Raw genomic sequence first — 1,013,177 nt, 5'->3', positions numbered from 1 at the left:
GCAGGAGGTGGGGCAGGTGACAAAGAAAGTAGAAAAGAACTGGCGACTTAAATGGTGGTCACTGTGGATGAATTCATTAATACTGATACAACTCTCCTCTAGGATGACTTTCTGTATGTCAGAGAAAGCTTTAAAATGGACATTTCCTAGACTGCCCTAGAGGTAGATTTCATCATCGTTTAGAATCCACCCAAATATACTCATGCCAGATTTTGAATCAGAACCCAATTACATGAGGGTAGAGGCAGGGTATGGAGTGTCTTTTTTGCTGCTTCAGAGGCAGTGCATGGTAGAGCGAGCACCTCCCTTGCCAAGGGCTGGAGTGTGGTTTGGGGAGTTGTTCCTGAAATTCAGTCCTCACTCTTCTTCAGCAATCCAAATGACTCTGAGTTATTTATCCTTCTTAATACCTTCCTTTCATTTATGTTAGCTAGAAGAGATTCTGTTTTGAAAGGCATTGACACATCTTAAGGTTCTATAATCTCTAGGAACTTTAAATTAGTCATTTTACTAGCAGTTATAATTACAATAAAAAGCTATAAATCAAAGGGAAGAGATGAGTAACTGTATTTTTTAATTATCCATGGCATTTGCTTGATATTATTCCTCTCCTTTGTAAACTTGGATACTCTGGGGTGGAGGCAGGGAAGCAAAATTATATTTAAAAGGAAAAAGAAGGAGGAGGAGGAGGCAGAGATTCAATAAACTTCTTTGAGAATTTTGCAAGACAAGAAAAAATCTTTTCAGCTACCTAAACACAGACGTAGGGATTTTAAATTATAAAAAAAAAACAACAAAGAATGAGATTGTTTATAGATAGCAAGAGACAGTTCAGAAGGGAAACAAAACAAGTTACAGCTAAGAATGATTAAAATTGCAAAGGATATAACTAATCTTTCAGTATCCCACTCCAGATTAAACACATAAATTGCATATTTGTATCTACTTCTAATAGGTTACAATATAGAATAACTTAGAGGAATTTAAATTATAATAGATATGTTTATTTTATATGTTGTGATCATATAAAATTTGGAAAACAAAAATAGAAACAAATTCAAATGACGATTTGTAGTTTTTTAAGGTGCTTCTATATACATTGTCTTTTTAATGAATACATTTTTGGTTTTTAACCCGCTATCTTTTGATGCTGAGTGCATTGAAAATTTATGATATTCAAAAGAAGTGATAAATCTTTGAGGTGATGGATATCTCAATTACCCTGGTTTGATGATTATATAGTGTATGCATGAACCAAAATGTTACCCATACCCCATAAATATATACAAGTATTTTATATCAATTTTTAAAATTAATAGACTTCAATCCTAATTCCTCGTATCCATCATCTTCCTCAAAAGAAACAAACAAATAAAAAGACTGAGTTATCCTGGGAATGGTACCTAAATGATGATGGTCTTAGCCAATGCATTCAGCTAAGGGAATTCAAGGTTGGCTATCCTTTTTCCTTTGCCTGAAATCTACCATGGGAGAAGGACAGCTATCTTAGTCTATTTGAAGTTATTATAAAGGAATACCTGAGTCTGGGTAATTTATAAAGAAAATAGGTTTATTTGGTTCATGGGTATGCAGGGTGCCCAAGAAACATGGCACCAGCATCTACCTAGCTCCTGGTGAGGGCTTTTGTGCTGCGTCAAAACATAGAAGAGAAGGTCAAAGAAGACATAAACACAGGCAAAGAGTGTCCAAACCCAGACGGCGGTCCTGGCTTTGCAAATACCCACTCTTGCAGAAACAGATCTATTCCCTTGAGAACCAATTCAGTCTTGCAAGAGTAAGAACTCAGTACCTGGCGAACAACACTAAGACGTTCATGAGGGAATCTACCCCCAAGACCCAAACACCTTCCACTAAGCCCCACCTCCCAACGCCACTGGAAATCAGGTTTCCACATGAGATTCGGTGAGGAAAAACAATCCATATCCAAACCACAGCAACACCCTGTAACCCTGTAACTATGTCTTCATCACTTTCAATAAGAAAAAAAAAAAAATCTCCTTTAGTCTAGGCACTAATTTAAAGACTTTGTAGGCAGCATAAAAGAGATAAAACTTTTTTTGCTTATTTCTAACTTGTTTATATAACATTTTTAACAGTCACAGTTTGTCTGCTCCAAGATATTTAAGCTTTAGATATTTAACTCCTTTTTTAAGATAAAAAAGTTTGAAATATAATTTTGCTCTTTGGAGTGACTACCATAAGTACTACAATTAAAAAGATTTTTTATATTTTGGAGGCCTTGTGTTTCTCATGGAAACCACTTGATTAGTGCATATCCAACTTTATTTTAACAGCACATATGGCACATAGATTATCTATCCCAGTTTTCTTGGGAAGTTCTTTGCAAGGAGCAGTAGGAAAGTTGTCAATCCCCAAATGGCCAATGGGTTTCATATGTAGCAAATTTGGCTAGCAAAAATACCAACGTAAGTTCAACAATACTGGACCACAAGTGCCTGAGGATATTTTTTAAAGATTAGTTAATCAGGGGTTTGCTTTTGACCCTGATCTTTATGCAGAGTTAACACTTCTTCATCAAACAAAAGTATCTTTAATTTGAAGAAAATCATTTTTTACAAATTTTAAAAATTTATTAATCATTTAATGCCTGCTCTCTGCAAAGCACTGATCTGTGCTTTTGGGAATATACAAAGTCTAGCAAGTGAGATATCATAGTTGGATCTTCTAGTTACTGAGCTAAGCTACATTTTAAAATAACCATAATACCAAGATTGAAATGATATGATGGAATGCAGTAGAAATTCTCAAGAGGGAGAAATCACTTATAGTTGGAGAAATAAGGGTTTATGAAGGACAGGGAATTTAATATGCATCTTGAAGGATGGGTCATGATTTTAAGATTATCACAGGTGAAGGAAAGAAAACACCCTAGAAAGAAAAAGCATAACAACTTCCATCTGAGGATGGGAGTTGAAAGGATGGCATCATTATTTGGGATAGGTAAAAGAGCACGAATATTTTTTTAAAAAGGTGCACCCCTTTGATTACCTTCTCACCTCTCTACAGTTAATAATAGTATTACCTGCTTCATAGTCTTACTATTGTTTTAATCATGTATTTTATTATGCTTTTTCCTGTATATTGCCATCATACACTTAACAAGCAGCATGACAACATATTACCTTAAAGTTAACCTAAAGACACCTCTTATGTAAACTATACTTGGAGAAACACCAGTCTTCCCACATCCTCCTCCAGCCCCATCCCAGGGAACAGAAGCATAGAGCAGTGAATGTACAGAGTACCTAATGAGCACAAACAGAACCTGAATTTCAGTGGAGCCCTGAGTATGTGAAGGGTGAAATAGAAAATAAAACTGACAGACCTGGATAAGGCCCAATCTGTAGGAGCCTGTAGGTCAATCCTGCCTACCACCTGTTTTTGAAAGAAAAAAAAACCAGATTTATTATTGGACATAACCATGCCCATTTGTTCATGTATGGTCTGTGGCCACTTTTGTGCTACAGTAGCAGAGCTGGATAGTTGAGGCAGAAACCATGTGGCCCACAAGCCTGAAATATTTACTAGGTAGCCTTTAATTTAAAAGTTTACCAACGTCTACCTTAGCTAAAAACCTTTTAGTGTGCAAACATTTTTGTGTAGACAAAATAGATAGAATAATAAATTTAAGTGGCAGAGGGGTTTGATCAGAGCTGTTCTTTTAGAAGAATCATCAGGTTGCTGTGGCAAGACAAATTAAAGACGAAAGACGAGGAGGAGCTGAGAGCACTGAAAATTATTTTTTAAACATGTAAAATTTACTATTATTGTATTGCTTTTTATTTTGTGCTCAGTGAAATATGAAAACATAGAAGGATCCAAAATTGTACATTTAAAAGCAGAATCAGAAGAATGACACTGAGGGTGGGAAGGCAAGGGGCTTTCCATGCCTCAGAGAAGTGTGCGTAGTCTGAAGGTCAGCTGTGCCAGGAAAAGCAGTGGAGACTGGGCGGTGGTTGCACATGAGACTGTGGATGGGAAGGTTGAGACAGAAGAGCACTGGGGGAATCTCATTGTTGGAACAGTGTCCCACAAGGTCATGACAGCAAATAATGAGGCTGCCACTTCTAAACCAAAGTTTTCAATTCAATTCATAGGTTTTACCCTCAAGAAAGAAAGAAATTTGATTTTAGTAACATACCAGTGTAAACTAGATAAATACAAAAGGAAACATTACTAAGCTAAAAGGGTCCCATGGAAGCCACAGAGGGGTTCATAAAGTACTTGTGGATGAGACTGGAGTCTAATGCAAGACCCCACACCTGACACTGAGAGGACATTTCCTAAAGATGATATGCTGGGAAAATTCCTCAAAAGGTGTCTTCCACAAGAAGAGGGGCCCTTTGTTTATGAAGAGTAAGTCTGGGAGAACAAGATTTGCTTTCCAAAAATTCTACTTACAAGCCAGTTTTTGGGACATTTCAGTTCCATATACTACAATATTTGCATTGTTTATGCTGATCATATTCCCATCTCCTCTCTGTCCAAAAGATTTTGCTCTCACATTAACCACAATTAGACTAAGAAAAGGCTGAAAATGACTGTAATTATTTAAAAATTATAGTAAACTTTTTGATTGATAATCTAATGAAATAATAAAGAGAAATAAAATGCAGTGCATGGTCCAACCAACCGGCTGCTGTTTGTGAAATTCTGACCTTGACGAATTTGCATTTTAAAGGTGTTCATTAATGATTTCTCTTTTGTGGTACAAATATTAAATATAAACCCAAGGAGCCAAGTAGACCCAAGCATCAATATGTAGAGTCTATTGCAGATAAATTCAATGTACCTTGAAGCGATTAGTTTAAAACTCATTGAATTTCTGATCTTTGAATTAATGCCTTTTTTGCTCATACATGATGTAGTACAAGAAGAATCGTGTGGTAGTCAAAACAATTAGCTAACCAACTTGATATCTTCACCATTCGTCATTTCCTTGACACTTCTATCAAAATGGTTTTCCACCCTGAATTGACAGTCAAAACAGAAGGACTTCACATAGAATTTTAAACTGCATTCATATTAGATGGTATCATAACACAATACCAAACTCATGAGATCAAACAAATAATTTATCTTTTCCCTGATGCAGACTTAAGACATGTATTGTCCCTTTTAACTGATAATTTTTTTACATGAGTAACTTGTAGGAGATAAAGTATATTGACATTCTTTGTACATAACTCTATGCTGGGATTTAAACTGAAACCTTGTTCCATTGGGAAACAAGGCAAAAAATGTTTTTAAGTCTTGTGGCTTAGTAAGAAATTCAACAGTGTAGACAAAAAAATTATGTGTCTAAAATAAATTTCTGAAGAAATACAATAAAATATTTGCAAACACTCCCTGCTAAAAGCTGGGAGCTATTCCATTCACAGTTTATGAGGAGGGTGGACCCTGTAATTGTGTCTAATATTTAATATTTAATATTCTTGATTCTAATGATTTGGGCAAAAGCTTTAGAGTTATTTTTTGACATTTTTTCTCTCCCTTTCTATCACCCAATCTTTCTAATTTTGCTGACTTCACACCAGATTTATACACATGTATCTCTAAAACATCTGTTTGTGATCACATATATGCAGATTAATCACCTTCCATGGAACAATAGACACTGGTGTCTACTTGATGGGGAGAGTGGGGATTGAAAAACTACCTATTGGGTACTGTGCTCCCTACCTGGGTGATCAAATCATTTGTACACCAAATCCTAGTCTCACACGATCTACCCATGAAACAAACCTGCACACGTACCCACTGAACCTAAAATAAAATATAAAAGAAGAAAACAAAAATCACGTCCCATGCATTAGCCATAGGATGTGGCTTTAGAAAAAAAAAAAAAAAAAATTTGCATCCTCTTCAGATTAAACATTTCTTTAGACATCCTTCAACCTGAAGCTCTGTACCTGGAGCTTCTATAGAAATGAGGTCATCTGATTCTCAAAATTACTTCCTGAAAAAGGTATAATATCTTCTGGCTGAGAGAACTGAGTCCCAGAGAATCAAATGACTTGTACAAGCGTTAGCAAGAACACTGCAAAGCAGGAATTTCAGTGCAAATCTCTTGATGGACGCTGCACGTAGTTTTGTGTGTTTTGGTTTGGTTTGTTTTTAGGTCTTCCTTGGCCCTTGCTTTACAGGGTGTTCCCAGACTGGCTGTCACATCACACTGTCAAAGGCACAGCTTCTATCAGGAAGCCCTCTTTACACAGCTCTCTGCTTCTACGATCTACTCATTTCTGACCTATTCCCACCCCATTCTTTAAATCACCTTTCCATTAAATTATCCAATTTAAATATTTTCCAACTGTTTCCTGTTGGGAACATGACTGGAATAGCCCACTCCTGAACAACAATATTCAACACTCTAATTCCCAATCCTATGTCACATTTCTACCATGCTCCTTCTCACCTCCTCTCTCCCCTGCTTCCACGAAAGCACCCATTCCTTTGTTTCTTGCTCATAAAGAGAAAACAATCTGACGAAAAATACATTCACACTAATATATGCATGATGTAAATATTTAAGGTATTACCTTTCCTTCTATGCCATCTCTAAAATGACCAACAATATTTGAATGTATGCTCTCATCACAAATGATATCTAATGGCAGAATACCAGACACCTGTTGTAGGTGCCTTAGGGTCAGATATTTTTGCTATGTAGGTTCAAAGGTCTGTAGTTAAGGTGAGGGATTGTTGGCTATGGCTGAATTTCAAAGCTACTTTTATAGCACCTAACTCAGTCTCTCCCTACTTTGAGTCTGGTTGGTGATATAAAAACTTCTACTAGACACAAACTGAGAAGTAATATGTCAATATTAAACAAGAATTAAAAGGGCATGTTTTGGATGGAAAGCTTCAGGAGGACAGAACTTTCTGTGTAAAATTTTTATATGTGATCTCCAAATCTAAGCACATGGGAAATTTACTAAATTAAAAAATGCAATAACATAATATAGTCAAATATTTTTCAATAAACATATTATTTATCATTTTATGTAATTATGCTCCTCCTATGTAATATAAATGATGTCATATGTGCATTAATAGAATCTTTAAGATGTAATCTCATAAAAAATTTCCTGTGGACTTTTTTTTACTAGGCACATTGGAGGATTGAAGACTGAATTGTCTGTACATTATCAAATAATAACCCAAATAAAAATATGCTTTCAGACATGTACAGATGGCTGTTTTATAATCACTGAAACTTAAGAAATGATGAAATATGGTTGGCCTTTAGGTTTCCTGGATGAAGTCTATTACAGGATGATTTAGCATCTGAAGATCCAGAGGATGTATAACAAGTGTTATCACCAAAATAATGTTGGATAAAGTCTTCAGAGCAGAAGTAAGAAAGCAGCCTGGGGCCTTGGGAACCTTCTGTCTGGCCTGTGGCACCGTTATCTGCCACAGTATCTAGTCTGTACAGAAACCTTATTTTAATTTCACTTGGGATCCATATGTTTCTGCCGACCTTTCCTTGCAAAGATGACTTTTTTCCCACATTTTGCTATTTTCTGCTTTCTAAGCATGTGGGTAATTTTTTTAAATTCTTTGGGTTTTGTTGAAGTGACATTTCACTAGCTAAGACAAACAAAGCTTCTACCATAAGGGTAGTGATTAAAAGAGTTTGGTAGTATCTTAAATGTATATACAATATCATAAAGAATGTCACAGACTGTGTATTCTATATTCTGACACTAGCACCTATGCTCCTGATGCCATATTTGTTTAATCCAATAGATCAATCGTCTTTAGCTTCATTCTTATCAAAATGAAGTCAAGTTCATTTTAGTCAATTATTGGGTGTTTTTTAATGTACTTATGAAAATATTAGAAAACCATATGGACACATTACTCATTTTTAATCCTTGCAGAAATTGAGTTTTCAGAATTTCATTTAAAATGTGTAATGTTTATCAAGAAGGCATGCTTGGAATGTGATTTGATATAAAAGAAGGCTTTAACCTCACCAACTGTGTTGAAATATAGCTGGAGAATAAGTGTCAGCAGATGGTCTGCATGAAGTCAAAGGGCACACTTCTGTCCGTGCAGTTTCAGCACCACCCAGGGATAAAGGTGCCTTAACCAGCTGACATGGGTATTCTGGTTAGTTGGCAAATACAGCCTCAGAGCTTGCTCGGGGACATCATGCACCATAATTTAATGACAGTGGCCATTAAGGTCATCCCATAACTGTGCTCTGATTGCATTTCTACTAACCAATTTTAATTTCCCTGGAAACTTTTTTTAACAAGGGAGAGAATGTAAAAACCAGGTGACATCAGTATTGCAGTTTATCTGGCAGTTACACTTCTCACTGAATATTAATAAAAATTTCTCACACTGAGTTATAAAAATAGTTGCTCATAACTAAATTATTGTCTTTGTCTTGCTTCCTTAGCTATGCTAATGTTTAGGCAATTTCTTTAGTTTTCTTTCTTTTTTACCACTCCTCTCCATTTCTTTCTTCTATTTTTTCTCCTTTACTTAGTCCAGGGTAAAACTGAGTCTTCCTCATATCTTACCTTCTAACAAAGGCAACTATAAAGAATTATCCGACCTATTCTACAGGACAATTATGAAAATCAAGTGAAAGATTGTAAGTGAAGTATTTGTATTAAATGTAATAGCCATACAATTCTACAATTAAAACTAGCACCTAACGAGGAACATTGTAGATAATTAATCTTTTGAATTTATTTATATGACTCCTTGTTCCACAGAGGAGTTAAGGCAAGTCAACAAAAGATTACTTCCTAAATGTATCTCTCTTCTTTCTTGCTAGAATTGGCATTGCTTCTCTTAGGGTTTAAGACAAATAGAGAATATAAAGGACAAATGTAACTGCCCTTAGAAGCTTTACTGTTCTTACCCCTCCCCTTCCAAGTATATAGTGTGTGTGTGTGTGTGTGCATGCGCTCGCGTGTGTGTGTGTGAACTCAGAGTCAAATACTCATTCCTCCCCTTACTCTGAGTTAATTTTTCTTCTCATCTTTCACAAAGCATTCTCATAATAGTATTAATTAAACTTACTTTAGTACTGTATGTACTTAAATACATTATTTCACTTAATATAACCCTAAAGGCTTCATTTGTTTTTAGTACTTTCTGTGTGTTTGATCTTATTTTTCCATTTACCAAGGTGAGAAAACTTAAGCAACATGACCAAAGTTATAAAACTCATAGGTCAAGAAGCTGAACATTGAACCTAAATATGTTTGACTCAATGGTACTATACTGATTTCTTCTTTTATTGTCAAATTTTTATAATGTAACACATGTTTATCATTTTTCTACTCCACCCCAATCTTTGATAAGAGGAAGAAAATGGATAAAGCTATTTTCAAGTATTTTAGGAGCATCTTATATCATCTCTTTATTTCAAATAATATGTAATACCAAATAACATGTTTATTGTGACATTTCCTGATTTTTCACTAAAGACTACATGCTATGAAAGATGGAAATTTAACTCATTAATAACATTTTTCCTCCCCCATCTTCCCAGAAGATCTATATTACTAGCAATAGTTGTAAGTCTTTTTCATAGACTTTTATTTGCCCAGAGAACAATTCTACAATCTCCTGCCTTAGGAATATAAATTTGCCCCTAAGTGTTGTGGACGTTAAGTACACCAAAGGGTTCTGAGAGTCTCATACTTCAGAATGTAAACTGTCATATTTTTCCCTTTTGTATTATTGAAATCAGAACCCCTCCTTATAACACTATCCACCTATCCTCCTGCTTTCATCCACACCCTGCTTTCTCACCTTCAGAAACGCCTAGTACTTTCCATTCATGAGCATTTCCAGAGCCCAGCAATTTTAACTAGCTTATTGGTAGGTTGTGTTTCAGCTTTCCTAGATCTGTAAAGTCAGTTACCATTCATCCATCTTCTTGGCAGCTTCCAAAATTATCAGTCATTCCTAAAATGTACTGGAATGTTAAGTGAGTAATTGAGAAGTGAGGTCATATACTTTGAATTAGCAAGCCAGATCAACCAATGAAAACACACTTGCCCACAGTGTTCTGGGTGTGTTGGCCCCATCCAAAGCTTTTTAGGGAATGAGAACGTTGGTTGAGAGAGGAAATTACAGATTATCCCATTTCCATTTGTCTATAATTAAATAACCTTATGCAAAAAATCATTTGTAAGAACTATGCTCCCATCACTCTTATTTCACATAGAATCTTAGCTTGCCTTCTTGCAAGCAATTCCTTTCCCTAAATCACATATTCTCCTTGTCAGCATATTCCCAGTACCTGGCATGCTGCCTGACCTATAATTGGTGTTCAGCAAATGTTTGTGAAATGAATGAGTACTAAGACCTATCCCTCAGTTAGAGGTTTAATTCAGTTTAGCAAGAAAGATCTGGGGGTTATTGTCATTGTTGTTTTCAAACAGAGCTTTGTTGCACTGCATCAATATTAGCAGTACAATTATAGAGAACAGGAATGAAAACCTCATGAAAAAATTCCCTGTACTTCCTTGTTTACAAGTATCACAAAACATGAATCTTTCTTAAGATATTTTACATGACTTTTACTTTAGATGGTGTCTCAGTCCATTTGGGCTGCCATAACAGAATACTATAGACTAAGTAGCTTATAAACAACACAAATGTGTTTCTTATCATTATAAAGGCTGAGAAGGCCAAGATCAAGACACCAGCAGATTCAGTGTCTGGTGAGGGCTCACTTCCAGGTTCATAGATGGCTACTCTCTCACTGTGTCCTCATATAGTAAGAGGAGTGAGGGAGCTCTCTGGGGTTTTTTTTTGTAATGGTACTAATCCAATCTAATCACCCCCTGCCAAAAGTCCCACCTTTCAAATGCCATCACTTTGGGGTTTGGAATTTCAACACTGAATTTTAAGTGGACACAACATTCAGTCTATAGGAGACAGAATCTGGAAATTCAAGACAAGAAGAAAAATACATGTAATGTGTAAGTGTTTCATATTTGAACCTTATCCTCAAACTCAGATATTCAAGAATTTCATATTATTTATTTTGTTCTAACTAGTGAATTTCTACTGCAGCAGAAAGTCCCTGGAGTGATAAAACCATTTCAGTTAATCCTGTGACTCCCCCATTCCCTTTTCTAATATTTATCTACAATTATAGGGGTTTCCTCAGTGACCGGGCATGTATATATATGTATCTGGAACCAGTGGAGGGAGAACAAGCAGAATCTGGTCTTCAGTGTCATCTGTTCATATGCCACATGCCAACCAGCATTATTCTGAAAGAAGGGAGGGAGTGGAGGATTAATTTAGGAGAAAGGATGGTGGGAAGGAAAAAAGAATACAAAGAAAAACTTGATTAATATCTCAGAAATATTATCTCACTCTTTTTCATTAGAATGCCTTATTCCAGTTTTTATTTTATCACATCCCTACCCAAACTTCTTTCTTGTTCTTATTCGTCTTTCCACAAGCTCTCTGCACCCCATTTCCACTTTCCCCAGGGGCTGATTTCACCTCGCTCAGGCTGTCTGTTTCTGTCTCACAGTTGTCCTGCTGCCAATAGGGTGGGATGACCAGGCTGGGCCAAGCTATCCGGATAATGTCATTCCTGGCAGGAAGAGAGATTTGCAACAGTAACACACATTGCGACTTCCTCACATTCCAGACACTCCCAGGAATCATGCAGGGCCCACTTATACAAATTTGGCTCTCCAGTTCATTCATCTGGCAGCCAAGACCCATAAACTAAATCTGGTTTCCAGCAACAGCAGTGGTAACATCAATATCAAAACTGGTTTGGTGCATTCTGCAAATATAAAAATTTGCTTTTTTTGGCTTTGACAAGTACTCCTGCAAGCAGTGTTTCTGGAAACCACCTCCAACCATTATTTTTACTGACAATTTAACTTTTTATGAATCATAACAATAATAACAACTGACATACAGTAAGCACTTTTCTAGGCTTAGGCTAAATATTTTACATACCCTCTCTCTCTAAATTCTCATTACAATCTCATCTCCATTTTACCAATAAAGAAATAGGATTTGGATGGGCGCAGTGGCTCATGCCTGTAATCCCAGCACTTTGGGAGGCCGAGGTGGGTGGATCACCTGAAGTTGGGAGTTCGAGACCAGCCTGACCAACATGGAGAAACATCATCTCTACTAAAAATACAAAATTACCTGGGTGTGGTGGCGCATGCCTGTTATCCCAGCTACTCGGGAGGCTGAGGCAGGAGAATCGCTTGAACCCGGGAGGCGGAGGTTGCAGTGAACGGAAATCACACACTGCACTCCAGCCTGGGCAACAAGAGCAAAACTCCATCTCGAAGGAAGGAAGGAGGAAGGGAGGGAGGGAGGGAGGAAGGAAGAAAGGAGAGAGAGAGAGAGAGAGAGAAAGGAAGGGAGGAAGGAAAGAAGGAAGGAAGGAAGGAAGGAAGGAAGGAAGGAAGGAAGGAAGGAAGGAAGGAAGGAAGGAAGGAAGGAAGGAAGGAAGGAAGGAAGGAAGGAAAAGAGAGAGGGAAAGGAAGGAAGGAAGGAAGGAAGGAAGGAAAGAAGGAAGGAGAAAGGATTATAGAGAATAGTTTAGCTACTTGCTTAAGGTCACACGACCTGCAAATACTGAGTCGAGAATTAACCCAGAATTATGCCAGACCCTGAACTCATATATAGATGAGGTACAGGTGTACAGGTGTCTTTTTGATATAATGACTTCTTTTCCTTTGGATAACTACCCAGTAGTGGGATTGCTGGATGGAATGGTAGATCTATTTTTAATTCTTGAGAACTCTCCATACTATTTTTCACATAGGTCATACAAATTTATATTCCCACCAGCAGTGTATAAGCATTTCCTTTTCACCACATTCGTGCCAAAATTGTTTTTTGTTTGTTTGTTTGTTTGTTTTTGCTTTTTTTTTCAGCTTCTTAATAATGACTATTAGGGACCAGGAGCAATGCTGTAATCCCAGCACTTTGGGAGGTCCAGGTGGGTGGATTGCTTGAGTCCAGGAGTTCAAGACCAGCTTGGACAACAGGTGAAACCCCAGCTCTACTGTGGTTCCAGCTAGTCGGGGGGCTGATGAGGGAGGACCTCTTGAGCTCAGGAGGTGGAGGTTGCAGTGAGTCAGGATCACACCACTGCACTCCAGCCTGGGTGATGGAGCAGGACCTTGTCTCCAAAATAAAAAAAAAAAGGCCGTTGTAGTTGGGGTAAGGTGGCATCTTATTGTGGCTTTAATTTGCATTTACCTGATGATTAGGGATGTTGAACATTTTTTTATTATGTTTGTTGGCCATTTGTATATCTTCTTTTGAGAAGTGTCTATTGATGTAATTTGTCCATTTTTTGAGGGGATTACTTGTTTTTTTGTTTTTTTTTTTTTTTTTTTTTTTCCTGGTTGGCTTGAGCTCCTCATAGATTCTGGATATTAGTCCTCTTTTGTATGCATAGTTTGCAAAGTTTTCTCTCATTCTGTGGGTTATCTGTTTACTCTAATGATTATTTCTTTCACTGTGCAGAAGCTTTTTAGTTTAAGTAGATTTCATTTGTTTATTTTTGCTTTTGTTGTATTTGCTTTGGGGTCTTAGTTATAAATTCTTTGCCTAGGCCAATGTTCAAAAGTGTTTTCTTTGGTTTTCTTCTAAAGTTTTTATGGTTTCAGGTCTTAAATTTAAGTCTTTAATCCCTCTTTAGTTGATTGTGTCTATACAGACCCTGAACTCTTAACCACATCATATTGGCTAACTAAATTGATACAGAATTTGTGAAATAATTTGTAACCTAAAAGATAATATCAGCAAAATCAACGTACTAAGAAAAAGAGAAAATTAGATTTGTATCAATTGCTCCGGTTTAAAAAAACATTTATTTATCAATGAAAATACTAGCATAGATTTATAAATAACACTGAAACATATCCTAAAGATTTATAACTGTCACGATGATGAAACTAGTAACCAGAAAACCAAAAACAAAACAAAATAAACAAAAAACCTATTTCATTATATTTCCACCTTTACTCCTTTTTATAATTTTCTCCTCTTGGTACTTAGGGAAAAATACTATGGATATGTTCTTACCGTCAGTTAAATTTTAAAAATAGTAAAATAACTGTGGAATGTGCATTTTTTAATCCTCAGGCTATGAAAAGAAACCCTGAGGTAGCTGAACCACCACTAAGCCAGGAATTAGAAACTACATTTAGTGAAAACTCAACCACTAACTGACTATGAAAACTTAGTAGACACATTGCTTAATCTCTCATAACTAAAAAAACATTCTGCAAAATCAGAGGGCTGGACTGAACAAGTTTGCCAGTTCCTTCAAGCTTGAAAATTCTATTACTTCAATTATGTAGCTTAAATTACCAACATCCCTTTTCTGAACTAACAGGCCCAGAGGGAGTTCTTAAAGAAGAGAGACATACCAAGAAATTAAAAATAATTAAGAATATCATTAGAGATTAAGACCAAAGTTCTACATTTCTAAAAGATCGGTAATTCTACTCTCTCAGTTGTTGATGTCCTATAAATTCAGCTGAAATGATCCAATAATAGAAGTTTTATATAATCAGGTGACATTTATCTTAAATATCCCTCCACCTCCTTTATAGTACTGTCTTATTTGTTCTCATATTGAACATAATTTACTCCAAAAGTTTTCTCTGACATCCTCTGGAAAAAAGATAAATGTATCCCTTATGCACCCTAGTACTCTGTGCATTCCCTGATACAGATTTTTAATGATTTATTGTGATATGAATTGACTCTTCTTCCAATAATATCATAAACTCCATCTGAGAATCTTTCTCTTTTTCTCACCAACACTTACAACAGTTCCTGTCACATTATTGTTCAATAAATTTTGACTAAAATTTTCTGTAGTATAATTTCCTCATTTTACAAATGAGAAACTGGGACTCCTGGACATGAATGCTAAACGCTAGTAAAGAGCTCTTTCCAACACACACCACTGCCTCTCAAACTTTGAAGTATATATTATATATTTTCAGAGTAACTTTAAGTAGAAATAGGCATGATAATAATCATAAGATGCAAATATGATAAGATATATGTGGAGTTTAAAAATCTTGCTGTAAATAAATACAAGCAGAAAAGTTTTTGAATTGTTAGCTGTGATATATAGATATAATCAAATAAGTTGGTGACAATTACTCAGCTTTTAAATTAGATCATAACCATAACCACTTAACATAACATAGATGTTTACCTCCAGGTCATGGCAACAAGATGAGAAAAAACTCAGAATTATTGGACTTAGAAGGAAAGAGAAAGTTGGAAACTTTTAACATCTAGTTAATAGATGGAAAGCAATAATTTGTAAGCGCAAACACACACACACACACTACACCACACCACACATACACACATATACAACGCTTTTAAAAATATTCACAGGTATACATGTGCATTATACAAAAAAATTCTGCCTAGATAAACTCTATAAAGTTATAAAAGATTAGATAAGTCATCAATATAGGTCTACTGTGACTCAAACACTATACACATGATTTTATTCCTAAATCTGACTCTGACTCATTGAATCATTTTGAGTACTTAAGTTCCCCGAGTCCTCCACAGGCAAAGTGTAAAAAGCCAGTGCCCATTTACTGATATAGAGCCATCAGCCCACCTCCAAAACTGAAGGGAGAAGAAGCCTGGAGTGGAGGATAAGGAAGATAAGATAGATATTAGGTTGGTGCAAAAGTAATCACGGTTTTTGCCATTAAAAGTAATGGCAAAACCCAGGATTTTTTTGCCATTTTCTTGACAACCCAATGTCAAGAGAAAGGAGACTAAAAGAAAGCAGAAATGGGTCCTCAAACAGAGCCCAATTCCACAGTAGCCACCTGGGGCACATAAGAAAGTGCTGTGGGAACAAAAGCCAATGTTTTAAGGATGGCAGAGTAAAAGAGGAAAAAAGGGTTTTGACTATCACTTGAAAATATTCTTATGATTCAGTATAGTTTACTATTACAGAAAAATTCATTGAAGAGAAGTGATTTATATTCTAAAATCAAACTATGTAAATCTCACTAAAAAGTTTTAAATAAGCACCTCACACAGATAGCTCATTTACAATCTAGCATTCATATATACTTATAATTAAGAACATCTAACTGGTAATTACCAATACTTAGTAATTTGTATATTAATTAAAGTATATTAATCTTTGTTTTTGTTGCATTTGCTTTGGGGTCTTAGTCATAAAGGGAAACTTCTTTCCTATTTCTTTTTAGAATCCTTCCTTTCTTCTTATTTGCAAATCATTGAAAAGTTGTCTCTTTCAAAAGCTTTTGGAAGGAGAACAAACATACCTCTCCCCATGTAAACAATCCAATAATTTGGTTATAAAAATGTATCCCACGCTACCCTGAAATTCACAAGTGCCGAGGTCACTAGGATATGTAACCAAGTGTCTGCATCAAAGGCAAAGGGTTTAAATTAAGATAGGAAAAAATGCCTTCCACACTGGAGATTTCTTATAAATATTTAGAATATGATGAAATAGTGTATCTGCTTTGATTTAGATGGTATAAATCAACTTATAATAATAAAAATAGGACAACGGTGTATTTGTATGCAAAACAATGCTTGAAAAATAAAGACTAATTTTTTTTTAAGAGGCAGAGCCTCGCTATATTGTCCAAGCTGGTTTCCAAGTCCTGGCCTCAAGCAATCCTCTCTGCTCAGCCTCCTGAGTAGCTGAGATTACAGGCATGTGCCACCATGCCCAGCTATAGATGCTAGATTCTTTAAATTGCATTTTTTAAAGTATAAAATATGTATCACTTTAAAATATGCTTCAGTTTCAGCAAGGTAAAATAAACCATCAAAACTTGAGAGATCCTTTAGATCACTTTATAAAAGGAAAACTAGCAGATTATGTGACTAAAAGTGAAAGAACTCCTCAATTAATGTTTATGTAGAAGATTTTGTAACTTTAATCACTAAAGCAAATGGCATGGCCTAAGTTCAGGTTATTGCTTCTTTAAGGCCATGCTATCCACCTCACCTAATTTGACTTTCTGTGCTTATTAATCTCAAACCTTGAGTGGATTCTTACTCAAACTCTGTCTCTGCTTCTCTGCTCTGTCTTCCCCACAGCTGGGCTGGGTGTATTTTTTGTTGTTGTTTTTGCATTTTTAGAAAAATGTACCAAATGAAAAGTACTGCTTCCTTCTCATAGCCGTTTTATGAAATTTTCAGGTTATAAGATTTTCCTCTAAACTTCTGTTGAAGAAAGAGGAATCCTTAAAAAAAGGAAGTGATCACTCCTTCACCAGGAGTAGGGATGGCCAGAAATAATAACCCAAGGGAGAAAAAGTGATAAAAAACAACTGCTTATAGTGGTGTTTGGAGAAAATTATGTAAATATTTATGCAAAGACAGCTTTGCAGAACACATCGAGCTGCATTAGAACTGCTTGTGCCAGTGTGCACAGGCAGCCTCACAGTTGGATCAACAGCCTGAAAAGCAGATGTGCCAATTTCCTGTATTTGATTATGATGATTCCTAATTATGCCAAAGCTGTGGCAATGTCCTTCCCTAGAATGACTCTTAATTTTGTTTTGCTAAACCACACACACAACCTGTTTTGGATGTGTAATTCATTGTCACGTTAAGTCTATGAAATACTCATTTGTTTGCTTAATAGTTCTGAGGACAATAATTCACAGGGATGCTTTTTGTTAATTTTTGTATTCTCAAGCACACAGAGGAAAAAAGAAAGAAAATATGCATAGTGATATAGTCATGCTGTTTAAAATCAGTGAGGCACAGACTTTCCCACCACTGTCTACAAATTAAGGGAATACTGTTTTATGGTTGTTCTTCAAAGGCCAGTTTTCTCATTTCACTTGTTTACATTAACAATGTCATTATCAATGACAAAAAGAAAACCTCAGCATTGGCCAGGCACAGTGGTTCACACCTGTAATCCCAGCACTTTGGGAGGCCAAGGAGGGTGGATCACCTGAGGTCAGGAGTTCGAGACCAGCCTCAACATGGAGAAAACCTGTCTCTACTAAAAATACAAAATTAGTTGGGTGTGATGGTGCATGCCTGTAATCCCAGCTACTCGGGAAGCTGGGGCAGGAGAATTGCTTGAACCTGGGAGGCGGAGGTTGCGGTGAGCTGAGATTGTACCATTGCACTCTAGCCTGGGCAACAAGAGGGAAACTCAGTCTAAAAAAAAAAGAAAAAGAAAAAGGAAACCTCAGCATTGTTCCTGATTAGGCATGAACTGTAAGTTACAGAAAACTGGTAAGAACCATATCAGATGTCAAAATTAACGAATAGCTTGATCATTTAGGTACTTAGAACTTAATAGTATGATAGCTGAAGGGGAAAAAAGCAAAATGTGATTAATTAATAGAGCCATAAAACCTTCCATAAGAGCCATGTATGCTTATAGGAACATTTGCTAACCAAGACTTTAACAGATACATTATTTTGCAGCTCTGATCCCACAATATTCATATTTGCAAATATTCATATTTGCTTTATAATTTAACATGTGCTTTTCACTTATAATTCCTTTTCACTCTGTACAACAATCCTATAAATTCAATATTGTTGATATTTTTATTTATAGATGTAGAAATGATTTCAAAGAGGTTATATTACGTGTTCAAAGTAAACAGTAGAACAAGGACTTAAGCTTTGACCTGTATGTAGATCATCAATTATTTATTAAGTACGTATTTATTAACTAGGCTTGATCTATATGAAAGTTAGTGACGGGACAAAGCTTAAGTTTGGCACCCTCCCATTTCAAACTTTTAATGAACTGCAGTGGCATGTCTCTCTCTTCCAGGGCTCTAGTGCCTTCCTGCTGCTCCATGTATGAGGAAGAAACTTAGGCCATTCTAAATCGGGGAGTGACCCGTGCTTTAGATATTTCTCTCCAATTTTCTCTAAATTCCATCTACTTTTCCTATTCATAAGCCTAATCCAGATTTCCTCATTATGGAGAAACTTAGAGAACTTGATTGTGATTTGCACTCAAATGTAAGCTTGATGAAGAAAAATGCTTCCTTTTCTTTTATCTTACATTTCCAACAGAACCTCTAATGTGGACCTGGAGATATTGTAGGCTTAGTACATTTTTGTTAAATAAATGTAGTTATAGTCCATCCTTAAACTCACAAAGCTGGCTACCTGCCTGTCTTAATTTTTATTTTTAAACAAAGTACATTTAGAAGAAAGAATATAATATACAAAATTAAGAACTTAATGTAAGAGTTGAGAATATATAAAAAACCAAAAGAGGCTGAGACAAGGGCCTAGATAGAGGTAGTTTACACGAAAAATGTTCTCTAGAAGCAGGAATGAGGAAGTGTGTGGAGAAAAAAAAAACACCCAATGTAGAGTTTTATAAGCAAGATTGCCATTGTAGGTGATAGGACCTTGACTCTCTCAAAATATCTTAACAATGTACAGAACACATTCCAGACTGTCCAGTGACAAACAAAAGGTTGAAGGATTCATCTGTGAGCTCCAATGATGGAGGGCCACCATCACGGTGTTAATATCCCTACACTTCTAATAGCACAAACAGGTTCCCAAAGCTTTGTAGAAGCCCCTGACAAGGAAAGTAGAAAGACAGGATAGTGGATACTATTAACACAAAATGAGTCTGAACTTACATAGAACTAAACGTGGCAGCCGCAGCTAAAATTTAAGGTTGGTGGAGAGGATGTGACACAAAGAAAAAAGGCATCTGCTCCACCAATACAAAAGAAAATCAAAAGATATTAGTGGTATAATTCTTCTAGTTACTGAAACTAGAAGAAATTTCCAGAATTCTTGGAATTCACGAAGAAGATTTTCTTCTGATCACTGAATTAACCAAATATCTCAAGCATTGTTACTTCTCTTTTCAGCTATTCGCCAAAGTTGAATGGCTCCTAAAAATCAGTTCAAACTTAGAGAAATGCTACAAGCTTACCAACAGGATTCTTAAACCATATGTTCAAGCAGAAAAGAGAAATCCAGGATATATTGTCAAATTAACTTCCACCTGAAGACTGAAACATAAATTTAGGAATAAATAAGATGCAAAATCTAAAATAGTACTTTGCGGGCATGCAATCAACTATAGCATTTTATGAAGGATTGAGAGTGTGTAACATTTGGATACTAAACTAGAATTTATTTTAAACATAGTACATTTAGAAGAAAAACTACAACATATAAAATTAAGAACTTAATGTAGGACTTGAGAGCACATTATATAAAAAAGGAAAATAATCTTTTTCATTTAGAAGGAATCCCCACATTACTTAAACCTGAGAAAGGTTAACTTAGGCTGTAATATGTACCCTGGACCAATTTCCCTACCAGTTTTTAAGAAAACCATGAAGGTTTAGGGTAGATTTACATGGTTCAGGTAACTATTACATACAAAACCATTACATGCAAAATTTCTGGATGCTGCAGAAATGATAAGGTGAATAAGTCAAAGTATCTGACATAAGAAACCTACACTTAGTTTGGAAAATAAATTTCTTGCTTTTGTACTAGTAGTACAGTCAATGCTTTATACTTGCTAAGTAAAAGATGAGGGAATAATCCGTAGGAAGCAGATAATGCTATGAACTTGGTTGCAAAACATAGCTTCACAAACAAAATTAAATTTGGACTAGGTATAGAAGAATGAAAAGAATGAAGATTTGGAAGACAGAGGAGAGCTTTTCAGGCAGAAGAAACCTAAATATTACTGTTGAACAAAAACCTTAAAAATAAAATAAAAGTTTAAAATAAATAAGTGAGTAGAAGTGCATCCCTGGAGCATTAGATAAATTTTTCTCACAAAATGAAAATATATTTTGAGGAAAAAGAGAACATAAGATTGGAAAGCTAGATAGGAGTCATATTTAAGAGAATTGTGAATGCCAGCACTGAAATTTAAAGTTTAGACTCTGGACAATAGTCATTGAAGATTTGGGGCAGGTGGTGGAGCGAGAGGAAAAATATTGTTTTCAGAATATTGGAACAATGTCAGTGATGGCTGAAGGGAAAAAGATCTTTTGTAGTCCAACTTCAAATGATCCCAAAATCTCCAACTGAATTAAAGGCATAGCAAAATGTCTTTAATTTGAAAAACAAACGTAAATCCTCTCTAGAGAAAGATACTCTTTCTCAGGCCTCAAATTATGTCTACAACGTTTCATATACAATGGCAGACATGCAATTTAAATTAATAAGAAAAAAGCTACAACCTAATCAAAAGAAAGCAAAACAAAAACATGAAAAAAATAAAAAGAGAGCTATGGGATGCCAATAGAAGCTTTAAAAAACTATGTTTGATAAGTTAAAGAGAATAAAAGTATTTTGACAGAGAACTAGAATTTATTCTAAACAAAATAACATTTTAAAAAGAAAAAATGTAGTAAACAAAATTGAGAACTCAATGTAGAGTTTAGAGCAGATTATATAAGTTGAAGAGAAAACTAATGAGCTAGAAGGTAGATCAGAGGAAAAGATTCAGAGAGAGTATAAAGAGACAAAAGTGTTTAAAAAAGAGAAAGAAAAACATATTAAAATCATAGAAGAGTAACAAACAAATATCTAACATATGTATAATTGGAGAACCAAGAAGGAAAGAAGAGAGATAATCAGGAAGATGAACAGAAATGTTGGAAGCCAGAAGAACATAAGATGACTTCAAGCTGCTGAAAGAGTTTGACACTAAGGAAAAGTATCTTCCAGAAACTGAGGAGAAATAAAATTATTTTAAGACAAATATAAACAGAGGATGTGTTAATTTCAAACCCATATCGAATTTTAGGAAATTCTAAGGAGTTTTCTTTACACTGGGAAAATATCATCCCAGATAGAAATTCAAAAATGCAATGTGAAAATAACACAAAGTGGCAAATGTATGAGTAACTCTAAGTAAATATGAACTGTTCAAACAATAATAATAATAATGCCTTCTGAAGTTTAAAATTTACCAAGAATGTAAATAGATGGCAATATAGCATAAAAATTGTGAGGGAGATAAATGGAATTAAAGTGTTCTAAGATCCTTCTATTATCAAGAAAAAGAAGAGTACTAATTTATATTTATTTGATAATTTAAGGATGCACAATAATTTCTAGGATAATCACCAAGAGATAATAAAACAATGCATGACTTTTAAGATAAGGCAGGCGGAAAAATAGAAAAATTGGAAAATCCTGAATGAATCCAAAGAAGAAAAGAAAAAAAAAAGACAAAAAGGAAAACTAGACCAGTTGAGATGAATAGAAAACACACAACAATATGGTAGATGTAAACAAAAATATATCAAAATTGAATTAAATGTGGCTAGGTTAAATGTTCCAGTTAAAAGATAAGGATTATTAGAATAGAATTTGTAAAACAAAACTCAACTACCCACCTACTACAATAGATAATGCAAATATAAGGACAGATAAAAATGGGGGAAGGGAGAGCATCAGGATAAATAGCTAATGCATGCGGGGCTTAAGGCCTATGTGATGGGTTGATAGGTGTAGCAAACTACCACGGCACAAGTTTATCTATGTAACAAATCTGCATGTCCTGCATATGTGTCTTGGAACTTAAAATTAAATTAAATTAAAGTTTAAAATCGAAAAAATTGAATATAAGAATAAAGTAAAATGAGGTATATATTGCAAATACTAATCAAAAGAAAGCTGATATCCCCATATTAATATCAAACCAAGTAGGTTTTAGGGCAAAAAGCAATATTAGAACTCAAGAAAACATAATAATAGAAAAAGCTTAATTCACCAGGAAGATCTAGTTCTAAACATGATAAGCAAAAATTGAGAGAACTAAGAGAAGAAGTAAGTAAATCTATACTCATAGTCTGATATTACATCATACTTCTCTCCAAAAGTAATAGAATATGCAAATAGAACATCAGTAAAGATATGAAAGACTTATCAACATGAATGACAAAATAATCTAATTTTGTCATGTAGTAGATGCTGCATGCAGCAATAGCAAACTACATATTCTTTTCAGATACCCAGAGAACACCGACAAAAAAGGACCATATGCTGGGACATAAATTGACATTGTGTACAAAGTGTGTTCTTAGGCCACAATGAAAATAAACTAAAAACCTATAATATTAATTAAAAATGATTACTGGAAAAATGTTTATGTGTTAGAAAACTAATAAATAAACTTCTAAATAGTCAAAGGGTTACAGAAGAAATTAAATTTTGAAATTAGAAAATATTTTAAATGCATAATAGTGAAAGTACTGCTTGTCAAAATTGTGAGATACAGCTAAAGCTAAGTTTATTATCTTAAATGGCTATTTTTTAAAACCATAGTTGAAATTCAATGAGATACACATTCATTTCAAGAGAAGAAAAAGACCAGCCCAAAGAAAGTGAAACATAAAATTGATGAAATAGCAAACAAACACACCATAATGAGGATCAGCCAAACCAAAAGTTGATTCTTTAAAAACAAGGCACAGCATATTGAAAGGGCATGTGAGGAAAGGGGAAAAAATAACAGTAGTCACAGATTTGGCTAGCAGGAAAATGAGAAAATTGATATCAATGTTTCATTTTTAAATGTCAGTTCTATAACACTGACAAAATAAAGATTTTGATCAGTACATGTTTAATCTTAAAATTTGGTACTCTTGCTTCTGGTCTAAGCTCCTCCAGTCTCTCTCTCTGTCCATCTCATTACTGTCAGTGGGATAATCTGAAATTCCTCAGTGATGCACTTTGCCTTAGCGTGGTTTATGAAGCCCTTAATGGTATAGTCCTTATCTATCCAGTATCATTTTCCACTACCCTCTATCCTGCACTTCATATCTCAGAAATAACTACTGTAGTTTCTGAAACACGTTCATGCTTAATTCTACTTGCAATTTCATGTGACATTAATGGGAAATAAATGACATTCCCATTTAACCAACTTGTATTAGTAGCTACCCTTCAAGAAGGTATTAAGTATTCTCATTGTGGTCTTTCCTGACGTCCCACCTACACCTAAGTAAATACACTTTCCTTTGTGTTCCCATATACTCCTTGTTCACACGCCAACTATAACACATATCCTACCATTTTATAACTATTTAAACTTTGACTTTCTCAAGTATTTGTGAGAAGCCTCAAATTTTAAAACTCCATCTCTAGGACTTTAATAATTGTGAACACAAATAATTGAAAAAATATGCACATCTACTGAAAACCTTCTTACAAAAGACAGACCACTATCCTCTATGTGATCCCTCATAGAATGCCTGATTTTTTTTAACTACTGCCATGCAAGCTTCAGAAGGTAGGATGTTTTTAAATTAGAGGCCATTACATTATAATCCATCTGCCAGCACTATTTTTTAAAATTAATTTAGCCCTTTCTTTCCTTATGTGATCTTATGTCCAACATCCACTGCTGATCAAGGCACTTAAATAAACTTTAAAGTAGCAACCAGGTTGTCCTGCTAAGTTCTGAAGCTATAACTCCACAGGCACACAGGTAATTACCCTCAAATTACTTAAAGTCTAGCGTGAAGGCATGCCATGATGAGAACCACACTAATTAATAGACCATGTATCTGCAGGACCTATGCATCTTGGTTTTGGGGGAATAGTCTTGGTTTCAGTTAGTCTCTTCTATTACCCCATAAGTACATAACAATCTGTTAAAATATGTGTTTCTTTATGTGTGTTTGTGTGTGTATACATACATATATAATATATACACACACACACATAAATATAGTCATCCATCTCCTACCTGTTATCTGTCTATCCTTCCCCAAATGTTTCAAAAAAAGATGTTAAGATGAATTGTGAGAATAAATATAAAATATTTTCAACGAAAAGTGCTGGAACAACTGAATATTCACATGCAAAAAAAATGAATCTCGACACAGATCTTATACCCCTCACAAAAATTCACCCAAAATAGATTATAGACCTAATTGTAAAACACAAAACTATAAAATTTATTGAAGATAACATAGGAGAAAATCTAGATGATCTTTGGTTTGGTGATGACATTTTAGATTCAACACCAAAGACATAATCCATAAAAGAAAGAATTGAAAAGCTGGACTGCATTAGAATAAAATAATTTCTGCTCTGTGAAAGACACTGTCAAGAGTATAAAAAGAAAAGCCAGAAACTGGAATTTGCAAAAGGCAAATCTGATAAAAGACCATTATCCAAAATATATAAAGAACTCTTAAAACTTAGCAATAAGAGATCACTCAATTACAAAATGAACCAAAGGCTTAACAGACACCTCACCGAACAAGACATATAGATGGCAAATAAACATATGAAGGAACATCAACTCTACATCATGTCATCAGAAAAATCCAAATAAAAACAACAGTGAGATACCATTACACATCTATTAGAATGACCAAAATCCAGAACACTGACACTACCAAACGCTGGCAAGAATGTGGAGAAACAGGAACTCTACTTCATTGCTAGGGGGAATGCAAAATATTGTCACCACTGTGGAGGACAGTTAGGCAGTTTTTTACAAAACTAACTAACATACTCTTACCATACAACCCAGCAATCACACTTCTTGGTATTTTCTCAAAGCAGTCGAAAACTTATGCCTACACCAAAATCTGTAAGAGATGGTTACAGCAGCTTTATATATAATTGTCAAAACTTGGAAGCAACCAAGATGTCCTTCAGTAGGAAAACTGCCAAATAAATTGTGGTACACCAAGCAAATGGAATTCTACTGAGCACTCAAAAAGAATTGAACTATCAAGCCATGAAAAGATATGGAGGAAACTTAAATGCATATTACTAAGTGAAAGAAGCCAATCGAAAAAGGCTGCCTACTGTATGATTCCAAGTATATGACATTTTGGAAAAGGAAAAACTGTGAAGACAGTGAAAAGATCAGTGGTTTCCAGGGGTTAGGAGGGATGAATAGGCAGAGCACAGAGGACCTGTAAGGCTGTGAGAATATTTTGCATGATACTATAATGGTAGATACATGTCATTACACATTTGTCCAAACCCATGCAACTTACTACAACAAGTATGAACCCAAATGTAAACAATAGGGAATAATGATGTGCCAATGTGGGTTCATGAAATGTAACAAATACACCAGTCTGGTGGGGGATGTCAAGGCTATGGACATATGGAGGCAGGGTGTACAGGAAAACTCTCTGTACCTTCCTTTCAATTTTGCTATGAATCTAAAACTGCTCTAAAAACAGTCTTTAAATTAATTAATTAATTTAATATAATACAAAGAGGTAAAATTTTAAACCGAATCTAACTTCACATGCCTGTAATCCCAGCATTTTGGAAGGCCAAGGCTGGAATATTGCTTAAGGCCAGGAGTTTGAGATCACTCTGGGCAACATGATAAAAATTCATCTCTACCAAAAAGAAAAAAAAAATTAGACGTGGTCGCATGCCTGTGAGGTGGGAGGATCCCTTGAGCCCAGAGGTTTAAAGTTATTGTGAGCCATGATTGGGCCACCACACTCCAGCCTGGATCACAGACAGAGGCTCTGTCTCTAAAAAAATTTAAATGAAAGTAAATAAATAAACCTAACTATAGCCAGCTGTATTAGATTCTCTGGAAACAAAGAATCCAAAAAAATGTTTAAAACTCTACAACAATCATAATACATTTTTAATGATTTATAAATAAAATAAGGTATTTTAGAATTACTTCATTTGGGAAAATTTCTTCCCAAGTCTTTTAGACTTAGATAAAATAAAGGCAAATAACCTGTTACAAGTCCAAGGATGGTGAAGTACTCAGAAAAGCCTATCTCCAAAGCGCATATTGAATAGGTTCACTTTTCTCCATCCTCACAGCCACCCCAATAGGGTCCAAGCCACTATTATCTCTCCCTTGGAAAATTAAATTATTTTCTATCTGGTTTCTCCTTTTCCACTCTTGGCAGACTTTAATGCACATTTTACATATCAGCTAAATGGATATTATAAAACCACAAACCTGATAATGATACTTTCCTGTCTACAGGGAAGGGCTTCAGTGCACTTAGGATGAAATCCAGATTCTTAGCATCATGGCCCCTGCCCACATCCCCAGCCATCTTGGGTTATACTCCCCTCATGTTTTATGCTCCAGGCATATCAGCGTTCTTCCCACTCTTTCCTTCCTTGAGGTCTTTAAACACGCTACCAACTCTTCCTGTAGTGTTCTTTCCCCCACCCATAACCTGGCTAATTCTTAAACATCAGTTCTTCGAGTTGACTTCCATTTCCTCTTTCCCCACAAATCTAGGTGAAGTCTGTTGTTGGTTTGGGTTCTCTGGGAACCAGATTCTGAGATGGCATTAGGAGTGTGAATGGTTTTTGAAGGACAACGCCTGAACAGGAAAGCCGAGAAAGCAAGATTGAGCAAGAGATAGCTTCAGACAATGATGCTGAAGACACATTCTCTGCCAAACCAGCCAACACACCTGGAGCAAAGATTGTCCATTGCAAGGGTCTCACATTGGATAGCAATGGCTAATCCCTTACATCACTGCTTTTTTCAGCCACTGACTAGAGCCACCTCTTCAAAGCAGAAGCTAATCCTTATGAAGCTTAAAGCTGAAGATTACCAGTTAGCCACCCACCTTGAGTCTTGGCAGGAAGTTATTTCTTTTTTATTTTATAATTTTTTAGAAAACAGAGATGGGTTTTTGCTACGTTGACCAGGCTGGTCTTAAACTCCCGATCTCAAGTGATTCTCTCATCTCAGCATCCCATAGTGTTGGGATTACAGGTGTGGGTCACCACAACTGGCCAGCAAATTATTTCTTTATTTTAAAATTTTTTGAGGTAAAATATCCATATAAAATGTACCATGTTTGCTACTTTTAAGTGTACAGTTCAATGGTGTTCTAAAAACAGTCTTTAAATGTAAGAACACATTTATATTCTTTCCTTTTCCCTTCATCCCCCTTCCTGCTACCCTTCCCACGCTCTGGTAACCAGAAGTCTACTTTCTATCTTAAAGAGATCCACTTTTTAAGCTCCCACATGTAAGTGACAACATGTGATATTTGTCTTTCTGTACCTGGCTTATTTCATTTAACAAAATGACATCCAGTTCTATCTATGTAGCTGCAAGTGACAGAATTTTATTTTTTATGGCTAAATAATATTCCATTGTGTATATATAATTTTCTTTATCCATTCACTCACTAATGAGCACTTAGGTTGATTTCATATCTGGATTACTGTGAATAGTGTTGCAGTAAACATAAAGGTGCAGATATCTCTTTGATATATTGATTTCCTCTCCTTTGGATATATATCAAGTGGTAGAATTGCAGGATCATATGGTAGCTCTATATTTAGTTTTTTGGAGGAAACACCACACTGTTCTCCATAGTGGTTGTACTAATTTACATTCCCATCAACAGTATATATGAGGGTTCAACTTTCTCTACATCCTCTCCAGCATCTGTTGTCACCTGTCTTTGATACAAGCCATTTTAATTCTAAAGAGATGATATCATTGTGGCTTTGATTTGCACTTTTCTGATGATTAGTGATGTTGAGCATTTTTCATATATCTATTGGCCAATTTTATGTGTTCTTTTCAAAAATGTCCATTCAGATCTTTTGCCCTTTGTTTAATTGGATTATTTGGTTTTTTGCTACTGAATTGTTTGAACTCCTTATAAATTCTGCTTATTGAATTTGCTTTATTGAAATGACTGTCCTTTACCTACTGCATGTTCTTGGCACCTTTGTTGCAAATGAGTTGGCTGCGATGCATGAATTCATATCTGGTTTCTCTATTATGTTCTATTGGTCTATGTATCTGTTTATATAATATTACCATGCTATTTTGGTTACTACAGATTTGAAGTAGTATTTTGGATGTCAGGTAGTGTCATATTTTCATATTTCCAGCTCAATTCTCTTTCTGCAAGGTTGCCTTGGCTATTCAGTCTTGTAGTTCCATACAAAGTTTAGGATTTTGAGGGGCCAAGATGAGATCTCCAACAAACGTGCCTACAACGTAGGCAAGGCAGAAGGTCTGCACATACCCCTTGGAAGGGGGCCAGAATCCAGGGAGCCAAGCAGCATTGTTCTGCAGGCCCCACTTCCACAGCACTTCAAAAGATAAGACACACAGGCTTGGAATTCCAACCAGCCACCAGCAATAGGGTGGAGCCTGCCTGAAACCTAACAGAGTCACTGTGGGGAGGGGCAGGCACCATCTCTGCTGTTTGGTCAACTCAGCTGTTTCAGCCTGTAGGCTTTAGAAAGTCCAAATAGTCCAGACAAGGAAGGGTGCCGTAGCAGTGCAGTGCAGCACAGCAGCTTTGCCAGATTTTGGCCAGACTGTGTCTTTAAGCAGGCCCAATCCATTCTTCCTCACTGGACAGGGCCTCCCAGCCAGGCCCTCCAGCCACCACCACCCACACATATTACAGATAGAGCTCTGATCTCTCCCTGGGATGGAGTGCCCAGGAGAGGGGGAAGGGCCACTACCTGGATTGGTTGTACGATTACAACTCAGCCATTCCAACCTACAGGCTTTGGAGAGTCCAAGCCAACAGGGGCAGAGGCGGATCTCCAGCATGACACAGTTGTTGTGTCAAGGTGTGGTCAGAATGCTTCTTTAAGGAGGACCCTAATCTGCTACTCCTTGTGGCAGGTCCTCCCAGCTGGGTCTTCCCAGCTAGGGCCTCTGGCCACCACTGCCTGTGTTCTAGGGGACCGAAAAAGCTCTAATTTCTCCCTGGGACAGAGTACCTGAGAAGCAAGGCAGGCCACCAACTTGGCTGTTCAGGCTTCTCAGCCCATTCAGCCTGTGGGCCCTGGAGAGCTCAAACCAATTGAGGGCTGAAAGTTATCCTCAACACAGTGCAGCTGCTTTACCAAAAAGCAGTCAGATTGCTTCTTTAAATGAATCCCTGATCTCGTTCCTCCTGAATGGATAAGACCTCCCAACTGAGGTCTCCAGACACCTCCTACAGGAGCATTGAGGCAGGAAATAGGTCAGTAACCCCTGGCACAGAGCTCTTATAGGAAGGAGCAGGCTGCCATCTTTGCTGTTTCACAGCCTTCACTGGTGATAACTCCAGGTACAGGAAAAACTGAGGCAGCTATGGTCTAGAGCAGATTCCCAGCAAACTACAGCAGCCCTATGGGAGAGTGGATTGACTATAAAAAGAAAAACAAACAAACAGAAAACAACAACAACAACAAAACCCAAAAGAAACACCATCCAAAGGTCAGCAACTTCAAAGATCAAAGGTAAATAAACCCACAAAGATGACAGAGAATTAATGCAAAAGTGCTAGAATACAAAAAGCCAGAGTGCCCCTTTTCCTCCAAATGACCACAACACCTCTCCAACATGTGCTCAGAACTGGGGTAAGGCTGAGATGACCAAATTGAGAGAAGTAGGCTTCAGAAGGCAGGTAATAACAAACTTCACTGAGTTAAAGAAGCATGTTATAACCCAATGCAAGAAAGCTAAAAATCATGATAAAACAATACAGGAGCTGACAGCCAAAATGGCCAGTTTACAAAGGAATATAATCAACCCGTTAGAGCTGAAAAACACTCTACAAGAACTTCACAATAAAATCACAGGTATTAATAGCATAAGAAAACGAGCAGAAGAAAGAATTTCAGGTCTTGAAGACTAGCTCTCTGAAATAAGAGAGGCAGTTAAGAATAGAGAAAAGAGAATGAAAAGGAATGAACAAAACTTCTGAGAAATATGGGATTATGTAAAGAGACCAAATCTAAGACTGATTGGGGTACCTGAAAGAAATGGGGAGAATGGAACCAAGTTGGAAAACATACTTGAGGATATCATCCAGCAGAACTTCTCCAACCTAGCAAGAGGGCCAATATTCAAATTCAGGAAATCCGGAGAACCCCAATAAGATAATCCATGAGAAGATCAACCCCAAGACACATAATCGTCAGATTCTCCAAGGTCAAAATGAAAGAAACAATGTTAAGAGCAGCCAGAGAGAAAGGCCAGGTCACCTACAAAGGGAAGTTCATCAGATTAACAGTGGAAACCCTACAAGCTAGAAGAGATTAGAGGCCAATATTCAACATTCCTAAAGAAAAGAATTTTCAAAACCAAATTTTATATCCAACCAAAGTAAGCTTCACAAGCAAAGGAGAAATAAGATTCTTTTCAGACAAGCAAATGCTGAGGGAATTTGTTACCACCAGACCTGACTTGCAAGAGGTCCTAAAGGAAGCACTAAATATGGAAAGGAAAAACCATTAACAACCATTACAAAAACATGCTGAAATACACAGACCATTGACACTATAAAGCAACAACATAAAGAAGTCTGCAAAATAACCAGTTAGTCTCATGATGACAGAATCAAATTCACACATAACAATACTAACCTTAAATATAAATGGGTTAAATGACCCAATTAAAAGACATAGAATGGCAAGTTGAATAAAGAACCAAGACCCATTGATATGATGTCTTCAAGAGACCCATCTCACATGCAAAGACATACGTAGGGTCAAAATAAAGAGATGGAGGAAAATTTGTCAGGCAAATGAGAAACAGAAAAAAAGCAGGGCTGTCATCCTAGTTTCTGACAAAACAGATTTTAGACCAACAAAGTTCAAAAAATTCAAAGAAAGGCATTACATAATAGTAAAGGGTTCCATTCAACAAGAAGAGCTAACTAACCTAAATATATATGCACCCAATACAGAAGCACCCAGATTCACATCACAAGTCCTTAGAGACCCTCAAGGAAACTTAGACTCCCACACAATAATAGTGTGAGACTTTAACACCCTACTGACAGCATTAGACAGATTATCAAGAGAGAAAGTTAACAAAGATATTCAGGACCTGAACTCAGCTTTGGATCAAGTGGACCTGTTAGATATTTACAGAATTCTGTACCCAAAAACAACAGAATATACATTCTTCTTATCACTACACAGCACTTGCTCTAAAACTGATCACATAGTTGAAAGTAAAACACCCCTCAGCAATGCAAAAGGACTGAAATCATAACAAACAGTCTCTCAGACCGCAGCACAATTAAATGAGAACTCAGTATTAAGAAATTCACTCAAAATTACACAACAAAATGGAAATTGAGCAACCTACGCCTGAGTGACTCTTGAGTAAATAATGAAATTAAGGCAGAAATCAATAATTTCTTTGAAACTAATGAGAACAGAGACAATGTACCAAAATCTCTGGGATGCAGTTAAAGCAGTGTTAAGAGGGAAATTTATAGTACTAAATGCCTGTATCCAAAGGCTAGAATGATCTCAAGTTAAAAACTTAACATCACGAGTAAAAGAACTAGGGAAACAAGAGCAACAAACTCCAAAGAAGTCTGCAAAATAACCAGTTAGTCTCATGATGACAGAATCAAATTCACACATAACAATACTAACCTTAAATATAAATGGGTTAAATGACCATTTAACAGAAGAAGACAAGAAATAACAAAGATCAGAGCTAAACTGAGGGAAACAGAGACAGAAAAAAACCTTCAAAAAACCAACAAATCCAGGAACTGGCTGTTTAAAAACATTAATAAAATAGACCGCTAGCTAGACTAATAAAGAAGAAAATAGAGAATGTTCAAATAAACACAATCAGAAATGATTAGGGGGATATCACCACTGATCTCACAGGAATACAAACAATTATCAGAGAATATTACAAGCACTCTATGAACATAAAATGGAAAATCTAGAAGAAATAGATAAATTCCTGGACACACACACCCTCCCAAGAGTGAACCAGGAAGAAATTGACTCCTTGAATAGATCAATAATGAGTTCTGAAATTGAGACAGTAATAAATACCCTACCAAACAAAAAAGCCCAGGACCAGACAGACTCACAGATGAATTCTACCAGAAGTAAAAAGAAAAGCTGGTACCATTTCTACTGAAAATATTCCAAAACATTGAAAAGGAGGGACTCCTCCCCAACTCATTCTATGTGGCCAGCATCATCCTGATACCAAAACCTGGCAGAGATACAACAAAAAAAAGAAAACTTGAGGCCAATATCCCCGATAAACATCGATGCAAAAATCATCAATAAAATACTAGCAAGTCAAATCAAGCAGCACATCAAAAACATGGTGCGTCGAGATGAAGTCAGTTTCATCCCTGGGATGCAAGGTTGATTCACCATATGCAAATCAATAAATGTAACTCATCACATAAACAGAGCGAAAGACAAAAACTACATGATTATCTCATTAGACACAGAAAAGACCTTTGATAAAAGTAAATATTCCTTCGTGTTAAAAACTCTCAATCAATTAGGTATTAAAGGAACATACCTCAAAATAATAAAAGCCATATATGACAAACCCACAGCCAATATCATACTGAATGGCAAAAGATGGAAGAATTCCCCTTGAAAAGTGATACAAGACAAGGATGCCCTCTCTAGCCACTATTATTCAACACAGTATTGCAAGTTCTGGCCAGGGTTATCAGGCAAGAGAAAGAAATAAAGGTATTCAAATAGGAAGAGAGGAAGGCAAAACATCTTTGTTTGCAGATGACATGATCCTGTATCAAAAAAAAAAAAAAAAAAAAACCGTTGTCTCAGCCCAAAAGCTTCTTGAACTGATAAACAACTTCAGCAAAGTCTCAGGATACAAAATCAATGTACAAAAATTGCTAACATTCCTATATAAAAACACCAGGCAAGCCAAGAGTCAAATCATGAATGAACTCCCACTCATAATTGCTACAAAGAGAATAAAATACCTAGGAATACAGCTAACAAGGGAGGTGAAGGACCTCTTCAAGGAGAACTACAAACCACTGCTCAAGGAAATCAGAGAGGACACAAGCAAATGGAAAATCATTTCATCCTCATGGATAGGAAGAATCAGTATCATAAAAATGACCATACTGCCCAAAGCAATTTACAGATTCAATGCTATTCCCATTAAACTATCACTGACATTTTTCACAGAATTAGAAGAAACTTTTAAAATACATATGAAACCAAAAAAGAGCTCATATAGTCAGGATAATCCTAAGTAAAAGGAACAAAGCTGGCGGCATCACAGGAACAAAGCTGGAGGCATCACAGTACCTCACTTCACACTATAAGGCTATAGTAACCAAAACAGCATGGTACTGGTATAAAAACCGACACATAGACCAATGAAATAGAATAGACAACTCAGAAATAAAATAACACAGCTACAACCATCGTATCTTTGACAAACCTGACAAAAGCAAGCAATGGGGAAATGATTCCCTATTTAATAAATGGTGCTGGGAGAACTGGCTAGCCATGTGCAGAAAATTGAAACTTCACCCCTTCCTTACACCACATACAAAAATTAACTCAAGATGGATTAAAGACTTAAATGTAAAACCCAAAGCTATAAAATCTCTTGAAAAATATCTACACAATACCATTCAGGACATAGGCACGGGTAAATATTTCATGACAAAGATGCCAAAAGCAATTGCTACAAAAGCAAAACTTGACAAATGGAATCTAATTAAACTAAAGAGCTTCCACACAGCAAAAGAAAATATCATCAGAGTGAAAAGACAGCCTACAGAATGTGAGAAAATGTTTGCAGTTTATCCATTTGACAAAGGACTAATATTCAGACTCTACAAGGAATTTGTATTCAGAGTCTACAAGAAACAAATTTATAAGAAAATAACAAACAACCCCATTAAAAAGTGGGTAAAGTCTGGGTGTGGTGGCTCATGCCTATAATCCCAGCACTTTGGGAGGCAGGGGTGGGTGGATCATAAGGTCAAGAGATTGAGGCCATCCTGGCCAACATGGTGAAATCCCAATTGTATGAAAAATACAAAAAACTAGCTGGGTATAGTGGCACACACCTGTAGTCCCAGCTGCTACTCAGGAGGCTGAGGCAGGAGAATCACTTGAACCTGGGAGGCAGAGGTTGCAGTGAGTGAAGATCACGCCACTGCACTACAACCTGGCGACAAAGCGAGACACCGTCTAAAAAAAAAAAAAAAAAGGTGAGTGGATCACTTGAAGTCAGGAGTTCAAGACAAGCCTGGCAAATATGGTGAAACCCCGTCTCTACTAAAAATGCAAAATTAGCCGGGCATGGTGGCAGGTACCTGTAACCCCAGCTACTCATGAGGCTGAGACAGGAGAATCACTTGAACCTGGGAGACGGAGGTTGCCGTGAGCCGAGATCATGCCACTGCACTCCAGCCTTGGCAACAGAGTGAGATGCCATCTCAAAACAAAACAAACAACAGCAACAACAAAAAGACATATTTTAAAAGCTCAACATCACTGATCATTAGAGAAATGCAAATCAAAACCACAATGAAATACCATCTCATGGCAGTCAGAATGGCTATTACTGAAAAATCAAAAACAACAGATACTGATGAGGTTGTGGAGAAAAAGGAATGCTTTTACACTGTTGGTGGGAGTGTAAATTAGTTCAACCATTGTGGAAGACAGTGTGGTGATTCCTCAAAGACCTAGAGGCAGAAAAACCACTTGACTCAGCAACCCCATTACTGGGTATATACCTAAAGGAATATAAATCATTCTGTTACAAAGATATATGCGCATGTATGTTCCTTGCAACATTATCTGCAATAGCAAAGACGTGGAATCAACCTGAATGCCCATCAGTGATAGACTGGATAAAGTAAATGTGGTACATATATAACATGGAATACTATGCAGCCATTAAAAGGAACTTGCAGGACATGGAGCTGTAAGTTATTACCCTCAGCAAGCTAACACAGAAACAGAAAACCAAATACCACATGTTATCACTTATAAGTGGGAGCTGAATGATGAGAACACATGGACACATGCAGAAGAATAATACACACTGGGGCCTGTCAGAGGGTAGGGTGTGGGAGGAAGGAGGACATCAAGAATAGCTAATGGATGCTGGGCTTAATACCTAGGAGACGGGATGATCTGTGCAGCAAACTACCATGGTGCACATTTACCTATGTAACAAACCAGCACATCTAGCACATGTACCCCTGTACTTAAAAGTTGGAAATCAAATAAATTAATAAATAAATTATAGGATTTTTTTCTATTTCTGTGAAGAATGTCATTGGTATTTTGATAGGGATTGCTTTGTGTTGTCTTGTCATCTTAACAATATTAATTCTGGCCGGGCACGGTGGCTCAAGCCTGTAATCCCAGCACTTTGGGAGGCCGAGACGGGCGGATCACGAGGTCAGGAGATCGAGACCATCCTGGCTAACACGGTGAAACCCCGTCTCTACTAAAAAAAACAAAAAACTAGCCGGGCAAGGTGGCGGGCGCCTGTAGTCCCAGCTACTCCGGAGGCTGAGGCAGGAGAATGGCGTAAACCCGGGAGGCGGAGCTTGCAGTGAGCTGAGATCCGGCCACTGCACTCCAGCCTGGGTGACAGAGCAAGACTCCGTCTCAAAAAAAAAAAAAAAAACCACAATATTAATTCTTCCAACCCATGCACATGGAACATTTTTTCATTTTTGTGTGTCTTCTTCAATGTCTTTTATCAGTGTTTTATAGTGTTCCTTGTTTAGCTCTTTTAATTCTTTGGTTATATTGAGTTCAATGTATGTTACATTATTTGTAGCTATCGTAAGTGGAATTGCTTCCTTGATTAATTTTTCAGATTGCTTTGAAATAATAGAAATAGATACTTGAAATACAAATTATATTAAGTATCTTAGTTGGTGTATATAAACGCTATTGATTTTTGTATGCTGGTTTTGTACCCAGAAACTACTGAATTTGTTAACAAGTTATGACAGTTTTTTGATGAAGTCTTCAGTTTTTTCCAAATATAAGATCATATTAAAGAAACAAGGCTAATTTTACTTACTATTTTGCAATTTGGATGCCCTTTATTTATTTCTTTTGCCTAACTGCTCTTGCTGGAACTTTCAGTACTATGTTGAGTAAAACTGGTATAAGTAGGCATCCTTAGCTTGTTCCAGATTTTAGTAGAAAGTCTTCAACTCTTTTCCACTTAGTACAATGTTAGCTGTGGGTTTGTCGTATATGGCCTGTATTATTTTGAGGTATGTTCCTTTTATTCCCATTCTGATGAGGTTTTTTGCCATGAAGATACGTTTAATTTTATCAAATGCTTTTTTGGCATTTATTGAAATAATCATATGGTTTTTGTCATTGATTATCTTAATGTGATGTATCACGTTTATTGATTTGCATATGTTGACCTATTTTTGCATCCCAGGAATGAATCCAACTTAATCAAGGCAAATAACCTTTTTAATACACTGTTTTGTTTTATTATGTTTTGTTTTGTTTTGTTTTTTTGAGATAGAGTCTCACTCTGTCGCCCAGGCTGGAGTGCAGTGGCATGATCTTGGCCCACTGCAAGCTCCTCCTCCCGGGTTCACACCATTCTCCTGCCTCAGCCTCCTGAGTAGCTGGGACTACAGGCGCCCACCACCAGGCCTGGCTAATTTTTTGTATTTTTAGTAGAGACAGGGTTTCACCATGTTAGCTAGGATGGTATCAATCTCCTGACCTCGTGATCCACCTGCCTCGGCCTCTCAAAGGGCCTGGATTACAGGCGTGAGTCACCGCGCCCAGCCTTTAATACATTGTTGAATTCAGTTTGCTAGTATTTGTGTGTGTGTGTGTGTGCACGCGCGTGCTTTTGTTTGTTTCTATTACTTTATTTGTGATCCAAATATCTCTGTAAATAACTTGCTATATCTTTAAGATGTTTTTCATAAGCCTCATGATAGCCACAGTGCAAAAACCTATAACAGATACATTAAACATAAAAAGTAACAAATTAAAACATCTTACCAGATAAGCCACTTCAACACAAAGGAATATAGTAAGAAAGAAAAAGTCTGAAAACAATCAGAAAATAGGCAATAAAGTGGTTGTAATAAGTCCTTACTCATCAACAATAACATAGAATGTAAATGGTCTGAAATCTCCATTTAAAATGCATAGATTGACTGAATATAAAAAAATCAAGACCCAACTATATGGTGCCTTCAAGAAACCCACTTTACCTACAAAAATGCACATAGTTTGAAAGTGAGGGAGTAGGAAAATATATTCCATGCAACTGAAAACCAAAAATGATCAAGAGTAGCTATGTTTCTATCAGATAAAACAGACTACAAATCTAAGAATGTAAAAAGAGACAAGAAAGGTCACTATATAATGATAAAGGGGTCAATTCAGCAAGAGAATATAACAATTATAAATATATATTCACCCAACACCAGAGCTCCCAGGTATATAAAGCAAGCATTAAAAGATCTAAAGGGAAAGATAGAATTCAATACAATAATAGTAAGGGACTTTTACACCACACTCTCAGTAATGGGGAGATCATCCAGACAGAAAATCAACAAAGAACCAGTGGAGCTATACTGCACAATAGGTCTAATAGACCCAACTGATATTTACATAACATTTTATTCAACTGCTGAAAAAATATACATCCTTTTCACTAGTGCAAGTATCTTTACTACCACAATAGAATAAAACTAGAAATTAATAACAAGAGAAACCTTGGAAAATGCACAAACATGTACAAATTAAACAACATGCTCCCCAATGATCAATGGATCAATGAAGAAATTAAGAATGAAACAAATGAAAATGAAAATACAACATACCAAAATCTATGGGGTACAGCAAAAGCAGTACTAAGAGAAGTTTAGAGCAATAAACACCTGTATCGTAAAAGGAGAAGTAAACAACCTAAAAACACATCTCAAGGAACTAGAAAAAAGCAAGAACAAACCAAACCCAAAATTAGTAGAAAGAAAGAAATAATGAGGGTCAGAGTAGAAATAAGTAAAATTGAGACAAGGAAATATAGAATATCAACAAAACAAAATGTTGTTTTTTTGTAAAGATTAACAAAATCAACAAATTTTTGGTTACATTGAGAAAAAGAGAGAAGATTCAAATAAATACATAAAAACAGAAATAAAAAAGGAGAGAGAACAACTGAGACCTCAGAAATACAAAGAATAATTCAAGACTAGTGTGAGCAACTAACTATATGCCAACAAATTGGAAAACCTAGAAGAAATGGATAAATTCCTAAACACATAAAACCTACCAAGATCGAAATATGAAGCAACAGAAAACCTCAACAAACCAGCAATGAGTAATATAATAAAAGCCATAAGTCTCCTATCCAAGAAAAGTTGAGGACCTGATGGTTTAGTGCTGAATTCTACCAAACATTTGAATAATCAATCTTAATCAAACTCTCAAAAAAATTAAAGAGGAAGGAATACTTTCACAAATTCATTCTATGTACATTACCCTGATAACAAAACCAGACAATAACTCAACAGAAAAAGAAACTTACAGGCCAGTATTACTAATAAATATAGATGCAAAAATTCTCAGTGAGTCTTTTCTTGAAGGAAGATCTGAATAGCTCATCTCTGTGTTCAGTACAATGTCCCTGCCTTTCTTCTCCTCAAAGCACTTTTTACTTTTCCTTCATTTCTCTATAATTTGAAACTTGTTTTTGTGTATTTATCTGTTCAATTGCTGGCTTCTCCACCAGATGGCAAACTTCATGAGAGCAGAGGTTACGTTTGTTTCATTTTCTACTATATACCCAGCACCTAGCACCATGGCTGGCATGTTGCAAGAACATGAATGCTTGATGAACAAATTAATAAATGTTCCTGACACCTGAGGATAATTTGCCTTGAAAATATTTGTAACTGGGATCCTGAGTGGTTATCAGATGCAAACCACTGCACATGACCCAAGCCTCTACAAGATTCAGATAATTCTGCTTTTCCCTGCTAGGGGTATTGCTTTTTCCTTTTTTTTTTTTTAATTTATTTATTTTTTTCATCATTATACTTTAAGTTCTAGGGTACATGTGCATAACGTGCAGGTTTGTTACATATGTATACTTGTGCCATGTTGGTGTGCTGCACCCATCAACTCGTCAGCACCCATCAACTCGTCATTTACATCAGGTATAACTCCCAGTGCAATCCCTCCCTTCTCCCCTCTCCCCCTAATAGGCCCCGGTGTGTGATGTTCCCCTTCCCGAGTCCAGGTGATCTCATTGTTCAGTTCCCACCTATGAGTGAGAACATGCGGTGTTTGGTTTTCTGTTCTTGTGATACTTTGCTGAGAATGATGGTTTCCAGCTGCAGCCATGTCCCTACAAAGGACTCAAACTCATCCTTTTTTATGGCTGCATGGTATTCCATGGTGTACATGTGCCACATTTTCTTAATCCAGTCTGTCACTGATGGACATTTGGGTTGATTCCAAGTCTTTGCTATTGTGAATAGTGCCGCAATAAACATATGTGTGCATGTGTCTTTATAGCAGCATGATTTATAATCCTTTGGGTATATACCCAGTAATGGGATGGCTGGGTCAAATGGTACTTCCAGTTCTAGACCCTTGAGGAATCGCCATACTGTTTTCCATAATGGTTGAACTAGTTTACAATCCCACCAACAGTGTAAAATCCTTTGCCCACTTTTTGATGGGGTTGCTTGTTTTTTTTTTTTTGTTGTTGCTTTTTCAACTAACAGGCCTTAGTCTAGCCTGTGAAGTTTGGTCTCAGACCCTTGTAGTCTGATCTATCTTTTTTCCATATCCAGCTTAGAATAAAATAGTGCCTTTGGCTTCTAATCCTGAGTCTTTGATAATCTAATTTCCTTTCATCTATGGCACTAGGTAAAGTCATGAAGAGCTAATTTGAGTGAAGTCCTGGTGACGTCATAACCACATCTAATGTCAGCTACTGTTTCCTGCCCCCCCAAAAATCTAAATTTTCTTCTCTCTAGGCTTTGAAGCTTGTATGTTTCCAACATCTCTTTTCCCCCAAAACTATTTTCATGCTGTGTTACACTGGGTCTTATTGCCCACTCTCCAGCTGAGCAGTCCTCCTGACTCTTAGCTTGCAGTTCTCATTCAGGAATTTCTGCTACCCACTCATGGGGCAGAAGGAAGGGGAGAACAGCCATTAAGGCTATCAAATATTACAAAATTGAAGACCCCACTGCTGAAATTTTAACAGCTGCTCTCCATACTGTCTCCTAATCTAAGCTTGACCATGTGGTTCTCAATAACAATTTAGGGAGGAGGGGTTCAGATCATCTAGACTACAATTACTAAATGGGGAGAAAAAATTGGAGACCCCAACAGTGATCAATTTGGTGCCTTTACAGAGGACTAGCCTTACCCCAGTCACCATTAGGATTTTATTTTCAATCTGCTCAGTAATGTGGTTGAGGAAAAGGATCCCTGGGCCTGAGTTCAAAGCCCAGCTCTGTCATATATTAGCTGCATAATGTTGGGCAAGTTACTTAACTTTCCATGCCAACATCTTCATAAATATAAGGAGGTAAAATAAAAGCATCCACATAAAAGTGTTTGTAGTGATTAATAAAGTAATGTATACAGTTGCCTAACAAAGTTTCTGGAACAGAAACAGAAGAAACACATAAAAATGTTATTGATTGTTGTTATTTTCTGTATCATCACTCTTTTCTTTTGTTCAACTGTCACTCTCTCTCACCTTCCTCCCTCCTCCTTTCTAGTTGCTCTCTCTCATTCTTTCTCTTAGCTTCTCTATAACTGACGGGAAAAAAGAGTCTTGTCTACTCATGCCTTCACTAAGAAATTAGTCATTTATCAATAACGGGAGGCAATCTTGCAAAGTGGTTGGTCTGGTAGACTCTGGAGCCTGATATCTTGTTTAATATTGCATCTGCCACATCCTTGCTGTGTATTCTTGGCCAAGAAATTTAACTTCTCAGTTTTTCTATCTGGAAAATACAGATAATATTTGTGTCTGCTTCACAGAGTTATTTTTTTTTTTTTTTTTTTTTTTTTTTTTTTTTTTTTTTTTTTTTTTTTTTTTGAGACGGAGTCTCGCTCTGTCCCCCAGGCTGGAGTGCAGTGGTCGGATCTCAGCTCACTGCAAGCTCCGCCTCCCGGGTTTACGCCATTCTCGCTCACAATGTATTTTTAGATAACTGATTATGTATGAAGTACGTAGTGCATAGGACTTCTGGATAAATATTAACTTTATTTCTTATAGCTTATTTTTATTTTAAAATAAAGAAAAGAATTACTAAAAATAATAAATAAATAAATACTAAAAAAAAAAAACCCTCTGGTATAAACAAGTGAGCTATCAGGGAGCAGATAGCCTCTCCCTGTTATCTCCCATCAAACCTCCAAGGTACTGTGTCTTCTGAAGACCTTACTTTAATAATTATCCCAACAGTCAACTCTCTTTCAACTAACTTTTCTCTTCATTCTTGGGAAGTTTCCCCTGGGTTGCCTGTTAGTGAGTCACTTCCTACTGTCAGTCTTGTTCACACTTTAAACTTCCTGACAGTTAGTGAATCACTTCTATATCCTGCCTTGTTATTTATTTATTTTTGCTTCTCCTTACCTGCCCCTACCCCCACCCCACACCAGCCACCTAATTCTCCTGGAGAAATCAAACAGGGAAGAGAAAAGACATTAGCGGCCACAACATTGGATATCCATGGAAACTCAATGCCTTAAATACCTCTGGATGAAGCTTCAACTCAAATGTTGGTAAAATGTCTCCTCCCTCATTTCTCTTAATGTTAGAACCTACGGTCTCGCAATTCTAACCTGTTCTTTTCTTCAAAGCCTTTGATTAAAACCTCAGGTACAAAAACTTGTATTTGTTTAGCGAAATATTTTTTACATGAAGAAGACTTTGGAAGATGAAATTCTAGACAGAAGAGGTAGTGTGATGAGAAAGAAAGAGAGGATGAGAAGGGGAGGATGAACAGCAAGGGATACCCTTAAAAAGAATGGGGATGGTCATAATATAGGTAAAGAGAGAGGATAAGCAAGAAAGAGAATTTGGAGAGGCTAATAAAAAAACAGAAAATAAAAAATAAAAACTGAAGAAAGTAGAATATAATTAGCCTGGTGATTAAGAGTACTGGTTGTAGAGTCAGAGTAACTGTTCACATTACAGCTTTAATGCTCACTAGCCATGTAACCCAGAGCAAGGTAGTTAACATTTCAGTACCTCAGTTTTCTTATCTTTAAAATGGGAGTAATAGTAGTGCCTACCTCTTAGGGTTGTTGTGATTAATGAGGTAATGCATGGAAAGCGTTGTGAACAATGCCTAGAACATAATAAGTGCTCAATAAATGTAACAGTGGTTATTACTAGTAGGAATATTTATTCTTATAACTAAGGTCATCAGAGCAATGATTGCTTTCTTAAATTATCAGTATCTATAGCTATGACAACTTCTGAATGTCTACAAATCCAAATAATTAGAAAAACTTACTAGAGATGCCCAATATATTTGTCAGTGATATTAAATATTACTATCTCACTAAGAATGTGCTAAAGAAAATTCAGCAAAACAATTTTTCTTACAACTTGCACAAATGTGCTACAAACACCCAGAAGAAAAGTTTAACAGCATTTTTGTACTCTATTTAATGTATCTATTTTAGAATATCAAGGCATTTTTCTAAAGCCAGGACATCCCGTTTGAAAATACTAGGGTCGGTGTGGAGGGAAGACTCAAAAGCTTATGTGTTAAATGTGTTTCCATACATTTCACAGGGAGCTGACCCCAAGTCCCAGCATGTGTATATAACTGCCTCAGATACCTGAAAGTAAACAAAGCGGATAACTAGTCCTGCCTATTGAACCAACATAAAAGCTCTGATCAAAAAGGTCTTTTCATGAGATGTTCATATATTCAAAAGTTTACCGCATCCCATAATGTGTTGACATGTTTACTGTGATTTGCTAAGAAGCAGGAGAGACTTTTTTCCACTTAACAGGAGGCTTCTTCAATCAGGCTCCTGAAGAGTGTTAGCAGTTCAAGGAGGTGAATGACAAATGTGATTACAATCAACAGGAAATAGAAGCTAGATCTTCTGCATATTCTCTTACCCACCCCTCCCCTATAAAATATCTCACATTAAACTGCCAACATGATGAACTTCAGAAAATATTCACAGCCCAGTGACACTCACATATTCAAGCTGCTATTAACAACTACTCAGACACCTAATACTGCCTTGTTTTGTGTGACTTAAAGACTGATGAACCTGAATTCTTTCCTTTTCACTGTTATCTGATACTATCATTTTATAATAGTTGGGGCAGAAAAGGAAAATTTGTCTCGAGGAAATGGAAGACAATGTTTATGATATTATAGAAAAAGAAATGAAATACAGTTTACAGACCCTGTTTTTGCCACTAATCATGCCTTTGCCAATTAAAAAATGAAAACAATGGTGTTTTACATGTAGTACTTTCCACTAACTTTTCATACATACAACCTCTTACAATCTTCTCAATGATCTTGAGAAGACTTAACCTCTAAGATTAATCTCTTGGAATATCCTAGGACTAAATTTCCTGACCTATGAACAAAAAGTCTAAAATCTTGAGGAAAGAATGTTTATAGCAAAATAGTCTTTTTCAAGCCTAGTAACTGCGTAACTTTTTTTTATTGAGTTTTTTTTTTTTTTCCTTCTCTCCCTAGAAGAAGTATGAAGCTCTCAGGCAACAAAAGTAAGATTTTCTAAAATGCATTTTTTATTGTTTTTTCTATAAATGATTTATTTATTTCTCAAGTTTGTTCTAATTGAAAAATTAACCTTGCTAATTCAAGGTGACTCAGTTGCTTTCAGATATATCTCAGTCTCTTTCAGTTTAAAACTGTTTCATGTTTTTCCTCTTTCCCTTCCCCTTAAGGATAATCTGAATTCTAGGAGACTCACTTTTTGTCTCCAGGATCAGAACTGGAATGTCTATAAAGTACGCCATCATCCTCCATCCACACTGGCCAAAGTTGAGTGTTTTGTTCATTCAGGCTTTGGGTACCATTTTGTCCCTTGATGCTTGTCCTAGCTTGGACAGTGTATCCTGTCATATACCAGCCTACATTTAGCCCTTGCTTCTAGGGCACACAGGGCTCTGAGAGGCTGTCTTTGGACCTATGATCAGACACCTCCTTCAGTCATGGTCAATTGTCACTCAGGCATGATGTTGGACTTGGGACGTCTTTTACTTTGTGGTTTGGGAGCTGCACCCTCTGAAGCTCCATCTGCTATGGATCCATACCATTAGCCAGACTTTCTTTTGCCCTCCCTATGAGGTTTAGACTACACAGAATGGAATTAAGCAGGACCTTTCCTGGCACCCATTAAAGCCCTAATAAGGTCTTCTGAGATTTTTCTTTCCCCACCAGCTGATCAGAATTTCATCTCCTTTGAGTGACCCAAAAAGGCCCTGATCCTACATCATCCTGCATTTTTGTCAACTCTATAATGTACAGGACAAATTACATATCCTGCATCCTCTTTATGTTCAAAACCTACCTCTTGAAATGTTAAGGAAAAATATATCAAGAAGACTTATGTATATCAAAAGCACTGGCTTTTGGATTGCTGACAGTTTCTGATGTAGAGTAGTAATAGTCTATTTAGTCTACTCTTTTTTTTTGTTTTGTTTTGTTTTGTTTTTTGTTTTTTTTGTTTTGAGACGGAGTCTTGCTCTGTCGCCAGGGCTGGAGTGCAGTGGCCGGACCTCAGCTCACTGCAAGCTCCGCCTCCTGGGTTTACGCCATTCTCCTGGCTCAGCCTCTGAAGTAGCTGGGACTACAGGCGCCCGCCACCTCGCCCGGCTAGTTTTTTGTATTTTTAGTAGAGACGGGGTTTCACCACGTTAGCCAGGATGGTCTCGATCTCCTGACCTCGTGATCCACCCGTCTCGGCCTCCCAAAGTGCTGGGATTACAGGCTTGAGCCACCGCGCCCGGCCTATTTAGTCTACTCTTAGAGTCAGTAATATGCAATGATTAGGCACTTGGTTTCAAGGGCCAGAATGCCCAGGTTCAAATCTCTGTGTAAATGTTTGCTAGCTATCTGACATTACATAAATCAACCCCTGTCTAGTTTTTTCATCTGGAAAAATGAGCATCATAAAGGTTCCTGTCTCAAAGGATTGTTGTGATTAAATAAGCTAAGCACTTAGTACAGTGTCTGGAATATATATATAGTGTTTAGGACTGTATGTGGCATATGGTAAGCAGTTTTTAGGAGCTGAAAAGTCAAGAATTTGACTTAGGTCTTGCTGAGTTCTCTTGTGTTTCTCATCTTATGGCAATAGTCTACAACCTAAATAGGGAAATATTTACAGATATTATTCTGCTATAAATAATTAAATCCAGTAGCTTTCTAACTACTGTATACCAACCACTTAGATTGTATTGAACACAAACAAGTTGTTATGATGGCTAAAATGGACCCAGTAAAAGATAGCAGTTTATACCTTTTTCAAGTATATCTAGATTTATCTAAATTCAGATTCAATGAATCTAAAAAAAAAATCTCATAATTGTATGTACTCTGTGAGGCCTTTCTTGATGAGTACCCTCTGCCTTCCCATAGATTCCTAATACTCCTCCTCCACCAACCCCATATAAAACTAAATGTGATTTCTCTACTTTGAAGTCTCAGAACTCTGTTTCTGTCTCTTATGTGTACTTTTACTAAATATTGCATTGCTGTAATTTTTATACTTTATACTTGTTCACTCTCCCAATTTGCTTACATCAATTCCTTTTTCTTTACTAACAGTGTCTGCTGTAATGCTTCATACTAAGAGGGTTACAAATAAATGCTATTGATACGAGTCTTTGAAAACATGTCTATGAGATGAAGCTAAGTCGTAAAGGAAAAAGATTGTAAGAAACACAGAATGAGATAAATGGAATAAATCATAGTAGTTAACAGTATAGACTTTATGTAAAGCTGTAATTGGTTTCAATCCTAGCTCTGTTATGCTGTGACCTCGTACAAAAGTCTTCACAGTATTTTCATCTTAAGCTGGGGACATTTAAAACCATATGACAGGATAGTTGTGTGAATTAAGATTATGTGCAAAGTACTCAGCACAGCATTTGGCATGTGGTAACCATCAATTAATAGTAGCTATTAAGCCTGAGGAGGTGATACCAAAAACTTTGTATGTACCTCAGAGTTTTGACTAAATGGGTATTCTGATTAAAACTATTTAATTAGAAAGTCAGAGCCTGTGGTAGGCTGAAAAATGGCCCACTCACATCCACATCCTATTCCGCAGAACCCGTAACTATCACCTTATATGCCAAAAGGAACTTTGTAGATGTGATTAAGTTAAGAATCTTGAGATAAGGGAATATCCTGGATTATCTTCTCAGGCTTAAGGTAATCACAGAGATTCTTCCACAAAAGAAGGAGTTCAGAGACGAAAGAGACAGTAGGAAATTCGAAGACAGAAGCAACATGCTGTAGTGATCGTGAGCCAAGACATGCAGGTAGCCATTAGAAACTAAAAAAGACGAGAAAATGGATTCTATCCTCAGAGCCTCCATAAGGAACAAGCCCTAAGATTAATTTTGTACTTCTGACTTTCAGGACTGTAAGATAATTAAAACAGGTTGTTTAAAAGCACTAAATTTATGATAATTTGTCATAATGGCAACAAGAAAATGAATCCACAGATTATGGAATAAAAATCAAGGTATCACTCCTTTGAAAAATAATTTGATAATTTATTATAAAGTTAAACATACATTTACTCTATAACCAAGCAATTCCACTTCTAAGTACATTCCTAAGAGAAATGGACACAAAGTCTTACACACAGTTATTCATGGCAGCTTTATTCATAATAACCCCATACTGGTAAGAACCTATATGTCCATCTGAAGGTGAATGGATAAACAAATAACAATACATTCACGCAATGGAATGCTACAGCATTGCATACAAAGAAACTACTGATACAATAACATGGATAAATCTAAAATACTTTGCTGGTCGAAAGCAGAAACAAAAGCATACATACTATATCATCTCACTTTTATATGTTCTAGACAAGGCGAAATTAATCCATAGGGATAGCAATCAGATCAGTGGTTGCCTCTGGGTATGGGGGCATTGGCTGCAAAGGAACAGAAGGTAGGGCGGAGAAAACATTTTACATTTTGATTGTGATGGTGGATACGTGGATGTGTAAATGTACTAAAACTCATTAAATTGTCCTGGCAAACCAATGGCTGTATTCAAGACCTTAAAAACATTGAGGACATTAGTCTAAACTAGAGCCTTAAATCCATATGGATTCCAAATATTTCATTCTAATTTGCACAAAGCCGCCTGGGAAATTGCCTGAACAAATGCATATCTAATAAATTATAAGTAGTAAAATTTAAAACTTTATGCTATTCAAAATATGTGAAGCATAAAAGAGTTGCTCTTTTTTTTTTTTTTTTTTTTTTTTTTTTTTTTTGAGGCAGCATCTTGTTCTGTCACCCAGGCTGCAGTGCAATGGCATGATCTCTGCTCACCATAACCTCCACTGGTTATGGAGAACCTTCCTGGGGTTCAACCTCCACTGGTTACTTGAACCTTCCTGGGGTTCAAGTGATTCTCATGCTTCAGCCTACCAAGTAGCTGGGATTACAGGTGCATGCCACCATGCCTGACTAGGTTTTGTATTTTCAGTAGAGACAAGGTTTCACCATGTTGGCCAGGCTGGTCTTGAACTTCTGGCCTCAAGCCATCAGGCTGCTTCAGGCTCCCAAAATGCTGAGATTACAGATGTGAGTCACCACACCTGCTAAGAGTTGTGATTTTTTTAAAGTATTCTTTCTGGGGGGGAACATGTCTCTTTGAAGAAGACATGTTTTAGATTGAGCTACATGAAATTATCCTCTGTGTGATTTAAAAAATCAAATATCAATGATTTTGTATTATTTGATTTAAAGAGAAGTCAATTTTTCAACTAGCTTCATTTCTTAGTCAAATACTAAAACGTAACTAAAATATTGACATTTTTCTTACAAGGCAAAAAATTATATCCTTGAGTGAATATCCCCTTATAATATACACTTTAGAAATTAGAATAGAATGATTGTTATTGTTTTATTCTGTCAATTGCATTTCAAAGATAGTATATATGTTTTAAAGTATTTTTTTCATACAAAATGCTGTCAGTTTAAAACACCCTGCATATATTTACATTCCAAATCAGTGTCACTTTCATCATATGTTACCATAGAAGAATGTTTCTTCTGTAGTGAATTTTAAAAAAGAGCAAAAACAGGGTATTCTTAAGCAGCAGACTTTGACAAGCTGCTCTGCAAAGCTTAAGCGCATGTTTTTGATTAATTCAGGTATCTATAATTATCTAAAAAGCAATCTAGAGAAAACCAATTTCAATCCAATTCAGGTCATTCCATGCTTCTAGTCTCAGGTTAAAATAGTGATCTTGGTATGTTTGGAAACTGCTGTCTTATGTGTGACGTGGGGCAGTAGAGATAAGATGAGAACCTATTGTAATCATAAAATAAAAAGGTCAAGGCGTATACCTGTGCTATCTACTTCTATTTGGTGGTAGCAACCATAACTGACCTGGAGTGAGGAGAGTTTTGGGGAAACCTGTAACACTTATGTCTCTCTCCTTTCTTGCTTTTTCTTTCTATTGGGTTAAAAATAGAGGACATTAGATAGACTATTTAAGTCCTTTGAAAGTATACCTACTCAAAGCATAGTTCTAGGAATCTTTTTTTCTTTGACCAGAAGGTGCTTCAGTGAGTTTTCAATTCAGAAACAAAAAATAGAAGTTCTGTAAAAGAAGAATACAAAGAAATTTATCTGATTAGGATAGGAGATTTGGGTCCTGGGAGCAGTATCTAATAAATTCCACTTTTCATTATAGAATAATACCTGAACTGCTGAAAATAAAGCAAGGAGAGGTGGTACTACCACCAGAATATATATTTTTCCCCTAGATATTTAGGAAGTATCCAAAACACATTACCTTCTATTCTTAAACTTAGAAAATAATATATATATAAGTATTAATATTTTGCTTTTAATTTTTTTCTGAAAAGCCCTCCCTTTGGATGCTACAGAAAGTGTTTCATAAAATTTTTAGTGTTTCTTTCCAGGGCGATCAATTCTTTTCTCTTGTCAAACCACTCCTGATCTACTTTTTCCCCAGATCTAACTCTCCTTCCTTTCTCAGTTAAGTCCAAACTTCCATATCCACTAAAATTGCAAATTAACAAAAGATATAATTTTTTTTTTTTTTTTTTTTTTTTTTTTTTTTTTTTTTTTTTGAGACAGAGTCTCGCTCTGACCCCCAGGCTGGAGTGCAGTGGCGCGATCTCGGCTCACTGCAAGCTCCGCCTCCCGGGTTCACACCATTCTCCTGCCTCAGCCTCCCAAGTAGCTGGGACTACAGGCGCCCGCCACCTTGCCCAGCTAATTTTTTTGTATTTTTAGTAGAGACAGGGTTTCACCGTGGTCTCGATCTCCTGACCTCGTGATCCACCCACTTCGGCCTCCCAAAGTGCTGGGATTACAGGCGTGAGCCACCGCACCCGGCCAAAAGATATAATTCTTAAGTGCGTTTTATATTTTTGCTGGTATAGCCAAGTCCACATATAATTCAGTGACTGAAAATAACTATGTTTGGGGGTAAGGAGACATATTTTAAATACCTCCTTTTGAGATGAAAATAAAACCCTCTTGTTTGTTTCTCCTTAAGCAATCATACTTTTAACCTTCTGTTTGTCAGATGGTGGAACTGAATATCCACTAAACATGAGCGTGGTACCTAGGTAGGATAGCATGAGTCACAACAGGAAGAAAAATAGGAATGTTTATTTCTCTATGACTTTTTAAAGTATGCTTTTTATTTTCTCCTCATTTGCCTGACTCTGAGGCACGGAATACTGATTATAAAAGACACATTGGTGCACCCAACTTCAGTCCGTTTTATCCATCTGGGTAGAGAAAGTTTGACAGGCGTGCGTGGGAGTGGATGTGTGTTGTGAGAATGTATAAGCAGGAATACAGGCTTGAGAGAGCGAGAAAGTGAGAGTGAGAAAATGGACTGTGAAAATTTAAGTCTATCCCAAATCCTGATTAACAAGTCTGTTATTTAATCTTCATTTATCTTCACTCATTTTGTAGTCAGGGCACACGGGCATGATTTTTGTCAAGGAAGTTTTCTCTGATTAGAAATGCAGAGCCAATAGACCCGAGGGCTGTTATCTGAAATGCTTCCCTGGACCTTATCTTTGGATATCTGTCAGTAAATACAGAGACAAATGGGACGGTCTCAAGTGTAATAACTAAAGCAAAATGTAGGAGATTAAGATGGTCTCCCTGGTAATGGGAACAGACACATTCAGGCCTGCAAGCTTCCTATTCAGTTCATTGCCTGTAGGCTCTAATATCTACCTTCAACTAGACCTACTTTCATTAACTTTGCCTTATTATTTTTCTCCTACACTCCCGTTATTGGCTCTATTTTAGTTTTGCCTCTTATCTTTCATCTTCCACTTCTTTCATTTTCTCTAATTTCTCATCCTTTTCCTCTTAAATTCCTATTATCATTTATGTCAGCTACTACAACTTCAATTTTCTCTTTTTACGTATTTTAGAATTTTTTTCCTGTATAAACATGCATTTCATAAAATCTTAAAGTTATCAGATAATTTAAATCTTTTTTAGTAAAGTGGATTATATCAGATCCTCCTTGGACTTACTTCTCACTTAGGGGAAGTACACGAAGTTAATAAGCGAATAGGGTTGTTCACAAAGGGGAAAATGGCACGTGTTAACCAATGACCCAGAGTAGCGATAGCAGTGACTAGTATTTGTAGAATATTTCTATAAAATCCTTCTCAATAATATTATTTAATTCTCACAATTAATGATGTTAGAATGAAAAAATCAAGACTTAGAAAAGTTAAGCCTCTTCCTCAGAGTCATAGGGTTAGCAAATAGAACAGTCATGAACACAGGCCCTCTGACTGTACATATTATTATCTTTTAAACACATAATCCTCAGCAGAGAATTGGTCTTAAAAGTAAAAGCCGACTGTATACACAGGTTGAGACGAAGGTGCTTCCTGTGAAATATAAGCTTTAACTTAATGTATTTACTATTGGTTGACCTGTGCCTGCTTTTGTAAATAAAGTTCTATTGGAGCAAACAGCCACACCTAATTGTTAATGTATTGCCTCTGGCTGCTTCCACATTATAATGGCATAACTGAAGAGTTACAACAGGGACCACATGGTACAAAAAGCCTAAAGTTTTTATTGTGGGACCATTTCAAAAGTATTTGCTGACTCCCCACACTAGATACATTTTCACTATGGTTCATTCATAAAAATCAAGTAAAGGAGTAAGAATAGATTATAACCAGCAAAGTATTATTTCCTTAGAAGTGGACTGTGTCTATACATAGCTGCCAAATTAACTATTTTAAGATTGTTTTTGAATAACATCAAGTACCAGTTGACTAATTCTACCCTGGGGTACTATTAATAAGTTATTGAAAATCAGTAGTACTGAAACAATTAGGTAGTATTCCAGTTACTTTAAACACATGAACTCAAATCGTAAAGAAATTCCTGAGTTTCCAAAGGGTTTTAAGCAGAGTTTTTTCTGATATTAGCTAATCTCCCTGAGATGATAATTAACTGATTTGCTTAAGAGAAAAAAATATTGAGAAATGTTTCTGTGTTTTACAGAGATTAAATCTGTTGGATGTTCACTGCCTTGTCTCAATAATAACTAAACAATATGATGTAACAGATGTTTCAGAAACTCATGCAATAATTATACATCTCCATTTTTAACTTCTCAATTCATGAAGCTATTGGCCCTGAGGAGATGCTTTTTACCTCTGTTTCTGGTGAACACCAAAGGATAGTAAATGAGAATTTATTAATATCCAGCTTAAAAAGCTAGAGATAAATCCAATAAACATTATTTTTTCTTGAATAACAACTTAATTGCATACTATAAGAGTTCATTAAATTCTTTTTGGAAATTCTACTTTTATCGGGTACTATCTCTCTAAGAAATGAGTTTCATACATCTACTCTATGCTGAATCTTTCAAATAAAAATTCTTTCTTTTGCCTCTTTTACAATAATTACCTGGTTTTTACATACAAAACAAAATCTTTAACGATTTTGAAGATTTGGTCTTTATTTTCTCTCAAACTTCGCCATTCCATTTTGGAGCTTAAATCTTTTTAGTCTACACTTAATGTGGCAGCATGGCCCTTCTTCCTGGTTGTTTCAGATGTCTTACCCCTATTGCTTTCCTTTTCATCATATTCTTGAATATAGTGATCAGAACTGTAAATAACAGACACATGTGCACCTTGATTTTCTGTAAGAGGACATTGTGCACTATTTGGTTTCCTTTCCCTTTCTTGTGATTGTCAGAATTCCATCAACCTTTAATGGACTCCTCCCTGTCCTCAGAGAGGAGTTCACAATGATCCCCGTATTGTAATAGATAGCTCCAAGCCCATTACTCTGCAAGTATAGTTTGGATTTTTTTTTTCTGAGTGCATTGGCTCATTATTTTATCTTTGTCCCTTCTGTGGCTCATATATCAATTTTTGAAGTCTTTCTGTAGTTTATTTCCATCAGCTTGGCATTTTCATCAACCAGAAGAGCTTAGGGTCACTGGCAAATTTGGGAATTCCAATGTGAACATTTTCTTTTCCACAGTGTATGAAGTTGTTAATAAGACCAGTTTCTGAACCCATCCCTGATACTAAATTATTAAATAGATCACTAAAATAAAACAATTTATGGGGAAAAATTAAACCTTACATGTATTATTTCAGGATATAACACAGTTTTGAATTAATGTGATTTAGAAAATGGATGAACTAAATCAACTCTTGTAGAAGGTGAAACAATATTTAAAGACCTTTAACTATTCATGGTGAGACCCTGTAGAAAACTGCTACCTTTCTCAAAAAGAGACAAAAAAAGGACCATCTCCACAGTAGTGAATCTGAGATTTCTCTTGCAGATTCCCTTACTCTTAAACTACTATCAGGACACACCATGTAAGTGCTATGGTCCCTTAAAATTACAAACCAATTGTGAACATCAAATCTATTACTTAAATCCATGAGCACAATAGAGAACAAACTAGAATATTTCAGTGAGATTTTATTTAATGCCAGAGGATAACAAAAGAAAAATATGCACAGAAAAACTTGGACTTAGAGAATCTGGCTCACAAATAATGACTTTTTTCTCTAGAGCTTTAGTTGCTCATCCCATCCAAATTCTGACTGGCCTCCAAGAAAGAGGTTCTTGTTAGCATCCACCCCTAAATAACCTAAGTTTTCACATTCAGTTTCCTCCCTGGGGACTGCCCTCAAAGTTAGCGCAATATAAAGAAAGTTTTGACTGGGTCAGTGGAGAGGTGGATACATAAATAGACACATGCATACATATATAGATACATAGATAAATAGATTTTAAAAAATTAGATATCTAAAAATAGATATAGACTAAAATAAAAATACAGACGTACAGATATATCTGACAGTTCTGGAATTTGAAAGCATTGCAAATGATTGTTTAGTTATACCAGGCCAACAGTTAAGCCACATATTGATGGGATGAATGTGGCAAATGTTTTTCTTCTTTTTAATATTTTCTGAATCATACTTGGAGCAGATGCTTTGTAAGCCTTGTACCACATCCTGTCAGTTCACCTGTGGGTTTCAGCTGCAGCTGTGGTGGAAAGACAGATCCTGTGCAAGCTGCAAGCATCTTTACCTGTCTCAAGCTTCTGCTCTTGCCACCCACCTTTCTTCATTATGCTGCCACAGGAGGCAGCCCAGAAGTTGGAGGAAGTTAACCCTCCACCAATTGAGGACAGTCAATAGAAAAAGGACCCTGTCCCCTGTCCTCCCAGTCTCCTGGTCCTTTGGAGTGATAATTGTGAGTGCATTTTACATGGCTCCTCAGAGGATCCCCAGTAGGATCAAGCTCCAGCTATACATACCAACACAATAATATACCACTTATCAACTTTCCATCATTTCTTGCCTCATTCTCCTCATTTTTAGCCATGATTCCCACCCACCGCTACCAAATAAACTGACATAATTCAAAGTTATGTCTCAGACTCTGCTTAAGGAAACTCAAACTAATACAGTATCTGTATATCAGATTTAACAACACACTTCTCATTCAACAGTATATTTTACTACCTAAAAAAAATACAAATTATCATAATAGCATTTAGCGATGATAACCATGGGTATCATGAACGCCATTAACAAATAAAAGAAAAACAGCATTCATCCATTAAGAATGATATTGTAAGGAGCTGAAATCATAGAACAATGAAAAGTATAACACAGTTCTGCCAAAGTTGTGAAAATATGTGCTTGTTGTGGTGGAAAAAAATGCAAATCTAACTCTAGATGTGAAACTGTGGAAGAGGAACTACAATCATGACGAGAACTTACATAACATCACAATAGTCATTTGTGAGTAACTGCATTCAAATCAGAAAAACCTTGTAAATTTTAAGCTATGTTCTTATGGTTTAAACATGCAACAATGTTAGGATGGGAGTAACAAATAGCACCTTCTTTCATAGCCTCATTTTGGACTAATTAAGAAGAATCAAGCAGACAGAAATTTAAATATCCCCTTTATTGCTTTGAATGTCCCACAGGTCAGGGCCTTTTCTCACATTTACTCATTCAGTCACAGAAAAAAACTGGCCACCATAAGCCTCCCGAAATGGAAGGTTTGCCCTGTAAAACTTATGCCAGCAGGAGCCAAACTGCTATGTGCAGCTAGATGGCAAAATAAATAAGAGATGAGAGGGCTAAAATACACCTTCCTAGTTCCTCCTTCCAAACTCAGCTTTCAGATAAGTCACTCTTTCTTCTGTAGCAGAGGAGTAAGGAAGAGGATCATGAATGTCACCATGGGAAGAGGCCATGAATGTCATACTAGTTAGTACTCTCCATGTAGAATGAGACTCAGGCCTGGGGAAAGAGCAAGCTGTCAGCCCCCAGCACACTGGACAGTGGTTGCTATGGATCTGTCACCAGATGAATTATCCCGCAATCTCCTACAACTCTCAGCATTTTCTACTTCTAGTTTCTCTACAGAAAATAAAGTATTTGTTTCTTAAAGTGGGTTTGGTCGGGCACAGTGGCGTTCACCTGTGGCCCCAGCTACTCTGAAGGCTAAGGCTGAAGGATTATTTGAGCCCAGGAGTTAAAGGTTATAGTACACTATGATTGTGCCTGTCAATAGCTACTGAACTCCAGCCTGGGCAACATAGCAAGATTTTGTCTTTAAAAGTAAACAAACAAATAAATAAAATCTGTATTTTAAAAGTGGATTGAGCCTGTACAACATAGGGATGTCCAAGGAGATTTAATGTATCAATAAGAGTATCCTTAATGTCCAGTTTACTTGTCTAATGAAAACATTGAACATGTAATAGTCTTTCAAGCATTAAAAATTATCATTCCTGTAAATATCTACACTGTATTTGCATAATTAATAAATCAACATTTATCCAAATATTTGAACATTGACTACAAACTTATTTGCTTGTATTACTGCAAAATTCAGTTTAAGACAAATCTACTATATTATAATCTCCTGATGCTCTAACGCTTTAAACTCCTTAAGAAATAGACAAAGCACATGCTCACAATAACAATAATTTGAATTCATTATTGCACTTATACAAAAACCAAAAAAATTAAAGCATTTTAAATTTTTTCTGGAATTTAAAATCCACATATTTACATTTTATTTCTTTATTAGCTCTCTTCTTATTCTATTGCTTGTTCTTATTTTTATCTATGGGTTACAGTGAGGTTAGCAGACAAAACGTCCTAGCACAAATCTTAACAGACACAAATGAAAAAGAGTTCTATTTCTAGCCTAAGCAGCAAATTCTGTATTATCTGTCAACAGATTCCTGATTGGGACATGGGACAAAGATACACCTAAACTTCATTTCCCTAACATTATCATTCTTGGTGTACTAATTATTGTTGCTACATAACAAATTATTCTTGAAACTTAATGGCGTAAAACAAAACTACTATCTCACAGTTTCTGTGGGTCAGAAATCTGGGGACAGCTTAGCTGGGTCCAAGATATCACTAAATTTCCAATTATATCTCACTATAATTAGTAGAGTCATCAGAAAGTCTTACGTCCTAGGAGATAAAGGGTAAATCATGTGAAGATGAAGTTCCTCTGTAAGACACTTACCTCAGCATATGCAATTAAACCCTCTTTCTATGTGGTTGTTGAGAATTTGACTAGTGGTGTTGATTATGGGTAGCCAACAGTACTTTCTGTTTATTCCTATTTTTCTGGGACCATTGTTTTACACATTGTTCTCTGTATTACTCGTATTTACCCAGAGAAAAAAAATATATCACTATAATTTGTAAAATTCATACGTTTAATGGAAGGAACAAAACTGTTCTCTACTTATTAAAATTATTTTTGAAACATAATCCTATTCTGCTATATTCTCTTGCTTTGTTGTTTTCAAATTTTTCACACTTACAACTTTTTTTGATATGTTATGAATTCATAGGCTTTCACACAATGTATGTCAATTACTAATTATTGTTGTGATTTGATGCTCAATTTTTAATAACTTAAACAGATTTTTCATTACATAGCTCCTTTATCCTTTCAGGCTTCACCCCCTGACATTTGTAAAAACATCTTTTCTCCCTGGCAAAAACTGTATGTTTTAGACATATTGCTTCAAATCCTAACTTCTTCCTGCTTCAAGTCATTGAAACAGCTACCCTCTAAGGAGTCATGATTCTCTTCAGTGAAAAATAGCATCAGAAAAAAAATTCTGGACATTAGTGGTACACACATTTATGCTGTTATAAGAGAGAGGGCCAATAATTGTTAAATTTTAGAAAAAGATACAGAAAGAGTTTACCTTTTTAAAGCCAAGTTTCAAGTTGATTTTTGTAATCTAATATGTTTAGTATTATGTTGTTTTATTTTACTTTTTTTAAAATGAGTTTTTGTAGACTACTAACAATTTCTAGTACACAAAAGGCAATCAGGTGAGTAAAGGTCACAATTCATAGTTTCTGTCATGCATGTCCGTGTGATGAGACCACCAAACAGGCTTTGTGTGAGCAACATGGCTGTTTATTTCACCTGGGTGCAGGCGGGCTGAGTCCGAAAATAGAGTCAGCGAAGGGAGATAAGGGTGGGGCCGTTTTGTAGGATTTGGGTAGGTAAAGGAAAATTACAGTCAAAGGGGGGTTGTTCTCTGGTGGGCAGGAGTGGGGGTCACAAGGTGCTCAGTGGGGGAGCTTTTTGAGCCAGGATGAGCCAGGAAAAGGAATTTCACAAGATAATATCATCGCTTAAGGCAAGGACCGGCCATTTTCACTTCTTTTGTGGTGGAATGTCATCTGTTAAGGAGAGGCAGGACATTTGCACTTCTTTTGTGATTCTTCAGTTACTTCAGGCCATCTGGACGTATATACGTGCAAGTCATACATATGGGATGCGATGGCTTGGCTTGGGCTCAGAGGCCTGACAGTTTCCTAATGAGGAAATGAAGAACTTCCTGATTTAGTCCAAGCAACTCACGTCAACAGAATTGTAAAACTCATTTCAATTCAGTAAACATTATTGAGCAATCTTTGTGTGCACCCTCACTATTTCTCAAAATGTGCATTCCTGTGATTTTTTTCTCTACAATTTAGCAGCTTTTCACTGATGCCTGTTTAAAACTGCTTTTAGGTAAAGAAAGAAAAATCTATATGGAACGTCTCCAAAGTCATCAACCATTGTTAGTATATGGGAAGCACATCCACCATCTCTAACACTTCTCCTAAATACAGACATATATCTCTTTACTTTTATAATTTCTGCCATCTCTTCTACCAACCACTATTCCCCTACTCTTTCTACATTTTAAGGGGTAAACATTGTTATATACACAGAAGATAAATAAATCACATATGCAGTGACATGCATGTGTGAGTGTGTGTATTTATATGTATAGTTGGGTAATGTTTTTTACATACCTTCTGTGTCAAACATTGCTATTTGGCTGAGCCAATATTCACTCCTATCCTCATTGTCTCTTGCTGCTTCACATGGTAGCAGGTAAGAAAACTAAATTCTCACTTGAATGATCACCGGCACAATTAGGCCATGTGACACCATCTGGACAATGAGATAAGAGTTGCTAAATCTACTTGCAATTGAATCTTTATTTTAGAATATTTTTCTAGAAGAAACCAAAGTAAGGCAACAACAGAAAGGTGATAGTTTTTATAGTACTCCAGCAACACAAAAAGCCTTACTTATGGTGAATTGGGATTGACTACAGGTAAAAGAGGATATGTGGTATGTGCAATATCTCAAGGGTTTGAGAGAGATAAGGAAACAGTAAGATCTGTGGAGGTGTTTGTGTGTTCTCGGGCCATAAAAGTGGCAAAGGAAGATAAGAGTAAATCACACAGTCAGATCACTCAACTGTCAACTCAGAACACAGTGTGGAAGCCATTGGTCTGGTGTGACAGTACTTAAAGAGACCCTTATCTCCAGCAGCCAGAGGACAGACTCTGCTAAAGTTAGGCTATGGATTTTACTGGGAAAGTAAAAGTTACAAATAAGGCTAACTGTACAATCCATTAGCATTCCCTATGTTATAGTCCTGGCCCTGATAGGAAAAATAGAAAACTAAAGTTTAAAATAAGAATATCTGAATGTATGAATATACTGAACCACTAACTCTCCTGAAACTTTTTACTTAGGAGAAGCAACTTTCTGCTCTTGGGCAGAGGACAGCCTTTCCTTACCTGGAGACCATGAAAAGGTCTCATCTGAGGCAGGTGCCCCATAAGATGATATCTGACCTTCTGAAGATCTGCTCCCATTTCTGGTCTTGGCTTCTAGATAAGTGTTTCTCAAACTTTAACGTGTATCTGTAGCACCTGGAGGGGTTGTTAAATCATGGATTACTGAGTCCCCATCTCTAGATTTTCTGATTCAGTAGGCTTGGGATGGGACTTGAAATTTGCATTTCTAAAAATTCCCAGGCATTACTGCTGGTCCAGAGACTATGCTTTGAGAACCACAGACTTAGATCAACAATCAGGAATAACTTTCAACCTAACCCTGACTAGGGAGGTACTATATCTGGTATAAAAGAAAAAGATTATTTACCCCCAAAACCACACAAGCTGAAGGCGGGTGTGGTGGCTCACACCTGTAATCTCAGCACTTTGGGAGGCTGAGATGGGTGGATCACGAGGTCAGGAGTTCGAGACCTGTCTGGCCAACATGGTGAAACCCCATGTCTACTAAAAATACAAAAAATTAGCCGGGTGTGATGGTGTACACCTCTAATCCCAGCTACTTGGGAGGCTGAGGCAGGAGAATTGCATGAACCCAGGAGGTGAAGGTTGCAATGAGCAAGATTGTGCCACTACACTCCAGCCCAGGTGACAGTGTGAGACTTTGTCTCAAAAAATCAAAACAAAACAAAACAATAGCAGCTGACGCACTTGTATTCAGATCATGACCAAATGTGGATCTGTGGGCCTAGAGTAGCAAGGGGCAGATATAAAGCTGTTTAAGAGAACGTGTTGATCTGCAGACACTCTTCCACGATCAGGACCCTGGGAGCAAAGATGTTTTGAGTCAATCTTATCTTGCTGCTGGGATAGTCCTTGAAGCATGAAGATGACAATGGCCTATAATAAATGAGGCAAAATTGTTAGAATTGCCTTGGTAGAGTATTGATGACGGGGCCAAAGTCTCACATTATTACGTATGACAAGAGAACCCACCAGTCATATTCCATAGGAGGGCTAAGAGGATACTTCCTTTATTAAAGCACATCATAATTTGCACAACACTCTCTGTTGGCTTTCTTTCCTTCCTCCTCTCACTTCCCCACTCCCTTACCAGTGTTTCCACAGATTATCTCCCAGATAAGCTAATTGCACTCAAGTGTTTGTTTGAAGGGAGGAATGCATACTAAGATATACAAGTAAGCAGAGAGGAAAATAAAAAGTTTCTTTCCTTTCTCATTTAGGATTCTGGCATGATCATCACCTACATTGCCTGTCATTAACAAAGGATGTCCAGGAGATTAGAATCTGTCATGCACCCATTAGGCACAAAGAAAAGACCAGGAATAGCACCCGCTGAATCTTTTTCTTGTGAGGTTTGTAAGAGATTTAGAAATTCTCATGTGAAGTAAATGAGTTAAGAGCCAGAAGGCCAGCTAAGGGGGATGAGAAACGTGGTGGCATCATTGTTGAAACTGCTGAGGATTGGTAATGCTGCCAAGGGTTAAGGGGGAGGCAGTTCTGTAAGTGGAGGATCCCTGTTCCCTGGCCATGCCAAGAGCCCCCACCACAAGTTTCATCAGATGCAGACTTTGGCGGGTGATTCCAGAAGGGTGCCTAGTTGACTATGAGGGACAAAGAACATTTCCCAGAAGCCAGGGAGAAACTAAAGCCCATTCGAAATCAACCCCACTGCTCCTATGACCATGAAGACCTATACGTCCTCTTGAATTCAGATGTCATCTTTCAAGCAGAATAGAAGAAGGAATTCTCAAAGAAAGTTGAACTGTGAGATGTCTGAGTAGTTATATTCGATAGGACTGTTTTAAGGCAGAAATGAGTGAGATAATTTTAACTAGTAGTTTAAATTCTGCCACTGCACAATCCATACCAGCCAGCACAGGGGACTCCAGAGGAAGTTTTCACATGAATATCACCTCCACTATGTGTAGATTTAATGTGTTCAAAGAAATAACTGTATCCATGCTTTTCTTTGCTTGTTACGGGAAAAATGCTTTTGATAAGTAATTTATTTTAAAATGTAGCCTATGAGTACACCAAGAAGTGCATGTGTACACAGAGACTTTCCAGAGATGTAGGGGCCATGAGCTAGAGAATTCCAAACCTCAGGAAACCTGAAAGCAGGCCAAAAACGGATAACAACCTTCTCTGTCCCTTTTCCTCTTTCTGGGAACTCTTGTCCTCCCACTCACTTCTCCTGTATCTATCCTATGCCTTCTCTTACCAATTCAGCCACTCTGAACCAAAATATTACTAAGAAAGATAATCCCACATAAAAGGGAACTCTAGATACTTTAGGCCTAAAGAAATTTGTTTAAGGGAAAAAACCGTATATTGAAATCATTAAAATATATTGAATTAAATGTTACAAAATGGGTCCTGATACAGAAACCAGAAAAAGCAATGTGAGGATCTCAGAGGTTAACTTGCTCACACAACTGTGAATAGCTTCAAATCCATGTCAGTGTTACAATGCCTTGAATCACAACTCTATAGAGGACTTTACAAAGCATATATAAAAAATTGTATTGTTATCAGAAATCTAAAACAGAAAAGACAGTACCATACATACAATTTCCTTTACAGGCGCAATCTGATAATTAGTATGGGGAAAGGAAGAATGAGGATTAGGCCATCCATATGAATGGGAAGTAGAGGAAACGTTGATAATGAGGGAATCAAGGGGTATCACTAAATACTCTGTCAAGGAAAGTAGCAAAGTAAAGTAATTAAAGCCTGACTTTGATACCAGATAGTTTGGATTTTAATCTTTGCTCTGTCACCTGCTACCTGTGCAAACTTGAGCAATTTATTTAATCTTTCTGAGAATTAACTGAATGTTGTACAGATTAACTGAGATCATATAAAGTTTCAGGAACATCATAGATACCCAATAATTACTAATCTTTTCACTCCATTCAAACCAGTCCTCTCATCTAAGAGAGGAAGAAGTGGAACATAAGGTAAATTAGACTAAATATACAGGGGAAAACCTAGAAATCCAGCAAAAAGCACAGAGGAAGATAGAAAGTCAAAACACTTTGCAGAAGGTGCCTTGATTTTCTAGCACATACATTCTGATAAATCAGAATATTTTTATATTTGTATATTTTTATTTCTAATCTAAGCATCTAGGTATTTACATCATTATGACCCCTGTCAGGTCATTCCCAACCTCCTCAAAATCCTCTGGAGTGTCCAGGCATGGTGGCTCATGCCTGTAATCCCAGCACTTTGGGAGGCTGAGGCAGGCAGATCACCTGAGGTCAGGAGTTCGAGACCAGCCTGGACAACATAATGAAACCCCGTCTCTACTAAAAATACAAACATTTGCTGGATGTGGTGGTGGGTGCTTATAGTCCCAGCTACTTGGGAGGCTGGGACAGGAGAATCGCTTGAACCCGGAAGACAGAGGTTTCGGTGAGCCGAAATCGCACCACTGCACTCCAGCCTGGGTGACAAGAGCGAGACTCCGTAAAAAAAAAAAAAAAAAAAAAAAAAAAAATTTCCTGTAGGGTCCATCTGAGATCAGGACCAAACTGAAAAATTTGCTAAAATGATTATCCCAGACCCCATGCCCAGAGGTTCTCATTCAAAATATCTTACTGCATGTTTGCAAAAGAGGCTAATATTTTGAGATAACGGGTTTCTCTCTTCATTTCTCACCCCTATTACCTAGTTTTCCTGTTGCTCTTCCCCTATTCAGTCAGAAGCAGCATTACTTTGAGGTACAAAAAGAACAAGAACCTAATTATTACTTTTTAATATACGTTTAAATTCCACAAAGTCTACAGCTTTGAAAGGAGGGAAAATGTTTATTTTGAACAATAAAACCAACGATTATTCATAAAGAATAGGTTCAGGATAGGCTAGATAATCCCCCCTTCTCCATCTCCACCTACCCTTAGCCCTGACAAGGAAAAGGAGGCTAACAGAGAGAGAATAGAATTCCATGTGATTGTAGAATTCCTGAGAAGTAAAGATGAAAAAAAAAAAAAAAAAAAAAAAAAAAAAACCTCCAGAGCTTAGATACAACCTCAGTAAACAAGGATGGAGTAGAAGTTTGAATCTGAATTGAGAATAATCCTTAATTTCTAGGTTTAACTTAATATGAGTAGATTAATTTTTCTGTCATCAATTGGGAACACTGGCTCTAGGCAGAAATTAAATCAATTACATGACAACTTAATAAAAGTTATACTTTTCCACATATTTAAGAAAAGGTCCTATCTACTATAATTTAAAAGTTTCCTAAGTACTTTTGATAAAGTGGTGTGTAAGACACACTGAGAAGTACTGTGAACTTCACTGAGTAGTTCCAGATTCCCTCAGTACAGACCTTAAGGCTTCCTATAAAATAAGAATAATGGTATCTACTTCATAGGATTAAGGTAAAGATTTAATGAAATTATGTGCATTACTTGGTACATAGTAAGTTATCAATAACTATTATTATTAGCAGGAAAACATTTCTTATCCCTTCCTGATATTTTCTTTCATATTGAGAGACCTTAATTAGCACAACTGCTGGCATCTTTTACACAACTACCATCTGTCCCGGGAAGTGGAATGACTTATCTGATTGGTAGAGTTTGGAAAAATAAACAAGAGTTTTGTCAGCTCAGTTTTTCCCTCCTTCCTACTAGGAAACTATTGCTAGTGGCCTTTTATTGGGAGTTTCAGACAGTAAACTCTGTCTCTGGAGGAGTAATTAATATGATGAAGCTTCTCCTGGTCCAGGATTATCTGTCCTTGGGCAACTCTACTTACCCTGTGTTCAGTTGGCAGGCTTCTTTAGCCCTCACACCCCCTAACTTACCTTGTCTAGGCAACAAAGGTGCCATTTTGGCTTACAGCTGGCATTCCTTTTTATTATGTATCAGTTTGCTTTAAAATTATGTAGTCAGGAAGACTATTATTTAGTTAGTTCCTAAGGCATCCCAGCACTTATTTTAGATGGGTAAGTAATATCTATATAATTTACAAAAGAAAAAAAAAAACTTGGTTTTTATGTACTCTTAGACCGGAAATTTTATGTAAAGAAATATTTGAAAGCATATAGAAATATATCTGCATAATATTTTCATAATATTTATACAAAACAAGTTTTGTTATTAAAAAATGTAAATATCCAATAATAGGTCACTAGTTTAAATATGGCACATCTATAAAATGGAATACTATGCAGAAATTAAAAATAATATTGTAGATTTCCAATGTTGACCAGATGAAATAATGCAAATCAGATTTACCCTCCCACTTTAAACATGAAAAACATGAATAAATAGATGAAATATATGAAAAAAATACTTTTCAGACAGGAGACAGCAGGCCAAACAGGACTATGATCTCTGAAACTTGGGAAAAAAACAAACCGAACCCTACATTTGTACTAGCTTACAGCCTGCAGAAAGTTTACAGTCCACAGTCAAGGAAGAGCCAGAGACCAGTAGCATTGCTGAGCTGAGGAAACAGAGATTGGAATTCATACGAATTCATGTATCTGAAAGGCACAAATTTGAGGAGTACTACAAATAGTAAGTATGACTATGAAATCATAGATGATGTTCTATGCATCTAACCTGTCAAAAATAAAAAGTAATTTCAATTAGCTATGATAAATAAATATTCTATTCTCTTTATTAAAAACAATCCTACAACTTTTTTGTCACAAGAGAGGCAATCAAAATGTATGCAACCAAGGCTGAGGCAGGAGAACCTCTTGAATCTGGGAGGCTGAGGTTGCAGTGAGCCAAGATCCTGCCACTGCACTCCAGACTGGGTGATAGAGTGAGACTCTGTCTCAAAAAGAAAAACAAAAGTGTGCAACAAAAAAGCACAAAGAAAATATTATAGAGATGCCAGCCATTGATTTAAAACTCATGTTACTTATATTTTTCTGGATTTAATAATGTTTGTAATAATTGCCAACTTTTCCATTTCTTTAGTTTTTATAGTTTACTTTATCCTTATAAATAAATATTTACTTATTCTGCCTAAATTTCTATTCCTCATTTTGTATGCTTGTTCTTAATGAAAGTCTCCAAAATTCTATAAACTTCAGGTCCCATAAAACCTGGATCCTCCCTAAACATAAATGTTGAGGTCTACTTAAAGAATATCTTATTGTGTACCACTGAAATATGAAGCACACTTAGGAGATAATTAAATTTATTAATGCAACAGTCCATGTGCTTCCTTCCAACAGAATAGTTCTGAATTATCAATGAGATCATCGATGGGAAAGCATTCTGAAAATTATGAAGTGCTGTATCAACGCAAACTATTATCTTTATTATCCTTTTAAATACAACCATCTGAAATTCTCAACATTTGTTTGATAATTCTTTAGTGATCTTCCACTAAGTGGATGGCACTTCAGGGGCTGTGGAGGGTATAAAGATGAAATACATCCAATACTTGCCTTCAGGGAGTTCATTGTTTCCAGGAGGAAAATACTGTGCTGAACACAGAATTAAAAGAGACACTGTATGCCAGTGAATTTCAAACTTTTTAAAATTACAATTCAGATTTTAAAGTGGAGATCATCGCCCAATAAAAACACATACATGCACACTTACAAACATACATATTCATATACACACTAGAAGTTTCACACAAAAAGATTACATTTACTATATATATATAAAATACCTTTCTGTTTTCTGTTCTATTATACTTCAATCTTTAAAATGCTGATCACAACTTTTTAAATAGATTTTATAACCTCCTAATCAATCACAACCTACCATTTGAGAAATACTGTTCTATACGATAATTTTGTCCTGCTGGGTATATGGACTTAAAAATCCATGAACATAAACTCAATGAAAATCTCCTATTAGCTCTAATAAAATTTGAAGTCTACTGGGTGAAAAACTAAAGACATTGAAGTCCTACAGACCCCTTTGCCAATTATTCATATATATTTTATTAGATTAGAGACATCAGCTGTCCTTCTATATACATACATACACACATATGTGAGAGCACACACACATATGCTCTCACACGCCTTCTTTCCCTGTATCTATATGTTAAATTTGATTGCTTTTGCACAGTGACAACTGCAGCGAAATCTCCCTGCAGGGAATCACAGGAGTCTGAGTGAAAGGGTTATTTTAGTGGTTCTTCACTATTGGAGAATTACATTGAGGCACAAGAGCTTTCTGACAGGACTTGGCAAGCTTTGCATTGTAGACAAGATTGTTTATTCTGTTGGCAGATTTGTCATAAAGGGGTTTGGTTCTTTTCTAAAGTGTGTTGTGTGTGAGCACATATATGTATTTATAAGTATTCCATAAAATATTTTATATTTATTTTATAGAATGGATATATAGAAATGCTTTCTTAAGTCCTTATTGGCAACATTTGTACCTGAGTTTTTATGTATGTGCCATTATAATGGTAAACATTTACTTAGCAAATGCATCGCGTTGATGGAATAATGTTGAGCTCCTACCTCCTCACCACAGAACTTACCTGTATTTAAAATTTACTTCCCATCATCAACTCTATGTGTATTCAGAAGATGATTTACAAGAAAAGATACAATCACAATAAAATAAAATGTGATTTAAAATAAAATTTAATAATTTTGTATTCTAGTTGATGAACAAAATGTTTACTCAATGTATTTCTCTCTTTGCATATGAATGAGTGATGATACCATTGCCCTTCTTTGTATTTTGCTCTTCATCAGAATTCACCAGAAGATTCACTCTCTTTGGCCATTTCAAGAATGGGCAAAACTAGGCTGGAGTAAGGACCATGACCTAACAACTTTGGGGCATCCAAGAAACGTCCCTGGTATAACTCCCGGAGTCATGCACAGTAGCTTGTGCTAGTTGCTTATAAACCCTCAGCTGGTTTAGCCATGCTACAGTGCCTTGGAGACTAGCTACAGAAACATTTAGTGAGGTGGTCATCAGGAGGTGAATAGGATGAAGAGATAAGGAGGTAGGGAAAGTTAGAAATATATGATAACCTGTTGTTGGTTGAACAATAATTCTCTTGCTCTTAAATTAGTAATACTGCACTTCCCAATCTCCAAAATTTCTATTGCTTTAGTTCATCGGCCAAGTTCATTTTTGCTGTAGCCCACTGTTTCCGTAAGTTCTGATTTTCTGTGTCCTGCTCTTTCTGATATAACTCTTTCAGATCTTCTGCTTTTTTTTTTTTTAATTTTTTTTTTTCTTATACTTCTAGGGTACATGTGCATACCGTGCAGGTTTGTTACATATGTATACTTGTGCCATGTTGGTGTGCTGCACCCATCAACTCGTCGCACCCATCAATTCATCATTTATATCAGGTATAACTCCCAATGCAATCCCTCCCCCCTCCCCCCTCCCCATGATAGGCCCCGGTGTGTGATGTTCCCCTTCCCGAGTCCAAGTGATCTCATTGTTCAGTTCCCACCTATGAGTGAGAACATGCGGTGTTTGGTTTTCTGTTCTTGTGATCTTCTAAGTCTGCTAAATGCTGTTCCCTCTAATTGGAATGTCTTCCCTTCCTCTCCAAAAAAACAGACTCCTATTCATCTCTCAAGATCAAACTTAGATATGTGTCCCTCTGTGAAGTCTCCTCTGACCAAGTCCAGTAGAATGAATCACTCTTTTTCTCATACCATGATTAAAATGAGTCTTGCATAGTATTTCAGTCTTTTCTTCCTCTTCTACTAGAATACAAGCTTCTCGAAAGTTGATTCTGTGTTATGTTTTTATTCTATCCTCAGTGCCTCTTATAGAAGCTGGTTCTAGGGTACTGAATTGATTTGTTGATTAATTAATCTATTGATTAATGTGCCTGTCTTGGGTTCTCTGCTGTTCTTGATAGCCCTACTTTATTCTGAAGCACTTTTCTCTACCCTTTCTGAATTTTCAAAAATGTATTTATTAGAAGTTCATGAGAGTAGCTTGTACCTATTTTGAAGTCTGTCTTCTTTACCAAAAATTTAAGCTATATCATGATCCAGTCTCACTTGAGAATTGTTACTATCAATGGTGGATGATGCCACTCTCTGGAGTTTGTCTGTATTACTTTGTTTCTTTCTAATGATCAGAGATAACCTATTTTGAAAGCTTTTGTCATGACTATTACTTTTTTTCTTACTGAAGGATTTCACAATTAGAACAGATAATCTAAAACTGACATGGGTTTATAAATAAAATCAGGACAGTAATTTGTTGCTGTTTCTGCTGAATTTGAGACTGCTTTCCCCTCTAAGCCAGACATATTCTCTGTCTGAAGATGAAAAATTTTAATTGTTAATAGTCCCTGAGTTGTCATCATGATTTCTCAGTAATTGCTAATTCTCTGTAGGTTTTTTCCTATCTACTATACCTGGGAGAAAAGTATTCTTCACTTATTATTACTTACTATTTTTTCCAGGAAGCATTTGGAACTATTCCACTTGGGATGAAACTCTATTGTCACTTCCTTTTGTCTTGCCTAGAATTCAGAGACATGATTTTTTCCTATTTTATGTGTAGATCTAAACATAACAAAAGACTAATAGGATATAATTTCAAAACAAAAGGAGCTTTTATAAAGGAATTTTTTTTTCAATTTAGTGACAGAACATTACAGAAAAGAGATCAGCAAACTTAGGCCATCTTGTTTAAGAAAAACAGTTGGATTTATCAGTCTTGTTGTACCTATGGGAAGGAAATTATTATTACATGATAGCATTCCAGAGATCTCAGGCCCCATTTGGGGATTTTTTCATAAGCTCCCCTATAACATAGCTCCATCTACTTTTCCCATATAAAGGTCAAACCATAGAATCACTCCTTCCAGACAATTGTCACCTATAGGTAAGAAGAGGTTTATCCCCCAACCCCAGTTACTGACAATGAGACTATAGGGCAGGCAACTTTAATAGTTGTTCTAATGCAAGTTTCATTACTCTCTCTCTCTCTCTATATATATATATATATGTGTGTGTGTGTGTGTGTGTGTGTGTGTGTATGTATATATACGTGTGTGTGTATTTATTTATTTATTTTAGAGGTGAAGTTTCGCTCTGTTGACCAGGCTGGAGTGCAGTAGTGCGATCTCGGCTCTGCAGCCTCCACCTCACAGGTTCAAGCATTTCTCCTGCCTCAGCCTCTCAAGTAGCTGGGATTACAGGCGAGAGCCACCACAACCGGCCAATTTTTGCGTTTTTAGTAGAGATGGGGTTTCACCGTGTTGCCCAGGCTGGTCTCAAACTCCTGACCTCAGGTGATCCACTCACCTCGGCCTCCCAAAGTGCTGGGATTATGGGCATGAACCACTGCACCCAGCCTCGTTACCTTATATTAGAGTTTCCTGATTCTTGATCTTATTTTCCTCTTTAGAACAACTCTTAGTACCCTCTTCATAAGTATTCAGTTCCTCCTCCCAACATTCTGTTATTGTCTTTAACATCTGTTTATAATTGTATCTTGGATCTCAGACTAAACCTGGAGATAATTTGCTGACCTTGCCAACTATATTCCTACTCCTCTTCCCAGTCCTTCAAATTATGATTGTTGCTGCCACAGAGAATTATTAGGTTCAATATTAGATGGAGAATATTTCAACAATCTTAGCAAGAAATAGTTGGACCGTGGCAGTGGGAGTGGACATAAAAAGTTCACATTTGAGAACCATTTCAGAGTTATAATCAAATACTTTAATAATGAGGTGATGAAAAGGGAAGAAGCTGGTAAACAGAAATGGAAATCAGACTGCTCTTCTGGTTAATAGTTACTGCAGAAACTTGAAAGGAAAAGGTGAGCATGTGTGTGTGCGATATCGTGGGAATCCATCAAAACAGCCAAGGATGACCAAATAGTTTGTCTTACATTAGATCATTTATGACCTATATAAATGGCAATTTAATTTGCTCCAGCCTAAAAGAATTAAACCCAAAAGGAGTCATTCTCATCATTGACCATCTCACTGGTACATTCACCATTTTCCATCTCCAACATTCCTTCCATATTTTTGTGCATCCTGAGAAATAGTGGTGAGTAGTACAAGCCTCCTTAGATCTCTAAACTACCAGTAAATCCACAGATGCTTTCTTTTTAATAATAAAAATGCTAGATAAGTGCACTTTCACAAAGATTATAGCATATTATCCTCATAGTAATATCCCCAGGGAAGATATTATCCTCATCATACATATGGAAACAAGCTCAAAGAGGTTAAACGGCTTGTCTGATGACAAGTGGAACATAACGACCTCTAAGTGCTCTCGCTATTCTTTCCACTATGTGTCAACTGCCCATCTATGAAACAGAAAGGAGGAGCTTATTTTCCATCAGCTATGTGCAGTTAGCAGGGAAAACAAAGCAAAATAAGACTGACATTTATTTCTTACATAATGATTATCTCAAAATTGTGATTTTTTTTTTACATGGACTTGAATGCTTGTAGCAGCCTAAAAGTTACTAAAATTCTCATTGTTTAGCTTTTTTAAAGTAATTATATCCGTAGACCTCCTCTTACATTACATCCTATGGAACTTCAGTGTGGGGAAGACCACAGGACACCCCGTGGTAAAGGAACTTCTGTTCTTCTGCCAAAATTTGCCTTTCCTGGTGTTATCTGCTTTCGCCTCGTGACTGCATGTTGTCTAGAGAACATACCCAGTGCATTTTCTTTGTTTCACAGAGAAGCCTGCAAAAGACTTTGGATTTTAATTTGAAAAATAAATAAATGCCCTTGAAAAAGGATGAATGTGTTCCCCTAGGCCTCTTTCATTAATATGAGCTTCCTGAAATATAGAGTTCAGTAGTGAGACTGAAGGTTAGAGTCAGAAGACCATACAGACTTGGAGAAGCCTTAAAAAATAAGAGAGAAAAACGTGGTTTATTAGTTATACTAGTTACAGAATGAACAGCATATTGTATGTGCTGTGTTAGAGGTATGTTATGAATAACAAAAGCCCTGGAGCATTTACATATTTGTTTTCAGCAATCCTGGCAGTTGGATTTCACCATTCTATGCCTCTTTGCCAGAATCACTAAACACTGGTACATATGGCATCTGAAGTACCATATGCCATAGAAAATGTTAGCTGATGCCTATACTTCTATATTATATTTTTATTTCAGATTTTTGCAGTTTGAACAAAGAATAGTAGAAAAAACAAAATATTGGACAAGCAGTAAACAGTAAAGTGAAAAAAATGCCTTCAGAGAAAGCAAATAAAGGAAATGAATCTACCACGAGTTAACATGGCTATATGGTAATGAGTCAAATATGGGAAGTAAGTGTTTTGCATGAACGAATTTCCATAACCTTTCATTCTATTATTTTGGAGCTAAAGGCTGCAGCATGAAGAGTGAAGTTTGACATATTATTTTTACCTTATTCTTTCTGACATTCCTTGCTAGAATCAGAGTCTTCATTTGATTGAAGTTAATTAGCATGAAGGCTATAGTCAGCAATGTATAATATCCTGTTTAAAACAGAAAAATACAAATATAAGAAATTATTTTGCAACATTTATTCAGGTTATTAACTGGGATTTTCAGTTAATATCTAGGGTTTTTGTTTTTGTTCTTAAACACAGGGAAACTATAACATTAAAATCAATAATAATTGAATAGCTAGGTTTCTCAAATCAAGCAAAAATTTCATGGCCAACCTTTTATCAATAATAAAATTATCAAAATAGCTAGATAGCTTGATATGTAACAGGTAAGTGATGGCCCACTGGGAATGACTTGATAAATATATTAATTTCAGAAAAAAAATGCTCATTCACAATATTCCAAACATTGTTATAATAGCCTCAAAAACTAGAGGCAAACTTCCTAATCTGAATTTGGATGATGGTGTGGAATAGGCAAGTGATCCAAAACTGTGGAAACTGATAAGATGTCAAGATAAATGACTCAGTGTTCGAATTAATTTAATGAAATAGGAATGGGGGAGAAAACATGTTAGCATAAAGTGTAAATGTTGTAATATTTCAACTTAAAATCATCTAGCAATATCAATAGTTTTAGAGTACATTTGTGTGGTGTGTTATAGCTTAAAAAGCATGTTCACATTCCTTCTCATTTAAAATAAACAATGATACAAGTTAGATCCAAATGCTTTCTTATTTCACGGATAAGAAAACGAGCTCAGAAAGGTTGCCTTCTTGACCTTGTGTCCTAACTATATACTGAAATGACCTCCCATTGTAGAAGTAATTCTGCTACGAATTGGAAGGAGATTAAAAACAACATACCTTTTCAGTAGAATCCTATTCTGCCCAATGAGACCCCAGATTGGATGTGCATAGAATCTTATGCTTTCTTAAGAGTTGCTCTTCATGGGGCTATTAAGAAGTCTGTGTAAACTTAGGGCTGTATTTTCTGTCACGATCATTTCAAAAACAAGAATCCCAGACTCCCAAACTTACACAAAGAAACCAAATGTACATGAGGGTTCTTCTATAATACCAGTGTGATCTTCACTTAAAAGAGCTCTAAATCTAAAAATGTAACAAAGTAGATGTATTTGTTTCCTAGGGCTGCCATAACAAGTTACCACAAACCATGATTGAAAACAACCAAAATGGGTTATCTCATAGTTCTGGACACCAGAAGTCCAAAATCAAGGTGTCATTCTCTTTGAAGGCTTTAGGGGGAAATTCTTCCTTGCCTCTTCCCTGATGGCTCTAGGTTATTTCCTGGCTTGTGGCTGCATAACTCCCATCTCTACCTCTGTCTTCTTATGATATTCTCATCTGTGTTGCTCTCCTGTGTATCTCTTAAAAGGATAATTGTCATTGGATTTATAACTCATTTACATAATCCAGCTTGATTTCATATTGAGATGTTTAACTGCATCAGCAAAGACCCTTTCTCCAAATAAAGTCACATTCTCAGGTTCTGGGGGTAAGGATATAGACATATCTTCTGAGAATGGCATCATTCAAACTCCTACAGTTCACCCTCTGGCCCCCCAAAATTCACACCTGTCCCACATAAAAAATACACTCGGCCGGGCGCGGTGGCTCAAGCCTGTAATCCCAGCACTTTGGGAGGCCGAGACGGGCAGATCACGAGGTCAGGAGATGGAGACCATCCTCGCTAACACTGTGAAACCCCGTCTCTACTAAAAAAATACAAAAAACTAGCCGGGCGAGGTGGCGGGCGCCTGTAGTCCCAGCTACTCGGGAGACTGAGGCAGGAGAATGGCGTGAACCCGGGAGGCGGAGCTTGCAGTGAGCTGAGATCCGGCCACTGCACTCCAGCCCGGGCGACAGAGCGAGACTCCATCTCAAAAAAAAAAAAAAAAAAAAAAATACACTCATACCACTCATCTCCTCCAAAGTCTCAACTCATTACATCATCCATTCTAAGTACAAAGTCCCGTCTAAATATTATCAGCTCGAAAGTCCCAATCTCATCAACTAAATCAGGTACAAATTAGTCTCTGAGTGTATTATTTCATTCTCATACTGCTATAAAGAACTACCTGATACTGGATAATTTATTAAGAAAAGAGGTTTAATTGACTCACGGTTCCACAGACTGTACATGAGGTGTGGCTGGGGAGGCCTCAGGTAACTTCTAATCATGGTGTAAGGGTGAAGTGGAAGCAAGTACCTTCTTCACATGGCAGACCAGGAGGACGAGAGAGAGCAGAGGGGAAAGTGCTACACATTTTTAAACAACTAGATCTCGTGAAAAGTGTACCACGAGATCTCGTGAAAAGTGTACCACGAGATAGCACTGGGGTGATGCTGCTAAACCGTTAGAAACTACCCCCATGATCTAATCACCTGCCACCACTCCTGACCGCCAACAGTCAGGATCACAATTCAACATGAGATTTGGGTGGGAACATAAAGCCAAACGTGTCACTAGGTATGATCCATTCTAGGGAAAAAAACTATTCTTTATCTGTGGACATGTAAAACAAGAAAACAATTTATCTGAATCCAAAATATAGTGGTGAGACAGGCATAGACATTAAATATAGACAGTATAAACTTTCTCATTCCAAAAGGGAAAAATTGGAAGGGATAGGGAGTCACCAGTTCCAATACGGTTTGAAATGGGACAATTTTGTTAGGTTTCAAGGCCTGTGAATAATGCTCTGTGCCTTGATGCTGCGCCATCTGAAATTGTGGCAGCTCCACAGGCCTCTGTCCCACCTGCAGGGTCTCCTCTAAAGGAATAATAAAGAGAGTTATTATTCCTTTTTCTTTCTTTTTTTTTTTTTTTTTTTTTTTTGAGACGGAGTCTCGCTCTGTCGCCCAGGCTGGAGTGCAGTGGCCGGATCTCAGCTCACTGCAAGCTCCGCCTCCCGGGTTCCCGCCATTCTCCTGCCTCAGCCTCCCGAGTAGCTGGGACTACAGGCGCCCACCACCTCGCCCGGCTAGTTTTTTGTATGTTTTAGTAGAGACGGGGTTTCACTGTGTTAGCCAGGATGGTCTCGATCTCTTGACCTCGTGATCCGCCCGTCTCGGCCTCTCAAAGTGCTGGGATTACAGGCTTGAGCCACCGCGCCCGGCCTATTAGTCCTTTTTCTTAAGTGGGAGCACATGTTTGCAGTTGCAGGTTCCTGCCTGTGTAGTTTTGGAAGCCCAATATCTTTTTCTCATGTTGTCCTTTCTCTCTTCCTTTCAGTCTAAGCTAGGAGTGTTCCTGCTGATATGACATTCTCAATAATTTCGTGGATCTCCTGTGTATGTTACAAGGGTCTATGGCATTAGACAAGACAGTCCTCCATAGATCTTTCCTGGATAACCCCATCTCTATCCCTGGCTTCCACTGAAATGGCTGAGTGGATCCAATAATCACACACCTAAGTGCATCAATAAAAGTTTATCCAACCATATCCTTGCCCTCTTCTCCACTGCACACTTTCCTGACAGTGACTTTCCTCATTTTAGCATGCTTTACAATCTGGATAGACCAATAACCTCCCAATTTATCAAGTGCAAATTCCCTTTTGCTTAACTTTCTTACTTTGTCTATTTCCTAGTGTTTTTTACTAAGCAGGAAAAAAAAAAAAAAAATAGGCCACATCGTCAATGCTTTACTTGGAAATCATTTTAGCTACCCATTCAATTTTATTGTTTCTAATCTCTGTTTTCTCCTCAACTATAGAGCACAACACAGCCAAGTTTTCTGCCACTATGTAACAATTCCTCAGTTATATATAAAATGTTTTCAATCTTGATAACATGTTCCTCATTTCCTGACTCCTTAACAGAATTGACTGTGACATCCCAATTTCTACCCACAGTCTCTTCAAGGCAATCTAGTGTGTTTTGTTTTGTTTTTTATTATGTACCCTAATTTCCTCCAGCTTCTACCCATTAACCAATTGTTAAATAATCACACTAATTGTCACCTCTAAATATCGGCCCCTCCGTTGTTTATTTCTTCACAGCAGGCAAGGATCCATTAATTTATAAGCATACTAGGGCCAAACTCAAATTTTCATGTATCTCATTGTTTTAAATATTCCACAAATCAGCATATTTTAGACATTTAGAGCCTGTTCGCTTTGCATGCCCCATGAAAGTGCACACAGCATCTGCTAGTCATAGGATAAACTCCAAATCTGTAAAGATCCCAGAATGCTGCTATGCTCTGGAACCCTCTCACCTGGAGAATCCCTACTGGGCTACTGAGTGACATTATCTAGACACATAAGTTCTGTCTCCTAAGCCCTCTCCCACAGAAGTACCCTGCCTTCTTTCCCTTCAGAGTGGTGGCCTCCACACCATAGCCTCTGAACAGTCTCATGCAGTGAGAGACTTCTCCTAATATACAAATCTCTCAAGGCATTGTCCTGAAAAAGCCTGCATGTGGTACTACCACCCTATGTCCATATCTTTTCTTTATCACCCCAAAAGTATCTTGAATCTCCCAACAAGTGGCAATGAGAATAGAGCATCCACTTCCATATTTTTAGATGTTTGTTGCCACCTTCCAGTACTACAGTGTTTTGTTTGGAATGTTGCTTTAAATAAAAACAACAGTGTGTAACTTCTTCAGATTATCTTCTTTCACTCAGCTTAATTCCTGTGAGATGCATCCAACTATTGTATACATCACCAGTGTATTTATTTTCCTTGCTGAGTAGAAAGTATTCCATTATATATATATGCCAAAGTGGTTTATCAAATCATCCACTGAGGACATTATGCTTGTTTTCAGTTTGTAGAAATTACAAATACAGCTGCTGTGAATGTTAGGTAATAAGATTTTGTGAATATGTTTCATATCTCTAGGGTAAATACCCAAAATATGGAATTGCTTGGTTATGTAAGTGTATGTTTAACTTTTTTTTGTAATCGCTAAACTATTCCAGACTGCCTGAACCATGATCTAATCACCTCCCACCAGTCCTGACCTCCAACAGTCAGGATCACAATTCAACATGAGATCTGGGTGGGAACACAGAGCCAAATCATATCACTAGGTATGATTCATTCTGGGAAAAAATAGTTGTCTTTCTGTGGACATGTAAAACAAGAAAGCAAGTTATCTGAATCCAAAATACAATGGCGAGACAGGCACAGACATTAAATATAGACAGTATAAAGTTTTTCATTCCCAAAGGGAAAAATTGGAAGGGATAAAGAGTCACCAGTTCCAATTAATTTTGAAGTACATAGGGGACAACTTTGTTCAGTTTCAAGGTCCGTGTAACTCCCGTAAAGAATGTATGAGAGTTCAAATTTCTCTGCATCATCATCAGCAATAGGTATTTTCAATATTTTTAAATGTAACTATTCTAATATTGAAAATTGTGTAGTTTTAATTTTCATATCTATAGTGATATATTATATATCATTTTATGGGGTTATTTGTATCCATATATCCTCATTGTTGAGTATCTGCTCAAATCATTTACCTATATTTTAATTGAGCTTTTTATTTTCTTACTGTTGAGTTTTGAGAGATTTTTTTTCTATTTTGGACAGAAGTCATTTGTTGGATATATATGTTGAAAATATTTTATCCTAGTACATAGCTTATCTTTTCATTTTCTTAACAGTGTCCTTCTGAGAGCAAAAAGTTTAAATTTTTATTAAAATCCAATTTATCTTTTTTATAAAAGAATCGTTTTTGATATCATGTCTGATAACTCTTTGATATCTTGCCTAACCCTAACTCATGTGTTCTTCTAAAAGCTTTATAGTTTTAGGTTTTACATTTAGAACTATGATCTACTTTGCATTAATAGTGATACAGCCTTTCCGCGCTACCTACTGAAGGGTCCATACAGCCTAGTAGTGGATTGCCGTCATAACTTAAAAGGAAACTTTCACAATGTCTGGAGCCCTTGATGGTCTGCAAATAAAGGAGGATGTTCTTAAGTTCCTTGCAGCAGGAACCCACTTAGTTGGTGCCAATCTTGACTCCCAAATGGAACGGTACATCTGTAAAAGGAAAAGTGATGCCATCTACATCGTAAATCTGAAGAGGACCTGGGAGACTTCTGTTGGCAGCTCGTGCCATTGTTGCCATTGAAAATCCTGCTAATTTCAGTGTTTTATCCTCTAGGAATACTGGCCAGAGGGCCGTGCTGAAGTTTGCTGCTGCCACTGGAGCCACTCCAATTGCTGACTGCTTCACTCCTGGAACCTTCACTAACCAGATCCAGGCAGCCTTCCGGGAGCTATGGCTTCTTGTGGTTACTGAGCCCAGGGCTGACCACCAGCCTCTCACAGAGGCATCTTATGTTAACCTACTTACCATTGCTCTATGTAACACAGATACTCCTCTGCACTATGTGGACGTTGCCATTCCATGCAACAACAAGGGAGCTCACTCAGTGGGTTTGATGTGATGGATACCCATCTGGGAAGTTCTGCCCATGCGTGGCACCAATTTCCATACACACCCGTGGGAGGTCATGCCTGATCTCTACTTCTACAGAGATTCTGAAGAGATTGAAAAAGAAGAGCAGGCTGCTGCTGAAAAAGCTGTGACCAAGGAGGATTTTCCATGTGAATAGACTGCTCCAGCTCCTGAGTTCACTGCTACTCAGTCTGATGTTGCAGACTGGTCTAAAGATGTGCAGGTGCCCTCTGTGCCTATTCAGCAGTTCCCTGCTGAAGACTGGAGCACTCAGCCTACCATGGAAGACTGATCTGCAGCTCCCACCACTCAGGCCACTGAATGGGTAGGAGCAACCACCGAATGGTCTTAAGCTGTTCTTGCACAGACTCTTAAGCAACATGGAAATAAGGTTGATGAAAAATAAAAATCAGTTTCTAAAAAAAAAAAAAAGATATAGGTGTAAATTACATCTATATATATATATAATTATATATATATATAAAAGAATAGGTGTAAAAAATTGGATGTTCAATTCAATTGTTCCAACATCATTTATTTTTTTAAAGAAACCAAACCTATTCTTTCTCTATTTACTTATTTTGCAAGTTTGCCAAAAATCAAATAGTTATACCTCTACGGGTTTATTTCTGGATTGTCTATCCTGTTCCAAGACTACTGTAGACTGACTTATGAGTCTGTTTCTTTGCTAATACCCATTTTCTTGATTACTGTAGTTTTTTAGTATATCTAAAAGTCAGGTGCTATTAATTCTCTAATTTTTAAGACTGCTTTAGTCATTTTGATTTATTTGGCTCTCTAGATAAATTTTAGAATCAGTTTGTCTACATCTACAAAAAAACCCACAAAAATTTCGTTAGAATTTTGCATAACATTATAATTTTACCAGAATTAACAGCTTTCCTCTGTTTAATATTCTAATCCACGAGCAAGCCATATCTTTCCATTATTCAGATTTTCTTTGATTTCCTTCATCAGTATTTTGTAGTTTTCAGCACACAGATATTGCAGTTTGGTTAGGTTTATTACTACATATTTCTTCTCTGTAGGGAGTTTTGTAATTTTTTAAAAAAAGTTGTGTTATCAAATTGTTCATTGCTGGTGTGCATAATAATGATTGTTTTGAGTTTTGACCTTGTAAACAACAAGGTCTGTGTTCTGTGTTCTGTAACCCTGCTTAACTTACATTTCATCCTTGGATTTAAAAAATAAATTCTTGGGAATTTTTATGTTGGAAATCATATCATATACAAATAAGGACGTTATTTCTTCCTTCTCATCTCATACATCTTTTACTTTATTGTTTTTCTTGATTTATTGCAATGGCTAGGTTTTCCAGGATGATGTTCAGTAATTTTGGTGAGAATGAACATTCTTGCCTTTTTTAGGAGAAAAACGTTTTTAGGAGAGAAGCTTTCATCCTATTACCAGTAAATAAAATGTTAGCATAGATTATGGTAGAAATTCTTTATCAGATTGAAGAAGTCACCCTCTATTCCTAGCTTGCTGAATTTTTTTTTTTTTTTTTTTTTTTCCTGAAATGCAGTGGCATGATCTCTGCTCACTGCAACCTTCACCTCCTGGGTTCAAGCGATTCTCTTGCCTCAGCCTCCCAAGTAGCTGGGACTACAGGTGTGTGCCACCCCGCCCAGCTAGTTATTGTATTTTTAGTAGAGACAGGGTTTCACCATGTTGGCCAGAATGGTCTCTATCTCTTGACCTCATGATCTGCCCGCCTCAGCCTCCCAAAGTGTTGGGATTACAGACGTGAGCCACCGCACCCAGCCTGAAATTCTTTATCAAGAATGGGATATGGACCATATGCAGAATAATAAAATTAGACCCTTATATCACTCCATATACATACATCACCTGAAATTACAAAACTACTAGAATAAAACATAGAGGAAAAAGCTTCTTGACATGGGTCTTGGCAAAGACTTCTTGAACATGACCCCAAAAGCACTGACAATAAAAACAAAAATAGACAAACTGGATTTTATAAAACTAAAGAGGGTCTGTACAGCAAAGAAAACAACTAACAGAGTGAAGAGACAACCTATGAAACAAGATAAGATACTTGCAAACTATACGTCTAATGAGAGGATAATATCCAAGATATGTAAGGAACTCAAACAACTCAATAACAAGAAAACAAATAACCTGAGTTTTAAATGGGCAAAGGACCCAAATAGACATTTCTCAAAAGACATTCAAAGGGCTAACAGGCCGACATAGGTTTATGAAACTAATCACCAGGAAAAATGCAAATTAAAGTCACAATGATGTATCACTTCACATCTATTATAATGCCTTTTATGTTTAAAAAAAGATAGAAGATGTTGGTGAAGATGCAGAGAAAAAGGAATTATTGTACATTGCTGGTGAGAATGTAAATTAGCATAGCAATTATGGAAAACAATATGGAGGTTTTTCAAAAAATTAAAAATAGAACTACCATATGATCCAGCAATTCCACTTCTGGGTATATATCCAAACGAAATGAAATCAGTGTGTGGAAGAGGTATCTGCACTCTTGTGTTTATTGCAGCATTATTCACAATAGCCAAGACACGGAATAAACTTAAGTGTGCATCAGCAGATGAATAAATAAAATGTGGCACATATGCACAATGGAATACTATTCAGCCTTTAAAAAGAAGAAAATTCTGTGATTTGCAACAACATGAATGGAACTCGAAGACATTATTCTAAGTAAAATTAGACCAGCACAGAAAGACAAATGCTGTACGATCTCACTTATATGTGGAATCTTTAAAAGTTTAAGTAAAAGATGTAGAGAGTAGAATGGTAGTTACTAGGGGCTGGGTGGGGACAGAGAGAGTATGGGAAGATGCTGGCCAAAAGGTTTAAAGTTTCAATTAGACAGCAGAAAGAAGTTCTGAAGATCTATTGTATAGAATGGCAACTATAGTTAATAATAATGTACTGTGTACTTGAGAATTGCTAAGAGAGTAGATTTTAAATATTCTCACCACAAAAAATAAGTATTTTAGTTGATGTACATGCTAAGTATCTTGATTTAATTATTCCAAATGTATACATATATCAAAGCATTATGTTGCATTGCATACATGTAAACAATACAACTTTTTAAAAATATAAACCAGTGCAGTAGCTCATGCCTATAATCCAAGCACTTTGGGAGGCTAAAGCAAGAGGATGGCTTGAGCTGAGCTGTTCAAGACCAGCCCTGGCAACATAGTGAGACCCTGTCACTACAAAACATAAAATAAAAAACAGGCATGGTGGCACACACTTGTAGTTCCACCTACTCAGGAGGCTGATGTGGGAGGATCAATTGAGCCTGGGAGGTGGAGGCTGCGGTGAGTCGTAGTCACACCACTGCACTCCAGCCTGGGTAACAGAGCAAGATTGTCTGAAAAAAATTGCATATCTATTTCTGTATCAAATGTACATCAATTATTGCCAAATGCTATTTCAGGATCACTTGATATAATGCGGGCTTTTCTTCTTTAGATTGTCATTATGATGAGTTACACAGATTACTTTTCAATTATTGAACCAACCTTGCATTATTTGAGTAAATTGCATTTTTCATTAGTGTTGTTTTCCTGTTTTCCTTTTATATAATGCTGTGTCCAATTTACTAATATTTCACCAGGGACTTTGTGTCTATGTTTAGGAGGAATATATTGGTCTTTGGAATTTTTTTCCTGTATCATCTTTGTTTGAATTCTATTCCTGGCTTCATAAAATAGATTATGAAACATCTCCTTTCTTCCATTTTCTGGAAGAAAATATGTAGCATTAGTGTTATATCTCCTTTAAACATTTAGTAGAATTTAACTAGCATTAGTGTTATATGTCCTTCAAAAATTTAGTAGAATTTAACTAGCATTAGTGTAATATCTCCTTTAAACATTTAGTGAAATTTAACAGTTAAGACACTTAAGCATAAAGATTTCTTTTTCGGAAAGATTTTTTTGTTTAACTTTGAATTCAAGTTTTTAATAGCTGTAGCACTGCTCAGCTATGTATTTCATCTTGGGTAAGTATTGGTAATTTGAGATTTTTCAAGGAATTTGATTTCCCATAATATGTCAGATTTGTTGCATTTATCATAGTATTAACTTAGTATCCTCTTAAAGCCTGCAAAGTCAGTCATGATGTCCCTTCTTTTATTCCTGATACTGGAAATTTGTGTCTTGTTTCTTTTTTCTTTGTAAATCTTGCTAGAGCTTTCTAAATTGTATCAATCTTTTAAAGGAATCAGCTTGTGTTTGCATTGATTATTGTGTTTCTGCTTTTTATTCATTTAATTCATGTGGTTATTTTTACTATTTCTTTCTTTCTGTTTTTTTTGTTTTTTGTTTTTTTTTTTTTTTTTTCTTGTTTCTAGTTTAAGGTGGGAGCTTAGATTTTTTTTTTTTTTTTTGAGAATGTCCTTTTTTCTCCTCTTTCTCTCTCTCTCTCTGTCCTTCTTTCTTTCTCTTTCTTTTTCTTTCTTTCTTTTGGAGAGTCTCACTTTGTCATCCAGGCTGGGAGTGTGGCACAAACAGGACTCACTGCACCCTCCATCTCCCAAGCTCAAGCAATCCTCCTGCCTTGGCCCCCAAGTAGCTGGGAATACAGGCACACATAACCATGTGCAGCTAATTTTGTATTTTTCTTGAGATGGGGTTTAGTCATGTTGCCAAGACCGATCTTGAACTTCTGAACGCTAGCCATCTGCCCAGTGTGGCCTCCCAAAGTGCTCAGATTATAGGCATGGGCCGCTGCACCTGACCTCTTCTTTTCTGATATATGTATCTTGTTATACATTTTGATTCAACCACTGACTTAGCTGCATCAAAAACAATTTATGTATTTTCATTTTTCTTCATTTCAAAATATTCTCTAATTTCTCTCGAGATTTCTGCTTTGATACATGGGTTATTTCAATGTGTGTTATTTAACTTCCAAGGGTCTAGAGATTTTCCTGTTAGTTTTCTGATATTTGTTTCTTGTTTAATAACCACTGTGGTCAGAGAACATCTTCATATATTTCAAATATTTTAAATTTGTTAATTTTTTTTTATGTTCCAGGACATGCTGTATCTTGGTAAATGTTCCATATACATGTGGAAAAATGTATATTTTGCTGTTGTTTGGGGGAGTGTTCTACAAATACCAATTAGATCCAGTTGCTCAATAGTGATACTTTTTTCTTCCATATCCTGCTTGGTTTTTTGGTCTACTAGTTATTATATTACTGAGAAAATAGTATTTTAGTTTTCAATTATAATTGTATATTAGTCTATTTACCTTTTAACTTCCGTCCATTTTGGTTTTGTGTAAGTCAATGTACTATTACTAGGTGCAAACTGATTGAAGATGGTTTTATCTTATTGATAATTTGACTCTTTCAACATTATATACTGTTCCCTTTATCCCTGGTATATTGGTATCAATATAGCCACTGCAGCTCTCTATTGATTAATGTTTCCAGGTATTCATTTTTATCATTCTACTATTGATCTACATCAAATTATATTTGAACATACTATTTTGTAGACAGCATAAATTTGCTTTGTAGTGGTTTTTTTTTCCCTGCCTTTTCTATTGGTGTGTTTAGAACATTTGCATTTAATATAATTATTGATATGTTTGCATTTAGAGCTACCATTTTATGATTTGTTTCTGTTCACTGTATCTCATTTCTGTTCTTCTGTTTTCTCTTTCCTATTTTAGGTTAAGCATTTTTAGTATTACGGATTATATGGTAACTTTGTGTTTAACTTTTTGAGGAACTACCTACCATATCTTTGCCAATACTTATTTTTATTTTTTTCTTACAACCATTCTAGTGTTGTGAAGTGTTAGCTCATGATTTAGGTTTATCCACTGTTTTTTATTGTATCTTTTTGTATAGCTTTTAAGCAAATGCAGTAGGGTTTATAAGATAGCATGTTAGTTTTGCACAGTCTACTTAGAGTAAGTATTTCACTACTTTAGATAGACTATAGATATATTATGTCTTTTTACCCCATCAAAAAATATTCTCTCACCTATAATGTGCGCAGTTGTGATACAATATACGTACATAAAATTTACCATTTTAACACTTTTCCTTAAGTGTACAGTTCAGTGGCATTAACTACATTCACACTGTTGTGCAACCTTCACCACTAGCCATCTCCAGAACTTTTTCATTGTTTCAAACAGAAACTCTGTACCCACTAAACCATAACTCTCCTTTCCTCCTCACCCCACTGTTCTACTTTTGGCCTCTATGAATTTGACTAATCTAGGTACTTCATACAAGTAGAATTATAAAATATTTGTCAGTTTGTGTCTGGCTTATTTTCCTTAGTATAATGTTTTCAAGGTTCATTCTTGTCACAGCATGTGGTGGTATATCATTAGGTTTTATGGGTAAATATTATTCCGTTGCATACTTATAAGATATTCTGTTTATTCCTTCATTGGTTGATGGCTATTTGGGTCGTTTCCACTTTTTAGTTATGAATAGTGATCCTATGAGCATGGGCATACAAGTTTTTGTGTGAACATATCTTTTCAATTCCCTTGAATATGTTATCTAAGGATAGAATTTCTGGATCATAAGATAACTTAACCTTCTGAAGAACTGCCACATCCTTGTCAATACTTGTTATTATCTGTCCTTTTTATTATAACCAACCTAGTATGTGTGAAATGGTACCTCATTGTGGTTTTGATTTGAATTTCCCTCATTACTAATAATGTTGAGCATCTTTTCAAGTGCCTATTAGTCACTTTTAAATCTTCTTTAGAGAAATGTCTATTTAAATTATTTTGCTCTTTCTTTAATTGCATCTTTTTTATTATAGAGTAGCAAGGGCTCTTTCTATACTGTAGCTATAAGACTCTTCTGAAATATATGATTTGCAAGTTCTCAGTGTTTTTTGTTGCTTTTTATTTGAATGTCATATTATAGAATTCTTTACAAAATCCAAAATCATGAAGATTTTACCTCTATGTTGTTTTCTAAGAACATTCAGTTTGTAGAACTTTGATCCACTTTGAGTTACTTTTTGTGTATGATATGAGGTAAGGGTTTAGTTTCATTCTTTTGCCTGTGGATATCCAACTGTCCCAGAACAATTTGTGGAGATTATTCTTTCCCTATTAGTGGTTTAGGACCCTGTTCACAAAATGAGTTGGCCATGGAGATATGGGTTTAATTCTGGATTCTCAATTCTGTTGCATTGTGTTATGTACTGAATTGTGTTTCCTGCCCCCCATATACATGTATGGAAGCCCTAGCCCATCTATATTTAGAGATACAGCCTTTAAGAAGGTAATGAAGATTAAATGAGGTCATAAAAGTAGGATCCGAATCCAATAGGACAGGTATCCTTATAAGAAGAGGAAGAAACACCACAAGTGCATGCTCACACAGGAGAAGAGAGTGAAAAGGCAGCCATCTGCAACCCAGGAAGAAAGTTCATACCAGAAACCATCCCTGATGACACCCTGATGTTGGACTTTCAGCCTCAAGAAATGTGAGAGAATACATTTCTGTTGCTTAAGCCATCCAGTCTGTGATATTCTGCTATGGCACCTATGCAAATAAACAAAAATGTTTGTCTTGTTCCAGTATCACTCTGTCATTATTACAATTGCTTTGTAGTAGGTTTCGAAATGAAGATATATAAGCTCTCCTTATTTATTATTTTTCAGGTTTGTTTTGATATTCAGAGTTCCTTGCAATTTCATATTAAGTTTAGAGTCAGCCATCAATGTCAGCAAAGTCAGCTGGGATTCCAATGAAAATTGTGTTGAATCTGTAGATCAGATGGGCTATATTGCCATTTTAACAATATTAAGTCTTACTATCCATGACCATGGTATGTTTTTCCCCTTATTTAATCCTCTGTAATTTCTTTTAACGATATTTTGTAGTAACTCAGGGTGTAAATTTTGCACTTCCTTTGTTAAATATTTTCCTGTGTATTTTATTCTTTTTGATGCTAATATGAATGAAATTGTTTACTTATTTTCATATTATTTATTGTAAGTGTATAGACATACAAATTATTCTTGCAGAGTGATTTTGTATCCTGCAAAACTGTTTAACTTAGTTATTACAGCCATTCCAGCTTTCCTGTGGTTGTTGTTTGCTTGAATTTTTTTTTTTTTTTTTTTTTTTTTTTTTTGGTAGGATCTCACTCAGTCACCCAGTTTGGAGTGCAGTGGCGCCATCATGGCTCACTGCAACCTCCACCTCCCAGTTTCAAGCGATTCTCATGCCCCAGCTTCCTAAGTAGCTGTGACTGCAGATGTGTGCCACCATGCCTGGCTAATTTTTGTACTTTTAGTACAGATGGGGTTTCACATGTTGGTCAAGCTGGTCTCAAAGTCTCGACCTCAAGTGATCTGCCCACCTCAACCTCCAAAGTGCTGGAATTAGAGGCATGAGCCACTGCACCTGGTCTTTGATGTTTTCAAATCCTTTTATTTTCAATCTCTTTATGTCTTTGAATATAAAATTTCTCCGGCAGACAACATATAGTTAGAGCATGTTTTTAAATCAAGTCTGATGATCTCTTCTTTTGGATTTAATTTACTCTGATAAGTAGCTTCTGTTGCATGTATTTCATACAGTATACAATTCATACTTTTCCATTCTTTTGCATGTTCATAATTTGTTGTTAGAAACTGGACATTTTAGATAATATGTCATAGCAACTCTGGAAACTGGTACCCTGCCCCCTCTAAGATTACTATTATTATTTTCTTGTTTATTTGTTTAGTGAGGGCTTTGTTATTTTAGTTGAAGTCTATTCCCCGGCTTCCATTCCCTCAGTTCTCAACATACACACCATTGTAAGCTTCTGATGCTCTCTGATCAGGGAGGCACAGTTCTGAGTGTATCCAGCAATTATCCTGGGATGATAGTGGTACTGGTAAGACTCCCTCCCACCCTTTCCCTGATTACTCCTAGCTGTTAAACTCTATAATTTCTGGCCTATTGCTTAATTGTTTCCAACACTGCCTTGGAACATAATTTTTTCTTTACAAATAAATCTAATTGTCCAGGCATGGTGGCTTATGTCTGTAATCCCAGCACTTTGGGGGGTCAAGGCGGGTGGATCACCTGAGGTCAGGTGTTCAAGACCAGCCTGGCCGGCATGGTGAAACCCCGTCTCTAATAAAAATACGAAAATTAGCTGGGCATGGTGGCAGGCACCTGTAATCCCAGCTACTCAGGAGGCTGAGGCAGGAGAATCACTTGAACCCATGAGGCAGAGTTTGCAGTGAGCTGAGATTGCACCATTGCACTCCAACCTGGGAGACAGAGTAAGACTCCATCTCAAAAAAAAAAAAAAAAAAAAAAAGATATACAAATAAATCTAATCATATTGTGACACTTTATATGAGAAAGTTTCTGAGATCAGTGTTTGCTATTTGTATTAACCCCAAGAGAGCTCCTCTCAGCTATCTTATTTCCCAGTTCTCTCTTACTAACTAGCTGGCATACAGTCTAGGCTATATTTTCATTTGGTCCCCAAATTTCTTCTCAATTGCTTTTCACCACACTTCTACTGTTCTTCAGACTGCCCTTAAGTTTAAAATTATCTACACTTTGTTTGGAATAAAGTAGGCTCCCTTGGGAAGAGATAAGGAGTTGCCTGTTTTATGGCCTGATTCTCTAGGCAAAATTTCTGAGCTAGAGCTCCTGAGTTGGGGGTGGAAACAATGACAAGCTTCTCTCTGAGTGATACCATGGCTCTAAAAGCTGAATGCTTGGTGGATGGGGTGAGAGAGGAGTGTGGAGAAGCAGCAGTTTGCAGGTCTTTTAACTTGCCACTCACAGTGTGGAACTTTACTTCAAAGGCCAAGGAAAAGCCTCCCAGGGATCTAGTATTCCTATAACAGCCCAGTGGGTTCATTTGCCCACTGCCCAGAAAAGCCAATTCCCTGAAAACAGCAGATACTGGAGCAAAGAGTTTAAGTATTGAAAGCTCAGAAGCTAAGAATAATTTGGTAGGCAGGGGGTGAGGAATTAGGTCCTGCTGATTGGTTCAGGATGAAATCATAGGTGTATCCAAAATGGTCTTCATGTGCTGAGTCAGTCTCAGGGTAGGGGGTCACAGGACTGGTTAAGCCAGTTCCCTGGTATGAGTCACAGATCCAGGTGGCATCAAGTGGTCTGCCAAAATGCAAAAGTCTGAAAAGTACGTCAAAGACCAATATTGAGTTTTGACAATACTGTTGTTATCTATAAGAGCAATTAGAGAACTTACAAATCTTGTCACCTTCGGAACTGTGGCTGGTTATCATTTAACTACATCTACATCTTAGCTTAATTCATTCCCCACTCATAATCCTAAGCTTTTGGTCTTTCATTAGTCTTACAAAGGTGGTTTCAGTCCCCAGAGGGGGTCAAATTTTTGGAGAGAATATTATCCTTTCTTCAAAGTTAAACTATAAACTAAATTCCTTCCACAATTAGCTCCACCTATGCCCAGGAATGAGTAAACAGTTAGTTTTTTAAGTTAGAAGCATGACAGTGTCAGCTAGGTTACATTTATCTCACTGTCATAATTTTTGCAAAGGTTCTTTCATTCTCAATGCACCACACCCAGGGTAGAACTTCCTTTCTACAAGAAAGGGTTGTGTGGGAGAAGGAAGCTTCCTCCTCCCAATTGTATTCACCTAAGACTTAGCCTTAGCAACAGGCAGCCAGGGGCAGAACCAAAAAAGCGCAAGTTATGTCCTATTGCAGCGAAAGCCCTGCAGCTGTCACCTGGGGAATATAGAGAGTCATATTCTTGCCTGCAGCGGTCTAGAGTAGAGTCTCTGGCTCACTGAGCTGGGAGGAACAAGTAGTTTCAATTCAAATGTCACAGACTCACCTCTCTTGCCAGATATTCATAGATTTCCTTGAGTAGATATTTCTTTATTTGCCGTTTGCCCTTAGGACCATTTCCAGAGCATTTAAATGGTTGTTTCTTTATACGCAATTTTCACCAGTTTCACTGAGGAGTGGCTCAGCAGAGTTTCCCACACTGCCATTCTAGAAGTCAATCTATTTCACTTGTATTTATTGTTTAGCTATATATGTTACTTACAAGACTCATCTTTGCTTTCCGTTCCTAATTTTCAGTTTTCCTATAGTTAACTCTGTCTCTCTCCATTAAAACAGTGACTTCCAACTTTATTATCAGTCCTCTCAAGTTTCAACACTCTTAGTTTCTAGGACATTTAGAAATCAGGCTTTTGTTTGGGCTGTTTACAGTGAATACTCAAGACTCTGATATTGGCTATAATTTTCTTTTTAGAGTTAGGGCCTTGCTTTTTTGCCCAAGCTGGAGTGCAGTGGCACAATTTTAACTTACTGCAGTCTTGAACTCCCAGGCTCATGCAATCCTCCAACCTCAGCTTCCTAAGTATCTGGGACTACGGGCACATGCCACCACAATCAGATAATTTTATTTATTTATTTATTTATTTATTATTTATTTATTTATTTACTTACTTACTTACTTACTTACTTACTTATTGTAGAGACAGAATATTGCTATGTTGCCCAGCCTGATCCTGAGCTCTTGGTTGCAAGTTATCCTCCCAACTCAGTCTCCCAAAGCACTGAGATTGCAGGCATGAACCATAACAACTGGCCTTGAGTATAATTTTAATCTAAGGCTTCAAGGAAGAGAGCATGCTTCTCCACCACTGTCCTCTTCCATTATTTGGTCTATGGGTTAGCTCAGGTTCACGAGGAAGAGATAAGGATGGCAAAGTTGGAAAGAGAAAATGTTACTTCAATCTAAAATCTACACAGTCTGTGAATTCAAGGGAAGCCATTAGTAGGAGTTCTTACTGCTGTGTGGCTGATTTGTTATGAGGTAGTCACCCTTTGTTGAAGCCTGGCTGGCTTCCTTGAAAACAATCAGCAAGTGACTAACCAGGCATAGCAAGACTGGTGCTGACACAGGAAACCACCAAATGATGAGATACCTGGGGATGCCCAAAGGAAGTCAATAAAAGCATACTCTCAAATTCTTCCAGATTTTGGCTTGCAAAGCCTCCCAAGACTTCTGGAAACCCTTTGTAAATGCTACTAGGAATGTTCCAGCCAGAGGGCTCTGAGAAATGATTCTTTAAAAGTTTGGATGCTTAAGTTTACAAAGCCCATTAAGTTTTTACTTCCAGTTGAAATTGCGCATGAAAAAGATGTTTTCAGAAAGAGTTCTCAGATAATTCTATTTGTGAATAATAATAGTAATGTGATGGTTATTCTCCATGTCTCTCCAAAATTCAGTCTCTATCCTTCTCTCCTGGCTCTATATTGCCAGAGGCTGACCCAAGCAGATTTGTTAGCATGCTCCAGAACCTTGCTGGTTAGTTAGTTTCCAGTTGGGTTAGGCCATTGGAAGGCATCAACATGAAATCGGAGCATGTGAGAAGAGAAAAGATGAGTTATTTCTTCCCTGTTCTCTCCTTGCTATACCGTTGCCTCTGTGGCAGTAGCTGTTTCTCTAGATCTCTCAGTGGGCCCTTCTTCCAAGGTTCCGGTCCTTAGCAGACTGTAGAAACACTAATTCCTCTCCTAAGAGCTTCTTGTTATGCTAGTTCTTGTGTCCCTCACTCTCTCATTTGTTCTCATCACCTGGTCTACATCTTTGTAGCACTCCCTTACCTGAGGAAGAGGCAATTATTTCCAAGACTACCAGTGGATGCCTAAAATCACAGATAATACCAAATGCTGTATATACTATGTTTTCTCTGATATGTACATACCTCTGAAAAGAACTGATTTATAAGTTAGGCACCACAAGAGATGAACAATAACTAAGATAAAATAGAACACGTATAACAATATACTGTGAACTCCCATATATATATACACACATATGCATATACGTAATATGAGAATTTATTAAGTATTAACTTACACAAACACAAGGTCTCACAATAGGCTGTCTGCAAGCTGAGGAGGAAGGAGAGATAGTCGGAGTCACAAAACTGAAGAATTTGGAGTCCGATGATAGAGGGCAGGAAGCATCCAGCACGGGAGAAACATGTGGGCTGGGAGGCTGGGCCAGTCTCTCCTTTTCACATTTTTCTACCTGCTTTACATTTTCTGGCAGCTGATTAGATTGTGCCCACCAGATTAAGGGTGGATCTGCCTTCCCCAGTCCACTGACTCAAATGTTAATCTCTTTTGGCAACACCCTCACAGACACACCCAGGATCAATACTTTGTATCCTTCAATCCAATCAGGCTGACACTCAGTATTAACCATCACAAGTCCACCCCTTGTCAACTTGAACCCACATAGATCTCCTGAGCTCACACATAATCTTCAAATAAAGACAATAATAAGGTCATAGTTACGTGTAAAATAATACAACTGTCTTGTACAACTGGAAATGCACCAATAACCTCATCCAAATACTATTAGATAAAGTTAACAATATTTAAATGCTGATATGAAGTCAATTATTCTTATGTCACATGATAAAGGAAAAGGAAATAAAATGAAGATTTTATTTCACATTGCAGATTCCACGAAAAGAGTGTTAGCAAACTGCTTCCTGGGAACTAAGCTGTAACTCTGTGAGAGGAATTCACAGATCACAAAGAAGTTTCCCAGAAAGCTTCTTTCACGTTTTGAACTGATGATATTTCCTTCTCAGTATAAGTGTATACATGCACAAACATATTTTTAACAAAAGAAGGAGGAAATACTCATGACAGTTACAGTCCTCGTTTCTGCAGTTGGTCAAGTGGTCATAGCTAGTATTTATAACTACCTTCTCCTACTACCCATTGTGTATTCCCTTTACCTTCAGCAAGCACCTCAGCAGGTCATGTTTTTTCTCCTGGTGGAGTGACCCAAACCTTCATTCCTGAGGGGTCTGGACCATTTGTAGTTCTGCCTGGATTGGGCTGTTGTACTTTCCCACTGACCTTAAACACAAGGCATGGTAATACTAAGAGACACCCTAATGGATCTCCTGTATTCCATGAATATTCTTTCCTTACCTCTGTTGTGGAGTAGTAGACTGATTTCATCATGATAGTCTGGGTCAATAACCCCAGCCAACACTGTAACTCCCTTCTTATTCTGCTGACTTAAAGGTAGGAAGACCCAAAAGTGTCCAGATGGAAATCTTAACTTCTAGTTTAATGGAATTGTTGTTGTGTCTCCTGGTGGCAGCATTCCTCCCTCTGAAACTCAGACCTCTAGGTCAGCAGAACACCAGGTTATGGGAACAGGAAGCAAAACTTTTGCTAGTGGATCACTAGGGTGATGGTGAGTGGTGCTACTTCCATTTACACCCCTTGATTCCTGGACCTGTGAATCCTGGCTATGGGGGTAACAGAACCACATATTGGACACTGATTCAGAGCATACATGGCCTTCTAGAGAACTCTGTCCTAGCCCTGCAAAGTATTGTCACCTAGTTGGCATTGTAATTGTGATTTCAAAAGGCCATTACACCATTCTATCAATCTAGCTGCTTCAGGATGATGGGTAACATGCTAAGACCAGTGAATTCCATGAGCATGAGCCCACTGTGACACTTTTTTAGTTGTAAAGTGAGTGCCTTCATCAGAGGCAATGCTGTGTGGCATATTGTGATGGCAGATAAGGCATTCTGTTAGTCCACAGATGATAGCCTTGGCAGAAGCATTGCATGCAGTATAGGCAAACCCAGATCCAGATTAAGTGCCTATTCCTGTGAGGACAAACCTCTGCTCTTTCCATGATGGAAGAGGTACAATATAATCAACCTTCCACCAGGTAGCTGGCTGATCACCCTGAGGAATGGTGCCATATTGAGGGCTCAGTGTTGGTCTCTGCTGCTGGCAAATTGGGCATTCAGCAGTGCCCACAGTCAGGTCAGTCTTGGTGAGTGGAAGTCCACGTTGCTGAGCCCACGCATAACCTCCATTCCTGCCACCATGGAAACTTTCTTCATGGGCCCAATAGGGCGATGACAGGGGTGACTGGGGAAAAGGTTGAATGGTGTCCACAGAACAGGTAATCATATCCACTCGGTTATTAAAATCTTCCTCTGCTGGGGTCACTCGTTGCTGAGTACTTACATGGGATACAAATATCTTCATGGTTTTTGACCACTCAGAGAGGTCCTTCCACATACCTCTTCCCCAAATTTCTTTATCACCAGTTTTCCAATCATGCTTCTTGCAAGTCCCTGACCATCCAGCCAAACCATTGGCTACATTCCATGAATCAGTATGTAATTGCATATCTAGCCATTTTTCCTTTCATGCAAAGTGCACAGCCAGGTGGGCTGCTCAAAGTTCTGCCTACTGGGAAGATTTCCCTTCACCCACTGTCCTTCAGGGATGTCCTAGAAAGGGCCATAGTGCTGCAGTTGTCCACCTTCGGGTGGTGCCTGCATATTGTGCAGAACCATCTGTGAACCAGACCCTTGTCTTCTCTTCCTCTGTCACCTGCTCATAGGGAACTTTCTATGAGGCCATCGGTGCAGGCTGGGGAAGAGAAGGCAGGATGGCAGGAGTGGAGACCATGGGCATTTAAGCTACTTCCTCATGTAACTTGCTTGTGTCTTCAGGACCCGCTCAAGGCTGATCAGATATATACCACTTCCATTTGATGATGGAATGCTGCTGTGCACAACCCACTTTGTGGCTAGATGGGTCAGAAAGCACCCAGTTCATGAAAGGCTGTTCAGGTTGCATGGTGACTTGATGACCCATAGTCAAACATTCAGTTTCCACCAAAGCCCAGTAACAGGCCAAGAGCCATCTCTCAAAAGGAGAGTAGTTATCTCCAGAAGATGACAGGGCATTGCTCCAAAATCCTAGAGGCCTCCACTGTGATTCACCTACAGGGGCCTGCCAAAGGCTCCAAATAGCATCCCTATCTGCCAGACACCTCAAGCACTATTGGATCTGCTGGGTCATGTGGGTCAAATGGCAGAGCAGCTTGCACAGCAGCCTGGACCTATTGCAGAGCCTTCTCCTGTTCTGGACCTCACTCAAAACTGGTAGCCTTTTGGGTCACTCAATAAGTGGGCTGGAATAACACACCCAAATGAAGAATGTGTTACCTCAAAAATCCAAATAGACCCATTAAGCATTGTGTCCCTTTTCGGTTGTAGGAGGGGCCAAATGCACCAACTTATCCTTCACCTTAGAAGGAATATCTCAACAGAGCCCACACCACTGGACGCCTAGAAATTTTACAGAGGTAAAAGTTCCCTGAATTTTAGTTGGATTTATTTCCTATCCTCTGGCACACAAGCGTCACACCATTAAGTCCAGTGTGTTTGCTACTTCTTGCTCACTGGATCTAATCACCATAATGTCATCAATATAATGGACCAGTGTGATATCCTGTGGAAGTGAAAAGCAATCAAGATCTCTCCAAATGAGATTGTGACGCAAAGCTGGAGAGTTGATACACCCCTGAGGTAGGACAGTAAAGGTATATTGCTGGCCTTGCCAGCTGAAGGCAAATTGCTTCTGGTGAGCCTTGTGGACAGGAATGGAGAAAAGGCATTTACCAGGTCAATGGCTGTATATCAGGTATCAGGAGATGTGTTAATTTGCTTAAGTAATGAAACCACATCTGGTACAGCAGCCGCAATTGGAGTCACCACTTGGTTACGATTACAACAATCTACTGTTTTTCTCCAAGGTCCATCTGTCTTCTGCACAGGCCAAATGGGAGAGTCAAATGGGGATATGGTGGGAATCATCACCCCTGTGTCTTTCAAGTCCTTGATGGTGGCACTAATCTCCACAAGCCCTCCAGGGTTGCAATATTTTTTGTTTGTTTGTTTACTAGTTTTCTAGGTAGAGGCAGCTCTAATGGATTCCATTTGGCCTTTCCCAACAAAACTGCCCTCACTCTACCAGTCAGGGAGCCAATGTGGGGGTTCTGCCAGCTGCTAAGTATATCTATGCCAATTATGCATTCTGGCACTGGGGAAATGACCACAGGATGAGTCCGGGAACCCATTGGACCCATTGTAAGTCAGACCTGAGCTAAAACTCCATTAATTACCTGACCTCCATAAGCTCCTACTTTAACTGGAGGACCACAATGACATTTTGGGGCCCCTGGAATCAACGTCAGCTGAGAGCTAGTGTCCAATAGTCCCTAACATGTCTGATCATTACCCTTTCCCCAGTGCACAGTTATGCTGGTAAAAGGCTGGAGGTCTCCTTGGGGAAGGATGGGAGAAAGATTCACTGCATAAACTGTTGGTAATGCAGTGGGGTCCTTCCTCAAGGATACCTGGCCTCCTCTTCATTCAAGGAGTTCTGGCTCTGTAAACTGGCCCAAGTCTTGAAATTGACTGAGGGGTCATGATTCTCTGTTTTTATAATTCAAATTAGTCTTTTGTCCACTCGACCTAGAAGATTTCTGCTTGCATAAATTAAATAGGAACACAGTAGGCTTCCTATCAATTTCACTTCTAGGAACACTGTGATTAATTAGCTCAGAGCTCTACACAAGTCAGACTATTCTGATTGCTGCTTTGCCTCTGCCATCCATAGCAGTAGCTATATCCACCTTGCCTTTGACAATTGAGGGCTACCACTTGGCCCCTGCCACCTTGGGATTCAATTATTCCCATTGTATTTAAATTTTGCAGTTGAGTTACTGCGTTTCCCACTGTCAGATCTGACATATAAAGAAGAGCAATTACTGGGCTTATCAAAGATGCAGGTGCCGCCCTCACAAATCTATTTCACAAGGCATTGGTCAAGGGTATACCTTCTGGACCCTCCCAGCTGGGATGAGTAGATCAAAAGTGACTAACCCACTCCATCATCCCAATCTCCCTAAGCCTTTGGATCCCTTCCTCTATGTCAAACCAATGGAGATTAGGCATTTCCAGCTCACTAGCAGTGGGCTGGAATCCCACTTTTAATCCATATTTCAGCTACCCAAGCAAATAAACTATTGAAACTTTTTAACTCCCCAAGCTGCAATATTAAATGCAGAGTCCCTACTTAGTGGGCCAAATCAATAAATTCAGCCTGATCCAACTCTATGTTTCTTCCACCATCATCCCATACCCTTAATATCCATGCCTGTTCTCCAGATTTCTGTTTATATAAATTAGAGAACTCAAACTGTTCTTTTTCGAGTATAATGTCCCTCCTCATGGGTCACACTCTCAACCTCACCTCTAGGGGCCCTCCAGGACGTCAGTCTAGTTATAGGTCTAGAAGCAAACAAAAGAGTTGGGAGGGGCTGCTGAGGAGAATCAACATTATCTTGCCTGATAACTGCCTCAGGGGAGGCCATCACTGTTGCCTCAGGCAGCACAGGATTTATCTCCTCAGACAAAAGTGGAAAAGTTGATAGCTGCCTGGGTTGGGGAGGGGATGTTGCCACTACTGTGGATAGGGAATCTGTTTCTTCTGGCAAAAAGGTTCATCAGAGTTTACAAACTCAGTGTCCCCAGCTTCATCAGGGTCCTCCCACACATCCCCATTCCAAGTTCCGGGGGCCCATTATTTTCCAATCAATGCCCTCACTTTAACAGTAGACACCTGGCAAGGCTGTGCATGCATTTTTCATTGCAGGTCAGCCACTCGCATGATAAGAGCTTGCATCTGTTTTTTCACAATTTTAGCTCTTTCTCTACAGGAGATAAGATTCTCACTTAGTGCAAGCTTAGCAGATTTGAAACTCAGTATCTGCTTCTGAAGCCAGGAGACAGAATCCCTGAGTTCATCATTTCTTTCGTCATTTTGTCCACTGAACTTAGGAGCAACCAACCACCTTCATTATGTTCCTTGTTCACATATGGTCATAGGTATTATGTATAGAGTCAGTAAACTCCTTGCCTCATACACACACACACACACACACACACACACGGGTTTATTAAGTTTTTTTTTTTTTTTTTTTTGAGACGGAGTCTCGCTCTGTCGCCCGGACTGGAGTGCAGTGGCCGGATCTCAGCTTACTGCAAGCTCCGCCTCCCGGGTTTACGCCATTCTCCTGCCTCAGCCTCCGGAGTAGCTGGGACTACAGGTGCCCGCCACCTCACCCAGCTAGTTTTTTTTTTTTTTTTTTTTTTTCAGTAGAGACGGGGTTTCACCGTGTTAGCCAGGATGGTCTCAATCTCCTGACCTCGTGATTCGCCCATCTCGGCCTCCCAAAGTGCTGGGATTACAGGCTTGAGCCACCGCGCCCGGCCGTTTATTAAGTATTAACTTACACAATCACATGTCCCACAAAAGGCTGTCTGCAAGCTGAGGAGCAAGGAGACCCCAGTCCAGTCCCAAAACTGAAGAATTTGGAGTCTGATGTTCAAGGGCAGGAAGTATCCAGCACAGGAGAAAGATGTAGGCTTGGAGGCTCCGTCAGTCTCTCCTCTTCACGTTTTTCCTGCCTGCTTTATATTTGCTGGCAGCTGATTAGATTGTGCCCACCAGATTAAGGCCGGATCTGCCTTCCCCAGCCCACTGACTCAAATGTTAATTTCTTTTGGCAACACCCTCACAGACACACCCAGGATCGATATTTTGTATCCTTTAATCCAATCAAGTTGACAGTATTAACCATCACACACTGTAATAAAAGTTATGAAAATGTGGTCTTCCTTTCTCTCTCACTCTCAGAATATCTTATCATACTGTACTCACCTATTTTCCAACTGCAGAAAGCAGAACTACAGGTACAGGGAGACTACTCATCTCTTAATATGATTCATTTAGGCTGAAATCTGTTTCCTCTTGGGTCTCTGAGAATTGCCATATTTTAAAACCTTCTATGTGTATCATGACTTCCAAACCTCATGAAACCCCTCAAGGCATCAACATTAACCCATTTTATAAATGGGGAAATATTACTTAGATAAATAAAATACCCAAAGTCACACACCCAATGAGTCGTAGAATGGGAATTCAAATCCCAGGCCTTGTAACACCATGAGTCATTTTCTTTGTTTCACTTAAATTTGTAAGTACATTCTAATTATATTACTAATGCAAATACTAATTTCATCTAAATATAAGATAAATTTTACATCAGCCGTCTTCTGAACATATTAAGACCAAGCCCTTATTTTGAAATATTTGATAAAATTCACAAAGAAACTGCTAAACTCAAGAACAGTATCCCTTTAATCACTATAATGAAAACAGAAAACTTCTATTTAAAGCGATGACAAAACTTGATAAGCTATAGTCTTGTTTGATGTTAACATGAACTCTTCTTTGATCTTCAGTTTCTTTGTCTGACACCCTTGATTGCAACCCAACAACCATCCCCAGTCCCTTATCCCTATCTTTTTATACTTTAAAGGCTAATTTTCCCAGACTCTTTTGCATGTATATGTGGCCAGGTGATCCAGGTCTGCCTAATGAAAGTGAGAGTATTCCTTTCATTGATTAAGCAAACCACAGCTCTTTGCCCCTGTTCCTTTCTTCATGTTTAAAACAATGGTTTGATGCTTGGAATTACAGCAGCTATATTGTAACCATAAGCCAACATATCCACGGTTGCTAGATTTAGCAAATAAATATATGTAATGGCCCACTAAAGTTTCAATTTTAGATTAAGTATGAATAAATTTGTAGTATATGTCCCAAATAATTTATAACATATACTAAAAAGAGTGTAATTGTGTAGGTAATACACACAAACATGTATTATATATATAAACTGAAGAGCTTAAGTTAGAGTCAACTTAAACACCAAATTCCACAAACTGTCAAAACCTTGAGTTTTGTTGTTGTTTTATTAAATTGTGAAAGGATAAAAGGAATGTAAAATATGTGTATGGCACAAAGAAAAACAATACATTGAACACTTTGTTAATTGCCACCTAGCCTAAGAAAAAGACCAACCTCAAAGGCAATCTCTATCCTGGATTTTGTGTTTAATCATCCTTTGCCATTTTAATAATTTCCTTGCTTTCCTTTGTTCATCTTTATCCCCTCTGAAAAGCTAAGAATGGAAATAAGACCTTTGCCTTTTACGATGCACTGAAGATAGCCTGACAATCTTCCTCCCCTTAGCCCCCAAATTACCAGGCTAACGAGAATTATGCAAAATTTAAAACAGGAAGGTGCTCTTCATCTTGATCCTCAGAAAAAAAACATGACAAAGGTTGACCTTTACAGAGATAGTTAGGTTTTTAGATAAAAAGAGATACAAGTGACAAACCAAAGACAGAGGGAAATCCTAAACTTAGGGGGTTGAGGTTTTGGTCTTTGTGTGTTTTTAGAGAAGCAACCTCAACTTTCAGGTTTCTGAAAGGGCTCCCTGCTTTTCCTTCAGCTCAGTCCTAGGCAAGAAGACCCCCTGCCCAAGCCTCCCTCCTGAGATCCTGCATATGCTTTCTTGCTAAATGACTCTTAGCACCGTTATCTCCTCACGGGATACATCTGTTGGGTGCCTCGCATCCTCAGCTCCACTTTGATCTCTTCTATCTCAACACATTGTTTCCTCCACTCCTGGTGCCAGGGTGGAAGGAAGCCATCCCGCCAGGCCGCGCTTGGGGATTGGCAGCCAATGAATGATTGGCAGCGGGCATCTCTGTCAGAGCTTTGGCATGCTGCAGAGTAGAAGCCCCGTGCTAATGAATGCCATCTACACCTACCAGATGTGCCACTGGGTGACATGCCAGATCTTTTACATAATGCCATTCTGCCGGACACAAGACAGCTGGGGGGTAGGGAGGGGTGTCTTTTAATGCTTTGGGATGGGAGTAGATCTGGCTTTCCTTATTTTACTTCTTATTCAGACCACCCGCCACCACCCATACACCCAATCAGCTCCCTTTATATTGGGCCAAGGCTCAGGGCATCTCTCTCGGAGACAGTGGCGAAGCAGGAGAGTTTGAGTTCCCAGGACATATCCCCTGTCCTCTGGCTCTCCTCCATGCTCATCATTTCCTTGAGTTCGCTCCCTGACTGCATCCAGATTCAGGAAAGGGAAATAGCTTTCAAAATTAAAGAAATAAAAGCACTAATGGGATCTGAAATGAAAGGAAGAAAGGGGAAAAACTACACTTCCCATTCCCGTCCCTAATATTCTCTTCTTTCCTAGTCTGAATGTGCAAGGATGAACTTCCCACACCCCACCCCTTTGGCAGCTTCTGTTCTTTCCTCTTCCACCGTACACAGGAAACGGGAGAGTGTTTATCCCCAAGGGTGATATCCTGTTAGTGCCTGTCCCACGTTCTGGCTGAAGTAGCTGTCTTAAGGTGGAGTAGTCCAAAAATCCGTACCGTTTGGGGAGGAATGTTTCCTGGAGTGGGATGGACAAAGTGGGAAGAGAGGAAAATGAGCAAACCACTTCTGACGGACAGCGTGTGCGTGAGCGTGTAGGAGTGCTTAGGTTGTCCTCGCCCACCCAGCTCTCCATCCCCAGAGGGAGAATGACTGGAGGAGGCTGGTGGTTGCCAGGATGGTCCTCTCTCTTTCGCTAAACCTGCGGATACCGGGCTGCCCCGTAATCCGTGGGACTTGAGAAGGGCAGGCCTCCGCTCCTCCTCCCCAGGGGCCATGACCCTCACACACCCCCACCCCCACCCGCCACACCACCCCTCTGGCGACACACACGCAGTACTTGGGGCGACTGGGCGCCACTCCCACGCCAGAGCCCTGCACTGCGCCCTCCTGGGGCCGAGCCGCCTGGCCCCTTCTCTTGTACCCCCACCCCCGCCCGCTGCCTAGGCTCCAGATGGCGGCTCCTTGCGCTCGGCTCGCGGCCCCCAGACGCCGCCCGGCAGCAGCCGGCGGTCGCTCCCTCCCTCTCAGCTGCTGCAGCAGAGACCGGGGCCATTTCGCGAGGCGGATGGGCTCCTCGGCAGGCTTGGATTGGGGTGGGAGCGCGGCCGCCGAGGGGCCCGCAGTAGCTGCGCTCACGGGGAAGGAGCCCCACAATCCCCAGGTAAGGAAGCCACGGGGCAGACGCAGGGTGGGGAAGGAGGAGCCTGAGCGTGCCGGCACCCAACCCTCTCTCTTTATTGACCTTCCTCCCCCCTGCCCCTTCATCTGGGCGCGGAGGGCGCAACAGTTTCTGGACCAGAGCACCCGCGAGAAGCAGGGAGCGGCCGCACAGCAGCCAGAAGGGGGCGCCAGCACCCAGGGGCCGGTGCTACCGGGTTGGCTTTGCCGGGGCGTTCCGCCCCCGCCCCGGGGAACGGTCCCTCGGCCGCAAAGATGCCCCCTTCCGCTGGAAAGCGGTAATGCCCTCCGCCCACCGCTGCCACCCCTTCCTCATTTTTCTCAGTTCTAACTGTATTCCTCTCTCGTTTCCTTTTTGCTTCTCTCTCTCTCCCTCTCCCTCTCCCTCTCTTCGTCTATCTTTATCTCTGACCTTGTTGTCTTACTTCCCCCTCCCTCCCCGCTTGCACCCCGACACTTTTCCTTCTCTTTTCTGATCACTGGCGTGGGGGAAGGGTTTGTCGCCCGCCGGGAGGTAGTGTGGAGGGGATGGACGTGTTTCAAGCTCAGACTCTGGCTCTGGCTCCTCTCCTTAGGTGCCTCCCTGGGTGCTCGCGAAAGCAGCCCTGAGAATGGCAGCTCTCAGAGGTAGAAGTCATTCTTTTCGAGGGACAGGGCACGGCGACTGTTTGACTGGGGGGTGAGTTATGCATTTGGAGCAGCGCTTCCCTGGAATGCAGAGCTGGGGATTTCCCTTGCAAGACGGATGCTTGAAGTTCACTGGCTTAGTACTGAGCCCCTTTCTCCCACCGAAAAGTCATGACAGTCAAGAGTCTCTCTCTCTCTCTCTCTCTCTCTCTCTCTCTCTCTCTCTCTCTCTCTCTCTCTCCACCCCCCTTTCTCTCCCTCTCTACCGCTCTCCAGAACCCTAAAGACAGCCTCCCTGAACAGCCTTCACCGTTTTTTTTCAGAAGCAGTTGCGCTGGGGGTGGGGAAGGGGAGGGAAGGCACATTGAAAGGCCGCAGTGGCTGGCATCTCCGGGCCCGTCCGATGTCCTCTCTAATCCCCCAGTGTTCTGGCGCGTGCCCACAGTGCCCCCAGACCCTCCGCTCGCCCGTGCGCCGAGGTCGTCGGGTTTTAGACCCAGAGAGCACGTTCCGTAAGCTCCCGGCCCAAATCCCCTCGGAAAAATTAATCACAACGACCAGCGGATGCAAAATGTGTGCCTGTGTTGAGTCTGTCTTTTAATCCCGAACGTAATTCTAAAAAGCAGCATCAGACAAGAGCTTTATTAATCCCTTACACGAGCAAATGCGATCTCTGACCTACTAGACTTGTTTTCCTGCAATTTCACAGAGTTAGCCTCGCTAGAGGAATGTGCAAGGACAGAAGGGAAACTGAGGAGACCCGCGGCTCATTAGCGAAATACTAGGGAACACTTCAATAAAAATGCGGTCCTGAGGTGGAGTGGACTCACCGGCAAGGAGCCCGGAAAGTCGACAGGGGCGGCGGCAGAGTGAGTGATGGGGATTGAGAAAGGGGTAGGATTGGAGGAAGGGCCTCAGGCACAGTGTAGTTGGGAGCTGGAGTGGGAACCCAGTTCTGTCTCTTCCGAAGGCTTAGGACCCATGTGACTTAATTTAGGGGCTGTCCCCTTGCGAGGGCACTAGGACAACTGGAGGGGCTCACCTGCCATACGGATGAGTTCAGAGTTTGATCTCTTGGGGCCTGTTTCTCGCACTTGAGATTTCACTATCATGTCGTTCAATTAATCATATTTCCCCTCTCCCATTTTATTCAAAACCATCTTCCAGTTCCCTCATAATCGTAATTTGCGTCATTGCCTTTTATCGTTGATTAATTAGGAAGCCGAAAGTGATAATGGAGGGTCCGGCCAATAAATTAGCTTTAGGAACAGACAGACGGACGTCCGAGGCTGCTGCATGGGTGGGCACTGTGGCCGGGGCCACCGTCGCTGCGGCGCTGCGCAGGAACGGGTTAAGGAAAAGGCGCTTGGTACTGGCTGAATGGAGAGATCCACTCTGAAATAAACCCGGTGGGCACAAGGGAAAACTTCTCACTGCACTAAGTGGAGAGACTCCTGTGACGCTTAGCTTTTCCCGTTTGGTATAGAAAAGGAAGGACTGGTTTGGTATAATAATGGAGAAAAGGAAGGCTGGGGTAGGATAAGAGTCAGACTCCTGTTTCTTTCAGAGGCCTCCCTACTAGTGGGTAAACAGGTTTAAAGTCTGGGCCTTATTAGGAGCCTGTTTTTTTTCCAGAATTGGAATGTTAGATTTACTTTTGCATCCTTTCCTTCCTCTTTCCACTTACCTACTGGTCTGAAAGAGGGAAGAAAGAAGGGAAGAAATGAGGGAGGAAGGAAGAGAGGGGAGAGAGAGAAGTGGGGGTGGGGGGGGAGAGAGAGAGAGAGAGACTGTTAAGATCAGATCAGTTAACTCTCTGGCCAAAAAGGAAAGTTACTAATGTGGAGTTGCTCCCTGCCCTCAAAGAAGCAGCAGCTCTGGGCGGGTAGGGTCTCCTCTTTTCTCCGCTCATGAAATCGATCACGCCTCCAGAGGGCTGAAGGAGAGCACTTTGCCACTCTTCACAGCTACACCCTGGCCTCTTTAGCTTTCAATTGAAAACCAATTAAAGGTTTCTATAAATCTGTTAGTGCCCTTTTATCTGAGGACCCCTGATGCATGCGATATTGCCCTTTAGATGCCTCTTCCATGTTTTGTTTTACAATTGTTGTATCAATATAATGCAGCCTTTCTTCTCCTGTCTCTATAGATACAGATACACAAGGAAAACCAAAGCTATTCAGGCTCCTCATTTGTCCAGCAGCCTAACAGTGGTGCCCTTTCTCTGCTGCTGCTTTCCCTGCTTCGGGAGCAGCAGTTATGGTAGAAGCAGATGGCTACTGATTGGGGGAGCTTTGTGGCTCTAATACTGAATACTTTATGGAAAAGGACTTTATCATGCTTCGTTGGGCAGAGGAACAAGGGATGAGATTTATGGCCAGGAAAAATAAATCTTTTTCCAAGTTGTGGCACCTTCTCACCAATGTCTCCTTTGCCCCCAGGGTAGAATACTGAGGAATTGGTTTTATTTTATTCTCCTTTTTGCTAATGGAACCTTTTACTCAGGATAGCGGACTAAGAGCTAGACCTTTACGAAATACCCCAGGTTGCTGCTGTATCAGCATTCTCTGCCCTCAGGGGAAAAAAAAGCAGAAGAACATCATTTTGAATGCTGTTTCAGGCCATGTTTTCTTGGATGTCCTCTTAGTTGATGGGTAAAATATCATTGTCCATTATTTTATTATCTATGAAGAACAGAAAAGAAGGATGATACTGTGTTGAAGGAGAGGGGAAAATGATGGGGCATTTGGTGATGCAGGTATGCTTCTCTACTTTGAGAGGGTCTAAGATGTGAAGATAATTAGGAGATGTCTGCAAATTTAGGGTTTGGGGCTCCAAATTGAATTTCCAAGGTTTGAGGGATATACAGAGTCCAACCCTATACTGGAGGCCTAGTTTGCCCCAAGATAGTCCATATCGTTTCTCTTTTCTTCTCTTCACCTGAGTTTTACTTCTCTAACTTCTCTTGAGTCAGGTTTACTCCGTGTCTGTTGTTGGGTTGTGCTCTTCCTCTATACGCAAGGGGATGCAACCTCTGGCTCCTCCTGTCCTCAGAGTCTTTTCTTCTAGAGTAATGTCACCCCCCCTTCCTGAGATCTATAACATAAAGTCACACAGAAATGCTCCTATAGAGCCCCAAATGCCTACTAGCAACCTGGCACCAAGAGATGGCAGTCAATCCCAACTCTGGGTCTCCATTCCCATTTCAGACAGACTCTCTGTCTCCTTGATTTTTGAAATGTCATTTTCTGTTCAAGAAACATTCGTTGAGTGTCTTCCATGTTCCAAGTCCCTTTTCTCTGCCTTTTCAACTATTTTACCTTGTAACTAAACGCTAAAGAGAAAAGGCCAGGAGGACAGGCATTCAACTTCCACAAGGGTCCGCTAACTTTCTGCCACAAGCTACTTCCTTCCAACTCTCCAGGCACTACCACCCCACACACTGACATACATCTTTGCATCTTGTTTCTCTCCAAAGAGGAAAAAAAGTGGGAGGAGAGAGCTGAGATTTTTAAAATTCTATTTACCCAGCATTCCAAAGCAGAGGACACTGAGATGCTTTAAACTTTGGGCATTTATTTCATGCTAGGCTGAATGCTCTGCCAGCCTCATCACACTTAATTCGTATGCTGACCCTTTAAGTATGATGTTATTGATGTTAAATATTATAATATCCCTATTTCACAGATCCCCCTGCTTCACAGGAAACAAAAGCATAGAGATGCTAACTAACTCAAGCAAGTGGCCTAGCTGGGATCTGAACCCAGGCTTGACCTGCAATGTTCATAGCCACTCTGTGAAATAGATGTTGTCTTTACTATTTTACAAATGAAGATACTAAAGTTCAGAGAGGTTAAGTGATTTGCTCAAACACACAGGTAGGAGATTATAGACCCAGGGTTGAGACCTGAGTGTTCAAAATCCCAAACATCAAACTCTTAACCACTGCCTCTTGGATCCTTCAGAAGGAAGAGCAACTGGGAACCCACAACTGACCGCTATTACCTGATCCCCAGTCCTAGACTGGGCGGAAAGTTTCATATAACGTGAGACGGTGGGCATGGGGAAAACGTAAAATCTCCCGTTCAGGGCTGCGCCTGCGCGGAAGCGGCGTGGGTTAGGAGATGGAGGTTCCGCTGGGCTTCGCGAGCCAGACAGGGGGCTCCGTCTGTCATGCAGCCCACAGTGCTCCGCTTGAAGCCAGCGTGCGGGCGCTGGAACAAGGAGTGAGGGCAGCCACGGGGGGAACCCGCCCTGCACGAAGCTCCAGTGCCAATGGTGTAGCTGCTGCCTCCGGGCACTAGTTACCTCGTCCTGCCAAGCTCCTGTACTTGGGCGTGTAGGGGAGGGCTGGAGCCATCCACCCGGTCCGCATCTGAGCCACAGCCCTTCACAGGAGTGGGGAGGTCACGCGCACTGTAGGAGGCCCAGAGCCCTGGTCAGCGCTGGGAGGCCCGGTGCTCCAGGTTTCTCTGCTCACTCTCAGACCTCGGCTTTTGGCCGCGGCGCTGGAGTTTACTATTAACGTGTTCACATGCTTCTCATCCCACGGAGTCGCCCGGATGAGCCTTTAACAGCCTGACGTACCCGCGTTTCTAACGTGGCACAGCGACCCTGACCCTTCGCACCTCCACCAGGCCTAAAGAAAGAACTCGCAAGATGGGCATGGGAGGATGGAAGTCAAATATCAATCTACCAGGCCAGCCTTCCGCAGCAAACTGATTGCTCTTCCATTAAACCTGGGGTGGGGGTAGGAGGTCACTTGGAAAGTGGGTGCACAATACAGTTCCCAGTTTTCTAATGAGGAAGCAAAGGCAGTGTTAGTAACAATAGGCAGCTCTGAAATGGGCATTTAGTATGTACCAAGCCTTGTTCTCTGCTTGCTAAGTATCAACTCAGCCCTAACTTTATGAAAAGGGTCCCTTTTATGCCCTCAGTTCACAAATGAAGGACTGAAGTACAGACCGGTTAAATTACCTGAGGGGGGGGGGGGGCTGGGATTCGAACCCATGCAGTACTGGTGCCCCTATGGAGTTGTGGACTTTCCTGAGCCTGAATTGTTGGTCCTTCTTCTTGGGTCAGTTCTCCAGACTTCTAAGGAGAATGTTCATTAATGAAAGCATTGAGACCATCTAGTGTCCAAGACTGAAATGAAACTAGCCCTGGCTTTTGGAAGTGATCCCTTACCATCTGCTCAGCAACTGGCTTTCCAAAGCGCTTTCGCCCTCGTTCCCTTAGAGTCCTCACTGCGATCCGGGAGGCAGCTCTTGCCAGCTTTAGTTCAACCGGAGGAAAATCAAGGCTGAGGTAGGTCACCGGCAGCCCAGCTAGTAAAAAATGGGAACACAGGCTCCTGCCCCGCGAGGAGATCAGGCGACCAGCTGCTCGAGGTCGTGCACAGAGGCAGGGAGACAGGGTGGTGGAAAAAGTGTTAGGTTCTCGGAGACCCCGCCCTTGGGACGCCTTTCCGCAGGTAAAGTGGTCACCTAGCGGGAAGCAAGTGATGGCATTAATTGCCGATGGAAGGCTAAAGAACAAGGGAAATGTGGTGGGCCCTTGGGAACTGCATTTCCTCCCTACTTCGCCCAGGGTTCATCTGGAGCGTACCAAGCGCGCAGCTTGGCCCTACACTGCCCCACATTCACGGTTTGTGCACTGTGCCCCTACAAGGGCGACGCTGGGCAGATGATGGCTTGTTTTGTTCTGCCCTGGTCGCCTCCTGTGTCAGGGCTCTGCACTCTTTGGTGAATCAGCTCAAATGATGTGATCTGTGTCTGCGCCTCCTGACACTGTGGGGGCGTTGCCCTCCTTGGATCTCTCCCAGGGAAACCTGGTTTGCCCACATTGAAGTCTGTCATTTGACCTTCTCTGCACTCTTAGTTCTGTCGCTGTACCTTTCACTAAGACATGGGCATCGGACAATGTAGACATCAAGAAGTGTTCGAGTCTAGCAGGCACTTCTGTGCCTTGTCTTGCTTCCCAAACTCAGGACTCAAACTCAGCTGTGTGGGGCCTTGAGGAGGAGCCGCTAATTCAGTCCCGCAGGTTAAAAATAAAACTCGTTGCACTCAGTGCATTGGCATTGGCTTTCTCGAGGATATTTTCAAAAGTTCAGGAGAACCCCACTTATTTGGAACACAGATATCTTAGGACTTCAGTTTTAAACTGACTTTAGAATATAGATAATGCTGTGGGGTAGCTGATCACACACACAAGATATTAGATAGTAACATTATACTCAGGAAATATATTCTTTATAACTCTATTCAATTTGCTCCCTTGGGACCAATTGCTGTCCTGAATGATTTCACACAAACTATTTTCTCAATATCATCTTACATGAAAACATCCAAAAAAGAGAACTGGCTACTTAATGGACAAGCATCCAAGTAAAATGACAGTCCTGCAACTTATTTTTAATTGATGCCTTTGACGACATTCACCCCAACCTTCTTAAACACACACCCATACCCATATATGCATAGAGGACCATTTCTGCTCAGGTATAAAGTTATTCAAGCCTAAGTTAAATTCTAGGCCTAGCAAATCTCAACATCTAGGTCATTATATTCAACATGTTTATTCTTAGGAATTTATGAGTGTTTTATTTAGCAATTCTGGGTATTATTTCTCTTAAAAATAAGAGTTTTCATTTAAACTTCCTTAAAAGGAGATGATGAATAATATCATGGTTACTACATTACATTACAGATACTATCAAATCAGCCTGGGAGGCAGCTTTTCACTCAGCAAGTTCAAGAGAACACGTATGTTGCAATCCTTGCCTATTCTTGCCTCCACTTCACAATGTAAGTCCAGAAGTGTTTATAGTAGTCATGATGTTGCTGCATTTGTGACATGTTGATTTCTGAATTTTTTTTAGGAGACCACGTTTCCAAGTATTAGCAGTGAGGAAAGACTTACATTGGTAGCTTTCAGGTGTTTGTGAAAATCTTCTGAGAACTAACAGCTTTTCTTATAATGTTTTGGGAGACATCCCCCATTGATGCTAAATTAATATCCCTGGATTAAATCATAGAACACCTGGGATTAATTGAACTGAAATCATACAGTTTTCACTCAGAGTTCAGTTGGCAATATGATCAAGGGAGCAGTTCGGGAGGATAATTTGTGAAGAAATTGAACCATATTTCCAAGACTTTTTAATACAATGTGAATCATCACTATTGTGGCTCCTAACTGGTATATACTTCTCAAATCCTCTCTGTCTCTCTCCTTCTTCCTTTCTTTTTGCTTTCTTTCTCTTGCTTCTCTCTTCCTTGAGAAAATGAAACGTCTCTCTCTTTGGGCCTCAGGAAAGTGTACCATGGGTTTATTCCAAGTACTGGACATTTGTGTCCCCTGCCTAGACCCCTTTCCCAGAAGAGCCATGCTTTCTGTTGCTTTTCCCCCAGCAGCCCAAATTCTCACAGTTCATGCCTCAGAAAGCTAACTGGGATTAGATGCCAAGAAGTGTAGTCTGCCCAGGATATATATGCTGTGTGTCTATCGTTGCCTCTTTATTTAACTCAGAAATTACAATCCACCTAAAACAGAGAGGAAAAGGGTGGCACAGAGTTACTGAATCTTGGGATGATGTCCATTCTCCTGGCTGTGTGAAGAAATTTGATGTAGAGCCTCTCAATATCGTCACATTCCCAAGGCCTAGAGTTAGAATTCTCAAATTCTCATTTGAGATTGCTGGACACCAATTTGAGACTGCTAGACATCCACTGATCCCCAGTCTGCCTAAAAAGCCAGACCCAGAGGGTAAGGAGGTTCAGAGTGACTGATGGAGACCTGGCTACAACCAGCCAACCCCCCTCACACTGAGATGCATTCAAAGGGTGTGGTGTCTGAGTCTAGGAAGGACTTTGGAACCTATGGATTTGACAAAAATCCAGGCCTTTTCTTGCCAGATCGTTACATACTCATCTTGGGAGGAATATAAAAGTTAGGAGAATCCAGGGGGTCAAAATAGTGGATATTGGATTTGGTTCAGAGGTCAGACTCACACAGATGAGTATGAGGCACTTATTTCATATCTGTTGGTAGTTTTGCACAGTGTCACTTCGGTTTGCTAGCCCATCTAAAAGTCATACTCAGAGGCCATTAAGCCAGTTGACTAAAACCCAGATCCAGGAGAGGAAGATAGTAACACATAGCTTTTAAAGACTATCCCATTCTCAGCTGAACTCCAACAGAAGTGTAAGTAAAACTTGGGAACACTCAGAGAGAAAGTTTTAAACTTGAGAAAGGTAGATTATCATTGTAATGATAATGATGGTAGTAGTAGCTACAGGAGCAGCAGGATTTAAAGCTGGACTGTTTATGAGGAAAAGCCCAAGAGAGAAAAGTGTGAGTCAGGAGTAATGATCCCTACAGTTGGGATCCTGAAGTCCTTCCTCACAGGCTACAAAATTACCCAACTCTAAGTCTCTGGCTTTCCCAGGGTCAGCCTGGAAAACATTTGCTTATGTAATACCCAGTGAGCCAACTACAATACTTAGTGTGAGGAACAGACCCAAACTGGGTTTGCAGTGTATACTTACAAAAAACAAGTACCCCTCCCCACACCCTACTCCTTCACATCATTGTTTATCCAACTCAGCAAGCATGCCTCTTCTCACCAAGATGTAAAACAAACAAACAAACAAACCCCTCTGGGTCTTTTTAAAAAACCCACCATGTATCATTCTCTTGAGAAAAGCAAAGTGGTAAAAAGTGAGTTAACAACCCTCTGAACAACATTTTTGGCACAGGCCTGGTGTTTTTCTTAATTGACCAACCCATCATTTCTGTTTCTCTTTCATTTACAAGTAGTCAATAAGGTTTATTCCCTAAAAAGTTCCTTATTTTGAATGGTGAGACGAGGTAATGCAATTCTCCTCCTTGAATATCTATTCTCTGCCTCCCTCAACCCTCACAGCCCCTTCCAGAGACCTCCCTGTGGGAAATTAATAAGCTTAGGAAGGAGCTGCCACTGTCTGCTCCATTGGCATCCTCTTATCTTCCAGTGTGTGGGTTTTTTCCCCGCTTTCACCATGAATTGCCATACTCTTTTGACAATCAAGCCTTTGCTGGCGTAGTGCTTTGGCAATAGAGTTAGAGGTGGGTAAGCCAGAATCTAGAAAGATATAGAAAAAGAAAATCAGTGTGTTTTCATTCTCATAGGATAATAATCTTTATGTGAATTATTCTTGAAGATGTTACCTGCCTCTTATCAAAGAAGTTGAAATATTTTGGTCTCCATTTTTCAACCCTGGGAAGAGAAAGGGTATTCCCATTCTAATACTAAGAATTAAAATTCCCTTTCTTACCCTTTCTCCACCCTCTCACTTAGGTCATAAAAGGCACCTCGGGTATCATTTATCAACCTCTCTCCAGCCCACTCTTCCAAAATAACACTACAGTTTCCTACATGTGTATTTTTGCCAGGACTCCAAAGAGCCTTGCTAAAGTGGAACAAGGTGAGCATGCCCAGTCTTCATTGTCATTCTTCTAATTACTTAATTGGAAATAAAATCCTAGGGAAGAGAGCTCCAAATATATGCATAAACCCATTGTTCCATGTGAATTACATAAAACTATTGACTAGGTACATTTTTATAGTACTGTCTGAGGCTGAATAAATGCCTCAACCCTCCATTTAGTATCAGTGAATTCCAGTAGGTATTAATGCAGAGTGATTTCAAAGTAGTTTATGTACCATTTTAGCCCATACATTTCTACAGAAATAAAAATAATTTGTAGATTTTCTTTATCCCCTATTAATGATTGTCATTTAGGACATTTATATTACCAAGCAAAATGTGTACCACTTAAATTACTGGAAAACTCTCCAAGTAAGAACTTTGATTTAATCTTACTTATATTGTTTTGTTATGTCACTTATTTAACTCATAATAAGAAGGGTAGGTCAGATTCATAAAATGTGAGAAATTCTGATATTTAAGGATCTTTACCTGAAAGCAGTAGGAAAAACATTAATTAGAGGGCAAAAAAGTAAAACTGAAATGAAGCATCTGTTGGCCCGATTCTCAATAAATCACTCCCTTCTCAGATGTATAAAATCTTCGCTGTTTTCTAGCTTGAGACCTAAAAAGGTCAAGCTGTTCCACCCTGAACTTAAGTATCAAAAACATTATTTTATGCAAACTGGAGTCAAGGTTTTAGTATCTCAAAAGAAACATAGTTTAAATGGTCTCTATATTTAATAAGAGAAAGGCCAGGCACAAGAAAAATGCCTTCCATTTAGAGTTTATTTTCTAAAGTCCACATTCCGGAGTAGAGGCTTATATATTTACAATATGTAAGATAATTTTTTAATGCTTTGCATGGACAGATGACTTTTCCTGAAAGATAAACTTCCAATGCTCTAAATAACAGCAAAAGAAAGCACTAAGGAGTGTTCTGTTCAACAGATTAATGAAATTATGTTCTTAAACACCACTCCTCACACACCATATTGCATTTATCAGTCTGTAGTTTCTAAGGGACTACATGACTCTCTTATGGCTACTTTTCTTCATTAACTTGAAGTTGTTCACAACCATGCCTCTTCTGCCCTTTACTTTTCTTCTTTCTTCTACTTGGAATTAACTTATGTTTCTGGCCACTATTCTTCAAACCTGAGGTTTGTTTTCCAGATGTTTGAGACATTATTTTCACATTTCTAATTCTTCCACCCATTCTTTAAAGAAGTATTAGGGGACAATGTGTCCATGCTTGTGTGTGTGTGTGTGTGTGTGTGTGTGTGTGTGTGTGTGTGTGTGTGTGGAGAGAGAGAGAGAGAGAAGTGAATCTAGTATTCAATGGAGCAATCAGTTATAAGACAATTGGTACCTCAGTACAGCTGCAGATTCTTATATACAGACATGTGAGAGAGCCCTCACTGCACTAAGCCTTGATCATTAGGAGTCACCCTTAGCCGAAGTACATAAAATTGCACATAGCCAAAGTACCTACAACTGCACTTCAAGAAGCTTTCTTTGAAAAGTCAGTAGCTAACCTGAAAACTAAGGAATTCCCCACTTTCTCTCAAAATATGGGGATTTGACAGCCCTTCCTTCTGTGAATTTCAGTTTAGTTCTAGGCAGCAATTTGCAACTTGCCTGGGGTACTGACCAGAAAAGAGAAGGAAATACACACACACACACACACAGAGAGAGAGAGAGAGAGAGAGAGAGAGAGAGAGAGAGAGAGAGAGAACAAGGAAGAAAATGAGCTTCATGGGAAAGTTCTTGCACTTGTTTCTCCTCAGGAAAATCCTCCCCTGGCCTCCTAGGACTGCAGTCACCAGGCTGTCAAAGCCTCCATACTCCACCGAGTTCCAGAGAAGGGTCTCAAAGCTGGGAGAGGATCAAACTAACATGATAAGCTGCTTTTTGCCAACCCCCCAAATACATTATTTCAACAACAACAACAACAAGGAAAAACAACAAGGAGGCTGTCTCCTTAAGTTGTGGTTCTACCTCCTCCACTTTAGCCAGCTGCACAATCCGATTTATCCTAATGCTGACAGATTGCCCACTTCAAAGTAGTGGTGGTGTGGGTGGGGCTGAAGAAGTTGAGAAACTATCTATACCACTCAAAGGCCTTTCTTCCCTTAGGAGTAGAGAACTGAACTGTGAAAAAGAAGCCCGAGATCCCCCAGCGAAATGGTGTTGCAGCCCTGTTGAAGGAGTCAACTTGCAGGCTGTTAAAGACCTCAAGTCATTAGCATCAGCTGCTGTACTAAAGGGGCAAGTCAGCGCCTCTAAGTGGCTTAGCGCACAAACGAGGCTCCCGAGACGGCCTTGGCAACTCCATCCCCTCCTCCACCACCGGCTGGATGCGAAAAGCTTTCCAGAGCCCATCTTGGCAATCATTTTTATTTTGAATCACCCTTGCCTCGCAACCCCAAGGCCTCGGAGTGCCAACAGCACCCATTATAGGACTCCCTCTGGGGCTGTGCAGATTCTGCACGAAGCAGAGGGCAAAAAAAATACAAACAAAAAAAACCAGGAACTGTTTGAGTCCACTAACCTGCTCTCTTCCCACCAACCTCCGGCACCCCACCTCCGCCCACGTACCCGTGTCCTGGGACTAGGAGGTACCGTTATGTCCCCTTCCGAGGTCTGGTGACATTCTCACTCCAACCTCATCTCCCGAGCCATGGGAAGGCTGAGCCAAGTTCTCACCAAAGCGCATCCTTTCTGAATTTTGCAGGGGGAAGCTTGGTAATGTTGGCGCTCCTGAAGAGAGACGACGCCCGTTTATCAACCCCAGGCAACTAGCGGCGCAAATCAGCGGTGGCTCCAGGGCTAGAGAATCCCTGGGGCTAACCGCACCTCTCTCCCTTTCACGCAACGCGGACTACGGGGAAATACGCTCGGGGTCCGCACGCGCTGGGTGTCCAACTCTCTGTCATAGCTTCTCCAAGTGCCTAGTGAAACGGGGAAAGGCCCTCTCCAATCCTTTTGGTACCTTCCTTTCCAATCCTGAAACGATTTTCCCCTCCTAGCCGTCCCAGAGGGCCCGAGCTTTAGGAAGAGGCGGGCCGGGACGCTCTCTGAGAGGCGTTGCCACCCGGGGTAGGCGCTCATGATCTGCGGGGCGCGGGCAGGCCGGGGGGAAAAAGCTGCGAGGCAGGCGGCGCCGGAGGGAGCTCCTGGCCCAGCAAAGAGTTAAAGGGAGGGGACGTGGGCTGTCACGCGTCATTGGGCAGATTATGTGCAGCAAACAAAAAGTGTGTGTCTGCGTGCCAGTCAGTCACTGCATCGGGTCCATCTGTACAACTCTCTCCGTTTCTCCGTCTCCCTCTCTCTCTCTCTCTCTCCCTCCCTCCCTCCACCCCCCAATCTTTTTCTCCCCATCTCTCCATCTCTCTCTTATCTCTTTAGGAAGAGCCTAAAAGACAGCAACACCAACACCTCTTGACATGGAAATACACTGATACAATAGGCAAAAAGAAACACTCGATTGCATCTTCCGGGTTCCAGGTGGCCTTATTTGGTAGAGTCTATACTGACCTTATTCCTGGTAAGTCTATTTGCATTGATGTGGGAGGGGGATGGGAGGAAGGCAGTTTGGTGGAAAGAGTAGAAAATTTTGTCTTCCGTCTCCTTATTATCCAGAAGAGAGAGAAAAATAATTCTTGAGGGGCTCTCTACTGCCAGTAGTATTGTACAAAAGGAGGAGCGGGTGGGGAGCACTTTGCAGGAGAAGCCGGGGACTGGGGAGCGCGCGGCCGCCAGACAATGCCTGCCTAGAGGGACGGACTAGCGGCGGGCAGCAGCGACCGGCTTTCAGAAAGCCCCACCGGCTCTGGGGTATATTCCCAGGGCAGGCGGATAAGAACCTGGGCCCAGAGCGGGGCACGGAGCTGTGAAACGTTGGGTGGCAAAGGCGACCGCACGCGGGCTGGCGCTCCTAGACTCTTGCCCAGCGGTTATTGTGATGGGCTTGAGGCTCGTGGTCGGCTGGCGCGGCGACTCTGACCGCTATTAGCGCGGCGGAGTGAGGACCTTTTCACCGTATTGTTAGGTAGAACTGCATTTTAATGACTGTGTCCCTGCTGTTGCCCGAAGTGACGGGGGCGACCTCCCAGCACAATGAAATGCTTGTGTGAAAGAGATTTTTAAAAGGAAGAGAGAAATTGGGGCATAAAACGCTGAATTGAAGGAAATTGAAAAGAGGAGAATAGGATTCCGTTGAAAATGAGATGAGAGGTTATGGGTTTTTTAAAATGTATTTTAATTTGAAATGAAAAATCAGGATGTCTACCTTGTATGGGGTAAAAATGTCCAGGGATAGATGATGTAGAATAATAAAGTTTCTTCTTTATGGATATTTTCCCTTATTTCTGCTGTCTGGTAGATACAGCCCAACACTTAACATTTGGAGGATGCAAGAGGATGAATGGAAAATGAGACGAACCAAAGTTTTAGACTATGTTAGCTGGAATGGGGGGAAAAAAGCACACCTTGTAGTCACACGTGTAAGGTTAATTGGTTAATATAAATTAAAATAAAAACAGACGTCGCTGATATTACTCCATAATGAACAGCTTTGCAGGAAAAGAATTAGATCTACTCTTTCCTGTTACTTTAATTATACAAAACATACATAAATAATTGCCAACGGTGACATTATCAGGGAACAACAAACTTGGAGGAATCTTTTGATTAGTTTGAAATACTAAGCAATGCAGCTAGTTCAAAGCTAGTTAAAAAATTTAAACACCTTTTTGTTTTGTTTTGTTTTGTTTTTTAATAATAAGTCTTGTATGGGGTGTCCAGAGGAAGGAAAATGTCCCTTTATGACAGCTTAATAGAGAACCCTCCATTGGGGCATTACTTTCTAAATTGCTGTGGATTAAACAGCTGGAGAGCCCACTGAGGACTGCTCAAGGAGGGCTGCCCCCTCTTGCCCAAAAAGGGTCATGTGGGGTAGGGGGAGTGAAAATTTACCAGTTATTACACACAGTATTTCAGACTGGGGACACTTTAGGCCTGTCCTGTACCTGCTCACTTCATGAGCTACATGTGACTCAATCCACCCCCTTGTATAACAAGGTAACCGGGATTCACTCTCATCCATAAATAAGCATGTCCAGAAAAAAAATTACCTCTGCTTGCTGCTTTTAATTAAAGCCTCAGAGGAACAGTGTTGGATTATGGTAATGAGCAGACATACGTCCCTTCTTGTAGGCTGCAGAGAAAGGTTAGCTGACACAGAATTAGTGGCCCTGACACTCCACTTGAAATCCATTCGCCATGCTCCGCTGTCTCCGCCTGCTCACTAACGCTGCTTCCCTCTTTGGAAGAAAAGGAAAAAATCAGCTCCCGGGCACCCAGTTCAATACATAGGCAGAGGTACTTTTCCCCAAGGGTTAGAAGTTTCTTTCAGTAAGGGAAGTCTATAGGCTGGTTAAAATGTGTGTGTGGTGTGTGTGTAATATAAAATAATATATATAATATATATAAATATAAATAGAATAAAAGATATATAAATAGAATATAATAAATATAATATATATAAATAATAATATAATAATATATAATATATATATATAATATATATAAATATAAATATATAAATATATATATAATATATATATAATATATATAAATATATATAATATATAATATAATATATATATAATATATATAATATATAAATATATATATATATATATATATAATATATAATATAATATTATATAATATATTCTGCCTTGAACTTCACCTCCAAAATCTACCCAATCCAACATCAAGGTAATGCAAAAATGATCTAGTCTTTCCCAGCCCTTTCTTTTCTTTCTTCCAAGCAGTCAGCTCCAGATTTCCCACTATTCTAATTATTTTAACAAGTATCTCTTAGTTTTCATCTTTAAAATATGCCATGTTTATCTCCTATAATTTTGAAATAAGAGCTATGCAAAAATCAGGCAGGTGCAAGGAAAATCTGCCTAGTATTTGAACAGTTCTGCCTGGGTTAATGGCAGTAAAAGCAGTATTGTAACTCACTTTCTTTTGCTGTGTGTCTATCTCCAGTGATGGAGGATACAGGCATCCAGCGAGGCATCTGGGATGGAGATGCCAAGGCTGTCCAACAATGTCTGACAGATATTTTTACCAGCGTTTACACCACCTGCGACATCCCTGAGAATGCTATATTTGGTCCCTGTGTCCTGAGCCATACTTCCCTATATGACAGCATTGCTTTCATAGCTCTCAAGTCTACTGACAAGAGAACAGTACCTTATATCTTTCGGGTAAGTCTCCGCTGGAGCTGTGTAGGTGTATGAGGGTAATGTCCTGTTGGAAATGGACTAAAAATAATTCTAATGACAAGTGGAGATAGGTTTTGCCTGTGGAAAATGCAATAAAGCAAGCAATCAATTTCACACATCAAAAATTAGAAAAGGAAAATTAAACTCAAATTATTGTCAACTGATTTTTTGGAATAAATGACAAAATTTGATTTGGAATGTTAGAAATATCTAAATCAGTGCTTCAGTTCTGGTTTATCCTGGTGATGAACACGACTTCCTAAACTCTGGGAGATTTCACTGGGGTGGAGGCTATTTGCATACTAACTAGTTTCTGCAAGTTCTTTGACAAGTATTGGGTACATTTGCCTTCCATTTGAGGAGGCTTCTTCATCCCCTAAATATTAGTTTCTTTGGTAATATTAGCTAGTGCCCAGAGTTTGTATTTAAGTAAAAATGTTAATGGTTTTGATAGTAAAGCATCATTAAATTCATATGTCTGAATTGGAAGATAAAAGGCCTCTCATTTCCTATTCTTCTTTACAAAGAAAAGCTATTAATTGTTTGAGCCAGGATTTGGAACATGATTGCCATAGCGTCATTTCTAAGATTTAAGCTTGCTTTATTTCTGAAACAAACAAAATTCTCCATACCTTTGTAATGTGGGATAACTTAGAAGTAAACTCTCAAGAGGTTAACACTAAATTCTAAGAAGAAATTTCCTCAATTAGTATTCAACCAATATATAAAAACGGTGACTTAAATAATCTATATGATTCATGCAGTGTTTCAAAGGATGGTTATCTTGCCTACTGGTTACAAACATGAGGACAGGTCCCAGCTTGGGCCAAATTTTTGGAAGCGTGGTCTCAGATAATTTTTGGAAAAGAATAACATAGAAGAAATGGTCTTGATTCTTCTGATTTCATTCTCTCATGAGGGTCCCTCTCCCCTTTCCTTCTTGTCTTTTTTCATCTATTTCAAACCGCAGGTAGACACCTCAGCAGCAAATGGTTCCTCAGAAGGTCTCATGTGGCTGCGGTTGGTCCAGTCGGCCAGAGATAAGGAAGAGCAGAACCTTGAAGCCTATATAAAAAACGGACAGCTGTTTTACCGCTCTCTTCGCAGGATTGCCAAAGATGAGGAGTTACTAGTTTGGTACGGGAAAGAACTGACTGAGTTACTCTTGCTCTGCCCCTCTAGATCCCACAACAAAATGAATGGTAGGTTGGCTCGCGACCGGCGTGTGGGCCCTTAACCAGCGGGGGAGAGACGCAGGGAGCGGCAGGGGCTCATCCGGCGCGTTGGCGCGCCTTTCTTCCCTTTGGGTGTCTCATAGGAAGATTCTGAGATATAGTTCGGAATGAAGCTAAACAGATAGGTGAAGATAAAGCAAGGAAACTTGACTTGTTTGCTGTATTCCCCCCAAATCAGGAGGGAAAGTTAGATCAGGTTGGTCATTCTTTTCTCAGGCACTCAGGCCCTGAGAAATGAAGGTGGATTTGTCAAGGGGATGGTGGCAAACTGGCTTGGGGGCGATGCTGAGTAATCATGTGGTGTGTGTGTGTGTGTGTGTGCGCGTGCGTGTGTGTGTGGTGTTTGCTCACTAAGCAGGGTCGTCCCCTTACACATGCCTGGAATGCAGCCAACGTTTCCAGTTTGAGTTCCCCTATGTGGCGCATCTGCGTTTCCGCTGCCCCAAGAGACTTCACAGCGCTGATATAAGTCCCCAAGACGAGCAAGGCGGCGGCGTGGGCACCAAGGACCACGGGGGCGGCGGCGGCGGTGGTGGCAAAGACCAGCAGCAGCAGCAGCAGGAGGCACCTTTAGGCCCGGGTCCCAAGTTTTGCAAAGCCGGTCCCCTCCACCACTACCCAGCCCCCTCCCCCGAAAGCAGCAACCCACCCTCTGCCGCCGGCGGCAGCAGCGCAAAACCATCCACAGACTTCCACAACCTGGCCAGAGAGCTGGAAAACTCCCGGGGAGGCAGCAGCTGCTCCCCAGCACAGAGCCTCAGCACTGGCAGCGGCAGCGGCGGCGGCGGCGGCCACCAGGAGGCGGAGCTGAGTCCCGACGGCATCGCTACGGGCGGCGGCAAAGGAAAGAGGAAATTCCCGGAGGAGGCGGCGGAGGGCGGCGGTGGCGCGGGTCTGGTAGGCAGCCGGGGCCGCTTCGCAGAGCGGCCCCTCCCGGCCTCCAAGGAGGATCTGGTGTGCACACCGCAGCAGTACCGAGCCTCGGGCAGCTACTTCGGCCTGGAAGAGAACGGCCGCCTCTTCGCGCCGCCCAGTCCCGAGACGGGAGAGGCGAAGCGCAGCGCCTTCGTGGAGGTGAAGAAGGCGACCCGCGCGGCAGGCCTGCAGGAGGAGGGGACCGCCGACGGCGGAGGCGTCGCCTCCGAAGACCAGGACGCTGGCGGCGGCGGCGGCTCCTCCACACCCGCGGCCGCATCGCCGGTAGGGGCCGAGAAGATGCTGGCCCCGCGGCCCGGGGGCCCGCTGCCCAGCCGGCTCGAGGGCGGCAGTCCTGCGAGGAGCAGCGCCTTCACTTCGGTGCCGCAGCTGGGCAGCGCGGGCAGCACCGGCGGTGGGGGCGGCACGGGCGCCGGGGCCGCAGGCGGCGCGGGCGGGGGACAGGGCGCCGCGTCGGACGAGCGCAAAAGCGCCTTCTCGCAGCCAGCACGCTCCTTCTCGCAGCTGTCCCCGCTGGTGCTGGGCCAGAAGCTGGGCGCGCTCGAGCCATGCCACCCCGCCGACGGCGTGGGCCCCACCAGACTCTACCCCGCCGCCGCGGACCCTCTAGCGGTGAAGCTCCAGGGGGCCGCGGACCTGAACGGAGGTTGCGGGTCCCTGCCTAGCGGCGGCGGGGGCCTACCTAAGCAGAGCCCCTTCCTGTACGCCACCGCGTTCTGGCCCAAGAGTTCCGCTGCCGCTGCAGCCGCAGCTGCTGCGGCGGCCGCGGGGCCTTTGCAGCTGCAGCTGCCCTCGGCGCTGACGCTGCTGCCGCCCTCCTTCACCTCGCTGTGTCTGCCCGCGCAGAACTGGTGTGCCAAGTGCAACGCCTCCTTCCGCATGACCTCCGACCTGGTGTACCACATGAGGTCGCACCACAAAAAGGAGTATGCGATGGAGCCCTTGGTGAAGCGTCGGCGAGAGGAGAAACTCAAGTGCCCCATCTGCAATGAGTCCTTCAGGGAGCGCCACCACCTCTCCAGGCACATGACCTCTCATAATTGACTCGGAAAGGACCCCAGCTTTCCGCGCGCGCGCACGCACAGTCAAGCCACCTGCAGGAATAAACACGCGAGAACATCCACCGCTTCCTTGCACCCCGAAACACTGCACAAAGATACGTACATTCACCACTCCCCTCAACGCGCACACACGTCCTCCCCTTCCGGGAGCTTCATTCAAATATTTACCCGGGACACACACACCCACCCACCCACACACACACACACAGACACACACACACAAGAGCCAGGATGGTGGATTTTTGATTGGGTGGGTTGTTTGAGGGGATTTTCTTTTGAATGCACGCATTTTCACTTTCCCCAAAACAAAGGTACATTTTTAAAAATGTCATATATTGCAACATATTGATGCATTTGTCATACGTTTCTACTTAAATTATTAAGCACTTACGATTTAGATGTAATAATTATATGTAAGGGCAAAATTTATTTTAGATATAAAGTAAAGGAGGAGGGTGAGATGCTTTCTGCATTTCTTGATGATAGTTTGTGTTCTTACAAAAATAAACAAAATGAATAAAAAGGGGTCGCCATTCAATTTGAGTTTCCAGGGGGAAGTGCATGTATAATGAAATGATTATGGACTTCAATGAAGAATGTCATCAATTATGTAAATATGTATTTCATTTTAATACAAAGTGTAATTTTGTGCCAGTGAAATGGAGTCTGAATAGTTATGTGTTTCTTTTATCCCTGGAAATATTTATTAAACTTTATAGTTTATCGGAGTATGTTGGATGCTTTGACAATAAATGACTATTTTCTTCAAAGCAAATATTTGGAAAGTTTTTAAATTTTATTGTTGTAACTAAGGACTATACTTTGAGTAAATGTCATTTATTTTCACTGAATTCCTGAAAAGAAGGGAAGAAACAGCATAAGAGAGGAATGATAAACCTGACACCATTTGCATTTATTTACTCTAAGCCAATTTTGAGCCTAAAAGAAGGTAAGTTTTTATTATCACTTTGAAAATATTTAGCTGGAAAGTGTTGCACCTCTTGATCGAAGACAAATCATTTAGACAAAGATGCCTGCCATGCAGCTAACCTGTCACTGGGACACCAGCATTCTTTTCAGCAGCAGGATAATTAGCATCTTCACAAATGGCCCGAGACAAACAATGTTCAGGCTGGGATCTGTGAGACCAGATTAAAAGCCCACTTTAGGTTCTGCTAGTGATGGCTACATAGAAGGGTATCTTGTACTCTAATGTCATTACAATGGCATTCTGTCATAATCTGTTTAGGGATCCTGTGGGGGAGTTTCCCTAAAAACCAAGGTGAAATGACTGTAGTTTGATCATGGTCTATGTATTGCAAGGCCCAGCTTTCCTTATAAAGGCATTGACAACTGCATAGCCTCTGCAAAAAAAGTGTCCTGTACAATACAGAAAAACCTGACAATTTGCCTCCTCTTTCTACTCTTCCCTTTATGAAAAGTACTTCTGTACTCTTTACATACTGATAATAATTCTTAGTTAAATATTGAGTGTACAAAGTCTAGGTGTATGTGATACAACCAGTAACCATTAGACATAAAACCAAATGAACAATGATCCTTTAGGCCTTAGGATAGCATGCACTTAATCCATAGGCATCTTCATAGTCACTCTGGAAACAGGCACTACACTGGTTTAGCTATCACAGGAGTTGTGTCATTTTTTTTTCCCCTTTCTTCACATCCTGAAGACTCTCCCCTATACAGGAAGATGGATACTTGTGAAAAGGTCTGACATGGGAAGTTGTATACAAGGTCTCATTATAGACTCTGCAATGGTTTTCCCTAATAGGATATTAAAGCCTTCATTATTTTAGGACCTCTACAAAGCAAGTTATGATTAGGGCAGGGAGCAGGTTAAGAGTAGGTATAGAGCAAAATGATGTACCTATTGGGAATGTGACCTAGATTGCTAAAAAAGCAGTTGGGGTTCTTTAAGATCATGCATTTTTTTTTTTTTTTTTTTTTGCTATGTTTCTTTGAGGCCTGCTCTCAGTTTTCCTAGGCAACATGTGGATGATCAGAAACACTAATTCCCAGCAAGATGTGGTGAGAATCGTCCAAAATTCTAATTCTATCTCTGCTATTCACAACTAGTGTGACCCTGCATCTTTGTTGACATAATTTGATTTATTTGCAGCTTGGTTTCCTCATCTGTAAAATAAGCAAAGCAGGTTCTACTATTTTTTGAAAGTACTTCTAGCACTTGGAAATATTTTTTTCCTTGATGAGTTAATCAGGCTCCAATTGAACACAAAGAGGTCTTTATAGAGAAGGGTCAAGATTGTGAAGGAAATTTGATGACAAGAAGTAAGGAAGCAAATTGAAGGCAAATTTGGAGGCAAATTGAATCAACAGATCCTTAAATCGCAATGGCTGATAGGCAGACTAAATTGTCCATGTCTGGGATACTAGATCTCTGGAGCAAAAATCTCTCAAAAACAAACAAACAAGCAAACAAACACAGCTTATCCTAGGCCTTTCAAAAAAAAAAAAAAATCTTGAATGCCCTTTTCCTTTCTATCTGATCCTTCTGGAATCTCCTTTTCAGGAAAGCAGCTTTACTTTCCACTGAGGATTCAGACAGGGATGAAATGAGGTCTAGAAAAAGTTAAATATTGCTTTTTGAAATTGACTTAGTTACAGGCTGGAATCATATTTTCTCAAGAGTACATGTAGATGCTTTGCCATGAGTAGGCACTCAGTGAGCCTCCCCTGTTTTCGTTTGTACGGTCATTAACTTAATCACAGGATCAGGAAGAAAGCCGAGCCTTGGCTGAGCTACTGTCCAGGCGATCCAGGTAGGTGTGTTAGTGGCAGACACTTTCAGGCTGGGTAGCTATGCTGTTCAATCTGCCCACAAGACCATTTTGGCGGGATGTAGTAGAGGAAGGGTGCCCAAAGCTACTTTTGCCTTCAGCCAAGGCAAACTCAGAAATGTTTTATTTTAATGCTGCATTTTCAAGCTTTCAGAGGTATATCATAACCCTCTCCTGTGTCTGAACCTTCTCAGAGGGGAGTTTCTAGGATTTTATAACTCCACATGTCTGCCATACTATTTGAGGTCACTCACAACTGAGGAGAAAATGAGGTCACAGGGTCATGCAGACTTCATGAAGCCAAGTTGGTCCCACGATGTCCAGGCAGGTGGCCAGGCTTCCAGTGCCAGAATCGTAGGTCCTAAAGACGGGACATTGAAAGCCAAGCGGTTGCTGCACCAGTATTTGTTGCATCCCAATCAGGGGAAGAATGTCCAGGACTGACTCTGCGCTTGGGGTCAGAGAACTCCAGGCGTGTCTGCCTAGAAGATTCCGAGTCCCTGGTCTCATTTGCCTCTCTACTTCTCCGAGGCCTTTGTGGGTGGGGGCCACCTGTACATCCCAAGATGTGCTTGCAGGGTACCCCCGACGCCCACAGGCATGTGGAAACCGGAAGATCCGGGAAGGGACACACACATCTTTCTTTCCAGGCCTTGGTGAGCCAAGATGGAAACCGGACGCTCTTCGGGAAAGTTCCCAAAGTCCCAGCGACCCACTCATAAGCTCTGCGGCCGTGCGACGCCCAAAGTCCCGCGTGTTGCAGCCTCAGTCGTGAGCGGGCTAGTTGTAAGCACAGGTGCGCGGTGTGGGAGAGGGGGGTCTCTCTCCTGCGGTCCTCACTGCCGGGCTCCCAGCCCCCGGCCCGCGCTGCCTGTTCTTTAAGTTTGTTTTCTTAGGCACCCTGCCCAGGGAACATGACCCTGATTGGGGAAACCTTGAACACCCAGGGCTAGTCACACTGAGAAAAGGGCTGGGAAATGCAGTTCTCCTCCTCCACTCCCATTCCGAGGGCAGGATCTCCGAGGCAGCCTCTCCGCGCGGTCCGGCGCTTGCCATCTCTCTCCCCATCGCGGGTCAGCCCGGACTTTCCTCCGCCCTTCTAGGGCGGTGCAGCCTGCTCAGGTGCAGGAGACAGTGCGCCACTCAAGAGCTGGAACCAGAAGAGAGATGCAGCCAGGACGCGGAGCGCCGCGGAGGCTTGGAGTGCGACGAACATCCTTAGGAAGGTGTTAAATTTTCTCTTTTCTTCTCCCTTTGCCCAATCCCATGTCCTGGAATCAATTCTGCTCATTCTATGGCAGCTCCCATTTCTTCTTCCCTCAGCTCCTCCGCACCTCCACACTTTTCTGTCTCTGAAGCACTTCTGGAGCTTTTCGTCACCAAAGGAACTTTCTGGAAAAAAGTTCCTTTGGTGACTCTTCACCATCCACTAGGCAACTGACTGCTAAGGTTGCGGTACCAGTCCAGAGGGAGACTGCACTGCTGCGCCGTCAATTAGCTGAGCACTAGGATGACCCCAGCACCCAGGGACTGAAAGAGATGGGCAGGCGCCGACGCTCTCCCGCCCTCAAATGCACACACACACTCCACACACCACACATAACACACGACGTACCACACACCACACACTGACACACCCACACACACCACATACATCACGCACACACTCCACACACCACACATACACACCACACACACACCACACACACCACATACACACACCACACACACTCCACACACCACACACACTCCCCACCACACACACACCACACCACACACACACCACAAACACACACTCCACACACCACACACTCCACACCACACACGCACTACACCACACACATACCACACATACACCACACATACCACACATACCACACACACCACACACCCCACACTCACCACACACCCCATACTCACCACATATACACACACACAACACACATACCACATACACCACACCACCACACATACACACCACACCACACACATACACACCACATACACACACCACACACGCAGCACACATACCACACACACCATGCATCACACCACACGTAGACACACATCACACATACACACCACACATACCACACATACACACACACCACACACATAGACACACCACACACACCACACCACACACACAGTACATACACACACCACACACTACACACATACACACAAAGCCACACACACCACACATACACCGCCCCCCAATACACACACACACACACACACACACACACAACCCAGCTGCCTCCTGAACACTTTCTCCCAGCTTGGAAATTTCATTTTCTTCTCGAAGGTGAAATATGACCTCAAAGGGGTGTGGAAAATTTAGCCTGCGCAAGAGCTAAACTAGGAGTGGGGTGAGAAGGTAGGCCACTCTCTTTTCCTCCTCCAAATGCATTTTATTTGACAGAAGGCCCAGAATGTTGAGGCAGAAACATATGCCTCAGGCTGGTGGGCCTGAATGATTGCCTTCTGGCTTTGTAACCTGACGGGGCAGGAGCCGTGGAGCTCTTTGCCTCTCTGCTTCATGGATCATACTCCTAAGGCAACCTCTGCTTTTCCCACTTTAGATATGGAACTTAGAACTTTTTAGAAACCTGTATTCTCCAGGACTAGTGAATAAAGAAACTGAAAAAAAAATTTAATTCTTTTATTTTAATCTTTAGGATTAGAGGGCTGGTACAGGTGTTCTACTTGAATAGCTAACCTGGTTATGCTGATTATTATTTACTAACTCTTTTCAAGTTGTGTGTGAGCACTAGAATATAAATCTATGCATATGTGCAGTCATGTGCATATGTGTTCAAATATGTAAGTATATATTACAAACTGATACACATATTTATATACACAAACATACGTATACATTTTAATCCACACTCAGGCACATAACTGGCAGGCATTATTCTATGTGCTTTTCATGTGTTGACTTGCCTTAATTCTCACAGCCTACCCAAGGGCCACTGAGAATCCCACTCCATCATGTTTCAGCATTGGATAGTTGGTATGGTTGTCACCCTGAAACAGAAAGATGAGAATGTAATAATGTAATGAAAAAATAGTGGCTCTTATGTCAGGAGACCTGTTCCACATTTTGTGGCCTTTCCGTTATTTATCTTAGCTTCCTTTACTTGAGCATGTGAATAATACCACCTGTGGGCTTATCACATAGCGGTGTCTTGAAAAGCAAATATAATTCTACATGTAGCAGCTTTTTATACTATTGAATATGATTGACTCCCATGTTGGTGAAAGAGATACGCTTTTAGCCTCAACTTATCAAAATGATAGCCTCAGGTGATCAAAATGCTCTCGTACCTCTGTAAGAAGTCTTTTATGACCTTGACTTACTTTAATGATCTTTGCTCGTTTTTAACCAGAGGTAGGAGTAATCGCTGGCTTCATTTTGTGGTTGTTCATGTAATTACTCAGGACTTTTCTCTGTGCCTCAAGCTTACAGGAGAGTCACTGAAAAAATGTTTGATACATAACATCATGTAAGCCTATAGGTTCATTCATTTTGTATATATATATATACACCCGCATATACACACCACACACACACACATGCACCTCACATAAAACTATATATATATATATACAGTTATATGTATATAGCTATATATATATATTTTAGTTGGCTTAGCAGTAATAATCTTAAATTATAAATACAGTGTGTTCCTAGTGCTTAAAAATTGTAAGTCAGCCTAATGCTAAGGATGAAAAAGGCTATAAAATGAATTCTAGATATAATTTGCCATGCTGTAGAAAGTATGGTTACAATGCAGGAGAGAAGCTTATCCCTTTTCCTAGTTACTATGTAACAAATGGCACCTTGCTTAGAAAGCTACACTGTGCTCAGTGCTTAATGAAGACAATGTTTCCTCTACAGATCAAAACGGATCCCTTACTCCAGTTCAAGCTTTTTCCTGTTTTTAAATGGATCTTTAAAAATAATTCATGACTTTAAAAATCATAAAGAACTCTAATGCTGCTAAAACATGGAGACTTGAAGAATGCATACAATATCTTGTTTTCCCAAATTATTTAGAGAATAAATTATTTAGGTAAAAAAGAAACAAGGAAGGAAGGAAGGAAGGAAGGAAGGAAGGAAGGAAGGAAGGAAGGAAGGAAGGAAGGAAGGAAGGAAGGAAGGAAGGAAGGAAGGAAGGGAAGGAAGGGAAGGAAGGAAGGAGGGAGGGAGGAAGGAGAATAGAAGAGAAGAGAAGAGGAGGGAGGTGGTAAAGTAAAGGGAAGGAAGGAGAGAAAGAAGGAAGAGAGAGATTGGGAAGAAAAATAATCATGGGATGAATTTTTCTAACTTTTTGTACCTTTACTTCTTTTCCCACAAATATCCAGCCACCAATTCCAAATTCCGCTCACACACTTTTTTTTTTCTTTTTTTTGGCATTTTCTTTGGAGAAGAGCCTTACTGTGGGTTTCAGAGTAGATATCCATAAATCAGTCCCACCATTGACTAAGATCTCTTGTGCACACCTGCTTCTAGGGTTAAAATCTGGACAGGCATACCATGATTGCACTTTTCTCTGAGGATTCATCTCTGGGTGGGTATGCTGGTGTTATACTATTGCCTGTGCAACTCTTTTTGTGTTTTGTTATTTTTTTGTGAAGTGTGAAACTTTTTTTTTTAAAGCCATTTTTTTCTCTCCCAAACAAATGAATAAAGACCTGTTTTATACTCTGGCAAAATTTCACTGGGTCTTTGAGAAAGACAAACATAGCCAAACAGTGACACCCACCTCCCAAATGGATGCAAATCATGTAATTAGAAAAATTTTAGTATCCATAATGTTCAGTTCTTCTTTAGGCTCAGAGGTCTAGTGTCAGGGCTAAGCGAAGGTGGAGGAAAGAAAACAAAGGAAATATTCCTGCAAGGTCCTTCCTGGAAAGATAAAAGTCAGCCTTCAGGGAGGTGTAAATTGGCTTTTTCATTAAAATGCTTTTGTAGACAGTGCCAGTTTACCTATTTGCTTTAGCAGGGCTAGGTGGATAAATGGTGAATGCCATGAAACTTATTTTCATGGACATTCGATCTGCTCTCTAAATTCCATCTCAGAACCTCCCATTTTCAATGATCTCTTACCTTTAGGCTCTCTTAGATTACCTTGAGTTCTATCCCCTCCAACAAAGAGGTGATATCCAAAAGTGCCACCTGTGTGAATAAACAACCAAAAAAAAAAAAAAAAAAAAAAACTTTGAATTTACATGAAGGTATTTTTTTCTGCATTTGCTTTTTAAAGCTTAATTTCTAATTTTGGAGCAGTCTAAGTAAAGATGAAGCATCGATATGCAGAGGTACTTCTCCACCAGGGTAATAATGCCTAAAATTCCTTCCAAATCAGAGGTATTTGACTTTGAGGCTGCATCTGAAAGTATTTATTAAACCTCCAAACATGTCTAAACTTAAAACCAGGGAGATATTTAGGAAACCTAACACTCAAAAATCTAATTCCATGCATAGTAAAGCTAATAGCATGGTAAAACAAGTCTCATCAAGTTATATGATTGCCAGCAGCTCACATTTGAATTTCTTAAATCCTTTAAATATTCAAAATGCATTTATTTATAACAACTCAGAAATAGAAACTTGGAATTTTAGATATATATATTTTTCATATATATATTTCAGATATATATATTCACAAGTTACTCTCTTCTCTGGGATGGGGGCTTTCCTTTGAATACATTTCAGAAGAAATTTAAAGTTTAATGTACAATTTCTGAGTGCCTGTCATACTGGCTCTTTACAGCAGCTTGCTCCAAGACCCAGGCGCGTGGCCAAATAGAACATCAGATAGGGATGCTAAAAAGAGGGGACCTCCGGCAATGACTTCACCATGTTATTGACTCCATAAAGAAAAGACTCAAAAAGAAGATAATTTCCCCCAATACTTCCATCCTCAGAAAATTTTATTATAAACCATAGATAATAAGAGCTCACAAAGGAAAGAAAAAGTAATACTATCCATAGGACACTATGGAGATAGATCACACACACATACCTTTCTAAATCACCAATGTAGCTGTTAAAAATGCAGTTTCCCATTGGCACCCTCAGAGACTTGATGAATCTTATGTGGGACCTAGAATCTTGCATTTCAGCAACCAGCACCAGATGATTTTAGAGTAGGTGGTTCTTGATCCTCACTTTTTGAAACACTGAAGAGAGGTTAGAACTAGCCCTATGATGACTTAAATTAAAATGTAAGAGTACATCAGTCTAGAAAATAGCTATGTTCCAGAGATGTTGAGAGTATACTGAATTATGTTGTTTGTAAATACAGACTTTTTTAAAAACTTCATTTACATTCTCTTTGTTTCAGATGGATTTTCACATTTTACTCCTCCTTGCCCACTCAAGTTAGGGTCATTAGTAAGAATAAGGAAAATGTAATTGCATGAGCAAGTACCTATTTAAGAAAACGTTTAAGCTAACTCTGGAAAATTTAGAGTTTTCATCTGTCATCACCCTCTGAGGAATTTTTTTATTATTATTTTTTTTATTTTTTGAGATGCAGTTTCATTTTTGTCACCCAGGCTGGAGTGCAATGGTGCGATCTCAGCTCACTGCAACCTCCACCTCCCAGGTTCAAGCGATTCTCCTGCCTCAGCCTCCCAAGTAGCTGGAATTACAGGCGCCTGCCAAAACGCTGGGGTAATTTTTTGTATTTTTAGTAGAGACGGGGTTTCACCGTGTTGGCCAGGCTGGTCTTGAACTCCTAACCTCAGATTATCCACTCACTTTAGCCTCCAAAAGTGCTGGGATTTTTTTGGATTTTTATACATTCATTTTCTAAAATTGTTTCACAACTTATTTGTATGTATGTGTTCACGAACTTCAGCAATTCAGGCTCTGACATCAAGCTCCTAAGAGCTGTCTGAAGCTATGTTTTTCAAATGAATAGTAACAGCAGAATTGAAAACTCTTGAGCTACCATTTTGCTCTCAACTCCAGCCTGCTAGTCAACTACTGCTGCTTCTCTGACAGCTGATGACCGCACGGAGGATGCCACTTTCAGATGGTGAGTGATTCTAGGCCTCAAGTGATTCAGACACCACTGACTCTTGCTGTAGAAACTTCTGGTACTAGGGAAATAGACTCTCCCATTCACTTCATGTCACTTAACTTTCTACTGCAGTGTCCATTCACCTAGGACTCAGGCCTGAGTCTGAGGAGGTGGGGCCAAAGGAGCACCAGGTATAATGCAGTATTCACAGTCACCCGTCAGTTCTGATGTTGCTTATTATCTCCAAACACAATAAGGGCTCTTGGAATGCAACCCTTATATAAACATAGCTGTGATAATCCTGCCCTCGAGATGTGTCAGCACATGCCTGAAAGAAAGAGTAGGTGCTCTCTAATTCTGGGGCCACAGTACACAGTTGCTAAATAAAGTCTCAAGTTCACACAGTTGCTTATAAGCACAGAGAATCCTGCTAAGAAATTAGATTAGATATCAGATTGAACATCTATTCTCATTCTGCCTCCACCATTCCCTAGCTGTGTAACCTTGGATGAACTAACTTCTCTAAACTCCAATCTTCTCATCTGTAAATAAGAGGGTTAGATGAGATCAGAGATTCTCTGACTTCAGAATTTGTAATAATTACTAGGGAGAGTGGTAAATAGGCTTGGCTCTAATTTCTGGAGATTCAGATTGAGAGCAGCAGTGGCTAGGATACTGAATTTGTTTTTTTTTTTTTTTGTTTGTTTTTTTTTTTTCTGAGACGGAGTCTCGCTCTTTCGCCCAGGCTGGAGTGCAGTGGCATGATCTTGACTCACTGCAAGCTCGGCCTTCTGGTTTCACACCATTCCCCTGCCTCAGCCTCCCAAGTAGCTGGGACTACAGATGCTCGCCACTACACCCGGCTAATTTTTTGTGTATTTAGTACAGACAAGGTTTCACCGTGTTAGCCACGATGGTCTCAATCCCCTGACCTCGTGATCCACCTGCCTCAGCCTCCCAAAGTGCTGGGATTACAGGCGTGAGCCAACGTGCCCGGCTGCCCCCCTCTTTTTTTTTTTTTTTTTGATAGGGTCTCACTCTGTCACCTAGGCTAGAGGGCAGTGGTATGATTACAGCTCAATGCAGCCTCCAACTCCTGGGCTCAAGCAGTCCTCTGTCTCAGCCTCCCAAGTAGCTGGGACTACAAATGCATGTCACTGTGCCTGGATAATTTTATTTTAAATTTGTAGAGATGGGGTCTTGCTTTGTTACCTAGGCTGGTCTTGAGCTCCTGGTTTCAAGCAGTCTTCCTGCCTTGGCCGCCAGAAGTTCTGGGAATTACAGGAAAGAGCCACACTGCATCTGGCCTGAGATTTGCATTTTAATAAACCCTCTGGGTGATTCTCTAACCACCTCTGGGAAATATTTGTCTAAATCAATGATTATGCTTTGTGGTCCTATTAGAAACATTTAGAAAGTATTAACAATATGCTAATGACTGGTCCCTCTCCAAATTAATTCATCATAATGTCTGGGTATTTTGTCAGGGCATTGCTAGTGCCTCAAAAAAATCTTTGTGCATCAAGGGTCAAGAATCAGTGGATTGGCCGGGCGCGGTGGCTCAAGTCTGTAATCCCAGCACTTTGGGAGGCCGAGACGGGCGGATCATGAGGTCAGGAGATCGAGACCATCCTGGCTAACATGGTGAAACCCCGTCTCCACTTAAAAAATACAAAAAACTAGCCGGGCGTTGTCGTGGGCACCTGTAGTCCCAGCTACTCGGGAGGCTGAGGCAGGAGAATGGCGTAAACCCGGGAGGCGGAGCTTGCAGTGAGCTGAGATCGCGCCACTGCACTCCAGCCTGGGCGACAGAGCGAGACTCCGTCTCAAAAAAAAAAAAAAAAAAAAAAAAAAAAAAGGAATCAGTGGATTGAATAATCTATAAGAACTTTTCTCAGCTTTTGAATTCTAATTTCCAACCTAGCGTTCTTGGTTCTATATCACAATACCTCGGTTATAAATGTGGAGTGTGCTGTGTATGCAGACTTGCAAGTTATTATGAGCTGAATTATGCCCCTCCCCTTATCCAAGTTCATATGTTGAGGTCTTAACCCTCAATATCTTGGAATGTGACTGTTTTGGAGTTAGGGTCTTTAAAATTAGGCTATTGGTTGGTCCAATAGGGCTGATGTCCTTATAAAAAGAGTAGGTTAGGACACAGATGATACAGAGGGGCGACTATGTGAGGATACAGCAAGAAGGTGACCGTTTGCAAGCCAAGGAGAGAGACCTCAGAAGAAACCAAACTTGCCAACACTTTGGTCTTGGCCTTCTAGCCTCCAGAATTGTGAGGAAATGAATTTCTGTTGTTTAAGCTCCTGAATACGTGGTATTTTGTTATGGCAGCCCTGAGAAACTGATACACTAGTCAAATAGTTGACTGAAACCTATCTTACTTTGAAGAAAATAATGTTCATCTAATTAGTTCAGAAACAACATATCTCTAAGTATGGACACAAATACACTAAAATAAAGGCTTAACTGTACAGAAATAAGTGATTTTGTAGTTTTTTTCCCCCAAAGTCATGACGGAAAACAGGTTATGGAAATAACTAATGCCTTGTAAAATACCATGACCTAATCTTGAGCATGATGTTTTAAATAAAAGGATTAAGAAGGAGCAGGACTAGAAATAATTTCAGTGCTTTTTGCTACCAATAATGAATAGCAAACTCAATTTCAATTAAATCAACAAAAAACTACCAAATGTTTAACGTTATCTTGTAAGATATAATGTAAATTTTAGTTATGAGCATATATGAAGTGGAATCTATTATTTTAGTTTTGATGCCAGGCTTTTATAAAATCACCCTGTCTATTCTCCTCATATTTTCCAATTTCTTAGGTGTCTTCCTTAAGGTTTCCTCAATCTTAACTTTCATCATATCTATTCGAAGTAAAAATACTCAGATAAATTTAAAATCAGACCCTGGGAAAGAACAGACTATTAAAGAAAAAGATATATTGCCACCTAGTGGAAGACAGGCAGAATCATCTGCTTATAATTCAAGTTTTAAACCACAGAGTGGTTAGCACAAGCAATGTTTTTAAATGGTTTTAGATAGTGTGTAATTACACTTTGTTATTTAAAATATATCTTTCCTGTTTAGCTGCTAAATCACTTTTAGCTTTTGAGTTACATATTTAGCAATCACTTAAAGGTATATGCTGCTGCTATATATATATATATTGAGCCATAAAGTTGAACAGAGTCTTTCTCAAAAACATTGAGCTAGTATGATAAAAGCACTTACAGGTAAATCTAAAAAATATTTACCACCCACAGAATGTCAGTAGTATGGTAAACAGCCAATGTAAACATAGCTGACCAAACATTGGCAAGTCACATCTCTGGACCTGTTTCCTCATCTAAAACAATGGGGTTACACTATACGATTTATAAAATATTTTCAATTCTAATATAATTAGATTATGTAGTTATAATATACACTGATATTTGTTACATTTTAGGTCTCTGTAGTTAGGTGAGTGATCAAACTTGGTTTAGAAAGTAGTACTGGTGAATTATTCGGTGTACTTCCTTGAAGTAACACTTCAGCACAGAACTAAAAAGAAGTTTATTAATGGGAAAGAACTTCCTATCTATTTATTTGGTTGCCAGGTTTCCAGAGTTTTTTTTTTTTTTTTTCCATGAGAGTAAGGTGACCTGGCTAATTTTAACTTCAGCAATTATACTCTATCCAGCTAAGTTATCCTTGCAACTTTTATTTGGATATAGCATCCTTTATTGTTTCCTGTCCTAAACTTTTAGGAAGTTGTTATTAACTGATTTACTCCTGTTGACCTTTAGCAAATATAGAGGATGATATTAGCTACTGGTAATTCTATAAGAGCCTTTCTTACTATAGGCCAGGAAAGGAAAGGGGAGTTTAAAGATACTTCCCTTTTAGTAGCCCTTGGTATGTCCCAAGAATGTCACAATCCTTAATTAGTTAACCATATGATGTGCATGTCCTCTGAAAAGGTTTTATTTCAGATGGTGTAACACAGAGAGCTTAAGTTTCAAATTGTTCTCGCTCCAATTGTTGGATACAATTTCCTTCTGTACAGTATTAAGATAGAAGTGTCACCAAATGACTTCCCTTTCAAACAGAATGAACTTAATGTGAAAATGTCAATAAGTCTAATAAAAATAAGCAAGTATGGTAAATTAGTAGGTATCTTGACATACTACCGAGAGGAAGTTTGCTATCAGCACTCAACTTTTAAATGATTAGTTGTGAGAAACTGCATATTATAATACATGATCATTAATAAAATAGAGTACTTAGAAAAAATTGATATCAGACTTCTGTTTGAGGCTTTGTCCAGAGATAAGGCACACAGGGAGGCTAATTGTAATATTTCTAATAACTTTTCTCACTTTTTCCTTCTATCCCATCACCACAAAAAAAAAAAAAAAGGAAAAAGAGAAAAAAAGGTTAATTTTTCAGTTTACATTTATTCCGAATAAAGTTTGGAAAAATAAGGTTTGGAATAGAGTCCCAAATATGAAGCTGGAAACTACCTGCCTTGTTAGAATATTTAACTGTTTCTCTCAATTGCATTTTCCATGCAAATTATATGGTCATCAGATTCAACTGGTTTCAGAAGTAAAAGTTTCGGTTTATAATGTGAAATACTCTTTCTTCTATCAGCTTGTATAGCTGCCTCACATCACTTTCCTTATCTGTGGCACCAGCCTTTTATATATTGTATTCAAAGTACTCAAGTAGGTAGCTTCAGCAATTTATATATTTTTTGTATATATATTATATATTTATATATTTATAAATATATATAAATAAATATATATAATATATATATTTAAAAGAGGTACTACATACCTGAAACAACAGTTGGATGTGACAAGAGCAAATTGAAAGTCATCACACATGTCATTAGAGAAACAATTCCTATACGTTTGAAAAACCTCTTAGATTAACCTATGTCTTAAATTTCAACATAATTTAGTGTATCTGTTCCTTGAACAGATACATATATCAACTGATTACCATTATTATTCTCTTTAAGATAGCATTATTTCCTTAAATTTTAGTGGAGCAGTACCAAATAACAAGCATAATGATGAGATGATGTCCTACCTAGTAATCTGTGTTGGTCTATTTACTGTTGTTTATACCATAGTACCTGAAACTAGGTCATTTGTAAAGTAAAGGAACTTATTTCTTACAGTTGTGGAGTCCGGGAAGTCCAAGGTGGATGAGGCACATCTGGTGAGAGCCTTCTTGCTGGTGGGGACTCTCTTTGGTGGGGCGTCACATGGTGAAGGGACTGAGCATGTTGACGTCCTTGCTCAGGTCTCTCTTTCTTTTCTTATAAACCACCAGTTTCCCTATCATGTTAACCCATCAATCCATTAATCCATGACTAGATAAATCAATTCATGAAGGTAGAACCCTCATAAGCCAGTCACCGCCTAAAAGACCCACCTCTCAATACTGCCACATTGAAGATTGAGTCTCAACATGAGTTTTGAAGGGAACATTCAAACCATAGTATAGCCTATAATTAAAATATTCCATTTCAGTTAAAGAAGGCATTCTAAGTGGAGACCTGTGGAATGGATACTTTAAAAGGTAACTTTGTTCTGACTTTATTTTTTTTTTTCATTTTATTACTCAAATGCACATTCATTTGATACATATTTCAGGGAAGGTGAATTTAGAAAGTTAAAGGATCTTTGTCATAGTAAATGAGAAGAGATTTCTGAAGTTATACATGTTAAATTTCATGTATTTTCTGTGGCTTATAATAGTAAGAAGCTGTAGTGTAATGAAGTACTTTGGAAATGCTGCTGCTACTCAGAATTTGGAAAGTGTTAAGAAGAAAAATGTGTAAGAAACATAGGCATACTAAAATGCTTTTTTCTCCTGGTAAAATATCAGTCTGCTTAGGTGTAAAATGTTTCATTAATCCTCAATTGTATTGTATGCACTTATAAACATGCATGATAATAAGCTTATTTATATTCAACCAAACATTTATTTGGCAAGCAGTTGAGGATATTCTAGTGTTCTAAATTCAAACAAATGCCTCAGAGATTCAAAGCCTTTTGTTTCTTTTTCAATATCCCAAAGCATAACAATTCTTTGTCTTTTTGTTGCATTCTAAAAGTATATTAATCGACAACCTACACAAGCCTCTTGAAAGCTTTCTATATCTACATTAAAGGCAGAGTTTTCATTTGGGAACTATATTTGATATCTTTAATATCTTTGTGTATTTGAGTGGATGTATTTGACTTCTAGGTAGACTGACAAAAGTCACAAGTGGTAAGTTTTTGTTTGGTTTGGTTTGTTTTCTTTTAAGTATAATACATTGGTGGGACAGAACTTGTTAAGTCAGGGTTCAGAAGTATTGGTTAGACAGCTAATAAAAATGATTATTCAGATATTGAGAGTCCTGATGCCTTCAGAAGTGACCACTTCCCTTCTTTGCCCCTCTAGACTGTCTTGGGAAGTAGAGCAAAAACAGGTACAGTGAAGTCAGAAAGACCGTGGCACTCCTTGTACCATTCAGTGGTTGTGCTCTGTTGGAATGAGTGCTGTTGACAAGCCACCTTACTTATCTGAATCTCAGTTTTCTTCCCTGTAAACTGGAATATTGACAACTATATATGGTTGTAGTAAAGACTAGTGATAAAATATGAAAGTCCAAGTCACATGATAGGCTGATAGGCACTAGATATATTAAAGGTATTATTTTCATAATCCCCCTCTGTAGGCCTTTGTGAATTTTCTATTGCCTTGCGGTTTCTCAACTTTAGGGCTATAAACCCTTTTGTTTCTTTTGTGAATAAAAAAAGAGGTGTTTCCTGTGTTCTTTCTGTTCAGTAAAGAGGATGTTGTTGGGAAACTATGAAAGGAGATGTCCTGGGATACAGCTTGTTCATTTTCATGAAAATGGTAGACGGAAAATTAACTAAGACAAATAAACTTGGGGTGTGAACCATAGACTCCTCTACTTCTCAGAATAGAGTCCTTATTTTCCCCAAACATCTTGAGTAAAAACCCATTCCCCCAGACTCGTTTGGCATCTCAGCACTCAGGAGTTCCCTTCCCTGGTGGTCTGGTGGAGCCCAGGAATGCTGGCCTATAGGGCACACAGCCAGACCCGTTTGCTCACTCATGCTTGGAGTGAGCAGCATGGGAGGTCCTGATAAGCTGGCTACTAAAGGATGCAAGATGCATTCTGAGCGGTTGTATACACTAGTGAGACAAGTCGTCAAATGGTCACTAAGGAATCTGTATTCTAAAAGAATAAAGACATATTATCCTATGAAAGCCCTAAAAATGATTCTATGTAAAATATTTTCAAATATCTGTATGACTTTGGAAAATAACCAGCTAATCCCTGAAAGTAATCTTTCAGATCTCCTCTTTTCTAAAGGACCTAGAATAATCAAAATCTAAGTAGCTATTAATAATGACCAAAAAAAAAAACCTCCTGGTTTTGCAGTTTCTATCTTACAACAGAGTGAAGTAAAATAAATCATGCAGAATAGCGTAAATTTTAATCCTTGTTTGATTCAATCTCTGTCTGAATGAAGTTTGAAGTATATATGAAAAATAGATCTAAGTAATACTAAGCTTACACACCCCCATTTCATATTCATATTTCTTCAAATAAGAATGGAGCTGAACTAGCAGAAGTTTTCAACAGTTACTGAAATCTCGTTAATACCACAAAATGGCAATATTTAGTTGAGGAAGACCTATAAAGTTCTGCTTCTAAAAAATTCCCTAACCTTATGACAATTTTCCTATGTTAGGCAGAGAATAAAATGATAGTTCAGGATGTTTCAGCATATTTCCATATGCTCTTTAGAACTTGTATGGGATTTTTATGTTTAAATGAAAACGTAGTTTGTGAATATATTTCTCTTTTTATTTAATAAATATCATCTTGTTTTTTATTCTTTGGAAAAGACTGCTATCTTCTTTTTTTTAAAAAAAAAAACATAATTTATGATGCCTTTTAAGAGAAATTGCATCTTTATCTTAATGAAGATCTCTTCTATTTTTACTATTTCATTACACTACCATAAATCAAAGTCTTGTTTTCAACGTGAGCTTTGTAAATAGATTTCCTTTAAGATCCTGAAGTGAGGAAGCAACTGGTGCTGGTTTATGACACTTGTTCAGCAGCAGAGGATCTGGACTGCTGCAGAGGATTAATCTTATTTTAGAATTCGGGAAGCCAGCATGTGCTGTCTGGTCAGTCTTGGAGAGGTGTGCCACAGACCAGCTATATGAAAGGCAAAAGAAATGAAATATCAGTCCCAGAAATGCATGTGCTGATGAGATTCCATCATTCATTTCTCAGAAATCTAATTTGTATCTGTCATAGGCCAATTGGAAATGCATTTTTGACCAATAAATATCATGCCATGTGTGAAAAGTAGTTTTTAAAGTTTATCTTATTTTAAATATATTAGATCGTATTAAGATAATTTGTGAAATCCTTTCGAAGCAATGATTTTAAAATTTGGAAAGCAATCAAAATAAACACGTTATGTTACTAAGAGTGTTTTTAAAATATGTTATCCAGATTCTATTCCCTTAGCCATTTATATTTATAATAAAAACTTATATTTATTCAAAAACTAAAAGAGCCTACTCTATCAGTGAAGCTAAGAGCCCACTAGAGGTCACTTTTTCAACTTATTTTCCTTAATAAGTGAAAAATTCAACCTCGATTCTCATCATTGAGTCTTTCTTATATGTCCTTGTTCCCAGAGTTAGAACTTTTGTTTCCTTCCAGAAAGAAAAATTCTGCTATTTCTCAAACTTTTCTACTCTAAAATCCTTCTAATAGTACTCCTAAGAACTCTTTCTTATTTCCTGAGGTCACATTTTATTTTATTTTATTTTTTCCATTTTTTTTCAAAACGGGGGTCTCGTTATATTGTCCAGGCTAGAACACATATAGGTATGATCATAGCACACTGCAGGCTTGAACGGGGGCTCGAGATCCTCCTGCTTCAGCCTCTGGAGTAGCTGGGGCTACAGGTGCGCACCACCTCACTTAGCTTCTTGAAGTCACATATTCTTACTTTTAAGTATAATTTCTATTGTCACATTTTAAATGACCTTCTTAAGTACCTAATGAAATCTACATTATTTTTGCTTACTTAAATGTTATTATTTGAATACTAGCAACGTCTATTTCCTAAAGTTTTAATGGACTTTACAATGTTGTACTAGTATGAAATAACCAGAGGATGTGCAGCCTTCTTAAGACTTAGAAGTATCATTTTAATTTCTATTTCTTGCTGCAAATACCAGTACTGCTGAAAAATGCCCAGCATGAACACCTGTTGAATTGAATATCTATTTTCATCATCCTAATTTAATTTCCCTGGTGATCCATTAGAGCTATGTTTTGAACCACATTTTAAAAAGCAATAGTTCTAAAGTGTGAATGTCTGATGTACTTTACATAAGTAAAGGACATTTTATCATTTTTTCCTTACATTTGAGGTTTTGACTAGTATGAAAATGTTCATAAGCTGCTATTACGTTGTTAGTTTCACTATTCGTGCATAAAAGGTAGCATTTCAAACACAGTCTTGCGTGTAAACTATTAAGCCATCTGGAATAAGGTTACGGTGTCCTGGCTTCCTAAATGCCCACATATATTTCCTGTATTCATAACCACATTGATTCTAAAGTATTTTCTCAGTAATTTAAAAAATTTAACAAAATTCTCATTTTAAAACTCAGAAATAGTATGATATCTCATTTACCTATACAGTAGGGACATTAATAGGAAAATCACCTACAGAGGCTTATTCTTACCTTCCAAGGAATATCTATCGCTTTATGTCATTCATCTATCACTCATCTATCTAAATACACTATAACAGAGGCTACTTTAACATAATTTATACCACTTTTGGAAAGACCTTATTGAAGAATATATTTAATATCTGAAAAAAAGAGTTAAAACATCAGATGGGCTTTAAATTGTTATACAAATAATAACTAATTTTAACAGTGTTACCTGTTCAGACCTTGTGATAAACATTTACATTCAAATGTGTGTTCACTTAGAATATAATCCTAGTATTTTGTTGTTTTGTGTACACAGGTATTTTAAATAAATGTTACCTAACACTGAACAAATTCTCCTACGTGTTTGGTTTTATTCAATAATAGATAGTGGAGATATCTACATGTTGTTTCCTATAAATCTCTCCCATTTTGTTTGAACTACACATACTGTCCTTGAGAACGGATGTACCCATAGTTAACCAATTTTTCTAGTGAAGAACATTTAGTTTGTTTCTACTTTTTCCCTCTTACAAACAATGTGGCTGTGTATATCCTTGTATATGTGATCAAGCATTTCTCTACGGTACATACAGTGATACAATTGCTAGATTATAAAGAAGAGGCATTTATTTTATTGATTCTGTCAGATAGCTCTCTCAAGTGGTTGCACCTAACAGTTCTTGTAGAATACCAGACAACCTACACCCTTACCAGCATTCAGCATAAAACTTTAAATGTTTTATTTTCATGCTATTCACATTTGAAATTGCATTTTCCTAGTTATTAGTACTAGTTAATTTTATCTTCTTTTCATATGTTTATTGGATATATGTATTTCTTCTGTGAACTGCTTATTCATATTTTTGCCTACTTTTTTCTATTGCAACATTTGCTTTTTCTTACTAATCCCTAATTTTAAAAGATTTTGAATATTGAAGACATTTGTTATATTCATGCAAATATTTTTCCAATCCATCTCTTGAGCTTTAATTTTGTTATGACTTCTCTGCTCTAAAGAAGTTTTTATTTTGATAATGCCAGACATATAAATTCTTTCTCCTGTAATTTCAGTTTTGACATCTTGCTAAAGAAGGCTATCCCTATCTTCAAAACACATGTACCTCTGACAGTTTCCTCTAATTATTTTACAGTTGTATTGTTATTGTTGTTTAGATCTTTAGATTTTCTAAGATGTATTTTCATGTGTGAGGTATGAACGTAACTTTATTCTTTTTCCCAAATGAATATCAGATATTCCTGACACCATTTGATGAATAGTCCACATTTTATTACTAATTTAAAATTCCACCTTTATCATCATGTGAACTTTCCTTATGTGCATAGAATCATTCCTGGGCATTTCACTATTAATTATTATTGTTCTATTTATAGTAGATATACTATTATTACTGTTGTTTTTGTATTTCTGTGTAACCCTGTATTAAATAAGTAATACCTGTTTTGGTAACTAGCAGATCAAACCCTTTCTTTTTCATTCTTATCCAAATTATCTTTACTACTCTTTCTCATGTACTCTTCCAAGCAATTTTAGAATCAGCTTGTTAAATTATATTGAAAGTGAGAATTACACTGTATTCATGTATTAATCTTAGGGAGAAATTGCGTGCTGAGTCTTCTTACAAACAAATATAATGTATCTCTGAACTTATATGTCATATGTGTTCTTCAGTTAACATATTTTTCTGAGTCAGGCCTGGTCAGGTTTATTCCCAGTCATGCTACAGTTTTGTTGTTGTTGTTGTTTGTTGTTGTTTTTATAAATAGAACCTTTTATTCTTTTTCCATTTCTTATGGTTGCTTGCATAAAGGAAAGCTACAGATTTTTAAACACTGACCTTTCATCTGTCTACCTGATTGGATTAATTCTAATCGTTAATTCCAATAGTTTGATGGGTGATTCTCTTAGATAGTTCTTTTATCTCAGTGATCATATCATCAAATAATGACAGTTTTGTTTATTTATTCTTCAAATATAAGCCTCCTATTTAAACTTTCTGATTTATTGCATTAGGTAGGACCTTAAAAATGTTGAATAGAAGAAGTATTGGGCATCTGTGTCTTTTAATGATTTTAATGGGAAAATATTAATATCTTATTAAGATTTTGCTGAACTGTTGTGACAACCACTGTTTATTAAGTTAGAGAACACTGTATTAACTTTAAATTTGCATATAACAATAAAATATCATTCTTGTCAAATAGGATAATTACTATTTTGAAAGTGTTCAGCTATAATGGATTATTTTGTTGCCTGGAACTCCAAATAAATTACATACAATATGAATTAGTCTATTAGATATCTAATGTGAGTAAAGCTGGGACTAATCCTAAAAAAAATTCAGATGCAGCTGAAACAGCTAACCCCTTTAGATCTTTTCTTAATTGAAATTAATTTTTCTAAGATTGCTTGTCAATGAATTATATTGCAACAGATGTAAAGAATATACCACCGGTGTTGATTAAAATATCAAATAAAATGCACTTTTAAACTACATAATACTTTGTCTAATTTCCCCTGAGAAGACTAATGCTTAAGATTTACTAACTAATAGGTAGTCCAATATTGATCTTGACATTGCTATAATGAATACTTCTAACCAGTGACAATATAGGGATTCTGTAATTTATTAAACAAACATTTACAGAATGCTCATTTTGTGCCAGGAATAGAAAATAAATAGTCACGAGTTGCTTAATGATGGGGATAAATTCTGAGAAATGCATTATTAAGCCATTTCATCATTGCTGCAACATCCCAGGGTATACGTTCATCAACCTATATGGTACTACGCACCTAAGCTATGTGTTATAGCCTATTGTTCCTAGGCTATAAACCCGTACAGCATGTTACTGTTCTGAATAGTGCAAGCAACTGTAACCCAATGGTGTTTGTGTGTCTAAACATAGAAAAGCTAACATATACATTCTAAACATAGAAAAACTAATGTAACATTATATGACATTACAATGGCTATGTCATCGCTAGATGATAGGAATTTTTCAGCTGTATTATAATCTTATGGGACCACCATCATATACGCAGTCCATTGCTGATGTAAACGTTGTTATGTCGGGCACGACTATATTGAATGTCAGAGGAAAATTATGCTTCTGAAAAGCTGAGGCGTTGATTCAACAGTCATTTCCATGTTCTAGAATTGAAATAGGCATTTGTTTTACTCACCAGGCAAAATCTTAACCCAGGTTAAATCCAACTCCCCACTTATTACATGCCAGCACAAGCACAACCAAACATGTTTGGAAAAAAATATGCAACCATGATGACTGGTCTCACTGTAACTTCAGGACTATCAATCTCCTGTGGCTTAAGTGCTGCCCAGCAATCCTGTTATGTTTCTGTGTTTGATTCATATGCACATTGTCTAAAATAAACCATCTGCATCTGTGGTCATATATCCTGCTTTGTAGCTGTTCCTTTTGATGAATTATCTCTGCATCTCTCCAAGGCCAAGCTCTCTAGATGTGTCCTCCTATCATTCCCTTTTACTGACACAAGGACTTGCCACTGAAATTGTTCTATTGCTCTTTAATCATCACATTTTCTCTCACTCTTAGATTATTTCCATCAGCAAACAAAAATGTGACAATATCTCCCTTCAAAAGTAAAAATTTTTAAAAATATTCCTTTGGCCCATATCCCCTTTTAATTACTGTCCCATATCCCTGCTTTCTTTTACAACAAAACTCATTGAAATACTAGTTTTTACTTACTTCGTCTTCCCACGTGTTTTCTTGACTCCGTTGCATAAGACTTTCTTCCACACCACTTCTCTGACACAGCTCTTGGCAAGGACAGTATTGAATACCACATTGCAAAATCCACTGCTTTTTTCTCAGCTTTTAATTAACTTAAACTACTGACATTGCTATATACTCTTTCTTCATGAAGGATTTTCATTTTATTTCTTTTTTTTTAGCTGACAAGTAATGAGGTTTTCTTCCTCATGTTTTTGTGACATAAATGAACAAATCCACAAGGCATTCAAACCTTCTTGCTGTTTCCTTAGGTTAAATTCCTAGCCGTGTATGGGTGCCTATCACAAGCGGCACTTAGAAGGTCATTTCCCACATATGAGTTGTGTTTCTTTTTCTATTAAAGAAAGATTCCTTCATGAGACATGTTCTTCTTTTGCCTTCCGGAACACCCCTCTCTGAGTATTCCTCTAACTTCACTCAAAATTTTTCCATGTCCTTTGTTGTTTTACTAATATTTTTATCTCCCTGAATTCTTAAGTGTTCCAGGGTTCCGTCCTGCATCACACGTCCCCTATATCTCCATTTACTCATCTAACCCCATTTTTTAAAACATGTCCACAGATGGACAAATCCAGTTTGGATCTCTTCCCCAAAGTCCAGACACATGTGTATCCAACTCTTATTTGACATCTCACTCGGTTGTCTAATAGACAACTAAATTTGACATGATGCAAACATAATTCTTAAATTGCAGCTTTCTCTATCAAGTACACTCTGCCACTAGTTCTCCTCATCAAAATAAACATAAATTCTGTTCTCACAATTTCTTACGTCAAAACCTTGAAATTGCTCTGGATTCTACTATTTCTTTCCAACTCCACGTATAATCCATCAATAAATTCTGTTGATTCTGCTTCAAAATATATCAGAATATGATTCACATCTCACTGTCTTTGCCATTACCAACCTGTCTGGTCTAAGCCATGATGATCTCAAGCTTTCATTATTAAAATAAACTTCTAATGTTTCTTCCTGCTGCCACCCTATTCTGCCTTCAGTGACTTGATCTGATTTAAATTTAAAATAGTTACTCTGGCAGTTGTTCTGAGAATACGCTATAGAAGGGGACAAGAATGAAATCAGTGTGATCAATTGCAATAATTCAGGTGAGAGATAATTGTAGCTCCACCTGGGCTAGTGATAGTGAAAGTAGTGTCAATAGATGATTAAATTCTGGAAACTTTTTATAATGGGAAATTTCAAACATATACAAAAATACAAAGAATAGAATAATAAACCCACATGCACCCACCTTCCAACTTTAATAATGATTTACTTATGACCAATTCTTTTTTTTAATCCATGACTTCCCACTCCTTGCTTTACAAGATTGTTTTGAAGCAAGTTCCAGACAGCAAATCATTTCAATCATAAATATTTCAGTATGTAATCTTAAAAGATAAGGAACATTTTTAAAACAAAAATAGACTACCACATTTTTCAAGTAAGATTAAATTCTTAACATCATCAAGTATTAAATCAGTATTCAAATTTTCTTTATTGCCTTATATTGTACTAACTTTTTAATTAGATTGAATTAAGAACTAAATTGTAACTGATTTGTAAGTCTCTTAAATCTTCAAAAATCTACAAATCTCTTCTTAGTTTTTTCCTTGCAATTTATTTTATAAAGAAACTGGGCTATTTATCCTATGAAATTTCCTATATCCTGAATTTCTTCTGATTACTTTATTACAGTGTCATTAAATCATGTTTCTCTGCTAACTTTAGTTCCTGTTAATTGGCTGTTAAATATCTAAAGACTTGACCAGAATTCTTCATAGGTGGTTTTTGTGAACACCTATCAACAGTCACATGTTTGATTATCTCTTTTAGGAATAGTAATGACCATTTCAGGTCACTGCCTTGACTCAGTATTTCATTAGATATTTTTAAAGTGGGAATTTTCTTCCTCTAACATTTTTTCTTTGATTATTAGCTGGAATATTTTTATTTTTTCCTCGTTTACTCCAGAAAGTAGAGCCTGAGACAAAGACTTGGATGCTGATAATTTATTATAAAAGGTGATTCCAGGAAACAAGATTGGGAAGAACAAAGGAGGGAAGGAAAGCCAACAGAGTGGTATGCTGTTGAGTTGGCCACCACTGTGGGCAGCTGAGATACAATCTTACTGGATTTCCTGAGTCTCTGTGTAGAATGTATTTCACACATTTCTTTTCAAGGACAGAATAGGCAAATTTATCCTCTGACTCTGGTCCTCCATTAGCCAGTAGCCAATTTATGCAGTATTAACTTTTTTTCTTCTAGGTTGTGTATGTACTGAGTGCCAGAAAGATTTCAGCAAGTGTTCCACACTGAAGTGACTGAGTCTCTCCAGAGCAAACAGAAAGAGACTAATGGTGCAGCTGAGGCAATGTGTTTTTAGGTTACAGCTACCTGAAGCAGTCCTGAGTAATGGCCAGAACAGAAAGTAAAGCAAGAGGTTATGAGACAGTACAAAAAACTTGCGTGAGAAGAAAATTTCCCCAATTAACTATTTGATTATTTTGAGGTACAGGAAAATAAAACGTGATCTCACATTCTTGTTTTTACCAGCTTTCAAAATAATGAGTTGGTTTGCTAGCATCCTCTACAGATGACTGGCCAAGGTGTGTTACCATGTGTGTGTGCTTTTTTGAGGTAATATAAACTGGTAATATAAACATATTTGGTAGGTTTCAGTCCACTGTGTATATAATTCTTATTGATGAGAAGTTACTGTGAGTTTTGTCAATAGTTATGCCTTCAAGTTAGCTTCTAAGTCTTTAATGGTCTTTGACAGCTTCCTTGCACTCTGGTTTAACAAGATAGCAGAATTTCTGCTCCAGACCTTCAATCAGCCATGTCTCTAAGGAGCTCTGGTTCTTTTAATAAGGAATGGTATTTAGAGATTACTTTCTGAACGCTAAAGATGGATATATTTTAAAATCCATCTTTTAAAAACTCCAAAGTTTTTAGTTTGTTCAACTGGAAGAATAGAGCCGCCATCGAGTGAGAAGGGGCAGTTTTCAGGTCAAGCAAGTTTGGGAAGTGAAACTGGAGGTAAAATTTTTACATGGTGAGTTTATAATTCTATTAAAAATTCAAGTGTGGATATGCAATTGGATATAGGAGCATGGATTGGATTCATGGGCATATAGGTAAATGTTGGGAACCATGAGAGTTGTTGAATTCATTAACAAAGAATAATTAGAGACAAGATGAGGACCAATGATTAAGCCTTCAGATAGTCCTTATGACAAAAGTAAGAGGTTGGTGAAATAAGTTGGTGCCAGAAAAGATAACTGGAAAGGAGTGTCTAGTGACTTATGAAGCAAACCAATGTGTTATCCTGGAAGCCAAGTGAAGAAGGTGCTTCCATGTGTAGGTCATGATCAATTGTGTCAATGCTGCTGAAAAGGGAAGAAAAACAAGGACTGAGAATTGTTCATTATATTTAGCAAGTTGACATCATTAAGGATCTTACAAGTAGTTTCAGTGGTATTTTACGAATGAAAGTAGAATTGGATTGAGCATAAGCTAAATATGCATATGCGCTGCTGGTCTCTCTGTTCTGTTTCACTGATTCATTTATCTATGCCTGGGCTAGTACTGCACAGTCTTAATTACTATGACTTAACAGTAAATCTCACTATCTAATAGAGCAAATTCCTCTTCCTTATTCTTCAGAAGTATCTTAACTATTCTTAATCTATTAGTCAGCTATAGATATGTACATAGAGAATCCAAAAGAGTCCACAAATAAATGACTAGAACGAATAGAAGAGTTTATCAAAATGACTGGATTTCAGAGCAATATATAGAAAGTCAATTGTATTCCTACATACAAGCAGCAAAAGCTAGAAAATACAATGAACAAAAAGACACTTTTATAAGAATCAAAGTGAACATCAAGGAATATAAAATATCTGGAAATAAAAGTATTTATGCAAGACCTCTAATAGGAAAATTATAAAACATTATCAAGAAATATAAGAGAAAGCCTAAACAAATAAAGAAATATATCATCCTTATAGAGAGGAAAATTTAGTGTTATACAGAAGCCAGTTCTTCTCACTATATTATACCAAGATTAATGGAGGAGAGAAGAGGACTAAGGTAGAGTTTCAGAGAAAAATTGCACTTGGAGGTGGTAAGAAGCAGAGGAGTCAAGCAAGAATTTCTGGAAGATGTAAACAGCCTTCTTCAAGGAGTGTTATGAGAGAGTGTCTTGGCAAACAAGGATGAAGAACATTCCAGAAAGATTGAATAGTTAATAAAACTTGATTATATCAAGGCTGGATTTAAAATGTTCAGATTTGGCAATTAGGAAGTTATCACTGTGTTTTGAGAGAAGAGTTGCAAGGAGAGAAGTGAATGGGTAGGAGGGAAGTGGAGACAGTGGACTCAGAAGATGAAAGAAGGGACAGAAAGAGATGTTAGCCTGATGAGATACAATAGTCAATAGAAGACTTCAAAATTAAACTTTATTTCTGGATAGAAAGATTTTAGCTTAAATACACATAGAAAAGCACAGCAGACCAATAGTGACTATTTGTTGACCACAGGAAATAGTACAATAGGATGTTTTTAAGCTTATTTTTCTTAAAACTGTCAGAAAATATCAATTTTTACTTCATCCCTATAAACCAATGAAATATATAAACTTTATAGTTTCTAGAAAGCTTATAATTTTAAATATAACTGTAAGCTATGCAATTTTGTTGGCTTTCCATGACATTGCTTAGTGTTAAAATGCTTCTTTTAGAGTTTACAAATGCCTTCCTCACATACTATCTCATTCAAATGTCAGAACAACACAGTGAGTTAGTTTGGTTAAGTAACAATGCTGTATATTACAAATAAGAAAGTCTAATTTTTTTTATTTCAAAGTTTTAAAAAAGTTAACTTTCATGAAGTATTATAGCAGCAAACTAAGACTGAGTAACTTAGCCATAAATAACTATTGCGTTGCCAGTGTTCACAGTTATGTTGCTGAGGACACAGGGAATATGGATAAGTCAAAGGATAAGTATATGCAGCATCACTTGGCTAACTTGGCTTACCTGAATATTCTGATTGTCAACCAGACAGGACTGGGCCACAGGATATATAGCTGGGATTTGAATGAGCAAGCAGAAATAATTATCAGTGTAACACAAGAAACACCAAATTTAGAAATCTGTTCCTGACTCAGTTCGAGAATTTAGGCAAGCAGTTCCCTCTGCCTTATTTTTCCACTTGACCATAAATGAAGAAATTATGGATGTTCTTAAAAATTATAGATGTTTTAACTTTTCCAGTTATATTTTGCATTGATTATAGGATTGAAAGGCTAGAAGGAAACCCAACTAACCAATGTTCTTAAGAAATTAGCATAATTGTTTGGGCTCGTTTACAAAGAACAGATTTTAGAAATAGAAATGAACACATTGCAGGATGAGATAGTTTCTTCAATTAAAAAAAAAATAACAAAATGATCAGGCTATTTTAATATCATTCAATGAATTCAAAATGAGTATAGCTATTATTCTAATTAATACTAAGTTTTAAAACATTTCTGAGGTAACATGAATATACACCCAAAATGAGTATTGTAAAATGAGTATTGTAAAATACCAAAAAGTATATACAGATTTTACATTTTCTTTTGACTTTGATTTTTATATATTTTCATTTCAATTGTTATTCAAAACATTTAAAATTATATAATTGTATCATCAATAATGCAGTTAACCTGTAGTTTTGTGACTCCTAATTTATCACCTAAGAAAGCTAAAACAGAATGAGCGTATGAGTTTCCTTCTCCATGTTACTTGTGCACTTAACTTCTGAACTTTTTATTTCTTATATTTTCATTCAGTCTCTCTAAAAAAGATTTTTTTTCTCTATTATAGTGGAAATAATATAATCTTTGCTGGCACCTGAACTGAGATTCAAAATCCTGCCACTTTACTGACAATGTGACTTCAGGAAATTTACTTAATCTGTAAGCTTCATTTTTCTTGTTCTTAAAATGACAATTATTACATATACCTTATGAACTGGTTGTGAGAAATTAGAGGAATAACATGAACAGTGTCCAGTACTCAGCAGGTGTTTAATACACAGTAGTGCTTTCTATCCTCCATTTACTTCTTCCCTAAACTTTTACTTGAGGATTTTAATTGTAGAACTGGTCCTGTGAAAAAGTGAAACAATTCATCTCCTCCAGCCTCAATTCTTTTCCCTTTCAGATATCAAGAGTCTTTTTCTCTAATAATCTCAAAATCTCTAAAGAGTTCTATAATTTAGTCATTTTTATGTGCTTAATACATATTTAGTTTCAGATTCCATTGAGCTTGTGGGGGACTTACAGATAGACAATTTAGCCCATTTTACAGTTGAGGCAGTGAAGGGCTAGGAAATGTAAATAATTTTCCCAGATACATGTGGTGACAGTGCTAGAACTTGATCACTCGTTTCAATATCAATTCCATTACTATTTGTATTACATCTCTTTTAGCATTTTCAGCTTCTTGGTAATTATTGAATGATAAGCTTTGTGTTATCTTAACAGAGTTTGAGGTCCCTGTAAGTGAACGGGTATTTTAGGTTACAGCTGAGAAGTGGTACAGACATCTCAGTCTGGTCTGGTTACATAATTTTCAGGGCCCAGTGCGAAAATAAAAGTGTGAGATCTCTTTTTAAAAAAAAAAAAAATAGAAAAAGGGTACCATTAAAGGTATTCAAATATGAAGTTTTTTCTTCTATTTCTGCTTCTTTTTCAACTTATACTGTTTTTCATTAGCATTTAATTTTGTTCTAAGTAGAAAATCTTTTAAATTTAAAATCATTAGCACAAATTTTACAGCTTATCTTCATATTGTGCAATGCCAGTTTTAGATGTACATATAAGACCATTTGACCTGTATGCAGAATCACCAAAATTTTACAGTTCTATTTTGTATTTTGTATGTATTCTATTGTTACCAGAACAGTAGAAATCCGTGCAAAGCTAACATGTTTTTTCTTTCCTTTCTTAAAGAATACGCATTCTACCAATACATTCTACTTTTGGCTTACTGATAAGTAAGGAAGGAAAGCAAAAGGAATTGTGGGCTGTCCTATCTTTCCCTTTTCTTCTGTCCTTATTTTCAACATAAGTGGTTGGCTAATATGAAAAAAGCAGCCCAAAACCATTGCCTTCTTTCTGCGTTCCAAACAAGTTCTAGTTGAAACTGAAAGGGTGGCCTCCCAGGGACCTCAGCGAGTCCCCCCTTACAACCCCACCCCACCCTTAGTCAATCTTAGATGTAACAAACTGACCTCATACTACCTTTATGTCTCACTGAACTACTTACTACACATTTTGAGTCCACTGGAATTCTATGCTCATGGGACATCACAAATGCTATATATAAATGTGGCAGCAAGGAATAGTGGTGTACACTCATAATGAGGTATCTCCTGTGCACACTCCTAGGCTCCATTGTCCCATTAGGTTTCATTTCCAAAACATAAGTTAGAGATAAATTTATTTAAAATTTCAAGATGGCAACGGCAGAGCTTTAAACCTAACATGAGGTCTTTGTGAGCCTAGGACCCTGTGACGCTGCACAGATAGCATGCTCATGAAATTGACCCTACTTCAAAGGTTCTTGAAATCAAAGAATTAGGGCAATATTTGACTTGCCTATGCAGCAGGACAAACCTGTTCTGCTTTGTGTTACCTCTTCTCTTTTTCCCTTTTTCTTTCAAGAAGCTTTTATCCAGAAACTCTTCCTTCACACCTGACACTAACTTTCTACTGCTAGTTTCCACTGCTTACTGACCTTTTATTTTATATTGCTGTGTTTTAATTTTACTTAATTTCTCTTTAGCATTATTATTCACCAGTCATATGAACTGTATGAAGCAGTCTATCACACTTTCCAATCTTTTCAAAAGTATTTAACATTGTACATTACAACAAAACTATTGCTTGTCTATTTTTATTATTCTTTCTGAAATATGTACTACAAATACAAGTTATTTCTGCACAAGTTTTTATCCAGAGTAAACTAATACCTTTTCATGTTTGGTGGGTGATTGTCTCCTTATAAAAGTAACAGTAGTAAACATTTTGCCTTTTGAAACTTTGATAAACATTTCTTTGCTTTCCCTTTTATAGTGCTTTCACAGTGTTTACTAAACTTCATATTTTTTCCTAAATGTGCAGGAACTGAATTGTCTTTCTTCAGTTGTATTTTATCATTTAACGTTCTTCTTTAGTTGAATATCAGTAATGAACATCTACAATGACTCATTTCAGGAGAAATATGAATAATAATACAGTTTAAATTTCTTTAGTGTTTTTATAGTTACCAAAACATTTCACATATATTTTAAAATTTGATCTTCATGGCAACCCTGGGACTGATCTACAAATATTTTTTGTCTTAAAATTAATAAATAATACATTAAATAGCATATTAAGCTGTTCATTTCTTCCATCTTAAGGTTTAAACTTTTATTAGAATTTCTTTGAAAATTATACATTAGTCTACCCTCTAAAAGCCTCTAAAGGGGAATATCAAACCTTCATGGTAAAGAAATAAAATAGTCATTTCAGAGTCATTACAGCCAGTTGAGTTGGTAGCCAACTGCAGCTAGTCACAATCTATAATTACAATTAAATAACTTTAAAATAAATGATTCTTTATTACAATATATTTTTAATTTGCCCTGTGTTATATACTAGTTTAATGCAGAGCACAGGAAAAGAGGAGGCTGAGTAATTAGGTTCAGTCCTTTTGTAGAGGCCTCTGGTGCTAAGCAAACTTAGCATTTTGATGTTATAAAACACAAAACCAAAAATATCATAAAACCAAACCCAAGCCCCACTTTTTTTTTGAGACAGGGTGGAGTACAGTGGCATGATCATGGCTCACTGCAGCTTTGACATCCCGGGCTCAAGCAATCCTCTTGCCTCAGCCTTCCAAATAGCTGGGACCACAGGCGCATACCACCATGTCCGGCTAACTATTTTTTAAATTTTTTTTTGTGGAAACGGGGTCTCTCTTATGTTGCCCAGGCTAGTCTCAAACTCCTGGACTCAAGTAATCATCCTGCCTCAGCATCCCAAAGTGCTGGAATTACAGATGTAATTCCAGATGTATAGTCAGCCCCAATTTTCTTGAAAATATTTTATATATTACCTTCCTTCAAAATTTAAATTACATGTACTCATTCTTGAAATCAGAATTGCTGTAAAATATTTTTTCTCACTATGGTAAAATCCAAGGAGAACTTGGAGAACAGTTCAACCTTAACTTCTAATCAAGTGAATCAACATTCCCTGTTTACATAGTAGAATAGCTCACAGAATTCTAAACATAGTTTTATTCTGACTGTGTCCCCTGTTGAACTTTCTTGGAAATTATTTTTGTATAACATATCATATCTATAATTACATGATACACAATATATAAATATATCTTTATACTTAAATAATTTGTTAGAGTCTCAGCTATCTATTCTTAGGTAAATTTCAACAAACACTTCACTGCTTGCTGCCTTCTTTAAATTTTATTCTGATGACCAATTTCTATTTTAAATTCCTATTTCTTTTCCTTCTGCTAACTTTCCATAACTTTAGCTAGGACACACCAATAGCTGGAATACTTTTTAACACCCATCTTCCTCTCTCTGTGGTTTCACTTTCCTTCCTTTCCCTCTCTCAGGTGTTCAATTTCTCTACTCTCAGGTCCTTCCATACCCTCTCCCTTCCTGCTCCTTCCTTCCGGTTGGTATAGCTGACTGGGAGTCATCAGTTCCCAAAGAGAAGAGGGAGAAAGCACGTTCATACCCTATACTTTTTTGACAACTCTCCTGTTGTTACTCCTTTTCCACTTCTCTCCACCCTGTCAACCCCATCTTTTTTCCACCTCCAAACCCCCTACCTTCCTCTCTGTGACTGTTAACTTCTTTTCCAGCACGTTCTTCCCATTATTAATTTCTCATAACTGCTGCTGGAATTCTTTTAATCATTATCTAGTTATTTTTCCATGTGGTACTCTTAATGTTACAGCTGAAGAATAAAGGCTACAAGATTCAACTATTGTTAAAAAAGAAGAAACATCAGATATTAAACTCACTGAGTAAAAGTCACACTGACCATTAATACTGGGGCTTAGGCAAGAGACTGGCAACCTCAGCCCCAGGCAGTTCCAAAACTTTTTTTTTTTTTTTTTTTTTTGAGACGGAGTCTCGCTCTGTCGCCCAGGCTGGAGTGCAGTGGCCGGATCTCAGCTCACTGCAAGCTCCGCCTCCCGGGTTTACGCCATTCTCCTGCCTCAGCCTCCCGAGTAGCTGGGACTACAGGCGCCCGCCACCTCGCCCGGCTAGTTTTTTGTATTTTTTAGTAGAGACGGGGTTTCACTGTGTTAGCCAGGATGGTCTCGATCTCCTGACCTCGTGATCCGCCCGTCTCGGCCTCCCAAAGAGCCTGTAATTCCAAAACTTTTATACTTCTTGAATATAAAGAGTCATGATGGTGGATTCTGGCTTTCTACTGCCAAAATGCAAACTAGAAGGAAGTGCTCTGCTTTTGGTGTGACGCCAATAACGTATAAGATAACTATGCATTGGCCGGGCGCGGGGGCTCATGCCTGTAAGCCCAGCACTTTGGGAGGCCCAGGAGGGCAGACCATGAGGTCAGGAGCTTGAGACCGGCCTGGCCAACATAGTGAAACCTTGTCTCTACCAAAAATATTTTAAAAATTAGCCAGATGTGGTGGTGCACACCTATAATCCCAGCTACATGGGAGGCTGAGGCAGGAGAATCACTTGAACCCAGGAGGCAAATGTTGCAGTGAGCCGAGATAGTGCCACTACACTTCAGCCTGGATGACGGAACAAGACTCCGTCTCAAAACAAACAAACAAAACAAACAAACAAAAAACTATACATTCATGGAAGAAACAATTCTTCTTCTGGTCTATCCAATATTTGTGGAAATTGTTAATGTCTTAAGAAGCATGTCTGTTGCAAGCCTAAAGATGCCTTCAGGATGTATATTCTTGCTTTGACTCATACAGAGATAAAGACATCTTATACTTTATTCTCCTGGGCTCCTATGAAAATTATTCTCAAGAAAAATTCACTAGTATGTCATTAAAAATGATTAATTCAAAAAGAAGAAGAACTTGAAGGACATGTCTTCAAGTAGTTGAAGTGTTATGAAATGGAGTAGCAATTAAATAAATAATTAAACTTATTTCCAGAGGATAGCAATAGGACCAAAAGTAAAAGAATATATTTACTGCTATAAGGAAAATGGGGGAGAATTTTGCCTAGTTGTACATGTTTCCCTATCTTTAGGTTATATCCTTTTTTCTATGGCTTAGCTACTCTAAGGGAAAGGAGTCTTTTCTCTGTTCTAGGGAAGATCCTATCATAAAGTCCTTCAGATCTGGCCTGATAGCTTAAATAGAACTTAAAGAAATTTATCAAACCTTCTATCACAGTGGTTTTTAACTAGGTAATTTTGTTCACAGAAGACATTTGGCAGTTTCTGGAAACATTTTTGGTAGTCACAATTTGGGGTGCAGTGCTACTAGGCAGAAGTCAGAGATGCTGCTAAACATCCTGCAAGGCACAGGATGGTACTCCACAACAAAAAATATTCATTTCTAAATGTCAGTAGTGCTGAGGATGAGATACCCTGGTTTATCAAGACTATATCCTGGTTAATTAGTCCTGCTGCCTAATCCCATTTTGCATGTTAGAAACCAAATACAGTGGTCTCTATTTATCCATGGGCGATATGTTCCAAGATCCCCAGTGGATGCCTGACACTGCTGATAATACTTAACCTTGTATATACTACATTGTTTTTTCCTATACAAATATACCTATGATAAAGTTTAATTTATAAATGAAGCACAGTAAGAGATTAACAACTTCTGTTTGGCATATACTTGGCTTCTCTTTGATATATTTGAATTGCTAGCATCACTACTCTCATGCTTTGTTGCCTTTATTAAATAAAATAAGAGTTGCTCAAACACAAGCACTAAGTGACTAAGGGCAGGTAGCATGCACAGAGTGCATGCTGAACAAAATGATGATTCACGTCCCGGGCAGGATGGAGCAGGATGGCATGGGATTCATCACACTACTTGGAATGGCATACAATAGAAAACTTATGAATTACTTATTCTGGAATTTTCCTTTTACTATTTTTGGACCAGGACTGACCATGAGTAACTGAAACTGGGGAAAGCAAAACCATGGATGAGGCAGAGGGTACTGCTGTATTACTTCATTCTTTCTCTCATCCTTTCTATAAATCCTTACCATTGCTTCCCATACCCAGGCAGTTGAATATTTTGGACAAGCTCAATGAACGGCTCATAGAAAGAAATGAGAAAAGTGTATTTACAATTTTCCAAATATGGTCCTTGTTAGAAATGTCTCACCATTAGAAATTAGTGACAAATAGGTTGTTAATATGACTGAATAAGAGCTTGAGCTATTAATTTAAATTCCTTTAGCCCTATATTTCCTCTTTCTATGACCTCCATACAAGCAAGTGGCTGATTCTTCACTTTATTGAGTTAGAGAAACTATATGATTGTGTAGAAACAAGAGCAGCATACAATATTTGGAATTTGTAGTTAAAACCCTAACACTTAGAAGAGGTTAAAGGGTTTGTGGATGAAGACAAAGGGACAAGGGGATTCACAGATATCAGCTGGGTGTCTTAAAGACTCAACAGCAGAAACTAAAAAAACAACCCACAAACTAACTTCCACCCACAAACTGAAAGAACAACCTCTGACATTGTAGAATAATTCAGTCAGGAGGCAAATATATGAAGAAAGAAATATCTTGGGGCTGTAAAACTCTGGTAGCTTTGTCCAAGAGGAAAAAGACAGAGAACAGTGTCTGGCAGATTCCTACTGCAGATACAGTACACACATAGCAGAGGTTTAATAATTGTTAAGGAATAGTTTAGGACAATAACCATTCCACTGGCAATCAATGTTAACAAATGGCTAATAATTGAGGTCCCCTAAATTACCTTAAGCTTGCCCCAAACCTGGAGGGAGGGATGGAAAACCCAAGAAAGACTCACTGATATCTGGTCAATCTGACATAATTTCTCAACTGGGAGTGATTTTATCCCCCAAAGGGCAAATGTCTAGACACATTTTTGGTTGTTACAACTCAATGATGGGGAGCAGGTGATTCTGGCATTTAGTAGGTAGAGGGCAGAGATACTGCTAAACATCCTGCAATATAGAGAAGAGCCCCCACAACAAAGAATTGTCTGGTCGAGTGTCCAGGAAGTCAGTAGTGCCATGGCAAAGGAACCCTGTCTAATGATAATGCACTGAAACCTGCCCCTCCACAGCACCTCTCCCCTTCCTCTTTTATATCCCCAAGTTTTCTTCTTATTGGATCATTTCTACCTTCATACAAACATACTGTTGATATTTCCTATTTTAAAAAGATTTTTCTCATTGCATATTTCCTTCTAGCTACTCCCCCTTTCTCTGATCCCAATAAACAACAAAATTCATGAATGAGAGAATTTTCTGCTCAATAAATTACCAAATCTTTTCTTTCTGCTCTCTCTTGAGCTCAGAGAGTTCAACCAAACTTTCTCATCACTCACAATAACAGTATATTATTGTCAAATTTAATGGTCAGTTCTTCTCATCTGACAACTATTAACATTTAGCATGGTTGATCACTTCTTGCTTCTTGAAATAATTTTTTCTCTTGGTTGCTGGCCACCTCTCTCAGTTTGTCTTTTTTTTGTTTTTGTTTTTGTTTTTTTTTGTTTTGTTGTTGTTGTTGTTGTTGTTTCTTTTGATGAGTCTTTTTTTTATTTTTTATTTTTATTTATTTTTATTTTTATTATACTTTAAGTTCTAGGGTACATGTGCATAACGTGCAGGTTTGTTACGTATGTATATTTGTGCCATGTTGGTGTGCTGCACCCATCAACTCGTCAGCACCCATCAATTCATCATTTATATCATGTATAACTCCCCAATGCAATCCCTCCCCCCTCCCCCCTCCCCATGATAGGCCCCGATGTGTGATGTTCCCCTTCCCGAGTCCAAGTGATCTTATTGTTCAGTTCCCACCTATGAGTGAGAACATGCGGTGTTTGGTTTTCTGTTCTTGTGATAGTTTGCTAAGAATGATGGTTTCCAGCTGCATCCATGTCCCTACAAAGGACGCAAACTCATCCTTTTTTATGGCTGCATAGTATTCCATGGTGTATATGTGCCACATTTTCTTAGTCCAGTCTGTCACAGATGGACATTTGGGTTGATTCCAAGTCTTTGCTATTGTGAATAGTGCCTCAATAAACATATGTGTGCATGTGTCTTTGTAGTAGAATAATTTGTAATCCTTTGGGTATATACCCAGTAGTGGGATGGCTGGGTCATATGGTACATCTAGTTCTAGATCCTTGAGGAATTGCCATACTGTTTTCCATAATGGTTGAACTAGTTTACAATCCCACCAATAGTGTAAAAGTGTTCCTATTTCTCCACATCCTCTCCAACAACTGTTGTTTCCTGATTTTTTAATGATTGCCATTCTAGCTGGTGTGAGATGGTATCTCATTGTGGTTTTGATTTGCATTTCTCTGATGGCCAGTGATGATGAGCATTTTTTCATGTGTCTGTTGGCTGTATGAATGTCTTCTTTTGAGAAATGTCTGTTCATATCCTTTGCCCACATTTTGATGGGTTTTTTTTTTCCTTGTATATTTGTTTGAGTTTTTTGTAGATTCTGGATATTAGCCCTTTGTCAGATGAGTAGATTGCAAAAGTTTTCTCCCATTCTGTAGGTTGCCTGTTCACTCTGATGGTAGTTTCTTTTGCTGTGCAGAAGCTCTTTAGTTTAATTAGATCCCATTTGTCAATTTAACTTTTGCTGCCGTTGCTTTTGGTGTTTTAGACATGAAGTCCTTGCCCATGCCTATGTCCTGAATGGTACTACCTAGATTTTCTTCTAGGGTTTTTATGGTACTAGGTCTAACATTTAAGTTTCTAATCCATCTTGAATTAATCTTCGTATAAGGGGTAAGGAAAGGATCCAGTTTCAGCTTTCTACTTATGGCTAGCCAATTTTCCCAGCACCAATGGGGGAATCCTTTCCCCATTTCTTGTTTCTCTCAGGTTTGTCAAAGATCAGATGGCTGTAGATGTGTGGTATTATTTCTGAGGACTCTGTTCTGTTCCATTGGTCTATAGCTCTGTTTTGGTACCAGTACCATGCTGTTTTGGTTACTGTAGCCTTGCAGTATAGTTTGAAGTCAGGTAGCGTGACGCCTCCAGCTTTGTCCTTTTGACTTAGGATTGTCTTGGCAATGAGGGCTGTTTTTTGGTTCCATATGAACTTTAAAGCCGTTTTTTCCAATTCTGTGAAGAAACTCATCAGTAGCTTGATGGGGACGGCATTGAATCTATAAATAACCTTGGGCAGTATGGCCATTTTCACGATATTGATTCTTCCTATCCATGAGCATGGTATGTTCTTCCATTTGTTTGTGTCCTCTTTGATTTCACTGAGCAGTGGTTTGTAGTTCTCCTTGAAGAAGTCCTTTACATCCCTTGTAAGCTGGATTCCTAGGTATTTTATTCTCTTTGAAGCAATTGTGAATGGAAGTTCATTCCTGATTTGGCTCTCTGCTTGTCTGTTACTGGTGTATAAGAATGCTTGTGATTTTTGCACATTAATTGTGTATTCTGAGACTTTGCTGAAGTTGCTTATCAGCTTAAGGAGATTTTGGGCTGAGACCATGGGGTTTTCTAAATATACAATCATGTCATCTGCAAACAGGGACAATTTGACTTCTTCTTTTCCTAACTGAATACCCTTGATTTCTTTCTCTTGCCTGATTGCCCTAGCCAGAACTTCCAACACTATGTTGAATAGGAGTGGTGAGAGATGGCATCCCTGTCTTGTGCCAGTTTTCAAAGGGAATTTTTCCAGTTTTTGCCCATTCAGTATGATATTCGCTGTGGGTTTGTCATAAATAGCTCTTATTATTTTGAGGTACGTTCCATCAATACCGAATTTATTGAGCGTTTTTAGCATGAAGGGCTGTTGAATTTTGTCAAAAGCCTTTTCTGCATCTATTGAGATAATCATGTGGTTCTTGACTTTGGTTCTGTTTATATGCTGGATTATGTTTATTGATTTGCGAATGTTGAACCAGCCTTGCATCCCAGGGATGAAGCCCACTTGATCATGGTGGATAAGCTTTTTGATGTGCTGCTGAATCCGGTTTGCCAGTATTTTATTGAGGATTTTTGCATCGATGTTCATCAGGGATATTGGTCTAAAATTCTCTTTTTTTGTTGTGTCTCTGCCAGGCTTTGGTATCAGGATGATGTTGGCCTCATAAAATGAGTTAGGGAGGATTCCCTCTTTTTCTATTGATTGGAATAGTATCAGAAGGAATGGTACCAGCTCCTCCTTGTACCTCTGGTAGAATTCAGCTGTGAATCCATATGGTCCTGGACTTTTTTTGGTGGGTAGGCTATTAATTGTTGCCTCAATTTCAGAGCCTGCTATTGGTCTATTCAGGGATTCAACTTCTTCCTGGTTTAGTCTTGGGAGAGTGTAAGTGTCCAGGAAATTATCCATTTCTTCTAGATTTTCTAGTTTATTTGCGTAGAGGTGTTTATAGTATTCTCTGATGGTAGTTTGTATTTCTGTGGGGTCGGTGGTGATATCCTCTTTATCATTTTTTATTGCGTCTATTTGATTCCTCTCTCTTTTCTTCTTTATTAGTCTTGCTAGCGGTCTGTCAATTTTGTTGATCTTTTCAAAAAACCAACTCCTGGATTCATTGATTTTTGGGAGGGTTTTTTGTGTCTCTATCTCCTTCAGTTCTGCTCTGATCTTAGTTATTTCTTGCCTTCTGCTAGCTTTTGAATGTGTTTGCTCTTGCCTCTCTAGTTCTTTTAATTGTGATGTTAGAGTGTCAATTTTAGATCTTTCCTGCTTTCTCTTGTGGACATTTAGTGCTATAAATTTCCCTCTACACACTGCTTTGAATGTGTCCCAGAGATTCTGGTATGTTGTATCTTTGTTCTCATTAGTTTCAAAGAACATCTTTATTTCTGCCTTCATTTCATTATGTACCCAGTAGTCATTCAGGAGCAGGTTGTTCAGTTTCCATGTAGTTGAGTGGTTTTGATTGAGTTTCTTAGTCCTGAGTTCTAGTTTGATTGCACTGTGGTCTGAGAGACAGTTTCTCATAATTTCTGTTCTTGTACATTTGCTGAGGAGTGCTTTACTTCCAATTACGCGGTCAATTTTGGAATAAGTGCAATGTGGTGCTGAGAAGAATGTATATTCTGTTGATTTGGGGTGGAGAGTTCTATAGATGTCGATTAGGTCCGCTTGGTGCAGAGATGAGTTCAATTCCTGGATATCCTTGTTAACTTGCTGTCTCGTTGATCTGTCTAATGTTGACAGTGGAGTGTTGAAGTCTCCCATTATTATTGTATGGGATTCTAAGTCTCTTTGTAAGTCTCTAAGGACTTGCTTTATGAATCTGGGTGCTCCTGTATTGGGTGCCTATATATTTAGGATAGTTAGCTCTTCCTGTTGAATTGATCCCTTTACCATTATGTAATGGCTTTCTTTGTCTCTTTTGATCTTTGATGGTTTAAAGTCTGTTTTATCAGAGACTAGGATTGCAACCCCTGCTTTTTTTTGTTCTCCATTTGCTTGGTAGATCTTCCTCCATCCCTTTATTTTGAGCCTATGTATGTCTCTGCATGTGAGATGGGTCTCCTGAATACAGCAGACTGATGGGTCTTGACACTTTATCCAGTTTGCCAGTCTGTGTCTTTTAATTGGAGCATTTAGTCCATTTACATTTAAGGTTAATATTGTTATGTGTGAACTTGATCCTGCCATTATGATATTAACTGGTTATTTTGCTCGTTAGTTGATGCAGTTTCTTCCTAGCCTCGATGGTCTTTACATTTTGGCATGTTTTTGCAATGGCTGGTACCGGTTGTTCCTTTCCATGTTTAGGGCTTCCTTCAGGGTCTCTTGTAAGGCAGGCCTGGTGGTGACAAAATCTCTAAGCATTTGCTTATCTGTAAAGGATTTTATTTCTCCTTCACTTATGAAACTTAGTTTGGCTGGATATGAAATTCTGGGTTGAAAATTCTTTTCTTTAAGAACGTTGAATATTGGCCCCCACTCTCTTCTGGCTTGTAGAGTTTCTGCCGAGAGATCTGCTGTTAGTCTGATGGGCTTCCCTTTGTGGGTAACCCGACCTTTCTCTCTGGCTGCCCTTTAGATTTTTTTCCTTCATTTCAACTTTGGTGAATCTGGCAATTCTGTGTCTTGGAGTTGCTCTTCTCGAGGAGTATCTTTGTGGCGTTCTCTGTATTTCCTGAATTTGAATGTTGGCCTGCCCTACTAGGTTGGGGAAGTTCTCCTGGATGATATCCTGAAGAGTGTTTTCCAACTTGGTTCCATTTTCCCCCTCACTTTCAGGCACCCCAATCAGACGTAGATTTGGTCTTTTTACATAATCCCATACTTCTTGTAGGCTTTGTTCATTTCTTTTTCTTCTTTATTCTTTTGGTTTCTCTTCTCGCTTCATTTCATTCATTTGATCCTCAATCGCTGATACTCTTTCTTCCAGTTGATCGAGTCAGTTACTGAAGCTTGTGCATTTGTCACGTATTTCTCGTGTCATGGTTTTCATCTCTGTCATTTCGTTTATGACCTTCTCTGCATTAATTAGTCTAGCTGTCAATTCTTCCACTCTTTTTTCAAGATTTTTAGTTTCTTTGCGCTGGGTACGTAATTCCTCCTTTAGCTCTGAGAAGTTTGATGGACTGAAGCCTTCTTCTCTCATCTCGTCAAAGTCATTCTCTGACCAGCTTTGATCCGTTGCTGGTGATGGGCTGCGCTCCTTTGCAGGGGGAGATGCGCTCTTAATTTTTGAATTTCCAGCTTTTCTGCCCTGCTTTTTCCCCATCTTTGTGGTTTTATCTGTCTCTGGTCTTTGATGATGGTGACGTACTGATGGGGTTTTGGTATAGGTGTCCTTCCTGTTTGATAGTTTTCCTTCTGACAGTCAGGACCCTCAGCTATAGGTCTGTTGGAGATTGCTTGAGGTCCCCTCCAGACCTTGTTTGCCTGGGTATCAGCAGCAGAGGTTGCAGATGATAGAATATTGCTGAACAGCAAGTGTACCTGTCTGATTCTTATTTTGGAAGCTTCCTCTCAGGGGTGTACTCTACCCTGTGAGGTGTGGGGTGTCAGACTGCCCCTAGTGGGGGATGTCTCCCAGTTAGGCTACTCAGGGGTCAGTGACCCACTTGAGCAGGCAGTCTGTCCATTCTCAGATCTCAACCTCCGTGTTGGGAGATCCACTGCTCTCTTCAAAGCTGTCAGACAGAGTTGTTTGCGTCTGCTCAGGCCTCTGTTGCTTCCCCTGTTGTTTTTTTAGCTGAGCCCTGCCCCCAGAGGTGGAGTCTACAGAGACAGGCAGGTTTCCTTGAGCTGCTGTGAGCTCCACCCAGTTCGAGCTTCCCAGCGGCTTTGTTTACCTACTTAAGCCTCAGCAATGGCGGGCGCCCCTCCCCCAGGCTCGCTGTTGCCTCGCGGCTAGATCGCCGTAGACTGCTGTGTTAACAATGAGGGAGGCTCCGTGGGTGTGGGACCCTCCCGGCCAGGTGAGGGATATATTCTTCTTGTGTGCCCATTTGCTTAGAGCATGGTATTGGGGTGGGAGTTACCCGATTTTCCAGGTGTTGTGTGTCTCAGTTCCCTTGGCTAGGAAAAGGGATACCCTTCCCCCTTGCGCTTCCCCGGTGAGGCGAGGCGATGCCTCGCCCTGCTTCAGCTCTCGCTGGTCAGGCTGCAGCAACTGACCAGCACCGATTGTCTGGCACTCCCTAGTGAGATGACCCCAGTACCTCAGTTGAAGATGCAGAAATCACCGGTCTTCTGTGTCGCTCGCGCTGGGAGTTGGAGACTGGAGCTGTTCCTATTGGGCCATCTTGCTCCGCCCCCTCAGTTTGTCTTTTACCTCACTGACTGGGAATTTTCAGTGTCTTGCTTTCATTTTATTCATGGCTTAACTTTAAAATCTTTTGATCTCTTTTCTAACTGTACTAGTTTCCTGAATGACCTCATCTAGTCTCATGACTTTAAATTTCATCAATATGCTGATGGCTTCTGAATTTATATCTCTAGGATCAATTTCTCTCTAACTCCAGACTTTTGTAATCAACACCTATTTAACATTGTCATGGATTTACCTAATAGGTAGCCATAACAGAACTCCTAATTTTATCCCCTAGACCTATGCTTCCAGCAATCTGACCTTTCTAAGTTAATGGACTCATTCTGCAAAATAGCTTGGTGCCATTCCTATCTTCCTGTTTCCTCTGTACTGTACACTTTCTATCAGTCACTCCTGCTGCTCTATCTTCAAAATGTATCCAACATCCAACCTTTCAATCGACTCCAATGCAAATACATCAGTCAAAGCTGCATTCTCTTAGGACTGGATTATTTCAAGAGTCTCCTAATAGAACTTCCGGCTTTCACCCTTGTGTCCGGTACAGTCTATCCTCTACCCAACTCCAGAGAGATCATTTTGAAAATTAATTCAGACCATGTAAGTTTGCTCAGAACCCTTCATTGGTGTCCCTTATCTTTCAGAATAAAACTTGCAATCCTTGCCATTATCTGTAAGGTCACACATGATAGTGATCACTTTTTCCTTTGACCTCTTCTTTTACCAGTCTTGTTCTCTCTCACTCTTTGTCAGTCACATTGACTTCTTTGTTCTTCCTGGACTACATCAAGCATTTTATCTTTTCCCAGAACATTTTTTTCTCTCCATGGCTGTGCAACTTGCTTCCTCACTTTCCATGTTTCTCTTCAATGGCAATTTGTTAAAAATGGCTCCCTTGACCACCAGTTGTTATTTAACAACACTTCCTCCTCCCACCTGATATCTCCATCCTGTTTACTATGAAAAATATTTTGTTCTATTCTATTCTATTCTATTCTATTCTATTCTATTCTATTCTATTGACAGGGTCTTGCTATGTCACCCAGGCTGAGTTCAGGGGCACAGTCACAGCTCACTGCAGCCTCAACCTTCTGGGTTCAAGCAACCTTCCCACTTCAGTCTCTCAAGTAGCTGAGACTACAGGCATGTGCCACCATGCCTGGCTAATTTTTTTATTTTTTGTAGATACGGGATCATGCTACGTTGCCCAGCTGGTCTTGAACTCCTGGATACAAGCAATCCTCCTGCCTGGGCCTCACAAAAGGCTGGGATTACAGACATGAGCCACTGTACCAGGCCAGATTTTTTTTAAAAGTGATTTATTTATCATTTGCCTCGCTCTGTTGGCATTTAGTTCATAAAGGTCATAGTTGTTTTGTTGTTATTGTTATTTATTATCATATCTCCAGCCCCCAGAATCATACCTGGGTACTATTATTTTAATAAACACTTCTAGTACATTTAAAAATTTTTGTCATTACAAGTTGACATTTTAAAAACAACAGCTTTCAAATTATTATTGTCTCAGAAAACATATTGTAAGATAATGAAATTAAACTCTGCTTTGTAACTCAACCTTTCCCTGAGCAGGACTGACGCTTTTGGAATACTATTCTCCTTGAGGACTACCTTCTTGTGTGAGACAATTTGTCAAGGCAAACATAATAAAATATTGATGGAATTCCATCACATTGAATTAAAATGTCTGCACATTGTACTGTTACGTAGTGTCAGGGCAGGACCCAAACCCAGCATTGCAGGAGTCCTCAGTGACTTGCTATTTTGTTAGAAGTTTAATGCACCAATCTGGCATCGGTAAATATTTACTCAATTGAATCATATGACATAAGTACTTTACAATCATTTGTAATTAATCATCTTGATATATGATCTCAACATAGCTATAGAATTGGGGCTCTAACAACATGTTCAATCTCTGATTTCTAGGCTAAGAACTCTGGGTTCTTAGAGTATTTGTGGATACACAAGGGGTCCTTTTGGATTATTGTCCCCTGAGTGGAAAAAGACCAAAGCATCAACAATAAATAAAAAATAAAATATCGCTAAGATTCATTTCTCTTTGTTTTCCACTCTCCATGGTGACTGCAGTGTATCACCTGCCTTCTGGCATATAAGCTCTAGGTGACTCTCGGGTCTGCTGGAGTACTGCAGGCTTCCCTGTCATCATGGTGTGATCCTCCCAAGCCAATTTGGGGCTGCAGGCCACCACTTCCACTCTCATCACGTTCCCTGTTTGTGCTTGTTTGGGGGGTACCTATCATCCTGCTATGACAGTCTGTTCTGCCCTGCTTCTTTATCCCCATGCCACCGTCTCTGCAATTTCTCTGCTATCACTAGTTCCTGAACTCTGGTTACCGACAGCTTGCCAACAGCACACTCTGTGCCCTTGTCATCTCTAGCCTATCACACCTGCTGCTGCCACCTGCTCCAGTACCTTGCCAACATCTCCCCTACTGCCTTCAATGCCGGCCCTGCTCCTTCAGGAGGAGAAAGGACTTTTTCTAATCAGTGGCTGCTGCTGGACAGTGACACACTAAACAGTGACATCTGGGAAATATCAAGTCATCTGTCCTTGAGATGGTGTATACTCTTATTGTTGCCAAGATATTTTGCCATCAAATTCTGGCGTCTGTGGTGTGTACTGTTCTAATACCTTCTTTTCCTGGCTAAGACCTGCAGCCTCTATTAAAGTAAATTCTAACCATTAAACTATTCTATTGTCTTGTTTTCAAAGTCTTCTCCTTTGATTGTCATACTAAAATTTAGTTATGGGGGAGGGAGGGAGGAATATGCAGTGGTTAAAAGTTTGGTTCCAACATCACTGACATTATCTAGGATAATAGAAATGTATCAAAACAAAGAGCTCTCTTTTATGTTTACAGGTATGCCTGAATTAAACATTTACATGTTAGCATGAATATTCAGTCGGTAAATGATCTGTAAAAGATAACTAATTAGAATATTGGTAACTGTATCATATACTTCTAGATAAATAATGTGTACCATAATATTCTATGTTTCCGAAGTGCCAAGGACAAGACTTGAGATGTGTACGTGAAAGAGAGAGAAAGAAAATGGGAGAATACTTTGGGATTAATATAAATTTTCTGTTTATATCAATATAAATTAAAATTGTTTTTAAAATGTCTATCTATAAAATAACAGATTAGTGGGGATCCGTAGATAAATAGAAATCAAGAGATATTAATGTTCTATATAAACAATAAATTATAGTGTAAATATGAAGATGATTAATAGGTTGTTTCCAAAGCACAGTCTCCAAAATAGTAAAATAACTTCTTAATAAGGCAGTCTATGTCATTAATGAGTGGCTCTAATGCTAGAAAAATTATACTAAAGCCAAAAGCTACTTTCCTTTATACTAGTTCTGCGTACTGAGTGACACAAAATAGTCTAATCTCATTTGCAAAGCTCGTTAAATGTTGAAGACACTTTTATGAAACTGTAAAATCTAGAAGAGCCATGTTCCTTTAGAAGTGAGGAGTCAAGAGTTTCATGCATTGCTCAAGGGGTTTGTGGAGAGCTTTTTGAAAAGTAATCTGACAATATATAGTGTAATATAAAACACACATAAACTTTGACCCAGCTATCCCAGTTTTAGGAATCTATGTCACAGAAATACAATCATTGGTACATTTGAATGTACCAATGTATATTAATGCATTGTAAACAAATGGTAAAAAAATATTGGAAACAACTTGAATGATTATAAAATGTAGATATATTTATTCTATGTAACTCTATTGAACATAAAGCAAATATTTAAGAAAGAGAACTGTATCCATATGTATTGATCTAGTTTGCCCTTAGTATATTTTTATGTGAGGAAAGCATAACTACGTGTATTATAAAATCCAGTTTCTTAAAACTAACAATCCAAATATATATTTGGGGATAATAGCATAGAAAAGACATGGAAGAGGATAGTACACACTGCTAACTGTTCATTATGTTTTTAAAAATATACATCTCTTTTGTTTGAATAAGTTTGCATTTCTTTTAAAACTAAATTATCTAATACTTAAAATGTAAATCATTTTAAAAATAAAGCTCAATCTATGCTGTTTCATAACTACATGAAAATATATTTGCTTCTAAAATTTCTTGTGGTTTGAAAATTGTTTGCTCATTTTCTAGTCGCAGACAAACTTATACCCAAGAAACCCTTGGTTTCCGTACATTAATCACTAAAGATCTTGTTAATAGTTATTCAACTTTAATAAAGTTATGGCAATAAATCCTCTGTTATTTTAGAAGTACACACTTTTATATTTGGATCATAAGTGAGAATACATCTAAGCAAATGTCAAAAAGTTATATCTGCAGGAAAAGGTAAGGTCCCCCCAAATATTTTATTTTCTAGGCTAAACATCTTTCGAACAAACAAAACATTCTCAGATCCTTTACATCGTGTTGATTGTCATTCTCTGGTTCCAGTTTAAGATATGTTATTCTGCTTTGGAGACATTTATCTATATCTTTCTTAAAGTATGCCAATATTGCAACTGATTTTTAGAAGCCTTATCTCACTGAAATTTACACTAAAAGTATAGCAAATGTTTGTTGTATTGTAACTGTGAATGTTTTAATACAGCCTTGTTGAGTCCTCTATTATCTATTTTGTGTTTGAGCAACTTGTGTTTTTTTAGCCTAAATGCAGGACTTTAACATTATCCATTTTCAATTTGATGATGTTCACTATGTTAAAATTAGAAAGGAACTATATTGTACATACAGTATGGTTACCGCTACATGAAAAATATACCTACCTGTTAAAGTAAATCATGCTTACAGTGGTGCTATTCACAATAGCAAAGAGGTAGAAGCAATCCAAATGTCCATCAATGGATATACAGTAGAATATTATTGGACTTTAAATAGAAAGGAAATCCTGTCATATGCCATAGCATGGATAAACCTTGAAGACATTATGCTAAATGCAATAAACGACTCACAAAAAGACAAATATGATTCTACTTGTATACGAGATCTAAAATAGTCAAATTCACAAAAACAGAAAGTAGAATGGTGGTTACCAGAAACTGAGGAAAGGGGAGGATAGGAGTTGTTTAACAGGTATAAATTTTCAGTTTTGCGAGATCAAAAAGCTCTGGATATCCATTTCACAACAATCTGAATGTACTTAACACTACTGAACTATACACTTAAAAGTAGATTATATGAGAAATTTTATGTTAAGTGTTATTTACTACAATTTAAAAAGCAGAAGGAGCAAAACGTATTGATATAGATGTGAAGGATTGAGGGATGTGGATATACACAATAACTCAAAGCATTCTGCCTTGGGCAACTTGGTAATGGTGATTGCATTAATAGAGAAGTGAGGCCGGGCATGGTGACTCATGTTTGTAATCCCTGTACTTTGTGAGACTCAGGTGGGAAGATCATTTGAGGCCAGGAGTTTGAGACCAGCTTGGCCAACATGGTGAAAAACTCTCTCAAAATACAAAAATTAGCCAGGTGTGGTGGCATGCCCCTGTAATCCCAGCTACTCAGGAGGCTGAGGCAGTAGAATAACTTGAACCCAGAAGGCAGAAGTTGCAGTGAGCTGAGATTGCACCACTGCACTCTAGCCTGAGTGACAGAGTGCGAAACTCCATCTCAACAACAACAACAACAAACACACAGAAAACAAAATGTGAATATATATGAGGAGGAGCAATCTGAAGTAAAGGTTATAACAGACACTGTGGTGCTTTGCACCATCTCTTCTTTGCCCAAGTGATTTCAGCACTGCTCTGGTAAGCAGTTCCATGCACATTGCTAGGGTCCCACCTTAGTAAGAAGATGTGCATCATTGCTTTCCTATTTCAGGGCTTTCTTCTAAGACGCACATATTCCAAACCAACACACAGATGCAGGCTGGAAGTGGGAGGAAGAGGAATTAATGGATCATTGCTCCTACTTCCCCATCCTACTGGGGTAATGCTTTCAGGCAATTTCTACAGAGTGCCCAATATGTCCCAGTGGATCTGAGCCCCAGTTGCTGTTGCTGGTAACCAGTTTAAAAATGTAGCCCACTCTTGCCTTTTTTGTCTTTTTTTTTCCATTTCTGGTTTCATTCTCTGAAAATTCTTTTTTCTGTCCTGATTCTTAGAGTAATCTTCCAAACAAAATATATATTAATACACCCAATCTTTGTCTCAGGTTTTCATCAAAAGTACAGACAGTTTTCAAAAGAAGACATACATGTGGCCAACAAGCATATGAAGAAAAAGTTCAACATCACTTATCATTAGAGAAATGCAAATCAAAATCACAATGAGATACCATCTCACAGCAGTCAGAATGGCTATTACTAGAAAGTTGAAAAATAACAGATGCTGGCAAAGTTGTGGAAGAAAAGGAATGCTTATACACTGTTGGTGGGAGTGTAAATTAGTTCAACTATTGTGAAAGACAATGTGACAATTCCTCAAAAACCCAAAGACAGAACTACCATTCAATCAAGCAATCCCATTACTGGATATATACCCAAAGGGATATAAATCATCATATTATATGGACACACACACACATTTATTTGTTCATTGCAGCACTATTCACAATAGTAAAGACAGGAATGCCAACCCAAATGCCCATCAACCCAAACGCCCATCAATGATGGACTGGATAAAGAAAATGTGGTACACATACACCATAGAACACTATGCAGCCCTGAAAAAGAATGAGGTCAAGTCCTTTGCAGGGACATGGATGGAGCACGAGGCCATTATCCTTAAAAAACTAATGCAGGAACAGAAAGCCAAATACCCTACTTTCTCACTTATGAGTAGGAACTAAATGATGAGAACACATGGACACAGAGGGAAACAACACACACTGGGGCCTATTGGAGAGTGGAGGGTGGGAGGAAGGAGAGGATTATGAAAAATAACTATTGGGTACTACGCTTAATACCTGGGTGATGAAATAATCTGTACAACAAACCCCCACGACATAAACCTATGTAACAAATCTGCACAAATACCCCTGAATTTAAAATAAAACTTAAAAAAAGGAAAATATATGGAATATTTAGGACATGCAAAGTTTTAGGAATCTTTGGGAAATTTAGTTGAAGATGTTCATTAGAAAGTAAAAATTGGCTGGGTATGGTGGCTCATGCCTGAAATCCCAGCACTTTGGGAAGCCAAGGCAGGAGGTTCACTTGAGCCCAGGAGTTCTAGACTAGCCCCAACAAGAAAACGAGACCCTGTTTCTATATCTATCTATATCTATATCTATATCTATATCTATATCTATCTATATCTATATCTGTAAAATTAATTAACTAGGGTGGTGTCTCACATTTGTAGTTCCAGCTACTTGAGAGTCCGAAGCAGGAGGATAACTTGAGCTCAGGAGTTCGAGGCCTACAGGACCTATAAACCAGCTACTGCACTCCAGCCTGGGTGACACAGCAAGACCCTGTCTCAAAAAATAAAAAAGAAATTAAAAACAGAAAGTTAGAAATCATTTAGTGTCACCTCAAAAGTAGTTGTCTTTTCCATTTGTTGGTCCATTCTGCTCTTCATCTTCCAGAAACTGCTTTCTGCCACTCATTTACATTTGTCATTGTTTCTGTGCTTTTTCTCCTATTTCACTAGTTTTTTTTTTTAAGTCAGAAAGCTTAAGAAATTTCACTGAATAGAAAGTTTGTCTAAAATGCCTCACCTTTCTCTTTCTCAAATGGATCATTTGTGACTATATAAAGCTCTAGTTTTCTCTCAGTGACTCTTCTGTCCTTCATGAGTTTCTGGCCCTAGGGCCATACCTAATTTGCTTCTCAATAGAATTGCTCTGAATAATGGTATGTTCTCTACCTTCTCTGAAACTTTATTTCATCAAATAAAAAAAAAAAAAAACCAATATCCTTTAAATAGAATATGAAAAAACTTAAAGATATTTTGGCTCAGCCTGGTCTTGTCAGCTAAGAGAGGTTTACTCTTACAACAAAGAGGTAGGTTTTCTTTTCTTTTCTTTTCTTTTTTTTTTTTTTTTAATACCTCTAGGAACCCATTCTGTCCATGTGTCATATCTTATTTGATGCACAATGTCAGAAATGTGGTTGAAATCTGGAAAACATCCTGGATCTTTGGCATTTTTCCAAAGGCTAAAAGAAATCTCTGCAGAACTGAAAGCTGTCATTCGTGTCCGGGGAGAAGTAAAATTGTTCTACTTAAATCCAAAATTGTTGTTTCAAAGAGAACAAAAATGAAAAGTTCGGAAGATAAAACGATGACTAATCCACTCTTGTAAGTTAGAGTACTCTTCTTCTTTTTGTTTTAGTAGATGCTGTGATCGTGTTTCCTTATACTAATCCTCCTGCAAGCACAACGATCCCCATCTCCTGGGATATCATTTGCCCCCTATGCTTTGTTTCTCCCAGTTTCATACCTACCTCTATTGTATTTTTCAGAAACATTTTTTTCTATGAAAATGTTTCTGAAAAATACATCTTCATCTCATGGAAATTTATCTTCATCATAAAGTTTAGAGGACTTATTAATTTCACTTAAGTTTAAAAAGGATCACTAGAAATTGGACAGTTAAAAGACATTCATTCAAGGATTTTCTTTCTTTTTTTTTTTAGATGGGGTCTGACTCTTGCCCAGGTTGGAGTGAAATGGCATGATCTCAGCTCACTGCAACCTCTGCCTCTTGGGTTCAAGCAGTCCTCACACCTCAGCCTCCCAAGGAGCTGGGATTACAAGCTTGCACCACCACACTTGGCTAATTTTTGTACTTTCAGTAGAGACAGGGTTTTGCCATGTTAGCCAGGCTGGTCTCAAACTCCTGACCTCAAGTGATCCATCTGCCTTGGCTTCCCAAAGTGCTGGGACTACAGGCACCATGCCTGGCCTAATTAAATAATTTTCATAGTTTTAAATAAAACCTGTAAAAGAAACTGGAATAATCTGATGTTGATGTTGAAAAGTATCAGAAATATCTTCATTATTCTCCTAGGTTTATATATAAGAAAATGAAGGTCCATGCAATTTAAATAATATGTCCAAAGCCATATATCAATAATCAGCATTACTAGAACTAAAACACACTCTTTCTGTCATTTAATACAGTTTAATTTAATTGAACCAATTTAATATGATCAGTAAACCCTGAGATTAAGAGGAGGCATAAGTGACTTTTTCTTGTTGATCCTGTTTATGACTTTTTTGTTTGTTTGTTTTAGATGGAGTCTCACTCTGTTGCCCAGGCTGGAGTGTAGTGGTGCTATTTTGTAGTAAAACAAAATCAAAGAAACCTTTGCTATTCATGTGATGCATGCTCTTTACTTATTTGTGAGTTCTGTAGTAAAGTCTAGAGTGAGACTAGAGGCAGATGTTGTGTCATTTGTTAGTTGGGCAATAAGTTGATATAAAGAAGGTTCCACATTTAACTTCATTTACATGCTTTATAAATCACACTGTTGATTTGCAGTTATACACTCTGACTCTTACTTCTCACAGCTTTTATCTAATTACCATAGAAGTGGGTGGGTGGTTAATTTAAAATTTAATGAAAATAATTAGGCTTTTTTTGACCTAGTACCTTAAAAGAATTGTTAAAACAAATGGTGTTCTTTAGAGAGAATAGAGGACCAATGAACATTCAACTCCTTTATTAGCTGAGTCAGTGTGGGAGACAGACATGAGACAAATTGTCCAACAAAAGCTATATATATACATATATACACACATATACATATCTATGCAGATAGAATTGTGGTAATAAGGGATACTTTAAAAAGAAGAGAATACTTAGAAACACATCATGGAAGAACTTAGGTGTAGATTCATCTAGATTTGGGGTAGGGGATGAGTCAGGGAAGGCTGTTGTGAGAAAATGGCTTTTAAGCTGAGATATTAGAAAAATAAATAAAAGAGAAGAAATCAATAAAAAAATTGTGAGAAGTGGATGCTTCATTGCAGAAGACAGAAGCATATCTCAGAAGACAGGACTTTCCTCTGATATTTTTCCCCATTCTTCATGTTTTCCATTTGAAGGACTGAGCCAGGCACACTTTATCATTCAAATTATGTTACATATTTCTTAGCGCTAATGGAAACCAGATAAAGATCTTGATTGTGGTGATAGCTACATGACTAAGTATTTGTCCCAACTCAGATCCACACACCAGAAGAATGACCTTTACATATACATTTTGAAAAGAAATAAAACCAAAATAAAAGAAAATACAAATTAAGTTTACACCATTGACTACTGTTGTTCAGTTGCTCTTTCAGCTTCATACTGAAAAGCAACAAGTAAAATATAAGTGTGCCCAGGATTATGTGTGTTTCACGGAAACTCTAATCTCCCTTTTGCTATTAAAATGTTTGCTCTTGTCTGATTTTTTCCATTTCAAACACAAAAGGGACTCTTTAATATGGCTTTAATATGTAGACAGGCTAGGGAAATTCCCAAAAGAAAAATGTGTTTTGTAACATGCTGATTTGACAAATGGAGTGTCATTTTAAGGCTTTATTCTGGCACTACCTGACAGGCACCTTTGTTATCTAGAAGAGATATGGCTACACTTGCTGGTAGAACATATAATGGAGGTACCAGAAAGTCATCACTCCAGTAATGACAAGACGCCAGAGATCATTATTTCCGAGCCTGAAAAAACTGTGTACCATTGTTGTTAAATTGGAGGCTTGTCATTTTACTGTATGTCATCTGATGACATTATCTCTGATATTTATGACAAAGGAAACACCTTGTGATTTTTTACCACTCAAATTAAACAGCATTTTTAAATCTTTCACTGGATTGAAGCAATCTGACTTAGGAAGGGAAAGCCCATTTGGATACATTTGTTGACTTACATTGAAATGTGAATCCCTCTCTCCTCCAGAATCTCCAAGGGGGAGAAAGAGGGATTCTGTTTTGACAGTGAGGCTTACAAGGTCCCAGAAATTGACAGTACTGGTTTGTTTATGGGCATTAGCTCCTTAATTTTCACAACAATTGTTGAAACAGTACTCCCCGAGGCAGAGTTTATTGGTGTTTCAATTTTGCAAAAGAGGAAATTAAAGTCCAGAGAGGTCAAGAAACTTGCTCCAGGTGGCAGAGCCAGGAAGTGTTCTGAGAGTTGTGCATGTCACAGAGGCTCGCGTGCTTTATCTTCTAGGGTCTGGTGTGCTGCTGGAGAGGGATTATGCTGCATAGCTCACCCAAGCAGCTGCCAGTGCTGATGCTTAGATGTGTGCTGATTTCTTCCTGTCAGATGCTTGAATCTTGTGTCAATTCATATTAGGACCTTAGTATTTCCTGCTTCTCAGCATTAACATTCCCTGTAATAAGCTTTTTGTGATTCCCTTTAAGGAGCTCCAACTGAAGAGTCCCCAGAGTTTTGCTTAGTTAACAATCCTGTTTTCAATGGCAGTATATTAACTATGAGACAATTGCAAGGGAACAGTGTAAAAGTTTCCCTCTGCCTTATTAATAAATAAAAAGGTAATATTAATACAATTTTTTTTTCTTTTTGTGAGAAAGGGTGTTGCTTTTTTGCCTAGGCTGGAGCTGGAGTGCAGTAGGTGCAATCACAGCTTACTGCAGTCTTGAACTCCTGGGCTCAAATGATCCTCCCACCTCAGCATCCTGGGTAGTTGGGACTGCAGGCTCATGCCACCAGACCTGGATAATTTTCTTAAAAAAAATCTTTGGTAGAGATAGGGGTCTCACTATGTTGCCCAGGCTGGTCTCTAACTCCTGGGTTCACATGATCCTCTTGCCTCTGCCTCCCAAAGTGCCGGGATTACAGGCATGAGCCACCACATCCAGCCACAAATTCTTAATAACAATTTCAAATGTTAGTAACAAACCAATGGTGATCTTTCACATTGATATAGACTTTTTTTTTTTTTTTTTTTTTTGAGACAGAGTGTCACTCTTTTGCCCAGTCTGGAGTGCAGTGGTGTGATTTCAGCTCACTGCAACCTCTGCAGTAGCTTGGATTACAGGTGCTTGCCACCACACCCAGCTAATATTTATATTTTTAGTAGAGACGGGGTTTCACCATGTTGGCCAGGCTGGTCTCGAACTCCTGACCTCAGGTGATCCGCCTGCCTTGGCCTCCCAAAGTGCTGCGATTGCAGGCACAAGCCACTGTGCCCGGCCTGATATAGACTCTTTATGATTCTTCTGTTTCTTAAAGCATGTAATCTTTTTAATTTTTAATCTTAGCCACGCTCAAAACTTTTACTAATATGACTTGTTATAGTAAACATACAGTCCTGTTGCTTATCTTTCTCCAACAAATCAAAGTACATAGTAGATGAAGAGGCCTGAAAGTACTTTTTAAAACTTTAAAAAGTAATCATATATGAGGAAAACAAAGTTAAGAAGGTTGTATCTTGGTTTTACTAATGGAGAAACAGAGGTGAAAATGGGTTAAAGTTTGTTGCAGCTTAGCCACTGCAAAGTTTAACTCAATCAATGTGAGGTTGTTTTGAGACACATAGCTTTAACTACCGTGGCATGAAGGTATCTACTACAAAGGTATTCTGACATGGAAACCTGAAGTGAACTCCCTTTCTTTTAGAGAGTTTACAGCTTATCAATATGGATCAGAGTCAAAAGAGATGACAGGTTGGTGACACTTGCCACCTTTGTATGGCTCTGGCAACAACAACAAAAATACTACTATTTGAAGAAGATGGTTGAAAATGCAGATGGACTTCTTTAATTATCTTCCTTTCCTTTACTGCTGTCCTTTAAAATAAGGTAGATAAATTTCATTCATTCTATAATCCACAAATGTTCACTGGAACTGACGTTCAGCTGCTGAAATGCCAATAGAGAATCACATCAACCTTGTAAAAAGTTACTGGACCAAGCTCTTCTGCCACAAAAAAACAAAGAACATGATGAATTTGATTTGCTTTACTGTTTGCATTTCCCTAAGACAAAATGAACTGATTAAATGACTTTTATACTCATTCATTAGGCTTTTTCGTAGATTAAGGTGCATTATTTTGACATACCACATAATTATATTTACGTAATGATTTCACATTCATAGTCACACGTGTGTTATTTTCTTCTCACAACAAAGAATACCAGAGTAAAAGTTATAACTCCCATTTTTACAGAGAACAAAAATAAGGCTTTGGAGTTTGACCATGGCTATGCAGCTACTTTGTGTGTGTGTGTATGTTTATATGTGGGAGTGGGCTATAGAATTAGACTTCATGTATATTGGTTTATACTAGCACTTTCTGTATTGCCCATGCTGTCTTTACAAAATGAGCTAAGTTTTGAAGCACCACAGGCTTCTACTAGACCCTGCTGGCATTTTCAGGAGATGTAGATGACAAGGTTTTCTTTGTTCTGTTTTCAATTGTGGGTACCTCAAAGAACCAGTGGCATTTCTGGCAAACGGTCCGATTTTCTGATTCAAAATCTCTCTCTCTATCTGATGTTGTTACTAGGAAATTCAAGTAGAAAATGATGTTAAAAGGTTAAGTGGTTTTGGTGTGTATAAGAACAAGGTTGAACACCCTACTACTTCTCTTTTTTTCCTGGATCACATTTACCTACTTCATTTATGGAGTAGAGAGGGATGGGTGGAGTTGTAAAAGAAACAATAAAATCAGAGGGAAATAAGAGCAGCACCTCTGAGGAAATTTCCTGCATTCAAAAATTATAGGCTGAAATAAAACATCCGGATTAGAATGCTGTTTCTCCTCATTCTACTCTGCCTGAAGCCACATGGAGTAAAGCTGAGGTTCCTAAGAAGTGAAAGTGCTGGACAATGAACCTGAACAATGTATCTCAAGATGGAGAGCAAAAGCTCAATCTTGAAGCTTATTATTTACTCAAAGACTAATTATTGGGTACCAACAATGTGTCAAGCATCATTCTCTGTGTTTGGTAAATACTTGTGAACAAAAGAAAGATTTCTATCCTCAGGAAGCTTACATGCTAGCAGGGAGAAACAGACAATAAGCAATAAATGTAATACAGAAGAATGCTCCCTTGTGGGTTAGTAGGTGATAAATGCAGCAAAACAAAGTTATAAAAGCATTACTCCTACAGCCAGACTGTCTGAATTCAAGCCTTAGCCCCACCGCTTCCTAACTGTGTGACTTGGGTAAGTTATTTACCCTCTCTGTGCCTTGTATTCTTGTGACCTATAAAATAGACAAGACAATAGTGCTGGAATATCTGGCTTATAGTAAGAACTCTGTAACTGCTTGTTCAAAAGTAATTGCTGTGGAAAAATTTAAAAGATAAGCAGTATGGATATGAGGGACTGTATAGAGGGTGTAGGCATCGTTTGAGGAGAAAACATGTGAGCAAAGACTTAAGGAGGAGAAGGAGTTAGCCAGACAAATATATCGGGGATGAGCGGTCCCAACAGAGGACATGGCCTTTGTGAATGTGGAAAGATGAGAGCCTAGCTGCTGAGTTTGAAGAATGCAAGGAAGCAAGCATGGTTTGAAAGGAGTGAGCCAGGGGAGCAGGTAGGGGTTTCATAATCACTGAAAGACTTTAGCTTTAGAATAGCATAAGAATTGATTGGCTGGGAGTGGTGGCTCATGCCTGGGATCCCAACACTTTGGAAGGCTGAGGTGGGTGGATCACCTGAGGTCCAGAGTTTGAGATCAGACTGACCAACAAGAAGAAACCCCATCTCTACTAAAAATATAAAAATTAGCAGGGCATGGTGGCACATGCCTATAATCCAAGCTACTCGGGAGGCTGAGGCAGGAGAATCGCTTGAATCCGGGAGGTGGAGGTTGCAGTGAGCTGAGATCATGCCACTGCACTCCAACCTAGGCAACAAGAATGAAACTCCATCTCAATAAAGAAAGAAAGAAGAAGAATTGATTGATGGTTTTAAGAAGAAGAGTGGGAGCATGTAGTCCCAGCTACACAGGAGCCTGAGGTGCAAGGATCACTTGCTTGAACTTGGGAAGTTGAGGCTGTATTGATCTGTGATTCCATCACTGCACTCTAGCCTGGGTGACGGAGGGAGACAGTTGCAAAAAAAAAAAAAAAAAAAAAAAGGAAAAGAACAAAGAGGAGTGACAGAAACTGAAACTGACTTTTATTTTTTTTAAGGATTATTTTGATTTCTGCATTAAGAATACATTTTAAGGGCCCAATGCCAAAAGCAAGGAGACCAATTATTGCAGTCATCCATGTGAGAGGTGATGAGGGTTGCAGTGGAGATGGTAGAAAGTATTTGGATTCTGGATATATTTGGAAGATAAAGCCAAAGGAGTGTCTAATGGATTACATACAGAGAGTGCAGGAAAAAGAAAAATCAAGGATGAATCCAAGATTAGAAGTTCTCTTAATGATTTCTCCTGCCTGTCCTCCTTCCTGCCTACAGGTTTTTTCATCCACCCACAATTTCCCTTTGTATTTAATGCTAAGAGACCCCCCAAGACTAGGAAAATAATAATATAAGGAAAGGAGAGTGGCTTTATGAGAGACAATGGGGCAGAGGAGAAAAGCAATCTCCGTCTGGAGGAAGAATTCAGGCTGACAGCTCCTCCCACAGAATATTGTGGAGAGTAATTCCAACTGGAAAGAGATACAGATGGAAAAGCTCAAGTGCCCGATCCTTGTAACATCCAGCTCTGTGGGTAATCTTTCACAGGATCAGGGAGGTTCAGGAAATTTCCCTGAGCTATACCCCATAAATATATGCACCTACTATGTACCCACAAAAATTGACAAAAAAAATAAATTTAAAAAAGGAAAATTTTCCTGAGCCAATATGGATTTCTATGTATCTTAAGCATGAGCAACAAAAGACTAGGATTTCTAAAGATAAACACTGGTCTAAAATTTATCTTTGAAAAAATGTGAGCTTTTTAATTTTCTCTTTCTCTTTTCTTCCCGAAGGTTTTTTTTTTTTTTTTTTTTTTTTTTTTCCATTTTGTTTTCCTCCATTTCCACGTGTAGGCATAAGCCGCATTTAAGTATCTAACCTGTCAAGGGAATTGATAAAGACTTTTCCAGGGGCGTCTATTTTACTGGATCTATGTCTATACACAGAACTAGCCCAGTACCACTAATGCACTCAAAATTGTCACTTTCTGAAAGAAATGATCACATAGAAAAAAATCATCTTTGTCCCTTTTTTCATGTCAATATTTCTTTGTTTCCTCTCCCATTTCTTATTACTTCCCTCTTTCACTCTTATCAGGTGGATATTCTCCTATAAAAGGCATTTAGATTTTGATGCCTCAAAGCCCTCATGTCTCTTAAACTATTTCCTTTAAAAAGCGATTTTCCTCAAATTTGGCCACATTCAATCATTCGTTAACAGATGTTGTGGCCACAGGCTGCATTTCTCAGAAGCAGGCAGAGGAAATGGAATGTATTCATAGACATCTTCGGTCAGAAGTCAATAAGCTATCATTTGACCCTCCTGGGCCCTAAGCAGGTGCTCCTTCCTTTCTTCTGACAATTGCAAAGTTTCCCTAGACCCCCATGACAGCTCCTGAGTTAGTACTTAGTGGCTTCACTGACAGGTGTTTCTCTGTTTAACCAGACAACAGGTGTTTGCCCAATGCAGCCTGCCAAAAGCCGGGGATTCAGAGTAGAAAACAAAGTCTATTTGCAAAAATGATTACTGTAATTAAGAGCCATGGTGATGTAAACGATGAAAACACTTGTACGTACACCCCCCCACACACACATACACACTCACACTCACACTCTTTCAAATCCTCACTCCCCTAGAAAAAGGAAACAGCAGGCAGAAAAAAAAAAAAACATTCACCATTACAATATACTTTAAAATACTGTGGAGTCTCACTTCTTTGGGGGAGAAAATTTAAATAATTATTAAGTCATCTTTTGAAGCCACTCCTTATAAGGATCTTCATTTAGGATTTCAGTTAATTGTGCATTTGGGGGATTAAAGGGCAGTGTAAACTGACAGATTTCCTTTGAGGAGCTTATGATTTACTTGAGACCACATATATCATAAGAAAAGTGAAACAGCTAAGCAAAATCAAATCACAATATGTTTGATGGTGGCCCTGGTTACAACATGGAGTTCTGCTGTGTGCTCCTCTAGCTCCCAGAAGAAAATTGCCTTCTTCACAACGAAGAAAAGTTGTATTGCAATATGCTATATACTCCTAAATCCCTCCCTTAAGGATTACACAGGAGCTTCAAAGATAGGGTAGACAGCAGGGTGATTTGCATGAAGTAAATTCTTTTTTTTTTTTAAAAGAAAATCTGTGAATGTAAGATTAGTCACTTTTTTTTTCTTTTTTTTAGGAGCTAAGCTAGGACCTTCTCATTGCTCTGACCTGGGCCAGCTACTGAAATGAAAAGCAAATGGACCAAGGGTGTGGACACAGTAGATATATGAGAAGTCATAGAATTTATCAGCATGATTGTCATAATATGAGCAAATGATCACAACATTAAAGCTAAGTTGTATGTGTCATGTCTTTCTACTCCATTTTAAATCTCATTTTGTGTGTGACTGCATGGGAGCTAAAGTGGGGACCTGTAGTAAGTTTGATTTTAGTTGTTATATACCATGATTATCAAATGCTCCCATACTGTGCTTATTGAATAAATGGTCCAAGATTGTTGGGCTAGTTAATTTGCAATTTGAAAAAAAATGATTAAAGGTGACAAAAAGTGCAGTTTACAAATAATTCCCTTTTAGGAGGCGACAGGAAAAGGAATTCTTTTCTTTACTTCTCTTCTCTCTTTTTCTTTCTCTCTCTCTCTCTCTCTCTTTTTTTTTTTTTTTTTTTTGTTAACAGCTTTTGCTTAAGTCAAAATCATTTTTTTGACTTCACACAAAGTGTCTGGTTTCAGAAAAAGTATGCAAGGAATATTTCTCTAGAATGTGATGCCTGTACTTTTCCTCAAAGAAAACAGCAACAAAACACACCAAAAACTAAACTGAAGCAAATTATCCACTTGCTATTGTTGAGGACATCTTTCAGATTTGGTACAATCCCACCACAACAGTTGCATCTCCAAGTATTGTCCCCCTGAAGAAAACTAAGCACTTAATTTTGAAAAACAAATAAATAAAACATAGTCTATGTGTTCTGACTCTCAGACTTAGTCTGAAAAGTCACATTTGATCAAATTATTTTCTGAACAAACAGCCTTTGAATGGGTTGGTGAATGAATAGCAGGTGCATCATAGTTCCAGCAGCTTCCTACCTGTTTTCTTGCTGGTACCAGGCTTGGTCTCACTTCTGTTCTCTTCCTGCCCTTCCCATTTTGCACAGGAAAGATGTTCTAGAAGAGGACACACCTTTTCCCCCCATCCTCTACTCCCACTTTTCTTGAATGAGTACTCATTTGCTTATGGTCTGTCTCTGTATACAAACCAAATGCTAGAGCTATTCAAATAGCAGCTATGCTAATTTATCTTTTTTTTTGTTTTTTCTTTTCTCATAGATAAGAAAAGTCTGATTTCCACCCAAGGCACTCCTTTAGAGGAATTAAGACTGGAAGTATAGGCAGGGCTTGGTGGCTCATGCCAGTAATCCCAGCACTTTGGGATGCCGAGGCAGGCAAATCATTTGAGTGCAGGACTTTAAGACCAGCCTGGGCAACATAGTGAGACTGCCCCCACAAACCCCCATCTCTATGAAAAATACAAAAACTAGCCAGGTGTGGTGGTGTGTGCCTGTAGTTCCAGCTACTCAGCAGGCTAAGGTGGGAGGATCACTTGAGCATAGGAGATGGAGGCTTCAGTGAACTCTGACTGTGCCACTGCACTTTAGCCTGGGAGACACAGTAAGACCCTGTTTCACTTAAAAAAAAAAAATGACTGGAAGTACTGCACCCATCCACATATGTTTAGAATTTCCCCTTTGGCATTATTAGATACAGACTGTGCCAGTAAGAAAACCCATTACAAAGAGCAGAGAGGACTTTATTTGGGGGGCAGGGAATGGTGGTATGATTTTAAATCGTGATTTTCATATGCATGCGTAAGGAGTACAGGGAATTTTATCCTTCATCTTCTATGACTGGCCATAGATAGGATAAAAGGCTTCCAGTTCTCAAGAGCAAGTATTTCCCTACAACTGGATAATGCATGCTAAGATAACTAGGGGTCTATAGTGCTTTGGGACTTAGTGGATGGATGTACCAGAAGCTAAAACAAAAATAGTCACTGGGATAATTGGAAAGCACAGGAGTTGGGCTTTAGGAGAAAAACTGATTGCATTGAGTTCACTTAGGTCACAAAGTACCTCTCTTTAGTAGCAAATGCTGCTTTACTTTCTGACTTCACAGATATAATGCCCAGTGGCTATTGGCCATTTGCAAACAGGCCTCTCCTCAGAGAAAAGGACTGGACCCTTGAGGAAGGAGAAATCTAACCTCAGGACTTGCACAATTTCTAACTATACCTTCATCACCCCAAAAGTAGACACTGCACACATTCTTCTGTCTCTCTTGGTCTTTGGTTCTTCCTCACACAGCCGGCCCTTCCCAGCTCAGTGCTCCTTTATCTGCAGGCTATTTGTTGCTGTAGTTGCTGCCAACTTGGCTGGTGAGAAGCCAGGCCTGGAGGAAATAGAGGGTCCTGGCAAGAACATGGACTGAGGGCCCCCACCAGGTTAGCTTCCGAGTCCTGCAATGCACTGTGCTTCTGTCTTAGTTGGCTTGGGCTGCTATAGCAAGACAACCATAGACTGAATGGTTTAAACAACAAACATATTTCTCATCGTTTTGGAGGTTGGGAAGTCTGCCATCAGGGTGCCAGTATGGAGGGAACCCTTCCTTGTTTCCTCATTTGAGGGATGGGGTTGTGAGAGGAAGCAAGCTCTCTCCTCTTTCTATAAGGGGAAGCGAGAGAGGCATGCAATAATCCAACCTCATGACCTAATTACTTTCCAAATCCCCATATCTAAATAGTATCACATAAAAGAACAGAGTTTTAACATGAATTTTGGGTACCCAAACATTCAGTCCATAGCAGTCTGTATTAAAAAGTGTATGCAATTAGAGGTCATTGTGGGGCTCCCAGGACCTGATTAACAAAAGATGGTACTATCTGGGTATAGCCTGAGAATATGAAAGGGTGATAGGAATAGAGTTGGGTAGGGGTGAGGTGCAGAGGCCTTTAGGGCCACGTTTGAAACAGCTCTCCCAGGAAAGCATTCTAAAAAATCCTTGGGCTTTCTTTGGATCAAAAAAAGAAAACTTGGCCTTGCCTTCAAACTGTACAGGCATCTTAAAGCTCAGAACAGGCAAATTTCTCATAGCACTTGCACCTCCAGGAGTAGAGATTTTGGGGTGACTGAAGCTCTTGGAACAGAAATCTGTGTAAGATTGGCCTGGCACAGTGGCAGCCTGGTTCCTGAGTCAGACAGCTTCCCAGAACAGTGGCTTGCATTGCCAGGGTTGTTCATCCTACTCCATCATCTGTCTCTGGTCATTCCTTCCACCGCAGCATGGGACGTTGTAGGATGAACAGTCTTGCCTTCAGGACTCTTGTCTCAGTGAGGCCTGGCCTCAGTTTAAACCCAGGAGAATGTTGTAAATATTGAATTGTCTCTAGAGTGAAGGAAATATTGGGCTTATACACTGACTTGACTTATACACCATGACTCCTCTTTTCTTAGGCTTCTGGGTTCCAAACGGAGGTTGCCGGTAACTTTATCTTCTTTTGCATTGATTTCTGTCTCTAATAACCAGATCACACTTCTAGTTACAAAAGGGATAGAGGAAATTCACCACCAGTTTTCCACACAGAAATAGGGGAGGCCTGGAAAGAAAGTTCAGATGCTGGGGTCCAGGAAAATTGAGCCTGAGGGGGTTGGTCTAGGAAATGTGAGGCCTAGCGGGTGAGAAGCTGCTGAAAGGGAACCCAAGAAGAGGGAGTGGGGACCTAAGCCGAGGCCGGCGCACTCACGGCCCCGCGCCTTGATGACTGGTGGAATCTGCTTTTCTGTTGGGTAGTTGTTCTGTCCTCTGTCAGGTGGCCATGAGTGGAAATTAATCTTCGGGGCCCTTTGTCTTACCTCTGCAGGAAGCACAGCGCATGCACCTTCTCCCAAACTTGCTTTCTTAGCTGGGAGAACCGAGCTGTGGGCTCGAATCCGCTCATGCTCTGGAGATCTGGACCAAGCTCCGACCGAGGCTTAATGGGGAAAGCTGAGATGTACCCAGCAGGGGACTTTGGGTGACAAACTTTTCGGAAAGTCGCCAGATGAAAGTGTGGTGCAGGCTTGTGCTCTTTTGGGTGGAGTTCACAGGACTAGGGCTCGAGGTAGCTAAAACAGTGAATTGAGATTCCTCCCCACCCCACACTCTCCACTGAAGATTTGCTGTGGACACAGGCTCTGGAAGACCCGCTGCTCGGCGTGGTAGCAGGATGTAGACCAGGGCGGGAGCGACCCTGGCGCATAGCGCCACCCTTTCCTCTCTCAGCGGAGCTATGGAGGAAGGGGGTTTGGCAACTCAGCTCACGGAACAAGCGCAGTGATGTCTTTCATGTCGCACTGTTGAGTTTTTGCAGCTTTTTAAAATGGCCCGATAAGTAACCCTCTTTTAAAAAAAAATTAAAAGTTTAATAGCATCCACCCTACACGCTTATGAGCACCAATGGAGATTTTAAGCCCCGCGCATGTGGGCACATTCCTCTGCCAGCCCAACCCCCAATCCTCCCGCCCCAGTATGGAAGACAGTTGGGCGTTCAGGACTGGTTTGCCAAATTCAATCACTGTCTACAACAGCTGGCCACTTGTCTCCTGTTGGTAGCCCTTGGCTCTTTCTAAGTTCTTGGAATCCAGAAGAGTGTATCTCGCCATCCTCCAGGTTGAGGTAGACTAAAGTCTGAGCAGGTGTCTTTGACTTCCTGGGTCATCCCTAGGCAAGGATTTGATCCCCAGTTTGTCTACTGCAGGAGTCAAGAGGGAAACAAGGATGGTTATTTCAGTGCAGGCTGGGCTGCAGAAACTGAGAGAAGGGAGCAAAGTCAGGAGGCTGATATCAGCTCCAGAAACTGGGCCCCAGAGTCCTCTTGACCTCCTGGGTTTAGACAGGGGGCTGATAATGCAGCTGGGGCAGGAACCACTCTTGTCCTCTTTCAGCAGACTCCTAGGGAAAAGGAAAGGGAGAAACAAGCAACTGAATTTGCTTTGAAGAATCTTCATCACTTGAGGAATGGGCTGTGTATTTGCATGGCATGGGGAAACTTACAAATGGCATTCAGCAGCAGCAATGTAGCGTAAACCCTGACAGCTTTGCCACAGACTGAAGAAGGAACAGCACCTAGGTTCAGAACCATCCTACAATCATCCACCCCAGAAGAAGGTGATTTCAGTCAAGTAGACCATTCTGACAGATACTGTGACTGTTCTCAATGTCTACTTTTAGGGTTGCCTTGTAAGGATCTGCCTACCCACCCTAGTTAAGGGAGAAGTACATAACTTGAGCCTAGAACAGTGGGGAGGGGATGTGTTCAGCCCTGGACAGTATCTCATAAAGTGTGCCCATGTAGTGTGCACATCTATGTGTGATGTCCTCTTTATCACAGTGGTTTTACTACACTGTCCAGGTAACTTTCTGTTTTACAAGTTCTTTGATGTTAAGTACTCTGGCAGTGGAAGATTACAAACCTGAAAATTCTACATTCGTTTTATATGTTTTTCATTATTGAGACGGAAAACCTTAAGCAGGTACTCAATAATGCATAAGGCTGTTTCTTAGCATCAACCTTGGCTCATTTGAATTGACCTTATCAGTCAATAACACGGGCCGTTTCATAAACCAATGAATAATGTATCATAACTTAGTTTAAAGTTTCAAATATGTTTTTAGACAGAAACATTCCAAGAATGCAAGTCAGGTGTATTTCCCAGATAAATAACAGTCTGTGTACAGGGAAATTCTCCGTTCTCAAGGAAATTCTCCGTTCTCAGGTTTCCTGAAGTTGAAATCCAGCGCGCACATCATTAATTATTCGTTGGGGTCGGTCCCTCAGTCAATGGCAGGTCTGAGTAAGCTAAAGCGAGCAGTTAACTAATCCTTCCTGCCACGGGGATCCTGGGGCGAAAGAGGACAACTGGGCGGTCAGTCACATGTGCTGGCGGCCAGCCCCTGCCCCTCTTTCCCCGGTCTGGGCGCAGTGGTGCGTGTGCCTTCACTCTCACGAACACAGACGGAGAGCTTCCCAGAAGGAAAAATAAATTCGTCATAATGTTCAGCGCAGCCGAGAGTTTCCAACGAGAAAGCAGCTCCAGTCGTGGCCTGATGACCCAGGGTGGCGTTTTAAACGCCGAATAAACCCATTCCTTAGCTCTTTAATAAATCGGTAACAACAACAACAACAACAACAACAACAACAACAACAACAACAACAGCCTTCTCCCCCAACCGCGCCACACCAAAGGCTTCCCAAGTTGGGCTGCGAATCCCTCTTTGGTTTTCCAACGCCGAAAGCCTTAGAAGCAGTGCGATCTCCTGGCGGGACGCGGTTGTCGAAGGGCTCCCGGGGAGAGGACAAGATAGCAGGGTTTACAGGGCAAAGAGAGGAGAACCCGAAAATCGTGTCCTGGGGGGCAAGAGTGCGTCGCCCAGTCACAAGTGTGCTGTAGAGGTGGGAGAGGACGAGGATCCATTTCCACATTTCAACACCCCCATTTCTGTAGCTGCCCCTGGAGGACTCAGCTGCTCACTCCGAACTCCTTTCCACGCGGCTCTGGCCCTAATAGGGGAAGCCGGGTGGCCGCGCGACCCGTGAGAAATGCTGGGACGCGTGGCCCTGGTATGGGCGCACCCAGCGTCCGGGGCGCAGGTTCTCTCAGTCCAGCTTCTCCTCCCACTCACTTGCTCGGATCTCCTCCCTCCTTCACATCCCCCGCCCCCGAGACCGCGAGGCTCCCTCCCCGCATCGGCCAGTGAGTACACAAAGCCGCGGGTGAGGGGAAGCTTCGCAGGCGTGCATGGAGCAGTGAGATCACTGGCGTTATAAATATCCCGGTGCCAGCGCGGAGATCCGCTCCGGTGGCCTCTCTCTCCCCCTCTCCCCTTCTCTTCCCAGAGGCTATGTCCACCCGGTGCGGCGAGGCGAGCAGCGCCAGAGGCACGCAGCCGCAGAGGGGCCACAGAGCCCAGAATCAGCCCTGCAAGATGCACTTAGGACCTCCGCGGCTGGAAGAATGAGCTTGTCCTTCCTCCTCCTCCTCTTCTTCAGCCACCTAATCCTCAACGCCTGGGCTCACGGGGAGAAGCGTCTCGTCCCCAAAGGGCAACTCGGACCCGCTGCCACTGATAGGAACCCTAGAGGCTCTAGCAGCAGACAGAGCAGCAGTAGCGCTATGTCTTCCTCTTCTGCCTCCTCCTCCCCCGCAGCTTCTCTGGGCAGCCAAGGAAGTGGCTTGGAGCAGAGCAGTTTCCAGTGGAGCCCCTCCGGGCGCCGGACCGGCAGCCTCTACTGCAGAGTAGGCATCGGTTTCCATCTGCAGATCTACCCGGATGGCAAAGTCAACGGCTCCCACGAAGCCAATATGTTAAGTAAGTTACTCGCTCTCCTACAAAACCCGTCCTAGGCGGGCAGCGGAAGATTCAGGAGGGACAGCAGATATTCCCCCGGGCCACAGGCGCACCTTCCTGAGCACAGGCCACTGGGACCAGCTGATACTCAGAAACAGCTGGGCGGGTTGGGTGGAGATGCATCTGTATGGCGTTCGCACACGCACCCCTCTCCTGGTCATGAGGAATTGCGATTTCTGAGGTGTATGTTACCTAGAGGCTGGTGCCCAGACGGGTACCTTGTTTCCAGTTTGCCCTAGCCTCAAAGACGAGTCTCCAGCCATGACGAGAGAACAAAAAATCTCATTTCTTCTAGTTCAATTTGTTTACCTTCTGCTTATGAACTAGCCTGGCATTTTTCATTAGGCACAAAGTGCAGCCCTTCTCCCTATCCGTAACTGAAGTTATTTTTTAAAAAGAAGAATCAAATCCCAAATACTTGCCTCTTCCAACCGCTACCATAAACCTCAAATTAATATTGTATATGTATATGCATATATGTATATATGTGTATGTATACAATGTATACACATAGGTATATAGAAACACAAGATAGACAGATATAGATAGATAGATAGATAGATAGATAGATAGATAGATAGATAGACAGATAGATAGACAGACAGATAGATAACTAGGGGACACCAGACAGACATTCCTGCTTAGAAGAAGATTGTGCTTTGGAAAACTGGACACGTTTAGAGAGGGAGACGTGATGAACATTGAAATTACTAACTCCAGAGTTGGATTTAACAACGTTTAGTATCTTGAGACCATGACTACACCGTGTTAGGAGAGTGGCCAGCCTTTGGTTCCCAAGAACAGTTAGGGGAAAGTTCTTTATTTTAGAAGAAACGCAGAGGTTAAATTTGGTAGGGGTGCAAATTTTGTAGGACTTTTGATAAACAAAGTTTTAAATTTTCCCTCTGAGTTTTTTTTCTTTTAGCATGCGCTCTTTTCTCCTTTCTCATCTCCTCTTCCCTTCCACCCCATCTATGTTTCCAGACCATCGCAGCCACTCCTCTGGTTTCTCTTCACTGCCTCTAGGCAGCTGGGGGCAGAGGCGATTTGGGGCTGTGTGTAGGAGTGGAGAGATCTCTGTGGGGCTTTTGTTCAGTAGGGCCAGATCGCTCTTCCAGCGCGGGTTGGTCCACCAGGCAGAGCCCCAGCCAGGGCCTGTTAGGTACCCAGGGAGAGCGGAAATGTAGCCAGGAGACAGCAGCGCGCACAGTCACCTGTCTTTCAGTGTCAGCCTGGTTGCTCCTAGATGTTCCTAACTTGCTCCATCTCAGACCAACGACTCCACGGGCCACTGGGCTCCTTCTTACTACACAGGCTCCAGAGGAGCGTGGACGCCACCAGAGGGCTGAACATTTGGCAGCCAGCAGTCTCCAGGGCGGGGTCGGAGGCGCGCAAGTGGGTAAGGCGGTAGGCTGGCTAGCCTCCTCCCGTGGGTTAAGGGGGCCTAATGTGGAAGACCTGATGGTTCATGCTGAGAGAAAAGCAGGTCTATGCCCGCCCCCCTGCGCCTGTCTAGTCTATCTGGTCTCGCTGATTCAGCAGCCTGCTGCGCACGTGGTGAGGGGGCCTGGAGCGCCCAGCTGACGAGAGGGCCCTCCGCGCACGCACCACGGAGTCCCAGGGCCCCCCTCACACTCCCGAGAGGAACCTATTTTCATATTTTAGAGTTTATTTCGCTCATCGAATAACTGCTCATTTGAGGGATAAAGGGCAAGATCTGTTGGGGTGAAGGGGAATTTTCTGAGATTTGAGGAATAACCAGGAACATCTATTTATTTCTATTTGTCTCTCTCACTTTGTCTCAACCATCTCTTGACTCCATTAACCATTACAGCTTATTCCCACTTCCGGCAACCTTTCCTTCTCTCTTACAAGAAAACTTTCTCTCTTCTGTTCTTCTTGTGATTTATCCAGGAATCAGCACCAACAGAGGATAACTTTTGTGAGCTCAAGGGAGGACCCCAAACTACCATGCAGCAAGCAGCAGCTTGGAGCCCAGGGAGCTCAGATAATGCTTCTGGGGAGGCTTTAGGTGTGCTAGAGATCTCGGAAAGCAAGGCTCATTCCCAGGATATTAACCATCTTCTCTAAGAAGACACGACATGAGACAAAGATAGTTTTACAGCTTAGGCCTTGCTAGAGGGGATGTTGTAGAAAAGCAAAGGGGGGAAAACAAGAGCAGATCGAAAAGAATGCACCCAGATAAACAAGACATTGACCACTACCTAGTATGTAAAATGTACATTTTCTTTTAAAATCCATGTTGAAAGATATCTACAAGAGAACAGGGATGTGTCCTAAAACAGCGCCAACAAAAAACTTAATTTAAACTTTTTCCTAGTTTATTCCTGTTGACAATAACCTTTCAGAGTTTAGTTTCTGTGTCTTTCACATGACTTGCTTTCATTCATGCCATAAATCATGTACCCAATATAAGATACCTATCTCATTAAGCACGATATTTTGGTTACTTTTGTGTTTATCTCCCATAGAGTTTTTTTTTTTTTCCTAGAAGAAAGCATAACAAATATTCAAATCATAGTGATTTTCTGCTTTGTGACAGTTGAAGTGTCTAATACTACTTCATAAAATTTTTACTATCATTGATCAATGCAGAATTTGCATGTACTTTGGGAATTTAACATGGATCTCTGCCATTATCTAGCTGTAAAAGAGAAACAGAAGCTAGCTAATTACAATCGGTCATTTACCTCTTTGAAGGCAGCATTTGGTGTTTCCTCACATTCATGTAAACTAAGGTGTTGGCCATGACCTTTCTTAGAGTATGTGAGGAAATGTGTTTAAATCTCCTAAGAGAGGCTGAAAGGGCTGGATCAAGGGCCATAGAGGATACCTCAGTTTGTTCTCATCCTCTAATTCTACTGTCTGTGAGTCAGCGATGACAGAAAACATATTCTTTTTGTTACAAACCTGATACTTCAGAAAAGTCAAAGCTTTGCCGTGAAACTGCATGCTAACAAGTTATTTTAAACCTAATAATATTCTGTAGCATTTGTCTGATAGAACAGATAATCATATGTGTTTCACAACTATTATTTGACAGTAAGCTTTTTTTGTTTTTTTGCAAATTGCAAATGTTTTCTGGTTTCACCATGAGAAGTACACCATGGCCATGGACTTTTAAATATAACTTGTTTAGTTTACATGGACCAATTAATATATTCTTAGCTTCTCTTATACAATAGTTATCCCAAGTTTTGAAGACAGAAAATGAAATTAAGCTCATTGTATATAAATCCTTATTATGAGGAAATACTGTGGAAAAATGAAGAAATATGAACAAGAAAAGATAGATGACCCAACTATTGCATGGAATAAAGGGTTTGCATTAATTTATATGCCTTCAAGTTTAATTTCAGTACAGTGCTTCTGTTGACTTACCTTGGGCCACTGAAGAATAGGCAATTAAATAGTTGTCAGTTTAGGGAAGAAAAGTTTAAGGCTTTGGCTATACAGACTCAAAGCATTTACATAAAATATGAAAATTCCAAGCACATATTTTGGCTAATAGAATCATCAATGTTACTACTTTTAAAAAAAAAATCTAAATTCACTACCAATTTTGGGGTCATGTGGAGTCATTAGACAGTCCCCCAAGCCTAGACAAATCAGAATCTATATCTACTATGCAGAAAAATCAAGTGGAAAATTTCAGTTGCTAATTTAATCAGTGAAGACTGCTAAACTGAATATTTCAAGATTCAGATTTGATAACTTGGCACAGCATATCTGTTACTTTGTGGATGCAAGTAGAGAAACTTCAGTTTTAAAATATTTTTCTCTGGGGATTTTCAGATGGGTTGTTGAAAGCTTCTGAATACATTGAATATCTGTGCTTTTCTATATTTTATTCATTAACAAAAGAGAGAAAAAGGAAAAATTTGTATAATTGTATCAACCACTATCAATAAAGCCCTATTATGTTAAGAAATCTGCAGAGGACTAAGTCAAAAATCTAGAAATTTTTTTTATGGAAGTAAACTTACATCATAATGCATAAGTGGAATTGACTGTGTGCATAAGCTGAGAGACACCAAGACATTCTTGCCTTCTTCAGCTTAGGTGTCAATGCTGAAATTCCACAAAGAGAGAATAATTCCTTCTGTTAAGCATTCTCCTCTTCCTTTGACCCTCTTAAATGGGAATGCCTTAAGAAAAATAACACACTGTCAGTAGCACTTTAATGTGAATTTATTTACACTGAGCCACCCCTCCACCACATGCCTTCTTGAGCAGGAGAAGGCCACAGTAGCGGGAGAGTACTAAGACACCTGTCCATACTTGTGTATGCATAGGGTGTCCTGATGAGAGAAAAGAGAGGTAGTGAGAGGATAAAAGAAGGCAGTCAAATTTAGCAAACAGTCATTGACTATATACTATCCATGAGACAAGCTTGGCCTTCCACAATTTTCCTTAGAAATACTGCCTTGGCATCCATAAGGAGAATCGTAAGTTTCCATCAAATTTAATATATGTGACTCCCGATGATAAAGGTCAGAAAATTGCTGAAATTAAAAAAAAAAAATCAGTGTCAGAGAAATGTTTTCTGAAACTTATATATTTGTGATTTAAGGCACATGAGTTTAAAAAATTACGTAGAATTCCTGAATGAGTTACTGAGATTTGTCATAGTAAAATCAATAGGCCTGTGATATTTTGGGGAGAAGGGCAGGAAACTGAACTGTGAGACTCGTTGAATCTGCTCCAGAAAATAAGGCATTGTGAAATCACTGCTGACTGTGGAAATTATGATCATAACAGTGTTCTTAATATGAGGTCATAATTATAGTAAGATTTAGAAGATCAATACCAAAGTCACCCATGTGAAAAATCATTCATTCATCTAATCTCATCTCTTATATCTCCTTCATTCTTTATAATATTAAATAGAATGATACATGTAAAGTGTATTTTTAAGCTTTCAGTTAAAGATAATTTTCTTAAAGTTGTAAAATCCTTTAATTCTCAGGCAATATGTCATTTTTATCCTGGAACTTTTAAGAAGAAACCCTGCAATATGTAACACAATAATAACACTTTCACATATATTATTTCATCTTCTCCGTATTTAAAATACATTGCCTGCAAATTGTATATAATATTTACACACAGAGTGTACACTGTATTGAAATACAAGTTAAATGCATCTAAATGGATATTTGTTTAAAAAGAGAATAAGCTAATTATCAGAAACTATTTATTTAAGCAAAGCAGTAGTATTTCTATTAAAACAAATATTTATAAAGCCTTTTTATCTCAACATCTTAAAAGTTAGCATACAAACACATACACTTATGAGACTTTTATCTTTTACTCTACCATGTATTTTTTCATTAATATACAATATATCTGCATGTTCAAAACCAGATAATTTTCCAAAGAATGGAATTAAAAGCCTCTAACAATTTAGCACCATGAGTAAATTGGAGTAAATATATAACCAAATCTCTCCTCTATCAACTCCGTGTTGTCCCTTTTGTATCTATCATTCCACACATATACAATTTCTTTCTTTCTTTCCCATTTTTGAATGTACATGTTTACGTAAATACTCACAATCACATCCCCATCTCCCAAATATCTAAAATCATTAATGCTATTCTCAATATCATTCCATAATTCTGATAGAAATTTAACTTGGTATCACTGTTATAGTCATGCTTTAGTAATAATATTATTATAACATATTACATCTGTGTAGAGTATTTAACTTCACAAAGCATTTGGTGTGTTTTGTTAATATTTGATAAAATGATACTTCTTCTAAACGTTTAGAAGCACACTCAAATAATGTTTATAATAAACTCTATTATAAATATCATTTAAAAAACATTTTGAAGGAAAGGATTTATACGACACTAGTGGTTTTGTTTTTCTTTTTTTTTTTCAGTTTCCTTCTAACAGCAAAATTAGCTTCCAATAGTTTTTGGTTTTTGTTTTTCAATTTAAAGAAACACCTATTAATGAACTGGTACCTGCAGTTTGCCTAAGGTGTATTTTATTTACTTTGGGTTAAAAACATTTATTTTTTAAAAAGTTGTTCAGTTATCCCCTTTTTCACATAAACTTTCTAATCAAGTTTTTTAAGAAACCAAGTTGAATAAATAAACAGCAATGCTTGCTAGAATTATAGATGTTAGCTCACATTGCACAATATAAATGCTCAATTTTATAAAATATTTCTTGTTTTTGGTAAGCAGAATAATTTTATATGTGCCTCAAAGACTGCAAGGAGAGTTTGCTATTTCAAGAAAATCTGATGAATTTCTCTATTTGGCAGAGTCCTATTGAGATATCCTAATTAGTATATATGCTCAGAATATTATAGATGGAAATATTGAGATGTGCTTTTTTCCTTCCCCTCTCTTCTTTATTTCCTTCTTTTCTTTCTTCCTTCCTTCTTTTCCTTTTTAAAAGTAGAGATGCAGTGTCACTATTTTGACCAGGATGGTCTTGAACTCCTGGTATCAGGAGATCCTTCAGCCTCAGCCTCCCAAAGTGCTGGAATTACAGGCGTGAGGTACTGCACCTGACTTCCCTTTTTCCTTTCTAAGACAGGTCCCTTTTTAGCTCTATTGAGCTAAAAATCTCTTTTTAAAAATTTTGAAATAGACAACTAATAAAAAAAATTGTGCTCTTTTCATGTTCATATAAAATACATAATTTATGTTAAATAAGCAGGCTTTCTAATTAAGTGCAGACTATGTTTTATCTTATTAAACTACTCTATGAACTTTGGTGTGTAATTCTCTTGATCCAGTGGATGTGAACTTTGAAATTACTGTAGGAGACAGAGGAACATTGACTTCAGAATGCTAACTATGAAATACAAAATATAAACAATAATGTAATAAATTATCTCATTAATTTTTTTCTAGGAAATGATTCAAAATGCAAGATGTCTCAAAGCATAATCCATTAAACATTTCATTGAACCAATAATTTTAAGTTATTTATAATGCTTTCAGTATCTTACATGTAGTCTTTAAATGCAGTCACTAAAAGACTGAGTGTGGTATATGTTTATTTGTAACTACCATTATAACCATGATAATTAGAGTAGAGGAATTTATTTAATGTAAATAAGTATTATTTTCCAGACTTTCAAAGAGTTATACTAGTCTTGAGCACAGATTTGTGCTTTAATATTCAAAGTAGTGTATTACCTTTGATGAAGAAATAATGGAGAAGAATTATTTTGCAAAACATTTTTAAAATGTCTTTTTAATTTCTTTAAAACCTGAAAAAACTTCATGCTCATTGTTTACTAAAAGCGACTTATTTGTCCAAATAATTACTGATGAAGTAGAATCAAATTTTTGAGTCTTGAAATTATTTTAAATGAACACTTGAATCCTAGCCTTCTTTGTTTTTAACATAGTAAATGTCATGAAAAATAAGGATGTTAAATACTAAGTTCTTTTTTTAAATCACAATAATAAAGAATGGAAAGAATCTACGTAGAAATTTAATTCTTCACAATGATATAAAGAAGAGCCTGTGTTTTATTTTGGGATTTCTGTCATCCTAGGTATTTTGGAAATATTTGCTGTGTCTCAGGGGATTGTAGGAATACGAGGAGTTTTCAGCAACAAATTTTTAGCGATGTCAAAAAAAGGAAAACTCCATGCAAGTGTAAGTAGAACCACTTTATATTTGTTAAAGGTGCTATAAAGATTTTACATTTGTAAAACAGAATAATTTTCCAAGTTGGTAGGTAAGACAATTTGCCCAAAGAACTTAATTATTTAAAAAGCATATTTACATTTAACCAAGAGAATTTTGTGTACTTCTAGAAGTAATAATTTAAATATTTAATTTACTTAAAAAGATATTATAGAGTCTACAAAAAGTTTAAGCCTAAGTGTATTTGAAAATAGCGTTCTCAAAGGGGTAGCCATCCACTTATTTCTTAGAAGCGGCCCACATAAGAAGAAACGTGGCAATAATATATTTCACCACATTTTAAACTTACAAGTTTATAGTGATTGCGTTTGTGCTAAGTAGATGAGGTTCTTACTTAATTTTACAAGCTACTCATAATACCAAAAATCGGGTCTCAGTAATGTAAAGTATTTTCATATTAACAAGTAGGGAGGGAAGAAACCAATAATTAGAAGACTGTGACTTTCATAGACAAATTTTATTTAATTAATTTGAAGAATTTTTATCTTGTATTTTTGTCACATCAAAAATGATGACTTCTTGATACTATGAAAACTAATTTTGCATTCTCAAAAATTTATTCAGACCAGTTTTATATATTGTGATCAGTTCACAAACTATTTATTTGCTTTGTTATGAAAGTTTCCATTACCTGGGAAGTATTAAAACATTTTAAAGATAATAAAATATGTTCAGCTTAGTTTTCCCATTCACAGATTCTATTTATTTGTGTTAGTATATACACATGGCACTTAAAGGTGCTTTATGCTTTTTCTCTGGCATACTTATTTTCTTCACATTAAAACATTTTGAAAGCAATTATTCTTTAAAGTTAGTCATTTAATCCTGATTCTTTATAGTCTTTATTAAAGAAATTATTAGAATATCATTTTTTCAATTTTCAAAGTTATAGAAAGTTTCAACTGATAGCAATCAATTGCAACTTACTATATATAATTTTATGTTATAGATCTTTAAAAACTTCAATGAAAACGCCACTTGGTTTAATGTGTAAGACTTTTATAATTTTACTTTTCTTAACATCTAAAGTGATTTGTTAATATCTTTTGGAAGAGACAGAATTTGAGCAATTTCTGTAGTTACTTGAGGATTCGATGAGATAATACATGCAATGTGTTAAGAATACTATTTGGTGTGTTATAAGTGCTCAATAAGTGTTGCCTATTATTATAGGGTAACAATCTAAATATAATCTAAATATAATAAATTGCTAAAATATCAGTTTAGCAACATAAATGGAAATCCTTTGTTAAACTCTTAAATCGCCTATTGCAAGAACTATTAAACCATTTACCATTTCATTTTTTGAGCTGGTTACTATGCTCTAGCAAGCTGTAATATAGTATTCATGGAAATATATTTTTAAAATTTTTTCATTTATTTAAGGGACAACATTCTGCATCACTGTGAAAAAAGTAGGGTATTACATTTTTTAATTTTATTTTTTATTTCAATAGGATTTTGAGGAGCAGGTGGTATTTGGTTACATGAAAAAGTTCTTTAGTGGTGATTTCTGAGATTTAGGTGCACCCATCACCCCAGTAGTGTACACTGTACCCGATGTGTAGTCTTTTATCTCCAACCCCCTCCCCTTTCCCCCTGAGTCACCAAAGTCCAATAGTCCAATGTATTGGGCATTTAATTTTATTTTAAAATATTATTTAAAATTCACATACAGATGAGTTCTCACGACAGCTGGATAAAAGCAAAAAAAAAAAAAAAAATCCACATACAGAATAGAAAACAATGATCAAACACATCTGAACGGAATAACTTTTTCTCAGTTTACTTTAAGTTTATAAAAGATTAAAACACCTTCAAAATCTAACCTCATAATAATACACAGTGCATGCAAAGAAACTTTCTCTTACTGGTTTGCTTTGAGTGAAAATCTTAACTTTTAATATATTCTGATTTATGCCATAGTACTTGCAAAAAATAGACTAAACTTGGAACAGCTTAAGGATAATTGCCACAGAAAGTAACATATTACAAATGGAAGCCAATTAGAAAGGTCAAACTGAGAGGTTAAGATACATGATTCCTCTGTCAAATACAAGTAACAAATTTCTGGAAATTTGACCCAAATGTCTAAGGATGGCTGGTTGAAATAATGCAGATAATGCAAAAACAGCATCTGTTATTCTTTCTCATCTTGGCAGGCTAAAGTTATTTCATAGAATAATGACTTTTAAACAGTACAAAGCAAGTCTTGCTCTTGTCACTCTCTGAAGCTCTTTGATATAAAAGTCATTCTGATGACTTTGAGCTAAATTGTAGATAAAAATATTAAGCCCTATGATTATGTGGATTCTTTTTAAACCAATTATCCAAGCCCACTTTCTCTTATCTGAGCTTTTATTAGCACTTTTCCTTTAGGTGAAAACCTAATTAAATTATAAAGTGATTTATTTTTTAAAGACATTGAATTTAGAAATAGTATTAATGCTAGCAATTACCAGTTTTATGCCCACTTGGTTTCTTTCCTGTTTTCACATTCTAGTTAAACATGTTGGGAAATTGTTCTTGTAACTCTAAATATGACTATTTGATTTAGTTAATAGTTTTGATTTTTACAGCTTTACATCATCTCCAAAAAGGTTAAAAACTCATAGACTTTTAGGATTAAACTTGTAATTTGTGAGTTGCTTTAATTTAAAAATTTTTCAGAGGCATTTAAAGAGTACTTTTAGGGTTCTATCTACAAAGCAAATGTAAACTAAAAATATAAAATATTAATAGAATTCTGGGAAAAGTAATCCCCCATTGTACTGAGAAATATTCATTGATACTTGTAGATATTCAACTCAGTTTTTGTAATAATAATTAGAGTACTAAAAATTAGCTACTAGGCAGAGATAATGTACTTCCACAGTTCTTTAAAAGCTCTTTTGCTCACATTATCTCATTAGATAATGAGGTGATAAAGAGTCTCATAGATGTTAAATTATTTTCCCAAGGTTACACAGTTAACAAGTGATTGAACCAGAACTATATCCTCCTAGAATTTTCTCTTTCTCTTTAAATGCTATAGTGCTTGGTAAATAAAAGTTAGCTTCAAAGAAGATACTAAGTTTTGTTTGGAACCAATTACATTGTTTTCACCTCTTAGTGTATAGAAATTAATATGTGCATGAAAATATTTTTGTATTACATATAAAAACGAATACTGTGGCACATCATTAGAATATTTATAGCACTCTATTTAATAGGCAAATAAACAGGCAATTTGAGATTTATAGTTAAAGTTGCAAATTTCCTCATTCTAGGTACATGTTTTTCTCTTTGATTCATATCTCTTTTTTGAACTGGCATTTCCCCCATCTCCTGTGTCTCCGGTACTTCACTTTAGAATCTAGAGAAGAGGGGATGTGTCGCCACAGAATTTTACAAATGTTGGTTATTCATTGTCAATGACAGTTGCATAGGGAACCCCTGCCTCCCAAGATAAACTTTCAAAACAGAAAAGAGACTTGTTTTGCTCACAGAAATCTTCATTTAGTAAATATTTTACTGTTCATAGACACAAATATGACACACTGAAAGGGTAGCCCAGAACAGATTCAGGCAGCACTGATGCTGATTCCATTTTTGTGCTAAATTTGTTAATCCCATCAGAGAAGTTTTATTTGAGCTTCAGTGATCTAAATGTGTGGGGCTCCCTGGACTCATTCAAGCCCCTGGAGCCCGGCACATTTAGATGTAACAAACCTGTACATTGTGCACATGTACCCTAGAACTTAAAGTATAATAAAAAAATAAAAAAAATTTTAAAAAAGTATGTGTGGCTCCCTGGACTCATTCAAGCCCCTGATCTACAGGCAGCTCTCCTTCAAACTTTTATTGGCATACTCTAAATAGGCAGTGCAACTAAATTCCTATCATGCAGGTTTTTCAGCATTCTTCACAAGGATGAAGATGTATGGTCTTCTCTTCGTCCAAATGTATCAAAAATCATCAAGAGCAGGAGGAGATAATTGCTTTCCAAAGATCCATGAGGGCTACTCCAAGCCACAGCTGTGGCCTGTACCCTCTTTCTCAACACATTCCCATGCTAAGGTACCTTCTGAGACTGAGCACTCTTTCTGCCTTAACCGTCTGTCTGTCCCTGCTCCCTCCTCAGGTTGGCATCCTTACTGAAAGTCCCACAGAGAGCCTTTCTGGACTTATCTGAGGTGGGTCCAGACTAGGAGTCAAAGGCCTTGAGTGTGATGGTAAAGACACAGTTAGATTGCCCCAGGCTGAATCCTACTCTACCACTTCCTAACCGTGTCATTTTACTTCACCTTTCTACTCCTTGGTTTATCAACTACAAAAGAAGGAAAATTGGAGTCACAATCTATTGGGATAGTTAAGTGTTTTAAACAAGATAATGCATATAAAACAGTTAGAGTACTGCCTGAAAAGTGTTCCACACTTAATGTTTAAACAGATTTTCCTGAATTTGCTCTCAGGCAGCTGTTTGACAATCCTTAATCTCTTTCTTTCTGATTTTGGGGTCAGGCAGCTGTGACCCTTAAATCATTCAGACCAGTCCCAACTCCTATTTATCACTGATCTTTTCTTCCTCACATCCAAACTTTGTGTGCTTATAGGTGTCCCTTATCTACTAGGTTTTCCTTTCTCCCAGGAACCTAATTTCAAAGCAAAATTTCCAAGCTCAACCTCTTAAAAAGGCATGGATTTCCTATGGTCATAATCTTGTGATTTTTTTTGTAGCTCTGTTGTCCATCTTGATTTTTCCCTAAAAACATAAATCTTGGAAAAGGTGATTATCATGTATTCTTCAGTATACTTCAGCATACTTCATAAAGTATGCAGAAAGCTCGCTGCTTATTGGGGAAAAACATGTTAGCTTATTTTAAAGATCCAGAGAGAAGTATGTGGTGGAATTATTTTTGTTTCTCAGGGTTTTAGGGGATCATGTTTGAAAGGAAAGCTAATTGTAGAGTTTACGAAACAGGCATGGAATGTGTGCTTGATCAGTCCTAAGCAAGGACTAGAACATCCTCCTTTCCTGGTTTCAGAGTGTGCCAGCTGGCTTGCCTGGGATGAGACTCCAGACTGGACTTCCTGAACTGCAGGCAGAGTGAAGAGGAGTCGGCAGCCCCTAAAGCTGAGCATATTTACTGAAAGGGGAAATGGAGGCTTGAGTAATACTTATCCTCATTAAAAAATAACTTACCAAGCACTCCACTCTGCCAGTCAAGACCATGCATGAGCTTGATCAAGGCATTTGAAAAGAATTTTTTTCTTTTTTTGCCCTCTAAGGACTTTCAATATACAGTAAAATTGAATGTCTAGCTACTGAGGCACAAAAATGGGTTCAAACTCTGCCTTTGCAGTAAATGCCAGTTTCCTCTCAATTTTGCACTGTGGAAGTCATTAGAAGACATGTTTTACGGAGGAAATCTGGGTGTGATGAATTGCCTTGTAGATTCAGAAATCCATTTTAGCAGAAAGTGAGAGATAGTAATATATTTCTTTGATGATTTGAAGAGTGACACTTGTCATTCATCAATATTTTAACAGGAAGCAACTTCAGAGCAAGTAAGACTGTATAAGAAAAGCCTAGGAGATAGCTTTGGTTTGTATAGTGTTATGGGGAGACCCTTAGTCTAGGAATCAGAAGACGCAATTTAAATCACAGGTCTATTCTGGCACTTGATAAATGCAGGGTGATAGATGGATCATATTCTTTACTTCGCTGGCTGAAAAAATCAGATAATACTATCCTAATAGCAGCCATGGAATTACTGTGAGTTAAATTATATATGTAACCAACTGACACACAGTAGTCTCCAATAGTCCAGCTTTGTGGAGTTATTAAGGTCCTCAGAAAGAAAGTCATGCTATTCCATGTTTTGCCTGGTGTGGTCCTTACTTCATAGGTGTCAAAATCACATAGGATGCTGGTTAATGATACATCAAGCCCAGGGTCTCAGCTCAGACTTACAAAAACACAGCCTCTGGAAATAGGGCTTGGGGAGCTGTATTTGAGTCTGAGCAATTTTAAGGGAAATTATATAAGTGAAGAAAAGAGATCCTATAGTTGATGTTCTTTACTACATTATCTCAGCTTGGGTAATATTAAAACCAACTTGTATATTTTGTTTGTTGCTCAGTATGAGGAACTGAGATATAGAAGGAATGAATGTTCGGTACCAAGCAGGAGATATGGCTGTGCCTGGGAGATAGCATGGCAGGGCTACAACTGGCCATTACACAGCTTATATAGTAAAGAGTAAGAAGTAGCCCTCTGGGTGCGTGCTTCCCTGTACCAGGGCACAAGTATAATAAATGAGCTGAGTTTAGGGCACCTGTCCCAGGCAGCTCCATTGGTGGAGGGAAGGGATGAGAATTAAGCAGCTCTAAAAGGAGGCAGGGGAACTAGAAGTGATGAATGTGGCAAGGAAACTTAGTTTGTAGCAAAATTTGGTCTATAGTTGTTTTTATTACAGTCTATGATAACCTTTTTGTTATTTAATAATATTAGTCTATAACAGCATTTTAATTATTTAGATTTGGCTTTTTTCCCCCTACTTTATAAGGTTTTTCAGGAGAAAGAGGCAAATCAAAGAAAACAGCTGAAATAAATAATTAAAATTGATTAAATACACACAAATTCCAAGGTTTATACTGGTGTCGGTTCAAATTCACTCCTATTTCCATATCTCATATACTACATATTTACTTCTATAGTTGCACACGAGAATCGGTAATTGCACAGCTTTAATTTATACTACACAAGGTACGCAATCATCATAGATCGTGATATTTACTAAGAAACAAAACTACAAGAAGAGATTTTAGAGAGCTTTTTTAAAAACAATATCATTTGGGAGATAATTTATTTGGTTTAACTGACCTGTTTAATTTCGGTTTGGCAGAATTAGTCATTTCTGGAATATTGTAGTTAATTGGAGTTGTGCTTTCTTTGAATTCAATTTGACCTTTTAAAAAATATCTGTTCTTCAAAATGGATCCTTCACTGTGAGAAGGGATGAGTAGAGCCACGACAGTTTACTTCTAGTGAAAATGCTCTTTTTTTTTTTTGGAGATGCTCTTTTTTTTGTTTTGCTCTTATTGCCCAGGTTGGAGTGCAATGGTAGGATCCCAGCTCACTGCAACCTCCGCCTCCCAGGTTCAAGCGATTTTCCTGCCTCAGCCTCCCCAGTAGCTGGGACTACAGGTGCCCACCACCACACCTGGTTGACTTTGTATGTTTAGCACAGACAGGGTTTTACCATGTTGGTCAAGCTAGTCTCGAACTCCTGACCTCAAATGATCCGCCCGCCTCAGCCTCCCAAAGTGTTGGGATTACAGGTGTGAGCCACCATGCCCAGCAAAAAGTTCTTAATTCTCTTAATAGCAGTGTGTTTCCTCTCCTTGTAATAATTTAGATATTCAAGAAAAAATAGTTCAATTTGTTTAAAGCTTTTTTTTTTTTTTTTTTTTGTCAATTAGGAGTATATACTAAACTACAAAAAATGATGATTTTAAACATTTCATTTTAATTTTGCGATTATGGTTTATGGAATGTAACCTGTTTTTATTCTTGCCAGATCAAGGAGAAATTAAAGAGATTTTAATGTAATTTAAGTCAACGAAAACATGGGCAGGACTATGTCAATATTGTTTTCCACTGTTAAAGTGGTTCCTAGCACAGTGCCTAGCATGTGATATCTGTGGAATAAATTAATGAAAAATGAATATGAAACATTTTTTAAACAAATATTTAAACAATTGCTTTCACTGTAGTGGCTGATAGTGGTAAGGCAATTAAATGAAGGAGTCTTGATTTCAGCAACTTATCTGAAATTTGATTCACCCCTCTACATCATACTCTTAACTATAGAAAAAGTCTGTTTGTTAGTTTCAGGTTTTTTTTTTCTAGAAAAATAATAGAGTTCTATTATTTTAAAAGTGTATATTTTATTAGAGAACTTCTTATAATTTTAAAAAAAGATTTAAAAAATAAAAATCAGCCTGGAAAATTTATTGTCCAAAATTTTCTAATGGTAAATGTATGTATTTTAGTACCTCTAGCTAAGACCTATGACTCTTTACTATGAAGATGGTCTATGCACAACACTATGTACAGAGATGTACTGCTTAGGGTCACCATCTTGTCTGAGCCAGACTGGGAAGACTAACAGGAAGAGTTGATCCTTCAGGATGAATAAATTCACTGAAATGTTTGCTTCAAATGAGTCTGTGTTCCATCACAGCTGGAAGAATTTTGCAGACAAAACATTAAATTAAAACTCAATTAAGAAAGTCAAAACAGTCTAACTGCGTTTACTCCTGTATTAATGTAAAATGTAGGATTTGAACAGCTGAGGGGCTGTGTGGAGTGTGTGGGTCCTTAGGACTCTGCACATTTTTACCCTGTGTAACAGTTAGGTGACCTCTGAAAAATCTGAAGTCCGAATAGCCATCTCCTTAAAGGGGCTCCTCTTAAGAAAGAACTTTAGAATATGAATCTGGAGGAAAAGAGGAGGAAAACAGAAAGATTTTAGATGAAACAATTGTAGCGGGTGGGGCAGGTGGGTTTCACTCATATGAAAGACCCTAAAATGGAAATGATATAGATTTCTGTTTTTTAAAAAAAGAAATGCTGTGGTGTGTGTTCTGCACATGCACCTGTGCATGCGTATGTGTGCCTGTCATCTACATCAATTAAAAATGGACGTGTTCTTTCTTTATTTTCTTGGGCACTGTTGGGGGAAAATATTAAATAATGAGGTATATTTTAACAACCTAACTCTGTCAAAATTGAGTAAAGCAATCACCGCTATTTTTGTGAAACAGAGGTAGAAGTCAGGTCAAGGCATAATGTATTACACATTTTCAAAAATGTCATTCAACTGCATTTTAAGAAAAAAAAAAAACCTGAGACAAGGTAAATATACCAGATACTCTTTTTAATGCAATGTTTCACACCTTTCTAAACTTCTTATTATCTGTTTATAGAGCCAGAAACATTCTAGATGTCTATAGCTTTTATTTTGAAATAAAATATTGGGATTATCTAATTAAATGGGAAAGCCATTTTAAGAGCTAAGCAGCTGTAGATAAATCTACAATGAATTTGTAAGCAAGTCTTTCTAATAAAAAAATAGGAATAGTCAATGTGTGATCTTTGAAAGTGGTGTCAGCATTGCAGTCCTGGCCTAAATGTAGGCTGGCAAGGTGTGTATCATAAGACAGGGTGAGAGGGATGCCATACATAGGTGGTGACTCTTTAAAATACCTGCTTTCGGCTGGGCGTGGTGGCTCACACCTGTAATCCCAGCCCTTTGGGAGGCGGGCAGATTACCTGGAGTCAGGAGTTCGAGACCAGTCTGGCCAATATGGTGAAACCCCCACCTCTACTAAAAATACAAAAATTAGCTGGGCATGGTGGCACACACCAGTAATCCCAGCTGCTCGGGAGGCTGAAGCAGGAGAATTGCATGAGCCTGGGAGATGGAGGTTGCAGTGAGCCGAGTTCATGCCACTGCACTCTTGCCTGGCCAATAGAGCAAGAACAACAATAACAACAAAAAACAAAACAAAACAAAACAAAAAACACCTGCCTTCAGTCCGCTTGAGATCATATCCAAAGATTCGCCAGTAAACTTGTGAAAGATCTATATATATGGCTTCATAACCCCCAAACAGAACTTTGTTGATTGAACTACACTGAAATATAAGTAACTCCAGTAAACTGTCGTACATAAAGTTAATGTGCTCTTGTAAATGCTCTGATATTGGTTGGCTTCTAATACTGTCAGTATCTTGCCAAATTCCATGTGGATTTCAACAGTGGATCTATGTAGATTGCCTTGCAATATTCAGATTTTTAGATTTCAGTGTTATGATCAGTATTCCAAAGAAAAGTTTGGCATTATTAGAAAAAACAAGGAAAAAAGGCCATTTTATTCTCATATGAAACTTCTTGATTTGATATAGAAGTATGTAGCTTTTAGTGTTGTTATACATAGTAGACAAAATAGTTGGTATTCTCAAGCACAGGAATTCTGTGTAAATAGTACTCCTTGAAATTATGAAACCTGGTAGTCTGAACTAGTACAGGAATTCTTAATTCTTTGGGCGTTATGGACACTTTCAAGTTTGATGAAAGTTACAGAATCCTCCTTTGGATTCTCATAAAAGCCCTGTTGTTGTAAGTGTTATGGATAAGGAGGCTAAGGCTAAGAGCTTAATTGGCATCACTGGCTTTTGATTGTATGTCTGATTCCAAGTTCACACTCTTCCCCCATTCTCCCACATATTCCTTCAAATTTCACAACATGGCAAACTAAGTCCTTTCAGAGCTGGTGCTGACCTACATTGTCAGGCTCATCTCCTTATTTCCCAGGTGCATCCTAGGTAGAGGTCACGCTGAACTACTCACAGGTATTTGAAAGTGTCATGTTGACCTTTCAACACCCTGTTCCCTCTCCCTGAAAATCCTTTCTTATTTTGTCTGCCTCTCTAATGCTACTTAGAGTACATTCCTAGTTGTACTTAAGACTCAGCTCAAATGTCACCTTTTATAGGAAGACTTTTCTGCCCTCTTCTTGGCCACCTCCACCCTCTTAGATGCCCTTCCTCTATGCTGTCATTGTACCCTCTGCATACCACTGTCATAATTCCATTTATCAAGCTGCACCATGACGGATGTCTACTTGTCTGTTTTCCCACTATTCTGTAAGTATTTCAAGGGCAGATATTCTGTGTGTGTGTAAGATCTGGCCAAAGCATAGTAATTCCAGTGACTTTTTTCTTCTTGGAGTCAAATATACTTTCCTGTAATGCCTGAGTAAAGAGACATTTTTTGTTTTTCCTAAAGAACTCTAACACCTGCAATATTAATGGGGGCCATATGCTATGTCTCTCTCAGCAGCCTCAATCACACTGATAACATTGAAAAAATGCATGCTTGTTTCGAAGGAATAATTTTGACCCCATTTCTATGAACAGGAATTTATATTTTACCAGGGAATTATTTCTTAGTAATATAGTTCTATTTATTTTCTTGGTGAGTTAGGAGGAAAAATAGTATGTTAAAAGATTTGTAACTATACATTTCAAAGTATTTAAACAATAGTAACAAGGTTTAAATGTACCAAGAGTTCCGGTTACTTTTATATTCATCGATACTATGTCACCAAGTAGGTAGTGAACAGAAATGTATTACAAAGATAAATGAAGAGAAACATAAAAAGAAAAACAGTAATTTTAAAGCAACTTTAAAATAAGCAAACATGTCTTTATAAAAAGGAATGGAGTAGGAAGAACAGAGATCAACAAAATTATTATTATTTTTTTCCTACAAGAACTTATACTTTATTACATGCTGAAAAGATTGTCACAACTTACATTTCCTCTTTTTTTCTCCTCCCTAGGCCAAGTTCACAGATGACTGCAAGTTCAGGGAGCGTTTTCAAGAAAACAGCTATAATACCTATGCCTCAGCAATACATAGAACTGAAAAAACAGGGCGGGAGTGGTATGTGGCCCTGAATAAAAGAGGAAAAGCCAAACGAGGGTGCAGCCCCCGAGTTAAACCCCAGCACATCTCTACCCATTTTCTCCCAAGATTCAAGCAGTCAGAGCAGCCAGAACTTTCTTTCACGGTTACTGTTCCTGAAAAGAAAAAGCCACCTAGCCCTATCAAGCCAAAGGTTCCCCTTTCTGCACCTCGGAAAAATACCAACACGGTGAAATACAGACTCAAGTTTCGCTTTGGATAATATTCCTCTTGGCCTTGTGAGAAACCATTCTTTCCCCTCAGGAGTTTCTATAGGTGTCTTCAGAGTTCTGAAGAAAAATTTTTGGACACAGCTTCAGCTATACTTACCCTGTATTGAAGTCACGTCATTTGTTTCAGTGTGACTGAAACAAAATGTTTTTTGATAGGAAGGAAACTGGAATTCTTTGTAGTAATACAGGGAGCACACTGCTTCAGGTCAGCAAGACATAAAGCCTTTTGCTTTATGCTTGAGGGAGATTTAGAACTTTGTATTTTCGGAAAGTTAAACAACATGGACTATGTATTTTTCTGACTTTTACAGATCAACCTGAAAGAACATACATGATACCTTTTTATTTTTGGTTTCCAAAGAATATTTTGATGCAGATAAAATATTTTGTTAACTTTTGTTTTTTTGTTTGTTTTCTTAAAAGTACCTCTGCATTGAGCATATTTTCTTACTTTTATTATTTTAATTAATATGACATAAGCAATCATTTTATGCTGTTTATGAATTATAAATGTGTTTATATCTCATTTGTAATGTGGAAATCTTTTAAATTTTTCCTATTCACTGCACTTTTTTATTGTTTTTATTTCTAGCCATACCTCAGATAATATGTTTAGTTTTACATTTTAAAATGTTTAAATTCTCTTTCACAGCACCAAAGGCTCAGCTTGGATTTGTGCGTATGTGTATGTAAATTCATGACTTTATGTGGAATCCTACACCCTTGGTGGCTGGGATATGATGGGTTATAAGCAAGGAGAAAATATAAGGACTTTTTAATAGAATTAAATGTGGGAGGTAAGGAAAAGGATTTAGAGGTAAACGTACACTAAGTTTGCAACATTGATTGAGATCTAAGTCTGTCTTCATTTCTCTTTTTATCTCCCCCTTGCCCTCATTCTTTAACAGCTGGAGGAATACATTTTATTCTGTCCGTGAAGCACACACTATGAAATTGGAGTGCTTAAAAATACTTCTATGATTCTCTGCTATCCCACTGTATAGATCCACAGGGAGCAAACACTTAGAAACGATAGAGAACTGAAGGAGATGAATGGTTTAACAGTTATCCATGCCAAGTCCCGTTGTCAGAAATATTCTTATTACTCAGGCAAACACTCTTTGAGCTTCCCTTCCTAAAGGTAACCATTCCAGTGAATAGATGTGCACTTTTATAAGGAAACTTCTGATGTTTATTTAAAAAACTGGCCTTTTGATAGAGGTAGATTAATATGGGAATTCAATGTGTTGAAAGTGGCATTTAATTTCAACTTAAATACTGACTGCTGGACATAAATCACAGAAAATTTAACTTAAGAAAATTTACGAAATTTATTATCAGATAATCATTTTAATAAAGTTCTGCAAAATAAAAGTGTTTAATTACATTCAGAAATGTGGCAAAAAAGATATAGCTAATGGTTAAAAGTATGACTTCTGTAGTAACAGAAGGTTCATAGAAATTTCATGGTTTGTATTTAAACATGTTTAAAGTATACTTATAAACTATTTTTTCCTTAAAGCAAACTATGATTTATTTTGGTGCACAAATACAAAATGGAAACTTATCAAAATTGAGCTAGCTACCATATAAGCAGATTGCTTTAATTTGATGGGAAAACAGTACACACATATATATAACAAATAATATATCTAAAAACCCATCCATCAACTAAAATATTATACGTATACATTAGTATAGTGTTTTATTATAAAGCCAATTATCTGATTAAACATTCTTTCCGCTTAATGCATAATTTTTAAATAGCATAAAATGAAATGCTACAAATAATTGAACTAATTTATACTTTAAAGTATTTCTGGGTTAAATGGAACAATGAAATTTTTTAAACAAAGATATGCCCAACTCTCAATCAAACGGCATATCACCGTGTTTACACAGTATAAAGCTAAAAATATTACTCTAGTTTATTCTAATCTATTGTTAAGTATTGTGCGCTGTATACCAAGTTCTTAGGGCACATGAAAAATTTTAGTTGCCAAACAGAAACTAGTAAACATACGTTCCTAATTAGTGAACGGAAAGATAATAATGATGGTCAACAACAGGCCACGTTAATGAATAAGTTGTATAGGCTAAATATTGCTTGCAGGCTACATTAAACTCAAATGTAATAGTTTATCTTATACTCCTGGTTTGATTTGATTAGCATATGAACATGAAAGTAGGATAACTACCAAATATATATTATGCAAGTCAGGAATCATTAATTTCAAAATTTAAAGCTATGCTAAAATTAAAAAGAAAATATTAAATTACACAATTACACTTCTCTTCACTGGCCATACACAATGATTTTTTTTTTTTTTTTTTTTTTTTGAGACAGTCTTGCTCTGTCACCAGGCTGGAGTGCAGTGGCATGATCTCGGCTCACTGCAACCTCCGACTCCCTGGTTCAAGCGATTCTCCTGTCTCAGCCTCCCAGGTAGCTGGGATTACAGGTGCGTGCCATCACGCCAGTTCATTTTTGTATTTTTGATAGAGACTGAGGTTTCACCATGTTGACCAGGATGGTCTCAATCCTGGCCTCTTGATAGTCCTGACCTCATAATCCACCTGCCTCAGCCTCCCCAAATTGCTGGGATTACAGGTACAATGATGCTTAATGAATGTTTAGTGAAGCATAAAGTTACCTACATCAATTAATTAAATGAACCTATGTACAGAAAACGTGTATAAATATAAGTCCATACTAATGCTTACAACTTTCTAAGAGGGTTCTTACTTACATAGCTTTTTATTATTTTAAGTAACCAGAACCACCAAATATCAAAATTATTGGATTATGGTTATGTTCATCTAAACACAACAATAAATTTTGTATTATTATTTAGGAGTCTATTTTGCCTATAGGTGACAAACATCTCCAGACTAACATGTCAGTTTTATCAATTATATTATGTTTACTTATTTAAGATTTCTTTATATGGAACATCTATAGAGATAAATAGAGGTTTTCAATAAGATGTAGTAACACTGTGATTTTTCTGTCACAGAGTCTCTCTTCACTTCCTTCTAAAGAGACTAATTTGAGAGTATAGGTGTATATTAATTTTCTTGATTCTTTCAGCTGAATTACACTGGTCCAGAAGTTCAAAATCATGTGACAACAATAAGAGATACTGACAGAAGTTATTTCCAAGTTTGTACATATATTTAAAAAATTACATATATAAAACTGAGACTTTTATTTGTTATTTTAAAGCTTTTATTTCTTGTAGCTAAAAATAAAACATAAATCTGGTAGGTAAATTTCTTGTGAAATCGATCTTGAAATAGAAAATGTACTGATTTTCTTACCATTAACATTTTTTACTCTACCAAAGAAGGGAGGGAATAAATCATGACTTATTCCATTTTCAATAACAAAATGAAACTATGGCACTAACCAAAAACTTGCATTCTGGCATCATTTTTACAGTTGCAGAGAATTGTTTCTGGGCTCATTAAAAATATATATGATTCCATTGCTGCAATAGAAAGAAAACAATAACTTCTTAAAGGAATTCTACACCTCCTTTAAGATTTATTTCATTGCTACCTCTAAATTCTGATAATTTAAAATCCATTTTAAGGTGACAAAAGTTTTAAAAATTTTGGAGGAAACCTCTGGATAAATGGACAAGGCCTTTTTTTTTTTTTTTTTTTTTTTTTTTTTTTGTAGTCAATCCAAATGTACTGGCCAATTTTTGAAATAAGATTATATGATTAGGTATTAGCAGAGACAAAGAGTTGCCTCCTCCATCTTACTCTGCCCTATTTGAAAGTCTCAGAGGAGAGAAGGGAACAAGATGCCGACCTAACCTGAGTGGAGTCAGGTGAGGCATCTTTACATCTAAGAATGTTTATGACATTGAATCAGTCAACTGGGCTACGCATCATCAATCAGTATTTCAGCAATTTTATGCAATAAAAATAACATTAGATTATAAACCAAGAACTCTCATTTATGTTTTAGTTTATTAAATTGTTTTTGTCTTTATTTAGACATGAATCACAAGTCACTCTCTAGCACCTGTTTTGTCCTTCACCATTTGATCTCTAACATGATTTCTAGCTATATTACCAGTGATTGTAGGAGTCTTACGATGTAGAAAGTTCTATGAGGTCATAAAAAGGGACATGTTACCTCCTGTAATTAAACCAAATTTAAATTTATGTCCAGATGAAACTGGACAACCACATGAGGAAAAAAGCTGTCAATGAAGTTATAAATATAGATCTTTTAAAAACATCTTTTCTTAGTTAAAAAAAAAAGCCACTGAGTAAGTGTGGGAGATTTGATCAAGACATTTACAAAGCTGGGATCGATTTTGGGCTTAGCATTTTATGAAGGATGTAAAAAATTTGAGTTAACCTAGAGGGGGAATGGTCAGAGTGGTATCATTGTTGATAATAAATAGCTCTACTTAATTAAACATGCAATTTTAAAAACACTTTTTTTGTGATTAAAGTTCCCCATTCACCACGAAGCCTTCTAGAAATTCTTGAAGAAATGAGAGTAATTTCTTCTTGACATCACACCTCCAAATAAGGATAGCTCAGGACACAATTTTCTGTCACCATTCCCTTACTTTCCCAAAAATTCAGGAAGTAATTTCTGAGATCCCTCCTTGCACAAGGCACTCAGCTAGTAAGACATTCTTGGACTTGCTCAGTGCTTGTTTAGTAGTTCTTTGTGGATATTTACATCAACGTACTATCATATTTTGAACTTCTGGAGAAAATACACCTGCCCTCATTGCACATTTCCCACCCTAAAATCAGGCTAATAAAATTAACTTAATAAATGCTCTTAGCAAAAAGCAAATTTGAATGATGTGTTCCTCTGGCTTAAACACTTTGTAGAGGCTATTGGATATTCTAGTTATTCACCAAACTTAGTGTATAATTATAATTATAGGTTCCTGGCATATGTTAGTTGCTCAGAAATGTTTTTAGGATGTATACAGGTGCTGAATAAGTTTTATCGGACAAAAATGATGATGACAGGTAAGATAATTTCATGTTAAATATGAAATATATCCTACAATAAGAGTAAGAACATCCGCTGCCACTCCTACTGTACTTGAAGTTCTCAAACATACATTTTTAGACCAAACTAAAAATATCAGGCACTTGCAGCTGCATTTAATTATCAATACATGTCATCATATGACACTTCAATTTCACTGGCAATCATAAAAATAGGTTACTATGCAAATCCCAATGCTTTTGCTATTTGTAGGCCAAACAAGCAGTCTGGTAGGATGCCAGTAGGTATCAGTGGGAGAATAAAGTCATCTCTTTTTGGTAATTTATTTCTAGATGTGTTTGTCCCTTTCCCTAGATAAACTGTCTCAGAGAAGACTGATATTTTTCTGTACCCTACAGAGAGATTAGTGAATGCATAATCACACAGTGACAGGTCCAGCTCCAATGTGTTTCTCATTAAATTCTCTGTCGTTCCCTCTGCGGGAAACTGGACAATTTATCAGATTTTCAAACAGGGAGGTGAATTTCTGCTGAGGAGGCAACACAATGTCTTTTACTCTCCGGAGTGCAATTATGGCTGAGCTTCCCCGACAGTACTCCATTTTATGATAGGGCTGTCATTGTAGGATGTGTGCATTCTATAACTCGTTTCTATATTCTGACACTGGTTATATATTTACACTTTTTAAAGTTAGCGAGTTTTCCTACATTCACCTTAATACAGAATGTCTGAGATTAAGCATACCTATATACTAGAATATTAATTGTACAAGGTGAATATACAAAGACTTCTCTAACAGTCACCATCTTAATGGAGCATGTGAGAGAATGAGTTTCAAATTTGGAAACAGAAAAGAGTGTAATAGCATGTGTTCTCAGTCAATTCTTGTTTTTCTTTTTGCATAAAAGATGAATTTCAAAGGGGAGAAAAAATATGCTTTCTGCTTAAGTAATGAAAGGATAACAATTATGGCAATAATTACCATAAATTTTATCTGAGATCTGAAGTTCCTGTAAGTTAGGATTAGGAGGAAAAGTCATGCCCATTTATTTATGTTGCCACATTAGTTGTATCACTGTGTAGAACAGCAGATCAGCTCTGACAGAGAGTTTGTTTTCACTTTAGATATCATGTTGCCTAGGATTCTCAGCCTTTACCATTTAGTGAGCAAGCGAACAAATGAAAAAAATACACACGCATCCCACCTCGCTGGTGCAGAGCAGAAATCACAAGATTTCGCTACTAGCCAAGGGAGTTTAATGTTTAATGATACAAAATCAACTCAGTTTAGCAAAACTCCAAGGTCCAAAGGAGCCAAGCAAATGAAAAGAATAATGATTTCTTGATTGCTAATAATTTATGGCAGAAACCACTAATAAGTTTTTTTTTTGTTTGGTATTAATTTATTTGATCCTCATAACCTTCCATCATGCAGATACTGTACTATATTCCTACTATACAGTTGAGGAAAATAAGGAATAACTGAGCTTTTGATGACCAATCAAAATAGGCAGTACCTGGCCATGGTATTAGAAGACTCTTTCCTAAAGTTTGTTCTTACTGTGCATTTTCTCTTTCTTTTCCTTCTTTCTTCTTCTTCTTCTTTTTTTTTTGCACTTTATAGATGATTTCTTTATATATATATATATATATATATATATATATATATATATATACTTTAAGTTCTAGGGTACATGTGCACAACGTGCAGGTTTGTTACATATGTATATGTTTGTCATGTTGGTGTGCTGCTGCACTCATTAACTCATCATTTACATTAGGTATATCTCCTAATGCTATCCCTCCCCCCTCCCACTACCCCACGACAGGCCCTGGTGTGTGGTGTTCCCCACCTTGTGTCCAAGTGTTCTCATTGTTTAACTCCCACCTATGAGTGAGAACATGCAGTGTTGGATTTTCTGTCCTTGCAATAGTTTGCTCAGATGGTGGTTTCCAGCTTCATCCATGTCCCTAAAAAGGACATAAACTCATCATTTTTTATGGCTGCATAATATTCCATGGTGTGTAGGTACCACTTTTTCTTAATCCGGTCTATCATTGGTGGACATTTGGGTTGGTTCCGAGTCTTTGCTACTGTGAATAGTGCCGCAATAAACATACATGTGCGTGTGTCTTTTTAGCAGCATGATTTATAATCCTTTGGATATATACCCATTAATGGGATGGCTGGGTCAAATGGTATTTCTAGTTCTAGATCCTTGAGGAATCACCACACTGTCTTCCACAATGGTTGAACTAGTTTACATTCCCACCAACAGTGTAAAAGTGTTCCTACTTCTCCACATCCTCTCCAGCACCTGTTGTTTCCTAACTTGTTAATGGTCGCCATTCTAACTGGTGTGAGATGGTATCTCATTGTGGTTTTGATTTGCATTTCTCTGATGGCCAGTGATGATGAGCATTTTTTCATGTTTTTGTTGGCTGCGTAAATGTCTTCTTTTGAGAAGTGTCTGTTCATATCCTTTGCCCACTTTTGTATGGGGTTGTTTGATTTTTTCTTGTAAATTTGTTTAAGTTCTTTGTAGATTCTGGATATTAGCCCTTTGGCAGATGGTTAGATTGCAAAAAGCATGGTACTGGTACCAAAACAGAGATATAGACCAATGGAACAGAACAGAGCCCTCAGAAATAGTACCACACATCTACAACCATCTGATCCTTGACAAACCTTAAAAAAACAAGAAATAGGGAAAAAAAGATTCCCTATTTAATAAATGGTGCTGGGAAAACTGGCTAGCCATATGCAGAAAGCTGAAACTGGATCCCTTCCTTACACCTTATACAAAAATTAATTCAAGATGGATTAAAGACTTAATTGTCAGACCTAAAACCATAAAAACCCTAGAAGTAAACCTAGGCAATACCATTCAGGACACAGGCATGGGCAACGACTTCATGTCTAAAACACCAAAAGCAATGGCAACAAAAGCCAAAATTGACAAATTGGATCTAATTAAACTAAAGAGCTTCTGCACAGCAAAAGAAACTACCATTGGAGTGAACAGGCAACCTACAGAGTGGGAGAAACAACTAATAAGTTTCTAATAAAAGCATTCAGTGTTCATTTAACCCCTTACACCTGGCATTATGCTGGGGTTCTGGCAATAGAGTTAAACATATTGGTTTGAGGGAAATTTACCTTCTTGCTGATAATATTAGGGAAGTGAACCATAGCTTTAGAATGTGATATTCAGTTCTTGGTAGGATAAAAATGACACGTATTCTTGCCAAAGGAATTTAATATGTTGGGTCACTGTTTACCAGGATAGACCCAAAAGCTTAAGCTGTAGTTTACATTACATGTTTTGGAAGTAACTCTCAAGTTTCTTTGATGCTGCTTTTGGGAATTTATAGCATTTTTAAATTGATTATTAACCTACAGGATGTTATCAAAGATGCAAGATATTTCTATGCTTATTTTAAGATAATTAGGGATCCAATAGAACGTAAGAAAATTGTGTGTAGGCTTTTCTAATTCTATCTGCTATAACAAACATTTACCTTACAGCTGGGATTGGAAAAGCAATACGATCTGATTTCAGGATTGCTCAGAAATTGGAAAAAAACTGACCTGTGCTTCCCAAATTTATTTCCCAAGACAAAGATGTCTATAGCACAGAAACATTTGCATGAATTAAAAAATCAAGATGTATTATTAAATATGGTCCTGAGTATTGCTTAACATTTCAGTTCTTTTTCTACCTGTTTGCCGGAAGCAAGAACATTGTTAACAATTTAGCACCTTTTTTATTAAATACCACCTCCCACTGTTGGTCTTAAATAAAGGATTATATATATCAGACTTCCTTTGAGAACAGCTGCTGCTTTTTGGACTGCTAGGATTAGTGCAAACAAACCTCCCCCAGGACATTTAAGGGTGTTGGCAAATGTTGCTGTGTCTACTTTGGTTGTTATAGAGGCACCCTTGCAGTGGTTTCAGCCAGCGTTCCTGTAACATTGGCCTGCAGTCAATAAATATTTCATGTCTCTTTCCCCTAGGGTGTGCTCAGAAGACCACCCTGCAAGTTTCTGCCTCTGTGGTCACAGCTTCATGCCGTGGGCGTAAAGGTGGGTGTGCAGCCAGAGGCAGGATGTGCAGGCAAGATCCAATGTGGTTAAAATTTGGGATCACTAGTCTGGCTTTAGGGAATCTGGAGACTACTTCAGTTAACACTCATTCTAAGAGAGAAAGCATGTCCATCAGAGGACTATCATTAAGCATCAGTGTGATTCACTCAAGGGTTAATAGAAGGAAACATTCATAAGAGGCGAGGTTTCAGGTTAAGAGAGAAATAGAAGCCTCTTGTTCTTCTCACCAGAGTGTAGAAAGTCTTCTTCCCCTTAGAAAGAAGACCCTCAAAGTTTCCAGAAGGTTCCAAAGGTTCCTAAAGGGACCCAAGTGGGAAAGGATCTATGTCTCCTTAGCTCTTTAAAACATGTCATGACTCATGCATCCAAACAATAATGCACTCAGTGACTGAGTGAACATCTAGTGAACCGAATGGTTCAGAGATTGGTCAAGATTTATTAATTACCTAAAACATAGACTCAAAGGCCAAGGAGTGTAGAACCAGTTTTGCTTTGCTTAAGAAAATAAGAGGAAAAATAAAAATGATGTCGCACCTTGATTTTGAGGCCTAATATCACTTTCCCTCCACCTTCGCAGAGGGTAGGGCAGGAAACTGTCAAAGCAGTTTCCATTTGGATGGTTTGCTTACTTATTCCCTGTCTGTTTTCCATAGACATTGCTTGAGTACCTACTACATGCCAAATATGCCCCAAGTGATGGGTGCAGAGATAAATAAGACCTGGTTTCTTCCCTCAAGAAGCTTGTAGTCGAGATGAGAAGATGAACAATTAAAAAAATACGCTCTATATATCCCACGGGGGCAGAGCTGGACTACTGTAATAAGTACTGCCACCTTACTTTTGAACAGTCCTTTTTAGTTTTAATGTAGCACTTAAAGCATTCAGAATATATTTAGCTGCCTTAACTAATTAGATACAGTTATTAATAGGAAATGAATGGCTTCTAAGAAGTTAGCATTTAAATCTAAGACACCCTGATGCTTGGTCCAGATTCCCTCTTCAGTGCTCATAACTCAGCTGCTGAACGTGCAGCTGCTCAAGGCTGTGCCTCTTACCCTTAGGCAACCGCCAAGGTTACATTCATTCCCAGGGTACCCTGAGGCCAATAACTAGCTGATTCAGAAATACAATGGCCTGACCTCCTTGCCACGATTTTTAATCAATATGAAGGGCCAAAGCAGCCTCAAGGCACCCCTAGGATCAGCTGAGGCCTCAGTTGCTGACATAGAGAAGATAATTTTCTCCCTTTTCTCCCTCCACCCTGCCTTTTTCAGTTCTTTTTTTTTTTTTTTTTTTTTTTTGAGACGGAGTCTCGCTCTGCCGCCCAGGCTGGAGTGTAGTGGCCGGATCTCAGCTCACTGCAAGCTCCGCCTCCCGGGTTCACGCCATTCTCCTGCCTCAGCCTCCCGAGTAGCTGGGACTACAGGCGCCCGCCACCTCGCCCGGCTAGTTTTTTGTATTTTTAGTAGAGACGGGGTTTCACCATGTTAGCCAGGATGGTCTCGATCTCCTGACCTCGTGATCCGCCCGTCTCGGCCTCCCAAAGTGCTGGAATTACAGGCTTGAGCCACCGCGCCCGGCCCCTTTTTCAGTTCTTTACAGGTAGGGACACAGACACAAGACAATACTCTCGATTAAATTTGAATTCTAGGTAAACAATTCATAATTTTTTATATAAGTATGTCCCAAATATTGCATAGGTATCCCGTATGTTTATTTGCTAGGTCTGGCACTACTATGTACCATCGTAACTTTGAAGATCACTCCCTGTGAACCAACTATGTGCTACTCTCAGCCTCAGAGTGTTGCTGGGGAATCCATTCTCTGGGAAAAGGTATTGTGGTCAGGAAGCACAAGGGAGGGCCTGGGCTGCCAAAGAAAAGTGTGAGGGGAATAAGAAGAGGATCCTCTTTCTACAGTCGGAGATGAGGGCATATTTCAACATTCTCATGGGCATAAAGAAGTTTATACTCATAAGCAAGGCAAAATTCAAAAGTTTCAGTGGTTATACAAAGCCTAAAATATTCTTTATCCAAAGCGTGATCTTGAGGCCTTAATTCTTTGCTCAGCCTCCCAAAACATTAGCTGTATGTGTTTGTACGTATAATACTAAGGCACACAGACTGTCTTTTCCTAAATTATGCAAGGCATGTGATCAATTTGGGACTTATTACTGATATTTCTTAAAGTCTTTCAAAAAGTTGATCACCCTTTCTTCATAAAACACGTTTTTTACGTGTTTTACAAATTGCCACATGCTCCTGGCCTTTCTACTACCTCAGCAGCTATTTCTTCCTGTCTCTTTGGCTAGCTCCTCTTTTACCTGACCTGTAAACCTTGCGGGACCCCAGGGCTCAGTTTTTGCCTTTTTTGTATTCTCTCTGTAAACTTACTTCCCATGTGATTTCACCTTTGCCTTACATACCAGATATATGCTGATGACTTCCACATTTAAATCTGCAGCCTCAACCTCTCCCAGAATTCCACGTTCATGTAGCCAACTGCCTGTTGTAGCAATTCTATATTGCTACAGGATATCTAACAGGCATCTGAAGCTTGACGTGTTCAAAACTCAACTCTTGTTCCCAAACCAGTTAAGCCTCCAGACTTCTACAGTTTAATAAACAGCACAATGATTTATTCAGTGACTCGAGCCAAAAACCTAGGAATCATCCTTGTGCCTTTCCTTTCTCTCATAACCCTCATCCAGTACACCAGCAACTCCTTTTGGCTAAACCTTTCAACAAATTCTGAGTTCTGTCACCTTTCTCTGTCTCTACTCCCTACCTCATCTTTACTTGATCTGTTGCTACAGCCTCTCAACTGGTCTCTCTTCTCACTACAGTGGATTTTACAGAGAAGTCAAAGTGAAATTTTAAAAACAGAAATCATGCCTTTTTCCTGCTCAGAACTCTTCAGTGGCTTCCTAGCCCACTATGATGGATGGATCTAGTCCCTTCCTCGATCTCTTGTTCCATCCCCTAGTCTCTTCCACCTCACTAACTCTGCTTTAACCCAATGCCTGGAATGCCTTTCCCCCAGTTGTTCAGCTATTCTACTCTTTCCCTCCTCAGAGATGCCTTCCCTGATGACTGTTTGAAGTGTCTTCCCCCACTTACTCCATCTCATCGCTCTTCTTATTTTTGTTAGTGCATTTTTCATGCTCCTTGATTATCTTCTATACTTTGGTGTTTACTGATTTTCTCAGGGTTATGTAAGTAGTCTGTTTCCCCCCACCAGGATGTAAACACCTTGTGTAAAGACACTTGGCTTGGCTTCTTCACTGCAGGATTTCTGGTGCCTGGTGTGAACCTGTCACAAAGGAGGTACTCGATATTTATTTATTTATTAGAATGACAATATTCCCTATTCTAGAAAAGACTCGAGAGTTGAAAGTAAGTGAACTATACAATTAGCCAGAATGATTAGTCAAACTTTAATTCTAATAAGCTCTCCAACTGGAATGCCAAGTTTGTCTGAAAATTCAATTCATTCTCTGGCCAAACATGAAAAACCTCACAATGATTTACCGATTTTTCAGTAAGGTAAATTTTGTAGAAGGATTAGGAAAGCCTTAAACCCTAATGTGGTATCACCATGTTTGCAAGCTCCCCTAGACAATTTATCTGTGCCCTTGCTGGATGTGGTCAAGATTCTAAGGATCTGCCTTATGATCAACAGTTAAGAGTTGAACACAAAATAGCATATCAATATTAATAAATACCTGTAAGGCCTAAAACTGAGACATTCACGAACAAATATGCAAATACATAACTACTCTTTGATTATTTTTAGGATAATCCACCAAAAGTAATGTGAATATCATACTTTTTTTCCCAATATTAAAAAAATGTTAATTGACACATAATTGTACATATTTATGGGATACAATTTGATGTTTCAATACACATTCATGTTATATAATGATCAAATTAGGGCAGCTACCATTTCCATCATCTCATGTATTTATCTTTTTTTTGTGGTGAGAACATTCACAAGCCTCTCTTCTAGATATTTTGTATTGTACAATACATTATTGTTAAGCATAGTCACCCTATTGTGCAACGGAACACTAGAACTTATTCCTTCTATCTAATTGCAACTTTGTACCTGTTGACCTACCTCTTCCATGTTTCTTTCCTCCCTCCCCTCCCCACTCAGTCTCTGGCAATTACTGTTCCACTTCCTGTTTCTACAACATCAACTTTCCTATTTGTTTTTCTGTGTTTGACTTTTTCACATAAAATTATATTCTCCAGGTTCATCCATGTTGTCCAAATGACAGGGTTTCATTTTCTTTTATGGCTGAAAACTATTTCATTGTGTATATTTACCACATTTTCTTTACGTGTTTATCCATTGTTGGACACTAATTTGATTTCATATCTTAGCTATTGTAAATAGTGCTGTAATAAACATGGGAGTGCAGATACGTTTTCAACACGTGTATTTCTGTTGGATATATCCCTAGTAGGGGGATTGCTGGATAATAGGGTAGTTTTGTTTTTAATATTTTGAGGAAATTTCCTACTGTGTTTCATAATTGCTATACTAATTTACAATCCCTAAAACCATGTGTAAGTGTTCCCTTTTCTCCACATCCTTGCCAATAGTTTTCTTTTGTCTTTTTTGATAATGGCCATTCTAACTAGAATGAGGTGGTATTTTGTTGTGGTTTTCATTTGTATTTAGCATAAACGATTAATGACATTCAGCATTTTTTTAATATACCTGTTGGCCATTTGTTTGTCTTCAAAGTCTACTGAGGTCTTCTGCCCACTTTTAAATTGGATTATTATTATTATTATTTTTTGCTGTTGTTTGAGTTTCCTTTATATACCGGGTATTAGCTCCATGTCACATGTATAGTTTACAAATATTTTCTCCTATCCTGTAGGTTTTATTTTCACTCTTGTTTTATTCGTTGTATGAAAGCTTTTTCATTTGATATAATCCCGTTTTCCTATTTTTGCTTTTGCTGCCTGTGCTTTGAGGTCTTAAAAAATTTTTGCCCAGTCTAATGTTGTCAAGTGTTTCTCCCAGAAAAATTATGCTGTGAAGCATTTCTTCCAGTAGTTTTGATAGGTGACAAAGTGCTAGCAGCCCTCACTCTCAGCGCCTCCTCGGCCTCAGCATCCACTCTGGCAGCGCTTGAGGTGCCCTTCAGCCTGCTGCGGCACCGTGGGAGCCCCTCTCTGGGCTGGCTGAGGCTGGAGCTCCCTCCCTCTGCTTGCCAGGTGGTGTGGAGGGACAGGCGCAGGCGGGAACCCGGGCTGTCCGCTGCGCTCACCGGCAGGTGTGAGTTCTGGTGGGCGTGGGCTCAGCGGTCCCGCACACGCAGTGGCCGGCTGGCACTGCTGGCCCAGGGCAGTGAGGGGCTTAGCACCTGGGCCAGCAGCTGCGCAGGTTGTGCCCGGTCCCCCAGCAGTGCCTGGCCTGCGGGCAGGGCACTCAAAGTCTGGCCAGGCCCTAGCTGCCTCCCTGCCCTGCAGGTCTCTGGGACCTGCAGCCCGCCATGTTTGAGCTCCTCCCACTGTGGTGGGCTCCTCCCACTGTGGTGGGCCACAGGCGCAGTCCCCTGCTCCCTGGTACCTGGTCTCATTGACAGCCCAAGGTCTGAAGAGTGCAGGTGCCACTCGGGACTGGAGGGCAGCTCCACCTGCCGCCCTGGTGCAGGATCCACTGGGTGAAGCCAGCTGGGCTCCTGAATGGGATCAGATCTTGGAGAACTTTTATATGTAGCCAGAGGATCCTATGTGCACCAATCAGCACTCTGTGTCTAGCTCAGGGTTTGTGAATACACCAATTGGTACTATGTATCTAGCTAACCTAGTGGAGACTTGGAGGACTAGCACTCTGACTCTGTGTCTAGCTCAAGGACTGTAAATGCACCAATCAGCATTCAGTGTCTAGCTCAAGGTTTGTAAATACACCAATCAGTACTCTGTGTCTAGCTCAAGGTTTGTAAAGGCACCAATTGGTACTCTGTATCTAGCTAACTCTGTATCTAGCTAACTAGCACCTTGTGACTGTGTCTAGCTCAAGGATTGTAAACTTACCAATCAGCACTCTGTCAAAACGAACAATCAGCACTCTGTAAAGCAGACTAATCAGCGCTCTGTAAAGTGGACCAATCAGCTCTCTGTAAAATGGGCCACTCAGCAGGATTGGGTGGGGCCAGATAAGGGAATAAAAAGCAGGCTGCCCCAGCCAGTCTGCCGCAACCCAGTGGGGTCCACTTGCACTTGAACAGTGTTGGAGTATTGTTGTTTTGCTCTCTGCAATAAATCTTGCTGCTGTTCACTCTGTGGGCTCATGTTGCCCTTATGAGGTGTAACACTCACCAGGAAAGTCTGCAGCTTCACTCCTGAAGGCAGTGAGACCATGAACCCACGGGGAAGAACGAACAACTCCAGAGTCACTGTCTTTAAGAGCTGTAACACTCGGCCGGGTGTAGTGGCTCACGCCTGTAATCCCAGCACTTTGGGAGGCCAAGACGGGCGGATCACGAGGTCAGGAGATCCAGACCATCCTGGGCGGATCACGAGGTCAGGAGATCCAGACCATCCTGGCTAACATGGTGAAAACCCGTCTCTACTAAAAATACATAAAAAATGAGCTGGGCGCGGTGGCGGGCCCCTGTAATCCCAGCTACACGGAAGGCTGAGGCAGGAGAATGGCTTGAACCTGGGAGGTGGAGCTTGCAGTGAATGGAGGTGGCGCCACTGCACGCCACCCTGAACGACAGTGCGAGACTCCGTCTTAAAAAAAAAGAAAAGAGCTGTAACACTCACCACGAAGGTCTGCAGCTTCACTCCTGACAGGGAGACCACAAACCCACCAGAAGGAAGAAGCTCCAGACATATCTGAACATCTGAAGGAACAAACTCCGGACACCCCATCTTTAACAACTGTAACAGTCACCGTGAGTGTCCATGGCTTCATTCTTGAAATCAGTGAGACCAAGAACCCACCAAGTCCGGACACAGTTTTATAGTTTTAGGTGGTACTTATTGATTGAATGAGTACTGTCAGCTTTACTACAACAGTTGTTTTGTAAATCCTAATTTGGTCCAACTCCATTGATTGATTAGGAAACAATTTGAGCGTAATGTAAATTTTGTGTTGACTCATGCAGTTTCATCTGTGAGAAACAGATATTTCAGCTGAACTGAGCTATGAGGGAATACACAATATATACATCCACATCATGAGATCAATGAGCCATACCTATTCATATCTGTCATTACAATTTTCCATCAGATATCCCTCCTTCAAACCTGTTGTGGACTAAATTGTTTCCCCCAAAAATTCGTATGTTGAAGTCCTTACCCTTAATATAACTGTATTTGGAGATAGGGGCTTTAAGGAGATAATTAAGGTTAAATGAAATCAGAAAGATGAGATACTGGTAAGTTAGGACTGGTCCTTAAAACAAAGGAAGAGACACTGGAGCTCTCTTTTCCCTCATGCGCAGAAAAACAGCAAGTGAGGACAAAGCAACAAGGCAACTCTCTGTGAGCTGGCAAAAGAACCCTCAACAGGAACTGAATCTGTTGGCACTTTGATCTGGGACTTTCAGCTTCCAGAACTGAAAAAATAAATTTGTTGTTTAACCCACCTAGTCTGTGGTATTTTGTTATGGCAGCCTGGGAAGGCTAATACAAACTACTTGACGGTACCTCACAAGCCACAACCCTTTCTATTGCTACCCTAGCCATGCAGCCCAGCATGCATCCTGCTATTGATGTCCCTCTCTATGCTTTTTTGAATTTTTCCTCTTTTCTCTTTTCTTTTTCTCTCTTTTATGATAGAAGTTTTTTTTTGCTCAGTTTATTTCTTCTCTTCTTCTTTTACACAGAATACACTAGAAACTTCAGTACAGGCAAACTTCAGACCATTTTAAAGGTAAGATGCCCTATTTATTATGGTATTTGTGTATTTCTTAAACTTTTAACATGTTTAAAACTATGTGTACTTTTTATTGGGCTCTTACCCTTTTTTCCATGTCTCTGACGAAGGTTTGTTTGTTTTTTGAAATGGAGTCTGACTGTGTTGCCAAGGCTGGAGTGCAGTGGTGCGATCTCGGCTCACTGCAAGCTCCACCTCCCGGATTCATGCCATTCTCCTGCCTCAGCCTCCCGAGTAGCTGGGGCTACAGGTGCCTGCCACCATGCCCGATTAATTTTTTGTATTTTTAGTAAAGACGGTGTTTCACCATTTCAGCCAGAATGGTCTTGATCTCCTGACCTCGTGATCTGCCCACCTTGGCCTCCCAAAGTGCTGGGATTACAGGCGTGAGTCACCGCGCCCGGCCAGGTTTGTCTTTTAATTTTATTTATTTATTTATTTTTATTTTACTTTAAGTTCCGGGATACACATGCAAAACATGTTTGTTTGTTTACGTAGGCTTGTTACATAGGTATATGTGTGCCATGGTGGTTTGCTGCACCTATCAACTCATCATCTAGGTTTTAAGCCCCGCATGCATTGGCTATTTGTCCTACTGCTCTCCCTCCCCTCACCCCCTAACCCCCAACTAGCCCCAGAGTGTGTCGTTCCCCTCCCTGTGTCCATGTGTTTCCATTTTTTAATGCCCACTTATGAGTGAGAAAATGTAGTGTTTGGTTTTCTGCTCCTGCGTTAGTTTGCTGAGAATGATGACTTTCAGCTTCATCCATTTCTGTGCAAAGGACATGATCTCATCCCTTTTTATGGCTACATAGTATTCCATGGTGTATATGTACCACATTTGCTTTATCTAGTATAGTATTGATGGGCATTTGGCTTGGTTCTGCGTTTTGGCTATTGTGAATAGTGCTGCCTCATGAAGTTTTTGAGTATTAATCTCTTAACCCCGTTTTCTTATGAGTCCTGTGGTTTTTATTCCATAATTTTGCATTTTGCAGTGATGTTTTTTGAGAATTACATGTTGAGCTATAACAGAAATGACTGGCTTTTACCCTCACAAAAACTTAGTAAGGTAGAAGAATGTATCCTTATTTTACAGATGAAGCAGAAGATTGAAGCATTAGGTATAAGCCACAACGTGTTCTTTACTGTGCCAAATATACTTTTTTCTTGAATCTTCTGATGTTAACTTTTATTTTTTAATGTTAGTAACTACCTTTCATCTGATCAACTTTTAAAAAATCGCATTTTGTAGTATATTTATCTTGGCACAAGGAAATGAGGACATGGCCTAGATAATTTAGGTCTAAAGTCAACCATTAACCATATAATCTAGATTAAAATTTTAAATAGTATGTTCTTCTTACTAGGCTCTATTAACCGAGTTGACAATTGCTTGATGCATGCTTCATTTTATCTTGCGGTCATATACACATTATTAGATAATATCAGTTTCAAATTAAACAGACTCAGCAGCAATTAAAAATTAATTATATTAACATAAATAACCATTTTAAATATAACTTTAAGAAGCCATGCATTTTGTTAACAGCTAGTATTTATCAAACTTACTATATGCAGGTGTATAAAAATGACTAGAGAAGTCTTATTCTTCCTCTGGTTGTTCCATGTGTTTTGTCTTATTGGTTGCACAAGTTCTCTATAGCTGGGAGCCATTTGTGTTCTCTGCTCTATAAAGGAAAGAACTGAGACTGGCAATAGAAATTTATTCTTGAACTTAGGTCTGCCACAAATTAACTGAAAGGGCTTGGACATCTTATTGGGGTTTGACCTGATAAATTGTAAAGTTTCCCAGCAATGAGATCTGGGTTTTCTACTGCTTCCTCTCTAACTCGGTTTCCGAATTGGATACTTTTAGGACTGAACTGTCTGTTCAGACTGTAAATGTTATCATGAAGAACTCTGTTCTTTCACCATAATTCCCCAGATCTCTGTAAACTCCCTTTAGAAAGACACTGGTGTATAGATATGAATAAGAGAAAGTCTTCTCTTAGAACACACAGTCAATCAAACTTTTGAACCTGGTGCACTCAGAAAAATGATCTATTTAACAGTTACAAACTACGAGGTGTAGGGGGAGGGGAGGATGCCAGTAAGACATAGGTTAATTAGTACAGTTGATTAAATGGATAAAAAATTAACAAACATTTCTTCACATTCCTTGCTGGTGTAAGTCCATTCTCTAAGGTCTTTTAACATCATTGCATTCTGGGGTAGAAAGACTCAATGAGATGATTCTACCTTAGGGGTAATCAAAAACATGAAACTCTCCTGTGAGGTTTAAGTCTTACCTTCAGCTTGACTCTCCCAAGATAGAGCATACTCCCACCAGTCTCTGATACAGAAGCTCACTTCTTTCCTAAGACTCTTTTGTTCTTTCTCAGAATAAATTCTTTTCGAATGAAAAGAGAAAGAGAAGGAAAAAAATCAAACATTTATAAACACAAACATGACAACAAACCAAGGCAAAGATAGAAATATATACACAAAGACATAAAAAGTTGGAATAAATTGCTGCTAAGGCATTATTCAAATATAAGGTTTTATAAAATACATAACCTCATAGTTGTAACCATGTTGGCTGACCAGCTGCTACATTAATTATCAAGTAAGACATTTGATTAAGAGCTCACTAAAGTGGAAAACGATGGTAATAGCCTTTATAAGAACTGAGCTTAAGATGCTCTTAAATATTTCCACAATAAGCCACACATTCAGTAGTAAAGCGCTCATTCAAAAAGCATATGATCTTGTGTCTAACAGGTTTTTAAAGACTATTTTCCACATATCTTGAGTAGAAGAAATGAGAACACTATTGTCAACAGGAACAAAATGAGCAGACTGCTGAATGCCACAAAAGATGGTTTGTTTTGTCTTCAAAAAACAATCAAGGGCAAAAGAAAGGGCACTTGAAAAATGACATGCATAATTTTAGCAAAAGTGATGACCACTCATATGATTTAACAGAAAATATGTCACATCTACATAATAGCTTCATACTTGCTATTGTGCTAATTGAACTATGTAGTTTTGATGCATTCCCTATTCATCTTAAAGTGTGGGTAACAAATGATAGAAGTCAACAGTCACGGCAGCTGGACACACAGGATATCTTTCTTCTATGACTCTGAGTCAGTCTTCTCAGTGGATTACTAAACACATTCCAGAAATCTCATAAGTTACTACTGGTTTAAAAATGGATATAATTAAATATGAGTAAACCTACCGCAGAGCTTGATGTAATCTTTAGGCTAATTAACACAAACTATTTACAACAGACTTTTATTCCACTTTTTAAAAGATTGCTTATATGTTACTACAAGTTCATAGACCTTCCCATCACAGAAGTGACCACCTCCCCAACATATTCATACAAAGAAAGGAGATACCTGCATTGTAACCAGTCTAGGTAAGGTAGATCCAGTAACTATGGTTGTAAACTTTAACCAGAGTCAGCCTAAGATCTGGGAATCTTTAATGAATTTCATTATTTTAAAGGTTTAGCAGTAGATACCTCCGGGTTTAGAAGTACTGTGATTTAGAGCAATAACTTCCAATTCTTAAGATCCGATTGCCTCAACTAGGTTGTTTTTTAAAAATTGCGGTGTTACCAGCTGGTCTCCATGGTGAGGGAAGAGATAATTCATTCCCCAAATTGTTTTTCATTTCAGGTCTGACAGAGTGTTACTAAATTCTTTAAAATAAGGCTCCTTTTCTTGCTGTCTCCAAACTTCTCTTAACTCAGACATTAACTTTCTGTATTAAGACTTTCCATGCTATGTGAACTAAATAGAAGACCTATGAAAGAATAAGACATTTCTGGATAATTTGTTCTATCTTTGCATTCATATTCAATACCGGGTACCGTACTGAGTGCTTTCATCTTCTCTCTTCAATTCTCATGACAATGGCATGTGTATGAGTAATTTCATCTCTTTTAGGTTGAAGAGACTGATATTGAATAATTATATAAATTCCCATGGTTCACAAGGCAAAGCTCATATTCAGTTATTCTCTCCTGTCTTTTAGTTCAATGTTAGAAGAATGGTTATTAATTACTAAGTTTTAGTTCATACAGTATGTTCATCTTTGATATGTACATCCGTAGTATGTTACATAGTTCAAAACCTAAATTTTTCCTCCTCTATTGAGACAGATATGAGGGTGCTGTAGGTTTAGAAAAGAAGAGCAAATGGCCAGATCTAAGTTTGGTTCACTGAGCCAAAACAAGAAAAGTGTATGGATTTATGTGCTGATATAAACAAATGTTGCACCAAGCACTGAGGAATTACTTGACCAAATGAGAGGTTGGTTACGGAATTCAGATATTGAGTTGACCTGCTTTAGTCACCCTATACTTCTAGAGGTGCCTGCTGATGTTTGGTATTTTTAATCCTTCTTACTTGTCCATTCTGATCTTTGAAAAATAACACAGAATTTTTTCCCATAGTTACACCTAGAGTTATGTCTGGTGTACTTCCATATTAGGGATTAAAATCAACTTTGATGATTTTTTTTTTCTTGGCATCAGAGATTCAGAAAACAAATTTCAGAAATCAGTTGTCAGTAAACCCAGGATCCAAATTCTGTCTTCGAGATACCTTAGTGTCATTATAATTTGAGCTGATAGTAGTTTAGGAGTGCTTGAGAATATTTCCCTTTTTCTTATCTGTCAAGATGCAGTTGATACATCACAGATCCCTAAGCTATGTAGGGAACTCTCCCCTTAATTCCATCCACTTCATTTCTAAGCATCTGTAATAGTCACAGCTGGGTTCAGTGAGAGTTCTGCTTGCTAGAAGTGTGAGATCATGCCCTAAGTAATTACAGTGAGCATGCAGTGAAAATATGTGGTGAATATAATGTCAGGAAATCATGCAAATTTTATTATCATCAGTGAAGTGGTGGCTGGTGGAGAACTTGTCAGTAGTTGCAACTTGAAGCCTCTAATTACCTTGATTTACTTGTAGTACCATTCATAACCTTGCTTCCGTGCTGTTCCTGACAGCACTTTTGCATTTTACAAGAAAGGAATAATGCCATGTAAATAATTTAAAAACAATAAATCATTTAGAGTGGCTTTAAACCAAAACCTAATGCAGCAGCTGGCTGAGTATTTGCTCCACTTGACAGGTAGCTGGCATGCAAGGATTCATCTGTGTCTAAGAGATACTTACTTTTAAATTCAGAAATCCAAAACAGGCAGACTGAAGAAAAATGAGACCTAAGCCTTCTCCATGCTGAATAGTCCATTTCACCTCACTGAGGCGAAATGGGAAACAGGGAAATTAAATTCTACATGGGATAATTCTACTTCAAACACAGATTTGCTGAGTTATGCTAGGTAAATAACTAATTAAGGCTGATTCTAGAGCAGAGCTGGCTGAGTGTTGGAGGAATATACAAACATGCCGGAGGCACCACCCCCACCCACGCAAGAGCTGAGGGAGAGACTGGAGAGGCTGGGAGCAGGATGAGAGAACAGGGCTAATATATTACCAGTTCAGGGAAGGCGACACTCATTTCTCTCTGGTCATTTCTAATCACACAAGACAAGGCAGATAATGAAAATGAAAAATCCTTTGAAAAACTCCTACTTAACAAAAAAAGGTAGGATGACTTCCTTTAGCCAGAGGGGGAACTGGGGCTGGCAGCTGCCTCCGGACAGTTGCGTTCCATGAGTGCCAAGCATGTTATTATCTCTTTTAATCCTCCCAACAATTCTCTGAGGTAGGCATGATTATTCCCTTTTATACATAAGGACAAAACCTGAGCTAGATTAAGTAATTTGCCTGAGATCACCAGCTAGGAAGTGCCTATAAGGATTAAGTCTGAATCTGTCTGACTCAGGCAGCTCTCTCTGTCCATCCCCTGCTTTGCCCTCTCTTCCAACCCAGTTTCTTTCTTAGCTCAATCTAGAAATTCACTTACATCGGTGACATATTTTTAAGATACTCCTATGAACATTCAGAATGATGGCGTCCCTGGGGTGAAAAGGGGTTCTAAAATCACCTAGTTGGGCTATGTCTGAAACATCCCCTCTTTACCTTCCAGAAAGGCTCTCCTAGTTTATTCTGCCTGAATACGCTCATGATAGGGCAGTAGGCACACAGGCAGTGTGTCTGACACAGGTAACAGCTCCATTTCTTCTTCAACATTGCTCCTACCCTCTAGGGTTCTTCTTCCCAAGTTCCCAGGCACCTTATTTCCCTTAGTATGTCTTTCTCTTTCAGGAGAAACCTTGCCAGGTCTGTTAAAACCCCAGTGTTTGTTTCTTTCTTCCAAAATACCGACATTCACATATGTATGTCCCTGGAGCAGTGATTCTCCAACTTTCATCTGCATAAGAATCACCTGAAAGGCTTGCGAAAACACAGATTGCTGTCTTGTGAATTAAAAATTCACAATGTGATGCCTTGGTTCGTAGTAGGCAGTCACTGAATGTTAGTTCATTTTTTAATTGTAAATTTTTAATGATCCACATTCCTTTTTTTTTTTTTTTCCTTTTTTTGAGACAGTCTCGCTCTGTCACCCAGGCTGCAGTGCAGTGCCATAATCCCGACTCATTGCAGCCTCTGCCTCCTAGGTTTAATCATTTCTCCTGCCTTAGCCTCCCGAGTAGCTGGGACTACAGGCACATGCCACCATGCCTGGACAATTTTTGTGTTTTTAGTAGGGACGGAGTTTCACCATTTTGGTCAGGCTGGTCTTGAACTCCTGGCCTCAAGTGATTCGCCTGCCTCGGCCTCCCAAAGTGCTGGGATTGCAGGCATGAGCCACCACACCTGGCCTGATCCACATATTTTCTTGATTTAAGTTTATCCTGGCACTCCCCAGACTTTAGGTTTCAGTTTTCATTTACCAGCAGGAGTTTCCTTGGATTAATGAATTTAGAAGGAGGAAAATTAGGGGAATATTTTATCCGTTTATTTATACTGTGTGAAGAAGCAAAATGTAACATACTTGCTACCCATGTCTACATGGCATGGACAAGAGACATTGTAGTGTCACCACAGTGGTGCTACATTTATATCTTTAGAAGAGTACTCCTTTCAAACATTATTTGAAATGTTCTGAGGAAAAGAGGGTTACTCTGTAAGAACTAAAAGCAAATGGCAGAGTCTTGCTGGCAAAATCTGCTAGAAGGTTACTCATGCTATTGAGAGGCCAGTACATTTGCTAGCCGTGAGTCACTGATGGGAAAGGAAGTAGTCAGGGACTTGGTAGAGTGAGTTATCAAAGAATTTTGCCTTCTACAGAAAAAAATCTTTATAGAGGAAGGAATCCAGTAGGGTTTTATCAACTGCTAAGGGTTCTCAAAGTGTGACCCCAGGACCAGTAGCAACAGCATTACCTGGGGTCTTAGAAATGCAAATTCTCTGGTCTTACCCCAGATCTTCTGAACTTTGGGCATGGGGCCCAGAAATCCATTTCAGCAATTTCTCCAGTTGATTCTGATGAGCAGGAAAGTTTGAGAACACGGTCTTAGAGAGAGTTTTCTAAATAAAGTAACAAAAAGATTAGAAAGTGCATTGACCTAACATTTGAGCTGTGAGTCTGGTCTACCATCTGTGGCAGAGTCTTTCATAAGGACAATTAAAACGAGCAGATGCTCAAGAAGAAAGGTCCCATAGCTCTCCTCTGGAGTGTGGGGATTCTCAGCCCTGATTATATGTTAAAATCACTTGGGGGCACTTAAAAACAAATATTATTCTGTTTTTTACAATAATAGTAATAACAATAAAATACTGTTCCAGGCTACCTCCTAGCAATTCTTAGTCCATTGTTGTAAGGTGGTGCCCCTTGTTTCCGTATTTTTGAATTCTTCGGCTAACACCAATGTGAAGGTCTGAGTTGTGAGTTACTGTGCTAGAGACTTGAGGCTGTGAACATGGCAAAACTTAATACTGTGAGAGAAAGTTAGTAATATTTCCTTAAAGCACGATTTAATTAAATACTGGAAAATAAACACCTACCATTTAGCTGAGTTATCAAAGCTCATGTCCCAGTGAGGAGACTCTACAGAATGCAAACCACGGTCATTGTTTCTAGTATGAACAGGCTGTTCCTAGTATGAGAGGCTGTTATGCAGCCTTTCCAGGGCTCCTGGGCATTAGAAATGTCTACCCTTAAATCAAGCCCACCACCCCCTTTGCGACTATTTTCTGAGGGGAAAATAAAAAAGTTCGTGGAAAGAACTTTGGTTTCAGAGTGTGACAATCTGCACTGTGGCACCTGTCTTGCCGTTAACAAACCCAATAATGGCCAGACATGGTGGCCCGCACCCATAATCTCAGCACTTTGGGAGGCTGAGGGGGGAGGATTGCTTGAGCTAGGAATTTAAGACTAGCCTGGGCAACATGGCAAGACTCCATCTCTCTACAAAATAATAATTTAAAAAAATTAGCTGGGTATGGTGATGCACACTTGTAGTCCCAGCTATTCAGGAGGCTAAGGTGGGAGGATAACATGATCCCAGAAGGTTGAGGTTACAGTGAACCGTGTTTGTGCCACTGCACTACAGCCTACACGGTGGAGCAAGACCCTGTCTCAAGAAAACCCAAAAAACAAACAAAAACAAAAACAAAAACAAAAACAAAAAACAAACAAAAAAACTTCACAATAAGGCAAATAACATAAATATTCTACACCTGTTTCCTTGTCTGTCTTGCTCAATAAGATTCCTCCCAGCTCAGAAATCACAGCTTTGCTCGTAGTTTCGTTTCACAGGAAGTGGCTATTTGTACATTTATGTATTGTTAAGAGACCACATAGTCCATTGGATCATAGATCTCAATCCCCAAGTCTTATTCCTTTGGCTTTTTCATTTATTAAAGTTAAAATTTTGCTTTTTGGTAAATAAGACAGATGGTCTAAAGGAAATATAGAAATTGCCAGAATTATGTTCATACTGGAAACTAAGAGACTCCATATTATCTTACCCAACTGTAAAATCACAAAAGCCACCAGGAGCAGCCCATTAAGTTACCTGTAAAATCAAGTTTTCATGGAAGAAAGGGAATTGCCCATAGAAAGTAAGAAGCGTCTCAGGCCGCATTTTTTTTTTTTTTTTTTTTTTTTTTTTTTTTTTAACTCTACTGCTAGATGTGCTTCCATTTGATTTTGTGATTCTTTCTTATTATGAAGCCAGTTTATAAGCTAAGACTGAGAAGGGATTGGATGCAGCACATTCCTTTCCTCTCATAAATGATGGTCGAGGTAGTATGTGATTCTGAAAGGTACCATATGAAGTATATCACACAATTATTATGCTCCATCCATCATGATTGGTTTCAACTGCTGAGTTTGGAAACCATGCAAGGATCAGATTCTAAATGGAGTACTTAGGAAGGAGATAGATACCGCCTCTGTCTTTATTACCTTGTACTTTATCCCTCTTACATTTAATGTAAATATTCCTTCTGCTGTACCATAAAAGATATTTTTCTTTTATCATCTCTCTCTCCTTCATTTCTTTCTTCTTTCTCTCTTACTCTAATGTATCTTCAACTATTAAACCAGAAGATGTCATTTGAAAGTCTCATGTAAACTTTTATTTTTGTTGAGGCACAGGTAAATCAATAAATGCCAATTTTGATTTACATGATTTTGACAAACTTTGATTCACATGCGTATACACACACACACACACACACACACACACACACACACACACACATTCGCTGCCTCCTTAGCAAAACCATCTTCCCTTTAACCAAAACATGGCCTTGGAGGTAGTCCCATGACCCAGTGCTAGAGGATAAACCAAGAAGTATTGGACCAGCAGAAATAAGACTTCGTGAGATAAAGATGCACAATACCTTCTAATTAGCATGACAACTGATTGTTACCAGGGAATATGGAAATATATTTATTGGATTTCAACAAAAATTATTTGTGTAATTAGCAAAGGAGACTTAAAATGGTATTTTAATTCAGTAAGTAAAGCCTACATTATAACTCTCTTATTTGGATATATGTAGTTTGTAAGGAATGATTTTTGGTTATAACACCCATTTAAAACAATATTGTGACACATACTGAATTTAGAAATAGCTTTCAATAGTTATACCACAAAGTGTTAGACCAAATCTTTTTTTTTTTTTTTTTTTTTTTTTTTTTTTTTTTTTTTTTTTGAGACGGAGTCTCACTCTGTCGCCGGGGCTGGAGTGCAGTGGCCGGATCTCAGCTCACTGCAAGCTCCGCCTCCCGGGTTCACGCCATTCTCCTGCCTCAGCCTCCCGAGTAGCTGGGACTACAGGCGCCCGCCACCTCGCCCAGCTAGTTTTTTGTATTTTTTAGTAGAGACGGGGTTTCACCGTGTTAGCCAGGATGGTCTCGATCTCCTGACCTCGTGATCCGCCCGTCTCGGCCTCCCAAAGTGCTGGGATTACAGGCTTGAGCCACCGCGCCCGGCCTAGACCAAATCTTTAAAAAAAAATAAAACGTTCAATCATATTGGTCTTAATAAAATATTAATAACACTAGAGAGCAAAATTATTTCAACTATTGATAAGTAGCAATTATTTAAATATAGCAAATTGCATTTTACCCCATCTTTTTCAGTTTCCATCTCATGTGTATTTATTACACATATGCTATATATAACATGTATTACATACACAATATATTGACATTTTATATTCATATGGAGGACCGCTTTTCTAGAGGACAATCTATGACAATTGGTAATGAAGAAAGATCCTAAGTAGATGAATGAAGGTAGTGTGACTTCACAAGCAGAGGCAGCTGCAGTGCTTTTATGAAAACTAAACAACCAAACCAAAAACTAAGGAACAAAAACTCCTGTTGAGGGCTTAGTAAGAAGGATATGGCTTTAATTCAGCAAGAGATACAAACTATATATCAAGACATGTTCTCCAACTTGAGTTGTGGAGTATTTCAAATACGTAAGAGTTTGTCAAGTAGAGTTACTTTGGTGACATAATTTGTGTGGCAGCTAAGAGGCTTGGGGAATTGGATGCGTAAGAGACGTCTCATGATCTATTTTATGTTCACTAAATATTTTATGATATTTAGTCATATCTCCTGTATTCTATCATATCTGGATGTAAACAACAAAAATTTGGGGTGAGAGAAGTTTTAAGCTAAAACAAAGATGGATGGATTAATAGTGAGATAGATGGGTAGGTAGATGGATGAGGACTATTTTAGCACATACAACTCTAGTCCCAAGTCTCTGTATCCTTTTAAATCAACTTTATTAGTAAAAAATTGTTTGAGCCCACAACCTGAATGTTTTATATTTATTTAAAAGTTATATATAGGTACCACTATATCAATACATATTTATCAGCAATACATACAAAAACAATGTAAAATATTTTATACTAGTTTATAGCATATCTAATGGGACATTTTTCTTGCAATAGTCAACATTTTAATCTACTTTATGTTCTATCTTTCATCAGGAGATGTAATTCTTGTTCACTGGCACTTTTTGAGCTCTTACTATGTTCTAAGTACTGTGTTAAGCTGTCTAGGTGATTGTCATAGGGATTGTCATATCTCGTCTACTGTGTGCTTAGTACCTCTGAAAAGGACACAGCCTACACGTAATAATAGCTATTAATGTGGATATATGGTTCAATGCGGACTATGGTTGTCATCTTTTTATCTTCCATCCAGAGAGTACTGCCTTCTTGGAAGTAAAGGAGGCAATAAACTGAATGCTAAGTTAGAGAAGTTTAAAAATCATGTATACACAAATGTATGTGTATATTTTATATACTAAATCTAAAGTATTTCATTAATATCAATAGTAAGCATTTTAAATGAATGTTATAAATGAGGAATTTATAGTATATTCCTATTAGGTCTCAATTATAATTAAAATTAACGTGTGTAATGCATGTAAATTATTAGTGTATATTTTTAGGTAAGTAGCCTAAGGACAGGAACAAAATTCAAAGTCCATTTGAGAACTTACTATGTTCCAAGCACTGTGATACATTTTTCTATGTGCATTTTCTCATTTAACTCTCTAAAACACCTGACAAGCTAGGTACATCTATTATTCCCAGTTTATAAATAAGAGAACAGGCTTAGGAGAGATTTTATAATTTTCCCAGTATGATATAGCCACAGAAGGGCAGATATAAGATTAAAATCTACATCATCCTGGTGAATAGCTAAGGCTCTGGGATCAATTCTAGATTGATTTTCCTTCCTCTTTATTAATATGGTTGCTTCAGTGCTTCATTGAGATTAAAATCAACAGGATTTAAATACCATTTATAGAGGCATGTTCAGATAAGTCACTTGTAAATAAACATTCTTGTGGTTTGCTTTATTATGAATTAATGATAACTTAGGCTATCAACTCTGCCAGATTTTAATATACATTTGATAACTGTTTTTATAACAGTTAAAGCTTGACTTGAAAAAAATGTAGGAGTAGATAATTGCTAAAATTATGAAATACAACCTGCCAGGCTAGGAGACTAATTGCTTCAAGCTTCCTTGTGAGTACATATATTTCCTTCATAGAAGCACGTAATGTAAATATCTAAGAACAGAGCTGAAGCTGTATTACAGATTAATCTTCTCCTTCTGGTGAAAGAGTTTTAACAGTACTCTAAGTGTAGCATCTTTGTCTCTTTTTGTCTCTCAGTCTCTTTCTTTGTAAGTGTTTCTGTCTCCTGATATATTAAACCACTTAAAAGAGACAATATTTTTGTGGAAAAACTTCATGGTCATACTCATTGTAACATGTCCTGAGTTCTGGAGGTCACAGCCTGGGATCAAGAGGTTGTCCCTAAACTCAGTCTCCTCTGTGGTAAAACACCAACCTTTCAGCTGAACTATTGAATTAGTGCCTCAGAAACATAATTCTAATGAATGCAACCATATGTGGATGATACATGGATTTTGGACAGAAACAGAGAGACATGCTAAAAGCTTCATAGTGTTCCCAGAACACTATAATTCTTGACTAATTTTTATTACTTTGGTATCAGCTTTGTGCCAAATGTAGGCAGTTTTTATTTTTTAACCCAATCTGTAGCAAAGTGATTGCAGAAGCAGATTTCTATGTAGAAGGGAAAAAGTAGCCATACATGGTAAGTATTTACATTTTATGATGTGGGGGATACCTACATTAAGAATTTAATTTGCGTTTTGCAGACGGATGTTCTGTTGTATTATTTATATTGCTACAAACTTATTGCCACTTACTCTCAGTGATGAGACTAATGGTTTTCTATACTTTTGCTATGTAAAATCATGTTATAGAGAAACTTGTCTCATTTTATGGAATCAAAGACGATTGGTTCTGTGATTGGTTAGGTAATATAATCTTCTCAGAATAAATAGTAAAAACATCTTTATTTTAGCAGGAAAATAAGAGCTTTCCTATGTAGAAGTACAGTAGTCAAAGGAAACAATTGTCCAAACAATTTATATTAAAGAAGAGAAAAAAAAAAGAAGGAAAACGAGAATATTTTCTTAGAGATAATCATATACATCATGCACTTTATAACAACATTTCAGACAATGATGGATCACATATACAATGGTGGCCCCGTAAGATTATAATACTACATTTTTACTAATTTTTTTAATGTTTAGATGTGTTTAGATACAAAAATACGTACCATTGTGTTACAATTGCGTACAGTATTCAGTAGAGTAACATGTACAGGTTTGTGGCCCAGGAGCAATAGGCTATACCATAGAGTCTAAGTGTGTAGGAGGCTAGACCATCTAGGTTTGTGTAAGTGCACTCTATGATGTTTGCTCAATGACAAAATCACCTAACAATGCATTTCTCAAAATCTATCCCTGTCGGTAAGCAACATATGACTGTATTAGTGAAAACTAGATTTTCACCAGATGACAAATCCAGATAGCTAAATTCTTACATCTGAATATAGTACCTGCAACTGCTTCATTTAAGGCCAAAACATTTTAAATAATTATTTTAAAAGGAATTATTAAGAAATAAAACTATCTCTATTTGAGATGACATAGTTATATATATATATAAAATTCTAAATAATCCACTAAAAATCTGTGACTAACAGTCTCAGCTAGATCGTGACATACAAATCAATATTTAAAAATCAATTACATTTTTGCACTTGCAATAAACAGTCCAAAAATGAAATAGAGTAAACAATTTCATTTACAATAACCTCAAAATAAATAAAATTCTTAGGAACAAATTTAACAAAAGAAGTGTGATACTAATACTCTGAAAACTACAAAACATTATTGGAAGAAATTAAAAATCTAAGTACACAGAAATATATCCTGTATTCATGGATTGGAAGACTTAATATTGCTAAGATGGCATTATTCCCCAAACTAATTTATAGATCCAACACAACCCCCATGGTAATCCCAACTGGCTTCTTTGTAGATCCTACAATGCATATGGAAACTCAAAGGACCTAAAATAGCCAAAGTAATTTTAAGAAAGAAGAACAAAGTGGGAGGAGTTGCACTTCCCAATTTCAAAATTTACTATGAAGCAATAGTAATCAAGACAATATTGGCATAAGTATGTGCATATAGATCCATGGAATAGCATTGAGAGTCCAGAAAGAAACCCATATGTCTGTGGTCAATTGATTTTCACTGAGGGTGCTAAGACCATTCAGTGAGAAAGAAGAGTTTGTTCAATAAATGGTGCTGAGACAACTGGAAAGTCACAGAAAAAAGAATAAATTTGGACTACTACCCCATACTCCGAATGAAAATCAACTTGAGGTGCGTCAAATAATTAAATATGAATGCTGAAACTATAAAACTCTTAGAAGAAAACGTAAGGATAAATTTTCACGACCTTGGATTTGGCAGTGGTTTTCTAGATACATTACCAAAAGAATGAACATCAAAAGAAAAAATACATTAATTAGACTATCAAAATTAAAACCCTTTGTGCTTCAAAGGATATTATCAAAAAAGTGAAAAGACAACCCTCAGAATGACAGAAATTATTTGCAAAACATATCTGATAGGCAGATCATGTCAAGAATATGGAAATAACTTGTATAATTCAATAATAAAAAGACACATAACCCAGTTGAGAAATGGTTAAAGAATACGAAGGGACTTTTTTTCAACAAAGATACACAAATGGCCAAAAGGCACATGAAGAGATGTTTAATATTTTTAGTCATCAGGAAAATCCAAATCAAAACCACAATGAGATGCCACTTCACATTCACTTGGTTGGTTATAATCAAAAGTCAGAGAATAATAAGTGTTAACAAGATGTGAAAATTTTGGAGCCCTTCTTAACTGCTGGTAGGAATATAAAATAGTGCAGCTAGTTTGGAAAGCAGCATAGTGGTTCCTCAAAAATGTGTACATGGAGCTATCATTTGATCCATCAATTATATTCCTAGGTATACACCCAAGAAAAATGAAAACATATGTCCACGCAAAAATGTGTACATCAATATTTATAATAGCATTATTCATAATCGCCAAGAGATGGAATCAGCCCAAATGATTATCAACTGATGAATGGATAAACAAAATGGGGTATATCTATATAATGGAAGATTTTCAACCAGTAATAGGTATGAAGTACTGATACATGCTACAAGTTGATAAAATATTATATTAAGAGAAATAATTCAGTCCAAAAAAACATGTTACATGATTCTATTTATATAAAATGTTCAGAATAGGCAAATATGTAGAGATGGAATGTAAATTTGTGGTTGCCTGGGGCTGGGGGTGGGAGTTTGGGTGTTTTGTGAGATGATAACCGGAGTACAGGTTTCTTTGGGGGATGCTAAAATGTTCTAAAACTGATTATGTTAATTGAGTGCACAACTCTGTGAATATACTAAAACTATTGAATTACAGAGTGTAAATTTGTGAATTGTGTGGTATTGTGAGCTATATTTCAATGAAGCTTTTGCCAAAACAGTATTACTTCTGAGGCAACAGTTACACAATTTTGGTATTAAGTATTTAGCCCTCTCCACATGGGTTTTTCAGTTGTATGTGTGCAAAATAACCTAAATTTTAGGCTTTTTTTTTTTTTTTTTTTTGAAAAGGACTTCATTTGGTCTGGACAAGCAAATGTCCAATGCACTTTCAAAATAGATTCATTTAAACTTGGTTTGTGACTTATCAGCATTGTGAAGTTAATGGTTGAAAAGGTCAAGAGATGTGAAATAGGAGAACAAATTCTTTAGACTTTTTTCTTTTTAAAACAGGCGCACCCTATCCTGAGAAACAGTTGATGTAACCCTTATATCCATTTTTGTTGTTGTTGACATCTCAGCAGAAAATACTATTTTCAGAAAGTATTGTTTTGCCAATGAGTTATACATTTACAACCTATCGTTCTTACCCAGCTATGAAAATTATCTTAGGGCTGTGCACCAGAATCCTGAATTGCTGGTGGAAGAGCCGATTCTGTTTGCTTCTTGTCTCTCTTTTGCCTGTGCACCTTTCTACTTAATAAATCTGGGAAATGTATTAGTCACAGCGGTTTTGGATTCTGCTTTCCTAAAGCTCTGTTCTAAGTGAGCTGTTGCACTTCTAAACGAAAATTTCCCTGTTCTTTGCCATCTTTCACCCTGTGCTTTTTCAGACCTAAAATGTCCAAGTATCAAGCAGATGAAATTACATTTGGAACATAGGTTTGGTAGGAAATGACTCCATGCTTTCAGCAGATCTGTAGTTTCATTATTATTAAAAAAAAAAAAAAAAAAAAAAAAAAAAAAAAAAAAAAAAAAACAAGGGACTGTTAATAAAAGATTCATTGAATCCAGTCCTTTGTCTCAAGTAACTACTGTGTTTAGATAAAATACTTAATGCTGTAAAATAAAAGCAGTGCTGCAGGCTATTTGCTGAGATACCTGGATGGTTATAGTAGACTATATTTTTGTTTAATTTTTAGAGGAGAGGGGTTTTAGGTACACTTGGATATACTTGAATATCTTTGTATGTGTGTGTGGCGGGGGTGGGGAAGGGCATTTGGACTAAAGTGGCTAAAACACTTCTTCTGATCCCATTTGGCGGAAGGTAAAAACGACTTTCTGTTTGCAAGTATCTTGTGCCTATGGAGCATCAGGCAAGGACATTCTGTTATGCTTCTTAAAAGAACTGGCACTACAGATCCCTTAACTAGAAGTACACAGTCATATGTTTGTGATTGGCAGTATATTCTTTTTTGCCTTTATTTTTGTTTTCCCTCCTCTCTTCATGTATTGGAGTGTGGACCTACATGACTCGGATTATGTCTTACTGTGTTGCTGAATATGGCTGGAGAAAATGTTAGAATGAGTACTGAAAAAACAACTTACCAGAAATCAGGAGTCCTCCTGGCTTCCATCACTGGTTCTGCCACACTCTCTGGCCTTAGATAAAATTCCCTTCACTCAACTGATATTTTAAAACACATACCATGTGCAGGGTACTGTCTATATGTCTAGCCTCATTGAATCTCAGTTTTCTCATCTGTAAAATAAAACATGAAATTTAAGCTGTAAACCTGATTGATGATTCTGCCACGATCCAGAGAGCAGAGGTTAACACATATGACTGTTAGAGTACCTTCGTCGCCCCCCCATCCGAATTTTTACTCATATCTGCAAATTCCATAGTACAATTATTCACTGAGATGTCCCCTATATCCTTAAGTGGCACTAATAAATTCTAGTAAATGTGCTAAACTAAATTGAAAGTCATTTTAAATGAAAATTGTGTTTGTATATACAGCCTTATAGCAAGGTCACCAGTTGAGCTGTGAAACTGAGCAGCTTATGATAGAGTGTCACGATTCTGAAATGGCTGGAAGTTTCTTACAATCTGACTATAAGGGATGTAAGATATTTTCCTATTCTTGAAAGACTGCTAGATTTTATTCCATTAGCTCTTCTATTTTTCTTCCTTTTTCAAGGAAAAAAAATGACCAAATGCACATAGAAAATAATGTGATTGTAGCCTAATAGTTGTTGGCTAAAGTTCTTAGTTTTGGAGACAAACAGAACATGGGCCATGAGCCCTTTTAGAAACTGTCCTTTGGCCCTGGTTGTGGATGCTTCAGCCCTGCTCAGGGTCAATATGCTTCCTCACAGTGGGAGATGGAGAGAAGTAGTCCTGCCTGCCCCTCCCCCACAACTGTTTTTTTGAGATGGATCTCACTCTGTCATTCAGGCTAGAGTGCAGTGGTATAATCACCATTCTCTACAGCCTTAACCGTCCAGACTCAAGTGATCCTCCCACCTCAGCCTCCCAAGTAGCTGAGATTACAGTGGTGCCACTACTCCTGGCTAATTTTAAAAATTTTCTTTAGAGTGGAGATTGTACGGGTGGTCTCACTATGTTGCCTAGCCTGGTCTTGAACTCCTGGGCTCAACCAGTCCTCCAGTCTCAGCCTCCCAAAGTGCTGCATTACAAGCATGAGCCACCACACACGGCCATCCTTCTATTCTTCTCATTTCGCCCTACCCCAAATCAACATGGATAGGTCTTCCTTTGTTCTAAGAAGTGCTGTGCTGTTGTAAGTAGCTTAATTAATCAAATGTATCTTTGATGATCCATTTATTAATTCATGTGTTCTTTCTTCTAGACAGCAAAGGACTGAATTTTGTTAAAACCCACCCTTGCTCGGAAGGCATTTATAAAGAAAACCTCCACAGTGAAACAAAAATTCAGGGGAGATGCGGTGTGAGGTCCTCTCCAGGCCGTGGTGGGTGCTCTTTGGCTTCTCTTCTCTGCTGGGTCTGTGGCCACATGTCCCCCCACCCACCACCACCACTGCCCCCATGCCCATGAAGGGCTGCTCCCCCATTGCCGCACCCTGCAGTACCTGAGCCAGGGGGAGGTGGTGTTCAAAGACTTGGCGAAGGTCATGACACTGAATTACAAAACACATGGGGAGCTGGGTGAGGGCACCAGGAAATCTGTGTTTTCAACGTATCTCAGATTCAATACAAAATCCCATGAATGCAGATCATGATGTTTAAGGACAGGATGCCATCACCCCTCCTGTCTCCACATCCACCAATACTTAGATTCTGGGGAGCAAGTCCTGTTGGATGTGGAGACCCAGAACAATAAGGAGGTTATCGATTACATCAGAAAATCTTGGGGAAGAATGAGGAAACCCCCAAGAAAGAGGAGAAGGAGAAAAGCAGCTGTCTCACCCAGCCCACTTTGGCCCTGGAAAGTACTGCCTGCAGGATTGTATCTGCAAAGTGGAAGGACAGATGCCCTGCCTAGGGCTGATACCCAAGGAGATGATGGGGAAGTGCAGAGCCACTGTGAAAGTCAGTGCCCAAGACTAATACCCAAGGCCACTGTGGGCTGGGGCGATTGTGACTGACCAATAGGGAGATTGGTATGGGGTTACCTTGGCCCCAGGCAAGCCCTTGGTTCTGTCCTTGAAAACTCTGGAAATCCTTTTGCAATAAAAACTTCCCATTTACACACCTGTATAAAAGGGCATGGGGAGAGGAACATCGGCAGGCGGATATCCCTGCTCTTTGAGTAAATGAAAGGCTTTCTAATCACTGAAACCAAACAGCAATGACAGCAACAACAACAACCACACCAATTCACAACATCCCAGGTTTTAGGCAGCAGAATCATCTGGTGGGACTCAGTCTTGATACTTTCCCATATGTGTCTGCTTGGATTTTTCTCATTTTGGTTACAGTTGCCATCACTTCTATTACCATCCCCCTGTTCTTGTACAATCCCTTGCCCTTAGTGAGAAGGCCAACTTCTTAAAATACTTTTTTTTCCTCTTAGTTACTAAAGTAGACTCAAGGGGATATAAACAGATTACAAGAAACACAAAAATCCTGCTTACCAAGCACTGTTCTGCTATCACTATTGTTGAAATCTTAAGAAACGTTGAGCTCTCAGTAATCATGTAAAAATAAACAATCATTTCAGTAGGAAAAGGTAGGAATAGGGGCTGAAAGTATTCAGATTAAAAATAACAAAGTTATTTTAAGAAGCAACACTAATGATCTTTGGCTGGAATTTCAGGTAGACTGCCAGGGGAGTTTTGGCTGGCAGGCCTGATGCCCTTCAAATCACACCACATTACAGCCTTCACCTGTGGGTGAAGTTGATCCTGCAGGGCACCATTGGCAGACAGAAGAGAAGCAGTGATTGGATCTTGCTGTCTGTCTGGGGAGACTCAGGCAGGAGTGCCACCCACAGGAGGTTGAGCTAAATGCATTACTTAGAGAAAGGTAAAGCAATATACACAGACGAAAAATACATCCTCAAGCCAGAAGCAACAGTCAGCAACATAGCTAAGAAAGTAGGGTAGAATATGGGGCAGGATAGCAAAATGTTAGACTGTAAATGGAAGAATGACAGACTTCACCAGTGACACAAATGTCAGAAGCTGGTTGGAATGAAGTATATAGATCAGGTGAATTGGTTTTAGACCAGACTCCGGAACAGTGATTGAAAGCTGGCAGTTCTCTGATGTCTTGGGTCCAGACCTCATGGATTGAAGAGAGCAACATGACTTAGAAGAAAAAGCGGAAAACCTAGTCTTTGTTTAATGCGGTTCATTTCTCACAGTTAACTTCACTGTTTATGACTTGTAGAAAACTGTAATGTATTATCACTGTTCTTCAATAGAGAAAGTAAGACAAACAAATAAATGGAAGAATTAGAATTGAAACTTGATTTTCTAAAACCTAGATCTATACTTGGGTATTTGTTAATGTTGGTTTTTCAAAAAGATTGTCTTTTTGCTGATCAAATCAAAGGATTTAGTACATTTTTGTTAGTATCGACATACCTACACAAAAAGCACATTAGCCTTAAAAAACTACTAATTAGAATTGATTAACATATGGAGGAACAAATTAGTTATGTAATCATGTATATTATAATTGTCAATAAATTATGTAAACCTATAATAGTATGCAAATATTTTATAAACATAAAATTATTCTTCACTCGTGAATAATTATGCAGGTCAATCTTTCAGAAATCAGTGGGAGTTTTACTTTTATTTGTAATTACTTATATTTTTAGTCTGTTTTAAATGAACAACTAGATTTCCCTCTGTGTATCAATAATTAAATATACATGTTTTAGGTTAATTAGGATGATTACCAATAGTCACATTGTTTCTGGTAGCTTCCATTGTAATAGTGCTTCAAGGTGATTACTGGTTCTTTAACTTGTGTAAGAAACAATACTCCTTTTTGTAAATTTTACTTTAAGTTCTGGGCTACATGTGCAGAACGTGCAGGTTTGTTACATAGGTATACATGTGCCATGGTGGTTTGCTGCACCTATCAACCCATCATCTAGGTTTTAAGCCCCACATGCATTAGGCATTTTTCCTAATGCTCTCACTCCCCTTGCCCCCAATCCGCCGACAGGCCCCGGTGTGTGATGTTCCCCTCCCTGCGTCCACGTGAAGAAACAATATTCGTGAACTACATTAAAAACTCGGGAATCAGTTTTATGCTACATGTATGCTTTTCCTGGAATACGTAATCTACTGGGAAACATTATGAAAGAACATAGGAGTATAACTGTTTTGCTCTTCAGGGCAGTTATTAGCAAAGGCTGTACTCTGCAATCAATTTTTATTGTCAGCCCTTTACAAAAATCCTCAAAGTCCAATAATTGGCTCATAAAACTAAATAGTAAAAGGAAAGGGGAAAATTAAGCATGGTACATTATACATGATATCATAAGTGGAAACCTAATCTATCACTATTAATGCATTTAGTTATTGATAAGCATGCTTCTAGAGTCACATTTTAAACTTTTGGTCCTAATGTTGTCACAGACTCACTGGCAGCCATTGCAGTGGTGTTCCTGCCATCGTCTCCTCTGTCTCAATATTCTATCATGGAAATCAGGGATACTAACACTGATAAACTCTGAGAGAAAACCATTTACAAAGAAATTTGAAATTCTGAGAATAATCAACAATCTTTTTTAACAAATGTGCTGGCAGTTATATATTGGAGTATTTACATGACAGTAGATGTTCTGAATGGATGTGGAACAGGGGAAGTTTTAGGAGGGTGAGGCAAAAAAAGAATCAGAGGCTGGGAGTGGTGGCTCATGCCTGTAATCCTAGCACTTTGGGAGGCTGAGAAGGATGGATTAGCTGAGATCAAGAGTTTGAGACCAGCCTGGCCAACATGGCAAAACCCCGTGTCTACTAAAAATATAAAAATTAACTGGGCGTGGTGGCACGAGCCTGTAGTCCCAGCGACTCAGGAGGCTGAGGCAGGAGAATTGCTTGAACCCGAGAGGCGGAGGTTGCAGTGAGTCAAGATCATGGCACTGCACTCTAGCCTATGTGACAGACGAGACTCTGTCTCAAAACAAACAAATAAACAATCAGAAAAATAAAAACATTAATGAAATCCTGGCAAAATTAATATGGTCACACAGTACATATTTGTGTTATGTCTATTAAATAAGTTTACTTTTAAATTACTTACTGTTGAAACACAGTAGGTAGCTGGAATTATCTACTCTTGGTTATTGAAATCAATATATTTGTCAGCCACATCATTTGGGCAAGTGATAATAGTATCTATTTATAATAACTTTTCATTTTTATTAATAAATACATTCTGAGATATCAGTATATTTACTGTTCAGATTATTTGGCTAGCATTACCCTTAGTTGTGTCTGAACTTTCCTAAAAATAATACCCATCTTATCTGTTTTTGCATTTGAAAATTAAACTGCTGCTGGTAAATAAATTTATTTTCTACAATGACAACAGTTAATGTCCTCCTAAGTTAATATGTGAAGGAGCTTTTCTATCTCAATAAGTAACATCGTTGGTTCCAAATTAGCCACTTTAATTCCACTGCCACATTGTTTCTTAGATGTCATACCATGTTTTTTGGAAAATTTAATTTTACTTACTATGTGACTGGCTGGCCATCCGGGCATATATTCTGGAGAAAGACTTTTAAAATAAAGCCATTCTTAACAGCCAGAATGTAGAAAATAGTCTTATTTTCTAAGTATCTATAGATGAAGGAAAGAGTATCTTCTTGTACTATGTTCTAGGGCCCTACACCTGAAACTGAGTCTTAATAAGAAGATAAAGTCAGCTGCGGCCCTACTAGCTGAACTGAGTGCAGATACAGATTTCTGTAATAACTGTCCAGAAGCTCCTACCCACAGGCTGAAATTTATCCAAGTAATTTTTATAAGATATTCTTATTCAAAAATTATCTTCCTATTTATGACTAGTATTTCCATTTCCCGTTTATTTCAGTTAGCTGCATGTAAAGCAGTTCTTTTTGAAACTGTCAATATTAGATCCTGGAAGGTAATTAATTCCATAATCTAGTTGTACATATCTTCCATCTGTAAGGTGTATATGTTGTGTTCTTGCATGTCTGAATGATGGCTTTGAACTGTACCCTTGCATTTATTTTTGCATCTCTATGGGATTGCGGTGTGTGTGTGCATATCGCGTGTGTGTGTCTGTGTCCTGTAATACAGCAACTTGTGGTCTGTTCGTGTCAAATCCTTGAAAAGTTTGGAAAAAGAAAATGAAGAAGACAGGTGGGAAAAAAATGTAATAGGTAAAAGCTAGGAAGTGTATACATATTCAGTATATCTCAGCTATGAATTCACAGATTACTTGAGACTTTATGTTCATTATGCCAGTGTGCTGCATTCTGAGGAGATGGGACATAGTTGCTATAGTGGTGTGATGCTGGGAGAGTGCTTGAGAGCAGAAATGATGATAATAAGCCATTCATCAAGATTTTTATACCAGAATGGCCAATCACAATGGAAAACACTCTCAGACTATAGCTGGCCTGAGGTTCCTTCTGACTACTTTCTATAGTTTCCTTGAGGCACTAAGTGCTTTCTTATGGGTATCAGTGGACTCAGAGAAGCCTATTAGAAATAAATGTAGGTACAGTTGGTGTTCAGTTTCAACAACATTCTCTGATTTTAAATTCCTTTGTGTAGACTTTTAAAAAATATCAAATGATTAATTTTATAAAACTTTGTTGTTATAATTGTATCTATAATTATAAAATTATATTTTAAATTTTGTGTAGCCTTTTAAAGACTATCAAATGATTATTATAAAAATTGTTTTCATAATTTTATATATTTGCATTATGAAACTTGCATTTTTTTCATCATTAAATCTTTACTGAGCACCTGGTAGGTTCCGGGTGCTGTTATGATTCCAACCATATAGTAGTGATCACTAGGCAGACGATATCTTTACCATATAGAGTCTGCATTCCAACAAATGAATTTAACCAATATGTGACTAGTATGATGCAGCGGACCATATAATAAGATGTAATGAAGATTAACTTGGTTACTCTGGCCTGGGAGTTTAGTATATGCCCTAAACTATTGAAACAATGGGGCAGGAAAGGAAGGATGTCATTCTAGGCCAAGAAAATATGACCAAGCATAATAGATTCTGGGAAGAGAAAGAAACCAACATGGCCATCAGGTAGAGTGGGATTGAGGTAGCATGAAGTAAGAGATAAGACCAGAAAACCAGCCAGGGTGAGAAGAAATGTAGGGCTTCATAATTCTAGGGAATGATTTTGGATTTTATTCTAACTGCTGTGGAAATCAATGAGGAGAGAAACATAATCTGATATGCATTTTTAAATGAAATTCTCTGGCTACTGTGTGGAGTCTGGATTAAGGAAGGAAGCAAAAGGGAAAGTAAAGAAGCCATTTAGGAGGCTATTATAGTTGTTCAGGCAAAAAATGATGACTGAGTGCATTGAGATGAAATTAGTAAAAATGGAAAGCAGTGAATGGAATATATATATATATGTGTGTGTGTGTGTGTGTGTGTGTGTATATATATATGTTGAGAAAGGTAAACTAGCTAATGGATTATATGTGTAGTGTGAGGCAAAGGGGAGAGTTTATAAATTAGAAGAAGTGTGGGCCCAGGATTTAAGCTCTGGAACATCCAAACATGTAGAAGTTTAGCCAAGGTGGTGGAATTAACAAGTTCTTATTAGAACAGGTAGTATGAGTGCAATATGAGTGTGGTATTATGGAAGCTAAGAGAAGAAGGTATTTTATGAATGACCAGCAAGCTGTGCTTAATGCCATGGAAAGGTCAAGTACATTAAAAGTAGAGGCACATCCCTATGATTTGAAAACTACAAAGTAATTGGCAACCTGGAACAAACAATCTTAGTCAGGTGGTGGGGAAAAATTTTGGTTGGAGAAAGCTTAGAAGAGAAGAGGGAGATGAGAAAGTGGTGATGATAAATACAGACTACTCTTTCAATAAGTTTTTTAATAAGGTAAAAATAAGAATGACAGTAATTGAAACAAAACATGGGGTCAAAGGAGTTCACTTCTTTTAAAGACATGAGATTCTAGGATGTGCTTGTATGCTGTTGTGGTGACCTAGAGTGGGAGAAGTGGATAAAGCTAGGGAGAATGTGACTGACAGCAGGATGAAATCTTTGAGAAGGTGAAAGAGGATGACATCCAGAGAATTGGATGACATAGGTTGCATTTGATAGGAATATTATATTCATCATAACAAAGGACTAGATTAATACCTAAGAAAAAGTGTAGATAGGGTTGTATTGGGTGGTTAGGTAGGGGTGGGGACGGAGTGATGCTGAAAGGAATGAGGAATAAGAGAGAAGGAAGATGACCATTTTGAATAGGAAAACAGATGTGAAATAGACTTAAAAAAAAAAATAAACCACTAAGACAGTATGTTACTATTGCAAAGAATGTTGAGACTTGTGGTCGTGAATCAATTTAGTAAAATTCTGTGCTTTCTTCCAGCAAAATGCATGATATGACAAAATTCCACTATTTTCCTCTCTTCTGAGTGATTTCCTGTACGCTAAATCTGAACACTTGTTGAAAGTTTAAGTTAGAATATTATCACAGAATTTTGAAACTAGATGTGCCCTCAGAGGCCATCCAGTCCTAACTCATTGTTTTCCAGAATACAAAATTATTGCCTATTGATTTCTTAAAACACATCATTCTTGGATTCTATGGTATGTCCTTCACACATGGAATCAATTTTTTTCTCATCTGTTTTCCACTCTGTACACCAAGCTTGTCAAACTCATTGCCCGTGTGCCACATGCAGCCCAGCACGGCTTTAAATGCAGTCCAATACACATTTATAAGCTTTCTTAAAACATATTTTTTTGCGATTTTTTTTTTTAGCTCATCAGCCATTGTTAGTGTTAGTGTATTTTATGTGTGGCCCAAGATAATTATTCCAATGTGGCCCAGGGAAGCCAAAAGATTGGATATCCAGCTGTACACTGTATACATACATATACGTTATCTCAGTTCTTGTACATTTTTATTTTTCTCACTTTATACATTTATATCTCCAATTTGCTTAGTTCATCTCCTTCCTTTCCTTCATTCAGCCAACTACCAGTTCATGTCCTCTTTCTGTCTTCCCTAAATGATAATATCCTTGAAGATTTAAAGAATTCAGGTGTTAGTTTTTGGTTGCACTCTCAAAGCCTAGCACAGTTCCTGACTCTCTGGTGACTTTACATTACTGAAGTAATTTACATTACTGATTACTGCGGTAAAGAAGTTTTAGTTTTGCTTCAATAAGTGACAGTGAGTAGGAAAGATGGATCAAAACATTTTTATTGTGACTAATGAATCTGCAGCCAAAGAATATTTGATATCCCAGAGAGGTAGAGCTGAGCATGAGTTGAATTAGCTCTTAATGGAATTGGCACCACATCCTTTAATGCTTCTCTTAGAAAGTCTAGTGATATTTTTTTCCCTTTCTGTATCTGCTTAGTTGTGACTGGAGTTGTATTATTACCATGGCTGCAGAAATCCTTGAGTACCTGATGAGCTTTGCTATTGTACTCAGAAGCTAGAAAGAAGATGTTGGTTTAAAATAGATCAAGCTCTTAGAAATTCTATAGAGATCATCATGTATTTTAGAAGAACTAAATATATTCCTCAGAGAGCCAGCCTATTTCCACCTCGTCTCAGGTTTTAACGATGTCTCCTTTTATTTTCTCCTAAGATTTTATCTGAATTTCTTTTTTATCCTCAAGTCAGAGCCTCATTATTTGAGTTTATTATGTACCAGGAAGACTTCATTAAAAACCAATCATGCCATTGTATTTCTTATTTTGAGCAGGTAAAACTTGATGTAAAATGAAAATCTTCTGACTTTTGCTTCAGGGTAAAAAATGTGCAGTAAACTTGAAATCAGTCTCTGGCTGTAAAATTCTTTCCCCAAAAGTTTCTTAAGTACATCTCCCCTGCAGCTACTCCCAATTTCAACCTCCCCTTTTTTTCTGTCTTCTCACCTAAGATGTCTTCCTGCCTCCCCTCCAGTCATTTACTGCTGTCAGAATAATCTTTAAAACTATAGTTCTGATGATCACTTCTTTGCAAACACTTCTTTTGGCTCTCTTTTGCTTGGAGAGTATGGTTAAAGCTTCTTAAATAGACAGACCACAGCCTGGTCTACTTCTAACTTGCCCTTCCATTTTTCTGCCCTCTTGCATATATCCTGCACTCTAAATAAATTTCCCTCATCATCCTTCCCTGAACATACCTCTCGTTTTCTCACCTTGAAACTTTAGCACATGAGATTCAGTCACATGGACTTTTATTCAGAGCCCCAGTTCCCCCCATCTCAGTACTTCATATTCAGCACAAAGGCCATGTCATCAAATTTTGCATGACAGCTTCCAGTTGGAAGTAATTTTTCACTCATCTGAATTTGCATAGTGCTTCAAAATATCTCTTTATCAAAAAGAATTCTGACTTGTGCTATTATTACATTGGTTTTGCTAAGTGCCTTTCTAAAATGTAGGTGCTAAAATTTAGGTTGTTTATCTTGATAAATTCCTCATATGGATTGTAGTGCCTTTCACCTTGTTTCCAAAATGAATGACTGAAATATATAGAAAAAGTGTTTTATTCAGCAAATACTTTTGAGGGATCATTATGTTCCAGGTACGATGTTAGATGCTGAAGATATAGTGGTGAAGAGGGTTAACATAGTCTTTGCCTTTATATGCATAGATTCTAATAAGCAGTACAGACATTTGTCAAACACTTTACAATAATCAGGATATTGCAACAAATGATAAGGGCATTAGAAAGTGCTCTGGGAACATATAAGACTACTATATCTCGATCTCTATACTTAGATCTATAATAGGGAGCTAATAGGTAAATGGAAACAGTGTGTACTGTGAAAGAACGTCCTAGGTAGAGGGAACAGTATGTTTTTGAGACCCAGCAGCAAAAGACATAGAGGCTCCTTTCAAAATTGAAAAAAGTCTGGTGTGGCTGGAACATGTAACATGTGCAGTAGAGGGTATCAGATGAAGGTCAGGATGTGGAATGTCTTGTAAGCCATGTCAAAAAGACAAAACAAAATTGTATTTTATCCTAAGGGTAATGGGGAGCCGATGAAGGTTTTTAAAAGAGGCCTAATGAGATCCGTGATTTTAAACAAACACTAACTACATTGTGAAGAGTGGAATGGAAAGAGGCCAGAAGAGTATAGGGAAACTAGAAAAGATGATATTCTTGGAGTTTAGGTGCCAAACTTTGGCTTAGGCAAGGAAGCAATGTCAATTAGGTTGGAGAGAACTTTAAGCCTTCAAGAGAAGTACTTGAGAGATGGAAATAACAGGCCTTACATTTCTGGGGTGACAGAGAGGTAAGGTTCAAGACTGTCTTCCATGTTTCTCACATGAACAACGAAGAGGAGAGGAACCTGTGTGTTGAAAGAGGGAACACTGGAGGAGGAACAAGATTAGGAGGCACAAAAAGAAGAAAAATTTCATTTATACATGTTATACATCCAAATGGCATCTGCTAGGCAGTAAGATCTGTGATTGGAAGAGTGACCTGGTTAATTATATAGATAGAGGAACCATATGCATGTAAGGCAGTAAGTAAAGCAACGAGTGTGGGTGAAAGTTCCAAGTAACAAAAGTGTAGAGTCAATAAAGGGTCTAGGAGAGAACCCTGAGACTCGCCAACTTTTAAAAGTGAGGTAAGGAGAAAAGGAGCTAGTAAAGAGAACTGAGAAGAAACAGCTAATGGAAAACCAACCAACCAACCAACCAACCAACCAACCAACCAACCAACCAACTGACCAACCTCAGTGCAAAGTAATGTGATAAAAGCTAAGAGAGAGAATTGCAAAGAGAAGGGAGTGGTCACAGGATGAAATGCTGCTAAATGTCAAGCAGTATGAGGACAGAGAAAATGTCTATTGGGCATAATGGCAAAGATGTCATAATTGACTTTGGTGAAAATAGTGGAGCCGTGAGTGAAAACAGACTAGAAAATGTTGGGCAGAAAGTGGAAGGTAAGGAAATGGAGATAGTGATTGTAGATAGCTCTTTCTAAGAGCTTTGCTGTAAGGGGCAGGAAAGCCTATAGCTAAAGTTGCCTGTGGAGGTGAGGGTGGGTTTTGGGACTATTTGCTTATTTTTAAAATGGGAAAGGAGCTGGGGTGGGGAGGGAGAGATAAATTAACAACAAGAAAGAGAGGGAATAATTAAAATGAGAAACCTTGAGAAGACAGAAGGAGATTGAACCTGTGAGGTGAAGGTATGGGAGGAGGTAAATCTTTCCTTTACACAATGGAAGTTAAGTTTATCTGCTTTGAGAAAGGATGATATAAGATTAAGGAGAGAGGAGAAAGTGGAAAAAACCATAGTGGAAAATAAGAGTGAATTGAAGAAAAAGATAACATAGTAGATTGTAGGGCAATGCTGGGCACCTGCTTGCAACTGGCAGCTGCACCTTTATTGTGGTGCCCGTTTATTCACATGTGCCATATTCTGATTGTTTGTCCATTCAAGGGGAGTGGAGTTTTAGGGTAGAGGCTGATTTCCATGTAGCCAAAAGTCTTGAGGGAATTTTCAGTGAGGTTGTTGGTAATGCCTTAGAGAGCCACAGAGAGCCCAAGTTTTTCTCTGTTCCAAAATAGTGGTTGTGGTGATCATACCCATCATCTATTCCATTGCACACTAATAGTTTTCAATCTTTATCAGCTGCAGACATCTGTCAAACCCAGTTCTGGGAGGAATTCCATCTTATACTTGTATTTCTCTCTTCTGGAATTTTCCCTTCACACTGTCAGTGACAAGGCGGGAGCAAACTACTGGATTATGACACATGAACACATTGTGTCTCCAGGACAGAGAAGCAGTGGAACCAGAACTCCAGCATCCTAGAATAACTGAGACTGTGAGGAAGTCCAGTGATCTCATCACAAGAAATAGCTCAAGTAAATTTAGTGTCACCATTATTACTAAGTGCAAAAAAGCTCTCCTTGGCTGATGATTAAGCAGTAGCCCTCATCTGCAGTCATAGATACTTAACAAGCAGTTGGGCAACACCAGACACAAATCTCTTGTCCTAATAGAGTAAGTATATATATATTTTTCCTACAATTTGATAACATATTAATAGAACATCTTAATAGAACCTGAAGTTCTTATTAACATAATAAGCAAAACATTCCCTTCCTATCATGTCAACAAACCAAAGTATGTTTTCCTTTCAATTTCTCAACTATCATAGTATATTGCCAACTATTTTGGAATATAAAAGTGTAGAGCTTAATTTGAAACTCTTTTATATACTTCCACCAAGTAAGTATCTTAAATCTGGCATATATTTTGTTGTTCTTACATAACATATATTTCCGCTCTCTTACATGTTGGAGTTTTATTATGAATACATAATCCTTCTTTGTCCTTTTGCAAAGAATGGAATTTCTGGGATTGGTGCTAAATTCCAGGTTTCAGTCTTTAAAAATCTTGGACTTGAAGTAGGAATGCATGTTATCCAAAATAAAGTATTTCTTGATCATAACAAAGGCCTTGCAATGAAAAGAGAAGTTTGCTGAAACTTAACTGATTTCTTTGTTGCCACCCTTTCATGTAATTTCTCAGGCACAGGTCTGGAAGTGGTTCTGAAGTTAAATTGAAAGTTTAGAAAAAGACAGTTGAGTTATGCTTACTAGTAATTGTAGCCTTACTGTGAGGAACAAGGATCAGTTTATGAATGTCCTCGATATTAATAGAGAAGCTGATTTGTTGAAAATCAGCCTCCGTGCTTTGAGTTAGAAGACATTTCCAGACTCATTGACTGAAAATAATGTCCTGATTGTTTAAATTTAGATGCTGTAGAGATTACTTCATCAAAGAGATGTGACCAAATGGCAAATTTAATGAGGTTTCTCTAAAAAATGCACAATCACAATTGATCATAATAGAACAATATATAGCCAAACCATGACCTCACATTTTACTAACATATAGATCCTTTTCATTAAAGTGCTCTATTTTAATAAACCCAAACATTCTCTAGATGCTTTACTGTTTCTTAAAAGTGATGAAATCTTGATACAGGAGGATTCTTCTGCCTCAGTCTCCTAAGTAGCTGGGATTACAGGTGCCTGCCATCACGTCTGGCTAATTTTTGTAATTTTAGTTGAGACGGAATTTCACCATGTTGGCCAGTCTCATCTTGAACTCTTGACCTCGTGATCCGCCCACCTATGCCTCCCAAAGTGCTGGGATTACAGGCGTGAGTCACTGTACCCGGCCTATTATTACTTTTGATGGGTTACCAGTGTCCAAGGTTTTATCTCCTTTTTGTTTTCCCAAATTCAATAATTAAATTGCATTCAAAAATAAGGCCCCAAATATCTTCAAAAACATGTCAGAATACATTCATTAAACAAAAAAAAAAGTTAGTAGCACCCTAAAGATTGTGTCTATATCACTTAAAATTCTCAATTCATGACATCCTAATTTTTAAGATGACCTTTTTAAATTAGGAAAGCTAACTGAAGTATCTTACCAGCTGTTTTCATTAAAATTTTGTTAGCAAATCTGTGAAAATCTTCAAGATGAATTAGAAATGTACTTAGAGAGCAACAATTAAAGGCTTAGAATTGTATTACATGCTAATTCCCAAGGATGGTTTGTAAAATATTAAAATCCAAAGATTGGTTCTGAATATATTTTGCCAGCTGCTATGTTGGATTACTTTAAATTCATATTTTGAGAACACAATACTGTTCTGAAGAAAACCAAAAATCTTCAGTAAAAGACTTTATTTAATAAGATTTCACAGATATTTTATTCTTTAGAAAGGGCAGCTTCAGCACAGCACAATTTTTCACTGTGCTAAAATAGTAAAATAAGTGAAAGCAAGAACTTGGTGCCAAAACAAAGTCTCCAAAGATATTTTTTGATTGAGTTTCTTTCCTTTGGGAATTTCATAAATTGCTTCTTGTACACAAACATTAGCAATAATTTACCTTTGTTATAACTTTAAAAATAATTTAACAAAATCATTATTTTATTATTGTCCTTGTCACAACACCATTTTGATAGACTGATTTTTGAGATAACTCTTTTTGCAAAATATCTCGGTATTTGTCTTGCATGACATTGTTTTAGAATGCAATTGGGAGCTGATTCCTAATATTTTGTCTAAATATCTAGGTAGTGTCACACTTTTTAACTTTGGATTGCAGTTTTCACCTCTCTGTTTGCTCAACAGTTCAGCGAAGTCTGAGTCGGTGGATGGGTATCTGACCTGAACTTGGAGTGGGTAATTCCAGAAAGTTTTCTGGAGTGTGGCAGAAGCCAGAAACTCTGCAACAAACCGCCGGGGGTGGGATTAACGTCCGAAGCTCACACTGGCTTCAACTGATTGGCAGGAATGAAGTGGGTGGAACCTCCTGACCCTGCCCTCCTGCTTCCGTTGCTAGGGACGCTTCGGCCCAGGATACCACCATGGATCAGGAAGAGGGCCTGAAGGCCTTGGACAATATTGTCACTCGGTTCAACACCTATGAAGATTTCCTGGACTCGCAGATCACTACTGTGGACTTGTACTACCTGGAGGTAAGGGCGGAGCGCGGCAGAGTAGCCGCCGTCCCGCGTCCTTTGGTCCCTCCTTCAGTCCCCGCTTCGTGGGCTGGTCGCCCCCTGGCGCTGGACAGCTCAGCTGGCAGGCTCCGCGGTTTCGGGACGGCGACACTAAAGCCGCTGGCGAGGTGAATTGCCAGGTCCTTAACGCCCCGCGCTCCCCCGTCCGGACAGAACTTGGGCCCCTCGAGTCACCCAGCGCAGAAACACGTGCGGGCACACTCACTCGGGGGAGCCATGAATTTGTGCTTCTCGGCGTCCCCTGCCTCCTCCCAGCCCACTCCCCTTCTAAAGCCGCTCTCTGAGAGGAAGGAGGTCTGCTGAGAAGTCTCCGGCTGTGATCTAGAACGGACACCTGTTTCTCCCTGCTTTGCCAATTGGTATACTAAAGAACAGAAGATGGTATCTTTACACCAATTCGGTGTGATATTGGGCATTTGGGTTCATGAACTTCCACCTCACGCTAATTGATTCTGAAAGTACAGACATATTCCTGATTCAAGTTTATCGAGTTGATGATCACAACCAATTTTGATAGTAAAAATATACACACAAAAAAGGTGCGAAATTGGACCTAATGGGTTGCTTTCCTCTGCCCAGTAGCCAGTCTCCCCTCCCCAGCTACGCCCCCCGCTGTAGGGTGGTGGCGGACAGAGTGGAGTTCTAGTCCTCTGCCAGGGGAGAACCCAGACGCGCAGGAATTAACAAGCCACCGGTAGTGGGAAGCTGGGAAGTGGACGATGGCTCCCAAAGTCCCCGCATATTCCTAGCCAAACTCCCACTAAATGGGCCCACTAAATGGACGCTCACCTGGAGATTCGGCTGTGCTCGCCATAGGACCCAGAATTGCCCTATCCTTATTTAGGCCAGAGAGAACAAGCGCCACTAAGTGGTGAAATGCCACATCAGTTTGGGAAGGATTTGCATCCTGTCACCAACTCCTCACACTTCTGAACTGCAACAAAGTAATTGCATTTTAGTGGATTGACGCTTTTGGATTTCGAAGATTGGTTACAGTGGCCTTTCACTTAAATATGGATTACAGGTTTCAAAAGTGTTATTCTTCAGTACACTTAAAAAATAAATGTAGATGGTATTTCCAACATAGCTCCTGGCTTCAAAAGCAAAATTTTACAATATTATACAGATAATATATTTAAAGTCATGACAGTCAGTTTTATGCCTTGCATCCAAGACACTGAAAAAGTGATGCTGCTAAACAATGTTTGCATCTAAATTTTAGAATGTTTAAATAAACAAAAAATGAAATATACACAATAAACATCTTGATAGACTAAAATCATCTTTGTAGCATATGTGGAAGATTGGCAAACTTAAACCTAGTATTATTAAGAAATGTTTTAATATTTTTTAAGGCACAGTTTTTCATGTGAGTATGGACCTAAAACATTAATTTTTTAATATTTATCATATTATAGGTTTATTTTGTATAAATTTATCATAATAAATCAATGGCTACAGAATAATAAGAACAGTCTTACTTACTGTGTACATACTAAGTTCCACACTTTACCAGTTATAGTGCACAGATAACTTAAAAACTACAGATTAGAATAAGCAAAAACTGTGTGCTTTGAAACTTGTCGTTTCAAAATAAATTAAAAGATATAAGCAGTTTAGGCTGGGCGTGGTGGCTCATGCCTGTAATCCCAGCACTTTTGGGAGGCTGAGGTGGGTGGATCTCTTGCGGTCAGGAGTTCAAGACCAACATGACGAAAACCTGTCTCTACTAAAAATGTAAAAATTAGCTGGGCGTGGTGGTGCATGCCTGTAACCCCAGCTACTTGGGAGGCTGATGCAGGAGGATCATTTGAACCCCTGAGGCAGAGGTTGCAGTGAGTGAACTGAGATCTCACCACTGCACTCCAGTTTGGGCAACAGAGACTCCATCTCTAAAACATTAATATTAATTATAGATGAGAAATTACTGATTTGTGTTTCAACAATCAGAATTTTTTTTGTTTTTTTGAGATAGAGTTTCACTCTGTTGCCCAGGCTGGAGTGCAGTGGCCCCATCTTGGCTCACTGCAAACCTCTGCTCCCTAGGTTCAAGCAATTCTCTTGCCTCAGCCTCCAAAGTAGCTGGGATTACAGGTCTGCACCACCACACCCAGCTAATTTTTGTATTTTTAGCAGACACAGGATTTCACCATGTTGGCCAGGATGGTCTCGAACTCCTGACCTCAAGTGATGCACCAGCCTCAGCCTCCCAAAGTACTGGAATTACAGGTGTGAGCTATCACACCCAGCCCATCAATCAGAATTCATTAAAGGTTTCCAAAATGGAAGATGGTAGTTACGTTTGGAGAAATGACAAAGAAATTTACTTTTACATTTGTCATTGGTTAAGATTATTTTTGTTGTGTTTTCATAAAAAATAAGATGAAAATTTAGTTGAATAATGATAATTAGACAGGTATATACATATGTGTGTGTGTATGTGTGTGTGTATACATATGGATTGATTAATGATAACTTTTAAAGTGCTGTTATTTCTAGAGACCTACATTCCTAAATACTTTCTGTGGATGCAAGTTCATTGTGCACTTAGGTCACACAGAAACAAGCAGAATCCTCAACATTCTTTCAGTAGTCTAGAAAGCATGTTTCACAAATCATGGATCATGCTAAGTGAGCTGATACTTGTGCTTTTCCTATTTCTCTCTCTCTCTCTCATCATCATCATCAGTAACTGACTTTGATTTGAATGGAACAATTTTTTTTTTTATTATACTTTAAGTTCTAGGGTACATGTGCATAACGTGCAGATTTGTTACATATGTATACTTGCGCCATGTTGGTGTGCTGCACCCATCAACTTGTCAGCACCCATCAATTCGTCATTTATATCAGGTATAACTCCCAATGCAATCCCTCCCCCCTCCCCCCTCCCCATGATAGGCCCCGATGTGTGATGTTCCCCTTCCCGAGTCCAAGTGATCTCATTGTTCAGTTCCCATCTATGAGTGAGAACACTCGGTGTTTGGTTTTCTGTTCTTGTGATAGTTTGCTAAGAATGATGGTTTCCAGCTGGATCCATGTCCCCACAAAGGATGCAAACTCATCCTTTTTTATGGCTGCATAATATTCCATGGTGTATATGTGCCACATTTTCTTAATCCAGTCTGTCACAGATGGACATTTGGGTTGATTCCAAGTCTTTGCTATTGTGAATAGTGCCACAATAAACATACGTGTGCATGTGTCTTTATAGCAGCATGATTTATAATCCTTTGGGTATACACCCAGTAATGGGATGGCTGGGTCATATGGTACATCTAGTTCTAGATCCTTGAGGAATCGCCATACTGTTTTCCATAATGGTTGAACTAGTTTACAATCCCACCAACAGTGTAAAAGTGTTCCTATTTCTCCACATCCTCTCCAGCACCTGTTGTTTCCTGACTTTTTAATGATTGCCATTCTAACTGGTGTGAGATGGTATCTCATTGTGGTTTTGATTTGCATTTCTCTGATGGCGAGTGATGATGAGCATTTTTTCATGTGTCTGTTGGCTGTATGAATGTCTTCTTTTGAGAAATGTCTGTTCATATAATTTGCCCACTTTTTGATGGGGTTGTTTGTTTTTTTTCTTGTAAATTTGTTTGAGTTCTTTGTAGATTCTGGATATTAGCCCTTTGTCAGATGAGTAGATTGCAAAAATTTTCTCCCATTCTGTAGATTGCCTGTTCACTCTGATGGTAGTTTCTTTTGCTGTGCAGAAGCTCTTTAGTTTAATCATATCCCATTTGTCAATTGTTGCTTTTGCTGCGGTTGCTTTTGGTGTTTTAGACATGAAGTCCTTGCCCATGCCTATGTCCTGAATGGTACTACCTAGGTTTTCTTCTAGGGTTTTTATGGTATTAGGTCTAACATTTAAGTCTCTAATCCATCTTGAATTAATCTTCGTATAAGGAGTAAGGAAAGGATCCAGTTTCAGCTTTCTACTTATGGCTAGCCAATTTTCCCAGCACCATTTATTAAATAGGGAATCCTTTCCCCATTTCTTGTTTCTCTCAGGTTTGTCAAAGATCAGATGGCTGTAGATGTGTGGTATTATTTCTGAGGACTCTGTTCTGTTCCATTGGTCTATATCTCTGTTTTGGTACCAGTACCATGCTGTTTTGGTTTCTGTAGCCTTGTAGTATAGTTTGAAGTCAGGTAGTGTGATGCCTCCAGCTTTGTTCTTTTTGCTTAGGATTGTCTTGGCAATGAGGGCTCTTTTTTGGTTCCATATGAACTTTAAAGCCGTTTTTTCCAATTCTGTGAAGAAACTCATTGGTAGCTTGATGGGGATGGCATTGAATCTATAAATTACCTTGGGCAATATGGCCATTTTCACGATATTGATTCTTCCTATCCATGAGCATGGTATGTTCTTCCATTTGTTTGTGTCCTCTTTTATTTCACTGAGCAGTGGTTTGTACTTCTCCTTGAAGAGGTTCTTTACATCCCTTGTAAATTGGATACCTAGGTATTTTATTCTCTTTGAAGCAATTGTGAATGGAAGTTCATTCATGATTTGGCTCTCTGCTTGTCTGTTACTGGTGTATAAGAATGCTTGTGATTTTTGCACATTGATTTTGTATCCTGAGACATTGCTGAAGTTGCTTATCAGCTTAAGGAGATTTTGGGCTGAGACCATGGGGTTTTCTAAATATACAATCATGTCATCTGCAAACAGGGACAATTTGACTTCTTCTTTTCCTAACTGGATACCCTTGATTTCTTTCTCTTGCCTAATTGCCCTAGCCAGAACTTCCAAGACTATGTTGAATAGGAATGGTGAGAGAGGGCATCCCTGTCTTGTGCCAGTTTTCAAAGGGAATTTTTCCAGTTTTTGCCCATTCAGTATGATATTAGCTGTGGGTTTGTCATAAATAGCTCTTATTATTTTGAGGTACGTTCCATCAATACCGAATTTATTGAGCATTTTTAGCATGAAGGGCTGTTGAATTTTGTCAAAAGCCTTTTCTGCATCTATTGAGATAATCATGTGGTTCTTGTCTTTGGTTCTGTTTATATGCTGGATTATGTTTATTGATTTGCGAATGTTGAACCAGCCTTGCATCCCAGGGATGAAGCCCACTTGATCATGGTGGATAAGCTTTTTGATGTGCTGCATCCGGTTTGCCGGTATTTCATTGAGGATTTTTGCATCGATGTTCATCAGGGATATTGGTCTAAAATTTTCCTTTTTTGTTGTGTCTCTGCCAGGCTTTGGTATCAGGATGATGTTGGCCTCATAAAATGAGTTAGGGAGGATTCCCTCTTTTTCAATTGATTGGAATAGTTTCAGAAGGAATGGTACCAGCTCCTCCTTGTACCTCTGGTAGAATTCAGCTGTGAATCCATCTGGTCCTGGACTTTTGTTGGTTGGTAGGCTATTAATTATTGCCTCAATTTCAGAGCCTGCTATTGGTCTATTCAGGGATTCAACTTCTTCCTGGTTTAGTCTTGGAAGAGTGTAAGTGTCCAGGAAATTATCCATTTCTTCTAGATTTTCTAGTTGATTTGCATAGAGGTGTTTATAGTATTCTCTGATGGTAGTTTGTATTTCTGTGGGGTCCGTGGTGATATCCCCTTTATCATTTTTTATTGCGTCTATTTGATTCCTCTCTCTTTTCTTCTTTATTAGTCTTGCTAGCGGTCTGTCAATTTTGTTGATCTTTTCAAAAAACCAACTCCTGGATTCATTGATTTTTGGGAGGGTTTTTTGTGTCTCAATCTCCTTCAGTTCTGCTCTGATCTTAGTCATTTCTTGCCTTCTGCTAGCTTTTGAATGTGTTTGCTCTTGCTTCTCCAGTTCTTTTAATTGTGATGTTAGAGTGTCAATTTTAGATCTTTCCAGCTTTCTCTTGTGGGCATTTAGTGCTATAAATTTCCCTCTACACACTGCTTTAAATGTGTCCCAGAGATTCTGGTATGTTGTATCATTGTTCTCATCGGTTACAAAGAACATCTTTATTTCTGCCTTCATTTCATTATGTACCCAGTAGTTATTCAGGAGCAGGTTGTTCAGTTTCCATGTAGTTGAGCGGTTTTGATTGAGTTTCTTAGTCCTGAGTTCTAGTTTGATTGCACTGTGGTCTGAGAGACAGTTTCTCATAATTTCTGTTCTTTTACATTTGCTAAGGAGTGCTTTACTTCCAATTATGTGGTCAATTTTGGAATAAGTGTGATGTGGTGCTGAGAAGAATGTATATTCTGTTGATTTGGGGTGGAGAGTTCTATATATGTCTATTAGGTCCGCTTGGTGCAGAGATGAGTTCAATTCCTGGATATCCTTGTTAACTTTCTGTCTCATTGATCTGTCTAATGTTGACAGTGGGGTGTTGAAGTCTCCCATTATTATTGTATGGGAGTCTAAGTCTCTTTGTAAATCTCTAAGGACTTGCTTTATGAATCTGGGTGCTCCTGTATTGGGTGCATATATATTTAGGATAGTTAGCTCTTCCTGTTGAATTGATCCCTTTACCATTATGCAATGGCCTTCTTTGTCTCTTTTGATCTTTGATGCTTTAAAGTCTATTTTATCAGAGACTAGGATTGCAACCCCTTCTTTTTTTTGTTCTCCATTTGCTTGGTAGATCTTCCTTCATCCCTTTATTTTGAGCCTATGTATGTCTCTGCATGTGAGATGGGTCTCCTGAATACAGCAGACTGATGGGTCTTGACACTTTATCCAGTTTGCCAATCTGTGTCTTTTAATTGGAGCATTTAGTCCATTAACATTTAAGGTTAATATTGTTATGTGTGAACTTGATCCTGCCATTATGATATTAACTGGTTATTTTGCTTGTTAGTTGATGCAGTTTCTTCCTAGCCTCGATGGTCTTTACATTTTGGCATGTTTTTGCAATGGCTGGTACCGGTTGTTCCTTTCCATGTTTAGTGCTTCCTTCAGGGTCTCTTGTAAGGCAGGCCTGGTGGTGACCAAATCTCTAAGCATTTGCTTATCTGTAAAGGATTTTATTTCTCCTTCACTTGTGAAACTTAGTTTGGCTGGATATGAAATTCTGGGTTTAAAATTCTTTTCTTTAAGAACTTTGAATATTGGCCCCCACTGTCTTCTGCCTTGTAGAGTTTCTGCCGAGAGGTCTGCTGTTAGTCTGATGGGCTTCCCTTTGTGGGTAACCCGACCTTTCTCTCTGGCTGCCCTGAAGATTTTTTCCTTCATTTCAACTTTGGTGAATCTGGCAATTATGTGTCTTGGAGTTGCTCTTCTGGAGGAGTATCTTTGTGGCGTTCTCTGTATTTCCTGAATTTGAATGTTGGCCTACCCTACTAGGTTGGGGAAGTTCTCCTGGATGATATCCTGAAGAGTGTTTTCCAAGTTGGTTCCATTTTCCCCCTCACTTTCAGGCACCCCAATCAGACATGGATTTGGTCTTTTTACAGAATCCCATACTTCTTGCAGGCTTTGTTCATTTCTTTTTCTTCTTTTTTCTTTTGGGTTCTCTTCTCGCTTCACTTCATTCATTTGATCCTCAATCGCTGATACTCTTTCTTCCAGTTGATTGAGTCGGTTACTGAAGCTTGTGGATTTGTCACGTATTTCTCGTGTCATGGTTTTCATCTCTGTCATTTCATTTATGACCTTCTCTGCATTAATTATTCTAGCTATCAATTCTTCCACTCTTTTTTCAAGATTTTTAGTTTCTTTGCGCTGGGTACGTAATTCCTCCTTTAGCTCTGAGTAGTTTGATGGACTGAAGCCTTCTTCTCTCATCTCGTCAAAGTCATTCTCTGACCAGCTTTGATCCGTTGCTGGCGATGAGCTGCGCTCCTTTGCAGGGGGAGATGCGCTCTTATTTTTTGAATTTCCAGCTTTTCTGCCCTGCTTCTTCCCCATCTTTGTGGTTTTATCTGCCTCTGGTCTTTGATGATGGTGACGTACTGATGGGGTTTTGGTATAGGTTTTCTTCCTGTTTGATAGCTTTCCTTCTAGTAGTCAGAACCCTCAGCTGTAGGTCTGTTGGAGATTGCTTGAGGTCCACTCCAGACCCTGTTTGCCTGGGTATCAGCAGCAGAGGTTGCAGAAGATAGAATATTGCTGAATAGCGAGTGTACCCGTCTGATTCTTACTTTGGAAGCTTCCTGTCAGGGGTGTACTCCACCCTGTGAGGTGTGGGGTGTCAGACTGCCCCTAGTGGGGGTTGTCTCCCAGTTACACTACTCAGGGGTCAGGGACCCACTTGAGCAGGCAGTCTGTCCATTCTCAGATCTCAACCTCTGTGTTGGGAGATCCACTGCTCTCTTCAAAGCTGTCAGACAGAGTTGTTTGCGTCTGCACAGGCCTCTGCTGCTTCCCCTGTTGTTTTTTAGCTGTGCCCTGTCCCCAGAGGTGGAGTCTACAGAGACAGGCAGGTTTCCTTGAGCTGCTGTGAGCTCCACCTAGTTCGAGCTTCCCAGCGGCTTTGTTTACCTACTTAAGCCTCAGCAATGGCGGGCGCCCCTCCCCCAGCCTTGCTGCTGCCTTGCGATTAGATCGCAGACTGCTGTGCTAGCAATGAGGGAGGCTCCGTGGCCATGGGACCCTCCCGGCCAGGTGTGGGTATAATCTCCTGGTGTGCTCGTTTGCTTAAAGCGCGGTATTGGGGTGGGAATTACCCGATTTTCCAGGTGTTGTGTGTCTCAGTTTGCCTGGCTAGGAAAAGGGATTCCCTTCCCCCTTGCGCTTCCCAGGTGAGGCAATGCCTCACCCTGCTTCAGCTTTCGCTGGTCGGGCTGCAGCAGCTGAGCAGCACCGATTGTCTGGCACTCCCCAGTGAGAAGACCCCAGTACCTCAGTTGAAAATGCAGAAATCACCAGTCTTCTGTGTTGCTTGCGCCGGGAGTTGGAGACTGGAGCTGTTCCTATTCGACCATCTTGCTCCACCCTGAATGGAACAATTTTTAAATCATTTCATTTTATTGTAACTAACAAAATTGTTGATATATATCATATACAACATGGTGTTTTAAATTATATATATATATAGTGGAATGGCTAAATCAAGTTACCATATGTATTATCTCACATAATTATCATTTTTTTGTGGTGATAACACTTAAAATTTATTTTCTTGACATTTTAAAAGAACACAATATATTGTTATTAACTATATTCACAGTTTTATACCAGAGATCTCTTGAATTTATTTGAATGAAACAAATTGTAAACTATAGGTTAGAGTAGCATATTTAATTAGAAGAGGCTAGAGTCATGAGACATTTTTGGTTCTAACTCTGCAATATTGTGTTTTTAATCAACTTGAAATTCCATTTTTTACCTGCAAAATGAAACAGTTGGACTAGTTTACATTCAAGTTTTCTAATGTATATAAAATGTTATGAGTTATCTATATTTTCATCTGATTATCTATGCACCCATGTATTTGTCCAGCCACCTTTTTAGTTGATAATCCTTCACCAAGTGCCTGATGTAGTAGATATTGCCTACACTGTTAAGAGTTTAAATAAAAATCTGTTCTTGACTTGACCTCAGAAACCTAAGTATATAATGCTTACAGTCAGTCTAAGTTTTATTTATTCAGCAAGCATTTTACAAACATTTACTATCTTCCAGGTACTCTTGTATTGTGTAGGATATTATTCTGCTCCCAAAAGTTTTCAATTAATCTTCATAAAAAGTTAGTGCCAATGATTCACATACAAATAAGCATATAATCTGTGCCAGATCCATTCTCTACACTTCTCTATCTTTATCTGTGCCCCTGGACAATGACCTTCATGGTCATTAATCAGGAGCATTTGGCTTTGGGTTGGTTTCAGCCAATAGGAGGTACCAGCTGGAGTTCAAGGGGCTGGAAGGAAGTGGTTAGAGGATTTATTCCCTGTCATCTTGCTACTGTCTGTGGTTTAGAAGCAGATACCTTCCTTAAGTTTGGTCATCTTCTCATTCCATTAGCTACAGCATTCTCTCCAGGGTCTGGCAGCACTCCCTGCTCTAGGAATTGCTTCATTCCGTATCTTCTTTTATGCCAAATGGTGTTAATGGCTTCCCACTGTTGCTAACCCAGGGATGCTTCACCATCCCATGTTTGTTTCCATTAATTTTGCTCATATCTTTGTAAATAGTGCTTTTATTCTTTTTGGTCATCTGAGTTTGCCAACAATTTGCTGCCATCACCCTGACTACTATATAATCATTTAACATCTCAGATCACAATAAGTACACAAATAGTGTATGAATCTAATAACCACACAACTTTTTGCATAATGCTTGCTTAGGAAGAAAGGGAAATATGGGGAAAAAAAGGAAACTAACGCCAGTTAATTATTTGATGAGCTAGAGAGGAGTAAGGTGGTTCAGAAGACTAAAAGAAGCACTTTATGCTATGTACACTGTGCTTTGCTTCTTTTACTGAATAGCTTCAAAGCATCAAAAGAAATGCATCACAGTATCAGCAATTAGATTTTCCTCTGCTAATCCAAAGAACAATATTTGCTCTGGGAGTTAGTATTATCTAACCTAATTAACTTAATTCCCTAAATCAATATAGAAATAGTTGAAGAGTTTTGGCAAAATTATTACAATATAATTTTCCAGCTTCTTTCTTAGTAATTCTTCTATTCAAATAAACACAGGCCCTTTATTTTAATAAAGGTGCCTATGACCACTGGAAAAATAAAAGTCCTAATCAAACTGCTTTTCTCAGGTAAAGGATCAAAGAGTGTTAGAATTGTTTCAAATGTCTCTGACTAATGGATAGCAGTAATGGCTAAACTATTTACAGAGATAAATAACGTGGAGTTTCATTTAGGGCATTGTCTTCCCATTATTTATAAAATAGAAATGGGGAGGGGCCAGGATGGCTGATTAGAAGCCACTACAGTCCATGGCTGTCATGGAGAGGAATGAAAATGGAGAGTGAATTTGGCACCTTCGACTGAAATGTCCAGGTTTTCACTTTGGGACTCATTAGGCAATCAACTCAACACATGGAGAATGAAGAAAAGCAGGGTGAGGTGATGGTCCACCCCAGGGGTGGGACAGAGCCAAAGGATCCCTCATCCCCAGCCAAAGGAAGCTGTGAGTGATTGTGCAACCCTGCCTTGGAAACCACACTTCTCCTACAGATGGTTGCAACTCACAGATCAGGAAATCTCCTCATGAGGTCACTCTATCATTGCAACTCACAGATCAGGAGATCCCCTCGTGAGGTCAGGCTACCAGGGCCTTCTGTCCAATACACAGAACTGGGCAAAGTCTCAGCAGACTAGGCACTCAGGCTCACACAGAGGCTCACACAGGGACCCAGGAATTTTTCAGTCTCCAGCCCTGGGAATCCTGACAAGGTGGGAGTTCCATCCTTACATGCCTCTAGGAGATTCAGGGAGTCAAGCAGTGTCATTCTGCAGGCACCACTTCCCCTGCACCTCACAAGCTAAGACCCACTCACTTAGAATTCCAGTTGGCCAGTGCAGAAGACTGGAGACTGCCTGAGATGGACAAATTCCTGGGGGGACAGGTGGCTGACATTTTTGCAAATTGGGCAACTCAGTTCTAGCCTTCTGGCTCTGGGGAGTCTAGGTGGCCCTGACAGGAGGAGTCCTTCACCCCTCACAATGCAGCATAGCTGCTGTTCCATAATGTAGCCATACTGCTCCTTTTTTTTTTTTTTTTTTTGATGGAGTTTCACTCTTGTTGCCCAGGCTGGAGCGCAATGGTGCAATCTCGGCTCACAGCAACCTCCACCTCTCACGTTCGAGCAATTTTCCTGCCCTAGCCCCCCAAGTAACTGGAATTACAGATATGCACCACCATGCCTGGCTAATTTTTGTATTTTTAGTAGAGACAGGGTTTCACCGTGTTGGTCAGGCTGGTCTTGAACCCCTGACCTCAGGTGATCCACCCACCTCAGTCTCCCAAAGTGCTGGGATGACAGGTGTGAGCCACTGTGGCTGGCCCAGACTGCCTCTTTGAGTTAGACTCTAATCCATTCCTTCTCACTGTGCAGGGGCCTCCCTGCAGGAATTTCAATAACTCCACCAGGGTTATACAGACAGAATGCTGATCTCTCCCTGGGAAAGAGCCTCTGAGAGGACAGCCAATGTCTCTGCAGTTCAGTTGACTCAGCCTTTCTACCCTGCTGGCTCTGGAGAGTCCAGGCAGTGTCGACGAGGAAGGGTCCCCCAACACAAGACACCTGCTCTACCAAAAAGCAACCAGACTGCTTCTTTCAGTGGACTCTTGATCCATCCGTCCTGACTGAGGTCTCTCAACAGGGGTCTCCAGACACCTCCTACAGGAGGGTCTGGGCCAGCAACTGGTCAGTACTCCACTGGGGTGGAGCTCCCAGAGGAAGGAGAAGGCTGCCGTCTTTGCTGTTTCATGGCCTTCACTGGTGATACCTTCAGGTAAGGGAAAAACTGAGGCACCTAGGGTCTGCAGTGATCCCCCAACAAGCAGCCCTATGGAAGAATGGCCTGATAGTTAAAAGAAAAACAGAAAGCAACAACAGCAACAAAGACCCTGCAAAAACTCCATTTAAAGTTCAGCATCTTCAAAAATTGAAGTCAGATAAGCCACAAAAGATGAGAAACAGTCAATGCAAAAATTCTGAAACTCGACAAGCCAGAGTGCCTTCTTTCCTCCAAATAACTGCAACAGATCTCCAACAAGGGCACAGAATTGGGCTAAGACTGAGCTGCCTGAATTGGCAGAGGTAGGCTTCAGAAGTTGGGTAATAATGAGCTTTACTGAACTAAAGGAGCATGTTGTAACCCAATGAAAAGAAGCTAGAATCATGATAAAACAATACAGGAGCTGATAACAAGAATAGCTGGTTAGAGAGGAGCATAACTGACCTGATGAAATAAAAAACAGAACACAAGAAATTCACAACGCAATCACAAGTATCAATAGCAGAATAGACCAACCAGAGGAAAGACTCTTAGAGATTGAAGACTATCTTTCTGAAAGAAGATAGGAGGCAAGAATAGAGAAAAAAGAATGAGGAACAAACAAACCTCTGAGAAATGTGGGACTATGTAAAAAGACTGAATCTATGACTGATTGGGATACCTGAAAGAAACTGGAAGAACAGAACCAAGTTTGAAAACATACTTCAGGATATCATCCAGGAGAACTTCCTGAGCCTAAGAAGACAGGCCAACATTCAGGTTCAGGAAATACAGAGAACTCTAGTAAGATACTCCACAAGAAGATCAACCTCAAGATACATAATTATCAGATTCTCCAAGGTTGAAATGAAAGAAAAAATGTTAAAGGGAGTCAGAGAGAAAGTCCATGTCACCTGCAAAGGGAAACCCATTAGATGCACAGTGGACCTCTCAGTGGGAAACCCTACAAGCCAGAAGAGATTGCAGGCCAATGTTCAACATTCTTCCAGAAAAGAATTTCCAGCCCAGAATTTCATTTCCAGCCAAGCTAAGCTTCATAAGCACAGCAGAAATACGATGCTTATCAGACAAGCAAATGCTGAGGAAATTCATCACCACCAGGCCTGCCTTGCAAGAACTCCTAAAGGAAGCACTAAATATGGAAAGGAAAAACCATTTACCAGCCACTACAAAAACACACTGAAGTACACAGTACACCAAATAAAGACACTATGAAGCAACCACATAAACAAGTCTGCAAAATAACCAGCTAGCATCATGATGATAGGATCCATTTCTCACATAACAATATTAAACTTAAATGTAAATGGGCTAAATGCCCCAGTTAAAAGACACAGAATGGCAATCTGGATAGAGTCATGACCCATTGCTATGCTGTATTCAAGAGACCCATCTCATGTGCAGTGACACACGTAGGCTCAAAATAAAGGGATGGAGAAAAATTTACCAAGAAAAAAGCATGGGTTGCAATCCTAGTTTCTGACAAAACAGACTTTAAAACAACAAAGATTTAAAAAGACAAAGAAGGGCTGTACATAATGAGAAAGGGTTCAACTCAACAAGAAGAGCTAACTATCTTAAATATATATGCACCTAATACAGGAGCACCCAGATTCATAAAGCAAGTTCTTAGAGACCTACAAAGAGATTTAGACTTTCACGCAATAATAGTGAGAGACATTAACACCCTATTGACAGTATTAGACAGATCACTGAGACAGAAAGTTAACAAAGATATTCAGGACCTGAACTTAGCTGTGGATCTAGTGGACCTCATAGACATCTACAGAACTCTCCACCCCAAACAACAGAATGTACATTCTTCTCATTGTCACATGGCACTTACCCTAATATTGATCACATATTTGGAAGTAAAACACTCTTCAGCAAATGCAAAAGAACTGAAATAATAACAAACAGTCTCTCAGACCACAGTGCAATCAAATTAGAACTCAAGACTATGAAATTCACTCAACACCACACAACTAAATGGAAATTGAATAACCTGCGTTTGAATGACTCCTGGGTAAATAATTAAATTAAGACAGAAATCAAGAAGCTATTTGTAACTAATGAGAACAAGGAGACAATGTGCCAGAATCTCTGAGATGCTGCCAAAGTAGTATGAAGAGAGAAATTTGTAGCACTAAATGCCTGCATCAAAAGGATAGAAAGATCTCAAATTAACAATGTGACAACACACTAAAAGAACCAGAGTACCAGGAGCAAACAAACCCCAAAGCTAGCAGAAGACAGGAAATAACCAAGATCAGAGCTGAACTGAAGGAGATAGAAACATGAACAACTCTTCAAAAAAACAACAAATCCAGGAGCTAGTTTTTTGAAAAAATTAACAAAATAGACCGCTACCTAGACTAGTTAAAGAGAGAGAGAGAGAGAGAGAGAGAAGAATGAAATAGACACAGTCAGAAACGATAAGAGAGATATTACCACTGACCCCACAAAAATACAACCATCAGATAATATTATGAACACCTCTTTGCACGGAAAATAGAAAACCTAGAAGAAATGGATAAATTTCTGAACAAATACACCCTCCCAAGACTGAACCAGGAAGAAATTGAATCTCTGAGTAGAACAATAACAAGTTCTGAAATTGAAGCAATAATAAACAGCCTACCAATCAAAAAAAAGCCCTGGACCAGATGAATTTACACCTGAATTCTACCAGAGGTATAAAGAAGAGCTGATATCATTTCTAATGAAACTATTTAAAAAAATTGAAAAAGGGAATCTCCTCCCTAACTCAGTTTATAAGGCCAGTATTATCTGGATACCATAACTTGGCAGATATACAACAAAAAAAGAAAACTTCAGTCCAATATCCCTAATGAATATCAATCCAAAAATCCTCAATAAAATACTGGCAAACTGAATACAGCAGCACATAAGAAACTTTATTCATCACAGTCAAGTTTGCTTCATCCTTGGGATGCAAGGTTGTTTCAAGATAGGCAAATTAATAGATGTAATTCATCACATAAACAGAACTAAAATTTAAAAAACCACATGATTATCTCAATAAATGCAGAAAAGACTTTGAGTAAAATTTGACATCCCTTTATGTTAAAAACTCTCAGTAAACTAGGTATTGAAGAAACACACCTCAAAATAATAAGAGCAATATATGACAAACCCACAGACAATATCATACTGAATGGATAAAAGCTGGAAGTATTCCCCATGAAAACTGTCACAAGACAAGGATGTCCTCTCTTGTCACTCCTATTCAACATAGTATTGAAAGTTCTGACCAGGGCAATCAGGCAAGAGAATAAATGAAGGGTTTCCAAATAGTGAGAGAGGAAGACAAATTATATTTGTTTGCAGATGACATGATCCTATATCTAGAAAATCTCATTGTCCCAGCCTAACAGTTTCTTTTTATTATTATTATTATACTTTAAGTTCTAGGGTGCAGGTGCACAACGTGCAGGTTTGTTACATAGATATACATGTGCCATGTTGGTTTCCTGCACCCATTAACTCGTCATTTACAGTGGGTATTTCTTCTAATGCTATCCCTCCCCCAGCTCCCCACCCCATGACAGGCCCCGGTGTGTGATGTTCCCCTCCCTATGTCCAAGTGTTCTCATTGTTAAATTCCCTCCTATGAGTGAGAACATGTAGTGATTGGTTTTCTGTCCTTGTGATCAGTTTACTCAGAATGAAGGTTTCCAGCTTCATCAATGTCCCTGGAAAAGGACATGAACTCATCTTTTTTTATGGCTGCATAGTATTCCATGGTGTATATGTGCCACATTTCCTTAATACAGTCTATCGTTGATGGAAATTTGGGTTGGTTTCAAGTCTTTGCTATTGTGAATAGTGCCACAATAATCATTCATGTGCTTGTGTCTTTATAATAGCATGATTTATAATCCTTTGGGTATGTATCCAGTAATGGGGTCAAATGGTATTTCTAGTTCAGGATCCTTGAGGAATCACCACACTGTCTTCCACAATGGTTGAACTAGTTTACAATCCCACCAACAGTGTAAAGGCGTTCCTAGTTCTCCACATCCTCTCCAGCATCTGTTGTTTCCTGACTTTTTAATGATTGCCACTCTAACTGGTGTGAGATGGTATCTCATTGCAGTTTTGATTTGTATTTCTCTGATGACCAGTGATGATGAGCATTTTTTCATGTGTCTGTTGGCTGCATAAATGTCTTCTTTTGAGAAGTGTCTGTTCATATCCTTTGCTCACTTTTTGATGGGGTTGTTTGATTTTGTTCTTGAAAATTTTTCTAAGTTCTTTGTAGATTCTGGATGTTAGCACTTTGTCAGATGGGTAGATTGCAAAAATTTTCTCACATTCTGTAGGTTGCCTGTTTATTCTGATGGTTGTTTCTTTTGCTGTGCAGAAGCTCTTTAGTTTAATTAGATCCCATTTGTCTATTTTGACTTTTGCTGCCATTGCTTTTGGTGTTTTCGTTATGAAGTCCTTGCTCATGCCTATGTCTTGAATGGTATTGCCTAGGTTTTCTTCTAGGGTTTTTATGGTTTCAGGTCTAACATTTAAGTCTTTAATCCATCTTGAATTAGTTTTTGTATAAGGTGTAAGGAAGGGATCCAGTTTCAGCTTTCTACATATGGCTAGCCAGTTTTCCCAGCACCATTTATTAAATAGGGAATCCTTTCCCCATTTCTTGTTTTTGTCAGGTTTGTCAAAGATCAGATGGCTGCATATGTGTGGTGTTATTTCTGAGGCCCCTGTTCTGTTCCATTGGTCTATATATCTGTTTTGATACCAGTACCATGCTGTTTTGGTTACTGTAGCCTCATAGTATAGTTTGAAGTCAGGTAGCATGATGCCTCCAGCTTTGTTCTTTTTGCTTAGGATTGTCTTGGCAATGCAGGCTCTTTTTTGGTTCCATATGAACTTTAAAGTAGTTTTTTCCAATTCTGGGAAGAAAGTCATTGGTAGCTTGGTGGGGATGGCATTGAATCTATAAATTACCTTGGGCAGTATGGCCATTTTCATGATGTTGATTCTTCCTATCCATGAGCATGGAATGTTCTTCCATTTGTTTGTGTCTTCTTTTATTTCATTGAACAGTGCTTTGTAGTTCTTCTTGTAGAAATACTTCACATCCCTTGTAAGTTGCATTCCTAGGTATTTTATTCTCTTTGTAGCCATTGTGAATGGGAGTTCACTCTCTGTTTGTCTGTTATTGGTGTATAGGAATGCTTGTGAATTTTGCACATTGATTTTGCATCTTGAGACTTTGCTGAAGTTGCGTATCAGCTTAAAGAGATTTTGGGCTGAGACGATGGGATTTTCTAAATATACAGTCATGTGTCATCTGCAAACAGGGACAATTTGACTTCCTCTTTTCCTAATTGAATACCCCTTATTTCTTTCTCTTGCCTGATTGCCCTGGCCAGAACATCCAACACTATGTTGAACAGGAGTAGAGAGAGAGGGCATCCCTGTCTTGTGCCGGTTTTTAAAGGGAATCTTTCCGGCTTTTGCCCATTCAGTACAGCCCAATAGTTTCTTAAGCTGATACACAACTTCAGCAAATTCTTAGGATATAAAATCAATGTGCACAATCGCTAACATTCCTATACATCAACAACAGGCAAGCAAAGAGCCAAATTGTGAATGAACTCCCATTTACGATTGCTATAAAAAGAATGAAATACCTAGGAATAGAGCTAATAAGGAAAGTGAAGGACCTCTTCAAGGAGAACTACAAACCTCTGCTCAAGGAAATCAGAGAGGATACAAGCAAATGGAAAAACATTCCATGCTCATGGACAGGAAGAATTAATATTGTAAAAATAGCCATGCTGCCCAAAGTAATTTATAGATACAAAGCTATTCCCATTAAACTACCACTGATATTATTCACAGAATTAGAAGAAACTATTTTAAAAAACATATAGAACCAAAAAAAAAGCTCACATAGCCAAGACAATCCTAAGCATAAAGAACAAAGCTGGAGGCATTATGGTACCTGCCTTCAAACTATAAGGCTACAGTAACCAAAACAGCCCGATAATGGTACAAAACCAGACACATAGAGCAACAGAACAGAATAGAGAACTGAGCAATCGATCAGAATAGAGAAGACAGAAATAAGACCACCCATGTACAACCATCTCATCTTTGACAAACCTGACAGTAGCAATGGGGAAAGGATTCCCTATTTATAAATGGTGCTGGGAGAACTGGTTAGTTATATGCAGAAAATTGAAACTGGATCCCCTCTGTACACCATATACAAAAATTAGCTCAAGATTGATTAAAGACTTAAATGTAAAACCCAAAACAATAACAACTCTAAAAGAAAATCTAGGCAATACCACTCAGTACCTCAGCATGGGCAAAGATTTCATGATGAAAACGCCAAAAGCAATTGCAACAAAAGCAAAAATTAACAAATGGGATCTCATTAAAGAGCTTTTATATAGCAAAAGAAAATTAGGTGAATAGACAACATACAGAATTGTAGAAAATTTTTGCAATCTATTCATCTGACAAAGGTCTAATATCCAGAATCTATAAGAAACTTAAACAAATGTATAAGAATAAAACAATCAATCTCATTAAAAACTGGGTAAAGGACAACTTCTCAAAAGTAGACATTCATGCAGCAAACAAACGTATATAAAAAAAAAGCTCAACATCACTGATCATTAGGGAAATGCAAATCAAACCACAATGAGATACCATCTCGTGCCAGTCAGAATGGCGTGAGTGAGAACTTGGTCATCTGCAGTTCAAGAAGAAAGTTCTCAGAAAAAGCCCAACCTGCCAACACCTTGCTGTTCGACCTTCAGAAGTGTGAGAAAATATATTTCTGTGATTTGAGCTACCCAATTTGTGGTATTTTCTTGTGGGATCCCTGGCTTCCATAAGAAACAAACACATATAATTTATTTTATAGAGTTTTGTCCTTGCACAACATGAGAGCTGTTTACACTGTTGATGAAAGCTATGTCTTTGTTGTCTGGTCCTGGAGACTGAAGTCACACTGAGAACTGCAAGGGTAAGCTAGAATCTGTGAGGACAGACTGAAACCTCTGTCAGGTGCTCATGACCCTGCCAGCCATACAATTTTGATGGTGGGGGCATTCTGCAGGAGAAGCTGGCACCTGTAGTCACAAAGCTAACCATGCACTTGACACAGAAGTTGGAGAAGCTTAAAGAAGAGAGCCTCCAAAAGCTAAAATAATATTGCTCCTCCTTCACTTCTCCTTTCTAAATGTATTACAAATGTCTCTTGTGGCTCACCCTAGCATGTAACTATCCAAGGAAGTAAAATTATGGGAAATGAAGTTTCAGCTTAGATAATTTGATGCAATACAAATTTACTACATATGCTATGTTTTAATATTTCACAAGGAGAATATATTTATGTCTGACTTGTATAAATAAAAATTAGCACAAATAAAGGATGAGAGTTTTTCAAATTTTATAGGACATGCATAGCCCTGACATAAATTTTTAAAAAGCAAAAAAAAATAAAAAAATAAAAAAATAAAAAAATAAAAAATAAAAAAATAAAAAAAAAGAAAACTGAAGACTAACTTTACTTACGAACTGAATGAAAGAAATTTAAAATGAATCCAAGAATATATGTCAGAGTGAAAATAGTATGATTTGTTATGGGACTGCAAGGATGAACTCATGATATTAGATTAAAAAAAAGATTATTTCTATAGATGAAGAAAAAGCATAGATAAAATTCTAAAGCCACTCTTACTATAACTTGGTAAGGAGTATTTTCAACACTCACAGAAAAATGTCATACTCAGTGTTTAAACACTTGAAGGGTTAGCATTAGAATCAGAAACATGATAAAATGGTTGCTACTACTAGTAGTGTTTTATTGGCAGTCTAGCAGTGCAGTGCTGCAACTGAAGGAAAATGTCATAAATATTTGAAAAGAGTCGGAATATAATTACATATAGGCAATATGATTGTCTACAATGAAAATACAAGAAAAATTAGCTGAAATCTTATAACAAATAAATGAGTTTAGAAAGGAAATTAAAAATTGAGTGAAAACAACTCTGTTCACCAGCAATAAATAAGATAATAACAAAAGACATAAACAAAAATGAACACAGCCTCAGTAACATGTGGGGCAATGTCAAACAGTCTAACATACATTTAAATGGAGTCCAAAAGGAACAAAGGGAAGGAAGGAATAAAATATATTTTAAATGGTAATGGCTAAACAGTTTCCAAATTTTATGAAAACTGCAAACCCATGGAGTCAAAAAGTTCAATGAATTCCAAGCAGAATAAATGCAAAGAAAACTACACCAAGGAATATTTCAATAAAATCACTGAAAATGAGTGATAAAGGGAAAATCTTAAAAACAAAAGTAAAAGAACACATTATAAAGTATACCAAAGACAGCAATGACTGAATATTACTCAGCAATCCCATTACTGGGTATATACCCAAAAGATTATAAATAATTCTACTATAAAGACACATAAACATATATCTTTATTGCAGCACTATTTACCATGGCAAAGACTTGGAACCAACCAAAATGCCCACCAATGATAGAATGAATAAAGAAAATGTGGCACATGGAATACTATGCAGCCATAAAAAATAATGAATTCATGTCCTTTGCAGAGACATGGATGAAGTTGGAAACCATAATTCTCAGCAAACTAAGACAGGAATAAAAAACCAAACACCACATGTTCTCACTAATAAGTAGGAATTGAACAATGAGAACACATGGACACAGGGAGGGGAACATCACATACTGGGGCCTGATGGGGGATGGGGGGCCAAGGGAGGGAGAGCATTAAGACAAATAGCTAATGCATATGGGGCTTAAAACCTAGATGATGGGTTGATAGATTCAGGAAACCACCATGGCACATATATACCTATATAATAAACCTGCACTTTCTGCACATGTATCCCAGAACTTAAAGTAAAAAATTAAATAAATAAATAAAAAAGAACCAATGCAAGCCATAGAAAAATGAATGGCATCTTTAAAGTGCTGAAAGATTTGAAAAAAGTCAAGCTAGAACACTATATCAGAAGAAAAGAGTAAGGTGAGATAATTTACTTTTTCAGCCAGAATCATTTGTTGTTAGCAGATATATATTAGTAGAAATTTTAAGTGAAGTTCTTTGGGTTGAAGGAAAATTATATATCAGCAGGAAACTTGGATCAAAGTGAAAATGAATGAAAAGCACCAGAAATGCTATATGTGAATACAATTTTTTTTCTCAGTTTTACATTTCTTTAAAGGTTATTGATTATTGAAAGAAAAATAATGACATTGCATTTTGTGGTTTATAACATGCATAGAAATACAATATGAAACAACAATAGCACAAAAGATAGGAGGGGATAATGTTGCAATGGGTTCTTATACTTGAAATAGTATAATATTATTTTAAAGTAGAATTAATAAGCTAATAATTCTTGTAAATCAGAGCATCTGCTGAAAAGTAAAGTAGACATGTAACTAAAAACGTAATAGTTGAGACAAAATGGAAATAAAAAAGAAACAAAAAATAGAAATAAAAAATAAATATCAAAGCAAATGGGACTAATAAAAAAGAAATAACAAGGTGATATATTAAAGCCCAGCCATGCTGAAAATCACATTAAATGTAAATGATCTGAACACTTCAATTCAAAGGCAGAGATGGTCAGAATAGATAAAAGTTCAAGAGCCATATATGCCATCCCACGTTAAGTATAAATAAAACAACTTAAAGTAAACGTATTAACATTAATAGATTAATAATGTAAATTATTGAGATTAATATTAATAATGTTATATGTATATTAACATATTGATAATGTTAAACTAACAATCTATTAATGTTAATACATTTATATTAAATTGTTTATAATTAATGATTTATTAATCATAAATTATGATTTATAATGTTAATATAATGTTAATTTCATATTATCATTAATAGATAATTTTAATAGATTAAAAGGATGGAAAATATGTATCATACAAGCATAAAGAAAAGGAGAGTTATAATGTCTATATTAATATCAGGCAAAGTAGACCTCAGAACAAGAAGTATTTCAGGGAAAAAGGAGGACTTTTTAATATATATAAATGAGTCAATCAATACATTTTAATAAACATTTAGCCTACATGCCTCATACCAGATCCTCAAAATGCATTATGCAAAACTGATAAGAATTGAAAGAATAGACAAATTCACAATTGTAACTAGAGACATAAACATCATTTTTCAGTAACTGATAGAACCAGAAGTTAGAATAAATGTTAAGTATGTAAAAGATTTAAAGAGCAGTCAAAGGTCGGGCGCAGTGACTCATCACGCCTGTAATCCCAGCACTTTGGGAGGCTGAAGCTAGTGAATCATTTGAGGTCGGGAGTTCAAGATCAACCTGGCCAACATGGTGAAACCCTGTCTCTACTAAAAATACAGAAATTAGGCGGCGATGGTGGCGCACGCCTGTTAATCCCAGCTACTTGGGAGGCTGAGGCAGGAGAATCACTTGAATCTGAAAGGCAGAGGTTGCAGTGAACCAAGATTGTGCCCCTACACTCCAGGTTGGGCAACAGTGTGAGACTTTGTCTCAAAAAAATAAATAAATAGAATAAGCTTAGTGCAGGAGGCGTCTCCCAAAAATAGACTTTGGGATGTGGATTTGTGTGCAGAAAATTTACTGGAGAGCACTCTCAGAATTTGCACGTCCAGTGGGGTGAAGAAAGCAGGACTGGGCAGTCAGCAGCTCTGGAGGTGGAATGGTCTCTTAGAGTTCACACGACAATAGAATACCTATTCTTTTCAAATGCTCATGGGACATTTATGAAGAGGGACCATATGCAGGGTCATAAAACAAGACTCAATACATTTAAAATATTGAAATCATACAAAAGTATGTTCTGTGATAGTAACAGAATTAAAACTAGAAATCAGCTACAGAAATACACTCCTCAAATTCCGAAATATTTGGATAATAAACAACGTAGTTCTAAGTAACTCAACGTCAAAAAAGAAATTAAAAGAAAAATTAGAAAAAAAATTTTTAATTTGAATAAAAAAGAAAACAAAATGTATACATGTTTGTTAGATATACGTAAAGGAATCTATAGAGGGAACTTTACAGATTTAAAAGTTTATATGGGAAAAGGAGAAAGGTCTAGAAATTAATAATAGTAGCTTCAACTTCAGAAGCTTTAAAACAATACAAATTGAGTCCAAGCAAGTAGACAGAAGGAATACCAGAGAGCAGAAATCAGTGAAGTAGAAAATTGAAAAATAGTAGAGATCAATGCTATCAAAAGTTGCTTTTTAAAAATATCAACAACATTGACAAACCCCTTACTATGCTGATTGTAGTCACCCTAAACACTCACGTCTTCCAAAGTCATACTCCCTTCTTGGGGTAGTTCTCTTTAAATTACTGCTTATTGTAGATTGTAAAGATGTGGCCACTTTAATCAATTTGGATCAACTCTAAGAGACCATTCCACCTCCAGAGCTGCTGACTGCCCAGTCCTGCTTTCTTCACCCCACTGGAAGTGCAAATTCTGAGAGTGCTCTCCGGTAAATTTTCTGCACACAAATCCACATCCCAAAGTCTGTTTTTGGGAGACGCCTCCTGCAATAAGCTTATTCCAAAAATGTCATATTGCTTTAACATCAAGAAATCTGGTATTATAAATTATCCAGATTGCCAAAATTAGTAGAAGATGGCATTCGACTATGTCATGCTTTCTGACACTCCCAACTCTGACCTTCCTTGAGTAAAGTTGCTGTTCCTGGAAGCAGTTAGCTTGACACAAGTGAAACTTGAAATCTGTGGGGGTCAAACAAGTTGTAGTAGGGCTTTCTCCCTGGGCAGGTTGAGAGGGCAGTGTCCACACTATCTGTGATACGGTTGAGAGGGCAGAGAAACTAATTAATAGTACAGAATAGAAATAGAGAAGTCACTTCTAATATATTTAAGAATTGAGTACACCAAAATGTTAAATTTCAAATCAGTAGATAAAAGAAGCAATGTTTAACAGTTAATGTTTCAGCTGTGTCTTTTGGAATAAAAAAACTTTTTGAAAAAGTAAAGGTATTTCTCTTTCAACACCAGGCACCAAAATATATCCTAAATGCTTTGAACATTTTGGTGTAAAAACTATTAAGAGTTTCAGGAAAACAATGACCTAGGAACACTGTTTGTGGATATTTTGCAGGCACTTATTTAATATATTTATTACACACACAAAGTTGTTACTAATTAGTAATAAATGAACAAAGGTTCATTTAATAATTCAAAACAATTCAAAAGGAAGAAATGCACATGACTGATAAATGTGTAAACAGATGGTGAATCTCACTAGTAATCAAAGCAATGCAAATCAAATTAGGATTTCATATCATTTTCATTGTCAGAGGAAGGCAGTGAACTGAAGACACAATAGTAAATTATTAATGTGTACAATACCTGTCCTTACAAATTGTATGGGATATGTAATCACTAAAGTTTTATTGTATATATATTTAATGGAAAGGTGTTCAAGATGTATTGTTAACTGTTGGAGAAGTAGGTCATGAGAGATTTTACACAGCATGATCCACTTTTTTGGGTAAATGTTTAAATGATTAAATCTGCAAACTTTTCAATGACCTTTATTTGAACTTTATTAATTACAACATATTTTAATTTTTGAAGCATACATAAGACTTTTCTCTTTCTTTCACGTTTATTTCAAGTTCAGCGTTACATGTACAGGTTTGCTATATAGCTAAAAGTGTCATGGGGATTTGTTGTACAGACTATTTTTTCACCCAGGTATTAAGCCTAGTACCCATAGTAGTTTTTCCTGATCTTCCTTCTGTCATCCTCCTCCCTCTGATAGGTGCCAATATGTGTTGCTTCCCTCTATATGTCCATGTGTTCTCACTGTTTAGCTCCTACTTGTAGTGATAACATGTGGTATTTGATTTTCTGTTCCTGTGTTAGTTTGTTAAGAATAATGGCCTCCAGCTCCATCCATTTCCCTGAAAAGGACATGATCTTATTCATTTTATAGCTGCATAGTGTTCTATTGTATATATGTACCACATTTTCTTTATCTAGTAAGTAATTGATGGGCATTTAGATTGATTCACTATTGTAAATAGTGCTGCAATGAACATATGTGTGCATGTATCTTTATAATAGAATGATTTATATCCCTTCAGGTATATGCCCACCTGTGATATTTCTGGGACAAATGGTATTTCTGTTTTTAGGTCTTTGAGGAATTGCTGCACTATCTTCTACAATGGTTGAACTAATTTACACTCCCACCAACAATGTGTAAGCGTTCCTTTTTCTCCACAAGCTTGCCAGTGTCTGTTATTTTTTGATTTTTTAGTAATAGCCATTCTGACCGGCATGAGTTGGTATCTCATTTTGGTTTTGATTTGCATTTGTCTAATAATCAATGATGTTGAGCTTTTTAAAATGTGATTGTTGGCCATATGTATGTCTTCTTTTAAAAAGTGTTCATGTCCTTTGCTTTCTTTTTTTTTTTGAGATGGAGTCTTGCTCTGTGGCCCAGGCTGGAGTGCAGTGGTGCCATCTCACTCACTGCAACCTTTGCCTCCCTGGTTCAAGTGATTTTCCTGCCTCAGCCTCCTGAGTAGCTGGGATTACAGGCGCACACCACCACACCTGGCTAATGTTTTGTATTTTTAGTAGAGACGGGATTTCACTATGTTGGACAGGCTGATCTCGAACTCCGGACCTTGTGATCTGTCTGCCTCAGCCTCCCAATGTCCTTTGCTTTTTAATGGAGTTGTCTTTTTTTTTTTTTTCTTGTAAGTTTACATTCCTTTTAGATGCTGGTTATTATACCTCTGTTGGATGCATAATTTGCAAAAATTTTATCCTAGTCTGCTTAGGCTGTCTGTTAGCACTCTGACGATAGTTTTTTCTCCCGTTCTATAGGTTGTCTGTTTGCTCTGATGATAGTTTCTTTTGCTGTGCAGAAGCTCTTTTGTTTAATTAAATCCCATTTGTCAATTTTTGCTTCTGTTGCAATTGCTTTTGTGATTTCATCATAAAACCTTTGCTTATGCTTATATCCTGAATGGTATTGCCTAGATTTTCTTCTAGGGTTGTTATAGTTTTGGGTTTTACATTTAAGTCTTTAATCCATCTTGAGTTAATTTTTGTATATGGTGTAAGCAACGGGTCCAGTTTCAATTTTCTGCATATGACTAGCCTGTTCTCCCAGTGCCATTTGTTAAATAGGGAATCTTTACCCCATTGCTTGTTTTTGTCAGGTTTGTCAAAGATTAGATGTTTGTAGATATGTGGCTTTATTTCTCAGTTCTCTATTCTGTTCCATTGGTCTATGTACCTGTTTTTGTATCAGTACCATGCTGTTTGGGTTACTGTAGCCTGGTAGTTTGTAGTCAGGTACCGTTATACCTCCAGCTTTGTTCTTTTTGCTTAGGATTATCCTGACTATATGAGCCCTTCTTTTTTTTTTTTTTTTTTTTTTGTTCCATATGTATTTTAAAATAGTTTCTTTAATTCGGTGAAAAATTTCAGTGATAATTTAATGGGAATAGCATTGAATTGATAAATTGCTTTGGGCAGTATGGCCATTTTCACGACATTGATTCTTCCTATCCATAAGCAAGGAATATTTTTCTGTCTGCTTGTGTCCTCTCTAATTTCCTTGAGTAGTGGTTTGTAGTTCTCCTTGAAGAGGTCCTTCATCTCCCTTGGTAGCTGTATTCCTAGGTGTTTTATTCTTTTTGTGGCAATAGTGAACGGGAGTACATTCATAATTTTTCTCTCTGCTTGTCTATTGTTGGTGTTTAAGAATGCTTGTGATTTCTGCACATTGATTCCATATCCCGAGACTTTGATGGAGTTGCTTATCAGCTTAAGAAGCTTTTGGGCTGAGTTGATAGGATTTTCTAGATATAAGATCATATAATCTGCAGACAAAGACAGTTTGACTTCCTCTCTTCCAATTTCAATACTCTTTATTTCTTTCTCTTGCTTGGTTGCCCTGGCCAGAACTTCCAATGCTATGTTAAGTAGGAGTGATCAGAGAGGACATCCTTGTCTTGTGCCAGTTTTCAAGGGTAATGCTTCCCGTTTTTGCCCAGTATGATATTGGCTGTGGGTTCGTCATAAATGGCTCTTATTGTTTTAAGGTATGTTCCTTCAATACCTGGTTTATTGAGAATTTTTAACACGAAGGGATGTTGAATTTTATCAACGGTCTTTTCTGCATCTATTGAAATAATCGTGTGGTTTTTATCTTTAGTTCTGTTTATGTGATGAATTATGTTTATTGATTTACATATGTTGAACAAACCTTGCATCCCAAGGATGAAGGCAGCTTGATTGTGGTGGATAAACTTTTGATGTGCTGCTGGATTCGGTTTGTCAGTATTTTATTGAGGATTTTTGCATCAATATGCATCAAGGATATTTGCCTGAAGTTTTCTTTTATTGTGGTATCTCTACCTGGTTTTGGTATCAGGATGATGCTTGCCTTGTAGGATGAGTTAGGGAGAACTTCCTCCTCTTCAATTTTTTGGAATAGTTTCAGCATGAATGGTATGAGCTCTTCTTTGTACATCTGGCAGAATTCAGCTGTGAATTAATCTGATCCTGGACTTTTTTAGTTGGTAGGCTATTACTGACTCAATTTCAAAACTCATTATTGGTCTGTTCAGGGATTCAAGTTCTTTCTGGTTCAGTCTGGGGAGGGTTTATTTGTCCAATAATTAATCCATTTTGTCTAGATTTTCTAGTTTATGTGCATAGAGGTGTTCATAGTATTATCTGATGGTTGTTTATATTTCTCTGGGGTTAGTGGTTATATCTCCCTGTTGTTTCTGATTGTGTTTATTTGAACCTTCTCTCTTTTCTTCTTCATTAGTCTAGCTAGTGGCCTATTTTATTATTTTTTTCAAGAAACCCAGCTTCTGTATTTGTTGATCTTTTGAATATTTTTGTGTGTGTGTCTCAGTCTCCTTCAGTTCAGCTCTAATTTTAGTTATTTCTCATCTTCTGCTAGCTTGCTTTGGGATTTGTTTTCTCTTGATCCTCTTGTTCTTTTAATTGTAATGTTAGATTGTTAACTTTAGATTTTTCCAACTTTTTGATGTGGACATTTAGTGCTATAAATTTCCCTCTTGACACTGCCTTAGTTGTGTCCCAGAGATTCTAGCATATTGTACCTTTGTTCTCTTTAGTTTTAAAGAGCTTCTTGATGTCTGCCTTAATTTCATTATTTACTGAAAAGTCATTCAGGAGCCAGTTATTCAGTTTTCCTGTAATTTATGGTTTTGATTGAATTTTTAAGTTTTGATTTCTTAAATTTCTTAGTTTGATTGTGCTTTGGTCCAAGATATTGTTTATTATGATTTCAATTATTTTGCATTTGCTGAGGAGTGTTTTACTTCTGATTATGTTGTCGATTTCAGAATATGTGACAGGTGGCAATGAGGAGAACATACATTCTGTTATTTTGGGTTAGAGAGTAGATATTTATCCGTTCCATTTGATTCAATGCTTAGTTTAGGTCCTGAGTATCTTTGATAATTTTCTGTCTCGATGATCTGTCTAATATTGTCAGTGGGGTGTTAAAGTCTCCCACTATTATTGTATGGTAGTCTAAGTCTCTTCGAAGGTCTCTGAGAACTTGCTTTGTGAATCTGGGTGCGCCTGTCTTGGGTGCACATATATTTTGGATAGTTAAGTCTTGTTGAATTGAACCCTTTCCCATTATGTAATGCCCTTCCTTGTCTTTTTTTATCTTTGTTGGTTTAAAGTCTGTTTTGTCAGAAACTAGGATTGCAACCCCTGCTTTTTTCTATTTTCCATTTCTTGGTAGATTTGTCTCCATTCCTTTATTTTGAGCCTATGTGTGTAATTGCTTGTGAGACTGGTCTCTTGAAGACAGCAACGGGTTTTGGTTCTTTATCCTGCTTGCTACTCTGTGTCTTTTAATTGGGGCTTTTAGCCCATTTACATTCAAAGTTAGTATTGATATGTGTGGATTTGATCCTGTCAGCATAGTTTTAGCTAATTATTTTGCAGACTTGTTTATGTGGTTGCTTCTTAGTGTCATTAGTCTATGTACTTCAGTGTGTTTTTGTAGTGGCTGGTAATGGTCTTTCCATATTTAGTGCTTCCTTTAGGAGCTCTTGTAAGTCAGGTCTGGTTGTAACAAATTCCTTCAGCATCTGCTTGTCTGAAAAGGATCTTATTTCTCCTTTGTTTATGAAGCTTGGCTTGGCCAAATATGAAATTCTGGTTTGGATTTTCTTTCCTTGAAGAATGTTGAGTATTGGCCCCCAGTCTTTTCTGGCTTGTAGAGTTTCTGCTGAAAGGTCTGCTGTTAGTCTGATAGATTTGATCTGACGCTTCTCTCTAGCTGCCCTTAACAGTTTTTCTTTCATTTTAATCTTGGAGAATCTGATGATTATATATCTTGGAGATGATCTTCTTGTGAAGTAACTTACTGGGGTTCTCTGCATTTTCTGAAATTGTAAATTGCCCCCTCTAGCTAGATTGGAGAAGTTCTTTTGATGATATCCTGAAATACATTTTCCAAGTTGCTTCCATTCTCCCCATCTCTTTCAGGGACACCAGTGAGTCATAGATTCCATCTCTTTACCTAATCCCATATTTCTCAGAGGTTTTGTTAATTCCTTCTCATTCTATTTTCTCTATTCTTTTCTGACTGTCTTATTTTAGAAAGCCAGTCTTCAAGCTCCGCGATTCTTCCCTCTACTTGGTCTATTCTGCTACTAATACTTGTGATTACATAATGAAATTCTCATATTGTGTTTGTCAACTCTATCAGGTTAGTTACCTTCTTTTCTCTACTGTCTACTTTGCCTGTCAGCACCTGCATTGTTTTATCATGATTTCTAGCTTCTGTGCATTGGGTTTCAATGTACTCCTGTAACCCTATGATCTTTGTTCCTATTCATAATCTGAATTCTATTTCTGTTGTTTCAGCCATCTCAGTCCTGTTCAGAACCCTTGCTGGAAGAGTGATGTGGTCATTTAGAGGAAAGAAGGCACCCTGACTTTTTGAGTTTTCATCGTTCTTCTGCTGATTCTTTCTCACCCTTGTGGGCTTATGTACTTTCAATTTTTGAGGTTTCTGACGTTGGGATGGGTTTTTTTTTTTTTTTTTTTTTTTTATCCTATTTGATGACTTTGAGAGTTTGATTGTGGTTTAAAATGGATTCAGCTGACTGGCTTTATTTCTAGGAGATTTTAAGGGGCCAGTGCTTAACTGCCAACTCCTGGACTGTGTGTTCTAAGTATGGGGGACTTGTATTGGGCCCTGACTTTATTCTCTTGCTCTTTGAGGTTTGGAATCCACTGAACTGGGGGTGGAGGACGAGGTGTGGCAACCACAGCAGAGTGGTAGCAGGTGCTGAGGTGCCTGCCTCCCTGCAGGCACTCAGCACAGTGACAGAGGCAATGCAGCTGGAGGGGGAGTGAGCCCCTACTGGAGATTGTGCTGGACGTGGCGCTGGTTTGAGGAAGGTGTGCTGGTGGGTACACGTCTAGGTGCCTTCTCTCTGCCCTGCAAGCAGGAGTCATGATACTATTTTTGTTTAAAGAAATCCAACACACCCACACACATGTCAGGAGCAAGGATTGACAGGCTATACCCCAAGATGTCAGTGATTATCTCTGAGTGATAAGATCATAATGATATATGATGTGGATGATATATTTGTCCTATATCTCTAGGTTTTCCACAACAATAATGTATTACTATTGTAAATATAAATAGATAAAATGAATTTAGTAGCACTCATTTAGATGATAGGTAAGTGGCCAGCCACTAACCTTCTGATTGTTATAGATTTCACATTTATGAATCCTAGGGCAGATAATGTAAAAATGATGTGCAATTTTTAAAACACAAACTTTCCAGTGGACCTATAGATTTTATTTTCCAATTCAAGTCTATCTACTTTATATTTGGTGGAAAATTCTTCTGGATGCTGGCAATATGAGACCTGCCAAGCCTTAGAGTTTGTCACTGAGACTTTGTCTTCTTTGTGTCCCTTAAAGACATTATTTTGGGGGTTGGGAAGAAGTTATGTTCGAATATGCAAGTCAAGATTCCATTTTAAGCCAAATCCCCCAAGCAATGCTCAGATTCCTCGGATAACCTTGGGCATTGTACTTCCTTTGGGCTAGTAGCTTTGCTCTTAACTAGGATATTTTGAGACATGCAAGGAATACATTGTCCTAATGGACAGATGACTCATGACTCCACCAGTTTAGGGTATGATAATCGTAAGTGAGGCAATCAGTATCGACTTTCAGCTTATTTTCTCAATAGATCATGCCATTTTTTGCAATATCCTTGCAATATAGTTTAGCATTGGTGAGTCCAGAATTATTCAAATGATTTTGTGTTATTCAAACGATTTTGTGTAACCCAGGTAAAGCACACAGGGATACAAAATTTACTCAGTATACAAAATAAATATAGCAAATTGTAAGTAATCTTTATTATACAAAATTCTATGTTTGACCGCAAGGAATTTATATTCCTGCAGAAGAGTCCCACAACCTCACTGAGCTGAAAGTCCTTTCTACAAATTCACTTTTAGTAATGTATTTAAGAAAATTCTTACTCAAATGATCTGACTTTTGTAAATTAATCCCCAAATCTGCATTGGTATGTCTATTAAAGATTAATTCCACTAGGTGGAGATATTTGCTCAGTTTTGTGGTTCACACTAAAGGATACAGGGGTAGAGAAATCTATTAAGCAAGGGAATGTCTCAGAAACAAGAATAATAGCCTGGGGCCTTCCAAGACCTGTTGCTTTGCATTGTAATCATTTGGCAAATGTATACACTTTGTTACGTGGAGTTTAGTATTTGCTTTTAATGATTATAAAAGAAAAATGGCAGGTTTCTAGGCTTACAGTATACAATTTTTTATTTTGTCTGAATACTTATAACTTTTAACCACTATGGTTTGAATAGACTGTTAACTAGACATCTTAAGTTTTCTCCTTTAACTGTTAGACAGTTCTTGCATTAACAGTGATATAGTAATTAAGTGTTCATAACAATAAAATAGGTTCTGTTTTCACTATGTTTTAGATATTTTATATTTAATTAAAATAATAATGGCCCTTATTAATATATAAATACTGTTGTTTAATACTTTAATCTTTATGCTAATAACTTTATGAAAAATGGTACCTTGTCAAGTCATAGGGAAGCAATTTTTTTAAGTATAACAAAGATGTATGCGATAATTCTTCAATTAAGAAAAGTGTAAGGCCTAAAATACTGGGAAGTTGTTTGTTCAATTTGAAGTTTTTCTGTGGTGATCTTGGGTTTCTACTTTTCTGTTTTTTTTATTGGTACCAACATAATATGGAAACAATCTTCATAGTTAAGTAAGAAATTCATCTGCTCCTCTTTACTTTGTATTTGAAGTTATAATATTCTGTGCCATCAGTTAATTGACTTCAAGGAAGTAAGGGTCTGAAACATTGAACTCTCAAAGCAGCCTGGTTCTTTTTTTTGCCATTGGTTTTTAAAACATCTTTTGTGTATGAGCACCATTGTCTCTAGTTTTGTTGTTTTAAAGATACTCTATTAATTACCCACAGCTGTTCTCATAAATTGATTAAAAACACAACAGACTTTTGTCCTCTAATTCCTTAGAGAAAAGTTAGCAGTTGACATTTTCTTTTTTTCATCTTAAAGATATGGGAAAGGGAAGACCAAATCAGATGTGTATAAATGTATTAGAAAAATTCTAGTTTTTAGTATCTAATAGATCATGTCTAGTTTTTGAATAAATTTATTTTTTCATTTAAAGCAATTGCTTGGTATACATTGCAGATGTAAGATGTAAGTAAGTAGGTAAAAGTAGTATTTCTCATTTGCCCACTCATCTAACAACTGATTTTCTCTCTAGGATGAAACCCTGGCCCGCCAGTTGGTGGAGCTAGGCTACCGAGGGACTGGAGAGAGAGTGAAAAGGGAAGATTTTGAAGGAAGGAAAGCAGCTATAGAGATTTCAAGGCTGGCTGAAAGAGCTCAGCAAAAGTAAGTGTCCATGTTCCAAATCCAGATTTTATGTTATGTTCTAGACCTGTGGAGTAATTCAATTTCGTTTGCATTGTTTAATTTAGAAGCACTGGCTGGAGCAGGTAAAACTTGGAATATCCTAAGCATGTGTTCCGCAGATGAGGAACTGAAGCAACTGTAATATGCTTGCAATAAAGCCACATGCAACTTCAAGCTACTAATTTAAGAAATATAAATACCAAAATATGGTCATCATACCAATAAAGTCTTGTTAAAAAGTAGCTTGATGTTATTGGTTTTATGCATTTATATACTAAAAATATGAGTGACTTTTGCCTTAGAATTCTTTGTACTTTGAGGTCTGTACATCTTTAGTATCATTTGTGTTCTCATATTTTTCTAAGCATTAATTCATTCAACTTTATTAATAATCACTAAGTTTTGTTTATATGCCTAATTTATATGTTAGTATATAATATGTGGTTATATTAAACATAAATCTAATGATATAGGTTAAAACATATCATAAAAGAGATATATTCCTAAAGTGAACTGCATCAAACTTGTAAGGCAATTTTATAAAGACATAAGTAGTTGACAAAGCAATAATCTATTTCATTTTTAAAAGTGGATCATTAAAGTATAAATGCTGGGGAGAATAATTACTTAGAAATCAGTATACTATTATTGGATAACATCTTTAAAATTACCCAGTAATTGTGAGCATAAATTTCCATGTATGCATTATAAACATTTCATAGTGGAATGTGCTTTGGTCCTGGAACTATTCAATTAGAAGTGACCATTCTAATGGTAATTGTGTTTCACAACCATAGTATACTGACGTTTAACATACTGATATTTGGGAATGTATTAGTTTTCTATTGCTGCCATAACACATTATTACAAATTTGGTGACTTAAAATAACACATTTATGGCCGGGCGTGGTGGCTCATGCCTGTAATCCCAGCACTTTGGGAGGCCGAGGCAGGCGGATCATGAGGTCAGGAGATCGAGACCATCCTGGCCAACATGGTGAAATCCCGTCTCTACTAAAAATACAAAAAATTCGCCGGGCGTGGTGGCGGGCACCTGTAGTCCCAGCTACTCCAGAGGCTGAGGCAGGAGAATGGCGTGAACCCGGGAGGTGGAGCTTGCAGTGAGCCAAGATCGCGCCACTTCACTCCAGCTTGGGCAACAGAGCGAGACTCCATCTCAAAACAAAAAACAAAAAAACAAAACACACATTTCTTTATTCATTGTTCTGTCCATATGGCGTGGCTTGGCCAGGCCCTCTGCATAGAATATCACAAGGTTAAAATCCTGCTGTTGGCTGGATGACATTCTTATCTGGCGGTTCTGAGGATGAAACTGCCTCCACATTCAGTTAGGTTGTTGGCCAAATTCAATTCCTTATGATTATAGGGCTGAGTTCCCCACTTCCTTGGTTGTCATTTGGGGGCTAATCTTTGCTCCTAGAGGCTGCTCATGTTTCTTTTTAAGCTTTCCCACTCCCTCCAGTAACAGTGGGTCAAGACACTTTTACCCTTAAGATTTCTCCAACTTCCTCTTCAGAAGCTTCTTTCCTGACTCTGGTCCAAGAAATATCTCTCCTTTTAAGGACTCACGTGATTACACTGGGTCCATCTAATGATCCAGGATAATCTCCCTGTTTTAAAGTCAATAATATTTATATCATCGGCAAAGGCCGTTCATTTGTTATTTCTTCAGTTTTTACGTTCAGGGGTACGTGTGCAGGATGTGCAGGTTTGTTATAGGTAAACATGTGCCATGGTGGTTTGTTGCACAGGTCATCCCATCACCTAGGTATTAAGCCCAGCATCTATTAGCTATTCTTCCTGATGCTTTTGCTTCAACCCAGCCCCACTCTGACAGGCCCAGTGTGTATCATTCCCCTCCATGTGTCCTGTCCATGTGTTCTCATCATTCAGCTCCCACTTAGAGGTGAGAACATGCAGTGTTTGGTTTTCTGTTCCTGTGTTAGTTTGCTGAGGAAAATGACTTCCAGCTCCATCCATGTCCGTGCAAAGGACATCATCTCATTCTTTTTATGACTGCATAGTATTCCATGGTGTATATTCAGTCTATCACTGATAAGCATTTGGGTTGATTTATGTCTTTGTTATTGTGAACAGTGCTGCAATGAACATATACATGCATGTATCTTTATAGTAGAATGATTTATATTCCTTTGGGTATATACTGAGTATTGGAATTACTGGGTCAAATGCTATTTCTGTCTCTAGGTCTTTGAAGAATTGGCAAACAACGGTTGAATAATTTACACTCCCACCAGCAGTGTAAAAGTGTTCCCTTTTCTCCACAGCCTTGCCAATGTCTGTTGTTGTTGTTGTTGTTTTTGACTTTTTAATAATCACCATTCTGACTGGCATGAGATGTTATCTCATTGTGGTTTTGATTTGCATTTCTCTAATGATCAGTGATGATGAGCTTTTTCTTATATGTTTGTTGGCCACATGTATGTCTTCTTTTGAAAAGTGTCTGTTCATGTAGCAAAGGACCTTTTGGTATGTAATGCAACATACTCACAGTTCTTCAGATTAGAGAATGGATATCCTTAATCCCATTGATGTGAGAAAGGGGCATTCTGTTTATCACAGGCAATTTATATAAAATTTCAGGAATTTACTGAACATAGTTATTCACTATCAACTTCTATTCTTGGAAAATTGAAATGAGGCTAGTTTTCTGTGTACAATGTAATGTTTGTAATGTGTCTTATAAAACATCAGGGAGAGTCTTTTCTTTTTGTGAGAATCAGTTAATGTCTATCAGTCAGGAGCAGAAGTGGAAATATTTTTGTGAGATTTTACAAGGAATTCATGTAAATTCACATGCGATTTTATGAGTGATGTAAACTATTTCATTTCAAGAGTTATTCATGTTTAAAGTCTAAGTTCTATCCACATCACATGTCCATTTTGTGTTTGAGGATCAAAGTAGGTATTTCCTCTATGCAATAGTCTCTTTAACTGGTCAGAGCTGGACGTCATCAGGCTACTTATGAGCCAGTTTTGGGAGACTAATCCCTATTGAGAGCTGCTAGAATTTGAAGGCCCTTTCATCTGCAGATCTTCTCTGGTCGCCTTTGTAATGGGATGGGTACCATATGCTCTCTTTTGCCCCATGTGGTAGTCCATTCCCTTCCAGGTTAATTTAGTGTTGTTGCCAGCAGGGCCAGCAGATGGTGTCCTAGAGCCAAATATGTCCTGTGCCTGTATTTGTTGGGGATCACTTTGAAAATATGCATGCACATCTGACTGCCTGCCAGCTGGCAACTTGGAAACACTTGGTTCCACTATCAGATCATCTTACATTAACTTCTTTAATATGCAGGTGAGCAACTCCAAGTAGATCACAATTCTTTGGTCTAGCAATCATAGAGCACCTATTTCGAGAAGTGCTGGTATCTAGGAGTATGTTAGTTACTCACAATAGCTTCATAGGGGAAAAAGTCTGGAGAGATGAAAGTTAAAGATATCAGGAAGGTTTATTTTGATTAGGGATGTTCTAGAAGAAGGCAAAAATGTTAAAAATTATTTTGGGCTTCTATTTAGTCTTTCACAAATATAGACAACCATAGTGTATTAGGCTCTGTCCTGTAGGCTCTGGGAATACAATAGAACACAGACTTAGTTCTCACCCTCAAGAAGCTTGAAGACTAGAGAAATGAAAGGCATTACATTGTTGGTGGGAATGGAAAATGGAAAGCAGTTTGGCAGGTCTTCAAAAAGTTCAACGTAGAGTTACCGTATGACCCAGCAATTCTACCAAACACATACTCAAGGGAATTGAAAACCTAAGTCCACTTAAAAACTCATATACAAATTTCAATAGCGGTATTATTCACAGTAGTTAAAAGGTAGAAGTTGTCCAACCCATCAACTGGTGAATGGATTAAAAGTTTGGTACCTAAGTATAATAAAATATTATTCAATCATCAAAAGGTGTAAAGTAGTGTTACATGCAACAACATGAAAAACCTTGAACACGTTAAGCTAAGCAAAAGATGCTAGAAAAAAGAAGACTACTTATTGCATGATGCCATTTACATAAAATGTCCAGAATCAGTAAATCTATGGAGACAAGTAGATTCATGGTTTCCAAGGGCGGGATGGAAGGGAGATTGGATGATGACTTCTAATGAATATGAGGTTTCTTCTTGGTGTGATAAAATGTGTAATTAGATATTGGTGATAATTGCATAACTTTGTAAATATACTAAAATCTATTGAATTGTGCACCTTAAAAGGGTGAATTTATAGTATATGATTTAAATTTCAGTTCAAAAAGACAATTGCAATGGAAGATGATAAATGCAATCGTAAGTACTGTGGCAACATTTTGAAGTAATACAAAGTTAAGATTTGTGAGGGGACGTGAAGAATAAGAAAAGTTCTTCTTGATGTTTGACCACTAAATTGATTCTTAATGGCTCAATTAGAGTTAATTGGGCAAAGATGGGTGTGAGTGAACACATCCATTTTGCCTCAATCCTACGGTAAACTCCCCTTATTCACAAATTATTTTCTTTACTTCTTTGTCTTAATTTGTACCTGTTCCTTCACTAAGCCCTTTTTTTCCTGCAAAAACTATGTCAACTAGAGGCGCCCATTTCAACTTTTATTGGGTTGGTATCCAAGGTGATGATGTAGGGCAGGGTGGGGGGATAGAGTAGATTCTTCTTTCTCTTAGCCTTCTCATCCTTTGCTTCAAAATCATCTCTGCTCCACTATTATATAAACATTTCTGATTTATTCTCCACTGAGATTCATGCCACTGGTTATAGTAGCCATAAGACAGAAGCTGTAGAGGTTGGAAGAAAGGATGGGAGTAATTTAGCGGATACCCATTTGTCAGGACAGGGAATTCTCTCCCCCAGGGACTGGCCATGGTTTTCTTGCATAAGTGCCAGATAATTTCTATTTATAGTGAGAAGTTCAGCTGATTGCCATGTGGTGGAGAGATGGAACTTCAATGTTTGTGACACATATTGAGTATTGTGTTCCTGGAGCCTAGTTAGTTAAGTAGTTATAACTGAGTCATTCCTCAGGCTGGATACTTTGCTGAATGAGCTTGTAAGCTCATCAGTCTCTTCCCTTAGGTCACCTTATCTTATTGGGAAATGAATTCACCCCTCTTAAAACTGATTCTGAGATAATGACCTTATTTTGCTAGAGCACAGTATCTGAAATGCGGATGATCGGAGTAAGTGGTAGCCCTGATGGATTGTACAATTTTACTCGTTAGCTATTGCCATCTTCTTGGAAGACTATGAGATGAGTGTTTGGGAATTACTGTGAGGATTCACTTGATAGGAGTCTCAGATGCTGTACATACATGAATCCCTATGATCTTTTTGTACTTGATGACCAGGATTTCTCTGGTGATTTAGAGTAAGGTTCTTGTGCCCTTTATTCTCAAGTATATCTGGAATAAAATGTAGAAGCCGAATAAATCTCCAGCCTTTCTTATGCTATTCAATCTAGTTACTTTAGCATCTGTTAAATTCTACTTTCTGGTATAATTTATAGTTATCTGAAAATGTCTGTTAACTTATAAAATACTTTTAATTTTATGGAGATGAGCACTTTGGGAGGCTGAGGTGGGAGAATTGCTTGAGCCCAAGAGTTCAAGAGTTCTAAATAATTATGGTGATGAAGTCGGATAAAATTCCAGTTTGTTTTATATAAGAATGGCTTTATCCTGTCAACCTAGTTTTATTTTTGTATATCATTTTATGATAAAAACTGAATATCATATACTTGAGAATTAAATGAGAAAATTTATATATTTTAAGTGTTTGGTGAAATAATTTTAACTTTTTGCTTACTTTCAAGTATCATATTTTTAAATAGCTATTCTCATGGTTTGTTGCCTTCCAACCAAAACAATACAATTGTGATTTGTTGCAGATTAACATCTCCAGGAAGCAGACAATGAGAATTAGGAGTGCACAAGGTTTGTTGAGAAAGCAACACCTGTGAAAGGAAAAGTGAGGAAGCAGGAATGAGCAGGATCAGAGCCCTAACCTCAAACTTTCAGAGACACTTTCAGCGCAGTGGAGAGCTGCACAGTACAAGTTATCCCACATGGTATAAAATAGCCAGGCCTTAGTACCTCCACTGTACTTATTGGCTGGGGAACACTAAGAAAAGTTGAGGCTGATCTTGAAAGGGTTAAAAGCTGGAGGCTATCTGCTCACCAAGCTTCTCACAGCTGGCAGAAATTCCTTTATACAAGGTATATCTGAGTGAAGCATATTGTAATCTACAGATCTACTTCATGTGCACATGGAGCAGCTCCTCCAGAGCACAGAGGCCTCTCTTCATGAGAGGAAACTCACAATAAAGTCAATGGGGTGAGCTACAGCCCCCATCATTTCATAATCTCCCTCTTCCACTATCCATTCTAAATCTCCTGCCTTTGGCTATCATCTTTCCAGGATTTTGTGATGTGACTCAAAATCCTTATTCATAAATGGTCTGAGGCCCTTGTCATCCTACTCTACTCTGGCACATGTTGATACATTTGTCATCCTCATTTAAAATTTAGGAAGAGTGTTTGAACAGATGCCCAGGTGGTTCACGTGAGTTTGCCATGTATTCTTCCCTATCCCTATTCTGTAACTGCAGTCCTTCTTTTTGCTGATCAGCATCAGTTACTCTTTACAAGATCATGTCTCCTTTTCTTGCCTGCTGCTTCCTGGGCACAAGATGCCCAAGGTGCCTAAGTGGCAGCCATAGCTTGTAGTTCAGTGAGACACCTGCTGTTTTCCTTGGTGAGTACCCTAGTGCATGCACGTCAGTTTTGAGTAGTATTGCTGCTGAGGTGGAGATTCAATGGTGCCTTCAGTGAACATTCTAGCACTTTTAGCTGACAGCTTCTGGATAGTGCATGCATAATATGGCCAGAGGATCCCATGTTCATGAACACTCTCCTGTACCTTTTTGCTATACAATGGGTGTATCAGTTCATTCTTACACTGCTATAAAGAAATATCTGAGACTGTGTAGTTTATAAAGAAAAGAGGTTTAATTAATTCATGATTCTGCAGGCTGTACAGGAAGCATGGCAGCATCTGCTCAGTTTCTAGGGACGCCTCAGGAAACTTACAATCATGGCAGAAAATGAAGGGGAAGCTGGCACTTTACGTGGTCATAACAGGAGAAGTAGGGCCGGGCGCGGTGGCTCAAGCCTGTAATCCTAGCACTTTGGGAGGCCGAGACGGGCGGATCACGAGGTCAGGAGATCGAGACCATCCTGGCTAACATGGTGAAACCTCGTCTCTACTAAAAGAATACAAAAAAATAGCCAGGCGAGGTAGCGAGCGCCTGTAGTCCCAGCTACTCGGGAGGCTGAGGCAGGAGAATGGCCTAAACCCAGGAGGCGGAGCTTGCAGTAAGCTGAGATCCGGCCACTGCACTCCAGCCTGGGCGGCAGAGCGAGACTCCATCTCAAAAAAAAAAAAAAAAAAAAAAAAAGAACAGGAGAAATAGAAAGGTGGGGAAGTGGCACACACTTTTAAACAGCCAGATCTCATGAGAATTCACTATTGCAAGGAGAGTACCAAGGGGGAAATCTGACCCCATGATCCAATCACCTCCCACCAGGCCCCACTTTCAGCAGTGGGGATTACAATTTGACATGAGATTTGGTGGGAACACAGATTCAAACCATATTATTCTGTCCCTGGGCTCCCCAAATCTCATATCCCTCTTACATTGCAAAATACAATCATACCTTTCCAATAGTCCCCCAAAGTCTTAACTCATTCCACCGTTAACCCAAAAGTCCGCAGTCCAAAGTTTCATCTGAAACAAGGCTAGTCTCTTCTGCCTATGAGTCTGTAAAATCAAAAACAAGTTAGTCACTTTCAGGATACAATGGGGGATAGGCATTAGGTAAATACACTTGTTCCAAAAGGGAGAAATTGGCCAAAAGAAAGGGGCTACAGGCCCCATGCAAGTCTGAAACACAGCAGGGCAGTCATTAAACCCTAAAGCTCCAAAATAATCTCCCCTGACTCCATGTTTATATCCAGGGCATGCTGATGCAAGGGGGGCTCCCAAGGCTTTGAGCAACTCCACCCCTGTGGCTTTGCGGATTCACCCCTGCAGCTGGCGTTGAGTGCCTGTGGCTTTTCCAGGTGCAAGGTGCAACTTTGGGTAGCTCTACCATTCTGAGGTCTGGAGGATGGTAGCCCTCTTCTTACAGCTCCACTAGGCAGCACCCCAGTGGGGCCTCTGTGTGAGAGCTCAAACTCCACGTTTCCCTTCCTTACTGCCCTAGAAGAGGTTTTCTGTGAGGATTCCGCCCCTGCAGCAGGCTTTTGCCTGGACATCCAGGTTTTTTCATATATCCTCTGAAATCTGAGTAGAGGTTCCTGAGCCTCAGTGTTTGCATTCTGTGCACTTGCAGTCCTAACACCACATTGAAGTTTCTCTTGCATGAAGGTACTATCATGCCCGTTGTGCTTAGGTAGCCTAGGTATGCAACCGGGCTTTTCTGCATTCAGCCCTGGAGTGCACTGGAGAGCCACCACTGAACTTCTTAATGATTCTGATGCTTCAGTAACCAGCACATTTTTTATGCTGTTAATGACTGGCTATCTTCTGGGTTCCTCTATAGACCATAATCTTCTGATGGGTTTTCTGGTCTCACACAATATGTTTCTTCTAGGATTGCCATTTTCCTGAGCCTTTTAATCTCTTCCTCAAAAGTCTCTCTCTGAAATTTAGGCCTTTGAACTGCACTCAGTGTAGGCCATTGCTTGTTCCAGGTTTCTTGGAGTCACGCTAGCAGAGTTTGCAACATCTTCTGGGGTCCTTACCAGAATACAATGCCCTGTGTTCTGAGAAAGTGTCCTGTCAATAAACTCTGACTTATGTAGTCTTATTTCTGCTTTCTCTGACCTAGAATTCCCAGAATCTAGCCCAATGAGTCCCTCTAGTCTTGTTGGTACAAGTCCTAGGTCTTGCAGTGTATTTGGGATAATATTCCTTTTTTTTCTTATCAGACCTACCATGTCCCTATCTGTGACTTGACCATATTATCGGCCTGGTGGCCAGAAGTGTAACTCTGATAAGGGAACTGGGGATATCTCCTGAGGCACACACCTGATTTTATGTGGGAGAAAGGCCTCTATTTTCTTCTTACATTGCTGCTGCTGGTGGTGGGGGTTTGCTAGCTCTTATTGAAGAGCAGTGGGCTCCTTCTTTAGGCTCAGAAGATTTAGAGACCTGGGAAGGTCAAATTTTTCAAAGACATCTACTCAGTTGTCCCTGTCTCATGTTTCAGGAGCTGAGATTTTCCTAATCAGAGCTCTGATTTTGGTGTAACATACTTGCCCCTGCTGAACATTTGACTGCCTTTGGAACTTAGTCACTTTGACTGTCAAATCCTGGCTTGATCTTCATCTTATTCCGCTTGCCCACTGCATGAAATGAGGGCTTCTTTGTAAGCTGGCAAATAGTCTCTGTGCCTCTTGAGACTTTGGATGCCTGAAATATCCTATTGGCTAGGGAATTACCCTTCAATGGCATGGCATCCCAGCTTAAAGCATATGAATCTTTTATATGTTTGCATATGACTTTGTCCTGGGCCTGTTTGCATATGACTTAACTGCGGGGATGTGGCCAGGGATGTGGACCTCATTACATCTTATTTGGCTTGCCCACTTCATGAAATGAGGGCTTCCTTGTAAACTAGTAAAGAGACTCCAGCAAATTCAGTGCTAGAGTGGCTCCAAGAAACCTGGAACAAGCAATGGCCCGCACCGAGTGCAGTTCAAAGGCCTAAATTGCAGAGAGAGACTTTTGAGGAAGAGATTAAAAGACTCAGGAAAATGGCAATGCTGAAAGGTACATATTGTGTGAAACCAGAATACTCACCAGAAGATCATGGTCCATAGAAGAGCTCAAAGGATACCCAGTAATTAAGGCCATTAACTTTTGCATTATTAACCTATAGGGCATCAATGCAATTAACAACAACTACTTCCATTGTTCATATGTTCATTACTCTCACACACATTTTGAATGCCTGAAACATCCTATTGGCTAGGGCATTCCCCTTCAACGGAATGGCATCCTAGCTTACCACATCTGAATCTTTTAACAACTGGACCACACCTTGAGTTGGGCCTATCTGCACATGACTTCGCTCCAGGGATGTGGCTGGGGATGTGAACCTCATTACCAGAGAACTCATGGTGAGTGATCCAATCCTCAAGCCTCATCTTGCTGTTTCAGGCTGATCCACGTGCAATCTGTCACAGACTAGCCTCTCTGAAATAAAGTTAAGAATTCAACACGTTAACTGAGAAGCATTAAATATAAAAGGAAAAATGTGGAGGCAAGGTTGAACAAGGGCAGCTTTCAGACCTTAATGCCCATGGTCAAATTCTCTCTCAAACTAATGAAGGGAATGCAAAGCAAAGATTACCTGCTAGAGGGGCTTCACATTTGGTGGAAATGGTTAGGTTCTTGAACCTCCAGTTTCCTCAGTGCTTTGTGTGGGCCACCCAGAAAACAGTATGTCATGAGCTCAATTGCTGAGGCTGACAAAGAAAGAATTAAGAACCAGAAGCTGTGAGCTGACTCTACTACTCCTAGCTAGGTTGCACATCCGTTATTTTTTATAATTCATTTTTGAAAGTTAGATGTATTGATTTTTAAAGTGCTTAATTCAGTGAGTTCTGACAGATGTATACAGTAGTGTATAAAGTAGTATCACTCTCACCACAATCAGGATAACATTTTCATTACCACAAAAAGTTTCCTCATGCCTGTTTGCATTTACTGTATTCTTTGTAGCCCCTGACAAACCAGCCATATGATTTCTGTCCCTATGGTTTTGCTTTTTTTTAGAATGTCATACGAATGCAATCATAAATCATGTTGTCTTTTTCTCACTAATCATAAAGCTTTTGAGGCTTTTCTACATGGTTGCATGAATGTTTGCTTTTTTTAATTGAGTAATATTGCATTTTCTAGTTGGATAATAGTTTGTGTACATGTCTGTTTTCCAGTCGATGGATAATTGGGTTATTTCTAGTTTTTTCCAAATAAACTTCTATAAATATTTTACAAAGATCTTTTTAAGGAAAGATATTTTCATATATCTTAAGTATATAACCAGGAATATGATTATGGATTCATGTGGCAGCTGTATGTTTAATTTTATAAGATACTGTTAAATTGTTTGTAAAGTGTCTGTATCATTTTACTCTCTCCTTAGCAAGGTATTAGAGTGCTAGTGGTCTACTTCTTTAAGAACACATGGTACTGACAGTTAAAAAAAATTTAGCCAGTATAGCAAGTGTATTTCCCTAATGACTAATGATGCTGAGCATCTTTTTTCTTCTTCTTTTTTGTTGAGACAGAGTTTCACTGTTGTCACCCAGGTGACAATGCAATGGCATAATTTCGGCTCACTGCAACCTCTGCTTCCCAGGTTCCTGCCTCAGCCTCCTGAGTAGCTGGAATTACAGGTGCCCGCCACCACACCTGACTCATTTTTGTATTTTTAGTAGATACGGGGTTTAACCACGTTGGCCAGGCTGGTCTTGAACTCCTGACCTCAGGTGATACACCCACCTTGACCTCCCAAAGTGAGCATCTTTTTATGTGCTTATTTTCCATCCATATCTCTTCTTTGGTGAAATGTTTTATTGATTTTAAGTGTTCTTTATATATTCCAGTTACAACTTTTTCATCAGATATGAGTCTTGCAAATATTTTTTCAACATCTGTACCTTGTCTTTTTATTTAATAGTGTCTTTTGTGTGGCACTATTCACAATACCAAAGACTTGGAATCAACCCAAATGTCCATCAATGATAGACTGGATTAAGAAAATGTGGCACATATATACCATGGAATACTCTACAGCCATAAAAAAGGATGAGTTCATGTCATTTATAGGGACATGGATGCAGCTGGAAATCATCATTCTGAGCAAACTATCACAAGGACTGGAAACGAAACACCACATATTCTAACTCATAGGTGGGAATTGAACAATGAGAACACTTGGACACAGGATGGGGAACTTCACACACCGGGGCCTGTCGTGGGGTGGAGGGAGCAGGGGGGATAGCATTAGGAGATATACCTAATGTAAATGATGAGTTAATGGGTGGGGCACGCCAACATGGCAGATGTATACATATGTAGCAAACCTGCACGTTGTGCACATGTGCCCTAGAACTTAGAGTTAATTTTAAAAAAGTGTGTTTTGAAGAGTGGATTTAAATTTTGATAAACCCCAGTTTATCAGTTTTTCTTTATGATTCATTCATGTGTGTATTTCTGCATGTCCTGTGTAAGAATTATTTGAATTCCTAGTTACAGGTATCTTTCCTATATTTTCTCTTAAAACTTTAGAGTTCTAGGTTTCACATTTAAGTTTGCATTAATAATTTACTTTAAACTAATTTTGTAAATTTTGTTAGGTAAGGGTCAAGGCTTTTCATTTTCTAATTTAAATATCCAGTTGTTTCAGCACTATTTATTGAAAGACTATTCTTTTTCTATTGAATTTTTTAGGAACTTTTGTTGAAAATTCTTTGAGTGTATATGTACCTGTCTATTTTTTGTGGATTTCTATTCTATTCCACTGATTTATATGTCTATCTTTATGCCAACATCATATTGCCTTTAAGTTTTACAATCAGGTAACATGAGTCCTCAAACTTTTTTTTATTAATTGCTTAAAATTCTGGTTCCTTTGCTTTTCCATTTGAAGTTTAGAATTACCTAAATTTGTAGAAATCATCTTGTTGATTCCTACAAATAAGGCTGCTAGGATTTTGCTAAAACAGGTATCAATTTAGAGAGAATTACATCTTAACATATTGAGTCTTCTGATCTATGAATGCTGTAAATCTCTTCATTTATTTGGGTTTTATTTATTTCTATCATCAGTGTTTTATAGCTGTATTGATCCGTTTTCATGCTGCTAACAAAGACATACTTGAGACTGGGAAGAAAAAGAGGTTTAATGGGACTTACAGTTTCACATGGCTGGGGAGGCCTCAGAATTATGTTGGGAGATGAAAGGCACTTCTCACATGGCAGTGGCAAGACAATACTGAGGAAGAAGCAAAAGTGGAAACCGTGATAAACCCAACAGATCTCATGAGACTTACTCACTATTACAAGAATAGCATGATTCAATTATGTCCCCTGGGGTCCCTCCCACAACACCTGGGAATTCTGGGAGATACAATTCAAGTTGAGATTTGGGTGGGGGCACAGCCAAACCATATCAGTAGCTTTCAGTATCTTGTAAATATTTTGTTATATCTGTCCCTAGAAATTTCATTTTTTAATGCTCTTGTAAATTGATTTTTTAAAAGTCACTTTTTAATTGATTATTGATAGTATATAGAAATAAAATAGATTTTTCTCTGTTAACCTTGCATCATGCAACTTTCTTAAACTTATCAGTTCTATTGGCTATTTTTTGTGTGATTTTGTATGCAGAATATCATAAACCTTTTATTTCTCTATATCTAATTTGTATACTTTTATTATTATTTATTTTTCATTCTTTAATGCACTGCATAAAACCTCCAAGATAATGTATAATAGAAGTAGAGAAGGGGATATTATTGTTTTTTTCTCAATTTTAAGAAGAAGGCATTCCCATTGTTAAATATGTTAACTCTAGTGGGTTTTTTTTTTTTTTTGTAGATACTCTTTATCAGTTTGAGGATATCTCCTACTAGTCCTAGTTTACCAAAAGTATTTGACATAAATGGATGTTATATTTTGTCAGATGATATTTTTCTGTTTATTGAAATAATCTTATGGTTTTTCAGGTTCTTTACTTTCAATTTGTTGATAAAGTGATTTACATTGATTGAGTTTTCAAAGGTTTAATCAATCTTGCATTCCTGGGAGAAACCCAGTTTGCTCATGTTGTGTATGTAATGTTGGATTAAGTTTGCTACTATTTTATTGAGAATTTTTACATCCACTTAGTTAAGTAATTGATTAATTTTGATGTTCTATTTATTTTTTTCATTCATTTTATGTATTTGTCTTTAGTCTTTTTGTAAGGCGTTTTCTGATTTTGTTTCAGGGTAATTCTGACTTCAGAAATAATTAAGGATGTTTTACTTGCTCTTCTAACTTTTTGATAATTTGTAGAGTTTATATTATTTCTTCCTTAATTGATTGGTAGAGTTCACCAGTGAAGCCTTCTACCACTGGAGTTTTCTTTGAGAGAAGGATGATAACTACAAACTCTATTTTTAAAATAGATAATAGGGAAAATCAGGTTCTTTCTTTCTTTCTAAATATGTTTGTAGTTTGTATCATTCAAGGTATTCGTTCATTTCACCTAATCAGTCTATAGGCATAAAGTCATTCTTAATCTCTTGTTATCATTTTAATATATGTAATAAAATCTGTAGGGATATTCATTTTTTATCCCTGATATTACTAGGTCATTTTTAATCTAACTATCAGTTTTAATGATCTTTTTAAAGAACCAGCTTTTTAACATGAATTGTTTTCTCTACTATTTTGTTGTTTTCTATTTTATTGATTTCTGCTGTTATTTTTATTATTTCCTCCTAGTTGCATTGTGATTAATTTGTTTTTGTTTTCTAGTACTTTAATGTAGAATATTAGTTTATTGATTTTAAACTATTCTTCTGCTATATAAACTTGAAATTCCATATGTTTTCCTCTATGCACTGATTTAGTTGGATTTCACAAATTTTGATGTTTGATGTTTGTTTTTATTTTCATTTCTATGTTTATTTTAATTTTCACTCAATTCAAAATACTTTATAATTTCCTTTATGACTCTTGAAGTATGTTGTTTAACTTCTGAATGTTAGAAAATTTTTCAAAATGACATTTTGATATTAATTTGTAGTTAAATTCTATTACGGAAGGAGAGTATTTTATATTCTTTATGATTTAATTCTTTTTACATTTATTGACATTTACTTTATTTCCCAGTATATGGTCTATCTTAGTTGATGTTACAGGTTCACTTGAATGTGTATTCCCTCTTGTAGGTGTATTCTAAAAATAGAATAGCAATTAAGCCAAGTTGCTTGATTGTGTTGTTCAGGCCTTCTGTATCCTTACTGATTTCCTGTCTACTTATTCTAGCTATTACTTAGAGATGAATGTCATTATGTCCAACTATAATTACAGGTTTATCTGTATCTTTTAAAATATTATCTTTTTGATTTATTTATTTTGATATTCTGATGTTAGATGCATATACTTCATGATTTTTTATTTCTTCTTGAAATAAAATTGAGCTATATCATTGTTCAATATCATCTTCACTCGGCAAGATTTTTCTGATATTTATGTAGACACTCAAGCTTTCTTTTAAACAGTATTTGCATGATATTTTTTCCATCCTAGCCTCTTTGAGCCTAAAATAAATTTACAGAGAAAACTATATAGACAAAATCCAATATTGGTGACAGCTTGCTAGTAATTAAGGAGCAAATAAAATTACATTTAAAAAAATTATGACCATTTTCTTCAGAATATCATTTAGATTCTCATTTTTTTTTTTTTTTTGTAATGGAGTCTCGCTCTGTTGCACAGGCTGGAGTGCAGTGGCATGATCTTGGCTCACTGCAACCTCCACCTCCTGGGTTCAAATGATTCTCCTGCCTCAGCCTCCCGAATAGCTGGGGTTACAGAAGCATACCATCACACCTGGATAATTTTTTGTATTTTTAATAGAGACAAAGTTTCACTATGTTGGCCAGGCTGGTCTCAAACTGCTGACCTCAGGTGATCCACGCACCTTGGTCTCCCAAAGTGCTGGGATTACAGGTGTGAGCCACCACGCCTGGCCTCATTTTTGTTCTTACTTTAGCTATCTGCTTAAATTTTATTTATTCATTCAGTAATCATCTACAATCTCTTTGTAAGCAAAAAGTTCTCTTCTAAGATTTTGTTTCACTTTCCTTGGCCTCTGCTACTGCTTTTAATGAGAGTTTATGCATTTCTTAAAATGTTCCCTTTCTTTGGCTTTTATTACTTTGTAGCCTCTTATTTGTCTTCTAGATGTTCTAATATCTAGTATAATTGTTTTGTCATTTCCTTTACTCTCACTAATTTGGATCTCTCCCAAATGACATTTTTCTCATTTACACCTCTTTTATATTCCACTACTTTAATATGTCCCACACTTTTATGTCTTCTATTAACTTCGGTCAGATGTTCAAGCATGTCTGTTCTTCTGGGCTTTTAGCTCCATATCTACTTCTTATTGTTATTTTTTGTCAAACCAGTAACGAAATGCCTTTTAAAATAGCTCATTATTTTTCTTTCACTGAATTCTACTTCCCATGCCAAAATGCCATTTTTATTAGATAATACAATCTTTTTGACCCTACAGATTTTATATTTTAGAATATCTCCAAAATCTCCTTGATGAAAAATTCTAATTGGTAATGAAAAATGGACTCTTTCTGATTCTTTTATTTATAATTACTCTTAACATATACATTTTAAAAATTATTCTTATAAATTGCTAATTGAGTCAAACCAATTGACTTGGTTTGTTGTAATGCCTTACCTGGTTGTTCAGTCTGAACATCCTTCATAGTTCTTTATGATCTGCTGCCTGATTATGCTTTTGGGAAATAGTTTCAAAACATTTCCTTCCTCCTGTTCCTTTTTCCTTCTACTGTCTTCCTTCCTTCTATCAGCTATCTATAGTCTGCATTCCTACAGAAGAATTTGAGGCAATTAACAAGGGAAATATGTATATCTTATAACAAAAAGATTTTAAAAGATGGAGAGAAAGAAAAGGTTGAAGAAATGGAGTGAAGCTGAGGTTGAGGCTAGTGTTCAAAATGTATGCCAGATTTAAAAGAGAAAAATAAGCTAGCCGTATGCAACAGATTGAAACTGGACTGCTTCGTCACCCCATATTCAAAAATCACCTCAAGATGGATTCAAGGCTTAAACATAAAACCAAAAACTATAAAAACTCTGGAAGACAACCTGGGAAACACCATTCTGGGTATAGAAATGGGCAAATATTTCATGATGAAGAAAGCAATTGCAATGAAAGCAAAATTGCTTGTCAGTCAGAAGCAATTGAAATGAAAGCAAAAACTGACAAATGAGACCTAATTAACTACAGTGTTTCTGCATAACAAAAGAAACTATCAATAGAGTAAGCAGACAATCTACAGAATTGGAGAAAATTTTTGAGAACTATGCATCTGACAAAGGTCTACTATCCAGTATCTATAAGGAACTTAAACAAATTTACAAGGAAAAAATAAACAATCCCATTAAAAAGTGGGCAAAGGACATGAACAGACACTTTGCAAAAGAAGACATACATGCGGCTAACAAGGATATGAAAAAAAGCTTGTATCACTAATCCTTAGAGAAATGCAAATCAAAACCACAAATGAGAGTATCTCACATAAGTCAGAATGGCTATTACTAAAACGACAAAAAATAACAGGGTGTGGAGAAAAGGGAACACTTATACACTGTTGGGGGGGACTGAAAATTAGTTCAACCATTGTGGATAGCCACGTGGCAATTCCTCAACAAGCCAAAAACAGAACTACCATCTGACCCAGCAACCCCATTACTGGGTTTATATTTATATTCCCAAAGAATACAAATCATTTTATCATAAAGACACTTGCACATATATATTCACTGTAGCACTACTTACAATTGTAAAAATATAGAATCAACTTAAATACTCATCAATGACAAACTGGATAAAGAAAATGTGGTACATATACATCACAGAATACTATGCAGCCATAAAAAATAATTGGATTATATCCTTTGCAGGGACATAAATGGATATGGAGGGCATTACCGTTAGCAAACTAATGCAGCAATAGAAAACCAAATATTGTATGTTCTCACTTATAAGTGGGAGCTAAATAATCAGAACACACAGACACAAAGAGGGGAATGACAGACACTAGGGCCTACTTGAGGGTAGAGGGTGGGAGGAGGAAGAGGAACAACAACAACAAAATAGCTATTGGATACTAAGCTTAGTACCTGGGTGACAGAATAATCTGTATATTAAAACCCCGTGATATAAGTTTACTTATGGTAAAAATCTGCATGTGTACCCCAGAATATAAAATAAAAGTTTAAGAATAAAAAAAGAAAGAAAAATATTTCCATCACATAACTCAGTATCCACCCAGAACAAGAAAGTCATTGAGCAGGTGAAGCATAGATATTTCTGACTGTAACATCTAAGATTAATTTTTCTTTCAAGGAATCATATAGTGAGAACCTAGCATGACAGAGTGAATCATAATTTCCATCAGCATTTTAATAGATAATAAAATTCCAAGTTTTACAGAAAAAGAGCAACTCTGTTTTGACCTGTAGGATCAATAATAAATTTTGTAATGTTTGATTGTGATAGTCTTGACATTATCACAATAGTCTTGGATTACCTTCCTTGCTGTTTAAGAAAAAAGCAACTTTCCACTTAAAGACTCTATCAAATTTTCTAATTTTATTTATCAAAATGTATCTTTCATTATTATTTGTTAAGCAACTATATTAAACAATTGTCTTAAGTTGACATTAGCCATAAGAGACACTGCTGTTTGTGCTTTTGTTCATTCAAATGGTTTTATCTGTTTTTTTTTCTTGTTGTTGTCATCTTTCCTTCATTAGAATTTCAGAAGACACTGATTTTCAAGGATTAATATTGTTCTTGTGCTGTTTTCGATGTCCCACTTGATTGGGTTCTGATGAGACATTCAATATAACATGGTGGAAGATCTTAGCAAGGTTTCTATAATATAATTAGTTACAAGGCTTAAGACACCATTGAATCTGCTTGGCTTTTACTTTCATTCAAAATGTTTTACTTAGATAAGACTCATTCTTCCTCCCAGGATTGTTTTCATTTTTTACATCTTCCTTTAACCATTCCTTATAGTCTCCTGCTGTCCCTACAAATGCACGCAAATATGTCACAGATGTGAATCTGTTCTACTACCTAATTGCTCATATTTTCTACTAACCATAGGATCAGGACTTTTAACTCATATTATGTAAAGGATGATTGGTAGGCATAGGGGCATATATTTGTATTTTTTCTGGTGAGGACTATGCTGAGAATTAAAAACAAAATTATTTAGTAGTTTCTATATTACTCATCAATATTTTGAATAATGTTGCTATTAGGAAGCCAATTTTGAGTTTATGAAGAGTCTGGCATTAAGTGAGTAATGTTTCACTTGTAAGTTTTGAATGAAACTGTCAAGTTATATCATTGATATAAAGAACTTATTTTGTCTACATTGTTTAACTACTTATGATCTCCTGGGAGCTGGGGTAAACTAGAAAGAAATAGACTTGCTGTAGTATCTGTTTCAGAGAATGAGAGGAAAAACACCTATCTAATGATCAAGTAGGACAAAGAGTTTCATGCATGACTTAGGAGAGGTAAATTGAAGGAAGGAAGGAAATTGTTCAGAAAAATTAGTACAAGAACCAAGAATTTTGAAGGATTCATTGTATTTGTTTCAGGAAGCAAAGTTGATATCAACTCCCCCTTCCCACTCCCTTTTTAATTTAAGCACCTTAGGAACATAGAGTTGAGTAAATGTGCTCCTCATTCTATAGCATTATTACCCTGAGTCCCTGCTGGGTTCTTTTTTAATTAAATTTTATTTTAAAATGTTTTCCCTCTTTATCCCCCATTTATTTATTTATTTAAATCAATACATGAAAAATTATATATATATTTGTATGTATTTAATTTGCTTACATTCATTTGAAAAATTATATATATTTACGGTATAAAAAGTGATGTTTTGAGATACGTATACATTGTGGAATGATTAACTCAAGCTATTACATACCCATCATCTCACATCCCTATTATTGTTTATGATGAGAACAATTAATATCCACTCTTTCAGCGATTTTTGAGTATACTACACTTCATTATTAATGAAGCCACCATGCTGTGCCATACATCTTGAGAACTTATTCCTTCTTTGTGACTGAAACTTTGTATCCTTGACCAATATCTCACTCCCCATCCCTCTCCAATCTCTGGCAACCATTTTCGTCTCCATTTCCAATTACATTTCTCTTTATCCACATACAACTACTCCAGAATATTTATTTTCTTTTGTTTTATGGTTTTCATACATTTATTTAAACATATGCTTTTCTAGAAAAAAATTGTGATTACATTTATACAGAAATATGAATTACACTACATATTCTTTCTCTCTCTCTCTCTCTCTCTCTCGATAACATTTATTGAGTAAGCCCCTGGTACATTTCATCAAACTGGATCCCAGGACAACCCTATGAGGTAGTAGTATTGTAAGCCCCATGGTACAGATAAGGAACACAGGGCTTAGAGAGGTGAAGTGACTTGCCCAAGGTCACACAGCAAGTGCATGACAACTCTTGGATTTGAAGCCAGATCTGTCTCATAGCTAGCCGTGACACTTGAGTGCCTCCTAAAAGCCTACATCACAGAGCTGTTGGAGGACGCTGTGGAGAACCGTCTGTGAAAAGGTCCAACAGATAAACGCCGAAGAGTTTATGGCAGGCCCTGAAGAGCAGCTGACTGGAGCCCACCAGAGGCAGCCTGGAGGTAGAGTGGGCAGGACTGCCCTGTCTTCTTTTCCAGGGAGCCCAACTACCAGCCTAGACCAGCGGGATCTGGGCTGCTGAGGCTTCAGCCATTTCTCTGTTGCCATGGCTCTGCCCAGGAACCGTGGGCGGCCCTGCCCCTGACCCCAGAATGTTGCAGGGCTTTCCAGCAGGAGAGGGGACACAGGAAGGCGGCCATGGGCCAAGGTTTATGAATGACATTCAGAAGGATTTCTGCCAGTGACTCGATGGCTCGCTTCCACTGGAAAGGATCTCCAGTCTGCCCCCAGGGAGCCTGGACCCAAACATGAGCATCAGGCCTGCCCAGGAAATGGACACCCCAGTTCCGTCACTCTGAGGCCTGGATGTAGACGGGCACAGCGAGCATGGCACATGGGCCCTTGGTCCCGGCCTGCAGCTCCGCCAGAGCCAGGTTGGAGCCCAGCCCCTGAGCGTGTCCAGGTACCACCAGCCCAGATTCCGCCCCCCCCTCCCCCCCACACCACCCACGACAATGGACAGCACTGCGTCCGGCTCTGCAAAGGGCGGCTTGCCTGGGACCGCCTCGGGCACCAGGCCAGCCCCTGGGTCCTTCAGCTCCTCCAGCCCCAGGGGGTCAGGCAAGGGGGTCACTACCTTGCGCCCACCACTGCTGCCACTGCGCGGGGCTGCCCTCCTCTAGGGGGCGGGTGGGGCGCCGGGTTTGCAGGTCCTTGTCCTTTTGGTGGCTGAGACAACAGCGGCGATCTTTGAGGTATTTGTGGCGGAAAAAGCCCTTGGCGCAGCCAGCCCAGCGGAACTTGTAGTTGCCCGTGTGGGCGCGCTGGTGCTCGGCGAGGTGGGCACAGCAGCTGAAGGACTTGCTGCACAGGGCACATTTGTGGAGCTTCATGCCGGAGTGGGAGAGGATGTGGGCCTTCAGCTTGTCCGGCCGGTTGAACTCCTTACCGCAGCCTGGGTGCGTCGATAAAGGGCATTTGCATTTCTTGAAGGGCTGGTGGATCAACATGTGTCTCTTCAGTTTGTCCTTGCGGTTGAATGCAGACTCTCACACTGAGCATTTTTAGGGCTTCTCGCCTGAGTGGATGTGAGCGTACAGTCCGAGGTAATGCTCCTGCCGGGAGGACTTCTTGGACACCTGGCACTTGAACGTGTCCCCGCTGCCGTGGGTGGGCAGATGACGCAGCAAGTAGCATTCACAAGGAAACACCTTCTAGCAGTGTAGGCAGGGGAAGTTGCGAGTGTTGGTCTGCAGGTGATGCTCCAGGGCCTCTGTGGTGGGTATTTGATGATACATTTCACACACTTGTCGATGGCACTGCCCTTCTTGGGGCTGTGCTGTGACAGGAGGCTGTGGGAGTACTGGTGCACGCCCAGGTGGTACAACGAGGGGAAGTCCTTGCCGCAGAGGTGGCAGGGGTAACTCAGCTCCTCCTGGTGGCTCTTGATGTGCTCCAGAAATGTGTCGAATTTTGGGAAACTGCTTTTGACCACACGCTTGTACACCTGCTTGTTCCTATGCTGGGTCATGTGAGACTTGAGCTGGAAAGAGGTGCTGAACTTGCTGGGGCAGAACTGGCACAAGCAGGAGCTATAGATGAGGACTACATGCTTGGGTTCCGGCTTGGCCCCCTCGCCCTTGCAGACTGTGGGCAAGGCCTGGGGCTGTGGCGCGCTCGGCAGGGGCTGGCCCAACCCTGTGTTTTCCTCATCCTCCTGCCTACTGAGGGTCAGGGCCAAGACCTGTACGGTCACAGAGTTTCCAGACATGGTGCCACCACTGTGTCCTGGAGGCCATATCTTGTGGGTTTGCATGTGTTTCCTAACATTAGACTTCTGGGCAAAGGCACGGCCACATGTAATTCATTGGAAGGGCGTCTCATGGGTGTGGCTTCAGATGTGCTGCTGCAGGTCGAAGTTTTTGGTGAATGATTTGTCACAGTATGGGCACTTGAGTTTCTGAGACTTTGGTTTCCCTGCAGCTTCCGGGAGTCCCCTGGCACCTTTAGCCCGTGGGGTCTTCAGCATTGGTGGAGAGTCAAAGGTGACCACAGTGCCTCTGGTGGTGCTGGTCATGGGGCAGCAGGGTTTGGTCCTTTGGGTTTGAATCCCTGTTTGCCAGGGCTGTAGGGGTGGGGTATACTGGAGCCTCCACACACTGGTTTGGCACCTCCAGGGGTGGGTAGGTCTGCATCCCCAGCACCTGGATCTCCACCCTTCCACTCCCAGCCAGGGGTGCAGTAGCACTGTACACCTTCACTGCACCGTTCCCACCAGGATTGGGATGTGCAGGGGGGCCCAGGCCCTGGGGTGGAGGTAGCGAGGGCTGAGGTGGTGATGGTGGGGGCAGTGGTGGAGGAGGCAGAGGAGGGGGTGGAGGCTGGGTGAGGTAGCTGGGCACAGAATGTATGTTCAGGCTGCTCTGCACAGGTCGGGGGCCCTAGGGCATAGGCTGGTCCAGGGATGTGAAGGCTGAAATGGCAAACATGTGTTTGTGTGTGTTTAACATGGAAAGTTTCTTTTTATATGTTCTTTAATAAGACAGATGATCTTACCATTTCTTTCTTCTTTATCAAATGTTGAAAGACATTTAAGAAATTTCTAATATGAAATCCTCCTTTTATGCCTGGGATAAGATCAACTGGATCATTTATTATCTTTATTATTCACTCCTGGCTTGGGTTAGATAATCATTTATCTGGATTGTCTTTTGGATTTTCTACCCAGTATTATCTGTTAATCATTCTTATCTAGTATTACAATAATGAACAATTCTTCTCTTCAGAGCTTCACTTTCTGATCACCCTACAACCCAACTTATTCCATCTCTGGGTTTGAGTTAGTCTTTCATAAGTCCCATTTTAAGAGTCTAAGGATTTATTAAAACACACTCCATTTTCATCGTTCTGATCCTACACCTGGGAAACTAAAAATTAAGGCAATTCCCAGCTGTTGAACATTGTAGTCCAAGCAAGAGACCTGTGCTTAGAGTGGCCAAAGACCAGAGCAGAAATTGAATGGCATTTGAGGAGTGAATAACAAATTGAATATATTTTGTTTTAGTTGCATCAGGGCAACAGGGATAAGTAGAGAGATAACACTTTAGCTGAAATGTTTATTTGAGGACAAAGGCTTGATTCTGTCACCGAGAAAACAAAATAACTGAATGACTCATATTCTGATACTACATTGGCTGAGTTCATTGGAGGTGTTACTTTGTGCCTTTATTGCTTAACTGATAATAAAAATAGCTAACCTTATTGAGCACATTCAAATATTCAGGCAGTACTAAAATCCTTTTATAAGCATTTACTTGTTTAATTATTTAAACACATTTCATGGATGTTGAAGTTGAGGCACAGAAGGTTAAGAAAGTGCCTAAAGTCTTTCAATTAGCATGTAGTAGAGCTGGAATTGAAATTGAAGTATAGTGTCTCCAGAGCCCGTGGTGGTTTACAGTTTAATAATTGACAACCAGAGTGATTTTTCCAGATTTATTAACATAGATTTATTGAGGTATAATTGACAACAATTATACATATTTATGGTATGCAATGTGATGTTTTGAAATACATATACATTAGGAAATGATTATTATAATCAAACTTATTAACATTTCCATCACAATAGCTTTATTTTGTGATGAGAATATTTAAGGTCTTAGCAAATTTCAAGTATACAATATGGTGTTATTAACTCTAGTTGCTATTCCATACATTGTATCTCCAGAACTTACTCATTCTAGATTACTGAAACTGTATACCCTTTGACTGATATCTCCCAATTTCCTCTACCCCCCAACCCCCTGGCAACCATCTGTTCTCTGCTTTTATGAGTTTTACTTTTTATATTCCACATATAAGTGAGATCACACAGTATTTGTCTTTCTGTGCCTGGCTTATTTTACCTGACATAATGTCCTCCAGGTTCATAGTGATGTTGCAGATCATAGGATTTTCTTCATTTTAAAGGCTGAGTAATTCCCTCCTCTCTCTCTTTCTCTCTCTCTATTATATATATTATATATATATAGTGTGTGTGTGTATATATATATATAGAGTGTATATATATATACACACACACACAAAACATACATATATCCTGCATTTTCTTTATCCATTCATCTATTGGTGGACACTTAGGCTGATTCTATATCTTGGTTCTTGTGAATAATGTTGCAGTGAATATGGGAGTGCAGATATCTTTTCAACAAGCTAATTTCATTTCCTTGTATACTCAGAACTTGGATTGCTGGATTATGTGGTAATTCTATTTTTAATTTTTTAAAATCTTCATAGTATTTTGCATAATGACTATACCAAGTTGTATTCCTACCAATAGTATGCAAGGATTCCCTTTTCTCCACATACTTGCCAAAGCTTGTTATCTTTTGTCTTTTTGATAATAGCCATTCTAACAGGTGTGAAGTGTTATCTCATTGTGGTTCTGATTTGCTTTCCCTGATGACTAGTGATGTTGAGCACTTTTTCATGACAATCACACATTGTGTAACAACATTTTGGTCAATGACAAACTGATGCAAGGTGGTCCCATATGATTATAATGAACCTGAAAAATTCTTATTTCCTAGTGATGTCATAATGCAATGCATTACTCATGTTTGTGGTGATGCTGGTGTAAACAAACTACTGTGCTGCCAGTCATATAAAATTATGTCACAGATGCTGAGGGTGGTGGCTCATGCTTTTAATCCTAGCACTTTGGTAGGTTAAGATGGGAGTATTGCTTGATCCCAGGAATTTGAGACCAGCCTAGGCAATATAGTGAGTCCCCCATCTCTACAAAAATTACAAAATTAGCCAGGCATGGTGGGAATGCCACAGACAGACACTCAATGCCAGTCAGTGTAGAAAGCTGGGAGAGGGTGTGTACCCCAAAAAGCCACAGGGGTGGAGCTACCCAAGACCATGGGAGCCCACCTGTTACATCAGTGTGACATGGAGTCAAAGGAGATCATTTTGGACTTCGTGACCTGGATATGAGACATGGAGTCAAAGGAGGTCATTTTGGAACTTTAAAATATGACTTCCTTGTTGGATTTGACTTAGCCCTTTTCTGCCTTATAGACCTTTCTTTGGCCTGTTGCCCTTTCATTTTGGCCAATTTCTTCCATTTGGAATGGGTGTGTTTACCCAATGCCTTTACCCGCCTTGTATCTAAGAAGTAACTAACTTGCTATTGATTTTACAGGCAGGCTCATAGGTGAAAGGGACTTGCCTTGTCTCAGATAAGACTTTGGGCTTGGACTTTTGGGTTAGTGCTAGAGTGAGTTAAGACTTTGGGGGACTGTTGGAAGGGCATGACTGTGTTTTGAAATGTGAGGACATGAGATTTGAGAGGGGCCAGGGACAGAATAATATAGTTCGGCTGTGTCCGCACCCAAACCTCAACTTGAATTGTGATTTGAATTTTAATCCCCGTGTGTTGGAGTGGGATCTTGGGGAAGGTGATTAGATCAAGGGAGTGGTTCCTCCATGCTGTCCTTGTGATAGTGAGTGAGCTCTCACAAGATTTGATGGCTTTACTAAGGGGCTTTTCCCTGCCTTCACTTGACACTTCTCCTTGCTGCTGTCATGTGAAGAAGGGCGTGTTTGCTTTCCCTTTTGACATGATTGTAAGTTACCTGAGACCTTCCCAGCCATGCTGAACTATGAGTCCATTAAACTTCTTCCTTTTCTAAATTATCCAGTCTTGGGTATGTCTTTATTAGCAGTGTGAGAATGGATTAATACAGACTCTATCTCAAAAATGAAAAAAAAGTATAGCACATATAATTGTTTATAGTACATACTACTTGATAATATGAACAAATGATTATTTTACTGGTTTATATATTTACTACACTATTTATCATTATTTTAGAGTGCACTCCTTCTACTTATTTTTAAAAAAGTTAACTGTAAAACAGCCTCAGGCAGGTCCTTCAGGAAATATTCCAGAAGAAGGCATTGTTATCATAGGAGATGACAGCTCTGTGGCTGTTACTACCCCTGAAGACGTTCCAGTGGGATAAGACATGGAGAGGGAAGACAGTGATGTTGATGATCCTGACCTTGTGTAGGCTTAGGCTAATGCGTGCGTTTATGTCTTAGTTTTTTAACAAAAATGTTTTAAAAGCAAAAAATAAAATACAAATTTTAAAAATAGAAAAATGCTTATAGAATCAGGATATTAAAAAAGAAAATATTTTATGCAATTAATTGTACAGTGTTTCTCTGTTTTAAGCTAAATGTATTACAAAAGAGACAAAAAAGTAAAAAATTTTAGAAGTTTATAAAGTAAAAAGTTACAGTAAACTAAGGTTAATTTATTATTTAAGAAAGAATAACAATTTTGTATAACTTTAGTGTAGCCTAGTGCCGTGTTTATAAAGTATACAGTACAGTAATGCCTTAGGCTTTCACATTCACTCACCACTGACTCACTGAATCACTGACTCACTGAAAGCAACTTCCAGTCCTGCAACCACCATTCATGATAAGTGCCCTATATATGTATAACATTTTTCATTTTTTATACATTTTTACAGTACCTTTATATGTTTAGATACACAAATACTTATTATTGTGTTCAATTGTCTGCAGTATTCAGTACAGTAACATGTCGTACATGTTTTTAGCCTAGGGGCAATAGACTATACCGTATAGTTTAAGTGTGTGGTGGGCTATACCATCTGGGTTTGTGTAAGTACACTCTATGATGTTCAAACAACTACAAAATCACCTAAAGACACATTTCTCAGAATATATTCCTGTTATTAAGTCACGCATGACTATACCTGTTGACCATTTATATGTTGATATGATTTGGCTCTGTGTCCCCACCCAAATCTCATCTCAAATTGTAATCCCCATAATCCTCATGTGTCGAGAGAGAGACTTGGTGGGAGGTGACTGGATCATGGGGGCAGCTTCCTCCATTCTGTTCTCCTGATAGTGAGTGAGTTCTCATGAGATCTGGTGGTTTCGTAAATGTTTGACAGTTCTTCCTTGACACGCTCTCTTTCCTGTTGTCTTGTGAAGAAGGTTCTTGCTTGTTCTTCACCTTCCTCCATGATTATAAGTTTCCCGAGGCCTCCCCAAGCATGTGGAACTATGAGTCAATGAAACCTCTGCCCTTTATATATTACCCAGTCTCTGGTACTTCTTTATAGCAGTGTGAGAAGGGACTAATACACATGTCTTCTTTTGAAAAATATCCATTCAGATCCTTTGACTATTTTCTAATAGGGTTGTTTGTTTCCTTGTGATTGAGTGAATTCCTTATACATTTTGGATCTTAACTCTTTTTCAGATGTATGCTTTGTATATATTTTCTCTCATTCTATAGGTTGTTCCTTGGCTGTATAGAGTTTTTTTTGTTTGTTTGTTTGTTTTTTTAATTTGATGCAGTCCCATTTGTCTATTTTTGTTTTTGTTGTCTGTGCTTTTGGGGACATGTCTAAGAATTTATTGCTTCCTCCAGTATCAAGAAGCTTTTTACCTATGTTTTTCTCTAGTATTTTTGCAGTTTCAGTTTCTTATGTATAAGTTATTAATCTATTTTGAGTTGGTTTTTATATGTATAGGGTGATATAAGGGTCTAATTTCATTCTTCCACACTCAGAGAATCAGTTTTCCAAACAACATTTTTTGAAGAGAATGTCTTTTCCCCATTGTTTGTTCTTGGCACTTTCTGCAAGGATCGACTGACAATAAATATGTGCATTTATTTCTGGGCTTTCTGTTCTGGTCCATTGGTTTATATGTCTGTTTTTATGCTGGTATCATGATGCTTTTGATGGCTGTTGTTTTGTAGCATATTTTGAAATCAGGTGATGTGATACCTCCAGCTTTGTTCTTTTTGCTCAAGATGCCTTTGGTTATTTGGGGTCTTTTGTGATACCATAGGAATTTTGCGATTTTTTTTTTCTTATTTCTATGAAAATTCCATTGGAATTTTGAGAAAGATTGTATTGGATTTGTGGATCAAGTTGGAAAATATGCATATTTTTGACAATATTAATTCTTCCAATTCGTAAACATGTGGTATCTTTTTATTTGTGTTCTCAAATGTTTTCATCAGTTGTATAGTGTTTAATATATAGATACTAATATTTTATCTCATTGGTTATTTCTGTGTATTTTATTTTCATGCTATTGTAAATGGGATCATTTCCTTAATTTCATTTTTTGGGATAGTTTGTTGTTAGAGTGTACAAACATAATTGATTTTTCTATGTGAATTTGGTATCCTGAAAATGTACTAAATTTATTAGTTCTAATATTTTTTGGTAGAGTTTTTAAGAAAATGTCACCTGCAAGGAGAGACAGTTCTAATTTTTATTTTCTGATTGAATGTCTTTTTAAATTTTTGTTATTACTTGTTCTTGCCTAATTGCTGTGACTAAAGCTTCCAGAAGTATATTGAATAGAAGTGGCAAGAGTGGTCATCCTTTTCTTATTCCTGATATTAGAGGAAAGCTTTTCACCATTGGTTGTGATGTAGCTGTATTTGAGGTACATTTCTTCTATACCAAACTTGTTGAAAGTTTTTATTATAAAAGTATTTTAAAACATTGTCTAAAGATCAGAGTTTAAGGAAGAAGCATAAAGATTATGTTTAATGAGTCGTAACTTGATTATTACAAGTTATTAGATGAAATATCTGATTTAAAAATGGTATAATGTAAATAAACCTCTGGCAGTTAGCTTCTTGCTATTTTTAACAATTTGGACTGAAGTATTAAAACTAAATTCAAGCCCATGAAACTGCTTATTTTTAATAAATTCATTGAATCAATCATTTACAAGTATAGTAGTAAGCATTCTTCACAATGTAATTATCCTTCAGTTACTGGTGACTGCATTAATTATAATTTAACAGAAAATAATTGACTAAGCCTAGAAAACCTAAAAAATGGTTTATTTTCTGCACACACACACAAACACACACACAATGTCTCTCCTTTCTTTTACTCTTCTCTGCCTTTTAATATATTTAGAGCCACTACTGAGAGAAAATAAGTAAACAGAACAATAGATGTCTTCCATTGCACTATGTATCACTGCCAAGTTTGTCAGCATTCTTAATTAATTTGCTTAGTTGATAAATTATTTTTTGTGTTTGTTTTATTTCTATTTAATGGGAAAATTATTTAAAATATAACCATGTATTTGGTCTAAGGGAAGGATGATAAAAACCCACTACAATGATCCTTTACCCCTTTTAGAGTTAGAGATGTTCATTTCCAGCACTCAGTAAATAATAGGAAGCAATGTCAGGAGATGCATAAACAGAATTTCTTCCATTTTTTTTTTATGAGCCGGCTCAGTACACCATAAGAGCAAACACCCATGTTTGCCTCAATCATATTTTTGTAAACAATCACTGAGATAATATGTGTAATATATACATTTTATATTTACAATATTGAGTTATTGAGTTCTAAACATTTGTACAGTGCATTTTATTAGCATTGTTATTAAGGATGGGGAATATGCAATGAATTCCTTTTAGTGTACATTAACCTGGTAGTAGATTTATTCTAATCAAGGTGATTATAAGTGAGCTACATAGTTTGATTTCTTTTTAAAATTTAAATGTTGAGACAGTTTTCAGATGTGGACTTATTTTTTGATTTGGAATAACTTACACATTCTAAACCAGAGGCGTTTTTTGGTGTAAGAGGTTAAAAGAATATATATTACATCCTCAAAAGTAATTAACATTATAGAAATAGTAGACTTTTAAAATTAAAATTTAATTCCTGTATTTGTTGGATTTTTGCCAACTTGCAATGTTATGACTTTTTAAATGTGTGTTTTACTTACTTTATATATTGTCTGACTCTTTACATCTATATGTTGATATAGATGCAATTAGATATACAAAATTTCATGGAAGTGAATAGTTTGACAGTTGACTTATCCGAGTGTATTTTGTATATGATATAATAGTAGTAGTATTTTAACTATTATTTGCTGATGTGTGTCAGTCACTGGGGAGGAGTTTACATGTTTTAACTTGTTTAATGCTAACAACCATCTTGATAGACATGAAATTTTCTCCATTTCAGAAATGGGGAAACTGAGTTGATATGGCTTGGTTGTGTCCCCAACCCAAATCTCAGCTTGAATTGTATCTCCCAGAATTCCCACTGTTGTGGGAAGGACCCAAGGGTAGGCAGTTGAATCATGGGGGCTTGTTTTTCCTTGCTATTCTTGTGATAGTGAATAAATGTCATGAGATCTGATGTGTTTATCAGGGGTTTCTGTTTTTGCTTCTTCCTCATTTTCTCTTGTTGCCACCATGTAAGAAGTGCCTTTCACCTCCCATCATGGTTCTGAGGCCTCCCCAATGGAACTGTCCGTCCAATTAAACCTCTTTTTTCTTCCCAGTCCCAGGTATGTCTTTATCAACAGCATGAAAATAAACTAATACAGTAAATTGGTACCAGTCAAGTTGGGCATTGCTGAAAAGATACCTGAAAATATAGAACTGACTTTTGAACTGGGTGACAGGCAGAGTTTGGAACGTTTGGAGGGCTCAGAAAAAGTCAGGAAAATGTGGAAATGTTTGGAACTTCCTAGAGACTTGTTGAATGGCTTTGCCCAAAATGCTGACAGTGATATAGACAATAAGGTCCAGGCTGAGATGGTCTTAGACAGAGATGAGCAACATGTTGAGAACTGGAGTAAAGTGACTCTTGTTATGTTTTAACAAAGAGACTGGTGGCATTTTGCCTCTGCCCTAGAGATTTGTGGAACTTTGAACTTGAGAGAGATGATTTAGGGTATCTCGTGGAAGAAATTTCTAAACATCAAAGCATTCAAGAGGTGACTTGAGTACTATAAAAGGCATTCAGTTTTATAAAGGAAGCAGAGCAGAAAAGTTTGGAACGTTTGTAGCCTGACTATGCAATGGAAAAGAAAAGCCCATTTTCTAGGGAGAAATTCAAGCTGGCTTCAGAAATTTGCATAAGTAGCAAGGAGCCTAATGTTAATTCCCAACACCATGGGGAAAATGTCTCCAGTCCATGCCAGAGACCCTCACAGCAGCCTCTCCCATCACAGGCCCAGAGGTCCAGGAGGTAAAAATGGCTTAGTGGGCTGGACCCAGTGCAGACTAGGGACTTGGTGTCCTGTGTCTCAGCTGCTCCAGCCATAGCTGAAAGGAGACAATGTACAGCTTGGACTGTGGCTTCAGAGGGTGGAAGCCCCAAGTCTTGGCAGCTTGCACATGGTGTTGAGCCTGTGGGTATACAGAAGTCAAGAACTGAGGTTTGGGGACCTCTGCCTGGATTTCAGAAGATGTATGAAAATGCCTGAATGCCAGGCAAAAGTTTGCTGCAGGGGCAGGTACTTCATGGAGAACCTCTGCTAAGGCAGTGTAGAAGGGAAATGTGAGGTCAGAGCCCCCACACAGAGTCCCTACTGGGTCACTGCCTAGTGGAGCTGTGAAAAGAGGGCCACCATCTCCAGATCCCAGAATGGTAGATCTGCAGATAGCTTGCACTGTGTAACTGAAAAAGCCATAGACACTCAATGCCAGCTCATAAAAACAGTTGGGAGGGAGGCTGTACCCTGCAAAGCCACAAGGGCAGAGCTGCCAAGACCATGAGAACCCACGTCTTGAGTCATTGTGACCTGGATGTGAGAGTTGGAGTCAAAAGAGATCATTTCGGACCTTGAAAATTTGACTGCCCTGCTGGATTTTGGATTTGCATGGGCCCTGTAACCCCTTTGTGTTGGCAAATTTATCCCATTTGGAATGGCAATATTTACCCAATACCTGTACCCCCACTGTATCTAGGAAGTAACTAGCTTGCTTTTGATTTTACAGGCTCCTAGGCAGAAAGGACTTGCCTTGTCTCAGATGAGACTTTAGGCTGTGGACTTTTGGATTGATGCTGAACTGAGTTAAGACTTTGGGGAATTGTTAGGAAGGCATGGTTTGTTTGGAAATGTGAGGACATGAGATTTGGAGGAGGCAGGGGTGGAAGGATATGGTTTGGCTGTGTCCCCACCTGAATCTCAACTTGAATTGCATTTTGCAGAATTCCTATGTGTTGTGGGAAGAACCTAGTGGGAAGGTAATCAATCATGGAGGCTGGTCTTTCCCTTGCTATTCTCGTGATAGTGAATAAGTATCATGAGATCTGATGGGTTTATCAGGGATTTCTGCTTTTGCGTCTCTCATTTTCTCTTGCCACCACTATTAAGAAATGCCTTTAATCTCCCACCATGATTCTGAGGCCTCCCAAGCCATGTGGAAGTGTAAGTCCAATTAAACCTCCTTTTCTTCCCAGTCTTGGGTATGTCTTTATCAGCAGCATGAAAACCAACTAATACATGAGTGCACAGAGTTTATATCCAAGTTTGTACAACCAATAAAAGGCAGAAGCAGGATGAAGACTTTAGCTTTCCGATATCAGAGCAAACTGCTCTGGATTTCTAACAATGTTCTCTTGCCTCATATAACAAAATTGGGCGATATGTAATCTATCTTCAGGTTGTAGCCTCTTGCTTAGACATTATTCCATGTATTCTCAATCATAGAATTCATATGACCAAACAATATTAAGGTAAAACTATAAGCACTGAGTACCACCTGACAATATTGGGTTTGAAAAGGATGTCATGAAATGCAGATTTGTCTTTATCAGAATTTAAGTAGCCTGTTCAATTCACTCTAAATAGGAAATTAGGCAATGGAGCTTTTGGTGACTAAACATCCATGTCCTTAATATGTTTATTTAACACAATATTAAATCAGTTTTGAAAAGGTACAGGTGTGTTTGGGTAGCTTTTCTAAGTAGTGAATTTGCAACGTTAGCAAAAACGTTTTTGCACTTGGATTTAGACAGCCATAACAAACTTTCTCAGCCTAAGAAAAAGCTGGAACTCCAACTTAAAATTTTTCTCTGTGATTTCAAAGTGTTTTAACTCTAAGTAGCCTGGGAGAAGCTCACAACAATAAATAAATCTGTTTATATAAGTGCTGAAAAACATTTCCTTTTAATAGAAATAGTTGCTCAGTAAATAATGTTAAAGCAAAGAAGCTACAGTATAGGAAATAACTTATTTGTGGATTCTGACTGTTATCCCTAAGTTTAACATGATTCTGCTGTTTTGAATCCTGTTCATCCTTTTTTCCAATACAAACTATTAGCTCTGATTTCAATTCCTCTGTGAACATGAAGACTGTTCCTAACACAGGCTCTTTGTATTTGCTGTTCTTTCTGCTTGAAAAGCTCTTCTGTCTGTTCCATCAGTGTATGGCTGGCTCCTTCTTGTCATTCTGATCTTAGTTCATATGTCACCTTTCAGTCAGTTCTCCCAACTGTTCATCTAAAGCAGTCACCCAGTCACATACTACAACATTGCTCTATTTTATTTTTCTCTGAGGTCTCATTACTTTATATATTTTTGTTTGCATTGATTGATTAATATATGCAATGTTTTTCTCCTTAACTGCATTTAAGCTCCATACGAGCAAATATCTTTTCTCTTTGCTCACCTCTGTCTTATCAGAATCAGTCATAGCACCTGTTAAATATTAGGTTTTCAACTACTAGTAGATAAATCACTTTTTGATTTAAGACTTGAGAGTGCCAGTTTTTGTATGTAATATGAACAAGAGAGCAGTAAGATTATTTGTCATTTATTTTGCAACACTAATGTTTAGCCAGAATTGACAAAGGGGTCCTACGTATGATACCCGTGGCCTAGCCTAAGAAGTAAATGATTTAAATTATGCAGTTTGAACATACATGATTTAAAAAATTACATTACAAAAACCTACACCGACATATGTCTTTTAAAAACTTATTTCAATTGTATATATGATAAGGAAAATTGCTCCTGAGTGAAATTGCCGGGTCAATGGTGAAATAGCAACTGTAGCAATCTAAGTATATAATATTATATATATAAATATATACACACAATATAATTTCTATTTTTTTCTTGTGATAAAGTACACATGTAACATTAAATTTACCGTCTTAACCGTTTTTAGTGCAGATTCTAGTGGTGTTCATTATATTCACCTTGTTGTGCGCCCTATCTCCAGAGCTTTTCACCTTGTAAAGCTAAAACTTCATACCCTCATAGGAGTTGTTGTTTCTACAACAACTCTTCATTTGCTTATTCTCCAGTTCCTGGCAGCCTTATTCTACTTTCTGTTTCTATGAATCTGACTACTCTAAGTACCTCATCTAAGTGGAATCAAACAATGTTGCTTTGTTTTGTGACTGGCTTATTTTACTTAATATCCTCAAGGATTGTCCATGTAGCATCTACCAAAATTTCCTTCATTTTTGAGGCTGAATAATATTGCACTGTATGTATATACTACATTTTGTTTATCCATTCATTTATTAACAGACACTTGGGTTGCTTCTATCTTTTGGTCTTTGTGAATGATGCTACTATGGACATAGATGTACAAATATTTCTTTGAGAGCATGCTTTCAGTCTTTTGGATATATGCCTGTTAGTGGGATTGCTATATTTTTAGTTTTAGTTTTTTTTAGGAACCACCATACTTTTTTCATAGTAGCTGCACCATTTGACATTTCCACCAACAGCGCACAAGTGTTCCAATTTCTCTGCATCCAAGTCAATGCTGCTTATTTGCTGATATTTTAATAGTAACCATTCTGATGGGTGGGAGGAGTAGCAGTTACATACTGAAATATATCATCAAACAAATGTCTCTTAGTAGAACCTGGAAATTATACTAGAGTTGTTGTAGGAGGTATGGACAATTGTGGGACATGAAGCTTTGAACATGGCCAGTTTCTATACCTGCCCAATATGGATCTCATTTCTTTGCACTTGAGCTGCAAGAACTTCTGCAGGAAAAAATACCAGACACTGGCCTGTTAGCAGTGTGGCTTCTGTTCTTCTAAGTAGACTGATGCCATGTCTTGCCTGTAGTAGTCTCAAGAATCAGTGTTTAGATGAGCCTAAGAAGACTCCAGATGGGGATCACAAAACTCTAATACTGTGTGGTGCTAGATCATGACTAAATGCTTTGTTTTCTCTTGACATTTTAAATATAGTCTGCAGGAATGTTGTATGCTTTTGATTTTCTCTTTATGAAATGGTAATAATGATATATTTCCCATTAAAGCTTTAAATATTCATTAATAACTTTTGGGGTTGCTTAAATGTATAACTGACTTTATCTCAGAATGTATTTTGTGTGTATAATGCTTATGTTCTCTCATTTTGTAATTTTAAAAAAAGGAAAAGAGCAAAAACACATTAAGTGCATATTTGCACATTTAGAATGGAGTACTTCTTATGGTTTTTATATTAGTACATATACTAATATATTTTTGGTATTATTAGTATATTAGTATTTAAGCATATCCTTCTGCAAATATCTAAATTAGTAGCAGTGCTTCAAATATCCCAACCAGCATACAATTTATACAAGGAATATGAATATAAAACTGGAGTTGATTCTAAAACTCACTAGATGAAATAGACTGTGTAATTTTCTGAAGAGTACATGATTTTTCTTCATTTTAGAGTCTCTTTTCAGCTCCTGAAAAGTTAGCTGTTTCTGATATAGTTATTAGATATAGCCCTAACAGTAGTTATTAATGATATCAACTCATACAGTGTTATATCACACAGCATAGAAAATGATAGCATTATGGGTTATATTTTTACTGTACCTACTCCTCAGGATAGATCATGTCATGACTGAATAAAACTCCAAAACAGAACAACAAAAAAACCTAATGTCCCACACAAGACCAAAGAGGAATGATTTTTGATGGAAATAAGAATGTTAGTATATTGATTTAGGGTATGGTCAGCAGGCAGATTACTTAATAAACCTTGTACATTTGCTTCCAAAGTGTCAAACGAGTATGTAATGGACTTTATACATTTCCTTCAAAATATCAAAGGCCTCAACAGAGCCTATGTGGTGTTGGTTGAAGTTTTACATTTCTTAGTGGGTGTCAGATTCATACTGTATCCATTCCTAAGACAAATCTTTTTTAAGTTTAATTTTTATTTCACTCTGTCACTCAAGCTAGAGCACAGTGATATAATCATGGTTCACTGCGGGCCCTAAGGAATCCTCCCACCTCAGCCACCAAAGTAGCTGGGACCATAGGCCCATGCCACCACACCCAGATCATTTTGTTTACTTTTTGTAGAGATGAGGTCTCACTCTGTTTCCCAGGCTGGTCTCAAACGTCTGGGCTTAAGAGATTGTCCCACCTTAGTTAGTCTCCCAAAGTGCTGGGATTACAGGTATGAACCACCGTGCCTGGCCCCTAGTGCAAACTTAATGTTAGATATCATTTACATCTATCAGGTCAAAAAAAATTTCAAAGTCCAATACTAGTGAAACCCTTCACAATATTAATATACAACTTATTGGTTATCTATTGTGTTAAAGCTATGGATAAGCATCTTATTTGGCTCCCACAACAACCTTGAAAGTTAAGTATGCTCATCTCCATCACACAGGTGATAGTAATGAAGCACAGACAAGATAAGCAACAACTTACCTAAAATCAAACAGTTAGTGGTAGGGCTCTGCATGTTTCCGAAATCTGGGCAATACCATATCTACATGTTTTTTTAAAACCAAAATAGCAAAATTTTATATTACTCTTGGTTAATATTCTTAAGATATGAGCAATAGTAGGGCAATAAGGTTAAATTAACTGCTGTTATCACTGAGATGGAATAAAACAAAATAAATAAAAATTTTCAAGCAATGTCAATGAATAGTATACGTTAAAAAAAACAAAAAACAAAAAACAAAAAACAAAAAACCCAGTAGAACACAAAATAATAAAAACAAGCAGATTATAGCCCTGACTACTTCAACCCAAGGCATATCAGTTATCTACTGTCATGAAAATGCTGCATTAAAACCTACCCCAAAACTCTGTGCCTTAAAACAGCCACCGTTTATTCAGCTCACAAGTGTATAGGTTGGCTGGGCTCAGTCCTGCTGCTGTAGAACTGGCTCAGATGATCTTGGCTGGGCTTATTCCGCAGTCTGTGATCAGTTTGTGAGTTGGCTGGGGCTGCCTGGTCTGGAATAGCTTTGGCTGGGATGACTCATATCTGCTCCATGTGACCTCCTAACTTCTTGCTGGCTAGCCTGACATGTTCTTCTGGCAGAGGCAGGGATCTAATGGAGAAAGGCCTGGGACTAGAACTGGAACCCTATTCTTTCTGTATGAGTCTGTTCACCAAAGCAAGTCACAAGGCTAGCCCTGACACAGAGGGTGAAGAAATAGATTCCACTTCTTTTTAAGATAACTTGAAAATTTATATTGCGAAAGGTGTAGATACAGGGAAATGTGCATGAAAAATTGAACACATTTAAAAAATAACTGGGGCCATTTTTACCTCTACAAATTAACCAACATTGTGAATTCTGTGTTCATTATCCTCTTACTTTCCTTTTTATAAAATTTATTGTATTTATAAGTGTTCCTAAAAAGTATATTTTAAATTTTAGTTGTTTTGAATTTACAAAGAAATGATAGTACTAGATGTAATCTTTTGGGACTTACTTTTTCATGTAACACTTAATTACTAAGAATCATTCACATTATTGTGTGCTGCTATTGTTTATTTGTTTGGCTATCTGTATAACATTCTGTTGAATGTATTACCATGGAGTCTTACATTTTCTTGTTGATGGATATTTGGATTTCTTACAGGTTTTTCCATGGTGAACAGCACTGCCATGTGCATGTTCCCTAATGCACATACACAATAGTTTCTACCGGGTATGTGCCGTACACTGGAATATATCAGTTGTAGAGTATTATATGAATATTTAATCTTACTTCCAAAGTAGCTAAACCAATTTCCCCTCCTAACATCAATTAATGAAATATTTTTTGACTCTACATCCTAGTACTTGTCCTAATTTGGTTTAGTTTTGCCATTCAGCTATTTTAAAAGTACTTTCTCATTGTGCTCTTATTTATCACTGAATATGTTGGATTGAAGAATCCTCAGTCATTTGGTCATTTCTTGGATTATTGATCATTCATGTTTCTCTTTCGTGAAGAGCCTGTTCATGTCCTTTGCCCTTTTTAAAACTCTATTTTTTGTGCTTTTCCTTTTTATTTGGAGGAACATTTTATTTATACTTTTTGTTACCAATATTTCAAGTAGTTTCTCTCAGTTGGTAATTTGTCTTTTTGTTTTATTTAAAGTGCTTTTGACAGTCAGAATATGAAATTAACTTGGGCATGAGATTACTGGGAGTCAAAGAGTAAGTCAGACATGTGCATGCTGGCCTCTTCTCCACACATGTCCTAGGTTATGTACTGCCATTTGAGGAAATGGATGAGAATGGTGGACACCGAGAAGGACTCTGGTGTAAATGGGAGAAATGGGCAAGAAAATTACTTGCTTTTTTAAAAATTGAATTTTTAGAACAAAAACATAACTTTTGCTGTCTTTTTTCCAAATCATTGTAACATTTTTATTTTTATATCTTTGAGTTTCTGCATTCCTAAGCAATAAAATGGTTAAGTGGTATCTTGAAAAGTTAGCCAGGTATTGGTGGTGTGTGCTTGTAGTCCCAGCTACTTGGGAGGCTGGGGTGGGAGAATAGCTTAAGTCCAGGAGGCAGTAGGGTTGTAGTGAGCTGAGATAGCACCACTGCACTCCAGCCTGGGCGCCTGAAGTGAGACTCTTTCTAAAAAAAAAAAAAAAAAAAAATGTATATATGTGTGTATGTGTGTGTGTGTGTATATATATGTATATGTACACATCTGATAAATATATTTGTTAGGAAACTATATAATTCTGATTTAACCTGTTTGTGAACTGATAATTTGTACATTGTTAGGTATCTTCATGAAGGTAAACAGAAAAAGAAAAAAATGAGAAATTTTAGCTGGTTCCAAATATTATTATTTATAATAGGTCAAATTAAAATATTTGAGTTATTGGCAACCATAAAACCCTCAGAAATGTATAAAAACATTCAAGTATTTAAACTAATGCAGGTGTCAGAAAATGTGTAATGTGTAGTATTATAGAGTACAAATTAAAATTATAAAATTCAAATTAGATTTAAAATGTACTGGGACTCACCATTTTTACAAATGTATTGATAAAGTTTCCCATATATTTTAGTCTTTTACTTGTTGTTGCTTTTGTTTGGTCATAAAACACTCCTACAAAGTTTGTTAGATTGTATCATTCTTGAATTAGAAAAAAAATGAATTTCTATATATATATCATGAAGAAAACATGTTTTTAAAATGTCATCAAGATGTATTGGTGGTTATTTCATGGATTTCATGGATTTTTATTTTGTTTTCATAGCTTTACTATTTTAACTTCTACAGAAGGTAGAAAAATGCTCTGAAGCAGTGCACTTCCAAATTTGATCATTATTGACAGGAATTATTTGAAGCACCTGAAATCTGATATGAGCCTTAGACAAAAGTATCCCAGATGATAACATACATGAGTACAAAGCAAGACTTAGAAAGCACTATAGTTTTGGAAAAAAAGGGAAAGCACACCACTTCACTTGGAATGTTTTATCAAGAGAGGGATACAGAAGTGAAAAGTAATCTCTGTGCTTTATTTGGCATTGTTTCTGTGTTCGATTTTGGTCTTTGAGTTTGGAAAGAGTATGGAGACTCTGGAGAAGGTCCAGCGAAGATCAGCAGAAGTGATGTAAGGAATGGGGGCTAGCTCCTAAGAGAGGGCTCAGTGGGATCAGGACTGTTTAAATTGGAGAAGGGAAGATGAACGGACGATTTAACTGTCTTCAAATATTTGAAAGGTTATTATAGGGAAGATGCAGAACAGATGTTCTTTACTTCCACAGGAGACCAAATAAAAGGAAATGCTTTTAAATTGTAGCAAGAGAAAAAGTTCAGTTGGCCATAAAGATGGACATAAGTATAAAGAAGGGATTAAACACTGAAACAGGTAACCAAGGAATATGGGGAAGTTTAATCCTTAGAGATTTTCAAAAGTAGGACCAGATAGCCATCGCCTCAGATGATTTACGTGTCCTCCCACCTCAGTGCAGGGAACTACCCTATATCTCCTTCTGAAACTCTTCCAACTCTGAGATTCTATGCATGTTTTTTTCACCCTGGTGGGAGTTACCTAGAAGATAGTCAATTAGTACCATATATCCAAGGATAGAAGCTAGAATTCAGCAGAAGCAGAGATCAAGGGTTACCTGGTATTTCCATGGGTGTCTCTGATATCCTCCTAACTAAACAGTATTGGTGACTGGATCAGGGAAGAGAAAATGTTTCTTACCCGTCCATGCGTAGAACTGTATTGCATGTGACCTTTTTCTCTAAACTTTCTGAATCAGCAATGATCAAGAAATTATAACAGCTAATGTTATATTGAAGATGAAGTATTGCATTAATTATCTCACTTATCACTGGGTGGTGGTGTTTCTCTTTTCACAGATAAAGAAATAGACTAAGACAAATTTAATCATTAGCTTAAGTTCCTTTAACAGGTGAATGCAGAATTCAAAGCTTGGCCTGCTTGCCTTTCTTTTTTGTTTCTATTCTAGGAAGAAGTTGTACATATTTAGAAACATCCTTCCTTAATACTGGCAGCTTTTGTTAATAAGAATTAGGTTGGCTCCAAAAAGTAATCATCTGCATTAGGAGAACATAAAGAAATGTGTGTTAAATGAATGAGGACCAAGACTTAGGATTCGGGTAAAATTCGGTAATACATGTGTCATAATTAAGTTGCTCTTCTCCACTAAAGCAGCATTGTATGTAACCAGAGATATTTATTTCCTTTGGCTATTTGACCCATTATTGGGATAATTGAATGCTGGCCTCTTGAATCATAGAAGGTTTACATTTCAAATAAGCCATGGAGTTTGAGCATCTAAATTTTCAAAAGCCATGAATGACATGGGATATTGAAAATTTCCATAGTGAACTTAAATTTTAGAGGAAATTTGAAAAAACAGCCCTTCATATGTATAAACTGGCACTTAATTAATTAATTCTTAGTTGTCCCCAATCATCCTCAATCATTACTTCATTTAGTTTTATCACTGCCTAAGGTTTGCTTAGAGTCAACTTATTCTGAGTCTTTGTATTTCAAGTAAAATATATAGTACTTCTGGGAAAAATCTAGAAGGATGAAAGGAATGTAAACAATCTAAATTTTTTATCGAAAGGTTAGACATTTACATGCTCTAGTATTAAGTCTTTAGAAAAATGGTATCTTATTTATTTATTTATTTATTTAATAAACAAGTTTTGAGGACCCAAAGCTATATATTATACACTATTGACTTGTTAGTAAAAATGTGAATTCTTTCACCATTTTTTTGTTACTGTTTGGTTGTTATGATATTTTCTGATTCCTGAAAACTTATGAGACAAATAGGTGTCAAGAGCCCTTGAATGTTGTTTTCTAGGATAAGATTTCTTTTTGCCCATATTCTTTTTTGCATTCAATAATTTAGACTTATTTTACTTCATAATAAAGAGGATAAGAGAACAGATATGTATTAACATAATAGTAATAATAAATAGCATTTATAGAACATTCACTGTCAGTGCCCACAGAGGTCATCATCTATGGTGTATTCTGTGCAGTGGCTTGCCTTCTCTAAGTACTACTCTGAAAGCTTTGCATGTATTGTCTCTTCAAATCCTCAAGTCATCCAGTGAACTAGGGGCTTGTATTAGGTCCCTTTTATGGAATAAGAAAGTGATTCTTGCTTCTCTAGTTCTTTCAGTTGTGATGTTAGAGTGTCCATTTTAGATCTTTCCAGCTTTCTCTTGTGGCCATTTAGTGTTATAAATTTCCCTCTACACACTGCTTTAAATGTGTCCCAGAGATTCTGGTATGTTGTATCTTTGTTCTCATTGGTTTCAAAGAACATCTTTATTTCTGCCTTCATTTCGTTATGTACCCAGTAGTCATTCAGGAGCAGGTTATTCAGTTTCCATGTAGTTGAGCGGTTTTGATTGAGTTTCTTAGTCCTGAGTTCTAGTTTGATTGCACTGTGGTCTGAGAGACAGTTTGTTATAATTTCTGTTCTTGTACATTTGCTGAGGAGTGCTTTACTTCCAATTATGTGGTCAATTTTGGAATAAGTGTGATGTGGTGCTGAGAAGAATGTATATTCTGTTGATTTGGGGTGGAGAGTTCTGTAGATGTCTATTAGGTCCACTTGGTGCAGAGATGAGTTCAATTCCTGGATATCCTTGTTAACTTTCTGTCTCGTTGATCCGTCTAATGTTGACAGTGGGGTGTTGAAGTCTCCCATTATTATTGTATGGAAGTCTAAGTCCCTTTGTAAGTCTCTAAGGACTTGCTTTATGAATCTGGGTGCTCCTGTATTGGGTGCATATATATTTAGGATAGTTAGCTCTTCCTGTTGAACTGATCCCTTTACCGTTATGTAATGGCGTTCTTTGTCTCTTTTGAACTTTGATGGTTTAAAGTCTGTTTTATCAGAGACTAGTATTGCAACGCCTGCTTTTTTTTGTTCTCCATGTGCTTGGTAGATCTTCCTCCATCCCTTTATTTTGAGCCTATGTATGTCTCTGCATGTGAGATGGGTCTCCTGAATACAGCAGACTGATGGGTCTTGACTCTTTATCCAGTTTGCCAGTCTGTGTCTTTTCATTGGTGCATTTAGTCCATTTACATTTAAGGTTAATATTGTTATGTGTGAACTTGATCCTGCCATTATGATATTAACTGGTAATTTTGCTTGTTAGTTGATGCAGTTTCTTCCTAGCCTCAATGGTCTTTACATTTTGGCATGTTTTTGGGTATATACCGAAAGGATTATAAATCATTCTGCTATAAAGACATATGCACACATATGTTTATTGCGGCACTATTCACAATAGCAAAGACTTGGAATCAACCCAAATGTCCATCAGTGACAGACTGGATTAAGAAAATGTGGCACATATACAACATGGAATACTATGCAGCCATGAAAAAGGATGAGTTTGTGTCCTTTGTAGGGACATGGATGCAGCTGGAAACCATCATTCTCAGCAAACTATCACAAGAACAGAAAACCAAACACCGCATGTTCTCACTCATAGGTGGGAACTGAACAATGAGACCACCTGGACTTGGAAAGGGGAACATCACACACCGGGGCTTATCACGGGGAGGGGGAGGGGGGAGTGATTGCATTGGGAGTTATACCTGATGTAAATGACGAGTTGATGGGTGCTGACGAGTTGATGGGTGCAGCACACCAACATGGCACAAGTATACATATGTAACAAACCTGCACGTTATGCACATGTACCCTAGAACTTAAAGTATAATAAATAAATAAATAAATAAATAAATAAATAAATAGGAAAGTGATTCACAGAGAGGTTATGTACCTTACATAGGTCCCTCAGCTAGTAAATAGAGGGGTTAGGATTCATAACCAAGCAATCTAGTGACCATGCTTTTAGTCTTGTACTGTGCATCCCTTCTATTGGAGACCACTTGCCTATGCAAAATTTCACGGTCATCATTTTAACTATTCCAAGCTTCTACACGTCATTTCTGATCAATAGTCTGAATCCACATACAGACCTTTTTTTGTGTTTTGCTTATTAAACACTAAGCATAAAAGCATTATAATTCAAATATATGTGTGCATATTATAAGCTACTACTAAATGAATGTGTTTTCATGACACATTTTGGGGTAAAAAGATAAGCAAGGAAAAGCCTCTTTAATTAAGAAGCTTATGGTTCAGAGAGGAATAACTCATAAACTCAAGTAAATACATTGCTTGAAGTGGAATGTGCTGACATAAACAACATATTCCAGTAGCGCAGAGGAGCAAGTGATTCATTCTTATTTGGTGAGTATGGTGCTGTGGACCTTGCCTCGAGGAGAGATAGCTGAGGAATTTGTATTAAGTAAGATAACTAGGAGACATGGGCATAGACAATGTGCAGTATAGAAAATGAGGACATTTTACCAGCAGCTTTGCTCACTGAAGATGCTGAAGAATGCAGCAACATGTAGCTATGTGTCTCGGTTATTTGTTGGATTGTTAATATCAAGAAATGATGCCTTGACACACACATACCTATTCATTCACCTGTCTATTCATTTTTTCCACCAAATCCCTGGTTAAAGTAATCTCAGTTCATTGGGATGGCAAGTATCTTCCTTAATGGGTGTGCATCCTTCAGCCTCAAGAAGATTTAGAATGAAGTATAAAAGTGTTTAAGACTCAGAATTTTAGCATTGATATTTGTGTGTTAGGGAAGAGTCTGCTCAGGTTTAGAATTTATTATATATGCATAAAATAAGTAAGAGATTTCAGTCTTTTTGAATGGTGGCCTCATAACTTTAAGTTAAAATGTGCAATTGAGAAAGTGTTCTCAATTTGTGTGAGAAGAGAGTAGACTTTGTATCCCAAAGCCACCTGTGCAATAACATCAAAAGTGTGGGTGAAAGTTTAATGGAAGTGGGTTTAACAGAGAATGGAAAGAGTGAAATTGCACACCAAGTACAGATCCAACTATAGAGGCAGACGTTGCTGTCATTCCTTGAGCATTGACCATGGTGCTGGCTGTGGCTTTGAAGCCTTACCCTTAGGTGATTGTGAAGGCAGTAGACATCCCAGAGAGGGATCAGAGTGGGAGAAGACAACAAGACTGTATGTGAGCTCACCTGTGACACCTTTCAGGGTGGGACCCAGGAGCTGGAGATCTTTACAGCTAGGTAGATGGAAACTAACACCTGCAAATTTAGCTTATTACCTTTAATGAAGCCCTATTTGTACCTACAGACTTTAGAGATTAGACTTACTCTACTTGAGTAAAAACAAAAAGGAAAGAAAATCTGGGACAGTGAAGGGACCAAGAAACTGGAGGAACTATAGAGAGTGGATGTGTTAGCAATTCCAGATGAAAGAAACAGAAATTCACTTTTTGTCTGTGTCTCATGAGGCACGGGAGTCCAAGACCTCAATGTTGAGAAATAAAGTTGACCCTTCTTCTCCAGAGCCTCATGGCCACTCATTTCTGCATTTGTCTATATGTTTCTGTCTTTTTTTTTGTTTTTGCTTTTAACTGCAAACCTGCTTCTCTATTTCTCTGTGTTTATGCCATAAAATGACTGTTGCAGTGTTTTGTCTTTCTGTCCAAGCACTTAGAAATTGATAAAAGTTGTGAGTCATAATTGCAAATTTCTAGGAGAAAAAAATGTGATTGACCCAGTTTCAGTCACTTCTGGTTAAGACAGCAGAATCATCTGGCCCATATTCATCTTTATATGCGTGAATATCATCTCTGAAAAAAAGACTCAGTTGTCTTCTTGGAGCTGGGCATGAGAGGCATGCAAGAAATGACTGGGCATTTCTAATGTAGTGAGACGTGTCTCGAAAACGCAACTAGAGAAAAGTATCATTTCCAATCCAATTTTTAAATAGAAGCCAGTTTAAAACTTTCTTTCACTGAGAACATCAAAGGATTTGTACTAGTTTTAAAGTAGTTTCTCATCAAGTTTAAGGAATAAAATGAAGCACAATAATTAGGTCAGTGATTTTCAAAGCGTTTTGTTGTTGTTCGTTCAGCAGAATATTTTTGCAAATGAAATCTCATGTGCACCTCCACAAAGTAAAAGAGATTCAAGGGGGGTGCTATGGCTGAAGTATTATCAAGGGTCATGGAATCCTCCCTGCCCATCTGCTGAAGGACATATATTATATTCTAACAGGCTCCGTTTTGTAGTTCTATTACCAACCGCCTCTGTACCCACAACATCCACATGGAAGTACTCTAGAGTTACCTTAGGGAAATTTCATCTTTCTTGGCATATTTATTTACATACATGTGCTCTTCATTTTGACACATGTATTTTATGTGAAAAGATTTATACACATTTGTGTTAAATACCACTAAGGGTGGGACTATTCCCTTTTGGTTCACCATTGTGACCCTACCTATCCAAACCACTGCTTGAAACATAGAGGTGCTGAAGCAATAGTTGTACTGAATGAATATATATAAATTAATAAAATTACAAAGATGGGGACAGCCTCATCCTTTTAAAAAGAGTCTCCTAACAAAAGTCTAGTGGTTTTGCAATAAATATTTGCTAAATTAATCAACCTAAAAATGAAAATATAACTTCTATCATTTATGTTAACTTGGTAATGTTACAATTGTGGCATGACAACATAGCTAACAAAATTTTGTCAGGCTTTCTGGGTGAGCTAATTGTGTGGGTCAAGCCTAAGAAATGACTTACAAAGTTAGAAGTTGCTACTAATTTTCTATGTTTCTGAGTATTCCCCCAAATAAGTCTATATTACAAAGGAGGTCAAATAAAAAATACTCTCGTAAACATTTACCATTTACATAAAAATCATTGCCTCTTGTACAGTATAGTCAAGTACTAATTTGTGTATCAGTCTATGGCAACATATTGAATCTGAATGAAATAAATTTTTTTTTCAGTTTCTTTTTTAAATTTTTTTCTTTTTCTTTTTTATTTTTTATTATTATATATACTTTAAGTTCTAGGGTACATGTGCATAACGTGCAGGTTTGTTACATATGTATACTTGTGCCATGTTGGTGTGCTGCACCCATCAACTCGTAAATTTTGTTTCTCATCTACATTTTTAATCTGGTTGCTAAAATAGTTTAACTGGTAGTTTTATATAATTTTCATATAAAAATTGTTAATATATACATGGGAAATACTGGTTTACTTTGAGACATATACATTGTAAAAAAGGTTAATGTATGTATTTATGCTATAGACATTTGTTCCCATTATAGTATCATCAACAGATAGAAATTCAAACCTCAGAAATAGATATTTATAAATTAATTTTTAGTAAAAATAAACTAAAATCCCACAGTCCAACTTTTGACTCTTCTGAGGATGTGTTATATTATAGGGACTACCTCTCTGCTGAGAGGATTTGTAGCCATTGAAGTTGCTCCTTAAATCTCAGAAAAATATTGGAAAGCTGTGTTTAAATGTCTGACATACATACATACATACATGTGATTACTATAGGCTGAAATTGATTTGTTTTGTTTGATTTTTACAAAGCTACAGAGTGATACAGAACTATACAGAACTGAGCATTAGAGCAGGTTGAGTATTATATTCTATGGACAGGATTAAAGCGATTATAATTTCCGCTGAAATAAACAGTAAGAAAGCAAATAGGAGAAATTACTCTAAAGGCGTTATGAAGAGCATCCTTTCCTGAAAAGCTGTTGAAAGCAAGCACAAATTGTTACTAGTATACATGCTAGAGGACCAGGTGACACCCATCCTACTGGAAATCTGGCACTGGGATTGTTAAAATATAAGCTTATATGGAAAATATCTTGACTGTGGGGTGTGTTTGTGATGGTCAACTTGACTTTGAAATTTAAAATTGTGCTTTTATTATGTAACAACTGGTTATGAATTCATGTCCTCATCATAATTTACCTTATACATATTTTATGTTATTTTTGTTTACATTATTTAATTTTGTTAGATTTTCACAAAAGACCTACTGTCCTTTCCTCAAAGGTTTATAATTTAGAATATGTAGCTGAAAATACATTAAAAGCAGATATAGCTAATGCACAATTTTACCATAAGTGTAAATAGCAGGGCTACTTGTCTGATATTGTAAATCTATATATTTCTGCCCATCAGAAATAAAAGAAATACAGCAAGTTTCTCTATGACATTTCAAGATATTTTCATATATTTATCTTATCAGTTATTGATTTGAGTAAAATGAGGGTAACTCTTTAAAAGATGCCATTATAATAAGCTAACCAGATAAAAGATACTTTATACATTGCATCATTGTATTGTAACTATGTAGTTAAAGACTCATTTATAAAGATCTCCTTGCACATAAATGTAGCAGCTTGGGGATTTGGTAAGGTTCCTAACACTGACATTCTGAAAAAGGAGGTATGGGGCAGGAGTCTACCACAGCAGCCTACCAACAGTAAAGTGGTCTTATTTTTACTGGAAAAGAGTTCCTATCCAGACTCCAAGAGGGGGTTCTTGGATCTCGTGCAAGAAAGAATTCAGGGTGAGTCCATAGAGTAAAGTGAAAGCAAGTTTATTAAGAAAGTAAAGGAATAAGAAATGGCTACTCCATAGGCAGAGCAGCAGCCTGAGCTGCTGGTTTGCCATGTTAATGGTTATTTCTTGATTATGTGCTAAACAAGGGGTGTATTATTTATGAGGTTTCTGGGAAAGGGGTGGACAATTTCTGGAACTGAGGGTTTCTCCCCCTTTTAGACCATAAGTAACTTCCTGACATTGCCATGGCATTTGTAAACTGTCATGGCGCTGGTGAGGGTGATTTCTAACATGCTAATGCATTGTAATGAGCAGTGAGGACAATCAGAGGTTACTCTTATCACCATCTTGGTTTTGGTGGGTTTTAGCGGACTTCCTTACCACAACCTGTTTTATCAGAAGGTCTTTATGACCTGTATCTTGTGCTAACCTCCTATCTCATTGTGTCACTTAGAATGCCTAAGCTCCTGAGAATGCAGCCCAGCAGGTCTCAGCCTTATTTTACCCAGCTTATTCAAGATGGAGTTGCCCTGATTCAAACACCTCTGACACTATCCCTGGATGTGAGGTTAAATATGAGTACTCAGCGTGGTATTGGTGGCTCTTTCCTTGAAATGGTTGCTCTTCAGTTTCCATTTTGATGATAATAAGCCACTTTTACTATAACAGATGGATTAGCCCTTTGTTTCACAATTGGGTGTCAATTTGAAATACAATCATATTTCCTGTTCTATTACACTTTATGTTGCATCCCACTCCAGATGAAGGATGATGCATTGCGGTTTGGGTAGGTTTTGACAATGAGTGATTGTAATGCTCCACTATTCTATGGCTTTCACAACTGTCTCTGCTCTTCTGTGGTTGTATACATGTATATGCCTATGTACGTGTGTATATATATGTTTGCTATTTCACCATCCCAGGCCCTTTTTGCCCTTCTGTCTCTTTCACCAAGTGAGGACACAGCATTTCTCCCTTCCAGAGGATACAGTGACAAGGTACCATCCTAGAAGCAGACACAGCCTTCAGCAGACATTAGATCTGCTGGCACCTTGATCTTGAACATCCTAGCCTCCAGAACTGAGCAAATAAATTTCTGTTATTCTTAAATCATGCAGTCTGTGATATTTTGTTATATCAGCATAAGTGGACAAAGCCAGATATGTATATACATATTTGCCAGGAATAATTTAGAAAGCCAATTAGAAAGAGATTCTGGGCCACTGGACAGTCTGGGACAATATTCATGGAAATAACTAACTCTTGAATCACTGTAAATTTTGTGATTCTGGAAGATGTACAACAAACCCCACCATTCTATGGCTTCCACACCTGTCTCTGCTCTTCTGTGTATATATACATGTATATGTATATGTACATGTGTATATGTATGTTTGCTATTTCACCTAAAGAATTTCCTTTCTTTTTTTTTAAGTATTATACATTGACAAATGACAGTTGTGTATATTTATAGGATACAAAATAGTGTTATGAACTTTGAGTACAATGTGGAAAGATTAAATTCAGCTAATTAACACATTCATCACCTCAAATATTTAACATTTGTACGATGAGAACATTAGAAATATACTTTTAGTGATATTGAAATGTACAGAACTCGATTATTCTGTTCATCACACTGCAACTGATCTAAAAACAATCAAACTTATCCCTCCTGTCTGAGGCTTTGTATCCTTTGACTATCATTTTTCCATTCCCCCCATTCCATGGTGGAAGAGCCTCTTGTAACCACCATTCTACTCTCTGCTACTGTGAGTTCAATTGCTTTAGATATCCCACAGAAGAGAAAACATGCAATATTTGTCCTTATGTATTCAGCTTATTTTATTTAACATAATGTTCTCCATTTTCATTAATGTTGTCAGAAATGACAGAGTTCCTTCTCTTTTTAAGGCTGAATAGTACTCCATTGTGCATATATACCACATTTTCTTCATTCATTCATCCCTTCATGGGCACTTAGGTTGAGTCTATAACTTGGCCATTGTTAATAGCACTGTGATAAGCATGGGAGTGCAGATATCTCTTTGATATATTGATTTCCCTTCTTTTGGGTGTATATCTGTTACCAGCAGCAAATCTATATCTGTACAGGTCTGCAGCAACCTCAATTCTTGCCTCCTCAGAAGAAAGAATTTGAGCACCGTAAGGCAGAAGGAGAGACCTAGGCATGTTTTAGAGCAAGAGTGAAAGTTTACTAAAAAGCTTTAGAGCAGAAGTGAAAAGATGTAAGGTACACTTGGAAGAGGGCCAAGGGGGCAACTTGAGAGTTTAAGTGTGCTGTTTGAACTTTGACTTGGGGTTTTATATGTTGGCATACTTCTACGGTCTTGCATTTCTTCTCCCTGATTCTTCCCTTGGGGTGGGCTGTTCACATGCACAGTGGCCAGCTAGTGCTTGGGAAGGGAGGAATGCATGAGCATTGTGTTTACTGGAATCGTCCACATGCTCACTTGAGGTGTTCTTTCCTTACCAGTCTAGCATTCCTAGAAGAAGGTCATTTAGCAGTGAAACTCTGCCATTTTGCCTCTTAATGCACATGCTTGAGTCCACTCGCCCAACTCCTGAGATCTTATCGGGAAATTTATGATCAACACTTTCAGGTTTTTTCTGTCTATTGGAAGCCCGCCTTTCTCTGGTGCCGGCTGTGACCAATTATTATTTTACAGAGACCATTAACAACCACCTGATCATCACCTGATAGTCTCCTGAGATTCCTGGTGCGGGGTGCCTCTCCTGCCCTGCTCATGCCTGACTACCTACCTACTGTAACATACCTAGTAGTGGGATTGTTGGATCATATGTTAGTACTATTTTAGTTTTAAGTAACCTCTATACTGTTTTCTATATGATGTACTAATTTACACTCCTAGGAACAAGGTCCACAACCTTTTCTTAGGAGGCATAAAACTTCACCTTTGCCTTCTGAAAGTTTGCTGGGAAATTAACTGACAACAGACAAATTAGTTGGAGAAATGGCATACAAATTTATTGACATGCACATGGGGGAGAAGCACAAAGTGATTATCACTTCCCATGGGGTTCAGAAGCTTATGTACAATTTTGAGGTTGCAGAAAGAGTAGGGGCCTGATCATAGCCAAGCAGGTTATGGTGGCAGAATAGGTCATGGGAGGGGGAGAGGAGCAGGTCTGTCTAGCAAATGTAGTCTTGTGATGTAAATGAAACCTCACAGGTAGCAGCTGTCAGACGGAATAGATGGTAAATGTTTCTTTCAGACCTTTACAGGTGTCAGACTCTCAGTTAATCTTTCCTAGATCTAGACAATGAAAAGTCTCAGAGAAAACCTGTTTCCATCAATGCAGATTCTCTACAGATGCAAATCTCTGCTACAAAAGGCAAGTTTGCAGGGGTGCTTCTGTTTGCAGGCCCTCTGAACAGTCATCTCAAAATATGTCAAGGAAGTATATTTTGGGCGAGATATTTTGATTTTTTCATCACCAACACTTGTTATCTTTTGTCTTTTTGACAACAGCCATTCTAACAAATGTGAAGTGATATTTCTTTGTGTTTTAATTTGCATTTCCTACCTACTGATTAGTGATGTTGAGTTTATTTTCATGTATCTATTACCCATTTGTATGTCTTCTTTTAAGAAATGTCTTTTCAGGTGCTTTGCTCATTTCTTAATCAGATTATTTGTTTTCTTTTTATGGAGCTAAGTTCCTTATCTGTTTTGAATATTTATCCCTTATCAGATGTATGGCTTGTCAATATTTTCTTCCAGTCTGAAGGTTGTCTGCTCACTTTGTTAATTGTTTCCTTTGATGTGTGTTCTTTGATTCTTGTATCTTGTTCTGTTCTCAGTAAAACACAGCTCTGGTTTTGCTACTCTCTATCTCCAATCCCTTTAATAGGTTTCCCTCAGCTGTTGCTCCAGCCCAATTTGCACATCAATTTTGCTGCAGCTCCTTTCATATTTACTTTCACCAAAATTGCTCACTGTGCTGCACAAAAGGCCTTGGATTGCCCCCTTCTTGGCCTTTTAATGCTCCTTTGCTTGTTTATTTGTGGAATAACTATATATTGGGGCCTGTTTGGTGCCAGGGACTGATTTGTTCTTTCCACCAAGAAGGAAATGACCCCTTTCCTTATCTCCTCATATATAATCCTATTCATTATTCATAGCCCAGCTGAAACACTTCATGCAGCCTTCCTTGATATATACGAACAGCCCTTCTCTTGTGGGATCTCATGACCTTTTATTATATGATCTGTATTTTTCTAATATGTCACATTCTGTTTTGCATTCTCATTACTTATGTAAGTGGCTCTATTAGATTACAGTATACTTGAAGACACAGACTATGTTTTAGTTAGTCCTTCTGCTTCCCCTGTCATCTCTAGCATGGGATTTTGTGACTTCTCTTAAGCACTTGTGGAACAAAGAACTAAGACTAGATTTTAAACCAGTTAAATACACACTGATTTCTACATGGAAAAATTAGAAAACCAATAGATTTACTTTACAATGACATCTGGTCTTGGTACAAAACTATTATTTAGAATTATTTAGAATAATTAGCACTTACTTATTACTTAGAGTTAAAAGGATTTTTATTTCCCTCTGGCTCTTACTTATTTAAAATGTTTACATAAGAAGGGGAAGGAGGAGGAGAAAAAACAAGATGAAATAACTTAACGTACACTAAATTAGTTTTTGAAGCTGGGTTTCTCAGATACCTTAGAAGTAGAACTTCATGAATGAACTTGAGGAGGTCTTGGAACTCCATGAGGTTAGATGCAGATCTTCAGGGTGAGTCCAGTAGTTGTCATCTGATTCTCAAAGAGATATTTTACGCAAAACCAAAACTAAATAAAACGCCAGTGTTATATTTTCTTTATCCATTTACTTTCTTCTGGCATTTCAAAGAATGCCACTATATATGAAAGGCTTTTTAATAACTAAGTTCTGTATGTAAATTAATTTTAGAGATTAATATGGTTGTCAGCAAAACTCCATGACATAGAAACTACTGGTTAGTAAGACAAATGAATGTCAATGGTAGTTTTGTTTTTTATTTTCCCCCCATCTTCATGGGATAAAGTACGTGAATATGAAGTCAACAGACCTAAGGGCTGATGGATAATTATGAAAGAGAGTGTGATTTGTTCCCTAAGTACTAAAAGAGATTAAAAAAAATGCTGTCTTATTTAATGTCTGCAGACATGATGCTGTCATTCCACTAAGTCTCTACTTACAACTATACACTATAGTTCAGTGTCCTATAAAGTTGTTGGTATAACAAGCCAGATGGGAAGCAGACCTCTATAGTTTATAATGCAAGTAGCTTTTCCCCTCGCTAATCTCACAGCATTGTTTTTACAGTGCTGCTAAAATTAAAAAAAAAAAATTCTTTAGCCCTCCACAAGCGAGTTACTTTTCTAACTGCATCTGCTACTACTTGCAGGGTCTTGTACTTTTTCAAGTTTCTGCTTTTTCTCATCCTGTTCTTTATTTTTTACATGTATTATTGAATTATATTATTCATTCAATCAGTTGTTATCAAGTATGTTGGGCCAGGACCAAGCACTGTGAGTAAGTATGTACTCATAGTGAGTATACTTAAATGCCCTGGCCATGTAAATAAAGTAAAATAAACTATTAGTAGATGATCAATATGTTTGTTTGGCATGAATATACAGTCCAATAATTTATGGGTGGCACTGGGGATGAGGCAGCTTCTCAAGGATTATTTAGGCAGAAAAAGTTTCTTTACATTAAAACCTATAGTCATGTCTTGCTTAATGATAAGGAAACATTCTAAGAAAATCGTGGGTAATTTTTGTTCTTGTGCAAACATCAGAGTATACTTACGTAAACCTAGATGGCATGGAGTTCTAGGCACACCTAGCCTATATGGTACAGCCTATTGCCCCTACAAACCTACATAGCATGTTACTGTACTGAATACTGTAGGCAGTTATGTAACACAATGTTTGTATATCTAAACATATCTAAACTTATAAAAAACACATTAAACATAGGTGTAAAAGATTAAATAGGTACATTTGCATAAGGCAGCTCCATTATAATCTTATGGGACTACCCTCATATATGTGGTCTGTTATTGACAAGAACCTTGTTATGTAGTCTGTATGACTGCGTAAGTTAGGCCTCATAGTCATTTCTACAAACCCAAACCGCCATCTGTATGTAAAGAACAATGGAAGTATGCACATATGCCAAAGCTTAGAAAGTATTATTTTAAGATGTATTTTAGATAACAAAAATTAAACAATTAATAATAGTCCATTTTGGACTACTGGGGATCCCTGAAATAAGTAAAGTATAATATACCTAGTGTTGCCAGATTTAGCAAGCAAAAATATAAGATGTCCAGCTAAATTTGTTTCCAAAAGCCCTTTTCTCCAAATTTTCTAAGTCCTCATCTTGTTTCTGAACTAGAACCAACTGAGGCTGGTTTTGTTTTCTGGGGCAGCACTGGGCCAAGGTCTCAACTGTGTGGGCTGCAGACCCAGTGACTCCTGCTGGCAGAGCTCTCTGACCTCCCTATTCCATGCACGAAGCTAAACAGATGTCCTCTGTTTAGTTACTGGATACCTGTTTAGTTACTGGATCCTATGGGGTTGCCTCAGCCTGTGGCTGGGCCAGAGTTCCAGGAGGCAGTCTGGTGAGCAGATCTCTCCTCTGACTTGGTGAGTGTTTCTTTCTCTCACTGTGTACAAGATTGGGCTGCCAGAATGGTGCTGAAATATTCATTATGGGTGACTCACCCACTGTATGAAAATGGATAAATTCAAGGCTCTGGGGAGACTGGCTGAGCTTTGAGCTGGAACTGCATGTGGGGGCCCATGAGCTGTCTGTGTGTTCCAAGAGAGAAGGCCACCTTCAGACTACTGCACCTGAGGGACAGAGGATCTTTCACTGCTGGCTCCCAAGGCAGTCACTCACCTCTCTGCAGGTGGTCCTTCAGGGTGGCCATGCCCCAGACTCTCCAAGAACTTTAGAGACCATTGCTCTGTAACTCCTAATGGGCCCTCCTGATGGATATCCTCTCTTGTTTCTTTTCTATGTGGATGTATGTCCTCCTGATCAGTCGTAAGCCATTTCTGAAGAGAAAGGGAAATTCTTTGCTTCAGTGGCACTCTTCCTTCTCTGCCTATGGCTCTTCCCTTAACCTTCCCAAGTGGTGGTATGTGGAAGGCAAGGTTGCAGTTTCAACATTAAAAGGGATCACATTCTAGGAATGCAGTGATTGTGACCTAAAATGTTCAAGAAGAGGCAGGGTAAGTATAGTATGACCAGAAAAGGAATTATTGTCTACATTTTTCTACACTGTCTGGGTAAAACTTGCTTTTGTGGTCATCATCAATAAAATGCAGTGTCATCTTTTGAGGGTCACTGGCAGTCAGCATTTATGGGAGGCACTGAGGATGAGGCAGCTTCTCAGAGTATGTAATTAATATGAAATAACTGAAATTAGGGAACTGCGGAGACAAGAAGATCTATGTTGTTTCAATACACACAAGTTCCAAAAAAAGCATGGCATTATGAGTAATAACTGTGTTGCTACCTTTTTCTTGCTGAGAGAGATAGGAAATTAACCAAGAACAGCATATGACAATAAAGAACATGAAGAGATAGTTTCTGGACCTACTCAGGAAGAGATGATCATTACCTAGACATTAGGAGGAATCTTCACATTCACTGACTGGACTGATGCAAAAAAAAAAAAAAAAATTTAAGAACCTCTTCTCTACCTATTATATTAAACTGTCATCAATCACTAAACATCGCATAGGTTTGTGATTTCTTAATGGATTTAATCAAATTGTTTATATGGAAGGGGCCCTGTATACTCTTAGGGAGCCCAGCCAGAACCAGCACATAGTCCATGGACAGTAGAGAAGGAATGGTGACCATTTCTTCTGGGAGACTCTTCAGTGCCCATCCACTTGTGGGAGAACATTATCCCTTTTAATGGTCCAAGAATTTACAAGCCCTCTAAGACATAGGGTATGTCTGTTGCTGTGGTTTGAAGGTGTCCCCCAAAAAGCATGTGTTACACATTTAATCCCCAATGCAACAGTATTGGAAGGTAGGACCTAATGAGAGGTGATTAGGCCATGAAGGTAGAGGAAGCAGATTAACTTAGTATTTCTATTTGTTAATAATTTTTTAACCTCTTGCAAGGCTTACCTCATACTCTTTCACATGGTATCTTTTTCTGCACTGTATACCCAGTCCGATGCCTTACATATGAGTAACTGCATAACAAGCCACATGGAACAAATTCTTAACTCTTGCTCCTGATAACGATTTCTCCATTGGGGAGAATAAAAATTATTTTCCCCTTATCTAAGACATTTATTACTACACATAAATTTCTAAGAATGCAAGTAGCTTTGGGGATACCTTTGTTCGATCAAGGATCATCCTCACCCCTTCTTTTTCCTTGGTGAAGGACTAATTCAGGCTTCTGTGAGGATAATGTTCAGTGTTATTTTCTCATTCCATTATCCATCCGTAGGTCTTTTCAGTTAGAATCTTTGTAAATGCAGGTGTATAAATAGCATTGTTTCCCATGAAAGGGAAACTTGCCTTTAGCAAGCCTCTGAACAGTTGTGCTCTGCACCTGCAGTAATAAAATTCGAAAGAGATAATGTACTGAATTTTAATCACATGTTGCCTTGTTACATATTCACTGTTTAAAAACATTTCCTTTTTGTGGAGTTGTTAGTAAAAGAGTGGTGTTGCCAATTAAGCCACCGAATAGCTTAGGGAGTGATTTTACACTGGGGAATGATTATAGTCTTGTGTAAAAATAGCAGACTCTTTGGTTAAAGTGAAAATGTCTAGTAAACAAGCTTGATGAAAGCCCATCTCACCAGAAATGCTTCAAATATGCATATGTATGTGTTTAAATTTATGGATGAAGTTGGGTTTTTGTCCAAGTACACAAAAGAAAGGGATCATTTAGTCAACAGCTATGTATATACAAATTTTGAGCACATCAGTATGTTTAATAAAATTGACCACCAAAGACAGCTTGATAGAGTTCTCAAAGCTTTTAGTTTTCTTTTTTTTTAAATTTGACTTTAAAAAACAGTCTGACATTTAACATGTTGACTATTTCTATATTTGTCTGAACATATTCATGCTTATTTAGTAGACATATTCTCAGTTGTTTTTTGAAGGGAATTATGAAAGGAAAAAGATGTTATATTTAATAGCCATTTATATTTACTATGTATGCTAATATGATCATTACATTATGTTTTGCTATGTTTTCTGGAAGGTTTTTGATATAGTTTTTATATTGGAATATGGAGTTTTCTAAGAATTTTTCAAAGGAATGGAAATGAAGTGTTATCTGTTGTTCTTTATCCTCAAGAAAAAAGTAAATCTACAAGCTAGAATACAGTGAATGTAGGTTATACATACATTAGAATTTCAGAGATTCCGCATTGCCTGGTTTGAGGTCTTCCAAACTTGCCTGTTCGTAAGAATCTTCTGCACAGGTTTCTTACTAAAATTGATTCTTAGGTCGTCCAGCCCTACCAAACCAGAATCTCCAGGGAGAGGGGCCTAGGACTCTATAAGTTTAGCAAGCTCTCCAGGTGATTCTTATGCTCAAATTTAGCAAACACTGGATCGTGGTTAAGAGGAAGTGTTTTGGATTAGAATGCCTGAGTTAGATTCTTTGCTTCACCACTTCTTAACAAGATACTGTGGGGAAAGTATCAACAGCTTTAAGCCTTGGTTTTCTTCCTGTTACCTGTTACTCTGTCCTGACCCTCTTACTCCTTGTAGTTAATTCAAAGAAAAAAGTTTTTGTATGTGAGTATGAAACAATTGTTTTCTAAATAGTTTTTTGAGCAATCTGTCCAGATATATTATTCATCTTTTATGTTGATATCTATGTTTCTTTCAAGAGTAATAAAATGTAGATCTATAGGCTTATGTCCATTCAAAATGAGTATTAGTTAAAGCAATTGATCTTATCAAACTTGTCATCAGTAAAATAATTTCCAACAACAGATGCTTTGAGGAAAAGGGGATATCACGAGCAAAAGAATTTGAGGAAATGCTACAGTAATCTCTCATTTTTCTATATTCATATAACAACAACTCTGAAAAGTTGTGTAGTAAGGAAACACCTGCTTAATTTTGTTTAATCCAACATTTCTCTAGCTTATTTAACCATATAATTCCATTCCATCAACATATTTTATTTTATTTTATTTTATTTTACTTTGTATATCACCCATAAACATTTTTAGCCTACTGTTATCTTTTAAGATCAATTTTAGGTTTGGAAATATAAATTTATTTACTGCCTATATGTGTTAAATATTATTACTATGCAATTATATAACTAATCTTTTATTACCTCTTAAAAGTAATAACAAATCTTTAACTTTACTGTTCTTTCCTATGTGAAGTCTTCTTAACCTGAATCTCATGGACCTTTTCAGGTTTCAATAAATGACATGAATAGTCCCAAAATTGTATGTGGCATTTTGTGTGTGATATGCACATTTCTGTAGAAAGGGCTCATTGTTTTAAAATTAGATCCTCAAATAGTTATGTTTCCCATGAAAGATTAATACTCACTCCTATATAGGAGGTAATTGCCACTGTTAGGTTGTTTTTCCCTTCCCAAATTAAGGAGCTGCATTAAACAGCAATTTAAGTGTCGAAACAAGATAGAAAAATATATTATAATACATTGGTGAAGGCATTCAGGACGTTTTATTTTCATTTCAACTGCCTATAATACTTAGAATTTCTTTATTTTTAGATATGTAATAGTGATTTAAACTTTATTTTTCGTAAAAATTCTTCAGATTTTTGATGTTTATTAATTTTTTTCTATTAATTCACAAATGGTCATTAAATAACTACCATTTGCCACATATTAGATACAGTGAAAAACAAAGAACCATTGGGTGATTGTAAAGAATAGCTCTGAATTTCAACCTTTTTATTTCTCAGAAGATAATAAAGTTAATATGCTAGACAGCAAGCCACTGCAGAAACTAGTGGCTCTATAAAAACAGAACTCAAAGAAATGAGTTTTTGGCAAAGTTTCTGGGGTGGTTCTACACCTTACCCCTGTTTTTTTACCTCTTTTGGTATCTATTCTGATGCTATTATTCCTTGACTGTATATTATAACTCCTCTAATAAATGACTGTGCTTCTGTTTCTAGTTTAATCCTTAATTTCAGCCAAGTTCCTACATTCATTCTACTACTATCCCTATTCATTCAATATCTTTTTATAAAAAGCCTATTCTAAATTGGAAACAGGCAGGGAGTATTCTTTATCTGTAGTAATCTGCATGGGAAGGGGGAATGGCTGGGAGAGCAGGATTTGCACCTCCACCTTAGTAGCAACATGTTTTAACCAGCTGGAAAAATAATGCATAAACATAGTAACGTATGAAGAAAATGTTTCCTTAGGAGAAAAATGAACTAACTATGGTAAAAATATTTCAGCAGGAATAACATTGTTTTTTTTGTTTTGTTTTGTTTTGTTTTGTTTTGTTTTTTTGAGACAGGGTGTCTCTCTGTCACCGGGACTGGAGTGCAGTGGTGCCATCTCAGCTCACTGCAACCTCTGCCTCCCAGGTTCAAGTGATTCTCCTGCCTCAGCCTCACGAGTAGCTGGGATTATAGGCGCCCACCACTATGCCCAGCTGATTTTTTTTTTTTTAATGGAAATGGGGGTTTCACCATGTTGTCCGGGCTGGTCTCAAACTCCTGACCTTGTGATTTGCCTGCCTCGGCCTCCCAAAGTGCTGGGATTACAGGTGTAAGCCACCGTGCCAGGCCAACATTGCATTCTTTTAAAACAAAATCATGAATGGGGTAAACTAATATTTCCAGAATTATTGACACTCTATACACAATGTGTGTGTTTTTCTTGGCCTTAAACATTTTTTTCCAGTAAATCAGATTCATTCTATTTGGCAAGATTTTTAGAAAGAGCATGAGGTTATTTATGGGATGAGCATTTGACAAGTTCACACAATGTACAGTTCAGAGTTCAAAGTTGAAATTACAGTACTATTTTTCTTGACGAGCTTTCTCTGGCAAATTGCCTATGAAAATTCTGGTAGGTTTCCATACATCCCACCCAGTATTCAACTAATATTATAAAATCACTCATCAGCTGGGACTAATTGCTCTAGAGTTATTTATATTAACTCTTTATTAGCCTTGTTGAAACAATAATGAAACAATAAGGGCACATTTAATTGAATCAAGTAGTCTTTTGCCTATAAATTGGAGAGAAAATACATATTATACTTGTATCGTAAGAAATATTTTAAACAATTATAAAATTGGTAAGATATACCTTATATATCTTAGTATAAAATCTAACTAGGAACTTTCCAGAAATGTTTCTCCTTTAACTTCATTTAATGACACATTTCTGTTGCATTTCTACTGTGCCATCAACATTCCACACTTGTTAATTTATTTTGGTGGCTGTGGTGCTGAAATTTTATGTCATTTTTAACTGTGAACTCAATTTTATGGAAATTTTATACATCTTGGGATAATGTGGACTGAGCTTGGTTATTATAGCATTACGCTGAAATTTCATATTAAGAACACGAGCATGCTATGAAATGTTGAATAACTGTATCATAGTCAATCATAATAACTATATAATAGTTATTCAGCATATTCATAGCTATGATTCTATGTGATTCTAGTGGAGTTCTTTCATGTCTTTTAAAAGAGTTAAATGTTGCTTTTTGAAATAAGTTGATTTGGGGTTAAGCACTGTAATTTGTAATATGTCATTGCAAAAAAGAAAAGAAAATGGCCATATTTGTAAAGGCACAAAGCTTAGGTAAAATAAATAATCTGGATGCTAAAGAGGGCATTAGGAGTAAACAGTTTTATGTTTTATTTCCAAGTTTTTTTTTCTATATACCATCACTCACTCTGAATTTTGTATTTTCAATTGGTGCTATCTAGAACATGAAGCTTTATAGCAATCTTCTACATTTTTTAATCTAATAAGTATTTTATAACTATACAGTATTTTCCATTATATTTTATTTTGGGTTTTCACATTTTTATTCTTAAATGAGATTCGTTATTTTTTACTAAACATGGATTATGTACCAGGTACTGTTCTAGTCCCTGAGAATTTACTAATGAAAAAGACAGAAAAAATTCCTGCCATAATGAAGTTTTCATCACAGTGAGATTGAGGACAATAAACAAAACAAACAAATCCATTGGCCAGTTCTCAGTCCTCATCTTATGTGACTTGTCGGCAGCATTTGACACTGTTGATCTATTTCTCTGCCTTGCAATACTTTCTTCACTTAGCTTGGGAATTTTCCCAAGTTTTCATCTTTGACTGTCCGTTGTCAATTTCCTTTGCTGGTTCCTCTTTATCCTCTGAATTTCTTAATGTTGAAGAGCTCTGGGGAATCAGTCCTTGAACTTCTCTAGCTTGCCTTCATTGCATATTTGACTTAGGTCACAAGGATATGTGATTATGTATTCATTAGCAGGGCTTCAAATATACTCTCTTAGCAACTTCCTACTTCTTAGTCTTCAATCAGATCTCTCCCCTAAACTCCATTCTCATTATCAGTTTATTCCACTCCTCCTCTTGACTATCTAGTACATAGAGACTCCTGAACATGCCTTCCAAACCTGCTCATCCTGCAGGTTCCCATTTAGTACATGGCATCCCCAGCCAAATATCTAGAAATTATCATTTGCTTCTCTCTTTCTCTCCCAGCACATCTCTATCTAATCTATCATCTTTTTACCTCATTAGCTCTAGCTTTCTCCGCTCCAGCCATTCTAGCCTCTTTGCTGTTCCTTTGGTCCTCCAGATGTTGTCCAACATCAGGGCTTTTTTTTTGTGGGAATCTTTTCTTCCAGATATCCTCATGGCTTAGTCCCTCACATCCTTCAGGTTTGTTTCCCATGTTCAATTTTGTGAGACCTCCTCTGACCAGTCCATTTAAAAATTACTTCCTTCTTCCTTCACAGCAGCTGTCTCTTCCTTATCTATATTCCCTGTTAAGGTTTTCTTGGTGTCATTTACCCTGTCTAACATAGTATGTATTGTACTTACTTTGTGGTTATTTCTAGCTACTTCCCCTACTAGAATGTGAACTCTTTGGGCAGAATGTTTTGTCTGTTTTGTTCAGTCACTGGAATGGTATCTGGCATTCAGATACTCAATGCAATGTGGGCCTCTAGTAGCATAGGAACCAAATCTTTGCAGGAATTTTCTTCCTCCTTCCCTCTCTCTGTTCTTTTCCTCCCTTCATTCTTTCCTTTTCCCTCCATCCCTCTCTGCCCCCTTCCTTCTTTTCTTCCTCCCTCGCTTCCTTTCTTCCTTCCTCCCTCCCTTTTCCCTTCCTCTCTTCCTGTCTTTGCCTCCCTTTTTGCCTCCCTCACTCCTTCCCTTCTTCCCCTTTCCTCCTCCTCCTGTTTCTTCTCTTCTCTCTCCTTCTTCTCTTCTTTCCCTTCCTCTTCTCCTTTTTCTCCTTTTATTTTTCTTAAGAGACTCAGAGAAGACACTGAGTTAAGGCCGATTTACTATATCTAGCCCTCTTTTGGATTGGCAGCCACTTGGTTATAGGGAAAAGCTGTGTCTAGTCTTCCTGAGGCATTGTCAAACTAAGACATCACAGATAAACCTCTTAACCTTCTGGTCACTGCCCATTAACCTTATTGTTCAAACTTTGCAGCTGGCAGCTCAGTAGCCTTGAATGCCATTGATATGTAGCTAAAAAAATTATTCGGTTTTGGGAGTGGCTTGTTCTTATAGTGAGTGTTGGGGCTGCAGCATGCCAACGTGGTCCTGGACGGCTTTCCCCTACTTCCTGTGATACTGTGCTACATTCACAGAAGTGTTTGTTGTTTTCTATGCCAATTCATTGTAAGCTCTACAAGGATAGGGACATTTTCTGAATAACAAGGCCTACCTGGTTCACAAAAAGAGCCCAATAAGTATTTTTTGAATAAGGTAATGTAATAATCTCACTTATAGATAGGAAAATCTAAAAGAAAATCAAAATGGAAACTATTTTATGATTGCAAAATATTAGGAGTCAACACTTAGTTCTTTCTTTCTTTTTCTTTTTTTTTTTTAAATGGAGTCTCGCTCTGTCACCCAGGCTGGAGTGCAATGGCACCATCTCAGCTCACTGCAACCTCCCCCTCTCAGGTTCAAGCGATTCTCCTACCTCAGCCTCTTGAGTAGCTGAGATTACAGGAGTGTGCCACCATGCCCAGCTAAATTTTGTATTTTTAGTAGAGATGGGGTTTCACCATGTTGGTCAGACTGGTCTTGAACTCCTGACCTCGTGATCCACTCACCTTGGCCTCCCAAAGTGCTGGGATTACAGGCATGAGCCACCATACCCAGCCCTTTCATTTGTTTTGTTTATGCTATTTTTAAAAGTCTTTTAGCACAAGTTTTTCAGTTCACACGTACAATTTACACTTTTTTTTTTTTTTTTTTGAGACACAGTCTTGCTCTGTTGCCCAGGATGGAGTGCAGTGGCACAATCTCAGCTCACTGCAAGCTCTGCCTCCCAGGTTCACACCATTCTCCTGGCTCAGTCTCCCAAGTAGCTGGGACTACAAGCTCCCGCCACCATGCCTGGCTAATTTTTTGTATTTTTAGTAGAGACGGGGTTTCACCATGTTAGCCAGGATGGTCTCGATCTCCTGACCTCATGATCTGCCTACCTCGACCTCCCAAAGTGCTGGGATTACAGGCGTGAGCCACCGCACCCAGCCTACACTCTATTTTTTGTATACTTCTGTGCATGGTAATAGGAATCTAGAGTTGGAGGGAGGGGAATAAGTATGCTTAGCTTCCCATCTTTCCCAGAATATTTTCATCAATGTTTATTTTTAATTGAAAATACCTCTCACTTTCTTTACTCATCTTATATTCCTGATAGAGCACTGATTGACTTTGTTCACTCTCAGAGAACAGAGATTTACTCTCATCAAGAAGACTTTAAAAGATACCTGTTCTTGGTGTGGCATGGCAGATATTGAAAAGTTATTTTTCTGAACTCATTATCCTTAATTTATTCTGTTCATCTGTTAGCTCCTACATATGAAAAACCATAGAGGAAAAAAGGATTCATAAAAGGCTGAAGTTATATGATTTATGCTAAGGTGTTATATTTTGGAAACCATGGAGGTACCCTGCACTTGAGTGATTAAAACAAGCACTTTATGTGTATAAATGATACATTTCTTTTAATTCATAAACCACCTTCTAAATATTTCAATGTGTACAGCTGTGTATTCCTGAACATGATCTGTGGTGATAGCTAAATTTTGCTCCTAAGAATGAAAAAATAAGAAAGAGAAACATTTGTGGGAAAATAGAAAGAATACTTTACCTTAAGAAAAGTAACACTTCAAGTTCTGCTTTTCTCAGTTTCTCAAAACAGTAATTGAATATTTTATTCTTCAAATAAAAGCACAAATGGCTTTAATGTTTGTAAATAAATAGTTCACTTGGTTGTCACTGATTTAAATTACTTAAAAAATCAAATTTTAAGCAAATAACTTTAGGTCACATGTAATATTTTCACTAAAATCTTAGGTATGGAATATTTGGCTACCAACTTTGTACAATATAAATTTTATAAATAAGTAGTCATTAATTTATTTGCTCTCAGAGTAACTTTTTCTTTCAAGCAAGTTAAAAAGAGGATGCCCAATTGAAAATTATTGGAAATTATAATATTATATTAAGAAAACAATTTAATTTGGAAAAGCTTTATTTTCTCTACACTCACTGGGGATTTTGTAACCAGTATCATCAGGTAAAAATGCTGTCAACCTCTTCTGTTTGAGACCATACGTCATACTTTAAAAGTTTCTTCAATGTGTGACACATTTATAGTGTCATGGCAAGTACTGAATACAGTGTTTTTAATCGGTCAGTTCATTCTTTATTTCATTCAGCAGCTATTTACCAAATGCCTGTTATGTATCAGGCATTTAATACAAAAGATAAGCTGTAAATTTACATTTACTTATATTAAAATTTATATTTTGGATGTTAAAAATATTCTATAAACATCATTAGAGCAGCAGGTGTTGTTAAAATAATGCTCTAGTCAACTTAATTCTTATTGTTGTTACAAATATGGGTTCACAATACCCCAACATGTTAGATTAAAATAAGCAAGTCTCTTTCTTAAAATTGTAGAAAAAAAATACTTTTTGCTGTCTGATATCCATTCTTCCCTTCTCCCTTAATGAAAGGACTCTTGTTTTGTAGCAGGACCTGTGGCTATGGAGTAAGGACTACATTTCCCAAGCTCCTTTGGAGGTGATTTGGGCAGCTTCCAAACATATCTTCAAAAAGAGGAAATGTTATGTATTTTGCTGCCCTTTTCTCATCCTGCTGCTTTAAAAAGTGTTTCTTAAACACTTTTAAACAGAGGTGTTTAAAAGTGGTGATAAGTCATAATACAGTATGTAGATAAGAGCAGTACATTAGAGATGACAAAATTATGTGATTATATAAAGAAGCCTGCATCCCCTGTAAGAGCCCTGGACTATCATTTTCAGAATATAATGAACAAGCACTAAACCTCTGTTTTCTTTATGAGCTGTAATTGAGTCTCTGTTACACATTCCAAACCTACATCCTAAGACAGAATTTGGTGCCAGAAGTTGGGTGCATAAAGAGGTATAACCTAGATATATGATGTATTATATTTAGCATTTGATAGGCAGGAGGAGGAGACATAGATATTGGAGTCAGAAAAGTTGACTGATCCTTGAGGATGCTGAGGCAAAGCACTGGTGTAATTGTTGATTTTAATATCTTAGAAGGCACTCCACAAGCTGAGACCAAACATTAGAGAAAATCATAGGAAAGCAGCAGAATCTCAATGTGTTGACTGCTTCTTGCTCTTTTAGTGAAATCTTCTTTTTTTTTTTTTGAGTCAGAGTCTGGCTCTATCGCCCAGGCTGGAGTGCAGTGGCGCGATCTGGACACACTGCACGCTCTGCCTCCCGGGTTCACGCCATTCTCCTGCCTCAGCCTCCTGAGTAGCCGGGATTACAGGCACCAGCCACCACACCCTGCTAATTTTTCTATTTTTAGTGGAGACGGGGTTTCACCGCATTAGCCAGAATGGTCTTGATCTCCTGACCTTGTGATTCACCCGCCTCGGCCTCCCAAAGTGCTGGGATTACAGGCATGAACCACCATGCCCGGCCAATGAAATCTTTTTAGAGATGAAGTTAGTTTAGAGTTAGCTAGTTTGCAAGTGGAGGTGGAAAGGAATACGGTTCTGTTAAGAAAGGCATTTTGTGCTGTGTTAGCAAAATAATTTCACTGAGAGTACTATAATTTGAGGACTTTAAGGTTTGAAAAAAGTAACTTTTCCTGTACTTCAGAACCAAAGGAATTATAATTGGTGGCTTCAAAGCCACTGCCTTAGTAGGAGATAAGTTCAATGCCCTGCCAGATTTGGGAGCCAGACCAGAGGCAAAATAAAATTAAGGATATTGCTTTCCCACCCAAATGAAATGGCTCAGATAGCCTGAATGTGTCTTCCATCCAGAGAGGGGGTGAGCAAGTACACAGGGTAATAAGGTAAGACAAGCATCTTTAGGCTTGAACACTACATTCACATTAGATCTTTGGCTATAGTTACTTACATTTGGAACTAATCCAAAACAAATTGCCTACAGGCTTACTAAGTTTTTGAGGGAATTGTATGGATAAAGAACAACACCATGGCCTGAAAAAGCCTGTAATTGTTCAACCTCTAAGGAAATCTCTGGGCTGCCAAACTTGGACCAGCAAGAAGTAGGCTACAAAAACATTGCAATCTCCAAGAAGAATGATTTCTGTAACGTCTACTTGATTCATGGCAAGGGAGGACATATGATAGAAAAGCACCTCGCAGAGGGTTGAGCAAAGGGCTTTGAATCGGACTTCCAGACGGGCCTAACCAAGGGACTTACTCCATGGTTGATCAGGGAATATTTGTAATTCCTACCTAGCGGGATGTGATTAATGCCACAGTCCAGGGACTACCATGTGTCTATCAATTCCCCTTTTGCTCATGAGGGGCAGTTTAGATGGCCATATCCAATTTCTTTCTAAGCCTTGAGTATTGTGTATGCTGGGGAAATATAAACTTTTATTTTAGTTTATAGGTTGTCAAACCAGTGAGGCCCCATATCTATTTTTAATGTAAAGAGCTACACATCACCAGATTAGAGGGACTTTCAGCTGGGTACAGTAATCGATGGGACTTGGAAATTTCTTCTCTGTGGAGGTAATAAATATGTTCTATGTAAGTAAGAGAGACTGTGCATAGGCATTTGGGTTGCATCATGAACAGACTGTGGCAAAGAATGTTAAGTGCATTCAATTTCCATTCTCTCCTGCTTTCACAGTGATGTAGCTCCTGATTTTTAGTTAAGATTTCCAAAAATATGGTCAGTTGCTTACTTTCCTTAAAGCAAGGTGTGGCCATGTGACTTATATCTGATAAATGGGCTGTGAGGAAACTTGATGGGTACAAAATGTGGGATGTCTTTTTTTTTTTTTTTGAGATGGAGTCTCGCTCTGTCGCCCAGGCTGGAGTGAAGTGGCATGATCTCGGCTCACTGCAAGCTCCGCCTCGTGGGTTCATGCCACTCTCCTGCCTCAGCCTCCTGAGTGGCTGGGACTATAGGTGCCTGTCACCACGCCTAGCAATTTTTTTTCTTTTGTATTTTTTAGTAGAAACGGGATTTCACCGTGTTAGCCAGGATGGTCTCGATCTCCTGACCTCATGATCCACCCACCTCAGCCTCCCAAAGTGCTGGGATTACAGGTGTGAGCCACTGCGCTCGGCCAAAATGTGGGATGTCTTTCAAAGTAAAGTGTATTGCCTTTCTGCCTCCCTTTCTCCACACTAAATTTTTTGAAACATAGGTAAGGCATTAAGCTATCTTGGAACAAGAGATAAAGATGATTTGGGGGAAAGAGAGAGAAAAATATGAGCTTTTGTTCTTGGGTAATTTTGTGCGGCAGAGCTGTCTTTTGTCCCCTGCATTGCCTCCCTCTAGCATCTGACATAAGGGAGAAATAAACTTTTATCACATTGAAGGTGTTGATATTTTGGGTCTTGTAACAGTCAGCTATTGCTTCTGTTTGATAACAATAATATTAAAATCAAAGTGGCATAAAAAATAAGCATTTATTTTTTACTCATGATTTGAAGGACTTGCTTGAACAACTGTTTTGTATTCATGTAGTCTGGTAAGTTCTGCTGCATGTATCCCTCATTTTTCAGCTGGGACATAGGGCTAGCAAGCCAGAGTATCGATGCTGCTTGTAGCTAAGAGTTAGATGATAACCAGATAAATGACTACAGTGAATTATCCTACATAAATGTTATGCAACTAAATATCATCTAGATGAAAGGGAATTTGAGGCAGTGTTTCTAAGGTGTTATTTGATATTGTATTGGGTGGAAATGAATTACTATACCATTGCTAGTGCTGATGTATGTATACATACAAAGTCCTATTATTTTGCCATTTATTTCTCTAGAACTGGAAAAAGTCTGAGATTTTGCCTACTTGTCCACTACTAATAAGCTAGTGTAATGAATGCTGGCAGGAGACCAAGACTCCTGAGGTAGGGATGAAGGTCAATTTATTATTCACAGAAATAGCAGCAGCCAGAGTCTCAACAGCTTTTGTGCCTATTTTCTGAGCCCTGATTGGCATAAGGGAACCCAATGAGGCCGAGCTGATACCCTGTACACTTACTGAGTCACATTGCAGGAGAGGAATCCTGAGAGACAGAAGGTCCAAAATTGTAATAAAGGGAAGTAAGCATGTCTGTTCTTTGCTCCAGAGGGGAGACACTGTCTCCATCTACCAAAGTTGTAAGATACATCTTCCAAGGCTGTTCGCTATACAGACATCCTTCGAAAGATAGTCCGGAACAAAAGACAGTATCTCTGCTACTACCCTGTGTAGAAATGCAAGAGACCCGTGGAGAATTGCTTCCCAAACTGATCCTGCCAGAGTGATTAGTAATATTGTAATTTTTATTTTAATTGGCATTTTTGTCTACTTATCTAACTGGGCTTCTCTACAGCTTATAGCACTATTGTCCTTTTTTTGGTTTCACACCATTTTCTTGAGGTTTCTTTCTTATTTCTTTGACCTTTTATTCTTTTCTTACTCATAAAATATATTTTGAGCATTTAGTACATCTTAGGCAGTCTTGTAGGCATCGAGAAGCGAACAAAACAGAAAAAGCATCTCTGCTTTTATGAAGCTTGCTGTCTCGTTGGGGAAGTTAGATGATAAACAAGATAAATAAGTACAATAATATGGAATATATTAGATGGTTTCTAGTGCTAAAGTAGAAAAATTAATGCAAGGAAACAGAATAGAGGAGTGAGATTAGTGTGGGTTGCAATTTGAGACCACACACCTCACTAAGATAACATTTGAATGAAAACCTGAAGGAAGTGAATAAATCATGAGGCTGTTTGGTGCAGGGTTGATGAAAGAAGTCCAGGAAAAGCCTTCTGGAAACGTAAGGGCCTTGAGTTTCCAGAGGGCCTAATGTGTCTGAGGAATGGCAGGGAAGCTACTCTTGCTTATCTGTTTTCATGTCCAGCTTCCAAATGTCATCCCAACTCTTATAATATAAATTTACTTTTCTTCTACCAATATATGTGTGCTGACATATTCATCTATTTGTGAGGATAAAGTTGTCTGATTTTTCTAAGACAATTTGAGTGATCTTTTTCTTTCTCCACTAATTTGAAACATTACCTTTGCCATAAAATAAATTCCCATCTGAACTTGGTTTCATTTTTGACTCTCTCCTGTTCTATTCATCTGTTTGTCTGTTTTTAAAATCCATTTAAGAAGCTGATTTAATTATTACAACTTTTATTCTTAGAAATGTCTAGGCTTTTCTCCTTTTTTCCCAATTGGAATTTACAATCCTTCTGTACACTTTGAAGCTCTTCTAGGTATTTTAATTTATATTGTACTAGTAAGAGAGAGCAATAGAATTGGCAAATGTATTAAGTCATTCCATACAAGAAAGTGATTTGTCTACTCGTTTCCTTAAATATTTTATGCTCCTCAGTCGACATTTAAAGCACAATAGTATGTCTTTTTGATTATTGGATTTATATGTAGGTCTTTTTTTGCAATGGTTATTTCAAATAGAATCATTTTTTAAAATAATTCAACAGCGTTCTAAAAAGCTACCTATTTTTGTATATAAATTTTGTAATTTACTAGTATATAGGGTAGTTTTTCAGTCCATTCTTTCGTGTTGTCTAGCGAAGAAACTATACTGTTTGCAATTATTTTACATTTGTCTTCTTCCTTCCTATATTTATCACTTATTTCTATTATCTATTTTTGTTTTGATTAGTAAATAGAGAACAATATTAAGTTATAGTCATGATCGAGGGAATCTTTAGCTTGTTACTCTGAAAAAGCAATTAGGGTTTTAGGGCAGGATGGCCAAATAGGAACAGCTCCAGTCTGCAGCTCCCAGGGAGACCAATGCAGAAGGCCGGTGACTTCTGCATTTCCAACTGAGGTACCCAGCTCATCTCACTGGGACTGGTTAGACAGTGGGTGCAGCCCACAGAGGGCTAGCAGAAGCAGGGTAGGGCATCACCTCACCCTGGAAGCTCAAGGGCTCAGGGATCTCCCTCCCCTTGTCAAGGGAAGTTGTGAGGGACTGTGACATGAGGGATGGTTCTATATGGCCCAGATACTATGCTTTTCCCATGGTTTTCCCAACCTGCAGAGCAGGAGATTCCCTCGGGTGCCTACAATACCGGGGCCCTGGGTTTCAAGCACAAAACTGGGCGGCGGTTTGGGCAGACACCAAGCTAGGTGCAGGAGTTTTTTCATACCCCGGTGGTGCCTGGAATGCCAGTGAGACAGAACCCTTCATTCCCCTGGAAAGGGGGCTGAAGCCAGGAAGCCAAGTGGTCTTGCTCAGCAGATCCCACTTCCAGGGAGCCCAGCAAGCTAAGATCCACTGACGGGAAATTCTTGCTGCCATCACAGCAGTCTGAAGTCGACCTGGGACACTGGAGCTTGGTAGGGGGAAGGGCATCCACCACTACCGAGGCTTGACTAACTGATTTTCCCTTCACAGTGTAAACAAAGCTGCCGGGAAGTTTGAACTGGGCGGAACCCCCCACAGCTCCACAAAGCCGCTGTAGTTAAACTGTCTCTAGATTCCTCCTCTCTGGGCAGGGCATGTCTGAAAGAAAGGCAGCAGCCCCCATCAGGGGCTTATAGATAAAACTCCCATCTCCCTGGGACAGAGCACCTGGGAGAAGGGGAGGCTGTGGGCACAGCTTCAGCAGGTTAAACGTTCCTGACTACCATCTCTGAAAAGAGCAGCAGATCTCCCAGCATAGCGTCCGAGCTCTGCTAAGGGACAGACTGCCTCCTCAAGTAGGTCCCTGACCCCCGTGCCTCCTGACAGGGAGACACCTCCCAGTAGGGGTCGACAGACACCTCATACAGGAGAGGTCCGGCTGGCATCTGGTACATGTCCCTTGCAGGCAGCAGTCTTTGCTACTCTGCAGCCTCCTCTGGTGACACTCGGGTAAACAGGGTCTGGGGTGGACCTCCAGCAAATTCCAGCTCACTTGAAGCAGAGGGACCTGTTAGATGAGGAAAAACCAGAGCAAAAATGCTGAAAATTCCAAAACCCAGAATGTCTCTTCTCCTCTAAAGGATCACAACTACTTCCCAGCAAGGGAACAAAACTGGACAAAGAATGAATTTGACAAATTGACAGAAGTAGTCTTCAGAAGGTGGGTAATAACAAACTCCTCCAAGCTAAAGGAGCATTTTCTAACCCAGTGCAAGGAAGCTAAGAATGTTGATAAAGGGTTACAGGAACGGCTGACTAGAATAACCAATTCAGAGAAGAACGTAAGTAACCTGATGCAGTTGAAAAACACAGCACGAGAACTTCGTGAAGCATACACAAGTATCAATAGCCAAATCAATCAAGCGGAAGAAAGGATATCAGAGATGTAAGATCAACTTAATGAAAATAAAGTGTGAAGACAAGATGAGAGAAAAAAGAATGAAAAGGAATGAACAGAGTCTCCACAAAATATGGTACTATGTTCGATTGGTGTACCAGAAAGTGATGGGGAGAATGGAACGAAGTTGGAAAATACACTTCAGGATATTATCCAGGATAACTTCCTCAACCTAGCAAGACAGGGCAACATCCAAATTTAGGAAATACAGAGAACACCATTAAGATACTCCTTGAGAGGAACAACTCCAAGACACATAATCGTCAGATTATCCAAGGTTGAAATGAAGGGAAAAATGTTAAGGGTAGCCAGAGAGAAAGGTCAGGTTACCCACAACAAGAAGTCCATTGGACTGCCTGGGTGCTGTGGCTCATGCCTGTAATCCCAGTGCTTTGGGAGGCCGAGGTGGGTGGATCACGAGGTCAGGAGATTGAGACCATCTTGGCTAATATGGTGAAACCCCATCTCTACTAAAAATACAAAAACATTAGCCAGGTGTGGTGGTGGGCACCTGTAGTCCCAGCTACTCGGGAGGCTGAGGCAGGAGAATGGTGTGAACCCAGGAAGCAGAGCTTGCAGAGAGCCAAGATCACGCCACTTCACTCCAGCCTGGGCGACAGAGCAAGACTCCATCAAAAAAAAAAAAAAAAAAAAAAAAAAAAAACAGTCCATTGGACTTACAGCAGATCTTGCAGCAGAAACCCTACAAGCCAGAAGAGATTAGGGACCCATATTCAACATTCTTAAAGAAAAGAATTTTCAACCCAGAATTGCATATCCAGCCAAACTAAGCTTCATAATTGAAGGGGAAATAAAATCCTTTACAGACAAACAAATGCTAAGAGGTTTTGTCACCACCAGGCCTGCCTTACCAGAGCTCCTGAAGGATGAACTAAATATGGAAAGGAAAAACCATTACCAGCTACTGCAACAACATACTAAAATGTAAAGACCATAGACTCTATGAAGAAACTGCATCAACTAATGCCCAAAATAACCAGCTAGAATCATGACAGGGTCAAATTCACACATAATAATATTAACCTTAAATGTAAATGGGCTAAATGCCCCAATTAAAAGACACAGACTGGCAAATTGGATAAAGAGTCAATACCCATCAGTGTGCTGTATTCAGGAGAACCTACTGATATGCAAAGACATACATAGGCTCAAAATAAAGGCATGGAGGAATATTTACCAAACAAATGGAAAGCAAAGTTGCAGGAATTGCAATCCTAGTCTCTGATAAAACAGACTTTAAACCAACAAAGATCAAAAGAGACAAAGAAGGTCATTACATAATGGTAAAGGGATCAATGCAACAAGAAGAGCTAACTATCCTAAATATATGTGCACCCAATACAGGAGCACCCAGATTCATAAAGTGAGTTCTTAGAGACCAACAAAGAGACTGAAACCCCCACACAATAATAGTGGGAGACAGTGCTGAAATTAACAAGCATATTCAGCATTTGAACTCAGCTCTGGACCAAGTGGACCTAATAGACATCTACAGAACTCTCCACCCCAAATCAACAGGATATGCATTTTTCTTAGGACCACGTAGCCCTGATTCTAAAATTGACCACATAATTGGAAGTAAAACACTCCTCAGCAAATGCAAAAGAATGGAAATCATGAAAAACAGTCTCTCAGATCACAGTGCAATTAAATTAGAACTCAGGATTCAGAAACTCACTCAAAACTGCACAGCTACATGGAAACTGAACAACCTACTCCTGAATGACTACTGGGTACATAATGAAATTAAAGCAGAAATAAATAAGTTATTTGAAACCAATGAGAAAAAAGACACAACATAACAGAATATCTGGGACATGGCTAAAGCAGTGTTTAGAGGGAAATTTATAGTACTAAATGTCCACATGAGAAAATTGACACCCTAACATCACTACTAAAAGTCAACTAGAGAAACAAGAGCAAACAAATTCAAAGACTAGCAGAAGACAAGAAATAACTAAGATCAGAGCAAAACTGAAGGAGATAGAGACTCGAAAAAACCCTTCAAAAAATCAATGAACCCAGGAGCTGGTTTTTTGGAAAGATTAACAAAATAGATAGACTAGTAGCCAGACAAACAAAAAAGAAAAGAAAGAAGAATCAAATAGACACAATAAAGAAATGATGAAGGGGAGATCACCACTGATCCACACAAATACAAACTACCATTGGAGAATACTATAAACACCTCTAAACAAATCAACTGGAAAATCTAGAAGAAATGGATAAATTCCTGGACACATACACACTCTAATACTAAACCAGGAGAAGTCAAATCCCTGAATAGACCAATAACAAGTTCTGAAACTGAGACAGTAATTAATAGCCTATTAACCAAAAAAAGCCCAGGACCAGACGGATCCACAGCCAAATTCTCCCAGGGGTACAAAGAGGAGCTGGTACCATTCCTTCTGAAACTATTCCAAACAATAGAAAGAGAGGGACTCCTACCTAACTCATTTTATGAGGCCAGCGTCATCCTGATGCTAAAACCTGGCAGAGACAACAACAACAAAAATTTCAGGCCAGTATCCCTTGAACATCAATGTGAAAAATCTTCAGCAAAATACTGGCAAACTGAACCCAGCAGCACATCAAAAAGCTTATCCACCACGACCAAGTCAGCTTCATCCCTGGGATGCAAAGCTGGTTCAATATACACAAGTCCATAAACGCAATCCATCACATAAACAGAACCAATGACAAAAACCACATGATTATCTCAATAGTTGCAGAAAAGGCCTTCGATAAAATTCAAAACCCCTTCATGCTAAAAACACTCAATAAGCTAGGTATTGATGGAATGTATCTCAAAATAATAAGAGCTATTTATGACAAACCCACAGCCAATATCATACTGAATGGGCAAAAGCTGGAAGCATTTCCTTTGAAAACCGGCACAAGACAGGGATGCCCTCTCTCACCATTCCTATTCAACATAGTATTGGAAGTTCTGGCCAGGGCAGTTAGACAAGAGAAAGAAAGAAAGCATATTCAAATAGGAAGAGAGGAAGTCAAATTGTCTCTGTTTGCAGATGACATGATTATATATTTAGAAAACCCCATCATCTCAGCCCAAAATCTCTTCAAACTGATAGGCAACTGCAGCAAAGTCTCAGGATAGAAAGTCAATGTGCAAAAATCACAAGCATTCCTATACACAATAACAGACAAACAGAGAGCCAAATCATGAGTGAATTCCCATTCATAATTGCTACAAAGAGAATAAAATACCTAGGAATCCAACTTACAGGGGATGTGAAGAACCTCTTCAAGGAGAACTACAAACCACTGCTCAAGGAAACAAGAGAGGACACAAACAAATGGAAAAACATTCCATTCTCATGGATAGGAAGAATCAATATTGTGAAAATGGCCACACTGCCCACAGTAGTTTATAGATTAAATGCTATTTCCGTCAAGCTACCATTAAGTTTCTTCAGAGAATTAGAAAAAAAGACTTTAAATTTTACATGAAACCCAAAAAGAGCCTGTATAGCTAAGACAATGCTAAGCAAAAAGAACAAAGTGGAGGCATCATGCTACCTGACTTCAAACTATACTACAGTATAGTTTGAAGGCTACAGTAACCAAACAGCATGGTACTGGTACCAAAACAGATATATAGGCCAATGGAACAGAACAGAGGCCTCAGAAATAACACCACACATCTACAACCATCTGATCTTTGACAAACCTGACAACAACAAGCAATGAGGAAAGGACTTCCTATTTAATAAACCGTGTTGGAAAAACAGGCTAGCCATATGCAGAAAACTGAAACTGAACAGCTATCTTACACATTATACAAAAATTAACAAAAGAGTATTAAAGACTTAAATATAACACCTAAAACCATAAAACCCTTTGAAGAAAACCTAGGCAATACTATTCAGGACATAGGCATGGGCAAAGACTTCATGACTAAAACACCAAAAGTAATTGCAATGAAAGCCAGAATTGACAAATGGGATCTAATTAAACTAAAAAGCTTCTGCACAGCAAAAGAAACTATCATCGGAGTGAACAGGCAACCTACAGATGGGAGAACATTTTTGCAATCTATTCATCTGACAGAGGGCTAATATCCAGAATCTACAAGGAACTTAAACAAATTTACAAGAAAAAAACAACCGCATCAAAAAGTGGCTGAAGGATATAAACAGACGCTTCTCAAAAGAAGACATTTATGCTACCAGCAAACATGGAAAAAAGCTCATCAGTGGTTATTAGAGAAATGCAAATCAAAACCACAATGAGATACCATCTCATTCCAGTTAGAATGGCGATCCATTAAGAAGTCAGGAAGCAACAGATACTGAAGAGGATGTGGAGAAATAGGAATGCTTTTACATTGTTGGTGGGAGTGTAAATTGGTTCAACCATTGTGGAAGACAGTGTGGCGATTCCTCAAAGATCTAGAACCAGAAATACCTTTTGACCCAGCAATCCCATTACTGGGTATATACCCAAAGGATTATAAATCATTCTAGTAGAAAGACACATGCACATATATGTTTATTACAGCACTATTTACAATAGCAAAGACTTGGAACCAACCCAAATGCCCAACAATGATAGAGTGGATAAAGAAAATGTGGCACATATACACAATGGAATACTATGCAGCCATAAAAAAGAATTAGCTCATGTCCTTTGCAGGGACATGGATGAAGCTGGAAACCATCATTCTCAGCAAGCTAACACAGTAACAGAAAACTGAACACCGCATATTCTCACTCATAAGTGGGAGCTTAACAATGAGAACACATGGACACCGGGAGGAGAACGTCATACACCAAGACCTGTCGGGTTTTGGGGAAAGGGGTGGGATAATGTTAGGAGAAATACCTAATGTAGATGATGGGTTGATGGGTGGAGCAAACCACCATGGCACATGTATACCTATGTAACAAACTTGCACATTCTGCACATGTATCCCAGAACTTAAAGTATATTTTAAAAAAGCATTTAAAGTATCATTATTAAGCATAATGTGCTTATTTGTTTTGAGTCATATATTTTTAGCAGGTTAAGCAAATATGTACTTCTGTGCTACTAAGAGTTTAAAAATTCAAGAATAGAAGATGAATTTTGTTATACATAATTTGTTGGCATCTGCTGAGATAATATGATTTTCTTTGACATGGTTAATAAGGTTTATTACAGTAATAAATAACTGAGTTGGCATTGTATGCTAAAGATGTGTGTATGTGGTGTTGAGATGGTCTCTTTAAAAACTTTCAGGTCTTTTATTCTTTCACTCTGCCTGAAAGTTTGAAATGGTGTCTCTCCCTTTGATGTTTATGTTGCATGCTGGAGTGGCCAGGAGGAAGATTTTGAGATGGAGATTAGCATGCTTGACATGTATTAGGGAGTGCTTCATTTGAGAGCAATGAGGAAGAAGAGAGAGGAAGGATGCAGGACTGGGAAGAGGAATCCCAGAGGAATTCATTGATTGTTGTGTCAATCAATGAAGGCCTCAGCCAACCACCTGTGGAACTCTGCAGTTTCCGTATTTGTATGTATAGAGGATGTACAGGGGAGGGTCAGGGGAAAGTGGCAGCACTTTTTATTCCTGTATCAAGCAATCATTGGATATAGTCATTCAATGCAGGAAGGGGGCAAGAACTTGTACAAGACAATGCTCTTCAACCAGAGGAAATTCCCAAGAGGCTGACAGTTGAGGACTATCTGCCAACAGCAATCTCAGAAATGGTTGAAGTAAGTCTTCCATTTCTGTAAGCAAGATCTGGTTGGCACATGACAGCATCCACCACATCTAATTGACTGCTTCTATAATTCTATCCTCTACTTAAGCAATCTTATCCTTTTCACTGTCATATATTATACTATTTGGGCCTTTAAGCCAATTTTTCCAGCTTAGACCCTTCTTTTGAGTTCTAGATCCAGAAATACAACTGTCTTCTCTCCGTTACTTTCTGCATTAGGAACCTCAAACATCACATTATAAGACTGAACTGATTTTCTCCCAAATTTCTGCCATCAACTCTATTACATTTCTCACCTGGTAGCATTACAATCTATTGAGTCACTCAAGATAGAAATTTGAAAGAAAACTTCTATCAATGACTCTTAACCAAGAAATTTAATAATAGTTTCTCGGGAGATCAGTCAACTCATCAAAATGTGGTATTTCGTGTGTGCATTTTTATGGATCATGGCTTTTCAGATTTGCAAAGGGTTTTGCAATTCAATAAAAGATTAAGTAAGCATCACGGTTCAGGAACTTTTTTTACATAACCTCAATCAACAAAACTATTCACCAAGGTCTGTTGATTCTACCTGTAACATTTTTTTACCTACTCCTTCTGTAAGTAGGCATTTACCCTCTCTTATGTGATTAACAATTGTAGTGATTTTTTTTTTTGTTTTTGTTTTTTGTTTGTTTGTAAGACAGAGTCTTGCTCTGTACACCCAGGCTGGACTGCAATGATGTGATCTCATCTCACTGCAACCTCTGCCTCCTGGGTTCAAGCGGTTCCCCTGCCTCAGCCTCCCATGTAGTTGGGACTACAGGCATGTGCCACCATACCCAGCTAATTTTTGTATGTTTAGTAGAGATGGGGTTTCACTATTTTGGACAGGCTGGTCTCAAACTCCTGACCTCAGGTGATCCTCCTGTCTCAGCCTCCCAAAGTGCTAAGACTACAGGTGTGAGCCACCACGCCTGGCCAACAATTGCAGTTTTACTAACAGTCTTCTTGCTTTCAATTTTAACATAATCCTCCCACCCCAACCCTTCCCCGCTTTCTTAGTCAGTTTTCTATACTCTGGCCAGTTTAAACTTTTAATAGTGCAGATTGTACCAAGACATTTCTCTAATGCAATTGTACCACTGGCTTTTAGAGATAAATTCAAGCTCCTTAGCATGACACACAAGGCTTTATGTGATCTAGCATTTGTGGATATGTGCAGTCTCACTCACTGGCACTCCCACCATCATGTTTTAGGTAACAGCAATCTGCACTATGTAGAATAGATCTGTATGTTGTACGCTGTCAATGTATTCTCTCTGCTCACATGACCCCACTTTGTGGCAATATTGAAGACTTTATTTCTTCCCAGTCAAACTGAGTTTTCTTCTGCGCAACCTCTTTATTCACCTTTAGTGCACTCCATGGTACATGTCAGCAGCTGGGTTGTATCTGGTGGTGAAAGTGTCAGAAAATCTTAGGAGCTATGTTGTTGACTGCTGATTCAATATTACTTAGCATTTAAGAATGCCTGGTTCCTGCTAGTATTCATCTGATCAGAAACTATAATCATCATTCTATTTATACAGTAATAAGTTTGAGAAGTTTTCTGAAGGTGTTAAAAATTAATTATATGGTTATTTGAGTCTATCTTTAGGATGCTATTTAATGGAATAGTATTTAGTGGTAAATATCCATTTGTATTTTCTTATAAATATGACATCGAAGATGCCACCAACTCTATTATGCCGCTAACTCTATTAAACCTTAAATTTTCTTTTAACATAAATGCTTAGAAAAGTTCTTTTTCCTTCTCTTACTAAGAGATCTAGATCCTCTCTGAAAATTGGTACAATCACCAATATTTAAGGCCGAGAGCACAGTTTTCTGCTCTGTTCAGGTGTTAGTGACATTGAACATAAAAAAAACCCACACATCTCTGAACTCAATTTCAACAGGTATAATACTTTATTTTCAGCTTCAAGTAATTCTTAGGATTCAAATTGCAGGGTTTTAAAAAAAGAATATCCTAATGAAATTATGACATATGCAATATAGAAACTTACCAAACATTTTTCTGAATGAAAGTGCTTGGTGCTCCAGATGATGAGGTAGTAATAGATCTTGTGACAGAAACATATCCCAAGTGGCCATCTAATCTCCTACCTCCTCATGGGCAGAAGCTAATTAAAAGCATCAGGCAAAGTAGTTAATGTACTTCTTGGAGATTAAGGTCAAGACAGGAGTTCTACATCTTCCTCTGCTGCACTTTACAAATTATACCAAATCCTTTTGCGGATGGTCTTGTATCCCAACAGGCCAAATGCATGTATTACATGCATTTCTGTATCTCATTTTGGTTTTTAGGTAAAGTTTCAATAATGGCATGGAGAGTTTTCCCTCACTTTTCTGCCTCAATGTGACTATTATTTGAATCACCATGTTTACCAAAGAAGTTCTTTGTTTTGTGGATAGAGGTGAAATATTATATCCATAAGTACAACTAAAAATCTATAGTTTTTCTTAAAAATTATTTTGCTCTGAATTTTCACATTGATATTATTTCATTTTAAACTTTACTATTAATCACTTATTATTTATAAATAACAGAACTATTTTCTTAATTATCTCAACCTTCATTCTATCTTTTCTTATTTCTTCATTAACTATTGATATTAACAATTAGTTAAGTCTGATTCTTGATGGAATTTCATATTTTTTTGACTTAAAGGTTTAGAGGGTTTATTTCTAAAACACATAATAGCTGGACATCACTTAACAGTTTTGTCAAAGGGAATTATATGCCTTAATACATTCAAGAATTTTATTTTTAAAAAAAACGTTTTAAATTATGATTATAAGTTACATTTATATTTTCTCAGTTTTCCAGAATTATAATGAATTGAATAATTTATTAATATTTTCTATTTTACTATCCATATACTTAATTTTTGAATTTTTTGTGACTGTCTTATATCATTTCTAAGAATGTCAAAACGTAAAAAGAACATTTTAAGAAATTAATTTTCTGAAGCCAGAAAGGCCCATAATCTCCTTAAGTACTTTATGTTTAATTTTATTTAATATTTATAAATATTATTTTCTCACCAGAATGTACAACTTCTTTCTCAAAGCTAGAAAGTTATCTAATTCACAAGATTAAATTCATTGTCACTAATTGAACTACATAATGGGAAATAGCTCAAGTTACTTATTTTGTACTCCAGTAATTTCTCTCTTCTTCTGCCTAAGTGTCCTATCTTCTTGGAAAAATTTTGCAGTAAGGCAGTGGAGCGAAGTAATCTATCTTGGCACAACATTTTTCCAAACATTATTTTGAGATTGCTTTCAACAGTGTTAAACTGACTTAAAAAACTAAGTGGGGGATTAATGACTAAAGCCAGGGGTAAACCAAACAAAACAAGATACCTCATATTACTGCAAACTGTTAATTTTACCAGTCTATATATGTATTTGAGACCAAAGAAGGAAAGAGAATTGAAAAGTTCTCCCTTTCAAAAAGTACCATTAATAAATGCATTGACATATGTGCCAAATATAATCGAGGCAACATGAATTCGGAAGATTAATACATCAAAACGTTTTCATTGCCGATGAATGACTCCAGAGAAGTAATGACTATGCTCACTTAATACCACTTTGCTTAGAATCCCTGAAGAGAAATGCTTGGAAGGACATTATTTGTTCCAAAGAAGGTCTAAATCAAAGTACTAGGAATAAAATATTTAAAGTGGTAAAGGAATACCTGAAACAAATGAAATACTAGGGAAATATTAAAAATACTAAATATCTTTGTGCACTGATGGTTAGGTTAGGTTAGGTTGCAGGAATGTATACAAGATTTACATGAAGAGTTCTTTTTAAACTCTGGAATTCAGAAATACAATATTTCTGAACATTTGAGATGTTCACATATGTCAAAGTTTGTCCATAGATCTATATTTCACATTAAAAGAGATTTTAAAAACTGATGAGTATAATAAAATTCCAGTTGTTAAAACACTATTTTCAACTTAATGAAATAAATATAATCAGAATATTATACTGAAGTACATTCGTTGCTCAAGCAGAGTTAGGCAATAATTTAAAAAACAATGGATTAATACCGTGTGTGTGTGTGTGTGTGTGTGTGTGTGTGTGTGTGAGAGAGAGAGAGAGAGAGAGAGAGAGAGAGAAAGAGAGCATGTGAGTGTGTGAGAGGAGCAGCCTCTCAATAATTCTGTACACAGCCCAGCAGCTAACACCCATCTAGCCTGTGATCACATTCAGATAATATCTGTTGAGTGAATAAGGGTGGTATTAGTTTGCTAGGGCTGCAAACAAAATCTCACAGATTGGGTGGCTTAAACAATAGAAATGTATTTTCTTACGGTTTTGGAAGCTGGAAGTCCAAGACCAAGGTATCAGCAGGTCCCTTTGAGGCCTCTCTCACTGGCTCGCAGATGGCTGGCTGCCTCCTTGCTGCGCCCTCAGGTGGTCTTTCCTCTGTGCAGGCACATACCTGATATCTCTTTGTGTGTCCAAATTTTCTCTTGTGAGGATACCAGTCAGAGTGATCAGGGCCCACCCTTATGACTTTATTTAATCTTAATTACTTCTTTGAATGTCCTATCTCCAAGTACAGTCACATTCTGGGGTTAGGACATCAACAAACACATGAATTTTGAGAAGACAGAATTCAGCTCAAAATATAGGGGTCTATCATTGCACTTGAGTACATTATAAGACCTTATTAAAAATTAATAGAACTTATTTTCTCAATGTAGGAAAGATTTTTATTTATTCAGTACTGATAAATGAAACAGTTCTGTTTAGTACACAGTGTGGTATTATCTACTGAAAATAACTGCATTCACTTAAGTTTCTTAATGCTTGATTTAAAGTTTCCTTTAAATCTTTTGACAACATAATAGATTGATTTCCTTTACTCTTTTGGCTGTTTTACACAATTAAATGAAAGTTGCAATGATAGATGGGTTAGATTAATTCAGTCTTCTCCTTACCTTCACACATTACTCTAAACAAACTATGCTGTTGGCAAGATGGAGCTCAATTTAAAATTGACAACACTGAGCCGATAATTATTCAGTGAAAGATTAGATTCCATTAAATCTAAAACCTGAGCCTAGTTTGTAGAAAATTGTTCCTGGGAAGCTGACTTTCACTAGGTCCTAGAGTAAACACTACGGTATGTGCTAGGATTGTTACTTTGTAACTTGTAGCTACTGGCAGGTAGGCACATTACTTGAGTTTGGAAGAGTTGATGGGAATGAAAGTATAAATCCACCAGTAGAAATACAAAGGTAATTTCCTGAAGGCTACAGTAGATCTTCACCCCAAAGAGACATGATCCTGATACTGAATGTTTTATGGGGCCTGGAGGCAGGGAAGCCTGACCTCTGCCTCAGAGTGCTGCCACTTCACATTTGGTGTATGTAGTAAACTGCTTGTTGCAACCTGAATCCTTTACTTACATTAAAGGAACATGTAGCCTTTGTCTGGCTCTCTGGGTATCTTTCAATAAATTACATCATTCTGTTAAGACCAACAGGCCCTCAGGTATTCATTTCATTCCCTATTTGTTCATCTTGATAGCCACGCAACCAAATAAATTATAGGATATGTGAATCCAAATTAGATTTTTCTGGCTACTGCCATTTCTGAGAAAGAGAAGATTATTACTTTTAGAATTTCTTCTGAGAATTTATTGCTGTCTTAGGTTTGCAAAGGCCATGGGTATCCTGTATAGAACCAGTTAAGTTAGGTTAACATACTGCTATTTGGGTAAAGACTGTTATAAAACAGTCTGATGGTTGTTTTATTTTAGATGATAGAAATTCAATGCTTTTTGGTGCTAAAGCCACTATTGTTAATAGAGTTAACATTAAAGGGGATGTCAAACCAAGCTGAATGAGAACAATGTGGTACAATAAGTTGAAAACATAATACAATTAAATTATTATATTTTTCTCGATTACTTTGTTAAGCAGTAGAAATTGTGGGGGTAGATTATGGGATTTGTTTGAAGGGATGTAACACATTTCCCCAAATGAAAACATCCATCCCCATTGATGTTTTCCATTAGTCATCTTCAGAGATGTGAATTTAACTTAAAACAATTCACACTACTCTGATGATGATTACTTTTAAAATGATGTTTGCATTAGTTAAGTCAGAGACATCATGAGAAATGGGAGTAAAAACAGATGGCCATGATGATGCATTTGTACTTTGAATATTTAAAGCAGCCGCTGGTGTTTGCATAGGGATTGAGAGCAGAGTAGAAACTAAAATTGTCACAGGTTATTAACATGCCTGACTTGGAGAGTCAACCTAAACCCTGAGTAAGTCTCATAGAAACTGTAGCATTATCACGTTTCCCATGATTGACATAATGTGCACTCACCTATTATTCTGCAGGGCTGTCGAGTAAGCAATGAGAACTCAATCCCTTTTCTTTATATTTAAGGAAAGGTTTTAGAATCATAAAATATATTAGAAAAGATCATGCTTTTGTTTATTGAGACTTGCGTATCACAAACATTTTGGTTTTTAATAGGCAACAGGGTTTTCTCTGAGTATTCAGGTAGAGATATTTAAAATCCCTTTACGAATACTCAAACTAAGATATGAGTTCTCATTTATCATTCTTTTATTTCTTCTTAAATTTTAGTGTGTATGTATCCTGTCTTATAAACCCTAATTTAATTAGTAGTGTGGCATGGTAAATTAAATTTTAACAAGCTTCTCAAATGCTGCAAATAATTTAATTTTTTTTTCACATACCTATTCTTCAAATTATCCCTCAAGAATAATCTTGTGGCCTGGCACGGTGGCTCACGCCTATAATCCCAGCACTTTGGGAGGCTGAGGTGGGTGGATCATTTGAGGTAAGGAGTTCGAGACCAGCCTGGCCAATATGGTGAAATCCTGTCTGCAGTAAAAATACAAAAATTAGCTAGGCTTGTTGGCATGTGCCTGTAATCCCAGCTACTCAGAAGGCCGACACAGGAGAATTGCTTGAACCTGGGAGGTGGAGGTTGTGGTGAGCCGAGATCTCACCACTGCACTCCAGTCTGGGTGACAGAATGAGACCCTGTATCAAATAATAATAATAATAATAATCATAATCATCATCATCATCATCATCATCATCTTGCAAGCATGATTCTCACATTTCCATTTAGTACTTTATTAGCATTTTAGCTTTATAGTTGCTTTAAAGGTCTGAGAATATTATTGGTTCAAGATAGCATGCTGATCACATGTTGTTATGTCCTTCACCATCTCAGACCCCTGAATTTCAAGGTTTAAAAAATATATAAACACTCCATAATGAAGATAATGGGAAGTGACCATTAGTGGCTGACAATTTTTGCAATTTTCTGGCAGGCAGAAAGCAGTTTTGAGAGAGATATTGGAAAGATGCAGGATAGAGTGGCCAGGGTCTGGGAGGAGGTGATCTTCCTTGCTGCCTGGAGAGGCTCAAGACTCAGGAATGCCAGATATGATGAAAAGCATAAGTGAATCGTGAGTTGAAAAACAAGGACATTAGAAATCTATAGACAGAGGTCACAACAATCCTGTGATTCACATGGTGAACAGGATGTCTACCAGCGAACATCATTTAGGGAAAATATCGGAGGATTCATGTCTTCAGAAAAAGTGACTGCCTGGATTGGATATGGACAGCTGGTATTGAAGTTGGTGCCCAGAGCAAAGACCTCACATTCTGGAATATAGGAGTCCTTGGGCATGAGGACCAGTTCAACACCAAAAAATCCTACCAGCACTCCGGCACACATGCCCATATAATTAGGTTTTCATTGCCCTGTTCCTAAATATGTCAAGATAACTAAGGTTTGGCAGACATTTGAGGAAATTGAAACATAAGGAAACCTAATATAGACATTAAAAATGCCCATAAATGTACACACAGGTGTAACCACTCAACGGGTTTTTCTTGCCTGCTGCCCAGACAGAGCCAGTTTATCAAGACAGGGGAATTGAAAGAGAGAATGAGTTTAAGTCACACAGAGCTGGCTGTATAGGAGACCAGAGTTTTATTGTTACTCAAATCAGTCTTTCTGAAAATTGGGAGACTGGGGATTTTAAGGATAACATGGTGGGTAGGGGATTGGGAAGTGGGGAGTGTTGATTGGTCTGGTTGGAGATGAAATCATAGGGACTTGAAGCCTCTTGCACTGAGTCAGTTCCTGTGTGGGGGCCACAAGACCAGATGAGCCAGTTTATTGATCTGGGTGGCACCAGCTGATCTGAGTGCAGGGTCTGAAAAATATCTTAAGCACGAATTTTAGGTTTTACAATATGATATTACCCCTAGGAGCAAATAGGGAAGTTTCACATCTTGAGGGGTCTAGCTGTGCAACTCCTAAGCCGTAATTTCTAATCTTGTGGCCAATTTCTTAGGCTTTCAAAGGCAGTCTGGTCCCCAGGCAAGAATGGTGTTTGTTTCATGAAAGGGCTGTTATCATTTTTGTTTCAAAGTTAAACTATAAACTAAGTTCCTCCCAAAATTAGTTCCTCCTACATCCAGGAATGAACAAGGACAGCTCGGAGGTTAGAAGCAAGATGGAGTCAGTGAGGTCAGGTCTCTCACTGTTGAAATTTTCTCACTGTTATAATTTTAGTCAAGGCAGTTTCACAGGCACAAATGAAACAGAAACAGATACTTCTTCAAATTACATGGGAATTTTTAATACCTATTCAAATTATTTAGGGATTTTAATAAACTCCCTCCACTCCAGTCCTTACTTTTACACTTTATTTGATATTCTTAAAAACTAGGATAGAATACTATGCCAAAGCAATACTTTGAGAGCAAAAATGAGCACACAAGGATTTATAAAAAGATAGATGCAATGAACAGATTCAAAAGTAAGAACAGTGAAGTTGAAGATAATTTGTAGAGAGTGAAAAAACCAATATATTGAGTGACCTATTTCATTTTGTAGCATGTAGCTCAAGAGACCATGTATCTTCTTAAAATACCTTTAAGGTTTTCAAGTTAATATTTTCAGATAAGAATTTTGGCAGTCACCAGTTCATAATATTCAATGACTCGTATGTTAATAAATCATGCTCTTCCCATTCATTATCTAGTATTGATTGAGCACCTACTATATATCTGTCATTAAGCACCAAGGAATACAGTAGTGATCAAAACATACAAAAAAATCCCTGTATCCACAGAGCTTATGTTTTAGTTGGGGAAGGTAGACAATAAATAAATGACAAAAAGATATGCTATGATAGATGGTCATAAATTCTTTGAAGAAAAATAAAGCAGGAAAAGGAGATAAGGTGATGCTAGGGTGGGGTTGTAGTCTTAAAGAGGATGATCAAGAAAGGCCTTATTTAGAAGATGACATTTGAACAAAAAGCTTAATGAACCGAGGTAGCAAGCCATGAGAATAGTTAGAAAAAGCCAAGCCCCATGCTTGGACACAGCAAGGAGGAGAGTGTGGCTGGAGTGGGATGATTTAAAGAAAATGAGGCCAGAGAAATAAAGGGAGTGGAGCAGCTTCATGGCAAGACATAATGTACCTTCCACTTTTGGGATATGAAGACATTGGAGGGCTTTGCTTGGAAGAGTGACCAGATATCTGAAATAAAGGGATCTCCCTCTGGCTATAATAAGAATAGTTTGTAGTGAGAATAAGAAGGCAAGCAAGGAGAGCAGTGAGAAGCTTTGTAATAAGCCAAGCAAAGGGCAGTTTCGCTTGGGCTAGGATGATAACAGTGGAGGTGCGGAGGAATGTCTGGGTCCTGGGTATATTTTGAAGATAGAACAGGAAGAATTTTCTGATGATTTGAATATGATTTATGAGGAAGAAGATGACTCAAGGATGACTTTGTTTTACCTGAGTACATAGAGGATGAAATAGACCATGAAAGAAGGATACATGGAGGATTGGAAACTGGAGTTTGTATTTTAGATGTAGCAAATTTGAGATACCATGAAGAAATCCAAGTGGAGATGCAGAGGGCAGTTGGATAACCATGTTGGAGTTCAGTGGAGAGGTCTGGGTTGAAGACATTAATCTGTGAGTCATGCATGTAATCATGTGAATGAATAAAATAGAAAAGAGTTCCAGGGAATGAATCCTGCAACACTTCAATGCATAGAAGTTTGATTGAAGAGGAAGAGCTAACTGGCAGAGCCAGAGACGGTTTAGCTGGGAAGACCAAAGGCTACGGTGTTGTGGATACCAAGAGAGTAAAGTATTTTGAGGAGGAGAAGATCAGTCATTCCAAATGCTTCTTTTTTAATGCAGATGTTTTTGTCAGCAAATAGGTAGTAGTAATATTTATATTATTAAAGAGACCATTAGAACATGTAAAAATGGAAGACTTTTACAGCACAAATAGTTTGCATTATGCCAAAATGTAGCCACTTCAAATACAACTTTGAAGTAGGGTATAAATAAACTATTCCATTAACCACCAAATTGAAGGACAAGAATTACAATAATTGATGATCCACAGGCAGCATTTTCCACAACAAAAAATCATATCGGAAGTTGAATGAGTATCTTTATTATTAGCCTACATCTTAATAGTATCAACCTGAAATTATTATTGAGCCCATGTTGGAAAGTTGTTTTTGGTAATTTCCTTAAGTGGGGAAGAGAGTCAAATAGGTTATCATGTTGTGGTATTAAAAAGCATATTCTTTTGAGTTTTTTTATGTAAAATTAAATGGAGTGACAGAAGTTTTACCCACCCAATCCTTTCGCTTGAATGGATTGGTGAAGTATCAGAAATATTCTTTTTTAATATAGCTTTTGTATAACTAGAGTGCTATTAATACTTCATTTACTATAAATATATCAATATATGGTAAGTTAATTTGTTGAGATAGTATCTGTTGGTATTTCCTCTATATTCCGCTTGTACCCCAATGTCTCAAGCAGGTATTTAGGTCCCAATGTCTCAAGCAGGTATTTATGTCCTTTACCTTTCCTCCCCTCATTTATTTTCCCAGGAATTCTGCTTGGAGTCCTGTAGGGGACAGTTCAACCTTTGAAAGTAAAGAGAGATGTTCTAAGAACAGGAATTAAACTGAATCTCCAGAAAGTATTTTCAAAATGGGAGGAAGAGAGTGAATAAAATGAATGCATAATCTCTGGCATGACAGGCATTTGTTATCTAAACTAATCCTTTCAAAATGCTGCAAGTATTCATTATTAACCTCATCTTTTAGAAAAAATAAGGATAAATCTGGAACAGATTTTCTTCCTGAATCAGAATGAAAGTTGTCAGATCTTCTGAGTAGCAAGGGATCCATGTCTACCCCAGAGCAATATTCTGTGGAGTGGGCCTAGGGAGCCTGTGCCTAAGAATGGAGGGTGAGGCCATGCATCACAGATTCTGTGCTTTGGATGCTGAGCAGCCGTCTGCTTTCAGTGGCCCATGTGAATGGAGGCAGCAAATGCCATTCATCTGTAACTTTTAAGCCCCCGGTGGGCTCCAGCGTGGCCCAAGCCTCCCTGATGAGTGCCACCCCCTGCTTCATGGCGCTGAGTCCCATCAATCCCCCAGGGGCTGAGGGGTACAGGTGCATGGCGCAGGACTGGCAGACAGCTCCACCGGCGGCCTCAATGCGGGATCCACTAGGTGAAGCCAGCTGGGCTCCTGAGTCTGGTGGGGACTTGGAGAACTTTTATATCTAGCTAAGGGATTGCAAATACACCAATCAGCACTCTGTATCTAGCTCAAGGTTTGTAAATACACCAATCAGCACTCTGTGTCTAGCTCAGGGTTTGTAAATACACCAATCAGCACTCTGTGTCTAGCTCAGGGTTTGTAAATACACCAACCAGTACTCTGTATCTAGCTAATCTAGTGGGGACTTGGAGAACTTTTATGTCTAGGTAGAGGATTGTAAATGCACCAATTAGCACTCTGTGTCTAGCTCAGGGATTGTAAACGCACCAATCAGCACTCTGTCAAAACGGACCAATCAACTCTCTGTAAAATGGACCAATCAGCTCTGTAGAATAGACCAATCATCTGGATGTGGGTGGGGCCAGATAAGGGAATAAAAGTAGGTTGCCCAGCCAGCCAGCTGTAACCTTCTAGGGTCCCCTTCCAGACTATGGAAGCTTTGTTGTTTTGCATTTTACCATAAATCTTGCTGCTGCTCACTCTTTGGGTCCACGCCGCCTTTATGAGCTGTAATACTCACCGTGAGAATCTGCAGCTTCACTCCTGAAGCTAGCGAGACCAGGAACCCACCGGGAAAAATGAACAATTCCAGACACACTGCCTTTAAGAGCTGTAACACTCACTGCAAAAGTCTAGTCAGTGAGACCATGAACCCACCAGAAGGAAGAAACTGCGGACACATCTGAACATCTGAAGGAACAAACTCCGGACTACCATCTTTAAGAACCGTTAACACTCTACCGCGAGGGTCTGCGGCTTCATTCTTGAAGTCAACGAGACCAAGAACCCACCAATTCCGGACACATCCTGAGCCAACACTATTTTGCCTGTTTCTTCTTGACCTTGGAGCATTTTAAGATGTTTTTCAGGACTTCTATAACCACATGCTACTATAGCACTAATTTTTCATGGGATATTCCATGGAGTTCCTTTGCCATAACTGAAACTAGGTGTTCCCCAACCCTCTCTGCCGAGGATATATTTTTTCTAGGAAACATCTACATTAGAGACTTACTTATTTACCCATGTTTTGCAGGGCTTGTAACTCCCTGTTGATTTTCTAAAACATTACTTCTGTATTTTCCTGTAGAAACTTGCATTCTACTTTGAGACTTAACTCCTGACGTCCATTTCTATCCTGTAGTATATTAATCCATCTCTTGTTTTTATCAAGAACTTTGGCATCTGAATCTCAGTTTTACTTGTCACTCCCAGTGCTGTCATCCTTCACCAGTTTTTTGATTCTCACAGCTCTGAATGTTGTTTTTAGCTCTTTTATATTCCAGAAAAAAACAAAAAAACAAAAAAAAAGAGACTCAGAGAAAAATGGAGAAACAATAGCTCTTCATGGAAAGGAAAAGGATCAATAATAAATGGATGCCCCCAAAATTCAAGAGTCATATGAATGTACATTTAAAACAAATAATTCAAACTAATTTTTATAAACATTTCTTTTTCCTCCTGAGTTAAAAGATTTATATCTCAAAGAGTCTAGTTCCGTGTCTGGGAATGGAACCCAGCCTGCGGTGCATGCCAAATCCTAGCTACTGGACTACAGGCTGGAGTGCCTTTTTGCAAATCCTACAGGGGATCCAAGGCAGGTAGTTTGAGTGTACAAAGGTTTTTAACTTAAAAAAAATTCTTATTTCTTAAAAAATCATTTTCCTGCCTTTTAAAAAAAATCTCACCAAGGGAGCTTCTAAGGCTCTATTCTTTGTGTATTTTTTATAGGTATAAGATAGTTGTTTAAGACAAGAGCACTCTAAAATGTTTTCTTTTAAATATAACCAATTTATTTGTTTTATTATTAGTGATTCAAGCCAAATAAGATTTCTGCATGGAAAGTCCCAAAGGTAACTTCCCAGGTTTAGAATACTATGGACGTAAGTGACATTTTAAAAATGGGCACAGAGGATGTAGCTTTCCCCTCTAGGATATCCCCAAAAATTCAATCCCAGAAATTGGCTAAAATAGCAAGGTTTCAAATGCCACAGACCATTAAGGATGCAGTTTGTTTGTTCCGTGTCTTCAGTATCCCAATAACAGATCTGTTCATCCATGGCACTGAAGAGGCCCTCCTAGGATTGAACTTCCCCAGGACTAAAACCAGGCAGCAAGCCTGGTTGAGACAATGAAAGCTTCTTGTGGATGGGACTTCTTTTTTTTTTTTAATTTTTAAATTTTTAATTAATATATTTTACAGACAGGGTCTTGCTGTATCACTCCAGCTGGAGTGCAGTGGTGCACTCACAGCTCGCTGTAATCTCAAACTCCTGGGCGTAATAGATCCTCCCACCTCAGCCTCCCTAGTAGTTAGGACTACAGGTGCATTATCACCATGCCCTGCCTAATTAAAACAATTTTTGTTTTTTTGTAGAGATAGGGTCTCCCTATGTTGCCCAGGCTGATCTTGAACTCTTGGCCTCAAACAGTCCTCCCACTTAGGCCTCCCAAAGTGTTAGAATTACAGGCATGAGCCACTGCACCCAGCCAGACTTCTTATGAAGACAAACCCTCCCAAGAACTTGGCACATATGAGCAAAGTGTGCTGCTTAATATCTGATGTGTCTCAGTCCTTTCAGACTGGCCACCAGATGTGATCCAAAAATCATGCCCTCTGTATGGTAGAGACCAAAAAAGAGTGCTCCCACTATGTCACAAGTGAAGATCTTGAAGACATTAAACAAGATAAGAGAGACTCTATGACAAATAGACATGTCATATATATTGTCATATCTATCTACATATTATATATATACTATACATCTATACTATCTATGACAGAAGGACAGAGACAAAGAAGCAAAATACTATTTCTGGGAGGAAAGGGATTAGACAATCTGAATAATCTTACCAGAAAATACACCAGAGTTGCTATAACTAAGACTAGTCTGTATAAATGCCTTTCTCCCATTGATATTGTAATAGTAGGTAGCTAGTCAGCCATGAGCAGCACAGGAGAGGGTTCCTTGTCCACACACGCACCAGGAATGTCAGGCAACCATCAGATGATGGTCAGGCTGTTGTTAACAGTCTCCCTAAAATAATAATTGGTCATAGCCAGTGCCAGGGAAGGGCAGCCTCCCAGCAAATAGAAAGCACCCGAAACTGGTTATCGGCAGCTTTTCATGATAAGATCTCAGGAGTTGGGCGAGTGAGCTCAAGTATGCACATTAAGAAGCAAAATGGTTTCTCAACCCCCTCAACTCACCTGACTTGAGAACTGAGCAGAGACTCTCTCTCTCTGCAGCCTCTCTATGGGATGTATGAGATGTAGTGCAACCATACCTTGCTCTAAGTAAAGACTGAAGAAGATAATGTAGTATGCTGTCATATCATACACACTCAATCTAAGTTAGCTATTGCTATTATTATTGCTATTGTTAACACACAATTGATAAACTTCCAGAAAAATTGCATTTAAGATGACCATATTCACCATATCATAGATTCATGTGAAGAGCTGGCTATCTTAGTGAATCCAATGTTAAGCCCTTTGGTAAAAACAGAATTCTTCCTGGTGAAATGATTAAAATCACCTAGCTTAATTATTCCACATCTACATTGACAGTCTTCCGTATTGGCTATTTTAAGCACTGGGTGCTTAAAATAAGAGAAGCCATGCTTCCAAGCTGTCATGGGCAAGGGACAGGGCAAAGGTGTGATTTTAGAAAAAAAGTCCAACTTCAGAAACCTACAGTCCCACAGTCAGAAATTCACCAGTAGGGAAACAAAGCCTAAAAAGAAAAGGGACCATGTCTTTTTAAGATCCCTTGATATGTTTGACTCTGTGTCCCCACCCAAATCTCATCTTGAATTGCAACTCCCACCATTCCCACATGTGGTGGGAGGAACTTGGTGGGAGGTGACTGAATTATGAGGACAGGCCTTTCCTGCGCTGTTCTCGTGATAGTGAATGAGTTTCATGAGATCCGATGGTTTCAAAATAAAAAGGGAGTTTGCCTGCACAAGCTCTGTCTCTTTGCCTGCTGCCATCCACGTAAGATACGACTTGCTCCTCCTTGTCTTCTGCTATGATTGTGAGGCTTCCCCAGCCACGTGGAACCATGAGTTCCCCATTAAATCTCTTTCCTTTGTAAACTGAAAAAAAAAAAAAAAAAAAAAAAAAAAAAAGAAGCAAAATGGTGGACTTTAACTGGTATATGACCTTCCAGGAACATTTGACTGGTAAGGGAAGAACGCCTCAAGTGAGCATGCATACAGCTCCAGTAAACACACTTGTATGCTCCCCTCCCCAGCGCTACTGCTAGCCACTGCACATGCAGGTAGCCCACCCCAAGGGAAGAATCAGGGGAGAAGGGATGCAAGACCCCGGAAGTATGCCAACATGTAAAACTTCACATCAAAGGTAAAACAGTGCACTTGATGTCTCAAGTCACCCACTTGGCCTCTTCCGAGTGTACTTTACTTCCTTTCATACCTTCTCTACACATTTTAAATAAACTTTCACTCCTGCTCTACAATTTGCCTTGGTCTCTCCTTCTGCCTTATGCCCCTCAGTCAAATTCTTTCTTCTGACGAGGCGAGAATTCAGGTTGCTGTAGACCTGTACAAATTAACTGCCATTAACAATATTAAACTTGGTAAAGAAGAAAAAACAGACCAACTGATTTTTACCAACAGCTCAACCAGATTCCGTAACCAGACATCTGGAAATCTAACTGGTATGAAATTCTTACCCTTCTGCCAGCTTGTCAGGTCCAGAGTTCCCTTGACTGGGGCTTCCAGAAGAGCAGGGTGGTTGTGATTGTGTTGCTCACAGGACCAAAACTGTAGAGGCCAAGGAAAAACTTGCCTTTTGCCCTCTAAAGTTGCACTGAAAATCAGCTGACAAAAGGTAGGTTAATAGACAAAGCCATAAAAAAAAGTATTAATATGCACAGGTGTGTATGGGAGTTATACAAAATAGAAAAATTTAAAGAACCAGATGGTTGATGTTTTTATAGCATCTTGAGATTATAGAAAGAATGGGGGCTTGAAGCATGGCAAGACAAGTGATGGGAGAGAGAGGAGAAGAGAGGCCTTAGCTGGCAAAGGCAGTTTTGTTTTGCAGATGAAAACTCACAGGTAGCAGCGCTCAGAAAGCATAAGTGTCAGACCACTGAAAGTGTCTGTCATTCTCTCTCTTCCACAAGCCAATCTTTCCTATATCTGGACACTGTTGGAGTTTGGGGTAGGGGGAGCCGGTGTGCCAGGGAAAGCTTGGCTGTTTATTTCACCAGTGCAGATTTTTCTCTACAGATGCAAATCTTCACAAAAGGTAACCTTTTAGCTATTCTTGTGTTTTCAGACTCTGAATAGCTATCTTAAAGTATGTCAAACAAATATTACATATTTTGGGGTGACATTTTTTAAAAGTGATATGTGCTATCAACCTCTGGCCTGAGCCTCCACCTTCTGCCCTCATCTGCTGAATGACATCACCCAAAATGTTCATGAAAGTTGCATGTTGAAGATGGTTAAAGCAAAGCTTCACTAACTTGGCTTCCTAACTGCCTTAGTGGAATCAATCTCATTCCTAATTGATGACTTTTTTTTGAGTAAGAAATAATATTCTGTTGTGTTTAACTGCTGATGTTTCTAAGTTGGTTAGTGTAGCTAGTGTTATTGTAACCAAAGATAAATCCAATTCTTTGCCTTTTCTCTTTCATATTTGGTTTGCCATTGAATATACAGGAGAAATTCACACAATTATGTGGATTTGTCCCAAAATCTACCACCTTCAACTTGCTGAAGTTAAAAGTAAAACTCTGTAAAATATTTGGAGATTTATTCTGAACCAAATATGAATGACCAATGGCTCATAACACAGTCTCAGGAAATCCTGAAAATATGTGCCCAACGTGGTCAGGCTACAGCTTGATTTTTTTACATTTTAGGGAGACATATGTCATCAATTAATGCCTGTAATTTGTACATTGGTTTGATCCAGAAAGGTGGGAAGGGCTTCCAGGTCATAGGTAGATTCAGAGATTTTCCGATTCGCAATTGGTTGAAAGAGTTATTATCTAAAGACCTGGAATCAATAGAAAGGAATGTCTAGATTAATATAAGGGGCTGTGGAGACCAATATTTTCATCTTTTCATGCAAGTGAAGCCTCTGGGTAGCAGGCTTTAGAGCTCTTAGTAGAGCTAAAAAGATACCAGACTCTTAGTTAATTCTTTCTTGGATCAAAGAAGAGAGCTGGAAAAGGAAGGAGGTTCTCTACAGAATGTAGATTTTCCCCACAAAAGACAGCTTTGCAGGGCCATTTTCAAAATATGTCAAAGATATATATTTTGGGGTAAAATACTTAGATTTCTTTCAGGGCCTGCTGTCTGTCGTGTTGATATCTTATTGCTAAGGAGTGTTTGGTCAGCCTTAAGGTCTCTGTTTTAGTGTTAATTGCTGGTCATCTGCTCCTGAATTCCCAAGGGAGGAATGTAAACTAAGGCATGTCTGAGCACCCATTCCCATTATGACCTGAACTAGTTTTTCAGGTTTACTTTAGAATGCCCTTGGCTAAGGTAGTGGTCCATTCAGTTGGTTGAGGTGTTTAGAATTTTATTTTCGGTTTACAAACTTTTACTGGTTTACCAGTTATACTCAGGGATCATCCTGTATTTCATAATGCTTCCTTTTCTCATTTTCTTTAGTTATTATTTTACACTTCACTATGAACTTCCTCACTTGGACATGTGGATTTGCATCCTATATCACAGAATTAGAAAAGACCTTGAAGTATGAACTTCCTCAAACTCCTGCCCACTTCCCTCCATCTACAAACGTGTCTGTGTTCATCATGACCACTTTACCCTAGTTCCATGGAGGAACTGATTCTCCTCCTTCTTGAGGTTTATGACTCCACTTGGATTGTAATCTCATTTACCAATCTAAAACCTTTGACCATCCTGGGATTCCCACAGGTCAGTAACCATGCTAATGTAATCCAATCTTGGATCCCCAGCATGTAGTGCAGTACAAGACAAATGGGTGTTCAAAACCATTGTCTCAAATGAGAAGATAAATGGATTTTCTCTCTTGTATTTTCAACATCTTCCTTTTCACTGATACTTAGTGTATAGTCAGTAAATTCTCTTCTTATTAAAAAATAAATCAAGTAAATAAACCTCCCTCTACCTTTATACTCTTCTAGCTCCTGCTGTATTTATCTTCCTTTCATGAGCAACCTATCTGGTGGAGTAGTCTATAGTACTCTACTTCTCTACGCACCACAGCTAGACTTATGTCCACATTGCCCCACTAAGCTGTTCTTGCTAAGGTCAACAAAGACTTTGTAGTTAATAAAAAGCTAAACCAGCACTCCTCAGGTCTTTCTCTGACAAATACAATTTTGTTGTCACTCCCCACCACTACCCCAATATGTTTCTCTGACATATAGTTTGGGTTTTATCTCCCTATCCCTTTCCCACCCCCATCTATTTACCTATTAATTGCCAGTCATACTCCTTTGCTTTCATCTCTCTTCATACACTCTAAGTGATCTCATCCCACCCTTGCTTTTCCAGTTTACAATAGCTCAAACCTCTGCCCAGCTTCAGATCTGTTTACCAAACCACATGATCCAGAGATGGGTGATCTGGAGATGCTTCAAATTCAACATGTCCCAAAGGGCCTTCATCAGTCTATTACCCAGCAAAACTTCTTCCTCTTTCTAATTTTTTTTTTTTTTCCTCAATGAATGACGAAGTCTTAATAATAGCACATAGAGGAAATTTTAGGGGATTTTAAAAAATATCATATTACTTCAGTCTAGAATATTGGAGAATGAAATAGTAAGGGAAGGACAGGAGAAGTTGACCCCTCAGAACAACAGAGCAGGACTAGATGAATACCCGAATGAAACTGGAAGTAGAATGAGAACTGTGAACATCATCTTGTTTTGTAGTTGCAAATACTTGAAAAGAAATTGCCTGCTCCTCCAAAACAGTGAGTGGGACAGAAGAAAACTCTAAAACCTATTTCTTGGCAACATTCAATCTGAATAAAATGATTTTTTAAAAAGTTTAATGTCTTTTTAACACAAGACTTATTAAAACTTTTATAAAACAAAGGAAACATCAGCCTAAACACTCAAGAAAAGAAATACTTTAAAAATCACCTATAGCAAATGGTTATTTTAAAAAACACTATCGTGAGAATGAGTCAATTAAGAATGAATGCTGCAAAATTATATGAAGAAAGAACATATCACCAAAGGATCATCTGTGAAGAATGTTATGAACAAAAAATGATATTAATGTGATTACATATAAATATTTAGTTGACATGATCCTAGGTCCTTCCAGTTCTTCATATATTATGTGTATTAGTCTGTTTGGGCTGCTGTAACAAAATACTACACAGTCTGGGTAACTTAAGTAACAGATTTATTTTTGTACAGTTCTGATGCATAGATGTCCAAGTTCAAGGTGAAGTTAGGGCTCGTTTTTGGTGAGACCTTCTTCCTGGCTTATAGATGGCTGTCTTCTTGCTGTGACTTTACATGGTCTTTTCTAAAATTGGCACTAGTCCTATCAGATTAGAGTCCCAACCTTATGACCTTATTTAAACATAATTTCCTCCCTAAAGGCCCTAGCTCTAAATAAAGTCACACTGGTGGTTAGAGCTTCAACCTATGAATTTTGGGGCCGATAGTTCAGTCCATAACATTATACTAGGCAGAGGGGAAGTTCACTGAAGTCATGTTTTCCTATAAGTAAGAAATATTATTACTCCATGCATAACCTCACATGCGCAAACATGCAAGCTCTGCCAGCTGGACCCACTCTTCATTATCCACAAAAGTCTGCAACATTTCATTTTTAAAGTTAAAACTGATTTTAAATAGAGATGCATAAAAGTATCCATATTCAGCCAAAATCATGTTATTTTTGGCTGTCTTTGACTAAATAACAAGAAAACTAATTTTGACTTTATTTTGTAAATTTTTTTTTAAATGCACTCTCCAATCAAGAACTTCTATGCCAAGTTTAAGCTTGAAACAAATGTTAAGACCAAATTATAACTCCCTAAAAATGTGGAAGTTTGCTAGATCCTTAACATCACTGTACCACCAATTGCTTGCTGCAATATTTACTTACATTACTAGGACTGAAGCTAAAGGAAATGGAACTCGGTTGCATAATTCAAGACACGTTAAACTGTATGCTATATTTTCTATGGATTTTACTCTTTTGTGCTTTTGCTAAGAAAATGGATGTTTTTACCTGGAAGTAAGAAAAGATGACATTCATTGGCCATTCAAAACATTGAAATGCTAACTGTTATAGCCATGAGTGTCTTTTAATTTTCCAGTTTTTAAAACTTTGCTTCTAATATTTCAGAGCTTTACAGATGGAGTATCTCATCCAGGATTTCAAACTTCAAAGGCTTAAAAAATAAACTGCAAACTAGCAAACTTCTCATTTTTGTTTTACTTCTGTTATTTTTCTAACCTTTCCTTTTAAACACACTCTTTCTTGCACTTGCCATTTGTAGATAAAGTTAGTAGTATTAAAATAATTCATTTTAATAAATTCTAAATGTGTTCAGCTTTCTGTGAGTTGGACCAAATGACATACAACCTGTAAACTCCAGAAATTTTATAGCTTCTTGTACCTTGTCATAATATTTTGACATCTAATGAGCTTCATATTAAAAAAGTATCTGGAATATTATTAGTTAATAGAAAAACAAGGATCCTGTGAATTTCAGTGAATATTTTTATGTCTTTTATTTTTAAGTTATTTAATATTCTACTCTGACAGGATTTTTATCCTCTTCTATAAGAATAATACTTTAAGAATGGCATTAAAGTTATATATTGTTTTATAATTCCAGTTAAAATTAACTTTCCATGGCTAACTTGTTTTAAGGAATTAATCAAATTTTCATTATAATTTATATAAGGATAAAAGTTATAATTCTTGGGCATGCGTAGAATATAATTCTTGTGTGTGGAAACTAAATAATCCCAATTTTTTTTTAATTACGACCTTTTTCATTGTATGTATTCAACCTGCTTCCCAGCAGATGAAAGTCAAGAAAAAAGAAAAGTAGAATTTAATATTTCTACTTTATATGATACCGTAATTACTCAAATAAAAATGCTAGAAAACTCATAAGTAAACAAATCAAATAAAAACTTCTGAACAGAACTACAGACTAAGCTGGCAGGAGAGGAGGGTGATGTAAGTGAGGTTCCTTTTGTTCAGGAGTCTCAGTGCCCTGGGATGCCAGAGAAAAGAAGGGCAGGGTTTGTCACCTCAGACAAGAGGGAGAAGGTTACAGAGGGTTGCAGAGGCAGATGCCAAAATGCCCCAGAGATCCCAGGAGCAACCTGCAGTTATGTACTGTGGGGAGTGGTGAGGGACCCATGCATATGCTACAACTTCCTAAATTCTTCACTAGCCCTCCATCTTGTGCAGATTCTAAAAACTGTTGCTATATTATGAGAAATTAAAATAGGTCCTTGCCACCCAAACCCCTATGTACCCCGTGCCCTGGAAGAGTGAAAGAGAAAAAAACCAAAAGAGAAATAGAATGACATATAATAAAAAACTAAACCAAACAGACCAAACACACAGACATAAGGAATCACAAACTTCCAACACATTTTGGAGCTTGTCCTCAACATGTTAACGCTCTTTAAGCTGTTCTTTCATTGAACCTACGTGAGCTGGGTTTCTAAAGCAGACGGTCCCAAAGAAAACAACAAGAAAAGGAATGCCTAAGGAATAAACACTACATTTGATTAACATTCACAACCCGGAGGATTGCAGCTGGACAGCCCTAAGCTGTATTTCACACGCGGAGAAATGTAAACTCTTCTTTCATTCGGTAGCCATAACTTCTGGGAAGAAAGAGATCTTCACAGAGGTCCAGAGAAGTGCAGCCATTTCTAGGTTTCCAGGCTCCTGGTTGAAATTTTTACATTTAAATCAGGATACTTGAAAATAATTCAGGTACCCTTAGAAAACAAAATTATTTTCTGATTTTGCATATGAGTTAATAATCAAGGACAAAATAGCTTTGATGTGATGTCACCTTCGACCTGAATGGCATCTACTTAAATGTAAAAGATCGCATAAAGTACAAGTTAAATGCCCTTTTTGAGCCCAGGTCTTTCTAGAACCTTTTTATAAAAAGGAAATATAAGTCATGGAAATAACACTATAAGTATTCATTGTTACTTTTTTTTTTTCTAATCAAAAGAACTGATTATTTTACAGTTCTAAAAATTCTATTGGAATTACTTATAAATGTTTGATGAAAGGAAGAGTTATGAAGGTTTCCCTCAAAACTGTTTTTTTTAAAACAAATATCCTTGGCTATCTAAAATAAGTGCAAACTATCTAGAGCCATATTTCAAAACATTTAACCTGAGGGGTTAGTTTTGAGGTGCAGTCCTTTTCTGGACTATTTACTAGCACTAAAACGACGGTAAAAATGGCCATGGAAGCCTTCCACACCTGGAGGAATTATTTTGCTTCTAGTCTCATCGAAGCCAACTTTAGCCTACTCCAAACCACAGAGTCAGCAAAAGCATGTTCTTCATCCCTCAGTCCCTGAATTCTGTTTTCTTTAATCTGCCCAGGGCAGAGGCACTGCCCCTGACTTCAAGTAATCTTTTCCACCATATCAATGCCCTCCCACCCCATGCTTTTGCAATCTTGCATCATGTCAGGCCCTTGCACTGCCATAGATAGTGTCAGAGGAAGCAGAGATGTATGCCAGTACCAAAAGGTAGAAAACTGTGTGCCAAAGTTTTGTTGAGAAAGTTGATGAAAGGTAATCTCATGTCTCTCTGTCAATTACAGGGGAGAGATGGCTCTCAATTTTACATAGTAGAATTTAAAATTCAACAGTTTAGCTGAAGGCTATGGAGCTATGGTCTTGAACCTGCGTTTAAATAGAAAGCCTGTTGTTTTTTGTCTTAGGTTGTGTTTTCATTTAAGGTGGGTTTGGAACAGTAGTGTGTTGGAGACAGCATTCACAAGCCTGAAAGTCAATTGAGCATGACACTTCTCAGATTTGTCATCTGCTGGCAGCCTGAAATTGGCCAAGGTGAAAGTATTTACACCACTGATATTGGCAAATGCTATCGATCATGACCTTCCCACTCCTGCCCTCTCTAGGTTTGGGCTTATTGATGGTGATTGAAGCAGAGCAGCCAAAGCTGTTCTAAGTCTATACCTTGATGTACCATTCTTATAATTTCCTAAAATGCAAAGCTTGTCAATCATTTTTTTCCCGTTTTCACTCATCTTCATTTTGCTCTAGACTTCCTCTACAGATGAATACTCCCTTCCTCTTTTGAACATTCCCCACTCTACCTTTATTGTAAACTCACCTGCCTCCTCAATCTTTTCACAGAAAGAGTTTCCTAATTCCTTGCCTTGCCCCAACCTGGCAGGCTTCCAAGGTCACAACTTCACCTGGGTCCCTCTTGTTCAATATGAAGAAGAATATTTTCATGTGCTCTTCAAGTTTGGAATATGTAATATAAATTAAATAATGTAGATGTGAATGCTAAGTGCTATGATATAGGTGTGGATGTGTTAGTCCATTTTCACTCTGCTATAAAGAAATACCTAAGGCTGGGTAATTTATAAAGGAAAGAGGTTTAATTGACTCAGTTCTACATGGCTGGGGAGACCTCAGGAAACTTACAATTATGGTGGAAGGCAAAGGGGAAACAAGGACATTCTTGATGACAGGAGAAAGAAGAGAGAGCAAAGAGCAGATAGGGAAGTGGCCCTTATAAAACCATCAGATCTCATGAGAACTCACTCATTATCACAAGAACATCATGGGGAAAACTATCCCCATAATCCAATCAACTCTTACCAAGTCCCTATCTTGACATGTGGGGATTATGAGATTACAATTCAAGATGAGATTTGAGTGGGAACACAGAGCCAAACCATCCATATCAGTGGATGAAAGTAAATTTATGGAAAGTAAGTGTTGATACCTACATAGGTATAATCTTGCCTGTTTTGTTTTAGCCCTTAAATGTAATCTGGATTTTTTACTTATAGAATAAGATTGAGCAAAGAAAATATTAAAATATGTCAAAGATATATATATATATATATATATATATATATATATATATATATATATTTAAATATATTTAAAAAAAATTTTTTTTGAGATGGAGTCTTGCTCTGTCACCCAGGCTGGAGGGCACTGGCTGGCCTGATCTTGGCTCACTGCAACCTCTGCCTCCTGGGTTCAAGCAATTCTCCAGCCTCAGCCTTCCGAGTAGCTGGGATTACAGGTGCCCACCACTACACATGGCTAAGTTTTGTACTTTTAGTAGAGATGGGGTTTTCCCATGTTGCCCAGGCTGGTCTCAATTCCTGAGCTTAAAGTGTTCAACCCACCTTGGCCTCCCAAAGTGCTGGGAATCCAGGCATGAACCACTGCGCCCGGCCTATAATGTTGTTTGAGTAAAAGACAGTGAGGCTGGGCATGGTGACTCACGCCTGTAATCCCAGCATTTTGGGGGGCCAAGGTGGATCACTTGAAGTCAGGAGTTCAAGACCAGCCTGACCAATATGGTGAAACCTCATCTCTACTAAAAATACAAAAATTAGCCGGGCGTGCTGGCTTGTGCCTGTAATCCCAGCTACTAGAGAGGCTGAGGCAGAAGAATCGCTTGAACCCAGGAGGCGGAGGTTACAGTGAGCCGAGATCACACATTGCACTCCAGCCCGGGTGACAGAGCGAGTCTCTGTCTCAAAAAACCAAAGTGAGAATTAGTTATTAGTTTTAGAAAACTCATTTGCAAATGTGATTTTAGAAGAGATAATATTTCTAGGGGTCTCCTGGCTCCTCCTCTTTCATTATTATTTTTCTTAGTAACTAGACCTACACTGAGACCTATATTGCCAAATAAATCTGAGAAAAAAAGCAATCAGCAAAAATACTCTACTAAATGGGCTATATATTTAGAAACTTTACAGTTCCAGGCCAGTGGTTCTTAATATGTGGTCCTTAATCAGCAGCATCAGCATCATCTGGGAATTTGTTAAAAATGTAATTTCTTGGGGCACACCTTAGATTTACTGAAACAGAAACTCTTATGGAGGATTCTTGAGATATGTTTTCAGAGGTCCTCCAGGTGACTCTGATGTCTGTTTATATTCAGCAACCACTGTTTTGGGCTTTGGCCATGGAGTTGACTGCCAGCGCTGAGCAGTGTATTTATCTGAAAGTGAAAGTGGGGTTAGGAGTAACAAAGGATACATAGTTATTTAGTATTTACTATTTATGTAACCCTGGGCAAGCTACTACATTTTCATATTTGTCTTAAGTTTTCTCATCTGTTAAGGAGGCATATTAACAGTATGTAATTCAAATGATACTTTGTGTGAAAACATAAAATTATGCATTAGTATGAATATAATATTAATTATTATAGTATTGACAAAAACTAACAATTTATAGAAGGATGCCAGGTTGGGATGCTAGGAAAGGGCATCATTTAATATTATCTGTGGGTATCCAATTGAAAAGACCAGGTGAGAAATTTCTTTAAGAGTGTAATGCCAGAATAAATGTCTTAGAGCTCAAGAAAAAGGTATCCTTGTTCATTTTTATTAATGAGAATTATAATTTATCATGTTGTTATTTTTGCTTTGGCTGCTAAGATTCTCGAGGCCGAATTTGACACTCAGTCATATTAATTTTGTAAGTCTTCTTGTATATTTACCTGCTCCTTTCATTGATTCTTTTCATCCTTTTTTTTTTTTTTTTTTTTTTTTTTTTTGAGACGGAGTCTCGCTCTAGCCCGGGCTGGAGTGCAGTGGCCAGATCTTGGCTCACTGCAAGCTCCGCCTCCCGGGTTTACGCCATTCTCCTGCCTCAGCCTCCGGAGTAGCTGGGACTACAGGCGCCCGCCACCTCGCCCGGCTAGTTTTTTGTATTTTTTAGTAGAGACGGGGTTTCACCGTGTTAGCCAGGATGATCTCGATCTCCTGACCTCGTGATCCGCCCGTCTCGGCCTCCCAAAGTGCTGGGATTACAGGCTTGAGCCACCGCGCCCGGCCCCTTTTTCTTAAAAAAAAAAAATTACCTTATGAGTCCTTAAAAACAAGCTCCTCATACTTTTTTTGTCTTAGTAAAAAAATAAAATTGAGCAAGAAAAAATCTAGACATATCATTTGATTGAGTAAAAGAACTCTGCTTAAGAATACTAGAAAAGTTTCTGTTTGCACTGAAGGAATGTCTTTGTGTCATCTCTGTGGTCATCAGCTTCTCATTCTCTACCTCTCTTTTGTCTAATGAAAAATGCTTCTCTAGTACCACAGAGTAGTGAAGAAAAGCACTAGACAGTATTCAGGAAAACCAAGAATCAGCCTCTGCCACCTTGGACGTGTTGCTAAATGTCTTATGTTCAGATCCCTCACGATGGATTGTGAAAGTGTATATAAAAATGCTTGGTAAACAACAAAGCACTAGGCAAGTTAAAGCTGATGTATACAAAATTTTGGTTGCCTAGATGTTATCTGTTGAAAAAATGCGTAAATGAATTCTCAGTCTACCTTCTCGTTTTCTTTCTTATGTTGTACATGACTCTACTGGCTTTCAAAATACACTCTAGGGCAATATTTTAATAAATCAAATTCATGTTGTCATTACAAACATGGTGTCATTTTATGTAAGTATCACCTTACCTGGAAATGTGTTACTTTTAAACACCTTATGCAAATGTAACTGTTTTATGTATCCATTACTGAGTCACTAGATGTCACTCAATGGCCCACACTTGTTTTTATTTTCTTCAATTGGGGATATGACAGTTTTGTCAATTTGATGAGATTGTGTTGACTTAAAATTTGTCACCTAGTTTTTGAATCAGGACTAATAGCATGGTATACTATTCATGAAATTCGAGGGTGCATTTCAGAAGGGTTTTGTTTTGTTTTATCCAAATGCCATCTTTCGTCCAACAGAAAATTGCCTCAAGAAAATCTTCAAAACTGAGAAAATAGGATAGGGTAGGGTCGACATATGTATCAGCAGAAAAATTAATTACAAATATGTTTATTTTTGCATTTTATTGTCAATTATACAATCAAGTAGTTTGGAAACCATACCAAATAAAGTTTAAATGAAATAAGCTGATCCTAATTATAAAGAGATAAGGACAGTAATAATTATTTTGCAGTATTACCAGGCACTGTATGAAATGCTTTTGTGTACTGAGTCATGTAATTAGCCACAGACTAACCTCATACAGGTTATCCCAATTTGATAATTACTGTTATCCCTATTTTACAAAGGAAGATCTGAGACTTGAGGAGTTACATAAATTGCTCAAGCCTCATAGTAGCAGATTGTCAGCTAAATTATGAACCCAGATTCTCTGCCTTCAGAACCTGTGTTCATAACCATTGACTACCCTGAAGGTTATTGTGTACTATTTTAACTGGTTGGATTACAAAAGATGTGTCAGAAAATGAAATTAACTCCCCTCAAACAGATAACAACTACCAAAAAAGTAACATCCTAAAAATGAAAAATGTTCTCCAAACCCAAACCAATTAACAAACATTATTGCTATTGGTATATTTATTGATAATGTTTGTCATATTCATTATATATTATGCCTTAAAATAGTACTGCTACACCATTTAAAAGACTTTGGCAGGAAAAATCTGGTGGCATTAATTCTGTGCAACCATAAAAAGAATCTTTGCTAAATGCCAGCAAATGAGGTGGTAATAACTTCAGACTATTTTGCTCAGAAGGGAGAGACTCAGCGGGGTGGGGTGGTGCGGGGGGGGGGGTGGGTAGAGGGGTTGGCTGGGGGCGGGGGTGGGCGAAGATCTGCTTTCAAATCTCTTAATTTTGCAATTGAAAACAATGATATAAGGTTCAGGTGTGCCTTGTGAACCATTTAAATTGAGGATGTATTAACATGTGAAATAAGGTGTATCAATTTTACAAAAATGATATATTTTTGAAATGTAGCATTCAGACTCCACAGCGTGACTGCCAGTGTTTCTGGAACTGCGAGATGGGAGAGCGCTTGCACTCCTTCCCACACACCTGTGTTTACATTGAGGCCTTGGCAGCACTGACCCGCGGCCATCCTTCACTCGCAGCTTTCGGTTTGCCTTCAGCCATGGCAAGCCACACTGCCCCTGCACTTTCACTAGCTAGCACTGTTAGAATATTGACTTAGGAGTCCAAAGCTTGGAATTTAATAGAAATCGGTTTGTTGAATCTCACTCATTTTAGAATGTTACACAGATATTTCCTTCGATCCTCAACTAGAATTGATTATGTCTTGTAAATACTGTTGAACTTTTAGAAAGGGGGCAGGAGAGGGAGTTGTTTTTATGTAACTTTTGCTTCTATACAGATTTAAGATATTTCCCCCCATTTGTGTCTCTTGGAAGGAGGGATTACAGACTTAAAATGAGTAAGTTATTTAGTAAAGTAGATAGTAAGCGGGGAGGAGAGTAGTGGTTTTTCGAGGCTTCTTAGGTTTCAGGTACATCTATTAGAGTGAAAGATCTCTATAATATAACACATTTGTGATGACAGTTATTGTTTTGGAATGCTACCTTTTTAATAAAAACTTTGATGCATAAGTAATCATTTTTCCCCCCCAAAAAAGCTATGCTATTGCTGTCAGAACCCAATGGATGAAAGGGGACTGCATTGGCCTCTTGATTTCTATATTCTGGTATAGTGAGTGTGAAAGAGGTGATGCCATGCTGGGTCCCTATTGACTTCAATAGGGATAACACCATGTTTGTGAGGACCAAGAAGAGACCCAGAGCCAGTGAATGAGACATAGGATTTATTGAGGGAACTTACACAGTCCAGTGGCAGGAGGCTGGACAGGAGAACCATAACCACTTATTGAAAGCATGCAGTTTATATATCATTTTCACTTAGTACCCTCCCTCTAGCAATGTCCACCTGGTAACCTGCATTTAACCCAAAAGAAAGGAGAGCCTCAATTCCCTGTATGTCCCATGTTTCACAGGATGGGGGTAATTCAGATGTTCCTCATAGATAATCATGAATCTCCAGGTTAGCTACTCCTGGATTCCTTAGCGCAGAACTCTGAACACACATTCTTCTTCTTAAGTTATAGCCTACAGATGGATCTGCCATACAGCTGATTAATTGGTCCTCAATTCATCGAATCATGATGAAAATGATTACAGGCTCTTTAGTAGGGGCTTTGTGACAGATGCATTGGTGAAGAAGATAATCAGCTCCTTTCCTCAAGGGGGTTAAGATTTCTTAGGGGTTATAGACAAGCAAGTAGATCATTACAATGTCAATGTTACATAAACAGAAGAAAGGAAATTCAGAGTGCCCTGGGAACTCAGAGGAGGCACCCCAACTCAGGTGTTGTGGGGCCAGGAAAGGCTGCATAGAGGGAGATACAGCCAAGCTGAGACCTTACAGATGAGTAGGGATCAGTCAGGCAAGCATCAGGGAAAAGAATATCCTAGGCACAAGAGTATGTGTGAATTCCCAAAGCCAATAACTTATTTCTTCAAGACAAATTAAGTAAAATAAGTTCAAGGGCAAGTATCGTTATTCCTTCCCAAGTGGTTCTGAAGTTTAATTTTAACTTTTATAGCTTTTTATCTGTTTAAATGGTCTCCTGCTTAAAAAAAATAATGTGTAAACTTTTTAGTGAGATGAGCTCTCCCTCATGAAGTATGTCTTTTATTTACAGATTTTGTGCCCTTTCTGTGTAAAATAGGAAGAACACAGCCTTATTAAAAAAAATAGATTTTTTTTTGAGACAGGATCTCACTTTGTTGCCCAAGCTGGGGTACAGTGGTGCGATCACAGCTCACTACAGCCTCAACCTCCCAAGCTCAAGCCTTCCTCCCACCTCAGCTTCTTGATTAGCTGCAACTACAGGCGTGCACCACCACACCTGGCTAATTGTTACCTTTTTTTTTTAAACTTTTTGGAGAGGCAGGCTCTCACTATGTTTTCTAGGCTGGTCTCAAACTCCTGGGCTCAAGCAGTCCACCCAACTTGACCTCCCAAAGTGTTGGGATTACAGGCATGAGCCACCACTGATTATAACTACATTGAAACAAATATCTTTTGGCTACCTAAAAATTTGTACTATTAAAAACTTTTACTGTCACATAATTCTTTTTGGTATTTGAAATATATTTTGACTACTTAAAAATGATGATTTTAAAATTGAAGTTTAAATCAATTTAATTATTTCATGTTAGGTTTATGTCTCAAGGTCCTCCAATATTATATTAGCATCTTCATTATACAGAGGAATATGTTAAGTAATGAGAATAAGAAAAATAATGCTTGCATTTGGACACTCATATTTGAACAAAATTTTATCTAATAAATGTGATTTTATGTATACTTTTAGCCTATTTAATTATGAATCTTTTTAAAGGACTAAGAAGTTGGATTACTGACATCACAAATAGTATTTCTTATTTTAAAAATGGAAATAAAGTAATTTATAATTGGATCTGGCTTTTCTGCCTGAAATTTTTCTGGATGGTACAATATATTTAAAGACATTTTCTGAACATTTAAACGTAAATAATGTATTAAATGACTGCCATGTTCATCTATCAAAAACAAACCATCTGAGATAAATTCATTTATATTTGAAAATTTTTAAATGTCCAAAAATTCATTTGAACATTAGTATTCCCCATCCCACCGACGTGGAACTTTAAGATGATTTTCCACATCTCACCATTCAGATACTATGATAAACCATGTAAGTAAGCATGGTTTTATATCATATAATAGAATGTGGGGAATGGGTAAGGTTAGAAATATTTTGGGCAAAGAAGAATACAATTGAGTTGTATAAATCTGAAGTCGAAATTCAATGTTTTACAGTAATACAAATAATGAAAATGTAAAGAATATATTTATACATTGACTATCAATTTATTCAACAATATTTGTTGATGGAAGTATTCTAGGTTCTGGGAATACGGTAGTGAGAAAGACATGGTACCTGCGTTCTTGGGGCTTATATTCTAGTGAGGAAGACAGATCATAAATAAGTAATGATATCAATTCAAAATGTAATCTCAAGTAATTAAGAAAATAAAGCCAAAAATGGTGACTGGGTGATGTGAGGTGAAGGACATTATTTTATACAGTGTATTTAGGGAAAGCCCCAGCAGAGGTTTGCCGGCTGAGAGAGTGAGCCCTGCAGAGATTCAGGAATATCCAGACAGAGGAAATAATGACACTGAAGGGGAGTAAGTGTGGCATGTTGGGGTAGTGAGAAGGCCATGTGGCTGGGGCAGAGGGAGAGGAGTGGAGGCCAGACCAGTAGGCAGGTGCCAGTGTGGTATGGAAGTTGAAGGCCATGTAAAGATTTAGCTTAGAATGTTTGAAATAGGGCAGTAGATATGAACACATTTGCATTTGAAAAGATCCCTCTGGCTGTAGTGCAGGTTATGGGGAGAAATAGAAGCAGGCAGACAAGTTAACGGATACTGTAGTGCCCAGGCAAGAAATAGTAGCGGCTTGGTCCAGCGAGGTGGTGGAGGAAGTGGTTTGTGACAGGATGAGGAATGATTTCTTTGGAAATAGAGTGGCAGGTCATACTGATGGATTAGTTATGCAGAGTGACAGAAAGAGAAGGATTAACTGAGACATCCAAGTTATTTTTGGCCTGAGCAACTGGGTAAATTGTAGTGTCATTAACTGACGCTGGAAGATGAGGACAGCTGAGAGAGGAATGGGCTCTTCTGGGGGCTTGGAGAGAGGGGATTAAGAATATCTTTTTTATATGTTAAAATTGAGATAGCTTATGTCATCTAAGTGAAGATGGTGGTCCACTGTTGACATCTGAGTTTGAAACTCAAGATAAAGTCAGGGTTAGAGTTGTACATTCAGAAATAGATAAGCATCACAAATATTTGGTGTTTGAAACTAATTAAGAACCCCTAAGGAGAGAGGTTGGATTAGAGGGCGAAGAACAGAATCCTAGAATATTCGTAAATTTAGAGATCAGTTGAAGAGGATGATCTAGGAAAGGGACTGAGTAAAAGAGTCAATGAGGCTGAGTGAAAGCCAGGAGAATGTGACAGCCCAGATGCCAGCAAAGAACGATGTTGCTCAACTCTTAGTAGTTTCCAGTGAGGCCAAGTAGTCTATTCTTTTAATAAGTTGTATAAAACACGATTCACATGGTGCTGTAATAATGCTGTCTCTCCTGCAACTCTACAGCATCATTGGCAAGAGTTAAAAAGGAGTTCTTGAACTCTCCAAACTCAAGGAAAAATCTCCCTCACCCCTCACTCTATTCTCTTGACCTGCCTTAACACTCACAGCTTCACTATCACCCCCAGCCTTGACAGTGTTGGGAGGGAAACTTGTTCTCTTCCAACTTGGGTCCAGTATTTGGGGCCTACAAATTAACTGACACTAGACAGATTAACAGGAGAAAGGACAAAGTTAATCTGTGTGTGCACAGTGTACACACGGGAATACTTAGTGATGAGTAACTCACTGGATGGCCACAGGTTATATGCCAAATTCAACAGTGGCAGCAGTGGGGAGAGACTTCAGGCTTCAGTGGGAAGGTATGGAAGGTTCATTTTGACTTTTTGATACTAATAGAAATAGGCAGTCCATCTAGATGGCAGCAGAATTCCAGGGAAGCTTCCTGGGAGAGGAGTTAATGGCTGCTGCATTTTCTGGAGGGCTGTTTTAGAAAGGTTCAGATAAGATTTCTTTCTGCATCTTCTTTGGCTCAGATGTTTACAATTTATAATAATTTTTATGCCAACTCTGGGGGTCTGAATGGGTCCCCACGATTAATCTCATTGTGTTCTTCATCATTATTTGTGTCAATAACACAGAAACTCAGCATTTCCAGGGTTTTTATCCCCTGGAATTTCATTCCATTCTTGCATCTCCTTTTGTAACCGTATCTCCAATCCAATTTCTGGACCCCCTCCACTGTGATCTCTGGAGCTCTATTCTGGTTACCCCTTCACTGTCAGATGGCTCTTCCTTAAGGATACTGTCTCCCCAGTATGATGGTGGATTTTACACTTTCATATCCCTGGAGCCTGCTTTTCTCAGGCATTTTGTGTGTGTGTGCGTGTGTATGTGCGTGTGTGTGTGTGTGTGTGTCTTCCCCAGCTTTCCTCCTAGCTTTGAAAAATCATGTCTTTAGACTGTATCTTCTACCATCTCTGCTTCTTTTTGTTGTTGTTGTTTTGTTTGTTTGTTTCTTTGTGAGAGAGAGCCTCATTCTGTTGCCTAGCAGGTTAGAGTGAGGAGGTGCAATCACAGCTTGCTGCAGCCTTGCAGCCTCCATCTCCTAAGCTCAAGCAATTCTCCCACCTCAACCCCCAAGTAGCTGGGACTACAGGCACGTGCCACTGTGCCCAGCTAACTTTTGTATTTTTTAGAGACAGGGTTTCTGTATGTTGACTAGGCTGGTCTTGAACTCCTGAGCTCAAACAATTTGCCCACCTCAGGCTCCCTAGTGTTGGGATTACTGGCATGAGCCACCACATCCAATTCCACCTCTGCTTCTTGATGTTATCTGTAGGCTCCTTTGCTTTCTGTCACTCTCTTTATCCCTATGCCTGTCACAACTCTTGGTGATTCAGTATTCTTGGATATAAGCTTTCCATTTTGGCCACTCAGCCTTTGGCCCTCCTTTCTTTCATTGAGCTTTTTCACCACCACACACATCCATCTTATCCCATGATCACACCTTAGATCTTGAATTACTAATATCTGTAAACCTTCCGTAATCTCAACTTCAAGCATTCTACTTTCTCACCACTAATACTAAACTTTCCATAATTCTCCCCTTAGTTCTCTAGATTTATTTGTTGACTCCATGAGACCTAGCACCTACTGTTCCTACTACCTTTTAAAACTCTCTCATAGTCTCCATTCTCCTATTTGTCTCCCCTACTTAGTTTAGATTCTATGGTCCATCATTATAATTGCTCCCTGGCAGACATTATCAACTCACATGCTCCTATATTTTGCTTTATTATTGTTGCCTGGAAAACCCCAGCTCTTTTCTCCCTCCACACCTATGCTTACAGAGCTGAAAATGGCTAGAGAAAAACCTGCAAATGGAATTGGTCTCACTTTGAATTCATGATCACTAACCAGTATGTACCTTCGTGATCCTGCAATCCTATTTCATTTCCCTGGAGCAGTTATTTACTCTCCCACTGTCCTAAACTCAACCATTACTGCTCATTTACTCCCCATAAAAATTTTCAAAATCTATCTCCTTCCTCATATAGTATTTAAATTTACATATAGTATTTTTGCCACAATTTAAATTGTGATAAAGGATGTCGTACCTGGTGTATTGTATGCGAACTTTTAAAATGTATCCAGTGGAGGCTAAAATACCACAGATGATGTCCACTATTTTCCATATAGAAACACAGAAAAGCTCCTCTGTAACTGTTGAAGCTGTTCATCATGCATGTTTCTTCTTGACTCTATTTCCGTTCCACTTACCCCATGGAATTTTCTTTTATAATATAATTTTTTTGTTTGATAGCCTGTTATCATACTTATATATAACAAAAGATATATAAATTGAAATTAAAAAATTCTTTTTTGTTTTGTGAGCAAAGGCCTCTAGCAGTTAAAGCAGTTAATGAATTATCATTATAGTTATTTTTAATTAGCAATTTGTCAAATGTCTGTTACATATTTTTAAAAACAATATTAAGCCTAAATTAAAGAAAAAATTACAGAAAATTCAAAATCAAAAAGGGCCTGACATAATTTTTCAGTTCTAATAAATATGTATACCCAGTGAAACCATTTTGTTTCTGCACATAAATGGTAGCTGGGTATGAGTTGATTCTACTTCCTTACATATTTCTTTTGGAAAAGTTTGACTCTTTGTCTTAATAAAAAAATAAAATTTAAAGTACTTGGCTTTGAAAGACATTGTTATAGTGGAGTTTTTTTTTTTTTTTAAAGTCAGTGGGGAGGGAGTGGGGAGGGAGGTGGTGTTCAAATGACAGGTTTGTATAAATTTTAAATAATTTTATCTTTTTTTTTTTTTTTTTTTTTTTTTTTGAGACGGAGTCTTGCTCTGTCGCCCAGGCTGGAGTGCAGTGGCCGGATGTCAGCTCACTGCAAGCTCCGCCTTCCGGGTTTACGCCATTCTCCTGCCTCAGCCTCCCGAGTTGCTGGGACTACAGGCGCCCGCCACCTCGCCCGGCTAGTTTTTTGTATTTTTTAGTAGAGACGGGGTTTCACCGTGTTAGCCAGGATGGTCTCGATCTCCTGACCTCGTGATCCGCCCGTCTCGGCCTCCCAAAGTGCTGGGATTACAAGCGTGAGCCACCGCGCCCGGCCAATAATTTTATCTTAACAAAGGAATGTGAAGCAATCTCAGACAAGTCTAAATGTTTAAAGGAACTTCTGACAGATGGGGCATACTACATTGATTAGACTGATAGGCCTAGTGTTGAGTATCACAATTCATGATGATTACAGTTATGTTTTAAAAGATTAGTTCCATAAGAATTATCACATAGGTATAAATTGTGATTTATATAAAAATAATAGTAGGGCTTTGGTCTATTTATTCTAGCAAAGTGAAACCTAAGAGATGATATAACTATTTTACAATGCCAAGCACAATATCTTAGTGAATATTACCGCATTGCAGTTGGATTATATAAAAGTTGAAGTTAAGGTTGCTAGTTTACCATATCCTCCATTAAAAAGAAAACAATAATAATGAGACATAGGGACTTAAAATACAAAAATATGGATTGAAGATTTTGAAAACAATTAAGAATTAGAAATGAAGTTTACAAAGAAAATTTGGAGGTATCTCTTTCATCCCAAGGCTTTTAAAGTATTTTCTCCTTGAGATTTAGAGCTTTTATGGCATATAAGGATTCCATAGTCAAATAGCTTTGGGAAATGATTGGTTAAAGACAATCAAACTGATTTCTTTATTGAAACATGCCAATATGCATAGAAAAAGCAGGTAAAATACTTTTTATATTATGTGAATGCACTGGAGAAAAACACCAAATATTTCTATTATTAATTTCAATTGTTAGGTAAAATGAGGACATATTTCTGGTCAAAAGTGCAAACATTTGCAACAGACTGATAATGAATTATTTGTAATGAAAACTGATCTGTTTCAAAGAAGAGAGAACATTGTGAAAAATCCATTAATTAGTTTCACACTAGATATTTACATTTTAAGTAATTATGTAAAAAGCTTATTATAACATTAGGCAGAGCTACATTACTTTTGTCCAATAAACTTATTTAATTCCATAAAGTTAGCCTAAATCTTGGAATTTTAGATAGAAAAATATCTTTATATTGGTCCTGAATTAAGTGGACACCTGGAACATTAACACATTTTGGGAAGTCTTAAGAGACCAAGTGACAAAACGCTCACAGCCTATTACCATAAAGCTAAAACATATGTTCTGATTTACACACGCCAAGTGTCTGCTTATGGTTGTATTCAGATTTAGTGTTTTTTTTTTTTTTAAATAGTTATATGCAGCTGTAGCAATTTAATGTGGGCCTGGGCAATACCTAGTTAATATATTCTTTTCCTTATGTACCAGTGCATTGAAAAAACAAACAAACAAACAAAACAAATTGATTTAAAAACCTTTTATTGTGTACTTTCTTCAAAAATTCTCCTTATGGATACTTTCTCATGGGTTACATAGTACTCCAAAGATTTTACATAAAAATGTTAGCTGGAAAATGTGAAGACACTGCTCGTTATTGTTTATGGTGTTAAAAGGTAAACTGAGGCATAATAAAAATTTTAAAGAGTATATTTGAGCAAATAGTGATTCATGAATCAGGTAGCCCCAAACCAGAAGTGATTCAGGAGCTCTGCAGAGGGTACACAAAGGCGGGGGAGGGGGCTTTTATGGGATGAACAAGTTCATATTTATTTATGAACAAATAAAATATTTGCTTGGTTACAGTTATACAGTTGTCTTATTTGGTCTATCCTGTTGGAAAGTCCCTATTTATATAACTATGTTAGTTGACTACTTCTGATTGGTTTAGTTTAAATTCTGTTTTTCTCTAATTCAAGCATTTACAAGAAACGGTCCAAGTTAAGTTCCACTTAGGTTTGCAATTTAAGCAGGGTTAAGCTTATTTTCAAAGCCTAATTAGTTTTGTCTGCTCAGAGATATTTTAGGCCTAGTCTCTATTTTAATTTATTCATAACAACTGGATAAACTGTTTCAAAAGATTATATACCCAGGATACTATCAAAATGAATTTTCAATGTTAGTATGTGTTGAAAAATTCCTGAAGTTCTGGTACTTGATTTTTTTCTGATCATTTGCAATTTCACCCAGTCTACAAACAGTTTGCTATATAAAAACCTATTTGCCCACAAAATATTTTTAAAATTATTCTATATTAATTTAGCTCATAAATTAGCTAAATAATTAAGTGCTACCCTTGAAGAGTAACTAATATCCAAAAGGGTGTTCATTATTCCTGAAAAACTATCAAAGCTGTGTATTATTTTATATTCATATAATGTTTTATACCATTTATCGCTGTAAGCCATTTAAACAGAAATCACATCACATGTGGCAACCGGTCAAGCATAGTCATAGACACTTCTAAGAAGAGACAACACTATGTTGAAGAAAACTTAGTAGAGGCAGCCAACAGACTTTCTATGGATTTTAGGTCTGAGCAGTAAAGGCCAGTAGTTCAGACAAGGGTACCAGTGCTCTATTGACAATGAGAATGCTGTTATGAAGTTCATAGTTGGTCGTTTCTGGGAATTTTTCATATGCCACAAAAACAAAATAATGTGCCAAAATTGTCAACCACTACCAATAAAATCTCCCTAAATGCATAGCAAATAATACAGTATTTTAAAACCTATTTATATTAGTGAGCTATTGATTTTTAAAATGAACAGAATTGAAACTCATTGCCATTTGTGGTACTCAGCCAAAGGTATACTTTTAAACTCTGTGGAAAGAGTAAATTCATCTATTTTACTGGCTTTTTAAAGCACATATGAAGTAATTTTGATAATGTGAAATTTTTTTCTTGCGAGAATTTGAATTACTCACTGTAGCCACCAAATGCTGATAAAATTTTAGAACTAGAAGGGAACTTGGAGACCTAGTCTTTTATTTCCTTATTTTACAGATTGAGGAAACCACGCATGACCCTGAGGGCCTAAAATTGAGTAGTTTAAAAATTACATACTAATTAAGGCAGAGCTGGGGCTAAAAGTCAGCTATCCCTACTTCTAATCCTGAAAATAGAACATACGTTGGAGCTGTTATATATATTAATTATTACCAGTTAATATATGATGATAGTAGTGCTACCATATATTTTTTTCCCATTTATTCTGTCTAAGAATTTTCCAGTGTGAGACTGGTTTAAATTTAGGACCTGGTACATGGCTAATATTCAATATCAAATATTTAAGAGCTTTTGTCAAGTGAAGAGAGAATATTTTTGTGTTTTTGTATATATAGAAAATATGGAAATGCACATGATTTGCGTGATTATATGAGAAAGGATTACTATCTAAAACTGGATAGTAATATTAAAAGTGGAAGAGTCAGAAAATCTTGTAAAGTGGCTCCATAACTGCACAGGTGGCAATTCTATCTGGGAATATAGAATATAAGGAAAGATTTTATTACGTTTGAAATTCTTTTACCAGAAATGTGTACTAGATCAATAAGAAAGTGCACATTAAACTTTTTACAGTAAAATCAGTACTGGCTCTAACTGCCTTTTCTCTTTTCTCTGACCATGAACAGATATTAGAGGATGAGAAAAATTCAGAGTGAAATACTGTCACTTTTGTCTATCATTTATTTCATAACCTCACCCATAAAGTATTCTTTTTGGAAAGATTGAAATACCATTCAAGATTATAATTCTCCTAAGAAAGCTCTTAAGTTATCCAAGAAATGAGAACATTTTAGCACATAAACTTGATAAAATATCTTGGCATGCAGGCTATAATAACTTATGCATTTTAGACATTGTTCAAGTTACAGCAATAAAAAACAAAGCAGTAGAGAATAGATGAAGGAAAACAGTCTTCTCTGGGCAGAAATTGGAGGAGGTAGCATTACTATATTGTTTTCAGTGATCGAATAATATTAGCTGGCATTGGAAGGCTTACTATACTAAGTCAGGCATGATACTTATGCTCTTACCTAATTTACCTTTGTCCTCACAACAATTCTGCAAAGCATTATTGTCCCCATTTCTTAGATAATTTCAAAAATATGCTCCATCCAGTAGACATTAAATACGGAGGCTAAAATTTGAATCAGATCTCTTGCTGAATGCTCGGTCTCAGTGAATTGTAATGTTACCTCAACGTTTGTCTTTTCAATATATTTAGTAGTGTAGATGTAAATTCCAAAGCAGGTGCTTTAAACAGAACTGAGATGGGGTAGACAGAACAATACTTTCCCTTCCCCAAGATGTTCATATCCTAATCACTGGAACCTGTGATTATGTTCCCTTACATATCAAAGAGGAACTAAGGTTGTAGATAGATTAAGGTTACTAGGCAGCTGGTCTTAAAGTAGGGGGGGGGGTAGTAGCTTGGATTACACAGGTGCGTTCAATGTAATCACAGCATTCTTAAAGGTGGAGGAGGGAGGCAGAAGAAGAGGTCAGGGTGGTTTGATGTGAGAAGGATTCGACCTGCCATTGCTCGCTTTGAGGGCTGAAGGGAGCCACAGGCCATGGAATGCTGGTGACGTCTAGAAGGTAGAAAACGCAATTGATTTTCTCACAGAATCTTAACCTGTAGAACTACAAGAAATTTATGTTGCTTTACACCACTAAGTTTGTGGTAATTTATTATAATAGCAGGAGAAAACTTATAACACCAGATGTAATTGTATCATTCTCTTTCTTTCTAATTACATTTAACATGAATTGCATTGATGATTTCTTATTTTTCATTCTTATCATTGGATTATGATTAAAATATAAATCATCTTGTCATCATTCTCAATTTTGTTTTCTTTATAACCAATATATCCATAATCTTGTATAATATGTGTTGAAAGCAAGAATAAAATATAAGTTATAACCAGAGGAAGCATGAGGTCTATATTTTTTTAATCTGAATGAAAATATTTAAGAAGAGTTCAGGACTTGATTGTAACAGCCAGTTCTAAAGAGTATACATCAAGTGTTGAAAATATTTTAAAAGTAATGTTCTTACAACTTTTTCCATGCCTTCTTCTTTTTGTTCCAAATGCATACCCTTGAGAATCAGAGACTCAGACCTTTCAATATTTGTTGTTGTTAATTATTTAAGGAAATGTTGAATCTCTTGTGAAAACATTTTCTTTTACACTTAAATACTTAGAACACGTAAACTTTTGAATTGCTATTTTGTTCAGTGCCAATTGTAACATTTGAATTTTTAGCAGTAGTATTGAAAGCATTAATTTTTATAACTGTCTCAGAAGTTTATTTATAGTTACAAGGCATACTTGAATGAATTCTTAATGCAAAACATATAAAAAATAGTTTTATTTAAATACCGAAGAAGTATTAATATAGCATAGTGATTTTAAAAATGGTAGGTGATTTGCTTTTAGCTTGTGTTTGTTTACCTTATTATTTTCCTTTTTTCCCCTGAAGAGTTGGTGAAATAACCAGTGAGGCAATTATACCTATTGGCAGTATTTACAGGAAGTTAGTATGGAATGATACTTGATTAACCAATAGTATATTGCAAGTACTTTTAATATTATTTTTCTGGCCTTGAATTAGCATATCATTTTTAAAAATTATTTTATTTCATGAATAAAGATTTTCTGGGAGGTTTTTGGAACATTTTCCTGATGACAAAAAAATAAAATAAAATATTTTCCCCATATACTTGTATAACCTATAGGTTAGCAATTTAGAGGTGCTGACTTTACATTCCCTAATTAACTTCTATAAAAGAAAATGAAATGTTTAATGACCTATTGCTATATCTTATCGATCCTTTGCAGAGATTATTCCTTACTCCTTAACAAACTTTGTCTACTAAATATTGTTAACTTCAGTTTCTCTGTGACTGTAATGCCATAATACAATGAATAGTTGAATAGATCATATATAAGCATTGATTTCTTTGTACTAAAAACATCTAAATCATATTCAGTAAAGTTAACTGTTCAGATGCATTGTTGTACTGAAAATATATTTTATAAATGTAAGCTAAGAATAGTGCATTTATCTTATTGGCATAAATGAATATGGCAGAAATTGTTTCATTATAGAAAATTTTAAATAAGAACTTAGTACAGATGTCGGCATCTACTAACACAGACACTTTTTAATTTTTCTATAGCTGTGATAGAGGAAAAGAAATATTTTTCCTGTGTGTCGTATGTGAACTATGTATTTCAGGGTAGAAATGGCCCCAGATGATAGAACATCCCTTATAGAAAAACCTCAGCTATAAAATATGGAAGGAATGACAGAATTAGCAAATTACATTTTGAAATTCTATTGAATAATTGAATAAGTCATTAGCATCAATGAATGTTAAGGCCATTAAGAGAAAGACTGGTAAGAAACTATATAATGGAAGGACCAGGCTTTCCTCAGCTAGGTTTAGCATCACTACATGGAGACAGCTAGGCATTATGTGTCTCCTGATACGATGCTTTATGTATTTCACAGCACCACCAATGAAATATTTTTACTAAGAAGCTGAACCTGACCCTAGCAGAGCCTTTAGCTCTAACTACAATTTTCATTCTATATATGTATATATACATATGTGTAGAAATATAATAAAATATATATGAAATGTTTTATATGTTTATATATAAAACAAATTGAACTATAAAAGAAGAAGCAATCAGAAAAATTCAGAATGTGAAGTATTCTCAGGACAACCAACCCAATTTTTCTAAGTCCATGGTTTGCATAAGTGACTGGGTGGATGGGAAGGGGGATTCTTCTTGACTAAAAGAGAATTCTAGAAACGAAAATACATGTGTGGACTTTGTTATGATGCCAACTTTAAAACATCAACCATAAAAAGCCATTTCTGAAGATAATTGGGAGAAATTTGAATAACATTTGATATTAAATAATACTAATGGAATGTTACTAATTTTGTTAGGTGTGTTAATTGTAATTATGTAACAAAATGTATTTTTGTCATACTATATAAATGTTTAAAGGAAAAATGGCATTATTTGTAGGATTTGCTTAATAGAGAGCTAAAGAGAAAAAGGAAAGAAAAAAGGACAGATGAAGCAAATATGTCAATGTTAACTAAAAACATTTAAGTCTTTGTCCTAATATATTTTAACACATCAAAATTATGCATTTTCACATATATAGTAAAGGCCCTTTTAATTTCATTCCTTATAATGCATTTTTTGCTCTCTGCTACAATGCCTTAGACACTAATACTCTAGATTTAATTTTCATTATGAAGCATTATAGCCCATGTAATTTAAACCTAGTCACTAAATTCCATTTTACTTTTTACTATATATTTTTTTAGAGATGGGATTTGGCTGTGTTGCTTTGGCTGGACTCAAACTCCTGGGCTCAAGTGATTCTCCCTCCTCAGCCTCCCAAGTAGCTGGGTGTACAGGAACATGCCATCACACCCAGCTGAAATTCTAACCTAGTCACATTAATTACTATTAAGTTCTGCTTGCTTGGTCTTAAGTAATATTTGGTTACTTGGTGTCCACAAGTTTATTAGTGGAAATGGAGACAATGTGTGAAGCTGCATTTCTGGAAAGGCATTAAGTGTCTCTCACTACTCTTGTTTTCTAGAGGAAGCCTTCAAATGCCAGTGGTTTCTACACCCAGGGCTGCCTGCCTAGGGGTCAAATTCTAGCTGTGTTTTCTGAAACATGCTCTGAGAGGCAAATTCCAAAAAGTGGGGGTTCTACTTAGCCCTTGCTCACCAAACCCAGGATACAGAGAAGTTCTTGTTCAGGTTTGACTGCTAAAGGAAAAAGTCCTAGCCCTAATATTGAGTTTTAGGATTTTTAGGATCTCTAGGTGACTTGTCTTTGGTTGCCAGAAAAATAGCCCAAACATTCTTCTCTTGGGGAAAAAGACATTAATTTGATTGATCTGTGAGTATGCAATGCAGTAAGAAAGCAAAATGTGCCTTTTCTCACTCCGTTAGGGTTCTTGTGCTTTCTAGAGACAAATATCCCAGGCCTCAGCACTGTGTATCTCTGTCAGCACACCCTACCTGACAGTTGACTACATTTTGGCTACCGGAAGGCATATATATGACCAATGCCTCTGCCTGGGTAGCCCTAAAAGATTTTTGAGTCTCAGTTTCTATAGCCTCTGTAGGCGGCAGCTTTGATTCACAGATCCATTTAAAAAAACCCACCTGCATTTAGTCTACTGGCCAGCATTGTCTGGGGCCCTCATTAGTTGTGTTTGGGTTTCTACACAATGTCCCAGGGTAGCTGGGAGATTAAATGTCAGTAATACACAGTGGTGTGGCTCAAAGTGGGAGAAGACTTTTTGTGCTTGGAGCCAGCCAGCTTCTCTGAGAGTAGTGCTTGAGTTCACATTATCTGGGTTCACAACCTCTTCAACTCCTGGAGACCACTGTGAATTTAGTTAGAATCAAGGCCTATATGTTATATTTAAAATACCTTAACAATGAAGTAAAATTGATTCAACTCCTTTAACCTTTCCAGAAACTTGCATAAAATAACTCAACTCCCTTTAACAAGAATTTCTATGGGACAATTTTATATACACAGTTTCTAATGAGAACTCCCGTTAAGTCTTTGAAATTGCTTTTCTTAATTTACTGGTGAATGTAAAATGCAAAATGGTCTTACTCTCCAAGTATGTAACATTATATCACTTCTCAGCAGGTATTTTAATTCTTAAAAATAATGTTATCTGTGGGATTTTAATTTACAGAGGCTACCAGTTTTCACTACTAGGCAAGACTGAGGAGCAGATCATCACTCTCTTTCTAGTATGTTGTGCCATAGTTTTTGTTAGACTCTCCACAAAGGCAACTTGGGGAGAAAGAGGAAAGGGATGGATGTCCATTCACAATGTTCTCCTTAAGTTACTTCCTTGGAGTCTAGAAGGCAGAGAGGGGTCTGATTTAGCCCTCTTTAGCTAAGCATTTTGGTTATTAACATTAGCAAGGATGATTCAAGAGGTTTAGGGAGATCAAGCTGTGTGTGCACCACAGGGATGAAAAAAGAGGGATAAGTATGGAAGTTCAGTGGATCGACTATGAATTTCTCTGTTTTGTTCATAGTCAATACTCATATGTTTTTCCTGTGTTGCAACGATTAAGACTCTAAGTTATTACATACCTAGGCCTAAAATGACTTACATTAACAGAAGGGAGATGGCCAGCAAAGAGCCATATGTTCATGATTCAATATTTCTCTCACATTGTTCTGCTAATTAGTCATCTATAGGAATATGTGATAGATGGAAAAGTAATGATGATTCAGTACCCTGTTTTCTATATTTCTAATAGAAAATGGTATAACATATAGCACCTTCAAGTTCTTATGCATGCTAATTTTTAAAACATCGTGACCACCAATAGGCTTGATACCAAAAGTTAATAATCTTAGACAAAATACTAATGTAAGTAAAATGTAGAGTAATGATTTTGGGCAAAGTACGATCACCTATTGGTATAAAAATTAATCTGTGAAGAGATCTCTAGGAATGTTAAAGTACGTTAAGCTTTCATATGTTTATGTAGTAAAATGGACACAAACATAACAGCCCCCTCAACAGAAGTAATGCAAGAGAATGGGGTATGGAGGAATTCTCAGAGTTTTTGGAAATACACAAAGATTCCAATTAAGAGTCCTGAAATATTGTCTCAGGTGAGACTGAATTGTGATTGCAACTGATAAATTTTAGGCATCATCAACTTAATTTATTCATTAGTGATTAGTGAATATTTCATACTATGTGTCAGCCTCTGTAATCGGTAAAGAAGAAAACAACAAACAAAATAGCATGGTATCCACTTTTATTTTTGAGATGGAGTCTCGCTCTGTTGCCCAGGCTGGAGTGCAGTGACATGATCTCAGCTCACTGCAAGCTTCCCCTCCCGGGTTCACGCCATTCTCCTGCCTTAGCCTCCTGAGTAGCTGGGACTACAGGCACCCACCACCACACCTGGCTACTTTTTTTTTTTTTTTTTTGTATTTTTAGTAGAGACGGGGTTTCACCGTGTTAGCCAGGATGGTCTCAATCTCCTGACCTCGTGATCCAACCACCTCGGCCTCCCAAAGTGCTGGGATTACAGGTGTGAGCCACCACACCCAGCCAGTAACCACTCCTAACTGAATATGTTATATCTTCTCCAAAAGAAGAACTCTGTTGAAAGAATGATGGTTCAGCATGGAATCTGGAGTTGGATGGCACAAAAATGTTTCTGTGTCTCCCAGCAGTATTCAGAGGAGTGGGTACTATAACACGTGCTCTTTCTGGTGGCCTTCCTAGATGCTTCTGTATACAAGATCTTCTGCCTGGATCCTTTGTACTGATTCACCTGTAGGGTTGTCTGAAACAAAAGAAATTACTCCATATTCCTTTTCCTTAAAGAGATATGAGATTTATTTAGACTTAATAGAAAGGATCAGCTGGAACCAAGGTTGTTGTGTCCTGTCTGAATTTTTTTTTTTTCTACTTCTTGTGTGTTCTTCCTGAAGATGCATCTAGCAATGACTAGGTCTTTGCTGGTTGGACAATGTGGACCTTAATTTTCCAACAAGATGTCTCTGAAGGTATTTTTACTGTTATTTTTCAAACAATTTCATCTTGTGGTTTTGAATTGGGAGCTGCCGTTGAAATGGCTGCAGCTTCTCACTCATTGCCTGATCTTGGTAAGCCCTGAAGTTGGCAATTTTCTTTAATTGACAACCAGGGAAGGAGGTGGTGGTGAATGTACCAGAAATTCCATTTACGGCAGCATGGAAATTCAGAGAGTTTGTTACTGAATGAAGTTTTAACTTTGGTTAGGATCACAGAAGACAAGAGATAATATGGAAAACAAATGCAAGTTTAGAAAACAAACATAGCCCTTCCTCTATTTGGGCTACATCAAAGAGTGCCTAGGGAAAAAAGTGTGATGAGCCAAGGTTACATGTAATGATCCACTTTAATTCAGACAGCTGACCTCCTCATCTCTCATGCAAAAATCAGTTTATTTCTCTGCCTCTGGTACCTACTAACAGTGATAGGTTACTGCTTTTGTGTAATAAATTTTGAAATAAGTTTCTCTGACTATTGTACCATAGCACTTAAACTTACTAGTCTACCTGACACATACATATTGTTATGATCTAGCAGACTACTAATTATAATTTTGTTTTTGTTGACCATTAAGATTATTCATCTACTTCTGTTAGAACCGTGGCCATTGAAGCAACTGATTCTGATTTTAAATTTGTGTCCTTCATAGAATTTCCTGTTCTGAAGAAACAAGGTGATTATTAGCTGATGCAAATTTACTGGTTTACTTGACAGTTATAACTCCCGTGTCAAATTAGACATCTGGCTTACATTAGTCTCTTGGGGGATGGTTAGCAGAAATTAGTATCTCCTGAGCCTGATCACCTGCGACAACCCACCTAAGAGACCAGCCAACTGCTTCAGACATTAATTGTCCTCCTAATTGTAACTTGACTTTATATTTATCAAAATCCATATTACCTCTTATATGTTATAAAATTCTAGTAAGAAAAACTTTCTTTTTAGATACCAATTCTCAAGTGGTTTTTAGACACTTCACATAGCTTGGCCTCTCTTCTCCATTTCTAGGTGCTGCTTTAGTGCAGTGATTTTTCAGTTATGCAGAATACTTTGAAAAAAATGTATGTCACCAAAAAATGCAAAATAATCAATTTAGTAATTTCAAGCTATTCTTTAAATAATACCTGCCTATGCTTGCCTCTCTTATTGATCCTCCTAACTTCCACAAATTACCACACACTTTTGACTTGATGTTTTCAACGTCCATCCCATAGAATATGAGGTCTGTGAGTACAGAAAGCTCCTGTCTTGTTCACTGTGAATCTCTCATACCAGAAGAGATTATAATCTGTCAGTGAATAAATGCTGAATTAATAGAGTTTACATCCTATTATTATTGTAGAAATAGTATAACTTACATATTCTTATAGAAATAGTATAACTTACATTCTTAACATTTACCAAGCTTTTATGGATATAATTTTTTTCACTTAAATTTTAAATCACTTTACAAAACACATGTATTTGACTTTTTAAAAATCTCAGTTTGAGGCCGGGCGTGGTGGCTCACGCCTGTAATCCCAGCACTTTGGGAGACTGAGACGGGCAGATCACGAGGTCAGAAGATTGAGACCATCTGGCTAACACAGTGAAACCCCGTCTCTACTAAAATACAAAAAACTAGCTGGGCGTGGTGGTGGGCACCTGTAATCCCAGCTACTCAGGAGGCTGAGGCAGGAGAATGGCGTGAACCCGGGAGGAGGGGTGGAGCTTGCAGTGAGCCGAGATAGGGCCACTGCACTTCAGCCTGGGCGACAGAGCGAGACTCCGTCTCAAAAAAAAAAAAAAAATCTCAGTTTGAAATTCAATGCAATAAGTAGTGAATAAGTATGAGACTTAACCTATTGTAACAATTCAATAACTCAGTAAAATTTTTCTGCAGAAGGGATTACTGTCTTTTCAAAGACATAATTCACTCATAACTTTTTATTATATAAATTTTGATTTCTATAGTATTTCTCAGAACAGGAGTGTGTGTGTGTGTGTGTGTGTGTGTGTGTGTGTGTGTGTGTGTGAGTGATTAATCCATCTTATTTACCTCTCCATTTTAGCAAAGACAAATAATTAGTTTCAACAGTGCTCAAGTCGTTTGTCATTCTTGAAAAAAAATTAATTTAACATTTTACAACGTTTGCCAAAAGTAAAAATATTCTAACACAAAATACTTTAATATGTTTAAAATATAGATATTATTCAGCTTGAATCAAAATTATTTAACTGTAATAAAAATAACTAATATGCTTTTAGAAAAGACCCACATTTTGTATAATGATTATTTTACTAAGCAAGACTTTAAAAAAATTATAGGGATAGTTTTAGGGTTTAAAAATAGAATTAATAGAGATTAAACACCAGATTTTCTATAAGTTTTAAATGTTCATAAAATAAATGTAGTAAATTAAACTTAGAATTCTGAATCCCAGTTGATAAAAACATTTCAGCAATAGTGAGTTTTGATCAGGCTTTAAAAAAATTCTTTTCTGGAAAACATGTAAGAGCAACATATATACATATATATCCAAATACAATTGTCCACATTCATAAATAGGACTTAAGGATAATATAGCCATTTTCTTTATTTAAAGGACTTTTTTTGTTGTATTCAAATAAACACAATATTACGCAGCTCATATATTTCTATAGTAACTTTGGGAAACTTTCTGTTCTCACCAAATTTTGTAGGTTAATGTTGAGGACTAAACCCCGGTTTTTTTTTTTTTTTTTTTTTTCTTGCCCAAATTCCTATCTAAGGGGTCTGGGGAGTTATGCCCTATAAATCATAAATTCTCATCAGATGGTTTTATTTAACCCTATATATCATGCTTTACTTTCCAACCTGACTCTGGCCATAACATTATGAGACAAAAAGGAAAGTCAAAATATTTTACCCCAAAACATGTTTCTTTGCCATATTTTGAAATGACCCTGCAAAGCTGTTCTTTGTGAGAGAAAATCTGCATCTGTAAAGAATCTCTGTTAACATAGCTAGATCTTTTTCTTCCAGTCCATCCCAATCCTACAGAGATTAACTAAGATCTGAATAGGAAACTTTTGTCACCTATTGTCTTTAAGCACAGCCACTATAAGACTTCAAAAGAACTTTGGTCTCCACAATCTTTATCTTAACCTGAACATTCCCTTTTTGTCTATCCCAGGTCTTTAGACAAACTCAACCAATTGTCAACCAGAAAATATTTAAATTCACCTATAACCTGGAAGCTTCCTGACTTTGAATTGTTCCACCTTTCTGGACCAAACCAATGTATTTCTTAAATGTATTTGATTGATGTCTCATGCCTCTCTAAAGTGTATAAAACCAAGCTGTGCCCCAACTACCTTGGGCACATGTTCTCAGGACTGACTTCCTGAGGGCTGTGTCATGGGCCATGGTCACTTATATTTGGCTCAGAATAAATGTCTTCAAATATTTTACAGATTTCAACTCTTTTCATCAACAATGTCTTTGTCAATGCAGTGTCAGAAAGAATTAATGATAGGAATGTTTGTGAGAGTAAATAAACATATGACAGCTCATCATGATAAGTTAGTGGTTTCGAGGATCCAGATAAAATAGATGGGACTATTCTACTTTTCAAAGCAGAGATTTTATGTAAGAGAAAATATAGGGACTTGGGAAGTATTTGTATAGAGTCAGAGAAATGCAACTTGGTATAGTATGATACCTAATTTTTTAATAACACTAGAATTTTCAAGACACATTTTCATGCATCTAAAATGTCTGTTTAAAACACAGGTTTTATTATTATTAAGGTATGGTGAGGCCAACAGATCACGAGACAATCACCACTGAAAAGATAATTTGTTGCTTATAGTTCCTAGGAGGAAGGGTTTTCTCCTGGGCAAAGGCCTTTATTATGGTTTCTACAGGAAAGGCAAAGCAAGTCTGAGTACGCAGGTTTAGGATTGGCTACTTTGAATAATTTCAGCAGGCCCTGGGGTGATGGAGACTGCGGGATGGTGGCCTGGAGTGTGAGAGCTCAGTGAGAGCCTGGAAAAGGAAGCTGTTAGGAGGGTTGTGGCCTTTTAGTGGCTTGGTTTGCATATACAAGGTACACAGTCAGGTGAGTTATCTACTATCTCCAGGAAGGGGTTAGCCCTAGGAGGGGCAGCCTCTGTAGAGTCAACAAAGACTCCAGACATCGAAGCATCGGAACAAAAAGACATGCTTGACACAGTCTTTAGCTAATCATTAAGGTGAATATAATATAGTTTTCCTCTTTTAACTGCACATATTATGCATTCCCATTGTTTATAAAGTTTCAGTGCTGCAAAAGAAATAGCACTCGAATATAGAAATTTTCTTTTTAATTATCAGCAAGGCAAGGTACTTCTATAGAAAGGTGTGCTCTCACCAATGGAACAATGGTGGGTGTACATTTGGACAAGGGAGGGGAAGCGGTTCTTATCCTGATGTACGTGGCTCCTGCTGCTGTGTCACTCCCCTATTGGCTAGGATTAGACTGCACAGGCTAAACTAATCCCAACTGGCTAACATAAAGAGGATGACAGGGGTGAATGCTTTGGTGGCAGTCAGGGCAGAGCAGGTAGCAGATAATCAGAATGAGTTACAGTGGAGCAGGTGATCAGAATGAATTAGGGTGGAGTGGGTGATCAGAATGAATTAGGGTGGAGCAGGTGATCAGAATGAGTCAGAGTGGAGCAGGTGATCAGAGCGAGTCAGGGTGGAGCAGGTGATCGGAGTGAGTCAGGGTGGAGCAGGTGATTGAAAAAGGTTGCTTTATGAGGAAGTTAAGTTTAAAAGTAGAAGGCAAAGAATTGAACATACTGACATATTCTTTGAAGAGAAATTTAGAATTCATATTCAACACCATGGCTCCAGACTACACATACGCTAGTGACTTAAATTTATATCCAATTCTTCTGGTATATCTGTCTCTTTTCTATCTCATATTCTTAAGTTAGCAGAGTGAGTCCCACCTCCATGATCTTCTTCCTGTTCTTCCCATCTCAGCATTTCTGAATCAACTGGTTCTTGTCCAAAAGAGACCCTAGATTCCTTTCTTTGTCACATACCTCATATTTGATGTATCAGCAAGTCCTATTGGTTCTACTTTCAAAATGTATCTCAAGCTCTTCCCATTATCCTCACCATTTTCCCACCAGCTCTTCCCACTATCCTAGACCAACTCACTGTCAAAGTATGTTAACTATTCCCATTTTTTGCTCTCCTAGATTATTTCACATAATAGGCAGTATACATTTTTTTTTAAACAACATATATCTGACAAGTTAACTTTCTTGCTTAAAATCTTTCTTGGCTTCCTGTTATATGTAGAGTAAAATCTAAACTCCTTGCACTGATTATATTAGACCCCAGATGATCTGACAGTTGCCTAACTTTCCATCTGTCTCACAGCATTCAATTCTTGCTCACAACCCTTTGGCTACCCTAGCCTCCTTTCAGTTCGTCATACCGAGAGTGTGTTCCGATTTTAACTATGCTTTCTTTTCCCTCTGCTTAGATTGTTCTGTGACATGTTCTATAGTTATGACTCCTCATCTTCCCCATCTCAGCTTAAATATCATTTTATGTTAAGTAGTACATTTCAATTATGTTGGATACATTAATATGTATCCATTTATTTTGCAAATATTAAGTATTTATTCTGATTCAAGTTAGTTATTTCCAAGATACAATGAGGGTATAAACATTGGGTAAACATTCCCATTCCAAAAGGGAGAAATCAGTGAAAAGAGAGGGCCACAGGCTCCACAAAAGTTCAAATTCTAGCAGGTCAGTCATTACATCTTAAATCTCTGACGTCAAAGTAATTATGGTAATGAAGGGTCTTGAAGAGTCTTACTTCCAGTATCTGAATTTAATTCCAGCACTTTCTCCAACATAGCCTAAGAAAGATGTATAATCATTTCACTACATATGTTTTAAAAGAAATCACAGTTCATATGTTAAGTTTTATTTCATTTTGTTAAAGCATATATAGACAGCCTGAATTTTGTGGATTTGGTGTTTCTCCACAATGCTAAAATGTAGTATTAACTTACATTTTATGATGAAGGTATCAAGAAGAAAGAGAAGGAGAAAAACTATTGAATTTGGTTGAAACTCTAATTTCCTTCCTGAAATGTATACTTATATAGCATACTTTCTTACCAAAAGAGGATATGTAGCAAGAACAAATTTTGCCTATGTATTTAAAATAAAATTTTAGCAAATCGTATAAAGAAACATGCAGACATTTAGCAGCCAATTCTTGGTTTCTGTAAAATTATTAATGGAGGTAAAAAAAGAATGATATGTACTCATTTTCCTTTATTTAGAAAAAGGTTTTTAAAATTGTCTACTTAATTTTACAATTCATATCAAATTTTTATTTTGATAAGTTTATCGGCAGGTGCATTGGTTCACACCTATGATCTCACCGTGTTGGGACACTGAGGCAGGAAAACAGCTTGAGGCCAGGAGTTTGAGATCAGCCTGGACAACATAGACCCTATCTCTATAAAAATTTGTTTAAAAAAATTAGCCAGGTGTATTAGGCTATTCTCACATTGGTATAAAGAAATACCTGAGATGGAGCAATTTATAAAGCAAAGAGGCTTAATTGGCTTATGGTTCTGCAGGCTGTACAAAGAAGCATGATACTAGCACCTGCTCAGCTTCTGAGGAGGCCTCAGGAAACATAAAACCTACCATTGCTCATGACCCTCTGGCAACCCAAATAAGCAGTGGCCAAAGGTGTACCTGGGCCCTTTTGAGCCAGGGCTGGAGCTGGAACAGCAGCATGAATGGGACAGTGTCCCAAGGATGTACAGAGCAGTGGGCCTTGGGCCTGACCCAGGAAACTATGCTGTCCTCTTAGGCCTCAAGGCCTATGTTGGAGGGCTGCCTCTTAGATCTCTGAAATGCCTTCAAGGCCTTTTTCCCATTGCCTTGCCTATTAGCACTTGCCTTATTTTAGTTATGCAAATTTCTCTAGCAAGTGGTAGCTGCATATCCTGCTTGAATTTCTCTCCCCAGAAAGTTGTTTCTTTCTCTGCTGCATGGCCAGGCTGCAAATTGTTTAAACTTCTACACTCTGCTTCCCTTTGAAATGTAAGTTCCAACTTTAACTAATTTCTTTACTCCCGCAGGTGAGTAGAGTCTGTTAGAAACACCCATGCCACATCTTAAGCACCTTGCTGCTTAGAAATTTCCTCTACCAGATACCATAGGTCATTGTTCTTAGGTTCAAACTTCCACAGATCCCTGGGGCATGAACACAATGCAGCCAAGTTCTTTGCTAAGGCATAACACACGTGACCTTTGCTCCAGTTCCCAATAAGTTCCTCATTTCCATGTGAGATCTCATCAGCCTGGCCTACATTGTCTATATCACTATCAGCATTTTGGTCACAACCATTTAAGCAGTCTCTAAAAAGTTCCAAACTTTCCCTCATCTTCCTGTCTTCTTCTGAGCTCTCTGCACTTTTCCAGCCTCTGCCTGTTACACAGTTCCAAAGCTGCTTTCACAGTTTCCAGTATCTTCATGGTAATGCCCCATTTCTTGGTACCAATTTTCTGCATTAGGCCATTCTCACATTCCTATTAAAAAATACCTGAGACTGGGTAATTTATAAAGAAAAGAGGTTTAATTGACTCACAGTTCCACAGGCTGCACAGGAAGCATAATGCTGGCATCTACTTGGCTTCTGGGGAGGCCTCAGGAAACTTAGATTCATGGCAAAAGACAGAGGGGGAGTAGGCATATCACATGGTGAAGGTACATGCAAGAGAAATGGGGGGAGGCGCCACACTTTTAAATGATCTTGTCTCATGAGAACTTACTATCACCAAGACAGCACCAAAGGCTATGGTACTAAACCATACATGAGGTATCTGCTCCCATAATCCAGTCACCTCCCACCAGGCCCCACCTTCAACATTCGCTATTATATTTCAACATGAGATTTGGGCAGGAACACACATGCAAACTATATCAACAGGCATAGTGGCCCACACCTATAATCCTAACTACTGGGGTGGCAGAGGCTGGAGGATTGCTTGAGCCCAGGAGTTCAAGGCTGCAGTGAACTATGATTGCACCACTGCACTGCAGCTTGAGAGACAGACTATGACATTGTCTCTAAAAACAAACCAGCAAATAAATAAATAAAAGTTTCTCAAAGTGGCAGTGCAATTTTTGGTAACTAGCAAATGACTTTTGTTATTTCCTTTATGTAGATTTCCTTGCTTGGTGTTGATAAATGAGAGACTTCCAATAAAATTAAAATATGCTGATTTTAAAGTAGTTTACAAAATAAGGTAAAGTAAGTTCTCACTATTCTAAAGGTAGCTTTTTATTAAAAAACTTTTTATGAAAGTGATATATATATGCACACACACATATTATGGAAAAATGAGCAAGCATAGTAAAGATTGCCTGTGATTTTGTTACCATTTGGGTATTTTCATATCTCTTTTTACCCTTCATTTTTTGCCCCATATATATGCACTTCCTATATTTTATACATTATTTAAGACTTAGATCATACCATTTTGGAGCATATTATACTGTATTAGAATAATGTACCCAGAAAAAAAGAAAAAATAGATATTTGTTTGAGGGAAAAATGTCATTCAATATTTTTCTCAAACATTATTTTTTTCCATGTAATGATTTAGCTTTAAATATAATGTTTCTAATATTTCAGTGTTATTGTACATATTACTAACATTTGCCTTACATATCTTTTTCATTCCTTTATTTTTTACCTTTCTGTATTTTGATTTAGGCATGTCTCTTATTAACAGCATCTACTTAGATTTTTTTCATACTCATCTAAGTGGAAAATCTCTGATAGTTAAGAGGAAAGATTTAATTCATTTTCAATATTTTTTGTTTCTATTAATTTTAGATGGGTGGGTGCATGCATATGGAGATTTAGGTACATGAGCTACTTCTGCCATTTTCGTTAGATTTCCTCTTGATATTTTTTTCCTAGGATAAGCACTGAGCATTAAAAATATTTCTTTGATTGAAATACTCACTCTAAAGTGTGGTAGCAAAATGTATTTTATATGTCCTAACTAAATTTTCCGTTTAAATCTCATATTTTATTTATATAAATTAGCCATTAATAGCTAGCCTAGCTCTGAGGAATTTAGAAACCTACTTATTTTATTGACTTCATTTTTTTTTTTTTTTTTTTTTGGTTTGTTTGGATGACGGACTTTAGCATTTTTGTTTTGAAATAAGTTCAAATTTTATTTTTTGGTGGAGGGACTCTTAGCTAAAATTCTGTTTAGTCCACAACCCACAACAGTCTGGATTGAATCCCATCTCAACTAAAATTGCCCTGACTGGCATAAAAAGTGACTTCTAGTTAATTGATCCATTGATTATTTTATCCTGCTATTCTACCTAGTCTCTCTGATCCACTTGGCAACCATTAGAAGAAATTCCCAGAAGATGGTGGGATACCATGAGAGAAAGGCATTTTCATGGGTCTTTTTCTTTGGTGGCATCTGCCATGCCATGGAAAGATGTTTCATTCAGTGTTCAGTCTTCGGCTCTGTTCTCTTCTGACTTACTAATTTTTCCTTGGGAGAGCTCATTTAAAAGTTGTTTCCCAGTTTTTCACATGCAAGAGCCTGATGCATTTTATTAAAGTCAAATCCTTAAGTTTAAATCTGTGTAGGTTGTACTCTATTAATAAAATTAGGCTATACCAAACTATCAAATTTTAAATTGCAATAATCCTACTGGTTCAACATAATCTTTTCATTTGTTGGAATAACCTACTATTTTGTTGAAACTGCTATCAAAGCAATAGTAAACTTTTTCTAAAATGGTTTAATATTTGTGGTATTTGGCAGTATATTCAATCAGTCTTTAATTGTATCTGATAGAAATACAAGTTCCATCTGTCTCACACGTGCATCCTACTCAAAGCATGGCACCAGAGCAAGTCTGTTTCCGATGCTCATAAATAAGATACCAACAAACCCGCAATATTGGTACAGACTGTTCTGGGCTAGGTTCTAAAATGTTAACCACAGGAAGCGATTTTAGTTCTTTTTATAAAACCCTTTTTTCTCTTCATCAGCTGCCTACGTGCTCGGTGTGGCACTTTAGATTTCCTGGATCTTGAAAGTATTAAAAATTACTGGAATAACCTGCTGGAAGGTGATCTTATTTACTTAAACAAAATGTGGACAAGTAACTGCTAAAATCATAGCTATCTAAGCCTGTCTAAAATTGTTCTGAGTGTTTTATTGAAAGTGAGTGTTTTACTAAGGCCTACTAAAGTTTATAAAATGTGTAGTCATAGATAATACAGATCAAGGCATTAATGATCAGTATTTCCAGTAATTTACAGGGTAACTTGAGTACTTATAACTCTAGCTTACCTTATCCCTGTTTCTGGTCATTTGTCTTTATAATATGAGATTACTTACTGAGTTTGAAATTATTTTAAATGATTGGCAACAAAAGTATCAAAAATAGAATTGGTATATATTATGCTTAATGGTGGACTTAATTTTTCTCAGTAGTTGCTTACTTCTGTAATTAAAGTATATTGTCTATTAACAAATTTATATGAATATATAGTTATGTATATAAACATAAATATGTAATTTCATATAATTATGTAAATTATAAATATTCATATTTATAATTAAAAGTAATTATACATTTTTATTTTTAATGTTTATATATCTGTACATATAAATTCATAAATTTTCATATGTAAATATGTTAAATATAAATACATAATTTATACAGAATATATAAAAATTGCAATGAATTTATTAAAATTAGTTAAAAATTAGAAGATATTTATTCATGTAATTTTGGATAAGCTTCTAAGAATTTTCTGAACAGTTTGAATTTGTCTCCACATTTGTAAACATAGAAAAAAGTTTCTACAGTATTCAAAGATGTCACCGTTTTTGATGGAAAATTTGTCACCTTTACTTTTTCTTATAAACAATATAATAGAGAAAACAAAGCATACAAAGTATAGGACTTTTGAAAAGGCTCTTTTTTTTTATTCTTCAGGATGAATTTTAGTCTGATCATTTTGCTAAGACTGTATTTGCGTTTCTTGTTTCTGCTCAATTCTTCCCAACTGCCCAATATTTTAGCTCATGGTAAATAATTGGAAATTCTTTCTTGTTTTGGGTTGTCTATTATTAATTATTCTTAATGATGACTTCTTTTATAAAATGTTGTAAGGTAACTCCCCTCCCACTATTTTTACATTATGAAATGCTTAGTGCTGGATAAATGAGTCAAATTTGTGCAGTGTTGGCAAACCACAATTATATTCAAGACCACTGGGGATCAGAATCTAATTTTATCAGAATTTAAAAATTGTTTTGAGATTTTGCAGGTGTCAACTTAGCAGACGATTTCTTAAATAAAGGGGAAAATCAAGTATTATGCTTTGTCCTTTGATGATATGAGATAAAAATCACCAATGTAAATGATTTTTATCTTGTATTGAAAATCAATCCAAGCTGTAGGCAGGGCCACTTTGCCCATCAGTTTACATTAATGCCTTGAACTATGAAAATAATGTGAGAAACTAAAAGAGTGAGCCTAGGTAAGTTGGTGAGACATGGTTAGAAAAGACTTCCCTAAGAAACTGATACTTGAAGTGGAAATTGAAGGCAGTGGTGGAAATAATGTCATGGAGAGGCAGAAGAGCAAGGAAGGTTCTTGCAGTCTGCCTAAACTGAACTTGTCAAACATCATTCTAATAAAATGAATACTTGATTAAAATCTTTCGGCTCTATCTCATCATCTAAAAATAAACTTAAAACACTTTCACCTAGGATTCAAAACCTTTCACCTGGCCTTAATTTAATTTTTATCTGATTTTTAGCACTCCCTCTGATCTGCTGGTTGGTACCTATTTAGGTACATATATTATAAGTGCATATTTAAGACACTAGTTTATTGTCTTCTATTCTCTTTGCCTGGATTGTCTTCCTCCTTCTCAATTTTTTTTTTTTTTTAAACTGGTGAGTATCTCTTACCCAGTATCCAAAGCCCAGTGAAATATTGTTTTGCTTTTGCAAGTTTCCCACACAGTCAGTTTTCATACAACTTTTTATGTGGCTGTATAATGTTCTTATCATTCTCATGAGAGGCAGTGTTGTGTTGATGCTAAGAGGAATGGCTGTGAATACAGATCGACTGGAATCAGAATCCTGATTCCTCCATATATAACCTGTGTGATCCTGTACAAGTTAATTTAGTACCTCCATCATAGGGTTGCTGTAAGGGTCAAAGGGCCTATAACAGTGGCTAACATATATTAAGCAGTCAGTTGTATTAATAGTTGTTGCAGTCACAGTTTAAATTATATATCTTCCACCATTTTCAGGCTACCAGCTCCTTGAGAGCAGAGGATACCTTATTCACCTTTGTGCTTGCCACCAAGTAAATGAAATAATTGATATTTGTAAGACTGAGTTGAAAGGGATGTTAAAACATTAATGTTCAGTCTTTAGTTAGTTGACAGGGTGGCATTTCCTATTATGCAACAAGACCATTCATTTATCCAGCATGTAATTTATTGAGCATCTATTCTGTGCCAGACACAATCGTAAGAGGTAGAGATGAATTTATGAGTGAAGAAACATGATTCATACGTCTGTGAATTTTATAGGATGGTACTTTAAACAATCATGCAAATAGATGTATAATTCAAACTGTGTCTAGTGCTACAATGGGGTGGTATATCGCGTGTCTCATGCTTATTGTGGGGAGGAGATTGGCTTGCTTTGGGAGATTATGAATGGCTTTCCTGAGGGAGTGACCAATGTTCTGAGGGGAGATGTCTAAGTGGATATGAAGTTGGTGATAGAGAGAACCTGGTAAGCATGAGGGAAAGATGCCAGTGTGGATATATTCTGGCACCATGAAAGGCTGATAGGTGCTTGCTGGAGCTTATACCCATGGAAAGCCTTAAAAGTACACAAAGTAGACAGCTGCCCATGTGGTGAAAAGGCTTTCTTGCCTGGGAGTTTTCTTCAATTTTATTCTTTACTTCTGTTTAACATATGTACTTTACTTTTAATTTTTACTGAAATTTTGCTTAAAAATCTCACTGGTTTTTATATACATATATAAATATATATAAATATATGTATAACATGTGTACTTTACTTACTTTTATATATAATATATAATATATAGATATATATATTTACTGAAATTTTGCTTAAAATCTCACCAGTTTTTATATACATATATAAATATATATAAATATATGTATAACATGTGTACTTTACTTTTATATATAATATATGATATATAAATATATATATTTACTGAAAGTTTTCTTAAAATCTCACCATTTTTAATATATAAATATATATAAAAATATATATTTATATATGTGTTTTTTTCCTTTGAAAGAATGCAATGAATTCTTTTTAAAAATTTCCTCAGGAGACCAAAAATGAAGCTTCCCTTTTAAAATGTGTGCAGTATTGGAGCGGCAACAGATTATACTATTTTAGTTTGTTTATTAAGATCTTGGTTCTAGGATTTGGGGTTTTCTCAGGTTTCAAGAATGGGGCATTAAAAAAAAAAACACTGTAGAAGTGAACAATTATGTGGCATTTGTAGTGAGGTCAAGGGTACATGGGTTGAGAAGACGGTAACATGTGGTTACCAAAGCCTAAGAGGAGCAAGAGTGAAATGGAAGATGAAGAAGGAAAATATATTACATATATATTTTATATATTTAATAAAAACAAGTAGAGTATATGTTCATCCCCCTATTTTATATGTATCATATATATGATATATATATATTAATTGATAAATAATATAAATTGTAAAACAGGTAGAATGTATGTTCATCCCCCTGTTTTATATATATCATATATCAATATATAAAATCATTTTATATATAATTTATATATCAATAAATCATTTATATATCATTTATATATGTCAGTATATATCTATATATGTTATATATGACAGATATAATAGATATCTATATAAAAAGATGGCTGGATGTTAGAAATCTCATATATCAGTATATATATAAATGATATATATAAAATAGGGGGGATGAACATACACTTTACCTGTTTTACAAGTTGTCTGGGGCAGCAATAGATTAGGTACTGATTTGATACTACTTAAGGAATATTGACCTGTACACTAAATTTTTTGTGTAGTGACCAAAATTAAATCCAGTTCTTTTCTGAAAAAGGAACTAACTTGGTACATTTTAAAGTACTGTTCTTTTTTTCCATTAATTTACTTTTTTTTTTTTTTTTTTTTTTTTTTTTTTTTTTTGAGATGGAGTCTCGCTCTGCCGCCCGGGCTGGAGTGCAGTGGCCGGATCTCAGCTCACTGCAAGCTCCGCCTCCTGGGTTCACGCCATTCTCCTGCCTCAGCCTCCCGAGTAGCTGGGACTACAGGCGCCCGCCACCACGCCCGGCTAGTTTTTTGTATTTTTTTAGTAGAAACGGGGTTTCACCGTGTTAGCCAGGATGGTCTCGATCTCCTGACCTCGTGATCCGCCCATCTCGGCCTCCCAAAGTGCTGGGATTACAGGCTTGAGCCACCGCGCCCGGCCATTAATTTACTTTTTTAGGTGCTAATTGATATAGGAAATGGTGTCTTATTATTACAAGGCAATGACATAAAATTTTATCCCCTTCTCTCATGTCCAGTTGTATTTGTTTTGACAGAGACTAAGAATGACACAGTAAAGTTCCTAAAGTAACAACTGAATAAAGGACTATTGTAAAAAATTATATATGCTATTCTATAAAATGTAAACGTTGTTATGAATAACAATCAAAATAGGTTCAACCACCCTGTATTTTTTCAGGCAAGACACTTGTATACTAAGCAATGCTAGAAAGGTACCCACCAAAGAACTAGCCTGTATAGTTATATGTGTGAACTTAAAATAGCTCCTCTCTAATATGAAATTTTGGAAGAGTCTTTATCCAAAGGGTTGATGTATATAGTATATAATGAAGAATTTTTTAATTGCCTCATAAAGAAATCCCATGAGCCCTCCCTTTGTGTTCTTAATAAAAAATGTCTGCCTAGCTAAACAGAGCTGAGTGGTGTGCACCTGTAGACCCACCTACTTGGGTGGCCGAGGCAGGAGGATTGCTTGAGTCCAGGAGCTGGAGGCTGCAGTGGTCTATGATTATGGCTATAAATAGCAATTGCACTGTAGTCTGGGCAACACAGAGAAACTCTGTTTCTAATGTGTAAATATATATATATATATAAAATAACTGGCAATTTATATTCCCAGATTAATTTGAATGTGCTTATTTTGTCCCTTTTTTATGGATTAGTGTGGGAGATGACATTTTGATGTAAGTGATACAAATGATATTTTAATGACTTCCAACTTTAAATGTAAAAAACAGTCACTCATAAATCTTCAGACTCAGTTATGTTAGGTATATTTTAGCATCAGTTCTCATTTTAAGAAGTTTTGGTTATAGTAAATTCAGATGAAACTATTTGAAACAGATATCTATATAAAAAGATGGCTGGATGTGGGAAATCTTATATTTTATATTCATATGGTTATTATTGGAAGCAGTGGGAGTTGTGTGCATGCAAAAATTATAATTAGTTGAGATAGTGCATTTGTCAGGGGGAAATCTAACTGAAGTTAGACTAGCTACATGAAAGTCTGTGGTTTATTTCTAAGAAATGCTTTGAGCGAAATTTGTGCTACCAACCTTGCTTTAATTTCTACTCATGATTTTTCAGAAAAAGAAAATTTGGGGAATAAGCTTTAATTTTTCTGTCATTTTAATTAGTTGTCCATATGTTGACTGATATATTGATGTAAAGTATCCAGGAAGCCCTTGACTGAATTCTGAGGTAGAAAACATTTGCCTTTGTTCTCCTACTTTTCCATTATTATCTTTCAAAACATCTTCTCAACTCCTAATCTCAGATAGCTAATTCTTTTTTTTTTTTTTTTTTATATATATATATATTTTTTTATTATACTTTAAGTTCTAGGGTACATGTGCATAACGTGCAGGTTTGTTACATATGTATACTTATGCCATGTTGGTGTGCTGCACCCATCAACTCGTCAGCACCCATCAATTCATCATTTATATCATGTATAACTCCCCAATGCAATCCCTCCCTCCTCCCCCCTCCCCCCTCCCCATGATAGGCCCCAGTGCGTGATGTTCCCCTTCCCGAGTCCAAGTGATCTCATTGTTCAGTTCCCACCTATGAGTGAGAACATGCGGTGTTTGGTTTTCTGTTCTTGTGATAGTTTGCTAAGAATGATGGTTTCCAGCTGCATCCATGTCCCTACAAAGGACGCAAACTCATCCTTTTTTATGGCTGCATAGTATTCCATGGTGTATATGTGCCACATTTTCTTAATCCAGTCTGTCACAGATGGACATTTGGGTTGATTCCAAGCCTTTGCTATTGTGAATAGTGCTGCAATAAACATACGTGTGCATGTGTCTTTGTAGTAGATTCAATGCCATCCCCATCAAGCTACCAATGAGTTTCTTCACAGAATTGGAAAAAAACTGCTTTAAAGTTCATATGGAACCAAAAAAGAGCCCGCATTGCCAAGACAATCCTAAGTCAAAAGGACAAAGCTGGAGGCGTCACGCTACCTGACTTCAAACTATACTACAAGGCTACAGTAACCAAAACAGCATGGTACTGGTACCAAAACAGAGATATAGACCAATGGAGCAGAACAGAGTCCTCAAAAATAATACCGCACATCTACAGCCATCTGATCTTTGACAAACCTGAGAGAAACAAGAAATGGGGAAAGGATTCCCTATTTAATAAATGGTGCTGGGAAAATTGGCTAGCCATAAGTAGAAAGCTGAAACTGGATCCTTTCCTTACCCCTTATACGAAGATTAATTCAAGATGGATTAGAGACTTAAATGTTAGACCTAATACCATAAAAACCCTAGAAGAAAATCTAGGTAGTACCATTCAGGACATAGGCATGGGCAAGGACTTCATGTCTAAAACACCAAAAGCAACGGCAGCAAAAGCCAAAATTGACAAATGGGATCTAATTAAACTAAAGAGCTTTTGCACAGCAAAAGAAACTACCATCAGAGTGAATAGGCAACCTACAGAATGGGAGAAAATTTTTGCAACCTACTCATCTGACAAAGGGCTAATATCCAGAATCTACAAAGAACTCAAACAAATATACGAGAAAAAAACAAACAACCCCATCAAAAAGTGGGGAAAGGATATGAACAGACATTTCTCAAAAGAAGATATTCATACAGCCAACAGACACATGAAAAAATGCTCATCGTCACTCGCCATCAGAGAAATGCAAATCAAAACCACAATGAGATACCATCTCACACCAGTTAGAATGGCAATCATTAAGAAGTCAGGAAACAACAGGTGTTGGAGAGGATGTGGAGAAATAGGAACACTTTTACACTGTTGGTGGGATTGTAAACTAGTTCAACCATTATGGAAAACAGTATGGCAATTCCTCAAGGATCTAGAACTAGATGTACCATATGACCCAGCCATCCCACTACTGGGTATATACCCAAAGGATTATAAATTATTCTACTACAAAGACACATGCACACGTATGTTTATTGCAGCACTATTCACAATAGCTAATTCTTTATCCCACTCTCATAAACTTCAACTCTCAATTATCTGAAAAGCAAATTGATGGCAATGGGATAAGAGAATAACAGAGATAGGTGTGAATTATTGTCAGTGTTCTTGTAAGGTTAGTTAAGTTTATGGAGATTCAATATAATATGAATAAAGAAAACAAACAAAAAAGCTGATCATGCATGGTCCATGGTCATTAATTCAGTTCTACGAACTAAAGTCTATCTAACAATATTTTAAATTTTTACATGTAAAGTATTATACTTTCAGCGTTGTTTGCATTTTAGTAGAGAAGTGAATTGACTTCAAGTTTAAATGAAGCAATATCTTAATCATTTTAAACCCAATTTCAAATTGTTCTATTATTTACAGCCCTAGAAATGCTGATTCTCCTGTTTCTTATATCTGCTCATACTCTCATGGAGACTTATTTCTTATAGTAAGCATGTAAGAGTTTGCAGGTGGTTGGTTGGGAAAGGGAGCTGTCCATATAATCTCAATTCATCATATTGCCATAGATGCCTGAAGGCACTGGTAACAATGACATTTCAGAGTGACAAGCCCTGGACGGTAGTGATGAGAGGAACATTCTATGGGTGGCATCACATGGTCTTACTACTTCATCTGTTCCTAGTGTAGGTCCTGATAATACTTAAACTATTGTTAGTGTATTTGGGTGCCTATGAAAGAATTGATGCAACTTTTCGAAGTAGTACATTTGGAGTGTCACATTAATTTTATAAGACTAGGTTCGAAGCATTGCTTTCTTGAATCTTTTATAAGTCTTTGGAATATTCAATTTTAATTGAAATCTAATCTATCATCAAATCATGCTGCTTCCACCTCAAAAAGAGATGCCGTCTCCATTGACAGCCACCTGTTTTCACAGCCACTGCTGTAGTCTAATTACACCTCCTACCTAGAACACATGGATCTGAGCACTCTCACTTCTGCTTTCCTTTTCCATAAGCCCCCAGTTTGATGCTTGTACAGCCTGAATACACTACGGCTGCCAGGTGACAAGGCTCAGGAACCTTGAGGAGGGATGCTTGGATCCTAGAAGGTCCACTCATTGCGGATTTATGTTCTTTCCATCACTTAAAAATAATAAATTATAACTGATTTCTATGTAAAGACAGATGACACAATAACAGTTTTATCTTCATACTATACACTGTAATTAGTCAGACCCAAAATAACTTTAATTATACTAGCTTCATATATTTTTAAAATTGGTCTCAGCTGTTATACAAGAATAATCCATAATTGAGACCTTAAAAATATGTCATGTCTACTGTACTCTAGGAGAAAAGCAAAATAAAATAAAAACCTATATTTAGATTTTACTGAAAAGGTGTTATTTCTCTAGGGGGAAGCAGTTAGCATGGATTTAATTCTTTTTCACTCATTTCCTTATCTTCTGAAATCTGCTATGTTTTTGATTTTTAAATTTTAATGTCTAAATAAACTGACCACTCTGCAATAAATTTCTTCACAGAGAGGGTTTGTGAAATTATACTGTTCAATGACAAAATTGTGTTATACAGGATTATTTTCTATAATGTGGTGGAAACAGATAGTTTTCTCTCTCTCTCTTTTTTTTTTTTTTTTTTTTTTTTCCTAATTTACAACTAACTCTGTCGGATGGATTGCTCCCATATGAATAATTTTTGTGTTTTGGTTTTCTCTCCAATGTATTAAAATAAGAAAGAAACTTGCTATAAGAAGCACTGAGTTGTATTATCCTCCTAATGCCCTTATCTCTCTTTTAAATTGTTATTATTTTCCTCCTAATGCCCTTATCTCTCTTTTAAATTATTATTATTTTCAGATTCTCCTCACTTTTTCAACTGTAATCAGCCAAACTGATCATCTAAGGTAAACTGAGACAGAGTCTTGATCTGTTTCCCAGGCTGGAGTGCAGTGGTGTGATCATGGCTCACGGTGCCCTTGGCCTTCCAGGCTTAAGTGATTCTCTCAACTTGGCCTCCCCAGTAGCTGGGACTCCAGGAGTGCAGGACTCAGCTATCTAAGTTTTAAAATTTCTTGCAGAGACCAGGTCCCACCATAATGTCCAGATTGGTCTTGAAATCCTAGGCTGAAGCAATCCTCCTTACTTGGCTTCTCAAAGTGCTGGGATTGCAGGCATGAGCCCCACCACCTGGCCTGATCAATGGTTTTAGGTTTATTGTGGAACACAGCTCTCCAGACACCAGAACGGGCCAAATGACAGGCTGCCAACAGAGCAATATGAGATATGATAGAGAGCACTTTTTTGGCTCAGAACTGTAGACATGTAGAGCTGAAGATCAGATTTAGAAGTTTAGTCTTTCCTAAATTGAAATCCTGGAGATAACTTCCTGACCCCAGATGTTTCCATGCTGCTCTTGGTTACTAATGAAGGGGCAGAGAGAAGTTTAAACCACAGGATATAGTGTGGTTGAACACAGATGCCTAACTATAGCTATTATAAGTTAAATACAGAATTTGAACATATACTGTTAATATGCAAAATTATTTAATTTTAGTTTTAAATACCTTATAAAAATAATACCATGGCAGTCTTTTATTAGCTTACAGCATGTTAAAATATATTGTTAAATCTTTGATTCATGAGGAAATATTTTAGAGCAAACTCGAGCAGAGAAGGTGGAATTAAGTTGTACTCTGCTTACAGAGGAAACAAAATTTTAACATGTATTTTGCGATTAAGTGATGTGGACCCAAAGTGAAAGCTAAGTAAATGCCAGAATCTTTTGTTAGCTTCATGTGTGGATGTGGCATGCAGTCAAGAATATGTTGTCATATCCATTCATTGTAGTTTTCCTTACTCAATTCTTGAATCTTGACCTCTGAGTGTGAATATTGGAACTCTATATTGTGCTCTTATAAAATTGCTTATTTCTGAAACATAGTAACTAGAAACAGGATTTATCATATCATAAATAATTAGAAGAAAACTATTCATTAGGGAAATATGATTTCTTCACTTGACTATTATGGATTTTAACAAATCTACAACAGAAAGTGACCATACTTTTTGAAGACTGAACATTTTGCTTCATCGACATGAGTGATGAGACATCTAACTTGCCTAGAAAACACCATGGGTTTGTCACAAAACTGATTGCCTGGCCATCTTCTGCACTGCTGCCAGAATTTTTTTTTTCTGGCAGGTGATTGCAGTTTTTAGTTTTTCTCCTCCAAGATCCTGTGGGTTCTTCACTGTTCACAGATTCTTCACCATCAGTGTCAGCTTCATGGACAAGCAACCTGTACCATTGCATAGAGTCCTACCCTTGGAAGAGGGCTCCATGCTTGGTTTAATGCTCTGTCACCATCTTGAAATTCTTAATAATTTGAACATGACACCTGACATTTCCATTTTGCACTGAATCCTCAAAATGACATGGGAAGCCTTTTCTAATTGCCTCAGATAGGATTTGTTCTTTCCTCCTCTTTGTTATTATGCTTTTTAAAAATTTGTTTCACTTGTCTGAATGATGATACCAAATTACACAAGTTAATTGTCATCTATCTATCTTCTTTACAAGAAGGATTTAGTGGATGCTGTTGGTACTTATCCAGATTTCTTTTACCAGTCAGTTTACCCATCTTCTAGCTGCTGTGAGTGCTGGCTGCTCCTGTCCTACAAGTGTTCTTCTCCAGAGAATTGTGGTGTTACAGAGGCACAAAAGTTTATTCCTTGCCTAAAGATGGGGCAGCTCTGTGGTGCCATATGTCTTCTAAAACATCTCATAGTCTCCTTTGAGATCAGACTGAAATGGACTATAGCTGAGCTCACATCCTTTCTTGCGTCTTCCTCTGAACCTACCCTGCCCCCATCACTGCTTTTCCCCTTCTGAGCATTCCCGCAACAGTATACAAAGACCTGAATCCCTGACCCAGCCTCTGCTTCTAGGCACTCTTGTGTAAGCCAGTCATGAATTAGTACAGGGATCTTAAAATAACACCAATATATGCCCTTTCCAAGTAAGAAGGTTATTCAAGAATCTGTAAATACGATTTGATAATAAACCTGTGGAATCAAAAGCCTTGCAAGTGAACATCACCCCAACTATTTATCCTTTGTAGTATGTACAATGTTAGATTCAAAATGCTGAATGAGCTGTTGTTGGCTCCCAGCCTCCTGACATAGTTGACACTGACTTAGAAAAATGGATATTCAGTACTTAATCTGATGGATAACTGATGACTGTCCAATCTCTGGCTTCTTTTAGCCATCTTCTGAGAATAAATTTGGTGTTTCTCTGAGAGGAAAGTTATTCAGATCCAATAGGAGTTTTTATTAATACTTTGGTGTAATTTTAATGTTCCTGTTTATTGAAGGAACAATATAGTGCGGTGATTAAGAGCATGAATGCTCAAGTCGTACATCTGAGTTCAAGTCCTGCTGCTTCCCTTTCTGTGTATGATCTTAAACAATCTTTTTAATTTCTTTGTGCCTCTCCTTATCTATATTAAAAGTACCTACCTAGTTCATGCAGTAATTATAAAGATGAACTAAGTATATATGAAAAGATGAGAATGGGGACACACAGACAGCTTTATATAGATGTTGGTAACTGCTATTATTGACATGAAATACAGGAGATACACATAGCATCTAACAATTTGTTTTTTAGTACAACCCAGCTATATTTAATGTTGATTTGTAAATGAAATTTACTGAAATATAGAAAATGACCACATACTCTAATTTGGCTACTCTTATATTAGGAAGTATAAATCACAGTTTAACATAACTATGACATATTGAAGTATTCAAAATGAGTTTTTCATATTTTTTCACTGAAGTGAGTATGAGTGACACTTTAATATTTATTTTTTGTAAGTCAGTAGTTACTAACAATGAAGGTAATGGCCATGAATGTGATAATGAAGTTGACCATTATATACACTTAAGATGTGCTTCTTTTCCTTGAATGTTATTAAAGGCCAGAATCTTCAAACAAACCATATAGTGGCATTTTATAAAGCTACTGACCCCAGGGCCATCATATGACCTAAAGGTTGACTAGAGTGAATCTTTATATCTTTTAATGATACAGCCAATAACTATAGTCAAACCAAGCATAAAATAACAGGCCCTCTTCTCTTTAAAGTTATATTAACTTAGATATTAACGTAATGCTAAATTATCTTAGGATCATTGTAGAAATTATCACTGTAGGAGTAAGATTTCATATGAAATACTGAGAGATTCATAGAGACCCAAAATTAATTTTTAAAAATTCTTGAGTTTTGGAAATTAATCAACTTTTATAAGTTTTTTTTTTTTTTTTTTTTTTTTTTTTTTTAAACAAAAGTCTGCTGACCCCGGCCTTAAGTGCTTTCAGTAACTGGGAAAAATTAAATCAAGTCATTCAACTCTTTCAACACTTTTTAACACTTTTATTTGTACAAAATCAGATTAAAATGCATATTAAGTTCAGTCTTGGAAGAGGAAATAGTAAAAAATCAATTTCACTTATTTTAGGTTGGTAGTGATGGCAGGCACACATATTACATTGTGTGTGTGTGTGTGTGTGTGTGTATGTGTGTGTGTGTGTAGAAAAAACAGTCACATCTTTTCCCATTAACCGTCTCCTTGATTGATTACCTGGATTCCCACTAAGCCGAAGCAAGTGGGAGAAGGTGACAAAGCATCTGATGCTAAGAGTGTCTTGTAAAAGAAAAATTGCACCTAACTTTTACAAAATAACTCATGCTGCAACATGCTTATGAAGCACATATGGAAAACCACTCTACATGGTAGTAGTCAGCATGAGGACTTATATTTTGGATTCCACCGAGGATGTGGTCTTCAGGGTTTTTGGTGAATAAGCTATATAATAGGTAGGTGTGAGCTGCCTAATAGGACAACTAGAGCCACTTCATAGTGAAGCACTGAAGAAAGGAGTTACATGTGAAGCTCAGGAACTCACACTGCCTGGGTTCCAATCGCAGCTCTATTACTTACCAGCTGTGGGGCCTTATCTAGCTGCAGAGAAATTATGTTAGAGCTGTGATGCAAAAAGCATCTTTGGATGTGAAAAACAAGATGATTAAGGGATAATAATATTGAGGAAAACAGTGCTTTGTACTTCCCTCTGCAAGATTAACTTCAATTATATATATTATATGTTGTCCCATATTTGGCATTTTTATAATATCTCTCTTTATATTTCTCTTTCCTTCTTTTTCTTCACATAAATGATTAATGATAATGATTAAATTATGTAATAACATGTTTTTAAAGTAATTTAGTTGAAAGCATAGAATAAAATGCAGATCAGGAATATTTCTAACTGTAACCTGAATTGAATTCACATTTTAACTTTGCAGAATTTCCATTTAAAGAAAAATTTATGGAAGAATTATATATGCTCAGGTCTCCTGATATTAACAAGACCACATGCCTGTGGCTGAGATAGTCCCAGTTTGTCAGTTATCCCAGTATAATAACTCATAACACTCTTTTATTCTCAGAAATATTGTACTTTGATTGATAAAGCATATGCATATCCTACTTAATATAGGGAATTTACATATGAAGTGTTGTTGTACTCAAACAATTCTGAAACAGTTTAGGCAGCAGCTGTGAACCACAAGTAGTGGTAAAAATTGTGTCCAGTCAGAGCAAGCATCAGCAAACTTCTGGCTGGTCATTCTTACTTGTTTGCTGTATAACACAGTCCTTCAAATATTTTGTAGCCCATATTCCTTAAAGTAAAAGGAATATTACTTCATACTAGCATATTTTATTCAAAGGACAGTCTAAAATGCAAGCCCACATTTTTTCTAATGTATTTCATTCCTGTCAATATTTGAATCTGTGCAATATGTCAGAGTTTTGGTTACTATTCAGTAGAGAAATGAACTTTTGGAACCTATACATTTGTTAGATAATTTCATCTTCATGTAAATTCTGGGCTTCAAAAGGGTCCCCTGAATGCAGCACAGTGTCTGCTATTCAGTAGGCGCCTAATAGATATGTGTTAAATGAGTGAATGTGTAATGATGGTAAATGGTTTTCTTAACTTTAAAAAAAAGAATTTAAATTTTGTAAGTTAATAGTACATTTTTTTCCAATCATCCCAACTACCATGAGAATAAGATTTTTACTCAAGGAATCTCTCATAACTACTCTTCATATTTATTAGGTAAAATATAATGTACATGTACACTAAGGAAGAATTAATTAAATCATACCATTAAAACATTAAGTGAGAGACCTTAACCCATATATGTTTAAATAAGAAGGAGGAAAACAGATAATATGGAGGGGAGAGAACCAAGAGATAATTGAACTTTTTGTCATGGTAAATGGTGTTCCAGTGAACTTCAGCTATAGAATTTACTGTTGAAAGCTTATCAGTGATCATTCTGGAGTCCCTCAAAAAAAAATTTTTTTTTTTAATGTTATATTACAAATTCCTATCATGGTCAAAGAGATGGTTTATAATTTTGGACTAACATCAATTCAAAAAATAGACCATATTATTGAGGAGAAGAGATTGAAACAACAATTAGTAATGAACTTTTCAGATGGTAATTTGATACCAAAATTTGAGCACTGCATCTTAAGGGATGGATGCTGCTCTTTGATCATGTTATTAATCTTTCAAGATTTTAATAACACTTAAGGCGATTTTATTATTTCACTAGGAGGTAGCCAATAATTACAATAAACTTTAAATGTCCATAATAGCATGATGGGAAAAGAGAGGGCCAACAAAAGCGTAGATCTTAAAATAGTTTTAAAAGTTTTTGAACTCTTCCAATTCAATTGGAAAATTATGAGCATAAAAATGAGCTAATTCATGTTAATTATGAACAATGACTGGCAAGCCCTTACCAAATAAAAATGATTATTTAAAGCCCACTGGTCCCTTGATGCTGCAATTGTATAACATCAAAGACCAAAACTTCATAGCCTCTTGGTCATTGCTAGCACATCTTTGTTTACCTGGTGATTATTTCTCTGCTGTTCTCCCTCTTTTCTCTTGGTTTTACCTGTCTCTTTGAATAGATTCTAGTTGATAAGAAAAAGTATAATTTAGTCTCTTTTTTATAAAATACCTAATGGAGAGAAAAGCATGGCCACTTCAATGTTCAATAACTATGTGTTGAAATTGCTGGAATAAGTAAGATAAATAGTAATTTAGTAGTCTCAAATTATTTTACAGAAGACTAATCTGTCTTATTTCTAAATTTGGTGAAAACAGTTTTTTTAATACAAAGGGTACAAAATATTAATGAGTCACCTCAACCCACCCAGAACGGTGTCTATTCTAATAGAAAGAAACAAATTCCTGGCAATGCAAACTCCTTTGATTTAATGTCTTTTGATGTAATGCACAAACATAAAAAAAAAAAAAAAAACCTGCATGTAGAAATTTTAGCATCTTAAATTTCTCTACGTTTGTTAAATTTTAAGATCCAAAGAAATATTTTTAAATCAAGCATCAATTATTGCCATGTTCCCACCAAGTGATTTTCCATTGAACAAGATTTCTGGAATTATGCAAGCATCTGCTTGAGGAAGACATCTAGAAATACATTTGCACATAGAGGCTATTAAAATATGAAATTACATGGAAGGCTCGGGTTGTTGTTGAAATAAATGTTCCACCTCACTATGTTGTTACAGAAAATATCAACATTATTATACAAGCTGTCTATCTTAATTGATCTAGTTCTCATGCTAATTGCTATGCTCTCCATTTCATTTTGTCTCTATAGGCACAATCTTTCTTTAAAAATATTGGCAAAAATTTAGCAGCATTCAGAATATCCTAAGTCTTTGAAATGTTTGCGTGTTTCTATATTGCTTTTCTGATCAGAACATTTATGTTTAGTTTACATGCCAACAGTTAAAACACAGAAGTTTACATTTATCTCCAGTGAACTTTCCTCTTAGAGTAAAAGAAAATATGATGTCTCAGGGAGTTAGGATAACAAGCTGTGATAACAATTAATAGTTGATTCCAATGCATCATGGAATTATAGAACCCAATAAAACTGCCTTTGTTTTTTGGAGGGTAGCCATAGATTTAATGTAAACCACTTATTTCACATGCATTTATTTATCTGTTCATTTAATAATATTTTAGAAATCTCTTATATGTAAGGCTCTGGGATATAGTTAGATGACAAATGTAGCATATGGTTGTGTAAATAACAAATAATTTACATGTTAATACAAGAAAGAAGATAGAAAGTACGTTGCATATGCATTAATTTAGCGGAACAAAATGCAATATCTAATAGGGTGTGTTAGTCTGTTTCTGCATTTCTTTTCTTTCTCTTTTTTTTTGAGACAGAGTCTTACTCTTGTCACCTAGGATAGAGTGCAGTGGCGTGATCTTGGCTCACTGCAACTTCTGCCTCCCAGGTTCAAGTGATTCTCTTGCCTCAGCCTCCCAAGTAGCTGGGATTACAGGTGCCTGCTCTCATGCCCGGCTACTTTTTGTATTTTTAGTAGAGACAGGGAGGGTGTAAGAGGGAAATTGGGGAGGTTTCAGACTCTTCAAACAACATATCTCAGGTGGACTAATTGAATGAGAACTCATTTATCACTAAGAAGATGATGCTAAACTATTCATGAGAAATCTGACCCCATGATCCAATCACCTTCCACCAGGCCCCACTTACAGCATTGGGGATCACATTTCAACATGAGATTTGGAGAGGACAAACATCCAAACCATGTCATCGGGAGACAGGAAATTTGGTTATATCTGACCCTCAAGAAAGTAGTTGCCATCTTAAAGTTTGTGAGGAGCCCTGGCTACAAGATTTAAAAGCCAATTGGGAATGAAGTATAATTATTTTTTTAAGTGTAGGCTACTTATTTAAGAAACACACTTCTCAGTGCATACTCGACTTACTGTCGAGTAGAAATCGACATATGTCGATTGTAACCTTGTAGAAATCATATCCCCAAGGGCAGCAATCTTTTGATTTTTATTTTTTCACAACTCTATCTTTAATGTCTAGTTCAGGGCTTTGATATAACAAAGGCTTAGTAAATATGTATTGAGTGAATGAGTAGATTAAGGCTAAGGACAGATGAGCTTCCATTGGGTTTAGCAGCAAGGAATTCATTAATAACCTTGGTGGGATCTGATTTTTCAGTGAAATGTCTAGTTTCACAGTTTGTTGAAGAGTAAATAGGAGATGTCTAAATATAAGCCAATGTGCAGCAGCACTTTCTAAATTGTAGGGTAGGAAGGAAAGAAATAGGAAATTGTTTAGAATGAATGGACACTGGTTTGAGTAAGAATTTCTGTTTTAGATCAGAAAGAACTGAGCATGTTCAAATGCTGGTCAGAAGCCTCCTAAAGAAAGAGAGGTAGATCCATTAGAAGTTCATATGTTCCAGACCATGGGAAGAGAAATTACCTTTACCTGGGACACTAGACCCTTTCCTGTTGTAACTGGAGAGAAGACTGAAGGCATGCAGGTGGATGCAGCTAAGTTTGTAGATCAAGGGTGGAAAATTGAGGGAATTCTATTGGCTTAATTTTTGTTGTATAATATTAAGGTTATTGTTTTATCTTGAGAAACGATGTGGCCAGGGATTTGAGATAATTGTAGATATTTTGAAGTGGCTGCTGGGAAGAATGGAAAGAGATTTCACTAGTGATACCTAGAAGTATTGCAGACAGCCATGAGTGAACTGGACGTTACAATCCACAAATCTATAGTTAGACACTGACACACATCACTTCTCTAGCAAGGTTCAGTGGCCAAGGTATAGAAGGCAAACATTCAGTTTAAATCAGTGAGGGTATAGTAGAGAGATGAGGGAGTTGAGAACATGGTGAGACAGTGATGAACTGCACTGTGAATACAAAAGAACATAAAGTGGAGACACAGGTAGGCTCTTTGATAGGAAGAAACTAGAAGCATTAAGAAACTGGGTGCCTTGCTGAGATCTAAGAACTGGATCTAAAATCTGAGTGATAAAGCCAGGATAATGGGCAGCTGTGTTTGTTTGAGTTTGAGTTTTAGAGTGGACCAGTTTTAGGTGATGACAAGGTTGGGGGTATGAACATGTGAGTTGGTTGGTAAAGAAGAGTAGAAGTAAGGTTCACTGAGGATGAGAAGGCAGAGGATCTGAGAGAATAAGATTGTTCATATGGACTTTGAAGACATACAGGATGATATTAGCAATTGGTGTACAGGAAATGATGCTTAGAACAAAAGCCTTCAATTAATGTGGTGAAATGACCAAGAGACTCGGAGATAAACAACAAAAAGGGATAGAGTGGATAGCCAGAGCACTACATAAGCCATTAAAGATCAAGGGCTCCCAAATAATTCTATAGGCAAAAAGATCTGGGGGCATCATTAAGGATTTAGGACAATGATAGTAACTTGTCCTGACTCTAACATAAACAGAATATGAGAAAGTGAGTGGATTACACTTGTGAGTTCTGTACAGGAGAACCAAGCTTGAATTAAGGCAAGAATACAAAGAAAATATACAGTAAAGATGCTCAGAATGAAAATCAGTTTACTTTTCATGAAAAATGGATGTTTTGTTTTTAGCACATAGTTTTAAGAGGGCAGAAAGCTCTAAAATGCTTGAGATGCAAGGAATTACAGAAGAGTATGGAAATACATATTTAAGGGAGAAAAAAATAACTGAACAACCTTCTATATTGGGTGGTAAGCAGGGAAGGATAACAGGATCTTGTCATGTGCTGGCTTTGCTTGGCCATCAGGTATCCCTGTCTGATGAATGGGAGTATGGGGCCCTCAAGTTGCTTAGAATTAGCTAGCAATTATTGCTTGCCTGGGTTGGCATTTGAGCTAGCACTTGAAGTAAGTAGAACTTTGCTTAGAGAGGAAGTATGAGTGGATATAACAGGCAGAAGGAAGTACAAACACTGAAGACATACAAATACAAAAGTACTGGCAAGTGAAGTGAATCTTGGAAACTTAAGTGTGGATAGAGCAACAAGATATGTAGGCTAGAGTAGTAGACCATAAGGATTGACTGTAGAAGAGTCAAAAATTTCATTAACATTGGTGATTAAATAATAATGAATTTTGTCTGCTTCATCTTTTCAATTCTACCTCTACTGCCTACCATAGTTATTAGTACATAGAAAGCACTCGGTTAATATGTGTTTGTGTGTGTACTCTGTTAATGTGTGTGTGTGTGTGGGTGTGTGCGCATGTGTTTTGAGATGGAGTCTTGCTCTGTCGCCCAGGCTGGAGTGCAGTGGCGCGATCTTGGCTCACTGCAATCTCCGCCTCCTGGGTTCAAGTGATCCTCCCACCTCAGCCTCCCAAGTAGCTGGGATTACAAGCATGTGCCACCACACGTGGCTAATTTTGTGTTATTAGAATAGATGGAGTTTCACCATGTTGGCCAGGTTGGTCTCTAACTCCTGATCTCAAGTAATCCGCCCGCCTCAGCCTCCCAAAGTGCTGGGATTAGAGGCCTGAGATACCATGCCTGACCTCAGTTAGTATTTGTTGAACAAATACAATTGCAGTGACTTAAAGCTTTGAAGAATAATTAATGTGTTTGAATTGAAACTCAAAAATATAATAACAGACTAGGATGAAATTAAACAATGAGATACACTTTAATATAGGGACCAATATAAAATCTTAGATCCATGTTCAATAAGTCAGCCACCTAAGTGCAGAAAGGAGGTCTGATGGTCTGATGGTAAGCTTAAGAGCCATTCAAGGCTAAATAATGTAGAAATTTCCGTAGACCATGGCCAAATGTGTCAACACTATCCTGTTACTGCTCCTAAATCTTGGGTACATAAGTGTATGTTGCATACCACAAATAACAAAAGCAAAATGAGCAAGATCCCTGTAACCTATATAGTCAGTCTATACCTGAAGTCTCATTTGGAGCTCTGAACACATAACTCTATGTTTCAAATGGCATCAGAATTGCAGTTAGTGAAGGTCAGGATGGGCCAGGACAAAAAGAGCTATACAAAAGAGGCTTTCGACACCTTCCTTGCCTCCCCCATCTCCATTCTAGGCTAATATTAATTTGGAGTTTCACTTGGAGACAGAGTGAAAACCGCAGGTGATGACTTTTAAAGTTATTTATTTAATTTTCCATTTGTTCTTGATTTATTTAAAAAAACTCTGTTTTAAATACCTAATCGGCTAAATTATTTTACTATAATATGTAGCACAACTGAACAGAAATAAGCCTGGCTTTAAAACAGTGTTCTGGGAGGGGCATTTCTGAACTCCTTTTATCTCCTCTAAGCATCAAAATATTGACTGTACTAGCTAGGTGGGGTATACCCAGTAGCAGTATCTTAGAGTTCACTGGGTCCTGTTCTCTATCAACATGCTTTCTGTGATAACCACCTCTGACACAATAGGGAGAGTTATGCTTTATCTTCATTCTCAGAACAACCTACTTATTTAAGATTCTTTTTTCCTTAAGTCCCCTCCCTCACCTTGAACGTGGAAATGTCAAAGCGTTTCTAAGGTGCCATCATTAAACATTTGCCAGAGGCAGTAGCTCAGCTGCAATGCAGCTTCACCAAATCATGTCCCAATAGCACACAAGTTCCCAAGGTACTGAGGCTAGCCTTGCCTGTGAGATGAAACCTTGATTGTTTCTCTCTATTCACATGTAGTGGGGAGGCAAGAATAAACTCCCAAAATTATGCATACTTAAAAATGTGACTTAAAAGATAGAATCGAGGACAAGTTTTTAAAAATTGAAACTATAGCTATATTTTTATGCACATTAAACAAGACTTTCTGCTGGCCTTTTAAAACTATAAGTTGTTATATTCTATCTTATTCCACAAATAATTTAAGACAATTTATGATAAGCAAATGTAAATTAGATGTGAGAAATACAAAGGATTAAAAAATAGAGATCAAATGGGGCTAGGAACATGACTCCCATGAAAATGCACACTGACAGATTACATGGTGGGGGCACAAATTTGTTTTTGCAGTGAAGGCAAATAAGAAATTACGTAAGCAGAGAAAAGAAACAGGAAACTTTTCCCATTAGAACAATGACGTCAAATATGTAGACAAAAGAAAATCCTAGGATCACCTGAAAACCTACCATTAGCATAACTAAAATAAGTATTAGGAATTGGAATGATGGAGATTATAGGTCTTTTTTCCTAAGAAATTAAACTAACAAAAAAAATCATTTTTATATATTCTAAGTAAGGCATTTCCCCAAATGAGATCAAATTAGACACCATATTTCCCTAGGCACAATTAACAGGTAATTTTATTCTCATTCTTATATGGCTATCATAATATTGATGTTCACTTGAATATCTGATTGAAATGGCAGTGGTTTCTGTTTCTGTTATGTTAAACTAGTGTTTTTATACTTTATGACATAGTCTTTGGCTATGACAAAAATAGGTAAACAGTTATTTTGTTTTAATCATGGAAAAAACTACATGCATGAAATCTATCTGCTTAACAAATTTTAAAGTGTACAGCACAATATTGTTAACTACATGTACACAGTTGTACAGCAGATCTCTAAAACTTTATCATCTTGTATGACTGAAACTATTCCCATTGACAACAGCTCACCACTTCCCCTTTCCCCTAGCCCCTGACAACCACCATTCTACATTCTGCTTTGATGAGTTTGACTGCTTTAGATACTTCAGAGATTGGTATCATACAATATTGCCCTTCTGTGACTGGCATATTTTACTTAGCAAAATATCCACAAGGTTAATCCATATTGTAGCACATGACAGGATTCCCCCCCACCTTTTTTTTTTTTGTAAGTTCAAATAATATTCCAATGAATGTATATATCACTTTTCTTTATCCATTCAATCTAGGTATCCGATGGACACTTAGATTGTTTTCACCTCTTGGCTATTGTGAATGATGCTGCTACAAACACGAGGGTGCAAATATCTTTTCCAGATCCTGTTCTCAGTTGTCTTTTGAAAAATACAAAGTGAGATTGTTGCATCATATGATAGTTCTTTTTTTAATTTTTTGAGGAAACTCCATACTATTTTTCATAGTGGCTGTACCATTCCCATCAAAAACGCATAAGGGTTCCAAGTATTCCACGTCTTCACTAACACTTGTTACTTTCTGTTTTGGTTTTTATTTTATTTATTTTTCTTTATTTTAAATATAAAGGCCATTTTAACAGATGTGAGATGCTATTTAATTGTGGTTTTGATTTTCATTTACCTAATGATTAGGGATGTCGAACATCTTTTTATATACTTGTTAATCATTTATATGTCTTCTTTAGAGAAATGTTTCTTTACCCCTTTGCCCGTTTTTAAACCAGATTATTTGTTTTTATGCTATTGAGTTGTAGGAGTACCTTACATATTTTGGATACAAACGCTTATCAGTTAAAGGTTTGGAAATAATTTCTTCCATTTCTGAAGGTTGCCCTTTGACTCTGTTGATGGTTCCCTTGGCTGCACAGAAGCTTTTTAATTTGATGTATTCTCACTTGTCTATTTTTTATTTCATTGCCTGTGTTTTGCTGTCATGCAAGAAATCATTGCCAATATCAATATTTTGAAGTATTTCTCATACATTTTCTTCTAGGAAATTTATAGTTTTGGGTCTTATATTTGTCTTTAATCTATCTTGATTTTTTTTGTGTGTATGATGTAAAATAGGGTTCAATTTATTCTTTTGCACATGAATGTTCAGTTTTCCCAGCACTATTTGTTGAAGAAGCTATTCTTTCCCAATTGTTTAGCCTTTGCAATCTTGTGAAAGATAATTTGGCCATATATGTATGGGTTTATTTCTCAGCTCTCTATTTTGTTCCATTGGTTTATATGTCTGTCTTTATTCCAGTACCATACGATTTTGATTACTATTGCTATGTAATATTTTTAAAATCATGAAGTATGATACCTCCAGATTTGTTCTTTCTCAAGGTTGTTTGAACTATTGGGGGTTCTTTGTAGTTCCACGTGAATTTTAGAATTGTATTTTTATTTCTACAAAAATGTCATTGGGATTTTGATAGCAATTGCATTTCATTTGTGCATCACTTTGGATAAAATGAACATTTTAATAATATTAAGGCTTCCAATCATGAACACAGGGTATCTTTAGATCTTCTTTGATTTCTTTCAGCAATATCTGTAGTTTTCATTATACAGATCATTTGTCTCCTTGGTTAAGTTTATTCCCAAGTATTTTATTCTTTCTGATGCTATTGTAAATGGGACTTTTTTCTTAGTTTCCGTTTTGGATTGTTTTTGCTACTGTATAGAAACACAACTGATTTTTGCATGCTGATTTTGTATCCTACAAACCATGGACAGTATTGTAAATTGATCCTAAACTTTTTTTACTAATTATAAAATAACATAGTGTTTTATTGGGTGAATGATTTAATCGCCCAGTTGTGATGCTTAATTTTATATATCAACTTGATTGGGCTAAGGGATGTCTAGGTAACTGGGTGTGTTTGTGAGGGTGTTTCCAAATATATTAGCATTTAAATCAGTAGACTGAGTAAGGAAGATTGTCCTCACCAATGTGGGTGAAACACCATTCAATCCATTGAGTTCAAATGGAAAAAAATATGAAGGAAAGGTGAACTTGCTCTTTGTGCATAATCTAGAACACCCATCTTATCCTGCCTTCAAACATTAACATCCGTATTCTCAGGCCTTAGCATTTAGACTATGACTACATCACTGGCTTTCCTGGGCCTATAACTTGCAGATGGCAGATTGTGGGACTTTTCAGCCTCCATGATTGTGGGAAACAATCCCTCATAATAAAATTTTTTCTATATGTTCCATGTGTCCTGTTTCTAGAGAACCCTGACTCTAACACCAGGCATGCTAGTTATAGATTGACATCAACTTGATTTTTTCATAATAATCCAGATAACAAGAGAACATGTTAACAAGAATCAAATCATGCAACATTGAGTATTACAATAGCCAGGCCTTTGGGTTAACACAGGAACACTCACTTCTCTTGAAACAAATTAGTAAATGAGATCATCAAAGGAGAGTATAGCCTGGAAGGGGAAATACTTAGGACAAACTCTGGAAGTACTCAAACTTTATATAATACAGAACTTTCTCTTCTCCCTTTCTTTCAACCTTATCTATGTTTCCTTTGCAGGTTAAATCTTTATCCAGCCACAAAATGTTGACCTTCTTGAAGGATCAATTTTAAGTCATCTTGTGTTTTTATTTTATGCTTTTTCCTGGATAGTCTAACCAGTGCCCATGGGCTCATACATCACCTACATACAAATGAAGGGGTTTACATAACTAGCCCAGAGTTTCTCAACCTCAGCACTCTCGACATTTTGTTTCTAGTGGGAGGCATAGGGATCTGTGCTGCATATTATAGGATGTTTAGCAGAATCCTTGGTTTCTCCCTACTAGATACCAGTAGTAACTTCTGGTTATAACAACTAAAAATGTCTGTAGATGTTTTCAAATGATTCTTGAGGAGTAAAATCACCACTAATCTAGCCTATGGCTTCTTTTGAGCTTTAGGCCCATATGTATGACTGTCTAATCGACATCTCCTCTTGGGTGTCTTAAGGAATTTCAAATTCAATATACTCAAAGCAAAACTCATGATGGAGCTCCTACCCCAAAACCTGGGTCTTTACCATTGCTTGCTCCCTCACTGAGACACACCAGAAATGTAGGTATCATCTCCATTACTCTAGAGGTATTCATCGTCTATTGGTATGTAACAAATCACCAAATTTAGCATCTTAAAATAACTCTCATTTATTATATCACTGTTTCTGTTGTCAGGATTCTGGGCACAACTTAGCTGGCTGTCCTGCTGGTTCTCACAAGGCTGCATTCAGGTGTTGGCAGGGCTGTATTCTCATCTAAGGGATTGAGTGGGGAAGAATCTACTTTAAGCTTTGGTTGTTAGTAATGTTTATTACCATGTGTCTGTATGACAAGGCCCTGGCTTTTTGTTGGCTGTTAGATAGAGGTCATCCTTAGATCCGAGAGGCTGCCCATAGTTCCCTGCCATACAGATCTCTCCATAAGCAGTTTACAACATGACGTTTGCTTCTTTAAGACCAGCAAAAGTATCTCTTTTTCTCTATTTTTCTAAGACAGAGTCTCATATCACATAATGTCATGAAGGGCATGACATCCCATTACCTTTGCCATATTATATTGGTTAGAAGCAAAACACAGGCCTTACCTGCACTCAAGGGAAGAGGATTGTACAAAGACATGAATCACTGGTTGTCATTTCAGGATGTGTCTGCCACAGTGGAAAATTATTCCATCACCCAGCACCTGTGAATTTCATCTTATCATATTTATCCATATCCATCAGCTTCTGTCTGTTATCTCCTCAACCTTTATTATGAACTTATCCCAACCTATCATGATTTCTTACTTCAACAATTGAAGTATCTTCTTTAATGAGTTTGTCTGTACCTACTCTGGCCATTCTCCACCCTTCAGCCAGAGTTATTTCTTTGAAATGAAAAATATGTTTATTTCCCACTCTTGTTTAAACTTTTCTGAGGCTTTCAAGAGCTCTTAGGAGTGGGATAAAACTCTTCAGCAAAGCTTACAACACCTTGCATAATCTGGCCATTTCCTCCCCAGTCTCGACCCTTGACTATCTCAGCTCCAGCCATCTCCATTTCTTTCAGATCCTTGGCTTCCTTTTGCCACAGGGTCTCTTTATTAATGCTTTTCCTTTCTTACCCCTCAACTTCTTCCAGCTCACTTCTTCACATAACTGTTTTGATATCTCTGAATATAATCTCTCACTATGCCAAATTCTTCCTCTTTGAATTTACAGTAGTTCCAATCTCTCTATCCTCCACTAGACAATAACCTGTGTGAACACAGGAACATGGAGATCTGGTTTAGACTTAGCATGAAGCAATTTAATTAATTAAGTGCTTTTAATTTTTTAAAAATCTTAGCAAATGAATGTTTTACCAGAGAGTTAATTCACAAAATTGTACTCATATAGGAGACATGGCTCTCTTCAGTTGGGTTTTAAATATCAACTGAATCTAAGTGAAAACAGTACATACATGCACTATTTAGCAGTTATGTACCTCACAATTCCTTTCGGCCGGAAGTCTGGTCATAGCTTAGCTAGGTTCTTGCTCTGATCTCTCAAGGCTGCAAAGAAATACTCAGAAAACTTCAACTGAGATGAATCTCTCTTTTGATCAAGAAGTTAAGAAATTATATTCACTTGGAAAGTAGCTTAAAAAGCTACATTTTGGCATGGAAAGCAGAAAATTCATTATGTAAGAAAGAACACTTCAAAGTGAAAATAAATTCTCTTCCTCCGGGCCTCAGATATTTCCACTACCCAGTTAAAAGAATTTTTCATGCAAATTTTACTAATACATACTAAATCAAAATTATAAACCTCTAGAGTCTCGTGACAGTTTCTACTATTTATGCTAATATATACATATTAAAGAGCAAATTAAATTAAAATATCTAAATAAGTCATCTTCAATATTATTGTTTTCTTAACAGTTAAGGAGTAAAACCTTTTAAATATCCTAATGATTTTTAATGATTATAGATTTTTTATATCTGTGCAACCCTATATTTTCAAATTTATAACATTAAAATCAAATAAGGTATCATCTCCATTATTTGACACTTTTGTTACTGTGTTATTTGAGTGTGTAAGGTTACTGTTTGTAAGGCATATACTTTGATTCCAATTAAAATTAATAAATAAACATAAATTGACCTATATGCATAGCAGAACAGATTCACTTTAGCTCTCGTATTACATTTTATCTTACACGCCTTTTAGATCCTGTTCTAACATTATACACATTGTAAGACCCTAATATCTAGTTCTTGAACAAATACATATGTAAGGTTTTATTTTAGGGTGTTACAACAAATTAGTCAACAAACATATTTTGAACTTAAACAGAAAAATCTCTTTCTAGGGCGTAGCAAATGAGAGCAAGACACCAACTGTGAGACCTTGGGCCAGTTACTTAAAATTTTCAATCTGTATTTTTCTCATCTAGTACCTATGTAAGCCATTATTGAGAGGATAAAATTAGATCAGGCACACAAGTACTTAATAGAATGCCTCCTTCATGCTGAGCATATTCAAGAAATGTTAACAATTGCTCTTTACTCTTCATAGAAACTCATCATCATTTTTCTGAAATGTGCTCCTCAGTACCACAACATGCTTGCTTGTCATGAAATTACTGGGGGCTTGCTGGCTAGTATTCTGAATCTTAACAAAAACATTTGTTCTTGTAAAAACAAACAAACAAACAAAAAACAAAAAAAAAAAACATAATGGACGGTTTTTTTTAAAAAAAAAGAATAATAAACTACGTTATGAAAGAACAGGAGAACATTGTAAGAGTTTATCTGTGACCTCTTTCTGATAACTGCATTTTTCATCACAAGGTTAGTTTATGTAGGTATTGGCAATGAAGAAGCAAAAGAAGATGGGACCTTATTAATCTTTCTAGGATATCACTTTTATCATGTAACTCCCCTTTTCCAAAAGCTCCTAGTAACTTTCTGTTGTTTAGAGGATAGTGAGTAAGCCAGAATTACAAAGCAAAGGGCCTTCCATAATCAGGCTTCTTCCATTCCTTTCAACTAAATGTCTATTCCCCTCACACACACTGCCCAGCAGAAGTGGTCTGCTCTCCATTTCACCAAAACTGTATGACTCTTCTCAGTTTTATACTTCTATTTATGTTTTTCTCCTTGCCTGGCACGATCCCTCTGTTTTCGAATTTATCAGGTCTTCATAGCTTCTTATAATTGCCTTTTCTCAACATTGTATGATTGAAACAAGGGATATTCTATGATGTTGTTATATAAAGAAAAGAATTGATTGGAAAAGGGTAGTTAAATGGGTCTAGTCTCCTCATACCTTGAAGGGAATAACTGATATTCTCCTGGTTGACAAATGACATGATCTCCACTTCAGGCTTACAAGTGGCGGTAGGTGGATATCACCCCAACTTTTTCCCCTTTGGTCCTGTTTCCTGACTCAGAGCCCCATCCACAATTTGGATGAATGCACTTTGGATGAACAATTCTTGGGATCTGGCAGATCATTGATTAAGCTTATTGATTTATAGTACAGTTGTAATTTTCCATTTTGTTGTATCTTATAAATTAATGGAATAGGGTAGATCAGAAGGTACTAGATAGATCATTTTCATCTAACAAACACTGAAGGCTTTTCCTTCTTTAATTCTAATTAAATTAAATTAGAATTAAATTAAATTAAATCTAATTTAATTCTAATCCTCAGAATTCTTCTAACCCCTTTTTGAGCCCATGAGACCCTCCTTCCTATATTTTCAACCTTGTTCTATTTGCTGAATATTTCCTACACATGCTCATGCCTCTTTGTTTGAAAAGAAAATAAAGGCAAAGTTTTTTCCTGTGTCTTCCTCTAGCTCATACTTATGGTTCATGTAGCATTCTCTGTCTACTGTCTTAATGTTTCATAATGTGGTAGTCTTCATGAAAAGATGGCTAGGTTCTCCTTTAGTTTGAGGCACTAATTCTCCAGCTAACAGGACGATAATGGCTGCTATCGTCCCACTCCCTGTCCTTGAATTTTCTCTTTTTTTTCTTATCTGAAATGCCATATCTGCCCACATTATATTGAAATGCTCATTACTTTCAGTGCTCTCAAATTGTTACCAATTTCTATTTCCAAGTATGTGAATTCATACCATCTCTTGTACAACATAGTGTTTTTCTTTTTTAAATAAAATCACCGTGCACTATAGTACATTGTAATTATTGATTTGCATTCTTGCCTTCTTCACTAGAGTGTGTGTTTGTGGATCCTGAGGGCTGTAATTTATTTATCTTGTTATTCTCAGCTTTTAGAATAGTATGTGGCATATAATGGATATCAAATGAATGTTCATTGAATGTGTAAATGAATGAATGTAGGGGTAGAAGAGCCTGAGAGAAGGGAATAGAATCAGGAGATATTTAGGTATTAGATTTGATAAAGCTTCATAACTGAGGGAGAGAGAGGAGCTATCCAGCAGGAGTACTTGTGTGACAGTCAGGTAGAAATGCTTAGAAGAATCCCAGAAATATGAGACTAAAACTTGTAGAGGAAGAGTGGAACCCAAACACTCAGATTTAGGAGACTTCGATGTATTAGTGCCTTTTTCCTGTGATTGTCTGGCACTTAAATGCTGGAGTTTGTACTCATTGGAAAATATTTGCTTCATGGCTTTAATTATTTCAGCTAAGATCTATAATAATTTAAAAAAATCTATTGGATATCTCCACTTGAACTCATTAAAAAATATATTTATTGAGTACCTATCACATGCCAATAACTTTTCTTTGTGAGCAAAGCAGACAATATTTTCATGAATTTTACTTTCCATTAGGAATGTAGGCAATCAACAAATAAATACAGCATAATATAATGTTAAGCAGTGATAAGTATTTTGAAGAATATAAAGGCGTTTGAGTGGTTAGAAAAGGACAGAGAAATAAACTAGATAGGTTCATCAGGGAAGATGTCCCTAATAAAATGACACTGAGCATGAGAGCAAGCTCTACAGATAAGAGTGTCTGGTGGCAGGATGTTCCAGGCAGAAGGAGGAGTGTGTACAGAGCCCTGAGATGGGAATGTGCTTGGCTCGTTTGAGGAATGGCAAGGAGGACAGTGAGAGGGGCATAGTTAGAGATGTGATCAGAGAGTTTGAAGTGTAAGTGGAAAACAGAACCTTGGAGGCAATGCAAAAGACATTGGATTTTATTCTGTGTGAGATAGATGTTTATTGAAGAGTTTTGAGCCAATCAGTGACACAATCTGAATTAAGTTAAAAGGATCACTCTGGCTGCAACATTGGGAGTCAACTGTAAAGGGACAAGGGAGAAAGCAAGAAGGCCAATTAAGAGACTGTTAACAATAATCCTGAAGAGAGGTGGTGGTGGCTTGGATTAGGAGCAAAGCAGAGGAAATGCTGAGCAGTGTGGTCAGGTCAGCTCAGGGAAATATTTTGTGGTTTGAGTCAATATGGTTTGCTCATAGATTGGGTGAGAAGAGATAATGATCATTTCTGGGTTTTGGTCTTGAATATCCTACAGTAACCTTGAAGCCATTATATCCTAAATTAACATCATGTCATTCTCTCCAGATTTCACTCTCCCTCCAATATTTAAATTTCAGTGTACGGCATCACCATCTGCTGCCCATTGTCTCAAGAAAGAGGCCAATATCTCTACCTTCTTATTTTATCTCTGATCAATGTATTTCTCTTTCTGGGACTAACCAAACACTTCTTAAGGCCTGCTACCTTTGCCACCTTGATGATTCCAAATGCATTCAGTTCTATTCATCCACTATTTTATTTCAGGCCATTGAACTGTCTTGCCTGGATCAATAATCCAGCTTCTTTACTTGCCTTCAAAATGTCTCCGTGTCAGTCCATTATCCGAAGCAATCTTCCCAAAACTCAATGAAGCAGTGCAATGACTTCTAGACCCTCTGTGATATGATAGAAGCTTTCCTGTCTTCTCTGTTGCTAGATCCTTCAAGCTCCAGATAATCACTTGTATCTTTGCCAGCATCATGTTCTCTTACATCCAGTCCTTTCCATGGGTTATTTTTCTCTGCCTCATAGGTTCTCTTCCAGTCCTTTCCTGGCAATAAATGTGACTTATCTTTTTGGTGTTGGTTTAGTCATATAAACAGCTTGAAATGCCTTCCTTGGTTTATTTTTAGAATATACTGCATCATATACAACAGACTATGTTCTTATTTTCTTAACATTGACTAGCATAGTATGGATTTCCAAAGAAAGTACTGAATGCTATTGTACATATGTATTGGATTGTTTATTTTCTCTCAAACCTCTGCTGATAGTTTAGCTCATTTATGGTAAAGTTAGTTGACTGTTTAGATCCTGGTATTGTGGTTTAATCATTGCTGAGATACAGTCATCTGAGTGGCTACCATAATACACATTTTTAATCCTGAACTTCAAGAGTTATTTTAGAAAGCTGTTGTGAAACTGATGTTTTAATTTCTATTTTATTTTCTATGTATGTAGGAAGAAGCTGAAGATCCCTTGCTCAGCTCCACTTGCTAACTCACTTTTTAGATACAATCCTTTTTTTTCTTGGCAAACAAGAAAAGGTGCAAGGAAAAGGTAGTCAGAGAGAGGAATACAGCATGTTTTCTCTATACCTAGTAGGTAACACATCAAATCTGCGAGCTCAAGGAAGGAAACTGAATTACACACAAGCAAACTTAATTAAAAGAGAAGATTTTCCATTTTGTAATATGGTACACAATTTTGAAACATTAATCTCTTGTTTTGAAAACAGTATTTAAAGATAGTATGAGAAAAATATATGTAACGTGAGAGAAGAAATTGTATAAATTACCAAAATGAATTATTTTTTCAGATTATAATTACTAATTTTTAAAATGCATCTGAGTTAGCAAAGCTGGTCACGCATTCATTGAAAATATTTCTATTAAGTCCACAAAGGATTTATACTTGCTTTGGAATGGGATTACACTGACAGCACAAAAATATTGACAATATATCTGGAACTATGATCATAGTGTTTCAAAATTTGAGATGCCAAGTGTAGCAAATATATAGCATTATGTTATTTGATATTTCTTTCAAAAATATTATACATTTTATATGTGAGATATAGATACTTCCTGAAATTGTCAAGTGAAACAATTTTAAGTTACTTTAAAATAATATAGGTACTCTCCTGCTATGATGATATTTTCTGGACAGTATCATTTGTAGAGATCTTATGCAAAAAAAAGTTATGTAGTTATGCCACAAGCCACTTATTTTTTTACTTTTTTCTTAACTATAAGACTTTTCATCTAAATAGTAATGTCTACTAAGCCATTCAATAAATATTGAGTATCTCCTATGTAACAGACAATGGTCCAAGCACAAAGATTTACCCATTAACAAAATAAAGTATTTGATTTTGTGGAGGTTACTCTGTAGAGGGGAAGGAGACAACAAGAGGGAATCAGTCAACGCATTTTGTGTTAAATGATAAATGCAATGGAGAAGAGGGGAGTATGCTATCATTATTTCATAATGCCATCAGGCAAAGCTAATTGATATGATGATAGTTAGAAAGATATGAAAGGGAAGTGAAGAAGAAAGCAGAGCTGATCTGGTGGAGAACACACTCAAGGCAGAGTGAAAACATGTGCAAAGACTTTGAGGTTTATGTGCTTCAAGGAGTCCTAGCGTAGGTAAGTAAGAGAGCTGGTAAGAAATGAGATCCAAGACTGAGTGTGGAAGTCAATGATGGTACAGACTATGTAGGGCCTCGAATGTCAATACACAAACTTTGGATTTTATTTAGTTTAAGACTGGAATTTTTAGATGGTTTTAAGCAGAGAAAAAAAAAATCTGTATTTTAAAAGTATGACTATGGCTGCTGAGTTGAGAAGCAGAGGAGGAAGTAGGAAGATCAATTAAAAGACTAGTTTTATAATCTAATCCAGATGAGGATGACTTAGACCATGAGTGACAGGAGGGTAGAAATAGCAAGAAGTGGCCATATTGCAAAAATAGCATGAAATTTCCTAGTGTATTGGATTTTAAATGCTAGTAAAAGAAAGAAATCATGTATGCTTCTAAATTTTTGCCTTTATACTTCTGGTATTTATATATTTATACATAAATTTCTTTATACTTTTTGTGTTAGTGTATAGTGCATAATTTTAAGTGTTTCTTAAAGTGTGAAAGAAAGTACTTGTTAACTTTGGCATTTTTCAGTATTTTAGCTTGTGGTTCAAAAATTTGTTTTTCAATTTCACTCCAGGGCACTAGGCACTGATATAATTTTCAGCTTACAATTATACTTCTAAATTTCCATCTTTAATTATCTATTAAAACCTACAGAGGAAAACCCCAAAGATTATCCTAGACTGTAGCAACTGATCAGTCAATTATTCAATATCCATTCTGCCCTTTTTCGAAAATAGATTTCTGATTTGGTCAAGGTGGCAATGTTCCTAGCTAAAAATACAAATTTTCACACCAGCCTCCCTTGCATCTAGGTGTGGCTGTGTGACCCATTTCTGACTGATAAGATAGAATTTGTTAATGGGGCTCTAGGAAAGATTTTTTAAGAGTCATGGATGACATGATGCTTCTCCTTATTCCCTTTGCCTCTTCTTGCTACTTAGACTTGAGCCATAGAGAAACAAAATTCATCTTAAAATCTCAAGTGAGTATTTTATGTATTGTAGATTTTGGCCCTTTTGGAAATGACTTATTACAGCTTAATACTTTTTTCTATTTTTTAAATAAGACAAATTAGCATGTAGAAGGATGCAGCATTCTTCTAGGTTCTTTGCTAAGTATTGGAAAAAAAACTGTCAGAAGGGAATGTGATATTAAAAAGTGGAAAGTAGGCCGGGCGCGGTGGCTCAAGCCTGTAATCCCAGCACTTTGGGAGGCCGAGACGGGCGGATCACGAGGTCAGGAGATCGAGACCATCCTGGCTAACACGGTGAAACCCCGTCTCTACTAAAAAAATACAAAAATCTAGCCGGGCGAGGTGGCGGGCGCCTGTAGTCCCAGCTACTCGGGAGGCTGAGGCAGGAGAATGGCGTAAACCCGGGAGGCGGAGCTTGCAGTGAGCTGAGATCCGGCCACTGCACTCCAGCCCGGGCGACAGAGCAAGACTCCGTCTCAAAAAATAAATAAATAAATAAAAAATAAAAAAGTGGAAAGTAGTCCATTATAATCTTGACTTTTTAAAAAATTTCTTTGCACCATTCTAGCATGTATAACTGGAAAGCCAAAAGTATCTTGCATTGTTCACTTTTCTATAGTGTCAAGTCGAGTTAGGATTGCCTTCTGCTATTTTGTGATCACTATGTGGCCTTGATCCAGTTGACTAATCAAGCTAAGCCTCAGTTTCCTCATTTGCAAAATAAGATTAATAGTTATTTTCTCATGAATTAGTGAGGAGTAAATGACATACTATAGGTAAATTATATAAATCCCATTAAATCCTAGAGTTTATGCCTAGCACATGGTAAGATTCAATTACATGTTAACTACTGTTATTGTGGTTGTTATTTCTGTTGATATTTATAAATCTATGTTATTTATTAGAGCAGTGAAACGTTTTGGAAATTAAATTTGAGTTGCACACATTGTTCATAAAAGCAGGAAGAAAACTCTGCAAAGCTAGTGGTGACTGTAGATCACCGGAGGTGACTACCAAGAAGGTACAAAGGACCTCCCACAAAGAAAAAGCTTGTGGCTAGCTAAGAACTTTCTCTGACCTTTTTGTTCTCATTACTTTAATGTCACCAGGCCACACATCTCAATACTAAAAACATCTTGATAATTTACTGTTTTTTTGTGTGTCTATTTCCCATCTAACAATATCTCAGCCTTATGTATACTAAGCTTTATTGAATTCCTTCTAAGTATTGTCTCTGTTTGAAAAGATTTTCACCTGCTCTACTGTAATCTGAGTTGAGCAATCTCACATGCATGTCTGCAGAGTGGGATTTAAGAACTCGTTAGAAATATTAAATCCAGAGGACAGCACAGGTGCAGGACTTCTGGCTTCAATTTCATTTGCATAATAGTAGCTGGGTAATTGAAGCTGTCAGTGGTTACCTGGCTAAATACAAAAGATAAAAAGCACTGTATTCAAGCGTGTTTTCCTAAAAAGTTGAATGAATGTTGTTAACATTTACTAGTAAACACAGGTGTGGAATTCTAGGGTTCCTTTTTATAAATTCTTTTACTGGAATGTCCCAATCTCTTCTTTAAACCTTATTTTTGACTCCTCTAGCTAGAAAAATGTTTTTGCCACTAAATCCCTTTTTCTTTCCCGGGTGGGTACCTTTTGCAATTTTAATTATAGAAGAGCCTTAACTGTTGGCAAAACAAAACTATTTGGTTTCCTGCCTCAGGGAAAGTTTAAAAAAGGATTGCAGAAAATTGTATGCACTAAATATCTAAGATCCAATTATTTCTCAAAGACATTTAATGTTTGAAAAAAGATACAAAGCCCTATAACAATAATTTAGCAGTACATATCAAAAGTCTTTTAATGCAAATTAATTTTACATCACTTAGTATACATGCTCCAAGGATGTTTATCAGAGTTATTCATAACAAAAAATACCTGCGAAACCTTCTACAGTGAAATAGAGAATCCCACGTATAGTTACATAGTAAGCTGTCCTTTAAAGTAGTGTTGTAAAAAAAACAAACAAACAAACAAACAAAAACAAAACGGTTTCATGGGAATATGTTCTGGATCTCTTAAGTAAGAAATAAAGACAACAAATATGATAGGTTCATAATATTATGTACAAATAGTAGGAATATACATAAGCATTGATTGGATCCAGTACCATGCTCAGAATTATCAGGCAACTACTCTGATCATTAGAATAGAACACCGTGATTAATTAATGATATCTACCCCTGTAAAATAAACTAACATCTACAATGCTACATACTTAAGATTCTTGTAAAAAAACTGAAAAAGTGATTATTTCTGGGAGGTGGAATTTTATTTTTCTTATTTTTTGTTTATCTTTATCTTTATTTCTATCTTTGATAAAATCAATTTCTTATTTTTATAACATTGAAAAAGAACAACAAAATATTTTAAAAGAATCTTTCCTTAAAACCATAAGTTATCTATAAACATAATAAACATAACTCATTTTGTGAAAAAAAATCAACCAAAATTTTCCTATTATATTTTTAAGGTTTGGAAAGTTCAGATAACTTTTCCCACCTATTTCTATACAGAGATATTCCATCTCATCTAGCTTTTGACGATTTATGCTGGAATATGCTTAGTTATATGTACTTAGGTACAATGCACAATTAATCTTGATAACTGGAAACAAAATTCCTTAACATTTTGATAACTTTTTTAGAGCTGAACAAATTTACTTTTGTTTCATTTATCTACAGAAATGAGAAAATTTAGTGTAGTGGTCAATTGGATATAAAAACAAGATTTTGAATTTTCTACTATATGTTTAAAGTATAAAGACATATGTTTAAAGTATAAAGACATTTTCTTCTTGTTTCGGAAAGTAAACGATAGACCTGTATGACACTAGAAATGTCACTAAAATTAATTTTCATTTATTAACACTTGTATAGGACAAAGCTATTTTATGAGTCACACTGAAATATTATAATGGCATCAACCAATTTACAGAGTGTAAATGAATTTTCTTGTCAGCATTTTTAATTGTACATACATTTTTCCCTTTTTGTAAAATGTAAGAATAATTGAAATGATTGAGCAATAGGAATAATTGAAGATGACTTTATATAAAATGAAAGAATCTTCAAGCTTCTAAATTTGATAGATTGTGTACTTGATTTCTGAATAATAATGGTAATAAAGATTAAAAGACAACAGTCATCCCACCCCTGTGCATGACAGAGAGGAGAGACTGAGAGTTTAGCAATTTGTGTGTGTGCCTATTCCATTAAGAAGAATCATCTTCAATCTGGGTAGGACAAGGCACTCATCATAAAAATATAATAAGATAAGTGGGAAACTAGTTCCCATTTCTCAGACCTAACAACTTACCTGATAGGAAGTTACACAGAATGATCATTTTGTTTTCAGAGTTCGTTAAGAATGGGAAAAATACCATGATACCTGAAAGGAGACCCTTCCCTCGGTAGCAGGATGAGTGGTAGACAAAACTCCTCAGACACTGAGTTAAAGAAGGAAGGGGTTTATGTGGCCGGGGGCATCAGCAAGACTCCTGTCTCAAGAGCCGAGCTCCCAGAGTGAGCAATTCCTGTCCCTTTTAAGGGCTCACAACTCTAGGGCTGCACATGAGAGGGTCATGATCAATTGAGCAAGCAGGGGGTATGTGACTGGAGGCTGCATGCACTGGTAATTAGATAATAAAAAAACAGGATAGGGATTTTCACAGTGCTTTTCTATACAGTGTCTGTAATCTATAGATAACATAACCAATTAGGTCAGGGGTCAATCTTTAGCTGCCAGGCCCAGGGTGTGGCGCTGGGCTGTCTGCTTGTGGATTTCATTTCTGCCTTTTAGTTTTAACTTTTTCTTTCTTTGGAGGCAGAAATTGGGCATAAGACAATGTGAGGGGTGGTCTCCTCCCTTACCTCATTTTCCCAATGGGAAAAAGTATTTAATTTCACACTAGACTGAAGAGCTTCATGTCACTCTCTAGCCGTGTTTCTGGAGGGATAAACAAACAGCTGATTGGTGAACATTTAGTGAGAGAAGACATTAACATTAAAAGAGAACCTAGATTCTCAGGTACAGAAATCTCAAAACACTCTCTTCATGTTTTTGATAAATTTACTAGCTTGGCAGTCGTCACTCATTTCCTTTGTGCTTTAACTGGGTATGACTGAACCTTGCTCATGCCTTGGGCAATTAAGTAAAAACAGCTTTAGGGTTTGTTAAGATCAGTATGTGCCAATAGCATGGTGTAATTATTTAGAAGTGTAAAGCACAAATTATCCTTGTATCCTCAGTTGGCCACCTCTAGAGTATAGTGCTAGAATGTGAAAACTATATTTTGTAGAAAATACACACTAATTTGTAGTGTATTCAAAGGAGGGTCATCAAGCTAGGGAGAGATCTAGAACCACTGTGTGTGTTGAAGATGTTAAGGAACTGACAATATTTAGCATAAAGAGGTGAAGACTAAGGAGGTCACATCATAGCTATCCACAAATAGTTGAAGGTTAACATAATATTGAGGCTTAAGGAAATAGAAGAAGCAGTGGGTGGTAGTTATAGAGTGGATATTTCAACTCAGTGAAGGAACCACTTTATAATAGTTAGAACTGCTCAGTAATGGAATAAAGTGCCTTTAAAAATTCCCTACCATTGAAAATATTTCAATAGAATCTGAATTATTACCTTTCAAGAATGTCACTAAGTGGATTCCAGTAGTGGATAGGAACCCTTATATGCTCTGATGTAATAAATCTGTTATTTATCTCTACATCTGCGTAATTACTTCACCGGTAACTCTAAATCAGAGTCTATACGTATTGTTTGAAAACGATCTTGAGCAAAAGGAACAAAGCTGGAGGCCTCACATTACCTGACTTCAAAATCTACTACAAAACGAATAGCCATGAAAGCAGCATGATACTACCATAAAAACAGATATAAAAATCAATGGAACAAAATGGAAAGCCCAGAAATAAATCCACACATTTACAGTCAATTGATTTTCAACAAAGGTGCCAAGAACATGAAGTGAGGAAAGGGTAGGTCCCTTCAAAGAATGTTGGTGAGAAAACTGAATATCTACAGAAGAATGAAATTAGACTTTCATCTCACATCATGTAAAAAAAATCAACTCAAAATGAAATAAGACTTAAATTTGAGACCTGTAACTATAAAATGATTCAAAGGAAACATAGATAACAGGCTTCTTTACATTGGGCTGGGCAGTGAATTTTTTGTATATGACCCTAAAACACAGGCAGCAACAGCAAAATAGACAAATGGGATTGCAGCTTCAGCACAGCGAAGAAAATCAACATAGTAAAGACACATCCTACAGAATGGGAGAATGGGAGAAAATGGTTGCAAACCATACATCTGACAAAGGATTAATATAAAAGGAACTCAAACACTTCAATTGCAAGGAAAGGAAACATATAACCTGGTTAAAAAATGAGCAATGGAACTAAATATTTTTCAAAGGAAGATATACAAAAGCCAACAGGAAAAAAATGCTCAACATCATTAATCATCAGGGAAATGCAAATTAAAAGGTCAATGCAGTATCACTTCACAAGTATAGAATGACTGTTTTTGAAAAGACAAGATAAGTATTGATGAGGATGTAGAGAAAAAGGGACCCTCATTCACTGTTGGTGAGAATATAAATGGGTACAGCCATTATTATCAAAAATAGTATAGAGTTTTCTGAAAAAAATTAAAGATAGAACTACCATATGATCCAACAATCCACTTCTGGGTATACATCCAAAGAAAATGATATAAATGTCAAAGAAGTATCTCCATCCTCATGTTTACTGTAGCATTATTCATAATAGCCAAGCTGTGGAATCAACCTGTGTCTACTAGCGCATGAATACATAAAGTAAATGTGGTGTGTATATACAACAGATTACTATTTGGCCTTAAAAAAAGAAAATCTTGTCATTTGCAACAGCATGGATGAACCAGAACGGCATTATGTTAAGTGAAATAAGCCAGACACAGAAAGGCAAATACTCTCTGATCTGTCATATGTGGAATCTATAAGAGTTGAGCTTATAGGACAGAGAGTTGAATGGTGGTTGCCAGACACTGAGGTGGGAAGAATAGGGAGATGTTAGTTAAAAAGTATAAAGGTTCAGGTAGGATGAATAAATTCTGGAGATGCATTGTATAGCATGATGACTGTAGTTAATAATGTATTGTAGACATAGATGTTGCTAAGAGATTAGATCTTAAATGTTCTCTCCAAAAAAAAAAAAGTACATGATGTGATTAATGTATTAATTAGACTGATTTCACCATTTCCCTAAATGTACATATATCAAAACATCATGTTGTACACTGAAAATATATAAATTTTTTGTCAGAAATAAAATATTTTAACACTCTGAAATTTGTCATATGAAGACTGCAGTCATGTGCCTCATAATCATCTTTCAGTCAATGATGGACTGCATAAACCATGGCCCATAAGATCATAATGGAGCTGAAAAATTTCTGTCTCCTAGTGACAATGTAGCTATTGTAACATAGCTATTACGCCATTACTCAGGTGTCTGTAAGTAAGTCTGCAGATGTAACAAACCTGCAATGCTAGTTATTTCAAAAGTAAAACTAAAAATTAAATCTTAAAAACTACATAAAGTCTTATAGAAAGAAAAATACTTTTATACTTTTGTACAATGTTTGTCTTTTAAGCTCAGTGTTATTTAAAAAGAGTTAAAAAGTTTTAAAAAATAGTTTACAAGTGAAAAAGTTACAGCAAGCTAAGGTTAATTTATTATTGAAGAGATAAAAATTTAAAGATAAATCCATTATAGCTTAACTGTACAGTATATGTAAGTCTATAGTATTATACAAGACTGTTTCTAGGCCTTCACCTTCACTTACCACTTACTCACTCACTGACTCACCGAGAGCAACTTCCAGTTCTATAAACTTCATTCATGGTGAGTGCGCTATGCAGGTGTACCATTTTTTATCTTTTATAATGTGTTTTTACTGTACCTTTTGTATGTTTAGATATGTTTAAATACATAGATACTTACCATTGTGTTAAAATTGCCTCCAGTATTTCAGTACAGTAACATGCTGTGGAGGTTTGTCACCTAGGAGAAATAGGCTATACCCTGTAGTCTAGGTGTGTAGTAGGCTATACCATCTAGGTTTGTGTAAGTGCGTTCTATGATGTTTGCATGATGAACTTGCCTAACTATGCATTTCTCAGAATATATACCCGTAAAGTGATGCAAGACTGTATTTCATTAACCAAAATTAGTAAAAGAGTGCTACATCTTCCCCAACTCTCAGATTAAACTACTTTAAAACTTTTTTTTTTAAAATTATACTTTAAGTTCTAGGGTACATGTGCACAACGTGCAGGTTTGTTACATATGTATACATGTGCCATGTTGGTGTGCTGCACATTAACTTCTCATTTACATTAGGTATATCTCCTAATGCTATCCCTCCTCCCTGTCCCCTCCCCACAATAGGCTTCAATGTGTGATGTTCCTCTTTCTGTGTCCAAGTGATCTCATTGTTCAATTCCCACCTATGAGTGAGAACATGCGGTGTTTGGTTTTCTGTTCTTGCGATAGTTTGCTGAGAATGATGGTTTCCAGCTGCATCCATGTCCGTACAAAGGACACAAACTCATCCATTTTTATGGCTGCATAGTATTCCATGGTGTATATGTGCCACATTTTCTTAATCCAGTCTGTCACTGATGGACATTTGGATTGATTCCAAGTCTTTGCTATTGTGAATAGTGCTGCAATAAACATACGTGTGCATGTGTCTTTATAGCAGCATGATTTATAATCCCTTGGATATATCCCCAGTAGTGGGATGGCTTGGTCAATGGTATTTCTAGTTCTAGATCCTTGAGGAATCGCCACACTGTTTTCCACAATGGTTCAACGAGTTTACAGTCCCACCAACAGTGTAAAAGTGTTCCTCTTTCTCCATATCCTCTCCGGCACCTGTTGTTTCCTGATTTTTTAATGATTGCCATTCTAACTGGTGTGAGATGGTATCTCATTGTGGTTTTGATTTGCATTTCTCTGATGGCGAGTGATGATGAGCATTTTTTCATGTGTCTGTTGGCTGTATGAATGTCTTCTTTTGAGAAGTGTCTGTTCATATGCTTTGCCCACTTTTTGATGGGGTTGTTTGTTTTATTCTTGTAAATTTGATTGAGTTCTTTATAGATTTTGGATATTAGCCCTTTGTCAGATAAGTAGATTGCAAAAATTTTCTCCCATTCTGTAGGTTGCCTGTTCACTCTGATGGTAGTTTCTTTTGCTGTGCAGAAACTCTTTAGTTGAATTACATCCCATTTGTCAATTTTGGCTTTTGCTGCCGTTGCTTTTGGTGTTTTAGAGATGAAGTCCTTGCCCGTGCCTATGCCCTGAATGGTATTACCTAGGTTTTCTTCTAGGGTTTTTATGGTTTTAGGTCTAACATTTAAGTCTCTAATCCATCTTGAATTAATTTTTGTGTAAGGATTAAGGAAAGGATCCAGTTTCAGCTTTCCACTTGTGGCTAGCCAATTTTCCCAGCACCATTTATTAAATAGGGAATGCTTTTCCCATTTCTTGTTTTTCTCAGGTTTGTCAAAGATCAGATGGCTGTAGATGTGTGGTATTATTTCTGAGGGCTCTGTTCTGTTCCATTGGTCTATATCTCTGTTTTGGTACCAGTACCATGCTGTTTTGGTTACTGTAGCCTTGGAGTGTAGTTTGAAGTCAGGTAGCATGATGCCTCCAACTTTGTTCATTTTGCTTAGGATTGTCTTGGCAATGTGGGGTCTTTTTTGGTTCTATATGAACTTTAAAGCAGTTTTTTCCAATTCTGCGAAGAAAGTCATTGGTAGCTTAATGGGGATGGCATTGAATCTATAAATTACCTTGGGCAGTATGGCCATTTTCATGATATTGATTCTTCCTATCCATGAGCATCGTATGTTCTTCCATTTGATTGCGTCCTCTTTTATTTCACTGAACAGTGGTTTGTAGTTCTCCTTGAAGAAGTCGTTTACATCCCTTGTAAGTTGGATTCCTAGGTATTTTATTCTCTTTGAAGCAATTGTGACTAGAAGTTCATTCATGATTTGGCTCTCTGTGTGTCTGTTGCTGGTGTATAAGAATGCTTGTGATTTTTGCACATTGATTTTGTATCCTGAGACTTTGCTGAAGTTGCTTATCAGCTTAAGGAGATTTTGGGCTGAGACAATGGGGTTTTCTAAATATACAGTCATGTCATCTGCAAACAGGGACAATTTGACTTCTTCTTTTCCTAACTGAATACCCTTGATTTCTTTCTCTTGCCTGATTGCCCTAGCCAGAACTTCCAACACTATGTTGAATAGGAGTGGTGAGAGAGGGCATCCCTGTCTTGTGCCAGTTTTCAAAGGGAATGTTTCCAGTTTTTGCCCATTCAGTATGATATTGGCTGTGGGTTTGTTATAAATAGCTCTTATTATTTTGAGATACATTCCATCAATACCGAATTTATTGAGAGTTTTTATCATGAAGGGTTGTTGAATTTTGTCAAAGGCTTTTTCTGCATCTATTGAGATAATCATGTGGTTTTTGTCTTTGGTTCCGTTTATATGCTGGATTATGTTTATTGATTTGCATATGTTGAACCAGCCTTGCATCCCAGGGATGAAGCCCACTTGATCATGGTGAATAAGATTTTAGATGTGCTGCTGGATTCTGTTTGCCAGTATTTTATTGAGGATTTTTGCATCGATGTTCATCAGGGATATCAGTCTAAAATTCTTTTTTTGTTGTATCTCTGTCAGGTTTTGGTATCAGGATGATGTTGGCCTCGTAAAATGAGTTAGGGAGGATTCCCTCTTTTTCTATTGATTGGAATAGTTTCAGAAGGAATGGTACCAACTCCTCCTTGTGCCTCCGTGGGCCTGGGACCCTCTGGGCCAGATGTGGGATATAATCTCCTGGTGTGCCATTTGCTAAGACCCTTGGTAAAGCATAGTATTAGGGTGGGAGTTACCCGATTTTCCAGGTGTTGTGTGTCTCGATTTCCCTTAGCCAGGAAAAGGAATTCCCTTCCTCCTTGCGCTTACCAGGTGAGGCAATGCCTCTTCCTGCTTCAGCTCTCGCTGGCTGGACTGCACCCCCAGAGCAGCGCTAAGGGTCCAACACGCCCTAGTGAGATGAACCCGGTACGTCAGTTGAAAGTGCAGAAATCACCCGTCTTCTATGTTGCTCACGCTGGGAGCTGGAGGCTGGAGCTGTTCCTGTTCGGCCATCTTGGGTGCGCCCCCCCTAAAACTTGTTTTATTAACAGTAAAGTTAACATTTCATGTGAATTCCTTAATAGGTTTTTAGTTGGCTTCCTGGCTCCAAGGTCATCTTCACACTCAAGAGTTAATTCTAAAGATTAATAATGGTTTCCTCAGGGAAGTCTGCTAAATCGGAATTTGTATACAATTTGTCCCACTAAATTAAATTAATCAAAACAGTTTCCACTAGTAAAAGTATCTCATTTACCTAGTAGATATATTGGTCATTTTTCACGTTTGTAGCTATACAACATTTGGAATACTCACCTTATATTTGGAGAGTTCCTCAGGTTATACATCTTGCCCTCCTGTTCTAAAATTTGTACCCTGTATTTTGTTTTAATCAAGTATAAAACAGTGTCAAACATGGAGACAACTGCCTTTGAAAGAAAAATTAATTACTTTCATTTCCCAGGAGAAGGGGACATGTCATGCCACACAGAACCACATGGGGAAGCACCAGGTTGGTCAGGAGGCAGGAGCATGAGTGAAGGGACAGCATGGCCCAGAGTGTTTATTGTGTTTTTCATGGGAAAGTCAAGGCAGGGGAAGAGAAATAGCTTAGGATTGGCTAGTTTGAATAATGCCAATGGACTCTGGGTTGTAGGACCTTTAGTTTTCTGGTGCTTGGCTCTAGGTGATTTAGGCTGATTGTGGGCAGAGGTGATATTGGCTTAGTGTGTGAGAGTTAAATACAGGAAGCAGGTTAGGGGTATGGAGTTGGAATTTGTTGGATAATTTGTAATATGATTTTCATATTACTGCTAAAACTGGATAATAGAACAGATGTAAACAACCTTAGCAGTTAGCTTGGCCCTGTAATTAATGGATGCTAAGTAGAAAACTATAGAATCTAAGAAAACAGATTTTGAATACCTCCCAAAAGTAGAAAATAAAGGTTATTCTCTTAGCCTGTCTTGCCGCCAGGGCATAAATATATGACTGTAGTGTGAATAATCAATGCATTTGCAGGAGATTTGGATTTAGAGGTGTCCAAGGTGAGAGAAGCAAGCCGACTGAGAATGCTTCTTTCGGTTAGCAGAGCATTTAGTTCCTGGGGCCAGCAGCAGAGAATCTGAAATCTAGTTTTAGTATTTTGTGTAAAAACTGTGGCATCTGTAAAAGCTGCAGTGTCTTAGCAAAGTGCACAGGCAATTGTGTTTTTGCCAAAGGAATTAATTCAGTAGGCTGAGCATTTTCTAAATGCTGTAGCTTATGAGTCTGGCTTTCTGGCCTTCTTGGAAGTTTTGTGAGCTCCTTAAGATGTTTCAGTAAGTTTCCTTTATGCTTAACCTATTAAGAGTAGATTCTGTTGTTTGCAACTAAGAACACTGAGGTATGCAGTGAATTTCTGGAGTCTAATTTTTCCTGAATTTCATTGTAATAAACAGGACACGCAATAGATGAAAATATTCTTTAACCATTTTAGGATTAATAAAATGTCCCCAGTTTGAGAAATCAGTAGCTATTCTATTGTTTGATGAAGTAAAGAAATTGTAAGCAGTTTAAGTAAATAGTGATACAAGAGTACATAAATTCAATACCCCAAGCAAGGGCAGAGAACAACAGTAGGCAAATTAGCTTGTAAACTACAATGATAAATGTAGAGTTTCATGACTATTCTGATGACACAGAGATTTACAGGAAAATTATTCTTTATAATGAGCCCCTTTAGCTAGAAACCAAAACAAAGTCTGTTTGCACATAAAGAGACGAAAGGCAGAGTTGGTGATCATATGTCAGGATATCCAGTGTGTTTCTCACATGGATAGCAAGTTTAAAAACCTCTCATTCCAACCAGAAGGATGAAGTGTATATATTTTCCATATGTAGGTTTTATTTTCGTGATCTAAAGTAAATATTGTATATTTTCAGATGTAGAAATAATGAAGAGCTCTTAATATGTCACAAATGGCACCAAGTATTTATTTCTTATATCTTATAACAAACCTTTGTAGTGATTAGCAGGAACTATCTAAAAAACCCTTTCAACTTTTGTGAAACTCTCATCTGTTCCTTTGATGAAGATTTTTTATTCTTGATAATTATCAGAGCCTCTAACCACAAAGAAGGATCAGAGAAGCAGATGACTCAATTCTTACCCCAATCTCTGCATCTTATTCAAATTAAAACCTTGCTACAAAAAGAGAAATTTGCTTCCCCTAAGACATTTAGTAATGTATTTTTCTTTTTACAAGAAATATAATGGAGATACTGTTTTTTGTGATTTAGACATAATATGAACAGAAAATGAGTGTTTTGTATGACAGTGAAGATAATTGTGAGAAATACCATACATAAAGATTTGTCTGACTTTCCTTAGACATTGCAGAAATATAATTTCTCTGTTTATGTGCACTCCATATAAACATGGTTAAGTTTATTTGAACTCTTTGTTTCCATGTTGCTTCATTGTGGTTGGTAATTCTGATCATTGTATGAATTAAGCATTTCTTCAAAGAAACAGATGGGTTATTTCAATCAAAGTTGTAAGTGTGTTAAAGACCTATATATGCATATATGTAAAAGAACCTTAGGATATTTTTGATGCAGTATTATATATCATTTTATATAGGATTATTTGTACTCAGTGTATATCACAGATTTTACCAAATTCCTTTAATTATCTGTTTGATGTTGTATCTTCCCCCATTGCATTTGTAGCTCTTTAAGGGGGAGAGCTACATAGTCTCATATTTCTATCTTTAGTCCTATCAGAGTAACTGATGTAGTAGGTACTTCGTCTGTTAATCTATTCAGTTCACAGACATTCACTTTACTACTCGTTGGGTATACAGAGTTCAGCAAAATATTCTTGCTCTTACTAGATTTGGCTTAGTGAGGAGAATAGACATTTAATAATTAAACACAAAGATAAATGTTATAAGTGCTATAAAGAAAAAGAAAAGGATCCTGTGAATTTATAGGAACCGTAAAATAATGTTGTAGGAGTTTCAAGTTGTTTACCTGTTACCATAGTACTAGACCGTTATTGAGCCATTACCGAGCATGAACAAAGACATCAAGGACAGAAAGCATATTCATAAGAAAAATAAGAAAACCCAAAGTAGTTTGCTTGTCAAGTCTGCTCACTCTCTGTGGTGCCCTAGCACATGCTTGGCTTCTTCTTTTGCCCTTGGACATCAGACTTCAGGTTCTTCAGCCTTTGGACTCCGGGACTTGGACCAGCAGCCTCTCAGCAGCTCTCAGGCCTTCAATCTCTGACTGAGGGCTGTACTATTGGCTTTCCTGGTTTTGAGGTTTTTGGATTTGGACTGAGCCCTGCTACCAGCTTTTTTCTTTACTTAGCTTGTATACAGCCTATCATGGGACATCGCCTTGTAATCATCAGACTTGAGAAAATATGGCCATTTAAACGCAGCCAGGAAGAACTTCTCCCACTGAGACAGACCAGAATATCGAGTAAATTGGCGTACTCTTAACAGACCATCTGAGAGAACACACTGAGAGTGGTTAGATAAATGATTCAGATGTTGGTACTGATGGAGGAGGAAACCAAGAACTTGCACAGGGTTGCGGAGCACCAGAATGCATTCCAGGCCCTGAACAACTCCTAGGGAAAAGAGGTGGCTGTGACCTATGTTAGCGGCCAAACCTGGAGAGAACAGGGCTGTCTTTCTCATGGGACCAGGGCAAGTCTGATCTGCACTCCCTGCTCTCTGCCAATCCCTTCCAGAGTCTCTGCCTGGCTGTGCCTTCACACAGTTTAGCCTCATCTACCCTGCCAGAGCACTTGTGCCAATGGCCATTGCCATAGTTTTTTTTTTTTTTTTTGCCAGAGGCCACTACCATAACACTGGAGTACTTTTGCTGATAACCTCCTGTCAGAATGTTTGCCTGGTGCTGCCCCTGTGGAGCACATTTGCCCATGTGCCCCTGATGCCCCACCAGGGTGCTTCTCACCTGCATGCCCCTGCTGCCTCTGCTGGAGCACTTACACCCACAATTAACCATCCCCCACCATCCCCTACAGAGTGCTGTTGCCAGTGGCCTGGGAGTACCTCGAACTCTCCAGCCCAGCCAGGGCTCAACCTCAAGGTACCAGAGGACAAAGTTACAGACCTGGTCCCAGCCACCTAGGATTGGAGCACACAGTTCACCAGTGCAGAGCTTTGCCTGGAATCTCTGAAAGTATCTAGAAACAGTCATTCAACTATATGCAACTGGCACCGCAGTCAAATGCTCAAGGCAATAGTGATCACAAAAACAAAAGCCCTATGGAAAGGACAGCAACTTCAAAGTGTAAAGGAACATCAGCCCTCATAGGTGAGAAAGAACTAGTGCAAGAACTCTGGCAACTCTGAAAGTCGAATGTTTTCTTACCTCCTAACGATTACACCAGCTCCCCAGCAATGATTCTTAACCAGATTGAAATGGGTAAACATCAGACATAGAATTCAGAATCTGGACAGCAAGGAAGCCCATTAAGATATGAGGAGGTTGAAACCCAATCCACAGAAAAGAGTAAAATAACCTAAAAGTCAAAAGATGACATAACCATTTTAAGAAAGAACCAAACTGAACTTAGAGAAATGAGAAATTTGACACAGGAATTTCAAAATACAATAGGAAGCATCAGCAACAGAATAGACCAGAGGAAAGAATCTCAGATTCTGAAAGATCACTCCTTCAAAGCAACACAGGGAGACAACAATAATTTTTTAAAATGACAAAGCCTTTTAAGAACATTGGGATTATGTAAAGAGAAGAATCTTATTGTTCCACATTCCTGAAAGAGAAAAGGAGAGAGTAAGTAACTTGGAAATTATATTTGAGGATAAAGTCCATGAAAATTTTCCCAATCTCACTAGAGAGGTTGACATGCAAATTCAAGAAATTCAGAGAATCCATGTGAGATACTGTGCAAAACAACCATCCCCAAGACACATGGTCATCAGTTTTCCAAGGTCAGTGGAAAAGAAAAAGTTCTTAAGACAGCTAGAGAGAAGGAGCAGGTCACATACAAAGGGAACCCCATCAGGCTAACTAACAGAAGATGTTTCAGTGGAAACATTACAAGCTAGAAAAGACTGGGGGCCTAGTTTCAACATCCTTAAAGCGAAGAAATTCCGACCAAGAATTTCATATTCTGCCAAACCAAGCTTCATAAGCAAAGGAGAAATAAAATCCCTTTCAGACAATCAAATGCCAAGGCAATTTGATACCACTAGACCTGCTTTACAAGAGGTCATAAAGGGAATACTAAACATGAAAATGAAAGAACAATACCTGCGACCACAAAAACATACGTAAGGGAATACCTCATTGGTACCATAAAGCAACTATACAATCAAGTCTACATAACAACTGGCTAACAGCATGATAACAGAATCAAATCCTCACATATCAATGTCATGTAGCTCTTTACATTTGGAACACAAACAGGCCAAATGCCCCACTTAAAAGACATTGAGTGGCAAGTTGGATAGAGAAACAATACCCAATCACCTGCTGTCTTCAAGATAACTTATCTCACAAATATGACACCCTTAGGCTGAAAGTAAAGAGGTGGAGAAAGTTCTGTCAGGCAAATGGAAAACAGAAAAGAACAGAGATTGCTATTCTTATGTCAGATAAAACAGAATTTAAACTAACAGTGATCAAAAAGGCAAAGAGCATTACATAACAATAAGGGGTTCAATCCAACAGGAAGATGTAACTATCCTAAATATATATGCACCCAACATTGGAGCACCCAGCTTCATAAAACAAGTTCTTAAGAGGACTATAAAGAAATGTAGACAACCACACAATAATGTTGGAGGACTTCAACACCTAATGACAGTGTTAGACATTATTGAAGCAGAAAAGTAACAAAGATATTCTGGACTTACATTCAACTTGACCAATTGGACCTCCTAAACATCTATACAACACCCACCCAATAACAACAGAATATACATTCTTCTTATCTGCACATGGCACATACTCGCCTAAGATGAATCATATGCTTGGCCATAAAGCAAGTCTCAATAAATTTAAAACAAATGAACTCATACCAACCACATTCTTAGACCACAATGCAATAAAAGTAGAAATCAATACCAAGAAGATCTACCAAAACTGTACAATAAACAAAAGTTTAAAAATCTGCTTCTAAATGACTTTTGGGTAAGAAACAAACTTAACACAGAAATCAAGAAATTCTTTGAAACTAGTAAAAACAGACACAACATAAAATAATCTTTGCGATGCAGCGAAAGCAGTGTTAAGAGGAAAGTTTCCAGCACTAAACATCTGTGTTAAAAAGTTGGAAAGATCTCAAATTAACAACCTAAAGTTGCACAGAGAGGAACTAGAAAAACAAGAGCAAACCAACTCTAAGACTAACAGAAGAAAATAAATAACCAAAATCAGAGCTGAATTGAATGAAATTGGGATGGAAAAATTCATACAAAAGATCAATGAAACTAAAAGTTGATTTATTACAAACCATCCTACAGAAGAAAAAAAAATCCCTCAGAGACTATTACAAACATCTCTGTGCTTACAAATCAGAAAACCTAGAAGAAATTGAAGTCCCAGAAACACGAAGCTTCCCAACATTGAACCAGAAAGAAATTAAAATCCTGAACAGAGCAATAATTTGTTCTGAAATGGAATCAATGATGAAAACCTTATTAACCAAAAGATGTCCTGGACCTGATGAATTCAGTCAAATTCTACCAGATGTAAAAAGAAGAGATAGTATCATTTCTACTAAAAGCACTGCAAAAATTCAAGGAGGAGGGACTCCTCCCTAACTCATCCTCTGAAGCAAGCATCATTCTGATACCAAAGCCTGACAGAGACACAATGAAAAGGAGAAAACTTCTGGTCAAAATCTCTAATAAACATAGATGCAAAGATACTCAACAAAATATGATTAATAGTGAACTGAATCCAGCAGCACATCATAAAGCTAATCTACCACAGTCAAGCGGGCTTTATTCCTTGGATGCAAGATTGGTTCAGCATACATAAATCAATAAATGTGATTCATCACATAAACAAAATTAACAACATAGATTACACGATTATATCAATAGACACAGAAAAGACCTTTGGTAAAATTAGTCCCTCAGTGAGAAACCCTTAACAATCAGACATCGAAGGAATATACCTCAAATAATAACAGCTATCTCTGACAAGCCCACAGCCGGCATCATACTAAATGGGCAAAAGCTGTAAACATTAACCTTGAGAACTGGAGCATGACAAGGATGCCCACTCTCACCACTCCTATTCAAAGTAGTACTGGAAGTCCCTGCATAGACCCTACCAGAAGGCTTCTAGGACTGATAAACAACTTCAGTGAAGTTTCAGGGTACAAAATCAGTGTACAAAAATCAGTAGCATTGCTATACACCAATGCTATTCAACCTCAGAGCCACATCAGCAATGCAATCTCATTTACAATAGCCACAAAAAAAGAATAAGATACCTAGTAATGCTGCTTACCAAGGAGGTGAAAACTCTCTGCAAGCAGAATTGCTAAACACTGCTGAAAGAAAGATGAGATGACACAAACAAATAGAAAAACATTCCATGTTTGTGTATAGTGATATAGTTTGAATATTTTCCACATCCAAATCTCATGTTGAAATGTAATCCCCGATGTTGAAGGTAGGACCTGGTGGGAGGTATTTGGGTCATGGGGCAAATCCATCATGGCTCAGTGCTGTCCTCATGATAGTGAGTTCTCGTGAGGTCTGGTTGTTGTAATGTGTGGCACCTCCCTCCCACTCTCTCTTGCTCCTGCTTTTGCCATGTGAAGTGCTTGCTTCCACTTTGCCTTCCACCATGAGTAAAAGTTCCCTGAGGCTCTCTTGGAAGCTGAACAGATGACGGCACCATGCTTGTACAGCCTGCAGAACCATGAATCAATTATACCTCTTTTCTTTGTAAATTACTCGGCCTCATGTGTTTCTTTACAGCAATGCAAGAAAGGTCTACATAGATAGGAAGAACCAATATTGTTAAAATGGCCACATTGCCTGAAGCAATTTATGGATTAAATGCTATTCTAATCGAGCTTAAAACTTCATTTTTCACAGAATAATAAAAAAAAAATCTATTCCAGAATTCATATGTTACCAAAAAGAGCTCGAATCACCAAAGCAATTCTAAGCAAAAAGAACAAAGCCAGAGGTATAACACTACCTGATTTCAAACTATAATATAAGGCTAACAACCAAAATAGCATGATACTCATAGAAAAACAGACACACAGATCAATGGAAAAGGATAGGGAGCTGAGAAATAAAGCCACACACCTACAACCAGCTGATATTTGACAGAGTCAACAATAACAAACGACGAGGAAAGGAATTCTAATTCAATTCGGGTTTTATTCAATAAATGGTAGCCATAATGCAGAAGATTGAAACTGGACCCCTTACTTTCACCATATATAAAATTCAACTCAAGATGAATTAAAAATTTAAATGTAAGACCTAAAACAATAAAAAAAAGTAAGCCCTAGAAGAATACCTAGGAAATAGCATTCTGGACATCAGCAAAGAATTTATGACTAAGTCCTCAAAAGCAATTGCAGCAAAAACAAAAATTGACAAGTGTGACCTAATTAAAGAGCTTCCGCATAGCAAAAGAAACATCAACAGAGTAAAACGACAACCTACAGAATGAGAGAAAATATTTGCGGATTGCAGTAGCCAGAATCTGTAAGGAACTTAAACAAATCAGCAAGCAAAAAACAACCCCATCAAAAACAGGCAAAGGACCTGAACAGACACATCTCAAAAAAAGACAAACAGCTAACAAATACATAAAAAAAATGCTCAGCATCATTAATCATTAGAGAAATGCAAATTAAAACCACATGAGATACCATTTCACACCAGTCAGAATACCTATTGTTAAAAAGTCAAAAAGCAAGATTTTGGCAAGGTTGTGAAGGATAGGGAACACTTAGACTCTGCTGGTAAGAATGTAAATTAGTTTAGCCACTGTGGAATACAATTTAGTGATTTCACCAAGAACTTAAGACTGAACTACCATTTGACCCAGCAATCCCAGTATTAGGTAATAAAGGAAAATGAGAAAATAAAGGAAAGGAAAATAAATTGTTCTATCAAAAAGGCACGTACCCTTGTGTGTTCATTACAGCACTGCTCACAATGGCAAAGATGTGGAATCCACCAAGATGCCTATCAATGGTGAACCGGATAAAGAAAATATGGTAAATATACACTGTGGAATACTTAGCAGCCGTAAAAGAGAATGAGATCATGTCCTTTGCAGCAACATGGATGTATTAATAGCTGGAGGCCATTATCCTAAGTGAACTAATGCAGGAACAGAAAATCAAATACCTCATGTTCTCAAGTACAAGCAGGAGCTAAACATTTTACGGACATGAACCCAAAGATGGAAACAATAGGCACTAGGGACAGCTTGAAGTTGGAGGATGTGAGGCAGGCATAAATTGAAAGTCTACATATCAGGTACTATCCTCACTACCTTGGCAATGGGATTATTCGTATGTCAAGCCTTAGTGACATGCAGTTTACTCATGTAATTGCACATGTACCACACCTGAACCTAAAATAAAAGAGAACCCATTGTAAAACATGAGAACTAGGCTTTTAAAATATCTGCCTACATAACAGATATAAGAAGCTCAGGTCCTATGAATGCAGTATGTTTTGGTCTTATTCCAGTGAGGTTCCTGAGGCTCCTCCATCCTTCTTATCTCCTTGTATGTGTTTGATGTTTTAGGACTCTGATCAGGGTATGATGATTTGCTTAGCTCATTTACCCTCTAACATTGCTATCTTCTATAATAAAATTTAGTTTTTATATGCTGTATTGTCGGGTTCTAGAATTGTCTTCCGTGGAAATTGTATAATGGTATACAGTGCATCCTGATTTAGAATGTAGGTCAGTAAGGGCTCTGAGGGCATAACATTGAAAGAGAAATTACAGAGAAGCAGGAGTTAGGGAGATAAAAAAAATTCCAGGTAGCATTTTCAGCAAAGAAAACAACTTATAGGGAGACCTAAGGTGGGAAAAATCACATGTTTCAAGAACTATATGCATAGTCCGTGTGGGAGGAGAGTAGTGAGAGGAAGAGAGTGGCAAGAAACATCTAGCAAAATCTTTTAAGACAGGTTTGTGATTTTTGTATTTTTTCTAAGCACTATGAGAAATAATTGATAGAAGTGGTTTAATCAAGAAAGTAACACACACACATACACACAATTTTTAAACTATTCTGGCTTCAGTAAGGAAAATTGATTGGAGAGACAAAAAAATTTGGAGACACTCGCTAAGATACTGTCACAATATTAAACATAAATGATGATGATGGTTTGGGTTAAGAATAGTGGGAGAAATGATAGAGGAAATCAAAGGGATTGTAGATATATTATAGACGGAAACTTAGTAGGACTTGGTGAAGAGTGAAAAAGAAAGCAGTATCAATTAAACTATTGGAATGTTTACCACAGCTTTTAAAAAGATATGTTCTACAGTTTACTTGTTACACGTGTTAACAGATGTTCTCTGAAAAACCAAAAGTGATTCTATGGTTAAGTAAATTTTAGAAACACTGGGTTAAGACAGTTAAAGAGCGTCTTCACTATAAAACGTTTCAGTGCCTTAAATATGTGCTGTGCATTGTGGATTTTCAACAGGGTAACTATGGACATGTTTTTGATGAAGTTCTTGTAGGCCCAGACTTTTACTGAACATACTTTGTGAGTTGCTGCTTAAAGGAGTAAATGATCTCTAATAGAAAAGTATTTAATTGTTCATATTAAATACTGTATTTGAATGAATTCTTTTTTTTATTCGATTGACCATACTCATGTGTTTTATAAATTAAGAAGGGATTTTTAAAAAATCCAATGCAAAATACAATTTTTGATACCTACATTAAACACAAGTTTATTTATATTTTATAAAATTCACTTTCTTATTGTTGCAAGGTAAAAGGAAAATATGAAAATTTTTCCACACAAATTACTTTGTCAAATTTTTTCTCTGTTCACTAAAACGTCTTAAATGCTATCAGTTTATTAAATAACATATTAACTTTTATATTAGGTTATGTTATAAAGTATTAAACTATCCCTCAAATATCGTTATACTTTTAATATTTTAAATATTTAAATATTTTATAATTGTGTATGATTATAGGGATGAAAAAATGCAGCCACCTAAATTTTCATACAATACACCTCTAATCTGTCCATTGCTATAGATTTTATTTATCAATTCAACAATGATTTATTGAGCTCAAATGTGTACTAGGCATGTGTGGCATATAAAATCATGAATAAGACATGTGAATTACTAAATACTAAATAGAGAGAAACTGAAAACCTTTCCTCTGAGATCTGGAATGTGACAAGAATGCACACTGTCACCACTGTTATTCAACATAGTACTGGAAATCCTAGCTAGAGCAATCAGAAAAGAAAAAGAAATAAAGGGCATCCCAATGGGAAAGCAAGTCAAATTATACTTGTTTGTAGATGATATAATCTTATATTTGAAAAACCTCAAGACTTCTCAAAAAAAAAAAATTCAGTGAAGTTGCAGGATACAAAATCAACATACAAAAGTCAGCAGCCTTCCTATATGCAAACAATGAACAATCTGAAAAAAAATTTAAAAAGTAATCTCATCTACAATAACTACATATAAAATTAAATACCTAGGAGTTTGCTTTACCAAAGAAGTGAAAAATATCTGTAATGAAAACTATAAAACATTGATGAAAGAAATTGAAGAGGGCACCAAAAAGTGGAACAATATGCCATGTTCATGGATTGGAAGAATCAATATTGTTAAAATGTTCATATTGTTGAATGAAAGGAATCTACAGATTCAATGCAATCTCTGTCAAAATACCAAAGACATTTTTCACAGAAGTAGAAAAACAGTTTGAAAATTTATATGAAACTAGAAAAGACCAAAAATAGCCAAAACTATCTTAAGAAAAAATAACAGGCCAGGTGCGGTGGCTAATGGCTGTAATCCTAGCACTTTGGGAGGCCAAGGCAGGTGGATCACCTGAGGTTAGGAGTTCGAGACAAGCCTGGCCAACATGGCAAAACTTCATCTCTACTAAATATACAAAAAATTAGCCTGGCATGGTGGCGGGCGCCAGTAATCCCAGCAACTTGGGAGGCTGAGGCACGAGAATCACTTGAACCTAGGAGGCAGAAGTTGCAGTGAGCCGAGATCGCACGATTGCACTCTAGCCTGGGCAACAAGAGCAAAACTCAGTCTCAAAAGAAAAAAAAAAAAAAAAAAAAAAATAGAGAAAAGGACAAAACTGGAAGAATTACAGTACTTCAAATAATACTATAGATCTATAGTAACTGAAACTTCATGGTACTGGCATAAAAACGGATACACAGACTGAAGGAACAGAATAGAGAACTCAGATACAAATTCATACAACAACAGTGAACTCATTTTTTTTTTCTTTTTTAACGTAGGTGCCAAGAGTATACATTGGAAAAAAGACAGTCTGTTCAATTAATGGTGCTGGGAAAACTAGATTCAAAAGAATGAAACTAGGCCCCTATCTCTTGCTATATACAAAAATCAAACCAAAATGAATTCAAGACTTAAATCTAAGATCTCAAACTATGAAACTACTAGAAGAAAACACTAGAGAAAATCTCTGGAACATTGATCTGGGCAAGGATTTCTTGAACAATACCCCACAAGCACAGGCAACCAAAGCAAAAATGGAAAAATGTGATCACATCAAGTCAAAAAGCTTCTGCACAGCAAAGGAAACAATCAACAAAGTAAAGAGACAACCCACAGAATGGGAGAAAACTACCCTTCTGACAAGGGATTAATAACTAGAATATATAAAGAGTTCAAACAACTCTATAGGCTAAAATCCAAGAATCCAATCAAAAAATGGGCCAAAGATTTGAATAAACATATCTCAAAAGAAGTCATACAAATGATAAACAGACTATGAAAAGGTGCCCAACATCACTGATCATCAGAGAAATGCAAATGAAAACTCCAGTGAGATATTATCTCATCCTGGTTAAAACTGCTTATATCCAAAAGACAGGCAATAACAAATGCTGATGAGGATATGGAGAAAAGGGAAAGCCTGTACACTGTTGGTGGGAATGTAAATTAGTGCAACCCATTATGGAGAACAGTTTGGGGTTTCCTCAAAAAACTAAAAAAATTAGCTACCATATGATCTAAGTATATACCAAAAAGAAAGAAAATCAGTATATCAAAGAGATATCTGCACTCCTATGTTTGTTGCAACACTGTTTACAGTAGCTAAGATTTGGAAGCAACCTAAGTATCCATCAACAGGTGAATGGATAAAGAAAATGTGGTACATATACACAATGGAGTACTATTCAGCTATAAAAAAGAATGAGATCCAGTTATTTGCAACAACATGGATGGAACTGGAGATCATTGTTATGTGAAATAAGCCAGTCAGAGACAAACATCACATGTTTTCACTAATTTGTTCAGTCTAAAAATCAAAACAATTGAACTAATGGACATAGGAAGTAGAAAGATGGTTACTAGACACTGGAAAGGGGAGTGGGGGGTTATTGGGGTGGTGGAGAGTGATGGGGATGGTTAATGGGTACAAAAAATAGAATGAATAAGACCTATTTCATAGCACAATAGGGTGACTACTGTCAATAATAACTTAATTGTACCTTGTAAAATAACTTAGAGTGTAATTGTATTAGTTGTAATTCAAAGGAAAAATGCTTGAGGGGATGGATACCACATTGCACATGATGTAATTATTTCACATTGTATGGCTGTATCAAAATTTTCATGCACTCCATAAATATATATGCCTACCCTATGTAACCACAAAAATTTTAAAAACAATATATGGGATAGGAGATATTTTTGCAGCCATCTTTAGAAACACAAATTATGACATTTATAAATTTAAAATAATACTGGTAAAATAGTTTTTAGGGTTTTGTATTTTGAAGCTAGACAATTTAATTATAAAACTCATTTGGTAAAAGCAAAAGCTCAAGAATATCTCTGAAAATGTGTTCTTCTTTGTTCACAGTAAGATAAATATGAAAAGTATACTGAGATACAGATTCTCACCTATCAGATCAGCAAGAATGTAAGAGCTTTATATTATTTGTTGATCAGGATGTAAAAACTTGTACTCTTAAAATTGTATGCAGGACTACAAAATGGCACAATTGCATTAAAGAGGAATTTTATAATATTGAACACAATAAAATATTTATGTAGTCTTTGACCAGAAATCTTACTTCTAGAATTTATTTCAAACATATGCGGGCAAAACCATGAAACGACCTACACACAAAGCAATATGCTCAAGCAGTATTTTTCATAGCAAATAAGAAAAAACATCCCAAATGACTCTCAGCAGCTAAGTGACTAACCTATGGTATATTTCTACGATCAAGTACTATGTAACTAAAAATGGAGTGAAAATGTGTGTTACTGCTATGGCATAATCCCCTGAATATGATGTTAAGTGAAAAAGCAAGGGCAAGGCAAACATGTATAGAATGTTTGCTTTTATTAAAAACAATATGAACAGTTGAAAAGCAATATGACTAATTCTTTTTATTTAAATGATGATCTATGTAGAAAGAAGGGAATAAAAGGGTAGAAAGGACTGTGAGAGATGCAAGCTAAACTTCTGTAAATCTTAAGTTGTAGATTTCTTTGTAGAATTATGTGAATATTTTATATAATTGAAAAGAATAATTTAAAATATCTTAAACATTGAAAAATAAATGAACCTAAATGTGTATCTAGCTGGTATCATACCTATTTAAAAATGACCTTTTGCAACTGAAGTTACTTTAAAACATAGTAATTTTACCATACATCCATAATGAGATAAAGCCTAAGGAAAAAATAAAGATCCGCAAAAAGCCTTAAAGTGTTTTGAATAAACATGTTATTGATAATAATATTGGCAATTTTTATTTTGAAACTATATTTGTGATAAAGCAAATGAGTTATGTTGGGGTTTTTGAACCTTGGGATATTTGATTCGGATGAAAGGAGACTGTGGTAGAGATGTGAGTGTATCTCATATGGGGAGTGTAACTGACTCAGGGTCTCATCACTCTTTGAAATCCATGATGCATTTGCACCCTCATGACATCTACTATGTGCTGCTTTCCCCCAGTGACTAAGTGTGGCCAGGGTATTAAGGTGAACCCATTTCAGGGAGCCATAACCCTTTATTGGCTGACTTTGGCTCAAGAACTCCTGTATGGCTTTGTTGAACCTTCCATAGAAGTCTAGGATGCTTCCATCCAACTCTGTCACTTTCTCATTCTTTCTCTCTATCACTTGGAGTCAAACTTATATCCCAGTACTTCAACTTTAATCAAAGGAGTAACATAGGGCATATACAGAGGGGTATCATGCAACAAGCATTTCTAATAGTATTTTTTTAAGTATCTTTCTTCCCAAACTCCCCTATCCAAATGCCTCTTTTTTCCTTACAATCCATATCCTATTTGTACACTCCTCTGCTCTGAACACTAAAGAGCCTGCAATTCCTGAAGAATGACAGTCTCTACCACTGTGTACAGTTACTAAGAAATGCAGTATGGACTTTGCTTTGAGTGCTTTCCTCTGGTAAAGCATTGCCCCCATTTAACCAAAGTTTCCAGGTATTTATTTAGAATCTTTCAAAAATTAGAAAAACACAGAGACTACACATATATAGCATAAGGACCTTCAGCTTTCTAAAGCCTCACTTGCTCATGACCTGTCTCAGCATTCTGCAGAGTAATGACTGCTTCCTACAGATGGAGAGGGACCTGGAGGCAGGTGTACCAAACAAGAGGTTATTTCCTTGCTTTCACTTTTTAAATTGGCATTCCCTGTGTAAATATAACCAGAAGGTCAGGAAGTACATTCCAAATCAGGATAAAAGATGCAGCTGCCTCCCAGGAGAGAATGAAAGTAAAGTTTTAATGTGTTTTCAGAGTAAAATCAAACACATTCAGACACAAAGTACATCTATTTCCTCTCTAAGCACCTTTACCCCCTGAAAGTGTGAGACTATCTTGACCTACCATGTTTAAGAATTAACTAGAGAAACTTGCCAGATGTACAAAAATGAGGAGTACAGAGACAATTTCTTAACACAGAAGCCAACCCATTTTGTCTCCTTAAAAAAAAAAAAAAAAAAAAAAAAAAAAAAAAAAAAAAAAAAAAAAAAAAGCAAAAGTTTTCATTGAAGAAAGTGAAGTCTGATTGATGTAAGACTCTGCAGATCTGAAGACTCCCACTTGGATCTTCCTCAAAATAGAAAATGAGAAGAAACCGCTGTCTAGTGTGCATGTTAACATTTCTTGACTTTCTTCTGTGTGCCTCTAACAATCGAAATCTTTCCCAGAGATGCTGATAGCCTTACTGTACACTTGATAAATTAAAAACTCTTTCACATAAAAAAAGATGGGGAAAGTGATGTCATTTTCCTGCTTAGTGGAAATTTGACCCTCATTTCTTCTCACCAATAAATTTCATTTCTCAAGTAATTTTCTCCTTTTCTGAAAGTTATTAAAATATAAATTGATGACCTCTTGGAATTTCCATGGAAATCACTGTATTGTAAAAATTCTTAAACCAAAAATCTCTCCAAATGTAATCCTGACTGACCTGGGTCCTAAAGAATATTGTTTCAGTTAAATTAAAAGTAAGTGAAAAGGCAATTAAGAATAGTTTACGAAAAAAGGGAAGGAGACTCAAAAAGCACATATTAGATTTAGCTCTACTATTCTTTGTTTTCGTCTTTAAAAAATAATCTCTCAGAGATTAAAGATGGGTTGTCCATTGAATTGATGCTCAAAGGAAAGGACCTGAAATTGTTCACTGGTTGCCATTTTCCTTCTATGCAATTTTAACTTAAGAATGCTATTCTAATGTGTATATATACATATATATATATATATATATATATATATATTAGTACATATGATTTTGTTGTTTAAATAAAAACGAAAAGTTGTTTAAAGTCTAGGAAACCAAAACATAGTTAGAATGATGCTTGAAATTTTCATTTATTTTTGCAACTGTGAAATGTAAGCAATATATATTATTTTAAAAGTTTATATTATATCCTAATACAATGTATATTTGAGTCAATTAAAATGTAATATGCATTATTACTAAATCAATGAAAGCCTCTCTTTTAAATGATAACTATTTTTATTTTAATTATAGATTCATTTTCTGCTAATTCAACAAATAACTTCAACAATTTTGAGGAAAAGATGACTGGCGTAAAATTTTTAAAAATTAATAATAAAAGTTTGTTTCTAAAATGTTAGAAAAAAAAGAGTTAGAAAAACTTTTAGGAAAAAATGAGTGTGTGTTATTCTGATCAATTAATATTATACAAATATACTGAACCTATTTTATATATGTGTATACTTTTAATTTTTAAAAATTAATAATAAAAGTTTGTTTCTAAAATGTTAGAAAAAAAAGAGTTAGAAAAACTTTTAGGAAAAAATGAGTGTGTGTTATTCTGATCAATTAATATTATACAAATATACTGAACCTATTTTATATATGTGTATACTTTTAATTGGTCTACATTTTTTATAATCCAATCACATGGAAGCTTCTACATAAAAATTTAAACTTAGAATTGAATAAGTTATGATTAGAATGTAATGATTTAGAAAATAGCAAAATTATGTGTCATGTTTCCTTTGCTATTCTCTGAAATATGTGAATATTAGAGTGGTATAAAATTAATCCTAGAAAAATCACAATCAAAGTTTTGTAAATTTAATCAATCTTCTCTTTATTTTCAAGAAAACTAAAAGAAAAATGACGACAATATCAAAAATAAAAGTTGTTGAAATAGAGATGATAGTCAAGGCTTTTCCAAGCCTATGTTGTGGTGATCACATTATTTTTCTCTTAAAAGTAGTGAATATAGTAGATTGCATTAATTTATGTTATATATTATAGTAACAATTAAAATAAAATTTATTGAGTCTTTACTGCGGACTAAGTTGAAATATAAGGTACTCAGTTTTCCTGGCTTTCTGCATGGAGAGGAGAAAGAAGAAAGGATGGCATGAAGGAAATGATTTATGGAGCACATGATTTTTGGGCCTCGTATGGAGGTTTTTAGAGAAGGGGGGGAAGAAGGACTTTCTAGACTGAAGGTTGAGGGCTATGAAAGGCACAGGGAACTGTGCAATGGCTGTAGTGTACCATGCAGTTAGGTTGATGGCAAATCAAAAGATAAGGTTCTGGCCCCAGAGGATAATCTCTGTGTACTGTGTCCTCAGTAAGTAAATTGTAAGGCAGGAGGAGATGGAGACTGGACCACAGTTTTATTGGTGGCCATGTTCTTTACAGATGACCACAATGCCTCTCAGGTAGCCAGCCAGCCAAGCCTCAGTTAGCAACACTCCCTCTTTGTCTCCTCAGGTTTTAAGGTAAGAGGATCTTCCTACGCTGTCACTGTGGCTAATTCTTGTCTGTTTCCATCACCCCTTGTGAACATTCTGAATCCTGTTGATATCTCTACTATACTCTCTTCCCTTAAGCCCTTTCAGTGTTTCATTTGGTTTCTGCTGGGACTCTGACTGATAAAGTGAATATTGGATGTGATGTGGACACTGAGGAATAAAATCTCAGATGATTCCATATAGTTTTAGTTTGGCTTGGGTGTTCAGGCAAATGGTGTATAATTGATCATTTATATTGGAAAGGTTTATTAATATATTTCTTTAGAAATATTCTATAATGTAAAGTTGTTTAAAAATATTCTAGTTAATTTTAACTAGCTTTTTTTCTTTTACTATTATAACATAAGACAAAAGAAGAAAAAGTTTTGGGAAATTGTAGCTTAGTGTCAGATTTGGTTTGTAATTCATAACAAAGATAAAGTGACTAATGAGAAAATTAAAATCTACATGTCAAAGAGAACTGATGGGTGGGAATTAAAATTAGTAGGGAATAATAATGAGAGAGTTTAGCAAAATTGCATGATGCAAAGTAATATACAAATTACATTTTATTTTATATACAATCAACAAGCAGAAAGTGAAAGAAAAAGCTTTCCACATTAACATTAATATCCTGTTGTTAGACGTAAATCTAACAAAAGATGTACAAGACTTAAGAACAAATGCAATAAAACTTTATTGAAAAAACTTTAAAAATCATAAATAAGTAGTGAGACACACACTATTCTTAGCTTCATGATTGGAAGCTACAGTATCATAAAGATGTTCATTCTTTACAAATTGGAAATTCAAATAAAAATTCCAAGAGTTTTTTAAAAGTGGAAGTTGACAAATATATTTTTAAAATTTGATAGTGATACAAAGAAGGTCAGAGACATTTTGACGAAGAAAGGATAAGATTTCTTTTTTGGACATCAAAATTTGTCATAAATGCTCAGTATTTGCTAGTGTGATATTGGTATGAAGAAAGATACATAAAAACTGGAATAAAATAGAGAAGCTAGAAACAAATCTATATATATAAATATTTGATACATGACAAAAGAGGCATTGAAGGTTCTTTTCATTAAAGTTTTAAACATTGCATAGGCAATGTAGTGATTACTTCAAGGTGGAGAAAGATTTATTTAAAGTGGAAAAAAGTCTATAACAATGAATAATTTTGATATATTGGTATACATTCGAATTAGATCAATTACAGAAACTCCAATAAGAGCAAAAATACAGGCTATATATAGAATAATATGTTTGCAGAACATATAATAAATAAAAATCTAAAATCTAGAATATATGAACACTTCTACAAAACAATACAATGTAAATAACTCAATAATAAAGTGGAAGAAAGCTGGAATGAGCATTTTGCGTGAGAGAAAATTAATATGACAAAACATCAATAAAAATAGGAAAATGCAAATTAAAAGCACTCTGAGATTGCTTAACCTTACACTGGATTGCTTATATGAAAAAGTTCTAAATTACTACATGTTGGAAATGATGTGAAGCAAAACGAACTCACACACTCTCATAGTTAAGTGTAAATTTGATCGACAATTTTGGAAACAAGTGGCTTTATTTTGTAAATTAGAAATTACAAATGTCCTATTACACAGCTCTTCTATTGCTAGCCGTAGATATTTGAGAAATATATACTCAGAAATGTACACAGGTACAGGAAATTATAGCAGCGTATTTATAATAGACCCAAAGGGGAAACAACTCTGAGGTCTATACTAAGAGAAAGGACAAATAAATGGTTGTATATTTATACAAGAGAATACAATGAAAATTAGGTACAGCTGCACACATCAACATGTGGAACATAGTAAAGAAACGTGGAAAATGCTAAAGAAACAATATATTACAAATATATACTTTGTGGTTTCATTTATAGAAAGTTCAAAAACAAGTAAAATTACACCATATTGTTTAGGGGTACATACTTAAGTGAAACAAAGAGGTGATGATTCTGAAATTTGGAGACTGAGATAGAGGAAATGTGAGAGTAAATATCATAAAAGTGAGAAAGTAGTTGGCCATGGTGTAGGAGGTGGGAAGATGGAGTCGTGAGCAGGACAGAGTGATCAGGGGCTTCTATCTAAAGTGTTGTGGTCATTGTTCTTATTTCAGAATAATCTTATGAGTATATTATTTTAATATAAATTCATATTTAAGATACGGAAGTTTTTCCATGCTTTTTGCAGCCAGTTCCCATCGTGCTTTTCATTTGGGCCTTTGTGGTTATCTGGCTTGAAATTGTTTCCACTTTGCTAAAGAGAACCGGAGAGAAACAAATAACTGACTTTGGTAACTAAATTCTGCATATTTCAGAAGGTGAAGATGCTCTAATTTAGTTCACATGATGAAAAAACTTCAAGTAGTTTCAAGTTGTACGAAAGAAGTGATAAGCAAGAAAGTATATGTAGAAAAATAAATATATTATAGACAATTATTACATCTTGTTCCAAAATGAGAAACAGCATGTTATGGACTAAACTGTATCCCTGCTTAAAATTCATATGTTGAAATCCTAACCCCAACTATCATGGTATTTGGAGACTGAGACTTTGGGAGGTCACTAGGTTTAGATGACATCATGAGGGTGGGGCCCTCATGATGGGGTTAGTGCTGTTATTAAAAGAAACACCAGAGTTTGTTCTTGCTTCCTCTGCCATATTTGATACGGTAGGGTAGCAATCTGAAAGCCAGAAAGAGGGCCTGTACCAGAACACAACTTGAAGCATGCTGACACCCTGATCCCTCACTTCCAGACTCCAAAAACTGTGATAAAATAAATTTGTTGTTTACACCACTCAGTGTATGCCATTTTGCTACGGCAGCCCAAACTGCCTAATACAGAGCAAATACACAATGATACATTGAGAGAAGGAATGTAAAGATTCAATAGCATTACAGATGCATATGAAACATTTTTCATGTTCTTTTATTCTTTTTTCTTTTTAATTTTTGTGGGTATATAGGGTAGGTATATATATCTATGGGAGTACATGAGATATTTTGATACATGCAGAGTAAATAGGGCATCAACATTATTCATCACCTCAAGCATTTATCCTTTATTTGTGTAATGAACATTACAGTTAAACTATTTTGGTTCTTTTAAATGTACAATAAAGTACTGTTGACTGTAGTCACCCTGTTGTGCTATCAAATACTACATCTTATTCATTCTGGTTTTTTGAACCTGTTAACCATTCCCATTTCCCCAGCCCAGCTATCCTTCCCAGCCTCTGGTAACCATCATTCTACTATCATCATGAATTCAATTGTTTTAATTTCTAGCGTCCACAAATAAGTGAGAACAAGCAAAGTTTGTCTTTCTGTGCCTGGCTTATTTTGCTTAACAAAATTACCTCCAGTTTCATATATGTTATTGCACATGACTGGATCCCAGTCTTTTTTTTTTTTTTGAGACGAGTCTCACCCTGTCTCCCAGGCTAGAATGCAATGGCACTATCTCAACTCACTGCAACCTCCACATCCCAGGTTCAAGCAATTCTCCTGCCTCAGCCTCCCGAGTAGCTGGGATTACAGGCACGCATCACCATGCCTGGCTAATTTTTTGTATGTTTAGCAGAGACGCGGTTTCACCATGTTGGCCAGGCTGGTCTCAAACTCCTGACCTTGTTATCTGCCCACCTGGGTCTCCCAAAGTGCTGGAATTACAGGCGTGAGCCACCATGCCTGGCCCAATCTCAGTCTTTTTATTCCATATGTATATGTACTACATTTTCTTTATCTATTCATGTGTTGAAGGACACTTAAGTTGCTTACAAATCTTGGCTATTGTGAAAAATGCTGCAATAAACATGGGCGTGCAGACATGATATACTGATATACTTTATTTCGGGTATAGGCATAGCAGTGGGATTGCTAGTTCACATGACACCTCTATTTTTAGTTTTCTGAGGAACCTACAAACTGTTCTCCGTAGTGGCTGTACTAATTTTACAATGCTATCAACAGTGTATCAGGGTTCTCTTTTCTCCACATCATCACCAGTATTTGTTATTGCCTATCTTTTGGATAAAAGCCATTTTAACTGGAAAGAGATGATATCTCATTGTAGTTTTGATTTGCATTTTTCTAGTGATTAATGATGTTGGGTACCTTTGATATGCCTATTTGTCATTTGTCTTTTCAAATCTTTGGCCCAGTTTTTGATTGGATTATTAGATTTCAGCCTATACAACTGTTTGAACTCTTTGTATATTCTGGTTATTAATCCCTTGTCAGAAAGGTAGTTTTCTCCCATTCTGTGGGTTGTCTCTTTACTCTGTTGATTGATTCCTTTGCTGTGCAGAAGCTTTTTGACTTGATGTGATTCCGTATTTCCACTTTTGCTTTGGTTGCCTGTGCTTGTGGGGTATTGTTCAAGAAATCTTTGCCCAGATCAATGTCCCAGAGATTTTCTCCAGTGTTTTCTTGTAGTAGTTTCACAGTTTGAGGCCTTAGATTTAAGTCTTGAATTCACTTTGATTTTGTATATGGTGAGAGATAGGGGCCTAGTTTCATTCTTCTGCATGTGGATATTCAGTTTTTCTGGCTCCATTTATTGAAAACTCATTTCCCTAATATATATTCTTTACACCTGTATAAAAAAATGAGTGCACTGATGGTGTATGAATTTGTTTCTCAGTTCTCTATTCTGTTCCTTTGATTTATGTATCTGTTTTTAATGCCAGTACCATGTTGTTTCAGTTACTGCAGCTTCATAGTATAATTTGAAGTCAGGTAATGTGATTCATCTAGTTGTGTTCTTTTTACTTAGGATAACTTTGGTTATTCTGGGTCTTTTGTGGTTCCACATAAGTTTTAGGATTGTTTTTTCTGTTTCTGTGAAAAAATGTCATTGGTATTTTTATAGAGATTGCATTGAATCTACAGATTTCATGGGGTAATATGGACATTTTAACAATATTGTTTCTTCCAATCCATGAACCTGTATATTGTCCCATTTTTTGGTGTCCCCTTCCATTTCTTTTATCAATATTTTATAGTTTTTATTGTAGATATCCTTCACTTATTTGGTTAATTCCTAAGTATTTAATTTTATTTGTAGCTATTGTAAATGGGATTAATTTTTTATTTCTTTTTCAGATTATTCACTTTTGATATATGGAAATGCTACTGATTTATCTATATTAATTTTGTATCCTGCAACTTTACTCAACTTGTTTATCAGTTCTAATCATTTTTCAGTGGAGTCTTTAGGTCTTTCCAAATGTAAGATCATCTCATCTGCAAACAAGGATAATTTGACTTCTTCCTTTGCACCTTTCTAATTGGATGACCCTTATTTCTTTTTCTTTTCTGATTGCTCTAGCTAGGACTTCCAGTGCTATGTTGAGTACAGTGAAGAAAGTGGGCATCCTTGTCTTATTGCAAATCTTAGAGAAAAGACCTTCAAGATTTCCCCATTAAGTATGATACTAACTGTGGGTCTGTCATATTTGGCTTTTATTGTTTGGGGGTTATGTTCCTTCTTTCCACAGTTTTTGAGGGTTTTTATCATGAAAGGATGTTAAATTTTATTAAATAATTTCTCAGCATCAATTGCAATGATCATATAGTTTTGGTCCTTTGTTATGTTGATGTGATGTGTCACATTGATTGATTTTCATATGCTAAATGCTCCTTGACTCCCTGGGATAAGTTTCACTTGATCATGATATATAATCTTTTAATATGTTTTTATTTTGCTGGGGATTTTTGCATCAATGTTCATCAGGGATATTGGCCTGTAGTTTTCTCTTTTTGATGTATCTTTGTGCAGTTTTGGTATCAAAGTAATACTGGCCTTGTAGAATGAGTTTGGAATTACTCTATCCTTTTCTGTTTTTCAGAATAGTTTGAGTAGGATTGGTATTAGTTGTTCTTTAAATGTGTGATAAAACTTAGCAGTAAAGTCATTGGGTCCCAGACTTTCATTTGTTGGAAGACTTTTAATTTCAGCTTTGATTTTATTACTTATTATTGGTTTGTTTATGTTTTGGTTTTCTTCATGGTTCAATCTTGGTAGATTATACATATCTATACATTTATTCATTTCTTGTGGATTTTCCAATTTATTGGCGTAGTTGCTCATAGTAGCCTCTAATAATCCTTTGAATTTCTGCAGTGTCAGTTATAATGTCTCCTTTTTCACGTTTACTAATTTTTTGTTTGTTTGTTTTTTGAGAACAGATCTCACTCTGTCTCTCAGGCTGGGATGCAGTGGCACAATAACACCTCACTGTAGCCTCAACTTCTCAGGCTCATGTGATCTTCCCATCTCATCCTCCCAGGTAACTGGGACTACAGGCAGGAGCCACCATGCCCAGCTAATGTCTTCTTTTTCACTCTGATTTTATTTACTTGGGTGTTCTCTCTTTTTTTTTTTTTCCTTAGTCTGGATAGAGGTTTGACAATTTTATCTTTTCAAAAAAACAAATCTTCCCTTTTGTTGAACATTTGTATTGTTTTCTTCATTTCAATTTCATTTATTTCTGATCTTTATTATTTCTTATACCAATTTTAGGTTTGTTTTGTTCTTGCTTTTATAGTGTTTAAAGATGCATCATTAGGTTGTTTATTTTAAATTTTTCTGTTCCTTTGATGTAGGTACTTATAGCTATAAACCTTTTCAGTACTGCTTTTGCTGAATCCCGTAGGCTTTGGTATGTTGTGTTTCCCTTGTCATTTGTTTGAAGATATTTTTAAATCTCTTTCTTTTCTTCATTGACTCACTGCTCATTCAAGAATTATAAATACTTTTATCTGTGAAAAGGTAGAATTATTTTCTCCTTATTTATGTAAAGGACAAAACAGAAAAATGTCATGGTTTCTGGGAAATGTACAAAAATATCATCTCTGATAGAGCAATAGGTGCCTCATATCAAATTACAGTAAAAACATCTCTTCCATATTTAACTCTCAAATGAGCTTATATATTATGGTAAATAACATTATATTTTCTCATCAAGTTTGCAAATAGTTTTCCATTTTGGCCTCTAAAAATTAGAATTTAAATTATTTGGGATCATACAAATATAAATATATACAAATAATTCTGTCAGTAAATTTATCCATGGGAAATAGAACTGTTTTTGTAAACTATGTTTTCATAGATATGTTTGTTTTTTAAGAATATAACATTATAGATTTTGTATAATACACTTTTACTCAACTACTGTTTTTCACTTTGCTCGTCATTAATTTTTTCCAAACTAATTATACAACACGTTGTAAGGAACTAAGGCACAGAGAGGTTGCATTATATATTCAAACAAGTGTGAAGGAGTTGAATGTAAATTATCTAAATGTGAAATATAGGCTAGATTGGAGTTCTCTGGCTTAAAATATTAAATCTACCTTTGAACAGAACAATTGATGAGAACTTCAGTCTAGACTGGAGTGATGATAATAGCTGATTAGCTTTCCTTGGAGACTGCAAGACCAGCCTACTCTGATTACTCCCAGGGGAAGCCCCAGATAAAGTCTGCATACCTCACTCCTCCTACTCTCCGACACCCCTACTAATTTATGTTCCTTCTCCCCAGTGAATTCTCATTGGTTTCACAATGTAAAAATATTATGATGTAGTGTTTATGATATGCTGCTTTGATATATTGTGAAGTTTCATTATAGTGAAATAAAGCCTGAGAATTAGTGAATCTAGAATAAAACTGAATACCAGCTGATTATAGTGAAGTTATAAATATAATTCCCATTAGAGTTTATTTAAAGATAATTAAAATTGTTTGCAAAATGTCTAGCATAGGGACTAGTACAAAGGCAGTGCCCAATAGCTAAAAAGTATTGCTGTTAGAATAGATTTAATCTCAGATTTGAATTAGGGATTTTTAAGAAACTGCTTATTAGAAAACATCATTTTCGGTTTTTTTTGAGATGGAGTCTTGCTCTGTTGCCAGACTGGAGTGCAGTGGCATGATCTTGGGTCACTGCAACCTCTGCCTCCCAGGTTCAAGTGATTCTTCTGCCTCAGCCTCCAGAGTAGCTGGGACTATAGGTGTGCGCCACCATGCCCAGCTAATTTTTGTATTTTTAGTAGAGCAGGATTTCAGCATGTTGGCCAGGATGGTCTCCATCTCTTGACCTTGTGATCTGCATGCCTCAGCCTCCCAAAATGCTGGGATTACAGGCATGAGCCACCATGCGTGGCCTAGAAACATCTTAATGATTAATCAAACTTTGTTTGTTAGAACACTTCCAGTTATACATTAAAAATCCAAAAAATAATTGATATCACAAATATGTAGTGAAAGGATTTATTTAAAAAATAAACTCTTAAAAAGTAACTCTTGAAAATAAGTTTCTACTTTAACAGTTTTCCAATTTTTTCCTTTTGTTATTCATTCATTGTGAGTTTTAAGCTAATAATGTCAGTTATGTGATAATGATATATAAACAACACACTTAAATCATAAAACCAGTAACCTAATTGTTGAAGATTAATAATATGTTTATAATCATTCAAGTAGGATTATATAAATAGCTTTAGCTATTGATTAAACATGGTTGGTAAAATTTAACTCATCCATGTAACTTTTACCACATTTTGAAAGTGCAGTGGAGTATGAACAATAAAGATGGAGTATTTGCCTTTGTAGAACTTATAACGCTAAGATTTTGAAACAGACCTACTTCACTTCTTGAGGAAGTTACTGCTTTTGTAATATTTATATAAGCAAGGTTTCTCAGGTCACTGGCTGTTAAATAAACCTAGTTAAATAAGAGTAATGCATGTTAAAGATTGAAGAATTCCTTACCTCACACTCTGCATTAACTTTCATTCTTTTCCAATATTTCCTCTTGCTAAGAAGTTTCAGGTTCTCAGCTGTAGCATAATATAAGAATGATTATTATGTAACATTTTTTTCTCTGCTTCAGATAGCTTTGGAGCCAAAGATCCTTATCTCCTCTGTTCCAAATTTATATAATACTTCTATCTTCCTCATTGAGTTTATAAGAAATGATGTAATTCTATGTATGTGAGACTTGCATAATAATAAAAGAAGAACAGTATGAACTTAGGATATTGTCAGGATAATAGTCATTTGCTTGGACTAATTATATATTAATGATGTTTGGTGGTTAATGATACAGTATGATTGCTTTAGACCACAAGTTTTACCTCTGCTATTGGGCCTAGATATTATTTAGCACATCATGAAATCCAGGTTCAGAAAAATGTGGTTGTTTGGACTAATCAGTTGTTAAGTGAGTAGGAATTAAAGGTTGATATTCCATCTTATATTTTAGTTTAATTTTTATTATCTTGTGCTATTATTTGATAGACTTAACCTATGACTGTCTTAAAAAAATCATTTTAGTTATGTAAGTAATACAGTCTCCTGGGAAATTCTTAGAATATTTCACCTAAGGTTAAATTCCAATTTGATCACCAAGCCAATCACACAAGAGCATCTTTTTTCAGAAAGTGAACAAATTTCAAATGGTCAAGTATCTTTTTGGATTAGGTGGGTAAAAAAGTAACAGAAAACCCCAGAATAACAGTGGCTGAAACCAAATATAAATTTTTTTCAATCTCATATTCACACACTCCAGCTGGTGTTACTCAAGGCTGTGTGGGTATTCTAAAATATCAGGGACCCTGTCCCTCTTTGTTTCTCCATAATAGTGGCCTCCAACTTATGGCCAAGATGGCAGTTGGAGTTTCAGTCATTATATTGCATTCTAGCTACAAGAAAAAAAGTACCCCTCCCTACTTTAAGCATACTCTTAGAAGTCACAAATCATTTTCACTTGACTCTTATGTGCAAAAGTTAGTGACATGAACATAATTAGCTGCAAAGAGACTAAGAAATGTGGTCTTTATTCCAGGCTGCTACATGTACAAGTGAAAACTAGGGCTTTCATTGTTATGGAAGAAGGGGGAACAGTGTCTGCCATAGTAAGTGTCCAGGGACAGTAAGAATTCTATTGCCTATTACTTTATTTTCTTGTCCAGCCCAAATATCTGCTGAAAACCTCGGCCATTATCAAGACAGTCACGCTTAGCAAAATATTAGGAGTCCCGTCCTTACTAGTGAATGATGCCTAAAAATCTATTCTTCTGGCATTTTATATCTGATATATCAGGGATAGTTTTGATTTTCCTTGGAACTTTCATAAACATCCACTTCAAGGAATAGTTATAACAATAGCAATAAAACAGTAAGTTGCAAAATATGTAATAAAATGAACAACTGACCACATACTATATATATTTTTATGTATACACAAATATATAGATATATTATAGACATATATCTATATATAATTTAAAAAACCTTGATGGCTACAGGCAAAACTGATAGCGATCATTACCTTTTATGCTGTGGGATGAGGGTTGATGATCAAATTGGACTTTATCTGTAAAGTTCTAAAAATTTGCAGCAAAATAAGGTAGGCCTGAGAAGGTAGCAGGAGTAGAAAGTAGACATAATTTGTGGAAATTCTTAGGAATTCTGTAGTACCCTAACTGTATAGCCATTGTGTCAATTACAGGTTTTTATTGTGAGCAATAGAAACCAATTCTAATGAACAAAATCAAAAAGGGAATTGGAAGATCCCTGATTCCTGATTATCACAGATTCAAAGACAAAGTTGAATAAGACTATGTAGTAGGAAGTAAGAGTAGCCACTATAAATCCAGCTACCTTTCATTCTTGTGTCTCTGTTAAAGATTTACATCCTCATGAGGTGAAACGACATTGGCAAACCTTGAGGTGTATTCATTAGCTGAGGTTTGGGAGGTTAGAGTTGTAAGTAAGTGGATACCTTGATTCTACTAAGACAAAGAGTGTAGAAAAGACTGTTGCCCAAGTAAAAGTTAGGGTTGTGTTGACAACAAAAAGGGAGAAAAAATATTAGGAGGCAAAAGCAATAGATGTCTACAACTATCACAGAAGACGAAATCTATTAATTTTTCCTTCCTTTAGCTGTAATTTTTAGGATGGTCCGTGGGTATGTAGGGGAAGGTTCGGTTTTGAAGCTAGAATTAGTGATTTTAATTCTCAAAAGAGCCTTTACTCGGTTACACTACAGTGAACCAAGTTAACAAATCTTCTGTACTATCAGGATTTGCTCAGGAATTGTTTTCTTTACTGCTCTTATTTTCTGAGCAATCTAATCTCAACCTTTGTTGGTTTTGCTATAGGAAGCCATGAGTGTCTGAGCTACTGTTCACAAATATTTACTACAAATCCCTAGAAAGGATTGTATTTTCTCACACCATTGATTTCAAGGTTGGCCATAACACTTGCTTTGGCCAAGAAAATATGAGTAGAGTTGTATGTGTTACTTTTAAGCAGATGCTTTAAGAGACATTGTGTGGCTATGTTCTCTCCTCTGCACAATAACCGAAGATGGTTCAGATAGAAGATGTTTCATCAGTGTCTCAGTCGCCCAAGATGAAGAGCCACAGTAAACCTGCTATTTATGCATATTATTATTGAGAAGTAATCTCTTGCAACTGTAAACCACTGAGATTTGGGCTATGGGTTACTGTAGTATAACCTAGCCACTGTTGATTTATGTACTTGTAAAATGAATTCTCTGTTCAAATTTCACAGAGAATTTCCAACAAACTGTGGTTTTTAAAACAGACCATAAGCAGGAAATTAGGTAGATGCTGAATAACTGATTAGAAGCTTATCCTGTTAGCAGTAGGACACATGTAGATTTTTCTAAACAAGCAAGTGATAAAATTACTTTTCTGTTTGAGACATTTAATAGTAAAGTAGCACATAGTATATATCATAACATAGAACACTCACTTTTGGACAGAACAGTGCATTCAAGAAATTCTCAAATATCTGATTCTCTCCTTTCATGCTAATTAGTAATTATTTTCCATGTAAATTTAGGTTTTTTATTATTAAGTGATATATATTTTATATATATATAATATATATGACAAGCTGAGGAACATAAAGCTAGAAAAGCAAAAGCAGATAAGTTATGATCAATTTAAAGAGCTACATTTCTAGATCAATAACATAAACAGTAGGTTGCAATGATTTAACCTAGTAGTAATTGCTCCTTAACTCTTCGCAAAAAACAATCACTAGGTGTATTTTCTTTCTTAAATATTTCTCAAATCTATCCTTTCCTTCCTATCCTTACCATCACTTCTTTAAATCAGATATTCATTTAAATCTCTTTCTAAAGGTTTGTGATAGTCCCTTAATTAATCCCTGCAGTGTTGCTCTCCTCCAGGCTACCTTTTTCAAAGTTGCTGAATACTGTTTCTAAAACACAGATTTGATTATCTGATTTCCTTGCATTAGACCCTTTTGGTTCAACACTTTCTGGTACAACGACAAGGTCCAACCTCCTTAAGTAGCACACAAGCCTTCCCTGAAAGCGATTGTGAGAAAGAGTTCTAAGACCAGACTCTACTATCTGGACTTACTAAATATTTATAACAATATGTTTATTAAAATGTTAACTTCTATTAATATTAACTGGTTTCTCCCTCACTTCCTGTGTTTACTCTGTTTTGCCATTACACGATTGCCTTGCAATTTTACATTTGTATTTCTTTATTCCTTTGTAGTTAGTGATAATGCTCTCCTTCCACCCCACAAACTGGTTAATACTACCTCAAGTTTTAACATTAAGTTCAAGAATAATTGGTTTTAATTTTGAGATTAAGTGACTTTTCATTGAGTAAGACACTTGTTTTATGAACTCCTCTCATAATTGGTCTATATCTCTATTATTCCAGTTATCACATGGTATGACATTATCCTTATGTATCTGTTTACCTCTATGAGACCATAGGCAACTTGAGAGCAGGAACTATGTCTTGTGCATGATTGTGCCCTGATACAGTTCCTGGTACATAGCAGACACATGATGAAAAAGTTTGTGGAATATGTAGGAAATTGCTGTATAAAGAAAAGATTATTATTTCACAAATCACTCTTGAACTCACTATTATGTGGTTCAGTTTTGTTTGATTGAGATCTTTGTGATACATTTCTTTTAAAATATATTTCCAGAGAATGTTATTTTCTGAATTCTTGATGCTTCCTTTCATCTAATAAAGATAAGTCAACCTAGTTTCCTTCCCTGCCTTGATTGTCTCTACTCATAGAGCTAAAATTAATGCTCTACTCCAGTAACTATATTAGCATAGGTGTCTAGTATTTTCATTTCCTCAAATTAATAAATAAACTGTACTAAAATTATAGACAATTTAAAATTTGTATGGGAAGTGAGCGGTACAAGCATGTTGACTTTTCATGATATGTTAAAAAAAGAACAAAATGGGCATGTAAATGAAATTATGTCTGCCATGAATCTTGATATGGATATATTATTTAAAGGCTTGATTTCAACTATTTATAAATAAAGACTCTATTACTGTATAAAATTAAATTGAGGAATCTAGCAGATCATAATGATTTTATTTATATGGTTTTCTTGTTGCAAGGAAGTTGTCACTTGGAATAAAAAAGCATTATTGTTGGCTCCAGAGTGTTGGAAACATATTTGTTATCTAATATATTACAACTGAAGATCTGCTTTTTATAGGACACTAACAAGTGCTGGTAAAGACCTACAAGATAATTTTCTGATGGCCCTGGCAATGAGAGAAGAAGACAATCGCAATGGAAAACTGAGTGTAAGTGCATTTCACCTAATAGCTTAAAATGTATACACTGAAGGCACAATTAACATTAAAAATATAGCATTAAATATCTTTCTTAAAGTAATTTATAAGATGTAAAATATGGTTCCTCTTTATTAATTACATATTATAGGAATAAATGTAAAAAGTCAAAAATTCTCATTTACATCTCTAGAAGTAGCGAAATGGTTAAAAAGAAAAAGGATTCTAAACATTCATTGCAAAGAAAATGCCTTTGCGTGGCAGAATGGTTCTTTAACCTAGGTAAAGCCTCCTGCTTCTTTTAAACTTAACCTCTTTTTACACTCTCTCAAGTTGCATCACCAACTGACCCCAAGTTTTGTCCCCTGATTTTACATGACTCCTAAAATATAGTACCATAGTCTGCCTTCTAGTCCTACCTTAGAAGATGTGATAGAAATCATATAATAGAAGAATATGTGTTATCATTATTATTTTGAATGATCCAAGGAGAATATATTTTTACTTTATTAAAATGTGTGCTATATCAAATATGTAGAGTATGCGAATATTATTTGGAATAAAGATTTACTTTCATGCTTTGTTAATATGGTATTTGTGATAACAGTCTGTGTAAGTCTTAACATATTCCAAATAAAATTTAATAGAAAAGGCAAATATTCATGCTAAAACTGTAGTAAGTGACTGACTTACAGAAAAATAATCAGAAATAGTGTGATAAAAAATATTTAGAGCAACAGAACAATATGTATATAAGGACATCTATTCTACCAATACTTTCTCAAAAAAATGTTGGAGTTTTTCTCACTATCAGATCCACTGAAAATATCACATGTAGGCAAAACCCTCAATGTACTTCAGAGAGAGAAGAAATCATACCATGTTTAGTTAATAGAATAGAATTAGCCTCGACTTAAAATAAGGGAAAATTTCTTGTAGGAAGTAGGCTGTCAGAGGTTTTAAAAGGGTAGGGATGGAAACATGGGCAGAGACTAGACTTTGGACAGCCTTAGTAATCACAATAGAAAAGTCTGGAATTTATCTGACTGTTAGTATAGCAGCTAGAGAGATTTGAGGAAAGGCAGGAGAAAGTGGTGTCAAAGAACTTGTTAAGGACGTCCAAGAAGGAGCAAATGATTATCAGTGGTCAAACAAGATAAGGACTGAAAAACCATCCATTGTGTTTGCCTGTAGATTATTATTATTTTTTAATTTGTCAAGAACAAATTCCACCCACAGTAAAGCAGTAAAGGTAGAAAACAAATTCCATAAGGTTGAAAAAAATGGTCCACGATTAAATAGTAGGACCAGGAAGCACAGACAGCTTTAGAGACCCAGAGTCTGTGATTTGAACCACAACGATTTGCTTCTTTTCAAACACATCTTCTTTATCTTGTACTTCCATTGTTACCTCCTTTGATGACTAATTACAGCACTATTCACCAACTTACTCAGATCAGAAGCATGTCAGTTACAGACTCTTTCTCTCACCCGTGTTGAATAAACTACTTACCAATTTCTCTTAAGTATAAGTCAAATCAATTTACTTTAATCATCCTAAGTATTGTTTACCTTGATTCAAGCCATTATTATATCTTAAAGAAATTAAAACAGACTTCTAAATGATATGCCTATATATATTCTTGCTCAACTTCCATTCATTTTCCAGTCACCCAAAACAGATTTCTTGTGCATTTGCACAAGTTTGGAATGGTTCTAGGTATTGGGAGCCTGAGGTGCTGCAGAGTTCATGACCTTAGCAGGTTTATATTTTACAGAGTGGAGATAGAAAGTAAGACAAAATAAAAGTGGAATAATTAAATTCAGCTCTAGATGAATACTATAGAAAATATAATATTAATATTTAAATTAATATGCTCTTCCATCATCTGTTTAGACAAAACATTGAAATTTATGTGCAATTTATGTACAAAAATATTTTTAAAATATTTTTATTTGTTGTACAATGCTTCAAATGACAGGGACAATGAATGTTTTTCCCTAGTAATGTAGCTATTTAGCTTTATTTTAAATATGAGCCGTTCATGTATGAAAATGTTTCCACCTCACGCCTCATGTATTTTAGGTTTAAAAATTCTTAAAAGACTAAAATGAATAATTTTATTGTTTCTTTCTCAATTGTATGCAGATCTATTGTTTTCTGAGCAAGTGTAGCTTCCTGATTGCTCATGCTATGAAGTTTTTAGCACTACTACCACAGTGAAGCATTTATAAAGTGTATGCTTATGACAAGTGCTTGTCACAGCACATTGTACTGGTCTGTTTTCGAATAGCCAACAACTCACATTAGAGGCAAATGACAGTAATTCAAACAGATGTAAAAATTCAGAGATCTGAACTCGTCGAGTAAATATATGAGCTATTACAAATGCATTTTCTCAGAAATATCAGTGAAAAATTTATAGAAATTAAATATTTAAATGAGGCGGAAACTAGGACATAATTTAATCTCCAGAAATGTTGCAATAGAAATGGTAGAATTACACAGGATGCTTTAATGAAGACATACATCTTGAGAGCATTTCATGTATATGTTAGAGACTAAGCAACATCTTAGAGGTCAAGATGTGGTAATTGAAGAAAAAACTAGTTAGAAATTAGAGAGGTAAAATGGATTATTTTGAAACAATAATTTCCAATTTCTTTCAAGACTACTCTGAGGTATTTGCATAGCAGATCAATCTATTTTATTTCCTTTCTTGGTGTCTATGATGTAGTTATCTTACAGTTTTTCTACTTTCTTCTGACTTTTTAACTCAATCTCTTTCTTGGGCTGATCATCTTATACCTCCAGTTGACCTGTATCGCTTCTACTATACACATTTTCCCTTAGTAAACCATCAAAACCCATGAGTTCACTGACTACGTTTCTTGCTACAAAAACCAGAAACCTAGATCTTTTTTGTCTATCTATTAATTATGTTTTTACAGTTAGTCATTAAACAAATAGTGATAAATGGCTCTATATGAGGCATCGTACTAACTGCTTGGGATATAATGGGTGGCAAGTGCTTATGGAGCTTACAGTTGTTTGGGGCAGAAAATGAATAATCAAATAATCATTATTTGTATAGAAATAAAAGCAAAAATGCAATGTGACAGGTGCTATGGAGGAAAACACAAAAAGCTCTGATTGTGTGTAAGTGGATAGAGGATGATATAATCAGATTTTCAGACAGAAAACATCAGTGTGCCTTTAGTATAGGGAATAAATTACAGAAAGGATAAAGCAGATGCCAGCAGATGCACTGCAAAATCTGATGAAAAGAAGAGAAATGATTTGAGAGCTATTTAGAAGGCAAACTTGGCAGGATACTGTGATAAGATATAGTTAAGGAAGGGGTAGAAAGAAAGGGGGTGGTCTTTGGAGATAGGTAGATGGTACTGCCACTCTGAGATGTAGTGCACTAAAATATCGGAAATGGGGGACACAGATCATGTGGTTGATTTTGAACATACTGAATTTGAGTTGTTTTTGACAAAAGAATATGTGCAGATGTTAAGAAGCTGGAGAAAAAGATCTGAATTCTACTCCAAAGTTTACCTCCATATTGCTATCCCTCAAATGCTCAACATTTACTCTATTACTAAGTTATTTGTTTTTCCTTTTCCACTTATCAGATTTCACATCCATTTGGTCACCAACCCTGGTCAATTTTACTTGGTAAATAATTCTCAAATAAATGTGGGAGAGAAGGCAATGAAGCCAAAGAGATTGGTAACAGACAGGTCTAAGGGCTCTGTTGCTGTGCTCAGTAGCAAGGACAGTGTTACTGAGATGAAGGTGATGAATGTCCTTAAAAGAATGTATACAAATGGTTAATGTGATCAGACATTCAATTTAAGAGTACACCGGCAGCAGTATATGGGGATAAGTGTGTCTCCATAGAGATGGGGAATGAGATATAAGACAGGGAGGTCAACTGAGAGGCTATTGTAACAGTTCAGGCAATACATAATAGAAGGCTGAGATAAATAAATGACAAAATGAATGGGAAGAGAAAGATTGAGTGATTACTTAGGAGATAAAATCTGCAAACCATGTGCTTGTTTTTATGTAAGAAATGGTGATTTGTGAGATTCAGTGGAGAGTGAGCAGCTGATAATAATTTTAATAATGGAAAGAAGTATAATCCTGGCTTTAGAGGATTTAGTATAGTTCAGTGATTAAAAAACAAAATTTTGAGGTAGACAGTAACTAGACTGAAGTTCCAGACTCACTGCCTACCAAGTATTATGGATTGCAAAGGACATTACTGTATTTTCTAAGCCACAATTTCCTTCTCTGTGATGTGGGAATTAAAAGAGTACCTTCATCTTAATATTATTATTGAAAATATAGATTAAGCATTTGTCACACTGTATGATACATGACAACTATTTAATATATAATAAATTTTATAATAAAGGAGTGTTATAACTATAAAGCTATAATTGTGAATAAATAGATATAGAAAATATGCAATACTTTTTTCTCATAGTCTTTAAGGAAAACATTGATTAGATTTGAATTTCTCTTTAGAAAAGATAGTTGAAACAGTTCTTTGAGACAATCAGTTGCTTATATATTTTATTAGAGATGTAAATATTGCTGGTCATTGTAAGATATTATGGCCATCAGAATATTTTTTAAAGAAACTATAGATTTTTTAGTGTTGTAGGAACCACTCTCCATTTTAACTTATACTCTGTCCAAACCACTTTACTATTTGTCAAAAACAAAGATTTTTGGGAGATGGGTCCTCCCTATAGTGCTTCTAATGTAATAGGATTATGTAACTCTTTCTAGTGAATAAGCATCCTCCCTATAGTGCTTCTAATGTAATAGGATTATGTAACTCTTTCTAGTGAATAAGCAGCTAGGGGAGGAGATAATTATTTTTCAGATGGTAGCAAACTAAGAATCCCTGATTTGTTGAATGAAAAAAGTAAAAATAAAACATTTCCTTTCTAATCAAAGACTCATGAAGATAATAATGAGAGGTCACATGTCACATGCTGTTCTGGGTAGGAAAAGTGAGACCCATTGACACTTATTTTCCCACTGAATGTTGACTGTGTAAACAGTCACATGGGTGACTAGTTTTGGCTTTGAAATATGCATTATTGAAACTAGTAAAAAAAATTCCCTACAGCTTTTCCTTTGTCATTCAAAGAAACCACTGTACCTGGGTCAGGAAAACTTATGAATTAGGTGGTTCCTAATATACCCATTTCCTGTGTTGAAATCTCTATGAAACATAAGATTGTGTTGTATATGACCAATAACATTGTGCTGACATGATCTTTTCCCGCCTTGCTATTTTCCAACTTTTATAAAATGTTCCCTTTCAAGAAAATGAAGGTATTATACAGATGTTTATTTATTTTTTAATAGAATTCATGCTTGTCTACTAATAAACCCTTATGGAAATTATATGACTCACACCATCTTACCCTCATTTTAAATAAATTACATCAACGTTTTGGGGAAAATGTATATCAACGTTTATTTCACTAGAAAAAGTATAGCTGGATAGATCTTTAATTTCCTTATTTCCTGGATGAAAATTTGATACAGAGGCAGTGAGAAGTGCAGGACAGAATAAAGGTTATGGAGTCATCTTATCTGAGTTTGAATCTTGAGTTTTCTACTTATCACAAACTAAAGACACATTTCTCAACACAGCCTCAGTTTCCCCACCCAAAGTATGGGGATAATAATTTTCACACTGCTGAGATATTTATAGAATAAAATTATATAATGTGTAAAGCACATCTAAGCCTAAAACTTGGTAGGTGTGTTTTTTTTTTTCTTTTCTGAGACAGTGCTTTGCTCTGTTGCCCAGGTTGGAGCACAGTGGTACCATCATGGCTCATTGCAGCCAAGATTTCCTGGGCTCAAGTATTCTCCCACCTCAGCGTCCTGAAAAGCTGAAACTACTGGCATGTGTTGCCACACCCAGCTATTTTTTAAAGTTATTTGTAGAGACAGGGTTTCCCTATGTTGCCCGGGCTAGTCTTGAACACCTGGGCTCAAATTACCCTCTTGTTGGGCCTCCTAAAGTGCAAGCTACTGCATTATAGATGTTTAATAAAGCATAAATACCATGTGTTACGTTAGGTCAGATTCCCTAAAAGCAGAGCCTAGGATGCCAATTTTAGTGCAAGTGATCTATTGAGAAAATTCTCTCATCTGAAACCTGTTATGGCATGATGGAAGCATGATACTATAGAGGAAGAAGCTAGGCAGAGATGTGGTTTCAGTGGAAATCTAGTCTCAGTCTGATCTCACAGAGAGCTCTGGAGTATGAGAGATTGTTCTGCCTGCGGCAAGGGGAATTTGCTTGTATACATTTCCTTCGCCATTCCTCTCTCCATCAATTAATCATCAGCTGCCACAGAGGTGGGAGATGGAGAAGTAGCTCCTGTCAGCTAAGGACAGTCCTTTCAAGGAGGGTGCAGGTGGGAACTATTGGCTTTTAACACCTGCAGCTCTGGAGCTGGGTACATCTGCCTGGGAAATGAGATCTAAAAGGGATACTACCAACATCCACTGCAGTGCTCTATAACTACAGATGCTAAAGCTTAGTTCTAGCCATTTTAGAAAAAAAAAAGTATGTAATTGTTTCACTAATGTAATCTTACATAAGCAAAACATAATTCTGTTTAGGTATTTAAAGTTATCAATCATTTTATGTGAAAATTTAATGATATCTTTAGTGTTACATATCTGACATGAGATATAGCCATTTGAATTGAAATAAAAAGTATTTGGTCATTTGCAAATAACCAAAAGCCCAAGCATGATTTGGTGTCCAAAAATTTTACATATGTAAGAAACTTTCCAAGTTAAATCTTGTGTCTGCTAGTACATGTCCCATATATAATTGGTGCTGGGTTTTTCAAACTGACAGAATCAAGACAGCCAATTATACTTCATTAAGACAATTAGATAATAATAATAATGATTATAATTTCAGCAATAGCTAACATATATTAAAAGCTTACCAAGTACTGGGCATTTTTCATAAGTGCTTTATATCCTTGAACTCTTAATATTTACTACATATATGAAATAGAAATAGGCATTATTTTTATATCCACTTTATAGATGAGAATTCTGAGGCACGAAGAGGTTGAACATGTTATCTAGGTTTACATAACTGATTAGTGAGTGACTTGAAATCAAATCTAGGCAGTCTGGCTCCAGAGTCTGATTTTAACCTCTATGCAAATGAACAAAATTGCCCTTCACAGAGCAAGACTTATGAAACCATATTACTTATGACAGTGGGGTATTAGCTCGGATGTAGCAGGTAAACCTGATGTTAATAACAACAGTAGATATATTAGTAGCTTGTATTGCATGACTGTCACTGCTCTAAGCACTTTATATGTTAACTCAATCACATTAGGTGACAAAATGAGTCACAGAGAGGTTAAATACTTTGCCCAAAGTTCATGGTAAAACTCATATTTAAACTCAAGCAATCTGGGTCCAGATTCTGGGCTCATTAACCATTGTGCCCCCAAAGAGAGACACTCATCCATGGAAACATGAATATTACTTCCATGTGATTTAATTAAATATGAAAATATGGGAAAAAATCTCTTTATACCTCCTGGGAAGAATTTATTTAACAAAATGCTAAAATCACAACCCATTAAAAATATTTAGTAAATCTGATTTCATTAAAACTAAGATCTTTTACTGACAAAAGGTAACTAGGAATGTTTAAAGACAAGCCACATATATTTGTAATACATAAAACTGAAAAAGCATTTGTATCAATAACTTAAAAAGAATTTTTACTAGTTAAAAAAATCCAATCAACAACTGTACAGATAATAAGCAGGCAATTTAGGGATGAGGATGCCAAATAGTTCAATAAATAGGAAAAGACACTCAACTAATCTGATTGCTAATCACAGACAAGAGAATTAAAATGAGCTATATTTCACACCCACGAGGTCGACAAAAATTTTTTTTTTTTTTGCTTTACTTTTTTTTTTTTTTCTTTTTTTTTCTTTTTTTTTTTTTATTATACTTTAAGTTCTAGGGTACATGTGCATAACGTGCAGGTTTGTTACATATGTATATTTGTGCCATGTTGGTGTGCTGCACCCATCAACTCATCAGCACCCATCAATTCATCATTTATATCATGTATAACTCCCCAATGCAATCCCTCCCTCCTACCCCCTCCCCCCTCCCCATGATAGGCCCCAGTGTGTGATGTTCCCCTTCCCGAGTCCAAGTGATCTCATTGTTCATTTCCCACCTGTGAGTGAGAACATGCGGCGTTTGGTTTTCTCTTCTTGTGAGAGTTTGCTAAGAATGATGGTTTCCAGCTGCATCCATGTCCCTACAAAGGACACAAACTCATCCTTTTTTATGGCTGCATAGTATTCCATGGTGTATATGTGCCACATTTTCTTAATCCAGTCTGTCACAGATGGACATTTGGGTTGATTCCAAGTCTTTGCTATTGTGAATAGTGCCGCAATAAACATACGTGTGCATGTGTCTTTGTAGTAGAATAATTTATAATCCTTTGGGTATATACCCAGTAGTGGGATGGCTGGGTCATATGGTACATCTAGTTCTAGATCCTTGAGGAATTGCCATACTGTTTTCTATAATGGTTGAACTAGTTTACAGTCCCACCAACAGTGTAAAAGTGTTCCTATTTCTCCACATCCTCTCCAACAACTGTTGTTTCCTGATTTTTTAATGATTGCCATTCTAACTGGTGTGAGATGGTATCTCATTGTGGTTTTGATTAGCATTTCTCAGATGGCCAGTGATGATGAGCATTTTTTCATGTGTCTGTTGGCTGTATGAATGTCTTCTTTTGAGAAATGTCTGTTCATGTCCTTTGCCCATTTTTTTGATGGGGTTGTTTGTTTTTTCCTTGTATATTTGTTTGAGTTCTTTGTAGATTCTGGATATTAGCCCTTTGTCAGATGAGTAGATTGCAAAAATTTTCTCCCATTCTGTAGGTGGCCTGTTCACTCTGATGGTAGTTTCTTTTGCTGTGCAGAAGCTCTTTAGTTTAATTAGATCCCATTTGTCAATTTTGGCTTTTGCTGCCATTGCTTTTGGTGTTTTAGACATGAAGTGCTTGCCCATGCCTATGTCCTGAATGGTACTACCTAGATTTTCTTCTAGGGTTTTTATGGTATTAGGTCTAACATTTAAGTCTCTAATCCATCTTGAATTAATCTTCGTGTAAGGAGTAAGGAAAGGATCCAGTTTCAGCTTTCTACTTATGGCTAGCCAATTTTCCCAGCACCATTTATTAAATAGGGAATCCTTTCCCCATTTCTTGTTTCTCTCAGGTTTGTCAAAGATCAGATGGCTGTAGATGTGTGGTATTATTTCTGAGGACTCTGTTCTGTTCCATTGGTCTATATCTCTGTTTTGGTACCAGTACCATGCTGTTTTGGTTACTGTAGCCTTGTAGTATAGTTTGAAGTCAGGTAGCGTGACACCTCCAGCTTTGTCCTTTTGACTTAGGATTGTCTTGGCAATGCGGGCTCTTTTTTGGTTCCATATGAACTTTAAAGCAGATTTTTCCAATTCTGTGAAGAAACTCATTGGTAGCTTGATGGGGATGGCATTGAATCTATAAATTACCTTGGGCAGTATGGCCATTTTCACGATATTGATTCTTCCTATCCATGAGCATGGTATGTTCTTCCATTTGTTTGTGTCCTCTTTGATTTCACTGAGCAGTGGTGTGTAGTTCTCCTTGAAGAGGTCCTTGACATCCCTTGTAAGTTGGATTCCTAGGTATTTTATTCTCTTTGAAGCAATTGTGAATGGAAGTTCATTCCTGATTTGGCTGTCTGCTTGTCTGTTACTGGTGTATAAGAATGCTTGTGATTTTTGCACATTAATTTTGTATCCTGAGACTTTGCTGAAGTTGCTTATCAGCTTAAGGAGATTTTGGGCTGAGACGATGGGGTTTTCTAAATATACAATCATGTCATCTGCAAACAGGGACAATTTGACTTCTTCTTTTCCTAACTGAATACCCTTGATTTCTTTCTCTTGCCTGATTGCCCTAGCCAGAACTTCCAACACTATGTTGAATAGGAGTGGTGAGAGAGGGCATCCCTGTCTTGTACCAGTTTTCAAAGGGAATTTTTCCAGTTTTTGCCCATTCAGTATGATATTAGCTGTGGGTTTGTCATAAATAGCTCTTATTATTTTGAGGTACGTTCCATCAATACCGAATTTATTGAGCATTTTTAGCATGAAGGGCTGTTGAATTTTGTCAAAAGCCTTTTCTGCATCTATTGAGATAATCATGTGGTTCTTGACTTTGGTTCTGTTTATATGCTGGATTATGTTTATTGACTTGCGAATGTTGAACCAGCCTTGCATCCCAGGGATGAAGCCCACTTGATCATGGTGGATAAGCTTTTGGATGTGCTGCTGAATCCAGTTTGCCAGTATTTTATTGAGGATTTTTGCATCGATGTTCATCAGGGATATTGGTCTAAAATTCTCTTTTTTTGTTGTGTCTCTGCCAGGCTTTGGTATCAGGATGATGTTGGCCTCATAAAATGAGTTAGGGAGGATTCCCTCTTTTTCTATTGATTGGAATAGTTTCAGAAGGAATGGTATCAGCTCCTCCTTGTACCTCTGGTAGAATTCAGCTGTGAATCCATATGGTCCTGGACTTTTTTTGGTGGGTAGGCTATTAATTGTTGCCTCCATTTCAGAGCCTGCTATTGGTCTATTCAGGGATTCCACTTCTTCCTGGTTTAGTCTTGGGAGAGTGTAAGTGTCCAGGAAATTATCCATTTCTTCTAGATTTTCTAGTTGATTTGCATAGAGGTGTTTATAGTATTCTCTGATGGTAGTTTGTATTTCTGTGGGGTCGGTGGTGATATCCTCTTTATCATTTTTTATTGCATCTATTTGATTCCTCTCTCTTTTCTTCTTTATTAGTCTTGCTGGCGGTCTGTCAATTTTGTTGATCTTTTCAAAAAACCAACTCCTGGATTCATTGATTTTTTGGAGGGTTTTTGTGTCTCTATCTCCTTCAGTTCTGCTCTGATCTTTGTTATTTCTTGCCTTCTGCTAGCTTTTGAATGTGTTTGCTCTTGCCTCTCTAGTTCTTTTAATTGTGATGTTAGAGTGTCGATTTTAGATCTTTCCTGCTTTCTCTTGTGGGCATTTAGTGCTATAAATTTCCCTCTACGCACTGCTTTAAATGTGTCCCAGAGATTCTGGTATGTTGTATCTTTGTTCTCATTGGTTTCAAAGAACATCTTTATTTCTGCCTTCATTTCGTTATGTACCCAGTATTCATTCAGGAGCAGGTTGTTCAGTTTCCATGTAGTCGAGCAGTTTTGATTGTGTTTCTTAGTCCTGAGTTCTAGTTTGATTGCACTGTGGTCTGAGAGACAGTTTGTTATAATTTCTGTTCTTTTACATTTGCTGAGGAGTGCTTTACTTCCAATTATGTGGTCAATTTTGGAATAAGTGCAATGTGGTGCTGAGAAGAATGTATATTCTGTTGATTTTGGGTGGAGAGTTCTATAGATGTCTATTAGGTCCGCTTGGTGCAGAGATGAGTTCAATTCCTGGATATCCTTGTTAACTTTCTGTCTCGTTGCTCTGTCTAATGTTGACAGTGGAGTGTTGAAGTCTCCCATTATTATTGTGTGGGATTCTAAGTCTCTTTGTAAGTCTCTAAGGACTTGCTTTATGAATCTGGGTGCTCCTGTATTGGGTGCATATATATTTAGGAGAGTTAGCTCTTCCTGTTGAATTGATCCCTTTGCCATTATGTAATGGCCTTCTTTGTCTCTTTTGATCTTTGATGGTTTAAAGTCTGTTTTATCAGAGACTAGGATTGCAACTCTTGCTTTTTTTTGTTCTCCATTTGCTTGGTAGATCTTCCTCCATCCCTTTATTTTGAGCCTATGTATGTCTCTGCATGTGAGATGGGTCTCCTGAATACAGCAGACTGAAGGGTCTTGACTCTTTATCCAGTTTGCCAGTCTGTGTCTTTTAATTGGAGCATTTAGTCCATTTACATTTAAGGTTAATGTTGTTATGTGTGAACTTGATCCTGCCATTATGATATTAACTGGTTATTTTGCTCGTTAGTTGCTGCAGTTTCTTCCTAGCCTCGATGGTCTTTACATTTTGGCATGTTTTTGCGATGGCTGGTACCGCTTTTTCCTTTCCATGTTTAGGGCTTCCTTCAGGGTCTCTTGTAAGGCAGGCCTGGTGGTGACAAAATCTATAAGCATTTGCTTATCTGTAAAGGATTTTATTTCTCCTTCACTTATGAAACTTAGTTTGGCTGGATATGAAATTCTGGGTTGAAAATTCTTTTCTTTAAGAACGTTGAATATTGGCCCCCACTCTCTTCTGGCTTGTAGAGTTTCTGCCGAGAGATCTGCTGTTAGTCTGATGGGCTTCCCTTTGTGGGTAACCTGACCTTTCTCTCTGGCTGCTCTGAAGATTTTTTCCTTCATTTCAACTTTGGTGAATCTGGCAATTATATGTCTTGGAGTTGCTCTTCTGGAGGAGTATCTTTGTGGCGTTCTCTGTATTTCCTGAATTTGAATGTTGGCCTGCCCTACTAGGTTGGGGAAGTTCTCCTGGATGATATCCTGAAAAGTGTTTTCCAAGTTGGTTCCATTTTCCCCCTCACTTCCAGGCACCCCAATCAGACGTAGATTTGGTCTTTTTACATAATCCCATACTTCTTGCAGGCTTTGTTCATTTCTTTTTCTTCTTTTTTCTTTTGGTTTCTCTTCTCGCTTCATTTCATTCATTTGATCCTCGATCGCTGATACTCTTTCTTCCAGTTAATCGAGTCGGTTACTGAAGCTTGTGCATTTGTCACGTATTTCTCGTGTCATGGTTTTCATCTCTGTCATTTCGTTTATGACCTTCTCTGCATTAATTAGTCTAGCTGTCAATTCTTCCACTCTTTTTTCAAGATTTTTAGTTTCTTTGCACTGGGTACGTAATTCCTCCTTTAGCTCTGATAAGTTTGATGGACTGAAGCCTTCTTCTCTCATCTCGTCAAAGTCATTCTCTGACCAGCTTTGATCCGTTGCTGGCGATGGGCTGCGCTCCTTTGCATGGGGAGATGCGCTCTTATTTTTTGAATTTCCAGCTTTTCTGCCTTGCTTTTTCCCCATCTTTGTGGTTTTATCTGTCTCTAGTCTTTGATGATGGTGACGTACTGATGGGGTTTTGGTATAGGTGTCCTTCCTGTTTGATAGTTTTCCTTCTGACAGTCAGGACCCTCAGCTATAGGTCTGTTGGAGATTGCTTGAGGTCCACTCCAGACCCTGTTTGCCTGGGTATCAGCAGCAGAGGTTGCAGAAGATAGAATATTGCTGAACAGCGAGTGTATCTGTCTGATTCTTACTTTGGAAGCTTCCTCTCAGGTGTGTACTGCACCCTGTGAGGTGTGGGGTGTCAGACTGCCCCTAGTGGGGGATGTCTCCCATTTAGGCTACTCAGGGGTCAGTGACCCACTTGAGCAGGCAGTCTGTCTGTTCTTAGATCTCAACCTCCATGTTGGGAGATCCACTGCTCTCTTCAAAGCTGTCAGACAGTGTGGTTCACGTCTGCTCAGGCCTCTCCTGCTTCCCCTGTTGTTTTTTCTTAGCTGAGCCCTGCCCCCAGAGGTGGAGTCTATAGAGACAGGCAGGTTTCCTTGAACTGCTGTGAGCTCCACCCAGTTCGAGCTTCCCAGCGGCTTTGTTTACCTACTTAAGCCTCAGCAATGGTGGGCGCCCCTCCCCCAGCCTCGGACTGCTGTGTTAACAATGAGGGAGGCTCCTTGGGCGTGGGACCCTCCCGGCCAGGTGAGGGATATATTCTTCTGGTGTGCCCGTTTGCTTAAAGCGCGGTATTGGGGTGGGAGTTACCCGATTTTCCAGGTGTTGTGTGTCTCAGTTCCCCTGGCTAGGAAAAGGGATTCCCTTCCCCCTTGCGCTTTCCAGGTGAGGCGATGCCTCGCCCTGCTTCAGCTCTCGCTGGTCAGGCTGCAGCAGCTGACCAGTGCCGATTGTCAGGCACTCCCTAGTGAGATGACCCCAGTACCTCAGTTGAAAATGCAGAAATCACCCCGGTCTTCTGTGTCGCTCGCGCTGGGAGTTGGAGACTGGAGCTGTTCCTATTCGGCCATCTTGCTCCGCCCCCCGACAAAAATTTTAAAAGACCAGTTATTCCAAATGCAGGTGAGATGTGAAGTAAGAAACCATGTTTGGTGATGGCAGTAGAGTACATTGTTAGGCAACTTTAGAGAGCAGTTTGACAGTATCTAGTAAAGAGAAAGATGTGTATAATCTTTATACTAGTAGATAAATAATTGAGAGAAACTCTCAATCATATAAGCAAGGAGATAATTACAAGTCTGTAATTATCATGTAAGTGTTATTGTAGCATTGCTCATAATAGCAGCATAACCTAAATGTTCATAAACATAAGAACAGGTTGTTGTCCATTCTTACAATGGGACATTATACAGAAATTAATGCAAAAATATAGGCATTCTTTATGTCAACGTAGGATCATCCCAGAGACATCGAGTTTAGTTAAAAGGAAAAATGGCATGTTTCAGAATGATGTGTACAGAATGACTCTCAGTCAATGATGAATTTGTTCCTTCTTGTGTTTCAGTTTCCTTGTCGGTAAATTGGATTACAAACTGTATCAATTTATACAGGTAAAAGTATTTAAAACACTATTTAGAACGCAGAATGAGCTGGACGCGGTGGCTCACGCCTGTAATCCCAGCACTTTGAGAGGCTGAGATGGGCAGATCAAGAGGTCAGGAGTTTGAGACTAGCCTGACCAACATGGTGAAACCCTGTCTCTACTAAAAATACAAAAAAAAAAAAAAAAAGCCAAGTGTGGTGGCAGGTGCCTATAACTCAGCTACTTGGGAGGCTGAGGCAGGAGAATTGTTTCAACCCAGGAGGCGGAGGTTGCAATGAGCTGAGACTGAGCCACTGCACTTCAACCTGGGTGACAGGTGACAGAGTTGAGACTCTGTCTCAAAAACAAACAAACAAAAAAGAACCCATACACATAGAATGCTTAATAACTTATTATTTTAAATGTTTATATAAGGTTCAAAAACTGACACAATAATCATTTGTATGGACATACTCATGTTGTAATCATATAAGAACTTTATAGTACACACTGAGGAATAATATACCTTAAGTTAAGGAAAATGGTTACATTGTGCTAGGTAGGAGGAAGTTGGAAAAGAAAGGAGGAAGAAGAGTAGGATTAAAGAATAGACTCTTATATGATGCTTTGTTTCTTTAACATTTGTGATTCCAATATGTGAGAATGTTAAGATTTGAGTAAGTTGATTAGCAGGATGTTGGTTACCTGATATTAGATATAATAGTTACATTAATATTTGTTATATTAGCCTTTCTTAACTTACTTTATATTTGAAATATTTTATATTCATACATAGAAGCAAGAAACATAGATTAAAATACTTTAGGAAAATTTTTAAGTGGACAATTGTTGGTGAATTTATTATATCTAGTAACTTTTGTTTACAAAGAAACAAACAAACAAAAAAAAAACCATGCAGCAAAGAGGTAGAACCTTGGGGTAGCACCTCACAATTCTTTCTTCTCTGGAAATGGAATGCAGATCCAGGACAGGTGCCCTAGAGGCCATGGATGTCCTCCCTAATCCCTAACCCTCTCCACCTAGATGATCAATTACTGTTGAGCCAATAGGATTCCCTCTGTTGGAAAGGGATGTTAGAAATGGAGAGACACAGAGCCACAGTCACTGAGGCTAATCTTTTAAAATGTATGATCATAATCTCCTGCTGCTGAGGTCCCTAATCTACTCATGTACTTGTCCCTTTGTTTGGAAGGGCCTTCAATAGGATCTTTGAATTTGGGAGATACTGCAGGACCATTTCAGTAAATCCTCCATTTTGCTTAGAGTTCAATTTGTGGTTTACAGCAAAGAGAATATTAACTACAATCTTAAAATCAATATAGTTTATTTTTAACAAAGAGAGAATAATCATTTAGTATAATCCTTTTGTGGGAACAGATTTTTACTAATTCCATCCAGAAGAAACTTTCAAAAACATTGGTATACTGGAGTCTATGGATTCACACTCTGTATGCAACTAAGAAAGCTATTATTTCTTTTAAACTCAATTTTATGTACTTGTTTCACATATTAAAATACTAATTAAGAGCTATTAAAATTGCTACAAGTTTTGGAGAAATAGAATTCAAAATGGGGTGGGTGCAATAAGATGTAAAATTAGTGAATTTGCTGATTGCAGTGATGTACATAAGGGTTTTTACCTTTTAAAACATTTGTGTTACTGAAATTATAAAAGGTGCTATTGTACGTAAGTGAGGAAGCATTTACAGATTGTTTTGGATTTGTATATGTGCAATAAAGGACAAATATATCCATGTGACCATTTGACCCTTGATGCAAAATGATAGTAATATTTCTTTCTTCAGCTCTATAAATTGTTAGAAAAAACTCCTGGCTGCCTAATGTTAACAAGTACAATGCCTTTCATATTACAAATGATACGAAACAAGAAGAGGAAAAAAATAATTTGCTATGTGAAACATATCATTAGACATGGATAAATTAAATGGCTATTCTGTCAAACAAATAGTTTTACTTCTCAAAATTAAAAGAGGGCCTCATAAGAAAGATTTTAATAAAAATCAGTTGTCAGGAAAGATGTTGAGTGTGCTCTAATAAATAACAGAGCTAATCTTCAGAGCATTAAGAGGGATATAACCACAACTACTCTCTAAAATTTACGAAAATTATGGCTCAATCTAATTTGCAAAGCATGATGGTGAATTTGGCAGAAAACACTGAAGTAATATGTAACAGTTCTAATTTAGTGCTTTTGCTGTTAGGAGTAAATTATGTTGCATAATATTTGAAACATTTTTTCTTCTGATTTTCCAGTTGAATATAATTTAATACTTTAAGAGTTTGGGGTGTATAGTACAGTTTGGATCAGAAACAGAAATTTAGCAATCATGCTGACTTCTCTTTTTCTCCTTAATTTTAAGATGTGGTGAATTAATTCAATGCTCTTTACAACCTAACTTTTGAAACAGTATTATGTTTATTTAGATGCCATAGCTAAAAAGGGAACACAATTGAGCCTTCCTATTCCTTATTCCCACTATTTTGTCTGGGAGAAGAATGTATTTTATAGTTGGGTCTTCACAGGACTGTAGCTGTGCATATATTGGCAGGTGCTATTCTTTGGACCAACTGTAGGTGTCTGACTCCGTTGTTGATCTCTATTCATTCTTAGCAGAGGGGAAGATCTAAATCTGAACCAATGTCTTCACTGCAGTTAAGATAGCAAGAATACATGTTTGAATTGGCATGGTGGGTGACTTTTTATAAATACATACTCTGCTTCAGTTTTTGAGATATGGGAAGAAAGTCTCAGAAGAATCAATTTAGCTGTCATTCCTTGTCTAGGGATTGCTACTCCCCTTCCTATCTGACCAGTACATGGCTTTTGCAATGTTTACTATTACAATGATAATTAAGATAGTTGTATTTTATTGAATGCTAGCTTCATGTTGGCATTTGCATTTTGTCAAATCTTTTGGCATAAAGTTACTTATAGTATCCCCTTATCATTTTAGTGTCTATGGGATCTATGGTGATATCCACACTCTCCAGATATTGGTCTTCTCTTTCTTCCTGAGCAGGCTGGCTAGAGATTTTATCCATCTTCTCAAAGAGCCAGCTATTGGCTTCATTGATTTTTGTCTATTGATTTTGTGTTGTTAATTTTGTTGATGTCTGATATTTATTATTTCTTTTGTTCTGCTTACTTTTGTTTTTGCTTTTCTTTTTCTAGTTTTTTAGATGAAAGTTTAGGTCATCGATTTGAGATTTTTCTTCTTTTCTAACATAGGTGTTTCAGTGCTATACATTTCCCTCTAAGCACCACTTTTGCACCATCAGATATTTTGATAGGTCGTGTTTTCATTTTCATGCAGTCCAAATTTTCTAATCTCCTTTTTAGTTTATTTTTAACCACGAGTTATCCAAAAGTTGTTTTTTAGTTGCCAAATGTTTGGGTATTTTCTAGCTTCTTAAATTTCCCTAGCTTTTCTGAGATTGTTCAGTCTATTAATTTTTATTATTATTATTATTATACTTTAAGTTCTAGGGTACATGTGCATAACGTGCAGGTTTGTTACATATGTATACTTGTGCCATGTTGGTGTGCTGCACCTCACACCAGTTAGAATGGCAATCATTCAAAAGTCAGGAAACAGCAGTCTATTAATTTTAAATGCTCATTCCTTTTCTTGCTTTCCTGTTAAGATCTTATTATTTACACATGCTAGGTATATTAGTCCATTTTCACACTGCTATAAGGAAATATCCAATACTGGGTAACTTATAAAGGAAATAAGCTTAATTGACTCACAGTTCCACATGGCTCAGGTAGGCTTCAGGAAACTCACAGTCATGGCAGAAGTGACAGCAGTCACCTTCTTCACAAGGTGGCAGGAAAGATGGAGATGGAGATTGGAGGAACTTTCCAATCACTTGTAAAACCATCAGATCTCATGAGAACTCGTCCACTATCATGAGAACAGAATGGGGGAAACTGCCCCCATGATTCAAATATGTTGCACCAGGGTTCTTCCTCAACACCTGGGGATTATAATTCAAGATGAGACTTGGGTGGGGACACAAAGCCAAACCATATCAATAGGATTGGGCTGAATAGGCATATCACTAGTGTTTTTCATTTTTCTTTCCTCCTTACCCTTTCTAGAACATACTTCATGTTAAAAGCATGAATAATCTTGCTTTATATGTCATTTTCATTTTAAAATATCGTATACCGTTTTTTTTTTTTTTTTAATCTTAGTATTGCATTCTTATGTGGTCCCTGAGAAAACTAGAATTGTTACTTGTTTTGTTTTGCTTTGCTTGTTTTAAAATTTTATTCTATTCCCTGAATTACTTCTGTGTCTACCGGGATGAATTTTTCTTTCTGTATATATTTGTGTCTATCACATAACAAGATTTTTCCCAAATATCTAGTGATTCTTGGTTATTCATTAACATTTAAGAATAACACGACACAAAAGCTGACTATTACCCCTGTGAATCTAGTTAGGGTCAACCAGTTAGTAATCACTGATAGGTTTTGCATCAACCTATGACTGGAGAGAGAACTTTCTGTTAGTCAGCGGCCCTCTTAATTATGGAAGGCCTTGCTCTTTGGCACCAAGTCCCAGGCTACGTGCTCTAGTTCTCCCCAGGGACTTGGTTCCATTTCTTTAGGTATTAGTCATCAATCCTTTGCAAGGGTGTTTGAGGGGCATGACTATCTAGTTATGGATAATTCTTTTCATATGGGTAGAGTGTATTTTCAATTGACCTCTTTGTTTTAGCTCCAGTTAACCCTTCTTACCTTCCATATTACTGGAATTCCTGAGTCCTGAACCTCTCCAGGGTTCTGCCAAGATTGGTTTCCTTCTTATATGCAGCACCCTCCCATTTTCCCCCTCCCAAAGATAGCACACATAGATTTCTATTTCAAATTCACAATTATATATTCTTATGTTATCTTCTAAAAGTTTTATTGTTTTAGTGTTGACATTTAGATGTGTATTTCACCTACAATTACCATTCTTCCTTCTTTTTTTCTTCCACAAAATAAGCCCAATTATGCTTGCTTCCCTTTTCTTAGTGATACTCACACTGGGTGTCCAAAATTTTGTACGTATCTGTTGCTTTGCAATAGATGCTACTTAATATACTAGTTATACCTGACTTGCTGATATAAATGCTCTGTATCTTATTGGAGTGGAGTAAAGAGTCACAAAATAAAATGATATCTCAATTGGTTGATAATTAATATGCTGGAATGAATATACAGTTTAACAAGTTGCTGTTGTTTGAAGGTTTTCTATGGACCTAAGAAATGAAAGTGTCTTTGAAAGAATGCTGCATACCACTTTGACATCTACAATCCAGTATGAAATATTTATTAAGTTATCAAGCTAGGGAAATTATGGACATATTTTCTGGTGTGTTTCCTGAGGTGGTGAAGTTATCCAAAATACTTAGAAAAATATTTGAGGAGGAGGAACATCCAGTTCCAAAATACTTTCTCCTTTGGGGAGAGTGGATTTGGCAGTGCATGCAATACATAGCAGTCTATATCTGACCCCTGGTGAGGGTTCCCATCATACCTATTAGTCTTTGTGAGACTCTCTTGAATGAAACAGAATTGACCAAATGAAAGATCTCATTTTCTATAATTATCTTTTTGGAGTCAGAAGAGGGAAGAGGGATTGTAGAAGGAAGGAGAGAGGAAGGAAGGGAAGGAGGAAAGCAGCGGGGGACAGATACGTGTTTGACACCAATTTCATTTTGAACCGTAGCCTCTTAGAAACGAACGGAGCAGAGTTTATCTTGTTCAGTCTCTGTCTCATTATGGGAATCCTCCTTTGAGCTTCTCTGACAGATGGTTATGCAGTCTTTGCTTAAATAGTTTAAATATTTTCATTGATAGGCAGCTTATTCCTTTGTAGGTTGTTATTTGCATTTCAGCAAGTTCTAATAATTAGACCGCAAGGGGCGAAACCTGTCTTCTTTTAGTTACTGGTCTTCTGGAGCAATGTAGAATAATACTGCTGTCCCACTGTGATTTTTTAAGATAGCTTTCACATTTTCTGGTAAATATTTAGAGCCTTTTAAGGTTAAAATTTATATTTTCTTCAATCACTCTTTATTTAAGCTCTTGGTATTCTGTTTTTTTTTTTTTTTTTTCCTGGATACTCCCTATACAGTGTCTCTTTAGAAACTTCTTTTCAAAATTGAGGTTTAGCAAACATATAAAAGCATGAAACTCTTAAATGTGCAGGTTCATAAATTACTACAAAATGAACAAACCATGTGCTCACTACCCAGAATAAGAAAAAGAACATTACTGATACAAAATAAGCCTTATGTATGCCCATTTAGTCACAACTCTCCTGTTCTCAGTGATAATCCTTATTCTGATTTCTAATGCCATAGAACAATTTTGTCATTTTTAAATGTTATATAAATAGAACCATATTTTCTGACTTTTTAAACTAAATATTTTGTTTATGAGAACCATCCATGTTGTTGTATGTAGTTGTGGTATATACTATTTTATTTCTGTGGTTTTCCATTTTGTGATACACAATTATTTTTCTTTTACTTTTTATGGACAATAGATTGTCTACAATTTTTGACGGCTATAAATAATGGGGTTACGCTTATGCGTAGCTTTGTGTGCATATATGTATATTGGTTTCTATTGGTTGTATACCTACAAGTAAAATTGCTAGGTCATAGGACCTATGTATGTTCAGTTTTGTTTACTAGATAATGCCAAATACTTTCCAAAGTGATTGGGCCAATATAAATATTCAGAGCAACTCTCTATGAGAGTCCCTGTTGCTTCATGGTCTTGCTAACATTTAGTATTTTAATTTCTGATTTTAAATATTCCAGTAAGTGTATAGCGTTATATCATTGTAGTTTAAATTTACATTTATATGATCATTAATGAGGTCGTCCGTATGTTTCCTGGTCATTTTAATATCCTTTTCTGAGAAGTGTCTGTTCACATCTCTTATCTATTTTTCTACAGTATCTTTTGTATTTTTCTTATTTAGGCAATTTGTACATATTCTGGTTAAAAATTACTTGTTTATATGTGCTGTGAATATATTCTCCCTCTCTATAGATTACCTTTTTGTTTTCTTAATGAAAGTTCCAAATTTTAATGTGGTCCAATTTAATCTTTTCCTTTATGGCTGGCTAGAGATGTTTCTATGATGTTTAAGATACCTTTGCTAACTCAAAGTTACAATTATATATTCTTATGTTATAGTCTAGAAGTTTTATTGTTTTAATGTTTACATTTAGATGTATATTTTACCTACAATTACTTAAAAAAAAAGAAAAAAAAAGGATGGAATACTGCTCTGTCACCCAGGCTGGAGTGCAGTGGTACAATCTCGGCTCACTACAACCTCCCGCTTCCAGGTTCAAGCAATTCTCCTGCCTCAGCCTCTTGAGCAGCTGAGATTACAGGCATGTGCACTAATTGCACTAATTAGCACTGGCTAATTTTTGTATTTTTAGTAGATACTGGGTTTCACCATATTGGCCATACTTATCTTGAACTCCTGACCTCAAGTGATCTGCCTGCCTCGGCCTCCCAAAGTGCTTGGATTACAGGTATGAGCCGCTGTACCCATCCTGCAATTACTATTTTGCATATTGTGTGAAGTTACATCGAGATACCCATTGCACATCCTAGCAAAGATGTCACGCATGTATAAATATAAAAATCTGGATTTCGAAGTACAGGTCTGGGTTGAAATTAAAAGTTTAGAAGTTTTCAGTATACAAATGCCACTATGAATTTAGTTATGCTAAAGAGTTTAGCATAAACAAGAAGCCTGAGGACAGAGCCTAGGAAACTCCAGTGTATCATCCCAAAATAGACTTAATACTGTGCTACAGGCTAGTGTACAAAACAGTGTACTAGTATGGAACACAGTGTGCTCTAGATTCCTATTACTTGGATACTACTTTTAGAAATGTACCTACAATTGTATTGATTTATTACATTGGCTTGTGCCAGTCACGTCACAACATAAACTTCAATGTTACAGCAAACCAAAATGTGAGATATTTAAATATGAATTGTTAGCTATTAAGCCATGCCCTTCATTAACCACTACTAGAATTGATTAGTTTGAATATCAAAGCAGCAATTAACATGTTTTCTTGAGCATTTTATGGTGTTTTCATGTTATTCAGATTATTTGTTCAAGCCTATCAGGGTATTTTGGAATCCTAAATACTTAATCCAACATGTTAGCCCTTTCTGCTTTATTCAGGCATTCAACATTGGCAGATATGATAAGAAAGTGACTAAGAGCAAATACCAGATACTATAGGATTATACCCTAAAATCTCTGACTGGTATACTAGAGGCCTTCCTCCTCTAGCTGACATTGCTCCTTACTGCAAATCGTGTTTAAGCAAAGCTATTCAGTTGTACGTAACATACCGTTTCCTCAGATTTTCAAGCAAAGAAATCATAAGAGAATACACCTTTCTCTGAATCCCCACTTCCTGTGATTTTGAGGTAGGGCACCTAACGCTAGAAAGTTGACCACATTCTTAGAGTAAATCACTTCCAGTATAGAGTTATTTCACCTCTGTGAAAAGGAATACCCACAAGATGGTATGATGATGCCTAAATGTCATATTTTGGCCTCTAGCCACCTCCAACTATGTGAAAGTAAAAGCTTTATGCAAAATAGCTTTTATTTGGCCAAATCCAAGGAGAAAGTCTTTAAGTATGCATTTATGTCAGTTGCGACATTTGCAAAGTGCCTGTTTTATGCAGTGTACTATTCTATATATTATTAAGGCATAAAACGAATTATGGATCTCTATCCTCCTACCTTATATCTAATCTCTACGTCTGTTCTTTACACTGCTGTTGAATCCACAACTCTATAATTGTCTTCATTTTCTGCATAATTTGTTTATGAAATTACGTCCTGTGATAGCACTTTCTTAAAACATCTCCATACGTTGTTGCAAGGTGCTTTCCTAACTCCTTATTAGCAGTGGTGCTAGTTGGTCTTTACAGTTATGTGCCTGACATTCATATCCTGTGAACCATCTTTAATTCTCTACTGTTTTCTATAGGTTTGGCAATGACAGATAAGAATCCCCAGGCTTATAGAGGTAAAGGTCATGTAGTTAGTGACCTGGTGGGTCTAGAAAATTGTTTCTAAAAACTTTTGTCCTATTATTTTTTTTTACTAGTCCACACAGTGTAACTTCAAAATTGTAGAGGTATTGAATTTAAGGACCCATATTAACAATGAGTACAATTTCAAAACTCTCTTAGGTTACCTTATGCTTGCATTGTTATAAATTTCACAGAAAATGAGGGCCTGCTTCTCCTGACCTTGCAGGATACTACTGTTACACCCACAGGAAATCTTTAAGGTCTAAAACTTGTGTTTAAGTTGTAAGGGATCATTTATTTTTGAAATATTTGCAGTAATGTTTTTGTAAATCATGTGACCAAATCATAATATGGGTCTTTAGCAATGATGCAATGAAGGTTGTTGATTATCAATGGGAAGCTTAGATGTTATGTACTGGAAATTGGGATATAAACACAAAACCAAAAGCTGAAATTTATCAGATCTCAAAGGGAAAAATCAGTAATTCATGAATAATAAACAAATAATTTTTAAAGTCAGAGTGTCTGAATGCCTCTGAGATCAGTTTAACATATATGATCTACACTTATAAATAGCAGATTACCAAAATCCAAACTGACATTGGCTACTGTATGAGGGTGATATTTTTGAAAGAATGACTTGTGCTGAAACAGTTTCTGCAATATATTAGTAACAAATATGTTAGGCATGCAGAACTTTTTCCCACCTGTTGACTTTTCCTTAAACAAACATATTATCTGATATAACTAGTCCAAAGAAAATTTCCTCTTCCTCTACGTGAATGAACTCTCCTTTTACCCTTTTGCTAAATCCTGGAGTTCTGATGTAGTTCAGGATCTTATATTACATCCATGTCACTTTTTGGAATCACTTCAATGGTATGGTGCCTTGAATGATTTTCAAGCATTTAGTCAGCTTCTGTTTAGGTCTGTTTTCTCTTTTGACAGTGTATGTTTATTTTCCAAATACAAATATAATACAGATTAGACTCCCTGTGCTGTTGTGAGCTTTTAAATAAAAAACAAGCTTTGTCTTACAGTCTTTAATAGTTGCAAAAAGCGGCAAAATTCAGAATGTTTCATCAGTTTGTACTGTAGCTATCATGACAATTATTGCATACTGTGGTTATTTCTTTCTTCTCACTATTGAAAAAGTCAGTTTTTTTGTTATTGTTTCATGGGAATAAACAACTCCTGAGGAATGGTTCTGTATATCCAAAATACAAGGAAAGTTTCTGGGACATGGATTTAAACTTATTCTGTGGTAAAGATAGTAGGCTCTAGAGTTAGAATTTTAAATTCATAGTTGAATTCTGATACTTAGTAGTTGAACCACTTTGGAAAAAGGCTTTGCCCTTTCTGTGACTTAGTTTCATCAGTTGTAGAAAGAGGGTGACTATTGTATCCACCCAATGGATTATAGAATGATTTAAATGAGATGGAATAAGTGATGTGCTTCATATGGTGTCTGTATCTATTGAATGCTTAACAAATATTTGTTGTTATTAAGACTTATATATGAGAGTGTTATATAAAGCTGCAACCTTCCCAGATGATTAGAGAGAAGAATCAATAAGACATAACTTTAAAAGTTTTATAGCTTATTAAATTGAGACTCAAAGAGGTGATAACTTATTATATACATCTTAGTTATCTAAGATTGATTGGAGAAGTTTAGTTTTTAATCTCACTATTTTATCATGTGACATTATTTAAAGTAGAATATTTGTGCTCCTATAACTTAGTTTTGTGCCTAAATTTTGAATGAATCTGACTTAGATACTTCTTAAACTTTTTCATGTGATAAATTTTCCTTGACTACACATACCATATTTTGTGCATTTTGAGATGTAAGCCATATGAATACATAAATACTGTTAGAGTTTGAGGGCATTATGTACTATGACTTCATTATGTCCCACCTACCTTTGCAATTAGTTGAGAGGAAATTCTAAAATCTGATAGAATGGAAAAATAATATTAACTCTTAAACAGATAAATCTATACTGGAATGATGGCTTAGAGTGAAAGCAAATGGGCTTGCCATTGTTGTATTTTTTCCCCTTTTCTAGACTTTGGAACAGTCAGACTAAAAGTTTGTTGTGTATAGTGGACAATACCTATGGTCACCACATCACCTCACACTCAGGGCTATTGCTTGATTATCTCTATCCAGGTGAGATAAGCATGGATCACTTTCTCATTCATTTCCACAGGGAGGAGTAAGGGATAGAACAATGTGATTAAAAATTGCAGCACTATCACAATAGCAAAGACATGTAATCAACCTAAATGTCAGTCAATGATAGACTGGATAAAGAAAATGTGGTACATATACACTGTGGAATACTATGCATCCACAAAAAGAATGAAATCATATCCTTTGTTGAAGGCCAATAATGGCAGAAGGCCATTATTATTAGAAAACTAATGCAGGAACAGAAAACCAAATACTGCATGTTCTCACTTTTAAGTGGGAGCTAAATGATGAGAACACATGGAGCTTAGAGGGGAACAACACACACTGGGGTCTGTCAGAGAGTAGACAGTAAGAGGAGTGAGAGGATCAGGAAAAATTAACTAATGGGTACTAGGCTAAAAACATGAGTGATGAAATAGTCTGTATAACAAATGCCCATGACACAAATTTACCTACGTAATAAACCTGGACATGTACCCCTGAACTTAAAATAAAAGTAAACAAAATTCGACAGGTTCCAAATAAATGTAAATGAGGAAAGGCAGTTAAGAGATGCTAGATATGTGCTTTTTAATGCCAGACTACTTGTCAAGAATGCTTACAATCACTTCAGTTGTACAGGCTTATCCTAGTGGCTCTAACATAAGAAATAACGTAATTAAATTAATTTTTTAAATGTGTGAACATGGAAAGGAAGAGTCCAAAATATCCATAATGGAAAAGATGTAATTTTTTCCAAAGTTCCAGAGAACTAATTGAAAAATCATTAACACTACTAAGAAAGTTCTGAAAGGAGACCAAATAATAGATCTCTGCCTTATACCAGAGAAGAATTCTAGCATAGAAATTAAATATAGAAATTAACCAACTATTAATATAGGTTGATGAGAAACAAGTCTGGTTGGTCCTGGTGGCTAATCTTTCTTTCCTTCCTTGGTTGCTTAGTAGAGAGCTGGCTCAACAAGTCTATTAGTTTAAGAGAAGGACAGCCTGTGGGACCCAGAGGCTCCCACTTTTTAACAAGACCATCCTGTGATAAAAAGTCTGCTCCCACTCCAGATCACAAAGCTTCTCCTGCCCTTTGGCCTTATAAATACATGAGGCATTACTGACTCAAGGCCCTTCTCTGCTGGAACATTGGCCATGTGCACACAGACCTGGGCAGTGGGTGATGGAGGTGAAGAATGGGGATAGGGTGTACTCTGTTGTTTCTCTGCTTCTCAGTTTTCTCTTGATGCCCCCCATGCTATATTTACACTATGAGGTGCTGGTGGCTTTTGCTCATGACCCCATACTCCCAAAAGTATAAGCAAATATTTAAATACTCTTAGGATAAAGAAGATCTCTAAGCATGACACCAAACCCAAAAATATCAAAAGCAAGGAATTATGGATTTGACTAAAGAAGACTTTGGCATGTCCCTGTAAGCAAAATGAGAATATGAAAGGCCAATTGTGAAAACTATGTTGGCATATTTTACATATTAATTTTAAAAAGATGTAACATATTTCTTAACAGAAAAATAAGCAGAAGGATGAATGGACATGAAAATGCCCAAATGCCCAGCAATCACTTTATAAATACATGGTGCAAAATATGTAAATTAAATTAAAACAATAGTTAGGTACAATTTTTGATTCTCAATATAATATATATACGTATATATGTACATATATGCATACACATATATACATACACACACGCACTACCATACATGTATATTATAATAGCTATTATTGACTGCTGAGGGTCTGAGGCGATCCCGTGATCACATTATACTATTAGTAGGAGCATTTTAGCAATATGTGACAATAGGTAGAATAATATGTATATCCTTTAGCCACTTATAAAAATTGTTTCAAAGAAAATATTTATGAATGTGTTTAAGGACTTAGGTATGAAAATATTTGTTTAGTACATTGTTTTGTAATTTATAAAAAAATTGATAGTGAACTCAATTCTAACAGCAATCAGTTGTTAAAGTAATGCATCATTCATATATATGATAGAATACTGTACAACTAGTAATAAGATTGAAAATGCATAACGGCTTTAAAACATTGTCAACATGTAATCCAAGAATAAAAACTCCATCTCTCTTGATATCTCCATTTGGGAAACCAGGAAAAACAATCTCTCGAATTATTTCTGAGTGGTAGAATAATGGGACCTTATTTGTTTTTCTGCATTCTTTCTCTTTTAAAAAAATTAATACAACATGTTAACTCAAGTGGTAACAAAGGCAAAGTATTCACTTAAAAATTGCATGATTATAAAATTACACATTAGACTAAAATTAAGATTTTAAACCCAGAAGTTTTACTTGTTGAAACCATTATCCTCACCTTTAGGAGATTTAATTCCTTTAGGAGCTTGGCCTGGGGAAGGGAGGACGCAAATCAGAAGAAAAATTTAAAGTCTGATAACAGAAACACTATCTTAAAAGAACTCACCTTTCAAAAGTTGGGTTTTGTGGAGAGGAAATATCTTTTGACTGTCAAAAGCTAAATGCTTGAGGGACTCAGGGCATGTATAGAAAATAATAAAGTAAGGGAAAATGCAAGCTGATGCACTTTTTTTCTGCCTAATCATACAAAAAAGTTTGGCCAGCTGTCAGTAAGATAATTGGAAGTGTATGTGACTAAAAGTTAGGCAGTCGTGGGTCCCTGGGCATCAGTCCAGTACTCCACTCTCTAGATACATCTTGATGTCTTCACACAATTGACGTCTTGACACAAGCTGACAATTGAAACTCAAGAGGGATCTTCACCTAGCTTTCAAAGTCTTACCTGGATTACAGGCCCCAGTGAAATGCTTCGTGTCCAGAATGGTGCCTGGATATTGGCAGTGAATACATGAGGTGCCTCAGCAGGTGGCCTGATGACAGACCCTTAAAGTCAAGTGCATTTAGGCAAACATGAAAAGGTTTCCAGTTTATTACTTGGAGGACACAATGAACTGGATAGGACTAGCAACTGGAAAGCAAAGTGAGATGCTTACATTTCAAGGTGAATGCAGGGACAATCAAAAAACAAAGTAGGAATTGTACAAAAGTATGAATTGCACGTCACGTCAGAAAGTCAGGATGGATAGTTATCAATGACTTTGTATCAGACACTTGTCCTCAGAGGCCAATATAATACCAGAAAAAAACATGTAATCCTAGGAAAATGGAAAGGATGATGGAGAGGAGAATTCTGAACTGCCCAAATATTTTCCTCAGAGCTTTTGAGTTTGAGCTAGAGAAAAAGTAACTTAGTTTATTTTACGTTGGCAAGATCATATGTTTTGCTACCAGTGAAAATGGGGGCTCACAAGGTAAGGTCAGTTACAGAGAAACATTTCCAAAGCTACATTTTTCATGCCTGAGTCATATAAAATGCATACCTCAGAAGAGAAATGGTTATTTGTAATTCTACTTGAGGTCATGCTGAAATAATTTATTCATATTTTAGAAAGAGGTAGATGATTTTCATTGAAGAGATACTTCTGGTGCAGATACATTTTCTTTTGAACAACATTTAGTTTTCAGCCAAATGCTTATTGAACATATCTATGACTTTACTTTCCAAAAGTAAAAAGTAGTGTGATGGGAGGGGAAGGAAAATACCAAAATGATTTTTCTAAAGTGTTTTCATAATAATCACTTTTTCTTAAAAAGACACTAATATATTTTACTCTAAATACAGACCGGAAAACTGCAAACTAGATTATATAGCCAAGAGGAAATGGCATTACAAAATGCTCTTACTGACTTTACTACATCACCTTTTAAATAAAAGAAATAGAAACAAATGTCAGGAATGTGTTTTCAAGAATGAGATTTTGCTTGTGGTATTTCACTCTGACTCTGAATAACCAGCGAACAAAATTAAAAGAAGATATTTATTTGTTTTTATAAGAATAAAACATTTGTATGTCTCCTATTTAATAACATTGCCATGCTAGCTTTTGTTCTTTATTTTTCCTTAAATCTTCCTATTTGGAAATAATTTCAAACTATAGGAAAGATGCAAGAATAATACAAAGAATACCTGTATATGCTTTACTCAGATTTACCTAGTATTGCCTATTATTTTTATTAACACTTAAGATTTTTTTTTAACATTCTGAGGGTTTTTTTTTGAACAAAAGTTAGTCATTCCGCATTGTTTTCTGTTGGTTTATAGGCAGCATCTCTGTTTCCTACAGCTCTGGGGTAGAATAGCTTCTGCCTGACCATGGAAGTCCTCTTAGGGCAATAGGGGCCAACTTGCCTTTCTTTTGCATTCCCATGAGAGTCCACAACACTTGCTGTGTGAAGAGTCAATGAAGCTCTTAACTATTGTAGCTGATGAATACATTTTTAAAATTAATAAAGGTGTGAGCAAACAAATAAATCAGTGGTAGTATGTATTGTAAAAGTGAAAACCCCATTCCCTAACCATGTGTCCCTTTCTACAACTAAGAGTATCTTGTAAGTCTTTTCAGAAATACTCTGAGTATAGTACAAAGATATATAGCCATAGTTAGTCCAGGGGCGGTGGCTCATGCCTGTAATCCCAGTGCTTTGGGAGGCCGAGGTGGGTGGATCACAAGGTCAGGAGTTCGAGACCAGCCTGACCAACATGGTGAAACCCCATCTCTACTAAAAATACAAAAAATTAGCTGGGTGTGGTGGGGGGCGCCTGAATCCCAGCTACTCTGGAGGCTGAGGCAGGAGAATCACCTGAACCTGGGAAGCAGAGGTTGCAGTGAGCCAAGACCCTGCCATTGCACTCCAGCCTGGGCAACAGAGCGAGACTCTGTTAAAAAAAAAAAAAATTATATATATATATATATATGTATATATATATATATATATAGCCATAGCTACAGTAATAGGTATATAGATACAAACAGATGTACATTTGTTTCTTAAAGATATAAACACCGAACTCCTTTTCCATATTTGAAATAATGGTATTAGACTCTGCACATATTCTTCCATGGCTTGCTCTTTTCATATAATAATATACCTGGATTAGTTTGTGATATAAGTTCATATAAATGTGCTTCAGTCTTTTTAAAGGTTGAATAATATTTCATTATATGAGTATACCATAATTTTTAAATCTACATTGTAAATGATATGCTTTTTTTAAAAAAAGTTTCACTGTTACACAACTAAGATTTTATTTTTCTTTTGTGAGATATTAACTGTAAGATAAATTTCCAGCAGGTCACCTTTACATTTAAATTGGGATGATAACTTTAATCATCATCATTTGACTTTTGTTGTCTTTGGTGCATTCAGTAATGTTTGCAGAAGGAAGGAAGGGATAGAGGAAGGAAGAAGAAAAGAAGAAAGTCAGGTAGGCTAGTTTTTTGGGGATAGTGGTTCCTTACATGAGTGAAAGAGGACAGGGACCTTCTAGTCAAGATTATGATCAAATTTTCTTACCAATTTTCTATTGTGAACATTTTATGTCTTTCAGAGGGCAGCTGGAGGATTACTTTCTCAGGAAGAGTGTAGCTAATAGAATATTAAATAATATTTTTGTTGTATGGCCCTGTGGTACCCTAAACTTCTTCATCATACCTGAAATTTTTCTCAATATCTATCTCCTTAGATAGACAAGCAACAAGAAGTACTATAGAGTTTTGTTGGTTCATGTATTCTCTACTTCGTAAGGATATCTAGATACTCTGCCTTTCTTAAAAGCAAAAAGTAGAGGATGGAGAAACAGAGAGAAAGTGGAAGAGACATCAGTGAGACAGAGAGAGACCATGAGGAAAGGAAAGTAAGAAAAAGGAGGAGGAATGGAGAAGGGAAGAAATGAGGGAGGCAAGAAGGTGACGATGCCATTAGTTAGAGCTGTCAATATCAGATAATTAGGGAAAAAATGAATTGTAAGACCGAAGAAAAGAGAAAACACCAAGATACAAGAATTCAACATTTTCCTACTTCAGAAAGCAGAGAAACATTGTGTTATTTTCCATAAAGTCAAAGAAGTCGACAATGATCACTCAGCTTCTGGCTGCAGACTGAAAGCTCTGTGTTGGAAGGGCATGATTCAGAATAAAAAGGATTGTTTCGAGGGCTTGTATTATAATTTAAGTTGTGCAAGGAGAACTGGGAAATGTGTCACTGCAAAGGTGAAATACTTGCTTTCCATTTCTTAATGCTGTGGGAATAGAAATTTAATTATGGTCATGAATCTTTCATAGTGGGGCCAGCTTGGAAATTACATTGAACTGGAAGCCTATGTATTGTAACAATGTGAAGGTTACATGAAGTAGTTTTGCTTAAGTTTGTTTTAGATTAGAATGTAGTATAGTGAAGACATTTAGAAAGCACTTCATAGACAAACTTTCTTTTAAATTTTACTATATTACAACTTTATATACAATTATATGTGTGTATATATACACACATACTTATCTGTACAATTATAATATATGGAGATATTCGTGTTAAAGATATGTGCTATCTTAATTTTTATACCATTCACAAGTGTTGTCGAGCCTAAGTAATTAGGAAATAGATAACTGATTCCAACAGTACCAGAGGGTAGGATTCAAGCTATACTTTAGGTAGGAAATTTGTTAACATGTGGAATACACCTCACTTGGATTTCCCCTCTTAAATTATTTAAGCTAAATCAACAGGATGCTGCTCATACCTTGAAGAAGCAACTGGCAGCAAGTACTGCTTACGGAAAAGTTTCCTTTACGAGTTAGAAAAACATTTTGGCTTCATCCTACGTATACACTCCACTTCAAGGTCTTTTGCTACTGTTTTCCGAATTACTCACTAGCTTGATGAATGACAGTCACAAGTAGTGCTTTTATTGCAATGTACAGATGTTGATATTTTCCAGAATTTTCTTAGGGTAAATGGAAGGCTTTCATTTTGAAAAAAACTCATTGTAGATTTAATGCAGGAACTTAGATTTTCACTTAAAAAATCCATACAACTCTTATATTTTAAAATCTTATTTTTTAAAGAAAGTTTGTTTAAAGAACCTGTTGTCATTGGCATTGATAGAAAGCAGATGTTACCAACGGGATGAAGCCAGGAGGTTTAATGAGTAATAATACAGTTAGAAACAGAATAATCATGTTAAGGGTCAGAAATGGGTTAGAATTCTTGTGTAAAACTGGGTAAAGCTTACAGGGTACATGCGTGTGTGTGTGTGTGTGTGTGTGTGTGTGTGTGCACAGAGAAGGAGGGGGATGATTAAAAGGAGAAGAGAAAAGAAAATGTTATATGAAAACATTTCATGATAAAAATACAATTCTAAAAATAACTTGAGATTGGCCCACATTTAACTTTATTTTATTGGGTATTTTATATTCACATAGTGTTTGAGACTGTTAAGACAGGGGTTATAACTCAATATAAAGGAATGTATGGATGAATTTTTTGGAAAAGTTTCCAAGGGCTTTAGTATACATATATTTGCTACTTGAGTACTTTCCTGTGTCCAGAAATGTAAAACGCTTAAGAAAAAATAAGTATATATTGGGTTAAATAACATGACTTTGTAAATAGATAGGAATATTGCCTTGTGTGTAATTACACTAGCAAAACTTGATAGTGAAATCAAAATAATATTTCCAGTTATTAGGAGCTTCTTTCTGTGATATTATTTAGTTATGTTAAAGAATCTTGATAACTATGTCATGCTGTTCCTACAAATATTTCCAAGGTAGGAAATTATGCAGTGAGAGAAGGGAGCTATTTGGTAGAAGAAGGATGTCCTTTTAGAAATGTTTTAAGCTTGGTTTATAGGGTTTACTTATTAAAATGTAAAGGTTATTTAGATATGTCTCTTTATGTTGGATTTTTATCAACAGAATATTTATTTAATATCATATAATTTTAAGTAGTCCAGAGTAATCAATGTTAATGTTATTTTTTATTTCTTGTTTATATTTATAAAGGGCTAAAGTAATAATGGAACATGTTTTTTTTCATGGCACAATTAATGTGTACCACTTTTCCTATTTTTTGTTTAACATTTGTGGAATTTCTTATAATTGCCATTTTATGTGTAACTGTGTTTTGATAGTTCTCTAGTAATACGTGGTTTGTCTATATTTGCATGTTTATATTCTATATTCTATAAGTTTTTGTGCTCATATCCCTGTGCCGACTAATGAACTTTGTCCAAGGAAGTAATAATTGTGTTTGAATAGTCTATAAATGACCCTCAAAGTGATATAGTGAAAAGAAGTTAAAAATTCTAGACTATGTTTGAACAAACCAAACGCACTTTGTAAGCCTATCCTTATCCAGATTATATCTGGGCATGATTTTACCCACAGGATGTTTTTAAAGACTTTTAAAAAGGCTGAATAATGCTTATTAGTGTCTATGGATTTGCAGAGAATTTGCCTATTTATTTTATTTTTATGCTTTATAAGGTAGTTCTAAGTAATTTATTAATTGAAGAGATTCTGGTTCCTCCTTGTATCTCTTCTTTCTGATCACTTTAACAATCTTTTTAATTTGATAGACGCTCTAAAAAAAATGACATTAGTGACGCGTGGACAGAAATAAGAGTCTGCTCTCTGTTGTTAGAAGACAGCACACTGATTTCACTGGAGTGAATATTAGTGAACCCAGCAGCACTCCCAGTGTCCCCCAGCCCCTAAGTCCCCTGGACTTAGTACTGAAGTGGCAAAAATATTCACATTTAAGAAAACAAGAGCAAAATCTAACACAATGATATGCAAATTTAGTACCTCCAGAGAAATAGCCACTTCTCGTTTTTGTCTCCCATTCTATCTTCTGTCTTTCCTAGGTCACTGTCACATTCTTTCTCAGGCTATAGTAATTCACACTTTATCTTCTCTCTTTTACAACCTTAATATTCTGAAACAGTTTCTTAGCTCAGCACCTTAAAAATAGTAGTACAGAATGTATATTAGTTTAGTTAGTACAGTTTAAAGAACTTTTTAAAAAAAGTTTTCATCGAAATGGAACTAAAGCTAAAACATCCTTTGAGACATTATTTCTGATACCATAAAATCTACAAAGTTCCTTTCTAGATGCAGACCTATCGATTCTATTCAATGATAATAATAAAGGCTTTTTATACCCAGATGGCTATCTCAAATCTTGTTATCAGCCCTCCAACTTAGTTGTAGGAGGGTTTCATCAGTCATGGTTATGTTGCTCTGGGAGACTGATAACCATTATGCTATTATCAGTTGGGTGATGAGCTGGTCACCTTGTAAGTTTAAGTTGTTCTATCAGCCCTCCAAAAGTAAATGCAAATAAACGGGTTCCAAACCCCTTTAGAGCACACTGTAAATCTTTGTAACTTCATGGCCAAATGGTAAACCGCAGGACCACATGACTCAATTCCCTTGAGACAGTCATGTTATTCCTGTCAGACTTTTCTTCCCTCATTCATCAGCTGGAAGCTTTCATCTCCTTTTAAAGTCATGGCCTTTCAAGTAGGGGTGAAATTACACCTGTCAGTAATAAATGTTCTCAGTGCTCTCTATCATTCTGTCATTTCACAAAAGATATTAAAAGGAAGCATAGCTTATTCCGCATTCAGTTAACACCACTTTTTTTTCTTTCTCTACTTTTAGATACCTTCCTGTTATGTAATTGTTGAGCAAAGTTTTAAAATATTCACTAAATCAGGGGACATGTGGGAATGCTGGGCAAATTAGCTTCCATGTGAACTATACATTATATTCAATAACTGCATTAAACTTATTTGACAGAATGATTTAACTGTATACACAATCTACAACAGCAATCTAAATGTGCCCTTTAGCACACTTGTTCTGTTTATTTTTTCTAAGTTACACTCTGATAACTTTGTGTTTGCCCATAATACCATGCAGCAGGTGCACCTGTGTAGCCACCATTTTATTTACATAGAGAACAAAGTTAATGTTTTATCAAATCCAGACCACACCTGGGTTGGGACACTTGTAGGAAGCAGGGTTCAAATCAATTGCAACTTGCTTTTAGCCTGATATTTGAACTCCACTGAGCAAACTCTTTTGAGTTCTCTTGGAAGTTTTGAGGATTCAGTCTCTTAACTCCCTGTTAACTGAAGGATGAAGTGGGAGCTGGAAGACTGAATATTTTACCTGTAAACGCTGTCACTCACTGTGGTAGGTCTTGACTCAAGAAATAAGAATAACTGAATTGTGTCATTACAGCCCACACCATACACTGTCCCAAGCAGAGAATTCTTCAAGTACAAGTGTATTTGGCTTGATATACCTGAGTATGAGGGCCAGTATTTTTGTCAATTTTCTAATGCTGAACCGGATTAATGAATAAATGCTGTGTGAAATTCACAAATCATCAAAGGTGGTCATGCTCTAAAGCTTTGTTGTTTTGTTTTATTTTATCCCTCATAGGGAAAGTATGTGCCAATTTTTTGTAGATTAGTGATACCGCAAAGAATCCGTGCAAACACATAACCTCCCACAACTATTAGCAAACCATAGTATTTTATTTTTTCCAGAACACAAAGGAAGTATATAATTTCTCTATTTTTATACCCTATTTCTTACATTCTGTCTTTTTTTTTTTTTTTTATCTCCTTCCTCTTCAGGAGAAAAATAAAATTGTAAATGGAAAAACAGACCCTAAAACTCAGTGAGAGGGATAGATTGACTCAATTTGTCACTAAACTAAAAAAAAAATTATCTCAAAGCCCAATGCTGATTTAATTTCTCTGGAAATGATTACACATTTATCATTAGAGTTTTTTTCTATTAAATAGGTTCTGACATATTATTAGAGTTTGATGAGACAAAACCTTTAGTATCTATTTCAAGCCTAATCAACTAATAACCTCATTTGCAGAAATAACCCATCCATATAGAGGGCTGAAAATGAATTTCTGTTATTTAACATTATGTTTTGTGAAATCTCTGTAAATATATAAAATGATTTGAGAAGTTGAATTATCCCTATTTGTGTACCCAAATTATCCTTATATTAAATAATACTCCCACCTTAAATAGAGATTAAACTTAACACCCTCAACTCCGAATTAAGTACATAGTTTTAAATTAATTAAGTAGTTCAAAATGCCTTTGAACTCTGAATTAAGTACATAGTTTTAAATTAAGTAGTTCGAACCCTAATATTGTGGCATTGGGTACTCACTTTCATTTAGCATGTGGTTCTTTTTTCTTTTTTCTTTTTTTTTTTTTTTTTGAGACAGAGTCTCGCTCTGTCCCCCAGGCTGGAGTGCAATGGCCGGATCTCAGCTCACTGCAAGCTCCACCTCCCAGGTTCACGCCATTCTCCTGCCTCAGCCTCCCGAGTAGCTGGGACGACAGGCGCCCGCCACCTCGCCCGGCTAGTTTTTTGTATTTTTTAGTAGAGACGGGGTTTCACCGGGTTAGCCAGGATGGTCTCTATCTCCTCACCTCGTGATCCGCCCGTCTCGGCCTCCCAAAGTGCTGGGATTACAGGCTTGAGCCACCGCGCCCGGCCAGCATATGGTTCTTAACAAGCTTAATTGTCTGTTTTACTCACCTTCTAAAGATAAAAAAAAAAACATCAAACTAAAAGAACGAAGTATAGTAGTGAGAATTGCAAGACTAACAGCCTAGGACAGAAAAGAAAAGTAACAATGAAGTGCTGGACATGTTATGAAGCTCTTTCACATGCTTTTACACGTTTGATTCCCCACAATCCTACGTGAGATGTGCAACTTATGTCACAAATAAGTAAGCAAGGCATGGGAAGCTGTGCAATTTCCCCAAGGCTGGTAAGTGGTAGATTTGAGATATTAACTCAGGATATTTTATCTTAACTCAGTGGTAAATGTCATAAGTCACCTATACCAGTTTAAATATTTTCTAGTATATTCAGTTTGTGCAGGAAGTAGAAAATTCATTTTAGGAAGAGTCCATAGAAATGCTAAAATATGCAGAGCTTTGACACTTGAAGTTATTGGCGTCACATCTTGTGTAGAACCTCTCATTTTCTAAGGATAATTAATACATTATTTTACTGAATGATTTAACTCTAAAACTGGTGCAGCACATATGTTAATTCAAATAGATTTAAATAATTTAACTCAATTTATTATAAACAAAAATTATGTTATTTCTTTCATTAGCTCTTCAAATCTAGGTTACATGCATAATGCCGATTAAGATAAATCATTCTTAGCAAACTATCACAAGAAGAGAAAACCAAACACCGCATGTTCTCACTCATAGGTGGGAACTGAACAATGAGATCACTTGGACTCGGGAAGGGGAACATCACACACTGGGGCCTATCATGGGGAGGGGGGAGGAGGGAGGGATTGCATTGGGGAGTTATACATGATATAAATGATGAATTGATGGGTGCTGACGAGTTGATGGGTGCAGCACACCAACATGGCATAAGTATACATATGTAACAAACCTGCACGTTATGCACATGTACCCTAGAACTTAAAGTATAATAATAAAAAAAAAAGGATAAATAGAAACACTTTTTCCTCCCTGAACCTATCTCCTTCACCAACATTTCAGCTGACTTTTACGTTTTATTGCCATGCATGCATACCACATAGCAGTGTTTTACAAAATGCAGTCCATCTGTCACTTGCATCAGAATCACCTATGTTGATTTTGTAGAAAGCTGACCACTGAATTAGATCATCTGGTATTCAGTCTTAGGCTCATTACAGTTTGAAACCCACTGCCTTTCAGTTTAACATCATTTCCCTGTGCACTTTAAGATGGCCCTGCTCTACAACTGACTGCATTTCACAATTCATCTGTACTTGCAAAGACTAATGCTTGACTAAAACACTGTTAGCTGAGACAAAAATGATGGAGAAAACATACATCTCTCTTCAGTTTATAACTCTGATAACTCTTAACTATTCCTCATACCTTTGCTACAGAAAGGCAGGCAGGCACATGTTTGATTCATTTTCTTCAGTTTATTTAATGTATTATTATTATTTTCCAATTAGTATAAAGTTGGGTTTTGTTGTTTGAAATTGTAGTTTGTGAGCATCTGCTTTGTCTGTTAAGGACACTTCTAATTTTGTATTCCACTTTTCATTTTCTGTATATATAACAAATCATCTATTTTCAAGTGAAATTTACTCCAACAGAATGTTATCAGTTTGCACTGAAATAATACTATTTTTTTGTATCTTAATGGAAAGAGTTTTGATTAAAATTAACGGCTACTTAGAATATTTTAAGTCTTCAAGGAGTGATTCAAAACAAATAGAAAGTATGTTCCTGAGAGAAAGTGTCCTAAGAGGTGCATTCGTGTGACTAATAATGACCTTGACCCTCATAGTTGTATGTTTAATGGAGATGACAAACAGTCCATACTAGTGGTAAGGCACTAACTTTAAACTAAGGCACTTCTATTGAAAAGGAGCTCTTGATCTAATAGGCATCACAGATACTGTTGTTAGAGAAGGTGATTTGGATTTGATTTGCAAGGTGGGAAAGCCCCAAAATCAGGCACTCTGGGGGGACAGCAAGTGCGGCGGGTGTAGTCAGAGGCCTGCCTGCCTCCTAAAAGGTTGGGAGCAAAGTTGATGTAGTTTGGTTGACAGAGAAATTAGAAGACTTGAGACAATGCTTTTTCATTCCTTTCTTTCTTTTGTTTTTTAAGTTGACAGATTAAGTACTAACAATTGCTTGCAATATGGCTCTTCTGAATGTGGTTACAAGTCTTGAATTTCAATGAATTAATCTCATTTATTAAACATTTTGTAAAAACAATGCTTACACATGTTGTTTAAATGTTGTTTGAAGTTGAAATGCTTTGAAATGGTATCTGATCAGCAGAGAAAAACACAATTTTAATGTCAACATGCAAGGGACACCTTTGGTTGCATTTACACCAAAACGTTGTAAATTAGTATATTTAATTATAGCTTCCGGTTTCCCATTTTTTCATAGAAAAATTTAAATGTTTATCAGCTAATTATATGTTAAATACCATGCGGTGTTATGTATTTCCTCAGTGGTAACATATTTTAAAAATTCATTCATATTTTAATGATATACTTTATTTGAATATTGCTATATTTTTATTACATTAACTCTGGCCTTCTATGCAGCCACTAATTTTTGACTAATATTGAGAACTAAAGCTGCTAATATTTACTAATCTGAGCAAATTAGTTTAGTAGACTTTAGGAACTCTGATTTGAGCTTAGGGAACTGCAAACAATCCGAGTGCAGAATTTAGAAATCACCAGCTATCTACTGGTCAAATATTGTTCATTGGCTAGGTAAACAGTGATATGGAAGCTAACTTGTACAAGTGCAAAGTAAATAACAATGTGTTTACTTTTTCTAATATTTGTGTCTATGTATAAAAAATGGGTTGTTGGAAGTCGTACTTATTTATAAAGTAAAGCTTTAAAAATATTTTAATACCTTACTGTAGTGTGTCTACTTTGGATTAGAAAGCTTACATCATCGATTCACTCTAAAAGGGAATTAATGACTCAATTCCCTTGAAACAGTTATGTTATTCCTGTCAGACTTTTCTTCCCTCTTTCATCAGCTGGAAGCTTTCATCTCCTTTTAAAGTCATGGCCTAAGGTAGGCTTGCAGGCATCTTTCTTTCTTTTTTTTTTCTTTTTTTCCAGAAGCAGGGTCTTGCTTTGTCACCCAGGCTGGAGTTCAGTGGCATGATCATAGCTCACTGCAGCCTCAAACTCCTCCTGGGTTCAAGTGATCTTCCTTGACTTGGCCTTCTAAGTAGCTGGGATCACAGGTGTGAACCACCTTGCCCCGCTTAGGCATACATCTTGATACTTTTAGCAAGATAGTTAAGAAGTAATGTCTAAAATACTTCCAAATAGGATCCTTCGCTATTTCATTCAGCAACCTCTGCAAGCCCTTTCAGTGAAATTGAGGCACTTCTATTAAAAGTAACCACATTATTGATTGTGGCCCAAGAATAAAGTGGGCTTCTGGCCCTCAATACCTCCTTCAAAGTATTGTACCTTCCGGGGCAGTTACTCTCACCTCCATTCGTTCCTTCAGCTTTTGGGAATTGGTAATCAACCCTGCTTTCCTACTATTAATATTCAGTTACTAACTCATCCTAGGAAAAGAGAACTAGTTCCTCTCACTGGTCCATACAACCTCAGATGTCTGAGCATTAACCACCTAAAAATTTAACAAATATTACGTTTCATTATATCATAAGCTGTTTCCATTTAAGTTTGTGCTTCTATATCTTCCCAACTAAACTGTAAAGTGTCACCTGTGTGTTTATGGTGCCTAGGACTGGAACCAGGCCCACGTGACTCTTCTTTGTGACCCCTGGCCTTCTGTTAGCTCCAAAACACACAAAATAGATAAGTTTTGAAGCTAAATTTATTGGCTGTGTAGGTTAAAACTTCACATAAAAGACTTCAAAAGAGCTATAAAGTTTTATATATAAATATAAACTTTTATATACATATGTGTACTTTTATATATGTAATTTTTATACATATAAGTATATATTATGTATTATAAATATGCATATATACATAAATAATACTCCCAAGTGAAAGGGCTATAGAGATCATCTAGTCCCAACTTTATTTTACAGAGAAAAAAAACCAAACTGAGTGAGGAAAAGTGACTTTCCCAAGTTCCCAAAGCAAGTTAGTCGCTAAGTTGGGGCAGCCAGGACTCCTGACATTCAGACAATGCTCACCTCACTTCATCACATGCTTTCCTAGCGGCCCTAAGAATGTATATTTAGGTTAACCCTCATTATACTTCTCTGAGTTGTATGATGTACTGATGGTCACAACATACTAGCCAGATAAAAAATGCAAATATTTTACTGAACACGTATACACCATTCTAATGAGAAAATGAGCAGAAAATAGAACATCCATATAAGGGTGTATATGGGTGTATATTAGACATACATATTAGACATACATATGTACATACACATATGTACATTTTATACATAATATACTTATTTTAATCATTCTAAATATTGAATGTTTAATAAACAATGATGCTGAGATGGATGACTAATGGAAGAATACCTCAATATAACATTTTTGGGAAGGTATCTATCTCTATACAACTAAAATGAATGTAACTATAGATCCAGCAATTCCCACTCTTTTTTTTTTTTTTTTTTTTTTTTTTTTGAGGCGGAGTCTCGCTCTGTCACCCGGACTGGAGTGCAGTGGCCGGATCTCAGCTCACTGCAAGCTCCACCTCCCGGGTTTACGCCATTCTCCTGCCTCAGCCTCCCGAGTAGCTGGGACTACAGGCGCCCGCCACCTCGCCCGGCTAGTTTTTGTATTTTTAGTAGAGACGGGGTTTCACCGTGTTAGCCAGGATGGTCTCGATCTCCTGACCTTGTGATCCGCCCGTCTCGGCCTCCCAAAGTGCTGGGATTACAGGCTTGAGCCACCGCGCCCGGCCAATTCCCACTCTTAAAACTGTCTATAGAAATAGAATTTTAAAGATACATGAATGAGAGTACTAGACCACTATTTATAGTGTAAAAAAGAAAAAGAAAATGAAGTAAAGGCAGGTGGTTCATCATTAAAGGAATGGCAAGTTAAAAAAGTAATGAAATTGTGAATATTAATTAGGCCTTTAGAGATGTAACCGGAGGTTAGTTCTGAATGGGAAAATTTGGGAGTGTTTCTATTTTAGTGGCCATGTTGTTGCTAAGAAACATGTCATATTTACCTGGAGTTGCTCAAAATTGTGTTAGATGTTATCATTTATTGAAAAAGAACCTGGTTTTCCTTGGGCTTGACCACCAGCCCCAGTTTCCTGACTGGGAGATGCCCCCATACCCTGTCATCAACTTAACTTTTTGTTCTTTGCAGAGCAAGCGAATGAATAACTTGCTGTGAACCCACCAAATGATCAGTCTGGTTCATGGTACAACCTTGTCCACTTCCCTAGGATCATTTCGGATGGCTCAAGAGGTCTGTAGTCTAGAGGGGAATGTTCTTCTCAAATCCTGTTATTAACACTTTACAACAGAAAAAAATTTACTTCAAATTACTTCCACTAAGGGTGGCAGACATAAATTCCCACCTAATGTTAAAAGACATTCCTACATAAAAGTGCCCGTCATAATGATAACCAAAACTCTGGAAATGAATCCATTTAATAGGGAAGGGCATAGATCAAAGAACTAAGGGATAACAAGTATGCCGTAAAACATATTGAACTTATAGGGTAAGCACTTTGATATGTTTGTTCTTATGTGGTCAAAACATTAACAGAGGAAGGTGTCATTTGCAATTGTCTCACTGCATGTCTTGGCCCACGTGAGTAATTGCAATTTAAAGATCTGCCCAAAGCAATTAAAAATACATATGGTCATGTTTTCTTACTTTCAGAATGGAATACATAGTCATTAAATTAAGAAGGAAAAGAAACTAACCATCAAAATTGGAGAAATAAAAGAAAAATTTGTGATATATGGTAGTCTGCATACTGCCTAGGTTGTCCTATGCTTGTTGCAAAGAGGAAAGATTGGGATGAAGGGGCAATAATTAAACTCTGATAGCATGTGAAGTATCTTATGGTCATGGTTGTAAGTCAGGTCTGGAAGGAATAAACTTTACTCTTTCAGGTGTTCGAATAAATAAATTAAAGGTAGAGCAAAATATACTTCTTAGAATTAAGACGTAAGAGGTACAGTATAAAGGCAAGCTGTTTTATAGAAAAAAATGTTATCTACAATGTGTAAAAATTTTCTCTCAGAGCATGAGAGTAAGGAGAGCAAACAGTTTATCTCAAACAATGAATAGTACTGAAGGACAACCAGCCAAGTAAGTGCTTTGATAATAATGCAATATAATCCTTTCAAGTTTGTTATCAGGTGTTCTTATAGTCAAGTGTCATAGATCCAAAATTTTGATGATCTCTACTGTGTTAGGAAAAAACCGAAGGGATATGCAGAAATAATTTGGAGATAATATGATATGAAGTAAACATCAATGGATTCTTAGAAGACAACATGGAAACATAAGTAAAAATCATATAACAGATCATATAAAAGTTATGTACAAGTAGTTGAGGCAGAGGGAAGGGAGTTGTCTCTGAAGGATCTTGCAGCCTAATTAGCTTGAACTCCAATTATTTCCATAACTTTTATTGCTATTAAACTAAATGATACATTAAATTAATTCCTTCCCAATCCAATTGAGGATAAGTTGACTAATAACAAGTGGATTTTTACTTAGAATAATAAAGGTAAGTATAATATAATAATATTATAAATAAAATAGACTACTAGTTGTGGGAGCTGAAAAGAAACACTTTCCAATAATAGAAATAAAATAAAAACTTTGTTTAAAGTACATATGAAAACTGTGCTAAAATTATTCATTAAAAATGGAAGAGTATGACACCTGTATGTGTAATATTTATTATTAAGGGAGTTTTGGCTTTCCATCACTGTTTGAAGTCATTCAGAAATTAGAGACAATTTGAAGTAGTTGAATATTTTATTTTATTAGATGGTAATTGTTCTGTCTGAACATGTGAAAATACAAACAAAATATAAAAATAATTACTTCTCACAGCATTAAAATACAGCTAGAAACAGTTTACTCCCAAAGTAAATATTCAGGAAAGATGACCACTTTTAAATTCAAACTTTATTCTGATTTATTAGGAATGTGATGTATCAAAACTATTGAACCAAAATGCCACAAGGTGGCAGTGGCCTGTCCAAGGTGCAGTCATAGAGCACTGAAGGACCTTCTCTTCAGCGTTGACATTCTGTTTCCTTCTTATGCTTTTTTAAATAATTAATCTTCCTGATTGAGCCACGTGAAATTTTCTGAATATACCTACTGTTGAAAACATTTAGTGACCCATTTCCACAACCTTTATTATTCTCTTCACTACTAAAAGAAGGAAAGAAGAAACCAATAAGAGAAGAAAACATAAATATATTATATATTGTGCTCAACCACCTAACTAGATGGCTTACATATTAAATACCTAGAATATAGTTAAATGTTCTTTAGATATTCAATACTACTGAAGGGCTGAATAGAAAATACAGTGTTTGCTGTCATCTCCAAACACAGTGCAGTCAATGACTAGGTATTTACTAAGCAGTTACAACTCTCTTTTGATTTCCAGGCACCTATACTGGCTGTGGCAGTTTATTTCATTTACCAATTTAAAATGTGCTTTCACACATATATTTTATTAATAGACACATAATATATTGTGTCTAATAAAGTGATTATGTATTATCTCTTCATCGTAATGGGATAAACTGGGATTGAGAGAATTTGTTACAGTGGATTTTGACTGTTTATTTTCCCCTGTGAAAATGATGAAATAATCTTCAAAATTATAATTTTCTAATTTCTATAGAAACATATTTTAATGAAAAAGACCATCAATAATCATAAGCATTGAGAGAATAGATGATGTAGAATTGTGGAAACAATTTTTAAATATATGATATAAAACACAAGGCATTATTTTGTCATTGTTCTTGTTCTCAGACTGAATGCTAAATATTTTCATGAGTTATATGTATGAAAAGTGATGTAAAAATAATCCATCCATCAGCACACACTTGATTCAATACCTATAAGCCGAACACAGTGGTTAAGGCTGTGAAGTGGATTTATAGACACAACAATCCTCAGGGTTTCAGGGTTGCATGTATGTCACTACCCTTGCTTGTTGGTATACTAAGATAAGTAATACCATTATACCATGTATAACTTTTTATGGGTGACAAATCAGTGAGTAAATCACTCCAGAGAAGAATGAAAAGAGCAATTTGTTGACAAGGGAATGACCATGGAGTTGCCAGAGATGGCACGGTGATGAAGAAGATGTTGCTCTACTTTTAGGGATAGCAGACATGTTCATATAACAGTTTTGAAAGGAGTTTAACACACCTTATATTTATATTTTGGATTTCCTGTTTGCTCTACAGTTGGGTGAACTTAAACTATGTTTCAGTTGCTTTAGGATGATGGCTTGATTCCTGATACCATACTGATAAACCCAGGTCAGTCTCTGTATTCTTTTCATCATTCTCATCCCTTGATTTAATGAGTTCTTTGAAGCCATCTTCAATCAACATTACATTATGACTATCTCTCCTGCCTCTTTTGTCTGCTTAAATCTGTTCCCTACAGAAAGTCAACAGAACACTGACTTTTGAATAAAGCAGATCTGGGTTCAAATTCTGGCATAATCTCTGTCTAGCCATGATATTTTTGGCAATTTAACCTCTCTAGGAGTGTTCTATACAATGAGAGAAATAATGTGTGCCTTTTGAAGTTGGTTTATGATGAAAACTAAATAACATAAGTGTATAGAGTGCCTCACAGACAGTGATTATTAAAGTAATTGAAGCTGCTATTTCTGTGGTTGCTACTTTCAGGTTCCACACTTACCTAACAGCCTATCTTTTTTTTATCATCAACCACGTAACCTTTATTAAAGCACTGATACCTTATCACTAATAGATTCCCAGTGGATATTTTCAGTAGAATGTTTCCTTGCTTTAATTATTGCCTTAAGTATTTAGTATATAACAAAAAATGAATTTTGGGGGAATTCAGTTATAGGCAAGGAGCCACATTCAACTTTAAGATGATTTGAATGTTGGCACCTGAAGATAACTTCTTTCCTTTTCCCAATGGGTAGGCTTGGACTGCTGAACATGTCAAATAGTTCTATTAGGATAGTTTATGAATGATTAAATATCAGATTTAAAGAAATTGTTTTGGGATATACCAAGTAAAACTCTCTACCAATAGTTATAGACAAACACTGTCTTCCTCAAATATTTTCCTACCTAAAATAAATATTTTGTTATTTTTCACTCTTTCTCATATGGCAGTTTCTAATCTCTCATCCCATTCTTTGCATATTCTTCTGACACAAGATCATTTATTGATTTAATAAATGAATTCTTGCAACTAGTTTGGAAGAGGGATATTGTACTGGATTTGAAGCTGGATTGTCACAAATATGGAGTGAGTATTTCCATATGCCAAGCACTATTCCAGACACTGAAAATCCTGGGATGAATCAGACAAAGACTCTAGAAGTTCTTATAGTTATATTAATTATTTATAAAAATAATTATAAAAAGCAATATGATACAGTAAATGCTTCAACAGATAATTATTACAGCATGATTAAATGTTTCAAATGAGCTGTGAGTCAAATTCTGGGGCATTCAGAAAGAAAGATATTTGTCCTGGGTCTTAAGCAGTAAGAATTTTCCAGGTCTTCAAAGAAGTAAGAATTTGTGGGGTGGTGAGGTGAGGACTGCTAAGGGGAGCATATGGAGAAGAAAACAAACTGTTGTGGGTAGAGGAGCCAGTTAGAAGAAAAACCAGTAGTGATAAAGTGATGCATTGTGTTGGGAAAGTTTTGGCTGACAGAGAAGGCACTTAAGTGTCAGTTAAACAAGTTGAGATTATAGTTGGGGTCAGATCATAAAGTGTCAATTCCATACATAGGAAGTCAGGCTCTTTCCTATAAGCACAGGGAAATATTGGACTCTTTAATGCAAAAATTAGCCATTATTTTATTTTTGAAAAATAATTTTTCTGAGCATGAGAGAGGAAAAACGTAGTAGGAGACTACCTGGGAGAGCTTGCAATAGTCCAGGTGAAAGGATGTGAGATGAAAGAAGTGAAGGACGATTGCACTGAACATAAACACAACAGTCTAGAGTTGGTCTGACCTATGCAGAGACATTTTATTTTATTGTTTAAATCAACACAGAGTGATTTTAACTGCACTGCACTATAACCCTACTATCTGGACTGGGTCATCCCCAGCTGAGTTAGATCCACAGAATATTGATTTAGCATTCTGTTTCAAAACTTGGTACACCAATGTGTTCTTTCTTGACTAAATATATTTTTCTAGTCATCTTTTCTAAAACCATCTTGTTTCGTATTATAACTTGGCTGGCCTTTATAATTTTTTATTGTCAATATGTTTCTAATAATAACTTTGCATTTCTCGCTCAGATAGCAAAAATGATTTATATTTAAAGTACCATGTCTACACCAAATAATATCAGTGAAAGATACAAAAATTAAGAAATCCTATAAGATTTATCTGGGTTCAAAAGCAGGATCAACATTTTATAGGCCAGAAATGCCAAGTTGTGAGTGAGACTACAGCTGCAGTCCACTAGGATGCAACTGCTGACTCACATAGTCTAAAAAAGCTGCATGCAATACTTGAAACTAGAGATAATGAGCTTACTGCTTTATGTCTGGGATGGGAATGACTCTTGCTCAATCAATTTTCTCTCAAGAAAGGAGGTTAGCGTTATATTTGTAACTAAGAGCTTGGGGCTATGGCTTTGTAGGATACTGTAGACCAAAGTAAGTGAGAGGATCGACATGTCACTTTTTTAAAAAAGTGGAAATTAGTTTCCTAGTTTCCCACTGGGTTGGTGACTGACCAATCTCATCAGGAAGAAGGGAATATTTTATGGTTCTGGTCTACACTCAATTTATTAGGAGGGTAAGTAGAAACAACTCAACAAGAAATAAGGAAGGCTAATATTGGCAGGAGAGAGAAAGGAGGGGAAAGAGGTATTCCTTTCACTCAAATGAGTCTGCAAATCAAGATTCTAAAGTACATAAGTAAACTAATTGATGCTAAGAAAGACAAGCAACATGCCAGGCAAAATGCACAAGAATATGTCCAAGATAAAATAAATATTAGGGAATAGTCTAATGTTAATACTCATGGCAACAAACAAAAATTATGAGACAAAAAAGGCAGAAATGAAACAAAAATAGTTAGACATGAATAGGACCAAATGAAGAGATGGGTGGAACAAGATGGCAAAGTAAAACTCTTTGGCCTTCATCACTTCACAGGAATATTGATTTGAACAACTCTCCATACACAAAAATATTCTTGTGAGAGTTAAGGGAACAAGTTAATATTAAGATTTCACAGTATCTGGCTGTAGCATAATGCTAAGAAAAGAGGTATTGATAAGGTAGAAAGGACAGTTTTGCATTATCCCTGTCATTCCTCCACCAAACCCAGGCAACACAGTCCAGTTAAAGATACCATTTCCTTGGGGAAAAGAGAAGAAAATAAGTATAAAAATTTGCCTTGGACCCCAATACTGACACCAACACAGTGTAACCCAGCATAAGGCAGACCCCCACAGCCCTATACTCCAGATCAGAATCTGGAGACAGAGTCTCTAGAGTCATCCTAGTGCAAGAGAGGACCACACAGCCCCAGGTCTCAGGCTTGTGTGACAGACTTGCTTTCTGGTAGCTCTAGACATCCCTTGTGGCGGGTAGTTCTCAGTGTACCCCAGGCTTCAGGCAGCAACCCAGTGCCATGCCAGCAGCAGCTGCACTGAACATAACCCAATGCTGTGCCTATTGCAGGTTTTTTCAGAAAAAAGCCAGTCTGCTAAGACTGGAATAAGTACCTGCTTCTTCAAATATGCAGGCGTCGATGCATGACTACAAACATCAAGAACAATCAGGAAGATATGACATCACCAAATGGACAAAATAAAGGTGTCATTGACTGATCCTAAAATTAGAGATATATGATATACATGGCAAAATAACTGTTTTAAGGACGCTCAGCAAACTTCAAAAAAATACAGAGAAACAATTCAACAAAATGAAGAAAACAATATTTGACCAGAATGATACATTTAATAGACTGAAAAAAATAAGTAAAAAGCAAATCCTGGAGCTTAAAAATACAAGGAATAAAACGAAAAATTCAGTAGACTGCATCAGCAGCAGAAATGATCAAGAAGAAGGGATCTGTGAAACTGAACAGAGATTATTTAAAAATATACAGAGGAGAAAACAAGAAATATAAATTAAAAAAGAAGTGTATGGGATTTATGGGGCAGCAACAAAAGAGCAAAGCATTTGAGTCATGGAATAAAATAAAAAAAGATAAAGGGGTAAGAAACTTGTTTAGAGAAATGCTAGCAGAACAATTTTCAAATCTGGAGAAAGACATCAATTTCCAGGTACAACAAGGTCAAATGTCTCTGATCAGATTCAATGCAAATAAGGCTACTTTAAAAATATTATAACAAAACTCAAAATATTATAAAATATTATAACCAAATATTATTTATATTATTAACATTATTTATGTTATAAAATATTATAACCAAATAAAATCATTAACCAAATATGACATTTGGTTAAAAATATTATAACCAAACTCAAAAATCATTGAGGAGAGGATTTTTAAAAATCAGCAAGAGAAAAGAAGAAAATTACATATAAAAATGTTTTAATATGGCTAACAGAAGACTCCTCAGCAGAAACTCTATAGTCCAGGAGAGAAGAGGTTAATAAAATTTAAAGTACTGAGAACAACGAATACTGTCAATCAAGAATACTGTGCTCAGCAAAACTATTCTTCAGAAATGAAGAAGGAATAAAGACTTTCCCAAATAAACAAAAGCTGAGGGAGTTCATCACCACCAGACCTGTCTTACAAGAAATGCTACAGGGAGCTCTTTAAGGTGAAAGAAAAAAACACTAGTAAGTCACGTGAAAACACCTAAAAGTATAAAACTCACTGGTAAAAGTAAATGCATGGTTCAATTCGAAACACTCTGATACTGTAATGGTGGTGTGTAGATCACTTAAATCTATATTATAAAGGTTAAGACAAAACTATTTTAAAAAGCCAAAATAACTTACTGAGGGATTTGCAATATTAAAAGATACAAATTGTGGCATCAAAAATTCAAAATGTTGTTTGGGGATTGGAGTATAACTAGATTGTGTGTGTGTGTGTGTGTGTGTGTGTGTGTGTGTGTGTGTGTGATGAAAGTTACGTTGTTTTCAGCTTAAAACCTGTTATATTTTTTGTAAGTCGTATGGAAACCACAAAGTAAAACCTATAGTAGGTATGTGAAAATAAAAAGCAAACAATCAAAGCATAACACTGAAGAAAATCACTTAGCTACAAAGAAAGACAGAAAAAGAGAAAGAGACAGAAGATCTATGAAAAAAACTAGAAAACAGTGAACAAGATGGCAGTAGTAAATACTTATCTGTCAGTAATTACTCTGAATATAAATGGATTATATTCTCCCATCAAAAGGCATAAGATAGCTGAATACATTTAAAAAACAAAAAAACAAGACCCAAATATATGCTACTTACAAGAGACTGACTTCACTTGTAAGGACACATATAGACAAAGTGAAGGGCTGGAGAAAAACACTCCATGTAAGTGGTAGCCAAACACAAACTGGAGTGGCCATTCTTAGATTATATAGACTTTAAGTAAAACCATAAAAAGAAACAGTAACACAATTATATAGTTACAAATGGGTCAATTAAGCAAGAAGGTATAACAATTACAAATATATATGTACCCAACATCCAAACTGATAAAGATATAAAGTAAATATAAATAAATTTGAGGGAGCAATAGATCACCATATACTAAATTTAGGGGAGTTAAACACCCTACATCTGGAAATGGACAGATCATCCACATGGAAAATCAATAAGGAAACATTAAACTAAAACCGTAATCTAGATCAAGTGGACGTAACAAAGATATGCCCAACATTTAACCCCAAAGCTGCAGAATATACATTATTTTATTTGTAACTCCACATGAAACATTCTCCAGTATAGAATATATGTTAGGCCACAAAGCAAGTCTTAATAAATATATGAAAATTGAAATCATATCAAGTAGCTATTCTGACCTCAATTAATAACAATTAATAAGAGGAAACACTTTGGAAAATTTGACAAATACATGGAAATGCTCCTGAACAACCAATAGGTCAATGAAGAAATTGGAAAGAAAATTTAAAAATTTCTTAAGACAAATGAACATTGAATCACAGCATACCCAAACTTACCAGATACAGCAAAAGCAGTTCTAAGAAGGAAGCATGTAGCTGTAAACAGTGACATTGCAAAAGATAAAAGATCTCAAATAACCTAACATTGTACTTCAAGGAACTGCAAAACAGTAATAAACTAAGCCCAAAGTTAGTAAAAGGAAGGAAATAATAAAAATCAGGGCAGAAATAAAATAATAGAGCCTGGAAAAATAATAGAAAAATATATTTTTTGGAAAGATAAACAAAATCCACAAAACTTTAGCTATACTAACTGAGAATGAAATAGGAATCAAATAAGGAAAAGGAAGAAAAGAAAAGGAAAAGGAGATATTACAATTGACACAACAGAAATTCAAAGGGCCATAAGAGATTATTATGAACAATTACATACCAACCATTTCAATAATCTAGAAGAAACAGATAAATTCTTTGATGCTTATAATCTACAAAGATTAGGAAGAAATGAAAAATCTTTACAGATCAATAACCAGTAAAAAGATTGAATCGGTAATAAAGTCTCCTATCAAAGAAAAGTCTGAGACATGGTGACATATTTAGAAAAGAACTAATAAAAATTTTGCTCAACTCTTCAAAAAATTGAGGAGGCAATACTTTCAAACTTATTTTATCACACCAGCATTACCTTGATACCAAAAAAAAAAAAAACAAAAAAACAACAACAACAAAAAAAAAACAAACAAACAAACAAAAAAAAACTACAGACCAATATCTCTGATTAATATACATACAAAAATCCTCAACAAAATATAAGCATACCAAATTCAATGGTACATTGAAAAGTTTATTCATCATGATCAAGTGGTATTCATTCCAATGATGCAAGGATGGTTCTATATATGTAAATCAGTAAATGTAATACATTACATGAACAGAATGAAGGACAATAAGCATATAATCATTTTCAGAGGTTCAAAAAAATTTGGAAAGATTCAACATTCTTTCATGATAAAAAAACTCAATTATATAAAAATTAGGTATAGAAGGATTGTACTTCAACAACATTAAGGCTATGTATGATAAACTCCACAGCTAACTTAATAGGGAGAAGTTGACAGCTTTTCCTCTAAGACACAGAGTAAGATAAGGATGCCCATGTTAACCACTTCTATTCAATATAGTATTGGATGTGGTAGCCAGAGCAATTAGACAAAGGAAAGAAATAAAAGACGTACAAATTGGATAGGAAGAAATTAAATTGTCCCTGATTGCAGAAGGCATGACCCTATATACAGAAAATTCTAAAGACTTTACAAAAAGAAACCTGTGAGAATTATCTAGTAATTGAGTAAAGTTGCAGGATACAAAATCAACATACAACACTCAGTAGTGTTTCTATTCACTAATAGCAAACTATCTGAAAAAGGACAAGAGAACCTAGTATTTACAATAGTTACAAGAAATATTTAGGAATAAATTTAACCAAGGAGGTGAATGATCTCTACCCTAAAAGCCATAAAATAATGATGAAAGAAATTAAAGAAGACACACATAAATGGAAATATATTCTTTGTTCATAGCCTGGAAGATTTAGTGTTGTTAACATGTCCATACTACCCAAAGCAAGCTACAGATTCAACAGAATTCCAATCAAAATACCAATGACATTTTTCACAAAAATAGAAAAAACAATTCTAAAATTCATATGAAATCACAAAAAAATCCTGAAAAGCCAAAGCATTTTGAAAAAGAAGAAGAAAGCTGAAGATATTGCACTACCTGACTTCAAAATATATTACAAAACTGTAGTGACCAAAACAGCAAGGTACTGGCATAAAAATAGACACACAGACTAATTAAACAGAATAGAGAGCACAGAAATAAATCCATGCATTTACAGCCAACCGATTTTTGACAAAGGTGTCAAGAGCACACAATAGGAAAAGGACAGTCCTTTCAATAAATGCTTTTGGGAAAACAGGATATTCACAGGCAGAAAAATAAAATTAGAACCTTATCTCACACCATATATAAAGATCAACTTAAAATGGATTAAATACTTACACATGTTTTGGGAGGCCGAGGGGGGCAGATCACGAGGTCAGGAGATCAAGACCATCCTGGCTAACACAGTGAAACTCTGTCTCTACTAAAAATAAAAAATAAATTAATCAATTAATATAAAAAATTAGCTGGGCATGGTGGTGGGCACCTGTAGTCCCAGCTACTCGGGAGGCTGAGGCAGGAGAATGGTGTGAACCTGGTAGGTGGAGCTGCAGTGAGTGGAGATCACACCACTGCACTCCAGCCTGGGTGACAGAGCGAGACTCCATCTCAAAAAAAAAAAAAAAAAAAAAAAAAAAAAAAAAGACTTACATGTAAGACCCAAATCTATGAAACTACTAGAATAAAACTTAGAGGAAAAACTATGACATTTATCTGGGCAATGACTTTTTGGATATGACCCCAAAGCACAGGCAACAAAAGCAAAAATAGACAAATAAGATTGCACCAAACTAAAAAGCTTCTGTGCAGCAAAGAAAACAACCAACAGAGCAAAGAGACAACTTGCAGAGTGGAAGAAAATATTTGCAAACTATACATCTGTTATGGGGTTAATATCCAAAATACGTAAGAAATTCAAACAATTTAATAGCAAGAAGACAAATAATTAAATAAAATTATGAGCCAGGAAACTGAACAGACATTTTTTAAGGCATACAAATGGTTAACAGGTATATGAAACAAAAGCTCAATATTACTAACCAGGGAAACAGAAATTAAAAACAATGAGATATTACCTTAGACCAGTTAGAATGCCTATCTTCAAGATAACAGACAAGTGTTGACAAGATGTGAAGTAGAGGGAACCCTTGCACGCTGTTGGTGAGAATGTAAATTGATGCAGCCATTAAGGAAAACAGTATGGATGTTCCGCAAAAAATTAAAAATAAAAGTGTCATGTAATCAAGCAATCCCACTAGTGGATATATAGCTAAAGATATGAAATCAGTATGATGAAAAGATTTCTTTATTTTCATGTTTATTGCAGAATTACTCACAAAAGCCAAGATATGGAATCAACCTGCGTTTCTATCACTGAATGAATGGATTAAAAAATGTGGACACAATGGAATACTATTAAGCCACAAAAAAGGAAGGAAATCCTGTCATTTACAACAACATGTATTAACCTGGAGGACATTATGTTGAGTGAAATAGGCTAGGCACAGAAAGACACATGATCTTGCTCGTATGTGGCGTCTTAAAAAGTTCAACTCACAGAAGTAGAAAGTAGAATAGTGTTACCAGGGGCTGGGGTATTTGAGAGGCAGGGTGAGGAGATGTTGGTCAAAGAATATACAATTTCAGTTAGCTAAGAGAAATAAGTTCAAGAGCTCTATTGTACAACTTGGTGACTGTAGTTAATAATATATTATATTCTTGAGAAATGCTGAGAGACTAGATGTTAACTGTTCTCACTACAAAAAAACATAGCTACGTGAGGGAATACATATGCTAATTAGTCAGTCTGTATATGTACTTCAAACACTGTGCTGTACACAATAATATGTGCACTTTTATCTGTCAATTTATAAAAAATTGGCCGAGTGCAGTGGCTCATGCCTGTAACCCCAGCACTTTGGGAGGCTGAGACAGGTGATTCTCTTGAGGTCAGGAGTTCGAGACCAGCCTTGCCAACATTGTGAAACCTGGTCTCTACTAAAAATACAAAAATTAGCCGGGCATGATGCTGTGCACCTGTAGACCCAGCTACTTGGGAGGCTGAGGCAGGGGAATTGCTGGAGCCAGGGAGACAGAGGTTGCAGTGAGCCATGATTGTGCCATTGTGCTTTAGCCTGGAGACTCTATCTCTGAAAAAAAAAATAAAAAAAAATATATATATATATATAATTATAAAGAATAGAACCAACTGGAAATTTTGTGAATACAGCTATTTTCATTGAAATTTTTAAAACGTTTAGGTGGAATAAATTCTAGAGTGAAAATAGTTTAAGAGAAAATTAGTGAACTGATCATAGGACTTAGGATTTTACTCAGAATGCAGTAAAGAAAGGCAAAGAGATAGGAATTATGGAGGAAAAAAGAATCAGCCATGGGATAATGAGACTGAAAGGCTCCAACATACTTTGAACCGACCTTCCAAAAGAGAATGGAAGTAATGATACAAAAGCAGTATTTTTGTGTATACTCTTTTCTTGTGGCAGAGAGTAGAAAAGCCATAAACAGTAAATTAACAGTAAAGTAAAATCATTCCAAGGCGAGCTTCATCATTCTATATCTGTGAAAGCTGTATATGCATATTCTGATGACTTTTCTATTATCAGAAAAGTCTTGCCTCGAAAGATGTCTTAAAAGGAAAATTCACATCATGCTTTAAATTTATTCTCTACTTAATAATTTGGTGAATAGCATATACTTAAAAAGTTCTGGGTTATTAGAGTGATGACTACATTAAGAATAGTGTTTTAAAAATAAATTATAAAATGTTGATTTTATGAAACATTTTTAGAATATCTTAGAAAACACTTTAGTGGCAACTAATGCTAATTTTCTATGAACATGGGAATCATTTCAAAGAAAGGCAAAGATATGATGAAGTGTGCAGTATATATGTTTAATTATTAAATACAAGGGATTAAAGTATTTTATTCATAAAATTAATGATCCACATATTATTGAGTAATATGTTGACAATAGAAGCATACTATATTTATAAGTACTTAAATGAAATGATTTCATTAATAGCAGATTTTCCATGAAACAAATGCTAAGAATAGACAGACTTGTAAATTATTTTTTTCTTACACATACATACTTGAGAGTTATGTTAACATATTACTTCAGGACAAGATGTTTTAGAAATTAATTGGGCTTTAAATGAAAATAGACCCTCACCAATTTCCATTAATGACAGGAAGATGCCATTTAGACTGTTAAAATATTAAAATTAGAAAGCATAAAAGAGGTACAATCAATTGCAGGTCTATGCATAAAATATAGTTGTTTCCTTTATTAGAGTAGTATTGTTTAAATTAATTATAAAATAACATTATGTTCACATCAATTGGCCCAGTCTTTAGTATGTTAAGCAGTCATAGTCTCTAGTTGATTTTATAGTTATTATTTATGAAAGTTGCCATTATTCAGTATTTATAAAAGTTGCCAGGGTGGTAAATAAGAAAAGTAGTCTTTATCATTATTTTATAATTTACTTTTATAAGAATCATTTGTTGGTATAGCATTATCTAATTTATCATATTAATTTATTTAAATATGTATTTGGTTGATAAATTATATAAATTTTATGAGATTCAGTGCAAATACTTTGAACAGATACCTACATAAACATCAAGTACAAATTATAAAGTAAAGAGTAAGTCTAGAAATTGGTAAATATTCAAGCTAAATATTAAAAGAAAAAATATGTTTTGGGATTCCTGATTGTTTGCCTTTCTTCCTCTTTAATAATTTGCCATTAATCTAGCATTTTTTTCTTTATGTTTCTTGATAGATTATAATTTTAGCAGCTCCAATATTTAAGGCTGTATCTTATATTTTGAAAAGGAGAAGGTACTTCATTTTATCTCTTACAGTATTCAAGTACTGTCATAATTTTATTTGTATGAACATATTATTTTCAAGTTAGTCAATTTACTTCAATTTTCTTTCGCATACTATCTCTTTTTAATCTGAGTCGTCATGGTTTATGATTGCTTTAGCCACCTGAACAACAGTAAAAGCATTTTGGAAAATCTGATTATTTTCTCTATAGTTTCATGTTATAGTTCATTTTATAGGTTTAGGCTATCGGTCTGAATATTTGTGCCCCCCCCCAACCAAATTCATATGTTGACATTCAGACATCCGGTGTGCTGGTATTAGGCAGTGAGGCATTTTGAGAGGTAACTGGGTCATTCATGAGGCAGATCCCTCACGAATGAATTTGTGCTCTTATAAAAGAGGCCCCAGAGAGCTGTTTTGCCTCTTCCAACCGTGAAAAAGAGCCTCTCTAGAACCTGACAATGCTGGCACCCTGATCTTAGATTTCTCAACCTCCAGAATTGTGAGAAGCAAATTCCTGTTGGTTATAAGTCATCTAGTTTATGATATTTTTAATAGCAACTCAATTGGATTAGGACAACATTTTTTTCAACATGACATTAACATTTTGTGATACAAATAATTTTCTTGTATCAAAATTATTTTGAAAACAATTTGGTTTTCCTTTAACAAAGAACAAGCGTGGTTTAAACTATTACTAAAAATTATAATTTCCCCTTGTCTTCATATAACTTAATTTGCTCATTCATTCAATAAATATACATTCAGCATTTATTAAAAATAGTAATTTCCTTTTTTCTTCATATTAGTTAATTTGATCATTCATTCAATGAATCTACATTTATTCAGTATCTGTTATATGCCAGACAAGTGCTAGCTACAGGTAATAAAACTCTGGACAATATTGATAAGTCATTTGCCATTATGGAAATTACTACTGAGTGGGAGAAGTGGACCAATACTATGATGGAAATAAAGATAAATAATAATGGCGTGCAGAGGCAGTAACATCTGCCTAGATTAAACTCCTTCAAATTATAAATGATGATGCTCAGATACATTGAGACATGCCCAAAGTGACACAGCTGGTAGAAAAGTCTTCTAAATTAACATATCTTGGTATCCTATATTTATGACTCATACAATACCTCTTATAGACTGAGGTGGAGCAAGTGCTGGCAAACAGTTGCTCATGGGCCACATCCAGCCTTCCTAATGTTTTATTGGTAAACAGCTGTACTCATTCATTTACATATTTTCTATGGCTGCTTTTGCACCAGATGGCAAAGTTGACTAATTGTAACAGAAACTGTATGGCCAACAAAACCTAAAATATTTACTTGTTCCTTGTAGAGAAAGTTTGTCCACAACTAGTACAGAAAATTAAGGTATAGGTATATATTAGAAAATAAAAAATTGAAGTTTTAAAAAAGTATTGCTCACAAAAAATAATAATCATAATTAAAAAAAGAAAAAAGTGTCATTCAATGTGCCTATCAAATAATTGCTTGAAACTCCACTCTGAATCAATAAATAAAACGAAGACTATGAAACAAAAACGACTATGGTCATCTATGGATGCTACAAAGAATAGTTCTATCATAAATTGCTTTTGTTTATTTTTTTGTAAAGATCAAGAACCTAAGACCCATTATATAATGTTTAATAAAGATAAAGTGTTGCTTTAGAAGGTCTTTAAAAGAAGTATGGATAATATCCCCTAAATTGTATTCCAACAAAATAGGGAAAATGAGAAAAATATGCCATTGTCAGCAAGGTATAATAGATATATAATGTACAGTAAAAGGAGAAGTGATAGACATGCAATTTTTTTTCCTGTGAAATGCCTTTACTTTGGAAAGAAATGGTTGTCAATGCCTGTGCATTTCCTTGACAGATTATACCAGGCTGTACAATGGCAGCATTTGTCTTTGGTCTGTGGACCTAAGACAGTCGCTATCGGTGGAAACTTTTTCTGTACAGGTAATAACAAGGTGGTCAGTCATGCAACCGAAAGATCGAGTTTAAAGTTAAAATTAAAGAGGAATTCCCAGCACTATAGCATTTCATTTTATGTAAGCCTCTCCACCAGCCAAACTCGTTTACTTGTCATAGCTACCCAAATGAGAATACAAGGTTGACATGAAAGATGCGAACATGTAAGGTAGTCTCATTCCATAGAAAAGGACCTAACAGAAACAGTAGAACAAGCCTATTAGATGACTTAAAAGAATAATAAAAAGAGTAATTAACAAAAGCATATAACCTCTATCATGTCCTTCAAAAACTAACATGTGCAAACAATAGTTCAACTTGAGGTCATGTTGCCTTGCTTCCAAGTCTTCACTGGAGAAGGCTCATTTAAAGTCAATACAATCTCTGTATTTCTTTTGTCACACAAAGTTAACTATCCTAAAATATTTAATTTAAAATATCATTGATTTCTAGCAATAAAGAAAATTATTTTTGATTAACTTTCTATATGAAATTAGCATTTTATGTGAGAGAAAATTTGATGGCTACAGGAAATCTTCAAGTGTTCGGAGTTCAAGGAGATCCAGCTCATCAAATCCTTTTTTATTGACATGAGAAACTGAGGCTCAGAAAGCCTCATTGCCAGAGTCACACAGAGAGCAGGAGCATGGCTGGTAGACCAGAAATAAATAACTTCAACTTCCTGCTGCAGGCCCTTTGCACAGTGCCATCCTGATGTCCCTACTTGGAGAACTTTTATTCAGTTTTAGTAATGGAGTGTGGAAGGGAGTTAATTTATGCCAATGGGCTCCAATTTGAGAACATTTTCTTCAACATTTGAAGATTATGAAGCACTTTATCGATATGTGAATTTGTGATCCTATAAGCTATGAAGCCTATTTAGCCATACTTCTTGGGTCTAGTGATAGGTCTCCCTTGATGAGAATGCAAGGTTGACATGAAAAATACACAGAAGTAGTGTAGCCCTATTTCAAAGAAAAGGAACTGGAGATCTCCCAAATCAGAATCACTACAGCAGGCTTATTCAATGACTTAAAACATGGAGTCCAACACTTGAGTCATGCTTCCCTGAGAATATAAGGACACAGTTACAGATCACAGTTTAACTGCCTAGATTGTGTCCCTGAGTAGAGTTCCTGGATTATCACAATGATAATATTTTCCAGTGATGGAAAGTTCTGTTATTCTCCTTTAGTTTCTGTTAAATTCAAAGTCCAACAACAATGCCAGGTGTGATCCATCATGGGTGCATACAGCCACTCTTACATTCAGTGAATATTTTAGGGCACTCAATATGTATTAGGTTGTCTGCTCATGCTGCCATAACAAAATACCATGGATGGGGCAGCTTAAACAACAGAAATTTATTTTCTCACATTTCCAGAGGCTGAACGTTTTAGATGAGCGAACGTGGTAGATTTCTGTTGAGAGTTCTTGTCCTAGCTTTCAGACTGCCACCTTCCTCCTGTGCCCTAATGGAGCAGAAAGAGAGAGCAAGAGCAAGCTCTTTGGTGTCTCTCCTTATAAGGGCACTACTCCTATTATGAGGGCCCTGCTCTCATGACCTCACCTAAACCTAACTACCTCCCAAAGGCCTCATCTCCAAATACCATACATCAGGAGTTAGGGCTGAAACACATGGATTTTGAATTTATTCCATAACCCAGGTGCTGCACCAGGCATAAGTAAGACACAAGTAATTCCTCCAGCAAGAAAGACATATTTAAAAACAAAGAGTCACAATGCAATGGGAAGTGAGCCCTTAATGAGTAAAATATAAATACTCTAAGGAGTTTAGGGGACTGCAGTGTCTGTTCTTCACCTCACAGAGGAGATGCAATTTAGGTGAGGCCAGAAGAACGTGGAGATGTTTTTTGGTGTGGAGAAGATATAGGTAAGGGGTTATAAAAATTCACAGCAGGACTAGCTATTTAATTTGTGAGGAATCCCATGCAAAATGAAAATGGAAAGGCCCTTGTTCTGAAATTATTGACAGTTTTAAGATACTGACAGAAAATCATTAAACCACATTTGAGAAAAAGGACAAGTGTTGTGTGATTCCACTTATACAAAGTACCTAGAGTAGTTAAATTCATGGAGACAGAAAATGTAAAGGTGGTTACTGAGTACTAGGGGAAGGAAGAATGCGGAGTTAAGTTTTTATTTATTTATTTATTTTATTTTTGAGATGCAGTTTCGCTCTTGTTGCCCAGGCTGGAGTGCAATGGCACCATCTTGGTTCACTGCAACCTCTGCCTCCTGGGTTCAAGGGATTTTCCTGCTTCAGCCACCTGAGTAGCTGGGATTACAGGCATGCACCACAACACCTGGGTAATTTTGTATTTGTAGTAGAGATGGGGTTTAACCATGTTGGTCAGGCTGGTTTCAAACTCTTGACCTCAGGTGAGCCACCGTGCCCAGCCAGGGAATTATGTTTTAATGGGCATGGAGTTTCAGTTTATGATGGTGAGAAAGTTCTGGAGATGAGTGGTGTTGATAGTTGCAATGTGAATTCACTTAATGCCACTGAATTTTACTCTTAAAAATGGTTCAAATGGTAAAGTGTATGTTATATGTATTTTACCACTATAAAAAATAAATAAACTAAGTGTGGGGCTCTTCTGAGTGCATGTTGCTATGTGACTGCCCAGGAGTTATGGCTATGAAGCCGGCTCTGATTTACAACATGCTGGGGAAATGGTAAGTCGTTAGGCCTGGCTAGAATACCGGAGGCGTGTATGTGGGTGTATCAGAGCTGGCAATAGGTGAAAACTGGAATAGTAGACTGAGACCAGGTTGTTTTAGCAGATAGCATTGCTTGCCTGCCCAACCAGGCTTACCCCCCTTTCCTCTTAATAAGCCACCTGTTTTGTTTTGGTATATATCCCTCAGGCAAAGTACTCCAATCTCAAGTTCTGAGATTAATGCTGCTTAGTCTATGAAAATAGCGCCATTCCCAGAGTATTCTCCTTGCCAGTGGTTAGATTAGTACCAGCCCCAAATTCCTCTTCATAGGTTTTCTCCATATAATGCTGAGAAATGCATATAATCTTGTTTCAGAACTAGTCCTGGCAATTTCATAATTCCCCCAAAGTGAACTCCAGAAGTCACACTAGATATTACCTATCATATTCATTGTATTTGCTTACATGTAGTCTGTTTTTTCTCTGTGTTTATTTTCTGGTGAATTATTATTTCCCTCCCATGTGCACATTGCTTATATTCTGTGTCTCAGAGGGTTATTCAAGATTAATTAGTGTTCCCCTGGGTATAGAAAGGGACAGCTTCTGCAATTTATCATTGGAGCACATTATCAATTACTTTGCTCTACAAAAATCCAGATGAAAATATTTTACATTTCAGTGAATGTGTTAAAGTAATATGCAAACAAATATGCTGTATGCATTAATTAAAATTGGGTAATTGTGTCACTATAGATACAAAGTTTTAGTGTCTGTTAAATATGACATTAGATGAATTACATGAATTTGAATAACTTGATCTTCTGGGATAGCATATTGCAATGTTTATTTCATTGGATCATCAAAGCATATTTTTACAACTGAATATATATATGCAGATATGCAGATACAACATATATCTATATTTTAAAAGTCACTTATTTAAAATTAACATATTTATCATAACATATTTATCTACATAAACTATTTTTCTTTTTCTTTTTCGAGACAGAGTCTTGCTGTGTCACCCAAGCTGGACTGCAGTGGCGTGATCTCGGCTCACTGCAACCTCCAACTCCTGGGTTTAAGTGATTCTCCTGACTCAGCCTCTCAAGTAGCTGGGACTACAGGCACACACCACTATGCTGGGCTAAGTTTTGTATTTTTAGTAGAGACAGGGTTTCACTATGTTGGCCAGGCTGGTCTTGAACCCTGACTTGGTGATCTGCCTGCCTCAGCCTCCCAAAGTGCTGGGATTACAAGCATGAGCCACCATGCCCAACCCTATTTTTCTTTTAAATCCAAGTTCAAAGTGGTATTTAGCTGAAGATTGCCCTACATTTTGCCCTATTTATCAACTTAGGTTAACAACTTTTAAAGTTAAGTATATATTATGCACAAAATATTAAGTGCTGTACAGAATTTAATCATCAATAAGGAATTGACATACAGCTTGTATTTCATATGAGAGTACAAAGGATAATTAGAAAGACTACACAGGACCTCACATGGATGTGATCTAAGTGAGCATTATTTGGCCACAAAGTGGGGTCATTTAGATATCATTCAGCTAAACAGGGATGCTTTAAAAAATAGTGGCATATGAGATAAACAGATGAGATATGGAAAATCTGTTTAAGGTAAAATCACGTGAAGTACAATTTGACAAGTACTTAATGGATAAATGGGTCATTCTGGGTAAAGATAAATCTGTAAAATCAGTGACACTGCTGCATGAATGCATGTACCTACTTCAGGAAAAATGAATGTTTCTGTTTCACAGATATTTAGGAGTCACCATATGAAGGTAATGGGGCAGAAAGGTTCTGCGTTTAGTATGGCCTTAAAGGCCAGTCTGAGGACTCTGTATTTCATCTGTTGCTTTTGGGGAGTTAGTAACATTTATCAATTGCAAAATACCATGCTCAGTCTTCTAGTTCAGGGAAGTTAATCTGTTAACAGTGTAAAGCTATGGAAGGATACAGGCCAAGGCATCTGGTTGGAGGGGATATGGTGAACATAAAACCTCATAGGCATTGGCAACTGATTAAATTTGGATTTAAGTGTGCTTCTGAAAATCCTAGTTGTTTATGAAAATGAATGGTGTCTTATTAATTACACTAGGGAAGTCAGGGAAAATGGTTTGTGAGAGAATAAAATTAATTCCGTTTAGATATTTCACAAATTAATAAGAACTTTTGCGATCCACAGTGCTAGAATTGCCAGTACCTATCTTGACAATTTAATTAAAAGTAAATAGTTGGCCGGGCGTGGTGGCTCACACTCATAATCCTAGCACTTTGGGAGGCTGAGGCGGGTGGATCAGGAGGTCAAGGGATTGAGACCATACTGGCCAACATGTTGAAACCCCAACTCTACTAAAAATACAAAAATGAGCTGGGTGTGGTGGCACATGCCTGTAGTCCCAGCTACTCAGGTGACTGAGGCCGGAGAATCACTTGAACCCGGGAGGCACATGTTGCAGTGAACCGAGATCGCATCACTGCACTCCAGCCTGGTGACAGAGCCAGATTCCATCTCAAAAAAAAAAAAAAAAAAAAGTTTTTTTCAGCATACTGTAGATTTGTTTATGGTCTCCTATATGCCACACCCTACTCTAAGTGCTGGGGTATTCAGCAGTTCACAAAACAGACAAAAAGAAACAAACAGAAATCTTCTCTTCATAGAGTTTACATTTTAGTTTGAGAGTGGGGTGGGGACAGTAAAGGACACTGAGAAGTAGCCAGTGAAATAGGAGGAAAATCCTGAGAGATGTTAAATTAAAAGAGATGTAGGGCCGGGTGTGGTGGATCACGCCTGTAATCCCAATAATTTGAGAGGCCAAGAAAGGAGGATCACTTAAGCCCAGGAGTTCAAGACCAGCTTGGGTGACATAATAAGACCCTGTCTCTAAATAAAAAAAATACATGAGAGAAGTAAAAGAAATTTTAAGAAAGGGGTGATTGAGTAGGCCAAATGCTGCTGGTAGATTAAGAGGAAAGCAAGCAAAAGGTGATTACATTTGGCTAGATGGAAGTCCTTAGTGACTTTCTAAAGACCTCTTTTGAGAGAGGGTGGTGATAATGGCAGAAATCTGATTGGAGTGGGATCAAGAAATAAGAGAACTGCTAAAAGAGAAGGAGGAATGAATATGGACAACTATGCTACTTATTAGAGGAGTTTGCTATAAAGGATTGTGGATAAATGGACCAGTGGATCAAGAGGAAATGGGATATTTGTTTTGAAGTAGATTAAATTGCAGGATATACTTGTATATTGATGGCAAATCAACTAGAGAAGAAAGAATGATGATGAAGTAGACGGGAGAATTTCTAGAGTAATGTCTTTGAGTAGGTGAGGGGCAATGATATCTAGCACACGAGTTGGAGAGCTTGGCCTTGGATATGAAGATGGATGATTCATCCTATATGATAAGGGGAAGCAGTATTCATGGGCCCAGCTGCAGGGATTGGTGGATTTGATTATGGGAACATATGGAGTCTGTTTTTACTGCTTAGTTACCCCTTCACTACAGGGAAGTGAGAATGAAGGAAATTAGCTGATAATGAGTTTTTTGTATAACTTCCATCAATAATCAGAAATATGTAATTTTATAATGAGCTTAAAAGAGAAAAATCTTTAGAATAAATCCATATTATAATGTAATATGCTCTTTTCACAGATATTTACAACATGAGGATGCTCATGTTGTACAGGATGCTTTAGTATTTATGTGAGATATTGATTTCTACATTATGTGAATTCTAAGATGCAAGTTTCAATACTTCTAATGTCTATCAATAGCAAAGTAGTTGAATGCATCATAGTGTTTCCACACTGGGGAATACTAGTGTAGTTATTAGAAAATAAATTTAAGTTAGATTTATATATGTTATACTCGAGGGATATTCAATATGCTTTTGTCAAATCAGAAAAGCCACTTACAGAGAAATGTGCTTATTGTGATCCCTGGTTTTTTAAAAACAAACAAAACATGTGCTTTGTGTGTGTTTTTGTATATCATGTTATTACTATGAAAAACAATATAAAATGATACAAACTATTGGCATTGATTACTGGAAGGGGTGGAGTATGGAAGGGTTATGGAGGGATTAGCAGGTTTATTTTTATAGATCTTTTCATTGTTTTGTTGTTTCATTTTCACTCAGGTTAATGAGTACATTTCTTCAAATTCAAGACTAAAAATCAAAAACATCTAGAGACACTGTGAAACACTCAATGTATATTTGGGTAACACACCCAACATTAGAACCTAGACCTAACAATTTCATTCAGTAGTTCTTTCTATTAAAATATTCTTTATTGACACTTAGCGCATCTTGGACTTTTTTTTTTATTACTATCCTATTTGCCTCTTTCTGTGTCCTTGTGGCATTACAGATCAATTAGTAATTCGGGTGGAGACAATATAAGTATTTGTCTAAGTATTCTATGAACTCTAATTCAGATGAGCAGAATGTTTAGAGAATTTCAACTCCTGTTCCTTGAGTAGATTTTTGCGTACTCTTTAGAAGAATTTTATTCCAGGGAAGCTGCTGCCTCTGGAACGGTCCCATATGTGACTCCAAGTCTACTGCCTGTCCTTACAAGGCAATATTCCTTAGGCTTCAATGTGAAATGAATTAATTTTTTAAAATGCCCAATTCATAGCAAAAATATGAGCAGAAAAAAAATATTAGATGCAAGTTATTTTTCACCTCTACACTTACTTATCTTTCGGTAGCATTAATCATACTCATCTTCTTGTAAGATTTTATTAACCTAGATTCTGTGATGCACTAGCCCCCATCAGAAATCTTACCCAACCCGTGTTTTTCAGTCCAGACTTCCTCCCTGAGTTTCAGAGTACCTTACTTTACAGGTCCTCTTTTCTAGATCAAACATTTTAAACCCAAAGTTGCTCAGGCTAAACTCCTGGTCTTTCCCACCAGTATTTTCCAGTGTTTACCCTCTTAATGAATAGTACTATCATTCATTCAGGTAATCTACTCTTGGTAACTCCCTCTTTCTCATCCCTCATTCTCAGTTTATCATCAGGTCCTGTTGATTTTACTTCCATTTCTATCTCACTCCCATATCCTCCTAATTAGTCTACCAATCATTTATTCTATACCCGTCCATTCCCCTCACATTCTTTGGAGTGTAGTTAAATAAGTTTTGATACTGCTTTGAATTCATGAATGATTTCTCAGTGCTCTTAGGATAATATGTCCAATATGAGGCTCTAGGCTATGTCTCTATAGTCCTTGCTCTCTTGCTACAGTGTTTTAGCTACATTGACCTTCATTAGTTCATGTTTTGGCAAAACTCTCTGTTATCCCTGAGCTTTACCACGTACAGTTTCTATTGCAGGGTGAGGGAGATGTTTCATTCCCATATTTTTTACCTGGTTACCTCCTATTCAACCTTAAGATATCAGTTCAAGCATTACTTTCTCAGAGGAGCTTACCTGGATTTTTTAGGCTAAGCAAATTTTCATTGTTTCAGTTCTCATTGCACCATATACCTCTCCTTCTTAGTTACCGTCATAATAAAAGTGGACATTTGTCTTTATAGCAGCATGATTTATAATCCTCTGGGTATATACCCAGTAATGGGATGGCTGGGTCATATGGTACTTCTAGTTCTAGATCCTTGAGGAATCGCCATACTGTTTTCTATAATAGTTGACCTAGTTTACAATCCCACCAACAGTGTAAAAGTGTTCCTATTTCTCCACATCCTCTCCAGCACCTGTTGTTTCCTGACTTTTTAATGATTGCCATTCTAACTGGTGTGAGATGGACACATGCACACGTATGTTTATTGCGACACTATTCACAATAGCAAAGACTTGGAATCAACCCAAATGTCCGTCAGTGACAGACTGGATTAAGAAAATGTGGCACATATACACCATGGAATACTATGCAGCCATAAAAAAAGATGAGTTTGTGTCCTTTGTAGGGACATGGATGCAGCTGGAAACCATCATTCTCGGCAAACTATCACAAGAACAGAAAACCAAACACCGCATGTTCTCACTCATAGGTGGGAACTGAACAATGAGATCACTTGGACTCGGGAAGGGGAACATCACACACCGGGGCCTATCATGGGGAGGGGTGAGCAGGGAGGGATTGCATTGGGAGTTATACCTGATGTAAATGGTGAGTTGATGGGTGCTGACAAGTTGATGGGTGCAGCACACCAACATGGCACAAGTATACATATGTAACAAACCTGCACGTTATGCACATGTACCCTAGAATTTAAAAGTATAATAATAATTTTTAAAAAAATAAAAAATGAAGATAAAAAAAGTTGACATTTTGTTTGTATGATTTGATGAACATCTCTGCATTCTAGCAGAATTTTCAGCTGTTTTTTTTCCAGTGTTGTATGTCAAGTATTTAAAACCAAGTATATTGATACTTCATAAATATTTGTTCAATAAATAAATAGATGAACTTCCATAAAAATTCAAGTTTATCAATATTTCTTAAAATTTATCGTTTTTAGCATTGATATTATAAGCATAAGAGAAATACACAAACATTGAGATCTGTAGAAGGATTAGTGTAAAGATGAGTGCATAGTTTGACCTTTACATTTAAGATGAAAAAACTGGTTATTTATTTGTATATATACTTGCCAACTTCCTCCTACTTCCTTGTCATGTTTTCTATTATCTAGACAAAGCAAATACTGGGAATCATCAAAGAATATTATTGTTAAATATTTGGGATCCTCTTTTTAATTTTTTCCTTTTTTTCAGGGTCTGATCTTGGGATACAGTGAAGGCTGCAGGAATTGATACTAACTAGAAGCCATTTTTGCTGACTTTAGGGACTGGAATGGTATAAACTCTATATATAATAAAGAGGAATAAAAGTCAGGTGAAATACCAGCAGGTCATTTGACAAATTATCGAGATTCTGTGTGTATATCTGTATTTAAGTCAAAACTTGCATGGAGTATAGCATTGCAGTTGAGAATCATAGGTTTTAGAGGTATACAGTACCAAGCTCTGTCTACCTACCTTCTTTTAGCCTTAGTTTTTTCTTTTTTAAATGGAAAATATTAACCTAATCTACCTCTTGAGGATGTTGGGAGAATAAAATACAATAAAATATCTATATTCACAGATTTGATACACAAATACACACATATATATGTGTATCCATTTGTATCTATGTCAAGTTATCCACACACACACATACACATACACATAAACACACAGATATTTACCTTAGGACAGTGACTAGTACATTCAATGTTCAAGAAAAGTTAGCTATATTTATAATTTAAGATGCTTATGTTGCGTACCATCTAACTTCCAATGCAAAATAAACAGGAAAATAAAGGAAGAACTGATAGAACTTCAGGTAGTTTAAATAGCTTCCTGTCTCTTAGAATATTTTTGAGGTTGGGAAGAAATGTTTGGCCCCTATCATGTGTTGTTCTTTCTCTTACATAGCATATTTTCCAAGGTCTTTATGACTTATAAGGTCAAGTGCTTATTGTACCTCTTCTCACAAACAATATCAAGTAAAATTGGGAAAAGTGCTTGGTAGATGTATCTGCAAAGAATTTTTGTTTAGAACTTGTGTTTTGCCGTGACTGAATTTCTCTCAGTTTGAAAAATTTGACATTTAGCATAATCTTGAAATATGTGGTTCTTTCTACTGTTAGTTTTTAAGACTTAGCTTTTAAGACACCAGTCACCAAAAAGGCAATATCCTTCCCTTCCCTAAATGTGATAGTATCTTTGAACCACAAGTTAATGGAAATGAACAATTTTAACTGCCAAGCCACAACAGTGTCTCCAGTGTCTGTCATCTTGCTTTGAGCTGGTACAAATGCATGTGTTCTGCATCTGTACTAGAGAGTTTAGCCTTGACATTCCTTCGTCCCGTGCAATATTTGTTAAATAAAAGAAAAAGAAAGGAGCAGGCATGCTTTGCCCAGATGTGATATTTTGTCAGCCTGGAAATTCTTTGTCTATGGTTTTACTGTCACCGAACAGTATCCACCAGTGCTGGCCTCCTGTATCCAATTTAAATTGATGATTGCTAGAGTCATATTACCCTAATTTCTAATCAGCTAATTACAATGGATCTACTGTGCAGAACAAGAGTACTACAATTAATTCCAATAGAAGCTTTATTCTCAGTTTCATGTTTATAAATTCTGTATTAATTATCTTGTATAAGCCAGTTTAATTTTTAAGTATCTTTAAAAGGTTAGAATAAAAGCAATCCAAAAATTTTTAAAAATGTATCAGAAAACAAGGTCATGTATCACATTCATTCCTAAAAAATGCACAATGATTCTTATTTATAGAATCCATTGTCTTCTCTCAATCCTAGACATGAGAAAACATAAGAAATCTTGATAGTTTATTCTTTCTACCTTCCCTTATCTACCTTCTCCTGTTGCTTCTCTTTCTCTCTACTCTTTTTACTTCTCCTCCCAAAAGATATACCATATTTAGTTGTGCTAATAAAGTGATATAAATGACAAACAGATTAATAATTCAGTTTTAGAACATGTTCTTCAATCTGGCAGTATAGTTTTAAAATATATAAGTTAGAAAAATATGCTGGAAACTAGGTTTGGACTAGGTTTTCCAATTCTTTGAGTGTGTGTGTGTGTGTGTGTGTGTGTGTGTGTGTGTGTGTGTGTGTATTTTAAATAGATAAATGGATATAGATGTACATGTAGATAGATATAGATATAGATTTAGATATAGATAATCCTCAAGTATTTTTACTGGTAGCAATATGTTAACAAATAGTTTGGAGACTGCCACTCCAAAACATCAGTTCTAAAATGGAATGAATCTTTTAACCATTATACTCCCAGAACATAGCACTGTGGGTTACATGTTTTGGGAGTCAATAAATATTTATTAAATTAATTAATGGAAGATTTCAGCATACTTCATGGAGCTCAATCAAACATTAGTCAAGTCTCAGACACATCTGTTTAGTGCACGCTCTTGTCATTGTAGTCATTTAAACAATATCAAGTAATGTTTTAATGGCAAGTAGTAAGGTGATATCCTAAATAGATTTCATAGGCATTCATTTTCTCCGCATTTTGTATTTAAGATGTGGCATCCAAATATTGCTAAATAATTAGTATTATAGAAAGTCTCTGAATCTGTGCCTAGTGACTCACTAGACAACGAAATGATCCATTTTCACTGAAACCCACTGACCGATGCCTACACTTGAATAAATGCTCACACTTAGTGGGATACTGCTTGCAGCCTATGCACTCTGCCTTTTTAAATTGTGATGTATGCTAATTAAGAGTCATTCACATTTGTTTCCAAACATGTTTATGCTAGTTATTATTTTTATTTACTACTAAATTTAATATTTAATTATTCATGTAATTGAATCAAATGTCATAAAAGCTGATGAAATGTGAGAGCAAAAAGAAATATTTCTAGGCTGGGCACAGTGGCTCACGCCTCTAATCCCAGCACTTTGGGAGCCCAAGGTGGGCAGATCACCTGAGGTCAGGAGTTTGAGACCAGCCTGCCCAACATGGTGAAACCCCATCTCTACTAAAAATTAGCTAGGTGTGGCAGCACACACCTGCAGTTCCAGCTATCTGGGAGGCTGAGGCAAGAGAATCGCTTGAACCCAGGAGGTGGGGGTTGAAGTAAACTGAGATCGTGCAACTGCACTCCAACCTGGGTGACAAAGTGAGACTCTGTCTCAAAAAAAAAAAAAAAAAAAGAATTTTCAAGAAAAGTTAGTTAATGTTTTGGAAAGTTTTGGCTAAAATTGTGGTTAAATTAGGTGTGGAAAAATAATTCCACATTATTGGAGTGAGAATCAACATCTAGATGATTTTCATGAACAAGTCACTTAAAAAGTACCTTTAAGTCCCTGCTATGCTTTCCAGAAATTGATACTGTAATTTATAAATGATGCATTGAAGGTAACTTGTATAAGAAAGATTATAAGAAACTCTGAGGAGCAGTCACTTGCCCAGAAAAGACCTTATTTATGGTTTTAAAATGGTAACTACTTGGACATTTGTATGTTTTACATTAAAAATTATGCTTTGTGTGATCCTCTCTTTAACTGTTCCTTTAACAAACTCACTAATGACAGTCTGGCTGTGTCAGATTAAGAGGATTTCTACTGTAGTTCAACTGTGAGAGTTCATTTCACTCTTCTTTCATGGTTCTGGGACAATGTAATTGAAAAATCCTGATATAAAGACAAGGTGTTAAAATCAATTACTATTTGCAATTTCCTTGTATGAAACATGATTTTCTTAATATTATACTACCCAAAGAAAATTGAGAAATAAGTAAAAATATACAGCTGATAGATGAGATAGCAAAAGTTACTCAGATTTTCTCATTTCGAATATCTTTCACAACAGCCTCATTATTTTTACTGATTAACAATAATTTAAGTTAGAATTATGAATGCAAGCCCAACCAAAAAATTCTAAAGCATATTTTAATATATTGGGGATCTATAAAAGTTTCCATATGAAAAGTGTTTATCAGAAGATGTTTCAAATTCTCCATTTTAGGATGTACAAAAATGGTTAAAACTCTGTGCAAGCTTTCAAGAAACAACAGTGGACAACATCAAATTGACACAAAGGAGACAGATGGATAGTGAGTTTACTTCTCACTAAGAAGATAAGAGAGACTTCACCTAGAAAGTGTGGTTTAAACCGCAGCTTAAAATAAGCAGTTTCTGGTATACAGCTAGAGGGAAAGGTCGTTTCAGAGTGAGGGAACTGGACTAACAAAGGGCGATAGGAGGAGCGCAGAAAGTATTAACAGAGGGAAGAAACTGAGGGTCAGGAGAAGAAGGGAGCTACCCGAAAGGCAAAGTGTTGGAACTTTTAAGTAAGTTGGTTATTTTAGGTACTGATGGTCCTTGAGTCTAGAAATGATAATTTATGGAACATCTGTTAAGATAGGTATAAAGTGTTATAGGAGAACCTGTGAAATAATGACTGGTTCTGCTTATTGGGAAGCTTCTTCATAGATGAGATGACACTTCATTTCCATTTGAAGTATACACATGTTGGGGCTACTTAGAGGGCTTTGTTTGAAGTGAGAAGAGACTAGAAGCGGAGATAGCTATACTGAAAGGGTGTAATGCAAAGTGACTCATGAACTTAATGAAACAATTTTATTTCATTTTTCTGGCAGTTCTTGTTGATTTTTAAAAGTAAATTCCAAATTAATAAAATTTAATAAGAAATATTTATTTCCTTTTATTTCATTAGTTGCATTTATTTATTTTCAGAAATTGCATCATTAAATTGGTATCTTGAAAGAACTTACCTAAAGTAAAAAAATTAATAAACTTTTAGTTCAAAAATTGTGTCATTCCTAAATAAAATGAAAGGCAAAATTAAAGTTAACTTTTTTGTGTATAAAAGAAAATGTTTGCTCAAATTGTTTGTTGTTAAAAGGACACAAAAATTGGATTTTAAATAATTTTGAAGGATTCCAAATTGTTGTCATGTCTCAGTTTTATGTACCTTTAGGTGAAATGTATTCCTTAGGTGTTAGGGAGTTTTCTTCATATATTAGTAAAGAAAATGTTCTTCTTAAAGTGGACATTCATTTTTGTACATGATTAATAGGAAGGAGTACCGTTTTATTATTATTTTTTTCAATGCTCTACTGGCTTTCAGTTGAGAAGTTAGCTTACTTTGTAAATATGCAAAATAGTGACAAAATAGTTCAATCATACAGAAGTGTTTTGTAAAATGCATATAGCAGAAGAAAATATGAATACTGTTTATATGTAGAATTATCTAAAATATGTTAGGAAAGTCAATATTTGTAAGAATTTGCAGAATTCAAACATCCATATTTTGGGAATTATAATTTTTGTGCATTGAGAAACACAATTTTTAAAATGACATTTTTAAATTAATAAATGTAAAAACATCAATTAAAAATATTTTTATCCTACTATCCAGAAAGTACTTTGTCGGATATAACTTTTATATATACAAAAAACTATGTAAACTACATTTTACAAATCATAGTCTCATAAAATTATATTGATACATCATTTTTCTTCAGTTCTTTATTTAACATATCTCTTTAGCATCTTTTAATATTCAAAATTATTTTTCCAGAACATGATCTTAATGACTTACACAAAGGTTATTCTATTTGATGTGTCAGATTTTATTTGACCACAGATTACTGGCACTTAAACTTTTTAAAGAGTCTCTAACAGTATGGCGATTCCTCAAGGATCTAGACCTAGAAATACCATATGACCCAGCCATCCCATTGCTGGGTATATACCCAAAGGATTATAAATCATGCTGCTATAAAGACACATGCACACGTATGTTTATTGCGGCACTATTCACAATAGCAAAGACTTGGAATCAACCCAAATGTCCATCAGTGACAGACTGGATTAAGAAAATGTGGCACATATACACCATGGAATACTATGCAGCCATAAAAAAGGATGAGTTTGTGTCCTTTGTAGGGACATGGATGCAGCTGGAAACCATCATTCTCAGCAAACTATGGCAAGAACAGAAAACCAAACACCGCATGTTCTCGCTCATAGGTGGGAACTGAACAATGAGATCACTTGGACTCAGGAAGAGGAACATCACACACCGGGGCCTATCATGGGGCGGGGGGGGTAGGGATTCCACTCGGAGTTATACCTGATGTAAATGACGAGTTGATGGGTGCTGACGAGTTGATGGGTGCAGCACACCTACATGGCACAAGTATACATATGTAACAAACCTGCACGTTATGCACATGTACCCTAGAACTTAAAGTATAATAATAATAAAATTAAATTAAATTTTTTAAAAAAGAGTCTCTAATGTAACCATGGGGACGAACTACCTGAGACCTAAATGTCTCTACCCATCTCTTAAAAGTACAGTACAGGGCTAGGGTTAGGTAAATAAGCCTTGTGCATCTTAAAAGCTTTTGATTCATAGTATGAATTAGCTTTCCAATTTGTATGCTGCTTTCTCTAAACTTCCCCATCCTGAGTAGTATCTTTGTTTTTTTGTGTGTGTTTTTAAATTATTTAGAGCTAAACTGTGAGGATGCAAATGCATAAGAATAACATAGTGGACTTTGGGACTCGGGGGAAAGGATGGGAAGTGGGTGAGGGATATAAGACTACAAACTGGGTGCACTGTATCCTGCTTGGGTGATAGGTACACCAAAATTTCACAAATCACTACTAAAGAACTAAAGTAACCAAATACCACCTGTTCTCCAATAACCCATGGAAACAAAAAAAAATTTAAAAAACATTTTTTAAGGTTTAACATTGTTTACGATTATTAGCGATTTGTATATTTTTGTAAATTTTATATTAATGTACTTTTCTGTTAATTTATATAGTTGCCTTTTGCCATTTAGGTTGCAAATATTTTTCTCCTCTTTACTTGCTTTGATATTTTGTTTATGGGATTTTGAAATGCAGATACTTACACTTCAGTGAGCTGAATCAAAGAATCTTTCTTTCTCTCTCTCTCTCTCTCTCTCTCTCTCTCTCTCTCTCTCTCTCTCTCTCTCTCTCTCCCCCCCCTTCCTTCCTTCTCTTTCTTCTTTCTTTCCCTCTCCTTTTCTCTTCTTCTTCTTCTTCTTCTTCTTCTTCTTCTTCTTCTTCTTCTTCTTCTTCTTCTTCTTCTTCTTCTTCTTCTTCTTCTTCTTCTTCTTCTTTCTTCTTCTTCTTTCTTCTTTCTTCTTTCTTCTTTCTTCTTTTTTTGAGACTGAGTATCTCTGTGTCACACAGGCTGGAGTGCAGTGGCACGATTTCAGCTCACTGAAGCCTCGACCTCCTGGGTTTAAGTGATCCTCCCATCTAACCCCTCAAGTAGCTGGGACTAGAGTTGTGCGCCACCACACCTAGCTAATTTTTCAAATTTTGTAGATACAGGGTCTTGCCCTGTTGCCCAGGCTGGTCTTGAATTCCTGAGCACAAATAATCCTCCTGCCTGAGCCTCCCAAAGTGCTGGAATTACAAGAATGAGCCACCGTGCCCAGGCGTATCTCACTTTCTTTTTTCTAAGCTGTTAGGTATGTGTGTGTGTGTGTGTGCGCGTGTGCGTGCATATATGTGTATGTGTATATATGTTTGTATGTCTGTGGTGGACTATAGTAAATGGCACAGAAGACACAAAATCACACAGGTAAACTTTGAAATGTCAGTTTACCATATATCATTCTAATCATTTGGGGCAAAGTCAAAGAGCCTATGTGAAGAGTTCACATGTTTATGAATTAGAAGAATCATTTGAGTTGTAAGGGTAAGTTGAAAATGTCTTGGGGTTAATTATTTTTTTTTTCCAAATGAAGATATTACTTTGACAATCAGGAACCAGGACATACTCTCCTCAAAATGGCAAATTTGGTTGATTTTGAAAATACAGAAGAAACAATTCTCAGTAAGATGAAAAGTTAGGCTGCAATTGTCACAACAAAACTTTTATCTGATGAGAACTTGAAGCTGACTACAGGGGTGACAATAAATGTTTCCCATTAGAAGTGACACTGCACATTTTAGATGATGAAATACCATTGTTATTGGTTGTAGAACTTTAATGTTGCCAGAATATTTCATTCAGTCTCTACATGTGGTAAAATTTCATCAAGTGGCGTTGCTGCATGAGGTAAAATTTCACTAAGTTAAAAATGCTTATGAACACTATTTTATAAAATATGTATTTATATATTTGGCAAAATTATAGAGAAAAGTAAGAAATGAAAAACATAAATTTCAGGGTAGTAGTTACCTTTGGGATAGAGGGAAGCGGGTGTAATCAGGGAGGTTAAATAGGGAGCAACAACTGGACTGGGAATGTCTAAGTCAGTGCTGGTCACACAGGGTTGTTTTACAGTATTCCTTATATCTTGTATATGCATTGTGAATAGGCTTTGTTTGAATAGGATATTGAAATGTTTTAATAACTAACTTTAACAATCACAAAAATGTTTACAGTGAATACAAGAATGGTCAAAACACATTGAATGCATCATATGAACCCTCAAGTCCTGGTTCCCTTCCTGGTCATTTTCTCACACTGTGTTGACTAATGACTTCTCATGTCTCTGTGCTGCCTCTAGTGCTCCCTCATTCCTCTCTGATGCTTAGCCCTCCTTGTTTTGGTGTCCAGAGTTTTCTCTGATGAGATATCCTAGGAAAGTTCTCCCCAGCAGCATACAAATAAACTTGAGTTCCCAAATCTGACTTGCCTCCAGTGCAGAGTTGACTTACCTATGCCTTATTGCCTTGGAATTGCATATTCATGCTCCATGTTTTCCACATGGGGAGTCGGGTAGTATAGTAAGCTAATCTATGAAAGTTGTTAATAAAAGAAGTAGAGTCTCTCCTCTTGTATTTCTCCTGTCAACTTAGAGACAATGTACCCTGCCTTTGTTGTCTGCTTAAAACTGTGAAGTGATAGTTTCCATTCTACATCTCTTTTCTCAGGTCCAAACCTCTGTATTCAGCTGTATGCACACTTGTATGTCAGATATACATAAAAATGAATGCATAGTTTTTCATACTTATCCAAAACCTCCTCTTTCTGTCCCACATTTTGACTAACGGCAGAGTTACTGTCTGGTGGTTCAGGTAAGGCACATAGGAGATGTCCTAAAGCCATCTCCTCCTCACCTCTCCATTTTTAGTGATGTTTCCTTTGCCATCGGTCTCCTTTTCTGCATCCCTCTGTTGTAGTCCAGGGCTTCATTTTTACTCAGCTGGATTATGTATGGAGGAAAAAATTTAAAAAATTACAAATGGCCTCCCTGCTGATCTATAATGTCATCTACGCAAATTTATTCTCTACCCAAGGTGAATGCTATAGCACATTCATCTGTCAATGCCATTCTCCTGCTCAAAAATCATAATGTCTTCTCATTGTCCATATCAGTGGTCCCCAAATACATACCTCAGAGGGACAGAAAGATGAGTAAGTAATGTGCATAAAAAAATTAGCACTTCCATTTATATTTGTTTTGAATGTAATACAAGGATACAATGCTTTATATAATAAAAGGATAGTATCAAGAAAAACTTCATTTTACATTAAAGTGTGTTTGAAGCATAGAATGCATTTTAAAAATGTTTTCACCAAAACCATTGTCTATCACTTGAAATACTAAATTCTTATATTGATATTGAAAAAATTTTCATAATCTAAGATGTTATTATTGTTAAACAATAGTGTAGTAGTCTTGTCTTGCTGGACATTTCATATGAGTGTTCTATACAATTATTTACTGCCATCAAGTTTGTGTCCTATTTGTTCATACATCTATAATGTGTGTTTATATATATGGGTATGCATGTGTGTGTGTATATATATGTATGTATATATGTATGTGTGTATATATGTATGTATATATATGTATGTGTGTATATATATATATATATATATATATACACACACACACACACACACACACACACACAGTGGTGGGAAAGAACTAATGCACTGAGCTGATTTTATTTCAGATGCTTGCTGTGCAGTTATGACATTTGGGTTATACAATCTGCCCAAATTATGGCTAACCTGTTAAAAAGCTCCATGATATTGCAGTACTGGGGAATAATGGGCAATTCCTTAAATCTTAAAGATTAATATGTTCAATAATTGCAGTACATTATTGAATTCATGTTTTAAAAATCTTGATATGTCTTTTTAATTGCCTGTGTTCAAGATAGTTAAAGTGCATTCAGTTATTTTTATGCCCTCAAGATAAAGGCACCTGGGATTTTTACTCAGAGCAGATATTTTGGTGGTATTTATTGGTCAATGAAGATTTCTCATGGAATTTTCTGTAAACTCTGTTGCTCCAATGTCTGGATAGTGTGTTTATGGTTCTTGGGCTTTCTTCCTTTCTTCAGTCTTTAGGGTAACTAAAACTGTGTTTTAGTTTTCATTAATCTACTGTAAAATTTTCTGTTCTAAATGAATGATTATTTGGAGGCAAAATGCAGTCAGAAATTAAAATAAACACATAACTCTAAGCATGTCCACAGATCCACCTTCTGTATTGCACTGAGTTAATAATTTGTGCAATTCAATATTCATTATTCTAAGCTTTTTGAGACGAGGGAATGGGTCTGACTCAATTGCTTAGGCTGGAATGCACAGGCATGATCATAGATCATAGCTTACTGCAATCTCCTGGGCTCAAGGAATCCTTCCACTTCAACCTCCTGAGTAGCTGAGACTATAAGCATGCGTGCCATCATGCCTGGCTAATTTTTAACTTTTTCTTTCTTTCTTTCTTTCTTTCTTCTTTCTTTCTTTCTTTCTTTCTTTCTTTCTTTCTTTCTTTCTTTCTGTCTGTCTGTCTGTCTGTCTGTCTTTCTTTCTTTTCTTTTCTTTTCTTTTCTTTTCTTTTCTTTTCTTTTCTTTTCTTTTCTTTTCTTTTTTTGTAGAGACGAGATCTCTTTATATGGCTCAGGCACTCCTAGCCTCAAACGATCCTCTTGCCTTGGTCACCCGAAGTGCTGGAATTATAGGTAGGAACCATCAGACCTAGCTATTCTAATGTATTATTTTTTAAAAATTAAAATAGGTATTTTCATCTGTTGAAGTAACAAACATCCACACACTTTTATTTCCTAGTCCCTTTAGTCAGGCCCACAAAATATAATATTTCTTTTTTTTTTTTTTTTTTTTTTTATTATACTTTAAGTTCTAGGGTACATGTGCATAACGTGCAGGTTTGTTACATATGTATACTTATGCCATGTTGGTGTGCTGCACCCATCAACTCGTCAGCACCCATCAATTCATCATTTATATCATGTATAACTCCCCAATGCAATCCCTCCCTCCTCCCCCCTCCCCCCTCCCCATGATAGGCCCCAGTGCGTGATGTTCCCCTTCCCGAGTCCAAGTGATCTCATTGTTCAGTTCCCACCAATGAGTGAGAACATGCGGTGTTTGGTTTTCTCTTCTTGTGATAGTTTGCTAAGAATGATGGTTTCCAGCTGCATCCATGTCCCTACAAAGGACGCAAACTCATCCTTTTTTATGGCTGCATAGTATTCCATGGTATATATGTGCCACATTTTCTTAATCCAGTCTGTCACAGATGGACATTTGGGTTGATTCCAAGTCTTTGCTATTGTGAATAGTGCCGCAATAAACATACGTGTGCATGTGTCTTTGTAGTAGAATAATTTATAATCCTTTGGGTATATACCCAGTAGTGGGATGGCTGGGTCATATGGTACATCTAGTTCTAGATCCTTGAGGAATTGCCATACTGTTTTCCATAATGGTTGAACTAGTTTACAATCCCACCAACAGTGTAAAAGTGTTCCTATTTCTCCACATCCTCTCCAACACCTGTTGTTTCCTGACTTCTTAATGATTGCCATTCTAACTGGTGTGAGATGGTATCTCATTGTGGTTTTGATTTGCATTTCTCTGATGGCAAGTGACGATGAGCATTTTTTCATGTGTCTGTTGGCTGTATGAATATCTTCTTTTGAGAAATGTCTGTTCATATCCTTTGCCCACTTTTTGTTGGGGTTGTTTGTTTTCTTCTCGTATATTTGTTTGAGTTCTTTGTAGATTCTGGATATTAGCCCTTTGTCAGATGAGTAGGTTGCAAAAATTTTCTCCCATTCTGTAGGTTGCCTGTTCACTCTGATGGTAGTTTCTTTTGCTGTGCAAAAGCTCTTTAGTTTAATTAGATCCCATTTGTCAATTTTTGCTTTCGCTGCCGTTGCTTTTGGTGTTTTAGACATGAAGTCCTTGCCCATGCCTATGTCCTGAATAGTACTACCTAGATTTTCTTCTAGGGTTTTTATGGTATTAGGTCTAACATTTAAGTCTCTAATCCATCTTGAATTAATCTTCGTATAAGGGGTAAGGAAAGGATCCAGTTTCAGCTTTCTACTTATGGCTAGCCAATTTTCCCAGCACCATTGATTAAATAGGGAATCCTTTCCCCATTTCTTGTTTCTCTCAGGTTTGTCAAAGATCAGATGGCTGTAGATGTGCGGTATTATTTCTGAGGACTCTGTTCTGTTCCATTGGTCTATATCTCTGTTTTGGTACCAGTACCATGCTGTTTTGGTTACTGTAGCCTTGTAGTATAGTTTGAAGTCAGGTAGCGTGACGCTTCCAGCTTTGTCCTTTTGACTTAGGATTGTCTTGGCAATGCGGGCTCTTTTTTGGTTCCATATGAACTTTAAAGCAGTTTTTTCCAATTCTGTGAAGAAACTCATTGGTAGCTTGATGGGGATGGCATTGAATCTATAAATAACCTTGGGCAGTATGGCCATTTTCACGATATTGATTCTTCCTATCCATGAGCATGGTATGTTCTTCCATTTGTTTGTGTCCTCTTTGATTTCATTGAGCAGTGGTTTGTAGTTCTCCTTGAAGAGGTCCTTTACATCCCTTGTAAGCTGGATTCCTAGGTATTTTATTCTCTTTGAAGCAATTGTGAATGGAAGTTCATTCCTGATTTGGCTCTCTGCTTGTCTGTTACTGGTGTATAAGAATGCTTGTGATTTTTGCACATTAATTTTGTATCCTGAGACTTTGCTGAAGTTGCTTATCAGCTTAAGGAGATTTTGGGCTGAGACGATGGGGTTTTCTAAATATACAATCATGTCATCTGCAAACAGGGACAATTTGACTTCTTCTTTTCCTAACTGGATACCCTTGATTTCTTTCTCTTGCCTGACTGCTCTAGCCAGAACTTCCAACACTATGTTGAATAGGAGTGGTGAGAGAGGGCATCCCTGTCTTGTGCCAGTTTTCAAAGGGAATTTTTCCAGTTTTTGCCCATTCAGTATGATATTAGCTGTGGGTTTGTCATAAATGGCTCTTATTATTTTGAGATACGTTCCATCAATACCGAATTTATTGAGCGTTTTTAGCATGAAGGGCTGTTGAATTTTGTCAAAAGTCTTTTCCGCATCTATTGAGACAATCATGTGGTTCTTGTCTTTGGTTCTGTTTATATGCTGGATTACGTTTATTGATTTGCGAATGTTGAACCAGCCTTGCATCCCAGGGATGAAGCCCACTTGATCACGGTGGATAAGCTTTTTGATGTGCTGCTGAATCCGGTTTGCCAGTATTTTATTGAGAATTTTTGCATCAATGTTCATCAGGGATATTGGTCTAAAATTCTCTTTTTTTGTTGTGTCTCTGCCAGGCTTTGGTATCAGGATGATGTTGGCCTCATAAAATGAGTTAGGGAGGATTCCCTCTTTTTCTATTGATTGGAATAGTTTCAGAAGGAATGGTACCAGCTCCTCCTTGTACCTCTGGTAGAATTCAGCTGTGAATCCATCTGGTCCTGGACTTTTTTTGGTGGGTAGGCTATTAATTGTTGCCTCAATTTCAGAGCCTGCTATTGGTCTATTCAGGGATTCAACTTCTTCCTGGTTTAGCCTTGGGAGAGTGTAAGTGTCCAGGAAATTATCCATTTCTTCTAGATTTTCTAGTTGATTTGCGTAGAGGCGTTTATAGTATTCTCTGATGGTAGTTTGTATTTCTGTGGGGTCGGTGGTGATATCCCCTTTATCATTTTTTATTGCATCTATTTGATTCCTCTCTCTTTTCTTCTTTATTAGCCTTGCTAGCGGTCTGTCAATTTTGTTGATCTTTTCAAAAAACCAACTCCTGGATTCATTGATTTTTTGGAGGGTTTTTTGTGTCTCTATCTCCTTCAGTTCTGCTCTGATCTTAGTTATTTCTTGCCTTCTGCTAGCTTTTGAATGTGTTTGCTCTTGCCTCTCTAGTTCTTTTAATTGTGATGTTAGAGTGTCAATTTTAGATCTTTCCTGCTTTCTCTTGTGGGCATTTAGTGCTATAAATTTCCCTCTACACACTGCTTTAAATGTGTCCCAGAGATTCTGGTATGTTGTATCTTTGTTCTCATTGGTTTCAAAGAACATCTTTATTTCCGCTTTCATTTCGTTATGTACCCAGTAGTCATTCAGGAGCAGGTTGTTCAGTTTCCATGTAGTTGAGCGGTTTTGATTGAGTTTCTTAGTCCTGAGTTCTAGTTTGATTGCACTGTGGTCTGAGAGACAGTTTGTTATAATTTCTGTTCTTTTACATTTGCTGAGGAGTGCTTTACTTCCAATTATGTGGTCAATTTTGGAATAAGTGTGATGTGGTGCTGAGAAGAATGTATATTCTGTTGATTTGGGGTGGAGAGTTCTATAGATGTCTATTAGGTCCGCTTGGTGCAGAGATGAGTTCAATTCCTGGATATCCTTGTTAACTTTCTGTCTCGTTGATCTGTCTAATGTTGACAGCGGAGTGTTGAAGTCTCCCATTATTATTGTATGGGAGTCTAAGTCTCTTTGTAAGTCCCTAAGGACTTGCTTTATGAATCTGGGTGCTCCTGTATTGGGTGCATATATATTTAGGAGAGTTAGCTCTTCCTGTTGAATTGATCCCTTTACCATTATGTAATGGCCTTCTTTGTCTCTTTTGATCTTTGATGGTTTAAAGTCTGTTTTATCAGAGACAAGGATTGCAACCCCTGCTTTTTTTTGTTCTCCATTTGCTTGGTAGATCTTCCTCCATCCCTTTATTTTGAGCCTATGTATGTCTCTGCATGTGAGATGGGTCTCCTGAATACAGCAGACTGATGGGTCTTGACTCTTTATCCAGTTTGCCAGTCTGTGTCTTTTAATTGGAGCATTTAGTCCATTAACATTTAAGGTTAATATTGTTATGTGTGAACTTGATCCTGCCATTATGATATTAACTGGTTATTTTGCTCGTTAGTTGATGCAGTTTCTTCCTAACCTCGATGGGCTTTACATTTTGGCATGTTTTTGCGATGGCTGGTACCGGTTGTTCCTTTCCATGTTTAGGGCTTCCTTCAGGGTCTCTTGTAAGGCAGGCCTGGTGGTGACAAAATCTCTAAGCATTTGCTTATCTGTAAAGGATTTTATTTCTCCTTCACTTATGAAACTTAGTTTGGCTGGATATGAAATTCTGGGTTTAAAATTCTTTGCTTTAAGAACGTTGAATATTGGCCCCCACTCTCTTCTGGCTTGTAGAGTTTCTGCCGAGAGATCTGCTGTTAGTCTGATGGGCTTCCCTTTGTGGGTAACCCGACCTTTCTCTCTGGCTGCCCTTAAGATTTTTTCCTTCATTTCAACTTTGGTGAATCTGGCAATTATGTGTCTTGGAGTTGCTCTTCTGGAGGAGTATCTTTGTGGCGTTCTCTGTATTTCCTGAATTTGAATGTTGTCCTGCCCTACTAGGTTGGGGAAGTTCTCCTGGATGATTTCCTGAAGAGTGTTTTCCAACTTGGTTCCATTTTCCCCCTCACTTCCAGGCACCCCAATCAGGCGTAGATTTGGTCTTTTTACGTAATCCCATACTTCTTGCAGGCTTTGCTCATTTCTTTTTCTTCTTTTTTCTTTTGGTTTCTCTTCTCGCTTCATTTCATTCATTTGATCTTCAATCGCTGATACTCTTTCTTCCAGTTGATCGAGTCGGTTACTGAAGCTTGTGCATTTGTCACGTATTTCTCGTGTCATGGTTTTCATCTCTGTCATTTCGTTTATGATCTTCTCTGCATTAATTAGTCTAGCTGTCAATTCTTCCACTCTTTTTTCAAGATTTTTAGTTTCTTTGCGCTGGGTACGTAATTCCTCCTTTAGCTCTGATAAGTTTGATGGACTGAAGCCTTCTTCTCTCATCTCGTCAAAGTCATTCTCTGACCAGCTTTGATCCGTTGCTGGCGATGGGCTGCGCTCCTTTGCAGGGGGAGATGCGCTCTTATTTTTTGAATTTCCAGCTTTTCTGCCCTGCTTCTTCCCCATCTTTGTGGTTTTATCTGCCTCTGGTCTTTGATGATGGTGACGTACTGATGGGGTTTTGGTATAGGTGTCCTTCCTGTTTGATAGTTTTCCTTCTGACAGTCAGAAGGACTGTCTGTTGGTCTGTTGGAGATTGCTTGAGGTCCACTCCAGACCCTGTTTGCCTGGGGATCAGCAGCAGAGGTTGCCGAAGATAGAATATTGCTGAACAGCGAGTGTACCTGTCTGATTCTTCCTTTGGAAGTTTCCTCTCAGGGGTGTACTCCACCCTGTGAGGTGTGGGGTGTCAGACTGCCCCTAGTGGGGGATTTCTCCCAGCTAGGCTACTCAGGGGTCAGGGACACACCTGAGCAGGCAGTCTGTCCGTTCTCAGATCTCAACCTCCGCGTTGGGAGATCCACGGCTCTCCCCAAAGCTGTCAGACAGAGTCGTTCGCGTCTGCACCGGCTCCTGCTACTTCCCCTGTTGGTCTTCAGCTGTGCGCTGTCCCCAGAGGTGGAGACTACAGAGACAGGCAGGCTTCCTTGAGCTGCTGTGAGCTCCACCCAGTTCGAGCTTCCCAGCGGCTTTGTTTACCTACTTAAGCCTCAGCAATGGCGGGCGCCCCTCCCCCAGCCTCGCTGCTGCCTTGCGGATAGATCGCGGCAGACTGCTGTGTTAGCAGTGAGGGAGGCTCCGTGGGCGTGGGACCCTCCCGGCCAGGTGTGGGATATATTCTGGTGTGCCTGTATGCTTACAGCGCAGTATTGGGGTGGGAGTTACCCGATTTTCCAGGTGTTGTGTGTCTCAGTTCCCCTGGCTAGGAAAACGGATCCCCTTCCCCCTTGCGCTTCCAGGTGAGGCGATGCCTCGCCCTGCTTCAGCTCTCGCTGGTCAGGCTGCAGCAGCTGACCAGCACCGATTGTCCGGCACTCCCTAGTGAGATGACCACAGTACCTCAGTTGAAAATGCAGAAATCACCGGTCTTCTGTGTTGCTCGCGCTGGGAGTTGGAGACTGGAGCTGTTCCTATTCGGCCATCTTGCTCCGCCCTCCCCTATAATATTTCAATAAAAGACATTAAGAGTGAATTCTAGGGTGATGCCAGTTAATTAATAATGCTTAATCTATTACTTTTATTTATAAATAATTCCCTAGGAGTTTGTGTACTATACAGAATAAATGACAGTCAAAACTTTCAATGAGACTGATTGACTACAATAGGTGTTATCCATTTAATTATCTATAACATATCACTTGTGCATTTACTATTTCCAGTAATCTAATTTCTGGCTAAGCAATCTCTCTAATATTATGGAAAGAAAATATTTAAGATGAAGTAAAGGTAACACTGAAAAATACAAAGATAAGCTATCATCTATTGGTGCCAGATACAATGTGACTGAAATACTGATTTTAAAATAAACATTCTGGAATCATGACAGGAAATGTATTTTATGTCTTAAACTCGAGTCTATAAAAGCTAGAATGGGTAGACAGAATTGGTATGGTAAGTGGGTTCTGCAGCTGTGTTGGCTCCACAGATGCTTTGCATGTGTTGTTCTTGAAGAGCAAATAAAAGAGAAACCCCCTCATTTTTCAAGAGCATGGGAGTACTTTTTTTTTATTTTAATAATGGTACTAGATATGATTCTCATTCTATTTTCTTAAAATATTTGAAACAGTGAGTAGACACGTCATCTTGAAGACACAGCTGTTCAGACGATCAGGCACAAAAGAAGCCCGACAATATTCTCAAAGTGAAATTGCAATTGTAATTACGTGAATGTTAGCTACTGGAATTATAAACATGGGGCCCCAGGAGGAAAACTGGGAAGCTGCCAACTTCATTTTCTGAAACTATTCACATATATCACAAAGAAACTTACACTTTTCACCCTTCTCCACTTATTGGCATGCAAACCATCTCGTTGCTCTCTGTTTGAAGAGCTGCTCTTGCTTCTCTTGCTTCTTCTAGTCAAAGGTGGAAGTCAGGTGGCTGGAAGTTGCTTAAATGATTTCCTCTCATCTGCCCATAATGAACAGCTGCAGTAAATTGTTCAACATCATGTTGAATATGCATAACCCAATGCACAGCTCAGATTTTTTAATGTAACTTTATATTCTTGGCTATTCCAGTGTTTGCATTGTTCATTTTAAAACATTTAAAAATTGATACAAATCAAATTATTGTTGCAGTTTGATACTAAAAGAAGACATTATTACAGGACCATTGAGATATGTTTTTTAAAAAATATTAGTATACATAAAGTTATGGGATACATGTGCAGAACATGCAGGTTTGTTACATAGGTATACACGTGCCATGGTGGTTTGATGCACCCATCAACCCATCATCTACATTAGGTATTTCTCCTAATGCTATCCCTCCCCTAGCCCCATAACCACTGAAAGACCCCTGTGTGTGATGTTCCTTTCCTTGTGTCCATGTGTTCTCATTGTTCGACTCCCACTTATGAATGAGAATATGTGATGTTTAGTTTTCTGTTCCTGTGTTAGTTTGCTGAGAATGGTGGTTTCCAGCTTGATCCATGTCCCTGCAAAGGACATGAACTCATCCTTTTTTTATGGCTGCATAGTATTCCATGGTGTATATGTGCCACATTTTCTTTATCCAGTCTATCATTGATGGACATTTGGGTTGGTTCCAAGTCTTTGCTATTGTGAACAGTGCTGCAATAAACATACATGTGCATGTGTCTTTCTAGTAGAATGATTTATAATCCTTTGGGTATATACTTCATAATGGGGTTGCTGGGTCAAATGGTATTTCTGGTTCTAGATCTTCGAGGAATCGCCACACTGTCTTCCACAATGGTTGAACTAATATACACTCCCACCAACAGTGTAAAACTATTCCTATTACTCCATATCCTCTCCAGCATCAGTTGTTTCCTGATTTTTAATGATCACCATTCTATCTGTCGTGAGATGGTATCTCATTGTGGTTTTGATTTGCATTTCTCTAATGACCAGTGATGACGAGCTTTTCTTCATATGTTTGTTGGCCGCATAAATATCTTCTTTTGGGAAGTGTCTGTTCATATCTTTTGCACACTTTTTGATATATTTTTTTTCTTGTAAATTTGTTTATGTTCCTTGTAGATTCTGGATATTAGCCCTTTGCCAGATGGATAGATGCAACAATTTACTCCCATTCTGTAGGTTGCCTGTTCACTCTCGTGATAGTTTCTTTTGCTGTGCAGAAGTTCTTTAGTTTAATCAGATCCCATTTGTCAGTTTTGGCTTTTTTTGAAATTGCTTTTGGTGTTTTAGTCATGAAGTCTTTGCCCATGCCTATGTACTGAATGGTATTGCCTAGGTTTTCTTCTAGGGTTTTTATGGTTTTAGGTCTTACTTTTAAGTCTTCAATCCATCTTGAGTTAATTTTTGTATAAAGTGTCAGGAAGGGGTCCAGTTTCAGTTTTCTGCATATGACTAGCCAGTTATCTCAACACCATTTGTTAAATAGGGAATCCTTTCCCCATTGCTTGTTGTCAGGTTTGTCAAAGATCAGTTGGTTGTAGATGTGTGGCATTATTTCTGAGGCCTCTTTTCTGTTCCATTGGTTTATATATCTGTTTTGGTACCAGTACCATGCTGTTTTGGTTACATTAGCCTTGTAATATAGTTTGATGTCAGGTAAAATGATGCCTTCAGCTTTGTCATTTTTGCTTAGGATTGTCTTTGCTATATGGACTCTTTTTTGGTTGGGCTCTTTTTTGATTCCATATAAAATTTAAAGCAGTTTTTTCTAACTCTGTGAAAAAAGTCAATGGTAGCTTGATGAGGATATCATTGAATCTGTAAATAACATTGGGCAGTATGGCCATTTTCATGATATTGATTCTTCCTATCCATGAGCATAGAATGTTTTCCATTTGTTTGTGTCATCTCAAACAATTTCCTTGAGCTCTGGTTTGTACTTCTCCTTGAAGAGGTCCTTCACATCCTTTGTAAGATGTATTCCTAGGTATTTTATTCTCTTTGCAGCAATTGTGAATGGGAGTTCACTCATGATTTGGCTCTCTGATTGTCTATTATTGGTGTATAGGAATGCTTGTGATTTTTTTCACATCGATTTTATATCCTGAGACTTTGCTGAAACCGCTTATCAGCTTAAGGAGATTTTGGGCTGAGATGATGGGTTTCTCTAAGTATACAATCGTGTCATCTGCAAACAGAGACAATTTTACTTCTTCTCTTCCTATTTGAATATGCTTTATTTCTTTCTCTTACCTGATTGCCCTGGCCGGAACTTTCAATACTATGTTGAATAGGGGTGATGAGAGAGGACATCCTTGTCTTGTACTGGTTTTCAAAGGGAATGCTTCCAACTTTTGCCCATTTACTATGATACTGCCTGTGGGTTTATCATAAACAGCTCTTATTATTTTGAGATACGTTCCATCAATACCTAGTTTATTGAGAGTTTTTTAGCATGAAGGGGTGTTGAATTTTATTGAAGGTCTTTTCTGCATCTATTGAGATAATTATCTGGTTTTTGCCATTGGTTCTGTTCATGTTATGGATTACATTTATTGATTTGTGTGTGTTTTACCAGCCTTGCATCTTTGGGACATAAATGCTTAAACCAGGAAAAGTGTTCTGGAGGTGAGCAGTGAATTAGAATGCTGAAGAACTTGTCCTTTCTCATGACTGTTTTACTTGTGAACTTAGTAAGTGGTTTCGTCTCTATTTCATCCTCTCTCAGATGGTAAGAATAATGCTTGTCATAACCATATCAATAGAGAATTGTGAAGGACCTTGAAACTGTAACCAGGCCGGGCGCGGTAGCTCAAGCCTGTAAGCCCAGCACTTTGGGAGGCCCAGACGGGCGGATCACGATCATGCTGGTTAACACGGTGAAACCCCGTCTCTACTAAAAATACAAAAAAACTAGCCAGGCAAGGTGGCGGGCGCCTGTAGTCCCAGCTACTCTAGAGGCTGAGGCAGGAGAATGGCGTAAACCCGGGAGGCAGAGCTTGCAGTGAGCTGAGATCCGGCCACTGCACTCCAGCCCAGGCGACAGAGCAAGACTCCGTCTCAAAAAAAAAAAAAAAGAACTGCAACCTACTATCCACTTACAGTTACTCACAAGTGTGTTGAAAATAAAGTACTGAATCTTAAAGACATAGTCAAGATGAAAACTGGTTCAAGATGGAAACTGAATTGAAAAGATTGTCAATTGGTCAGGGCCCTTTCTATTGCTACATTTCATAATAGTAGCAGCTGTCTATTGACATTTATATTTTCCACAGTAAAAATGAAAGACAAGACTCTAATCATAGAAATAGTGTTTTTCTCTACACAGAATAAAAGACCATGCAAAAAGGTAAAGATATAGCGACTTTAAGAAATATTTAATTTCAAATTTTGGCTTTAGTTCTGAATCAAACCAAGTATGGAACTGCATATGCCAAAAGGACTTCTTCCCTTAATAACAACTGCCTAACTACCATATGCTATATGAATACTGGGCAGTTAAAAATATAAGATCAAAAGCAAAACTATAATATCCTATAAGACAGTGTACTTATGACTTCCAAAAAAGATGAAATTTATTCAACAAAATACAAAAGTGCAAACTGCAAACTGCAGAGGTAAAATTTAAAATACATTAAGATAACTATCAGAAATTCTGATTTGTAACCATCGAAATCAATGAAAAAAAAAACAAAATAAGAACTACACACTGAGAGATGATGTTTTGTAATATACATAAGAAGCAAAAGATTTATCAATATCCAAAAATAAACACAAAGAATCTTGTAATTTCCAAGAAAAAGAATAACTCAAAATAATAGGGAAAAATTTTAATAGGTACTTCACAGAAAGAAAATCTGAACAGCTAATAAAAGATGCCCAGTCTAATAAATAATCAAGTAAATAAAAATTAAAACCACATTGAAAGATCATTTATAACTCACCATAGTGGGAAAAAAAAACAGTTTGTTAATGTATTGTGTTGTTGAGGATGAGGATTAACCAGATCACTTATATAAGACTTCTCATGGATACAAAATAATATAACTACTCTGAAAAATAAATTGGCTTAATCTGTACACTCTTTTGTGTTTCTGTCTTTGTATTTCCTATAAATTAAGAAAAATATTTATTTAGTATTTCTGCATGAATTAATTTCAAGGTAACCAAATAAGTGATAAGGAAAAGTTTTGCTATATAGAAGAATTCAAGCTAATAAATTCAGGATAAATGATAGAATTATAGAGTCACCATTTTTTCAACCCTTAGAAAAAATATTTAGGTAGCTTTCAATAATAGATGCTAATACCATTGGGTGAATTTTTATGGGAAATCTTGTAATGAAGTAATTAGACTGACACTATCTGAACCCACTGATTGAGCTCAGAAGATCTAAAATTGGGGCAATAGGCAGTATAGAGCATCACATATTAAAGTTTCTTACTGAGAAAAAAATTATACTTCGTTTAATCAAATCAGTTTACAGGGAATAGAGGAATATGGATGGTAGAACAAACAGCATGATTTTACTGGATCGGTAAAATCCAGAATGTGAGACATTTCAGGATAATGTTTTTCAGGACGTGGTTTCTCCAACAAATCAATAGCATAGAAGATAAAAAGAATAATAGGGATTGTTGTAAAGGAGAAAAGATGCAAGAGGTCAAGATATAGTATGACAAAACATAATATCACTTGAATTTTGATTGGTCAAACCAACTATAAGAAATAGTCAATTAAATGTTAATAAAGGTGAAAATAAAATGTGAACTAGGTATTAGATGACATTAAGGAAAGTGTTTTGTTAGGTATAATAATGTCATGATGTTTTCTTTAAAAATGTTGCAAGATAAAGATCTATGCTGAAGTGTTTGCAGGTGAAATGAGATATCTTACATTTGCTTTAACAAAACAAAGCTGCTAAGATAATAGAATTAAGTGTTTTTAATAAATTATTAGTCATAAGGGTGGTGATGAAAAACAAGAGGTCTAGGATAACATCTGGATTTTGCCTTTGGTTTCAAGGGTGGTGCCTTTTGCCAAGACAGGTGATACAGAAGCAACAGCAGGCTTCAGAAATTAAAATGAATTTAAATTTTGAACATAAGTTTTAAGAGTCACAAAGGGCTCAATTGAGTTTGGAAACTATAAATTATCAGCAGCCATCCACTGCTTTGTGAAATGTCCTAAAATTTCCTTCAGCAGTACCTAGGGGTGTCGCTACAAGTGCAGTGAAAAAAATATCTGGATCGATCTACTTTGGAATGTTAGTAGGTCAGATACAACAAAAGACCAAAAAGACATGAGCAATGGGGATTGTTGCAAGAGATAAGTTAAATGATATGTTATCCTAGGTTGTATAGGAAAGTGCTAAGTCCGTTAAATGGTGATGGGAGCCGGGCGTGGTGGCTCACACCTGTAATCCGTTTGAGACCAACCTGACCAATATGGTGAAACCCTGTCTCTACTGAAAATACAAAAATTAATCGGATGTGGTTGCATGCTCCTGTAGTTCCAGCTACTCAGGAGGCTATGACAGGAGAATTGCTTGAACCCAGGAGATGGAGGTTGCAGTGAGCCCAGATTGCTCCATTGCACTTTAGCCTGGGTGACAGAGAGAGATTCTGTCTCAAAAAAAAAAAAAAAAAAAAAAAAAAAAAGGTGTTGATGGGTTATCAAGTCTTCAGATAATATCAGTAAGGGTGGATAGAGGATAATAGGCATCTCAGAGGAGGTACGTATTGTAAAATCATCAAATAATGATCAGAATACAGCAGTGGAGGGTTAAAGCAAAATGCTGCTACTTGATTTTTGGGGTTCTATAGTTAAGTAAGAAGGAATACAAAGTTTTAGCTTGCATGCTATTTAGAAGGGAGTAGAAGAACCCATCTGTGAATAGATTGGCAGTATAGAGTAGATGCTAGGTGATAGATAAGTGTTCTAGAATAAAAGGCAAGGGTCAGTAGCAAAAAGAATGCTAGGTGTGAAAGAATGGGTGTCCCAGAATAGGACAGAGATAAGAGAAATGAGGGTGAACTGGTCAGGGGCCAGCACTTTGGCTGATGACCAAAGAAAAGTGGAGGAAAACATGTTAGATGAGCGGCTCTTCAGCCTTAGGGGCAGACCAAGTCCCAAGTGCTGCAAAAGCCTCATGAGATTAACAAATTTTAGGCGCTACTTATCATTGAAAAGGAATGTCACTGGGAATTTACTTATCTTGTCTCTGAAGAATCCTTTTTCTCAGGCTGTTAAAGAAAAAAAAAAAAAAAAAAACCCAACACATCTATGCTTATTCCTTATTTTAAGATTTAGTTATTTTTATATTAATAATCAGTTGTATCACATTCCTATTATATATACTTTGCTATTTTTTAAATTTTTATTATTTTTAATTATAATTCAAGTTCCAGGATACATGTGCAAAACGTGTATGTTTGTTACATAGGTATACATGTGCCATGGTTGTTTGATGCACCCATCAACCCATCATCTACATTAGGTAATTCTCCTAAGGTTTTCCCTCCTTCCTAGTCCCCCCCGCCCCCCGACAGGCACAGTGTTTGATGTTCCCCTCCCTGTGTCCATGTGTTCTCATTGTTCAACACCTTATGAGTGAGAACATGCAGTGTTTGGTTTTCTGTTCCTGTGTTAGTTTGCTGAGAATGGTGGTTTCCAGCTTGATCCATGTCCCTGCAAAGGACATGAACTCATCCTTTTTCATGGCTGCATAGCATTCCAGGGTGTATATGTGCCACGTTTTCTTTATCCAGTCTATCATTGATGGACATTTGGGTTGCTTCCAAGTCTTTGCTATTGTGAACAGTGCTGTAATAAACATATGTGTGCATGTATCTTTATAGTAGAATGATTTATAATCCTTTGGGCATATACCCAGTAATGGGATTGCTGGGCCAAATAGTATTTCTGGTTCTAGGTCTTTGAGGAATCATCACCCTGTCTTCCACAATGGTTGAACTAATGTGCACTCCCGCCAACAGTGTAAAACCTTTCCTGTTTCTCCCCATTATCTCCAGCATCTGTTGTTCCCTGATGTTTTAATGATCGCGATTCTATCTGTCGTGAGATGGTAAATCATTGTGGTTTTGATTTGCATTTCTCTAAGGACGTGTAATTATGAGTGTTTTTTCATATGTGTTTTGGCCGCATAAATGTCTTCTTTTGAGAAGTGTCTGTTCGTATCCTTTACCCACTTTCCATTAAGTTGTTTGTTTTGTTCTCATAAATTTGTTTAAGTTCCTTGTAGATTCTTGATATTAGTTGCCTGTTCATGCTGATGACAGTTTCTTTTGCTGTGCAGAAGCTCTTTAGTTTAATTAGATGCCACCACCAGGACCCTGCGTTTCAAGCACAAAACCGGGTGGCCGTTTGGGCAGACACTGAGTTAGCTGCAGGAGTTTTTTTTCATACCCACTTGAAGAGGCAGTCTGTTCCTTAGCAGAGCTTGAGCTCTGTGCTGGGAGATCTGCTGCTCTCTTCAGAGCTGGCAGGCAGGAACGTTTGAGTCTGCTGAAGCTGCGCCCACAGATGCCCCTTCTCCCAGGTGCTCTCTCCTCGGGAGACGGGATCTTTATCTATAAGCGCGTGACTGGGATTGCTGCCTTTCTTTCAGTGATGCTCTACCCAGAGAAGAGGAATCTAGAGAGGCAGTGGCTTTGCTGAGCTGTGGTGGGCTCCACCCAGTTTGAACTTCCTAGCAGCTTTTTTTACATTGCATGTGGAAAACTGCCTACTCAAGCCTCAGTAATGGCAGACGCCCCTCTCCCCACCAAGCTCAAGCGTCCCACATCGACTTTAGACTGCTGTGCTGGCATCAAGAGTTTCAAGCCAGTGGATCTTAACTTGCTGGGCTCCCTGGGGGTGGGATCCGCTGAGCTAGACCTCTTGGTTACCTGGTTTCAGCCCCCTTTCCAGGGGAGGGAATGGTTCTGTCTCGCTGGTGTTCCAGGCACCACTGGGGTATGAATAAAAACTCCTGCAGTTAGCTCGTGTCTGCCCAAACGGCCGCCTGGTTTGGTGCTTGAAACCCAGAGCCCTGGTGGTGTAGGCACCAAAAGGAATCTCCTGGTCTGTGCGTTGCGAAGGCCTTGTGTAATTTCCGGGCTGGAATGCACTGTTCCTCATGGCATGGTCCCTCACAGCTTCCCTTGGCTAAGGGAGGGAGTTCCCCAATCCCTTGCACTTCCCTGGTGAGGCAACACCTCATCCTGCTTTGGCTCACCCTCTGTAGGCTGCACACACTGTCCAACCAGTCTCAATGAGATGAGCCGGGTACCTTCGTTGGAAATGCAGAAATCACCTGTCCTCTACGTTTATCTTGCTGGGAACTGCAGACCAAAGATGTTTCTATTTGGCCATCTTGCCAGTCACTGAGATATGTTTTAATTTATTTTCTGCATATTTTGGAAATTCCTAGCAACCTTTGGCAAAAGCTAGAGAAAATGTTCCTTTTCAAAGTTCCAAAAACATTTTATTTAGTCTCTTTCATGATTACTCCTCACAATAATTAATCCCATTTTGGGCTGTTGATGATACTCATTTGCTCTTGTCAAATAATGTATCCCTTTCCACATTTTCTTCTCTATTGTTAGGACAGTATTAAACTTTGTAACTTTTGATTAGTTTTCACTTTTTTTACTCAGTTCTTCTGTGTGTCCAGCTGTACATTTGTGGTATCCTTTAATGTTTTCAAAACATTTTAATTTTTCAAAATTATTAACTCTCTAGGTGTGTCTTATTATTGTTTTAAATTTCCTCCTAAATTCTACTTTATTGCTTTTAGTCTAACTTGATATTTTTTTCATATAATATCTTCAAACAATAGGAAAAAATATTGGTTATCATTTGCATTTAAGGTAATATGGTTTGTGTCTGTGTCCTCACCCAAATGACATTTTAAAATATAATCCCCAGTGTAGGAGGCAGGGCCTAGGGTGAAGTGATTAGATTGTGGGGGTAGATTTCTCATGAATGGTTTAGTACCATCCCCTTGGTACTGTTCTCAGAATACTGAGTGAGTCCTTGTGAGATCTGTTGGTTTAAAAGTGTGTGGCACCTCTTGTCTCTCTCGCTTGGTCCTGCTCCTGCCGTGTGAAATGCCTGCTCCCTCTTTGCCTCCTGCCATGATTGGAAGTTTCCTGAAGCCTCCACAGAAGCAAAAACAACTATGCTTCCTGTACAGCCTGCAAAACTCTAAGACAATTAAACTTCTTTTCTTTATAAAATTTCTAGTCTCATATGAGATATGAGAGGTTAGAATTGTCTGCTGTGGCTAAATGCATTGTTCTTTCCCCAAATTTACCTTAATTGAATTACTTCTATAGCATTTGACAGTATTCATCGTTTATGTTTTTGCCTTTTTCAAACTCTTCCTCCTACCTTAGGCATACTACTTCTCCATAGAAGCTTCTGTTTCTCTCCTAGCCCCTTAACTATATCTCAGAGTCTTATTTAGATTTGTGTATATTCCTATATCACTAAGCCTGCTCTACCTCTTCCTTTTTTCCATATTTTCACCTCACGGTGAAGGCTCACAAATCTCTATCATTTTTGCTCTCTCCCCTCAACTGCAGAACCATATAGTCAGATTCTACTGGAGATCTCCACTGGGTTCAGATACTGTAACGTTAGCTTGTCCAAAACAGGACTTTTTTTCATTTTCCTTTATCCCACCCTGATTCCAGCCCATATGTCCCCATTACTATTTGAAAAAAGAAAAGAGCCAAGGATGTCATCATTTGGATGCCATCTTCCTTCTCATCTTATGTCTTCCTTCTCATCTTATATCTCACAATACTCATCTAGGTTCATCAAATTTAGCTTTTCAATACCTATAGCAGATTGACTAATTCAACATCATTTCCAACCCTCTTTGATCTTGCCTTCTTGTATGTTAGAAATTGGAAAATGATAAAACTACATATTTCCAGACTTTCTTGTAACTAAGTCTCTTCATCTGACCTACGTGCCACCAAATAGGGAAAAAAGCAGTAGTCACACTCACTGAATATCATATCTCTTGCCAAAACTTAATGGTGGAGCTGTATGACTTTTTGTGGACTGCTAATGCAAAGTTTCTAGTATCATAGGTCCAAAAGGATAAAGAATGATTAAATATTTCTCCTGAGTTTTCTCGACCTCAATTTTCTTCAGGCTGCATAGCATCCAAACTTGATGCTTTTGTTCACCTAAGGATCCTGTGAACATCTTTCATAATCTTTCTATACCTTTCAGCTTAAATTCACAAGAATAGGCTTTGCTGTTTTTAACTGAAAATCCTGATGAATACAATATATCGCAAATTTGTTTGATTTTTCCCATCACAGAAGTAATTACCTTTGTTCAGCCATTCTTTATCCCCATAAGAAAAGCCATTGTGTCTGAATTATTTTTTATGTTCTCTTTTCAATTTTATCTTTCATTGATCTATACTAAATGTATATATTTTAGGGTTTTTGTGATAATTTAATATATTCACATAATTTGTAAAGATCAAATCAGTATAATTGTGATATTCATCATCTTAAATATTTGTCTTTTCTTTATGCTAGAAACTTTTGAATTATTTTCTGCCAGCTACATTGAAATATACAATAGATTATTATAAACTATAGTCACAGTACTGATCTATGAAACTAGGTCTTATTTCTTCCATCAAACTGTGTGTTTCCATCCATTAATCAACCTCTCTTTATTCCCCTCACTTGCCCCTCAACCTTTCCTGTCCTCTATTCACCACCAATCTACTGTCTTCCTTCATGAGACCCACTTTTTTAGCTCCCATATATGAATATGCAATATTTGTCTTTTTGTACTTGGCTTGTATCATGACTTCCAGTTCTATCCATGCTGCTACAAATGACATGATTCGTTCTTTTTTTTTTTTTTGAATCATGACAAATGACATGATTCATTCATTTATTTGGCTGAATAGTATTCTATTTGTATATATACATTTTCTTTATCCACTCATTCATTGATGGGCACTTAGGTTGATTCTATATTTTGGCTGTGGTGAATAGTGCTGCAGTAAACATAGGAGTGTAGATATCTCTTTGATATATTGATTTCCTTTGTTTTTGATATATACTCAGTAGTGTAATTGCTGAATCATGTGGAAATTCTTTTTTAAATTTTTTTGAGGAAACTCCATATAGTTTTCCATATTGGCTGCATTAATTTACACTCCCACCAACCATGTGCAAGGATTCCTCTTTTTCTGCATTCTTGTCAGCATTGTTCCTGTCTTTTTGATAAAAGCCATTTTTAACTGGGGTGAAATGATATTTCGTAGTGGTTTCATTCTCATTTCTCTGATTATTAGTGACGAACTTTTTATCTGTTGTCTATCTGTATGGCGTCTTTTGAGAAATGTCGATTTAGTTCTTGTGCTTATTTTTAAATCAATTTTTTTTTTTTTTTGCTATTTAATTGTTTAAGCTCCTTGTATAGTCTGGTTATTAATTCCTTGTCAGATGGATAGGTTGTAAATATTTTCTCCCATTCTGTGGATTGTCTCTTCACTGTGTCCATGTTTTCCCTGATGTGCAGAAGTTTTTAGTTTGATATAATCGTATTTGTCTATTGTTGCCAACTTTGCCTGTGCTTTTAATGTTTTGCACAAAAATTCATTTCCAAGACCAATATCCTGGAGCATTTCCCCAAAGTTTTTGTTAGTACTTTTACAATTTGAGGTCTTAGACTTCAGTCTGTAATGTATTTTGATTTAATTTTTGTGTTAAAGGTGAAGATCTAGTTTTATTCTTCTGTGTTAATTATCCAGTTTCTCCAGCACCATTTATTAAAGAGACTGTCCGTTCCCCATTGTTTGTTATTGGAAACTTTGTTGAAAATGAGTTGGCTATAAATATGTGGATTTATTTCTGGGTTATCTATTCTTCTCCTTTAGTATATATATGTCTGTTTTTAATGTCAGTATTTTGCTTATTTGGTTATTATAGCTTTGTAGACTATTTTGAATTCAGATGATGTGATGCTTCCAGCTTTGTTCTTTTTGCTCAGGATTACTTTGCCTCTTTAAAATCTTCTAGGGTTCCATAGAAATTTTAGGATGTTTTTTGTACTTGTGTGAAGCATGACATTGGTTTTTTGATAAGGATTGCAATGAATCTATAAATTGCTTTGGGTAGAATTGTTGCACAATATTAATTCCTTCAATCCACAAGCATGGAATATCTTTCCTTTTTTTGTGTGTGTCTTCTTCAATTCCTTTCATCAGTGTTTTGTAGTTCTCCTTGTATAAATCTTCCAATTCTTTGACTAAATCGGTTCCTAGGTATTTTATATTCTTTGTAGCTCTTGTAAATAAAATTACTTACTTTCTTTTTTTTTTTTTCTTTTTTTTTTGTTTTGAGACTAGGTCTCACTCTGTTGGCCAGGCTGGAGTGCAATGGCGTGATCTCAATTCAATGCAACCTCCGCCTCCCAGGTTCAAGTGATTGTCCTATCTCAGTCTCCCAAGTAGCTGGTATGTGCCATGCCTGGCTAATCTTTTGTATTTTTAGTAGAGATGAGGTTTCATCATGTTGGCCAGGCTGGTCTCGAACTCCTGACCTCAAGTAATCCACCTGCTTAGGCCTCCCAAAGTGCTAGGATTCGAGGCGTGAGCCACCAGGCCCTGCCACTTACTTGATTTTTTTCAGATTGTTTGCTATTGGCATATATAAACACCACTGATTTTTGTATGTTGATTTTGTGTCTTACAACTTTACTGAATTCATTTATCAGTTCTAACGGTTTTTATTTATTTATTTATTTATTTTTGGTAGAGTCTTTAGGTTTTTCTAAGTATAAGATTATGTAATTTGCAAACAGGGCTAATTTGATTTTTTTCCTTTTCAATTAGAATATCCTTCATTTCTTTATCTTACCTCATGGCTCTGCTGAGAACTTCTAGTATTATGCTGAATAAAAGTGATGAAAGTGGGCAAACTTATCTTGTTGCTGATCTTAGAGGAAAGGCTTTCCATTTTTGCCTCTTCAGTACAATGTTAGCTGTGGGTTTGTTGCCTTTATTATTCTGAGGTTCATTCTCTCCATTCCCAATTCATTAAGGGATTTTTTAATTATAAAGAATGGTGAATTTTATGGGTTTTTTTTTTTCCTTTTGTTAAATTATACTTTAAGTTCCAGGGTACATGTGCACAACATGCAGGTGTCTTACATATGTATACATGTGTCATGTTGATTTACTGCACACATTAACTCAGCATTTACATTAGGTATTTCTCCTAATGCTATCCCTCCCCCTGCCCCCCTCCCCATGACAGACTCCCGCCATATGTGATATTTCCCACCCTGTGTCCGAGTGTTCTCATTGTTTAATTCCCACCTATGTGTGAGAACATACAGTGTTTGGTTTTCTATCCTTTTGATAGTGTGCTCAGAATGATGTTTTCTGGCTTCATCCATGTCCCTACAAAGGACATGAACTCATCCTTTTTTATGGCTGCATAGTATTCCATGGTGTATATGTGCCACATTTTCTGTATCCAGTCTATCACTGATGGACATTTGGATTGGTTCCAAATTTTTGCTATTGTGAATAGTGCCAAAGTACACATACATGTGCATGTGTCTTTATAGCAGCATGATTTATAATCCTTTGGGTATATACCCAGTAATGGGATGGCTGGGTCAAATGGTATTTCTAGTTCTAGATCCTTGAGGAATTGCCACACTGTCTGCCACAATGATTGAACTAGTTTACAGTCCTACCAATAGCATAAAAGCAGTCCTATTTCTCCACATCCTCTCCAGCATCTGTTGTTTCCTGACCTTTTAATGATCGCTATTGTAACTGGTGTGAGATGGTATCTCATTGTGGTTTTGATGTTCATTTCTCTGATGACCAGTGATAATAAGCATTTTTTCATGTATCTGTTGGCTTCATAAGTGTCTTCTTTTGAGAAGTGTCTGATCCTATCCTTCACTCACATTTGATGGGGCTGTTTGTTTTTTTCTTGTAAATTTGTTTAAGTTCTTTGTGGATTCTGGATATTAGCCCTTTGTCAGATGGGTAGATTGCAAAAATTTTCTCCCATTCTATAGCTTAGCTGTACACTCTGATGGTAGTTTCTTTTGCTGTGCAGAAGCTCTTTAGTTTAATTAGATCCAATTTGTCAATTCTGGCTTTTGTTGCCACTGCTTTTGGTGTTTTAGTCATGAGTCTTTATCCATGCCTATGTCTTTAATGGTATTGCCTAGGTTTTCTTCTAGGATTTTATGATTTTAGGTCTTACATTTAAGTCTTTAATCCATCTTGAGTTAATTTTTGTATAATGCATAAGATAGGGGTCCAGTATAAGTTTTCTGCATATGGCTTGCCCATTTTCCCAACACCATTTATTAAATAGGGACTCCTTTCCCCATTGCTTCCTTTTTTCAGGTTTGTCAAAGATCAGATGGTTGTAGATGTGTGATCTTATTTCGGAGGCCTCTGTTCTGTTCCTTTGGTCTATATATCTGTTTTGGTACCAGTACCATGCTGTTTTGGTTAATGTAGCCTTGTAGTATAGTCTGAAGTCAGGGTCAGGTAGTGTGATGCCTCCAGCTTTGTTCTTTTTGCTTAGGATTTGGCTATGTGGGCCCTTTTTGGCTCCATATGAAATTTAAAGTAGTTTTTTCTAATTATATGAAGAAAGTCAATGTATTTTTTAACATATTGAGTGGATGTGTTGCCTAAACATTAGAAAAAAGTAGGAACTTTTATCTGCTGATTTTGTTGATATGTGGATACTTCTATCTGTTTCAAACCCTTGAATTCTTCAAAATCCATTTACATTATACTTTTACAGTGAGCCAGGACTGATCGTCCTAGACAACAGTGATACATTTCTTCCCCCAAAGACACACTGCTTATTTAGTTTATCATTCTTTTAGTGTGTACGACCTGCTTTGAATTGTTCCTCAACTGCCTTGAATTGTTTATTGCCTTTTATATGAATTAAATATTTCCTTCCAAAAGAATTGTGAACTGCTTGGTGGCAAATGATATACATTATGCTTTTTCATATTCTTTTTGTACTTATTATACTGTTCTTCCCATTGTAGGTATTTCTGGTATATTTGTTAATTGATCAACAGCATCACATCCTCATCATTATTTTCAGCATCATCGCAAAGCATGTCTTGAGCAAATGACAAGTTGTCTAGAACATTGTCTAGAATGTCCTTAAAAACGCTTACTACGTATTATTCTCCTGTCATACATGGGGAAGGAAATACTGTCTCTTGTTCTGGTGAATTCACAGAACAATTGGAAGCACAAAAAGGCTGTGTGAATAAATATAAATTTCAAGAGACTGAAAGATTTGGCAGGTTTGCTTCCCTCTCCCTCAAGCCTTTAATGACAGCCTAACTTGAGGCAGGCCATGTCATCTCTGGCCATAACTGTTTTCTCATCTGTAAAGTGACCACTACAGCAATTTCTTTCCTGCATACCCTGTTGCTAGAATAAGCAAATAGAAGATAATTCACTTTAAAAAGGTAAATTCCTCATAAAAATCAAATTATTATTCATGGTTATCTCAAAGCCACATTCACTGATGAGAATTTGCAAGGGGACCAACTTCTTTGAAAGTCCTGCACTACAAGAGCTCCTGAAGGAAGCACTAAACATGGAAATGAACAACCGGTACCAGCCACTACAAAAACATGCCAAATTGTAAAGACCATCAATGCTAGGAAGAAACTGCATCAAATACGAGCAAAATAATCAACTAACATCATAATGACAGGATCAAAATCACACATAACAATATTAACCTTAAATGTAAATGGGCTAAATGCTCCAATTAAAAGACACAGACTGGCAAATTGGATAAAGAATCAAGACACATCAGTATGCTGTATTCAGGAGACACATCTCATGTGCAGACACACACATAGCCTCAAAACAAAGGAATGGAGGATCTACCAAGCAAATGGAAAACAAAAAAAGGCAGGGGTTGCAATCCTAGTCTCTGACAAAACAGACTTTAAGCCAACAAAAATCAAAAGAAACGAAGAAGGTCATTACATAATGGTAAAGGGATCAATTCAACAAGAAGAGCTAACTATCCTAAATATATATGCATCTAATACAGGGGCACCCAGATTCATAAAACAAGTCCTTAGAGGCCTACAAAGAGACTTAGACTCCCACACAATAATAATGGGAGACTTTAACACCCCACTGTCAATATTAGACTGATCAACGGGACAGAAAGTAAAGAAGGATATACAGGAATTGAACTCAGCTCTGCACCAAGTGGACCTAATAGACATCTACAGAACTCTCCACCCCAAATCAACAGAATATACATTCTTCTCAGCAGCACATGACACCTATTGCAAAACTGACCACATAGTTGGAAGTAAAGCGCTCCTCAGCAAATGTAAAAGAACAGAAATGATAAAAAACTGTCTCTCAGACCACAGTGCAATCGAACTAGAACTCAGAAATAAGAAATTCACTCAAAACTGCTCAACTACATGGAAACTGAACAACCCGCTCCTGAATGACTACTGGGTACATAACGAAAGGAAGGCAGAAATAAAGATGTTCTTTGAAACCAGTGAGAACAAAGACACAACATACCAGAATCTCTGGAACACATTTAAAGCAGTATGTAGAGGGAAATTTATAGCACTAAATGCCCAAAAGAGAAAGCAGGAAATATCTAAAATTGACACCCTAACATCACAATTAAAAGAACTAGAGAAGCAAGAGCAAACAGACTCAAAAGCTAGCAGAAGGCAAGAAATAACTAAGATCAGAACAGAACTGAAGGAGATAGAGACACAAAAAACTCTTCAAAGAATCCAGTTTTTTTGAGAAGATCAACAAAATTGATAGACCTCTAGCAAGACTAATAAAGAAGAAAAGAGAGAAAAATCAAATAGATGCAATAAAAAATGATAAAGGGGATATCATCACTGATCTCACAGAAACATAAACTACCATCAGAGAATACTATAAGCACCTCTATGCAAATAAACTAGAAAATCTAGAAGAAATGGATAAATTCCTGGAAACATACACGCTCCCAAGACTAAACCAGGAAGAAGTTGAATCTGTGAATAGACCAATAACAGGCTCTGCATTTGAGGCAATAATTAATAGCTTACCAACCAAAAAAAGTCTAGGACCAGATGGATTCACAGCCGAATTCTACCAGAAGTATAAGGAGGAGCTGGTACCATTCCTTCTGAAATGATTCCAATCAATAGAAAAAGAGGCCAACTCATTTTATGAGGCCAACATCATCCGATACCAAAGCCTGGCAGAGACACAACAAAAAAAGAGAATTTTAGGCCAATATCCCTGATAAACATTGATGCAAAAATCCTCAATAAAATACTGGCAAACCAAATCCAGCAGCACATCAAAAAGCCTATCCACCATGATCAAGTGGGCTTCATCCCTGGGATGCAAGGTTGGCTCAACATACACAAATCAATAAACCTAATCCAGCATATAAATAAAACCAAAGACAAAAAGCACATGATTATCTCAATAGATGCAGAAAAGGCCTTTGACAAAATTCAACAGCCCTTCGTGCTAAAAACTCTCAATAAATTCAGTATTGATGGGATGTATCTCAAAATAATAAGAGCTATTTATGACAAACCCGCAGTCAATATCATACTGAATGGGCAAAAACTGGAAAGATTCCCTTTGAAAACTGGCACAAGACAGGGATGCCCTCTGTCACCACTCCTATTCAACATAGTGTTGGAATTTCTGGCCAGAGCAACCAGGCAGGAGAAAGAAATAAAGAGTATTCAATTAGGAAAAGAGGAAGTCAAATTGTCCCTGTTTGCTGATGACATGATTGTATATCTAGAAAACCCCATCGTCTCAACCCAAAATCTCCTTAAGCTGATAAGCAACTTCAGCAAAGTCTCAGGATACAAAATCAATGTGCAAAAATCACAAGCATTCTTATACACCAATAACAGACAAATAGAGAGCCAAATCATGAGTGAACTCCCTTTCAAAATTGCTACAAAGAGAATAAAATATTTAGGAATCCAACTTACAAGGGATGTGAAGGACCTCTTCAAGGAGAACTACAAACCACTACTCAACGAAATAAAAGAGGACATAAACAAATGGAGGAACATTCCATGCTCATGGATAGGAAGGATCAATATCATGACAATGGCCATACTGCCCAAAGTAATTTATAGATTCAATGCCATCCCCATCAACCTGCCAATGACTTTCTTCACAGAATTGGTAAAAAAAAAAAAAAAAAAAAAAAAACTGCTTTAAAGTTCATATGGAACCAAAAAAGAGCCCGCATTGCCAAGTCAATCCTAATCCAAAAGATCAAAGCTGGACGCATTACACTACCTGACTTCAAACAATACTACAAGGCTACAGTAACCAAAACAGTATGGTACTGGTACCAAGACAGATATATAGACCAATGGAACAGAACAGAGCCCTCAGAAATAATACCACACATCTACAGCCACCTGATCTTTGACAAACCTGACAAAAACAAGAAATGGGGAAAGGATTCCCTGTTTAATAAATGGTGCTGGGAAAACTGGCTAGCCACATGTAGAAAGCTGAAACTGGATACCTTCCTTATACCTTATACAAAAATTAATTCAAGATGGATTAAAGACTTAAATGTTAGAGCTAAAATCATAAAAACCCTAGAAGAAAACCCAGGCAATACCATTCAGGACATAGGCATGGGCAAGGAACTCATATCCAAAACAGCAAAAGCAATGGCAACAAAGCCAAAATTGACAAATGGGATCTAATTAAACTAAAGAGCTTCTGCACAGCAAAATAAACTACCATCAGAATGAACAGGCAACCTACAGAGTGGGAAAAATTTTTGCAGTCTACTCATCTGACAAAGGGCTAATATCCAGAACCTACAAAGAACTCAAACAAATTTACAAGAAAAAACAAACAACCCCATCAAAAAGTGGGCAAAGGATATGAACAGACATTTCTCAAAAGAAGACATTCATACAGCCAACAGACACATGAAAAAATGCTCATCATCACTGGCCATCAGAGAAATGCAAATCAAAACCACAATGAGATACCATCTCACACCAGTTAGAATGGCAATCATTAAAAAGTCAGGAAACAACAGATGCTGGAGAGGATGTGGAGAAACAGGAACACTTTTACACTGTTGGTGGGACTGTAAACTAGTTCAACCATTGTGGAAAACAGTGTGGCAATTCCTTAAGGATCTAGAACTAGAAATGCTATTTGACCCAGCCATCCCATTACTGGGTATATACCCAAAGGATTATAAATCATGCTGCCATAAAGACACATGCACACATATTTTTATTGCGGCACTATTCACAATAGCAATGACTTGGAACCAACCCAGATGTCTATCAATGATAGACTGGATTAACAAAATGTGACACATACACACCATGGAATACTATGCAGCCATAAAAAAGGATGAGCTCATGTCCTTTGTAGGGACATGGATGAAGCTGGAAACCATCATTCTCAGCAAATTATCGCAAGGCCAAAAACCCAAACACCACATGTTCTCACTCATAGGTGGGAATTGAACAATGAGAACACTTGGACACAGAAGGGGGAACATCACACATCAGGGCTTGTTGTGGGGTGGGGGGAGTGGGGAGGGATAGCATTAGGAGAAATACATAATGCAAATGATGAGTTAATGGGTGCAGCACACCAGCATGGCACAAGTATACCTTTGTAACAAACCTACATGTTGTGCACATGTACCCTAGAACTTAGCTGTTCAAAAAAAAAGCCATCAGATAAATTTTTAAAAGATGCTCTAATCATTTAGAAGTGAGTTTTAAATACACTGTTATGAAAGATTCAGAAACTCGTAGATTCAATTTTAATTTATGAAATAGTACTTTAAAAGTAGAAGCAAGTTTTCTGTTTGAAAAATGTAATTTAAAAATTTTTAAAATTTTTTTCTTTACTCCAAACATATGATCGATAGTTTGGGCTATTAAATATGTCCCATCTATTGATCAGATTTCTCAAATTTCTCAGCTACACTTTTACTTTATTTTATTTTACTTTGATTTATGAGCTTAATTAGCGAATATCACAACTTATCATAGTGGTTTTGACTCCCTTATAGTAACCCCTTTTCATGTGTTTGATGGATAAACCATGTAGATAGAATTGCAATGACTGCATGGTGGAATTATTTCTGGAGAACTGGACAAATAACACAGGTTTGATAGGTTCAGCTTTCTGCTTTGTGTTTTCAGGTTTTATTTTTCTGAAACTTTAGATTTTGGTAAAAGCAAATATGCTTGAGACAATCAAAGAATCAGCCTTATATTAACAATTTAACAGGCGCAACTTTTTATTTCAAATAAAAATGAGAAGACAAGGGAGATCATTGGGGTATAGAAGGGTTTAGCAGAAAATGAAGTATCAGGAAAGCTTAGTTATGGAGAACTGACATTTTCTTTCATTTACCCAAGACTGACTCTGACTTGAAGTTAGCATTTAATGAATTTCTAATGAAGGCCTCAAGTACAAGATTTTGCATAAAATAATTTCTTAATAGTAGGTATTATTAATATCAAGATCATCAAAATGTGGAAATGCTTCAATCTCTTGTCAATAAAATGTTTAATATGAGCTTGAGGCATTGAAATAAGTCATTCCAATTTCCTATCTTACAGATAATGAAAATTTAACTTCATTAAATTGCTTTATAAATACATGTTCTCTCATTTATTTCTTGTTTTGGGGGGGTTAAAACCCAGACTTAATGCTGAGTTCATGTTTCCACTCTCAAAATTGTGTTTTTTTCCTGAAAGGATCCAAAATATTACCAACATTCTATATTCTTATTAGTAATACAATTTTAATGATTGGAAGAGAAACAGCGTGTCCTATTGAACAGCACATTGTACTTGTGATTTTGTTTTACTTTGATAATTTGTCATGTAGTTATAATGATATTTGGTAGATTCCAATTATCCTCCGTAAGATATATTACTAATAACAGCAGCTAAAATTTTTCCAGCCCCTGCTAAGTGCTAAGCAGTGTACATTCTACATGCATACCACATTTTTTTGTAACAACCTTACTCTTACTTCCATCACATAGATAAGGAAACAGATACTTAGAAGGTTAAGTCTCTTTCACCAAAGTCACATTTTTACTGCTTTAGTAGGCTAGATCTTACACCCTTTATTATAAGACCAAAGACAGCTTTAATGCCTATTCCTCTTATATTTCATTTTTCAAATTTCATACTATCATTCTCACCCATTGGCCTCCTTCCAGTCTTGTTTCTGTCATCCCACATATTAAAACTTCTTCCTAGCTCTTGAGACCTGCCATTCGATAATACTTCCGGTGGCATCATCCTGATTATAGATAAAATAGTGAACAGGTTGGTACCCAGCACGGAGCCCTGAGGTCTTTTTCTAGGAAGCTTCCAATTTGCTGTATCAATTCATCTTTCAACATTCTATAAGAGACATTGATTAATAGGTCATGTACTACCTCTCATTAATCCGATTTTTCTTCATCTCGTCCACGAATTTTGTTAAGTTCTTTCTGCTTTTCTTCTATAACACCTCTATCTCCAATATAAGAATGAATTTACTATTCCATGGACTGATGTGATGATGGTGGTGGGAAGGGGAAAATTATGCAGAATACAATGTAAATGTTAATTCTCTATAAATAATTGTTGAATCACAAAGCTTTAAAATATCTCAGAAGGCATCCCAATATGTTCTCCTCTATACAGGTGGGTTAATTAATTTATTCAGTTCTTAAATCTCTAAAGGTTCTTATGTTTCTTGGTAACAAAATCTAGTGCCAGATATGTAAATTTTCATAATGTCAAAAGTTCTGCATAAGTTCCTTTGGTTATTTAATCTAATATTTTCTTATTCTGTCATTTCCAAGGGATGTTTAACAGGGGAGTGTGATATTTATTTTATAACATAAAACTTGCAGGTGTACCTGGAAAATCTCTATCTTCTTTCACTAACCTATTATGGATCCATTGATGCCAAATTTAATAAAATATCTCTTGTACATATTTATATTTTTAGTTTAACTCTTTAAGTTAATGTGTTCCATATATTTACTACTTAACTGCTCAAAGTAAGTCTCTGGAACCCTTTGATAATACTAGTTTTTGAAAATAGGAATAGCACATATCTTGGAAATAAGTACACTTACACATGTTTTAATGGTGTATGCTTTTTGTGTTTCTGGAGATATAATTGGATTTGAGATATAACAACATTTATGAAATATTTATCAAGCATGTACTATTTACACAGTACCTTATCTACAGCAGATGCTTTAAAAATATTTGTTTAAAAATGCTCATGTATTATCAAAGCAATCTAGTGCATTTCATTTTCTCTATTATGAACCTTTGTTGAGTTTGAGTGTACATTTCTTCTAATATCTTATTATTTGGCAGATAATTCCATTTCTAAAACTTTCAAGATTGCATAGACTTCAATTCTGTATATTTAAAGTTGTACTTTCTAAACTGAAGTTCCTGTTGACTCAAGTATAGTTTTACATAAGAGATAAGCCTATTCTTGCCTATTACAGTTGTCCATATCTAAATTTTTGCCAAAGCGTTTATGTTCTTTCTGTTCTATAATAATTAATTGGGATGTAAACTTTCAGATGTATGTGACCATTGCTCTTTGTTTAAGAACATCTTAAGACTTTTTGTGTTTGTTTTTATTTCTATTATTAACTCTGAAATGACAATTTTTGTTTGTTTGTTTTATTTTGAGACGGAGTCTCACTCTGTCGCCCAGGCTGGAGTACAGTGGTGCGATCTTGGCTCACTGCGAGCTCTGCCTTCCTGGTTCACACCATTCTCCTGCCTCAGCCTCCGAGTAGGTGGGACTACAGGCGGCCGCTGGGACTACAGGCACCCGCCACCACTCCCGGCTAATTTTTTGTATTTTTTTTTAGTAGAGACGGGTTTTCACCGTGTTAGCCAGGATGGTCTTGATTTCCTGACCTCGTGATCCACCCGCCTCGGCCTCCCAAAGTGCTGGGATTACAGGCCTGAGCCGCCGCGCCCGGCCTGAGATGATTGTTTTAAGAAATATTTCTACCTATTAAATACTGGTTTAATGCATTAGAATCAGAGTCATTGTAGTATCTAAACTAGACCTCATCTGTTCTAAAATCTATTTGTTTTTGTTCTTTAGTGAATGGATACAGTTTAACCACTATTTGCCAGGAATACTAATCATTTACATCATTAAAAACTCACATTACAGTCACTGTCATGCTTTTTTTTTTTCCCAGTAAATTAATGTACATCTTTCTGTATATTCTCAAGCCTACTTACACAGTCTCAAAATGATGTATCTCTGTTTGTTAAGCCCAGGCACTTCAGTCATGTGTGTATATTATGTTTGTCTCCAATGTAAAGGCTAACAAATTTTTAAAACTTAAGATTGGAAAAATAGTAAACTTCATATAAATAGTACAATAATGTTGATGTGTATTATTTTGTGTAATTACATATAATTTAAATATATTAGAAAATCATTGAAAATTTGGATGTGGATGCTGCTTTATCAAGACAATGAACAGGAAACTTATTCTTAAAATCAGAATTAAATACTCTATGCAATGCTATCATCCTTTAACAATTTTCAGATAAAAGAGACTCTTGGGCTGGCCCCACACATTCACCTAACATTTCTCTGGAGTTTTCATTACTTATTCTAAGAAGCTCTTGTTCAGTGAATATATTTTTTGGCTGTTATTAAATTTGGGTTACTAGTTTCTCAGATTTGGTTTGAGATCTCTGAGGGAAAAATCCAGGGCTTCAACATTAGCTACCCAATGCAGAATGTCTGGTTTCAAAACAATGCACAGGGAAATGTGACCCTGCGCTTGGGAACTGAAACCTTGCCAATTGCACTGAAGTGTTACATTCATTATGTCATACCACACACATCTGATAAGGGAAGACATAATGCTGTTGGATAGGTTCTTGTATACAAAAACTCTGTAGGTCAAGTAAAGAGCTGTTTTTCATTTAATAACTGAACTATGCAGGTGCTAATTTAGACCATATGCAGGACAATGCAGAAATATGTTACTCCACAGTGGAATGGTTGTGTGTGGGGTGAGGGGGCAGGTGAGAGCGAGAGCGAATTGGTATTAAGGGGAATTTTTTGATTAATTAAGGTGCCTGTGCTCTGGTTAGTTTAAACCAGGGAGTTCAACTGACATAACTTTGTAAAAAAAATAAGCTTGCAGAAAACTGTCATAATGCTGAATTTTTTTTCCTGTTCCTTCTCTTCACACACCCTGACTTTTTGAAGCTCCCCATGGACCAGTTCATTTGAGAGAAACATATTGGACACTGGGAAAGGCCAAATTAGGGCTGAGGCAGAAATTGATTCCCTCATTAAATATGCCTGCCATGGGATCTACATAGTGTATCTGGCACAAGTAATACAGAATGATTCAGGTTCTTAATATATTTCATCTTCTTGTGGGAACTAAGTTAGAAAAAGAACCCCAGATGTAAGATGCTAACAACCATTTTCACAGTTTAATTGAAAATTTACACTGACCAAGCAAGTGTAGCATTCATGTTGAAGATTAAATAAATCCATGGGAACTTTAATGAAAAAAAAATTAATGCTATTGGAATCAAACCCTAAAAAAAAAAACTCCTTAGATTGTTGCCCTATTTAGTGAAATATACATTTCATAACCTTCTAGTTATGAGTGGCAATTGCTCATGAGTTCAGTCTGGCCATTCCCACACCAACAAGATGCTATTATTTCTTGACTTATGTCTATGATGAAAAGAGGGCTTAGAGAGCAGAAGAAGGGAGGAGACTTTGGCTCAGAGTGTCAGGCTCCTTGGTGGATTATGCTTCTCTAGATTTCTGTGCTTTCTTTTGCCTCTTTTTTGAGGTTACATTATAAAAATGCTTTCATATATGTTGCAAGTATTACTGTCTGACTTACTCAAAACATCAGGAAAACTAAACAAATCTTCCATTTATTATATTAATACAGATCCTACTGAATATAGAAATGCTGCCCGAATTCTCATAATTTCATGTGTTTTGCTGCTATTAATCAACTATGGGGTTCACAGTATAGTGGCAGCACATGAATGCAGCACCAAATTCCAAGGAGACAGAAGATTTTGGTAGAATGTAATTACTAACCTTTCTTTGGTGCTTAACCAGGAGAATGGCCTTTCTTGAGCATAGATTTATCTTGTGATGTGAAGCAGCTATCTTGCAGAGTGAAAATATGGACACATTCCTGCCAAAGATGCATATGAAAACTACAGCACAGTGATTTGGTGGCATGTGCATGGTGTAACATTTCTGTTCCTTCCTTTACACTTCCAACTGAAACCTCCCGATTGATGTTTCTTATATACCTGTTCCTACATTCTTACAGCTTTCAAATTAGATATATTCCCTCTAATATACCCATATATGCCAGTCTTATAAATTCCAATGATAAATACTTTGCAAATGTTACTATCCTTCCTTAGAAAACACTTTTGCCTCTTAAACAAAACCTGAGCCCCAGCTAGACATTCAAGTCATTCCACCATCTGGCCCAACTTACCAGCCAACTTTCTCTCCTACTGATCTCCAATGTGCATCTCCACTCAAGCCAGTCCATCCCATCACAAGACTTCTTGCCTCTAACCTGAGCTTAGTCAATTCAACTTCCTTGGAATGTGCTTCTCCCTTCTTTCTGTTTATTAAATCCCCATATTTCACACTCCCGTGTCAAACCCCAGCTCTACCACTCATGATCTCCTCAGCCTCAGAAGTCTTGAAGTTATTTTTTTATAGTATCTCAGAATTTCATACCTAATAGGAGCTTTGTGAATGATCTATCTTAATGTCCTCATTTTACAAATAAGAAAACTGAGACCTATGGAAGATAAAATTACTAGCTAAAATTGCAATTATAGAAAGTTTTAAAGATAAACAGAGGGAGAATTTCAACTGAGGTGAGCCATTGCAGTTGTAAATTCTTTGAGATCAGGGTTTGAGTCTTATATCTAACACAGAGAAAGCAGGTACATGCTTTGTAAATAATTTGTTGATGACATCCTGATCAGATTGACATGATAGAATTTAGTGACCATTTTTATTCATCTGAAGGCTGTCTAAAACATAGAGCATTAGCTTCCATCATTAGAAATTTTGTAATAAAAATTTGTAAAATGTATTCATTAAACTCAGTGGTTATTGCCCTTATGAGTTTCATAAAAAGCCAAATTTAGTCATGGAGGAAATCATTCCTATGATTTCCCTATTGTTTATATACAAAGATTGTGAAAATCTTCTCTTTGAAAAATTATTATGTGTAAAATTGCCACTACCCTAAAACCTTTGTGTTTCTGGCTTACAATTTAATATTGGAAATACAACAGTTGATTTCTGAAAGTCACACATGCAGTACATTCTTTGGAATCTTCTTTGTTTGATCACCATTGAACAACACATGAAGCTTTGTATTTTTTCACCTGAATAAATAGTACCCTGCACTTCATCCTTTGAGGTCAGTACATACGTCTCACAAGGCAGGCGTTCATCAGCTCTTTTCCTGCCAATTCTAAAGAAAAGCAAAAGCTCAACACCCATGCCACCTGACTGAGAGTGGAGTCTATGTTTTATGTTCTTATTTTGCAAGGCCATATGCTGGTCATCACTAGTTTATATATGGTAATGTTTCCTCAGTAAGAAAGAACAATGTATATCTATATTATGCTCTTGACTTTGATTACTAACATAGTTTTAAAGAAGATGACTTAACAGATACTCTGAATATTTAAGCTTCATGATAATATGCAGTAACAGGTATGCAGAAGATTTGCCAGTGTCTGTGTAGTGTTTATGAATTCAGTTGTTATTTGCCAGAATAAAATGGTATTTAATTGATATCTTGAATTCTAACTTGGTAATAGCTCTCTTTCAAACATTTCAGCTGTCAATAGGAATAATTGCATTTAATTATCTTTAAATGTCAATTGTGGGTAGAAGCATATGTTCAATTCTTAGGATGTTTCAAATTATTTACAGAATGAATTAAGGTAAAATTGGCAGTTTGTTTTGGATGTGTCTTAAATTTTATGCTTTGAAAAAATTACTGTGATTGAATTGTGCAGAATGAATGCATTATAAATTTGAGAGTTTGAAGCAGAAGTAAAAGCCTCATTTACATGGCTTAGATGATTCTCCATAACCTGAACTTTTGTTAGATGCAGGAGCCAGATTTTTGGGGGTAAAGTTGTGCTAGCAGTGACCGAATCATTAGGGTTTTCTAACAAACCTTTTACACTCTGTGGTATTTTGGCATGCCTCATGGTAGCATCATTTTAAAAAATGAAGTTGGTATGAAAGCCAAGATAATACAGATAGATATATGGATGGCTTCCATATTTGGGGACAGGATAGTATTTACAGTATTTCTATATTAAGTCCACATCTCATCCTTCATTTGGATAGACATTTGATATGTTGTTAAATAATAGCTAGCATGGACTGTTTTGGATGTTTCTAGATATATTAGAAAATCAATTTCATTATCATTATCATGTCTTCCAAGTAAAGCCTGGTGATTATTTATGGACTGCTAAAGCCTTATTGTTTAATTTTGTTTTTGACCACCTAGCTTCTTTCTACTAATCTTATTCCAGAAATAACTTTCTTACATATAGTTCAGTGTGAAGTCTAATTGCCATTCTCAATAGGTACCTTCACTACCCAGATGGAACAAAGCTGTATCCTACTCATCTTCATGGAGAGTAAGACCTGAATGGATGTGGGCATTTGTGTAAATATTGTTTGTATTGTTTCCCACCATCACATCCTTAAATAAGCCTCTCATTTTGTGTAGCTGTAGTTGACTGTATCAGAAATCAACCAGTGTAGATCACACATGCTCTACTACAGTAGAAAATACCGAGGATCTTATGATCTTATCCTTATAATATTTTATTTATTTATTTATTTATTTATTTATTTATTTATTTTTTGAGACCGGATCTTGCTCTGTTGCCCAGGCTGGAGTGCAGTGGCATGATCATGGCTCACTACAGACTCAACCTTCTGGGCTCAGATGATCCTCCCACCTCAGCCTACTGGCGTACACCAAGACACCAGGCTAATTTTTGTATTTTTTTAATAGAAATAAGGTTTCACTATGTTGCCCAGGCTTGTCTCAAACTCCTGGGCTCAATCAGTCTGCTTATCTTGGCCTCCCAAAGTGCTAGGATTACAAGCATGAGCCACAGCGCCCAGCTATTTTCTTAAATACTATAAAATCTTGGGGATAAAGCCTCTCATATATAGAATTTTTAAAAGAGAAGTAGAGGCTGAGTGCAGTGGCTCACATCTGTAATCCCAGCACTTTTGGAGGCCGAGGTGGGTGGATCATGAGGTCAGAAGTTTAAGACCAGCCTAGCTAGCATGATGAAATCCCATCTCTACTGAAAACACAAAAAATTAGCCTGGCGTGGTGGCGTGCACCTGTAATCCCAGCTACTCGGGAGGCTGAGGCAGGAGAATTGTTTGAACCTGCGAGGTGGTGTTTGCAGTGAGCCAGTCACACCACTGCACTCCAGCCTGGACGACAGAGCAAGACTCTGTCTCAAAAAAAAAAAAAAAAAAAAAGGTAGAATTTAATCCACCATGCCTTAAATATACTAACTTTAAATGAGTCATTTGTTCAGAGAATATACAGAAAAATAAGTTGTTTATGAAGAATAAGTATAGTCTTTCTGCAGCATGGGAGAGGTAAACATCCTTTTAAAAGTTATAGATGGCAATCAAATACCAATAAGAGACAGAAAAATAAATAAAAATAATAAAACAAAAATAAATAGAGTAGCACAATAGTAAAATTACTCTTTTTTACCTAATGTATATTCTACTCAATGAGACAGACAATAAACACATAAGTTTTTTAAAACGTTAATAATTTCATGTGATCAAGGTAAAAGGGAATAAAAACAAGGTGTGTGATAAAGAGTGAGGGGCAACATTCAAAGGACGATTATAGAAGTCTTCTCTGAGACAGTGACATTCAGGTGAAGTCTGAGTGGCTAGAAGAACAATGGAAAGTATGAAGACCTGGAGGCATAAATGAACTTAAGGTGTGTAAAGAATATTAAGTCCAATGTGCTTGGACAGTGATACATGCTGGAAAGAATAGGATGAAATGAAGTTGGGGAAGTAGCCAGAAGCAAAACATATGTGATCTTTGTGCATAGACAAGCAACTAGGATCATATTCTCTTGTCAATGAAAAGGATGCTCAGTGCACTTGAGACATATAAAGGTCTAATATTTTTGTAAAGATTTTAATCAAAGCAGTTAAATCTTTAAAAAAGAATTGTCATTTCTTAAGAGTTATTTCTGCTGGGAGCAGTGGCTCATGCCTGTAATCCCAGCACTTTGGGAGGCCAAGGCAGGAGGATTGCTTGAACCTAGGAGAACGAGACCAGCCTGGGAAACATAGTGAGATACTGTCTCTACAAAACTTTGAAAAATAATTCTACCTATCAGAAAACCAATCTGTGTGAAATAACAGAATTAGAGATCTCTGTTAAATAAGGCCTTACAGGGGTTGAATTCCTTTACAGGATAGTGTGAGGTTTAAAGATAATTTTAGAATCAAATATGTTTATACAATCATTGTTTTGGTTGTTTTTTAAATCCCTGATACTCTTGCAACCCTATTGCCTCACCTTTTCTAGTCTATTCAGACATACTGGAGCCACTAATATCCTGATTCCTAAGCAAAGAAACAAACTAAACAAAGCAGCAATAACAAAAGACAGAATTAAATGAGAATCAGTTATTCGTAATCTTTTGGACTTGGTGTTCTGGACCTGTAACTTTAGGCTAAGCCTCAGCAGGTGATGGTAGTGGGGACTATTCCCTGGGATGGATCATGGCCGTCTCTTAGTTTTTTTGAATAGTGGCTTGGGACCATGGTGAAATGTAAGAGTGATCGAGGTTGAGATCTGAGAACGGACAGACTGCCTGCTCAACTGGGTCCCTGACCCCTGAGTAGCCTAACTGGGGGACATCCCCCACTAGGTGCAGACCCACACCTCACACCTCACATGGCAGGGTACACCCCTGAGACAAAGCTTGCAGAGCAAGAATCAGACAGCAGCACTCGCTGTTCAGCAATGTTCCATCTTCTGCAACCTCTGCTGCTGATACCCAGGCAAACAGGGTCTGGAGTGAACCTCAAGCAAATTCCAACAGACCTACAGCTGAGGGTCCTGACTGTTAGAAGGAGAACTAACAAACAGAAAGGACACCCACACCAAAACCCCATCAGTACATTACCAGCATCAAAGACCAAAAGCAGATAAAACCACAAAGATGGGGAAAAAGCAGGGCAGAAAAGCTGGAAATTCAAAAAATCGGAGCGCATCTCCCCCTCCAAAGGAACGCAGCTCATCGCCAGCAACATATCAAAGCTGGACAGAGAATGACTTTGACGAGTTGAGAGAAGAAGGCTTCAGTCGATCAAACTTCTCAGAGCTAAAGGAGGAACTACGTACCCAGCGCAAAGAAACTAAAAATCTTGAAAAAAGAATGGAAGAATGGATAACTAGAATAATCAATGCAGAGAAGGCCATAAATGAACTGACAGAGATACAAACCATGACACGAGAAATACGTGACAAATGCACAAGCTTCAGTAACCGATTCGATCAACTGGAAGAAAGAGTATCAATGATTGAAGATCAAATGAATGAAATGAAGCGAGAAGAGAAGTCTAGAGAAAAAAAAGGAAAAAGAAATGAACAAAGCCTCCAAGAAATATGGGATTATGTGAAAAGACCAAATCTACATCTGATTGGTGTGCCTGAAAGTGAGGGGGAAAATGGAACCAAGTTGGAAAACACTCCAGGATACCATCCAGGAGAACTTCCCCAACCTAGTAAGGCAGGCCAACATTCAAATTCAGGAAATACAGAGAACGCCACAAAGATACTCCTCGAGAAGAACAACTCCAAGACACATAATTGTCAGATTCACCAGAGTTGAAATGAAGGAAAAAATGTTAAGGGCAGCCAGAGAGAAAGGTCAGGTTACCCACAAAGGGAAGCCCATCAGACTAACAGCAGATCTCTTGGCAGAAACTCTACAAGCCAGAAGAGAGTGGGGGCCAATATTCAACGTTCTTAAAGAAAAGAATTTTAAACCCAGAATTTCATATCCAGCCAAACTAAGTTTCATAGGTGAAGGAGAAATAAAATCCTTTACAGATAAGCAAATGCTTAGAGATTTTGTCACCACCAGGCCTGCCTTACAAGAGACCCTGAAGGAAGCCCTAAACATGGAAAGGAACAACCAGTACCAGCTATCACAAAAACATGCCAAAATGTAAAGACCATCGAGGCTAGGAAGAAACTGCAGCAACTAACGAGCAAAATAACCAGCTAATATCACAATGACAGGAGCAAGTTCACACATAACAATATTAACCTTAAATGTAAATGGACTAAATGCTCCAATTAAAAGACACAAATTGGATAAGAGACACAAATTGGATTAAAAGACTGGCAAATTGGATAAAGAGACAAGACCCATCAGTTTGCTGTATTCAGGAGACCCATCTCATATGCAGAGACACACATAGGCTCAAAATAAAGGGATGGAGGAAGATCTACCTAGCAAATGGAGAACAAAAATAAAGCAGGAGTTGCAATGCTAGGCTCTGATAAAACAGACTTTAAACCATCAAAGATCAAAAGTGACAAAGAAGGACATTACCTAATGGTAAAGGGATCAGTTCAACAGGAAGAGCTAACTATCCTAAATATATATGTACCCAATACAGGAGCACCCAGATTCATAAAGCAAGTCCTTAGAGACTTACAAAGAGACTTAGACTCCCATACAATAATAATGGGAGACTTCAACACCCCACTGTCAACATTAGACAGATCAACGAGACAGAAAGTTAACAAGGATATCCAGGAATTAAACTCAACTCTGCACCAAGCGGACCTAATAGACATCTACAGAACTCTCCACCCCAAATCAACAGAATATGCATTCTTCTCAGCACCACATCACACTTATTCCAAAATTGACCACATAGTAGGAAGTAAGGAAATCCTCAGCAAATGTAAAAGAACAGAAATTATAACAAACTGTCTCTCAGACCACAGTGCAATCAAACTAGAACTCAGGACTAAGAAAATCAATCAAAACCACTCAACTACATGGAAACTGAACAACCTGCTCCTGAATAACTTCTGGGTACAAAATAAATGAAGGCAGAAATAAAGATGTTCTTTGAAACCAATGAGAGCAATGATACAACATCCCAGAATCTCTAGGACACATTTAAAGCAGTGTGTAGAGGGAAATTTATAGCACTAAATGCCCACAAGAGAAAGCTGGAAAGATCTAAAATTGACGCCCTAACATCACAATTAAAAGAACTAGAGAAGCAAGAGCAAACACATTCAAAAGCTAGCAGAAGGCAAGAAATAACTAAGATCAGAGCAGAACTGAAGGAGATACACAAAAAACCCTCCAAAAATCAATCAATCCAGGAGCTGGTTTTTTGAAAAGATCAACTAAATTGATAGACCACTAGCAAGACTAATGAAGAAAAGAGAGAAGAATCAAATAGACACAATAAAAAACGATAAAGAGGATATCACCACCGACCCCACAGAAATACAAACTACCATTAGAGAATACTATAAACACCTCTACACAAATAAACTAGAAAACCTAGAAGAAATGGATAATTTTCTGGACACTTACACTCTCCCAAGACTAAACCAGGAAGAAGTTGAATCCCTGAATAGACCAATAGCAGACTCTGAAACTGAGGCAATAATTAATAGCTTACCAACCAAAACAAGTCCAGGACCAGATGGATTCACAGCCAAATTCTACCAGAGATATAAGGAGGAGCTGGTACCATTCCTTCTGAAACTATTCCAATCAATAGAAAAAGAGGAAATCCCCCCTAACTCAATTTATGAGGCCAACATCATCCTGATACCAAAGCCTGGCAGAGACACAACAACAAAAAAAAGAGAATTTTAGACCAATATCCCTGATGAACATCGATGCAAAAATCCTCAGTAAAATACTGGCAAACTGAATCCAGCAGCACATCAAAAAGCTTATCCACCATGATCAACATCCCTGGGATGCAAGGCTGGTTCAACATATACAAATCAATAAATGTAATCCAGCATATAAACAGAACCAAAGACAAAAACCACATGATTATCTCAATAGATGCAGAAAAGGCCTTTAACAAAATTCAACAGCCCTTCATGCTAAAAACTCTCAATAAATTTGGTATTGATGGAACATATCTTAAAATAATACGAGCTATTTATGACAAACCCACAGCCAATATCATACTGAATGGGCAAAAACTGGAAGCATTCCCTCTGAAAACTGGCACAAGACAGGGATGCCCTCTCTCACCACTCCTATTCAACATAGAGTTGGAAGTTCTGGCTAGGGCAATCAGCCAAGAGAAAGAAATCGAGGGTATTCAGTTAGGAAAAGAAGAAGTCAAATTGTCCCTGTTTGCAGATGACGTGATTGTATATTTAGAAAGCTCCATCATCTGAGCCGAAAATCTCCTTAAGCTGATAAGCAACTTCAGCAAAGTCTCAGGATACAAAATCAATGTGCAAAAATCACAAGCATTCTTATACACCAGTAACAGACAGAGAGCCAAATCATGAATGAACTTCCATTCACAATTGCTTCAAAGAGAATAAAATACCTAGGAATCCAACTTACAAGGGATGTAAAGGATCTCTTCAAGGAGAATTACAAACCACTGCTCAGTCAAATAAAAGAGGATACAAGCAAATGGAAGAACATATCATTCTCATGGATAGGAAGAATCAATATTGTGAAAATGATCATACTGCCCAAGGTAATTTATAGATTCAATGCCATCCCCATCAAGCTACCAATGAGTTTCTTCACAGAATTGGAAAAAACTGCTTTAAAGTTCATATGAAACCAAAAATGAGCCCGCATTGCCAAGACAATCCTAAGTCAAAAGAACAAAGCTGGAGGCATCATGCTACCTGACTTCAAACTATACTACAAGGCTACAGTAACCAAAGCAGCATGGTACTGGTACCAAAATAGACCAATGGAACAGAACAGAGTCCTCAGAAATAATACCACACATCTACAGCCATCTGATCTTTGACAAACCTAACAAAAACAAGAAATGGGGAAAGGATTCCCTATTTAATAAATGGTTCTGGAAAATTGGCTAGCTATAAGTAGAAAGCTGAAACTGGATCATTTCCTTACTCCTTATATGAAAATTAATTCAAGATGGATTAGAGACTTAAATGTTAGACCTAAAACCATAATAACCCTAGAAGAAAACCTAGGTAATACCATTCAGGACATAGTCATGGGCCAGGACTTCATGTCTAAATCACCAAAAGCAATGGCAACAAAAGCCAAAATTGACAAATGGGATCTAATTAAACTAAAGAGCTTCTGTACAGCAAAAGAAACTACCATCAGAGTGAACAGGCAACCTACAGAACGGGAGAAAAATTTTGCAGTCTACTCATCTCATGAAGAGCTAATATCCAGAATCTACAAAGAACTCAAACAAATTTACAAGAAAAAAAAACCCCTATCAAAAATTGGGCAAAGGATATGAACAGACATTTCTCAAAAGAAGACATGCATACAGTCAACAGATACATGAAAAAATGCTCGTCATCACTGGCCATCAGAGAAATGCAAATCAAAACCACAAAGAGATACCATCTCACACCAGTTAGAATGGCAATCATTAAAAAGTCAGGAAATAACAGGTGCTGGAGAGGATGTGGAGAAATAGGAACACTTTTACACTGTTGGTGGGATTTTATACTGGTTCAACCATTGTGGAAAACAGTATGGCTATTCCTCAAGGATCTAGAACTAGAGATACCATATGACCCAGCCATCCCATTACTGGATATATACCCAAAGGATTAATAAATCATGCTGCTATAAAGACACATGCACACATATGTTCATTGTGGCACTATTCACAATAGCAAAGACTTGGAATCAACCCAAATGTTCATCAGTGACAGACTGGATTAAGCACATATACACCATGGAATACTATGCAACCATAAAAATGGATGAGTTCGTGTCCTTTGTAGGGACATGGATGCAACTGGGAACCATCATTCCCAGCAAACTATCGCAAGACCAGAACACCAAACACCACATGTTCTCACTCATAGGTGGGATTTGAGCAGTGAGATTACTTGGACTCTGGAAGGGGAGCATCACACACCGGGGCCTGTTATGGGGAGGGGGAAAGGGGGAGGGGTGGCATTGGGAGTTATACCTGATGTAAATGACGAGTTGATGGGTGCTGACGAGTTGATGGGTGCAGTACACCAACATGGCACAAGTATACTTATGTAACAAACCTGCACGTTGTGCACATGTACCCTAGGACTTAAAGTATAATAAAAAAAGAAAAAAAAAAGAGTGATCGTAACAATTAGATTTGGCATAATCTAACAGTCAAGTGTAAGATTTATGGCTGCTGCCATACAGCTTTCAATGTGGTCCTCTAATTTCGTGTGAGCTAATATGGCATAGGATAGTGTATCCCAAGATGTGTCTATACAAAGTGACACCCAAGATAATTTGGGGTGGCATGAGGAAAACCTTTTAATTTTAGATACATGTATTAATTTTAATGCTTATTATGAAGAAAATAATTTATTAATCAGTCAAACCAAGCATTCATTAGTCAAACCAAGGATAGATATTCATGTTTGTGAAAAGCCAAAGCCAATCTGTTTAGACTGAAACAATATCAAACATGACAACAAATTGTCAGTGTCATAGCTGAATGATGGAAAATTGAGAAATGATAGCATTGACTTAACACAGACGTCAACTTGAAATTCTGGCTTATAACTTCCTAGATGTATGACTTTGGAAAATCACTTTAATCTTTGAGGGGCCACTTTTTATAAAATAGGGTAAGTAATATAAACGAAATCATTCATTTAAAGACGCTAACATGAGTTCCTGTCCCTTGGGTAAGTACCCCCAATTTAGTAGTTGTTATCACTATTTTCTATCACAGTGGGCTCCTTAAGGGCAGGAATTGTGTTTTGTACCACTACATTCCCAGAATCAAGCCCAGTGCTTAGCAGCTAGTGAATGTTTTTGAATGAATAAAAGACTGGATGAATATATGAATGAGAGTACTCTATTTGAACTTATTCATAAGTCAAGTTAATTTTACTTTTACTCTATTTTTATTAAGTTTAGTGTAGTAAATATTTTAGATGCCTACTATTTACTAAGGGCTGTTGTAGGTTGATGATTGTTGCCTTCAAAGACTTCACAATATATTCTGCAAAATATTTCCAACACAGACAAAGTATATTAGTCTATTCTCACACCACAATAAAGAAATACCCCAAACTGGGTAATTTATAAAGGAAAGAGGTTTAATTGACTCACAGTTCCACATGGCTGGCGAAGCCTCAGGAAACTTACAATCATGGTGGAAGGGAAGGCAGGCACATCTTACATGGCAGCAGGCCAAGAGAGCATGTGAAGGAAGCGAAGCAGTAAGAGCCCCTTATAAAACCATCAGATTTTGTGAGAACTCACTCACTATCATGAGAATAGCATGGGGGAAACCACCCCCATGATCTAATCACCTCACACCAGGTCCCCCTTCAACATGTGAGGATTATGGGGATTACAATTCAAGATGAGATTTGGGTGGGGACGCAGCAAAACTATATCACAAGGGTTAGAAAAACAGCAAGAAGGTCACATAAATTTGAAAAATTAGCAAGTGGTTAATATTTCTGGCATAATTTAAATTTCTGTAGTCCCTATAAGCTTGTTGGTACTGAAGAAGTTACTTAAAGTAATATTCTAATTCTGATGCTGCTTCATACCTTATGGTAAGTACCTTAGACCCCCAGACTCTCTAATTGATATGCCCCTTGGCAACCTAGGTATGTCTGAGATTAATCAAGTATTGTCTCAGATGTGCTTATAAGAAACTCTGTTTCAATGGTTCTGCACTTGCTTTATTGGGTGTAGCAGACTCCTCTAATAGACTGTAGGTGGCTTGTCAACATCTCACTGGATGCTATGCCATTACTGCTTCAAAAATACCATGTTATCTATTGCTGCTTCTCCAAACTCCATAACTCCCAATCAGCTGCCACATTTCTTCCAGCTGCAGAAAGCACAATTACTGTTGCACCAGGCAGTACCAGAAACACCGTGAATCCTCATTGTGTTCCAAGTGGAACACATTCTATGGCAAAATGGGCAATAAAGGTGATTTTCTCTCCTCTGATCAAGAAATATTGTTAGCTAATGTTTCAGAGTTTCTTCAAGTTCAAGAGAACAGTTGAAGAGATGGTGAATGTGTTATATTTGAAATAACTTAGCTCCTATAACTAGGGCATTTTTACTAGATCAAGTCATTTGTGAGCTCACTGGCCCTCTAAATCTTCTGCTCAAGAGACCTTGCTAGGTTATCACACATGCCTGAACTTCTGCCCTGGACACAACCTAGACTAAATTTGGAATTGCTGTTTTCCTGCGACATTATATATGGTAAGAAAAGTGATAAGAGTTGGCTTTGAAGAAGTAGGCAATGCCTGTATCATTCAGCTGATGCTTCTATTGTGAATATCACTGAAGCAGGGAAGTAACTCATCAGGATCTAATATTAGGTACCTCCTTTTGGAAGGATTATGAAAGAGATTGGAAATAACTAGAAGCAAAGAGTATAACCATCATATAAGTGAGAAAATTATAAATTGAAGAGATCTATTTGATAGGTAAATAGTACTTAAAAAGAACAGATTTTGGTACTAACCCAATAAAGGATGTGAAGAAAAATGAGGAGTTAAAGGTGACTGCCATTTTTCTGATCACCATGCTGAAGTCAATGCAGTAAGGTAGTTAAATGTGTAGTTTCCAAAGGTAGAACACTTGCCTTTACTACTTGCTAGATGTGTGACCTTGGGTAAATTACTTACCCTTGTTCTTTATCAAACAATATTAATAGTAATTACTTCATAGGATTTTTTGTGAGCATTGAGTTAATATTTGTAACTACTTAGAACAATGAATGGCACGTAATAAACATTTAGTAAGTTTTAGTTACTGCTGGTGTACTTTGTAATTAATATGATAATACTTATTGTTTCAGTATTATCAGTGGGATGGTGGTGGTACCACTAACTAGAATAGGTAATTGAAGAGGAAAAGAAAGTTGGAAAGCTAAAGTAGTAGTACTTTAATTTTAGATTTAATGAGTCTGAGGGCCACTCATATATCTAAGTAGCGGTGTACAGCAAGCTATATCTGGAGCTCTAGTGCGACACTGGCTAGAAGAAAGTCAGAATGTAAGACTGCCTTCTAAAAGAACTGGGGTACCTTGCAGAAACAAGTGCATTCAGGAATACAGGAAGTGAAACTATGGGGTTAGGATGTTTAGCCTATTCTTTCAAGAAATTGTAGAATGAGATGGCATATAGGTATGACAATAGCCAGAGAAAAGGAGATAATTTAAAAATAATTTTTAAAAATTTAAATAAAATGGGATAGATTTAATATCTACAGACAGAATTTATACAAAGCCAGAGGAGGGGTAGTAAAGGAATAAAAAAATCACAATGAAAACCAATAAATACTAATGATTTACTAATAGAAAAACATGTTTATTTTGTGCCTGACACTGTTCTAAGCACTTACATGCATTATCTTTATAGATCCTCAGAACAAAGCAAGACTGGTACTAGAAAGCATGAGGTGTAAGAGGCTAAGCTGGAGTGGGTGGCCTTGAACCAAGTACTTTCTGGTACCCAAGCTCATACTTTTAAGCACTGTGCTATTTTGCCTTCCATACTTTGAATAAAAAGGTTAATGGATAAGGATCTTAAAAACATTAGTAGGGGTTAGAATTGAGGACACAAATGGAAAAATCAAGACCATGAAATGTTGAGTATATGGTTTAAGAATCAGTGGGTTGGTTAGAAAGGAAGACATTGAGTAAGAGGATATAGAAAACAGATTTCTCATAGCTCTTCTTTTGTGGAAATAAAAATGACATTATCTGTATTAAAAATATCTGAATTCAAACATTCAATTGTCAAACACCATCAAACAAGTTTAATTACTTACTTTTTCAAAAATAGCTAAACGTGTTGGTTTTCTTGAGAAAGTGCTAAAACTCTTTTGGCAAGGAGTGATATTTAAAAGTAATAATCCTTTTTTTTTTTCTTATTCAGAGCCTACTCAGATGTGAGTCCATTTATCTACACTGGTTTTAGGCAGGAAATCCAGTGAGATTTACTAGTGTCTCTATTATTTTTCCCACAAAAGTCTGAGTGTAGTTAATGGTGTAATTGTTAGCAGAAACTCTTCTTACAGCAGTGTTGGTGGGCTTTAAAATCTCTTGCACTTATCTTGTTTCCTTCTTGCTTTTAGCTCTGCAGTATTTTCTTGAGGGGAAAAAATCCCTATTGATTCACACCAGGCTTATAAAACGGAATGTGTACTTCTACTTTTTACAGGCAAATGAAATAGAATGATTATAAACAATGAACTTGCCAATGTGATACTGCTAATCAGCTTGTTTAAATAAAACCCAAATCATGTGCCAGATACCTGCCATCTTGTGAAGGAACAGTTTATGTTCTTTGTATGTGGCCAGGTTTTATTCCCCAGAGATTTGATGCTATGAGGCTGGAATTCAATTTGTATGTGGTTAGGAATGATATTAAGTCCTAGACACTCTGCCAGAACATATCTTTCCAAACAGGTGGGAAAATGAGGTGAGGTGGAAAGAACTCTACAGTGATGAAGAAGAGATGGATAAATAGATTTATTTTTTTATAATATCCTTTCAAAAATCTCAGCTTTTTTACAATTACTCAACTAGATCTCAAGGCTAGGAAGTTCTCATTACCTGCTTTAACACAATAGAGAGGACACAGTTCAGTATTTGTAAATATTAATTTTTATAAGCTCTTTTGACATGCATTTCATGAATCTACACAGTTTATTCATTTTGTTTTGCCTCTGTTAAAAAGACATTTATCCTTTAAAGAAACCTATGGCACAGAAATTTCTCTTGGAAATGCAAGGAAATAAATTATCTCTCTGCTTTTACACATGACACTGAGCTGATTCTTAAGTGGAATGGAGATAAATACTTTACCAAATGTCTGAAATGTTGACATCGGTGCAGATCAATCTGCATGTCTGCGGTGAAGATTAGGTCATTCTAGAACACTGTGCTCAGATAAGACCATACAACTATTTATATTCATCCCTTTTAAAATTATTACTATTTGGATAAATTCTGAAATTTTATTCAATACTTTTCCTGGCTCTTTTGCCTCACAATGTCTGCTAAGTAAAATAATGTGTCTCTGTAAATATTTCACATTTTGTATTTTTTAAAGTAAGCATATGGGTTCTCAATAAAGTTAGCTTATATTAAGCATTGCATTCTAGTTAATTGATAGCAATGTTTAAAACCTCGTATTATGTAACGAATGTCAGAAAAACTCAAAACAATTCCAATCGAATCTGTGTTCTGATTCATGGCGTATTTCTGTAGTACTTGGAAAAGGTGACATAGTGGAAGAAAAAATGCTTAACTTTCTGGAAAGAAATCATGGAAATAAACTGTGCTAATGCCATCCTTCATAGAGATCAACCTCCAGCTCTTCATATACACAGCTGTCTCTTTCTTACTTGAGTCTATTTCAACTTCCATGACCCTATCTTGACTTAGTGAGACTGGAGGGGAACCTCCACTTGCCCCTTAACATATACATAGCATATGTCTATTTAATAAATAAGTTAGTGACATCTTACTTGCTAAATTTTAGCCTCAGGTAGCATCTATAGTTTTCTTGTTCACTAAACTGAAATCTCTCTTCATTTGAACCTGGATCTGCTGACCCAACTAGTCTCTGTAACTAAGAATATGTTACCTCAGCTGAAATGTTGGTGTCTGAAAGGCTGATGAAAAGAATAATATAGCTTGCCTTATATATCTTCTTAAAGACAGTTATGTGCTAGTATAGCCCCTAGATTATTGAAATGACACTGATAATAAGCATGTCTTTAGTCCTTTTGTGAAGAATACTAGCATCTTTCTTGTGACCAAGAATCAAAATATTAAGAAATAAGGCTGACCTTATATTAAACTCTGGGAAGGCAAGACCTATATATAACATTGAAATATCTATAGTAACTTATGGAAATATCCATGTCGATGTCTATGAAATTATTTTTTACTTCTGCCTGTCTCTTTGCTCTTCTTTCTTCCACCTCAGATCTCTGACATTTGATTTTTTTTGTTTGTTTGTTTTTGAGACAGTCTTGCTGTTGTCGCCCAGAGAGGAGTGCAATGGAGCAATCTCGGCTCACTGCAACCCTTGCCTCCCAGGTTCAAGCGATTCTCCTGCCTCAGCCTCCCAAGTAGCTGGGATTACAGGCGCTCACCACCACGCCTGGCTAATTCTTTTGTATTTTTAGTAGAGACAGGGTTTTGCTACATTGGCCATGCTGGTCTCGAACTCCTGACCTCAGGTGATCCACCCACCTCAGCCTCCCAAAGTCCTGGGATTACAGGTGTGAGGCAGCATACCTGGCCAGTCTCTGACATTTGTGGGGGAAATTTTAGTTTCCTTCTATACCCCATTTGTCCCTCTGGAGTCCCCAGTCCATAACTAATCTTGGCCCTTCCCTACCATACAGAAAAAAAAAAAAAAAAAAATCTAGTGTCTGTTTAGTTATTACAGAGCAATGTCGTCTGATTTCTAATCTAACACCAGGTAAACTAACCCAAGTACGTTCGTTATTGGGGAAAAGTATAATGTCTCTTTTCTCTGGTCACTTTCCCTTAAAGGCTGGCATTTTTTGTGAAAGTACTCCTTGCCTTTCCTATCTGCATGAAATATTTTTACTGGATTTAAAATTTAAAACAGTTTGTGTGTATATGTATATATATGCTTTTGGTGCCTTAAGAATGGCCCAAATGATGCCGTGGTAAAAGAATGGACCTGATACCTGCATTTTACACTTACTACTTGTATGGCCTTTGTTCAAACTCTTGACTTCTCTAGGCCACCTTTTTTTTTTTTTTCGTTTTACAAATTTAAAAAGTTAATAAATATAAAGCCTATATAAAAATGTCTGGAACACAGTAAACAATCAATGGGTCAGCTTTTCATTTCCTGCAAGTAGTCATGTATATATTAGGTCAGCCATTACCTTGCTTCAGCAGGCACCTGAAATGCCATTATACATTATAACTCCATAAATACCATTATATATCAAAAGCTTGAAAGGGTCAGTGACAATAATATACATTTACCTCCTAAAAGATCATATCTATTTCTCAGGGTGAATTAGCATCTCAGGAAGCTCCCTATTATAATCACAGCAACCTTGAGAAAGAATAATATCTCAAAAATCCCACAGGAAATCTTAGAAGTGTTGGTGAGCAGTTATCTCTCATGCTTTTAACCAGAATTTCCTTTATTAGTGACTTATTCACACATTCAGATTTGTCTTCACTCTCTGTCATATGTTATATCAAATACAGTATATGTAAATCTTCATTCTGATTGTGGCCAATAAAGCTGTGAAGCATATCATAGTGTAATAAGGACATTGATCACTGGATTTGCTTTAAAGGCAGAAGTGTACAGTAACAAGAAGAGACAAGATAAAGCTGAAGACAAGCAGGTGGGACTGAGAAGAGTAACTGGGGTCTCTCTCTTACTCATTTTCCTGAATTTAAATTGTTTCTGCTTATAGTTTGGTGGTTTTAAAGATTGTGAAGTATTTTTTTGCTTAAAAATAACTACAATGAAAGCACTGAATATGCTTTGTAGTTCTTGATATTCAGAGTTCTCTATGCAATATCATATTCTACTTTTCCAGCCCTTTCTCCCATTCTTGCCCTGAGAGTACACAATTTTACCATCCAACATAAATATTTTCCTCCAAGAATGTTATCCTTTTACACCATCCTGCCTTTGCTCTTCTATTTCTATATCTTAGCTCATCTTCAGCTGACAATTTTCAGTCTACTTCTTATTCAGATTAAGAATAAGAATAATTAAGAAACTAGTGTCTGGGGAAGGGAAGGAAGTAGAAAGTATAGATTTTCCTTTTAAATGTTTGTGAAAAGGAGGAGGAAGATGAGATGACATTGAGAAGCCTTAGGGATGATTTTCTTTTATTTTTTGTCTTTATGGATATGTAGAATTTAACTTTAGACTAAGAAAAAGAAATTAATAGAAGAGAAGAAAAGATTGTATGTTCTGGGAAAAGGAGGAGGTTTGATAGAAAAAACCTGGAGGAGACAGCAATACATGGAATCAAGAGTAAGAATGGGTATGTATTTAGAATCCAGGTGGCATATGACAAGGCTGGAAAGATATGATTGAAAGTTTTTTTGTATGCTATGGGAAGTATGAGGAATAAATATTTAAATGAAGACAAAGATGGAGGAAAGTCAAAGAATTTGAGCAAACTCATTTATGATGGCCTGCATCATCTCTTTAATATCAACTGCTGAGAATGAGAAATGCAGGGTTAGAGGTGGTCACTTAAGAAGAATAGAAAAGGCCTGGAAGAGCTATCATAGGAAATAAGATTGGTTGTCAGCTGAATTTAAGGAATGCAGAGTTAAATTGAAGACCTACTTAAGATTAGATACATACAGAGATGATGCAAGTTGCATTTGAGAAATCTCATATTTTGTTCATGCCTAAGGATACTATGTGATACATTTTACAGTAACTTTATGGTTAAGTTTATAATAGATATAGCAGATAATGGGCATAATTATATGTCAGTGTTATCATTGGCAAAAGATCAAACATTCCTGAAATTTGCAGAAACATTCCTTTCTTGACATTTAATTATAATAAAATGAATAAATATTGGTTGCCAAAACAATCTAATATAATACCAGCCCTCACTGTTCTAGATATAACTGTGTCTGCAAATGTAGCAAGCACTTTCAGAGGTTTCAGACAATTCTAATGTGTTCTAATGTATTCTGTTTCATAAATGTTGATATATATGATTTTTGTATTATGTAAGTTGTCAATTTAGAACTAGGCCTCCAGTGTTAAATGGTCATTTTTACCATTTCAGATATGATAATAGAAATTGGATAAGGCTCAGCCACATTTTCTATGGAAAGGATAGCATAGAGCTGTTACCCTTAGGCCTTTACAATAGGCTAAAGTAGAAACTGCCGATAACAATAAAGTCAGGAGTAGTGCAAGCATTGGAGAAACAAAAGTGCTAGCAGTTTTTGTCTTGGAAAGAAGAGAGAAAAACATGACCTTCTCTTTGCCTATATCTCCAATTACATTAAATAATATAATAGTAACTGCTGAAATAAATTTACCCCCAACATTTCTAATTGCTTAAACCACTAGAAATTTATTGTTCACAAAATGCCCCTGAGCAATTCCAGAGTATTGAAAAGTAGGCGATACTATGTTTCACTTAGTCATTCAGGGACCTAGGTTAATGGAATCTCTGCCAACTTTATCACATGGCTGCCAAGGTGGTATAGTTGTTTCCTTCCAATGAAAGAATGAGAAAGATCATGGATGTTGGTGGATGGATATGATTAAATATACGTATAAGCTAGCCTAACAATGTTGCCCCCTGCTTAAGCTAACATTCCATTATCCAGAACCCTGTCACGTGGCCAAATCTGATTGTAAGAGAAACTTTAATCTTGTCCTGTGTCCAAGAGGAAAAGGAGTTTGGAACAATTCTGTTCCATTATCAGTGCCAGACTAACTGCTGAGTAAGAGGTGTGGGAACAGAACTGGTCTATTGATCTAACAGGGAAAGCCAACTTCTATCTAACCCCATTCTCCACCTAATGGTTGGGAACACTGGACTGCTTTCCTTCTAGTTAGTTGTTGCTTGAATGCAATTTTTAAATTAAAAAATCAGCAATTAACCTAATTACCTAACAATTGGAGATTCATCAGATTAGACTGATGAATATCTTTAGAATTTACCTACTCAACGGTATTACTATAAATGACCTTTATGATGATAAGGAGATGACATGGAACATTGTTATGATTAACACAGGACACAAAGTTTTATCTCCACTATGATTGTTAACAGTAAAAATAATGAGTGTGTTTTAACTAGGGAGCATACGAATATTCATTTAATTTAGTGAAATCTTTAATTTTTTTGAATTGTAAAAAATTTATGCTTCTGCTGCAATATTGATTATGCAATAAATCTTGCTTTTTAAATGAGTACAAGCTTCTCAAATGTGTTGAAGTTCATATGTTAAGGTATGGTAATATATCATTAACTAGCTGCTATGGAGTGCTCTAAATTCAGATTATACTTCCTTTATTATGGCAATTTGACTTCAAATGCAGGCTCCTATAAGCAAGTATACCTAGATGCACTCTTGAAAACCTTGACATCATTTTTGGCCTTTGTTACTCTGTGGTTTCTGCTATGTATTAAGCAATGGTTATTTTGCTTAATATTTTGCTAAATATTTTCTTATATTTGACAGTTGGATTTATGCAAACATACTCTAAACATTGAAAGTTTTAATTAAAACAAATGAGGATGTTCCAGAACCCCCCTGTATTGTCTAAGTATTAAATGAAAAAAAAAAAAAAAACCACTCATATTAAATCTTGGCCTATCCAGCTAGAATAAATTTCAAAGTTTCAAAGAAACCAAAGGAAAGGTTTTTGGGGGATAAAATATGAATTTAAATCAGATTTAAAATTATTATCCTCTTTACTCCTAATACTTTCCCAACATAAACACATAGAAACTCCTGATAATCATAGACATTGATACGTGAAATTATAGCCAGAGTAATTATAAGGAGAAAATTACTAAAATTTTGTAGATACATTAAACTGCTTCCTACTGAGAAACAAAAAGTTATATGGATGTGTGAATATATATGTATATATTTGTATATGTGTGATGTATATTTTAACATACATATAAAACTGAGTTTTCTAGTTTCACTTTGTCTTGGCGCCAGTTTGTTACATTGATATTTATTGAGTGGGCTTATGGCCATCGGTTTTGACATTTCTATATCTGATTAGATATACATATGGGCTCTTAAGACAGCTGCTCTTGAACTTTAGTATGCAGAAGAATTAACTGGGTCATTTATTAAAAGTTTAGGTTCCTAATGAAATAAAATTGCAGGTAGGCATGAATATACATTTATAAGTACCGCCCCCTCCCCACAAAGTGCTTGATTCATGGATCACACAATAGGGAACACTGCCTCAAGTTGCTAATAAAGCCTTTGTAGAACTGTTGGGCTCTTGTATCCTCTTACGTCGAGGCTTAAGCAAAGTGCTTTTTCTGAAAATAAGATTTTATACCTTTCCAGATTTATGTTTAATCTGAATTCTATAGTAGCAAATGGGGACCCTGACCAGTAACCCAGAACTGTTTTGCCTTTAAGTGCGAAACATCTAAGTTTTAGAACAGAGGCTGGAATATTATGATGCCTGTGGGCCAAATCTCCTTTCTTCTGCTGCCTATTTTTGTAGGGCCCATGAGATGAGACTGGTTTTTAAATTTTGAAATGGTTAAGAAATAATCAAAAGAAGAATATTTTATGACACATGAAAATTATATTCAAATTTCAGTGTCCATAAAAAAGTTGTATTAAAATGCAGCCATGCTCATCTGTTTATGTATCATCTATGGTTGTTTATGTACTGTAATGACAAAGTTAAGAAACTACCACAGAGACCATATCTGGTGCTTTCATTACTTCTCAATACTGATAAGTGCCCTATCCATCAAGTGACACAATTATAATTCCACAGTGTTTAAAGTGCCACACATAGTCATAACAGAACATAAGCAAAACATATTTATTATTCAGTGACATTTTCGTCGTGCTAAAATAAAACAGCATATGTCCACACCACCTAAGCACCTAATATCACCACCTAAGCACTCACCACAGCATTCCAACTTATAAGAAAGCAATAATCAGAAAATATTTAAAAATTACAAATGGAGTATCTTATTATAGCAGAATTTCTTTACACGATTCAAAAATGAAAATGAGGATGTAACCAAAGTTTCTGAATCACTCATTTGTTAGTCAAGCAAAGAAAGACATTTGTCGATGTTGAGTTAATTGACTCATGAGTTTGATTGCAGCAGCTGAGGAAATTGTTCAGCTAAAATAAATTTTTTTAGACTATGAGTCTTTTTGTGAAAAAATGTTGTTCAAAGAATTAAGAATGTTGACAGCAACAGCAATAGTCAATTGAAAAACAAGGCAAGTGCTATATAGTGGTTTCTGTGCCTCTTGATAACCCAACAGATGTTACCGCTCAGTTGTTTGAAAGGTCAATCCTGAGTGTAAACTGACAAGCATTAGTGCCTATAAATAGTCTACATTGAACAATTATAGGCAAGAAAGTTTTGAAATTGAGGAAGCAGTAATTTGGTACAACCGGAAGTGGAATCAGCCAAGGTGTTACAATGAATAGTGTTGAAAATATGTATATACCAGAGAAATGATTAGTTTTACAAATTTATAAAACTTATGAAAATGAAAAGATGTTTATTGTTTTTCACTAGGAATTTTGTAGAAAATATTTGAGTCTGATGGTCCACAAGTGTCAATGGTAAACGTTATTCATTCTTGTGCCTTAATCCTCCATACATTTTTGTCAGAAATAGAATATCATGGATTGCCCTATCATATAGCCATTCTATAGATTAGCAGTGGTCAAGATTTATTATAATTTTTTACACTCATGGATGAGATTGAAATTTTTCTCTACAGGAAGAACAGTCCTCAACAATTTTTTTAAAATACTGAATTATTTTAGAAATCAACTTTGCTTCAGACTTGATAATGTATTTTAATGGATTCAACATAAACTCACAAACAAAATAAATAGTGCTTGTATATGAAACTTTTACTGTAGTCAATTCATGTTAACAATTTACAAAATTGTGTAAACCAAGTACATCGATCTTTTATTGCTGTGTTTCAAATTACCATAAATATGGCACCTTAAAATAATACCCATTTATTAGCTCACAGTTCCATATGCTGAAATAAAGGTGTCAGCCAGGCTGAGTTCTCTTTTGGAGGCTCTGGGGAAAAACCCACCCCCAAGTTCATTCTTGTTGGCAGGATTCAATTCTTTTTAGTTGTAGGACAGAAAACCAAGTTTCCTTGCTGGCTGTTAGCCAGAAGCCACTCTCAGCATCTAAAAATTATCCACATTTCCTCCACATGGTCCTCTCCATCTTCAATAAGTCAAATCCTTTTCATGATTAGAATCTCTGATTTTCACCATATCTGACCTCCAGACCAAATGTAACATGCTCATGGGGCAAGCTCTAAGCATGGCAATAAAAGCTATCCTATTTACAGTCTGAGGGACTATATAAAGTGTACATCCTGGGGGTGGAGATCTTGGGAGTCATCTTAGAATTCCACCTATTACACACAAGTAGGTCAAGGTACTTTATATACTTTCTGTGCAGTAAAAGGTAAAATGAAAGACAAGACATTCATTTCCATTCAAATTTGCCATGGCTATATTTTCAAAATCAAAACTACAGATCCAGGTGGTGCTTTTCAAGCCTCAGTGAAGGAACAAAGGAAATTTCTATACTTAAAAACCCATTTAGCTGTGCATTTGAGAAGGCCCCTCATAACCTTCCATTGGAAATAATTACTCTGCAATGTAATGACAAGCTAAAAGGAAAACATTAAGAGAAGAAGGTAATAGAATTCAATAAGTTCCTTCCAAGCAAAGAAAATGCTCCATTAAAATTGTATTCTTGTAAATTGATGTAAGTATTTGACAATATCTGTGTGAAAAATATTGTCAAATATGAGATATGTGAAATCTCATTTCAGATCAGAATGAGCAGATAAACATTTGTTATTTATTTTGATGATAGAGGACAATATATTTGAACCCCTAATTAAGCAAAATATTATTTTGAAAAAACAATTCCATTCTTGTTATTAGTAGACCTGTATTAGAAAACATTGAAGTCTATAATTATCATTTGAGTTTCTTCAATATGAATTTTTATTTCTTCTCTTGTTATATAATGACCTACATAATATCCACGATTTTTGCCTCTTAACCCACTGAACCTAAAATATTTACTATCTGTCCCTTTAAAAGAAAATTTTGCCATCCCCACCATGCTCACTCACTCCTCACTTTAGAATCATGAAATTTTCTATTGGACCATGATAGTGATAGTCTATATATTTTGGTACTTGTTTTAGTGTGATATCATGTATAGAACTGGTTACATAGCACCCTCACTATAAATGAATGTCTATATGATTTTCCTGTCTTTGTTATTCTCTTTCAGCCACTGCTTGTCTATATATCTTTAGCCCTTATGTTAGTTAATTTCAATTATAAATTTTATGCTCTTGAAATTTCAGCACACATAGAATTTTCTATTAATTTCAATTAAAAATTATTTGGTAGTAGATTTAGAAGCTATGTAATTTTAAATGTATATACATATATAGGCCAAAAGTGGGCCTTATATGAGCTCACATTCTGGTTTGGAAGGCAAATAATACAATTAAGTAAATAAAAATAAATGCAAAATATTTATAATTTGTGGTTAATGCTGTTCATTCATTCAAAATACTTATTGAATTCCTTTCTCTGGACCACATACTGGACTAGATATTGTAGATATAACAGCAAACAAAATAGGCAAACATTCTTTCCTTATGGAACTTGCAATCTAGTGGGAAGAAATATGCAATGAATTGAAAAAGATTATGTGATCAGAGTCTCCATGATATCAAATGCATAGGGCATTCTTTCCTGTGGTGAACACAGATGCTGAGATCTAAATGATAAGAAGAGGTATTCATGCAATGAATGGAAGGATGAGTGCTTCAATGAAGGGGAGCAGTGTATACAAAGATTCTGAGGCACGGCCGATTTCATTTACTGCTGTATTCCCAGTATATTTGTTACATTTGTTCGGTAAATATTAGTTAAATTTGTGACACGTAGTATTGTGTATGAGAAAAGAAAATGTTGCAAGATGAGGAGGTAAATAAAGGCTCTCCAGGGCATTGCACAACTTCAAAAGGAAGTCAGATTTACTCTAAGTGTAAAGATAAGCAATTAAAGAGTTTTAAGTAAGGGATGATATCATAGATTTATGTTTGAGAACGTCATTGGCCATATCATTACCACCTATCACCAACCAAGATGGTCCACTTCTTCTACCAGTGGTTTACCCAAACTATACTTTGCTTCACTCTGTAAACATTCAGTGGCCCATCAGCATTCCATTACTCTACAGGCATACATGTCCATGTCCTTGCTACCTAAAAGATTCTTACATTTCCTTTCTCTCTGAAATCTTCCACCCATATTATTTAATACTCACCTTTATTATCAACTATTCTATAAAACTTTTCCTGACTGTCCTAACAGATTTAGTTGCTCCTTCTATAGAAGTTTCCTTATAGCTTTGATATTACTGTACTCCAGCCTATTCCACATTACATGTTTGAATTTGTCTCCAGTGATGTGACCATGAACTTTCAAAATACAGACCTCAAATGTTATTCATGTTAGTATCTCCTACATCTTTCGCTGTGCCTGGCACATAGTAAGTATTTAGAAAATGTTGACTGAATAAAGAAAACTATGAAATATTTTATTTCCTGATATCAGATTTAGTTGTTATTACTGTTTAATAGAAACTATGATTTCCAGGAGACTCTCTGGTAGATTCACAAAAATTAATTGCTTTCTCTGTTAGAAGCAATATAGTTTGAATTAGTATATTTGGCTAGAAAAGGAAAATATATTGAGTTTGGATTCTGATTACTAATTCCAATTTAAAAATTATAGATAAGTCCTGCAATTCTTCTGTAAATGAGGAGATGTTTCATAAAGGTCAATGTCTGATGATGGTAAATATGCATCTATTTTAAAATAAAAACATTAGAAAAATGGGTAATATTATTCAATTAAATTCCATATGAAACTGAGAGTTATGAGAAGTTTGTCTGAGTTTCTTTTGATATCTATGTTATTCACATGTCAATGTGGTCTCCATCTTTATTTATTTTATTTTATTTTATTTTATTTTATTTTATTTTATTTTATTTTATTTACACAGGTTTGTGGGAACAGGTGGTATTTGGTTACATAAGTAAGTTCTTTAGTGGTGATTTGTGAGATTTTGGTGGACCCATCTCCTGAGCAGTATATATTGTACCCAGTTTATAGTCTTTTATCCATCACACCCCTCCCACCCTTTCTCCCAAGTCCTCAAAGTTCATTGTATCATTCTTATGCCTTTACATCCTCATAGCTCAGCTCCTACTAATGAGTGAGAACATACAGTGTTTGGTTTTCCATTCCTGAGTTACTCCACTTAGAATAATGGTCTCCAATTCCATCCAGTTTGCTGTCAATGCCATTATTTTGTTCCTTTTTTATGGCTGCACTGCATAGTATTCCATGGTGTATAAGTGTGTGTATGTGTGTGTGTGTGTGTGTGTGTGTGTGTGTATATATAAAATCTCACAATTTCTTTATTTCTAAGACATGTGCCTATTTCTAGCAGGTGATTTAGTGTAATTGAAAAGTAGAAGGGACTCAACATATGTTAAATGGTTAAAGGAAAAGGCAAAGGAATGTACATATCTTCCCCAAGCATTTTAATAGCAAACTCATGCATTTTTCTCTTCAACTATTGTTACATTTACTTTAAGTACCTCACCATTATACTAATGACAATCTTAATGTTATCTCACAATGTCTTGTTCTACTTGGCTCTTGTAAGTTTCCTCGTCACACTGTGGCAGTTACCCACTTGCAATGCTGTGCCATGTGTCATTCAGAACTCCTTCAAATTTGTAAAAAAAAAGATCAAATTTATTAAAAAAAAAAAAAAGCTTCTGTATTTTCAACCTCCTCACATTGATAATCATTAATTATGGTTGCTCTTGCCATAGGCAACCTCTGGTTTTTTTCTCCCAACTATATCATTTCTTCATCCTCATTTGTATCTAACTTGTTTTCTTCTCTTAGCCACAATGATTAGTCAGCCATTTTAGCAGTGTTCTCAACTAGCACACCAGGTGCCCTTCATCATATATTTCTATTTTGACAGTCTTTGTAATTACCGATAATTCACTTTCATCATCGCTTTGACATTCAGATGGCCTCTACTTTACACCATGCCCTAATTATCATTGACTTTGACTTTTGATATTGTTTATCATTAGGTAATACACAAACTCATTATTACTGTAGCTCAATACCTCACCTTGCCGAGTATTTTGTTATTTCATAATGCTTTTTACTTCTCATTCTTCTGATCTCAGGCATATAAAATCAATTCTAGTGTACCGAATGTTTCATTCAACTTTATTGAATTTATGCCTCTTCTGTGGGCATTAATCCCATTATTTTCAACTTTGAATATTTTAAAACTTCAATGAGTGATTTATACATGTGGCTACATTATAATTATCTGTGTAGCAAACACAAAATTGGGGTAAATGAGTATTCTATTATAGTTCAAGAAAGTAGACTTACATATGTAACCATTTGTCAAATCAGCTCTAGCTGTGATGAATCAGTAATTCTTTGGAGGCAGGAAAATTCAGGAATCTGATGACGGACTTTCTCAAGGTGCAAGCAACACAAATCAGGAACTTTCCATTCTCAATGATGAGGAACAATTAGTGCAAGACTGATAATGAGTTCTAAATCAGAAAATCAGGAGCCAGTGTCAATAGAAATCAGGAATCTAGTGACTTCACTAGAATATCCAGGCTGCATCAGTTCAACAGCAAGTTCAACTCGTGGCATGTTTTCAAGTTAAGTTCCTTCATTTGTTTTGATTTTTATAGTTTGACAAGTAGATGGATACATAATGTTTCCCTGATAGACTTCAATCAATTCTCCCTTTTGGGATGGCTAGTAAAGGACTGATCAATCTATGCTTTACATTCTTACATCTTTGTTTCTTTGCAGACCACCTAGATAAGAGTTTAATCCTAGTAAGAAACAGAGGCATTATTTGTCCTTTTGCTCTTTATATAAATGTATTCCAGATTCATTCTGCTTTACTGAATGTAAGTAAAACTGAGTCCAACATTCCATGTGATGCCTGGCATTTTCTTTCTTTGCTTCAGTGTATGATTTGCAGTTGAATTATACTCTTCACATACAAATTCAATTGGAAAAGGCTCTTGGTTGGTATTTTTCCTAGAAGGTATGCTAAGATTATATTTTAAGTTAGTGTTAAAATATTTATGAAAAAGTGCCTTTCGTGTTAATATTTTTAACATACTGAAAGAGAGTACATATGCATCTGTTCAAACAGCTTTCAATGGAAAGTCACTTGGACAATTTTCAGAGTTGTTATACTATGAGCTCTCTCTGCTTCTGCTTATGATCACTCATACACAAAAACGATGCAAATAATGTAGTTAAGAGGAAATAAAATATAAAGCTGATGCATTATGAAACAAAATGCTCTCAAATGCAAACTTTTAGTTACCAATAAGCAAAAGTACAACATGAAATATTAAAATTGATGACTATAAGCATTGTTTACAAATGTAATGAAGAACATATTTAAAGATTAATATAGAGAACAAGAGTATGTTTAGTTTGTCATCTGTAGAATATCATCTTAAAAACTGCAAAAGTCACACAAAATATCAGCTGAGTTTTTACTATTACAAATACTGTGGCTATTAACATTTTAACTTTTCTCAATAGTCGGAAAAAGCTTGCTAAATCAACATGAGCTGAATAAATGTTAAAACTAAGACAAATATATTTCTACAGTGAAAACCCTTTTACAATAAGGTATTAGTCAGTAGCTAGAGAAACTCATTTTTCTTTTCAGAGTTTAGCTGTTTTATTCATCCACATGTTTTACATTTGTAAAGGATGTGGCTTCTTTGAAAGACATTTTGGCTGACATCCTTGCTGTTGTATGAATAAATGAAAGCAAATCATGCTGTTCTAAAGTATAAAGACAAAAAAAAATTGCCAAGTTTGCAAACAAGTATAAGCCTGTAATACATATAAATAATCTGCATTGAATATCAGGGTTGTCAGAAGCACAGTTACAAAGTGCTGCTCCCTTCTTGATATAAGTCATTACTGCTATGTTTAAGAACCTTTACTGAGCACATTTCTTCCTCAGTTTGAGCTGCTTTATCAACCTAAATGAGCCAATGCTTCACCTACTCCCTAGTAGTTCAGATGCTGGACAGTCTGATTCAGCAAAGGCTCACACTGTTCTGTCATCCATAAACTAGATAAAATGTAACACCAACACAGATCAGGTCCTTGAGGTCACTAGGCACAGTGTGAAACAGACTGGTTGAACCAGAAGTTTGTTTTGATAAGTCACCACCTTGCACAGTAATCTTGATTTCACTGATATTGGCTGCAATGTGCAAAAACCTGAGGACGTTACTTCAACATTGTGGGAGCACAAAGCATATCTGAGGAGAGAAAGAAGACGGTAAGGGCATTTTAGCCAATGAATAATGGGAACTCTCATTTTCTTTAAAATTCTTTTAACATAATACTTTTTAAAAAGTAATATGAATTTCAAGAGACAGAAGAATGTAATAGCTAAGAGTATTGACTCTAGAGCCAATTCTAAGTCTTAAAGCTGTGTGATCTTGGGCAAGCTGTTTAATATCTGTACACCTCAATTTATTCATCCATAAAGTGGGAATAATAGTAGCAAATGTAGCTGAAAGAAAAGATGTAGAATTAGAAATTGAGGTTCAAAGGAGGAAGAAAATTCTGTAACCAGTTGTCTCCAGGCTTGAAAAGTCAGAAATGTGAACTAGGAAAGGATTTCTTCTGAGCCTTAGTATTTAAAGACCTAGAGTGAAAGCAGGTGAACACATTTGTTTTCTCATTGGCCAGGATGGCAGAGGATAATAGGATCAACTTGGTCCAAGGAAAGCAACATGCAGAAACCAGAAAAGGAAATTAGATTTCTTCCCTAAGAATTCCAGAAAGGATGCCAGAAAAGACAAGTTTGTGATTGAAAGAAGAAAGCTCAAGTAAACATACTAAGAGGGAGATTTGATTTCAACTCTGCCACTAAATGGCTGGGTGATTAGGACAAGTAACAACAGTCTCTCATAACGTGCGCTTTATTTTATTTTATTTTTTTAAAAGGGTAAGTTGAAATATCAAGCATTACAGATTGATGGCCTGGGACGAATTCACATACCAGAAATAAGACTTTTTTTTTTTTTTTTTTCAGTCCATGGTGTTTAAAAGATTTTGAATCAAAAATCCTTAAAAGGAAGTGTACATTCCCTGATTCCACCAGGGTTCCAACTACATCATCCCTCATCCCCTTTACTGACTTACTTCAACCCTGGCAGCATTTGAGTTTGAAACTCTACAATTCCATCAGACTGTACACATAATGATACAATGAACAGCAATACTGGCTAATTATTGGGCTTCTTTTTTGTATCTGGCACTTCACAAACAAATCTCTAACCCTCAAAACAACCTTAAAGAGTAGTTTAAGGAACATGGCTGTGCTTTGGTCAAGGATAGGCCTGGGTAAACATCCAGAGTGACTCAGAGAGTTTAGAGGACAGACGTATAACTCTACTTGTTATCACAGCCATGTAGCCATAACATGGGAAGGCTCATCATGTGGCACTAAGCCTCTGTTGTCTGTAAAAGGTATAATTGCCCTGCTGACACTATACAGGTGCACCTGTGCCCAGAAAGAGAGAGAACCGTCAGCAAAGACGGAGAGTGGGGAGTCAGGACACAGCAATGCTCAGCTCATGCCGAGAGAAAGAGTTAAGCTGCTGACCCTGAAAGCAGGGGAGAGCCGGCTGTGCAGCTGTGTGTGGGAGCTGCTGGACTAAACAGCCTAGACAAGGTGAACAGTGTAAGAGAGTGGGGGTGAGCTGCTCGGAGGAGCCACAGAGCTGGAGCAGACAGCTGAGACAAGGCGGACAGTGTGCGAGAGCTAGTGTGAGTAAGCTGCTGATGAGAGCTGCTGCTGAATAAATTCATCTTTCACCTACCTACAGGCCCCCCGAGTGTTCTTTCAGCTATCTGCTTATCCACCCACTCCCCTCGGACCTCAGTATGGGCTGGAACCTGTACCTAGGCGTGACAACTGGTGTAGTCGTGGACACAACAGGTAGATAACATTGTATTTATTTTACGGATGAGGAAACGGGCTGAGGGATGTGGAGTGACTTGTCTTAGGGTACATAGCTTGTGAGTAGCAGGGCCAGGGTCCTAACTCCCACCTAACTGGAACCAAGACTGACATTCTTTCCACTACACCATGCTTTGTTATGCTATTTTTTACTACTGCTATTTTAAAAAATATTTTGCTATCTGGGAGATGTTCTCATCCAGAGTGTCATATTTTCTAATTATGCTGGAGGAATGAGTTGCTTCCTTTCATCAAATGAGGCAACTTCAAGATTAGGCCCTCCAAGTATGATTAAGAGACACTTCACCCAAACATTGTGGAATACAAGTTCTATGAATTGATTCTGCTCTTTTACAACAGATCGAAATGTGCAGCTGGAGTTATCTCAGTGTTTAAAATTGCATCCTTTGCTTGCATTTCTAAAATGGAGTCTCCTGCCTGGTTAATTTCTAATGTTAGCTGCTAGGAGGCAATACTTACCTATCTCATGATGTACTGCCAAGTGCACGTATCTCAAAAGCGTAATTAAGCTAAGCATCTGGTGGGTTTACACATGCTGAGGCCATGGTTATGAGGTAAACTTCTTGAAGGCTAATGGTGCGAGTCACTAACAATATGCTGCATTATGTATTTAAGGCATTTGGTTACTGTCCAACAGCCATCCTCTCCTCAGAACCATTCCTTCTCAGCATCTGCTCCTTAAGTACCATCTGAATTACAATTGGTTAGCACACAGAGAAAAAGAAGTGTTACTATTAATATTACTAAGCCAATACAGCTGGGATAAAGCAGATTAGCTTCATTTTACCTCAAGTTTCAACAAAAACTTCAGATACGTACTAATTTCAGAATCCAAGTTGTATGTGATAACATAAAGCAAGATAAAGACTAACAATGGCAAATTGGCTTAATTTCTTAGCTACTAGCTTGAGCTTGTAGTGCTGGCTGAATGAAAAATCTTGTTTTGACTTGAGCAAATGTGTAGGTCAACAATGGTGACTAATTGTATAATCCATAATTAAGAATTTTTAATTATTTTCTTTAGTAAGATGAGTAAACTCTTACAACTCAATATATGATAATGTGTCTAAAGCCTTTGAAAAAAAAAACACTTGCAGAAATGAATTCGTATGCTCTTCCCTTCCATAATAACTGGATTAATTGAACTAATCAGTGCATGGTATGCCATAAAACGAACTGTTGACTTTTAAATTTCACAAAAATTGTACCGTAAGTTCCCATATTTATATATCTGAAGACTGTTTTTCATAATCTGACCAATATTTTGCTTCAAACCTGCAAATGGAGACTTCTTTGTGTCTCCATTTCCTCATCTCTCTTAGTGGAGTGCCCTATTAGTACCCTGTCAAAGAGCTGTCCTTTCATTCATTCGTTTTTTGAGAGCATGCAGTATGCCAAGCAGTGTGCTGAGTGCTGGGAACAATGGTGGAGCCAATCTTTGGGTTAAGAGGCCAAGAGATGGTGTAAGAACTAACCATTCAAGGGTATGTAGGAGTTAACCTAGTAGACTGGAAATGAGAGGGCATTCCAACAGAGTAGAGAAGCAGAAGCAAAAGTATCTAGGAGAGAGATAGCACAGGAATCCCTCTCAGGAGGTTAGTGTTAGTGGATCATAAAGCAAAAAGAGGAAAGGGAAAGAGAGGAAGCTGTAGAGTAGGCCAAAGGGGTTCTATTAACCCAATTGAACCCCTGTAGGAGGCCATTGAAGATCTGCAGTCCAGAGAATTGCACATCCAGCTGTGTAAGAGGCTGCTATGTGCAGTTTTGAGAACTATCAAACTTTACAGTAAGAGGCCAGGCAGTAGACAACAATGGTCTGACCTAAACTGTTCTTATTCCATCATATTCCATAGAAAATAAATTGCTTTCTATAGTGTGGGAGGCTATTAGAAGAATCCCACAGAGGCATCACCAATAGCAACAACAGTAATATCAATGGCAACATCAGTAGCCACTAGAATTTATGGAGCACTTACTACATGGCAGGCATTCTGCCAAGCACTTTACATGCTCCAGTGCAACCCTTACTACAACATTGTGAGTTAGGTGCTTTTATTATCCCCATGTTTAGAGAAAGTCACACAACTAAGCAGTGGGTGAGGTAAGACTCAAAGCCAGATCTTCTTTAGAGCTATGGCCTTATTTACTATGCTATGCAACCAAATTTATTTAATTTGTAACTTTAAATTTACATACAATAATAAAGTCATGGCCTTCAGAATAATGATTGAAAAAAGTCCCTTCTAAAAGAATCAAAGTAGATGCACTTTGTGGGTGCTTTTGCATTTGGTTCATAGAGACATTTAACTTTCTAGTTTATAGTCATTTTAATGAATATTCAAACTCCAGGAAGGAGATTGAGGAGATTGCTGATACCCAAGTAGAAGCAGGCTACAGAGCAGCCCCTATTAAACTTATGAGACAGTAGAAAAAAAAAAAAATATATATATATATATATCTTCAGCACTTCTTGCTTCTTCACCTTTATTCCTTGTTGAATTTTATCCTTCTGACCATCTGTGATTAAATGCTGTCTTGCTCCTTGAGGGAAGAGTTATTTGAGAAACTGATTTGGAAAGCATACGAAGTGTGAGCTATAGAGAGTACAGAGGAAAAGAGAGAGAAGCTTCCATAATACCTGGGAAGGAATGCTTTGTGAAAGGACTAACGCTAATTTTTAAATAGTCATATGAGATGATGAATTTAAACATTGAAATCATACAATAAATAGTCCTATTCAACTTCTGATTATACTTTGACTTCCATTGTGGTTAGATTGCCTGGAGAAAACACTCTGGGTAAAGGATGAAGTACCCAAATGCATGAACAGTTACAGTTCTCAGTGCTAATCCTTAAAATATTATCTATTTTTATCCATTATAGCTCCCTGAACTTTGGTTAATGTGAGTCAGTTCTTGAGACAAAATTCCACTTCCAGAATGCCAACAAATCAAATTTCTAAGTCTTGAAATGTTGAGAATAGACCTGGAGTCCTGTTGAATTCATCAAGGGAAACACTCTCCTTTAACATTGGCAGTAATTTAGTTTTTTTTGTTTGTTTGTTTTTTCATTATACCCATACCTTGCTATGTGCTCTTTCCCTTTAGAAACTACAAAAGTTGTTCAGAAAGAAAAATTGTAAGCATCCCAGAACTTGGAAAAGAGATGGAGTTTTAAGAAAGCAGAAAGCAGAATTTCTCATTACTTCCAGACCGTACCATGCAGGAAAATTGAGCCAGTTTTGGAAATCTACTAATCATACTTCCGACATTGACTATTTTGTATGTTATTCCAGGAAAAAAAAAATATATCAATTCTGACACATGACAATTTCTTATAATTGCATTTAATCAAAGAGTTTATGTTAAAGCTACCTATGGTTCTTACTACATTCCACAGGGCTGACTGTTGGCAAGTTTAGGAGTACCGATAGTCTTACTAAAACCTCATAATCTTCCAGGTAGTTCCCTGTCTTACCCAATAAATCTTTGTTTCTCTTCTCAAAAGTTATTAGACTTCCTGGGCAGAGTACCAAGTTGGGCAGATGTTTTGAAGATGTTCTGATCAATCCAAATTAGGAAATAGGTGTTTGAAGTTCACTATATAAACACAATGATTCTGAAATTTGGCTATGTGATTTGGGTGGAACATAGTAAAGAAACACAAAGCCTTTTGCTGCCTCCATATAACCCAACCTTGTTTAAGACAGGGGGAAAAAGGACAAGTTGGCTTACCTCAGACATGTTGATTTCCCTGTAAATTCTGGCAATGCTTAGGTCTATTTTGCTGCTGATAATAACAGATCAAGCAATACTTTCCACAAAAAGCTTTGTTTTGTTTTGTGATGGCAGAAATTTTTTTCTTGTTTCTGATGTGGTAGTAGCAAACCTTTTAATTTCCTGAGGGTTGTCATAAATTTTGCACTTCTGAAAGACCAAAATGGGTCTACACTTTGTGTTATCAAAGAAATATATTCAGTTTCTCATCAATTTAGTTAACATTATGGTATGTGCTTTTTAGAAATAAAAAATTATATTCAAAAAACAAATAAAAACTGATTTAAATATATAAAATCTACATTTTTCTTTTAAATGCATTTTCTCTTAAATATTGACTATATGAGTGAAGCACAAAGTCTTTGTGCTATTGGCCATTTGATGGAATTTGATGATTTTTAAGACAGCTCGCAATTATCACCACCATTTTATAGATGGAAGTTTCAAATTAAGGACTGCAATGCTGATAAATGTAGGGCAGCGTTCAAAAGTCAAGTCCAATATTGTTTTCATCAAACCTTCTTAAATTTGCCTTCATTTTAATGGTAACCATGGAAAAGCAAACTTTCAGTGTAAGCAAGTGTTATTTTTCTAGGAATCCAATTTGATTTTCAATATGCCTAAATCTGAAAAAAATCCTTAAAGCGTACTAGGATAAGGTTGATAGAATTGAAAGAATTCAGGAGTAGTTACCTAAAAGCTATAAACCCACAAATAAAGAAGAAAGCAAAGCTTGCTCAGTAAAATAAGTACAGGGAAAGAAAATAGGGATAACTGTGTTAACAATCTTTTTAAATTTTGAAGTATTTTATTACTGCAGTGTGACTTCCATGTGGATATCTTGCTTGCTCTTCCCATGATCCCATGAGAGAAACAAGGCATGTAGTATATTTTCACTTTGCAGATGAGAAAAGTACATAATCTATTGCCTGACAGCAAGTGAATGTCAATAATGATAACATTGATATATTCTATATATATGATAGTATATTCTATAAGATATATCCTAATATATTCTATAAGACGGATCAATTTGGGCTTCAAGTTGAGTTCATTGATGACACATGATACACCCATGGAAAAACACACAATCAAATTGTGCCTTGCCTCAAAATATTCGCTCCCAATATGCAAGCTTACATTACATTTGTATGCATCCTTGTTCTTCCATTAACAAGCAAGATGATTTGGCTCTAGCTGTGATATATTTTGTAGCCTACTTCTTTATTTATAATGCAAATGAGCATCCTGCTCCATTGATGTTTATACCACTGAGTGAAATTACATGATAAAGCACCTGGCTTTTATCATGGTACATAGGTACTTCTTTACAAACCAGTTTAGTTGAATCTGAATGTGCACATACATAATGTATAGCTATGGATTAGGGAGTCCTAGCTGGTTCCAAAGCAGTGCCAATTCAGATGATCTCTGATGGTCTCTGGTGATTGTCAGTGATAGAGAAGTTGCCCAGGAACTGCAACCTATTGAAAACCTTTGAAGCAATGTGTTTTCTAATTTTCTGGTGTCTACTTCAGACACAAGTTCTAGAGCTGTCTCTGGCCCTAAATTTAAACCTGCACAACTATTGGGAAATGTATTCATTTACCCATTCATTTATTTAATATTTATGAAATAACCAGTGTTGCATAAAACATTCTGCTCAGTGCTGGAGCTAGACCAATGAATATGACAGATATGTTTTTACATTTTTATGAAGTTCAATATGTCAGGAAGAAATATAACCACACGATAACTATGAAAAAAATGTGATGAATATTATGATAGGGTAAACTGAGGTGGTGGCATAGGACCACTTAGAGAAGTATCTGGCCTACCCTAAAAGGGATGGTCTCCCTTTGTAAGTGAGCATGTGTAAGCAGAAAACTGAAGGATGAGTTGAGTTTGGCTGTTTTCAAATAAGAGAAGAGAACCAGAACGTCTGGCAATGATTTTCTCTTGTATAGTTCCAGCTTCTCCCATGACATTTGAGATATACAAAATCATATTTGAAAGCTTTGTTGTGACCGCTGTTACTGGAAATAAACTCAGGTCAGCAGAAATCACATATGACTACTAGTCTTTTTTCCAACTACTGGTAGAAAAAACATCTCAAGTTCTGAATTCTCCCAAAATGTATGCCAGACAGGCCTTTAAGTTATTTATGTCTCAGGATCATTGTTTCAAAAAATTACAAATGTCTTTTTATATAAGAACAAATTAATAATTATGGAAACAAGAACAACTGTATATCCAATACCTACTATCTGTCAAGAATGTTTTGCATTCATTAGTTCTAATTTTATCAACAACCAAACAAGGTTGACATTTTTATCACCATTTTGTATAAGTAAAAAAGGCAGGAAAATTAGTCTAATTCTCATTTTATCATCTTAATTGTAAAGTTACACTTTTATAAAATATTAAATATACAGACGTGTGCTGGTTGAAACATTTGACAATCCCCATTTCACAAAGATGTTTTCATTATTAGTAACTGTAATTTTACAATCATTTTTAGTTTTATAATTATAATGTATGTTAACTTTCTGGCATCTATTATTTTTCTCTCACTTCTCCTATAGTTTTGTAATTAGTACTAGTATTGTCCTACTAACTGTTTGAAGCCAGAGTCTTTGTGGCTCAGAGAAAGGTAGGAAAGGACAGGGAAAGATGAAGATGATGCACATTCTTGTTATTAGGGATCATCAGTATAGTTTTCTGAGTAGGCTGTACAGAAATTTTGAGTAATACAATATGGCAATAGCAAGTCTTTAGAACACTGTACTTAGAAAAATATGTATACAAAATCATGGAAGATTCTAGCAAAACTCAGCGAAGGAAAAGCATGGGAGAGTACCAAGTTCCTTCTGAGTCAAGGACCAGGTCTTTGACCTGGTATCTTTGGTATCTAATTATATTCAATATATTTTTGGTGAATTGAAGAGACTACAGAAGTAGAGGAAAGGATCTCTTTAATAAGCAATGTGCTTATCACTATTATTTTCATCAATGCAAAAATATGGGAATTGTGTCTCTGTATACTATTTTGGAACAATTGTCAAGAGTAGATAATAGTAGTGGAAGTTTAGAGAGTTTAATAAAAGTAGAGAGAAGATATTTAAAACATTGGAAGTGAAGACAAATATAAAATTAAAACCTAAAAATATATTACAATTGAAAATGCTGATAATACATTAGGTCACAAATAAAGCATCAGTAAGTTTCATAAAGTGTTATGACAAGTCTTCAATCACAAAACAATACACTTGGAAATTACTGATCAAATTTTTAAAAAGTCCTTTCACCTGTAAATTAAAAATTTTAAAAATCTTGTTAACTCTCAGGTGAAAAGGGAAAAGCAAACTAAAATTAGAGGATTAAAGGACAAATGATACTAAAAATACTACATTTTAGGACCAATGACATATATTTAAACACTAATTTAAGGAAAGTTCAAAGCACTAATGTGCTTTGAATGTCCATTGATGACATATTGGGTTAAGAAAATGTGGTACATATACACCATGGAATACCATGCAGCCCTAAAAAAGAACAAGATCATGTGCTTTTCAGGAACATGGATGGAGCTTGGGGGCCATTATTCTTAGTAAACTAATGCAGGAACAGAAAACCAAATATCACATGTTCTTACTTATAAGTGGGAGCTAAATGATGAGAACACGTGGACAAATAGGAGGAAATAACAGACATTGGGACCTACTTGAGGGTGGAGGGTGGAAGGGAAAGAATCAGAAAACATACTATCAGATACTAAGCTTAGTACCTGGGTGATGAAATAATCTGTACAAAAAAAACCCCATGACATGAATTAACGTATATAGCAAACTTGTACATGTACCCCTGAACCTACAATAATAGTTTAAGTAAAATAATCTCAGTGACAACATTTTTCAAGATAAACTCAAGTGCATTATTCTATGTTGACATTTTTGTTTCTCTTAATGGTAATTCTATGCTTAACTTTATAGGAAACTACCAAACTGTTTTCCAAAATGACTGTACCATTTGTATTCTCGTTTGCAATGTATGTGAGTTCCACATCCTTGACATTTCTACATTAGCTACATCCCATAAATTCTGATATGTTGTGTTTTAATTTTATTAAATTAAAAATATTTTCCATTTTTGAAAAAGAAAGAAAATGCTATATAAACTGCATGCTCTTTGTAAGCAGTTGCAGTTTTCCTGCCTAGGCTGCCATCACTCAGCCATGTGGTTTTGTCCAGCACACCACTACTGCAGTGTAGGTAAGGCCACCCATATGTTGTCCACCCTGCCATTGCTGGACTGTTTGTGAGATGTCTTGTCCAGCCCACCATCACTGTACCATTTCTCTATGTGAGGCACTTCTCCTGTCCAGCCCACAGCCACTGAACTATCTCCTGTGTATGTAAGCCCCTTGTAAAACTCCATGTCTTCACAAAAAATAATGAACTGGGTAAAATAACTGTTGTGACATTCAGTGTCAGAAAACAAAGGACACTGGTCCCTGAGAGATGGGAAACAAATAAAATAAGCCCTGTGATTGGCCCAGATTATTGCCTGGATAATGTCTCTAGGATGCAGTCAGGATGGAGGAAACCAGGGAGAGCCCTGAAGTCTCCTTGCGTTGAGAAGGTGCAACTTTCAGTATAGGAAAGTCAAGGCATCTATGGTCACTGAGAAGTACACTTGAAAATAGGGAACATGACAGAGAAAAAGCAGCAGGGATCTGAAGAGGAAGCCCCCTACTCAAGAATTGAACTGAGTGTCAGCGATACATGTGAACAACTTACCTGGAGCAGGGGAGAATGAATTATCTGAAAGAAGGAGACAGAATAATTGTTAAAGTCAACACAGCGTCACCTACTAGAGTGGAAAATCTCATAGTTCACAGAACATTACAGTACTCAAAGGGGTTTTGCCTCAGCAGTGGAGAAAATTAACTCTAGACTAAATGTTGCTCTAGTCCCATCTAAAAAACCTTAAAAGTAAGACCTGAATGGTCTAAGTGGCCTTACTTTTAAGGTAGGATTAATTATAAGTAATCTTACCATGTCCAAGAATAAAGCTCTCAAGGATATTTAAAGGAATAAAAAATTAAGTGCCAGAAATACAAAATTCACAAATATTAGAAGTTGTTGGGAATACAGAGAAATAGGAAAATGCTACCCATAATAAATTCTATTGAATGAGGAGAAAAATCAACCAAATGGAACCTACAGAAAATTGATAAAGATGGGAGAATTAATGGTTCATGATATTAAAATAGTTTTTATACCTATATTCCATATTCAAAAACTTAGATGAAAGTCTAAATGTGGCAAGTAAAGAATTGGAAGGTATTTTTTAAATGACCCAAACTGAAATTCTAGAGATAGAAACTACAATGTTAGAGATGAAAAATACACTGGATATGGCTAATAGTCAGGTAAACACTAAAGAAAAATGATTATTCAAGAATTAACAGTTAAATCTTCAAAAATTAAACACAGAGATAAAAGAATAAAGAAAATATATACAGTATCAGTAAGCTAGGAGATAACTTCAAGCAACCTAATATACATATCATTTGAATCCAGAAAGGAAAGGCAGGAGATTAAAAGAAGAAATAATAGCTGAAATTTTTCAAATGTGATAGAAATCCAAGAAGCTCAATAAATGCCAAATGTTAGAAACACAAATAAAAGTATATCAAGGAATATTGTATTCATTTTCTAGTGGTGTCATAACAAAATGCCACAGACTGCATGGCTTAAAAAAAGAAATTTATTTTCTCATGATTTTGGAAAGCTACATGTCTGAGATTAAGCTGGTAGCTGGCTGATTTTGAGGCTTCTCTCTTTGGCTTGTATCCCGTGTCTTAACATCATCTTCCCTCTGTAGCTTTGTGTGTCCTCATTTCCTCATCTTATAAGGGCACCAGTTATGTTACATCAGGGCCCTTCCTAATGCCCTCATTTTAATCTAATTACCTCATTAAGTACTCTGTCTCCAAATACAATCATATTTTTGAGGTACCAAAGGTTAGGACTTCAACATATGAATTTTTGGGGGAACTAAATTCAGCCAATAACTCACATCAACATCAAATTACTTGGAACTAGTGAAAAATAGAAAATTTTAAGAGAAATAGGAAAGGGAAGGGAAAATACACTATATATAGAGAAACAAGATTAAGGCAAATTTTGGTAGGAAATTATGCAAGTTAGAAAACTGTGGAGCAACATCTTTAAAGAACAAAAGGAAAAACCTGTCAACCTAGAATTCTTTACCCAATAAAATTGTCTTTCAAGAAAAAAGACAAAATAAAGATTTTATCAAACATACGAAAGTTAAAGTACTTCAGCATACCTGCACTATAAAACCTGTTAAAGATGTCACTCAAGCAAAAGGTAAATTATACCAGATAGAATCCAAATCTAAACAAAGGAACGAAGAATATCAGAAATGGTAACCTCATTGGTAAACAGAAAGAATTTTTAAAATTATTGAAATATCTGTAACATATAATGTCCCGTTTAAAGCAAAAATAATTTTACCATACCTAGAAAATAGTCCAGCCAGGTGCAGTGGCTCATGCCTGTAATCCCAGCACTTTGGGAGGCTGAGGTGGGCGGATCACCTGAGGTCAGGAGTTCAAGACCGGCCTGACCAACATGGTGAAACACCATCTCTACTAAAAACAAAAAATTAGTTGGACGTGGTGGCGCATGACTGTAATCCCAGCTACTTGGAAGGCTGAGGCAAGAGAATCGCTTGAACCCAAGAGGTGGAGGTTCCAGTGAGCTGACATCATGCCATTGCACTCTAGCCTGGGCAACAAGATTGAAACTCCATCAAAAAAAAAAAAAAAGAAAGAAAGAAAGAAAGAAAGAAAAGAAAGAAGAAGGAAGGAAGGAAGGAAGGAAGGAAGGAAGGAAGGAAGGAAGGAAGGAAGGAAGGAAGGAAGGAAGGAAGGAAGGAAGGAAGGAAGGAAGGAAGGAAGGAAGGAAGGAAGGAAGGAAGGAAGGAAGGAAAGAAAGAAAGAAAGAAAGAAAGAAAGAAAGAAAGAAAGAAAGAAAGAAAGAAAGAAAGAAAGAAAGAAAGAAAGAAAATGAGAAAATAATCCATAAAAGAAAACCTGATAAATTGGACTTTATTAAAATTAAGGATGGCTATTCTTCAAAAGATACTCTTCGTAGAATGAAAAGGCAAGCCACAGGCTAGGAAAAAGTACTTTCAAAGCATATATCTTTTTAAATACTTTTAAAACTCTCAAAACTTAATGATTGGAAAACAAAATTCAATAATAAAAGTAGAACAGATTTGAACAGACACTTTACCAAGGAAGATAGATGGATGGCAAATGAACACTTGAAAAGATACTCAACATGACTAGTCTTTAGAGAAGTGCAAATTAAAACCACAATGCGATACTACTACATTTCTATTTAAATGTCTAAAATAAACAAACGTGACCATACCAACTGTTGGCAAGGATGTGGAAGACCTGAAACTCTCATATACTGCTAATGGGAATGTAAAATGGTACCATCACTGAGGTGAACTTTTTGATAGTTTCTTAAAAGGTTAAACGTACACCTACCATATTACCTAGACATTCTGTCCCTATTTATACACAAGAAATAAAAATATATGCTCATGCAATGATTTGCACATAAACGGTTATTGGAGCATTATTTGCAATAGCCCCAAACTGGAAAAAATACAAATGTACATCAATAGGCTCAAGGATAAAAAAGCAGTAAAATACTATGTAGCAAATAATAAATGAACTGCTGATACATGTTACAACATGGATGAATCCCAAATGCTGAGTAAAAGAAACCAGATAAATGAGTTCACAGATTATTTCAATAATACAAAATTCTAAAACATGTAAACTAATCTATAGTTAAAGAGACTAGATCTGTAGTTGTCTCAGGATACGGGGTTGTGAAGAGGTGGGGAGAAGATACATTACAAAGAGAGAAATGAGAACAAGGTAACTCTTAGGGTAATTGATATATTTATTATCTTTATTGTGATAATTTTTTTTTTCTTTTTTCTTTTTTTTATTATACTTTAAGTTCTAGGGTACATGTGCATAACGTGCAGGTTTGTTACATATGTATACTTATGCCATGTTGGTGTGCTGCACCCATCAACTCGTCAGCACCCATCAATTCATCATTTATATCATGTATAACTCCCCAATGCAATCCCTCCCTCCTCCCCCCTCCCCCCTCCCCATGATAGGCCCCAGTGCGTGATGTTCCCCTTCCCAAGTCCAAGTGATCTCATTGTTCAGTTCCCACCTATGAGTGAGAACATGCGGTGTTTGGTTTTCTGTTCTTGTGATAGTTTGCTAAGAATGATGGTTTCCAGCTGCATCCATGTCCCTACAAAGGACGCAAACTCATCCTTTTTTATGGCTGCATAGTATTCCATGGTGTATATGTGCCACATTTTCTTAATCCAGTCTGTCACAGATGGACATTTGGGTTGATTCCAAGTCTTTGCTATTGTGAATAGTGCTGCAATAAACATACGTGTACATGTGTCTTTGTAGTAGAATAATTTATAATCCTTTGGGTATATACCCAGTAGTGGGATGGCTGGGTCATATGGTACTTCTAGTTCTAGATCCTTGAGGAATCGCCATACTGTTTTCCATAATGGTTGAACTAGTTTATAATCCCACCAACAGTGTAAAAGTGTTCCTATTTCTCCACATCCTCTCCAACACCTGTTGTTTCCTGACTTCTTAATGATTGCCATTCTAACTGGTGTGAGATGGTATCTCATTGTGGTTTTGATTTGCATTTGTCTGATGGCGAGTGATGATGAGCATTTTTTCATGTGTCTGTTGGCTGTATGAATATCTTCTTTTGAGAAATGTCTGTTCATATCCTTTCCCCACTTTTTGATGGGGTTGTTTGTTTTTTTCTCGTATATTTGTTTGAGTTCTTTGTAGATTCTGGATATTAGCCTTTTGTCAGATGAGTAGGTTGCAAAAATTTTCTCCCATTCTGTAGGTTGCCTGTTCACTCTGATGGTAGTTTCTTTTGCTGTGCAAAAGCTCTTTAGTTTAATTAGATCCCATTTGTCAATTTTGGCTTTTGCTGCCGTTGCTTTTGGTGTTTTAGACATGAAGTCCTTGCCCATGCCTATGTCCTGAATGGTACTACCTAGATTTTCTTCTAGGGTTTTTATGGTATTAGGTCTAACATTTAAGTCTCTAATCCATCTTGAATTAATCTTCGTATAAGGGGTAAGGAAAGGATCCAGTTTCAGCTTTCTACTTATGGCTAGCCAACTTTCCCAGCACCATTGATTAAATAGGGAATCCTTTCCCCATTTCTTGTTTCTCTCAGGTTTGTCAAAGATCAGATGGCTGTAGATGTGCGGTATTATTTCTGAGGACTCTGTTCTGTTCCATTGGTCTATAGCTCTGTTTTGGTACCAGTACCATGCTGTTTTGGTTACTGTAGCCTTGTAGTATAGTTTGAAGTCAGGTAGCGTGACGCCTCCAGCTTTGTCCTTTTGACTTAGGATTGTCTTGGCAATGCGGGCTCTTTTTTGGTTCCATATGAACTTTAAAGCAGTTTTTTCCAATTCTGTGAAGAAACTCATTGGTAGCTTGATGGGGATGGCATTGAATCTATAAATAACCTTGGGCAGTATGGCCATTTTCACGATATTGATTCTTCCTATCCATGAGCATGGTATGTTCTTCCATTTGTTTGTGTCCTCTTTGATTTCACTGAGCAGTGGTTTGTAGTTCTCCTTGAAGAGGTCCTTTACATCCCTTGTAAGCTGGATTCCTAGGTATTTTATTCTCTTTGAAGCAATTGTGAATGGAAGTTCATTCCTGATTTGGCTCTCTGCTTGTCTGTTACTGGTGTATAAGAATGCTTGTGATTTTTGCACATTAATTTTGTATCCTGAGACTTTGCTGAAGTTGCTTATCAGCTTAAGGAGATTTTGGGCTGAGACAATGGGGTTTTCTAAATATACAATCATGTCATGTTCAAACAGGGATAATTTGACTTCTTCTTTTCCTAACTGGACACCCTGGATTTCTTTCTCTTGCCTGATTGCCCTAGCCAGAACTTCCAACACTATGTTGAATAGGAGTGGTGAGAGAGGGCATCCCTGTCTTGTGCCAGTTTTCAAAGGGAATTTTTCCAGTTTTTGCCCATTCAGTATGATATTAGCTGTGGGTTTGTCAAAAATAGCTCTTATTATTTTGAGGTACGTTCCATCAATACCGAATTTATTGAGCGTTTTTAGCATGAAGGGCTGTTGAATTTTGTCAAAAGCCTTTTCTGCATCTATTGAGACAATCATGTGGTTCTTGTCTTTGGTTCTGTTTATATGCTGGATTACGTTTATTGATTTGTGAATGTTGAACCAGCCTTGCATCCCAGGGATGAAGCCCACTTGATCATGGTGGATAAGCTTTTTGATGTGCTGCTGAATCCGGTTTGCCAGTATTTTATTGAGAATTTTTGCATCAATGTTCATCAGGGATATTGTTCTAAAATTCTCTTTTTTTGTTGTGTCTCTGCCAGGCTTTGGTATCAGGATGATGTTGGCCTCATAAAATGAGTTAGGGAGGATTCCCTCTTTTTCTATTGATTGGAATAGTTTCAGAAGGAATGGTACCAGCTCCTCCTTGTACCTCTGGTAGAATTCAGCTGTGAATCCATCTGGTCCTGGACTTTTTTTGGTGGGTAGACTATTAGTTGTTGCCTCAATTTCAGAGCCTGCTATTGGTCTATTCAGGGATTCAACTTCTTCCTGGTTTAGCCTTGGGAGAGTGTAAGTGTCCAGGAAATTATCCATTTCTTCTAGATTTTCTAGTTGATTTGCTTAGAGGCGTTTATAGTATTCTCTGATGGTAGTTTGTATTTCTGTGGGGTCAGTGGTGATATCCCCTTCATCATTTTTTATTGCATCTATTTGATTCCTCTCTCTTTTCTTCTTTATTAGCCTTGCTAGCGGTCTGTCAATTTTGTTGATCTTTTCAAAAAACCAACTCCTGGATTCATTGATTTCTTGGAGGGTTTTTTGTGTCTCTATCTCCTTCAGTTCGGCTCTGATCTTAGTTATTTCTTGCCTTCTGCTAGCTTTTGAATGTGTTTGCTCTTGCCTCTCTAGTTCTTTTAATTGTGATGTTAGAGTGTCAATTTTAGATCTTTCCTGCTTTCTCTTGTGGGCATTTAGTGCTATAAATTTCCCTCTACACACTGCTTTAAATGTGTCCCAGAGATTCTGGTATGTTGTATCTTTGTTCTCATTGGTTTCAAAGAACATCTTTATTTCTGCCTTCATTTTGTTATGTACCCAGTAGTCATTCAGGAGCAGGTTGTTCAGTTTCCATGTAGTTGAGCGGTTTTGATTGAGTTTCTTAGTCCTGAGTTCTAGTTTGATTGCACTGTGGTCTGAGAGACAGTTTGTTATAATTTCTGTTCTTGTACATTTGCTGAGGAGTGCTTTACTTCCAATTATGTGGTCAATTTTGGAATAAGTGCGATGTGGTGCTGAGAAGAATGTATATTCTGTTGATTTGGGGTGGAGAGTTCTATAGATGTCTATTAGGTCCGCTTGGTGCAGAGATGAGTTCAATTCCTGGATATCCTTGTTAACTTTCTGTCTCGTTGATCTGTCTAATGTTGACAGCGGAGTGTTGAAGTCTCCCATTATTATTGTATGGGAGTCTAAGTCTCTTTGTAAGTCTCTAAGGACTTGCTTTATGAATCTGGGTGCTCCTGTATTGGGTGCATATATATTTAGGATAGTTAGCTCTTCCTGTTGAATTGATCCCTTTACCATTATGTAATGGCCTTCTTTGTCTCTTTTGATCTTTGATGGTTTAAAGTCTGTTTTATCAGAGACAAGGATTGCAACCCCTGCTTTTTTTTGTTCTCCATTTGCTTGGTAGATCTTCCTCCATCCCTTTATTTTGAGCCTATGTATGTCTCTGCATGTGAGATGGGTCTCCTGAATACAGCAGACTGATGGGTCTTGACTCTTTATCCAGTTTGCCAGTCTGTGTCTTTTAATTGGAGCATTTAGTCCATTAACATTTAAGGTTAATATTGTTATGTGTGAACTTGATCCTGCCATTATGATATTAACTGGTTATTTTGCTCGTTAGTTGCTGCAGTTTCTTCCTATCCTCGATGGTCTTTACATTTTGGCATGTTTTTGCAATGGCTGGTACCGGTTGTTCCTTTCCATGTTTAGGGCTTCCTTCAGGGTCTCTTGTAAGGCAGGCCTGGTGGTGACAAAATCTCTAAGCATTTGCTTATCTGTAAAGGATTTTATTTCTCCTTCACTTATGAAACTTAGTTTGGCTGGATATGAAATTCTGGGTTTAAAATTCTTTTCTTTAAGAACGTTGAATATTGGCCCCCACTCTCTTCTGGCTTGTAGAGTTTCTGCCAAGAGATCTGCTGTTAGTCTGATGGGCTTCCCTTTGTGGGTAACCCGACCTTTCTCTCTGGCTGCCCTTAAGATTGTTTCCTTCATTTCAACTTTGGTGAATCTAGCAATTATGTGTCTAGGAGTTGCTCTTCTGGAGGAGTATCTTTGTGGCGTTCTCTGTATTTCCTGAATTTGAATGTTGTCCTGCCCTACTAGTTTGGGGAAGTTCTCCTGGATGATATCCTGAAGAGTGTTTTCCAAGTTGGTTCCATTTTCCCCCTCACTTTCAGGCACCCCAATCAGACGTAGATTTGGTCTTTTTACATAATCCCATACTTCTTGCAGGCTTTGCTCATTTCTTTTTCTTCTTTTTTCTTTTGGTTTCTCTTCTCACTTCATTTCATTCATTTGATCCTCAATCGCTGATACTCTTTCTTCCAGTTGATCGAGTCCGTTACTGAAGCTTGTGTATTTGTCACGTATTTCTTGTGTCATGGTTTTCATCTCTGTCATTTCGTTTATGATCTTCTCTGCATTCATTAGTCTAGCTGTCAATTCTTCCACTCTTTTTTCAAGATTTTTAGTTTCTTTGCGCTGAGTACGTAATTCCTCCTTTAGCTCTGATACGTTTGATGGACTGAAGCCTTCTTCTCTCCTCTCGTCCAAGTCATTCTCTGACCAGCTTTCATCCGTTGCTGGCGATGGGCTGCGCTCCTTTGCAGGGGGAGATGCGCTCTTATTTTTTGAATTTCCAGCTTTTCTGCCCTGCTTCTTCCCCATCTTTATGGTTTTATCTGTCTCTGGTCTTTGATGGTGGTGACGTACTGATGGGGTTTTGGTATAGGTGTCCTTCCTGTTTGATAGTTTTCCTTCTGACAGTCAGAAGGACTCTGTTGGTCTGTTGGAGATTGCTTGAGGTCCACTCCAGACCCTGTTTGCCTGGGTATCAGCAGCAGAGGTTGCCGAAGATAGAATATTGCTGAACAGCGAGTGTACCTGTCTGATTCTTTCTTTGGAAGTTTCCTCTCAGGGGTGTACTCCACCCTGTGAGGTATGGGGTGTTAGACTGCCCCTAGTGGGGGATTTCTCCCAGCTAGGCTACTCAGGGGTCAGGGACACACCTGAGCAGGCAGTCTGTCCGTTCTCAGATCTCAACCTCCGCGTTGGGAGATCCACGGCTCTCCCCAAAGCTGTCAGACAGAGTCGTTCGCGTCTGCACCGGCTCCCGCTACTTCCCCTGTTGGTCTTCAGCTGTGCGCTGTCCCCCGAGGTGGAGACTACAGAGACAGGCAGGCTTCCTTGAGCTGCTGTGAGCTCCACCCAGTTCGAGCTTCCCAGTGGCTTTGTTTACCTACTTAAGCCTCAGCAATGGCGGGCACCCCTCCCCCAGCCTCGCTGCTGCCTTGCGGATAGATCGCGGCAGACTGCTGTGTTAGCAGTGAGGGAGGCTTCGTGGGCGTGGGACCCTCCCGGCCAGGTGTGGGATATATTCTCCTGGTGTGCCTGTATGCTTACAGCGCAGTATTGGGGTGGGAGTTACCCGATTTTCCAGGTGTTGTGTGTCTCAGTTCCCCTGGCTAGGAAAACGGATCCCCTTCCCCCTTGCGCTTCCAGGTGAGGCGATGCCTCGCCCTGCTTCAGCTCTCGCTGGTCAGGCTGCAGCAGCTGACCAGCACCGATTGTCCGGCACTCCCTAGTGAGATGACCCCAGTACCTCAGTTGAAAATGCAGAAATCACCGGTCTTCTGTGTCGTTCGCGCTGGGAGTTGGAGACTGGAGCTGTTCCTATTCGGCCATCTTGCTCCGCCCCCTTATTGTGATAATTTTATGGGTAGAATTTGAGCTACACACTTTAAATATGTGCGAATTTTATTGTATGTCAGTTGTACCTGCTACATTATAAAAATAAAATGAATAAATTAATTAAATATCTATACCAAAAAAAAAAACTAGATAAAAAAGAGAGGAAGTATAAAATGTAAAAGTAAAGATTAGTGAGGTAGACAATAGAAACATAGTCCACCTAATTAATAATTCAAAATCATTTTGTTATAAAAAATTGAATCAAATAAACAGCCAATTTAACCAGGAATAATGGAGACAAGAAGAAAAATTATGCAAGATTAACGATAAGGGAAATAATTAAAACATGAAAGTTGTACTTCACAACAAATTCCAGAAAATATACTGTCCTTGTCTTTGTTTCCTTGGATCCAACTCTGTAGCTTTCTAATGTTTCTATTTTGAATATGACAGTTAGAAATGTCAGTGAAATATATTCATTACAAGTTTCACTATAAATTTGTATTATATTTGTTAAAACTTTCAAAATATTTCTGGATTTAATTATGAATTTGGGGTGAGGGAAATAATGTTAAAAGTAAAAGCAGAACTTGAGTTTATACTTAAAATGAATGAATGTAGCAGAGTGACATGTGTCAGAAGCAAACTGGGCAATTGGGATTTCTTCCAATTAACTTCCATATAAAATTCAATGTTTATTAGAGGTAATAAAAAATGAATAATTTTTTAAATGCACTAATTTGGAGCTTGTATATACATTATTAAAACTCAAAGCAACTGTAGCCTCTGTTTAGAGTTAAATGAACTAAAGCTTTTTATAGGGAAGACTGTTTGTCACTGACATGTTTTTGGAATTGATGGCTCACAATAACAATAAAAAGCAGGCTTTTTAGTTGATTTTATAATTATTTAATTCTCTACACACAATGTATATCCCCTTATTTCCTGCACCCTCAGAAAGTCACTTCCATTGCCCACCCCCTTGATACACTACCACCTCCAATAACTTTCTGAATATTTCCTATTGAATATTCCTTGTATTATTTTTAGTAAGTTTCTCCTTGTTCTCTGAATGTTGCTTTCTTCTCTTTTTTTTTTTCTTTTTCTTTCTTTCTTTCTTTTTTTTTTTTTTTTTTTTTTTTTTTTTTTTTTTTGACAGAGTCTTGCTCTGTTGCCCAGATTGGAGAGGTGTGATCTCAGCTCACTGCAACCTCTGTCTCCCAGGTTCAAGCGATTGTCCTGCCTCAGCCTCCCGAGTAGCTGAGACTACAGGCATGCACCACCATGCCTGGCCAATTTTTTATTTTAGTTTTTTGTATTTTTAGTAGAGATGGAGTTTCACCATGTTGGCCAGGCTGGTCTCAAACTCCTGACCTCAAGTAATCCATCCACCTCGGCCTCCCAAACTGCTGAGATTACAGGCAAGAGGCACCACACCCGGCCTGCTTTCTTATATTCTAGATGAATGACTTTCTCTTAATACTTTGAGGATATTAATTTTAGATGTCTATGGAGGGATATGTAAAATTTCTATTTTTTTCTTCATTGATTACATTTCCTGTGAATCACTTTCTCTTCTTGGCTTTTTTATCATCTTTGTTTCAGGTTAGATACTTCCTTCAAATGTCTGGAGATACTTGATTGTTTTTAAGAGAAAGTTCTGAAAAGCTAATTGGAGGTCTCTAACCCTGTGTGACTTTTTCCAAAGGTGGATCTTACCATGGGGGAATTGAGTGGAGAAGCATGTAATTAGTTAGGCAACTACCCCTGGAAAAGTCAGATTCTTTCTCTTCACAGGTCAGTTTCACCAACAAGGACTACTCTATTCTATCCATATTAGGTATAAAAATGGCGCAGGTACAAATCTCATTGGTAGTCTAGAAGCTAGTAGAAAAAGGTGCTGGGGTCTTCTAATGCAGACCTTCCGGTTTGTAGATTTTCCCTTTATGGTCGTGTTTTTAAAATGGCGTCTGATCCTCATGCTTGACTGATATTTGAGTTCCAGGGACTGTGTGCTTTGACTTCATTACACTTTTGTAGTGGTAGAGGACACTTTCCTGTGTACCAAAGCTGAGGAGGGGATGAAAGCCAGTTCCAACTGTTCCTCCTACAGATTTTCAAATAATTCTGATATCAGCCGCCACTCACTGGCAACTACATGCACCCGGTGCTTCTAATTTTCTTTCACCTCTGTAGAGGACATTTGGACTTCAGTTTTTTTTTCTGCTCTATTAATTAGTGGTCACGGTCAACGATCTGCTTTATATCTTCCACAGTTTTGTGGATTTCTTTCCTCTTCACTCACTTCTTCCCTTGTTCTCATTGCCCTTATGAGATTATACCATTTTTATTCCTTTACTGCTATTTTGTTAGACTTTCCAGAAAGAGTAGAGGTAAATGAGTGTGTTCAAGCTGTCATATTTGACCAGAAGCTTAAACTTTTTCTCTATGACACAATTAGAATAATAACATTACAATTTATATATTAAAGATGCCTATAATTTTCAAGTATGTGAGTTTTGTGGGTTTTGCCTTTTTTAAAAAAATTGCCCTATTAAGTGGTCATTGATATTTGTTAAATTTAACCTGTTAAAAGAAAGAAAAAGATATCCCTTTAAAAGCCTCCAAGTAAATTCATTTTATACTTATTTAAATTTACTTAAATTAAAAGTAAAACAAATATATTTTTACAACCTGTGTTCAAATTCGAATGAATAACCATCAAATAATGGGTAATAATGGAAAGGAAAAGAAAACAAACTGTATCAAGAAGAGATGAACTTTTTTTTTCCGTATTTCACTGGTGCTGAAATGTGTTATGAGCTATCTGTCTTTGTAATGCTTTTGGCATTTCACATGCAGAGCAAATCAACACTAATGTATGTTATTTCCCTGATTTTCCATTTCTTCACTAACTTAAACATTGTGGGGACTGACTGTTTTACTCACCAGTGGTGGAATAAAGTAGTTGGCTTGAAATTGATTTAAATTATATCTGATATTTCAAAGATACAAATCATGTTTTTACAGTATTACCACAACACCCATGAGATATTATATAATCAGTTGGATACAGGTATGTGTTTATCAATTGGTATTTTCTCATCTAGGAATACTTTCCATGATTAATGTTTTTCTTTTAGTTCACTAATTTAGTTCAGAAAAAAATCTTCTTAAGATTTCCTCTTTCCACACCCTACTCCACCCCCAGCATTCCAGCAAAAATAAAGTGAAAAATAAATAAAAGAAAATAGTTCAGCGGGAGTCAGGGCAATGTCCTATATGTTCCAAGATAACATTTAAATGTTTTAGGAAAAATATTTCCTTTCAATGTGAAAGAACGTCTATGTATCTTTTCTAGAAAAAATATTTTATTTCAGCTCACTAGTGAAATATGACATAGCCCAGAATTCCAGGCCATTTAGTGAAGGTATCTATATGTTCCTCTTTTCCTTCTGGAATATTTTACTTACTACTTTACTTTACTATTTGTATAATAGTAATATTACAATATTACTATTATAATACTCTTAAAAAGCTAGAATACCTTCATAGAGTTATTTAACTAGTCTGTACCTCGCTTTACTCTTTCAAAAATGTAAAGAGTATAGAATATAAATTGTATTGATTTACATGCTAAAATCATGTTTTATTGGCTTTAAGGCAGCAAATGTATGAAAACCATACAAGGGTGGTCAAGAGAAATTAACTCTTGAGCCAGACTAGCTGAATTCAAATCATGATTCCACCACTAACTGGCTTGTGGCGCCATCGCCCTTGGGTTCCTTATTTTTAAAAGAAGGCTGATAATTATACTACCTAGGAATGTTAAGAAGTAATGTAACGCACATTTAAAGCATAAAATACTGTCATTTACTTGTAAGAATTAAATAAATGATATCTATTAACTTTTGTTTTCATAGCTAATTATTATTGTTATTATTATTAAGGTTCTCATTTCAGGATGTTGCTCAAATATATTCCGTCATTACGTCTGGGACAGAGATTTCTGTCCAGTGACAAGCAAAATATTTTCCAGGAAAGAGTCTAGAGAACAAATCTGAACTATTTGGTAATATATATTAGGAAATTATTCATACTATTATGTAGTAATAGTAATATCAATATCTTAAAGTAGGATGTTGACAAATATATTATTATATAAATCAAAATTGAGATTCCAAATTATTTGTTTTGTAAAGAATATCTCATTTCAGCTATGCATTAAATGAATAACAAAAACATAATTTCTATAGATGTCAGGGTTTTTCCTGTGAAACACTGCAATTTCAAAATTAATAACAAAATGTTTTCCAATGGGGTTGGAAAGGAAATGATCCTCGATATTTCCGTTGTCGAAGCTCAGGGCGCGGTGGCTCAAGCCTGTAATCCCGGCACTTTGGGAGGCCGAGACGGGCGGATCACGAGGTCAGGAGATCGAGACCATCCTGGCTAATATGGTGAAACCCCCGTCTCTACTAAAAAATACAAAAAACTAGCCGGGCGACGAGGCGGGCGCCTGTAGTCCCAGCTACTCGGGAGGCTGAGACAGGAGAATGGCTTGAACCCGGGAGGCGGAGCTTGCAGTGAGCTGAGAGCTGGCCACTGTACTCCAGCCTGGGCTGCAGAGCAAGACTCCGTCTCAAAAAAAAAAAAAAAAAAAAAAAAAAAAAAAGTTATCAACTAATATGATTTGTTGCACAATATCCTTTTTCTATTCCCTTATGTTTCAAAATTTATGGAATATTATTTTTAAAAAAATAATTTTAGAGCTGTTTTCTTAACTTCCATATCCATAAAAGTTTGGTTTAACACTTCTCATATTTTCTAAAGACAAAGAAATACTACACTAAAAACTACTGTGGAACAACAACAAAAAAAACAGTAGACTGGAGAATGTTATTGTGAATTATATTTTCTTTTTTTTAAAAAAAATACTTTTTCCTGTAGCATAATTTATATTTAATTCTTTTTTTTCTTTTTTCTTTTCTTTTTCTTTTTATTTTTTTGACAGTATGAAACTATTCAGGACCACAATTTCTTTTTATTTATTTCTAAGATCCTTTATTTGGAGCTTATGTTTTCTTCTATATTCCCAAAATAATCTTAATATCTAATCCAGAAGCCTGGAAACTAACCTCACCCATCTTTCCTTCCACACACTTTATGTTTAGCCAATCACCATGTTCCATGCATTTTGCTTTTAAAAAAATTTGAATTATATTTTCTCACTGTCTTTCCTGCCTCTGTCTTAGTTCCTGCATTACTCCCAAAATTGACGACTTGATAAGACAGTTATCCTAACCACACACTATCCAACCCAGTCTCTTTCGCCATTGCTGTCAATGTGGTCTCTATGTCATGACCTCTTCAGAGCTCCTTAGTGTGAGAGAGGAAGCCTATCTTCACTGGTTCGTGCCTATCTCTCTAATACCTCGCTTTGCCCTTTGCACCAGTGATCTCATCAGTTTTTACAAGATGCAATACGTAAACGCTCCCCAAAACCTGCAAACAACAAAAAGAGATCCACTTCTTTCTTTTTTCTTTTTTCTTTTTTCCTTTTCTCCTGTGAAGTTGAGTTTACAAAAAAATAAAATGTAGATGCATCTTGCATTTCTACTCTAAGTATGTATCTGTCACTCTGGGTATGTTCAAGAAGCCTTTATACCTTTTCTAGTCATCCACACAATTGAAGCCACCAGTTTGCTCTCTTAGGCAGAGCAGTAGTTAAGGTTCTGTGTGCAAGCTTTGACTTACACAATTGTCAGCTCCACACTCTTTGGGTTGCTAATTCCACACCCTCAACAGTGCTACCTTAACCCATGCCTGAAAATAAATTCACAGGTGTTTGTGATAGGCAGCCTCTAAGATGGCTCTCAATGATCCACACCTCCTACTATTCATGCACTTAGGTCATCCTGTTCCCTTGAGCAGGCTGGACTGTGTGACTCACTTCTAACAAATAGATTATGGGAGAAATAATGGTATGTCACTCTTGAGATTACATTATGAAAAGACTGTGGCTTCCTTCTTGGGCACTCTTAAGTCACTCACCCTGAGAGAAGCATACTGCCATGTTATGAGCAGCCTTTGGAACAGCTTGTGGTGAGTGCTTACAATTTTATGATGCTTCAGCATCTTTTTTTTTTTTTTTTTTTTTTTTGAGACAGAGTCTTGCTCTGTCGCCCAGGCTGGAGAGCAGTGGCGTGATCTTGGCTCAGCTCACGACAAGCTCCGCCTCCCAGGTTCACGCCATTCTCCTGCCTCAGCCTCCCAAGTATCTGTGACTACAGGCACCTGCCACCATGCCCAGCTAATTTTTTGTATTTTTAGTAGAGACAGGGTTTCACTGTGTTTGCCAGGATGGTCTCGATCTCCTGATCTTGTGTTCCACCTGCCTAGGCCTTTCGAAGTGCTGGGATTACAGGCATGAGCCACCACGCTCGGCCCAGCATGTATTTTTAAATTTAAGTTTACCTTGATACAGTTTCCAAAACTATACCCCACCTGGATGTCTCCAGCTGGTGGCCAGAAATAAAAACTTAGAAGTGTCTCTCTAAGCAGGCTGGACTCTTTGCTTTTTTGTTGCTTCCTTCAAATAGACCATTCAGCCATTCAGACATTTGCCTGAAAACTTACAGTGACCAACTCTCAGTCACATCATGACCTCCTGGAATGAGTGCCTGCTTGCTTTAAACTCACAATGCCCTGGACCCAATGGAGGCATTGCTCCACAGCTTTCTCCTCTTTTTTCCCTGCCTGTGCACTCTGGAGGTCTATCTCTCTCTCTCTCTGTCTCTCTCTCTCTCTCTCTCTCTCTCTCTGTGTGTGTGTGTGTGTGTGTGTGTGTGTGTATGACCTGACCTCCGGGCAGGCAGTGTATCCCCCAGGGTCTGTAAGCACAGAACACTCTAACACTTTCACATTGTGGTTGTGGCATTGAGGCCATGCTTGAAACCCCTACCCATGAAGGCAAGGCTTCCCCAAAGAGACCTATGCAGGTGAATCCCTTGCTGGAGCTCTTTTTTTAGGGCCTCTAGTGGCTGCTGGGCACAGTGACTACCAGCTAAGTTGATAAGAAAAAAAAGTTTCATTCAAAACAAAGTCCCACTTCAGTGAGCTGTGGATTCTTTGCTCCCAGTCAAGCCTTAAGATGCCTACAGCCTTTGCCAATGGCTTGACTACAATCTCATTAGAGACCTTGAGACAAAGGTAACCTAAGTAGGGTCCTGACTCACAGAAACTGTCAGATGATAGATGTTTGCTGTTTTAAACTGCTAAATTTTGAGGTAATTTGGGGCAATAAATAACTAATATGTTGTTCTTCACAACCACTGTGCCTCTTTGCAATGTATTGACTGCCATTAGCTTAATTATACTGCTAAAATATTGAACTATTTGGAAATTCCCACAGATACCGTTATTTCATTTTATCCTGCCTTTGCACATGCCTTTCTTCTTCCTGTTTAGTCCACCCTCTGAGAAGAATTCCTGAGGTGGTAACTAGCACCTCCTCTGCATCAATGTACTGTCTACTATTTTTGCAATATCTTATTATTATACAAATTAATTATTCGAGAGACACACTGACTCACAAACATGATATCTAATTCTATGTGCCTGTTTTCCCTGAGTATATTTTTAAAGATGAAACCTACTTTCCATTTTGGAAAATATAAAGAAAAATCTTTTGAGAGCAGTGGGTGTCTATTTTATTTATTTTATTTTATTTTAACTTCTGATGAAAATTTTAAAATGCCATATCAACTCACATACTGAAACTGGTACGAGGGGATTCCATGTTGCTAAAATAAATGTTAACTTAGAATATGTGAGTAAACAAAAACAGGCACAGTAAAATCACCAAATCTTCTGCATTTAAAAAATGCCTCTTGGCAATTTTTCCTTGAAACCTCCACTGACAATAAAAACAGAGGCATGCATGCGGAAATGCCCAATAATGCCTTGTAAAATAAATTTCAAATTAGAAGGAGTCAAGCATCAGGCCCACTGGCCATTTCAAGCTTTAATGGGTGCAGGTGCAGTTGTTTCTTAACATGTTTTTGTTTTCACTTAATCCCCTTATCACTGGCTATTACCAGTGCAACTCCATCTGCTCACCTCTTCCCCTCTTCTCTCTCTCATTTAGCATGCCATGACAAGCTCAATTTGCCAATGGCAAGAAAAAAAATTCCCTGATTTCACCACAATCAAATAGTATGTGACCTTACATTTTTAAGTTAATTGGCCTAAAACTATAGAAGTCTTTGGCTGGGTTGATTTTTATCAGCTATTCATGCTTTGACTCATAATGTCATGATTATTACCTGTTCATTTTCTAGGTACAGAATTCTAGAAAAATCCCTGATTTAAAAAAATCTCATCAACCCTCAACATGGCCCTTTCCTGATTTGTTTTTATAATTCATAATTTTCAATTTATCACTGTATCATGTGTTTGTTATAAGACACAACTCTTAATTGCCCTGTTACTAAAAGTATCCATAAAATTTTGTCCTTATTATAGACTATGTCTCCTTAAAAGTGCAATGCAAAGATTTCCCTGCATTCATAAACACACACACACACACACACAGACACACACACACAGTGTTGTGTGTTTTGAGTGTGGACAATCTAAGCAGGAAAACGACCAATCTGATTGGAAATGTTCCAGAAAGGGTAGAGTATTTGAAGGAAATGATTCGGTTTCGTGGGTTTCCCTCATAAATCTTGCTGTTTATTTGGAGAAAAGCCATAGATACTCTGGAAGTTTGTTTTAAGAATCACACACCTTAAACTACGGGTTTCTGCTTACTCTTTCCAGATGCATAGCATGACTATTCTTCCATTACACATTAACCTTGATTCCTTTCATTTTGAATAATTAGAAATTATCTTAATTTTTGGCTGAAAACACAAAAGATCGTGCTGTCACATACAAGGGTTAGGTAGAAAATGTATCTGAGTTTCCATCTACTTAGAAAAAAAGCAGCAACTGGAGGGACATTCTTTTGAATAGCATAATCTTTAATTCTAATTTTTCCCAATTTGGCTTTTAGAAGCTGAAAAGCAATTGTCTCTAATGTTCCTTATCTTTCTCTTCTTTCCATCACAAACTCTTCTCTCTTCAAGATCAGTTATTTCTTCCAGGAAAGTCTTGCTTGACACTCTTTCCTGGGTCCTCCACACTAAGTATTTATCACATGGCATTTTTATTTTCTACATTCTTTTCTGTATTTCTTTAATGTTGGGGTCATCCCCCTATATGTTCCTTATACTAGAAAAATTCTGTTACATAATAGATCTTCAACCATGTTATTTAGGAAAGGAAGCAAAAAGGAAGAACTTCAATATAAATTTTCATTTTCTGCTGAGAATCGTGAAAATAAATTTACCAGTGTTTTCTAACTCTTGATGATATAAGCCTTATTAATGTGCTTGGCATAGATTAGCATCACAACTATCAGGAATATACATGTGTATTACTAAATCAGTGTAAATTGTGCTCACAGTGATATTGTAACAACTGTTGCTTATCATCTGTATGTGGCTATAATTTTGAGATAATAATATAATAAATTCTACTTATAATAATTTTGAGGTCTACATATATCTACCAGCTTGAATTAAAACTGAAAGCCTATGAATGGATATTGGGTGTAACTTAAAACTGGTAAAAGCATGCAAATAAACTTTTAATGAACTACTAAGTTGCTCTAAGTATGCCAATTTTAATGAAAACCTAATATTGTCTCAGCTTAGCATAGAACATTAAACAGGGAATAAAGTAAGAGTTATCTAAATAGCATTCTTTGTAATTTTTAAGTTTCATGCATTAATAGTTGGTGTATATATTTATGGGGTACATGAGATATTTTGGTACAGGTGTGCAATGCATAATAACCACATCGTGGAAAATTGGTTATCCATCCCCTCAAGCACTTATCCTTTGGGTTTTAAACAATCCAGTTCTACTCCTTTAGTTTTAAAATGTGCAGTTAAATTATTATTGACTATAGTCACCTGTTGTGCTACCAAATACTAGGTCTTACTCATTATTTCTAACTTTTTTTGTACCTATTAAGCTTCCCTACTTTACCCCATTCCCTGCCTCCCACTTCTCTTCCCAGCCTCTGTAACCATCCCTCTAATCTCAATCTCCATGACTTCAATTCTTTTGATTTTTGGATCCCACAAATACATGACACTGAGTGATGTTTGTCTTTCCGTGGCTGGCTTATTTTACTTAATATAATGACCTCCAGTTCCATTTATGTTGTTGCAAATGATAGACTCTTATTATTTTCTATGACTGAATAGTACTCCATTGTGTATAAGCACTACATTTTCTTTATCCATTCATCTGTTGATGGACACTTAGGTTGCTTCCAAATCTTAGCTATTGTGAACAGTGCTGTAACAAACATAGCAGTACAGATATTTCTTTGATGTACCAATGTCCTTTCTTTTGGATATATACCAAAGAGTGGGACTGGTAGGTAGTACAATAGCTCTATTTTTAGTTTTTTAAGGAACCTCCATACTGTTCTTCATAGTGGTTGTACTAATTTATATTCCCACCAACAGTGGATGAGGGTTTCCTTTTCTCCACATCCTCACCAGCATTTACTATTGCCTGACTTTTGGATAAGAGCTATTTTTTTTTTTTTTTTTTTTTTTTTTTCTTTTTTTTTTTTTTTTTTTGGGGGCTTTTTTATTTATTTATTTATTTATTTATTTATTTATTTATTTATTTATTTTTTATTATACTTTAAGTTCTAGGGTACATGTGCATAACGTGCAGGTTTGTTACATATGTATACTTATGCCATGTTGGTGTGCTGCACCCATCAACTCGTCAGCACCCATCAATTCATCATTTATATCATGTATAACTCCCCAATGCAATCCCTCCCTCCTCCCCCCTCCCCCCTCCCCATGATAGACCCCAGTGTGTGATGTTCCCCTTCCCGAGTCCAAGTGATCTCATTGTTCAGTTCCCACCTATGAGTGAGAACATGCGGTGTTTGGTTTTCTCTTCTTGTGATAGTTTGCTAAGAATGATGGTTTCCAGCTGCATCCATGTCCCTACAAAGGACGCAAACTCATCCTTTTTTATGGCTGCATAGTATTCCATGGTGTATATGTGCCACATTTTCTTAATCCAGTCTGTCACAGATGGACATTTGGGTTGATTCCAAGTCTTTGCTATTGTGAATAGTGCCGCAATAAACATACGTGTACATGTGTCTTTGTAGTAGACTAATTTATAATCCTTTGGGTATATACCCAGTAGTGGGATGGCTGGGTCATATGGTACATCTAGTTCTAGATCCTTGAGGAATTGCCATACTGTTTTCCATAATGGTTGAACTAGTTTACAATCCCACCAACAGTGTAAAAGTGTTCCTATTTCTCCACATCCTCTCCAACACCTGTTGTTTCCTGACTTCTTAATGATTGCCATTCTAACTGGTGTGAGATGGTATCTCATTGTGGTTTTGATTTGCATTTCTCTGATGGCGAGTGATGATGAGCATTTTTTCATGTGTCTGTTGGCTGTATGAATATCTTCTTTTGAGAAATGTCTGTTCATATCCTTTCCCCACTTTTTGATGGGGTTGTTTGTTTTTTTCTCGTATATTTGTTTGAGTTCTTTGTAGATTCTGGATATTAGCCCTTTGTCAGATGAGTAGGTTGCAAAAATTTTCTCCCATTCTGTAGGTTGCCTGTTCACTCTGATGGTAGTTTCTTTTGCTGTGCAAAAGCTCTTTAGTTTAATTAGATCCCATTTGTCAATTATGGCTTTTGCTGCCGTTGCTTTTGGTGTTTTAGACATGAAGTCCTTGCCCATGCCTATGTCCTGAATGGTACTACCTAGATTTTCTTCTAGGGTTTTTATGGTATTAGGTCTAACATTTAAGTCTCTAATCCATCTTGAATTAATCTTCGTATAAGGGGTAAGGAAAGGATCCAGTTTCAGCTTTCTACTTATGGCTAGCCAATTTTCCCAGCACCATTTATTAAATAGGGAATCCTTTCCCCATTTCTTGTTTCTCTCAGGTTTGTCAAAGATCAGATGGCTGTAGATGTGCGGTATTATTTCTGAGGACTCTGTTCTGTTCCATTGGTCTATATCTCTGTTTTGGTACCAGTACCATGCTGTTTTGGTTACTGTAGCCTTGTAGTATAGTTTGAAGTCAGGTAGCGTGACGCCTCCAGCTTTGTTATATTCGGTTATTAATCACTTGTCAGATGGGTAGTTTGCAAATGGTTCTCTCATTCTGTGTGTTGTCTCTTTGCTTTGTTGATTGTTTCCTTTGCTATGCAGAGGTTTTTAATTTGATTTGATCCCATTTGCCCATTTTTGCTTTGGTCGCCTGTGCTTGTGGAATATTATTCAAGAAATTTTTGCCCAGACCAATATCCTGGAGAGTGTCCCCAGTATTTTATGTAGTAGTTTCATAGTTTGAGGTCTTAGATTTAAGTCTTTAATCAGTTTTGATTTGATTTTTTGTATATGATAAGAGATAGAGGTCAAGTTTTAGTATTCTGAATATGGATATCCAATTTTCCCAGCACTGTTCATTGAAGAGACCGTCATTCCCCCATTGTATGTTTTTGGCACTATTGGTAAAAAGTAGTTCATTGTAGCGTGTGGATTCCTTTCTGGGTTCTCTATTCTGTCCATTGATCTATGTGTCTGTGTGCCAGTACCATGCTGCTTTGGTTACTGTAGCTCTGTAGTATAATTTTAAGCCAGATAATGTGACTTTGTTCTTTGTCCCAGGATAGCTTTGGCTATTCTGGGTTATTTTTGATTCCATAGAAAGTTTATGATTGCTTTTTCTATTTCTGTGAAAAATGTCATTTGTATTTTGATACAAATTGCATTGAATCTACAGATTGCTTTAGGTAGTATGAACACTTTAACAATATTGATTCTTCTAATCCATGAACTGGAATATCTTTTCTTTTTTTGTGTGTCTTCAATTTCTTTCATCAGTGTTTTATAATTTTCATTGTATAGATGCTTCACTTATTTGGTTAATTCCTAAGTATTTAATTTTATTTGTGGCTATTGTAAATGAGATTACTTTATTTCTTTTTCAGATTGTTCACTGTTAGCATTTAGAAAAGCTACTGAATTTTTATGTTGAATTTGTATACTGCAATGTTACTGAGTTTATTAGTTCTAATAGTTTTTTTGGTGGAGTCTTTAGGTTTTTTCCAAATGTGAGATCATATCATGAGTAAACAAGGATAATTTGACTTCTTCTTTTCCAATTTGGATGCTCTTTATTCCTTTCTTTCATCTGATTGCTCTAGCTAGAACTTCCAGTACTATGTTGACTAACAGTGGTGAAAGTGGGCATCCTTATCTTCTTCCAGATATAAAAGGAAAGGCTCTTAATTTTTGTCTATTCAATACAATACTAGCTGTGGGTCTATCATATATGGCTTTTATTATACTGTAATATATTCCTTCTATATCCAGTTTTTTTAGGGTTTCTTTCATGAAGGGATGTTGAACTTTATCAAATGCTTTTTCAGCACCAATTGAAATGATCATATGGTTTTTGTCCTTCATTCTGTTGATATGATGTATCACATTGATAGATTTGCGTATGTTGAAGTATTGTTGCATTCCTGGGATAAATCTCAGTTGGTCATCATGAATAATCCTTTTAATGTATTACTGAATTCAGTTTGCTAGTATTTTGTTGAAGTTTTTTACATAAATATCCATCAGAGATAATGGTCTTTGGTTTTCCTTTTTTGATGTGTCTTTTTCTTTTTTTGGTATCAGGGCAATACCAGCCTCTCAGAATTACCTTGGGAGTATTCCCTTCTCTACTTTTTAGAAGTTTGAGTAAGAATGGTATCATTTCTTCTTTAAATGTATGGTAGAATTCAGCAGTGAATCCATTAGGTCTCAGGCTTTTGTTTCCTGGGAGACATTTTATTATGGTTTTGATCTCGTTACTTCTTGTTGGTCAGTTCAGGTTTTAGATTTCTTCATGGTTCACTCTTTGTAGGTTTATGTGTCTAGGAATTTATACATTTCTTCTAGATTTTCCAACTTATTGGTGTTGAGTTGCTCATAGTAGCCACTAATGACAATTTGAATTTCTGTGATACCAGCTGTAATGTCTCCTTTTTCATTTCTAATTTTATTAGTATCCTCTCTCTTTTTTTCTTAGTCTGGCTGAAGGTTTATCAACTTTGTTTATCTTTTCAGAAAATCACTTTTTAATCAAATGAAAAAGAAAAAAGTTTAAAAGAAGAAAAATAAATAAATTTTAAAACCCAGTTTTTTGTTTCAGAGGTCAACAACTTCAGGTTGTTGAAGGTTTATTCTTTTTAAGATTAGACACTTATAGCTATAAACCATCCTCTTAGTAGTGCTTTCACTGTATCCCATAGATTTTGGCATGTTGTGTTTTAATTATCACTTGTTTCCAAAAATTTGTTGATGTCCATTTTAATTTCTTTATTGACTCTTTAGTCATTCAGGAGCATATTGTTTAATTCCAATGTATTCGTATAGTTTTCAAAATTCCGCTTGTTACTCATTTCCAGCTTTATTCTATTGTGGTTAGAGAGGATGCTTGCTATTATTTCAATTTTTGGAATGTTTTAAGACTTATTTTGTGACCTAACATACGGTCTATCCTGGAGAACAATCCATGTGCTACGGAGAAGAATGTGTAGAATACACAGTGCAGCAATTGGATGAAATGTTCTGTAAATATCTAATAGGTACATTTGTTTTCTAGTAAAGATAGTAAAAGTTCAATGTTTCTTTGTTGATTTTCTGTCTGGGAGATCTGTCCAATGCTGAGAGTGGGGTGTTGAAGTCTTCAGATATGATTTATTTGGGTTTGTCTCTCTCTTTAGCTCTAATAATGTTTCCTTTATATATCAGCTTGGACCAATGTTGGGTGTTTATGAATTTAGGATCACTATATCCTCTGGATGAACTGAACCCTTTAACATTCTGTAATGACCTTCTTTGTCTCCTCTTACAGTTTTTTTCTTGAAATCTGTTTTGTCTGGTATAAGGATAGCTGCTCCTGCTCTTTTCTGGTTTCCTATGACATAGAATATTTTTTTAGATCCCTTGTTTTCATTCTGTGAACATTTATAGGTGAATTTGTTTTTTGTAGGCAGCAAGTCATTGGGTCCTTTTTTTTTGTTTCACCCTTTCAACCACTCTATGTCTTTGCTGGAAGAGTTTAGTACATTTACGTAAGTTCAATGTTATTTTTAACAAGTATGAACTTATTCTTGCCATTTTGTTATCTGTTTTCTGGTTGTTTTGGAGTCTTCTCTTCCTTATTTCCTTTCTTCCTGGTATTCCTTTTAGTGAAGGTGATTTTCCTGGGTATTATACTTTAATTTCTTGATTTTTAAAATTTCTGTGTGTGTGTATCCATTGTATGTTTTTGGTTTGAGGTTACCATGAGGCTTGCAGGTACTATATTATAACCCATTATTTTGAACTAATGGCAACTTAACACTAATTGCATAAACGAACAAACAAACATGCAAAAAGAAAGCTGATAAAACTCTATACTTCAGTTTCATCCCCCTGCTTTTTAACTTTTTGTTCTTTCTCTTTATGTATTATTGTACTGTCCATGTCTTGAAAAGTTGTTTTAGTTATTATTTTTGATTGGTTTATCCTTTAATCTTTTTACTTAAGTCAAGAGTAGTTTACACACCACAATTACAGTGTTATACTATTCTATGTTTTCCTATGTGCTTACTATTACCAGTGCATTTTGAATCTTCAGACAATTTCTTCTTGCTCATTAGCATTATTTTCTTTTTGATTTATGAACTCTCTTTAGCCTTTCTTGCACCTCAGGTCTGGTATTGACAAAATCCCTCAGCTATTGTTTATATTGGATTATTTGTTGATGTTTGATGGATATTTTCACTGGATATACTATTCCAGGGTAAAAGTGGTTTTTATTTTTTGTCTGTTTGTGTTTGTTTGTTTCCTTCAGCATTTTAAATATGTCATGCCACTTTCTCTTGGCCTGTAAGATTTCCACTGAAGAGTGTGATGCCAGATATATTAGAATTCCATTATACATTATTTGTGTCTTTTCTCTTGCTAATTCTAGGATCCTTTATTTATCCTAGATCTTTGAAGTTTGATTAAGTTCCTTGAGGTAGTCTTCTTTGGGTTAAATATGTGTGGTGTTCTATAACCTTCTTGTCCTTGAATGATTGATATCTTTCTCTAGGTTAGGGAAGTTCTGTTATTCTTTTGAAAAAAACTTCCTACCCCATCTCTTTCTCTCCTCATTAAGGGCAAGAACTTTTAGATTTGCACTTTTAGATCTTGTAGGCGTGCTTCATTGTTTTTTATTCTTTTTTTATTTTTTCTCCTCTGACTGTGTATTTTTAAATATCCTTTATTCAAGCTATTTCTCTCTTCTGCTCATTCAATTCTGCTGTTAAAATACTGATGCATTCTTCATCATGTCAATTGCATTTTTAAACTCTAACATTTCTGCTTTATTCTCTTCATTTAATCTCTTTGTTAAATTTATCTAATAGCATTCTGAATTCTTTCTCTGTGTTATCTTGAATTTCTTTAAGCTTCTTCAAGACAGCTATTTTGAATTCTCTGTCTGAAAGGTCTTATAACTCCATATCTCCAAGATTGTTCCCTGAGAGCTTATTTAGTTCATTTGGTGAGGCCATGTTTTTCTGTGTGGTGTTGACACTTGTAAATGTTTGTTAGTGTCCGGGAATTGAAAAGTTAGGTATTTGTTTCAGTCTTTACTGTCTGAGCTTGTCTGTGTCTTCTTAGGAAGGCTTTCCAGGTATTTAAAGGTACTTGGGCTCCAAGCCCAGTAACACTATGGGTTTTGCAGACTCACAGAGATACTGCTTTGGTGGTCTTGGATAAGATCTGGAAGAATTCTCTGGATTACCAAGCAGAGACTCTTGTTCTTTTCCCTTACTTTCTCCCAAAGGAACAAAATCTCTCTGTGTGTGCTGATTCACCTGGAACTGGCCATGTGATGATGCAAGTACCCTGTGGCCATCACCGCTGGGACTGCACTGGGTCAGACATGAAGTCAGAAGAGCACTGGGTCTTGCCAAGACCCTGCATTTCAGGGTAGTGAGTTCCCCCAGGCCCTGAACATGTCCAGAGATGCTCTTTGGGAGCCAGGAATCGAAATTAAAAATCTTAGCCATTTACCTGCTGTTCTATTCTGCTGTGGCTAGGCTGGCACACAAACGACAATACAAAGTCCCTTCTGCTCTTCCCTCCCCTTTCCAAAGATAGAGGAGCCTCTCCTGGTGGCCATTACCACCACCAGTCCATGGAGGGTTCTGCCAGGCCACCACCGATGTTTACTTAAAGCCAAGAGCTCTTCCATCAGCTTCTGGTGAATGCTGCCAGGCCTGGGACCCACCCTTCAGGGCTGTCAGGTCCCCTCTGGCCTAGTACAGATCCAAAAATGCTCTCCAAGAGCCTAGACCTGGATTTGGTGACCCCAAGAGCTTGCTTGTTGCTCTACCCGACTATGGCTCAGCTGACATCCAAGGTTCAAGACAAAATCCCCTTTACTTTTCCCTCCGCCTTTTTCAAACAGAAAAAAGGTTAACATATTTCACTTTCACCGTAGCCACCACAGTTTCAAATGTGCTGTTTCACTCCTGAACAGAGCACGTCTCAGGTCCCATGGTCCACAGCATACTCCCTGGGTGTCACTGGTGGTTATTCAGGGACAAGGGTTTTGTTTTTGTTTTTTGTTTTGCTTTGTTTTTGAAATGGAGTCTTGCTCTGTCACCCAGGCTGGAGTGCAGTGGCGCAATCTCAGCTCACTGCAACCTCCACCTCCCTGGTTCAAGCGATTCTACTGCCTCAGCCTCCCAGACAAGGGTTCTTTAGTCAGCAGATGATGAATCCTGCAAGGACTGAGTCCCTCCCTTCAAGGTAGTGGGTTCTCATTTGGCCCAAGGTGTATCTTCAAATGCTATCTAGGAGCTAGGGCCTGGGATGGGGGCCTCATGACTCTGCCTTGGTGCTGTATCCTACAGTGGCTGAGCTGGTATCCAAGATGCAAGACAAAGTCCTCTTTACTCTTTGCTCTCCTCTTCCTAATCAGAAGGAAGGAGTCACTTTAATTGCGTGAGCTATACTGCCTGGGGTTGTGGGGAGGGATGGTGCAAGTATTCCTTTAGTCATGCCAGCTAATGTCTCCCTGGGTCACGTGCTACCCTAGTCCACTGGTTTTAAGCCAGCGTAGCACAAGGAATTGCCTCAAAATTGTAGTCCTTGTGTCCTAGACTGCCTTTCAAGTTTACCTAAGAGACCAGAGCAATTCAGCCTGTGACGGTGAGGCTTGCTGAGAAATTCAAGTTCCAACCACTGGGATGGATGATTCCTGTCTGGCTAGGGCTGATCCAAATGCTCCCTCCTTGTATGGGCACTGCCTGAGTATAAACAGCTTTATTCTCTAGTGTGGCAGGGCAGCACTGAGTTCAATGTAAAGCCCCCCATTTGCAGTGCTCTCCATCCTGAAAGTACAGTGATATCTCTCTGCCCTGCATGATTGCTGTGGGAAAGATAGGGGAAGGGTTACTTCAGGGATTCAAGACTCTCTCTCCTGCCCTCCTCAATGACTCTTTCAGCGATATGCAGTTAAAATCAGGTACTGTTATTGCTCATGTGATTTTTTTATTCTAGTGATGGTGTTTTTCTGTGTGCAGGTACTTGTTAAAATTTGATATTCCAGCAGGGAATATAAACAGCATAGCCTTCTATTCCACCATCTTGGTTTATGCTAAGATGTTGAATTTTGACATTCCAGCAGAGAATATAAACAGTATAGCCTTCTATTCCACTGTCTTAGTTTATGCCCCTGTCTCTCACCCCCCACTAAATAGCATTCTTATAGAAAAAATAAGGCATTACCTAATAAAAGGCATTACATTTATTGATTGATTTGCTTATTTATTGCACAAATATTTTTTAGTTTCTAGTAAGTGCCAGGTACCATGCTAGTATTAGCTATAGCAGAATATAAAATAAATTCCTTGCCCTCACAGAGGTTACATTCCAGTAGTGAAAATAGGCCATAAAAATCTATCACAAATTGATTTAAGGGTTGGAGAGACTGATGATAGTGAGGCAGAGAGACGGAATAATGTTAACCTTTAGTAAGTGCTATGAAGAAAGCTGAGGGGTCAAATAATGGATGGGCTATTTTGCTAGGTGGTAAGTGGAGAACTCTTTATGATAATGATAATCAAAAGCTGACATTTTTAAAATAAAAATGAGAGTTTTAAATATTATGTATGTATTTAGATGAAAGTGAGATGTGGAAGATCCGCTTTGGATGTCCAGGAAAGTCAGAAAAGCTCAAAACTGGAAAGTTGGTCCTAATTCCATAGACGTGTAAACACCCCCAGTGTCCTGCGTTTGAAAGCTCAAAACAAACGAACAAACAAACAAAACACAAATTTATCTCAGATGTAGAGGCAATGTAAGATCTTACAGCATATACAACTCACTTCGGCAATCCATTTGTGTCAATACTTCATGTAAGAAAAGGTGATTCAGACATATATGTGGACAGTACTGTGTATGTAAAAAAAATTTCTCCTAGAAAGTACTATATCAGTTAACATGGTTGCTCTACCTACTTTTGCAGTTAACCTGATTATGCAGCTAATTGTTAAGTTGAATATTTATCTTATATGTAATAATATGTAATCAAAAGTTGTACAAGTAAACCGGGTTCAGTAGCTCATGCCTGTAATCCCAGTACTTTGGGAGGTCAAGGCAGGTGGATCACCTGAGATCAGGAGTTTGCGACCAGCCTGGCCAACGTGGTGAAACCCTGTCTCTACTAAAAATAAAAAAAAAAAAAAAAAAAAAAAAAAAAAAACCCACAACTTGTTATTGCTAAACAACAACAAAAAAGTAGGAGGAAGAAAATTTTTAAACATCATAGTAAATAAATTTATATTTGTATATATTATTTTCCATAGATACATATATAGACATACACACATCAAACAGGTCATATGATTTGTGGTTAGCTTTTGACATCTGATAAAGTAGGAAATACATTTGATGGTGGTGATTAATATGTGTGGATAAATGATTATAAAAATATTACATTGAATCTTAAATGCACAATATAGAATGACTTGGTTTTCACACACTAGTTTCTTGCTTTCTCAGTAGGGCTCTTGAAAAGAGACTGCCATTCAGCTGTTCAGTGATATTTGAGAATGAGTAGAATTGAAATCTATAAAATATGACTTCATTTGCCACATGTCAGAAGCCATAAAAAAATGCATTTATTAGGACAAATACCTCATGCATGTGGGGCTTTAAACCTAGATGACAGGTTGATAGGTGCAGCAAACCACCATGGCACATGTGTATGCATGTAACAAACCTGCACATTCTGCACATGTATCCCGTACTTAAAGTAAAATTTAAAAAAAGAAAGAAAATGCATCTAAAGGTCTTCTCTGCCTACACGTATAACACAGGTGGTCTTTTTCATCCTTTGTAGTAAATATGATTGTTGCCAGATTATAAATATGGACCCAGGCTGTTCCTTGGGAGATTTACTTTAATGTGTTTGGAACTCTTTACAGATGTGAGTTTTCCACAGATAGTATCTGTGTACTTTGCTGTAAACTATAGATTATTTCATTTATCTTTTAAAGGTATATGATAATATTACTTATGCAATTCATGTTAGATGGATTGAATGTTCATGATTTTCTATTTTTAAAAAGATAAAAGAGAAAAGGGTAGGAAAATGCTATGGCAGTTTCTTCATGATAGAAACTTGTCTCATTTTCAAGAAAGCAATGTAATGAACTTAACAGATGTGCTGCCACTGCCTTTCCATTTCCTGGATGTCTTAGGAAGACTCCAAGGACAGTGTGACTTCATCTCAAATCCTGATCAAGAGACCTGCTGTGCTCTGTACCTTAATTTGCAGCTCTCCTCCAAACCTGATCAGCCAGCCCAGAAGTGTTTTTATGACTCAGAGAAAGAGCTGGGGATGGGAGGGAGGGGAATGATGGAAAATAAATGGATAGACACTCATCTTCACTTTTGAAGAATTCATGTACATTTTTTATTAATGTGGGTCAGCCCCAAAATTTGCATGTGAAGGGGTGCCTTATTCTCTGCAGGTAAACACCTCCTCTCCCTTACCTTTTATGATTTTCATCTTTTTTTTAAAAAGGCTGATAACTGTGTTAATCCCTATTAATACACAAGCTCTACCCAGCATACAAATTATTATTTAGCAGTCATTTAAATAGTTGATAACAAGTACATTGGTTTGTTAAGAATTTGACCACCTATTATAATAATGACAAGCCTCAATTATTCCTCAGCTTAAGAAAAAGAGTTCTATGACTTAAAAGAACCCAAATCACCTAGATGCACATCACTTTAGTTTTAAAATGTCATGCAAAATGATATTTAACTGGGTGAAGAGGGAGAGTCGGCCACTTTACATATATAACAGTAGATCTTCACACATGGTGGCTGCACATCACTTTTGTTGTACAAGGTCCATACTCATGTTCTGTGATCCATCCAGATACTATGTGCCTTAGCCCATGTCACAGTGAAATCTCAAAAAAAATTTCTAATCTACTCTGTACGCTCTTTGAAAGTCTCCAGATTTGTTACACACAGATTAAAAAAGAAAATGGATGTTTCACATGCAAAAAAATGATGATGTTTGAGTGATAAGCAATATATTTTGAGAGCTTACACATGTGAAGATCTTTCTTCACTAGGCTTAATACCATTATCTCATTTCATCCTAATCTCAGTTGTGTGAGTTACATATTGTCGTCTCCACTTTACACATGAGGAAACCAACTGAAACTAGTTAGGGAACTTGTGAAAAGCTGTGTCTTGATGAAAGTATGAAACTAATAATGCCTTAGATTGTGTAAAAATAATGTTACTAAAATGACCAGCAGACCAAATGGGATATGAACCAAACTTAATTAATTTAAGTTGCAGCTTGGAATATTGCACATGGATATGATGCTTCAAATAAAATTGCATGCATTTCAGCTAAGTCTTCAATAAAAACATTATATTTAGTTTGAGAATTATGTTTAAAGGTCTTAGTAAAACCAAATTTCAGAGTAGTTTTTTTTATATTTAAATAAACTTTTTATTTTAGAAAAAGTTTAGATTTGCAGAAAATGTGTGAAGATAGTCCAGTTTCCAGATACCACAAATTCAGTTTATATTATTATTAATCTTATGTTAGTATGATACATTTGTCAGAATAATTGAACCAATATGGACTCACTAACTAAAGTGCATACGTTATTTAGATTTCTGAATTTTTTACCTAAGGCTGTTTTTCTCTTCCCAGATTCCATCCAGGATACATCATTAAATTTAGTCATCATGTTGCCTTAGACACTCCTCTTGGCTGTCATAGTTTCTCCGACTTTCCTTGCTTTTGAAAACCTTGACAGTTTTAAAGAGTACAATGAGGAAAGCTGGTCAGAACGTCACGCAGTTGGGATTTGATGTTTTCATTTGTCTGATGTGTTTCTTGAGATAAGAAATTCAATTTCTAATTCATTTGTTTCCTATGGTCTTCTGGCTATCAATCCCTTCTGGGTTCGGGTGATCAGGTGTAAAGTCTCCAAGGTACAAACAATATAGGACCTAGGGCTTTTCTGTAGATGAAGAATTGGGAATATCATGAGAGGCAAAAGGGACTTATATTTGAGTCTTGTTTCAACCACATATTAAATTTCTGGTCACGGGCAAATAAATTAACCTCCTAGACCCAGTTTACTCATAAACCAAGGGCCACCTTCTACTTTAGAGGCTGTTGAAAGGATTTAAAGAAATGGAGCATGCAATACCTTTCCTTGACATAGTAAGCTATTAATAAGTAGTAGCTTTTAAAAACTAATATTAGATACTATATATAAAGAATTGGGCACAAAGCAGACCTTAATAAATATCTATTATTAAAAGTCAGTGATTTGAGAAGTAAGCCTACTTAGGTCGTGGAATATTTAATTTTGGAATGTGTGTTATCCTAAGGGAAGTAACATTTTGCATATGATTTCCCTAGAATGACATGATGGCTCTTTCTCTGAGTAAACAGTCTATTCTGTGTTTAGAGCAGTCTCTCCCAGTTTGTTCATCAGATATAAAGGTTGGTCTCAATCAGGCTGACATAACTTTTTTCGGGAGTAGAGATGGGTATGTCCCTTAGTGTCCTAGTTGCACCCTTGAGCAACTGATGATAAAAATGGCATTCACAGTCAAATGATAATTATTTCCATAGTGAAAATACTTGCATACAGGAGCAGACAGCTGTTTCCATATATTTCTATATAAAAGGATAGTGAAAATAGTAAGACATATTATATAATCTTATTTATAATGTGTTTTTCCGTTAACTTATGAAGAGCAACCTAATCAAGCTCATTCAAAGCTTGTGTGCACAGACTTGTCCATTAGAATAACTAACTAGAAACTAGAAAATGATCTTCAGAATATGACAAGCTAGATCAGATTGGGCAATCACGATACTAAGGATTGGCCTTTGTATCCATAACTTAAAGTAACCAGAATAGGTTCAATGGAAATTAGGCTCTGAACCCAAGAAGAATTAGGCAAGGAGCCTAAAGGAAATGCAGTGTTCTCTGTTCTCCTGTCTGCTTTCTATTTAATTTGGTTTTGCGAGAAGTCTCCATTTATGAGACATTTTAAAATTTATTCTATATGTGGTCTGTTGTTGACTAAAATGTCATTATGCCACATATGATGGTATAGTAAATACATAAACCAGTGGCATAGTACTTTATTGTCATTATGAAGTATTATGTACTGTGCATAATTGTACGTACTATACTTTTATGTGACTGGCAGCACAGTAGGTTTGTTTGCACCAGCATCACCACAAACATATGAGCAATACAGTGCACTACTATGGACATGCCATCACTAGGCGATAGCAGTATTTTAGCTTTATCATAATCTTGCAAGACCAACATTGTGTATGCAGTTCAGTATTGATTGAAATATTGTTATGTGGTGCATGAGTGTATAAGAGAGTTATATAATAGGATTCTGAAAACAATTTTGACTTTCTCTTCCCTGGAGACCTTGTGGTCAGCAATAGACATTGATGAGAACAAAGGTCCTGGTTTCGTTATTGTTATTATTTGCATTGTTTACATTGTGATTCTCCATAATATCTTGGTAGTACTCCACACACTCGACTACGTAGTAGTTCATTAGTATTGCCCTGGTCTTCCCTGACATAGCTAGTATTTACCTGATTTTCTTGATATTTCTCAGGCTCTTTTGCCAAATGCTATGATATCTGACTTGAAATGGCAAATTTTATAGAGCTGTCTCCCCTAGACTTTCTTTTCTCACTGTTACTTCCTCTGAGGTGTTCTTATCAATATTCATGGCTTTACCTATCATTTATATGCTGATGACTTACCTGTTTGTACTTCCAGATCAAACATCTTGCTGAATTCCTGATTTATAGACCCAATTGGCTAAGTAATATCTCTATTTAGATGTCTTACAGGTACCCGAAATCAAACATGTCAAAAATGAACTCATGAACAACTCTCCAGTGTTCTCTAGTCAGGTAAATCACACCACCATATAGCCTCTAGTTTGAGTTAGAGGTAATCATCCTTTATGCCCACCTTTTCTTTGGTATCCCTTATTTATTGTCAAATTTCTCAGAATTTATCCCTGTCATTAAGTAACACATGACTATATTTGTCTTGTTCAAGACTCTTAAGTTATAGACAGATTGCATAAATATTCCTCTAATTAGTCCTCTTACTTTTATTCTTCAGCTTTAATTCACATTTAATAGTTATCTATTGAGAATGGAAATATTAACTTATCATTCCCTTGCTTAAACCCTGAAATAATTTCTCATGTCTTTAGGGTAATAAAAAAATTCCTAATCTCTTAAAGTGGCTTAAATAATCAAACATGCCTTAGTCCTTGCAGATTTCTCTAGCTTAATTCTTATCACTTTCCTAGATAAACTTCTGTGTTCCCTACTAGATTGCAAACATCACGAGAACATGCTATTTTTATATTTCTGACACATAATACTAGTTAAAAACATTTTTATTGATTTGATATAATGTATCATGGTATTCTTTTTCACTTCTCCATTTACACTGGAATATCCCTTTTTTAGTTAGATGAGTATCTCCACTATCGTTTAGGAACTCACTCATATTCATAAAGTCTAGTCTCTATTTATTGTTTCTCTAAGGAGATTTCTTCTCATCAATATTATCTCTAACATTCTGTCACTATTTGATTATAGGTCTGGGACTGGCTTTGCCCTGACATAAAGATTATTTGTTCTGATCATTTGCCCACGTGTTCAGCCTGTGTATTATTTGCCACACTGTGACAATCGACAGCGTTTATATTTTCTTGGCAAAAAGTTTAGAGTTCAATATTAAAAGTAATCATCTGTCCACACATAATACAACAGTATGAATACCATAGTGCTCTCTATTTACTCTCTGAGCATTGTTTTTTTCTCTGTACAGTGTGATAGGTGTTTTTCTCTTTATCTATTTCACCTTCACTATCATATAGGCAGCATTTCTAGTATATCAGCATATCCTGAGATCTACTGTATGCATCATTAAAGAGAAAGAGAATATGCACCTATATATTTTAAAACTTTTATTGAAGCATTTGAGAATCATGAATGGTAATGCTGCATGCTGTTTGACATCTGGGAGGCAGTACTGAGTATTAGACATAAAGCTTTGAAATCGACAGCCTGGATTTAATCTTCATTACACCACCTAATAGCTGTTCCAGCTCCTTGACTTATTTTTGTCTTGGTTTCCTGTGTATAACATAAGAATTTTAAAAAAATCATCTTATAGGACTGTTATGAGGATTAAAAAAGAAAATACTTGTATTAGTCTGGGTTTTCTAGAGGGACAGAACTCATAGAATATATGTACACATGAAAGGAAGTTTATTAAGGAGAATTGACTCACATATCACAAGATGAAGTCCCACAATAGGCCGTCTGCAAGTTGAGGAGCAAGGAAGCCAGTAATTGGTCATTCCAAGTCCCAAAACCTCAAAACTAAGGAAGCTGACAGTGCAGCCTTCAGTCTGTGGCCAAAGTGCCAGGAGCCACTGGCAAACCACTAATGTTAAGTCCAAGAGTCCGAAAGCTGATGTTTAAGGGCAGGAAGCATCCAGCACGGGAGAAAGATGAAGGCTGGAAGACTCAGCGAGTCTACTCTCTCCATCTTCTTCTGCCTGCTTTACTCTAGCCACACTGGCAGCTGATTAGATGGTGTCTATGCAGATTGAGGGTGGGTCTGCCTCTCCCAGTCCACTGACTCAAACGTTAATCTTCTTTGGCAACACCTCACAGACACACCCAAGATCAATACTTTGCATCCTTCAGTCCAGTCAAGTTGACAGTATTAACCATCATAGTACTTATCATAGTACCTGATACGTGGTAAGTGAATTATAAATCTTTTTTTTTTTTTTTTTTTTTTTTTTTTTTTTTTTTTTTTTTTTTGAGGCGGAGTCTCGCTCTGTCGCCCGGACTGGAGTGCAGTGGCCAGATCTCAGCTCACTGCAAGCTCCGCCTCCCGGGTTTACGCCATTCTCCTGCCTCAGCCTCCCGAGTAGCTGGGACTACAGGCGCCCGCCACCTCGCCCGGCTAGTTTTTTGTATTTTTTTTTTTTAGTAGAGACGGGGTTTCACCATGTTAGCCAGGATGGTCTCGATCTCCTGACCTCGTGATCCGCCCGTCTCGGCCTCCCAAAGTGCTGGGATTACAGGCTTGAGCCACCGCGCCCGGCCGTGAATTATAAATCTTAGCAATTATTAAAGTAAAGCTTGGGAAAATAAATCTTTCATTTGAAATCATTACTTGTACTTTAAATATATTCCAAACTATGACACAGGCCAATAATTTATTTTTCTTAATGTATGATTTTTAATATAGTATAGTTTATACAAATGTATGATAAATCATTCAAACTTTATAAAATGATATTATAATGAAAAGACCACCCCTATAGAATTATCTTTGAAAATAATATGAAAAAATAAAAAATAGCATTTTAAAAAATTTTAACTAATTTGATATATCTACATTATAAATTGCTAAGTGTTTTCTATACTTAAATAAGAAACTTCTACTTTTAATATTTGTGTCATTGTTAGATCTTGTAACATTCTGATATATCTTATATATAATTACTGGGTTTACAGATGAAGTAATGCCATTATTAAGCTCATGACATGCATGGTAACACTGAAATCTATGAACAAGAATCTTATATAATAGGAATCTACCTGTGGCTTTACAGTCTTGGAATCTAGCCATAATGTTTCATTCAACACCATTAAAGGTGCACCTGTCTATCAGATAAGAAAACATAGTGGTCATTAATTATATAATTTCTTTCATTATCAACTTGGCTTGAAACCAATCATTTTATTTACAGGACAGGCTTTGGGTTTGATTTAAATCATGTTGAATGCTGCAGCCCAGGTGTGAACTACTCTGTTAATATCCTAGTTTGATCATGTGGTGAAGATATCAGATAAAAAATGTGCTTTGGATTTTGTGAGACTCTACTTAAATTATTCTTCCAAACAGACAAAATCATAAAGCATGTTGCAAGTTAACATCATGTTTAGAGTTTCAGGAGTTGTGAACTTTTTATTTGTCAACTTGTAACAGAGACCTGAGAAATGAGAGAGGAAAAGGAACGTGGATTTCCAGGCAACAAGATATACAGTCTATTCAGTAGCATGCTTCAGTTTAGTAAAAGTTGAAGTGAAGGACTTTGTTCAAAATAGAGAGAAACGTCATTCCAATTTTCTCTTTTAAAATTTACTACTTTTGAAGTGAGGGACTTTGTTCAAAACAGAGAGAATGTCATTCCAACTTTCTATTTTAAAATTTATTCCTTAAAAAAATCAGCTTTCACTGAACTTTTACTTTCACTTTTCTTAAAGTATGTCCATTATTCTTCCATTCTGCTTTCTTTAAATATCAGACTTCTTATTTAAACATTTTTATTCACTATTATTTTTGTTTATTAAACTTTATTGAAAGTGAAAGAGGAACTGTGAGATACCAAGAAGAAAAGGAAGAGGAGGATGGGCTAGACAAAAAGAAAGGGGAAGAGGTAGGACAAGAGGAAGAAGTGACCTCTGCCCTCCAATACCTCCAGTATCCATAATTTCTCAAGTCCAGCTATGTCTAGCTCAAGACAGTATGCTATGTACTGTGTTAGTTTACAAAGGCTGCTATAACAAAGTATCACAGTCTGTGTGGCTTTAAACACAGAAAATTATTTTCTCACAATTCTGGAGGTTACAATCTGAGATTAAGACGTCAGCAGCATTTGTTTCTTCTAAGGCCTCTCTCTGTAGCTTGTATATGACTGTCTTCCTCTGGCATCTTCACATATTCTTTCCTCTGTGCAAGCCTGTGTTATATTCTGCTCTTTATTACCTCTTTAAAGGCCTCATCTCCATATACTGTCACATTGTGTCATCCTGAGAGTTAGGACTTCAGCATAAGAATTTGGGTGGTGAGGACACAATTCAGCACATAACATGTACACTAGCAGAAATTTGAGCAAATCAGAATACAGAAAGAATGGATTCCAGCCAGAGAAATTTGAGAGAGATCCATGGTAAGGGGAGTATATACTCTTATATGTGTTATCACATGATGATAGGCTGCATTTTAGGGCTCTAGACAATTTAAATCACTGATTATGAGTAGAATTAATTTTTCAGGAAGTAAGCTAAGTATAATGTCTTAGCTGCTATTTATGCAGGAGTAACATTAAAATATGCCAAGCTCTCTGCATTGATATTCAATTAAAAATATTTTATATTAAAGATTGTTTTACTTATAAGCATATACATAAGCTGTTTCACAAAATTGTTTCCAAATGTGTGTGCCCTAATATATTTTCCTGTGGTTTTACTTATTTGTTATCATTTTGGAATAAGAACTTGAAATAGAAAAGAATTATATAGGTTTAATTTAAAACAAAAAAACATTTTATTGTATTGTTTTAAAAATTAAATTATAAACTGGGACATGAAAAATTATAAAGATATGCAGGTATTCTGATTTAAATTTTCTCATTTCTGTTAACTATTAAAACTTTTTTTAAATAAGAGAATGCTGTTATATTCTTATAAAGTATAATCACACAGGTTTAAGTTCAGCCTACATTTCCATTGCCTGCAACTATTTCTATATGGGCAAATAAAACATTTTATTTGCAATATAATTACTGTGATGTTTTTGCATTACTCTGTCCTTGCATTGCTGTAAAGAAATACTTGAGATTGGTTAATTTATAAAGAAAGAGGTTTAACTGGCTCATGGTTCTGCGGGCCTTACAGAAAACAGAGTGACATTCGCTTCTGAGGAGGCCTTAGGAAACTTACAACCATGGTGAATAGAGAAGGGGAAGCAGATGTGTCACATAATGAAAGCAAGAGAAAGACAGAGGGCAAGGAGGTGTTACACACTTTTTAAAAATCAGATCTCATAAGAAGGCACTCACTATTGCAAGGACAGCACCAAGTGGATGGTACTAAGCCACTCATGAGAAATCTGCCCTCATGATTCAATCACCCCCTACCAGGCCCCACCTTCAAACTTGGGGATTACAATTCAACATGAAATTTGGGCAGGGACACATATCCAAACTATGTCATTTTGCCCCTGGCCCCTCCCAAATCTTATGTCCTCACATTTCAAAATATAATCATCCCTTCCCAATAGTACCCCCAAAGTCTTAACTCATTCCAGCATTTACTCAAAAGTTTAAAGTCCAAATCCTCATCTAAAACAAGACAAGTTTCTGCCACTTGTGAGCTCGTAAAATAAATAAAACAAGTTAGTTACTGCCAAGATACAATGGGGTTATAGGAATTTATAAACATTCTCATTGCAAAAGAGGGAAATCAGCCAAAAGAACAAGGGGCTAAAGACTCCATGCATGTGTGAAACCCAGAAGAGCAGTCACTAAATCTTAAAACCCCAAAATAATCTCCTTTGACTCCATGTCCCACATCCAGAGTAATATGGTGCAAGAGGTGGGCTCCCAAGATGGTGGGCAACTCTGCCCCTGTGGCTTTGAAGTTTTCAGTCTCGACATCTGCTCTCACAGGCTGGCATTGAGTGCCTGTGGCTTTTCCAGATGCAGCATACAAACTGTTGGTGGATCTACCATTCTGATGTCTAGAGGATGATGGCTCCTTTCTTACAGCTTCAGTAGGCAGTGTGCCAGTGGGGACTCTGTGTGGGGGCTACACATTTTCCCTCTGTAGTGCCCGGGTAGGGGTTCTCCCTGCAGCTTGCTTCTTTTTGCCTGGACATCCAGGCTTTTTCGTATGTCCTCTGAAATATAGGAAGAGGCTCCCAAGCCTTAACTCTTGCATTCTGTGCACTCACAGACATAACACCATGTGGAAGCCACCAAGGCTTACAACTTGCAACCCAGGATCTATACCTGGGGGGGCCCCTTTGAGCAATAGCTGGAGTAGCTGGGATACCAGAAACAGTGTCCCACAGCTGCACAGGGCAGCGGGGCCCTGAGCATGGTTCAAGAAGTCATTCTGTCCTTCTAGGCCTCTGAGCCTGCAATGGCAGGAGCTGCCTCTTAGATCTCTGAAATACTTTCAAGCTTTTTTCCCATTGTCTGGCCTATCAGCTCTTGGCTTCTTTGTTATGCAAATAACTCTCTAATAAGTGGTATCTCCACACCCTGCTATAATTCCTTTCTTTTTTTTTTTTTTTTTTGAGACGGAGTCTCGCTCTGCTGCCCGGGCTGGAGTGCAGTGGCCGGATCTCAGCTCGCTGCAAGCTCTGCCTCCCAGGTTCACGCCATTCTCCTGCCTCAGCCTCCCGAGTGGCTGGGACTACAGGCGCCTGCCACCTCACCCTGGCTAGTTTTTTGTATTTTTTAGTAGAGACGGGGTTTCACTGTGTTCACCAGGATGATCTCGATCTCCTGACCTCGTGATCCGCCCGTCTCAGCCTCCCAAAGTGCTGTGATTACAGGCTTGAGCCACCGCACCCGGCCTACAATTCCTTTCTTAAAAACAGTCTTTCTTTTTTGTCACATGGCTAGGCTATACACTTTTCAAATTTTTATAGTCTGCTTCCCTTTTAAATATAAGATCCAACTTATTTCTTAGCTCCTACATCTGAGCATAGGTTGTTAGAAGCTGCCATGCCACAACTTGAACACTTTGCTGCTTAGAAATTTCTTCCACCAGGTACCCTAAATCATCACTCTCAATCTCAAACTTTCACATATCCCTAGGACAAGGACACAATCCAGCCAAGTTTTTTGATAAGGCACAACATGTGTGATCTTTGTTTCAGTTACCAGTAAGTTCTTGATTTCCATCTGAGACCTTGTCAGCCTAGACTTCACGGTATGTCACTATCAGCATTTTGGCCACAATCATTTAACCAGTTTCTGAGAAGTTTGAAACTTTCCCTTATCTTCCTGTCTTCTGAGCCCACTACACTCTTCCAGTCTGTGCCTGTTACCCAATTCCAAAGCTGCTTCTATATTTCCAGGTATCTTTATAGCAATACCCCAGTCCTGTTACCAATTTTCTGAATCAATTAATTCTTGCATTCCTATAAAGAAATACTTGAGACTGGGTAATTTATTAAGAAAGAGGTTTAACTGGCCCATGGTTTTGCAGGTGGTACAGGAAACATAGTGGTATCTGCTTCTAGGGAGGCCTCAGGAAATTTATAATCATAGCAGAAGGGGAAGGGAAAACAGGCACATCACATGGTGAAAGCAGGAGGAAGACAGAGGGAGAGGGAGGTGCAAGACACTTTTAAATGACCAGATCTCCTGAGAAGTCACCCACTATAGTGAAGATGGCACCAAGGGCATGGTACTAAAGCATTTGTGTAAAATTTGCCCTCATGAGCCAATCACCTCCTACCTGGCCCCACCTCCAACCTTGGGGATTTTAATTCAACATGAGATTTGGATGGGGACACATAACCAAACTATATCAATTTTCTAGATATTATTTCAATATGTAAAACTGGATAACAAGAACAATTTCAAAAAGTCTGTAACCAGGAGGGAATAAAAGCCATTTCAAACATTGTAAATTGAAAAAGTATTAGAGATAAAACCTAATGGGCTTTTAAAATAACAAGACTGAAATTTCATATAGAGCATTTCATTAAATACATGATATATTTACTGGTTTATATTGATAATGACAAAGTTCAAGATTGAAACAAGAATGACAATAATAATAATAAAGTTATAATTTCATTAATCAAAACAATTGAGTAGTTGAAAATTGTCTTTAGTGCCTCTTTATCCCTTCTGGTCCAGAGGAACTAGGTAGCTCTAAGAGTTCGTAAAAACCTAATCTCTAGTACCTGGCTCTATTTTCTTTTACCTTTAAATGTGTTCTCTTTTACTTCTGTTACACTCCACAATAAGAATTCATAGCCCAATTGAAATTGACATATAATGAAGAAGAAATTTCTAAGAGTGGTACTAATATTAATTTTAGACAAAATGGAAGGCTAACAAGGTGTATGTGTAGATCACTAAAATTGATATTTTATCTCACACAGTTTATATGTACATCAAGCTTGTTATTTTGACTTAATTATTTCTTATTGAAGTATGATCAAACCACTTGGTCATCTAATAGATGATTATTTATAAATCATTTTAGAATGTATATATATATATATATATATATATATATATAATCTGTATTACAACAGATATAAGATTTCAAAATATATACTTACATACATAAAATTTGAATGTTTTATATATATAATTTGAATATTTTATATATATATATAATTTGAAATATTATGTCTGTTTTGATACAGATTATAAAATAGATAATCCATGGATTACTTCAATTATGCTATAGCTTTTATGGTAGGTAAATATGTAGCTGGTAATTTTTAAAATCTTTGTTTAAAACAGAGCTCTTTAGTTTAATTAGATCCCATTTGTCAATTTTGGCTTTTGTTTCAATTGCTTTGGCGTTTTTGTCATGAAGTCTTTGCCCCATGCCTATGTCCTGAATGGTATTGCCTAGGTTTTCTTTAGAGTTTTATGGTTTGGGGTTTTACATTTAAGTCTTTAATCCATCCTGAGTTAATTTTTGTATAATGTGTAAGACAGGGTTCCAGTTTCAGTTTTCTGTATATGCCTAGCCAGTTTTCCCAGCACCATTTATTGAATAGGAGATCTTTCCGCATTGTTTGTTTTTGTCAGGTTTGTCAAAATCAGATGGTTGTAGATGTGTGGTATTATTTCTGAGGTCTCTGTTCTGCTCCATTGGTCTACATGTCTGTTTTGGTGCTAGTATCATGCTGTTTTTGTTACTGTAGCCTTGTCGTGCAGTTTGAAGTCAGATAGCATATTGCCTCCAGCTTTGTTCTTTATGCTTCGGATTATCTGGGCTATACAGGGTTATCTTTGATTCCATATGAAATTTAAAGTAGTTTTTTTTATATTTCTGTGAAAAGTGTCAATGGTTGTTTGATGGAAATAGCATTGAATTGATAAATTACTTTGAGCAATATGGCCATTTGCATGATATTGATTCTTCCTATCCATGAGCATGAAATGTTTTTCCATTTATTTGTGTCCTCTCCGATTTCCTTGAGCAGTGGTTTGTAGTTCTCCTTGAAGAGGTCCTTCACATTCCTTGTTAGCTTTATTCTTAGGTATTTTATTCTCTTTGTAGCAGTTGTGAATGGGAGTTCATTCATGATTTGGCTTTCTGCTTGCCTATTGTTGGTATATAGGAATGCTTGTGATTTTTGCACATTTTGTGTCCTGAGATTTTGCTGAAGTTGATTATCAGTTCAGGGAGTTTTGGGGCTGAGATGATGGAGTTTTCTAAATATAACATCATGTCATCTACAAACAGACAATTTGACTTCTTCTCTTCCTGTCACACCAGTTGGAATGGCAATCATTAAAAATTTCAGGAAACAACAGGTGCTGGAGAGGATGTGGAGAAATAGGAACACTTTTACACTGTTGGTGGGATTATAAACTAGTTCAACCATTATGGAAAACAGTATGGCGATTCCTCAAGGATCTAGAACTAGAAGTACCATGTGACCCAGCCATCCCATTACTGGGTATATACCCAAAGAATTATAAATCATGCTGCTATAAAGACACATGCACACGTATGTTTATTGCGGCACTATTCACAATAGCAAAGACTTGGAATCAACCCAAATGTCCATCAGTGACAGACTGGATTAAGAAAATGTGGCACATATACACCATGGAATACTATGCAGCCATAAAAAAGGATGAGTTCGTGTCCTTTGTAGGGACATGGATGAAGCTGGAAACCGTCATTCTCAGCAAACTATCGCAAGAACAGAAAACCAAACACCGCATGTTCTCACTCATAGGTGGGAACTGAACAATGAGATCACTTGGACTCGGGAAGGGGAACGTCACACACTGGGGCCTATCATGGGGAGTGGGGAGCGGGGAGGGATTGCATTGGGAGTTATACCTGATGTAAATGACGAGTTGATGGGTGCTGACAAGTTGATGGGTGCTGACGAGTTGATGGGTGCAGCACACCTACATGGCACAAGTATACATATGTAACAAACCTGCACGTTATGCACATGTACCCTAGAACTTAAAGTATAATAATAATAAAATAAAATAAAATAAAAAAATAAAAAATAAATAAACTTTGTTTCTCTTCCCTGATTGCCCTGGCCAGAACTTCCAATACTGTGTTGAACAGGAGGGGTGAGAGGGGGCATCCTTGTCTTGTGCCTGTTTTCAAAGAGAAAACAGGCAAAATGCTTCCAGCTTTTGCCCATTTAATATGATATTGCCTGTGGGTTTGTCATAAATATCTCTTATTATTTTGAGATATGTTTCATGAACACCTAGTTTATTGAGAGTTTTTAATATAAAGGATGTTGAATTTTATCAAAGGCCTTTTCTTCATCTATTGAGATGATCATGTGGCTTCTGTCTTTAGTTCTTTAGTTGTGTTTATGCAATGAATCATATTTATTGATTTGCATATGTTTAATCAACCTTACATCCTGGGGATGAAACAAACTTGATTGTGGCAGATAAGCCTTTTGATGTGCTACTGGATTCAGTTTACCAGTATTTTATTGAGGATTTTTGCTTTGATGCTCATGAAGGATATTGGCCTGAAGTTTTCTTTTTTTGTTGTCTCTCTGCCAGGTTTTGATGTCAGGATGATGCTGGCCTCATAGAATTAGTTAGGGAGGAGTCTCTCCTTTTCAATTTTTTGGGATAGTTTTAGTAGAAATGGTACCAGGTCTTCTTTGTACGTCTGGTAGAATTCAGCTGTGATTTCATATGGCCCTGGGCTTTTTTTATTTGTTTGTTTGTTTTTGGTTGGTATGTTATTTATTATTTCCTCAGTTTCAGAACTTGTTATTTTTCTACTCAGGGATTCAATTTCATCCTGGTTCAGCCTTGGGATAACGTATATGTCCAGAAATTTATCCATTTCTTCTTGATTTTCTAGTTTATGTACATGGAGGTGTTTGCAGTGTTCACTGATGGTTGTTTGTATTTCTGTGGGGTCAGTGGTGCTATTCCCCTTATCACTTTTGATTGTGTTTGAGTCTTCCCTCTTTTCTTCTTTATTAGTCTAGCTAACAGTCTATCTATTTCATTAATGTTTTCAAAAAAACACCTTCTGGATTTGTTGATTTTTTGAAGGGTTTTTCATGTCTCTATCTCTTTCAGTTCAGCTCCAATCTTATTACTTGTCTTCTGCTAGCTTTGGGGTTTGTTTGCTCTTGGTTCTATAGTTCTTCTAGTTGAGATATTAGTTTGTTAATCTGAGCTTTTCTAGCTCTTTCATGTGGGCATTTAGTGCTATAACTTTCCCTTTTAACAGTGCTTTAGCTCCATCTTAGAGAGTCTGGTATGCTTTCTTCTTGTTCTCCTTAGTTTCAAAGAACTTCTTTATTTCTATCTTAATGTAATTATTTATCCATGAGTCATTCAGGAGAAGGTTGTTGAATTTTCAGTTGTGTGGTTTTGAGGGAATTTCTTAATCTTGAGTTCTAATTTGATTGTGCTGTGGTCTGAGAGACTATTTCTCATGATTTTAGTTCTTCTGCATTTGCTAAGGAGTGATTTACTTCCAATTATGTGATCAATTTTAGAGTAAGTGCCATGTGGTGGCAAGAGGAATGTATATTCTATTGTTTGGGGGTGGAGAGTTCTCTAGATATCTATTAGGTCTACTTGATTCAGAGCTGAATTCAGGTCCTGAATATCTTTGCCAATTTTCTGTCTTGATGATCTGTCTAATATTGTCAGTTGGGTGTTAAAATCTCCCACTGTTATTGTGAGAGAGTCTAAGTCTCTTTGTAGGTCTCTGAGAACTTGCTTTATGAAACATTTTCTACCGTACTGGGTGAATATACAGTTAGGATAGTTCAGTCTTCTTGTTGAATTGAACCCTTTATCATTATGTAATGCCCTTCTTTGTCTTTTTTGATTTTTGTTGGTTTAAAATCTGTTTTGTCAGAAACTAGGATTGCAACCCCTAATTTTTTCTGTTTTCCATTTGCTCGGTCATTTTCTTCCATCCCTTTATTTTGAGCCTATGTGTGTCTTTGCACATGAGATGAGTCACTTGAAGAGAGTATACCGATGAGTCTTGGCTCTTTATCCAGCTTGCCATTCTGCATCTTTTAATTGGGGCACTTAGCCCATTTATATTTAAGGCTAGTATTGTTATGTGTGAATTTGATCCTGTCATCATGATACTAGCTGGTCATTTTGCAGACTTGTTTATGTAGTGGCTTCATAGTGTCACTGGTCTCTGTACTTCAAGGTGTTTTTGTAGTGACTGGTAATGGTTTTTCCTTTCCACATTTAGTGCTCCCTTCAAGAGCTCTTGCAAGGCAGACCTGGTGGTGATGAATTCCCTAAACATTTGCTTATCTGAAAATTATCTTATTTCTTCTTTGCTTATGAAGCTTGGTTTGGCCGGATATAAAATTCTGGGTTGAAAATTCTTTTTAGAATGTTGAATATTAGCCCCCAATCTCTTCTGGGTTTCCACTGAGGGGTCTGCTGTTAGTCCGATGAGATTTTCTTTGTAGGTGACCTGGCCTTTCTCTCTCACCGCCCTTAACATTTTTACTTTTATTTTGACCTTGGAGAATCTGATGATTATGTATCTTGGGGTGGGTTTTCTCATGCAGTATCTTCCTGGGTTTCTCTGCATGTCCTGAATTTGAATGTTGGCCTGTCTTGCTAGATTGGGAAAGTTCTCCTGGATGATATCCTAAAGTATGTTTTCCAACTTGGTTCCATTCTCCCCATGTCTTTGAGGTACCCCAGTTAGTCATAGGTTTGGTCTCTACACAGTCCCGTATTTCTCAGAGGTTTTGTTCATTCCTCTTTATTCTTTTTTCTCTATTCTTGTCTGGCTATCTTATTTCAGAAAGTCAGTCTTCAAGTTCTGAGATTCTTTCCTCCACTTAGTCTATTCTGCTATTGATACTTATGATTGCATTGTAGAGCTCTTGTGTTGGGTATTTTAGTTCCATCAAGTCAGTTATGTTTCTCTCTAAACTGGCTATTCTGTCTATCAGCTCCTGGATCGTTTTATCATGATTCTTAGCTTCTTTGTATTGAGTTACAACATGCTCTTTTAGCTCAGTGAATTTCGTTATTACCCACCTTCTGAAACCTACTTCTGTCAATTCAGCCATCTCAGCCTCAGCCCAGTTCTGTGCCCTTGCTGGCGGGGTGTCCTGGTCATCTGGAGGAGACACATTCTGGCTTTTTGAGTTTCCAGCATTTTTGCATTGATTCTTATCTTTGTGGGCTTATCTAGCTTTGATCTTTGAGGTTGCTGACCTTTGAATGAGGTTTTCTGGGGTCCTTATTTGTTGATGTGGTTATTGTTCTCGTTTTCTGTTTGTTTGCTTTTCTTTTAACAGTCAGACCAACTCTACCACAGTGCTGCTGCAGTTTGCTGGGTGTTTACTCCAGACCCTGTTGCCTTGTTTTTTCTCCCGTACCTAGATGGTATCACCAGTGAAGGCTGTGAGACAGCAAAGATAGCAGCCAGCAGCTTCTTCTGGAAGCTCTCTCCCAGGGTCCACTGACCTGTTGCCAGTCTGAACACACCTGTAGGAGGAGGCTGGGGACCCCTATTGGGAGGTCTTACTAAGTCAGGAGGAATGGGTTGAGGGACCTGCTTAAAGAATCAGTATGGCTAATTTTGGTAGAGTAGGTGTGCTATGTTAGGGAGGGACCTTTCCTCATACAGATCCTTTGTATTCTCCAAAGCTGGCAGGCTAGAATGGCTTAGTCAACCCAACTGCAGAGGTGACAGCTGCCCCTTCCCCTGGGAGCTCCATCTCAGGCTAGGGCTGTAATTAGAGCCCTAGCCATAGAACCATAGTGGGAGTGGCTGAAGCCCCCATATCAAGGCCCACTCAGTGAGGAGGAAAGGATCCAGATCCCACTTAAAGAAGCAGTCTTGCCAAAATCCAGCAAGGCAGCTGTGCTGTTGTAGGGGACTGTTTCTCATCAGGTTCATTTGTATTTGCCAAAGCCGGCAGGCTGGAATAACAGTCTACTGAACTGAAGAGACTGTGGCCCCCTCCCTGACCCACTGCTCTGGGAACTTAAACCCTGCCTCAGGCAGATTGCAGCCTGTCATCATTGTCCAGCTGGAATTCTGAGCCAGTGGTTTTTAACTTGTGAGGTGCATTAGAAGTGGGGCCCACAGAATGATGCTGCTTGGCTCTCTGGATTCAACCCCTTTCCTAGGGATATGAACAGATATATTTCCTGCCTTGCAGGGATCCTGGGGCCAGAGTATGTAAAACTCCTGAGTTTCTGTGGGTGCCTGAGCTGCTGCTCTGCTGAGACTCCACACAGCTCTGTGTATCAGACCCAAGGCTCTGGTGGTGTAGGCTCACAGGGGGATCTCCTGATCCACAGGTTGCAAAGATCTTTGAGAGAAGTGTGGTTTCAATCACTCACTGCTTCCCTTGGCTTTGGGGGTGAGGCTACTTTGGCTCTGTGCCACTCCCCAGTAGGCCATCTCCTGCACCCCCCTCACTTTTATTCCTTCTCCATGGGTCGAGTTGTTTGGTTAATCGGTCCCAATGCAAGAACCTAGGTATTTCCGTGGAAGGTGCTGAATTTACTTGCCCCTTTTCATTCCTCTTCCTGAGTGCCACGGACCACAGTTGCTTCTAATCAGCCATTGTGGATCCTCCCAGTTTTCTTTTATTGTGTTTCATTGTGCCATATATGTATATATAATATACTATATATATAATACAATATATATTTCATTAAGTTTTCATGATATATATTTTTTCTTCCTTTTCCTTTTAATATGTTTATGTCTTTATACTTAAGGTGTGCTTTTTTGTAAACAGCATAGAGTTGGGTTTTGCTTTTTTATCTGTTTGACAATCTCAGTCTTATAGTGTGATTATATAATTTACACTAATATTATTGTTCAGTCTTATAGTGATTATATAATTTACACAATATTATTACTCATTTAAATGTGGCAAAATCTGTGACCTTACTAATTGCTTTTTGTTGTTTCTTTGTACCTCTTCTCTGTCTCCTTTTGTATGAATTAAGTATTTTTTATAATTTTATTTTATCTCCACTATTGGCTTTATATTTATATGACCCCTTTAAATCTATTCTGTTGATTACACTAGATTTTAAAATATAATATATATTATTAATAAGTTAATGCCTATTTTTAAATAATATGCAACTTTGTCTATAGTGTAAAACCTTACAACAGATTATTTCAAATTCATCTGTATCCTTGTGCTATTATTGTCATACATTTTGATTTTACATATGCAATAACATATAATACACTGATACTCTCCTTTAGCACATTTGTATTTTAAAGCAAATGCAAATATAAAAAAATTAATTTTATATATGACTTCCGTTATTCCATTTTCTGTTTTCTTTGTTAATTTGTGTAGGTCTAAGTTTTTGTCTTGAAAAATATTCCTTATGCTTTAAGAACTTTTAAAAATATTTTGTATAGTGAAAGTCTGCTGGCAATGAAATGTTTCTGTTTATTTTTGTCTACAAAAGTATTTATTTTTCCTTAATTTTTATAAATATTTTGGGTGATTTTATAATTCTAGATTGACAGATTTTTTTGCTATGAGCATTTTAGAGATATTACTTCATCATCTTATAATTTGTCTTATATAATTCTTCTGTAATTATTTTTGCTCCTCTGTATGTAATGTGCCCTTTTTCTCTGGTTGTCATCAAGATTGTCTCTGTCTTTGGCTTTAGTAGTTTGTATATGATACTGTTTTTTTGTTTTGTTTTGTTTTAATCTATCATGCTTGGTGTGCTCTGAGTTTCTTTGTGATTTAGTGTCTGACATTAATTTTGGGAAATTCTCAGCCATTTATTTCTTCAAATATTTCTATTGATTTGTTTTCTTTCTCTTCTCCTTTTACAATTCCTGTTACACATATGTTGGACTCTTTGATAATGCCTGCATGTTTTGGATGCTATGTTTTGTTGTTTATTTTTTCCCTCCTCTTTGCTCTTCAGTTTGGGACATTTCAATTGAATTTTCTTCAAGTTCACTGATTCTTTTTTCCGCTGTGTTAAGTCCGACAGGGAACCATTTGAAGGCACTTCTCATCTCCTTTCCCATGTTTATTTCTTCGTTTGTTTTAATTTTAGCATTTCCATTTGATTATTTCTTATGGTTTCCTTCTTCCTGCTAAAATTACTCCCCTAAATCTTCATGCTTTCTACATTTTCCACTAGAATCTTTAACACATTAATCATAGAAATTTTAAATCCACTGTTAGATATTTCAAACAATACTGTTATATATGAGTCTGTTTCTGTTGATTGCTTTGTCTCCAGTCCATGAGGTTTTTTTCTTATTTTTTCGTATGCCTTGCAATCTTGTGGATGTTGTTGTTGTGAACTGAACATACTGTGTGGGATGATAGAGACAAGGGTAAATAAATTTTATGCCTAGAACTGGGCATGCCTTTCCTTCTAGCCCTTTAGTGTGGAGAGTTATTAGTGCACCATGGACTTCAAATTTTTGTATTATTACCTTGTATTTAGGGTAGGAGCTTGTTTCCTAAAGGGTTTGTTTCAATATCTGCTCCACCTTCACCTTTAGGTCTTTCCTTTGTCCCGTGTCTTAGAGTGTTTTCCAACAAGCTCTTGTTCCTCTACCTTGAGTAAGACCACTGTTCCTTAACTGCTTGCTATCTTGCTGGGGGTAGGAGATAGAAGCATTCTTGATTGTACTGATTAAGCCTTGGTCTTAGGCAGCATTTTGTCAATGAGTATTGAAGTAGAGTCATCTCAGTGTTTTGTACTTCCATTCTTCCCATTGTAGTAGGTTTTCAAGGGGAAAATGAGAGGATGGATCTGCACAGGGTTTTGTGCCTTTTTTACAGTGGTTACTCTTAAACTCCAATAGGTCTGCACATTTTTGGAGGCTTTCTCATGACTCTTATTGGTGTTTTTTGCAAGAACAGCTTGAGAGCTAGTATAAATTATGATATTTTTTCTTGTGTCTGTGGCTTCCAAGTGTTCTACATTCTCTCGCTATCTCACACCTGGTCTTCAGCAATTTGTTAAAAATGCTCTTCTTCCAAGGGTTCATTGCTATCTGCTCCAGGTATGCATGTGCTTGCATTCTGTCTTTAGAGATGCCTCTCTTTTCTTATATTTCATGTTAGTTACTTGGTTTGTGATTTTAACTCTCCAATGAGTTCAGGAAAAGTGTTGTGTTTGCATATTGTTCAAGGTTTTGTTGCTGTGAGGGAGGAAACAATATTCTTTCCTACTTCCTATGTGAGAATAGATATTAATTTTTAAGTCTTTAATTGTCAAGACACAATAAGAGATCTTGTCCCAGAGATCTGGAGTTAATGTAAGTTCAGTCTGAGGTTTTTCTAGGTGAACATTAATCAAATGAGATAAAATCTATACTACAAAGAGGAAAGTGGTGGATATAAGGCAGTGATGTTATTTCCCCATTATTTTTGTCTGATTATGTTATAGAAATAATCTGAATGTAACAGTATTTGGCCTGCTGCTTGAGAGACATGAGTAGAACCAAGACACATTAGGCTGCATGTAAAATTGGCTCCTATAGAGTCAGTTCTGACAACAGCAACAACAAAAAAAGACAAATAAAAAATTATGAGTGAGAAATGTTAAGCTCTTTGTAAGACAGTAAAATTTAGTACTTCCTCTCATTTTATTTGATTGACTTGGGAAATATTCTTAATGTGCTTTCAATTACAAATTATGACCAAGTAATTTTGGAAAGAAATTAGAGAACCATAAGTCATGTAGAACAAATGCATGGAAGACTTCTTAGAGGATTCTACCATTTGATTATTAAATTCACCCTTTACCCTTCAGGGTAATAAGTGGATAATAAAAGTGGTCATTGAACTTGATGGGGAGTAGAAATTCAACATAATCCAATTAATGGTAAATCTCAGATAAATCTTTGTCACTGCTTAAGAAACTCAAATGTTCCCTTTTCTAAGTTGTAATTCCTGTGCAAGGAGCAGTGCAGTTTCATTAGGATTCTGTGGCCAGCAGAAACATCCACCTAATTCATTTTACTAGCAAGTATTTTTACACTTCTCATGAATAAATAAAAGTGATTCTGGCAAAAACAGCACTGTTCCTTTCCTATGGTGCTTTCGGGAACAAAATGCTAGTCTCAGTTAGGGCCATCCTACTCTCCTGCCCGGAGTTTTGATCATAAGAAATACTTGAGAGCTATAATATGTGGACTCTGCTTTTTCCATGGTCAAGAAAACATCAGTTACACAGTTCCTTGGACATGAAGGGAATAGTGTGTATACCCTGTTGGACCCCTCATTTTTCCATCAAGATTTAATCTTTTCAATGTCCATCAATATTCCTTTGCTTTACATTTTAGGTAGTTTTGATATAGAAAATAGTCATGCCCATCTTCAGTCACACAATTCTCCATCAGAAAAACTAATTAGTATAATACTTTACTCTCTTTTTGCTGATTTTATTTTTAATTTTCTGCACCCTAAGTCTTTTCAATTGTTATTTTTTGTGAACTATATATGGTTTAGATATTTGACTGGTTACCTTTGCACAGTGTCATTGGATTCATTTATCTTTATAAAAACTTATTGTAGTTTTTCTTTCCCTAAGCAGAAAATATATTTAAGCAAATTATTTTTCTATGACTAGGCACCGTCGATGAACTTGAAACTGTCATTCAATAAATGAAATCAGTTGACAGACTCTTCAATACCCCATATCAGGGGTTGGCAAACTATGGCCCACAAACCAAGTGCAGTCTGCAAGCTAAGAATATTGTTTACATTATTAAGTTTTTGTAGAGACTACAAGCTAACAGTGTTTCTTATACTTTTTAGTGTTAAAAAGAAAACAAAAGAATAATAATATTTTGTGGCACATACAAAATGACATTTAAATTTCAATGTCCATACATAAAGTAGAACAAAGCCACACACTCATTTGTTTATGAGTTATTTGTGGATGCTTTCATGCTATAATGACTAAGTTGAGTAGTTGCTTGCCACAGAGCTATATGGCCCACAAAGCCTGAAATATTTATTATCCATTTACAGAAAAAAATTGCTGACCTCTGTCATATATGAAGTATCTAGCTAGATCAAGATTAGAAATATTTTAAGGATAAAATATGATACTAAAGAATATGTGATGTAAAAAGGTAAATGTTGTAATCATTGTCATAGAATTAATGGCCTCCTAAAATATATTGGGTATTTACAAAATAAGGTATTTGACATTCATGATGACATTAAGCTAACATTGATACCTCCCCAAGAATGTGAACACCATGGTTTGGATTTTAACTATTTCATGTGAAGAATAGTTTTAGAAAAATCAATAAATAAGTGAAAGCTTAGAATAATAAATAAGATCACTCAAGCTTCACATTAGTTAATACTATTTTTATATAATCACAACCTATCAAAGTTTGATTTTTCTTTTGTTCCGGTAAGTCAATTATTAGGCCATCTTCATTAATTCACATAAGAGAAATTAGATTTCTTTTTTTTTAAAAAAAAACAAACTTATAATTGGAAATAAAATATAAGATATTTGATAACTACTGAAAGTTCAATTGTTTAAAATTTCTTATTAACCAAAAAATTGTTTAATGTTCAAAGTTCAATGAAAAGTAATTTTAAAATTGTTTTTCTCATGATTATGAGCAATTACATTTATAAGAAATTAGGGGACAAATGTTTCAAAGAGGTTGTAGTAGGGAATTTCTATTATTTTTACTTATATTTATTTATCCAAAACATTTTCTGATCGCTAACATGTTTATACCAAACTTACATTCTTTTATAGTCTTACTAATGTCGAGACAATCTTTCTATCCTGAAGCCTTCTATAGTTTCTTACCAGAGCTAGGATTCCATTATTCAGTCTGTTAATCTAGTGGTATTAGATATTAGCAAGTTAATGTTGACATTATTTCATTGTGAAACATTACTGTTTTTAACAAAGTCAGGGTTTTTTGTTTGTTTGTTTGTTTTGTTGTTTTCATTTAAGCAGTCTCATTTGAACTAAATGGTTACTTCTGAAGTAGGATTTTTCCCTGACCCCTTTGTGGGTGGGAACTGGAATACATGGACTCTGGACCTAGCTGGGTGCTTCAGAGCCAGTTGGGGAAAACTCCACTTACTGGAACCCACTGTGTTCTAACCCTCATGGGAGGGGGAGCACAGGTGAGCAGGTGAAGGAGCTGGAGCAAGCACCTTTGGAAACTGGCAGGAGCATAACTTTATGCAGGCCCTGTGGCAGCGACTGGAGCAGACATGCCTGTGACCCCTGAAGCCCCAGAAGGAATAGAGTGCCCCTTTAGCATTGCCCTCTATGGATGGCTTAAGTGTTGACAGCTCAGTGGAGGGTCAGTGTGACAGCCTTTTGCACCTGGACCTGAGTTCTTGTCCAACATCCAGGAGGAATGAGATCTCATGAATGAATCAAAGGTGGTAAATGTGGGTAATTTTATTGCTGATGAAAGTGGCTTTCAGTGGGCAGGGGAGCTGAAAAGGGGACAGAGAGGGAAGGTAATCTTCTCCTGGAGTCTGACTGTCCCTGGCCAGATGCCTCTCCAAAGCTATGCCTTCAAGCTGTCCCTCTGAAGTCAAGCTGCTTCTCTCCAATGGCCAGTCATAGGCTCCGATGTACAGCTGCTTCTCCTCTCTCTGCCAGCTGAGTCTGGGTTTTTATGGGCATAGGATGGGGGGAAGGGAGGGCCATAGCTAGTTTGGGAAAAGGCAACGTTTGAGTGAGAAAACAGGGATGTACGTTGTCACTTTGGGCCATGGTTCTAGGCTTGAGAGTGGACTCTCACCAGGGACCCACTCTCTTCTGCCCAGAATTTCCCTGCCTCCTGTTTCTATCACTTCCTCATAGACCTATGTTCCATAACATATTTATAATGAGAACCATAGAGGATAATAAGGAATGTCTAAATGACAGCATTTTGGACTTAAATGATACTAATACAGATATATCAGCATTTCCCTTCCTAAAATGTTTGTTCACTTGATGGCAAAAAATGCACAGCTGTCATGTAAAGGCAAGTTTTCTAAGGCTAGCCAGAGTATTATATGTCAAAGATGACCATAAAGCAGAGGTAAACTTTCTTAAATATGGGTAAAATCAGGACAAATTGTAATCCTCTAAATATTAAAATGGCACAAATATATTATTGATGTTTTCATACTATCATAGATGCTTATTCTTAAGATTAATCCTGGAAAAGAAATACTGAATTTGAAATGATTTCAAAAAATATACACATATTTAAAACATTTCAATATATACATTTAAAAAATAAGTGATGGCCACAAAAAGACATAAAACTTGATTTGTGTAATATTCACGCCTAAAACTTCTTACTTTTTCCAGCATGGTTCAAATCACTTATTTCACATCTGTTATTCATTTATTCATATGATGAATATCTCTTATGTACTGACACTGCATATAGACTCTGAAGAGGATACAAAGCTGACCAATATAGACCTGGTCTTCAAGGCAGTCATGGTCCACCAGGGGATATAGAATGTGTACAATAACTACATGGCAAAATGTATATTAGGTAAGGTTATAGGAAAGAAGACTGAAAGTGGTAGTTTGAGGTCTGATTAAAGGGAAAACCTTAAATGCCCTAGTTGTAGTTTGATCTTTATTCTCTAGTCATTACAGACTTTTGAGTGGTGGGCAATTGTCGTCATGGTTGTGCTTAAAAACCATGAAAGAAAAATGTGAGCAGTTTTTATTTGTTTTGTTTTATTGTTGTATTTGTCTCCTTCTGATTACCATTCTCACCTAAGTTAAGAAATGGGGAAAAGATCAAATTAGTAATATTGACTATTGTATATCCATGGCAAGTTTGACACCACCATTATTTTATTTCTTTACAAAATTATTTTGTTGTTGTTAAAGTATAAGCAACCTGGAATTACTTGATGCCAGTTTTACAGAGACTTAATAAAAATAAAAATAATTATGACTTTACATAACTTCTACACTGAATTTATTTAGTAGTCTAATAAATTCCAAGACAAATTTTCCTTAACTTTATTCACCTAATAATGACCTATGTCTCCTTAAGCATGCTTTTTTGTAAACCTGTAGATCTCATCATAGCAATTTTGTCTTTGGGATTATGTCATACAGATGTTTGTCCACAGCTGCAAGCAGCCTCTTTACAAGTCTTTTTTCTCTGGCCTTGGAAATGTATCCCAGGCCAGAGAAAAAATGTTATTTAGCTTACTTTGATTTAGTCAATTTTATGCTTTTCATTAACTCTTTATAAAGATAGGCTATCTTTTTAAATTTCTAAATTAATTCAATATTTTTCTGCAATAAAATCAAATAGGAAATCACTAACCTTAATTTTGAATATTTACATTTTTAACTTCATTTAAAATTTATGAAATAATATGAAAGAGAAAGAAATACTTTAGTGATTATTATTATTTGTGTCAGACAGGATTTGATCAGAAAAGCAGAACTATTATGAAAATAATGAAATAATGGAATTAGACATAATTGTGGAAGAAGCTGAGGTATTGGTGCCTGGAAGGAAGAAGAGCTGGGCACAGAGCAAGAGAGAATAAAGACAAGCTGGGAGCCACCACTACCTCTGCATCTTTCCCACCATATGTAACCACAATGACACTGAAAGTGTCATGGCCTTGTGCAAATTTTTCTCATACCTAACTTTAACCAAGAGCTATACAGGGAATGAGATCCTGAGAAACATGGTTTCAGCTTGGCTAAGATGACATAGTACAAAACTACCACACTGCTATTTTTAAAGATCATATGTATATTAATTCATTTATCCTGCAACTATTTAAGAAGAAGTTACTACTTGCAGACTCTTTGCTAGTTGTTGAAGATACAATTCTAAGCAATACTGTCTCTTTTCCTCAAATTTCAAGATTTTTTCAAGAACACAAATATAAGAAACACATAGAGTAAAATTTACAGAGAATTAAAGGTAAAATTAAGAGAGTAGACGAAGCCCTTGCAATAGAGTCAGTAGGGAAGTCTTCCCGAGCAATGGGACATTTGAACTGATACCTGATGGATGGGTGCAGGTGATGAACGGGGAGGGAAACCAGGGAAAGAAATTCACATGTGAAATGGCACGGAGTGAGAGACAGCGTGTGTTGGGACAAGTGAAAAGCATCAGTATACCTGGAATGCCGAGTCCCAGGAGGAATAGCTAATCATTGATGAACAAATTACTCTTTGTTTTATAAATTGTTATAAATGTATTTAAATTTTTCCTGCTCCAGTACTCATTTTGATAGCAATTCAGTCATTTAAAAAGGCATGCCATTTTAAAATTTCCCTGATCCTAAAGTGTGCTTTAATTGGTATTATTGCCTCAAAGCAGATGTTTTACAAATAATTAAATCTATTTATTAATTAAATATTAAATCTATTATTAAATTAAATTATTAAATTAATTTATTGTAAATCTCTACTTAAATTTATCTAAAAGTATAACATAAACAAGAACATGTGTTTACCAAAACTTTCTTTCCTCCTAGTAACAAGTTCTTTATTTCTGGGTGGTCACCATTGTTGTATTTGTTTTCAAAAAGAAATATAGGAAGACTCACTTATAAACTAAAAGACAATGGAATTTTGCTTAGAATTACAATGCCAAAGAAACCACATTGCGCATTACTTCATATAGTTATTAATAACATGGTTGAGCTTTATCTACAATGATATACTGTATTTTTGAAGCTGAAATATTAATATATGTGTATGGAAGGAAGAAATACTTCACCTTAGATTAAAATACATACGCTATAAAAACTAGAATGTGTATTCAATAAAGTACATGACTGCAAAATATACATAGGGAAAAAGCAAAAGCTTTCACCTACAACTATAATTAACTTTATTTAAAAACTTGTATTAATAATAATAATACATATGATATAATTAATAATAATAAATAATTAGACAAGTGACTAATAACCAGACAAATAAAGTTAACAAGAATATGTCAACCTTGAATAATGTAATAAACTCCAATCAAATTTCTCATGGGAGCTTTGTACAATTGAAATGGGATTTTAATATTTGTTTTAAGTAATAACTTATTATCCTAAGAAAATATTAGGAGAGCATATGAGCACCTTTTATAGTAAAATAAATTATGAATCTACAAACACCAAATCAATATAATTTTAGTATGGAAATAGATAAGCAGTTAATGGAGACGAATCAAAAAATACAAAAACAGATTTCAGTGTTTAAGTATTTGTGTACATGTTTATGTGTGTTTGGGATTCAAATATAATAAAAGCATAACTTTAAATCAGTAGGTAACGGTTATTTTATTGCTGAAGTATTTACTCATGGTGCTAAATTTTATTTTGGTATAAAATAAATGAGAAAAATTTATATACATATAAATATATATTACATCTTATACAATACTGATAACCTCAGGTTATGTTTAAAAAACTGAAAACATATCTTTCCTTTTCTGCACGCTGATGTACTAAAATAACATGAAAAACTTTCCTATTTCCATAGAAATTCTGACAGAAGGAAATATAACAACCAAAAATTTGACCTTGTGGATAAAATTACAAGAAAGAAAGGTACCAGAAATAAATAGTATATTTCACATTTTGCCTCAGACAGTCCTATTGTCTGAGTATCACACTTCCAAAAACATCTTGGTTTGGTTGACTCCAATAATTGTAAAGTGAAACTAGAAGCTCATGAACTATCAGTGTACCTGGTCCTGGTATAGGGAGTGAAGTGTGATGGAAATAAAGTTAGTAATTTTAATTTCAGTAAGTTAGGACATAACTTTAATTCTCATCTGGGAACAGATGAGTTCTAGTGCCGATCTAAGCAGAGGAATTGAGATCCTTGTACTGTGTCTGTTCTGTAGGATTGATCTACTGCTATATCCCCTTCCAGGAATAAAAGACTCACTACAGTTATTGGGGGTATGACTGGTGAACAATCTTTTGCTGTCAGCTCCCTGTGGGAACTGTCTCAGCCAAAGAGAATTGTGTCACCAAAGCTACGCTATTTTCCCAGGGCAGCCAGCATCCAGTGATGGACTGACAGAGGGGTAAAAAAAGTCCTGACCTTTCCGCAATAGGAAACAGCTATAGAGCCCATACCAACTCCAAAGTTGTACATAGGGTCAGCTGAGGCAGCTGATGTAACTGGATCACAGCTCAACTTCTTTCTCTTTCAAATCTTATTTTCTTTCTTTTCCTTCCACAGGTGTTAATGCCAAGAACATTCCCTAACAAATGGCTTGAACACTAACTCTTTATCTGTTTTCCAGCAAACTCAGTCTATGATATGTACCTTCTGTAAAGGAGTGAGTTAGAAATAATCTGCCTCGAGCAATCAGGCAAGAGAAAGAAATAAAGTGTATTCAAATCGGAAGAGAGAAAGTCAAGTTATCTCTGTTTGCAGATGACATGGTTGTATATTTAGAAAACCCGATCGTCTCAGCCTAAAATCTCCTTAAGCTGATTAGCAACTTTAGCAAAGTCTGAGGATGCAAAATCAATGTGCAAAAATCACAAGTATTCCTATATACCAACAACAGACAGAGAGTCAAATCATGAGTGAACTCCCATTCACAACTGCTACAAAGAAAATAAAATACCTAGAAACACAACTTAAAAGAGATGAGAAGGTCCTCTTCAAGGAGAACTACAAATCACTGCCCAAGGAACTAAGAGAAGACACAAACAAATGGAAAAACATTCCATGCTCATGTATAGGAAGAATCAATATGGTGAAAATGGGCGTACTGCCCAAAGCAACTTATAGATTCATTGCTATTCCCATCAAGAATACCGTTGACTTTCTTCACAGAACTAGAAAAAACTACTTTAAATTTCATATGGAACCAAAAAAGAGCTCATATAGCCAAGACAATCCTAAACCCAAAGAACAAATCTGGAGGCATCACGCTACCTGACTTCAAACTATAATATAAGGCTGTAGTAACCAAAACAGCATGGTACTAGCACCAAAACAGATACATAGACCAATGAAACAGAACAGAGGCCTCAGAAATAACACCAAACATCTGCAACCATCGGATCTTCAACAAACCTGACAAAAACAAGCAATGGGGAAAGGATCCCCTATTTAATAAATGGTGCTGGGAAAACTAGCTAGTCATATGCGGTAAACTGAAACTGGACCCCTTCCTTACACCTTATGCAAAAATTAAGTCAAGATGCATTAAAGACTTAAATGTAATACCTAAAACCATAAAAATCCTAGAAGAAAACCTAAGCAATACCATTCAGGACATAGACATGGGTAAATACTTCATGACTAAAACACCAAAAGCAGTTGCAACAAAAGCCGAAATAGACAAATGGGATCTAATTAAACTAAAGAACTTCTGCACAGCAAAATAAACTATCATCAGAGTGAACAGGCAACCTACAGAATGGGAGAAAAATTTTACAATCTATTCATCTGACAGAGGGCTAATATCCAGAGTCTACAAGGAACTTAAACAAATTTACAAGAAAAAAACAACCCCATCAAAAAGTGGGCAAAGGATATGAACAGACACTTCTCAAAAGAATATATTTACTGCAGCCAACAAATATGAAAAAAGCTCATCATCACTGGCCATTAGAGAAATGCAAATCAAAACCACAACAAGATACCATCTCATGCCAGTTAGAATGGCAGTCATTAAAAAGCCTGGAAACAACAGATGCTAGCAAGGATGCAGAGAAATAGGAACGCTTTTACACTGTTCGTGAGAGTATAAATTAATGTAACCATTGTGGAAGACAGTATGGTGATTCCTCAAGGATCTAGAACCAGAAATACCATTTGACCCAGGATCCCATTACTGGGTATATACCCAAAGTATTATAAATCATGCTACTATAAAGACACATGCACATGTATGTTTATTGCGGCACTATTCACAATAGCAAAGACTTAATGCCCATCAATGAGAAATTGGATAAAGAAAATGTGGCACATATACACCATGGAATACTATGAAGCCATAAAAAAGTATGAGTTCATGTCCTTTGCAGGGACATGGATGAAGCTGGAAACCATCATTCTCAGCAAAGTTAACACAGGAACAGAAAACCAAACACTGCATGTTCTCACTCGAAAGTGGGAGTTGAACAGTGAGCACACATGGACACAGGGAGGGGAACAACACACACCAGGGCCTGTGGAGGGGTTGGGGGGGCCAAAGGGAGGGATAGCATAAGGACAAATACCTAATGCATTAAAACCTAGATGATGGGTTGATGGGTGCAGCAAACCACTATGTCACATGTATACCTATGTAATAAACCTGCACATTCTGCACACATATCCCATAAATTCAAGTATAATAGTAATAATAAAGAAAAGAAATAATCTGCCTCATGGCACATGTTCATCTGTCTTTTCCAAGGTCCTGCATATGAGGGAAAATAAAAAGACTATCTGAAAAATCAAAACTCTGGACATGGTCCTTGCTCATATTGGGATCTAAAAGGTACTGTAGTCATGTGGTCCAGGAAGCCTCATGCTGAAACATTCTCATGAAGTTGGTCTTTATTCAGAGATGATATCTGACTTTGCTGGCATGAAAGCTATACTAAGCCTCTTTCAAAAGGTAATTCCACATCCAGGCTGAATGTGATTCCCATAGAAAAAACAGAAACAATGCTACTAAAGATGAGCTCATAGTAAAAATGTACAAAACACACCAAGAAATACTGAATAGTTTCAAAAATTTAACAAAATTTGATTGAGAATCTAAAAATATTTTTAAATGAATAGGTATAAAAACAAAAAGAGTTGGACCCTTAGAAATAATAAGATGCTATAAAAATAAATTTAAACAAAAACTGAGTGAATTTCTTTTTTTTTTTTTTTTTTTTTTTTTTTGAGACGGAGGCTTGCTCTGCCGCCCAGGCTGGAGTGCAGTGGCCTGATCTCAGCTCACTGCAAGCTCCGCCTCCCGGGTTTACGCCATTCTCCTGCCTCAGCCTCCCGAGTAGCTGGGACTACAGGCGCCCGCCTCGTCGCCCGGCTAGTTTTTTGTATTTTTTAGTAGAGACGGGGTTTCACCGTATTAGCCAGGATGGTCTCGATTTCCTGACCTCGTGATCCGCCCGTCTTGGCCTCCCAAAGTGCTGGGATTACAGGCTTGAGCCACCGTGCCCGGCCAACTGAGTGAATTTCTAAAATGAAATAAAAATATTGTATAACAATTAAAGAGGATTTAGTATTTTTTATGTTATTTATCCTATCTCATGGACAAGGTAAATAATATTAAACTAAAAAGATAAATTACGAAGTGAGATTATAGAATTCAATAAATTACCTAGAGTGCAATACAGAGATAAAACTTGGAAATCAGGAAAGAGGTTTTGACATACAGACAATAAAACCAAAATGTACAACACACATCTCCTATAATTTCACAGAAGAATAGCATATAGAGAATGGCAGTGAGTCATTACTTGAAAAAAATGATAGCTAAACATTTTCTGAATAGATGAAACTCATGAATTTTATGACTTGAGAAGCACAATAAGTTAACTGCAGGATAAATGAAAATAAGCCATCACCTAGACACATCTTAGTGAAAATGTTTAACACCAAAGACAAAAAGAAAATCTTTAAAACAACTGGATGAGAAAACTCCAATCACCTATAAAGTTAAAATGTCTGCAGCAGTATAAAGTGCTAACAACAATAGAGATCAAACACTATGAGAAAATAGCTCTAAATTTCATACAGACAATACATTTTACAATAGAATACTGGAGTAAGCTAAACTGTTATTCAGGACTAAGATTGTACTTATACAGATGAAAATAATTTGCTGTTTTTTAACAATTATCTTGTGTTTAGGATAATTAAATTTTATCTGCTTTACACAGATACAATAAGAAATCATTCATGATGACCAAAGACTAGTTTTGTTTCATTTATGAGATAACTGCGAATAATACAACACTTTAACACCATTTTTATATAGTCTTCAGACACACATACAGACACACAGACTGGAGAGGAATATTATTCCTCTTTTACAGAGAATGACATTGAGGTTCTGAAAAACTTCATGGCTTCTCCAGGCCTTTTGACTCCACTTCCTTTGTTCCCTTTACTATATACCATACTAATTCAAAATAACCAACCAACCAAAACAAACAAATTAGCATGAATGTTAGGATTTTGTGAGTGCCAGAAAACACTATTTGACTAAAATTTTGCCTGATCTCATCAAATTTGACCTTGCAAATTGCTATGAAACCATTGTCTCATTCTTATTTAACTCCTAGATTTAAGAATCTTAAGTAGAGAGTCAATTTGTTAAAATATGTATGTGTATGTGTACATGTATGTATTAAAAGAGTAAATTTCAGTTCTAAGGAGATATGAACTATGTTGCATTTCTGTAAACCCAGGGTAATATAATAAGGTCAATACAGCTGTCCTCCCTTATCCAAAGGATATATTCCAAGACCCTCAGTGAATGCCGGAAGCAGAGAATAGTACTGAACCCTATATGTACTATGTTTTTCCTATATGTACATATGCAAATACATGCATGTATTTTCCTCTATGTACAATATACAATATACACATGTATCTTCCTATATGTATAATAAAGTTTAATTTATAAATTAGACAGAGGTAAATAATGGTGACTATTAATAAATAGAACAAGTATAACAATATGCTGTAATAAAAGTTATATGAATACAATCTCTCTTTCTCCTCAAAATTCCTTGTACTATACTCACCGATTTTCAGACCTCAGTTGACCATGGGTAACAGAAATTGCTGAAAGGAAATCACAGATAGTGAGAGACTATTGTAGCTCATTTAGCAGTGTTTTCAGTATTGAACTCTACCTTTCTTCTAACTTTCATCACCTTACTTATTTATCTATTATTGGATGACTTTCATTCTTTTGAAGAACTTAGGTTGACTTGCTCACTTATTTATCAAACACAACTCTCCTTTGTCAAAATAGACTATTTTTTGTTTCACTAGTTATATCCTTTTAATTGCCCAATATACATCTTTTTTAAGAAAATTAATATTAGTGTTGATATTTTAAAAACCAAAGCTGGAATTCCTAGTAAAACACATTATGCCTGGTTGTACACAATTTGTTTGCCTTGGATATAAAAATATATTTGTGCTTCAGTTTTGCAAGTGAGAACATTTTAACAAGTGCAGTCCAGAGTACCGTCAACATTATTGGCATCCATTTGCTTCTCTTCTGGGAGGATGAATCATCAGTAACCAAACATCAGTAATAACACCTAAGATTCTAAAAACAGCTTTTGCAAAAGCACATAGGATTTCACAGATGTTCCCAAGAAGTCGCATGTTACACCTCAGAATTAGGATGGTGACAACTACTAGTAAAATGTATCTGTTTATTAATTTGAGTTTAAGTTGGTTACCCTAAAGTCAAAGAGAGATTGTCCAATAACACTAGGAAAAAAATCAGTGGGAATATGAAAAATCTAATCCATCAAACACATAACATACTTTTAGATACTTTACAAAACCTTTTATTTTTAACTGAACTTTATAAACTATCTGGTTGCTCCATACTGTTAAGTATATACACAGTAGAGTCAAACTGGCAGGAATGTTAAAAATAGATTCATATTTAAAGCATGAAAATAAATGTATTATTAACCATGCCTATTCTTGTTGATTTGCCAAAGAAGGTCTAATATTGAACCATCTAAAAAATACAGAAAAATATCTTTTTTTTTGCCATGGAAAATTGAAAGTGTTGCATGAACTGAATACATTATGCAGAATTCCCTTTTGATAATCTATTTCAATTCAATATGTAGTGCTTAAGTTTCTACTCTGTAATAGGCAATTGGCAAATTTGAGTGTCAAGGGTCCAAGGCATAGATACAAAAATGAGTACAACTGAGTTAAGACAGTCTTCAATTTCAAGACAATATATACATACAACCAACCAGATACAAGGTAGAATGAAGTGTACCTTAATGATAATGAATAGCATATTCTGTGATAGCTCAGAGGATGGACTGACTGATGCTGAGATGATTCAAGTAAAACTTTACGTAAAAAGAAACCTTTGAATTTGCCGTGTGAGGTGTAGCAATGTTTTCCAAAAGTGGAGACAAGGCAGGGGAGCAGAGCAGATTAGATTACTTTAGGTTAAATCTTTGAGAGATGGAAATACTGTCATTTGAAAGAAAAAAAAAGACTTTACAATTTTCTTGGAAATAATGATAAAACACTTTGTTTAGTGCTTAGTAGGTGCCTGACATTTTGCTTAGAGCTTAGTAAGAATTATTTTATTCAATACACTATGGTATGACTTGAGTATTACCCTATTTTACTGATGCAGAAGTTGAGGCTTAGCAAGTGTATTATAAAGCTTTTACTAAAGGTGACATGGCTCATTGGATAAATTCATTTTATGTTACTATACAATAAAATACTATAAACTTAATGGCTTATATAATTCCTATTTATTTGCTTTTTTGAGACAGAGTCTCACTCTATTGCCCAGACTAGAGTGTGGTGGTGTGATCTCGATTCACTGCAGCCTCCACCTCCTGGCTCAGGTGATCCTCCTACCTCAGCCTCCTGAGTAGCTGGGACTACAAGTCATAAGCTACCATGTGTAGCTAATTTTTAAATTTTTTGTAGAAATGATGTCTCACTATGTTACCTAGGCTGGTATGGAACCGCTGGGCACAAGCAATCCTCCCATCTTGGCCTCCCAAAGTGCTGGGCTTACAGGCATGAGCCACCATGTCCAGTCAATTCCCATGTATTATCTCACAGTTCTATATGTCAGAAGTCCATGAATGGGCTAGCTCAGTCCCCTCCTCAGGCTTCAACAAGCCAAAATCAAGGTGTTGACCAAGGCTGCAATTCTTATCTGAGGACTGGGGTCCTCTTTCAAGCTTATTTACTATTGGCATAATTCATTTTCTTATAGCTGTCACTAAGACCCCTGTCTTCTTGCTCATTATCAGTTATTGATTAGTTTATCAGGCCTGAGAATTAATCTCTGTGGCTCTCTGTTCTACCATCTAGTCTCTTAGTTCCACCGTCTGAGTCATCCTTTCTTTTTATGAAAAAGTAGCAAACTTTTGGAGCTGAGTAGTTCATTAGGTTGTTTCCTGTCAGAATAATTTTGGGGGTCCAACAAACTTCTTTCTTTGTACTTTCTTGGTCCCTTTCAAGTCAAGCATGCAGCATTTCAGCTGATATAATGTTCTCAAGGACTTTGTGAGCCTTACGTATAGATTTCCATCTATAGATTTTCGCTCGATTAGACAAAAGTCGTATCTATAAATCTTTTTATCATAACCTCTTCTTTATTTTTTGTTCCTCTTCTAGAGGCCCTCTGGCTTGATTGAGATGATATGCGGAGCTGCGGAGCAACTCTTTTTTTTTTTTTTTTTTTTTTTTTTTTTTTTTTTGAGACGGAGTCTCGCTCTGTCACCCAGGCTGGAGTGCAGTGGCCAGATCTCAGCTCACTGCAAGCTCCGCCTCCAGAGTTTACGCCATTCTCCTGCCTCAGCCTCCCAAGTAGCTGGGACTACAGGCGCCTGCCACCTCGCCCGGCTATTTTTTTGTATTTTTTCAGTAGAGACGGGGTTTCACCGTGTTAGCCAGGACGGTCTCGATCTCCTGACCTCGTGATCCGCCCGTCTCGGCCTCCCAAAGTGCTGGGATTACAGGCTTGAGCCACCGCGCCCGGCCCGGAGCAACTCTTAATCTCTTGAAATAACCTGAATACTCTGGAAGTTTACTATAGGCTGCTAGCATCTTTAGCACTTTGCTTGACAGTCTCCTCAACTATATATACAAGTTTATGGATTGAAAGCTGTGTTTTCTCCATAACTGCAGGAAACAATTTTGCTAAGCATTATGCCATTACATAACAGAGATCATCTCTCCTATTTTTAAGTACAAAGAAGGTACATTAGAAAACAATTAATATTTCTGCTCTTCCAAACATCCCCTCCAGAGATGTGTGTCCTTTCACAGTGTTTAAAATCTGCTAATATAAATTTATAAAAACTGTGTATACATATGTAAATTTTACTTTCTCTTTCCTTTAAAAACCTGTTTCTTTGAAATCAAGGTGTCAGCCAGCTGCCTCTTCATTTGGAATCATAACTAAGGAAACATTTGTTCCCAACCTCCCTCAGGTAGTTTGCCAAACTCAGTTCTTTTGGTTGTGGGAGTAAGTCCCTGTTGTCTTGTTATTTGTCAGATGGGGCCACTCTCAGCTTCGGGGGGCTGCTTTCAAGTCCTTACCAGATGGCTCCCTCCATAGATTCTCCAGCATTTTCAATCTTTCTGACTGCAGGCATTCCCATGATTTCTTAAGGGCTCAGCTAATTAGGTCAGACCCACCTAGACATTTTTTTTTTTTTTTTTTTTTTTTTTTTTTTTTTTTTACTGAACTCAAACTTTATTGATTAACAACCAGTTACGGGAATCTTATCCCGTCCTATTCTCAGGATCTGTCCACTCTCAAGGGGAGGGTTATCCTAGGCATGCAGAGCAGGCAGTGGGAGTCATGCGGGCCATTTGAGAATTCTGCCTACCACAGTAGCACAGCCACAATGCATTCCAGATCTCCTTTACTCCAAAGCCTCTTGCACTAATATTACTCTATACCCCTATCTCCTAGGGTTATTGTGAAGCATATTCCTTGATATGCTAAAACCAGCATAGATGTTTATTCTTTTTCAAAACATCAGGCACAGACCAAATTTATTTACCTCCCACCAGTGCAAAGATAAATCCGTATTTGCTCAGAAACATAGATATTTGGTACAGACAAATTTACATATCAGGATATTAATTACAATGCTTGATGGTACAATTAATGTAGCTAAATATTTTCTCATAATCAATTCAGTTGAATAAAATCATAATATGTTCTCAAATAATGAAAACTCATTAGGCATATTACTGAGTATCTTCTCAGATTATATTGTTATTTGGAGGTCCATTCAACTCATAATAAATGGTAAAGTTCCACTGGTTTAAAGAAGATAGGCTTTTCTCTCCCTTTTAAGTAATAGGCTGACTATAAGCATCTAGGGCTGATATGATGGCCCCTAGGTATTGAGGACCCATGATCCCTTTATGCTATTGCTCAGGCATCTTAAATACATGTCTTCCATCATGTGCTTTAAGGTGGCCCTTCCAGCCCCCTCCATAATTCCAGATAACATGGACAAGTGGAAGGACAGAGAAGGCATGGTCATTTAAATTAAGATGAATGACTAGAAGTTTCAAGCATTGATTTCCTCTTACATCCCATTTTTATAGAGCCTGGTCAAATGTCTATTCCCAGCTGCAAAGGAGTCTGTGACTGTTATTCTTTGCTGAACGATGACAGACCCAGCTTATAATTTTTATTGTTATAGAGAAAAGGAAAAATGGACATCAAAGGATGACTAGCCATGACTGCCATGTGTTTTCTAATTGCAGTCCCAAGCTTTGTTGGTCAGTTGAACAGCTCTGACCTATTATTTCTGGCTGAGTAGAGGCAGGGGAATAATAATACAGGATTCAAAAATCTAAATTCTTACTGGTTTGTGGCAGGAAAACACCTTTAAGGTATCAGCCAGGTAAACAGATGATAAAGATTAGTGGTCAATAAGAGATTAGCAAATATCCTTTGCTTTACAAAACGTGATAAACATCAATGTAGCTTGGAGAAAATTGACAAAAAAATATGTCGAGAGTTGCCAGACAGAAGTGTGGTGCAGGTCTCTTATCACTTTAATGGGCTATGAAGAAAAGGAGATGTGACTGACCATAGAGGACACAGGAACATAATTGCATGGGTACTGAGTAGTATTAATTTCATTTAGGTCTGCTTCAGGTAGTAGTTTCATTTCTGGGAACTCACTCTAATCAGCTAAGTTGAATGGACTCTCATGTGTAATTAGATTATATATCTATAACCAATTGAGAAAGTATACTTTCCCAATAGGCACTATTTTTTAAATTTTTACTTTAAGTTCTGGGATACGTGTGCATCACTTGCAGGTTTGTTACATAGGTATACATGTGCCATGGTGGTTTGCTGCACCTGTCAACCCATCATCTAGGTCTTAAGCACGACATGCATTAGGTATTTGTCTTAATGCTCTCCCTCCTCTTCTCCCCCACCTCCCGACAGGCCCCAGAGTGTGTTATTCCCCTTCCTGTGTCCATGTATTCTCATTATGCAATTCCAACTTATGAATGAGAACATCCAGTGTTTGGGAACCAAAAATACCATTTGACCCAGCAATCCCATTATTGGGTATATACCCAAAGGATTATAAATCATTATGCTATAAAGACACATGCACACATATGTTTACTATAGCACTATGTACAATAGCAAAGACATGGAACCAACCCAAATTCCCATCAAAGATAAACTGGATAAAGAATATGTAGTACGTATACACCATGGAATACTATGTAGCCATAAGAAAGAATGAGATCATGTCCTTTGCAGGGACATGGATGAAGCTGGAAACCATCATCCTCAGCAAACTAACACAGGAACACAAATAGGCACTATTTTATCTATTAATGTTATTAGTATGACTTTAATGATGTAACCACAGAATTGGTAAAATTCTGGGAGATATAAGGAATGTAATCAGATATCATTTAAATATCCGTAAGAATTGTGGCCTGACCACACTGTAAGAATATGAAACAATTCATAATAGTGTAAAACAGAGACTAGATTAGTTGAGTCCTAGTAGGTAGTAAAATCTATAGGGTGTGAGGCTATTGACTGAAAATGCCAGAAAATGATCTCTGCTAAAGTTTCTTGAGCAGACTAGTCCTAATAGCCTATCCTATTTGGAGGGTATGGATTTGAATAAACGGTTGACATAGTAACTAAAACAAGTGGACCAGCGTTTTTTTACTTAGTGACAAGGGAAAAACCCATCTGATGTCTGCAGTCCATTTTTAATTTTTCATTCTGCAGAGATGATAACCCCACTTTTCTTTTTACCATAGTGGATAATTTTCCTTTAAATCCTGGCAGTATTAGAATTGTAAATATAAATGATAGAGTATCATATATTATCATAGCCTTATTATGTTTCTGTTAAATCTAGAAATGAAATTTTTTGCAATAATTTGGTCAATCCTTTTCATTTGATGTTTGGTTTTAGAGTATTCGGCCAGGTTGTGCTTGATTGCAATTAAATGTACATTTGAGTGATCTTTTAGAAATTGTAATTTCTTAGGTCAAAAGTTATAAATTTTTTTATAATATTAAAGAGTCTTAAGTTGCATTTATATTTTAGAGTTTAATATTAGAGTTACTAAAGTTACTTAAGTACTCTAGCAAATTGCTAACTGGAGTAAATTGAAATACTTCAAAAGAAAGTTACTGGGTTTATACATGAGATGTAGTTGAAAATGTTTGAAATAATTTAATTAAGTTTAAAATGGTAGAAATTGTTACAAAATTTTAGTTTATGTTCAGCTGATCACATATTAATCAAAAGCTTCCTTGTGAGAGACTTTTAAAATTTTCCCAATTTATGAAAAGAAATAATGAAGAAAATGTCAGATAACTTAAAAATTGAACTTAAAACCTTAAGTAAAATAGGCCTGTGAATTTGTGAAGTTGTTAAATTAATATTAATTTGAAAACTTCAAATAGCTATAAGTAAGTTTTTTCAGGCACATAAGTTACCCTGAAGTCACCAAAACTTTGCGTACACAAATACTTTTTTAGGGGAAACATGCTGATACTTTATTTTTAAAAAAATAATAATATTAACTTAAAACAAAGTCACATATAAAAACTAAATAATCTGCACTTTCAAACTCCTTCTTCCCGTGGAGTGTATCAGTTTGTATTTTTTTCTTGCTGCTAATATAAAAAATGCATATTTATGTATATGTAGTTAAAATTTATTTTCTCTTTTCCTTTAAACCACATTTCTTTGGACAAAGACCTTAATTCACAGAAGAATTAGAAGTGGCCAATAAATATGTAAAAATGCTCAAATTCCCCTTTAATTAATATGTACATTAAGATAACCACATAATATAAATATATATTGTGATAACTACATATATCGATTTGGCAATCATTTAATATACACTGTTGGCAAAATTAGTAATGTGAAATCAGCATTCACATACATGGATGATGCCATTGCAGAAAACTCTCATGCAGATAGTTGGCAATATGTCTTTAATAGCTTATAATATCCACAATCTTTGATCTAGTGATTCTGCTTCTAAATATATATGGACACAGATATTCATCACAGTCCCACTTATGAAATTAAAAAATTAAGGCCGGGCGCGGTGGCTCGCACCTGCAATCCTAGCACTTTGGGAGGCCGAGGCGGGCGGATCATGGAGTCAGGAGATCGAGACCATCCTGGCTAACACAGTGAAACCCCATCTCTACTTTAAAAAAAAAAAAAAAAAAAATTAGCCAGGCATGGTGGCGGATACCTGTAGTCCCAGCTACTTGGGAGGCTGAGGCAGGAGAATAGCGTGAACTTGGGAGGTGGAGCTTGCAGTGAACCGAGATCACGCTACTGCACTCCAGCCTGGGCGACAGAGTGAGACTCCGTCTCAACAACAACAACAACAAAAAACTCTTTTCAAAGAGTAATGGCATAGGGATGGGATATGCTTATTGCAAAACTAAGACATAAACCTATATATAAATCTCTATATATGTAACCCATATATAAACCTAAATAAACATGTTTCTAATTAAATGTCTAACATAGGGATGTATTTGTAAGGTATAAAAGAAAACAAGAAAGTATTATAACATAACTCAGTATGGTGGAATTACTGGCAAAGATTATTTTTTCTTAAGCTTCTCTTATATCTATGTTTTCTTCAATGAGCATGAACTACTTTCACATATGGATATTTACTTTATTTATTTATACATTGCATTTACTAATTTATGACTAGGTCTCTTTTATCTGTAATGCACCATATTTATTTTCTTGCTGTTTGGTTGACGTATTTTTAAATTATATAATCAGTTTGGGGAGTAAAATAAGAACACACTTTTCAGGTTTCAACAAAGTAGCATTGCACTAGACTACACTGCAAAGTAAGAAATAATTTGAAAGTTTACTAAAAAAATAATGAGAACACTAAAAGTATGAAAAAAAAATCCAAATATGTTTGTAAAAAGACTTAAAATCTTGGACTTGTGAGAATTTTGGAGAATATTTTTGAAAAACTGACCATCCAAATAAAACATGTTTGTCTGGGATGCAAATTCATAAACAAAATGGTTGTAAGAAGTGAGAAAGACATGAGTCTTTGTTTGCTTTGATATTATTTTTAACACATTGAAATATTCCAGTAAGTGATTTGAATTGCAATTTAGGAACCGAGTCAACAAAATAAATATGACAATTTGATGCCATTTGAGGATATTGGCATTTTATAAAAGAAATTGTCTTGTAGAGCAGATGATGGTTCTGGCTCAGGTTGCATCTCTTTTTCTTCTTTTTCTCCCCCTGGATGTAGATTGTTGCTGCTAGGTTCAAAGCACTCTTGCCAACTCTAACACCATGGCAATAATTAAAAGGTGGAATTAATGAAATACTGCGAGGTAATAGAGGCTTTCAAAACTGTTTAGGACACAAGGAAATGCTTGTATAGGTGATTAGGAGCAGGAACATACAAATATATCATGCTAATTTGGCAATTTTCACAATTATTTTAGAACTTTGCCAGAAGCTCATCAACCTGTGTTCCCATTTCACTACAGTGTCAGGCCACAGTGGTTGCTCCAGTTCTACTTGGGCATTTCTAGGACCAGAGAACTTTCAAACTCGTGGTGGTTCTTAACTTGGGGTCATGAACTCCATAGTAGTACATAAATGAGTGTCAGGAATTAACACCGTGAAACTATATGCAAATATATTTATATGTAGGTTAAGGTCCATGCCTTAATCAGATTCTCAAAAGTGTCTGTGACTTCAAAATAATTAAGATATTCTCACTCATAAGTGGGAGTTGAACAATGAGAACACGTGGACACAGGGAGGGGAACTTCATACACCGGGGCCTGTTGGGAGACGAGGGCAAGGGGAGGGAGAGCATTAGGACAAATACCTAATACATGCGGGGCTTAAAACCTAAATGATGGGTTGATGGGTGCAGCAAACCACCATGGCACATGTATATCTATATAATAAGCCTGCATGTTCTGCACATGTATCCCGAAACTTAAAGTAAAATAAAAAATAAGTAAAATAAAAAAGAATCATTACAGAGATAGCCAATTACATTTTCAAACAGCTCAAATGATTGAAAAATCAGATAAAATGGTATTACAATAACAATTTCTACCCCTCTATCCTAAAAAAGACCCTCTGGGACAACAGAGTCTTATTATTCAACCTGATTATAACCCTATAAATAAAATAGGTTATATACTCTTGAAATCTCTTCCACTCTAAACACCCCCATTTTCTTAATCATTTCCTTTTTTGATGACTGGTTGCTCTACTATTATGTCTACTCTTTTTAAACACGCTCAAATTTATTGCTTCCTGAAGGATGGCTCGCCAGATTGCAATTTTCAGGTGTGATCTAAACCATGCACACCAAAAAGGACTAAATTTCCCCTATTCTGCACGTTACTCTTATAGAGAAACATTTATGTTTTGGAGGGAGCCATAACAAATGTTTATCCTCTTTGAAAGTCAAATGATTTTTGCATGTGTTCAGATACACTATTTGCTACATTCCATAAAGTATCCTAAAATTTTGCATCCCCCATTCCTACGCCTGCATCCCACACCTCCTGAATCTACTCATTTCTATGACTGAGACATTGGATTGTTTGACACTCACCCTCTGTTGACGTGGTCCTATGCTTGCTTTTGACTTTTCATTCAGGCTAGGCTAGGTTCCCTCTTTAAGTACTTTAGTGCTAATATTACTAACTTTCCCAAATTTCTCAGTCTGGCATACAGATAAATATAAGTCATACAGATGTAAAACACTGATGTTCAAATCTTAGATCTATCACATCTTACTTCTATGATCTTGGACTGTTTAGTCAAGATCTTAAAGGAGGAGGAGGAATTATCTTGAAAAGCATATTAATCAAATGCAATTTTGCAACCTTGCTTATGTCCTGATTTCAATAAACTAACTCAAAGAAGACAATTTATAAAACAATTGGGAAGTTTTAGGTGTGACAATCCTATTTTGGATATTGTTAAAGGGCCCTTAACTCTTAGAGATGTATACTAAACTATATGCAGATAATACAACATTTATGATGTCCTTTAATATAATTCAGTGGAACTGTGGCTACATGAGTAGATGAGACAGGATTTACCATGTTGATAAGTTTTGAAGCTGGTCAATAGGTAAGGGAAATTCATTATACTATTTTATCCACATTTGTATTTTAAGATATTTCTAAGACAGTAAAGCCCAAATTTTAAAAAGAGAAAAAAAATTACTTTTAACTCTTTGAGTTGAACAAAATTAGCTTACACTTCGATAAAAAAGTCACTAGAATTACTTTATTATTCCTAAATCCCGGGTATTTCCTCAGAGACATGAAAAGTCAGAAAAACAATTTCAGCTTCTAAAGTTTCAATTTCCTTATTGGGTCTCAGGATTTTTTTTAAAGCATCTTCTTTCTTTCAATTTGTGCTATAGACTGGTTCAAGGCTTTCTAGCTGAAGTACAACAGATATTTAGATACTGTCTATGCAGAATATGCTTGTTATACCAACTTGGAGAAGAGCAAGTCTGATTTTATACCTGTTTCAACTCTTAGAGCCCCCTTGTACAAATTAGAAAAAAGTGGTCTTTCCTCTGATGGAGGCAATTTGTTTACACTGCACCCTTTGTTGATCCCTCAACTAGATGTTATTGTGCAGTGAATAAATTAGGTTTTTGTGATAGCCTTGGAATTGTAGAATCATTCCTTTATTTTCCAAATTCTACTGGCAGTTAAACTCAGTTTGTTTTGTTTTGTTCTGTAGAAAATTACTGGTTTACTACACCCTCCTTCTTCACAGATACTGCTGGTACCAATTACTTTTAAGCTCTTACTAGATGACTCTTCTATCCATATCACATGCAGTCTTCCTCTTCACATAAACTAGTGCACTGCAATGTAGCCATTTCTTCCACAGATTTATAAAGGGATAGAGAACAATCTACATCTTTTAAAAACTAAACTTTTTATTTTGAAATAATTTCACTTACCTTTTTTTTAATGCCAACATCTTACAAAACTATAGCACAATATTACAACCAGTATATTGACATTGACACAATCCACCAAGCTTACTGAGATTGCCCCAGTTTTACTTGTACTCATTTGTGTATGTGTACTTAGTTCTCTGCAATTTTATCACATGTAAATTAACCCACAAATTTTCATCTGTATTATTTTGTAGATACTGTCTTAAACTATTGTAAAATAATAGCTAACATGTATTTACTATTTATTATATACCCAAGAGTTTTCTAAGCATTTCACATACATTAACTAACTCAACACTCAGAACAAGCTTAGAAGGCAGACACCATTATCTCTATTTTATGGATAAAAACACTTGATGTACGGAATTAAGTAGCTCACCCCTGTATCACGTAGCAAACTATGGGCAAATCTAAAGCCTGCATTAAGCAGTCTGATCCATTGTCTGCACTCTTAATCTCTATGTTGTACACTCTGACAAATAAGTTCATTTTCAGTTCTTACATGTCTTCAAAATGGACACAAAGTGAGCATTGTTTTGAGTCAACACCTCTACTCAGTTTATTATGTAATTCTACCACAGAAAAGCTATTTTTTCTGTCTCTGACTTCAGGTCATAACCTGGCCGCCCCTACCTAGTAATGTATCCTAGTTTGCTAGTGTGGCATGAAAATTAAATGCGAGCAGGCAGATCACCTGTCTAGCACAGTGCTGGAGAGATAATGAGTTATTTGTCTTCTTTTCCCCTTGCATCTATTGTTTTTTCTTCATTTTAACACAGGTAGGTTCTGCCCATGTCATCATATGCCTGAACTCCTATTAGATATTAAATTCAGACATTCAGACACTCTTCATATCTATACTGCAACAGGCTGTGGTCTTCTTAATCTTCCTCCAGCCTCTTCCAGCCCTGTCTCCACTGTCAGTCCCCCATTGGCAGGTATTCTTCTCATGCAATGGCATACTATTTCCTAAATCTGCACTTTACCACCCCGCAACTGGCACTGTAGTGTCTTCTCAATCTTTGACTATCTGCTTTTATTTATTTACTCACTTACTTATTTGTACATAAAATGGTAGGACCTTTCTTTGAAAAAAGCATAGGAAAAATTCATTATGTAAGAGAGACTGGAAAAAATATATGTTCTCTGGAATCTCATTGACTCAAAGCCTCCGTACTGTGGAGCAAGCTTGGAAACACCTCTGCTTGTATTTACTGTACTTTTCCAGCATGATTTTCTACAGCTTGTTCCACTGCTTTAGACTGTCTCATCTTTTTTTCATATTCCTACTCTTATTGCCACAATTGTTCATTTTATGCTTTGATTCATACTTTTAATCCTTGTCTGGAATGGTCTCCTTCCCTCTCTCCACATCTGCAAATCCTACTTATTCTTTAAACAAACTCTACAAGGTTTTCTAAGAAACTGCCTCCATTCTTCACTCCATCACCATCCCTTATTCTCTTCACCAGCATGTCTTTAGCTGCTCTTGCCTCACCACTCATTTGGGATTTAATAATAGTATGTTACTTCATTGGAATTTATTGCTGCTGATGGTCTCTCTCTGCCATTGTAAGCTTTTGAAAGGCATTGCCACTTTCTCAGAGTCCCACCTTCACCACTAAGAAATCTTAGACAAAGTACTTCTTTGTATTCCCATAGCAATTAGCACAGCATACTAAAAGTCTACCCAGATGTTTTGCTGACTGAATTACTGAAATGTATACAACATCACAGCATAAGGTATAGAAATTACATGATGTACTCAGTATTCAAGAAGAACAACTTTTGGGTTGCCTTAGAAGCAAGCAAATTATTCTTATCAGTCTCATAGTTCTTTTATCATCAATAAACCTATTTATATCTACTGCTTTAGATGGAAATTTTAGTTAATAAATTTTTTTGTCTTTGACTATATACATAGGACTATTGCTAAAGACATGTAAATAGAAATTAAATAGATGAGCCTATATATATATATACACACACACACACAACTAAATTTGGAAAAAATATATACAAAATATGTAATCCTGTGAGACACTATATATTGACTGGGTAGACAGAGTCTATATTTATAGTAGAACTAGAATAGGTGGTAAACAAAACTCCATAGAAGGATGGATAAGTTGATTTTTTTCTAAGTATTGTATGCCTGTAAATTAGACCCAAAACTAATGAATGTTTATGCTTATGCTGACTCTTTGTGACAACCTTCTTCCATAAGAAATCTATAGAAAAATGTATATTACATTATTATATACATAATTATATGCTTTCTATATTTAGATAATATTATACCTCATTTTTATATGTAAACAGGGTCAAGAGACCATAGTGTATTAGGTAAAGAAAGAAAAATTCAGTTGCCTTCTATTCAAATATCTTCTATTGTTGGTGAATAATTTTTAAAATCCTGTTTTGAGGTACAAATTCACACCATTTTTCTTCAGAAAAAGTAATTTCGTGGAAAATTTTGTCTTTATCATCAGAAGTGTTTTATTAATATTGTTGGTCTTTAAGACCTTAAAGTTGTAGTTAAAGGTGTAGTTATAATAATCAGTCACAATTTTAAAGTGACACTTCAAAAAGCCTGAGGTTAAGAGTGGATTTCAAATAAGAGAGGTGTATGTGATATTGATATATTAGATGAGGAGGATAGGTAAATACCTATATTTTGTATAATATTCTAGAAGAATAAATTATTTTTGTGACTTTATCTTAAAGGAATGATTCTATAAAAAGCAGAAGGGATAGCCAACAAAACTTGCCTGTCACAGCCTTTTTCTAGTCTAGGAATTAGACCAAGACTATTTGGAAGGGCTGGGTGGTAAATGATTAAATGCCATTGTTCATGCAATAAATATAAGGGAAGGTTTCACTAACAAGGTTGTGCACTGATTTTCTATGGTCAGGCCTACTTGAGGTATTTGATATGACTCAAGGTTTAGTAAGTTTCCTAGTTTAAGTAGATTGGATAATTGGAGAAAATGACCAGATTACATAGGACAGGATGTAATTTAGGATAAAGGAAGTGGAACAAATGTAGCATCTGAGTAACTCAAATTGCTAAGCCACAATAGAATAAAGAAAATAAAGTCCCTTAGAGAGGAAATACAATAATGTGGTCCAGCACATAGGCTCTGGGATGTGACTGGCTGTTCTACTTACAGCTGTGCAATTCCAGGCACACTACTCAAGCCTTGAGCTTTATTGTCCTCCTTTGTGAAATGTGATAATAATATGTCTGCTTCACATAATTGTTATCAGACATCTACTATTTTTGCCCAGAATCATTCACCCTATTATAGGCATCCCCGCTTTCCCTTTCAGCCTATGTGTTCATAAGCAGTATGTGATTTTATCTGGACAATTATGAAATTTCATTTTTTTTTGGCTGTGTGATTGGTTCAGAGACATTGACATTCTTCAGTCAAAGCAAAAGCGAGACATCTTCTTTTCCACCAGACTGGAACATAAAAGATGTAACAGTGAAGCTTCCACAATCCCTCTTGCTGGAAACAATAAGAGAACAAAAATGGAGGAGAGCAAAGCCCATGGATAGAAAGAGATAGGATATTATTTTAACTCCTGAATTTAGCAGTCTGTGAAACAAGCCCTATCATACTTTTAGTTATTTTTAAACAACAAATTTTTCTTTTTCTTCAACTTAAGAAAGCTTGACTTGGGTCTTCTGACACCTGAAACAGAATGCTGACTATATGGGGTTTAAATTGTATATATGTATAATATATTAATATATACATATTTATTATATGTGTGTGCACATGAGTGTGTAATTACATATATATTTCATGTATATATGTGTGTGTGTGTGTGTGTGTGTGTATATATATATATATATATATATATTCCATGTAGATATCTATATATATATCAATGTGTCCATATCCCAGTTCCTAAAATCTACTGGTGCTCAGAAATATAATGAACACTTCTTGTGTATTCATTACATTCTAGATATTTTTCAAATGGCTTCAGACAAGTATATAATTCTTCTGATCTTATCAGGCAGAGTATATGAGTTATCTATTGCTGCATAAAATATTACACCAAAACTTGTATTTATTATTTCATAATTCTGTAAGTGAGAAATTAGGGAGAGCAGCTTATTTGAGTAATTCTGGCTCATGGTCTCTCATGCTTCATTTCAGCCAAAATGTTATTTAAGGCAGCAAATCTCTGAAGGGTTGACTGAGACTCTAGTATTGACTTCTAAGATGAAAGAGTGGTTGAAAAATAAAGTAAGATAGAGGCTTCAATATCTTTTATGCTCAGAAACACTATGTCATTTACACAATATTCTGTTGGTTATTCAAGTCAGTCTATTCAGTGTAGGAGGGAACTAGATCAGAACCTGAATACTAGCAGGCAGGGACCATTGGGGGTCATTTTGGAGGCTGGCTACCATACGAGGTACCTCCATTATATAAATGAGAAAATTAAGGCTTAGAATATTTAAACAATTCATCCAAGGTTGCATAGCTATTAAGTGGTGCCATTATTACATAATTATAATGTATTCAGCAACTCATTTTCCTTCATAAATGGATGTAAAATTATAGAATGTAAAACTTCTTTAATGTTTATATCACTTGAATTCTGAAATAGGTCTTTGTTTTAAAACTATAACGAATATTAATTAGGCTAAAAGCAATATATCATCGCAAAAGACTTCTTCAAAGCGCTTATATATATATTATGGCATTTTGAACAACATCACTGGGTTCTAAAATAGAATGCATTTTTGTTTTTAGGAATCTTTCAAAATTTGTTTCAGTTCAACAAAATATCCTAAGTGGTAATATTGCAACCTTGCTCCTTCTTTCATTTTGCTTTAAGTTTCCATTTTAATCCTTTCATATTAATTTATTTTGATAAACAGTGTAGTTAGAAGTCTTAACCCAGTTCATAAACTTTCTTCTCCTCTCCACCCCCACCCCTGGTAACAACAGTTTTACTCTCTCTGTATATTCAACTTTTTTTATGATTCTACATATAAATGAGATAATGCAACATTTTTATCTGTGTCTGGCTTGTTTCACTTTGCATAATGTCCTTCAGGTTTGTCCATGTTGGAGCAAATGGCAGGATCTCTTTTTTAGAGGCTAAATAATATTCCTTTTGTGTCTATTATATATAATTGTTTCTGTATCTTCATTATTGTGAATACAGCTGCAATGAACATGGAAATGCAGGTATTCTTACAAAGTGGTGTAAATATGCTCCTTTAGTGTAAAAATATAGTCCTTTGTGTATATACCCAGAGGAAGGGTTGCTGGATCATACAGTAGTTCCATTTTTAATTTCCTTAGAACCCAATCTACCTTCCCACTTACAGTGTATGGAGGTTCCTTTTTCATCACACCCTCACCAACACTGTGATCTTTTGTCTTTTTGAGGATGCCCATCCTAATACATGTGAGGTGATATCTCATAGTGGTTTTAATTTGCATTTCCCAGATGACTAGTGATATTGAATGCCTTTTCATGTACCTGTTGGCCTATTTATTTATTTGTTTATTTATTTATTTATTTATTGAGATGGAGTTTCACTCTTGTTGCCCAGGCTGGAGTGCAATGGTGCGCTCTTGGCTCACCGCAACCTTGGCCTCCCAGGTTCAAGTGATTCTCTTGCCTCAGCCTCCCGAGTACCTGGGATTACAGGCATGTGCCACCACACCCAGCTAATTTTGTATTTCTAGTAGAGATGGGGTTTCTCCATGTTGGTCAGGCTGGTCTCCAACTCCTGACCTCAGGTGATCCATGCGCCTCGGCCTCCCAAAGTGTTGGAATTACAGGCATGAGTCACCACTCCTGGCCTTGTTGGCCATTTTTATTTCTTATTTGGAGAAATGTCTACTTATGTCCTTTGCCCATTATTTAATCAGGTTATTTGTTTTTTTTTCCTAATGAGTTGTATGTGTTCTTTACAAATTTTGGATATTAATCCATTATCAGATATGTGGTTTGCAAATATTTTTCCCAGTCCATAGGCTGCCTTTTCATTTTGTTGATTGTTTTCTTTGCTGTGCAGAATGTAGTCTCATTTATTTTTTTTTTCTTTTATAACCTGAGCTTTTATTGTATGATATTCAAAAAAATCATCGCCAAGGTCAATGCCAAGGAGCACTTCCTCTATGTTTTCTTTTAGGAGTTTTATGGTTTTAGGTTTTACATTTAGGCATTTTATCCATCTGAGTTTATTTTTGTATATGGTATAAGATGGTTCAATTTCATTATTTTGCATGTGGAAAACCAGTTTTCCCAGCATCATATATTGAAGAGACTATGATTATACTTTCACAGATAACTATATATGGTATATGGTATCCTATTTTCCTGCCCTTACCAGTGGTATTTCATTCACCACTATCCTTGAACTAAAATATTCTCTTAACTGTCAAGTCTATAATTCTTCTTCCAGAGTATCTGTAGGGTTTACCATTTCCTTTCTATTTTCATGGCCAGAATTTCAATAGATCTCTAATAACTTTGGCAATTTTCTGCTGGATGTTTGCATTAAATGCCCCAAACATTTATTTAGTAGAAATTGTGAAAATTTGGAATTATGGGATCTTGCATAGACAATTTTTGTTAACAATTAAATAATCACTTATTGGCCTTTTGGCTAAGATCAGGTTTAACAATGAAATTGCAATGTGTTTTAGTAAAAATCATTAGGCTACATGGAGAGCAAAAGTTAGTATAGATGTTCTCATCTATGAGGCATAATTAAAAGTTGTTTATTGAAGCCATATGAATGGATATTTTTTTCCCAATGGTTACTGAACTTAATATTTTCCACAGAGTGTAACTTTTTTAATTGAAAGAGTCTATAATTGGTTTCATCAATTTAGGAAAGTGCCTTGCTTAAAACACAGTTAATGTAACTCAGTGCAGTAAAATAATTAATTTTTTTTTGAGGTACACCTCTTAAATCTAGTAATAAAATTTAATGTTTAGGGCAAAGCAGAACAGAATAATTTTTAAAAATCCTTGTAAGATTATTTTTCTTTTAATGTCCGAAAGGACCTCCACATATTTTCTAGAAATCTTGCAATTTGAAATTGCTATTATCTTTGGCTCTGATTTAACCAATAAACTAGTTACCCTGAATTCTAAGATACTTGTGATAGACATGTGGCTTGTGAAGTATATCCTCTGTTTTGAGGGTTATAGTTTTTGCAGAAAGAACTAGTATTCCAGGATATTTTCTTGCCTTGGTTTAAGAAGATAACCTTAGTGTAATTAAGTCATAGTTTGGGGTGGAGAGGAGGTAGAAGGGAGACATTAAAACCAATGAAAACACAGCTGACCAAATTACTTTGGCTATTTGATGTAGCAGATACAACAAATTAAAAAGTGATGATTTACAACACTATCCACTTTACAGTCCAAGAGGGTTTGACATTCAGATTAATGAAGCTGTAAAGATAAATTGCTACCTACGTGCTTCTCCACTTTTCAAATATGAAATACTTTAAAAACTGAAGTCTAATTGTGGACTACAGTCTTTCTGTGAACATTAATAAAAGTTTGGCCAAACCTAAATTATGCTTTCCACAACCTTTTTAAAGTCAAATGAAAACAAAACAAACCTCAACCAATTATAGTAACTGTGTGTGTAGCAGGTTTGCAAATATATGATCCATTTTGACAGCTGTTTTTTACTGGAATCCTATCAAGACAATCACTAAATATTTTGGAATGCTTAACATGAGAGAACGCTAAATTTGTTAACTGCTTCAGCCACTGGAGGCCCCAGAGTTGGAAAGTGTCTCTTGGTTGTTACAGTGCTACCTACCAATGCTTGAAGGGTTGCTATATTGCTACCAATGCTTAAATCTGGGTGACACTTTCTGTAACTTGGATTCTCCAGTAATTAATGCAAAATAATTACTTTAAATGTAATCACTCCCTGTTCAAAATACTTAAACCATTTGCACAAACAAATGTATCCTTCTGATACACTTGATCAATAAGATAGAGAAAGATGATATTCAGAGATTTGTCCCAATAAAATGGGTTGAATGATTAGAAAATCATACTCCCAAACTTATTAATAACAGAATGTTCTCAAGATATAGGGGAGAATAAATGAAAGTGTGCAGTGCTGATCCTTGACCTTGGTATTCTCAAAAGTAGCTTAGATAATGTAATAATGTCTTATCTCCTAGGCTGTGCATGGAATATGTGTGTGTGTATATATATAATATTATAATATATGTATAATATAATATATATAGTAAATATGCAATATCCACATATATCCATGTGGTTAATCTCAATTTCCCTTTTGTTGTTGTTGTTGTTGTTGTTAATGTTGTGTGTGTTTTACTTAGAATTAAGTTAATCTGAATCTTAGTAAAAATCACCTTTTCCTATCCTTCTACCCCTTTTCTTCCCCCTTTTTACTCTTATTCAGTCACCATTCTTTAAGTGTGTCACAGCCCAGAGAGCTTCAGAGTTTCTAAGAAGCAACTGAGTCAATTCCTTCTTCTCATTTCCTTGTAGTACTTCCTTCTTGGACAGCAAAGTATCTTCCTCACACTACCTAAGAGCGTCCTGAGGAAGCTCAAGGTAACCACAGTTAGTAACAGTTATGTGACCAACAGGAAACCCAAGTTTTGCAGAAATATCAATTCCAAGCCCTTTTTATAGTAGGTCTTTCAGTTACTAGAGCCCCTATGCCAGCACTACATGAAATAAGGCCTAAAATATTTAAGGCATACTGGTAGACTGCAGCCCACCTAATTCTAGTTTATCTATTGCCACGCCCTACCTCTGACTTTCACTTTCTAGGAATATCAAACATAGGGAGTTTTTCCCTATCTGTTTTTGGTCGTGCTATCCGTTCTGCCTGAAAAAAAAAATTTATAAATCCTCCCTGACACAGCTGAAGTGTCAGTTTCTCCAGAAATCCCTCTTTCATATCTGTGAGAGAAGTTGCACATTCCCCTGAAATCCATGTCTGTCTAAGCTACTGGTTCTCAAACTTCAGTGTGCACCAAAACAACCTGGAGGGCTTACTAAAATACAGATTCCTGGGACTCACTCCCTGAGTTTCTGATTTGGTAGATCTGCAATGGGGCTTGAGATTTCGCATTTCTAGCAAGTCCCTAGGGGATATCAATGCTGCTAATCTGGGAATTACACTTTGAGAATAATTTTTATTACATTTTTACTAAATGCAGAAAATAAGACTATGTAGACTTTCCCCAACTCCAACGTGAACTCACTGAAGGCAAAGAACCTGGTCTTCCCTGTCTTTATTTGTACTTTTAGTCCCTGAGCACAGTGCCTGACTCTGAGTAAGCCATCAATGCTGAAAACTAAAAGTTCATAGGCTTGGGAGTCAGGCAGAAGTAGACCTGTAGCCTTATTTTACCGATATCTAACTGAACTAACTGTTGGATAACTTGGGTAACTAATTTTACCTGTCATGCTTTCAGTTTTGTCATGTCCATTTGAGGATTAAAATGTAGTTTACCCATTGTATCTTGTTATTTTGAGATTAAATTAAATATATTGACATATATCTGTATATGTGTGTATACATATATATAGTGTGTGTGTGTGTGATAAATCCTCTCTATGGGGTGTGTGTGCATAGTGATAAGCTCATTAGCTAGAACATCCTAAGTATTTCGTAAATGGTACCTTACTAGAGCTATGAATAAATTTGTTTGAAAAGTTCTTTTCTTCTGTTTGCTAACCATTCTAAGTGCACAGTTTATACTGGCCAGCTTCTCTTGGGGTGAGGGGAAGGGAAGTGAGAGGAAGAGAAAAGCCATTATCCATAAAGGGCAAGAGGACACATAATTGGCCTCCGAAACATAATTTTCTGTGGTAACTGGAAAGTCCTTGTTTATTAAAAGTGGTTTAGGGTTAGACAATATGTTCTTGGGTTTTCAAAGCTTTGGTTGTCATTGGAATGAGTAAGCCTTTAAATTAAGTGTGGTTGACTTAACATAAACATCTGATCTCCCGTATCTGCTCTCTTTGGCACATTGCCAAGTCACTTGAGGGTTGCTGAAATACAGTTCTTGAATAATGTTAACATAAAAGGATGAAATTATTTTTCCATACATAGGTTATACATATGTGCAAACTAAAATACTAAGGGATTTTGGTTATGAAAAGTCTTCAATTCTAGCAAATAGAGGTGAATAGCTGTTATCTCTATAAAAATATCTAAGCAGCTCTGTTCTGACCAGTGTTGCTTCAGTCTGCCAGATGTGTAAGATGTTATTGAAGCTATCCTGACCATTGCAGTCCTAAAAACTGGGCATGCCTTTGTAAACATCTTACTCTTACGTTGCAGTGACTGAAGCACCAAGAAGAAACTGACTTATTAGTATATTTGGGTCAAGGTTTAGGAGGAGAGCAGCATGAAATTTAGAAAGCACTGTTAATTTCAATTAGAACCTATTCTACCTACATTAGATAGCCTCATGAATTTGGGCAAAAGTTAATACTGATACAAATTTACCTGATATCAAATTACTAAATGATTTTGTTAATATGTTAATAAATTATTCTGTTCTAAAGATTTATATAGATAAATGTTCAATTACTTTCACATCTATGAGTGAATAAGCAAACTTTATTAGCATGGACTATGTTTAAGTATTTTGACACATATTTATTCTTCACATGGCTTATTTTTATTACTACTTTAGAGATGAACAAACAGAAGTATAGAATAACAGATTTGCCCAGAAAATAAGTCCTAGGAAGCTGTTTTGAAGACCAACTCTTGACCTCAATTCCAGTATTGACAACATTTTAATACCTTCTCATAAAGTATAAAACTTTATTAATCTGCTCAGATATTTTAAAGCTGTGCTCTTTCCTTAGGTTAGCAATCTAATTTGCTGTCATAGGCCACTCACCTTATAAATGAAATATGTCTTTATATTCAACCACTAGTAGGCAGACAAATGTAAGTGTTAATATATCTACTAGTATTTTCTTCCTTAGTAGGAATCAGTAGGGGACTTGCTCAAGAATATCTAACAAATAAGTCAGAGTTTATTTCACCAGATTTTCACCCCCAAAATCAAAACAATTCTTGCCTTTCCATGATAATTTCTATTACGGTTCTTTTGTGTGTAAACTGAGATTTAGCACTACTATCATTATTGAAGCATCCCCAAAATTTGCTATTTAAGGGTATGAAAACCACTCAGTCTACTTTAAATGCATAATTTATTTGAAATATGAATTGACCTGTGGCAAAATTATGTGTAATTTCTCCATGTATCCTAGCTCACAGTACCACTTTGAAGTTTCATAGTCAAAAGATAACACATACAAATTGCACAAACCCTCAAAGATCTGAAAGTCCCTGTCTTAGTAGTCAGAGCAATTTTCTTTTTTGCAGATACCGGAACCAATCTTGAATCATGCTATGGGCTGAAAGTCTGTGACCTTCCCACCTAAATTCATATGTTGAAATCTTCACTCCCTAAGTGATAGTATTAGGAGGTGAGGGCCTTTGAAAGACAATTACATCATGACAGTGGAACCGCCATGAATGAGATTAGTGCCTTTATAAGGAGAGCGCAGAAAGCTAGCTAGCTCTCTCTCTTTTCGTCAGGTAAGGATACAGTAAGTCTGCAGTTTGTAACCCAGAAAAGGGCCACCACCAGGTCCCTACTGTGCTGGCATCCTGATCTTGGAATTCCAGCCCCTAGAACATGAAAAATAAATGTGTTGTTTATAAGCCATCCAATCTATGGTGCTCTGTTACAGCAGCCCAAACTAATGCAAACCACAATCAGCAGGATATTCTGAATGTACTGGGAAAAATTATTTGCTGAAGTTACCATGACTGTTACATGTGAACAAAGAACATTCATTTAATAATTAGAATATAGTATTTTACCCCAAATCCTAAATAACAAAAATGATTACCGTATTAGAATTCTAATGGGGATATTTATCAATTTATTTTTGAATATATGTTAAACTCTAGACTACATAACTGAGGCTTTGAAAATTTCCAATTCTATAATGCCAGTCATACATTTTCTTCCCCTAAAATCCCCACCAGAAACAAAACAAAGCAAAATAACCTTGTAAGTTTTCAATGACTAGATCTTAATCATCTTCAAAGAAACATGAACACAGTATTAGGGTGAATGCTCTGATTGCAGATTTTGTTATTATTCTAGAGAAATAAAATATTACTCAACAAGTCTCCTTTTGTTCCATGAAAAAAAAAATCCCTATTACAGATGGGAAGTTCAGGAAAAATATATAAATCTGTGGTCTTTAAAGTCATGTAGAGTGGATATGAATTCTAGCTCTTTTATTTCTTAGCTGGGTAAACTTGGGCAAATATTTAACCTCCTTGACTCTCAGTCAAGAGCTATCATTGGAGATAATGGTGCCTATTCTTACGAGTAGTAGTGAAGATTAAATGAGATAATATGTATAACATATTTAGTACCATTCTTATACATAGGAGCCCTTAAGAAGATATATTAGCAATTATAGCAATTGTTGAGATACAACACATTTCAAGAAATTAATTATTTCGATAAGATAGAGGTAAACTTTCCATGTGTATTGAAGACTTAACACTGAAATCTGAGAATGAGCGTCTCATTGATGCAGAGGGAGTAAAATTCATACTGCTTTAACATGTCTTTGCCAACCCCTAAATATGTGCAAGCTGAGTTAGAAAAGAACACAGGTCTAGGAATAAAGATCAATGAGTGAAGATTTCAGAGAGTTAACCTGTATTTTCACTTGCAGAAATGATCAATATAAAATGTAGAATCTCATTGAAAAGGGAAGTTGAGATCATATTCCCTCACAGAATGACATATTGACAGATACACTGAGGAGCAGGAATCTGGGTTATCAAAAATACAAACAACTTCAGCAAATGGCTACTAAATAAAATATGCACAAAACCAATTGAAGTGAATAATTCAATGTTATAATAAAATTTATCTGAAAATTTATATAATGTTATCACACCCTATATCTGATTTTGTGTATATAGCTTGAAATTACCAGATAAATTTATATATATAATAGCCACTGTGTGTAAATATTGAAATAAAAATTTAACTAAAATAAAATGTAATTAAAAATTTAGCTCCTTGGTAGCACTGAGGTGTGCCTTTAATGATATTTAACAGAGACAATAATCTCTACTTCATATTATTGGTTAGTGAAGTATTTGTAGGGGTCAGGCAGACTTTTGAAGTAAATTATGTCTGGGTTGATTTGGTCTCTTAAGTATTTTGAACTTTCTGAGTTGCAGTAGGATTTATTATACTTTTGGATTAAACTCCTAAACTGTAGGTGATAGGCTACATAAATGAGTACAAAAACATCCCTCCCAGAGATAGTGAAAAATAGTAAATTAAACAACCTTTGGAAAAGGAAGAAATACATTAGAACTCAAAATACTGAATGAAATCATAGTGTTGATCTTTGAAGCTGTCATTATAGTAATTGTATATTTTAAGCTTGCTTCATTTAAATGTTATGTTTTAGAGTGGTTGTGGGTTTGAGATAGTATTAATAAGGCAAATAGTCAAAGTTGTTAAGTAAATCATACCTGGAATTTATTTTCTTTATATTCTTGCATCAACAAAGTCTGTGCTGAGAAATATTTGTTGAGATAGGTTTTCTGCATTTATCCCTTTCACAGCCCGGTTTGTGTAGGCAAATTTAAATTTTGCAGAATCAACACATATTCACATGCAGCTCTTAAATCTAAATAAAAACTTGGTTATCTAAAGTTTTGTGTATATTTTTAGCTGTAGGACAAAGGAAGATTTTTAGCTTGGTCTTTCCGTAATGTTTATGTAAATGTAGAAATCTAATAATATCCAATTTGTTTATGTTCTGACTATGTAATTGAGGGACATCTATTTCTTGTGCAACAATGGAAACAATGAATTTTGAGCTTCAAAAACTCATTTTCATATGCTAAATAAATGAATTTTTAAACTATGTGTATTAGGGTTGTCTAGTAGACAGAATAGGGTATTTATATATTTATAAATAGGATATTTACATCCTATTAGTTCTGTGTGTGTGTGTGTGTGTGTGTGTGTGTGTGGTAGTTTATTAAGTATTAGCTCATATGATCACATGGTCCCAAAATAGGCTGTCTGCAAGCTGAGGAGCAAGGAGAGCCAGTCTGAGTTCAAAAACTGAAGAACTTGCTTCAAGGGTAGGAAGCATCCAGGATGAGAGAAAGATGTAGGCTGGGAGGCTAGGCCAGTCTAGCCTTTTCACGTTTGTCTGATTGCTTTATATCCTGGCTATGCTGGCAGCTGATTAGATGGTGCCCACCCAGAGTAAGGGTGGATCTGCCTTTCCCAATCCACTGATTAAAATGTTAATCTCCTTTGGCAACACCGTCACAGACACACCCAGGATCAATAATTTGCATTCTTCAATCCAATCAAGTTGATACTCAGTATTAACCATCACAAATTCACCCCTTGTCAATTTACCCCATACACATCACCTGAGATCATACGTAATCTTCAAATAAAGACAATAAAGTCATAATTACACCTAACATAGTACAACTATCCTTCTTACAACCAGAAACACACCAATCCCCAACCCAAATGCTATTACACAAAGTTAACAACACTTAAATGCTGATATGAAGTCAATAAATCTTATATAACAGGATAAGGGAAAAAGGAAATAAAATGAATATATTTTCTTAGTACAAGTGTATACATGAACAAACATGTTTTTAACAAAAGATAGAGGAAATACTCAGGACTCATTTCTGCAACTGGTCACGTGGTCGTAGCTGGTATTAATGACCACCTCTTATAGTACCCATTTTGTATTTCCTTTGCCCTCAGCAAGTACCTCAGAAGGTTATGTTATTTTTTCCTGGTGGAATGACCCAAACCTTCATTCCTGAAGGGTCTGGGCCATTTGTAGTCCTGCCTGGATTGGGCTGTTGTAGTTTCCCATTGACATTAACCACAGGGCATAGTAATACTAAGAGAATTCCTAATGGATCCGTTAATACTCTCCCTTACTTCCATTGTGGAGTAGTAAACTGGTTACATCTTGATAGTCTGGGTCAATCACCCCAGCCAACACTGTAACTTGCTTCTTACCTGTTGACTTAAAGATAGGAGGAGCCCAAACAAAATGTCCAGGTGGCAATCTTAAGTTCCGGTTTACTGGAATCATTGTTGTGTCTCCTGGTGGCAGCATTCCTCCTTCTGAAACTAAGACCTCTAGGCCAGCAGAATGTAATGTTGTGGGAAAATAAAGTAAAAATTTTGCCAGTGGATCATTAGGGGTGATGGCAAGTGTTGCCACTTCCACTTCCACCCCTTGATTCCTGGACCTGTGAATCCTGACTATGGGAGGAACAGTATCATATATTGGACTCTAATTCAACTTCACCCTAGCCCTGCAAAGCGCTGTCACCTAATTGGCATTGTAATTGTTACTTCAAAAGACCATTCCACTGTTCTCTCAATCTAGCTGCTTCAGAATAATGGGGAACATAGTAAGACCAGTGAATTATATAAGCGTGAGCCCACTGCCACACTTCTTTAGCTGTAAAGTGAGTGCCTTGGTCAGAGGCAATGCTGTGTGGAATACCATGATGGTGGATAAGGCATTTCTTAAGTCCATATATGGAAGTCTTGGCAGAAGCATTGTGTGCAAGATAGGCAAACCTATATCCAAAGTAAGTGTATAGTACAGTGAGGACAATACTCTACCTTTTCCATAATGGAAGAGGTTCAGAATAATCAACCTGCCACCAGGTAGTTGGCTGATCACCCCAAGGAATGGTGCCATATTGAGGGCTCAGTGTTGGTATCTGCTGCTGGCAAATTAGACACTCAACAGTGACTGTAGCCAGGTCAGCCTTGGTGAGTTGAAGCCCATGTTCCTGAGCCCATGCATAACATGCATTCCTGCCACCATGGCCACTTTGTTCATGAGCCCGTTGGGAGATGACAGGGATGACTGGAGAAAGAAGCTGAGTGGTGTCCACAGAATGGGGCATGCTATTCACTTGATTATTAAAATCCTCCTCTGCTGAGGTCACCCGTTGGTGAGCACTTACATGGGATACAAATATCTTCACAGTTTTTGACCACTCAGAGAGTCCCATCCGCATACCTGTTCCCCACATTTCTTTGTCATCAATTTTCCAGACATGCTTTTTCCAAGTCCCTGATCATCCAGCCAAGCCATTGGCCAGAGCCCATGAATCAATATACAATTGCACAACTGGCCATTTCTCCTTTCATGCCAAGTGCACAACCAGGTGCACTGCTTGAAGTTCTGCCCACTGGGAATATTTCTTTTCACTGCTGTCCTTCTGGATGTATTAGAAAGGGGCTGTAGTGCTGTAGCTGTCCACTTTTGGGTGGTGCCTGCATACCATGCAGAACCATCTGTGAACCAGGCCCTAGTCTTCTCTTCCTCTGTCAACTGATCATAGGGAACTCCCCATGAGGCCACTGGTGCAGGCTGGGGGAGAAAAGGCAGGGTGGCAGGAGTGAAGACCATGGGCATTTGAGCCACTTACTCATGTAACTTACTTGTGCCTTTAGGACCTGCGTGAACCCAATCACATATATACCATTTCTATTTGATGATGGAATGCTGCTGTGCATGACCCACTTTATTGCTAGTTGAGTCAGAAGGCATCTAGTTCATAATAGACAATTCAGGTCACATGGTGACTTGATGACCCATAGTCATCATTTCGTTTCCATCAAAGCCCAGTAACAGACCAAGATCTGTCTCTCAAAAGACGAGTAGTTATCTGCAGAAGATGGCAGGGTCTTGCTCCAAAATTCTAGAGGCTTCTGCTGTGATTCATGTATGGGGACCTGCCAATGGCTCCAAATAGCATTCCTATCTGCCACTGACACCTCAAGCACCATTGGATTTGCTGGGTCATATAGACCAAGTGGCAGAGCAGCTTGCACAGTAGCCTGGACCTATTGCAGAGCCTTCTCCTGTTCTGGACCCAAAACTGGCAGCCTTTCTGGTCACTTGATAAATGGGCCAGAATAACACACCCAAATGAGGAATGTGTTGCCTCCAAAATCCAAATAGGCCCCCTAGACATTGTGCTTCTTTCTTGCTTGTAGGAGGGGCCAAATGCAGCAATTTATTCTTCACCTTAGAAGGGATATCTCAACAGGGCCCACACCACTGGACCCCTAGAAATTTTACTGAGGTAGAAGATCTCTGAATTTTAGTTGGATTTATTTCCCATCCTGTGGCATGCAAATGTCTCACCAATAAGTCAAATGTGTTTGCTACTTCTTGCTCACTGGATCCAATCAGCATAATTTCATCAATGTAATGGACCAGTGTGATATCTTGAGGAAGTGAAAAGTGATCAAGCTCTCTCTGAATAAGATTATGACAGGAAGCTGGAACATTGATATACCACTGAGGTGGGACAGTGAATGTATATTGCTGGCCTTGTCAACTGAAGGTAAATTGCTTCTGGCGGGCCTTATGGACAGGAATGGATAAAAAGGCAATGAAATCATAACTGGTCCAGCAGCTGCAATTGGAGTCACCACTTGGTTAAGCTTACAATAATCTACTGTCATTCGCCAAGATCCAACTGTCTTCTATACAGGCCAAATGGGAGAGTGAATGGGGATGTGGTCAGAATCAACACCCCTGCATCTTTCAGGTCCTTGATGGTGGCACTAATCTCTGCAATCCTTCCAGGGATGTGATACTGTTTTTGATTTACTATTTTTCTAGGTAGAGTTAACTCTAATCACTTCCATTTGCCCTTCCCACCACAATAGTCCTCACCCTACCAGTTAGGGAATCAATGTGAGCATTCTGTCATCAGATAATTATGTCTATGCCAATTATGCATTCTGGCACTGGGGAAATTACCACAGGATGAGTCCAGGGACCCACTGGACCCACTGTAAGTTGGAACTGAACTAAAACTCCATTACTTACCTGACTTCCATAAGCCCCTTTTTTTTTTTTTTTTTTTGAGATGGAGTCTCGCTCTGTCGCCCAGGCTGGAGTGCAGTGGCCAGATCTCAGCTCACTGCAAGCTCCGCCTCCCAGGTTCACGCCATTCTCCTGCCTCAGCCTCCCGAGTAACTGGGACTACAGGCGCCCGCCACCTCGCCCAGCTAGTTTTTTTGTATTTTTTTTTTTAGTAGAGACGGGGTTTCACCGGGTTAGCCAGGATGGTCTCGATCTCCTGACCTCGTGATCCGCCCGTCTCGGCCTCCCAAAGTGCTGGGATTACAGGCTTGAGCCACCGCACCCGGCCAAGCCCCTATTTTAACTAGAGAACCACAATGACATTTTGGGTCCCCTGGGATCAATGTCAGCTCAGAGTCAGTGTCCAGTAGTCCTCAAAATGTCTGATCATTTCCCTTTCACCAATGCACTTACCCTACCAAAAGGCTGGAGGTCTCCTTGGGGAAGGATGGAAGAAAGATTAACAGCGTAATTTGTTGCTAGCATAGTTTGATCCTTCCTCAAGGGGACCTGGCTTCTGCCTCATTCAAGGGTTTCTGGGTCTGTAAACTGACTTAAGTCTGGAAATTGACTGAGGGGCCATGATTGTTTTTATAATCCAAATTAATCTTTTGTCCATTTGACCTAGAAGTCTTCTGCCTATACAAATTAAATGGGAATTCAATAGGCTTCCTATCAATTTCACTTGTAGGAATACCATGATCGATTAGCCAATGCCAGAGTTCTGCACAAGTCAGACTATTCTGACTGCGGCTTTACCTCTGCTGTCCATTATGGTAACTATGCTTACCTTGCCTTTGATGGTTGAGTGCCACCACTTGGCCCCTGCCACCTCCAGATCCAATTATTACCACTGTATTTAAATTTTGTAGTTGAGTGACTGTGGTTCCCACTGTTAGGTCTGACACACAGAGAAGAGCAATTACAAGGCTCTTCAAAGATGCAGGTTCTGCCCTCACAATCTATTTCAGAAGGTATTGGTCAAGGGTGTATCTTTTGGACCCTCCCAGCTGGGATGAGTAGGTCTAAAGTGACTAATCCACTCCACCATCTTAATCTCCCCAAGCCTCTGGATCCCTTCCTCTAAATTAAACTAAGGGAGATCAGGCATTTCTAGCTCACTCACAGTGGGGGCAATCTTTTAGTCCATATTTGAACTAACCAAGCAAGTAAACTATTAGAACCTTTTTTAACTGCTTGAGCTGCAACATTAAATGCAGGATACCTACTTAGTGGGCCCAAATCAATAAATTCAGCCTGATCCAACTCTACATTCCTTCCACCATTATCCCACACCCTTAATATCCATTCCCATGCCTGTTCTCCAGCTTTCTGCTTATATAAGTTAGAAAACTCAAGCAGTTCATATCAAATGTAGCACACCTCCTCATGGGGCATGTGGGGCCCACCAGGACTTTAGTCTAGTTATAGGTGTAGAAGCAAACAGGGGTTTTGGGGGTGGCTCCTGATAAGAAACAACATTATCTTGCCTGGCAACTGCCTCAGGGAAGGCCATCACTGTTTTGGCCTCAGGCAGCACAGGGTTTATCTCCTCAGACAAAAGTGGAAAGACTGATGGCAGCAGGAGTGAGGAAGGGGATGTTGCCACTACTGGGGATAGCGAAGCTGTTTCTTCTGGCAAAAATGTTCACCAAGTTTACAAACTCAGTACCCCCAGATTCATCAGTGTCCTCCCACACATCCCCATTCCAAGTTGCAGGATCATTCTTTTCCAATCAATGCCCTCACTTTAACGGTAGACACCTGGTGAAGCTGTGCATGCATCTTTCATTGCAGGTCAGCCACTTGCATGATTAGAGCTTGTGTCTGTTTGTCCACAATTTCAGCTCTTTCTCTACAAGAGATAAGATTGTCATTCAGGACAATCTTCACAAATTTGAGGCTCAGTATCTGCCTCTGAAGCCAGAAGTTAGAATCCCTGAGTTCATCATTTTCTTTCATCACTTTGTCCACTGAACTTAGGAGCAACCAACCAGCTTACCAGCTTCATTATGTTGCTCGATTCTTCACATATAATCAAAGGTTTTATGTATAGAGTCACTAAACTCCTCGCCTCTCACAAGTAGTGAATCAGAAATGTCAAATGCATTTATTTTGCATAACTCTCTAAACAGTTAACAGCAAGGATTATCAGTGTTCTCCATACTATTGGAAGTAGAGTTCTAAGCATTTTGGGGTCTAATCATATTAAGCAGCCAACTCCAGAAACCCCCAAACCAATAAAATAATTCATCCATAATATTCTGTTTCTCTAGAACCACTCCTGGTACCAAAATCTGTATTAGTCAGAGTTCTGTAGAGGGACAGAACTAATAGTATGTATATACACAAGTTTAGTAAGTAGTTACTCACATGATCACAAGGTCCCACAATAGACCATCTGCAAGCTGAGAGCTGAGGAGCAAGGAGAACCAGTCTGAGTCCCAAAACTGAAGAACTTGGAGTCTGATGTTCGAGGACAGGAAGCATCCAGCATGGGAGAAAGATGTAGGTCAGTCTAGCCTTTTCATGTTTTTCTGCATGCTTTATATACTGGCTGCTCTGACAGCTGATTAGATTGTGCCCACCCAGATTAAGGGTGGATCTGCCTTTCCCAGCCCACTGACTCAAATGTTAGTCTTCTTTGGCAGTACCCTCACAGACACACCCAGAATCAATATTTTGCATCCTTCAATCAAATCAAGTTGACACTCAGTACTAACCATCACTCTATGATTTTGATAACTTTCTACCTGCAAGGGGTTATCCACATCCCAAAGAAAGCATTATGGAATGGAATCTATGAGTGACACACATATAATAATGTATTAATTTTTATCAATAAAATGGGTATCTTTTGCTATCATCTTACTCTGAAAATGTTAGTGAAATACCCTAGGGAGAACAACTTCAAAAAAGGGAAAAATGCATTGCCAATCATTACTAGGAAAATTGTTGATGAGGCTGTTGATAAGCTCTTTCTTAAATTCAGATATATAAGAGAAAATAAAGGCTGTATCTTAAAGTATTTGATCAAATAAGCTTTATGAATTATTAAATCAGAATATTCTGTTTTTTCTGACTGTTGGTTAGTAGAAGAAATCATGACAGGTGAGTCAATCATGTTCCACTTATTATCTATGGTGTTTGCAGATTCTCCTCAAATTCTGTACAGTTAAGGGCATTAATTGTAAACAAAGATAAAGGAAAGCAAAATAAGCTGTTGATCACTTTGAAATAGGCAAATCTCCATGCAAAAAGAGGCACCTCTGGCTTTCACAAGGAAGGATTAAGTAAAATTTAAAACCTATTTTCCCCAGCGCACTCTGCTTTCTCACATTCAAGCTCCTGTAAAGTTCAGTAGAAATGCAATCCTTATGTTTTTTTATTTATTTTCAAGTAATTCAGCACAACAGCATTTTGCAAGCACTTTTTGATGTCAGAGAAACATGTTGTTTTGTCTCTATAAAGCCAGTCTCTGTTGAAGCAGGAAGTCACCAATTAGCATAAAGAACAAAACACTCTACTTTTCAAAACATGATTTAAACTTTCAAAATGAATTAATTTAAAATTGTCTAAATATAATTGTTTTGCCTATCATTTTAATTAAAATATTTGAAAACATTCTTATCTCAAACAACTGATTTATTTTACAAAAGAAAGACTATTTGGAAGGATTGTGAGGATGGATAGAGAGAGTAAACAACTAGTTTTAAATATATTTTGAATGCAATAGGACAGAGATTTTAGAATACTTAGTCTTATCCATTTTGAGGCCTGGCTTTACTCAAAATACATTGTTTTAGAAGTAGGTGGGTGCTTTGAGTTGTGGTATTTATCTTACTGCTTTTCACTTCATATTCTCATTCTATCATGTTTCTTGTTAAAAGAACCATAGAATTATAGGTTCTCTAGTACAGGCCTTTAACATGCTTTCATTATTAGCTACTATGATGTCAGTTCATAAGTTGTCATCTATGAGCACTTCAGATATTGCCTCCACTAACTTAGAAGTTCCCAAATACACTCCATTCTTTTTGCCATCAAAAAGCCTTTGATATTTTAAACCTATAGTATACAGAAGAAATTCTGGGAAAATTATCAATATTTGAAATTGGTCTCACCATTCCTCTTTTTCATTGCATTCTATCTCTTTCACTAAGTATAATTTGAAAACGAGTATTTGTGTTTCTCTTTGATTTTTCTGAAGTATAAACAAGTAGTGCCCATTTAATTTTGGTACATTTCATACATTTTAAAAATTGCACCATCAATAATACAATATGTAAGAAATTACATTCCATATTGTGACACTTGCATTACTAGTATAAATTTTAGTAACTCCTTTATAGTGAGATCTCTCATTAACATTAAATTAGAACCTGGAAACAGCTGTATTTTACTGACAAAAAGTTAAAAGTCAAGGAAGCTGATATAAAGGACGTACTTTCAAAAGTAGGGTTAAACAGCATGCAATGGAATAAATAAGGATTTGGCTCAACATTTTTCATCAACTGTATATTAGAGTTTAAATAAATTTTTCTAATTCACATATCTCATCAGTGATGGGAAGATAATTCAAATTTGTTTGACTCCAAATTCCATTTATGTTTTCTTTTTTATTCTACAAACATTTAAGTGGATCTAGGCTTGTGAGAGAATTCAAAGCCTCTTATAGGAATTAGATGTGTACCAATAATTACAATACAGTGCAATAAGGGAAATTATTAACATACATACAGGTACGGAAACATCATCAACAAAGTGGCCGATGCTGCCTGGATAAATCAGAGAAGATCTCACAAAGAAAACTATTGAAATGTATTTTGAAACATTATTAGGATTTTGTTGAGGAAATTAATAATTGAAAGAATTATTATCAAAGAGATTAAAGTATTTCAAAATCTGTGTACAAAAGCTTCACAGCCTGGATCATAGGGTGTATACCAAACTGGATCATAAGCTAGATCAGAGGCATATCTAAAGCCCAGCTAAGAGGTTGAAGAAGAAAGTGAAAGTTAGAGCAAGGAGAATTTACACTTATCTTACAGACCAGCTTCCTCCAATAGAAACATGACAACAGTTACATATGCAATGTTAAACTTTCTAGTAGCCATATTCAAAAAGAAGAATAAAAGCTAGTAAAATTAATTTTTATATTTAATATGCAGAATATACTACATTATATTTTAATATAATATTATATTTTCTGCAATTTTTTATTGTGGTAAGGTACACATAACATACAATTTGCCATCTTAATTATTTTTCAGAGTGTAGTTCAGTGGCGTCTTAGTCTGTTTGTGCTGTTATAACAAAATACCAAGACTGGTAATTTATAAAGAACAGAAATGTATACCTTAAGGTTCTGGGGGACGTCCAAGATCATTCAGTATCTGGTGAGGACCTTCTTGTGTCCTCACATGGTGGAAAAAAGAGGAGCAGAAGGACTGACTTTGTGTAAAGCCTCCTTTATAAAAGTTGTAATCCCATTCAAGAAGGAGGTGGAGGCGCTCTCATGACCTAAGCACCTCCTAAAGGCTCCATCTCTTAATACTATTGCGTTAGAGATTGTTTCAAGGTGAACTTTGGGGGACACATTCAGAACATAGCAAGTGGTATTAAATATAGTCATAATGTTGTACAACCGTCACCATCCATCTTCATAACTCATTTAATTTTGTAAAATTGAAATATTATACCCATTAAACTTTTCCCTGTTCCCCTTATCCCCTGAAAACCACCATTCTACTTTCTCTCTATTATTTCACTATTCTAAATACCTTATATAAGTGGAATCATCTGGTATATTTGTCATTTTGTGACTGGCTTGTTTCACGTAGTGTGATGTCCTCAAGGTGCATTAATGTTGTAACATATGTCAGAATTTCTTTCTTTTTAAGGTTGAATAATATTCCACTGCATGTTTATACCACATTTTGCTTATCCATCCATCCTTCAATGGACACCTGAGTTTCTTCTACACTGTATCTATTGTGAATAACGCTGCTATAAATAGGGTTATATAAATATTCCTTTGAGATCCTGTTTTCAATATATAATAACTTTATCTCTTATAAACTTTTTAATTTAAAATCTGTTTTGTGTGGTATTTGTATAGCTACCCTCCTTTCTTTTGGTTATAATTTGAATTAAATGTCTCTTTCCATCTTATCACTTTTAATCTATTTGTGTCTTTGAATCTCAAATGAGTTTTACAGATAGGATTAATTACATCATGGGTTTTTATCTGTTCAGCTAATTTCTGTCTTTTTGACTGGAGAGTTTAATCAATTTACATTTAAAGTAATTACTGATGAGGAGAGGCTGGTGTCATTTTGTTATGTGTTTTGTATGCCTTATAGTTTTTATGTTCCTCATTTTTTGCATTACTGTCTTTTATGTGTAGTTGACTTTTTGGAGTGAATCATTTAATTTCCTTTGGGATTTCCTTTTGTGTATATTCTATAGCTATTTTCTTTGTGGTTATCTTGGGCATTAAATGCATTGTTAACTTTCCATTTTATAAATATAAAATTGATGCAAAATAAACTAAACTGTCCATTATCTTTACTGAAATTTTTATTTTGAGAACACAAGCATAAATCAGGAAGAAATATTTAGGTTTTATATTTAAAAGAAAATTTGAGAATGAAATCTATTATAATATTGAGAGAGATAAAAATCACTTCTACAAATTTTTACTATATTCTTTGTAACTCTCTTATCAGAGTAAGCTTTTTGTCATCACACATATTTTAAAAGAGAGAAACCACAAAACTTCAGAGGAAAATGAAATAAATAGGTATTTTTTCCACTGAATTAAATGCTTTATCAAAGCAGGAACTGTATCGCTTTCATTCATAAAATAAATTATTTTAAATTGAAGCAAATATATTTAACAAATGAAGTAGCAATTAATTTGAACAACTACTCAGAACATAGTAGTACACTAAAACTCTTGGAGTACAAATAAATATAACAATCTTGGGCCGGGTGCAGTGGCTCATGCTTGTAATCCCAGCACTTTGGAAGGCCAAGGCAGGAGGATCGCTTGAGCCCAGGAGTTCAAGACTAGCGTGGGCAACGTAGGGAGACCCTCATCTCTACAAAAAGTAAAAAATAAAAATAAAAATACATAACTGGGCTTGGTGGTACATACCTGTAGCCCCAGCAGCTCAGGAGGGTGAGGCAGGAGGCTCGCATGAGCCTGGGAGGTTGAGGCTGCAGTGAGCCAACATTGTGCCACTGCACTCCAGCCTGGCTGAGAGAGCGAGAGACCTTGTCTCAAAAAAATATTTAAAAAATTAAAATAAAATAAAAAAGACACTGTCTTAAAACAAGGAAGAAATAATATCTCTACACTCAGGGATTTCATAATATACTATGGCAGAATTATGGTAATTAATAACGTGTAAAATAATAATGACTTAGCTATAAGAAAGGTATCTTAAATGACAGAACAATAATGTACTCAATAGCAAATAAGAGAGATTGTGAACTCACTTCTTTCTATGTATTCTTAAAAATAAGGTAAATAAATATTCATGCTGATTAATTTCATGACTAAAAATGGAGAAATATGTGCTACTTATGGATAAGCAGAATATTTATGTTATTTGACATGGAGTCCTATTAAAGGGATTAATCCATAATTCTCCATATTCTACCTCTGTTTACAATTTCAGACAAAGATACATTGCTTGCTTTTTATTTTTATATTTTTTATTTTTATTTTGGCTCTTAGCAGATGGATTTTTTTTTATACTTTAATTTCTAGGGTACATGTGCATAACGTGCAGGTTTGTTACGTATGTATACTTGTGCCATGTTGGTGTGCTGCACCCATCAACTCGTCAGCACCCATCAACTCGTCATTTCCATCAGGTATAACTCCCAATGCAATCCCTCCTCCCTCCCCCCTCCCCATGATAGGCCCTGGTGTGTGATGTTCCCTTTCCCGAGTCCAGGTGATCTCATTGTTCAGTTCCCACCTATGAGTGAGAACATGTGGTGTTTGGTTTTCTGTTCTTGCGATAGTTTGCTGAGAATGATGCTTTCCAGCTTCATCCATGTCCCTACAAAGGACACAAACTCATCCTTTTTTATGGCTGCATAGTATTCCATGGTGTATATGTGCCACATTTTCTTAATCCAGTCTGTCACTGATGGACATTTGGGTTGATTCCAAGTCTTTGCTATTGTGAATAGTGCCGCAATAAACATACGTGTTCATGTGTCTTTATAGCAGCATGATTTATAATTCTTTGGGTATATACCCAGTAATGGGATGGCTGGGTCACATGGTACTTCTAGTTCTAGATCCTTGAGGAATCGCCATACTGTTTTCCATAATGGTTGAACTAGTTTATAATCCCACCAACAGTGTAAAAGTGTTCCTATTTCTCCACATCCTCTCCAGCACCTGTTGTTTCCTGAAATTTTTAATGATTGCCATTCTAACTGGTGTGAGATGGTATCTCATTGTGGTTTTGATTTGCATTTCTCTGATGGCCAGTGATGATGAGCATTTTTTCATGTGTCTGTTGGCTGTATGAATGTCTTCTTTTGAGAAATGTCTGTTCATATCCTTTGCCCACTTTTTGATGGGGTTGTTTGTTTTTTCTTGTAAATTTGTTTGAGTTGTTTGTAGGTTCTGGATATTAGCCCTTTGTCAGATGAGCAGATTGCAAAAATTTTCTCCCATTCTGTAGGTTGCCTGTTCACTTTGATGGTGGTTTCTTTTGCTGTGCAGAAGCTCTTTAGTCTAATTAGATCCAATTTGTCAATTTTGGCTTTTGTTGCTATAGCTTTTGGTGTTTTAGACATGAAGTCCTTGCCCATGCCTGTGTCCTGAATGGTATTACCTAGGTTTTCTTCTAGGGTTTTTACGGTATTAGGTCTAACATTTAAGTCTCTAATCCATCTTGAATTAATCTTCGTATAAGGAGTAAGGAAAGGATCCAGTTTCAGCTTTCTACTTGTGGCTAGCCAATTTTCCCAGCACCATTTATTAAATAGGGAATCCTTTCCCCATTTCTTGTTTTTGTCAGGTTTATCAAAGATCAGATGGCTGTAGATGTGTGGTATTATTTCTGAGGACTCTGTTCTGTTCCATTGGTCTATATCTGTTTTGGTACCAGTACCATGCTGTTTTGGTTACTGTAGCCTTGTAGTATAGTTTGAAGTCAGGTAGCGTGATGCCTCCAGCTTTGTTCTTTTGACTCAGGATTGTCTTGGAAATGCGGGCTCTTTTTTGGTTCCATATGAATTTAAAGTAGTTTTTTCCAATTCTGTGAAGAAACTCATTGGTAGCTTGATGGGGATGGCATTGAATCTATAAATTACCTTGGGCAGTATGGCCATTTTCACGATATTGATTCTTCCTATCCATGAGTATGGTATGTTCTTCCATTTGTTTGTGTCCTCTTTTATTTCACTGAGCAGTGATTTCTGGTTCTCCTTGAAGAGGTCCCTTACATCCCTTGAAAGTTGGATTCCTAGGTATTTTATTCTCTTTGAAGCAATTGTGAATGGAAGTTCATTCATGATTTGGCTCTCTGTTGGTCTGTTACTGGTGTATAAGAATGCTTGTGATTTTTGCACATTGATTATGTATCCTGAGACTTTGCTGAAGTTTCTTATCAGGTTAAGGAGATTTTGGGCTGAGACAATGGGGTTTTCTAAATATACAATCATGTCATGTGCAAACAGGGATAATTTGACTTCTTCTTTTCCTAACTGAATACCCTTGATTTCTTTCTCTTGCCTGATTGCCCCAGCCAGAACTTCCAACACTATATTGAGTAGGAGTGGTGAGAGAGGGCATCCCTGCCTTGTGCCAGTTTTCAAAGGGAATTTTTCCAGTTTTTGCCCATTCAGTATGATATTGGCTGTGGGTTTGTCATAAATAGCTGTTATTATTTTGAGATATGTTCCATCAATACTGAATTTATTGAGCGTTTTTAGCATGAAGGCCTGTTGAATTTTGTCAAAGGCCTTTTCTGCATCTATTTAGATAATCATGTGGTTTTTGACTTTGGTTCTCTTTATATGCTGGATTACGTTTATTGATTTGCGAATGTTGAACCAGCCTTGCATCCCAGGGATGAAGCCCACTTGATCATGGTGGGTAAGCTTTTTGATGTGCTGCTGGATTCGGTTTGCCAGTATTTTATTGAGGATTTTTGCATCGATGTTCATCAGGGATATTGGTCTAAAATTCTCTTTTTTTGTGTGTGTGTCTCTGCCAGGCTTTGGTATCAGGATGATTTTGGGCTCATACAATGAGTTAGGGAGGATTCCCTCTTTTTCTATTGATTGGAATAGTTTCAGAAGGAATGGTACCAGCTCCTCCTTGTAACTCTGGTAGAATTCGGCTGTGAATCCATCTGGTCCTGGACATTTTTTGGTTGGTAGGCTATTAATTATTGCCTTAATTTCAGAGCCTGCTATTGGTCTATTCAGGAATTCAGCTTCTTCCTAGTTTAGTCTTGGAAGAGTGTAAGTGTCCAGGAAATTATCCATTTCTTCTAGATTTTCTAGTTGATTTGCGTAGAGGTGTTTATAGTATTCTCTGATGGTAGTTTGTATCTCTGTGGGGTCAGTGGTGATATCCCCTTTATCATTTTTTATTACGTCTATTTGATTCTTCTCTCTTTTCTTTATTAGTCTTGCTAGCGGTCTATCAATTTTGTTGATCTTTTCAAAAAACCAACTCCTGGATTCATTGATTTTTTGGAGGGTTTTTTGTGTCTCTATCTCCTTCAGTTCGGCTCTGATCTTAGTTATTTCTTGCCTTCTGCTAGCTTTTGAATGTGTTTACTCTTGCTTCTCTAGTTCTTTTAATTGTGATGTTAGAGTGTCAATTTTAGATCTTTCCAGCTTTCTCTTGTGGGCATTTAGTGCTATAAATGTCCCTCTACCCACTGCTTTAAATGTGTCCCAGAGATTCTGCTATGTTGTATCTTTGTTCTCATTGGTTTCAAAGAACATCTTTATTTCTGCCTTCATTTCGTTATGTACCCAGTAGTCATTCAGGAGCAGGTTATTCAGTTTCCATGTAGTTGAGTGGTTTTGATTGAGTTTCTTAGTCCTGAGTTCTAGTTTGATTGCACTGTGGTCTGAGAGACAGTTTGTCATAATTTCTGTTCTTTTACATTTGCTGAGGAGTGCTTTACTTCCAATTATGTGGTCAATTTTGGAATAAGTGCGATGTGATGCTGAGAAGAATGTATATTCTGTTGATTTTGGGTGGAGAGTTCTGTAGATGTCTATTAGGTCTGCTCGCTGCAGAGATGAGTTCAATTCCTGGATATCCTTGTTAACTTTCTGTCTCGTTGATCTGTCTAATGTTGACAGTGGGGTGTTGAAGTCTCCCATTATTATTGTATGGGAGTCTAAGTCTCTTTGTAAGTCTCTAAGGACTTGCTTTATGAATCTGGGTGCTCCTGTATTGGGTGCATATATATTTAGGTTAGCTCTTCCTGTTGATTTGATCCCTTTACCATTATGTAATGGCCTTCTTTGTCTCTTTTGATCTTTGATGGTTTAAAGTCTGTTTTATCAGAGACTAGGATTGCAACCCCTGCTTTTTTTTGTTCTCCATTTGCTTGGTAGATCTTCCTCCATCCCTTTATTTTGAGCCTATGTATGTCTCTGCATGTGAGATGGGTCTCCTGAATACAGCAGTCTGATGGGTCTTGACTCTTTATCCAGATTGCCAGTCTGTGTCTTTTCATTGGAGCATTTAGTCCATTTACATTTAAGGTTAATATTGTTATGTGTGAACTTGATCCTGCCATTATGATATTAACTGGTTATTTTGCTCGTTAGTTGATGCAGTTTCTTCCTAGCCTCAATGGTCTTTACATTTTGGCATGTTTTTGCAATGGCTGGTTCCGTTTGTTCCTTTCCATGTTTACTGCTTCCTTCAGGGTCTCTTGTAAGGCAGGTCTTGTGGTGACAAAATCTCTAAGCATTTGCTTATCTGTAAAGGATTTTATTTCTCCTTCACTTATGAAACTTAGTTTGGCTGGATATGAAATTCTGGGTTTAAAATTCTTTTCTTTAAGAATGTTGAATATTGGCCCCCACTCTCTTCTGGCTTGTAGAGTTTCTGCTGAGAGATCTGTTGTTAGTCTGATGGGCTTCCCTTTGTGGGTAACCCGACCTTTCTCTCTGGCTGCCCTTAAGATTCTTTCCTTCATTTCAACTTTGGTGAATCTGGCAATTATGTGTCTTGGAGTTGCTCTTCTCGAGGAGTATCTTTGTGGCATTCTCTGTATTTCCTGAATTTGAATGTTGGCCTGCCCTACTAGGTTGGGGAAGTTCTCCTGGATGATATCCTGAAGAGTGTTTTCCAACTTGGTTCCATTTTCCCCCTCACTTTCAGGCACCCCAATCAGACGTAGACTTGGTCTTTTTACATAATCCCATACGTCTTGCAGGCTTTGTTCATTTCTTTTTCTTCTTTTTTCTTTTGGTTTCTCTTCTTGCTTCATTTCATTCATTTGATCCTCAATTGCTGATACTCTTTCTTCCAGTTGATCGAGTCGGTTACTGAAGCTTGTGCATTTGTCACGTATTTCTCGTGTCATGGTTTTCATCTCTGTCATTTCGTTTATGACCTTCTCTGCATTAATTAGTCTAGCTGTCAATTCTTCCACTCTTTTTTCAAGATTTTTAGTTTCTTTGCGCTGAGTACGTAATTCCTCCTTTAGCTCTGAGAAGTTTGATGGACTGAGCCTTCTTCTCTCATCTCGTCAAAGTCATTCTCTGACCAGCTTTGATCCGTTGCTGGCGATGGGCTGTGCTCCTTTGCAGGAGGAGATGCGCTCTTATTTTTTGAATTTCCAGCTTTTCTGCCCTGCTTTTTCCCCATCTTTGTGGTTTTATCTGTCTCTGGTCTTTGATGATGGTGACGTACTAATGGGGTTTTGGTGTAGGTGTCCTTCCTGTTTGATAGTTTTCTTTCTAACAGTCAGGACCCTCAGCTGTAGGTCTGTTGGAGATTGCTTGAGGTCCCTTCCAGACCCTGTTTGCCTGGGTGTCAGCAGCAGAGGCTGCAGAAGATAGAATGCTGCTGAACAGCGAGTGTACCTGTCTGATTCTTGCTTTGGAAGCTTCCTCTCAGGGGTGTACTCCACTGTGTGAGGTGTGGGGTGTCAGACTGCCCCTAGTGGGGGATGTCTCCCAGTTAGGCTACTCTGGGGTCAGGGACCCACTTGAGCAGGCAGTCTGTCCGTTCTCAGATCTCAACCTCCGTGTTGGGAGATCCACTGCTCTCTTCAAAGCTGTCAGACAGAGTCGCTTGCCTCTGCAGAGGTTTCTGCTGCTTTTTCTTGTTGTTGTTGTTGTTGTTGTTTTTGTTGTTGTTGTTTAGCTGTGCCCTGTCCCCAGAGGTGGAGTCTACAGAGACGGCAGGCCTCCTTGAGCAGCTGTTAGCTCCACCCAGTTGGATCTTTCCAGGGCTTTGTTTACCTACTTAAGCCTCAGCAATGGCGAGTGCCCCTCCCCCAGCCTTGCTGCTGCCTTGCAGTTAGATCACAGACTGCTCTGCTAGCAATGAGGAAGGCTCCGTGGACGTGGGACCCTCCCGGCCAGGTGTGAGATATAATCTCCTGGTGTGCCCGTTTGCTTCAAGTGCTGTATTGGGGTGGGAGTTACCCAATTTTCCAGGTGTTGTGTGTCTTAGTTCCCCTGGCTTGGAAAAGGGATTCCCTTCCCCCTTGTGCTTCCCAGGTGAGGTGATGCCTCGCCCTGCTTCAGCTCTCGCTGTTCAGGCTGCAACAACTGACCAGCACGGATTGTCAGGCACTCCCTAGTGAGATAAACCCAGTACCTCACAGGATCAGTACTTTGCAAGCTTCAATCCAATCAAGTTGATACTCAGTATTAACCTTCGCAAACATGGTCTATGAATTCATTCAACATGCTGTATGTCCTTAAAGTCTCCATTAGCACTGTCTTAGGTCACACAGATCTCAAGGCAAAAGTCAACTTTGTTTTGTCTTACTTTCTGTATCACCAAATAGGTTATCAAACCACTATGTAATTAACGAGTTTTTGATATTGAATGACTAACTTAAAACCATTTAAGGATTCCATGGTTAGGTCAATTTACCAGAAAGTTAAATACAATAAATTGGGTTAAAAAAAAAAAAAAAAAGAAAAGAAAATGCAGAAATCACCTGTCTTCTGTGTCGCTCACGCTGGGAGCTGGAGACTGGAGCTGTTCCTATTCGGCCATCTTTTTGCTTGCTTTTTAAATTCATTTTACCAAACATCGCGCCATTAGATAATTAATGAAAGCCTGCTTGTGGCAGGCTCTGAGCTAGGATCTCGAGTTGTGAAGGTGTCCTTGGAGAGCTTGACAGTCAAATACAGAACCAAAATATAATGTGAAATACTCTATAATTAAGAAATCTGCAATGAGAGATTCATTCAGCAAATATTTATTGACCTTCTACCATGAGCCAGTTATTGTTCTAGAGATAAATCACTAGAAGTACATTACAAACAAACCAGCAAACATCCCTGCTCTATGGAATTCAATTTACAGTGTCACTGCAATTTCAATGAAAAGACAATTCATTCCTATTATTGCAAAATGTCAACACAAACATCAGAAACTGGAATAATTAGGGTAGGACTTAAAAAATTAATTGGAATTTGCTGGGTCAGCAAGGAGGTGCTAGACATTGCTGGTGAAATTGGCAGCCTTCTCAAAGGTGTTGAAGTAGATGGAGGTGCCACAATATCTGTTTATTCACAATACCCCTTTTTTCTTAGATGGCAAGAAATTAAGAAAATCTAAATCCTGTTAGACAGTAGAAAATCCCAGGACATCTCTAGTATGCATCTTGTAAAGTTTTTAACCATTTAAAGATGTTAGCTTTTCTGTTAATAATTGAAAAACTATAGACCTGATTATATTAAGAATGCTTTGAAAATGAGAAAGAATTACCTTTGGACTTATTCATGAAGTGTCAAGAATGTCAGCTGAAGCATGGTGGTTTACAGATATAAAGTTGCACCAAGCACTGCTTCTCTTGAAATCAAATTATCTACCTTAATCAACAGAAATGTGCATGTTAAAGAAATGATTTTTTTCTTTGAATATATAAACTTATTAAGGAAAGAAATTCAAATGTAAAAACTTATTCAGGAAATGTATAATAAGGGTGACAAATACAGTACACTTTGGCACATCATTTTGCCTACAGATAAAGCCAAATATTTTAAATAAAAATATTTTTTAAATGAAACATATATGTTGTAAATGTACAGCCATTTCATGAATCACAATGTCGGAATGCATTGTGATAAAAATTAATCGACTCATCTGCCAGCAGTGAAGGAGTTAACAGATATTTCACTATGCCATACCAAACATGTTTTAGATTATATTCCTTTGTCACAAGAGGTACCAGAGAAAGGTCAGAAATTATTCAGAGACATTTATTTAATGCTTTAGAAAGCTCAAGGACTCAAATGCAAATATGTAAAATGTATCAACTTTTAATAAATATACTATGGTAGAAAAATATATTCTTAAAAGCTGATCTTTAATAAAGGTTTCTGGTACCTTTCAACCCTAGGTCATGGCCCACTATCCTGAAAAGATGCTGTCGTTTTGCTCTAACTGGTTTAGAAAGTGCTTTCACATTGAATAAATATAATAAAATGCATTTATACAAAAAATCTGATAGTGGTTTACTATATTCCTCCAACTGATGACATTTTTCAGACATTTCAAAATTTACATGCTAAAGTATTTCTGTTACTAATGTGTGATGTAAAGTAAAATCATCATAACCCATTTCAAGGTGTGTCATAATTAAAGGGCAGGGAGGAGGTAAGGGGACATCATTGGTTGCACTGTTTTATTTCTAAAATTCTTAAAGTAACTCTACATGCAGTTGCTACAAACAGAGAAAACCAAGAAAAGAAACTGTCCATATCATGTGAGCAATTTAAACACTATTAGTGAAGAGTTTTGTTTGTTTTTTTTTTAAAGGGGAAAATTAAGCATTTTGTGGTACAGAACCTTAAAAAGTTAAACATAGTTAAAAATTGTATTTGTAAATATTCAAAAGTTCATATAGTTACATTTCAATTTTTCATTCTGATACTGAAATAGTGAACTATCAAGTTAAACAAATTAATTTGACTGCTAATTTCTAAAATGAATATGTTGACCATTTTGACAAAACCATGTTTATTCAGTTATTTCGGTTACTAATCAGAATTCCATTTGAAGAAAGAGTCTGCCCTCATAACATGCTGCTACCCTAGACAAACGTTTTGAGAAGATTTACATGCAAAATGGTAGAAATATTAGCTTAGCCGGAAATACTAAACATAGCGCTGTGATGTTGATCTGTATGTTATTTCTCTACTAGTTAGCACCATAATTTCACAAAGAAATGTTGAACTTAATTTTAATTCAAATATAGGTTCCAAAATGCCCCAAAATGCATTCTTAATTCTGATCTAAGGGGAATGTATTGAATTTTGTGAAGTGGAGGTCTTTGATTTCAGTTACATGGTGAGTCATAGTGCCTTTGTATTGAGTATATAGTGATCTTTTCTATCTTTTCATAAAATAAGCATTTCGAAAACTATTAACCTGTTATTCCATGTGCTGCACATGTTATGCATTAACTAGTGTGATTTTTCAATTATCTCTTACATGTGATACATTCAGGACTACATTCTTTGGAGGGTCTTGATTCTGAGAGCCACAATTATAGGTTAGAACCCATTCTCCCTTTTTATTTGTGGTTCAGTTTTAATGTGGTCATGGTACATAGTCCCGTGATTTATGATCAGATGGATTAACCACTGACTTGTGCCTCACATAAGCATTATAAATTTATATGCATATCTTCCAGATGCAGAGAAAATGCAGAGAGATTTTCGTAATGGATTATTCAGACCATCTTAAGTAGGGAGAAGCCAATCCAAAGCAAAAACAGCTTTTGCATATGGCATTCATAGCTGCAAGGTTATTTTGCAGAAAGTGCTTAGATGAAGCAAAGATGTCCTTGATAAAGGCAAAATATAAAAAAGCCAACAAACTATTTATAGCTGGGGCTGTCAAATTTAGAGTAAACCTTTTGCCTCTAACCACATTTGCTGCAGAATTCTTCTGGCTAATTGCAGGCTACTCCTACTTTACATGGAGACATCTGCACTATGGCACACCCTATAATTATATGGGAAGGGATCACTCATGATTTTGTTGATAGTGTATTATAGCTAAATCCTTTGGGTGGGAACAGGAGAATTGCATTGTTTCAATCTAGAGGACAAAAGGTGAAACTTTTAAGGAAGTAAAATTTTCTACAGAATAAACCATGCAAGTGTTTGGTGATGATGTTTTAAACTTTTTCTTAATTGCTTAGAGAGCCCCTTGCATTCTATGAAAGGCAGAAAGAGGGAGAGAAAGGTGTCTACACAGCCAAGATTAATCCCTCTAGCACATGTTGAAAGTGCGTCATAATTGCCACCACCCTAGTGCAGGCCCTTATCACCCCTTGACTATTTATTGCAAAGCCTTTTTACTGAAGAAGCGTCAAATCCACATTCTTCAATATTTTCTGAACACTAGCCAATGGCGCAATTTTACAAACTCTGTGTTTTCACAATGTTATACATCTCAAAAACTTCAGTGACTCCCATCCCTTACAGGACAGAGACCAAGTTTCCTTACCTGGCTGTCCTCAACTTCCAAAGGTTTCCTCGCTTTTTCTTCTAGCTGTAGCCCTTCCTAAAAGTGTGATATCAATATAGTTTGAAATTGCCCGTGACCTCCTCAAAACAATTTTTTCGGGTTTGAAGTCCAGCCACATCACTTACCAGATACATCAGTGGGAATAAGTGGTTTCACAACTCTCTGGCTCAGTATCTTTACCCATAAACTGAATGTGGTAATACCCTCATTTTTGGGTTTTGGTGAAATTTTAACATATAATATATGTAAAACACTTAAAACAGTGCCTGGAACATGAGTAAACACTAAAAATTTAATAGCTGTTTTTAGTGTTCTTGTTGTTTATTGGAAGTTATACACTGGGAATCTTCTGGATGAGTTTTTCTTACAAAGATGTATTGTGTGACAAGCTATGGTTTAATTATTTTTTGAATTTCTATTTTTTTAGGATGATCTTGCTAACAACATACTATTCATATTTGTTAACATTCCCTACCCAGCCCTTGAAGGAACTTAATCAGAGTCCTCTGCTTAGATGTGCATTAACAGACCCATCTGCAATGGGTTGAATAATGTGCCCCCCAACCCCTGGACACACACACGCGCGCGCACACACACACACACACACACACACACACACACACACCCCTCATGTCTATGCCGAACCTCAGAATGTGACCTTATTTGAAAATATGGTCTTTGCATATATAATTAGTTAAGAACCTTGAGATGAAATTATCCTGGATTTATATCAATTCACTTCTAAGAAGAGGAGAAGATGCAGAGAGACACAGAGAAGAAGGCAACATGAAGATGGAGGCAGAGACTGGAGGGATGCATCTATAAACCAAGGAACACCAAGGATGGCCAGCAACCAAGCTAGGATAAAAGCATGGAACAGTTTTTCACTTAGATCCTCCAGAAAGGACCAATCATGCCCACATATTTTTTCAGACTACTGGCCTCAGGAACTGTGAGATGATAAATTTCCATTGCTCTAAACTACACAGTTTGTGGTAATTTGTTATAGCAGCCTCAGGAAGCAAATATGTGAGCATCATCCTATGCATCTTATAAAACTCAGTTCAGTTCCCACATACATGGTGAAAACTTCACTGATGAAATCACTCCAGCCTGATACAACATCCCTGTTCTGAACCTTCACTGAAACATGCCAGCTGCCCCACTCATGTGGTTCTTACTTTCTTGACTTGTCTCTGTACCTGCATATGTCTGTCCCCACAGCAAGAATATAAACTTTGTGAGAATGAAGACTTGACCTACACAATTTATACCCTTTACAATAACTTCAGTAGTGTAAGTTATTATAAATGCTAATTGATTTATCCAAACCACCCTTGAACATTATGAATAATTCATTTAAATTACAGTAACCTTTTACCAAGATATGTCTAATATTCAATTTCTATATTTGAAATAATAACAACTTTTCAGTGATATGTAACATTGATACCAAGAAGCATATGTACCCAATAGTCATTGCAAAAATATACTATACTTCTAAAACAAATATACCTAATCTATTTACTTTGTGGTCATCATAGTGTAGGTATTCTTTTAAACATGGTTTAGTTCTATAAATTGTGATTAGCTATGGTAATAATTTGCTTCTCACATTAATTCATTAGATGAAAGTGTTTATATAACTAAAAAATGTATCCTAAATTTGCCATCTAGTTAATATGATGGGCGTATTGGTGACTGTCTCACTGAGTTGTTAATAATTAGTGCTTTAACAACCATGACCAAGGCCATGGGTTTGATCTCCTTTTATGGCCGGTTAGTTTCACTCTGTTTTGCAGCTACAGACTGTCCCTTTTACTACAGCTGACTGACTCACAAATTTGCAGCCACTCAGGGAAGTATCCCACCACTACCTGGTCAGTTGTGTCTGCTTTGTGTTCAAAGGGCAGTGAGTTGAGAAGCTGCATTGCTGGAGAGTCAGTTGTAAAGGACTTCAAAGATTGAAGATAAGGCATCTGACACTTGAGACGTGGGGAGGTTAATCTTAGTGTAAAACTGAAGGCCCAGAGACATAGCTGGACAAAAAAGAGAACAGATAGAAAAGCACAATGAAACACACAGAGGGAAAATTCAAGAGAGACAAGGAACTAAACAAATCTGGAATAAAACGAGAATATGAGAAGAGGTAATAAATACATAAAATACAATATATAAAGAGATATAAGCTTGAGGAAGGATTTTAAAGAAAAAGAAACTAAAAACCAAAATGGTCACATGGAACAGAACTACAAGAGCAGACACGTAGTTTCAACAGTGGGAAATGAAGTGATTTTAGAATATATGAATACAAAGAGTGATGTATTCACATATTCTAAAATTCCAAAAAGTAGGTTTGTAAAAATGGTGAACAGTATGTGTCTATGATCTGTACCCAGGAAGATAGGTTGACCAATGAATCACAGCTAGAATTAACTGCCTTCCAATCTTCTTGAATTTTGATCAACTCTTATGTGCCATAGCTTCTCTGGCAGACACAGTCCCTGCCTCCCATGAGGCTACAGGTGTGGGTGCACACACTGACACTGTGAAACTACAGGGTGACAAGTGTTTTGATAGAGGTTTGTATGCCAAGGGGTAACATTACACATGAGAGAGTCCCCACCCTTATGCTAGGATTGAATAAAGAAAATTTATCAGATGAGATGACACTTAAAATAAAGAAAGAGGCTCTAAAAAGTGCTAAAAGCACGAAACTGTGTTATGAAAAGCTGCTTTCATTTATTTCATTTATTTATTTACTAACTAATAATTGAACCACTTACTATTTCCAAGGTACTACATAGGGCTCGAAAACCTTTTAAGCTTTATGAACTAATGTCGAACTTGCAGTCTAGTACAGAAAACCAAGGTGGTCAAATTAGCATCAATAGAGTTACATTAGTTTCAAACTGATAAAAACTTTCACTTAGGAAACACAGAGCATTCATATTAAAAACAGAAAGTCTACAGAGGAAACGCTTTAGTTGATCAATTTACATAAATAGGTTTCATATTACTTTATCCCAAAGCTTGGCTAAAATATGGTTGAGATTTCTATATTACTTATTACAAGGCATGTTATATTTTACATTTGGGTCTAATAACATCACTAATAGGATTTATAGGCACATTCATGGATGTCTATGGACATTTCTATGAGATTATTGAAATTTCACATGAAGTGTTTTTTTATTACAGGATTCTATTATTCAACCTTCAAAAATGTTAAATCAGAAGAAAAGCGCATTGCTTTAAAACTTGAAAATATTTTAGCTGAACACTTTTTAATAGAACAATTTGAAACTATTTTCACATATTAAGATAGTGTCCAGTAGACATGTAAAATGGTTTTTCTGCCTGTAGGCACAAATGTTGATATGTACATGAACATCTGTATACTTAATGAAAATACACAAATTTGCACAGAGAAAAAAGTTTATATTATCAAAGTTTAGAATGTCATTAAATGTATAAGAAAAATTATCTCGGGCCTTTGGCACAGTAAATTTAGAAGCAATATTCTAGCATTCAACAGCTACATTTTTGAAAGGAAAATTTTCACAAACAAAGAAAAAAGGAATTTTTCTGATGTTTAGAAGTGAATGCTTAAAATTGTATTAGATTATTCAAAATATTTTTTGTAAAAATCAGGAGAGTTGTATATTAAACTATGGGGCAAAGTAGTTCTTCATATGTATTTACAGAAAGGACATCCTTTTCTGTTGATCCTAATATAATTATTGAAAGCAGGCATCTTGTCCAAATAGTAAGCCTTCAGGGCTTGTGAATGAAAACAATGGCTCCTTCACTGTATGTGTACCAAATGAGACAGAACATGAAGACTGATTCAATTCACACAGAATTCAGAAGTTTAAGAAACCAGAGGTCATTTAAACATAAATTTTGGGTGAAGTAATTATATATGTGACTAGCTGTAACAAGAATTATAAAACAAACAAAAATAATACCATCAAATCATTGCCAAATGTATAAGTATAGATTTAAGGGCAAATTCTGATGCAGTAAAAAGTTTGATATAATTTATTACCTAGAAAAGGAAAAAAACAAAAGACAGTATTTTGAAGGAATAATTGAAAAGTCCTTATATTATTGTGAAATTTGTTTCATCAATTTTCTGTATTTATTATTATTGATAAATAAAAAACGTTTGAGTTTTTTCTTTTCTAGCTAATAAATTATGGTTTTTTTATTATTATTATACTTCAAGTTCTAGGGTACATGTGCATAACATGCAGGCTTGTTACATATGTATACTTGTGCCATGTTGGTGTGCTGCACCCATCAACTCGTCAGCACCCATCAACTCGTCATTTACATCAGGTATAACTCCCAATGCAATCCCTCCCCATCCCCCCTCCCCATGATAGGCCCCGATGTGTCATGTTCCCCTTCCTAAGTCCAAGTGATCTCATTGTTCAGTTCCCACCTATGAGTGAGAACATGCGGTGTTTGGTTTTCTGTTCTTGCAATAGTTTGCTGAGAATGATGCTTTCCAGCTGCATCCATGTCCGTACAAAGGACCCAAACTCATCCTTTTTATGGCTGCATAGTATTCCATGGTGTATATGTGCCACATTTTCTTAATCCAGTCTGATGGACATTTGGGTTGATTCCAAGTCTTTGCTATTGTGAATAGTGCCGCAATAAACATACGGGTACACGTGTCTTTATAGCAGCATGATTTATAATCCTTTGGGTATATACCCAGTAATTGGATGGCTGGGTCATATGGTACTTCTAGTTCTAGATCCTTGAGGAATCACCATACTGTTTTCCACAATGGTTGAACTAGTTTACAATCCCACCAACAGTGTAAAAGTGTTCCTATTTCTCCACATCCTCTCCAGCACCTGTTGTTTCCTGACTTTTTAATGATTGCCATTCTAACTGGTGTGAGATGGTATCTCATGGTGGTTTTGATTTGCATTTCTCTGATGGCCAGTGATGATGAGCATTTTTTCATGTGTCTGTTGGCTGTATGCATGTCTTCTTTCGAGAAATGTCTGCTCATATCCTTTGCCCACTTTTTGATGGGGTTGTTTGTTTTTTTCTTGTAAATTTGTTTGAGTTCTTTGTAGGTTCTGGATATTAACCCTTTGTCAGATGAGTAGATTGCAAAAATTTTCTCCCATTCTGTAGGTTGCCTGTTCACTCTGATAGTAGTTTATTTTGCTGTTCAGAAGCTCTTTAATTTAATTAGATCCCATTTGTCAATTTTAGCTTTTGTTGCCGTTGCTTTTGGTGTTTTAGACATGAAGTCTTTGCCCATGCCTATGTCCTGAATGGTATTACCTAGGGTATTCAGCTAGGAAAAGAAGAAGTCAAATTGTTCCTGCTTGCAGATGACATGATTGTATATTTAGAAAACCCCATCATCTCAGCCCGAAATCTCCTTAAGCTGATGAACAACTTCAGCAAACTCTCAGGATACAAAATTAATGTGCAAAAATCACAAGCATTCTTCTACACCAGTAACAGACCAACAGAGAGCCAAATCATGAATGAACTTCCATTCACAATTGCTTCAAAGAGAATAAAATACCTAGAAATTCAACTTACAAGGGATGTAAAGGACCTCTTCAAGGAGAACTACAAACCACTGCTCAGTGAAATAAAAGAGGACACAAACAAATGGAAGAACATCCCATGCTCATGGATAGGAAGAATCAATATCACGAAAATGGCCATCTACCCAAGGTAATTTATAGATTCAATGCCATCCCCATCAAGCTACCAATGACTTTCTTCACAGAATTGGAAAAAACTGCTTTAAAGTTCATATGGAACCAAAAAAGAGCCTGCATTGCCAAGACAATCCTAAGTCAAAAGAACAAAGCTGGAGGCATCACGCTACCTGACTTCAAACTATACTACAAGTCTACAGTAACCAAAACAGCATGGTACTGGTACCAAAACAGAGATATAGACCAATGGAACAGAACAGAGCCCTCAGAAATAATACCACACATCTATAGCCATCTGATCTTTGACAAACCTGACAAAAACAAGAAATGGGGAAAGGATTCCCTATTTAATAAATGGTGCTGGGAAAATTGGCTAGCCATAAGTAGAAAGCTGAAACTGGATCCTTTCCTTACTCCTTATACAAAAATTAATTCAAGATGGATTAAAGACTTAAATGTTAGACCTAATACCATAAATTATGTATTTAAAAGGTAATGTATATTATTCTACATCTTCCAACCTGCTAGGATTGCTTATATGTTAGCTAATTCTCAAAAGTACAGGAGAGTTTTATTTAGTGCAATAATTTTTCTTTTTATGTCCTCCATCATTGCTCTTTCCCAAAGCTCTAAGTAGAAAACTACTTCTTAAAATTTTGGCAAGTGTGTTTTAACAGGTTGAACTCTATTACACTTCATCACTTCTGTAAAACAAATGAGCTAATTATGTTCTTTCCTTTAAAATGTTTATTGAGATGTTCACACGTGTTGCTCAGCAATCCCACAAACTTTTGTTAAAAGCACATGCCTGTTTTCATGTTCTGAAAATGTACTTGATGCTGGCATTTAGTATCAAACACAGATGGACATGAGTGTCATCATGTCACTAGTAAAGCCATTTAAAGACTTTTTTCCCCCATGTTTATAGTGGGTTTCGAAGTCCGTTAGATAGTTTCAGTGAAAGGAGAATACTTGAGCCAAAGGACACATTCCATAGAAAAATATGCAAGAAATCAACTCCCTAGTGGGTTTTGTGTTTGTATAATTCTTTTTTTCTAAGGCTCCGTAATTTGGGAATAATTTTAATGTCTCTGACTAATTTGTACTCTGAATATGTAATTCAAAATACTTTGTTGGAGTATTTAGCAAAATTAGTTATTTTTACTTGCTTTCAGCTATTTAAAATAAAGGTATAAAAATCTTTATGTCTTAAAAAAAAAAAGTTTGGCTGAGAAGAACTCTCAACTGAATATTGGTACTAAAAAAAAAGAGCATAGTAAACCCTGATGTAACCTCTTATCTCCATAAGGACAAACAAGGGGAAGAAAAGGATTAAGAAACAAAATTTTCTCTCCAGATAAAGTCTGCATTGAAAATTCTGACCTAGATATCAGGGAAGTGCCTAAACGAATATAAAACCCAAAACACATACACACACAGCCATCACAAGAAATTGACCAATGCAATCATCTCCTACATTCACCAAAGCCATTTATCAAGTATGAATAAGAACAAATAAACCAAACCTGTCAAACATTTGGTGAAAACCGATAGCCAAAGAAAAGTCTCAAACTCAACAAACAGAGCTGGAAGAACAAACTAATCCCTAAAATGTAGCACAAAGAAGACATGGAGATGGAAAATATGAAAGAAAAGCCAAAATATAAAAGATGAATTTACAGGTACTACTGTTTGTCCAATAGGAGTTGTAGATGACATGACTGAGAAAAATTCAGTGAAAGAAATAAGCAAAAAGAAGAAGAAAATAAATTTCCAAATTAAAAGCTTATATATACATATATATATTCAGCTAATATATGTGTGTGTTTGTGTGCAATCAAGTGTGAAACAAAAGAGACAATTTTCGGAGTAAAGTCTCAGAAAATTACTAAGACACTTCCTATTATAATTGCTCATATTTACTGTAATAAAAAATTGTGTATCATCAATATGAAATACATTTAAGACAGACTATGACATCAAACACAGTAAACAGTGTTAAAAATAGGAAGTACTTGTGCTTATAATGAAGCGGCACAGAATAATGAGGTATTAGTTTAAAAGTTAACAAAATGTCAGGAAATACAAGGTAGTAAACATATTACCAATCACAATAAATATGAATTAATTAAATTTATCCATAAAATACATGCTGTATTCATCAATTTGTTATAAGCATATTGTGGAGCCCTGAAATGATCTCCAAATCAAACATAAAAATGAATTAAAGTAAGCAGCAGAATGATATATAAATTATGATCACAATTATGTTTAAATGATATGTATATGTACATATGTATAAATTTGAATGCATAAGTAAAGGGCTAGAAATACCCCACATTTTTAATGATGTTTCTCTCTAGGATAGGAATTTAACTAGGCTTGATATAGAAAACTGTAAATAATTTTTTGAAATAAAATATTTTTACAATGCTTGTTATATTAAAAGAAAGAGAGGTTTTGCTACTTTCCAAAGATTTATGAGTCCATTGATAAAAATATTTTGAACCTAGAAAAATAAAACTATTACATATGTATTCATAAAACTACTATTTGAGAAACAATTTCTACAAAGAAACTTGTAAAGTCAATAAATTCATAGAGTACATCAAAATATGAGAATAAGATTTAAAAAACAGAAACCCTCTTTGGAATAAAAATTCATATAAAATATGTGCAAATATTTCACAAAAGCAACTTACTCTGGCAGGTAATTTGTAAATGGTTATGGATGAAATTCTTCCAAATCTAGAACCAGTATGTGAACTGTAACAAAGATAAAATAAAATGTAAAATCTATATTAAGTCTGGAAAACTTTGAGAAGAAAGGATTTATTATTATTTCTTCAGCAGTAAAGGAAAATAAATCTCTTTAATATAGAAAATGATATAGTGATACTCTCTCAATTTGAAAATGACTGTTTTCCTGATGTCAAACAAACCAAGAAACCTCCTGGGTGTCAATTTTGTTTCTAATTTAGCAGAGAATGTACTGGTCAGTCAAAACACATTTTAGTCCTCATGTCAGCTATATTTCTCAGTGAAAATGCATATATTGGAGTTCGGTTTGCATGTCACTATTTTATAAATTGTGTTATTATGAGGGCATCCCCTTTTCTCAGCATTAAGGGAAAGATTGATAAATTCAAGAAGAGATTCAGACTCTGGACCCTTGATGGCCCATTCACATAAACCATGTAGTTCTCAACTGGAAACCATCAGGAGAGTGCAGGGGTGTCCAATCTTTTGGCTTCCCCGGGCCACACTGGAAGAATTGTCTTAGGCCACACATAAAATACGCTACCACTAACAATAGCAGATGAGCTTTAAAAAAATGCAGAATAACCTTATGATATTTCAAGAAAGTTGATGAATTTGTATTGGGCTGCATTCAAAGCTGTCCTGGGCTGCATGCAGCCCGGGGGCCATGGGTTGGACAAGTTTGGTATAGTGCATGCTATTGCAGTTCCCAGGATTACCCTTTAGGTCAGAGCCACTCTCTGCTACAAGAAGTTGATTGCCTTCCAAGAATTACTTTCTGCAAAATAAGCTGCTTTGTCCCAGGTTAGGCTCTGTCCCTATAGGCAACCTGTATGCAGCGATGGTGAGGTTGGGAGAAAGCATTAAAAGAGACTGGATTAAGAAAATGTGGCACATATACACCATGGAATGCTATGCAGCCATAAAAAAGGATGAGTTCGTGTCCTTTGTAGGGACATGGATGCAGCTGGAAACCATCATTCTCAGCAAACTATCACAAGAACAGAAAACCAAATACCACATGTTCTCACTCATAGGTGGGAATTGAACAATGAGAACACTTGGACACAGGAAGGGGAACATCACACACTGGGTCCTATTGTGGGGAGTGGGGAGGAGGGAAGGATAGCATTAGGAGATATACCTAATGTAAATGACAAGTTAATGGGTGCAGCACACCAACATGGCACATGTATATGTAACAAACCTGCACATTGTGCACATGTACCCTGGAACTTAAAGTATAATAATAATAATAATAATAATAATAATAATAATAAGTAAAAAAAAAAAAAAAAGGGCCTATCTCGTTTGCCCTAATTAGGACATCTCTGAAGGCCATCCCAGCTGCACAGGCCCCTAGAGGATTAGTTGAGCCATTTATTGCAACTGCATCATAAATCTAACTTCTCCCTCTGCCTAGTCCTGTTCCCCTACCCTCTGTAAGTGTTGGTCCATTGAGCACACCCCAGAAAAGCTCCACCATGTAAATACTCATGTAAAAACTGCTTATAACATTCTCCATGCAAATATTCATCAAAAATCTGCTTACAGGGAATGCTGTGTAAGACAAAGAGTCTTTCTAAACCATCTTAAGTTCAACAATGTTCAGCTTAAATTTTTTGTTTTCTTCCTTTATATAAACATTGCTTTCATTTTTTTACTAAAGTAGTAAATGTTTATAACAAAATGCAAAATTACAGCAGAACACGAAGAGATCCTTTTTTAGATAGTTACAGAAACATGACTACAATTAACATTTTCTATATATAATAATTTTATTATAAAAATAAAATCATTTAATGAAATGCATAATAATCTATATTTTAGCTTAGTAAAATATGAATGGTTTTAATCCCATTATGTATGTTCATATCCTTCTGAACTGCTACACAATATTTCAATGAAAGAATGAGCTACATATTTACTTAATGGACTTCTGATTGCTTGAAAAATTCAGCTATTAAAATGCTTCTGCAGAAAATATCCTTGTGTATACCTGTTAGTGCAGATTCATGAAAGTTTTCTTAAGACACATTTCTCTGTGTAGAATTCCTGGAGCAAAGGGCACACAGAAATTTAAGGTTGTGATTTCTCAATTTTCCTACAGAAAAATTACATTCATTTGCTGACCACACGTGTTTGAGAGTATTTGAAAGTTATCTTTCATTATGCCAATTAAAGTCATAAAAATATATGTTGTTTTAAATTCATTTTTCATAACAAGGTTGAATATTTTCCATGTGTTTACTGAGTATTTATGAATTTTCTATGATGACCTGCATATTCATTTGCTCGTCCATTTTCTTTCTGTTAGGTTAAATGTACAGTTTTCTTTATTAAATTGAAGAGTTCTCTATATATTAAGAATATATTACATAGTATATTATTGATATGAAAACTGATAAATAATACTATATTTGCTATTAAAAGTTTGTATTTTATGTTTTATTAATATTGACATGTGAATAAATTAAAAATAATTGATTTTACAAGATTAATATGAATATATTAAAGTTACATTACAAATTCAAGTACCTTAATGTGGTCTTCTAGACCCCAAAATACACATTATTTTCCCTTGGTCCCTTATGTCATCATGTAATCTTTCTTCACGAATTCTAACTGGATATTCATTTATGTGGCTACATATTTAATAAAATAAAAATTTAATTCCACTAGACTGGAAGCTTCATGAGAGCAGGTACCATCATCAGTGATTCACATTTAGGACAAATTTGGCACATAGCATGCAATTATAATTATTTCTTGTTCAAAAGCATTTTTGTATATAAGTATAAACAACTATTTTTTTCCAATTATCTCTTTGCCTCTTAATTGTATCTGTGTTTCTTTTTAAGTTTCTCCTTGTGGCATTATTTTCTTCTAATGCTCTTGTAGTTTTCTTTGTTTTCTTCAACTTTTATTTTAAGTTCAGAGGTACATGTGCAGGATGTACAAGTTTGTTACATAGGTAAACATGTGCCATGGTGGTTTGCTGCACAGATCATCCCAATACCTAGGTATTAAGCCCAGTATCCATTAGCTATTTTTCCTGCTGCTCTCGCTTCCCCAACCTCCTGCCTCTGACAGGCCCCAGTGTGAGTGTGGTTGTTCCTCCCTATGTGTCCATGTGTTCTTATTATTCAGCTCCCACTTATAAGTGAGACCATGCGGTATTTGGTTTTCTGTTCCTGCCTTAGTTTGCTGAAGATGATGGCTTCCAACTCCATCCACGTCCCTGCAAAGGTACATGATCTCATTCCATTTTATAACTGCATAGTATTCCGTGGTGTATAGATTCCACATGTTTTTATCCAGTCTATCGTTGATGGACATTTAGGTTGATTCATATTTTAGTCATCTTTAATCTATTTCAATTTTAGAAAGTAATTATTTTGTTTAGATTTTGTTTTGTTTGGTTCCAAATAGTTTGTCATCTTTTTTCCAATAGCTTTATTAAATAAACTGTCCTTTCACCCTTTCTTTGAAATACTACCTCCTTGTATACTAAATTATTTTATATGTACTTGGGACTCTTATATTGTATTTGGCTCTGCTGCTCTATCTGACAATGCCTTTGCAATTACTTGAATAGTGAAGTTATTGAAGTTTTACAATCTTCTTTACGTTAGTCACTCATTCATTCTTCTTTTTAATGCATCACTGGATAGTTTTACATTATTTCAAGGACATACAAAAAGTCATCAAACCCCCTTCACCTCTCTCACCAAAAGAAATTTGAATGTATAATAATTTTCTGAAATTGAAAAAAAGTAGATCAAAGAGAGCTACCAAAACAGATTTGGAATTTATAACAGTTTGCCATAAGACACTAAAAATAGTGAGTTGTCACATGAAAATGTCATCTAAGGCCATGGAAATGTACTATTTATCTCAAAATAATTTTAGAGTCTTCTAAACAGAATACTTAAGCGTGAATAGAATCGGAAACACCTAATATACTGAAGCACATTGAAGGGAGATAAGTTGAAAGTATCTTGGAAAAGAAAATAACTTCTCAGTGTTATAAGTGGGGTTTGAATAGTGTGTACATGTAACTCAGAATGAGACAGATGATCACTTAAAAGGATTGATGGGCATATGCAATGTAAGGAGAACTGGAGAGATGTGATTTTCTTTAAGTAAATTAGGACGTCACTGTATATGAAATTGATTTAATGTGAAGCAAGAGAATGCCGGAAGTGATAACATTTAAGTGATGAATCCTCAGAAGAAGCTATGTAGGATTTATGAAAGCTTCAAGCAGAGACAATATACTCTGTCAGAGTAATAACAAATTTAGAGAGTAAAAAGAGTGATTATCTGGGAACTACAAAAGAGTCACAGGAGAGTTTTAGAACAACATTTGTATAAAAGTATTTGGAACTCTTCTGGTTAGGAGTGTTAAGAATGTTGACTGAAAGAGGAATTAAACCAACTGGTAGGTTTTGGAAACAGTTGAGAGAATGGAATCAGATTAAAATGATACTAATGAGCTAGCCATATCCACAAGACATAAGTAAGTTTTCAAGTGAAATAAGCCAGGTAAGTGGTCAAAATTAACTTGATTTCTAGATAAGCAAAAGGGGGGAAAATGATAACTGATGTGGAGGAATAAATTGAATAACTCATGAAAACAGTAAGTAGGGAAGCAATAGATTTATTCACTTAGGCTAAAATAATGATCTCTATGTCAACCGATTTTAATTTTTTTTTCTAGTTTCCTAAACTGAAAAGATCTATAGAGGAACACCTCAATTCATAAAATCCAAAAAAACTTTTTGCCTCAGTAGTACTATGAGATCCTTAATATAAGACTGAAAAAAGATCTTATATTAAATTTAGAGCCTTATATTAAGTTTAGGGTCTTATATTAAGTTTAGACTCTAAAAAGGGCTCCATTCTTGCAACTAGTCAAAGCCTCAGGAGCAATTTTCATAAGATTAATTCTAAATGCCCAGCCAAAGTTCTTGAGAAGCAGCTACATATTCTTGGAAGACTAAGACTTTTTTTCCCCTTCTTATGTTGTTGTTGTTGTTTTTGTTTTCAATCTCCAGAGAGTCTGAAAAGCGATAAGAGAATTATATCACAGCAGCCAAAATAAACAGTAAGAAAGCTTGAAACAAATACTGCTTTCCTTCGCTTCTGAACACACCTTTAATGCCATGTAGATTTGTATATTGATATACATTTAAGAAATATAGACAGGTATGTAAGTATTTCAACATCCTGTAACACTATAATCTTTCATGATGATATTATGATTATTCACATACCTCCTTCTAATTAGACTAAAGGTCAGGTCTTTATGCATTCATTAATTCATTTAATAAATATTTATTGAATTTCTGCCATATGAAGCCTGTTCCAGGCACAAGGATACAAGAGAGAAAATGAAATACAAAAGCTCTTTCCTTAGGAAACTTAAGAGATGAGACAAAAGCTAGAGATTACTGAGAACAGAATCAGATCAGGAGTAAAGGAGAGATGGGTGTAATAGAGAAATATGCAACTACCATTTGTGGGGCAGGCGAGTGGGGAGAATGCTCAGTGTGTTTAAGGCCAGTATTGCTGGAGCATAGTGGGGCAGGGGACGGGTAGGGCCCAAGGGTGGGGAGGGACGGAGGAGCCAGATGAGTCTTTAAGGCCTCAGAGGGGATTGTAGCAGTTTTAATTAGAAGAGCCACGTGGTCTGACTCGTGTTTTAAAAGGATCCCTATGGTTGCTGCAAGTCAGTGTGGTGGGTGGGCAGACAGGGGCTGGAAGGACAGAATCATTCTCTTTGTGTCTGCATTTCCTTGCCTGCCATATTGCCCAGCACACATTAGTGTTTCAATTAATGCTAATTGAGTGAGTGAATAAATGAATGAATAACATTTTATGGCTGATGACTGGCTTTAAGAATATAATACATAGAAACTTCTTAAATAATAAGCTGTGATTTGGGATAACACAGATCATTATTGAGAGAGAAATTGTGTAAGCACTGAGCACCGGTTAAAGGATTCCCAGACTAATAATCCTGAACCACTGATAATTTTACTAGATCCTTTTAAGTGCAGTGAACCGGGTCCAGAATATTATTAGAGTAGTTATCAGGAAAAGTGTCCAAGATGATCACAGACCTAATTGATCATAAAAGAGTTGCACTAAGTGACTTCAACAAAGTAGTGATTCCTTCAGTAGAAATTGTTCTTGACTATTGTAATTGTTATTAAATTTGATATACACTTTACCATGAGTAATCCTACTAAGTAAACCACCATCCTTCCTGTGCATTATAATTTAGAAATTCATCACAGAACAGTCTTGATAAGAAAGATTCATTCTTGTTCTTGGGTCACTGAAAATGTAAGTTAAAGAGAAAAAGGTTTTAAATTTTAATAGATGTTTACTTCTTCTTATTCAACTTTGATTAATAGGTTTGAAAAACAAAATAGTTCAAAATCATGGGAATGATTCTTAACTCCCTTAATAGTAACCCCCACCTCCCTCATTTTGGGAAAACAAATTATACAAACAAGCTTCTAAAGAAAAGAAATGCTTCAGAACTGAGCAGAAGATGTGTTCTCTTGGTAAAAGAGAAAATGAAAAGTGGCACACCTGCTTCCAGCTGGGCCCCCCTTCGCAAATCTCACACGGCCGCTCCATGTGAAGTCTTGTCCAAGTCAAACAAGTAGCAATTTTAAAGTAGCACCTAAAGAGGAACTTGGGCAAGATTTGCCAGCAAAACCCCAGACCCTAAAAGTTCCTGCTGTACAGGCTTTATTTTCATTTCCTTGACCCATTTGCAGAGACTTGTTAGTGATGGCCAGCTGGGCCTCCCTGTACACAGCACACGAATAATAAACAGAGGCCAGCTGACACCCAGAGACACCTGCAGAGTACTCACAGTGCAAGATTGTTCATCCAAGGGGAAACATTTTGATGTGGGGGTGGGGTGGATGCATAGCCATCCCCTGGCTCAGTACACAACACACAGACACACACACACACACACACACACACACACACACACATACATACATACCTGAAAGAAGTCTACCGTGGACTCTCCTGAGGGCCTGCTGAGCTGCCAAGAGAGCTAATAAAAAAGAACCGCTGACGGTAGTAGCAATGTGTGAAAAGGCCTCTGTAGGTAGTAATCCCCTTGTATCCCAAGCACTTGGACTTGGTGAAATTAATTTTTCAAAAGTTTGGTAGAAACTTCATGCAAGCCTTTGCACAAAGACTTTAATGCACTGAGCTTATTATTCCAGTTTCTTGGGATCAAGCTCCTTATTTATTCATAAATTACATATTTGCCAATGAAAATACTTTGTTGAAGGTCTGATCAAGCAGGTGCACTCAAGTAGCCTGAAAAGCCTTCACTAACATTTTAAAACTTTTCAGAACTGGATTTCTTGGAATTGACAAGAAAAGTAATTTTTAAAATTCCGTGAATTCATATTTGAAATGTTTTTATAAATAATTCAGAAAATATGATTTAAGTTAATGATAGATCACGGGGAATATATACAATAGCATTCACTATATGATGAAAGTAGTTTGTTTCAAATCTATTTAAATATAATAATTAACATCTTTAAGGAGCCTGCTCAGTATTTAAAATATTCAGTACATTCAATGTTTTTCACTAATGTTTACTCATCATAGGAGAAATAAAGAAAAGCTGATTTTGTAACTGTGCAGCTTCAAAGACCTAAGATTCAATTCACTTATCATAATATTTTTGAATTGGATAAGATCTATGAGAGCATAAGCACAGAAAAATATTGAACCCAAAGTTGTATCATGATGTAACCAAGGACCCCATAAGAGGAACAGAGTTACCACAAAAATTGGATTCCAATATTCTAATACAATGTGCTCATTCTAGGAAATTGTGCAGCCTGACTTATCAATGATACAGTAATCTTCTGTAAAAAAAAAATGAGGAATTGGCCCATACTGCGCACTATCTCTAAAATTATGGTGGAGTGATTCCAGCATATTGAAATCTTTTGTTTTTGTCTCTTTTTTTTTTTTTTCTTGTTACCAAAGGGCATCTTTCTGATGGTTTTTAAAACCACTTACATAAAGTTTTAGGAATAGTCCAAACCATTCTTGGACAAGGGAGAACACACCAGCTGCACTTTAAGCAGCAATGCAGCTGTATAAAGTATGTGAGCATGACCTGAAGCTGGAAAAAAGCCAGTTTGTCTTAAAGAATTCCACCTGGACCTACTTAGCAACTCCTATCTTGCCCTAACCTAAACACATGCCCTCGGTCTCCTCAGGGACAGTAATGGAACCTGGGGAGAGAAAGAGGCCTAGGACTCTGTGTTGGCAAGATTATTCCAGGGCTTTTCTATTTCCTGTCTGACCCGAGTTTAGGCCTTCACCTGCCTCCCTTTTTGCTCCAACAGACAACTAAAACTCAGGGCCAGTAATTACACTATACATTGATAAATCAGAAAGTATAGCATTTCTCCCATTTTTTTTATTGTTTTTATGAAAAAATTCCAAGGAGACTCAGAGACCCTATTTCATTGCATGTAAACAGGACAGTCAATAACTGGGCTGCAATTCTTATGTAGGTACATTGGCTCAGCTAATTAAGGAAAAATTTTTATTTTCATACTCTTCAGTGTACTAGACCTTAAAGACACTACTGTCATTCATCCAGCAGCTGAAATGATACTAAAGTTATTAAAATTCTTAAAGGAGCATCTTCAGGAACCTCATTATGTTTTCATACATTAATTCCACAAATGCTAATTACTATAACTTATGCTGACTGAATATCTACCTTATGCCTGGTACTAGGTTAAGTACTCTGCATAGATATCATGTAACTGTTAACAGCAATGCATGAAGTAAGTACTATCCTTATTCCCCTTTTCTAGGTTCAGGGAGGTTAAGTTACTAGCACAAGTTTACCTAGCACTAATTTATAGAAGTAGTATTTGAGTAGAACCTTCTGTAAAAATGTTGATGATAGACTTTATGAACTAGCTGTGTGAGGGTTTGCTATAATTTTTTTAATGTTTCATATTTATAAATTTTTATAATAAAATGTCAGAAGGCAAACCACTTTCATTTTCATTCCCATGAAACTTTTATTGATACAATGTGTTGTGCCTCATTTGATATTTATTTGGAATGACATTATAAGCATCAATGCAAAATATAGGTACTAAGAAGATTCTTATAGGTTGATGGAGTAGGAAGCACTAGGAATCTGTCTTCCCACCTAGACAACAATCACACTGGCAGATTGGTTTTGTATGAATACTTTGGAACTTTTAAGTCTATTGAAGGCTTTAAACTTTCAGGAGATGTCTTGCCAGTAAATTGCAAATAATTTTAGTAAATTTTAACTTTTAGCTCAGCAGTGGCTACCTATCTTCTACCTCCAACCAAATTGAAGATAGCTGTGCATGTTTATGGAGCAGTTTATACATGGTTTTCAGGAGCTAGAGTGGGCAAAAAGAAACCTGTTCTACAGGTATTAGGAATTTGTGTTCTGATCACAGACTGCTCCTTCTGATCACAGAAGTACAGACACATAGGTAGGCAGCTATTGTTGCACTCACCCTCTATGCATGATTGTAAGTTCCTCCCCCTCTGATTAAAACAACTAAGGGATTTAAAGGGCCAGTGCCTTGTACTCTCCCTTCATTTTTGTCTTTCCCCCTTTTAGAGCCAGACATTCAGATATTTAAAAGCAACTATATGTATGAGGGAAATTGGAAAGTCACTGCACATGGTCAGGGAAAGGTATAGAATCGGAAAAGATGTGAAAAGATCTTAAATTTACATGTCAGGCATGACATGAAGATGAAGACATTAAAGCTAATAAAGAATGAAACACAATAAAGAAAAAAACAAAAACGAAACCCCTGGGAAAGAGGGAAAATTTTATCTGCAGTTTTAACACATCATTAGTTTCAAATATCCAGTTTTCAACAACAGACTCACAAGGCATACAAAAAAACAAAGTATAGCCCATTCAAAGGAAAAAAAATTCTCCAGAAAGAATGACCAGATGTCAGACCTACTAGACAAAGACTTTCCTAAAAGTTCTTGCTATCTTAAAGAAACTCAAAGAACTAAATAAAGACATGGATAATGTCAAGAAAAGAATATATGTACAAAATATATAAACAAAGGGATATAAACCTACAGAAACCAACAAGATGTTCTGGAGCTAAAAAATACAATAACTGAAATAAAAAATTACTAGAGAGCCTAAAAGGCAAATTTTGACAAGCAGAAGAGTGAATCATTGAACTTGAAGATAAGACACTGGAAATTATTACATCTGAGGGGAAAAAAAAGATTGAAAAAAAGTAAACAGCACCTAAGAGACTGGTGGGATATCTTCAAGCAAACCAACAAATGCATTATGGAAGGATCAGAAGGACACTAGAAAGAGAAACATGTTATTTGAAAAAACAATAGCCAAAAGCATCTCAAGTTTGATAAAAGACATGAAAGTTAACAAGGATATCCAGGAATTGAACTCGACTCTGCACCAAGCGGATGTAATAGACATCTACAGAACTCGCCACCCCAAATTAACATTACATTCCACCCCAAATTAAATGTACATTCCTCTCAGCACCACATTACACTTATTCCAAAACTGACCACATAGTTGGAAGTAAAGCACTCCTCAGCAAATGTAAAAGAACAAAAATTATAACAAACTGTCTCTCAGACCACAGTGCAATCAAACTAGAACTCAGGACTAAGAAACTCAATCAAAACCACTCAACTACATGGAAACTGAACAACCTGCTCCTGAATTACTACTAGAGCTGTTGCACAATAAATTATTAAGGGAGTCCTGGACGGTGAAATGGAAGGAGAATAGATAGTAACTTGAAGTCATATGAAGAAATAAATATCTCAGGACAGGTAAACATATGAGCATTTATAAAAAACTAGTATTGTTATAAAAATGGTTTGTAACTCCACTTTTTGTCTACATTAAAGACACTAATAAATTGTTTCAAAAATAACTATTAGTCCAAAAACTAGTATTATTGGAACTTTGGTTTGTAATTTTACATTTTGTTTTCTACTTAAGAGAAAAATGCATTATACAAAAACAATTATTAGTTTATACTTTTGACCAGACATGTATAAAGGTGTAATGTTATGATATTGATAATGAAAGGAGTGAGGATGAAACTGTATAAAAGCAGAGTTTTTGCCTGTTATTGAATTTCAGCTGATGTAAATTCAAATTAGAGTGTAATAACTTTAATATATCAAATGTAATCAATCCCCATCATAAGCACAAATCAAGTAGTTATGGAATATACACAAGAGAACATGAAATGATAGTTAAAATCTTTCACTACAAAAAAAAAGGTAAGACAATATTGCACAAAATGAGGCACAAAAAAACTTAAAAGGCTTATAGACAACAATTATCAAAATGAGCCACAAACCAAGTAGGTATGGAATATACACAAGAGAACATGAAATTATAGTTAAAATATTTCACTACAAGAAAAGATAAAAGAAGACAATAATGCACAAAATGAGGAACAAAAACTCTTAAATCTTAAAAGGCTTACAGACAACAATTATCAAAAGGACAGAAATTTCTTCTTAGCAGTAATTATTTTAAATGTAAATAGACTAAACATTCCAATCAAGGATTAAAATAATGAAAAAGGAGACTTTAATTCAAAAAAGGTTATGAGGATCAGGAAGAACATTATTTATTAGCAAGAAAAAGATATAGCAAGAAATATAGTTATAAATATTTACATACCTAATAATAGGACATCAAAAATGTATGAAGCAAAAATTGACAGGATTGAAGGGAGATATAGACAGTTCCACAGTAACAGTTCAATGCCCCACACTCAGTAATGAATAGGACATTCAGAAAGAAGATAAGTAAGATAATAGAGTACTTGACACAATAAAATAGCTAATCTAATAGGCATATGCAAGAACATTATAACCACCAACAACATAATACACAATTTTCCTAAGTGCATGTGGGACATTGTCCATGATAGTCTATGTATTTGGTCACAAATTAAGTCTCAACAGATTTTAAAAGATAGATATCATACAAAATATTTTCTCCAACAATGGTTGGAAGAAGTTAGACATGAATAATGAAAGGAAGACTGGAAAATACCCTGCAAATTTGTGCAAATAAAACAACACATTCTTAAACCACCAATGGATCAAAAAATAAATAACAAGGGAAATCAGAAAATACTTAGAGACAAATGGAAATGAAAACAGCATACCAAAACTTACGTGATACACTGATAAATGCTTACATTAAAACAAAGATCTCAGATTCACAACCTAACATTATAACTTGTTGAATTGGAAAAAGCAAACTAAAGAAGAGTTAATGTAAATTTATCTGACACTTAAAAAATATCTGATACTTAAAAAATATATGTAATAGCAAGGAATTTCTTTAAATGCCCTCATTTTATGAGTCTATTATTAATCTGATACCAAAGCCAAAGACACTGCAAGAAAACTATAGACCACTATCCCTTATAAATGTTGATACAAATATCCTTAACAAAATGCTAGCAAACTGATTTTAACAGCACATTACAATGTGCTCTAATCGAAAATAAACTACTCAAATGAACCTGCCCTTGTAGTATGAACCAATACACCTGCCTTGTAAACCGGGAATGGAGACCTTCTCCCCAGGACAACACAGAGAGAAAGTACTTGACTTCACCATCAGCACCCAAGGCTAAAATTCTAATTTAAACTACTCTCTGTGTTCTGATGAGGCACCTATTTTGGGTACAACCCAAGTATTGACCTGCCCATAATAATGTTATGTATATCGTGCATTACTGCTAGCCAACATGAATATTATATAGTACTATAAGTGTTTAACTGTACATAGTACATACAAAGGTACCCGGTACAATCACTGCTCGCAGTATATGCTTACAAGCCAGAACTATAAACGCTTAACCAACTGTAACACATTAAACTCACACCTCCAAAAGTCCATGCCCTTCCCCGGGAATATCGACCAGACTTTTAACCATAGATAGTACATTCAGTCGTTTCACTGGACATATCACATTCAAAATCGAATAAATCCTCGTCACTACAGATATCCCCCTCAAGATGGTGGTTTCTCGCTCACCATCCTCCGTGAAATCAATATCCCGCACAAGCGTGCTACTCTCCTGGCTCCGGGCCCATAACACTTAGGGGTAGGTATCCTGAACTGTATCCGGCATCTGGTTCTTACCTCACGGCCATGGAACTCAGATCGCTCACACGTTACCCTTAAATAAGACATCACAGGCCGGGCGCGGTTGCTCAAGCCTGTAATCCCAGCACTTTGGGGGGCCGAGACGGGCGGATCACAAGGTCAGGAGATCGAGACCATCCTGGCTAACAGAGTGAAACCCCGTCTCTACTAAAAAATACAAACAAACTATCCGGGCGAGGTGGCGGGCGCCTGTAGTCCCAGCTACTCGGGAGGTTGAGGCAGGAGAATGGCGTAAACCCCGGAGGCAGAGCTTGCAGTGAGCTGAGATCCGGCCACTGCACTCCAGCCTGGGCGACAGAGCGAGACTCCATCTCAAAAAAAAAAAAAAAAAAAAAAAAGACATCACAATGGATCACAGGTCTGTCACCCTATTAACCAGTCATGGGAGCTCTCCATGCATTTGGTATTTTAACTTTCGGGTATGCACGCGATCACATCGCGGAAGGCTTGTCTGCGACGCACCTTATGTTGCAGGATCTGTCTTCAATTCCTAGTACACTCTCATTATTAATCGCACCTACGTTCAGTATTCCAGCCGCGTGTAACTACCACAAGGTGTTAATTAATTCATGCTTGTAGGACATAACAATAATTACTAAACTTACAGCTTCTTACGGCTTCTCACACGAAAGCCTACGATAAAATTCCGCACCCCCCCCCTCCATCTCTTGCCTCATTAAACCAGGAAAGACACCTTTTTCAATCCCCCAAAACAAAAAAGCCTCAATCTAATTCAGCCAGAGCCTAAATTTTTATCTTTAGGCTGTATGCATTTCCAACAGTTACCCCTCAACGAACGCATTTTTTTTTTCTTTTAATTTCACTCCGCTGCTCCCCCAAATTTAATTCTCCTCTTACAGTCACTTCATTCAGTACATGTATCCGTCCGCTACTAAACCCATACCCTAAACCAACACAACCCCAAAGGCGGCCCCTCTCTTTATTTTTCTTACCCCCACAATCGCACATGCGCATATCTTCTGGACCCCCATTTACACCACGCATTCATGCAGTTTATGTAGCTTAACTATCTAAAGCAAGACACTGAAAATATCTAGACGGACCTACACTGCCCCATAAACAAATAGGCTTGGTCCTAGCCTTTCTATTAACTCTCAGTAAGATTGCACATGCAAGTATCCCGGCCCCGGTGAAATCACCCTCTAAATCACTACGATCAAAAGGAGTAAGTATCAAGCACGTATTAATGCAGCTCAAAACACTTTGCTCAGCCACACCCCCGCGGGAGACAGTGGTGATAAGCCTTTAGCAATAAAGGAAAGTTTAAGCTATACTAACACCCAGGGTTGGCTAATTTCGTGCCAGCCACCGCGGCCATACGGTTAACCCAAGCTAATAGAGACCGGCGTAAAGAGTGTTTTAGGTTTGCCCTCAATAAAGCTAAGTTTCATCTAAGTTGTAAAAAACCCTAGCTAATATAAAATAAACTACGAAAGTGGCTTTAATACTTCTGAATACAAAATAACTAAGACCCAAACTGGGATTAGATATCACACTATGCTTAGCCCTAAACTTCAACAATTTAATTAACAAAACTGCTCGCCAGAACACTACAAGCACTAGCTTAAAACTCAGAGGACTTGGCGGTGCTTCACATCCCTCTAGAGGAGCCTTTTCTATAATCGATAAACCCCGATTCACCTCACCACGTCTTGCTCAGCCTATATACTGCCATCTTCAGCAAACCCTAGTAAAGGCCACAAAGTAAGCACAAGTATCTGTATAAAAATGTTAGGTCAAGGTGTAGCCTATGAGGTGGTAAGAAATGGGCTACATTTTCTACCCCAGAAAATTCTACGATAACCCTTATGAAACCTAAGGGCCCAAGGAAGATTTAGCAGTAAATTAAGAACAGAGTGCTTAATTGAATAAGGCCATAAAGCACGCACACACTGCCCGGTCACCCTTCTCAAGTATATTTTAAGGACTAACTTAACTAAATCCCCTGTACATTTATATAGAGGAGAGAAGTCGTAACATGGTAAGTGTAACGGCGGATGTTGACGGTTTTGAGGATTCTTTGGTGAAAAGAATCTGCTATAGTAGAGGCTGGCGCTGGGACCCGCTGAACAGTTTATCCCCACTTAGCAGGAAATCTATCTCATCCAGGGGCCTCTGTAGACTTGACTGTCTTCTCACTTCACCTGGCAGGTGTCTCTTCTATTTTAGGAGCTATCAATTTCGTCACCACAATTATCAATATAAAACCCCCTGCTATGACTCAGTATCAAATACCCGTTTTTGTCTGATCTGTCCTAATCACAGCAGTTCTGCTCCTCTCTCTTGCAGTCCTAGCCGCTGGCATTACTATACTATTAACAGACAACAACCTTAACACTACCTTCTTCGACCCAGCTGGAAGGGGCGATCCTATCCTATACCAGCACCTATTCTGGTTCTTCGGCCACCCCGAAATCTGTATCCTCATCCTACCAGGCTTCTGAATACTCTCCCACATCGTAACATATTATTCCGGAAAAAAGGAACCATTTGAGTATATGGGCGTGGTCTGGGCTATAGTATCAATTGGCTTCCTAGGGTTTATTGTGTGAGCTCATCATATATTTATAGTAGGAATAGACGTAGATACAGGAGTTTACTTCACCTCTGCCATGATAATCATCACTATTCTCACTGGTGTTAAAGTTTTTAGCTGACTTGCTACGCTTCACGGAAGTAACACCAAATGATCCCCCGCAACACTCGGAGCCCTAGGATTTATTTTCCTTTTCACAGTGGGTGGCTTAACCGACATTGTATTAGCGAACTCATCATTAGACATTGTGCTACAGGACACATACTATGTTGTAGCCTACTTTCACTATGTTCGAATAGGAGCCGTATTCGCTATCATAGGAGGCTTTATTCACTGGTTCCCCTTATTTTCAGTCTATACACTCGACCAAGTCTACGCCAAAGCCCATTTTGCTATTATATTCACAGGTGTAAATTTAACCTTTTCCCCACAGCATTTTCTCGGTCTGTCTGGAATACCTGGGCGTTACTCCGATACCCCAATGCATATACCACATGAATATCCTATCGTCTGTAGGCTCATTTATCTCCCTGCCAACAGTAATACTAATAATTTTCATGACCTGAGAAGCTTTCGCTTCAAAATGAAAAGTTTTAATAACTGAACAGTCTTCCACTAATTTAGAATGGTTATATGGCTAACCTCCACCCTACCACGCATTTGAAGAACCAGCCTACATAAAACCTAGAAGAAAAAGGAAGGAGTCGAACCCCCTAAAACTGGTTTCAAGCTAATCTCATAATCTCTATGACTTTTTCAATAAGATATTAGAAGAATTATTTCATAACTTTGTCAAAGTTAGGTTACAGGTTAAGCCCTGTATATCTTAATGGTTCACCCAGCTCAACTAAGTCTTCAAGATGCCACATCCCCTATTATAGAAGAATTAATCGCCTTCCACCACCACGCCCTTATAATTATTTTTCTAATCAGCTTCTTAGTTCTATATATTCTCTTTCTAACACTCACAACAAAACTAACACTAGCATCATAGACGCCCAAGAGATAGAAACCATCTGAACCATCTTGCCTGCCATCATTCTAGTCTTAATTGCCTTCCCATCTCTAGGCATCCTATACATAACACATGAAGTCAATAACCCTTCTTTCACCATCAAATCAACTGGACATCAATGATACTGAACTTACGATTATACAGATTATGGAGGATTAATTTTTAATTCTTACATGCTTCCGCCATTATTTTTAAAGCCAGGAGACCTTCGAATTCTCAAAGTCGATAACCGGGTAGTCCTTCCAATGGAAGCCCCCATCCATATAATAATCACATCCCAGGACGTCCTGCACTCATGAACCGTACCCACATTAGGTTTAAAAACAGATGCAATCCCTGGACGCTTAAACCAAACTACATTCACCGCTATACGACCAGGCGTCTATTATGGACAGTGCTCAGAAATCTGCAGAGCCAACCACAGTTTTATGCATATTGTCCTAGAGCTAATCCCACTAAAAATCCTTCAAGATAGGACCTGTATTCACTTTATAAACATGCTGTCTACTCACTTAACATATCCGCTGTATAGCTGCCCCAGCATTAACCTTTTAAGTTAAAGACTGAGAGAAGTGCTGTCTCTCTACAGTGAGATGCCTCAACTAGATACTTCCACATTGCCTGTTATTATTATATCAGTAATCTTTACACTATTCTTTCATCATTCAGCTAAAAGTACTAAATATAAATTATCACCTACCGGCTACACCAAAAATAATTGGTGTACAAAACGATAACAACTCTTGGGATCAAAATGAACGAAAATCTATTAACTTCATTTATTGCCCCAACAATTTTAGGTCTACCTGTGGTAGTGCCAATCATCTTATTTCCCTCCATAATAATTCCAATGTCCAAGCACCTTATCGACGATTGGCTAATTGCTATTCAGCAATGATTAGTTCAACTTACCCTAAAACAAATAATAATAATGCATAGTGTTAAAGGATGAACTTGATCCCTTATACTAATATCCGTAATTATCTTTATTACCACAACCAATCTCCTCAGATTCTTGCATCACTCATTTACACCCCACCCAGTTATCTATAAATCTAGCCACAGCAATCCCCCTATGGGCAGGAACAGTAATTACAGTCTTCCCTTTAAAACCAAAAACTCTTTGGCTCACTTTTTACCACAAGGCACACCCACACCCCTTATCCCCATACTAGTCGTCATCGAAACCATTAGCCTATTTATTCAACCAATAGCCCTGAATGTATGCCTAATGCGAATATCACAGCAGGCCACCTACTTGTGCACCTGATTGGAAGTGCCACACTAGCACTATCAACCATCTCCCCACAACTTCAATTGTCTTTATAATTTTAATCCTATTGACTATCCTCGAGGTCGCTGTCGTCCTAATCCAAGCCTATGTTTTTACACTCTTAATGAGCCTCTACTTACATGACAACACTTAATGATCCACTAATCATATGCCTACCACATAGTTAAACCCAGTCCCTGACCTCTAACAGGGGCCCTTTCAGCCCTCCTAATAACGTCTGGCTTGGCCATATGATTTCACTTCTACTCTGCCACCCTGCTAACACTAGGCCTACTAACCAACACACTAACCCATATATCAATGATGGCATGACATGGTCCGAGAGACTACATACCAAGGCCATCACACAGTACCTGTCCAAGAAGGCCTCCAATACAGAATAGTTTTATTCATTATTTCAGTAGTCTTCTTCTTTGCTGGGTTCTTCTGAGCATTTTATCACTCTAGCCTAGCCCCTACTCCGCAGTTAGGAGGACACTGACCCCTAATAGGCATTGCTCCTCTAAAACCCCTAGAAGTACCACTCCTGAATACATCCGTGTTGCTCGCATGAGGAGTTTCAATTATTTGAGCCCACCATAGTCTGATCGAAAACAAGTAATCCAAGCACTGCTTATCACAATCATTTTAGTGTCTACTTCACCCTTCTACAAGTCTCAGAATACTTTGAGGCCCCCTTTGCTGTCTCCGATGGGGTCTATGGCTCAACATTTTTTATAGCCACAGGCTTTCACAGACTTCACATCATCATCGGATCAACATTCCTTACTACCTGCCTTATCCGCCAATTGCTATACCATTTTACATCCAAACACCACTTTGGCTTTGAAGCTGCTGCTTGATACTGGCACTTTGTAGATGTAGTGTGAATCTTCCTGTACGTTTCTATTTACTGATGAGCATCTTACTCTTTTAGTATAAACAGTACTATTGACTTCCAATCAACCAGTTTCGACCATATTTGAAAAAGAGTAATTAACCTAACACTAGCCCTAATAATCAACACCCTACTAGCCCTATTACTAATAACTATCACATTTTGACTATCACAACTTAATACTTACATAGAAAAATCTAACCCTTACGAGTATGGGTTCGATCCACTGTCCTCAGCCTGCATTTCTTTCTCCATAAAATTTTTCCTAATTGCCATCACCTTTTTATTATTCTACTTAGAAATTGCTCTATTATTACCCTTACCATGAGCCCTTCAAACAACCAACCTGCCACTAATAATTAATTCATCCCTCATGCTAGTTATCCTTTTAATCCTAAATCTGACTTATGAGTGAACTCAAAAGGGGCTGGACTGAGCTGAATTAGTAGGTAGTTTAAACAAAAATAAATGATTTCGACTCATTAGATTATGGCAATCATACTCATCAAATGCCGTCTGTCTATATAATCGTTGCATTGGCCTTTATTATCTTGCTTTTGGGGGTACTAATCTACTGCTCACACCTAATATCCTCCCTACTATGCCTGGAGGGGATAATATTGTCATTATTCATTATAAATACCCTTACAACCTTAAATATACACTCCCCCTAAATGAATATTATGCCTATTGCCGTGTTAGTTTTCACGGCCCGTGAAGCAGCACTGGGCCTTGTTCTACTAGTCTTAATCTCCAACACATATGGCTTAGACTACATGCACAATCTAAACTTGCTTCAATGCTAAAAATAATTATTCCCACTGTTATATTACTACCATTAACATGACTCTCTAAGGGCCACATAATCTGAGTTAATGCAACTATGCACAGCCTAATTATCAGCTTTATTCCACTGCTATTCTTTAATCAAACCAGCGACAACCTGTTCAACTATTCAGTGTCTTTCTCCTCTGACCCACTAGCAATGCCCCTTCTAATACTAACAGGCTGACTCCTGCCTCTCATAATTATAGCAAGCCAGTACCACCTATCCAGTGAACTCCCATTATGGAAAAAACTCTACCTCTCCATACTGATCTCCCTGCAAGTCTCCCTGATCATAACATTCACAGCCACAGAGCTAATTATATTCTACATCCTCTTCAAAACTACACTTATTCCTACCTTAGTCATTATCACCCGGTGAGGTAATCAACCAGAATACCTTAATGCACGCACATACTTCCTATTTTTTACACTAGTAGGCTCCCTCCCTTTACTTATTATACTCATTTATACTTATAATGCCCTGGGCTCACTAAACATAATATTACTAACACTCACCACTCAAGAGCTGTTGACCTCCCAATCCAGCAACCTCATGTGGCAAGCATGCATAATGGCCTTCACAGTAAAAATACCCTTATATGGCCTTCATCTATGACTCCCCAAAGCCCATGTTGAAACCCCTATCCCCGACTCAACAGTACTCGCCTCAGTACTCCTAAAACTAGGCGGTTATGGCATAATACGACTTACCTTTGTTCTCAATCCTTTGAAGGAATATATAACCCACCCTTTCCTTATTCCATCCCTATGGGGCATAACTATAACAAGCTCCATTTGCCTGCAACAAACAGACCTAAAGTCACTCACTGCATACTCCTCTGTAAGTCACATAGCTCTTGTTATCGTAGCCATCCTTATCCAAAACCCTGAAGCTTCACTGGCACAATTGTCCTTATAATTGCCCATGGACTTACTTTATCCTTACTATTTTGCCTAGCAAATTCAAACTACGAACGAACCCACAGCCGTATTATAATACTCTCCCGAGGACTTGAAACCCTACTGCCACTATGATGACTTGCAGCAAACCTCTGCAAACCTTCTGATGACTTGCAGCAAACCTCGCTAACTTTGCCCTACCCCCCATTGTTAACCTAGTGGGAGAACTCCTTGTACTAATGGCCTCATTTTCTTGATCAAATATTACTATTGTATTCATAGGACTCAACATGCTAATTACAGCCCTATACTCCCTCTACATAGTTATCACAACACAGTGAGGAACACTTATATACCATATCAATAATATGAAACCCTCCCCTACATGAGAGAATACACTAATATTCATACACCTCTTCCCCATTCTCCTCCTATCCCTTAACCCTAAGATTATTTTGGGGTTTACTTCCTGTAAATATAGTTTAATCAAAACATTAGATTGTGAATCTAATCACAGATGTCCACTACTTCTTACTTACCGAGAAAGCTTGCAAGAACTGCTAACTCATGCCCCATGTCTAATAAAATGGTTTTCTCAACTTTTAAAGGATAGCAGTTATCCATTGGTCTTAGGAACCAAAAATATTGGTGCAACTCCAAATAAAAGTAACAATCATGTATACTTCCATCACCATAATAACCCTAATCTCTCTAACCTCCCCGATCATCATCACTCTCATCAACTCTGGCAAAAAGAACTCATACTCGCACTATGTAAAGACAATTATCGCATCCACTTTTATCACCAGCCTCCTCCCTACAACAATATTTACATGTCTAGACCAATAAGCCATTATCTCAAATTGATACTGAACAGCAGTTCAAACACTAGAACTCTCACTAAGCTTCAAACTAGATTATTTTTCCATAATATTTATTCCAGTTTCACTATTCATCACTTGGTCTATTATAGAATTCTCACTATGGTATGTAGGCTCAGACCCAAACATCAACCAATTTTTTAAGTATCTACTTATTTTCCTCACCACAATACTAATTCCAGTTGCTGCCAATAATCTCTCCCAACTTTTCATTGACTGAGAGGGCATAGGAATCATGTCTTTCCTGCCAATCGGCAGATGGCACACCCGAGCAGACACCAACACGGCAGCCATCCAGGCAATCTTATATAACTGCATCGATGATAACAGCTTCATCCTAGCCTTAGTATGATTCCTTTTATACTCTAACTCATGAGAACCACAACTGATTCTCTCCCTAAGCCCCAACTCAAGTCTTCTCCCATTAATTGGCTTCCTTCTAGCAGCAGCAGGAAAATCAGCCCAACTTGGCCTCCATCCCTGACTCCCCTCCACTATATACATCATGACCAAGTGGGATATATTCTTTGAATGAAAGATGGCTCAAGCATGATCAACACAAAAATTGATTAACATAATACATCACATTAACAGAACGAAGGCAAAAGAAATCATATGACCATCTCAATTGATGAAGAAAAGCACTCAACAAAACTTGAGTCTCTTTCATGACAAATCAATCAGCAAACTAGGAATAAAAGTAAACCGCCAACAACTAAAAACCATATATAAAAAACCCACAGCAAATATCATGAAAGACTGAAAGGTTTTTTTGTTTGTTTTTGTTTTGTTTGTTTGTTTGTTTTGAGACAGAGTCTCACTCTGTTGCCCAGGCTGGAGCCCAGGGGTATGATCTCGGCTCACTGAAACCACTGCCTTCCTGTTTCAAGCCATTCTCCTGCCTCAACCTCCCGAGTAGCTGGGACTACAGGCGCCTGCTACCACACACGGCTAATGTTTTTGTGTTTTTAGTAGAGACGGGGTTTCACCGTGTTAGCCACGTGTTAGCCTCGATCTCCTGACCTCGTAATCCACCCACCTCGGCCTCCCAAAGTGTTGGGATTACTGGCGTGAGCCACGGTGCCCGGCCTGAAAGTTTTTTCTCTAAGATCAGGAATAAATTATAGATGCCCACATTCACCACTTCTATTTAATATACTACTAGAAGTCCTGGCCAAAGCAATTAAACAAAACAAATAAATAAAAAGCATCCAACTTGGAAAGGAGGAAGGAAAATTATCTCTGCTTATAGGTGATAAGATGTTATGTGTAGAAAACACTACAGGTTCCACTAATATCTCTTAAAACTATTAAATAAATTCAACAAAATAGCAAGATACGAAGTCAACAGACAAATATCTGTTGCATTTCTGTACATGAACACTGAGCAATCTGCAAAGGAAATTAAGACAATAGTTTTGTTTGTAATAATATGAAATAGAATAAAATACTTAGGAATTAACCATGGCAGTTAACAACTTATACAGTGAAAACTACAAAGCATTTCTGAATGAAATTAAAGAATATATAAATAAATAAGAAGGCATCCCATGTTCATGGAGTGAAAGACAATATTGATAAAATGTTTGTATTACCAAAGACAATGTACAGATTCAATACAATCCTTATCACAATTGCAATGACTTTTTTTTCAAAAACAGAAGAGTCCCTTATGAAATTCATACGGAATCTCAAGGGACCTGGAAGAGCCAAAACAATTTTGAAAAAATAAGAACAAATTTGGAGGACTCTTTGATTTCAAAACTTACTAAAAAGCTATGGAAATCAAAACACTGTGATACTGGCACAGAAGCAGACATATAGACCAATGGAATATGAAAGAAGAAAAATAAACCCTGGCCTATATGATCAAATGATTTTTCACAAGCGTACCAAAACAATAGATATAGTTTGGATATTCATCTCCACCTAAATCTTACGTTGAATTGTAATCCCCAATGCTGGAGGCAGGGCTTGGTAGGATCATGAAACTGGATCCCTCATGGCTTATTGCTGTCTTCATGATAATGAGTCCTCATGACATCTGGTCATTTAAAGGTGTGTGACCCCTCCCCCTACCCTGATTCTTTCTCATTTTCTCCTGCCTACTCCCCCTTCACCTTCCACCATGATTATAAGCTTCCTGAGGCCTCCCTAAAAATTGAGCAGATGGCAGCACCTCTTATGAGCCACTTAAACATCTTTTCTTTATAAATCACCCAGTCTCAGATATTTCTTTATAGCACTGCAAGGATGACCTAAGACAACCATTCAATGGGGAATAAACAATGTTTTTAGTGAATGGTGTTGGGAAAACTCAGTATCTGCATGCAAAAAAAATGAAGTTGGACTCTTAACTAACAACACATACAAAAATTAACAAAATTGATCAAAGACATAAATGTAAAGCTAAAATTATAGAATTCCTGGAAGAAAACATAGGGCAAAATCTTCATAACATTGAATTTGCAATGGAGAAAATATGACACCAAAGGCATAGGTGAAAAAAGAAAAAATGGACAAATTGGGCCATGAAAATTAAAAACTTTTGTACATTAAAGGACACTACCAAGAATAAAGAGGCAACCTACAGAATGGGAGAAAATATTTGCAAATCATGTATCTGATAAGGAATTAATATCCAGAATACGTAGTGAATTTCTAAAACTCAACAACAGAAAAACAAATAACCCAATTCAAAAGTATAAAAGGACTTGATTAGAAATTTCTCCAAAAAAGATACAGGAATGGATAATGGACACATGAAAAGACTCTCAGTATCACTAATCATTAGAGAAATGCAAATAAAAAACACAATGAGATAATAATTTTCACCCATTAGGATAGATACTATCAAGCAAAACAGAAAATAAGTATTTGTGAGGATGTGGAGAAATTGGAACTCTTGTGCATTGCTAGTCCAAATGTAAACTGGTATAGAGGCTGTAGAAACCAGTATGACATTTCCTCAAAAATATTAAGAATATAATTATCATATGATCCAGCAATTTGATTTCTGAGTATGTAAGTAATATAATTGAAGTCAACATATTGAAGGGATATTATATGCCCGTGTTCATAGCAGCATTAAAATCATAATAGCTACAACATGGAAACAACCCAAGTGTTCATTCATTGACAAACAAATGGATAAACAAATTACAGTATATACATACAATGGAATATTATTTAGCATTAACAATAAGGAAGTCCTGACAAATGCTACAACATGGATGATCTTTGAGGGCATTATGCTAAGTGAAATAAGCTAGTGACAAAAAGACAAAAATATTGTATGATTCCACTTTTATGAAGTAGCTTGAGTAGTAAAACTCTTACGACAGAAAGTAGAGTGGTGGCTACCAGAGGCTAGGGGAAGGCAGGGGATGGGAGCTTATTACTTAAAGGGTATAGAATTTCAGTTTTGTAAGATGAAAATAACCGTAGAGATAGATGGGGGTAATGATTGTACAACAACATGAATGTATCCAATACCCATACACTTAAAAATGGTTACGATGGTACATTTTAGGTTATATGTATTTTACAGTGGAAAAAAAAATAAAACTGCAGGCACTAAAATGCAAAGTCATCTAGCTATTCCAGAGTATGTTTTTGTTTTCATAGATTGTCACAAAACTAAAAAAAGTTATAGAATGCCCAGTTGTCAAATAATAAGTGTGAAAATCATCCAGATTCCCATACCCCAGCATGAAATGCAATGCACTAAAATGGATAAATAATTACAATAAAATATGATGTGTATTATGATAGGGAACAGTTCCCTTTACAAGTCCATAGAAAAGTATTTAAGGCTACTCAAGGGGAAGAATAATCTTCCAGAGGAATTACAGAATGAGTATATATTAGTTATATTCTCTGAGGAGAGATAGGTTTAGGCAGAAGGAAATCATATACATAAACCTGGTCCAAGATGGAGTCTGGCACGTTCTAAGAATGAATGGCTGGAGCTTAACGTATGGAGCAGAAGTGTAGAAAGAGACAAGATTCTAGGCTTCAGCAGGGACCAAAATGAGGCTATCTTGTAAGCCATGTTAGGAAGGTCACACTATCTCAAGGGTAGGAGTTGGACATTAAAGAAGTTGAGCAGGACTCAACTTGGAATGTTAGATCACTCTGGCAGCAGGTAGAACAAGTGAGCCAGCAAATGAGTAACTTGACTAATTGTGTTAATGCAGGCAGGCAAGAGTTGATATTGGCTTAGTTATTGGCAACAAGAATGGATATGAATGGACAAAACTCAAGATAATTAACAAAGTGGCAGGGTCAGAAAATGATGACTACTTATGAGAAGAGCAAGGAATTAGGAATGATAATAATAGCTGACTTATATAAAGGCTGATCAAGGTCCAGAGATTTCATTAAGCACTTTACATATATCATCTAATTTAATTTTCCCAATACTCTACAAGATATTTACTATTTTAGAAATGTTGGCTAACATGTCCAGGGTTCCACAAACAGAAAATGGCAGAAGTAAGGCAATAAAAGACTGTTCACCCCCAAGCCCATGCTCAGTGGTTATATTACCTAGACAGTCTCTTCTCAAATTGGGTAGATGGTATCACCACTGACAGAAGAAAATAGGAGAGGATGTGTTGGGAAACAAGCTGAGTGTAATTAAAATAGTTTTCAAAAATTTTACTGGAAAGGGATGTTATATATAAGTTATCAGTTTTATGACCTAAATATTAAAAATTTTACTATCTCTCAAGTTAAATGGATCAGTGAATTAAAGCATATAATAATATGACAAATGGAAGTTAATTCTATTATCAGTGTTTCTCAGCCTAGCTGCAAATCAGAATCACCTGTAGCATTTTTAAAACCTGTGCATGTCCGTACTTCACCCCCATGTAGTAGATATGTGGAGCGGTATCTATATTTTTCTTAAACTTCCCGATGAGGCCAGTCCTATAAGCAACCATTGTATTCAGTTTATGGCAGTGTTTCTCACCATTGGGGGGTAGAACTAACTGCTGGCATGAAGAATGTGGGAGTGCTTATTAAAATACATCTTCCAGACCTACTCCCATTCTTCTAAATCAGAATCTCTGGGAGTGATGCCCAGAAACCGCATTTTAAGTCTCAAGTGAGTTACATACAATGAAGTTTGACAACTATTAGTATATGGTATTTATCTGCACTCATATTAAAGGATATTTTAGTGAAATCTATACCATTAGTATTCCAAACTTATACAATTGATACTATCCATTGGGGACATACCATTTTAGCATCTAATAATTTCCTGTTTCTTCTCGTTAACTGTTTAAAAATGTAGTACTTCATTGCTCATCATTCCTGAGTTAGTTACTATTGTGTGACCGAAAGAACATGAATCCTTGAATCATCAGAAACTAGTACTTGTTAATGATGTTCCAAACAATTTTGCATGTCAGAACTACACTATGCCATTCATAATAAATCTAGGCCATAGCATGTTTACAGGAGCTCTTTCCAAATAAGGCTTCCATAGAAAATACGTGTCAGATTTGTTTTTCTGTGTCAGAACAACAAGCACAATATGAATGGATTTTTACTCCTTTGATGCTCCAAACTATTTCTTGTATAATGCCCAGGAACTTTGTCTCCCCTGGGGCTCACCTCCCAAATGTCTATTAGTTAGGTCTTTCTGTCATTTTCAGCAATACAGGATATGCACTACATAACTCCAGGGGGTAACATCCATACTGTGGTCTGTGATGTGCATCACGGTGCCGTTGATCAGAGCTATTAATTATAACCCAAGGGATTTTTTAAACTCTAAATTAAGCTTGTCTTTGACTATTTCCTTTTCATCAAATTGGAAAATATGTCTACTACTTGAAATGCTGCATGTAAATTTGTTGACTAAAATGACCTAAAAGTACATTAGTAAATAAAAGAAAAGCAAGATATGTATTCGCCATAGATAATACCATTGATTTAGTTCAGGAAAAATGTGATAAAAGACTGGAGCAGCTGGTTTCAAAAAAAGCTTACATAACTGTTTAAACATTAAATTTTCATATAAACATAAAAATTCTGATTTTTCCTTAATTTGGCTTTAATTTAAAATGTAAATATTTAAGATTGGTTATTTTAGTTTTGACAGTTTAAGTGGATGTTAAGTAGATGATTTTTAATTCATTTTCAGGGTTATAGAGTTTATTGTCACAAAGTTGAGGTCCCACTTAGGAAATGGGTTTTCTATTACATACATATAAGTTGTGATCAAGGAATCATTGGTTAAGCACAAATTTTTATCAAATAGAGATTTCAATATAAAATTGCCACTTTACATTTACATTGGAGGCAAGAAGGTAGTATTTCTAAAATGTTTCAAGAAATTTGCAATAATTGTTACCATTTAGAGATATCTAAATTTTAAAATTCCTAGTTATGTTTTAAAAGTCACCTGCTTTGATTTTATTTTTGACATGTTTTGCTTTACTAAGTCCACATACTTAAAGAGTCTAAAGAATCTAAATGTGAAATATTAATAACCGAATTATATTTTATAATTTTATAGTAATTACATTTTCATAAATATATATTTTAGCAATATTTTACATTACTCAGCATGTGATTATACAAAACAAATTTTGCAGTATTTGCTGAACATAGTAACTAAAGTGGATCAAATATTTCAAATACTTAAAGACACAATTTACAAACCCATAAACTTGTTTTATGTAATACTATAATTTTAATTTCAGAATGAAGACAATTATATTAATGTTTCTGAGCCCAGGAATATATTAAATACTGATAGTTCAAATGAACAGTTGTTTATTTGGGAACTGAGATCTCGTGAGACCCACTCACACTCATCTTTCCCTTTCCATTTCCCTGTCACATTGATACTTTATAGAGCCATCAATAATTCTATGGGGGTGGGGAAAAACAACATGTACTGGGCCCACTATGTGCACACAATAGGTGAGGCAAGTACTCTTAAAGGAAATGAGGAGGGAAGAAGAAGAGACAAAACATAAATAAGAAAATTTTCTACTGCTTAGTAGCTCTAAAAAGCTTAATAAAGAAATATATGACGTTACTGATTAAAATTATAAAGGGGGATTTTGTCTCCATTTCATGCATTCATTGTGATTCTACCCACGATAGGTGTGCTTGATTATTGGACATATTTTAAATAAAACAGAATTTCAACTGCAAGTAAACAGTGGAATTTACCTCTGCAAAGAAAGCTGTCTACCAAAGTATGTCTATTCTATCAAAGGCAAAAGCTTCCTCTGTAGATGTGAAATAGTGGTTGATCTCTTTAGGACCGACGTTACTCCTACTATAATACACAAAACAACTTCATCTGAACCTTCTCAATTAAATCCAGGAGGGAATTTTTGACCCAGAGTAGAGTAAGAAATGGAAGCTAGAGACCATTCCAAATCACCGGCATATGACAGTAGATGGAAGCGTTCACTGGTGAGGTTTACAAGGAGAGAGGAGTATAAAGGTGAAGTTCCTTAAATCATTTCAGACAAAAAATACTTGCAGTTTGCTAATTGTATGTGTATCATATTCACATATGAATATGAGGTTTACAAGGAGAGAGGAGTAAAAAGGTGAAGTTCCTTAAATCATTTCAGACAGAAAATACTTGCAGTTTGCTAAATTTCTGTGTATCGTATTCACATATGAAGAAGCAGAGAGTTCAGTGGAGGAGGGGATGGGTTTTGTGTTTGCTTTTCTTCAAAGTGGATGTGTATTTCCAGTTCATTCACATTGGGTAACACTCAATAAATACGTACTGAGTAGATGAACCGGTAAATATTTCTAAGACTCATTTGTGATTAAAAGAACTGTCTGAAAGATTCCAAGTGAGACAGAGGAGTCTTTAGGAAGCAGTGATGTGGTCCCCAAGGCGGTAGTCTCCTCATCTGTTAAGTGACTCCCTACTTCTTGGGTCCTTGTGAGGATGGCTTGAATCCATAAAGCTCTTGAGAAAGTGGCTGGAACATAATAAACCCTTGATAATTCCTGGTGTCATTAGGCTACTGTCAACGTTACAATATCTATTACTTAATGTGTGGTCATAGTGTTATGAAAGCTTTGAATTTTAGGTCTGAAAGCTCTCAATTTTGTGACTAAAGGAATTTTCACTAAAAATGTCCAATCTGTTTCTGACACTTTCCCACCAACCAATTCAGTGGCTCCCCTAGACTAGTTTCTACTTAGAATTGCTATGATGGAAAAGGGGTACACAGATTTAGAATGTAAGTGTAATTTCATGCCCATTATATTGGACTAATAAATTATCACTGATCCTGGTAGTCGGCGGACAGGGCAGTTCTTACCACATTTCATATGTAGCAGGATCCAAACCTCATGGAACATTTTGGTTGAGCTGGGTACTTGTCATCAGTACTTGGATGAAGGAGAGACTTGTACCTCTGGACAATGGCCAGCCATCTACGGAGAATCAACGGCATAATAACTCCAAATATCTCTGTTGTTGTCTTGTTCTGCATGTTTTTTACATTAGAACTGAAAATATTTGTTCCTTTCACTTAAAATCTTGATTCTTTAAAGAAATAGAGACTTGTATTAAAGTCTAATATTCTGCCTTCCCACTTACTCTTTACTTTCCTTCACTGTCAGTCACCCCATCCAGTCACTCACCAAGTTCAGAGAATATCACTTTCAAATATTTCTTGAATAGTGCTTCTTGAATTTTAATCTGCACGTGCATCACCTGGGGATCTTGTTAAAATGCAGATTTTGATTCAGTGGATCTGGAGTCAGACACATTTTGTAAAGTAAACACAATTGAGTATAGCACTCACATTAAAAAAAAAAAAAAAAAGATTATTATGAGCACTCCAGAAGTCAGCTGTAATTGGCTGAATGGTGGTTCCCAACGATATCAGGTTCTAATCCCTGGAAACCTGTGAGTGTCCTCTTATATTGTAAAGTTTTTGTACATATAATTATACAAAGAATCTGGAAATGAAGAAATTGTCCTGGATTATCCAGGTAGGCCCCAAATACCATCACAGGTGTCCTTATAAGAGCAGGAGAGGGAAATTAAACACATGTGTGGACCTGCCAACACCTTGATAGGGGACTTCCATCCTCCAGAACTGTGAGAGAAGGACTTTCTCTGTTGCTTTAAGCCACCAAGTCTGGCATATTTTTATAACAGCATTAGAAAACAAGTGCACTAGCCTTAATGACTTTCAAAGCAAACTACCCCTCATCCTTTTATGTGATTAAGACTTACATTCTTCTCTGATAACACTTTTTAGGAAGTCTGAAAGAGATGAGTGCAATGTCCTTTCTATGATATCTTTATATTACTACACGATATCTCTTGCTCATTTTCTCCTCTTACTTTTCCATTGAAGATACCCTTACATATTGAGCATTGAGAAATTTCTCTATTTCTGTATCTCAATTACTGGGCTTACTTGCTTGATTCATTAACTATTGCAATTATTAAATTGGTTTAGCACTTTTGCACTAAGCCTATGTATCATTAATTATAGAATTTGATTCTTCTAAAAAATCCCTGGCTGTAACTAATATTTGAATAACACTTTCTAATAATATACATGAAAAGTAAGTTATTGAAATTTCATACTGTGTTGCTTTCTATGCTGCTTGTAACAAATTACCACAAAGCTAGCAGCTTAAAAAAACATAGTTTATTATCTTACAATTTTGTAGGTCAGATATCTGGCATGGGTCTTAGCAAGCTAAAACCAAACTTTCAGCATAGCTGAGTTCCTTTCTACAGGCTTCTGGAAGGAATCATGTTTGTTGCCTTATCTAGCTTCTAGAGGTTGCCCACATTCCTTGGCTCATGGCTCCTTTCCTCTACACTCAAAGCCAACATGTTGAATTTTACCTGACCTTCTTCAGTAGTCACATTGCCCTCTCTAATCACAACTGGGAAAGGTTGTTCCTCTTATAAGGACCCTTGTGATTATATTGGGCTGACCCATATAATTCAGTATAATCCCTCCACCTCAAGGTCCTTAACTTTAAGCACATTTTCAAAATCCCTTATGTCAAGGAAAGTGACATATTTAGAGGTTCTGGAGATTAGGATGCATACATCTTTGAGGGGGCATGATTCTGCCTGCTACATAGTTTTCAGTTACATAACCTAATTTTGATGATCTAGGAGATTTTAAGGTTTCATATTATTCTTAGGAAACAAAAGACTTTTTGATTATTTTAATATTAACTGCCTTTATTTTGTAAAGTCACTCAATTGCAAAAGTTTTCAGTGAAAGCATTACTCCTCCAAACATTTTATCTTTCTGAAATGCTATTTAATATAATTCCAGGTTTTCAACTAGTAGTTTTTATAATGAAATTGTTGTTTTCCCTAAACGGATGCATAATAATTTTTAATAGTATTATTAACAAATATATTACTTAGTTGCTTCTGAGACTGTGTCTTTTGAAGTGAATGATAAAATTGGTCTTATTTTTATAAATTAGAAAACTGAGTGAAAAGATTAGTTTTTATCAGTGCCTATTAAGAGAAAAGAAAAGCTAAAATTAGAGTTCATAGATATTTTACCTATAATTCTTCTTATAGTTCATTAAATTCCACTGTACCAACTTAGTGATTCATTGTATTTTTTAAACTTCTCTCTTTTAAATTATACTTTAAGTTCTGGGATACACATACAGAACGTGCAGGTTTGTTACAAAGGTATACATGTGCCATGGTGGTTTGCTGCACCCATCAGCCTGTCATCTACATTAGTTATTCCTTCTAATGCTATCTTTCTCCTAGCCCCCCAATCCCTGACAGGCCCTAGTGTGTGATGTTCCCCTCCCTGTGTCCATGTGTTCCCATTGTTCACCTCCCACTTACCAGAGAGAACATGTGGTGTTTGGTTTTCTATTCCTTTGTTAGTTTGCTGAGAATAATGATTTCCAGCTTCATCCATGTCCCTGCAAAGGACATTAACTCATTCATTTTTATGGCTGCATAGTGTTCCATGGTGTATATGTGCCACATTTTCTTTATCCAGTCTATCATTGATGCATATTTGGGTTGGCTCCAAGTCTTTGCTATTGTGAATAGTGCTGCAATAAGCATACGTGTGCATGCATCTTTATAGTAGAATGACTTATAATCCTTTGGGTAAATACCCAGTAATGGGATTGCTGGGTCAAATGGTATTTCTGGTTCTGAAACCTTGAGGAATCACCCTCCTGTCTTCCACAATGGTTAAACTAATTTACACTTCCAGCAACCATGTAAAAGCTTTCCTATTTCTCCATATCCTCTCCAGCATCTGTTGTTTCCTTTTTAATGATCGCCATTCTAACTGGCGTGAAATGGTATCTCATTGTGGTTTTAATTTTCATTTATCTAATGACCAGTGATGATGAACTTTTTTTCATATGTTTGCTGGCCACATAAATGTCTTCTCTTGAGAAGTGTCCTTAACCCACTTTTTGATGCGGGTTGTCTGTTTTTTCTTGTAAATTTGTTTAAGTTCCTTGTAGATTCTGGATATTAGGCCTTTGTCAGATGGATAAATTGCTAAATTTTCTCCCGTTCTGTAGGTTGCTTGTTCACTCTGATGATAGTTTTTTTTGCTGTGCAGAAGCTCTTTAGTTTAATTAGATCCCATTTATCAGTTCTGGCTTTTGTTGCCATTGCTTTTGGTGTTTTAGTCATGAAGTCTTTGCCCACGCTTATGTCCTTAATGGTATTGCCTAGGTTTTCTTCTAGGGTTTTATGGTTTTAGGTCTTATGTTCAAGTCTTTAATCCATCTTGAGTTAATTTTTGTATAATGTATGAGATAGGGGTCCAGTTTAAGTTTTCTGCATATGGCTTGCCCATTTTCCCAACACCATTTATGAAATAGGGACTCCTTTGCTCATTGCTTGCTTTTTGTCAGGTTTGTCAAAGATCAGATGGTTGTAGATGTGAGGTCTTATTTTGGAGGCCTCTGTTCTGTTCCTTTGGTCTATGTATCTGTTTTGGTACCAGTACCATGCTGTTTTGGTTAATGTAGCCTTGTAGTATAGTTTGAAGTCAGGCAGTCTGATGCCTCCAGCTTTGTTCTTTTTGCTTAGGATTGTTTTGCCTATATGGGCCCTTTTTGGCTCCATATGAAATTTAAAGTGTTTTTTTCTAATTATGTGAAGAAAGCCAATGTATTTTTTAACATATTGAGTGGATGTGTTGCCTAAACATTAGAAAAAAGTAGGAACACTTATCTGCTGATTTTGTTGATATGTGGATACTTCTGTTTCAAATCCTTGAATTCATCAAAATCCATTTGCATTATACTTTTACAATGAGCCTAGACTGATCGTCCTAGACAACAGTGATACATTTCTTTTCCCAAAGACACACTGCTTATTTAGTTTATCGTTCTTTTAGTGCATATGAGCTGCTTTGAGTTGTTCCTCAACTGCCTTGAATTGTTTATTGCCTTTTATATGAATTAAATATTTCCTTCCAAAATAATTGTGAACTGCTTGGTGTCAAATGATATACACTATGCTTTTTCATATTCCTTTTGTACCTATTATACTGTCTTTCCCATTGTAGGTATTTATGGTATATTTGTTAATTGATCAGCAGTATCACATCCTCATCATTATTTTCAGCATCATCGCAAAGCATGTCCTGATCAAATGATAAGTTGTCTAGAACAGTGTCTAGAATGTCCTTAAAAACACTTACTATGTATTATTCCCCTGTCATACATGGGGAAGGAAATACTTTCTCTTGTTCTGGTGAATTCACGGACCAATTTGAAGCACAAAAAGGCTGTGTGAACAAATATAAATTTCAGGAGACTGAAAGATTTGGCAGGTTTGCTTCCCTCTCCCTCAAGCCTTTAATGGCAGCCTAACTTGAGGCAGGCCATGTCATCTCTGGCCATAACTGTTTTCTCATCTGTAAAGTGACCACTACAGCAATTTCTTTCCTGCATACCCTATTGCTAGAATAAGCAAATAGAAGATAATTCACTTTAAAAAGGTAAATTCCTCATAAAAATCAAATTATTATTCATGGTTATCTCAAAGCCACGTTCACTGATGAGAATTTGCAAGGGGACAAACTTTGTTAAAAAAAAAAAAAGGGGGATACTCTCTGTGGAATTCCCATTTTAACAGTCCCCCTGAATGTCTTTTAAGGTAATAAAAGCCCCTGATTGGCTTTGCTTAGCCCATATGCCTTTCTTGTGTCTGAGACCTTGAAGTCCCTAGGAAACATCCAAGAAATGACCAAGGTTCTAGCAGGGAAAAAGAGGCCCACTCTGAAGCCTAGTATGTCTTAATTTATTTTTGTGTCTACTCTACAGATAATGAAACTGCTTTATAGGATTTTGTTGTGAGTTGTAAATGAGATAATTCTTGTGAAAACGCATATGCATAAACATTGTTTTTAGCAGCTTAACTTAGAAGAATCTGAAACAGTTCATGTCAGAAATTTGCTTTGTTGTTACTAATAAGAAGTATCTTTTTGTGAAAAATGTATGAATTTTACACTTTAGATTTGAGTGATCCACACATTCAAATTAAGTTACCCATATTCAGAATATGTAACTTGAACTAGATGGTATATGTTGTGTTCTCATCTTTAATAATTAAGTACAGCATCAGCTACTTCTAAGGGTACATCTATCAGAAGTGTTTACCATGTTGATAGGTGTGACTCAAATGGTAAACAAAAGACAGAAAGAACTTAGATGACATGAGATTTAAAGTGACATCAATGAAAGTAGGTAAGTTGGAGTTTTGTCTTACAGGTAAATGTTACGGGGTTACTTTGGCTTAGTTATCATGGTTAAGAACAAAATTATTTTACATGGGCAGATAAGAAAGATAAACACACAATCTTTTTTTATCTTCAGATCACAATTTTATATGTGCACAATGCCCTTAAACCACATCCTGCATGTTTTGGATTTCAGAGACTTTAAGATTAAGGGTAGTTCTTTTTATCTGATGCTTATTCTCATGGTTTGTTTTGATTTTTTTTTCCCCTAGCATGATACATAAGAGTTTTGAATTGTTTAAAGATCCTTCTGGACTTATGAGCAAAGGAAGGAGAGGATTAAGATGATCTTATTTTTATTTCATATTTATTAAGCACCTTAAGTTATTTCAGGATTTTTAGAAAATGCCAAACTAAAATAGCCTCCAAATAATTGGTTTTGCCTCTTAGAAGAATCATTCAAATGTCTCTTTGGTCCCACCTCCTTTCTTTTACGTATGAGGAAATTTAGTCACAAAGAGCTTAAGTGAGTTATCTCTTGTCAGATAGCTGGCTCATGACAAAACTGAAAGTAGATGTTTTCACTTTCATCCAGTTGAGAGTCCCTCCACTATACCAAACTGCCACTCAGGACAACTAAATATTTCCAATAAAGAAAGATGTATAATTACATACTAGAATGTAAGAACATTAAAGGTAGAAATAATCTTATTCATCTATGTGCCCAGCACACAGTAACAATAAGCACTTTATAAATATATGTTGAATAATTGAAATGTTAACCAGCACTCATTTCACTATATCACATGGCATAAGGAATCAGTGCATCATCTTTCACTGAGGTAAGCATCTTAAATGAAGATCTAGCTATTCATTTAGCCTAAACTCTGTGGTCTCACTGGTAATAAGGGCACTAAACTCCACCTATCTAGGAGAGAACAACACTTCTAGAGTACTAGTCTTGAAAATCCTAATTTCAAAGTGACCATACAAAAGTTCCTGTACAAATACCATTCTATAACTCATCACTATCATGTTCCAACATAATCCCGGACTGTGTTGTTATACTGCCCCAATGAGCAGTTAAGTCTACACAGGTTCGGAAATTTCTATCACAATAGGATCTTTTAATAATATTTTTAGAAGCCAAATAAATAATTTAAACATTACAAAACTACTATTAGTAATATGAGTTATATAAAAGGTGGTATTAAGATTATATATGATCCAAAACTAGGATCCCCAGATAACTAAAACCTGTGTGATAACAACTCCCCCGCTCTTGCCCAACAGGTTCCTAAGACAGTAGCCCAGGCAAGTGGGTACCCTCTTCTAAAATGAAGCTTTTGTTCCAGAACCCAAGTAGGTCCACAGCAGAGCTAAGCTAAACCACATGAAAGATTTTATCTGTGTTAAATATTGTCTTATGTGACCAAAGACACTCAAAATCGATTGAGAGGCCTTCTTACCTCTTTTTAACCCAAGCCCTTTTATAAATTTTTGTTTACTAGTCTAATGAAAAAGTCTTGGCAAGAAAACAACCCAGGATATCTTTGTAAGGCCAAGAGGAAACAGCCTAATCCACTCACCCCAGTATTTCTCAGTGTGTGAGCAAGGAAAAGAGACTGAATGTCCTTTGCATGTCTGCTCAGTACATATCCTGAAACCTTACTCACCGCTTCTCCTCCTTAAGTGTAGAATGAACGGGGTGGCTAGTGAGGGTGGGAGAGATGGAGGACTTTGACTGGGTCATCAGCTAGATATAAAAAGCAAATTACATGCAGATGAGAAGAGGCTACTGTATGTTGTTGAGCAATATTCATGGGTTCCTGAGTTCTAACCCTGACTTTTTACCATCTTCTTCACAGGTGAACTCAGCCAAGTCATCTAATAGTTCTACCATAGACATTGGGTCATGGTTGATACTTCTTTATTTTTTCATGTCACTGGCTGATCCCTCCAGCTTTTCCTTACTATCAGAGTAGGAGAATGGCACTAGAGAACAATAGTGAAGAAAACAGGCTTAGAAATTCGGCACAGTTGGCTTCTAATTCCAGTTCTGTCATATATAACCTGAAAAAATTACTTAACACCTTTTAAATCAGTTTTCTGTGATAAATAAAATGGGGATAAATGTGCTTACTTGGTAAGTTTTATTGTGAATGTTAAGTGTAATAATGCACAGAAAGTGTTTAGCACAGTGCCTGACCCAGTTTGATCTCTAGTAAATACTATATTCTAATAACAATAGCCAAGGCTTGTGAGCTTAAGTGGGATACGGAAAGACACTTTTCAGTCAGCTGAAATCTTAGACTCAGGATTACCTTGGGCACCTAAGTAACAGTTGCCCCTTCACGTGGTTAGGCGATGACACCAGATATTGCCAACAAAGCATCAGAGTAGGGAATATTTATTATCCTGAAATGTTCATTTCCTTCCAACTCTTTGTAGCAATGCATAGTGGATGATAGTGGATAAAGTTTGAAAGGGTATTCTTGCTAAATCCAATCTTACTACCATCCCTTTAATCATAAAATAGGTTAAATGCCAACATACTGCCTGAAACAAGAACAAACAGAATTTATGTTTATCTTGCTCATTTTGGTTGCAACACTTCGAATCATGAAGGATTGGGGCAACATCTTTTCACTATTTTCTATGTATCAACAGTATCTTCTGTTTTATCATCCATCCTTATTCACAGCACCATCTGCTCAATACCCACACTATTTTTTTTTCAAAAGACCTTTCTGTTTTTTCAGTGATGTTTTTAAAAATCTGATCATTTACATTCTGTTGCATAAAACTGTTCAATGACTTTTATTGCATTTAAGTTAAATTGAAAGCCATTATTAGAACCCACATGGCCTGCAGAAATTGGTTCCTACCTAATCTCAAATTTTATTTCACATCATGCCTTCTCCACCGTCTTCTCTACTCAGCACTATTGCTCAGCCACATTGACTTTCTTTCTATTTCTTGAACAGGCAAGGCTCTTTCCTGCCTTAGGGCTAGAGTACTTGCTATTCCCTTTGCCTGGAATGTTCTTCACTCACATCTTCCCCTGGATTTTTATTATTCAAGTTTCAAGTAAAACAATTTCTTCTCAGGAAGACCCTATTCAACTACCCTATCTGCTAGATTTCTTCCAATTAATCTCAACTTTCTTGTTTCCACAGCACAGTATCTCTGCCTGTAATGTTGGTTTTGGGCAAAATATTTAATTATTACGTGATTATAAAATAGAAAGAGAAATATTTAATATATCAGAAATGCAAATAAAGCCCCTATCAAATAAAGGATTACTAATAAATTGTGACTTATTTATTATTAAGAAATTATTTTTTCTTTCTATCAAGCATGCAAATGATTCATGCTCATTTTGAGATTAAATATGAAAAGTGGTAGAAGAAATACAATTTTAGTCTTCTCTTTTCTATTGTTCACTTATGCATCTTGTCAATAAACATTATTGCATGTTTTCCCTTTGCTGGGTGTGATGCTTGATTGTGGAGATACCTCGATAAATGATAGCATCCCTAATCACAAGCAACTCGAGCTCTAATGGGTAGACTTTATTAGAGGCACACTGCATCTCATTCATCTCCTGAGGCAGTGTGATAGGAATGAGGTAAGAAATGAGTTCTGTAGGGACACTGCATAGGGATGGAGGAATTGGTCCACAAAATCCTCCAATGAGATGAGTTTCAAAGGGATAAGAAGATAGTCAGATGGTAAAGGAGAGGAAGCTCATTCCGTATTTTCAGGTGATAAATTGTGTGTGTTTTTCACTAGACTGTGAACTCCATGAGGTCAGAGTCTTACTTTGTTCAATACTGTATCTCCAGCACCTAGGAAAGCACTTGGTACACAGTAGTCTCTCATTAGGTATCCTTGAATGAGCCCCTCTAAGGCATAGTATGATTTACTCTGGTGCCTATACAAGATACAGATGGGTTTTCAGACTCAAAATTTGACAGAGAAAATGAGTTTTTTGAGGTTGACAATTATGATGAGAACTGTAAATAATTTACTACACATTCATATTCAGTGAATTATAAAGCCTATATAGTGGTTTCAGATATTGATTTATAGTTTCTCTTTACTGAGGAAGTAGTTTTAACCCATAGTTAGTATTGTTAATTGATGAGATTCTGCTCAGGCTTATTCATATCCTCTGTTGTTTGTCTCAGGATGCTCTTATCCCATTGGTATGACCACATTCTTTTCGACTCCTTTATCTCTGATTTTTCAGTCTTTGCTTTCTCCTGAAGTCCTTTAATACCAACCAGCACACTGCAAAGTGCTGAGTGCCTATCTACCTGCCACTGAGAATGCCTTTGTAATGTTGTTGTCATTTTCGGTTAGGTTCCAAGATTGTCCCCTATCCTCCTGAGCAATTGCATTCTTCTGCAAGAACAATGTCCTTTAGTGATGATAGTGAAAAGTTAACAAAAATCCCTTTGGTCAGAAGAATCATTTTGTTCTTGGAGTCTGAACTGAAAACAGAACCTAGTTTCCTGCCTGCCACCCCACAAGCATAGTATAGTAGTAAGGTCATAGGCTTCATGTCCAGATGCTGGGGTACAGATCCCAGCATCATGACTGACAATTCCTGCTGCTTTAGATTCATTTCTTCCTTCTCTACCCTACTCTACCCAGGAAGGCTGCTTCTATTAAAGTACATGCATATCAGTCTCTGGCCCCAGTGGGATATGGCCAGTATGAAACTCTAGCAAGAAGGTACTTATTCCCTCGACCCTTCATAGACATACAACTGTCTATGTCCCTTGACATAATCTCTCTGCAATTCTGTAGAATACTCACATACAACTCTTCCTCCCTCTCCTTTTTGGGTTCTGATAAACTCTCCCTCTTGGGAATAGTGTTGGGGAAAGTCTAGTGGCCAAGATGGTGTCAGTTTTATTACTAATAGCTCCAGGTTCATGCAATATCCCTTGTGGTGACCCTACATGCCATCCATTAGTCCCTGTGTAAACAAACAAATGTTGCCATTATTTCCTGTTAGAAATCTGACTGATACACTATGTGACCCTAGGCCAGGTACTTAACCTTCTCGTGCTTCAGTATTCTCATCTGTGAAACAGAATTAACAATGGTACCTACGTTATGGGACTTTGGTTAAGATTAAATGAGAAAATTTCTGGCATATAGTAAACACTCAATAAACAATAGCTTTTAGGGCTACTATTTGTTGCCTAGTGACACTTTCTGTGAAGCATAATTAGATAAATAGTTCCCTGAAGATTATTTTTGTTGGCCTTTGCTTAATTATCTCAATCCGAAATCCCTGTCAGTTACACACCTACTGTGAATCAGGACAGGAAACATATTAAGGATACAAAGTTAAGGCTGGACGTGGTGGCTCATGCCTGCAATCCCAGCACTTTGGGAGGCTGAGGCGAGTGATCACTTGAACTCAGGAGTTCAAGACCAGCCTGGGCAACATGGCAAAACCCCATCTCTACAAAAAATACAAAAATTAACAGGGTGTGGTGGTGTGCGCCTGTAGTGCCAGCTACTCGGTAGGCTGAGGTAGAAGGATAGCTTGCACCTGGGAAGTCAAGGCTGCAGCGAGCTGAGATCATGCCACTGCACTCCAGTCTAGGCAATAGAATGAGACCCTGTCTCAAAAAAGAAAAAAAAGAAAAAAAAAATGGGATACAAAGTTTGATAAACATATACCTCCAGACTACAAGGACCTCAAAAACCACAATATAAAGTGATGAGTACTAAAATAGAAACATAGTTATGCCTCAGGGATATGTTCTGAGAAATGTGATGTTAGGCAATTTCATCTTTTTGTAAACATAGAGTTTACTCACACAAACCTAGATGCCTGTTGTTTCTAGGCTACAAACCTGTGCAATATTACTGCCTGAATATTGTAGGCAATTGTAACACAGTGGTAAGTATTTGTGTATCTAAACATAGAAAAGGCACAATAAAAATATAGTATATTGGGCAACCGTGGTGGGAGGGATTGCTTAAGCCCAGGAGTTTGATACTAGCTTAGGTACTATAATGAGACTCTTACTCTCCAAATACTAAAACTAAACACAAATTAGCTGAGTATGGTGGCACTTGTCTATAATCCTAGCTACTTGAGAGGCTGAGATGGAGGCTCACTTGAGCTCACTTGAGTTTTAAAAAACAGTGTAAAAGATAAAAAATGGTACACCTGTATAAGGCACTTACAGTGAATGGAGCTTGTAGAACTGGAAGTTGTTCTGGGTGAGTCAGTGAGTAGTGAGTGAGTATGAAGGCCTAGGACATTACCGTACACTATGGTAGACTTTATAAACACTGTACACTTAAGTGGCACTACACTTATAAAACAACATTTTTCTTTCTTCTATAATAAATTCACCTTAACTTACTATAACATTTTTACTTTATCAAATTTCAAATTTTGAAAACTTTTTGACTCTCTTGTAGTAACACAATATAAAACACAAACACACTATACAGCTACATAAAATATTTGTCTTTATATCATTATTCTATAAACTTTTTATATTTAAAATTTTTTTATTATTTTTTCTTTACTTTTTAAACTTTGTTATTAAAAACGAACTCAAAACTAGCCTACACTGGGTCAGGATCATCAAGATGTCACTAGGCGATATGAAATTTTCAGCTCCATTATAATTGTATGGGACCCCCATGGTGCATGAGGTTCGTTGTTAACCAAAATGTTGTTATGGGGCACACATGTATTTTTAAAACTGTTATGGGAGCTCAGATGGGAAGCAGAGGAAATTCTCAAGACGATGGTAAAATGAATTCCCCAAAATGACAGTTCATTCTCTTTGAAACCTAGAAAAAAATCAAGTACAGGTAAAAGAAAGCAGTGAGCTTCTGAGGGCACATCCCCAGGAAAATAAAAACAGACAGACTATGAATACATTGAGGAGATAGTTACAGTTTTACTGGAAATTTTGAGGAGATGAGTGATAGGTACATAGAAAATCAAGGGAGTAAGTGTGATCTCACCTATATGTGGAATCTAAAAAAGTTGATTTCATAAAAATAGAGAGGAGAATTGTGGTTACCAGAGGCTAGGGAGGATAGAGGGAGGGAGAAATGGTGAGAGGTTGGTCAATAGGTATATTGTTGCAATTAGATGGGTGGAATAAATTCTGAAGTTCTATTGCACAGTAGGGGGACTATTGTTAAAACAATGTATTGTATATTTTAAAATAGCTAGAAGAGAAGATTCTGAATAATCTCACCGTAGAGAAATGTTTGAGGTGATGGATATGCTAATTACCCTCATTTGATAATTACACAATGTATACATATATTGAAATATCACAATGTACCCCATAAATATGTACAATTATTATGTGTCAATTAAACATTTTAAAAGCTTATAAACTGAGGGGGTAAAACGTCAAAACAACCCAATAGAAAATAAAAAATTTGAAGAAAGAAAACTTAATCATAGCTAGGGAACCTTTCTGATTCTATAGCTCAGCTGTGGCTAATGTTTATAAGGTACAAAAATTGAAAACACTGACTAACTTTTTAACCTAAAATTATGGCATAGCTTTATGGGGGTGGAGGTGGGATAAAAGGAGAAAAAATTTAGGAATGGTTTGAGAGTGGAAAAGAGACACATTAGAAATCATATCTTCCATATAATTAGAAGTAGAAACACAAAGAAAAACGTTAAGAAATATCAGTATTAATATGTTATTTAGAAATAACTCAGAGTTAAGGGAGGTTCACCTGAGGAACAGATGCCAAGACGAGGAAGGAGAAAAAGATAGTACTATATTTCTTGGAAAACTTTGAGGTTAGTATTTGAGTTTTAGAAAGTATATCAATGCATTATTGAATAAAATAAATATAAATATGAAATTAAATACCTTAAACATAAGGAAGTATATGTAATGGAGAGGTGAGGGTGGTCCTAAATAGTAGTTTGGTAGGACATTATGAGCAATCTGCAATACTAAAGAGATTGCACTTCAGAACTCCAAGTAGCTAATAAAAACAGGCGAATCATATGCAGATTTCCATTTTAGAGAAGAATTTCTCAACTAATTTTGAAGATGGATAGAGTGAGGAATGAATGGTATCCAGGAAAGTAGTTACGATAGTTCAACAGGGAAACAATGAGGTTTGAAATAAGATTTTGGCAATCATCACACAAAGCAAAGACAAACTTATTTCTTGAAGCTAAAATCAGCAGAATTTATAGAATCTGATCACTTAGATGTCAAAGTAAAAGAAATCAAAGTTAATAGAGAAGCTTCTACTTTTTGGTTGATGGTGCAGATATTTGTTCTTATAACAAACATAAGAACAAATTTATGGAATGACATGATTTTTAAAATCTAGATGCCTGGATTACATCCAGTTAGAATTATGTAGTAGACAGTAACACACACAATTTTTAAAATCAAGGAAAACCTCAAAACTGGAGATAAAGGATTTAAAAGCTTCTCGTGTATAAGTGGTAGTTGAAGTCACTGTCCAAGAAAAGAGTGGCCAAACTAAGGAGCACTTATATTTAAAGAGGATCCAGTAATGAAGCCTAAGAAATGTATTAATTCCTTATTAATGTTTCTTTCAACAAATGTTTTTAATCATCTACTATGAGCTAGGCACTGGACAAGTTCTTTGTAAAACTTGCATCAAAGGTTTCCTGTGGTTCTCAGTAAATTCTTTCTTTTAAACCTCTTAACATTTTGTGAAAATAGATGAAAATAAGAGAGGCATTATGCATTTCATTATTTCAGAATTATGTCATTTTACACTTATAAAAATGTAGGGAAAATATATAGTTGGAATGAAAGGAAAATAAAAAGAAGGAAGGATTGTCTATGCAGGATCTGAAAGGTATAGGAGAAGGTCTGGGTATTTGGGCAACCCTGACCCATGAAGTAGAAGAAAAATAACTTGTGAAAGACCCAGCCAAAGCATCAAAACAACTGGAAAAATCAAGTAAGCTACAGGGTCATGTAGAAATAATAATTTCAGTATGAAAATACGGGTTGGGATGGGATGGGGTGGGACTATTTTCAGGGATATTCAATTCAGCCTGCATCTTCTACTATAGCTGATCTATTATTTTGGCATTGGAATGACATCACGGATCTTGGCTCTCTGGCACATTGTTACGTTGGTTACAGTAGCCTCAGTGTGGAACTACAGTTGAATTTCTATCATTAAAACCCTGGCGATATGATTTGTCAGGAAGCTTCAGCTGGTGTTCATTATAGGCCTGCAGTTATGCTACTAAATGTGTGTCAGCTTTTACAAGGACAGATCTGGGCTTCTTTTGGCAATTACAGGAATATAAGAGGAGAATATAAGAAGGCAGCCAGGTATTTTTATATTCAGATCTACCTATATAACTGACTCTTTAATTATTAAACATTTTTTAATTGTATCTTTATACTTCCTTCCTGCCTTCTCTTCCCTTTTCTGTTTCTTCTCTTTATTCTTTCCTGCCCTGTTCCAAGTCAGCACTAAAACACAAACACATTAAAATAAAACCATGATTCTCAAAGCGCAATTCCCTTGATCAGCAGAATCAGCATCATCTGAGAGCTTGTTAAAAATGCAAATTCTTGGACATCATCCCAGACCTACTGAATCTGAAACTCTGGGGATGGGACTCAGCAATCTGTGCTTTGCAAGCCTTTCAGGTGATTCTTATGTGGGATAAACTTAGAGAAACACTCAATAAAATGAAGAAATTGGAGACAGAGAGAGAGAGAGACAGAGGGAGAGAATAATAAAATAATAAGATAAATCTAAAAGAGAAGTTTGAACATAAAATTGTTTTTATGGCAAACAAAAAGTTTGATTCTATGCTTTCCAAACAGATAAAAGCAAAGAAGGAAGCATTATCAGTTTATGTGATTCCTTTGACACTGCATTCTATTCAAGAAAGAACCAACTTCCTTTCTCTGTTGCTCTTAGCGAAAGATTTCTAAAGGGTTATCTAAGATACGTTTATTTCTTATTTCTCTATTCACTCTTTAATTCATCATAGTTGGCCTCATCATCTATTGAAAATGCTCTTGACATCATCAGTGTAAAGTTCTCTTTCTAATATTCAGCAACATGAAACCCAGCTAGTTATTCTATTCTATTCCTTTTGATAGATGCACATTAGGAATACCATCAATTCATTCACTTAGCAAATAGTTATTGAACAGCCAGTATGTACCAGGCACCGTGATAGCATGTAGGACAAAATAAAGTCTCTACCTTTGTGGCCCCTGCAAACTAAGGAGAAAGAAAGACCATTTATTTTCTTTTTTAAAAATTTATTTGTTTGTTTGTTTTTTGAGACGGAGTCTCGCTCTATCGCCCAGGCTGGAGTGCAGTGGCATAATCTTGGCTCACTGCAACCTCTGCCTCCCGGGTTCAATTAATTCTCCTGTCTCAGCCTTCCAAGTAGCTGGGATTACAGGCACCCGCCAACACACCCAGCTGATTTTTGTATTTTTAGTAGAGACGAGGTGTCCCTATATTGGTCAGGCTGGTCTCGAACTCCTGACCTCAGGTGATTCACCTGTCTCGCCCTCCCAAAGTGCTGGGATTATAGGCATGAGCCACCATGCCCAGCCAAAAGGCAATTTTAAAATGAGGTAAAACATAAAGAAATAAATATCAGATAGATATAGCTGCTATGAACAAAAATAAAACAAGGCAAAGCCATAGCACCTGTAAAGTACATGCTACTTTTGTTAGAAAGACCAAGGAAGACTTCCAGAGGAGTGAAATTTTAGCAGAAATCTATATGAAGTGAGAGACCAAGATTTTTAGATAGCTGAGGAAAGGGCATTTTTGGCAGAAAACATATCATACAAAAGGGCCCTAGCCTGAAATATTTTTATCAGAAGACCAATATGGCTGGAGTAGAATAAGGTATAGGGAAAATAGTGGGAATTAGATTGGAAAAATATGCAAGAAACAGACTATATCTGTTGAAGGTAGAGGCAACAAGACTTGTGAATGGATTGAAATGAATGTGAAGTGTCATGAAAAGTAGGCATCAAGAAGAACCCCTAGGTTTTTGGCCTGAGCAATTAGGTAGATAGTGTTGCATATTACACGGAAAGAAGATTTGGTTGAGGTGGTGAGACAGGATATTAAAAGAAGTTGTGTGATAGACATGTTCAGTTTTAGTTGTCTGTGAGACCTTAGAGAAGAGAAAAAAGAATATACACACTAATCTGAAATTCATGAAAGAGTAAAAAGTGATAATTAAATAAATTCATGGAACTGGATAAGATCAACTGCTGAGTGAATGCAGACAGAGAAAAGATGAGGACTAAGCCTGGGAGAATTCCAAAATTTAGAGGTCCGGAAGAAGAGAAGGAGCCAATTAAGAAGAGATTGGTGAAGCAGAAGAAAATCTTGAGAATACACAGTGTCACTGATGCAGACGAAGAAAACATTTCACAAAAAAGGTGGTGAACAATTATGTCAAATGCCACTTGGAGTTCAAGTAAAATAATGAAAATTGACCTTTGGATTTAGAAAGATAAAACAGTTGGTGTAAGAAACAAAGCTATTTCAGCAGAGTGCTGCAGGAAAATGACTGTAATAGCTAAAGAAATATTGAGGATTCTGCTATAAGGGGAAGCAGACATGTGGGACTGTAATGAGCCTCTTTCTTTTTCAAATAGTACATATTGCAGAATGTTTAAATGTTAATAGTAATGAACTTACACAAAGTAAATAAAAAATCAATTATGTGAAAGTAACAGGAGATGAAATGAGATCAAATGCACAAAAACGAGAGACATCTCGGCTAGAAGCATGGATATCCAAGCCCTTATAACACGATGAAAGGAAGAACACAGATCTAGGTGCAGATGGATCTGCACCTCTGATGGGAAGAAGACACAGTGGCTCTGTTCTGATTGTTGGTATTTCCAGAGAGAAAATAATTGAATGTGAGAAAGGGTGTTCATGAAAGTTTGATGAGAGAGAAGATATGTAAAAAAATTGGGAGTGTGGGAGTTTATGGTCATTAATTTTTACTGAGACCAGTCATCATATTTTCCTTTTCTAGCCAAACTCAGCTGTTGCTATGAAAAAAAAAAAAAAAAAAAAAAAAAAACGGAAAAGGAAAATTGGGTTGAAACGGTATCAGAATTTTCTAAACTAGTACAATAGAAGGATGTGCACAAGAAATTTGAAGTGCTACACAACTGAACAATTTTGATGCTGCACCATGGAATCTAAATTTAATAATGAGAAAAAATGAGCAAATAAAGAAGACAAGCATACTAAAATGTGATGGTTTAATGGATTAGTGGCTTCAAAGAGCTGAAAGGATTATTGGATTGAATATGTTAGCTAGAAAGATAAGTGATGGAGGTCAGAAAACAGTGGATAAAGACAAGATTTTGGAATTGTGCAGTCAAAGAAAGTGTAGATATTTGTTTTAGAAATTTAGAAAATATAAACAAAATCAACTTATAGAAAGCATATGTATTATACGCACACACATTTGTGTACATGGGTGTGTTTCAGAAGTATTTTTCATTGATCTATATCCATCACTGTACCAATGATATGTGATTTAATTATTGTAGCCATTTTGTCTAATAGTGCAAGTTCTACTGTTTATTTCTCCTTTATAAATCATCTTATTCTTAACCATTGTTCTTCAAACTAAAATTTTAAGTAGTGAAAGATACCCACTTGTGTTTTGCTTAAATTTCAGCACAGTTATTTCATAACTTTGTTCAACAATGTAGTCTTTTCATTTCATGTTTATGTTATTCTAGAAATTTATTTTACAAAAAATGTTTTGCAAAATGTTATAATTCTAATAAAAAATAATGCAAGTGAAGATTGCATGCACAATAGCTAATGGGTTATTACTAGCATAAAATCCATCTATTTTTTGTATAAATATTTTGTATTGGATCAACTTATTGAATTGTCTTAGAAGTTTTTCAGTTCACTCTTTTGGATTTTCTAAGTAAATTACCAGTTCATACATAAATATAATAATTTTATTTTCTTCTTCCAAGTAAAGCTTGATTTTTAAAAATTTTCAATCCCTGAACATTCTAGAACATTTTGGATACTAATGGTGAGACAATATATTCTTAAATTATTCCTAATTTCACTGGTAATTCGAAATAAAGCCATTTAGCCAGGCGCAGTGGTTCACACCTGTAATCCCAGCACTTTGGAAGGCCACAGTGGGTGGATCATTTGAGGTCAGGAGTTCAAGACCAGCCTGGTCTACATGGTGAAACCCCATCTCTACTAAAAATACAAAAATTAGGTTGGAGCAGTGGTGTGCCCGTGGTCCCAGCTACTCAGGAGGTTGAGGCAGGAGAATCACTTGAAACTGTGAAGCAGAGGTTGCAGTGAGCCAAAATCGTGCCACTGCACTCCAGTCTGGGCAGCAGAGCCAGACTCCATCTCGAAAAATATAATAAATAAATAAACAAATAAAGCCATTTAAAATATAGATATGTCTTATAATCTAGGAGAGAAAAAAAATCAATGATTCCCCCTGAGAAATCAATCTGCAACCATTGCAAAATGAACAAGCCAGCTATATGCAAAATTCTTAGTTTCTTATGGTAAATAACTACAGATTGCAAAGTGGCTGCAATTATCCACTTTGTCCTTTGTCCATGAGCCTTTGCAATGACACTTGGTAGCTCCTCCCATCAAGAGAAGAAGTCACTCTGCCCTGCCTCTTCAATCTGGACTGGCCTGCAACCTGCTTTGGCCAACAATGTGGAAATAAAAGTGTGCTTGTTCTGAGCCCAAGCCTCCAACAGGAAAGACAAAGAACTGTGCTAAACATAACCCTGTGAATTGCATGAATAGTGAAAATTATATGTATTTTACATATATGTAAAACTGCAACTGACTGAGAGAATAGAGAATTTAAAAATAGTTATCAGCACAAAACATTCCAAAAATAACTTGTTGCAGTGAGATTTAAAATGATGGGCATTTTAAAATTTTGGAAAACAATAGTTGATTCCTAGAGAACTTAGGCTCCATTTGCAAAAATCATTTACATTCTGCAACCAAAAGAAGAATCCCTAAAATTAGTGATTCATTAGAGCATTCCAGAGTTTTAAAATTCTAGCACATAACGATTCCTTCATTTGTCTCTATCAGAGAGCACACTGACAGTCTGGTCTCTGGATAACACAACAACTTAGCTTTGTTTGACAGCTCTCATTCCCTAGAAAAGGCTGTTTCAGTTTTAGTACAGCAACATACTGCTTAGTATGCTTTTTTTTTTTTAAGTGACTTTGGCTTCACTGTCAATAAAGTCCCATTTTGACGTATCAGGTTTATGTCCCCTCATTAGCATTTGGCAAGAAAAATCAAGCAACGCATGTACTCAGCTTATAACAAGTTTATGGATTTGTATTTTAATCCACTTCTGGGAAAAGACAAGCAGCCAAAGATCCAAATGATATATTAATGGTCTAAATTTTACTTTAATTCATCTTTTTCCAATATATGAGAGGTAATGAGGGCCTAACTAAGTATCACATAAGTCTTTTCAACTAACATTGGTTCACTTTTGAGGTCACAGGCTACCTCAACAAAATATCAGATTCTACATGCCCCTTGGTGTCTTATTCACCACTTCAATATCAGAAGCAATGTGTCTTGATATTCCTTCATTGCTTGTTCTTGTGGGGTTTTATTACATGGTTAAACAAAAACTGGTATTTTCTGCTTAGGTTGCTAATAAATAGATCAGTATTCGTGGCTTCAAATGAATAGCATTTGATTTTTTTTATGCTTTTGTTGGTTGTAGCTTGACTTGTTCTAGATAGGATTAAAGGGTTTTATCTAAGGAAAATATGAATTTTGGAAGTTTTTCCTTTATAAACATAACATCATCATTTTTAAAAGCCCTTTAATATATAAAGTATCGTTTTCATGTGTCTTTTGGGAAATTAACTGTGATTAAAAATGTTATTAGAATGAAAAAGATCATATATTGTATGATTCCACTTTTATGAAAAATCCAGAAAAGGGAATCTATAGAGATAGAAAGGAGATTAGTGATTGCCTGGGGCTGGGGGTGGAGACAGGGATGGCTACAAATGTCATAAGGGATCTCTTGGGAGTGATGAGAATATTCTAAATCTGAGTTGTGTTGTGCAACTCCATAAATTCACTAAAAATCATTGAATTGTACACTTAAACTTCAGGGTGAATTTTTATGTTATGTAAACTATACTTCAATAAAGCTATTATTTAAAAATGTTATTAGGTAAGCCTAAGCAATTATTTATAACATTTTAAAATTATTCTTAAGTCTGTAGAGGGCTCTGAACAACAAAGCTTTCAGTTACTGAAGTACATCATACTCAGGCTGAAATAAACCTATTCTTCAAGGGGCTCTTTTGATCTATGCACCCCATTCTGGATGCCAGAATAGTGGTTTTACGATCAATTGGGTGTGTCTGGTGTGTATATATATATAATAATAATAATATATAATATAATATAATAATATAATATATATTATAATATTATAATAATATAATAACTAAAAAGCTTGTTTCAATTTTAGCTTCAAATTATATCAAAAGTTTTAACTGTGAATAACTAAACTTAAGAAAGAAACTGAACCATGTAGGGCAACCCTGACATAACTGTATACACCAGGCAATGGAATTCTGATACGATTATTCCATTTCCATATCCCCTAAGTAATTTATAAAACTCTTAACATGCTACAAATACAGTAGCAACATTAATGACAAAACTTTTCAAAAGCAATAGATACTATTTATTGAGTGCTTGCCATGTATGAGGCATTACCAAGTGCTTAGCAAAATAGTGTTATTTAATTCACACACCAATTTAGGTATTATTACCCCCATTTTAGTATAGAGGAAACTAAATCTTAAAACGTATTACTAACTTATCAGTGTCACACAGTAAGTAGGTGACAGAGCCAGCATTTGAATCCAAGTTATCCATCATGCAATAGATAAGAACCTGAGTATCATGGGAAGCCAACCTGGGTGTGAGTTTAGGTGCTCCCCTCTCTCGCTACATGTCCTTGGGAGTTACCAAAACTCTTAATGCTTTCATTTCCCACCTTTATAAAATGAGAGTAATAATGCTATCTAGCCATTATAAAATGTTTGACACAATTAAATGAGATAACGAATGTGAAGCTCTTAAAACTTCACTCAGAATATACTGGCTTCTTCATAAATGATAACAAGTATTCATAGAAGAAATAATTACTATTAACTCTGGAGAAAAATACACATTTTGAAATTAATACACAATTAACTAAGACTGTTAGTTTAACTTCATTCAAATTCTTAGGCAATCCACAAAATATAAATATGGCAGTGAAATTTCAACCAGCCCTGAAGTTCCTGACAACAATTAATATCTGCCACCACATCTGTCTGATTATCAGTGTTATCACCTCTTCTGCCTCTGTAACCCCAAACCATGCCATTTAAAAGATACATTTCTAAAATTAAATTTTGAGTTGTAATTTCCTGACAATTTGTCAGCAATTACCACATACTAACAGTTCCAATCAAATTTTAAAAATAATTTAATAAAGCATTGTGTTCATTGGATAAATATTTTAGCAAACTTTTTAAAAATTTTACTAAAAAGTCTTCTTAAAAATCTTCCCAAGTCTTCTTATACTTTTACACGTATGTAACCATACTTGGAAAGACAAATTGAAAGAATTTACATTTGTTCTATACAGAGTTGTGTAAAAACAGCCCCAGATGAGTATCTTTTTTGTGGTGAGAAGTTTAGGTTTAAAAATTTTAATTGGGCATGTTTTTGGTTGAAAATTAAAAAATCATAGATACAATAATTAATAACCAGAATTCTAACTGAGAAAATAAATAACACTATTTGCATGATGTTTACGAATTGGGTGCTCAGGGCAGATGACCCCGACGGCACATAAATGTAAGCTGAGCAGTTCCAGGCGGTCAGGGAGTGTTCTGTTGCTCTACAGAGTTGAAGGAGAATCATGAAGGAAGAGGCTGCTCAGTGGCCAAACTAGCTAACTGCTCAGGTCTAAGCGGGATTCTGTTGTTTTGTTTTTGTTTTGTTTTGTTTTTGGCTAGATAGCATTATTACTCTCATTATTACTCCAGAAACTTGCTGGATTTTTTCGGAAGGTGCTTAAGAGCACAGGACTAATGAATCTAAGTGAGACATTGAGAGAGTTTGAGTGACTTGCCCAGGGCTATATACGATGATTCTAAAGGGACCCACATTTATAATCCGTTTGACCTCACTTAAAGTCCTCCATCATCAGAAAACCAGGAATTCACAAAAATCAGAGAAGACATTTAACTCTCACAGAGCTGGAGAAGAGATATTTGAAATAAATTTAATCAAGTTTCCAGGGAAAAGGGGATTTAACTGACACAAAAAGGCTATATATCGTAACATAAAATAGTGAAATTATGGCCAAATGTATATAATTTTAGATTATCAGTCATTTTACTTACAAGAACATTGAAGTGTAAATAAATCTTGGTACTAGCCTATGATAAACATCAAGCCTTCATGTTTGTTTTTAAGTCCCTTAAATCAATATTAATTTTTTAATTTTTATGTATTCATTTTCTGCTTCATCTAGAAATAATGGAGGCGAATTCACCAAAGTGGTAATGAATCGTCTATATATCCTTCTAGTTCTATCAATCTGTGCTTTAAATATCTTGAAACTTTGTTTTTAAAGATTCATTCAGATTTTGAATTGTTATATTTTTCTATGACATTAACCTTGTATCATTATGCAGTGAAGCTCCATCCCTAGTAATGGTTTTTATGTTAAAATCCATTTTGTCTAACATTAGTATACTGATAACTGCTCTTTTTGGATGAAAACTCTCCCGTATATATGTTTTTTGATTACCTAACTTTCAACCTTTAAGTGTAATTATGTTTCATGATATATATATATATATGTATATATATATGCTAATAAGCTTGTTTTTAATTTAAACATTTAGTCATTTATACTTATTGCAATTACTTAATTATTTTAACTTGTTATAATCTGTATGAGTTTGCTAAGGCTGCCACTACAAAATACCCCAGACAATGCCTTAAGCAATGCAATTTTATTTTCTTACAGTTCTGGAAGTTGGAAGTCCAAGATAATTGAAGGTGTTGGCAGATTTGGTTTCTTAGGAGAGTTCTTTTTGCTTTCCTTGCAGATGGCCATCTTCTTGCTATGTCCTCACATAGTCTTGACTCTGTGCACGTGCACCCTGGCATCTCTCTGTGTGTCCACATTTACACAGTCAGCTTGCATTAGAGCCCACCCTAAAATGCTCATTGTAATGTATTCTCATTTCAAAAGGCTCTGTCTTCAAATACAGTCAATTCTGTGGTACTGGAGTTCAGGGTGTCAATATATGAATTTGGGGAGGACACAATTGAACCCATGGCACTATCTTTACATTTTGTGTATTTTATTTTTCCTGACTCTTCTATAATTTTCCTTTTCATTATTGCCTTCTATTTAATTGGTTGATTAACTTTATATATCCCACTATAATTTAAAGGTCATATATACTATTTCTTATTTCTTAATAATCATCCTAGATTTATACACACATATTTATCAAATTCTAAAATGGATCAATACATCTGCCCTCATTTCTGAAAAATTCCAGAACATCACAACACTTTAATCACTTCCTCCGAACATATGTCTATTTCAAACATTTTAAACACATTATTCTTTTTATTTAAGAAGCCATTATTGTTGTTTTATACAGTCAATATTTGTTTCTATTTACCTCTATATTTCCAACTTTCTTTGATTATTATTTTTTCTTTATCTTTGACTCGACAGCTAGAATCATTCCTTTTGCCTGAAATATATCCTACAGAATTTCTTTGAGCAATGATCTTGTTAGTCAAGTACCTCATTATTATTTTTTTTTTTTTTTTGGTCTGAAGAAGTTCATATTTTGCTCACTGGAAAGAATTTTCCCTGGCGTACTGTTCTTGGATAATTCTTATATTTTCTGGATTCATTGAAGATAGTACTTCATGCATTTTCGATTTCTCAGCTTTCTGTTGAGGCAATAAGTTCTATGAGCCTCTGTCTCTGAAAGGTAGAATTTGTTTCCTGCATCCCCACCCTACAAGGTCATGGAAACCTTGCTCCAGTTCCCTGAGGTTGGGCATATGCTTTCAGAACAAAGATTATTTTAAGGCCCTGCTCTCCTCTCTGGGTTCCTGCTTTCACTTAGTTTTTGGACTCTGAATATTTCTTTTCCTTGCCAGGGCGTCAATGCGTTTTACAAGTTATTGTTTTAGATTTTATTCAGAATTTTTATTTGTTTTTAGTAGGAAAGTCAGTCACAATATCTAGTCTGCCATTCTGCTGGAGAAATAAGTTTGGTTTATCTCTCATTTAAAGACAGTGGGGAGGACATTGGGAAATTTTTCTTTTTCTGTTAATATAATTCCATGGGGAGGGGGCTTTCTCTCTGTCTTTGTCTCTGTTATTGTGTGCGTGTGTGTGTATGTGTGTGTCCCAATATGACATAACTGACATCGGGAGCAACTATGATAGTGAAAAGATGTCAAGTACCTTTAGGAATACATACGAAATATTGAAAATTATGGCTCATGTCCTTGTTTAAGGAGGTGCAGCCTTTCTAGACATTGGTCTGTAGTGTGAGTCTCAAGAAGTCTCTGAGTTACTATTTGTTTCTAATTTGTGCTGCGTAAATTAAGAAATAAGTGGCTTAAAAGCATGGAGAAATTGATACTAATTTACATGGAGTTATATGGGCAAAATGAAAGGGGCTGAGGATTGAAGTCTGTATAAGAATGCACACAGAAATAACAAAGAATGCTAGTTCCTCCTGCCATATCAGTGGGATATATAACTAAACCATCACAATACTTTCTCCCCTTAACCAAAAACTTGCCTGAGAATCCTTTTCAGCACAGTATTCTCAGCATTCAATACTAAACAGAGTAGGCAATAAAGATAAAACTATCAGCATAATAACAACTAATTGTTAATTTGTTAATTGCATCTCTGTTCTTTTCATTTTTCAAATGGAATATTGTAATATTGTGAGTCCTTTTTTTTTTTTTTTTTTTTTTTTTTGAGATGGAATGTTGCTCTGTCACCAGGCTGGAGTGCGGTGGCGCATTCTTCGCTCACTGCAACATCTGCCTCCTGGGTTCGAGCGATTCCCCTGCTTCAGCCTCCCGAGTAGCTGGGATTATAGGTGCACACCACCATGCCTGGCTAATTTTTTGTATTTTAGTAAAGATGGGATTTTACCATGTTGGCCAGGATGGTCTTGATCTCCTCACCTCGTGATCTGCCCACTTCGGCCTCCCAAAGTGCTGGCCTTACAGGTGTGAGCCACCGTGCCAGGCCAGTAATGTGTGTTTTTAGGTGCAGTGGGGGAAAAGAATCTGTTCAATGTTATAACCACTATTTCAGAAACCCTGCTTCCTAAGGTCACTCATATTAGTGTTTTAAATCATTCTATCCTATGGCATTCTATAATAAATCAGCTCTTTTATGTTTTTGTCTTATTCCCTATTCTGTGCTACCAGTCCGTGATCTTTATTCGTGACAGAAATTCTTATGGGCAAGAGATATCAGGATACATCGACTATGCCCATAGGCTAAAGACGGAAGATTTCGAAGTCTACTTTAGTGGAAAAAAAAGACTCCTTCCAAGGACTACAGATATAAGGTGAATTATATATAATTCTTGCACCCTTAGAGGCAGGAACAAAGACTTTTTATTTTATGGTCTACATTGCGCCTAAAATGCTAATGTATACATAATAGGAATGTGATACAACTGATTATTAATACGAAAATAATTCTTAAAATAAGGAATAAGCATAGATGCATGGTTTTTCCTTTAACAGCCTGAGAAAAAAGATTTTTCAGAGACAAGATAAGTAAATTCCCAGTGACATTCCTTTTCAATGATAAGTAGCGCCTAAAATTTGTTAACCTCATGAGGTTTTTGCAGCACTTGGGACTTGGTCTGCCCCTAAGGCTCAAGAGCAGCTCATCTAACATGTTTTCCTCCACTTTTCTTTGGTTGCCAGCCAAATAGCTGGCCCCTGATCAGCTCACCCTCATTTCTCTCATCTGTGTCCTATTCTGGGACACCCATTCCTTCCCATCCATCATTCTTTTTACTACCGACCAGTGCCTTTTATTCTAGAACTCTTGTCCATCACCTAGCATCTACTCTACACTGCCAATCTATTCACAGATGGGTTCTTCTACTCCCTTCTAAATAGCATGCAAGCTAAAACATTTTATTCTCTCTTATTTAACTATGTAACCCCAAAATTAGTAGCAGCATTATGCTTTAACTCTCCACTGCTATATTCAGATTATTTGAAGATTATAACAATACCTACCTCTTCTGAGATGCCTGTTATCCTCTATCCACCCTTACTGATATTATCTGAAGACTTCCTTACCCATCACCCTTTTGTGGTTTGTTTGTTTTTGAGACAGAGTCTCTCTCTGTCGCCCAGGCTGGAGTGCAATGGCACAATCTTGGATCGCTGCAACTTCCACCTCCTGGGTTCAAGCAATTCTCTTGTCTCAGCCTCCCATGTAGCTAGGACTACAGGCACACACCACCACGTCTGGTTACTTTTTGTATTTTTAGTAGAGGCAGGGTTCCACCATATTGGTCATGCTGGTCTCAAACTCCTGACCTCAGGTGATCCACCGGCCTCAGCCTCCCGAAGTGCTGGGATTACAGGCGTCAGTCATCGAGCCTGACTCCCATCACCACTTTAATGGACTTAGCTCTTTTTTATCCTACCTAGGATAAAATTTCATTTAACTTCTCTCTTGCAATAATCCCCACTGCCCATGTCTTTTCAGTCTTTGGTTGTATCTGACCTACTAACATTCCAAAGTAGATTGATCCAGAGATTTTTTCCACTGCACTTGTTGCGACACCCCTGGGTACTGCTGAAGGAAATTTTAGGAAATTTCACAAAGCTGTGGATGGCTACTGATAATTTATAGTTTCCAAACACAATTGAGCCCTTTGTGACTCTTAAAACTTATGCTCAAAATTAATGTCGTTTTAATTTCTGAAGCCTGCTGTTGCTTCTGTATCACCTGTCTTGGTAAATGGCACCACCCTTGAAACCAAAGGCAAAATCCAGATGTTATCCTAGACCTCTTGTTTTTCGTCACCACCTTTATAACTAATAATTTATTAAAAACCCTGAATTCTATTATCTTAACAGCTTTGTTTTGTTAAAGGAAATGTAAGATATCTCATTTCACCTGCAAACACTTCAGCATGGATCTTTATCTGATGACATTTTTAAAGAAAGCATCTTGACATTATCATACCTAACAAAATACTTTCCTTATGTCATCTAATACCTAGTTCATATTTCATTTTCACCCTTAATAAAATTTAATTGACTGTCTAATTTATTTTTTATGGTTTATTTGACCAATCAAAATTTAAGTGATATTGTATTTCATCTTACTATATCTTGACCTCTTGCACATATTAATTTATTTATTTATTTATTTATTTATTTATTTTTTACAATGGTCCCCCTCATTCTCTTTATCTTCTACATTATTGATTTGTTGGAGAAACCAGGTCCTAAAAAACATTGTCCTCAAATGTCTCACATTCTGGATTTTACTGATCCAGTAAAATCATGCTGTTTGTTCTACTGTCTATGTTCCTCTATTCCCTATAAACTGATTTGATAAAATGGAGTATAATTTTTTTCTAAGTAAGAAATTTTAATGTGTGATGCTCTATACTGAGTATTGCCCCCATTTTAGATCTCCTGAGCTCAATCAGTAGGTTCAGGTGATGCCAGTCTAATTACTTCATTACAAGATTTTTCCATAAAATTTCACCCAATGGTGTTAGCATCTATTATTGAAAGCCACCTAAATATTTTTACTAAGGGTTGAATAATGGATGGATGCAGCTGGAAACCATCATTCTTAGCAAACTATCACAAGAACAGAAAACTAAACACCGCATGTTCTCACTCATAGGTGGGAACTGAACAATGAGATCACTATGAGATCACTTGGACTCGGGAAGAGGAACATCACACACTGGGGCCTATCATGGGGAGGGGGGAGGAGGGAGGGATTGCAGTGGGGAGTTATACATGATATAAATGATGAATTGATGGGTGCTGACGAGTTGATGGGTGCAGCACACCAACATGGCATAAGTATACATATGTAACAAACCTGCACGTTATGCACATGTACCCTAGAACTTAAAGTATAATAAAAAAAAATAATAAATAAATAAATAATGAATCTATAATTCTATTATTTATCCTGAGTTTTTAGCTTGAATTCTTCTATGGAGAAAATCTTTTCCTTATCACTTATTTGGTTACCTTGAAAGAAATTCATGCAGAAATACAAAATAAATATTTTTTTAATTTATAGAAAATTCAAAGCCAGAAACACAAAAGAGCGTACAGATTATGCCAAATTATTTTTCAGAGTAGTTGTATCATTTTGTATCCATGAGAAGTCTTGTATAAGTGATCTGGTTAACCCTCGTCCTCACCAACACAAGATATTAATAAACTGTTCTTTCCCACTGTAGTGAGTTATAAATGATCTCTCAGTGTGGTTTTAATTTTTATTTACTTGATTATTTATTAGATTGGGCATCTTTTATTGGCTGTTCAGATTTTCTTTCTGTAAAGTACCTGTTAAGATTTTTCCCTATTCTTTCAAGTGAGTTATTCTTTTTCTTGTAAATTATACGATTCTTTTTATTTATTTTTGGATACTGATTAATCCTTTGCCTCTTATGTGTATTACAAAATATCATCTCTCTGTGTGTAGTTCTTCTTTTATTTGTTTTCATTGATTTTGATGGTCAGAAATCAGAAGTTCTGATGGTCATCTTAATGCATTTTAAACGTTACCTCTACAGTTTGCAGTTTTGTATTTTGTTTAATAAGTTCCATCCTTTTTGGAAGTCATAAATATACTGTCCTATAGGATATTATAGTTTTGCTTTTGATTTTATATCTTTAACTGCCCAGTATTAATATAGAATATGGTAGTTAGGCAGTTGTTATTGGGAAAAAAGTCCCTTTGGTATATGAAGTTCCATACTTAGTTTGATTCAGAACTGAAGCCAAAATTTAAAATTAAATATTTCATAATGTCTCTATATCCTTACCTTTTGGCATGGCCTTTTATTCTATGTAGAGACAAACATCTTGTGTCTATGATTAGAATCTAGTCTTGCATTTTTACTGTGGAAAACACAAATGTCAATAGACAGCTGCTACTATTATGAAATGCAGCAGTAGAAAGGGCCCTGACCACTTGGCAATCTTTTCAATTCAGCTTCCATCTTAACTATGTCTTTAAGATTAAGTACTTTCTTTTCAACACACTTGTGAGTAATTATAAGTGGATAGTAGATTACAGTTTCAAGTTCCTTCACACTTCCCTATTGATATGGGTATGACAAGCATTATTCTTACCATCTGAGTGAGAATAAAATAAATAGTAAACCACTTACTAAAGTTCGTAAGTGAAACAGTGATGAGAGAGGATAAGTTCTTCAGCATTCTGATTCACTGCTCACCTCTAGAACACTATTCCTGGTTTAAGCTTTTATATCACAAGGACAACTGTACCATGTAGAATCATTTATATTTGGCTCCACATATATTTGCATACATTTCCATGTTTATGCATTTGTTGAACAAAGATCTAAAGCTTGCCTATAGAGCTCTACCCATCCCTCAGATAGGATAATCAAGAGGAAATGAAAAATTTTTCTTTGTGTTTCTTTTTAGAGCTTCCATGAAATATTCATACCCTTGACCAGAAAATGACCTTAAATACTAAAGCTTTGAAAGGTATTATTGTCAAATTTCCCTTGAAGTCCCATTGTCTGTTTTATTAAAATGTTTAACGTTCCAAGCCCCTGAAGTTAGAATTATATGCACTTATCCTGTGCTTAAGTGCATTCTTATGAAAGCATTCTGGTAACATATTGGCTGATTCTCAAGTTTAAAAAGGAAAAAAAGCGGTAAATGAACCCAGGGCTTCTACAAATAGTATTAAAATGTTGCCTGTTTTTAAAGTTATTAATGCTTTTCCAAATTCAAATATGGCGATTGTTCATTAGAATATTAGTTTAGTCTCTTCAGCAGAGGTTCACTGAATTTGAAAGAGGGGGAAATACTTTGAGCAAAAACCTGCTAGCTGTAGGAGACTTACCACAACTACCTAGCTCCCTGATACACAAAGTATAGTCCATGAACCCGTAGTGAAGCATCTCAGGCTCTCTTTCAACCACTGAGTTAGAATCAGTATATTAACATGATCCTCAATATTTCCATATGCTTATTTGTCTTAGTTTGTACTGCTATTAACAAAATACCACAGACTGGGTAATTTATAAACAACAGAAATTTATTTCTCATGGTTTTGGAGGCTGGAAAGTCCAAGACCAAGGTGCTGGCAGAATTGCCATTTGGTGAGGCCTTCTTTCTGCTTCCAAGATGGTACCAGAAAAGGATTTAAACTAGTTCCCTTCAGTTTCTTTATAAGACACTAATCCATTTCTGAGGCAGAGTTATCATGACTTATCACTTTCCAAAAGCCCTACCACTTAATACACCAGTTTTAACATAAATTTTGGAGGGGACACATTCAAACCATAGCAATATTAAATTTTGAGAAGCATGCTCTAGACTGGTGCTCTCTGGTACGGTAGCTACTACCCGCATATGGCCACCGAGTACTTGACATATGGTTAACCTTAAATTAAGATGTACTGTGAGTGTAAAATGCACACTTGATTCGGCAGACTTCTCATAAAAATACAAAATAGCTTATTAGTAATTAATATTACATGTTAAAATAATAATGTGATAGATACGTTCAGTTAAATAAAATACATTATTAAAATAATTTTACCTATTTCTTTTTATTTGTTTTTAATGTGACTACTAGAAAATTCAAAAATACATCTGTGGTTCACATTGCTGACTCATATCATACTATATTTCCATCAAGCAACACTATTCTGGTCTACTTGTCCCCAACACAGAGGCTCAATCTCACCCCAATCTTTAGAACCAGTACTAATCTTAGATAGGAATGATGTAAGAAGCCAGAAACCAGAGATCACCAATTAGTCATTGGACCAGATCTGCCTGCAGAATTTTTTATTTGGCCTGCACAATTGTATGTAAAATTGTGTCAATGTTTCAGAAACAAAAAATTCCCCACAAAATATCTTGGATTTGAAATTTTCTTTAAACTTATAAGATCCGTTTACACAGAGCCTGCATTCTCTCATCTCAGCCATCATCTAGAATTGAACTGCAGCTGCTTCCTCAGATGGGGCATATTTTTACTAGATTAACCCAGACTTGACTAATCACCTATATTGACATATGCACCATCACCCTTGAGTTACTCATGCATAGTACCTGCTAACTTCTTTTAGGCATTTGGGTTTGTGACTTCTGGTTTAAACTGCTATCTTAAATTCTAGAGGTCATATTTTCTGTTATCCTAGTCATGATATTCTTTGCTAACCCACTATGAGTGAGTTAATTTCAGCCCTTGGTCTCCCTCAGGTTGTTCCATACCACTATGGTTACAAGGTTGAACGGGGTCAGAGTCTGAGATGATTATAATGATGACTTAAAAATGATGATGATGTTAACTGAGCACTTACTGTGCATAGTACTAAATAATAACTAAAGCACTGTACTAAATTTATATATATTATATATTATATATAAATAATATATATTACACTTACAAATATATATATGTGTGTGTGTATGTGTATATATACACATATATATATATGTGTATATATATATATATATAATATTTCACTTTCTCTTTGCAAAAACCTTATAGGTTAGGGACCTGATATGGTTTGGCTATGTCACCACCCAAATCTCATCTTGAATTGTAATCCATATAATCCTCACATGTCATGGGAGAGACCCGATGGGAGGTAATTGAATCACGGGGGCAGTTTTCTCCATACTGTTCTCATGATAGTGAGTGAGTTCTCACAAGATCTGATGGTTTTATAAGCATCTGGCATTTCCCCTGCTGGCACTCATTCTCTCTCCTGTTTCCCTGGGAAGAGGTGCCTTCTGCCATGATTGTAAGTTTCCTGAGGCTTCCCCAGCCATGCGGAACTGTAAGTCAATTAAACCTCTTTTCTTTATAAATTTCCCAGTCTTGTGTGTTTCCTTCTAGAAATATAATAATGGACTAATACAAGACCTTTTTCACATTTTAACACTTAAAGAACCTGTATCATAAAAGTGTTAGCTGGCTTAACCAAAGTTATATACAGACACATACACACATACAACCAGAAATCCAGGACCAAACAGAGATCACTGCCATTATTTTTTTATTATTATTCAGTACATTATTCCATTTAAGACTTTGACATGTAAAGATATCACTTTTGACCTCATATCCATATCCCAATCCTTGTCATATATTTTTTTGGCAGGAATGTGTCTTATGTGACAAGACCTAATTTGGGAATATTTTTTAGAACTTTAAGCAATCCTGCTGTCCACAGTTAAGACTAGGAAATTTTGGCCATCCTGTACCCACCCTTGCCACTTCCTTCTTTCATTGAGCTTGGCAGAAAATCCCCCTTTGTACTTAACCAGGCTTTCGTTTTCAGTCACTGTGAGTAGGAATTACAGTGTCCCCACAGCTTTGTGTGTGGAAGAGTTCTGAACAGAATTAAAAGTGACCTGTAATTGTGGTTTCAGCCTAAAAGTCTTTAGGGAAACATTGGCCCTGACTTGTTGAACCTCAGTTATGTCCCAGGATACTTTTAGAATCTATTCATATCCTCTGAACTGTGGTTCAAAAAATTTTTGTAATATCTACTTGGAATTCTTTTACACATAAATTTAATTTTCTAATACTTAACTCATTTTAGCTTCTCTTTATTCCAAGCTAAATATTAAGTACTGTCTCTCATGGAAAATTCAGAAATGGAGCAGAGATCCCAAAAGCCATATACTGTGCATATAACCCATAAACTAGGACTAACAGTTCCTACTGAATCATTACTAAAGTATCTGTCTGTGTCATCTAATGATAGAAATTATTCATGCACAGTTTGGTCCATTGCTTTAAAAGAAAAAGTCAGAATCCCAGAGCAATCACTTGGTAGTTTCTTTAGTTGTCTAGAATGTGTTTCCTTGAAGATTGTGTCTCTGGATAAACCTTAAGTGAATAATTAGAGATCTCACAAAACCTCTAGTTTATTGACACTGACTGTGGTTAACACAGGATTACTCTTTACATGAGATTTTTTCCAACTTTTAAAAATCTTTGGTCAAAAATACACAACATAAAATTTAACAGTTTAACCATTTCAAGTGTACAATTCAGTGACATTAAATATATTCAAATTTTTGTGCAACTTTTCCAACTCTTTATTAGTAATTCTTTTTAAATTTTGGAAAAGTTCAAAGAATAGTACAATGAAGGCCAATATACTCACAACCTAGACAAAACAATTGTTAACATTTTTCCAAATTCGCTTTTGGTATTTTGGTGTGTTTGTGTCTACGTTTGTACCATTTGAAAGTAGCTTACAGATTTCACCCTAAAATATTTCATCTTGCATCTCCTGAGTATAAGGACATCCTTCTACATAACATCACATTATTCTAGATAAAAAAATTCATAATTATTTTCTACAATCATCTAATGTTTAGCTCATATTTAAATTTTCTTAATTATGTCCAAAATGTATTGTAGCTACTTGTGTGAATCATCATTCAATCAACATATAAAAATTACATTGCTTGCGTCTCTTGACTGTCTTTTTCTTTAAAAGAGCACCTCTCTCCATACTTCCCAGCCAAATATTCTTTTCTTTGTGATGACATTGACTTTTTAAAAACACAGGACCCTTGTCTTTTAGATTGTTCCACATTCTGAACTTGTCTGGTTGTTTCCTGGTGGTAATATCTGACTCATTGCTCTTATCTCTGCATTTTCTTTATACTGGGAGATATCTGTAAAGGCTTAATTTTGTTCAGTATAAATATTTCTTTTAGACAAGAACTTCTCCATTACATATTACATCATGTCAGGAAGCACCTAATGTCAAGTTGTCCCATTAGGTGGGACAACAGGTGTTTGACCTGTTGGTTGAAGAAGACTTGCTATACCATTCCTCTAAAAAGATATATTTTCCTTTTTTAACAAAATTGTGTAGTACTTAAACTAGTATGAACTAACCTTTGTGTATTTATATAAACCTACTTGTTTTTCTATTTTTTCTTTAAAATTTACATTTTACAAGAAAGTATATTAGTATCAAATTAACCTTGCTTTCCAGAGTTATTTTCATTAAATTTTCTAAATTAGAAGAAAGGGTAGTACTTGTGGTAACAGAATTTAAGTAGAGTTAAAGCTGTAAGTGGAGCTTGCTGGAATTGTACACAACTTTCAATGTAGAAATAAGTTATGCACCAAAATTAAGTTGTTTATTGTTTAGAACTCAGAATCATTTTCCTTGAGATACTGTCTTATCAGAGATAGTTTGTCAGGTCATTTCACAAATTTTCAAACCCATTATTTCCATGGAAAACTTAATTTTATTTTATGTGGTAAAAAGAAACTTGAGGACATTAATTAATATCTCTACTGTCCTACAATTTCCGTGTCTCAGGTCTTATGATGACCATATCATTTGGGTTAATAAAAGAAATAAGGATGCACCATGATCGTTATTCTTTAGATAACATTTCCATGGACACCACACAATAAAATCACTAAGGTAAATGATGCTTCAGGGGACACATTTCGCTAGCTGGGGTATCAGGAAATATCAGTTCCTATTCTTGGAGTATATGTAAATCAGTATATTTCAGGAAGAATTTGTGCAGTGGTCCAACATTAGCAACTTGGGTAGCCCTAGAAATCTAGTGATAATTGGAAATCTAAACTCTAGAGATGCTTCAGTGTAAACCCCACAAATGAAGAAATAATTAGCCTGCTTACAGACAAAAGGGTAGATGTAACAAAAATGGGACTAGATCTTAGGTCTCCTAATCCATAGTCCAATTTTTGTTTAACATTCCAGCATGCTGTATATTTATCTATTTTTTGATTGCCTGACCATTACACATTAGAAGAATTACATGTTAATTTAGCTGTAGAAGTGGCCGTATAATGTTAACTTGTTGATTACATGGATCTAAAAATTTCATCTTAGTATTTTCATTTGTTTTAACATTCAGCATTTTTACTTTCAATTGAAATTTATGTTTAATTTTTATTTATTATTTACATATTATTTTTAAAGAGCGTGAGTGAAACAGATAAGCCCTCAAGATGTGTAATTTTAATTAATGAACATACCTTACAATCTGGTAACATGTGTATGCACCACTGTGACAAAATTTAATGAAATGGGTTAATGGCACTTATTAAAGTTGTTCAGCTTCTCTAGTCATAATACAGAATTCAACCAGTCCTCCATTTCTTATATTCAAATAAATAAAGTGATAAATGAGTCCAAACATGAAAAGTCAAGTCATTCAGAATGCCGACATACCTTCTTATTAGTTCCTGTAGTCTCTCTTCACTATCATTCATGCAATTGGAGGTCTACAAAGTCAGACCTTTGGGATTCTATTGTTTAAATTCCAGGATAAACTGAGTACCAAAGTCCTTTGACTGTGATGCACTGTCAAGAAAGTTCAGAAAATGAACATAAAAAATGAAGGATGGGAAAAATGAAAGAGGAAAGAAAGGAGAAACAGAAGGAAGGAAGGGGGGAGAAAGGGGGAAAATAATCTATTCAACAGGAAAGGAAGGAGGGAAGAGAGGATGGAAATGGCTTGAAGTTCATGAAAATACCTCCAAATTAAGAAGGCTTCTTGAATGTCTTTTGCATCAATACATGAAATGAGTTCATTTAAATAAGAATTATTGCTTTGGGGAAGGTGGGGGAATGTCAGCAAGATGGCAAAGTAGAAAGTCATAGCTCTTGTTTCTCCAGAAAAAAAAAAAAAAAAAAGTCAATATAACAACAGTATTAGTGCCAAAATATTTTGAGGAGAAATTCAGAATGCAGTTAAGAAATAGAATCATCTGGGCGCAGTAGCTCACGCCTGTAATCCCAGCACTTTGGGAGGCCAAGGCAAGCAGATCACAAGGTCAGGAGTTTGAGAACAGCCTGGCCAATATGGTGAAATCTCGTCTCTACTGAAAATAAAAAAGTAGCCGAACATGGTGGCAGGCGCCTGTAGTCCCAGCTACTCAGGAGGCTGAGGCAGGAGAATCACTTGAACCCAGGAGGCAGAGGTTGCAGTGGCCCAAGATCGCATCATTGCGCTCCAGGCTGGGTGACACAGCGAGACTCCATCTCAAAAAAAAAAAAAAAAAAAAAAAGAGGAAATTTTACTTCCATGTGGGTTCCTCCCGAAAACAACCTTAGTTTAGCACTGAGAAGCTTGCCTTAGAACATGTTTTCTCCCATAGTGGGAAAAGTGAGATTGCAGTGTGTGCCTGGCCACCTAGCTTCCTGTCTTTGCAGGGTGCCCTTCTTGGAGCTGGATTCCTTTTGGCCTCATACTGAGCACTGCACAACCTGTAGATCCCAGTCCTCTAAACAACTAGAAATAAAGAAAATATAAGAGAATTCTTTCGCAGCCAGCATTGCTATTCAAGATAAGGAAAAGTCACAGAACTGAGGTTGTATCTCTAGGAGAAAAGGAAGAAAGTGAAAGGAATTTTATTGTAGGCATTTCAGAACCCTCTATGGACTGAGGTTCTTTCTCATCTCATACTGAGTGTTGAAGGACTGGCAGAGCCCAGTTCCAAGGAAGGGAGGGCAGCCCCTAACAGCTCTGTAAGATTGGAAAAAAGGTGCATAACAGAAGTTCTTCCTCCAGAAAAGACGGAAGGAAGTGAAGCTTCCTCCAAGGAGGGAGCCAGTTTCTATCTTGCATCATAACAAGCACTGAATAACCAGCAGAGCTCAATCTTCTGGAAAGGTGCGCAACAAAGAAAAGAGACAAACATCATCTTATAGCTGGCACTGCTCTGTAAAATTGGAAAAAGCACAGAACTGAGGCTTTTCCTCCAGAAGGGAGGAAAGTTTCCAGTAAGTTTCCAGCGTTACAGTGTGCTCCTTGTTGAGTTGGCCTCTATCTTGCCTCATATTAAGCACTATTGACCAGTGTACACCTCTCTGAGTCTGGACTAGTACATAAAGTTTGGAAGAGGTGTCTGCTTCTTTAAAGATAAAGGCAACAAAGTAAACCTACAAGGAATACAAAGAATTAAGAAAACATAACAAAATCTAAGAAAACATTTTTTTAGTAACCAACCCAAATAAATGGAGATCTGTGAATTGCAAAAGATTTCAAAATAATCATCTTAAAGGTGCTCAGTGAGTTACAAGAGAACGTGGATAGACAACTAAACATAATCTGGAAAACAATAGATGAAATATATGAGAGATTCAATAAGGAGATAGAAATGCTGAAAAAGAATTAACAAGAAATTTTAAGGCAGAGGAACACTATAACCAAAATGAAAAATTTACTAGAGGTCTCAACAGCAGATTTTGTGAGGCAGAATAAAAAATTAGTAGGTTTAAAGACAGGTTATTTTAAATTGTTCCATCAGAAGAGCAAGAAAAAAGAATGAAAAAGATTGAAGAAAACCTAAGAAACTTATGCAACTCTGCCAAGATAATCAGTATATGTGTTACGAAAGTTACAGAAGGAGAATAGAGAGAAAAATTGGTAGAAAGTGATTTAAAGCAATAATGATGGAAAACATCCTCAGTCTCAAAAAAGAAATGGAAGGCTCGATTCTGAAGCCCAAAGGAACCCAAGTAGGTTGAATTTAAAGAGGTCTACATGAAGATACATTGTAATCAAATTATAAAAGTCAAAGGAAAAGGGAAGTTCAAAGCAGTAAGTAAAAAGTGTCTCATTACATACAAGATAATCACCGTAAGGCTGTAAGTATACCTCTCAGAAGAAACTTTGTAGCACAGAAGAAAATAAGATAATATATTCAAAATATCAAAAGAGAAAAAGCTGCCAACCAAAAATAATATACCAGCAAAGCTATCCTTCAGAAATGAAGGAGAGAGAAAAACTCCCAAACAAAATTTGAGAGAGCTCATTACAAGACCTGCCTTATTACAAAATCCTAAAGGGAATTCTTCAAGATGAAGAGGACACAAATAGATGCTAATTAGAATGAAAATACAAAAAATTACAAACCTCTTTGCTTAAGATAAGTAGATAGAAACAGAAATAATATAATAATGATAATGGTGATGCATAAATCATGTCCAATTCATATAAAAGTTAAAAGACAAATGCATAACAATATCTGTAACTACAATAATTTGTTAATAAATATACAATATTAAAAGTTAAAAATTTTGACCCTAATAACATTAAGTAGATGAGAGGAATGAAGAAGAAAAGTTGAGAGTTTTTGTATGTGATTGAACTTAAGTTTTATCATGTGAAAATGGACTGTTATAACTAAAGATGGCGTATGTTAGCCTCACGGTAAACACAAATTAAAACCTGTGCAAGATGCAGAAAATATAAAGAGAGGGAATCAAAGCATACCGCTATAAAAATCATGAAATCATAAAGAAAATCAGCAAGAGAAGAAGAAAGGAACAAAGAAACTACAAAATGTTCAGAAAACAACAAAATGACAATTAAAAGTTCTCTCTATCAATAATTACTATATAAGTAAATAGTAAAATATCCCAATCAAAAAAGTGGCTGAAAGGATAAGAAAACATTATCCACCCATATGCTGCCTACAAAAGACTCAGTTTACCTCTAAGGACACAAACAGGATGAAAATGAATACATTTTCATGAAAAAAAAGTTATATGAAAATAATAATTAAAAGAGAGCAGGAGTGCCTAATCTTATATTAGATAAAATAGACTTTATATAGAAAATTTTCACAAGGGATAAAGAAGTTCATAATAGAATGATACAGAGGCCAATTAAGAGGATATAATTTTTAAAAATATGCACTCAGAGCTCTTAAATACATGAACCAAATATCAACAGATTTGAAGGGAGACATAGCAATACAATAATAATAGAGGACCTCAATAGTCCACTTTTTTGTTTGTTTGGTTTTTCATTTGTTTGTTTGTTTTTACTTTTATTTTAAGTTCAGGGGTACATGTGCAGGATGTGCAGGGTTGTTACATAAGTAAACATGTGTCATGGAGGTTTGTTGTACCAATTATTTCATCACCCAGGTATTAGGTCTGGTACTCAACAGTTATTTTTTTATGATCCTCTCCCTTTTCCCACCCTTCACCCTCCAGTATGCACTGTTGTGTGGTGGTCCCTTCTATGTGTCTATGTGGTCTCGTCATTTAGCTCCCACATATAAGTAAGAACATGAGGCAGTTCTCCACTTTAAACAATGTATAGATAAAACAAAAAGTCAGTAAGATAACAGCAGACTTGAACAACACTATAGATCAACTTTTCAACAGTAGCAGAATACACATTCTTCTCAAGTGCACAAGAAATATTCTCCCGGATAGATCATGTCAGGCCACAGAAATGTCTCAATAAATTTTTAAAAATTGGATCAAGTTTCTTTTTCATGCACAATATTATGAAACTAGATATAAATAGGGAGAATTTTGGAAAATCCACAAATATGTGGAATATTAACAACACACTCCTGAAAACCAACAGGTAAAAGAATAAACCAAAAGGGAAATTTAAAAATGTCTTTAGACACATTTAAATGGTAATACACCATGCCCAAATTTATGGGATGCAGCAAAAGCAGTTCCAAGAGAAGTGTGTAGCAATAAACACCTACATTCAGAAAAAAAATATTTCAAATAAACAACCTAACTTTATACCTAGCAGAGGAAGAAAATAATAAAATAATAAAAATAATAAATTATATAGTGAATACCAAAAAAATAGAAAAGAGCAATGAAACTAAGGGCTAATTTTTTGTAAAAAATAAAATAAACAAAATTGACATTCCTTTAGCTAGACTAAGAAAAAAAAGAGAGAGGTGGAGCAAGATGGCAGAATAGAACCCTGCATCATTCGTCCCCTCCCCATTCACTGGAACACCACATTTTAACAAGTATCTTCACACATAAAAGCACAATCACAATTGTTAACAATTGTCACAAGAACCAAAACTCCAGTAAGCAATCACAGTATGTGGTTTTAACTTCTTATCACTAAAAGAAGCGTGGAAGAGGCTCAGAGAGACAGTCTTAAATCGCCACCAGCATCCCTCCCCCATACCCCAGCAGCAGTAATACCACTCAGAGAATCTTTGAGCTTTGGGAGGGAGAGTTTAGCGAATGGGTAACTTTACATTGAACTCATTGCTGCCCTATCACACGCAGCAGAGAATAAGGACCTGCTGGGCTCAGCCAGTGCCCACACATGTAGGGAGTATTTAGATCGGTCCTAGCCAGATGGCAATTGCCCATCCCAGCAATTAGAACCTGACTTTCTCATCAGGCTCCACTAGTACAAGCTCAAGTGCTCTGGGATTCTAGATAAACTTGAAAGGCAGTCTAGGACACAAGGACTGCAATTCCTAGGCAATTCCTAGTGCTAGATTAGGCTTAGAGCCAGTGAACTAGGGTGGAATATGACCTAGGGAGATACAAGATGGTGCAGCTATGGGAGTGCTTGCACCATCCCTCTCCTAATCCTGGGCAGTGCAGCTCACAGCAACAAAAGTGGCTTCTTCCTTCTGCCCAAGGACAGGAGAGAGAAAAGAGGACTTTGTTTTGCAACTTGGATACCAGCTCAGTCACAGTGGGATAGGGAACCAGGCAGAGTCCTAAGGCCTCCATTCCAGGTTCTACCTCCTAGATGACATTTCAAGACACACCCTGGGCCAGAAGGGAACCGGGCACCTTGAAGGGAAGGACCCAGTCCTTGAAGGATTCGTCACCTGCTGACTAAACAGTCCTTGGGCCGTGGATAGCCAGCAGTGATACTCAGGGAATATGCTATGGGCCTTGGGCAGTGAGAAGTTCTGACTTCAGGGGTGACCCAACACATTCCCAGCTGTGGTGGCTACTGTGAAAGACTCCTTCAGATGGAAAAGTAAAGGGGATTTTGCCATGCACCATAGGTACCAGCTCAGCCACAGTGAGGTAGAGCAACAAGCAGGCTCTTGGTGTCTGTGAGTCTGTACCTAGCCTCTTGGACAGCATTTCTGGACCTGCCCTGGACCAGAGGGGAGCCCACTGCCTTGAAGGATGAGTCCCAGGCCTAGTAGCATTCACCACAAGCTGACAAAAGAGCCCTTGGGCCTTAAGTGAGCATCAGTGGTGGCCTGGCAGAACACCTCATGGACTGGTGGTGGTAATGGGCACAGGGAGCGGCTCCTCTGCCTGTGGAAATGGGAAGGAAGAGCAGGAAGCACTTTTTATTGTGGTTTGAGTGCTAGCTTAGCCACAGCAGAATAGAATATTGGGTAAATTGCTAAGGTTTTTGACTCCAATCCCTGGCTCCCAGACAGCATCTCTGAATGTTCCCAGGGCCTGGGGGAACTCTTTACTTTCAAGTGAAGGGCTTTGGGCAAAGCCCAGTGCTGTTCTTGCTTCAGATATAACCCAGCACAGTTCCAATGATGGTGGCCACAGAGGTGCTTGCATCACCACGCCCGCAGTTCCACATAGTGCAACACAGAAACTTCATTTGTTTGAAAGAAAGTCAGGGAAAAACACAAGAGTCTCTCTCTGCCTGGTAATCCAGAGAATGTTTCCAGATTTTATCCAAGACCACCAACACAGTACCTCTATGAGCCTGTAAAAATCACAGCATGATTGGGCTTGGGGCCCAAGTCCCTTTAAATATCTGGAAAGCCTTCCCAAAGAGGACAAGCACAAATAAGCCCAGACTATGAAGACAACAATAAATACTTAACTCATTAATGCCCAGGCACTGATGAGCATCTACAAGCATCAAACTATCCAGAAACACATAACTTCACCAGTATAAATAAGGCATCAGGGACCAATCCTGGAGAAACAGGGATATATGACCTTTCTACAGAGAGTTCAAAATGGCTGTTTGGAGAAAACTCAAAGAAATTCAAGATAAGCCAGAGAAGTTTAAAATCGTATCAGATGAATTTGACAAAGAGATTGAAGTAATTACAAAGAATCGAGCAGAAATTCTAGAGTTTAAGAATGCAACTGACATACTGAAGAATGCATCAGAGTCTCTTAATACCAGAATTGATCAAGCAGAAGAATTAGTGAGCTTGAAAATAGCCTATTCAAAAATATACAATCAGAGGAGACAAAAGAAAAAAAAAATAAACAACGAAGCACACCCATGTAATCTAGAAAATAGCCCCAAAAGGGTAAATCTAAGAATTATTGGCCTTAAAGAGGAGGCAGATAAAGAGATAGGAGGCAGATAAAGAGATTCAAATGGATAATATCAGAGAACGTCCCAGACGTAGAGAAACATATCAACATTCAAATACAAGAAGATTATAGAACACTATGCAGCTTTAACCCAAAGAAGACTACCTAAAGGCATTTAATAATCAGACTCCCAAAGGTCAAGGATGATGAAAGAATCCTAAAAGCAGCAAGAGCAAAGAAACAAACAACATACAATTGAGCTGTAATACCTCTGGGAGCAGACTTCTCAGTGGAAACATTAGGGGCCAGGATAGAGTGGTATGACATATTTAAAGTGCTGAAAGGAAACAAAAATATCCTTGAATAGTATACCTGGTGAAAATATCCTGCAAGCACGAAGGAGAAATAAATACCTTCCCAGAAAAACAAAAGCTGAGGGATTGCCTCAACACAGGATCTGTCCTAGAAGAAACGCTAAAGGGAGTTCTTTAATCTGAAAGAAATGGATGTGAATGAGTAAGAAGAAATCACCTGAAGGTTAATAACTCACTGGTAATAGTGGGCACATAGAAAATTACAGAATAGTGTAACACTGTAATTGTGGTATAAATTACTCTTAAGCAGAAGGACTAAATGAACTAATTAACCATAAAATCTACAACAACTTTTCAAGACATAGTACAATAAGACATAAGGAGAAACAGAAAAAGTTAAAAACTGGGAGGATGAAGTTAAGGTGTAGAGTTCTCATTAGTTTCCTTTTTGCCTGTTTGTTTCTGTATATAATCAGTATTAAGTTATCATCAGCTTAAATTAATGGGTTATGAGACAGTATATGCTAGCCTTATGGTAACCTCAACCAAAAAATCATACAATAGGCATATAAAAATAATTTAAAAATAAGAAAGTAAAGCTTATCACCAGAGAAAAATCACCTTCACCAAAAGGAAGACAAGAAGGAAGCAATGAAAGAAGAAAGAGAAGACCACAAAGCAGCTAGAAAACAAATAACAAAATGGCAAGAGTAAGTCCTTATTTATCAATAATATCATTGAATGTGAATGGACTAAATTCGGCCATCAAAAGGCATAGAGTGGCTGCAGGGGTGAAAAAACAAGGATCAGTGATCCGTTGCCTACAAAAACACACTTTACCTACAAAGATACAGATAGACTGAAAATAAAGGGATGAAAAAAGATATTCCATGCTAATGGAAACCAAAAAAGATCAGGAGTAGTTTTACTTATGTTGAACAAAATAGATTTCAAGACAAAAACTGTGAGAAGAGACAAAGAAGATCATTATTTAATGATAAAGTGATCAATTTGACAAGATAATTTAATGATTGGTAATATATGTGCACCCATCACCAGATATATAAAGCAAATGTTATTAGAGGTAATGAGATAGACCCCAATGCAATAATAGCTGGAGACTTCAACATCCCACTTTCAGCATTGGACAGATCTCCCAGACAGAAATTCAACAAGGAAATATCGGACTTAACCTCTACTATAGAAAAAAATGTGCCTAATAGATATTTACAAAATATTTCATTCTATGGCCACAGAATATGCATTCTTCTCCTCACGTGGATCATTCTCAAGAATAGACTATATATTACGTCACAAAACAAGTATTTAAATTTTCAAAAATATTGAAACATTATCAAGCATGTTCTCAAACCACAATGGAATAAAACTAGAAATCAGTAACAAGAGGAAATTTTGGAAACTATACAAACACATTGAACATTAACAGTATGTTTCTGAATGACCAATGGATCAGTGAAAAAATTAAGAAGGAAGTTGAAAATTTTCTTGAAACAAATAATAATGGAAACACGACATGTCAAAACTTGTGGAATATAGCAGAAGCAGTATTCAGAGGGAAGTTTATAGCTATAAGTGTCTAAGCAAAAAAAAAAAAAAAAAAAAAAAAAAAAAAAAAAAAAAAGAGAGAGAGAGAAAAAACTTCAAATAAACAATCTAACAATGCATCTTAAAGAACTAGAAAATCAAGAGCAAACAAAACCCAAAATTAGCAGGGGAAGAAATAAAGATCAAAGCAAAAATAAATGAATTTGAAATGAACAAAACAATACAAGAGATCAAGAAAATAAAAGTTTTTTTGAAAAGATTAACGAAACCGACAAACCTTTAGCCAGACTAAGAAAAAACAAGAGAAAACTCAAATAAATAAAATCATAGATGAAAAAGACGACATTTCAACTGATACTGCAGAAATTCAAAGGAACATTAGTGGCTACTATGAGCAAATATATGCCAACATTGAAAAACCTACAGGAAATGAATACATTTCTAGACACATATGACCTACCAAGATTGAATTGGGAAGAAATCCAAAATCTGATTAGACCAATAGTAAGTAACAAGATTGAAGGTGAAATAAAAATTTCCCAAAGAAAAGCCTGGGACCCAGTGGCTTTACTGATGAATTTTACCAGAAATTTAATAGAGAACTACTACCAATCATGTTCAAACTATTGTGAAAAATAGAGGAAGAGAGCATACTTCCAAACTCATTCTACAAAGCCAGTATTACCCTGATACCAAAACCAGACAAAAACATATCTGAAATGGAAAACTGCAGGCCAATATCTCTGATGAATATAAATGCAAAAATTCTCAACAAAATATTGGCAAACTGAATTCAAAAATACATTAAAAAGATCATTCATCATGACCAAGCAGGACTCATCCAAGGGATGCAAGGGTGGTTCAACTTATGCAAATCAGTCAATGTAATACCTCTTATCAACAGAATGAAGGACAAAAAACAATCATTTCAATTGATGCTGAAAAAGCATTTGATAAACTTCACCACCTCTTAATGATAAAAACCCTCAAAGAACTAGGAATAGAATGAACATACCTCAACGTAATAAAAACCATATATGACAGATCCACAGCTAATATCATACTGGATGGGATAAAACTGAAATCCTTCCCTTCCCTCTTATATCAGGAATATGACAATGACGTTATTTTCCCCACTGCTATTCAAAACGGTACTGGAAGTCCTAGTCATAATAATTAGACAGAAGGAAGAAATAAAGGGCATCCAAATTGGAATGGAAGAAGTCAAATTATCTTTGTTGGCAGTTGATATGATCTCATACTTGGAAAAACCTAAAGACTCCACAAAAAAATTATTAGAACCAGTAAACAAGTTCAATAAAGTTGCGGCCGGGCACAGTGGCTCACGCCTGTAATCCCAGAACTTTGGGAGGTCGAGGTGGGTGGATCACAATGTCAGGAGATCGAGACCATCCTGACTAACACGGTGAAACCCCGTCTCTACTAAAAAAAAAAAAAAAAAAAAAAAATTAGCCGGGCGTGGTGGAGGACGCCTGTAGTCCCAGCTACCTGGGAGGCTGAGGCAGGAGAATGGCATGAACCCGGGAGGCAGAGCTTGCAGTGAGCCGAGATCATGCCACTGCACTCCAGACTGGGCGACAGAGCAAGAGACTCCATCTCAAAAAAAAAAAAAAAGAAAAAGAAAAAAAGAAAAATTCAATAAAGTTGCAGGATACAAAATCAACATATAAAAATCAGGAGCATTTTTATATACCAACAGTGAACGTGGTGGTGGGCACCTGTAGTCCCAGCATACTTGGGAGGCTGAGGCAGGAGAATGGCGTGAAACTGGGAGGCGGAGCTTGTGGTGAGCGGAGATCGAGCCACTGCACTCCAGCCTCGGCAACAGAGGAGACTCCATCTCAAACAAAAGCAAAACAAAACAAAACAAAACAAAAAAGAACACAATGAGGAAAGGATAACCTCTTCAATAAATGATACTAGAAAAACTAAATACATGCAACAAATAACGAAAGAAAGAAATTGGACCCTTATCTTTCAATGTATATAAAAATAAACAAAATAGATTAAAGACATAGACATAAAACTTGAAAATGTAGAACTAGTAGGAGATGATATAGGGAAAAAGCTTCTGTACATTGGTCGGGGCAATGATTTTTTTATATATGAACCACCAAGCACAGGCAGCAAAAGCAAAAATGACAAATGGAATTGCATCCAACAAAAGCTTCTGCATAGCAAAGGAAACAATCAACAGAATAAAGACACAATCTATGAAACAGGAGAAAACATTTGCAAACCACACATCTGATAAGGGATTAATATCCAAAATATATAAAAAACACAAGTACAACTCAGCAGCAAGAAAACAAATAATCCAATTAAAAAATGGTTGAAAGACCTAACCAAACATTTCTCAAAAGAAGACATACATATGACCTACAGATATATGAAAAGGTGCCCAACCTCACTAATCATCAAAAATATGCAAATCAAAATCACAATAAAATATCACCTCACACTTGTTAGAATGGCTATTATCAAAAAGACAAAAGATTTTTCCTTACAGGGATGTAAAAAAAAAAAAAAAAAAATCTTTGTACATTATGAAAGCTAAACCTAGAGTCAGTCTGTTTGTTCCTCCCAGAGATGTTGTGAACTATTTATATGCTTATTAAATGCCTCTGTGCTTAAACCAACTTCAGTAGACCATGTTGTCTACAATTAAGGACCCTAACCCAGTACATCTAATAATTTGTGTGTTTATTTTATGTACCAGAATGTAAGCATTCCAAGAGATGTTAACCATTACTGGCAATTGCTGAAGTCCCAATGAGAGATACAGCTTAGTCCAGAGTAGGTAGATGCTAATATATAGTTACCGAATTTCATAACATAAAGTTTTAGACAGGTTTACTCTTTTGTGAAATATTGGTGGGAATGTGAATTGGTACAGACATTATGAAAAATATTGTGGAGGTTCCTTAAAAAATTTTAAAAATCTAACCACTCTGTGATCCAACAATTCAACTTCTGGGTATATATTTTAAAAAATGTAACCAGTATCTCAAATATTTGAACTCCTATGTTCATTGCAGAATTATTCACAGTTTCTAAGGTAAAGATATGTATGTGAGTGTGTATGTGTGTGTGTGGGGGGGGGGGCGGGGGAGAGATAATGGAATATTATTCAGACTTGAAAAATAAGAAAATACTATTATTTTTATGGATGACGTGGAGGACATAATGCTAAGTGAAATAAGCTAGACACAGGAAGAAAAATACAGTATGGTCCCACTTTATATGTGGAATCTAAAAAAAATCTCACTCACAGAACCAGGAAGTGGAAGAGTGGTTGACATTCAGGGAGTTCGGGGGCAATGGAAATGGGGAAATACTGGCCAGATTGTGCAAAGTTTCAGTTATGCAGGATGCATAAATTCTGGAAATTAAATAAACAACAAAGTGAGTTAACAATACCCTATTATATACTTGAAATTTGCTAAGACAAATTAAATTATTCTCTTAAATGTTCTCACAACACACACACACACACACGCTAGTAACCATGTGAAATGATGGCTATGTTAATTAGTCTGATTGTGGCAATCATTTCATGTGTATAAATATATCAAAACATCACTCTGTAAACCTTAAATACATGCAATTTTTATTTGTCATTTATGCCTCAATAAAACTAAAATGAAAGCGTTATTGCTTTGTTTCTTCAACTCATATTAATTTGAACCACTTTAAAGGCATTTGGGTGAAATACTCTGTAGAATTTGATTAACCAACCTTTAGTAAATAAGCACAAAATTAGAAATGTTGTCAATAGGCTTGAAAAGTTAGGTTATTTATTTTCTGAATATATGCCTTTACATTTTTTCACAAATACATGTTTTGTCTTTATTGGTTTGCAAAGTATGTATATATAATTTGAAGGATGCAGAGCTGGATAATGTTTGATGTTTTCCTATATTCAAATTCCCTTGACTACTCCCTCAATAAAAATGTGTACCAATGATAACTGTCCCAAAGAGATTTCAATCCCTCCTTCTGTCAAAGCTGTATAGGATCAGCCCATTCATCTAAAGATGAAAATGTGCTATTTAGCTCATCTGGGAAGCAGCTGTGCAGAACTGTGGAAGGCAGTGGTAAGGAAAAACCACTATTAGGTAAACAAAGCAACAGAAAGATGGTGAAAAGGTTAAAGGAATAAGAAATTAGAATTAATTCAAACAAAACTCACTCGGATGAATGAGGAAGAAGGTTTTTTCCTGCCAACTCAGTAAATGTTTAATCTGGAAAAGCATGGTTCCACATCTGGCTTATGTTTAATATTGTAAATATAAATTCTTTCATTTTTAATTTTATTTTTGACGTGAATTTTAGTTTATGAACAAAAGTAAAATAAAAATCAGTGGAGAGACATTGTATTTAATATTACAAATATTAAATATTTCAAACAAAATATTCAAAATAGTACATGCTGTCGGACATGTGCTTACCACAGTCTCTAATGAAAACTGAAAACGTCAGAAATTTTAGATATTTATACTGTTTGAATTTGAATCACCTAATATATAAAATAATATTTTTAAAATCCCAAAATAACCAGAATGGTTATTTTGTAATACACATGTAATACACATAATTTTCAAAGTGGATACAATTTATTAAAAAGGAAATTAAAAGGAAAAAATGTAAATGGATTCATTTACATTTATTTGCTTGAGGGCAGTATTGTAATGTTTTATAGGCAGGAATGAACTAGTTCCAAAGTGAATTAGTCCTCTATTTTCTGAGGAACTACTCTGAAAGAGCTTTCTACTCTTCAGATCAGACACTCAGATTAACATGTGGCTTCTGTGGGCTTACCGGCCCTTCTTTTCAAGGCTTGAAAAAGGCAACTTATATGTAACACAAGTAAATCCACAAAAAGAAGATAAATGGAGTGAATTGGAAATCTAATTACCTGGAAGGAGAAATAGGTGAAATTGAGTGATAATTTTTCTCTGCTTCCATACGTAATAATAAAGGCAATGACTTACATTTTGTAGTTTATAACACATTTACACAAGCAAGCATTATGTCAAATTAATATATTCCTTCACTGACAGATTTTATTTCACCTAGTGATTATAACACAATGACTCAAAATATTATCTGTTATTCTAGAAGTGCTATGATAATGTATCTGCATTAAGGTGTGGTAATCAATCATAACTTGCTACTATAATAATGTATTATAAGTGCTATATTAATGTATCTGATTAAGGTGTGATTAATCAATCATTTGAGGGAAGTATAGGAAAGACAGCTGTAAGAAAATGATTCAGTTTGTCTTTGAAAAATGAGTAGGAATTCACCCAAGAGAAAAGTGAAGGGCACGGCATTACAAATATCAGCAGAAAGATGAAAAAGACATGGCAAATTTTAGGAACAGTGAGAAGCTGGTACCTATTCAGTAATCTTAACCTTCTGGATATATTCTAGAACCCAGGTGAAATGGAATGTAAGACACACAGAAAAACAGCAAGGTGTACTACTGGAAGTTCTTTATAGGATATTCCAGAGGAGTTTTCATCATTGTACCAGAGATTAAACATTTCTAAAACTTTTATGTTATGAAATTCAGTAATTATATATTAGGCATCTACTCTGAGCTGAGCTGTTCCTGGCACTGGGAATTCAGCAATTGAAAGGCATGGTTAACTTCTTTTGGAATGCTTATATGCTGATAGATAAAATAAACACACATATTATTAGATGTACTTGTCAGTATCCTTTAATTGCAGACAACAGAGTCTATTGAAGCTGGTTTAAGCATGAAGGAATTTAATAAGCATATAAATAGTTCACAACAGCACTGGGAGGACTGAAGAAACAGACTCTATGTTTAGCTTTCATAATAACTCTTAAAGTCATGCTGAAGAACTGAGGTGGCAAAAAAGCTGCAGCCTCTATCACAATCAGAAAACTGCATAATCAGGAAACTCCTACCACTGTGGACAGCTCCAGAAACATGTTTCTGCAAGTCAGGAACCACATTATCAAGAACTTCTGCCATACCTGACATCTCTAGAGCTGTGCCTTTTCTGCCATAATCTATTTGAGCACAGTTTCCTTATGTCCTGTGTCTTTCCCCACATAACTTAGTTTCACATTGATTTCCCCTGTGAGAGCTTCTGATTAGGGAAAGCTAAATTGAAACAGGATATTCCCCTGACCTCCTCACAGGTCTCACAACGGGGTGCCTCACTTAGCCCACAGCACATGCAGGAGGGAGCATGCAGGTGAGTCAGTGCAGGAGCCAGGGCAAGTGCTTTTGGGCACTGGCAGGAGCGAACTCCATATGGGACCCCATGACAACTTCCAGTGGGGTGCCCAGAACCACTAAAGTCCCAGAAGGAGTGTTACAGTAAGGGCTCTTTTAGCTCTACCATTTGCAGATGGTTTAAGTGTTAACAGCTCAGTGGGCACTCTTATATCCACATTATTGCTCGAGCTCTTGACCAGTGACCAAGAAAAATGAGGTCACATGAACAAATTCAAGGTGGTAAATGTGGGGGATTTTATTGCCAATGAAAGTGGGTCTCAGCAGGATGGGGAGTTGAAAAGGGGATGGGGCAAGAAGGCAATCATCCTTCGAAGTCTGGCTATCCCCAGCCAGACTCCTCTCCAAAGCTACACCTTCAAGCTGTTTCTTGGAACTCAAGCTGCTTCTCTCTAACATCCAACCATAGTTGCTGATGTCCAGCTGCTCTCCTTCCTCTGCCAGCTGAATCTGGGGTTTTTATGGGCACAGGATGTGGGGAGTGGGATGGGCTATGGGTGGTTTTGGAAAAGGCAACATTTGAGTAGGAAAACAGGGATGTAAGTTCTCTTTTTGGGCCATGGTCTCAGGCTTTTCGGCTTGAGGGTGGGGCCTTAGCTGGGCACCCACTCTCTTCTGCCCAGAATTTTCCTGTCTCCTGTTGTTATTAAAATTGCATGGGAAAACCCAGCTGTAAGATAATCTGAGAAAATTAGATTTTATCTTTCTACCTCTGTAATCCGGGAAGGCATACCATAAAGGAATTTGAGTGGGTATGGAGCAAAACAATCCATGGACTACAACAATAGTGATGAGTAAATTAAATGACTTAAACAATTTTTTAAGTAATTTCCAGGAAATAAAAGGAAACCAATACTGAGAGTAAGCAGGCAGGAGCTACTTTAGACAAGATAATCAAGAACAGCTTCTCTGAAGAGACAAAATTTAGGCTGATTCCCAAAATATAAGGGCTTGCTAACTTCCCGTGCAAAGAATAAGGACAAGATTATTTTAGGTAAAGATATCTATCATACAGCTAAAGAGCAAGATCTCTGGAGCCAAACTAGATTTAACAGTCTCTGCCCCTTGCTTGATGATCTTGGGCAAATTACTCAAACTCTCTCATACTTGTGTATAACATGAGCTTAATGATAACACCTACATGGAAGGCTACTGTGAAGATTTTATGAGATAACATACGTAGAGCACTTAGAACAGTCACTGGCACATAGCAGGTGCAATTAAAATTTTTTCTATTATCATGAACATTTCCAGCTGTTAAATTTGAATTATTTATGAGATATGGCTAGATGTGAGAGGTCTGTAGATACAAACCTAAAAGTGTTCAATATAAAGTTAATGCTTAAATCTCTGGGAAAGAATGCAACTAATTAGAGTAGAGAAGAGATTAGATGTAATGTGAAAACAGCCAATTTTATATGTTGGGAAGAGGAAAAGAACCCAGAAAACTAATCTGAGAAGGAAGATACAGCAGCATAAAAGGAAAAGCAGAGCACAATCATATCATGGGACTCGAGAGAGAAAAGTCTTTCAACAACATTTTCAGCCATTATCTCTTCAGGTATTGCTATACTCTTTCTTTCTCTTTCTTTCCTTCCTTCTTTCCTTCTTTCCTTCTCTCTTTCTCTCTTTCTTTCTCTTTCTCTTTCTTTTTTTTCTTGGACACAGGATCTTGCTCTGTCACCCAGGCTGGAGTGCAGTGACAAGATCAGGGCTCACTGCAGTCTCGGCCTCCTGGGCTGGGGCGATCCTCTCACCTCAGGGTTCCGAGTGGATGGGACTATAGGCTTATGCCACTGAGCCTGGCTAATTTTTGTATTTTTTTGTGGAGATGGGGTTTTGCCGTGTTGCCCAGGCTGGTCTCGGACTCCTGGGCTCAAGTGATCTGCTCACCTTGACCTCTCAGAGTGCTGGGATTACAGGTGAGAGCCACTAGCCTGGCCTTTTATTCTTTTTGAAGGTATAAAATTCAGTGGTTGATAGTACATTCACAGAGTTGTACAGCCCATCACCACTAATTTCAGAGCATTTTTATTGCCCCATAACACAAGCTTCATAACCATCAGCTATTGTTTAAAAGTTATTTCTAATTGTAGTAAGATATACAGAACATAAAATTCACCATGCAACTAGTTTTGTGTAGAATTCAGTGTCATTAAGTGCATTTGAAATGTGCAACCATCACCAACATCTATCTCCAGAATGTTTTTCTCTTGTAAAACTGAAACCCTGAAGCCATTAAATAATAACTCCCATTTCTCCCTTCCACAACCCCTGGCAGCTACCAGTCCACTTTCTGAATCAGTGAATTTGACTACTCTAGGTGCTTCATGTAAGTGGAACCAGACAATATTTGTCTTTGTGACTGGCTTACTTTACTCTGCATAATGCCTTCAAGGTTCATCCATGTTGTAGTGTTTCAGAAAAGGCCTAAAGTTCCATTGTATAGGCAGACTGGTAGACTCCATTTTGCATATCCATTCATCTATCAGTCAACACTTGAGTTGTTTCCACCTTTTTACTGTTGTAGGTAATGATGCTGTGAACCTGGGTTTACAACTGTCTTTGGAAACTCTGCTTTTACTTCTTTTGGGTATAGGCCCAGAAGTAGAATTATTGGAATCATATGGTAATACTATGTTTAATCTTTTTTGAGGAACTGCTGTAACCATTTTCCACAACAACTCTACCATTTTACACTTCACCAGCAGTGTACAAGAGTTTCAGTTTCTCTACATCTTCACCAACACTATTTATTTATTATTTTTCTAAATACCATTCTGGGCTGGGTGCAGTGGTTCATGCCTGTAGTCCAGCACTCTGGGATGCCAACACAGGCAGATTGCTTGAGTCCAGAGGTTCGGGACCAGCCTGGGCAACATGGCAAAGCCCCTCCTCTGCAAAAATATAAAACATTGGCTGGGTGTGGTGGCATGTGCCTGTAGTCCCAGGTACTGGGGTGGGGTGGGGTGCTGAGGCGGGAGGATCCCTTGGGGCTGGGAGGTGGAGGTTGCAGTGAGCCAAAGTCATGCAACTGTACTCCAGTCTGGGTGACAGAGTATGATCCTATCTCAAAAAATAAATAAATAAATAAATAAATAAATAAATAAATAAATACAGAAGTGGCCACCTGTTGACTAAAATGAGCATGAAAGGCAAGGACAGGCCAAGTGAGCTTGAGAGAGGTGCTTTTAGACTAGGAATGTGAGAGATTTCAGTTCTGCTAGGGAATAAAAGAGAATGTAGAAGTTTGACAAGAACAGCCACAGACTGTACAGAAATACACGGTGGTAAAAAATGCAAACTCTGGCATCAGTCAGCCCGGGTTCAAATCCTGGCTCTGCTTCAGCAACATTGGGCAAGTTACCTGGCTTACTCTCTCTGCCTCATTTGTCCCACCGGTAAAATGGAGTTAATAATACCTGCCTCAAAGGGTTATTGTGAGAACAGAATGAGTTCATAAATGCAAATTCATTGGAAATGTTTAAGAAGAGATGAATTTTAAGAAATGTCCATTGTGTCTGGAAATAGGTAAAACATTGGTGACTTTATAAGAACAGTTTCAGTCAAGTGGTGGTGGTAATGGGTCAGAAAAGAAACCCTATTGTGGTGGGTTGAAAAGTGACTTGGAGGTGGAGGAAAAAGAGCATGAGTAGAAAACTCAAAGTTTGACAAGAAAATAAATGACATAAAAGTGGAAGAAAGCGTGTGTGTGTGTGTGTGTGTGTGTGTGTGTGTGTATGTGTGTGTCTGAGAGAGTGGAAGGGAACAGTAGTCTATAACAGAAGTGTGGCATGAGAACTAAGAAAGAGGTTTATAGGATAGGATGTATAGGAGCACAAGGAAAGTAGGAGGCATTTACATAGTTCTATCCTATAGAATTCTAAATCAACTCTTTAATGTTTCTCTCTTATTCTTTTATATGTTTTGTAACTATACAATGAATATAACAGAAATAATATTAACATAGCAATATTCTTGTCTGATTGTATGTCTTATATTTAAAGAACCTGGGAAAAATATCAGACATGCCAGCATGTGTTAAAGCCAAGAATTTGTCAAGACTGAGATATGATTTATCAGCTTAGTTTCTCAGTAACTGGATTAATATGTATCATCTAAATAAATATATTGCTAGGATTGCTGTATTCTAATCTGTTGTAGGTAAAATATGTTCAAAGAAAATAAGAAAGAGTTACTTTTTTCAAATAAAAGAGTGGAGAAGTCCTAGAAGAAAAGGCTAAAAGTAATAAGAAGCAAAGTTTGATAATTCAGCTTTGTATGGGAGTATTCTCTGGAAGAAAATATAATTTAGTAGGATTCAATAAATAGTTCTTTGAAATAATAATAATAAACAAGGCTTGGATTTGAAATCAATCAAAAAGTTTTTCTAATTAGACAAGTTTGTTGACCTCTATGTCCTTTGGTTTCCGCATTTTATAAAAATAAATAATAATATATACCTTAATTTGTCATTGTGAGGATCAGTATGGTATTGCATAAAAACTAACCCACAATAGATGCTTAATATTTTAAAGAGCTGCTAATCATTTTACTAAGTGACTACCATTTAGTCATGAAGTCAATTAAAAAGGGTGTGCGATAAAAAATATTAGGGAGATGAGTAAAAACGGAATTTTTACAGCATAACTCATCACCATAGTAAACAATGGTACACTGAGAGCAATGAGAGCAAGGTTGCCTATTGAAGCTGGACTCTCCCTGGGGGCATGAAGCAAGGTGGACAGAGGTTATGGAGGGCAAATAAAATATACCCATCACAATCTAAAATGTAATTTTGGTTACAGAATCTATTCCTGTAGCATATGACTAGAACATGCATGTGCACATACACCTATTACATATTAAGCTATTTAAATTTTCAAAATCCATTTCTATATCAACAGGTTTGTTTTTCTAGCAGCTCCCAGGATCTGCTAGAAACATCTACTTTGGGCAGATCATCCAAGAAGCAGTGTAGTTATGCAATGGGTGTCTTTTGAAACATGCTGGCTCCTTCTGTGGGTAAAACTGAGCGTAAGTTATTTTCTCCCACGTCATAAAAAGTAGAAAACATTATTTTAAAAATATATTTGCTGTTACTTTGTCACTTTTAAGGTGCTTCGTGACCCTTAGGAATTGCCACAGGTATATAAGAGCCTATTTTATTTACTTGTAATTTTAAAACAAAGCACAATTGGGTCACCACGCCAGTGTTTCTTCTTATTCCACTGTCTAGAATAACAGATTTCCAGACTACATATTTAATCATTATTGATGCTTTATCCTTTGGCCCCAGTCACTGCCAGCAATTGGTTCAATTCCTTCATTTCTTTCATATATGGATACCTACTTTAGTTTTGAATATGACTAGAGACTTACTAAACCTAAAATTTCCAAACAGAACTCTAAATTAAATCTCTTAAAGTTTTAGAATAGTTTTCATTTTTCCTTCTCAAGGATTACCAACTGAGTTTTCCCCCATCCTCCTAAGTCAGCCAACTAACTCTTGGCTTAGGCTAAATTTGTTTCTCTCTCCATCCTCTGATCTTGCCATTTCTAAAATTATACACTTTTGTATGTATGTATTTATATGGCACTGTGAAAAATAGTTCAGCCTTCAGGAGTGACACTTTCAAATAGCAAAAGTGTGATATTTTACAGCTGGGTCAGGTGCCTTGCTCTTTCTCACTGGAGGATGTTCTGAAGTTACATTTCTTCTGTGAGAAAAGTTTGAACATTTTTCCTAAAGTATAAGTGGCGGAAAGTATAATTAAGAGCCTTTCCTTCTCTGGGTCCAGGATAAAAAATAAGGTCTCCCCTGAACATCTATATGTTAACAGCAAATTTGTGGCACAGAATGGCTGCTGTTTCTTTATGTCATTATTTTATCCATATGTATATGGATCATTATTTTATCCACATATATAGATATATATGGATTAAAATATATAGCATATTTTACTTATATATTGAATATTTGTATTTAATTTATGCATAAAATTTAATATATATGAAATATTATTAAATATTACATATTTTATAATATATAAAATACACAATATATAAATATGTATTATATACTTCATCCATATATATTTTATCTGTATATCTGGATTATTATTTTATCCATATGTATGGATGCAAATATATATTTTATCCATATATATCTGGATTATTATTTTATCCATATGTATGGAATACATATATATTTATATACACACACACACTTTGGTGACTCCCTAGTTGGGGCTGTAGTATATCATCAATCTTTGGTAAAGAAGGAATAGTTGGTTTGCTAACCACATAAGAAATTGTTTCAAGACAACATCATTTTTTATAAATGCAGACTTCTTGAGGCAACTTTTAAACACTTTGATAAACTACTTTTTACCTCCAGTTGGTTTTATAACTGTTCCAATAGGAGAATAAATTATCTTTACAGAGTAAAATATATAGGACATTATGTTAGTGTTTTAATGAGTTTTATACATATATATATATACACACACAAAGCATAAGGATATTTCAATTACTATTCTGCTGCAAAGAAATTGAGACTATTGACATATTTTAGTATAATTTATTATAAAATGTTACTGTATAACCAAGAAATTATAATTTGCTAGATTCTTAGAAATCTTCGGTCAAAGTAAGCCTTGTAAATGGATTTACTGGCAAAGACCTACATCTTTGGTGAGATAATATTGAAAACTTTCATACCTTTTTGGATAGGGAGACTATGGAGAGTTACAAAGCATCTTTCATTTTGATGACTGTTGCTGCACTGGGCCACTCTGACCTCCGAAGTTGAATCACATATCTGCCTGCAAATAAACCAAGGATAAGAAGCCCTTGCTGTTGTTCCTAACTACATCATTAATTAGTCTCAGGAGAGATTTTTCCTATTGGCTCAAAAAGAGCCTAAAATTGCAGGTAAACTGGGGAAGGAAAAAGGGAAAGCTTTACTTATTATCAAGAAAAAGAAATTTCTAGTTTTTTCTCAGTAACATAAAAGAAAATTGAAATCTGAAGAAAATTTTAATGTGATTTTTGTTATAATATTATTTTGTTCTAATTATAAAGACAACCTCTACTGAAGACAATCCAGAAAGGGAATAAAACTATAAAACCATTAAAGTTACCCATAATTTTACCACCCTAAGATGTTACTATTATTATTTGGATTTTTGTTCTGCTAGTATTCCTTTATTTATGGGGATATTAGCAATGTCAAAATTCATATCAACATAAGTACAAATACAGATATAGATAAATACATAGATGATAATATGTTTTTCAAAACTTGAATTACTCTTTCAACTGCTATAAAAAAGTCCCTCAAAGTCATATCTGAGAAGTAGCTAGGTCTCAGTCTATTCAATGAAACACATTAATTAATATTGATTAGCTCCAACATATGCAGTAATGTAACACATAGTCTGAAGAGACTTTTATTATTTCTCTCATTTAAACAGGGATTCATAGAAAAATAAATTTAAAGTCATACTTGGTCAGGAGCATAGAGAAAGGTTTTCTAAACTTCCTCAAGACATATGCACTTAATAGAAAATATACAATTTTTTTTGGGTGGGGACACACTTTAATGGCATAAAGTCATTTTGAAATAATTCTTATAATGTTCCTGTGTGTGTTAAACCCTATATAGAGCAATAAATATGAGGTGCAATTAGCTGATTATCTAAGGATTTAAATAGAAGGTTTCCAGTTGTGAGTGTATTATTTTTGGAAATGTTACATGCATAGCCCTCTGCCAGGTGTGATGTTCAGTGTTAATGGGATTAGTCCTCACATTAACCCTATTAGAGGGATTAACATTTTTGGTCTGGAGAACACTGGATTAAAGCAATGCTTCCTAAAAATGGTTCCAGAGTCAAATCAGATTGGGAATAGTTTCAATTCTTCTTAGAAACTGGGAGTGCATATGAGCAAGTCAATGAGTGAGGCTTCCTGCAGTAGAAATACCCACCTCTCTCCACCCCAGGTCCTAGTCAGATTGGCAGTTGGGAACCTTTTGCTTGGGTACTATTGGGAACCATTTTTAAGGAGGCCTAAATTAGATAATTTCAACTTTTTTTCATATCCTAGTAAAAGGAATGTCTTTTCCTCTTTATTTTTTTTGGAAGAACATTTCCTTGGGACTTGACTTTTTTCATAATTAATGTGGTAACATCTTGAAGGACTGATATTAGAGTTAGGGCCTAAAAAAGGAGACAAGGAAGATGTTCAGCATGTTTCTTATATGCTGTAGGTCAACCAGCTTCAAGGAAGACCATTCTTGGTGTTTCCTCATGGTTCAGCCTAGCTTTGAAGAGAATACAATGGGATTTAGAACAAAAGCCTAATAATTTTAAATAATGTATATTTACACATTAGTGAGAAGAGTAGAACCTTCCAATGTTTGGTCAAACTCGTATTTCTTCCCCAGGAAACCCTGAGATATATGTCATAAGCAGCAAACGTGTCCTACGTCTTTGTCACAGGCAATAAAATGCCCATGCTTAATATGAGAGAAAAAAATTATAATTTAGAATATGAATAAAAAGTTATTTTATATACTATGATAAGTTTATATGCAAATATCCAGCCTTATGATACTTAAAAGTATGTGTGAAATATAGATGAAATTTTATGTGAGAAAATTTTGTAATAAAAATATAATTCAAATTCTTATAAGTTAAAATAGAACAATTTATAAGATGTAACACTTCTACTCCCTATCCTTTTTAGGTTGAAGGGCCTCCATTTATTGAATTTGGAAAAGACTGGAAAAGCTTAGTTAAATTAATAAAATGAATACTCTTCTGTTGCAATGAAAAATCTATGCTTTACTTTGCAGTCAAGTATTATAATTTCAATCATTTGACCATTCCAGTTCATCAAGTTAATGGTCAATATGTTTGAATCTGGTCCACTTAATGATAGAAGACCCAAAACACATCCAGCTATTAGACTATACTTACTAGTGAGTTTGACAGTAAACATGGACTGTCTTCGAATTCCTTTTCCTCAACTGATACTACAGGGCTGATTTCCATTGTGCCTTCTAATCATTAAAATATATTGTAATCAGGAAATAGATTTTTTAAAAAGACTAGAATTCTCAAGACTTGCATAGGCAGAGCAGCCATATTCTTAGTGCTTGTATTAGTCCTTTCTCACAGTGATATGAAGAACTGCACAAGACAGGGTAATTTATAAAGGAAGGATGTTTAATTGACTCACCATTCCACAGGGTTGGGGAGGCCTCAGGAAACTTACAAACTTGGTGGAAGGGGAAGCAAAGATGTCCTTCTTCACATGGCAGCATGAAAAAGAAGTGCAGAGCAAATGGGGAAAAGCCACTTATAAAATCATCAGATCTCATGAGAACTCATTATCACGAGAACAGCATAGGGGCAACTACCCCCATGATTTAATTACCTCCCACTGGGCTCCTCCCATGACATGTGGGGACTATAGGAAGTACAATTCAAGATGAGATTTGGGTGGGGACACAGCCAAATCATATCATTCCACCCTTGGCCCCTTCCAAATCTCATGTCCTCACATTTCAAAACACAATCATGCCTTTCCAAGAGTCCTTGAAAGTCTTAACACATTCTAACATTAAACCAAATGTCCAAGTCCAAAGTCACATCTGAGATAAGGCAAGTCCCTTTCACCTATGAGCTTGTAAAATCAAAGGCAAATTAGTTACTTCCTAGATACAATGGGGATACAGGCATTGGTTAAATATACCTGTTCCATATGGAAGAAATTAGCCAAAATTAAGGGGCTACAGGCCCCATGCAAGTCTAAAATCCAATAGGGCAGTCATTAAAACTAAAAGTTCCGAAATGATCTCCTTTGACTCCATGTCTCACACCCATGTCATGCTGATAGAAGAGGTAGGCTCCCATAGCCTTAGGCAGCTCCACCCCTGTGACTCTGCAGGGTACAGCCCCGCTTCTGACTGCTTTCATGGGTTGGCATTGAGTGTCTGCAGCTTTTCCAGGTGCATGGTGCAAGCTGCCAGTGAATCCACCATTCTGGGGCCTGGAGGAAGGTGGCCCTCTTCTCACAGCTCCACTAGGCAGTGCCCCTATGTGTGAGAACTCCAGCCACACATGTGTCTTCCACATTGTCCTAGCAGATGTTCCGCTTGAGGGCTGTGCCCTGCAGCAGTCTTCTGCCTGGACATCCAGGTATTTCAATACGTCCTCTAAAATCTATGTGGATGTTCCCAAACCTCAATTCTTGTCTTCCACACCATCACTGTGTGGAAGCCACCAAGGGTTGGGGCTTGCACCTTCTGCAGCAATGGCCCAGGCGGTACCTTGACCCCTTTTAGCCATGGCTGGAACTGAATCAGCTGGGACACAGGGCACCATGTCTCAAGGCTGCAAAGAGCAGGGGACCCTGGGCCTTTCTACAAACTCATTTTTCCCTCCTAGTTTTCCAGGCCTGTGGTGGGAGGGGCTGCTGTGAAGGTCTCTGACACACCTTGGAGACATTTTCCCCATTGTCTTGGTAACTAACATTTGGCTCTTCATTCCTTACGCAAATTTCTGCAACTGGCTTGAATTTCTCTAAAAAAAATGGGTTTTTCTTTACTATCATATTGTCAGGCTACAAATTTTTCAAACTGTCATGCTCTGCTTCATCTTGAACGCTTTGCCGCTTAGAAATTTCTTCCACCAGATACCCTAAATTATTCCTCTGAAGTTCAAAGTCCCACAGACCTCTAGGGCAGGGTCGAAATGCCACCAGTCTCTTTGCTAAAATATAATAAGAGTTACCTTTGCTTCAGTTCCCAACAGGTTTCTCATCTTCATCTGCATCTGAGACCATCTCAGTCTGGACTTCATTGTCCATATCACTATCAGCATTTTGGTCAAAACCATTCAACAAGTCTCTAGGAAGTTCCAAACTCTCCGCATTGTCCTGTCTTCTTCTGAGCCCCAAACTATTCCAACCTCTGCATGTCACACAGTTCCAAAGTCACTTCCCACATTTTTGGATATTTTTATAGCAGCACCCCACTCCCTGTACCAATTTATTGTATTAGTCCATTCTCACTGCTATAAAGAACTTCCTGAGATTGGGTGATTTATAAAGGAAAGGGGTTTAATTGGTTGACAGTTCTGCAGGGCTGAGGAGGCCTCAGGAAACTTACAATCATGGCAGAAGGGGAAGCACGCACATCCTTCTTCACGTGGCAGCAGGAAGGAGAATTGCAGAGCAAAGGAGGAAAAGCCCTTTATAAAACCATTAAGTCTTGTGAGAACTCACTATCACAAGAACAGCATGGGGGTAACTGTACCATGATGCAATTACCTCCCATCGGGTCCCTCTCACAACACATGGGGATTACGGGAACTACAATTCAAGGTGAGATTTGGGTTGGGATACAGCCAAACTGTATCAGTTCTTGCAAGAAATTTCCTGACAGTGTTTTTATTATGAATCTCCCTTACCCAGAATGGTATGGAAAAAAACACTGAGTTCACCAAGAGCAACCTGCCAGAAAGCTTAAGGTCCTCTATCACGTTCCCTTCCTTGGATGGAAGAACAGTTCTGTTAGTTTCACATTGGCTTTGCATGGAGAGTTTCACTGTGGCAAAGGGCTCGTTCATAAGATTTTTCATCATTCTTTTCAACCTGAGATTAACAAGCAAGTGCAAAGTGATTTCAGACTTTGCTCAGGGAACCTAAAGTGTCTTGTTCATAGGCATCTGAATTTTCAGCTCTCATAAATTCTTCTACTGATATCCCAATGGTCCAAAACATTTAGTAAGTTAGAGCATGTGTAATGCACTGTGGTGTTGGAGTTGACACTGCATCTGTATACGATAACAACTTGACTTCAGGTAGTGCATAAATCCTGTGGGTTACATTTATCAGAGCTGTAAAAATAGTCACAGAATATAAAGTCCGTAGCACTTAATTTATTTTGCTGATTGGATGTCCCATAGGGTTTAAACTTTAGACATGTTTTTTTCTTGCTTTGTTTTGTTCTCCCCATTCTTTGTTTAACAGTTTGAGAATATTGATTTAGCATGACATTCCTACCTCCTTAAGTAACAAAGTTTGGAAAAAATTAGTGGAGAAGTGTTCCAAAATAGAATTGTTCACATGCCAGAATTTTACTCTTACATACTCTGATTTGGTGATGTACCTGCCTGTACACATTAGTGTCACCAGAAAGCCTTTCCTTCACTCTGTTTCTCATTATATCTCCAGATCAAAATATTCTTTAGATATAAGTGTGCAAACCAAACTGCCTTATTGGTACCGGTGAACCACACCTAAGGTAATACTGCTAAGTTCATTCAATTGTTAATAAATATAAATATTTGCTAAAGCAGATTACAAGATTGTTAATGTTAAGGTGAGTGCAAATGCTCATTTCTCTCATCTCCACTTTACTGTTGTGCTTGATCTATACAGAAAACACAACTCTGGATTTAATTCAAATGTTTGAAAATACATGTTGAACACACACACATACATACACACACACACACACACACACACATTCTGCCTTAGTTATACTTGTTTTGAACTCTTAGATAATGAGACACATGTTTACCTTAAATGCTAAGATTATACCTCCAAACCTCTGGAAAGTATCTAGCATAGGTAAAGCTTCATACTATACATACACAGTTTTGTTAATTCTCACAATTTTCCCCAAGTTTACAAATGCAAAACCTGTAATCACTTCAGCATCCATAGTTGTGGTTGTGAATTTGAATTCAGATCTGTATTACCAATTGCCTTTATTCTTTCTTCTACTACTTAACTACTAATAATTAACTAAATTTTATTCAATGGTCACCGAACTTCAATGACTATCTGGGGTGGTTCATTATTGTAGTAAAAGGGAATTTAGTCTTTTCCAGAAGAGTTTATTTTATGAAAACTAGTTATTGTCAACAGAACTGGTGAGGTTGCAGAGAAAAGGGAACATTTATACACTGTTGGTGGGAGTTTAAATTCATTCAACCATTGTGGAAAGTAGTGTGGTGATCCCTCAAAATGCTGAAAACAGAATTACCATTTGACCCAGCAGCCTCATTACTGCATATATATGTAAAGGAATATAAATCATTCTGTCATAAAGACACATGCATGCATATGTTCATTGTTCACATTAGCAAAGACATGGAGTTGACCTAAATACCTATCAACCACAGACTGAATAAAGAAATTGTGGTACATATACACCATGGAATACTACGTAGCCATAAAAAAGAAAACGATCTTATCTTTAAAAGGAGCTTAGATAGAGCTTGACGCTGTCATTCTTAGCAAACTAATGCTGGAACAGAAAAGCAAATACTGTTATTTCTAACTTATAAATGGGCGCTAAATGATAAGAACACATGGACCCAAAGAGGACAACAATAAGCCCTAGGGGCTACCTTAGGGTAGAAAGTGGGCACAGGGAAAAAATGACTGTTTAGTACTAAGCTTAGTACCTGAGTGACAATCTGTACAACAAACTCCCATGACATTTACCTATATACCAAACCTGCACATGTACCCTGAACTTAAAATAAAAGTTAAAAATAAAAACAAGTTATTGTCATCATTGACTACTGTAAAAACAGGATAGTCTTAGAAGTGTGGACTCAGGGTTCTCTACAAGATGTTTGCTTTCCTCTCCAGTTCTCAGCATACACTATTGGAAATGCTTCCAAATAAAAAAAGCAATCGTGATAATTTAATAAACATTCAATAACATGTTATCTTACTAAATTTTTTCTAATCTTTGTCAGTCTCAACTCATCCAAACTTACCATTTTATTCTTAAAATAAGTACTTATATTTTAATGTATGCAAAGCCTTTGCAATTGTGCACTTCAAAGTATTTAAATAAAATAAAACATAAGTTGTTTGTTCCTTTCTATGTTCCTATGTCCCTGGGCTCTTCCATTGTTTCAACATTTTACTTGCTTTTGCTTAGCTTTTTTTTTTTTTTTTTTTTTGGACCATCTTATCTTTTCTGTATTGTAATCATTATTTTTTCTACCCATTTTTACCTTTTTTCACTCATGCACTCCTCCCATGCTATTCAACCAAACTCACATTTGAAGACATTATTCTGACATAAATATAAAACAGCTTACAAGAATTTTGTATTTACAAGTAAATGTGTTTATTTTAAAAAGGACAAGAATAAAAATCTTTTCTGCTTCAACTTTATTATTAACATAGAGTTTTGATAGACTTGGAACCAGGTATCTACTCCAAATGAGATTTTTTGTGCCATTATTTGTCTGTACGCCAAAAGAAAATTCAAATTGAGTGCATTCATCATTCAAATTGATGTCAGGCTTAGATTGTTAAGAAAAAATCTGGCTGGAATAAGATTCTAGTCAATTCCATAAATCTCATTATGACTTTCATGTCACACTAAAGTACATCACATCGACCTCAAAAGCCATACCACACATCAGAGAAAGGAAATCAGAATCACTTCTGTCAGAATCAGCACAATGCCATAAGAAGCACTTCTTGAAGGGAAAATGATTCACAAAAAAAGAAAAAGGCACTTGTTTTACATTCAAGAAATCTGTGTTAATTTACTTAATATTTTTTCATACCATGGAAAAAAATGGTTTAGTCTTTGACACTATAACTGACTTAGAACTGAGTTTCAAAAGCAAAATTTGTCTGAAATTGCCTCCAAATAAAAAAAATATATAAATGTACCGTATTCTACTTTACTTGAGGAAAGCTGACCTCTGGGCACTAAACCATTATTTAATACCTTCTTTCTTTTAGAGACAAAATATTAAGCATTTGATCCTCTAAATAAAATGTTCTACTTATCGAGAAAGTTGACTATTTTTGTGGGCCTTTCAAGCAATCTATCAGAGAAAAATGAACAAAATAATAATTACATGCTAGTGCCTAATAGAAAGCTAGGTGCAATGAAAAATGAAAACGAAATGTAAGATATAGTCCTCTTCAAGATCTTAAATTACCTCCACTGGGAAAATTAACATTTCGGCTGCAGTTACGGAATAGTTAGCCATCAACTTATTATTACATCCCTGCCTTCCACACATTACAGCAGGAGAATAGACAAGGAGTCCGGGGGTAGAATGAGCGAGAAAGTTTCGTTACCATTCTGCATGGCCTAAGAGAGACCTTGGAGAACACCTCACCATATCAATGAGTCATCCGTTGAAAGAGTCACTTAGTGCAGCTGGGCAACAGTGCCCTTGGAGGACATAGGCTTGGCCACCCCTGGGCTCCTGTCTCCGTCATTGTGTGAGGACTGCAAAAAGTGTAGGGTGTTAACAGACTGAGCACAGCTGCAGTCGGACCACAGACAAGGGAGAGGTGACACACTGACCCACACATATGGCTCAAGCCCAAGGGTCAGTGGTGACCCAGAGCCCTGAACCCAGAGTTCTGAGTCTGATATGTCAGAATCACCCCAAATCAACTTTCAGCCCCATTCTGGCAGCACTAACTCACATGATCCCATAAAAGAAATACTGTACCAGTCAATAGGAGTGATCCACTGGCCAGGCTACCCTCCTGAAATGTGAGCACACTCCCAAGAACCAGGAAGAACCCAGAGGCCTGAGTCTGGAGCTCCTAGAGTCTTGTTGTGGACCCCACAAATAGGAGTGAGGAATAGAGGAGAAGCCAACACTCTAAAGAGAAGAAACAGGGACCAGCCATAACAGAGGTCTTGGTCCACTCTAATTCCCCACCCAAACAGCACTGCCTACCCTAGCTCCCTCCACCACTATATACCACTGTAAGAATAATGAGAAATTTTTTATAAAGGCACCTCCAAAACATGGGGTCCCCTGAAATGTAAATTTTTCCTCCCTGAATCTAAGGACATTACTGTCAGAAAGAAGGAAATGGAGCAAGAATTTAAAAGATAGTAAGGTTCCAGATAAAAGAACATTTGACAGTATTTGACAGTGAGTGAGAGAGAAAAGTTGAGAGGCAGCGAGGGAGTCATCTCAACTGAGAATGAAGAAAATAAATATGTTATATGTGAGAAGGAGGAAGAATACTATCACTTCAAGCCACTACATGAAAGTGGGCTGAAAAAATTGTGAATATTCTGGAATGGCTTATGCATTTTTGATTCCAACTTCTGTTTAACATACCTTAATGTACAATATTATGAAACCTGAATTGCTAAGGAACACATTGCTCACACTTGATTACAGCTAGGATTCTGGCTGAGACATAGGTTTCCCTGCTTTAGTTTGGAAGAGTGTTTAAGGAGAGAGAGGCAGGCGCTAAGCATCCAGTTTGGTGGTGTGAACTATGGCATTGTAGAGGCAGCTTCCTAGCTAGGCAAGAGGCTTCCCGATTTTGACAGAGACCGAGTGGTTTTGGAACTATACTTACAGAAGGGATTTCCCTAATTTGGCATGCAGTTTCTTTTTTCTTTAGTCAGTACATTTTGAAGTATAATCTACATACAATGAAATTTCTTTATTTTAAAGTGTACAACTCATGAGCTTTGGCAAATGTGTACAGTAATCTACATACCACCACAGTTAAGACATAGAATGTTCTCATCACCCCCTAAAGTATGCCTTTTGGCCCTTTGTATTTGATCCTCAACACCCACACTGGCCCCATGGATCTACGTTTTTAGTACTATAGAGTGACTTTTTCTTGAATTTCACTTAACTGGAACTGAACAGTCTGTAGTCTTTTTACTATGGCTTCTTTCCCATAGACTAATGCTTTTGAGTCATCCATGCTGTTCTATTTATCAGTAGTTTATTCCTTTTGCTTGCTGAGTACTATTCCACTATAAAGATATGCCACGATCTGTTCATTCATTCACCAGTTTATGGACATTTGAATTCTTCATAGTCTGTGTGTCTAATATTAATAAAGTGGGTATGAACACACAAGTCTGTGTAGACAAAGGTTTTTATTTTTCTTAGTTAAATATCTATTAGTAGGATTATTGGATATGATAAGCACATGTTTAATGTTATTAGAAACTTCCAAAGATTTTGTTAACACTTTTCATTCTTACTAGTAATATATGAGTTCCTTTTATTCCACATCCTAGCCAACATTGGTGTTATAGGTTGCTTTAATTTTAGCTATTCTGGTGTGTGTGTGGTATCAGATTTCTTAACCTCAGTACTGTAGACATTTTGGGCCAGATAATTTTTGTCCTGTGCATTGTAGGATATTTAGCAATATCCCTGTCCTCTACCCTCTAGATGTCAGTTAGCATCCCTCCAGTTCTAACAACCCAAACTGTATTCAGACTTTGAAAAAAGGTTCCTGGAAGAAAACGCCTCCCCATATTGAGAACTACTAATGTAGTGCTACATCATTGTGGATTTAATTTACATTTTTCTAATGATGAATGACAGTAAACATCTTTGCACGAGCTTATATATAGAACCCTGTAGGTTATTTATTTCCTCAGTCGAGCTTTGATAGTCTGTATCTTTCAAGAAAATCATCCGTTTTATCTGAACTGTCAAATTTATTAACATAAAGTTGTTCATAATATTCCCTTATTATGCCTTTACTATCTGTAGATAATGTAGTAATGTGTCCCCTTTTGATGCCTGATATGAATAATTTATTTTATTTCTTTTTCTTGATCAACCTAGCTGAATGTTTAATAAGTTTAACTGATGTGTTCAAAGAATAAACAGATGTTCACTGTTTTACTGTCCTCAATTTTATTTCTTTCTTTCTTCATGTTTATTATTTTCTTTTTCCTTATATCAGATTATTGATTTGTGGCCATTTTTTTTCTAACATGAGCATATTTTTGCTACAGTTTTCCCCTGAGCACTGCTTTGGTTCATTCTAAAATTTGTTATATATTTGTTTTTATTTTAAATTATTGCAAATATTTTCTAAATGCTCTTATGATTTTTGCTTTGACCCATGGGTTATATAAAAGTTTTTAAGTTTTTTTCTCAAATTATTTCATTTGTAAATGTTTTTATTTCAGCTTGGTTTTGAAAGATACTTTCAGTGGGTATAAAATTCTAGTTTGACAGGGTTTTTTTAAAAGCATTTTAAAGATGCCACTGAATTTTCTCTAGCTTACGTAGTTTCTGATGGATACCTTCTGCAATTCTTACCCTTTTTTCTCTGCATGTGAATGTCTTTTTCTTTGTTTTTTAAGATTTTTCTTTTTGTCATGGATTTTTTACACTTTGATGTATTTTTCACAATTTTTGATGTACTGGTTCCTTGGTGTAATTTTATTTTTTAAAAGTTTGTTCTACTTTATTTTTATTGAGCTTCTAACAGCAGTGAGTTTACAATTTATTTTTAAATTTGAAAAATTTTAAGGCTTTATTTCTTCAAGCATTTTTTCTAAGCTCCATCTCTACCACACTCCCAGATCCTCCTGTTATCAGTCTCCTCTCCAACTCCAATTACACATGTTATCCTACTGAGCCACTGTTAATTTTTTATTGTTTCTATCATTACAGCTTTGAAAGTTTACTGACTTTTTTTCCTTCAGCAGTGTGTCTAATCTATTAATTCCATCAAACATATTATTTATTTCAGGTATTATATATTTTATCTTTAAAACTTAATTTGGGTTATTTTCATGTCTTCCATATTCTCTTCTTACCATATAAATTTTTTAGCATATTTATCAAATATATATTAGATGTTTTACATTTGGCGACCACTCATTTCTACTTTGTCATTTCTGAGTATATTTCCATTAATTAATATTTCATTTCAGGGCCGGGTGCAGTGGCTCACACCTGTAATCCCAGCACTTTGGGAAACTGAGGCGGGTGGATCACATGAGGTCAGGAGTTCAAGACCAGCCTGGCCGACATGGTGAAATCCCATCGCTAATAAAAATACAAAAAATACAAAAATTAGCTGGGCGTGTTCGTGGGTGCCTGTAATCCCAGCTACTCAGGAGGCTGAGACAGGAGAATCACTGAAACCCAGGAGGCGGATGTTGCAGTGAGCTAAGATTGCAACATTGCACTCTAGCCTGGGCAACTAGAGTGAAACTCTGTCTGAAAAAAAAAAAAAAAAAAAAAAGAAAGAAATATATATATATAATTTATTTCAGTTACAGATCACCTGTTCCTCCATCTTTGTATGTACAGTATATTAATTGCATGCTGGGTATTGTGGATTTTACATTATTGGGTGCTAGATACTTCTGTATTCCTTTGAAGAACTGTGCCCTTTGTCTTGAAGTTTAGACAAGTTATTGGGAATCAGTTATAAATTTCTGACACTTGTTTTAAAAGTGTGTTTGGGGATGTCTAGAGTTGCCTCAAGCATAGGTCTAAGTTGCCCCTACGACTTTGCCCAATCACCTATATATTATAAGGTTTCTGTACTCTGGCTGATAGGAAACTTGAAACTTGAATTCCAATCTTATGTGAATTCTAGTAATTCTTCCTTTCTTGCTTCAAATAAATCTCCTATTTTTCCCATTTAGCCACAACAGGTTCCATAACATTGTAAAAAAGAGAACAATTGTTGCAGGGATTATGTAAGTAAGATAATATAAATTATAAAAGACACTGAAAGTCAAGCCAAACTGCCAAATACAATTTGATTTAAGAGTAAAAATAGAATTATTGATTTTGAAATGGTGATATACACAGGGAATAAATTCTGAGGTGAAGTAATACGTTCCATGTCTTCAAAAAAAGAAAATCTAGAAATAGGGAGTCCGGCAAGGTATTTGATTAAGTAATCTAGGAGTTACTCAATAGAGGTAAGCACAGAGCGGTTGAAAGAGAAAAAGAAAGGGTCAATATCAGCAACATTTGGAAGGAAGAAATTATTTGGAAGAAAAAGTACAGTGGTAAACTGGATAGAATAATGATAGGAAAAGGAAGGTAGAAGTCAGAGATTACTCCAAAATTCTAACCAGGGTGATACTAAAAGCAAGGAGCAAAGAAAAACAGTTTCAAATGGGAGAGATGAGTAAGTTTTGGAGTTTCGTTTTATGATGAAGGCAACACATCCAAACAACAGTATCTTCGAAGCCATTGAGATATAATGTACTATTTCGCAGATAACAGATCTGGGCAAGGAACATTAAGTCTAAAGAAAAGATACAGTCAGTATGGATGGGTTCCATTGTTTTACAAATGTATTACTGTTCAAAATTCTATTGTCATGTCAATCTTACATTGCTAAAAGAAAAACTAATAATTACATTTATTTTAGATTTTGAATGCCTTTTGGTTTCTACATTTGAAAAGGAATTACTAAGATTGTAACAATGGTACAGGTCTTCTGCACACTTACTTACTTATACAAGTATTGGAAGCCTCACATAAAATGTTGTGTTTGAGGGAACTCCAGGCCATATTCTTTACCAGAATTTTGGCTAACCTTTAGATAAACAAGCCTCCAAATAGTTCAGTAGTCACCACCAGCAGTTGCCAGATTAATGCGTTCATTTCCTTTCCATGGCACATTTCCCAAAGAATAGGAACCTTTTGTGTTTTGAGGGAAGATTTCATACAGCAGAAATAGGCTCTAAAAACACAACAAATTATTATTTTGTTCATTTCATGAAAAAGACAATGACCAGAATACATCTCACAACTGTCTATTCTCTATAAACAATTTCCTAGGGTAGCAAACAATTCAATGTTGCTACTCTAATTATTAAGCGAAGACATAAATTATGGTATTCTAGGGGATGTTAGAAATCGCCTACTCCAAATGCTTTATATGTAGATATAGAAATTATTGGTATGAAATGATATAGTTACCTGTCCAGATTAGTGGCATATTTAGAACAAAAATTAAATTTCTTATTCAACTCAGTGCTACTTGCTGTACCATTAGCTCTGCTCTTTTGAAAACATTTCTAAAATTCTTTTAAGATAGGAAGATGCCAGTCAAGCATGATTTCTTTGATTTATTCACCTTAAATGTCAGTATCTTATGTTGTCCTGGTTTCCTATTACACTCATCTCCAACCGGCCTACAATGATTCAGAGGATTTCACAACACATCTGAAATAAGCATTTTGCTTATATCTCTTTTGTTACTACATGCCTTGAATCTGATTACGAGATAAACTTCTAGTTCACATGACTATGAATAATAACAAAGTGAATTTTCCTCCACTGCAAATTGGTGGGAAAAGTTAGCAATCTGATTTGTGACTAATCATATTTAACTTATCTTTGTTGAACCCAACCTACAAATTACATTTATTCTAAAATTTTGCAAGCTGGCTGTAGAAATGTTTATTGTGCTTTCCCAAGAATGTTCATGTGGCAGTTAGGTAGATTTTATAATACTATTATTTCTACGGAGAGAGAGAGGAGAGAGTATGTGTACGTGTGTGTTAATTTTAAGGGCAAACTGATAACCAAATTTATTTATAGTACTGGTTTTATGTAAAAAATTTTATAAATTCTAATATTTGTTGCCGATCATATCTCTTCCCCAACTCTAATGGTGAGAGGAAGACTTTGCTGCCCCTGTCCAGGCACTGGTTGCACAGTAGCGGCTCCAATAGAGGGAGGCATGGGAGGGAGGGAAGAGAGGCTGATGAAATGTGACAGCAGTGTTTGGGCTGCTTCAATGGCAGTGGCTGCATCAGAAGTTCTGGGTTCAGGGAAGTGGGTGTTGAGGGCGTATGTTCTATTTATAAGGTTCATTGCTGAGGATGTTAAGTGGCATTGAAAGATCTGTAGACTGTGATGGTGGCTGAGATGTCCAGCAGAAGAAAAAGCCCCTTTATCAATGAGAAGGGTGAAAGGAAAGCCCCCCAGAACAGCAAGTATAACTTGCTGGGCTTGTAAGTTATATGGACAAAATCCAGGAACTGTCTGTAGTTTCCACAATTTGGCACTGAACCCACAACCCTAAGGACCTGACTTTATTTTCTTGTTACTATTTTAATAAATGCTAATTTAGTTCTAAATACTAGTTCTAAAGCATGCTGCAAGTTTAGCAAATTACCAAACAGAATATTCCTAATTAGAAAGATTTCCAGATCCCACAATTCAGGTTATAATCCAATGTATTATATCAGTATTTTAGCCTTCATATGTTTTAATAACCATTGTTGAAATACCACACAGCCCTCTAATTCAACTCATTGAACAAATGTGGTACAACAAGTTCAAGGATTTAGCCTCTGGTCATAATCATGTCTAAGGCAGAAATGCAGTCATCTGCACATTATAATTCAAGTGTATAGAATTTTCTATTATAGTTGCAGGCTATTGCAATGTTTTTCATTTTGAACTGTTAGAATGAGATCCTCAGGTAAAGTTGAATTATGCATTACTTATACAGTTTTTTTTTCAAAACTGCATAAGAAACTGTGTTTCTTTTGAATCCATGACTCACAAATTCAATATGTTTGGATCATTTTATTATGTAGTGAACATTACTTTCTATCATTATAATTCAGATTTATCTGGTACACATAGAATCAGGACATCAAATTTATTCAAATGAAATATATTAAGTGTCAATTATTCCAGGCCATGTTAGATACTTCTATGTATAGATCATCATCCAGATAGAATCGAAGAAAGCACTAATTTTTTTTACATAGACCCAAGTCCCTCATGTGTCAAAAGTCAGATACACACCTCACATCATTTGCACAAGCAGGGCTTTGCCCCCAGGATACATGGGTTTGCTTGGATGCCCTGCCCAGCTCCACAATATAGGCTACAGACGTTAGTTCTTACAGTTCTCTAAGAACTATTGGACCCATTTTAAAACTTCTTAGTGAAAATCTAGAGTTGCGACCTCCTCCATGCAAAGTACTACTCCTGTATGGTGCATTCCTCCCACCTCCACTAAAGGATCTCCCACTGAAGTTGTGCCTACCCTTGTATGCCCCTTTGCAAAGGTACAGGGAAAGACAAATAATCCTGATGAGAACACTTTCCTGACAAACAGTCATAGTGAGGTTTAGTCAATATCCATTAGACTAATATGGAATTAGACCACCAGCTCCTCACTTAGAATGTGACTCACCTATCTTCCCTTCATTGAATACGTGCTATATCCTATTCAAGATGGAAACATTTCCTCACTGAACCAAATGGAACATTGAACCAAAGTTAAGCAAAGCAATGGGGATGGGGTCAGGTAGGGCCAGATTGTAGTGTCAGCATACCTGACCCGCTTCTTTGTACTTCATTGTACAAGGGGCAGAAGCTCATGACTGAAGTCTTTATAAGATGTCCAGCTCTAATTCTCCTTAGGTCTTCAGAGGATAAGGTACATGGATGCTCTTTCATCTTCTAATTCTAGCTCCTTTTCCTACTTTCCATCTCTTCATGTATATTGTTTTTAGCTCTTTTACATGTGCTATCCCTGAGCCAGCCTATCCTAAGACATGCTGCCCTTTACCATAATATATTAATGTCTCAACCTCCAAATTATTTTAGTTGCTTACACGTAATGTCCAGAATTTCCCTGAATCTTGGTGATTACTTCCTGCAACTGGAAGGGGTGAGCTCTGGTCCTTTTCTACCTTCTGGGGTACATGTGGAGTATTTGGAAAGGGAGGGTTCAAATGTGGATAAAGTAAGGGTGAGGATTTTTATTCTGGACTATGTCTTATTTTCTAAAACCAACTAAAAATACAGCCAAATTTGCCACTAAAAATATTATTCTCTTATTCAGGGTTACTCAACACAGTACTTGTGAAAAGCACACATTCCTTCTATTAACCTGCTTTTATTCTAGTCTTTGTAAACTAAGAATCATTTTCTCATTTGCTAAATGCATGTTTGTTGCCTTCTAGTCTAAGTTTTCGTAGCATTTCCTACACATTAATTGACAAAGCCAAGCACTAAGCCCAGTTCTCGTATTCTTAATCCCCAATAGGTTTGGAGAAAACACATTTATTACTTTATTTTCAAAATTGACATCATGATCCTATGTCTTGGGCATAGTATTAAGTGATTTCATAAAGATAAATAAGACACAATTCCTTCCCTCAAGGAACACATTGTTTTGGAGAAAGCCAGACTTAGACAATTATAAAATGATTTGGAAATGCAATGAGATAGATATGCTCAGTGTGTTTTTCAAGTACAGAGGAGAACATAGAAGGAATTGGTGTGGGGAGAGAGGTCAGAATTCCTAGAGGAAGTGCTGATAGAGCTAATTTTTAAAGAACGTATAGACATTTCCAGCCTTGAAAGACAGGGGAATGGCATTTAGGCAGAGAGGAGAGCATGAACAAGGGCATAAAACTGAGAAACAGCAGGTATATGAAAGGGAAACTATCAGTAGTTCAGGGTTGCTTTAGCATAGATCTGAGTAGGAGCAGTAAGACATGAAGGGCCATGTAAAAGCAATAAGACAAGAAGTTTAGAATATATGTTATAGGTGATCGTGACTCATTCAAAGAAATTTGCCCTGGGAGATAACATGGTTAAATCTGTGTGTGCAAAACACCCCAGACGCTGTGCAGAAGTCAGATTGAGTAAATATGAGATGGAGACAAAGAGACAAATAAACAAGCTGCTGTGGAGGGCCTGAACTAGAGCAGTGGTGGAAGCAAGATGATAAAGGGCTAATACATGAGAAATATTTATGGAGGGAATCTGGTGGTGAATACATGGAAATGGGATATGATGAAAGAGTCAAGTAGAATTCTGAGTCTAAAACATGATGTCTCAAAAAACAGAGGTACCAAAAAATGTAAGATAGAAAACTCAGGGTTCAGGGGGAAGATCAGTGACTCAGTTCTGTATATGTTGAGTTTAAAGTGCCTGTGGAACATCTAGGCTACAGTAGATAGATGTATATGTCTGAATCTACGAGATGTCTGGACAAGGAAAAAGGACATGGAAATTATATGAATAAAAATAATAACTAAAACAATGACAGAAGTTGAAGTTATCCAAGGTGGTTGTTCTTTCTACCATTAGCCCTAATATATTGTTCTTTTTATAGGAGTGGTGACTCTGTTCACTGTTTTTGAGAAATTGCTATTATTATTATTTATTATTTTGTATGTATGTGGATTGCACACTTGTTTAGATATATGGTTGGGAGATAAGCTTTTACTTGCAAACTAAAATATACAAAGGTAAGAAAACAGGTAAAATCTTTGTGATTTTATGACTAAAAACTTGAAGAATAATTTTAAATATTGTTCTTCAAAGTAAAACAATAGCTTACAGTTTGCAGAATCATTCTATGTCAATTCTTGCTGTCCTAGATAAAAACCTCAAGGACAGTCTGTTTTTCAAAATAATTTCTAGTTTATGCTCCAACATTTTTATGTAACCTTACAAAGTATATCATGTTCAGACAGATACTTAGAGCCAAAAGAAAACTAAATATTTAATTTATCTGCATGATATACATGTTATAATAAAGGGTTTTCTATTTCCCCTAATTAAAAAGAAGCGCTCTTTCTCTTTTTGGATTTAAAAGTAATGCATACTCATTGTGGAAAATATGTTGACTAGAGAAGAATGTAAAGTATAAACGAGAAAATTGAAATCACTTTGAATGCTCCCAACTAAAAATCTTAAAGTGTTACAAATGTTAAAATGTTTTAAATATAAAATATACATATAAAGTATTAGTATAAATATTTTTAAATGTTATAAATATAATCTATACATACATATATAATATGTACTAATACTGTATCTATAATACATACCTTTTACATATATTTGAAAGAGAATGATAAGAGATCAGCTATTGGGCAAAATTGTGTTCCCTACAGGTCAATGTGTACTATGTGATCAGCTCTACATGCTGGCTATTTGCTAAACAAAGGCAAGAACTGCAAAATGTTTACATTTATATAATCTGCTCCAAGGGGGAACATTTGCTAGCTCAAGGAGGGATTCGTTCATGGTTGTTATGGGCTTTGCCTTCAAAGGGCTTCTGCTAACACAACAGTTCACCCACAGCCAGGAAGAGGAGGAGGTTACTGATACTCTCACACCTCACCCCAGTTTGTGGAGTTGCAGTTGAATCCACCCGACTTCTAAAAATGTTGTGCAATTCACATACGCACCCTGTGAACCTCTCTCTACGCTTTCCATTATTCCTTCCACTGCATCCTTTCATTTTCGTCTTTCATTGTCATCTTTCAGTGTATATATGAAAAGGCATTTTGAGCATATATGTGCCAGTAGGCCAAGATGAAGAACTTATTTGTCCATTTTCACTGTGTTGTCACTACAAGGAAAAGTTTTCTCAAACATGATAATGACAAGTAGCCAACTGTATGTGTGTGTGCATGAATATGTTTATTTGCTGTCCTACTGTGTATCCATAACTCTACATTCTATTATATTATGAGCACATTATCTTCTCTCTTAAAAGTCTTCATGAATTTCAGTTACAATAGCTGCCACTATGGTGCTAGTATTTAATCAACAAATTTTCATTAATTGAACATCATTTCAAAATCATTTTGTTGCCCTCTAGGGCTCTTTGTCTTTCCTGGGTTGAAGTATCAGGACTCCTAGAAATCATGGACCTCATTTGAATTCTGAATTGTGAAAAACATCCATTTTAAACATTATGAGACAATTGGGGAAATTTGAACACTAACTGGGTATTTGAGGCTGTTGAGGAATTATTGTAATTTTAAGGTATTATATTAAAACTATAGTTAAATACTTTTTAAAGAGCCATCATTTAGAGATCCATAATGAAATCTTTTTCAGATGAAATGATTTGATATCTGAGATTTGTAAGCTGTGAAATGATCTCGTTGATGAGAGTGAGTTTGCAGGAAGGGACTGATGAAACTGATGGGCATTTGTGAATAAACAGCTGGTTCTAGATGATAGGGACATGGGGTATCATTTTGCTCTCTGCTTTCGAGTGTTTGAAATGTTCCACGAAACATTTTTTAAAGGAGAAGAAAGGGTGGGTGACCTGGATCTCTAAATAAATACACTAGGCAAACATTTTGTGAAACTTTTGTTCAAGTTTATCCAGAGAAGTCCCCTTTACTATTTTCTATTCCTTTCTATTCCATATTTTACTTTTGGCTATGGCCCACTAAATTGATCTTACAGTTCAAAAAAAGACCACAGTATCTGCTGTTTTAAAATTACTATTCTCTCTAGGTTCTACCTCTTGTTCACCCTATTTTGCTACTAACCCTTCATTGCTGTTACTTGTGGCAGACCCAGTTGAAGTCAGAATTTGGCCTCCTGATTGTTTACAATGGGAATGTGGACCACTTTAGGCTAATTCCAAACCGTTGCTATAATACATAATCATGTGACAATTCATTATGCGTATCTATATCTATATATCTGTGTGTATAATTTCTAGAATTGGAATTGCTCATTTATAAGTTACAATTATAATAATTTATAATATTTATGAGTACTTATAAAGCTTGTTATGCACACTGCCAAATTGCTTTCCAAGGTGTATAATAGCTTGTGTTTTCACAAGCTATAGATGACAATGCTTATCTCACTGCACTCTAGCTCTATCAGCTAGAGGGGTTTAAGTATTAAACTCTTTCTTCTTCTTATCATTTTAAAAGACAAAATTGTTTTATTTTACTGACATTTCTTTTATTATTAGCAATGCTTATGCTTATTGCAATTCTTTTTTTGGCTATTATTTTATTTTCTGTGGTCTATCTAATCCCGTCTTCCCTCAGTGTTTAAAGTTGGGATCATTGAAATGTTTTAAATTACTTTATAGAAGAGCTTTACATTTCAAGGACATTTATGGCACACATTTTCCCTATTTGTTGTTTGATTTTATTTTTATTTATGACTTCTCTTGACATAAAGTTTTATTTTTTAATTGTTATGAAGGTAAACGAATCTTTTTTCCTTTAAGGTTTCTCTCATCGCTCTTAAGCTTACTACATACCTCAATACGTGCCAATCAAATAAACAGCAACTTACCTATTCTCCCTTTCATTGCTTGTTGAGGCTGTCCAATTTTCAAAATGCTTTCACTCTTAGTCTTCTTCCTCTGTCTTTCCTGAACAAAATATTCTTGCTTAACCTTTGTGAGGTGCATCATCATTATTAATTTCCAATGTGTGTCAAAACCGTATCTTACCTGCTTCTTAAGAGTGAAACAATGTATTTTTAAATGTAACATGATTTACCCCACTACAATGATCTCTGCTATTTAGTTTCTAGTGGGGTATCTGATGCTTTTGTCACATTGACCAAGAGAGTTATGCTTTGTAGGAGCAAAAAAAGGTTGCTGAGTATGTGATGTGGATGAAAGACAGTAAGGAAACTTTTTCACTTCGCACTCAAAATATTAATATTTCCTCTTAAAAGTGATGACCCATACACCTGCAATTATAGGGATATATGATATTGACAAATGAAAGAGGAGGCAGATTCTTTGGTACTAGTGTATAAGTGTCTAAAAATGTCCTAACCACAATCTCTTAGTGAAACAAAAGACTAAAGATTAAAGAAGGTAAAAGTAGACAAAAGAGCAAAAGAGAAGCTGATGCTGAAGATGAATGTCAATTCACAAGACTCATGCCAGTCTCGTGGTAGTGACGGAATAATTTATTATAATTAGAATAATAGTAGTGAACATTTATTGGAACTGGCCAAGTGCCAAGGTGCTGCAATAAGTTCTAGAAATAGTCCAATAAGGTGTTGTTCTTACCTTTATGGGACTCTCAGCCGAGTTGAAATGACAGAATGTACATCAGTTATTACAGAACAGAACTTTAGTTTCTACAGTAGATTATCCATTTGTTCCATAAATTGGAATATAAATTAGTCTGGTTGTAGGTTCCCTTGGGAAGTATTGCATGATATGATATTTGAAGGATGTGCAGAACTTAGCTAGATGAAAAACAATGTGGAGATAGTAGCCCAGGCAAAGAAAACAGTATGCTCCCAGGTAGGAGGCACTAGCAGAGCCTGGAATGGCATGTTTAGAGAAATGCACATAGTAGAAAAAGCTCAAGAGAAATATGAAGTTTGGAGTGCATGATGTGACTAGAGAGATGGCTTCTAGGTTTGGAGAAGTTTGTGTGCTAAGCTACAGAGTGTGTCAGGAAAGCCATCGATGTGAGGAAAGTATTGTAAGCAGGAATATAATATCTTATGTGATATGTTTTGAGATAATTGTGATTGCAAGGGGTTGATGGATGAGAAAGGATTCAGACCAAAGGTGACAGGGGTGGGAGAGACTGATTGTGAAGCTATCATATTAATTCAGGCAAGAATTGATGTACAATGAAATATTTGGGGAGAAGTAGATAGACATGAGAGAGATTAAAGAGATAGAATCTGTAAGACTTGATGAAAGACAGGATGCATGGTGAAGGAGAGGGAACAACCTAGGATAATCCACATTTCTAGCTTGGGTGCCTGGGGCAGATGGCAGTATTACTTACAGATGACTCATATTCATCAAATTATGACTCACAAACATGATAAGACATTGCTTCGTTCTGTTTCACTATAAAAAATGGCAATAGAGGGAGGAAAAGAATCAGTTGCAAAAGAAAAGTTTGAGAGTACAATGGAAAGAGTTCTGATGTAGGAATTTATGGAGCAATTATAAGGTAATGGTCTCACTTGCAAATAGAAAACATTGAGCATTTTATTATTTGAATTAAGAAGACCTTCAAAAGGAGATATGTCAGAAGGCAAAGACTAGCTGGGCGAACAGCTGTAATTATTTCGCCTGAATGTTTCCTCTTCTTGATTCTTACTACCATCACCATAATGTGCTGCAACAAATAACTGCCCTCACTTTAGTTCTGGCCCAGGATAAACCAGCACATATTTCCTTGGTTTAGCTCTTTACAGTTCAGATAGACATACGTATTTTCCATATCATGTACAGAAATAAAAGAATTGCTTAGTGAAAAGTCAAAGACTATGAAGCTTTTAGTTTCCCTTTTTGCCTGAGGCTGTTTTTCTATGTGGATTCAACACTAATTTAGTTTGTGCTGTTTCAGTGTTATTTTTATTATTTCTCCTTGATTACATTATAATTATAACTTATATTCCTGATTCTCCAACCTTAAGTACAAAATGAGGTCAAATTCCTTTCAACATTCAAAATAAATTCTGAGCCTCTGGTCCATCCCAACATCCCAAGCATCCTAAAATGTTTATTTCCTCTACAACACACTCCCTTAAGGTAAAACCAAGACCCCTCCAAGGTCTAATATATTGGTTTTCTACTGCTAAGTCACAAATTATCACAAATTTAGTGGCTTTAAATGACACCCATTTATCACGTCACAGTTCTGTGTGTCAGAAATCCAGAACTGTGTGGCTGGATTCTCAGTTCAGGGTCTCACAAGGCTGAAATCAAGGTGTTGGCAGAGCTGCATTTCTTTCCGGATGCTCTGGGGAGGAATCCGCTCCTAAATTCATTTAGATTCTTGGCAAAATCTAGTTCCTTCTGGCTACTGGACTGAGTCCCGTGGCCCCTGTATCTGAAAGCCAGCAACAGTGTGTTAAATCCTTCTCATGCTTTGAATTTCTCCTGCTGCTTCGGCCTTCCTCTGCTGCTTTTAAGAGTTCAAGCCATTACATTGTTCCTACCTGAATAATCGTCCTATTTTAAGGTCAAATGACTAGTAAACTTACAAAGTCAGCAAAGTCCTTTTTACCAAAGCATATAACATACTTGTGAATGCAATGCCAGAAGGGATCACAGATGATATTTTCAATTCTAGCTACCACATCTATCAGCACTACCACTTAAACTTGATAACGTATCCACCTAAGTAAATTCCTGTCCACTTAAGAAAGTTACTTTAGTGACCTGGTGCTCCACTGCTGACTTGATCTCTCTGCAGATACAGCAATAGAGAAGGAAGTCTCTCTCCCCCAGCGTTCTGTTCTGTTTCTTCATCATAGTTCCAAGCTGCTTAAACCTAGGTTCACTGTGCTCATTTATAATATTATGCTGTTTAACTGCACATCTCTTTTTTATTTTTTATTTTATTTTATTATTATTTTTTTTTGAGACGGAGTCTCGCTCTGTCCCCCAGGCTGGAGTGCAGTGGCGCGATCCCAGCGCACTGCAAGCTCCGCCTCCCGGGTTTACGCCATTCTCCTGCCTCAGCCTCCCGAGTAGCTGGGACCACAGGCACCGGCCACCTCGGCCGGCTAATTTTTTGTATTTTTAGTAGAGACGGGGTTTCACCGTGTTAGCCAGGATGGTCTCGATCTCCTGACCTCGTGATCCGCCCGTCTCGGCCTCCTAAAGTGCTGGGATTACAGGCTTGAGCCACCGCGCCCGGCCAACTGCACATCTCTTTTTAGTTTTCACGCATTCAGAGCCATTCCACCACAGGCACAGCCACAGTGTCTGAGCCTGAAAGAGTGGCCAGTATCTCTCACAACAAACCTATACTCCTGAATTTTCTAGCTGATACCTAGGACCCAAGTCCAACTATGGTTTTCTCTCCCATTATACTGATTGCTTTTAATGAAAATTCTTATTTTGTCATGTCCAGTCATAACTGGAAAATTACTATTCTAGCAAAGCCTAGACATTTATCCACAGATATGAAGGAAAAGTATGGTGATTATAACACAGAATTTCTGACTACTCACAGAAAGATCAATAAAACTAAAGAGCATCTCAATATTCATAACTTAAAGGTGAGGGATGAGGTTGCAATGGCTCAAAATATTTTCATAGTCATAAAATGTGAGTTGCCAAGACCTTGCAGGAAGGAGAGAATATATTAAACCAAAGAACGTTTGTTATTTTTAAAGAACAGAATTTTAATCTTGTAATTCTAGTAGTAACAGCAAAGATTACTTATCCATAAAATCTCTTTAGTCTAAGATAAATATACACTGGTCCCTAAGAGGACAGTTACCAATAACAGCTACCAAATTTTGATGTTCATTTTACCATTCCTTTCTTGCATTTGATGATGGGTATCTCCCCATTATTTTTTTGTACCTCATATTCCCTTCTGTCCTCATAGTATTATTCTATCATAACTCTCCTTGTATGTTTGTGTGCAAATTTCTGTTATCTTCTCAGGACCTTACACATTTCCTAAATGTTGATGTTCCATAAAGTCTCTTCACAGTGCACTATTTTTCTATTTCCCATCAAGTCACTAGGGCAAAAGCTCAGACATGCTTGGGAAAAATTTCTCTTCATGGAAAGTGCAGGCATTGCAAGGTGATGGTACCACTACCCATCCAGTCTAATATTCCTAAGTGATAGTACCACCACCCATCCAGTCTCTATGGCAACACTACCCATCCAGTCTCTATGGCACCACTATCCATCCAGTCTCTATGGCACCACTACTCATCCAGTCTCTATAGCACCACTATCTATCCAATCTCTATGGCACCACTACTCATCCAGTCTCTATGACACCACTATCCCTCCAGTCTCTGTGGCACCACTATCCATCCCGTCTCTATAGCACCACTATCCATCCAGTCTCTCTGGCACCACTATCTATCCAGTTTCTATGGTACCACTACCCATCCAGTCTCTGAAGCTAGGAACCTAAGGGTCGTCTATAATACTGCTCAATAATGACTTCTATAATTGCTATCTTCTATATATTTCCTAAAAGTATCTCATTTTCTCCAACTCCATAATGTAAATCATTTTTCCATTCTAGCCTGGGTTAATGAGACAGATTCTAAACTGGTCTCCTGATTTCCAGCTCTCTCTGCCTCCAGTCCCTTCAATTCATTCATTACCGATTGCCAGGATGTACCAGGAACTGCATATCTGGGCATCTCTCTTTTCTGCTTACACCCTCAGATGCCCTTATTACCTGCAGAATGAAGTTCACATTGTTTAATGTAGTAAACAAGGCCTTCTGAGATCTGTTCTGTGGGTATGTCTCCAATCTCATTTCTTATACACTGTAATATTATGAAATACATATTTGGTCTTCATACCCATCTCCTGGCATACAACTCCTAAAATTCTTGGACTCTTCAAAGTGATGTATTTCTGTATGCTAATGAGATGACTGGTGTTTGGGTGCCCTAGGTAACTGCAGAATGGGTGCATTACCAGAAAGAACAAAGCTTGATTAGATGGTTGTGATTTTCAGTCCCATTCCCGCCCCTTACAACAACCTCTGGAAGCGGGAGAGGGGCTGAAGGTTAAGTACATCACCAATGGCCATTGGCTTTATAAATTATGCCAATTTAATTAGGCCTCTATAAAAACCTAAAGGGACAGGGTTCAAAGGGCTTCTGGATAGCTGAACATGTAGAAGTTCCCAGTAAGGGTGTGGAAGCCTTTGCCATACCTCTCCCTGTGCATCTCTTCATCTGTATCCTTTGTAATATCCTTATAATAAACCAGTGAATGTGAGTGTTTCTCTGAGTTATGTGAGCTGCTATAGCAAGTTAGTAGAAGCCAAGGAGGGAGTCATGGGATTTCTAATTAATAGCTAATCCGTTGGAAGCACAGATAAAAAAACTTAAAGCTTGTGATTGACATCTGAAGTGGATGATGTGGGCGGAGCGGTCTTGAGGACTGAACCTTCAACCTGTGGTATCTCACACTATCTCCAGGTAGATAGTGTCAGAATTAAACTGAAATAAGACACCCACCTACAAAATTGCTTGCTTGCTGGTGTTTGGGGAAAACCTCCCACACATTTGGTCACAGAAATCTTCTATGTTGACTGTTGTGGGTGAGAGTGGAGGGAAAATAATTGTGATTTCTCACTCAGACACACCTGCTTACACTTTCTGTTCCACTGATATTGACTTGCTAGCCACTCCGTTTCCAGCGTTCTCCATTCAGTTTCTCAACAGCATGCATTCCCCATGCCATCTTTCTTAGTTGGAAGCCCATTTTTCCATCCCCAATCCCACCCCTTTTTCTGGACTAAGTCCTGTTGCTGATTTAGGGTTCAACTATAGCATTACTCTCTCCAGAGAGCTATTATTCTGTCCTTTTTTTTCTCCCCTCGGTCTGGACAAGGTTTCTCTCCTGTGTCTTTTCATAGCATTCCAGGCATACTTGTATTGTTAGGATTATCTGGGTTTTCCCTATTAAGCAGTGGACTCATAAGGCAGGGGCTGTATCTTTTTTCTCATTCTGTCCCAAATACCTAAAAGTGTGCCCATCCCATAGAATATCCTCTCCATTGATTTTAAATGAGAAAAGACATAATAATGAGTGAGTGAGTGAGTGAGTGAGTGAGTGAGTGAGTGAGTGAGTGAGTGAATTAGCATAGCTAATAGAATAGCTTCACGGGCACTTTGCTTGGCTTCTTGCCTCACCCTAAGCTGCGTGACCTCTAAGCAACAATTTTCCTGTAGGTCTGCAGGAAAAAATTGGACAGAACTACTTTGAAGCCAGAAAACCTCCAAAGATCCTTATTTACCTAAATGTTTCCCTTAGAACTTCTAAAATGGACCAGTTTAGTGGGAGGCATGATGATGATTGTTTCTGAGGTGGGGAGCACCCCATTCAAACAAGACAATTGGCATGACATGAACAATGTCAAGTATTTAGAGATGTTCTGGACCAGATTACCAGTTCCATCAAACTTGAAACAGGCCATGTCTCACTCAGGTGTTACCCTTGGTACTTGCACAAGCAATTACTCCTATAAGAATCAACTCATTCCATAGCCATAGCATGCCAATGATCAGTGCAAGGCAAGAGGGGGCTCAGGAACACAAAAAGACTGCACAGGGAGGTTTTATTTCAATCACCATCCTGGTTTTAGCTAACTGGTTTAGCTAATTTTAACATGCAGGTGCACACACACACACACACACACACACACACACACACACATATCCCTGGCCTAGTGAACCCAAGCCAAGCCCGAAGGTTTTCAGTCCTACTCTAGCACACATAGTGAAGTAAGCCAAGTTTTCAACAGAAGTCACCCTGTACCTTCCCTGAGAGGAAACAACTGTTTCTTTGTGGCTGCTTTTTCAACTGTAAGGAGACAATTGGCTTCAAAAGTCCCACTTGGGAGTTTATTCCTTGCCTTCCCTCTCCCTGTGGTTTGCTCTTAGGGAGGAATCTTTACTGATTCCATAGGCTAGCAGGACTTTTGGCCTAGCCTGAGAAATCTGACATAATTAGCAAAGTCCAGCCATGAGAAAAATCATCCTAAAATATAGACTGAATGCCCATTCTGCTATATAATACCTAGCACATTCTGTAGCTTCAATTTTCTCTCCTGTAAAATATTAATAATAATATATAACTAAATGGCCCAATGAACTAAATGAACCTTCTGACTGAACCTTCTGTCTGTTGCCATAACTCTTAATTTTCTTAATTATTTTTACAAAGATTGTAGTAGATTTTTCAACCATTATCTGTATTTTCCTAAATGGCATATCCATTTATTAAATTTCAGATTGAGGTTAGAGATACAATATATAGTCATAAATAGAAGCCAAGTTAACTGACTTATAGCAACACTGAACTTTAGATTTCATATTCTTATCAACCCAAATAACTGATCAAACATATATTTTTACATGAAATGTAACATTTCAAAAAATTAGTCTATTACAGAATGTATTATTGCCTTGATATTATTTGAAAATAGAAAAAAGAACGTGAATATTTATTATTCTAGATTAAATTTCATCTCTCTGTACCGTAAATGCAATTCCATGTAATATAATTTTTCCACAGCAATAAAATAAAATAAAAAGGATCAACCATAAGAAAACATGTTTTTGCATTGTTTAAACATCTCTATCATATTTTTGGCAAATCTATGGAAAAACTTTGGAAGCATTTCACAGAAACATTGAATATATCAACTCTAATTCAGCAGTGTTTAAATGATTTATAGGTGTGGAGACCACACATCTGATTGCCCAGGATAGTCCAGGCTTACTCTTGTCTTGGCACCATTATTAGTAACAGGCCCTGTCTTTTGCAATAGCGTCCTAGTTTGGAAAATAAAGTTATAGAGTCATCTGTTTTACAGGCTAGCTACACAAAGATTAAAAAAAAGACAATAGTGTTTAATATTTAAATGTCACCATGATTAATATAAAATCTTCCATATTCCATTTTATTTAAAAATTATATATATTAAGGTTTACAATTGTGAAATATATGTATACATTGTTAATAATCACCACAATCAAGCTAGCTAATATATCCATCACCTCACATTATTACCATTTTCTTTCCTTCCTTCTTTTCTTTCTCTTTCTTTCTTTCTTTCTTTCTTTCTTTCTTTCTTTCTTTCTTTCTTTCTTTCTTTCTTTCTTTCTTTCTTTCTTTTTCTTTAGAGCAAACTTAAGACCTACAGTACTGTATTATTACTCATAAGCCATCATATTACACATTAGATCACCAATCACGTACTCAACCCTTGGACCAACATATCCTCATATCACCCTCCGGGCACCCCCTAGCAACCATCAGTATACTCTCTGCATCTATGATTTTGGCTATTTTAGGTTCCACATATATGTGAGATCAAACAGTATTTGCCTTTCTGTCTGGCTTTTTTCACTTAGCATAGTGCCCAACAGGTCCATCCACGATATCACAAATGGCAGGATTTCCTTCTCTTTTAAGGCAAAATTTGCATTGAATCTGTAGATGGCTTGATGTCATATGGACATTTTAAAATATTAATTCTTCAAATACGTACACATAAGATGTATTTCTATTTTTTATATCATCAATTTATTTCATCATTGTTTTCTAGTTTCAGTGTATATATCTTTCACCTCCTTGGTTAATTTTATTTTTAAGTTTGTTTTTGAGGCTGCTATAAATGTTACTATTTTCTTAGTTTCATTTTTAGAGAGTTTATTGTTAATGTATATAAATGCAACTGAACTTTTATTGTTGATTTTTATCCTGTAACTTTACTGAATTCTTTTATTAATTATGACAATATTTTGGTCAAGTCAATAAGGGTTTCTGTATATAAGATCATATCATTTGCAAACAGAGGCAATTTTATTTTTTTCTTTCAAATTTGAAGGTCTTTTATTTCTTTTTGTTTCTTATTTGCTCTGGCTATGTCTTACAGTACTACATTTACTATAAATGGTGAGAGTAGTCATCCTTGTCTTGTTCCTAATCTTGGAGAAAAAGCTTTCGGCTTTTCACCATTTAATATGATGTTAGCTGTAGCTGTTATATGTAGCCTTTATTGTGCTGAAGTACATTCCTTCTGTATTAATTTATTGAGAGTTTTTACCATGAAAGGATGTCAACTTTTGTTAAATGCTTTTTTTATCATCTATGGAGATTATGTGATTTTTATCGTATGGTGATATACCACATTTATTTATTTGCATATGTTGAGCCATCCCTGTATCCCAGGGATAAATCCTATTTGTATATAGTGTATAATCTTTAGATATACCATTCAATTTTGTTTGCTATTATTTTGTTGAAGAATTTTCATCTATGTTTATCAGGGTTATTGGTCTATAATTGTTTTTGTAGGTGAATTCTTTGTCTGGCTTTTGTATCCGGAAAAATTAGGCCCCATAAGAAGAATTTTGAAATATTCCCTCCTATTCAATCTTTTCTAAGAGTTTAGCAGGATTGGTGTTAATTTTTCTTTAAATGTTTGGAAGCATTCACAAGTGAAGATATCTGTTTCTAAGCTTTTTTTTTTTTTTTTTTTTTTTTTTCATTTCTGAGTCAACTTTCTTAGTCATTATTTGTCTGTTTAGATTTTCTCTTTTTTCAAGATTCAGTTTTGTTAGGTTGGATGGTCCAGGAATGTATCCATTTCTTCTGGGTTATCTAATTTGTTGGTAAGTGTTCATAATAGTCTCTTAAGATCCTTTGTATTTCTGTGGTATCAAACAAAAGGTCTTCTTTTTCATTTCTAACTTTATTTGAGCATTCTCTCTCTTTTTAATTAGTCTACTTAAGATATGTCCATTTTATTTACCTTTTCTAAAAGCCAGCTTTTAGTTTTATTTGTCTTTTCTAATGTTTGTCTAGTATCTATTTCATTTATTTCTTCTTTGATCATTAGTGTTTCCTTCCCTCTGCTTAACTCTGAGCTTAGCTTTTTGTTTTTCTAGCTTCTTGAATATAAATTTAGATTATTTATTTGAGATTTTCTTCTGAATATAGGTATTTATCACTGTGAAGTCCCTTCTTAAAAGTGCTTTTACTGAATCTCATAAGTTTCGGTATATCATGTTTCCATTTTAATGTATCTCAATGTATTTTTTATTTAGCTTTTGGTTTCTTCCTTGACTTATTGGTTGGTTAGGAATGTAGTGTTTGATTTCCACAAAGTTCTGAATTTTCCAACTTTCCTCACATTATTTATTTCTAGTCTTATATCATTGTGTCAGGAATTGTTCTTGGTATAACTGCATCTGCTTAAATTCCTAAGCAAAAAGAACAAAGCTGGAGGCATCACATTACCTAACTTCAAACTATACTACAAGGCTAAAGTAACCAAAACTACATGCTACTGCTACAAAAACAGACACATAGACCAATGGAACAGAATAGAGAGCTCATAAAAAGGGCCACACACCTATGACTATCTTATCTTTGACAAATACGATTTTTTTAAAAAAGCAAGCAATTGGGGAAAGGATTCCCTATTCAATAAATGATGCTGGGATGACTGGTTAGCCATAAACAGAAAGTTGAAATTGAACCCCTTCCTTATATCATATACTAAAATTGACTCTAATTGATTAACAACTAAACTGTAATGCTTAAAACTTTAAAAAATCCTGGAAGACAAGCTAGGCAATACCATTCTAGATGTAGAAACAGGCAAAGATTTCATGACAAAGATGCCAAAAGCAATTGTAACAAAAGCAAAAATTGACAAATGGGATCTAATTAAACTTAAGAGCATCTGCATGGCATAATAAATTATCAACAGAGTAAACAGGCAACCTACAGAATGACAGAAAAGATTTGCAGACTATGCATCTGACAAAGGGTCTATCCATTATCTAGAAGGAACTTAAATTTACAAGAAAAAAACAAACAACCTCCTTAAAAAGTGGGTAAACTACATGAACAGAGACACTTTACAAAAGTAGACATACATGCAGCCAACAAGCATATGAAGAAAAGCTCAATATCACTGATCATTAGAGAAATGCAAATCAAAACCACAATGAGATGCCATCTCAAACCAGTCACAATGTCTATTATTAAAAAGTCAAAACAAAATTAGGTTGGTGCAAAATTGTAGTTTTTACCATTACTTTTAATGGCAAAAACATAATTACTTATGCACCAACCTATAAAAGAAAATGATGAACTTGTGGAGAAATGGGAATACATATACACTGTTCGTAGGAGTGTAAATTAGTTCAAGCATTGTGGAAAACAGTGTGGTGATTCCTCAATGACCCAAAAACAGAAATACCATTTGACCCAGGAATCCCATGACTGGATATATACCCAAAGGAATATAAATCATTATATGATATAAATGCATGTGTATGTTCATTGCAGCACTATTCACAATAGCAAAGACATGGAATTACCTAAATGCCCATCAATGGTAAACAAGATAAAGAAAACATAATACATATACACCACACCATGGAACACTATGCAGCCATAAAAAAGAACAAGATTATGTCTTTTGTGAGAACATACAGCTGGAGGCCATTACCCTAGCAAACTAATGCAGGAACAGAAAACCAAATATCATATGTTTCCCTTATAATTGGGAGCTAAATGATGAGAACTCATGGACAAAAAGAGGGGAACAACAGATACTGAGGCCTAGCTGATGGTGGAGGGTGGAAAGAGGGAGAGGATCAGAAAAAATAACTATTGGGTGCTGGGCTTAGTACATGCCTGACTAAATCATTTGTACAACAAACACTCATAAGATGAGTTTGCCTACATAACAAATCTGCCCATGTGCTCCTGTACCTAAAATAAAAATTAAAAAATAAAAATAAAACATAAAACATAAGATGAAAAAAATAAAACTTGTTATATGACCTAAGGTATGATCTATTCTGGAGAATGTTCTATGTGTCCTTGAGATGAATGTATATTCTGCTGCTGTTGGATGAAATGTTCTACATCTATAATGTCCTATATCTGTTAGTTCCCTTTGTTCTTCAAATCCTCTGTTTTTTATTGATTTTCTGTCTGGATGATCTATCCAATGCTATAAGTGGGGGTAGATGTTTTCTACTGTTATTGTATTGCTGTTCTACTAATATTTCAGTTCTACTAATATTTGCTTTATACCTTCAGTTCTACTAATATTTGCTTTATGTATTTAGGTGCTCCAGCATTGAGTGGTACATCTTTATTAATTCATCTTGATGAATTAATCTCATTATCATTATGCAATGACCTCCTATTTCATTTGACAGGTTTTTTGTCTATTTTGTCTAAGAATAACTATTTTTTCTTTTTTGGTTATTGTTGCATAGAATATCTCTCTTTTTTTCTTTTCTTTCTTTCCTTTTTTTTTTTTTTTTTGACAGAGCCTTACTCTGTTGCCCAAGCTGGAGTGCAGTTGTGTGATCACAGCTTACTGTAGCATTAATATCCCAGGCTCCATTGATCCTCCCACCTTAACCTCCTGAGTTGCTGGGGCTACAGTTGTGCACTGCCATGCCTGGCTAATGTTCTTGTATTTTTTGTAGAGACATGATTTCACCATGTTGCCCAGGGTGGTCTCTCAAATACCTGGGCTCAAGTGACCTGCCCACCTTGGCCTCAGGAATATTTTCTATTCCTTAATTTTATCTTATATGTGTTTTCAAACCTAAAGTGAATGTCTTGCAGGTGGCATATCGTTGGATCTTTTTTAGAAAAAAATTGATTTAGTCACTCTCTATTTTGACTAGAAAATTTAATTCATCTAAATTTGCGGTATGTATTGATAGGTGAGGACTTTTATTGCCATTTCATTGTTTTCAAAATGTTTTGTAGTTCTTGTTCTCTTTTTTATCTTTTGCTATTTTCCTTTGAGATTTGTTGATTTTTTGTGGTATTATATTTTGATTGTGCATTTTTTAATATTTGTTTATCGGCTACTGGTGGTTTGTTTTTTGTATGACTACAATGAAGCTTACATAAAACATCTTATAGTTATGACAGGCTATTTTGAACTTATAAAACTTAATTTTGATCACAAACAAAAATTCTACACTTTTACTTCTCCCTCCATTTTATGTTATTGATATCATGTCCCTATTCACACCTGTTTATAATGTATATTCATTAACAAGTTATTCTATAGTTATTTTTAATACTTTTTATGTAGATTACATTAGCATTAAAAATTACCTTACATAATCATTATAGTATTAGAGGATTCTGTGTTGGAAACAGGCCCAAAATCTGGCCATAAACTGGCCCCAAAACTGACCATAAACAAAATCTCTGCAGCACTGTGACATGTTCATGATGGCCATGACCCCCACGCTGGAAGGTTGTGGTTTTACCGGAATGAGGGCAAAGAACATCTGACCTACCCAGGGTGGAAAACCGCTTAAAGGTGTTCTTAAACCACAAACAATAGCATGAGTGATCTGTGCCTTAAGGACATTCTCCTGCTGCAGATAGCTAGCTAGACCCATCCCTTTATTTCAGCCCATCCCTTTGTTTCCCATAAGGAATACTTTTAGTTAATCTATAATCTGTAGAAACAATGCTTATCACTGACTTGCTGTCAATAAATATGTGGGTGAATCTCTGTTGGAGGCTCTCAGCTCTGGAGGCTGTGAGACCCCTGATTTCCCACTCCACATCTCTATATTTCTGTGTGTGTGTCTTTAATTCCTCTAGTGCCACTAGGTTAGGGTTTCCCTGACTAAGCTGGTCTCGGCAATTCTGAATTAGAGTATGTACTCGTCTTTACCAGTAAGTTTTATACTTTTATGTTTTCATGTTTTTACTGAGTGTCCTTTTGTTTTATCTTGAAAAACACCCTGTAGCATTTCTTGTAAGGCAGGTATAGTGCTAATAAACTTACTTGATTTTTGTTCATCAGAGAAAGTCTTTATCTCTCTTACATTTTTTATGGATAGCTTTGCCAAGTAAATTATTCTTTGTTGTCAGGTTTTTGTTGTTGTTGTTTCTTTCAGCACTTTAAATATATTGTTTTACTCTTTCTTGACCTATAAAAATTCTACTCAGGTTTCTGCTAATGGTTTTATTATTTGGGGAGAGGGGAATGTTCCCTTTGTAGATAATGAATCATTTCTCTTGCTGCTTACAAAATTCCCTCTGTCTTTGACTTTTGACAATTTGATTAGAATGTGTCTCAGTGAAGATCAATTGATGTTTAGCCTATTTGGGAATCTTTGTGCATCATGGATTTGGATGTACAATTTTTCCCAAGATTTTCAAAGTTTTATCTCATTATTTCTTTCAGTCAACGTTATTTTCCTTTCTTTTTCTCTGTTCCTTCTGGAATTCTCATATTACATATACCATCTCATTTGATGGCATCCTATAAGTAATGCAGGCTTTCTTCACTCTTTTTCATTCTTTGTCTTTTTAGTCCTCTGACTGGATAATTTCAAATGATCTGCCTTTGAGTTTGCTGATTCTTTCTTCTGTTTAACCAAATGAGCTGTTGTAGCTCTCTCTTGATTTTTTTTTCAAACATTGTAGTCTTCAGCTTTATGACTTCCATTTCTTTGTTGAATTTCTCACTTTGTTTATGTACTGCTTTTCTGATTTAATTTAGTTGTAAATCTGTGTTCTTTTATAGCTCATTGAGCTCATATAAGATGACTATTTTAAATAATTTGTCACACAACTCGTAAATCTTCAATTCTTTTAGGTCAGCCACATTAATTTTATTTTGTTCCTTTGGTCGTCTCGTGTTTCCTTGATTCTTCATCTTTTTAAAGTTTTGTGTTGAAAGAAGCAGTCACATTTTCAAGTTGTTAATATCTGTCTTCAAAGAAGACCTTCACAAGTCAGCTTAACTAGAGATTTTGAGGGTCTCTCAGGCCTTTTTTATGGGTATGCCCACCCCACTGCTCCTTTTTCCTCCTATGAAGAAGTCCTGGGATTGTATGTCTTCTCTTGATCCTGTTAAGTCAGGCCAGGTGTTGAGAGCCTCCTCTTTATCTTTCACATGGCAATGCCCTGAAGTATTTAATCTTGTGTACCTTTTCCCAGTCCTGCAGAGTTGAGCTGGCTGCTGATATACACACACTCTCTGTGAGTATTTGCTCACGCCATCTCAGCAGTGCACATAGAATGAAGAGGGTGCAAATTAGCCTGTAGGGGACAGTGCAGATGAGGTTTTCCATAGAGCTCACAGGTGGGCCTCTTGGTGGAGTCCATAAGCCACTTAGTAGGATATATGGCCATATTTCGACACTTTCACAGTGGTTGTTTCAAAGCCTCATCCCTTCTTACCTGCTCCTAGTTTCCCTCAAGACTATTTAGTCGTGCCAGTCACCTCAGTAATCTGGGAGTGGGAAGACCAATGTAAGCCTCTTGGGTACCATTCCATAAGACTGGGGAAGCTAGACCCTCACTCAGCTCTCACTTCTCCCTGTGGGAGAAATCATGGGCCTGTGAGATCTCCCTCTGCCCTAGGCTATGCTGCCTTAGAAGAGAGTGATGTGGGTAAAGTGTAAGTGTTGCTACCCACTTCAATATGTTTATCCTCAAACATTTTTTCCATGAACAGGGTTCTAGAATCTCTCCACTGGACTTCCGGTTTCCCACAGATGCATACAATTCCTAGATCATTGTTAAAATTGCTGTTGCTGTGGGGGTGTGAGGGCTGAAGTCTCTTATTCCATTATCTTGCTGATGTCCCTCTGGCCTTTTTACTTTTCAATAAAACATTTTCATTTCATGAAAAGTTACCTTTGTGAGTGTTTTATTTTATTTTTGTTTGTACAAATTCCCTTAAGTACTAATATCTCTCTGTCCTAAAAAATTATACCTTGTAAATATGTATACAAATTACTCAGCTTCATACTACTGTGCCATAATCAGTTGAAGGCCTAATTCAATTATTTTAATTGGGCATGAAGACAATGGTAAATATAAGCACACAGATAGGTACTAAGATGATATAGTTCTGTAATGAGTAATAAAATAATAATCAAAATAATTCAGAATATACAGTTTTCCCTTTGTATCTGTGGGGGATTGGTTCCAGGGCCTCCCATAGGTAGCAAAATCCATGAATACCCAAGTCCCAGATATGAAATTGTGTAATATTTACATATAATCTATGAACATCCTCCTCTATACTTTTAGTCATCTCTAGATCACTTATAATACGTAATACAATGTAAATGTTGTATTAATAGTTGTTACACTGTATTGTTTAGGTAATAATGACAAAAAAAGCCTATACATGTTCAATAAAGACACATTTTTTCCCAAATATTTTTAATCCAGGGTTTTTATTCCATAGCTGTGGAATACAAAGGGCTGACTATATTTATATTTTACATATATTAACCTGCTCAGAGAGAATTCACACTGCCAGAAATTTGCCATGGATCTCAGTTTAAGAAACATTGTGCTAAACCACTGTTTCCCAGGAACATGTTTTATTTCGTAGAAACCGTAATTACAGGACCTAACTGGAATATACTGGGTACTAGTTAAATGCTTGTTTAATTGAAAATTTCATGGATTTAAAGCAACGTAGATGTCATAGGAAATTATTAAATAGAGATTTTTCTCAACTAGCTCAACTCTTTTGTCCTTACGTTTCTCCAAAGTCCAAATATCTTTCACGTACAGCTGTATTCGTCTGTTCTCGCACTGCTATAAAGAAACATCTGAGACTGGGTCATTTATCAAAAAAAAAAAAAAAAAGATTTAATTGGTTCATGGTTCTACAAGCTGTACAGGAAGCATGGTGGCACATGCTTTTGGGGAGGTCTTAGGGAGCTTTCAATCATAGCAGAAGGCAAAATGGGAACAGGCACTTTGCATGGCTGGATCAGGAAGAAGAAAGAGACGAGGGAGGTGTACACACTTTTAAACAACCAGGTCTCACAAGAACTCACTCACTATCGTAAGGACAGTACCAAGAAGGAAATGTGCCTCCATGATCTAATCACCTCCTGCCAGGCCCCACCTCCGACACTGGGGATTACAATTCAACATGAGATTTGGGGAGGGACACAGATCCAAACCATGTCGATGGCTTTCAAATTTATCATCTTCCTTTCAGCTAGCTGGATGGGAAAAAGAACATGGAAGGTTTTGATGGGCCCAGGTTAGTAGTGGCAAATAGCACTTTTGCCCTTTTTTCCATTGATTAAATTCCTATTACATGGCTACACTGCAAGAGAGACCATAGTTGTAGTCTGGAGGTCTACCAAGAAAAGTTTGAAAATTTGTATTTTGATCAGCAGTCATATATGCTACAGAGCTTTAGGTAGTGTAGTCACAACCAGTAGTGTGTGGGACAAAGAATACATGTATTAGTCAGTGCAGGCTCTGGAGTCAGTCATTAATATTGGAATCCAAGTGATCTCATTTTCCTGTCAGTTCTACATAAATAAAATGGATATTTTATACGTACTCCATGGATTTGGTGAAAAGATTGAAGGGATAATAGATCATTAGACTTATAACAGTACCTAGCACATGACCATTATTAGGTAATTACTAATTTTTCTTAAATACTAATAGTTATCAGCTACTATAATTGGCAAGTGAAATAAAGCCTGTTTTCCATCTCTGCTTAGGAGAACAAAAGTATTGATGAAACAACCAAAATATCTTCATCAAAAGAACCATGTGCTATACAAATTTACTTTTGTTGTGTAAAAAACATTTATATAAAATCTTCCTGGACTTCAATAAGACTTTTAATTTGGGGTCTGAGCAACAAGATAGGAATGTGTGATATAAACCATGCCACTCTAAGCAAATCTCTGACTCAAGTATTTTGGTAGAATTATCTATATCTATATATCTCATAAATAATTATTGAGGTAGAAATATATGTAAAGTTAAAAATCACACCCATGTCCCCCACTCCGATTTGGCAATATCCTAACTGAATAGTCAGTAGGATGGACATCAAATTATCTTTTTCATTATGAATTAAACTGAATTGGAAAATCCAGCTTGGGTGCATAGTCAAATTGGCTCCTAATGCTACAGACTCATCCATTGAATTGACTGCCAATGCTACAGACTCATCCCCTGCCATCACTCCACTGGGGGCTGAGCCTGCCATCTTAAACTTCACTTGTGAAGGCTTATTAAGTTGAGGGCCTAAAAGGCCATGAATGGACACTTCTTCTCAATTCACTAATCACATAGTCATTCCTGTTTTCTTAGGGAGAATTGACTAAACAGACAAAGATGTTTGGAAAATTACTTTTTCTTACTCTGTGCCTCAGTAGGGCAGACATTCTATGTTCTGGCCATAGAAAAGGTAGTAGGGGAAGAAAATTGTTCTCACTGATATGCCCCCCTCCCAGTGATATAAATATGTGATCTATATAATCAATCTTTTCTAAGTATTGAAAATTTTGAGGGTAAACGTTGCACTTTTAGGTAATGATATGAAAGTGGTAATAATGATGCCTCAGAAAACAATATAATTCAGTGAACTTAAACAATGAAGTTTACTCTTTTCAAAAAAGAAAGGAAGTAATAGAGGGCAAAACAACCTAGAAACAGGATCAGAAGAATATCATTAAAAATAAACATTACGAGCATTTGAGAGGCACCCTGGTTTATGTTATTTCTGTGACCATCATTTTAAAAGCAAACATATATATTAGAAATGTGTTAGTAGGAATAAGATAAATAAAAATAAGTAGATTTTTATTTTATATTTTACAAGATATGTAAGAAAGTATAAATATATTGAGCATTCTTTCAACTCATATGGCAGTGTTACATTCATTTCTGACAAGTAAGTACAAAACAGAATGTAGAACAAATAGGAAGTTTCCATACAAAATATAAAAATAAAATGAGCAGGGCATGGTGGCTCACACCTGTAATCCCAGCACTTTGGGAGGTTAAGGTGGGCAGATCATGAGGTCAAGAGATCAAGACCATCCTGACCAACATGGTGAAACCCATCTCTACTAAAAATGCAAAACTTAGCTGGGTATGGTGGCCCATGCCTGTAGTCCCAGCTACTCGGGAGGCTGAGGCAGGAGAAGAGCATGAACCCAGGAGGTGGAGGTTGCAGTGAGCCGAGATCATGCCACTGCACTCCAGCCTGGATACAGAGCAAGACTCCATCTCAATAAATACATAAATATCAAATGCTTGAAGGCAATATTGAAAAATAGAAAGTGCATATGTGTGCTTTGAAACAGACAAATTTGGGTTGAAATATCAGCCCTGTGGCATATTAGTTTCAAGACCTTAATGATGCTGTCTGACCTCCCCTAATCTTTTTGCTTTGTCCATGAAATGAGAGCAACTTCATATGGGGGTTGTGATAGCATGGATTACCTCATGTGTGGCCCACGGTAACCACTCAAACATAAATAGTTTCCTCACTCCCCGAGAAACATATTATTGAGGAAAAAAATGGAGCCTGAAAGAAATGAATTTATTTGGAATTGTTTTGAATGAAAGAGGTGATTTAGTGTGCCCTCCCTTCCAATAAACAGTCTCTTAATACCCCGAAGAACCTGCGCTAGAACAAATAGCCTTAAATTGCATCAATTTTCATCTTGACTTCCTGGGAATGTAATAGTACTGTAATAGGCCCTAGGTCTTCTGTGTCCAGAAAATCATGCAAAACCATCATATATATGTGTCTAAATGATTTGAGAATAATCCAATGTAATCTCTTCTGCAAGAATTTTCATCTCATATGTGTTCTACATGGTTGTATGGCAGGTTTGTTCCTCACTTATCTTATTACTGAACTTCCCCAAATAGTTCTTAAACTATATTTGTCAATTTAATGCATTATACATCTTAATTCCTAATACATGTTTATTTTTATAGCTTTTACAACTGGGACGCTGATGTTGCTGTTTGTAATTCAAGTCCCAACTATCAAGTGATTGCCGATAATCCAGAAGGCTTACTTTTCAGATACAAAAGAGACAGAAAAATTCTCAATGTGGACCCAAAGGTAATTCTTCTTTTACACTTAGGTATCTCTTCACCTGTTATTTTGTTTCTGCCACTATTCAAAAAATCTATTAAGTATTTGACACTCTTAAGTTGTTAAATTTAGAAAGGAAATAGCACTTTGAAACTTAGAGCATGTACTACCTTTTAAAAACCACTCCATAGCTTCATAAATCATTAGAAATTAATAAGAAAGGGCTTAGGGGGAATTTAAATAGAACTCACAAGTGGAAACACTTCTCCATGCCTAGCATAGAATTGCACCAGGGAGCCAGTAGGCCGTGCATGTGCTTCCCCTGATCCTGGAGATGTCCAGCCACTTGTTGCTGTTACTGGGGAGGAGGGTCATTTAGAGAAGGGAGACTCTCACCTTACATTTGTACTCAGAATTCTAATACCCCTCTGTGTATGTGACTAACACTAAAAATGGTTTGGTTCTTAATGTACTTCTAAGTGCTAATTTGGAAAACACTTTTATTTAAATATTTTAAAGACATGTCTCATGATATTTTGAATTTGTTCAAAGATAAATATTTACATCTTGCATATTTTCAAAGACTGCATTTGAATCATGACTTTTTATTATGATTTGTCATATGTCTAGGGATGGAAGTTGAAACTTTGCTTGAAGTCATTATGTGTTTGACTTGTATCGGTGGGTTTCATTTTGTTGTTGTTTTTACATTTTGAAAACTATGATTCACATGAAAGCACCAGTATAAACTCCAAAAGCAAGAAAAGATTCTTTCGTAGTAAAATAAATAAAAATTGTGTGATACACATGGAATATGGACAAGGATGGGCCAAAGGAAAGGGGAGTCAGGTTATAAAAACTTTTCCAAAAATTTTTAGAAAACCAAAGTCAAAAATCCAATCTGTATTTCATATCCACTTAGTACAGTTCCTTGCACATAAAAAATGCTAAATAGGCCAGGCACAGTGGCTCACACCTGTAATCCCAACACTTTGGGAGGCTGAGGCGGGCAGAGCACCTGAGGTTGGGAATTCGAGAACAGCCTGGCAAACGTGGAGAAACCCCATCTCTACCAAAAATACAAAATTATCCAGGCGTGCTGGTGCATGCCTGTAATCCCAGGTATTCAGGAGGCTGAGGCAGGAAAATGGCTTGAACCTGGGAGGTGGAACTCTGTCTCAAAAAAAAAAAAAAAAAAAAAAAATGCTAAATAACCATGTGTTTAAAGAATTCATGACCAAAATTCTGTAGCAAGAAATAGATGATTACCTGAAATGAGATTTGGCTACAAATATCAGAAATGCCTAGGTAGTAATTTAAACAGGATAGAAGCTGCTTTCTCTTCCACATGTAAGTGTAGATAGTGACAGTCCAAGGTTTAAATGACAGCTCCACAGTCATCTGGGCCAGAGTAATCCTCATGTTCTTGGGCCAAAAGAGGTCTCCAGCCAAAACAACCACATTCAAAACATAATGCATGGATGGGGTTGAGAGGGTACAAAGAACATTCCCCTGATGCCTTTAAAGGGAGTTTCCAAAAAGCTACTGCAAGAACATTCACTTATGTTCCATTGTAAGAAGTTAGTCTTACGGAGATGATTAGCTACATGCAAAGCTGCGAAATACAATCTTAATTCAAATGACCATGCACTCAGCTAAAAACAGGTATTCTGAGACAGGGAGAAGAGAGGTTTAAGTAGACAACTAGCAGGTTCTAACACAATGCTATCTCCTTCAAAATAACAATACTCTTTTTTGGTCTCAGGTTTCTCATTAGTGAAATGAAGTACTGGATCAGAGAGTTTTTAGGGCTGTATTTATTATGAATCTACACCAGAGTAGTTTATCAACATACCTTCTCTCTAGTGGTTCTTCTTTACTTATGAGTGTCAAAATGAGATCAGCTGGGACAAAGTACAGAAAACTTAATAAATAGCATTTCCAGAGTCATTTCCTTAGAAGTCTAAACTATATAAATAAGAAAAGATTTTAAATTACGAACACTCTTGTTAAGATGTGCGAAACAAATATTTGAATCAATTTTGAATGACATCATATTTAAACTATTTTAGGGCTGTATTTTAACTAATGGCATATTTCCAGAATGCAGGTCATGATTTGTAGTTTTTACAGTCTTTGGGGAATCATTATTGAATGCGAACTGTTGCTTAAACATGGTTGAAATAATTTTAACTAAAACTCAAACTTCCAAAGTAGTCAACCATGAGATTTCATTGTGACATATAACATTTGTCTCTTTTTTTCTGAAAGATTTTGATTAGGTTTTATGATACATTTGAAGAAATGTTTTTCCACCTCTTGAGTAAAGAGCAAGCATTTGGTTAATGAGTGGTAAGAGTAAGAATTATTAGGCGAGACATACAACAACATTTGGATACGTGTATTTCTTTAAATTTTAATTTTATCTTATGGAAAGTAAAAATTAATAGTAGACTTATGAAAAGAAATGTTGGTCTCAGCATTAGTAAACAGAGTCCTAGGCTTTACTATTAATTGGCTGCATGACCTTGATAAATTCAGTCAACTTCCCTGGGTTTTAGTGGTCACAACTGGAAGATAGAGGGTTTTTGTAGTAGTTGTTGTTGTTTGTTTTGTTTCTTTCCGATCTCCAGAGTTCCTTTAAAGTACCAGGCCCAATTTGTAGAGATTCTGCCTCAACTGGGACCAGAAGTACATATTTTAATAAGCAGCCAGTGTGATTCTGCTACAGGTTGTTCATGAACTGCAATTTGAGGGAAATCTCCATAAAAAGTCAATAGTTTAAAAACATCTGGCATTCTGTTCTCAAAAAAAAAAATTAGAAAAACACTTATATATTTTAATTATTGTGGACAAGATGTATTGTACATGGCTACAAAATTTCTTAACTTATTCTCTCTTCAAAGATCTTTTGTGTTTCATGCATCCAACATACAATTTCTTATAGACCTGAGGAAGAACCAAGAAATAACCAAAATAAGTATCTGTAGTTATTTTAATAACTACTAATACATATTGATAGAAATTACATTTTTATACTCAATATTTTTCTTAGCAATTTTTATTGAAATCCTTCCTAAGGTGAACATCTCATAAATCCAGTAGTTAAAGAGCTGTAAAATACTGTAAGAGCAACTCAGCTCTCCTTTTCTTCTCCTTCATGTACCCTCTTTGAAATACTTTACACTCAAAATTAAAGAGGACAAGATCAATTAAAGGTGGAAACAGTGATAAACAGGATGTGTTTACTTTGCCCAACACAGATGTGGACTCGTTAATTCTGAAGTATGTTTCCCACAAAAGGCAGTTGTTTGGGAATGGTAACAGTGGAAAAAGAAACTTGTGCAGGTCTTACAACAAGTAATATGAGTTCATTGGTTAAGAAATTCCAAATGCAATAAGAGTTTGGTTGCATTGAAAACAGGACCACTGGCTTTAACTTCCCTGCAGCTGTATAACATCTGGAACAAATAAGCCAAGTTTCTATTTTTGAGTGAAGAATGCTTGTTTGAGTGATTCACACCCACCAAAATGTTTCCAGTGTATTATCTTTAGAAGAATTAAATGGAAGCACTTTGCACTCTGTCCAATATATTATCTGGACAAATTTTTTAAATAGGCTTTTTTTTTTTTTTTTGGCTTTTAAAAAAACACCAACCATGGGATAGTTTGCTTTGACTCTTACCATAGCATAAGTGGTCTAAAACTGGCATGAACCACTAATAAGGGAAGAAAGAGAAAGAGAGAGATTGTATATAATAGTTAAAACAGAAAGTATATATATTTCTTGGTTACACCAGCTTTTCTCACTTCCCATTTCTGAGAGGCCATCACCTGGAAAAATGTCTTGCTAATGAATATTCGATAAATGTTCATTAAATTGATGATTGAATGGATCCTTCCCTCCAAAAGCAATAATAACAACAATAATAATAGTAATAGTGCTACACTAATTCAAAGTTAATGAGTAAATTATGTTAGTTATTTGATACAGCAGTGATAGCAGATATGGGTATAGTCATTTCCCTCTATACTAACACAAATAAGTCACAAAAATGCAAGAATTTATTGCTGAAATCAGATTTTGTAGCAACTATGCAGAAATATCTATTTTAGTCTGTGCTTTTATACCTTCTTGTGCAGTCCCAGGAGTATTAATTTAAACTATCTCAAATTAAGACTATTGAATTAGAACATGATTTCGATTTATGAACAGACTTCAACAGATTAAATGACTCACTCACAGTCAACAGTTAATTATTAGTAGAAACCATCAATGAAGCTTAAATATTATGAAACACATGGGGAGGTGAAGATAAGCAAGACTTCAGTATTTGCCCTTTAAGTGCTCTTAGTGTTTTCAGGGAAATAAGTCAAAACATCACTGCAGTATAAGGCAAAAAGGGGTACATTGCACAGGAGAGAAATACTTTTGGAATTCAGTGGAAGAAGAGATGATGTTTGATCTGGAGATAGGAGCGGAAAGGAATGGAGTGGAAAGGAATGGTGAAGGGAGAGCATTGGAGATAATGTTAAGTGATAATAGAGGAAGTAAACTTTTAGTGGGGACTTAAAGGATGATTAGAAATTGAACTGGAGAGGGGGAGAATTGAACACATAAGAAGGGAAAGGCAGTCAATATCAGGAATTAAACCTATTACCCAAGATAAGATTCACAAGTGTAAAACAGACAAGGGAAAACCCAAATAGTTCAGTCTGGCTTCTGCATTGGCTTGAAGGAGTGAAGTGGGAATTAAGCCTGGAAAGGTCATCAGAAACTTTGACTGCAGGACTGAGGCAGATCTTGGACTGGACTTAATAGGAAATGGGGAAATATGCCAAACATCTTGTGCAGATAAATAATAGGATGAAAGTTAGGCTTTAATGTTAGAAGGTATAGAGTAGTACAGATGAGGGAGGAAAAACTGGAGAAGACAAGCAGAATAACAGTAATCCAGGTGAAAAGTAAAAAGGACTGGAAGTAGAGGTCCTGCTGTAGTTGGCAAATTTTGAGTTAATGCTTTCAATATTGCAACTACCAGATCATTCAGGTACAGATAGAACTTAGATTATGTATATCTATCTAGAAAAGTTTTTGAGAGACCTCACTTTCCCCCAGTACTCAGAAAAGAGAGGGAGAGAGAACGTGTGTGTGAGACAGAGGACAGAGACAGTATTGCTGTAGAGGTATAGAGCACACAGGTGAGCTGGATGGATGTCTGCCACCTCTGTGTTCTTCCCTTCACCCCCCTCTTCCTCATTTGATGTTTCCTTGACAACTGTTGAGAACTATGAAGTATAAAGGTGAATCTGAAAGGTAGATTTCTTGTCCTAAAAAACTTACAGGTTAACTGGTGAGTGGGTGGGAAAATATGCACATAGAAATGGCAAGCTAGAAAGCAACCTGAGAGGACAGAAAAAGTTCTGTAAGAATTCAGGGGAGGCAGAATGTACTTTGGACCATGGATGTTCAAAACCAAGTTAATGAAAGAGATAGCATCTGAACTGGGTCTGGAAGGGTGAGTATGGTGAGGACGTGAGGACTGGAGAGGAAAGGTGTTCTGATAGGAAGGAAAATCATGCACAAAGGCTTGGGAGCACAAAACACGAGCCTGTGAGGGAAGGCGGAGGACCTCCTTGTGGCTACAGACAGGCTGTCAGCACAAATCAGATATCAGAATCACCCAGGAAGCTTTAGAATATATGATGCCTGGCCTCATCCCAAGAAGGCTGGATAACTGATCTGGGTGGAAGGGGAAGGCTTAGGCATTGATACTTTTCAAAAATACCCTGGGTGATTCCAGTGGTTCACAAGGGTTGAGACAAAGGTGTAGGAAGGAGGGTCATGGCAGAAAAGTCTTGAGAGAATAACTAAACTACACAAGTGGAAGCAAAATCTAATTAGTTTTTGCCATTCTATAGACCTCAAGGAGAGTCAGTAATATTTGTGTCACAATGACTTAGAATCAAAATTTCTAAGTATGAAAATGCATAATCCATTTTGAAAGGATGTGATGTGACTGTTCTGTTGGATAAACTTCATCAGTGTGCTTTTAGAATTCAAAAGAAAATAAATTATATTAAAAATATGAAAATTTATAGGGCAAGATCTCTTTTTGTTATTTTATTTACTGTCTAGTAGAGTACATCTTGAATATAGTTGCTTGGTAAATCACTGATAACTAAACTAGCAAACTAAAAGACACATGAAAAGATCTCAGAGAGGCATAGTTTCTATTGAATGTAGGACATCAGTGAAACAAAAAATAATGTTATAGAATAAAACTTTCTGGATCCATGCTCAGTGTCACAAAGTTTGGAAGGCATGTGCAATGTGGACTGTGCATGGACTTAGCAGGATTTATTTATTTGTTCTTTTTGTATCAATACTCCTGACTATTAAGCCCAGACTCCTCTATGTGAAAATTGTTCACAATTGTTCAAACATAACAACGAGCTACTTTGGCATGTAGTCTATTATCACAAGAACTCTTTATCAGTACCCAGCTTGTCCTGGCTTGATTAGGAGCAATTCCTATTAATTCAGGAAGGCATTTCGTCTTCCTCTCTCTTTCTCAAATTCACCAATCAGAGAACTCCAGGCTCTTCCCTTAGATATCAAACTGAATCCATCTACGGTGAGGGCCAGCGAATTCTATTTTTAAAAGCCTCTTCAGGTAGCCCTAAAGATTAGCTGGATTTTATATCCACTGCTTTACACAGTACTATTGTCTTAGCTGTTGCTTCACCTTAATGTATGTGCATAAAGCAATCACTTCATTCATTTAAAATATGTTGTAATGCAACAGTGTTAACTTTAAGTCATTGAAATTACACATTCCCAGGACTGCACAGACTGGAAAGCACAGACCACATACCAAAGAGTGCTGTGTAATGAGATACAACTGCACTAAATGCTTCTGCTAATAAATCACCATCACTGCTATTTTTTGCTTCTTATTTGGATCATTATGAGGACCAGAGAGTGGGCAAGGGGTTGGGGGGTTTTACACATTCTTGCTATTACTGCCTCATGGAACTTCATTTTGTGAAGTGAGTTTGCCTAGAGGCTCAAATGAAACAATACACATGACAGAAACTTGTAAAGCATAAACTGTCAAATGTAGGGCAGGAACCCTTTCTGCACTTTTTGCCATTGTATCACCAGGGCTAGCACCATGCCCGCACATGGTAGGTGCTCAGTAAACATCTGTGGGATGAATAAATTGAAATATTAAATATTTGCTAAAGAAAATGAATGGTAGGGCCAAAAATAATTCTTAAAAAAAAAATGAGGTTAACTTAAAATATTTTAGGGTCTTAGGCACTGAAAACATATGTAGAGCTAAACCTATTTTTAGCTAAAAACTACCAGAGTAATTGACTCTGGTACTTTTCTGCCTAGGTAGGTGGATAAATGAATTATCACTCAGGGTTCTTTGAGGAACTTTCAAGGGTAAATGGTAATTTGTACAGGGTAATGGCAAAGTGCTAGGTGCATGGGTAAATGAGAGTAGCAATTACTTTATTTTTTTTTTTTAAATGTGTAGTCACTGTTATCTATTATCGTGCAGATGTTAAAAACAAATTATGTCAAATTCTTTCTTTTTCTCTTAGCAAAAGGCTAGACACATAAAGTTTAAAACTAAAAATAAATTCAACTAATAAAATCACCCATTTTTGTTTCTGCTTTTTTTTTTTAATTTAGAGGAAGGTTCTAGCAACAGCTTCTCAGAGCTCCTCTCTCCTCTATTCTGCCCTCTCAGGCAACCCCCACCCAATCACTTGCTACTATTAGTAGGAAAGGTGTTCATTACCTGCTTAATGCCACCTCTGCTTCCAAGGTTGTTGACTGCTCTTCGTTTCCCTTGCCTCCCAGATCCTAAAATCCTAACCTGTCACAGCCTTGAAATTGATCTTCTCAAAATGGAGGCCCATAACATTTCTACAATCCTATCTGCAGATGGTTCCAATTTAATCTCTTGGAACCTCGCCCTTCAGTGAAGGTCCTCAGTTTTAAAATCTGCCTTTTAACAGGAGGAGCTACATATAATCCCTTTTGAAAAACAAACAAACAAAAAGCTGAATAGAATAAGTTTTAAACAAGGTTATGGCTTCCTCAACGTCTCAAATGTTTCTGCAAACTGTACTACAAAACTAAATTAATATTGGGCCAGTGGGGCAGGGGATATCTACTGAATCACCAACATCACTTTTTTGGCCCCTGGATTTTCCTTGGGGGCCTCCTATAAATGCTGCTTTTTAACTGTGGCACAGTCACAGTTATTAAGTAAAGCTGAGGCCTTGCCAACTTTCTGGTTTTGCTACCCAAATTTCTAAATGTTTGGTTGATTATAGCCCTAAAACACCCACATACTAAGTAGCTTTTAAACATTTTCTCCTCTGGGTAATCACCTGGTATATCTGAACTGAAAGCCACCACATATAAATTAAGTATTTACTCAACTAACTACTGCTAAAATCAATGGCCTTGAGGAATACATTAAAATTATATAACAGAGCTTGGCTTTTATGAATTAAAACTCCTAAAACTTAAATGTCATGTCCTCCACTTGACCTGAAAAACTGACTTTAATTTTATATGCAGTATTTAAGGAACAACCCCCAGAGATAAATACATTGTTCATAAGTGTCCAGTGCATGAACTCATATATGAACTGTAACACAAGAAACGTAAGCTATGCAAAAGAAAAAAAAAAACATATATATACTTTGAATTTTGAATTTTACATATATACATAAATAGATATATGTCAATGTTTAGTAATAAGAGAGTATAAATGATAAGCCTTCATCATCTGAGCTGAATATATGCAACGAAAAGAAAGGTACATATCCCAATAAAGCATACATGACAAAGAAAAAATATTGCTTTAAGCTTTTAATTCCAAGAGCAGCCTAATTAAACATGATGCCAAAAGTAAAAGGGACCCATATGGCCTAGGAATATAAGGATGGAGAGATTTGAGGAAGAGATCTTTATACACAGTTCATGCTCGCTTTCTCACAAAATGTATTACCGCAAATCAAGAAGTACGGAAGAGAATAGAAGTTAATTTCCTGGCAAGATGAAATGATTGAATAAGAACAAAATAATTGTTTCCTTTATGATCTTAAAATCCTGATAACTAATAACACAGAAGCAGGCATCAAAAAACACATGAGTCAGGCATGGTGTCATTGCAGGTGCAAGACCACAGTTGAGGGATTATTTCTAGTTCAAAGAAAAAGCATGTTTTTTTCCTGGGCCTCAACAGTTGAACAAGTAGTTAACTCCCATGACTCTTTCTCAGCCATTCACCACTCCCAGCAAATACTCATAATTTCTCAAAAATTGAAATCCCAAAGCAGAGTGAGAGTTGAAGTTTATTAGAATATGGAATACAATAGCATGAATAGTGACCAAGACCATTAGTAAGAAAGAAAAATCTCATGTTGATAACTTTTAAGTGGTTATTGCTGGCTGAGATATCTTTGGCATGTACATTAGTGGCCCTGAGTGAAAAAGAAAAACACAGTTAAATGAACAAAAATGTCAGCCCCAACTCGGTAGGTCAGAAAACTACCTCATAATTATATGAGGTTGCTCCAGGGGAATAGGTTCTTAATTTGGGGAGAAAAACAACTTATTTTAAAAATCTGTTAAGTTTCAGCTGGGCGCGGTGGCTCACACCTGTAATCCCAGCACTTCGGGAGGCCGAGGCGGGCAGATCACGAGGTCAGGAGATCGAGACCATCCTGGCTAACACGGTGAAACCCCATCTCAACTAAAAAATACAATAAATTAGCTAGGTGTGGTGGCGGGCACCTGTAGTCCCAGCGAGTCGGGAAACTGAGGCAGGAGAATGGCGTGAACCCGGGAGGCGGAGGTTGTAGTAAGCCGAGATAGAACCACTGCACTCCAGCCTGGGTGACAGAGCAAGACTCCATCTCAAAAAAAACAAAAACAAAAACAAAACAAAACAAAACAAAACAAAACAAACAAACAAAAAAAAAACGCACATGGCCATATACAGAGTAGTATAATCGTATTCGTATTTTAGGTTATTCAAAGACCTGCCTGAGTACCTTAATAAATCCCACTTGACAATTCTTCAAGACCTGAGGATTCTCTAAAATACTTTGGAGCAGTTGAAAGCAGAAACAAGCAGAACAAGTTGGAAGGGACTGAGAAATGGCCATCAGGGCTCAGGCAGGGCAAAGCTCTTAAGAGGAGAAATACTTAGAATGAGTTGAAGGTACAGAGATCTTATCAGCTTTGTGATTAGGGACAATTACTTCACCCCTTTGAGCACTTCACCTCTGTCTTCTTACCTGTAAAAATCTAAAATTTTACAGTCATTTACAAACAGTTGTGAAGATTAAATGAGAGAACGTGTGTAAAATGCCTGCCAAGGAGTAGGTGCACAATGACTGAAAATTGCTTCCTAGTAGTGTATTACCTTAGATACCATGAAAACTCTAAAAGAATAATCATTTTGCATTGCAAGAGTTAAAAATTGGAAATAATCTGCATGTTCATGATCAGGCAATGGTTAAATTATGATACATGCTTACAAAGAAAGAGTATGTAGCAGTTTAAAAAGTTAAAGCCATTTTTAGTGATGTTGATGGATTAGTGTAGATGTTCAAGATACACTATTAACTGAAAAAAGCAAATTGAAAATAATGTAGATTGGCCAGGTGCAGTGGCTCACGCTTGTAATCTCAGCACTTTGGGAGGCTGAGGCAGAGTTAGATGTCAAGAGTTAGAGACCAGCCTGACCAACATGATGAAACTCCATCTCTACTAAAAAAAATACAAAAATTATCTGGGCATGGTGGCGTGCACCTGTAATCCCAGCCACTTGGAAGGCTGAGGCAGAAGAATCACTTGAACCTGGGAGGCAGAGATTACAGGGAGCTGAGATAGATCATGGCGCTACACTCCAGCCTGGGTGAAAGAATGAGACTTTATCTAAAAAAAAAAAAAAAAAAAAAAAAAAAAAAGTAGATAATATTCTATCCTTTGAATAATTCACAATTGATAAGAATTTCCCACTTGTGGAAATTTAGTTTGGTTTCTGCTTTCCCTCCAGTTTAATTAACAACTCTCTACAACCAAGTTTCTGCTTTTACCCCTGCTTAGGACAGATTTCTAAAATGGAAATTGCTTAATCAAAATATACGTATTTTGTAAAGCTTTAGATACATATTGTCAAATTGCTTTGCAGTTAAACCATGTCAATTTACAATTATATCTGAGCTGTTTAAGTGTCCCATTTTCCATGCCCTATTTATTTTGCATACTTTTTTAACTTTGTTAATTTCACAGTCCAGATTTGTTTGCAGTCATTTAGATTTGCATTTTTACTACTATTGGAAATGAACATTTCTTTTATATGCGTGCTGGTATATAATATTTCTTATTTATGTATTTATTTTAAAGACAGCGTCTGCTCTGTCACAGGTTGCAGTCCAGTGGCACAATCACAACTCACTGTAGCCTAGAACTCCTGGGCTCAAATGATCCCACTTCCACCCGGCACATCCCCCCCCTCCCTAGCTTCTGGCGTAGCTGGGACCACAAGCACTAATCACCATGCCTAAGTTGTTTTTTGTTGTTTGTTGTTGTTGTTGTTGTTGTTGTTGTTGTTTGTAGAGACAGTATGTTGCCCGGGCTAGTCTCTAACTCCTGGCCTCAAGCAATCCTCCTGCCTTGGCCACCAAAATTAATGGGATTATGGGCTTGAGCCATCTTGCCCAGTCTCCTTTTTTTCTACAATTGTTATTGCCGTCTACCTACTTTCCTGTAGGGTTTTAGTGGGAATTTTAAAATAAATTTTTAAAGTATTCTATATGTAGAGGGTAGAAAACTTTTGGCTATCATATTTTTAGTGACATGCCACAGCTTATATATCTTTTAAAGTTCACAATTGTTTTGGCATGCAAAATTTTTAAATTTTTCTATGGCCCTAACTACTGATTTCTCCTTCTGATTGCTTTAATTGCTTCTATATTTAAAAAGATTTCCTATACTACAATCAGGAAAATAGTTACATATATTTTCTTCTAAATTTGTTTATGGTTCTTTTGATACATTTAAATCTGTAATTCTTCTGGGATTTGGGTAGAATAAGGTTAGAATGTTCCTGTTTTGTTCCATCAATTATTATTTTTTAGTAACTTTTTACTGTTGATCTTATTCCAATGTCTTGTTTTACCCGTATTTTATACTTGGCTTGGAGTCCCATCTCTCCTGGGACCTACTAATGGTTTCAGACAGTAATCTTTTCACAGCTCCTTACAGTGCCATGAATTTGAAGGAAGAGCTTTCTAAGTGCTGAATTTTCTCAGCCAGTTACATCATTTGCTGTTGCTGTTGTGTATGTGTGACTGTTTTTAGCACTCTTTTTATACATTATTAAGAAACAATTTTTAAAAGAAGATAGAATCATCATTCTCATACAGCTATACAGTGAGCATGTGGCAAATATTTTTAACTCGCTAATTAATGAGGGACCAGTAAGGTATTACAACTGATTCCGGAGAATTCAAAGAGCAGAGACATAAAAAGGGAATAAACAGATTTTTAAATAAATTTCAAATAAATAAAAAAGGGTCAATGCAAAAATCCATTGTATTCCAGTAAGCACAACTACTTTGCATTACTACAGACAATAATTATTTGAATTATTATCAAATTTCTAAAATTTGCAGAATTGCAATAAAGATCATAAATGAGAAAACCTAAATGAGTGAATAGTCAAGATACCCATTGTTTGACTTTTTGCCCATTTCAAAGTTTCTCACAAGTTTCCCTGGCAATCTGTCTCCTTCCTTATTTTTATCATAATAATTTTGGAAAGATTATTCTTGATCATAAAATGCAGCTAGTCTCATTAGTTTTGCCTTACTGTTTATATAGGTGTCGCAAAAGTGTTATTTTACCATATAGATCACCTTAAGTTTGTGTTGTAAATTCTAAGGCTACACAATTTTGAACAAATACTAAATTAAATTCTGTCTGGAAGTATTCGTAAGGAATCTCAAATTGGACTTTTAAGGCCCTCTATTATTTGTCATCCTGCTGCTAGAAAACTAAATCCAAGAAACTCTGTCCACAATATTTCACCTATAAAACCTATAAATTTGGGTAAATTATTCTCTTCTAAAAGCCCCAAAATATCTTAAGATAACTTATACATAGTATACAATATTCTTGACCATTAAAGCCAATAAATAGACAAGTTTGTCTGGAAGATCTTTGTAAATACTACCTCCAGGAGTCAAGTTGAGCTTAATTCCTTAAAAGTAGCTGTTTCTGTGTGATTCAATGAACATTGTTTTCAAACATGACATTACAGGGAAGGCTTTGGTTTTATAATTTGTACAATTACATCCTGGTATAAAGGATGACAACTTCTTACTGAACTGATGCGGATTACTAAATGGCCGTGGAAAGTAAAAAGACTCAATAAGAATTTCTGAGTCCTAGAGGAATAAATGAAAATCATATGTCATTTTCAAATGTTTCATTTCATTTTATAAAGTAGATTCTACTAAATTTCTATGGGTTACAGATTTCTTAAGAAGAAGAAGAAGCGGTGTTCTTATATATCTGAAAAATGAAACATTAAGAGAACATCAACAATATCCCAAATGAATAACCATAAGAAAATTCTCTCATTACTGCATTCAGTCTTATTACAATTTTAATTCCTAATCCGCTGAATCTTGTGCATCATATGCAGCCCTCTGCTTTGGCCTAAAATGGGTCCTGGAAATCCTGACTCAGTCCACTCGTGGTGCAATCTGAAAGCTATCTAACCAATGTCAGCTCAGCTTTGAAGTGTCAATAATTAAAGTACCTGGTAGTTATCTTCCATGAGGTTCTAAGACAGTTCTTTGTTAAAGACATAAATTCTGGGCTATAACCTGGAAGAGAAACTTCAGGGAAGCAGCAGAGTAAAACAGTACTATCAATAAACTATAGGGACCTAAAATGACTGTTGTGGACTTATTACTAATAATTTTCAAATGTGAGCAGTCTGATGAGAGTTTATAATAAGAATAATGCAACAGACAAGGAAATTTAGTTCTTTTTGTGGTATGCAAAACAATGATAATAAAGCCACTGCAAAAGACAATTAGACAAACATCTCTAAGGATGTGATTAAATCTATTTTCAAAGAAGTGTGTGAAAGATAGATCAGATTCAAAAAATGAATGAAAATAATTTTACAGAGGAAGAAGTCTTGAGATAGAGATAAGACATAGATAATACTAAAACATAATTGTTAATACAAGAAACCAAGTAAAGAAATTTAGGTAAGTGTACGTAACGCCTAAACATTTGTATTTTTTAAACAGTAACTGAAATTATGACTGATAACATTATACTATTGTTGTCTAATGTCATTAGGCAAAACACTGCTACAACTCTGATAAATATAGAAAAACCTGATGGGAATATTTCCAACAGTTATAATCATTATTTTCCCTTAGGTTAAAAACAAGTAAAGTAGAAAGGGCAATGAAAAAAATTCAGGAACTTCGCATAAAGCATATAAAATTTCTGAAATATTGTTGTTAATAACATTATGCCTATTCAACTTACATAAATAAGTCTGAGCAGCTCTTCTGATTTGAAAATTCTTCCCAAGGAATTCCACAAACAAAACTAATTATTTTTAGCACCTCTTTGCAAAGGTGAAGGAATAACTCTTTGTGATATTTTTGAAGGGTCATCTGGGAAATCTCAGAGATAGTTTTAAGTGTAAAAGATATCCTGACTGTTTTATTAATTTTTTCTATACTTAAGGTCCGATTATGAATGGCAAAAATCAGAAAAAATGATAGAGGACATTTGGAAATTTGATTAAAATAAGATCAGGGTACCAGAGAAATAACAATGAGTTAACAGTTTAAGTACATACTTAAAACAATAAAATATTTAAAAATAAACATATACATTAACATGGTTGTAAAGAACCTTAGCTCTTTATATGTGAGGAAACTGTTCTTTTCATTCTTTTCCTTAAATAATCAGGTATGTAACAAATTCAATATAAAGCACAGAAAATTATTTTTATTAGACATAATTTTTGCTATCTATTTAGGCAGATTACATAGGAAGCTAAAAAAAAAAAAAAAAGTTCACGTAGTAGGCAAGTAGTAAGCTAAGAAAGCAAGCCCATCAAGATTGGGCAAGTTTTACTGAAATTGTAGCACATCTCATAGCTTCTTTTCAGACTCAGGTATTATGAATTAAGGCAAGTAAAATATATTTCCAAAATTTGCTCTTCATTTTGCTTTTTCATATAACTGCAGTTTTCAGGGGATCCATTTTTATATTAATCCTCAAATGTTATTTCTGTTAAAACTTCAATATGTTTGTCATTACTATGATCAAATGAAGCAGTAACTATTTTTAAAGTTCTCAATTTCAACTTTTAATATGGAAAATATTAACAGTTATCAACTACATAAATGAAAGATTTTAGGGTCCTTAGTAAGTCCCAATATTGTACAGAGGTTCTGAGATGGGGAAAATCATGGGAGGGAAGCCTGAAAACCACTACTCTATATATCCCCACTATAATACTACTACAAAACAACTACAATAGGACAAAACTATTTTCTCTTTGAAACACAAAAGGACATAGACAGTGGTGTCAGTCTGTCCCTATTCTCACAGTGTAGTCTTAACTATTCATATTAAAAGGACTTTTACCAAAGTAACTTCTATTTCAAGAAGAAAACTAGAGGCTGATAATTAAGAATTGTCTGTCTTCCACAAGCATTTTAAAAGATGAACAAAATTTATGTGGCAACTTTCAATAGCCACACACATACCTTTTTAAAGAGACAAAATGAATCATTCATTAACAGGACCCAAAGGCAAACACATTCTATAGGATATAAGCAAAAGTATATAAACTTAAAATTATGCCTAATAATTAGGCATCAAATTTGCGGTTTCCTATCTTAGTTAGAAGTCAACTACATATCAAGTGAGTATTCATTGTATAATTCAACTTAATATCAGTCTAAAGTTATGTGTCTTAGACCGATATCTAAGTCTGAGGGTCTTGGGACCTATATTCAAGCTGACTTGTTAAAAGAACAACAACAACAACAACAACAAAAATGATTACTGTTGAAATAAAGTTGTCTGAATAATGATTCAATGTAGTTGAGTATAAATGTGTACTTTTCATTATCTAAAATATTGTGTAGGCATATTGTTAGTTAGTAGACCTAAGTAAGTTTAAGACAAACAAACCCAAGTAGAACAAAATGTTGTTTATATTAAACCCAACACTGATAAATCAGAGAACATAGCTGCTTATTTTGAACCAAAATTATTACACTAGTCTTGTTTTCCAAACATTTACTGCGATTGTGTGAACTTAAATTTTAAAAACATTTCTGAGTTTCTGTAAAAATAAGTTATTAAGTATAGTACAATTTAAAATACTATAACTGTTAATTTCCTAATTTTTGGAATTTTATGAATATTTGATTTATATAAGAATGTATTTATATAAGAATTCTATAGGCCAATCAGAACAGAGATTCTTTAATTTAGAAGACATTTTAACCTAATTCATTACCCTCCAGAGACAGGAAAATATTATGCACTCATCCAAAAAGAGATAAAGGTCTTTCTAAATTATAAGCATCTAGACACACAGACACAAGACTGCTTATAACTTCAGATCTAAGTATTAGCCACATATCAAAAGTAAACACAGAAAAATCACCAGTTCGTATATCAAAGCATTGTACTCTTTCCTGATGGGTGCAAGAGTCTTAATTTGAGCTCAAAACAGACAAATAACAACCAATAAAAATAAAACACTTTAAAAAAGGTTATTGTCTGTCACACAAGGAGAATAAATCTCTCTAATCCATTAATCTATTTACAGAAATCACAATGGCTAGCCCACAATGTTCTGAATCACTGCTGTCACCAGCAGGAAATAATATATCAGTTGTAAAAGCTGCAAAGAGAAAAACAAAACACAAAAATAGCCAAAAAGGAAAATATAGAAAGAAACAGAAGATCCACAAAGTTAAATTTCTCACTGGGGATTTGCCTTTGGGAGTCTGGGTTTAAGCCCCCAGGGGTACAACCTCCTCCAGCATGTAGGTAATTCATCTATCAGAGGAATCCACTGACTATTGGCAGAAGAACCTCCAAAATATTTACAAGACAATTTTTTAAAGGGGTATAAATAACTATCATGCAGCTATAGCATAAATGTTCAAAAGATTTCATTTAATTCATTAATTATAGAAGGAATCAGTAAGATATTATAACCAATTCAAAGGAGAATTCAAAGAGCAGAACGTATCTGTATAGGGAATAAGGAAAACTGAAATAAAATAGCTGCAAAATAGGTCTCTATACAGGGCAATGATTAATCGAATTCCACTGGGCAGAATTATTTTCCATCTTTGTGGGCAAGGTATTTTCTATTATTATCAGTTTTATACAACTTAAAGAGTTATAAAATAGCACAAAAACAATAAAAATCAAATCTAACTTAGATGGGGGCATAGTCAGGACACCCACTTTTTTGTTGAACACAAGAAATTAAGTACCATATGGAAAAGGCAATACCAAAGCTTCTCTTTATCTTCAATTCTAAATTTCTAATTATTTATTCTCAGAAGAGAGAGCAAATAATATAATTCTTTCCTACATCAAATAAGCAAAAGGTCTAGTAACTAAAATTTTCTAATTGTACGTATTGTGCAACTCTTTTAGAATCATTTTTTTCTCCTCTGAGCATCAGCTTTACCCAAACTTCTTTCTTCTCCCTTATCAATACCACATTAGCAAATCTTTATTTCCATAGAGGCTTTCTAGACACCTATCAGTATGATAAACTATCCAATTTTTTTTTTTAAAAAGATGAAATCCTTTTAAAAGGTTATAATTTGAAGGAAGAAAAAAAAAGCAGATCAAATAGTTTTTAAAGTGATAAGAAAGATGCTTTATGTAAAACCCACCACAGACAGGCACTTCCACTGGTCTAAACCAATCCCAAACTTGAGACATTTTATTTGACAGACTTGAAATCAAGATAGGATTCTTTTTGAATTATTACCCTGAAGTCACACATGTTTGTAAAGGCCTTCGCTAGGAATTCTGAAGTTAGTGACTCATGCGGTTCAGTAGAGTCTAGACAAGCATGAGCCTGTGACACTGCTTTGATCCTGGGCATTTTCAATATCACAACCCAGGGCCTCAAAGCTCCTAATTGGAATTATCATCACTCCTGAGAAAAAGACTAGGGGGGAAACATGTATATATCTCCATGGAAACAAACTTGTTAGTTTTGTTTTCTACAATATAAAGCAAAAAAAAAAAAAAAAGTAAGGCCAAGTATTTCCATAGACTTGACTAACAATGTAATTTATGTATTTTAGGCGCAGCCAGGTGACAACTCTACTAGAATCCCAATCCCGACAGAACTCTACATACAAGCTGTCATTTTTGACCACATTTCCAGAAGGAAGACTTAAGTACCAACATGTTAATTTCCTAATAATTTGCTAAATTTAAATAAATTCCATAGACAGAGCAAATTAGAATAATAAATGAGCCCTGTAGCTGGAAGGCAAATTAGAACAATAAAGTTAATAAAGAAATTAGAAAGAAAACTGTAATATTGACTGTCTTTTTATTATACAGATAGGCTCTGAGCTGTTTGCAACATTTCATGGAAGAGAATTTTGGTGCTACTTCAAAGATATGGAAATTGGTGACATATTATGTAGCTCAGAATTTAAAAAAAAAAAAAAAAAATTCCAGATTCCCCTATTGCTAAATAGAATGGACCAAGCTTTTGCCATATGGCATTGCTAGCTGCTAAAATCATTGAATATTGACCGTTAAGGGATCTCAAATTGGCATACAAGGTTTTAAATAGTACTAAACAAGTAAGTAAAATCTGTGACATCCCATGAAATGATGTATAAAATGAATGAAAGCGTTTAATATGCATATATGCTTGGATAACATGAATCCTAAAACAGCGAAGCTGAAGAAATGAAATCTAAAGGAAACTAGAAGATTTTAGAAAACTCAAGACTCGATGATAGAAATAAACACTTTTTCCTAATGTGCCCTGCAGGTGGCTTTTGTGCAGACAAGATATTAATATTTGAAGGCCACTTTTTATTAAAAATTAATATTTGGTTCTTCCTCTTTATTTCCCATTCAATTTAATTCCCTTTTTTAGTGTTTCAAAATACCTTTTTATTTTTTATTTTATATTTTAATTCTTTTTAATGTATTTTCTTTTTTAAATTATTATACTTTAAGTTCTAGGGTACATGTGCAAAACATACAGTTTTGTTTCATAGGTATAGGTGTGCCGTGGTGGTTTGCTGCACCCATCAACCCATCATCTACATTAGATATTTCTCCTAATGCTATTCCTCCCCTAGACCCCCACCTCCCAAAAGGCCCCGGTGTGTGATGCTCCCTTCCCTGCGTCGATGTGTTCTCATTGTTCAACTCCCACTTATGAGTGGGAACATGCGGTATAGTTTGAATTCAGGTATCGTGATGCCTCTAGCTTTGTTCTTTTTGCTCAGGATTGTCTTGGCTATGCAGGCCTTTTTTTGGTTCCATACGAAATTTAAAGTAGTTTTTTCCAATTCTGTGAAGAAACTCAATAGGAGCTTGATGGGGATAGCATTGACTCTATAAATTACTTTTGGCAGTATGGCCATTTTCACAATATTGATTCTTCCTATCCATGAACATGGAATGTTCTTTCATTTATTTGTGTCCTCTCTTAGTTCCTTGAGCAGTGGTTTGTAGTTGCCCTTGAAGAGGTCCTTCACATCCCTTGTAAGTTGTATTCCTAGGTATTTTATTCTCTTTGTAGCAATTGTGAATGGGAGTTCACTCATGATTTGGCTGTCTGTTTGTCTGTTATTGGTGTATAGCAATGCCTGTGATTTTTTCACATTGATTTTGTATCCTGAGACTTTGCTGAAGTTGCTTATCAGCCTAAGAGATTTGAGGCTGAAACAATGGGATTTTCTAAATATACAATCATGTCATCTGCAAACAGAGACAATTTCCTCTCTTTCTGTTTGAATACCCTTTATTTCTTTCTCTTGCCTGATTGCCCTGGCCAGAACTTCCAATACTTTGTTGAATAGGAGTGGTGAGAGAGGGCATCCTTGTCTTGTGCCTGTTTTCAAAAGGAATGCTTCCAGCTTTTGCCCATTCAGTATGATATTGGTGGTGGATTTGTCATAAGTAGCTCTTACTATTTTGAGATACGTTTAAACAACCTTGAACTGAGGTAATTAGGTGGGGACAAGTGGTGGAAATCTGCTCAGGTGTGGAGTTGGTAGAGCCCAAGGCAGGAAGTCACAGTTCAAATGCAAGGGTGTACTCATGGGGAAGGCAATGGCCTGGCGCGATATGTCAGATGCCAAGCAGGGTGAGTGGAGTGGTGTTACATTGGAATTGGGTATATCAGGGTGATCTCATAATTTTCAGCATATACAATATATAGAACAGATATGGAATATATATATGTACATGTATAGTCCCTCACGCTGTTAACTGAAAGAGCCCGGGAGCAGCCACCCACCAACATCAGTGAGCATACCTAGTGCCAGGACCTTAGATTCCTAACACCATTTTCCACCAAAACAAGCAGGAATGGGGATCCTTGGGGAAACAACTAATTTGGGGGCTGAAGCAGGGAACATACAAGAGTCTGGAATACCTTTTTGTGCCAGAAAGTAAAAAAGTTCTCCAAAAACAAATGGGATTTATCAAAAGGATCACAGAACTCAATGTGAAGGGTACCCACGGGCCAAATATAGGACCACTGGGGCATCAAAATGATGATAATTAAGAGATAAAGTAGGAAACAGTGAGTCCATACTGATCTACAGGCATGAATAAATTGAAAGTTAAATAAGAAAAAGGGTATTTACATAGCATCCACAAAATATTTATTAATTACAGAGGAAACAATGGAGATAGGTGGAAGACACCAGTTTCAGCAAATGATCAAAGAGAATATCATCAGTAATGAAGCAGAATGAATTTGTGCCCTAGCAAATAAGATTCATGTCTAAATCAATTTGTCAAATATGACATTTTAAATTGGAAGAGCAAGACTTTATCTGTTGCAACAGGGGACCGTAGCATCCCCTTTGTAATAGTACTTCCAAAGTTGCATAACCTGAATCTAATTAAAAGAAAACTCAGGCAAACACAAATCGAGGGATGTTATTCAAAATAACTGGCCTGTAATCTTTAAAAGTGTCAAGATCATGACAGTGAAGGTTAAAAGAAGGAACTGTCCCAGACTGAAGAAGGATAGAAAGACATGACAACCAAATACAACACATGATTCTGAAGTAGATCCTTATTCCATAAAGGGAATTTGGGGGCAACTTGTGAAAATTTAATTTTTCCAAATGGTGAAAATGTAAAGTTCTGAAGATTAAATGGTAATAATATAAGAATATTTATTTCCCAAGTTTGACGATTGTATTGTGGTTAGATTTATTTCCTGATTTTGATTATTATATTGTGGTTATGTAGTAGAATGTTCTTAAATGTAGGAAATTACACTGACGGATTTGAGAGTCCAAAGGGGATCGTGTCAGTAGATTATTTGTAAATAATTCATGGGAAAAGGTCTTGGTGGTATACTTACAACTTTTCTGTTAGTCCAAGATGTTTGGTGATAAAATAAATGTTTGGCTTATTAAATGTATAAATGAAAACCCTAGTTTCATGCACTTTATAATGTATAAATTTTATTATTCTATCTATAGATTTGACCAAATTTTAACAATCACTTCTATGGGTCCTTCTATGGTTTAACCAAATTCCTTTGAACATTTTAAATTTAAATTATAAACTTTATTATATTTAATTTTCTAAGAATTCTAAATTTTTACCTAAAAATAAGCCTTCCCATGCATTTAAATGACTATTTTAAATCTAATAAAATAAATATAATGACCCCTATGTTTGCCTAACATATTCCAGTATGGCTTATAAATACATAAAATTTAAACTTAAAAACATGTCTTAATCAATTATTCAATTATCACACTTTAAATGAGAATAGCAAGGCTTATCTGTTAGATATTCTATATTCTAATATGCCAGCTTCTCTAAAATGTAACTACTTATTTTTAAATGAAAGTATTTAAAATTTTTCAAATATCTAACATATTTACAATTTATTCCTATATTTAAAGCTAAGTTTTAAAGCACTAAAAATTCAAGTATATTATCACAAGTAACTTTTATGTTAGCCTCTGAATTGAATTTACTGATAGTAAATACTAACTGGAGATTTAAGTTGCATTATGAAATGTATTAGTTTGCAAGGTCCACTCTAACAAACTTCCACAGACTGGGTGGCTTAAACACAGAAATGTCTTTTCTCACAGTTCTGGAGTTTGGGGGTTTAAAATCAAGTGTCAGTAGGTCTGGTTTTCTTCTAAGGCCTGTCTTCTTCGCTCACTGATGGCAGCCTTCTCTGGCTGATGCAACAGGTGAACGTAGCATCTAGATGTCCTCACATGCTCTTTTCTCTCTGAGCACATCCCCAGTATCTTTCTGTGTGCCCAAATTTGCTCTTCTTTTAAGGACACCAGCCAGGTTGGATTAGGGTCCACCATTATAACTTCATTTTAACTTAATTACCTTTTTAAAAGCCGTATCTCTAACAGATGAACATATAGTTTTCAACATATGAACTTTGAACAGACAATTCAGACCTTAGCATGACAGGTGGACTACAAACATCCAGGGCCCTTCTCCCTGATTAGACTCTCATGGCCAATGCTAAGCCAAGTCTAAACCTCTGAGGATTCCAACATCATGCCTTTCAAATTAAGACTGTCTTGTTGTCTAAGTGCCGTGGATTCAAATTTCTTATTATCTAATACTCTTGTCTGATTTGAGTTTTATCACCCGCTGAGGTTGACTGATAGTCAATGAGTCTATGCATGATGTCATTCTATTTCTAGATTGTTTTCATATTCTCTCTATTGGCCAGGCCAACACTCCTATAAAAGACTTCATTTGTCTATGTCTCTGTTTTGGTACCAGTACCATGCTGTTTTGGTTACTGTAGCCTTGTAGTATAGTTTGAAGTCAGGTAGTGTGATGCCTCCAGCTTTGTTCTTTTGACTTAGGATTGTCTTGGAAATGCGGGCTCTTTTTTGGTTCCATATGGAATTTAAAGCAGTTTTTTCCAATTCTGTGAAGAAACTCATTGGTAGCTTGATGGGGATGGCATTGAATCTATAAATTACCTTGGGCAGTATGGCCATTTTCACGATATTGATTCTTCCTATCCATGAGCATGGTATGTTCTTCCATTTGTTTGTGTCCTCTTTGATTTCACTGAGCAGTGGTTTGTAGTTCTCCTTGAAGAGGTCCTTGACATCCCTTGTAAGTTGGATTCCTAGGTATTTGATTCTCTTTGAAGCAATTGTGAATGGAAGTTCATTCCTGATTTGGCTCTCTGTTTGTCTGTTACTGGTGTATAAGAATGCTTGTGATTTTTGCACATTAATTGTGTATCCTGAGACTTTGCTGAAGTTGCTTATCAGCTTAAGGAGATTTGGGGCTGAGACAATGGGGTTTTCTAAATATACAATCATGTCATCTGCAAACAGAGACAATTTGACTTCTTCTTTTCCTAACTGAATACCCTTGATTTCTTTCTCTTGCCTGATTGCCCTAGCCAGAACTTCCAACACTATGTTGAATAGGAGTGGTGAGAGAGGGCATCCCTGTCTTGTGCCAGTTTTCAAAGGGAATTTTTCCAGTTTTTGCCCTTTCAGTATGATATTGGCTGTGGGTTTGTCATAAATAGCTCTTATGATTTTGAGATACGTTCCATCAATACCAAATTTATTGAGAGTTTTTAGCATGAAGGGCTGTTGAATTTTGTCAAAGGCCTTTTCTGCATGTATTGAGATAATCATGTGGTTCTTGTCTTTGGTTCTGTTTATATGCTGGATTACGTTTTTTGATTTGCGAATGTTGAACCAGCCTTGCATCCCAGGGATGAAGCCCACTTGATCATGGTGGATAAGCTTTTTGATGTGCTGCTGAATCCGGTTTGCCAGTATTTTATTGAGGATTTTTGCATCGATGTTCATCAGGGATATTGGTCTAAAATTCTCTTTTTTTGTTGTGTCTCTGCCAGGCTTTGGTATCAGGATGATGTTGGCCTCATAAAATGAGTTAGGGAGGATTCCCTCTTTTTCTATTGACTGGAATAGTTTCAGAAGGAATCGTACCAGCTCCTCCTTGTACCTCTAGTAGAATTCAGCTGTGAATCCATCTGGTCCTGGACATTTTTTGGTTGGTAGGCTACTAATTATTGCCTCAATTTCAGAGCCTACTATTGGTCTATTCAGGGATACAACTTCTTCCTGGTTTAGTCTTGGAAGAGTGTAAGTGTCCAGGAAATTATCCATTTCTTCTAGATTTTCTAGTTGATTTGCATAGAGATGTTTATAGTATTCTCTGATGGTAGTTTGTATTTCTGTGGGGTCGGTGGTGATATCCCCTGTATCATTTTTTATTGCATCTATTTGATTCTTCTCTCTTTTCTTCTTTATTAGTCTTGCTAGCGGTCTGTCAATTTTGTTGATCTTTTCAAAAAACCAACTCCTGGATTCATTGATTTTTTGGAGGGTTTTTTGTGTCTCTATTTCCTTCAGTTCTGCTCTGATCTTAGTTATTTCTTGCCTTCTGCTAGCTTTTGAATGTGTTTGCTCTTGCTTCTCCAGTTCTTTTAATTGTGATGTTAGAGTGTCAATTTTAGATCTTTCCAGCTTTCTCTTCTGGGCATTTAGTGCTATAAATTTCCCTCTACACACTGCTTTAAATGTGTCCCAGAGATTCTGATATGTTGTATCTTTGTTCTCATTGGTTTCAAAGAACATCTTTATTTCTGCCTTCATATCATTATGTACCCAGTAGTCATTCAGGAGCAGATTGTTCAGTTTCCATGTAGTTGAGCGGTTTTGATTGAGTTTCTTAGTCCTGAGTTCTATTTTGATTGCACTGTGGTCTGAGAGACAGTTTGTTATAATTTCTGTTCTTGTACATTTGCTGAGGAGTGCTTTACTTCCAACTATGTGGTCAATTTTGGAATAAGTGTGATGTGGTGCTGAGAAGAATGTATATTCTGTTGATTTGGGGTGGGGAGTTCTATAGGTCTGCTTGCTGCAGAGATGAGTTCAATTCCTGGATATCCTTGTTAACTTTCTGTCTCGTTGATCTGTCTAATGTTGACAGTGGGGTGTTGAAGTCTCCCATTATTATTGTATGGGAGTCTAAGTCTCTTTGTAAGTCTCTAAGGACTTGCTTTATGAATCTGGGTGCTCCTGTATTGGGTGCATATATATTTAGGATAGTTAGCTCTTCCTGTTGAATTGATCCCTTTACCATTATGTAATGGCTCTTTTGTCTCTTTTGATCTTTGATGGTTTAACATCTGTTTTATCAGAGACTAGGATTGCAACCCCTGCTTTTTTTTGTTCTCCATTTGCTTGGTAGATCTTCCTCCATCCCTTTATTTTGAGCCTATGTATGTCTCTGCATGTGAGATTGGTCTCCTGAATACAGCAGACTGATGGGTCTTGACTCTTTATCCAGTTTGCCAGTCTGTGTCTTTTAATTGGAGCATTTAGTCCATTTACATTTAACGTTAATATTGTTATGTGTGAACTTGATCCTGCCATTATGATATTAACTGGTTATTTTGCTCAGTTAGTTGATGTAGTTTCTTCCTAGCCTCGATGGTCTTTACATTTTGGCATGTTTTTGCAATGGCTGGTATGGGTTGTTCCTTTCCATATTTAGTGCTTCCTTCGGGATCTCTTGTAAGGCAGGCCTGGTGGTGACAAAATCTCTAAGCATTTGCTTATCTGTAAAGGATTTTATTTCTCCTTCACTTATGAAACTTCTGGGTTGAAAATTCTTTTCTTTAAGAATGTTGAATATTGGCCCCCACTCTCTTCTGGCTTGTAGAGTTTCTGCCAAGAGATCTGCTGTTAGTCTGATGGGCTTCCCTTTGTGGGTAACCTGACCTTTCTCTCTGGCTGCCCTTAAGATTTTTTCCTTCATTTCAACTTTGGTGAATCTGGCAATTATGTGTCTTGGAGTTGCTCTTCTCGAGGAGTATCTTTGTGGCATTCTCTGTATTTCCTGAATTTGAATGTTGGTCTGCCCTACTAGGTTGGGGAAGTTCTCCTGGATGATATCCTGAAGAGTGTTTTCCAACTTGGTTCCATTTTCCCCCTCACTTTCAGGCACCCCAATCAGATGTAGATTTGGTCTTTTTACATAATCCCATACTTCTTGCAGGCTTTGTTCATTTCTTTTTCTTCTTTTTTCTTTTGGTTTCTCTTCTCGCTTCATTTCATTCATTTGATCCTCAATCGCTGATACTCTTTCTTCCAGTTGATCGAGTCGGTTACTGAAGCTTGTGCATTTGTCACGTATTTCTCGTGTCATGGTTTTCATCTCTGTCATTTCGTTTATGACCTTCTGTGCATTAATTATTCTAGCTATCAATTCTTCTACTCTTTTTTCAAGATTTTTAGTTTCTTTGTGCTGGGTACGTAATTCCTCCTTTAGCTCTGAGTTCTTTGATGGACTAAAGTCTTCTTCTCTCATCTCGTCAAAGTCATTCTCTGTCCAGCTTTGATCCGTTGCTGGCGATGAGCTGCGCTCCTTTGCAGGGGGAGATGTGCTCTTATTTTTTGAATTTCCAGCTTTTCTGGCCTGCTTTTTCCCCATCTTTGTGGTTTTATCTGCCTCTGGTCTTTGATGATGGTGACGTACTGATGGGGTATTGGTATAGGTGTCCTTCCTGTTTGATAGTTTTCCTTCTAACATCAGGACCCTCAGCTATAGGTCTGTTGGAGATTGCTTGAGGTCCACTCCAGACCCTGTTTCCCTGGGTATCAGCAGCAGAGGCTGCAGAAGATAGAATATTGCTGAACAGCGAGTGTACCTGTCTGATTCTTACTTTGGAAGCTTCCTCTCAGGGGTGTACTCCACCCTGTGAGGTGTGGGGTGTCAGACTGCCCCTAGTGGGGGATGTCTCCCAGTTATGCTACTCAGGGGTCAGGGACCCACTTGAGCAGGCAGTCTGCCCCTTCTCAGATCTCAACCTCGGTGTTGGGAGATCCACTGCTCTCTTCAAAGCTGTCAGACAGAGTCGTTTGCGTCTGCAGAGGTTTCTGCTGCTTTTGTTGTTGTTGTTGTTGTTGTTGTTGTTGTTTAGCTGTGCCGTGTCCCCAGAGGTGGAGTCTACAGAGACAGGCAGGCTTCCTTAAGCTGCTGTGAGCTCCACCCAGTTCGAGCTTCCCAGCGGCTTTGTTTTCCTACTTAAGTCTCAGCAATGGCGGGCGCCCCTCCCCCGGCATCGCTGCTGCCTTGCGGTTAGATCGCAGACTGCTGTGCTTGCAATGAGGGAGGCTCCGTGGGCGTGGGACCCTCTCGGCCAGGCGTGGGATATAATCTCCTGGTGTGCCCGTTTGCTTAAAGCGCAGTATTGGGGTGGGGGTTACCCGATTTTCCAGGTGTTGTGTGTCTCAGTTCCCCTGGCTAGGAAAAGGGATTCCCTTCCCCCTTGCGCTTCCCAGGTGAGGCGATGCCTCGCCCTGCTTCAGCTCTCACTGGTCAGGCTGCAGCAGCTGACCAGCACCAATTGTCCGGCACTCCCTAGTGAAATGAACCCAGTACCTCAGTTGAAAATGCAGAAATCACCGGTCTTCTGTGTCGCTCGTGCTGGGAGTTGGAGACTGGAGACTGGAGCTGTTCCTATTCGGCCATCTTGCTCCACCCGCCCCCTCCCCCCGCCCTGTCATCTTTTCATTGTTGGCTTCTCTAGTAGATAAGTATTTGTATTCCATTGTAGTTTTCTGTTGTATTTCTTTAATTATAAGTGAGTTTGAGCATATTTTCACGTTTATTGATCATCTTTATACTTTTTTGCATTTTTATCTTTGTCTTATTTTGTGTTCTTCATTTTTTAATTCATTCAGAAAAGTTTGAGATATATGAAAATATTTTTTTCTGAAACATGAAATCCAAATATTTTTCTTGGTTGATTTATTGGTTTCTAATATTCTATGGTAACTTCTATTGTGCAAAATAATTTATTTGTAAGTAGTTAAGTTCAATTATAGTTTTATTTATAGCTTTTGTATTTCATGGCAGAAAGACTTCCCCACTCAAAAATGATAACTTTTGAAGTTTTTTCTGATAATTTTGTTGTCATATTTAGATGTATATTTTTGTTCACTTGTGATTTATTTTTGACGAAAGATGCAGAAATTTAATATTTTTTCTCAAATAACTATTAATTCTTTCCAATATTATTTTTCAGAAGAATCCGTTTTTACTCCATTATTCGAAATCCCATATTTGTCTTAGTAAATCTTCTCCCTCTTTTTTTCAGTTTATTTCTAATGTCCCTAGATTGTGTCTTGCTGGGTCATCACCAAATGTTTTAATTTCTTTTTTCTTTCAATTGATTTTAATATCTTTTAGAGCAAGTTCATGTCCATTAATTTTTTCATAGTTCACACAATAATTTTTTTGTATTATCTTTAATATCGTTTTTTAAATTCTAAAAGAGTATATAAGGATAACATAGACAACCAAGGTAAGTATTTAAAATAATACCTTCTACATAGTAAATATTCAATAAATTTTAGCTTCTGAAATAAAGCAGTTTTCAAATGAAGTAAAATGTATCTAGACATCATGTATTGCACCTACTGCCAGAGAAGATGGTGAAATTTCTATTGTCCCAACTCATCTGCTCTCAGATGTTGCTTAAATTCTCTACTCATATCTATTTCATAACTACAGAAAAATGCATGCAACTGTCCTTAGAAATCATTTATATAGTGCAGCTCTCTTGGGCTGAGGTAGGAACTCTCTTCTATGCTCATCATACCAAATATCAATGGATATAATGAAAATGCTTATTCTACCATGCACTTTTGTCAGGATCTCTCTGACTAAGGGTTTAGTACCTCCCAGCACATGCATAGCACTTCAAGGACCCCTTCCTCTTCCTGTCTAGTTAATTTAAGAGGAATGGTAGAATAGTGGTACCCATGTTAGAGAGCAGAACATTTTAAATTGTATTCTTCAGAGCTCCAAGGTCATGTTTAAGAGCCTCAAGGGACTCCTCAAAGGGTGATGGGATGCAGAGCTTTGAATTTCAAAACTCCTGAGCGATTTCAGCCGGAACAGCTCTCCTTTATGTTTCAAGAAATGCTTCATTTGGACAAATGATAACATTATTCTAAAAATAAAAGTGAGGGGAAGAGAGGACAAGGAAGTAGAGAAATTCCTGTCCAGCTCTCTTGTTAGTATAAATCAGGGTTTCCCAAATGCGCACTATTGACATTTTGGGCTGGTAATTCTTTGTTGTAAGCTCGGGGAAGGAGGACGTCTTGTACATTGCAGGATGTTCAGCAACATCCCTGGCCTCTAGCTAGTAGCAGTCACATCACAACTGTGACAGTGTGATAGCCAAAAATGTCTGCAAACTATTTTGAGGTATGCACTGTTATACTCACTGCCAAAAGGGTATAATAGTGGATGTATGAAGCACCTTATTTCTTTCTTCATTTCGGCAAGTTTGCTCTTGATAACAAAACAAATCACGATTCTCAATCCACTTAATTAGTCCTTTATTAGTAGAGGTTTCTTCCCAAGTCTGATCTAGTTCTTTAGTGTTTGTAGGGTTAAAAAAAAGCTGTATCAAGGCACCCTAGTGTGATAGCATTTATTAACAGCCTCCTTAAAGATTTTAAGTCATAAGTTATATAAATAGTAATAAGGAATTTAGTTATTAATTAATGATAACCAGCAAATGAACATAAAATTATTGAGTAATTTCTCATTGGTGGATTTCGGCCTCCAGCAGCCTATCAAAACTTGCACAAATGGACATCTGGTAACTGATGTTAGTCTTGAATTAGCCTTTGCTTTACTTTCACTTATTCCTATATGGTCAAATTTCTGTTCACTGACAATATGATCTTCTACTTACAAAACTCGCAAGATTCCTGCAAAAACCTCTTAGATTTGATTGTGAAGTTTCAGGGTACAAAATCAACATACAAAAATCAGTAGCATTTCTATACACCAATAGCGATCAAGTGGGGAAGCAAATCAAGAAGGCAATCTCAATCCCATTTGCAATAGCTGCCAGAGAAAAATACCTAGGAATATATTTAGCTGAAGAGGTGATTTCTCTAGCATTTCATTTGTTCTATTCATTCTTTTCTTTTCTTTTTTTTTCTTTTTTTTTTTTTTTCTTTTTTTTTTTGAGATGGAGTCTTACTCTGTCAGCCAGGCTGGAGTACAGTGGCACAATCTCGGCTCACTGCAACCTCTGCCTCTCTGGTTTAAGCGATTCTTCTGCCTCAGCCTCCCAAGTGGCTGGGACTACTGGCATACACCAGCACACCCAGCTAATTTTTGTATTTTCAGTGGAAACAGGGTTCCACCAAATTGGTCTCGAACTCCTGACCTCATGATCCATTCACCTCAGCCTCCCAAAGTGCTGGGATTACAGGTGTGAGCTACCGCCCCCAGCCTGCTCTATTCTTACACTTTGGAAAATAGATCAAGGCATACTACCAGCTTTTACGTTTTTCTTTGGCTCTTCCGGTTTTTATCACTATTGATTCTTATTTTAATAGTATTTTTTTTAAGGAACACAAGAGTCAATTTTTGAGGAAGAAAATTTTGTTTAATTTAAAATGGTTCATAACCAAAAAGAGATCAATATAAGGAATACAGGCAAGCTCTCAACACCGGCAAGGAAAAGACAAGAAAACAGATTTTCTTCTACAGCCTGCAGAAAGGAATACAGCCCTGCTGACACCTTGATTTTAGTCAAGTGAGACCTGCATCAGACTTCTGACCTACAGAACTATAAACTAATTAACTTGTGTTATTTTAAGTTTGTGGTAATTCGTTACAGTAGCAATAGAAAGTTAAGACTCATGTGCTGCTAGGTTAATCAATTTAAGAACATATCTGATCAACCCTACTGCAACTCAAAATTCTTCACAGCAATGCTTTGCCTACCAAATATAGTTCAAATGACTCAAGTTTACATACAAAGGATTTTACAATTTTATTGCAGACATCTTCCACTATTTTCCTTCACTACTACACACCTAAAAAATGTCTTTAAGTCATTCCCCAAATTGGTCCTTAACTTTTTCGCCACTGTGTGTTTTCATGCCTTTTGTCTGAAATGTGCTTCTCTTCATCTTCGTTTGCTGAAATTCTAGTTGTCCTTCAAGTTCAAAATTCATTATCACCTACTCCATGTGGTCCTCTCTAATTTCTCTAGTTGCTTATCAGTCACTTTTCTCTCATGTGCTTTCTTGGCCATTGTTTATATCTCTTAATTTGGTTTTATCTCATTCTACCTTCTATGCAGAAATATTGCTTTGTCCTTATTAAATAAATAAGTTTTACAAGAACAAGAATCTTGACTTTCATCTTTGAATTCTTAAAGCACTGACTTCAGGTCGTGGCACTGAGTAAATACTCAAGAAAATTCTAAATTTTATTTATGATATTTCCTGTTGACCAGTTTAAAGAAGATCTGGTATTTCTGATCTGCTTTAAATAAAACACTTTTGGGGGGCGGAGCAAGATGGCCGAATAGGAACAACTCCAGTCTCCAACTCCCAGCGCGAGCGACACAGAAGACCGGTGATTTCTGCATTTTCAACTGAGGTACTGGGGTCATCTCACTAGGGAGTGCCGGACAATCGGTGCTGGTCAGCTGCTGCAGCCTGACCAGCGAGAGCTGAAGCAGGGCGAGGCATCGCCTCACCTGGAAGCGCAAGGGGGAAGGGGATCCGTTTTCCTAGCCAGGGGAACTGAGACACACAACACCTGGAAAATCGGGTAACTCCCACCCCAATACTGCGCTGTAAGCATACAGGCATTCCAGGAGAATATATCCCACACCTGGCCGGGAGGGTCCCACGCCCACGAAGCCTCCCTCACTGCTAACACAGCAGTCTGCCGCGATCTATCCGCAAGGCAGCAGCGAGGCTGGGGGAGGGGCGCCCGCCATTGCTGAGGCTTAAGTAGGTAAACAAAGCCGCTGGGAAGCTCGAACTGGGTGGAGCTCACAGCAGCTCAAGGAAGCCTGCCTGTCTCTGTAGTCTCCACCTCTGGGGACAGCGCACAGCTGAAGACCAACAGGGGAAGTAGCGGGAGCCGGTGCAGACGCGAACGACTCTGTCTGACAGCTTTGGGGAGAGCCGCGGATCTCCCAACGCGGAGGTTGAGATCTGAGAACGGACAGACTGCCTGCTCAGGTGTGTCCCTGACCCCTGAGTAGCCTAGCTGGGAGAAATCCCCCACTAGGGGCAGTCTGACACCCCACACCTCACAGGGTGGAGTACACCCCTGAGAGGACACTTCCAAAGGAAGAATCAGACAGGTACACTCGCTGTTCAGCAATATTCTATCTTCGGCAACCTCTGCTGCTGATACCCAGGCAAACAGGGTCTGGAGTGGACCTCAAGCAATCTCCAACAGACCAACAGAGAGTCCTTCTGACTGTCAGAAGGAAAACTATCAAACAGGAAGGACACCTATACCAAAACCCCATCAGTTCGTCACCACCATCAAAGACCAGAGACAGATAAAACCACAAAGATGGGGAAGAAGCAGGGCAGAAAAGCTGGAAATTCAAAAAATAAGAGCGCATCTCCCCCTGCAAAGGAGCGCAGCCCATCACCAGCAACGGATCAAAGCTGGTCAGAGAATGACTTGGACGAGAGGAGAGAAGAAGGCTTCAGTCCATCAAACTTATCAGAGCTAAAGGAGGAATTACGTACCCAGCGCAAAGAAACTAAAAATCTTGAAAAAAGAGTGGAAGAATTGACAGCTAGACTCATTAATGCAGAGAAGATCATAAACGAAATGACAGAGATGAAAACCATGACACGAGAAATACGTGACAAATGCACAAGCTTCAGTAACCGACTCGATCAACTGGAAGAAAGAGTATCAGCGATTGAAGATCAAATGAATGAAATGAAGCGAGAAGAGAAACCAAAAGAAAAAAGAAGAAAAAGAAATGAGCAAAGCCTGCAAGAAGTATGGGATTACGTAAAAAGACCAAATCTACGTCTGATTGGGGTGCCTGAAAGTGAGGGGGAAAATGGAACCAAGTTGGAAAACACTCTTCAGGATATCATCCAGGAGAACTTCCCCAACCTAGTAGGGCAGGCCAACATTCAAATTCAGGAAATACAGAGAACGCCACAAAGATACTCCTCCAGAAGAGCAACTCCAAGACACATAATTGCCAGATTCACCAAAGTTGAAATGAAGGAAAAAATCTTAAGGGCAGCCAGAGAGAAAGGTCGGGTCACCCACAAAGGGAAGCCCATCAGACTAACAGCAGATCTCTCGGCAGAAACTCTACAAGCCAGAAGAGAGTGGGGGCCAATATTCAACGTTCTTAAAGAAAAGAATTTTAAACCCAGAATTTCATATCCAGCCAAACTAAGTTTCATAAGTGAAGGAGAAATAAAATCCTTTACAGATAAGCAAATGCTTAGAGATTTTGTCACCACCAGGCCTGCCTTACAAGAGACCCTGAAGGAAGCCCTAAACATGGAAAGGAACAACCGGTACCAGCCATCGCAAAAACTTGGCAAAATGTAAAGACCATCGAGGCTAGGAAGAAACTGCATCAACTAACGAGCAAAATAACCAGTTAATATCATAATGGCAGGATCAAGTTCACACATAACAATATTAACCTTAAATGTTAATGGACTAAATGCTCCAATTAAAAGACACAGACTGGCAAACTGGATAAAGAGTCAAGACCCATCAGTCTGCTGTATTCAGGAGACCCATCTCACATGCAGAGACATACATAGGCTCAAAATAAAGGGATGGAGGAAGATCTACCAAGCAAATGGAGAACAAAAAAAAGCAGGGGTTGCAATCCTAGTCTCTGATAAAACAGACTTTAAACCATCAAAGATCAAAAGAGACAAAGAAGGCCATTACATAATGGTAAAGGGATCAATTCAACAGGAAGAGCTAACTCTCCTAAATATATATGCACCCAATACAGGAGCACCCAGATTCATAAAGCAAGTCCTTAGAGACTTACAAAGAGACTTAGACTCCCATACAATAATAATGGGGGACTTCAACACTCCGCTGTCAACATTAGACAGATCAACGAGACAGAAAGTTAACAAGGATATCCAGGAATTGAACTCATTTCTGCACCAAGCGGACCTAATAGACATCTATAGAACTCTCCACCCCAAATCAACAGAATATACATTCTTCTCAGCACCACATCGCACTTATTCCAAAATTGACCACATAATTGGAAGTAAAGCACTCCTCAGCAAATGTAAAAGAACAGAAATTATAACAAACTGTCTCTCAGACCACAGTGCAATCAAACTAGAACTCAGGACTAAGAAACTCAATCAAAACCGCTCAACTACATGGAAACTGAACAACCTGCTCCTGAATGACTACTGGGTACATAACGAAATGAAAGCGGAAATAAAGATGTTCTTTGAAACCAATGAGAACAAAGATACAACATACCAGAATCTCTGGGACACATTTAAAGCAGTGTGTAGAGGGAAATTTATAGCACTAAATGCCCACAAGAGAAAGCAGGAAAGATCTAAAATTGACACTCTAACATCACAATTAAAAGAACTAGAGAGGCAAGAGCAATCACATTCAAAAGCTAGCAGAAGGCAAGAAATAACTAAGATCAGAGCAGAACTGAAGGAGATAGAGACACAAAAAACCCTCCAAAAAATCAATGAATCCAGGAGTTGGTTTTTTGAAAAGATCAACAAAATTGACAGACCGCTAGCAAGGCTAATAAAGAAAAAAAGAGAGAGGAATCAAATAGATGCAATAAAAAATGATAAAGGGGATATCACCACTGACCCCACAGAAATACAAACTACCATCAGAGAATACTATAAATGCCTCTACGCAAATCAACTAGAAAATCTAGAAGAAATGGATAATTTCCTGGACACTTACACTCTCCCAAGGCTAAACCAGGAAGAAGTTGAATCCCTGAATAGACCAATAGCAGGCTCTGAAATTGAGGCAACAATTAATAGCCTACCCACCAAAAAGAGTCCAGGACCAGATGGATTCACAGCTGAATTCTACCAGAGGTACAAGGAGGAGCTGGTACCATTCCTTCTGAAACTATTCCAATCAATAGAAAAAGAGGGAATCCTCCCTAACTCATTTTATGAGGCCAACATCATCCTGATACCAAAGCCTGGCAGAGACACAACAAAAAAAGAGAATTTTAGACCAATATCCCTGATGAACATTGATGCAAAAATCCTCAATAAAATACTGGCAAACCGGATTCAGCAGCACATCAAAAAGCTTATCCACCATGATCAAGTGGGCTTCATCCCTGGGATGCAAGGCTGGTTCAACATTCGCAAATCAATAAACATAACCCAGCATATAAACAGAACCAAAGACAAGAACCACATGATTGTCTCAATAGATGCAGAAAAGGCTTTTGACAAAATTCAACAGCCCTTCATGCTAAAAACGCTCAATAAATTCGGTATTGATGGAACGTACCTCAAAATAATAAGAGCTATTTATGACAAACCCACAGCTAATATCATACTGAATGGGCAAAAACTGGAAAAATTCCCTTTGAAAACTGGCACAAGACAGGGATGCCCTCTCTCACCACTCCTATTCAACATAGTGTTGGAAGTTCTGGCTAGGGCAATCAGGCAAGAGAAAGAAATCAAGGGTATCCAGTTAGGAAAAGAAGAAGTCAAATTGTCCCTGTTTGCAGATGACATGATTGTATATTTAGAAAACCCCATCGTCTCAGCCCAAAATCTCCTTAAGCTGATAAGCAACTTCAGCAAAGTCTCAGGATACAAAATTAATGTGCAAAAATCACAAGCATTCTTATACACCAGCAACAGACAAGCAGAGAGCCAAATCAGGAATGAACTTCCATTCACAATTGCTTCAAAGAGAATAAAATACCTAGGAATCCAGCTTACAAGGGATGTAAAGGACCTCTTCAAGGAGAACTACAAACCACTGCTCAGTGAAATCAAAGAGGACACAAACAAATGGAAGAACATACCATGCTCATGGATAGGAAGAATCAATATCGTGAAAATGGCCATACTCCCCAAGGTTATTTATAGATTCAATGCCATCCCCATCAAGCTACCAATGACTTTCTTCACGGAATTGGAAAAAACTGCTTTAAAGTTCATATGGAACCAAAAAAGAGCCCGCATTGCCAAGACAATCCTAAGTCAAAAGGACAAAGCTGGAGGCGTCACGCTACCTGACTTCAAACTATACTACAAGGCTACAGTAACCAAAACAGCATGGTACTGGTACCAAAACAGAGATATAGACCAATGGAACAGAACAGAGTCCTCAGAAATAATACCGCACATCTACAGCCATCTGATCTTTGACAAACCTGAGAGAAACAAGAAATGGGGAAAGGATTCCCTATTTAATAAATGGTGCTGGGAAAATTGGCTAGCCATAAGTAGAAAGCTGAAACTGGATCCTTTCCTTACCCCTTATACGAAGATTAATTCAAGATGGATTAGAGACTTAAATGTTAGACCTAATACCATAAAAACCCTAGAAGAAAATCTAGGTAGTACCATTCAGGACATAGGCATGGGCAAGGACTTCATGTCTAAAACACCAAAAGCAACGGCAGCAAAAGCCATAATTGACAAATGGGATCTAATTAAACTAAAGAGCTTTTGCACAGCAAAAGAAACTACCATCAGAGTGAACAGGCAACCTACAGAATGGGAGAAAATTTTTGCAACCTACTCATCTGACAAAGGGCTAATATCCAGAATCTACAAAGAACTCAAACAAATATACGAGAAAAAAACAAACAACCCCATCAAAAAGTGGGGAAAGGATATGAACAGACATTTCTCAAAAGAAGATATTCATACAGCCAACAGACACATGAAAAAATGCTCATCATCACTGGCCATCAGTGAAATGCAAATCAAAACCACAATGAGATACCATCTCACACCAGTTAGAATGGCAATCATTAAGAAGTCAGGAAACAACAGGTGTTGGAGAGGATGTGGAGAAATAGGAACACTTTTACACTGTTGGTGGGATTGTAAACTAGTTCAACCATTATGGAAAACAGTATGGCAATTCCTCAAGGATCTAGAACTAGATGTACCATATGACCCAGCCATCCCACTACTGGGTATATACCCAAAGGATTATAAATTAGTCTACTACAAAGACACATGTACACGTATGCTTATTGCGGCACTATTCACAATAGCAAAGACTTGGAATCAACCCAAATGTCCATCTGTGACAGACTGGATTAAGAAAATGTGGCACATATACACCATGGAATACTATGCAGCCATAAAAAAGGATGAGTTTGCGTCCTTTGTAGGGACATGGATGCAGCTGGAAACCATCATTCTTAGCAAACTATCACAAGAAGAGAAAACCAAACACCGCATGTTCTCACTCATAGGTGGGAACTGAACAATGAGATCACTTGGACTCGGGAAGGGGAACATCACACACTGGGGTCTATCATGGGGAGGGGGGAGGGGGGAGGAGGGAGGGATTGCATTGGGGAGTTATACATGATATAAATGATGAATTGATGGGTGCTGACGAGTTGATGGGTGCAGCACACCAACATGGCATAAGTATACATATGTAACAAACCTGCACGTTATGCACATGTACCCTAGAACTTAAAGTATAATTAAAAAAAAAAAAAAAAAAAAAAAATAAAAATAAAAAAAAAAAAAAAAAAAAAAAAAAAAAAAAATAAAACACTTTTGATTTTTAGTTATTAGTTTTATTGAATTACCTTAATGGTACTGAATATTATATTATGGTCCTAGAAGGTAGTCATAATAAACTCATCTGATACAACAATACCATCTGGGTCACTCTGTAGCATACAATGCAATACTATAGGTAGTCAATTAGACCATGAACATTCTTGTAGTCTGAACATTTCCCTAAGTTGATATGGTGGTTTAATTGTATGCCAGTGTTTCTTTCTTTATTCTCTGATTTAGTTATTTTTTCATATTTTGAAAATGACAATTCTGTTTTCTCTCAACAATGTCATCTCAGAGCTCTAGGCAGAGGACAGAGTGAAACAAATGTGCCAAACATATGGATGACAAGAGAATGATTTTTCCAGAAATGATAACCACATGAAAGTTCTCAGAATGTCCTCTTGGGTTTGGAACATTTTAGGCAAATAATATGTGAACTCAATGAGCTAAAGTGGGAGTCATTTACAAAGAAAAGAGATAAGGAAACTGGCTGAATAGTTTTAGAGAAGACAATCTCCTTCATGACTTGCAAAATACCTTCATTATTCCAACAGAATACTGACACCACTTCTAAAATGGCACTGTTGAAAAATAGCACTTTTTTGAAAAATAAAATCACTGCTGCTGGGACTAACAAAATCTGGGGACATAAAAGGAGCAATAATTAAGTTTTATTTAGAAGATCATTTATTGAATGTCTAGTTGTTTGGGCACTAGACTAAAAATTGTGGATGTCAAAATAAAATAAGAAACTTAAGCACTAACACAATTCATAGTTGGTTAATTCACAAGAAGTTTACATGGATTTCAATGATTCCTTTTCAGTTATTTAACTTTTGGTAAATTCACCTGTCCCTGGGAACATCTAAGAATTTCTGAGAAGTGAGAATACGGTGGCAAGAATAGATAATTGTTATTTTAATTAAGTAGTGAAAATAATAAGACAGAATTTTCAGAAGATTATTTGAGAACCTAAAGTAAAAGCATTCAGAACAATTTTTGGATGTGGTATTCCCTGAGGTGGGTCCTGAAGAAGGAGAATGAAATAGCTACGCAAAGATGGGACAGGTATAATAAAAGAAGAATCGTGGAGAGTACAGGACATGGCTAAGGAACTCTTAAGTAGATTAGACCTGCTGGAGCAAGATGTCTTTGGTAGGATGTGAATGGTGAGACATCAAGAAGGAGAGGGGCACAAAGACTAGATCATGAAAGGCCTTGTGCACTCTCCCCATGCATTTGTATTTTGTTTTGACAAACCTAGAAAAACAAAAATTGTTGAAGTATCAATAGGATTTAGATCAGACAAAATGGAAGAAAGAGTATTTTTGTTTTAGATTAGATTAAATGAGGGCATAGAGAACAAGAGAGGCTTGGTGAGTTTTTGAGCAGTTCAGTGATATGATTAGATTGCTCAGTGTAATGAATAAATTGGACTGAAGAGATGAGAGACTGGGAGGGTCACTTAGGAGGCAATGCAATAATTCATGCAAAAAATTGCAAGGCAGTGAGAGAGGTCTAAAAAATAGGAAACAAATGTGAGGAATATTTTGGAAGTACAATTAATGTGATTTAGAGACCTATTCATTATGCAGAAAGAAGAAATAGCAAATGACATGGTGATCTTTAGCCTGGGAAACTAGGGAAGTGATGATGGCATTAAACAATATTGAACCTATTGACAGTGAAACAACAGTTAATTGTGGAGGAAGTAGGGGGAAAGCGTGGTTTTTATTATGTTGACTTGTACCTATTAGCCCAGCATCTAGCAGCTTCATGGAATCCATTGAATTTATCCAAGACCTAAAAACTTATAACTTAGTATGATTTTGCACTAAAAATGTTTTCTCCATTTGTCCAAACATGCAATTAACACATAACAAGGTTCATGAAAGCAGCTTTTGTATCCCGTTTGAGAGTAGCTTCTATCTATTTTTAGTGAACAAAAGGAAAAGACAGTAATATTTGCTAAATACCTACTATATCCAGTTATTCTTTTGAGTATGTTTGCATATTCCATCCTCTAATACTCATAAAATTAGAAAAAAAAATGATGCCCGGGAAAGTATCATTTGACTCAATTCATTTGACTCAAGTATCAATTGACTCGGGTAACTTAAGAGGCTGAGTCAATTCTGACTGCATCCATAACCTAAATCTTAATTTTGTAAATTACTGCTTCTGAGTGGTCAAGGCCACAGACTGGCAAATGTTCTTTGTTTTTCAGCACAAAGGTAGACCATATACAGAATAATATTTTGTGTTTTGAGGGCACCCAGTTTTGTACATCTTTGGTAAAGTGGTAATCCATTTGGTCTTTTGGTGTGTGATAGGTGGACCTGAAATACATCATTTGGACACTGGATGGCAATATTCTAAATGGGCCATGGTCTACTTCCCTGTGTCAGGGGGAATCTTACATAGGGTTTACAAAACAAAGCTTCATTTCTGAAATTCCATTTGGTAGCTGGCTTTCTAAGCCTTTTTGGTGTTTGTGCCAATAGAAAAGGCAATTTGGCTGAACCTGCCAGTCAACCTAGCCAAACACTTGGAACAGGTCAATCATATTATCTTTAATGATAGAGACAATACACATAGCAAATTAACTCCAGAAGATCAAGGGTTAGGTTAAGTTTTCTTACAGTGAGATTGAAAATCTGAACACGTTCAAATAATTTCTGTTCCCTTAGAAAGTGTGAATAGCAATATTTCTGCCACAGCTATATCTGATTAACATATTCTGAACTGAATTTGGTCTGGGTGTGAATATGTTTTACTGTCCCCCAAATTGGGGAACTTGTGGAATCTTTATTGCAGAGATTTCTCTGGGGTAAGCTAACACCAGGTTAAGCATTTGAGAGGAAGTAGATGAGCTTAACAGAGTCAGCTGGCTGGAATTTGGTATTAAGACAGAAAGGGAAGATGATGTGTGGAAATAATGAAGAAGGACATTATTATATGATTTATCTCTACATATAAAAAAATTTGACTTTTTTATCCAAAAGAATGAATATATAGTTGTATTGGGCTGGTTTTTGTTTCATTGTTCCTTTATTTTGTTTTGAGATATTCAAGGATGTGACTTGAAGCCAGACTTATACAATTCCATAAAGCAATATGGCAGGTCCCTCAGAGGTTACTTGGGTTAAACTCTAGGAAAAGCTCCTCGCTTTCTCAAACTTTTTGTAGATAGATGGCCCTTTATAATACACTGGAAATCAAAGCCACTGAATGAATCACTCAAGCCAGCCATGTGCCATCAAAGCACAGACCTTGGCCATCTCCCTGGGCAGTGTCTCAAAATGGCAATAAGGAAAAGTAATCTCAAGAACTGCATTCAACGAAAAGAGCCTAGTGAAGTTCAGCTCTTGGGATAGCTGTCAAAGCTGAACTGGCTTCATGTGCAGATGTGTGCTCAAACCAGAAGGGACTTAAGCTCATCTACAACAGCTTGCTCTGCTGCACCATGCTATCATTCTCTTTATATTAGAAGTGATATTTTGAAATGCAAAGGAAAAATTATGCTCCAAAATAAATATAAGGCACCAGCAACAAAAACGTGTTCCCCATGAGAAAGTATATAATATGTGTACACCATTCAAGTGTTATCTTCTGTTTTACAATGTGATTTCTATGTGAGTTTAACTGAGATTGCTGAAGATTCTGAAATAACTAGATCAAAATAATCTTACATATTAAAAAGAAAATATCAGAAATCAAATATATTTTATTGAATTTCAATTCCTCTAATTTCTAAAATGCAGTGGAATTGAGGACTCATATGTTTTATGAGCAGCTGATTGTCAATTTCTGGGTATATGTCAGTGTAATAGCATAATGCTAAAAATTGTATATTTGAAAGAAATAAAATATGCACATTATGAGCAGCAAGGGAAATAAATCTTTTCTACAATTGAAAGTATATTCTATTTGCATTTTCTATATTCAGTTTCCAAAAAGCTTGTATAGTTTACTATTTCCAAATTGTTTGTTATATTTGTAGAGAGACAGTGATGGGAATGCTGAGGTAGGTGATTGTGGAAAGATGTTTATATTGTCATCTAAGATTCAAGTGCATCCTAAACTTTTGGTGTAATATTGCACATAATTGGGAAATTCATTTAAAACTACACATACCCAACTTCACCTAGCTCTACTGAGAATCTCTAGACAGTGGCACATTCATACATTTCTGTTAGATATGATGAGATAGCCAACAAAGGACTAATATTCAGAGTCTACAAGAAACTCAAACAAATCAGTAAGAAAAAAACAAACCAACAATCCCATCAAAAAGTGGGCTTAGGACGTGAATAGACAATTCTCAAAAGAAGATATACAAATGACCAACAAACATGAAAAAAACGCTCATCATCGCTAAGATCAGGGAAATCCAAATAAAAACCACAATGCAATACCACCTTGCTCCAACAAGAATGACCATAATCAAAAAATCAAAAAATAATACATGTTAGCATGGTTACACTGAAAAGGGAACACTTCTACACTGCTGGTGGGAATGTAAACTAGTACAACCACTATGGAAAACAATGTGGAGATCCCTTAAAGAACTAAAAGTAGAACTACCATTTGATCCAGCAATCCCACTACTGAGTAGCTACCCAGAGGAAAAGAAGTAATATACGGAAAAGATATTTGCACAACCATGTTTCCTGTATTCTAAACAGAATTACCCAATTTATCTCCTCATTCTTCTCATGCAAATTCGGCACAATTTGCAATGGTAAAAGTATGGAACCAACCCAAATGTCCATCAATGAATGAGTGGATAAAGAAACTGTGGTGTGTGTGTATGTGTGTGTGTATATATATATATATATATATATATATATATATATATATATATACACACTACACAGTCATAAAAAAGAATGAAATAATGGCAGTTGTAGCAACCTGGATGGAATCGGAGACCATTCTTCTAAGTGAAGTAACTCAGGAATGGAAAACCAAACATTGTATGTTCTCACTCATAAGTGGGAATTAAGCTATGAGGATGCAAAGGAATAAGAATGATACAGTGCACTTCGGGGCTCAGGAAAGGGTGGGAGTGGGGTGAGGGATAAGAGACCACACATTGGGTGCAGTGTACACTGCTCGAGTGATGAATGTACCAAAATCTCAGAAATCACCACTAAAGAACTTATTCATGTAACAAAACAACACCTGTTCTCCAAAAACCTATTGAAACAAAATAAATACAGTGCCAAACCAGAAAAAAAAAAAAAGAAAAGAAAAGAAACAAGGAGATAGCCCTTTTCATTTGAGGTGTCATGGCCTGTCAGGCAGCCCTCTGTGGTGGGTTCCTTTCAAGATGTCTCAGGCCAATCCCCTGTTCTAAATACAGTTTACTCTTCAGGAAATGACATATTTTATTTTCATGCCAATGAAGGGAAGGACACTTTACCCAACTGCAACCTTCTTTCTTAAATCTGCTAACTTCCCTCTTGCAGAATTCTCCAGGTGGGAAGAAATCACTGATTTTCAGTACCGTATTTCCATTACCGCATGGTTGATCATGTTTGGTCGCCAGGTAGAATGAGGAGATAAATTGGGTAATTCTGTTTAGAATACAGGAATATTTATTTCTTACCGTTTTTAACTTTGAGCTTTCACCAACATTTAGGAAAAATCCCTTTTAACATCACATTCCGTAAACATCTGAACTCAGTGAGCTGAATGCAATAACACAAATACACAATTCTTTCTCACCACTCACTGCTAAATTGATTCAGTGGGCTTGTTCTCTCCCCAGCACCAACTCCCACCTAAGAATTCAGGAGGAGAAAATCATCCCATAGCTTTTCTGTTTTTGCTTAGTCAAAAACAAACTCAATTAGCTTACACCATCTCAGTGAAATTTTAAACTTGTTTACTATTCAGGGATTCTTCAAGGTAGTTGTTAAAACTTTGGTAGCTTGATATGGACTATGGTGGGAATATTTACACCACGAAAATTGGCAAACACTAAAAACCTGAGTTTGGAGGTAAAAATTCAGTTTACCAGCACTAGTCAAGGGTAAAAATAAAAAAATTTAATTTAAAACTACCCCTCCCTAATATTTATACACCATACTATAAGTATGACTATTACATAAATAAGATGTTGGTGAAAAACTTTTAATAACTGCCACTTCCCCTAGCCCCAAGATCATGGCTAGTTTCAAGCTTGGAAACCTAGAAAAAGGGAGAATATAGTTTCTTGTGTATTCTTTCTTGCTCTTATAGTACTCCTCTCCCACTTGATAGTTGCTGTTTCTTATCTTTCTAGGGTTTGGCTGCAAGGAGAGGAGATTAGGGAGAAAGGACATAGCCTCAGGTGGCTGATGAAGTTGTAACCTAGCGTTGGTTTCCCAGTTGTGATGAATGCATACTCACTGTGTTCTTTCTCCTACTCCTCTGGCTGACTGCTTAGATAATTCCTCCAGTTATGGGACTCAAAGAGGGTGAAAGCTTCAGTTGGGGTTATATGTGCCTCCTGATTCTCCTGTTAGGTGAGATTCCTTTTAACATGATCCCCTACAGCCTGCCTCCTCTCTCACCTGCATTTACCCTCTGCCGCAGTCTTTGTTCTCAGAAAATAGGCACTTGAAACCCTCTATGTGCTCTGTCCCTCAAGACTCTCTTGCCCTTGATTTTGCAGACAGGAGTCAGCTACTGATCCTTGTGTCCTCCAAACTCCAGACAACATAATTGTAATTCTGTTGAAAAGCAATTCTCTCGAAGCATCTTTTCTCACTTGGGCTAATACAAAGAAGAACAATCCCCCAAGTTTCCCTCAATGTGGAAAGAAATCCATAAAGCAGAAAAATATCTCTCGAAAAATGTTATTCTCCCTAAATTTCTTTTTTGTAGCCCTTGATGGGTAAAGGGCCAATGGAGCCAAAAGGCTTTATGGCTTTTGTACACACTGCATAGAAAATCGAATACCTTCCTTTATGATGTGGGGCATAGTTGGCACCTATTGTATTGTTCTAGGCTTTTGGCACCTTGGCAGAAATTCTGAGCAAACAAGAAAAACTCATATTTCATATATATATATATATATATAATATATATATATATAATATATATATATAATATATATATGTGTGTGTGTGTGTGTGTACACACACACGCACATACACAAACATACATTTGAATTTCTTTATAAAATATCTTGAGCAATACATATTCATACAACCTCAGGAGAAAAGCATTTGGGTGATATATGTTATTTTTACTTCACAAATTTCCACAGTATGTAGTTTATAATTGTAGTGTGAGCGTATGATCATATATATATATATATATTTTTTTTAAGTGATGGCGCTGGTGCTGATTCAGATTTGGGAGCTACTGATCTCTCAAGAGTCCATTATTCTGTTCAAGGAAGTTATTGCAATTTGTAATAATTTCATTATTTGTGTGTCTCTTTATTATCTGTCTCACACTGTAATGCCCAAGATCTGTTTGTATTTGTAATCAGTGTAGCCCTGCCATTAAGATGTTAGTAGATGTTTTTTGCTGGAACAAGAAACCAGGAAAACAGGCGCCAATAGAAGTGGCTACCTATAGCATGTGAGTATGATGTAGATGGAAGTTAGAGCAACGCTTTTGAGTGTGCATTTGTTTATATTATTTAGGTTTTTGAACAATGTAAATGTATTTTTTCAAAAACAAGAGTTTTGGAAAAAGAAGGCTGAAACAAATATAGGGGGAAAATTAACTTGTTTTTTACTTTGTAGTAGCATGTATATATAAAAACATATAATTTTCTGAATTTTGTGTATATTTAAATATTTCATAAATTGGAAATTTTAAGGAAAAGATAAAAAGCAAAACACGACATGATACAATAGTTTAAGGAACATTTTCTGTGATGTCAGAACGAAACAACAACCAACTTCTTCTACCTCTATCACCCAGGCTATTACCAGGACAAAAGATGTCTTCATTTGTAAAATTCAGATAGTAATCATGTAATCCACACAAAATTATGTCGTAAAGTGCCTTGTAAATTATAACATAATGCAAATATTCATATTTTTTCTTATTTCAAATTCCTTAAATTTGGGTACCATACTTTGTTCTTCTTTATATATTCTCCAACTCTTAGCTCAGTACCTAGCTATGGGACTACTGTCTCTATTTCCTAAATATACACTAAAATTTTTCAAGGTTGAACATACAAAAAGACTCATCACAGGGAAAGCAGTGACTAGGAATTGTAGCCTTGATTTTTATTCCCCTGAGATTAACCCTTCATACAGGAAAATGGTTGTCAATTATGGCTGCTTGAGTTCAGCAGTCTCAAGGGATACTGCTCTTTCCTTATCCATGTCAACTCAGTGTGCATTCATGACTTCCCTTGGTTGCTCTTAGCCTGGTTGGGAATAAGCCAACTCATTAAACAGACTTGACTAAATACATGTAGACAGGAGAAAAATTGCAGTATTAAAATACTTTACTAAATACTTGGAGATAGCAAAAAGAAGAAGGAAGGGTGGGAAGTGGAGGAGGAGAAGAGAAGAGAAAAGAAATAACATAAGACCAAATGTGAAACGCCATATAAAAGAAAATACACCACACCAAATAATCTTATTTATAAAATGTTACTTTCTCTTTAGAAGTCCCAGACTCTATCCCAGCCTAGCAATCGCCCTGCCTCCATGTAGAGAGAGCCATGTTAATACACGCAATCAGAAGATGACCATTGAAGAGCATTCTAGTCATTCAAAATACATTGTCAAAGAATAAGACACATAAACACACATGGACAAATACATCCAGCTTTTATCAATTCACACTTCATCTAATTTAAAAACTTATTCATTAGCTAGAAACATTTCAGGACTATTCAGCAGATAAAGTAGAATTAGTGTCTCAGAAACTTAGGAATGTTAAAGATATCCTCAGCTTTAGAAAAATAAAACAGCTACATGTTTGAGTTTGATGTTCATAACATGATCCATATTATATGTTTAATCAAAAATATTAGCACATAGCATTAGTTGAATAGTTGCATTTTACGATTTTTCTTTGGTCTAAAAACATGCATCTGTTTTACAGCTTAAGTAAGATTTAATTAGTAGGAAGAAGAAGAGGTCCTTAAAGAATTGTTCTAGGGTTCTATAAAGTTCAAGTATTTATTTTTAAAAACCCAATTAAAGAAATTATTTTTCTTCCCAGGGAGACACCTTTTTCCTTGCTTTTTTAATTTAATTACATAATATCTTAATAAATATGGTCCTAAACTCTGGAAGTGAAAAATTAGAAATTATGCATAAAGGCTCTTGCAGTATAAATGACCTCAGGCACAGATCAAAAACATGAGAGCCATTATTATTATAGGAGAATAATCAGGGGCTTCCTAATCAAATTAATAAAGAAGAAATAAGCTTTCCACTGCCAAACAGATTCAGTATTGTGAAATAAACTCACTTTCTAATATGAGTAGATCATGAGTCATGTTCAATTATGTAATGTTAAAACTCTACCATAAAGAAACAGAGTACAATCAGTGAGCATTCACAAAATTCCAAAATTCAGTAACGAGGAACTTATCCTCTCTGTTCATTAAAGGAGTCTAATGTACACCACATTTTTAATGATGCAATGTCCCAATGGCAACTCTTTATCATTTTAAATTCACTTTCAGGCCATCCTTCCAGCTTCAAGATTTCATTTTTGTTGTGTTGTCCCTATTATTTATTTATTTTTATTTCACTAGCTTTAGCAATACAAGTGGCTTTTGGTTACATAGATGAATTATATAGTGGTGAAGTCCAAGGTTTTAGTGTACCTGTCAGCCAAATAGTGTATATTGTACCCAGTAGATAGTCTTATATTTCATCCACTCCGCCTCTTCCACTCTCTCCTCTCTGAGTCTCCAATGTCTTACCACTCTGTATGCCCCTGCTTCCTCATAACTTAGCTCCCACTTATAAGTGAGAACATGAAATATTTGGTTTTCCATTCCTGAGTTACTTCAGGAATAATGGCTTCTAGTTATATCCAAGTTGCTGCAAAAGACATTATTTCATTCTTGCTCATGGTCGAGTAGTACTCCATGGTATATTTATACCACATTTTCTTTATCCATTCATTGATTGACAGGCACTTGGATTGATTCCATGTCTCTGAAATTGTGAATTGTCCGGCTTCAAGATTTCTTGCCCATAAAATAGGTATGGGCAAAACTTAGTAATATCTAAGCAGTCTGAGGTATCATACTGTTCCCTATTTATTAACTATTGTGGTCAAGACATATCTAGTGAGCACATATTATATAACAAGCTCAAACGGTATGAAAAGATAACACAACTTCCATGAGGCTTACTAAATAACAGGGAAATGACTAAATAAGTATAACATGATAAGTGTAGTAATTGGAGAGATATAGTATTCTCTGGAAGCTCAGGGCAGAAACAATACACGTATTATGTGATCTATGGGTGTGAAAGAGGGTGGATACCAGGGTAGTGATCTGAAAATTCATATATGGCTCTTCCATCTCCCTATATCCTTCTTTTTTTTTCTTGTCACAACCTGCCAAGTATCTGTTGTTATTTTTTTGGTTTGTTAGTTTGTTTTGTTTTTTTATTAACTGCATTTAGATTAAGCATAGGACTTGAGCAACAGTTCTCTTTATAGCTAAAATTCATTTAATTCATATCCCTATTCAGTTTCCTAGACCCACACAGATGTTGTGGTGTGAGTACTAAACTTGTCATCAGCAAACTCAGATCAAAATCCTGATATCGCTGAGTAATAATAGCTATGTGGCGGAAGACAAAATTGCCTCTCAGAGTCTCAACATCTTCATCTTCACGACAAACCAACTTTACAAGGATGGTGCATAGAGAATTGTAGATAAGGTGGTATATAAATGCAGTTAGTTAAACAAAGGAAAATATCATCAAAGAAACAAATCAAAATATGTCTACCTGGACTCACTTGAGAGGTATTTTAAGAGATTGCTTTGAAATACATGAAAAGTGATACTGCAATGGCACCATCTCCATAATGAATGCAATTGCAGAGTGAAGATATATGGCGCAATGTTGTACAGAAGTTTATTTCGTTTTTAATGAATTTTCTTAGTGAAATGTAAGTATTTGAACACAACTGAGTTTGGAAAATGTGTTTTTAGAGAATGTATGTGCAGCATGTGCCCTACTGTTTCCATTTATATAGCTTTTCTTATGATAGAATGAAAGCCTCTTACCATGTGAATCCTGGAAGCTGGTTGGCTGGCATTTGCATGTGGCCTGGAGAAGCTATCTTAAGCATGGAAAATACTTATTTAGTAGTTCAAAATACTCAGACATGGATTTACTCTACTTCCAGTTATCCATAGTTTTATTTTTATGTAACAGCTAAACACTACTGAGCATTCTACGCTTCATTTTTCACAATCTGCAACCACAGTGTTCTGGAAAAAAAAAAATGTAAGAGCAAATTACCACAGCACCTTGCATTTACAATAGACTTTTGTCAAAGACCTGGAGAGATAACCTACCCTTTTCTAGTAGTATTCCCAGACAGTGAGTTACCTTTTAGCAGAAACTTTTTGGAGAGTGTATTTTAAACTACAAATATTTTTGTATTTTATAAAAGGATCTTGTATACTTTACTTTCTTGTCAGCACATTTAAAATTTCCCTTTCTTTAGGCAAGGTAATCTTCAATTAAAGGCATTTTAGGGAAGCCTATATCTGCTTCTATTTTGTTTGTTGACTGATCCAGTCAGTCTTTGAACAAATATTTATTGAGGAACTGCTATGAACTAGGTAACCCTTCAAGGGCTATTTTATTTTACCCTCATGGAAATACTATGAAGTGCATATTATTCCCCATTTTTACAGTAAAAATACTTGGAGAGAAGACGAGCTAAGTAAAATTATATGTAAAGCATGTATAGGTCTATCATTTATGTCTTCATGGAATTAGTTTGTTCATCTAAGCACACTGGGCAATATATGTCAAACCTGATTAGAACAGTGTTTCAATGACACCCCCTTCACTGTGGATATGTACTTTGAGTCACTGTGTCATGGCTGAGGATGCTCAATCACATTTCTACGTTGTAGGACCGCCAATGCTGTTAGAACCAGGAAGAAAGAACAGTAATCAGCTTTTTTACGTCCAGACAGTTTGCCACCTAGTGGTCAGGTTTAGCAAAAATTTCTGGAGTCTATTGTTTGTTAAGATAACTTAACTCTCCTTAGATTGTATTTTTCTTAGCTCTAAATAGGGGACCCAGCTTTGCTCAGCTACTTCCAATAATTAGGGCAGGGCAGATTTTCATGATAAGTTACTAGACAGAGTTTCTAGGAATGGCAAGTAATATCTTTGGCTCTCTCTTGAGGAAAGGGCAAAAGTACATGCCTCAATCAAATGTTGCTGACTTAGGGGCAAGGCATAATGCTCTGTATGCAACAAAACCATGCAGGTACAAACTGCAGAGACACAATGTAAATAGAAGTAGACAGAATTAGAATTTGAAAGCTTGTAGAGCCATGAATTATCTGCCTTTTGTTTCGCTGACTTAAAAGGGATATTGGAAAATATTTTACTTCTTGGCAACCTATTTTTTCAAGTTTTACAATGCAAATTTCAGCATTTCTCACCAAGTGACAAATGGAAAGTGTTTTAGAATTTTCAGAGAAATATTGTTTTCCTAGACACTGAGTGCAGTTTATCAAAAATTCTGAAACTGAAGTCTGAAGGAGACTTTAATTAAATGATGAAGCAAGAAGGATACCATTTCTAAGTCTTGTGTAGGTACATGATGTTTTCATTTTCTGCTACAACCAGATTCCATCACTGAAATATTTATAATATTGAGATTTTTGGACCAGGGTGAGATTTTGTCTTAGAGTAGGAATGAACTGAGCCACTCATTCTCAGACAAAATGCATGCAGTCAAGAACTCCATGACTATCTGTGAGACAGATGGGAACTCCTGATGCATACCAGGCGACTGTTCTTCAGCAAAGAAAACAAAAACCCAGGTGCAGAATGTATTGCAACAGTGCAGATGGGTCTTCAAGGGTGTTCACTGTTTACAAGAAAAAGGAACAGAGCTCTCATCATTGACTGACCACTCTTCCTGGGGATCCATTTCCCCCAGCTGGCCTCAAGCAGAATATTCCCCCAAAGGCCCAAGCACCAGCTGTCAATGACCTCTGCCCCTTCAAAGAGAAAGACTGGGTGGCCACTTTCACCCTGTCAAGATGTGCTAATTACTGGAATGCTGAGAATCAGAGTCTACATCCTACAATGGTATTTCTATAGCTTGTCCACCTCCTACACATCTTTCTCCTCTTGTTCTTAAATCTTTTAAATATACAACAGCTTACATCAATTTCTGTATAGATTGTTGGCATCTTTTCTATGCAGTTATATTTTCTCAGCTCCCATATTTTATATTTTATAAAAGGATCTTGTATACTTTATTTTTTGTCAAATCATTTAAAATTTCCCTTTCTTTAGGCAAGGCCATCTTCAATGAAAAATCCTTTCAGGTAAAAGCGATTTGGAAAGAGAGAAAAGCCCTCTTGATATTTACTCTATGCCAGAGGCATGTCCATCTGTAGACATGGCTTCCTCTAATTATCATCATAAACCTAAAAGAGAACATTATTATTCACAGTTGCCCAGCATGGAAACTGAGGCTAAGGGAGGCTGATACTCTTTATATATGCCTCTCCAATCTTTCCTCTCCCAATTCATAGTTCACACTGCCTAATTATTCTTCATAAAATGTACCTCTGATTATTTCATACTCTAGCATTCTTTTCTTGTCTGGTAAAGGAAGTACCAACTCCTCTGTTGGCCTTTTAAGGTGTAGTGTTAGTCTGATCTTCCAACTGTGCCTCAAACTTCTCACTGACACAAAGCTCTTCAACTGTATCCCAGGATTCTGCCCTTTCTCTAGCAATTCGGTCCTCTCTGACTCATCTGTCTTACTCTTTATTCTTGCCCTTCTCACAGGGATATCTTAGCATATTCCACAGATCAGTGCATAGATCATCTTCCTCACAAGGCCTTTCTTCCACCTTTAATATGTATGAAAGCCATTATGATTCTTGCATTAAACTTTTAACTCAACACTGTTCATTAAAGATAATATTGAACAATCTAGGCTCACACTGAAAATCATCATCAAAATGCAATATAATAATTATCTTCATGGGAAACCGTACTAGACATCATGTAAGAAAAATTCAAGAAAAGTGACAGAACTTCTGATTTCTTCAGAGTAGTGTCAAAAGATAGAGAGTAAAAAAGAGAACTGAGCCAGATAAAATATCATAAAGTACAGGATTGTAATATGAAATTGAGTTTCTAAGTACAATTTTGTTATCATTTGTTTTATTATTTAAAAGCATAAAAGTCAAAGATTTTCAGATGCAAATATTCTATAGGGATGGCTGAAGTAAGGAAAATATATATTGCATTCCTACAATTGACAAAAATCCTACTTGTTATCCCATTTCATACATAAGCAAAGAGGTAATAATAAATGTTTAATAACCATCTCTGAAAAGAAAAAAAACCCTAATTTGAAGTATTTGCCAATTTCTGTAGTGTAAATATTTTCACTACTAATATTTCTATTTAAAGCTATGAATGTGGCATCTCTGATCATGGAGTTAGAAGATATGTTCACACCTGCCTCTCACACTCTGGTACAATGTCCCTCAAGCACACTTCTATAAAAGTCAATTATTTTCCCTATTAGCTGAAGAAAGTGAGAATCAGAGACGTTTTATAACTTGCACAAAATCACACAGTCAGTATACAGAAAAGAGGTTGTTTCAGGCTGCTGTGTAAGATTACAAATTCCACTCTTTGGCTAGAGCACACACCTGACCTCTATCAGCAAGTCACTGAATTAAGCAAATTGAACATAGACATCCCTCAATATTCTCTTGTTTCTACCAGGAGTAGAGAAACAGAACAACAAGGAATAATCACATAGTGGACAGGGCCTCAATAAAAGACTTCAATGAGGAAGAAATCTCTAGTAGCATAGAGTGATGATTCTCAGGAATATAAAACAAAACATGACCACAAATTGAGCTTTTGCCTTTTCTCATGAGCTTCCTCTATTTACTCAAACTTCTTACTTTTACGGAAACCCAGTACTTTCTGTTGGCTCTTAGCCACAGAATGAATTTCCTCTTATAATCAGTATTTTTCCTCCCTCTCTCCCTATTTCCTTTCCTTCCTTTTTTCTACATTAGTTTTTTCCTTCTTCCCTTTCCTTTTTTCTTGTTTCTTTCTGCTGATACCATTTTATTGTTGTTGTTGAATTATTGAGGGTCAGAAATACATATACTATTTCCCAATGTTACACACCCAACATAACTCATCCGGAATTGTCAGGAAGGTAGTTAGCTCAAACAGAATATTAAAAAGTGGTCACAGGTCAGGCATGGTGGCTCATGCCTGTAATCCTAGTGCTTCAGGAGCCCAACACAGGAAGAGTGCTTGAGGGCGAGAGTTTGAGACCAGCCTGGGCAACATAACAAGACACTATCTTGACAAAAATAAAAATGTGATCACAGAGTCAGGGTCTATTAATTAAGTACATAAATATGTATTGTCAGGTTCAAATAGATTTACCCAGAGGAATATGAAACACTCCTATTAAAAGTTTGGAATACAAAATTAACTTCTGGGATAAAAAGCTGAATGTTGGTTTTCTCAGTGTGTACAAACCAAGGTTAAAGTGTAAAGGTTTCTGCACATAACTCAGATTCCAATATCATATAGAGGAAGCAGAATAAGTATTATAAAGAGTGGACAAAGTACACTTCCTCTTATTCCCATAATAAGCTTGCTCAATACATTGTTAAAAATGAAATTAATTTCTAACTTAGCCTTTATAAGAAGAAGGACCAAGACCAATTCTATAGTAGTTGACATTGCATATTAAGTAAAACATAAAACAACTCGTGACGAAAAGAGCCCTTCCAGTTAAAATGAATGAGGGTTTTAAAAAGTCACATACTCAAGAGTCACTTTGTAGCCCTTAGCGTTTTTGTCTAAAGTATTCCCAAGAGCAGATTTGCCCTTCTCCCACCCACCAGCACCCTTTCTCATCCTCCATTTTTCAAATCATTTGCCAGCACACAGCGGTACCCAACGTGCCTGGACTCTGTCAGGTTTTCATCTGGAAAGCAAAGCAAAGCTATCTGAAGCCACTCACACACTGATCTCCTAGCAATGAACAGAATCCAACTTACATGAAACCTGCCACTCCTGAACCATGATTACAATAGAGCACTCTGAGCAGCTGTGGCCCCTCTATCTAGAGCACCATGTCAAAAATGCATAAAAGGAGTGACAGAAGACACAAGAAACAGAAATGGAGACCAGTCCATGAGCACCTTCAGGACTCAGTTTCTTCATCTTTACATTAGACAAGATCTGGGTCAGATGATTTTTAGGATCATTTTCAGCTCAAAATCTCTGTAACATAAATAAGATCACAAGACTGTGGTTTTCATTTTTAAAAACTGCATAATATTCAGGGATTCGATAAGGAAATGTATTTTAACTTTTCAGTCATTTGCCCCAGCCAGAAAAAAAATGTGATGTACCAGTGTGTGCTTTGGAACTTTGCTTGGGCACCTTAGAAATTTTCGGAAACAAATAATACATGAAAAAGATCTCAAAAAGAAATGCTATCAGTTTATGCGGCAGAAAAGGGACTTGCTATCTATTTAGCACCCATTGTGGGTTAAAGGCTTTGAAGAAATTCCCAGAAAAGCTTCTGAAGCCTGCAGTCTCTTGGTGGAGTCATTTCTTCTGTGGTCCAGTCCTGAGTATTCATAGTTGGGAGCATTTTAATAAGTGTTTCATTTCTCTTTTAAATGAATAGGCTCAGAGAGCCTACCACACCTTGATTAAATAATAACAATAACTGTCGCACAAAAACTGTGTTCGGCACTTTCCTTACAATATGTCTTTTGATACTCACCAGAACATTATATTCCCATCTTACAAGGTGAGAAAAGTGAAGTTCAGAAACATTGACTCATTCACCCAAAATCATCCAGACTTTAGAAAGAGACAGTTTGGTTTCAAAGGTAACTGATAATAATCCCAAAAGATACAATCCCAAATGCTATAAACCTGAATGCTGAAATCCCAAATATGAAAATTTTGGTCTAAAGTCTAAAATCCCTAAAATATAATTCTAGAGAAAATAATTTAAAAATTATTTTAAAGACATTCATTTACATTTTTAATGAGGATATATTTGAGAAACGTATAAAAACACAACAGGGCATTTCATAGTCCAATTTACACAATAAAATATGCAATACATATTTTGCCAACATAAACACTCATGTACACTAACGACACTCACACAAGCAGAACAGTTATGAGCAGATGAGCCATACTCATAATGAAATAATTAGTCAAAAAGCTAAATATATAAACACATACCACTATGGTTGATAATCGTGTGACCCCAGCTTCATAACTGCAGTCACCTGTAATACCTCCATGGACAACTTGTCTTTTGACAAGATTGGTCAAAAACTACAATGGATCACCACTGCATATGCAGTTCCCCAAAGAGCTGAGAGCTCAAGAAATTTTATCTTTCATAAATGCAGATGTACAAAAAGAACATTTATTTATTTATTGAGAAAGTTGCAACATTTTAATTCTGAGAACCAGAGAAACTGATGGTTTAGCTCTTAATCCAAAGCTGAAAGTCCAAGGCCCCCGCCAGGGTCAGGGGGTCAGGAATCCAAAGGCCAGTGAGCCTGGGGTTCTGGTGTTCAAGAGAGCAGAAGAAAATATGGTCCAGCTCTCAGAGAAATATGAATTTGCCTTCTGTATTCATTCTCTCTGGGACCCTGGCTGATTGGATGGTGCCAATATTGAGGGCAGATCTTTCCCACCCAGTCCACTCAGACTTATATGTACTAACCTCCTCTGGACACATTGATATAATCTGGATCTGTGTCCCTACCCAAATCTCATCTTGAATTTTAATCCCCGTAATCTCCACATGTCTAGGGAGAGAAATGGTTGGAGATGATTGAATCATGGGGGCAGTTTCCTCCATGCTGTTCTCGTGATAGTGAGTGAGTTCTCCTGAGATCCAATGATTTTATAAGGGGCTCTTCGCCCTTTGCTCCTCACACTCTCTCTCCTGCCACCATGTGAAAGGGTCCAAGTTTGCTTCCCCTTCACCTTCTGCCGTGGTTGTAAGCTTCCTGAGGCCTCCCCAGCCATGCAAAACTGTGAGTCAATTAAACCTCTTTTTTTTTTTTTAATAAATTACCCAGTGCTCAGTACATCTTTATTAGCAGTGTGAGAACAGACTAATACACACACCCTCACAGACACATCTAAAATAATGCTTTATTGGCCTCTAGTTACTCCTTTATCCAGTCAAGTTGACACCTACACATAAGTTCACAGTCCACCCTTTTTTAAGTTTGCACCCATGTGTATCTCCTTAAACCATACTTAATTTCCAGATGAAGACAATAAGGAAATAACATGATGTAACTATCCTGTGATTGTGATGTTCAGGATTTTAGATGTTAGAGATTTTATATTTTAGAGACTTAGACTTTAGGAATTTTGATATTTTGGGATTTCAACATTTGGGGTTATGGTGCCCAGGATCGTCTACCGAGATTATGATCCAAACCTGTTGCAAATCCTGTTCTCTCTAATTATAAAGCTAATTGTCCTCAATAGCTCAGTGCAAAGTGTGATCTGAAGACCACCTACATCAGACTCACTTAAGGTGCCTATGGAGAATGTTGACTTCTGGACCCTAGGTCAGACCTAAATCAGCACCTTTGTGTGCATGTGTGGTAGGGAGAACTGGGAGTAGGAATTTAGATTTAAAAAAAAAATTCTACTGGGCACGGTCGCTCACACCTGTAATCCCAGCACTTTGGGAGACCAAGGCAGGTGGATCACGAGGTCAGGAGTTCAAGACCAGCCTGGCCAATATGGTGAAACCCCATCTCTGCTAAAAATACAAAACATAGCTGGACATGGTAATACACACCTGTAGTCCCAGCTATTCGGGAGGGTGAGGAAGAAGAATTGCTTGAACCTGGGAGGCTGAGGTTGCAGTGAGCCGAGATCATGCCACTGCACTCCAGCCTGGGTGACAGAGTGAGACTCCGACTCAAAAAAAAAAAAAAAAAAAAAAATCTCACGTGATTGTTTTACACGTTCAAATTTGAGAACTTCTGCACAATACATTATATTGCCTTTCTAAATAAAACTTTTAAGAATCTGATATAAACTCAAAATGCAGATAGAAAGAATTACCACAAGAAATATAGAAACCAAGAACATTGTAATACTCAGGTTGGATGGCCAGTCTATTCTCTCCCTAGCACATGAGAAACTAAACTGGGCCTGGAGAACAAGTGTGGAGGAGGTGCAAAAAGGTTTGGACTACTTCAAGAGTCATGTCATCCTGTTTGTCTCCACTCCACAATGGGCTTGAATCTGACAAGGGAACCAGTTTGCCCAGCACCCTCAATGTAGGCCACCTCTAAGTCGGCCCTGATAAAGTCTCACTCTTTGTCTCCCCTGGCCTACCTCAGTCTCCCACTGATACATTTTTAATCAGTCAGGGTCCAATAACATCAACTAGATTATGGTTCTTTTTTCAGCTTCTGAAGAAACAGCTTAGATACCTCAATTAGAGTGGGACCCTTTCCTGATTGCCTCTGTTCATTGCATACCTGCAAACGATTTGCTCAACAGGGAACAGTTTTGTAGAAAATATAAATAGCTGGCACTTACATATACCATCTTCTAGATAGTGTTCTAAGAACTTGATTTGTGTTATCTTAATTAATCTTCACCACAGACCTATGAAGAAAATACTGTACATTGTCTTCATTTTACAAACAGAAACTGAGGCACAAAATGGTTAAGTAAGTTTCTGAGGTCCAAACAGATATAAGCAGCAGAGCCTGAATCTGAACACATGCAACGGAACCCCAGTCTGTGCTCTTATCTCCCCGGCTACTTTGCTTCTCAGAATATCTTATATGCTTATTTTTGCTAGTTTTATTCTTTGATGGTGACAAACTTATCTCCACATTCAGGTGGCATTTAAAAGAAAGACTGTAAATCTAACAATTAAATATACAACTGACTCAACATTACATTTGTCACACAATAGGAGAGTGATCTGAAAAAAGAAAATTATCTTTACAATACCAGCTTGTTGTGTCTCCATAATCCTAGTACTCACCTTCATTCAAAACTTATTTTAAAATTACATAATGCAAATTCTAAACATAAATGTCACTTGGAATATTGAATAAACTGGGTTAAACAGTGGGATATACATATATCACTCCTCTCCTCTGGGTTACCTCACCCATCCTAATGTTTGTATGGATGTTTTTACTCATAAATTATTTGAGACTTCCTATTTTATACTACTACTCTTACTGTATTCCTGCTGTTGCTGAAGATGACTTCTCAGTAAGTTAAACTATGTGATACATTGTTTATTGTTTCACTGTCTTTATTCATTTTGAAATTGACAAATAAAAACTTTATATATTTATGGTGTACAACATCATGCTAAGCTAATTTATACTTTATAATTTGTTTTTAAAATTCTCCCTTAAGATTCATGACATCAGGAGGTGAGAATCTGCAGGAATAACAGGCCAGACACAAGTTTTGTTTCTACTGTCTTTCTCCTCTTTTGTGTGAAGCCCTGACTTCTACAAAAGCCTAAAATTTCCACACTGCAAACTCACCAATATTGATGCTGGGCCTCTCTCAAATAGAGACAAGACTATTTTAATTTTCCAAAGAACTGATTTAGGAAGATGTAACCTCTGTGGGAGTTTGGAACTGGACAATGTTTCTTCTTGAAATGTTTGCCTTATTTTTATAAACAAATTAAAAGTGAAAGAATTTCTCTACCCCCGACCTTCCCATTGCTTTGATTATGTGTTTGGTTGCTAAATAGCAACCCTAGTCTACAGTATTTCACTTAAAGAAAAACTCCAGCAACTTATCCCAGCTGAACAATCAAAATATACCACACTGTTCCATCAAGCCTAGATTAAAGATAATTATGAATAATACAAAGACTATTTTACACTTCCTTCTCTACCACAAAGTTAAGCATTCAATCAGTTCATAAATTACCAGATAAAATATTACAACCAAGTCAAAAAAAGATTAAATCATTAAGTTGTAGATGAATGACTAGCTAAATGCCAATACCCTTTGAAAAAGAATTTTAAAATGTCTTTCATTCTAGAGGAGCGTCTTAGTTTGTTCAGGTCTCTACAGCAAAATATTTTATATTGGGTAATTTATAAATAATAGAAATTTATTTCTTATGGTTCTGGAGGCTGGGAAGTCCAAGATCAATGCACCAGTAGATTTTGCATCTGGTAAAGACTCTCTCTCTACTCCACAGATCATGCCCTATTGCCATGTCCTTACATGGCAGAAGAGGCTAAGGATCTCCCTTTAACCTCTTTCATAGCAATACTAATCCCATTTATGAGGGTGGAGGTCGTATGACTTAGTCCCTTCCCAAAAAGCCTCACCTCTTAATACTATCATCTTGAGGATTAAGTTTCAATAAATGAATTTTGGAGGGCCACAAATATTCAGGCCATAGCAAGGAGGATTATCAAATATGCATCTTATGCATAAGTTCTATGGTTAACACCTTGAAGGGCATGTATACAATACCTTTCAAGATTTGCCAGGAAAACTCTGATTTCAAACATCCTTCCCTGATGACCCAGTGAAATTACTGAGTGGCTGCTATATATTCTACAGAGCATGTTGCTATTGGTCAAACTGTGTGTCCTAAGTTTTCCTTTGAAAAATATGGTCAGAATAGATTTTTAATTCTTCCACCACCAATGAAATTTCTGAGAATGGCCTTTCAAAATGTATCTGATAGAAGATGGGCTTGAAGGAGTTAATTTCAAGAGTTCATGTTTCTGAAGCCAGGTTGTTTCAATTTTATTAGCTGTCTGATCTAGGAAACATTATTTAACCCCACTGAGTCTTAGTTTCCCCATCTGCAAAATGAATAATAATAGTGCCTACTACACTGGGTTGTAAAGATAAATTAATATGATAATAAATCTAAAGTTCTTGGAATAGTCCTTAACACATACTAAGTTTTCAATAAAAGTTAACTCATTTATTTTATCTAAACTATTAATCAACTTAACCAATGACTAGATGAGGCCTATACAGAAATATTGCCACATTACCACAAAAAAATAGCTTTGTAAAATAAAAAGAATGTTGACTTTTTATGAAAATTATGTATTTGTTGATATAATTTAACCTATTCCTGGGAAACTGTTTTCCTTTTTACCTTGTTTTTAATTTATGTTGTAACTATTGTTCTGTTTAATAAGTACCTTTACAATGTGAGAAAATATTTTTGTCTGTGTCTTAGTTAGCCAATATTATATTGCCTTAATGATTAACTTGAAAAAAACCTTGAGGATAGCAACATCACATCTCCCTTGTTATCTGTCTCATACATATTCAAATGAGTGGAACTGCCTATTACACTAGGACCAAATTATTTCAAATATCACATCAAAGACATATTTGTTGTTATGCTCTTTTCTGATTTGTCTATTGTGAAAAATTGATATGTTATATCAAAAATAAGATATATTATTGTTGATATCTAATAAAAGGTTGAAGAATAAATATTTATGTGGCTTTTCTCAAATTGAGATGGAAAATACTTACATATGACTTCTTTTTTCATCATTATACAACCTAAATAGAAAAAATAATATGAAAAACCATACAAGCAGGAAAATATGAGACCAATAAATAAGAATTCATTAATTCTTGAAAAAGTCAGCGTGACTATAAGTAGTTATGAAGGCCCTGGCTGATTCTTGCAGAAAATCTGTTCTCATCGGTCCACTATAGGAAGGATAGATGAGATCACATGTGAGAATCAGCTGTGTAGTGTTAAAGTAGAGTTAATGCATTGAGGGGTTTGGAAAAAGAAAGGTTAATTAAGACATCTGTAGAACAACTTTAAACCATACATCTAACATAAGCACAACCCAGACAAGCGGTTAACACTAAGCCTCACTCATGGTAAGAGTTCAAGAAATATTAGAGGATGAATGAATAAATGAATGAGCTTAATCCTAGACTACAAGAAGATAGAAAATGCAAAATAATTTATGATGTGTGTAGTGTGTGCTTTTCAGTTCATTGGTGGAAAAACAATCAGTTAACCTCCTTGAACCCTAATTTCTTCCTTCAGTTCATTGGTGGAAAAGCAATCAGTTAACCTCCTTGAACCTTTATTTCTTCCTTAGGAAACTGGATTTAATAATATTATAACAGTCCTTTCTACTTCCAAAGTATTATTGTGGCTTGCAAATTGGAACACTCTGAAATTTACAAATGATATACAAAATTAAATTGTTTTTATTTTACTTCCTTAAAAAAAAAGTGAAAAGTCTTTGGTATGTCTTCACTGATTTTCTTACTCTCAATCTACTTGTACAAACCTAGAGGTATGGGGATGAGGTTGAGGATAGAGTGCAAAAGAGAAACGTGAGCATTTGGTATACAAATTACAGTCTTCATCTTTTTCTGTGACAGTTCAGAGGGATTGCCTGGAGGTGTGAAGTGAGAGAAAGGAGTCATCATTATTTCTGTCTGTAAGTCAAGTACTGGATAGTTTATATGAAACAAGGTGTGGTGAGTCCCTGAGGAAAAAGGTGAGAGATAGCAGCCACAGTCATAAGTTGAACAACAGTCATCACAGGTTCAAAGTGTGAAAAGCACAAGCAGTCAGGCCTGGCTATTTTAAGCTTCACTTGCACTCACAGCTGGCAATGTGTGAGAAATGCAGCCCCCTTCTGAAAGCAATGGGTGATGGAGGAGGGAGGGAGGAGAGAGAACAGTAAGGGGAACCAGAATTTCCTATGTTAAATATTAATTATATGTGGGTGGTATTTTTTAAAACATACCCAGGAGTTGCTATTGAAATGCAAATGTGTGTTTATTGCCATGAGGGAGATATTGTAAAAGGAAAAAAAAAAAAAAATAGACAATATCCAGAGCTGGAAATTGCCCCCTGGGCCAAGGGCAGATGTTGGGTAAGAACACAAACATGCAGGGAGGACAGGAAGAAGGGAGTAGGAAAAAGGGGGAAAAAAAAAAGGACCAGAAAGAAGTAGAAAGGACCACCATGGACATCCCAGGAGAACTGATTAAAAAGTCACAGCTGAGCCAAGCCTTTGTCACAAACCAAGAAAGAATTCTCAGGATTTAATGGGTAGAGTGGTCAACTAGTGAGAATTGAAAGACTTCAACTGAAGTAAAAATGGCAAAAATTGATTTATGCCTCCTTAACAATTGGCAGCGTAATGGTAAATGGTAGCAAATGGTAATAATTGATCTATGTTTCCTTAAGTCTTCTCAAGAAAAGCAAAAATAGTAAAAATTGGTGTATGCTGCTTTAGCAATATAACATAACACTGCACCTGGTGAGATAAGAACCAGATATTCCCAGATATTCCCTCTTCTTGTAGTGAAAAGTTGGATTAGACAAAGTAGGCTTAGAAAACTCAAGTATAGAGCAGAAAAGTGGTATCACTGGAAATGCAATAGAAAAGAGAAATCGCTGAATTGAGGTAATATTTACTGAAGAGATTTCCCATTAACCTTTCCTACTCACTGAATAATGTCAGAGAAGAAAACTGAAGATGTGCTAGCAATGGGTCTGGAGAAAATGGGGAAAAGCCAAATAATCATATGTGCCATTGTTTCATCACTTCCCCACTTTAGGACATCCTGAAATATGAATAAAAACAACATCTAGATATGCTTATAGACTAAGACAAAATCATCAACAAACCATTGCTATTTCTGGGCAGCTTAACATATAAAGGCAAAGTGCTAAGGAAAGTTAAATATGTATAGATTGGATGGAAAGCAGAGCTAGAACTAAATTCATAACTTCATGTCTCCTACAGACACATAGTGCCTTTGTATGTGACTCCATGTATGTTTGTATGAAGTATTGTCGAACTATGTATTTCATTTAGAGATAAAATCCAAGTCAAAGGGAATTTAAAATCAGTTTTCTTAATTGATGTGTTCAACCAAAACTTATGTGTAAGTGCTTACTAATGTGCCACATGCAATTTTGGGTTCTGAAAATAAAGCAGTGAGCGAAGATGGACATAGAGCATGAACTTTTTGGCCAGATCACAGAAATGCAAGAGTGTTTGGGCATCTCCCTGGAAGATCACTCCCTGAGTTGCCCAGGCCTTTTATTCTTAATGAGGTGGACAATAAGGAATCATTAAACGTGTTTTTCTCAGAGGAAAGGCAGAAGCAATTTATACTGCACAAAGATGAATGCATTAGCTGTGTGCAAAATAGATGGGAGGGAGAATTGAGAATTTGAAAGATTGGAAACCTATTTCTTGAGGTTGATGCATTAACATAGTTATGAGGACAAAGAAAAATTAATTACAGTGGTGTAAATGAGAGTATAAAACAAGCGATCAGATCTTTGTCAGAACTGGCAAAAGTTGGGAACAATTGCAGATGATAAGAGAGGAAGAAGGGAGCACAAAAAATTAAAAGTGTTTAATTAAGAAAGACCACACGATAGAGGTCAATTTACTAACAAAAGTGATCTAAATTATTCTAAGAATCACATAACACCAAGAAATCAGTAAGTTCATTAAGTTTTCCTTAAATTGGTAGTAACTGATAAGACATGTCAGAATGCTGACAGCTCTCCAGGCACTGGGGTCAAGAGTGGGGCTTAGACTTCAATGTTACTTATCTTAAATTCATCAGTAAGATCCATAATGTTAACATACACTGCATTAGAGCTAACAGTTTGTTTTACAATTGATGGAGATGCCCTTCATCACTCCTAAAAAAAAGATAAGTGTTGGAGGAAAAATACACATTTGAGAATGAGCTCTTTTTTAATCAATAAGGGCATGAACTCACCTCCTTTCACGGAAGAAAAAATCTTCATTTTTTTCCCTCTAATGCCGACATGCCACATACTAGTTATGTGGCTTGGATAAGAAAGGCAACACGCTATGGTTAAACACACACTAAAACTGAAAACTCAGATAACATTGATTCATTCATTCAACAAGACTTCCTTGAACATCCTCTTCATGCTAGGAACCATTCATGAACCCGTAGAGAGGACAGAGAAAATAACATCAGGTGACAATAGTGAAACATAAGACAACACAGTATATTAAAAATAGTGAAACATAAGACAACACAGTATATTAAGAATGCTACTGGAGAACACAGGAAAGCTACTCTTGGCTATGGAAATTTCATGAAGGGAGTAAAATCTGAACCTCTTCTCAAGGGCTGACCAGGAGTTCACCATATATATCCTCCAAGGATGACGTTCCCAGTAGAAAGAACTGAGCCATCATCAGTTCACTAAATCCCATTGGGTTGTCATTTAAATGTTGTCTTTTGAACCAATCTTGTAAATCTTAAATGTAAAAGTATTTCTTTCCAAAGAATAAAATACATCATTTTGAGAAGAGATTAAGAGTTGAGAATGGTAGAAATTACTGTCTTTGGGATAAATTAATAAGAAAATTTTTGAAAGCATAAAAGAGTTGAGCAAGAATCACATTTTCCACACTGATATCTGAGTAATGTGGACAGATAAAATATGTGTTTAGATAGTAGCCTATAAATTCAATATTTTTACAATGTACATGAGTTTTTACAGGTTTCTTCAATGTTTAATTCTTGTTTATTTTACTGAAAAGCCCTTAACAGTCTTAATTTTTTTTTTATTATACTTTAAGTTCTAGGGTACATGTGCATAACGTGCAGGTTTGTTACATATGTATACTTATGCCATGTTGGTGTGCTGCATCCATCAACTCGTCAGCACCCATCAATTCATCATTTATATCACAGTCTTAATTTTTTAAGTGCACAATTGAAGAATTCTGTTCAACTGTATTGTCATTTAGAAACTTACTGATCTCTCAATGTGTCAATCAGTTATTAGAAGTGGAGCAGTAAGAGTTTGTCTTTTGAAATGGTAATTACTTGATTCTATACCATAATTCACAGTAAATGTAATAAGAAATAGTTTTTATTACATGTCCTTCAACAATAAAATTCTTAAAATACTATAATTTCTTTGAGATAGACGTTATACCATGTATTTTAAGGATACCTTCTAGAAATGATGTATTGAAAAACATGGTTAGATTTGCACCAACTGATCTCTAAATTAGAATGATACAGCAATCTTGAAAGAGAAAAAACAATCAAACTGCAATTTTCTGATCTTCTTTAATCCATTTAATGCTCTTATAAAATAGAGGCAATTCTTATTATTCAAAATAGTTACATTCTATAAAGTCACCATGAACACTGAATTAGCAAATACTAAATCATTGCTCCTGAGGGAGAGATAGGAATAGGTTCCTGGGAGCATCTGGCCACAATAATTTTATCGACCAATCAATGTAAAACCTTGCTTATGTGTGTTTTGTTTAAAGACACCTTACCTAATCTATATTGTTGATTCATTTACACTGAACTAATGGCCAACATTACTGTAATGGCTGAATGAAGTTTATATGACATATGTACTTTCTCCATATGGCACATCACAGCCTTCTTGTGCTTAGGAACACTGGACAGTACTTCAGCATCATGCTTGGGGACCATTGTAAACAGTGAAATTACCAACAAAAGTACACAAAATGTGAAAAACATGTCACTCAGTAGACTGTGAAAAGGACAGGTCTTTATAGTATGACAGCTGAAATAAGAAGGCAGTGTTGCCTTGTTTATCCTCAGCTGGGAATGTGCAGAGTAGGTGACTCACATTTTTTCACTCCATGCATGTTCAAGAATAACTGCAAAGTGCCCCAGTATTGATTTGGAGGACACAAATAAATTTTAGCAAGTAGGTGAATCTGCAAACATGGAGTCTTCAAAGAATGGAAATTTTGATGACAGTTATTATTAATAATATTTAGTAAGGAAACAGAGACTCAGAAAGCATACATAATTCACACAAAGATATCCAGCTAGGAAATAACTAGTTGAATAATTATTCAAACTTAGCCTCATGTAAGGACACTAGCCTTAACTCATTTTGCCAAATAGTGTGATAGAAGGATTAGGAACACAGGTTCTGGAACCTGAGTGTCTGGGTTCCAGTGTTAATGGTACCATTTATTAGCTGTTTGACCTTGAAATATAAGTTAACTCTTCTGATATGATTTGGCTGTGTCCCCACCCAAATTTCATCTTGAATTGTAGTTCCCATAATCCCCACACATCATGGGAAGGACCAGATGGAGATAATTGAATCATAGAGGTGGTTTCCCTCATCCTGTTCTGCTGATAGTTAGTTTTCACTGAGATCTGATGGTTTTTATAAAGGACTTCTCCCATATCTAGGCACTCATTTCTCTCTCCTGCTGCCATGTGAAGAAGGACATGTTTACTCCCCTTTCTGCCATGATTGTAAGTTTCCTGAGGCCTCCCCAGCCATGTGGAACTGTGAGTCAATTAAACTTCTTTTCTTTATAAATTATCCAGTCTCAGGCAGTTCTTTATAGTAGAGCGAGACCAGACTAATAAAGTAAATTTGTACCAGGTATTGGGGCACTGCTGTAAAGACACACGAAAATATGGACGTGACTTTGGAACTGGGTAACAGGAAGAGATTGGAATAGGTTGGAGGGCTCAAAAGAAGACAGGAAAATTTGAAACTTCCTTGACTTGGAGGGCTCAGAAGACAGGAAGATATGGGAAAATTTGGAACTTCCTAGAAACCTGTTGAAAGACTTTGACCAAAATGCTGATACTAATATGAACAATAAAGTGTGGGTTGAGGTGATCTCAGATGGAGAAGAGAAACTTATTGGGAACTGGAGTAAAGGTCATTCTTGGTATGCAAAGAGACTGGTGGCATTTTGTCCCTGCCTTAGAGATCTATGGAACTTTGAACTTGAGAGAGACAATTCAGAGTATCTGGTGGAAGAAATGTCTAAGCAGCAAAGCGTTCAAGAGGAAGCAGAGCAAAAATATTTGGAAAATTTGCAGCTTGGTGATGTGATAGAAAAGAAAAACCATTTTTCTGGGGAGAAATTCAACCCCCCACAGAAATTTGCATAAGTAACAAGGACAAGAAAATGGGAAAATGTCTCCAGGGCATGTCAGAGACCTTGATGGCAGCCCCTCTCATCACAGGGCCAGAGGCCTAAGAGAGAAAAAAATGGTATCCTGGGCCAGGGCCAGCCCCCCCGCTCCCCCCCACCACCGTGTGGACCTTGGGGACTTGGTACCCTGCATCCCAGCTGCTCCATCCATGGCTAAAAGTAGCGAAGGTACAGCTCAGGTCATTGTTTCAGAGAGTGCAAGCCACAAGCCTTGGCAGCTTCCACATGGTATTGGATCACCAGGTGTGCAGAAGGCAAGAATTGAGGTTTGGGAATTTCTGCTTAGGTTTCAGAGGATGTATGGAAATGCCTGGATGTCCAGGCAGAATTCTGCTGCAGGGGCAGAGCCCTCAAGGAGAACCTTTGCTAGGGCGGTGCAGAAGATAATATAGGGAGGGAGCCCCCACACAGAGTTCCCACTGGGACACTGCCTAGTGTAACTGTGAGATGAGGACCACCATCCTCCAGACCCCAGAATGGTAGATCCACCTACAACTTGCACTGTGTATCTGGAAAAGCCGCAGACACTCAATGCCAGCCGTGAAAGCAGCCAGGTGTGGGGCTGTTCCCTGCAAAGCTACAGGGTGGGACTGCCCAAGGTCATGGGATCCCACGTCTTGTATCAGTGTGACCTGGATGTGAGACATGGAGTCAAAAGAGATAATTTGGGAACTTTAACGGTTAATGACTGTGATTTTGGATTTCAGCCTTGCATGGGGCCTGTAGCCCCTTTGTTTTGGCCAATTTCTCTCATTTGGAATGGGTATATGTACCTAATACCTGTACACCCATTGTATCTAGGAAATAACTAACTTGCTTTTGATTTTACAGGCTAATAGGCAGATGAGCTTGCCTTGTCTCACATGAGACTTTGGACTTGAACTTTTGGGTTAATGCTGGAATGAGTTAAGACTTTGGGGAACTGTTGGAAGGGCATAATTGTGTTTTGAATTCTGAGGACATGAGATTTAGGGAGGGGTCAGGGTGGAATGATATGATTTGACTGTTTTCCCACCTAAATCTCATCCTAAATTGTAATTCCCATAATCCCCATGAGTTAGGGGAGGGACTAAATGGAGATAACTCAATCATGAAGCAATTTCCCTTCTCCTGTTCTCATGATAGTGAGTTAGTTCTCGCGAGATTTGATGGTTTTATAAGGGGTTTCCCTCTTCGCTGGGCACTCATTTCACTCTTCTGCTGCCATGTGAAAAATAACATGTTTGCTTCCTTTTCTGCCATGATTGTAAGTTTCCTGAGGCCTCCCTGATTCCCAGTCTTCTCTATAAAATGTTTTTACCCTTGTGGAACTGTGGAACTGTGAGTCCTGTGGAATTGTGAGTCAATTAAACCTATTTCCTTTATAAATTACCCAGTCTTGGGAAGTTCTTTTTAGCAGTGTGAGAATGAACTAATATACTCTAAAAGACTAATTATGTACACAGGTTAAATGGAGACAAGAACAATCACTACATAATTGGAAGATTATGAGAATTAAATAAATAGCACACAAAAGTGCCCAGTGAATGTTAACTACCTAAACTGTCTATTATTCTGTCTGTAGCCACTACATGTTGAATACCAACTGAATCAAACACTGAACCGGGAAAGTGATATTTTACATAATCTTTCCCAACAATCTATGACAAGGATAAAAACATTTTATAGAGAAGAAGGGGAATCAGGGAGTTGTTGATCAAAGGTTACATAGTTTCACTTATGCAAGATGAATAAATCCAAGCAATCTACTGTATAGCACAGTGCATACAATTAACAATATGGTATTGTTTACTTAAATATTGTTAAGAAGGCTTTAGGACATTCGTCTAAGCAAAGATTTTATGTCTAAGACTTCAAAACTGCAGGCAACCAAAACTAAACTTACAAGCATCTGCACAGCAAAGGAAACAATCAACAGAGTGAAGAGACAATCTGTAGAATGGGAGAAAATATTTACAAACTATTCATCCAACCAGGGATTAATGTCCAAAATAAACAAGGAACTTAACAGCAAAAAAAAAAAAAAAAAAAAAAAAAAAAAAACAGAAACAAAAACAAAAACAAATAGATTAAAAAGTGGGCCAAGACTCTGAAGAATAGACTTTTATCTAAAGAAGACATATAAATGGCTAAGAAGTACATGAAAAAAAGAAGCTCAACATTGCTAATCATCAGGGTAATACAAATCAAAACCACAACAAGAGATAACCTCATTCCAGTTAGAATGGCTGTGATATGGTTTGGCTATGTGTCCCCACCCAAATCTCATCTAGAATTGTACTCCCATAATTCCCACATGTTGTGAGAGGGACCTGGTGGGAGATAATTCAATGCTGGGGGTGGTTTCCCCCATGTTGTTCTTATGATAGTGAGTAAGTCTCACGAGATGTGATAGTTCTATCATGGGTTTCTGCTTTTGCATCTTCCTCATTCTCTCCTTGCCTGATGCCATCCATGATTTGCTCCTCCTTGCCTTCCACCATGATTGTGAGGGCTCCCCAGCCATGTGGAACTGTAAGTCCAGTGAAACCTCTTTCTTGTATAAATTGCCCAGTCTTGGGTATGTCTTTATCAGCAGCATGTAAACAGAATAATACAGTAAATTGGTACCAGCAGAGTGAAGCATTGCTGAAAAGACACCCAAAAATGTGGAAGCAACTTTGGAACTCGGTAACAGGCAGAGGTTGGAACAGTATGGAAGACTCAGTAGAAGACAGGAAAATGTGGGAAATTTTGGAACTTCCTAGTGACTTGTTGAATGGCTTTGCCCAAAGTATTGATAGTGATATGAACTAGTAAGGCCCAGGTTGAGGTGTTCTCAGATGGACATGAGGAACTTGCTAGGACCTGGAACAAAGATGACTCTTACTATGTTTTAGCAAAGAGACTGGCAGCATTTTGCCTTACCCTAGAGATTTGTGGAACTTTGAACTTGAGAGAGATATTTAGAGTATCTGGTGGAAGAAATTTCTAAGCAGCAAAACATTCAAAAGGTGACTTGGGGACTGTTAAAAGCATTCAGTTTTATAAGGGAAGCAGAGCATAAAAGCTTGAAAAACTTGCAACCTGATGATGTGATAGAAAATAAAATCCCATTTTCTAAGGAGAAATTCCAGCTGGCTGCAGAAATTTGCATAAGTAACAAGGAGCCAAATGTCAGTCCCTAAGACAATGGGGACAATGTCTCCAGTGGATGTCAGAGGTCTTCATGGCAGCCCCTCCTATCACAGGCCTGGAGACCAAGGAGGAAAAAGTGGTTTTGTGAACTAGGCCCAGGGACCCGAACTATGTGCAGCCTAGGGACTTGGTGCCCTGTGTCCTAGCTGCTCCAGCTGTGGCTGACAGGGGCCAACATAGAGGTCAGGCCATGGCTTCAGAGGGTGCAAGCCCCATGCCTTGGCAGCTTCCATGTGGTGTTGAGCCTGTGGGGGTACAGAAGTCAAGAACTGAGGTTTGGGACCCTTTGCCTAGATTTCAGAAGATGTATGGAAATGCCTGGATGTCCAGGCAGAAGTTTGCTGCAGCAGCAGGGCTTTCATGGAGAACCTCTGCTAGGGCATTGCAGAAGAGAAATGTTGGGTCAGAGGCCCCACACAAAGTCTCTACTGGATACTGCCTAGTGGAGCTATGAGAAGAGGGCCACCATCTTCTAGACCCCAGAATGGTAGATCCATAGCTTGCTCCATGCACCTGGAACAGCCACAGAAACACAATGTCAGACTGTGAAAGCAGCCAGGAGGGAGGCTGTACCCTGCAAAGCCACAGAGGCAGAGCTGCCCAAGATCATGGGAACATACCTCTTGCATCAGCATGAACTGAATGTGAGACATGGAATAAAAGGAGATAATTTTGGAGCTTTAAGATTTGACTGCTCCACTGGATTTTGAACTAGAATGGGGCCTGTAGCCCCTTTGTTTTGGCCAATTTCTCCCTTTTAAAATGGTTTTATTTACCCAATGCCTGTACCCCATTGTATCTAGGACATAACTAGCTTCTTCTGATTTTACAGGCTCATAAGCAGAAGCGACTTGCTTTGTCTCAGATGAGACTTTGGACTGTGGACTTTTGAGTTAATGCTGAAATGAGCTAAGACTTTAGGTGACTGTTGGGAAGGCATGGTTAGTTTTGAAATGTGAGGACATGAGATTTGGCAGGAGCCAGGGGCTGAATCATATGGTTTGGCAATGTGACCTCACCCAAATCATATCTTGAATTATACTCTCATAATTACCAAGTGTTGTGAGATGGACCTGGTGGGAGATAATTGAATCATAGGGGTGGTTCCCCCAAACTGTGTTTGCGGTAGTAAATAAGTCTCATGATATCTGTTGATTTTATCAGGGTTTCCGCTTTACATCTTCCTCATTCTTTCTTCACCTGCTGCCATCCATGTAAAATGAGATTTGCTCCTCCTTGCCTTCTGCCATGATTGTGGGGCTTCTTTAGCCATATGGAACTCTAAGTCCAATTAAACCTCTTTCTTTTGTAAATCGCCCAATCTTGAGTATCTCTTTATCAGCAGCATGAAAATTAACTAATACAGGCTACTGTTAGAAAGATAAAAAATAAATTCAAGTGAGGACAGAGAAAAGAGAACTCTTATACAGTGTTGGTGAGAATTTAAATTAATTAGTATAAACATGGAAAAGTGTGGAGGTTTCTCAAAAATCTAAAAAGTGGAACTACCATGCAATCCAGCAATCCTACTCCTGGATGCTTATCCAAAGGGAAAAAAAAAAAAAGCCAGTATATTGAAGAGACACATATACTCCCACATTTATAGCAGCACTATTCATACACAATAGCTAAAATATAGAATCTACCTAAATGTTCACCAATGAACTAATGGATAAAGAAAATGTAGTGTATATACACAACAAAATTCTACTCTACCAGGAATTCTCTATAATGTGAATAGACATTGTCTAATCAGCTAAAGGTCTTAAAAGCAAAGACAGAGGCCTCCTGAGGAAGAAGAAATTCTGTCTGAAGACTGCAACATACAAAGGTTTACTGTTTCCATCCTGCAAACCTGCCCTACAGATCCCAGATGTGCCTGTTCCCATAGCTGCATAATCCACATTATTAAAATAAATCTCTTTAGATAGCTACATAGATTAGATAGATGACAGACAGATGATAGACAGATGATAGAAGATAGATAGATAGATAGATAGATAGATAGATAGATAGATAGATAGATGGATAGATAGATAGATGAAATAGATATCTCTGTGTGTTTGTGTATGTGGCCTATCGGTTCTGTTTCTCTGGAAAATCTTGATAAATACAGTGACCAACCATCCTGGTTTGCCCAAGAAAGAGGGGCTGTGTGGAACAGGAACATTTCAGTGATAAGACCAGGATAGTCATGAACAAACCAAGACATGTTGCTGACACTAAAGTGGTTCTTTTCTGCAGCAAATTGCCTGGTGTAAAGGAACATTATGCACATAGGTTTTCAGGATTATTCCAATTATTTTTGGAACAAGTGATCCAACCAATCACAAGTCAAATGATATTAACTTAGCACTACACTAGGTTGTGTGTGTGTGTGTGTGTGTGTGTGTGTGTGTGTGTACCAATGATGTGAAAGCAAGGTAGTTCCAGAAGCTTCACAACACCGCAAATGGAAAAACTGTCCCCATTAAACAATTACTCTCTCCAACTCCAGGATTTACCTCTTCTGAATATTTTATGTAAGTTAAATTTTTAAAAATATGGCCTTTGTGATCAAGGAAAAACTGACACAGATGTTCATAGCAGCTCTATTTGTAATAGCCAAAACAAGGAAACATGCCAAATGTCCATCAACGTTTGAGTGTTGATGAAGAGATAAACAAAATGTGGTATATCCATACAAGGAATCATATTTGACAATGAAAGGAATAACTGCTGATACATGCTACAACATGCATGAACCTTGAAAACATAATAAACACACAAGGTTTTACAAAGGAGTACACAGAAAATTTTAAAAAAAAAAACTTTTAAAAAAATGTTCATTCTGGACCACATGATAAATTTTGCCAAAGTTCTTTCCTAACTATGTAGTTTCCCTATATTAGCAGTACTCTCCATATACTAGTCTTTTCAGAAACCACTTAAGAACCCTATTCCACTTCCAAAGGAAGTTTAGACATTTAGGAGAATGGCTTTATTAATTTTATCTTCCAAATATCCAAATAATATTATATACAAATATGCAAACTTGTGGAGTCTTAATTAGGACAAAGAAGTCAGGTTGGCGGGACCAAGGTAAAGCAAAAGAGAAAGCAGATAAGCTACAATTCTACTTTCCTTTATGGTTCAGGACACATAGCCCTGCTGTGCAAATAACTCACAATCTTCCTGCACCCAAAGATCAACAGACCTCAAGCTGACAGAAAAATGCAAGTTAACTCACAGCAACCTTGGCATTATCAGTGCTTCACAAAGCCCTCTTCAGCACACAGCACAAGCACCATTCTATAAAATCCCCAGAAAGACTTTGTTTCCTGGCAGTTAGCTCCTTTCTTGCTGATGTGCCCATTGCACCCTTGCAATGTATTTTCACACTTTCTCTAATAAATCTGCATGTCTCTACCTACAGCTGAGACTTGGCAATTTACAAAAGGAAGAGAGGTTTAATGGACACAGTTCCATGTGGCTACTGACGCCTCACAATTAAGGTGGAAGGCAAGGAGTAGTAAGTCACATCTTACATGGATGGAAGCAGGCAAAGAGAGAGCTTGTGCAGGGAAACTCCCTCATATAAAATCATCAGATCTTGTGAGACTTATTCACTATCATGAGAACAGCAAGGGAAAGACCTGCCCCCATGACTCAATTAACTCCCACCAGGTCCATCCCACAACACATGGGAAGTCAAAATGACATTTGGGTGGGGACATAGCCAAACTATATCATTCAACCTCTGGCCCCTCCCACGTCTCATGTACTCACATTTCAAACCCAGTCATGCCTTCCCAACAGTCCCCCAAAGTCTCACCTTATTTCAGCACTAACTCAAAAGTCCAAGTCCAAAGTCTCATCTTAGACAAGGGATCTTTTCTGCCTATGAGCCTATAAAATCAAAAGTAAGTTAGTTACTTCCTAGATACAATGATAGTGCAGACACTGGGTAAATACACCCATTCCAAATGGGAGAAATTGGCCAAAATAAAGGGGTTACAGGTCCCATTCTAGTTCAAAATCCAGTGGAGCAGTCAAATCTTAAAGCTCCAAAATTATCTCCTTTTATTCCATGTCTCACATCCAGTTCATGCTGATAAAAGAGGTATGTTCCCATGATCTTGGGCAGCTCTGCCTCTGTGGCCTTTGTAGGGTACAGCCTCCTTCCTGGCTGCTTTCACAGTCTGACATTGAGTGTCTGTGGCTGTTCCAGGTGCATGGAGCAAGCTATAGATCTACCATTCTGGGGTCTAGAAGATGATGGCCATCTTCTCACAGCTCCACTAGGCAGTGTCCAGTAGGGACTTTGTGTGGGACCTCTGACCCACAATTTCTCTTCTGCAATGCCCTAGCAGAGGTTCTCCATGAAAGCCCTGCCCCTGCAGCTAACTTCTGCTTGGACATCCAGGCATTTCCATACATCTTCTGAAATCTAGACAGAGGGTCCCAAACCTCAATTCTTGACTTCTGTACCCCCACAGGCTCAACACCACATGGAAGCTGCCAAGGTATGGGGCTTGCACCCTCTGAAGCCACAGCCTGAGGTGTACCTTGGCCCATTTTAGTCACCATCAGAGTGGCTGAGACATAGATGACCAAGTCCTTAGACTGCACTCATCATGGGGACCCTAGGTCCAGCCCACAAAACCACTTTTCCTTCTTGACCTCTCAGCCTGTAATGGGAGGAGCTGCCACAAAGATCTACGACATGTCCTGGAGACATTTTCCCCATTGTCTGGGGGATTAACTTTCAGCTCCTTATTATTTATGCAAATTTCTGCAGTCACTTGAATTTCTCCTTAGAAAATGGGATTTTCTTTTCTATCCCATTGTCAGGCTGCAAATTTTTCAAACTTTTATGCTCTGCTTCCCTTATAAAACTGAATGCCTTTAATATCCCCCAAGTCACCTCTTGAATGTTTTGCTGTTTAGAATTTTTCCACCAGATACCCTAAATCATCTCTCTCAAGTTCAAAGTTTCACAAATCTCTAGGGCAGGGGCAAAATGCCACCACTCTCTTTGCTAAAACATAACAGGAATCACCTCTACTCCACTTCCCAACAAGTTCCTCATCTCCATCTGAGACCACCTCAGCCTGGACTTTGTTGTCCATATCACTTTCAGTATTTTGGTCAAAGCCATTCAGCAAGTCTCTAGGAAGTTCCAAACTTTCCCACAGTTTTCTATATTCTTCTGAGCCCTCCAAACTGTTTCAACCTCTTTCTGTTACCGAGTTCCAAAGTTGCTTCCACATTTTTGGGTATCTTTTCAGCAGCACCCCACTCTATTGGTACCAATTTACTGTATTAGTCTGTTTTCACGCTGCTAATAAAGACACACCTGAGACTGGGAAGAGAAAGATGTTTATGGACTTATAGTTCCACATGGCTAGGGAGGCCTCACAGTCATGGCAGAAGGCAAACAGGAGAAAGTCATGTCTTACATGAATGATGGCAGGCAAAGAGAGTTTTTGCAGGGGAACTCTTCTTTTTCAGATCATCATATCTCATGAGACTTCTTCACTATTGTGAAAACAGCACATGAAAGACCCGCCTCCATGATTCAAATACCCCTCACTGGGTCTCTCCCACAACACGTAGGAACTGTGGGAGTTACAATTCTTGATGAGATTTGGGTGGAGGCACAGTCAAACCACATTACCACCCGTGCCAGTGGCCCATATAGTCTCTGATCACCTACGACACTTATGGGGTGTGTGTGTGTGTGTGAGAGAGAGAGAGAGAGAGAGAGAGAGAAAGGGAGAGAGAGAGAGAGTGAGACTGGAGGGAGAGAGAGACAGATACATAGAGAAACTAAGTCTTAGGGAAAATCAGTAAATTACCCAAGATCATAATTTAGATACAGGCAAAGCCAGGGCTCTGCTCTGGTATCTAAGCCCATTCTGTTATGTGTATGACATGTACAAAACCATTAACACTCATTTTATTAAGCACCAAATCAGCGGAGTGAAATTCAAATTTAAGTATGAAGTCTAATAGAAGGATGAGTACAATCAAGCGGGCTCAGTCAAGGAGATCATAATGTCATGTCAAGCATGTACTGTATTTCCAGTGATGTGGCACATTGAATTAAAAGCTTGCCTGAAGGAATTGAGTTTTGGGCAAAACTTTATAGAACTAAGGAACACATTAGGAGAGAGAATGAGGGAAAGGGTTTCAGGGTTTAAATCATTTATTCATGCATTCAACAACTATTTATTGAACAGTTACCATGTACCAGATGCTTTTCATAGTATTGAGGCAAAAATTGTCCTCAGAGTCATGGAGTTTGCAGTACAGAGTAGGTAGGTTACTAGCAGCAAATAAAATAGATATATTGAGTTTATGGGAAAAAATGAAAATGGAAATAAATTTGATGGAGGGGATTCACGGAAAACCTTGAATTCTGGACTGGGAAGTTCAAATGTTAAATGCATTAGGCCCTGGAGAGTCAACATAGATTAATGAACAAGTATGAAGTGAAAGGTCATCCTTGGCTCTTCCAGTCCTGTCTCTATGTGGAAAGAGACAAGGGATACAAACAAATACCATCCCGAAACCAGCATGAATATGAGTACAGTCCTGCCAGTGAAGAGTAGGGTAACAGTGGTATCTATGGAAGTGTAAAAGAAAGGCTTCCCACCTTTTCAGAAGATTTTTTAAAAATCCCTACCGAGAATGACTTTAAGCTAGGCTTAGTTATAGCATTCGGATATTACTCTCAGATAAAACACCTGTGTTAGGTAATAAAAGTCAACAACATTTCCTTTGTATCAAGAATTAATCTATATTTATCAATATTTTGTAGGACTTCCATCATGGCTGGGTAAATAGATGCAGATAGGTCCACCTCTCTGCACACAACTGGAGATAACTACTTCCACAAAATAACACCAGTATGATGCTACTTAGATTCCATTTACAACCCTGCAATAAAACCAGTAATAACACTTTGTACTTATGAACTGCCTCACACTGAAAATATCAAATGTTTTATAGACCATAAATTCTCCCAACACCCTTCACGAGAAAAAGAATTACTCTCTCCAATTAACAGGTAAACTAGAAACTAGCATAGCACAAGAACTTGCCCAAGGCCACTGAGGTAAGAGAGAGGGTCCACTTGTTCTGGAGGCTCAAGCAGGGTTGCTCCTCAGCAAAGTGGTGTGGTAGGCAATACTTTATATTGCATGCTGTTTCTGCTTCCCTTTTTCTGCTTTCCCTTTTTTGTTCTCTACCAACTTTTGGCAATTGTCCTAAGTTCCTCTTAAGGTGTTAACTGATACCAGTTGATAATGCTCAAGGTGTTAGCCTTCCCAGGGATATCTACATTTTATTAGGGGACTCTTGAAGTCTGGCTGAATGTCAAGAACCAAAGAAAGGACCTGTTGAGCCACTGATGGAAAGTGGTTCATAACTCACATAGTGTCCTGCTCCGAGGGCCATTAACTCCTGTACCCTGCCACCATAGAGACCATCCCCAGAAAGAAACCTCCTCTCCTCCTACATCAGTCAGTACCCTGAGGTTTTGCTTTGTTTCAAGGGCTAAAGTGGAAACAAAAGGAATTTCCTTTATGCCCAGAACTACCTGACATCAAGATGGGTCTGGTTCTGTCTGAACCATCTCTGTATTAGGAGGAGGCAGGATCCCTGAAAACATTTTGTAGCTCCATTCTTTGTGCCTAAATATTGTTAGTAAGTGAATTGTTTCCTGGCATTTCCTGGGACTACAAACACTGGCACCAGGTGGGATTTCTTTCACCTAACAGGAGAGACATTTACCATGGCATTTCCAAGGAGATCAACATTTGAAATCTCTTCCTACCTGAGGGCTGGAGGGAAATGGAACAATCTGAAACCACCAGGAAAAGTCCTGGTTGCCCCACTGCCTTTTGTTGGGACTTGTATCTGATTTCCTGAATTAATTTAAATAGCTAGTCTACTACTTATGATTCAAGAGAAAAGTGGGAACTAGGAACTCAGGAACGGAGGTTTGCTATAGGATTACCTGCATATCTATTATGGCATCCATCATCTAAACGATTTGGAGAAAGTGGTCACACACTATAAGCAAGTGCTGAATGTAGAGAGAAAAAAATTATAGATGTTGCTCTTTTTTCTTTTTTAACCAATCATCACTGAAAGAAAAATAGTGCTGCCTTTCTTCTAAGAAGAAAGCAAATTTCTGCTAATCAACATGTAGTTCCTCTGTATAGCTCCTGTTGAGGCTGTTGAGGTCTAGAGTAAGGCCAACTTAAAATTTTTTTAAAAAATGAAGCCTCTTCTTTTCATTTCTCCACCATCTTAGATGACAGAATGAGGATATCACTAATTGTTCTTCAATATTCTTCTTTCAACTGCTTTCCTAAAGGGTATTTACTGAATATCTAGTGTAGGCAAAAAGCTCTCCACGTGCTATGCATGATTCTTGTCCTTAGAAAGCTGCATTCTAGCTGGATATGGTGGTGTACACTGATAGTCTCAGCTACTTGGGAGGCTGAAGTGGGAGGAACCCCAGGAGTCAGAGGCTGCAGAAAGCTATGATGGAGCCACTGCTCTTCAGCCTGGGTGACAGAGAGCCCATCTCTAAAAATAAAAGTTTTAAAAAGCTGCAATCTAAATAGTGATACAAACGTACTCAAATGCCCATTTAATATTGTTATTTAACTTCTCATATGTTTATGTATCAAATCATAATAAGGAATGAAATCTGAAAGTCACTGATCTGGAGTGGATTAACATTTTGGTTTTGGTTGTGTGTCACATCACCAGGAAATTTGCTCTAGAATGTTTTAAAGCAAGAACAACTGTCACAAGACAGCAAAAGATTCCTTGGGGGTATTCCTTGTCAGTTCCTGGGAATCCAAAAATACATCATGAACTAGCACAAAGATAATCACAAATTTCTATTTGATTATTTGCATTTCCTTGAAAATATGTAATGCAATAAAATGTATTGCATACTTAATATAGATGTGGGATTACAAAAATAGAAAAGCAGCAGCCCTTGCTCTTGCTTAGGATCTGTCAGCTCCCATTCTATTTTCATTCCTGTCCAGTCAAATCCTTCTCGGTTCACCCAGCACTACCCAGACACTCCTGCTCTGTTTACAGCTCAGCAATAGTTACCAGGATTGACAACGTAGATACTTGAAATATTTATATAGCATTTATGCAATCACTTTTCATTGCCCAGTAAAAGAACTGGTTTGCAGAACTTGGCTCATAGCCAGAGTCATCTTGATCTTAATTTTATAAGGCAAGAATTTACTCCAGAGTTCAAAAATTGAAAAACAGGGTGGAGGAGTTGTTGGTAGGTGATCATTTGTGGTCAAAGAAAGCTGTTTGCTTTTTCGTGGGCAGATATCCAGGGCCAGTTTTAAACTACTTCCTTCAAGGAAGAAACGCCAGAAAAACACCTGGAAACCCCGAAGCACATGTAAAGAGTAAAATTAGTCCCCAGTGGTGATATTTATCATTTCTACACCCCCATCTGTCCATATTTTTAAAGCATTCATCACCATACCTAAGCAACTTTAATTGATCCTGTTAAGGTTTTACATGGGTCATCTGAGCAGCTACACCTGGAAATTTTCAGGGTGAAAAGGCAGATGCCAGCAACCATGCTAATGAATGAATCTCTGAGTTGCTGAGGTGACAAATGAGATCACCTCCTTTAAATGCCTTTCAGCTCCAGATACTGGAGGGTCAGTAACCTCTTCAACCCACAATCCCATTGCCAAGATCTCCTGGAGTGCATTTAAGGGTAGGATTGGTGGGAAAGAAGAGGGACGAGAGGAGGAAGAATTAAGAAAGTGGAAGATGGTAAAGAGAGGATAGTGAACCCAAGAGCCGGACAGCGGAGAAGGAAAGAGGTTGCTGCACATATTTCAGCGTTGGCAGCTAATCCTTACCTATGGGGGCTTGGAGACATGACCACCTGGGAGAAAATGACTATAGAAAAATGAATGGAAATATTCAATGCATTGTGTAGGGCACAAGTGCCAGGGCAAGCAATACATTTGTTACATTCTTAGAAACGCAATTCACAAAACAATCACAAAAGGAATTAAGTGAAAAAAGATAAGTTTTAAGAAGAAAACAATTTTTAAAGTAACAACTTTTCCCAAAAGACAAAAATCAGACTGGTAAACTGCTATATACAGAAATGGCTGATAAGACCAAGAGAGAGAAAACTGCTGGTATAAATAAGACCTTTCTGAAGCCATAAGAATTTAAACACAAATTACAGAGGAAGGATGCCAGCTGAACTGCCTGCAGAAAGAAACAGATTAGGACAGTGGGTAGCGTTCCACAGAGCAGAGCCTGTAGGCTACACGTGGGAAACAGTACGAAGGGCACCTGAGCAGACTCTCCAAATATCAGATCACAAGGAATAAATCAACAGCCTGTGCAAAGAAAACTTTTAAGGTGGGTTCGCAAAATTTGTCATGCTGTGACTCAAAATAGTCTACCTCTTTTTTTTTTTTTTTTTTTTTTTTTTTGGAGGCATAGTGATAAATTCTCATAGCATCATTATCAGCAGAAATTTTGAGTAAGAGTGGAATTGAATAATACAAAGGAAAATATGACTATGTTAATTACTTATAAAACCTTAGTGTGGGCCGGGCATGGTGACTCATGCCTGTAATTCCAGCACTTTGGGAGGCTGAGACGGGTGGACCACATGAGGTCAGGAGTTCGAGACCAGCCTGACCAATGTGGTGAAATGCTGTCTCAACTAAAATTACAAAAAAAATTAGCTGGGTGTGGTGATGCGTGCCTTTAATTTCAACTACTCGGGAGGCTGAGGCAGGAGAATTGCTTGAACCCAGGAGGCAGATTGCAGTGAGCGGAGATCACGCCATTGCACTCTTGCCTGGGCACCAAGAGCAAAACTCTATCTCAAAAAAAAAAAAAAAAAAAAAAAAACCCTTAGTGTGCCTGTTGTTCTGATAAGTTAATAGGAATGAGGATGTAAGGCAGGCAGCATAAAAAGGGATTCCTGCTCTCATAATATAATTTATTTATTTTTAATTAAATAGAAAAAATCAAAATGCTTTATATGATTAGACAGATATAATCACACAGAAATATTCTATACTCTTGGCATAGAAAACAGGACACTGGGAAGATATATGTCAAAATGTTAATTTTGGCTTTGGCTTTGTTTGGGTTCTGTGACTATGAGTGATGCAAAAATACATAAAACACAGTTTCTGCCCTTAAGAAGCTGACTAGTTCTTATTCTTTATTATATTTGTTTAGTCATCTTCACTTTTCATATCATTACAATATTATGGAATGTCTTAGTTTAGGGCAGTTGAAATGAAGTTCAAAAAGGAGGAAATAAGTAAAGGCTGAAATCAAATTATTTTGGGCTTTAGGAATATGATTATGTAATTTTTATTCCGTATATTATATAAGAAAACAAATGTGTTTGGCAGGAGATATTTGATATGACACCCCTTTAGCTTGTCACTATTCAATTTGATTCAGCTCAGCAAATATCTATTAAGCAGGTAATGGTATATAAGGAAATCAGGGGAAAGCAGGAGGAGTAAAAGTTGAATAATAATCCTGCCTTCGAGGTCCCTGCATCTAAAAAGAAGTAAATTCATGTAATTCTTCCTCCACTTCCTCCCAACCCCAATTGTATCCCTTGGATTCTTGTCTGATGTTCCTATTTAGGACAGAGAACAGGACCAAACCTTTGGGTAAATTCCCCTGAATGATTATTCTCAGTGTAAATCATTAAGAAATGGGAGTTCATTAGTCAATGAACAGTCCTCCGCAGGCAACCCTCCTTTCCAAGTGCTTTTCCTGTTGTCTGTGACATGTTTCCTCCAGACTTTATTATGGTTGTCTTTCAAATCGTATAGGTCTCAGTTCAAATGCCGTGTCCTCAGAGAGTCCCTTCCTGACCACCTCATCACCCTAGAATACCACCACTCTGCCCATTCTCAGCCAGAGAATCAACCCACTTACCACACCCACATACCCACCGTTCTTGATCTACTACTTTGTTTTACTGTTTTCATGGTACTTCTAGAAAATTCTTTTTTTTTTTTTTTTTTTTTTTGGTTTGAGTTTATGTCTATTTTTTTTTTTAATATAAACCCCACAAGGGTAGGGATTTCACAAGTCTTTTGTATGGCTATATCCTCAGCTTCCAGAATAGTGTGTGGTTCATAATGTACATTTGATGAATGTGTATGAACAAATAAGAGAGGGAACATCTGTTTCTGCCTCACTTGATCTTATTGTCTTGACCCTAGACTTTAAAAAAAGAGACAAACTTTCACTTCGTTCCCAATTGCATCTCCAGCACCTAGAAGAATGTCTGGTTCATACTGGATATTCAGTAAAAAATTGTTAGCAAAAGTGATAGTCGGACAGGAGTCAGGAAGAAAAAGACCCAAATAGCAGAAAATCAAGAGCAAAAATTTTGCAAGACATATTAGTTTGGTGCAAAAGTACTTGCTGTTTTTGGCATTAAAAGCAATGGCAAAAACTGCAATTATTTTTGCACCAACCTAACATGTTGGTGTGCATTGATCTCTGTGTTTATTCCCATGAGCCTGTAGTCAATTATTGTCAGCAAGTTCCAGGCTTGTCTCAAGTCTGAGACAAAAATTAAGGATGATCTGCGTATTCAAGCTTAGGGCAGAATAAGTGAGAAGAGAGTAGCAGAATCCCTCAGTGCAGTGCAGTAGAAATAGGAATCAGTCAGAGAAGGATCGGTAGATGGAAAATTTCTGGAGAAGGAGTCAGACAAGAGGTCCAGCCACTCCCTCTCCAGGTGGATGTTCTCCCAGTACTGCCAAGTCTGGAGGAGCTGGGTTTTATTTTGTTAGAGAAACAGTCATTTCTTTATAAAAATAAACAAAGGAAGCATATAACAGAATCTCTTAATGCTATAAGTACTAAATGCTATAAAAAGATAAAGGATTAAGAGCTCACAACACATCAGACTAATTAGGAATCACATCATGAGAAAGGTAGCATTTTCAGATGCATTTTAAGGAGGACAAACCAGGCAATGGAATATGCCAAGTGAAGGAAAGTGGACAAGAAGCACATAGTATGGTTGGTGCATAGGAGATAACATGAGAAAGGAGAGAGATACAGAAAACTAGGTTGAGGACAAATTGGGCAAGGCTATGAGTACCAAACTGAGGTGTCTGGTGTTTTTTTGTTTTTTGGGTTTTTTTTTTTAATTTAGTTGGCAATGAACAGGTACTTATTGGTTTCTGAGAAAGTTTATAACATTCGTGAACTAAGTTTTAGGAACATAAATCTAGTGGCAGTATTTACATGGTTACTATGGTAGGCAGGATTCTAAAATGACTCCCAGTGACCCATGATCTTGTATTCTAAAATGACTCCCAGTGACCCATGATCTTGTATGATCCCCTCTATTTTGAATGTAGAAGGAAACTATGGATATGATGGTATATTACATGGTTCACTTGTGTTCAATGGCCAAGTCAACTTTAAGAATGGGATGTTATCCTTGGCAGGCCTCACTTCAGGCATACCCTTTACAAAGATGGGGTTTCTTTCTGGAGAAAGAAATTAGAAGTACTGTATTCAGCATGCAAAAAATTATTTATTATTGATTTTAATATGGAGGGGGAACACACAGAAAAAATGGCAAGTGGCTTCTAGTAGCTGATAACAAGTCCTGGCTAAAAGTCAGTAAGAATATGGAACCATGGTCCTACAATTACATATAAGGAATTGGATTCTGCAAAAATCTGAATGAGCTTGGAGGAGGATTTATACCCACAGCCTTCAGATAAGAATACCACCTGGCCAACACATTGAATGTGAGACCCTAAGCAGAGAACCCAGCTGAGCCCCACTGAACTTCTGACTTACAGAATGATGAGATAATAAATGGGTGTTGTTTTAAGCCTCTAAGTTTGTAGTAATTTGTTATGCAGCAATAGAAATCAGATTTATCTGGAGTGGGGAAGAACTGGAAGCTATTTAGGAGACTAAAAACGTAGCCTAGATTAAAATAAATTAATAACTAAATGAAAGGGGTTGCAATAGAAATAAGGAGAATAAATGAAAGAAATAGAAGAGATAGCCTCTATGTGACTTAGTAATTAATTTATGATGCTCAGAGAGAAGGAGAAGGTGAATAGAAGTCTATGACTTGGAACCTGGATGGCTAAAATGGTAAGAGTGCCAACATAAAGGTTCAGGAAACCAAGAAATTAAGATGGACAACCAATTTCATTTTAGATGCACTGAATTTATGATACCAATAGGATAAACACAGTTTATAAAAACTCGGCGGGGGAGCTGAAATTCTGTAGAGACTTAAGGTTGGAAATACTTGTGGAGTTATTGGTAACCAAATACAAGCATATAACTCAAGTGAGTTAACTGGAGAAATAATGGAGAGAAAGATTGGTATGAAGTTGGAAGAAGACCCCAGAAGAAAGACTTCGCCCACCTAAGTGTAGATGATATTCTTCCTCTGTCTGAAATAACCTATCTAAAATGCCCCTGGAAAATCACCTACTTTGCTTTTAAATCTCAGTTCAACTACCGTCTCTTCCATGCAGCACTCTCTGCCTTACTCAGCCAGAAAACAAAACAAAACAAAACAAAACACCTTAAGGTTTTTCAAGTGGTTATTCCTATCTCTCAAGTAGACTAAGTTTTCAGAGGACAGGAACCATTTCATTTTATCTTTGTATTTTCAACCCTAAATTGTTACGAGCACAACAGATACTAAATATGTATTGAGTAAATGAATCAAAGATGGTAGTAATAAAAAGAGGAAGGAACCAAAACTTCACAACTGCTAATATAGTCTTACATAAGTATTCAATAATAATTGTTGATGGGAAGTTTTTAGAAAATAATTTTATATTACTCAAGAATATCAATAAAGACAAGCATAATACACATGTATTCATACATACACACATAGGGTTGTTATAGTCAAAAGTAGAGTTTAATGCAACAGAATCCACTAATCCACTAATCTACTGTTGTTTTCTATTTTAGAAATGCCTTCCTTTAACTCTCCTTGTGTTTAGGGAAAAAGACTGAAAAGAATCCTCTGATTCAGTAGTTGGCTACAACAGTCACAACCTCTAACATAAAATAGGAAAGACCTATTATTTAATAATGAAAACAACTCTTAATTAATGCAACGCAACAGAGAAATCAAATAAAAGGCACATGTACTACCACCAATACGTTTAACTCAGTTCCTCCTGAAAAGCTGCAAACCCTCCATACATCAAGGAAATCAGATGCTAAGCCAGAAATATGAATCCTATGATTTAAACCATTTGAGCAGAGGCATCTCAAGATGCCAGCATTCTGAAACAATTTAATCCATCCAAGGCTGGGATTCTGTAGCCTTTGATAAAAGAAACACTGTGCTACTGTCTTGAATATCACAAGATGGCATCTCCAGGTGTGCAGATGAGGGAATTGTTTCCTTCCCATTTAGTTTGCTTTCAATTCAGTTTCCCAAGAAGTCATTCCAAGAGTCTGGCAGGGGTGCCATTTATTTGTCATTGTTGGAAATGCTGCTGCTGGCTTCATCCATTTCATCCATTGCTCCCTCTTCTTGGGTGTATGTTAGTTGCAAATGAGTTACTGTAAGTCCAAATTTTGGTTGCTGCTAGTGTTCTCTGGTTTGCTGGCTCCCATATCCAGATTCTATTCTAGTCTGGAATTACAGCTGGAAATCTCTGTTAGGGATTATTCTACTTGCTTATCACCCCCTGTTACTTTGATTATTCTGAATGTAATGGCTGGTCATTAAAATATAAAGATGGGCATGCCTTGATCTGTGCCTTAGACAAAAACAGACAAGCGATTCTCTTAGGTCTCAGTCGACTCTTTTTAAGCATTTGCTATGTGCTAGGCACTATGCTAATCTCTTGACATGGACTATCCAATTATTCTTTACAACAACCCTGTGAGATGGCACTATTATTTTATGGTTCTGGCTTAAATAACCAACTGGAGGCACAGCAAAGGGAAAGGAGCCATTGCAGACGTGCTGTCAGTCTTCAGTATCTATGAATGAAGAATCATGTGGAGTACAGAGTGGCAAATGTTGTGACAGAAATATGCACTGTAGCTAAAGGGAGGGAAGTCACAAAGATGGTTTCAAAGGGGAAGAGGATGACCTTTTAGCAATGAGGACTGGAGCTTGGGGGGACCCAGAGCTATATATTTAAAGGCCAGAGGTGACCACCAAGGCAGAAGAACTGAAGAAGAATTTTCTTCTGGATTTGGCATTCTCCCAGGGCAGAGTAAAGATGTCAGGAACGTTTGAGGCAGGCCTAGAAAGGGGAGGCAGATCACGGGACTGAGAGAGAGCAGAAAGGAATGGAAAAACAGCCGATAGTTCACAGGGAAAAAATCAAAGACAGAGAGTTTCCAGGGCCTATTGAATTTTGCAATTAGATCTTCATTATTAATCACAAAAGCTATTATGTTCTTTATGCCAAGCAAAGATCAAACACATGATCTCATTTAATCCTCACAGCTACTCTTGAAGTACGTGTTATTATCTGCAGAACAGTTCCCAGGGCGGCTAAGGGCAAAATCCAAACCACAGTGGGTTAAGAAGTGACTGAGTGGGGAGAATGTAGTCTGGATTTGGGATAAATTTAGGATAGAAAGGGATTGAGCCCCTACTAAAGGCTAGTGAGTGCGCCAGTCACTTTAGCACTGCTTTCTAATGTCATCCAAACAAAACTCTAAATGGAATGTGTTGTTATTCACCATCAAAGAAGAAACTCAGATTTGGAGACATGGTGTGACTGCAGTAGTCTATCTTCGTTTCAATCAACTCCATTGCCCCACAGAGGGGAAGAGGGATAAATGTAATAGACATTGACTGAGGATTTTACTGCATCTTGCCAAGAACTGCACTAAGAACATTTACATGGATTGCACACTGCAACTTCAGTTTAAATGCTAATTTCATTATTAATAGTGTGGTGATCTGGCCTGAGGCCAGAAATCAGACTCCCTGAGTTTGGATCTCAGTTAATGAACTTACTATGTATCCTTTTGCCTCAGTTTCCTCCTCTGTAAAATGGGTTTTGTTGTGAAAATTATTTGGTAATATACGTGAAATATAAATAACAAGGCATGTCTAGAGTATAAGTGTGGAGAAAAGTGTTAGCTTGTAGTTGTTTTCTTGTTTGTTTGTTTTTTGTTTTGAGACAGAGTTTGCTGTGTCACCCAGTCTGGAGTGCAGTGGCACACTCTTGGCTCACTGCAACCTCCATCTCCTGGATTCAAGCCATACTCCTGCCACAGCCTCCCCAGTAGCTGGGATTACATGTGCGCACCACAACGCCCAGTTAATTTTTGTATTTTTAGTAGAGATGAGGTTTCACCATGTTGGCCAGGCTGGTCTCGAACTCCTGACCTCGTGATCCACCCGCCTCGGCCTTCCAAAATGCTGGGATTACAGGCCTGAGCCACAGCGCCAGGCTGCTCCTGGTTTAATCTCCATTGTACAGTTATGACAAGAAAGGATTAGGAAGACAAAGCTAGCAACTCTCATATTCTGTTCCAGATTCAGGGATCTTCCAGACACCCTTGTTTTTAACCACCACTGCACCATCCTGCTGGGAAACCTTTTGGGGCCCTGTAGGAAGGAAACCTTTGGGGAAAGCTATAGGTGAGGTTGTGGTGTGTTTGCTTGTTTTCTTATTTGTTTTTAACATGATGTTGACTCGCACATATTTCTCACCTCGAGAGAAGATGATGCGGGAGAGAGGGGCGTTATGATGGGTATGCGCTCAGAAAGACAGGAAGCTACGATGACGGGGTACAGGTGCAGGGGCCCGCAGTGTCCGTCAGAAGAGGCTCAGGAAAGTAAGCGAGAATGGTGTTCACGTTGTGACTTTGTTTGGAATCAGAAGAGCAAAAACCCAGAAAGAAGTTCTGTTTTCCTCTGCCCTCCTGCTAGCCACCATACAGCCACTGTTCTTGGAGAATAACAGCAACAACAACAAAAAAGCCGTCCCTCCGACCATTTCTTTAGTCCTAAGTCTCCCTTTCCCTTCCTCTCCCCAGCCATCCCCACCCCTACTTCCTCTTCTCTCCCTCCCGCTGCCAGTTCTCTGGTTCTCTGGTTACTCCCCGCCTTGCTTCTATCCCAGCCTGGTGCAAGCTAAGAGGGCGAGGACGGGAGTGGGAGAGATTGGCTGAGGACTCGACAGATCAGCTAGAGAGCGAAAGAACCAAGTCTCTCTCTCTCTCTCTCTCTCTCTCTCTCTCTCTCTCTCTCTCTCTCTACTACACACACACACACACACACACACACACACACACACACACACACACACACGTGTACACTAAAAAACTCGGACCAGAGGCGCCGCAGCTGCTCCAATCCCTGGAAAAGGCAATCGAGCGCCCTCCCGACCGCTGCGCACAGCCCCGGCTCCGACCTGGCGCCCAAAGCAGAGCTAGTCCTAGTCCTTAGCGCGGCCAGTTTGGCCGGGTGTTCCCAAAAATAAAGCGAGGAGGGAAGGTACAGACAGATCTTGAAAACACCCGGGCCACACACGCCGCGACCTACAGCTCTTTCTCAGCGTCGGAGTGGAGACGGCGCCCGCAGCGTCCTGCGCGGGTGAGGTCCGCGCCGCTGCTGGGGAAGAGCCCACCTGTCAGGCTGCGCTGGGTCCGCGCGGCAAGTGGGGCCGGCCGCTGTCTCGCTGCATCCGGCCGTGTCACGGGCTCCGTGCGCCCTCGCCCTAGCTGGTTTGGAGTTCAACCCTCGGCTCCGCCACCGGCTCCTTGCGCCTTCGGAGTGTCCCGCAGCGACGCCGGGAGCCGACGCGCCGCACGGGTACCTCGCTATGGCCATGGCTGGGGCCAGCAGGCTGCTCTTGCTGTGGCTGGGCTGCTTCTGCGTGAGCCTAGCGCAGGGAGAGAGACCGAAGCCACCTTTGCCGGAGCTCCGCAAAGCTGTGCCAGGTGACCGCACGGCAGGTGGTGGCCCGGCCTCCGAGCTGCAGCCGCAAGACAAAGTCTCTGAACACATGCTGCGGCTCTATGACAGGTACAGCACGGTCCAGGCAGCGCCGACACCTGGTTCCCTGGAGGGAGTCTCGAAGCCCTGGCGCTCTCAGTCCCTGCGTGAAGGCAACACGGTTCGCAGCTTTCGGGCGGCGGCAGCAGGTGAGTACGCGAGGTGAGACCCCTTCCCGCGGTCCCGTCCCAGCTTTCTCCCAGGACCCCCCACAGCTTCCTTGTCTGCCCCTTGCTTGGTGGCGCTGCCCAGGGACTTTTCTCCACCCTCCGCAGCTGCCCTCTGGATTCCTCCTTCCAGTCACACCCCGCGTGTCACCAGCTGCGTCTCTTGTAAGCCCAGTTTTCAAATCCAAAGTGAGAGGGGGAAAAAGAGGGAATGAAGGACGCGGAGCAGTGGAGGGGGTAGGCTGGAGGAACTTCGTGGAAAAAGGGAAGGGGGGACACCCCATGCCTGTGAGGCCTCCTGCCCCTGAGTGACTGGAGCACCTCTAGGGTAACTTATTCTGTTGATTCCTAAATCGGCCAGCGGAAATTCCTTTGGACTGGGCTTTAGCCATGTTTACTAAGAGGCAGATGCCATTTTATGCCAATGCCAGGGCCCGAGAGAGAAATCACACTTGAATAAGACGCCTTCCCCTCTCCTTTTAAATAGTCGCTTCTCCAGATCTTGCACCCGCTGTAAATTCGCGCCCTTTGTGTTACTGTACTATATTTGACACTGTATTTGATAGTTCTTAGTGGCAAAGAAAGAAAGGAAAGAAAGAAAAGAAAGAAAGGAAAGAAAGAAAGAGAGGAAGGAAGGAGGGAAGGAAGGAGGGAAGGAAGGAGGGAAGGAAGGAAGGAAGGAAGGAAGGAAGGAAGGAAGGAAGGAAGGAAGGAAGGAAGGAAGGAAGGAAGGAAGGAAGGAAGGAAGGAAGGAAGGAAACAGGTGCTTGGGTGTTTCGATTATTTAAAACGCCTCTGGGTAAATAGGGATTGTACCATCCATCCTGGGAGGAGCTGGGAGACGAGGGGAGGGAGCAACCCTGGATGTAAACACCTCTTGGAATCTGCCCAAGAAAATCTGCTCATCCCATTTTTCAGCACAGATCACTTCGAACTGAAATTCATGGCTTAACAAGGTTTCTCCTAGCCCCTGTGGTGAAGGGAATAACTTATGCTAACAGCCTCCCTCCCTTGTGTTAACAGCTTGAGGGAAAGCTTCCTGGACACTAACTCTGTTTTTAGGCTTTGAGGATTCACCAGGCTTTTTTGTTCACTACATTCATGATAAGGGGAAATGTAACTGCAAAGCCTATCTTCAGTGAACTGTTGAACAATAGCCAAGAATCTTCAAGAAAATGAGGCCATGCCTCAATCAATACTGTCAGAATCACTAGAAAGAAATCTCCCAAAAGTCTGATATGTAGGACTCCTGGAAAAAGGGAAACCTAAAGCATTCATCAAGGAAAGCTCTGCATTGTCTGTGTAAATATATTCTAGAGCTTATAGGCATGATGACATTTACAATAGATGTGAATTATGCTTCCTAATGCAGAAGTATTTAGCTAGAGACTGAACTGAACCAGATTTTACTTTCTTAAAATCATGAGCATGATCTGTGAGGAGATGGCCACCAGTAAGGAAAAAGAAACTTGCTCTGTGTTATCCACAGTATCCCAGCCATTGGAGGAGGCTGTCCTGACAGCTGACTACACCAGTGAATACTGTTTACTTTAGTGCAACTCTAGGGGCATAACTCAGTGAAGAACTCGTGTGAGAGTTGCAAAGATTGAAAGGAAGTTGGGTGAACTAGGCAGGTGGCAAAAATGAAGGTACTCAAATCACTCTCATCTTGATATTTGTTTTCTTGGTTATATTGCTAGGAAATAACTGAGGCCCCTAAGATAAAAAAACAACTTTTTTTCTTTGTATTAACAAGTTTCATTTATAGTATGAACCACATGGTTTGGAGGTAGAATTTGAGTTTGTTTCACTCACATATTGTACAGCTTTTATTTGTTTTAGGCTAAGTTAACCATGGATAAAGATTTTAATAACTCAGGCACCATGTTCTTTTTGGCTTCAACTCATTCCTTGCAATATAATTCCAGAGTGTCCCTTATCAGCCTCACTGTAGTCTCATAGCATCAAATAATAAACTCTGATATGGAGGCCAGACATTCCCTTGAAATGATGAGTTGCAACTTGATGCATATATACAAGACTGTGTGCCCTGATAAGAAAAGTAATCCCTTTAGCATCCTAGAGACTATCTTAATGACTTATTCATCAAATGTAGACACTGGTTTTTGTGGAAGCTTAAGTGTCATGTTACCTCATTGAGACTCCTGGAGAGGTGGTTCGTGTTGGACCCCTTCCAAGAGTGTTTAGTTACTAACACACTAAAAAGACTATTATAAGGCAGTTCTGGCTCTAATAAGGCTGGACTCCAGGAAGGTGCTAAGGTTTTCATGTGTGTCCCTCTCTCTTCATCCATATCAGCATTTCCATAACACCCTTTCACCTCGTGACATATGTTCCCTTGTAGGTGAAAGATGCTGTCTAAATTAATATAGTAGATATGTTTTCCAGTCCAGAGAGTTTAAGTTTTAGAACATATGGGTTTCTCTGTACTGAAGACGTTAGAAATTTTAATGGAATATCAGGTGGTGTGTTGTGTATGGGGTAGCTGCTGATCCAGCAGCCTCTGAGTGCTTATTCAGGCCGAGTTACAGCTTTAGAGTCCTATTTGTTCCTTGGAACATACCTGATTAAAATTGTTTATTGTTCTAAACCTAGAATATCTTTGGTTGAAATTTAGCTGCTGTGGTCTCCCTCTGATTACTTTCTACTTAAACTATTACTTGATGGTGGGTGGCATCCATCCTAAATACACTTTCTGCTAACCCCTTTTCTCCTCCCTGAATGCTATGTAGTTGGTGTGCCAAAACCGTAAGTTTGGAGTGCTTGTAAGTTTTTTTGTGATGTGGAAGGGTTTACATAAAGATAGGTTTTATATTTCCCTTTGCAAAAGGTAATTCACAAAACATATTAATGACAGAGAAGTTCAGCTTCATAAAAACACTGCCATGTGAAGGAAGACAGAAGGATATGAAATTAGCATTTATTTTGATTTTGGTTTAAGTTGTCTCTGGCTGCTATATGATAAAGAAGAGTATTTTACATGAAGTTTTCTTCTGTCTTGAACTTTTAAGATACTTTAGGATCATCACTTTCTCGTGATTCCCATAGTTACTTAATCTTACTTTTCTTAATGGCAAATGAAATCTCTTTAGGAAAAACAATTAAAGCACACATGTTATTTGGAAACTATCACTATTTATGACATGCATGTACAAAAATAGCACATTTTAGTGAGTATGTGTCACCTTTAAAAAAAATCTCACATACTTCATAGATTTTAAAAAAAAAAAAAAACTGAGGCAATCCAGCCCCACAAGTGAATATTTTCCTGCCATGAGGAAGAAGAGATTCTTTCCTCCTATGACCAAAGTACTTTTAATATAAGTAATTATAATATTGAAATGTTTCTGAAGTATAAGGTTAAAATATAAGGCTTTGGCAAAGGTAGTATATAATTAAGTGCTGAACGATGATTCCAATGGGAGCCATTCCTTCAAAATATATGGAACCAGAGGGAAAACATCATTTATGATGGGTTTGATGCTAAGGGACTATAAAACAATTAAAACATAGTTACCTTGAAGTGCCTGGCACCTAGAAACTAGACTTGAAATTTAAAAGTACTTAGATAATCTGATGTTTTTATTTAAAGGACAATAGTACATCTAGGGAAGAGGAGCTGGGTGTGAGCTGCTTTGAATTATATACTACTCTGAATACATCATAGCCTTTAATGAAGTTTTTGCTGTAACAAGCAAGACAGCTTTAGAATCTCTGACATTTAAAAAACATCATAATGCCATGAATTCTTGATTATTCATGCTAATGGAAAGGAGAAAGGGAATGAATTACATAAAAAAAATTAAATTTAACTTTGTTGTTTAGCTAGAAACACTTGAAGAGACGAAGAGACCATGAGGGTCAATGAAGAAAACATCTCCTAAGCAAATAATTCACTCAAGGAATATTTGCACACTAGAAATATATACATAATTCAGAATGAATTAGAAGAGGTACATACATTTTACCTAAGTAGTGGAAGTTTGTAAGCACATGATCAAATGAGTTCAGATTTTTCTAAAAATTAAATAGGGATATGAATGTCAAATCTGCTTTTAAGTATTTTTGTATCATATAATTTTATATTTGGAAGAAGCATTCGAGATAACAAGTCCTTCCTTTAATGGAAGCAGAAACAAGTACCATGATGTATTTGCCAGACAATTTTTCAAACATACTGAGCTCATCTCAAAACCTATTATTTTTAATGGTCAAATCTAATTTTCTAGGAGAAATTAGACAAAACAGGTCTTTGCAAGATGTTAACAAGTATTATATAAAATTGAGCTCCATAGTCAAACTTGGAAAATGTTTCTTTGCTGTGGTGCCTTTCAAGGCCTTTAAATGCTAATGAGTCCCCATAAAAGGGGAATACTTTCTCCTGGAGAAAGCATTTTACAGAAATGTCTTTCTAAGATGTCTAGTTGGGAAAACAGTGGTTCAACTGAACACTGTCTCATTTCTCATCTCCCATGCAGTACCTATCTCAGTATGTTTACTTATATTATTGCTTTTTGGACTTGGGTTCAATTGGCATTATACCATCCTCCTGCTTTTATGTTATAAACGCCTCTGAATGTAATTTTAGAATTCTTCTCTCATTAAATTTTATTTTTCCTGTATCTTTATGAATTTTCCTTCATTGGTTTCATCTATAAGAGTAATATTCATTGTTTCACATAGGTATTATGCTTTAAAAAGAAAAGCTAGTTTATTTGTGGAAAAATTCACTAATGATCATATTATCACTTTATTAATGTTTTATCACCATTACTACCTTGATGAAAGACACGTTTACTCAAGATGTCAATCAAATTCCTTATATTATAAATCCCCAGTGTTTGTTTAATAGGCATAATAAAAAAAAATCACACCTATCAAAAGATCTTATGAAAATGCTTGAGCAACTTGCTATATATTTTCTGTTGGCTAGTCAGGATTTTTATGCTTCAATAACAGAACATGTCTCCCCAGATTTTCATGATTCTCCCTTATGCTAAATTTGTATATACTAATAATCAGTTAGTGCCTTAATGCCTTTATTTTGGGGATAGTAGTGGAAAAACATTTAGTATCACAAATAATCTTAACTCAAACTGGCATGATTCAGTTGAGTAAATTTTTAAGATTGTGTTATGAATCCATGAAAATAGAATTTCTAATAGAAAGACTGACTTTATATTAATCAAGTAACACAAGTACACCAGGATCATATCTACTTTTGACAGCAGTAAAAGATGAAATGTAACCAAAAAGCATTCATATATGGAATATATGTAACAGTCAATAAAATTACTAGTCTATCTACACGTTAGCAGTGGTTGTGTCTTAGCATAATGGCATATACAGTAGTACTCCTGGATAACACATATTTTAAGGGATAATACTTTAAAGGCATGAATTTCTCTTTATCTAAAACATCAGCATGTAGATCATAGAATCAAATGACCACAGTGGTTTTATTGACTCTTCCAATGATCTGTATTTCTTTAAAAGCCATCTTTTCATGGTGGTAGAACCATGGTAAATGCAGTACCTTGATTGTATTTGGGCATACCATGAATGTAAGTGTGTGTGCAAAATGATCTCACTTTATTACTGGCTTCAGTTAGTTTTACTTTACTAAGGTACTGTTAAATATCTCTTTTATAAAACAATTACATTCAATAAATTTAGAAGTATAAGGTTCTTCGTTTAGCCCCCTCATTTTACAGTTAAAGCAACTGTCCAACATACTTTTATTTTCTTTTCCTTTAAAAACTTTTTTCTTTAATTGCATGAAATTAATCTAAAGACTGAATTAAGGGTAATTGCTATACTTGGTGTTAAGTGAAATGGTTTCCAAGTAAAGAAAAGATTATTAGTGTTTTGTTTTTTCTATTACCTAAAGCTAAGAGTTAGGAGATCCAACTTCCATTGTTGGCTAAACTGATAATAAGTAAAGTCATTTAATATTGTTACTCCTAGTTTCTTCATCTATCAAATGGGTTAAATTATACCTCCTGTGCCTGTCTCACAGAAAGATGGTGAAACTCAATTGACAAAGTGAATGTAAAGATGCTTTAAAAGTTTAGAAGTTCTATATAAATTAGGTATTCTTATATTCTTAATATTTTGAGATTGTTTCCCTCTAGCTTTCCACAAAGAGTTAAACATATCTCAAGTGTTGATAATACGCACTTGTCTGTAGCACAGAAAACATTTGGGTGATGATGTAAAAATGGTTGGTAATCATCTGTGCAATCTATGATATCCCAAACCTATATTCAACAAATGTACTATTTTCTGTCCTGACCATGGTGGCTGAGGGGTGTAGGGTTATGCTTTTTTAGAGAGATTTCTTGAAGTTAGTTGTTCTCAAAGTATAGTTCATGGACTAGCCGCATCAGTATTACTTAGAACCTTGTTAGAAATTCTCCAGCCCGTACTAGACCCACTGAATCAAACTCTGGTGGTGGAGCTCAGAAATATGTGTTTTAAAAAGCCATCCACAAGATTCTGATCCATATTTGAGAAACACTGCTCTAAGCTTCTGTCCCTAGAGTTTTGAGTATTTTATATCAAAACCAGCCTTTTGAAATCTAGAATTGATTATCCTGTTATTCCTGATCTCATCTGGCCCTTTTAGTGGGCCTATCCATAGACAAATGGTTTATTGACTTATATAATGGTAAGCTTTTTAAAATATATACCTTAGAAATATATACCTTAGAAGGTATATATATAAAAATAAATATAAAAATTTAAAAACATATTACAATGGTTTTGCCATAAAGAAGTCTTCGAAATAAGTTAATGAAGACTGCTTACCCTTCACTCATGACTGCAGAGAGTTTATGATTTAATAAATTTGCTAGAAGAAAAATATGGTATGAGCAGGGACCTACAAAGCAAGTCCCTGGAGGACATAGAGTCTCTTTCATTTCATCTGTGTGTTCTGAGGACCTAGCACAGTTTACCATGTAGTTGACACTCACTAAATACTTCAGTTGAGTTGAATTAGATATTCAGTATTCAGGAGAAAAGATGAGACAGTTCAAAAGTTATCAGCTAGGCAAATACCCTTTAAAAATAAACTTACCTTGAAGGAATTTCTTATGGGGCATTTTATCATTTATATATTAAATGGCAATACTATTCTACTTCATATACAATGATTATAATAATTCTTATTTTCTAATGAACTGAAAGGAAACATCACATGGTATTTATACCCAAGAAGGGCTCTTGCTGACTTTGGGAACTTAAAATTACTTGAAAGTTTTTACTCTTTGGTGTTAAGTAGGAAATACTTTTAAATCTGTTAAGTTTACAGAGTTGTTCATTTAACACACTGAACAAATACCTTTTGGGATTTAAGTGCTCTAGGCTATGTGAAATACTAGGAATTCAAATATCTATAGAACATAGGTCTGCCCTCTGAGCGCTCACAGTCTAGGAATGCCTTTGGGCAGAGGCTAGGAGTAGATAAACTGATTAGTGAACATTTTACTATTCTAGAAAAACATACATCATATCATCTTTGATGCTTTTACTTTGGACATAGAGAATGGTTGTTTTGAGATCCCATAAAGCACAGTCGTTTGACTGAGACTGTGCAAGAGAAGCACAATTCTGTGACTTTGTGTTCTCTGTAGAAATTCTTCCTTTTGCCTGTGCCTGAAAAGTTAAAGGCAGCACAGGGACGCTTCAATCTTGACTAAGTAATCCGCAGCAAATATTCAGCCAGCGACTGAGGGTGGATGTGTCCCTGTCCTAGGCACCCCTGGCATTTCTAGCAGCTGTACTTTGTTTGAAGAAAGAAGTTGGGGCAGGGGGAGGTTGGGGAGGTGGTTGTTCTTACTTACATATTTTCTGTATGACTAAAATGTTTTCCCTGCTTCCTGGGGATTTAGCTAATCATCAAGATTTCATTTAGTCTATTTGTTTTAAAATCAGACTTTACATAGAAAGCTTTCCATTGTGTGTTCTAATTCCCTTTGAAAACGTTCTGTGTGGGCCAGCACAAAGGTGAACTTCCCCCTTACCACTCCCTGGACACAGGCTCAGCTACTCCTAGAGAGGCACTGAATTGTTGCAATAGCATGGCTGGCCTTAAGTCCCAAAGTCAGAACCCAACTTCCTGAAATGAGTCCTTGGTTTCATCAGGTGCAAGTGCTTTGTTTTTAGATAAAAGCAGAAATAAATCTTCTACCTTTATTTAATAATCAAACTCCTTTTAAAAAGCCTATCTGGCTTCCTCTCCAAAGTCAATTGCTAGCTAGCTGGCTAACTCCTAGGGTCCTTCATGTTTGCATTTCTCTAATGAGTAGGTTGAACTAAATTTGCTCATTCATATAAAAAAAGCTTTAGTGTTAAGCCCTGTGTTGCAGGCTGAAGAGTCTGATATAATTTAGAGCCCTGTCTTTAAGGAACTTATGGCCTTAAGAAGGAGCAAAGTTGTAATGAAAATGGTAATAGAGGCAGAGTCCTAGCCAAGGAAATGGGTTGTCATGACAAGTTTGCATCCAGGAATAGTATCTCTGCCTTGCCTTAAAAAACAAATCTGGATTATCAAGGAGAAAAAGGGTGGGTAGAGACACTGCAGAGAGAAGGAGCAACAGGTGAAAAGTCCCAACAAGTGTGTAAAAGAGAATATGGCTTGTTCAGAAACTCGCCTGACTTCCAACCTCCTTTTCAATACTCAGGTGTTAAAACTCTAGAAAATCCAAAATATAAGATTATAATGCTAATGGTAAACCCTAACTAGACTGCAGTAAGTATATTCCCATGTGCCAGTGCCAGCAAACAGTAAGAAAATAGCACCACCTATTGGTAGTCACATTTTGGCATCAAAATATTTATTTGGGGAAAGTAGAAATCAAAGCCGGTTATAGTTACTTGCAAGGGATGAGAGGTTCTCTCGTTCACCTTTCACAATCTACCCTACCATAAAAACATCCTCCTGTAATAGTCTTGACTTATCTCCAGTTGTCCCAGTCCCACAGATGAGTCTCACTAAGTGAAACAGTTTGAAAGTCATGACTTACATTGGCTTGGATTTGGCCTCCATTTAACTATCACTGTTAGACTTCATTCTCATCTTTGACACTGGAAAGAAAAACCCTGATCTCTCCACATTCCCTCAAATATTGGAAAATAATTCTCATGTCATTGCTAAACATTTTTTTCTCCCTCCAGGTCATGTTTTCTTATTGATTCAACTAAAGTGTATGAGATAGTTTCCAGACCCCTCATCATCTGGGTTACTTTCCAAGTTGTTCTCTCCTGAATTAATAAACTGGTTAGAATGAGAGCACCCAAAATTAGGCATGCAATTCCAGATACATTTAGATGATCAGTGTAGCATACAATTAATATTTTCTAGTACCGAATACTATCCACAGCCTAAAAACGCCTAAGTATTTTTTTGTAGCCTGAAAAAATCCACCCTTATTTTTGTATCATTATTATATCAGTTTGCTCTTATTAATCAGGAAGTACACTTCAGGTTTTTGATTCAGTCATTCCCAATAGATAAGTATTTGAATATTTCAGGAGAATAGAAAAGGTGAATATTAAGATATTTTTTATTTACTGATATTCAAACATAGATATTTGTGTGCATAGATAAAGCTGTGCTACAACTCATGAGAAAGAGAGAGACAATGCAAATCTTCTGTTCATGAGGAAGAGAGAGACAATGCAAATCTTCTGTTCATAAGTATGGAAAGTTACTCACCTTAAAAGTTAATATGGGGGGGGCGGAGCAAGATGGCCGAATAGGAACAACTCCAGTCTCCAACTCCCAGCGCGAGCGACACAGAAGACCGGTGATTTCTGCATTTTCAACTGAGGTACTGGGGTCATCTCACTAGGGAGTGCCAGACAATCGGTGCTGGTCAGCTGCTGCAGCCTGACCAGCGAGAGCTGAAGCAGGGCGAGGAATCACCTCACCTGGAAGCAGCAAGGGGGAAGGGGATCCGTTTTCCTAGCCAGGGGAACTGAGACACACAACACCTGGAAAATCGGGTAACTCCCACCCCAATACTGCGCTGTAAGCATACAGGCACACCAGAATATATCCCACACCTGGCCGGGAGGGTCCCACGCCCACGAAGCCTCCCTCACTGCTAACACAGCAGTCTGCCGCGATCTATCCGCAAGGCAGCAGCGAGGCTGGGGGAGGGGCGCCCGCCATTGCTGAGGCTTAAGTAGGTAAACAAAGCCGCTGGGAAGCTCGAACTGGGTGGAGCTCACAGCAGCTCAAGGAAGCCTGCCTGTCTCTGTAGTCTCCACCTCTGGGGACAGCGCACAGCTGAAAACCAACAGGGGAAGTAGCAGGAGCCGGTGCAGACGCGAACGACTCTGTCTGACAGCTTTGGGGAGAGCCGTGGATCTCCCAACGCGGAGGTTGAGATCTGAGAACGGACAGACTGCCTGCTCAGGTGTGTCCCTGACCCCTGAGTAGCCTAGCTGGGAGAAATCCCCCACTAGGGGCAGTCTGACACCCCACACCTCACAGGGTGGAGTACACCCCTGAGAGGAAACTTCCAAAGGAAGAATCAGACAGGTACACTCGCTGTTCAGCAATATTCTATCTTTGGCAACCTCTGCTGCTGATACCCAGGCAAACAGGGTCTGGAGTGGACCTCAAGCAATCTCCAACAGACCAACAGACAGTCCTTCTGACTGTCAGAAGGAAAACTATCAAACAGGAAGGACACCTATACCAAAAGCGCATCAGTACGTCACCACCATCAAAGACCAGAGACAGATAAAACCACAAAGATGGGGAAGAAGCAGGGCAGAAAAGCTGGAAATTCAAAAAATAAGAGCGCATCTCCCCCTGCAAAGGAGCGCAGCCCATCGCCAGCAACGGATCAAAGCTGGTCAGAGAATGACTTGGACGAGAGGAGAGAAGAAGGCTTCAGTCCATCAAACTTATCAGAGCTAAAGGAGGAATTACGTACCCAGCGCAAAGAAACTAAAAATCTTGAAAAAAGAGTGGAAGAATTGACAGCTAGACTAATTAATGCAGAGAAGATCATAAACGAAATGACAGAGATGAAAACCATGACACGAGAAATACGTGACAAATGCACAAGCTTCAGTAACCGACTCGATCAACTGGAAGAAAGAGTATCAGCGATTGAAGATCAAATGAATGAAATGAAGCGAGAAGAGAAACCAAAAGAAAAAAGAAGAAAAAGAAATGAGCAAAGCCTGCAAGAAGTATGGGATTACGTAAAAAGACCAAATCTACGCCTGATTGGGGTGCCTGAAAGTGAGGGGGAAAATGGAACCAAGTTGGAAAACACTCTTCAGGAAATCATCCAGGAGAACTTCCCCAACCTAGTAGGGCAGGCCAACATTCAAATTCAGGAAATACAGAGAACGCCACAAAGATACTCCTCCAGAAGAGCAACTCCAAGACACATAATTGCCAGATTCACCAAAGTTGAAATGAAGGAAAAAATCTTAAGGGCAGCCAGAGAGAAAGGTCGGGTTACCCACAAAGGGAAGCCCATCAGACTAACAGCAGATCTCTCGGCAGAAACTCTACAAGCCAGAAGAGAGTGGGGGCCAATATTCAACATTCTTAAAGAAAAGAATTTTAAACCCAGAATTTCATATCCAGCCAAACTAAGTTTCATAAGTGAAGGAGAAATAAAATCCTTTACAGATAAGCAAATGCTTAGAGATTTTGTCACCACCAGGCCTGCCTTACAAGAGACCCTGAAGGAAGCCCTAAACATGGAAAGGAACAACCGGTACCAGCCATCGCAAAAACATGCCAAAATGTAAAGACCATCGAGGCTAGGAAGAAACTGCATCAACTAACGAGCAAAATAACCAGTTAATATCTAATGGCAGGATCAAGTTCACACATAACAATATTAACCTTAAATGTTAATGGACTAAATGCTCCAATTAAAAGACACAGACTGGCAAACTGGATAAAGAGTCAAGACCCATCAGTCCGCTGTATTCAGGAGACCCATCACACATGCAGAGACATACATAGGCTCAAAATAAAGGGATGGAGGAAGATCTACCAAGCAAATGGAGAACAAAAAAAAGCAGGGGTTGCAATCCTTGTCTCTGATAAAACAGACTTTAAACCATCAAAGATCAAAAGAGACAAAGAAGGCCATTACATAATGGTAAAGGGATCAATTCAACAGGAAGAGCTAACTCTCCTAAATATATATGCACCCAATACAGGAGCACCCAGATTCATAAAGCAAGTCCTTAGGGACTTACAAAGAGACTCAGACTCCCATACAATAATAATGGGAGACTTCAACACTCCGCTGTCAACATTAGACAGATCAACGAGACAGAAAGTTAACAAGGATATCCAGGAATTGAACTCATCTCTGCACCAAGCGGACCTAATAGACATCTATAGAACTCTCCACCCCAAATCAACAGAATATACATTCTTCTCAGCACCACATCGCACTTATTCCAAAATTGACCACATAATTGGAAGTAAAGCACTCCTCAGCAAATGTAAAAGAACAGAAATTATAACAAACTGTCTCTCAGACCACAGTGCAATCAAACTAGAACTCAGGACTAAGAAACTCAATCAAAACCGCTCAACTACATGGAAACTGAACAACCTGCTCCTGAATGACTACTGGGTACATAACGAAATGAAAGCGGAAATAAAGATGTTCTTTGAAACTAATGAGAACAAAGATACAACATACCAGAATCTCTGGGACACATTTAAAGCAGTGTGTAGAGGGAAATTTATAGCACTAAATGCCCACAAGAGAAAGCAGGAAAGATCTAAAATTGACACTCTAACATCACAATTAAAAGAACTAGAGAGGCAAGAGCAAACACATTCAAAAGCTAGCAGGAGGCAAGAAATAACTAAGATCAGAGCCGAACTGAAGGAGATAGAGACACAAAAAACCCTCCAAAAAATCAATGAATCCAGGAGTTGGTTTTTTGAAAAGATCAACAAAATTGACAGACCGCTAGCAAGGCTAATAAAGAAGAAAAGAGAGAGGAATCAAATAGATGCAATAAAAAATGGTAAAGGGGATATCACCACTGACCCCACAGAAATACAAACTACCATCAGAGAATACTATAAACGCCTCTACGCAAATCAACTAGAAAATCTAGAAGAAATGGATAATTTCCTGGACACTTACACTCTCCCAAGGCTAAACCAGGAAGAAGTTGAATCCCTGAATAGACCAATAGCAGGCTCTGAAATTGAGGCAACAATTAATAGCCTACCCACCAAAAAAAGTCCAGGACCAGATGGATTCACAGCTGAATTCTACCAGAGGTACAAGGAGGAGCTGGTACCATTCCTTCTGAAACTATTCCAATCAATAGAAAAAGAGGGAATCCTCCCTAACTCATTTTATGAGGCCAACATCATCCTGATACCAAAGCCTGGCAGAGACACAACAAAAAAAGAGAATTTTAGACCAATATCCCTGATGAACATTGATGCAAAAATTCTCAATAAAATACTGGCAAACCGGATTCAGCAGCACATCAAAAAGCTTATCCACCATGATCAAGTGGGCTTCATCCCTGGGATGCAAGGCTGGTTCAACATTCGCAAATCAATAAACGTAATCCAGCATATAAACAGAACCAAAGACAAGAACCACATGATTGTCTCAATAGATGCAGAAAAGGCTTTTGACAAAATTCAACAGCCCTTCATGCTAAAAACGCTCAATAAATTCGGTATTGATGGAACGTATCTCAAAATAATAAGAGCCATTTATGACAAACCCACAGCTAATATCATACTGAATGGGCAAAAACTGGAAAAATTCCCTTTGAAAACTGGCACAAGACAGGGATGCCCTCTTTCACCACTCCTATTCAACATAGTGTTGGAAGTTCTGGCTAGGGCAATCAGGCAAGAGAAAGAAATCAAGGGTATCCAGTTAGGAAAAGAAGAAGTCAAGTTGTCCCTGTTTGCAGATGACATGATTGTATATTTAGAAAACCCCATCGTCTCAGCCCAAAATCTCCTTAAGCTGATAAGCAACTTCAGCAAAGTCTCAGGATACAAAATTAATGTGCAAAAATCACAAGCATTCTTATACACCAGTAACAGACAAGCAGAGAGCCAAATCAGGAATGAACTTCCATTCACAATTGCTTCAAAGAGAATCAAATACCTAGGAATCCAGCTTACAAGGGATGTAAAGGACCTCTTCAAGGAGAACTACAAACCACTGCTCAGTGAAATAAAAGAGGACACAAACAAATGGAAGAACATACCATGCTCATGGATAGGAAGAATCAATATCGTGAAAATGGCCATACTCCCCAAGGTTATTTATAGATTCAATGCCATCCCCATCAAGCTACCAATGAGTTTCTTCACAGAATTGGAAAAAACTGCTTTAAAGTTCATATGGAACCAAAAAAGAGCCCGCATTGCCAAGACAATCCTAAGTCAAAAGGACAAAGCTGGAGGCGTCACGCTACCTGACTTCAAACTATACTACAAGGCTACAGTAACCAAAACAGCATGGTACTGGTACCAAAACAGAGATATAGATCAATGGAACAGAACAGAGTCCTCAGAAATAATACCACACATCTACAGCCATCTGATCTTTGACAAACCTGAGAGAAACAAGAAATGGGGAAAGGATTCCCTATTTAATAAATGGTGCTGGGAAAATTGGCTAGCCATAAGTAGAAAGCTGAAACTGGATCCTTTCCTTACCCCTTATACGAAGATTAATTCAAGATGGATTAGAGACTTAAATGTTAGACCTAATACCATAAAAACCCTAGAAGAAAATCTAGGTAGTACCATTCAGGACATAGGCATGGGTAAGGACTTCATGTCTAAAACACCAAAAGCAACAGCAGCAAAAGCAAAAATTGACAAATGGGATCTAATTAAACTAAAGAGCTTTTGCACAGCAAAAGAAACTACCATCAGAGTGAACAGGCAACCTACAGAATGGGAGAAAATTTTTGCAACCTACTCATCTGACAAAGGGCTAATATCCAGAATCTACAAAGAACTCAAACAAATATACGAGAAAAAAACAAACAACCCCATCAAAAAGTGGGGAAAGGATATGAACAGACATTTCTCAAAAGAAGATATTCATACAGCCAACAGACACATGAAAAAATGCTCATCGTCACTCGCCATCAGAGAAATGCAAATCAAAACCACAATGAGATACCATCTCACACCAGTTAGAATGGCAATCATTAAGAAGTCAGGAAACAACAGGTGTTGGAGAGGATGTGGAGAAATAGGAACACTTTTACACTGTTGGTGGGATTGTAAACTAGTTCAACCATTATGGAAAACAGTATGGCAATTCCTCAAGGATCTAGAACTAGATGTACCATATGACCCAGCCATCCCACTACTGGGTATATACCCAAAGGATTATAAATTATTCTACTACAAAGACACATGCACACGTATGTTTATTGCGGCACTATTCACAATAGCAAAGACTTGGAATCAACCCAAATGTCCATCTGTGACAGACTGGATTAAGAAAATGTGGCACATATACACCATGGAATACTATGCAGCCATAAAAAAGGATGAGTTTGCGTCCTTTGTAGGGACATGGATGCAGCTGGAAACCATCATTCTTAGCAAACTATCACAAGAACAGAAAACCAAACACCGCATGTTATCACTCATAGGTGGGAACTGAACAATGAGATCACTTGGACTCGGGAAGGGCAACATCACGCACTGGGGCCTATCATGGGGAGGGGGGAGGGGGGAGGAGGGAGGGATTGCATTGGGGAGTTATACATGATATAAATGATGAATTGATGGGTGCTGACGAGTTGATGGGTGCAGCACACCAACATGGCATAAGTATACATATGTAACAAACCTGCACGTTATGCACATGTACCCTAGAACTTAAAGTATAATTAAAAAAAATAATAAATTAAAAAAAAAAAAGTTAATATAAAATCTAAAAAGTAAAAGAGCATGAAAGTAATTGAGTAGATCTTATCATGCACTGCTATTTGCAGGAAGGCGTTTACTTCATTCTTATTTACTTCTCTATATTCATTCATTTGACCCCATGCTGCTCGCTTATTACTATTTTTTTTTTTTTTTGTCCATTATAAATGCTCAGTAACTATTTGTTGAGTTGGTTTGGAGAGAAGATCATTAACTTACACAAAAGTAAAATGTTTTAGAATCAGAGAAGGCAAAAATAAAGTATGGGTTAGAAAAGTCAAAGTCTTTTCTATGAATGCTTTGTGAAATGGCTGACAATTCTAGCTTATTGTTTAGCTTCTTGGTTTTCTTTTTTAGCCCAGGAGGGAGAGAATCTAGAACAGGCAGAGATCCCTAGCCTAGGTGGAAATGACAAGAGCAAACACATCAAGTGTTGGGCATAACATAACACCTTTGGTTAGGCCTCAAATTGGCCATTCCTTGCTCAACTTGGATGGCTTAGACATTTGCTATAACTTCAGTTCTATAGAACTACTAGAACTTCAATAACTAGGTTAGTTGTAAGTATTTTTATATTTTCTATTTAAAACATTGGCAACATTTCTTTTGCAAAAACTTCCAGATATACAGCATTGCATACTGCTAGAACGTGTTCCTTCCATCCCCTCGCCAAAATTTCCTTCTTCCTTCATGTTTAAAAGTCTGATCCAAAGCTTACTTCTTACCTGTGTGTTTCTTTGCCTCTACCTGGGTAAAGTTAATGGCTCTCAATTCTGCTCCAAGCATAGTTAACACCTTTGGCAGCTTGTATTATCATTATGGCATAGCTACTTATATTATCATCATGGCACAGTCTTTTTTTTTTCCTTTTCATTTTGACTACAAAACTAGTGATTATCCTAGACCATGACCATCCAATAGAGATTTAATGGGAGCCACAAATGTTAGTCACATATATAATTTAAAAATTTTAGTAGCCACAATTCAAAGTGTGAAAAGCAACAAGTGAGATTAATGTTAGTAATATATTTAATGTGATATGGTTAAATAAAGTCACTTTAACACAGGCTGACTTAATATAAAACGTATTGCTATGATATCTAAGTCTTCAAAATTCAGTGTGTATTTTACACTTACAGCACATCTCAATTTGAATGTAAGTGGCTACATACTGTGGACACCACAATTCTAGTTAGCTAACATTTATTGAATATTTTCTATGTGTTTTATGTGCCTTCTCTCAACTAATCCTCACAACAACTCTATAGTTGTTACTACCAGACCCACTTTATAGATAGCACACCAAAACTTAAAGAGCTTAGGTTATTTGCCTGAGGGCCGCTATTGGGTGTAGTGAAATTGCAACTGGGCCAATGGGCTTTGACTTCATAATAAAGCACTGGTTTAAAATGAGAGCCATTGGAAGAGGCAGTATGACAGATTCTGAGACTTTTACAAGATGATGTTGTACATTAGACACAGAGGTAGAAGCTGATTAACAGCAGGTCACAAGGTGACTAGAAGGAAACACGTTTGAAAGAAGAAAATATTTTGAAGCAAAATGTGGGACAAGAGGCAGGATTGGTTTACCCATTAAGGTACTGCTGCCCGTATCCCTTGGAGATCATTTATTCCCTGGCAGCATGTTTGTTTGGCAACCACTGGATTGCCACATACCTAGAACAGAGTGGCTTCTCTTCCTTCCACTTTAAACTTCTATCTGCTACACGAAATTTGGGTAAAAGTATATGCTCCGGTGACTGGTATGAATTAAGGCTCAAGTCTCTGAAAAGTCGTGATGCCATGGCTTTGTTATAAAGGTCTGTAAAATATTATCCTGGTGTCATGGATTATACAAATGTGCACCAATGGCAGTTTCCTCCTTTTCCTTCACACAATGTTAAAAATGAATAAAATATGTTTCCCATTGCACTTCCCTTGTGCTTGGGGACTCAATGAACTCATTTTAAGTTTCCACATCTTTATAAAAATGTTTTGTTTTTACTGAAACATGTTTTTGATCAAGAACATAATTTCACGATTGCATGTGTGTTTCTGAAACAAATATGTATATGGAACAAGTGCATGGAGAAGGGCTTAGGCTCTGGTGACTGATCCCAGGATGGGAGATTCCTGAGTTCTAACCTCAGTCTTGTGGATCTCGTTTTATGAGCTAAAGGGAAGGAATCAAATTCTGCCCTTATTAATAAAACTCTCATTCTCTTCTTCTCTCTCATTTCTGGATTTGAAGAATTGGAAGTACGGGTGAACAATTTTAATCATTTTTGTTGCACTATATAGAAAGTTATCTCTTAAATTTATGGAATGTCATAAACTTCAAACAAGCTCCACAACAGCATTCTTTTTTTTTTTTTTTCTTTTTTGACATTTTTGTAGTATCCCTTTTTTTTTGAGACAGCGTCTCACTCTGTTGCCCAGGCTGGTGTGCAGTGGCACGATCTCAGCTCACCGCAACCTCCACCTCCCAGACTCAAGCGATTCTTTTGCTTCAACCTCAGAATAGCTGGGGTTACAGGTGTGTGCCACTACCACCCTGCTAATTTTTGTATTTCTAGTAGAGACAGGGTTTCACCATGTTGGCCAGGCTGGTCTCGAACTCCGGTCCTCAAATGATCCACCTGACTCAGCCTCCGAAAGTGCTGGCATAACAGGTGTGAGCCACTGCACCTGAGCTCGTCCTACATTTTTTGAAGTAGGTAGAAGATTTAATCCCTGTAAGACTGTTAATACCAGAACTAATAACAATAATAACTGATATTTAAGAAACACTTCAGGCCGGGTGCGGTGGCTCAAGCCTGTAATCCCAGCACTTTGGGAGGCCGAGACGGGCGGATCACGACGTCAGGAGATCAAGACCATCCTGGCGAACACGGTGAAACCCCGTCTCTACTAAAAAATACAAAAACCAGCCGGGCGAGGTGGCGGGCGCCTGTAGTCCCAGCTACTCGGGAGGCTGAGGCAGGAGAATGGCGTAAACCCGGGAGGCGGAGCTTGCAGTGAGCTGAGATCCGGCCACTGCGCTCCAGCCTGGGCGACAGAGCGAGACTCCGTCTCAAAAAAAAAAAAAAAAAAAAAGAAACACTTCACAGACACTTTATGAACTGCTTTATACATGTCTCATTTAATTCTCATGACATGGTAGGTAGATATTGTCTCATTTTGCGAATGAGAACATTAGCTTGTGTAATGTTGTGAAGTTAATAAGTGGCTGAGAGAGTACTCAAATCAAGGTGAGTGTAATTCCAAACCCTGTGTTTGTAGCCCGTAGGCTATACATGCCTCAGATAAAAAGCTATTACAATACTTTGCCAAATTTGTAGGAAGAAGTCTTGGTAGTCTTCCATAACTCTGAGCTTTCGCCCCTTTAAGTTTACTTCTGTGTTAAAATTTTCACACGTTTATGGTGCTTCAGTAAAGGAAAGAGCAAATTAATTAAAATGGCTGATTCTTGCTAACCTTTTTCTGTCTTTTAAAATTATTCCTGTTTATTACTCTTTTTATTCCACTTCCAGGAACTCTCAAAAACA

General features: G+C 36.9%; 4 protein-coding genes and 3 pseudogenes across 13 annotated transcripts in view; 6 read left to right on the top strand and 1 right to left on the bottom strand.

The window, feature by feature from the left end:
* The first annotated feature begins 78,024 nt into the window (after positions 1 to 78,024).
* Positions 78,025 to 78,907, top strand: LOC104654821 (annotated as a pseudogene).
* A 22,291-nt stretch (positions 78,908 to 101,198) lies between these two features.
* Positions 101,199 to 121,862, top strand: PRDM8 (PR/SET domain 8). Of its 7 annotated transcripts, XM_030920220.1 has the most exons (8): positions 101,262 to 101,438; positions 108,794 to 108,891; positions 111,426 to 111,552; positions 113,695 to 114,546; positions 114,967 to 115,105; positions 117,622 to 117,842; positions 118,831 to 119,062; positions 119,451 to 121,821. In XM_030920220.1, exons 6-8 carry the CDS (start codon positions 117,624 to 117,626, stop codon positions 121,073 to 121,075), a joined length of 2,076 nt encoding a protein of 691 aa, XP_030776080.1. In that variant the 5' UTR covers positions 101,262 to 101,438; positions 108,794 to 108,891; positions 111,426 to 111,552; positions 113,695 to 114,546; positions 114,967 to 115,105; positions 117,622 to 117,623; the 3' UTR covers positions 121,076 to 121,821. The 7 variants fall into 7 exon arrangements, with proteins under 7 accessions (XP_010352423.2, XP_030776053.1, XP_030776080.1 ...); XM_030920224.1 differs by having other exon boundaries at positions 113,695 to 115,105; positions 119,454 to 121,862; XM_030920204.1 differs by having other exon boundaries at positions 113,695 to 115,105.
* Positions 121,863 to 188,487: 66,625 nt separating this feature from the next.
* Positions 188,488 to 210,896, top strand: FGF5 (fibroblast growth factor 5). 3 transcript variants are annotated; one of them, XR_004053192.1, is made up of 4 exons: positions 188,488 to 189,118; positions 196,710 to 196,813; positions 201,892 to 202,017; positions 208,261 to 208,303. XR_004053192.1 is itself a non-coding variant. In XM_010354119.2 (3 exons), exons 1-3 carry the CDS (start codon positions 188,764 to 188,766, stop codon positions 208,606 to 208,608), a joined length of 807 nt encoding a protein of 268 aa, XP_010352421.1. In that variant the 5' UTR covers positions 188,488 to 188,763; the 3' UTR covers positions 208,609 to 209,272. The 3 variants fall into 3 exon arrangements, 2 of the variants coding, with proteins under 2 accessions (XP_010352421.1, XP_010352422.1); XM_010354119.2 differs by lacking the exon at positions 201,892 to 202,017 and having other exon boundaries at positions 208,261 to 209,272; XM_010354120.2 differs by lacking the exons at positions 188,488 to 189,118; positions 201,892 to 202,017 and adding an exon at positions 190,256 to 190,556 and having other exon boundaries at positions 208,261 to 210,896.
* A 33,518-nt stretch (positions 210,897 to 244,414) lies between these two features.
* LOC104654818 lies at positions 244,415 to 244,936 on the top strand (annotated as a pseudogene).
* Positions 244,937 to 258,382: 13,446 nt separating this feature from the next.
* On the top strand, positions 258,383 to 922,717 carry CFAP299 (cilia and flagella associated protein 299). 2 transcript variants are annotated; one of them, XM_010354116.2, is made up of 7 exons: positions 258,383 to 258,536; positions 291,907 to 292,037; positions 503,422 to 503,512; positions 536,150 to 536,194; positions 831,038 to 831,180; positions 903,931 to 904,060; positions 922,478 to 922,717. In XM_010354116.2, the coding sequence occupies exons 1-7, from the start codon at positions 258,426 to 258,428 to the stop codon at positions 922,571 to 922,573; spliced, it is 747 nt and encodes a 248-aa protein (XP_010352418.2). In that variant the 5' UTR covers positions 258,383 to 258,425; the 3' UTR covers positions 922,574 to 922,717. The 2 variants fall into 2 exon arrangements, with proteins under 2 accessions (XP_010352418.2, XP_010352419.2); XM_010354117.2 differs by lacking the exon at positions 536,150 to 536,194 and having other exon boundaries at positions 922,478 to 922,711.
* LOC104654815 lies at positions 313,036 to 315,174 on the bottom strand (annotated as a pseudogene).
* Positions 922,718 to 993,005: 70,288 nt separating the features above from the next.
* The window catches only part of BMP3 (bone morphogenetic protein 3), a 31,117-nt gene continuing 10,945 nt past the window's right edge, over positions 993,006 to 1,013,177 (top strand). The window contains exon 1 of the mRNA XM_010354115.2: positions 993,006 to 993,647. Within this exon, the coding sequence (XP_010352417.1) occupies positions 993,326 to 993,647 (322 nt within the window). The 5' untranslated portion in view covers positions 993,006 to 993,325. The remainder of the gene's footprint in view (positions 993,648 to 1,013,177) is intronic.

The sequence above is a fragment of the Rhinopithecus roxellana genome, chromosome 2 (assembly GCF_007565055.1).
Source record: "Rhinopithecus roxellana isolate Shanxi Qingling chromosome 2, ASM756505v1, whole genome shotgun sequence".
Classification (NCBI taxonomy): domain Eukaryota; kingdom Metazoa; phylum Chordata; class Mammalia; order Primates; family Cercopithecidae; genus Rhinopithecus; species Rhinopithecus roxellana.
The sequence above is the reverse complement of the archived record's forward strand: the minus strand, read 5'-3'. Positions and strand labels throughout refer to the sequence as shown.

Coding starts and splice junctions, on each gene's coding strand:
- PRDM8 (XM_030920193.1), top strand. CDS start 101,229: ATGGCGGCTCCTTGCGCTCGGCTCGCGGCCCCCAGACGCCGCCCGGCA. Junction 115,106..117,621: donor CTATACTGACCTTATTCCTG/GTAAGTCTATTT, acceptor GTCTATCTCCAG/TGATGGAGGATACAGGCATC. Junction 119,063..119,450: donor ATCCCACAACAAAATGAATG/GTAGGTTGGCTC, acceptor TTGCTCACTAAG/CAGGGTCGTCCCCTTACACA.
- FGF5 (XM_010354119.2), top strand. CDS start 188,764: ATGAGCTTGTCCTTCCTCCTCCTCCTCTTCTTCAGCCACCTAATCCTC. Junction 189,119..196,709: donor CCACGAAGCCAATATGTTAA/GTAAGTTACTCG, acceptor CTGTCATCCTAG/GTATTTTGGAAATATTTGCT. Junction 196,814..208,260: donor AAGGAAAACTCCATGCAAGT/GTAAGTAGAACC, acceptor TCTCCTCCCTAG/GCCAAGTTCACAGATGACTG.
- CFAP299 (XM_010354116.2), top strand. CDS start 258,426: ATGGATCAGGAAGAGGGCCTGAAGGCCTTGGACAATATTGTCACTCGG. Junction 258,537..291,906: donor TGGACTTGTACTACCTGGAG/GTAAGGGCGGAG, acceptor TTTTCTCTCTAG/GATGAAACCCTGGCCCGCCA. Junction 904,061..922,477: donor TTCTCAATGTGGACCCAAAG/GTAATTCTTCTT, acceptor TATGTATTTTAG/GCGCAGCCAGGTGACAACTC.